The sequence below is a fragment of the Pinus tabuliformis genome, chromosome 3_1 (assembly GCF_031772625.1).
Source record: "Pinus tabuliformis cultivar Carrire ecotype Pingquan chromosome 3_1, CPIR1, whole genome shotgun sequence".
In the NCBI taxonomy this organism is placed as follows: domain Eukaryota; kingdom Viridiplantae; phylum Streptophyta; class Pinopsida; order Pinales; family Pinaceae; genus Pinus; species Pinus tabuliformis.
In genome coordinates, this window is record NC_142301.1 from 896,325,838 (window position 1) to 897,441,990 (window position 1,116,153).

At 39.2% G+C, this 1,116,153-nt stretch overlaps 4 protein-coding genes and 2 pseudogenes across 5 annotated transcripts; 4 read left to right on the top strand and 2 right to left on the bottom strand.

The window, feature by feature from the left end:
- Nucleotides 1–35,714: 35,714 nt before the first annotated feature.
- LOC149190529 (serine/threonine-protein kinase SRK2A pseudogene) lies at nucleotides 35,715–36,442 on the bottom strand (annotated as a pseudogene).
- A 164,439-nt stretch (nucleotides 36,443–200,881) lies between these two features.
- LOC149190530 (chlorophyll a-b binding protein 6, chloroplastic-like) lies at nucleotides 200,882–204,916 on the bottom strand. The gene is made up of 4 exons (XM_089413418.1): nucleotides 204,669–204,916; nucleotides 204,355–204,457; nucleotides 201,341–201,629; nucleotides 200,882–201,142 (listed from the first exon to the last, which is right to left on the bottom strand). Exons 1-4 carry the CDS (start codon nucleotides 204,863–204,865, stop codon nucleotides 200,988–200,990), a joined length of 744 nt encoding a protein of 247 aa, XP_089269544.1. The 5' UTR covers nucleotides 204,866–204,916; the 3' UTR covers nucleotides 200,882–200,987.
- A 28,152-nt stretch (nucleotides 204,917–233,068) lies between these two features.
- Nucleotides 233,069–233,845, top strand: LOC149190531 (cell division control protein 2 homolog D-like). Its single transcript, XM_089410538.1, has 2 exons — nucleotides 233,069–233,604; nucleotides 233,713–233,845. Exons 1-2 carry the CDS (start codon nucleotides 233,069–233,071, stop codon nucleotides 233,843–233,845), a joined length of 669 nt encoding a protein of 222 aa, XP_089266664.1.
- Nucleotides 233,846–424,184: 190,339 nt separating this feature from the next.
- On the top strand, nucleotides 424,185–972,186 carry LOC149190532 (vacuolar acid trehalase). 2 transcript variants are annotated; one of them, XM_089413420.1, is made up of 8 exons: nucleotides 424,186–424,468; nucleotides 506,527–506,600; nucleotides 618,110–618,151; nucleotides 668,630–668,671; nucleotides 831,091–831,174; nucleotides 939,699–939,786; nucleotides 940,021–940,118; nucleotides 971,852–972,186. In XM_089413420.1, exons 1-8 carry the CDS (start codon nucleotides 424,258–424,260, stop codon nucleotides 971,879–971,881), a joined length of 669 nt encoding a protein of 222 aa, XP_089269546.1. In that variant the 5' UTR covers nucleotides 424,186–424,257; the 3' UTR covers nucleotides 971,882–972,186. The 2 variants fall into 2 exon arrangements, with proteins under 2 accessions (XP_089269547.1, XP_089269546.1); XM_089413421.1 differs by lacking the exon at nucleotides 618,110–618,151 and having other exon boundaries at nucleotides 424,185–424,468.
- On the top strand, nucleotides 460,502–462,042 carry LOC149190533 (uncharacterized). The gene is made up of 3 exons (XM_089413419.1): nucleotides 460,502–460,976; nucleotides 461,091–461,232; nucleotides 461,357–462,042. The coding sequence occupies exons 1-3, from the start codon at nucleotides 460,613–460,615 to the stop codon at nucleotides 461,850–461,852; spliced, it is 1,002 nt and encodes a 333-aa protein (XP_089269545.1). The 5' UTR covers nucleotides 460,502–460,612; the 3' UTR covers nucleotides 461,853–462,042.
- A 112,189-nt stretch (nucleotides 972,187–1,084,375) lies between the features above and the next one.
- Nucleotides 1,084,376–1,098,666, top strand: LOC149190534 (leucoanthocyanidin dioxygenase-like; annotated as a pseudogene).
- The last annotated feature ends 17,487 nt before the right edge of the window (nucleotides 1,098,667–1,116,153 follow it).

Consider the following 1,116,153-nt stretch of genomic DNA (forward strand, 5'->3'; position numbering starts at 1 on the left):
ATTTATTTATAGTGCTGCCAAGGTTTCACCCAAAATACACATGTAAATTTATACATATGAAAAAAAATGACCAAAAAAACAAGTATTTCACCACATTATCATAACCAAACTTGAAGAACCGAGTTAACATAGTAACTTCCCTAGTTACTGGTACAATTAAGGTGGGTTTTTTATAAATGCAGCCTAATAAAAAAAATTCAATGTGATTTACAGTCCTCAAGAAGTTGTATAAGATTAGGAAAATGGCACAATAAAAATTCAAGCAAATCAAGGGAAAAATGACAAGGAAAATAATATACTTAAGCTTGTAAATTTTAACAAAGGACATATTCCAACACTTGCAATTATTTTCAAAGTCTTACTATTGCATATAGATTTAATTTTATAGTTTGAAATGAACTCCATCAATTCAATCAAAGTTACAAATTAACTCAATCCATAGTTAATAAGAATACTAAAACTCAACTCGAGAACTTGTCATCCCTTGTTCCTCTTGAAGAAGAGTTGTTAATATCATAATCAATGGTTGGGATAGTAATTTCTCAAGTCATTGCTCTTAATCATTGATCAATTCAATATTGTCACTGCTCTTCCAATATATAAAGTGTTAAATGCATCCACTAAATACTTGCATCAATTAATTTTTTCGCTTAAGGTTGATTTCGTAATCAAGATCAACCAAAATTCATTGTGGGCACACAAAATAATATCCTTCTCCTATTCCTTCTCCAATTGGCATGACAAATTTTGGTTTAGTGTTGTTTATGTAACCCTTTGCAACCTTCACTTTACCATTAAAATATGTAAGTAAACATTTTCTCCTTCTCAATCCTATATTTGAAGGTAGTAATTGCGGTTGACCTTGTCAATAAACAAATTCTTATGAGATTCCACAAAATAAGAAGATAATATTAAACAAGAAAATAAACAAGTATATAACTTACTTATGTTATTGAGTCACCAATTGAATCATGAATATGTTGTCTCGAAGTCAATGGAGTTTGTTTTGGAAAAGCCTGACTAGGACTTAGGGAACTCTGCTTAAAAATAAATATTTTGCATGAATACCATGAAATCAGAAGATGAAGCATGACGCTACAAAAACAATTTTTCATTTATTACACATCCTACAACAATACAATCATGTTCATATTGGTATTGTGCTTTTAAAATCTCAATCTTCAAATATGGCATACATAAAAAATCAAATAGTCTACACATTTAATTCTTACATTGTTGGTTGGTTTTTGATCAAATTGACCATTTTCTTTTCCCACCTCTGTGGCAGCATTCCATTTCATTAATTATTCAATAACTGCTTGCTATCTTCAATGTTTCTTATATTTTTCTCTCAGTTTCTCTTATGTATTATGTAATTTCTTCTTGTAAGCATGCTCTTTTGTGAACAATTTAGTTGGAGTGACTCCAAAGCCAACCCCATGTACATGACCCCTCCTCTTAGGCCCAAAAACTATTGTAATGACATCTTCCTTTGTTGCATATGCAAGATACACTGAATCGTTTTGTACCGATTCAATTTATTTATAGTAATGTCAACATTTCAACAAATTCATGTAATAAATATCATTAACATTAAAAAAAAATAGATACAAGAATAGGTCATGAATTGTGGATGGTTCCATATTTAGATGATAATATTTTTTCCCTCTAACCAAAATTATGATGTGACCAAAATCATGGAAGATGTGTGCACCAAAAAAATAAGATAACGAGGGCATTATCTAGTCACCCTAATCTTCATGGTAATGTTGAGGCCATATAGAGTAGTTTGGTAGGTTATTTATTTTAGAAAGATCATATATAAAGTATGATTATGAAAGGAGCAATGAGGCTTAGTATCTCCATATTCATGTATATAGCTTCCATTCTTAGTTATATATCTATCACCAATCAACTCCAATGAAACCACAATTGTGGAGGAGAACCTGAGGCACTCCTTCTCAAAGATAATTATAGAGTGGGGCAATAAAGTTATTACAAATCCTGGGATAGTAGTGAATATGCTCCAAATTCTAAATATTTTGGAAAAAATACATTGATCACAAGATACATTCTACATCGAACCTAAAGGACATGTTAAAGAATGGGTTAAAAGAACATACTTAACAATCCAATAGGTAGGAGAACATAAATAATTTGAAACATTAACCAAGGAAATGATTCTTGAACTTAACTATTGCATGGACCAAGTTGTTGGAGATGATATCCACCTCATTGAACATGGTTTTGTCTTCATATATCCATAGAGCACAAGGATCCAATTCTTGTAGAAATGGGTACATTGTATTCCTCTCCATATGATATGCTCATTAGGACCATGGAATCTTAAGCTACCAACTTGAAACTCTAAATGAGTACCACCCCTAGATAAATTCCTTGAATGATTTTTGTGTTATCCCATCACTTCATTAGTGTTTTAGTGCTCATTGGTTTCTCTATAATCTTAGGCTTTCATTGGTAGATTGCAGTGTCAATCCATTTGGAGATCTCAGATCTACTTACTAAGTGTGGCCTATTTTTGTTATCAACAATAAAATTCCTCCATGGATATCAATAAAGAGGGATCACATAATATTGGCATTGATTATTCCAGGTATTTGTTTAGAATACCTTGAAAGGCCTTGTTCGTGAGCAAGTTAGTCAAATATAAACATTGTAAACTTTTACAATATTGAAAAATTGATCCAAACCCTTCAAATAGAGGTTGCTTATCACATGATCTAATTTTTTGGGATCAATAATATACATTATAAATAAGTGAGAAGAGAGAAATTTATTTTCTTGCAACGATAACTGAAGTTGTATTTGTTATTTGACAAAGGAAGTTAGTAAACAGGTGAGCCTAGGTCAACTCTATAAAAATAATGATAGGGCCTTACTCTTGTGCGAATCCTTGACCACATGGGTCTAATTGAAAAACACATAGTTCCTTTAAATATTTGTAGGTTGAGGCAACCGCTTCAAGCACTTGAGCTTCAAGATAATCTAATATTCGTATTTTTTTACAATAATAAATCCATTATACACACTCCTCATCTTAGAGTTGGGTAGAAAGGGAGAATTCTTGATTGATTCTAACCTTGTAAATGAAAACCTTGCCTACTCATTGGTTAGACTCTCCACCACTAGTTGAAGAAGCATATGTGCCCTGAATTGAAGATGATATCTTAACACGAGTTATCGACACTTGAACATAGTTTCCATGGATCTCATGGACAAAATATGGAGAGAATCTTTGAATCTTAGAAAACATTTCCTCATAGTCTACTTAATCTATAGGTAGTAGGGCTTCAATTTTTTCCATTTACTGGGAAATCTCACCTAAAAATTCAACCATTGAAGAATAATCCTATGTTAAATCACACCTAACTTATCATTTTTAAGATATTTGTGAGATTTCGCCTGTGACCCTTAAATTTAGTGCCCTCTAGCACCTTGAATGGTGGAATAGAAGGCGTTGCAATAGGAGGTAAACTCCATTCCCCTTTACCTTTGTCAAGACCTTTAGAGACACCTGTAATCTATACCCCTCCTCTGACTCAACATGAAATTCTATTTTTTTCCACTTCTTTTACAAACCCTCCCTTTAAGGTCATCCTTTACAAGGTTTCAAGGGAGGGGTATTAGGAAATAATTGTCTTATCCTCTATAGCCCTTAAGAACCTCTCAACACATAAGTGAAACAACAAAGTGATAACTGGACCCAAAGATAGATCTCAACGTTCAAGGCCAAACTCAAATAGAAAGAATCACACCATGGATTAAGCATTGGAATTAGGTTTTGGTAGAATCAAGGACCTCCTTTCAAGATAATGACCTTGTTTTTAGCATTCTCAAATGGAAGGTTTAAAACCCACATTAAAAAGGGGATATTTGCACCTTAGCCTTTGCAAGCTTTTCCCAAGATGAATCTATCTAATGGAATACCTTGGATATGCTAGGTCTTGGATTTATAGAGTATCCAATCATTTCTTTTGAGGCCAAATCCCTAGCTCCAACTAAAATTTAGTCCTATTGAAGAGGCAACTTGAAAAATTCTGCTAATAGTAGACATTTTTCCTTCCTTTTGATTTATTTACAACAAACTTCAGTGCCTCTCCTTTCTTATCTTCCTCTTATGTTCCCCAACAAAAAAACATTAATCTTATATCATAAACACTCTATATAGGTAAGCATTGGAATAATTTTCCTCAAATCATGGGGTACCTTTACACCTCAACCCATGCAAGTGGACCTAAGTCCATGGTACAACCCATCACACTCTAAGATGGTTCTAATTGTCTCTTCAAAACTAGGGCATAACACACCTTACAATGCAAAATGGTTAAGCCATCTGAAACTCGTGGGCTTTTTTCCCTCATGGAACATATTCTATCTAGTGTTCATCAAACACAATGCACTAACACCACTAACACACACCAAAATTCCAAGATACTCGTAAGATGTGGCCCACACCCAAGCGCTTAGACTACACCTCCATAAAATGCACCTTCAACTTTGGATGTCCAAAAACAATACTATTCTAACCCAATATGGCCTATTTGTTAGATTTGTGTAATTTAGTCCTTATCAAATCCTTGCACCTCCTTAACACTCCATGAGAAATCTACTCCAATGGTCACCTTCCAAGTTCCAACACCTCCTTCTGCAACACGAAAAAACCACCTATATATGTTGCAACAACCTTGCCAACCTCTTTAGTGGGTTGCACATATATTTCACATTTCTTCTTTGTTTTGTAAAGTGGTAGTGGAAAGAGAGGGTATCAACTTCGATCAAGGAATGTTCACTTAGTATCACTGCCAAGTTTCCTTTCTACAACTTGTCAAATGTCTTATGTTAGCTTCACAACTTCTCATGGTGCATAACTTGCTTTTCTACACCTCTAAGTGAGACCACAACCCCCCAACGTTTCTAACTATTCCACCTCTTCAACCCTTGTTAGAGTCTTCTTGGACGTGAACCCATGTCTCAAGTAGAACATAACACTAGCATCCCAAATATGCATGCTCCTTCCATCTTTTAATGCCTCACTGAAACCACATCATCACACTATTTAAAATGAAATATTTACATCTTAAGCCAAAGCACCTACTTTGCTTATGACAACCTAAACTATATGAGTGACTTGGAGAGGACTCCATTTTATCAAAATAAAAACATAGGGTCTTACAAACCCTTTCACACAATAGTTTGAATATATTTAACCTAGGGTACATACTGTCATGCGGAAAGAGTCAATTTTGCGGACAAAACCGACCTCCCTAGAAGCTAAGGCTTTCTAGTGACAAACAAGACAATTAAGCACTATCTTTCCCTAAATATGCATTTAGAATACAAGCAATCAGGTGTTTAAAACATACCTTTAGTCCAACGCTGTTCGTAGCAGTCCAGCCTCTCCGATCCAGATGAGCTCCTCCTTCTCTTTGAAACCTGCATTCACTAACAAGCAAACGATTACATAGCACCTGAATAACTCATAAAATAAAACATATTCATCATAAAGACCAAGGAGTATATGAAACAAATTATATATAACAACTTGTTGAGAAAAATGAACTTAATTGCATTAAGTGGAAACAAAAGAAACCATTACAACCAGTGCCTTGGTGTTGTGCAGGTCCCTCCCAGGGTCCAGCAAGAGTTCTCCTTTACTTTGATCAGCTCACCCACTTCCAAATGAAGCTAAGAAAGGATGGGAATATCTCCTCTCAAGCTCTATAAGGGAGTCCTAATTTCAGCAGCATCTACCCTTAGGAATGTTCAGCTTTCAACCTCCCCTCCCTCTGGCCCAATGCCTGTATTTATAATGCTTTGGAGGAAGTTAATCAGGTCCACCATCAATGGGATAAGCCCCTCTTTCAATGGGATAGCTCCCCTCTTGATGGGATAAGTTCCTCTTTCATAGGGATACATGAACCATCTGGAGGCGCTCAATACACGTCAAACCATCTTCTAGAACGCTCTAGAATCGACCACAAGTAACTTTTTTGAAGTAAAACTTGCGCCTTTTGACCTTTACAGGAGTACGCACCCACCCCTTTACAGACAGAGCGTATAAGTACGCAGGTATTGTGAACTTGGGGTGCGTACATGCAGGTAAGGTTAAGAGAAACTGCGTAACCAGAGTTATCTGACTTTTTAAGGAATTTCTCTCTTTCTTGGAGTTTGACATGAGGAGCAGAGGTATAAGACTTGCCAAGGAGGACAGTATGACAGTTGATGGAGCCATACTGACTGCAAATAGTCATGGTGACAAATTTTAGTGTAACAGATTGCCCCCTAAAGTGCGAAGCCTGTAGTAGATTAGGGTTTCATATCATCTAGGAAGGGTGAAGTACTTTATCATTTCAAGGATTATCTTGTGGAGAGCCCAGTCGGAACCTGCAAATATTCAACACAAAATACATATATAAGATCATATCATCGCTGAGGTAGGCATTCCCATACTCAGATTGAAAACAAATTAACTACTGCTCTGATACAGGAATGATTTCGCAGTACATCATAATCATAGACTCATGTAGACACAGTATGGACGCAACCATCTGTTTATAATTAGTTTACTGTATAATGAATACAAAACTCCTCGCAGCCTGGATGGTGGAAACTAGATCCAGGGTCTTCATTTCCGTTTCCCGAAATAGTACGATTCTATCCATGCGAATAAATGAGTTGATGTTGAACATGGTAGAAACCACTTGATTACCAGTCAATGATGTAAACTGTTAACAAGTGTGAGAGAGACCACCAGTGATGTCAATGGTTCTCAAAGTACCCAGTACAATCCATGAGATGTGAATTAATGTGTTGATGTCGAACATGTCACGGAATCCTTCGATCGAAAGTCAATGATGTAAACTGTCGTCAAAGGCGAGAAACCTGCCATTGATGCATGCAGATTTCAAGGTACTGACGATTTCTAGGTCATCTTTCTAGATAATGTGCTGATGTCGATAGAAAGCGACATGTTGCAGGCAAGCCCACAACACGAAATCATAGATCAACTTGAAGAAATGTAGCTGTAAGGACTGACTCAGGGATGGTCAAAATGGATGACGGGTATTTTGCAGATGAATGGTTTGCTTGCAGTGACCTCTTGAACACATAACGACACGACAGATGGCTTGGTGACAATTGACCCAAAGTTAATACCCGGAACCGGTTGAAGATTTTCAATGTGGTTTGATCAACTGTTAGGCAAAGGATTTCCCAACCCAGGTGAATGAAAAGTGTCGTGTTCAAGAGTGGTGATAAGGTTTCTTCTGAGACAAAGGATAACAAATAGGCTCATTTTCCTCTCTTTTCCCCCACCATTTCTGGCAAGTACCTCTTTATTTTTTACAAGCTTGAGGAGGATAACATATGCTTGATTATAAGCTCATCCTTCGGATGAGTCCAACTTAGTTTAGATTCGAACCCTAAGAAGGAGTGGTCCGTTCTTGTTTGTAATCGAACAGGTCCTTTACTGTGAAATTTTAATGAGTCCAATATAGGAGAAACTCGGCATTTTTCAATTTTAGAGTCTGAAAAAACTTAAGAAGACTCCAGGGTTGAACTTTTTCGTAAATTTGTGTCTCCCAAGCCCGAAAAAGTATAAAATAATACTTGAGAGAACCGCTTGATCTTTTACGACCAAGGAGTACTTTCATAATTAGTGTCTGTGATCTGAAAAGTAGAAAGCGATCAAGGACACGTCGTTTTATTTCCAATATCGAATTCGAAAGGAGACTCCGTCTAGCCAATCTCCGGCCTTTCGAGAGGAGACTACCAGTTGCAGCGGCACAGGCCCCACGAGATGAGGCCACAGAGACCCTAGCTGAGTTGGAACAAGACCTAGAGTGTCTTACAGCAGACATACCAGAGACTACTATAGATGATATTCCTATCAGACTTCAGCGCTATGTAGTCGCAGTCCCAGGACCTTTTAGGAGGTTCTTGTGTAGGGTGGCTCGTGCAGTGGTGTCGTATAGAGAGCATCACCAGTGATTGGATGGTCATTTTTGTAGACACATGTGACATTTTGGTTTTTTTGTACTTATCATTTTTGTCGATCATAAGGTGTTTTTCAACCTATGATCGAAGACGATGTATTTTTTGACACACTCCTATCTATATATATCATTATTACAGGCTTATCTTGTTAAACATGTGTGATGAAATGTTTTTAAATTTACATGTATGATTATTGCAAATGTTTGTCTAACATTCGAGAAGCAATTGCATCTGCTAATGTATTTAAAGACCTTGGAATATGCTGATATTCAATGTAATCAAATTCACGTTCCAAGAGACGCACTCTCAAAAATAACCTAAATAACACTGGATTTCTAATGGCATACACTCTATTAAGCTGTAATACAACGAGTTCAGAATCTAACCTCACTATCAAACTCCGAATCCCAAATGAAATAGATTCAGACAATAACTCAATCACTGCACTGTATTCGGCAATGTTGTTTGTTGTTTGACCGAGGCTTACCCCATGCATAGAAACTAACTCGTCAGAGGGCGAATAGATAACCCAAGCTGCGGAAGAGATATTCCGTGTACTACGACAAGCACCATCAGCAAATCTAATGTATGTTTGGAGAGGCATCGACATCTGCAAACATCAGGCGTAAAACCAAGATAAGCAGAATAACGACGAAAAACACACTTTCTAAGCTAAGCACACTGTCTAAACTAACAAACACACTAACTAACAAACCTAACCTAACTAAAATCTCCATACCCATCATTTAAGCATAATACCTCTTTAGGTAAAGTCCATTTCTGGGTTTACCCAAAGAGTCCCCGTCAAAGTCTACCAGCTCATAGGCCCCTTTTGCTAGCTTTCGCTTGACAATATAGGGCCCATGCCACATAGGAACGAATTTTCCAGCACCTAATTTATCGTTAGCTTGATCATATAATAACACTAGGTCTCCTTCCGAAAAATTTCGAGGGGTCACATTTCGATCATACTGAGCTTTCATACGTTTTGCATGAGTCTCGATCGCCAATGCAGCGTCACGTCGAGTCTCATCTAATTGAGCTAAGTATAATAAACGCTTCTCCTCTTCGGAAGTAGCTGGAAGTAATTCAACGGCCATTTGAAGTGACGGGATTTCGCATTCAATGGGCAGCACAGCTTCCAAACCATAAACTAGTTGGAAAGGAGTGAACCCTGTTGATGTTTTCACTGAGGTTCGGTACGCCCAAAGCGCGGAAAATAACATGTTGTGCCAATTCGACCGATGAATACCAATGATTCGTCAGATCATGATAACTAAGACTTTGTTGATGGACTCAACCAGACCATTCGCTTGTGGATAATAAGGAGTTGGGCTATCGTGACGCAAACCAAGCTGGCCTGTAAGTTCTGTCATCATAACGTTTCGAAAATGGCGCCCATGGTCAGTGATTATCGCTTGTGGGACACCAAACCTAGCAATAATGTGATTGAACACGAAAATTGCAGCTGTCTTGCCGTCTGCCTCGAATGTAGGCATCACCTCGGCCCACTTCGTAAAATAATCTACCGCAAGGATGATATACGCATGCCCCCAGGCCGAGTGAGGGTTACATGTAATAAAATCGATACCCCATTTGGAAAAAGGACCAACGGCAATTATAGGGTGGAGAGGAGCAGGTGGAGCGCGCATCTTGCGATCAAACACTTGACAGTTGTGGCATTTCCGGACCGCAGTAATACAGTCTTTAAACAAAGACGGCCAGAAGTAGCCAGCGTGCAATATCTTTTGGGCTGTGGCATACCCAGACATGTGACCGCCACACGCTCCAGAGTGACAGTCATTCAGAACCCTTTCAGCTTCCTCGTGAGTTAAACAACGTTGAAAAACCAAGTCCACCCACGGCGATAAAGAGTATCTCCAATAATTTTGTACTGTTGGGATTGGATTCGAATTTTCCGACGTTCCGACTTTGAAACTTCGGGCCGAAAGGATTGGGTCTGGAGATAGATGATGATATCCCCATACCACGGATCTAAAGTGCTGATGAGAAATAAAGATTCGTCCGCAATGGGTTCCTCTGCCACAGTTTCTGTGTCAGCACGCGGGAAGTCACACATTAACTCTGCAAAAACTAAAGATTTCTTAGACTTAGATTTCTCAAACTCCAAGTCGAACTCCTGCAGGATAACGATCCATTTAGAGTACTTGCCCCCTAGCAATTGTTTAGTCAAAATGTAGATCATAGGGTTGCAATCTGAAATGACTGTAGTTTTACGGAGTAGAATGTAGTGACGAAAACGTTGGACAGCTTGAACGGCTGCCAAGGCCAATTTCTCCACATGTGAATATTTGAGCTCAGTTGGATTTAACGTCTGACTAAGGTAATAGATCACATGTTCCGTTCCGAATTCATCTTCCTGTACTAAGACCATGCCGATGGTGGAATGGGCGGCGGCGAGGTACAAAAAGTAATCCTGGTTGTAATTGGGAGGATGCAGCAACGGTGCATGGGTCAACGCGTGCTTGAGTGCATCAAAAGATTTCTGAGCTATCTCATCCCAAGAGAATTGAGCGTTCTGTTTCAACAACCGGGTAAAACCCTTTGTAATCTCGGCGTAGTTAGGAATGAATCGTCATAAAAACTTTGCTTTCCCCTGCAAACTTTGGAGTTGGCGAAGACTCGAAGGAGGAGGCAATTTGATGATAGCTTCTACCTTCGAGGGATCGACGCGAATGCCGGCTTTCGAAACTACAAATCCTAGCAATCATCCCACTTCTATGCAGAAGACACATTTGTGTGGGTTCAACCGAATACGATAATGCCTACACCTCATGAAGATTGCTCGTAAATGGACAAGGTGATCAGCTCGACGTAATGAATGAGCGGGCAAATCATCGAGATACGGTTGCACAATGTGTTTGATGTCATGAAACGCATAAGACATCGCCCTTTGAAAAGTGGCTCCGGCATTCTTAAGCCCAAAAGGTAATTTGCAATAAGAAAATGTCCCCCATGGACAAATGAAAGCTGTTTTTGGTTGATCGGCAGGTAGAATATTGATTTGGTTGTAACCGGAAAAACCGTCCATAAAGGAAAATATTTCACTGCCGGCACAATCATCAATTATTTGATCGATATAGGGTGTTGGGTAGTTGTCCTTGGGACAAGCTCGATTGATATCCCTATAATCGATGCATATTCTTATTGTTCCCTGTTTTTTGTTAACCGGAACAATATTCGATACCTAATTCGTTAACGGGATCGGATAAATGAAACCTGCTTTCAACAGCTTCTCAACTTCTGCTTTAATTGCAGCCACTTTTCGTGGGTGAATCTGATGCAGACGTTGCCGGACGGGTTTAGCGTCCGGGTAATTCTTGATCTCATGGACAACAATCGTGGGATCAATTCCTGGCATTTCCTCATAGGACCAGGCAAACACGTCGCGAAATTCTTGAAATAGGGCCTTGTATGTCTGAATTTCGTCATCTTAAAATGATCCTCTTCACAAATAAGACAAGGATATCAAGGTTTGCGCTTTTCGTCATTGGTTTCCGACTTTTCAGTTTTCTCCTTTGGAGTTTTATCTGCTTTATTCTTCTTCTTGCCTTTCTTTTTCCCACCATATTTTTATTTAGCCGTAGATGACTCTACAGCGTGAATATCAGCAGAAACTTCAGCAGAAGAGTCTCCTGTCGGGGAGTCCGGTAAGGTTATAATAGGCGAAGAATTCTTTGAGGATTTCTTCTTGCTTTTAGTATTCACTGTACCAATCATGCCATCAGCGGCATGAGACCCCGAAGGAGCAACAGTGATTTGATTTGACCTAGGAAGATCTGGGATATTTTCGTGTAACGTACCTGACTGAGTGTAAACTAAGTCAAGGTACTGCGCTTGAGCAATCACTTGCTCCTCAGTAACTACTCTGGCCTTAGCTACGTCTTCAGTAATCTTCGGTAACAATGATTTAACAAACCATTCAGCGAAGATTTGGTCCGGGATAAAAACTTTCACTAACCGCCTTCGACGTCTCCATTCATGAATATGATCGGAAATATAAGTGGACGTCGATTGTTTTAATGAAGTTAGTAACTCCGTGCCATTATCATATTTGACCGGCAACTGAAAATGAGTTAAGAAAGAGGTAGCTAACTGGCTAAAATTATAAAAAGAGGCTCGTGGTAACTCAATGTACCGCTTGGCTGCGAGCCAATGAGAGTACGCTGGAAAAGACGTAAGCGGATCGAATCATCCGAGATGGAATTAGAGGCACACTAGAGGTGGTAAGTCATCACATGATTCGACGGGTCCTCTCCAGACTTACCTTCGAACTTGGGTATGTCACTGGGCAACTTATTTGGCATTGGCGGCCAAAACGAAAGATAATTTATTGGATCGTTCATTAGGCGCGACAAGTCTGGTAAATCCAAAGTTGCGATAAATGGTAATTGCCGATTAGGATCCCTAAAACTCTGGGTCATGAGACCAGTCCCAGGAGGAGGATATCCAGGATAACTTGGAATAGGAATCGCGTTCGGGATATTGTATCCTCCCGGAAAACTAGGATTAACCGGACCGTACTGGGGTTGTTGTGATTGTTGATAAGTGTACCCAGGATACGGTTGATACTGGTAAACTGGCTGCTGGACAGCAGGCTCGTATTGGTACTGTCCCTGGTACGGTTGATAAGTGAATTGTGGTTGACTAGTGACAACCGTACTTAAACCAGGTTGTCCTACAGGCATCTGAACCGTAGTTTGAATCGTGGATCCAGACAATGGTAAAGATGTCTAAGGAGTAGTTACAGAGACAGTAGAAACCAGAGCTGTCGATACTCCAGAAGCAAGTGGGGTAGATTGAACAGATGTTGCGGTAGTTGCAGCAGTCGTTTGAGATGGAGTACTAGGTGCAATAGGCCCAGACTGAGAAACTACCAAAGGTACAGAAGTTTGAACATTAGACTGGACTGGTTGCTGGGGTGAACCAGAAACTAAGGGTTGTCTAGCTTGAGATGACAACTGTACACTTGGCTGCAATACCTGTTGAACTTGCGATGGATCCCACACTATGTTCATTCCGGGGTATTGACCCATGACAGGTTGAGGATATTGAGATCCATAACCAGATTGAGGGTAGGATTGATAATTGAAAGGTACATTTCCCGTACCTTGAACATAAGATTGACCTTGGGGTGGTTGATAACCTTGACTCGAGTACTGACCTTGGGGTAGATACCCTTGAGGTAAGTACTGATACTGGGGTTGACCTTGAGGTATAAATTGATACTGAGGTTGACCTTGGGGTACATATTGAGGCTGGGGTTGACCTTGAGGAATGTATTGCACCACGGGTACATACTGTCCTTGGGGTTGCCCTCCAGACAGAATTTGTGTACCTTGAGGTTGCCCCCCAGGCGTTAATTGAGGCTGCCCCCCAGGCGGTAATTGGCCACCTTGAGGTTGAGAACTGGGAATTGAACCTGACATCATGTAAATGTCTCCTACGCCCAACGGTTTATTACCATTGTTTCCAGTTAATAACCCATGTTCAATGGGTTGAGGAGATGCTCCCACAAAAGTACCAGAAAATGACTGATACCCAGAGGGAACAGAAGGACCGCCGTACAAGAAAGATTTAGGAGATTGAGTAAACATGGACGACTGACCAGACATATTTACAGGAGTATAAATACCTCCAGGTGGATAAGGAGCACGAGGTGGAGAAAAACTTAACCCTGAGTTGTCCAAATAATTAGTTAACGAAAGATACCAAGTAGTACTTCTAGGTGGACTGTAAAAAATGGATTCACGCTCCCTTAGATCAATAGTAGGTTGATTTTCAGGGATAGGGACGCCTGTTTCTTCTTCTGGAGCAAGTTCTTCAATAGCTATCAAACCAGAAGGAAGATTTTCGGTGATGACTCTTTCTACCCTAGGTGAATCAGGAGCACTAGAAGTTGGAGTAACAGGTTCAGATATCTCAGGTTCTTCGCCTATATCACTAGTAGATGAAAAACTACCAGCAAGCTCAGACACTGCAATAGCTTCAGGATTATAACTTGTTTCTAGACTTTGGTAATCAGGATGAACTACCAACAAAGACTCTCCTTCTTCAGGTGAACCTACTTTACTGCCACTAGGAGTTACAAGGACTTTCAAACCTTCGTAATGACCCGGGACGTCTTCAGGAGGTTGGCCCCGAAGTCTACGGGACTTCCTCAACAAATCGGCCACGGTTACAATCTCAGGAGACTGGCCCTGAAGTCTACGGGACTGTCTTGGTAATTCAGCCACAGTTAAAAACTTTTAACTACTGCACACGCAAACAAAGTAAAATCTCAAAGCAAACCGCCTAAAGTCTCTAAAGAACCAAACAAATTCGAATCACACGCCTAAAGAATCTAGGGCGTCAAACCATACACAAACAGTAGCCTTCCGGACCGAAAACACTAGTTGGTGATGAAGTCCAACATCGCCGAATTCAGTACAGAAGTGGCGGGTGGAACAGTTACCCTGGCAACCTGCTTAATGAATAGACTGGCACAAGTTCCTCCACTTTAACCGTCTCGAGTGAAGTGAACCCCCCAGAAAATCCAAGTGAGTCTAGCCGACGTCTGCTCCAGGTACAGTGGGATCTTCCCTCCACCGTCACCTTGGGTAGGACCCTAAAGATAATGGTCACTAAGGTCACCAACAGCAACAAATATACCTGGGGGAACAGTCTACGATCCGATAGCACGCAAGGGCAGAGTATCAAGCTCAATCCCCTTACCGGCTCCTTGACAATAATCCAAGATTTTTCGACAAGTGACCCCAGGCTCCTCGACAATAATCCGAGGTTTACCGTTTGTAGTACGTGCGTATCTGGCGTCGTTCCCAATGAAGGAGGATTGATCCCCTCCCTGGTTCGGACACGATCTCGTGCTTCTCCTTTAAGAGGAGCTTTCCCAGAGCATAAATGTAACAGCTGGATTTATTCTACCACAAGATGAGCTACTTGTTTGGTTTTGCTGTCTTGGAGAGTTAATTACTCTCCTACTCCAAGACACTAGCCTGATCTATATTGGTGTTTCAGAGCCCTAGTAAATAAAAAGCTACTAAGTAAATTTTACTTTAAGCGTTAATTTTATGGCTTTTCTTTAGGACAAAAGGTAGTGGAGATGAAACTGATGGTGTGTAGACTCGACTCAATCCACTAGAAAGATGCACCAAGGATGATTTAAACTATTTTTTCTTTTTTCAATGAATTCCCTAGCTAAGAGAGTTGGAGAATGCAAAATTGATATAAAGACAACTTTCTTGGCAACGAAAATCAAAGAAACAATCTCTTTATTTTTTCCAAAGCATACAACACATGACCACTAATTATTTCACGAAAACTCCTTTCTCTTTTCAAAGACTTCAAATGCTACTAAAACAAACTTTTCTTCAAAAGAGATTTTTGTATTTTTTCCTATATTAACAAAGCATGTAAAACTACTTAACAAAAATCAATTTTAAAAAAAATCTATGACAATCAAATCAATTTTACCTAAAAGCAAATCTAAGAGAAATTCACCTAAAAGCAAATCTAATGAGGCAAAAGCCTACAAAGTATAATTCCAGGATGTTTTACTCAGTTACAATTCAACCAAGGACTAGTTCATGCAGAATCATAAACCAGTCAAAAACAAAAATCAAAATCTTTTGTTCTTTTTCTTAAGAATGAAATTCACAGCTTAACCAACAAGATTTCTCGAAATTCCGCAAAGAGACAACACAAAGGTAGGTTTCTCACAAAGGTGGATTTTATGAAAGGTCCGACTCCTAAGAAGACTGAAAAGACCAGGGATATCCAAGGTTTTACAACTTCTAAAGCCAAAGTCACTACAGGACCAATGCCAAAATCAAACCCTAGGGCTAGAACTTCTATGAATTTCACTAAAACCCTTGATACTAATGAAACAAGCTTAGATGAAGACCTCTGACAGGTAACCAGTGGATCTGGGCAGCAAAAACAAATTATAAACAAAATCTAAGAGGCAAAAGGGAAAAAATTGAAATTTTCTCAACTTTTGACAGGGTACGCAGGTAGCCTGTTTGCACAGGTGCGTGTACGCTCTGTGTACAAAGCTGCAGTGCATACAAGTACGCACTGTGCTTAACGCAGAGGGTGTGTACTGCTAGCAAAACCAAGAAAAATAAAATCTAACTTAACCCTAAGCTATTCCACCCAAATTCACAGTCAATCAGTCAAAAACCAGAAAGAAAACGACTTTTCTCAAATCAAAGTATCAATCAAAAGAGAAATCAATCAAATCCATGGATTCCCCAGCGGAGTCGCCATTTTGTCATGCGGAAAGAGTCAATTTTGCGGACAAAACCGACCTCCCTAGAAGCTAAGGCTTTCTAGTGACAAACAAGACAATTAAGCACTATCTTTCCCTAAATATGCATTTAGAATACAAGCAATCAGGTGTTTAAAACATACCTTTAGTCCAACGCTGTTCATAGCAGTCCAGCCTCTCCGATCCAGATGAGCTCCTCCTTCTCTTTGAAACCTGCATTCACTAACAAGCAAACGATTACATAGCACCTGAATAACTCATAAAATAAAACATATTCATCATAAAGACCAAGGAGTATATGAAACAAATTATATATAACAACTTGTTGAGAAAAATGAACTTAATTGTATTAAGTGGAAACAAAAGAAACCATTACAACCAGTGCCTTGGTGTTGTGCAGGTCCCTCCCAGGGTCCAGCAAGAGTTCTCCTTTACTTTGATCATCTCACCCACTTCCAAATGAGGCTAAGAAAGGATGGAAATCTCTCCTCTCAAGCTCTATAAGGGAGTCCTAATTTCAACAGCATCTACCCTTAGGAATGTTCAGCTTTCAACCTCCCCTCCCTCTGGCCCAATGCCTGTATTTATAATGCTTTGGAGGAAGTTAATCAGGTCCACCATCAATGGGATAAGCCCCTCTTTCAATGGGATAGCTCCCCTCTTGATGGGATAAGTTCCTCTTTCATAGGGATACATGAACCATCTGGAGGCGCTCAATACACGTCAAACCATCTTCTAGAACGCTCTAGAATCGACCACAAGTAACTTTTTTGAAGTAAAACTCGCACCTTTTGACCTTTACAGGAGTACGCACCCACCCCTTTACAGACAGAGCGTATAAATACGCAGGTATTGTGAAATTGGGGTGCGTACACACAGGTAAGGTTAAGAGAAACTGCGTAACCAGAGTTATTTGACTTTTTAAGGACTTTCTCTCTTTCTTGGAGTTTGACATGAGGAGCAGAGGTATAAGACTTGCCAAGGAGGATAGTATGACAGTTGATGGAGCCATACTGACTGCAAATAGTCATGGTGACAAATTTTAGTGTAACACATACCCTACTCCTTCCAAATTTGTCATATGACTTTTAAGAAACAAGCACTTGTTTTTAATTATTAAATCGCCTTACTATATACTCTCTTTTGTTTGCACCCACGTAATATGCAAGAACAATTGAATATTTTCAATACAAGCAAGTTATGAGTACATGTTTCCTTCTTACACTTAAATGCTTTCAATACAACCAGTTAAGAGCACATGTTTCCTTGTGAGAGGTCTCACATTCAAATTCCAAAAGTACATTATGTCTACCTCCATAAACTTTAACAACAAAATCTTTGCATAAAAACAATAATCTTAAAATTAAATTATTATTATTATTATGATAAATACGCCAAATATGCAAGAAATTCTTTCAAACACAACAAAAAAAACATCCCAAGGGTGTTAGTTTCTCAAATATAACTAAAAACATACTATCCAAGAGAAAATAAAATAATGTATTTAAGTGAAAATAAAATAATGTATTTACAAAATAAAATAATGTATTTATTGTTTTTCAGGAGGGAAAATTTTAGCATATTTGAAAAAATTAAGTGTTAATTTTGCTTTACAAAATCCCTCCCAACCCCTATCTTCGTTTAAGTATCTATTCATTTTTCACAGGGCGAGAGTGAAAACTAGATTTAAGAGAGTTGCAAATTAGGGTTTTACCAGTAGCAAACCCAATATTGAACCCCACCATCAGATCTTCAGTCCAATTCCTGCATCAAGATATGTTCCATTTTTAATTTCACTGCATTTCCCCCATTTTCAATCTTCCACACAGAGAGGGGTATGCACACCTCAAGTCTCTCATTCAAAATCCACTGTTTTTTTACATCCACACTTGTATGTTTAGGCTTTAATCTCTGTGTTGGATTTTGTTATTGTTTGTAGGGAGGGCATTGGGATTTGATGAGTTTGAGAAATTGTTTATCATATTAAAGGAGCAAGAGCAAAAAACCCAAATGAGAGACTTAGATTCTCAGAAGGGCAACATTGCAGCCGCTAGGGCCATTGTGATAATCCTATGCAACTCACTCAACCCTAAGGGAATAGGAAATATGCTCCAAAGCCCAAACAATGATGTCACCATTAGTATGCTCCTGTTCCATTTATTCATTCTCTATTTTTGGATCGGTGAAAACCCTTAAATTATGAAAATAAGTAGAAATTACTTTAAAAATTGTATGCTTTATAAGTCGAAATTACTTTAAAAAAAATCTGTAGATATTCTGCAAGGAGTGAAATAACCAAATACTATGTGATCTTCTCACTCTTTCTAACACACTGCGAGGCCCACCAAGTTCCTACAGACAAAAAAATGAATTTTGATAGTTAAAGGCCATTGTAAGATATTGTCACAGTCCATGATACTATTTCCAAGTTTTGTGGGAAGTTGTCTAATGGGAGGTGCTAATTCTTGCGCTAAGAACCTCTGAGAAACCTTCCCAAGGAGCAATGCAATGAAATACAAGTCATCGGGGTTAAATATGGAGTCTAGACAAGAATACAAGTGAGGCAGAGATCAATATATATATATATATTACAAGAAGGCGGTTTTTCTTCCCATTAATATTTACGCATTTGTGAAGTGCTTTGCCCTTCTTTCATCAAAATCACAGGTTCCTCCTAGAGACACAAAGGTTGAAGAGAATATCTTCAAGACCAAATGTGCACAGTGCTATACATTCGATATGGGCATTGGACACAAACAAGGTATGCAAGCATTCCATTTCTCAAATACTTCAGCGCATCTATATATGTATATTTTAATATATCGGATATTATGTTTGTTTCTATGCATAATAACATTGTTATATGATGGCTAACCTCAGGAGTGTCGAGGATTTTGATATTTTCATTGTTTTATAAATTCACCCTATAGATCATTCATTAGTATTAGGGTTTGTACTTGATCCTATATATCCGATTAGGTCAAGGGTGCGGGTGAATTTTCTCTCCGTATTATGTTGTGGTTATGGCCACAGATGTGGAGTTTCAATCTTTTCTCCTTGTGATCTGTCCATTGGTTGATATATTTGCATTAACTGTCTGTCAATCGACCATTATCATTAGGGTTTGTTTTAGACGGTTCAAATCACTTTAGGGTTCATCTAAATTGTAAGGGGAAATTCACCCGTTGTATTAGTTTTCATTTCTTACAAGTTTGGATATGTGGGTATGTTCCTGTGTTGACTTCAATGGGGTTTTTCATAGGGCCAAATCTCAATGGGCTATTTGGGAGACAATTTGGCACCAATGCGGGTTATTCATACTTTGTTGCCAATAAGAACAAGGTTGTGACTTGGGGAGAGGACACTTTGTACGAATACCTTCTCAATCCTAAGAAGGTATGCTTGATATAATTTTGTTTTGTTGTCAAGAAGATAATAGATGTATCTTAACTATTTGTTCATATCGTGTTATATTAGAACATATAATGTCAGTTTTTACGATTCATGTCTATTATTGAATATTCAGATAGTGAGATAATCTCTCAAGAGTACTTAAAATGCTTTGTATGTGTGTTAACAACCATCTTGTAGTTATTGCGTGTGTTGTTTGTCTTGCATGTTTGTATATCATTCCATTGCACATGGATTGTGGTGTAGTAGAACAGTCATTCTTGCCACAATGATGATATGAATTCTTTGTTTCTTGCTTGATATTCATCCTCATCTAGTGAAGGAGTTGTTACATAATACACACAAAGGAAGAATATACAAACTTTGTTTTAGTGTTGTTGTTTAAACCATTTTTTTAATCAAGACCACCAAGACATTATAGTTTCAAAGTAAGCTACAAATTAGTCTCAATTTATTCTTAGAGCATTAAGATTAGGTATCAATGCGACAATGATATTGCACATAACTCACGGTTCCATAGAAGTAATCGATCAACTTTTGAATCTGCAAAATTCTATAGAAATCCTCTTCTATAACTTTCATTATCTTTGAAATGATCTTCAAGAAAATTGTATAGGTAACTCTTTTGTTTTCATGTTTAGTGTAGTTAGTCCATCCTTTTCTACCATTTTTTCTCCAATACATGGCTACTCTAGTGTAATGGTTGCATCAAGCTTGGGGGGGTTGGTTATGATTTCCAGTGGTAACTAGTTCACTATGCTCAAAAGCACAATGAGTTAGATCACATGGATACAAGTCATGATCAAGGTTTTACCTAGGCTTATATATTCTGGAATATCAACTTGTTTATCAATAGGCAACTTGTAAAAAATCAAATAGGCTAAATTGACTGAAAACTCAAAAATTCACTTTCATGTAAAACTTGCTCCGATGAAATCCCAAACTATCTCAACCAATCTAGTAGCTTTGTTTTTTTTTTTTTAACTCCTTAGTCACTTGTCCTTTCCTGAAATAAGACCAATGTCCTCAAACCATAAATAGATAGATCATGTCCTCCTCTCTAAGGCATCTTTGATGACCACCATCTCCATCTTCCATAAATGTTAATGCTAGCATTTCTCGCTTCCATTACTGGAGTGCTAAAATACGATCTTCCACAATATATTTAACTGTAAATCAGGAAACCATTACATGATGAATATATACAATTCAATGTGATCTATCATTAGTTTGGTCTTCAATTGTTGGATTTCACCAAATATCAAGTAGAATAACATAACATGCAACAATCATGTTGAGACCAAGACTTGTAACTTTCAGGGACATTGTTATAATAGTTACCTCAAAGAGTGTCTTGAAATCATTCACAACTTTATCCCGTGCTAGCAGATTCGTTACTGTTTTTTCAGAACAACTCCAAGTAGAAAGGATAAGCGACTTTTAACAAAATATGATCACATGCTTGAAGAAGGCGTAACAAATTCAATAATATATTCACATCTATGTTCTTTTTCATAGTTCCTACAACAACATAGACCTTGAATTGAGCTTCCACCAATAGAAAAACCTAAGCCTCTATGTATCGATGTTATCTATCGCCCCGAAACAACATCTCTCTTAGCGAGACATATGAGCCTCTATTTGTTGATGTTATCTACCGCCGTGAAACAACAAATACCCACAACTCTCTCTCAACGAGATATTTATTTATAGAAACATCCAAAATGAGCGAGCCAACAATAGTTATGCTACCTAACGTAAATGACAACACACCATTTCATGTAGTTACAAGGAAGAAGTGTGAGGAGGTATTGTCTCTTGATATAACCTACTAGAGTTTCATCTAATTACATGACCTGGTTTAGAGTTGTACATTTTAATTAGTATGAGGAGGGAGTTGTCAGTTCAACCAAGAAACACAAAGGTAAGATTTATTTCCACTTGGTGTCAAAACCAACAAAAGCACCTAATTATTCCCTAAAGCTAGAGAAGTTCATGCTTCAACCCTGACAAATTTTGCAACAAAATCCTTCTTAACATCCACACTAAACGATACCATCCATAAATATTAGATTTTAGTGAGAATAATTTTAATCTAGCAGTGATTTAAATAATTTTATAAAAGTTTCTTTAGCACTGAACAAAGCCAAGTGCAACAGGTAAACAAATAGTGAATGAAATTTAAATAAAGTAAGTTGTCAACAAGATTCTATCCAAATAGGGTGGCAAATACAAAATCCTTGAAGCTTACAGTGATATTTTTCGACCCTCACCAAAATATGAAATGGTGACGGTCAACGAACATTGCCATACATATGCATCAATAGTGACAAGCATGAAAGGTCCATCACAATAAATCAGGTTGACCCAACAATAGTTATGCTACCTGACAGAAATGGAAACACACCATTTCATGTAGTTACAAGGAAGAAGTGTGAGGAGGTATTGTCTCTTGATACAACCTACTAGAGTTTCATCTAATTACATGACCTGGTTTAGAGTTGTACATTTTAATTAGTATGAGGAGGGAGTTGTCAGTTCAACCAAGAAACACAAAGGTAAGATTTATTTCCACTTGGTGCCAAAACCAACAAAAGCACATAATTATTCCCTAAAGCCAGAGAAGTTCATGCTTCAACCCTAACAACTTTTGCAATAGAATCCTTCTTAACATCCACACTAAATGATACCATCCATAAATATTAGATTTTAGTGAGAATAATTTGAATTTAGCAATGATGTAAATAATTTTATAAAAGTTTCTTTAGCACTGAACAAAGCTAAGTTCCCCAGTAAACAAATAGTGAATGAAACTGAAATAAAGTAAGTTGTCAACAATATTCTATCCAAATAGGGTGCCAAATCAAAATCCTTGAAGCTACATTTATTTGTAATAAGATTAAAGAAAAAACAATGCTTTCAAAGCTCTTCATGTGTGTTTCTTTTAACTAATTTGCATCTCACGTGACATTAATTTGTCATTCATCTAATATCTACCTATGGTAGGCTTGTGCTTAGTGAAATTACCTAGTGATCATGTCATTTCTATTATACATTTCTGCATATCTTAAACTATCATGAAGATGGACATTCTTTTAAAGTGATCTTAATTTCTGAAAGTTAAAGCTCTCTCTTCTATTTTTCTAAAGAATGCATGTTTCGAATCTGAACATAAGTTCATTAAATTGCATGTTTATTTCATGGGTAAAATATTGATTGTGTAATCTTTGTTTTATATAACCCTAACTTTTAGTAATTTGTTTTATCCAAATATAAATTTATTACTCTATGGTAGCTTCCATTTTGCATTTAACTGTTTTTATTGAGCTGCGTTGCAGTGATGTAACTTTTTATTCTACCCTAAAAATTTTGGCCCTTATAAAGTGATAAGCACATGTAAAATGCAAAGCCACTAAACAAACAATTTAGTTTAATGAATTTTTTTATTATATCTAAACTATAGTTATTGCAAGAGGAAAAAATATTATAGTTTGTGGAGAGTAGACAATTGTTGAACATCAGATATCCTCTTATCTTTCATGATGAGATTGAGACATGTCTTTAACAAGCAATCAACACTGAATACAATATGGTGCAAATTGATTTCCCTAATTAACCGATGCAAGACTTGTTTTTGGCCAGTATGCAATTTTGGTTGAACTTGAATTTTGTTTTTGGCCAATAAAAAACTTAGGAAAAACTTTACCTTTAGCAGTATGGATAGACTCTTTACATGTTTTCAATGGAACTATTAGAGGATCCAAAACATTTTGAGAAACATGAATTTCTTGAACCAAAGCATATCAGAAGAATGTCAGTGGAAGGCTTTGCAAAGTTTTCTCAAGATAATTTAACCTCGGTTTAGCTACACGGACACAAAGCAACATAATTACATCAAAGGTGTCTCTCTACAGGCTTGGATTGGGAAGACACAAATATTCTATTCCTTCAATGTATCTTTGCAACTTTAGGGGCAATTGCTAGTCCTATTCTCTATGGATCTTTTGTTATTTGCCTAGATCTAGTCTATAAATGTAGAGGGAAATGTAGTGTATTTTTGTATTGTGTAGTTATTTTTGCTTTGAGGTTCTTGTCTTCACACCCCATTGCTAGTTGAAGTACTTGTAGGAGGACATAGTTATCATTGAGAGGTAGAGAGTGCTTTCCTTGTATCCATGCAATTGCATCTTTAGATACTCATGCTTGGTGTGGATTTGGAAGTGTTTGAATGCCCCTTGGATATTTTGTTGGTGTAATGGGTATTAGCCAAAATTTGTGCTTACCATTTTAACATTTGTTTAGGGGTTTCATTTTAGGATCATTGTTATTGATCATTGTATTTTGACATCTTGAATTCGTTAATACTGAAAAGCACTCCCAATTAGTTTTATAGACCCCATAGCTAGTAGGATTCAAGAAGTAGCTCATTATTCATAATTGCATCATATATATTCACTGTTTTTTACTTTTTGGCATGAAAATTAGTCTTTTAGTTTTTATGCTATCACAACAGATTTACATGATTCACAAGGTGAGAAATCAATATTTGGTGTAATTACATATTTTAGGTTTGATAATTATAAGTCATTTATAGGCTATAAATGTCTTCAAAGTTTCACTTCTAATTGAGTATTCAACTAAACATATTGAGTATCTTATATGTAACTATTCCCCCCCACCCACTTTTGATAACTTCCATAACCATTAGGTAGGGACCTGCAGGTTCAATGTTATTTTTCTTGTTTAGTAAAATATTTTCCAAGACTTTACAAAGTTTTATAATTTATTGAAAATTGTAGAATTTATAATTTATAAAGTTTCAAGGTTTAAATTTTTAAAGTCTAATTATTTAAAGGGTGCTAGCTCAATGGAAGAGCACCTACTTTACAAGCAGGAGGTTGGTGGTTCGATTCCATCATGCCCTGACATTTATATGGATTGACAACAATATTTTTTTGGTGACAGAGACTCTTTTGACCATCACCAATGACTTTAAGGTGACATTTTTTGACCCTCACAGAAACATTAAATGGTGATGGTCAATGAATGCCACCATATATATGCATCAATAGTGACAACCATGAAAGGTACATCACCATAAACAATTGTTGTTCATATGAAATGGTGATGATCATTATATGTCAATATAATGATTATTCGTGACGGACCTTGAATGTCACCACAACACCTATACTTTTCTATATGCGGCCTTTGGTGACGTTCAATTTTTTGTGATGGAGGCTCTTTTGACCATCACCAATGAGCTTACGATTATATTTTTCGACCCTCGCCAAATATGAAATGGTGATGGTCAACGAACATCGCCATATATATGCATCGATATTGACGAGCATTAAAGGTCTATTACAATAAATCGTTGTTGTTGACATGAAATGATGACAATCACTATCTGTTATTATAATCATTATTCATGACGGACCTTGAATGTCACCACAACACATACTTTTGGCGACACCACCTTTCGTGACGTTCAATTTTTTGGTGATGGAGGCTAAGGTCCGTCACCATTATTCATATGAAACGGTGATGGTCACTATTCGTCCTTATAAATCATTATTGGTAATAGACCTTGAATGTCACCACAACACCTATACTTTTGGCGAAGCCACCTTTGGTGACATTCAATTTTCAGTGACAGAGGCTCTTTTGTCTGTCACTAATGAGTTTATGGTGACATTTTTCGACCCTCACCAATGTCCTTTTTTCTTGTAGTGGGAATTGATGAAAATACAAAGGAGTGAAACCTTTAGACTATGTGTTGGTACAAAATGCAAGCCTATTTGTTCTACCCTCTCTCTATCCACTCTTAGCTACTCTGCTCTACTATGGAATAAAATCCTTTTCCTCCTAGTGGCTTGATTATAACACAACTTGGATAGCCAATTAGGGGTTAAATTTGACCCATTCAACCATCAATATGAGTTATATCTTTATCCTCCTCATATTTCCCACATAGATAACCCATTTTCCATGAGTAATGGGTGTTGATGTACCATCATCTCAAATTATGGTGGTTAATCACGATAGGTCAACTTCCAAGGGGTGTAACTTTTGTGTCCTAACTCCTATTGACACAATTCTTGCACCATTGGAAATGTACTTGAGGGTAGAATATCGCTAGGGGGTGTGGAACTTAAGTGGAAATTTTTTACCCCAATTTTTTTTGTTTAAGGCCTCAAAATGGTCTTAGAATATTTCTAGCCCTAATTCTCCAAACTATGTCCCACTGCTAGAACTACTCTCATAAGTTGATTTCTCTAATTTTTCTACCCTGAAAGCATTGGTATAGATTAAAAACAATATAATGATATAATTCAGATCATATACATACACATGAAGTGTTCATAGTATCCAAACTTTTCGTACTCACAAATTTCAATTTCAGCTTAAGTCATTTTCATGATTGAGTAGTTTTTAGCATTGGTTGTGCATGATAATTTAACATGTTGGTTACACCTTGTGAATTGAATTAAGGTTCACAAAATAAAGTTTTATGCATAGCTTTTAGAACAATACTTTTCATATGAATTGTACTTTTCATAGGGATAGATTTTGGGATCAAAGTAAAAGTGTGGAAAACATCATTTTATCCTAGGAAGAAACATAAGCTACAGTTCGGGAAAAACATTGGAGGATTAAATAAGCACTTGATCATGAGAAGGTTTTGTGGAATTTTCAAACCCTAGTATAATTAGAGTGGTTAATGGTGGAGAAGATAGAAGGAGATTGTCTTTTACAATTTGTGATGCTTGTGAATTCTCCAAGGGGGATCTTTTGGTGTGTTATAGTTTCTTGTTTGGATCTTTCATGGAGAAATGGGTTTTATTTGGGATAAACTCTTTGTTAGGAGGAGTTGGTGGCCAGGGTTTTTAATTCTGGTGGATGGCTTGTATATGGCTTGGAGAGTCCAACTTTGTTAGCTTGTATTAAGGATTTTAACATCAATTTTAAATACAAAAGTCACACATAGTAGAGATGTATTCATTATTGAGTGTATTCCTTTCTCATGGTATGGTTGATTAGGTGAAGAAGCGAGAGCACATTCCATTTATATTTATATGGATTTAAACTTATAGTAGAATAAGAACATGACCCTTTTAAAAATCTAGGCATCTGGGAGATGACTAGAGGGAGATAATGACATTTTTCACAACCTTGGAAGTTATAGGATGAGTAGAATGGACACATGTTCTTTATAACAATATAGGAATTGGGGATGATGACAAGAGGAAGCTAATTCCCTTTCTCACAACCTAGGCATCTATAGCATGAGTGAAATGTGCACATGAGATTTATCACAATTCTTGATGAATTAGATGAAAATGATCATATGCCCATTCTCACAGTTTAGGCATGATGGTTATGAGGAGAAAGAACACATTCTATTCACAAAATGTAGCATCAACCATTCCTCATAGTATCATAATTTGGGTGATAAGAAGAAATACCAAAGGCCCCTTCTCACATTATTAGTAGGCATTAAGGTGGTGATAATATCATTAACACCATATCCAAATGTGTGTCAAGTGACTAACAAGGGATTGAAAAAACTTCTCCAAGTACTATCATGTGTTAAATAAGGGGAAGTGTTTCCCACTTGGTTGATAAAAGATAACATGATGCACAAGGTTTTCCACATGCCTTTTTTCACAATTGAGATGTTGGAGTGGTGAGGAAGAAGATATGCCTATTTTTAGAATGCATGAATAAACGTGATGATGAGGAGGAGAAGGGCATAAAGTGACAAGGAAGAGGATATATTTTTGTTTCTCACAATGTAGGAATTCAAGCGATGCTAATAGACTCTTTATACCTAATGTGAGACTAGGGTTTGACAATGTGATAATAACACGAGTCAAATAATAATAAGATTTGATAAGGTGGTGCTAGGGTTTTTGGTATCCATGTAAAGTATAACATCAAAATTTTGCAATGTATTTCAATTTTAAATGATGTGAAGTACTTAGACCTAATTAAGTGATCCAAAAATACGTGAATGTAACTTAGTTCAAATTGTGTATAGAGAAGTAATCATGCCAAATCATCATCTTGGTACAAAGTATATCCATTTGTAATGCAAGAAGTGCATCATGTGATTCAATGAATTTTTCACATGAAGAGTTGACGTATAAAGTTTGAAAGATACTAATATCATATTGATACCATGGAGAAAGTTTAAAATATTCAAACACATTTAATCAATTTTGTTTAAATCAACCCTAGTTTTCACCATCTTGAAGCACAAACGGTGTGACCAAGGGATGTGAGAATAGAAATAAGTCGTTTGGATATGAATGTTTAATATTTATACATCCATTACATAGGGATTTCAAGACTCACATGATGAGATAGAGCATGTGCTTGTTCTTGCAAGTTGAGCATTTGGAATACAAGTAAAATGAGCACACTCCCCTTATTACATTATAATAATAGGATTAATGAGGTTGAGGAGATAATTCCATTTCTCACAATATCGTAATTTAGATGTTAAGGAGGAGTATATTCCTCTTCTCACAATCTGGTCATGCAACTGATGAAGATAGAGATAAATAACTACATACACTTCTTAGAACCATCCCAAGCCCATATTTCAAAGAATCTTTAGGATGGTGCTAAAAAAATATTGTTCTTATTGATGAGCCTTCATGTGCATATGATTCATTGGTTAACCTAGGAATAATAAAGGACAATAAAGTTAAAATCATTCATTAAGAACAATTAGAAGTCATTTATAAATTAATTGAAACTTGAACAAAAATATCAAACAGACATACCTCAAAATAGAATAGAAAATAACAAACATACCACATACCTAACTGCTTACCTATGGTCATTCAAGTAGACCATCAAGACCACTTATAATATTGATTATATTTATTAACTTCTTGTGCTTAAAGTAAGGTAGAAAGCATCATACCTTTGATGAGTTCTTCCTTGGATTTGGTTATAGTTAAAGGTTTGTACTAACAACTAAGTTGTCTAATGGTATACAAAATGACATGGTCTATAATATTCAAATACATATCCATTTTCTTCTATGTTCTTTTATCTAGTGTCATATATTCTCCTTTAATAACCAGAGACCTAATCAGAAAATCAATGGATTTAAATTTTATTAAAGAAACATTGAGGTTTTGTTTACCCCCTAATAAACATGCCAACCAATAGTTAGTGCCCCATTCATTTAGCTTTTGTGGAAACCATTTATTATATGCAACCTGCATAAAATGGAGTCCCAACATGTGAGCCCACTAAATAAACAAATAATACTACATTCATGCTAGTTAATAAAAAATAATAAAATATCACCAAACGTTGTTGTACAAAATTTGAGATGTAATCATAATCTGGTGAAATACTTAAACAACCCTCCTCCAACTTGAATAATTATATAGTTATACACTGGTTGATGGGGAGTGATACATGATCCCATATGTCAAACATGTCTTTGGATTGACAATTGTCCAATTCATTACTACTACATGGATCATGTTAGGTCCCTATAATACTAGTGATTCCCCCATTACTATTGTCATTGTAGCCTTTATTGTTATTATTGTGCCCCTATTGTTATTAGCATGCCCCATAGAAACCCACTATTGTTATTGTCATGCCCTTATGTTATTACTGTTATGTTGGCTTGATTATATTGTGACCCCTTAGACTCCTATATATAGAAGGGAGGTTTAGTCATTTGTATCACCCAAGAATTGTTCATTTGTGTAATGTAAAGGAGGTTTCCCTCTCGAAGAGGCTAAATTCTAAGGCATTGATCTATATTTTCTATCTTTTTGTGAGCTGGTTTCATAACATTTAGTATCAGAGCTTTGGATTCTGGGGTTTCGCTGCTCCAAACAGGTCATCGTGGAATTTTCGCTATAACTTTTTTTTGTGACATTTCAGAAGCTAAAAAAAACCCATTTGAGCCGAAATCGTTTTGAACTTCGGTTTTGAATTTCAAATCTTGTCCCACTTTATTTTCGGAGATATGATCTGAGGAAGTTAGGGTTTTTGCAGACTTCTGAATTACATTCCAAAGAGGTGACTTGGGGAAAATCGTCATAACTTTTTTTTGAGCATCAGATTGAAATTTCGTAAGAATTTTCACAAATATGATGGCCTGTGGTTTTCTGTATATCAGTGTCAGGTACTAAGGTTGAAACAGTGACACGTGGCACTTCGTACAAGTTTGCTCTACTGAACTAGTCTATAATCAGGTCACTATGGGAGATTTTGCATAATGCTTCCTTGGAGAATCCAATCTTGATAAGACTTGTGGGGTTAGAAAGAGGACTCAAAGGGCTAATACAAAACACAATTACATATATTCAAGATCTGCAGTTACAGAGATACAAAAAATCCAATATCGAGCTCTTTAAAAGTGAAAAAAACATTAATTGATGCCCCGAAGAAAGAAAATGGAAACACCTAGTAAGCAACCTGAAAGCTCTAGCATGACTCATGAAGAAGAGGAAGAAACGCAACATGATATATCAAAATTACAGGACCAAGTACAACAATTTTCACTCTCACAAAAGGTAACTGAAGCCAAGATGAATGGCGTGGAAGCTAATATGAATGGTGTGCAAGCTAAGATGGATGGCATGGAAGCTAAGATGAATGGCATGGACGCTAAGATGAATGACATGGATGCTAAGATGGAATAATTGAAGATAAATTTCCCATTCTTGTCATTGATGAATTATTGGATGAATTGCATGGATCAATTTACTTCACCAAGTTGGATCTTCATTCAGGATATCATCAAATCAGAATGAAGACTGAAGACATTCCGAAAACAACATTTTGAACTCATGAAGGATCATGTTCAACATGTTGACATGGTGCTCAAATTATTGGAGGAGAAACAATTATATGCAAAAAGATCAAAATGTTTCTTTGGAGTACAAGAGGTGGAATATCTGGGTCATATTGTATCTCATGAAGGTGTTAAGGTAGACCCTAGCAAAATTAAAGCCATTAAGGAATGGAAAATCCCCACATCCATAAAGCATCTGTGAGGATTTCTCGGGTTGACAGGGTATTATCACAAGTTTTTTAAGAATTATGGGAGAATAACAGCACCTCTAACAACATTATTGAAGAAAGATGCATTTTCATGGACTCTAGAAGCAACAAAGGCCTTCGAACATCTTAAAGAGGCAATGTGCCAAGCACCAGTCTTAGCTAAACCGAACTTCACAAAAACCTTTATTGTGGAATGTGATGCTTCAGGAAATGGAATTGGTGCTATTTTAATGCAAGATGAAAGACTCATTGCTTTCGAAAGTCGTCCAATCAAAGGAAAGTATTTACACAAAACTATTTATGAGAAGGAAATGTTAGCAATACTACATGCACTTAAGAAATGACGACCCTACCTAATGGGAAGACACTTCAAGGTAAAAACGGATCAGGATAGCCTTAAATACTTTTTAGAACAAAGATTATCCTTTGAAGAGCAACAAAAATGGGTCACAAAGATGTTGGGTTATGACTTTGAAATCATCTACAAAAAATGGAAGCAAAATGTTGTGGCAGTTGCAATCTCAAGAAAGGATGAGGATGTGGAAGCATTGTTGTGTGCCATTTATATTATCCAACCAGATTGGATAAATGAAGCAAGGGATGAATGGAAGAATGACGAAGAAGTGTGGGAACTCATTCAAACGTTACAACAATATCCCAGTACATCTGATACATTTAGCTAGAAAAATGATCCGTTATGGTACAAAGATCGCTTATACCCATGTAAGAATTCCCATCTCAAACAAAAGATTCTTATGGAATTTCACATTTCTCCCTTAGGAGTGCACTCAGGATTTTTAAAAACTTACCACAGAGTTAAGAAGGGATTTTTTTGGGATGGCCTTAAATCGGATATTCAAAATTTTGTGGCGGAATGTTTGGTTTGCCAACAAAATAAAGTTGAAAAAATTAAGACCCTGGATCTATTACAACCTTTATCCATTCCAAGCCAACGTTGGGAGGAGGTTTCAATGGATTTTATCACAGGTTTACCCAAGTCTGAAGGAAAGAGCGTCCACATGGTGGTAGTTGACAGACTTACCAAGTATGCACACTTTTGTGCATTATCGCATCCATTTAAATCCAGTACAGTTTCTACTGCATTTATGGAAACAATTCAAAAGCTACATGGAAACCCAAAGATTATTGTAAGCGACAAAGATCCCATTTTCACTGGAAATTCTTTGACATAATTATTTTCTTGTCTCGGTACTCAGTTAGCTCATAGCTCATCTTATCATCCTCAATCTGATGGGAAAACTGAGATATTAAACAAATGTTTGGAAGGATATCTTCATTGCTTTGCATCTAATAAACAAACACAATGGGTCAAATGGTTGCCTCTGGCTGAATGGTGGTATAACACTTCCTTCCATACTGTAGCAAAAATGACCCCATTTATGGCACTTTATGGATATCATCCACCATCCATCACATCATATTTAAGAGAAAATTCTAAGGTTCAAGCAATGGAACATCACATCAAACATCAACAACAAGTTCTCCAACTCTTAAAGGATAGCCTCATGCTGACGCATAATAGAATGAAACAACAGGCAAATCAACATCGCAATGAAAGACGTTTTGATGTAGGTGATTGGGTATTCCTACGACTACAACCATATAACAAAATGTCCCTCAAGCAAGCTAAGAAGGATAATAAATTATCACCAAAGTATTATGGTCCGTACAAGGTGTTGCAAAAGATTGGTAATATGGCATACAAATTGGAGCTTCCTGCAGCTTCCCGAGTGCACCTAGTTTTCCATGTTTCATGTTTAAAGAAGATTATAGGTGACAAGCTCCCAGTTCAATCAATATTTCCAGAACTTGACGAGGAAGGAAAAATCATATTGGAATCAGAAGCAGTCACAGAAACAAGAACTCGACAGCTACAAAATCGATCAATTTCGGAGTATCTCATCAAGTGGAAGAACTTATCCGCTGAAGATTCCACATGGGAGGATGAGAATTTTATACAAAAGCATCCAAAACTACTCAAGCGTTGAGGACAATGCTTTTCGAAACGAGAGGGGCATGTTAGGTCCCTAATATACTAGTGATTCCCCCATTACTATTGTCATTGTAGCCCTTATTGTTATTATTGTGCCCCGATTGTCCCTATATTGTTATTAGTGTGCCCCATAGAAACCCACTATTGTTATTGTTGTGCCCTTATGTTATTATTGTTATGTAAACTTGATTATATTGTGAACCCTTAGACTCCTATATATAGAAGGGAGGTTTAGTCATTTGTATCATCCAAGAATTGTTCATTTGTGTAATGTAAAGGAGGTTTCCCCCTCGAAGAGGCTGAATTCTAAGGCATTGATCTATCTTTTCTATCTTTTTGTGAGTTGATTTCATAACAGATCATAAAAGAAAGAGAGTTGTCTCATCCATATTTCAACTATAGCATTGCCTGATGTTTAAATTGAATGAAATCTATGACTGTCATCAATTATTTTGCATTCATATAACTATGATCAATCTACATCAACGACCTCACAAAAATATTACATGTGCTTTCCTGGTTGACTGGTAGTTTTTTCTTCTTGCTCCCTCCCCCATAATTGAAGAACACCAATCAACAATAGATTTTTCATCTCAAATGAGGGAAATAGTTATGAATTTTATTTATTTCCTGCATAATGCAACTTTGATGCATGCACCTACTCCGATATGCTCTTATTTTTTGTGTCTAGTCTCAACATAGCTCCAAATGAGTGGTTCCTTGTGTTTTTTGTGCAACATACACAAACATTGAAATACATAATAATTTTTGAACTGACTTGCACAACCATTGGAATAAATCCAATGTTGCTCCATCTATGTTTTATTTTCCTTCAAATGATTGTAGAAAAAATTAAAGTAATGTTGTATGTAAGCTAAGTCATGGAACCTATTTTTATTTATGTAGAAGTGATACTCCTTTAATATAACTATGTTGTCTTTGCTACCATATTTCCCATGCCTATATGTAATATGGGCAATTATACTCACCTGCTCTAACTGATCCAGATCTTGGGGGCCAAGATATGAAAAGCTTGAACACCCAAAGAGAAGATGAAAAAAAAAATTATTTAGTAAAATAAAGGAAAACAATTAAAGCTACATTGTGGTGGACCAATATTCTCTTTATAAAGTGATACTTACTATTTATAACCTTATGGAGTTCAAATACCATGGGTAAATATCATGGGGGGATACTATGGGTAAAGATCATTGGTAAATACCATGGGCATTTTCCATTCAGATTAATCCTCCTCCCTTAGGAAGCAATGGTCCGCATTGCATGAAGTTCCCTCCCAAGAAGTGTTTGTTGAATATGAGCCAATGAAGAGAAGGGTTTTATGTGGTTGACCCATAACTGTGGGTTTTTGAGTGACCCATAACCTTGATGAATAGAAATTTCAAGGATAGAGATACCCTATAATGCTTGTGAGCCAACTGTGATATTTACAGTGTACACCCTAACAAATGGGCTTTGATGGCAAGGGTTTTGTATTGTTTACCCATAACCATAGGTTTTGTGGATGACCCATAACCATGATGAATGAATATTCAAGGATAAAGATACCTTGTCATGCTTGTGGGCTGACTGTGATGCTGACAGTGTGCAGCCTAGAAAATGGACTTCGGTGGAAAGGGTTTTGTGTGGTTGACCCATGACCATGGGTTTGTTGATGAACCATAACCATGATGAACAAGGATTTGAGGATAGAGATACCTTGTCATGTTTGTGGGCCAACTGCGATATTGACAATGCATGGCCTAGCAAATGGACCTCGAAATAGTTCTGTTGCTCGTCTACCTAGTAGAAATTTAGTGGATTATTTTTCTAAATTCTCACTATCCAATTAGATGTTGGAAAGAATTTCTCAAGTTTGACATTTTTTATTCCCATTGTTGTGATTTCATAACCATTGCATTTCTTTGACCGATGCTACACCTTCCACTGCATACCCAAAATAGGAGTATCCATGTAGGAGATAATTTTTTTTTGATTTTCCTTCAAATGCTTCAAAGACATAATTTGTTTCCAATGTGGTTCCACCCGTCAACAACTTGGCATAACATGCAATATTTGGCATACAATCGAGGAGCTTTGCAGCAAAGTCAGCTCCAAGATGACAAAAGCAAGTAAAAACTTCATCAATTATTACAAGCTCCCCTTGAAAAATTCGACGAATCATGTGTATTCCTCCAACTGCATGAATTATTGGCTGTAATTAGAACTACAATATATAAAGACAGATTGGATGTTGAAATTTGTGATAGTTGTTGTGATATATAATAACGATACAATGTATCTAGGCATGTGTCATCCTGACTTGTTGAGAAGATAGCGTTATAAGACCACACTTCTGCACTAGAAATTATCAACCTGGCATATGCTAAAGTATCAACATAGAGGGAGCAAATTTCTTCAAGTGCAAACTTATTTAATGTGCAAAAAAATATTTGTTTAAACATTTTTTTTTTATATATAACTATAAATTAAGTTGATATTCACATAAGTGAATCTATTTAGATCATATTTTATTTTTATTTTAATAGGGACCAAACTGAGGACATACATAGCTACACATTTCCTTCATATTGGGTTGTAGAATGGGTCCCTCTCTTCAATAAAGTGTAAGTTGAAGATGGACATACTTACACATTGTCTTCACACTGGGCTATAGAATGAGCCTTGGCTCAATCACATACATGAAAATTCCATTCTCCTTGTTATAGAGGCAATGGTGCTTGTGCTTCCATGGCACCCAATGTGTGACCATGATAGGATCCCCTAAGAACTTGAGAACGCTCTGGAAAAAATCCATGATCAAATGGAAACTTGTGGAATGCCATTTTAAGCAAAATTTCTATGGTTGTAGACCCATCGACAAAAAATAATGCACTAGCTTCCTCATGGTACTCAAGATAATCAGGGTCCTCAATATTAGTCATCTAGGTCAACGTCATCAACTAGATCCATGTCATTGGAATCAAGATTGTCTCCAAAAAAATTTCTCGAACCCTGACCCCAATGTAGGAATTTTTGCTTCATCAATAATTCTCATAATCTCAGTAATGCTCTGTACAGGTTGGTCTGCACATTCGTATTTATTTCTAGCATGAGCATTCAACAAGTTTGTAGGAAAATTCTTCAAAAAACACTCGTGATTTTGAATTTTAGCCATTGTTATTTGCATTGTATGATTTGCAACAAAAATTATAGGAAGCAAGTGCCAACATTCAGATGTAATGTGAACAAAATCTAGGATGTAATACTGCACATTCATTATACAACTAAGGGTCTTGTGAAAATTCTTTGGTTCCTTGAGATCCTCAAATGATATGCTCCTACAAGCATAACATAAAGAGTCACACCACATGGCCATACATCTTCGATCTTGCCATTGTATTCTTTCTTTGAAAAGCCTTCTAGAGCTACATATGCAATTGTCCCAACAGTTGAGTTGCGCTGCGAATGAAACATAAAAGACTTAGAATAGCCAAAACCACAGATCTTGAGATGAGGTGCAGGACTTCCCCCAAAAGAATGTTTTCCAACTTTAAGTCACGGTGATAGACTTGCATAGAATGGAGATAACTTACAAGAAATAAGTTGTAGAGAGTCCTATCAGTGACTACTGCAAAGAATATGTGGCCCCCATTTTTATTCATCCACGATGCCAACATATATGAAATAGTAGGGTTTATTTCAAAATTCTTCTCTCTCTCTCTGTTAATGACATTTCTTAATGCCCTATGTCATTCTGTGGGTATTGTTGCGCTCCTCGTTAATGGCGGTGTTAATCCAACGCTCCCGTGTGTTTCGTGGCATGTGCTTAAATCTAGCAATGTGTCTGTTTACTAACACCTGCGGGTTTTGGTCAATCGTGACTCCAACAAGTGGTATCGGAGCCAAAGGTCTTGAGTTTGAAACACACCTAGCTCATGTTGAGGGGGGAGATTGTTGCGCTCCCCGTTAATGGTGGTGTTAATCCAACGCTCCTGTGTGTTTCGTGGCATGTGCTTAAATCTAGCGATGTGTCTGTATACTAACACCTGCGGGTTTTGGTGTAATGACAATTGTGACTCCAACAGGTTCAAGAGCCCATTTGAAATAGAGGTATCATTTTAGAGAAAAGATTCTCAGAAGTAGAGGTGACTTCAAGTTCGAATTTTCATATGCTAGTTGATATGTAACGAAAGAAGAGTTGACACTATCCCATGTTGGACGCAGATGCCAACCTATGCAACTTCGTATCCATATTGAATCTAATTTTTTTTAGACATTTCAAAGACTGACGAAAGAAAAGTCTCTTTACAACCTCTATGTAACCTTGATTCTTGGCTTGAAGTAACTGTTGTCCAGCAAATCTTGATGCTTCTTGTGGCAGACGGCAAGAAATAATTTCTCCATAAATGGATCCATGGATGTCACTCTACCATATATCTTGACAAGGGGTATTCTTGGCAAAGGATATCTAAAATGCTACAAATCAGAACAATTTATGGCAGAAAGTTAACGGATCCACGTTGGAAACTCTGATAAAATCCCAACAATTTATGGCAGAAAGTTAACTGATCTACGTTGGAAACTCTGATAAAATCCCCATGGGGATGGGGTAGGCTAACTTCTCTAATACCATTGATATGGATATGGGAGGCCAAGATTTAAGAAACTTGAAAATAGAGAGTATGAAAAAACAAAAACTTTTTATTAAAATAATGGAAAGCAATTACAGTTACATTGTGGTGGAATAATCTGCATTTTATAAAGTAAGACCTATTATTTATAGCTTTCTAGAATTACTATATTATAGGTGGATACTGATAAATACTATAGATAAATACCATTTTCTATTCAGATTACTTAGTGATAATATTGACTTTGAATCTGATTTTGTTGTGTGTAGTTCTTGGAAAATTCAGTCACTAATAAAATAATATTAATAAAAAACATATCTTTACATATTCTAAAATGCTTATCCTACCATCGAGTCACATAGACGCTTTGAAATTTTGTGGTATCTTTTGGAAGAATTGCTTGATGAATTCACATATTCGTACCTAGTAGAACAATAATATAAACATATATAAGTATAGGTTTATAATGCATCTCTCTCCCTATAAAATTTCAAATTGCAACATGAAAGAAAAAATATTATTTATTTACTCATTACTAAAGAAGTGACCAATTGTATCTTATTCTCTTCATTCCCTTCCTCAATATCATGCATGACATATTTAAAGCTTTGCAAGCTAACCCCATTTCTCCCCAATTCATACTCATGCTCACATAGATGCACTTGCTCAGTAATGCCATTCCATCACACCTATGGCATGTCCTATCTAAGCAAGCTTTTTGATAAAATGTACAACCCTCTAGCCTTGTTCATAAGATGTTATGGATAAAGTCTCTAGATGTTGGTGACAATATAGTCAAACATTTCTACACAATGGTGTTATGCAATACATAAAAAAATATAAAATAATAATCACATTCAATGTGGTATTGGAAACAACGTGTGTTACATGTTATGTTTTTTTTAACATAATAAGTCTGGCCATTCTTGAAATATTTTTAGCCCAAGTTAAGTGCATTATGTGCATTTTTAAATCTCTCATACAATTTCGTCTATGTCTAATTAAAAAAGTGTTTAATGTTGGGTTCACGGTCCCCACAACCTATTCTCAATGTTCTTATGTCTTTTTGATTTGAAGAAGGTCTAGTGTTTTCATTCCAAAAATTTTGCAATACTCCCTTAACTACTCCAATTAACTTCATATTAAAATGAGGAATCCTACTAGTTAATATCTATAAATCTATTTTGCCACCTGTGTCAAGGGTATCTCATCTAATAGAATATTTTTCAATGGTTTTGACATTCGATATGATGAGATGGGATGTTTGTTTTCGCAAACAATGTTTTCTTATTATCTTGCTAACAATTGATTGTGACGGACACGTTAGGTTGCATTACGGTCTTGAAATAGATTTTTCTTACCAATTTTTTGAAAACCATCCACAAGGTTTCTAAATATACGAGTACATGTTTCTAAACTTTTAACTATTTTAATGCCAAAAATTCTTCTAACATTAGTCAAACTCCTATATTTAACAAAGAAAAAAATTTGACATTTAGTTGCATCAAATTTCAGTTCAAAATGTTCTTTAATTTTTTATAGGATTGATAATGAAGAGTTCAGTTAGATAACTTACCGATAACTAAATCTAGATCACTTTCATCCACCTGAAGGCATTTAGGAGTTATTTATATAACTTACCTTCAAGTGATTATAGATCACTTTCATCCACTTGAAGGAATTTAGGAGTTATTTAGCACACATTGTCCAATCTAGGTAGGTGTGATGGACCTTTATTCTAGCACTCTTAACCTATATGTTGTGGAGTGACCTTTTTGGAAGGAGATTGGATGTTCTCAAGGGGGCTTCACTCCATGAACCTATGACCTATCACGTGCGTGCGTGGCATATTAAACAATACCCCTAATTTGACTACATAAATTTGGAAAATACCCCTAAAAATCACATTGTTTAACCCCCTACCAATACGAACCTAGTACACCTTCCCAATGAAAAAACCCCTACTTCCACTAGATATTGTAGGTATCAATTCTTTCATTAACATTTTTTATACCTGTTTATATTTTATCATTAACTTTGAGCTCCATTTTTTATACCTGCCACTATAAAAGCCCTTTACCCCTTATATATCCTCCAATATATTATGCCATTTTTTCCTAAATATACATCCCCCAATATGAACTCACGTGGTACAGTATTTCTCCCCCATTGAAGCCCTCGTGGATGTGCTTATGGGTAGTTTCTAAAATTTCATATTTTCAAACAAAATGTTGCACCATAAGAACTTCTTCATATGTAAGCTATGCACCAATTGCCTCTCTAATTTCTTACATATTATAATCAACTCCAAACAAGTCTATCATCATCTCATCATCCACAACAACTTGCCTTGATGGAATATTCATTGGAGGTTAATCTATTGTGATAAAATTTGGATTTTCCTTCGCTAAAAGCCTATTTTTTTGCTTACCTACCCTGCACCTTTTTTGTTGCTCCAGTGACATTTTCCATGATTTACATTTTCATTGAACACTTTCTTTTCTAAATATGCTGGTTACCCATGTTTAAAATTATTTCCTTTAAAAGGAGACAATAATTGTCTTCCAATTAAAAAAAAATAAAATAAAAAAATGGTCCTCCAATTACGAAAGAAGAAAAAGATTGTGTTACAATTACGAGAAAGGAAAAAATTGTCTTCCAATTACACAACAAGATGAAATTTCCTTCCAATTATGCAACAAGACAAAAATTTAGTTTTAAATTTTTTCTTCCAATTAAACAAATTTCCTTCCAAATACACAAATTATATATTTTTAGTACACAACAAGAAAAAAACTTGCTTCCCAACATTTGACATAAGACGATAAAAAATATTTTTCCAACTAGATGAAAATACAATCAATTGTTTGTTATCGTTGTTGCTACATGTGCATTTTCTATATTTTTGTTTGGATGTCAAATGAGTGGAGAGCATGAGACTTCTTTGGAAAATACCTGGCAACAATGTGCATTGGTTCTTGATAGGAGTGTACACATGTTCTTAAGAAAGAACATACACTTTTTTGAGTAACTTTCCTTATTCACATTAATGCCATACCTTTCTCCCTCTACCTTCCTCTCTTTCTCATTCCTATTAGGGGCATACACATGTTCTTAAAACCATGTGTGATATTAAGAGTGTGTTCACTCTTTTGTGTGTAACATCCATAATTTTCATTAATACCCTAACTACCTCCCCATCCTTTCCTCCCTTCCTCTATCCATCACTCCCTATATCTCCTCCCCCCCACCCTCTCTCTCATTCCATTCACAAGTAAAGTGTCATGATGTTTGGAATATAAAATGTCCTAGTGTTTCATATATAGGAGCATATATAAATATAGAAGTGGCGTGGTATCTAACCTACACCTTACATCGAGAGTGTGGAATAGTATGAAACTTAAAGTGACACATGCAATAAAAGTGTCATAATATTTGTAATGAAAATTTCCCTCCCTCCCCTCCCCTCCTCATTTTGTCTCTCTTCTCGCTCCTCTCCCCCCCTCACTCTAAATATTCCATGGTCTGTCCACTCAATCAACCCCTGTCATACCACTTGCATTCATAGGATATTAAACAATACCTCTAATATCACTATATATTAATAAAATATTCCCAAAATTATTTTGTTGACCCCCCTTCTCAATACATATTTTTAATAAAAACAATCCATTTTTATACCAAATACCCCTTTTTATAGCCAAAAATACTTATATACCCCCTAAAACACACCCCAACCCCAATACCTACAACATATTGACTCTTCTAGTTTTCAAAAATTTAAAACTCCATTTATGAATGAACATGGTAACATATTGGTCAACAAAATGAAGCTCCCTTGAAACATTCCTCCCAACTGTTTCTCTCTTTCTCTCTATCCCTCCCTCCCTAATTACCACTCCACTCATTTCTCTCTCTCCCTCATTACCTCTCTTTGTTCCTCCCCCCCTATCTCTACCTACTCACTCTCTCCCTCTCTCTCTCTGCCTCTTACTCACTCTCTCTCTCCTACTCCACCTCTCATTCTCGCGCACCCTTTTTTCTCTCCCTCCCTCTCTACCCCTCTCTCTTGGACCTATATCTCTCTCTCTCTCTCTCTCTCTCTCTCTCTCTCTCTCTCTCTCTCTCACTCACTCACACACACACATCCTCACTCACACTGTACCCCACTCTCCCTCTTCCTCTCTCCCCACCCACTCTCCCTCTCCCTTTCTTCCACAATGTCCTCCTTCTCTGTCTCACGATGTTTGGAATGAAAAGTGTCCTCTATCCCTAATTCTCTCTCTTTCATCTACAAAGAAAAGAATCAAATAAAACAAATTTCAATTATTCAAGGCTCTACTCCATTCTTTCACAATATATTCCTTCAATATACACTTTCACAGTGCATTCTCTCTCCCTCTTTAACCCTCTCTCCCCCCCCCCACACTCCCCCCCTAACCTACTCTCTCTCTCTCTTTATTTCTCTCCACCTTCCCCCTCTCCCTACCTATAATTAAAACTCTCTCTATACCTTCCTCAATCACCCCCCCTCTCTTCCCATCACTCTCTCTTTCTCTCCATCGAAACTTCTCTCTCTCCCCCCACTCCTATATCTCCCACAACTCTCTCTTTCCCTTCCCCCCTCTCTCGCTCTCACTCAATCTCTCTCCCCCCTATCTCCCCCACTCTGCCCCACCCCCCACCCCTCCCTTCCTCTCTCTCGCCCTCACCCCTCCTCTCTCCCTCCCACCCCCTTCCCAATAACATGTGTAAATTCCTTGAGAATGAATGTGTTACTTTAGCTATGGGAATTTATAAAGCACATGTATGTCCTCTTAAACTCTTTTTTTTTTTCACTTGGGAAGCAAACATCTTTATTGAGTTAGTTGCCTCAAATATAGGTTCAAGAGAGAAAACCTGGTGGTTTGGGATGAAAATACATAAAAGCTTCAATTTTTCAAAACACTTCTCTTTATATCTCCATTTTTTAAGTTATTTTACTATATGCTAGACAAATCTATTTTCCATGAAACTATAGGCACATATAGAGTTGACTCTGTGGATTCTAAATATATAATTAAAAAATATATGTATTGTTTACTATTTTTAATATATTTGTTCCTTGACATATATCAGAATCTTAAAATACATGCCTCTTTTATTTATGCTATAACGTTTTTTGCCTTAACCATTTAAAAAAAATTGTATTTCCAAAATTCAATTCATTTTTATACATTTCATACTTCTACATCATATTCAAATTCATTGTGGAAGGACCTCAAATCATACATCCAAGTTAACATATTGTTATTTTCCCATGTTTGCACTATCACTAACACATTATGGAGGCCATCATTAATATGCCTAATAACAAAATATAATATTATTGAGTTAACGTAGTGCAATTATGTGAATATTATAGACAATATGTTGATTTAATGAATTTATTTAGTTAATTAGAACATTATTATATTTATGCACTTTGAATATATACTTAATCATTTATGTAACTAATATATTGTGTATTCATATTCAATTAATGGAATTTTTTTTTATCTATAATCAGATTGTTGTACATTTATGATTGTACTCAAAATAATTGTTTGTTCATTTATGGTTGCAGTGAAAATAAATGATATTCTAGATAATAGTTTTAAAATAAATGAATCCAAAAAGAAACTTAGATTCCAATTAATATTAATAATAAAGTTAGGTTGAGGCCCCTTGAAAATATTGTTGTATACACGTCTACAACATCAGTGAACAATCCAATATGTCTTTCATCCCTGGCTAGTAGCTTGACCTTTTCTTCTTCCTCTCTCATTTCATTCTTCTACTATCGTCACCCAACATGCACCCATAATCTTGCCTAGTTGCTTGAGTGGGTTAACTCTCATCCTTATCATTGAGTTTCCCCCTTCCACCATTAGATTTTATGATGGAGAAGGTTTGGTCCCAAGTTCAACAATAGTGCAACCTAACTGGAAAATTATTTTGGCATCTCCCTTTCATGGTTGCCTCATGCAGCTTCCCTCCTATCTCAGTCTTGGTCCATGTGACATCTTGCTACCTTTTTCAACAATGATGCATCAAAGGGCTCATTTTCAACATGGAAATAGTGTTTGTGGAACTTCTTGGGAATCTGGGCACATATACGAGCAAAGTCTTTAGCCTGCAGCTTCCATACTAGCGCGACCCTAGACATTCAAGAGGAAATTTGTCTCATGGAGGAAGAAATTTGTCATGAAAATCAGGTCACTCTTGATTCATACGTCATGGATTCCATTGCGTCTTGGTTTCCTCATACATTCTAGACGAGCTTAGAGACCTTATGCTTGGCGTGGAAGACCAACTAGCGATGCTTGAGATGGGTTCTCTGCCTAGCTCTCTAATTCCTCCTCCATGCAAGGTTGAAGAATAACCTATCAACTTGTATACTCATTTATCATATTGATGCTCTAGTTCCTTATAGTTTCATTTTAGTTATTATTATTTCAATTAACCCTTAGGGATATTGACAATTTTCTCTTTGATTCTCGATTTAGTTTATTTTTCCTATTGTCTCAAACCTTGTAGTTCAATAAGGCCTCTCATTTTGTCTCTTACTATTAGTTTCCCCACTAGTGGGGTAGCAACTGTTTCGAGTCTTTGTTAACCATGGACATTTAGTTAATTTTGTTAATTTTTTACTCTTTTCTTTACTTTCTCTGGTCTAGTTTCCAAGGTGGCAAGCCAAAGACAATAATCTCACCGTATCTATTGTAAATATTTTTTATTGAAATTGAAAGATAGCTTACAAAAAAAAATCATTTTTTTTCTAATTGTTGTTTTATTGAAACATTTCAATTATCAACTATGTTAGGCCCCTATACTACTAGTGTAACCCCTTATTGTTACTAGTACAACCCACTTATTATATTGATGTACCCATGTAGTGCCCATATTGTTACTATTGTGCCACATAGAAGCCCATTATTGTTATTATTGTGCCCTTACATTATTATTGTTATGTCGGCTCTGATTATGTAATGACCCCTTAGACTCCTATATATAGAAAGGAGGTCTTTTCATTTGTATCATCCAGGAATTGTTCATTTATGTAATGTAAAGGAGGTTTCCCCCTTGACGAGGCTAAATTCTAAGGCGTTGATCTATCTTTTCTATCTTTTCTTGAGCTGGTTTCATAACATTTGGTATCAGAGCTTTATATTCTAGGGTTTCGCTGCTCCAAACAGGTCATCGTGGAATTTTCGCTATAACTTTTTTTTTTGCGACGTTTCAGAAGTTGCAAAAAAAACCCATTTGAGAAGAAATCGCGCTGAACCTCGGGTCCGAATTTCAGAGCTTTTCATGCTATATTTGCGGAGATATGATCTGCGGAAGTTGGTCTTTTTGCAGACTCCTAAATTACATTCCAAACAGGTGACCTGGGGAAATCATCATAACTTTCTCTCTGAGCATTGGATTGAAATTTTGTAAGAAGGTACAGAAAAAGGATGGACTATAGTTTCTTGTATATATTTTTTTAGAGCCAAAGGTCGAAACAGTGACACATGGCACTTCATACAAGTTCGCTCTTCTGGAAAGGTCTACAATCAGGTCATCTTGGGAGATTGTGCATAACTCATTCTTGGCGAATTCAATTTGGATCATACTGGTGGCATTGGAAAGAGGACGCAGAGGGCTACTATAGATCGCAATTTTAGAACTTAAAGATCCGAAAGTACAGAGTTACAGTCGTTTCAAGATCGAGCTCCTAAAATCAAGAAAAAGCAAGATGAGGAAGTTTGATGGCAAGGATCCGGTAAATTGGATACTTCAAATGGAGCAATATTTTGATCTACATGGTGTACCACTGTTACAAAAGGTATGTATTGCATCTTCATATTTAGAACCGGATCAATTTTTATGGTATGAAGGGCTTTGTTCTCGTAAACAACTTGTTACGTGGTCAATTTTCATGGAGGAAATGATAGCACATTATGAGGATACAAAGAGCAACACCTTCTTTAGAGCAACACCACAACAATTGGAAAGAGTAAAAGGGCTTTGTGACATAGTGGAAAGCAAAATTATGGAAACCAGGAAGCATACCCCTCACAACTATAAATATGGAAGTGTTGTTTCTCCCAGCCTTCCACAACCTACAAGGGTTACACCACAACAATTGGAAGAAAAAAGAGAAAAAGGGCTTTGTTACAATTGTGATAGCAAATGCACTAAAGGTCATAAGTGTGCCGAGAAGAAATTATTTTACATAGAATATGAAGAGGAGGAAGAAAAGGATCAAGAAACATCAAAAGAAGAGGATATACGCCAGGACCTCACCCCAAAGAATGAAGAAATGAATCAGACCATATATTGTAAAGCATTGGCAAGAATTACCACTCCTCAAACTCTCAAGATAGAAGGACATATCAAGAAGAAAAAGGTGCAAGAAGTGAAAGATCACATTGAGAAAGAAGAAATGAATCCAACCATATCTTGTAATTCATTGGTCGAAATTACCACTCCTCAAACTATCAAGATAGAAGGACATATCAAGAAGAAAAATGTTCAAGGAGTGAAAGATCACATCGAGCATCAAGAAATGAATTCGACCATATCTTGTAAAGGATTGAAAGAAATTACCACTCCTCAAACTCTAGAGATAGAAGGACATATCAAGAAGAAAAAGGTTCAAGCAGAGAAAGATCACATCGAGCATCAACAACAAGTTCTCCAACTTTTAAAGGATAACGCCACTTCGGTGCAAAATCAAACGAAACAACAGGTAGATCAACATCGTTGTGAAAAATGTTTTGATGTAGGTGATTGGGTATTTTTATTGCTACATCTCAAGCAAGCTATTTATGAGAAGGAAATGATGGCAATACTACATGCACTTAAAAAATGGCGACCTTACCGAATTGGAAGACTCTTCAAGGATGAGGATGTGGAAGCATTGTTTTGTGCCATTTCTATTATCCAACCAGATTGGACAAACGAAGCAAGGGATGAATGGAAGGATGAAGAAGTATGGCCACTTATTCAAAAGTTGCAAAAGATCCCAATTCAAACAATATTGCCAGAAATTGAAGAGGAAGGAAAAATCATATTGGAACCTGGAGCAGTCACAGAAAAAAGAACCCGACAGCTACGGAATCAATCAATTTTAGAGTATCTCATCAACTGGAAGAACTTACCCGCTGAAGATTCCACATGGAAGGACAAGAATTTTATACAGAAGCATCAAGAACTACTCAAGCGTTGAGGACAACGCTTTTTGAAGGAGAGGGGCATGTTAGGCCCCTATACTACTAGTGTAACCCCTTATTGTTATTAGTACAACCCACTTATTATATTGATGTACCCATGTAGTGCCCATATTGTTGCTATTGTGCCACATAGAAGCCCACTATTGTTATTATTGTGCCCTTACATTATTATTGTTATGTCAGCTCTAATTATGTTATGACCCCTTAGACTCCTATATATAGAAAGGAGGTCTTTTCATTTGTATCATCCAAGAATTGTTCATTTATGTAATGTAAAGGAGGTTGCCCCCTCGAAGAGGCTAAATTCTAAGGCGTTGATCTATCTTTTCTATTTTCTCTTGAGCTGGTTTCATAACAAACTATGATTAGCTGCAATATTGGAATCTTTCGATATGCGGAATCACAAGTTTGAACTAGCATAGCTCGTAGAGAAGCAAATTGCTAGTTAACAACTCTATTTGGTTAACATAATTAGTTAGGATCAGTGGTTTAACTACATGATCATTTATGATAAGGGAAATTATAGATCTCATATCCAAGAGTATGAAACCTTTGACATTATTGAGGTTTTTCTATGTTAACTTTACTATTTCAATTTTTATACTGATAAGGATTTAAATGATTTCATTTATATATTCTTCAATATAGTAGTATCAATAAATTTGTTAACTTATGACTCTAGAATATCATTTTCAATTTTAAGTTAAACCTCTAAATTAACAGGTAGCTCAGTATCGAATAATCCATCTAGTTAGTTCCATTAATTATTAGATTAATTGTTGATGAGATATTGCAATTCCACACTTCCATTATTTCCTTTCTTTGTATCAACTCTATTAGATGAATATTGTAAACAAATAAAGTATTAACTTTGATATTAAACAAATTCAATTTACAATTAGGCATTTCCCTTTACTAGCCTACAATTTATCACTAAATCTTAGCAAAGTCGTAAAAATTTACAATTTATCTCGTGATTAAGTGAATCCCTATTGATGTATCATCTAGATAACCTCTAGCTCAGTTCAATGACCAACTAAAGCAGTTGACTCTGTTATGGTATTTTCTGATAGGCACTCAAAATCATATATCAAAGAAGGTTCAACCACCTTCCCACAAAGTCGCCTAACTAAGGAAGGTAGTCGTGTTTACCTCTATCAACTTTCATCTCACCTCTTACCAACAAGCTTATAAACTCAACACCATTATCATCTAGTTGACACAAAAGGACATTGTCATCTCGCTCTCCAAGGGAGCCTTGTCATTTCTTCCTCCATTATCCCATGACTTAGAATGATGAAAGGTATTGTCCCCTATTCATTCCTAGCTTGTATGTTATTGAAACCAAGTCTTCATGATCCATCATAAACCATACCTCTCGCCAAATGGAAACCTAGAATGGAGCTCCCACTCATCTCCATTTTTCCCCTTTTCTTACACTAGGAAAACACCAAGGGAGCCATTTACTAAGATGACTGAAAATACATGTTTATAAGTGTATCATATATGAACCACGCAAGAGATATCACATCCCCACATCCCATCTGATTGACCCACTCTTAAAATTTATCCACCTACTAAGCAAGTTTTAAATTTAAAAAACCAATTAAAATTTAACTTACAATTTTCACATCTAATTTGAACATTTCAATAAAATCATTTATTTAAAAAATGAAGCCACGTTTTACAACCACCAAGCCTTTCATTTCAGCATTGTTTAGTGACTAAATATAAATTCCTGAATAATGCAATACACAAAACAAAACCATTTATTTAAATAATTTATTTAGAGGATCAAACTTTTACAAGCTTATATATAACAATTTGTAGAAATCAATAAAATGTTTATATGTGTTTTTTTCAATGAAATAATACAATAGCTATCCATGAATACAAAATTTGAATTTTCAAGAATCATATGTAATTTTGATATATCAAACATAACAATAATTAAACAAGTTAACGAAACAATAATTATTGTTACATGTTGAAATTTTTTATGGTGACTTGAAATGTGAGTCACTCTTGCATCAATTTTTATTATTATAAAATGTTCAATCTATAGACTTTCCTACCAAATCATTTGGGCACCCTCCTTCCTCAAGGACCCATAAAACTTCAGTGAACCAATATCTCTACAAATATTAACAAATAGTTAGTATAACGTTATCACATCTATTCAGCATTAGCGTGCAAAAAGTACTTTCTTCATACCATAAATTTTCTTTTTATACTTTATGTGGATCAGGCCACTGGTCGAATCAATGGAAAAATGTATTTAATTTAATTACTATATCATTAATTTCCACCTATTCATGTGCCACTTATATCATTAATTTCCACCTATTCATGTGCCACTTATATGCACTAGTGCACATATGATTACCTATTTAAATTATAAAATAATAAATTATCCTCACCCAACTCCCACATTTTCTGTTTTCAATCTTAGGTGTTCTCTTCTGATTTCCTCACCCAACCACCACATTTTCTGTTTTCAATCTTAGGTGTTCTCTTCTGATTTCAATCTTAGGTGTTCTCTTGATCCTTTCATGACTGCATATTTCAGTAGTTACACATAGATCTACATGTCTTAATTATTCACTAGTTTACTTCCTCCACCCACTTTTCTTTTTCCACATTTCAACTTGGGTTTTAAATATTAGTCATATTTTCTCTTCTTGTCTTAAGGGTGCACAAGTAATCACGTTTCACTAATTAATAATTTAAACTTACTTTCATTTCATCTACTTTATCATAATTATATTTATTCTTCTTAATACTTTTAATTTATTAGATTATCTCCCTCACTATGATATACTAGATGATCTCAAATATGTATTTAATGCTACTATTATTTTAATCTTTATATTCTAAAAATAATGTATACTATAGGATTGTTTTCTTATTAAGTAGAAATGCATGTTAAATTAATCCATTTGATACTTTCCAATTTAACTTTCTTTGTGTAATAGAAATTTACAATTGATTAACCATACCAAGGGTTTCATGTAACTCATGCCTTTCAAGAATTACTTTATTGTATTTCCGAGGGAACCATGATTCATATTCCATTCAAATATCCAACTTTTCTTAGTGGTGAAATGGTGCAAAAATTGAGGCTATCACATACCCAACCCCCTTTCTACCTTGTCGAGGGTATGTCATATCAAGTTTTCATTTTTTTATTCATTTCAAAACTTTTTTCTAATATTGTCATCACTTTTGCTCGTCGAGATCTTTATAACAATATATACTTTATTAAAATACAAGTTCACATCGTTGAGATATGGTCATTTGAAGCTTTTCAATGTTACTTAGAAACTACCACATGGAAAATGTTTGTGGCACCCTATTCCATGTGTCATCATGAGGTGATGCCATGTTAGCACTAAGGCCACCAATCCTATCATGTCATCCAATGGTTCAATTAATTTTCTTTACATGTACTTATATGAATGTGATTTAATATAAACCTTAATTTATAAATACACATAAATAATTATATTCTACCATTATTAAATATTGAAAAAATCCCATGTGTAAATGAAACTCATGCATGGGCATAATCCATATGCTATATTCTAAAAATTCCATGGGCTTCATGGGCCATTAGTAGAATTTACCATTTGTCCATAGTGCAACCCAAAATATTTCTCCAACATAGATGTGGTAGAATTCTCAATTTTTTGTGAACCACCAATGAGGTCAAATCCAAAATTTTTGTTGATCTCATGATGAGGTAAATGCCAAAGGTTTTTGGTGGCTATCCATAAATTAAATACCTCAAAATTTTTGTTGACCACCAATGGGCTCATGGCCCATTAATAAAATTTGATCTTTGACCTATGGCCAAGTTGCTAAACCTACAATTTATCGACCATTGGAAAATTTTAATATTTGACCCTGTAAAACTTATCAAATTCCAAATGGTATTATCGATCATTGGTGAAACTTCATATTTTTCCTCTTCCAAATTGTTGAACCCCAAATGGATATATCAATCGTAAGTGAAATTTAATGTGTTACCTTTTTGAAATTTTTTATCTAACCTATCAGTTTGTTGATGACTTTATCAATCATGAATGAAATTTAATGTATTTTTCTGGTAAATGTAATGACCTCCTCCCACATCTACCCAAGTAACCGGCCTATCGAGGTAAACATGTGACGAGAAGTTACTATGATATGTTTTGACTCCCTATGTGTCAGTTAAGGAAGTGGAATCGACAGAAACACACCACACTAGACCTTATGTACCTGCTACAAGACTCCCAAAATGCATCCCATTCATTCCCCTGACCAACCCCTAAGTTCCACTAAGCTTTTATACCACTAAACCCCTAGATTCTCTCTTGATATGAACAAGGGTGTCCCTAAAAACCTTTGGACGACACACAACATGGGTATGCATGCGTCTCGGGACTTTTCCCCTCATACGCCTATGACCCTAGGATTTGTGCCACTTTTCAAGCCTAGAATCCAGGTCACTACCCAGAAACCCCTGTAGCTTTTAGAATCCATAAATTACATGACCACAAGAATTACAAATAAAAAATTGACTCCGAGACTAGGCCTGACCATCCCCAACCGAGATTGACATTCTATCAAATGCTTGGCATCAATGCAATCTATAGGAAATGAATACAAGACAGAGCATAAATGATTGATAACTCATATGAGACTTGAGAAGAAGGATCACCACCCTATTCCCTTGAGAAGACGCATCCATTGTCCTTTCAGTTATAAGTAAATACATGAAATAACCATGACTATAACCAATCATATAACCCAGATTATAACCAACATTAAACAATGTAAATAAAAATGAAATAACAACCATTAAAGCCACATATTAACAAGTATAAAAGCAAGAGAACTTAGCTTTTATTAAATATAGGCAAGAGTCGACCAGGTTCAAGACTTCCATGTACCACCTGACCATAGATATGGCTGAACTAAATCTTTCTTTTAGCTAGTCACACTCATGCCATATTTCAAGCATGAATGTGGGATCTCATGGATAAACCAATCCAAAAACAACCAAGGGAATCCAGAGGTTAAACCACCTCCACCCTCACCAAACCGTGATCTCACCAAAACCAACACCGAGATCACAAAACCAAACTGAGCTTGGAATGCCTCCGAACTCCATCACTATCCTTAAGGAGTTTTTTGTCTCCTTATCTCTCAGGCTTTATCACAATCCAAACCAGATCACTAGGCCCTAAACTAAGCCTTAGTCTTTTGGCTTCCATGCAATCAACACCAGATCACTAGGCCCTAACCAAGACTCCACCCTTGGGCTTTACCATGTATCCCACCAAAACTAGTCAAGGGATTCCTATGCCTTTGGGAATTTTCTTGAGACCACCTCTACCCTAGATTCCAAAACCATCTGGTAATTTCAAAGCTCAAAATCGAGAAAGAAATTCCCTCACACCATGGCTATCCAGGAAAAAGGAAAGACTAGGCTGAAAACCATTGTCATAACCTGGTAAAACCATGCCATTGACATGAAGAGAACCATATACCAACATGCAAAGACATGCATGTCAAAACCATCTAGGAAATCACACATGCAATATGTTACCTGCAAGTATTCATGTTGAAGTTACTTGATCATGTTCTTCCTTGCATGATCTTTGCTTTGATTTCCTTTCCTTGTCCTTCCTTTGCTTGTTTTTCCCTTCCTTGATCCAAAGTTAGAATGCTTCAAGAAAACTGTAAGTGTCTAAGAGTGAGAGAGAGAGAGAGAGAGAGAGAGAGAGAGAGAATAATAAGAGAGCTCCAAAAATGAGTTGACCAATAGCCTTTTTATTAATGAGGCATCTATTTTATTCATTTTCTATTATTTTCCTTCAATTTTCTCCTTACATGCAACCTGTGACATTTCAACTTCCTTTTCTACTTTTCCCTTTATTCTCATAAATAAATGCAAAATACTATTTTTTTGTTTTTAATGTCTTAGCCATTGTCTTTGCCAATTTTCCTTAGCCATAAACACATCCATGATGCCCACTAGGATATGGTTTCCCAACATTCAGCTTAGAATAAGTGTCCCTTAATCGTGATCTTATTATGCCTTTATTAACTTTTATTACATGAACTTTTAACCAAGGGTTGTTACAGACCACTTCCCCTTGGGGAACACCATACTCAATGTTAAACCACACCAAGACCTCAGAAAAACCACTGAAAAGAAAACATACTTCCCATGGAGCTTTATAACTTAGCTCGTTGCAGTATTTACAATGAATGACCTGCTCAAAAGAAAAACATCATGACAACATGACAAGATAACAACCATACCGCTTATTGGAGCTTTATAACTCAGCTCATGGTGGTATTTACATCCATATACATATGTACATATACCAAAATATTAGCAAAACATATTCCAAACATATACCAAACATCATACCAAAACTACTTTGCCTCCACCGGCAAACAAAGAAGGATACATGGCCCACATCTAATCTGTCATCTCCCATGTAGCTTCTTCGGGCCCAAAGTGCTTCCATTGCACTTTAACTTTCTCTATGGATCTATTCTTGAGCATGAGATGCTTCCGTTGCAATATGCATTGAGGCTCCAGCTAGAATTCTCCTTCTTGATCCACCTGCAATACAGACCAATCAATAACATTATCAACATCCTTTATATACATTTTAAGCAATGAAACATGGAAAACATCATGGATTTTCACTGTTGGAGGCAGTGCAAATCGATAGGCCACTAGTCTAATCCTCTCAAGGATCTCAAAAGGACTACAATACCGTGGTTCCAACTTGGCACATGATCCAATCGTCAAAGAACTCTTCTTGGACTTGATGTGTAAATACACATGCTCCCCAACCTGAAACTCCTTGAATTCATTGTGTTGGTCTGCATAACTCTTTTGTCTATCCTGTGCTACCTTTAGATTCTTCTTTATAACCTGCATTTCATGTTCCATGTTTGCAAACATATCAAGTCTAATAAGTACCTTGTTCACTCGATCACCCCAGCTGATGGGAGTATTACAACTCCACCCATAGATTGCCTCGAAAGGACTCATCCTCAATGACTCCTAATAACCATTTTTGTATGCAAACTCAAACAATGGAAGATACTCCTAATATTCTTTGTTGATGAATCACGTACAACCTCATCATAGTTGACCTTCTCTGTCTTTCGATATGTCTGTGGATGATAGGTTGTACTGAAGGCCAACTTTATACCTAAACCTACAAATAACTCTTTCCAAAACTTGGAAGTAAACTTCGCAATCATGTCTGACACAATATTCTTAGGAACACCATGTAATATCATGATCTCCCTGATGAAAACATGCGCCATCTCACTAGTTGAATGTGTAGTCTTCATTGGAATGAAGTGAGCAACCTTGCTCAATTCGTTGACCATGACCATAATAGAATCATGTTATCTCGCTGTCCTCGGATGATCTGTAATGAAATTCATGGAAATAACCTCCCATTTCCATTCCAGAACCAAAATAGGTTATAGTAGACCACTTGGATGCTTACACTCTGCCTTTACCTGCTTACAATCCAAACATCTAGCCATGAACTCCACCACTTCGTTCTTCAGATTCAGCCAATAATATAACTTCTTCACCATCGTCAACATCTTCTGATATCTTGAGTGATTCGAGTATGGCTTGACATGGAACTCCCTCAAGATAAGCTTCTTGAGTTCACTGCAATCTAACACATAGATCCTGTCCTTGAATCTCACCAAACCATCTTCCGTGAGACGATAGTCTGCATCCTGATCACCTGTACATGTACATATACATGTACTTGTATCTATACCTATACCTATACATGTACATGTACCTATACTTGTACTTAATTGTAGCATGTGCATAATCTCGATATACCTATCATCTCGTTGTCTTTCCTGCAGGATCTTATCCCGTAACTGTGTCCCATAAGAGCTCATAGTTGTTATATGATTCACATGTACCTTCATGCTAAGAGAATTTGCAACCTGGTTCTCCTTTCCCTTAATGTATCTTATCTCAAAGTCAAACTCACTAAGGTAGCCAACCATATATTGTTCCTAGCATTTAGGTGCAACTGGTCAAACAATTATCTCAACCCAGTGTGATCACTCATCAATACAAATCTCCTGCCAAGAAGATAATTCCTCCACATCTCTAAGGTGTGAATAATAACTCCCAACTCAAGATCATGAGTCACGTAGTTCTTCTCATGCTCATTCAACTTCTTGGATTCATAGTACACTACATGTCCCTCCTGCATAATGACTCCACCAAGTCCTTTTTTACATGCATCTATACACACTACATACTCTTTATCTGGATTCACAATTTTAAGGACTGGAGCATTGGTCAACAACTGCTTCCACTGCTCAAAACTAGCTACACATTCTTTTTTCCATTTGAACTTCTTACCTTTCCTCTACAAGGATGTCATAGGATATGCAATGTGTTAGAAGTTACTGAAGGACCTCTTGTAGTAACCTGCCACTCCCATGAATGATCTCACCTCATCCACATTCTTAGGAGTTTCCCACTCCATGAGGGCCCTTATCTTGCATACATCTATTGTTATTCCTTCCTTGGAAACGACATGTCCCAAAGTAATGCACCTATGTCTAAAAGAAGCTACACTAGCTAAGTTGGGCATACAACTGACGCTGTCTTAACAATCTCAACACTGCTGCTAAATTCTCGACATGCTCTTCTTCATTCTTGGAGTATATCAAGATGTCATCAATGAATACAATAACAAACTTTTCCAGATAATGACGCAACACACTATTCATCAAACACATAAATGTAGCCAGGGCATTAGTTAAGCTGAATGGAACTACAACAAACTTATAATTCTCATACCTTGTCCTGAAGGCAATCTTGTAGAAATTCTCTTCCTTGATGTGTATCTAATGTTATCATGATCTCAAGTCGATCTTAGAGAACATTGTTTCTACCTCCAACTAATCAAAAAAATCATCAATCCTTGGCAATGGGTATCGTCACCTTGTTCAACTACCTGTAATCAATTCACAATCTGAGAGTACCATATTTCTTCTTTACAAACAACACTAGTGCACCCAAAGGTGATACACTTGGCCTAATGTATCCCTTAGTAAGCATCTCCTTTAACTGCAACTTCAAATCTACTAGCTTTGGGGTACTCATCCTGTAAGGTGCCTTCAATGTTGGTGCTTCCCCTAGCACCAACTCAATAGAGAAATCTACTTCCCTGTGAGGAGGTAACTCTGCAATCTCTGCTGGAAACACATCCTGAAACTACTGCAATATATGGTACCTCTTGAATATTTTTGCATCCTCCACATCTTTACACTTGTCACTAGATATATTCACTACAAACATCACACAACCTTTTTTCCAACTACGCTTAGCCTGCATAGCAGTAACCATCCTCATTGATGTAGGCTTCTTCATTCCCTGCAAAATTATTTTTTGATGTTCTCGGAATAATCATGCAATCTGAAGAACTTCCTCATACCAAGAAACCATGCCTCTACATCCTAGGATTTCTTCATCTCTCCATCAAATGTAGGTGGCTTTTCTTTCTTAAACTCATCCGGAAAATATCCATTGTCACTCCTCTTGTAAGGATGGTAACGATGACGATCGTAATGCCTGTCATAACCAGAACTAGAATAGTACCCGTGTCTATCACCCCTCCTATCTGGAGTATCCAAGGAATTTCCATCTCTGATCGTGTCCAATCCATCCAACCTATACTCACCATGAGACTTGCTACCATATGACCCATTAGCTCTGTCCTCCTACTCATGGCTGATCCAAAGTGGTCCCTGTCGCTACAATTCTGACAAACTCTGAAGTATCACTACATTTACCTCTGCTTTTTTCTCTTGTTCCTATATGATTATGTGATTGTCTACCTTAAAAATCCTTATTTATGCCTTTAAGCTTCTCAGCGTGTTGCCAAATCAAAAGGGTGCCCAACACCACACTACTCTTCTGATTCATAAGGAGAGTCTCAGGAACTGTAGTCTACCATCTTTCTAGTCATCTTTGATATTATTCCTGTAAGTATATCATGTCAGTTAAACCAAATAACAATGAACCAACATACCTTAGCATAATTCGGGGAGGATACCTCGTCTGCAGGATTAACAAATCAGCGCAATACATGTATAACAAAATCATGACACCATATAGAAATATAACACATTATCATATAATCATATAACCATCATTCTAGCTAGACTCCAGTCATCAATGCATGCCCATATCAAATACACATACCATGACCTCATGCGTGACAAAAACCACCACATCACTATACACTTGACCACATGTGAATACTAACGATGCATAAACAATGCATAATCAACCATACACTCATGACGACACACTCCACAACAACACCATCAATTTCTCATGGTGACCTCACTGCAACCATAACCCATACCATATAAATACAACAAGCACATGGTCTTACAACACAAGAAACACATATGAAACCGACATGAATGCATGACCAACACACAACCCATCCAGTCTGAGGGGTGAACCATGCTCTGATACCACTCTATAATGGCCTCCTCCCACATCTACCCAAGTAACCATCCCACTAGGGTAAGAATGTGACAAGAAGTTACTATGATATGATTTGACTCCCTATGTGTCAGTTAAGGAAGTGGAATCGATAGAAACATAGCATACTAGACCTTATGCCCCTGGTACATGACTCCCATAATGCATCTCAGTCATTCCCTTGACCATCCCTTGGGTTCCATTGAGATTTTACATCACTAAACCCTCGTACGCTCCCTTGATATGGAAAAGGGTGTGTCTAAAAACCTCTGGAAACATGCACATCATAGCTATGCATGCGTCTGGGGACTTTTCTCCTCAAACCTGTACCTATGACTTCGGGATTTGTGCCACTTTTCAAGCCTAGAGTCCAGGTCACTGCCTAGAAACCCTTTTAGCTTTTAGAATCCATAAATTACATGACCAAAAGACTTACAAATCAAAAACTAACTCCAAGACTAACCCTAACCATCCCCAACCGGGACTAACATTCTGTCAAACACTTGGCATCAATACAATCTACAGGAAATGAATACAAGACATAGCATAAATGACTTACAACTCATATGAGACTCAACAAGAAAGATCACCACCCTCTTCCCTTAACAGTTTTAACATCAATGAGGTCTTGCATCCATTATCCTTTTAGTTACAAGTAAATACACAAAATAAACATGACTATAACCAGTCATATAACCGAGCTTATAACTAGAATTAAACCATGTAAATAACAATGAAATAACATCCATTAAAGCCACATATTAACAAGTACAAAAGAAATAAAACTTAGCTTTTATTAAACATAGGAAAGAGCCGACCAAGTTCAGGACTTCCACATACCACCCGACCATAGACATGGCTAAACCAAATATTTCTTTCAGCTAGTCACCTTTGTGCCATTTTCCAAGCAGGAATGTGCGATCTCATGGATAAAATAATCCAAAAACAACCAAGGTAATCTAGAGGTTATACCACCTCCACCCTCACCAAAATGTGATCTTACCAAAACCGGCACCGAGATCACAAAACTATACCAAGCTTGGAATGCCTCCGGACTCCGTCACTATCCTTGAGGAATTTGTGTCTCCTTGTCTATCAGGCTTTACTGCAATCCAAACTGGATCACTAGGCCCTAAACCAAGACACTAGTCTCTGGGATTTATTGCAATCCACACCAGATCACTAGGCCCTAACTGAGACTCCACCCTCAGGCTTTACCGTGCATCCTGCCAAAACCAGTCAAGGAATTCCTAGGCCTTTGGGAATTTTCTTGAGACCACCTCCACCTCGGATTTCAAAACCATTCGGAAATTCTAGAGCTAAAAACTGAGAAAGATATCCGTAAAAAAGGAAAGCCTAGGATGCAAACCACGGTCATAACCCGGAAAAACCATGCCACTGATAGCAAGAGAACCATATACCAACATGCAAAGCCATGCATGTCAAAACCAACTAGGAAATCACACATGCAATATGTTACCTGCAAGTATTCCTATGGAAGCTGCTTGATCCTACTCTTCCTTACTTGATATTTGCTTTCCTTTCCTTTCCTTTTCCTTCCTTTTCTTTTGTTTCCCTTCCTTGCTCCAAAGCTAAAATGCTTTAAGAAAACTCTAAGTGTCCAAGAGTGAGAGAGGGAGAGATAATAATGAGAGAGCTCCAAAACGGAACTAACCAAAAGCTGTGAACTGATCCTCAGAAGCCTTTTTTTAATGAGGATTATATTTTATTCATTTTCCATTATTTTTCTTCAATTTCCTCCTAACATGCAACTTGTGACCTTTCACCTTCATTTTCTCCTATTTTCCCTTTATTTTCATAAATAAATGTGCCAAAATACCTTTTTTCCTTTTTAATGCCTTAGCCATTGCCTTTTCCAATTTCCCTTAGCCATAAACACATCTAATGGGCATCTTTTCCCAACATTAAGCTTGGAATAAGTGTCCCTTAACCGTGGTCTTATTTTTCCTTTATTGACTTTTATTACATGAACTTTTAACCAGGGTTGTTGCAGTAAATGCTTCAGGAATTCTCCTGATATCTTGACCATATATGGAGTAGATTCTAGCATGATTAAAAAAAAACATAGGAGAATTTGCATTAAACATTAAATATGATTATGTCTATTGAAGGAATTATTCAAACTTATGAACAAAATTCTTTTCATTGAGCTCAAATGGACATAAATTGGCTAAAATTCTTTCCCATAATTTTCCTCTTCTTCATATATGATAGTGTCATGAACGTAATTATTAAAATGCATAAATACACTCTCATGTATATAATGCATTAAAGAAAATTCTAGTCTTCTAATGGATTATTACCTAAATTCATTACATTCACTTAAGTAAACAAGATTTCTTTCTAGTATCTACCGACCCTCAAATTTATGTAGACATTCTTTCAAAATACATATGAACTTATTTAATTGAATTTCAAATTCCATTCCAGAGAATAATTCCATTCCAGAGAATAAGGCAATTTTATACATTAGTTATACTCATGTAAATAGTTGCTATAATTTATACAAGTATTTGCACCAAAATAGGTAGGATTCATATGTAATTAAGCATTCTTGCCATGAGTTATTGTCCACCATTATTTATGCATTTCTTAGCACAAAAATTGATAGAAGAAAAATGTAAACACGAAAACTTTGTAGATTGTGCTACCTACCAACATTTTTACAAGTCTTATCACATGATTATGCAAGAGAATTATGTTATTTAACTTCTCCACTTCACACATTAATTTATTCCCAAAAATCTGTTGTAAATTCAGAGTACTATACATTTATGTTGAAATATATTAAACTCAAACATAACATTATATCCTTCCATGAATATGTATTTATATTCCATATTCATATAAACAATTTTTCATCTCTAATTTTATCGATAAATTCAAAGAGAAAGAGAAAAATAATCATAGGAATTAAAGGAACACTGATCTAAAAAATTTCATGCTAGAAACTAATCTAGGAACAAGCCTTTTCCACCCAACCATAAGCTCAATGACACATCAAAAATCTACAACAAACCACTTGTTATCCAAACCATGATACCAAAAGGGGAACATTAATAACTCATTGGTAACTGGACTAGGTGAAAACAACTTTCGTTCACAAATATAATAGAGTCAGGGAATTGATGTCCCAACTAAGTTTTGGAATTTGTGATATCTAGATGTATCTTAGCTTGGTATTAAAGAAAATAATGGAATTCATTCATTTCTCTACAATCCTTGATTATTTCTCTACCTCTTGTTTTTCATGCTTAACGAACACACATCAAATCACATCCCACTCTATTTAGCTAGAGTCCATATCTATTTGGAAAGTGTTTGATAGGAATAATACATTTTTAATCCATGTGATGAGCCCTTGAATAACCTTCCTACTTCCTTTAGAAAAAAAAAACCAAAAGACTATGCATTTAATTGTCAACCCAAGACTCATATGTAACTTGCAAGTTACCATGCATTGTATATGCAGGATACACTCTCTACTTCTAGTTGTTTGTGTTATGGCTGTAGTATCAATGATTTATTTTGAGGGAGTATAGAAAGTTCACAATCTTGGTAAGGTTTTACAAATTTAGAATTAAAGTGAGTAAATATACTTGTAGGAAAGTAAAGACACTTGCAAGAAATAAAATTCACTCATGCTAAAAAAAATACAAATTCTGGAAAAGAAACACACATGTTGGAAATAAAAGAAACACAGTTGCAAAATGGAATGGGTGGCTTGTGATGGCTCCCATTTTCAACCACCTACAAATATCACCATTAAATCCTTGCCAAGATGTTTACTACTTTTACTCAGACTAACAAATGTAGTCATTGTGTTAAAGCTCATTGGTTCGAAAAACATAAAGGAATTCAAATCAATTTGAAATGTAAGCATTACAAATAAATAAATAAATAATTAATCAACTACATAAACAAATAAATAAAATATTGCATGAGTGATCTAATTGAATGAACAAATTGAATCATATAAGAGGGAACTAGTTATGGAAATAAATAAAATAAATCCTACGTGAATAAATCATTACATAATTAAATTATGCAACAATAAATTAAATAAGCTATCTAAATTATGCAACACTCTATTATATTAGCGGGGAAAGCCTCCATAGAATAATGTGTTGTTATTATTCTATATAAACATTGGCTAAATTGATAGCATAAATTAATTAAATTAATTAAGCTAACTAAATGAAATCATTCTATTATAAATATGCAAAGGAAATAAATTTAACTAATTAGTTTAATCACAGTAAGGAATTTATAAAACTACAATTAAAAATAGAAGATCAATAATTAAAAATTATTCCATTATCATTTGGACATTGCTCCAAGAGCACTCCTCAAGCAATGTAGATAGTTATCTCTCTTATACATAAATTTAATGGAAACAACATGTTATTGCTCAACAAACACCCTGCAAATTTTGTCTACATCCTGAATTTTGGAGCCTCCTTGTGATCTTATGTTCTGACATCTCAAGTTGTTCATGGTCACTTCATGATTGGTTTATGCTTTTATGAGTCCTTAAGTTTTCTTGTGATATTCTAACCGTCGAAGCCACTTGCTTACACATGCTTAGCTTTTAACGCATTCACAAGTGCACTTCATTCTAGAAAGCTTAGCAATCCATGTCTATCCTTTGAAGACAAGAATTGTGTAGTCTTGGAATAGAGTGCATGCACAGTCTTTGGTAAAAGTGATTGCGCAGGCTTTAGTGGAGGACATTGTGCAACTCTCATACATTACTCAGTCCCTGATGATAGTGCTTGTACAATTGACATGGATAGTGACCGTGCAATCCATGTGGGCAGTCAATGCATGATTCTAGTTGACAATCTCTCTCACTCTTAGTTGCAGGTGTACCATCATCCTAGTGAGTTTTATTAACTGTCACTTTTGTGTGCTTTTTCTTTCATAAGTGTCATTTTCACTTTCACGAATGCCATTTTTTCTTTCTTTCACTTTCACACGTGTCTCTTTTGCTTTCTTTGGCTTTCACATGTGTCGCTTTCACTTCCTTTAGATTTTGCAAGTATCATTTTCACTTATTCTTTGTGAAAGGGAGTTATGGTGCATCTTTAAGAGGCATATTTAGTGTTTTCTCTTGTACTTATGGGTTCTATATGTCATAGAGATGTGCATTAGACTTATTCCCAAAGTATTGTGCATTTTCTTGTTGCAGTCAACACTAGTGTCACAAAGTGTATCTGAAGGTTTGCACTTGGAGGTAAGTGTCATTTTGCTATCATTTCAATGGATGTATGTTGATTCTCGGTGTTAATTGTTTCATTGTCGTGTGGTTGATTGTTTATGAATGTGTGATCATGTTCAAGTCATGTTATGGTTTTATATTTCTGCTTCATTGATCCCACACTTAGTCAATTACTGAAGCTTTATTGTCTTTGCAACTTGCCTGACCAACCACTCCTCATCTTGCCTTCCTCAACTATGCACTATGCAGTCTCAAGCCCCAGTCAATCATCCTTGCCTCTTGGAACTATGCATTATGCAGTCACCGCCTCCAAGAACTATGCATTGCACAATCCTTGTGCCCAGCCCCTCCCTGTCTCCTTCTCTTGCTAACTACGCTACCTTTTCCCAGTCAAGCCTCACTTGCACACCGTGCATTTTCAATCAGAAATCATGCCCTATCTCGGTCCTTGAGTTTCTCAACTGTGTAATCAACTATCTCATTCTTTCCATAGCTGTGCCTTGAGCAATAATAGTGAGTAAGCCTACCTCACTGCATCCCTAACTCACTCAGTTATGTAATCTTTCCTTCCTGTCCCTCAGTCAATGCAAACTGCATAGTCCTAGTGACTAAAACCTCATCACTACCTTCTATTTCAAAGTCCTCTATGTCAAAATTATGTTTCTACATTATTTGTTTATCAACAATATCAACATCTCGGTAATCATTCAGGTGGGACTCTACTCCTCGACCAAAATGAACTCTTGGGAAACCATCGCCCTGAAGACAATGACTCCGTTGACATCCATGGTGATGAGTTACCAAGTACATTGGATGATCTCTTGTCTTAACACGAATACTTGGATTTGAAAAGTTTCAATCTGGAACCTGATTTGATCACATATGAGTTTCTCATAGGAATTTCTTCCTCAACTCACCAACCCTTATGTGAAGATGTGTGTAGCGAATCAATTGATATATCATGTTCTTATAATCCACACTCTGATGAATTAAATTTGAAATCCACACAAGGTGATAAGGTGGTACCTGATGAAGAATATGATGTGGTAATAATTGAACACCTTTATTACAATTTGGGTAATCTATTTGGTGATGTTGAGACATCTGATGCAATTATAGATTCTAAAACTTTCTATCTGATGAATAATAATCCTACCAAAACAATTGGTGACAATTTTATTCACACAAATCTTGATATGACCATACCCTCAAATTTTAATCATTCAACATTCAAAAGTTAAAGGACTTGTCAGGAAGTCGAGGCACTTCAACTTCAGTTGATGGTTATGTCATGATCTCATAATCCTAATGAGGTGTCTGAACTAGGTTAGATTAGAATTCTCTTGCATAATTCTTTTCTCAACATTGTTTCATTGGATCTAAGCTCATTCCTAAAGGATTTCCATTGTTTTCAAGTTAATCTTATTAATCCTCAAGATAAAGCTAAATATTCTTGTTTGAAAAATTCTTCTGCATGCAAGTCTCTTGTATCTAACCCAAGATTGGAATGCACATGTTTCTCGAATGTACATAGCTTTGAAGCCTATCATTTTGATTATCGAGAAAGAGGTCATCAATGGCTGAAATATTTCTCCCTTTCAAACTCTTTCGTGAACAATCAACTCCTAATATTTATTGTGAATGTCATGAAACTAATCATTTTTGTCCTAGCCCAATCAATCCTTTTGAGTAGCATTCAATGCTTGAATAATTTAGTGGATCAAAACCTTCATGTTGATATGGATACTAGATTTTATTTGACATATCCTTCTAACCTTGTGTAAGCACGTTATTATAATTGGTTTCCCAGATTTACAAGGTCAGTAATTATTTTTAATTCTCCAAGCTTAAATATTATTGATCTGGTATGGAATTGTACAAAAAGGGAACTGATCGAGAATCGAGAATCTTGTATGTCAAGCCACCGATCTGATCATAACACTAGGTCTAACAACTATCATTCAAATAACCATTTTCCCACTAGTATATATGATGATATTTGTTTTACATCAATTGATCTGGTTGAACCCATTGATATTTATGGTTTATCATTTCACTGTTCAAATAACTGTCAAGAAGTTGAGGCACTTCATCCTTTGTTGATGGTTATGTTAGGTACTTATTATCATGACAAGGTTTTCGAATGATATCCATTTATATTTTCTTTATAAGATTCTCCCCATGATGCAGATGTGCTAATTGAAATTTCATTCTCCCAAGAGTTTCATCATTTTCAAAAGGATTGTTTCGAATTCCACGATTGAATCTATGATTGTTTGGAAACATATTACTTAGAAATATTTATTGTTAATAGTAGCTCTTGATCTTTGTTAATGTTTTCTAAGAATGAGAACCCTGTTGAAGATACATTCAAAAAGAAGCATTTGAGGTTTGAATGATTGTTTTTCTAATAAAAAAGGTATGACTGCAGACTGGTTAAAGTTAGTTGTTATGACACATCTTTCTACCAGTGGGAAAAACCTTCAATTTCTTATGCAAATTATTCATGATGATATATGTATTTCCGCACACTATTTTATATTGTTCCTAATTTCTCATATCTTTCTACTTGTAGGTTGGGAGAAACTTCTATGGTTGCATTGGAAGTTCAATTCACTTAGCCCTGAACTTCTAGCTGGTTACATTAGGAGTAGGTCTAGTCACATTTTAGTTTTTATTTTGCATTGTTTTGACCCTGCATTTTGTTCCTCATTTAGTCTTTGCATTTTATTTTATTTTGTCCTGCATGTTGCTTTTCATTTCGTTCTTACACATGTTTTCTTTTCCTGCTTTTGATTTTCTTATTGTGTCATGTTTTTTCTTTTGCGCTTTGTTTAATAAGACCATGCATGAAAATTGCTCTTATTTGACTTGAAAAGACAATGTGGAAAAGATTGAAAGGGGAAATTGTGACAATGAATGATGCTTGGCTAAATCTGTGATCCCCTTCTTTGTTTGGGTTTACATATCTTTAAATCCATGACGTCTATATGGAAAATATGATTTTTTCAAGACAGAAAGACTTTGGCAAAACTATGAAGCTTGTATCTATTTTAGGATCTTCTTTCCTTAGCTCGGTATGATAATTAAATGGTGTTTTTCTTGCCGATATAATCGAGTAGAGAAGGGAAAGGATAAAACTAAGAGTGAGCATATTCATTTCATAGGTATATAATAGTCTCTAAAGGAACAACCTCTCTATCTCTCAAGAAGTCGGGATCCCTCTTCCACCTTAGCGATATCAATGCCCATAAAAATCCAATGAGCATATTGAACTAAAATAAATGGTGAAAGAAGAGAAAGGCTTCCTGTAGGGAGGTGAAGCAAGTAAATTTTCCAAGGTACTTAACATGCTCATTGGCAATAAAGAAATGCTTGTGTTCCTGTAGTCACTCCATTGGGGTACTAAACAAGCCTGCTAGCAATAGAGCAACGATGGAGATGAAACTAAAACTTTAATCATCTTAAAATCACAAAAATATACTATCCTTCTACCATGTCGAAATAATTGGGATAGGGTAAGCCTTGTAAATGTGTTTAGCCAAGAAATGGGATAGGATTGAATATACTTATAATTGGGATAAATGGTGAAGTTGAGGTAATCTACACAGTGAATCAGTACTTACTAAAAGAGTAGACTATATGCATAAAGATAGACCTAAACAAATAAGGTGGATTTCCTCCAGTGTTTCACCAAGTGTTGTTGCTGCGACAAACACCCTCCAAAATTTTGTTTACATCCTGAATTTTGGAGCCTCCTTGTGATCTTATGATCTGACATCTCAAGTTGTTCATGGTCACTTCATGATTGGTTGATGCTTTTATAAGTCCTTAAGTTTTCTTGTGATATTCTAACTGTCGAAGCCACTTTCTTACACATTCTTAGCTTTTGACACATTCACAAGTGCACCTCATTTTAGCAAGCTTGGCAGTCCATGTCTATCCTTTGAATATAGGGATTGCATAGTCTGAGAAGATAGTGCATGCATAGTCCTTGGTAATAGTGATTATGCAGTCTTCAGTGGAAGACATTGCACAACTCTCAAACATTACGCAGTCCCTGATGACAGTGCTTGCCTAATTGATAAGGGCAGTGACCGCGCAATCCATGTTGACAGTAAGTGCGAAATTCCAGTTGACAGTCTCTCTCACTCTTAGTTGCAAGTGTACCATCATCCCAGTGAGTTTTCTCAATTGTCACTTTTGCATGCTTTTGCTTTCATAAGTGTCACTTTCACTTTCGCAACTATCGTTTTTCCTTGCTTTCACTTTCGCAAGTGTCACTTTTTATTTATTTAGGTTTCATATGTGTCACTTTCACTTCATTTAGCTTTTGTAAGTGTAATTTTGACTTATTCTTACTGTCACAAGTGTCACTCTTTGTGAAAGGGAGCTATAACACATCTTTAAGTGGTAGATTTGGTGTTTTCTCTTGTACTTATGGGTTCTATCTGTCATAGAGATATGCATTAGACTTATTCCCAACATTAGAGGAAATTTCAACCTAAAAGTGCCCATGAAATTTTCATGTCATAGTATGTAAAGCCATCAAAATCCTTTAAATTTAAAAAGATGTACATATAAATATTTCGACGGGAAAAAAAGAAAAACTGTTTTTTTTTTTTTTTTTTAAATTGTATTTTTGGCTTATCTCCTTATAAGTTTACTCAAATTTCACGTGTAGACACTCATTGGATGCAGAATGAAATTCCACATCCAACGAGTACCCATTGTTCATACTTTTGAGAAGATCCACATTGATAAAAATTGAAGATATATTAAAAATGCACGTTCAAACACATTTTTTAATGTATCTTTAATTTGTATCATTGTGGGTCTTCTAAAAGTATGCATAATGGATAATCATTAGATGTGAAATTTAATTCCACGTCCAATGAATGTCAACACTTGAAATTTGAGTAAACCTATAGGGAGATAAACCAAAAATACAATTAAAAAAAAAGTAGTTTTCTTCTTTTCCCTCCAAAATGCATAGCTCTTATTTTATTATTTTAGCTATTTTTTTATTACTTTTTCCTTAGGAGGCAACTTTTAGGCTGAAATTTACTCTTATGAGTATTGCACATTTTCTTGTTGTAGTCGACACTAGTGTCACAAAGTGTATATGAAGCGTCGCACTTGGAGGTAAGTGTCATTTTTTTGTTGTTGCAATGGATGTATGTTGATTATGTGATTTAGATTTAAACAAGAATGCAACAAATTATAGATATAACCATAAATATAGAGCTGCAATAGAAATAACACTTCATTTCATTAAATACTGAAATATGCTTACAAACAGAATGAAAATAAGACTAGCTCAGGTGATGGTAGCTTGTCTCTTAGAAGAGATGTGGCAGCTACATGCCTCTGAACTGTGTTACAATGAGGCTTGAAGGCCTATTTATTATTGGGAAACAATGGAAAAACCTAAACATCCAAAAATCTAACCCTAAGAGATGAAACAACAAACTATGGGCCCTGTTGGGGTAAGTTGGTACATCAACTTCCCGAGGTCGTAACTTTGGCATATGATCTTTGTTTGATGCACATGGTACCTTGTTAGAAATATCTATTTGAGGATTACAACTGCTAACAGAAAATACCAAGTTGAAAACTAATATTTCCTGCTGGTGATTTTCCCAAAAAAAGTCGTTTAGGGCCTCAAAATAGCTCTAGAAGTTCAGGACCCGACAAAATGCCAAAAATAGTAAATTGTGCTACAATTAAGGAAACTGAAAAACTAAAAGAAATAATGGTGGGGGTCCAAGTGGAATAGGCAGGTGGTCACCAATATCCACCTGGATCGTTTCTCCCCCTAAGGAATCAATGATCCCCATTGCGTTGAGTTCCCCCATGAGATGAGGAAACTTATGCTGAACTTGGTCCTTAGTGAGCCACTTCCCTTGGTGAAGGAGTTGGTCTACTTTGAAAACTCGATATAGTTGGATCCTTTGCTTTCGGGTGTACTTGATATATTTGTTCATGATCTGATCAGTTGTGGCTTATTCCATGTAGTCTGGGTTTAACTTTGTTGGTGTGATTTGTTCTGCAATGTCGGATGTGTCTAATAATGGTGGAAAGTAGGGCCGAAGGCAGTCAACATTGAACACTAGATGTAGGCCAAGGAATGCTGGAATACTAAGCTCGAAGGAATTTTCCTCTATTGCCTTGGTGATGGTGTATGACCCATATTGGTGCGGGTGAAACTTGTGGTGGGGCCTAGCAAGGTGCTCCTTCTACAAATGTAGCCGAGCTTTGTCGTCCACCTGGAGCTTGTGTCGCACCCGATGTTGATCATGTTGTTGCTTGTACTTAGCATTGGCTCTATCCAATATGTCATGGACCTGTTGGCAGATGTGTTGAATGTTCTCAATGAAGTTGTTTTCCTTGTCGGCTTTGGACTGGACATAAGCCGAATATGCCTGAGTAGCTGCAAATGGTATGGACACATCAATGGGAAATAGTGGCTAGAATCCCAAGCCCACGTGAAAAGGATTGTGGCCAGTCATTGTGGAGATCTCAATTGTAGTCGTGTTTGACATAGGTGAGGCTCTCATCCCATGTCTGTGGATGCTTTGAGTTGTACATGAGCAGAATGTGTATGATCATCATGTTGATGACCTCTGTTTGGCCATCACTTTGGGGATGGAAAGTTGTGGACTTAGTGAGCTTGGTGTCCAGCATCGACCAGAGACTGGAACAAAATGTACTGAGGAAACTGCTATCCTAATCTGAGATGATAGACTATGGTATCCCAAAGTGTACCCACACTTGTTCAAAGAAGAGTTTAGTAGTGGTTTCTGTTGTGATATTCTTCTTGTAGGCCGCAATAATGGCCATCTTCGAGAATCTATTGACAACCACAAAAACACAGTCGTTTCCATTCTTAGTAGAAGGAAGACCTGACTAGGGGTAGGCAATGAAGTATAGAGATCTTGCTTCTTGATGTTCGGTTTGGAAATGGCGCAGGAAGTGCATGATTTGATGTACTTCCCGACATCATATTGAAGATTCGGCCAGTAGAAATACTTATGCAGTACTGCCACTATTTTCTCGACCCTGGAATGTCGAGCGACCTAACTGTAGTGTGCTTCCAAATCATCTTGGCATGCTCTCTTGAAGGAACACAAAGGTGTCCCAGGTGGCATAACAGTGCATCCTGGAGGTCAAAATCTGGCACTTGCTGACCATCCAAGAGCGTTTGGTATGTGTGGTTGAATTTTGGGTTGCTTTTGTAGAGAATTGGCCAATCAGAAGTCTCGTGCCCACAAGAGTTGAGCACGGTGGTTAACACCATGATCAGGGGTCGATTGAGGTAGTCTGCAACATTATTGGTGCTGCCCTTCTTGTATTTGATATTCAAATGGAAATGTTTTAAGTATGTGGACCACTTCTGATGGTGATCATTCTACAACTTCCCTTGTGTCTATATGAACTGGAGGGGTCGGTGGTCTATGTGGATGACCATTTCATTCCCTAAAATGTAATGCTTCCATTGTTGGCAGGCTTGCACAATAGAATACATCTCTTTGTCATAAGTGGGATACTTCCAAACTGTGTTTGAAAGTGTCTCACTGTGATATGCCACTAGATGCCCTTGTTGAGTAAGGACTGTCCCAATGTCATATTTAGAGGCATCTATCTCGATCTCAAATGGTTATTGCAAATCTGATAATGTGAGCACTAGTGCAGAGCTAAGGCAATGTTTCAACTCTGTGAACGCTTTCTGTTGAGGTTCAGACCAAAATAATTGTTCTTTCACTCCTCCCTTGGTGACTTGGTTCAAGGGCCAAGTGATATGAGAGAACCCCAACATGAACCCCTGGTAAAAATTGGCAAGACCTAGAAAGTTGGGAGCTCTGTTAGAGTGGTTGGGGCTGGCCAATCTTGAATGACTTGGATCTTGGCTGGATCTACATTCACCCCCTGTTCATCAACAGATACTAAACCTGGGTCATGCCAAAAGTGCAATTCTCCAGATTGGCACACAGCTTGTGTTGCCGTAGTGTTTGGAGAACTCGTCGGATGTGGTGGAGGTGCTCTTCCCAACTCTAGTTGAAGATCAGGATGTCATCTGGGTATACCACTACAAATGAGTTGGTGAATGGACACAAGACATCATCCATCAGCCTCATGAAGGTTGCAGGAGCATTCGTCAACCCGAAAGGCATAACCAACCACTCAAAAAGGTCCTCATTGGATTTGAAGGTAGTCTTCCACACATCGAAGGGTTCGATTGGTACCAAGTGATATCCAAACTTCAAGTCGATCTTGTTGAAATATTTTTCCTGCTTGAGTTGTTCTAGAAGGTCATCAACCGTGGGATCGGGTACCTATTCCGGACAGTGATCTTTCTCAATGCTAGATAGTCAATATAGAGTCTCGAAGTCCCATCCTTCTTCTGTACCAACATGATCGGGCTCCCATAGGGCGATGAACTCGGCCGGATGTGACCTTTCGGTAGTAGTTCTTGAATCTGCCTCTTGATTTCATCGTTCTCCAGAACAAAGTGCCAATAGATGGGTCCCTAATTGGAATTTGGATTAGGGGAAATTTTTTTCTAAAAAATAAAAGTGCTCATAATTGCTAAAAGCCTGGACGACCGTGTCCCTCTCAGTGATATGATCCCAATGCAATTCGTTTCACTCAAAACAAATCTCGTATGAGAAAGATATCACATTGTGGCCATTTTATCAAATAAGCAAATTTTGGGTACAGGCTGACTGAGATGCTGACTAGGCATCTGTATAGCCCAGTCAACAAAAAGAATATTCTAGGGAATATTCCCACAGAGGCTCAATCAAATTTTGAAATTTGTCAGCGCATGATTGTTCTATGGCATTTTGGGTGGACCAATGAGAGGTTGACACGTGGCAAGCCTAGAGGTCACCACATGCCCTTTCAAAGGTCATGTAAAATTATTTGGGTAGGTCGGGGAATCGAACTCGTGACCTCGCCCACAAGCGCCAAACCTTACCACTATGATACACCAATGGTTCTTAACATATGGTGGGCGCGAATTGTATTTAATTACATAGTACATGGTAGATTGGGAGGTAACCACTAGCATTTACCACCAGCATGTGACCATACACCGAAACCATAGGCCAATGGTTACACTAATTGCACGCTTAATACACTAAGAATGGTTTAGCATTAATGAATACACATTTAATTAAATGTGGATTAGGTTGGCAGTATTTTTGGCAAGTTCATCAAAATCGACACTACAAATTTGGCAGAGTTAACTCGAGTTTCTGCAGATTTAGTAGAGATTTTCTAGGAAACACTGAAGAGGCCATAACTTTGCCAGTTTTCAACCAATTTTGGCTCATAAAGAGTCATTCCTAGATGATTTAGATGCTATGAACACAATGGAATAGGATGTAGAGGTAGAAAGGAACTTTTGTACGTTATTTTTCTACGTTGAAGTTTAAGGAAGCCTAGGGCCACCAGGAAAGGAGGTCAAGTCTAGATCAAATGAAGTCCAATTGTAGAGCTTGGAGAGTCAATTTTGGGGTTTTTGGGTCTTCTGAATTCAATGGAGTAGGTTACAAATCCATTGGAGTACTTTAGGTGCATGTAATTAGAGAATTTACCATTAATACAAAGAGGTCCTAGCCATTGAAGTAGATCCAAGGAGATGTAGCCCAGGAGGGGTGAGCTCCTTTATCAGATTTATGTTATGAGTTTGTTGTGTTTTATTTCCCTGCAATTTAGTTATTGCATATGTGTTTTTGAACAGCTAATTAATCTCATAAATTTCTCATAAAAGACACTCAACATTTGACACATTACTTCTCATATTTTGGTTAATTTGAGACGATCCTAAACACATTTTTTTAATAATGATGAGGGAGCTTACATAGCATTAACAAGTTTTCCCAACATTCATATCAAGTTGGTATCAGAGCACTGTTAGCTCATTTTAACCTTGAGATGATTTGCCAAGGTTAGCTAGAAAATTAGCTATTGGTTTTGTATTTGTGCAAGGAGAATTTAACTGTGTGAAATTTTATGTGTGTAAGATGAATAAGGGTGATGGTATGAGACGCTTCTTTGTTGAGAAACGTTTTGAAGATTTGTGAATATTTTTGATGCATTACACGTGTGATGGCAGCTTCAACAAGTGATGTTTCTAATCCATCTTCCTTAGCAAGACTCTTTTATTTAGAGATGTTGCAAGAGATTATCATCATGATAGATATGGTGCAAGAGATTAATGTAGGAAGGAGAACACTTAATTCAAGAGGAGTTTATGGCCATGAAGGATGAGAAGTAAGAGCTTGTTGAAAAGATGCATGAGATGGAGATTCAACTCCATGATGCCAAGGAAACCCTAACCAAATATGTGCATGAAAATGAGGTATGAAATTCAAGTTTATCTTCAATTTCCTCTCAAAATGAATGTTTTGGTGCTTTTGAAAGACACACTAGAGGAATAGGGTCTCAATTATTGATGAAGATGGGCTATGAAGGCAAAGGGTTAGGCAAACATGCACAAGGCGTAGTTGAGCCAATTGCTGTTGATGAAAGGCCTAGGTATTTGGGTCTTGGTTATGGACAACATGATGGAGAATGCTCCAAAGCCAAGGAGGCACATGAAGGTGTTCCGAGAAGGACTTTCATTACATGTTCATTACCTAAAGCTTATGAAGTTTCTGTTCATGAGGAATGAAAAAGTTTTATACCCACTTTGCAAGAAGATGCTCATAAGCATGCAACTAGTGGAAATGGCAAACAAGATGATATTGAAAGCTCTAAGGTCATTGAAAAAACTTTTGGTATTCTGAAGAAAGCCACTACCTCATCAAATTCACCTCCTCAAGAAGGCAACAAAGGTGAATGTGCATGGTATAAGTTTGCTTTTAATCAAGTTTCTTTTGATTATGATAAACATGGAAAATCTTCACATAAGATTTGGAGAAAAATTACATGTTCCTTTTGTGGTTTGAATAACCATATTGTTTCGAGGTGTTGGAAGAGGATATCCATACACATAAAAATTTCAAAACAAAAGAGACAGAAAGCCAAAGGTCCATTGGATAATGGAAACCATGTTGAAAAGAAGATGCAATTATTTTGCACTCATTGCCATAAGTAGGGTCATATTGTAGACAAGTGTTGGACTTTGCATCCAACAAGTCATCCACGACATTTGAAGAATATGGAGAGATATTTTGGAAGAATGGAAAAGAGGATTCCATAATTGATGTGGGTCAGGATGATACACATGATGAAGTGCAGCTGAAAGAAGCACCATTGAAATGGTTTGGAAAGAGATGGTTAGATTTCTTAACCAATTAAGGCCTTGCATTTCTTTTGATAATTGATGCAAATCTTGCCTTATTGATGCATTTCCTTGTTACTTGGATGCGTTTATTTTCTCCTGAAAGTGTGTTGCATATTGCATGAAGCAAGATGTTGAAAAAGTAGAGTTATGTTGACTCACTTATATGCAGCAAAGATGGCAATTTGCAACTAAAAATTTGCATGCATGTTGCATTCTTGAACTTGCATGTTTATGTCAGGAAGGTGTTTGAAAATGGAGTATGTTGACTCACTTTAGTGCAACAAATTTGGCCATTTAAGCTCTTTAAGTAATCGTACATACCAATGGGATTCTTATACTTATGATTGTACTTGTAAGAGAGTTGAGAATTTTTATACATGCATGACAGTTTGTGTGTGTGAACATTGGAATTTTTGATAGTTTGATTGTACTTGAACATGCATGAGTGTTTGACTTGTGTTGGTTGATTGCTTTGTTAACATGTATGTTGTCAACTTGAGAATGTTGATCATTTGTGCGTGCATGAGTGTTGGTTTGTGTGGTCTCTTGATTGTTACATGTATGTTATATTGACTTGGAAGAGTTGATTTTGTCTCCAAGGATAAAAGGGAGATGTGATGAATTGTTTCATGAAAACGTGGAATTCTTGTTGTAAATCATCAAGTTGTTGTACATGCTTTTGCCTGACTTGAAAGTTAGTTGTTTGAAGAAGCATGTTTTTTCGACTTGTGTTTAGTCGATGGTTTATACACCAAGATGTAAGAGTACATGGCTATGTTCACATGATGTGACATTTGTTGCTTTGAAGAAACAAAAGGAAGAGGTTGTCAAGTTATATTCTTGCATGAGTGTTTTTCAAGGTTAATGGTGTTTCTTGTGACAAGATGTCGTAGGATTTTGGAAGGTCCACGCTTGAGCAAAAGGCTCATGATTAACATTCATTCCCATATCATGTCATGAGCAGCATGTTAATGCTAGAGGATGATGGAATCAAGAAGCAAAAGTGGACAAAAATTCCAAAAAAAATTGCAGCCATTGTAGACCATTTGATGTGTTGACGCCAAGAAGCAAAAGAGATGGCGAATGCATTCTTCCAGATGTGGAATTTGGAACCATGGAGGTAAAATAATGGTCATTTATTTTCTTGTTATTACTGATATTGGAACTCATTGTTGTAGTTCACTCAAATGGGCTTAACTTGGAAAAGTGGTTTCCAAGGAGAAGCTTGCATCAAATGCATGTGTTGCAAAGGAGGAACATGATTCTCAGTGGGAAGGCCATTAGTCAACTTTCCAAGCACCGAGGGATCACTTTGGTACAATAAGGTGTTTAATCAGCAAGCAACCAGTAAGTGTTGGATTGGGTCAGCAACAAAAGGAGAACATTGGTTGAAGTGCCAAGCCATTTGTAAGGCAAGGCATGTCAGTGAACCCAAGTGGTTGTCATGGAGATTTTTCCAAGTAGAATAAATTGATAGAACTTGGGAAGGAGAAGAGCTTTCATCTTTCATCAGATAACCAACTTTGTGGGTCCAAAATCCTGTCAATGGGAAGAAGTGATCAAAATTTGGATTAGGGTCTTAGAATCACTCAAAACTTGAATGATCGCATCCGTCTCGAAGATACGATCCCGATAAAACTAATTTCACTCAAAAAAGATCTCGTATGAGAAATATATCACATTCTAATCATTCTATCAAATAGGTAAATTTTGGGTACAGGCTGACTGGGATGCTGACTAGGCATCCATACAACCCAGTCAGAAAAAAGAATATTCTAAGGAATATTGCCACAAAGGGCTTAACCATATTTTTACATTTTTCGGCACATGATTGGTCTATGGAATTTTGGGTGGATCAATGAGAGTTTGACACGTGGCAAGCCCGGAGGCTGCCATGTGCCCTCTCAAAGGTCAGGTAAAATTATTTGGGCAGGCCAGGGAATCGAACTCGTGACCTCGCCCACACAAGCGCCAAACCTTACCGCTATGCCACACCAAAAATTTCTTAACATATGGTGGGCGCGAATTGTATTTAATTACATTGTACATGGCGGATTGGGAGGTAAACACTAGGATTTACCGTTAGCATGTGACCATACACCGAAACCATAGGCTAACGGTTACACTAACCGAGCGCTTAATATGATAAGCATAGTTTAGCATTAATTAATCCATGTTTAATCATTAATTAAATGCGGATTAGGTTGGCGGTATTTTCGGTGGGTCTGCGAAATCCAAAACTACTCCAAATTTGGCAGAGTTAACTAGAGTTTCTCTAGATTCAGTGGAGATTTCCTAGGAAAAACTGAAGAGGCCATAAATTTGGTAGTTTTCGACGAATTTTGGTTCAGAAAGAGTCATTCCTAAATGATTTGGATGCTCTGAACACAATGGAATAAGTTTCAAAGGTAGAAAGGTACTTCTGTATGTGACTTTTCTACATTGAAGTTTAAGGAAGCTTAGGGTCACCAGGAGAGGAGGTCAAGCCTAGATCAACTGAAGTCCAATTGTAGAGCTTGGAGAGTCATTTTTGAGGTTTTTGGGTCTTCTGAATCCAATGGAGTAATTTTCAAAGCCACTGGATCATTGCAGGTGCATGTAATTAGATAATTGGCCATTAATCCAAAGAGGGCCTAACCATTGAAGCAGGTCCAAGGAGATATAGCCCACGAGGGGTGAACTCCTTTATCAGCTTTGTGTTATGAGTTTGTTGTGTTTTATTTATCTGCAATTTACTTATTGTATATGTGTTTTTAAACAACTAATTAACCTCATAAATTGCTCATAAAAGACACTCAACACTTGACACATAACTCCTCACATTTTGGTTATATTGAGACAACCCTAAACATTTTTTTTTAATACTGATGAGGGATCTTACATAGCATTAACAAGTTTTCCCAACATTCAGATCAGTCCATTGGGAAACGGTGCACTTGGGGTCATATCGATGGAGTGCTTGACCTGACAGTGCAGAGGCACCCCTGCGTAGGAGGTGAAGATGTCCTCGTACTCCTCCACAACCTTGTCCATCTATTGTTGTCATACGGAGGGGCCCTATCTAGAGGTCGTGGCCATCGTCTACTTCTTTCCCTGAGGGCGTATCATCAGGAAAACAAATTTTCTGGTTTTGGAAATGAGCTTACTACATTGTTTTGCAGTAACGAAAGAGATGGTGGTAGGTGGTGCTACCTCTGGTATCCTGTACAACTTATTTCCCAAGGTAACAATAACAGCGTGAGGCCTTGGCTCATGCAAAACATGCCGCTTCCACAAGTATGGTTGGCCTAATAATACATCACAAACATCAAGAGGAGCAACGTCACATAATACGTCATCAGTGAAGGGCTTGATGTTGAATGGAAGGTGGCACTACTGGCTGACATGAAGATCTCGTCCTTTGTGAAGCCACCATATGGTCTATGGTTGTGGGCGTTCTGTGGTTGGTAAGCCCAACCGCTTCATGACCTCTGCTGAAATGAGGTTCTTTTGGCTCTCGCTATCGACAATGAACTGTAGTAGGGAACCCTTTACCCACATTTCGGAGTGGAAGAGGTGTTCCTTCTCCTCTGGATCTTCAGGTTCCTCCTTATAGATTTTCATGGTGGCAACAGTGGCATTGGGCTTTGCATCAATAATATTCTTCCCTTTATCATTCCCCTTGTCAGGTTTTGACTCATAGTCGTAACATGCATCTAATTTAGAAGCCTTCATCTTGGCCACTAGTGACTGCTTGGCCCGACACTCACTTGTGTTGTGAGTGGAGCTCTTATGGAACTCAAACCACTTTCCCATGTCCTTCTTTGGCTTTGCGGTGTTGTTCTTTGCTTGCAACTTTGGTGGGTTTTCTTGGGATACCCCGCCTTGGCTTTGTCCTTTGTTCTACAGTTTGGGGGCACCTTTCCCTTGCTTTAGATTAGTAGATCCAAAGTCTCGATTTTTCTGTTTAAGCTTATACTCAATCTTGACAGCATATTGGTAGGTGTGCCGAGCGAGGAGATGTCCAGGAACTCCATCTCATCCTGGATGTACTTGTGTAGGCAGCCACGGTACTTGAGTACCAAACGTTTCTCAGAATCCTTGATACCCAACTTCGTATGAAGGGTATGAAAAACATTGGTAAACTTCAGCATGTCTTGGTCCCTTCCCCACTGTAGTGTGGTCCATTTAATGTATTTATCCTCATAGCTCCCGAAAGCGTAATACTGCTCCTTGATGGCATCCCAGAACGAATTCTAATTGGGTGCGACTGAAAACAATGAGGGCTCACTTTCATCATTCTTCTCACAGTAGGTTTTCCACTAGTCCTTGATGTGGGGGGTGGCTTTGAGAAGATTAAAAGTAATCCTTTCCTAGCTGGAAAAATCATGAATAGAAAAATATCCTTCTAGCAAATTTAACCATTTATCTACGATGTTTGCATCTATTTGGCCCTCAAATATGGGAATGCCAGATTTTAATTGTACCTTAAAAGGAGTGGTGCCTCCAGAGTGCCTGTTGGATGTGGACGCACCACTGGTGGGCAACTGTTTAAGGATTTGAGCAAAGTTATCCATCATCACATTCCTTTGTTTCTTTAGGGCTTCCTTGAGCAATATTTTGATAGGATCTCCTGCTCCCTTGTCCTTCTTTTCTTCCCCCTTAGGCAACCATCAGGGTTTGTGAGGCTAATATTGCAAAGATTCAACCAGATCGAGCCCTAACTCCTTATACCCCGACCTTGTTGGGGACATGCAAAGAAAAATAGAGAAACAAAAGACCGCTTTGATACCACTGATACAGATTTAAACAAGAACGCAAAAAATTATAGATATAACCATAAATACGAAGATGCAACAGAAATAACACTTCATTTCATTAATATCAAATACTGAAATATGCTTACAAACAAAATGGAAATAAGACTAGCTTAGGCGATGGTAGCTTATCTCTGAGAAGAGATGTGGTGGCTACATGCCTTTGAATTGTGTTACAATGAGGCTTGAAGGCCTATTTATTATTGAGAAACAATGGAAAACCCTAAACATCCAAAAACCTAACCCTAGGAGATGAAACACCAAACTATGGGCCACGTTGGGGTAAGTTGGTACATCAACTTCCTGGGGTCATAATTTTGGCATACGATCTCCGTTTGACGCACACGATACCTTGTTAGAAAGATCTATCTGAGGATTACAAATTCTAATAGTGAATATCAAGTTGAAAATTGGTATTAGCCACCAGTGGTTTTCCCAAAAAACGTCATTTAGGGCCTCAAAACAACTTTGGAAGTTCAGGACCCAAAAAACTGCCAAAAATAGTAAACTATGCTACAATTAAGGAAACTAAAAAACTAAAAAAAAAAATGGTGGGGATCCAAGTGGAATAGGCGGGCGACCACCAATATCCACCTAGATCATTATGGGTGTTAAGTATTTCATTATCATGTGGTCGATAGTTTATGAGTGTATGATCATGTTCTGGTTTTATCTTTCTGCTTCACTGATCCCACACTTAGTCGATTTATGAAGCTTTATTGTCTTTGTAACTTGCCTAACCAACCACTCTTTATCATGCCTTCTTGAACTATGCACTGTGCAATCTCAAGCCCCAGTCAAACATCCTTGCCTCCTAGAACTGTGCACTGTGTAGTCACTACCTCCAAGAATTGTGCATTATGAAATCCCTATGCACAGTCCCTGCCACCTGCTCTTGCTTAATTTGCAATCTTTGCTCAGTTAGGCCTCAATTGTGCACTGTGAATTCTCAGTTAGTAATCAGGTCCTATCTCAGTCCTTGACTCTCTCAATTGCGCAATCAACAATCTCAATCCTTCCATAATTGTGCATTTCCCAAACATAGTGAGCAAGCCTACCTGACCGCATCCTTGACTCCCTCAACTGCTAAAAATTCGCCCTCAGCTCAATTTTGCCCTAAGAAGTGGAAGAGGTTTTTTGATGACACTTGCGTCATTTGGCGCCATGGTCGCGAGAAGTTGGATCTGTTTCTAAACCACCCTAACTCCCAATCTGAATCCATTAAGTTCACGATGGAAGTAGAGGTGGACAGTTTCCTTCTGTTCCTTGACATTCTCCTCTCTAGAATGGATGATGGTTCCATTTCCCACCAAGTTTTCATAAAAAAACTCAAATGGAACAATATCTTCCTACTATATCTCATCATTTTCCTGCTCTGAATTTGGTGTTCTCAGCACCCTTGCCACCCGCGCTCTGAGAATCTTTGATGAAAACCACCTAGAGCAGGAGAAATCTCATCTCCTTGAAGTTTTTAAAAATAATGGGTACAACAAAACTCAGAGTCTCAAGGCCTTTCAAAGAGCCTGTAAGGAGTCCAGAGTTAAAACTGCTCGGGTTGATCCTATCTCTAAGGTTCATCTCCCATTTATTCAAGGGACCACGGATAGGATTGCCCATATCCTTAGACAAAATAATGTTTCCTCTTCGTTCAAACCTCTAAGGACCATTAGGAATTCTCTTGGTTCAGTTAAAGACCCTATCGACCCGAAGGACATGAAAGGTGTTTACTTGGTTCCGTGTTCCTGCAGTACTCCATATATTGGAGAAACGGGTCGATCAATTAACCAAAGGATCCATGAGCACGTGGCAGACATTAGACACAATCGTTCCCACTCATCATCTCTAGCTGAGCATGCGGAGAAATCCAAGCACCATGTCTGTATTGAAGATTCTAGAGTCATTGCTAGGGTTGACCATTTCCACCATAGGAAGCTTAGGGAGGCTATTGAGATTGAAAGACATGCTAGGAATCTCAACAGAGATGATGGTTGGAAGTTGAGTAAAAGTTGGATTTCGGCCCTCTCCTTATGATCCTCCTGTCTCCCTTTCCCTCTTTGTTTGTCTCTTTTTCATTTTATTTGTTTATAGGTTTATCTGCTCAAGCTCCTCAGTACTTTTTATGATGTAATTTCCCTCCTCTCTATATCTTATGTCCTCATTTTGATTTATTTTTGACCCCCTTTTTTACTTAATTAAAATCAATTATTAAACTCCTATTTACTTCAATAATATATAGCCTCTATAATATATAGATCTATACCTTATTAGTTTTTGATATTTTTATAAAACTCCTTGCATCTGTTTTTAACCCTTATTATTGATGATTATTCTTAGCAATATATTATTCCTTAATGCTATTGTATAACTAAATTTATAATAATAATTAATCCATAACCCTTTTAGATTAACCTTATTCATTACATTTGAGATGTTGCTTGATTTAAATCTCTTAACCTTATTATTTTAATATTACATAGTAGCTAGTATTAACTTATTCTCAAACCAACCTTATAACTTTATTATTATTTAATAACACTATTTTATCAATTGCTTATTCTTAACCCCCCTTATTAATTCTCTTAACAAGATCCATACTTCTAACTTCTACTTTATAACTAAAATTATTATTTTTTAATAATTTATAACTAATTTTAGAATATTAAATTTAAAAATATTAAATCTAATTTTTAAATAAAAATTTTATTTACTTGTTTGACTATTCTCCAATGACTAGTTTTCAACTGATAACTTTAGGAAATGATGCATCCTTACTATTTATTCATGAAGATTGTATGATTTTTTCACCGTGTCCTAAGGATGAACCACATTGGTTGGTTCGAAATGTCAACCTAATCCTAATGATGTGATTAATATGAAAGACATTTATCTACAATATGGATCACAAAAGTCTCAGATCTAAAAAAATATTACCTTCCTGTCCCTCAATCACTATGCACTCTGCAGTCCTAGTGACTAAACCCTCATCACTACCTTCTATTTCTTCACACTTCACAATCCCTGAGCCTCCCCCTCAATCCTATACACTATCTTGACTTAATCAGAGAGTTGCATAAGAAATAAGATATATTAGGATATTGGACTGGTGTTGTCTTGTCATGATTGAATTCCATTTGCAAGTGTTGTTATCTTGACATGACAGGATGATTGATCCAGGATGATTCTGTTGATTTAGTTTCATAGGTGTTCAAGACCAGTGCTCAGTGTCGTTGTCACTTCAGTTCAGCTTCGACAGTGTTGGTTATAGATCAAGTTGTTTAGGTAATGTTTATTATTTTCAGGGCGTTTAGTTGAGATGTTTTAGTGCCTAGTTGTTGACTTGTGTTCATCGACAGTTCTGCCAGGATTGGTCGATGACATGTGTCTTGTCGTTTGTCTTCACAGGTTTTGATGTTGACATGGGTGTCATTGATGGCAAAGGATTGATATGGTTTGATTGTCGTCACGCCTGTGGTTTGTGTTAACAATATGCATTGGTATGTCATCGTGCAACAAATGTCGCTAATGTCGCTTAGTGACGAAAGATTGTAAATGGGTTTTGATGAAAATATAAGAATCAAACCCTAATCTACATCTAAACACCTATTCCTAAGTCCTAATCTAACCATCACATTCAAATGGTTATAAAACCCTAATACAAAACCTAAACCCTGAACCCTGGTCCTAAATCTATGCAACATGCATTGATAAGTATTACAAACCATGTATCTAAACCTACCTAATCCATATCTATCACATTCAAACTAAACCTAAAACCTAAGCTCTAATTATCGCATCACAAACTATATGTTAAAAAACATAAACCCTAGTCTAAAACCCTCTCAGTCTAATGTTATATAAACAAAACATTGCAAATAACATTACCACTGTCCAAACTGCCAACCTAACCGCGTCAAAACCGTCAGAGGATAGGTAGCATGTGAATGGATTGGAAAGACTGTCAGATTAACTGCAGGCCCTAACCGTCAACCTAACCGTGTTGGAGGTCTGGCATGAGAATGGGAAGTAGTCATGTTTGGATTTGACCGTCGGGGTCTTGAGAATCGCAGAGTTCTCATCGCATCGGAAGTTGCCATGTGAACGTGTTGTGTGTGTTAACCACCAGATTTTTAAACCATCAGGGTTAGAAAACCAACAGCAGAACCGTCGGCACTCAAACTAGAGGTTTGATCACTGCTCACATGAGCTGTCCAAACTCCACTCAGTTAGCTAAATGTAAACGGTTTTGGGCTTATCATAATGTTTATTTTGGGTTTGTTGTTAAGTTTTATTACAAACTAATCTGAGGACCTTGTAACCAACCTATCTATGTGTCCTTTCACAACAAGGCCGAGATAAACCACCCCTGAATGCAGCAAATTCATGCCATGATTTGCCATAGAAGGTTTTGATGCACCTGTAGGCCTATAAGAGGCGGTTTTCCTTCATTGATCAAGAAGGAGTGGTTTTGATATCTTGTTTGCATATTCTGGAGGTCATAGGCGGTTTTGTTTTTAGTGTTACGGGAGCATCCAAAGTCGGAATTGGGAACCGTAAGAGGCGTTGGAAATCTGGTTCAGAGGGCTATCTAATGATAGTGATCAAAAGTGTCTACATTCAAATTAGGACTGATCAAATCACTGTGTAATCAACACCTTCTTCTCATTCCAAATAAAAACGGTCGCCCATCTTGAAAGCGGACTCGGAGACGTAGTCCATCAGGGACGAACTCCGTCATCAATTTTGTTGTCTGGTATCGCTGTGTTTTTACTGTTTTCACTTTTTTTATGCATCATTTATATGTTTGATCAGCTGTTGTAAAGTGTTATTCTCAAGAAGTTTACCTCGATTTCTGTGTTTTCAGTGATCATTCAAATCATTAATGGTTAATCAATTCTACATCAGTTTTAGTTTATGATCATTTCAGATCATATAATTTATATCAGAGAAGGTTGCATTTGTAGATTTTTCCATTGAATGTTAACTACGTCAAAGTCGAAACGAGGAGAAGGAATCCTTGAGCAAATCAATCCAAAGATTGGAAAGCGACAAGTCGTTCATAAATCGACCATGTCAGGATCTGATGCAGGTGAAAACACTAAAACTAAGATGAGTGAAGAACAATTTCCGTAGGCATTCTTGACTATGCAGTAGATGTTGGGAGAATTGTACGAAGACAAGAAGGCGAGAGATGCAACTTCTTCTTCAAAGGCATCAAATAAGGACAAAGGTAAAGGGAAGACTGATAAACCACCTTCACCTCCATTATCTCCATCATCCTCTTCTTCTTCTTCTTCTTCTAGTACAAAATCTGAAATGGAAAAGAAACCTAAGAAAACATCTCTTTTGAAACTTGATGTTAAATTTGAGTTACTTGTTTATGATGGCAAAATGAATCCTGAAAAGCCAGATAACTAGATTAAGCAGTTAGAAGTGTATTATCGCATTTAGAACATTTCTAGAGATAAAACTAAGATTTAGTTAGCTACACTTAGAATGGGGGGAACAACTTTAATCTAGTGGGAAAGTAAAACTCAGATAGATGTAAAGCATAAAGAAAAAGTCATCTCGTCATGGTCTAAGTTTTTAAAAGCTCTTAGGAAATAGTTCTATCCTTTAGGATACATGCAACAAGTTGTTATTGATTGGCAGCATTTGAGGCAAGGTAAAGGGAAGAGTGTTCAGGAGTTTACTCAGGAGTTCAAAAAGAAAGCATTGGCGCTTGGTATTTCATTGGATACACATGAAACTTTGTTAAAATACATCGATAGTTTACATTCATATATGCAGCATACTTTATTGATTTTTAATCCTAATTATTTTGATGAGGTGTGTGTTCAGGCCATACATATTGAGTCAGGTGGCAGACCGTTCAAGTTTTCATCGCAGTCATCCAAAGAGTTGGAAAGGAAAGATTCCAGTGACAGTAAGGGGAAGAATGTTTCAAAGAGAAAAAAATTAGCGATCATTCAAAAGGAAAGACCTACTTGTTCTCATTGCCAGAGAATCGGTCATGATGAATCGAAGTGCTAGAAACTTCATCCAGAACTTAAGCCCAAAAAGTTCCTTAAGGAGAAGGATGAAAAGAAGGCCATTGCAGCAGTCCAACAGGATCTAGGTTCAGATTCAGGTGATGAAAGGAGGATAACCACCATGGTTACGATAGGTAAAACTTCTGATACTAGTTCAAGTTCGAAAACTATTGCATCTTCATCAAACATAAATCCTTCACATGAGGATAAAAGAGTTGAATTGTTTAACATAAGGATAACTTATAAGCATACAAAGATAGATACAATGTTTGATAGTGGATCATAGGTGAATTTAATCTCTGAATATTTAGTTAAAAGTTTGGGTTTGGAAACACGGAATCATCCAAGACCTTACCCATTAGGATGGATAAATAAATCAACTCAGATAAAAGTCACCAAATAGTGTCGATTAAGATTTGCCATAATAGCTAATTACATTGATGAAGTGGAATTAGATGTGGTTCCAGTAGACATATGTGGAGTTGTCTTAGGAAGTCCTTATCTTTATGATCGTGATGTAGTATGTTACAGGAGAGAACATAAATATCACCTTAAGAAAGAAGGGGTTAAATTTATTGTCAGGGCACATAAAAAAAAATCACTTGAATTCAGTTAATGTTAATCAGATGAAGCGATTAATAAGTTCAAACAAGAGGTTTGTAATCATGTGTGTAAAGGATCAACATAACAAACAACATGATTCTTGTTTAAGTTATGCAACTCAGCTTAAAGATGGTTTGATTAAAGAGATAGAAAATTGTTCAGTTCTATGTAAAACTAAACATCTTATTCATAAGCAGGGATTACAACATGAATTATAGTTTGTGCCCAAATCTCCTCTTTCTAATGTCAGAATGAATCAAATTAGATTAAGTTTGGAACTTAACAGTTTCAGGGATACAGGTCAGCATTAGGGAAAGTCAGTGTTCGATTTCTCTTGTATTGTGTCGCCATGTCATGTCTTGAACAATTTGGAAACCTCTTTTCAAGTGGAGAGGAAACCTATTTGTTTTCATATCCAAGCGTTTTCTAAAGCAGTGTCAAAGTGTCTAAGGGGAACTTATGCATCAGAGGAAAGTCCTAATGAATGGAAACATCATTTAATGAATGAAGAAAAAGTGATTCAAATAAATCAATAGCTAATTCAATACTTTCAGAATCAAACTAAGTTGCAGCAAATTTCACCTTACAATTGGACAGGTTTAGTGCAGCAAGTTCACTTAGTAAACAGGAATCAGGAAAGTATGATAAGTTAAGTAGCTGCTTTGATGTCAAGTATATCTTTGATTGTCTCTGTCATTCCACAAAATATATTTTTTATACATGTCGATGGTATTAAACAACATTTAGTAGAGACTGTTTTCAAAGATTATGAATCACTAACTCATGATTCTTCATGGAAATAATTCAATTGCCATGTTGATAGTAGGTTTTTTTCCCATTGTCTCAAGGTTTTCATACTGCAGATAGATGAAACAAGTCACTGACTCGAAGAGTGCCATAGTCAGCATCATCAGGGTCATCACTTGTAGGTGACTGATCAAATGTATTGGTACATCGTCAGGTCAAGATGGAAAGAGAGGGAGTTCTACCCTCATCGACTATTTTATTAGTCAAAATTTTGTGGTCCAAAAGCTTTCAAGTGGAGAGGAATGATCCAGGAGGATTCCGTTGATTCAATTGCATAGGTGTTCAAGTGTCGTCATCATTGTTCAGTGTCGTCGTCACTTCAGTTCAGCTTTGACAGTGTTGATTATGGATCAGGTTGTTTAGGTAATGTTTATGGTTTTCAGGATGTTCAGTTGAGATGTTTTAGCGCCTGGCTGTTGACTTGTGTTCATTTATAGTTCCACTATGATTAGTTGATGAAATGTGTTTTGTCATTCATCTTCGCAGGTTTTGATGTTGACATGGGTGTTTTTGATGGCAAAGGATCGACATGGTTCAGTTGTCTTCACAACTATGGCTTGTGTCGACAATATGCATTGGTATGTCATCATGCGACGAATGTCGCTAATGTCACTTAGTGATGCAAGATTGTAAATGGGTTTTAATGAAACTATAAGTATCAAACCCTAATCTACATCTAAACACCTATGCCTAAGTCCTAATCTAACCATCACATTCAAATGGTTATAAAACCCTAATACAAAACCTAAATCCTAAAACCCTGGTCCTAAATCTATGCAACATGCATTGATAAGTATTACAAACAATGTATCTAAACCTACCTAATCCATACCTATCACATTCAAACTAAACCTAAAACCTAAGCTCTAATTATCGCACCACAAAATATGTGTTAAACAACATAAACCCTAGTCTAAACCCCTCTCAGTCTAATGTTATATAAACAAAAATTGAAAATAACATTACCACTATCCAAACCACCAACTTGACTGCATCGGAACTGTCAGAGGACAGGTAGCATGTTAACAGATTGGAAAGACCGTCGGATTAACTGTAGGCCCTAACCGCTAGCCTAAACACGTCAGAGGTCTAGCATGTGAACGGGAAGCAGTCAAGTTTGGAGTTGACCGTCGGGGTCTTCAGAACCATGGAGTTCTCACTGCGTCGAAAGTTGCCATGTGAACATGTTATGTGTGTTAACCGCTAGAGTTTTAAACCATCAGGGTTAGCAAACCAATAGTGGAACTGCCAGGACTTAAACTGTGGGTTTGGTCACCGCTCACATGAGCTGTCAAAAATCCACCCAGTTAGCTGACCGTAAACGGTTTTAGGCTTATCATAATGTTTATTTTGGGTTTCTTGTAAAGTTTTGCTACAAACTAATTCGAGGACCTTGTAACCAACCTATGTGTCCTTTCACAACAAGACCGAGATAAACCACCCCTGAATGCAGAAAATTCATGCCACGATTAGCCACCTGAGGTTTTGATGCACCTGCAGGCCTATAAGAGGTGGTTTTCCTTCATTGATCAAGAAGGAGTGGTTTTGATATTTTGTTTGCAGATTCTGGAGGTCATAAGCGGTTTTGTTTTCAGTGTTACGGGAGAATCCAGAGTCGGAATTGGGAACCGTAAGAGGTGTTGGAAAGATGGTTCAGGGCTACCTAATGACAGTGATCAGAGGTGCCTACATGCTCATTTAGATTGATCAAACCTCTGTGTAATAAACACCTTCTTCTCATTCCTAATAAAAACGGTCGCCCATCTTGAAAGTGGACCCAAAGACATAGTCCATTAGGGACGAACTCTGTCATAAATTTTGCTGTCTAGTATCACTGTGTTTTTACTGTTTTCACTTCTGTTATGAATTGTTTATATGTTTGATCAGCTATCATAAAGTGTTCTTCTCAAGCAGTTTACCTCGATTTCCATGTTTTCAGTTATCATTCAAATCATTAATGGTTAATCAATTCTACATCAGTTTTAGTTTATGATCATTTTAGATCATATAATTTGGTATCAGAGTAGGTTGCATTTGTAGAATTTGCCATTGAATGTTAACCAGGTCAAAGTCGCAATGAGGAGAAGGAATCCTTAAGCAAATCGATCCAGAGATTGGAAAGCGATGAGTCGTTCATAAATCGACCATGTTAGGATCTGATGTAGGTGAAAACACTAAAACTAAGATGAGTGAAGAATAGTTTCAGCAGGCATTCTTGACTATGCAGCAGATGTTGGGAGAATTGTATGAAGACAAGAAGGCGAGAGATGCAACTTCTTCTTCAAAGGCATCGAAGAAGGACAAAGGTAAAGGGAAGAATGATAAACCACCTTCACCTCCATCGTCTCCATCATCCTCCTCTTCTTCTTCTTCTTCCAGTGCAATATCTGAAAGGGAAAAGAAACCCAAGAAAACATCTCTTTTGAAACTTGATGTTAAATTTGAGTTACCTGTTTATGATGGTGAAATGAATCCTGAAAAGATAGATAATTGGATTAAGCAGTTAGAAGTTTATTGTCACATTCAGAACATTTCTAACGATAAAACTAAAATTTCAGTTAGCTACACTTAGAATGGGGGGAATTATGAAACCAGCTTAAGAAAATATAGAAAAGATAGATCAACGCCTTAGAATTCAGCCTCTTCGAGGGGGAAACCTCCTTTACATTACATAAATGAACAATTCTTCGATGATTCAAATGACAAAACCTCCTTTCTATATATAGGAGTCTAAGGAGTCACAATATAATCCAGCCGACCTAACAATAATAATATAAAGCCACAAAAATAACAATAGAGGGATTCTATGGGGCACATAAATAACAATATGGGGGTAATAGGGGCACAACAATATAAATAAGGGGTATAACTACAATAGTAATGGGGTAATCACTAGTATTATAGGGACCCAACATGCCCCTCTCCTTCAAAAAAGTGTTGTCCTCAACGCTTGAGTAGTTCTGGATACTTCTGCATAAAATTCTCATCCTCCCATGTGGAATCTTCAGCGGATAAGTTCTTCCACTTGATAAGATACTCTGAAATTGATCGATTTCGTAGCTGTCGAGTTCTTGTTTCTGTGACTGCTTCCGGTTCCAATATAATTTTTCCTTCCTCGTCAAGTTCTGGCAATATTGTTTGAATTGGGAGCTTGTCGCCTATAACCTTCTTTAAACATGAAACATGGAAAACTGGGTGCAATCGAGAAGCTGCAGGAAGCTCCAATTTGTATGCCATAGTACCAATCTTTTGCAACACCTTGTACGGACCATAATACTTTGGTGATAATTTATTATCCTTCTTAGCTTGCTTGAGGGACATTTGCTTATATGGTTGTAGCCGTAGGAATACCCAATCACCTACATCAAAACTTCTTTCACTGCGATGTTGATCTGCCTGTTGTTTCATTCTATTTTGTGCCAACACGAGGTTATCCTTTAAGAGTTGGAGGACTTGTTGTTGATGTTCGATGTGATGTTCCACTGCCTGAACCTTAGAATTTTCTCTTAAATATGATGTGATGGATGGTGGTTGATACCCATAAAGTGCCATAAATGGGGTCATTTTTGTTGCTGTATGGAAGGAAGTGTTATACCACCATTCAGCCAGAGGCAACCATTTGACCCATTGTGTCTGTTTATCAGATACAAAGCAACGAAGATATCCTTCCAAACATTTGTTTACTATCTCAGTTTTCCCATCAGATTGAGGATGATAAGATGAGCTATGAGCTAACTGAGTACCAAGACAAGAAAATAATTCTGTCCAAAAATTTCCAGTGAAAATGGGATCTCTGTCACTTACAATAATCTTTGGGTTTCCATGTAGCTTTTGAACTGTTTCCATAAATGCAGTAGAAACTGTACTGGCTTTAAATGGATGTGATAATGCACAAAAGTGTGCATACTTGGTAAGTCTGTCAACTACCACCATGATGACACTCTTTCCCTCAGACTTGGGTAAACCTGTGATAAAATCCATTGAAACCTCCTCCCAACGTTGGCTTGGAATGGATAAAGGTTGTAATAGACCCGGTGTCTTAATTGTTTCAACTTTATTTTGTTGGCAAACCAAACATTCCGCCACAAACTTTTGAATATCTGATTTAAGGCCATCCCAAAAAAATTCCTTCTTAACCCTGTGGTAAGTTTTTAAAAATCCTGAGTGCCCTCCTAAGGGAGAAGTGTGCAATTCCATAAGAATCTTTTGTTTTAGCTGGGAATTCTTACAGAGGTATAAGCGATCTTTGTACCATAACGAATCATTTTTCCAGCTAAATGTATCAGAAGTACTGGAATCTTGTTGTAGCTTTCGAATAAGTGCCCACACTTCTTCGTCATTCTTCCATTCCTCCCTTGCTTCGTTTATCCAATCTGGTTGGATAATAGAAATGGCACACAACAATGCTTCCACATCCTCATCCTTTCTTGAGAGTGCATCTGCCACCACATTTTGCTTCCCTTTTTTGTAGATGATTTCAAAGTCATAACCCAACATCTTTGTGACCCACTTTTGTTGCTCTTCAGAGGATAATCTTTGTTCTAAAAAGTATTTAAGGCTATCATGATCCGTTTTTACCTTGAAGTGTCTTCCCATTAGGTAGGGTCGCCATTTCTTAAGTGCATGGAGTATTGCCAACATTTCCTTCTCATAAATAGCTTTGCTTAAAAACTTTCCCTTGATTGGACGACTTTCAAAAGCAATGGGTCTTTCATCTTGCATTAGAACAGCACCAATTCCATTTCCTGAAGCATCACATTCCACAATAAAGGTTTTTGTGAAGTCCGGTGTAGCTAAGACCGGTGCTTGGCACATTGCCTCTTTAAGATGTTCAAAGGCCTTTGTTGCTTCCGGAGTCCATGAAAATGAATCTTTCTTCAATAATGTTGTTAGAGGTGCTGCTATTCTCCCATAATTCTTAACAAACTTGCGATAATACCCTGTCAACCCAAGAAATCCTCGCAGATGCTTTATGGATGTGGGGATTTTCCATTCCTTAATGGCTTTAATTTTGCTAGGGTCTACCTTAACTCCTTCATGAGATACAATATGACCCAAATATTCCACCTCCTGGACTCCAAAGAAACATTTGGATCTTTTTGCATATAATTGTTTCTCCTCCAATAGTTGTAGCACCCTGTCAACATGTTCAACATGATCCTTCCAAGACTTGCTGTAGATTAGTATATCATCAAAAAATACTAACACAAATTTTCTAAGGAATGGTTTGAAAATTGAATTCATCAAACCTTGAAATGTTGAAGGTGCATTGGTAAGGCCAAAAGGCATGACCAAAAATTCATAATGACCCTCATGAGTTCTAAATGCCATTTTCGGAATGTCTTCAATCTTCATTCTGATTTGATGATATCCTGAACGAAGATCCAACTTGGTGAAGTAAATTGATCCATGCAATTCATCAATGACAGGAATGGGGAACTTATCTTTAATAGTGAGCTTGTTGAGCTCCCTATAATCCGGACACATGCGCCATGATCCATCCTTCTTGTGCACCAATACTACTGGAGCTGAGAAAGAACTTTGACTCGGTTGAATTATACCAGCCTCTAGCATTTCTGCAACCATACGTTCAATTTCACTTTTTTGGACATAGGGATATCTGTACGGCCTGATGTTTGGAGGAACACTTCCTGGAATCAGATGAATAGCATGATCATGATCACGCATAGGTGGGAGACCCTTGGGAGTCTCAAATACCTTGGAATGATTGTCCAGGACTTTTTGGAGATCTGGAGAAATAGATGATTCCAATGTGGAAACATCTAGCGAACATAATTGTGCAATTACACCTCTTTGCTCCTTTTTTAGAAGCTTTGTCATGCCATTAGAGCTGATTATCTTTCCTGGTTTCCCTGCAATACCCCTTAATTCAACTTCCTTTCCTTCCGTAGAAAATTTGATGAAAAGTTCTTGAAAATTAAAAGCTATTGTACCCAAGGATTGTAGCCATTGGACTCCTAGTACAACATCAGCACCTCCCATTGGAATGGAAAGCATTGGGCTAGTCAATACATATTCTCCCATGGATAGCTTGATATTATGGCACTTTCCAGAGCAATTTATTGTTCCTCCATTTGCAATCATCACTTGACACTCTGGTGCTGGATATAGGAAGCAATTCAATTCTTTTGCTACCCTACAATGAATAAAATTGTGGGTGCTTCCTGAATCAATCAACACTATTACCTTTTTCTTCTTGATTTGTCCTTCTATCTTGATGGTTTGAGGAGTGGTAATTCCCGCCAATGCATTACAAGATATGGTCGGATTTATTTGTTCTTCATCTAGGCTTTGTTCCTGGAGTATATCCTCTTCTTTTGACCTTTCTTGCTCCTTTTCTTCTTCCTCTTCACAATCTATGTAGAATAATTTCTTCTCAGCACACTTATGACCTTTTGTGTATTTGCTATCACAACTGTAACAAAGCCCTTTTGCTCTTTTTTCTTCCAATTGTTGTGGTGTCAACCTTGTAGGTTGTGGAAGACTAGGGGCAACAACACTTCCGTCTTTATAGTTGTGAGTGGTATGCTTCCTAGTTGCCATAATTTTGCTTTCCATTTTTCTTGCTAACCTGAATGCCTTCTCTAATGAATCAGGTTCCCAAAGGCGAACATCATGTTGGATATTATCCTTTAAAGACCCTATGAACACATCAATCCTATGCTCCTCTGGAATATCTTTTACCCTTATGTTCAATTTTTGGAACTCCTCAATGTGCTCCATTATTGAACCCTTTTGTTTGAGACTTATCAATTGGCTAAAAAAAGTGTTGCTTTTTGTATCCTCATAATGTGCTATCAATTCTTCCGTAAAAATTGCCCAAGTGATAAATTGTTTACGAGAACAAAGCCATTGATACCATACAAACTGATTTGGTTCCAAATATACAGTTGCCATACGTACCTTTTGTGCGTTTTGCACATTATTGAGATCGAAGAATTGCTCCATCTGTAATATCCATGTGGCGGGATCCTTGCCATCAAACTTCCTCATATCGATTTTTGGAATATGGTGATTCTTCGATCCAACATTAGCGTCTATGGAATCATGATTAACATTTCTTTTGTTCTCATCATGAGTTTCCTTTACTACCTTTTCACCATTAGTAAGAATTTCTTGTAGAAAATTTGTCAAATCTGTCTTCAAATCTGCCATGCCTGTCTTCAAATTTGTGTTCAAATCTATCTTCAAATTGTCCATCTTAGCTTCCATGCCATTCATCTTAGCTTCTGTTAACTTTTGTGAGTGTGACATTTGTTGCACTTGTTCTTGTAATTTTGATATATCATGTAGCATTTCTTCCTCTTCTTCATGAGTCATGCTAGAGCTTTCAGGTTCCTTACTAGGTGTTTGCATTTTCTTTCCTCGGGGCATCAGTTACCTATAATAATGCTCTACTATGCCCTTTGAATTCCTTCAAAATAAATTTTCAAACCAAGCTTAAGCAAAAATTTAAAAAAATCCACACACCTTTTTTCACTTTGTAGGAGCTCGATATTGCCTCTATGTATCTCTGTACTTTCCAATCATCTAGTTCTGAATTTGTGATCTGTAGTAGCTCTCTGTGTCCTCTTTCCAATGCCACCAGTCTGATCCAAATTGGATTCTCCAAGAAAGAGTTATGCACAATCTCCCAAGATGACCTGATTATATACCTTTCCAGAAGAGCGAACTTGTATGAAGTGCCACGTGTACAATTTTCGATCTTTGGTTCTGAAAAAGATATACAAGAAACTATAGTCCGTCCTCTTTCTATACCTTCTTACGAAATTTCAATCTGATTCCCAGAGAGAAAGTTATGACGATTTTCCCCAGTCACCTGTTTTGAATGTAATTCAGGAGTCTGCAAAAAGACCAACTTCCTTGGATCATATCTCGACAAATATCACGCGAAAAGATCTGAAATTCGGACCCAAGGTTCAACGCGATTTCTTATCAAATGGGTTTTTTTTGCGACTTCTGAAACATCACAGAAAAAAGTTATAGCGAAAATGCCACGATGACCTGTTTGGAGCAGCGAAACCCTAGAATCCAAAGCTCTGATACCAAATGTTATGAAACCAGCTCAAGAAAAGATAGAAAAGATAGATCAACGCCTTAGAATTCAGCCTCTTCGAGGGGGCAACCTCCTTTACATTACATAAATGAACAATTATTCGATGATTCAAATGACAAAACCTCCTTTCTATATATAGGAGTCTAAGGAGTCACAATATAATCCAGCCGACCTAACAATAATAATATAAAGCCACAAAAATAACAATAGAGGGATTCTATGGGGCATAGAAATAACAATATGGGGGTAATAGGGGCACAACAATATAAATAAGGGGTATAACTACACTAGTAATGGGGTAATCACTAGTATTATAGGGACCCAACAGGGAACAACTTTAATCTGGTGGGAAAATAAAATTCAGATAGATGTTAAGCGTAAAGGAAAAGTCATCTCGTCATGGTCTAAGTTTTTAAAATCTCTTAGGAAATAGTTCTATCCTTTAGGATACATGCAGCAAGCTATTATTAATTGGCAAGATCTGAGGCAAGGTAAAGGGCAAAGTGTTCAAGAGTTTACTTAGGAGTTCAGAAAGAAAGCAATGGCGCTTGGTATTTCATTGGATACACGTGAAACTTTGTTAAAATACATCGGTAGTTTACATTCATATTTGCAACATACTTTATTGATGTTTAATCTTGATGATTTTGATGAGGTGTGTGTTCAGGCAATACATATTGAATCAGGTGGTAGACCATTCAAGTTTTCATCGCAATCATCAAAAGAGTTGGAAACCAAAGATTCCAGTGAAAATAAGGGGAAGAAAATTTCGAAGAGAAAGAAATCAACGATCATTCAAAAGGAAAGACCTACTTGTTCTCATTGCTAGAGAATCAGTCATGATGAATCGAAGTGCTAGAAACTTCATCCAGAACTTAAGCCCAAAAATTTCCTTAAGGACAAGGATGAAAAGAAGGCCATTGCAGGAGTCCAATAGGATCTAGGTTTAGATTCAGGTGATGAAAGGAGGATAACTACCATGGTTATGACAGGTAAAACTTCTTATACTAGTTAAAGTTTGAAAACTATTACATCTTCATCAAACATAAATCCTTCACATGAGGATAAAAGAGTTGAATTGTTTAACATAAGGATAACTTATAAGCATACAAAGATAAATACAATGTTTGATAGTGGATCACAGGCAAATTCAATCTCTAAATGTTTAGTTAAAAGTTTGGGTTTGGAAACACGGAATCATCCAATACCTTACCCATTAGGATGGCTAAATAAATCAACTCAGATAAAAGTCACCATACAGTGTCGATTAAGATTTTCCATAACATCTAATTACATTGATGAAGTGGAATTAGATGTGGTTCTAGTAGACATATGTGGAGTTGTCTTAGGAAGTCCTTATCTTTATGATCGTGATGCAATATTTTACAGGAGAGAACATAAATATCACCTTAAGAAAGATAGGGTTGAATTTATTGTCAGGGAACATCAAAACAAAAATTACTTGAATTCAGTTAATGTTAATCAGATGAAGCGATTAATAAGTGAAAACAAGAGGTTTGTAATCATGTGTGTAAAGGATCAACATAACAAACAACATGATTCTTGTTTAAGTTATGCAACTCAGCTTAAAGATGGTTTGATTAAAGAGATAGAAACTTGTTTAGTTCTATGTAAAACCAAACATCTTATTCATAAGCAAGGATTACAACATGAATTATAGTTTGTGCCTAAATCTCCTCTTCCTAATGTCAGAATGAATCAAATCAGTTTAAGTTTGGAACTTAATAGTTGCAGGGATACGAGTTAGTATTGGGGAAAGTTAGTGTTTGATTTCTCTTGTATTATGCCGCCACGTCATGTCTCAAACAAATTGGAAACCTCTTTTCAAGTGGAGAGGAAACCTATTGTTTTCATATCCAAGCCTTTTCTAAAGCAGTGTCAAAGTGTCTAAGGGGAACTTATGCATAAGAGGAAAGTCCTAATCAATGGAAACATCATTTAATGAATGAAGAAAAAGTGAATCAAATAAATCAACAGCTGATTCAACATTTTCAGAATCAAACTAAGTTGCAACAAATTTCACCTTACAGTTGGATATGTTCAGTGCAGCAAGTTCACTTAGTAAACAGGAATCAGGAAAGTATGATAAGTCAAGTAGCTGGTTTGATGTCAAGTATATATTTGATTGTCTCTGTCATTTCGTAAAATATATTGTTTATACATGTTGATGGTATTAAACAACATTCAGTAGAGACTGTTTTCAAAGATTATGAATCACTAACTCATGATTACTCATGGAAAGAATTCAATTTCCATGTTGATAACGGGTTGTTTTCCCATCGTCGCAATTTGTTCATATTGCAGAAGGATGAAACAGGTCACCGACTCGAAAAGTGCCATAGTCAGCGTCATCAGTGTCATCATTTGCAGGTGATTGATTGAATGCATTGGTACATCGTCAGGTTAAGATGGAAAGAGAGGGAGTTCTACCCTCATTGACTATTTGATTAGTCAAACTTTTGTGGTCCAAAAGCTTTCAAGTGGAGAGGAATGATCCAGGAGGATTCCATTGATTCAGTTGCACAAGTGTTCAAGTGTCATCTTCAGTGTTCAGTGTCGTCGTCACTTCAGTTAAGCTTTGACAGTGTTGGTTATGGAACAGGTTGTTTAGGTAATGTTTATGGTTTTCAGGGTGTTTAATTGAGATGTTTTAGCACCTGGATGTCTACTTGTGTTCATCAATAGCTCCACCAAGATTGGTCGACGACATGTGTCTTGTCGTCCATCTTCGCAGGTTTTGATGTCGACATGGGTGTCGTTGATGGAAAAGGACGATATGGTTCAGTTGTCGTCACAACTATGGTTTGTGTCGACAAGTTCGTCATCATGCGATAAATGTCGCTAATGTCGCTTAGTGAGGATTGATTGGAAATGGGTTTTGATGAAATATAAGTATCAAACCCTTATCTACATCTAAACACCTATGCCTAAGTCCTAATCTAACCATCACATTCAAATGGTTATAAAACCCTAATACAAAACCTAAAGCCTAAAACCCTGGTCCTAAACGTATGCAACATGCATTGATAAGTGTTACAAACCATGTATCTAAACCTACCTAATCCATACCTATTACATTCAAACTAAACCTAAAACCTAAGCTCTAATTATCGCATCATAGTTTATATGTTAAACAACATAAACCCTAGTCTAAACCCCTCTCGGTCTAATGTTATATAAACAAAACATTGCAAATAACATTTCCATTGTCCAAACCGCCAATCTGACCGCGTCGGAACCGTCAGAGGACAGGTAGCATGTGAATAGATTGGAAAGACTGTCGGATTAACTGCAGGCCCTAACCGTCAGCCTAACCACATCGAAGGTCTGGCATGTAAACAGGAAGTAGTTAGTTATGGAGTTGACTGTTGGGGTCTTCAGAACCGCGGAGTTCTCACTGCATCGGAAGTTGCCATGTGAACGTGTTATTTGTGTTAACCGCCAGAGTTTTAAACCATCAGGGTTAACAAACCAACAGCGGAACCTCCAGCACTCAAACTGCGGGTTCGATCACCGCTCACATGAGCTATACAAGCTCCGCCCGGTTAGCTGATCGTAAACGGTTTCAGGCTTATCATAATGTTTATTTTGGGTTTTTTGTTAAGTTTTGTTACAAACTAATTCGAGGACCTTGTAACCAACCTATCTATGTGTCCTTTCACAACAAGACCGAGACAAACCACCCCTGAATGCAGCAAATTCATGCCATGATTAGCCACAGGAGGTTTTGATGCACTTGCAGGCCTATAAGAGGCAGTTTTCCTTCACTCATCAAGAAGGAGTGGTTTTGATATTTTGTTTGTAGATTCTGGAGGTCATAGGTAATTTTGTTTTCAGTGTTATGGCAGCATCCAGAGTCAGAATTGAGAACCGTAGGAGGTGTTGGAACGCTGGTTCAGAGGGCTATATGATGACAGTGATCAGAAGTGAGCACGTGCATGTTCATATTGATCAAATCTCTTTGTAATCAACACCTTTTTCTCATTCCTAATAAAAACGGTTGCCCATCTTGAAAGCGGACCCGGAGACGTATTCCATCAGGGATGAACTCCATCATCAATTTTGTTGTCTGGTATCACTATGTTTTTACTATTTTCACTTATGTTATGCATCATTTATATGTTTGATCAACTTTCATAAAGTGTTCTTCTCAAGAAGTTTACCTCGATTTCCATGTTTTCAGTTATCATTCAAATCATTAATGGTTAATCAATTCTACACCAATTTTAGTTTATGATCATTTCAGATCAATGATGCTCAAGGAGGATACTAAGGAGATCATGTAAGGAGACACTTGTCAAGCTGGAGACACAAAGAGATCATCAAGCCAAGAGATGAGGGGACACTAGATCCCAATAGAAGATTGAAGATCAAGATCACATGGAAGACTCCATATCAACCAGCCTCTTGGAGGATGAAGATGAAGTAATTGAAAAATATATCATGAAGATACAAAGATAGCAACAAAGAGGAAAGCTTGACATTGACACATCACAATGAAGTTTCATGTCATCATTGCCAAGTCATGATTTATCCATGTGTCGCTATAAGAGTCTTATCCGTCATTGTATTTTGCCACACCATTTTTGGATGTAATTATGTAATTTTCCAAAAAGAGAAAATGTAAATGTGTGAAAGCCAAAGGGTCCCACATGGAATGTGAAAAGTCACTAGAAAGTTCTAAAGTCATGTAGAATCTCAATGGTCATATAGGAATTTAAAAAGTCATAATAGGATCTCAAGGGTCATGAGGGAGGTCAAGAGTCACGTGGGAGGTGGAGAGTCACCTCATTTGTTATAAATACACCCTTATAGCTCAAGAGAGAGGACTTGGGACTTTTCACCTTGGCTTCTCTAGTTTGGAATAGGAGAGAAGATCTTTATTTGGAGGAGCAAGTGGTGAATTAATGTTCCACTATTGGGGCTTGTCTGTTAGCATTGTAATATTGTATCTTAGAATTTAACTTAATATATAAACCTCTAAGATATGACGCACTTTCATGCATATGTCATGAATGATTGTGAGATTATTCTTCCATTGTTTGCGGTGTATGTTTATGTTAACTCATTCAAATGAAAATGAACTATTTTGTTGGCTTTAGTATGCACCTTATTGAATGTGTGTTGTTACTTCTTTTATGATCATTGTTATCTTGTGAAGTACGTTGCAGGTTAACTAGTGGTTCCTTCCATGCTCTTGTGTGTCTCTTTTAGGATAATAGTATTACTTTTCTTCTGTAGGCTCACTCTCTCTTTTCCCTACTGTGAAAATACCTTATATGCATTGAAATTGTATGCCTCATAGTGTCAACTTACTTTATTTTTTCAAATACTATTTGCATAATCTCTTATGTTGATAATTTCAATCGAAGCAAATTCCTAAGAATAATGGTAACCAACTTTATTTCTGGGTTGGGGATCCTACCCCAAATGGTGTGAGGTTTAGTTGGGACTTCATACCGGGGAGACCCCTTTTGTTGACATATTTCCAGCACCGTCAACACTAAAATAGCAAACATATAAATAAACTCACATATGAATTTAATAAATCCATAGTGGTTACAACAATTTCCTAAATAATGAATGGTTTCCGTAATCCTTGCTAAATATTAGAAATTAATGAATAATTCCAACATCTTTGCTAACAATCAACAAATAATAAATATCTCCAATATATTTTTCTCAAGAATTCCAAAATTCTTGATTAGCCACTTAAACTAATATTTTGTCTTGGATGTGCAAAATTATTGTCATATATTTGATTTTATTGCATTAACATTTTTGTTGCATCAATCCCTAATTTTCACATAGAATAGTGAAAAATATATAACAACATGGCTCATGATTCTGATGAATCAAGGTTTTGATGGGTGTTAGCTCATAGTTCTAGTGGCTCAAGGTTCTAGTGTTGGCTCATGGTTCCCCTACTGTGTATTTTTCATGGGTGTTGCAAGAGTCTAGGATGTAGCAATTGTGTTGCAGCAAATATGAAATAATGATTATGTCACATCAATGCTATTGCAACAACTACACTAGAGTGTTGTATCAATTGCATAGGAGTGTTGCGACAACTACACAATAGTGTTGAAACAACTAAAAATGAGTGTTTTATTAATCGAAACCAAAATACACCCTGTGGATATGTGGAATGAGATAAGGAACAACCTCGTGATGGAGCGATGAAACTTGGAAACCTTATTCAAATAGAAAATCGAAAATGAATTTTTATTTTTATTCACAAATCTTATATACTAGCAAGATAATTTTCAAACAAGATTTATTTAATTGCACCTAGAGAGTTTTCACATTTAAAACTATTATTACAATTTTCACTTTCCAAGAAATGTCCCCCAACAAGTTGGTTTTCAAACATTCCAAGGTTTGATGGTGCCCGAAATAGGTTCTCACCATCAAAATTACTATAGAAAAGAATGGGATAACAAGGTGACTCAATATTGTAAAAGAGTTCAATATATTTATTGCACATATTAGAGATGGTCAGAGAAGGAAGTAGGAAGTGATTAACCTAAAGTTGTGGTCAAAATATTAAGCTTCAAGGTCAACCACATAAGAAAAGGAACTTCATAAACTTCAACATGCAATTATTTTGAATGAGGAAGAAGGAAATGTGTGGGCATACCATGGCACTGATGGATGAGCAAGATGAATAAAATATATCATGAAAGGATTTATCTGTAGAAAGGGTATTAGAAATGTGGGAATGGAACTCAATTTCTATTACATTGTGTTTTACTTCATCTTCACATCAATTCTTTTTTTTGTCTTGTTCTTCTATCCATCTGCAACTTTGAACAAAAAGTCTTGGTGTTATTGTCTTTGGTTGGGACACAATTGGAGCAAGGTTATAAGACTTTGAGCTTCAAAACATGGTGCATGAAAGGACTCAAAATTCCTCTACTGGAATGTCTAGAGTGTACACCCTTTTTTGTGAGATTATGTCTTCAAAAATCACTTTATACATGAATTGACCTATGTGTTCCTCTTAGGACCTACAAAAACTAATAGTTATATAAAATAAAACATGAGATATTGAGAGAAGAAATATGATCAATCTTTTTTAACCCAATACATATAAATAAAATAACAAATAGTGCTAATAAAATAGATGTAAATTAAAACAAACAAATTCAATTTTCTTTTTTTACATGTTGAGAAGTATTGGTCAATTAAATTATTTAGCTTTGTTTTGGTAATAACTTATTTGTCCTATGTCCGATTAAAGTGATTTGAAAGAAAAAATAAATTATATTCATATTTTTATCTTTAATATATACAAAATTTGAAAATTCCATGAGATGTTATGCCAAATATTCTTAGCAATAACTTGCATGATAGAGTTATTTTCAAATCCTCACATGGACCAACAATGACTATTTTAGGTGTAACATTTTCATTTATTAACAGATTGTTTCACATTGAGTTGTCATTTATGACAACAAGATGTCATTGATGTCAAAGTGGATGTTTGAGATAATAGCAGTGCCATTCATGTTCCCAAGGAAGCATCAATACTCTCTATGAAATAGTATTATAACTAGGTCTCTCAAGGGATCTCATCAATTGAAGTTAAAGGATGTTGAAGTTATTTTAGTTTTTGATGTAGTTATGGTGCCATAATGATCCTATAAATAGAATCGACATTGTGTAGGTCTCATCAATACCTTTCCAATGGTATATATTTCTCTAAAAGACCCGTCCCGAATGAGAAGTTATGGCCATTTGAAGATCAACAATAAGTGGAGGATCTAAATTATATTGCAAAAACCCCTGACACCAATTTTGTTAAAGAGTGAGCATCTTTCGGGTAGATCCATGGTTCAACAGTTTGGTCAATGAAGGATATCCGACAAACATGAATGACATTTAACATTATTAAAAATTGAGCATATTTTGCAGATCGAACGGATCCAACAACTAGATGAAGAGATTGAATGGTAGATGATGACAAGAGTTGCATGATATTTAACCAGCCATACCAACCCAACCAAATGATGACATGTGGCAGTGTTTCATAGGACATGAAGTGGCCCCTCAGGACTAACATGTGGTAAGCTCAGATTGGCTTGCTGTGGTGACTTGGCATTCCAGACACATGGAAAAATAACATAGGATGCTTGTACACGTGGCACAACATGGCATTTGCTGACATCAACAAGGTGACGTGGTGTTACAAAGGTGTGACACATGGTAGGGATAATTGGTGCATTTTCAGTTGGCAAAAAGTCAAAATTTGGGTGACATGTGACACCATTCATGGGGTACCACATGGCATGATGATGTCATGCTGACATTATCATGTGGGCGACTAGTGACCCCAGGACAGGATCACATGGGATGGTCGCATGGACACATGATCTAAGGCCAAGAAGTGTGAACGTAATACAAAGGATGGTAATATGAAGTTTTCACATGGTACAATTTTTAATGACCTAATATAAGCGCTTGGGGCATCGGCAAGGTCATATGAGTGATATTATATGACTATGAACATCAACCTTGTCTCCATAACATTTGCATGACTAATTACTCCATGGTCGGCTTAAATCAAACCATGGACCATTCCATCAATATAAATATAGAGGGTCAAGTATTGTTCAAACAAAACTTTGATCATGTTGAAATCATATAAATTCAACTACATTCTAAGGTGATCCTTAGGAGTCTAATTCAAAAAAAAAAAAATTGGTTCAAAGGCTAAGTTTACGTAAGGAAATATTGTCTTAGTTGATTCACTCTAAGCACAACATGGTTTGGTTGATCTATTTATACCTCCATAATTGGCAGAGGAAAACACCAAGTTTAGTGATGCCCTTATACTACATTTGGCAGAGATACCACTGAGACATTCCACTTGGCGAAGCGAGGGATCAATATGATATAATTGAGGAACCAGTGATAACTTTAGCATGAGCAATGTCTAATATTTTAGAGAGGTTATGACTACCATTGGCCTCAAAAACTTAAGCCAATTGTTCACTAGCGAGTGGAATAACAAACATTTGGTCAAAGGTATTATTGGGACTTGTTTTTGGCCTCTTTTTAATACCATATTCCACCATTTTCCATAGTCATTCTTCCTCTTTTTTGATCCTTTGATACTCAAAATTGTCCTTATGCCTGTAAATGGTCCAAATTATGAATGAAGGTAAAGAATCATGAATTAGATTCATTTTTGTACTTCTTTCATTGATTTAGACAGATGTTTAAGTGAGTTTACATCTTATTGCTAACATCAAAATATGGTTGCATATTTATTAGGGGTCCTTGACATGAAAGTGTGAACTCCTTAGTCTTTGACAGGTCTATTTCATAGTTCAATGCTTAGATGGGCAGTTTAGTACTAAGAAACTATTCAACACTATGTTTCGTACTTAATTCGATACCTAGTGAGGAAATAGTATATATATTCACTCCTCTCAACAAAGTTCAGCACCTGTTTGGTACTCTCCTTTAGTTATTTCAAATCCATGCCATATTTTCCATGATTATGCTAGACTTTGAATAAAATACATTTGGTTGTATTTGACAAAGGAGGTCAATTTTTGTGGGCATCGATTGTATGGATTGGAACATTTTTCCAAGGAGTATGGTTTTTGTCCTAATAGGACACTATCAAATCATTATGTACTATTTTTTCATATTTAGGTTTCAATATTTTTAGAGAGTGATCTCTTTAAAAAAGAATCATCAGTAGTGCCATAGGCTAGATAGAAAGGAGAGGAGAAACACTAGTGAATTTTTTTTTCTTTTTCCAGAACATCTATGAGTTTTATTTCAATTTAGACATGCTGAGAACTCTAATGTATAAGTTTTATTAAAGACATTTTACTACAATATTTCAACTACTATTTCCTAATTGTTGATGTGTTGTGAGTAATTTAATTTATTGCAGTTAGTTTAGCTTGACTCAGGTCATTGGCAAGGGCCCACCATTGATCTTGGCCAAGCCTTGTAAAAATAGATTGAATTAGACTTAGTATGAATGTTTAGATGATCTAGTACAGAGTAATCATACTTTTCATATAGATTTTTTCTTGTTTTTGAATTGAAGTGTTGTTTCCTAGTATTGCATATTTCTGATTGGAGGATTGAAACAGAAATAGGATTGATTTTATGTTGATTGTTGTAGTTTAAGGTTTAAGATGAGACTATGTTTGTTTTGTTTTGTTTTGTTTTTTTAAATATTAGGTTATAGTTTTGAATGAGTTTAGATTTATTTGAGTTATTGTTCAATTTAGATTGAGATAGATCTATCTAGTGAACATTGGATTTGAAGTAAGTTAGACCTTCAATATTATATTACTTTGTGTTGGTAGAGTAATCAAATTGATTTCTTTGATTTATAATATTCTGTTATTTCTGATGAAAAGGTTTAATAGCCTTCTTTACATCGTAAAATCCTGATTTCTAATTAGAGTAGTTAAGTGGTTTCTTTATATTCAGGTGTTAATATTGAAATCTGAGCGTGATATAATTTGGTACTTCAATTTTATACCGATTTTATAGGAAGATTAAATTTAGTGTACCTGTAGTTGACAGATTTGGATTGAGTAGTTGGTTAAACTTTAAGAACAAAATATTTTTATATTAAATAGGATTGTTGAAGCATACCTATATTAGTGTTATTTTGCAACTCAAAGTTTATGAACCTTGGTTGACACTTTAATGAAGGGATATTAAAAAAAACATATAAAACCCCTAACATTTTTGGCATCATTGTCGGGGAGTTGCAAACAATCAAGGTAACATTTTGCTTTGTTAGGAGTTTGGTAGATTCATGTTTGTGGTAGAAAAAATTTAGGGAAACAAGGGAGCGAAGAAAGTTTAGTAACACTTGAGTGAAGAGCCAAGCATTCACTATGGTGGGGTTGCTCCAAAGTCTGGTTGTCCCTGATCAATTTCTTTAATTTCTTTTACATATGCATAGAGCTAAAGGTAGAAATAGAGATAGTAAGGGAAGATTTATTCAGGGTGATAAGTTTCCTTCATATTTGTTTGGTCCTACAAAGACCCCCCCAATTAACCCTACTAATCATTATGCATGCAACGTGGATAAAGGAGAAAGTTTAGCTACAATAGTAGCTTCAAACAGGGAAGCATTGTATACAATATAAACTGTATAGTTTGGAGATATATCACAACAAGAAAAACATGTATTGGAAGAAGCTATGGAGACAAAACAAGTACCAGTACTTTAGGAGGTGGTGATTTCATAAGTAAAGTCAGTAGTGGGAGCACATCGGAGAGATTTATGACCTGTGCATATAAGGCCTAACTCAACTAAATCCTCCTCCAGCTAGGACACCACCAAATTATACTACTTTCAAATACTTTGGAGGAATGATTGATAGAGAAGAAAAATAAAAAATAAACAATGACAGAACTAATGGCAATGGTGGCAGAAGTTGGGGACCTAGAGGTGGACTTGATGAAAATGAACATGAGGAAGAAACAAAGACGACATTCGGGTTTTCCATCTTGGATATCTCAAGGAATGTTACTATGAAGAACATACCTTTGGCATCTCTTCCACTTTTTCATGGTATGTCTTCAGAGGACCCTGATTCTTTTTTGTTTGAGTTTTTTATTCTTTGTAGGAGTTACAATTATCATGATGATGCTCATAAACTCAAACTATTCCCTACCACTTTAAAATATTCAACCCTTAGGTGGTTCATGAGCCTGGGGGAAATATCATATTTTCGTGGGATGAAATGAAATTTGCTTTTCTTAAAAAGTATCAAGATTACTATAAAAGTAGAGATATCAATGACATTTTTAGGATGCAACAAATGGAAGATGAAAGTCTAGAAGAGTATCTTGAGATATTCCTTTATAACTTTCATAAGTCTCGAATAGGTAATCTGGATGAGCGAACTATTAGGAATGTCTTCTTAAAGGGATTAAGAGAGGATTGCATAGAAACATTAAACTTCTTAAGCTCAAGAGACATCTACAAGAAACCTTTTGCTGAGATAGTTGAACTTTGTAGAACATATTCTAGGAGTCAAGCTAAAGTAGGCAAAAGGATTCGAGACAATACAAGAGACTTTGTAAAAAGAATTACTAAACTCGTTCAAGGGGGAATTACTCGAACATAATTGGGGAATATTTTAGAAAACTTTAAAACGAATATCTTGAACACCATTAGTGATCAATTGGACACTCTTAAGATCAAGAAAAATCTGGAAGAAGAAAATGTTGCTTTGGCCATCTTCTGTCCTAAGTGCAGAAAGAAACATGTTGAAAGATGTAAATGTAGTGGAGGTTTGTGGAATTTGTACACATGACCACCCAACTGAACAATTCCCTTCCTTACCAGGATTACAAGTTATCTATAAAGGAGGGGATGAAACAAGTGAACCTTCCCATCCTCGTAGAAGACCACCATGGAGGGCACCAAATCGCAACTCTTATCAAGACCCTAGTATGCAACCTCATCCCAGTACCAAACTTGGAATCCTCAAACACCTTATTCCCCATGGTCAACTCAATCACCTCAAAATTCACCATGGAGTCAAGGATGGAGAGGAAATCCTTATGGGAATGTCTATCAACCCCAATTTCCAGCACCCTCATACTCCCAATATCAACCACAATACCCAACCTATGCACCATACGCACCTAATGTCACTCAATATCAACAAGGGTATAATTCACCCTATTCCACACCGTATCAACCCGCATTGACATTACCACCACAACCACAACAACCACTAACATTACTTCAAGGTAGCAATAAAGCTTTGCACTAGATACACCAACCATTTAATTTGAATCCACTAAGACCAATGCAGCTATTTGCAAAAGCTGTACCTAATCCTAATAATATACCTCTTCAACCTGTCCAAAACATAGAACTACAGACCTTCCCCACCTATGTCATTACTTCTTTTCCTGTAAATGAAATTCAACTAAGGTATAAAAAAGTGTTAAATAAAAATAAAACTGCAGTCGTTATTCAAGAGGAGGATCCCCAAATAGAATTTGAAAATAAACTTGATGAAAATAAACAAATGGAAACTAAAAAAAATGATGTGATAAGAGAACCACAGGAACAATTGGAACCTAAAGAACATCATTTTCCGGAAAGACTGCTTGTAAATAAAACTAAAGTACCTGTGGAATATGACTTGGAATCAAAACTAAGAAACATTTGTATAAAGACCCTCTTACTTTAGGCCATTAAATATATACCTATTTACACTAAGATTATTAGGGATCTTTGTATAAAGAAACCAGGAAGGAAGAAAAATAATAACCAAACCATTAAGGTAGTTGGCCAAATTTATGAAATGATATCAGGTTTTCCACCAAAATATGATGATATAGGGAATCTAGTAGTAACTATAGGAATTAATGAAACATTTTGCTTGACACTCTAGTTGATTTAGGACCAGAAATTAATGCAATGACCATCGATACTATGACATTACTGTAATTAAACAGGGTAAGACCCACACCTATTGTGTTAGAACTGGAAGACAAGTTTATTGTTAAGCATATTGGAGTCCCATGAGATGTGATAGTAACCGTGGCTTCTTGGGAATATCTAGTAGATTTTATAGTGATCTCTCCCAAAACCACTAAACTAGGACACCCAATAGTTTTGGGTAGACCATGGCTAGCTACTATTGTTGCCTTTATTGGTTGCAAAACTAGAGAAATGACAATTTCTAATGGATCCCAAATCCAAAAGCTGATCATTTTTCCACCTGCTCAATTGGAAAATGAAATTCCCTCTTGGTTAGAAAACCCTTATGGAGAAGAAGAATGCACATGGCCTCTGTTAACTTTAGAACAATCAAGGGGATTTCAAGAGCAAACAAAATAACATGTCCTTCAACAATTTTTATTAGACATGAGGTGTATTGAATATCATATTTTCTTTAGTAGTTATAATCATGCTTTTAGTTCTTAATTTTAAGAAACTTGTTATCCTACTATTTTTGCATCCTTTAGTATTGCAACCATGGGGGAAAATAGAGAATTATGTGTTTAGCCTGCTGAGATTAGCCCTGGCAAAATATTATACATTTGTACTAATTTAAGTACAAAACAACAGGAGCAGGTAATAAAAATGATCCAAAAAAAATTTGGAGCATTTTCTTGGGACTATTTAGACATGAAAGGAATTCATCCTGATACCTGTACCCACCACATTTACACCAATGAAGAGATCATACCTGTGAGACAGAACCAAAGAAGAATGAACCCATCTCTCAAGGAAATTGTTAAAGAAGAACTCCAAAAATTATTAAGTGTCAATTTTATATATCCCATCTCTAATAGTAAATGGATATCTCCTTTAGTGGTCATTCTGAAAAATAATGGAAAATGGATAATTTGCGTTGACTATAGGGAGTTGAATAAAGCTACCTTGAGAGATTACTTTCCTTTACCCTTCATTGACCAAGTATTGGATACCTTATCTGGGAAGAAGTATTTTTCCTTTTTAGATGGGTTCAATGGTTATAATCAGATCCAAATAGCCTTAGAAGACTAAGAGAAAACTACCTTCAACTATCCTTGGGGCACTTATGCCTACAAAGTTCTCCCTTTTGGTTTGTGCAATGCTCCAGCCACTTTTCAAAGAGTTGTACTAGCCATTTTTGTTGATCTCATACATGATTATGTGGAGGTTTATATGGACGATTTTACAGTCTATGGGAATGAATTTCAAGAGGCTTTAGATAATTTAGAGAAAGTCTTGATTCATTTTTAGGAAACTCATCTAGCTCTCAATAATGAAAAATGAAAAATGATGCAAACCGAAGGAATTGTACTTGGCCACCATGTTTCACAAATTAGGATAAAATTCAATCCTAGGAAAATCAAAGTAATCCTACAAATCCCAGTTCCCACTTCACAAAAGGAAGTAAGAAGTTTTGTACGGAACACAGGACACTATAGAAGATTCATTAAGAATTTCACTAAACTTGTGTTAGCCTCACTCTTACATAAAACTATCAATAAGTCCAAAATATTCAAAATAATAAAAATTATAAAACTTGGTTTTGTTCCTACATGTTTATTCTAGAATGAGACCATTCCTAAAACTTGGGAGTGAGTTTAGGCCTAGTTGGTTGCGAGATTCTCTCCAACTAATTAGGCTCCTAGATTAGTCTGTGCTTGAGATCTTTACTCAACCAAAGTGATTGTGTGTTCAAGATGGACACACTATCTTGAGACATATTCTTGATGTATTTATATATTGTATGATTATCATTATTTTGTGAGAGATACAATACATTAAGGTTTGAGAAGCCTTTTCCTCCATGTCTCAATTTCTCATAATTTCAGTTTTTATTCGTTTTTAATATCCTTTATTTGGTATGAGAGCTTGAGTGTGAAATATGTGTTTTCTATGGTTTGAGCATTGTAAGGCCCACGCTGGAAATTAAGGAGAGAGATTGCAACATGTGATGTGACTAAAGCAGAGATCTTTGTTGAGCCATCATGGAGATTGATTGAAAGAACGAAGCTTTGTTAATGAAAAATCTATGTCAGAAACACATTTTCTTGTTGATATCACTCCCGACAAAGTTCTAATTATGAAGTTGTTGTCTGCTGGACTGCCCCTTTGGAAAAAAAGGTTCATGAACATCCCTAATTAGAAGAGACAAATGTGTTGATAGTAGAAAATTAGTGTGAATATTTTTTTCATTGTAGTTCAGAAGTGGACGAGTTACGCTACAATTATAACTACGTTGTCATCTCTATTGTCATGAAAAATGCCTACCATTGTAGGAATTACTCAAGCTGTGAAGGAAACCAAGTACGAAAGTTCAGTAAAGGCTACAATACTCGAAAAAAAAAACACAATTTTTTTTATCTAACCGGAGAATATTTCCTGGTGGCGATTTGGTGAAGATGATGGCGATGTGAATTGATTTATCATGGAGAAGCCAATTCTCATTTTGAAGAGAATATTTCTCAAATACTCAAGTAATCGAGTTCTTGTTGACTCATGTGGAAACCTTCGTGGATCATGTGGCGCAACAAAAACATGGATTTTATAAATTGGTTATAAGTTGTTTGATATTGTTGGAAGTGAGACAAAGATTCCATCTTATGGTGGTTCAGGTGTGCGAGTGATATTGATGCGGTCGACAATAGATTGGTATCAACAACTCCCCACATGCAAAACAAAGTTAGAACCTACAACAAATGAGAAGGCAGTGAGAAAGAAGTTGCCATGCTGAAGATTGGGCTGCCAAATATTGTCTGCAATCAAGTTTGATAGAGCATTGGACTGAAGGTTTTAACCCTATATAGAAATTACCTACAAACAAGTTCTTAAAAACAAAAAATATATAATGGCAAGAGCATAAAACATAAAATAGATATACATAGATATTTTCCCCTAGATCCAAAAACCGAGACTACCAAATTGATTTTTCATTATATTCATTTCAATGTTACAATACATATATATACATTCCAAAGCATTCATAAACCCCAATCCATTAACAACATAACCTTAGTTCTGTTGACTGGATCTACAAAATACCATGGGCCAAAAACCATGTGAAAAACCCATGAAAAAAACCATAGGTAGGTTTTTCCCCCTCCAAACCCCCCGATAGGGGGGGCTTCCACCCACCTTGTGACCCCCCCTGTTGTACCCGACGCAATGAAAGGGGGGCTAGCTGCACCCCCTCTAACCCCATGGCTTCACACATGGGGCTAGTCGGGGAAAGAATATAACAAACACCCAACAATCTCCCACTTGTTGTTTTCTTTCCACATGGGGCCATAAGAGAGCTTAGTCATTGGTCCAACCCTGCAATGCCCATTGTTTCTCTACACCAAGAGAACGTCTTAGTTCTCATAGACATTTTCAATGCATCTATAGTATTCTTCAAAGTGTCCACCTTTACCAGCAACATTGTTGTGTCCTCAACCATATCCCTTACAAAGTGATACTGAACATTAATGTGTTTTGTCTTTGAATGATAAGAAGGGTTATTTGCCAATAAAATTGCACTTTGGCTATCACAGTCTATCCTTATAGCTCGTTGTACTAACCCCATACTTGAACATAATCTCTGTAACCAAACTGATTCCTTTCTTGCATCAGTGGCTACCATGTATTCTGCCTCTGTAGTTGAAATTGCCACTAGATATTATCTCTTACTAATCCAACTGACTGCACCTCCAAATAGGTTAAACACATACCCACTTGTAGATCTTCTTTGATCAATATCTACAGCCCAGTCTTCATCAACAAAGCCATGAATGTTCATAAATTTGTTCAATTATGGTCTTCCTTGGTAGCACAGACCACAATCACTAGTGCCATGCAAATACATGAAAACTCGCTTCACTGTTGTCCAATGCTCCTTCCTTGGTTTTCACATAAACCTGCTCAATACTCCCACTACATGTGTAATGCCTAGTCTAGTATAGACCATTGTATACATCAGGCTACCAACTGCACTTGCATATGGAACATGGGACATGTCCTCTTCCTCTTCTTGTGTCTTGGGACACTGTTGAGTGAATAAATTTACACCTATAGGAATAGGAACCTTCATCGGTTTACCATCTTACATATTAAACTCTGCAGTATTGTATTGACATACTTCCTCTGGTTTAACCAGAGCTTCCTCTTTTCCTGATCTTGTTTAATTTCCATGCCCAAAATATAGTTTGCAGCACTAAGATATTTCATGTCAAATTTGGAGGACAATTGGGTCTTCAAATCATGGATAATTTCTTTGTTATTTCCAATCAGCAACATATCATCCACATACAAGACCAAATAAATGACACAGTCACCAATTAATTTAAAATACACACAGTGATCTGCTTTTCTTCTCATGAAGGCAAGTATCCGTATAAATGTATCAAATTTCTGATACCACATCCTTGGTGACTAGTTTAACCCATATAGAGACTTTTTAACTTGCATGCCAATTATTTCTTACCCTTCACTGTAAAGCCTTCGGGTTGCTTCATGTATATCTCTTCATCCATATCCTCGTGAAGAAATGTTGTATTCACGTCGATTTATTCTACCTCAAAATCAAAAGCAACAACAACAGATAAAAGTAATCTAATAGAAGTTACCTTGGCAACAGGAGAAAAAATAGCACCAATATCAACTCCTGACGCCTGGGAATAACCTTTTGCTACCAATCGAGCTTTGTATTTCTCCACCTTTCCTTCTACATTCATCTTCTTCTTAAACATCCATTTGCTACCAATGGGTTTCCTTCCAACTGGAAACTCCACCAGATCCTAAGTCTCATTTTTGTCCAAAGATGTCACTTCATCAACCATGGCCACTTTCCAGAATTTTCCATCCTCTGAATCTACTACCTCCCTGACAGTTTTGGCATCATCATTAGTAATAGATATAGCAAAATTTGAACATAAATCATATGGACTATACCTTTATGGCTGCCTTTTTCTCGAATTGATCTTCTCACAGCTGGAGTTTGTGGCTCTTCATCTTCTGATTCCTCTTCTGTTGTGGAGTCTGATTCTTCCTCCTTTATCTCAAACTCTATCTTCTCAGGTTCCTTTGTTAGGATTTCATGTTTAATAACATATTTCACCTCCCTAAACAACACATCATAGCTGTACACAAACTTCCTTATTTTGGGTTCCAAATCTTATAACCTTTTAAACTGTCCTTATACCTAATAAAGATGCACCTTTCAGATTTACTATCCAACTTGGTTATTTTCTCCTTTCGAACATGTGCATATGCATCATAGCCAAATACCTTCAGATGTGAAAGAGAGGGTTTCTTACCAACCCATACCTCTTATGGAGTCTTATCCTCCAATGCTAATGAAGGTGATTTGTTGACCAGGTAACATGTAGTCTCCAATGCCTCTACCCAGAATTCCTGTCCTAACCCAACACCACTGAGAATGCTTCTCGCCTTTTCCATCAACACCCTTTTCATTCTTTCTACAACTTCATTTTTTTGAGGTGTGTATGGAGTAGTCTTCTTTCATGCTTCTTACATAACTATTCAAATTCCTTCTTGCAGAACTCTCCACCATTATCTATCATCAACACCTTTATCTTCTTTTATGTATGGTTTTCCACCAAAGCCTTAAATTATTTAACCCTATGAAAGACTTCAAATTTCTTCCTAAGGAAATATATCAATGAATGCCATGAGAAGTCATCTATAATTGATACATAGTACACAAAATTCCCCAATGATGGAAATGACACAAGTCCAAACACATCACTGTACACAAGCTCTAGTATCCCTTTCGCCCTCTTAGCACCACAGGGGAAACTCACCCAATTTTTCTTCCCACATACACAATGTCCACAAAAATAGAAATATAGAGAGAAATTAGACATACCTTCTACCATACCATTACCATGAAGTATTTGAAGGCCCTTCTATTCAATATGTCCAAGCCTTTGATGCCAAAGCATGGCCTTTTCTCTAGAGACCACTAGATTTTCTGCTCAACTTTCACGAACCACATAAATGTTGTGCCCATCAATAACAGTGCTACCCAGAAGTTTGTATAGAGTTCCAATCTGAACACCCCACATCAATAGCAGTTCTCACCAAACCATCTTGTAGATATCTTTCTCGAACACTATTTTTACACCTGCATCATCCATCTTTCTTACATAAATCATATTTTTGGCCAATGCAGGAATATGCAGAACACCCAAAAGTGTTCTAATCCTTCCACCTTACAATTTCAGCTTGACTTTTCCACGTTTTACGATTATAGCCTTCCTTTCATCCCCTAAGAAGACATCACCACCATCATATTTATCATACTCACAGAACCACTCCATGTGGGGAGTGAAGTGAAAGGATGCACCTGAGTCAATCAACCAAGTCTCGTCATCTACATGTGTACTTGAAGAAGAATCCAAGTACACATCCCCACCTTCATCTGAGGTGGTTTTTTCCTCTACATAAGGAGCATCATCATATCCATTTCCTTTCTCAAGAGCTTTAGATCTATAGTCCTTTTTGAAGTGCCCTTCCTTTTCACATTTCTAGAACACCTTTACAGGTTTTCTTGGAGATTTAGATCTCCCTCTAGATTTAGATCTCCCACTCGATGAATTATTTTTGTTTATGTTTTGGGACTGTCCTCATACAAACAAGGCATCACCATTCTAGCCCTCCATATTTTTCTATCTCATCTCCTCCGACGGCAAGGATGAGACTATTTCATCAAAATGCAAGGTAGTTGTATTGCTACTTATTGCAACAACCAGACTATCCCACACATCTAGTAGAGAACATAACAAACAGGTGCACTTATCTTCATCTGAAATTTTAATATCAACAAATAACAATTGGCTTACCACAATATTGAAGGCACTTAGATTCTCTGTCACCAAGTCTCCATCCTTGATCCTTAGGTTGTACAGATTTTTAAGTAGGAATAGTTTATTAACGAGAGACTTAGATTGGTACAAAGTCCCTAACTTGTCCCACAAAGCATTCACTGAAACATCCCCTGATACATTCAATAATACTGAATCTGAGATACATAACCGTATTGTTCTCTTTGCTTTCTGATCCAACTTCTTCTAGTCTTCATCGGACATTCTAGTTGGTTTAGTACCTGGATCTACCGCGATCCACTAATATTTATCCACCAGAACATCCTCCATCTTGATTTTCCACAACTCAAAACTCTGCCCATTAAATTTCTCGATCTCTATCTTTCCACTTCTCGTCATCTTCTTTCACCGAAATAATCGATCCTGCAGATATCCCACTGAACAGGGTCTACCACAAGCCCAATAAAAACCCCTCAGCACCAAAGGTGTCCCCTTGAAGTTGAAACAACTCTGATGCCAAATGAAGGTTTTAACCTTGTACAAAAATTACCTGCAAATGAATTCTTAAAAACAAAAAATATACAATGGTGAGAGCATAAAAAATAAAATAGATATACACAGAGATTTTCCCTTGGATCCCAAAACTGGGAATACCAGATTGATTTTTCATTATGTTCCTTTCAATGTTAAAATAAATATATATACATGTTGAAGCATTCATAAACCCCAATCCATTAACCCTCGATTAGAAAATAATCATAGTTCCCTTGACCAGATCTACCAAATACCATGGGATGAAAACCATCATGCCTAAAACCATTTGAAAAACCCATGCACAAAACCATAGGTAGTTCCGCCCACCTAATATAGGGTCCAAAAAAAATCGGGGTGTTGCCCTCAACCTCGTGCAAGGGGGCTGTCGCCCCCCTTGTGACCCGCCCCCCTCGCTGTGCCCGATGCATAGAGGGGGGCTGGCCTCCCCCCCTCTAACCCCTTGGCTTCATGTGTGGTGCTAGTCGTGGAAAGAATATAACACACACCCAATATGGATTGTTAGAAAATTGATACATCTTGAATCAAGAATTTGAGTGCATTGTGAATAGATCTACGTTATGAAAGAGTCAAGCAAAGTGCAATGCGAAAGGAGAATAATTTGAAGACTAAATTTCCAATGTGGATCTAGTGGACTTGTGATACAAATAAAATAAATGAATGAATGTATTAATAACAAGTCTTTGATTCAGAAGAAATGTTATGGTTGAAATAGTCGAGGAATTGTGAGGAATGTGGGCGATTTGCCAAGATCTCCATCCATGAGAATCTTTGAATGCTAAGTAATGTTTATTTGATTACTTTATCCAGCAAAAGAATAAATCGTGTCATTGTAGTGAATGTATTTCTGGAAATCTACATTGGGTGAAATATTAGAATATTTTCAATGGAAACGAATTAGAAATTTGATTGTAGGCAAGGCGTTGACATTAGTTGAGTAGAAACATTGGTTGCAAAATTGTGATTTGATTTGTGATATAAATTGTTGCCCAAATTTCAAATCTATATGGAGTTACAAAAGGGGAGCATGTTAAAATGTGAAAGCATCCTCTTGGAGTTGCGTTGGAGTGCCAAGACGGGCATGCTTATAGTAACCATTGGAGAATGCAAATAAAAATATGGAGATCCATTTTTGCAATAGTAGATAGCCGCAGAAGTTGAAGAGATATGAAAGCTTGACCCCTGTAAATATTTTTCCTAGGTGTAGATTTTAATTGCATGTAGGTTTTTGCCTACATCAAAGAGGATGGCATGCGTTGGACCACTAGTGCATAACCCGAGTGAAAGAGGCAACAATTTTAAGACCATCTTGAGACCACTATGCAATACCTGTAGCATAGAAGTGATTTGCATTGATTGTGTGAGTGCATAGTCCATACGGAGACCTGATGAATTTTGGCATAGCATTGATGGTTAGCTTTGAGTTGCATTGATCTAGAAACACTCATTACACCTAGTGGGAGAACCATCATCATTAAGGATCAGTGTTGAAGAGTTTCTTGTGGAAGGACCAATGTTGAGCCAACCTGGAGTAGCCAGCACTGTGGATTCCCTGGAACCCATCTGCCTTGTGCCTGGACTATGCCCAAATTTTTTCCAAAAGATTTCATAAGTATGGTGCATTCTTTATAATTTTAAGTCTCGCACGGTGCATGCTTTATAAGTTTGCACACAAAGTGATTTTTACACTTTTTTATAAAGTGATTTAAGGAAAAAAATAAAAATAAAAATTATTAAATTTTTAAACTTAAATTAATGGAGAGATAAGGTGTGGAGAAATAAAGTGTAGCTTCTATTTGGAAATTTCTAATTTTGGAGTGATATTTTAGCTTAGTAATTTTTTGGAGTGATAACGTGTAATTCTTTGGAGAGATAAGGTGTAATTTCTTTTTGTAATTTTGGAGTGATAAGGTGTAAATTTTTATAGTTTTGGAGTGATTTGTAATATGGAATGATAAGCGAATTTTCTTTTAAGGGAAGGTCATTGTTATAATTTACTTTGAGAGAGGGTAAATTGAATCATTAAATTCAAAATTGTAATCAAACTTTGGGGTGCATTATCGATGGTACCTGACACCCTAAGGTGACATAAAATCAAGAGAGCATGATAATTAAGCAAGTGAGTACAAGCGAGCATGTTAAAGACCAAAATGGGTAAAGGAGGAAAACGTCTTCAAAGTGCAAAACTAGAAATTAAAGAATTGAAATAATGTAATAATGAATTGCACAACAAAATTGAAGTACTTGAGTGGAAGTTAAAGTAATATCAAAACATAATCAATCAAATGAATAACACATTAGAAACAACAAAATATCTTCAAAATGAACTAGATATGAAAGAACAACTCATTAATGCACTCCAGATAAAATTGAGTGAAAAACAAGATCTACTTGATGCACAATGTACAGAAAAGATAGATGCAGTGTGTGACATAAAATAACTCATCCAAACAACAAGTACAATTTATGAAAGAGATAAACTCATTCAGCATGTTAATGAAAGTTGTGACACAAATGATCTAATCCACCAGGTTGATGAAATTTGTGACACATATGATCTCATCCAGCAAATTGTGCTACTAAATGATGCAACTAGTTGTACTGAAGATCTAATTGAAAATTTTGATGCAACATGCGATACAAATGAATTGTTAATAGAGATGATTGATGCTTAGTGTGATACAAATGACTTAATTAATCAAGCACAAAATATCAACAGCAGTAGCAGGTGTGAAGAATGAAAAAAAAATGGTTTTTCCAAGAAGGTGATCATACCTTGGGAAGAAATCTCTTTCAACAAAGATCGACATGGGATAAAACACTTTTTATGTTCCATATTTTTACAAACCAGTTTAGTTTGTAAGTGGAGGTTTTCTATAAAATACCCAGAATCTTGTTATGTGTTACTATTGTAAGAGAAATGGTGAAATGGAGAGTAAATGTTTCGATCTCCATCGTCGTATTCATCGTGGGAAGACAAATCATCTATCATAGAAATGTTGAATGCAGAAAAAATACTAAAATAATATTAATTATGGATGGATAAACCCTTGGAAATGTAATCTATAATTGAAGGAGCTACAGAAGTCCTACAATCTACTTAAGTTTGTTAGGTCCCTATACTACTAGTGTAACCCCTTATTATTATTAGTGCAACCCCCTTATTATATTGTTGTGCCCATGTAGTCCCCATATTGTTACTATTGTGCCCCATAGAAGCCCACTATTGTTATTTTTGTGCCCTTACATTATTATTGTTATGTCGGATCAGATTATATTATGATCCCTTAGACTCCTATAAATAGAAAGGAGGTATTTTCATTTGTATCATCCAATAATTGTTCATTTTTGTAATGTAAAGGAGGTTTCCCCCTCAAAGAGGCTGGTTTTCTAAAGCATTGATCTATCTTTTCTATCTTTTTGGAGCTGGTTTCGTAACATTTGGTATCAAACCTTTGGATTCTAGGGTTTCACTGCTCCAAACAGGTCATCATGTAATTTACGCTATAACTTTTTTCTGCAATGTTTCAGAATCTAAAAAACAAACCCATTTGATCTGAAATCTCATTGAACCTCGGGTCCAAATTTCAGATCTTGTTACGCTATATTTTCGGAGATATGATCTGAGGAAGTTAGGGTTTTTTCAAGCTCCAGAATTCCATCTCAAACAGGTCATCGTGGAATTTTCGCTATAATTTGTTGTCTACGAAGGTTTAGATTCTGGAATTAAAACCCATTTTAGCCGAAATCTTGATGAAGCTCGGGCCTGAATTTCAGATCTTGTTTCGCTATATTTTCGGATATACAGTCCAAGAAATTTAGGGTTTTTACAATATCCCGAATTACATCCGAAATAGGTGACCTTGGGAAAATCATCATAACTTTCCTTCTGAGCATCAGATTGAAGTTTCGTAAGAAGATACAGAAAGAGGACTGCCTATAGATTTTGGTATATCAGTTTTAGGTCCGAAGGTCGAAATAGTGACATGTGACACTTCATACAAGTTCGCTCTTCTGAAAAGATATATAATCAGGCCATCTTGGGAGATTGAACATAAATATTCCTTGGAGAATCCAATTTCGATAAGACTGGTGGCATTGGAAAGAGGATGCAGAGGGATACTGTAGGTCATAATTTCAGAACTAGGAGATTTGAAGTTACAGAGTTACAATCATTTCAAGATCGAGCTCCTAAAATCAAGAAAAGGTGATATGAGGAAGTTTGATGGCAAGGATCTGGTAAATTGGATACTATAGATAAAGCAATATTTTGATCTACATGAGGTGAAATTGTTACAAAAGGTACGTATTACATATTTATATTTAGAAGTGAATCGATCGTTATGGTGTGAATGGTTTTTTCTCGTAAACCACTTGTCACGTGGTCAATTTTCACGGAGGAAATGATAACACATTATGAGGATACAAAGAGAAACACCTTCTTTAGCCAATTGATAAATCTCAAACAAAAGGGTTCAATGGCAGAGCACATTGAGAACTTCCAAAAATTGAATATAAGGGTAAATGATTTTCCAGAGAAACAGAATATTAATGTCTTCATAGGGACTTTAAAGGATAACATTCAACATGAGGTTCGTCTTTGGGAACCTGATTCATTGGAGAAGGTATTCAGGCTGGAAAGAAAAATTGAAAGAAAAATTATGGCAACAAGAAATCCTACCACTCACAATTATAAAGATGGAAGTGTTGTTGCTCCTATCCTTCCACAACCTACAAGGTTGACACCACAACAATTGGAAGAAAAAGGAGAAAACGAGCTTTGTTATAGTTGTGATAGAAAATGCACTAAAGGTCATAAGTGTGTTGAGAAGAAATTATTTTACATTGATTTTGAAGAGAAGGAAGAAAATGATTAAGAAACGTCAAACTCTCAAGATAGAAGGACATATCAAGAAGAAGAAGGTTCAAGCAGTGAAATATCATGAATAAAAGGATCAAGAAACTTCAAAAAAAGAGGATATACACTAGGAACCAAACCCAGAGAAAGAAGAAATGAATCCGACCATATCTTGTAAAGCATTGGAAAGAATTACCACTCCTCAAACTCTCAAGATAGAAGGACATATCAAGAAGAAAAATGTTCAAGAAGTGAAAGATCACATCAAGCATCAAGAAATGAATCTGACCATATCTTGTAATGTATTGGAAGAAATTACCACTCCTCAAACTCTCAAGATAGAAGGACATATCAAGAAGAAAAAAGTTCAAGCAGTGAATGATCACATCGAGCATCAACAACAAGTTCTCCAACTTTTAAAGGATAACGCCACTTTGGTACAAAATCGAATGAAACAACATGCAGAACAACATCACAGTGAAAGATTTTGCTTTCGGCGATTGGGTATTTTTACGGCTACATCCATACAAACAAATGCCCCTCAAGCAAGCTATTTATGAGAAGGAAATGTTGGCAATACTACATGCACTTAAGAAATGACAACCTTACCTAATGGGAAGACACTTCAAGGTAAAAACAGATCATGATAGTCTTAAATACTTTTTAGAACAAAGGTTATCTTTAGAAGAACAGAAAAAATGGGTCAGAAATATGTTGGGTTATGACTTTGAAATCATCTACAAAAAAGGGAAGCAAAATGTTGTTACAAATGCACTCTGAAGAAAGGATGAGGATGTGGAAGCATTTCATTGTGCCATTTCTATTTGTTATGAAACCAGCTCACAAAAAGATAGAAAAGATAGATCAACGCCTTAGAATTTAGCCTCTTCGAGGGGGCAACCTCCTTTACATTACATAAATGAACAATTCTTGGATAATTTAAATGACAAAACCTCCTTTATGTATATAGGAGTCTAAGGGGTCACAATATAACCAAGCCGACTTAACAATAATAATATAAGGGCACAAAGATAACAATAGAGGGATTCTGTGGGGCACAGTAATAACAATATGGGGACAATAGGGGCACAACAATATTAATAAGGGATACAACAATATTAATGGGGGCATCACTAGTATTATAGGGACCTAACATGGCCCTCTCCTTCAAAAAATTGTTGTCCTTAACACTTGAGTAGTTCTGGATGCTTCTGTATAAAATTCTCATCCTCCCATGTGGAATCTTCAACGGATAAGTTCTTCCACTTGATGAGATACTCTGAAATGGATCGATTTCGTAGTTGTCGAGTTCTTGTTTCTATGACTGCTTCCGGTTCCAATATAATTTTTCCTTCCTCGTCAAGTTCTGGCAATATTGTTTGAACTGGGAGCTTGTCGCCTATAACCTTCTTTAAAAATGAAACATGGAAAACTGGGTGCACTCGAAAAGTTGCAGGAAGCTCCAATTTGTATGCCATAGTACCAATCTTTTGCAACACCTTGTATGGACCATAATACTTTGGTGACAATTTGTTATCCTTCTTAGCTTGCTTAAGGGACATTTGTTTATATGGTTGTATCCGTAGGAATACCCAATCACCTACATCAAAACTTCTTTCACTGCGATGTTGATCTGCCTGTTGTTTCATTCTATTCTGCGCCAACACGAGGTTATCCTTTAAGAGTTGGAGAACTTGTTGTTGATGCTCGATGTGATGTTCCACTGCTTGAACCTTAGAATTTTCTCTTAAATATGATGTGATGGATGGTGGTTGATATCCATAAAGTGCCATAAATGGGGTCATTTTGTTGTAGTATGGAAGGAAGTGTTATACCACCATTTAGCCAGAGGCAACCATTTGACCCATTGTGTCTGTTTATCAGATACAAAGCAATGAAGATATCCTTCCAAACATTTGTTTACTATCTCCATTTGCCCATCAAATTGAGGATGATAAGATGAGCTATGAGCTAACTGAGTACCAAGACAAGAAAATAATTCTGTCCAAAAATTTCCTGTAAAAATGGGATCTCTGTCACTTACAATAATTTTTGGGTTTCCATGTAGCTTTTGAATTGTTTCCATAAATGCCGTAGAAACTGTACTGGCTGTAAATGGATGTGATAATGCACAAAAGCGTGCATACTTGGTAAGTCTATCAACTACCACCATGATGACACTCTTTCCCTTAGACTTGGGTAAACCTGTGATAAAATCCATTGAAACCTCCTCGCAACATTGGCTTGGAATGGATAAAGGTTGTAATAGACCTAGTGTCTTAATTGTTTCAGCTTTATTTTGTTGGCATACTAAACATTCCGCCACAAACTTTTGAATATCCAATTTAAGGCCATCCCAAAAAAATTCCTTCTTAACCCTGTGGTAAGTTTTTAAAAATCCTGAGTGCCCTCCTAAGGGAGAAGCGTGCAATTCCAAAAGAATCTTTTGTTTGAGTTGGGAATTCTTACAAAGGTATAAGCAGTCTTTGTACCATAACGAATCATTTTTCCAGCTAAATGTATCATATGTACTGGAATTTTGTTGTAACTTTTGAATAAGTTCCCACACTTCTTCATCATTCTTCCATTCCTCCCTTGCTTCGTTTATCCAATCTGGTTGGATAATAGAAATGGCGCACAACAATGCTTCCACATCCTCATCCTTTCTTGAGAGTGCATCTGCCACAACATTTTGCTTCCCTTTTTTGTATATGATTTCAAAGTCATAACCCAACATCTTTGTGACCCATTTTTGTTGTTCTTCAGAGGATAGTCTTTGTTCTAAAAAGCATTTAAGGCTATCATGATCCGTTTTTACCTTGAAGTGTCTTCCCATTAGGTAGGGTCGCCATTTCTTAAGTGCATGTAGTATTGCCAACATTTCCTTCTCATAAATAGCTTTGTGTAAATACTTTCCTTGATTGGACGACTTTCGAAAGCAATGGGTCTTTCATCTTGTATTAAAATAGCACCAATTCCATTTCCAGAAGTATCACATTCCACAATAAAGGTTTTTGTGAAGTCTGGTGTAGCTAAGACCGGTGCTTGGCACATTGCCTCTTTAAGATCTTCGAAGGCCTTTGTTGCTTCTGGAGTCCATGAAAATGCATCTTTCTTCAACAACGTTGTTAGAGGTACTGTTATTTTCCCATAATTCTTAACAAACTTGCGATAATACCCTGTCAACCCAAGAAATCCTCACAAATGCTTTATGGATGTGGGGATTTCCCATTCCTTAATGGCTTTAATTTTACTAGGGTCCACCTTAACTCCTTCATGAGATACAATATGACCCAGATATTCCACCTCTTGTACTCCAAAGAAACATTTGATCTTTTTGCATATAATTGTTTCTCCTCCAATAGTTGTACCACCCTATCAACATGTTCAACATGATCCTTCCAAGACTTGCTGTAGATTAGTATATCATCAAAAAATACTAACACAAATTTTCTAAGGAAGGGTTTGAAAATGGAATTCATCAAACCTTGAAATGTAGAAGGTGCATTGGTAAGGCCAAAAGGCATGACCAGAAACTCATAGTGACCCTCATGAGTTCTAAATGTTGTTTTCAAAATGTCTTGAGTCTTCATTCTGATTTCATGATATCCTGAACGAAGATCTAACTTGGTGAAGTAAATTGATCCATGCAATTCATCCAATAATTCATCAATGACAGGAATGGGAAACTTATCTTTAATAGTGAGCTTGTTGAGCTCCCTATAATCCGAACACATGTGCCATGATCCATCCTTCTTGTGCACCAATACTATTGGAGCAGAGAAAGAACTTTGGCTAGGTTGAATTACACTAGCCTCAAGCATTTCTGCAACCATATGTTCAATTTCACTCTTTTGGGCATAGGGATATCTGTACGGCCTGATGTTTGGAGGAACACTTCCTAGAATCAAATGAATAGCATGATGATGATCATGAATAGGTGGGAGACCCTTGGGAGTCTCAAATACCTTGGAATGATTGTCCAAGACTTTTTGGAGATCTGGAGAAATAGATGAATCCAATGTGGAAACATCTAGCGAACATAATTGTGAAATTACACCTCTTTGCTCCTTTTTTAGAAGCTTTGTCATGCCATTAGAGCTGATTATCTTTCCTGGTTTCCCTGCAATACCCATTAATTCAACTTCCTTTCCTTCCGTACAAAATTTGATGAAAAGTTCTTGAAAATTAAAAGCTATTGTAGCCATTGGACTCCTAGTACAACATCAGCACCTCCCATTGGAATGGAAAGCATTGGGATAGTCAATACATATTCTCCCATGGATAGCTTGATATTATGGCACTTTCCAGAGAAATTTATTGTTCCTCCATTTGCAATCATCACTTGACACTCTGGTGCTAGATATAGGAAGCAATTCAATCCTTTTGCTATCTTACAATGAATAAAATTGTGGATACTTCCTGAATCAATCAACACTATGACCTTTTTCTTCTTGATTTGTCCTTCTATCTTGATGGTTTAAGGAGTGGTAATTCCAGCCAATGCATTACAAGATATGGTCGGATTCATTTCTATAGCAAAGCCCTTTTGCTCTTTTTTCTTCCAATTGTTGTGGTTTCAACCTTATAGGTTGTAGAAGGCTAGGGGTAACAACACTTCCATATTTATAGTTGTGAGTGGTATGCTTCCTTGTTGCCGTAATTTTGCTTTCCATTTTCCTTGCTAACCTGAATGCCTTCTCTAATGAATCAAGTTCCCAAAGGTGAACATCATGTTGGATATTATCCTTTAAAGTACCTATGAACACATCAATCCTATGCTCCTCTGGAATATTTTTTACCATTACATTCAATTTTTGGAACTCCTCAATGTGCTTCATTATTGAACCCTTTTGTTTGAGACTTATCAATTGGCTAAAAAAAGTGTTGCTTTTTGTATCCTCATAATGTGTTGTCAATTCTTCCGTAAAAATTGCTCAAGTGATAATTTGTTTACGAGAGCAAAGCCATTGATACCATAAAAACTGATTTGGTTCCAATATAAAGTTGCAAAACGTACCTTTTGTGTGTTTTGCACATTATTGAGATCGAAAAATTGCTCCATCTGTAATATCCATGTTGTGGGATCCTTGCCATCAAACTTCCTCATATCGATTTTTGGAATATGGTGGGTCTTCGATCCAACATTAGAGTCTATGGAATCATGATTAACATTTCTTTTGTTTTCATCATGAGTTTACTTTACTACCCTTTCACCATTAGTGACCATTTCTTGTAGCAACTTATTCATATTTATCTTCAATTCTTCCATCTTATCATCCATGCCATCTATTTTAGTGTCCATGTCATTCATCTTAGCTTCCATGCCATCCATCTTAGCTTCTACGCCTTTCTTTAAACAATCCATCTTAGCTTCTACACCTTTCTTTAAACCATCCATCTTAGCTTCTACATCTTTCTTTAAACCATCCATCTTAGATTCTGTTACTTTTTGTGCAAGTGACACTTGTTGCACTTGGTCTTGTAATTTTGATATATGATGTTGCATTTCTTCCTCTTCTTCATGAGTCATGCTAGAGATTTCATGTTGCTTGCTAGGTGTTTGCATTTTCTTTCCTCGGGGTATCAATTACCGATAATAATGCTTTACTATGCCCTTTGAATTCCTTCAAACTAATTTTTCAAACCAAGCTTATGCAAAAATTTAAAAAAAAACTACACACCTTTTTTCACTTTGTAGGAGCTTGATATTGAATCTGATGTATCTCTGTAATTTAGGATCATCAAGTTCTAAAATTGATAAATGTAGTAGCCCTCTGTGTCCTCTTTCCAATGCCACCAGTCTGATCCAAATTGGATTTTCCAAGGAAGAGTAATGCACAATCTCCCAAGATGACCTGATTATAGACCTTTCCAGAAGAGCGAACTTGTATGAAGTGCCACGTGTCACTGTTTCGACCTTTGGCTCTGAAAACTATATAAAAGAAACTATAGTCTTTCCTCTTTCTATACCTTCTTACAAAATTTCAATCTGATGCTCAGAGAGAAAATTATGACGATTTTCCTCAGGTCACCTATTTGGAATGTAATTTAGGAGTCTGCAAAAATACCAAATTCCTCAGATCATATCTCCACAAATATAGTGCTAAAAGCTCTGAAATTCGGACCCGAGGTTTAGTGCGATTTAATCTCAAATGGGTTTTTTTTTTTGCTTCTGAAACATCACAGAAAAAAAGTTATAGCGAAAATTCCACGATGACCTCTTTGGAGCAGCGAAACCCTAGAATCCAAAGCTCTGATACCAAATGTTATGAAACCAACTCACAAAAAGATAGATCAACGCCTTAGAATTTAGCCTCTTCGAGAGAGAAACCTCATTTACCTTACATAAATGAACAATTCTTGGATAATTCAAATGACGAAACCTCCTTTCTATATATAGGAGTCTAAGAGGTCATAATATAACCAAGCCGACCTAACAATAATAATATAAGGGCACAAAAATAACAATAGAGGGATTCTATGGGGCACAATAATAACAATATGGGGACAATAGGGGCAAAACAATATTAATAAGGGATACAACTACAATATTAATGGGGGCATCACTAGTTTTATAGGGACCTAACACTATTATCCAACTAGATTGGATAAACGAAGCAAAGGATGAATGGAACAATCACGAAGAAGTGTAGGAACTCATTCAAAATTTGCAGAAGATCCCAGTTCAAACAATATTTCTAGAAGTTGACGAAGAAAAAATGATATTGCAACCTGAAGCAGTCATAGAAATAAGAAATCGACAACTATGAAATTGATCAATTTCAGAGTACCTCATCAAGTGGAAGAACCTACCCACTGAAGATTCCGCATGGGAGGAAGAGAATTTTATATAGAAGCATCCAAAACTACTCAAGCATTGAGGACACCACTTTTTGAAGGAGAGGGGCATGTTAGGTCCCTATACTACTAGTGTAACCTCTTATTGTTATTAGTGCAACCCCCTTATTATATTGTTATGCCCATGTAGTCCCCATATTGTTACTATTGTGCCCCATAGAAAGCCACTAGTGTTATTGTTGTTCCCTTAGATTATTATTGTTATGTCGGCTCTGATTATATTGTGATCCCTTAGACTCCTATATATAGAAAGGAGGTATTTTCATTTGTATCATCCAAGAATTGTTCATTTGTGTAATGTAAAGTAGGTTTCCCCCTCGAAGAGGTTGGTTTCTAAGGCGTTGATCTATCTTTTCTATCTTTTTGTGAGTTGGTTTCATAACAAATTCAGAGGTAAAGATAATGTTTCCTGAATAATTAGAAAGAGAAACTCTCCTACACCTTAAGGGGGTAGTTCAAAAACCAAATGCAGATGATTGTCTCTCCTTTCAGTTGACAAAGGGGGGAAATGATAATGGAATTGAAGATGGTTGTCAGACTAAAATTTTCGACAAAATCAACAAATATTCCAGTGGGCATCATCAAATATCCCAGTGGGCATCATCAAATATCCCAGTGGGCATCAACAAATCTACGAGTGGGCATCATCAAATCTTCTAGTGGGCGTCATCAAATCTACCAGTGGGCATCAAAATTTTCTAGTGAGAAAGTGATTGGGATGTTGATTGAGAGCAATTGTGGACATTCTTTTGTTCACTTAGATGGTCATAGGACCAAGCAATGTATAGATGGATCCTTTTTCATTGCAGCTTGGCATTTGATTGAGTTTTCAAGCATTTTCAAGGATGTAGTAGACTTGCAATTGATTCGCTTCTCTTGGTATGCTCTCTTCATATTGGAATTTTTCAGCATCCAATTTTGGCAGTTTTTTAGGAAGTTCGTCATTGACGATCAACTTAACAATTTCAGCATGAGGACTTGGAGATGGTTGGTGGGCTCCAGTATTGTAGCAATAATGCTACAACTCCTGGAGCTTCCTGTCTCTTAATTTTATCAACCTGGTAGTTCGTACAAACTTGGAAGCGACGGTGCTGTATACACAAGTACTAGCTCTTGTCGCAGCTGTCACTTGGTCAGCTGGCACAAGTCCGCTAGGGCTCAAGCCAACTTCTATAGGCTCACAGAAGAAGCTTTATCAATGATGGACGAAAGCTAACTCAAAGGAGACTAGTCTAATTGCAGAAGGAAACTGAAAACTAATAAAGCATGGAAACCCTAGGAAACCCTAATTTGACTAGCTAGACCCTAACTATGCAAAACTGTGAATGAAACAACTACCAATAATGCCATTACTTGCAGTGAACTGAAATACATGCATCTAAGCTACTTGCATCTGAAAAATCATGTTTTTGTACTTTTTCATTAAGTGGTTGGACTTATTGTGATGATGCTTTTAATTAGGGTTTGGTTGTGCAGGGGCGGTTGGAATGGAAGGAAAGCATGGGCAAGGTCAGAATGGCTATGGGAGGTCCCAGAGGGTCTCTAGCATCAATCCCCAGAAGTCTACCACGTTCGGATGCTCAGCAACCGAGTTTGCAGATTTCTACAGGAAGTTTGCAGGGGATCCTACAGGAAACTCAGGGGTTTCTACAGGAAGGCTGTGCAATTCTACAGGATGATTGGCCGTGGAAGTTTTGGAAGATGGTGAAGGGTTGGAGTGGTGTGGAAGGATAGGTGAGATGGAGATGGAGCTGGTAATGGCTCAGGAGCAGAGGAATCACATGGAGGAAGAGTGTATGCAGTGGTTTGATGATTGGAAGGATGGGAACTATGAAAGTTGAAGGAGATGGAGCTATGTGGAAAATGAGAGAGTTGGAGGGTAAATGAGTAAGACAGAGGTTAAATAGGACTTGAGGATAGATCAAGAAGAAGAAGAAGGAAGTGGATTGAGAAGGAGCAACGTAAATGAAACAAATGACTTATGCATCAAAACGAGAAATTTATTAACCTATGATAACTGTGCCATGAAACCTATGAACAGAAATGGAAAACAAGAAATGAAACCTATGCGTGGAAGTGAAATGTGAAAGTATGGTTCGATGTCAAAAATGCATGGATGGATCTTCAATGAAAATGTTTATGTTGCAGCTTGCATGGAAATGAGAAGAACTGCTTTTCTTTTTGGTGGTTGGTCATGGACTGCACCCCAATCCCTAACAGAGAGATGGCAGTGAGCCTTTACAACCTTTTTGCTGGAGCTCCAAGAGATTATACCTATCCTCCTATCAAACTTAAGCAACTGAAAGCAAATCACCATAAACCAGTCCTATCTATGCTCATGAAAACGACTAAATTAACAAACTGTAAATTCGAATTGCATGTGAAAGTAAACAAACTCAAAGTGCTGGAACGAAATGAAAACACATTACAACACTGAGGAGATCTATTGCTCTCAGGTTGGGCCCTAACCTGAGAGCTATAGCTCCTTGAGAAAACTCAGAACTAGATCAAAATCTGCCATCTTTATTCATAATCTGATGTCATGCCAAATTGGCTTACAAAAAGGAACAAAAACCGAGCTCTAGCTCGTACTTCCAAATTACAAGAGTAATGCCAAGGTTCAAAAAGCTTCTATCCAAGGCTACGGCCTCAGTATTTATGCAAAAACGATCATCCAACAGGTGTCCTTGATTTTAGGAGCTCGGCTGTCCAACTAAAGTTTAACTGCTGATCCTGTAGGACAGTCATAACTACTGTTCCTGTAGAACAGTTATAACTGCTGTTCCTGTAGAACAGCTGGCTGCTTCTAAGCTCAGTGGGGAGATGGATTGGAGCTCGGAGTTCTTGGTGGGAATCACGAGGAAGGTCCCCAAGACCGTGGACATCCTCTCCTAAAAACCAGCAGTGCCACCTCATTGTCTCCTTGTCTCCTTTTTCGTTGTCTTTTTCTCCCTTTTAATGCCAAAAACCTTAAAGCATCATGCATTAGTCACGTAGATAAAATGTCTACCCTTCTTCCTACAAACAACACGAATAAACCAAGAAATGCATGCATAAGCAATAAAAAGTGAATGGTTTGAGCAGAGCAAGTAGGCCAAATGAGCCCAAATTATACCAAAAATTGGGGCTCATCAATGGTACCAGGTTCTTACTTTGGACTTATGATTGAGGGAGGAATATTAGCCTCACTCTCACATAAAACAATCAATAAGTCCAAAATATTCAAAATAATTAAAATTATAAAACTTGGATTTATTCCTACCTATCTATTCTAGAATGAGATTGTTCCTCAAACTTGGGAGTGAGTTTAGGTCTAGTTGGTTGAGAGATTATCTCCAACTAGTTAGGCTCCTAGAATAGTGTGTGGTTGAGATATTTACTCAACCAAAGTGATTGTGTGTTCAAGATAGATGAACTATCTTGAGACATATTCTTGATGTATTTATATGATTGTATTATTATCATAATTTTGTGAGAGATACAATACATTAAGGCTTGAGAAGCCTTTTCTACCATGTCTCAATTTCTCATAATTTTAGTTTTTAATATCCTTTATTTGGTATCAGAGCCTCAGTGTGAAATCTATGTTTGTTGTGATGGTTTGAGTGTTGTAAAGCATGCACTGGAAATTAAAGAGGGAGATTGCAGCACTTGATGTGACTAAAGAGGAGATCTTTGTTGAGCCATCATGGAGATCAATTGAAAGAGTTGAGCTCCTTTCATTATAGATCTATGTCGGAAACACATTCACCTTCTGATCTCACTCCTTGCAAATTCTTGATTCTAAAGTTGTTGTCTGCTAGAGCGCCTCTTTAGAACAGAAGTCTCACACACATCTGGGCCAATTGCGTTGATAGTAGAAAGGTTGTGTGAGGATTCTGTTCATTTTATTTCATAAGTGCAAGAGTTGCATTGCATTTGTAGTTGTGTTTCCATCTCTATTATCGTGAAAAAGGCTAGCCATTGTAGGAATTACACAAGTCATGAAGGAAACCAAGTACAGGAGTTCAGTAAACGTTGAAACTCTAGAAAAAAAACACAAAACGTTTTGATCTAACCGGAGAACATTTCCTGGTGGCGATTTGGTGAGGAGGATGGAAATGTGAATTGATTTATTGTGGAGAAGCCAAATCTCATTTTGAAGAGAATCTTTCTCAAATACGTGAGTAATCGAGTTCTTGTTGACTCATGTGGAAACCTTTGTGGATCATGGCACAACCATGGATTTTATAGATTGGTTACAAGTTGTTTGGTATTGCTCGAAGTGAGACAACGATTCCATCTTCTGGTGGTTTGGGTGTGCATATGGGATTGATGCAGTTGGTATCAGATTGGTATTAGAAAATTGATACATCGTGAATCAAGAATTTGAGTGCGTTGTGAATAGATCTATATTGTGAAAAAGGCAAGCAAAGTGCAATGCGAAAGGAGAAGAATCTGAAGATCGAATTTCCAAGTGTGGATCTGGTGGACTTGTGATACAAATAAAATGAATGAATAAATGTATTAATACCAAGTCTTTGATTCAAAAGAGAGGTTGTGGTTGAAATAGTTGAAGAATTATCATGACTGTGGGCGATTTTTCAAGATCTCCATCTATGAGAATAATTGAATGGTAAGTAATGTTTATTTGATTACTTTATCTAGCAAAAGAAGAAATCATGTCATTGTAGTGAATGTATTGCTGGAAACCTCCATTGGGTGAAATATTATAATGTTGTCCATGGAAATGAATTATAAATTTGATCGTAGTCAAGGTGTGGTGATTAGTTGAGCAGAAAAATTGGCTGCAAAATTGTGATTTGATTTGTAATATAAATTGTTGCCCAAATTTCAAATCTTTATGGAGTTACAAAAGGGGAGGCATGTTGAAATGTGAAAGCATCCTCTTGGAGTTGTGTTCGAGTGCCTAGAGGGGAATTCTTACAATAACAATTGGAGAATGAAAATACAAATATGGATATCCATCATTGCAAAGTAGACAACCACAAAAGTTGAAGAGATATGAAATCTTGACCCCTATAAAGAATTTTCCTGGGTGTAGATTTTAATTGCATGCAGGTTTTTTCCTGCACCAAAGAGGAAGGAATGCGTTGGACCACTAGTGCATAACCAGAGTGTAAAAGGCAACAACTTGAAGACCATATTGAGACCACCATTCAATACTTGTAGCGTAGAAGTGACCTGCATTGGTTGTGTGAGTGCATAGTCCATACAGAGGCCTGATGAATTTTGGCATAACATTGATGGTAAGTTTTGAGTTGCGTTGATCCAGTAGCGCTCATTACATTCAGTGGGAGAACCATCATCGTTAAGGAATAGTGTTTAAGAGTTTCTTGTGGAAGGAACAACGTTGAGCGTGGACTCCCTGGAACCCATCTGCGTTGAATTGTGCTTGGACTAGGCCCAAAAAATTTCCAAAAGATTTCATTCTTTATAAGTTTGAACACAAAGTGATTTTTACACTTTTTTATAAAGTGATTTAAGGAAAAAAAAAAAAAAATTAAACTAAAATTAATGGAGAGATAAGGTGTGGAAAAATAAAGTGTAACTTCTATTTGCAAATTTCTAACTTTGGAGTTATTTTTGAGCTTAGTAATTTTTTGGAGTGATAAAGTGTAATTATTTAATTTATTTTTGTAATTTTGGAGTCATAAGGTGTAAATATTTATAATTTTGGAGTGATTTGTAATATGGAGTGATAAGAAAATTTTGTTTTAAGGGAAGGTCATTGTTATAATTTACTTTGAGAGAGGGTAAGTTGAATCATTAAATTCAAGATTGTAATCAAACTTTGGGGTGCATTATCGGTGGTAACCGACACCCTAAGGTGACATAAAATCAAGCGAGCATGATAATCAAGGAAGCTAGTACAATCGAGCATGTTAAAGACCAAAATGGGTGAAAGTAGAAAACGACTTCAAAGTGGAGGGCTAGAAATTAAAGAATTGAAATAATGTAATCATGAATTGCACAACAAAATTGAAGTACTTGAGTGGAAGTTAAATCAAAATCAAAACATAATCAATCAGATGACTAGCACATCAAAAGCAATAAAATATCTTCAAAATAAACTAGATATGAAAGACCAACTCATTAATGCACTTCAGATAAAATTGAGTGAAAAACAAGATCTACTTTATGCACGATGTACAGAAAATATAGATGTGGCGTCTGACACAAAATATCTCATCCAAACAACAAATGCAATTTGTGAAACAGATGACCTCATTTAGCATGTTAATTAAATTTGTGACACAAATGATCTAATCCGCCAGGTTGATGAAAGTTGTGACACAAATGATCTCATCCAGCAAGTTGTGTTAGTAAATGATGCAACTAGTTGTATTTAAGATCTAATTGAAAAGTTTGATGCAACATGCAAGACACATGAATTGTTAATAAAGATGATTGATGCTCAGTGTGATATAGATGGCTTAATGAATAAAACACAGAATATCAGTAGCAGTAGTAGGTGTGAAGAACAAAAACAAAATGGTCTTTCCAATAAGGTAATCAGACCTTGGGAATAAATTTCTTTCAACAAAGATCAACATGGCTTGGGATACAACAAAGAAAACACTTTTTATGTTCTAGATTTCTCAAAACTAGTTCAGTTTGTAAGTGCAAGTTTTCTAGAAAATACCTAGAATCTTGTTATGTGTAACCATTGTAAGAGAAATGTTCATATGGAAAGTAAATGTTTCAACCTCCATCCTTGTCTTCATTGTGGGAAGACAAATCATCTATCAAAGAAATTTCAAATGTAGAAATAGACTAAAGAAGCAGTTAATTATGGATGGATAAACCCTTGGAAATGGAATCTACAATTAAATAATTTGCAGAAGTCCTACAATATACTTAAGACAGAGGTAAAGATAAAGTTTCCTGAAGAATTAAAAGAAAAACTCTCCTACACCTTAAGGGGGGGAGTTAAAAAATCAAATGCAAATGATTGTCTCTCCTTTTAGTTGACAAAGGGGGGAAATGATAATGGAATTGAAGATGGTTGTCAAACTAAAAGTTTCAACAAACTCAACAAATCTGCTAGTTGGCATCATCAAATCTGCCAATGGGCATCATAAAATATTCCAGTGGACATCAAAAATTTCCAGTGAGAAAGCGACTGGGATGTTGATTGAGAGCATTTGTGGACATTCTTTTGTTCACTTGGATGGTCATTGGACCAAGCGATGGATAGATCAATACTTTTGCATTGAAGCTTAGAATTTGATTGAGTTGTCAAGCGTTTTCAAGGATGTATCATACTTGCAGTTGATTCACTTCTCTTGGTATTCTCTCTTCATATTGGAGTTTTTCGGCATCTAGTATTGGTGGTTTTTCAGTCAATTCTTCATTGAGGATCAGCTCAACAGTTTCAGCATGAAGACATGGAGATGTTACCAGGTTCTTACTTTGGAATTATGGTTGAGGGGAGAAATGTTAGAAGACTATATTAGTAAAGGACAAAAGGGATCGTTGGCATGATAATTACATCAAAAAGAAGACCTTTCAATCGAGATTCTAGGCATTAATGTATGATAGTAAATTCAAACACTTCAAAGGGAATTTTTCAACTAGATGGCTACGACCCTATGAAGCATAAGAGGTTTTTTACAATGGCTCAGTCAAAATAAAGACTATTGATGATAATCAAACTTTGTTTATAATAAATGGAAACAGATTGGAGGTTTATCATTGACCACTTTCCAAGAAAGGATTTTTACAAACTATCCAGCAAAACCTAGAGATTGAGTTGATTAATAAGGAGAACCCAGCTCCTTTTGGTTCTTCAAACTGAATTATTATTATTATTGTTGTTGTTTTTGTTTTTGTTGTTATATATATAGTATAAATAAGAATGGGCTTAGTTCCTCCTTATGCCCACATAAAATAAACAGGAAAATTTTCAAGTGTAAGTTTATTCCTTTATCTGAAATTGATAGATTTTTTACGGAAAGGGACACCTTTGGAGTATTCTTCGAGTATCTTCAAACTCTCTAAAACTGAATACTTTGAGCATCAGCTAAACTAGGCTCATTAAAATCAATGGGATGGTTCTAGTTAGGGATATACCAAGTATAGAGTTGTTTTTTTTGGTCTTGGTAGAATAATTATAGAAATAAAACCCCTAGATTCTCCTTTGAGCATCTTGAGACTCACTAAAATTGAATTCTCCGAGCATAAACCAAGACAAGATCGTTAAAATTAATGGGGTAGTAGTAGTCAGTGATATACCAAGTATAGAATTGTTCTTTTCTGGACTTGGTATAATAATTATGAAAAGGAAACCTTTGGAGTCTTCTTTGGTGTGCCTTAAAATCTCTAAAATTGAAACACCAACCAGGAAGTAACTATTCCAGGCCTACCTAAAAATCCATAAAACAGTGGCACTTGAGTTCAGCTTGAAGCAGAAAAATTCCTTATCAAGTTTAGAATTTTCAATTGTTATTCCTATTGATATATTTTACTAGTTCCAAGCTAATTTTGAAGAAGTTTTGACAAGTTACTTACTATAGTCAAGCATGTTCCAGAGTTTCTGTTCTAGCGCAGATCATAAAGTCAAGCTCCAATTTTTTAGTATCGTATTATTACTGAAACTATTTCTAGTACCAAATTAATCCCAGACTTAATGCAGATCATCAACATCATTCTAGTTGCCTAGTGTTTAAATTGTTACCATTTTGAACTTGAGCACAAGATAAGCTTCAACATTTGATCTTCAACCTAAGTACCAAACCAACGTTACAAAACTCAAGTATAGAACCAATTCAATAACAAGATACTTTGCTGGTCAATTAATTTATCTAATACTACGTTTAACATGTGATGGCCATCAAAATTATACTTCAATGATTAGGAGTACTTCATATTTTTCATTCATGAATCCCTAAAAATCATTACACAACCAGGGACAACTATGAATAAACTTTTTTTTTTGTTTAGGTAAATTCAAGGAATGTGAATATTGAAATTTATGAAGTGGTTCTTAGTCTCCATTCATAGTAATCATGATGAAATTTATGTGCCTTAACTCTGAAATATTTTTACTCCTTAATGTCCTAAAAAGGAATTTCTTTTAGTAAAGTACATTTTTCCTTCCCCAATCAATCCTCATTATTCCTTCTCAAATTCATGACCCTGCCCGAATTACTAGCCATCATTGGGTTCAATATTCTTCCTCATTATGATTTGTAACAAGTAAAACTCTAAGTGCGCTCTTCTTAATCCATATTCCTCTTTGTGTGCACCCAATTCTATTAGCATCCTAGCATTTTTGTTCCCTTATAAACCATTATGTGAATTCCTTCCAAGCATTCAATCATTTTGGGATAAGTTCATCATAGGCATGAGGCTAGAAAGACATGAGCCTACATTTGAATAGTTTATGTCAGGCCAGGCAGTAACTCCTCAACCAAAAATTGATTTGTGTTTATTCCTTCAGGTAGGTCTTCATTATATACATGAGGGAGAGACTGTTCACTTCATCTCCCGATGACTGTTCATATTACTTATTTATCTATTTACATTATATTCACCCAATAATGAGGATTAGGTGTCAATGTTCCCCCCCTTAATCTAAAGGGATGTTGGTGAGTCCAAGCATCATTCTGAATCATTCAAGCTTTTCTCTTCCAAGCGCTTTGGTGAAGATGTCTGCAATTTAATCATTAGTGGAACAATGATGGAGATGGATTGTTTTGGCCTTAACATGATGTCGAATCAGATGATATTTAGTATTGATGTGCTTCATTCGATCATGGAACTTTGGGTTCTTGGCCAAGTTTATTGCAGAGGTATTGCCAATCATGAGTGGAGTTGATTGTACTTGTTTTACCTACAAATCTTCAAGAATTTTCTTGAGCCACAAAATTTCTTTTGTTGCTTCAGCTGCTGCCACGTATTCTACTTCTGTTGTGGAATCTGCTAGAACTGATTGTTTGCATGATCTCCAGGAGACAGCTCCTGATCCAAGACTCATAGCATATCCTGAAGCAGATACCCCAGTTTCTTTGTCTCCATCGAAGTTTGAATCAGAATATCCAATCAAGCTGAAGTCGTCCACCTGTGTATACTTGATTCCAAAATCTTGAGTTCCCTTCAAGTACCTTAGAACTCTTTTTGTAGCAGACCAATGTCCCTCACAAGGCTTTTTCATAAACCTGGAGAGGATTCCAATAACAAACAAAATGTCTGGTCTGGTAGTAGTTAGGTAGTTGAGACTTCCTACAAGCTATCTATACTTTGTTGCATCCTCAAATTCTTTTCCTTCAATAGATGTGAGCTTTAAGTTTTGTTCCATTGGAGTAGTAAGAGGATTGCATTCTGTCATGCCAAACCTGTTCAACAGATCTCCAATGTATTTCTTTTGAGAAATAAATATGGACTTCGGATGTTGGGTTACTTCAATGCCAAGATAGTAATGAACACAGCCCAAATCAATCATTTCAAAACTTTTCCCCAATTCCTTCTTTATGGATGCAATGTAGCTTTCATTGTTCCCTGTCATCAAAAGATCATCTACATATACCACAAGATATACAACTGTTTTACCAAATTTCTTGACAAATAAAGTTGCATCATCAAGATCATAATGTTTGAAATTGAGTTTCAGAAGATGCTCAGTTAGTTTTTCATACCAGGCTCGCGGTGCTTGTTTGAGGCCATACAAGGACTTCACAAGTTTGTATACTTTATGTTCATGTCCTTTCACAACAAATCCTTCAGGCTGAGACATAAAAACATTCTCTTTTAGATCTCCATTTAAGAAAGCAGTTTTTACATCCATTTGATGGACTTTCCAACCATTCTGAGCTGCTAGTGCAAAGAGTGTCCGGATGGTAGCCCATTTTGTTGTGGGGGAAAAAGTCTCCTCATAATCGACCCCTTCCTTCTATGCAAAACCTTTTGCCACAAGCCTAGCTTTGTGCTTGTCAAGTGAGCCATCATCTTTATACTTGTTCTTGTAGATCCACTTGCAGCCAATTGGTTTGGTTCTTAATGGAGGATCAACCAGCTTCCAAGTGCCGTTCTTTATGAGGGCATCATACTCTTTTTGCATCGCTTCTTTCCATTCATCATGAGAAGTAGCTTCTTTGAAGGAAGTTGGTTCAAAATCTGTAGACAAGTTCAATTCACAATCATAAGAAACATCCATATTAACAGGGGAATTAGAGTCATCTACATCACCTCCATTTTGCCGGTTTGAATTTCTAGTTCCTGTCTTTACAATCTCATCAGGATGAATGCTTTCAAGTGTCTTTGTTAGCCACTTTAAGGGACCTTTCTCAGATGGTCCAGGCTGCTCCATTGATTGAGTTGGGACTGAATCAAGATTGAGTCTCCCAATTCTAACAATCACATCACTTAAAGCATCATCTATTGTTGGAGTTTCATGCGGGGGAGAGTGTTCTTTAGAATAAGATTCCACATGTTGATCTAGTATAGGAATCCCCCCTTCAGGATGTGGAATCTGATTATCAAATTCTTGAAATGACTTTGCTTTTGCGAATCTATCCTAGTGATCAAGTTGCCGCTCAACAACATTGTCAGTTTTGGATGATTCAAGAAAAATTACATCTCTAGATACAACAAACTTTTTATTTACTGCATCATAGATACGGTATGCTTTGGAGCTGTTTGAATACCCCAGGAAGATACACTTACGACTTCTAGCACCAAGTTTGTTTCTATGTACCTTTGGTATCAAGGCATAACAAGTGGAACCAAAAACCTTGAGATGCTTTACCGAAGGAACATGTCCATACCACTTTTCATAAGGAGTCTTGTTTCTAATAACATTAGATGGACATCTATTCTTTATATATGCAGCACATAGAACAACATCAGCCCAAAACATTATCTTTACATTTTTGAAGAAGAGCATGGATCGTACCATATTTAAGATTGTCCTATTCATTCTTTCAGCTACACCATTCTGTTGGGGATTATAAGGCACAGTTGTTTGATGTTTGATCCCATGTTGGTGAAGATAGTTTTAAGATTCATTTGATGTGTATTCTTTTCCATTATCAGTGCGAATAGACCCAATATGAGATTGTGCATCATTTTCAATCCATTTATGAAAATTCTTGAATGTTTGAAAAGCATCATATTTGTTCTTCAATAAATAAACCCAACACATTCTGGTGTAGTCATCAATAAATGTCATCACATATTTATTTCCATTTGCAGAAGCAACAGGCATTGGACCACATAAATCTGAATGAATGAGTTCAAGTTTTCTATGTGCACTTGAATGTGAATCATGAAAAGATTGTTTGCTATGCTTTCCTAGGATGTAAGCATCACATTGCTTAAGTTTCCTAAGAATTGTAGGCAAACCAGCAACACCATTTTTCTTCAACAAGCAGAGACTATCATAGTTCAAATGTCCAAATCTAGCATGCCATAATAAACTTGATGGAAGTGTACCTTCTTCATGATGAGAATTGTATGAGAAATGTTGTGCATGAGCAGAGGTTCCTTGCAGCTTGAGAAGCCTTTCTTCTTCTATTCCCCTCATGATAAGTGAGTGGTCAGATGCTTTTCTTACCTCAAGTTTGCCATCAAACATATGAATGGAGTGACCTTGCTGGCGGATGTGGACCAAGGACAACAAGTTTCTCTTGAGCTATGGGAGATATAGAACATGATGTAGAAGAAAGTCTGGAAGACCAGGCAGTTTAAGCTTGATTGTGCCAAGCCCTGATGGCTTGATTTTTGATTGGTCTGCAAAGTATACTACTCCATCAACATTGTCAGTAAATTCTTCAAAAAAATATTTTCTATGAGTCATGTGGTAGGTTGCTCCTGAATCAAGCAACCAATCATTTTTCCAAGAAGCAAGTGAAGCATTAAATAAATCTTCATTTACTCCAATATTACATTGTGCCACAACATAGTGAGCGGATTCAGGTGCTTTACCTTTGTCTGTATCATTAGTTTTACCTTTCTGTTAATTTCTTTTCTGCTCAATTTTGTCCCATGGTAGCTTGCATGTAGAGGCATCATGTGATCCATTTCTTTTGCAGCGAATGCAGTGCAAATCTGCCTTTCTTCCTTGAGAATGTCTGCCCCCCTGCCTCTGAAACATCTTCCTCTTCCTCTTCGACCAACTCTTCCTCTTGAAGAATATTGCGTAGGATGCTTTTCTTTATGAGCAAGGAACATAGTCCCTTCAGAAGATTCAGGCGCTGTCTTCTTTCCAAAAGCTTTCTCTCTTTCAGCAAACTTTTTCACAAAAGAGTCAAAGGTGATATCTTTGATATTTCCATTTGCTTGCAATGACTCAAGATAATTGGAGTAAGTAGGATAAAGTGCCTTGAGAAAAGCTATAAGAGGAATATCCAATTCAACCTTAGTGGATTTGATATCATGCATTATAGACTTTACTTCAGATGCAAGAGCAAGAGGATCATTATTTTGCAATTCCAGAGTGAAGAGTTTAATCATGAGTTGAACAACTTCAAGTGCAGAATGTGAATCATAGAGTTCTTTCAGTTTTTGTAAGGCTTCAAAGGCAGTTGAATATGACGAAATATAGTGACTCACCTCTTCCTTCATAGATGTTGCGATTAATGCATAAGCTTTGTTGTTCTTGTTTTCCCAAATGGCGAGCCCTTTGTCTGAGGTAGGTTGTACTGGTTCATTGTCTTTGTCTTTGACACACACTCCTTTCCACAACTCATTGAAAATGAGTGTGTGTTTTATCATCCGAGACCATTCAGGATAGTTCTCCTTGCTAGTGAGAACTATTCCCACCATGGATATGATTGAATGCATTCTGTAAAAAAAATTAGTTCCGTTGATAGAAAAATACTTCTGCCAATATACAGTAAAATTATACTTCTGGTGGTAATTTTTTTTTTTTTTTTTTTTAAATTACATTTCAAAAGGGCATTCTCCATGTACTGTCTTTGTCTTTAATGAAAATATAAAACATAGATCAGCTAGGCATTCTCAAAATGTTGGGTCCCTATAATACTAGTGATTACCCCATTACTATTATAGTTATACCCCTTATTTATATTGTTGTGCCCCTATTACCCCCATATTGTTATTTCTGTGCCCCTTAGAATCCCTCTATTGTTATTTTTGTGGCTTTATATTACTATTGTTAGGTCGGCTGGATTATATTATGACTCCTTAGACTCCTATATATAGAAAGGAGGTTTTGTCATTTGAATCATCAAAGAATTGTTCATTTATGTAATGTAAAGGAGGTTGCCCCTTCGAAGAGGCTGAATTCTAAGGCGTTGATCTATCTTTTCTATCTTTTCTTGAGCTGGTTTCATAACATTTGGTATCAGAGCTTTGGATTCTAGGGTTTCGCTGCTCCAAACAGGTCATCGTGGAATTTTCGCTATAACTTTTTTTCTGTGGCGTTTCAGAAGTCACCAAAAAAACCCATTTGAGAAGAAATCGCGCTAAACCTTGGGTCCAAATTTCAGAGCTTTTCACATGATATTTTCGGAGATATGATCTGAGGAAGTTGGTCTTTTTGCAAGACTCTTGAATTACATTCAAAACAGGTGACCTGGGGAAAATTGTCATAACTTTCTCTCTGGGAATAAAATTGAAATTTTGTAAGAAGGTGCAGAAAGAGGACGAACTGTAGTTTCTTGTATATATTTTTCAGAACCAAATATCGAAAATTGTACACGTGGCACTTCATACAACTTCGCTCTTTTGGAAAAGTCTATAATCAGGTCATCTTGGGAGATTGTGCATAACTCTTTCTTGGAGAATCCAATTTGGATCAGACTAGTGGCATTGGAAAGAGGAAACAGAGAGCTACTACAGTTCTCAAATTCAGAACTAGATGATTGGAAAGTACAGAGATACATCAGAGGCAATATCGAGCTCCTACAAAGTGAAAAAAAGAGTGTAGATTTTTTTAAATTTTTGCTTAAGCTTGGTTTGAAAATTTATTTTGAAGGAATTCAAAGGGCATAGTATAGCATTATTATCGGTAACTGATGCCCCGAGGAAAGAAAATGCAAACACCTAGTAAGGAACCTGAAAGCTCTAGCATGACTCATGAAGAAGAGGAAGAAATGCTACATGATATATCAAAATTACAAGAACAAGTGCAACAAATGTCACGCTCACAAAAGTTAACAGATGCTAAGATAAATGGCGTGGAAGCTAAGATAAATGGCGTGGAGGCTAAGATGAATGGCATGGAAGCTAAGATGGACAATTTGAAGATAGATTTGAACACAAATTTGAAGACAGGCATGGCAGATTTGAAGACAGATTTGACAAATTTTCTACAAGAAATACTTACTAATGGTGAAAAGGTAGTAAAGGAAACTCATGATGAGAACAAAAGAAATGTTAATCATGATTCCATAGACTCTAATGTTGGATCGAAGAATCACCATATTCCAAAAATCGATATGAGGAAGTTTGATGGCAAGGATCCCGCCACATGGATATTACAGATGGAGCAATTCTTCGATCTCAATAATGTGCAAAACACACAAAAGGTACGTATGGCAACTGTATATTTGGAACCAAATCAGTTTGTATGGTATCAATGGCTTTGTTCTCGTAAACAATTTATCACTTGGGCAATTTTTACGGAAGAATTGATAGCACATTATGAGGATACAAAAAGCAACACTTTTTTTAGCCAATTGATAAGTCTCAAACAAAAGGGTTCAATAATGGAGCACATTGAGGAGTTCCAAAAATTGAACATAAGGGTAAAAGATATTCCAGAGGAGCATAGGATTGATGTGTTCATAGGGTCTTTAAAGGATAATATCCAACATGATGTTCGCCTTTGGGAACCTGATTCATTAGAGAAGGCATTCAGGTTAGCAAGAAAAATGGAAAGCAAAATTATGGCAACTAGGAAGCATACCACTCACAACTATAAAGACGGAAGTGTTGTTGCCCCTAGTCTTCCACAACCTACAAGGTTGACACCACAACAATTGGAAGAAAAAAGAGCAAAAGGGCTTTGTTACAATTGTGATAGCAAATACACAAAAGGTCATAAGTGTGCTGAGAAGAAATTATTCTACATAGATTGTGAAGAGGAAGAAGAAAAGGAGCAAGAAAGGTCAAAAGAAGAGGATATATTCCAGGAACAAAGCCTAGATGAAGAACAAATAAATCCGACCATATCTTGTAATGCATTGGCGGGAATTACCACTCCTCAAACCATCAAGATAGAAGGACAAATCAAGAAGAAAAAGGTAATAGTGTTGATTGATTCAGGAAGCACCCACAATTTTATTCATTGTAGGGTAGCAAAAGAATTGAATTGCTTCCTATATCCAGCACCAGAGTGTCAAGTGATGATTGCAAATGGAGGAACAATAAATTGCTCTGGAAAGTGCCATAATATCAAGCTATCCATGGGAGAATATGTATTGACTAGCCCAATGCTTTCCATTCCAATGGGAGGTGCTGATGTTGTACTAGGAGTCCAATGGCTACAATCCTTGGGTACAATAGCTTTTAATTTTCAAGAACTTTTCATCAAATTTTCTACGGAAGGAAAGGAAGTTGAATTAAGGGGTATTGCAGGGAAACCAGGAAAGATAATCAGCTCTAATGGCATGACAAAGCTTCTAAAAAAGGAGCAAAGAGGTGTAATTGCACAATTATGTTCGCTAGATGTTTCCACATTGGAATCATCTATTTCTCCAGATCTCCAAAAAGTCCTGGACAATCATTCCAAGGTATTTGAGACTCCCAAAGGTCTCCCACCTATGCGTGATCATGATCATGCTATTCATCTGATTCCAGGAAGTGTTCCTCCAAACATCAGGCCGTACAGATATCCCTATGTCCAAAAAAGTGAAATTGAACGTATGGTTGCAGAAATGCTAGAGGCTGGTATAATTCAACCGAGTCAAAGTTCTTTCTCAGCTCCAGTAGTATTGGTGCACAAGAAGGATGGATCATGGCGCATGTGTCCGGATTATAGGGAGCTCAACAAGCTCACTATTAAAGATAAGTTCCCCATTCCTGTCATTGATGAATTACTGGATGAATTGCATGGATCAATTTACTTCACCAAGTTGGATCTTCGTTCGGATATCATCAAATCAGAATGAAGATTGAAGACATTCCGAAAACGGCATTTAGAACTCATGAGGGTCATTATGAATTTTTGGTCATGCCTTTTGGCCTTACCAATGCACCTTCAACATTTCAAGGTTTGATGAATTCAATTTTCAAACCATTCCTTAGAAAATTTGTGTTAGTATTTTTTGATGATATACTAATCTACAGCAAGTCTTGGAAGGATCATGTTGAACATGTTGACAGGGTGCTACAACTATTGGAGGAGAAACAATTATATGCAAAAAGATCCAAATGTTTCTTTGGAGTCCAGGAGGTGGAATATTTGGGTCATATTGTATCTCATGAAGGAGTTAAGGTAGACCCTAGCAAAATTAAAGCCATTAAGGAATGGAAAATCCCCACATCCATAAAGCATCTGCGAGGATTTCTTGGGTTGACAGGGTATTATCGCAAGTTTGTTAAGAATTATGGGAGAATAGCAGCACCTCTAACAACATTATTGAAGAAAGATTCATTTTCATGGACTCCGGAAGCAACAAAGGCCTTTGAACATCTTAAAGAGGCAATGTGCCAAGCACCGGTCTTAGCTACACCGGACTTCACAAAAACCTTTATTGTGGAATGTGATGCTTCAGGAAATGGAATTGGTGTTGTTCTAATGCAAGATGAAAGACCCATTGCTTTTGAAAGTCGTCCAATCAAGGGAAAGTTTTTAAGCAAAGCTATTTATGAGAAGGAAATGTTGGCAATACTCCATGCACTTAAGAAATGGCGACCCTACCTAATGGGAAGACACTTCAAGGTAAAAACGGATCATGATAGCCTTAAATACTTTTTAGAACAAAGATTATCCTCTGAAGAGCAACAAAAGTGGGTCACAAAGATGTTGGGTTATGACTTTGAAATCATCTACAAAAAAGGGAAGCAAAATGTGGTGGCAGATGCACTCTCAAGAAAGGATGAGGATGTGGAAGCATTGTTGTGTGCCATTTCTATTATCCAACCAGATTGGATAAACGAAGCAAGGGAGGAATGGAAGAATGACGAAGAAGTGTGGGCACTTATTCGAAAGCTACAACAAGATTCCAGTACTTCTGATACATTTAGCTGGCAAAATGATTCGTTATGGTACAAAGATCGCTTATACCTCTGTAAGAATTCCCAGCTAAAACAAAAGATTCTTATGGAATTGCACACTTCTCCCTTAGGAGGGCACTCAGGATTTTTAAAAACTTACCACAGGGTTAAGAAGGAATTTTTTTGGGATGGCCTTAAATCAGATATTCAAAAGTTTGTGGCGGAATGTTTGGTTTGCCAACAAAATAAAGTTGAAACAATTAAGACACCGGGTCTATTACAACCTTTATCCATTCCAAGCCAACGTTGGGAGGAGGTTTCAATGGATTTTATCACAGGTTTACCCAAGTCTGAGGGAAAGAGTGTCATCATGGTGGTAGTTGACAGACTTACCAAGTATGCACACTTTTGTGCATTATCACATCCATTTAAAGCCAGTACAGTTTCTACTGCATTTATGGAAACAGTTCAAAAGCTACATGGAAACCCAAAGATTATTGTAAGTGACAGAGATCCCATTTTCACTGGAAATTTTTGGACAGAATTATTTTCTTGTCTTGGTACTCAGTTAGCTCATAGCTCATCTTATCATCCTCAATCTGATGGGCAAACTGAGATAGTAAACAAATGTTTGGAAGGATATCTTCGTTGCTTTGTATCTGATAAACAGACACAATGGGTCAAATGGTTGCCTCTGGCTGAATGGTGGTATAACACTTCCTTCCATACAGCAACAAAAATGACCCCATTTATGGCACTTTATGGGTATCAACCACCATCCATCACATCATATTTAAGAGAAAATTCTAAGGTTCAGGCAGTGGAACATCACATCGAACATCAACAACAAGTCCTCCAACTCTTAAAGGATAACCTCGTGTTGGCACAAAATAGAATGAAACAACAGGCAGATCAACATCGCAGTGAAAGAAGTTTTGATGTAGGTGATTGGGTATTCCTACGGCTACAACCATATAAGCAAATGTCCCTAAAGCAAGCTAAGAAGGATAATAAATTATCACCAAAGTATTATGGTCCGTACAAGGTGTTGCAAAAGATTGGTACTATGGCATACAAATTGGAGCTTCCTGCAGCTTCTCGATTGCACCCAGTTTTCCATGTTTCATGTTTAAAGAAGGTTATAGGCGACAAGCTCCCAATTCAAACAATATTGCCAGAACTTGACGAGGAAGGAAAAATTATATTGGAACCGGAAGCAGTCACAGAAACAAGAACTCGACAGCTACGAAATCGATCAATTTCAGAGTATCTTATCAAGTGGAAGAACTTATCCGCTGAAGATTCCACATGGGAGGATGAGAATTTTATGCAGAAGTATCCAGAACTACTCAAGCGTTGAGGACAACACTTTTTTGAAGGAGAGGGGCATGTTGGGTCCCTATAATACTAGTGATTACCCCATTACTATTGTAGTTATACCCTTATTTATATTGTTGTGCCCCTATTACCCCCATATTGTTATTTTTGTGCCCCATAGAATCCCTCTATTGTTATTTTTGTGGCTTTATATTATTATTGTTAGGTCGGCTGGATTATATTGTGACTCCTTAGACTCCTATATATAGAAAGGAGGTTTTGTCATTTGAATCATCAAAGAATTGTTCATTTATGTAATGTAAAGGAGGTTGCCCCCTCGAAGAGGCTGAATTCTAAGGCGTTGATCTATCTTTTCTATCTTTTCTTGAGCTGGTTTCATAACACAAAATATTTCAAATCTCTTCCTCATATACCAATATGGACGCCAATACCATGCAGTCAGCGTACCAAAAAATAGATAATTACACTTAAATTTATATAACCCAATTCCCAAATATTTGAGGGGTAGATGATGCTAGTGCGTGGAAGCCATTCTAGTCCTGATGCCGTCACATTAACTACGTCGTAGCTTATGAACCTAATATTACATCAAATCAAATGCACATGAGTTTCGCATATCTGACACCAATCTTGTAATCTTCAAATTTTACACAATATCAACATACACTAACAACTTTTCTAATATGTATTAAAACATATTGCAAAAAAATACAGGGAGAGTCGATAGTTTGAGAAAAAACGATGTCTATAAAGTAGCTGGATGCATCAATGTACAACCCTTTAAAAATTCTCAATACGCACCAGCGTACAACCCTTCAAAAATTCTCAATATGCACCAGCGGACAGCCGACAACAAAGGAACAAAATGCACCAGCGTACATCACTTCAAAAATTCTCAATACGCATCAGCATACATACCATGTCAGACCAGTGTTAAAAATACCAGGAGCAGCATATATGTGACAAATATGAAACATCGTTTATATGGAGCAACGTAATAACCAGGCAGCGTATTCATGAACAACATATTAACCAGGCAGCGTATTAATGAATAGCATATTAACTAGAGGCAGAGCCTCACAATATCCATCCCTTGCTGCTGCGCTTTTCCCTCAATGTAAAAATTGGAAGTGTTAGAGCCGCACAGGGTGAAAGGTGTGCGTTCATATCCCACAGCTGTCATTGCGATTGAAGCAGGTGACTGTTAAGGGGAATATAAAAATGCATATGAGACTGAATGGAGCGCTGAAAGTTCAAAAAACGTATATAACACTTGAGTTCTGCAAAAATAGGCAGAACATATGCAGGAAATGGAGTTACAAGGGCAGGAGTACTAAAATTAGGACTGGCTCTCATACTATGTCAGACTAGGAAGTAACTCGTCAACCAAAAATTGATTTGTGTTTATTCCTTCAGGTAGGTCTTCATTATATACATGAGGGAGATACTATTCACTTCATCTCCCGATGACTGTTCATATTACTTATTTATATATTTACATTATATTCACCCAATCATGAGGATTAGGTGTCAACATTTTAGTACCAAGCTGGAATATGAGCTATGCATAGCTAAATTCGAAGAGAAAGCATGGATACCATTTTTACAACAGTTTTAAGGGTATAATAATATAGTTGCTATGGAGTTTGCACAAAAAATTGATGGTACCACTGTAAAAGTTGGACATATCGAGTTCAAACTCATATAGGAATTGGTATCTAAAGCAATCGACTTACCTTCAAGTGGAAATAAATAATTCAAGGGAAATCTAGTGGACCATCAGAAATGTGAGAAATTTTTTAAGCTCAAGCATAAAAATGTCGACTTGACCTAAGGCATTCCTAGGAGTTATATAGCAGAAGAGTGGCATCCATTGTTGATGGTGTTACATACCTTCTTAACCTATGAAAGATGGTATGCATCTACCTTCCTCTATCATATGAGGCTTCTCTTGCATTTTGCAGATGATTGTGATATGAATTTTCCATTTTTTCTATGGAATAATTTGCAAAAAGTTGGGAGGAAAGTTCAATCTTCCTATAAGACCCCAAAACTAGTATTTCCACTATGGCCTAATCAAAATAATAATCAAATATGAGATAGGGTGCCAAAATGATAAATGGGTACAATTCTTAGAGAGAAATTTTTCGAGAGAGGTCGATCAAGTTCTAGTGAAACACAAAACCCTTACCCCAAATAAATTGATATAAAGACCCGAGACCTATTTTGAGTCACCAATCAAGTTAACCGAAGAAACAAGGTATGTTAGTAAGGGTTTAGGAGAAAATCCAAAGAAGTAAGTGGCAGAAAACCCTAGCTCTGTTGAAAAAGATAAAACTTAAGCGTTGGAGCCAAAAAAGAAAAAGAGGTTTATAAAGGAGGGGTTGGACAAGAGCACCTGAGTAGAGAAGGAGAAAACGTGAAAACAATTAGAAGAATTAGTTAAGAAGAAGCCTCGAAAACAAGAATTGGAACAGAACACTCCTGCACATAAGAAGAAGTCACTTCAGTGACTGAACGATCATACTAAAAAGGGGGAGAAGAAGAAATTAGCTCATAAGAAGAAGAATGATAAAAATGGAGGTGATGGGGAAAAGGATATTACACCACCACCAACGCGGTATGAGAATGTTTCAGGTCAACCTTTGGCTCAAACTTCATAGCAAGGGAGAAGATTCATGCGGAGCATGACATGACAATAAAACCCTCCATAGACAACTCAACCCCTCAAGCTAGTGTTTATTCCATAATGTCTAGAGGAGGAACCATACATTGGCACATAAATCCCCTCTCTGTTACCCCCGAGAACTATAATGCGTGTTAAGTCACCACTAGAGGAGGAAGGGCTTGTGGACAATTTTGATGAATTTCAGGGTAACTCTCCTCCTAATGCTTTATATGAACATGGGACTACTGTAGATAAAAAGGTAGTTTAAACAATGATAAGTTAAATTCAAGAAAAATTGCTTCATGAAGAGATTTGTTTAAGAAAATATATTTTTCGTCCTCAAAATGTGGCTAATTTTGCCAAGAGAGAGCTACGACATCAAGTAAATAAGTTACAAAGGAAAAATATTAAGCTAAAGGAGAAAGCCCATAAATACAAGGTCCTATACAAGCATGTTAGAAGTGAGAATGAATTGTATAAGGCTCAAAATTTGACTCTAAAATCATAAAAATATAGGTTGATTGAGAAAAATAAGAAGTTGCTCTACTGGAAGGTAAGGCAGTTGAAGCTTGTCTGAATATACACCACTTATGATAGAATTTGAAGACTTCGAAAACAGAGGATAATGAATGATCGTGGCCTAGAAATTGTAGTTAGTGCAGCAAGAATATAAGGGGTGGTCAATACCAAAATTTTGATAGCTAAACAAATTTTTCTAATTGCATGAAGACGGGAAAACTCATTGGTGTGGGGGAGATGTTGGGACTCATTTTTGGCTTCTTTTTGATACCATATTCCACCATTTTCCATATCCATTCTTCCTAATTTTTTATCCTTTGATACTCAAAACTATCCTTATCCCTATCAATGGTCCAAATTATGAATGGAGGTAAAGAGTCATGAATTAGATTCATTTTCATACTTCTTTGGTTCATTTAGACAAATGTTTAAGTGAGCTTATGTCCTATTGCTAACATTGAAATATGGTTGCATATTTACTAGGGGTCCTTGACATGAAAGTGTGAACTCCTTAGTCTTTGACATGTCTATTTCATAGTTCAACACTTAGATGGGTAGTTTGGTACTAAGCCATTATTGAACACTATGTTTCGTACTAAATTTGATACTAGGATTATTCACCAGCGAGCCAATAGTATGAATCTGCACTCCTCTAAGAAATGGTCAACACATATTTGGTACTTTACTTCAGCTAGTTCAGAGCCATGTTATATTTTGAAAGAATATGCTAGACTTTGAATAAAAGTCATTTAGTTGTATTTGACAAAGGAGATCAATTTTTGTGGGCATCAATTGTATGGATTGGAACAATGTTCCAAGAAATGTGGTTTTTGCCCTAATAGGACGCTATCAAATCATTTTGTACTATTTTTGCATATTCAGTTGTAAATATTTTTAGACAGTGATCTTTGATGAGTGCCAATATTACAGCAAGGATGTTGCAACTCCTGGGTTACCAGCTTTACTTTATCAACATGAGATTTGTACAAACTTGGAGGTGACAGTGTTGTATACACAAGTAAAAGTGATGGTTCTGCCTGTTGTCACTGTTCAGCTGGCGAGAGACCACTGGGGTTCCAATCCAGACTTCTATGGAGTCAGAAGAAGCTTGATTCTTTGATGGAAGAAAGGTAAATCTACTCTAAGAGAGAGTTACTCTATTGCAATAATGGAGAAGGTTGACATGTAATGCTAAATCACACCATTTCCTAATTAACCACTAAGAAACTATGCTTGGCAGAAATGCTAAATCAACATGAAACAAATGCTACTATCTAAGTTATAGAAGTAAGAAGCATCAAGCATCACTAATGTGCAAGTAAAGAGACTGAACTAAATCTATTTTTTCTTTTTTTGTCTTTTTATGCAAAATCAAGTATGCAAACTAATTGCTTTTGTGGATGTGGCAGGTGAATTAAGGATGTTTGAGGATGGCTGGAAGGGTTATGAGATGGTTGGATGGTGTGGAAGACCCTTGGGAGGCTTTTGGTGACTTCCTAGAGGTTTTCCATCAATTCGGCCTTAAAACAGGCCATTTCAGGAAAACCTACAAGATGTACTAGAAACCTATAGGATCCCCTGTAAACCTACAGGATACAGCCAAAAGCAAAATATTAGGTGTTGGAGGTGATGGAAGGCCTAGGAAAGGTGTGTGATGGGTTGAATGGAGTGGGAGAAGGTCTAGGATCACTCAAGAGTCAATATCAAAGATAGTAGATGGTTGGATTCACTCAATGTGCTTGGAAGGATTTCTATGAAAAATGATGAAAATCTAGTGAAGATGATGGTGAAAACAAGGGATGGTTAAGGTGGATGGAGTGGAAGGTGGATGCTAGCTATGAAGTCTTAGTCTACTCCTAAAGCACCTGCTCTACATAAAACATGTATGTCTTCCAAAAAGCTATGCAAACAAGAAACATTTTCATAAACTAGAAAAGCAAAATTATTGAATTAATTGCCTACACTATGCATGAGGAAAGTTGCTGAAAGGAATGAAAGCATGGATGAGATATACTGCATAAATGAAGATGAAAAATATGACAATGGAAATCTACCTTGCAAAACTAACCCAATACTAATTCAAAGATAGCAAACTCTAAAGCTCATAAAAGAACTAGAAATCTGTGTTTTTGGGGCTGCTTAAGGGTCCCTTCCTCAAGTCAAGATCCCAGAGGGAGGAAGTGATGCCGAGACACCTGCTGACAACCTTGTGGTGACCCTTTTTATCCCTGTTAACCTACTACTTGAATTAAGGCGCAAATGGAAGCAAATCAATAAACAACCAATCTAATCTACACTACTTGTAACAGAAATGCATCTAAAAGGAAAATTAACGATGAAGCTATGAAACTACACTAAAAATACATGTACAAGAAAGAGGAGCCTTGACTTCTAGGGTTGGGACCTAACCCAAGAGATTTAGCCCTCTGAGTTAACTCAGTGTTGGCTCAAAACAAAACTCATTCTCATTATCAAAACAACAAATTACATCAATAAAAATTTCACAAGTATTGCAGCTCGAAAATAGCTTAGAGTTTTACAATAAAAATCTGAATCCTACTGAGGTCCTAGGCCTCTCTACTTATACAATTGAAGTCCCCAACGACTTCCTTAAAATTATGGAGGCTCGGCTCCCAAACTCGAGATAAACTAGTGCTTTGTCTCTCACTTGCTCGACTGCCTTCTAATCCTCATGATTTGGTTGTTTGCACTCTGAGTTGATGTGATGAATGGAGGAATATTCGAATGGAGGAGTAGTAAATGAGGAGGATTTACCTCCTACAATCCCTCTCCCTTGTCCCATTTGAGTTTTGACCTTAGTCTTTTCCAAAATTCCTTGATTTTCTCCTTTAATCATGCATTCAATGCATATTAGTCCACTAAGCATAATATCCAACTCTAACTCACCTCATAAACAAAATATAATCAAAAACATATAACAAGTTGTGAGAAAAATATATATATATATATATATATATATATATATATATATATATATATATATATATATATATATGCCATAACACCCATGAGTTTTATTTCAGTTCAGACATGTTGGGAACTATGATGTATAAGTTTTATTAAATACTTTTTAATACATTATTTCAGTTTCCTAATCCTAAATTTTGATGTGTTGTGAGTAATTTTGATTTATTTCAGTTAGTTTAGATTGACTCAAGTTGTTGCCAAGGGCCCACCATCAATCTCAGCCAAGCCTTGTAAAAATATATTCAATTAGACTTAGTATGCATGGTTAGATCTAGCTTTATTTATGGAAATAATTGAAATTAGGAGAAAAGGAAGGTGAAAGGTCACAGGTTGCATGTGAAGAGGAAAATGAAGGAAAATAATGGAAAATGAAGAAAATAGAGGAAAAATTGATAAAAAGGCTTATGAGGATCATTTGGAACCTTTTGTCAGATCAGTTTTGGAGCTCTCTCACTATTCTCTCTCTCTTTCTCTCTCTCTCTCTCTCTCTCTCTCTCTCTCTCTCTTGGACACTTAGAGTTTTCTTGGAGCACTTTGGCATTGGATCAAGAAAGGAAAAGAAGGCAAGAGGAAGGAATGAGCAAGAAACGAAGAGCAGGATCAAGTAGCTAGAACGAGATTCTTTGTGGGTATCAATTTGCATGTGTATTTTCCTTGCTAGATTTGGCATGTAGGGTATTTCATGTGGCTATTTGTTGTTATGGCATGGATTTTTCTAGATGTGATAGTGTTTTTAGCCTAGCCTTTCCATTTTTGGATAACCATGGTGTGATGGGGTTCTCATGTTTTGGCTGAGCTAGATTTCCAGATGGATTCGAAGCTAAGTGAGGTGGATCTGCGAATAATAGAACACATGTCCTGGTAACCCCTGAACCAGACTTTGGGTTGCGGTAAATCCAAATCTTGTGTTGCCTTGGTGGGCTTAGGAATCCTCAACGGATGAATGGTGAGATATATGGTAAATCCTAAAGGTGGGTGCTCTCCATCAGGACTAGTAATCCTAGGATGGGATATGCGGTACAACTTGGAGAGTGAGTCTTAGTTTAGGGCCTAGTGATCTGGTGTGGATTGTGGTAAAACCTGAAAGACTAGGAGACAAGAAAATTCCTCATGATGTAGGTGGAGAAATCCAGTGGCATCCATGCTTGTTTTTGCCTAGTGATTTGGTGGAGATCATGGTAAATCCTATTCTTACATGTTTATTGTTTTGGCCTAGTGATCCGATGTGGATTAAGGTAAAGCCTAGTTTCTATGGATGAGGGTAACGTAGTTTAGTCTCGAGTTGCCCTGGTTAGTTATTTTGGTTTGAGTCCCACATTCATCCTTGGGATATGGCATGGGGGTGAATGGATGAAGAGAGAATTAGCTCATCCATTCTATGTTCGGGTGGAACGTGGTAGTCCCATCACAAGTTGGATTTTTCTTTCATTAATAAGAGGTCCTTTCCTTGGTATCTTATGTGTAAATTCACTGGTTTATATGTGGATTCTATGGCTGATGTATCCTTGATATTTCTGTTGTTATTATGCTGGTTATAAGCATGTATTATGACAATGATGATGTATGGCTCTCCTCATGTTTTGATTTCTAAATTAATGAACAATGTATTTATGACCTAATAGATGATAATGCAACTAATGATATAAGGGAACAATGCTTCTTAGATATTCTCATATAAGTATGAGACCCTCATGCTCAAATATTTTGTTTAAACCTGTAGATTACATATTTGTGATATGTTTGATGAAATGCCTGTCATGGCTAGTAGGGGTCTAGTTTAGACCTTGTCAATGTTTTTGCAAATGCATCATTATTATGTTGTGTAAATACATTTTTGAAAGTGTCATTGAGTTCTGGGCGGTGACTTGGGCTCTGGGCATGAAAAAGTGGCACAAATCTCAGAGTCACAAACAGAAGCTTGAGGAGAAAAGTCCCTAGACGCATGCATACCCATGCCGTGGGAGGATGCGGAGCCTCCTAGACGCATTCTTGTCCATATCAAGGGAGCCTCTGAGGGTTTAATGGTCTAAAACTTTAGTTGGTCTTAGGGGTTGGTTACTTGAGTGGTTGGGTTGGCTCTTGGGAGTTCTTTTGCTAATGTGGAAGGTTCGTGTGGTGTGTTTCCGTCAATTCTGCTTCCTTAAAGTCACCTACGTGGTTGAATCCCATTATAGTTTCTTCTCATCGCATATTTACCTCGGTTGGTTAGTTACTTGGGTAGATATGGGAGGAGGATGTTACACTTGACTTGCGACACTAGCAGCGATATACTTTGCCTCTGTTGTACTAAGTGCAATAGAAGTCTACTTCCTACTAAACTGGGATATCATAGTTGATCCTAAGATGAAGCAACACCCTATTTTTATCTTTCTATCCTCTACACTCCTGGTGCAACCTAAATTAGTATATCCTTGCATCCTTAGTTCACCACCTAAGACATATCTCAAACCATATCCAACTATATTACACATGTAACTCAACGCATGCTTCGCTAAAACCGAATGTGTGTACCTCGACTCAACATACTAGCTCAAGGTGTTCAAAGCAAAGTAAATATATAGCTTGGTGTTAACTGGGTACATCAAGGATCCAATCAACTTCCTATACATCATGGGATCCACCAAATTTGAATCTGAAGCAAATCACTCAGCTTCTTCAGATTGGTTCCATAGGTGTAGCCATGAACTTGCAATCCATCATACCAAATCTCCTCAAATTATGAACAATGTATTATCCGAGGAAGATCTTATTAGGATTTTTCTACACCTCTAATCCAAAGAAATAGTGCATCAAGCCAATATCATTCATTTCAAACTTTGAGACCAACTCCCTCTGATATTAAAGCAGATTATTTTTTGGTAATATAGGTTGCTCCCTTTGTCACATAAGTAATTCATTTTTCGTTGTTTCTTCCTATGTAATTGAAGCATAATATATTAACTAACATGGTCCCCTCGTAGAATACATACAACTCCTAGAGACCTCCCATCTTTGAGCATCTTTTTTGACAATCTTAAATGATGACATCCTCTTGGAAGGTTACTCCTTCTATTCTACCTAATTGTTTGTTTCCTCAGAATTGTAAACTTTTTTGGTCATCTGACATGGTCCTAGATGTCTTTAAACTATGTACAATCCTCCCTCTTGAACATCAATCACCTCCAGTTGAGTTTATGCTTGACCCTTTAGAACATACAAGAACCTGACCATAGTCCACTGCCTCTCATTTGGAGAACCCCCTTGCCACAAAACTCACTTGTATGATGTCATCTGATGCGTGAATCAACACCATGGAAGCCTCTACAATGGACCTTTTCTTCCTTTCCCCAATCAGGAGGCCATGGAAAAGAAAGAAAAAAAATCATAACCAAGCAAAAATGTAAACTTTGAAACGAGAACTATAAACTCAAAATGGGAACTCTAGCCAAAAAAACCTGAAAAAACATCAAAAACAGTGCTAAAAACGAAAAATGTGTATACTGGAACGATGGTTTTTTTTTAGGGTCAATTTTGAACATGTTTTAAAAATGGCAGTGAAAACAAAATTTTCGTGAAAAAAACACCCTGAAAACGAAAAGTGTTGATACCGGAACGATGCTTTTTTTAGGGTCAATTTTCAACACTTTTAAAAAATCCTAGTTAAACCAAATTTTTATGTGCAAAAAAAACAGTTGTTTATGAGGAAAAAAACATACTAATGTTTTTGGTAGAATAACATTTTTCTTTCCTAAATATAAATTCAACATGTTTTAGTAATGACCATAAAGATAAAATAATGGGATCTGAAATACATTAAAATTCTATTAGTTTTCATCCATGTTGTTAAACATATAATAACATCACACTAAAGATTGCTAAAATTCTAATTGTTTTCAACCATAACATTAAAGATACAAAAAAAATTGGAATTTTTTCAACCATAAAATTAAAAAACCATGACATTATGAACAAATTACATGACTAAATTAATCAAAATGTCATTATTTGTATATTGAATGAAACATACATTATATCTCTAATTTAATGTTGCATTGTAGATATTCTAAACAATAAAAATCATCATAATTAAGACATATAATCCAACAACATAAAAATGACTCATAACTTCTGATTTAACACCATATGGAAATCAAAAATTTTATTTCAAGATACAATGCAAACATCAGTTATATAAACTGTCTTAGACAATTATTCAAAATCACTCATATTTTCTTGCACACCATTAGAATTCACATCTTTAGATGAATGACTGGATGCAGATGAAGATGTTCCATATTCTTCTCTTTCATCAACTAGTGCCCCATCTGAGTCCACATGCATGCCCACCATTTCAGGTTTCAAAATTCTTCTGGATCTACGACTGGTTTCAGCAGACTCCCATCTTAACATTGTTCCTTCTGGTAACAACCTTTTCAGAATCTCTATCGTCTTGAAGCGAAGAGTTCCTCTCTTTGTTAAATTGAAGTCATAAACAAGTATGTCAACATGCTCCAATTTTAAGAGCTTTGTGTGGCAACGATTTATATTTGTACCCTTTCTTTTTCTCTCTGCCATTTTTTTTGTCAACTACCATCTCTGGATTATACACACCATTGAATGGGTGTGTATTGGTGGCATACCAATGTACTTCAACACCTATAACATCCTGATTTTTTGTAAATACCTTTATAACCTTAGCAACCCAGAATGGATAGCCATTGGGATCTCCATCTGTTAGCACTGCGATCATGCAACCCTCCTTAATATCCTGTACTGAACCCCTGTAAAGGTCTTCCATGGCTTCACGTTGTGCACGAGACCTTCTAAAACCAATATACATCTTTCTTTCCTCTGCCTATGAAGAATTAATAATACCTTGATATTGTTGTCATTCAATAATGTTTATTTCCTCATGTTCATTTGACACATTTTGTGGCCAAATAAATGGATTTTTTAAAGGTATATATTCATTTGTTGTTTTTGAAAAAAATATCACTTTGATTATTGGAAAATGACTCCCACCAAAATGAATCAGCAATGTCAAAGTACTCATATGTATATCTAATACATTTTTAAATTTCTTCTACGCAATCAGAATAATTTATATCTCTATTCTGTCTGCGTGCATTATGAACTTCACCAACTGATTGTAATAACAATATTTTTTATGCAAATATTGGATGATCTGGAATGAACTTCAAAAATTCCAAACCTGATGATGGTGCCCATTCTGCAGTAGTTGAATACTTCTTACCCCATATTAGTGTTTTCCCATCAATTTTTTTGATACGAAATTGATGTTGGAAGCTAATGTCATTAAGTTTTTCAATGTATTTCTCCTCACCATGCGATCCTAGAATAAACCTTCACATGTCAACAGTTTCTTCCAACGCATTAAAAGTAGGCTCTGGCATGTATGATTTCTTAGTACATTCAATTAATGATGGCAAGCTCCCAACTTCCTTCCTCCTCAATGTGATTGAAAGACGACGGAACATTTGATCAATATGGTCATGAGTGTGCCCAACAAGAAGGAAACCAACCTTTACCTTATGAAAAATTTCCAATTCAACAAGCATTTTAGATAGCCAAAAACAACCTGATTTTTGTTTTCATGGCAAGTGTTGTCCAATTGTAGATACAAAACTTCAGGAAGATTACCAAACCAATGAGAAAGCACATCATGAATTACGGTTATTGTTATATTTGCATCATTATGAATATCTGGAGCTGTGAAGTACACCCTTGGCAACATTTTCCCATTGAAGACCATACAACTGACCAAGTGATACTGAATAAAATTTTACTCCTGTAAATTTTTGGGTGTGCGAACAAAATGTGGTAAAAGTGTTTTCTTCTGGTTCATACCATCAATTATCAAACCCAAATATTTATTCGTATTATGATAACACTTCTTTCAAAGCTTGTACAACTTTTTCCTTTCACTTGTTTGTTGTTTGCGATGCTCCAGAAGTTCTTTGACAATTGAATCTACACAACATAAAAGAAAGCCATTAAGAAATACATTTTCATAATTGATGACTATACAATTTTAAAAGTTAAAGTTATGAATGCTTACCTCTTTCTGACCCTTCACATTTGTCCCTTTTTTATTTAAGAGAAGCACATGTACTACAAATCCCCATCCTTGTCTTGTTAGGAATACAGACATTGTTGAATTATTTCTTCCATACCTTCACAAAATATTGATATGTAATAAACCGACCATGTCCCTCAACACCTTCTGCATATTCTTTGTATAAGTTGTAGACTCGTCTTGAAAAATTATCTGGAATATGTATTGTCTCTCTATTTGGAATACACTATCCATGCTTTGAAAATAAATCTTTCATCCATGACATTGCAATATTTGATAATGGCCCAAACTGTCATTTATGACGTACTTCTGAATAAAATGTGGGATCCTTTTCCAAATTTTCTTGGATTCTCGAGAGACGAAAATTACCCATCGAATGAAACATTTTGAAAGCCTTTCTACAGATAAATAAAGACCCAATATGATAATCATAACCTGACAATGTAGATTGCATGCACCCAACTAAATATGAATTTTGCATGCTTTTATTCATTGACAAATATCTCTTCCTTTTCTCTAATGCAAATTTGAAATCCATATGTTTCAAGCAATCTTTTTGACAACATTCACTTGAAATGAGAGCGCTGATATAACTTCTTCTCATCAGATATTCTACTCTACCCCTTGTATAACTAGAACATCTTGCATTGATACGAAAAGGTCTGATCCTACTCCTCGATACAATATTTCTTGGCAACATCTCCATCATTGGATCATCATTTGTATAAACATTTTCATCATCATTATGAGGAATGTTATCCACACTATGATCAGTTGTGATTTTCAAATACTGACTTGGAGGATATTCTTCATCTTCCCCTTCTTCAATGCTACTATCATAGTCCTTAGAATTGGGACTAAATGGAAAATTTGACTCGATGTTTATTGGATATTCTTCCTCATGTGCATTGTCAGTGCTGCTCTCATAGTCCATAGAATTAGGACTACGTCGAAAATGTGACTATTTACTTACTGAAAATGCTACATCCTGTCCTTTGTCACTGCTACTCTCATAGTCCTTGGGATTAGGACTAAGTGCTTCATCCTGTCCTTCATCACTACTGCTCTCATAGTCCATAGGATTATGACTAAGAAGACACTGTGACACTCCATTCTTTTGAAATTTTTCATCATGTTATTCATCACTACTGCTCTCATAGTCCATAGGATTAGGACTAAGTGGACACCGTGACACTCCATTCTTTTGAAATTCGTCATCATGCTCTTCATCACTGCTGCTCTCATAGTCCATTGGATTAGGACTAAGAGGACACCGTGACACTCCATTCTTTTGAAATTTTTCATCATGCTCTTCATCACTGCTACTCTCATAGTCCATAGGATTAGGACTAAGTGGACACCATGACACTTCATTCTTTTGAAATTCTTCATCATGTTCTTCATCACTGCTGCTTTCATAGTCCATAGGATTAGGACTAAGTGGACACTGTGACACTCTATTCAGTTAAAATTCTTCATCATTGTTACTCTCATAGCCCATATGATTAGGACTAAGGACACCGTGACACTCCATTCTTTTGAAATTTTTCATCATGCTCTTCATCACTATTTCTCTCATATTCCATAAATTAGGACTAAGTGGACACCGTGACACTCCATTCTTTTGAAATTCGCCATCATGCTCTTCATCACTGCTACTCTCATAGTCCATAGGATTAGGACTAAGAGGACACCGTGACACTCCATTCTTTTGAAATTTTTCATCATGCTCTTCATCATTGATGCTCTCATAGCCCTTAGGATTAGTACTAAGTGGACACCGTGACACTCCATTCTTTTGAAAATCATCATCATGCTCTTCATCACTGTTGCTCTCATAGTCTATAGGATTAGGACTAAGTGGACACAGTGACACTCCATTCTTTTGAAATTCTTCATCATGTTCTTCATCACTGCTGCTCTCATAGTCCATAGGATTAGGACTAAGTGGACATCATGACACTCCACTCTTTTGAAATTCTTCATCATGCTCCTCATCACTGTTGCTTTCATAATCCTTAGGATTAGGACTAAGTGGAAACCGTGACTCTTTATTTATTTGAAATTCTTCATCCCCTCTTTCATCAATGTTGCTCTCATAGTCCTTATGATTAGGACTAAGTGGAAGGATCGACTTTATATTCATAGTGGAAGATTTTCCATTATATTCATCAATATGAGTAGAGTTGTTACGCGATGAAGATGTTGATGCTTCACAAAGCGAAACTTCACTATCATAAGAATCCATTCCTTTCAAATAGAAGTTGAATGATACAAATGCAAACTCTCCTAATGATATTATATAGCTTAAAGAATGAAATTTTCCCTCCAAAAATTTTCGCCAAAATTTTTCCTCCAAAAATTTCGTTTCATGTATTTCCCTCCATTATTTTATTCTACAATTTATTGAAAAATTTTAACTAATTTTTTTTATGAAATAAATCTTTAAATTTAAAATTGTAAACTAAAACTTTTATCTAAATTAATTTAATAGTTAAACTATATAATATTTACTAGACAATTGAATTTTTTTTATTTTTATTTTTTTAATACCTTCTAAAACAAATTAATCCCACATTCACCGTGCTATAAAACAATTCCATAATATTCGTTTTATCATAGTTTCCTATATCGCCATAACAAAATTAAGATGTTAATTTTTTTTTTAAACAAATTAATCCTATATTAACCGTAAGGTAAAACATTTCCATAATTTCACCTATATAATAAATTTCATTATCGCTATTACTCACATCACATCAAGCTTTTCCAAGGTTCGTTAAAAGACTTGGAGCGAATTTGTGGAGCAGCTACATTGCTATCAACAACATATTTAACGGAGGATTCTCGCATTTGAAAGGTTAGTTAATTTTTCTGCTTTGCAAATTTTAAAATTAAATAAGTTTAATGAATTTTAATTTTATTTTTTTTTTAATTAAAAATTTTTGTGGGCCAAATTTACCCACTACGTCCGCAGTGGGCATGGTGGGCCCGGTAATGTTCACAGTAGCCAAATGGAGCCCGTAGTTTAGGGGCAGTGGGGTTGGCTACCTGGCACCCTGCCCCACCCAAGCAGCCCAACAGCCCGCGGGGGTGGCAAGGCGATTCCGAGAATCACCTTGCCACCCCGTGGGTCGTTGGGTTACCAGAGTGGGGCGGGGGCTACAGACAACCCCCGCCCCACCCCAGCAACCCAACGGCCCGCGAGGTGGCACGACGATTTTGGGAATCGCCCCACCACCCACACGGGTCGTTGGGCCACCGAGGTGGGGCGGGGACTGTCTGCAACCCTCTGCCCCACCCCAGCGGCCCAACGGCTCGCGGGGCGATTCCCGGAATCACTCTTCCACCCCCATGGGTTGTTGGGTTGCCACGGTGGGGCGGGGCTGGCGTTTGGGACGGGGGGCAGTTGTTGGGCCACCAGGATGGGCTACGGGTGCCGAACCCAATGACCAACTCAGTTGGTTGATCAATTTTCAGGGTGCGGAGGTAGGGCGATGTATTTTTTAAATTTCTTATTTTTTTTTAAATTGTTATAGTTTACAAAATTAATTATCATTTATCGTTTTTGTTGTTAATTTAAGTTATTATTTTTGTGATTTACTAATTTATATGTGTCTTTTCTTTCAGGAAAATGGCATCAAAGAAGATTTATGTGAATCTTTATGGACCAAAGACTCTTAAAGGTGGATCTTCAAAAAACATTAGTGAACAAACCCCACTTGCGCTGATGGCTACAAATCTTTCAAGTGTATCAAATGATAAGAAGATGATTTCATACTAGAAAAAATCAAAATAAGTGAAACTTCCATCAAATGTCTAGTATGTGAAATAAAGAGAAAGCCAAAATGTACAGATATATCTATATGTTGATATACCTAATGATAATGGAATTTATGAGGTGATGGGAAAAGTCATAGACATGTGTTTGGTACCGAACAATGAAGTTGTTTACATACTTACAAAACCACCCAAGTCACATGAAAGGATTAAATACCAGTTATCATATTCATCGTATGACACGAGAGAGGTATCTACAAAATTGTGTAAACAAATCGTAAATGAGATGACACAAAATATCGTAAGTACTGTTATTTATATTTGTGTTTTGCGTTCTTGTACCTGTCTCACTATATTTTTATAAATTTGTTTTTATTAACATGATATTTTGTTTGGCAGAATTTTGTTGAAATTTGTTCAATTAGGTTGGGAGGCATTCATTTCATAGAGCATGATATTATGAAAGTTGTCAGCAGTTTCTACTCAATGTTAGAAGAAGATATGGCAAACAAGAAAAATGTAGTAATTCATGATGCTACAAAACTACATCCAAGAGATCCAAAAAAAAAACATCTAGTGGATAAATCTAGCAAAGGTAGACAAGTTACTTTTGAAGACGAGGAAGTTGAAACTGGTAGTAAAGAATATGTTTTCGTTCTTGAGAATGACATTGGAACTGAAAGAGCCATAAAAGACCAAAAGTAACAATGCCCAAGAATAAATCCGTTCCAGTTAACGATGAGAATGTTATGAGGAAGAAAAGTAAAGTTGAACATTTTGAAGTAGTCATTACCAACAGTTAAGAACCTAGTGAAACTTCAAAAAAAAGCAGAGAAATCATTACACCGGGACCTGATTTAGAGGATGGAATTATCAAAACAAAACAAAATGCCATTCAACAGAACTTGACAAAGAGAAATTTAATTGAGGGTGGTCTTACATTTCAGCTTAATGCCAGACAAATCTATAAGGAAAGTGAAGGAAAATGTAAATATCAAATCAGAAAGCCACACCATCTCAACTTAAAGACATTGATGAGGTACAATCCATATGCTCATGTGGTTAATTATGTGCTTCTTGTTGTTCTAGTTCAAGTTCCCAACAAAGAAGCATTTGATAAGTCAAAATTTTTTGAATACAATTATTATGTGCTTGGGGGAAACCATTCTATAAAAGCTCAAAGACAATTGATGGAGGAATATCCCAGTAACCCACGTTTTGAAACAATGAAATGTATCATTTATGGTGGTTTATCAAATACATAAGAAAAGTTAATGGCATGGGATCATAATTTAGATAATGAATATAGGATGTCTATGACTTTCATCCGAAGGGTTAGATTTATTCATAGTGAATTTGAAGAAAAATGTGGTGGGGATAGAATAAATGTTATTGTAGATTTCCGAAAGGAATGTTGTATGGAAATAGGCTATCAAATTGAAGAGAAAATCAATTCGAAAGGCGGCAAAGGCGACAAAGTTTGTGATTTATTCAGAGGTGTTGATAACATTTTCCAGTTGGCATTTAGAACCGGAGATATATGGGAGTTGATTAATGAGATTTTTAGCATGCGGGAGAACATTGGCATAAAAAACCAGAAGGTCAAAAGGTCTAAACCATTGATATGTAGCAACAGTAAATCAGGTCCTGAAATGAAGCAACTTCCAGAAGATATGACTATCACACCTTGGAGAGAATTGCAAGGAATGAAGGATGAAAAACTTGTCAAACCAATATTATCTCGTGTGAGTTCAGAGGAATTATCATTGGAGGAAATGTATGAGGAATTTAAAGTAAGTTTGTTGAATTATTTTTATTTATTTCTAGATTATATTTTTCTTTTAAATATAACATATTGTTCTTGGTAGTATTTGTTATACATATCATTATATTAATTTTTTTTACTTTATCTATGCAGTCACAAAGTTTACATGAAAATTCAAGAACAAATGGTTAAATTGTTGAATGAAGATAGTTGGGATGATGTTGTACGCAACTATCCAGATTCAAGTTCTACATCAACATTAAAATAAAATTATCTTGCATTTAAAAAGATATGTTGACTTATACATTCATTATTATTCATCTGTATACTATTTTTAATTTATAACTTACATATATATTTGTTTATTTTATAAAAGATGAAGAAGGATGCAAATGGAGCACCAAATAGTTTCAGAACCTTTATTGAAAAAATTAAAATCAAAAGACTGAAGAAGCAACGTCTTAAGAATGTTGAACTTGATCCAACTCTTACTCATTTCATTTGGAATGGGCCTGACACTATTCAATATCAAATAATACAAGGCAATTGTGAAGGCATTGCTAAACTCATACCTAAAAGGGATTATGCCCTAGTTATTGCAGATACTCCCCATGGTTTTAATATTCCAAACATTGCCTATGATAGTGGCCCTTATACTTATCAAGCTCTTAGTAAAGTGGTTGTGGGATTTCTAGAAGTCACATCATCACCATTATGGAGATTTGTGACATTTCATTCAGACACACAATTGGCAATGTTATTGTCAAGCTTCAAGGGGAAAACAAATTCAAGGATGCAACTTACATGGTAATACATTTAAAATGTATATTTGATTAATGTTAAAAAAATCATTTATGTACAAGTTAATTGAACTTTTACTATTTCATGTTACAAGCAAAAGTCAAATCTTCTTAACCATGAAGATCAACCATTTATAAATGATTGTGAGTTCATCCATATTGATAGTTGGGCAAAATATGATAGCTATATGTCTATGATTTTTAATCGAGTAGATGGAAAGAGTTATAGCCAAATATTGACTTATGATGATGTTGTGAGAAAACTAACATATGAAGACAAAGAAGCAACATGAGAAATAGTTAACATTTATCAAAAACCACAGTTATTGATTAACTGTCTTATAGACATATGTTCAAATGAAGGAGATTGGGTTCTAGATTTATTTTCTGACTCAGGTAAGTTTTATTATATGGATTGAATTTCAATATGATATTTCTTAATTTATGTCATTGTACTAATTTATTTCATTATTTCTTTTGTGCTTGATAATTAGGTACAACACTAGCATGTTGCCTTCAAAAAGAAAGAAATTGCATTGCCATTGAAAAAGATCCAATACAGTGCAATTTTATTCAGCAAAGTATTAATGCTCTTCAATTTCTTCCAGATGCAATGCAAGAAATTGGTTTGAAGAAAGGCGACTTTAGTGAATCACACGTGGAAAAAAAGGCAAAGGAACCCCAACCACCATTACACGGAATGATTGGAAAGGCATACATTGGGAGATTCGCAGATATCAAAGATCCATTAGAAGAGGAAAATGAGAAAAATGAAGCAAAAAATATTGTGGAAGAAGACAATGATGAAACTCTAGAGGACGAAGAGTTTGGATTACGTGATATTGTTGATTAAATTTAAGTTATGCTTGGAAATCAAGCTCATTTTTTGTAACTATTAATTAGTTATACTTGTAATATTTTGACTTTGACATTTTATGAGAAGAATACGCACTCAATTAAGGTTTTTATGCGTTCAATATTTGTATTATGTGATTTTCGCATTAATTTTTATGTTAATCATTATTTTTTGAAAAAAACAGTGATTATTATTATTTTTTTGACATGAAATTCATTAAAAAAAAAAAAAAAAACTATTATTTAACCATTTTTAGTTAAAATTTTCCTATAAAAATTGTGATTTTGACATATCATTTCTAGCAAAAAATTACAAACAATTATCAAAACGTGTAGTTTTTTAGTTATATTTATGTTAGAAATGGTTATTTTTATGTCAAATGTTAAAAATTATTGTTTTTGGAGACAATTATTTCATGTGGACTGAAAAATTAATTAACGATGTATAAATATGTAGAATATCGAAAATTCAAAATATCGACCTTCTTCTTTAAATATGCAAAACAATAAAAACCTCACTACAAAAAATAAAATTAAAATAAAAACAAGAAAATATGAAGAAGAAGACCACTTCAAAAATTATTAAATTTAGAAAATAATTATTTACATTTCATACATTAGAAAATTTAAAGTCAAAAAAATATGTTTTCTAAAAAAAGGGATTGATGCAGAATTACCACTTTTTTTAAATCAGCATGAAATCACTACCATTCTAAAACGTAATGTACATAAAAAAGTTTAAAGTGTCAAAAACTATGCGCTAAAAAAAACATGTGTGTTCTGCATCACCCCTTTTAAAAATCAGGTCACTTTTTTGCTATCTCTACGAAACGAGTAACAGTATCAGTTCCCATTTCAAAGTTAACATTGTTTAAAATACAAGGAGAAGAGGTTGACTAAAAAATAAAAGTAATACTAATAATTAAGGGATAGAAAATATAAAGTACTTATCTCTTAATTTGAGGAGTGTAGGGAATTTTCAACTTCTTCTCTGAAAAATCTATAAGAGAGTCTTGGAAACCTATCATATGCCTTGTCCACAAATCGAACATCACTACTATTGGTAATAGTTTCTAAAGAAAAAATTCCTTTGACTTGTTTTGAGGTGGATGTTCATCATCATAATCAACATCAACATTGGTTGTTGATGCATGTTGCTTTCCCTTCCTTTTCTTCTCAAGGCACTTGGGGGTATAATGTCCCAAATCATGACAAATGAAGCACTTGACCTTTGACAAATCCTTCCTCTTTTAATTTTGAACATGAGTGGGTCTTCTACCTGTATTATTCTTATCATTCTTTCCAAAGTTCCTTCTTCTTTTTCCTTTCCTTGTGTAAGCCGCAAGAGCTTCCGTTTCTTCATCTTGCAAATTATGCAAGCTATTCCTGGACAACAATCTCATCTCCTCTTGGACACAATTAGTCCATAACTTATTAAACTTGGGTAATTTTTCTTGTGCACAAATTCTGTGAATAAATGGACCCCATGAGGAGGAAGATCCATTAAGAGTCACTGTAACAAGCTATGTATCAACAATGGCTATAAGCTCAACTATTATTTGGGAGACTCTCATGATATATGAGACAATGAAATCCGATCTGGTCATCATGACATTATGAAGATGATTTCTCAAGGTTAGCTTCCTACTAGTGTTGTTGCTCTCATACAATCCTACCAGATCATCATAAAATCCCTTCGCAGTATTCAATGCAACAACATGAGCAATCAAGTGGACCTTTATGGAACCTACCAAGATTTTCTTGGCCTTGGCTTCATTCTTCTTATACTTGGCTTTCTTCTGAGCTCCCTCTGGCTCTGTAATAACTTCCTCCACATGATCCTTAAGTTCATTTTCTTCCAAGACAAGGAGTATCCTAGTCTTCAAAGATCTAAGTTAATAACACCATCCAACCTATGTTCAACTCTAAGACTTGGTGCCATTTTGACAAGAGGTCCAAAAAACAACTTGGTCTCTAAGGCTAACTTTAGTGGTTGATATTTCAACATCGCTCTAATACCATGTTGAATTTTCTACAAGTTGTACAATAGAATATGATTTTCTTCTAGATAATTACTCCTAATGATTTCCAACCATTATTTTATGCCACTATTATCATTGAATACTTATACTTAGAAAATATCAATAATAAATGCAATAAAAACAATAAATATCATAGAAATACAACCATGCACAATAGGGATTCCTCAACAAGGTTTACAAATCAATAATTTGTCTAGAAAATTGTGATAATAAACCAAGTCAAATACTAGTCAATTATGGTAAAAACTCCAGTAGGTCAACACTGATTAAACTAACCAAAAGTCAAATCTACAATCAAAAATTGACCTAGTCAAACTCGACCCTATCGTTAACACCTACGATCAACTTTGCACTATTTTGCTGTCAAATTTGGCCTGTTCTGTAATCACCACCCTGTCAAGTCACTTAGTCAAAAATATGATAAACTTGGTCTTCTTTCTCCACATGTATGACCAAGAGAGAGATAGATAAAATTAGAAAAGATAACCTCCTAAAATATATTTCATACTTTCTTTTCGTTGATGAGAAAATTAGGCATCACATCATATATTTATACTTGTTGAACGTGGGTGAAATGGCCCAAGAGACACAACCTTTCATAAGTTAGGCCGACTTGTCTTCTTAGGTTAACTTGATGCTCCAAAAATTAGATTTTATTTTAATTTTTCATAATTCTTCTAGGTTTACTTAGGCATGCAGGAATACCCCCAATGCTACACATAAAAGTCAACACTAATATGATCGGCAACATTACATAAGTAGTGTGACATGTTTGTGAGAAATAAATGTTTGGTAGCTTTTGACAATGTAGAGTATCAGGATGGAATTTATGTGATTTCTGTAACAACGTCGGGTTAAAAGTTCATGTAATAAAGTTAATAAAGGCAAAATAAAACCAAGGTCATGGGATACATATTCCAAATTGAATGTTGGGAAAAACATCCTAGTGGGTGTCATTTTGGTTTATTATGGCTAAGGAAATTGGAAAAGGAATTGACAAAGGAAAAGAGACATTAATTGGCATTTTATTTATGAAAATAAAGGAAAATAGGAGAAAATAGAGATGAAAGGTCACAGGTTTGCATGAGCATAAAATTGAAGGAAAAATAGAGGAAAATGAAGAAAATAAAGGCCTCAATGATAAAAAGGCTTATGAGGATCATTTCACAACTTTTTGTCAATTTGGCTTTGGAATTAGTTTCAGAGAGAGAAGAGCACCAAGAGGAGAAAACAAGCAAATGAAGGAAAACAAAGGACAATCAAGAAAGGTTGGATCAAGCAGTGTCAGTAGGAAGACTTGCAGGTAACATGTTGCATGTGTGATTACCTATCTTATTTGTGAATGCATGGTACATGCATTTGTGTATTTGGTTCTTTTGTTGTCATTGGCATGGGTTTTTCTGGGTGTGACAGTGGTTCCAACCTTGTCTTTCCATAGCCATGGTGTGATGGGATTATTTTGTTTGGTTGAGCTTCAATTGCTAGAAGGTTTTGGAACCATGTGAGGTGGTCTTTGGAAAATTCCCAACGGTTGGGGGTGGAGGTGGTTTAATCTTCGGGAAGCCCTCTATAGGTGGGTGGAGACATGAAAATACCTCAAGGTATTGGTGAAGAAACTCTGAGGCATTGAACCTTGTTTTTGGCATTGTGATCTCTTGACCAATTTTGAAAGGATTGCGGTAGCCTTAGGGTGGAGGTGGTTTAATCTATGGGAAGCCTTGGTTTTTTATGTCTTGGTTTTCTTATGTGATCTCTTAACCAATTTTGGCGAGATCATGGGATAATGATGGTGGAGGTAGTTTAATCTCTGGGAAAACCTAGTTGTTTATGTCTTGATTTCCCACATTCATGCCTAGAATATGGTGTGGGGGTGGTTGGCTGAAAGAAAGATTTGGTTCAACTCAATCTATGGTTGGGTGGTATGTGGAAGTCACTGACATGGTTGGATTTGTCATCAATTAATAAGAACTATTTTTCTATTGTATTCTATGAGTACTTGTACTTGTTATTATGTGGTTTTTATGCTTGTTCTATCATGGTTATTATTCTGGTTATATGCTGGTTAGAAGCATGGTTCCATAAAAGGTTCTAGTTATGGCTCTTGATTGTTTTGATTAGTTGATGAATGGTTAATGAATGCATGAGATAACAAATTTTATTACAGCTATTATGAGAGGGCATTAGACCTTCTTGGTGAATCTTAGATAAGTTTCAGACTCCTATGTTCAGATATGCATTCATGACCTATAGATGACATGTTCATCATATGTTTGATGAAATTATTGTCATGGTTACGCCTAGCTAGGTCAAGTTTCTGATTCAAGTTTGCACGTTTAACCTTGTCATTAAGTTACTTATCATTTTGGAAAGTCTCAAGAATTTCTAGGTAGTGGTTTGGAGGTTGGCCTGGAATTGTGGCTTAGAGATCTGGACTACAAGCATTGAATTGAGTAATTTGGGTCACAACCACATGGAGCAAGGCTTGTGAGTGCGATTGGAGGTCTCCAACAACATGCAAGTAGTGTCAAGGGTGCAGTTAGGAGTCTAGGTCACTAAAATGAAGTTCTGGCTTAGGGATTTACCACCTGGGGTGTTTCTTCAACTCTTGGGTGATATTTAGGCCTTGTAAGATGTCATTTTGTGGTCAGTAGGTCTCATTTGTAGGCCCCACTTCCTTAACTGAAGCTAGGAGGCCGAGTCTGGTCATAGTGGCACTTCCTTTCACGTTTACCCAGAGGGCTCGTAAAAGCAGGTAAATGTGGGGTGGGGGGTTATAATTTCTTTCTAATGGATGCCTTCAATATGTTGTTGGGTAATTCAAGACATTTTTGTATACATGTAATGCATGATGGAAAGAAAAATCGAATTGCAACTCCTAATGAAAGAAATTCCCAAATAAGATTTTTCTATTTGGGTTGTGTTCTTGTTATCATTAGTTGACATGATTTCTTATATTTATAAATCTTAGCTTGCATATTTGTGAAGAGTCTATGTTTTAATTTTATATAGTTTAGTTCTGTTCGAATGTTATATTTACATAAGATATGTTGAACCCTTGATATCTACCAAAAGAAATACCACCTACAACAATGTGTTTGGTTTTGACACATGAATTGTGTGATTAAGTTAATTTAAAAATAATAAGCTAGAAAATTTCTTGTGATACTCTTATGGGTATAATATTACATTGTAGATACAACAAATATGTTCACCAAACAATTTTGAATTCATACAAATTGCCAACAAGGTGCATTATACATAATTTAATTAAATAATATCACTTACAAAATATCACAATGATACATATTTAATATGTGTACTTGTATTGATTCTCTAGTTCATATAAATAATTATTATTTGTTTTTGTTAAATCTCAAATTCTATTATAGACAACATATATATAAGTTAATAAAAGGATCAATAAATTAAAATAGAAAATGGTCCAACATCATAGATTGGGCAAGAAAGAATATCATTTATATTAAATCTTTAAAAGCATGGACTATTTTTTCATAGAACTTCTTTAGTCGACGATGAAAATTTTCATAGGCTACTAAGTAACTTTGTGTCCATATTAATTTTATAAATCCTACTATGATCGCTTTAAATAAAAAATAAATTACAAAAAAAAAAAAAATAGTTAACATCATAGATTGCATAAGAAAGAATATCATGATAGTAATTGTTTAAAAGCATCACAATAATTGTGCTCTATCTCAAGATAAATTTTGTTTATTAAATTGAAATTCAATCTAGTAGGTTTTCGAAGATCTAATAAATTGTTATCTTCAAATGTCCAAACAATAACCCTAATTATCTTTCTCGCTTAGCATTATAACATTCTTGTTCTTGAAAAGATGTTTTGTTCTCAAATAATGTCCTAGTGCGAACCACCAATCCCCATCCATCACATCTAAGTAAAAGAACACATGGTTTTAGTGTTTTTGGAAAACTTGAGACTCCATAATTTCAACCCACATTTTTTTTAGAGTTAATATATATTATCCTACTATCACGATCACCTTTACATTACTTAAATTGTAGGTATCCCACCAATTCAAACTATGAATAACACATTCAAAATATGACAACTCCACTTGCATGAACTCTTGTATCTTTCCAATGTAATTTGACTTATCCTCTATTAGGTTTTACTCATGTTGGTCAACATGATTAGATTGATTGCAATCGACCTCCACTCCACAATCTTGTGGAATGTGTCCATCATCAACATGCTCTTGTGAAAATGATGTCCATATAACCACATAAATGGAAGCAAATGCATCTATAAAAATGTGAACACGAGATCATGTTATCATATGCCTAAGATCCTGAGCATTAATAAAATCATAGTACATGTTACAACTCAAATTAAATATGGAACTCAGAGAGATTATTATAGAACTTTTGAAAATCCAATCACTATGTTTAATGAATCCTCTTCTCCACATGGGTAGTGACTGGACATTTCATATTTCTATGTGATCTGGTCAGGTACCTAGCTATTTGGATAGATATTTGACATATTTTTCTTTTAAATGACTAGGATAAGGCATGATTCTACCATTCAATTGTTTGAATATTTTTCTATCGGTGTCTTATTTCCTTATTTTCTCTTCATACAATGTAACCCATAGTTGTGTTACCTTCATGTTGTAAAGAACGAATTTACTGATGACATCAATTTCTAAATTTTTTAATGTATATAAGAATTCAAAACTAATAGTATGAGTTCAAATATATATTATCAAATTTAGTGTAAACATTTTCTCTATACAAATTTGGAAAACCATAAGTGACTTACTCTTTATCATGTGCCTTTTCCCATTCATTTAGAGTATCTCTCACTTCCTTTTTTCCTCATCCCAAACCATTGTATCTAGTGTGTTGTCAATTTTCTTGATGTACTCAATAACATAAACCATGTACACCTTTGCCATAAAGCCCTATGTTTTTTCCCTTTGTCAAACCAACCATTTCAGTTTTTTCACACACCTCTTTAAGAATAACATCCAATGACATGAGGGCACCCCATCTAATTCAACCTCGTCAAGTAGGTGAATTAGAATATGGACATGCAAGTCCATAAAACTTGTGGGTATTTTTTTCTCAAGCATATAAATAATCTCAACTATCCGTCAATGCCATCATGGAATGCTAGCCATATGAATCTACTTTAATGTGATCTAACATAACAATGTATAGAATTTTGACATGACATGTTGCAAAACCTGGGGGAAGTCACAGTTCACACAACCACATATGAGAAAAAGAACATGACAATACAAAATAGGCAAACAGATACTTAATTTCCATGAATTTGTGATTGCACATTATATTTCAACCTACACTACAAAAAAAATCATGTATATGATATATATACCCTTAGAAGGTATAGATGGTCATGTGATTTGAAACATGACAAATGTCCTTCTCTATTGCAACAACGTCATAGAATTGACCCATATAAAGAAGGTTCCTTCACACATAATATAACATCCTTCACCATAGAAAGATCATATTTCTTCAATATCCATGGGATTTCACCTTCTTTAAAAGATCAAGAGGGACTAGCCCCTCTTCTACTTTCTTTTCTTGGCTAATATCTCTTTTTAGTATTTGAAGAAATAAGACCTCTCCTAGCAGGCAATGTGTCACTTTTGTTCAACGATATGTGCCTCCATAAAGAAGAAGAAACATTTTTTAATATGTGCAAGGGGTCTTCTAAGTGAGCAATATTAAGATGCTCCCAATACGGAATATCATAAAATATAGATTTTCTTTCCATCCCAATGGGAATTTTTTCAATATGGGTGTCAAAAAAATTAGGATCATTGAAGATAGGTTCCTCATTTGAGTAGAACATTATGAAATTTCCTTCTCCTTCTCTATGCCATATGCTCTCATATAATCTTTTGGTGTCATTATTTCAAGTCTTTATATTCTCCTTGATTCACCATTGAAAGCAAATGCAATTCTTCTATAAGGGTTTCCTTATTGCAGGAATACCCTCGAGCAGTTGTACACCAACTTTTATAAATGTTTGGAGCACCTATCCTTTATAGAAGGTCTACAATATTTACACCCATGAAAACTTTTTCTTACAAGACCTGTGATGTTATTATATACACAACATGTAAGCATAAAAAATATCGTTATACCAAATTAAGTATGCCAAATAACATTATAGATATAAACAAATCATTCAACATGCTTACAATAGAAAACTCCTACTCCTAAATACTCTTGTGTTGTTTATACATATATTCCATACAATATAAAAGACCTCTCCACTGAGATGGGTCTTTATAGGTCGTATAAATGTATCCCTCCCCCTAATTGCTTAAATTCATCGACCAATGGTTGGAGGTAGACATCCATTCTCTTCACTTATCTTCTCACTTGGGACTATAAGAGCCAACATAAGATGTTCATTCTTCATGAATAACCATAGGGGGATATTGTTATAAATCACTACAATGGAAAAATAGAATAGTTAGTCTTTTGGAGGGAATATGCGTTAACTCCATCCATGGTTATGCTCAATTGAAGGCTTTGTACTCCATCCTTGAATTTATTGGGTCATGTATCCTCTATATGCTTCACGGGTATTGAATATTCTAGGATTCACATAATGCCTGGCTCATTTCTATGTGAGCCATGCAATCCCTACAACAAGGCTAATTTTTCACAACAGAAAAGCCTTTAAATCCTTGGAGTTATAGGTATGTGCCTCATTATCTTATGAGGAAGACCATGTTCCTTACCCTTGTTTTTTTATTTCTAGCTCCTGTCATGCTCACATTTTGGAAATATCTCTTTGTCCGCATATTCATCTCTATATAGAATACAATCATTCGAACATGCATGGTATGTTACGTACTCAACACCCAACCTTTTCAATGTTTTGTTTACCTCTACATAGCTATCAAGCAAAATATTATCACTCAAAAGTACCTTATATTTCAGTAACCAACAATTAATGGACAATAGAAATGTACATTGTCATCAAGAATGTATAAAATCAACCATTTATCAATATTTATTATGCGGCAAGATTCTTAAAATTTAGTAGACATAATGGTTAGGTGCCTCAAAAGTGCTAAGAAAATATGTTTGGCATGCCATAAATTTCTTTTCAAGCTGTAAAGTAAAATTTGTGTCCTTATTTGGGTAGACCTTGACCTATATCAAAAGAGAGGAGAAGTGGAAGCATATATCAAGCATTCAAAGAAGGTATTGGCTATTTCAACATCATCCCCTAGTTCATTTTTCTATGATGCATGTAACAACATTCCCTCCATGGCATGGGTATCCTGTAAGAAATCATCCATACCAACCTCTATATCATTTTCTTCATCCTCAACATGTGAAGAACTAGTGTTCCTATAGAGGTTTTGAATTGATGACTCAAAATGTACTGCAAATTGTATAGATGGTTGATTCAACCATGCTTGGAATGCTTGTTCTCCAAGTTGTGCTCATTTAATAGAAATATCTTGATATGACATCGTAGTGTGGTGCGATGGTAGATCATAAACAAGTCACTCATCATCAGAATCTTTACTATAAAAATATTAAACATTGCATCGATAAATTTAGTAGCACAATGCATTTAGTATGTTCAAACATTATACCAAAAATTTATTAGCAGCATAGAATTTTTCCAATAATAAACATGCAACCAACTATTTTATAAAATAAATGTCAAATTAAGCATTACATTTACATTAAATCCATTGAAGATTCAAAAATACAATTATTCAATCATCTTTTTCTTATGCCCCAAGGGGACGTCTAAAGGTATATCTAATGCAAGTCATTTTTGGTGAGAGATTGGTGGTCTGTGAAAATTATAGTTTTTTAATAACTTGCCATGAGGAGATAAATTACATATTGCATGTCTACCAACAAATTTAGATTCCTTCCTTTTCATAATAAACTCTTTGTCATTGGAGGTGCTCCTCAAAGGAACTATTTGCACTAAATAATGAGCACCTAAAACTATTTATTAACCCTGTAATATGCCCATGAGTTTGTGGATGATTGTCAATACATAATAGATATTTCCTATTAAAGTTTATAGACACACAACCATTCATGCACGTACATGGAAATGCTATGATTGTATTTAACAATATTCAAGTAATTAGACTGGCTATAAAGGGAACATCAAAATGTAATAAGTGCTACTGATAATTTGGGAGGAACAAATACATGTGAAAGGATAAACAACCCAATATTTGCAATTTCTATTTTAGACTTTACAATCATATAATTATTATCACAAAAAAATAATTTGATTCCAACATTAAGCACATGCATGGAAGACAACCAAGCACCATACAAAGTGCAATTGTAATAGGTTTGGTATTTATCTTGTCTATGTATAGGAAAAGAGAAGTCATTTCTACCTTCCAACAATTGATTTTACATGGGTGCGTAGTTGAATATTATTGCTCTTAGCTCGTACAACTCTTTGGATCTCATAGTAGAGATATTTTGGGTAGTATTGATATCATACTTTGGCTCACTAGAACTCTCCATCAACTCCATAGGAGGAGATGACTTGGTCAATTTAGGATGAAAATTAGTTGATATAGCTCTCGAATTTTCAAAATATGAGCATATGGAAGCGTTCCTACATGTCTTTCTATATCACCCACTAGATTCTTGACTGTAGTGGGAGGTATTAGACTACAGTAACTTTAGGTAGTCAATCATTAATATAATGGACCAATGTGACCATCAAGGGTTCTCCTTTAACACTTTACATTTTGAATAACCACACACTACTGGAGTCTCATAAAAGAGATACAGTTCACAATGTAGACCCATTGACCCAAGTTGGTTGTTAGAAGATGACAAGTTACAATTAGCAGGGTAAGGCAATTGTCCAGTTTCATTAAACATCTATTAGTGGTATCTTTCTTGCGACACTTTTGGACTGGTGAAATATATTATGCATCTAAGCTTGATCCTAAATCATGATCCTGGAAAATTCAATAAATAATTACTCAAATTCATGTACATAAATAACATCAATTCAATAAAAAAATGAGTCATAAATAAAATCTAGACATAATACAAATGATGGGGAAGAACCTAAAAAACTTGCAACAATATGAAATGAGTTGGAATATGAAGAATTGAAAATTTTATTATAAATTTTTTACCTGTATTAGAGCCAAAACCAACATCAATACATGAATATATTCTTAAAACAAATTTTGGGAAGCATAGAACAATCACACTTCAAATAGAATTTCAAAGCGATCTTAAAAGTTACCAATGTGCTCTACTATTTTATGATACATCAAGGCTTATATATTTACAAAATGCACTAGTGTTTTTATGTAACCAATTCACAAAATAGAAGAAAAGATAGATCAATGACTTAAAAATAAGCCTCTTTGAGGGGGAAACCTCCTTTACATCAAATAAATGAAAAATTCTTGGATGATACAAATGACAAGACCTCCTTTTTATATATAAGAGTCTAAAGGGTCACAATATAATTAGGGTCTACATAACAATAATAATGTAAGGGCACAATAATAACAATAGTGGGCTTCTATGGAGCACAACAATAACAATATGGGGGCTACATGGGACACAACAATAATAATATGGGGGCTACACTAGTATTATAGGGACCTAACATGCCCCTCTCCTTCAAAAAAGTGTTGTCCTCAATGCTTGAGTAGTTATAGATGCTTCTATATAAAATATTCATCCTCCCATGTGGAATCTTCTGCGAGTAAGTTCTTCCACTTAATGAGATATTATGAAATTGATCGATTTCGTAGTTTCCAGATTCTTGTTTCCATGATTGCTTCAGGCTCTAATATTATTTTTCCTTCCTCATCAAGTTTTGGCAATATAGTTTGAACTGGAAACTTGTCACCTATAACTTTCTTCAAACATGAAACATGGAAAACCAGGTGTATTCGTGAAGATGCAGGTAGCTCCAATTTGTATGTCATAGTACCAATCTTTTGCAATACCTTATGAGGGCCATAGTACTTGGGTGATAATTTATTATCTTTCTTAGCTTGCTTGAGTGTCTTGTATGGTTGTAGCTGTAAAAATACACAATCACCCACGTCAAAACTTCTTTCTTTGTGATGTTAATCTGCTTGGTTCTTCATTCAATTTCGCGCCAGAGTCAGATTATCCTTTAAGAGTTGGAGAACTTATTATTGATGCTTAATGTGATCTTCCACTACTTGAACCTTAGGACTGTCTCTTAGAGATGATGTGATGGACGATGGATGATATCCTTAAAGTGCCATAAATGAGGTCATTTTAGTTGCGGTATGGAAGTAAGTGTTAGACCACCATTTTTCCGGAGGTAACCACTTGACCCATTGTGTTTGTTTATCGGATACAAAGCAATCAAGATATCCTTCCAAACATTTTTTCACTATCTCAATTTTCCCATCAGATTGAGGATGATAAGATGAGCTATGAGCCAATTAAGTACCAAGACACGAAAATTATTTTGTCCAAAACATTTCCAGTGAAAATGGGATCTCTGTCACTTACAATAATCTTTGGATTTCCATGTAACTTTTGAACTATTTCCACAAATGCAGCAATGATTATACTGGGTTTGAAAGAATGAGATAGAGCAAAAAAGTGTGTATACTTGGTAAGTCTATCAACTACCACCATGGTGGCACTCTTTCCTTTGGATTTGGGTAGACTTGTGATAAAATCCATTGAGACCTTGATCCAAGATATTTTGCTTATATGTGTATTAAAGAATTACATGCACAAATTGTAGCTTAAACATAGAAATTTAATGTGCACATGAGAGAAGAGGAGAGACACATAAAAGCATGAAAGAAGACAAGAGACTTGATAACGGAGTTCATCTGATTTGGACTATGTCTCTGGGCCCTGCTCAATCAATGGGGAGGCCTTCATTCGTTAAGTGGCATGAGAAAGAAGAGTACATGCATCAGTTACAAAAAGGAGTCTTATACCTCCATTCTAAAAAATGGCTGAAAAATGCAGAACTCTGTTGGAGAAATGAATAGCACCATTGAGTTCGTGGTGTCGAGAAATGTTGAAACCATATAAAATTTGTCGAAATCTGACAAAGTGAAAATCTGCCCCCCTAGAGAAATTGCTCAGATCATGGTTCCGCCCCCCTCTTTGCACTGCTCATGGTTTCGCCACCTGCAAAATTGGCCTCCTCGAACTGCGTGTGCACTCCTCCTCCATGGCGCACTGAGAAAATAGGTTTATTTATAAAATTGTGGGCGGATTAACCAACAAATTGGTTTGGCGCAGTGGTAATAATAGGATTTCGTTGAGGAGGGGTCGGGGGGTCAAATCTCGCCCCTCCCGAATTAACCCACATAATAATTTTTTTTTGGTTAAAATTTAGGGTGGCGGGTTCGTTGCCTTGGGTGGCCCACCCCCATTTCCGCCAATGGTTATGGTATATATGGGAGGTGGTGAGGGCAGCAGGGTTGACAGCCCATGCCCCCACCTTTAATGATAACGTTATTGAGCGGCTCTGGGGGTGGTGGGGTCATGGCTGCCCACCCCTTAATTAATCGTTTGTTTTGGTGGTTGAGGGAGGGCCGGCGGGGGTCATGGCCCATCAGCCCATAATTAATATATTTTTTATATATTGGACATTGGGGGGGTGGCGGGGTTAGTGGCCCACCAAGCCAAAAAATATATTTTTTTGTTTTATAACAAATCCATGGCCATTTTCAAAAAATCAGAAAAATGACGAAAGGAGAAAATTTAAACGGGCCACAAATTCACCCGAAATCTTGCCCCGGTTGGCTGGATTTTGTCCAAATTGCTGCCTCCTTAAGCTTGCCCAGTCACCCAAGTCAACCTTGAACTTTGACTGCTCCTAACTTTCGCATACGGGCTTAGTTTGATGAACCGTTTGCGCCACCGTGATCACAATGATGAGATCTTCAACATGAACTTGGTTCGAGCACAATCCAAACACTTCGATTTTTTACCCTTCCTGAGTCCTCTTGGACTTCTGCATGTGTCTGGAGCCACCTGGATCAATCCTCCCCACTGAGGAGCTTTTGGACCCCAAAAGCATTTACACTTAGTACATTGTTTGTGTCCTTTTCAATCCACACTTTCAATCACCTACATGCGAAACTGGTACATTCTTTGCAATCATGCACACCACACATGACTTAACAACCCTTCCCTGCCAAGAGTTTATAGTACACACTCCTTGGCCAAGGATTACATAAAAAGTAATCAATACCTCAACTACTAATAAAGGAAGGCCAAAATATCATCGTTGCGTTTTGAAGTGATAGGAAACACACCATCACTTTTACATTTACTTGTAGCGTATGATTTACAATGGTGGCCATAACAAGCTACTACCTCTAAAAAAACCAACTTAATAAAGCAGACCACCATGAATGGGGTGGATTCATTTGTTGAACATGTTCACCTTTCAGCTCCTCTGATGATGTTTCCGGAGCATGGAGCATCGGACACGTGGTTTGTTGGTGTCCCCCTTTGTTGCAAGGACTACAACAATTCTTTTTTCTCCAAAATTTTGGGGCTGCCTTGGGGCGCTTTCCCCTGGTGTTCTTTCGATAAGTGTTCATGGATCCCTCACTATAGTTGGAATGTGAGGAAGGAGTTTCATCATCTGTCATTGGCAGTTTACTAGTTGTATTGGACCTTTCTCCCATTTCCTTTCTGGTGTATCCGAGTCCTTCATGACGCGAACTTTCCTTGAATTCGACGGGGTTTACGATGACTTGGCCTTTGATGCCAAGGCCCTTTCCTTGATACCCCATTTTCTTCAATAGTTTGGATCCAATCCCGATAGTATGTCTTTCAAAAGCAGCGAATTAATCATCATGAAAATCATATGAAATTGGGGAATTGCTTTTTACCTCCGGATAATGATGTTGCAGCTTTTCCAAGGCCTCATCCTTGGCTTGCAACTGGTGTAGTAATCTTTTTTTTCTTCCCTTGCCTCCTATAGAATCCTCCTTAGCTTAGTATTCTCTACTTGGAGTGGTGGTTGATCTCCTCAAGTTCTTGGAGTCCTGCTGCAAGGAGTGCCCTTTTTGTTATGTTTGTTGAAATCCTTGATTCATGTTCGGAATCAGACCCCAAATCTATGGGTCCTCCTACCGTGATCCCAAGGGATGAAAACTTCATTTCATTGCCAAAATTGGACCCCAAGTCAATAGGCCTACCTCGTGCAAATCCCGCAGTTGCGACCTTCTCATCTTCCTCTGACTCAGAATCTTGGTTTTGTTGCACGGTGGTGACGACCTTTTGCTTCCCCTTTCTGACATTCCTTTTAGGTCTCAGCTCAGGGTGCAACTTCTAGCAATTTTCTTCACCATGCCCTCACAATGTGTACAAGAGGGCTTTGCTCCCCTTCTCTTGGTTGTTGTGGTTCTCTTTGGGTGGTCATCTCGTTCATGTGTTCCCCTGTTTTCCATATAAATGGCCTTTACACTGGCTGAGTCAATGGTAGTAGGTTCAAACAATAATAATGAATGTCTAATGTAACTATGTAATGATCCAATATACTTAGATACTACTCCAGGTGAGTCAAATGCAATGCCCAAATTAAGTGCTTGTTTTCTAAACTCCTCAGTAAAGCTTTGAACATCCTGACCTCTACCTTGCCTTGAGTATTGCCAATCCATTAAGGTTTTTTTCTTATAACCCAAGGGATAAAATTGTTCTTTTAATGCAGAAATGAAACTAGGCCATGAGGAAAGAAGATTACCCACACTCTTACTTCTTCGCAATTTTCTCTCCCACTAGATGAGAGCAGTTCCACTCAGTCGAAGAGAGGCCAATTGAATCTTTGCCTCATCCTCTTCAATCTAATGAACCCTATAGTAGATCTCAATCTACCTAATCCAGTTATTAAGCTTTTCTACATTACTTTCACCATTATACATGGGGAGATCAAATTTGACATCTAATTTAAAGAAAGGTTTCTTAGATGATGATGGTGAGAGGAAGAAGAACTTTCACTCATGGAAGGAGAAGGTCAGGGTTCTTCTTCACCATTTCCATGCACTGAACCTTATTCTTCTACATTTTTCCCTTCTATTTTCTCCAGCCTTAAAAGCAACTGACCGACATTTTCTGCTATTGTATAGAAGGTTTTTTGGAAATTGAGCTCCTCTTCATAATGAGCCTCTTCATCTGGCATGTTTCTCCTTTAATGTACACGCCCCACTTCGGGATCGAAAGAATTTAGTTTCCCTTCGCTCTTCGGAGCCTGTTTCTTGTTATCATACAAACATGCAATTCACATCTACAAATACATGCTCTGATACCAAACAAGAAATTTTTTAACATGGAGGAGTCCGGATTTGACCACTCGACCTCCTCCACCAAATTCGATTTCCTAACCAATCCACCAACAACCCGCCTTGGGAAATCCACCTGACAAATTTATATAAATCCATATTTTTGTTAGTGCGTGGAGCAAGATGGAGGAACCAGGAGCACGCACGGAAATCGAGATGTAATTTTTTATTAATTTATTGCAGGTGGAACCATGCTTGGGTGAAATTTTTGGTGTCCAAATTGGACAAATTTTATGTCGATCTTACACCTATCAGCGACTTGAACCTGATGGCACAGTCAGAATTTTGATCTGAGCAGCAGATTTGTAGAGGACCCGGAGGAGGGAATATTTGAGGAACCTAGGGGGAATCTAAAAGATTCCTAAAGCCTCAGATTTTCACTTTCTCAGAATTCAAAAATTTGACTGTTGATTTTGCACTATTCGATGCCACAAATCTGATGGTGCATTCAGATTTTCCATTTTCCCATTTCATTTTTCGGCCACTTTCCAAAGTGGAGTGCAAGTGTCAGCATTCAACGTGCGAGCAGTCATTCCATGAGATTCGACGCAACGAGATTGATGGTATGGCCAACTTCAGCAGTTTTATATCCTCTTCTTCAAATGGCCCCAGGATGTGAGGTATATGCATGTACTTCTTTTTTCTATGAGATGCATTGTGCTGCATAGATCCATGTTTGATGTTTGATGTGGGATATTGTTTTCTTACTTGTTTCATGATTCTTGCTTAATGTGATGCAGAATCATCTGTGGGATGTACTTGCTGTCATGATTCATAATGTTGTGTTTGAGATCCCTTTTTCATTATGTTTATGGGATACTCATGTGTCACCATGTATGTTTGCATTGAGATCCCTTTTATGCCATGTTGGCAGGATGCTCATTATCATCATGCATGAGTTTAGGTCATACTGATAGGAGTCCTTTTTGAATGAGATTTCTTGCAACGGAACATCTCTTGGATCCACTCTTGCGTGAGGGAATTTTCCTTGTATGATAGTGACGTCACCACCTATGTGCATCATCACTATTGGCAGCACTTAATGCAGCGGCCTACACCATCTTGACATCAGGGCCCAGAGACATAGTCCCTCCTCGATGAACTCCGTTATCAACATTTTGTGTATTATGTTGTTGATTCTTGTCATGTTCCTTCTTCTTTACAACATTCATTTATGTTCCTTTATGCTATTTTAATTGCCATTCTAATCACATCACTAAAGCAAAATATCTTGGTTAAATCTGGGAGTTGAGTCAACTTGGATCAGACCTCCTCCCAACATTGACTTGGAATGGCTAATGGTTGTAAAAGACACGGAGTTTTAATTGTCTCAAATTTATGTTGTTGGAAAACTAAACATTCAACCACGAACTTTTGAACATCAGATTTAAGGCCATCCCAAAAAAAAATCTTCTTGACCCTATGGTAAGTTTTTAAAAATCCTAAGTGCCCTCCTATAGGAGAGATGTGCAATTCCAAAAGAAGTTTTTCTTTGAGTTATTCTTACATAGATATAATCAATCCTTGTACCATAGTGAATCATTTTTCCAAATAAAAGTATCATATGCAATGGGATATTACTAAAACTTTTGAATGTGTTCCACACATGTTCATTATTCTTTCATTCATCCTTTCTATCATTTATCCAATCAGGTTGGATAATACAAATGGAACAAAGCAGTGCCTCCACATACTCATCCTTTCTTAAGAGTGCATCTGCAATATTTTGCTTCCCTTTCTTGTAGATGATTTCAAATTCATAACCCAACAACTTTGTGACCCATTTTTGCTAATCTTCTGAAGATAATCTTTGTTCCAAGAATTATTTAAGATTATCATGATCTATTTTTACCTTGAAGTGTCTTCCAATTAGGTAAAGGTGTCATTTCTTTAGAGCATGTATAATTTCCAACATTTCCTTCTCATAAATGGGTTTGTGTAAATTATTTCCTTTGATTGGACGAATTTAAAAGGAAATGGGTCTTCCTTCTTGTAATAAAACAAAACCAATTCCATTTCCTGAGGCATCACATTCCACAATAAAGTTTTTTGTGAAGTCTGGTGTGGCTAAGACTGAAGCTTGGCACATTGCCTCTTTAAGATGTTCAAAGGCCTTAATTTCTTCTGGATTCCAAGAAAATGCATCTTTTTTTCCGTAATGTTGTTATAGGTGTTGTTATTTTTCCATAACTATTAACAAACTTGCGATAATACCTTGTCAACCCAAGAAATCCTCAAAGACGCCTTAAAATTGTGGGGATTTTCCATTCCTTGACGGCTTTAATTTTTTTAGGGTCTCGCTTAACACCCTCATGAGATATAATATGATTCAAATATTCCACCTCTTATACCCCAAAGAAACATTTGGAGGTTTTTTCATACAATTGTTTCTCTTCCAATAGTTTGAGCACCCTGTCAGCATGTTGAACATGATCCTTCCAAGAGTTGTTGTAATTAGTATATTATCAAAAAATACTAACACAAATTTCCTAAGGAAGGGTTTGAAAATAGAATTCATCAAACCTTGAAATGTGGAAGGTGCATTAGTAAGGCCAAAATGCATGCCCAAAAATTCATAATGAGCTTCATGAGTTCTGAATGTTGTTTTCGGAATGTCTTTAGTCTTCATTCTAATTTTATGATATCCTAAACGAAGATCAAACTTGGTGAAGTAAATTGCTCCATGTAATTCATCAAATAATTCATCAATGACAGGAATGGGAAATTTATCTATAATAGTGAGCTTTTTGAGCTCCCTATAATATGGACACATATGCCACAATCCATGCTTCTTGTGTACAATACTATTGGAGCAAAGAAAGAACTTTGGATAGGTTTAATTATACCAACCTCTCGCATTTTTGCAACCATAAGTTCAATTTCACTCTTATGGGCATAGGGATATCTGTAAGGTATGATGTTTGGATGAACACTTCTTGGAATCAATTGAATAACATGATCATGATCACGAATAGGTGGGAGACCCTTGGGAGTCTTGAATACCTTGGAATGATTATCAAGGACTCTTTGGAGATCTAGAGAAATGGGATACTTAGATGTTTAAACATCTAGTGAGCATAATTGTGCAATTACAACTCATTGTTACTTCTTTAAAATATTTATCATGCCATTAGAGTTGATTATCTTACTAGGTTTCCCAATGATAGCCCTTAATTCAATTTCCATTCCTTCGCAATATTTTTTTAATTTCTTGAAAATTAAAAGATATCATCCCCAAAGATTGTAACCATTGGACTCCTAATACAACATCAAAACAACCCATTGGGATGAAAATCATTAGGCTATTCAATACATATTTTTCCATGGTTAGATTGATATTATGGCATTTCCCTAAGCAATTTATAGTTCCTCCATCTACAACCATCACTTGAAACTATGGTGTTGGGTATGTAAAGCAATTCAAATCCTTGGCTATGTTACAATGAAAAAAACTATGGGTACTACCCGAATCAATCAATAATATTACCTTTTTCTTCTTGATATATCCTTCTATTTTGAGAGTTTGAGAAGTTGTAATTCATGCCAATGCATTACAATATATGGCCAGATTCATTTCTTCTTTTCAACCCCTGATGTTGGTCCTAATGTATATCTTTTTTTATGTTTCCTGTTCCTTTTCTTCCTCCTCTTTACAATCCATTAAAATAATTTCTTCTCAGTACATTTATTGGAACTAAATAATGATAGATATTATTTACTGTGCCCTTTGAATCACTTCACAATGATTGTTCAAACAAAAGTCATGCAAATTTTAAAAAAATAACACCCTTTTCCTGCTTTTTGGAGCGTTATGTTGAAACTGTTATCTCTCTATAATTTTGGCCTTATAAGATCAAAAATTTTGTCCTATGGTAGCACTTTGTGTCCTCTTTCCAACACCATCAATTATACTGATATTGGATTCTTAACGATAAAGTTAGGCCAAATATCCCAAGATGGCCTCCTTATGGACTAGTTCAGTAGAGCGAACTTGTATGGAATGCCACGTGTCACTGTTTCAACCTTTGTCCCTGAAAATGGTACCTAAGGTACTAAATTCTATGTAATTTTGTCCACTTTTTACAAAATTCAATTTGGATACCCAAAATCAAAGTTATTATGATTTTCCATGAGACATCTGTTTGAGATTGAATTCTGGAACATATAAAAACTCTAACTTCCTTGAATCATATCTCTAAGAATATAGTGAACCAAGTTCCGAAATTTTTACACAATTTTAACCAAGATTTCTGCTCCATGTGGTAGAAATTTCATCTTATGAAGCCTTGAATAAAAAACATTATAGTGAAAATTCCAAGATGACTTGTTTGACACAGCAAAACCCTAGGAACCAAAGCTTTGATACCAAATGTTATGCAACCAATTCAAAACACATAAGAAAATATAGATCAATGACTTGAAAATAAGCCTCTTCGAGGGGGAAACCTCCTTTACTTAAATAAATGAATAATTATTCGATGATAAAAATGACAAGACCTATTCTGTATATATAGGAGTCTAAAGGGTCACAATATAATTAGGGCCTACATAACAATAATAATGTAAGGGCACAATAATAAAAATAATGGACTTCTATTAGGCATGACAATAACAATATTTGGGCTACATGAGACACAACAATATCAATATGGGGGCTACATGAGACATAACAATAACAATATGGGGGCAACACTAGTATTATAGGGACCTAACAAGTGCTCCAAATAATGATACATGCCAAAGAGTAACCTTTGCTTTCATCTCCATAAAGCAAAACATATGTAAAAATTTAGCTATGGAGGTTTACATTTGTATTTTGTCAATTAAATTATCCAGTGGTATGGTTTAATGTAATGAATGCATCTGTGTTTTTTACACTAAAGAGTGCACTAAAAAAAGAAAAAGAAAAACACTCACATTTATCATCAATGTATCAAACTTTACAATGAAAAATGAGAAAAAATATATTTTTTAAAACACATGTTTGTAATTTGAAACCATAATTCTTATTTCATTATCTTGTCAAAATTTGAAGGGGAGATATGTGCAAGAGAGATTTACTAGTAAAAAGTTTCAAATGGATATATTTCTTTTAAGAGGTAAATTTGTAAGGGATCACTATTGTTAAAAACCATGAAAATATTGATGGTGAGGGTGTGTGTGTGGGGGGGGGGGGGGGGGGGGGGGGGTGTGCTAGTGTGGGGGTGAATCAATATTATGACAATTTAAAAACTTTATTTCACAAAGTAAAGAATACTTAACACCACCAAAAACAATAACTAACACATCAAACTCATAAATCAAGACACAAGATATAATGTGGAAACCTTATTAGGAAAACCACCAATTCTTTTCCTATAGCGATGCAATTTAAGCTCCAAATTTAAGTTCCAAATTCAACCCTATTTCTTGCTCTAAGAACCAACTTGTTGGTTTCTCAGACTCCAACCTGAAGCAAGCTCCAACTCCCTGGTTTATGAGAACCTACTGAAAGGAAGCTCCAAATCCCTATTATGAAAGCACCAACTTTCATAGACGTCTTGATCCTACTTTCATACAATTTTCATACTTAGATCATAAAGGCTTCTCTTCTTCAAAATAATTATCTTTCTATCTCAAATACACACCTCAATCACTAATGAAATCTTTGTAACCTTTCTTGTGTCTTTGATACAAATTAAATTTTTTATTTTGCACATTCTCTGTTACTTATAAATAATTTAGAGCTATTAATTTTAGTTTTACCTGTAGTTTACTTTAACTCAACAAATTCTTTAATTTCTTTGTTATCTTGATGTTCACTTGGTTTTCAACCTATTTATATATGATTTTTACATGCGAACAATCCAATTTTATACCTTGCAAGTTGTTTTGGTATGAATCTCTATTTAAATTATCATTTTAATTCAATTATGATAAATAACAGGTTTTAGCATATCTTCTCAATTTTTAGCAAATTGCCATATATGGCACAAACTACCAAATTCTCTGTCGAATTATGGAGTGCCACTTATTTGTAGTTAACTCCACTGCTAATCTTAGTGAGCTTCCCAATATGGAGGACTCCACCAAAAACTCCATCAAATACTGCTTCAGTTCGTCGAATTCCTTGAGCGCCTGACTTGTAGTACTTTTGGCCATAACCAAATGTTGTTTCCCTAGCCAGTTTCTTTAGGGGATAAACACTTATTCGAGGGTTCAATACTATTTCTATGTTTCATTGCCAATTCCACCCAAATGCATGAAGTCCTTAATACATTTTCATAAAAAATTTGATGCCAAAAATTCACGCAAAATCATTCACTTGGGGCAATACCTGAGACTCTACCACATCATCAAGTTGACATCAGCCTTCCGTTATTATGATAAAAATCATGTCACATGGAATTCCTAGGTAGTGCCACATGTTACCTATATTAGCCCCACTTGGCCACCTAAAAAAAATGAATCTTCATGTCATGTGTCACTGTCCTATACTGCCATGTGTCCTGCGGATGTCATGCTAATGTCATCATGCCATGTCACTAGCACTTATGCACCACATCATCCTCATTAATGAATAAAATTGTGCCACTTGTACCTATGCCATGTCACCTGTATGGCTTGGAAGAGGTTCGAGGTTCCATCATTTTTCCCTATATAAAATTTCAATCATCTACACCCTCGAAAAACTTGATAGGCTTGAACAACTTATTGAATTTGCATTGGGTACCACACCATTTTCTAGTTCAACGTTTCAGCGCATTTTATACCTATGCACTATTAAATTTGTTGAAACATCAAAGTCCCAAAGTCCTGGATTGGGTCCCACGTCTATTTTGGAGTTTAGGGGTTTGGCCCATATACCTATGATTTCTTCCAAAAAGGCCCGAACTGTTGTAACCATGAAACTATAAGGCTCGAAACCTTGTCAAACTTTATACGTTGATACCTTTTGATCCCATGGGAGTATTCCAAGATGCCATATACTGTTGTAAAGGTATTTCTGAGATCTATCGATCTAAGTAATTTGTAGGAGCATCTGAGCTAATATTATATAGATGAAATTGCTCCAAATATTATGCTCCTTAAACCACCTTTAATCATCAATGACAATACATTTCTAACAATCTCCTTAAAACCACCTTTGAAATCAATAATCTTTGCCAACACCTTTGACATCAAGGACAACATGTTTCTAATAAATGTAGGTCACATACAAATTTTCAGAGGAGAATTTTCAGGTATGTGACTTCATTCTATTAATTATCTCATTCTTTTCCCTACTTGTTTCAAATAAAAATTAATGCATTCTCAAAATAATAGAAGGGAGTTTCATTTTTTTTAAATTTGCGCTTATAAAACAAAACCCTAATCCTTATTTCATTTTTTTTCCAAAATACAGATCGAAGATTTGTGCCAAAGAGATTTACTAGCGAAGAATTTGGAGTGAGTAATTTCTTTGAAGATTCAAATTTGTAAGGGATCATCGCAAGTCACTTACAAATATACAAAAGAGAAATTTCAAATATGTGACTTAATTTTATCCATTATCTCAATATTTTCCCTATTTGATTCAAACAATTTTCATTGAATTCTAAAAAAAAAAGGAAGGTTTTATAGTTTCCATTAGTATTGAAAGCACTAGTTTTTTTTGTTTCTCTTGGTTTCTCTCTCTATATTTCGCAAGAAGAATTTTCTCTTTTAAGCAATAAAATTTCATAAGACTTTTAACTTACATATGGGGAATTTGGTATCCCTTGCAATTGGGCAACTAATTTCATTTGATCCCAAACCATGTCACTATCAGTTAAAAAAAGAAAAAATTAAAAAAATTGTGGTTAGTATTGCATATTGTATAGTAATTATGCCTTAGTGCATAAGTTCATGTCAACAACATTGCTTAAAAATGTGATTAACATTGTTTTTAATCCCCAAAACGTTGTGTCTTAACTTTTCTCATGGGTTCTTTGATGCACAATAAATAGAAATGAGGCACCAATTCATGTGCTACTTTATAAATAACCATGTGAATATATCAATTTGTAACAACATCGTGTGAATATAAGAAAAATGCTTTCAGCCCATGGGGGTAGCTCAATTGTTGATTTTCGTGTTGTGAAGTACTATGTACACCATGAGATTCAAGGTTCAAATCCCTCATTGGTCAAACCAGCAAAAAAATAATAAAAATGCTTTCAATTTTGCCATAGCATGGTAATCATATACCAATGTGTATATTTATTTATAACGTATTGGTGCATAATTTTTTAATATGTGCATCAATATTTTTTCTGTGACTAGTGGAATCAGGAACTAGGGTGGTCTCATACTCATGTCAAAGAGGGTCAAGTATGTCCTCTACCACTATAACCACTTGGTTCACCACATTGCTCCTAAAATGGAAATGGTTAAAATAGGAGGATTGAACCAAGCATCTAGTAATATTTTACATAACACCTTAGCATGCTTTTCAATGTGAGCTAAACCTTTAGGGGTTATACACATCAATATATTATTTTGTAAAAAAGTTTCATAATGTCTAATATCTTATGATTCTTGGTTTTGTTTTATAGAATATAGCCTATAAAAGTTAAAGGAAAACAACTTATTGCAGTGAGGACAATGGTAGCTCGTCCCAACAAGAGAAAAAATTAAATTCTTTAATTTTTAAATTATTGAGTGTATTTGAATTTTCTATAGTTTTAAATTAACAATGTGTATAGGTTAACACATTTCATGTAGAGCAAAAACTTGTAGAGGCTTTATAAGAATCTTTGCAATCTTAGTGAAAAAAACTGTAAAAGCTATATGGAAATTTTGCAAAGAGAGAAAATAGGTGGATGGAAATGTAATCAACATGAAGTTTTCTTCGAATTTAACTAAAATTTAATTTCGTAACATTAATCTCTACCATATTTAAAACACTTGATTTTACATTTTTTTTTAATGTTGTGCAGGGATTGATAACGATTAGATGGAATGTCATCATAAGAAGAAATACATTATGAAGAATGTAAATGATGATGACTTAGTTCTTGGTTTAGCTATAGTTGTGCTAGAAATTAATGATAGGGGGATTATTTTTACAAAACTATGAGGTATATAGTGGGAAGAACATATAGATATACTTTTCACTTACAATACAAAAATCAATCTAATGACTCCAAAACTTAGATTATACATGTAACATAAACTATAAAAAGTGTTTCGAAAGCAATGACCAATGAGACCCGTGAAAATTGCAATAGAAAAACCTTACAATTACAAAAAATATATTTAAAAATTATTATTACTAAATATGTTTTTCTATAGTATGTACAAAAATTAACAAATTACTTTTTCGACTATATTTACTTTCATGTCAATTTAAACAAAATTATTGTGCTTTTTATTTTTCAAGAATTTTAGGCAAATTCCAAAGATAAAACTAAGATAAAACCAATAAATTCAAGTAGGGATGTCCAAAAAAGTGTACAAGGAGATGGTAAAAGAAATGAACACAATTGCATAACAAGAGGAGGCATCCCAACAATAAAACACATCAGAGGTATGTAATCATTAATTGTTCTTTTATGTATATCATCAAATTCATTTATCACATGAAACACTGATTTTTTAGTATTTTGTTACATAAAAGACAAAATGAAACCCATTCAATACATAAGACAAGAATAAAAGGGTTGATCACGAAGTTTGTGAACACTTATGTTTTTTTGTATTACTTAAGATTTCATATCTATTATGATTTTTATATATATTTGATTAATTTACACTCATCTATGGATGTCTTCTAATTTATACCAACATACAAAGAAGGGCTTATTGAATAATTGATCAACATTGGGTTAAGTATGGGTTGTAAATATATGTTGAAATATCAATGTTTAATTGAAGAATTTGTAAGTAGCTATGTTGTTTATCTTCCCTCATTTTATAATCAATCAAACAACAAGAAACATTTATACAAATTATATCTATGCTTTATCATGACATATTAAACCTCTATGAAACAAACTATGGAGTGGATCCAATGGAAAATATTTTTATAAACAACATGAGCCATGGCTAACAAAGAATCATTGTATTGTCTATGAAACACTTGATACTATGGTACACTCCTTGATTTACACAATCATATATATGTTACTATATATATGCAGATATACTTATTACACATTATTTTTATGTTTGTAGATGGAATGTGAATAGATAGAATGTAAAAAACAAGTTAATCAAGAAAACATTAGGTTAAATGACCCAAGTACAATATCACATGTGCATTATGAAGAAATGAAACATGCATGTAGCTTGAGTGATGACAACAATTTAAGTGATGAAAAACAATCAATATAATTGAATGTCATTGTTGTTAGTTGTATGTTTTAGAATATTTCCGTGAAAACCAAGGATTTTGTTTAATGCATTCAACATATTGTCCCAATTACATGAGGACATGTTACCACTCAGTTTAACAAATACATATAGTCATTTTATTTAATGTATTGGATATATTGTTCCAATTAGATATCAATAAGTTACGAATACATGTAACAATTACATATTGGATACATTTTGATTATTGTGGATCTTTATGTTGTCCCATTTTGTATGATGACGAGTCTCTTATTTATATATAATAAAATGGGTTCATTATTTTATTGCATTGCCTAATATTGTAAAATGTTGTGATGTTAATTAACTTATATATGGATGATTTAAATTGTTACAAATAACATAAATGTAATCTGCTAAATAATATATTAATATAATCATTGTTAAAAAAACAATAATCAAATTATAAAAATCAATATTATTATAAAAATATTTAATTTTAATATAATTAATTCAAATTTTGTAAAAAAAATAAAATTTAGAACATACATATATAGTCTAATTGTATTTTTTTAAACTCGATAAATGGTGAGTGTCATAAAAATATAAAACAGTGTATTTTTATAAGTCATATGCAATGGTGCCTATTTATTTAATTATCACACTCCTGTTGAAATTGTGAAAAATGTCATTATTTTAAATGACATAACGTGCATATTTGTATGTTCAAAATATTGTAGTTTATATGATTAAATATGCACCGATGCTTTAAATACTCCTTAGGTGCCAGTAATAACAAATGGTGTTGACGTCTCACCACAAATGTTCAAAATTTAATGTTCTTTTTATGCACATGGTAATGTATGCACCAATGCCATTATATGTACAATATAAATCTCAATATGTCCCAATGTTGTATTTATGTGTACAAGACAATTTTAAAAACAGGAAGGTGCATAAGAATTATATGAGCACCAATATGCCATCAAACAATAGGAACGACCTAGTTCATAATAGTTATACCAGCATTAAAAAAAATGCTACTAGTGAATAATATATATACAAGTACTAGTGCTTTATTAAACGAGCACGGGTGCATGTGACAAGAACAAGTATTGAAAAACAAAATGTTTGCATAAACCTCCACCTACCCAATGTGTTTAGTTATAGCGAATATCTCCTAAAACCTCCACTGAGAATGGTGGAGGTTATAGTGAATGTTTTTTTTTGAAAATTTTTCCCAATCTTGTAACACTAAAAACTTCTATTACAAAATGTTTTTCTTGTAGTGAATCCTCAAAATTAACGGGGATTGTTACCACAAAATATAGTAGGGTTAGTGCAAAGCCTCACTAAGGAGGTCTAAACCTCGTGTTAATAAGAGATCGACCACCACTATCACCTTAGTGGCCTTTCCACAACTATGTAATGGTGATAAGAGAGGCTTCCATGTATATAGATCACCTAAAGGATATTCAACAAGAAAGGTTTAAGGTGATGGAAAGATCTAATGATTGGGATAAGTTATCAATGGAACTAAGAAGGCTAAGATAATAATTACCAAAGTTTAAGTACTTTATCCTTAGACCATTAGAATGGATTAGTAATATGTTATAAATTAGGTTTTAATAGATTTTCAATGATATGGAATGTAATGTCATAAAACACCAAGAGGAAATAGCCTTATAATGATTGATCAACAAAGTAACAACTAGGCATGCAAGGTTTAGAGTATGCAATTGAGATTTTATAGCTGAAGCATGCATAAACATTAATATTAAATATGACATTAGCCCTCATATTAGGATTTTATTATGTAGTTAATGTTAGATTTTTTTTTTTTTTCAATCCTTACTAAAAGATAAATAACATATCAAATAAAATTATTATTTAGCACAATTTCAAGAAACCCTAGCCCTAACTCTAGATACCTATAGTTTTAGAGAGGATAGAGAGAATACTTATAGATAAAGGACTAATAAACACCTCCTAGATTAGTGCCTTGATCTAAAAGGACAATAGAGTATTTTGGGAAAAACATTAATGAATACGACCTTGATGAAGAGGGTGAGAGGGAAGGAGCCTCTTCTTAAAAAATCTAATGGGTTCCTTAGATGGATATTTTAAATTCAAGAGATGCATGCATCAGAGTTCTCTTGAAGGATTCAAGGAAAACAACTTCACCTAGCATAAGGAATCAATATTTCGAGATAAATATTGCAATTTAAACATGGCACACATATAAACCCTAATTCACATAAGATGACAATTAAAAGATAAACAATCTCTTCAATATGTCCCAATGAAACCTCCTTATGTAAAAAAACCTTCTCCATAGACAAATTTGTACCATAAATCCACAATATGACCATGTAGGAGAGAAGACAAGAGCTAGTGCACACTTCTAGAGAATAAAGTATGATGAATGATGATGATAAAATGAAAGTGACTCCCCTTTATTTATATGAGGGCAACCAAGTGACTTTTTTATGATTTTACAAGAAAATACCTAAAACAAGTTTACTTTAGCATTCAACTAGGTCAAAGTTCATAAGCGAACCTTGAATTAGCTTCAAAACATAATAAAATGCCCAAACTAACCCACACATGCGAGAGAAAAATGGTCTCCACCATAACATCATCATCCAAAATAGGAAATGATGCGTCAAGTGTAATTCCCCCGACCTCCAGCTGAGAAACACTATGTATCCATAACCCAACTTGCATCACATAGTTTACTGTTATTCCTGTGGAAGCATAGATAATCCATAATTTTCAACATTAAACCCCAACCCACAACTAAATCCATTAAATTCTGGGTGTAAACCCTAATTTGAGTCCATTAAATTTACAATTACAATTAACATGTACTATTAATCACAGACCCAATATGCAACATGTAGTGATGATGCACATTGGAATGAACAAAGAATCAATTAGCAAAGAATATTGCACAACACAGTACCGAATAATCACAGGAAGAACACCAAATCCAGAAATAGGGTTTTAAACACAAATCATGAATTCACATAAAACATAAGATGGAATTCTTATCTGTAAGAATAGCGACTGCCCATGGGCTCTCCACATTCTGCCCTGCCATAGACCTCATGGTTGGTCAATTTCAACCACGGGTCACCCCCGAGCTAAGGCAACAACTCCAGGGAACAATTAGAAAATAACATCAAAAACCCAAGCCACGTCACCAACCCTAGTAGCCTTTGTCTCCAACCACAAGCTCATGTCCCCTGACCAACACCCAAGTAACATAGCTCGAAACCCTCAACAATGCTTACATTCCATTGTGTCTTACGATTGACCGGGACAATAGTCACCTGCAAATCTAGGAGCCCTATTGCTGCCTGGTGTCCAAGTGCTGAATTTATGAATGGAGATAAAACCCCCTAGTCGATTCGACAGTCCAAACTAGGACTCTTAGACTATCTCTGAACGAAGTTTTCCAATTAGAACTTCATGTCCACCAAGCCATAACCAAAGCACCAAGCTCGAGGAGCCACCCACTCCCAAAACCACCATGGTTTGTAACCCAGAGCATCAAGATCTAAAACTAGGATACATCCTGTTTGGTGTGATTAACTAAATAACTGCACTGGAGGAAGTTCCAGAGTCCAACCCTCTGAACTCCTTGACTCCATAGTCCCATGGACTGAATAATTCAATAACTGAATAATAATCCCCTATATCCAAATTACACTTCTTATATGCATGGCTTAGCTTCTCCATGTGACACTTTCCAAAGCCATGTGGGTCCGGGAGTGCGCTTTTAACCAAAATACAATCCAACTATTTCCTTTTTCCTTGAGTTATGACCCCCATTCTCTTTTCGTGGAATGGGATCTGCAACCATCCTTATTTTATTATTAATGATATTTAGTTACAATATAATTACATATCCAGACTCTAAGGCCTCACAACCTTTACAGGCATATCCCTCTATTTTCGAAAAAGATGGTATCGACTTTGTTTTCCAGAATAAACCATGCCCATAGCTTTCATTCTCTCCTCCCATTCTTCAATTGGTCCAATCCTAAGTGTTTTCTATCTCTCTAGGTGATGGGTCATAGGTTTTACTGTCAGCCTTGCTTTTAATCACCCTCGCACTCCTCTGCTAGATGGATGGATTGGAAATTAGCCATTTAACTTCACGGTAATGATGCAGCTCTCTCAGAGCACCATCTACTTTATGACTATTCAAAGGCTGGAATGATGCAACATCATAACATTTCCAGAACTCACCATATTTGGCTGGGAGGTAGCTTCTTCTGGTTGTGCTCAATTTTGATCGAGGGGAAACTCTCTGGACTAGATTTAGGATGGTGGGATAATAACTCTAGTTCTAGGTGTATGAAACTTCAGGATTTCATCCGGCTCCAACTCAAGTGGTGGCATTTGAAATTTAGCGTTGCAATTCTATTTTTCTCCATGGTGGGTAGTCGATGGCCTCATGAGACTCCATGGGCAGAGAATATGGAATTGGTTGGCTTCACGAAGGGCAGAACCGATGGCTTGGAGCTAGAGGTCAACAAATGGACCAACATGTATATTGTTCTGTGGGTTTTGTTAGTGTGTTGAAAGGCTCAGGGCCCTAGTTCAAGGAAGCTTCTTCATCAAGCCTTATGGTTCAAAAGAGGTCAACCGCCAGTGGGTGGTGTTATGAGATAAAGGCTCATGAGAAGATGTTGATGGAAGGCCTGTGGTTCATGGGTTATAGCTCCTTATGGCACAACAACTTCATGGATTTAGAAAAGCACCAAGTCATAGTTTTACTCCTGATATAGTTTTATTGGAAAATGAACAATATCTGACAATTCTGGCAATGTAATACTGACTATGTGGTATAGAGCCAATTTTTTTGTACTTAGTGGCATAGCATTAGACATCTTAGTTACTCTTGTATTTTATGTGAAGAAATCATAAGGAGAAATACCAACAATCTGAAGAAACTCAATTTGTGGTTCTGGGTCGGTTTCCCTTAAGTGCGGCTAATAACACAGAGATAAATCTAATGTAAAATTCCACAACAGTAATACATAGTCAATCATTATACAAAAAAAATATACACACACACACACACTAAATGCCACATGTCAAAATATTTTTTTTTAAGTATTTTATATTGCTTTAATTGAAAGTCGACATTTTCTTATTGTGCCGAGAGGCGCTCTACGACCCAGTATGGAGGAGATGTTGAGGCATAACATAAGTATGTCAACATTTTTTAAATGTTGAGAAAAATATATATAGAAAACAAAAATTAAGTGTCAGTTTCATATGTTTTAACTAACATTCAAATTAAAACATATATAAATGTAAACTATAAAATGTAACACAATGTAAAATACAAAATGTAAAATGTAAGGCATAGAACTACCTATATGATCAAAACAAATTAGTCTTTTTATAATGTAAGTTAACATAATATTGTTTCTTTAAAAGTTTTTTATTTATATATTATTATTGGTATAATAATCAATAATATTGATTATTATTATTCCAATATATTATAATAATAATTATCTCCATTATAAGTACTAGTATATTAGACTCTTACATATATTATTGATTACACATAGTGACTATTATAGAACATAGGGATGGAGAGAGAGAGGGCATAGAGAGGGAGATAATGACAAAGCTGGAGGGAAGAGAGAGAGAGAGAGAGAGAAGAACAAAGACACAAAGAGATAGAGGTGGAGAGAGAGTGAGGGAGAGAGAAGAGGAGGGAAGACAAATAAGGAGAGGAGAAAGAGAGAAAGAGAAGGGTAAGAGAGAGAGAGAGGGAGAGGGAGGGATACATAGAGATGGAGGGGGGAGAGAGGGGTCAGAAAGAAGGAGAGAGGGAGGGAGACAGTGACAAAGTTAAAGAGAGAGAAAGGGAGAGATAGTAAGGAAGAGAGAGAGGACTTGAGAGAGAGAAGGAGAGAGGGAGGGAGAGAGATGGAGTTGGATGGAGAGAGAGAGGGAAGGAAGAAGAAAGACATAGAGAGAGAGAGGGAGTGACAAGGGGGATATGGAGAGACGGTGAGGAAGAGAAAAAAGCGAGAGGGAATAGAGAGGTAAGGGGAGAGATAAAGGGAGAGAAGGGTAAGAGAGAGGGGGGAGAGGAAGAGGGAGGGAGAGAGAGATAAAAATATATAGAGAGAGTGTGTGTATGTTTAGGGAGTGAGATAGAGAGACAAAGAAGGAGAGACAAAGGGTGATAGAGATATAGATGGAGGGGCGAGAGGGCGAGGGGTAGAGAGAGACATATAGAGGGAGGAAGGGAGAGATAGATAGATATGGAGAGAGAGTGTGTATGTTTAAGGCGTGAGATAGAGAGACAAAGGTTGATAGAGATATAGATGGAGGGGGGAGAGAGGGAGGGGATAAGAGATACAAAGAGAGGGAGGGAGGGAGAGATAGATAGATATGGAGTGAGAGAGCATGTGTTTTTGGGGGGTGAGATAGAGAGACAAAGAAGGAGATAAGGAGGGAGATATAGATATAGATGGTTGAGAGAGAGAGAGGGAAGAAGAAAGAGACACACAAATACATATATTATATAATATTGAACATTATTGACTGTAGAGGAAGAGGAAGTAAAGCTTTTACAAAAGTTAAAAGAAGTTGGATTTAGAAATTTATGAATATAATTTTGTCGTTTCACTAAAATAGATGTATTAATTTTAACGTAGATGTTGATTCCTAATCCTATTTGATTGATTGCACTTGATGCATTGATTTTAGTGTACAATATTTATTTGTGATTGATTTCTAATCATATTCGATTGCTTGCACTAGATGCATTGATTTCAATGTAGATGTTGATTTCTATTCCTATTTGGTTGCTTACACTAGATGCATTGATTACAATGTAGATATTAATTTCTAATCTTATTTGATTGCTTGCACTAGATGCATTTATTTCAGTGTATATGTTGGTTTCTAATCCTATTTGATTGTTTGCACTAGAGCATTGGTTTCAATGTAGATATTTATTTTAGATATTTATTTATAATCATGTTTGATTGCTTGCACCAGATGTATTGATTTTAGTATAGATGTTGATTTTTGATTTGATGTAACTAGATATATGATGTACATTAATTTCAAAGTAATTAGATTAATAGTGTGCATTGATTTCAGTGTAAGAACAAAAAAATGATTGATGACATGCATTGATTTCTATATTATAGTAATTCAACCATAAATAAAATATTTCAATTTTCATCTTAAATAAAATGTTCACTAACTTGAAATATTTGCTTCTTGAAACTGTAAACTATTTGTAATTGACCACATTCTTATTATTCCCATTTTCCACCATTCAACATTGTTAGTTACTTTGCATTCAAACAAGATAATAGTAAACTACTAATATTGAAACTTATTTGGAGTTTAACCCACCATAAGTCACGATGATTGATTTTGGAGAAAGCTACTATTAATATTGGAGAGCAAGAGAGACAAGGTATGATGCTTACTACAATAGCTTGAGTTAAATATATGAATGATCTATGTTTTCAACCACCCTTTTCATATGATCGATATGTAAAGATGGAAAAACTAATAGATGTGACAATAAGAAGAGTAGATGAAAATAGTTTGAAATTTACCACACTAAAGACTATTTGTAATTGACTACATTCTTATTATTCATATTTTCTATCATTCAACACTGTTACAGTGTCACTTTGCATTCCAAAATTTTTATCTCATAATTTTTCATCATTCAAGTTATTAACAATCTCTATTACCTCAACAAAATCAGGTAATTGAGCAAATTTTAAACTAAAATTACTATATTAATCTAATTATATTTAGCATATTTCAAATGATCGGAATAATTATATGTTCAACAAATTTTCCATGACCATACACGACTGAAACTAGCCTAGATCCATCACAAACTTGGATCTATCCAGTACTGAGAGGGATCAAATCTTTCGAGGTGCAAACTTTTCCTAAAGTTTTGCACTCAAAAATTAGGTTTGCAAATTGGATGTCTGTCAACGCTTGATAGATCCGAGATTAAGATGGATCTAGGCTAGTAATTAAAACATTTCAAGTATTACTCAGATACGTTACCCCTTACATTGTCAACATAAAAATGATACTTTACCACAAGTCAAAATCTACACTAAACATTCTCTAAACCACATATATATATATATATATATACCCAACTTTAACCTAAAATAAATTATATGTCTATTTTATAATAAATAAATAAAATATGATAAAGAAAATAATATTTAAATAACACAATAATAAAAATTACATTAAAATAATGTGTATCACATATTTGATGAAATAAAAACATAAAGGAGATGAAACAATATGGCAACTTTTATGTGAATCTGTGGAATAGTATAAGCAAGAATTTTGGATGAATACACTTTCACTATTTCACAAGAAAAGGTCCCTTCATGAAGATAGGATGCCTCATTAATATCTTTGTCACTATTTTCTATCTAGATTGGTTAGTGTACTATTATCTAATTCTTTATTTTGCTATGTGTAAAGATGTTGGATGCTGCAATAATACACATTTGGCCATACATGCATTCAATAAGTCAAGTGGCACACAAAAGTACATGTCCCGATAGGCATATAAAACATTTTACATTGTATCCATACATAGACAGACGAGACATAATTTAGCCACTACGACATTAAATCTGAATTTACTGTGGCAGTATAGATCTAGGAATTATGACCTCAGCAATATTTCTGTGCCATGGATCAGAGAGATGGGTAGCTAGGTTCTCCAAAGGTCCAGTTCCAGGGTTTGCTGAAGCTTGAACACAGAATCCAACAAATGCCAAGAGTGCAAGACGACCTAAAAGCATTTACAGTGCATATATTAGTCATGAGAATCATTCCACATATCAATGGCCACACAAGTCTATTATGTCAAAGCAAGTCTCATGTGGTCTCCACCATCAAAAATATTGCAGCATTCAAGCTCTGTCTTACTCAAAAATTAAATTGAATAAGAATTTATTTATGTCTAATTGAAATGAGGATGAATACCTACCATTTTTTATCTCTTTTACTTTGTATTCTTTGAACTTGACAGGGTCCTTTGAAAATCCAAGAGGATCAAATGCACCACCAGGATATTTTCTCTTCTCAGGGTCCGGTTCCCCGTTTCTTTGGGATTCAACAAATGCCATCTTCAGAAACTCTATAGCAAGAATGATGGGAAGATATCCCCATGGCACAGGGAAACCCAGATAGGTTGCTTGGTCACCAGGTATTGCAGCCCACTTCTGAGCATCAACCCAGTTGCCCAGTCCTAGTGCTTCGGGTATTAACACTCCAGGCTGCAATAATCAATGAAGCATAACACATTACAAGAAGAAAATCATACATGTAAAAAATTGAACCCACAAAGTTTTTTTTTTTTTTTTTTTTTTGATATCAACAACACTGAGTAGACAAGCATTACAAGAAGAAAATCATACATGTAAAAAATTGAACCCACAAAGTTTTTTTTTTTTTTTTGATATCAACAACACTGAGTAGACAAGCAAACGAATAATTACTGAATAGTGATGACATGCAATAAATGGATTGGATTAAAATACTAGCAACTCAATATGCAAATATAATATGTTTTTTATGTTTTTTCTTCCTAGGATAACCATTGATTAATGGCCTCCCCGGGAGGTCCACCCATGGGCATTGTTAATTGGACATGTTTTGAATCATCTTCACTATGAAAATAACCCTCAATTTTATAATATATGTACTTCAAACAAACCTGAAATGTCGTATATAATGTTTTAGAATCTTAAAAAAACGCAAATATTGAAAATAAAATAATTTATAAATTAATAAAAAAATATTGGGTTTAAGAAGTGTTTTTTTACAATGTATAATTTTTTTTAATCCACAATGGAGTTAATACATCACATTAATATTAACTAAAAAAACATTTTAATGTTTAAAATGTATTTTTTTAATATTCAATAGAATTAACACATCACATTAATATTAACATAAAAAATACTTTAATGTTTGAAATGTATAATTTTTTCTATATTCGAGTTAATATAACAATAAATATTAATAAAAAAATATTCTAAAGGTTTAAGATAAATATTTTAAAGTTTATCTTATATCAATTATTTTATATTAATTTAAAAAAAAAAAAAAAAAAATATTTTGTTGATAGATACACTTTTCCAATCAGAAAGAGGTGTGTAAATATTTCAATATAGAAATTTGGATTTAAATGAATCTTGATTAAAACAGTTAAATAATGTGTTGTTCAATATGAAGGAGATGTGTAATTCTTTCCATACTCAACATGAGTTGACATGTGGCATAGCTCTCTTACTCTACCAACAAAAACATATCATATATCAATTTGATGTCTAAATTCACTATGAACTTTTATATATATATACATATACATATACATATACATATACATATACACACATATATATTGAGTTTATCTTGGGTTGGGTGGTTGAGAGGAATGATTGTCATTCTCCTCACTCAAGTAAGATTCAGTGCTTTGAAATTTTCCTAAACTTTACAATTTATTTTACACTTCCAACTTTATCTAAAGACTACTCTATGACTAAATCATCTGGCCTTTCTTTACCAAAAACTAATTCAACTCATAATAGATTTCTACCTCCAAAAATTCAATACATATAAACAATTTTTCATAAACACATTTTAGAACATTAAAAAAAACACACCATAAACAAAATGGTGTTTTTTTTAAAACTAGCTAGATAACTCTACAAGTAGCTCTAATACCTTTTTCATAATAAATGCTATTTTTTATTTTGCTATCATTACTACTCTAGTAATACAGAAACATTTATAAGTAATTCACTTTTCCATCCTATTTAAAAAAATATGATTTAATTTTGATCATATTCTTGAATTCTAACCATAAATCCTAGTATTTAACAATCACCATAATTTCTAGTATTTAACAAAAAGATGGTAAAACGGCCTGATACAAAAATTCATAAATTTAAAAAGAGTGTTTGTTAAAATTTATATAAAAATCCTTGATTAATGTTAATGTGGATTTAGTTGATATAATCCATTATTAATAATAATGTGAATTTAGTTGAAATATTATGATTAATAAATTTCTAAAATTCAAAATCTATTTTTTTTTTAATTCGTTTAAAGACAACTTTAAATGACTACAAAATTCACAACTAGGAATAATGAAAGAGGAAAGTGATTTGGGATAGATTGAGAGGATCAAGAGAGGGGATTGCATATCCGAGAGAATTTGAGGAATGGCTGTATTTAGAAAGGAAGATTTTGGGATGTGGAAAATGAGATGGGGTGAATCTGAATAGGTTGAGCCCACATGCCAGCCAAAGACATTTCTGAGATTGTGGAGTGAATCTGAATAGGTTGAGGTACATGCCAGCCAAAGAAATTTTAGAGATTGTAATATAATCATGTGTGGTGGTTTCTGGTTTTATTTAAATTAATAATAAAACACAACATTATATTTATTGAATTCTTTACTACTTACCTTATTGTGAACTCTAAAATAAGCCATGCATAGCTGCACCATCCAATGCATATCCAGTGTTTATAAGAAACACTTACCCAACCTTTTCCCGCATAGTACACTCTGAGTAAACAGCTCCTACTCCTAAGTACACTCTGAGTAAACAGCTCCTACTCCTAAGTACACTCTGAGTAAATTTCTTCTTTTAACTGGACCAGTTGTGATGGATTACAATTTGTATTCATAATATCTCGCCATAACTTCCTAGTAACATAGGTTCAATCCTTACTTTAGCTCCCCTGGCTATGTCAGGGTACAGGAACATACCAAAACAAGGAAATCTGGTCTATTGCATGTTAAAAGCAGATGCTAAAATGATAACTATTTTTGATAATCCTTTTAGTAAAAGTTTTATGATTGATTATGAGAGGAAACATGCATGGATAAGATAAAAAACGTACATGTTCCATGATCTCCCCAGAAACAATAGAGAGGCCAACATTTTATTAAATGACCATGAAATATTGTGTAATTGAATGAATACTTACAATTGCAAGCATTGCCCATCTGCAATGAATAAGCTCGGACTCCTTGTAGCGTTCCAGGTTCTCAGGTATGGCGCCCAAACCCAGTGGATCAAATCCAAAATCCCTGCAAATATGTAACACGCCATTAAAGTTGGAAATCTACTTGATCATAATACTTCAAAACCAAACTTATCTATCTGGTTGTAATATGAAATAGAAGTAGCAGAGTTAGCCTGCTTTCTGGATAGTAGTTAGTGTCTAATTATGACAACAACAAAAAATTCTATCGTCAAAAAATACAAAAAAATGATAACAAAAACTCTTTAAGCACATACCCAGGGGCTGATCCGTCGAGATGAGCAGGGCGGGGCTGGCCAGGCATCCGTTCGGCAGACATGCTCACTCTGCTGCCATTGCAGACGCCCAACGAAATGCTGTTCGTTGGTGAGAAAAACAGCGATTTTGCTGAAGAAAACGCCCTTGCAAACGCAACTGGCGCTACAACGTGCGAACATCCGACGGCAGTCGCCATTTTTCGAATGCTAGAACAGCTAACCTCCAAGCTTATGATGCTTGCGTGTTCAGAAAATTGTATAAATAGACTGATGTATGCTTTGGGCGTTAAGAAAACTGTATAGATAGACCGATATCCAGCGCAAATTCCTCATTGGATAAATGGTGGTGCTTGCTCGAATACCATCGCTACACGTGGAGGGAGTGATAGAGGCTCCTGAGCCATCTGCAAAAAACTTTAAATCTTGTGAAGGGAACTGAGTGGTCAGAACTTTCCTATATTTTTGGCGATATCGGCCACTAAATTGAAGGCCGAGAATGACTATTTTCCTCCAGGTAGATTTATGCATAGGTTGAGTTGTGGAGTTTAAATTAATTTCTGATCAGTGATGTTGTAAGTTGCTATTTGGATTTAGAGATAAATGTAGGCATCTGTTTTCTGTTTCATGGAAGTAAAATGGTTTAATTAATTATGTTGTAAGTAAATATGGGTGATAAATTTAATTAGCCATTGTGAAAAAGTTGAGTTTTATTTTTGAAATTAGTTGAGTAAACGAGGAACATGGTGATTTGTGACTCAATGAATGAATGTTTAGGAATTTCTCTTTTGTCATGATCAAATAATGTTTGAGAAAGTGTGATTAGTGACATGGATATAAGACGTGACATTGTATGTCATGACAAAATTAATGTTGAGTGTGAAATATCATAATCAAAGTAATTTTCACTGTAATACATTATGTATTGTACTTGAAAAAAGATTTGGTGTTAGGTCTTTTTCTTTTGTTGATCACTTGAAATATTTTTTGTCTTTTGTCTTGGGTATGACATGTTGATTCAATAAGAATTTTGTTGTGTGTACCATGAAACTTTTTGTTATGTGCTTTTATGTATGGAAAGTTTTGGTGCAATATGTTACATGTGAAAATAAACTTTCTCATGACTATAAACATTGTCTGGTAGTGATATATTGTATCACGTGAAAGTTTCATTTCATGTGACATAGCACATCACTTTTAAGTTTTCGGTGTTAGGTCTTTTTCTTTTGTTGATCACTTGAAATATTTTTTGTCTTTTGTCTTGGGTATGACATGTTGATTCAATAAGAATTTTGTTGTGTGTACCATGAAACTTTTTGTTATGTGCTTTTATGTATGGAAAGTTTTGGTGCAATATGTTACATGTGAAAATAAACTTTCTCATGACTATAAACATTGTCTGGTAGTGATATATTGTATCACGTGAAAGTTTCATTTCATGTGACATAGCACATCACTTTTAAGTTTTCTTTTCTACAACATCATGACATATCAAATCAATCAAAACTTTCCTTTATCATGCCATGTTGCATCCTGTCAAGTTATTTTTTTATGGGACACATTGCACTTTCTCCAACTTGGTCCACTTTCAACTGTGTAGATGGATGACCCAGATTGGATCCATTCAGCATCATTAGATCAATGTTGAGAACAACCCCAAGGGTCATCTTAGCAAATTGATGACCCAACCACAAAAACTATCCCATCGAAGGATATAGCTTCCATAATAAAATAAAATCAAGGATGGACAATGGAGGATGCAACCATGGTCGTTTTACAAAGTCTAATCGCAAAAATTTATTCAAATGTCACATCAAGAGATATATTGCCCAAAGGAAATGCCTTGTGACATAATTAAATTTCATATATATATATATACAGCTTGAGTGGGCCTAATGGTTAAGAGCACAAGTTTTCTCCTAAGAGATCACAAGTTCAAAACCAGAGGGGGGTAGAGTATGTATGCCTTCATAGACTTAGCATTGAAATCGTTGCATGGAGGTGGGTCCCTTGTCCCATAAACAAGGGGGTCTCATACACCAATTTGGTGTCTGGCTTGGCCAAGACCTTAAAATTTGATTATATATATATATAGATGAAAAAATATTTTAATCGTATTAATAGAAAATTATAACTTACATATATATTCCCCACATTAGATAATCACTAAGAAAAGCAGCTATGGGATTAGCTCACTTGGAAAAGCATGTAAATATGTTATGTAAAGTATTATAAGGTCCTTGGTTCGATCCCCAAATTAACTTGTGTCCATATTGGGGGAAGGCATGGTGCATTTAATGGTTGTAGTGATAGTGGATAGAATCAACCTCGTGTCTTTCTATTATGAGATCACCCTAGTTGTGAGTTCACTACTCACAAAAAAGGAAGTAGCTCCATTAATCTCTTGCATGGAAATTACACTACCTCACCAACTATCGAGAATGCGACAAATAGAAGGTTTTAAATGCACGTGTTATGAGGAATATGAGAGTAGGAAAGTCTAGTCCTTTCAACCTCCCTCCACTGAGTACCATGATTCGCTTTATGATGGAAAATCATTATGACTAGTGCATGTACTATCTCGCATTTAGGATGGAAGCTTCAAGCTACTCTTGGCACAAGATAAATTTCAATGCTACAATTATTATTGGCCCTCCTCAATGGAAAGTTCATTAGGTATGGCTTTCAAATTTGAGTTGGATACATATTATTTAAGGCAAATTGACTTCATTTTCAGGAATTTCTATCTCTTAGTTCCCCCCTCCCCTCCTATTGCTTTTATTCCATTGCATCATTGTTTCTTCTTCTAGGTCTTTTCATCATCCTCCCCTATTCTACATTGAGTTTCTATTTCCTTCCTCTCATTTCCTTTCTATAGTCTCCTTTGAGTGTCTTGGGTTGTTGGTCTTTGGTCAATATTTCACTCTCTTTTAGTTTATTCACCTTGTCCACTTAATGTTGTTCATTAGTTTATTGCTATTATTTGGCGCTCTCTATTGAATATTTTCGTCCCCTTTCTATCCCTCAAGAATCTCAATTTTTTGATAGTTGGTCGATCTCCTACTCTCTCTATATCAATAAGTCATGCTCCTCCTCCCTTATCGCCTGTTATGTCCTCCATCTTGCCTCATTACAGACTTGATGACTCCAACCATGGTTCTAGTAGGAGAGGCTTTCTCCCTCGTACATGTGCCCAATCTAGTTGGAAGGCCTTTGTTAGTAGGTACTAGTAACAATCCTCTCACTTGGATTAGGAGGAAATGGATGTAGTAGAACAAGAAGCCTAGGTAGAACATAAGTTTATGTCTAATATAAAGGCAGAGGAGGACGTCGAGCAGAGGAGGACGTCGGGCAGTGGATCCCTACTACGAGCAACATTCATTCTAGATAAACACAATATATGCAAACCATGGATCCATACTAACAAATAAATACTATAATGGGTAAGGTCTTAGTTGAGACGTCCACAAGGAGGATTCTTCTTGACATTAAGGACTTGCAACAACAAGTTAACAAACTAGATAGTAAAGTTTCAGTGTTAGCCAAGAAACTAGCAAACCTAGAATTCCATAGTAGTGAAGAAGATGAACAAGCTCCTACCCTCATCTAGGTGGACTAACCCAATAGTTAATTATGCCATCTGATTTAATGTCTTTATTTCTAGGAAGTAAGTGTAGGTTACATTGTATTGTGAATAGTTGCTACTACGCTTTATTTCCAGATCTATAGAAAGTTTAAGACTTATTTATTTAGATAAGTATTATAAGACATTGGACTTATTTTATGACTTTGGACTTATTTTAATGCTTCTCTTTTGGTTTCCATGTAACATACCATAAGTTACAGACATGTAATGATTTTTTTATTCATAATACAAAGTTAATCTAAAAAAGTCACATACGTGCATGCACACGCACACATTCAAAAAATATTATTATACAATTTAAACTAAAAATATTACATAAATATAAAATCCTAACTTCACAATTTATTTATTTATGTTAATATTGTCGCTGTGATAAACACCATCCAAAATTTTTCCTATACCTGGATTTTGGAGCCTAGTGTGGATCTTGCAATCGATCGTTCCATGGTCACTTCTTGATCGATCAAAGTCACTTGCTCATGCATGCTCAATTTGCAATGAGTTCATGAATGTATTATTCCACGCAAGCTTGGACAAGCATAAGAAAAGTCTGTCAAGATAATGTCTATGCAATGTTCAACCCATGTCAACAGTTAGTGCGCATTGTCATTGACAGTCCCTCACCTTTGGTTACATTTGTACTTCTATTTTGGTGAGTTTTTTTAAATTGTTTCTTTTGCATACCTTCGTTCTTGCAATTATTTTTTTTCATGCTTTCGACTATCTCTATTAATTTCTTTCACTTTAATTAGTGTCATTTTCATGTTATCTTCACTATGGCGTGTGTCACTTTCAATATTGTTCGCATATCACAAGTATTGCTCTCCCTTTTTCCTTCATATAGTAAATGTCGTCTTTATGCATGTTAGTTTTCGCACAATGTGTATAAGATTATTTTGGTGGTTTCAAGGGTTTATCTTCATGAAAATGAGTTTATATTACCATGTAAACACTTATCGCACTCATTTCCAAAGTTTTAAGCACTGTCGCAAAGTGTCATCACGGTCGTCGCAAAGTGTATATTGAGTGTTGCACTAGTCGTAAAGTCATCACAAAGTTGTGGCATTGAGGGAAATATGTTGTTAATGTGTTCTAGATGATCTATGTTGCTATGTCGTCAAGTTTTCTAAGTACGTGATCACAATCAATTCATATCACTATTCACATCAGTCTCATTGATCCCAAACTTAGCCATTTTTGGAAACTTTTCTGCAACCTAGCCTCATTCGGTCTTCCCCAATAGCGCATTGCATAGTTCCAACCCCCAAGCCACAACCCTGTCCCTTGGCACTACTCAATGCGTAGCTCCTGCCTCCCAGGATTGTGCACTGCTTAGTTTTAGTGCCCAAGCCTAGAACTTGGCTCCCAGAATTGCGTAATAAAACCCTCCAGCCTAGCCCCAACTACACATTGTGCAGTCTCTGAGCTCAAGCCCAAACCCTCGGCTCTTGAATTTCCTAACTGCGCAATCACCAGGTCTACTCTGCAAGTCCCAAAATGTGCAGTTGATAGAAATAGTGAGAAACCCTGCAGTCTGACTCACTGAGTCTCAAGCACAATCTTCTTGCACAGTCTAATCTGAACTATGAATTGTGTGTTCAAGGCTCATTGCGGACTTGATAACTCCAACCATGGTTCTAGTAGGAGAGACTTTCTCCCTCGTACATGTGCCCAATCTAGTGGGAAGGCCTTTGTTAGTAGGTACTAGTAACAATCCTCTCACTTGGATTAGGAGGAAATGGATGTAGTAGAACAAGAAGCCTAGGTAGAACATAAGTTTATGTATAATATAAAGGTGGAGGAGGACATCGGGCAGTGGATCCCTACTACGAGAAACATTCATTCTAGATAAACACAATATATGTAAACCATGGATCCATACTGACAAATAAATACTATAATGGGTAAGGTCTTAGTTGAGACATCCACAAGGAGGATTCTTCTCGACATTAAGGACTTGCAACAACAAGTTAACAAACTAGATAGTAAAGTTTCAGTGTTAGCCAAGAAACTAGCAAACCTGGAATTCCATAGTAGTGAAGAAGATGAACAAGCTCCTGCCCTCATCTAGGTGGACTAACACAATAGTTAATTATGCTATCTGATTTAATGTCTTTATTTCTAGGAAGTAAGTGTAGGTTACATTGTCTTGTGAATAGTTGCTACTACGCTTTATTTCCAGATCTATGGAAAGTTTAAGACTTATTTATTTAGATAAGTATTATAAGACATTGGAGTTATTTTTATGACTTTGGACTTATTTTAATGCTTCTATTCTAGTTTCCATGTAACATATCATAAGTTACAGACATGTAATGATTTTTTTATTCATAATACAAAGTTAATCTAAAAAAGTCACATATGTGCATGCACACACACACATTCAAAAAATATTATTATACAATTTAAATTAAAAATATTACATAAATATAAAATCCTAACTTCACAATTTATTTATTTATGTTAATGTTGTCGTTGTGACAAACACCATCCAAAATTTTTCCTATACCTGGATTTTGGAGCCTATTGTGGATCTTGCAATCGGTCGTTCCGTTGTCACTTCTTGATTGATCAAAGTCACTTGCTCACGCATGCTCAATTTGCAATGAGTTCATGAATGTATTATTCCATGCAAGCTTAGACAAGCATAAGAAAAGTCTGTCAAGATAATGTCTATGCAATGTTCAACCCATATCAATAGTTAGTGTGCACTATCATTGACAGTCCCTCACCTTTAGTTGCATTTGTACTTCTATTTTGGTGAGTTTTTTTAAATTGTTGCTTTTGCATACCTTCGTTTTTGCAAGTATTTTTTTCATGCTTTCGACTATCTCTATTGATTTCTTTCACTTTAATTAGTGTCGTTTTCATGTTATCTTCACTATGGTGTGTGTCACTTTCAATATTGTTTGCATGTTGCAAGTATTGCTCTCCCTTTTTCCTTCATATAGTAAATGTCGTCTTTATGCATGTTAGTTTTTGCACAATGTGTATAAGATCATTTTGGTGGTTTCAAGGGTTTATCTTTGTGAAAATGAGCTTATCTTACCATGTAAACACTTATCACACTCATTTCCAAAGTTTTAAGCATTATCGCACAAGTGTAGTCACGGTCGTCGCAAAGTGTATATTGAGTGTTGCACTAGTTGTAAAATCGTCACAAAGTTGTGGCATTGAGGGAAATATGTTGTTAATGTAATCTGGATGATCTATGTTACTATGTTGTCAAGTGTTCTAATTATGTGATCACAATCAAGTCATATCACTATTCACATCAGTCTCATTGATCCCACACTTAGCCATTTTTTGGAAACTTTTCTGCAACCTAGCCTCATTCGGTCTTCCTCAATAGCACATTGCATAGTTCCAACCCCCAAGCCATAACCCTATCCCTTGGCACTACGCAATGCGTAGCTCCTGCCTCCCAGGATTGTGCACTGCTTAGTTTCAGTTCCCAAGCCTAGAACTTGGCTCCCAGAATTGCGTAATATAACCCTCCAGCTTGGCCCCAACTGCACATTGTGTAGTCTCTAAGCTCAAGCCCAAACCCTCAGCTCTTCAATTGCGTAACTGCACAATCACCAGGTCTGCTCTGTAAGTCCCAAAATTGTGCAGTTGATAGAAATAGTGAAAAACCCTGCAGTCTGACTCACTGAGCCTCAAGCACAATCTTCTTGCACAGTCCAATCTGAACTATGAATTGTGTGTTCAAGGCTCAAGCTTCAACTGTGGGCTCTTGAACTATGCAATTTCACAATCACCTAGGCTCCTCTGTCTTCTAGAGCTGCGCAATGGAAAAAATCGGTGTTTGAGCCCTCAGCCTGGCTCCCTGATTTCCCCAACTGCACAATATTTTTGCTTAGTCCAAGACTAAAATGTGCATTGTGCAGCCTCAAGGATAAATCCTGACCCTTGACTTCCTGAGCTGTGCAATTGCGTAGTCACTGAGCCTCTCCCTTAGCCTACCACCTGGTTCTGACTTAGTCAATGGATCATCATGCAACATCTTAGATAGGGGTTTATCAGACTGATGGCGTCTTGTCATGAGTGGATTATAGATGTAGGAACTCTATCATGCTATGGAAATATGATGAAGAAGGAGATGGAGAAGGAGGGCGTGCTAGAAGACACATATGGAGCTAAAAATATAAGATGATCATCAGACGAGAAGCTGAAGGAATACTGGATTGCAACAGAAGACCAAAGATCAGGACCACATGAAGAATCCATCTGATTCACAACCATTTGGAGGGAATATATGAAGAACAAATCATATCTCTCGTGAAGATGAAGCATTGGATACATCACTTATTGAAGACAAAAAGAAAGAAGCAACAAAATGACAGCTTGGCACTACCACATCATCATGTAGTCCATCTCATAGGTTTCATGGCATGTCTGGTCATGAGTCATCATATGCCACATCCATATTGTGTATTATGTAATTATCAATTCAAAATGTATTGTAAATTTGAAGTCCAAAGGACACATTCATAATATGAAGAGTCATGTAAAAGTCGAAAAGTCATAGGAAGTCAAACAATCATGAGGGTAGTAAAAGAGTCACAATGAAGGTGAAGCATCACCTCATTGGTTATATATACACCCTCATTGTATGAGAAAAAAGAATTTTCACCTTGGATCCTCTCGCAAGGCATTAGATAGAATAGATAGTTCTATTAAAGAGAAAGGAGTGGCTCCAAATCTCCACTATTAGAGCTAGTGGTTTTCATTGTATACATGTGTCTTGGAACTTTTAATTAATATCAGAAGCCTTATGGCCAACATGTTCTTCATGCATGGATTATGAATATTTGTAACACTGTTATGTGAATGTTTGTAATTCATATTTTCTTTCATTCGTGCCAAAGTAGTTGAACTATTTAAGTTATTTTGGCACTTATTATATTGAGAATGTGTTGTAATGGTTATTATCGTTGTCGCATTCTAGTGGACTATTCCGCTGGATATTAGACAAATATTTCTTCTTGTATTGGTTGCAATGACTGTCACATCTTTGTGAACTATTCCGTTGGATGTTGAACGGATTCTTCTTGTTTATTTGTGTTTCTACTAGGGTGGTACTATTACCTCTCTCTTAGAGGCTCATTTCTCTTCCCCCTCCACAGTAAAAGAACTTTGACACACAGACAACCAAACACTCACCATGAACACTCCCTTGAATTAAATAAAATCAATTTGTTTAGATCAATAGTATTGGGCAACAATCATTCTGACGATGATAATTATGTTGATGTATGTGATGATGAATTCCTGAGTGCACCAGTTGATCTTTTGGTTTCTCATGGAAATTTTAATTTGAAAGATTTAGATCTGAAATCTGTTTCGTTCAAAGAAAATTCTCTTATCGAAACATCCTCTTTGTCCCATTGTCCCCTATGCTCTCTTGTTTACAATGCATCTACATGGGATGAAGATACTCCGCACTCTTCAAGTTATTCATCATATGAGCTCACTTCTCAATTGACACAAGGTAATGAGGTTGTCCATGAAGAAAGAGAGAATAATCAGATCATTGAGTATCTTTTCTATCCCGTATCATCTCTTGCATTGCATGAAGACAAATATTAAAATTAGCTTGATCATGAAATTTCTCCATCTCTAGATTTGTGATCAAAAGAATCTTTCAGCTTGAGTAATCTGGTTGTCGAAGTTGTAAAATCTAATCAGATTAGTGATAGAGTTGGCTTCCATCCAATTAATAGTGATCTCATCCAAATACGTGAAAACAACTATCCTCACACCATGCATGATCTAGTTCAATCTTTGGAATGCAATTTTACAATCCTTGAAAGTTTCAGGACTTGGTAGAGTCGAGGTACTTCAAATTGTGTTGATGGTTATGTCAGGATCTCACAACTCTGGTAAGACCCCCGAATTGAGTCGGGTCTAGTTTTATTCGCAAAACTCTTATTTTTGCATGGTTTCAATCGATGTAAATTGTTTCTTGAAATATATTTTGCAATGCTAAAATGATCTTTTGAACCTTCAAGATTCGATTTCTGATCCAATTCAAGATTATTCATATTCATGCAAATATATTGTATAAAACATGGGTTTGGAATGTGTATCTCTCATAGAATTGTGGAACTGTGAAGTTTATTATTCTAAAGATTGTCTTTGGCCAATGGAGTCATACATATCACACTCTTTTGAAAAAAATCAGCTCTTGATCCTTCTTGTGAATATTCTAATGCTAATATTTTTCTTCATTGCACCTAAAATCCTCTTGAGTGCCAGTAAATGCATGGATTGTTTAACGAATCAAATTCTTCTTCACTTGTTTCACCCTGACTGGTTTCATGTGTTTGTTATACTAGCATTCCTTTTTACTTCTTTCGACGATTACGATGCTAGTGCAATGTGTAACCAATCACAAGAAAATGGTTTGTTACACTTGTCACATGAGGAAGATGATTCTATTATGCAGAGAATTTGCAGAACTATTCAAATTGATTTATCTTTGGAAATTCCAAACTGGGAATCTAATGCTTTAATCAACCCGTCTAATCGTGATTCTATTCCCGATGACTGTCGTTCAACTTACTATTTTCCCATCAACACATCCAATGACAGTCGTTTTAAATCCTTTGATTTTTATGGTTTAACATCTCCCTATATGGGTACTTGTCAAGCGGTTGAGGCACTTCCACACTCGCGTGGTTATGTCAAATCCTTCCTGTCTTGACACGCCTGCTGAATATGATCAAATCTATTTATCCTCATAATATTCTCATCATAATCCCATGATTTTAATTAAAAAATCATCATTTCAAAGGTTTCATGGTTTTGAAGAGGATTTTCATGAATTTTACATTCCAATCGTTGAATGGTTGGAGCAATCTTACTTGGCAGGCTCTGTCGCAAATAAAAAGTTTCGATCTTTCCACGAGCTTGCTAAGGAGTTCGTTGTAGTTGAAGACACATTCGTAAGAATATTCTGAGGTTTGTTGAATGCCGGTTTTCATAAAAAAAAAGTAAGAATGTGAATTGCTTAGAAGTAGTGGCTACAAATTATCTTTCTGCTAACAGACAAGACCTCAAAATTTTTGTGCAAGTTATTCAAGTTCTTATATGTTCTGTTGCACATTGTTTTATATCAGTTTTAATTGCTTATATCTTTTTGAATGCAGGTTGGAAGCAATTACAATGGTTTCATTGGAAATTTCATTATACGTGACCCCGACCTTCTAGATGATTAAGTTAGGAGTATTTTTAGTTGCATATTATTTTACATATGCATCCATATTGCATTCATTTTCTCCAATTTGTCTTGTGTTTTCTCATTTCGATTTCGCATTATATTTTCGGTTAGCCTCCTTCCATTTTGTCTTCTCATTTTTCTTCCTTCTTGTGTGTTGTATTTTATTTGTTTTGTAAGACCTTGCATGAAGATGATCTATTGGATCAAAAGGGAATGTGGAAAAATAGAAAAGGAATTTGTGACACTACAACATTTGGATAACTCTTTGCCCTTATTCCTTGTCTTGGTTACATCTTTTGGTCAATGATGTTTTGACAAAAAATACGATCCTTGCATTATGAAAGCCTTGTGTCGAACCATGATCTCCATGTCTATTATGGAAGCCTCATCCCTACACTCAAGTTTTTATGTTTTTTTGTTTTCAAGTTGATCCAATCAAGTAGAGAAGGACAAGGGGAAAATCTAAACGAGAAAACCAATATTAAAGGTCTTATATATGCTTCTCTAAAGGGACAACCTCTCTTGCTCTCAATAAGTCGGGATCCCTCTTCCACCCATGAAATAAATAAGTTTCGATGCACAGTCCTATATAAAATAAATAAATATAGGTGAAATAAGAGAAAGGATTCCTATGCAGAGAGGTGAAGAAAGCAACTCCATCAGGGTACTGTCCATGCTTGTTAGCAATAGAGTAATGTCTGTATTCTTGAAGTGACTCCATTGGGGTACTGTGTAGGCTTGTTAGTAGCAGAGCAACACCAGAGATGAAAAAATATACTCTGAAAATCTAAAGCTCGTAAACTTCATTACCCTATCCTGATTAAAAACATTGTGTGGTCATTGATATTATCTTTTTGTTTAACTGAGTAAAGGAATTAAGGGGGTTATATTTATGCATGGGGTAAGTGGGGAAGCCATGGTAATCTAAATGATGAATCTATACTTTTTGAATAAATAGACCTCGAACAAAATAATTTACCAAGGCAGAGAAGCTGTAGTTATACTAGTGTGTCGGCAAGTGTTGTCGCTATGAAAAACACCCTCCAAAATTTTGCCTATACTTGGATTTTGGAGCCTATTGTGGATCTTGCGATCGGTCATTCCATGGTCACTTCTTTATCGGTCGAAGTCACATGCTCATACATGATTAGTTTGAAATAAGTTCATGAACACATTCTTCCATGCAATCTTGAACAAGCATAAGTACACTTCGTCAAGACAATGTCTGTGCAATTTTCAACCCATGTCGACAGTCAGTGCACACTGTCATTGACAGTCCCTCACTTTTGGTTGTGTTTGTACTTCTATTTTGGTGATTTTTTTCAAACTGTCGCTTTTGTACACCTTCATTTTCGGAGTGTCATTTTCATGCTTTCGACTTTCTCTCTTGTTTGATTTCACTTTAATTATCGTTTTCATATCACAAGTGTTGCTCTCCCTTTTCTCTTCATATAGTAAATGTCATCTTTACTCATGTTAGCTATCTCACAAGGTGTATAAGCTCATTTTGGTGGTTTAAAGGGTTTATATTTGTGAAAATGAGTTTATATTACCATGCAAACACCTGTCCCACTCATTTTCAAAGTTTTAAGTACTGTCGCGTAAGTGTTGTCACAGTTGTCAAAAAGTGTATCTTTAATGTTGCACTTGTCGTAAAGTTGTTGCAAAGTTGTCACATTGAGGGAAATATGTTGTTAACATGTTATGGATGATCTATGTTGTTATGTTGTCAAATGTTCTAAGTATGCGATCACAATCAAGTCATATCATTGTTCACATCAGTCTCATTGATCCCACACTTAGCCATTTTTCGGAAACTTCCCTGCAACCTAACCTCATCCGACCTTCCTCAATTGCGCATTGCGTAGTTCCAATCCTCAAGCTACAACCCTGTCCCTTGGCACTGTGCAATGCACAGTTATTGCCTCCTAGGACTGTGCATTGCATAGTTCCAGTGCTCAAGCTTGGACCTTGACCCCTAGAATTGCGCAATCTAGCCCTCCAGCTTAGCCCCAACTATGCATTGCATAGTTCCTAAGCTCAAGCCCAAATCCTGAGCTCTTGAACTACACAATCACTAGGTATTATATGCTTCCCAAAAATGCACAGTTGAAGAAAACAATGCAAAACCTTGCAGTCTGACTCACTGAACCTCAAAAAATTTTAATCTCCCTACACAATCTAGTCTGAACTGCACATTACATAGTATCAAGGCTCAACCCTCAACCCTGAGCTCTTGAACTATGAATTGTGTAATCACATGGGCTCCTCTGTTTTCCAGAAATGTGCAATGGGAAAAATCAATGTTCAAGTCCTCAGTTTGGCTCTCTGAGCTCCCCAACTACACAATATTTTTGCTCAGCCCAAGCATGAACGTCTGCACATTGCGCAGTCTCAAAGCTCAAGCATGACCCTTGAAAACATGAGCTGTGCAATTGTGCAGTCACTGAGAATTTCCCTCATTTTGCTACCCCATTCTGTCTCAGTTAGTGGATCATCATGCGACATATTATATAGGGGTTTATCAGGATGATGTCATCTTTTCATGAGTGGATTGTAGATGCAGGAACTCTATCATGCTATGGAAAGATGATGAAGAAGGAGATGGAGAAGGAGGACATGCTAGAAGACACATATGGAGCTGAAAATATAAGATGCTCATCAGACGAGAAGAAAAAGGAACACTAGATTACAATAGAAGACCAAAGATCAGGACCACATGGAAACCCCATCCGATTCACAACCCTTTGGAGGGTAGATATGCAGAACAAAGCATATCTCTCATGAATATGAAGCAGCAAAAGGATAGCTTAGAACTTCCACATCATCATGCAATCCATGTCATAAGTGTCATTTCATGTTCGGTCACGAGTCATCATATGTGACATCATTATTGTGGATTATGTAAATATCTATTCAAAATATATTGTAAAGTGGAATTCCAAAGGAAACATTCAGAATATGAAGAGTCATGTAAAAGTCGAAAAGTCATAGGAAGTCAAACAATCAAGAGGGTAGTCAAAGAGTCACAAGGAAGGTGAAGTGTCACCTCATTGGTTATATATACACCCTCATTATATGAGCAAAATGACTTTTCACCTTAGCTCCTCCCACAAGGCATTAGAGAGACCAGCTAGTTCTTTTTTAGGAGAAAGGAGTGGCTCCAATACTCCATTATTGGAGCTAGTGGTGTTCAATGTATACATCTGTCTTGGAACTTTTACTTAATATCAAAATCCTTATGGCCAACACATTCTTCATGCATGGATTATGAATATTTGTAAGACTGTTATGTGAATTTTTGTAATTCATGTTTGCTTTCATCTGTGCTAAATTAGTTGAAATATTTTGGTTATTTTGGTACTTACCATATTGAGAATGTGTTGTAATGGTTATTAACGCTATCGCTTTCTCATGAAATATTCCACTGGATATTAAACAAATATCTCTTATTGTATTGGTTGCAATGATCGTCGCATCTTTGTGGACTATTTCACTGGATGTTGAACGAATTCTTCTTATTTATGTGCGTTTCTACTAGGGTGCTACTATTACCTCTTTCTTAGATGCTCAATTCTCTCCCCCCTCCATAGTAAATGAAATTTGACACACATACGACTGAACACTCACCAGGCACACCCCCTTGCTTTTCGAAGGCACATTTGCACTCCTCTCTCTTGCTGATAGTTAGTGCCAAGGAAAATTTGTAAAAATACGTGGCAACTGGGATGATACTTCGGATGGGGCTCCTATTCCAAATGGTGTGAGGTCTAATCGTGACTTCACATCATGGAGACGCCTTGGTTGATGGATTTCCAACACCGTCAATAGTTAGACAAGAGGAATTGGCAACTAGGTTGGACTTGTACTCATGTGAATCAGGGTCAATTATGATTGCTACCACTATAACCCTTAGATGTAACTACCTTACCCAAAGGATGACATAAACGTCTACACATGACAAATTTGAGAAAAGAACCTCATTGCTCTCATAACTTTACATAACACATATTTTCCAACTAAACTACCCGAGGGATTAATTTTTATTTTATTTTAAAATAATATTCATAAAATCTCATTATACAATATAAACTAACATTCTTATGCAAATAAGAAAATTTGAATACTAATTAAATAAATATTTTGCAATATATTCAAATATCATTGATTAAATGATGATAACAATTACACAAATATATACATATAACATATTTAATATTTTTATTAAATTTTTAACTCAAAATAAATAACATCCGCATTTTTAACACCCAAATTTTTCATATTATAATGAAAGATAAGTTTTGATATTAATTTGATATCTTTTAAGTTTTAGTTTAATTTTAATGTTTAAGAGGTAAAAAAATGAATAGTTATATGTTTTATGTGTCTGGATAGATATGGAAATCCAATACAAAACACTTTAATAATATGATGAGAAATATCTATAGTTTATTAATATTAAATCTTTAAGGTAGCGTTACTTTACATTGATCCTTTTACATAAATCATCCACTCTTATTCACTTGCTTCTTTGAGGGGGGAGCTTCTTAATGAACTAAGGAAATTATAATATTCTTCCACACATATATCATAAGGAGTTATCTATATTTATATATAATTATCATGAGAACTCTAATTATAACTAACTCCTAAATACTTAATGGACCCCCTTCAATGAGTTTTCATTACATCTATTCAATACTAATTACCAAAGTGAGCCTTATTTAATAATATAATAGACATAGTCCTCCTTACATTGAATGACATCCACTATAATTCTATTATGGGCTCTTTGACCCCCATTACACTCCTAGGGAGGATCCCAATATTCTACCCCCCCCCCCCCACTAGAAAAACATTGTCCCCAACACTTGTTGTGAAGTAGTACAACCACCATATACCATGGTTCCATGGATAAATGTGGACTATAAGTAGGTTAGAGAACCATGATTCATGTGCATGTGCTAGCCACCATGTTGAAGCAGCCCAAGCTCCACCTTAAACCAGCGTTCCATGACTAAGTGTTAATGTGTCCCCCTATTTTAGATACTTGAACTCAATAACCCACTGAAAATGGTACTCCAAATGTCTAGTTGAGTCATGTGGATCCAAATATATAAATCCACCCATATCTGAAAAATCATCCACATAAAAAGCTACTATTAGTGAATAAGGAACCTGAAAACACATAATCCTTACAAGCTCATGACTTCCTTCCATGATGATCTATACATGAGGTGGATTAGAGTCATCAAATAGAATATGAAAGTAGTTTTCATTTGAGAAATGTCAACTATCCATGCACCAATCATCCCAAACATCATCATCACATTATTAAATATTTATTAGATATTTTTTATTATATTTCTAGATCTATCAAGGAACATAAGAAGTGATATAAAATCACTATGGGCCCAAAAAATGAATATTTTTTTCTATTGTGCATGTTTTCAAAGGAATTAAAGAAAATGAGCATCGTGACACTTCGATTAGTTTCTATATCTTTTTGTGGAGAGTTGGATAAAACTAGCTGTAAATCTAAGTTTCTCTTGAACAAATAATTGGTTAAAAAATTGTCTCAATCAAAATTTAAGAGGTCAATATATCATTGATTTAAAAACAACAATTTTAGGGTTTTTTTTCATGATGGCTTGTGCGGATTGTAAAGCTCATAACGTGTTCACTTCTAATATCTTGTTGACTTTCCTCTTCAAGGAGGAAACCTCCTAATGAGATAAGCTCAATTACAATATTCTTCCATACATATCTCATAAGGAGTTCTCTATCCTTATTTATTATTATCATGAGAACTCTAATCATAACAAACTACTAACTACCTAGTGGACCTGGACTCTAATCATACCAAACTACTAACTACCTAGTGGACCTGAACTCTAATTATAACAAACTGCTAAATACCTAGTGGACCTTCTTTAACGAGTCCCCATTACATTTAGTTAATACTAACTACCATATTGGGCCTTCTTTAATAACATGGTGGACCTAGTCCACGTTACCTTGAACATCCTCCACTATTGTTTTACTATGGGCCCTTCATCCCCCTATTACGCCCCTAGGGAGGATCCCAACATTAATATGCTTCATTGAGATTTGTGAAAATTATAAGTGTAGTTTTTCTTAATCTTAAAGATATCAGCTATGCCTTTAATTTTGGTGATTGATTTTCAAAATAGTTAATACTAAGATAATATTTGTTGGTAACTACATTAGTGTCCATAATTTTACTGCTCCATTTTGATTTTATTACATATTAAACATTATTATTTGAAAGCATTAGTTTACAAATTTACAAATTACTTGGTATATTAGTTGGTATTTTTGGTAATGAAACTTAAACATCTAAATTATCTAAATGGGTTATAAATGATGATTAAGATTGAATACTTTAGTTTAAAATCTTAAAGGATAATTTATATGAATAATATGCATGGATATGGTTCAATTTTGGATAAATTGAAATGAAAATGTTGGATAAATTAACATGCATATACTACTAACAATTTTCCTATTGTGACTGGAAACCACAAGGGTGCATTGTTGCGAGATTGCATCAACATTATGATTTGAGTGAGGAAACCACAAAAATTATGTGATTTTGTTAAATTTTGATTTCGTATTATGAAATTATTAGTGCATCGATTATAGTGTGTGCTTAGGGGACATGTTTATCAATCAATTCACATGTGGTTAAAGGGGCTTTATGCAAGTATACTAAGTACTATAAATAGAGGAGGAGAAATTGTCATGTTTCCACATACTAGCACTCCTTCTCATGGCTTGAATTGAAAAGCTAGGGATGATTTTACTCTAAGGTTGCAAGTTGCATGAGGGTAGGTCGCATATTTAGTCACTCATGAGGATTAGCTAAAGAGTGCATAATAAGGTGATAACCTTATTATATATTGACAATTAGTCTCTTAATAAATGGAAACAAAGATAAGTTAATAGGGTATTTGTAATATCCATATCTTGACTCCCTCGAGTTAATTTGTAATTAATTATGATGATGGAATTATATTTCCTGTGTGAGTAAGGACGTGTCAATATTGAAACAAAATGAATTGGATGAATCTAGAAACAATGTATATGTAATCTAAATGCTTGGTTAATGAAATTGTTGATACACCTGACTAGGAACATATGAGCACTAAAACGTGCCATGATACCATGAGTGGGAAAAATATGGTGGAATGCAATGAATTGTCTTGCCAAAGCCTTTCCATGAAATTTTAATTTCAATCTTAGCCTTTTCCTACTTACTTAAGAACCAATTCATTGCGAATAACTAGGTAGTTAGAATAATCACCCTTATAAATATGGAAGTTGGGGTGGTAGTTGCAATAGCTATTCAAAATTTAATAGAAGGAATGGGATAAGTACATTCCTTGGATTTTGAATTCAACCCATTGATTTCTTAGGAGACTAAGGTAAATTTGGGACTATATAACAAAATACTACATTGATTATGGAAAATTATCTTAATGGGTAGAGATCCATGAAGGAAAAAGGGTGTGAAAAATTCATTCACAAAAGGAATTCAACCATTCACACATAGAAAGGGACACCCACAAAGAACAGAGAAACATGGGTTCCTGAGCAGTAGAATCACGAGTGGGATATTCCCAATCCTAAGTGGATTGATGGTAGGAGAAATTTAGGCGAATAAATGATGCTTTGGGTGCCTAAATATGCCTAGAAAAGTGTCGATTATGGATTTGAATGATGTTGGCATGTATTGGGATCCTTAAAAATGAATTCTTCCTGTCAAAAACTTTAACAAGAATTCTAGACTCTAGCAAGGTAAAGTGGGCTAGGATTTGATGTGTGGTAGTTGAATATGACAATCAAGAGGTGGGGAAATCATTGAGGGGTCATAGAGTAGTGAAGGGATTCTTTTGTTTTCTTTTCTAACCAAGATAAGAGGCATATGGAGATTGTAGAGGCCCAGACTCAGTTGGGAAAGGAAATTATTGGCTCTATTTTATGTGTGAATGAAATTTGTTTTCACTTAGCCTGGTTATTAGTGAGTTATTAGTTTTCCCCTTGTGGTATCATGGCTTGGATAAGGGGTGGAGACCCGTAGAAAGTTGATATGAAACTAAGCCTATAGTTTGGTGGAAAAGGCTCATTCCTAGCTCAGTTGTGAGCTTGATAAACCTCATATAAGTGTTTGCTCTGTTCATGTCATTATTAATATTTTCCTTTTTGAATTTATTGGTAAAATTAGAGATGAATATATATATATATATATATATATATATATATATATATATATATATATATATATATATATATATATATATATAAGGATCTAACATTATGTTTGAGTTTAATATATTTCAACATGAACATATATTACTCTAAGTTTACAATATCTTTTTGGGAATTAATTGATGTCTCAAGTGAAGAAATTAAATTATATAATCCTCTTTCTTAATCATGCAAAAATATTTGAATAAATTTTGGAGGGAAGGTAAGTCTGCATGTTTACATTTTTATTCTATCTATTTTTGTGCTATGAAACGCATAAATAATGATGCATAGTAAAGCATGGTAAGTATTCATAATTACATATGAATCCTACCTACTTTGGTGCAAAGACTTGCATAACTTGTGGTGTGTAGTAACTCTGGTTAATTATGGTTATTTACATGAGTATAAAGAAAGTTTGAAGTTGTGTTATTCTTTGGAATGTAATTTGAAATTCAATTATATTAGTTCAAATCTATTTCAAAGAAATGTTCAAATGTATTTTAAAGCAATGTTTGCATAAATTTTAAAGTTGGTAAATATAAGTAAGAAATCTTGTCTACTTGTGAATGTGATGAATTATGGTAATAATCCATTCAAAGAGTGAAATTTTATTTAAGGCATTATATATATGAATATATGTATGCATATAAAAACACATTCATGAAATTCTCATATTAATAATGGAATTCTGGGCAAGAATTTTACCCAATCTACGACCGTTGGAGCTCGATGCAGAGAATGTTATTCATAAATTTGAATAAATCCTTCAATAAAGATAATCCTCTTTAATTTCTTGCTGAAATATACTCCATCGGTGGTAGGGAGAGTCCATTAAGCCATGTAAACACATTAAATTTCACCGATGGTTGATAGAGTCATCAACGAATCAACATGTTGGATAATTGTTTTCAAAATTTAACACATCAAAATTTTCCAACAACCAATAAAGCCATAGGGGTTTTGACAATTTGGTTAAGGTCAAATATTAAATTTTCTCGACGTTGGTTTATAAGGTCAAATATTAAATTCACCCATGATCGATAAAGCCATCATGGGTTTGGAAATTTGGATAAAGTTCAAACATCAAATTTTACCAATGGTTGATAAGCTCATTGACGATCAACACAAAGTTTGAGGTATTTAATTTATCGACAACCAACCAAAATGTTTGGAATTTAGCTCATTGAGGGATCAAAAAAGAGCTTTGGGTTGATCTTATTGAGGGATCGACAAAATATTTGGGGATGACGACATTGATGTCCCCCAAAAAGTTTGGAATTTTACCGCATCAGTGATCAAGGAAATATTTTGGGGTGCAATATGGATAAATGGTCAATTCTCCTAATAGGTATTGGAATTTTACCGCATTAGTGATCAAGGAAATATTTTGGGGTGCAATATGGATAAATGGTCAATTCTCCTAATGGGTAATGAAGCCTTCAACAATTTGGAATTTAGCATTTTGGACTATGCCATATGTATGTAACATGTAAATTTTTTATTATTTAATTAAGTTAAATTTTTATTTGAATCTTACTCATGCAAATACATGTAAAACAAATTAATTGGGCCAATGGATGACATAGTAGGCCAGGTAGCCTTGGTTCATTCATGGCATCACCCATTTATGACACATTAACTCGAGTGTGGTGGCATATTATATTTGGTGATTTCTCAGTAGTAGCGACATGACACCAAGAGTGAAAATTTGTAAACAACCATATCTGAGCAATCCAGAGTCACTTTAAAAAATCTTATACCACTAGAAATATTTTGACAAGAAGAAGGTGATGGAAATAATAGAAAAGAGTTTTGAGTTGAATAAGAAAGAACAAAATCGATACCCCATACCCTTAGCAAGGTACAAAGGGGGTTAGGTATGTGAGAGAGTGGTATCAAGGTAGAGTTCTAATGCTAGCCCTAGATGGGCCAGATATAGAACAATACGACATATTATTAGAGTTGTGATTCAAACATTAGTCTTGGATGGGCCAAAGATAGACCATAGAGATAGAATTTCTAGAGTAATGGATCTGGAATTGAGCTAGCGTGGTCAAAGGTAAATCATAGAGAAGATCTTCTAGAGAAAGGAGTACAATAGTAAGGTTGTATGGCATGATAACTTGGATTATTAGGTACAACAGAAAGATCGTATAGACCTAATATTTTTGAAAAATAATGTCATGGGATTTGTGACATGTGTAACATATCTGTGTTAGTGGATTGAGACAAGAATATTGAAGATGCACTAAATGAATAATTTTAGTGGAATTTATATTGCCAAAGTGTGAAGGATAATCAAGATGCTTACTAGATTTCCCATAAACAATTCAATGGAATGATAATTCTGGAAGATCATGGCCAAGTGATGCAACCATAATTATTAGGGGGGATCTCTCATCTTATTGATTTCTATTTTGAATGTTTTCCCCAAGTTTTAAAGATGGTGTTATATTCTTATGAATAAGTGAATAGGCATGAAAGAATTGCAAGACAATGGATAGCCCAAAATGCACATGCACTAATAGACATTAGGACAATGATATGCGAGGTGCATGTAGACATGTTAGTTGTAGATAATAATGAAAGAAAATATGCATATCATGGACGAAGACTCATAGTATTTTTCTATTATAATATGGTTATGATGGTTAACTGGCTTTAATAATGAACATGTAAGTAGGAAAAAATTGATAATATGGTTGGAGAAGCTAATACGAATGTTGCATATAATATTGTGGAGATAAGGCTATGGATATTAAAGCGTTGATAGACATGTTGGTAAAGAGTAATGCAAAAAACCTCACTGAGGTCCAACTAAAATGGTAACATACATTAGACTACTAACAACAATGGAGGTATGATTTTAGTATGTTCAAAATAATTGAGAGGGGAATAGGTAAGAATTCCCTTAGTGAAAATCTAACATTAACAATGATATGAATGCATGAATTTAAAGTAAATCAATAGTTGATATTGGTTATTCTCTTGGTGATGGTAATGTTCATTATAACTCCATGTTTCCTGGAATGAATGATTTCTTGTTGTTGGCTTCCATATGGAAGAGGGAAGCATGTTATGCATATGCCTGCGAGACATCTCAATTGAATCAATGAAAGATATCATAAGGAAACATAAATGTACATGATTGATGAGAAAAAAACCATAAGAAATGCACAAGCATGTTAATGTGCATGATTGAGGCATTGTTTGAATGCATGGTTGAGTGCATAATGTGAATGCTTTTTTATGAATATTCACCTGAAATGAACAAGGAAGCAACTAAAATGATAGAATTGGTACTAACATGTGAAATTGAGATAATCTCAAGGGTTGTTGGTTATAGAAAACAAGGAGAGTTAAATGTTACTGTAGTCACATATGAAGGGAATACAAGAAAGGTTTGAATGAGAATGTGGAGTTACAAAATGACTAAGACAATAGCTAATCATTTTGACATTGTTAGATTAGATTTGATCTACTAGTTTCAAATTTAATTTTAGAATACTAATATGTTGGATACTAATTTTGTCTTGTAAAGTGTCTATGTTTTGTAGAATGATGGGTTAAATATAAGAGGAATGGGAAATCCTAGTTGATAGTAACTACTGAAGGGAAATAGAGCATGGTTGTTATGAATTTCATGTTATACAAAGGAATTAGAATGGGAAAACCATTGACTCTCTTACTTGTTGATGTTTTGTTAGGGATGAAAGAGTTGGACTATCAAAATCATATAAGCCTGAGAAAGTTAATGATATCCATAAGGGAAATTAATTAAATATGTTAATTTCTCCAATATTTCATCATTAAAATGGTTAATAGAGAGCATGAAAATGTTCTAAAGCATGTTAAAATTTGAATGAGGATTTAAAATCATTGAGAAACATGCTTTTTGGTTGGCTTGATAACCTAATGTAATTGTGAATTTGCTATGTGGTTAGGAAGGGTTGAAGATGGAAATGGTATAATTTCCTAAAAACCTCATATAGAGGACAAGAGAAAAGGATGCTCATCGTAAGGCTAATGAAAGGAACACATAAGCTTCCAAGGAGTACCAACTAGGTTAGGTAACAAAAGGAATAATGAATGCAACTACGTAGGCATGGTTTGGTCATACCATAACAAAAAATAATTTGAAGGAATGGGTAAGAATTACTTTATGGTTAACTTGTGTTTTTAATGATATGATTTATGTTTAAATGCGCATGTTATTGATACCTAGGTAGGGTATGGTTAAGACAAAGGACTTCCAAGACATAATGATTTAGTGAAAATATTATTGATATGTTCATGCATAGAGTTGTTGTGATGGATAATGGCCAAATAAATGAGTAATGCAATAATGCAATAGATTTTGGATGGAAGTATGATAATGCAATGATAGTTATTTTCATTATATGTTATATACAACTAAAATTATTAAGTTATGTTAATCTAGGTTGTCATTGATGTCAATATAGCAGTGTTTGTGATGGCAAATTCTTTGATACATGATTTCCCATTGATGCCCATTGATCATAATGCTCATAGTGATGAAAGTTTGATATATGATGATATGATGAGATGGAGGACCCAAGTCAATTGAACAGCAAATGACGCAGGAGGTCAATTGAACAACAATTGAACAATAGGAGGTCAATTGAACAGCAATTGAATAGAAACCAAACAACAACTGAACAACAATTGAACAACAAATGATGCAGTAGATCCAGTAAAGCAACAGGAGCAAGAAGCCAAAGAATAAGATGAAGAGTTTATCGAAAGCCATCAAAGAAGCAAGTCATTGGAGCAAGAGAAGCAGGTTATCGCATATGCCCAAGGGTTAGTGTTATCAGAAGAAAACAAAGAGCAACAGCGATAATAAAGGAGTAAAGAAGAAAAACATTGGAGGAGCCATATCGGAAGTATCGCATGTAATATATGCCCAAGAAGAACCGATAGGAAGAAAACAATGAAGGAGCATAAACAGAGTTATAGGAGGTCACAGGAAGATAAGCCATAGGAGCAACATCTATCGGAAGAGTATGGGTAGGAATGTACAGATGTTTTGATCGTGGCTGAAGGCCCGCATTAAATCCTAGACGTCAATCTCATTTTCAAACGCTTACATCACAGTCAACGGCGGGGGTTAGGCTGTTTTTAACCCGTGTGCTACTTGAAGACTCGCAGGCCGTAGATTTGATGACCTCGTATATCCAATGGATATTGGGTCATAAAGTGATCAGACGTTAATCTCAAAATGGACCTGAACTTTTAAAGATCAAGGATTTATAATCCTTATCGGCTTCATAAGGGCGGTTAAGCATTGCGCAAGTTCCTCGGCTGATATTTTTGTGAACCATTGGATCCAGCACGCCTTGATCAAACAGTGGAGGATCAGCGATTGGGTTTGTTGATCGAGTGGATGAAAAACCGTCGGATTAATGATGAGATCAACGATGGATGCATGCGAGAGGAGGAGTCTTAGGAATAACTCTGATTTTTATGAAATTGTGATTACAGGATTAAAGCAATGACGTGGCATGTGGGGACCGCCAAACATCTATTGTAATTCGGCCTCTCTTCCAAATGAACGTGTCTTTTGAGTATTGGTGAACTCGAAGAGACAGAGGAAGCCGAAGGTCGAGCGAGTGAAAAAGGAAGCCAAAGGTTGAGCGAATGAAAGATCGAGAAGTCAAAAGGTCGAGAAGCCAAAGGTCTAGCAGACGATAAAGGTACAAAAGAAGTTGAAGATCGAGTGAGAAAGAAGTTAGTTGTAGGTCCAGCAGGACAGAAGGAAGCCAAAGGTCCAGCAGGATAGAAGGAAGCCGAAGGTCCAGTAGGACAGAAAAAAGTCAAAGGTCCAGCAAGACAAAAGGAAGCTGAAGGTCACAGTAGGAAGAAGGAAGCCGAAAGGGCCAGCGGAAGATGAAGATCTGTTTGACCTCGAACCAGCCAAGTAAGATTTAATCAGTCATCAGTTGAAGGGAGAAGTAGACAACACCAGCGTTGAAGTATTTGTGAGTTTGTTCCTTGGAAGTAAGATACCGCAACAATCACTCCTAAAGCAGTTACTGCGACAATAAGAATAGAGGCTTGAAACAGAGAGTTGTTTTTGTGTAGAGCTTAGTGTAGTTCATTGTAGACACATTGAAGTTGTGTGAAGACTATTGTAGATCATGATGGCTATTTGAAATCATCATGAGGTAACTTTGCAGACTCTGTGTGGGCAATATGAAGAGTTATGAAGACTCCTTCATATGAAGACAGGTTGTCATTGATGATGTAGCATGAAGACTACAGTGAAGCTGTAGATTGACAAAATTCAGTGAAGAAGATTTTGGGAGCAGAGGATTAATATCAAACATATCTAGACAAAATATAGCAGTGAGTTAGAGCCAAGAGGGTTGGTGCCCTGAAGGTTGGAGCCTCAAACAAATAAGGTTGGTGCCTTGACAAGATAGGGTTGAAGCCCTTGGGGTTGGTGCCTCAGAATTGGAAGGATTGGTGTCCTTGGATTTGGTGCTCCTAAACACAAGGTTGGTGCCTTGACAAGATAGGGTTGGAGCCCTTAGGGTTGGTGCCTCAGAATTGGAAGGATTGGTGGAGTTGGTGCTCCTAAACACAAGGTTGGTACCTTGAGAAGATAGGGTTGGTTCCCTAAAGGTTGGAGCCTCACAAAAGACCAAGTTGGTGCTTGGCAACATATTGGAGCCTTATATATATTGTACCTGATTTATTGTAAAGATTATATTAATAAAATCATTTATTCCTATTGTTCATTTTGTGTTCTAAATATAAATGATTTAACTGGTAAAAGTAACAATTGAAAAGGACAATTGATTCACCCCCCTCTCAATATTTCCAATAATTGGTATCAAAGCCAGTACCTTCACTCAAAGCCTAACAGCTTGAAGGTTGATCATTATAACACAAATAGTGAAGCCAAGGAAGAAAGTCTCCAATCCTCCTAAAGATGTGTCTCCCTCTACCACTGAAATAGAAGTCAATCAATTTGTGAAGGCTCCATGGTTCAATGAAAACTTCGATATATGGGAAGAAAGGATGAGGAATTTCTTAAAGACTCAAGGCATTGATGTATGGGAATCAATAATTACTGATAACATGATGAATGGAGAATCCAAGGAGTACAATGCAAAAGCGATGAAGGCAATATTGAATGGGCTACCAGATTCTATAAAGAACAAGTTAGGAAAATGTTCATCAGCGAAGGGTATATGGGACAAAATTCATGATATTCACTCAAAAGGAGCATTGGAAATGATCTCTAGTCAAGAAAATGATGGAAAACAAGAAGAAAATCGAGAGCCCATCAAGGAAGCTGAAGATAAGATTGATGACATCAAGGCTAAAGAAGACCTAGAAAATGAAGAGAATGAAAAAGACTTTGTAGAAGATCTCCTCACTAAACTTATGGATGCCATGGAAGAGATTATCAATTTGAAAAAGGAAAACGAGGAACTTAATAAGAAAGCACTAGCTGGTGACCAAGACTAAACAAGGAAGAAACTTGACCTTGTCAAGCTTCAAGTACAAGAAAGGGATGAAGAGCTTTCCAAACTTAAGAAGGAATTTCATCAAAGCAAAAGAAAGCATCATGAAGAAGTCATATCCTTGAAAAATCAATTGGATAAAGCAAAGAAACGGGAAGATACCTTGTCAAGTCAACTTAAACAAAGGCACAAGAGCTTGAACAAACTTGAAGAAGAGATTGGTCAGTACAAGGTAGAGGTCTCCTCTCTCAAATCTCAACTACAAGAAGCAAGAAAGTTAGGACAAGGAGCTGAGAAGAAAATGGAAGCATTGGCAATCATAGAAGGACAGTTTGATGAAGCAGAAAAGGAGAGAAACACCATGATATGTCAACTAAAAGCAAAGGATGGAGAAATCTTCAAATTAAAATCTAACATCAACCTTCTCAAGGCCAAAACATGTAAAGCTACAAGAATCAAGGAAGAAATGGAGAGCAGTCTAGCAAAAGAAAATGAAGAAATATTCAAAATGAAGTCAGATATCATCTCTCTTAAAATAGAAGAAAATGAAGCTACTCGTATCAATGAAGAAACTGAGAAACAACTTGCTAAAAAGAATAATGATTGCGAAATATTGGAAGAAGAGATTGTCTCCCTCAGGAAAAAGGTTAAAGGGATGGACAAAACCTTGCAGATCCCTCAAGCCTTGAATGACATGCTCAGCCATCAAAGATGTCCATTTGATAAATCAGGTCTCAGGTATGCAGGTGAATCCTCAAGCAAGAATGATAATGCTTCAAACAACAAGGATATGAGGAAGTTAGAAAGAAATGTTGATGCTCCCAGTTTCAGCAAAGGTAAAGATAAGAGTCAAGGTGATAATGAAGGAAGTCCTGTTCCAGGAAGAAATGAAAATGTTGTCAAGGATGCGAGAAGCAATAATTATCATCAAAGGATCTCAAGGCAGAAAGGCTTCAGAAGTACATCAAGGAAATCTCCATCTCCTAGGTACCAAAGTTTATTTCTTGGTTATTGTTATTCTTGTACAAACTTTGGACACATGGAAAAAGATTGTAGGGCTTATAATGATCCCTGTCAATCTCCGAGAAGCAATTTCGCAAGAAGAAGTCATGAATTCTTATTCATGAACAACATAGAATGCTTCAAGTGTCATAACATTGGTCATATGGCACGTAATTGTAACTTGATTTGGGCATCTTCTCAAGATAGAACCATGCCAAAAAAGAAGGTTACACAAGTATGGAGAAGAAAGAAAATACAATCTGAAAATCTCCTGAACCCTCCACGCAGAAACACATGTTTTTGACTTGATGAAGATATTCTTGATATTTTGAGTGTTTGATGATGGGATTCTACCAAAAAGAGACCATGCATACAGTTAGGGGGAGCTTGAGATTCTTGATTTTTATTGCAGAAGCTATTCATGAAAGTGTCCTTATGAAATCCTTGTTGAGCTGTATTAACAATCATCCTTTGATAAAGATCATTTCTCAAGAGCACTACATTGAAGAACATGATCTTGTAACCATTCTTTGGACTATTGTTGAAGATGTTTTCCACTTGATCACTAAGCAGAAATTGGAGCAGCAGAGAAGGCCATCCAATGCTAGAGAAATAGGGCTAATAACTATGTTGTTGGTATTATAGAAGTTGAATGTCTCGACTCAGGGATATAATGTGAGAACAGGTAAATCAAGGATAGTAATAGAGGCTTTGTTTGAAGGGAAAATCAGCTCATAGTTTTCAATTTTGTAGCAGTAACATGAATCTTGATAACATTCCGAAGTATAGAAAGTGCCAGTTGATAGAAGATGATGTGGAAGGAGATATTTATAAGGGCATAATGCCAGAAACTCGGGAGGAGGTGACTCTCAAGGTTGCTTACACTGATTTTGATCAAGGAATTCCTCCCACTTATATCAGAGAGATATCAATTTTACGGATGCTGTCCGACAGCCCCTGCAACATAGTCAAGTTGCGAGATGTGGAATGTTGTAAGCGTCGAAATGGAAATCTTCGCCTTCATATGGTATTTGACGATATGAAGTCAGATCTTTATTTATTTATCAACAGATATAGGGTGCAGTCGCTCACAATACCGCCCCTGGTTATCAAGAAAATTATGTACGAGCTGGTGAAAGGAGTTGCTTCTATGCACGGCCATGGCATCATGCACAAAAGCCTGAATCCCAAGACTATATGGATAGAAACGGCGGACGAGGAATTTGTGTCACTGAAGATCGCAAGGTTTTGTCTTGGAAGAGCTATCGATTTATCTAGCAAGGATTATACGAACAGGTTAGGGGTGCATTGGTACAAATCTCCCGAACTGCTCTTGGGTCAGGATACCTACTCTCTTTTTGTTGACATGTGGAATTTCGGCTGCATTTTTTCTTAATTGTATAGAAGGAAGGCTCTCTTTGTGGGATGGAATGATTTCGAGATTCTTAAGGAGATCTTCAGCTTACTCGGAACTCCAAATGAAGAAGTTTGGCCGGGAGTTTCACAACTCAGTTATTGGCATCCTTTTCCTCAATGAGAGGCCTGTGATCTCATAACCGAAGTCTTGGATTTAGATGATGATGCTTTCGATTTGTTATCGAAACTACTGGTATGTGACCCTTCGAAGAGAATCTCTACCAAGCATGCTCTGTTGCATCCTTATTTCTCTGAGTTGAGTAAATCATAGCTACATAGTATTTTGAGAATGTGTCCCTCTCCAACATTTAAAATTTTCATAGGGAAGTTTGTGAACGGGTAGATGCAAAATATAGTTTGAGTGGGTTTCCACTGTTCGAAGGTAATGAATACTAAGTATACAATGTCGATGTAGCATTTTGACAGGGGGAGTCCTTGTGCACTCCTTTGCCATTGATGTCAAAGGGGGAGAGAAGAAGAATATTTCCATCAATGACAAAGGGGGAGATTGTTAATCTAGGTTGTCATTGATGTCAATATAGCAGTGTTTGTGATGGAAAATTATTTGATACATGATTTCCCATTGATGCATATTTATCATAAGGCTCATAGTGATGAAAGTTTGATATATGATGATATGATGAGATGGAGGACCCAAGTCAATTGAACAGCAAATGACGCAGGAGGTCAATTGAACAGCAACTGAATAGCAATTGAATAGCAGACGCAATAGATCCAATAAAGAAACAGGAGCAAGAAGCCAAAGAGTAAGATGAAGAGTTTATTGAAAGCCATCAAAGAAGAAAGTCATCGGAGCAAGAGAAGCAGGTTATCACATATGCCCAAGGGTTAGTGTTATCAGAAGAAAAAAAAGAGCAACAACGATAACAAAGGAGTAAAGAAGAAAACATCGGAGGAGCCATATCGAAAGTATCGCATGTAATATATGCCCAAGAAGAACCGATAGGAAGAAAATAGCAGAGGAGCATAAACAGAGTTATAGGAGGTCACAGGAAGATAAGCCACAAGAGCAACAGCTATTGGAAGAGCGGGGGTAGGAGTGTACAGATGTTTTGATCATGGTTGAAGGCCTACACTAAATCCTAGCCGTCGATCTCATTTTCAAATGCTTACATCATAGTCAACGGCAGGGGTTAGGCCTGTTTTTAACCTGTGTGCTAGTTGAAGACCCGCAGGCCATAGATTTGATGACCTCGTATATCCAATGGATATTGGGTCATAAAGTGATCGGACGTTAATCTCAAAACAAACCTTAACTTTTATAGATCAAGGATTTATAATTCTTATCGGCTCCGTAAGGGCGGTTAAGCGTCACACAAGTTCCCTAACTAATATAGTTGTGAACCATTTGATCCAGCACGCCTTGATCAAATGGTGGAGGATCAACAATTGGGTTTGTTGATCGAGTGGATCAACAACCGTCGGATTAATGATGAGATCAACGGTGGGTGCATGCGAGAGGAGGAGTCTTAGGAATAACTCCGATTTTTATGAACTTGCGATTGCGGGATTAAAGCAATGATGTGGCATGTGGGGACTGCCAAACATTTATTGTAAATCGGCCTCTCTTCCAAATGAACATGTCTTTTTAGTATTGGTGAACTCGAAGAGACAGAGGAAGATGAAGATTAGGAAGCTGAAGGTTGAGCGAGCGAAAAAGGAAGCCAAAGGTTGAGCGAACTAAAGATCGAGAAGTCGAAAGGTCAAGAAACCAAGGGTCTAGCAGACGATAAAAGTACAAAAGAAGTCGAAGATCAAGTGAGAAAGAAGTTAGTTGTAGATCTAGTAGGACAGAAGGAACTCGTAGGTCCAGCAGGGCAGAAGGAAGCCGAAGGTCCAGCAGGACAGAAGGAAGCCGAAGTTCCAGAAGGATAGAAGGAAGCTGAAGGTCACAGCAGGAAGTAGGAAGTCGAAAGGGCCAATGGAAGACGAAGATCTGTTTGACCTCGAACCAACCAAGTAAGATTTCATCAGTCATCAGTTGAAGGGAGCAGTAGACAACACCAGTGTTGAAGTATTTGTGAGTTTGTTCCTTGGAAGTAAGATACCGCAACAATCACTCCTAAAGCAGTTACTGCAACAATAAGAACATAGGCTTGAAACAGAGAGTTGTTTTTGTGCAAAGCTTAGTGCAGTTCATTGTAGACACATTGAAGTTGTGTGAAGACTATTGTAGATCATGATGGCTATTTGAAATCATCATGAGGTAACTTTGCAGACTCTATGTGGGCAATATGAAGAGTTGTGAAGACTCCTTCATATGAAGACAGGTTGTCATTGATGATGTAGCATGAAGACTACAGTGAAGCTGTAGATTGACAGAATTTAGTGAAGAAGATTTTGGGAGCAGAGAATTACTATCAAACATATCTAGACAAAATATAGCAGTGAGTTGGAGCCCAGAGGGTTGGTGCCCTAAAGGTTGGAGCATCAAACAAACAAGGTTGCTGCCTTGACAAGATAGGGTTGGAGCCCTTGGGGTTGGTGCCCCAGAATTGGAAGGATTGGTGTCCTTGGATCTGGTGCTCCTAAACACAAGGTTGGTGCCTTGACAAGATAGGTTTGGAGCCCTTGGGGTTGGTGCCTCAGAATTGGAAGGATTGGTGTCCTTGGATTTGGTGCTACTAAACACAAGGTTGGTGCCTTGAGAAGATAGGGTTGGTGCCCTAGAGGTTGGAGCCTCAAAAAAGACCAAATTGGTGCTTGGCAACAGATTGGAGCCTTAGATATATTGTACCTGTTTTATTGTAAATATTATATTAATAAAAGCATTTATTCCTATTGTTCATTTTGTGTTCTAAATATAAATGATTTAACTAGTAAAAATAACAATTGAAAAGGAATACTGATTCACCCCCCCCCCCTTAGTATTTCCAACAAGTTACTAAATTATGTAAAACTTTTGAGTCATTTCACAATTTTTTTAAAGGGTTATATGCATATATGCTAACCTTGTTTGGTTTATTTAAGTGCAAAATATAGGTGGAATGTCCTTGGATATGAAAATGATTGTGAGTCCATAATGAAGTTTGGGTACCAACACATGCATGATCCAAACATCATGAGAAATATCTCATGCTTATGAAATATTATTTAAGGTGAAATATTTCAAATTGAGATCATTATGATGATATCTCACATAAATTGTATCCATGAAATACAAGTGAGATGAAAGATCTATCTATGATGGATAGATCATCATTGTTGAAATGAAAATCCTAGGAACAAGGCCATTTTGGTGATGCTTTAACCCTATGTGATGTTTTTATTTTCATGAATCATGTATGTAAAATGTGTTGTGTTGTGTTAGGGAAATATTGAGGGATGCCTTAGCTATAAGACTTCATAAGTATCTTCAAATTTCCTATGCAAGAGAGCCTTGGTAAGAAGGATCAACTATAAGACTATTTAGAAAAGAAGGGGATGCCCGAGTTTGGAGGGTGATATATTGCAAGGAAGAAGAGGATTGAATAATTTTTTTGTTGAAGAATTCATATCACATGCTCATTGGGATCATGAAGGTAATAGGTATGTCTAAGAAAACAATGAGTTGAACTTACGGAATCCTTGTGAAGTAAAAGGAAACCATAAAAATAAGTACTTAATTGAAAATTTTATATTTTAAAATACATGAATATGAGGATGCATTAAACATTTGATGGCTATGTGAATTACATTAAGTAAATGCAGGATAGAATGAAGAAGGATGTCATCAGAATTAAGTCATGTGTGAAGTCAAGCTAATGATAGATATATCGAGGTTATAGAACTTCACAAGTGTTGATGGTCTCCCTATGTGATTGGAACTTGGAATGTAACCTTCTCACCAACACTAAAAATCACCTATAAGGATGGGATGCCTGAGGGACTATGTGGTAGAGAAGGGGTATGTGACTAATGTTGTGTTGTGTTAGGAGGAAGCTTGTCCATAGGGTTGATAAAATGTGAGAGAGGTGGCTAGATGATGTTTTGAGGCAGTGGATTGAACTTCCAAAATCATCATGGTATAATTCATGATATGATATGAGGCATCCTAAAATCCAATGCAAGGATGTGTTGAGTTGTTAAGGTCATGAGAAACTACATAGTTGTTTCGAATTTAAAACTTGCAGTTGTATTATGTAATGCTGAGTGTTGGTAATGTACATGTGGATAATGATGACTTTCATTCTTTCATTGTGAATGATAGTTAAAAGTGATGGATTCATGTGTGTGGAAAAGTTTGAGGTTTTGTGTAATTTGATAATTATGCTATAGTAAATAAATTTATGCTTGAATACTAATGATTGTTTGGTTGATTGCACAGTCATATTTTATTGTAGGTGAATTGGTCTTGGATATAGTAGACATGTAAGACCACAAAAAATATTAACACCTACCATAACTAGAGAAAAAGTATTAATAAAGGGGAACCTAATTATGAAAAATGTGGGTCCCTTGATAAATACATCAAAACATAGAATATGTGTGGTGAAAGTTGAAATTTTTTAGATTTAAAATTTTAAGACAACATCTCATAGTAATTGTTTGTACATGATACAGGTGAGATGATGAATCTATTTTGGAAGGATATGTGATGGATGTTGAGCTAGAAAGTGTGGAAAAGAGGCTACTTTTAGGACACAAGAACCCTATGATATGTCATGACCATCTCTAATGAGAACTATGCGGTATGGATCAAATAGGGGATTCCTTGGCTATAAGTCTCCAAAACTCTCCATACCATCCCTATGAAAGGAATCCTTAGAAAGTGATCGAATGATCAAGGGACTATCTAGAAGACAAGGGGATACCTAAGCATAGAGGGAAATCAACTGCAAGGAAGAGAAGACTTTGAGAATATATATATATATATATATATATATATCGGATCATGTGAACATTATGTATGTCTAGGAAAAATAGTGAAATGAGTCTTTATGTGGTAGTCATATGGATGTAAATCCATAATCATGCATACACCTATTATGATTGAATAAATATCTTATCTTGGTTTGTGAAATTCAAGGAAATTCTTATGCATGGAAAAATGGTTGTAATATGCCTATTTATTGATAAATGTTGTAGGAATTTAATGGAATGACAAAGGTGTGGGGATGGATAAAAAATGAAGGCACAATGACGAAGGAAAAATAGCTAAAGATAATGACTTTGTTGGTGCAACCAAAGAAGCATTGAGGATTTTTGCTATAGTAAAAGAGAGAACCTAGGATGGTGGTTATGCAATCAGAAGAACACCCAAGATGATGTTCCTTTAAGGGGGGGGTGGGGGTTGTAATATCCCCATCTTGACCCCTTAAGTTAATTTGTAATTAATTAAAATTAATTATGATTATGAGATTGTATTACCTATGTCAACATGGGCCTATCATTATTATGAAAAAAGTGAACTGGATGAATCCATAAACAATATATATTTAATATAAATGCTTGATTAATGAATATGCTAACATAAGTGATTGGGAACATATGAGCATTGCTACCAAATGTGCTACTATGAGTGGGAAAATGATGATGGCATTGCAAGAAACTGCCTTGCCAACACCTTACCATGAAATTTAAATTTAATTCTAAGACTTTTCTTTCTTTCCCAATATCTATTTGATTATGAATAACTAGCTAATTGGATCAATAACCCTAATATATAAGGAAGTTGGGGTGGTAGCTGCAATAGTTCTTTAGAATTTAATGTAATGAATGGGCTAAGTACATTCCTTGGATGCTGAAGTTGACTCACAAATTTCTTGGGAGACTTAGGTAAATGTGGGAATATACAACAAGGTAAATGTGGGAATATACAACAACATACTACATAGATTATGGAAAATTATGAAAAGAGGTAGAGACCCATCAAGGAAAAAGGGTATGAGACATTCATTCACAAAAAGAATTCAACCATTCATGCACAGAGAGATACACCCATAGAGAGTAGATACATATGAGTGCCTGAGAAATGAGAATTGTGAGGGGATTATTTCCAATCTCAAGTGGAATGATGGCTTGATAATTCTGGGTGAATATACTATGTTTTAGTTTGCTAAATAGGCCTTGAATAGGTCCAGAAAAGTGTCAATCATGGAGATGGGTTCTAGAAATGGTGTATTTTATACCATCTTTTCCCTACTTCTAACCCCCATTTGTTTACCTAGAGCTTGTATTAATCCATTATTGTGCAAGATTTAGACTTAATGTGTTTCCATTACGTTTTGTTAGTGTTTTACATGAATTTATGATTAAACATTGGAAATAAATAATATTTGCATTTTTCTTTGAGTTAATATACAAAGATGATGTGCCATATAGACTGATATGCATGTTGTGATGTCACCACAGGGTGTATTTTGGTTCCAATTACTACAACCCTCATTTCCAGTTACTATAACATTCTTCTGCAATTGTTACAACACATTTTTGCAAATGTTGCAACACTTTTGTGTAGTTTTTGAAATACCATTGTTATAACATAGTTATTGTTGCATAATTGATGTGACGCAATTTCTACCTCCCAAAAGCAACGACACCCTTGCAAAAGCTGCAACACTGGAACCATGGGCCATTAGAATTGTGAGAAAACATCAGAAGCATGTGCCATGAAAACTTCGTGTTATTAGAACTGTGAGCCATACTGTGACATACTTTTCACTACTCTATATGGAAATTATGGCTCCATGCAATAATAATGTTATTCCAAGAAAATCAAAGATATGGAAATAATTTGCAAATCCAAGACAAAGTAATAGTTTGAGTGGTTAGCCAAGAATCTTGAAATTCTTTGAAAAAATATCTTGGAGTTATTTATTAATTGCTAATTATTAGAAACAAATCTTGGACTTATTCATTAATTACTAATTGTTAGCAAGGATTATGGAATCCATTAGTTATTTAGGTCACTATGGATTTATTAAATCCATAAATGGGTTTATTTAGATATTTGTTATTTCTAGTTTCTATTAGATTTATGTATAAAAGAGAGAACTCTCTCCATTGTTTGAGGACTCCTAGAGCAATGTCCTAATGATAATGGAATAATGTATAATTATTTATCTTTTATTTATAATTGTGTTTTATAAAATTCTTAGCATGTGATTTAATTAATTAATTAAATTTATTTCCTTTTCATATTTATAATAGATTAATTACTTTTAATTAAGTTAATTAATTTATGTTGTAAATGTAGTGAGTGTTGATGTAGAATAATATCCATACTCTGTTCTATCGAGGCATGGACCATTCCAATAGAATAAAGTGTTGTGCAGCTTAAATAGCTTCTTTAATATCTTGTTCCATAATTTAGTTATGTAATGATCTATTCACTCAAGGTTATTTATTTATTTACATAACTAGTTTCTTGTTATATGATTGTATTTTTTATTATCTATTTTATTTATTTATAATGCTTATATTTCATATTAGTTTGCATTCCTTTATTTTTTCAAATCAATGAGCTTAAACACATTGCATTTGTTGGTCTGAGTATAAATAGTAAAGATCTTAGCAATTCCTTTTCCAAGTATGTTTATTTTATTTCCATCATGTGTGTTTATTTTTGAACATTTGTGTTTCCTTTTATCATGAGTGAATTTTATTTCCTGCAAATGTGTTTACTTTTTTGCAAACGCGTTTAATTTCCTACAAGTGTGTTTATTTTTCTGCAAGCATGTTTACTTTCCTACAAGAGTGTTTACTTTTTTTCAAGTGTGTTTACTTTCCTACAAGTAGTTTAGTCACTTAACTTTTGAATCTGTAGAACCTTGCTAAGCTTGCGAACTACATATACTCCCCCTGCAAAAGTAATTATTGGTACTACAACCATAACAAAAACTAGTGGAAATAGATAGTGTAGCTTGCATATACAATGGACGATGACACGCAAGTTCCATATGAGCCCCGAGTTTACAATTAAATGCATTGTATTTTGGTTTTCTTTTTGAAGTAATTAGGAAGGTGATTAAAACACTCACCATTTTCAATGTCATTACTGGGGAGTCACACAATTCATATTTTCGTTCTTGCGTTAGTTTGAATTTAATATATTTTCATGCATAAGAGTTTGTTTTCTTTTGTTGCTTTTAAAGCACATGATATATGTCATTTAGATACATTCACTGAATACTTTTGTGGTGCAATAAGAGCCACCCATATTACTAATATTTCTTTTAGGAAGCTTGGTAGGAGGAAAGAAAAACATCTATGAATGAAGAGGATCCAAGGGGATCTCAAATCCTTTAAGCTTGAGTATGGATTAATTATCAAGACATGCGATGCATTATTTATTTCATGGATTTGATAGCTTCACAAATCATAATTTTGTTGTTGGAAATTCCCTGTATTCTTCTCTCTTAACATTCTTCCCCCTCATCCCTCCTTCATTCCTTTTTCCATCCCATTTGTACCATCATATTTCAACCATCCCATTGCTACCATACCATATTTTTGAAAAAAAATCATGATCAATTTTTTTTGGCATGATGACTTGAAAAATTACTAAAACAGAGTTGGCATAATCTTGTTTTAAGAGACTGTATAGGCATTTTTTTTAATATATTTTTAAATTAAATATGAAATATACCTTAAAAGTATGTTTCTAATCCAATTTGGATATAAATAAAAAGTTGTGTCAAAACACTTAATGTCAAATATGGAATTCAAAATACAGTTGGGACAATCAATTTTTGGATCCCTAAATGGATAAATCTTTCAAAATTATTTGTATGATGTATTCATTTATGAATCTAGTCTACAATTTAATTTGAATCACTTGTTTTTGATGCCATACAAGAATGTTATGCCTAAAATACTAATGGTCTATCATAAATATACACCACTTAAACTTTGTTCCCTTGTATGTTCATTTGCATGTTCGACCCCTCAATTCTTTTTTTTTTTTAAATATTGTTTCTATTGGATATAAACTAATGAATCTAATTTAATCTCCAATTGGAATAATTTGATTCTTTGTTTTCCCAATGGTCACACTGAGGGGGGGGGGGGGGGGGGGGTGGGGGTCAATCAACATGAGTGTAATTTTACAATTTCATAACTTTTCATAATCAAACAATCATATAGAAATGAACCATAACCATAAGCATCATATCATAAAATAGAAAAAATCATCATAAAGCTTCCATCACATCAATAACACATTAAGAATCAATCACATCACAAAGAGACACAACCTTTTATGTGGAAACCCATATGAGATAAAACCACAAATTCTTCTTCTTCATATGTTTCAATTCATTACATAGATTTGTAGGCTTTGATTTGCTAAAGGAAACCACCCCCAAGAAATACAAGTTGCCACTTGTAGTAGGCTACAACTTGATTGAGACACCACCCTTGAAAAAATGCAAGAAATTGTTCATTGTAGGCTACAACCCAATTGAGGCACCAACCTCGATGATGAGCATGCTTCAATCTATTGTAGGATCCAACTTGATTGAGGCTCCAACCTCAGTGGAGGCATCCACCTCCTTCTTCAACTCCTTGTGGAACTCCATTTCAAACTGATACCATTGTCACTACAACCTACAAAAAGTGTTAGTACAACAATCACTGTCACACCTTGAAAATACCGTTACCACTGCAAATACATTCATATAAATATTAGTCGCTAAATGTCATGTTGTTTTCCATACTATGCTCCAACTTGTTTATCAATCTGGTCACTCAAAACCAGTTCTTTCCTTATTTCCAAAACAATTGCAATTTGCTCGTAAACACTTAAAACATATAAAAGAGATACTAGTCACCAAATAATTGTTAACAAGGCATTCTATGCCTTTAGATGCATCCAACTCTAAGCCATGAACATCATGCTTCTTCCATAATTCAATTTGGTCCAATAATGAGACCATAAACACAAAATAACATTTCAAAACTATATAATTAATTAACCATTCTATTGAATGCCCTTTTTCGAGTGCGTTAGACAAAATGGCTATATTTTGACATCAGTGCAACAATATGGTCACTGCAATTATGTTTAATTATGCGATAGAATGAAACCTATTAAAATAAAATAAAATAAATATTTTAAACTTGATCACTGCCAAAACTCGAACCTGTGACCTCGGCTTGCCAACAATACTCCCATACTAATCACTCTATCTGATGGGGCTTGTTATGCCATGCCCTTAATCTGATTTTTTTATAAGGCTCGTCATATATATGGCCTACACATGGCCTCATGGTAAATATACCTCTAACTAAATGTTTGTTATTCCACTCGTCAGAGCACAGTCAACTTTAGTTGTCGAGGCCAATGGTAGTCAAACCCTCATTCCAAGACTGGATATTGCTCATGCTAAAGTTATCACTGGTTCCTCCCTTATATCATATTGATCCATCATTTCTCAAAGTGGAATGCCTCAATGGTATATTTTCCAAATGTAGTGTAAGGGCATCTCCAAACTTAGTGTTTTCCTCTACCAAAAATATATTAGCCATGCCAATTATGGAGGTATAATGAGATCAACCAAACCATGTCACGCTAAGAGTGAATCAACTCAGACAACATCACCTTACACAAACTTAACCTTTGAATCAGAACAAAACTTGAATGAAACTCCTCTGGCTTGCCTCGTAATGCAATCAACTTCATATACTTTCAACACGATCGAAGTTGTGTTTGAACGATACTCAACCCTGTATATTTACATTTATGGAATAGTATGGTGTTCGAGTTAAGCTGACCATGGACTCATTGGTGAAGTGGATGTTATGGAGACATGGTCGACATTCATAGTCATATAACCTCACTCATATGACCTTGCTAATTCCCCATGCACTTAGATTAGGTCATTAAAATTTGTGCCATGTGACCGTTTCATATAGCCATCCTTTGTATTATGTTCACACTTCTTGACATCATATCATGTGACCAAACGACCATACTATTTTTTTTTGGGTAGCATTGGATGTGCTCTAGCTCCGAAATTTGGTGGAGGGGATAGAACACATGAGATATCCAGGACCCATAAATCGTTTGGTGAAATTCCACCTAGATTGTATTTTATTAAAATAATTAATATTTTTAATGGGGTTCCTAAGTCTAAACTTAAGAAAATTAAAATATTAATGGGTATTTATGAAAATATGGGTGAGAAGCTTCTAAGAGACGAGGATCAAGTCTAATTTAATCTTAGCCATTGATTAGAGATTAGATCACGACCGTTGATTTCTCAACTGGAAAAGTATAAAAGGAGGCTTGGGTTTAGTTGGAGAAGACGCACAGAGAGATTGAGGAAATCAATTTTATGAGGTGAGAAGTTCTCAGGAGGGAAATCGATTGGGGAGATCTTGCAGCTGAGGGGCAATGATAGTTCGGGAATACAAACAAAGAGGCGGAGAGAAACTTTCGGAGGTATTGCAGTAGCCAGGATAGCTGACTCTGGGCCAATCTGCGCCCACGCAGCCTTGATGCAAAGCTAGGAGGGCCAGCGCAAAGGAAGAGATGCCTTCCATGTAGAAATCTAGGGAGTTGTTGGAAACTACCAGAACAACTAGCAAAGTTGACGCAATGGGAAGTAGTGTTGACGCGGAGCCTTAGAGAGCTTCACGCAGGCCCACGCAGTTACTGTGAAGCGGCAACACAATTGTAGCCAGGGCCAACCAGATTTGTTTCCGGATTAGCCAGATTCTACCTGGTGAAGTGAGGTAAAACTCACTCAGGTTCTCCACCATTGTATTTCTCTGTCACTGGTTTTCCGAGAGAGAAACCAACATTTGTATTCAGAACTTCTGCTTAATAATAGAAAACCCTTAGAGTTGTTGCACTTATTTTCCCGCATTCGGTTTTTCTGGGGACGTTTAGTCCAAAAATAAGTGTGTCCTTTGTATGGTTGTCTCATTTATTTTTCAATACTTGATCTATATAGTAGTGTAGGCTACAGCGTATTTACATTAACATTTTCTAAATATTTATGAAAATAACTTGTTAAATGAAGAAACCAAGTAGGTAATGTAAATTCGTTTACCGCAGTAGGATTTCTGACTTGTTTGATTCAGAAATTTTCACATGGTATCAGAGCAATTACAGAACAAGGAGGAGTTAAGCCATCACTGAAAGAATAGATGAAAATATGTGTGCGAAGGAAGTTGTCCCCAGTGACAGCGTAGTTTCTGGCCGAGAGAGCAAGGGAGGGGTGACACAGTCACCAAGTGAGGCTCACGCAGAGCCTGCATTAGCCTATTTGTGTGACGTTGTTGTTGTAGAGGGCAGCACAGTGACTATTGGGCCAGCGTAGAGACTGTTAAGTCTCGATTCTCCATTTTCTGGGGCTAGAGGTGTAGAACATATTTCATCTAAAGTTGCTGGCAGGGTGCTAATTATGTTGGTGCATAACAATATCTAGTGGGGCAGAAGCAAAGTAGAGGGAATCAATTCCTCATAATATTTCTTGCCAATAAATCTAGATCCAGTGTTGAGCAGCAGCAAAGAGATATCAGAGAGGGGTGGTTTGACAGTTGATGGCAGAAGGATTTCCGTGAAGGAAATCGAAATTCAGAGGGAGCTTGTTCCTTAGAGGATTCCTAGTGCCAAAGAAATCCAGATCCAAGTTTTGTTGCGGAAGTAGTGAAAGAGGGAGAAGAGAACCAACTTGACATTCATTTAAGTAGAGATGGAAGTTAATGGACTGAGGGATTAGGACAGGTTAGATGGAGCATCCAATTTTGTCATCTGGAAGGCCAGGATCCTAAAAGTTTTGGACAAAAATCGCATCAAGGATTATGCCTTGAAGGCGGTTGATGTTCTGGTTTATGTTGATCCTCTCAAGAAGTATGAGGAGGCTCAGGCAAAAGCGAAGTGCATGATCTTGGATGGGGTCAAGGATCATGTGATCCCACATATTGGTGAGAAGGACACAACAAGGGAAATGTGGGAGGCGTGACCACTTTGTATGAGGTAACTTTAGTTCAACAGAATATGTTTCTTGAGAGTGAGCTAAGACAATATCAGATGCAGACAGGAGAAGAAATCAATCCCTTCCTTCCAGGGAAAATTTTAAGGATAAAAATGTATCTTAAAGTTTAGAAATCTTAGCGAATATTACTAGTCCCTAATATGAAAATTGCAAAGGGCTTGGTGATATTTTTGTAAAAATATTAATATTTCTAATGAATTTGTATAGTATCTATAAAATTTTGGTGATTTCTAAGGTAAAATGTTCTTATACTATAAAATTTGGGTGAACCATATTCTAAAAAATTGGAAATTCACGAATCTTTTTTTTGTAAAGGCATGGAAAATTAGCCCACCTACGGATACTAACCCCTAAAATTTTCTCTGCTTCCTTCTAAGGTTTTAAGGGATCCAAGACCAACTAACTTCCGTAGGGTCTACACCAGATCCTGAATTCATGGTCAGGATTACCCTGAATGCAATCACTTAAAGCTGGGAAACCTTTGTCCAAAGCATCTTGGGCAGGGCTTCTCTTTCCAATTGGGAGGAGACGTGGGAAACTCTTCAACAGGAAGAGATCAGACAGTTGACCAAGGCGGGAAGTAGCGGTAAAGTAATCAGAACCAAGAAGGAGGAAGACGAGGAAGAAACTCTCGCATCAGCAAGACATCAAGGACAGCATAAGAGGAAAAATAAATATATATCCAAAGTTAGATGCTTCAGATGTGGAGAATTGGGTCATTTTCCGCTCAGTGCCCTTGGAAGAAGGGAAAGGAAGAGAAGTTTCACTGAAAGGTTGCTCCAGCGAAACCTGACAAAGAGGACGATGATGAGGATTGAGCCATGAGTGCTCATGCACCTATGGAGAAGAGGTGGGGAAATATTGAGCTTTAGTCGAGAGGACTACACCAGGGCAGGATCCTTGAGGTGCCCAAACTCTTGGATCACATACGGCTACATGAGCCCTTAATGACTATAGCAGATTGACGGGAGTCAGTTGCTACGAGGGATGTGTTGTAGCGGCTACACCACCCTCTAAAATTTTGGCATGAACCAAAATTCAGAGCCTCCCTTGAGAGTTTCACTTGATGATAGCACACACTCGGGTTCACTTCGTGAGGTCGTGTGAGTCTTTGCACCCAGCTTGCTTGATCATTTCACCCAAGCTTTTTCATGTTGAGGTCAATGTCATGCTTGCAACCATGTTCTAGTCATGCTCAAGGCTTTCACTTTGTTGTACATGTTGTGTTCACTATGAAAACATCTGTCGCACTCACAAACAGAGTCACATACACTGTCGCGCAAGCATCGTCGTGGCCGACCAACGATCAATCACAGCTGTCGCTCACATCGTCGGTCTTTGATGTTGATCATGTGTGTCTGGATGGTTTGAGTCGTCTCGTTGTCAAGTCATGTAAGTGTGTGTTTGCAAGATCACATATTGATCTGATATTCACCCTATGAGTGCCATCAATTAAAGATTTATTAAACTAAGGTATTACAGACTCATGTGATGGTGTGTGTTTTGTGTTATTGAAACAACGGATCGATCAGATTGCCAATACACAGACAATAAAATGGAGAGACAGCAGAGAAATACAGTAAGCAACACAAAGACACAAACAATTTTAATAAGGAGTTCACCCTATTCTCCAGGGCTACATCTCCGGTCTAGCTTCAGTGGTGGCCTTGTTTTATTGTGTCTTTCAGCAGAGAAATTACAATACAGGGACTCAATATGAGTTCTCCTGAAGCAGATTTTGCTTGGCAGGGTGGTTCTTGGATTCCCCAAGCCACTTGGAGTACACAAACTCTTCTTCTTCCTACCAGCTCTATGACCCTTGGTCTACAGTGGAAAGAGCCAAATGTGATGCTCAGTCCGGATAGATTCCTCTATGGGAAGGCTTGAATCTTCAAGCTCTCTGGTGCTCGACACTGCCTGTGGTCAACTCGGCCCTCTGTCTCTTCTGCTTGGCTTTATTGTTCTCTGTGTTCAGTCCTCCTCTCAGGGTTCACTGTTCACTATCTCTCTTGGTTGCTTGGACTCCTCTCAATTCTGACTCCAAATCAACTCTGACTGATTCGACTGTCTCTATTCATGGCTTTAGCCATTCGATCCCTATGCATGTTTGGTTCCTCTTCCACCTGTGTCGATTCGCCTTCTGCAGCTACGCTTGGAGTTCCCTGCGTTCGGCGTCATCATGAACGCTCAGGGAGTGGCCACTTGTCCTCCTCTAAATGGTGCCAGCATGCTTCGTCGGTTTGTTTCTTCAGTTACGCCGTGGATGAATCTTTCCTCCACCATGGTGGTCAAACGGATTCCAAATCCCTTCTAGAATGCGGCTTAATTCCCTGTCGATTCCGCTTCCTCCGTCGGGCGTGATCTCAGTCGTCCGATCTGAGCCCTCTAGATCTAACGTCATACGCACGTTTCGCGTGGTTGACTTGCTTGACTGATAGAACGCGATCAACGGCGGTTTTCTCTCACCTCTGCTTGCCACGCGTCAATCAATGTATGGAATCGCTCCGCTCTCATCCAAAACCTCTTACCGTTCAAGGGTGCCCCAATAAATACCACCGGTTTCCAGAGCGCGGGTCCTGCCTTTGTACTTTAGCACTTTTACCTTTTCCACCCGCAGTCCTCTGGTTCCCAACGCGACCGAGTGCTCGGGCTTCCTCCATTTTGGCCCTATTCGCCCAGCGATGCGCGATTAGCGCTAGGCGATAATCGCTAATCACGCATTAAAATCCACCTCCGTTTCTTGATCCGGGGCTCCCAAGGGCTACTTTGGCCTCTTGCGCGGTCTCCATGGGCCTCGATCAGCGCGCTTTGACCAAGGTCCTGGTCGTTCCATGTCAGCTGCCATGGCCACTGGTTCAGGCTGTTTTTTATACTGTTTTGGATTTCTTTAGAGATTTGTTCAACCTGATTCATTCATGGTTCTCAATAGTCTTTCTATGGATCCAATTTGAATCACATATGCATCTTTTCACTCGTTCACACACTTAGTCATTTTGATAAAGTTCTGACAACCAGACTCCCCTCTGATAACCGGACCATCACCCCGTCATCGGCTCGATTGACTGTAACCCAGAACAACACAGAAGCACCAAGCAAGCCTTTTCAAGTTGCGCTGCCTACAAGAAAATCGATCAACCTTCATGATGGTCAACTGGAGAGTTTGACCTCGACCGCCACCCCGGGACTCACTCCCCTCAAAAATTGTGTAGAGGCTGCACACCTTGCTCGTTCCACCGACTGAGAAAACTGCACAGATAGGCCAGACAAACACCCAGTGCCCGTCCCTGTCTCCCTCATAAACTTGCGCAGTTTTTCCAACGATCCCTCCCAAAATTTAACCGACTGCTTACCAAGAAAATTGCGCAGTTTTCATGAGCAAGTATTCTGCTGCCCAGCGGTCCACTCAACTCAAAAACTGCGTAGAGGTGATCAGCAGGCCAGCCTCCCAACATCAGTGCATTTTTTCTCGCCACTGTCCTGACAGCCAGCTGCCAGTTCCCTCCAGGAATTGCGCAATTTTGGCTGCCAAGCTCCCGCTACCCGCTTGTTCCAAAAATTGCTCAGATTTTGCCTTCCCAACCTTCCCACAGCCTAGACTTCCCCTCCTAAAAACTACGCAGTTTTTTCCTCCAGCTGAGCTAGACCCTGTGAACAATCACTGTCGATTCGGATTGCCCATCTTCATCACCCAGTGACTCTTGTGCAATTTTCATCAGTAGTGCCCGGAGCCTCCATCCTACCTTGCAACCTTTTCACCTCTCTCGGTCACCTGCATCCGAAATGATCATGCATCATGGTAGACTAGGAGGTTTATGGATTTGATGTCATCTCGTCATGAGTGACTACAGACACAGGTACACAAACAAACATGGCGTGACAACGAATGGGATGAACAAAGGGAGCACATGCAGAAGGATAGGTTCACCAACAGACAAACAGACGATGCATGCAAAGAGATGTGCTCGCGAACGGATGATCATGAAAAGATGTGTTCGTGGACGGACGAACAAGAAAACATGCAAGATGTGTTCACGAATGGATGAACAGATGAACATGCACCTTTCGCGAACAGATGAACCTGTCAAGCTTACCAACATACAAGCAAGGAGAAATGTGTGAATGCAACATCAAGCGAACCAACGACCATCGAAGACTCCGCGTACTTTGTCGTGCAGAGGCGAAGCTGTCACACACCATAAGGACATCCATCACCCACCATCACTGCAGCTTGACATGTACACCAACAGCAACACAAATGCACCAGCACTGTCATGTCGAGTCATGTTGTCCACATATCTACCTTGGGCCATATTGTCAACCAATGTAATGTAACGTGGAAATCCAAGAGACGCATTTGTCATATGAACAGTCATGTAAAGTCGAAAAGTCATGGAAGTCAAAGAGTCATGAGGGTAGTCGAACAACCACAAGGGTCACTTTCACCCTTGGCTATAAATACCCCCTCATTTGTACATGCAAGGACTTTTCACCTCAGCTCCTCCCACATAGCCTTGAGAGTCTATAATCATTAGGGGACTTTTGAGGTCTAAAATGGGCCTCCTAAGGAAATTATAAAATAATAGTGGAAATAATAAAACAATTTTAGATTACATCACCAAATTTTCAAGAGAAAAAAGAAAATATATTTTTTCAACTCGTATTTTCAACTTATATCCCTATAGGTTTACTCAAATTTTGAGAAGCAACACTCATTGGATGCAGAATTTGATTCCTCATCCAAGGAGTAGTCATGTTTCATACATTCGATGGACCCTGCTTCACAAAAAATGAGAAATACATGAAAAATGTGATTGCAATCACGTTTTTTCATGTATTTCTCATTTTTCGTGTAGCAGGGTCCATCAAAAGTATGCAACATGGATACTCCTTGGATGAGGAATTAAAATTTGCATCCAACGAGTACTCTTGCTCAAAATGTGAGTAAAACCTTAAGGAGATAAGTTGAAAATACAATTTGAAAAAGTACTTTTATTATTTTATTATATTTTAATCTTTTTACATTTTTACTCCAAAAATGGTTAATCATCCCCCATGGTTGACATCATCATCTTGAATCTTATTGATTCTTATAAATTTTATTTTGGTTGTACATTTTTCTTAGGAGGCCCATTTTAGACCTCAAAATTCCCCTAATGCTTTTCTTTGAGTAAGTAGTGGCTCCAACACCCTGCTCACGGGGTTAGTGATGTATGGTGTAACGATGTGTCTTGGAACTTTCGGTTAATTCAGAAGCGTGCTATCAAGCTAGCACGTTTTCACACGTGTATTGTAACTGATGTAAGACTAATCTTGAACACTTGTAATGCATGTTGCTTTAACCTGTGTTTAACACTTGAACTAATTCACTTGTTGTAATACATATATGTTAATGAAAATGTGTTGTATGTGTTGTTAATGTTATCTCGACCGTGTTGACTACTCTCCCGGACATCAGACAGAAATTTCACATAAAACTCTCTATAACAACTATTGCACTCGCATGGACTAATCCACTGAGTGTTGTACGTGTTATCTTCCCTTATGTGTTGTGACTGCCACATCCATGTGGAATGCTCCATCAAAAGATGTGCATGTCCTGTTGTGTTGTGTGTTCCTAGCAGAGTTGGGGCTTCTCTCCACTGACTTGGGACTCACTAACCCTCTCCCTCTACGATGAAAGAACCATTGACACAAGTGACACTTACCATCACCAGGCACGCGAACCTCACTTCTCGAAAGAAAAATAAGACCACTCTCATGTTCTGACAAACAAGAGTTGAGGTAAATATTTAAGAAAATGGGAACCAAGCCATCATACCGGATGGGACTCCCACACCAAATGGTGTGAGGTCTAGTTGGGACTTCATATTGGGTTGATCCCCTGAATGTTGGCAGGTCTAGCACCGTCAACACTTATGGTGCTAGAAGGAGGGCCACTAGTTGTATATGGTTGAATGTCCTCTCAGACTCACTCATCAACCATCTAGTCAAGGCAGTAACTTGCACTCCCTCTCACCTACGCACAACTCTGCAGTTGGTTACTTCTCACCTCCCAAGACTGAACACAAAATTCCATATCACCACCTTCACTGTGTTCGTCCCATCACTCGCCAGTTCACGAAAGCAAACAGATTGATCCCAGGCATACAATATCTCTCATACACATCAAGGGAGCCAAAATCCACTCCCACGGGGTTGTTGTATCATCAGCAGAAGAAGGAGTTCTTGCTACCCTTGAAGGTCTGGCAAAAGTTATTGAAGACAGAGAGGAACCTTCAGTCTTCCGACAGGGGGAATAAGACACTATTGTGATCTAGGGATCAGACTCCATTACCGAAGGCAAAGGGGAAGGCAACAGAGGAGGTGGAGACCGAGACGAACCAACGGACTCAGAGTCGTAACCATCAGATTCTGAAATAGAGGAGGAGCATGAAGAAGAAGAATAGATGGCTGACCCAAATTTGGAATGGATGACTCAGGGACCATTGACTCTCTCGGTTGTTTTGCACAAGATGCTGAAACAAGCGGAGAGAATGACCATCAAGTTCAACCCTAACAGCACGGTGAAGGCAGAAGGCCATTTGGATAACTTCTACCTGCATTTGCGGACCCTTGAGGATATGATGATGTAGCTTGTATATTGTTTCCATGTACCTTGGACGGTCACACAGCTGCATGCTATCATAGCCTTCCACCAAACTACATACAGAACTAGGGTGCATTCAAATGCATGTTCCTTGAAAAATTTTCTGATGAAAAGACCCCAACTATGTTACTTAAAGAATTGGGAAGCCTAAATATGGAGGGGAAAGAAAAGGTAAAAGACTTCAATCAGAGGTTTACACGCATATTGAAAAAATGTGCAGCAGACACCAAACCTCATGACTCCATCACTGTTGATTACTACACGTCCGCACTGCCAACCAGCATTGTGCAGTTCATCAAGCGAGTTGTGAAACCAACACTTTTGGAAAACTATGAAGAGGCTATTATTGTAGAGAAAGACCTGCACGTGATTGGAGTCATCAAGGATGATGAATCAGCAAAGGACTCCAAAGTTGCGAGAAGGAGGTCCCAAGTGATGGCAAGAAAGGGTAGAGACAAAGAAGCAAATGATATTGAAACCCTGACTCGCCTCATCAAGAACTTCACAACAGAAGTGTCTGAGCTTAAACAATGGAAAATTGTACAGATCCGCAAGCAACCATCCGCCCAAGTAGAGATAGGGAAGCAGCTCGTCACTTAGCAACCAATTCACTCAAAAAATTGCACAGAGCTCTGTGTTCCACATAGATCAGTGCGCAGATCTTGTGTTCTGTTCATTCCACAAAGAACATCACCCCGAGAACTCATGTTCAGACTGGGAGCAAGTCGAAGCTCTGTATGCAGTCATACATTTGACACGGAAAACAACATGTAGGAGCAGTAGGAAGATAGAGATAATGACTAAGATGTTGCACCTGATGAAGCATCAAGTTCTAGGCATGTGGTGAACGCATATCAATGCTTGCAAGTAATGCCAAAGATGAACATCGAGAAGCAGCCCCCAAGACAAAATGATCATTACAATCTTAGTAGTAAAGGGGCTCCCCTTACACTTGGGGAAGTACAAGAGAAGATGAGACTCCTAATGAGGAAGGCTGATCCACCCGCCGCCCCAAAGAACAAAACACAAAACAAGTCCTGGAAGACAGCGGCGAACAAGAGTATGTCCATGAGCAGCTGAATGCAGAACACTCTGTCGAACAACACAAACATCAGTCCTGCCCTAGACACCTCGGTGATTCTTCCACCTATGGACTATGACATTGTAGATGACATGAAGAAAACTCAAGCGGACATTAGTTTTTTTGAGTTAGCAAAGATCTAGAGTCAACGAGACATCCTGTTGCGCACATTGGTACAGACACCAATGGACAGCATAGCCTCTACCAGAAAGGGAGCAAGCACACTGGGTCACTTTCCACTGTGCTCAACACACTTTGGATGGAAGAAGAAAACTCAGGTTGCCCTCCATTCCTACTATCATTTGAATTTTTTAACTGCAATATTCACAACTTCTTGGTTGATTCTAGCGTGGAAGCCAATGCCACGCCGCTCTCCATTACGAAAAAGATCAATGCACGATGGAGCAATACATCCGCATGAATCATCCAGCTTGATCGAACATCGATACCAACCATTGGTGAACTGCGAGACGTGATCATCTGACTATCTCATGACGATCAAGTCCACCAATGCATCAGCATACTTGTTGTGGAAATTGTTATCACCCTAAAATCTTTGTCTCTAAGCTTTGGAAAGTTACCTTGTTTCTAGTCATAGTCTTGTAAGTTTTGAGTCATCTCATCACAATTAGTGTCATTCTCATTTACAAACCCTTCTTCTAGTCATGGTGTTAAAGGGTCTCTAGGTCATTTCATGCTTTAAGGGTTAGGTCATAAGGTTAGAAGTCTTTTAAGGTCATATCTATTTTCCAAATAAAGTTTGACAACCTCATTCCATGTCCTAGAAGCCTCACCATGTGTTTACAAGTCATATCTCACATCATTTTGGAGAAATTTTCAAATTAGCTATGAATCCATTTTTTCGTAGCGCAGCTAGTGTAAAAATCATGTTTTGCGCTACGAAATCAGTGTTTTCGTAGCGTGCTACGAAACCCCTGAAGAAGCCTGTTTCTGCATAAAAAACTCTGTTTTCTGTGTTTACTAGTTAACTTCCAGAAGGTTTCCTGAGCAACTGAGAACTCAATTTTGAAAATTGAAAGAGTATTTTCTTCCAAACATGCCAAAATACAAAAACCTCTTTCAGTTTCTTCAAATTCGTTCTGAGGTGGGAGGAATTTATGGTTAAACTTGCGCTACGAAACTGCTGAAAGTCAAGCTTTGTCTTCTGGTTTTAGCAGTCTTTTTCAAGATCAGTTTCTGGTTACAGGAAAATGTATTTTGGAATTATGAGGGAGGTTTCTCTTCATCAACTATCCAGATACAATAACCTATGTCACTTTATTCATAAGTGTTTTAAGTTGGGAGATACTAAGCTTTCATTGAGACCCTAATTTCAAAAAACAGATTTTTCCTGTTTTACACATGTTTTTCAAGGACAGATTTTGGACAGCTGGAGAAGTGTTTTAAAAAACCAAGAGAGGTTTCTGTTCTAGACATCATGGGATAAAAAAAAATCCTTCAGTTTTGAAAAATGTGTCACGGATGAGAAGATAAAGGTTCTGTCCCACGTGCCATTTTCAAGGATCCTAAACCTAAAAACAAGGAAACATGTTCCCTAATTTCTAGGGTTTATCATTAGCAGTCAGGTGACAACGTGGGAGGCTTCATAAAATTCAACTTCATGAGGTTGCAGTTGTCAAATAATGCTTTAAATATTTAGATAAGGTTGTTGTAATCATATTAAGGAGTTACACTCCTAGTTGTATTAGGTCTCTAGGACTGCTAGTTAGCTGTCATTTGCATTTAATAGTTAGTTTTGAATATCAATAGGTGTCATAGTAGGATGAATTCGAATTCTCCTCATCCTAGAGGAAGGAATATCAGTTATGTAAAGATCTCTATATATAGGAAAAGATATAATGTACAAAGGGTTGGAAATTTTCAGAGAAAGACTCATATTGTGTCATTGTAGAAGATTATGTTTTTATGAATGCAGACTTTGGCTTTACTTCTCAAGATTCAGAAAGAGTTCAATGGTGCTTGTTTTATGTTTGTCCTTATTTCCTTATTTTCAGTAGTATGAATGTATGATACTTAGAACTCATGGACATGCTCTAACTTCCTTCATACATTTATAGACTGTGTTTCCTACATATCTCTATGTGTTAACTGATATATTGAATTTTGATGCCTTGACTTCCATGTTCAGCTGATACTGTTGTCATACTAAGATTTTCTGACTCCATAAGCCCAATGGATGTTTATTGATTATGTTTCAACCACTTACACTTCTTCATTTGTTTAATAGAGTTAGCCATCTAATCCATTATCAATATCATTAATTCTTTGAGAGAGCCCTCTCAAGTTGAGGAGGCTAAGCCTCAGCCAAAAGTAGGTTTGAAACAGTTACTCAAGGTCTACCTGATCAGAAGCCTATCAGGGGTAGATTTTCTGATAGCATTTTGGTGCATCTGCTGGGAGACTGAAGTCTATTCATTCCCAAAATCAAGAAGCTGAATTTCTGAAGGTAGCAGGAGCTCAGAAATTTTTTAAGGCTGCAAACTACCTTGGCGACTCCACACATCGAATAACAAATTGGAAGGTGACTCCACTGCTAGAAGATCAGTAGCTTGATGAAGTTTCAAAATGAGTTCCAATGCAAGAATGAATGCCAGGTATGCCCCTATGAATCGGTCTCATATCCCTGGTTTTCCAAATCCTATGCCAAAGGTTGATTGTGTTAGCGCTTGAAATTTCACCTCAGGCTGAGAAAGGCAAACTCCAAGGCAACATCAAACCACTTAGCCTCGTAGCTAGCCCTACGGGGCAGGAGAGGGCTCTCTCCGGTCTATCTTGGCAAAAATCTTCAACGGGCAGAGATAACCAATAAAGAACACTGATTTTAGGCTAGTAAACTGATAAAAAGGTTTGATTTGCGATTTTTAGGGTTTCGGTGGAAAGTTGGGGAAAGGCAATTTTGGGTGCGGGGATTGGACACAGTTTTTGCAAGGGGTTCTTTGGGGCAAGGTAGGAGACTGTATTGATGCCTTTGAAAGAGTCAGATGGGCAAGAATGACTGGTGAGGAGCTAAGGAGAGCAAGTAAACACCTTGAATTCTCCTTAAACAGATGAAAACATTGATATTAAGCAAACTTAAAGGCAGAGCATAGCAACCATGAATTCTACCTTAACACTTCATTTGCCTAATTTGCAGAAGGAAAAGTAAGAAGATGATTCACATAACAAACTTACAAGTACAAAGAGAAACACACCATCAATACATGTAACCACAGGAATCCCAAAAAGGACTGCAAAACAAAACCCTGGTCTTCCTTTGCCAAAAATTGCAGGGATACAATGAGTAATACAATAGAAGCTTTCTCCCTCAAGAGTCCAACCATGAAAATGACCAAGAAAGTACATAATATAGGAAATCTAACATCTTTCCTTGCCTCTAGGGGTCGAGCTCACTATCCTAGGAGCTGTTTCAACCAATTCCAAACTGAGCACTAAAATCTAGGCAGTTAAAACAACTTGCCTCTATAAGCTAGGAAACCAATTCATTCATTAAATTTTTGCCTATTTCATGAATGAATCTTCTAGAAGAGATAAATAAGTGTCAAAGTATCATAAAATTACATTATTTACATCAAGGAGGATCAAAATCCACTCCAAAAAGTCAAACCTAGTCAAAACTGCGTTTTACTGAGCTGTAGGTGCATTTCTGTGAAAATAGCCTGATGCGTAGCGCCCTGAATCTCAACGCGTAGCGCGCCTTTGGGCCTGCTTTTGAGGCACTTCCCAGAGTCCAAATGAGGCACAAGTGGGCTTTTTGGAAAGGTCTGGATGTCTACTTTCCAACCCAAGTGGAATTTCTCAATTTGGTGTCCATTTTCCCCTCCAAAATTGCAATCTCCCAAGACTGCTTCCTGTGTGTCCAAAAAGTGGCAAAAAGTCATTTTTTGCATGTTTTTTGACCTTCTGAGGGCTCAAAACCTGATGAAATGTCTTGGAAATTGCTGAGCAAGTGTAATTTGTCATGAAAAATCCAAAAATGCTGAGTTTTTGAGAAATGGACTTGCCCATCTTCAGGGTAGCGCGCGGTGCGCTACGCATTGAGGGCAAAAACCTGTTTTGCAAGCCAAAAATTTCAAAATAACAAAATTTTCTCCAAATTTTTTGAAATTTGGGGTGAAGGTGCCTCATCAAGTGACATGCTCAGCCAAAGAGGCTTCGGCCAAGATTCGGAGTCTATCCTCCCTTTTTCGACGTTTTAGTGCTTTGCTCAACCTCCTTGGATCTGGCGATTGTATTTTTGACATTTCTCTAAAAAAATGACACCTGTGTAAAAAGTGAAGGAGGTTTTTCTTCCTTGGCCTGTTTTGGACAAAAACCTCTCTCAGTTTTCCAAAATTCATCTTTGATTGCTCTGAAACAGCTTTTGAGTGAAACTTATCCTGATGTGTGGAACAAGGGATTTTGTCGAAATGAAGCGAAATGAAGGGGATAAGAGGCTTCTAAATTCTTGGGGAAATTTTTGGAAGTAGGGAGGGATGTTAGGAAGCAGGGGAAAGTGGAATCGCGGAGATCGAGTGAGGGGAAGGGGTCCAAAAGGGCAAAACACAGGCCCAACCTAGAAAATTGCCAGGTTGTAGCAAGAAACTAGGGTTTGCGCGAAAATGAGGAATTTTGGGGATCTCAGTGATGGGAAGCATTTGATAAGGTACTTTAAGGATAGGGAAAGGTGTATGAACATCAGGATACAAGTTTTGCTAATGATTTGACCATTCAAGAGAAATTAGCTGTCAAAACCCTAGGGGAGGGAAGTGATCTTGCCTAGGCGCAACTGAAGCATGAACAAGGTGTAAAATGACTCATTAGACACTGACATGATAATGAAAACCCTATGAAAGATGATAGACTCAGCTGAATAGTGACATAGATTGGCATTTGGGCAATTTTGAAAAGAGTGAAAGCAAACCCTAGACCTAATGCCTAGTGACCAAATTTTACTTGAAGACTCACTGAAATGACAAAATTTGACCTTGACACTCTGAGACCACTTTGTAAGAGCATATTTGATCACTGGAGGAAGGCTGGAAAGACTGACACTAACATTGGCTCCAATGGGGATGGTAGCTCCTTGGAGGTGCCAAGAACGGCAGATCTTTGGGAGAGCAGACCAGTGCTTTCATCCATTGGGCGATGGAGTCATTATTTCCACCTTTGACACAAAACTTTGACACATTTATTGAATGAAAACTTGACTGAAAACTGACTGAAACTTAACTGAAGCTTGATTCAAACTGACTCGATGGCAAACTGAAATAACTTGAAAAAACTCACTCAACAGACCAAACACAAATGACTCATGACTGACTTAAAACAAAACTTTACAAAGCTTTTTGAAAGGGCAGCAGTCCATCAAGATTTGAAATCATGATGACAACCACCTATTTTCTTACAAGACAATATACCATCAAACTATATCAAAATGCCAATGCAACCAATCAAGCAGATGCCTTCTTGATTGATTCTCCTGATCAGATCTTCTGGTCAACAGTACAAACCTATCACTGGGCATCGAAATACATAGTTGACCATGGCTGCAACAAAACACTGTAATAAACACTTTCACTGCTGGCTGTAACAAACTTGCTAGAGGATCATAAAAAACATGAAGATTTTCCATTGCCACCTCCTGCTGAAAGATCATGGTGTCCTTTGTTTCAAATTCTGATCTGCCTTCATCATGTACTCCAGAAAGAGTATGTTCCTGGTCCTCAAAAAATTTTGAACAAGTAGATGAGCAGATCTCTTCTTGGAAAAACATTTCAGCACATGAAACATATGAAGAATCTGAAAGGTAATCCTGTATGCTCTGATCTTCTGTAGTCTGACAATATGATAGGTCATCTTCAAATGATATGACAGCCGGATTATCATCTTTGTGAAGGAAAACATTATCTGTTTGCTGATCTACAAGACAGTCATCTTTTTCAACAGAGGAAGAAGTTTTCCCAACACTTTCCTGACTATGTGTGCACTGCAAATCTGCTGTAGCTTGGGCTGTAACAAGACCTTATAAGAGCTGATCTATCTCCTCTTCAGACAAAGGAGACAATGCCTTTTGTTTTCTTCTGCTTAAACAGTAATTATCTTCATATGACAGGGCACTCAGACTATCATTTATTACTGAGTTATTGAAAGGAGATTCATCACTTACTTGCACAAAGATCTCACCTTGTTGTTCATGAACTGACTGGATTGCTTCTTCATGAAGGCTGTGTTCTAATGATGGACTAACAGTATGAATTACTATGTCTTCTGCATTCCAAATGATTTCAACAGAACCTGGAGTAGCTGACTGGACATTATCACAATCTACAATCAGCACTGGACTTACTTGCATGCTGTTGTCTTCTGTGGGCAGATCTGAAATGTCATTCTCCCTTTCATCATTTTCAGCCATATTATCTTCAACCTGCTGATCTTGATTCTGCTGCAAAATGTCCTGATCATCTGGACAAGTATCCTCTAAGTTTTCTTTATGCTGCTGAAATGGATTCTCATACAGAGCCTCCATGATCTCATCATCCATAAAATTATCATCTTCATAATATTTCTCAAGGCTTTCAATAAAACTATAAGCATGCTTGCAACAGTCTTGAACTAAATTTAATGATGGATAAGAGTCCTTATATCGTTCAATGAACATAGCATGAAAATCCTTTAAACAGTAAATACAAGCAGGCGGCAAACTTTCATACCAAGATTGGGCTTCACCTTCCATAGTGGCCATGAATATCTTCATCAAGCAATCTTCAGGAAAATCAACCTTCAACTTGCGAATATGCATATGAAATCTAACTAGATGTAAAGCAACATCCTTCTTACCATCATCATTAAATGTAGGCAAATTCCTTGACCAATCTACCTTCGGAATTTTATTTGGAAAACCAGGGATGTGATCTCGGCTCATAGGAGCATATCTTCTTGCAACCCGATCCATTTTGAAAAGCTCAAAGCTACTAATCTTCCTGCAGTGAAGTCACCATGAAGCATTGATCTCTGGAGTTTTCAGTGAAGGAGTCGCTAGTGAATGATTTCAGCCTTGTCAGTGTCTGATCGTTGTCCACCATCAACAATCAGATCTGAACTTGATACATGTACTGGGGTAATTAACAAGTTAGATGTCACGTTTACAATCTAGACCGGAGATTGATTGAAGCAGCGTTTATCTACTTCCGCTAATGCAAAGTAAAAGCGTTTCGAAGGCTACCTGGCATAACTTCAGGCTCCGTCTGTAGCTTATAAAACAAACACATCAACCCACAAACAAGTTTGTTCTCCCCAGTGGAGTCGCCAATATGTTAGCGCTTGAAATTTCACCTCAGGCTGAGAAAGGCAAACTCCAAGGCAACATCAAACCACTTAGCCTCGTAGCTAGCCCTACGGGGCAGGAGAGGGCTCTCTCCGGTCTATCTCGGCAAAAATATTCAACGGGCAGAGATAACCAATAAAGAACACTGATTTTAGGCTAGTAAACTAATAAAAAGGTTTGATTTGCGATTTTTAGGGTTTCGGTGGAAAGTTGGGGAAAGGCAATTTTGGGTGCAGGGATTGGACACAGTTTTTGCAGGGGGTTCTTTGGGGCAAGGTAGGAGACTGTATTGATGCCTTTGAAAGAGTCAGATGGGCAAGAATGACTGGTGAGGAGCTAAGGAGAGCAAGTAAACACCTTGAATTCTCCTTAAACAAATGAAAACATTGATATTAAGCAAACTTAAAGGCAGAGCATAGCAACCATGAATTCTACCTTAACACTTCATTTGCCTAATTCGCAGAAGGAAAAGTAAGAAGATGATTCACATAACAAACTTACAAGTACAAAGAGAAACACACCATCAATACATGTAACCACAGGAATCCCAAAAAGGACTGCAAATCCCTTGTCTTCCTTTGCCAAAAATTGCAGGGATACAATGAGTAATACAATAGAAGCTTTCTCCCTCAAGAGTCCAACCATGAAAATGACCAAGAAAGTACATAATATAGGAAATCTAACATCTTTCCTTGCCTATAGGGGTCGAGCTCACTATCCTAGGAGCTGCTTCAACCAATTCCAAACTGAGCACTAAAATCTAGGCAGTCAAAACAACTTGCCTCTATAAGCTAGGAAACCAATTCATTCATTAAATTTTTGTCTATTTCATGAATGAATCTTCTAGAAGAGATAAATAAGTGTCAAAGTATCATAAAATTACATTATTTACATCAAGGAGGATCAAAATCCACTCCAAAAAGTCAAACCTAGTCAAAACTATGTTTTGCTGAGCTGTAGGTGCATTTCTGTGAAAATAGCCTGATGCGTAGCGCCCTGAATCTCAACGCGTAGCGCGCCTTTGGGCCTGCTTGTGAGGCACTTACCGGAGTCCAAATGAGGCACAAGTGGGATTGTTGGAAAGGTTTGGATGTCTACTTTCCAACCCAAGTGGAATTTCTCAATTTGGTGTCCATTTGCCCCTCCAAAATTGCAATCTCCCAAGACTGCTTCCTGTGTGTCCAAAAAGTGGCAGAAAGTCATTTTTTGCATGTTTTTTGACCTTCTGAGGGCTCAAAACCTGATGAAATGTCTTGGAAATTGCTGAGCAAGTGTAATTTGTCATGACAAATCCAAAAATGCTGAGTTTTTGAGAAATGGACTTGCCCATCTTCAGGGTAGCGCGCGGCGCGCTACGCGTTGAGGGCAAAAACCTGTTTTGCAAGCCAAAAATTTCAAAATAACAAAATTTTCTCCAAATTTTTTGAAATTTGGGGTGAAGGTGCCTCATCAAGTGACATGCTCAGCCAAAGAGGCTTCGGCCAAGATTCGGAGTCTATCCTCCCTTTTTCGACGTTTTAGTGCTTTGCTCAACCTCCTTGGATCTGGCGATTGTATTTTTGACATTTCTCTAAAACCATGACACCTGTGTAAAAAGTGAAGGAGGTTTTTCTTCCTTGGCCTGTTGTGGACAAAAACCTCTCTCAGTTTTCCAAAATTCATCTTTGATTGCTTTGAAACAGCTTTTGAGTGAAACTTATCCCGATGTGTGGAACAAGGGATTTTGTCGAAATGAAGCGAAATGAAGGGGATAAGAGGCTTCTAGATTCTTGGGGAAATTTTTGGAAGTAGGGAGGGATGTTAGGAAGCAAGGGAAAGTGGAATCGCGGAGATCGAGTGAGGGGAAGGGGTCCAAAAGGGCAAAACACAGGCCCAACCTAGAAAATTGCCAGGTTGTAGCAAGAAACTAGGGTTTGCGCGAAAATGAGGAATTTTGGGGATCTCAGTGATGGGAAGCATTTGATAAGGTACTTTAAGGATAGAGGAAGGTGTATGAACATCAGGATACAAGTTTTGCTAATGATTTGACCATTCAAGAGAAATTAGTTGTCAAAACCCTAGGGGAGGGAAATGACCTTGCCTAGGCGCAACTGAAGCATGAACAAGGTGTAAAATGACTCATTAGACACTGACATGATAATGAAAACACTATGAAAGATGATAGACTCAGCTGAATAGTGACATAGATTGGCATTTGGGCAATTTTGAAAAGAGTGAAAGCAAACCCTAGACCTAATGCCTAATGACCAAATTTTACTTGAAGACTCACTGAAATGAAAAAATTTGACCTTGACACTCTGAGACCACTTTGTAAGAGCATATTTGATCACTGGAGGAAGGCTGGAAAGACTTACACTAACATATTGGTTAGATGATCTTCCAATATTCAAAGATGAAAAGAAAGACAATGATGCTCTTCATTTGGTTAGGTTCCATATGCATGTACGCAGTCTTAAGGTTCAATTCCCTGAAGATTGTCTCATGAGGATGTTTATGACCACTTTAGAAGGAAAAGCATGGTCCTGGTATAAAGCTTGGAAAATAGTTCATTATATTATCTTGCTGATTTTCATGATGTATTCTATGACATGTATAAAGAGTGTCATCCCTCCTTATTGCTGGTCAAAGACTGTTGTAAACATTCTACAAGTTTTATTCAATATTTGGAGGATTATTATGATGATGATGAATTTATGGATGAAGAAATTTTAGAGGCTCTTCATAACAATACATTTCAACACCAAGAAGAAAGAATAACATCCCACGAAATGCAACATGAAGATCAGTAGGGGTTTACTTATGAAAATCATATTTCATCCTCTGAGATTGATGTAGAGATGCAGCAGACTTGTCAGTCTTCGGATCATTATAAAGAGTATGAAAATGATTACAAACATCAAGAAGAAATACTGGAAGAAATTTTCTATAACCCTCAGGCAGAGGAAAAGGTTGTTCATTTTTGTAATTCCTTGCAGCAGCTTACATCAAAGAATGATCTTTATAATGAAGAAAATTACATTGTTTGTGGGAATCATTCAGAAAAGCAGTTGGATAGCATATCAAATAAATTTTGTGTGGCTGAGGATCAGTTGTTTGAAGATATAGAATGTTATGAGAATCATCAAACTAACCATGTGTTTTTTGACCCTATAGCTGACTACATGGAAAAGATTTACTGTTCAGGCTTCCAGTTATATGTTCATCTTGAAGAACAGTTACACCTCATGCTGCCTTGGTTATTTCAGTATCTGGTTTATTTTTGCTTCAAGCACAGTTAAGAGATTCAAGTGTCAGATCAGACCAATGATTGGCTTCATTGGAAGTTTCATGATCCTTGAGCTACAAGTGGAGATTGCAGCTGATAGGGTAGGCAGGGATGTGCAAATAAGCTCAGGGTAGGTTTACTGAGCATCTGTTTCAATAGGTGCAGTTTGAATTCTTTGTTCAGAAATAATTAAAGGCTTGAGGAGCAAATTGGGCAGAGGTTCAGAGTTTTATTCTAGAGGATGGATAGTGGCACTGGAGCTACAAGTTATTAGTATACCACAAGGGCACACTATCCCTAGTGGAGCCATTGTTATCACCCTAAAATCTTTGTCTCTATGATTTGGAAAGTTGCCTTGTTTCTAGTCATAGTCTTATAAGTTTTGAGTCATCTCATCACAATTAGTGTCATTCTCATTTACAAACCCTTCTTCTAGTCATGGTGTTAAAGTTTCTCTAGGTCATTTCATGCTTTAAGGGTTAGGTCATAAGGTTAGAAGTCTTTTAAGGTCATATCTCTTTTCCAAATAAAGTTTGACAGCCTCATTCCATGTCCTAGAAGCCTCACCATGTGTTTAGAAGTCATATCTCACATCATTTTAGAGAAATTTTCAAATTAGCTACGAATCCACATTTTAATAGCACAGACAGTGTAAAAATCTTGTTTTGCACTACGAAATCAGTGTTTTCGTAGTGCGCTACGAAACCCCTGAAAAAGCCTGTTTCAGCATAAAAAACTCTGTTTTCTGCTTTTACTAGTTAACTTCCAGAAGGTTTCCTGAGTAGCTGAGAACTCAATTTTGAAAACTGAAAGAGTATTTTCTTCCTAACATGCTGAAATACAAAAAATTCTTTCAGTTTCTTCAAATTCGTTCTGAGGTGGGAGGAATTTATGGTTAAACTTGCGTTACGAAACTGCTGAAAGTCAAGCTTTGTCTTCTGGTTTTAGCAGTCTTTTTCAAGATCAGTTTCTGGTTACAGGAAAATGTATTTTGGAATTATGAGGGAGGTTTCTCTTCATAAACTCTCCATATACAATAACCTATCTCACTTTCTTCATAAGTGTTTTAAGTTGGGAGATACTAAGCTCTCATTGAGACCCTAATTTCAGAAAACGGATTTTTCCTGTTTTACATGTGTTTTTCAAGGACAGATTCTGGACAGCTGGAGTAGTGTTTTAAAAAACCAAGAGAGGTTTCTATTCTAGACATCATGGAATACAAAAACCTCCTTCAGTTTCAAAAAATGTGTCATGTGTGAGAAGATAAAGGCTCTGTCCCACGTGCCATTTTCAAGGATCCTAAACCTAAAAACAGGGAAACATGTTCCCTAATTTCTAGGGTTTGTCATCAGCAGTCAGGTGACAACGTGGGAAGCTTCATCAAATTCGACTTCATGAGGTTTCAGTTGTCAAATAATGCTTTAAATATTCAAATAAGGTTGTTGTAATCATATTAAGGAGTTACACTCCTAGTTGTATTAGGTCTCTAGGACTGCTAGTTAGCTGTCATTTGCATTTAATAGTTAGTTTTGAGTATCAATAGGTGTCATAGTAGGATGAATTCGAATTCTCCTCATCCTAGAGGAAGGGATATTAGTTATGTAAAGAGCTCTATATATAGGAAAAGATCTAATGTACAAAGGGTTGGAAATTTTCAGAGAAAGACTCATATTGTGTCATTGTAGAAGATTATGTTTTTATGAATGCAGATTTTGGCTTTACTTCTCAAGATTCAGAAAGAGTTCAATGGTGCTTGTTTTATGTTTGTCCTTATTTCCTTATTTGTAGTAGTATGAATGTATCATACTTAGAACTCATGGACATGCTCTAACTTCCTTCATACATTTATAGACTGTGTTTCCTACATATCTCTATGTGTTAACTGATATATTGAACTTTGATGCCTTGACTTCCATGTTCAGCTGATATTGTTGTCATACTAAGCTTTTTTGACTCCATAAGCCCAATGGAAGTTTATTGATTATGTTTCAACCACTTACACTTCTTCATTTGTTTAATAGATTTAGCCATCTAATCCATTATCAATATCATTAATTCTTTGAGAGAGCCCTCTCAGGTTGAGGAGGCTAAGCCTTAGCCAAAAGTAGGTTTGAAACAGTTACTCAAGGTCTACCTGATCAGCAGCCTATCAGGGGTAGATTTTGTGATAACAGAAATACCGGAAGCATACGGTCTACTACTCTGCAGAGACTGGTCCATCAAGCTAGACGGATATTTTTCTACCGACTGGTCACACATGTGGCTTCTGTACAAGGGAAAATGCAACCAAATCTAGGTATTTTCCAAGAGGTATATGAAGCACAATGTCACTCCTTTTAACGATGAGAATGAACCATTGGCCTTTGTAGAACTCATGTTTGGAAACTACCTCCTGGAAACAACATTGGGGTGTTATCCTGCACAGCCAACCCCAACCCCACCAGACACGCAGTTGGGACTCCTTCCTTGCCCAAATGATGGTAATGAAACATGTATAGTGCACTGTACCAATAGTAGTAGTAGCAGTAGCAACAGCAGTAGAAGTAGTACTAGCACATCAAGCGGTCTGTGTACTGACAAGTTGTGGGCCATGTACTTTGACGGATCAAAGACACGGGATGGCTAAGGAGGTGGGTGTGTCTTGATCGACCCATATAACAGGAAGCATATGGTTTCAAGTTGCTTGTAGTTTGAGTGCATGAACAACGTTGCTGAGTATAAAGCACTCATGTTGGGCTTACAGAAATGTATTAGCCTCAACGTGGTCGCACTCAAAGTGGTAGGTGATTCAGAGATAGTGGTACGACAGGTACGTAACACCATTCACTGTTTGTCACCGCATTTGAAAAGTTACCAGCAAGAGGTATGGTGGTTAATCTCTAACTTCCAAGTATTTAACATCGTTTTTGTACCACATACACGTAATGCAGCTGCCAATGCTCTGGCTAACGTAGCTTCACGAATGTCACCCATTAGGGATAAATTTACTATTGAAACTTTGTATAAGTCATCTATCCCAGATAACATAACTAATTTACGTGGGTTTAATGATGATCAATAGATACTGCATTTCATGTCCAACGCTAACGTCTTCAAAGATGCATCGATCAATGATGTCGAGCATGCGCGCTCTCTGTAAACAGAAGATGGTAACATGAAAGGCCACCATATCACAAAGGGTGTGCCAACATTAGAAAAGATTTATGACTTGCAAGAATGATTTCAAGGGCCAAGGAACAACAAGACCCACAATTCCACCATGATGCACAAACTAATCAACCTAGGAACAAAACAAGATCCGAAGTTTGTTAATCTTGGTACATGTTGCACAGAGCAAGAGCGACAAGCCTTTGTCCGCTTGTTCAAACAGTACCGAGATGTGTTTGTGTGGACGTATGGTGATTTGAAAACCTATGAGAGGGGAATCATCCAACACGTCATTCCGATCAAATAAGGGGTCAAGCCATATCAGCAGAAGCTGAGAAAAGTACATTCGTCACTTGAACCCTTCATAAAGAAAGAGCTCACTAAGTTGTTGGATCTACAGATCATATACAAAGTTCATCACTCCATGTGGGTTTCAAACCTTGTTCTTGTACGTAAGAAGTCTGGGGAAATCCGCTTGTGTGTTGATTTCCAGAACGTGAACCGTGCCTCGGACAAAGACAACTACCCCATGCCGTCGACCACATTCTACACACAATATCTGGGGCACATATGCTTTCTCTTCTTGATGGTTTTTCAGGATACAATCAGGGTTTGGTAGCAGAACCTAACAGACTTAAAACTACCTTCCGTACCAAGTGGTGTACGTTCTCTTATAGACAAATGTTGTTTGGGCTTGTAAATGAAGGTGCAACCTTTCAGAGCGCCATGAACATCGCTTTTTATGGACTCATTAGACATAGCGTAGTGGTATACCTCGATGACGTGATTGTGTTCTCAAAAAGACAAGAGGACCACATACTCCATCTGAAGAAAACCTTTGAGCGATGCCAGAGATATGGGATTTCCTTGAATCCCAAAAATAGCGTATTCATAGTGTCTGAGGGGAATCTTCTCGGACACATTGTTTCCAAAAGCGAGATCAAGGTGGATCCGAACTGGGTTCAGGCTATTACACATATTCCTTACCTAGTTAACAAGAAATCTATGCAGTCCTTCTTGGGCAAGATAAACTTCCTCCGGAAGTTCATCTCGGATTACGCGCAGATAGTTAAGCCCATGCAAGACATGATCAAGAAAGATGCAGTTTACAGCTGGGGCAAGAAGGAAAAGTTTGCATTCACCCGAATCAAGTAAGCTATTGTAGAAGCATCTGCACTCTACAACCGCTACTTCAAGAAGGATTTCCTGTTATACACCTTCGCCTCTGATAATTTGCTCGTTTCAGTACTCAATTAGAAGGATAAAACAAATGGTGAACGTCCCATCTCCTTCATGAGCGCAACCATACAGGGACAATAACTCAACTACCCGACCGTTGACAAGAAAGAATATGTAGTTTACAAGGCGATGAAATAATTCAGGCCCTACTTGCTAAAGAACCACTGCATAGTCTTCGTCCCTCACCCAACAGTCCGCACATTTCTTGTACAACAAGATCTGGGTGAACAACATGCGAACTAGATGACAAGCTTGCAAGAGTATGATCTTGAAAACAAGCTAGTTCACATGATCAAAGGAAATGGGCTATGCAGACTTGCAGTTGAAGCAGTACACGCACCAGAGAGTGAAGAAGAGCTCGTTGGCTAGGAGCAAGAAATTGAGATGTATGATATAAGGTGAGCAACACCCACTGAAGACGGAACCTCTTGGTACGTAGATGCGCACCAGTACCTCGATCATGACACCATACCCTCTCACTTTTATATCAGATAGAAGAGGGAATTGCGCCTCAAAGCCTTAGCATATCAGTCAGTGCATGGAGTGCTTTATAGGAAGCACAGTAACGAAGTTTTTCTCAGGTGCCTAGAGGCACATGAATCAGAGAAGGTACTATAAGATCTACATAATGGAACCATTGGGGGTCACTTTGCAGGAAACACCACTAAGCACAAATTTATGCAAGTCAGTTTCTACTTGCCCGCATTATTCAAAGATGCACATGCTTATGCCCGCAAGTGCCCAGTTTTTCAGTGATGTGCTGACAAGACACAAAGATCAATAGCGCCACTAAACCTTGTTATAGTGACCAAACCATTCCAACAGTGGGGCCTAGAAATCATTGGGGAAATCTTCCCACATTCATCAAAGCAACACCGCTACATTCTAACAGTAACTGATTACTTCACATGGTGGACAGAAGAAGTTCCACTCAAACAAGTGAACAACCAGGAGGTCATCAGCTTCTTCCAGTAGAACATCATCTCACGCTTTGGTTTTCCGGTATCACTTGTTTTTTATAATGCAACGTACTTTTTGTCTTTGAAACTTTATGATTTTGCATTACAAAATGGTATTGTGTTGAAACACTCGTAACTATTACCCACAAGGAAATGGTCCAGCAGAATCCATGAATAAAAACCTCATCCACATAATCAAAAATATTGTTTTCTCCAAGCAGTGCAACTGGCATACCACCCTGATGAATGCATTATGGGTTGACCATGTAATACCCAAGCCCTCTCTGAATACCTCACCGTACTTCATGGTCTATGGTAAAGAGGCCACCCTCCCACCCAATATCTACTTGCCTGCACTTCAGCTTTCCCAAGAATCCTAAGGCAACCCTTGCTAGCTAGTTCAGCGTAGGATGGATGCTTTCCATAAGCTTAAGGAAGAAAGGATGAAAGCAAAAGAAAATTCACACTCCACTAGAATCATATCAAGAGATGGTTCGATAAGAAGTCTGCAGGGAAAGCTAACTTCGATGTTGGTGACTTAGTTCTGAAATGGGATAAGCCCCATGAAGACAAAGGAAAATATATGAAGTTCCAGTCCCTATGGGTTGGTTCGTACACAGTCCAGGAGAAGCTTGGCCCACACATGTACCCCCTGAAATCACTTGACAGGGAGGTTGAAAACCTTCCTGTCAATGACCAAGATCTCAAGCATTATTTCCACTAGGTCGAGCCGCGCCCCGTGCCATGTACATAGTCTGCTTACTACTTGTTGTTGTCATCTTGTTTGCCTTTCTTACTATCTTTGTTTTTATTTTGTTTACTTGATACCTTACTATTTATGCTTCTAGAAATAAGTGTTGCCAACTACTACGTTCCATCTTTTGAATAGAGTATGTGGCTGAGATTTGAAGAGACTTGTGACATTGCAGCACTTGGCCAATCTTGTGTCCGTCTTCTCTGTGCTTGGTTATAACCTTCAGCCGATGAAGTCTTGATGGAAAATATGAGCTATCTGCAAGGGAAGTTTTGGTCCAACCATGAACCTATGTCCACATTGGGAAGCCCCATGCATGTACTTAGCCTTCTACTCCGTGTGTTCAATCTCATCCAACTAGTAGAAACGAAGAAGGGGAAAATCTAAACGAGCAAACCGATGTCAGAGGTCTTACATGCTTCTCTGAAAGAACAACCTTTTCTTCTCTCAATAAGTTGGGATCCCTCTTCCACCCCAAAAATAAATAAGTGCATATGCACAGTCCTCTTAAAAAAAAATACAAAGGCGAAAGAAGAGAAAGGCTTCCTACGCAGAGAGGTGAAGCATGAAACTCCACCAAGGTACTGACCAGGCTCGCTTGCAGTGGAGAAATGCATGAGTTTCTGCATGACTCCACCGAGGTACTATCCAGGCCTACTGGAAGTGGAGCAACACCAAAGATGAAAACTTATACTCTGAAAATCTTCAACTCGCGAGCTAAACTACCCTTCCCGAATTCGAAACATTGTGATCAAGCTGAAATTTTGACTGTGTTTGACTAAGTTGGCAAAAGGTGGACTATTTATATCCATGAGGTAAGTGGGGAAGCCGAAGTAACCCACACAATGATTCAATACTTCCCAAAATACCAAGGCCATGTGCTAGCAATGAACCCAAACAGAGAAGTTGGAGTTCTACCAATGTGTCACCAAGTGTTGTAGCGGCTACTACCACCCTCCAAAATTTTGACCTGCACCCAAATTTGGAGCCTCCTTTGATAGTTTCACTTGATGATAGCACACACTCGGGTTCACTCTGTGAGCTTGTGTGAGTCTTCGCACCCACCTTGCTTGATCATTTCACCCAAGATTTTTCATGTTGAGGTAAATGTCATGCTTGCGACCATGTTCTGGTTATGCTCAAGGTTTTTACTTCCAGTGTACATGTTGTGTTCGCTATGAAAACATCTGTTGCACTCACACATGGAGTCACATATACTGTCATGCAAGCATCATTACGGTCGACCAACGATCAATCACAACTGTGGCGCTTTTCGCTCACACCGTCAGTCAATCAGGTTGAGCATGTGTCTGGATGGTTTGAGTCATCTCGTCGACAAGTCATGTAAATGTGTGTTTGCAAGATCACATATACATGTTTTCACTCGTTCACACACTTAGTCATTTTGCTAAAGTTCTGATGATCGGACTCCCCTCTGACAGCCGGACCATCACCCCATCATCGGCTCGATCGACTGTCACACAGAACAATGAAGAAGCACCAAGCAAGCCTTTTCAAGCAGCGCTGCTCGCAAGCAAATAGATCAACCTTCATGCTGGTCAACTAAAGAGTTTGACCTCGGTAGCCACCCCAGGACTCACTCCCCTCAAAAATTGCATAGAGGCTGCAGACCTTGCTCATTCCACCGACTGAGAAAATTGCGTAAATTGGCTAGACAGACACCCAGTGTTTGTCCCTATCTCCCTCAAAAAATTACACATTTTTTCTAGCCATCCCTCCCAGCAGTCGACCGACTGCTCACCAACAAAATTGCGTAGTTTTCATGAGTAAGTCCTCTGCTACCCAACAGTCCGCTTAGCTCAGAAACTGTGTAGAGGTGATCAGCAGGCCACCCTCCTAGCATCAGCGCAATTTTTCCAGCCAGTGTCTTGGTAGCCAGCTCCTAGTTCCCTCCAGGAATTGTGTGGTTTTGGCTGCCAAGCTCCCACTGCCCACTCGTTCTGAAAATTGTGCATATTTTTCCCACCCACCCTTCCCGCAACCCGGACTGTTCCTCCCAAAAACTGTGCAATTTTTTCCTCTAGCTGAGCCAGACCCCGCGGACAGTCACTGTCGATCCATATTTCCCATCTTCATCACCTAGTGACTCCTGCACAGTTTTCATCAGCAGTGCCCGGAGCCTCCATCCTGCCTCACAACCTTGTCACCTCTCCCGGTCACCTACATCTGAAATGATCATGCATCATGGTAGACTAGGAGGTTTATGGATTTGATGGCATCTCATCATGAGTCACTGCAAACACAGGTACACAAACAAGCATGACGCGATGACAGATGGGATGAACAAAGGGAGAACATGCAGAAGGACAAGTTCACCAATGGATGAACAGATGATGCATGCAAAGAGATGTGCTCGCGAATGAATGATCATGCAAAGATGTGTTTGCGGATGGACAAACGAGAAAACATGCAAGATGTGTTCATGAACGGACGAATGGACGAACATGCACCTTTCGTGAATGGAAGAAACTGCCAAGCTTACCAACATAAAAGCAAGGAGCAATATGTGAATGCAACATCAAGTGAACCAACGACCATCGAAGACTCCCCGCACTTTGACATGCAGAGGTGAAGCTGTGACACACCATAAGGACATCCATCACCTAGCAGCACTGCAGCTCGACATGTACACCAGCAGCAGCATGAATGCACTAGCATTGTCATGTCGAATCATGTCATCCACATCTCTATTGTGGGCCATACTATCAATCAATGTAATGTAACGTGGAAGTCAAAGAGACCCACTTGTTGTATGAAGAGTCATGCAAATTCAAAAAGTCATGGAAGTCAAACAATCATGAAGGTAGTCGAACAACCATAAGGGTCAGTTTCACCCTTGGCTATAAATACCCCCTCATTTTTACATGCAAGGACTTTTCACCTCAGCTCCTCCCACATAGCCTTGAGAATCTGTAATCCTTTCTTTGCAACACCCCGCTCACAGGGTTAGTGATGTATGGTGTAACGATGTGTCTTGGAACTTTCGCTTAATTCAAAAGCCTGCTATCAGGTCAGCACGTTTTTGTTGGGATGTGTTATATTCTTTCCACAACTAGCCCACGTAGTTAACCAGGGGTTAGAGGGGGGGAGGTCACAGGGGGTTTGAGGTGTACCCGTAACCCCACTTTATGGGGTCCGGGGTAGCGCCCCGAAAAATTTTGGTTTTGGACCCTATGTTAGGTTGGGCGGACCCACCTATGGTTTTGTGCATGATTTTCGCACATGTTTTTTGGACGCGATGGTATTTCGGTCCATGGTATTGGACGCGATGGTTTTCGGTCCATGGTATTGGATGCTTCGGCATGTATAAATATGTATTGTAACATTGAAAGGAACATAATGAAAAATCAAGCTGGTAGTCTCGGTTTTGGGATCCAGGGGAAAATCTCTGTGTATATGTGTTTTATGTGTTATGCTCTCACATTATTTATTTTATGTGTTTTACAATTTGTATGCAGGTAATTTCTGTACGAGGTTAAAACCTACAGTTTTCACACATGTATTGTAACTATTGTAAGACTAATCTTGAACACTTTTAATGCATGTTACTTTAACCTGTGTTTAACAATTGAACTAATTCACTTGTTGTAATACATATATGTTAATGAAAATGTGTTGTATATGCTATTAACATTGTCTCACCCGTGTTGACTACTCTCCTGGACATCAGACAGACTTTTCACATAAAACTTGCTATAACAACCGTTTTACTCACACGGACTAATCCACTGATTGTTATACGTGTTATCTTCCCTTATGTGCTGTGACTACCGCATCCGTGTGGACTGCTCCGTTGGAAATTGTGCATGTCCTGTTGCATTGTGTGTTCCTAGTAGAGTTGGGACTTATCCCAACCGACTTGGGACTCACTACCACCCTCTCCCTCTACGATGAAAGAACCATTGATGCAAGTGACACTTACAATCACTAGACACACGAGCCTCACTTCTCGAAAGACAAAGCAAACAACTTTCCTGTGCTGACAAATAAGAGTTGAGGAAAATCTTTACTAAAATGGAAACCGGGCCATCATACCGGATGGGACTCCCACACCAAATGGTGTGAGGTCTAGTTGGGACTTCATACTGGAGTGATCCCCTGAATGTTCGCAGGTCCAGCACTGTCAATAGGATGATGAAGAAACAGTGGCAGAACTAGAGTGCCAAAGTCTGAATCAGCGCAGTAGAGTGTTGCAGCACTGCAGAAGGCATAGACAAGATACAACAACAACGCAGTAGCATCAGAGGGACACCAAAAATTAGCAGCAGAGGTAGCTTCAATGTCGTGGGGCATCCAGACTGACCAACATGTCATCTTTTGAGTGGATTTTCAGTTGCTTATTTCTGAGCAATTGAGTTGCTGTGTAGCAGTTAGCAGTGGAAATGCTATGGGCAACATGATGCAGCATATTGAGAGGGAATTGCAGTACAGATGCAGCAGTGACAGTGGTAGTGTCATGGCTAGCAGTACAGATTACAACAACGCAGTGGTTGAAGGGTAGCAAACCGAGAATCAGCAGCGCAGAGAACTAATGTCGTGGATCAGTGCAATACTTCTGTTGGGAAGTATTGTTAGAGCACATTCCTCACTAAGAGGGAGTGTTGATTTTTGGGTAGCATCGGATGTGCTCTAGCTCCAAAATTTTGTGGAGGGACCAAAGCACATGAGATATCCAAGACCCATAAATCGTTTGGTGAAATTCCACCCGGATTGTATTTTATTAAAATAATTAATATTTTTAATGGGGTTCCTAAGTCTAAAATTAGGAAAAATAAAATATTAATGGTATTAATGAAAATATGGGTTAGAAGCTTCTAAGAGATGAGGATCAAGTCTAATTTAATCTTAGTAGTTAGTTAGAGATTAGATCATGACTGTTGATTTCTCAACAGAAAAAGTATAAAAGGAGGCTTGGGGTCAGTGGGAGAAGACACACAGAGAGATTGAGGAAATCGATTTTCTGAGGTGAGAAGTTCTCGGGAGGGAAATCGATTGGGGAGATCTTGCAGCTGAGGGGCAGTGATAATTCGGGAATATAGATAAAGAGGTGGAGATAAACTTGTGGAGGCAACGCAGTAACCGGGAGAGGTGCCAGTCTGGGCCCACACAGCGTTAACACAGAGCCAGGAGGGCTAGCACAGAGGGAGAGCTGTCTTCCACACAGAAAGTGGGGAGCTACCAGAAACTATCAGGAAGATGACGCAGCAGGTAGTAGTGCTAACGTAGAGCCTCAGAGAGATCCACGGAGGCCCACACAGATACTGCAAAGGGGCAACGCAATTGTAGCCAGGGCCAGCCAAATTCGTTGCCGGATCATCCAGATTCTTCGGGTGAAGTGAGGTAAAACTCACTCAGGTTCTCCACCATTGTATTTATCTATCACTGGCTTGCCGGGAGGGCAACAAACATTTGTATTCAGAACTTCTTCTTAATAATAGAAAACCCTCAGAGTTGTTGCACTGGTTTTCCCACATTGGGTTTTTCCGGGGATGTTTAGTCCAAAACTAAGTGTGTCCTTTGCATGGCTGTCTCATTTATTTTTTAGTACTTGATCTGTATAGTAGTGTAGATTGTAGTGTATTTACATTAACATTTTCTGCATATTTATGAAAATAACTTGTTAAATGAATAAAACAAGTTGGTAATGTAAATCAGTTTACTGTAGTAGGATTTATGACTTGTTCGATTCAAAAAATTTCACACATACCATGTGAACCTATCATGGGGGTCACTAGTCGCTCGCATGACGATGTCAGTATGACATCATCATGCCACATGCTAGCCCATTAGGGGTGAAACGTGTCACTCAAATTTGGACTTTCTACGAACCAAAATGTCCCAATTGTCCCTTCCATGTGTCACACCCTAGTAATGACATGGCACCTTGCTGACATCAAAAAATGACATGTCATGCCACGTGTACAAGAAACCTATATTCTTGTTCCATGTGTTCGGGCTACCAAGTCACCACATCGATCCAATTTGATCTTGCCATGTGTCAGTTTGGAGGGGCCGCGTCATGTCCTATCAAATGTATGATGTGTCCGCATTTGGTTGGGCTGGTAGGACTAGTTAAATATCATGCAACACTTGACATCATCTACCATTCAATATGTTCATCCAATTATTGGATCCATCTTATCTATGAAAGATGCTTGACATTTAAAAATGTTAAATTTCATTCATGTTTATCAGATATCTATCATTGACCGAACTACTGAACCGTGGATTCACTTGAAATATGTGCACTCTTTGACAAATCGGGCGTAAAGGGTTTTATCACTATAATTTAGATCCTCTGTTTAATGTTGATCTTCAAATGAGCATAACTTCTCATTCCAGAGGAGTTTTTCAGATCAAGATATACCATTGGAAAGGTATAATCAATGATACCTACGCAACCATGCTATTATAGGATCATTAGGGCACCATAATTACATCAAAAACTCAAATAACTTCAATATCCTTTAACTTCACTTGATGAGATCTTGTGAGAGACTTAGCTATAACACTGCTTCATAGAGAGCATCACTTCTTCATTGGGTGTAATGAATGATATTGTTGTTGTCTCAGACATCCCATTTAATATTAATGACATCTTGTTGTCATCAATGACAACACACTGTGCAACAATCTCCCCCTTTTTAATTGATGGCAACACCACTAAACATTGATGGTCATTGTTGTTAATAAATCAAAAACTCCCCTTGTGAAAATTCCTTCCTCTATTAATGCCGATGTTTATATCAATGTTTTAAATATCTCTCCCTTTGACATCAATAATAAAGGTTCATGAATTTCTATCAAAATTGCCATGCTTATGGGTGAACTTAATCTTGCATTTTCTAAGTATCTGTCAAAACTCTGTAACATGTTCCTGTATGATCCCGTGGGCCTGAATGAACCATTTTTCCTTCTTGCTACCATGAAGCCATTCTAATAGAGTCTCCCCATAAGATTATGCTTCTAATGTTGTTCATAACTATTAAAGTATCCCCCTCATATAATGTGCTTTCCTGTGGACCTAAACTATGTCTCCTGCTACCAATGTTGCACGTAATTGTTCTTGCACCTTCAAAGTCTACCCCTAAGACAATGCTTCCTTTATATATGAGTTCCTATCATATCTGCGTTCTCTAATTACCCTAAATAATCCTGTGGTCCTATAGATGTGATGAAGTTTTCCATTCATCAGAACATGCTTACAATCAACCTTAATTATCACCAAATATTTCCCTATTACCTATTCATTTGTTGTTCTCAAAGAGCTTCTTCCACTTGCATACAATTTCTTCTTCAATTTTTGATTCAATAGCTAATAATATTGAAGAAGAATTCACCAATGGATTATATCTAAGGAGTTAGATCTAATCGAGGTCCTTATTGACCTATTCTCCATATTGTAGAATTAATCCTTGTATTGATAGGAAATCCATCGATGTTACACCATCTCAAGCTGAGTCTACAATCTCGAGCTACATGACCTTCATTGTGACATATGTAACATTCAACATTTGGCTTCAATATTTTTGAAAATGGTTGGGGAAATCTCCTGATTTGATCCACATGCCTCCATAGAGGTACTTGATCAAGTCCTTTATATCTCACAACATCATAGCACCTCTAATCATGTGCTTTTTGGCCAAACTTTTTACATAGAAAATATTAACCAATAGATGTGTTTTGATACCTGGATGTGGAAGGAGATCTTGACCCTCTGAAGTTATTCCTTGGAGGAGCCATGTTCCTTTGTTGATTCTCAATACATGCTTCATTTTTTATTGTGGATGCTTTTGGAGGAACCATATTTATTTGTTTTTTTAAACACCTGCTTTACTTATTCTTGTGGATCATTTCTCTTCATTCTAATTTTTTGTATTCTACTCCTTCCTAGAATTGTCTTGAGCATCATTGAAATGAACATGCTTGACCTGGTGCATCACTTTCTTTGGATATTCAAAAGAGATACTACTATATGCTACGAATGTCTGGCCGATATTCTTGGAATGATATTCATTTGATGAGCTTGGGGGATTGTTCGGTGACTCACAATTTCCTTGATAACTGAGACCTGTCATGATGAGAGGAGACCTCTGCATGCTGAGAATGTGATCTAAGGATTCAATCCCTTTGTGGAACTTTGATTTGAGTTGTTCCAATTCTTATTTCAAGAGGACAACCTCCTCCTCTAGTATTTAACAATTTTTCTCCTTATCATTTATCTATTCGAATTGAAACTCCTTTCCCCTTTTTGCTTCTTCTAGTTTTACTTTGAGAGCAATAATCATGCCTTCAATTTGGTTTTTTACTTGAAGCCATTGCATTAACTAACCTTCCTTCTTTCTGAGGATCTTTGTTAGGTCCCTATACTACTAGTGTAACCCCTTATTGTTATTAGTACAACCCCCTTATTAAATTGTTGTGCCCATGTATTCCCCATATTGTTATTATTGTGCCCCATAGAATCCCACTATTGTTATTATTGTGCCCTTACATTATTATTGTTATGTCGGCTTTGATTATATTATGACCCCTTAGACTCCTATATATAGAAAGGAGGTCTTGTCATTTGTATCATCCAAGAATTGTTCATTTGTGTATCGTAAAGGAGTTTTCCCCCTCGAAGAGGCTTATTTCTAAGGCGTTCATCTATATTTTCTATCTTTTTGTGAGCTGGTTTCATAACATTTGGTATCAGAACTTTGGATTCTAGGGTTTAACTGCTCTAAATAGGTCATCGTGGCATTTTTGCTATAACTATTTTTCTGCGATGTTTCAGAACCTTAAAAAAAAAACCATTTTAGGCAAAATCTCACTGAACCTCAGGTCTGAATTCCAAATCTTGTCTCGCTATCTTTTCGGAGATATGATTTTAGGAATTTAGGGTTTTTCCAAGCTCCAGAATTTCATCTAAAATAGGTCATCATGGAATTTTCGCTATAACCTTACTGATACGAAGTTTCAAAAGCTTAAAAAAATCCCATTTGAGACGAAATCAATCTAAACCTCGCGTCCGAATTTCAGATCTTGTCTCAATATATTTGCGGATTTATGATCTTAGGAAGTTAGGGTTTTGGAAGACGCCCGAATTACATCCTAAACAGGTGGCCTGGGGAAAATCGTCATAACTATTTCTCTGAGCATCAGATTGAAATTTCGTAAGAAGTTGCAGAAAGAGGACAAACTGCAATTTTCTATGTATATTTTTCAGATCCGAAGGTCAAAACAGTGACACGTGGCACTTCATACAAGTTCGCTCTTTTGAAACGGTATATAATCAAGTCATCTTGGGAGATTGTGCATAACTCTTTCTTGGAGAATCCAATTTCGATCAAACTAATGGCATTGGAAGGAGGACACAGAGGGCTACTGCAGGTCGCAATTTCAGAACTAGAAGATCTTATATTACAAAGTTATAGTCGTTTCAAGATAGCGCTCCCAAAATCAAGAAAAAGCAAGATGAGGAATTTTGATGGCAAGGATCCGATAAATTGGATACTACAGATGGAGAAATATTTTGATATACATGGTATACCACTGTTACAAAAGGTATGTATTGCATCTAATTATTTAGAACCAAATCAATTTTTATGGTGTAAAGGGATTTGTTCTCATAAACCACTAGTCACGTGGTCAATTTTCACAGAGGAAATGATAGCACATTATGAGGATACAAAGAGAAACACCTTCTTTAGCCAATTGATAAATTTCAAACAAAAGGGTTCAATAGCAAAGCACATTGAGGACTTTCAAAAATTGAATATAAGGGTAAATGATATTCCAGAGAAGCAAAGGATTGATGTCTTCATAGGGACTTTAAAGGATAACATTCAACATGAGGTTCGTCTTTGGGAACCTGATTCATTGGAGAAGGAATGCAATTTGGAAAGAAAAATTGCAAGTGATATTATGGAAACAAGGAATTTTACCCCTCACAACTATAAAGATCAAAGTGTTGTTTCTCCTAGCCTTCCACAACCTACAAGGGTGACACCACAACAATTGGAAGAAAAAAGAGAAAAAGGAATTTGTTACAATTGTGATAACAAATACATTAAAGGTCATAAGTGTGCTGAGAAGAAATTATTTTACATTGATGGTGAAGAGGAGGAAGAAAAGGATCAAGAAACATCAAAAGAAGATGGTATACACCAGGAACCAACCCCAGAGAAAGAAGAAATCAATCCGACCATATCTTGTAAAGCATTGGCAAGAATTACCACTCCTCAAACTCTCAAGATAGAAGGACATATCAAGAAGAAAAAGGTTCAAGAAGTGAAAGATCACATAGAGAAAGAAGAAATGAATCTGACCATATCTTGTAATGCATTGGTCAAAATTACCACTCCTCAAACTATCAAGATAGAAGGACATATCAAGAAGAAAAATGTTCAAGAAGTGAAAGATCACATCGATCATCAAGAAATGAATCCGACCATATCTTGTAATGCATTGGAAGAAATTATCACTCCTCAAACTCTCAAGATAGAAGGACATATCAAGAAGAAAAAGATTCAAGCAGTGAAAGATCACATCAAGCATCAACAACAAGTTCTCCAACTTTTAAAGGATAATTCCACTTTGGTGCATAATCGAATGAAACAACAGGCAAATCAAGATCGCAGTGAAAGAAGTTTTGATGTAGGCAATTGGGTATTTTTACAGCTACATCTTAAGCAAGCTATTTATGAGAAGGAAATGTTGGCAATACTACATGCACTTAAGAAATGGCGACCTTACCTAATGAGAAGACACTTCAAGGTAAAAATGGATCATGATAGTCTTAAATACTTTTTAGAACAAAGATTATCTTTAGAAGAACAGAAAAAATGGGTCACAAATATGTTGGGTTATGACTTTGAAATCATCTACAAAAAAGGGAAGAAAAATGTTGTTGCATATGCACTCTAAAGAAAGGATGAGAACATGGAAGCATTGCTTTGTGCTATTTCTATTATCCAACCAGATTGGATAAACAAAGCAAGGGATGAATGGAAGAAGGATGAAGAAGTGTTGCCACTCATTCAAAAGTTGCAGAAGATCCCAGTTCAAACAATATTGCCAAAACTTGATGAGAAAGGAAAAATCATATTGGAAACTAGAGCAGTCACAGAAACTAGAACCCGACAGCTACGAAATCGATCAATTTCAGAGTATCTCATTAAGTGGAAGAACTTACCCGCTGAAGATTCCACATGGGAGGACAAGAATTTTATACAGAAGCATCAAGAACTACTCAAGCGTTGAGGACAACACTTTTCGAAGGAGAGGGGCATGTTAGGTCCCTATAATCCTATTGTAACCCCTTATTGCTATTAGTACAACCCCCTTATTATATTTTTGTGCCCATGTAGTCCCCATATTGTTATTATTGTGCCCTTACATTATTATTGCTATGTCAGCTTTGATTATATTATGACCCCTTAGACTCCTATATATAGAAAGGAGGTCTAGTCATTTGTATCATCCAAGAATTGTTCATTTGTGTAATGTAAAGGAGGTTCCCCCTCGAAGAGGCTTATTTCTAAGGCGTTCATCTATCTTTTCTATATTTTTGTGAGCTGGTTTCATAACAATCTTAATTTATTTTATTGCACTTCTAATTTCTCCCTCATAGTCTATTTCTACTTCAAGTTCTTTAGCCTCAACAATGAATAATATTTCACCCCTTTCTCATCGTCATACTCTCACTGCTTTCATTGTCACTTTGTTATTTTGAGTAGAAATTATTTTACTTACTGACTTGCTTCTTCTTTTGATTCTTAGATTTAAATCTTGACTCATCATTAGTATCATTCATCTTAGCATAAGGACATTTAGATGCATAATGACCTATCCTTCCACATTTAAGGCCCTTGAAAGGATTCTTACCTTTGAACTTGTCAATTCCTCTTTTTAACTTTCACACAAACTTGGCTTCTTCTTCATCAGAATTAGAGTCTACTTGACCTTATTTCTTTTTCTATTCTTTGGCTACCTTGAAATCTTATGCCTTGACTCCTGATTTATCCTATTTTATTCTTAGATCATATGCTAAGAGAGTTCCATGAATCATATCCACAATAATCTTGTCTACTTCTGATAGTTCTTCAAGGGCTGACACTTTGGGACCGAATCTTGATGGAAGGGATCTTAAAAATTTTTGGACAGCATATATATCCTTGAATTTTTCACTGAGACCTACAATGGATTTGATAATATTTTCTAGTTTAAGAAAATACAAAGTAATATCCTCATATTCTTCCATCATAAAAATTTCGAATTAATCCGTGAGAGCTTGCAACTAGATTTTTTTAAATTTCACATTCCCTTCATAATAAGTTTTGAGCTTATTCCATATCTGACAAGCTGACTTGCACTGCATTGCTTTGACAGATTTTGATTCTTCCAAGCCACTTAAGATAACATGTTTATCTTGTGTATTAAATATGTAGACTTCCTTTTTATCTACATTGGTTGGAATGATATTAGGAACTTTATAATAAGTCTCCACAACTTCTCAAACTTCTTCTCCCAAGGAGATGAGACGTGTCTCCATCCTTATCTTCTAAAATGCATAGTTGGACCCATCAAACATATGGGGCTTACCCAATTCTCCGGTCATGGTCATTTTCCCTTGAATTCAACCTTCTAGTAGTTAACTATTTCTGAAGGTAACCTACTCTGATACCACTTGTTGGCCCAAAGGGCACACTGAGAGGGGGGTGAATCAATGTGAGAGAAATTTTATGATTTCATAATTTTCATAATCAAACAATCATATAACAAAGAACCATGACCATTTTACCAACCCCTGGTTGATTTTCCATGAATAAAATAAGACCAAGGTCATGGAACACGTATTCCAAGATGAATGTTGGGAAAAGCATTATAGTGGCATAACTTGTTATTAATAATGGATATGGAAATTGGCAAATGAAAAGAGGAAATAATTTGCATTTAATTATGAAAATAAAGGAAACTAGGAGAAAAGGAAGGTGAAGAGACACAAATTTGCATGCAAGGGAAATTAGAGGAAAAATGAAGAAAATAGAGACATAAATGATAAAAAGGCACCTGAGAATTAGTTGAGATTTTTTTTCTCATCTTTTGATTAGGATCAACAAAGGAGGAGGATCAAGCACTTAGACAAGCCAACAAGGGAAGCAAGGGTGCGCAAGAGGAAGCTTGGTCAGCTGCAAGTAAGGACATAAAGTAGTTTTCGATTGCAGATAACAGGTTGCATGTGTGAGTTAACATGCTGATTTTTGGATGCATGGTATATGCATGTGATTATCTGGTTATTTACTATCATTGCCATGGATATTTTCCTGGATTGACAATGGTTTTAGCCTTTCCTTTCCATTTCCTGTATCTCCATGGTTTTGTGGATTTCCCACTTGTTTTTCTAATTGGTGCTCATGTTCCCTATGGTTGTGGGTTAGAACAAATACTCTAGAAGCCCTGGAACAACTGGGTTGAGTTACTAGTTCCTAGAGTCATAGGTTAGGACAAACGCTCTGGAGCCCTTGTTGGGTTGAGTTACTACTTCCTAGAGTTGTGGTTGGAACAAACGCTTTGGAGCCTTGAGTTAGTTGTGGGTTGAGTTACTAGTTCCTGGAGCCCTAGACAATTTGGGTAGAGATCAATCTAGTTGATGTTTGTATTCCCCGAATTGTAGAGGTGGAATCACTGTGGTTGGGGGTTGAGGTGGTTTTGCCTCTAGAAGCCCTGGTTGGTTTTGTCTTGGTTTATTCCATGATATCCCACATTCATGATTGGAATATGGCACATGGGTGATTGGCTGAAAGAGAGATTTGGTTCAGTGCACTCTATGGTCGGGTGGTACATGAAATTCCCAGACTTGGTTGGAATTTCATATGTTAACATGAGATATTTTCCTATTGTAATTTATGAGCATTTGTAGTAATTATGTTGGTGATTTTATGGATGATTTTCCATGGTTTCCATTCTAGTTATATGTTGGTTATATGTTGGTTACATGATGTATTCTATCTATGGCTCTTGTCATGTTTTGATAAGTTATTGAATGGTTGATGAATGCATGGACTAACAAGTGCTATTGCAGCTAGCTAGAGAGGGCTTAGAGCCTTCTTGGTGATTCTCAGATGAATACTATCAGTTTATGATCAGATATGCATTCATGACCTGTAACTTACATGTTTTCCATATGTTTGACGAAATGTTTGTTATGGATTAGGCATATTTGGGTCAAGTTCTTGCTTCAAGTTTGAATGTTTTGCATTTTCATCATGTTAATTATGATTCTAGAAAGTTACAGGGAGTTTTGGGTAGTGGCCCAGATCTCATAATTGTTGGCACTAAACTGGGGATTTTAGCTCATAACCGCATGGAGGTGGGCCTATGAGTGCGATTGGAGGCTCATAACTACATGCATGCCCTATTATGCATGCGGTTGGGGGTTAGGCTTGTGAAAAAGTAGTTACATATCAAGATTTGGTCATCAGAGTTTGTGGACTGACTTCTGGGTGATCTAGTGTTCCTTAGGGATATATGTACAGTGTAAGTTGTTGGTGTGTCGACCCCATATCCATAAAAGGTCGACTCATGTCATAGTGACACTCATCTCATATTTACCCTGGTGAGATGGTAAAAGTGGGTAAATGTGGGAGGATGGCATTACAGAGTGGTATCAGTGCGAGGTTGCAACATTGGAGCTCGTGGTAAAACAAAATCGTCATACAAGTCTGTATGTTTGGCATGTACGTATGATGATTAATGGTTGTTATGTGCATGCATGTCATTTTATTGTTGTTGTGGTTACATGCATGATATATGCTAGTTGATTAGTGTGGTCATATGCATGTGCATCAGTTACTCAAGCATCTCAACCAACTTGTTATATGCATTGTGGTCATATACGTGATGATTATTGCCATTGTGGTTAATTTATTGATATTATTATGTATCATGCTAATTTGGATTTGACTGTGCAGATGGATATGGTTATGATATTCATGTATGATTCAATATACTTGTGATGTTGTGTCATACTAATCTGGACTGAACTGTGCAGATGTGATTATGCATTTTAGTTGTTTATGAGTTTATCATGTAAACATGTTAGCTAGTAATTGTTTGGATATTATGACCATAGTTATGTATGAGTTGATGTGCTTGTGAAGTTATATTGTACTAATCTGGATTGATTGTGCATATGAGATAGCCTCCCCTAAAATACACTAAGGTATGCTTTTGATTATGTATCTATTTGGTTTATCTAATGTGGTATGTTGCAGGAAAGGCTTGCTAAAGACTAGGAAAAGCAAACATAAGTTACTACAACCATCCTTCAGAGCCTATCATAATTGCAAAAGTAGGGACAATCGAGGATCAGTCATGGATAGGAAGAAAGGACTAATGGGGCATATGGTAGCATGTCTCATAGAAGACACAGGTTGGATAGGGATGATACACTCAGAGGTGACAGATCTTTGGATACACATAGCAGGAGGGGTAGTGCTCATGGATTTTATTCTAGTTCTGGTTTTGAGAGATATCATCATCATTATCGCCAACATCATTATAGGAGGAGTGAGAAGTAGCATTTTCCAGAGGATTCCTATGAGTTGAAGATGGGTTCCATGGAAGATAATGAGTACACTAGAAGATTCCTGGAGCTATTAAGGCATGTGCCTTATCTCAAGGATGAGAAAGAAAAGATTCAAAGGTTCATCAGTTGGTGTCCAATAACATTCAAGGACCGAATTAAGTTTGATGAACCTTGGTCACTGGAAGAAACCATCAGTAAGCTGCAACATTGTTATGAGCAGTCAAAGTGCAAGCGCAAGTTCAAGCATGATTGGAAAGGTAATGAGCAGACTAAATCAAAATGGTGTTAGAAGCGAGGTAGATATTAGGATGCAGGTAGAAAGGAAAATGTGGCACCTTACAAGAAGTTTAATGCAGTTGAGAGAGGACATGGGTCTCAGCATGTGGAGTAGCATTATAAAGGAAATGGCATAGAACCATTGCGGTGTTGAACATGTAGTGTAGATCATCGCAGGAAGGATTATTTTTTGCATCAGAGTGATGCAGTGGATGCATGGAAGACCTCAGATCTACAGTGATTAGAGGCATAGGTAGTTGGACATGTAGGTCAAAGAATTCCATGGATCTATGCAACAGTGGATAATAGGCAAGTAGGCCACTAGGTACCCATCATTGAGGTGGAAGTGGAACTAGGGGGAGAGTTCCAGGAAAAGTCTCAATACATCTTGTAGCAGAATAAGCTCATGCTCCGAAATAGAGTAATAGAGCAAGTTAAGTGTGTGGAGGCACTTTTGGGCTGAGGAAGCTACATGGAAGATGATGGATCAGATGTAGGCATAACAACTAGTTTTTAGTTATGGTTGGATTCGTCAAGGGAATTGGAAACCATTAGGAGATGATATGTGCAGGTGTTCAGTTGCAAAGTAGAGAGTTGGGTACAACAGGGTAAGGTAATTGGTATATTTTTATATTCATTTATGCACTGACAACTATGTGTTTATGGCAGTATGATGCAGGGAATTGCATGGAAAAAAAGTCTTCCATGAAATATTGAGGAAGGCTCGGGTTGAGCTTTCCCTTGGAAGAATTGGGAACCAAAGGGATTGAGTCATGGTATATGTTGAAATTTTTGTGCTTTCATTGGTTTGTGGTTTGTTTGCGCTTGATTTTCAGTTTTGATTGTGTCTGGCTCATGGCCATGCCACTTTCTTTGTGATGTCATATTGTTATTGGTTTTTCATGGTTTTCTTCTTATTTGCTTCTTGTCCTTGCCTTTTATGTTATGAGGGTCTTAGGAATTGGTTGGGGGGAGAGGAAAGTTAAAGGATATTAGGGAGAGATAAATGAAACCCAATAGGTAATCTAAGACCTAAATGAAGCTCAATGCATCAGTGAAGGAAAACTGAAGACAAGAATATGACAATCAGTTGGCTTGGTTGGGTCCACTGGGGTAAATGGACTATGGAAGTTCAATCATGAGAAAGGTAACAAGAAAGGTAAAGTAAATGGATCTGAGGTATCTAATGCTTTGGCTATGTTGGGAACTATTTTTCTCATGTTGTGCATGTTGTGCATGTGTTGCATGGATAAAGGGAGTTCTCTTAACCTTGATATTATGTACACTAGTAATTGTGTTGTAATCATGATTATGCTAATGTATATATGTGTGTGTGTGTGTGTGCCATTGTCTGACAAGGCCATCATGGATCATTCTTGTGGAAGAATGATTGTTTATGCAAGTAAATGACATGAAAAGGTTCCTCGTTTATGAGGAATAAAGTGGGAAGAGAAGCCCTGTAAGACCTATGAGGTTAGTATCATGTGGACATGATTTTGATATTGTGTTTATAATTATACCTATGTTTATGCTATGGTAGGAAATAGTGAAGGATATATCAACAAAATAAAAGCAGTGTGATCTGCGACATGATGGGATAAGCATGGATAGTGGAAAAATCCACAAACCCAGGACTTGGGTTATGGATGCAAATGGTAAGGCATGGGAAAGACACTAGAGGCAAGGTTTCTTGGTAGAGATAGTGAGGTCTTTGAATGTGTAGTGTGGTTTTTGTGTACATGTTGTACATGTACGCGTGGAGTTTTGTACCTATCATACATGTTGTGTTGTGTACATGTGGTACTGTGCAGTCATTGTATCATGACATGTGTATTAGTTGTATTGTACTATGTGTACGTATATGTGTTGTGTGGTACACCATGTAGGTGTATGTATTGTGCTATACACCATGTGTAGGTCTATATGTTGTGTTATACAACGTGTGTGGGTGTATGTGTTGTGATGTACACTGTGTGCATGTGTATGTGTTGGGGATTAGTTCTATGGATCCATGGAAGTTGTGGGTTGAAGCCTTGTAACAACTTGGGTACCCTTGAAGCTATGGGTTGAGTTATTAGTCCTTGAAGCCTGCGAGTTGGGACAAACACGTTGAATCCCTATAACAACTTGGGAGCCTTAGAGCCTGTTGGTGAGATACTAGTCCCTAGAGCTCGAGGGTTGAGACAAATTCTCTGGAGATTTGGACAGAATGGGATGAGACCAATCTTGAGTTGCTGATATTAATGGTTGAGATGATATATTCTTTGGACAAACTTGTTACTGATACTAAAGAGAAGAGAAGGCATTGGGTGCTTTCCAGGTTGGAAAATGATCCAGTGTGTCTATGTCGTAAAAGAGAAGAGAAGTCACTAAGTGTTTGTAAGGTTTTGTAGTCAATTCAGTGTTTGTATGAAAAGGACAAAAAGAAAAGGCAGAAGCAAAGAGCCATTTAAAAGATAAGTATCAGTATTTTATTTAAGTTTTTAATTATGCACATGATTTATGATGGTTGAGTTTTGAGCTAACTAGATGTGATATGTTTACATATGATGATTTTATAAAAGAGCTAATTTGACTTGCTGAGACAAGAAGTAAACATAATTGCAAGTGTACCTTATTGATGAGATACCACTGAGGTATGATTTGAAATTATTTCAATTCCTTTTGAGTCTAATAGAAATTATGTGCTTGATACAGGAAAGCATGATAATGCCCAAGTTTGGGTGGTTGGAATTGGCTGCCAAAGTGTTAGCAGCAACAGGAAAAGGAATTGGAACATGCAACAGTGTGTTGGTAAAGCACTTCAGGAGTAGGTCCATTATGGGACATTGGTACTCAGTAGTGTCCATTGATTTCCATGAGAATGCTATGATCAGTATGATGGTTTTGAGGCAGTGATCCAAATTTAAATAGGAATGCAACAAATTATAGATATAACCATAAATATAAATATGCAGTAGAAATAACATTGCATTTCATTAATATCAAATACTGAAATATGCTTACAAACATAATGGAAATAAGACTAGCTTGGGCAATGGTAGCTTATCTCTGAGAAGAGATGTGGCGGCTACATGCCTCTGAACTACATTACAATGAGGCTCAAGGGCCTTTTTATTATTGAACAATAATATCAAACCCTAAACAACCAAAACCTTAACCCAAGGAGATGTAACACCAAGAGTTTATGGGCCTCGTTGGGGTTAGTTGGACAGCCAACTTCCCGAGGTCGCGACTTGGTCATATTATCTCTGTTTGACGTGCATGATACCCCATTCGAAAGATCTCTCCAAGGACTACGACGAAAAAGATGAATTTAGACATAAATATCACTAGTACACGATATTGCCAAAAAAAACTTCGTTTAGGGCCTCAAAACATCTCCGGAAGTTTAGGACTTGAAAAATTGCTAAAAATATTAAATTGTGCTACAATTAAGGAAACTGAAAAACTGAAAGAAACAATGGTGGGGGTCCAATATCCACCTGGATCATTCCTCCCCCCTTAGGAAGCAATGGTCCCCATTGCATTGAGTTCCTCCATGAGATGGGGAAACTTCTGCTGAACTTGGTCCCTGGTGAGCCACTTGCCCTGGTGAAGGAGTTGGCGTCCTTTGACAACTATATACAGTTGGATCTTCTGCTGGAAAGTGTGCTTGATCTGTGTGTCCATGATCTAATCAGTTGTGGCTTGTTCCATGTAATCTAGATTTAACTCTGTAGGTGTGAGTTGTTCTACAATGTCTGATGTGTCTAGCAATGGTGGTAGTTATGGTCGAAGGCGATCCGCATTGAACACTAGGTGCAGGCCAAGGAATGGCGGAATATTGAGCTCAAATGCATTGTCTCCCACAGCCTTGGTAATGGTGTAAGGACCATATTGGAGTGGTCTTAGTTTCCGATAGGCTCCGGTAAGGTGTTCCTTTTGCGAATGCAGCCATACTTTGTCGCCCACCTGAAACTTGTGTGGCACTTGATGTTGATCATGTCGATGCTTGTACTTGGCATTTGATTTCTCCAAAATGTCTTAGACCTGCTATAGGATATGTTGGATGTGCTCAATGAAGTTGTTTTCCTTATCGGTTTCGGACTGGACATGAGCCAAATCTGCTTGAGTAGCTGCAAATGGCATGGCCAGATCAATGGGACATAGTGGCTAGAATCCCAAGCCCACCTGAAAAGGGTTGTGGGCAGTCAAGCTGTGGAGAGCCTGGTTATAGCTGTGTTGGACATAAGGGAGGCTCTCATCCCATGTGCGTGGATGCTTTGAGTTGTACATGCACAGAATGTGTACAATCATCCTGTTGACGGCCTTTGTCTCGCCATAAATTTGGGGATGGAAAGTTGTGGACTTAGTGAGCTTGGTGTCCAACATCGACCAGAGACTGGACCAACACGTATTGAGGAACATGCTATCATGATCTGAGATGATAGATTATGGGATCCCAAAGTGTACCCACACTCGTTCAAAAAAGAGTTTATCAGTGGCTTCCACTGTGATATTCTTCTTGCAGGTAGCCATAATGGCCATCTTCGAGAATCTATCGACGACCACAAAAACACAGTTGTTTCCATGCTTAGTAGAAGGAAGGCCCAACATGTAATCCATGGAGATGGATTCCCAAGGTTGACTAGGGGTAGGTAGCGGAGTATAGAGGCCTTGCTTCTTGATGGTCGGTTTGGCAATGGTGCAGGCAGTGCAGGATCTGATGTACTTCTCGACATCATGTCAAAGATTCGGCCAATAGAAATACTTCTGCAGTACTGCCACCATTTTCTCAACCCTGAAATTCCCAGTGGCCCGACTGTAGTGTGCTTCCCAAATCATCTTGGCATGCTCACTTGAAGGAACACAAATGTGTCCCAGGTGGCATAATAGGGCATCCTAGAGGTGAAAATCTGGAACTTGCTGACCCTCCAAGAGCGTCTCGTATGTGTGGCTGAATTCTGGGTCACTTTTGTAGAGAAGTGTCCAATCAGAAGCCTCGTGCCCACAAGAGTTGAGCATAGTGTTTAATGCCATGATCGGTGTTCAATTGGGGAAATCTGCAACATTATCAGCGCTGCCCTTCATATTCTTGGCGTTCAAATGGAACTGTTGCAGGTATGTCGACCACTTCTGATGGTGATCATCATACAACTTCCCTTGCGTCTGTATGAACTACAGGAGCTGTTAGTCAGGGTCGATGATCGTTTCCTTCCCCAAAATGTAATGTTTCCATTGTCGACAAGACTGCACAATGTAATACATCTATTTGTCATAAGTGGGATACTTCTAGACTGTGTTTGAAAGTGTCTCACTGTGATATGCCACCGGATGCCCCTATTGAGTAAGGACTACCCCAATAGCATAGTGAGAGGCATCTGTCTCGATCTCAAATGACTGTTGCAAGTCTGGTAATGTGAGCACTGGTGCAGAGCAGAGGCGATGTTTCAGTTTTGTGAATGCCTTTTGTTGAGATTCAGACCAAAATAATTTTTCTTTCTCTCCTCCCTTGGTGAATTGACTTAAGGGCCAAGTGATATGAGAGAATCCCAACACGAACCTGCGGTAGAAATTGGAAAGACCCAGAAAGTTGCAGAGCTCTATTAGAATGGTTGGAGCTAGCCAATCCCGAATGACTTGGATCTTGGCTGGACCCACATGCACCCCTCATTCATTAATAATGTATCCCAGATACTGAACCTGGGTCATGCCAAAAGTGCATTTCTCCAAATTGGCACATATCTTGTGTTGCCGCAATGTTTGGAGAACCTGTCGGATGTGGTGGAGGAGCTCTTCCCAACTCTGGCTAAAGATCGGGATGTCATCCAAGTAGACCAGTACAAATGAGTTGGTGAATGGCTGCAAGATGTCATCCATTAGCCTCATGAAGGTTGCAGGAGCATTCGTTAACCCGAAATGCATAACCAACCATTCGAAAAGGCCCTCCTTGGATTTGAAGGCAGTCTTCCACACATCGGAGGGTTCGATTAGTACCTGGTGATATCTTGATTTCAAGTCAATCTTGCTAAAATATTTTTCCCCTTTAGTTGGTCGAGAAGGTCATCAATTCGTGGGATCGGGTACCTATTCCAGACAGTGATCTTGTTTAGTGCCCGATAGTCAATATAGATTCTCCAAGTCCCATCCTTCTTCCGTACCAACATGATTGGGCTCCCCTAGGGCAATAAACTTGAATGGATGTGACCTTTCTATAGCAGCTCCTAAATCTACCTCTTGATTTAGTCGTTCTCCCGAATGGAGCATCAATAGATTAATCCATTGGGCAGCATCGCACCTGGGGTCAGATCGATGGAGTTCTTGACCTGACAATGCAGAGGCACCCCTCGGGGGAGGTGAAGATGTCCTCGTACTCCTCCATGACCTTGTCCATATGTTGTCTTCATGTGGAGGGGCCCTGTCTAGAAGTCATGGCCATCGTCTTCTTCTTTCCCTGAGGGTGTATCATCAAGAAAACAAATTTCCCAGTTTTGGAAATGAGCTTACTGCATTATTTTGCAGTAACCAAAGAGATGGCGGTAGGCAGTGCTACCTCCAGTATCCTGTACAACTTATTTCCCAAAGTAACAGTAATAACATGAGGCCTTGACTCATACACAGCATGTCACTTCCATAAATATGGTTGGCCTAATAATACATCACAAACGTCAAGTAGAGCAACGTCACATAATACCTCATCCATGAAGGGTTTGATGTTGTATGGAAGGCAATACTGCTGGCTCACGTGAAGATCCCGTCCTTGGTGAAGCCACCCGATGGTGCATGGTTGTGGATGTGATGTGTTGGTAAGCCCAGCCACTTCATGACCTCTGCCGAAATGAGGTTCTTTTGGCTCCCGCTATCGACAATGATCTGTAGCGGGGAACCCTTTACCCACATCTAGGAGTGGAAGAGGTAGCACTCCTCCTCTGGATCTTCGGGTTCCTCCTTCTATATCTTCATGGTGGCAATAGTGGCATTGGGCTCCACATCGATAATATACTTCCCTTTTTCATTCCCATTTTCGGGTTTTGACTCAAAGTTGGAACATGCATCTAATTCTGAATCCTTTAGCTCGACCACTAGTGACTGCTTGGCCCGACACTCACTTATGTTGTGAGTGGAGCTCTTATGGAACTCACACCACTTTCATGTGTCCTTCTTTGGATTCACGGCGTTTTTCTTTGATTGTGGCTTTTTCGGGTTGTCTTGGGCCACCCCGCCTTAGCTTTGTCCTTTGTTATGCGGTTTGGGGGAACCTTTCCCTTGCTTCGGATTCGCATATCCAAAGTCTCGCTTCTTCTGTTTAAAATTTTGCTCGATCTTGACGGCATATTGGTATGTTGTGTCGAGCAAGGAGATGTCCAAGAATTCCATCTCATCCTGGATGTACTTGTGCAGGCAGCCACGGTACTTGAGAACCAAATGCTTCTCAGAATCCTTGATACCCAACTTCGTGCGAAGGGTATGAAAAACATTGGTAAACTTCAGCACATCTTGGTCCCTTCCCTGTCGTAGCATTGTCCACTTTATGTATTTATCCTCATAGCTCCCGACAGGGTAGTACTGCTCCTTGATGGCATCTCGGAATGAGTTCCAAGTGGGTGCGGCTGAAAACAGTGAGTTCGTACTTTCATCCTTCTGCTCACAGTAGGTTTCCCACCAGTCCTTGACATGGGGGGCTGCTTTGAGAAGTGAAAAAGTGATCTTTTCCCGGCTGGAAAAATCATGAACGGAAAAATATCCTTCTAGCATATTTAACCATTTATCTATAGTGTCTGCATCTATCTGACCCTCAAATATGGGAATGTCAAAGTTAACTTGTACCTTAAAGGGTGTGGCGCTTCTAGAGTAGCTACCAAAAGTAGATGCGTCGCCCTTGGGCAGCCGCTGAAGGATCTGGTCAAAGTTGTCCATCATCGCATTCCTTTGTCACTCGAAGGTTTCTTCGTGTAAGGTTTTGATAGGATATCTTCCCCCTCATCTTTCTTTTCATCTGCCATGGGAGGCCATCGGGATTTGCGAGGCTGGTCTTGCAAAGGTTCGACCAATTCAAGCCCTAACTCCTTATATCCCAACCTCATTGGGGACATGCAAAGAAAAACAGAGAAAGAGCAGACCACTCTGATACCACTGATCCGAATTTAAATAGGAATGCAACAAATTACAAATATAACCATAAATATAAAGATGCAGTAAAAATAACACTTCATTTCATTAATATCAAATACTGAAATATGCTTACAAACAGAATGGAAATAAGACTAGCTCGGGTGATGGTAGCTTATCTCTGAGAAGAGATGTGGCCGCTACATGCCTCTAAACTGCGTTACAATGAGGCTAAAGGGCTTTTTTTATTATTGAACAATAAGAGAAAATCCTAAACAACCAAAACCCTAACCCAAGGAGATGTAACACCAAGATTTTATGGGCCCCGTTGGGGTTAGTTGGATAGCCAACTTCTCGGGGTCGCGACTTGGTCATATTATCTATGTTTGACGCGCATGATACCTCGTTGAAAATATCTCTCTAAGGACTATGACACAAAAGACAATTTTAAACATAAAATCACTAGTACAAGATATTGCCAAAAAACGTCGTTTAGGGCCTCAAAACGGCTCCAAAAGTTTAGGACCCGAAAAACTGCTAAAATAGTAAACTGTGCTACAATTAAGGAAACTGAAAAAATGAAAGAAACAATGGTGGGGGTCCAAGTGGAATTGGTGGGTGGCCACCAATATCCACCTGGATCAGGCAGGGATATTCCTTGGTATTTGGACCTTCCAGTGCGAGGAAACCTTGCCAAGGGATGGATCGCCCAAGGGACTGCGTAGCAAAGAAGGGGATACCAGTGGAACTTGGAAGGTGTGTGATTGCACGAAAGGGGGTGACCATATTTCCCAAGGGACTGTGTAGCAAAGAAGGGAAAGATGAGGAATGAATTTGTGTTGGTCAGTAACAATGCCATATGGAATCAAAAACACATTGGGAGTGTCACCTGGAACAATGAGCGGATAACTATTCATTGAGAGGACAAGTAGCTCAAGGATTGTAGTGTTCGACATTGGATGCATTTTTTTGTTTTGATAGTGGATTCCAGACTTCCTGGAAAGGAGGTGAATTCAAGTAATACTTTTGACGGTGGAGGTGTGAGCCTCTAGACTCCCTTGTTTCTAATGCAAACATCATATCATTTTATTTGTTGGTTAAAGAAAATATGCATATGTATATATGTGTATGTTATTGTAAATGTTATATCAAGTTGTGTTTATAAAGCTCCATAGATAGTATGATTATTTGTTGGTTGAAGAAAATTTGTATAAGTATATGTGGTTATTATTGTAAATATTGTAATGAGTTGTGTTATAAAGCTCCAGTAAGCAATATGTTAGTCATTTTTTCAACAGTTGGTTATTATAAATACTGCAATGAGTTGTGTTTATAAAGCTCCATAAGTAGTATGTTTTGTTGGTCAAAAGTGTCATTGAACACAAAGGACGATTTTCCCCCAAGGGTGAGGGGTTTGTAACAACTCATGGTTGATTTTCCATGTAAATAAAATAAGACCAAGTTCATGGGACACGTATTCCAAGCTGATTGTTGGGAAAAAAATTATAGTGGCATCACTTGTGATTAATAATGGCTATGGGAATTGGCAAAGGCAAAGAGAAAATAATTGGCATTTAATTATGAAAATAAAGGAAAATAGAATAAAGGGAAGGTGAAGGGACACATATTTGCATGTAAGAAAAATTAGAGGAAAAATGAAAGAAAATGAAGAAAATAGAGGTATCAATGATAAAAAGGCACCTAAGAATCGATTGTGATCATTTTTCTCATATTTTGATCAATATTAGCAAAGGATAAGGATCAAACACTTGGATAATGCAACAAGGGAAGTAAGGGTGCACAAGAGGAAGCTTGGTCAACTATAAGTAAGGAAAACAATTAGTTTTGGATTCCAGGTAACAAGTTGCATGTGTCATTTAGCATGTTGATTTTTGGATGCATGGTATATGCATGTGATTTTCTTGTTATGTGTTGTCATTAGCATGGAGATTTTCCTGGATTGATAATGGTTTTAGTATTTCCTTGCCATTTCCTGGATCACCATGTTAATGTGCCAAAAATTCCATTTTGCCTTTCCAAAGCCTTAGCCATTGCCTTTGCCAATTTCCTTAGCCATAATAAACCAATGAACACCCAGACTAGGATGTTGTGCCCAACATTCAGCTTGGAATAAGTGTCCCATCAACCGTGGTTATTATTTTTCCTTTATTAACTTTTATTACACGGAATTTTCACCAGGGTTGTTACAGAACCCTCCCCCTCGGGGGACACCGTCCTGAGTGTTCAACCACACGTATACCTCATCAAAACCATTGAAAGGAAAACATATTTCCCATGGAGCTTTATAACATAGCTCGATGCAGTATTTACAATGATCACCCTGCTGAAAATCAAACCAACATTACAAAATAACAACATGACAACTATAATGACATGACAACCATACCGCTTATTGGAGCTTTATAACATATCTCATGGCAATATTTACATTCACATACATATGTACATATATCAAAACATCACCCAAATATATTCCAAAACATATATCAAACATTGTATCAAAACTTCTTTGCCTCAACCAAGAAACAATGAAGGCTACATAGCCTGCATATGATCTGCCATCGCCCATGTAGCTTCATCGGGACCAAAGTGCTTCCACTGCACTTTAACCTGCTCAATTGCTTGGTTCCAGAGCATGAGCACCTTTCTCTGCAATATAGACAGAGGTTCCGGCTGGAATTCTCCATATGGTTCCACCTGTAATATAGACTAGTTAATCACATGATCAACATCTTTAACATACTTCTTAGGTAATGACACATGGAAAACATCATGGACTTTCCTTGTCGGAGGCAGTGCATTTCGATAGGCTACTGGCCCAATCCTATCAATGATCTTGAAAGGTCCACAAAATTGTGGTGCCAACTTGGCACATGATCCAATCCGTAAGGAGATCTTCTTTGGTTTGATGTGCAAGTAGACATGTTCCCCAACCTGGAACTCCTTAAACAACCTATTATGATCTGCATAGCTCTTCTGCCTATCTTGTGTTGCTTTCATATTCTTCTTGATTACCTGAATTTTCTATTCCATTTCTACCAACATTTCTGGTCCAATCAACACCCGGTTAACTGGATCACTCCGACTGATGGGAGTATTACAACTTCGCCAATACTATGCCTCAAACAGACTTATCTTCAAAGATTCTTGATACCCATTGTTGTAATCGAACTCTACCAGTGGAAGTTACTCTTCCCACTTTCATTGTTGATGCATCACGTACATCCTTAACATGTCCTCCAATATCATGTTGACCCTCTCAGTCTATCTATCTATTTGTGGATGATAAGTTGTACTGAAGGCCAACTCTATACTTAATCTTGCAAACAACTCCTTCCAAAACTTGGAAGTGAACTTTGCATCCCTGTCTGACACAATCTTCTTTGGAACACCATGCAATCTGTACACATCTCTTATGATCACCTGTGTTACATTACTAGCTAAGAATGTAGACTTAACTAGAATGAAGTGCGCAAACTTTGTCAACATTTCCACAACAACCATGATGGAATCATGTTGTCTCATTGTCCTCAGAAAATCTATGATAAAGTCCATGGAAATGACCTCCCATTTCCACTCTAGAATCTCAATCGACTATAGAAAACCACCTGGATGCTTACACTCCATATTTACCTGCTAACAATCCAAACATCTAGCCACAAACTCTGCTACATCCTTCTTCAGATTCAACCAATAATAAAACTTCTTCAGTGTGGTAAATGTCTTCTGATAGCCTGGGTGACCTGAAAATGGTTTCGTGTGAAACTCCCTCAAGATCACCTTCTTGAGCTCGCTATTGTTTGGAACATATATCTTGTCTCTAAGCTTGACCAATCCATCTACTATAAGAAAATAGTCCACATCCTGTGCACCTGCACATGTATCTGTACCACTACCTATACCCGTACCCGCACTCTACTGCAAGTTGTGCACAATCTCCATATACCTGACATCCTGCTGACCTGCCTGCAAGATCATATCCTATAGATATGTCCCATAGGAACTCATAACTACTATATGATTTACCTATATCCCCCTGTTAAGAGCATCTACGACCCTGTTCTCCTTTCCTTTAATTTTTTTTATCTCAAAATCAAACTCACTGATCTTGGCCAACAATATATATTGCCTGGCATTCAAATTTGGATGGTCAAATAGATACCTCAATCCACCATGATCACTCATCAATACAAGCCTCCTACCAAGAATATAGTGCCTCCACATCTTCAATGCATGTATGATTGTTTCCAACTCAAGATCATGTGTTGGATTGTTTCTTGCATAAAGACTTTTCCCAGTCCTCTCTTGCAAGCATTTGTACATATTACAAACTCTTTTTCTGAATCTGCAATATTAACATTGGTGCATTTGTCAACAACTGCTTGAGTTGCTCAAAACTAGACGCACACTCCTCTGTCCATTCAAACCTATTACCTTTCCTCTATAATGATGTGATAGGATAAGTAATCTATGAGAAGTTCCAAGTGAACCTCCTATAATAACCTGCTAAACCCATGAAAGATCTCACCTCATCCACATTCTTGGGAGCTACCCACTCCATGATGGCCCTTATCTTTTTTGGATCTACTATTATTCCTTCCTTGGAAACAACATTTCCCAAGTAATGCACCTTTGTCTGAAAGAAGTTTCACTTAATAAGCTTGGCATACAACTGATGCTCTCTTAGTAATCTCAATACTACTGCTAAATGCTTGGCTTTCTCTTCTTCATTCTTGGAGTATATCAAGATGTCATCAATTAATACAATAATAAACTTGTCCAAATAAGGGCACAACACACTATTCATTAAACACATAAATGTAGCTAGGTCATTAGTCAAACCGAATGGAACTACAACAAACTCATAATGCTCATACCTAGTCTGGAAAGTTGTCTTGTAAATGTCCTCATCTTTGATGTGTACCTGATGGTATCCTGATCCCAAACCAATCTTTGAGAACATTGTTGCTCCCTTCAGTTGATCAAACAAGTAATCAATCCTCTACAACTCGTAGCTATTCTTGATGGTCACTTTGTTAAAATTCTTGTAGTCAATGCATAATCTGAGAGTACCATCCTTCTTCTTCAAAAACAATATCGGTGTGCCCCAAGGTGATACACTTGACCTAATGTATCCCTTGTCAAATATATCTTTCAACCGCAACTTTAACTCTACCAACTCAGGTGTGATCAGCATGTAAGGTGTTTTTGATGCTAGTGCTACCACTATACCAACTCAAAAGAAAAGTCTACTTCCCTGTGAGGTGGAAACTCTGAAATATCTTCTATAAATACATCCGAAAACTTCTGAAAAACTAGCTACCTTTTCAAAACATCTGCATCCTCAACTTCCTTACCTTTGTCGCTAGAAATATGCACTGCAAATAACACACACCCTTTTTTGCGACTACGCTTTGTCTGCATAACTGTCACCATCCTAACTGATGTTTCTCTCTTCTTACCCTAAAAGTCTCTTTGTTCCCCATTGTCATCCAAGAACTCAATGGCTTTGTCATAACAATCCACCTTGGTTCTATGAAGATACATCCAATCCATGCCCAGTAACATATTGTATGATCCCAACAGTAATGCATTCAAATGTGTTACAGTAGGCATACCATTCAAATCAAATGTTCAAGCTCTTACCCAATTATGAACTCACTTCTTTATACCTGTAGCCAACTACACTAACTAAGATTTTCCATGCACTTATTTATTCAAACCACACTTATCCACCAAGTCAGGACTAACATAACTATAATTAGATCTAGGGTCAGTCAAAATAGAAACAACTTGATCACAAATCTTACCATCCATCTCAATGATAGATGCCTAATGGTTTGCCTGTCTGTTATCTAGTGTTACATAGATACGAGGAACGCTTTGACCAACATCCCCAACATTCTACGCCACTTGTGCACTATATATCTTAGGCCTACCACCCTCGTTCTATGGACAATATCTCTTAAGGTTTTCCTTACCGTGTGTCCAACACTCCAATCGTCCAGTACGATAAACTCTATGTTGTTGTTGTGACCCATGTCCCTGTCTAGCTACATTGAAATTCTTTTGTGGTGCCACATTTTCTTTCTCCTCTTCATTTTGAGGCCTTTTTCTTTTTAGCTTCCATTTACCTTTACCTTTATCTTTCCCTTTCCATCCTTGATGAGATTCATTCTTATGCTTCGACTATTCATAGCAATGCTCAATTTCCTAATAACTTCCTCAAGTGACTGCGGTTCATCATACTCAATCCGATCTATAAATGCTAATGGAAAACCATTGAAAATTTGTTGAAATTTAGCCTTATCATCTTTAAGATATGGTACACACCTCAATAGCTCCAGGAACCCAGTGGTATACTCCTCATTTGTCATCGATCCCATATTTAACTCATAAAATTCTTTGGCCTTACTGTCGTAGTACCTTTCTGACAAGTACTTCTTCCTGAAAAGCTACATGAACCAATGCCAACTCAAGTCCTCTGTCCTGATGTCTCTGAACCACTTCACATCTTCCCGCTAGATATCCAATTTACCTCTCAAGTTGAAGATATATACTCCCGCCTTCATATTATCTGTGTAATTATACAACTCAAAAAACTTCTTCATCCCAAGTATCCAAGCCTCTTGATCTTTCGGCTTCTTCACATCTGCATAAAAAGTAGGCACTTTTCTTTCTTAAATTCATCTGGAAAGTATCCCCTATCACTCCTCCTGTAAGGGTGCTAATGATGATGATCATAATACCTATCAAAACTAGAACAAGATTAGTACCTGTGTCCATTACCTCTCCTATCTGGAGTATCCAACAACCTTGCATCTCTAACTATTTCATCTCTATCTGACTTGGGACCACCATGAGACCTACTTCCATATGCCTCATTAGTTTTTTCCTCTTGTCCATGGTTGATCCAAAGTGGCCCCTGTCATTGTAATTATGACAAACTTTGAAGGAGTATTGCGTTAACCTCTACCTATTTCTCTTGTGACTACATGATTTTGTCATTGTCCACCTTACAACTCCTTATTTCTTCCTTCAATATTCTCAATGTGTCTGCTAAATTATAATAGTTCCCAACACCACGTTGCTCATCTGATTCATAGGGAGAATCTTTTTCATCTACCATTTTGCTATTCATTTCAGTCTCTTTCCTGCAAGGCATACTATGTCAGCTAAACCAAATCACAATGAACCAATGTACCTTAGCATAATTTGAGTTGGATATCTCATCTGCAAGATCATAAAATCAACGTAATACATGTATAACATAATCACTGCATAATATATACATATAATACATAAGCATATAGCCATGTAACCATCAGTATAGCTATAGTCCAGTCATCAATGCATGAACATATCAACTACACATACCATGACCTAATTCATGACAACAACAATCAAACCAATGTACATTGACAATATGCAAGAATAAACAATATGTAACCAATCACACACTCATGATATACTCTTCACAATAACAACATCCTCTTTCACATGGTGACATCACTACAACAATGAATGACACCATGCATATGCAACAAGCATATAGACCACAGGATGATTAACACATGTGCAACCGACATGAATGCATGACCAACAGAAACCACACATCTAGTCCAAGGGGTGAACCATGCTTTGATACCACTCTGTAGTATCGGATATGACCCAAAGAGAGCACAACCTGCTCTGATACCACTTTGTAACACCCTCCTCCCATATCTACCCAAGTAATTGGCTACTTGGGGTAAATATGTGACGAGAGTCCACTATAATGGGATTCAGCCTCCTAGGTGACCTTAAGGAAGCGGAATCGATGGAAACACACCACACAAACCTTCCACATCAACAACAAAACTCCCATGAGCCAACCTAACCACTCAGGAACTAGCCCCTGAGACCAACTAAATTTGCATACCATTAAACCCTTGGACACTCCCTTGATATGGACAAGCATGCATCCAAGAGGCTCCATGTCGAAAAGTGTAACTAGGTTCGGTTTTCATAATGACATGTAATTATGATTTTATGTAATGTGATGTAAAGAAGAAAATAAAATTTGTTGTATTGCTTGCTTCATGGGTTTCATGAATAAGAGAATTTATTTTTGAGTCAAGACTCCCATTGAGAGTCTTTAAGAATTATTTGTCATCTAGTCATCAAATGATAGAGTTATTGTCATGTAATGAAGCAATGTTACACTTTGTAAAAGGTCAAATTTGTCTATGTAAATTATCCTCCAATGCCTTGTCACTTATCCTCTTCAAGTCGTCCTACAACAATGGAAGAACATGCTAGAAGAACTCGGCCTAAACACAAGTGACCATGTCGGCCTAAAGGACATGATGAAAGGTGTATATATAAGCCACACTCGGCCTCACTTAGAATCATAACCTCGACATACATTTGGTGAAGAAGTGTGAAGAAGAAGGGCTACAAAGAGAAGAACAGAGAAAGGATAAGAAGGGTATCTTCTGGGTATGGTGAAGGAGACTATCTTTTGGGTATATCGAAGGAGACTATCTTTTGGGTACCGCAAAGAAGACTTTATTCTGGGGACAACGGAGTAGAGTTACTTATGGGCAGTGAAGAAGGAAGTTTCTTCTAGGGTAGTGAAGATAAGTTCTTCTGGGGCAACAAAGTAGGATTCTTCTGGGTGACGGGATAGAGATCTAGAGACCGAGTTTCTATACAGAAGACTAGTGAAAGCCTAGAGACAAATATTCTCTAGAGGAAGCGGAGAAGAATCAGTGTGAATTATAGAGGCCGAGTTTCTCTAGCAGGAGCTGAGGGGAGAAGTTTGAGATCAAGCAAAAAGTTGAGAAAGGGAAGAGGTGTTGCATCAAGGTTAGTGAGAAGGTTTTTGGGAGGATACTAGAGTCAAGGGTGTGTGTCATGGTATTGGTACTCGTCAATTGAAGATATAGAAGAAGAATTTTGGTCAGGTTTTCCTCTCAAGAGGTGAGAGGTTTTGGCCCTGGATGACAAGCCTACACATTGTGTCACTTGTATTTTATTGTGCATATTGGTAATTGTCTTGATGAAAATAACACAATAATAACGTAATTAAGAAAATACTATAAGCTAAGAAGAAAAAGTATATCACAAGCAATTATCAAGCACAAAAATCTTTTAACTATTCATGTCCTAGATTTCTCAACATGGTTTCAGAGCTAAGATGTTAAAGACAAGAAGGCGCATTCAAGAAAGTAGACACGTGATAATCAAGCCTCAAAGAAGGATCGTAGCAAATCCAAGGGCTACCAAGGATAAGATCTTCAAAACCCTAGATCAAAGAAATCTACACCAGCAAGAGTCTTGAAACCTTCTTCAAGAAAGAAGGAAGACTAAATTGTTCAAGGAGGATTGTGAACCAATATCTCACTTATCAAAATTTCAAGAAGAAAATCCTCTATCAACATCAAGATTAATAAGGAAGCAAGAAGAAAGACCAAAACCCTAGAAGAACTTCAGATATCATCACTCATACATCACCAAAGAAGTGGAAGCTCTTCAAATCTAAGGAAACCTTCTCTTTATTGAAGCAAGATCTCATTTGAAAGGGATCACCTGAAGCAATAAGTTCGTCATCAAGTTGAAGATTCTATGTTCACAAGTAAGTACCTTTTATTATAATCTAAGCTAGTAAAAATGACTTCATGTTTCAAGGAGAACCAAAATCTCATTGGGATATCAAACTTCCTTGTATGGAAAAGAAGGATAGACATAGTCCTCGAAGAAAATGAAGTCATTGATCATTTTCATGGAAAGTTCTATCTAAAGAACAAGCATTATCTGAATACATGGAAAGGGATCTCAAGGCTAAAAAAATTCTTAATTATTCTATCAAAGATCTTCTCATTTCCTATGTAGCCAAGTTGAAGACATCTAAAGAAATATGATAAGCTGGGAGAAATTTTCTCTAAAAGCATGACAGAAAAGATCATATCACTTAGATTTGATCTATATAAATTGAAGGTGTCAAAGGATGGAGGGATATCGTCATGTCTCTTAAAATCATCTCAAATAAAAGGGAAATTGCAGGATCTAGGAGAGACGGTATCTGATAACGAAATAATATTTGTTTTAGATAGATGAGGAATGACCTGTTATGGAGTTTTGTGAACCCAACGTTTCGGACTACCAAGTGAGTCCATCATCAAGGGATGTGTCCCCTAACGATGGACTCACTTGGTAGTCCGAAATGTTGGGTTCACAAAACTCTATAACAGGTCATTCCTCATCTATCTAAGACTATCCTCACCTGTATGGATTCATTATTTAACAATAATATTTTTTATTCTAAATGAATTGAATGATGAACAAGGTAACCTCATATCTATTAGGGAAGAGAAAGTTATCCCATTCATAAAATTATGGTCTCTCTGCAAGGTAGAAGAAGACAAGTTGAAGAAAGAAAGTAACAAAAGATAAGATAGAAGGGATCAATCAGTGACAAGAAGAAAAGGGAAATGTTGAAAGTTTGGTCCTCCAAAGAAAAAGAAGAACATGGCTAAGGAAATATGCTATGGTTGTCAAAAATTTGGGAATTATAGAAGAGATTGTCCTAAATGCAAGAGGGACAGGGAAGAATAACATATTACTGAGGAAGTGAAAGAACCTAAGACAAATAATCTTAAGAAGGTGTTGTAGCGGCTACAACCACCCTCCAAAATTTTTCCTTAGCTTCGTTTTAGAGCCTCCCTACCTACCATCCTTAGCAACATATCTTGCACTGTCTAAGTACAATTACTTCATCTAAGTTTCAGTGGCTTACCACCCTGTGTTTGTCAACTTGTTTGCCTCTCACCCGCAAGCTGACACTCTGGGACTTAGTCATTTTCTAGTTGTGATGCTCACCTAGGAAATTGTGTAATTCTGGAGGGGAACCAACCTTCCCTCTACAAATTGCACAATCCATCTGGGTTGCCTGTTGGGCTCTAGAAATGCACAATCTAGCTAGACAACCTTCCCTTTGAAAATTGTACAATGTAACCCAACACTAGGATTCATCTAAAAAATTGCACAATTCTCACTGACAACCAGGGCTTCAGTCTAGAAATTGTGCAATGCATGAGGGACAACCGACTTGCTCAGCTCAGAAACTACGCAAATGTCATTCCCAGGCTTGCAGGTTGTTGCATGTGCTCCCAGGTTTACCAGTTCCCTCTAGGACTGAGCAATCTTGATTTGCATGCATGGGCTGCTTTTCCCAGAAAAGAAAAAAGCAAAAAAGAATCCCTTGATCTTAGGGGTTCATTTTTAGCAGTTGGAGGTTACATGAAAAAGTCGTTTTAGAAATCTCCCGCCAAGTGTCTCTTTTTCCTAGATTTGTGGCATGCATGTTATAAACCTCGAACTTATCAAACTTATTTATTCAACACTTCAGATCTCATTCCTCACATCAATCTTAGAGCTCTAACGTCCAACATCGCATCTAGGAGCATTCAGCACATTTAGCTTAGTTTTTCCAGGTAAGTCTTCTTTTCATGTCTTTTGCTACTTTTCTGTTGATTTTTATATTCCGGTTTGTGTGAGTGTTGTTTGCTTGGTTTTGTTGAACGCTTGTTGTCATTTTAATGCATGTTAGCTTGTATTGTTTCAAGTTTTTTATTTCATCTTACTAATGTCATATGCATGACATTGTTTCTGCACTGACGATTGCCATTGCGGCGACTCGTTTCACACACATGCTTGTTTTCCCGTTTTTTGAATCTTGCACTCACTGTTTGCAAGCATGATCATTCACTCTTGTTTTCACTTAGCTTCGCCATGCATTCAGACTTTTCATGTTTTCAGTCGCCCATCGGCAGGTATACGCTGCCTTGGCCCAAACCTTGTCTTTACCGGCTGGCAATGCGCATTTCTTAGAGTGAAGACTCGTCCTTCCTCCCAAAAATTGTGCAAAGATGGCCCAACACTAGCCTCCATGCTTGCTTTGCACAATTCTGAGAGGCAGTGCCTTGTTGGCCCCAGAAATTGCACAAATGAAGTTTTCTGGTTTGTAGTCCTTACTGACTGAAACTATGCATTGCACAGTTTCAATCCTCAGCATGCCAGGCTGGACTGTACATTACGCAGTTTCAGCAGTCATCCGGCCTCCTAACAGCTCGGATTGTGCCTTGCGCGGTTTTGGTAGTCAGTCTCCCAGCCTCTTAGATTGTTAGGGACAGCTAGATGATGCTTGACATGAATTGAAAACTTCTTATTAGAGTGGATGGGGATCTTAAACATGCTTGCTGCAGTGGCAATGGAATCAACCATAAAATTCTGACTTCTAGGAATCAAAGATAATGTATATTCTAAAAAAGTTTTGAGAATATCAAGGACAACATTTTGATAAGCTCGCATCCTTGGATGCTTGGCCTGGTACTCCCCTTTTACTTGTTTAATCACCAACTCGGAGTCGCCATAAACTGAAATCTTCTTTGCTCCCATCTTTTTGAGAATTTTAAGGTCGACAATCAATGCTTTGTACTCTGCCTCGTTATTTGAGCAATCAAAATCCAACTTATATGAGCTTAATCTTACATTGCGAGGGACTTTACCTAACTGATGCAAGGGACCATGAATCCACATGCCAATCCCAACTCCTTCCTTTCCCAATGCTCCATCAAACTGTAGGGTCCAAAGACCATCTTCTTCATCGGGAAATTGAAATTTGGAGGGTTGATTTATTTTACTTGTTGGAGGATGACTCATTGTCTCGACAATTTTTGTTTCTTACACTGATTCAATAGTCTTTTCAGGTGAAATTCCTGGCTGCAAACAGTCTACATCCTATTTCTCTTTTTCTGCAATCAAATCCTTATGTACACTACTTATAACTTCTGAAACTTCTGAAATTTCAACAATCTGACTGTCATCATCTACTGAACTCATATCATTATACAAAATAAAGGACTCTAAGTTGGTATGTACAACATGGATTGGGTGATTATTAGGTCTCTCTTTGCTACTAATCATAAACTTCATATTTTTCTCTCAATACAGTTTTCTAAGCTGCCCAAACACTGGTATAGTAGCATAAGAGAAATCAAGTTGTAGGGTGCCTTTCAACTTTTCTCCCCAAGACCGAGAGAGCAACATGCCAAACCATGGAGGAATATCAGCAACAACCACATCCATCAACACATTCTTGGTCAGAATTTGGTCCAGAGACACTACCAAGTCTTTGATAAGACCGAGACACTTCACTCTTCCCGAATCAAAAGAATAGAGATCATGATATGGTCGGGTGATATCTAATCCCAGTTTTTCCATAATTTCTTTAGGCATAAGGTTGTGTGAGGCCCCAAAATCTAACATGGCATTATGAAGGATAAAATCATGGAGTTTCAGACTAAGGTAGAATGGTGGGACTTCACTATCTTCTAGACTCCCCTCTACGGCTAGACCAAACAAAATTACAGGCTCATCATCGGCGACATTAACCATATATGACATTTGATCTACCTTTAAATTCTTAGAAATATGAGACTTATATTTATCTTTCTTGAGTAGTTCAATTAGAGGGATAGAAACTTTCAACTTAGAAATTTCATTCTCTAAACTAAACAAGTTAGATTGCTTCTCTACCTCTTTTGAAGTGGTGTCCTTCTTTTCGGGTTGTCCTTTGGTATAAGACTCCTTTATTTGACCTTCACTTTGAGTCTCCTTATCCTTCCTTGCATTGTTGGTAGAGGCTTCATTGGTCTTGTCTCGACTTAGAATAACAATCTCCTTTTCTTTGTTTTGATCGGCAGGGGTTTTTTCTTTGTCTTGGGCATCTATTTGAGCACTTTGCCTCTTCTGATTCAACGTAACAGGCACATTTCTGCGCCTCAAATTGTGCTACTTTTGTGTATGGCTAAGAGCATTATGATAACCCTTTTGGTATTCTTCGGTCTGTACTGCCCATACATCATCATTTGAGAGGACAAGTTGTTGATCACTTGGTGCAAAAGAATCCTGAGAGAATTGATCTTCCTCGGTTAGAAAAATAGGTAGTTGATCTTCCTCAAAGAAATGGTTTGCTTCAACAATCTCTTCTTCTTCTTCTTCTTCCGGGCCTTGAGTGTAATTTTGTTGAAACAAAGTTCTAATTTGTTGTTGTCCCTGAGGATCTTGATTCTTCTGCTCTTTCTGCTTATTTCTGAATTGTGACTGTTGCTGACCCCTATAATTTGGATTCCTTATTGAAGGCTCCGCCTGTCGATTTGCAATGGTCATTCTCTCCATCATTTTTTCCATGGTTTTTATAAGAGTGTCGATTTTACCATCAGAAGAAGAGGAGGACTCCTCCTTTATGGTAACTTTCTTCTCCGACTTTAATTTGGATTTCTTAATCAACAAATTAGCTTCAAAACTCATTGTATTTCTCTGCATGTCTTCGAATCTGGAAAGGTTTCTATCCCTAAATTGATAAGTCATGTCCGGGTCAAATGCATTAGGATAGTGGAGGAGTGCTAAACCAGGGGGAGGTTTCATGTCATTAGGGATAGAATTGTACACCTTATTGAATCTAGTTGTGAACTCCTGCACTGTTTCATTTGGATTTCTCTTCATGGAGTTGTATTCAGCCAAAATCTGTAATGGATTCTTCTTTTCTTCCCATCGGGCTAAAAACAAGTCTGTCAGCTGTCGAGAGTTGTTGATGGAACCAGCTGCCAAACCACGAAACCACTTCTTAACCTCTCCAGAAAATATTTGTGCTATAATTCTCATTTTAGCATCCTCATCATCAACCTCTTCGAGATCGATGAAATCCACCAATTTGTCAACATGTTGTTGAGTTGTGATTTCTGAAGTTCCATAAAAAAGAGGAAGCCTTTGGCCATAGTTTTGAGGTAGGGCGGAAAGTTGACCAGGGGGTGATGGATTAACAATGACAGATGATGTGGCTGATGTATTTGGAGGTATGGTAGAGGAAGTAGCAACAAACAGATTCTCAAGTTGATATTGAATGTAGGCCTTTTCAGTGGTGATCTGAAGTTGGTCAACTAGACTTTGGAGCTTATTAAATTTTGACCAAAGCTCATGATCAGATTTAGAAAACAGGTGTTTATAAGAAGGCAGGTAAGGATCAAACTTGATAGGGTCGAATACTACCTCTGAAAGGAAAGATTCAAACTTTGATAAAAAAGAAGATAGGTCAAAATGGATATCAAAATAAATATCTTTAACTGTAAGAAATTGATTAGGAAAAGAAGTAGTTCTTACCAATTTACAATCTCCACTTTCTGGAAGAGGAGATTTGAGTTTCCTTAGCAGTTTCTCTAGATCATCAACAATAGGAGGTGGATTTGGGTTAGGGTTTGACCTCGTGTGTCTTTTAGGAGCCAGAATTTTACACCTTAACTTGATGTGATTTAGATCAGCCTTCTTCGAGTACTGGAACCTGTCACCCATAGGACCAGTCTTGAATGCACTTGCAGAACTAATCCCGGGGAAGATATATCTCTCATGTCCTCGGAAATGGTGCCAAAATTTTATCCCCCACAATATCCCAAGGCTGAGAAAGGAGATCGAGGAGGTAACATCAAACCAATATTTTAGTTTGGCAACTAGCCCTACCAAACCAGAGAGGGATCTTTCTATAAAGCTCACAGCCAAATATGACTAGAACGGGAAAAATATATTAGGCTAGGTATGTTCATCTCTAGGGTTTTGAAATTTAGGGTTTTGTTGGATCAGGAGGGAAAATCAAGGAACTAGGTCAAAAGATCAAAGGTTTCGGTTGCAACAGATATAGAGGAGCAAGGTAGGTATGCTTTCTGATAATTTAAGAGTTGGTCGATGTAGTGTAGGGTGGAAAATCAAAGATTCAAAATGAGTATGGAAAGCATGAATTCATTTATCATGAGACTAAGTACACAAAATGATATTCCTAACCAAAACAGAGCTTAATTAAAACAATTTTTCTTAAAACCTCTTAGGAAAATCACCGAAGAAGGAAGATATGGAAAAGATAAAACATTATCACAAACTCACAACACAAGTATTCTTGAATAATAACTACAACTGTCCTTTCATTCCTGTAAAAAGTGATGAAGTACAAGCTACAAGAGTTCCACTCTCTGATGTCCAACCTCTAATACTTCAAAATCTGAAGTATTTATACAATGGTTTACAGAAAAAATATCTCGAAACAGAATTCAATATTTATTACATAAATTCATAAAAATAGATCAAGGCTACTAAAATATCATTTGGTTGAGTTTTGGTGTTGTTCTGGGCATTCTGGTGTAATTGAGGCCTCAAATAGACATTTTTGTTAATCCTGCTGGTTGATGAACTGCGTTGTTGTTCCATTTTTTTTGCATTCGGTTTTGAAAACTGTTGTAATGAATGTGCAATGATGGCTCCCTTTTTCTATTTTTTTTTCTATTAAAAGTGAGCTAAGGGGACTGATTCTTCCTCTATCATTCATCCTTATTGTAATCGCATCCAGGACGCGCTTGTGTCGTATCGCAATCACAATACAGAGAAGGGGATTTTACACTGATTTTCCATGTTTTACAAAAAAGGCAGACCTAAAAATTTACACACTGTGATACATAAGATATCGCATCTAGAGGGCTAATCGCAATCCCAACCAGGAGAAAGACCTTGTGGGGTAGGAACTTAAAGTTAGAGCGATCACCGAGGGCCAGGATTTAATGGTTGCGGGGTTGTTATCACAATCGGGGTCCGGGGGCTAGGACTTATCGGAGTCGAGAGCCGGGGGACGGGACTTATCGAAGTCGGGAGTCAGGGACCAGGTCTTACCATAGTCAAAAGCTGAGACTTATCGTTGCGAGGTTTATCGGCGATCGATACTGATCACGGGATGGGGAGAGTTTGCGAGATGTGGGATATCCTACAGGATGTGGGATATCACGGGATGCAGGATATCATTGCGGGATGCCGAACTAATAGTCGGGATGGGAGTTAATGCAGGAGAACTTATTAGTGGGACTTATCGGTGGGCGAGGCCAAGACTTATCGTCGGGGAAAGGACTATGCGGGGGGAATGAGACTCATAGCTGGGGCCAGGACTTATCTTCGAGGCCAGGACTGTTTGTGGGATCGCGCAATCATAATCATGGAGGGGTATGGAGCATTGTTTTAAATTTCATGTAACATACATCGATTGCAAGCTGCGGGATGATGTGGGCCCAGTTTAATGATATGGGAAAATGACTAGAGTTAATGTATCAAATGGATTTTCGGCTAGAGTTTTGGAATTTAAAAGGGATTTCGGCTAAGTTTCAATGTATAACAATGGAAATGCAGATAGAGGAATATACAAAGGGACTTTGGGATAAGGCTAGAGTTTGGGAATTAATATGAAATATGAGTGTTTCCAAGGGAAAAATGGGTTTTTGGCTAGGATTTAAGGATTTTCCCAAGGAAAAAAGGATTTTAAGGGGAATGAGGGGATTTATGAGATTTGAGGGAGATAAATGAATTATGAATGGGGATATTGAAACAAGTTGATATCTCCTTGAACGTCATTTTTCCCTATTACTATTGACCATGATAATGTCCATTGACCATGAAGGTGAAAGGAGTAGTGATGCCCTAGGTAACCTAACCAGTGCCAAATTTTTTATTTGAAGACCTATTGAAACATAAATATTTGACCAAGGACCCTAAAAAAACTTTGAAAGAGCACATTTGATCAATAGTGACTAGCAGGACTAGCAAATACTAACACAATGGTGAAGGCAAAGTGGCCTGGCCTGAGTACTTACATGACTTCCTTGCATTCTTAGAGGATGCAGATGACTTCGATGAAGTCGAGGTCAGCTTATTGCTTTCACAAACACTTCGTGAATCCCTGGAACGATGGTGCCGCAACCTGCCTCACAATTTCATGCACTCACTTAAGCAGTTATGTGATCTAATTGAATCTACTTTCCATCATTTTGATCTTAAACCTCTTGACAAAAAATTATTAAAACAATGGAAGACTCTGCATGAATCACCTATGGATTTTTTGCAGTGCTTCCGTGTACTTCAACTTGAAGCTTCAAAAAACCAGATGAAATTCCAATACCTTTGGGACAGATTTGAATATTCCCTTCACAACTCATTCTATCCCAAGATGAAGTTGAATTTCAAACCCCACTCAACATACTTCGGTGATGGAGCTGTGAAATCACAAGCGGACACAGTCATTGTCACAAGTGACTCTCCACCCTCCCCTCATCAAATAGCTCCACCATCGCAGAGTGATGTGGGAGAACATTCTATTATGAAACTAGCTCACAATAATAATATAAGGGCACAACAATAACAATAGTGGGCTTTTATGGGGCACAATAATAAGAATATGGGGACAATAGGGGCACAACAATAATAATAAGGGCTACAATGACAATAGTAATGGGGGGAATCACTAGTATTATAGGGACCTAACATGTCCATCTCCTTCAAAAAATTGTTTTCCTCAACTCTTGAGTAGTTCTAGATGCTTCTGTATAAAATTCTCATCCTCCCATATGGATTCTTCAGTGGGTAAGTGCTTCCACTTGACAAGATAATCCGAAATTGATCGATTTCATAGTGATCGATTTCTTGTTTCTGTGGCTGCTTCAGGTTATTTTTCCTTCCTCATCAAGTTCTGGCAATATTTTTTGAATGGGGAGCTTGTCACCAATAACCTTCTTTAAGCATGAAACGTGGAAAACTGGGTGCACTTGGAAAGATGCAGGAAGCTCCAATTTGTATGCCATAGTACCAATCTTTTGCAACACCTTGTACGGACCATAATACTTTGGTGATAATTTATTATACTTCTAAGATTGCTTGAGGGATATTTTTTTACATGGTTGTAGCTGTAGAAATACCCAGTCACCTATATCAAAACTTCTTTCGTTGCGATTATGATCTGCCTGTTGTTTCATTCTATTCTATGCCAAAGTTAGGTTATCCTTTAAGAGTTGGAGAACTTGTTGTTGATGCTCTATGTGATCTTCCACTGCTTGAACCTTAGAATTTTCTCTTAAATATGATGTGATGGATGGTGGATGATATCTATAAAGTGCCATAAATGGGGTCATTTTTGCTACAGTGTGGAAGGAAGTGTTGTACCACTATTCAGCTAAAGGCAACCATTTGACCCATTTTGTTTGTTTATCAGATACAAAGCAACGAAGATATCCTTCCAAACATTTGTTTGCTATCTCAGTTTTCCCATCAGATTGAGGATGATAAGATGAGCTATGAGCTAACTAAGTACCAAGACAATAAAATAATTCTGTCCAAAAATTTCTAGTGAAAATGGGATCTCTCTCGCTTAAAATAATCTTTGGCTTTCCATGTAGCTTTTTAATTGTTTCCATAAATGCAGTAGAAACTCTACTGGCTTTAAATGGATGAGATAATGCAAAAAAGTGTGCATAGTTGGTAAGTCTGTCAACTACCACCATGATGACGCTCTTTCCTTCGGACTTGGGTAAACTTGTGATAAAATCCATAGAAACCTCCTCCCAACGTTGACTTGGAATGGATAAAGGTTGTAATAGACCCAGGGTCTTAATTGTTTCAACTTTACTTTGTTGGCACACCAAACATTCCGCCACAAACTTTTGAATATCAGATTTAAGGCCATCCCAAAAAAATTACTTCTTAACCCTGTGGTAAGTTTTTAAAAATCCCAAGTGCCCTCCTAAGGGAGAGGCATGCAATTCCATAAGAATCTTTTGTTTGAGTTGGGAATTCTGACATAGGTATAAGATATCTTTGTACCATAATGAATAATTTTTCCAGCTAAATGTATCATATGTACTGGGATATTGTTGAAACTTTTGAATGAGTGCCCACACTTATTCGTCATTCTTCCATTCATCCCTTGCTTCATTTATCCAATCTCGTTGGATAATAGAAATGGCACAAAACAATGCTTCAACATCCTCATCCTTTCTTGAGAGTGCATCTGCCACAACATTTTGCTTCCCTTTTTTGTATATGATTTCAAAGTCATAACCCAACATCTTTGTGACCAATTTTTGCTTCTCTTCTAAATATAATCTTCGTTCTAAAAATTATTTAAGACTATCATGATCCGTTTTTACCTTGAAGTGTCTTCCCATTAGGTAGGGTCGCCATTTATTAAGTGCATTAGTATTGCCAACATTTCCTTCTCATAAATAGCTTTGTGCAAATAATTTCCTTTGATTGGACAACTTTCAAAAGCAATGGGTCTTTCTTCTTGCATTAAAATAACACCAATTCCATTTCCTAAGGCATCAGATTCCACAATAATGGTTTTTGTGAAGTCCGACGTAGCTAAGACCGGTGCTTGGCACATTGCCTCTTTAAGATGTTCAAAGGACTTCGTTGCTTCTGGAGTCCATAAAAATGCATCTTTCTTCAATAATATTGTTAGAGGTGCTGATATTCTCCCATAATTCTTAACAAACTTGTGATAATACCTTGTCAACCCAAGAAATCCTCGCATATGCTTTATGGATGTATGGATTTTCCATTCCTTAATGGATTTAATTTTTCTAGGGTCTACCTTAACACCTTCATGAGATACAATATCACCCAAATATTCCACCTCTTGTACTCCAAAGAAACATTTGGATCTTTTTGCATATAATTGTTTCTCCTCCAATAGTTTGAGCACCCTGTCAACATGTTGAACATGATCCTTCCAAGACTTGCTATATATTAGTATATCATCAAAAAATACTAACACAAATTTTCTAAGGAAGGGTTTGAAAATGGAATTCATCAAACCTTGAAATGTAAAAGGTCCATTGGTAAGGCCAAAAGGCATGACTAAAAATTCATAATGACCCTCATGAGTTCTAAATGTTGTTTTCGGAATGTCTTCAGTCTTCATTCTGATTTGATGATATCCTGAACAAAGATGCAACTTGGTGAAGTAAATTGATCCATGCAATTCATCCAATAGTTCATCAATGACAGGAATGGGAAATATATCTTTAATAGTGAGCTTGTTGAGCTCCCTATAATCCAGACACATGCGCCATGATCTATTCTTATTATGCACCAATACTACTAGAGCAGAGAAAGAACTTTGACTAGGTTGAATTATACCAACCTCTAGCATTTCCGCAACCATACGTTCAATTTCACTCTTTTGGGCATAAGGATATCTGTAAGGCCTGATGTTTGGAGGAACACTTCCTGGAATCAAATGAATAGCATGATCATGATCACGAATAGGTGAGAGACCTTTGGGAGTCTCAAATGCCTTGGAATGACTGTCCAAGACTTTTTGGAGATCTAGAGAAATAGATGATTTCGATGTGGGAACCTCTAGCAAACATAATTTTGCAATTACTCCTCGTTGTTATTTCTTTAGAAGCTTTGTCATTCCATTCGAGTTGATTATCTTTTCCCATTTTCCCTGTGATACCTCTTAATTCAACTTCCTTTCCTTCCGAAGAAAATTTCATGAAAAGTTCTTGAAAATTAAAAGCTATTGTACCCAAGGATTGTAGCCATTGGACTCCTAGTACAACGTCAGCACCACCCATTAGAATGGAAAGCATTGGGATATTCAATACATATTCTCCCATGGATAGCTTTATATTATGGCACTTTCCAAAGCAATTTATGGTTCCTCCACTCGCAACCATCACTTGACACTCTGGTGCTAGATATAGGAAGCAATTCAATTCCTTGGCTATTTTTACAATGAATAAAATTATGGGTATTGCCTGAATCAATCAACACTATTACCTTTTTCTTCTTGATATGTCCTTCTATCTTGATAGTTTGAGGAGTGGTAATTCTGACCAATGCATTACAAGATATGGTCGGATTCATTTCTTCTTTCTCTAGGGTTTGTTCCTAGTGTATATCCTCTTCTTTTGATGTTTCTTGTTCCTTTTCTTCCTCCTCTTCACAATATATGTAAAATAATTTCTTCTCAGCACACTTATGACCTTTAGTGTATTTGCTATCACAACTGTAACAAAGCCCTTTTGCTCTTTTTTCTTCCAATTGTTGGGGTGTCAACCTTGTAGGTTGTGGAAGGCTAGGGGAAACAACACTTCCATCCTTATAGTTGTGAGTGGTAGGCTTCCTTGTTGCCATAATTTTGCTTTCCATTTTTCTTGCCAACCTGAATGCCTTCTCCAATGAGTCAGGTTCCCAAAGGCGAACCTCATGTTGGATGTTATCCTTTAAAGTCCCTATGAACACATCAATCCTATGCTCCTCTGGAATATCTTTTACCCTTATATTCAATTTTTGGAAGTCCTCAATGTGCTCCATCATTGAACCCTTTTGTTTGAGATTTATCAATTGGCTAAAAAAAGTGTTGCTTTTTGTATCCTCATAATCTGCTATCATTTCTTCCGTAAAAATTACCCAGTGACAATTTGTTTATGAGAGCAAAGCCATTGATACCATACAAACTGATTTGATTCCAAATATAAAGTTGCAATGCATACCGTTTGTGCGTTTTGCACATTATGGAGATCGAAATATTGTTCCATCTGTAGTATCCATGTTTTAGTTACCAGAGATTCCACAGTAAAAACCATTTTTTCGTCAACGTTTCAAATCCCAACCGGGATCCATCAACAGGACTTCTTGAATGCTTGGTAGCAGAAGAGCTAAATTGAGGGATTAAATAGTAATGAGGAGAGAAATATAGTGTAATATACAATACACTAATATTACCATTCATAAAATACCAATATATATTAACAATAAATATTTCTCATACTTCTTTATAATAAATATTTTACTAACATATATTATATATATATACTAAAAATTAATACAATATACTAAATATTATTATTCATTAAATACCAATATAAACTAATAATGATTATTTCACATACTATTTTATAATTAATAATAATATACTAACATATATTAAATATTAATTGACTATATGTAGTATTAGTATAACAACCGCTAAATATTTATAATAAAGATTAATATATTAAAATTAATTAATTAATAATAATATTAAAATTAATTAATTAATCATAATAATAATAATTAACATAATAAATTAAAATCAATTAATTATCTCATTAATAATTATAAAAAAAAAGGCCGACATTCATCTCATTCCAAAAACCCAAAATCTACTCTCCTCATTACTATTTAATCCCTCAATTTAGCTCTTCTGCTACCAAGCATTCAAGAAGTCCTGATGATGGATCCCGGTTGGGATTTGAAACGTTGACGAAAAAATGGTTTTTACTGTGGAAACTCCGGTAACTAAGTCAAAAGATATAAACCACAGATGTCTTAAATCCATAGTATCCATGTTACGGGATCATTGCCATCAAACTTCCTCATATCTATCTTTGGAACATGGTGGGTCTTCAATCCAACATTAGATTCTATGAAATCATGATTAACATTTCTTTTGTTCTCATCATGAGTTTCCTTTACTACCCTTTCGCCATTAGTAAGCATTTCTTGTAGCAACTTAGTCAAATCTATCTTCAAATCTTCCATGTCGCCTTTCAGATTTTCTTCTATACCATCCATCTTAGCATCCATGCCATTCATCTTAGCTTCCATGCCATCCATATTAGCTTCCACGTCATCCATATTAAATTGCACACCATTCATATTTGTTTCCACGCTATTCATATTAGCTTCCACGCCTTTCTTTAAACCATCAATCTTAGCTTCTGTTACCTTTTGTGAGAGTGAAATTTGTTGCACTTGGTCTCGTAATTTTGATATATCATGTTGCATTTCTTCCTCTTCTTCATGAGTCATGCTAGATATTTCAGGTTTCTTACTAGGTGTTTCCATTTTCTTTCTTCGAGGCATCAATTAATGATAATTATGCTTCACTATGCCCTTTGAACTTCAAACTAATTTTTCAACCCAAACTTATGCAAAAAATTTAAAAGACTACAAACTTTTTTTTCACTTTATAGAAGCTCGACATTGAATCTTTTCTATCTCTATAATTGTGGACCTCCAAGGTCTGAAATTGCTTCATACGGTAGCCCTCTGAGTTCTCTTTCCAATGCCACCAGTCTGATCAAAATTTGATTCTCCAAGAAAGAGTTATGCCCAATCTCCCAATATGACCTGATTATATAATTTTTTAGTAGAGAGAACTTGTACGACATGCCACATGTCACTGTTTCGACCTTCAGATCTGAAAAAGATACACGGAAAACTATAGCTCGTCCTATTTCTATAACTTCTTATGAAATTTAAATCTGATGCTCAGAGACAAATTTATGACAATTTTCCCAAGGTCACATGTTTGGAATGTAATTCGGGAGTCTTCAAAAACCCTAGCTTCCTCAGATCATATCTCCAAAAATATAGCGATACAAGATCTGAAATTTAGACCCAAGGTTCAAAACGATTTTGGTTCAAATGGGTTTTTCTTTTAACTTCTGAAACATGGCAAAAAAAAAGTTAGAGAAAAAATTCCATGATGACCTGTTTGGCGCAACAAAACCCTAGAATCCAAAGCTCTGATACCAAATGTTATGAAACCAACTCCCAAAGAGATAGAAAAGAAAGATCAACGCCTTAGAAATTAGCCTCTTCAAGGGGGCAACCTCCTTAATGAACAATTCTTGCATGATACAAATGACAAAACCTCCTTTCTATATACAGGAGTCTAAGGGGTCACAATATAATCAAAGCTGACATAACAATAATAATATAAGGGAACAACAATAACAATAAGGGCTACAATGACAATAGTAATGGGGGAATCACTAGTATTATAGAGACCTAACACATGCACACACGTCTGTTCAACTATCACATCCTCCCATCATCACTACTCTTTATTTCTACACAGAATTGGTTAGGAAGCCCATGGGTTGTCACATGCATTTGTTACCTTAGCATCTGTCTTCGCATTCTATTGATCCTCTGGATTGTACTATATTGTATTCTTCCGTTCCAAACTCTACACTTGTTGTGAATGAGGATCAATCCACAGATAGAGTTGGTGTTGCACAACCAACCTACGCTATCAATTATGATGAGTATGACCAGGAACCTGAACATCAACCTGCAGCGAAGGATGATATCCTTTTGTCTGCGCCTCCTCCGCTTTTTCCTGACATCTTTGGTGATTCTACTATCTCTGATTTTCCTTGTGTAAATCCATCCACGGATGCATCCACTACTGATCATTCGCAGAACACACCCGATGTCAGTCCATCATTTGACAACGGAGAGGACAAATTCTTCATTGAAAATCCACTTGATTTTTCATTTTCTTTTTCCGGAAACGCAGAGGGTGAAAATCCTTGATTCTAATCTACCCCTCTATTTGATTTATCTGATCATGAGGATGTCAATGAACTTATTGATTTTTTTTATCGTAGCTGTCGTGATCTATTTACCCCTATATTCGATCACAATGTTGAGTCTATCGTTATTGATTTTTCAAAGCCACATGTTTATGATGATCTATCTATCGATGAAGTCGCAGCCCCGCAGGCTGTCGAGGCACTTCAACCCGAGATGATAGTTATGTCAGGCCCTTGTTGTCTTAAGGATAGTTTCACTTCGAATCAGGAAATTTTTGAAACACCCAAGGCTCCTCATCACCCATTTATATGCATTGAAGATCAATCCAACACGCTGATTTCACTTCCTCAACTCGAATCACATGATAATATCGCTAATGCATTGGAGGAATCTTACACAAAAAGCACACTTGCACAATGCAAGTTGTCTATGTTTCTCACATTTGCTTGCATGTCACAGTCAAGAGAATGCATATGCTTAACATCTGCACGCAGTGTAGCACAACACCATGGTAAGTCCACAGAGTGCATGTCATGCACTTTCACTTTTTTCTTTTTTGTGGACGCATTTAAACTCGAAGTGTGTTTGTCTTCATTGTTATATCTTTCATGTTTGTTGGTTCGCCTGACTGTGTTGTTCGTGAACCATGCCTTCACCAACATGGGTCAACCAATGCATCAGTGGTTGCATTGGAAGTATCACTTTACGTGAGCATACCCATGCACCGTTAGCTTAGGAGTAGAACTAGTGTTTTCTTTTGCCTTGTTTTGTTTGCATGCATGTTTGCTTTCTTGCTTTGTCATTTGTTTGCTTAGCTGCTTGCTTTACTCACTTTCTTTGCTTCCACATTTTATTCTGCTCCTTTTTTTTTGTTTTGTTATGTTTACTTGTTTACGTTCGTAGAATAGTTTCTGATGAAACCTTGTGCGACTCTTGAAACAAGCAAGAGTAAATACAAGAGAACTTATGCAGTTGTCAATACTTGGTTATCTATTGTCCTATCTCTTTATATAGAACTTGTTGTCTTCATTCAATGATACACCAGGAAAATATGTTTTGTTCAAAGTGAACCGTGAAGAAAACACAATGCTTGCGTGCTAACTAGTATCATCTACTCTAGTCAGTTGTTTTTGGGTTAACCCTTGTCAACCCAGTCAAGTAGAATAAGGTGAGGGGGGAAACCTTAACAAGTATGTCAAAGGTATATACAAAATAATTATTTGAAGGAACAACCTCTTCTGCTCTCAATAAGTCGGGATCCCTCTTCCGCCTATGAATAAATAAGTGTTATGCATAGTCTTGAGAAAAAAAATGAATAAGGTGAAAGAAGAGAAAGGCTTCCTGCACAGAGAGGTGATGCATGTAACTCCGCTAGGGTACTAATTAGGCTCGCTGGTAGCAGAGCAATACTTTTGTTCCTACGTGACTCCGTTGGGGTACTGTCCAGGCATGCTGGCAATGGAGCAACACCAAAGATGAAACTTAAACTCTAACTGTCATATTTCTTGTGTAACAATATACCCCTCATCCCCAATCGAAACAACTGTGTTGAATTGGCTTGGAATGTATGCTGACTGATCAAGAGCAGGCAGGTGGTACATCTTTCAATCAATCTAGTGTGGAAACCAAGATGATCTAAGAACTGAACAATACTTCCATAGGAGTTAGACTTGCTTTTCACGAAACAAGGTCCATTCAAAGAGCTGGAGTTGTACCAATGTGTCGCCAAGTGTTGTAGCAGCTACAACCACCCTCCAAAATTTTGCCTTAGCTTTGTTTTGGAGCCTCCCTACCAACCATCTTTAGCAGCATGTCTTGCATTGTCCAAGTACAAATGCTTCAACTAAGTTTCAGTGTCTTACCAGCCTGTGCTTGTCAACTTGTTTGTCTCTCACCTGTAGGCTAACACTCCAGGACTTAGTCATTTTTAGGTTGTGATTCTCACCTAGGAAATTGCGCAATTCTAGAGGGGAACCAACCTTCCCTCTGGAAATTTCCCAATCCATCTAGGCTGTCTGTTGGGCTCTAGAAATGTGCAATCCAATCAAACAGCCTTCCCTTTGAAAACTGCGCAATGTAGCCCAACGCTAGGATTCATCTCAAAAATTGCGCAATTCTCACTGACAGCCAGGGCTTCAGTCTATAAATTGTGCAATGCATGAGGGACAACCAGACTTGCTCAGCTCAGAAACTGTGCAAATGTCATTCCCAGGCTTGCAAGTTGTTGCATGTGCTCCCAGGTTGACCAGTTCCCTCCAGGACTGAGCAATCTTTATTTGCATGCATGGTCTGCTTTTACCAAAAAATAAAAAAGCATCCCTTTATTTTAGGGATCCATTTTTAGCAGCTGGAGGTTACATGCAAAATCTGTTTTAGAAACATCCCGCTAAGTGTCGCTTTTTCCTAGATTTTTTGCACGCGTGTCATAATCCTCGATCTTATCTTCAGAACTCATTCCTCACATTGATCTTGGAGCTCTGACATCCCACATCGCATCTAGGTGCATTTGGCACATTCAACTTAGCTTTTTCTGGGTAATTCTTATTTTCATGTATTTTGTTGCTTTTCTGTCACTTTTTATACTTTGGTTTGTGTGAGTGTTTTTTTCTTGGTTTTGTTGAACGCTTGTTGTCGTTTTAATGCATGTTATCTTGTAGAAACATTGTTTCATGTTTTTCATTGCATCTCACTAATGTCGCATACATGACACTGTTTTTGCACTGACGATCATCATTGCAGCGAATCGCTTCACACACATGCTTGTTTTCCCGTTTTCTGAATCTTGCACTCATTGTTTGCATGCATGATCATTCACTTTTGTTTGCACTTAGCTTCACCATGCATTCATACTTTTCATGTTTTCAGTCGCTCGTCGGCGGGTCTGGGCTGCCTTGGCCCAAACCTTGCCTTGCTCGGCTCGCAATGCTAATTTCTAAGAGTGAAGGCTCAGCCTTCCTCCAAAAAATTATGCAAAGCTAGCCCAACACTGGCCTCCAGGCTTTCTCTACGCAATTCTGAGAGGCAGTGCCTTGCTGGCCCCAGAAATTGCGCAAATGCAGTTTGCTGATTTGCAATCCTTGCTAACTGAAACTGGTCAATGCACAATTTCAGTCCTTAACAGGCCAGGCTGGACTGTGCATTGCGCAGTTTCAGCAGTCAGTCAGCCTTATGATAGCCCATACTATGCCTTATACAGTTTTCGTAATCAGTCTCCCAGCATCCCGGTGAAAATTGCGCAATCTTCCCAGTCAGTCTCCCAACATCCTGGTGAAAATTGCGCAATCTTCCCAGTCAGTCACCCGGGTATGTTGCATGTTAGTCCTCAAGTTGCTTTTGGTTTTCAACTGATAGATTTCTTGCCATGAGTGTTGCTATGTCTCTAGGTATCACATGTGTTCATCCATCTCTCAGCAGTACAGGTACAATGGCCTCCAAGAGAGCAGGGTCAAAGGACACCGTTGAGAGCGCAACTGGAGATGCAATTGAGCAAGTGTCTATGAGCTTGCCTATCTATGAAGACACCAATTTTTGCATAGACAAAGATATCAGGATGAAATGGTAGGACATCAACTACACCTTTTCAGGAACATTTGAGGAAAATATGGAAAATTTTCGGGTCTATGTCAACATTCACAAGTCTGGCTTGTATCGGACTGCATGCAAGTATCCCACGTTTCCATGCATGGACATGATCCACTGGATTGTCTCGCATAGTGATCAAGAGACAATGGTGTTGAGCAGTGTCAGTGGGACACAACTTGCTACCTTCAGGGCGAATGATTTTCAGGAGATGTATCACTTTCCACAGCCGCTGATCACAATGGATAAACCCTTCATGAGACTCAACAACAGTACAAACTCAAGAGATATCTTGAAGAGCTAGGTGAAAGAGCTAGCCAAGTTCAGGAAAACACCCATTCAGGTTTACAAGACGAAGATACTACGGAAGGTATATCATCTCTTGGTCATCTTTTCATGCTTCCTATATGACCAAGAGAGCACATAAACCTTTCCACAGAGTTGGGTGATCATGTTGGATCAACTGGCTAGCGAAGGAATACCTTGCAACTGGTCTGACATGTTGCCTCTCGGATTGAAGGAATAGGTAACAGAAGCTCGACATCCAAAAAGAAAAGATATACATGTCTACTTACATATCGGATGCACTTTGTGCCCGTCAGCAGTTCCCATGCTTGGGTTGGGCATGGACACCTTTGGAAAACTCTGTGCACAATTATTGCAGGTTGTTCTCTGAATGCAGCTAACGGGGAGTTATCATACAGTCATCAGACCACTTCGTCACCCTAGTGTACAGGATGATCTTTGAGCAAGATCCACCTTACATGTCACAGGAAACAATGGAGGCATTGATCGACATAACAAATTGGTATGCCTCACCCCTTGGCACCTTCATACGGATGTACAACATGAAGAAAGCTCTGCATGTTTTACCAAAGTTTGCCATGGAAAATCTCGTTATAGAAGAAGTGTCATATCACATCTCGACAAAGCTTTCAACGAGACATCACAGGAAGAAGAAGGCACCTTGGCCCACTCTTCCTTTGCGAATCGGGTTGTATGAGATCCAGATACTCAAGCATGTTGAGGCTTAGAAAGAGGAATTCAAAATATTCACCTTTGACACAAGAAGTTTCAATCAGTATGACCTACATTGCTTAATGAAGGACCATTGTGCGAGAGTGCAACATCCTTGGATCCACTGGGCGTGTCATTGGCCTGAGGAGGACCCATGGAGATAATGCTATCACTTCTCCAGGATCAATGAACCAGTCGGCATAGTTGTAGAGTGGCTAGCAAAACATCATCAATAGCATTAGAGGGTAGAAGACATGTGTGTGACAAAGGCAAGAGAAAGGTTGTTAACAGTGCAGAGGTAGAGCAAAGCTGCAAATTCAAAGCAGATCCACTTGTGTTGAAAGCAGCTTTCAAGATTGAGGCTAAGAGGCAACAAGAGCATCACGCAAAGGCAAAGAAATAAACAAATGATGGAGGAAACAGAAAAGGAGTTGCAGGAGTTGAAGCAGCAACTCAAGGAAGAACAAGAGCTACGCAGAAGTTAGGAGGAAGCACAGCAGGAACAACTACATTAGGAGGTGCAGCATGCACAAATTGATGAAACCGCGCCCATACAGCTTATAGACTTATCCGAGCAGCTGGCACAGAGCAAACAGGGTGAGTAGTCACAGGAGCAGGACTTAGATCAAGAGATTAAACATATGCTAGAGCAGATGGACACAGATATGGTTCAGCCAGAGTCAGATCAGAATATTGACCTCATGCCTTAGAACCAAGAGGTCACCCCACTAGATTCACCAGATCCAGAAGAAGAGCAACTCCCAAGTAGTCAAGGAGACACACAGATCCTTGAATACAATCTAGAATTGAAGATGCACAACATATCTTTTGACGAGTCACAACATAGAGTTGTGCAGATGCTTAGAGTGCCTACTCTGGATGTCCATATGTCTCTTGTGTAGTTTGAAGAAGGAGTGATCGTATCCGATGTGCACAAGCATCCAGATGCATTGGCCAATGCTAGCAAAGCATATGCTGAAGCTACCAGCTCAAGTGTTATATTCTTGATAGTTGAGAACGAGCGCATGGCTAAGGAATTACAAGCGGCCAAGTAAGGAGGATAACAGGTTATAACATCTGCCAGCGAAGAGTTGAGGAGAGCGATACTAGATGAAGTATTGTCTCTCAAGATAGTCATGTGGACGTTGTATTCCAGATTCGTCACCGTGCATAAGCCAGTTGTTCATCTCAACAGTTGGCAGCAACGCTATACTAGGAGAGAACGCATCTTGTTAGATCTGCACAATGTTTTCGATCACATACAAACATGGACAATGAGTTACAAGGGAGCCCCATTGCACTTGCCAAAGATGACGAAACCAAAGATAGTAGACTTTAAGGAATGCATCTGGAGTCAGATCTGGAACTATGAAAAACCCCCATAGTTCATCACCAGTTTGCAGCCTTCACATTCACGGGTGTTCAGGAGCATGGATGTCATTGTGTGCATGCATGCGATCCCATCCATTGGCACACTCACTGAAGAAAAGTCAAAGAACCAAGTCTCACTGGAGTTGGACATGTACTTTGATGAGTTGATGTGTGTAGCCACCAACATAGACTTGGAGATCAGCACAGACACTATGCATGAGTATGTTGTTGGTCCAGCTGCACTCAAGTCTATGATGCGCATGTTATCAGACGAGTTGGACAGAGGTGCCAAATTAGTGTACCCGGATGTAATGAAGGCAAGAGTTCGCTTTCAAAAGGATGTCACCATATATCACGTAGAAACCCTAACAGACTACCAAGCTTGGCATCAGTTCGCCACCGTCGATCATCGTGAGGATGTTGAAGAGTTGGTCTTCCCATAGCTGTCTAAGTCTTAGTGATGTCTTGCATGGCTTTCTCAAGCCTATTTTTTGTCTCACATGGGTACATGTGCAAATTGTAATGTAACATGTTGTAAAACTGAAAGACCAAGTGTCAATAGTACAATGTAACTGTCATGTAGTAGTTGAAGAGTCATGATGGTAGGTGAAGAGTCACAAAGGGGAATATCAAGCGTCACCCCACCCTTTGATATTTGTTAGTGTCAGTACTTGTAGCCTTCCACCAGTGATCAAACATGCTCTTACAAAGTGGTCTTAGGGTGTCAAAGTCAACTTTTTTCATTTCAGTGAGTCTTCAAGTAAAAATTTGGTCACTAGGTATTAGGTCTAGGACTATTTTCGCTCCTTCCAAAGTTTTCCAAGTACTGGTCCATGTAACCCCTCAGCTGAGTGTACCATCATTAAAAGAATCATCATCATTATTATAGTTTCCAAACTATCATTTGTGCTTTTAAGGCTCATTTCCCTCTCCTAGGGTTTTGAGGGCATTTTTCATGGTTCCATGAATCCCATGATCAAAAAATCAACAAAAATTATATCCTAATGCTCATATACCTTCCCCTACCCTTCATAGACCTTCTTAAACACTTCCCATCACTTATATCCCTCAAATTCACCATTTTCCCACAAACACTAGCCTATTGTTACAATTTGACACTTTTTTTAGGCTACGCCTGTGTTTTTCCCTTTTGGACCCCTTAACCTCACTCAATTTTGAAATTCCACTTTCCCCTATTTCCTAACATCCCTCCATACCTCCCAAAATTTTCCTAAGAATTTAGAATCCCCCATCCCCTTCATTTCCCTTCATTTCGACAAATCCCCTGTTTTCCCTTCACTAAACCCTAATTTCCTCTCCCACTGAGCTACGGTTTGCTATGGAATCAAAAATATCTTAGTAGAGGAGGAATAAGGGATATCAGTAGGTATGAGTCCATTTCATATCATCAACATTAGGTCTCCATCATTTGTCAAGAAGTCATTCCAAGGGACAAGTCATTCACCACACATAAGGGTCGATTTTTCTTTAAACTGTGTTTATGACCAAGAAAATATGAATTTGGAAAAGGTGAGAGAGGTTTTTTCCATAATAGGCGAAGGACGAAAAACTTCATTCACTTTTTACACAGGTGTCATGGTTTTAGAGAAATGTCAAAACTACAGTGGCTACAAGAGAGTTGTTGCACTCCTATAGTGACTTTGGGAAAATCATTTTTTCTTCTAGCTAGATAGTCCAAATGAATTACTTGATGAGGCAATGGATAGATAGAGATAAATATCTTTCCAATGAGCTATCATGATCTCTCTTTGGAGTTGAGGAAGACCTCCAAAAGTTTCCTGCAAGAGAACACTTCATTTTTGCACCCTCATTCTGCACGTTTTGACCAGTCTTGGGAGAATTGACTTTTTCGGGGCTATGATTGATCATTTTCAGCACTGGATAGGTCCATTCTAGAGCCAAGAGAGAGATCTTTCCAACAAGCTATCATGGGCTCAATTTGGACACCAGAAAGGTAGTCAAAATCAACCTGCAAGTTGGAGGGAAAAATTGTGGAGGCATTGCGCATAGAGTAAGGAGTGTTGCTCATACAGACATAGCGTTGCGCATAGAGCCTGTGTGCCGGTGCATTTTTGCACGACGCTACACATACAACCAAATCGCTACACACTTGTACAAGGCACTGCGCATAGGACCAACAAACACCAAGACTACCCTAACAACCATTTAAATCGCTCTTTTGCTACCTAGAGCCTCTAAGCAAGTAAGTACACTCCTTGAACCATCCTCCCAGCACTCATTTCACGATTTTGAAGTTTGTTTGCTATTTAAATTTTCAAACCCTAGGTTGTCTAAAAACCCTCCCTACTTACCATATCCCTTATTCCCACATCTTGTTGTCACATCCCTCATTCCCACATTCTATTGTCATATCCCTAAATATCACCCCTATTCCCTATTTCCTACTGTCAAATACACCTATCCCCTATACCCTAATCCCCCAAACAAAATCCCTAAACCCCTACTTACTAAACAGTCCCTACTAAAAAATACCCTCCTTCTCACTCTCACATCATACATATCTCATCCTACATCACACAAACTCCTCTCCCCTTCCCCTATCCCTACTCACCATAACTGTCACTTCCTGATTACCTTCTCTAGGGTTTCTAAAGCTTCAAACTCAAAAACATGGATAAAGAGGATAAAGATTATGAGGAGGAGGAAAACAGTGGTAGTGAAAGCATGGGAGATGAACCTCAGCATCAGAGAAAACCACATAAGGGAGGTAGAATTATCAGAGAGGGGCTAGAAAGTTGTTTGCAATGGATAGGCAAGTGTTTACTCCACTTGATGTGGAAGGGGCTTTCCCTTCTTCATCAACACAACAGGTGCAGTAGGTGCAAAAATGGAAGGAAAAGATGCTGGAGGAAAGCCTCAATGATGAAGAGGAAAGGGAATTTGATTTGATGGAACATGATGAACCAAAACAGCCACACATTCATTGTGGCATTAAGATAGTCAACTTGTAGGCTCAAGATGAGGCAACAAATGAAAATATAAACATAAAGAAAGAAGATGCACAGATCCAAGCACTGATGGACAACTTGGCGAGAGCTAAGTATGTCATTTCATACCTTGAGCAAGAGAACAAGCAACTAAGTGACAAACAGGTCCTCATGGAGCTAGAACTTCTCAAGGCAAAGAGGCAAGATGACAAAGGCAAATCAGTAATGCAAGAAGAAAAGACCCCAGCCACCTTGACTACAAACAGAGGCTTGAAACGGAGATTGAAGAGGAACATGGCTTGATAGGATCAATTTTCATTTGGAGAAGCTACTAAAAAGGGACAACAGGGACAATCAAATCATCAGGCACATGGCTCACCATTACAGGACCCGGAACAAGATTTGTAACATAAGAGTCAAGCAAATGAAGACAAGGCTAAAACAAGCCCTCAAAGGAAAAAAGGAGGGTGATAGGCTTAGGTTTCTTGCTGAAGCTTCCTTGGCTGACCTAGACACTTGATGGTGGTGTTATCCACAAATTTTGAGTAAGTTTTGAGAATTTTTGCATTTTTCAAAATTTAGCAGTTTTTTACTCAGAAAAATTCGCTCCATGCGCAACACCACTGGCGCTGCACTTTTCCTAGGGGCATCTAATGAGGAAATGGTAAAAAATTTTGGATTCACAATGATGATTACATGCACCCTGTGCATTTTCTAAGCTTTTGGAGAAAAACTAGTCAACCAAAAGGTCAAAAATCACCCAAAAAATGACCTTTCTGCCTATGGCGCTGCGCACAGAAGCAGTCTTGGGAGAATCCGTTTTTGAGGGGTCAAATCAACTCCAAATGGGAAACTGAAGGAAAATTTGGAAAGTAATCAAGACATACTTTCTAATGAGCTATCATGATCCCAATTTGGACACCGGGAAGACCTCCAAAATGGTCCTGCAAAAAGTGTTGCACATAGAGCTTGGGCGCTGCGCATAGGACAATTTTCTGCTAAATTTTCACTTTACTGTGCCACGACTATAAATTTTGGATTTTCTCTCATGGATGATGTTTTTAATGATGTAAATGGTGACTAGGCATGTAAATAAGATTAATATTAGTTACTGGAGGGTAGATTCATTGAATCAAAAGTTCTCTTGAAGTCAAATGAATCAGTTCCCTCCCTTTTAGAGGCAAGTTGTTAGGGTTGCCTAGATTCCAGTTTCTTGTTCAGATTTTGATGGATTAGTTCCTCATCTTAGGGATTCGACCCCTGAGGATGGGAGGAGGTTGAATTTAGGTCTATATCTTCTTTTTCTTTCTCATTGTAAAGGGTTGGACTCAGTTGGATGCTTATGCTTTGAGTAGACATCATTTTGTATCAGTTTCAGCAGGAAATTAATGAAAAGTTGTAGCTATTTCTTTGGGATCCATGTCATATGATGTTCAGATCATATGTTAAAATGTTATTGTAATTCATCAATCATCTCATTGCTTTTAAGTGGATGTTTTCAAGTTGATAGGCAGAACCCATAATTTTATGGTCTATTTTGGGAATATATTCACAGTGTATGTTTTCTTCAGTTTAGGAAGAATCCATGTTGCTTACATGCTCTTTCTAGCTCCTCACCTATCTTGAATCACCTCACCCATCAAACCCTAGAGTGTTGAGCCTTGTGCCTACCTTGACCCATCGAACACCCTATATTTTTGACATAATTTCCTTTCCCTAACTATTTGGCTCCTTCTGATCTAGCAAAACCCTTCAAAATCAAATCAAACCTTGTGCTACTATACCTAGCCTAATATCATTTTCTTGATCCAATCATCTTGACTGAGATCCTTACGGAGAGAGCCCTCTCCTGGCCTAGTAGGGCTAGCTACTTGGCTAAGCGTGGTTTGTGGTTACCCTGGCATTGCCTTCCTTCAGCCTGAGGTTCAATCTAGGTGCTAACATAGTGGCGACCATACTGGGGAACGAGCGAAAGGTTTCGTATTCCCTGGGAAATATCATCAAAGTTTAGATCTAGATCTGATTGTTGATGGTGGACAACGATCAGACACAGGAAGGCTGAAATCATTCACCTGGTGACTCCAAATCAGTTTCGAGATCATATCCAAAGACTCCATTGGAGGATGAACCCGACCAACAGAAACATGAAAGGACAATATGGAAAGATCAGGTATTCAAGTTGGAATTTCATCCAAGACATTATGTTCTTTGTCATCAATTATTTTTTCTCTTTTCTCGAGAATGTCAAAAAGGTTTTACAAAGTATATTGTATTTGAGAAAATATCCTAGACCTGCATGTGATTCCTTCCCTTTAAATATTGTGAAAACAAATTCTTTGTACGCCTTTGATCTTGATAAAGACCCTTATTCTGAATCTTATGATGACCATATTCAACTTGATGAGCCTAAAGAGACCAAGACTAATTCTACAGCTTCTGTACATACTCCTACACCTTGTAAAATTCTAGATCGATACAAACCACTCATCTTACCTCCTATACTCCATGCTTTCCCTGAAAATCATTACCTATACTTGCCGAGGTTTGATGGTGAATATGACAATATCACTGTTGAGAGACATATGCAGAATTTTGAGACTTTCCTCGACCTTTTTGAAGTCGATGAAGAGGATGTCAGTATCAGGCTATTCGCTCTTTCTTTGCAAGGAAAATTCAAGAGTTGGTTCAAAAACCTGCCTAATGCGAGCATCTCAGATTTCCAACAGTTCGTCAAAGTTTTCCTCGACAAGTGGGTGGTCAAACAAAACCCTTTCTTGATTCTAGAAGAGTATAACCAGCTGAAAAGACTGCCAGGGGAGACAGTACAACAGTTTTCTGCCAAGTTTAACCAAGTCTATTTTTCGATGCCTGCTAATATAAGGCCTCCTCCTGGATCCGCTCTCTTGCACTACCCGGATGCCTTTGATCCGGAAATGGAGTTTCAGCTGAGGGAAAGGAACCTTGCAACACTTGAAGAGATGCAGAACAGTGCAGTAGATGTAGAGGCTAATCTGTTGATCAGAAGGGAAAAGCTGAAGGAAGAAGAGAGGGAGAACATTGTAGAGCACCTAACATCTTCAGAGGTAAAGCTCGACATTTTGGTAAGTAAAATGGAAGAAATGATGCAAAGAATCACCTCGAGAGATGAATTTTCTATTCAATATCACCATGACCCACCTGTCCCAGAAAAAGAAAAGATTGCTAGCCCTAAAAATTTTCTTGCTAATCCTAGCTACCATAGATTTGAAAATGGATTTGTAGATCAATCCGAGGAGAAACAATCTGATAATATAATGTGTATGATTGGTGACATTACTTATATTGATGATTTGCCAAAGTTTGATCAGTACGACAATTATTATGTTCTCCAAACATAAGCTAATCTTGCAGAGCAATCAGCAGCTGGTTTGTGGGAGGAGGAAGTTCAGTTTCAGCAGCTCGAATACAATAATCAGCCAAAGCATATCAGCTATGACAGTGATGAGGAAAGTGCAGAAAATTTGGAAGTAAGTGAAGGATCTTTGCCTCTTTGTTTTACTTCATTTCAGTTCATTAGAGGTAACTTTGATGTGATCAGAAATCAACACTCATTGAGTTTTGATCTTGACAATCAAGAGGATAATCAATTTTTTATCAGAGCTCCTTACCCTTGTGTTTCTCCTCATTTGCAAAAATAAGAGAAAACTATAAGCAAGCAGATAAGCGAGTGGTCAACACTATAAAGGATAAACCTTCTCATGAATTGGTCGAGGAAATCATTTGCGACATAGAAGCCTCCCTAGCTCTAGATTTGCAGCCACCGAGTTCCATTGAATTTCAAATTGCAGATGAAGGCTTGGAAGTTGAAACATATGATCAAATGACGCAAGATGACACAAGATGACTCTGGACCACTATGTTTTGAAACATTTCAATTTTTAAAGAAAAATTTTCATAATATCTCTAAAGCAAAGGATGAGCAGCCTGTAGAGTGTCATGCAGTCTCATTAAAACTAATGGAAAATAGGTTGCAACAATCTTTGCAAGTTTTTCATGACCCAATAGTTGATGTGTTGGATGATATCTGTAGTAAAAGTCCTTCTCCATTAGCTAACTATGAGCCTGAAAAGAATGTTGATATAAACTTGATCCAACAGCCGACTTCATTGTCTTGTTTAGCAGGAGTTTCATTACAAAGATCATACCAATATTTCCAGTCATATCATGAGAGTAATGAAGAAGATTTTTGTTTTGTTGTTGATCATCAAGAAAAATTAGTCATTCGTGAGTTTCAGGATCCTTTTTTCAATTTGTTGCAGTCATCAAAGAAATAAACCATAGATGTTAGGGAAATTTTAAAACAAAAGTACAAAGACTACCTAGAGCGGAGCAGTAACGTATTAGATGGGATGGAAATCAATATGTATTCCTATGAAGATACTTTCGCAGCATTCTTGAGGTCAGCAGGTGGGCTCATGCTTTGCAATTTCATCAAGATTCAATCTGCTGACAAATTTTCATGCAAGTTTCCTTTCAGTGGTTCTCTCTTCTTGCTCATAAACAATCACTTGCAGAGAATTCAAACAGCAGTCAGAATGCTTACTTGGTTGCATTGGTTGTTTCATTTCACTTGATCAGGTGATGAATGGAACAGTTATAGTAGGTTTTATTGAATAAGCTCCATTTTGAGCATCTTTTTCAGTTTTTCAGTTGTGTTTTAGTATTGAGTCAAGTTGTTATGTTGAGTTTTCACAATTAGTAAGTTTTCTTTAGTTTTTGACCTTATTGGCCCACATGGTTAGGCACTTGGTCTACAGTGTTCTTGACGCCTCCAAGGAGCTACCATCCCCAATAAGGCCAACATTAGTGTTAGTACTTGCAACCTTCCACCAGTGATCAAACATGCTCTTACAAAGTGGTCTTAGGGTGTCAAAATAATTTTTTTCATTTCAATGAGTCTTCAAGTAAAATTTTGGTCACTGGGTATTAGGTCTAAGATTGTTTTCACTCCTTCCAAAGTTCTCCAAGTAATGGTCCATGTCACCCCTCAACTGAGTGTGCCATCTTTTAGAGTCGGTCTAGTAGCCCTCCACCAGAGATAAAAGCTCTTTGCATTTCATAGTTAGGTGTCTCATCAGTGTGATCATGTTGCATTCCGTTAGGCATGCCATAATCTCGGTGGAAGGAGTTTATGTCGTTATTCCCCTCTTGTTTGGCACTGCTGGTTCAGGTTTGTTCAAATAAATAAAGTCCTCAAAGGGTCATTCATTTTGCTTTAAGTTTTAAGGTCTTAGGTCTAGGGTTGAGTCATTTTGTCTTGAGAGGTCATCAAGGACCAGCAGGCCAGAGGGATGTCCTTCATTAAACATTTCTTATCATTGTACAGCTAAATTTTTGCCTTGTTCTCAAAAACTCTGTTTTTGAAAACAAGGTCATTATCTCATTTTTGTAAAAATTCTCAAAATTTCAAATTCTTCAAATGTCGAAGTGCAGCCTTGGTCTCCTTTGCCAAAGCATCCCAGAAGCTATCCCTGCAAAAATTTTCAGAAGAAATCATCATTTCAACCAATTTTTCAAAGAAATGAAATTAAAGGTTAGAGCCAATTAAAGCAAAAAGTGTCAACATTCAAAACATTACAAAGTGGGTTTTGGGCAAGTAAAAAATTAAAAGGAAGCCTATAAAAGCATGCCATCCCTCATTGGTAATTCATTTGCCTCTCAACACTCCAAGAGAATACTTGTCAAGACGGATTCAAAGTTCATTGGGCGAATTGAGCAGTTGCAGCAGCGCGCTACGCATCAGAGGAGGCGCGCTACGCGTTGGAGGCGCGCTACGCATCAGCGCGCATTTTCCAGTTCAATTTAACTCAGGCGCTACGCGTTGAAGGCGCGCTACGCATCAGGCTGGGTGCGCTACGCGTTGGGTTTCTTGCTCAGGAAATCGCCAGCAAGCCATCAAAACTGCTTTTCTCTCCAAATCTTTTCAGGTAGGCCTCTAATCATGGTGATTTTTGGTTTGGCTAAGATGAATGAGCAATGAAAATGCAAAAAATGCCATGCTAATATGGAGTAAAACCCTACCTTGCTGTATCAAATATTAAAAATGCAAATGTGCTAGGGTTTCATTGAAATTTGCTGCCCAAGGTTACCCATTTTCCCATTCCTCTTTCCCCATATTTTCCTCACCATTTTCCTTGACATTTTCCATGCAAATCATATAATTTCCCTACTAAAAATCATTAAAATCCCTAAACCCTACTAATTCCTAAAATCCTATGTAAATTTCCTAAACCCCACTTCCCATTACAATCCTACAAATTATGATTGTATATGTTCCATGTTCCTTTCCTAAAATTTCCTTTCACATTTGTTTTCCCTAATCCCCTCAGTTTTCCCTTTTCCCTAACATTTCCCATGTGTGTTTGTCCCCTTGGTAACAGCATCTAAACAAGTCAAAACAGCAGTTCATTGGGTGCACAGCCAGCATTATTTTTCAGTCACTTGCCTCCAAAACCATGTCAGAAACCGAAACAGATTATGAGCAAAGTGATGACCGTGAATCAACACCAGAGGTAGAGGTGCCAAGGAGGCATCACAGGGGTGGTAAGGGTGGTCAGCATGTTAGGGAGGAACCCACCTCTTTGGCTTATCTACAAGCTTGTCCACTTGCAGTGTCATGTTTCCGATATCTATCATGCTATGAATATTGTGAGAGAATCTCCCAAATCCAACATCACAAGGAATTGGCCCGCTTGTTTGTCCTACATTTGCACAATGGGCATGTGCATCTTGCAGGAGTGGACTTCACATTGTCACCTGAGATTGTTGCTCAAGCAACCGGGATACCCAATATTGGAGAAGAATGGAACAAACGCCAGCAATTGGACAGATTTCATTATGGTCCATATATCAAACCTGCATATATGAGATTTTCACGTTTGTATTTGTACCATATCCGTTTGTTGATGCATTTCACACGAGTACGAATGATGAACATTCCATTTTTCATGTGCCGAAATATAGAGAGGATGGTGCCCTTGGTGCAAAGAAAGAGCCCAGCACAGCAACACAAGAGCATTTATCATTATGCACTGATCAAGATTGTGGTCATGCATCAGTTGGCACAACAGGGTATTCCATGGGAGGATTTCATTTCTCGTGACTTGTTCACAGTGCCACAGCCACCTCCTGAGGTTGTTCGTGATGAGGGAGGGCCTTCACATCAGTTTGATATTCCAGAGCCCGAGCATGTCAGCACTCCTCCTTATGTTACATATCAGAGAGGCCACAGGGTCTTATTTGCATCTGCACGGCGAGTATTATCTCCACATCAGGTGGAAGGGGTTTCGCCTTCTTCATCAGCACAGCGAGTGTTATCTCCACATCAGGTGGAAGGGGCCTCGCTTTCGACAGCAGCACAGGTACCAGAGAGAGGCAAGCAGCCCAAGATTGATGAGGGGCCATCAGGTGTTCCATGCATAGATGTTGTTGACCTTGATATCATTTCTCCTAGCCTAGAGTCAGAGGAGATCATCCAGCAACTAAGGGCTGAAAATGACTTGTTGCAGCAAAGGTTGGAGATGGAAAATTGGACAATTACTTATTTAGAGCAGCTCAACAAGCAGTTAGAGGATGAACACTCTCTTGATGAGTTGCGGAGGATCCGAGAAGACCAGAACTTGGCTCGCAAGAGACCCGGTGATTTGACACCCAAGGAGCAAAGTTCTATGCTCATTCAGGTGAACACACATCTAGAGAGGTTGATAGCAAAGGCAAACAGGGACAAAGACATGCTCCGACACATGAAGAATCACTATTGGGCTCGAATGCATGTGTGTAAAGCAAGAATGAAGGTGCTCAAAGGACGGTTGGCCAAGGCACTAAAACGGAGGAAAAGGCCCGATCCCCTTCATATTTTGGCTGAAGCTACCTTGAAGGAGCATGGTGCTCAATGATGCACTTCCAGCTCAAATTTCAAGAAATTTTGAGCAATTTTGGTCAATTTTGACTTTTTTGTGCCACACACAGGTTTTTGCTCTCAACGCGTAGCGCGCCGCGCGCTACCCTGAAGATGGGCAAGTCCATTCCTCAAAAACTCAGCATTTTTGGATTTTTCATGACAAATTACACTTGCTCATCAATTACCAAGACATTTCATCAGGTTTTGAGCCCTCAGAAGGTCAAAAAACATGCAAAAAATGACTTTCTGCCACTTTTTGGACACACAGGGAGCAGTCTTGGGAGATTGCAATTTTGGAGGGGCAAATGACCACCAAATTGAGAACTTCCACATGGGCTAGAAAGTAGACATCCAGACCTTTCCAAAAAGCCTACTTTTGCCTCATTTGGATGCCGGGAAGTGCCTCAAAAGTTGGCTCAAAGGCGCGCTACGCGTTGAGGATTGGGGCGCTACGCATCAGGGAAGTTTGCCAGATTTTCACCTACAGCTCAGCAAAACGCAGATTTTACTAGTTTTGACTTTTTGGAGTGATTTTTCATCCTCCTTGATGTAATTGATGTAATTTTATGATGTCATGGCACTTATTTATCTCTTCTAGAAGATTCATTCATAAAAAAGTCAAAAATTTAATGAATGAATTGGTTTCCTAGCTTATAGAGGCAAGTTGTTTTGATTGCCTAGATTGTAGTGCTCAGTTTAGAATTGGTTGAAACAGCTCCTAGGATGATGAGCTCGACCCCTAGAGGCAAGGAAAGGTGTTAGATTTCCTATATTATGTATTTTCTTAGTCATTTTCATGGTTGGACTCTTGAGGGATAAGCTTAGACTGTATTACACTGTGTATCTCTGCAATTTTGGCAAAGGAAAGACCAGGGTTTTGCAGCACTTTTTGGGATTCCTGTGGTTATTTGTGTTGATGGTGTGCTTCTCTCATGTACTTGTAAGTGTGTTATGTGTATCATTTTCCCACTTTTCTTTTCTGCACATTAAGTAAATGAAGTGTTAAGGTAGAATTCATAATTTGTATGCTCTGCCTTTAAGTTTGCTTAATATCTATGTTTTCCTCTGTCTAAAGAGAACTCTCGAAAGTTTCTTGCTCTCTTTAGCTCCTCACCGGTCATTCCTATTCATTCACTTAAATCAAAGGCATCAAGACAATCTCCTACCTTGCCCCAAAAAGACCTCTGCAAAAGTTGTGTCCCATCCCCGCACCAAAATTTCTCTCCCCCTGTTTTCCACCAAAACCCTAAAAATCTGAAATCAAACCTTCTCAATCAGTTTACTAGCCTAAAATCAGTGTTCTTTATTGGTCATCTCCGCCCTTTGAAGACCTTTTTCCGAGATAGACCCGGAGAGAGCCCTCTCCTGCCCCGTAGGGCTAGCTACGAGGCTAAGTGGTTTGATGTTGCCTTGGATTTTTTCTTTTTCAGCCTGAGGCCAAATTCAAGCGCTAACACCATCATTAAAAGAATTTTCATCATTATTACAGGTTCCAAACTATAATTTGTAAGTGAGTTGGTCATCTTATACCTCGTTGCCTCAGTTGTGCTTTTAAGGCTCATTTCCCTCTCCTAGGGTTTTGAGGGCATTTTTCCTGGTTCCATGAATCCCATGATCAAAAAATCAACAAAACTTATATCCTAATGCTCATATACCTTCCCCTACCCTTAATAGACCTTCTTAAACACTTCCCATCACTTATATCCCTAAATTCACCATTTTCCCACAAACCCTAGCCTATTGTTACAATTTGACACCTTTTTTAGGCTACGCCTATGTTTTTCCCTTTTGGACCCCTTACCCTCACTCAATATTTGAAATTACACTTTCCATTTTTTCCTAACATCCCTCCCTACCTCCCAAAATTTTCCTAAGAATTTATAATTCCCCCATCCCCTTCATTTCCCTTCATTTCTACAAATCCCTTGTTTTCCCTTCACTAAACCATAATTTCCTCTCCCACTGAGCTACGGTTGTCTATGGAATCAGATATATCTAAGTAAAGTAGGAATAAGGGATATCAGTAGGTATGAGTCCATTTCATATCATCAACATCAGGTCTCCATCATTTGTCAAGAAGTCATTCCAAGGGACAAGTCATTCACCACACATAAGCGTCGGGTTTTCTTTAAACTGTGTTTCCGACCATGAAAATATGAATTTGGCAAAAGTGAGAGAGGTTTTTCTCCACCATAGGACAAGGATTAAAAACCTCCTTCACGTTTTACCCAAGTGTCATGGTTTTAGAGAAATGTCAAAAATACAGTGGCTACAAGAGAGTTGTTGCACTTCTACAGTGACTTTGGGGAAATCAATGTTTCTTCTAGCTGGATTGTCCAAATGACTTGCTTAATGAGTCAACTCATAACTAGAGATAAATGTGTTTCCAATGAGCTATCATTATCTCGATTTGGAGTTGAGGAAGACCTCCAAAAGTTTCCTGCAAGAGAACACTTCATTTTTGCACCCTCATTCTGCACGTTTTGACTAGTCTTGGGAGAATTGACTTTTCAGGGCTATGATTGATCATTTTCAGCGCTTGATAGGCCTATTGTGTAGCCAAGAGAGAGATATTTCCAACGAGCTATCATGGGCTCAATTTGGACACCGAGAAGGTAGTCAAAATCAACCTGCAATTTGGAGGGAAAAATTGTGGAGGCGTTGCGCATAGAGCAGGGAGTGTGCGCATACAGACAGAGCGCTACGCATAGAGCCTGTGTGCTAGTGAATTTTTACACAGCGTTGGGCATACAACCAGAGCACTACGCACTTGTACAAGGCATTGTACATAGGGCTAGCAAACAGCAAGACTACCCTAACAACCATTTAAATCACTCTTTTTCTACCTAGAGCCTCTAAGCAAGGAAGTACACTCCTTGAACCATCCTCCCAGCACTCATTTCACGATTTTGAAGTTTGTTTGCTATTTAAATTTTCAAACCCTAGGTTGTCTAAAAACCCTCCATACTTACCATATCCCTTATTCCCACATCTTGTTGTCACATCCATCATTCCCACATTCTGTTGTCATATCCATAAATATCACCCCTATTCCCTATTCCCTACTATCAAATACACCTATCCCCTATACCCTAATCCCCCAAACAAAATCCCTAAACCAATACTTACTAAATAGTGCCTTCTAAAAAATACCCTCCTTCTCACTCTCACATCATACATATCTCATTCCTACATCACACAAACTCCTCTCCCCTTCCCCTATCCCTACTCACCATAACTCTCACTTCCTGATTACCTTCTCTAGGGTTTCTAAAGCTTCAAACTCAAAAACACGGATAAATAGGATAAAGATTATGAGGAGAAGGAAAGCAGTGGCAGTGAAAGCATGGAAGATGAACCTTAGCATCAGAGAAAACCACATAAGGGAGGCAAAATTATCAGAGAAGGGCTAGAAAGTTGTTTGCAACGGATAGGCAAGTGTTTACTCCACCTGATGTGGAAGGGGCTTTGCCTTCTTCATCAACACAACAGGTGCAATAGGTTCAAAAAGGGAAGGAAAATATGCTGGAGGAAAGCCTCAATGATGAAGAGGAAAAGGAATTTGATTTGATGGAACATGATGAACCAGAACAACCAAACATTCATTGTGGCATTGAGATAGTTGACTTGGAGGCTCAAGATGAGGTGACAAATGAAAATATAATCATAAAGGAAAAAGATGCACAGATCCAAGCACTGATGGAAAAATTTGTGAGAGCTAAGTATGTCATTTCATACCTTGAGCAAGAGAACAAGAAGCTAAGTGACAAACAGGTCCTCATGGAGCTAGAAGTTCTCAAAGCAAAGAGGCAAGATGACAAAGGCAAATCAGTAATGCAAGAGGAAAAGCCCCCAGCCACCTTGACTATAGAACAGAGGTTTGAAAGGGAGACTGGAGAGAATAGAGAAACATGGCTTGACAGGGTCAATTTGCAATTGGAGAAGCTGCTAAAAATGGCCAATAGGGACAATCAAACCATCAGGCACATGGCTCACCATTACAGGACCCAGAACAAGATTTGTAACATAAGAGTCAAGCAAATGAAGACAAGGCTAAAACAAGCCCTCAAAGGCAAAAAGGAGGGTGATAGGCTTAGGTTGCTTGCTGAAGCTTCCTTGGCTAGCCCAAACACTTGATGGTGGTGTTCTCCACAAATTTTGAGTAAGTTTTGAGATTTTTTTCATTTTTGAAGAATTTAGAAGTTTTTTACTCAGAAAAATTGGCTTGCTTTTCCTAGGGGAATCCAATGATGAAATGGTCAGTACATTTGGATTCACAATGATGAGTACATGCACCCTATGCATTTCTAAGCTTTTGGAGCAAAACTGGTCAACCAAAAGGTCAACAAACACCCAAAAAAATGTCCTTTATGCCCATGGTGCTGCGCACAAAAGCAGTCTTGGGAGAATCAGTTTTTGAGGGGTCAAATCAACTCCAAATGGGAAACAAAAGGCATATTTCGAAAGTAGACAGGACAGGCTTTCTAATCAGCTATCATGAGCTCAATTTGGACACTAGGAAGACCTTCAAAATGGTCTTGTAAAAAGTGTTGCGCATAGAGCTTGGGCGCTTTGCATAGGACAATTTTCTGCTAAATTTTCACTTTACTATGCCATGACTGTAACTTTTAGGTTTTCTCTCATGGATGATGTTTTTACTAATGTAAATGGTGACTAGGCATGTAAATAAGATGAATATTAGTTACTAGAGGGTAGATTCATTAAATCAAAAGTCCTCTTGAAGTCAAATGATTCAGTTCCCTCCCTTTTAGAGGTAGTTGTTAGGGTTGCCTAGATTCCAGTTTCTTGTTTAGCTTTTGATGGATCAGTTCCTCATCTTAGGGATTCGACCCCTGAGGATGGGAGGAGGTTGAATTGAGGTATATATCTTATTTTTCTTTCTCATTGTAAAGGGTTGGACTCAGTTGGATGCCTATGCTTTGAGTAGACACCATTTTGTATCAGTTTCAGCAGGAAATTAATGAAAAGTTGCAGCTATTTCTTTGGGATCCATGTGGTATGATGTTCAGTTCAGTTTTCACTGTCTATGTTTTCTTCAGTTTAGGAAGAATCCGTGTTGCTTACATGCTCTTTCTAGCTCCTCACCTGTCTTGAATCACCTCACCCATCAAACCCTAGAGTGTTGAGCCTTGTGCCTACCTTGCCCCATCGAACACCCTGTAGTTTTGACCTAATTTCCTTGCCCTAACTGTTTGGCTCCTTCTGATCCAGCAAAACCCTTCAAAATCAAATCAATCCTTATGCTACTAAACCTAGCCTAATATCATTTTCTTGATCTAGTCATCTTGACTGAGATCCTTATGGAGAGAGCCCTCTCCTAACCTAGTAGGGCTAGCTACTTGGCTAAGCGTGGTTTGTGGTTACCCTGGCATTACCTTCCTTCAGCCTGAGGTTCAATCCAGGTGCTAACACTATTTATATAACCTCATAGCTCATTGTACATGCTTTTGGGAGCCAAGCTTCCTATAGGTACATCTTAGAGAAATCTTGGAGTGTATTGTTATGAGCCTTGGCTTCTCCACAGTGTAGAGCTAGTATATCTCTTTAGAGGAGCAGGCGGCAGTGACTATAATGTTCTGCTATTGGGACTAGTGGTTGGTCATGGTTGTATGTATGATTGGATCTTTCACTCTTTTAATATAACAAAGCCAACACGTTTCAAGCATATCTTGTTATTATAGTTCGACTATCTTGGTTATGTAGCCGTTATTCATGCATGTATATATGGACTATTTTGTATATGTTTGTATGAATCTTGTTGAAATGTGTTGTTGGTATAACCATGACTTTGGATTGTTGGTAATCCTGCTTTCCAACTTGTGATGTCTTGCTACTCGTGTGTTCCCTTTCAAGCTGCGTGCTATCACAGGTTTCTAAGGGGCGCACTCATCCCCCTTTCTATGTGTTAGAGCCTTTCATGCACCTTCCTTGACTTGTTGCAAAGGTCACACCCTTGCTACCAACAAGGACATCTTACTTAACTCTACACTCGACCGCGGTCAAGGCGATACCGTACTACCCCACTTCTGGGACTCCTACACCAAACGGTCTGAGGTCTAGTTGGGACTTCTTACCGGGGAGATCCCCTAACATGTTGGTGGGTCTAACACTGTCAACAGAAGGAAGAAGCAAGAAGACCTCTACTATGACTGAGATTATATTATTCACTAAGAAGGTACTTTCTACTTGAAATTTATAGATAGGAAGCAATGTAAATAAGATAGGCTAAAAATAAATAAATAAATAAAGATAAAATACATACATATATATATATAATTAAAAATAATAATAATAATAAATAAAAATAAAAATAAATAAAATAATGATAATAAATAAATAAATATATAGCATCATTATAGAATCATTGGAAGTAAGATCCCTTGACATGGGAAGCATAAAGAATGTTTGGAACAAGTTATATTACTGACAAAGAATGGGAGCTCTTGGCAACCTCATTGAAATCTCAAGGGATACTTATAGAAAAATGTAGAGGTCATCATCGACTGAGATCATCATACGATGGCCAATAAGGAAACATTTGCCAGGTAAGGATACGAAAGATACTCAAATTTCTCTGATGGAATCCTTATCAAAGGATTCACCGATTTAGAAAGAAAGCAAGAGTTTCATCAGGAATTCCAACTCGTGGGATTCAAGGAATGATGGTATGATGACATAACAAGAAAGCAGGTCTAAAGGATAAAGTTATTTCATTCAAATGAAGTTGCTACAGGAAGTCTGGATGACCGAAAGGAAAGATGAGGTATGTATGCTTACATAGATTATTATGAAATTCATGTCATATGGTTGCAGATAATATGGATCACTATTTCCATCTTGGGAAATATGATCAAGAGAAGAAGGGATCTCCTCCTCCGAAAGATTGCAGAAAGGCATAAGTCACACTAGATGAAATCAACATAATATGTTCTCATATGAATCATGAGGAAGTTGACTACAATTAAGGAACTCTTATTGGAAGCTTCTGGGAATGAAGTGTGAAAATATAGGAAGAGATCATGATAATATGCAACAAAGGTAGAAGGCATTCAACATCCGAAGTCCAAGAATATTTGACTAGAATATCCCTCGGAAAGATATGAAGGCTCTAATGGAAGTTGGAAAAAGATAGATACCCTTGACAATGGATATTTGTGGGAGGTGTCAATTTGCATGCAGGATGTTGAAACCTACAAGAAGATGTCATGAAGAAAGACCATCACAAAGGTGATTTTGATTTAAGTGTTCATTTCTTATTTTTGAACAAATATATGGATGAGCTTATGTAGGACTGCCAAAGGGAAGATCTATGGATGACTTCGAAGAGGAACATATTGAGGGAATGACATAAAGCAAAGACAAGATGGAAAATCTAATGGATCACTTTCTGATGAGTTGAGGACATGACTAACTCATGGATGAAAGTGATGGATGGTAAGTGCCCTATGAATAAGTCCCAAAAATATGAACACTCCATGACAAAATAAATTTATGACATCGAAGAAGAGAGGATTTCTTCGAGCAACTGGTTGTTCGACATGAGGAGCTGTTGTAGATCCTTAATTAAGAGGGAGCCCAAAAAATAAGTTTCTTACTTCGAATAAACTTGAAAATTCCTAAGCCAAGGGGGAGCTTAGGTACATTACTTTTTGTAGGAATGAGTACATTCCTTATTGGAATATGGCCTCTCTATTTGAGAGGGAGAGATAAGCATGACATTCTAGTCCTAGGAAGACAAAATGGAGGATTGGGCAAGCATTTGGCATCCAATGTTGAGGATGAGATAGGACATCCAACAGAAAGAGTAGTCAGGGAGGACCGATATTCTTTGAGGGCTGGGGGGTCCAATATAAGAATAGTCCTCATGGAACACACCTTGAGTAACCGGGCACGGATGTTCCGAGAGAGACAATGATGAGGGTGTCTATAAATCATTGGTCTCACCAGCATTGAGCTAATATATTGTGGAGATAAGGAGTTGTTAGTCAAGGCCTTTCCATGTAACAATGCTTGTTGATATGATGTTATACAAATAAGTTACCAATCTGAATTCTTCTTATGTGAAAGTCTAATTACCATTATGAATACCCTCCTAGTTAAGAGGGAGTGTTGAAAAGTGTAACTAGGTTCGGTCTTCATAATGACATGTAATTATGATTTCATGTAATGTTATGTAAAGAAGAAAATAAAATTTATTGTATTGCTTGCTTCAAGGGTTTCATGAGAAAGAGATTTTATTTTTGAGTCAAGACTCCCATTGAGAGTCTTTAGGAATTATTTGTCATCTAGTCATCAAATGATAAAGTCATTTTCATGTAATTAAGTCATGTTACACTTTGCAAAAGGTCAAATTTGTCTATGTAAAGTATCCTCTAAGACCTTGTCACTTATCCTCTTCAAGTCGGCCTACAACAATGGAAAACATGCTAGAAGAAGTCGGCCTAACCACAAGTGATCATGTCAGCCTAAAGGACATGAGGAAAGGTGTATATATAAGCCACACTCGGCCTCACTTAGAATCAACAACTTGACATACATTCGGTGAAGAAGTGCGAAGAAGAAAGGCTACAAATAGAAGAACGAAGAAAGGATAAGAAGAGTATCTTCTGGGTATAGCAAAGGAGACTATCTTCCGAGTATAGCGTAGGAGACTATCTTCTAGGTACAGTGAAGAAGACTTTCTTCTGGGGACATTGAAGTAGAGTTACTTCTAGGTAGCGAAGAAGGAAGTTTCTTTTGAGGCAGCGAAGAGAAGTTTCTTTTGGGGCAATGATGGAGGATTCTTCTGGGTGAACGAGATAGAGATCTAGATACTGAGTTTCTCTAGAGGAGACCAGTTAAACCCTAGAGATCAAGATTCTCTAGAGGAAGCTGAGAAGAAGCAGTGTGAAGTATAGAGACTGAGTTTCTCTAGAAGGATCTGAGGAGAGTAGTTCGAGATCAAGCAGAAAATTAAGAAAGGGAAGAGGCAGAGCATCGAGCTTAGTGACAAGGTTCTTATGAGGATATTGGAGTCAAGGGTTTGTGTCACGGTCATGGTGCTCGTCAATTGAAGATCTAGAAGAAGAATTTTGGTCGGGTTTTCCTCTCAAGAGTTGAGAGGTTTTGGCCCTAGCTGAAAAGCCTACATACTGTGTCACTTGTATTTTATTGTGCACATTGGTAATTGTCTTGATGAAAAGAACACAACAATAACGTAACGAATAAAATACTGTAAGATAAGAAGTAAAAATATATCACAAGAAATTATCAAGCAGAGAAATATTTTAACTATTCATGCCCTATATTTCTCAACACTCCAAATGCTCCCACAGCATGGGTATGCATGCGTCTGGGGACTTTTCTCCCCAAATAGTTGCCTGCGACTTCGAGATTTGTGCCACTTTTTCAGGCCCAGATTCGAAGTCACCGCCTAGAACTCAATGAAAATTTTGGAAATGAATTTACACAACATAACAATGATGCATTTGCAAAAACATTGACAAGGTCTAGACTGGACCCCTACTAAGCATGACTGGTATTTCCTCAAACATATCACAAATATGTAATCTACATGATTAAACAACATATATGAGCATAGGGGTCTCATACTTATCTAGGAATTTCTAAGAAGAATTGTCCCCTGATATCATTAGTTGCATTATCATCTATTAGTTCATAGATACATTGTTCATTCATTTACAAATCAGAACATGAGGAGAGCCATACATCATCATTTTCATAATACATTCTTATAACAAGCATAATAACAATAGAAATATCAAGGATACATCAGCCATAGAATCCACATATAAACCAGTGCATTTACACATAAGATACCAAGGAAAGAACCTCTTATTAATGAGTGAAAAATCCAACCTCGGATGGGACTACCACGTTCCACACGACCATAGAGTGGATGATCCAATTCTATCTTCAGTCATTCACCCTCCTGCCATATTCCAAGCATGAATGTGGGACTCAAACAAAAAGAACCAACCAAGGCATCCCAAGGCTAAACCACCTCACCCTCATCCATAGAAACTAGGCTTTACCGTAATCCACACCGATCACTAGGCCAAAACAATAAACATGTAATAACAGTATTTACCATGATCTCCACCAGATCACTAGGCAAAAACAAGCATGGATACAATTGGATGTCTCCACCTACATCATGAGGAATTTTCATGTCTCCTAGCCTCTCAAGCTTTATCGCAATCCACATCGGATTACTAGGCCCTAAACGGAGACCTACTCTCTAGGCTTTACCGCATATCCCATCCCGGAATTACTAGGCCTGATGGAGAGCACCCACCTCTAGGATTTACCATGTATCTCACCATACACTGGTCGAGGATTCCTAGGCCCACCAAGGAAACATAAAATCCAGCTTTACCACAACCCATAGTCTAGTTCAAGGGTTACTAGGCCATGTGTTCTATTATTCATATATCCACCTCACTCACCTTTGAATCCATCTGGGAATCCAGCTCAATCAAAACATGAGAACCCCATCACACCATGGTTATTCGAAAATGGAAAGGATAGGCTGAAAACATTGTCACACCTGGCAAAACCCATGCCATAACAACAAAGAACCACATGCAATACCCTGCATGCCAAATATAGCAAGGAAAACACACATGCAAATCGATACCTGCAAAGAATTCCAATGTAGTTACTTGATCCTACTCTTCCTTTCTTGCTCCTTCCTTCCTCTTGCCTTCTTTGCCTTTAATGATCAAATGCCAAAGTGCCCCAAGAAAACTCTAAGTGTCCAAGAGTGAGAGAGAGAGAGAGAATAATGAGAGAGCTCCAAAACTAAACTCACAAAAGGTACCAACTGATACTCAAAAGCCTTTTTATCAATTAGGCCCCTATTTTCTTCATTTTCCATTATTTTCCTTCATTTTCCTCCTCACATGAACTTGTGACCTTTCACCTTCATTTTCTCCTAATTTCCATTATTTTCATAAATAAATGTGCCAAAAATGCCATTTTGCCTTTCCAATTCATTAGTCATTGCCTTTGCCAATTTCCTTAGCCATAATAAACCAATGAACATCCACACTAGGATGTCTTGCCCAACATTCAACTTAGAAGAAGTGTCCCATCAACCGTGGTTATTATTTTTCCTTTATTAACTTTTACTACGTGCAATTTTCACCATGGTTGTTACATCAAGAAGCAATATGGCTTCAGAATCTTCTTGCAAGAATATTTGATCAAATCACTTCATCTGAGACATGGTGCAGAAGGAGCAATGAAGATCCAGTACATATCCACAAACAAGCATATTGCAGACATTCTCACCAAGCCTCTATCTAAATAAAATTTTGTATACTTCATAAACAAGCTTATTGTGATGTAGAATGTATCCCTCATTGAGAGGGAGGGTTGATGTCTCTGTAAGATCGAGCAGAACATCCCCTGAGAAGCCATGTTGATCTGGATGGGACATGATGATTTGATCAAAGGAGATGGATACATTCACCAGAGAAGCCATGAAGGACTTTGGTTGGGTCAAGCTAATTTGACAAGGGGTGAATGGCTGAGGGTAATTGCAGGATTGGATAGATGTTCTCCTAAGAAGTCATTAAGGAATTTGGTTGGGTCATTCTAATTTGATCAGAGGATATTGATGTAATTCAACTGATACGCCATGAAGGACTTTGGCTAGGGCTGAATGGTTCAAAGGTAGATCCTCTCCTGAGAAGCCATGAAGGACTTTGGTTGGGTCATGCTAATTTGACCTGAGGAGATTGATACGTTTACTTGCGGATCCATGCTAATTTGGCCAAGGTAAGTGGCCCAGGATACTCACATTTCTTACTTTAAGATGGAGTGATCTATAGATGTGCATGTGAAAAGACACTACATCAACATAGAAAGCCCATGAACTTTTCTTGTGGACGAGAAATTTCAGCTAAGGATAAATATTTTTGCAGCTAAGGAGAATACCTCCCTTGCTAAGAGTGAGTGTTGATTTTTTTGTGTAGAATCGGGAGATATTCAAGCATGCCTAAGTCTGTTTAGAAGAATTTTGAAAATATAAAATAAAATTCGATTTTTGGAGCATCAATTCAACCTAGGAAGACAAGTCAACCTAGCTCATGAAGTTGTGTTCCTTGGCTTATTTCACCCTCATTCGACAAGTATAAATATATGATGTGATGTATCATTCTCTCATCAATGAAAGAAAGTCTAAGATCACTTTTAGGAGGTTCTCTTTTCTACTTTATCTCTTTCTCTCTCTTAACCACACATGTGGAGAAAGAAGACCAAGTTTATCATCTTTTTAAATGATTAATTTGACTCGGCATTGACTGCAAAACATGGTAGAGTTTACCATAGGTGTTGACAGTAGGGTTGAGTTTGACTACATATTTGACTTTTGGTTGGTTTGACCAATAATGAATTGCTAGAGTTTTGACCATATTTGACTGATATTTGACTTGGTTTATCGGCATAGATTTATAGACAAATTGTTGATTTGTAAACCTTGTTGAAGAATAATCTCTCTTAAAAAAAAGTTGTAGGGTTTTATCCAAGGGTAAAATATGTTGTATCTATTGTGCATGGTTGTCTTTCTATGATCTTCATTTTTTATGCTGCATTTACTGTTGAAATTTTTTAAGTATAATTGTTCAATGATAGTAATGGCATAAAATATTGGTTGGAAATAATTAGGAGTAATTATTTGACAGAAATCATATTCTACTGTACAACGAGTTGAAAATTCAACAATTATTAGTGTTGCAAAGGTCTATTTAACCTACTAATATGGGCACAGGGTGAGGGCCCACTATCACTTCAGCCCAAACCCCCACTATTTAAGCCCAACTTCCATGGAAAAGGCTAAGGGAGTATTCTCACTTAGTACTTCAACCCACCAAGTCAATATCAACACATTTTTTGGGGTCAAAGGATGAGGTGGGGGAGTTCATTTTTTGTTTTCCTACTAGTTTTCTGTGTATAATTCTATAGCATAACCTCAAAACCAACAATATAATACATTCAAAAGCATAATATATAACATGAAAATAGTAAAAATAAGTGTACAAAATCTTAATAAAGATCTAAAGTTATTTCTTCTATTGGGCTATTAGTTAAATGAGTTCTAGGGTTAATTTGCTAGGTGCCCTATGACTGCAAACTATAAAATATGTAGAAAATCATAGGGACAACAACCAAATTCCCTTTAAAATACCACCCAATTAGTTTAAAAGCACTTCACCAATTTCCCCTTAAAAGGCCACCTAATGTCAAAGCACTTTTATATCAAGGATCTAGGGGTGGGGAGGCCAGGAGGTGTTAGATTGACCTTAATAGTTCATTCTAAAGCCTTTGGGAAATAACATATTTCAATTTCCAGCAAGATGGAATTTGAATTTCTAAAATCCTCAGATAAAATCCCACTAGGTAATATGCCCGAAAAAATTCCAACAAATAATTTAACTAAAGAAATGCTATAAATATTTATTATTTGGCTATATAAAGGCAAACTAGATGTTTTAGAATAGAACCAATTTGAAAAATCCCAAATGAAAAAACTTACTTGTTGGGTGTTGGAAACCTTTAAAAGCTTGCAAATTTGTTGTATAAATAGCAAGGAAAAAATGCAAATCCGAAATAAAAATCTTGATACAAAGTGAAAAATATATGTTATGATGGTTCATAATCAATATATCAAGGCTTAGTTAAGATATAACTTTATTTTTAATAACGCTGAGGTAAATAAACTAACTTTCTTATGATAAAACTTGAAAATAAACTATCTAATTATCCTAACTAAAACAAAAAATAAAAAGGATTTTGTTTTTAAAAATATAAGTGGTTGTTATACTTTATTACCATATGCCACAACAAATTTACCTCATAAGCTAGGTTTTGAAACACACTTTCATCTAAGTCACCCTTATACTTGATCAAGGAGGTGAGATTTGTCTCTAAGGGAAGTCACTCCTATGTTTGACTTAAAACTATTTCCACCTCCTAGATCCAACTAGAAGTGACCTCTAGCATGACATTCTCTGCTCTTTGGATTGACTGCATGGTGAAATACAGTCTTCTCCCAATTGAAGCTTCATTTTGGATTTATCCATCCTTTGTCTGAGTGACCCACCTGTAGCAAGGAAATAAAATTTACTAGCACCCTAGTTTATCTCCTTTTTGAGTTTATATCTATAATTGACGAATTGTTCCTCCAACTTATGTATAATATTACTCAATAAAAATGGCTTTTTATTTAATCCAAGTTGCCACAAATAGGCAAGAAAACATAAGATAGTAGAAACCAACCCACGTTGTGTAATAAAAAGAGGTTTGTGAAATGACTTTTTTTTCTACATTTATGATCTCACAAAACAACAACATCATCTAGAGGAGAGAACAACCTTTTATAAGGCTTTTATAATGGTTGGATAACGACCAGTTGAACCCTTTCTCTAAGAAAACACTTTTATTTTAACCCACATGTCATAGATTAAGAAAATTTAATAAAATATTCCAATTACATTCATAATTTTCCCACCAAGAGGTCAAATTAACTCAAGTTCTCTATTGGAAGTCCATGCCCCCTTTAATTATGGTTTGAAAGTTTAGGAATCATCCAAAGATTCCCCAATATCCCACTGGAATTTTCAATAATTTCTCCAATGGCTAGATAGTAACTCGAGTTGGTCCTTGGTCCACTACACTTGCTTGACTAATGGCTCATTTTAGTTGAATATGAACCCAATTTGACTTTCAATAGCTAGAAAAGTGTCCACATGCTAACTCTTTGGTCCAAGATGCTCAAATTTTCCTCTTTAACCTTCCAACAGCTTGTCCAACCTCTCAATGACTAGTTGATTTGATCTTTAATGAATAGTAAACTCAACTTCACCATATTTTTTCATTATCTCCAATGCCTTGATGAATTTAGTAATTTTCCCACTTTGATTTCCTATAAATTCACATGATTTCATCCAAGTCTCCCTTCATTTATCCATATCCTACCATGCATTTATGAATCATCACTACATCTACCATGCCATCATGCCCTAATGCCAGATCTTGAATGCCATTGAGGTTTCTAAAAACTGAGACTTGGGTTTTGTTCCTCTTGTTTTGTAGACTATTTTTGACATAATGCATGTCCAAAAGTATCCAATGCCACCCTTGTTTTTCCATCTGGAAACCTATAGTACATGTTGGGCTCCAGTTTTGTCATATTTTATACTATATAAATACACTCATCATTACACCTTCTCCCCGCATTTCGTCAATAATATATCCCTAATTACACCATAAACCTCCATTATCTCTTGTTATTCATCCTATGTGGTTAATACATAATTTTCCATATTTTTAGTGATTAAAATGATGATTATACAATAGTTTTGTTGATGATGGTTTAATTATATGTTTCTATGTCCAAGCAACATGTTCCTACAGTTAGTCTGGTACTCCAACTCATCCGGTACCTATTTTTGTGCTTTGTGCTCATCCAGTACTTAATTAAAGTAACAATTTCGGAAGCTTCTAGAAGAAAATCGGGGACATGGATTTTGTTGGGAACAACATCAACATGCAGACACTTAAGTTAGAATTCACCTATCTCACACGTATGGACCTCTAGCTCAGGGGAATATTTAAGCAAAATAAATAGTAAAACTCTCAAACTGCCAACTTGTGCCTTGATTTGTGTGCAAATGAAAAAAGATCTTTCCAAACGGCCAAGTGGGTTTCGAGAAAACATAGCCAGATACAAATCCTAGAAATTGTTTCTAAAAATTCGTAAAGGATAGAGAGGTATCAAAGGCTCTTTGACCTGAATTTGTAATTTTTGAATAAGAACCCAAATTTTTTAGATTTCATTCTATAAATTGTAAAATTGGTTTTAACCAAATTTGAGTTGAGGGAATTCGGTTTTATCCATTCCTCCATAGATTTGATGTATAAATAAGCCTCATAGGGCTATGAGAAGAGAGAATTTGGTCATTATGATCATTCTTTTGTAATGGAGGAGGAAGAGAGTTATGATTTCATTATTGTAATTTGAGCTTAGTTTTCAATATATGGAAGGTGATTGATTCCAAATTTGTGGTGCATCCTTGGAGTTCATTTGAAGTGCCTCTAGTAGAAATTTCCATCTTGGGAGGGCCCCTCAAGATTGGTAATATGCTGCTCATTGTATTTTTAATTTAAATTTATTATTTTCTCTGTTTGCATGCATCTAGTATCATAGATTTCTTTGCAAACTCTATTTCTCGGGTTGTATGTTAGAATTATTGTTTTCTATTTTAAAGAACATGAAAGGTTAAGACAAGAGATCTCACCACTCACCTGCATGTGCCATTAAGTGAAGACTCTTGTGATATCTAACATTTCCTGCAGTTTGTTTTATTTAGTTTAATTTGGTTTTCTCATAGCTTAGCTAACCATTACAAGAATCCATTGAAGGACAGAAAAACTGAAGTAAGCTACTCACAATTGATCACACATGAAAGACTGTGATCTAAGCCTTTATAGCACAAGTTATTTATGTGTCCCAGTGATGAATCCTTAGTGGTAATTTCCTGCAGTTTGTTTTACTTTGCTCATATTGTCGTCGACTTTAGATTAGGCTAGACTAGGCTCCAATCCTGCATTTCTTGTGCTTGCACCTCTAAGTCTACGACTCCCTAGTTGACAATTTAACGTTGGGAATTAATAGTGTAAATATTTAGCCCGACATTTTTGGCGTCATTTCCGGGGAGGTGCTAAAGGGATTAGAGCATAGTTTCTTTCACAAGTTTTGTGTGTGATCTTAGTTACAAGGAAACTAGAGAGTGGAGAATGTACATAAGACGTGAGTGAAGAGCCATGCATCCACTATGGTGGGATTGCTCCAAAGTCTAGTTCTCTACTTGATTTTCTAGTTTATTTTTCCTATGCATAGAATTAAAGATAGGATCCAAAGCTTCATTTTTCCTTATTTTTCTTTCCAAGTGTGTTTTTATTTAGATTGATTCATGGAAATAAGAGAAGCCTAACTTGTGTGAACATATAACTTGGTGATAGTATGGTCTTAGTAGCATGGTGGCGCTTCAAGTACATGATTGGTTTTCTTGCATTTGTTTTATGTGTGTTTCCTTTTCAATTCTCTAAGATTTTTAAAAGTTCTTGGGTACTGTAAGAACCCCCCCCCCCCCCCCCCCTTTATACACTAATCCATGTGTGAAACAAGACCCATTAACCAACAATGAGAACTCAAATATGATCAAGAGTTTCGAAGAACTCTCTCCATCCTAGCATTAGTTGGGATCTCAATCTCTGCCTCTCAGAAAGAACAAATATGGGTAGAAGTAAAGAACCTATCTAGCTCTCCAGAAGTAATAGAAAAACAAGATTTCCATGAGCGACATCCACAAGAAGGTCTAGAAGCCTCCTTTGATCACCAACTTATAGAGGAGACTGAAGAATCATTCAATGTGGAGAAACTACTAGGACCTGAGATCAAAGAGTTCTTGACATGCATATCACTAGATCTAGTATGCGTCCAAGAGTCAAACCATTCAAAAGAATATGATCTGCGTGCCATGATAGAGAAAGATATGCAGAGTGGTTTAAATGAGGAAGTGAACTAAGAGCATCAAGATTACATTGAATATTGGTTCCAGAAGACAATCAAATTGAGCCACCACTCTCTTCTTCGACAACTCTTTACATCCTATCATTCAAGTCAGTTGGTTCCTCAGGTTCGGGTACTTATTAAAGTATATTGTTCAAACCTGAATGTGAGTATATCCATAATATTGTTACGCACATGGCTTCAATGGAAGTATTCATATACTTGAAAAGGGATCCTTTCTTAGGTTAGGTAGGATAGTAAATAAGCAAATAAATGTTGCATATAGTTGTTAGTTTGGTGCAACATCATTTTTATGTCTTCTGCAATAATTAGCACTGTCAAGTTGATACACTAATCTTAAGGGAGTATTGTTGCTCCCATAATTTTTAATATGTTTTCAGTTGATAGATATTTTTCCAAGTTTTCTAAATAAATGAGGCCATGACAATTTATTGGAATTTTGTAGGCATTATCTTTTCAACTGGATTGGGAGAACATCTTCATGACTGATTCAGGGAAGTAATTGTATTTCTTTTGGTTCTGTTGTTTCATTAAAATGTCTTTTATTCTGATATTTTGTTACCTAATATTTTTTTGGAACAACTGAATCCTTTTTCTTCTATTACTTTCCTAAAATTGGTTTCTCTAAAGACTACACTTTAACCTTTATTAGTTTTGCTCTACTATTTTTCTGAACTATTTTGCTTGAAGAAATTTACATTTTATGTAAACATTAATAATGCAAAACTAAAAAGAAAAGGATGCAATTATCAAACCACAGAACAACAAATCATTTTCAAGAGATTTCCTTTTCATTCTTTATACAGAATTTCATATCATTTATAGCAGTAACTCATAGTCTTGTCTTTAATTATGCCATGGGATTATATAAAGTTAAAAGTCTATATTACGGGGCCCATAGGTAGCTCGTACAACCTTATCTAATCTCAAATTTGGTCAGTAGAGTATCCTTATTAAGACTTGCAAGAGAGTTGATGAAGTTTCTGCTCATAATGGAACACAATTTTAAAGGCGAAAGCATACATGAAAACTATTATTAGTAGAACTTTAGGTGTCTTTTGGTTATTCTTTGGCAACCTCATTCGTCTCACATTAAAAATGACTCATTCATGTTATGTCCTTTGAGTACCTATAAGTACCTTATGCATCTAAGACATTATGTGGCTAATCTAAGTCACTCTAAAAGGTATCATCATATGCCTTTAAGGGGATTCCTTAAGCCACTCCCCCATCTACCAGTTGCAAAAGCAATATTCATAATCTAAATCTAAAATGGTAGGAAACATGGGACTAGAGCCTTCAATGTAAAATAGGTTTAATATGTTAACCCATCGAGGCTATGGACGCATGCCTACAGTGGGTACTGACCTATGATACCACTAGAAAAACCCATCGGGGCTATGGACGCTTATGGGAAATGGGGCATTTTTCCTAAAGAAGTGTCAACCAAACGAAGGCTTTTTGTCTACATGTATGATGGTTACTTTATAGTGTTACAATAAAAGAAGCATGTGTGGATGAAGTCAAGGGTAAAAATGAACTCCAAAAATTTGTTGCTAAAGAATGGTCTTAAGGTAACCTTGAGTCCTCTATTATTAGTTTTCGTACCATATCTAACATGTATTATCTTAAGAGTGGGACCATGATCTTGGAAGATTAATACACTAAACTATGAAATTTATCTTTATTACTTGAATGACTCTAAATCTTCTGAGAATGAAAAAGGGTTGACCTGTTTCTTATGGGTTTTTCATTTGTTGAGACTAGTGATACTCTTTTCTTTTCCTTTCTAAAGGAGAAGAACAGAATCCCTACTCTCATTTATACAAGACTCTCTGAGCATAAGTGTTGCCAATATTTTGAGGAAGTTTGTATAAGCAAGGAAATAGAAATTTCTGCGATATAATAGAAAATGTTATGCAACTAGCTCACAAAATAGAAGAAAAGATAGATGAACAACTTCACAATCAGCCTCTTCGAGGGGGAAACCTCCTTTACACTACAAAAATAAACAATTATTTGATGATACAAATGATAAGACCTCCTTTCTATATATAGGAGTCTAAGGGGTCATAATATAATCAAAGCCAACATAGCAATAATAATGTAAGGGAACAACAATAACAATAGTGGGCTTCTATGCGACAAAATAATAACAAGATGGGGACAACATGGGCACAACAATAACAATAGTGGACTTCTATGCGGCAAGATAATAACAATATGGGGAAAACATGGGCACAACAATAACAATAAGGGGTATAATGAAAATAATAATAAGGGAATACACTAGTATTATAGGGACCTAACACGCCCCTCTCCTTCAAAAAAGTGGTGTGTTAAACACTTGAGTAGTTCTAGATGCTTCTGTATAAAATTATCATCCTTCCATGTGGATTCTTCAGCAGGTAAGTACTTCCACTTGATGAGATACTTTAAAATTGATCGATTTCGTAGTTGTCGAGTTCTTGTTTCTGTGACTGCTTCAGGTTCCAATATGTTTTTTCTTTCCTCGTCTAGTTCTGGAAATATTGTTTGAAATGGGAGCTTGTCACCTATAACATTCTTTAAGCATGAAACATGGAAAACTGGGTGCACTCGAGAAGATGCAGGAAGTTCCAATTTGTATGCCATAGTACCAATCTTTTGCAACATCTTGTACGGACCATAATACTTTGGTGATAATTTGTTATCCTTCTTAGCTTGCTTGAGGGAAATTTTTTGGTATGGTTGTAGCCATAGAAATACCCAGTCGCCTACATCAAAACTTATTTCGCTGCGATGTTGATTTGCATGTTGTTTCATTCTATTCTGTGCCAAGGTGAGGTTATCCTTTATAACATTTTGTTGATGCTTGACGTGATATTCCATTGCTTGAACCTTAGAATTTTCTCTTAAATATGATGTGATGGACGATGGATGGTATCCATAAAGCACCATAAATGGGGTCATTTTTGCTGCAATATGGAAGGAAGAGTTATACCACCCTTCAGCGAGAGGAAACCATTTGACTCATTGTGTCTGTTTATCAAATACAAAGAAACAAAGATATTCTTCCAAACTTTTGTTCACTATCTCAATTTGCCCATCAGATTGAGGATGATAAGATTAGCTATGAGCTAACTGAGTACCTAGACAATAAAATAATTATGTCCAAAAATTTCCAGTGAAAATAAGATCTATGTCACTTACAATAATCTTTGGGTTTCCATGTAGATTTTGAATTGTTTCCATAAATGCAATAGCAATTGTATTGGCTTTAAATGGATGAGAAAATGCACAAAAGTGTGCATACTTGGTAAGTCTAACAACTACCATCATGATGACACTCTTTCCTTCCGACTTGGGTAAACCTATGAGAAAATCCATTGAAACCTCCTCCCAACATTGACTTGGAATGGATAAAGGTTGTAATAGACCTGGGGTCTTAATTGTCTCAACTTTATTTTGTTGGAAAACCAAACATTCTGCCACAAATTTTTGAATATCATATTTAAGGCCATCCCAAAAAAATTCCTTCTTAACCCTATGGTAAGTTTTTAAAATTCCTGAATTCCCTCGTAAGGGAGATGTGTGCAATTCCAGAAGAATCTTTTGTTTGAGTTTGGAATTCTTACAGAGGTATAAGCGATCTTTGTACCATAACGAATCATTTTTCCAACTAAATGTATCAGATGTACTGGGATATTGCTGCAACTTTTGAATGAGTACCCACACTTCTTCGTCATTCTTCCATTCATTCCTTGCTTCATTTATCCAATTTGGTTGGATAATAGAAATGGCACAAAGCAATTCTTCCACATCCTCATCCTTTCTTGAGAGTGCATCTGCAACAACAATTTGCTTCCCTTTTTTGTAGATGATTTCAAAGTCATAACCCAACATCTTTGTGACCTATTTTTGCTGCTCTTCTAAAGATAAGCGTTGTTCTAAAAAGTATTTAAGACTATCATTATATGTTTTTACCTCGAAGTGTCTTCCCATTAGGTAAGGTCGTCATTTCTTAAGTGCATGTAGTATTGCCAACATTTCCTTCTCATAAATAGCTTTGTGTAAATATTTTCCTTTGATTGGACGACTTTTGAAAGAAATGGGTCTTTCTTCTTGCATTAAAACAACACCAATTCCATTTCCTGGGGCATCACATTCCACAATAAAGGTTTTTGTGAAGTCTGGCATAGCTAAGACTGGTGCTTGGCACATTGCCACTTTATGATGTTCAAAGGCCTTTGTTGCTTCTGAAGTCCAAGAAAATGCATCTTTCTTTAATAATGTTATTAGAGGTGCCGCTATTCTCCCATAATTATTAACAAACTTGCGATAATACCTTGTCAACCTGAAAAATCCTCGCAGATGCTTTATGGATGTGGGGATTTTCCATTCCTTAATGGCTTTAATTTTGCTAGGGTCTACCTTAACACCTTCATGAGATAAAATATGACCCAAATATTCCACCTCTTGTACCCCAAAGGAACATTTGGAGGTTTTTGCATATAATTTTTTCTCCTCCAATAGTTTGAGCACTTTGTCAACATGTTGAACATGATCATTCCAAGACTTGTTGTAGATTATTATATCATCAAAAAATACTAACACAAATTTTCTAAGGAAGGGTTTGAAAATGGAATTCATCAAATCTTGAAATGTAGAAGGTGCATTGGTAAGGCCAAAAGGCATGACCAAAAATTCATAATGACCCTCATGAGTTCTAAATGTTTTTTTCGGAATGTCTTCAATCTTCATTCTAATTTGATGATATCCTGAACGAAGGTCTAACTTGGTGAAGTAAATTGCTCCATGCAATTCATCCAATAATTCATGAATGACAGGAATGAGAAATTTATCTTTAATAGTGAGCTTGTTGAGCCCCCTATAATTCGGACACATGCACCATGATCCATCCTTCTTGTGCACCAATACTATTGGAGCAGAGAAAGAACTTTGACTAGGTTGAATTATACCAGCCTCTAGCATTTCTGCAACCATACGTTCAATTTCACTCTTTTGTGCATAGGGATATCTGTAAGGCTTGATGTTTGGAGGAACACTTCCTGGAATCAAATGAATAGCATAATCATGATCATGAATAGGTGGGAGGCCTTTGGGAGTCTCGAATACCTTGGAATGATTGTCCAGGAATTTTTGGAGATCTAGAGAAATAGATGATTCCGATGTGGGAACCTCTAGCGAATATAATTGTGAAATTACTCCTCATTGTTCTTTGTTTAGAAGCTTTGTCATGCCGTTAGAGCTGATTATCTTTCTCAATTTCCCTATAATACTGCTTAATTCAACTTCCTTTCCTTCTGAAACAAATTTCAAGAAAAGTTCTTGAAAATTAAAATTTATCATACCCAAAGATTGTAGCCATTGGACTCCTAGTACAACATCAGCACCACCCATTGGAATGGAAAGCATTGGACTATTCAACACATATTCTCCAATTGATATCTTGATATTATGGCACTTTCCAGAGAAATTTATGGTTCCTCCTTTTGCAGCCATCACTTGACACTTTGGTGCTGGATATATGAAACAATTTAATTCCTTGGCTATCTTACAATGAATGAAATAATGGGTATTTCCCGAATCAATCAACACTATTACATTTTTCTTCTTGATATGTCCTTTTATCTTGATAGTTTGAGGAGTGGTAATTTCGGCTAATGCATTACAAGATATGGTTGGATTCAATTCTTCTTTCTCTAGGGTTTGTTCCTAGTGTGTATCCTCTTCTTTTGATGTTTCTTGTTCCTTTTCTTCCTCCTCTTCACAATCTATGTAAAATCATTTCTTGTCAACACACTTATGAACTTTAGTGTATTTTCTATCACAAATGTAGCAAATCCCTTTTGCTCTTTTTTCTTCAAATTATTGTGGTGTCAACCTTGTAGGTTATGGAAGGCTAGAGGCAACAACACTTCCATCTTTATAGTTGTGAGTGGTAGGCTTCCTTGTTGCCATAGTTTTGCTTTCAATTTTTCTTTCCAACCTGAATGCCTTCTCCAATGAATCAAGTTCCCAAAGGCAAACCTCATGTTGGATGTTATCCTTTAAAGTCCCTATGAACACATCGATCCTATGCTCCTCTGGAATATCTTTTACCCTTATATTCGTTTTTTGGAAGTCCTCAATATGCTCCACCATTGAACGCTTTTGTTTGAAATTTATCAATTGGCTAAAATAGGTGTTGCTTTTTGTATCCTCATAATGTGCTATCATTTCTTCCAAAAAAATTGGCCAAGTGACAATTTGTTTACGACAGCAAAGCCATCGATACCATACAAACTGATTGGGTTCCAAATATAAAGTTTCAATGCGTACCTTTTATGTGTTTGCACATTACGGAGATCGAAATATTATTCCATCTGTAGTATCCATGTTACGGGATCCTTGCCATCAAACTTCCTCATATCGATATTTGGAACATGGTGGGTCTTCAATCCAATGTTAAAGTCTATGAAATCATGACTAACATTTCTTTTGTTCTCATCATGAGTTTCCTTTACTACCCTTTCGCCATTAGTAAGCATTTCTTGTAGCAACTTTGTCAAATCTATCTTTAAATCTTCCATGTTGCCTTTAAGTTTTGCTTCTATACCATCCATCTTAGCTTCCATGCCATCCATCTTAGCTTCAATTACTTTTTGTGAGAGCGAAATTTGTTGCACTTGGTCTCGTAATTTTGATATATCATGTTGCATTTCTTCCTCTTCTTCATGTGTCATAGTAGAGATTTCAGGTTGCTTACTAGGTGTTTCCATTTTCTTTCTTCAGGTCATAAATGAATGATAATTATGCTTCACAATTCCCTTTGAATCACTTCAAACTACTTTCTCAAACAAGACTTATGCAAATTTAAAAAAACTACACACCTTTTTTTTCCGCTTTGTATGAGATCGATCTTGAAATGATTGTAACTCTGTAATTTCAGATCTCCAAGTTTTGAAATTTTGGCTTGTGATAGCCCTCTGCATCTTCTTTCCAACCCCGCAAGTCTAATCGTAATTGGATTCCCGAAGAAAGTGTTATGCCCAATCTCTCGCGATGACCTAATTATAGACTAGTTCAGTAGAGCGAACTTGTACGACATGCCACATGTCACTGTTTTGACCTTAGGTTCTGAAAATGATACCCAACAAACTACAGTCTATCTGCTTTCTGTCACTTTTTATGAAATTTGAATCAGATTCACATAGAGAAAGTTATGATGATTTTCCCAATGTCACCTATTGAGGATGTAATTCGGGATCCTGCAAAAACCCTAACTTCCTTGGATCATATCTCCGAAAATATAACGTTACAAGATTTGATATTCGGACCCTAGGTTCAGCGTCATTATGGCTCAAATGGGTTTTGTATAGCTTCAAAAACATCATATAAGAAGATTTATAGCGAAAATTCCACGATGACCTGTTTGGAGCAGCGAAACACTAGAATCCAAAGCTCTGATACAAAATGTTATGCAACCAAATCACAAAATAGAAGAAAAGATAGATCAATGACTTCAAAATCAGCCTCTTTAAAGGGGCAACCTCCTTTACATTACAAAAATGAAAAATTCTTTCATGATACAAATGATAAGACCTCCTTACTATATATAGGATTCTAATGGGTCACAATATAATCAGAGCCAACATAAAAATAATAATGTAAGGGCACAACAATAACAATAGTGGGCTTCTATGGGGCAGAATAATAACAATATGGGGAAAACATGGGCACAACAATAACAATAAGGGGTATAATGACAATAATAATAAGGGAATACACTAGTATTATAGGGACCTAACAGAAAATTTGGTTATACATAGAGGATGAATAATCACAAGTGATTTTTAAAAACTACCCAATTTTCGTGCATTCATGCTAATTGTCATCAAATATTTATTGGAAATTTTAAAAAAATGTGGCATTAGATGTAATTCATGATTATGATCAATTTGTATTTTCATGATCTTATGGTCTTCTTTCTCTATGTTCAAGATTAGCACTCATAAATTGTGGATTCACAATTTATTAGCAACTCTCATATTTTGTTCTTAGAGGCTCTCAAATTGGTATCAAAAAGTTTTAGTAGTTTGCATGAGGACATGCAAACTCTTGGGTTTGGGGGAGAAGCGATCCTCAGATCCCTTCCAGATCTTCAAATTACTAGCAGTATCTCTAGCATCTTCAACCAGTTCTTGTTCTCTTCATTGGATCAACTTTTGTTCTCTTCGGCTTTCATCAGCTTCCATCAGTTCTCAACCTTGCTCCATTTCATCTTCAAATTTCAGCAATCCACATCATGATTCTGCAGACATTTCATCATGTTCTGCATAGTTTCCACTTCAACGACCATTAGAATTCAAAGCAAAGGTAACTTGAGGTAAAACTAGTACAAATCTTTTTAATTTACTAAGAACTTGGAAAACATGATGTATAACCACTATTACCCACTCCACACTCCACTATTCATTATCACAACTACTCAGTAAACCCTCCATCTTCATTCCACTTGTCATAATGAATAATATACTTTGATGATAAGACCAAGAAATGAAAAGGAAATATGTGGTATATAAATACAAAGCAACATAATGTCTTAAGTCATCTTAAAGAGGATGAAATTGTTGTTGCTTATCCAAACAAAGAACCACAAAGTAAATATTGGCCTTAAAATTTATGTAAGATACAAAGTATAAAGACGTCCAAGTTCATACGACCAACAATCACCATCACTTTGATACCTTATCCATTGCTTGTCCTCCATCTCTGGCAGTTTCCAAAGTGTCGCTCCACAAGAACCAACACCTACACAAAAGAAACAATGTCACATAAATCTATAAGCAAAGTATCATAAGTTCTTCACCTTGTTTGCATGAGGACATGCAAATCCTTGGGTTTGGGGGAGTGTTGGGCTCTAGTTTTGTCATATTTTCTGCTATATAAATACACTCATCATTACACCTTCTCCCCGCATTTCGTCAATAATATATCCCTAATTACACCATAAACCTCCATTATCTCTTGTTATTCATCCTATGTGGTTAATACATAATTTTCCATATTTTTAGTGATTAAAATGATGATTATACAATAGTTTTGTTGATGATGGTTTAATTATATGTTTCTATGTCCAAGCAACATGTTCCTACAGTTAGTTTGGTACTCCAACTCATCTGGTACCTATTTTTGTGATTTGTGCTCATCTAGTACCAGAATGTGCTCATCCGGTACTGAATTAACCAGACTGTACTCATTTGGTACTAAATTAACCAGACTGTGCTCATCTAGTACTGAATTAAAGTCGAAATTTTGGAAGCTTCTAGAATAAAATCGGGGACATGGGTTTTTTTGGGAATGACGTTGACATGCGGAATCCTAAGTCATAATTCACCCCTATCGCACATGTGGACCTCCAGCTCAAGCAGAATATTTATGTGAAAGAAATAGTAAAATTCTCAAACTACCAACTTGTGCCTCGATGAGCATGCAAATGAAAAAATATCTTTCCAAACAGCCAAACGAGTTTCGAGAAAACATAGCCAGCTATAAAGCCTATAAATGGTTTCTAAAAATTTGCAAAGGATAGAGAGGTATTGAAGAGTCTTCGACCTGAATTTGTAGTTTCTGCATAAAAACCCAGATTTTTGAGATTTCATTCTAAAAATTGTAAAATTGGTTTTAACCAAAATCTGAGTTGAGGGAATTCAGTTTTATCCATTCCTCCATGGATTTCATGTATAAATAAGCCTCATAGGGCTGTGAGAAGAGATCATTTTTTTCATTATGATCATTGTTTTGTAATGGAGGAGGAAGAGAGTTATGATTTCATTGTTGTAATTTGAGCTTAGTTTTCAATATATGGAAGGTGATTGATTCCAAATTTGTGGTGCATCCTTGGAGTTCATTTGAAGTGCCTCTAGTAGAAATTTCCAACTTGGGAGGGCCCCTCAAGATTGTTAATATGCTGCTCATTGTATTTTTAATTTAAATTTATTATTTGCTCTGTTTGCATGCATCTAGTATCATAGATTTCTTTGCAAACTCTATTTCTCGGCTTGTATGTTAGAATTATTGTTTTCTATTTTAAATAACATGAAAAGTTAAGACACAGGATCTCACCACTCACCTGCATGTGCCATTAAGTGAAGACGCTTGTGATATCTAACATTTCATGCAATTTGTTTTATTTAGTTTAATTTGGTTTTCTCGTAGCTTAGCTAACCATTACATGAATCCATTGAAGGACATAAAAATTGAAGTAAGTTATTCACTGTTGATCACACATGAAAGACTGTGATTTGACCCTTTATAGCACAAGCAAGTTATTTATGTGTCCCAGTGATGAATCCTTAGTGGTAATTTACTACAGTTTGTTTTACTTTTCTCATATTGTTGTCAGCTTTATATTAGGCTAGACTAGGCTCCAATCTTGCATTTCCTGTGCTTGCACCTCTAAGTCTACGACTCCTTGGTTGATAATTTAATGTTGGGAATTAATAGTGTAAATATTTATCCCGACATTTTTGGCAACGTTGTCGGGGAGGTGCTAAAGGGATTAGAGCATAGTTGCTTTCACAAGTTTTGTGTGTGATCTTAGTTGCAGGGAAACTAGAGGATGGAGAGTATACGGTAAGACATGAGTGAAGAGCCATGCATCCACTATGGTGGGGTTGCTCCAAAGTCTAGTTGTCTCTAATTGATTTTCTAGTTTCTTTTTCCTATGCGTAGAATTAAAGGTAGGATCCAAAGCTTCATTTTTCCTTATTTTTCTTTCCAAGTTTTTTTTTCTTTAGATTGATTCATGGAAAGAAGAGAAGCATAACTTGTGTCAACATATAACTTGGTTATAGCGAGGTCTTAGTAGCATGGTGGCACTTTGAGTACATGATTGCGTTGCTTGCATTTGTTTTATGTGTGTTTCCTTTTCAATTCTCTAATATTTTTAAAAGTTCTTGGGTACTGTAAGAACCACCCCCCCCCCCCCACTACACTAATCCATGTGTGAAACAGGACCCATCAACTAGCAACAAGGACTCAAAGATGATCAAGAGTTTGGAAGAACTCTCTCCATCCTAGCAGCAGCTAGGATCTCAATCTTTGCCTCTCAGAAAGAACAAATATGGGCAGCAGTCAAGAACCTATCTACCTCTCCAGAAGTGATAGAAAAACAAGATTTCCATGAGCTACATCCACAAGAAGATCTAGAAGCCTCCTTTGATCACCAACCTATAGAGGAGACTGAAGAATCATTCAATGGGGAGAAACTACTAGGACCTGAGATCGAGGAGTTCTTGACATGCATATCGCCAGATCCAGTATGCATCCAAGAGACAAACCATTCGAAAGAATATGATATGCATGGCATGATAGAGGGAGATATTCAGAGTGGTCTAAATGAGGATGTGAACAAAGAACATCAAGATTACATTGAACATTGATTCCAGATAAAAATCAGATTGAGCCATCACTCTATTCTTCGACAACTCTTTACATCCTATCATTCAAGTATGTTGGTTCCTCAGGTTCGGGTACCTATTAAAGTATATTGTTCAAAATTGAATGTGAGTATATCCATAATATTGTTACACACATGGCTTCAATGGAAGTATTCATATGCTTGAAAAGGGATCCTTTCTTAGGTTAGGTAGGATAGTAAATAAGAAAATAAATGTTGCATATAGTTGTTAGCTTGGTGCAGCATCATTTTTATGTCTTTTGCAATAATTAGCTCTACCAAGCTTATACACTAATCTTAAGGGAGTATTGTTGCTCCCATAATTGTTAATATGTTTTCAGTTGATAGATCTTTTTCCAAGTTTTCTAAATAAATGAGGTCATGACAATTTATTAGAATTTTGCAGGCATTATCTTTTCAGTTGGATTAAGAGAACATCCTCATGACTAGTTCAGGGAAGTAATTGTATTTATTTTGGTTCTGTCGTTTCATTAAAATGCCTTTTATTCTTATATTTTTTTACCTAATATTGTTTTGGTACAGTTGAATCCTTTTTCTTCTATTACTTTCCTAAAATTGGTTTCTCTGAAGACTACACTTTAACCTTTATTAGTTTTTCTCTACTATTTTTTTGAACTATTTTCCTAGGTAGCTGATACAACCTGATCTAATCTCAAAGTTGGTCAGTAGAGCATCCTTATTAAGACTTGCAAGAGAGTTGATGAAGTCTCTACTCATAGTGGAACACTACTTTAAAGGCGAAATCATACATGAAAACTCTTATTAGTAGAACTTTAGGTGTGTTTTGGTTATTCTTTGGTAGCGTTATCCATCTCAAATTAAAAATGACTCATTCATGTTGTGTCCCTTGAGTACCTATAAGTACCTTATCCGTATAAGACATTATGCAGGTAATCTAAGTCACTATTAAAGGTATCATCATATGCCTTTAAGGGGCTTTCTTAAGTAGCTCCCCCGTCTACCAATTGCAAAAGTAATGTTCATAAGCTAAATCTAAAATCGTAGGAAACATGGGACTAGAGCCTTCAGTGTAAAATAGGTTTAAGAGGTTAACCCGTCAAGCTATCGACGCCTGCCAGCAACGGGTACTGGCCTATGATACCACTAGGAAAACCCATCGAGGCTATGGACACTCATGGGCAATGGAGCATTCTGCCTAAAGAAGTGTCAACCAAACCAAGGCTTTTTGTCTACATGTATGATGGTTACTCTATAGTGTTACAATAAAAGAAACATGCATAGATGAATTCAAGGGTAAAAATGAACTCCATAAATTTGTTGCTAAAGAATGGTCTTTTTTTAACCAGAATGAGTATAGATCTATATTAATAATCGCGCCCGTTCGCAACTAAAATCAAGAATTTACTTCAAAATAACCAAGCCTTCAAAGATTTGGTGGTGTTTCATTTGTTTTGCAGTTCTGCTACTGAGGATGTGTATTATGCCCACAAAAATTCCTCATTTCGATGCTCTTACAACTATATATACTACAAAATTGAGATAACAGATATATACATTTTCATTGCATCATATATATAATGGGTGAAAAAAGGAAACAAGTGAGATTAGGTGTCCATTGGTGCTGGATTGTTTAGGTCTAGGCCAAAAAATAATTCTTTAGAGCCTTTGTTATTGTCCTATTCGGTCACGTCCTCCATGATTTCCTCCATGCTATCCTCCATGGTTTTCACTTTGAGCTTCAGTTGGTCGAGTTGTTGCCTCAGTGCATCAACCTCATCTTCCAATGCTCGAATGCGCTTCCGTTTTTCCAGCTCCCTGTCCTGCATTTCCATGTTCTTGTGGAGCTGTTGATGCATACTACATTGTAGTTCAGCTAGAGCCTCTCTCAACACCCAATGATCCTGCACACAAGTGATGTAGGATGGTCTATTCCTTCCACCCGTCAGAGAAGACCAACTCGCGGCCCCCCAGACCTTGGCTTGTGGATGCCCCAGGATCCCGACTGTGAACAGGCTTCAGCATTCTACATACTAGCCTCCATTTTTCGACTTTTTAACCAACTCCAAAAAAAATTGTCTCTTTCCTCCTCGTTGTCCTCCAGCCAGGCACCCTTGTAGACCCAGTGGTTATAGTCTTGTTCCCCAACGGCTGTGCTCAACCCAACTTCACTCCACTGTTCGACAAATAATTCAACTCCTGTATTCCAGCTCCAAATCTCCGCCCATGTTAGGAGAGTAACTATAGCCCACCCAATGTCATACAAATTATCGATTCATACAACCCTCATTTGCACACAGACCCGTAACAACACACTGAACCTCAATTGCACACAGACCCGCGAAAGCACACAGACCTTCACCAGCAATCAGAGTCTCAATTACACCCAGAACCTCAATTGTATACACCTTCAAGCCCTCAAACAGGAAACAACAGCCTCGACTCAAGTTGTCAGGCTTTTGTAGAGGCCACCTTCTCACCAAATAACCTTAAATCATATAAATTCAACATACCGATATGCATTTTATAGATACTGTCGGATAGAACGTTGATGTAGAGCTAAGCGATGAAGATGATGTAGCCAATAACCCGATAATTCTCCATCATGTCTCTGCCATCCATCATTAATTCCCCACCCTACTCCTAATCGATTCTATCCAGCCATACTAACCCACCATAAGCGAGCAGGGCTTCTCTGTGTTCCCAAATTAAATTCTGCTCCATAATTCCCATTCTTCTGTAGACGCCCGAGGTGAAGCGTCATCCTTTACTCCAAGAACCAGGACGTGGGAATTGAGGACACACGCTGAGGCTCCAAAATAGAACATATGTGGCACCAAGGTGACACACGTCGACACGACGTGACTGAAGGAGGAGGACGGACATGCCACGAGGCTCCATGGCAGTCACGAACAAGCATGGGATGATGGGACAAGGCTCAAGGGCTGAGGGGATTGTGATGCCCGGGGAGGAGATCATGGCGAGGATGGGTGGAATGGAGGTGACCATCAGGAAAGGGGAAAGGGAAAGGAGAGGAGAAGGGGAGGGGGAGTTAAATAAGAAGGAAGGGGGGAAAGAGACTAGAGGGGAAAAAGGGGGCCTATAGAGAAACAATAATTCCCCAAGATTCAAACTTTTTAAATTTTGTACTTTCTTTGCCCTCCTTCGGGCCTTTATCGTCATCCTGCAAAATATCATTTTTAAACATTCTTAAGGGATATTGGTCGTGCTCTCAACTAAAAAGGGGGCCTATAGAGAAACAATAATTCCCTAAGATTCAAACTTTTTAAATTTTGTACTTTCTTTGCCCTCCTTCGAGCCTTTATCGTCATCTTGGAAAATATCATTTTTAAACATTCTTAAGGGATATTGGTCGTGCTCTCAACTTCATTCAATATGAATTTTTCTTCCCCCAGCTGACATGCCTGATTGGCCTGTCTATCATCTTCTTAGTTATTTCCTCTCAAAACATGGTAGAAGGACACCAAATCGAAGGAGGGTAGCAAATTATGGGCTCTCTTAATAATTTGGTTCAGGGTAATGTTCTTAGCTGTTGTAGAATTGATCATATGTCTAATAATGATCATGGAACCTCCTAGCACCTTAATTGTTTTAATGCCCATTCTTTGTGCCAGGGTAAGGCCCTAGAGCAAGCAGTACGCTTCTGATTGGTTGTTTGTCTTCCATCCAAGCCCCCAAGCATATCTAAATTAAATGATTCCTTCGGGATTAATGAGAATCCCTCCCCCTCCTGCCACCCCACTAAAGAATGGTCTTAAGGTAACCTTGAGTCCTCTATTATTAGTTTTTCATACTATATCTAAGATGTATTATCTTAAGAGTAAGGCCATGATCTTAGAAGCTTAATATACTCAACAATGAAATTTATCTTTATTACTTGAATGACTGTAAATCTTTTGAGAATGAAAAAGGGCTAACCCGTTTCTTATGGGGTTTTCATTTGTTGAGACTGTTGATACTCTTTTATTTACCTTTCTAAAGGAGAAGAACAAAATCCCTAATCTCATTTATACAGGACTCTCTGGGCATGAGTGTTGCTAATATTTTGATGAAGTTTGTATAAGAAAGCAAAAAGAAATATATGATATAGAATAGAAAACTTGGTTATACATAGAGGATTAATATTCACAAGTGATTTTTGAAAAATACACAATTTGCATGCATTCATGCTAATTGTCATCGAAGATTTATTAGAAATTTTAAAAGAATGTGGAATTAGATGTAATTCATGATTATGATCAATTTGTATTTTCATGATCTTATGATCTTCTTTCTCTGTGTTCAGGATTAGCACTCATAAATTGTGGGTTCACAATTTATTAGCAGCTCTTAGATTTTGTTCTTAGCAACTCTCAAATTGGTATCAGAAATTTTGTAGCAGTTTGCATGAGGACATGCAAACTCTTGGGTTTGGGGGAGAAGCGATCCTCAGATCCCTTCCAGATCTTCAAATTCCTAGCAGTATCTCTAGCATCTTCAACCAGTTCTTTTTCTCTTCAGTGGATCAACTTTTGTTCTCTTCGGCTTTCATCAACTTCCATCAGTTCTCAGCCTTGCTCCATTTCATCTTCAAATTTCAGTAATCCACATCATGATTCTGTAGACATTTCATCATGTTCTGCATAGTTTCCACTTCAGCATGCATTAGAATTCAAAGCAAAGGTAACTTGAGGTAAAACTAGTACAAATATTTTTAATTTACTAAGAACTTGGAAAACATGATGTATAACCACTATTACCCACTCCACACTCCACTATGCATTATCACAACTACTCATTAAACCTTCCATCTTCATTCCACTTGTCATAATGAACAATATATTTTGATGATAAGACCAAGAAATGAAAAGTACATATGTGGTATACAATTACAAAGCAACATAGTGTCTTAAGTGATCTTAAAGAGGATGAAATCATTGTTGCTTATCCAAACAAAGAACTACAAAGTAAATATTGGTCTTAAAATTGATGTAAGATACAAAGTATAAAGACGTCCAAGTTCATACGACCACCATTCACCATCACTTTGATACCCTATCCACTATTTTTCCTCCATATGTGGTAGTTTATAAAGTGTCGCTCCACAAGAACCAACACATACACTAAAGGAACAATGTCACATAAATCTATAAGCAGAGTATCATAAGTTCTTCACCTTGTTTGCATCAGGACATGCAAATCCTTGGGTTTGTGGGAGTGTTGGGCTCAATTTTTGTCATATTTTTTGTTATATAAATACACACATCATTACACCTTCTCCCCACACTTCGTTAATAATATATCCCTAATTACACCATAAACCTCCATTATCTCTTGTTATTCATCCTATGTGGTTAATACATAATTTTCCTTAGTGATTAAAATGATGATTATACAATAGTTTTGTTCGTGATTGTTTAATTATATGTTTCAATGTCCAACTAACATGTTCCTACAGTTAGTCCAGTACTCCAACTCATATGTTACCTATTTTTGTGCTCTGTGCTCATTCGGTATTGAATTAACCAAACTGTGCTCATCCAATACTGAATTAAAGTCGAAATTCTGGAAGCTTCTAGAAGAAAATAAGGGACATGGGTTTTGTTGGGAATGACATCGACATGTGGACTCTTGAGTCATAATTCACCCAGGTCGCACGTGTGGACCTCCAACTCAGGGGAAATATTTATGCGAAAGAAATAGTAAAAATCTCAAATGGCTAACTTGTGCCTCGATTTACGTGCAAATGAAAAAATATCTTTCCAAACGGCCAAATGGGTTTTGAGAAAGCATAGCCAGATACAAAGCTCAGAAATGGTTTCTAAACATTCACATAATATAGAGATGTATCGAAGAGTCTTTGACTCGAATTTGTAATTTCTGCATAAAAACCCAGAGTTTTGAGATTTCATTCTAAAAATTGTAAAATTGGTTTTAACCAAAATCTAAGTGGAGGGAATTTCATTTTATCCATTCCTCCATGGATTTAATGTATAAATAAGCTTCATATGGCTGTGAGAAGAGATAGTTTTGTCAATATGATCATTCTTTTGTAATGGAGGAGGAAGAGAGTTATGATTTCATTGTTGTAATTTGAGCTTAGTTTTCAATATATGGAAGGTGATTGGTTCCAAATTTGTGGTGCATACTTGGAGTTCATTTGAAGAGCCTCTAGTAGTAATTGACAACTTGGGAGGGCCCCTTAAGATTGGTAATATGCCGCTCATTGTATTTTTAATTTAGATTTATTATTTGCTCTATTTGCATGCATCTAGTATCATAGATTTCTTTGCAAACTCTATTTCTCGAGTTGTATGTTAGAATTATCATTTTCTATTGTAAAGAACAGGAAAGGTTAAGAGAATAGATCTCACCACTCACCTGCATGTGCCATTAAGTGAAGACTCTTGTGATATCTAATCTTTCATGTTGTTTGTTTTATTTAGTTAATTGGTTTTCTCATAGCTTAGTTAACCATTACAGGAATCTATTGAAGGACAAAAAAAATGAAGTAAGCTAATCACGATTGATCACACATGAAAGACTGTGATCTGAGCCTTTATAATAGGAGTTATTTTGTATCCCAGTGATGAATCCTTAGTGGTAATTTCCTGCATTTTTTTTACTTTTCTCATATATTCGTCTGCTTTAGATTAGGCTAGACTAGGCTCCAATCCTGAATTTCCTGTGCTTGCACCTCTGAGTCTACGACTCCCTTTTTGACAATTTAATGTTGGGAATTAATAATGTAAATATTTAACCTCGCAGTACTTGTTCACCAACTTTAACCACTTATTATTCTACAATGCCTCCACTGTTTGGAAAAATCTCAATGTGACATGTCATCATCTCATCAAGTTGATAATTTTAGGACCAAGTTGACTTTTTGACTTTTAGGACCACTTGCATTGGGAAGTGTGAACCACCTTAAGAAATGTGAAAAGTCGACTTTGTGAAACTACCATGTTGAGAACTGTCTGAGGGATATTACATCAAGGCCAAGGCCACATACAGACTCACTAGCCACATAACCATGTGATAAGATATAGGTGCACCTTGGCTCGGGTTGTACTAGTCAATAAACTAGAGATTACCCCTACATAAGCAAGCTCAAAAAAGCCATGAGTCCCAATAAGCACATCAAAGGCCTTCTAATCCTATTTAGGATGAAAGGAACCATAGATGTACCCAAAGGCACTAATCATGGTTGACCAAACATAAGGTATATGACATCTAATACAATAACTCACATGGTTGTTACAATGCTTTAACTTATGACATTGGATTTACAATGATGATAAATGCACTCAAAATTTGTAGCCCCTCTTGACATTGGGGGTAACAAGAACCAATACCATTGATGTTTGTATTGCCTACTTAAATTTTTTTTTGTATCAACCCTAGTTTCTCCACCATTTCTACAATTACCATGTTCTCTATGCTACTAATACTATGAAAACAAGATCATATCTTCCTTTGGATCTACACTTGGTTTGGAAAATAGTTTTACTAAACCATTATTTTTCCATAAAAAAGTGTTATTATGGTTATGATTTTGTTTTTGTCATTATCAATTTTTCTCCATGTTTTAGTGCTACTACTAGAATAATTTATCGTTTATTGGGTTCTTCTACTTGTGCAAATCATTTCCATTATTCTCCAGTACATGTTACTTCGAGTGTTTTCATGATTTATTATGCAAGATGTTATCCTTATATCAAATTGGAGGAATTTTTTTTTTTTTTTGTTATATTTAACTATTATACAATTTAATTTTATCAACATTAATAAAACATCCCATAAGAACACCTAATAATAAGTTTATGAGCATTTAATAAAAGAAATTGATTAAAAAATTAATCAAATCACCCAATCACAAATTGAATCATTTAATCGAGTTTGCAATCATGTTTAATCAACATATTGTATTTTGTTGTACAACAAACAATTCACCATAAAGAGGAGTTAAACATTATGGGATTAATGGTTATATGTTTTTACAATGACAACTCAAATTAAACAATTTCATAAAACTAAAATTAAACATTATATGACAACTCTAAATTTAAATGAGTGATACATCTCAATTTTAATAAAAAAAATGGAGAAATCATTAAAATGTTAATCATCAACCTACTCATAATAAATTTTATAAATCAAACAACAATATCAAACATGATATGAAAAAACATAATATACATTAGTGATATACATATCAATCTACATGTCAAATACTAATTCTAGTTAGGTCCACCGCTAGAGATTGAGGCATTAGTGCCTCCACTACCAAAGACATACGTAAGCGATTGTTTTAAAGATTGAGTGGTTAAGCTTTGAAGCAAACGAAACTTATAATAAATAAATGATAAATGATTACAATTAAAACCTTAAGTATGCAATGAGAAAATAACATAACGCAAATTAGAAACAAATATAACCAAACAAAAATGAAAAAAAGAAAAATAATAAAATGTTAGTTATACTTATATCTTTATTACTGATAACTCATCATAATGAAAAGTATGAAATAGTATAATATCATGTATTAATACATTACATTCACTCTATAAAACACACGTACCAATAACATGATCGCCCCTTAATAGTATGAATATTAGATGATAAACAAATCCTTTGTTGGCTACACCAAGACAATACTGAGCACGTTAATGATTAACTTGTTGATAGGCATCAAAACATAAGCATAAAAAATCAATAACAAAAAAATAAACAAAGTACATAACTAATTTAACCTATATTTGCATGAAATATGCAACGGAACTACCAATCGTCAAGCATTTTAGATTCCATTGAACCACAATCCATGTAAATATCTTGATTTTTATTCCTCTGATAGTATTTATATCGAAGAGGAAAGCAAATAAGGTAAGGAGAAGTGATCCAAACAATTGATGTCAATTGTGTAGACCACGATCTAAAATCAATATATGATTACGCAAAAATAAAATAAATAGAAAACTAAAGAAATTTTATATTCAAATTACATAACATAAGATTAAAAAAACATCATGATCAGTAAGTGTAGCAAATGCATTCATACCATTAGTGCATAAGTCTTTGCTCTCCTCGAAAGCTACCAACCTCCTCTCAAATGAGTCCGAAGGTCTTGTATACAAGAATGTCAAATAATTGCTTAATGGTATAGGTCTCTCCTCTCCTCCAAATTTAATCAAATCACCCAATCACAAATTGAATCGTTTAATCAAGTTTGTAATCATGTTTAATCAACATATTGTATTTTGTTGTACAACAAACAATTCACCATAAACAGGAGTTAAACATTATGGGATTAAAGGTTATATGTTTTTACAATGACAACTCAAATTAAACAATTCCATAAAACTAAAGTTAAACATTATATGACAACTCTAAATTTAAATGAGTGATACATCTCAATTTTAATTAAAAAATGGAGAAATCATTAAAATGTTAATCATCAACCTACTCATAATAAATTTTATAAATCAAACAACAATATCAAACATGATATGAAAAAACATAATATACATTAGCGATATACATATCAATCTACATGTCAAGTACCACTTCTAGTTACGTCCACCACTAGAGATTGAGGCATTAGTGCCTCCGCTACCAAAGACATTAGTACCTCTATTATTACAGGTAGTAGGTGTATTAGTATCCATGTAAAATATTGATGATGAAAGTAGAGCATGATATATGTCTCCATCGAGAGGTATAACACCCAATGTGACCATACCCTCTATAATATCATGAATATCTAGTGCTAAAAATGTAGCATACGTGGAAGAGGGGAGGGGAGTAAGAAGTGGGTGGATTGGTGGAATTTTGTGCAGCAAACGACACATGTAGAAGAGGAAGAGGTGGATGGTCCAGTTGGTGACACATGTGGAGGAGGAAGTGGATTGGGGGATGGTCTAATTGGTGACATGTAAGCTTGAGGAGGAGGGGGAGATACAGCAATGGATGGCGTAATTGGTGACACATGAGAAGGATGGGGAGGAGGGGGTGAATGGTTCAAATGGTGACACATGTGAAGGAGGATGAGGGGATGTTTATCAATCTAGTGGAGGTGGTGGAGAATTATGTGGTGGAGGAGGATGAGTGGATATCAGTTGATATTGTATAGGACCAAGTGGTGGAGAATGGTGTGATGGATAAGGGCAAGGGGAGGCTAATCAATCTAATGTAGGACTAGGTGGTGGAGAATCATGAGGTGGAGGACTAGGAGCATCATCCTCAAAGGATGATTGAGATGAATCAGAATGAGCACCATCCCTCAACCTATGGTCGAGGTGGAGGGCATTGACAGCATGATGCATCAATGACATCATGTCATGAGGAAGGGTCATCCATATTATTGGTTCCAAAATTTCCCCAGAGACTAAGAAGAATTCAAGAAGACATTCACTAAGGATCTAAGGATCCTCCTGCTTTAGGATAGACACTGGCCCTCTCTATCCATAAGAGGTATTGCCTATATTTAATATTTTAAATAGATTTTCTATAACAATGAATAGATGTGGCTGGATCATACGTAAGCGTTTGTTTTAAAGATTGAGTGGTTAAGCTTTGAAGTGAACAAAATTTATAATAAATAAATGATGAATGATTACAATTAAGACCTTAAGTATGCAATGAGAAAATAACGTAACACAAATTAGAAACAAATATAGCCAAACAAAAATGTTAGGTATACTTATATCTTTATTACTCATAACTCATCATAATGAAAAGTATGAAATAGTATAATATCATGTATTAATACATTACATTCACTCTATAAAACACACGTACCAAGAACATGATCGCCCCTTAATAGTATGAATATTAGATGACAAACAAATCCTTTGTTGGCTACACCAAGACAATACTGAGCAGTTTAATGATTAACTTGTTGATAGGCATCAAAACATAAGCATAAAAAATCAATAACAAAAAAATAAACAAAGTACATAACTAATTTAATCTATATTTGCATGAAATATGCAACGGAACTACCAATCGTCAAGCATTTTAGATTCCATTGGACCACAATCCATGTAAATATCTTGATTTTTATTCCTAGGGAAAGCAAATAAGGTAAGGAGAAGTGATCCAAACAGTTGATGTCAATTGTGTAGACCACGATCTAAAATCAATATATGATTACACAAAAATAAAATAAATAGTAAACTAAAGAAATTTTATATTCAAATTACATAACATAAGATTAAAAAAACATTATGATCAGTGAGTGTAGAAAATGCATTCATACCATTAATGCATAAGTCCCTCCTCTCCTCCAAAGCTACCAACCTCCTCTCAAATGAGTCCGAAGATCTTGTATACAAGAATGTCAAATAATTGCTTAATTATATAGGTCTCTCCTCTCCTCCAAAACTACCAACCTCCTCTCAAATGAATCCGAAAGTCTTGTTTACAAGAATGTCAAATAACTGCTACCCAATTATCTGTTCACTACATAAATTAAATTAAATTAAATTAAAATTATTTTTGAACAATGTTTCAATTTCTAAGGAAACTTGAGGACTTTACTCATTTCCTCCTCTTGGATTGTACATATTTTTTTGTCTAATTATTTGCCTAAATCTTTAACCAATTCAATAATTGCCTAATAATTCATGAACAAACTATAATAAACATATTTCTCTTACCTTGCTTCTTTAATGTCTTTCCAGAACACAGAGCTAAAATTATTTGAATAAAAATATAATTTCCGAACTTGGTTTCTTGCAAATTAGTTTTATAGTTTTCTTGGTTCAATTTCCTACCGTAAATCCCTGTAAATTCCTTCCAATTAAATTTTCCACGACTTGATGGAATCCAAAGGCTGAAAATATTTTAAATGTACGGTTGTTATTTCAGGTCAGGTGTGAAGCTAGTGATGAAATAATCCCCCCTCTTCTGACTCGATCACGTAAATCAAATATTTTAGGAGGCGAGATCTTTCTTGTAAATAATATTAATAATAATAAAAGGCCTTTACAAAACTGCTTTCACATAAAACTTGGTAAGTAATATTTTAAGAGGAGTTTACTGTTTAGTATTTGTGATTTTAACTTAACCATACATTTTTTATTTCGATCTTTTGTTTTAATTTATATATTTATTTATTTATGTATGTCTGATTCATGAGGATGTAAATTGAAAGGGAGATAGAATTTTATGGTAATTGATTTGTTTTTCTTTGGCCAAGTGAATGCAGGTTTACTACTTTGACTTTTTTTAGAGGGAGAACTCTTTATTTTATTTTATTTTATTATATATATATTATTCATGAGGATGTAAATTGAAAGGGAGATAGAATTTTATGGTAATTGATTTGTTTTTCTTTGGCCAAGTGAATGCAGGTTTACTACTTCGACTTTTTTTTAGAGGGAGAACTCTTTATTTTATTTTATTTTATTTTATATATATATAAATAAGATTATAATAAAGGATAGTTGAAAGTTTCTGACTTTATAATTTTTTTATTTTTTTTTTCACATATTCTTATCAGTATAAATAGCTTTGTTTGGTTAGAGGTATATATACATATAACTAGATTTGAATTGTTTTCAAATGAGACATGTGTCCTGTATGGTAAGGGGGCTTCACACATATTATCATATTAATATTTCATTAGATTAAATAAAATGGTTGCTAAACTTTAGACTTGTAGAGAGTGTCCATTCCATCTATGAAGGTGACTTTTATTAAATTCCAGAGTATATAATTTTCAATACCTCTGGGAAATGTGGGAAATGAGAGTTTTAATTTTTAATTTATTGGGTGGAATTTTAAATATTTACTCACACATATTACATCATAATTTACCTATAGAAATCTTTGTAAAATTATGTTATATATATATATATATATATTATAAAAAGTTAACCCTCCTAAACACATGGGCATCAAAAAGGAATAATATTTAATAAACTCTTTGAGAGGTGAATTTTATTATAATTTTCAATACATGTCGGGAAATGAGAGTTTTAATTTTTAATTTGTTCGGGTGGAATTTTAAATATTTATTCCTACGTGTTACGTCATAATTTACTCATAACAATCTTCGTAAAATTATGTCATATATATATAGAAGTTAACTCTCCTTAAAATATATATATATATATATATATAAAGAAGTTAACTCTCCTAAAAATATGGGAATAAAAAAGGTTAGTATAAGAAGCATTTTAATTTATTATATTCTCTTTTTTATCATTGTATATATATGTATATGTTTATTTAACATTGAAATAGTAAAATAACATTTTTATTAATATGGGATATTGTTCAAATAAAATTGTTCATGTCTGTTAGGTCCCTATACTACTAGTGTAGCCCCTTATTGTTAATAGTGCAACCCCCATATTGTTATTAGTGTGCCCCATAGAAGCCCACTATTGTTATTGTTGTTCCCTTACATTATTATTGTTATGTCAACATTGATTATATTGTGACCCCTTAGACTCCTATATATAGAAAGGAAGTCTTGTCATTTGTATCATCCAAGAATTGTTCATTTGTTTAATGTAAAGGAGTGTTCCTCCTCGAAGACGTTGATTTTGAATTCGTTGATCTATCTTTTCTTCTATTTTGTGAGCTTGTTGCATAACATTTGGTATCCGAGCTTTGGATTCTAGGGTTTCGTTGCTTTAAACAGGTCATCGTGGCATTTTCGCTATAATTGTTTTTCTACAAAATTTCAGAAGCTGAAATTAAAACCAATTTGAGCTGAAATCGTGCTGAACCTCATGTATAGATTTCAGATCTTGGTTCACTATATTTTCGGAGATATGATCCAAGGAAGTTAGGTTTTTGCAGACTCCCAAATTCCATCTCAAACAGGTGACCTTGGGAAAATCGTCATAAATTTCTCTCTAAGCATCGGATTCAAATTTCGTAAGAAGTGATAGAAAGAGAATAGATTGTAGTTTGTTGGGTATCATTTTTAGGGTTGAAGGTAAAAAAAGTGACACACGAAACTTCGTACAATTTCGCTCTACTGAACTATTCTATAATCAGGTCATCCTGGGAGATTGGGTATAACTCTTTCTTGGAAAACCCAATCTCGATCAGACTTGTGGGGTTGGAAAGAGGTCTCAGAGGGCTAACATAGGACAAAATTGTAGACCTTAGAGATCGAAATTACAGAGCTCCTAAAAGCAATAAAAAAATGACTCGAATCAAGAAAATAGAAACACCTAGTAAGCAAAATTGGATGGATAATTTGAAGAATGCGATCGAAGCTAAGATCAATGGTTTTATCTATGGCATGGAATCTAAGACTAATGGTATGGAAGAAAAAATAAAAGGCAGCATGGAAGATTTGAAGAAATACATGGAAGGTTTGAAGGAAGGTTGGATAATGTTGCAACAAGAAAGGATTCCTAATGAAGAAAAGGTAGTAAAAGAAACTCATGCTAAGAACAAAAGAAATGTTAATCATGATTTCATAGAATCTAACATTGGATTTAAGACCCACCATATTCCAAAGATGATATGAGGAAGTTTGATGGCAAGGATCTGGTAACTTTGATACTATAGATGGAGCAATAGTTTTATCTACATGATGTGCAACCGCCACAAAAGTACGTATTTCAACTTTATATTTAGAACTAAGTCCGTTTGTATGGTATAAAGGGCTTTGTTCTCGTAAACCACTTGTCACCAGGTCAATTTTCACGGAGGAAATGATAACACATTATGAGGATACAAAGAGCAACACCTTCTTTAGCCAATTGATAAATCTCAAACAAAACGGTTCAATGGCAGAGCACATTGAGGAATTCCAAAAATTGAATATAAGGATAAATGATATTCCAGAGAAGCATAGGATTGACGTCTTCATAGGAACTTTAAAGGATAACATCCAACATGAGGTTTGCCTTTGGGAACCTGATTGATTAGAGAAGGCATACAGATTGGCAAGAAAAGTGGAAAGCAAAATTATGGCAACAAGGAAGTCTACCACTCACAACTATAAAGAAGAATGTGTTTTTGCTCCTATCCTTCCACAACCTACAAGGTTGACACCACAATAGTTGGAGGAAAAAAAGCAAAAGGGCTTGGTTACAATTGTGATAGAAAATACACTAAAGGTCATAAGTGTGCTTAGAATAAATTATTTTACATAGATTATGAAGAGAAGGAAGAAAAGGATCAAGAAACATCAAAAGAAGAGGATATACACCAGGAACCAACCCCAGAGAAAGCATAAATGAATTTGACCATATCTTCTAATGCATTGGCAGGAATTACCACTCCTCAAACTCTCAAGATAGATGGACAAACAGAGATAGCGAACAAATGTTTCGAAGGATATCTTCATTGCTTTATATCTGATAAACAAACACAATGGGTCAAGTGGTTACCTCTGGTTGAATGGTGGAATAACGCTTCAGCAAAAATGACCCCATTTATGGCACTTTATGAATACCATCCATCATCCATCACATCGTCTTTAAGAGAAAATTCTAAGGTTCAAGCAGCAGAAGATCACATCAAGAATCAACAACAAGTTCTCCAACTTCTAAAGGATAACCTCACTTTGGTGCAAAATCAAATGAAACAACAGGCATATCAACATTGCAGTGAAAGAAATTTTGATGTAGGTCAATGGGTATTTTTACATCTACAACCATATAAACAAAGTTCCCTCAAGCAAGCTAAGGAGGATAATAAATTATCACCAAAGTACTATGGTCCTTACAAGGTGTTGCAAAAGATTGGTACTGTGGCATGCAAATTGGAGCTTCGTGCATCTTCCTGAGTGCACCCAGTTTTCTATGTTTCATGCTTAAAGAAGGTTATAGGTGACAACCTCCTAATTCAAACAATATTGCTGGAACTTGACGACGAAGGAAAAATCATATTGGAACTTGAAGCAGTCACGGAAACAAGAACCCGACATCTACAAAATCTATCAATTTCAGAGTATCTCATCAAGTGGAAGAACTTACCCGCTGAAGATTTCACATGGGAGGATGAGAAATTTATACAGAAGCATCCAAAACTACTCAAGTGTTGAGGACAACACTTTTTGAAGGAGAGGGGCATGTTAGGTCCCTATACTACTAGTGTAGCCCCTTATTGTTATTAGTGCAACCCCCTTATTGTATTGTTGTTCCCATGTAGTCCCCATATTGTTATTATTGTGCCCCATAGAAACCCACTATTGTTATTTTTGTTCCCTTACATTATTATTATTATTATTATTATTTTCTTTTTTTTTCTTTTCTGAATAAGACTAAATCTATTAAAGATACAAAAAATAATGTTACATGGAGGCACCAGCGTCTACAAAACCTGTCTCAGAGTTTTTACCAAGTATTAGCAAACAATAACTAAAAAAGGAGATTGCCCTCAAGGGGAAACCAATCCAAAAATCATGGTTAGAGTTGCCCACACAGGGGAACCAGCTTGTAATTCCCATGTTTGAGAGTTTTTTTAGCAAAACAAAAATAAAAAAAGACCCCATATAACAGCAATTACAACTGAAAACTACAAAAAAGACCCCTGAGATGGTGACCAGGTGTCTAAGAACCTAAAAAAAGAGTCATAGCCTGCTAGGTGTCAGCAGGTGGCAGAGGATCCTCCATGATGAGACACCCGTAAGCATACAAATATTCGACGTCATGCTGTTGTCCACTGGTCGTGGCTTCCGTCTGCATCTTGCCACCTGGAGTGCTCGTCGTGGCTACCATCTTCCCATTACCACCTGGGGTGTTGTTCGTCCTGTTCAGAGCTTCTGGATCAGAGCGAGCAGTTTCTGTCTTATTCAGAGCGTCACCCTGAGAGCTGTTGTCATGAGTGTTCCGCCTGCTAGTGCCAGTCCTGTCCGGAATGATGCTGTCCGGGACAACAGTGCGTTGAGGCTCCTCTCTGAAGGCGACAGAGATGGTGGCGATGATACAGGGGCGTTCCAAGGTGCATCTGAATTGAAACTGGGTGGAATGATAGGGATTCATCATTGGCACAGAGTCATCATGGGGGTACTGGGTTTCCTCATTACGCCGAAGGCCAGCCCTCTGGGCCTACCTTCTGCCACTGCGGGTGTTGGGATTCCGACCCGTGCCAAGAGCAGCAGTCAAAGGCGAGGAGGAATCTGCCTGAGCCGAGTCAGACGGGGACAACGAGGGAGGGCAAATTGCTCTCCCTCTGCTGCTTCCCCTGTGGCTTCTCATTCTGTGCCTCAACCAGGGCATAATTGCTTGGTGAATATCAGTATGTCGGGTGCTTAGAGGAGTAGGAGAGGGGATGGAATGGTTTGTGGAGGCAGGGGAGTGAGGAATTCGACTATCAGTGGCGGAATTGAGGGCCGAAGCGGCAATTCTGTAGCAACAAAGTGGGTTGTGCGAGAAGTGGGCACCTTCGTTCATCTCAATGCAGCAGAGGAGCTGGCATCTTCTCCCCATGGTTGTTCGAGAGCTCAGCTCTGCCGCAGCGGGGAGGCAGTGACAGGCCAGAGGAGGCATAACAGGAGGAAGGTGCTCAGCATTCTCCATCTTAAGGACCAGAAGTAGGTAGCCTCGGTTCTCTCCCGTCATTAAAGTTTTTCGGCTTTTACGTAGCATTGAAACGCCATAAATTATGGAGGTGGGCATCTTGGTAGCAGCGCGAGTGGCCATGTGGCCATGCCAGTTGCCCGCCCTGATGAACAGCGTTGTACCTGCATAATTAATCACCCACATCTAGGGTCCCTTACATTATTATTATTATGTCAACTCTAATTATATTGTGACCCATTAGACTCCTATATATAGAAAGGAGGCCTTGTCATTTGTATCATCCAAGAATTATACATTTGTGTAATGTAAAGGAGGTTTCCCCCTCGAAGAGGCTAATTTTGAAGTCATTGATCTATCTTTTCTTTATTTTGTGAGTTGGTTGCATAACACTGTCACTAATGTCACTCTTTATAGTTGAAGCTTTGTTTTAATTTGATTCACTAATTAATTGTTTCATGTGACAAGGGATCAACTATAAGAAGTCAGTTAAGACGTCAAATATGAGTTTTAGTGTTATGAAACCAGCTCACAAAAATATAGAAAAGATAGATCAACGACTTCAAAATCAGCCTCTTCGAGGGGGAAACCTCCTTTACATTACACAAATGAACAATTCTTGGATGATACAAATGACAATACCTCCTTTCTATATATAGGAGTCTAAGTGGTCCCAATATAATCAGAGCCTACATAACAATAATATTGTAGGGGCACAACAATAACAATAGTGGGCTTCTATGGGGCACAATAATAACAACATGGGGACTACATGGGCACAACAATACCATAAGGGGGTTGCACTAATAAAAATAAGGGGCTACACTAGTAGTATAGGGACCTAACATGCCCCTCTCCTTCAAAAAGTGTTGTCCTCAACACTTGAGTAGTTCTGGATGCTTCTGTATAAAATTATCGTCCTCCCATGTGGAATCTTCAGCAGGTAAGTTCTTCCACTTGATGAGATACTCTGAAATTGATCGATTTCGTAGTTGTCGAGTTCTTGTTTTTGTGATTGTTTCAGGTTCAAATATGATTTGTCCTTCCTCGTCAAGTTCTGACAATATTGTTTGAACTAGGACCTTGTCACCTATAACCTTCTTTAAGCATGAAACATGGAAAACTTGGGGCACTCGAGAAGATGCAGGAAGCTCCAATTTGTATGCCATAGTACCAATCTTTTGCAGCATTTTATAAGGACCATAGTACTTTGGTGATAATTTATTATCCTTTTTATCTTGCTTGAGGGACATTTATTTGTATGGTTGTAGTCGTACAAATACCCAGTCGCCTATGTCAAAACTACTTTCACTGCTATGTTAATCTGCCTGTTGTTTCATTTGATTCTGCGTGAAAGTGAGGTTATCCTTTTTCTTCTTGATATGTCCTTCAATATTGAGAGTTTGAGGAGTTATAATTCCTGCCAATGCATTACAATATATGGTCAGATTCATTTCTTCCTTCTCTGGGGTTGGTTCCCAGTGTATATCCTCTTCTTTTGACATTTCTTGATCCTTTTCTTCCTCCTCTTCACAATCAATGTAAAATAATTTCTTCTCATCACACTTATTACCTTTAGTGTATTTGCTATCACAAATGTAAAAAAGGTCATTTTCTCCTTTTTCTTCTAAATGTTGTGGTGTCAACCTTGTAGGTTGTGGAAGGCTAGGGGCAACAACACTTCCATCTTTATAATTGTGAGTGGTAGGATTTCTTGTTGCCATAATTATGCTTTCAATTTTTCTTGCCAACCTGAATTCCTTCTCCAATCAATCAAGTTCCCAAAGATGAACCTCATGTTGAATGTTATCCTTTAAATTCCCTATGAAGACATCAATCCTCTACTTCTCTGGAATATAATTTACCCTTATATTCAATTTTTGGAAGTCCTCAATATTCTCTATCATTGAACCCTTTTGTTTGAGATTTATCAATTGGCTAAAGAAGGTGTTGCTCTTTGTATCCACATAATGTGCTATCATTTCCTCCGTGAAAATAGAACAGGTGACAAGTGGTTTACGAGAACAAAGCCCTTTATACCATAAAAATTGATTCGGTTCTAAATATAAAGATGCAACACGTACATTTTGTAACAATTGCACATCATGTAGATCAAAATATTTCTCCATTTGTAGTATCCATGTTATATGATCCTTGCCATCAAACTTCCTCAAATCGGTCTTTGGGATATGGTGGGTCTTCAATCCAATTTTAGATTCTATGAAATCATGATTAACATTTATCTTTTTCTCATCATGAGTTTCCTCTACTACCTTTTTGTCATCATGAGGCCTTTCTTGTAGCAGCTTTGTCCCACCTTCCTTCAAACCTTCCATGTATTTCTTCAAATCTTCCATGCCTTTCTTCAAATCTGCTTCCCTACCATCGATATTAGCTTCCATGGCACATATAAAAGTATTTATCTTAGCTTCGATTGCATTCTTCAAATCATCCATCTAATTTTGCTTATTAGGTGTTTCTATTTTCTTGATTCAAGTCATTCTTTTCCTTGCTTTTAGCAGCTCGATCTTGAATCCATTGTCTCTCTGAAATTTTGAATCTCCAAGGTCTAAAATTGCGACCTGCAGTAGCCCTCTACATCCTCTTTCCAATGCCACTAGTCTGATTGAAATTGGATTCTCCAAGAAAAAGTTACGCTCAATCTCCCAAGATGACCTGATTATATACTTTTTCAGTAGAGCGAACTTGTACTAAGTGCTACGTGTCACTGTTTCAACCTTCGGATCTGAAAAAAATGAAAATAAAATTAAATTTCGTCCTCTTTCTGTAACTTCTGACGAAATTTCAATATGATACTCAAAGAGAAAGTTATGACGATTTTCCCAATGTCACCTGTTTGGGATGTAATTCGGGAACCCACAGAAACCTTAAATGTCTTGGACCGTATCTCTGAAAATATAGTGAAAAAAGATCTGAAATTTGAGCCCTAGCTTCACTAAGAGTTTAGATCAAATGGGTTTTAATTTCGGAGTCTGAAACTTCATATAAAAAAACTTATAGCGCCAATGCCACGATGACTTGTTTGAGATGGAATTTTGGAGCTTGCAAAAACCCTAACTTCCTCAGATCATATCTATGAAAATATAGCGAGACAAGATTTGAAATTTAGACCCAAGGTTTAGAAATATTTCTTCTCAAATGGTTTTTTTTTTTAGCTTCTAAAACTTCGTAGCGAAAAAGTTATAGCGAAATTTCCACGATGACCTGTTTGGAGCAGGGAAACCCTAGAATCCAAAGCTCTGATACCAAATGTTATGAAACCAGCTCAAAAAAAGATAGATCAAAGACTTCAAAATCCGCCTCTTCGAGGGGGAAACCTCCTTTACATTACACAAATGAACAATTCTTGGATTACACAAATGACAATACCTCCTTTCTATATATATGAGTCTAAGTGGTCCCAATATAATCAGAGCCTATGTAACAATAATATTGTAGGGAGACAAAAATAACAATAGTGGGCTTCTATGGGGCATAATAATAACAACACGGGGACTAAATGGGCACAAAAATACCATAAGGGGGTTGCGTTAATAACAATAAGGGGCTACACTAGTAGTATAGGGACCTAACATTTAGGAGGCTAAATAAGACTGGAAGTAAGAGAATAAAGGTTAGGGTGAGGAAGAATTCAAAGAGGCAGCCAAGCTTTCGAAGAGGGTCTAATTCGGCTACAACATATATGTCATAAAAAAAATGGATCTTGTAAGATGTGTCAAATGTGCATAGGCACCAATCCCTACCTAGTAAGAAGACCACATATGTAATTCACCACCTAAGTTTGTACTTTGTTATTTGACCTATGCAGCATATTAGGTCCATGTGCTAGAGAATAATACTCAACCTCATCCATCTGTGGATCCTATTGGGGAGGCTTATCCCCAACATATGCGCCAATAGGTGAAAAACAATAGACAATAATAACAACATAATTGAATCAAAATGTTACAATAAATTACATGTGCATTAAATAAGATAACAAAATATATATCTAGATTTATCAAAACATGATAATATATTACCTCAACCATTTCATGGCTCATTCAGAGTAAATAGGATGTTCGTAAATCCTCTCCAATTGATCTTAGTGTATGTGCTATGTATAAGGCTGAGGACACGATTGTCCTCTCCAACCAAAATATCACAAATCTCTCTTTTGATTGGAGTACATGGTCACTTCACATAACTCTTCTTAGGAAACAACTACCCCCACATGCACATATGCATATAAATGATAGGTTTAGGAGGGAATCAAGGTCCTATTAGTCAAGTGGCACGGAAACTTTCAAAAAATAAAGTAGCTTTGACACAAATGTGAAGAATAAACTCCCATAAAAAACAAATCAACAACAATCTAAAGCAAAATAAAATTGTCACAAAAATAATATCTGACTAGCTAATGAGTCAAAGGCTTTGAAATAAGCTATCTACATAGTACATCAAATGGAAAATAATGTGTCACCACTCAAAGTTAAAGTGTTCTAGTTTTGTGACAGTAATGGACAGGCATCTAACATCATATACACCAAATGAATCTATCCCCAACTAGCCACCAACAACTTGGAAACCCATATGCCAGTTGGCTCTCTCTTTCAATGATAGGTGGTAGATCAAGGAAGTGGAGACAAACCTCCTACCTCCTATAATCTTAGTGATAAAATAAATATCCTCCTACAAGGAATGATACGACAAAATGGGATTGACCTTGAATGCTTTCTTGGAATGATCCTAAGAATGGATCAATTGTCATAAAAATGGTGAATTCCCTCTGAGAGATGTAGTGTAATACCCCTCCCTATTTTGATCATGTAAATATATGTACTCTTTATATTAGGTTGGTGAACCAGAAATACTTTTGACTATTAAGCTGGTGAGCATAAACTATATGATGTGGCATGTGCGCCCACGTAGTGGGTTTTGGATAGATTTTGGGGCTAGTTACCCCGATAGTTTTTTGCCAATTTTGGCTAAGTGGAATGTCGAGATGTAAACATTGTATATTTGTTACATGTTTTTGTATATAATAATAAAGAAACGATAGTTGTGGATCCCACTCCACGGAAAGAGTATGGGGAATGCAACTCTAAGGAAAAAAGGCAATAGTTAGGTTTGGTGGAAAAGTTCACTCTAGGGCCCACGTGGCTTTAGTAAGTGCCACATGGCTAGTTGGTGCCATCTATTTAAAGAGGCTAATGGTTATGTTTTGATAATTCATTAAGTAATAGAATTAGGGAACTGATTTTGGTAACGGACGACCAATGAGTCATAGTGTTGGAATCTGGGACTGGTCGGGGTGCGTTATTAAGCCAATTGTACCAAATTGATACCTCTGGTTTTTATGTGAGATTTGATGGCCTTTAGAACTTGGTGGATCTAAGGGTTTTTTGGCCCTGATTATGGCTTGATTTCATGGAGTTATGGTGGGGAACTTAGTTCGAAGATAGTGGTGAGTCTTAGTTGGGGCTCTGGTACCAGTCGTGGAGATTTTGGTTCCATTATTGGCACTTGGATGCTAGATGACAGTGGAGCTCCTAATGTTGTAGGCTGACATCGTTCAATCCAATCATAAATCACCCTGAAATATGGGCACCATCAAGGGACTCGAGCTACGCCACTTGGGTGTCAATAAGTGGAACATGATCCTATGCTTGGAGATTGAGGTTGTTGATGTTGGTCTCATAGTCAGGGTTTTGTTGTTTATAGTAAATTTTTGCCTACGAAGTTGTCATCCCAACTCGAGGGTGACATGTTGTTGAGCTTATGAACCACATGGTCTATAGCTAGGAGGAACATAGAGAGCCTACAGCTAATTGGCTCTTTTCAACATATAAGTGTTTGATTTGTTGTTCATGGCTTTTATTTATGAAATGTCCACAATAGATATTTTATGCTTATGCTGAGATATTTAAAATGTAAATTTTTCATAATGCTTGCATAAAATATAGTGTTGCATTCCATAATTTATTAACTATTGTGTTAGGTTAAGATTTATGGAAAGACACAGTACTTACACTTCCACAACTAAAGAAAGGATATTTATGTAATATGAATTGAAGGATGTTATCTGGTTGGGGATCGGGGACACTATAGATTGGTATCAAAGCCCAATCATAACACTAGGTCTAAATTGGGCAAAAAATTATAGGTTTACAGGTTGTCCACCATGTGTTTTACAAAAGGTATGTGATGGAAATAACAAAAATCTCGCCATTTTCCAGAGCGGATGTCAATAAAGGGTATCTGGCAGAGTTTATATAAATTGCAGGTCAAACTTGATAGCTTTGGGGTTGGAATGGACCAAATTCGTAATAAAATTGAAGAGTTACAGGTTTCCTGACAATTGTTTAACAAAAACCCCAATAGCGTGAATAGTGTAAATTCACTCCAGAATCAATATAAAGGTACCAAGAAAGGCACAATAATGGTTAATTAATCAATTAGGTGAGGTTTCTTAGTTTAGCCTCGGAGGGCTAAGATTCAGAAGTAGGGTAACACCTCCATGAAAATGAGTGATTTTATTTTTAATAATTTTTATATGTTAAGTCTTATTAATATATGTATGTATATGTGTGGGTATTCCATGTGAGCGCCCCTTGATTCATTGGTAGGTCATCAGATCATCCCATCGTCCAACCAAGGTTTTGCTTGGTGTTATGTTGATGGTTGTTGAGACGTGGGTGCAGCCTCTGCCATGTTCACGGAGGATGTGGATCAAGCATGTATAGGCGCAATTTGTTTTAACAGAGATCATCTATCTGATTTTGCCTGCGTACATTTTTTTTAGTGGTTATCATGGTGATCTCTGGCATGAGTTGTTATCGTGCGCGGTAAGCCTGAGCTCTCCGAGCGAGGCATAACCTTCGTCTTGCAAATCATGGTTGTGTCGTGACTCTGGTGTAGTGGGCTTCAAGAGTCATCAGATAGGAGGGGTGGAACCTTGAGTCGGAACATTGATTGCACGAACCCCCCCCCCCCTCACACCTGTGACATCATCGGGGAGGGGAGGGTCTGCATTTAAATCTCATCCATCCATTTTGTTGATGCCCACCATCGTTGGATTTACTCGGTGTGTGGGCCCTTCGTTTTAATTAGATATTTGATTATATGCTTGTGGGTGGTATTCCCCCCCACCACACACACACATATGTATATGTATATGTATATACATATATATATGGTATTCGTTAAAGTTACCAGTGCGATGGATGTGGAGGGGCCCACGAAAGGGGCTACCTTGTTTTAATCACAATCATATTATATGGTGGAACTATGGTATAAGGCCATAATCGTGAGCCCTTGCGCGGCCATGTTCCATAGTTCTTTTTTTTAAATAATTTTATTAATTATTAACCTATGGTAAGGTTTATGCCGCGGGTTTATAATTTTTATTATAATGTTAAAATGATATATATATATATATACATACTTAATTAGTATAATTTAAATAAAAATAAAATTGGGCATAATAAAATTTTAAGATGTGGGGGATAGTTATGTAATTTAGAAGTAATATATATAGGGTTTCGATCTCAAGGATGTGAGCATGTTGGCCATGTGGAGGAAAAGACCAGAAAGTCAGTTTTCCTTCAATGAGGAACTAGAGAAAGCCTAAACAAAAGAGAAGGAGAATAATGTAACACCCCTATGTTTTTATTTTTAAACCTTTACTATTTTAGACATTGAACTATTATTGGATTGAATGGCTATGGAAGCCATAATGGGACTTATGTGATGATGTAATTATTTTATTACTATTTTATGTATAAATAGATTGTTTAGAAATATTTAGGAAAGAGCACTAGAGTTTTAGAATACTTATTATCATCTTATGAAGAGATATTGGTGGTTAAATTCCACATGTTGAACTTTCCCTAAAAATCTCCTAAAAATTCCTAGGAGAAAATAATTAAAAATATTAACATAATGGGAGAAAAATATTATGTTAATCACTTAGTTGGAAAGAAATATTAAGTGGGGTGGAATAAAGCACAACGAGAGAGAAAGGTGTGCTTTAAAGAAAAAGAAATTAATCTTTTTCGAAAAAGACTAAAACAAAAATGATGGCATACCTTAAAGAAGAACGTTGTTAAAAATCTGTTAGGAAGAAATCTATAAAATAAACCATATAGGAACCAAAGAGGTTGTTGATTCATGATAGCAAGAAGGTTTTAGCTCGGGGGAACTATCGAAGATAGTTTAAGGTTGGGTGGAACATGCTTTATTCCTTAATATTCCCCAAATGTTTTTATTACGGGTAGAAATTTAGTCTATTATGTTCCTTGTGTATTTATGAATTTGTTTAAGGTTACAAAGGACTAATTGATGGTTTACTATATAGCTTTAAATTGCACAAGGAATTATTGCATGATATAAATTACCGTCAGGAATTTTAATGAATTTGAGGCTTGGCTGAAGTGTGACTGTAGCTTATATGATTATATAGTTTGACATTGAAAGAAAAGTCGAAATCTTTTTGCATGTGTGGTTTATAATTATATGCATTGTTTTTAAATTAAATGGGAATAAATATGAAGGTATTGTAAGTAAATAAGAAGGAAATTAAATTTGAAAGAAAATAGTGCATGCATATATAAGAATTACACGTTTTGTGATAGGCATTGAAGGAATTGGCATCAGATTGTATATATATAATATAGAAGATACAGGGATGTCTGAATATAAATGATCCTTTCGAATGTCTCTGTTTAAGTGTATGTATGAGATACTTACTAAAATAATTTAATTGAACATTATTTAAATCCCTGCTCTGAATATTCCTATCGATATCAAAAAGTAAGAAAGAGAATGGAAAGGATGAATTGTGGAAGAATAGTATGTTAATCAATTAATTAATATAATAAATTCAGAGATCATGTAGAGACATAAGGATATTGAAGCTACTTTCAATAAGAAGAGATAAGAAAAGTAATTATTATTAGGCTCAAACTGATTATACAATTATGTTTGTGAGTCTAGCGAGAGAAACCAATTCGAAAAAACCTACACTAGTGTGTATTGTCTATTCCATTAATCTCGTTCTTATAAGTAGTTTCAAAGAAAAATTACAGGAAGGCTAATTTCCTATTATTACATTACTGTCAGAAGCGAGTTCTTAGGATGGAGTAATAACTCTTGTACTGGATTAAGCTAGGAAAACACAAACATGGGTATAATAAGAATATATCACAAATCTAAATACCTCAACAATTTTGTTCGACAATATATATATATATATATATATATATATATATATATATATATATATATATATATATAAAGAAACAGTGAAAGAGAACAAAGAAACATAATCATATAGAAGATGAATAAGACAAGTCTATGCTAGGATATAAAACCCATTATACAATAGTTAGATAAATCTAACTGAGCTTTCCCCTGTACATATAAACAAAACACTTTTTCAAAGCTAGAGAACTACACATGTTTCTGATAATACAAGAAGAGAAATAAAAGGTATAAGCCTTAATTAACTATACTAACTACTATAGAATGACAACAACATCGTGAAATAAATAACCAGTTTCCATGAGGAAATAAAAAGAGTTCATACATAGAACTTCATAGACAAAATGACAGTGAGACAATTATATCAAGAAATAATAAATATATTAAACATGGAAACAGTGGTAAACCATTGTCATACAATTAATGCACCCGGTCATAATTTAAATAATGAGTAACAACTTCCAACATTGTGGAATGGTGTTCAAACCCTTGTCTAGGATAGCAATATTTGGACCCTTCTAGGGTAGAAAACAATCCATTCAAAATAATTAAAGGAAACCATGTATAGGGTTTTCAAATAAACAAATTTATAGTTTCCATGCCATAGCTTGAGTATACAGAGGTAAGAAAATGGAAGGAAGTCTACCTGTGGAACATTGGAAGAATAATTACGTGTTGAAAAAGAAGTTAAGATCTTTAACCCCATGAGTAGGCTTCCTCCATTAGACTAGGAAACCATACCAACAATACATGCACGATTTGGAGTTAGAACCCTTGATAACCGAACAAGGAAAATAATTAAAATGTGAACAGAAGGAAAATCCCAGATAATTTACCTATTAGTAGTAAAACCATGCCCTCACACTAAAACCCTGTGCACCAGAGCATAAGGGAACTCATTAAAATGATATAGGGAACAATTTATAAAAAAAAATTAACTCCGAAATAAGAATCAAATCAGAATTATGAGTGAGATAGAGCGTGTTGGGGTTAGTTAAAACCCTAATTTAAAGCCCAAGTTACTATCACCAAAATGAAAATAAGAGATGCTTCCATAATGGTTGTAACAATAATCACCTCAAAAGTTATGGGAATTGAGAAACAACATTGAAACTAGAAAATTTCCCAAGTTCTCCCTCAAAGAACGATTAAGTATATAAGAGTTGTGACTAAAAAAAAAGGTATGACCCAAAACCCTTATCCATAACCAGTCAGTTGAGAAAAGTCACATATTAAGAAAGATTTTAAGGAAGATAATTACCAAAACTCTTGCCGAAAATCCACATTCTGAAAGAGCCCAACATTTCTCAACAAAACTTGAAATACAACAAAAGGTTTGGTGAAAATCATAATAAAAGATATCAATGAAGAAAAGCCTTAAGATTTAGAACATAAGGGTTAGGGAAACCACCTCTATGGCTACAGTTGGAATAATGGAACCCCAACTCAAATATGAGTGTCGTCGCCAAAATAATAAGCTTGGATTTCATTGGAATCAATACTGAGACCCTAAGGCCATAATACATGCCTTCCAACTACTCCAATTAATTGGGCTCGACTGGAGCAACTAACAAAAATGAACAAATGGAAATAAAATTTTAGAGAGTCGTGGTAATACCAAACTGACCTGATTAAGGTTTGGAGTAACCTCAAGAAATTATTGCATCGAGACCATATGCCCATGGCTATTCTTAAATTCATTGCCTCACTGCAAGTGCCACACATATATGCAAGGGTTATACACTGCAAATAAATACTAGATGACCAACAAAAGAAAACCTTATAAGTTTCACCTTGAAAATGTGTTGACAGTGTTGGACCCGCCAACATGTCAATGGATCTCCCCGGTAAGAAGTCCCAACTAGACCTCAAAGCGTTTGGAGTAGGAGTCCCAGCAATGGGTGGAAAAGCTATGCCTTGACTGCAATAGCGCACAGAGGTAAGTGTGATATCTTTGTCGGAAGCAAGTGTGTGACCTTGAAACGAGTCAAGTGAGATGCATGGGGTTTCTAACACATGGAGGGGAAAAAGGAAGTGTGCCCCTTAGAATCCTGTAATAGTACATAGTTTGAAAGGAACACATGAGTTGAATGACATCACAAGCTGGAAAGCATAATAGTCGACAATCCAAAGTGACAGGTTAAACCAACAACATGACTTCAAGAAGATTCATACAATCGTATACAAAATAGTTCATACACAAATGTGTAAGTTAAACAACATACATTGCTAAAGTAACTAGAATATTCGAACTGTAATAACAACATATGCATGAAGACGTGTTGGCTCTGCTATATTATATAAAGTGAAAGTTCCATGCATACATACACCATTGACAACCATTACCGCCAATAATGGAACATTACAGTCAACACCGCATGTTCCTCCAAAGAGATGTACTCGCTCTGCATTGTGGAGAAGCCAAGGCTCGTCATAATACTCTCCAAGCCTTCTCTAAGCAATGCCTAGCCAAAAGCTTGGCTCCCAAAAGCCTGTTCTATGGGTTATGAGGTTCTATATATAGAAAAGGGTGGGGTGACCCTTGACATTCTCCTTTGACTCTTGGACTACCCTCATGACTCTTCACATTACAAAATGATTGTTCACATTCCACTAATGACACTTGGAATTTCACTTACAATAAATTTACAATAATACAATTTCCACATATACCCATGTGGGACAAAATAGGCTTGAGTCAACTTGACAAGACAAACAACATCACTCGAGGATTGAAGGAAATACCAACTCGATAACCTCCTCGCGGTGATCTTTGGTGACGAACTGATACCAATCTTGGTACTGCTCTACTGTGTCCCCGTACTGTTCGATGGCATCTTTTTCTAAGCGGAATCTTGCCTCCATGGCTTCCGAGTATATGGTTCTAAAACCTATGTCCAACTCATCCTGAAGCATGCGCAACACTGTCCTAAGTGTGGTTGGACCACTGATGTACCTTTGCATTTTCTCTGCACTAATCTGCAAGTCATCGTTGGTGGCTATGTGCATCAACTGCTCTATGTACTTGTCGATATCCAGCATGACTTGGTTCTTCCTCAGGGCCTATGTGAGGGTTCTGATGGAAGGGATCTTGTGCATTCGCATTATGACATCCAAACTCCTTAACAACCGTGCATAGGAAGCCTCAATACTAGTGATGAGCAGAGGGAGTTGCTTATAATTATGGATCTACATATGAATCTGTGCTTTGTCAAGCTCAACTTGTGGCTTCATCTTCTTGTGCAAGTAAAGCGAGGATCCCTTGTACCTCATTGTCCATTCTTGCATGTACGAAATAACAGTGTGAAAGTCTTTAAGTGTTCGGGTTGTCTGCATGCACTGCTGCTGAAATCCATGTAAATGGACAACCGCTTTGTGCACAATGAAAAATATTATATACATTGTCCGCATGGTGGCCTCCAAAGTTGATATCTCCGCCACTATTTCTTTCTTCATCTCTGTCATGGCAGATCTTGCGAACTTCTCTACTCTTTGCATGGCCTCTTGCAAGTCCTTCGCCATTCGATCATTCTCTGCTATCAAGAACTTGACTGTCGAACTCGTGGCTTCTACATAAGCCTTAGAAGCCTCGACCATGGAAACTAGATGTCTTCTAACATTTGGTACAATCACCCTTTCTTTTGTGTGCACAGGTGATGTATGATCATTCGGGAGTTTCTTTCTTCGTGCCTGTACAATACTTTGTTGTGTCTTGTCAAATGCTAGATTGTACACCTCCATCTCCATATCATCATCAAGGAGAACAACTTCTCCTTTCTCGCTTAGGATTGGTTGTGGTTCTGGAGGTGGCGGAGATAGTGGTACGACCTTGGATGTCCTAAGCATGAGATCGATGTCTTGGTCCTCTAGCTTCGGTTCTGTCTCCATGTTTGTTACCTCAACCAACTGCTCAATCTACTGAGCAAGTTCCCGAACCTGCACTTGATCACCCTGTTCATCATCTGTTGGCTACATTGAAGCTTCAATTTGTATCTATGCAGTTTGCTTTGTTAGTGCGCCTTGTCCTTCTTCCTGATCTTGTTTTTTCCTTTCTTCACTCTCTCTCCTCTTAAGTTCTTATTCTGCTTTCAGCTTCTTCTTTATCTCCTGCAATCTCCTTTCCACCTATTCTAATATTTGTTTCTCCCTCTTTCTTTGCACTACTCTCCTGTCGTGTTGTCACCTCTTTGCTTCTATCTCCAAAGCTACTATATCAATAAGTGGATCCTATTTGAAATTGTAGCTTTTCTCAGCCTCTGCACTCTCGACAATCTTCCTCTTGCCTTTGTCTTGCATAAGTTTGCTGCTCACTGCTACTGTTGTTGTTGCTTCCTATGGTGCTACTGCCTGCAGTGCCACTTTCCATTCTACAACCATGCTGACCGGTTCATTGAGCCTAGAGGTGTTATAGCAATACCTCCAAGGATCTTCCTCTGGCCAATGACATGCACTGTGGACCCATGGGAAGTACACCTTCACACAGTGGTTCTTGCATATGCAGTGCGGTTCATATGGATTGAAACTCTTGGTGTCAAACCTAAACTTCTTCAAGTGCTCGGTCTCGACATCTGCATCTTTCAAGGTCTGGATCTCGTACAACCCAATCCGCAAAGGAAGAGTAGGCCATGGTGCCTTCTTCCTCCTTTGCAGTCCTACTGATAACCCTGTGGAGATGTTGTACGCAACCTCTTGCATGACCAACTTCTCCGTGGTAAACCTCGGTAGCTCATGTGAAGGCTTCTCTGCGCCAAACATCCCAATGAAGGTGCCACCGAGTGAGGCATACCAATATGCAATGTTAAGCAATGCCTACATCGCTTCCTGGGACATGTAAGGTGGGTCCTATTCAAATATCATCTTGTACAGCGGGGTGATGAAGTGATCAGACAACCTCATCATGACTCCTCAGTAGCTGCACTCAGAGAGAAACTTGCAATAAACATCCATAAATTCTTCTGATGGTGTCCATGTCCAACCCATGCCAGGGAACTATTGTTGGGCATAAATTGCATCAAGCAGGTATGCAGAAATATAGAATCTTGCTTGTCCATCCTTAGGTGGATTATGGGCATTTGACACATGCAATTTTAGCTGAAGAGCCAACATGTCCATCCAGTTTAAAGGCCTTCCTTCATTTTCCAACTGATCCAACCCAAAAACCCAACTTTGCAGGAAGTTCTTTGTGCTCTCTTGACCATACAAGTGACATGTGAATATGACCAAGAGTTGGTAAGCCTTCTTGAGTGACTTTGTCTTGTAGACCAGGTTGGGTGTTGTCCTGAACTTCAATGGATCTTTCACCCAACGCTTCAAGATATCTCTTGAGTTCACATTGTTGTTGGGAGTGAAGAATAATGCATCCATGTAGTTCATCGGTTGCAACAAGTGATACATCTGATGGTAGTTTTCCTTCCTAAAGGTGGCAAGTTGTGTTCCACTGGCACTGCTCGGTGTCATTGTCTTGGGATCAGTATGTGAGAAAACCCAGTGAATGGCATCCACGCACGGGAAGGCAGGGTACCTGCATGCAACCTTGTACAAACCTGACTTATGAATGTTCATAGACTTGATGGTCTTCCAGATCTTCCTTGAAAGTGCCTGCAAATATATCATTTATTTCTTGCCATGTGAACTTCATGTCCTTCTCTACCAACAACTGCGTGTCTGCATAGATGGGAAAGTTTATTGGCACCTATTCAACCACGTCTCCAGTGCTTCTCTCTACAGTTTCCTTTGATCCAGCTCTCTTGGAACCATGATGCATGTATTGCTGAGAGACTGCTCAACAACTGATGTACCTGGAGATAGAGCAGACACTCATGGCAAACAAATGCTAGTGTAAAAATCATAATGCACTTCACGAAAGAATCATGCAACAGATGGGTGACTGTTGGGAAAGGTTGTGTAGTAGTGACTCTTAGGGCTGGGAGACTGTCAACTGGAACTACGCATTGCGCAATCTCAGCTGCTAGTGAGTTTGCTTTAGAGTGGAACTGCGCAATGCGTAGTTCAGTCCAACTTGACTGTTGGATGGGACTGTGCATTGTACAATCCCAGTGGGCAAGACTGGGCAGTGAGTCCAAGAAAAATGCAGAGCACTGTTGGAGGCTAGTGACACGCAATCTCTGCACAATTCCTGGGGCCAAGGCAGATCCTCGAGTTCAGGAATGCACAGAGCATGCTGATGAAACCAAGATCTGAGCCAAGGCAACCCAGAACTTCCCAAGGGTGACTTGAAAACGAGTATATCCGAAAGCGAAAGCAAAGGATGGTGCATACAAGAGTGAATGATCATGCATGTAATCAAAACCAATGCAGGAATCAGTGAAACAGATGAACAACAAAGATGGTGGAGAGGGTCACCGCAATGGCGACCGTTAGTGCAAAAACAGTGTTATGCATGTGACACTTAGGAAAGACAATGCAAAAATTGAAACAACACTTCTACAAGTTAAAACAAACCAAAACGCCAGCGGTCATTCAATAAAACATGAAAAACAACACTCACACAAGCCAAGGAAATAAAAGTGACAGAAAAAACAGCAAAAGACTTGAAAAGCAAAACTTACCCAGAAAAGTTGTGTCGACTATGCTGAAGGTTCCTAGATGCCTCAGGAATTCCAGAGCTCCAAGATCGAGTGTGTAGAATGAGCTCTGGGGTGTCGTTTAAATAGATTTAGAAGATTTAGGGTTTATGATGTGCATGCCACAAATCTAGGAAAAAGCGACACTTGGCGGGAAGTTTCTAAAATCGACTTTGCATGTAACTCCCAGTGCTAAAAATAGATCCCTATTTTTTAGGGATGCTATTTACTTTTTCTTTTTTTCTTTTTCGGGAAAGATTGCCATGCATGCATGGGAAGATTGTGCAGTTCTGGAGGGAATTGGGCAACTTGTTAGCACATGCATCAGACAACAAACTGAGGAATTCTTTTGCGCAATTCCTGGGTTGAGTGGCTCTAGTTGTCTCTCATGCTCTGTACAATTTCCCAGCTGAAGAAAAGTTGTTAGCTGGGTCGGTGCATTTCATGAGCCGAAGCCCAATGCCTGGATTTTCTGCACATTTTTCCTGAGCAAGGCAGTCTGGCAGGTTTCTCTGCGCATTTATGGAGAGCAGTGTTGACTGCTAGGCTGCTTTGCACAATTCCTAAGAGCAAGGTTGGTTTCCCTCCAGGGTTGCGCAGTTTGCCAAGACAACACAAGAACCGAATGTGAACCAAGTCACATGATCAGCTTGTGGTTGGTCGACAAGAACAAGTTAGCGAACACAAGCTACAAAGTGAAAAATAAACTTGAATGAAACACAAGTACCTGAGCAGTGCAAGACATGTTGCTGAGATTTTAAGGAGGGAGGCTCCCAAACATGGTGAAGGCAAAATTTTGGAGGGTGGTTGTAGATGCTACAACAAAATGTTACTGAGGAAAAAGAAGAGAGCGACTATTTAGCAGTTACACATTATAACGATAGCTAAAACAACCTTTATCAATTCCCTTAAGGACAATAACGTCGAGATTCCCTAACAGTGGAGAGAGGGGCCATGATACCTGGCAGTGTTGCAAAGCGATCGCTTGGCCAAATGAACGACAAAATGAAACAAAAATTGTGAACTCAACCAAACCATAGGGTTTTGAATTACCCTAAAGAATAACCATCGTTGGATCTACCCAATTGATATCAATCATTAACAATCCCAGTATGCCTAAGCTAGGTGTAGGTCACATGACCAGTGAAACGTGGAAATATAATCAATATGCCAAGTATGAGTACTAGTGGTCTCCATTCAAACTTTATCCCACATGTTTTAAACATCTCATTATTTGAACATATAATATCTAAGGTTTACAAGGACATGAATTAAGTAATAATAAATACGCATTAAGGTTTTCAACTAATATGAATATGAATGATATAACATACATGTGGATACATTGTATAAAGTCTTTAGAAGGGGTTTTATACATGTATATGTATAAAATTCAAAGGGTTCCAATGTTAATGGCTAACACCCTTAACCCTTTAATCCGTATAGTTAAATTATGATGAGCGCATTGTAACTCAACATCAAGGTATAACATCAATAACAATAAAGTTTTGAATATTGTTAGTTTATTAATGGGGAATGGTGCCAACCCCAAACCATTTTGCATAAATTAGATATGAATCTACCATTAGTGAGGTATTATATGATAAAACAAAATACATATTAAATGGTTGTAATGGAAATGTTATACCTTTGTCTTGCTATAACATATTAGAAAAAATATATCTTGGTATGGAAATTGGGTATGTTACAAATAATTAGGGGAATACATAAATCAAAGGGGGGTATGAAAAAGTATAGTTACCTTCAGCGGGACAATTAGTTATAGACTTGTGGATAGTGGTTAAAATCTAGTGTTGAATATCAGAATAAGAATTTCCAGGCATAGATAAATTGAACAAAATTACCTGAACTTTTGAAGGCCATAATTTACAGCTTGTAAATTGGAATTTGGCATATGAAAAGCCATTAGAAAGATAATTTTGGGTAGATTGCAACTTTTCGCCCCAAATTTTGAATTGAAGCTTAAAATTCTAGAAATTCTTGAAGAAAAGCTACAAGAGTTTTCATAGGTAAAAAGATGGCTTAACAAGCTTAAACTTTCAAAGGCCGTATATTTTAGCTTGGGCATTAGAATAACAAACAAATAGTCAGCATAAATCTATTGATAAGGAGCACATTCTGGTAAACCTAGAATTTTAAATTCGGTGAGAAATTTGGACAAAAATTGCAAGAAAATCTACAAGTAAATTTTCAGGAAAAAAATATATATTAGAAGATAAGAGTCCAAAGGATGCCCAATGACCATTTAGTGAAGAGGATGTGGTATGGGCCAAACATATCACCATGGGTAATGTTGATATTGAATCAAATGGTCATGGAGAAAATAACCCAAGGGAAAGGGATCTTGAGGATACCATGAAGAGTCTCAAGATGGAAGTGCTCAACTATAATGCTAATGAAGGAACCTTAATAAATTAACTAGAAAATTCTACAAAGCCTGGAAAAGATTAAAAAGGAATTGGACCAACAAAATAATTCCATACAAGCACACGAGCACATTTCCAAAATTAAGGAAGGTGATGTCTGAAGCTTAAGGCATTCCTGGAGTGCTTCTCATCAACACCATCACTCAGCTAGGAGAGCAAGCAAAAGGGCCTACTCTAGTTCTAAATCTGATAATAGTCCTAGTGTGTCACTGATCCGGATTTATGAAGGAATGAAATGAAATAAAAATTTAAATAGAACACAAAGATACAACGAAAGAACAAAACTTCAATTAATTAATAATAAGTACTGAAAATTGTTTACATGCAGAATGGAACAAACTAGCTCAGACGATGGTAACTTATCTTTGAGAAGATATGTGATGGATACATTCCTTCTTAAATGTGTTACAATGAGGTTTAGAGGCCTTTTATCATAAAGAAGAGTGTGAAACCCTAACCATAGAAGAGAAGCACCAACGATTTTGGGCCCTGTTGGGGTAAGTTGGACCACCAACTTCCCGGGGTTGTAACTTTGGCATACGATCTTTGTTTGCCTATCATAATACCTTGTTTCAAAGATCTCATCGAGAAGACAAATAAAACAATTGTGACACAAATTTAGGCACTTTTCTGGTCTCTCCATTTTTCCCAAAAAAAAAAAAAATATATATATATATATATATATATATATATATATATATATATATATATATATATATATATATATATATATATATATATATATATATATATATCTTTTAGGACCTCAAAACGGCTCCGGAAGTTTAAGACTTGAAAAACTGCCAAAAATAGAAAGTTGTGCTAGAATTAAGGAAATTGAAAGGAAACAATGTTGGGGGTCCAAGTGGAATAGGCAGGTGGCCACCAATATCCACCTGGATCAATCTTCCCCGCTTAGGAAGCAATGGTCTCCATTGCGTTGAGTGCTTCCATAAGATGGGGAAACTTTTATTGAACTTGGTTCCTGGTGACCCACTTGCCTTGGTGTAGGAGTTGGCCAACTTTAATAACCTGATGCAGATGGATCATCTATTGGAAAGTGTGCTTAATCTATGTTTCCATGATCTAATCATTTGTGGTTTGTTCAATGCAATCTGGGTTTAGCTATGTTGGTGTCAACTGTTCAATAATGTCTTATGTATCTAGCAATGGTGGAAAGTATGGTCGAATATTGTCCACATTAAACATTGGGTGTTGGCCAAGGAATGGGGGAATGTTGAGATTGAAATCATTATCACCCATAACCTTGGTGATGGTGTAAGCCCGTATTGGAGTGGTCGAAGCTTTTGATGGGCTCCAGTAAGGCGTTCCTTCTAGAAATGTAACCAAACATTGTCGCTCGCTTGATTTTGATCATGACATTGTTTATACTTAGCATTGGCTTTATCTAAGATATCATGGACCTGCTAGTGGATGTGCTCAATGCATTCAATAAATCTAGTGGCTTTATCAACTTCGAACTAAACATGTGTATATTTTTCTTGTGTAGTCGCAAGAGGCATTGTGACATCAATGGGACACAATGGTTGAAATCCCATGCCCACTTGAAAGGGGTTGTGGCCAGTCAAGCTATGGAGAGCTCTATTATATATGTGTTGCACATAGGGAAGACTCTCATCCCATGTTCATGTATGCTTGGAGTTGTACATGCGTAGTATGTGCACTATCATCTAGTTGATAACCTCTGTCTAGCCATCAGTCTCAGAATGGAATGCAGTCAACTTGGCGAGCTTAGTGTCCAATAACAACCAGAGGCTTGACCAAAATGTGCTCAGGAACCTACTATCTTGATCTGATATAATGGTCTATGGAATCCCAAAATTAACCCACACATGTTCGAATAAGAGTTTGGCAGTGTCTTCTATTATGATGCTCTTATTATACATAACATGACACTTCAACAAACAACCACAAACATACATGAAAAAAATCTATCGATGACCACAAATACACATTCATTACCATGCTTGGTAGAAGGGAGGCCATACATATAGTCCATGAAGATGGATTCCCAAGGTCAGCTAGGAGTAGGCAAAGGAGTGTATAGGTCTTGCTTCTTAATGGTTGGATTGGCGATGGCACAAGCAATGCAAGATCTAATATATTTTCCAACATCCCATCAAAGTTTTGGCCAATAAATATATTTATGCAGTACTACCATTATCTTCTCGACACCAAAGTGTCCTGCGACCTTGTTGTAATGCACCTCCAAAATTATCTTGGCACGCTTGCTTGAAGGAACACAAAGATGTCCCAGATAGCACAACAGTCCATCTTGAAGGTGGAAGTTTGGAATTAGCTTTCCATCCATCAACATCTTGTAGGTGGTAGTGAACTTCGAGTCACTTTCATATAGTTGTGGCCATCTAGAGGTCTCGTGCCCGCAAGAGTTGAGAATTGTACTCAGTGCCACAATCAGGGGTCGACTGAGGCAATCTACGACATGATTGGTGCTTCCCTTCTTGTACTTTATGTTCAAATGGAATTGTTGCAAGTATGTGGACCATTTCTAATGGTGATCATTTTGCAACTTCCCCTGTGTTTGCATAAATTGAAAATGTCAGTGATCTGTGTGGATGGTTGTCTCCTTCCCCATAATATAATCCTTCCATTGCCGACAGGCTTACACGATAGAGTGCATCTCCTTATCATAAGTGGGGTACCTACGAACAGTATCAGAGAGTGTCCCACTATGATAGGCCATTGAGTTCCCTTGTTGAGTGAGGACTGCACCAATAACATAATCTGAGGCATCTGTCTCAATCTCAAATGCTTGTTGTAGGTATGGCAAGGTGATGATTAGTGTAGATAAAAGCGGTGTTTCAGTTCAACGAATGCCTTTTGTTGTGCCTTGAACCAAAAAAAATGTTCTTTTGCTCTACCCTTGGTAACTTGATTCAAGGGCCAAGTAATATGAGAGAACCCCAACATGAATCTCTAGTAGAAATTAGCAAGGCCCAAGAAGCCGCAAATATTTGTCATAATTGTTGGGGTTGGATAATCCTAAATGACTTGGATCTTAGCCGAATCCACATGCAACCCTTGCTGATCGATTATGTATCCAAATATTAGACTTGGTCCATACCAAAGGACCACTTCTCCAGGTTAGCACATAGCTTGTGATGTTGTAGGGTTTGAAGGACCTACTGAATATGTTCCAAGTGCTTTACCCAACTCTCACTGAAGATGAGGATGTCATGCAAATATACAACCATGAACGAGTTGGTGAAAGGTCGCAAGATGTCATCCATCAACCTCATTAAAGTTGCAAGGGCGTGACCAACCACTCAAAATGGCCCTCCTTGATTTGAAGGAAGTATTCCATACATTTGTGGGCTTTATTAGAACTTGGTGATATCTAGACTTCAAATCAATCTTGTTGAAGTACTTTCCCCCCTTGAGCTGGTCAAGAAGGTCATCAATCCGTTGCATTGGGTACCTAATCCTGAGAGTGATTTTATTCAGTGATCGATAATCAATGCAAAGTCTAAAGGTCCCATCCTTCTTTTGTACGAGTACAATTGGGCTCCTAAAAGGTGAGGAGCTTGGTTAGATGTTCCCTTTTTGTAGCAACTCCTGGATCTGTCGTTTGATTTCCTCATTTTCCATAAGAGAGCAGTGGTATATTGGTCCATTGGGTAGAGGAGCTTCAGGAGTAAGATTGATCGATTGTTTGACCCGATAGTGTAAGGGTACTCATGTGGGTGAGGAGAAGTTGTCCTTGTATTCTTCTATGACCTTATCAACTTGCTTTTGTTGCATAGAGGGACCCATTCTAGGGGCCATCGATGTGGCCACAATATTCCCCTTACTTTAAGAACGAATCAGAAAGAATAAAATCCTCTAGTTTGGGAGATGATCTTATGCCATTACTTAGAATAGATCAAAGAGATAGTGGTAGGCAGGGCTACCTTTGGTATCTTGCATAGTTTCCTGCCTAAAGTAATAATAAAAGTGTGAGGCCTAGACTCATACATAACATGACACTTCCACAAATATGGTTGGCCTAATAAACATCACAAATTTCAAGAGGAGCAACATGACATAGTACCTCGTTCATGAAGGGCTTGATGTTGTAGGGAAGGCGACACTGCTAGCTAACACAAAGATCTCGTCCTTGGTGGAGCCACCCAATGGTATATGGTTGTGGGTGTGGTGTGGTTAGCAGGCCCAACTGCTTAACAACCTTAGCTGAGATGAGGTTCTTTTGGATCCCATTGTCGATAATTAAATGCGGTGGAGAACCCTTCACCCACATATGTGAGTGGAAGAGACGCTTCCCCTCCTCTGGATCTTTGGGCTCAATCTTCTGGACCTTGGTGGTGGCAACAATAACACTAGGTTTTGCATCAACAATCTGCTTCCCCTTGTCATTCTCCTTATCAGGTTTTGGCTCAAAATCAGAACATGCATCGGACTATGAAGCTTTTAGCTCAACCACCAATGACTTCTTTGCGCGATGCTCATTTGTGTTGTCGGTGGGGCTCTTGTGGAACTCACACCACTTTCTTGTGTCCTTCTTCATCTTCATGGTGCCATTCTTTTCTTGTGGCTTCGATGGGTTGTCCTGGGTCATTCCACCTTGGCTTTGTCCTTTGTTCTACAGTTTGGGGGTGCTCTTGCCCTATTTTGGATTCGCAAATCCAAAGTCTTGCTTCTTTTGTTTAAATTTTTGTCCAATCTTTGCAACATATTGATACGCTGCACCAAGCGAGGAGATGTCCAACAACTCTTTTTCTTCCTGAATGTATTTGTGCATACAACCATGGTACTTTAGCATTATATGTCGCTAAGAGTCTTTGATACTTAACTTTGCATATAAAGTATGAAAAATATTTCTGATGTCATGCACATCTTGGCCCTTCGTTGTCATAGTGTGGTCCATTTTATGTACTTGTCTTCATAGCTCCCAATAGGGTAATATTGTTCCTTGAAAGAATCTCGGAAAGAGTTCCAAATGGAGGTGACTATAAACAAAGAGGGTTCCTCAACCCTTTTCTCACAGTAAGTTTCCCACCAGTCCTTGACATGGGGGCGACCTTAAGCAGTGCAAAAGTAATCTTTTCCCTATCGGAGAAACTATGGACCGAAAAATAATCTTCCAAATACTTAACCATTTATCTACAACATCTGCATCTATAAGACCTTTGAATATAGGGATATCAAAGTTAACTTGTACCTTGAAGGGGGCGGTGGCTCCGAAGTGACTGTTGGATGAAGATGTGTTGCCTATTGGCATCCGCTGAAGGATCTGGGAAAATTTTTCTATCATTTCATTCCTTTGCCGCTTGGGGGATTCTTCGAGCAATAATTTGATAGGATCTCCTATTCCCTCATCTTTATTTTCTTCTGCCATGGGAGGCCATCGGTGTCAACAGGGAAAATCTTGTAAAGGCTCAACCAGTTCAAGTCCCTACTCCTTATACCCCGACCTCGTTGGGGACATGCACAAAAAAAAACAGAGAAAGAGCAAACCATTTTGATACCACTAATCCGGATTTACGAAGGAACGAAATAAAATACAGATTTAAACAAAACATAGAGATATAACAAAAGAACATAACTTCAATTAATTAATAACGAGTACTGAAAATTGTCTACATGCATAATGGAACAAACTAGCTCGGGCAATGGTAGCTTATCTCTGAGAAGAGATGTGATGGCTACATGCCTTCTAAATTGTGTTACAATGAGGTTCAGAGGCCATTTTATCATAAAGAAGAAGTGTGAAACCCTAACCCTAGGAGATGAAGCACCAACGGTTTTGGGCCCCGTTGGGTAAGTTCAACCGCCAACTTCTCGAGGTTGTAACTTTGGCATGCAATCTTTGTTTGGCTATCATAATGCCTCATTTCGAAGATCTCCACAAGAAGAAGAAACAAGAAAATGTAAATTAAAATTTAGCACTTTTTCGGTCTTTCCATTTTCCTAGAAAACATCTTTTAGGACCTCAAAATGGATTTGGAAGTTTAGGACCCGAAAAACTGCCAAAAATAGAAAGTTGTGCTATTATTAAGGAAATTGAAAGGAAATAATGTTGGGGGTCCAAGTGGAATAGGCGGGTGGCCATCAATATCCACCTAGATCAGTCACCACTTAGGAAGACCAAAAGAATACCAGATAGGGAGAACTTGCAAGGGGAATTGAGGAAAGTCAAACGTCCCATCTTTAATGGAGAAAACAAGAAAGGATAGGAGGCAGAGATTTGGTTGCTAGATGTGAGAAAATATCTCCAGCTGTATAATTTCTCTTCAAACTTAGAGGCCAAAATTTCCATATATAATTTGAAGGGCAAGGTCAATCTCTAGTGGGAGCAACTTAAAGTAATAAAGTATTTGGATCAAAGGCAGATCACATGGAGGAAGTTTAAGGAATATTTCAAGCGTAAATATCTATATGAATGCTATTATGAGAAAAAATTGTAGGAATCCTTTGAGCTTTAGTTGGGAAATATGACCATGGAGGAGTATGGTCTGAAATTCACCGAGCTAATGAGGTATGTAAAGTTATTGAGGATGAAAAAGTTAAAATACCAAGGTATATCAGTGACACAGACAAATTGAAATATGATGAGCCTAAAACCCTTGAGGCAACTACGAAGAAAGTGGAACAATTGTATGAACAAAACAAAAATAGGCCAATCCTGTAGAGAAATCTAAGTAACAGTAAATCATTTTATGAAACAAAGAAAAATGGTTTTAAACCCTCACCATTCAAGAACAATTTCTAGGAAGGCCAACAAGCTACACTAGCTCCTAACTGACCACAAGGGGGGATTTTTTTAATAAGAAGCTTCAATTTCCATCCATCAAGTGTTGCAAATATAATGGGGATCACAGGTAAAAAGATTGTCTTGATAAGGTAGAGAAGATGAGGACTATGCACAACATACAAGTAATAGCTATTGCTCAAGATATGGGTAGGGACATGCCCAAAATTTATGCAGCTTTGGATAACCAACAAGTGGAACATCATGCACATATGATAGAGGTTAAAGGTAATCTTAATAATCAACCCATTATTATTTTAATTTATTATGGAGCTAGCCACAATTATATTGATGTGAATCTAGTTGAAATTTAATTTGAAGAGATTCAAACATTCTAAAGCTTGGTTAGTACAACTAACTACAAGTATGAGGAAAAAATCGCAAACTGGCCAGAGAATGCCCAATTGAGACTAATGGGTTGAGGACAATAGTTAATTTGAATGTAATTGTTAGGTCCCTATAATACTAGTGATTCCCCCATTACTATTGTCATTGTAGCCCTTATTGTTATTATTGTGCCCCTATTGTCCCCATATTTTTATTATTGTGCCCCATAGAAACCCACTATTGTTATTGTTGTGCCCTTATATTATTATTGTTATGTCGGCTTTGATTATATTGCGACCCCTTAGACTCCTATATATAGAAAGGAGGTTTTGTCATTTGTATCATCCAATAATTGTTCATTTGTGTAATGTAAAGGAGGTTTCCCCCTTGAAGAGGCTGATTTGAAGTCGTTGATCTATCTTTTCTTCTATTTTGTGAGCTGGTTACATAACATTTGGTATCAAAGCCTTTGGATTCTAGGGTTTCGCTACTCCAAACAGGTCATTGTGGAATTTTTGCTATAACTTTTTTTAAGACATTTCAAAAGCTGAAATTAAAACCCATTTGAGCCAAAATATCTATGAACCTCGGGTCCTAATTTCAAATCTTTTCTCGCTATATTTTATGAGATAGGATCCAAGGAAGTTAGGGTTTTTGCAAGCTCCTGAATTATATCTCAAACAGGTGACCCGGGGAAAATCGTTAGAACTTTTTCGCTGAGCATCAGATTGAAATTTCATAAAAAGTTGCAGAAAGAGGACAGCCTCTAGTTTTTTTATGTATCGATTTTAGGTCCTAAGGTAGAAACAATGACATGTGGCACTTCGTACAAGTTCGCTCTACTGAACCAATCTATAATCAGGTCATTATGGGAGATTTGACATATCTCTTCCTTGGAAAATCCAATCTTGATCAGACTTGCGGGGTTGGAAAGAGGACTCAGAGGACTATTGTAGGACGCAATTTCAAACCTTGCACATATGAAATTATAGAGATACAACAGATTAAATATCGATCTCCTACAAAGTGAGGTGTGTAGTTTTTTTTTAATTTTGCACAAGTTTGGTTTGAAAAATTAGTTTGAAGGAATTCAAAGGGCATAGTGAAACACAATTATCTTTAATTGATTCCCCAAAGAAAGAAAATGGAAACACCTAGTAAGCAACCTGAAATCTCTAGCATGACTCATGAAGAAGAGGAAGAAAGGAAACATGATCTATCAAAATTACGAGACCAAGTGCAACAAAATTCACGCTCACAAAAAGTAACAGAAGCTAAGATGGATGGTTTAAAGAAAGGCGTGGAAGCTAATATGGATGGTGTGGAAGCTAATATGGATGGTTTAAAGAAAGGCGTGGAAGCTAAGATGGATGGTTTAAAGAAAGGTGTGGAAGCTAAGATGAATGACGTGGAAGCTAAGATGGATGGTATAGAAGAAAAACTTAAAGGCAACATGGAAGATTTGAAGACAGATTTGACAAAGTTGCTACAAGAAATGCTTACTAATGGCGAAAGGGTAGTAAAGGAAACTCATGATGAGAACAAAAGAAATGTTAATCATGATTTCATAGACTCTAACGTTGGATTGAAGACCCACCATGTTCCAAAGATCTATATGAGGAAGTTTGATGGCAAGGATCTCGTAACATGGATACTACAGATGGAGCAATATTTCAATCTCCATAATGTGCAAAACACACAAAGGGTAGGCATTGAAACTTTATATTTGGAACCAAATCAGTTTGCATGGTATCGATGGCTTTGCTCTCATAAAAAAAATTGTCACTTGGGCAATTTTTACGGAAGAAATGTTTGCAGATTATGAGGATACAAAATGAAATACCTTTTTTAGCTAATTGATAAATCTCAAATAAAAGGGTTCAATGATGGAGCACATTGAGGACTTACAAAATTCGAATATAAGGGTAAAAGATATTCCAGAGGAGCATAGGATTGATGTGTTCACGGGGACTTTAAAGGATAACATCCAACATGAGGTTCGCCTTTAGGAACCTGATTCATTGGAGAAGGCATTAAGGTTGGCAAGAAAAATGGAAAGAAAAATTATGGCAACAAGGAAGCCTACCACTCACAACTATAAATATGGAAGTGTTGTTGCCTCTAGCCTTCCACAACCTACAAGGTTGACACCACAACAATAGGAAGAAAAAAGAGAAAAAGGGCTTTGTTATAGTTGTGATAGAAAATACACTAAAGGTCATATGTGTGATGAGAAGAAATTATTTTACATAGATTGTGAAGAGGAGGAAGAAAAGGAACAAGAAACATCAAAATAAGAGGATATACACCAGGAACAAACCCTAGAAAAAGAAGAAATGAATCCGACCATATCTTGTAATGCATTGGCTGGAATTACCACTCCTCAAACTATCAAGCCAAAAGTACATATCAAGAAGAAAAAGTTAATAGTGTTGATTGATTCGGGCAGTACCCATAATTTTGTTCATTGTAAGATAGCCAAGGAATTGAATTGCTTCCTATATCCAACACCAAAGTGTCAAGTGATGGTTGCAAGTGGAGGAACCATAATTTGCTCTGGAAAGTGCCATAATATCAAGCTATCCATGGGAGAATATGTATTGAATAGCCCAATGCTTTCCATTCCAATGGGTGGTGTTGATTTTGTACTAGGAGTCCAATGGCTACAATCCTTGGCTATAATAGCTTTTAATTTTCAAGAACTTTTCATGATTTTTTTTTCGGAAGGAAAGGAAGTTGAATTAAGGGGTATCACAGGGAAACTAGGAAATATAATCAACTCTAATGGAATGACAAAGCTTCTAAAGAAAGAACAACGAGGCGTAATTTCACAATTATGTTTTCTAGAAGTTCCCACATTGAAATCATCTATTTCTCTAGATCTCCAAAAAGTCTTGGACAATCATTTCGAGGTATTTGAGACTCCCAAAGGCCTCCCACCTATTTGTGATCATGATCATGCTATCCATTTGATTCCAAGAAGTGTTCCTCCAAACATCAGGCCTTACAGATATCCCTATGCCCAAAAGAGTGAAATTGAACATATAGTTGCAAAAATGCTAGACGTTGGTAAAATTCAACCTAGTCAAAGTTCTTTCTCTGCTCCAATAGTATTGGTGAATAAGAAGGATGGATCATTGTGCATGTGTCCGGATTATAGGGAGCTCAACAAGCTCACTATTAAAGATAAATTTCTCATTCCTGTCATTGATGAATTATTGGATGAATTGCATGGATCAATTTACTTCACCAAGTTGGACTTTTGTTTAGGATATCATCAAATCAGAATGAAGGCTGAAGACATTCCAAAAACAACATTTAGAACCCATGAGGATCATTATGAATTTTTGGTCGTGCCTTTTGGCCTTACCAATGCACCTTCTACATTTCAAGGTTTGATGAATTCCATTTTCAAACCCACCCTTAGAAAATTTGTGTTAGTATTTTTTGATGATATACTAATCTACAACAAGTCTTGGAAGGATCATGTTCAACGTGTTGACAAGGTGCTCAAACTATTGAAGGAGAAAAAATTATATGCAAAAAGCTCCAAATGTTTCTTTGGAGTACAAGAGGTGGAATATCTGGGTCATATTGTATCTCATGAAGGTGTTAAGGTAGATCCTAGAAAAATTAAAGCCATTAAGGAATGGAAAATCCCCACATCCATAAAGCATCTGCGAGGATTTCTCAGGTTGACAAGGTATTATCATAGTTTTTTAATAATTATGTGAGAATAGCAGCACCTCTAACAACATTATTGAAGAAAGATGCATTTTCGTGGACTCAAGAAGCAATGAAAGTCTTTGAACATCTTAAAGAGGTAATGTGCCAAGCACCGGTCTTAGCTACGCCGGACTTCACAAAAACCTTTATTGTGGAATGTGATGCCTCACGAAATGGTATTGGTGTTGTTCTAATGCAATAAGAAAGACCCATTCCTTTCAAAAGTCATCCAATCCAAGGAAAGTATTTACACAAAGCTATTTATGAGAAGGAAATGTTGGAAATACTACATGCACTTAAGAAATGGTGACCCTATCTAATGGGAAGACGCTTCAAGGTAAAAACAGATCATGATAGTCTTAAATACTTTTTAGAACAAAGATTATCTTCAGAAGAGCAACAAAAATAGGTCACAAAGATGTTGGGTTATGATTTTGAAATCATCTACAAAAAAGGGTAGTAAAATGTTGTGGCAGATGCACTCTCAAGAAAGGATGAGGATGTGGAAGCATTGCTTTGCGCCATTTCTATTATCCAACCAAATTAGATAAACGAAGCAATGGATGAATGGAAGAATGATGAAGAAGTGTGGGCACTCATTCAAAAGTTACAATAAGATCCCAGTACATCTGATACATTTAGCTGGAAAAATAATTCGTTATGGTACAAACATTGCTTATACCTATGTAAGAATTCCCAACTCAAATAAAAGATTCGTATGGAATTGCACACCTCTCCCTTAGGAGGGGACTCTGGATTTTTTAAAACTCACCACAGGTTTAAGAACGATTTTTTTTGGGATGGCTTTAAATTAGATATTCAAAAATTTGTGGTGGAATGTTTGGTTTGCCAACAAAATAAAGCATCTAGAACTACTCAAGCATTGAGGACAACACTTTTTTGAAGGAGAGGGGCATGTTAGGTCCCTATAATACTAGTGATTCCCCATTACTATTGTCATTGTAGCCCTTATTGTTTTTATTGTGCCACTGTTGTCCCCATATTTTTATTATTGTGCCCCATAAAAGCCCACTATTATTATTGTTATGTCGGCTTTGATTATATTGTGACCCCTTAGACTCCTATATATAGAAAGGAGGTTTTGTCATTTATATCATCCAAGGATTGTTCATTTGTTTAATGTAAATGAGGTTTCCCCCTCGAAGAGGCTAATTTAAAGTCGTTGATCTATCTTTTCTTCTATTTTGTGAGCTAGTTACATAACAATAATTTCAATGGGTTCATATGATTGTTTGATTGGCATGGATTGGTTGGAGAAACACCATCCACTACTTGACTATTACATTTTTTTTTTATTTGTATGGGTGATGAGGGACAACAGTGATGGGTCCAAGGGATTCCCAGGCCAATATCCATGAGGGAGGAATAAACTATGCAATTAAAGCAAAAATATGGGAAAGGATGTAGGATCCTTGCAGTTCATATGGAGGAAACAAATATGGACCTAGAATCTAATTTAGAAAATTACACAATACTACAAGAATTTGTTGATGTATTTGTAGAGATACTCGGATTGCCTCCAAGGAGGGATAATGACTTTTCTATTGATCTAGTGCTAGACGTAGTTCTAGTGTCTAAGACACCATGTAGAATGAGTACTCTTGAGCTTAAGGAGTTGTAGATGCAGTTAGAAGAATTATTGAAAAATGGATATATAGGCCCCAATGTATCACCGTGGGGTGCCCTAGTTCTTTGTTAAGAAGAAAGATGGAACTTTCCAATTATGTATTGATTTCCAACGATTAAACAAAGTTACTATAAAAAATAAATATCCATTTTTGAGAATTGATGATCTCTTCGATCAACTTTGTGGGGCAAAACTATTTTCTAAAATTGATCTAAGATCGGGATATCACTAGTTGTGGATCACGGAAGAGGATATCAGTAAAACATAGTTCTGAACTCGTTATGGGCACTATGAGTTCACTATGGTGCCTTTTGGTTTATCCAATGCACCAAGAGCCTTTATGTGTTTAATGAATGAAGTCTTCAAGGAATATCTAGACAAATTTGTCATTATTTTTTTGGATGATATTATAATATATATTCTTAGTCTAAATAGGAGCATCAACAACATTTGAGATTGGTCTTGTAGGTACTCAGAGAGCATTAGTTGTATGCTAAGTCGAGTAAATGCTCTTTTTACCAAGAACAAATTTATTACTTGGGTCATATTTTTTCAAAAGATGGAATATTTGAGGATCCAAAGAAAATTAAAGTTATTAGTGAATGGCCAGCACCGAAGAATATTACAGAAGTTCGATCTTTCATGGGCTTCGTTGGTTGCTACAAGAGATTTATCGAAGGATTTTCTAGGATAACACATCTGATTACTTCATTGCAGAAAAAGGGTGTGAAATTTGCATGGTAACCTGATTGTGAAGCAACATTTCAACATTTGAAAACTTTGTTGACCAAAGCTCCGGTGTTAAAAATTGTTGATCCTAATGTGGATTTTCTAGTATGCACTGATGCATGCAAATAGGGGTTGGGTGGAGTGCTCATGCAAAACAAACAAGTAATTTGTTACGAATCTACAAAATTAAAGAAGCAAGAGAAGAATTACAATTCCCATGACTTAGAGCTTGTAGCTATTATTCATTCACTTAAAATGCAGAGGCATTATTTTATGGGCCAAAGATTTGAATTGCAAACCAATTATTATGGGTTGCGACATTTATTTGCGTAGCCAAATTTAAATTCATAGCAAATCAGGTGGTTAGAATTACTAGCCGAGTATGATTTTGAAATTAAATACATTAAGGGAAAATAAAATCGATTGGATGATGCACTCAGTCAGAAAGTGCACATTATGCATGCCACGACAATTAGCAAATGTGAAGCAAATTTGAATAGAATGATTGTACAAGTTGGATAACTGGACCAACAATATATGTAGATTAAGAATAATATACAACAAGGTACAACATAGATGAAATAGCGAGATCATGACATGGGCCAGGAAGATATTCTTTTATATAAAGATATAATTTACGTGTTAGACGTGCCAATTGTGAAAGAAATAAATTTATAGGAAATGCATAGGGTACCATATGGTGGCCACCCTGGGTACCATAAAACTTTAATAACAATTAAAAATAAATTTTATTAGCCAGGTTTAAAAATGGAAGTGGCTAATTACATAGCTAGATGTTTGGAATGCCAGTAGGTGAAGGTCGATCATTAGCACCCAACTAGTTTGCTTCAGCCAATTCCCATTCCTGAGTGGAAGTGGGAGGTGGTATCAATTGATTTTATCACTAAGCTACCTAGAATTACGAAAGGGCATGAATCCATAATCGTGGTAGTGGAAAAACTTACAAAGTTTGCTCATTTTGTTTTAGTAAAATCAATACATAAGAAACAAATATTGTAGATATTTACATGTGAGAATTGTCAGGCTTCATGAAGTGCCTAAGGCAATAATTTCAGATAGAGACATGAAATTCACATCCAAGTTTTGGATGGGTTTATTTAAAAGACTAGGTACCAATTTAAATTTTAGCATAGTGTATCATCTAGAATTTGATGGACGGACAGAGAAGGTAAATCAGATAATTGAATATATGTTATGGATGTACGTGATGGATAAACCATCTAAATTGGAGGACTACCTTCATTTGGTGGAATTTGCATATAATAATTTAGGTATCATGCATCATTAAGAACGAGCATTTGAGTCCTTATATGACAGGAAATGTAATACTCCAGTGAGTTGGAGTGACCCTGTGGATATAATTATGGTTGGTCCAGAGTTGCTCAAGGACATGGAGGAGCATGTGGTTAAAATAAAATAAAATTTGAAAGCTACCCATGATAGGCAGAAACGTTATGCAGACAAGAACATAACAAACAGGGAATTCAAAGTCGGGGAGCACGTATTTCTGAAAGTAAAAATGTTAGGCCCCTATACTACTAGTGTAACCCCTTATTGTTATTATTACAACCCCCTTATTATATTGATGTACCCATGTAGTACCCATATTGTTACTATTGTGCCCCATAGAAGCCCACTATTGTTATTATTGTGCCCTTACATTATTATTGTTATGTCGGCTCTGATTATATTATGACCCCTTAGACTCCTATATATAGAAAGAAGCTCTTTTCATTTGTATCATCCAAGAATTGTTCATTTATGTAATGTAAAGGAGGTTTCCCCCTCGAAGAGGCTGAATTCTAAGGCGTTGATCTATCTTTTCTATCTTTTTCTTGAGCTGGTTTCATAACATTTAGTATCAGAGCGTTGGATTATAGGGTTTCGCTGCTCCAAATAGGTCATCGTGGCATTTTCGCTATAACTTTTTTTCTGCGACGTTTCAGAAGCTAAAAAAAAACCCATTTGAGAAGAAATCGCGTTGAACCTTGGGTCCAAATTTCAGTGTTTTTTGCGCTATATTTATTGAGATATGATATGAGGAAGTTGGTCTTTTTGTAGACTCCTGAATTACATTCCAAACAGGTGACCTGGGGAAAATCGTCATAACTTTCTCTATGAGCATCAGATTGAAATTTCGTAAGAAGTTATAGAAAGAGAATGGACTGTAGTTTCCTGTGTATATTTTTCAGATCCTAAGGTCGAAAAAGTGACACGTGGCACTTCATACAAGTTCGATCTTCTAAAAAGGTATATAATCAGGTCATCTTGGGATATTGTGCATAACTCTTACTTGGAGGATCTAAATTCGATCAGACTGGTGGCATTGGAAAGAGGACACAGAGGGCTACTGCAGGTCGCAATTTCAGAACTGGAAGAACCAAAATTATAGAGTTATAGTCATTTCAAGATCGAGCTCCTAAAATCAAGAAAAGGCGATATGAGGAAGTTTGATGGCAAGGATCCGATAAATTGGATACTTCAGATGGAGCAATATTTTGATCTACATGGTGTACCACTATTACAAAATGTATGTATTGCATCTTCATATTTAGAACCGGATCAATTTTTATGGTATAAAGGGCTTTGTTCTCATAAACAACTTGTTACGTGGTCAATTCTCACAGAGGAAATGATAGCACATTATGAGGATACAAAGAGAAACACCTTCTTTAGAGCAACACCTCAACAATTGGAAAGAGTAAAAGGGCTTTGTGACATAGTGGAAAGTAAAATTATGGCAACAAGGAAGTCTACCCCTCACAACTATAAAGATGGAAGTGTTGTTTCTCCTAGCCTTCCACAACCTACAAGGGTTACACCACAACAATTGGAAGAAAAAAGAGAAAAAGGGCTTTGTTACAATTGTGATAGCAAATGCACTAAAGGTCATAAGTGTGCTAAGAAGAAATTATTTTACATAAAGTATGAAGAGGAGGAAGAAAAGGATCAAGAAACATCAAAGAAGAGGATATACGCCAAGACCCAACCCCAGAGAAAGAAGAAATGAATCAGACCATATCTTGTAAAGCATTGGCAAGAATCACCACTCCTCAAACTCTCAAGATAGAAGGACATATCAAGAAGAAAAAGGTGCAAGAAGTGAAAGATCACATCGAGAAAGAAGAAATGAATCCAACCATATCTTTTAATTCATTGGTCGAAATTTCCACTCCTCAAACTATCAAGATAAAAGGACATATCAAGAAGAAAAATGTTCAAGAAGTGAAAGATCACATCGAGCATCAAGAAATGAATCCAACCATATCTTGTAAAGGATTGGAAGAAATTACCACTCCTCAAACTCTAAAGATAGAAGGACATATCAAGAAGAAAAAGGTTCAAGTAATGAAAGATCACATCGCGCATCAACAACAAGTTCTCCAACTTTTAAAGGATAACGCCACTTTGGTGCAAAATCGAATGAAACAACAGGTAGATCAACATCGTAGTGAAAAATGTTTTGATGTAGGTGATTGGGTATTTTTACTGCTACATCTCAAGTAAGCTATTTATGAGAAGGAAATGTTGGCAATACTACATGCACTTAAAAAATGGCGACCTTACCGAATGGGAAGACACTTCAAGGTAAAAATGAATCATGATAGTCTTAAATACTTTTTAGAACAACTATTATCTTTAGAAGAAAAAAATGTGTCACAAATATGTTGGGTTATGACTTTGACATCATCTATAGAAAATGGAAGCAAAATTTTGTTGCACATGCACTCTCAAGAAAGGATGAGGATGTGGAAGCATTGTTTTGTGCTATTTCTATTATCCAACCAGATTGGATAAACAAAGCAAAGGATGAATGGAAGAAGGACGAAGAAGTATGGCCACTTATTCAAAAGTTGCAAAAGATCCAAATTCAAACAATATTGCCAGAAATTGAAGAGGAACGACAAATCATAATGGAACCTGGAGCAGTCACAGAAACAAGAACCTAACAGCTACGAAATCGATCAATTTCAAAGTATCTCATCAAGTGGAAGAACTTACATGCTGAAGATTCCACATGGGAGGACATGAATTTTATACAGAAGCATCAAGAACTACTCAAGCGTTGAGGACAACACTTTTTGAAGGAGAGGGGCATGTTATGCCCCTATACTACTAGTGTAACCCCTTATTGTTATTAGTACAACCCCCTTATTATATTGATGTACCCATGTAGTGCCCATATTGTTACTATTGTGCCCCATAGAAGCCCACTATTGTTATTATTGTGCCCTTACATTATTATTGTTATGTCGACTCTGATTATATTATGACCCCTTAGACTCCTATATATAGAAAGGAGCTCTTTTCATTTGTATCATCAAAGAATTGTTCATTTATGTAATGTAAAGGAGGTTGCCCCCTCGAAGAGGCTGAATTCTAAGGTGTTGATCTATCTTTTCTATCTTTTTCTTGAGCTGGTTTCATAAAAAAAAACAATAAGAGCTCAATAAAATTGGGAAATTGTGGCAAGTTGGTAGCCAAGTATTATGGGCCATTTGAGATCTGGAGAGGATCAACCTCTTTGCATATAGGCTTGCATTGCCTGCATCTCTACATATTCATGATGTTTTTCATATTTCAATACTTAAGAAATATGTCCCTGGCACTAATCATGTTATTGATTGGAAAATGATTTAGGTGGAACCTGAGGGAGACTTCGAGGTTCAGCTGGTGTGGATCTTGTGCACCAAGGTCAAGGTGATCGAGACTCGAGACATAAGCATGGTAAAGGTGAAATGGACCATGCTTGGTCCTAAGGATGTGACTTGGGAGCAAGAAGAAGTCATGAGTGCAAAATACTCTCACCTTTTTTACTAACACACTATATATATTTGTATATACGATGCACTGAGGACAATGCATAAAACAAGGGGGGGGGGAGAATTTAATACCCCTACCTATTTTGATCATGTAAATATATGTACCCTTTATATTATGTTGGTGAGCTGGAAATACTTTTGATTATTAGGCTGGTGAGTTGGAATTATATGTTGTGGCCTGCGTACCCATGTAGTGAGTTTTGGATAGATTTTGGGGCTAGTTACCTAGATAGTTTTATTCCAATTTTGGCTAACTAGCTAAGAATTCCAAGATGTAAACATTGTATATTTGTACATATTTTTGGATATAATAATAAAGTAAGATTGGATACGGATCCCACTCCACAGAAAGGGTATGAGGGACACAACTCTATGGAAAAATGACAACAATTAGGTTTGATGGAAAAGTGTGCTCCAGGGCCCACATGGCCAGTTGGGGCCATGCATTTAAAAAGGATGATGGTTTTATTTTGATAATTCATTGAGTAACAGATTGATGGAACTGAGTTTGGTAACTGATGATGAGTGAGTCCTGGGGTTGGACTCTGGAACTAGCCAAGGTGCGGTTATTAACACTTTAGTCAATTGTTCCACATGGATGCATTTGGTTTTTATGTGAACTTTGATGGCTATGGGAGCTTGGTGGCTCTAAGTGTTTGCTCACCCTGATTATGTCTTAGTGCCATGGTGTTCTAGTGGGGAACTCGGTTAAGATATAGTCAATGAGTCCTAGTTGGGGCTTTGGTACTGAAGGTGGGGCTTTTTTTCCGGCTATTGGCACTTGGATATCAGATGACAACGAAGCTTCTGATGTTGCAAGCCGAGACTATTCTAGCCAATCGTAAGTCACCCTAAAAGGTGGGCACCACAGAGGGACTTGGGTTGCGCCACTTAAGTGTTGGTCAGGGGAACATGAGCCTATGGCTGGAGACTAAGGATATTAGGGTTGGTTCCATAGCTAGAGTTTTGTTGTTGATGGTAAACTGTTGCATATGGAGTTTTTGTCCCTGCTCGGAGGTGAACTGTGGTTGAGCTTATGAACCATACAATTTATGGCTAGGAGGAATGTTGAGAGCTTACAGTTAATCAACTCTTTTTAGCAAATAAGTGTTTGATTTATTGTTCATGGATTTTATTTGTGAAATGTGCAAAGTAGATATTTTGTGCTTCCGTTGAGATATTTAACATGTAAACTAAGCATGTTGCATAATGTTTGCATAACATATGGTATCACATTCCAAAATTAATTAATTGTTGGGCCAGATTAAGATTTATGGCAGAACATAGTATGCACGCTTCCACAATTAAACAAAGGATATTTATGTAATATGGATTGAAGGGTGTTTCAGAATTGGGGCCCGGAGACGCTACATGTAGCTTCCTCATGAAACTTGGTGAGGCCAATATTCCTAAAAAAGAAGCATGTATGAAGTCTAATAAGGTGAGGGATCCTCTCCCTCCATCTCTCTCTATCTCTCTCTCTAATTTACTTGTTCTCCCTGGTAGAACACTCCTCAAAAACTAAGCACCATGTCTGCTTGGAAAGCGCCTCAATTATCGCTAGGGAAGAACAACATCATAGGCGAAAGATCAGAGAAGCTCTTGAAATTATCAAACACCCGCATAATCTCAACAGAGACAATGGTATGGAGATTAGTGGAAGCTGGCTTCCCCTAATCAGAGAAATTAAGGTCACCAATACTTCTCAAGTTTAACATTCTGTGGTAGAATTTCCTCTTCCTCCTGCCCCTTCCCCCTTTCACCCCTCCTTTTTTTTTCTAATCTTAGTAAGTTAGTAACCTCGCTCTAATAATTTAAGTATAATAATAATAATAATAATTATTATTATTACATAATTAAACATTTACAATATTAATTATGATAATGACTATTATCATTAATTAGTTAAACTATTTATAAAATTGAAAATTTACTAATTTAATTATCAATATTAATTATTAATAATTATTAGATCTTGATATTTATCAATCATTAACCCTAATTATTAATTATTATCTATTTATATTGATTCTTAATATTATAATATCAATTTTAATATAATAATTATTATTACTAATATCAATACATTTTAAATAATTTTAAATGATTTTAATATTAATACATTACACTAATAATACTATTCATAAAATATCAAAATATATTAATAATAATTCTATTCATAAAATATCAAAATATATTAATAATAATTCTATTTTAAAAATAATATTGTACTAACATATATTATATATAATAAAAATTAAATTATAAATTCAATATTCTAGGATTAATATTGTTAATATTAAATATTAATACAATATTCTAGGATTAATATTATCAATATTGATCATAATATTGATTATGATCAATGTGAATATTATTAATACTAATTATTATTATTTATTATATTAATAAATAATAATTAATAATCATAATAATATTTACAATTAATATTAATAATAATTACTTTATTAAAATTAAAAAATAACTTATTCTTAAAATACGTTAATAATAAATATTGTACTAACATATATAATCAATATTAAATATTAATACAATATACTAAGATTAATATTATTAATATTAATTATGATCAATATGAATATCATTAATATTAATTATTATATTAATAATAATAATTAATAATAATAATAATAATAATTACTATTAATATTAATAATAACTATCATATTAAATTAAAAGTAACTAATTATTAAAATATTTTAACTAATTAATTAAAATTAATATTAATATTAATTTTTAATTATGATAATTTATATTAATTTAAATCAATTAAGTAACTTATTATTAAAAAGAGAGCCGATATCTCAAAAAAAAATAAAATTATTATTCAAAAAAGAGAGTCTACATTCATCTCAATTTACTCTCCTCATTACTATTTAATCTCTCACTTTTCCTCTATCAAACATTCAAGTTGTCCTGATGATGGATCCCGGTTGGGATTTGAAACGTTGACAGAAAATGGTTCTTACTGTGGATTCTCCGGTAACTAAGTCAAAAAAATAAAAATACATTTATTAAAAAACTGAAAAATAAAATATACACTAAATTTAATATAAAATTCATTTTTTTTAAGGGTGGTTTATGGACATTGGGTGACCACTACATCCACAAGAAAATCCAACAAATCAACCCACCGACCAAGCTACATCCACAGGAAAATCCAAGCAGATCAAACCCACAGGAAAATCCAAGCAGATCAAACCGAAGATTAACCCGTCGACCAAGCTACATCCTCAGGAAAACCCAGGGAGATTAACTCGTCGACCAACCTACATCCACAAGAAAATCCGGGCAGATCAAACCGAAGGGATCTACCTGTGGACAAAGCTACATCCACAGGAAAATCTAGGCAGATCAACCTGCTAGCGCAGCTACATCCATAGGAAAATCTAGGGTGGTCAACCCAAAGGGATCTACCTGCTAGCCAAGCTACATCCACGGGAAAATCTAGGGAAATCAACCCGAAGGGATCTACCTGCCAGCCAAACAAGCAAGGCCTAACCCCAAGGGTGTCAAAGAGATTTGACCCCGTAACATCCCAACTAAAAAATACTTAGAAATGGAAACTCAACCAACTGAGCTAATCCTCGAGACTATATAAAAATCAAAATAAAACTTATTAATAATTTATGGTAATTTAGAAATTTATTACTATTAACGCAAAATAAAGTTCGTTAGTAGAAACTTTGAGACACCAAATAAATTTTCTTTAACATCATATAAATTTGAATGAAAGTACGAAACTCCACCCGTTTTCTCAATGCACTTAATAATGGTGATTATATAATTTATTTCTTTATATTTAAATCCTTTAACAAGACACACATAATCTTAAACTAATCACTCACATTCAAATCAAAATGCTCTTCGTTAAAGATAAAACGTGTCACAAATTGGCCCGTTGCCGTCACTCATTTACATCGTGTGTAGAGTCTCCGAGTTCCTTCAGTACGAAACTCCACCCGTTTTCTCAATGCACTTAATAATGGTGATTATATAATTTATTTCTTTATAATTAAATCCATTAATAAGACGCACATAATCTTAAACTAATCACTCACATTCAAATCAAAATGCTCTTCGATAAAGATAAAATGTGTGCCAAATTGGCCCGTTGCAGTCACTCATTTACATTGGTGTGTAGAGTCTCCGAGTTCCTTCACTACACAGATATGTTGCATACAATTTCGTGTTACAAATTCTCACCTCCAAGTCTAACCTACTTGTTGCCCTTGCCCAGTTCTGTTCATTTGAATTCAGTTAGCAGAAAATTGGAGAAATTTCACCAACACGGGAAGTTCCTCGCTCACTGCAGCAGTACAAAGGAGAAAATCGGCTACAATGGACTTGCGTGGCTTGAACCTCTGCAAGCTGCATCTGAAGGTGTTTATGTTACCTTCAACCTTTAAGACAGAAAAATTGTCAGTTACAATTATTTGCTCATGCGTTTTGAATTTTTGCTGAGGCTATGAAAAGAAAATTTAAGACCTCTACACAGGTTTTGTGGATCAGTTGTTCATGCCCATCGAAACCTTTTACAGAAACTTTGCTAATATGGACTCTTCTTCATTTCATCAATATTTCTGTTTGAGGTTTTGCAGCAAGTGTTTATATATGTGTGTGTTGTGTGGGGAATCTACACGAATTCTATAACAAACGGGATGGGTGGCTACAGACTCTAGCTATTCAACTCAGCTAAGACTGAAGCACAACCAACAAAAAGCAAAGTTAAACAAAAATTAAGTGAATTTTGCTTGAAAACAAGATCAATAGTCACCACGGCTTGACTGGTTGGTAAAATGGAGCTGGTTGTATTCTCCCAACTGGGTTCACTCCCCTTAAAGCGAAATGAAATGTTTAGACCTTCCAAAAAGGTGGGGGTCATGGCCACATAAGCCCCCCGGCGTGTTTGATGGCCAAAATGGGAGGACATCATAGTTGCAAGAGTGGCCTGAGCATGTGTGACGGAAAAAGTTCCTAACCCCAATTTCTACTGGCTTTCTAACTTCTTGTTTCCGCTGGCTTTCTACCTTCTTGTTGATTGGATGACAATGGACATTAATAGTAAAAGGAAGCTTTTTCAAGTTTCCAAAAACGCTGAAGTATAGTTTTTTCTGAAACCACACAAGTATGATCTTTTCTTATTCTTGGTTTCGTAGCCAGTTGCAATATGGGGTTCGTCTTTATGGGTGGGTTACACCTAACTCCTTTGCCACCTTGTCGTGTGCCTTTTTATTCCGATATGAGAAGGACATTAAAAGAAACAACTTGTACTGTAGGAGAGTGCTTGTTTGATCTTCGGGGTTGAGAAGACATATCCATGTCTTCACCACCATAGTTCAATGAGAGTCTAGATCTTAATCTAATATGGCTGGGTCCCTTTATTCCTCTATAAGAAGCACAGTAAAATCAAGAACTTGAATTGTAGAAGAGTAAAATCAAGAACTTGAATTGTAGGAGAGTGCTTGTTTGATATTTGGGGTTAAGAAGACATATCCTTGTGGTATCCTTGTCTTCACCAATAGTTGAATCTAGATCTTAATCTAATAAGGGACAGTCCTCATTCATAGGCACCTTGCTAACCATAGCTATCCTACTCGCATGTATGGCCGTGGCATGAGTAGTTAGTTCAATATTCAACATATTAGAAACTATTGGCAAGTACTTATTGAAGTCTACCAGGTATCTCGAGTCAATACTTGTCATTTTAGAAAATCATAAAGGCAGTGAAGGTTTTCTTGTTCTTGATAATTACTTGTGATGTTTCTTATTATTATGATTCTTTATATACTCTTTCTTTAGTTCATCAAGCAATTACCAAAAGCAGCAACACATAAAACAATGGACACCAGATGTAGGAACATGCCAGGGCAAAAACCCCCTCGAGGGGAAAACCCAGTCAAGGTAATTCTTCCTTTCAATAGTATTCTTTGAGACTCTTCACCCTAGACCAAGACTAGACCTTCCCTCCACACCAAGTCAGCCTCCCAGAAATTTCGACCTCTTCCCAACAACTTCAACTATGCAACAACTTACGACAACTGACAACGTTCGACAACAGTGAAACTTGGAAGACTTCGATCTCCCAATCCAGTACATGAAACAGAAAGAGAGAGACACCAAAATTTTGATTTTCCTTGTCTCCTTAGACTTCCCCAAACTCGCATTCACTTTGGCTTCCCAACAATAGACTTCGCACCTTTTCCTAGCTACAAGAGAACTTCGTACTTCTGCCCAACAACAAGATATTTTCGCACTTCTTCTAGCTACAAGAGAACTTTGTACTTCTGCCCAGCAACAAGATATTTTTGCACTTCTTCCAACTACAAGAGAATTCGAATCTTGTGAGAGAATGATGCTCCAAATGAATTCGATGACCTTCCTTTTATAAGCTTCTTGTGGGGTCGAATAGGGTCCTTAGGCCAACTTGATCTTCTTCTAGGCCGACATGGTGTGGAGGTTACATAATTCATATTTGACTCAATACTTAAACTTTTTACATGATTCAAAAGCCCAAGAAGGGTCTCTTTAAATGTACAATAACTCTATAGACTCAGAATAAATCCTAGAAGTCCTCAATGGGGACTTTGACCTAAAACAAGGTGACCCAAGCATGAAACCCATGCTTTAATAAGTCACAATAATAATAATAAAAATTCTTTTCTTTATTTTTTTGACAAGTACATTACATAATGACTCAAGTACATTATTGAAGACCGAACATAGTTACATTTTCTAACACTCCCTCTTAACTAGGGAGGTATTCATAATGTACAAATACAATGGAAGATCTCAAACTATATGAACCATGAAGAATTTTAGGCACCGCAATGCCATGGACTAGATTCCTGACCAGGGCAATCTATCCAAACAATCACTTAATAGTTTAGGCACCGCAATTCCATGGACTAGATTCCTGACCATGGCAATTTATCAAGGTGGGACTAAAATGGACTCAAGCTTTCAGCCCCTTTAGGTACCCTCAGGCTTACTTGCTAACCATCAACCCAAAAATATAGTTATGTATCCAAAACAAAGCTCAATAACCAACACCATCTTTCGAACTTCGGGTATCAGACATCAACACAAAGTATCAGCTAGATGTCTTCCCAAGCAATGCTTCACTCACAAAGCCTCAACTCCCCTTGATCCAACAGATCAAGAATGACCAATCTCTCCCAATCAACCTGATTGGTTACCAGCATGCTATTAAATCCTTCGAGAGATTCACCTATACAAACACAACCCCAATTAATATTATATGTACATAATCAAATACAAACCTCTGGGGTCTTTTAGACAACTTGATGTTGCTTCTCAATTTTCATAGTAGGACTATCATCCGAATCTTTGACAGGAGATTCCTCAAGTATATCCTTTTCCTTTCCTACTTCTCATCCAACAACATATCCTCCAAAATACATTCTTTCAATCAAAACCAAGTTATGCCCTCCCTCTAAACTAGAAAGCATCTTACTATCTGGACTCCCTCTTAATCTTAGGAAGTTCTCTTCTATTCATGCTTCCTCAAGGAGATCAACTTCTTCTTTTCGACATTGAAGAATCCTTCGTGGCTTTCAACTATTTCATCAGAGTTATCATCATCCTCATCATGCTTATCACATCAATGAGCATCTTCACCAAGTTGAAGATAGTGTACTTGCACAACTTAAATAGAAAGTACAACCAAATCTATAGAAGCATGATGTTAGCCATATCAGAATCACAGAAGCATTTCATCTTTATACATATCAGATACCCAAACTCAATTACAAACAAGAGACATATACTCTTCAACATCTTGCTAGGGACTTTTGTCACACACCCTAGACTACTTCATAACACTTCTCATTCCATCTAGGGTTTCAATGTTTCTTCCAAAGGTATGACATACCTTCCTTCAACATATAGAAAACCCTAGAAACAATTCACACAAATATAGATCTACAAAGCATCTAACCTTTCAAAATACATATGTTAGACTTCTCACTAAGGATTCATACAAATCCTAGATTTCATACAAAAGAATCAATCAAAGTCAATCACAACTTAGTCATTAACTTGACCAGCTTCCACTAGGGTTAGTTCCAACCCCTAGATTTTCAATCAACCATCAATCAGTCACTAACATGACCAGCTACCACTAGGGTTAGTTGCAAACCCTAGATTTTCGATCAATCATCAATCTCAACCAAAAATTCAAATTTCAACAATCTTTCACAAATCTCAAATTATCATATAGTCATCATATATCAAATATTTCTACTTCGACTAAGGTTTAACTCCAAAACCCTAGAATTCCAATTTCACAATCTCAACAATCTTACACAAATCTCAAATCATCATATTTCAGAGATTTTACTTTGACTAAGGTTCAACTCCAAAACCCTAGAATTCTATTTTCACAATCTCAACAATCATTAAATACATAGATCTCAGATTGTTATATTACACACATTAGACAATGTCACTACTAGGATTTAACTACAAAACCCTAGATTTTCATTTTTCAACAATCATTTAAATAGATTTCAGATTGTTATATCACACATACTAGACAGTTTAACTTCACTAGGGTTTAGCTACAAAACCCTAGATTTCCAAATATCAACATCCTAGAATCTCAGATAAGGACTTTCATTAAATCCTAAAACTTATGACCATCAAATAACTAGGTCAGCACATGGATCTAGGAATTCATAATCATATCATATGTCCAACAACATTAATATATCTGACGTAGACTAAACTTGGGTTTCAACCAAAAGGACATATCAATATATGCCTAGATTTCATCATGCAAATACATTTCATATCATGTGTTAGTCAAACCCAACTTCACAAATATCAATAAGAGTTAGACACACAACCATCTTGATTACACTAGGGTTTGATCAGACAAACACACCCATACCAAGTAAAACAATTCTAAGACAATATAAGGGTCTTTCTCACACATTCCACCAAACCTTAATGAGCTAGGGTTCCAATGTAGAAACATAGCAAACCCAACATTACCAAAACTTCAAAAGTTTTGGATTTTAGACCTTATCATTCAACCCTAACAAGTTAGGTTTTCCTGATCATACCAAAAATCCCAAACATGACATCATCAATATAAACTTCAAACATCATTTCACAATATCCCTAATCAACTTAGGGTTTCATACATTCATATTAGCATACCCTTTGGTTAGGGTTTTCCAAAACCTGTCTAGGGTTCTACATAATTAGTCAAGAATATGAGTGGGGTGGGTAGATTTATCAAGTGATGAATCACCCAAAGCAAGAATCACTAAGATTCAATACAACTAGTCATAACAAAGTTAGTAATAGATTATCAAATGAATAATCCTTTCAATCAATGTATTTAAAGCATACCTTTGTTTCTTGACTAACCTTGTCTTGAGAGATCCTCCTTCTTGCAGATGTTTTCCCTAATCAAGACAATAAAGGGAGAAAGGTGATTAGTATTTAATATAATCAAAACTAAATGAGTACATGAACCCAAAACTGAAAATACATGAAATACTTATCTTTGGGAGTTGTTGGGGGCTCCCTCCAAAGCTTGAGGGATACCTACAAACTTATAAAAACAATACAAAAATGTCTTTTCCAAAATATGTTAAAAACCTATAAATTCTAAAACATATAAAACAAGATATATAAAGCTACAAGCAAAAGACTTAATAATGTAAGTCCCTAATGTCGGGTTCTTCGGGCTTGACTTTCTTTGAGTCTCCTATATCAAGGTTGGCTTGATCCCTTCCTTTCTTCTTATTTTTTGGATTCTCGGGACAGTCACTCTTGTAGTGACCCTTCTTATGACATTGATAACACTCTATTTTGGACATGTCAACTTTCTTCCTCGGTCCCTTCGATCCCTTTCCTTTATGATGAGCAAAATAAGCATTTGATACTCCTTCGAGATTGGCAACCATTGAGATCCTTAATTATTCTTGACTACAGGCGGTCCATGATTCTTCAAAAGTGGGAGCTACCTTCCAACTGTTGAGACCTGTAGCAAATGCACCCCAAGAGGGTGGCAATCCTAATAGAGTAGTGATCACAAGTTCTTTGTTCGGAACAATCTCATCAATGTCTAAGAGAGCATCTCTGAGTTTAGCTATCTTCACAAAGAAGGTTGCCACAATATCTTCTTTAGTCATCTTCGTAGTCCTTAGCTCATTCTTCAAACTTGCTACTTGTCCAATGTTCTTAATAGTAAATAACTTCGACAAGGCTTCATACATTTCGTGAGCATGATCAATGTTAGCTATGAATGGGACAAGATTGTCCTTTATCCCTTCTACCATTAGAGTCATGGCCACCAATTCTAATTCCCTGTATTTCGCTTTGTCGGCATCACTGGCTTCTTCTATAGGCTTCTTCACATTCCGTCTTGCCAAGTCCAACACCTTGTTCTTTTCAAGGATTAGGTCAATCCTCTTGTTACAGGACCTGAAGTTAGAGCCTCCTTCAAGTTTATTCTCACCCTTGATGGAGTTAGAGATCTTCCTTGAATATAATATACTCCTTTCTTGAGATAGTACCTATGAATAGATCAAGTGCTTGAGATTGCCTTTTTCCTTCTTCTTCACCAAAGCTCCGATACCATGTTAGAAAATCAGAAAGGCAGTAAAGATTTTCTTGTTCTTGATAATTACTTGTGATGTTTCTTATTATTATGATTCCTGATATCTTCTTTCTTTAGTTCATCAAGCAATTACAAAAAGTAGCAACACATAAAACATTGGACACCAGATGTAGGCACATGCCAGGGCAAAACCCCCCTCGAGGGGAAAACCCAGTCAAGATAATTCTTCCTTACAATAGTATTCTTTGAGACTCTTCACCCTAGATCAAGACCAGACCTTCCCTCCACACCAATTCAGCCTCCCAGAAATTTCGACTTCTTCCCAGCAACTTTGACTATGCAACAACTTACGACAACTGGCAGCGTCCGACAACAGTGAAACTTGGAAGACTTAGATCTTCCAATCCAGGATGTGATATTCCTAATGGAAATTTACAATGATAGACAAAGAAAACATAGAAAAAAACAGATACAAAAATTTATAACACATAAAACAACCAGAAATCTCAATAAACTATGCTGTGCTGAGCCATTTTATTAATCTAATTACTGGGTACAAAGGTAAAATCAGAAAGCATGCACCTGGGCTTGCTCAAGGCAAGTTAACAATATCCATGTGATGAAATCAACTGCTCTAACATGTAATATGGTTGTCCCCAACATCTCTGCGTTGTCCTAGTGAAAACTGCATTGCTGACTGCAATAATAGTTGCTAGGGCCTCCTCTGGTGCTCAGAAAATTCCGGGAAATTAGCTCTCCACCAATAACCCACAAAAACCCGTGAAGGAATTGGCCAAATGTTGACCTTGGAATTTCGGCCCAAATTTCCCCTAGCTCCTTTAGCTGCTGGCTAAATTGGGACCCTTGTTTTACAATGATAAACAAAGAAAACATAGAAAAAAACATATACAAAAATTTACAGCACATCAAACAACTAGAAATCTCCATAAACTGCGCTGTGCTGAGGCATTTTATTAATATAATTACTGGATACAAAGGTAAAATCAGAAAGCATGCACTTGGCCTTGCTCAAGGCAAGTTAACAATATCCAATATCTAGGGGATGAAATTAGCTGCTCTAACATGCAATATGGCTGTCCCCAACAATCTCTGTGCTGTCCTAGTGAAAAATGCACTGCTGGCTGCAAATAATAGTTGCTAGGGCCTCCTTTGGTGCTCAGAAAATTCCAGGAAATTAACCCCAGGCTCTCCACCAATAACCCACAAAAATCCTCGAAGGAATTGGCCAAATGTTGACCTCGGAATTTCGGCTCAAATTTCCCCCAGTGTTTTACAACTCGGACTCGGAATCCGACTCGGCCGAGGATCGACTCCGACTCCGACTCCGACTCGGTAATGACTCGGCCGGCTCAATTTCAATGACTCGGTCGTTGTAAAAAATACATTAAATATTTATTTTTTTTATAAAAAAACATAATTTTAAATATTTTAAACATAATTTTAAAGATTTTCATTCAAGTTTCCAAACACACAACATTATAATATACATGGAAGACAACATACTGGGTCCAACACTGCATCTTGCACTTCTTCCCATCCTCCAGATCTTCCCGCTTGTCGTTCTTTTGGTCATTTTAGAAGACTGCTCCTAGGGCTACCAAAACTGCCCTAACTCTGACAAATCAACTGTTCTTGTCACTTTGCTTTGGGCTTTCAGATTTTCCCATCTTGTCAGTAATCTGGTTGCTCCAGAATGTTGTTCCTAGAGCACATCAACAACCCACTGATCTGCACTTTTTCTGCTCCAAAAGTCAATTCATGAGGTACTGCACAAAGCCCATCTATTGCAGACTTCATTGAACTACGACATCAAACCATTCCTTACGCAGTCCACTGATCTATGGCTTAATGACCAACCTATTCAACTCTGATTTGTCAAGTATTGTACTTCAGGGCGCACATAAGATAGCCCTCACAACACATCAAATCATAGTCCTTAAGGCTTATATAACTAGCCCACTAACTGTCCCTCTGCCACTCCAAATTGACAGTCCTTAGGGCACAATGAATGCAATTGCCAATTTCTTCAATGGTCAGGTCTTCCTTAAGACTAGAAAGTCCTCTTGGATATGTAACACGCTTCCTTGTTATCATTTTGCTGCCAAACCCTAGGTAGGCCTTGCAATCCCACTAATATGAAAGAGACAAAGAGCATATAGACAAGAAACTAACCAAGACCATCAATCAAGGAGGAAAGACCACAAACCCTACTTAACTTTACCAAAAAACAGCAAAAAAGTGAATTTAATTCATAAAATACGCTGCCCAGCCGTGCTTTTAATGACTCGGCCGAGTCAATACTAACCCGGCCGGGTTGACCGAGTCAGCTATGACTCGGCCGAGTCATTGGATGACTCGGTCGAGTCATAGCTGACTCGGTCAGCCGAGCCGGGTTGCTGGCCGGGTCAGTGTTTTGGGGTTTGACTCGGTCCGAAACGGCCGTTTCGGTTTCAACTCGGCCGAGTTGTAAAACAGTGATTTCCCCTAGCTCCTCTAGTTGCTGGCTGAATTGGGACCCCTGTTTGACCCCTCAAATCTGCCCAGAAAATTTTGCCAAATTATTTCTGAGGTCTTTGTCAAAAACCCAGAAAAAACCCAAAAAAGGTTTGTCCTAGTTTTGACGCTCCAAAATTGACCCCAAATGCTTGGCCCTCCTCCACAAGCAGAAGATGTAATCTGCAACAGATTCGGTGTTTGCTACACCTCCCAAGTGCTGGAAAATCCCCCAAAATAGTTGCAAACCCCAGCAAAATACTTCCCCGGACTCCACCTCAAGTCTCAACCCCAAAATCACTTCACTCCTCAACCTCCCTGTGTGCCTCCTCCAAGAACTGCGCAATCCCTGCGCTACTGCTGCTGAGCCTCTCCACAAACTCACACTCCTTCCTGCTTGTACGAACCGGAACAGTTGGAATTCCCTCCTTGGGTTAGCACTCGAAGTCCACCGAAGCAAGGGTTGATATTTCCGCTCGGAAACACTCGTGTGCTAAACAACACTTGCAGACTTGGCTTCCGCTCAAGCGTGCTATGTCAAAGACAATTTTCTCAAAGATGAATGAATGACCAAAATGAGTGCCTCTTGCTCTATTTATCAAAGAGCCTCCAAGATGCCCATGTGGGCCCAACTCGACTTTCCCCACCAACTTCGCTCCAATGAGAGTGTGTTTCCCATGTGGGCCGCAATTTTCTATGAGTGGCCCCCACGTACCACTAGTGGCTCGATTTTCTCCTCCATCCTCTAATGTTTGGGCTCACATTTGATCAAAAATACATGTGGGGCCTCTAAACCCACACTTCCTAAGTGCTAATGTGAATTAATTCAAAACTGGCCAAAAATTGATATTTCCCTTAGCAATGTTGCTAAGTGGGAATATCATAGTCCTCCCCGCCAAAAATTGCTTGTCCTCAAGCAATGCCTGAACAAGCATCCTCTCTAGCTGCTGCTCCCCACTGTCACTGCAAAATGTGCCAGGGTCCCAAATGTGCCACTGAATCGTCCCTGACCTTTGCATTGTCCTGACATGAAAGAATCCTTCAATACCAGGATCCTAGGCCATCTTGTCCAACGTGAAGCTCCCCTCGCTCCACTCACTATCCTGCCTGGTGCAAGTACCAGAAGTCCCTTGCTCCATTAGTGACTTGCTAAAGCCCAATGGAAGATCTGCATGATCTCCCCCTGTAGTAGCCAGCTCATCCCTAAAGGTTATTGAGCTGTGAAGAGTTGTGATGCTCCGGTTCCTTGCTAGTCCCAGAGTGGTGCCACCATGCTGACGCTGCGCTACTCTAACTATGACATACTCCCCATTGTGCGCAGACTGTATCCTCCCCTCCTGAGGCCTAGTGGCGAAAAATCTGAGAGCCAAGCTCATCCTGCCCAGGCATCTCCATGATGCCAATATCTACCCCTCCACTACCAATCTCAACCCTGAGCCATAACAGGACAAGTCTGCCTCGCCATGCAATGGAGGTCTCAGTGATCCCCCATGTGTCAAACCCAAAGTGAATTGGATCATCCTCTGCCATGACCCTGCTCATCACAAAGTGGAGTGATCCACCCGCCAACCGGATCCTTGGATCCCCCAAACATACGAGGAGCTCATAACTCCCACTCCTCACAGGATGTCACTGCGTAACACTGTTACCTGCTAGAACCCATCTGGCCCTCATCTCTGACCCCTGTATGTATCCCCTGGGTGGGCCCCAAGTATCAGGAGTATGTCTCACGCATGCGAACCTGCCCTGCTCCTGCCAAACCACGCAGTGAAATCCGTTATCCCAACTCTTGATGATACACCTAGACACTGCTCGGAGTCTGGGTACCCTCTTGTAGACAAAGTCTACCATCCACCGTCCCTCAAGTGTGAGCCCAGGGGTGGAACATATGCTACCTCGACCATCAACCATGCCATCCCTAACCCTGTATCCGACAACTTGTGCACCTACCAAGTGTCTCAACTAGAGAGTCTCCTCCCGGCTCATGACATGCGGTGTCTCATCCAACTGTCTAGGGTGAGCCTCCCATGTCCTGCTACCTGAATGGAGAGTGTGAAGGGGCAATAACCAAACACTTTGAGATTGTAAGCAACATTAGAGGATGATGGGCGGGTATGATCAAAAGTCTGCCGGAATGCTCAAGAGTAATCCTATGAGCGACACTCTCTCCGCCTCGGATGTTTCCCCATGGATCATTACCTTTGCTACAGGGGCCCACATTATTCAGTAGCAGGAGGATCAATTTCAGTTGGTGCTCTCAGATTCCAGTGACAGTTGTAGACTAGTTGCAGTCAGATGTTAAGGAGCACAAAGCAGTGTTGATAGCAGAGCATGAGGCTCAGTGGCAGAGTCAACAACAATGCAAATTTCCTAGTAAATAGTGCAGAGGCTAGTAGCAGTCAGATGCTCAGGAGACAGTTGCAACATAGGGACAATTGATTCAGTATTTTGGATGTTTCTCAGTTGCAGTAGTCGCAGAAGCAACAACAACAGTTGAGAAGGAGTGTTAGTTGTGTTGAAGTGCAGATGCAGAGTTGGCAGCAATATAGGTTGTACAGTGCAGTGCCAACAACAATATAGATGCAACATGGTCCAGCTACAGCCTGTGGAAGATGAATCATCTAGCTTGAGAAGTCTAGAAACTCTTTGGTAATTAACACGGTGACCTTGCAGTCGTCAGAGCCACAGTCTCTGCAGCGCTAGAGGCATTGGGTGGTTAGAACCCCAGGGGAGGTATCATTAACCAAGCCTCAACTTGCTTCCCCCCGGGTTCTCTCTCACAACTTACTCTAGAGACTAGCTTCAAAACAGTTGAGAGGAATGACACACCTAAAATAGGCATTTAACTTAAACTAAACCAAGATTTTGCATCTCACCTAGATTGTAGGATTTGCATCTCACTTAGGATAGTGAAGCATCCTTAAGCAACAACTGTTCATTCATCTGGTGACTTGGTAATTAATTTTAAGCAATTAATTGACTCCATTCAAGGTACTGGTCTTTCACGATAATCTAATCAAATCATTTAATTTGCCAATTTAACCAAGTTGCTAGGCCATTCAGTTGTGTCTCCCAGACTTGTTGGTTTCGAACAAGTCTCCCATCTTCACATTTCATAGGGACCACCCCCCATAGCTTGCTGTAGGGAGACAACAATAACGAAGAGGGTGGGGATCAGAGTGACAACCCCTGCCCTAAGCGTTGTCGCATATTGCTTGTACAGTTTGGGTGAGAACAAGAGCTGCAACAAGATGAGATGAGGTGATCTCTAGTAAAGAGATCCATCAATGGCAACAACAAGGGATCGAAAGGTGTGAAGGAGGAAGAAAATGTGGCCCTTGCATCAAAGGGGAAAGCAAAAGGTCCCTGCCAGGGACAAGGCTCATAGGGAGAGAAGAAGAAGAAAAAGGATCTATCTAAGAATACGTGCTTTAGGTGTGGTGAGTTTGGCCACTATAGTACTCAATGTCCTGAAAGGAAGAAGGACAAGAAGGAGAAGTATGATTAGGTTGCAACATCCGTCGAGATAGACCATGTGTCCTCCCTGTTGGAGGAGCAATTCGCCATGTATGCAACTATACATCCAGGAGTGAGGTGGGGCGATATGGTGTTTTAGTCCCAGAGTTGCGCAGAGATTTGGGTAGGGTTCATTGAGGTGAGCATCGAATGATGTTTCCCCATGGATCATTACCTTTGCTACAGGGGCCCACATTATTCAGTAGCAGGAGGACCAGTGTTAGTTCGTGCTCTCAGATTCTAGTGACAGTTGTAGACTAGTTGCCGTCAGATGTTAAGGAGCGCAGAGCAGTGTTGATAGCAGAGCATGAAGCTTAGTGGCAGAGTCAACAACAATGCAAATTTCCTAGTAAACAGTGAAAAGGCTAGTCGTAGTTAGATGCTTAGGAGACAGTTGCAACATAGGGACAATTGATTCAGTATTTTCAATGCTTCTCAGTTGCAGTAGTTGCAGAAGCAACAACAACAGTTGAGAGGGAGTGTTAGTTGTGTTGAAGCGCAGATGCAGAGTTGGCAACAATACATGTTGTACAATGCAGTGTCAACAACAACATAGATGCAACATGGTCCAACTACAACCTGTGGTAGATGAATCAGAGTTAGTGCAGTGGTTGGTGGACAGTGGCAGGCAACTACAATTATCAGACATCAACAACATGTATGGAGGATGTTGCAAAGACAGGGTGTTGTGGCATGTTGTGCAACACTACAGAGAGAATACCTTCCTCGCTAAGAGGGAGTGTTAGTTTTTGTAGTGTCGGATGGTGTTCTAGTATCGAAACTTTGTGGAGAGGCTAAAACATAGGAGTTCTCCAAAACCCATAAATCGTTTATGGAAATTCCACCTAGAGATCGCTCAATTAAATTAATTGACCATCATTTAAATTTTTCCTAACTTAGGAAAACTGGTTAATTAATAGTAATTAATTGAGAAAGGTGGGAATTCTCTAGAAACTCACAGAGATCGACTTGCGGATGATTTTAGCCATCGATTAAGTTTTAATCTTGGGCATTGGAGTCCCAACTGGAGATTATAAGAAGAGGTCGATGGGTAGATGGAGAAATACACACATCGCAGTGAGCGAGAGCCAATAGTGTGAGTTCCTTGGGCAGTTCGAGCTAACCAGCAACAGAGTTCGAGCTAGAGAGGGGATGCAGAGCTAGAGAGGGGCAAACACAGTGATATGGGGGAAGATTTTCCAGCTTCAGAGAGGCAAGAGAGGAGGCCGAATTATTTCTCCTGGAAGCAGCGCAGGGCCTGTGTAGTTGCTTTAGTGAGCAGTTTGATTTTGCTGGAGAGGAGGTCGTTTCAGTTTTTAGAAGCCGGGAGAATTTTCCAGGAGGCAGGAGAGACACTTTCCCAGTCAGCAGCAGGTAGGGCGGCTTGATTAGCATCAGTTCCGGGCTAAGCGTGTGGCAGGCTACGTAGAGGTGACACAAAGCTTGTGCAGAGGGTTTGGACGACTTGTTTTTGATGAAATTCTGATGTTCTATGCTGTTACAATCATTTAAATCTAGAACTTCTTTATGCTGCAAAATAAGTTAAGTAATTGTAGATAGAACATAAACCATATAAACCATATGCACAATGGAAGACAACCAAGAATTCTATGAGCCACAAAGAAGTTAGTTCAATGACAAGGGCAAAACCCACGAGGGGAAAACCCAACCAGATTTTTCTTCTATTAGAAATGAATTGTTCTGCAGATGCCAAAGATACAAAGTAGAATGAGAGAATGAAGAAGTACACCCAAATTTGAAGAAGATCTCTGGTAGCAGTAGTTGATGCAAACACTAAATCACTTTGGCTCTCCAAGATCTGCTCTTGCTCTTCAAGACTCTCTCTCTCTCTTTCTCAAGTTTGAATTCGTCTTTCACAAGCACAAGTGTATCAAGTGAGGGTGAAAGGCATAAATATATAGGAAGACTAAGGAGGTTGAATTCATGAGGGAGTAACTCCTATGCCTTGAGGAGTTACATATGCCAAAATAGGAGTGTAACTTATGCTACAAAGGAGAGAAGTGTAACTTATGCATTTAGGAGAGAAGTGTAACTTATGCATTAAAGAGGTGTAAGAGGAGTTTTTTTTATCATGAGTCATTAAAGTGTGTAAGAGAGTGTAAGAGGTGTGTGACAGCATTAAAGAGAGATAGGAATGAATCCATTAAGAGAGAGAGAGAGTAACATATGCATTAATTGAAGGGAGTTACATATGACATGATTGAGAGACTTGAATTTCTTTTTAATAATAATATCATAAAGAGGATAATAGTAATAATAATAATAAGAATATTGATGATTAAGTTAAAAATTAAACAATTGAGATTGATAAAGGACAAGTTAAGTGATTTTCCATCATGTATATATGATTACGAATTGATGGAAGGTGATTTACTATTTTTGGAAAGTCATGGTTGCAAAGATAAACATGACTTTCTATTTTTAGGAAGTCACTTTAGAAAGGTCATAAATGAAATTTTAATATTTATTCAAGGAAATTCATCCCATAACTCCCAATTTTTAACAGCTTTTTAGTGGTCAGTTTGAGTTGGGATTGCTTAGAGATGAGGATAAATTCCCTGAGGTGATTTTGCCAGTGTTTCTCTTAGATTAGATAGCCAGTTGGGCATCCAAATTTATTGTACTTAGAATTCATTGTTGCATAATACTAAAACCCTTAGTTGCTGCATCGGTTTTCCCACATTTGGTTTTTTCTGGGGACATTTGTCCAAAAATCATTGTGTCAATTTTTATGTGTGTGTGCTAGTATTTCTCGGTTCCTATTTTTGCTTCCGCAATATTTTCTTTGGTGAAGAAATTGCAATGCGAATATTTCGTTATTTTGCCGTAAACAAAATAAACTGCATAATTAATTTATCAGTTAGAAGAAATATTTCTAGTTGCTGCATTTCAAGTAATTTTCACAAGGAAGAGATGAGATGCTATGCTCTCCAATCCAATCTCCAAAATGGAAAATGCATAATGATGAGAGGAAAATCAATTTCCCCTCTTTTAATTTTCTTTTTTCTCAATTTCCCCCCTTTCTTTCAATTTGAATTTCTTTCCCTCTCTTTTAGTTATAATTTTCTTTTCTAATGTTTCCTCCCCATCACTTTATTATTGTCACTTTATAACATCACTTTATAAAGTTCACGTTTATTTATTATGTAACCCTTTTTTATTAATTCCCCATTGCAACTCTAGCCCACAAGAGTCGAAAATGAGCTAGTGAGTTGGCCCTTTCAAGAGGGGACATTACATGTTAGGGGCACATAGATACTTCATACAAAACTTGTTGAAGAATCTAGGGCAATTAGTTGTAGAGTGATTCTTCTTGACTTGATAACAATTTGTGGAGTCTTTTTACTTTTCTTGTTAGCTTAATCTTCTTCTTCTTATCTAATGCATGTGTGTGTACTTCATCAAACTTCTACCAAAAACATAAGAACAAGAACACAAAATGTTGGCTCACTGCCAGGGCCAAAACCTCTCTTCTCTTGAGAGGAAAACCCTTTAGTAAGTTTCTCTTATTGATCAATGCCAAACCCTAGACCCTTGACTAGAATGTCGTCCAAGCAAAAGTCAAGTCCTTCCTCCTTTTTGCACTTTGTTCCCTGACACTTCCTTCTTCCGACACTTTGTTTCTCGGCACTTTGTCCTCCTTCCAACTATTGTTGTACTTGCTTTAGAAGAGATACCTTTTGATAGGATCCTCTCGTTATGATGATTCCTTCCTTCTCTTCACCAACCAATGAACTTGAATGACTGTAATAGGAGGGTTGTTATAACAACAGAGACAACCTCCTTTTTCTTCGCACGTGTGACTGTAATAGGCTTTAGAACAACCCTATTACCTTCACTCTTCTTCCTTACTTCTTCACTTGAGTGGGAGGCACTTTAGGTCTATGCTCTTAGCTCAAATGATGAGGTTTATGTGACTGTGGTAGAGGGCTGCTATAACAGCAGAGAGACCCTCTCCTTCTTCGCACGTGTGACTGTTTTCTACCGTAGAAAACAGTCCTCTCGACTTCGGTTATGTACCCTTCTCCTTTGCTGCCCTTGGAAACCCTTTTCTTCGTCCTTCTTTGTTCTTTTCTTGCCTCCTTTTCTTCGCTGATTTCAGAGCTATCTTGGTGCGTTATATTGGAGTGGAAAACCTCTATATATAGAGGATTGCCCCTTCTTTTAGGCCGACTAGAAGGCCGACTTGAGGACAATTTGCATGCCGACTTGTTATGCTTGCTTCAGATGATTTCTTTGGTCGTGTCACATGCTTGAATGAGCTTCTTTGATGGTGCCTTTGCATAGGAGGAGACTTGACTTTGCTTGGAGGTGACTTCCTTTACACTTGTACAATGTAACATACCCTTAAGGTCTTTAACATAATTCTTTTGACTTTTTGATTTACCTATAACACTTTAACATGTGCTAAACGTACTTCAATGAGCAAGAAACTCATTGACATATATTATATCAAAAGTATATTTATGAAGACCGAACCTAGTTACATTTCCTTCAACACTTCTCTTAACTAGGGAGGTATTCATACAACATTACAAGGTGTTTGGCTATGTTTCAATCTTGAAGAATTCACATAAGAGAAACCGGATTTGCAATCCATCTCTTATAGCATCATATCAATCAACATTGTCATAGTGCAAGGCCTTGTTCAACAACGCCATCTCTTCATGAGATCATGAGTTGCAATGCTAGCGAGACCAATGATTTATAGACACCTTCATCATTGTCTCTCAAGGTACATACCCACCCGGGTGTTCTCTGAGTATGACCTTCTAGGACTATTCTTATCTTGGGTTCCCATCCCTCAAAGAATATTGGTCCTCTTGCCTACTCTTGTCTTGGATGCCCTACACATCCTCAAAGAGTAACAGATGCCCGATGATTACCTAATCCTTCCATTCTTTCTTCCCAAGTGAAGACAAGAATGTTGTGTCTATCTTGTGTCTACATTTCCATTCATGGCCTTCATTTAGACTTACGGTTGTTAGTCCTAGTCTAGTGCATGACCCATGAAATGGAAAAACACAATTGTCACTCTTTTGTAATCAGGGGTGATCCAAAACTCCCTCTTGATCAGGGACTTGTCAGAGCTCCCTCTTAATTAGGGACTCTTTCATTCATCAACAACTTCTTCTTCATGGGTCCTTCAGCTGCTTGATCTCCTTCCTTTCTTTGATGTCATGAAGTCTTTGTTCGAACTTCTTCTAGGTAGGGCACCATCCATCGATCACTTTCCTTCTTGGTTTGTCATGTCATTGCTTCCTTCATGGAAAGTGTCTTTCTTGCCATACATAAGGTTTTCTTGTCATCTGGCTACTCCTTTGTCATCTGTCCATGCTTCAGAATACTCTTCTCATGGATGCTTTGTTGTACTTGCTTGTTTACATGCTTCGACCTACTAGCCCATCATGAATTCATCCTGATATTGCTTCAACATTTCTTTTTCTTTTGCTGGATGGCTTCTTCATCACGACATCTTTGTAGAGTAGAATCAATTCTCTGCATCTTTCATATCTCCAAGGCCTTCATAGGTGTCAAGGGTCCTTCCTTCCTTTGTCAAAGTTGTCCTGCCTTCTTTCGGGGGATATCTTTAGGGTATCTTGTCAGATAGTGATTCTCGGTGATCATGGTGTTCTTCACATGCTTGATCTCTTTCTTCATTCGCTTCTTCTTAGATGGTTAGGTTAACCATCTTATGCTTCTTGTGAGAGCATTTCTTCATTGCTTGCTTCTTGGGCTAGTCAACATTTCTTCTTGCTTCGTAGTCAACAATCTTATACTCCTTATGTGAGCATATTCTTTTGTTGACTTTCATTGCATTGTAGTACATGCCTTCGAGCATGTTCTTGGTGAAAGAGATTCTTTCATATTTGATCATGTTATAGAACTATTCCCATGACTCAATAATATACAAATGATAACATGACTAAACTTTGATGCATACATACCTCATCTTGATTCTCCTTTGATCATCTTAGCTTCATTTGGTTGTCCTTGGTGTGGCCCTTCTTGCTTCATCTTAGCTTGCCTGCATATCATCCTTTTCTTGAATCCCATGAATGGGATTCCCAATGAGACATCTGCTTTGGTTCATGAACCTTCTTTTGAAGATTCCATCATAGGATCTTAAAGACCCTTGCCTTGCAAATGTTTCTTTTCTTTTGATGATGGAGGTCTTCTAAGATTCTTTTTCATGATCAATTTTCTTTCATAGTGGATGAGGTCCTATTCTAGGTATGCTCCTTCTATATGAATATCTTGAGCTATATCTACCATGCTCCTATATTCTAGAAGATATTTCTACCCATGCATTTTTATTCTCATTATAAATGCTACATCTTCATGAGTATCTAGAACTCTATGTACTTCATGCTTCTAGATTCTAGAAGATGTTTCTAGCCATGCAATTTTATTTTATTCTTACATGCTCCTATCTTGCTCAGAACTTTGAAAGAAGACTTGAAGTAAAGAGTTTGACCTAGTCATAGTAGAGATCCAGAGGATCTTCCTTCTTTTGCTTCTTTTCTTCTTCTTTCATCTCTTGAGTCATGTGAGCTTCTTCCCTCTTTCTTTTGTTGTTGTTGTCCTTCTTAAGCTTAGGACAATTCCTTTTGTAGTGTCCATATTCTTGGCATCCAAAACATTGGATTTTGGGTATGTCTTTGTTGTTTGTTCTTCGTGGACCAAATTTGCTAAATTTTCCCTTTCTCTTGGCCATGGTAGCAAATGCTTGCTCCTTTGATCCCACATCTTCCTTTGCTTTAAGTCTGGTTTCCTCTGTCCTGCATAGAGACCACATTTCACTGAGTGTGGTTGCTTCCTTCTTGGCATATATGCTTGATGTGAAGTTGCCTCAATCCTCAGGCAGAGCATTGAGTACTACAGTTGTCATCTCTCTGTGAGACATGACTTCCCCAAGCTCTTGAAGTTGATCTCTCATTTCAGAGATTTTCATGAAGTAGGGAGCTATTCCTTCCTTTGTTATCTTCATCTTGTACAATTCATTCCTTAGAGATTTCACTTCTCCGATTGTGGATACCGAGAATAGCTTGTAATATTCCTAATTAGCCATGGCTAATTGGAATATCCGATTTTGCTCAATTTTGCCTTCTATAGTTATTTATAAATAAAAAGGTGAGGAAAAGGGGACATAACTCACTTTTTGAATAAAGTCACTCCTAAGTAGCACAACATTGTAACTTAAAAGGGGAGCCAAGGGGGGCCAAAGGACCACGTAGAGAAGGGGGCCCACGTAGACTCTTGGAGGGACTGCGCAGATGGAGAGGAGCATGTGGCTACGTTGGAGGAGGTGGGCCTTAGGGTTTTGGGAGAGACCAACGCTATAAAGGAGAGAGGAGCCTCCTCATTTTGGCATTCGATTATGTTGCATTTGAGCTAGTCACTTCGACTTAGAGCATGCTGGTTGTTTAGCTTGTCTGCAGCACTGTTTAGTGCATCTAGTGTCTCTGTTCGGAGATCTCACCCTTAGCCCCGGGGGACTTCGAGTGCCCACTCGGGCAAGGTAGTTCCATCAGTCTTTTGCAGGAGGATCAATCTTTGGAGTTGAGGAGGAGCTGAGCATTTTGGATGACTGCACAGTCTTGAGAGAGGAGGACGCAATCTCTTTTGGTAAGAGTTTCGGATTGGGTTTGTGTGGAGGATTTGAGCTTGGAGATTGAGCAAGGGATCAACCCTTGCATATTGGAGGATTTTGGCAAAGTCTTGGGCAGAGTTTTGGAGGATTCTCTTCAGTGGCAGCGCAGAGCCTTGAGGGATAGCGTAGATCCTCAAGGGGGTGATTTTCGGGGGTCAGCTATTTTAGGAAAGCTTTCTGGGCTTTTCTGGGTTTATTGAGCAGAGGCTGATTCCAGAGTTTCAACATTTTCTGAGGAGGGGAACAGCCCCAAATCCTCACTTGATTCCAGCAGTAGCAGCAGCACAACAGTTCTCCGGTAGCTTGGACGCAGTTCAGAGAGAGGCCATTTCCTTACCATTCTGAGTGTATTTCTTCACTTGCCTTGTGCAAGTCGAGGTGCTATCTTTCTGATCACCTCTTGTACTCTTTCCATTACTTAGTATAATAAAATGGCTTAGCATTTCTCTCTGCATTTCTTGAGTATCTACTTATATTCCATGTATACATTATTGTATGTTGCACTACTGTTATTTTTATCTCTTGGAGCTTCCCGACTACTATACCACTTGTGTGTTTTTCTCCTATACTCTTAGACAGAGTTTGGAAAGGGCCAGGTAGCCTCCAGATCTCGTCCTCTTTTCAAAGGCGACATATCTGGTAAACGCCCTCCTAGTCCATCTCTGGTTGGAGTTTGCTTGTGTTTGAGGGATATCCCTGAAAAGGGATATGACGGTGGTATCAAAGCATAGATCTGGCTCAGCTTGTGGAGCTAGCAGTCTATGACATTGAGGGAGAAGCCCTACATCTGTTACAGAGGTAGGAAATATAGAGATATTGAGCGTAGGTTGGAGAACACCTATGGAGAGGGAGACTGTGTTCGGGTGGTGGACACAGAACAGGAGGAGCCTGTGGTGAACACAGAACAGGAGGAGCCTGTGGTGGACACAGAGTAGGAGGATCCGATGGCAGATGAGGACGGGAAGAGATTTGCGGACATGCTCCTCAAATCAGTGCAGGATCTGTCGAGGCAGATCGAGGTGATGGGGCAGAGATTCACGGTGGTGGAGGCTAGACAGCGTGAGAACCCACGGGTTTTCCAGGTTGGTGAGGGATCGGGTACATCCCACCATTTGCCAGAGCAGGGTGCCACTCAGCGTGATACTACTCAGCAGATGGCCTCACATGCCCCTACATGCTCTACCATGCCCACTTTCCTAGGAGCAAACACGGGGGCCGGAGCCCAGCAGGAGGCAGAGCCCGGTCATATGGGCGATTATTTTGCAGAGTACCAGGCCTATGGGCAGGAGTTCAGGGATGCTCTCTCATTCAGAGACTTTGTTCAGCTCCAGCGGGATAGTAGACCCCGCAACCATCATAGAGGATACCGGCATTATCATGATGGAGACACCCACCGCACAGCTAGTAGATTCCACTTGCCTACGTTTGATGGTTCATCAAACAGTTCGGCAAAGTCTTGGGTGGAGAAGCTGGACATCTATTTCCAGCTTAACCAGATGTCGGAGACAGAGGCCATCAAGGTGGCGACATTACATTTGGATGGTGAGGCCCAGGACTGGTGGTTCCATGGGTTGGTTACACTCGGACACTCCACAGTGACGACATATGCCGAGTTCACGAGGAGATTAATAGAGAGGTTTGACTGAAGGGATCTGGAACAACACTTTGTTGAGCTGACGAGGCTCAAATAGATCGGGAGCCCAGAGACCTACATCGCAGACTTCTTGAGGGTTTCAGTGATGGTGCCAGATCTATCCGCGGCATGGAGGATCTACATGTTTGTTGAGGGGTTAACAGAGCCACTTCGGGGCCTAGTCAGATCCACCAGACCAGCCACACTCTAGGATGCTATTAGCAGGACCCGGGACTTACAGGATGCCTTACCCAGGACCCGGACACCTTACCCCCAGAGATAGGCTTTCCAGCCTAAGGGGAAGGATGTGAGGATTCCGCCTCCAAAGGGGAATCCAGGACGAGCACAGATTGATGGTGATGCCCGGAGGGAGCTGAAGAAGAAGCGGTTGTGCTTTACCTGTCAGTAGTCGTGGGCACCGGGACATAGATGTGCAGCTGGCAAAGCACATTTTATTGAGGTCTTCTCCGAGAGCAGCGAGGAAGAGGACGAGGAGGATGATGTGGAGGCATGAGATAGTCATGCCGCAGAGGATCCTTTGCCACCTCCACCACCAGCAGCAGGTGGTGCAGCTTTTGCACCTACCGGAGGGGCCCTTGCAACATTGCGAGGAGTTCCCAAGTATTTGACGCTGCGCGTACGGGGGACAGTACGTGGCCAGCGAGTATCAGTTTTGGTTGACAGTGGGGCAACCCACAACTTCATCGATGCACAGATGGTTGAGCGGAGAGGTATACAGATAGAGAGCTTCGATGGATTTTCAGTTTTAGTCCTAGGAGATCAGACCATGGTGTGTGCTTGTTATGTCCCAGAGTTATCAGTGATGATGGGCACCTACACACTGACTGACCACTTTTTCGTGGTCAATATTCCGGACACCAACATGATACTGGGTGTTCAATGGCTTATCACTCTAGGGAAGGTCACGACAGATTGGAAGGCCCTAGAGATGGAGTGGGATGATGAGAAGACAGGGAGGCATGAGAAGATATGGGGACAGCACACATATCCGCCTCAGACTGTTTCGGCTCATCGGATGGAGGCAGTCTTCCGAAAGGGAGACGTAGAGTGGGCAGTGGAGCTGCGTGCATCAGAGGCAGGGACTACAGGGCAGACGGTGCACCCAGAGATACAGTCCATCCTTGACCAGTATGCCACAGTGTTTGGGGAGATTCCGCCGGGACAGCCACCGGACCAGGGGTTTGAGCACACCATTGAGCTTGAGCAGGGCATACAGGCAGTGATTACTACCCCCTATAGGCATCCCAAGGCCTATCGGGATGAGATTGAGCGGGCCATTCAAGAGTTGCTGGCTCTTGGGCACATTCGGTCGAGCACGAGTCCTTTTGCTTCTTTCGTGGTGTTGGTGAAGAAGAAGGACGACACATTGAGGATGTGCATTGACTATAGGGCCTTGAACAAGAAGACCCTAAAGAACAGGTACCCCATACCCAAGATCGATGAGTTGAGAGGAGCACGGTTCTTCTCAAAGATTGATTTGAGATCTAGGTACCATCAGATTCGTGTGAGGGAGCAGGACATTCCCAAGACCGCCTTCAGGTGTCACTATGGGCACTTTGAGTTTTTGGTGATGCCCTTCGGGCTGACCAATGTCCCAGCTACATTCCAGTCCTGCATGAATCACATCTTCCGCAGTGACTTAAGGAAGTTTGTGTTGGTGTTCTTTGATGATATCCTCATTTATAGCAGGACTTGGGAGGAGCATCTCCAGCACATTGAGACAGTGTTGCGCATCTTGGAGGAGCAGCAATTCTATGCCAAGCTCTCCAAGTGTGAGTTTGGGCTGACGGAGATGCTGTACTTGGGACACATCATAGGGGTGGACGGAGTGAGAGTCCACGAGGAGAAGATCAGGGCCATCAGAGATTGGCCGGAGCCGAGGAACATGACAAAACTTCGGGGATTCATTGGCATTTGTACTTACTACCGGAAGTTCTTCAAGAGTTTCTGACAGCTTGCTACACCCCCGACAGATCTGATGAGGAAGGGGGCATTCAGTTGGTCGGATACAGCGCAGCGAGCCTTTGACAGGCTCAAGGAGGTTATGAGCAGTTGCCCAGTGCTTGCATTGCCGGATTTTTTGCAGCCATTTGTTTTGGAGTGTGATGCGTCGAGAGAGGGGATCAACGCAGTGTTGATGCAAGGAGGTCACCCTATAGCCTTTGAGAGTCGGAAGCTCCTTTTGCACGAGAGGTTGTATTCTATATACGACAAGGAGATGCTGGCCATTATGCATGCATTGGCCAAGTTCCGGCAGTATTTAGTGGGTAACAGGTTCAGGGTGAGGACTGATCACAACAGCCTCAGGTTCTTTTTGGAGCAGAAACAACTACAGGAGAGGCAGCAGAAGTGGATCAGTAAGATCCAAGCGTATGACTTTGACATTGAGTATGTCAAGGGTAAGAACAACATGGTAGCAGATGCCCTTTCACGTAGACCAGCCACGTTGTCTCTTATGAGCTTGGACATAGACTGGAGGGCTCGACTCTTAGTAGAGTACTCCAAGGACAGATTTGCATGTGAGGTTCTGGATGGGCAGGTGGCGGATGACAGGTACAAGGTGGTCGATGAGATCATCTACTACAGGGACCAGATCTTCTTGACTAAGGGATCTCAGCTCAAGAAGAGGATACTTCAGGGCGTCACATGATTCACCATTGGCCGGCCATCAAGGGTATACCAAAACCTACCGGGCCATTAGAGAGAGGTTCTCATGGAAGGGCCTCAAGGAGGACGTACTCCAGCATATCCGGGAGTGCAATATTTGCCAGAGGTACAAGGGGGAGATGAGCCATCTTGTAGGATTATTGCAGCCTCTTCCCATTCCGGAGGGGAAATGGGAGTGTATTTCGATGGACTTCATCACAGGGTTGCCCATGGTACAGGGCAAGGATTGTATCTTTGTTGTCGTTGATCGACTGACAAAGTACGCACATTTTTTCGCCATATCCGCACACTACACAGCAGCGCAGGTGGCCGAGCTGTTCTTCAGAGAGGTCTGCAGGGTAGATGGTCTTCCTAAGACCATCATCAGTGACAGGGACAACCGTTTTATGAGCGGGTTTTGGCAGGAGCTTTTCTGGTTGGTGGGGACGGAGTTGACACCGAGTACCAGTTATCACCCACAGACGGATAGGCAGACAGAGATAGTTAACAAGTGGCTGGAGGGCTACTTGCGTAACTATGTCAGTGGGTAGCAGCGAACATGGCTGAAGTGGCTGCATCTGGGGGAGTACTGCTACAACACTACACATCACATGTCCATTGGTATGTCACCATTCTATGCTTTGTATGGGTATCATCCTTTATCTTTTTCTGACGTGATGTTTGGTGCTAGCAAGGCTCCGAGAGCCAAGATTTTGATCCAAGAGAGTTAGGATATTCTCCGAGCTCTCAAGGATAATATGGCTACAGCGTAGAACCAGCAGAAGCTGTATGCTGACAGGGGTCGGGTAGAGAGACAGTTTGAGGTAGGGGACTTGGTCTATCTACGATTACAGCCATACCGACAATCACTGAAGCAGAAGGGAGCTGAGAAGCTCAAGCCCCGCTTTTACAGGCCATACAGGGTGATACGCAAGATTGGACAAGTTGCATATGAGTTGGAGCTACCCCAAGGCAGTAAGATTCATAACGTTTTTCATGTATCATGCCTGAAGAAGGCATTGGGGCAGCAGGTGACAGTGACAGATGAGCTACCACCCACGGATGATGAGGGGCATTTGGTGTTGCAGCCAGAGGCTATTATTGATACCAGGGAGAGGCAGCTGCGGAGCAGGACGGTCCGGGAATTCTTGGTGAGGTGGAAGAATTTACCGAATGAGGATGCCACTTGGGAGAGTGAGAAAATTTTGCAGCATCCATCACTTCAGTTGCTTGAGGACAAGCAACATTTTGCTGGGGGAGACTGTAATATTCCTAATTAGCCATGGCTAATTGGAATATTCGATTTTGCTCAATTTTGCCTTCTATAGTTATTTATAAATAAAAAGGTGAGGAAAAGGGGACATAACTCACTTTTTGAATAAAGTCACTCCTAAGTAGCACAACGTTGTAACTTAAAAGGGGAGCCAAGGGGGCCAAAGGACCACGTAGACACTTGGAGGGACTGCGTAGATGGAGAGGAGCATGTGGCTACGTTGGAGGAGGTGGGCCTTAGGGTTTTGAGAGAGGCCGATGCTATAAAGGAGAGAGGAGCCTCTTCATTTTGACATTCGATTATGTTGCATTTGAGCTAGTCACTTCGACTTAGAGCATGCTGGCTGTTTAGCTTGTCTGCAGCACTGTTTAGTGCATCGAGTGTCTCCGTTCGGAGATCTCACCCTTAGCCTCGGGGGACTTCGAGTGCCCGCTCGCGCAAGGTAGTTCCATCAGTCTTTTGCAGGAGGATTAGTCACTGGAGTTGAGGAGGAGCTGAGCATTTTGGATGACTGCGCAGTCTTGAGAGAGGAGGACGCAGTCTCTTTTGGTAGGAGCTCCGGATTGGGTTTGTGTGGAGGATTTGAGCTTGGAGATTGAGCAAGGGATCAACCCTTGCATATTGGAGGATTTTGGCAGAGTCTCGGGCAGAGTTTTGGAGGATTCTCTTCAGTGGCAGCATAGAGCCTTGAGGGATAGCGTAGATCCTCAAGGGGGTGATTTTCGGGGGTCAGCTATTTTAGGAAAGCTTTCTAGGCTTTTTTGGGTTTATTGAGCAGAGGCTGATTCCAGAGTTCCAGCATTTTCCAAGGAGGGGAACAGCCTCAAATTCTCACTTGATTCCAGCAGTAGCAGCAGCATAGTAGTTCTCCGGTAGCTTGGATGCAGTTCAGAGAGAGGCCATTTCCTTACCATTCTGAGTGTATTTCTTCACTTGCCTTGTGCAAGTCAAGGTGCTATCTTTCTGATCACCTCTTGTACTCTTTCCATTACTTAGTATAATAAAATGGCTTAGCATTTCTCTCTGCATTTCTTGAGTATCTGCTTATATTCCATGTATACATTATTGTATGTTGCACTACTGTTATTTTTATCTCTTGGAGCTTCCCGACTACTATACCACTTGTGTGTTTTTCTCCTATACTCTGAGACAGAGTCTGGAAAGGGCCAGGTAGCCTCTAGATCTCGTCCTCTTTTTAGAGGCGACATATCTGGTAAACGCCCTCCCAGTCCATCTTTGGTTGGAGTTTTCTTGTGTTTGAGGGATATCCCTGAAAAAGGATATTACATAGCTCTACTAGCTTATCATAAATTTCTTTTGATGTTTCAAATTTGGAGAGATAAGGAATGAGAGAGTCTTTGATTGATTCTATTAGAATCCTTTGTGCTCTTATCTCATCCTTATTGTACTTAGCTAAGGATTGAGTTTGTTCCTTAGCAGGGATAGCGATATTCCCTTTGATATGTTCTAGAAGTTCATTCTCCTTGAGAAGTAGATCAGTCCTCTTCTTCCATGCAAGAAAGTTATTGGTACCTACCAATTTGTTGCTTTCCTTGCAAAAAGACATTGATGTATATTCAAAAGGGGACATATACTTACTTGATAGATTTTTGAGATGTAATGGATTTGCTTCCTCCTTGAAGACTTGATGGCTTGCCTTCCTTGGATCTTGATGTTCTTCAAGTTGCCTTCTCCAAGTGGACTTGCTTGATGACTTGTAGCTTGATGTAGGTCTTGCTTCGATCTGATCTTCTTTGTAGGTGCCTTTATGTAAGGCTCTTCTTCTTGCTATGTAGACTTCCTTGATGAATGATGGATTGGAGACCTTCTTGTCCTTGAAGTGATTGAGACTTCTAGGCTTGATGCTTCAACCTTGTAGATGTCCTTCCTTGGTAAGTGCTCTTGAGTTGCCTTTTCCTTGATGTGTCACCTTAGCTCTGATATCATGTTGAAGAATCTAGGGCAATTAGGTGTAGAGTGATTTTTCTTGACTTGATAACAATTTGTGGAGTCTTTTTACTTTTCTTGTTAGCTTAATCTTCTTCTTCTTATTTAATGCATGTGTGTGTACTTCATCAAACTGCTACCAAAAATATAAGAACAAGAACACAAGATGTTGGCTCTCTGCCAGGGCCAAAACCTCTATTCTCTTGAGAGGAAAACCCTTTAGTAAATTTCTCTTATTGAAGCTTCTTATTGATCAATGCCAAACCCTAGACCCTTGACTAGAATGTCCTCCAAGCAAAAGTCAAGTCCTTCTTTCTGCACTTTGTTCCTCGGCACTTCGTCCTCCTTCCTACTATTGTTGTACTTGCTTTAGAAGAGATACCTTTTGATAGGATCCTCTCCTTATGATGATTCCTTCCTTTTCTTCACCAACAAATGAACTTGAATGACTGTAATAGGAGGGCTGTTATAACAATAGAGACAACCTCCTTTTTTCTTTGCATGTGTGACTGTAATATGCTTTAGAACAACCCTATTACCTTCGCTCTTCTTCCTTACTTCTTCGCTTGAGTGGGAGGCACTTTAGGTCTATGGTCTTAGCCCAAATGATGAGGTTTATGTGACTGTGGTAGAGGGCTGCTATAACAACAGAGAGACCCTCTCCTTCGCACATGTGACTGTTTTCTACCCTAGAAAACAGTCCTCTCGGCTTCGGTTATGTACCCTTGTCCTTCGCTGCCCTTGGAAACCCTTTTCTTCGTCCTTCTTTGTTCTTTTCTTGCCTCCTTTTCTTCGCTGATTTCAGAGCTATCTTGGTGCGTTATATTGGAGTGGACAACCTCTATATATAGAGGACTGTCCCTCCTTTTAGGCCGACTAGAAGGCTGACTTAAGGACAGTTTGCAGGATGACTTGTTATGCTTGCTTCAGATGATTTCTTTGGTGGTGTCACATGCTTGAATGAGCTTCTTTGATGGTGACTTTTCATAGGAGGAGACTTGACTTTGCTTGGAGGTGACTTCCTTGACACTTATACAATGTAACATACCCTTAAGGTCTTTAACATAATTATTTTGACTTTTTGATTTACCTATAGCACTTTAACATGTGCTAGACCTACTTCAATGACCAAGAAACTCATTGACATATTAAAAATAATATTTATTTTCTTGAATAAATACAAATATCAAAAGTACATTTTTGAAGATCGAACCTAGTTACATTTCCTTAAACAAAACTCACCTTCAAATGTCTAGCCATATTAGTATTTCTAAACAAATTACCTCCCTTATGTTAGGGATGATTAGGCCAACAACTTTGTTAGATGTTTTCAATTCCCCAAGGGGAGTGACATGTTATCCCATCAATCCATAGGTGTGTGTGAAATGGTGGTCATGGAGTGGAAGAAAATTCAACTAAAGTTCCACAATCATGAGACTAGCTAATGGGGCTCCAATGTCCTAAGTGTAATGATTTAAGGAGGGAGCAATCATGGTGGCATGAGTTACCACTTTCCTTGGCTTGCATTTTCCACCCTTTTGGTGTGCCTTTATTTGGTGCATAGCTTAAGAGTGCAAGCTTGCTTTATACTTTACATGTAGTAGTTTCCTGCTTATCGGGGTTGGGACATTCAAGAGTTCCTTTCTTTAGATGAAGTATTAAATGCGCGAGGAACTAAGTGATGGCTAATGAGGGGTAGAGTTCATGATAGGATTTTGCCCATGCGCTAAATATTGTCCCAACCTTCTTTTGCATTTTACATTTTCTTTCATTTTGGAGTTATATGATTTAAACTTTCTTTCAGCTACATCAATATCCAGGGCCAAGTTTCCAAGCCCTAAGTCAATGATGTGGATATAGGGTGTTAATCCCGATGACCAAGGAGTACAAACCTAATGAAAGTGTTGACAAATATAGATGGCAATATTTAGAATGATTTCTCTTATACTTGATAACGGCTTGTGATGTCTTTTTACTTTTTCTTACTTATTAGGTTCTTCTTTTAATATTATGTTGTTCTTATCATCAAACAACTACTAAAACAAGAAGATCAACAATACAAAAGAATATAGGATATAGGCTGTGTTACCCACCATTTTGTGGGTGATATCCCTAGGAGAATTTTTTTCTCCAAGATGGTTCTCAGCCGACAGCGAACAACCCCTTGCAGCCACCAACTAGCTCATTGTGCCATTTCTCCGCCACCTGAGCCAACCATGTGGTCCCTCACCCACCTGCCATGATCGTATGTTTGAAGGTGGGCCTCCCGAACCTAAAGGTATGCCTTGTCATTTGGTAATGAAGTATTGTAGTTTGCTTATCATGGACAGTTCTGGGTATGGATTAGTGGGGGGATTCGGCGGAAAGAATGGGCTAGGTCTGTGCTCTTGTCCCCTATACCTCTTTTTGATATTAACCTTGGACCCTAGTCCCATGGGATCTCTTTTACTGACCCTTGAAACCCTGATTTTGGTTGCGTGGCCCTGCGCCCTCATCCATATATATTACTCCCCTTCCATTCATTATAACCCCATTCATCATTTCTCCCACCTGGGTCCACATGGGGTTAGCTTTCCCCTTCCCCTTGCCCACACCTTGGGTCGGGCCTGGAATGATGCCCCGACGGTTGATGCAATTGAAAGAAAAGCAAAAGCATAATTGGCCACACTGAACAGAAAAATGTACCACAAAATGCAAAAGATGGTCGGGACAAACACATTTAGCACGTGGTCAAAAGCCAATACATGAGCTCTACCCCATCATCATGGCCATCACCCTGGCCATAGATGAGGCTCCTTTATCATTTAGGAACCCATGATTGTCCCAAACCCTGGTGGGCAATGAACCACCCTACCTTAAAGGGGGTATCCATTGCTACATCTCACACAACATGCTCCCACCCCTTGAGCCTAGAGGAGTTAATTAAAAAAAATCATAAAAGGCAAAAAGCATATAAAGAAGGGTAGAAAAATCAACGCCAGGGCACCTCATGTACCACGATTTCTCCCTCCTATACATTATATTCCCAAGTGTGGGCTCCCCTTTACTAGCTACCCTTGTACCCCAGCATGTGGCTCGGAGCTGCCTCATTTCATTCCCTACTCCATTCATCTCTTTATCACACGCCACCACCTTTTGAAGGTTATCCCTTGGATATACTAGCCCCTTTAGAAGTAGAAACCACCTAATAGGATACTTGGTTAACCCCATTTGGAGCTTGGAGACATTAGCACATGCTAAAGCCCATTATGGAAGGGCATGCCATTATGAAGTCCCCACCTGTTGTCCATGGTTTGTAAACTCTTTTATTCGATTTTCTTGATGACTTGTTGTACTGGAAGGCTAGGGGACACATTGGATCTTATGCAGGATTGCAGGTGGTCTCCATCTTGGGTTTGGTCTCCCTATACGGGGTCCTAACCCTCTAGAGGGCTACATTGGCACATGTAGGGTGTGTGTTGAGAGCCATGGGCCTCCACAACAGTAGACAACATTCCATGGATCCCCAAAGATGTTCAGAGATTGTTCGAGATTCACCTATTCGATGAGGAAGATGCCCCTGGTTCACCTTTGCCTTGCCAGCCCCACAGTTGTACCATGCACTTGGCAGATGACCCAAGACCTGTATGCTAATGTGGCATCCCCTACACCATCATCTGAGCCCATACAGATGATCTACATGCAACTTTGACTTACTTGGAGACCCATGAGGTTACTTGTGTGCCCTCACACCCATTGGGAGTACCACATGTTTATTATGTGGAGAACAAGGGGCCAACCCCTTGTCCATTACTTTTGGAAGTCTTATTCTTCATTGTGGGACTTATGGACTTCACCAGGCTTCTTAGAGAGCCCAACGATATGTATTATTGATCATTCGACCTCTTGAGAGGCTTGTTATTTTGTTTATGAACTAGTTTGGTGGGCTTGTCACCAAAAGTTAGTTATTTGCACATTATTTTTATTTTAGGGGCTAATGTAGGCTCAAATAATTAAATTGAACTCTTTATAGGTGTATAAATACAATTGATGAGAGTTCATTTCTCATAATCACTTCGTTTGGACTTTTATTTCTCTTGAGATTTTCGCTATTCCTTCTTGGTGGATGAAATTTTGGAGCATGGATAAATTTTGATGTATGGATTGACTTTTCTTACCTTGGAGCTTTATGATTGGCAAGTTTATTGGTGGTTGGATATATTCTCTTACATGTAAGTACAAATTTAACGCTATTTATTCCTTTACTTTGTCACATGCATTGACAATGATATTTTAGCTATACTAGGCCTAGTTGCTGCATGCATTTACTGCAAAATTGTGGAGTTATGTTTCTATATAGCATATCTCTATGTATGGGCCATGTATGTTGAATGAATTCTCCTAGGGATAATTCTATGGTTGAATTTATCTTGAAAAGCCACCTTACCTTGCAAAACGAAGTGTAAAAGTTTTTAAGGTCACTTTCCTTTGCCCTAATGATAAGCAAAGTTGATCTTAGAGCCTCCTTGACCTAGAAACGAAGTCCATTTTGATATTCGTCTTGATTCCAATCTCCCCAAAGGATTAGGCACTGGTCTACCATAAGGTGATGACTTAAAGAATTATTTTTCTTTACCTCTCTTATCTTATTCTAGGTCTAGTCACATTAGGACTCCTAGGGCATCATTTTCTCGACAAGCTACCCATAGAAAAACTTCAATCTATTGGCCTCTACTGCGTTGGTGTCTCTCCTAGGCCTCTTCGAAATTTGAGGGAATTCCGACGGTGGGGTTGTGAGATATCCCAAGCCCTAGCCTCGAGATTGGGTTTTGCCCTAAGTTTCCCTAGGTTAGTGTTGATTTGTGGTAGCATCGGATGTGCTCTAGCCATGAAAATTGGTGGAAGGCTAAGGCACATAAGATCTCCAAGACCCGGAAATCATTTGGGGAAATTCCACCCGGTTGGAGAGATATTAAAATAATTAATATTTTTAATGGGGTTCCTAAGTCTAAACTTAGGGAAATTAAAATATTAATGGGTATTAATATAGAACTGAGTGAGAATGTTCTAAATGACATGGATCAAGCGAGATCTAATCTTAGCCATTGATTAGGGACTTAATCTTGGTCGTTGAAGACTCAACAAGAAAAGTATAAGAGAAGGCTTGAGGGTCAGTTGGAGATATACCAAATTGATCAGTCAGTTAGATTTTCTGGAGCGGGGTTTGCTGAGAGAATCGAACTAGTGATCTATTGCAGCGAGGGGCAGTTCGGCATGAGGCCGAGAATACATAACAGAGAGGCAGAGATAGTGCCAAAGAGACAACGCAGAGCCTAGGAAGGCTGACGCAGAGGCAACTGGGAGCGACGCAGAGGCTAAGGAGGCCAATGTGGGTGACACAGAGGGCCAGAGCGCTGATGCAGAGAGCCAAGAGGGTGACACAGAGGGCCAGAGGGCTGACGCAGAGAGCCAAGAGGGTGACACAGAGGCATCAATAATTGTGTAGAGGCTAGTAGAGTTGACGCAGGGCTAAGAGGCAGCGTTGGGGATTTTCGTGGGGCAGACTGGAGCTGAGAGGGTGACACAGTCCCTAGTAGAGTGACACAGAGCAGTAGAGAAGCTTGGAGCAACTTTCATTGTCCAGCTAAGGAGCTACTGTAGTTGCTGTGGGATTGATCATCCGATGACTGATCAGCCGGAATATTTGTCTTTGAGGAGAGGTACTTTTGCCAAGGGCATTCTCTGTTGGGTGAGCCATTTCTGGCACCCTAGTTGTATTTAGAAACTGCATAATAATAAAACCCTCATATCTGCTGCATCGGTTCCCCACATTGGGTTTTTCCGGGGACGATTGTCCAAAAATAACGGTGTCCCTTGTGTGATTGTCTTAGTTATTTCAGTTGTTGATCTGTATATGTGTTAAGGCTGCATTTGTGTTTATTTTTGGTATTATATTTATAAATAACTTGTTAATGAAAAGAACAAGTAGGAGAAAATAAACCAGATAATGCAGTAGGGATTTTTGACGTGTCAGACTTAGAAATTTCAACATGGTATCAGAGCATTGTAGATCACAGGAGAACTGAAGGCACCAACAGTAATCTGAATAATTTGCAGCAGTAGCAGCGGTCCCGAGAGATAGCGCTGTTCCAGAGCAGAAGCAGCTAGAAAGGAAGTGACGTAGAGCCTGTGTCATCATTTCGAGCCAGGAGGGGGGTCAACGCAGAGGCAGAGGGGCAGATTTGACCTACGTAGTGCCCGGTCATCTTTCTCAGCCAGGAAGGATCGACACTATGGCTAGGAGGTGCAGTTTTAGCCATTGCTAGGATTGCGCAGAGCCTGAAAGGCTCAGTTTCTTCAATTGCTGGGGCTTGGGGAGCTGTGTGCAGATTGTGATTTGAGGAGCTGGTGGGGTGATGTTTATGTCAGTGAAGAACAATACCTAAGGAGACAGAATCAAGGTAGAGGGAGTCTCTACCTTGACGAATTTCTAGCCAAGAAATCCAGATCCGAGTTGCAGTTGCAAGGAGGATTGGAGATGAGCGGTTCGACAACTGGCCAGAGGATTTCCAAGAGGGAAATCAGGACTTAGAGGGAGATTTCCAAGAGGGAAGTCGAATCTCAGAGGGAGTCCAGAAGAGGAGCTAAAATGGTAGTGAACGAACTAAGGGATCAGGACAGGTTGGACGGGGCTTCCAATGTTGTCATCTGGAACAGTGTTGCACACATCGCGATTTAATCGCGATAAAATCGGAAAATCGCGATTTTTTCAAAATGCCGATTCAAATCGCGATTTTTATCCAAAAAATCGGCGGAATTTTTTTTTAACGATTTTTATCGAAAAAATCGCGATTTTTAAGGAAAAAATCGCAGGAGGCGCGGGCAGCGGGGGTTTTATATGTAAAATCGATTTTTTGTTTATTCATTCAGCAGTCCGCCGCGGAGGAGAAGGAGGAGAAGGAGAAGAAGGGAGGGAGAGGGTTGCCGTCGCTTGTGGGAGCCGATTTTAGGAGGAATCCAAGCCAAGATCGCGAATTTGTCCATAAACCAGGTATGTAGATTAATTTTTTTTTGTTTTGGTTCTCTAAAAACTTTGTTTTTCATTGTTTTTAAAGAATTTTTAGAAATTTTTCATTGATTTGGGATGGGTTATTTGTTATGACTATGAGAACCAATTTTTGATTTTTATTTTCTCATTTTCTTTAAACATTGTTTATTTTTTTTGATTTTTCATTGTTTTTTGGGTTTAGAAATTCAAATTGGGATTTTGGAAATAATTAGCTTGTAATTTTGCAAATGCTAAATTGTAATTTGTATTTACTATTTACTATTATCATTTATGTAATCCTAAATTCCTATTTCCTAATCCTTATTTTTCCATAGGTTTGCAAATTCAAAATTCAAAAACAAACATGCCAAGGAAATTGGATCCTTTCTGGGAATATGGTGACCCTAAAACTCCGAATGATAGACAAAACTTGATTTGCAAGTTGTGTGGAAAGGAAATATTCGGGGGGGTGTACAGGTTGAAGTTCCACCTTGCACAAATCCCTGGACGTGATGTGGGGCCCTGTCTAAAGACAAATGCTGAAATTATCCAAAAAGCCATGAGAGCATTGGGAGAATTAGAGCACACTAGAGACGCCAAAGAAGAACTCAAAAGGCAACTAAGAAGGTCAGTTGAAGGAAGTGGGCCAAGTGGCACAGGTTCTACTGCAGCGTCAGTCAATCCGTTTGCTGCATCATCATATTTTGTTCCTCGAACCACACCTGGTTCACAACCAACTATCGGTTCAATGATGAAAAGAACTGAAAAAGAAAAAGCTGACAAGTTGATGACAAAATTTCTCCTCTGGAGTGATATTCCTTTCAGCATTATAAGGAATAATCCATTTTTCCAACCTACTCTTGATGCTGTTGCCAGTGTTGGCCCGGGGTACAAACTCCCTTCTCTTCATGATTTCAGAGGCCGGCTTCTTCAAGATGAAAAGCGTGACTGCACCCAAAGATTGGAGGATTTTAGGGCATCATGGGCACAAACAGGATGCACTGTTATGTCAGATGGTTGGACTGACCAAAAGGGGAGAACCCTTATAAACTTCTTGGTTAGTTGTCCCTTGGGGACTATGTTTATCAAATCTGTTGATGCAACTCATCAAATCAAAGATGCAAAAAATTTATGTGATTTGCTGGATGTGTTTATTTTGGAGGTGGGTGCAGAAAATGTTGTCCAAGTCATAACGGACAACGCTGCAAATTATGTTGCTGCTGGTAGATTGCTTATGGACAGGCATCCTACTTTATTTTGGACACCTTGTGCTGCCCATTGTATTGATTTGATGTTAGAGGACATAGGGAAAATTCCCTTTGTCAAAGAGGCTGTTGACTCATCAAAAACCATCACAAAATTTATTTACAATCACACATCTGTGCTTAGCTTGATGAGAAAATGCACCAACAACAAAGAGTTGGTGCGCCTCGCCATTACACGGTTTGCGACGAGTTTCATATCTCTTCAATCCCTCTTGAATTCTATGTGGGATTTGAAGAGAATGTTTGTTTCAGAGGAGTGGCGTTCTTCGCCAATGAGCCGCAAACCAGAAGGATAGGCCGTCTGCAGACTTGTTTCATACCAAGAAGACTTCTGGGCGGGAGTGCAGGAGGTGTGCGCTGTCACAGAACCTTTGGTAAAGGTTCTTCGGTTGGTAGATGGTGAGAAGCCCGCAATGGGCTATTTGTATGAAGCCATGGATAGGGCCAAAGAAGCCATTCGGTCCTACTATGATGACAAGGGAGATGATGGGTTCCAGAGACAACTCCTTCTATGGAAGGTCATTGATGAGCGATGGAACAACACACTCCATCGTCCCATTCATGCTGCTGGCCTTTTCCTGAACCCTGCATTTTCTTATGCATGTGGGTTTAATTTTGATGTTGAGGTCGTGGAAGGATTATTAACCTGTGTCCAGAAGATGGTGAAAACTCCAGAAGAACGTATGGAGGTCTCTAGACAAATTGAGCAATATAAGTTGTCAGGTGGCACATTTGGCTTTGAGATGGCTATCAATGATAGGACGGTTAAAATCCCAGGTATTTTTTAGTTTGTAGTATGTACTTTGTAACTTTGTTTCAAATTTCATTGTTTCTTCAAATTCCATTTTTTTCTTATGTTTATTTAAAATTTTCTTTGTAATTTTGTTGTAGACGCATGGTGGAAGATGTATGGTGGCAGAGTACCCCTTTTGCAAAATCTTGCCGTGCGCATCCTCAGCCAAACATGCAGCTCCTCGGGATGTGAGCGCAATTGGAGTGTATTTGAAAAAATACACAACAAGAAGCGCAATAGGTTAACACTTAAACATTTAAAATATTGCAAATTTCCAAATAAATTTTTGAATTCATTAAAGTTTTAAACAATATTTTTTTTATAATATTAATTATTAATTTATTATTTCATGAACTTTGTACAGGTTGGAGTCCCATAGACTTAATGACATGGTCTATGTCTACTACAATCTTCGATTGTGGGTGAAACAACTAGAGAAGACACCTGATACGGAAGCCATCTCATTGGATGGGATTGACACCACTGCTGAATGGAGGGTTGAGACCGAGAGGCCTCTCATGGATCCCACTGAGGATTGGTTAGTGCAGGATGAGGGGGAGGAGGAGGGGGAGGAGGAGGAGGAGCAGGAGCAGGAGCAGGAGCAGGAGGAGGAGGAGTTGGAGGAGCAGGAGGAGGAGGTGACACCGCCTACCCGGGCTACCCGGGCTACCACTACCACCAGTAGAGGACGTGGTCTCCGTCCACCTCAGCCTCTTGTAGCTGCTACTACTAGTTCTTCAGCTTCTAGAGCACGTCAGACTCCACTGCCATTTCCACCACCACAGGCACCAGCTTCTACATCTAGAGGGAAAGAGAAAGCTGTGCCATATTCTCGCAAGAGGGGCAGAGGAAATCAATAGGATTAGACTTTCATTTTATTGTATATGACATTATGACATGATGAGATACATTATCATATTTTTTGTTGATATTTTGAGGCTGAGTTGGACTTGGGACTCAGGACTTACTATTCAGGACATGATTCAATGTTATGTGTGATTTTAGCGCTAGAAATGATATTGAACATCTTATATATTAGTTTTTTTATCATATTTATGTGTCAATGTATTTATTTTATGTTGTAGATGGTTTAGATATTAAAAAAATTGAAAAAAAATGAAAAAAAATGAATATTTTTGTGCCAAACGATTTTTTCCGATTTTTTCCCGATTTTTTCCCGATTTTAACGATTTTTCCGATTTTTTCCCGGCGCCGATTAAATCCCGATCGCGATGTGTGCAACATTGATCTGGAAGGCTAGGACCCTGGCAGTGCTAGATCGATATTGCATCAAGGACTTTGCCTTGAGAGCCGTGGCTATCCCAGTCGACCCAGCTGAGAATGAGAAGTATGAGGATGCAATGGCGAGGGCGAAGTGCATGATCCTAGACGGGGTCAAAGATCATGTCATACCACATATTGCTGAAAAGAACACAGCAAAGGAGATGTGGGATACTCTGATGACCTTGTATCAGGGCACTTCCATACAACGAAATATGCTATTGGAAAATCAACTACGGTTGTATTAGATGCAGAAGGGAGAGCAGATAGATCCATTCCTTCTCATGTTGTAGGAGATTCGCGACCAACTTACTTCTGTGAGGTCTACATCGAATCCAGAATTTATGGTTAGGACTACCCTAAATGTAGTCTTCGAGGAGTGGGAGACATTTGTCCAAAGTATTTTTGGCAGGGCTACCCTTCCAGGTTGGGAGGCGATGTGGGCAACTCTTCGCCAAGAAGAGATTAGGAGGTTGACCAAGGCGCGGAGTAGTGGCAAGGGAAGTCGAATCAAGAAAGAGGAGGATGTGGCTCTAGCATCTGCGGGACAGTAAGAGAAGAGGAAGAAGAAGGATATCTCCAAGGTGAAGTGCTTCCATTGTGGGGGACTGGGACATTATGCATCCCAATGTCCTAGGAAGAAAAACAAGGGAGAGGCTTCCGATTCTAACGCAGCTCCAGCTAAGGCCAAGAAAGAGGTCGAGAGTTGAGACTGATGACGACTGTGCCATGAGTGCTCATGCACCTCTAGAGAAGAGGTGGGGAGACACCAAGTTGTAGTAAGGAGGACTACATACTAGGGGCAGGATCCTTGAGGTGCCCAAACTCTTGGATCATATCTGGCTATGGGAGCCCTTAATGACAGTAGCAGGATGACAGGGGTCGGGTGGAGTAAAGTGTAGTGGAGTAGCAAGGCAGTGCTTGGGTGCAGAAATCTAAAGCAGCGCAGTAAAGGTTGCAACAGTGCGAGAGGCACAGAGGTGTCTGCAACAACGCAGTGGCAGCAGAGGGAGCACATGATAACAACAGAGGCAACTTCAGTTTCACAAGGCTTCCAGACTGACTGGGATGTTAGTATTTGGGACAAGTCAGTTACCTACTTCTCGATAACTGAGTTGCAGTGCAACAGTTAGCAGTGGCAGTGCTAGGAGCAGTATGGGCAACATATTGAGAGGGAGCTGCAGTACAAATGTAGCAGTGTCATGAGCAGTAGTACAGGAAGCAGTAGTGCAGATGATGTGAGGCAGCAGGCCAAGCATCAGCACAGGTACCAGTGTGAAGGATCAGTGTGATGTTTCCATGGTGAAACATTACTAGAGCACATTCCTCACTAAGAGGGAGTGTTGATTTGTGGTAGTGTCGGATGTGCTCTAGCCATTCAAATTGGTGGAGAGGCTAAGGCACATAAGGTCTCCAAGACCCAGAATCGTTTGGGAAATTCCACCCGGTTGGAGAGATATTAAAATAATTAATATTTTAAACTTAGGAAAATTAAAATATTAATGGGTATTAATATAAAACTGGGTGAGAATGTTCTAAATGACATGGATCAAGCAAAATCTAATCTTAGTCGTTGATTAGGGACTTAATCTTGGCCGTTGAAGACTCAACAGGAAAAGTATAAGAGAAGGCTTGAGGGTCAATTGGAGATACACCGAATTGATCAGTTAGTTCGATTTTCTGGAGCAAGGTTTGCTGAGAGAATCAAACCAGTGATCTGTTGCAATGAGGGGCAGTTCGGCACGAGGCCGAGAATACATGGCAGAGATAGTGCTAGAGAGACAATGTAGAGCCTGGGAAGGCTGACGCAGAGGCAGTTGGGACTGATGCAGAGGCTTAGGAGGCCAGCGTGAGTGACGCAAAGTGCTAGAGGGCTGACGCAGAGAGCCAAGACGGTGACGCAGAGGCATCAATAGTTGTGTATAGGCTAGCAGAGCTGACGCGGGGCCAAGAGGCAGCGCTAAAGATTTTCGTGGGGCAGACTGGAGCTGAGAGGGTGACACAGTCAGTGTTGTAGGAAACGTCCCCCCCCCCCCCCCACGGATCAAAAGCCCGATCCGCGATCCGTATGGATCCGTGGGGGATCCGCCCTCCGAAACGCATTTCGGAAAAACTGAAACGCGGATCGGGCTGAAAAATGTGGTTCCTGCCATTTCGGAACCTTACGGCCCAATCCGCATTTCGGTTTTTTCCGAAACGCGTTTCGGTTTTTTCCGATCCGCGTTTCAGTTTTTTGGATCTGTGTTTCGGTTTTTTCGAAACGCATTTTGTATAGAGATAATTGAGCAACTATATGCTTAGCACTGGTCCATTTGGGAGCATGCATGCAATTAGCGATTCCAGGATGATGATGATCGAGTTGAGATGCCACCCCCATCTGGTCCCTTGGTTCCTAGGTTCCATGGTTCAACACCAACAGCAGGGGGTTCGTCTTCATCAGTTTCAGTGCCACAACTTCCACAGGCACCATCTTCTTCATTGCCACCACATGGAGGCCCGCCGCCACGTTCTCTTCGTGGTGGAAGGAGGAGAGATTAGTAGATATATTCACAATTTACTACTTTTGTCATAGATTAATCATTAGACTTGTAGGCTTGTGAATTTGAACCTTTTTGTCTTGGCGGTGACCAAGTGACCTATTTTGTAAACATTATTATTTGAATTTTGGACATGACAAATGTTGACAGTTGCTCACTTGCTAGATAAATCATAATATGTTCTATGTTTTATGTTTTATAATATGCATAAATGTTTTATGTTTTATAATATGCTTAAAAATTTTGATGTATGCTTGTAATTGCTAGAATATAGATGGTTGATGCTCGGATAATTAATCATTGATGTACATACTAGTAACTACAATGGAATCATGGATGCCATATCTATCTTGATTTATGCAAAAATATGCATGTTTTCATATCTTCTACAACTAATTTGGTATTTGGGATGTTCATTTTGAATATAAATGCAAAAAAAATATAATATGTATATATATATATATATACAGTAGACGTTTCCGCAGACGCTTCGCTTCCTAGATTTTTGGAAAATGACGCTTTCGCGTCCCTGCTTCCAAAAAACGTCCCCGTTTCGTGCAACATTGGACACAGTCCCTAGTAGAGTGACACAGAGCTGTAGAGAAGCTTGGAGCAGCTTTCGCTGTCCAACTAAGGCGCTGCCGTAGTTGCTATGGGATCGATCATCTGGTGACTGATCAGTCGGAATATCTGTCTTCGAGGAGAGGTACTTTTGCCGAGGGCATTCTGGCACCCTAGTTGTATTCAGAAACTGCATAATAATAAAACCCTCATATCTGCTGCACCGATTTTCTCGCATTGGGTTTTTCCGGGGACGATTGTCCAAAAATAATGGTGTCCCTTGTGTGATTGTCTCAGTTATTTCAGTTGTTGCTCTGTATGTATTAAGGCTGCATTTGTGTTTATTTTCAGTATTTATATTTATAAATAACTTGTTAATGAAAAGAACAAGTAGGAGAAAACAAACCGGATAATGCAGTAGGGATTTCTGACGTGTCAGACTTACAAATTTCAACAGTTAGTTCCTCATAGGGATCATTTTGCACCTTTGAGTGAAAATCACTTCTTTGATCCCCTTCTCCTCCTTGTTTAGGTAAAATCTATCATTGGTTGCTAAACTTCTTCCTCCTGACCTAACCTGGGTCTTCTTGGTCCCGTGTGGTCCCATATCTTGTCAAAGTCAACTCTTCAAAAACCACTTGGGAAACCAAATTCAACAAGGATTTTAGAGTTTGGGAAGCTACTTTACAATTCACATTCTTTAAACCTAGCCCTTAAGTCCTCATCCCCCTCCTAGAAAGCTTTGTACCTTGCTTAAGAAGCAAGTCCCATTCTTGAGCCTCCCCTAGGAAAGGGTTCCCAAGATCACTTCACATCCATCTTAGTTGATTTATCCTTCATAAGTGATTCTCTATATATCGGGTCTCCTCCTATAGGTGAAAGTTCGTAAAAAGTAGGAAGCTATAACGATGGTGACAATGGGCTTTAGCTTCATTGTTGCCCTTGACCTAGCAAGTGCTCCTCTAGGAACCCTTGCTAGTTTGAGCGGTAACATTTTGGCGCCGTTGCTAGGGAGAAAGAAGGTCTACCTCCCTAGTGAATAATTGAGGAATTGATTCATTAACGACATTTATAAGCATTCCTTTGTCGACTCCATTCATTGTTCAAACCCCTAGTTTACTTGAAGGCGACAACATTCCTCCTTTAACTAGGGACGCTGCAAGAAAGGGAGAACAAACTCCATCACCTGTTAGAACCACCCTTCTCCCTAAATTTGAGAAAGTCAGTGATCTTTCCCCAAAGATGGCATCTATTTCTAACGCTGACCCAAAACAAGGCCAACCCAAGATGACCAAATGTGAAAAACACTTGGTTAGTGTCTTTGCCCCTTTGAAATTGAGTGATGATCCTAAACCATTACCTGAAAAGTATAACCGATGGTAACCCAAGTTCAAAGGGGATGCTTCTTGGACTGCCTGTGACTTTGTTGAGGAATTCTATTGGAAGATGTCCCCTAGGATGATCTTCGATGAAGATAGGCTCATGATGCTTTTTGCTCTATCACTTGAAGGACAAGCAAGAGAATGGTACCTTAGCCTTCCCCTAACATGCATAAAATACCTATTCATGAAGAGATGGTCATACAATACCCAAGTAACCTTTAACATTGAAAATTTCTATCAAATAACTAAGGGAAGGGAAGACATGCAGGAATTCATTCAAAAATTTGATAGGGTAGTCAAGGATATCCCTGGTCATTTAAAACCCTACAAAGCTAATATCCTTCATAAATTCATAAACGCTGTGAGTGGTCACCTAACCTTATGCATTAAGGGACAAGAAACCTTCCACATTGGCTGAAGCCAAAGAGATAGCAATGGAAGTTGAGGAAAACTTACGAATCTCGAAGGTAGATGTCACTGACCACCCTAGAGCTAAAGCTGAGGTCAAGAAGGAGAAATCCAAAGATCAACATGAAGAAACCCTCTTGGCCATCCTCAAGAAAATGGAGAAGTTTACTAAAGAAGCCAACTCACATGACAGGGTTATCATGAATAAAATCACTGCCTTGGAAAGGGCCCAAAAATCTAGTTATATTCCAAAAGGAAAACCCTTTCCCAAAAGAAAAATGAAGAAGATAGGCCAATCTCGTCTCAATTCCCAAACACTTTGGCTCCAACTAATGCTGTTGAGCCAGACTCATCTTCTGAGGATGAGGGAAGTGAAGAGGGAGAAAGTGAGGATGAAGAAATTGATGAGCAAGCTAACCTTGTGGAATCCGACATCTTCAACATGTGAAAATTTCTAAATAGAAATCCAACTGCAGTGACTGATATTATTTCTTCTACTTATTATTTCAGAAATAAGTTATTCACAGTGTTTCTACAACAAATATCAAAATAAATTCTACTGCAACCTTCACAATTAAAATATTGTGGAAAGTAAATGCAAGGAAAAATACTAGCACAAGTGTAAACACAACGACACAATTATTTTTGGACAATTGTCCCCGGAAAAACCCAATGTGGGAAAACCGGTGCAGCAGATGAGGGTTTCTTTATTGATCTTCAACAAAAATCTCATGTACAAGATACAACCAGCAGAATAGAAGAGGAATTTCTGTGAGAAATATTACAGACGATATTCTCACGCTTCTCAGCTAAATTCCGACTATGGAGAGGACTTGCTGGCACTTCTGTTTCTCACTGTGCCAACTTCTGCATAGGGACAGTGCAGTCCCAACGTCAATCACAACGTCACAGCCTCAACGATGTCCCTCCTCTGCTTTGCGTCTTCATTCTGCTCCTGCACCCCTGATTGATGCTGATGCCCTCTTTCCTTCTTACCTGCAACTCTCCCTCTGATTTGATTTCCTCTTGCTGAACTTCGACCAGTGAGAAAATCGATCTTACTTCGGTAACTGACTATCTACCCGTGTGTTTTCCAAATGCCTATGGAAGTCCTTATAATCCTCCAGTTGAGTAATCATTGACCCAGATTATATTCTAATCAATGGCTCAGATCATATTGACTTGATCCTCGTCTTCTTCTAGAAGTTTCACCCATAGTTTGATTAATACCCTTTAATTATTTTAATTTCCTAAGTTTAGACTAAGACACCTATTAAAAATAATTAATTATTTTAATAAAACTGTCTCCCAGTGGAATTTCCCAAAACGATTTCTGGGTATTGTGGAATACATGTGTCCAAGCCTCCCGACAAATTTTGAGGCTTAGAGCACATCTGATACTACCATAAATCAACACAACATTTTTCTGGGAGGCTCTTACACACACCCTCCCATTAGTGAGGTCACCCTTGAGGAAGAAAAGGAAGAATGCATTCTTAACTCTGATAGCAAGGGAAGATCCAAAGGGGTCCAATATTCACGAAAAGAAAATAACAAAGACCTTGCAACCCCTAAGGAACCATCTAAAGAAGACTCATTGCCTAAGCAAGCTCCTCCTAAGGAGTCTCCCCTTGCAATTCCTCCCAAGAAGGTTCCCCCAACCAAATCCAATTCAAAAAGGGATCCTCCAAGAAAGGAAAACATCAAGAAGAAAGAGAAGGGAAAATAGGCTAAGCTTGACATTGACATAGTGGCCGCCGTAGGGAAAATAACCATATCCGTTCCTTTGAAAGAAATTGAAAAACTTCTCGAGAAACAACAACAAATCAAGAATCCCCTAGGTATCCAGGAAGAAGAATTACCTGAAGACTTACAAAACATTCATATTCCTGACTGAAACCCTGGTTATGAACCATTTATGCTTACTTTGGCTATCAATGACCTCTTCTTACACAATTGTATGTTAGACTCAGGGGCTTCCGCAAACATCATGCCTCTAAAAGTTATGAAGAAATTGGGTCTTAACATCACTTGACCATACAAAAAGGTATTTGGTTTTAACTCCAAGCCCATAGAGGTGGAAGATCTCATAAAATACCTAATGGTCTCTTTGGATAGGAACCTTGATATATCGATTCTCATGGATGTTGTGGTCATAGATGTCCCTGATGTGTGGGGGATGCTCTTATCTAGGAAGTGGGGAGCCATGGTTGGAGGACATCTCCAAATGGACCTGTCATATGCAACTATCCCGCAAATTGATGGTACCCCTTTTGTCCTCTATAGAGAGCCTACCTACCTTTCTCATGTGATCAAGCTCGGACCAATCCCATACTATGAGACGCATGGAATCAAGAAGCCTTCTCCTATTCTCCCGTCACAAGAAGTCCGCATTCTCAAATGACCAAATACCAAAAGAAGCAGAAAGTGGAAGCCTAAAAAGGAATATAAGGTCGGGGACTTGGTCCTGGTTGATAGAGACCCAATCCCTGTCAAGATTCATGGAAAAGTTGGGGAGGACTATTGTTATGTTGCTAAACTCAACGACAAACTTTGGCCCTAGCCTGTCAAATTAAGTAGTATCACCCCTTTCCTTGAGACTTGATATTGTATCACATGCATGATAGAGTAGGATGCATTGCATGATTGATTTTGCATTAGAACTAATGATGATATTTCTCATGATAGATTAGATGCATTTAGATTTAAAAAACTGCAATTTACATCTATGAGTTGATTTTATGGGCCTAATCCAAGCATGTGCGATCATGAGATGCCGCGAAAGCATGTTGTGTGAAAATTTCGCAGCCCCAAATTTCTACTGCAACAACTGATTATGTTTCTTCTATTTGTTAATTACTGGACAAAATTATTTTGTTTCCTATAGCTAACATCGAAACTAATACACTGCAACCTTCACCATTTAAATAAAATGCAAAAACAAGAAACTGAACAAAAAAGCAATACACAACACATCTACACAGTTATTTTTGGACAAATGTCCCCGGAAAGACCCAATGTGGGAAAACTGGTGCAACATCTTTGAGGGTTTTATTATTATGCAGTAGTAATTCTGAATACAATCTCTGAATGCCTTGCTGGCTATTAAGTACAGAGAATTACTGACAGAGAGATGAGTGAGATTTCCTCACACTATCATTGGAAATCCTGGCTGATCCAACCACTGAATGGCCAGCCCCTAGCTGCCTCTGCGCAGTCTCTACACAATCCTTGCGTAGGCCTTGCATCACAGCTACTGGGGTCTGCGTCACTCCTCTCGGCTGATCGATTTGCCTCTGAGACCTCGAATTCTGCCCTTCCGGTCTCACACCCTGGCTTCTGGCTCTGGAAATCGATTCTCCAACAAATTTATGGATCCCCTCTGGGCTTTTGCGCTGCCTGTGTGTGGCCTTGCATGAAGATCTTTGGCTTTGCGCTGCCTCTGCTGGATCTCTCTCTACCTTCTCTGCTGAGTATTCCCGGATCAAGAGAAATCTCCAACCGAAACTATCCCTACCCCTCATTGCAAAAGATCACTTCGAAATTCTTTCCGGCCGCTGCTCTGCTTCAGAAAATCGATCTTCTGATCTTCACTTGATATGTTCTCCAAGTGCCCATCGATGTCCTTCTTATAATCCTCCAGTTGAGAACCAACGGCCCAGATTAGATCCTAATCAATGGCTCAGATCATTTGGACTCAATCTCCGTCTTCTTTTAGAAGTTTCACCCACAGTTTAGATTAATACCCATTAGTTATTTTAATTTCCTAATTTTAGACTTAGGGACCCATTAAAAATAATTAATTATTTTAATAAAACTGCTTTCGGGTGGAATTTCCCAAAACAATTTCTGGGTATTAGAGAATGCATGTGTCTAAGTCTCCTTGCAAATTTTGAGACTTAGAGCACATTTGATGCTACCATAAATCAACACTCCCTCTTAGCGAGGAATGTGCTCTAGCAATGCACCCTGCTGAAGCATTACTCTATTCTGTAACATCTCCTTCCGTGCTACTGATGTCTGACATCCTATCCACCAACTACTACGCAAATGCTACATCTGTACTGCTGCTGACCTTGCCACTGTCAACACTGCATCCGTACTGCAACTCCCTCTCAAATTTTGCATTCGTGCTGCTGCTGGCTTTGCCACTGCCAAGACTGCATTTGCACTGCAACCTTCTCCAATTGCTGCTGCTACTGCATCAACAAAGGAAAAGCATCCCAATTTACTGAACTGGTGTTCAGTATGATGCATCTCGTTGCTAGAGTTCTGACTGTTGCTAGTCTCTACACTGACCCTGTGAAGCCTCTGCGCTACTGCTGACCTCTTCTCTGTTCCAACTGCACAGCTGCCAACTCTGCTCTGCGCTGCTGCTGACCTTTGCTCTATGCCAACTGCACTGTTGCCAACTTTGCTCTGCGCTGCTCAGTGTCTAGCGCTCCTAGCCATTGCAAGTGTCTCTCCTATCACTCCTCTGCATCAATTGACATTGGTCCATCCTCTTACTTCTGATCTGGGCTCCCATAGCAAGGAATTGATCCGAGAGGTGGACTCCTCAAGGATCCTACCCATCTACAGTCCTTTCGAACTACTACTCTAGATCACTGCACCTCCCTTCTGGAGATGCCTGCGCTGTCATGGCGAACTCCTCCTCCTCAATCTTCGCGGCTGTAACCTTCAGATCATGCTTCTCATCTTTGTCCTTCTTCCTGAGAGGACACTGTGTTGCGTAGTGACCGAATTCATCACACCTGAAGCATTTGATCTTCGAAACATCTTTCTTCTTCTTCTGCTTCTCCTGCTGCCACTTGGATGCAAGGGTTGCATTCTCTTCCTCCTCTTGGGCTTCGACCCATTGCTGCTGCTCCCGTCAAGTTTACACTTGACCAAGTCTCTCCTCAGCTCCTCTTGCTTAAGAGCTGCCCACATTCCGTCCTAGTTCGGCAAAGTCGCCTTGCGCATGATGCTCTGGAAAAAAACTCGCCACTCCTCAAAGCCTGAAGTTAGGGCCAGTCTTACCATCTCAGAACCTTGAGGTGTTGACCCCACAGCTGCGAGCTCATCTCGGATCTCTTGAAGCTTAGTAAGGAACGAATCAATGCGTTCCCCTTTCTGCACCTGCATAGATCTTATCTTCTGCTCCAAGTACATCTTCTGTTGCTCAGAAGATCCTTGATATAACATCGACAAAGCATCCCACATCTCCTTGGTAGTGTCTCTGCTAGCAATGTGACAGACTATATGATCCTTCACTCCGTCGAGGATCATTCTCTTGGTCTTCGCCATTTCTCCCTTGTACTTCTTGAGCGGATTTGGATCTGCGGGCTCAGCTACCATGTTGTTGACGTAGATCTTGAGAAAATGCTCATCTAGAAGGCATGACATCCTTGCCTTCCAGATCACATAGTTGGATGCACCATCCAACCGATCCTGATCTCTCAATCCACTGGTTGCCATCTCTGCCACTTGAGAAAGTCAAATGACCTCCTTGCTCCTGCTACTGCTTAGCAAATGAGAATTCGAATTTCCTAGCTAGGAATTCTCTGAGGAAGAAATTCCCTCAAGTGTCTCTTCTTCCTTCTGACGTCTTTCTGCCTAGCAACTGCCTACTGAAAATTGTGCCACACTAGGAACCCCTCTTCACTGAAGCTACTGCTGCGTTGCTCCTTCTGCCGCTAATAGATTTCGATCTGGAAATCCTACCTCTCTGTCGACTCACTCAGAGAGAGATTTACCACGAAAATCTTGCCCTCCTGGCCTGAACTGCGCAATCCCTCTGGGAATACAATTTGTTGCCTGTGTAGCACTTCGACTTCACTTCTTCTGTAGCGCTGGGCTCTTCCGACACTGCTCTCTTGTTTCACCTGCTGCTCTGATACCATGTGAAAATTTGGTAGCCCCAAATTTCTACTGCAACAACTAATTACGTTTATTCTATTTGTTAATTACTGAACAAATTTTTTTGCCGTTTCCTACAGTAAACACCGAAACTAATACACTGCAACCTTCACCATTTAAATAAAATGCGGAAACAAGAAACTGAACAAGAAAGAAATACACAACACATCTACACAATTATTTTTGGACAAATGTCACTGAAAAACCCAATGCGGGAAAACCGGTACAACAACTTTGAGAGTTTTATTATTATGCAGTAGTAATTTTGAATACAATCTCTGGATGCCCTGCTGGCTATCCAGTACAAAGATTATTATTGGCAGAGAGATGAGTGAGATTTCCTCACACTATCACTGGAAATCTTGGCTGATCCAACCAATGAATAACCAGCCCCTGGCTGCCTCTGCGCAGTCTCTATGCAATCCCTCGGTAGGCCCTACGTTACAGCTACTGGGGTTTGCGTCACTCCTCCCAGTGGATCGATTTTCCTCTGAGACCTTGACTTCTTCCCTCTCGGTCTCATACCCCGACTTTTGCCTCTGGAAATCAATTCTCTAACAAATTCACTGATCTAAAATGGATCCAGTTTTGCCTCTAGATCGAAGTCTTCAAATGCAGATGAAAGTAGAATCAAGTCGAAGTGCTCATCGATACGATTCCAACTGTGCGAACGACGCGTAAATCCGAGTCCGGATGAAGAAGTTAGAGCCAGTAAAAGTTTTTGGAAAAATTAGGGCAAAAGTAAAAGAAAGTCAAAGGTCAACAGTGAATGGTCAACGTGCAACCAGGTCAACGCCTACATCATCAAGGACACGTGTCAACCCAGGAATGAGCCACGGGTCTTGGATGATGTCAGCAGAGGAGGTGACGTGGCAGATTGTGATTGGTTGATATGGGCCAATCCGGTGCTGACACGTGGCAGCCCGGATTTTGCCCAATATCACCTACTTTCCAAAATTTTGGGGATCAGGGAGGATCGAACCCCTGACCTCTCGGAAGGCTAAGTTTTTGCCGGAGGGGCCGCATCGGACCGGCTATGGTGGATCTTGTTAAGCTTATGGATGATTTTGTATTTATGGAAGCTGATTGGAGATGCCGGAAAAAAGGGCCGACGACCGGGGTCAACCCCACGGCTGCCGGACCTCTTAATTAGTTTCGGAATTATCCCACATGCAACGGGATATGGTAAGTGACATGCCATATATATCAAACCAAACCACGTATATCACAACAACGGAGCACAGAGATATGCCACCAAAGTTTAATGCGGATAATGTTACTCAATCCATATCAAAACGCCGGAGTGTCGGGTGGGGGTTTCGACCCGCCGACCTCCAACTTTATATACCAATGCCTTCACACATTCGGGCTAACCACAATGCCAAGGGTGGAGCTTGGTAAACCAAGCACCCAAAAATTCTTTTAAACTATTGCAGGTGCCGAACCAGTCAAACCACCAGCGTGCAGACCGAGGCGGTATTGTGCAGACAGAAGTGGTTTTGCAGAGGGCAGAGGCAGTTTTGGATTTCTCCAGGGGGTCTGGAGGGCACAGAGGCCAAATATGGGCAAGTTTATACTTGTTTGACTCGAAATTTCGAGCTGAACGCAATGGTGAGATCCTTTTTCTCATTTGAGTCTTTGTTTTTGAGCTCATGTTTGTAAAAGCATTTTGAAGACTAATAAAGTGGTCACACTGGAAGCTAAGGACCTGGAGAGGTAGCCAGGAAGTCTGGTGAACTCCGTTATCAAATTGTCATTGTGTTGATGCATATGTTTATGTTTCAATTTGCTTATGTGTTTATGTTATTTGCAATCTTTTCGATCCATTGCACTAAGTAACATAAGCAAACTTCACATAAAAGTCTATAATACCTTTTTCATTAATGGATCAAGTGGTATCAGAGCAGCAAGGTTTTTAAGGTCTGACAAGATTGTGTGAAGATTTGAATGCTTACTAGGTTAAGGATCGAACGAGGTGAAGGTGAACTTGTTGAGGCGAATCTAGAGATTGGAAGGGTCTTTTCACAAAGAAGGATGGCGGATGAAACCCCACTTGGGTCAGAATCTCAATTTCTGGATAGTTTCATGACGATACGCGCAATGGTGGAAGAGATGTATCGCGAGTTTAAGAAGAACAAAGATGAAGGCACTTCATCACCTAAAGATCAAGAAGATAAGGGAAAGGGAGAAATGCTTCCTCCACCATCTCCTCCATCATCACCATCATCGTCATCATCATCATCTTCCTCTCATAAATCTAGTCCTTCTAAGAAGAAGAAGAAGAAATCCTCTTTGATCAAATTAGATGTAAAATTTGATTTGCTGATTTATGATGGAGAACTTAATGCTGAAAAGCTTGATAATTGGATAAGACAAATTGAAGTGTATTGCAGGGTGCAGAAAGTTGTTTCAGAAAGGAAGAAGATCCAGCTTGCTAGCCTTCGACTTGGAGGAACCGCACTTGTATGGTGGGAAGGCAAGACACAAGCAGATCTCAAAAAGCATGGTAAAATCATTTCAACTTGGAATGAATTTGTTTCTGCTATTAAAAAGCAATTTTATCCTTTGGCTTATATGCAACAAGCAATGATGAGTTGGCAAACACTACGTCAATTAAAAGGTCAAAGTGTTCAAAGTTATACTCAGGAATTTTGTAAAAGAGCTTTAACATTAGGCATATCATTGGACTCACTAGAGACATTGTTGAAATACATAGGTGGTCTTCATAGTTATTTGAGGCATACTATACTTATGTTTAATCCAACTAGCTTAGATGATGTATCGGTTCAAGCAACTCATCTAGAAGCTAGAGGCAAAAATGTAACCCATGATGTTGGGAAATCATCCAAACCTATTGAAAGCAAGAATAAAGACAAGAAGAAACTTAAATGGAAGGAGAAGAAAACAAACACTGTGAAGAAAGATAAACCTTCATGCACTCATTGTAAGAAGGAAGGCCACGATGAGGCACATTGCTGGTCATTGCATCTAGAATTGAAGCCTAAGAAGTTTGGGAGTAAGGAGCGGAAGAATGTTGCTGCTATTCAAAAGGACTTGGGATCAGATTCAGGTGATAAGACAACAGTTACAACTATAGGTATAAAAGGTAAAGATTCTAAAGCATCTACAAGTACTTCTTCGCATTCTGTTGATAATGATAATGATGAGAGGAAAAGAAATGAGTTATTTCACATTAGAGTCATTTCCAAGCATACTAAAATTGATACTTTATTTGATAGTGGTTCACAAGTTAATTTGATTTCTGAAGCAATTGTAAAGAAGTTGGGTCTAGAAACAAAACCTCATAAAAAGCCATATCCATTAGGTTGGGTGTGTGATAAAACTAAGCTACAAGTTACGAAACAATGTAAACTTTGTTTTGCTATTGGGTCAAAGTTTGTAGATGAGGTTGAGTTAGACATAGTCCCATTGGACATATGTGGAATTGTATTAGGAAGTCCATACTTGTACGATAGAAATGCTATCTTCTATCGAACTGAAAATAAGTATCAACTCACTAAGGATGGAATTGAATATATTTGGAAGGGCTCATAAACTCAGAGATAACTTCTCTCTCATAAATTCAAGACAGATGAAAAGAATTGTAAATTCAAGTAAACAATTTTTACTTATGATTGTAAAAGCAAAGGATATTGATAAATCCGATGCTTTCCAAGGCTGTAATCCTAAACAGAAAGCAGATCTAGTTAAAGTTGTTTCCGATTATGATATTCTGTTTCAAGAGCCTAAAGGGCTTCCACCCAAGCGAGAGATAGAACATGAGATTTATTTGCAGCAAGATGCTCCACTACCTAACATTGGAATGTACAGGTTATCAGCTCTAGAGAATGCAAAGATAAAGAAGCAGGTACAGGAGTTGCTCGATCAAGGGTTTATTTGACCAAGCACATCACCGTGCGGATCGAAGCGTCTACCATCAGATCAAAGTTGCAGAACAGGATGTATGGAAGACTGCTTTCAAAATAAAGCAAGGACTCTATGAATGGATGGTTATGCATTTTGGCTTAACTAACGCGCTAGCTACATTCATGCGAGTCATGAATGATGTATTTAGGCCATTCATTGATTATTTTGTAATAGTCTATTTAGATGATATTCTTGTTTTTAGTAGAACATGGGATGAACATGTAAAGCATGTAAAACAGGTTTTAGATGTTTTGAAAAGAGAAAATCTTTATGTAAAACTGTCAAAATGTGAATTTTGCAGAACATCTTTGAATTATTTGCGTTATATTGTAGGGGGTGGTGAATTGAAGATAGATCCCTCTAAGGTCGAAGTCATTGTAAATTGGCCTAAGCCTAATACTGCTACAGAAGTTAGAAGTTTCTTAGGGGCGACACAATATTGGAGAAATTTTATTACTAACTTTTCTTTCATTGCAACTCCTTTACATGCTTTGACAAGTGTGAAATAGGTGTTTCAGTGGGGAGGCAAACAACAGAAAGCCTTCGACACATTGAAAGAAAGGATCAGTACAGCGCCAGTACTAGCACTACCAGATCTTCAACATCCATTTGAGATCAAGACAGATGCAAGTGAATATGCCATGGGGGCAGTGTTGATGCAGCACAGAAAACCTATATGCTTTCATTCTGAGACATTCACATCAGTAGTAGTTAACTATCCTACATATGATAAGGAATTATATGCATTAGTTCAGAGTGTTAAAAAGTGGAAACATTACATAATGGGTAAAGAAAAAATCATACACACAGATCATCAACCACTTCAATATTTACACTCACAAAGTAAATTGCAACAATCAAGACACTATCGATGGATGGGTTTTCTACAACAATTTCATCTTGTTATCAGATATAAGAAGGCCATACATAATAAGGTTGCAAACATGTTATCAAGACCAATTATAAATGCATCCACAATACTTGAGCATAATTCGGTAATTCATGAAAGTTACATTGAACAATATGCTCAAGACACAGATTTTAAGGATGTATATGCAACTTTAAGTCATGGTAAGCAGGGAGAAGAATTGGATTATTTCATAAAGGACAAACTTTTATATCATTTGGGAAAGTTATGAATTCCACAAATTGAAAGAGTTAATATAATTCGAGAAGCACATACTTCTCTCATATCAAGTCATTTTGGTGTAAGTAAAACAGTTGCACAATTACAAAGATTCTGCTACTGGCCACGAATGAATGAGACAGTTTCTAGATATATTAGAGGATGTGCTATGTGTGCTACAAGCAAGCCAAGTAATAGAAAATTAGGCTTGTATACTCCACTTCCAATTCCTTCTCGTCCTTGGGAAAGTGTATCCATGGATTTTGTTGGGGGATTGCCAAAGTCTAGAAAGGGTCATGATTATTTGTATGTAGTTATGGATAGTTTCAGTAAGATGTGTATTTTGACACCATTTAATAAACAAGTCACAACTGAACAAACTGCAAAGTTGTTCTTTCAAAATGTATGTGTTCATTTTGGGTTACCCACTTCTATTGTATCCAATCGAGATTCTCGATTTGTCGGGGAATTTTGGTCAAGTCTGTGGGAGTTAATGGACACAAAGTTAAAGAAGAGCACGACATTTCATTCGCAAATAGATGGTCAGACATAAGTGGTCAACAGAACAGTGATACAATTGCTTCGAGGATATTGCAGCAAGCATCCCAAACTTTGGGATGAGCATTTGTGTTATTTGCAACATGCTTACAACCATGCAAAATATTCTTCTACTCAGAGATCTCCTTTTGAGACTTGTTTTGGTTTTATACCAAAGTCTCCCTTGGATTTTGTCTTTGGTAAAGACATAGCAGTTGATGGACACAGTGATGTGGACAAAGCACCCAAGTTCATTGAACAAATCCAGGAAATTCATCAGGTAGTACAGGAACAACTGGAAAGAAGCCAAGCAAAGTATAAGGTGTGGTATGACAAGCATCGAGTTGAGCATAGTTTTCAAGTTGGTGATCAAGTCTAGTTGTACATCAGCAAAGAAAGACTGTAAGGGGAAGGTAAGAAGTTGAAACCAATTAGATATGGTCCTTTCAAAATACTTGACAAAATTGGTGAAAATGTTTTCCGCCTAGATCTACCAGTTTATATGCAGATCTATTCTGTCGTAAATGTTGAAAACTTGCGATTGTATGAGCCTTCATTGATTGAAGATCCCGAAGAGCAAGGTTAGTTACCTTCCATTGAAGATCTTTTGCCCGAGTATCTCAATGAGCTACAGGAGGATACAGTTCTTGACAGGAGGATAAGGACTTCGCGACGAGGAAATGTTGAGTATCTTTGAGTGGGACTCAAAGGTACAAATCCAAGTAAAGCACGATGGATAGAGATTGGAAAAGTGAGGGAAGCATATCCTCACTTGGTCAACAACTAAAACCAACTTTTGGTGGTCCAAAAGCTTCTAGTGGGGAGGAGTGATCCAAAATGGATCTAGTTTTGCCTCTAGATCAAAGTCTTCAAATGCAGATGAAAGTAGAATCAAGTTGAAGTGCTCGTCGATACGATTCCAACGGTGCGAATGGCGCGTAAATCCAAGTCCAGATGAAGAAGTTAGAGCCAGTCAAAGTTTTTGGGAAAATTAGGGCAAAAGTCAAAAAAGTCAAAGGTCAACAGTGAACAGTCAACGGTCAACTAGGTCAACGCCTACGTCAGCAAGGACATGTGTCAACCCGAGAATGAGCCACGGGCTCTAGATGATGTCAGTAGAGGAGGTGACGTGGCAGATTGTGATTGGTTGATATGGGCCAATCCGGTGCTGACATATGGCAGCTTGGATTTTGCCCAATATCACCTATTTTCCAAAATTTTGGGGATCAGGGAGGATCGAACCCCTGACCTCCTGGAAGGCTGAGTTTTCGCCGAAGGGGACGCACCGGACGGGCTAAGGTGGATCTTGCTAAGCTTATGGATGATGTTGTATTTATGGTAGTGGACTGGAGGCGCCGAAAAAAGGGCCGACGGCCGGGGTCAACCTCACAGCCGCCGGACCCCTTAATTAGTTTCGGAATTATCCCACATGCAATGGGATATGGTAAATGATATGCCATATATATCAAACCAAACCACGTATATCACAACAACGGAGCGCAGAGATATGCCACCAAAGTTTAATGCGGATAATGTTACTCAACACATATCAAAACGCCAGAGTGTCGGGCGGGGGTTTCGACTCGCCGACCTCCAACTTTATATACCAACGCCTTCACACATTCAGGCTAACCACAATGCCAAGGGTGGAGCTTGGTAAACCAAGCACCCAAAAATTCTTTTAAACTATCACAGGTGCTGAACCAGTCAAACCACCAGTGCGCAGACCGAGGCAGTATTGTGCAAACAAAAATGGTTTTGCAGAGGGCAAAGGTGGTTTTGGATTTCTCCAAGGAGTCTGGAGGGCACAAAGGCCAAATATGGGCAAGTTTATACTCGTTTGACTCGAAATTTTGAGTTGAACGCAATGGTGAGATCCTTTTTCTCATTTGAGTCTCTGTTTTTGAGCTCATGTCTGTAAAAGCATTTTGAAGACTAATAAAGCGGTCACATTGGAAGCTAAGGACCTGGAGAGGCAGCCAGAAATTTTGGTGAACTTCGTTATCAAATTGTCGCTGTGTTGATGCATATGTTTATGTTTCAATTTGCTTATGTGTTTATGTTATTTGCAATCTTTTCGATCCATTGCACTAAGTAACATAAGCAAACTTCACATAAAAGTCTATAATACCTTTTTCATTAACGGATCATTTACAGATCCCCTCTAGGCTTCTGCGCTGCCTTTGCGTGGCCTTGTGTCAGCTTCTCTAACTCTGCGTTGCCTCTGCTGGATCTCTCTCTACCTTCTCTGTTGAGTATTCACGCATCAGGATAAATCTCCAACTAGAACTATCCCTCCCCCTCACTGCAAAAGATCACTTCGAAATTCTTTCTGGCAGCTACTCTGCTTCAGAAAATTGATCTTCGAATCTTCACTCAATATGTTCTCCAAGTGCCCATCGATGTCCTTCTGTTAAAATTGGAAACTAGGGCCAAACTCCATGTGGGTCATATTATTTATGGCAGATGATATTTTTATTGGATCCCTCTCATTGAGAGGTGTAGGATTGATCTAAAGATCATCAGATTCCGATATGTATTTATGAAGTTATGAATTTAGTTATGTTATGGACAAATTGTTAAGTCGGCCAACAACTTATGTAGGCTCAGAAGCCCAACAATCATGTCTATTCAACCTCTACGTTTTAGTATAAATAGAAGAGGACTTCAAGTCATTTTTACACACTTGGATCTCTTCCTCTCTCTACTTGTCTTTGGGTTTTAGTAGGAGGAGAGATCCTAAGGAAAAGCCGGAAAAGCGGGAAAAGTCGGAACTGCTGGAAAAGTCGAAACTGCCGGAAAAGCCGGAAACACCGGAAAAGCCGAAAATACCGGAAAAGCCAGAAAAGCTGGAAAAGTCGGAAAAGCTGGAAATGCTGGAAAAACCGGAACTACCGGGAATTGCCGAAACAGCCAGAGCATCTGTCTCCGAAGGAAGGCAACATGATGTATGAGATCATGGGCAGCATAATAAGTAGCATGATGATATGAGCATGGGCAGCATAATGATGCATGATGATATGAGCATGGGCAACATAATGATGAATGAGATCATGAGCATGGGCAGCTTGATGATGAATAAGACCATGGAAGATGCAGCATGATGAGCAGCATGAAGATGAGAGCAGCTCAGTCATCAAGGTTCAACACATGTGACAGTACAACAAGGTGTCACATGGTAATGTGCAGCAAATAGACGAGATGCAGCACTATGATAGGTGAACGAGTCACCTTAGAGAATCAGTTGAAGCAATATGTCTTCAACTGATCTCATGCCGATATCAAAAGTCAAAGTGATTGACTTCTATTGTAAATGTACTCTCTCTCACTTTCTTTGCTGAACTTTGAAGAACATAAAAGAAGAATTGATCAAGGGTTTCCCCGCATTGGGGTTTGTCCCTGGCTAGCGCCACATCTTGTGTCCTCTTGTCTTGGCTTGTCTTCTGTGATTTATATTTATGTTCTATCTGTAGTTTAATTTACGCTGATGTGATTGCTAATGTGGAAAAGAAATTGAAATTAATTGCTCTAGCATAGAACATACCTAAAATTAACATGGTATCAGAGCTGAGGTGAAGACAATGCCCAAGCAAGAGTGAAAGAGCAATCACCAAAGACAATAGGGACAAGACAAAAGGATCAATGGGTTCCACATCTCTCTTCTAAGTTCACAAAGGGTGAAGTCGAAGCAGAACATATTATCAGAATGGCGTAGCGGAAGTTTCTGATGGCCCATATAAAGATCACTTCATTGGGAAGTTCAGATCTAAGGGTGGAAGGAAAGGCGGATGCCTTGGTTGCAATAAGTTCGGCCATTATGCGAAGGAGTGTTCGAAGGTAATGTAGGTCATCAAGGAAATGGTCGACTTTTCAAAGAAAGCAAGGAACCCCAAATCGCTTTTATGTACCTGATCGCAAGAAGAACCTGGTGTCCATCTCGGAAATGGAAGTCAAAGGTTTCAGGGTGGCACTCATCGATGGAAAGGTACGTGTTTGGAAATAGAATTTTCAAAGATGTTTTTGAGTTCAGGGTTGTATCAAATTGTAGGAAGTCCACTAGGGACCATGTCCATTGTCATGTAGCACCGAAGGTCTGTGAATCAGATGGTGACAGGGATGCCTGAATTCAAAAGGAGCATGAAAGTACATGTTTGAGATGTACCGAAGGAAAATCTTACAAGGGGACCATTCCCCTCATGTAGCAGGTCCATAGGTTTGGAACAACCCAAGGGGTCTGAGATTGATAATCAGGAATATCGCATATGCAGGTGGAAGAAAGCCCCTTGTGGCTTGAAGCAAAACACCTCAGGCATAGTATGAGAGGATCAATAGCTGTCTGATAAAGCTGGGATTCACTAGGAGTGAAACGGATCCAAACCATCTGAAGGTTGTGGATGATAGACCTCTCATACCAGCGCCTTATGAGGACGACCTACTTCTAGTAGGTGCAGACCCTCTCATTTGCAGAAGTAAGAGGGAGTTGGATTCCAAATGTGGCATGGTGAACTGCAAGCCTGTGACTACCTCGAGGATGTTAACTTTCAGAAGTTATATGGTAGTGATGTCGGACCAGATTTGGGAAATGCCTATGAATCTCATAAACTCATTCGCGTTGATGTTCTTGGTGAATTTCTGTCCGGACATATGTTTTGCAGTTAGCATGGTGAGCTCATATTTGGTTGAACTTCACTGGATTGGTGCCAAGAATCTTTTGAGATGTCTTCAGGGCACAATCTCTCATGGATTGAGATACACTGCCAGAAATATGAAACTGCATGATTATTCGAATGCTAATTGGGCAGGCAGTGTGGAGGATCACTAGAGCACTTCTTAGTGTTGTTTCTCTTTGGATTTTGCTTCGATATCATGGATGAGCAGGAAGCAAAAGTCGGTTGTTATAAGCACCGCTGAGACTGGATACATATCTACGAGTATGATCTTGTATGAAGCTGCCTGGTTGGGGAAGCTCTTCAAGTGAGCTGTTTGTACCACTGTGATTCTCTGTGACAACTAGAGGTGGGATTCGATTATTGAGGAACCCTGTATTCGACAATTGCTCCAGCAGATAGACATCAGATACTACCTTATTTGGGATATGGTAAGTCTATGAGCAAGGAAGCTTCATCGCTATGAGATGATGTACAGGTCGCTACACTTTGTCTAAGCCTTGGGGGAAAGATCAAATCTGTGATTTTCCCGAACGACTTGGAGTCGTCAAGAGACCCTTGTACAAGGGTCTTGCATGTTGTATACATTGAGCTCTATGAGCTCTGGGGGTTTGTGGTTCTTACTGGAGCAACATACGACCACAGGGTGACTCACCCTCCCCTGGTGGTGCGCACTGGGACAGGATGATTCGCTCTCCTATGGACAGGATGATTCACTCTCCTGTGGACAAGATGATTCGCTCTCTTGTGGGACAAGATGATTCACTCTCTTGTGGGACAGGATGATTCGCTCTCCTGTGGACAAGATGATTCGCTCTCTGTGAACAAGATGATTCGCTCTCCTGTGAACAAGATGATTTTCTCTCTTGTGGGACAGGATGATTCGCTCTCCTGTGTAGCAGGATGATTAATTCTCCTATGAGGTCTGGATGATGTGTTCTCCATGACGACTGTGTAGCAGGATGATTAGTTCTCCTGTGAGGTCTGGATGATGTGTTCTCCATGACGATTGTGTAGCAGGATGATTAGTTCTCTTGTGAGGCCTAGATGATGTGTTCTCCATGGCGATTGTGTAGCAGGATGATTAGTTCTCCTGTGAGGACAGGATTGATTAAGTTCTCCTGTCGAGGCTGGGAAGTACCTCTCATCTGATCAATGAGTAGGGAAATGAGGATAGGGACCATAGTAGTACCGATGGATGCATTGTTGTATCTATCGTACTCCCTATGCTAGGATGACCTTCATTGATCTTGGATCAATGATACTGGTCTGGGACCAGTGGTAGGAGTTGTACCCACTATGACACTGACTTCGGGTCGGCTGAGGACTGGTCTGGGACCAGTGGTACATACTCTGAGACCGACTTCGAGTCAGTAGAGTATTGGTCTGGGACCAGTGGTAGGAGTTGTACCTACTATGACACTGACTTCGGGTCGGTTAAGGACTGGTCTGGGACCAGTGGTACACACTATGAGACTCGGGTCAGTGGAGAATGGTATGACACATTCTCGATCAATTCTTCTTCTTCATGGTTCAACAGAGCTAAGTTGAGCAGAGCAGAGCCAACAGAGTTGAGCAGAGCAGAGCAGAGCCCGCAGAGCAGAGAAGAGCAGAGCCAACAGAGTTGAGCAGAGCAGAGCAGAGCCCGCAGAGCAGAGAAGAGCAGAGCCAGCAGAGTTGAGCAGAGCAGAGCAGAGCCAGCAGAGCAGTGCAGGGCACTGATAACAGAGATAATACAGTTGGACATATGGATCAGCGGATGGAGTTCTCCCTAGTTGAGAGGGAGTGTTAGGGCAAACTCCATGTGGGTCATATTATTTATGGTAGCTGATATTTTTATTGGATCCCTCTCATTGAGAGGTGTAGGATTGATCTAAATATCATCAGATTCCGTTATGTATTTATAAAGTTATGAATTTATTTATGTTATGGACAAATTGTTAAGTCGGCTAGCAACTTATGTAGGCTCAGAAGCCCAACAGTCATGTCTATTCAACCTCTACGTTTTAGTATAAATAAAAGAGGACTTCAAGTCATTTCTACACACTTGGATCTCTTCCTCTCTCTACTGTCTTTGGGTTTTAGTAGGAGGAGAGATCCTAAGGAAAAGCTAGAAAAGCCGGAAACACCGAAAAAGCCGGAATTGTCGGAAAAGCCGGAAAAGCCGGAAATACCGGAAAAGCCGGAAATGCCGGAACTGTCGGAACTGTTGGAAAATCTGGAACTATCGGAAAAGCCGGAACTATCGGAAAAGCCGGAACTACCGGGAACTGCCGAAACAGTCAGAGCATCTGTCTCCGAAGGAAGGCAGCATGATGTATGAGATCATGGGCAGCATAATAAGCAGCGTGATGATATGAGCATGGGCAGCATAATGATGCATGATGATATGAGCATGGGTAGCATAATGATGAATGAGATCATGAGCATGGGCAGCTTGATGATGAATAAGACCATGGAAGATGTAGCATGATGAGCAGCATGAAGATGAGAGCAGCTCAGTCATCAAGGTTCAACACATGTGACAGTATAGCAAGGTGTCACACGGTAATGTGCAGCAAATAGACGAGATGTAGCACTATGATAGGTGAACGAGTCACCTTAGAGAATCAGTTGAAGCAATGTCTTCCACTGATCTCATGCCGATATCAAAAGTCAAAGTGATTGACTTCTATTGTAAATGTACTATCTCTCTCACTTTCTCTGCTGAACTTTGAAGAACATAAAAGAAGAATTGATCAAGGGTTTCCCCGCATTGGGGTTTGTCCCTGGCTAGCGCTACATCTTGTGTCCTCTTGTCTTGGCTTGTCTTCTGCGATTTATATTTATGTTCTATCTGCAGTTTACTTTATGCTGATGTGATTGCTAATGTGGAAAAGAAATTGAAATAAATTGCTCTAGCATAGAACATACCTAAAATTAACACCTTCTTATAATCCTCGATTGAGAACCAACGACCCAAATTAGATCCTAATCAATGGCTCAGATCATTTGGATTCGATCTCCGTCTTCTTTTAGAAGTTTCACCCACAATTTAGATTAATACCCATTAATTATTTAAATTTCCTAAGTTTAGACTTAGGGACCCATTAAAAATAATTAATTATTTTAATAAAACTGTCTCCGGGTGGAATTTCCCAAAATGTCTTCTGGGTATTGGAGAATGCATGTGTCTAACCCCCTTGCAAAATTTGCATCTTAGAGCACATCCGATTCTATCAGAAATCAACATGCTGCCTCGTGTTTTTCATCTATTATATGTGCAGGTAACAGGTTTGCGGTAACCAAGAGATTGCTGGAGTTCTTGTGACCTCTCGTTCGAGTAGCTTCGTCCACTTCTTCGAGAGGTCACGTCCCTGTTGGAGCCAGATGTTACCCACTATTTTGTGGGTGATATCCCTAGGAGAATTTTTTTCTCCAAGATGGTCCTCAGCCATTAGCCAACAACCTCTTGCAGCCACCAACTAGCTTGTTGTGCCATTTCTCCGCCACCTGAGCCAACCATGTGGTCCCTCACCCACCTGCCACGATCGTATGTTTGAAGGTGGGCCTCCTGAACCTAAAGGTATGCCTTGTCATTTGGTAATTGAGTATTGTAGTTTGCTTATCATGGACAATTCTGGGCATGGATTAATGGGGGGATTCTACAGAAAGAATGGGCTAGGTTTGTGCTCTTGTCCACTAGACCTCTTTTGATATTTACCTTGGACCCTAGTCCCGTGGATCTCTTTTACTGACCTTTGGGCTTTAGGGATTGTATGACATGGGAAACCCTGATTTTGGTTGCGTGTTCCTGCTCCCTCATCCATATATATTACTCCCCTTCCACTCATTATATCCCCATTCATCATTTCCTCCACTTGGGTCCACATTCCTCCACTGGGTCCATATAGGGTTAGCTTTCCCCTTCCCTTTGCCCACACCTTGGGTCGGGCCTGGAATGATGCCATGGAGGTTGATGCAGCTGAAAAGAAAAGTAAAAGCATAATCGACCACACTCAACACGAAAATATACCACAAAATGCAAAAGATGGTCGGGACAAACACATTTAGCACGTGGGCAAAAACCAATACATGAGCTCTACCCCATCATCATGGCCATCACCTTGGCCCTAGATGAGCCTACTTTATCGTTTAGGAACCCATGTTTGTCCCAACCCCTGGTGGGCAATGAATCGCCCTACCTTGAAGGGCGGGGTATCCACTGCTATATCTCACACATCATGCTCTTACCCCTTGAGCCCCGAGCAGTTAATTAAAGAAAAATCATAAAAGGCATATACAGAAGGGTGGAAAAATCAAGGCCGGGGCACCTCATGTACCACGATTTCTCCCTCCTATACATTATATTCCCAAGTGCGGGCTTCCCTTTTACTAGCTACCCTTGTACCCCAGCATGTGGCCCGGGGCTGTCCCTTTTCATTCCCTACTCCATTCATCTCTTTATCACATGCCACCACCTTTTGAAGGATGTACCTTGGACATTCTATCCCTTTTAGAAGTAGAAACCACCTAATAGGATACTTGGCTAACCCCACTTGGAGCTTGGAGACATTAGCACATGCCAAAGCCCATTATGGAAGGGCATGCCATTATGAAGTCCCCACCTATTGTCCATGGTTTGTAAGCTCTTTTACTTGATTTCCTTGATGACTTGTTGTATTGGAAGACTAGGGGATGCATTGGATCTTATGCAAGATTGCAGGTGGTCTCCATATTGGGTTTGGTCTCCCTATATGGGGTCCTAACCCTCCAGAGGGCTACATTGGCACATGTAGGGTGTGTGTTGAGAGCCATGGGCCTCTACAGTGGTAGAAAACATTCTATGGATCCACAGAGATGTTAAAAGATTGCTTGAGATTCACCTATTGGACAAAGAAGATGCCCCTGGTTCACCTTTGCCCAGCCAGCTTCACAGTTGTTCCATGCACTTGGTAGATGACCCAGGACCTATATGTTGATGTGGCATCCCCTACACCATCATCTGAGCCCATACAGATGGTCTACAGGCATCTTTGACTCACTTGGAGATCTATGAGGTTACTTATGTGCCCTCACACCCATTGGGAGCACCACAATTTTATTATGTGGAGAACAAGGGGCCAACCCCTTGTCCATTACTTTTGGAAGTCGTATTCATCATTGTGGCACTTATGGACTTCATCAGGATTTTTAGAGAGCTTATTATTGATCATTTGACCTCTTGAGAGGCTTGTTATTTTGTTTATGAGCTAGTTTGGTGGGCTTGTCACCAAAAGTTAGTTATTTGCACATTATTTTTATTTTAGTGGCTAATGTCGGCTCAAATAGCTAAATCAAACTCCTTAGAGGTGTATAAATAGAAATGATGAGAGTTCATTTCTCATCATCACTTGGTTTGGACTTGTATCTCTCTTGAGATTTTCGCTATTCCTTCTTGGTGGACAAAATTTTGGAGCATGGATGAATTTTGATGTATGGATTGTCTTTTCTTATCTTGGATCTTCATGATTGACAAGTTTATTGGTGGTTGGATATATTCTCTTACATGTAAGTACAAATTTAATGCTATTTATTCTTTTATTTTGTCACATGCATTGATAATAAGATTTTGCTATACTAGGCCTACTTGATACATCTATTTACTGCGAAATTGTGGAATTATGTTCCTATATAGCATATCTCTATGTATGGGCCATATATGTTGAACGAATTCCACTCTCCTTTGCCCTAATGACAAGCGAAGTTGATCTTAGCGCCTCCTTGACCTAGAAACGAAGTCCATTTTCATATTCGACTTGACTCTAATCTCCTAAGGATTAGGCACTTGTCTACCATAAGGTCATCACTTAAAGAATTATTTTTCTTCACCTCTCTTTCTTTATTCTAGGTCTAGCCACATTAGGGCTCCTAGGGCATCATTTTCCCGACAAACCACCCATAGAAAAACTTCAATCTCTTGGCCTCTACTGCGCTGGTGTCTCTCTTAGGCCTCCTTGAAATTTGAGGGAATTCCGACGGTGGGCTTGTGAGATATCCCAAGCCCTATCCTCGAGATTGGCTTTTTCCCTAAGTTTCCCTAGGCTAGTTCCTCATAGGATCATTTTTCACCTTTGAGTGAAAATCACTTTTTTGATCCCCTTGTCCTCTTTGTTTAGTTCAAATCTATCATTGGTTCCTAAACACCTTCCTCTTGACCTAACATGGGTCCACTTGGCCCCGTGTGGTCCCAAACCTTGTCAAAGTCAACTCTTCAAAAACCACTTGGGAAACTGAGTTAAATAAGGAATTTAGGGTTTGGGAAGCTACTTTACAATTCACATTCCTTAAACCTAGCCCTTAAGTTTTCATCCCCTTCTCCTAGAAAGCCTTGTACCTTGCTTAAGAAGCAAGTCCCATTCTTGAGCCTCCCTTAGGAAAGGGTTTCCGAGATCACTTCACATCCATCTTAGTTGATTTATCCTTCGTAAGCGATTCTCTATATATCGGGTCTCCCCCCATCGGTGAAAGTCCGTAAAAAGTAGGAAGCTATAGCTGTGGTGACAGTGGGCTTTAGCTTCATTGTTGCTCTTGACCTAGCAAGTGCCCCTCTAGGACCCCCTGCTAGTTTGAGCGGTAACAAGTTGCAAGCCATGGCCAAAACCTCTCCACTTGAGAGGAAAACCCACAAATCTCTTCTTCTTATAGATCCTTTAATTGACGAATTCGAAGACCCTCTAGACCAAGACCAATACCCTTCCAAGACCAGGGCCGACGTTCTTGATGATGTGCTTCCTTTGTCCAAGTCAAACTTAGTCAAATATCTTCCAGCAACGCAACTTCGACCCTCAACAATAGAATTTCGGCCTCTAATGCGGGTCTAAAATTTTCGGCCCTCCCAGCAACAGCTGCTTCCACACATGTGAGCTTATTTCGGGCTTCCAAGACTTCTTGAGACCTTTGCTTGACTTTCTCCTTCTTCTAGGGCTTGAGGATGACTTAATGAGCCTTCCATCGACCTTTTTTCTGCACTTTCTCCAAGTTTGATCTTGCAGCAGTAAAACCCTAACCCAACAGCAAAAACCCTAGTTTGCTTCCATTGCACGTGTGAAGAGAGAGAGAGAAATTACCCAATCACTTGATCTTCGTCCTTCTTCTTCCTTCCCTAGCCTCTTTCCTCTTCTCCTTCTCTTTCTTGATGAGAGAATGAATTGTGTCCATAGGATGTCGAGTTCCCTCCTATATATAGGCTTTCAAGGTGGACGAAGTACCTCAAATTACGCTGACTTCTTAGATAGCAGGCTGACTTGGTCTTGGAGGGTATTCAACTCTTTTGACTTCTTGACCTAGGAAAAACCCTAGAAGCACTCAATGGGTGCTTTACCTCTAAAATAAAAGACCTTGAGCATGAAACCCATGCTTAAAAAATAATAATAATAATTTTTCTTTCATTTTATAATATTCAAGACTCAAAAGTACATTTCATATTTATGAAGACCGAACCTAGTTACACATTTTTCAACACTCCCTCTTAACAAGGTAGGTATTCATAAATGGTACATGGACATTCTCAATCTGAAGAGATCTCATAAGAAGAGTTAGATTGGTAAGCCATCTGTTCAACATCATACTAACTAGCATTGTCACATAGCAAGGCCTTGACTAACAACTCTATCTCTCCACAAGAGTAGAGCACAATGCTGGCGAGACTAATGACTAATAGACACCATCATCATTGTCTCTCAAGGCACATACCCCACCGGGGTGTTCATAAGGTATGTCCTTCCAAGACGATTCTTATATTGGATTCACTCCTCAAAGAATATCTGTCCTCTACGACTACTCTTATCTTGGATGCCCTACCTCATCCTCAAAGAGTATCGGATGCTAGATGCTTACCCAATCCTCCATTCTTTCTTCCCAAAGTGAAGACAAGAATGATGTGTCTATCTCTCCCTCTCAACTAGGGAGGATATATCAACCAGTCCAAGCTTGTTTCTCAGGTACACAAGCTTCTTGTTAGGAAGAGATTTTGTCAAGATGTCAACTACCTATTCATCAATGGAGATATACCATAGCTGCAACACTCCATCCTGCACCAACTTTCGAATGTAGTGATACTTGTTATTTATGTGCTTTGTCTTTCCATGAAACACTGGGTCTTCAGACAACCTTATATAGCTGGTGTTGTCATAATGTATCACTGTAGGGTCCATTGGTCCTTCAAACAAGTCAGACAACAACTTCCTCAACCAGACAACTTCTCTGCTTACTTCACAGGTTGTAATATATTCAGCCTCAGCACTACTCAAAGCAACCGATTCTTGTTTTCTACTCATCTAGGAGACCATGAAGGATCCCAAACTAAGGCATCCTTCGATAGTGCTTCTTCCATCTTGCTCACTGACTCGCTAGTCAGAATCTGTATATCCAATCAAGTGGACATCATTCCTCTTGTCATACTTCAGGTGGTAGTGGATTGTTCCTTGCAGATATCTCTGTATATGCTTGGTTGTTATCCGATGATCATGCTTGCTCTCTACCTGGAACTAATAAGAACATTCACTGCAAAACATATGTTTAGTCGAGTATTTACCAGGTACATTAACGAGCCTATCAATTTTCTATACTTGGTCGGATCCACAGGGCTTGACTCAAAACTTTTTAGCCTCTTCAAGTTTGTGATCATGGGAGTTGTCATAGGTTTTCAATCCATCATGTGAAATATCTTTAACATCTTGATCACATACTTTCCTTAACCTAGATAAATATCATCAGGTCCCTGACAAACTTCAAGTCCCAAATAATAGTGCATTAGCCCTAGATCCTTCATGCCAAATTATGCTGCTAGTTGCGTCTTGCATTCTTGGATACGATCTTCCACACCTATCATGAGAAGATCATCCACATATAGAAGAATGATTATAGGCTCATCTTTCACAACCTTGATATAGAGATTCAAATCAGTAGAACTCTTCAAGAAGCCTAATCATTGTAGGTATGCATCCATCCTTGCATACCATGCCCTTGGTGTTTACTTAAGGCCATAGAATGCCTTCTTCAACCTGCAAACATAAGTCTCTCTCTCTTTGACTTCAAATCCCAAGGGTTGCTCTATATAGACTTCTTCATCAATAGTGCCATTCAAGAATGCAGTCTTGACATCCATTTGATGGATGTTCCATCCCATTGATGTTGCCAAAGAGACCAACAAACTTATAGTTGTATACCTTGATGTAGGTGTAAATGTCTCTTCATAATTGATGTCTTCCTGTTGAGAGAAGTCCCTAGCTACAAATCTTGCCTTATATTTCTATATACTTCCATCTTTTGCATGTTTAATCTTGTAGAGCCATTTGGAAGTTACCATAGATTTGTCTTCAGGCCTAGGTATGATCTCCCAAACTCCATTTTTCATTATTGATTGATACTCTTCATTCATGGTATCTTTCCATTCTTGATGTTTGATAGCCTCTTCAAAGGTGGATGTTTCTGCTTCTATTAGTTTCGTCATATAGGCTGCATACCCAAAATATCTTTTGGGCTTCTTAATTTCCCTAAATGTGCCTTTGGGTGCTCCATGTCCCTCTGCATCTAAAATAGTAGATTTCAACCAATTAGGTCTCTTTCTACTTTCAGGGATGACCACAGGTTGCACGGGTTCGTTGGGACCTTCGTCTACATGATTTGAATCTTCTTCCTCCCTGGTACCTTCTTCTTCAAAAATAGGAAGTTCTTTGTCATCAGTGTCCATCGGGAGTTATTTTGATTTCTTAAATGCAATCATCACATCCCGACTAACTTCTATTCAATGTCCTTCTTTTATATAGATCCTATATGCCTTTGAAGTATTACTATAGCCAACAAATGCTCCCTTTATGCTTGTAGGATCCAACTTCCTTCTCTTGTCCTTCGGTATGTGAATATAGACAGGACAACCAAATATTCGGAGATGGTCCATGCTTGGTTTCTTCCTAGTGAATGCTTCTTCAGGAGTCATGTTGTCTAGTGATCTGTGAGGACTTCGATTTTGAATATATATATAGCAGCCTTTGTTGCTTCACCCCACAGAAATTTTGGCAAATCTTGATCATGTATCATGGCTTTTACACTTTCTTAAATAGATCGAATCTTTCGATCTGCAACTCCATTTTGTTCGGAATTGTATGGGATTATCAGCTCCCTCTTAATCCCAAACTCCTTACAGAAAGCTATGATTTCCTTTGAAGTATATTCTTCTCCATTATCGGACCTTAGAATCTTTATTCTTCTTTCTGTAAGGTTCTCCACTTCAGCGTTGAATTCTTGAAATTTGATGAATACTTCATCCTTGGATTTCAACAAATAAACCCAAGTTTTTCTTGAAGGGTCATCAATGCAAGTCACATAATATCGATGACCTCCAAGAGACTTTGTAAACATAGGACTACAAACATCAGAATGAATGAGATCCAAAATTTCTTTTGACCTTGAAGCACTGCTTCCAAATGGCCTCTTGACATTTTTGCCTAATGTTGATTTTTTGGGTAGCATCGGATGTGCTCTAGCTCCGAAATTTTGTGGAGGGGCTAAAACACATGAGATTTCCAAGACCCAGAAATCATTTGGTGAAATTCCACCCGGATTGTATTTTATTAAAATAATTAATATTTTTATTGGGGTTCCTAAGTCTAAACTTAGGAAAATTAAAATATTAATGAGACTCAGTGAAGGTGCAACATGAGGGACAGTAAGCATGTAATGGGACAGCAAGCTTATACATAGGACAACTGCAATGACACTAGGACAGCTGCAAGTAGGACAACAAGCTTATACATAGGACAGCTGCAATGACACTAGGACAGCTGCAAGTAGGACATCAAGCTTATACATAGGACAACTGCAATGACACTAGGACAGCCGCAAGTTTGATGACACATGGGACAACTACAACATGGGATAGCGGCAAGCATGAAGAATCATGGACAACAGCAGCATGGTAAAGCATGGACAACAACAAGTACAGTGCAACAAGTACTTTGGGACAACAGTAAGCATGGTGCAGCAGTGGCACTTTGTACAACAGTGCTAAACACTGGGATAGCAGCAGCATGAGGTCCAGCATTATGATGATGGGTGCAACATGGTGCAGCGCGGTGAGGTGCAGCATGATGACGAGATGCAACAAATTGATAGGTGAAGGAGTCACCTTGGAGAATCAGTTGAAGCAGCATGTCTTCAACTGTTCTCATGTATCATCTTCTTAGGGATGATCTTCTAGATAAGTCAAAGTGTTGACTTTTGATGTAAATGTACTATCTCTCTCTCTCTGCTGAACTATTGAAGAACATATAAGAAGAATTGATCAAGGGTTTCCCCACATTGGGGTTTGCCCCTCGCTAGCGCCACATCTTGTGTCCTCTTGTCTTGGCTTGTCTTCTGCGATTTATATTTACGTTCTATCTGCAGTTTACTTTAATGCTAATCTGATTGCTAATCTGGAAAAGATATTGAGCTAATTGTGAAAATTGAAATAAATTGCTCTAGCATAGAACATACATAAAATTAACATGGTATTAGAGCTGAGGTGAAGACAATGCCCAAGCAAGAGTGAAAGAGCAATCACCAAAGACAGTTGGGAAAGGACAAAAGGATCAATGGATTCCTCATCCCTCTTGAAATTCACCAAGGGTGAAGTCGAAGCAGAGAACATTATTAGAATAGCGCAGCAGAAGCTTCTGATGACCTAAAGCTCACTTCAATGGGAAGTCCAGATCTAAGGGTGGATGGAAGTTAAACCATTATGGAAAGGAGTGTCCGAATGGCAGGGACACATCACTTGATGATGATAACAATCATTCCAGGGACATCTTCAATGATTAGAGGAATGACAGGTAATGCAGGTCATCAAGAAAACGGCCGAGTCTTCAGAGAAAGCAAGGAACCCCAGGTATGAAGAATCAAATGTTGTTTCTGATAAGATAAAGAAGCGTTATCTTGTATTGGCCCTTCAGATTCTTTAGGAATCTAGCTTATTGATTGTAGTGCTTCAAGGCACTCCATCAGATAGAAGCCTGCTCTCTCGAATTTGGTAAGAGATGGAAACAGTCATGGGATTATACTTGAAGCCGATGTCACATATCCAGAAAAGGGTGTAGGAAATGTTACCCCTCAATTGAATGAGGGGTACTCAATTCATTTATAGAATCTCTTTTATGTACCTGATCGCAAGAAGAACCTGGTGTCCATTTCGGCAATGGAAGTCAAAGGTTTCAGGGTGGCATTCATTGATGGAAAGGTATGTGTTTGAAAATAGAATTTCAAAGATGCTTTTTCTCATGAGTTCAGGGTTGGCAATTTGTATCAAGTTGCAGGATGGTCCATTAGGGATCATGTCAATTGACATATCTTCTATAACACCGGAGGTCTACTTATTATGGGGCCCTACCCGATGTGAGTCAGATCGTGACAGGGATGCTTGAATTCAGGAAAAGCATGAAGGTACATGTCCAAGACGTACCGAAGGAAAATCTTAGAAGGAGACCATTCCCTCATGTAACAGGTCCACAGGTTTGGAACAACCCGAGGAGTTTGAGATTCACGATCAGGAATCTCATGTATACAGGGGGGAGAAAGCCCTCTATGGCTTGAAGCAAAACACCTCAGGCGTAGTATGAGAGGATTGGTAGTTGTTTGATGAAGCTGAGATTCACTAGGAGTGAAGCCGATCCAAACCATTGCTTGAAGGTTGTGGATGATAGACCTCTCATACCGGCACCTTCTAAGGACGACCTCTGACAGGTGCAGACCCTCTCATTTGCAGAAGTAAGAGGGAGTTGGATTCCGGATGTGGAATGGTAAACTGCAAGCCTGTGACTACCTGAAGTATCTTAACTTTCAGAAGTTATATGGTGATGATGTTGGACGAGATTTGGGAAATGCCTCTGAGTTTCATAAACTCATTTGCATTGATGTCCTTGGTGAACTTACATACGGATATATGTTTTGCAGTTAGCATGGTGAGCTCATATTTGGTTGAGCCTCACTAGATTGGTGCCAAGAATCTTCTGAGATATCTTCGGGGCACAATCTCTCATGGATTGGGATACACTGTAGGAAATATGAAGCTGCATGATTATTCAAATGCTGATTGGGCAGGCAGTGTGGAGGATCAGTAGAGCATTTCTCAGTGTTGGTTCTCTTTGGATTCTGCTTCAATATCATGGATGAGCAGGAAGCGGAAATCGGTTGCTATAAGCACCGTCGAGACCAAATACATAGCTACGAGTATGATCTTGTGTGAAGTTGCCTGGTTGTGAAATCTCTTCAGTGATTTGTTTGTACACATGATGAAAACCACAATGATCCTCTGTGACAACCAGGGGGGATTCGATTATTGAGGAATCTCGTATTTGATGATTGCTCCAGTAGATAGACATCAGATACTACCTTATCTGAGATATGGTAAGTCGATGAGCAAGGAGGCTCCATCGCATTGAGACTGATGTACAGGTTGCAGACATTTTTGACGAAGCCCCTGGGAAAGGTCAAATTCTTGACTTTCCGAGAACGACTTGGTGTCGTTCAGAGACCCTCTTATGAGGGTCATGTATGATGCACACATTGAGCTCTGGGAGCTCCAGGGGGCGCAGGGTACTTCTTGGAGCGACATACGACCACAGGGCGACTCACCCTCCCCTGGTGGTGCGCTATGTACAAGATGATTAGTTCTCCTGTGGGCCGGGATGATTAGTTCTCTCGTGGCGACTGTGAAACATGATGATTAGTTCTCCTGTGGGCCGGGATGATTAGTTCTCCTGTGACGACTATGGAACAGGATGATTCGTTCTCCTGTGGGACAGGATGATTAGTTCTCCTGTCGAGGCATCCTCCCCATGCAGTCTGGGACTCATGGGAAGTACCTCTCATCTGATCAATGAGTAGGGAAATGGGGTTAGGGACCATTAGTAGTACTATCAATGGACACATCGTTGTTTCTACCTTACTCCCTATGCTAGGATGACCTCCATTGCTATGGGATCAATGAAACTTATCTGGGATCAGTATGAGTGGTTTGAGACACTCTCTTGTGATATTGATCTCGGATCAATGAAACTGACTTCGTGTCAGTAAGAGTGGTATGCCACACTCTCCTCATATGAAACTGACTTCGGGTCAGTAGAGAATGGTATGAGACATTCTCGATCAATTCTTCTTCTTCATGGTTGAGCAGAGCAGAGAAGTGCAGGGCACTGATGGCAGAGCTAGTACAGTTAGACAGATAGATCAGCGGATGGAGTTCTCCCTAGTTGAGATGGAGTGTTAAAATTGGCAACTAGGGCCAAACTCCATGTGGGTCATCTTATTTATGGCAACGTATATTTTTCTTGGATCATCCGATTCCAATAAGTATTCATGGAGATATGAATTTATTTGTGTTATGGAACAATTCGTCAAGGTCGGCCAGCAACCAAATTGCCACCTCATCCTCAACGTAGCACTATAAATAAAGGTGACTTTCAAGTCATTTCACACACCTCTTGTGATCTCTTCCTCTCCACTTGTCTTTGGGTTTTGGTGGGAGGAGAGATCTCAAGATGATACGCTGCCCTAGAAGAAGCCCTAGACCCTAACACAGTCATGGAAGAGACACAGCTTCTTATACGTTGTCAAGGAGATGCCCTAGATGTGGAGCTGAAAAGGTTTTCTAAGGAGACCTACGCTGACCTAAATTACAGTCCATAAAGTCAGCCTTAACTCTGGTATGGAGAAGCCACTTGATGCCCTAATACGCCATCTAATATGCAGCAAGAAGAGACACCTAAAACATAGTCATGAACACAGCTAAATGGAGATCCACAAAAGCCCTAACCGCAGTCCTAGAACACAGCTCTAACGCTGCCCTAAATGCGGTCATGGAATCACAACAAGGATTGGGCAAAAATGCAGGTCTATGACTAACATCTAGACGCTGATTTAGGAGGGTCATATTATGCCCTAGCCCCAGCAAAAAGAGACAGCGTGAGGACACCATGGTGGGCCTAGATTAGAGGCCAAGTTGCTGTGGGGATGCGGGTTGGTTTAAAGGCTGTTTGAGGGTGAAAATAGGCCCAAGAACACGGTTGTCTCAAAGGAACAAGGAGCTGGAGATTAGGCCAAGTTAAGGAGGCTGCGTAGGAGCTGTGTGTAGGGCTGTTAGGCCAAGTGTCTATAGGAGCCTAGTCAAGGTTCTTTGGACAACAATCAAGTTACATTGGCATTGCTAAGTGCTAGGCCGCAGGCCATAGCACCACAACTAAGCAACCTTAGTATCTTAGGATGAACATTGTAATGCATAGTACAACAATATGATAGATACAGCTCTGTGAGACTTAGTGAAGGTGCAGCATGAGGGACAATAAGCATGTAATGGGACAACAAGCTTATACATAGGACAACTTCAATGACACTAGGACAGCTGCATGTAGGACAACAAGTATACATAGGACAACTGCAAGTAGGACATCAAGCTTATACATAGGACAACTGCAATGACACTAGGACAGCTGCAAGTGGAACAACTGCAAGTTTGATGACACATGGGACAACTGCAACATGGGACATCTGCAAGCATGAAGAATCATGGATAGCAGCAACATGGTAAAGCATGGACAACAACAAGTACAGTGCAGCAAGTACTTTGGGACAACAGTAAGCATGGTGCAACAGTCTCACTATGTACAACAGTGCTAAACACTGGGACCGCAGCAGCATGAGGTCCAGCATTATGATGATGGGTGCAGCATGGTGCAGCACGTTGAGGTGCAACATGATGACGAGATGCAGCAAATTGATAGGTGAAGGAGTCACCTTGGAGAATCAATTGAAGCAACATGTCTTCAACTAATCTCATGTATCATCTTCTTAGAGATGGTCTTCTAGATAAGTCAAAATGTTGACTTTTGATGTAAATGTACTATCTCTCTCTGTGCTGAACTATTGAAGAACATATAAGACGAATTGATCAGGGGTTTCTCCACATTGGGGTTTGTCCCTGGCTAGCGCTACATCTTGTGTCCTCTTGTCTTGGCTTGTCTTCTGTGATTTATATTTATGCTTTATCTGCAATTTACTTTAATGCTGATCTGATTGCTAATCTGGAAAAGGTGTTGAGCTAACTGTGAAAATTGAAATAAATTTCTCTAGCATAGAACATACCTAAAATTAAGATGGTATCAGAGCTGAGGTGAAGACAATGCCTAAGCAAGAGTGAAAGAGCAATCACCGAAGATAGTTGGGAAAGGACAAAAGGATCACTGGATTCCTCATCTTTCTTCAAATTCACCAAGGGTGAAGTCGAAGGTGAGAACTTTTCAGAATAGCGCTGCGGAAGCTTCTGATGACCTAAATATCACTTCAATGGGAAGTCTAGCTCTAATGGTGGATGGAAAGGCAGATGGCCATTATGCAAAGGAGTGTCCGAATGACAAGGACACATCACTTGATGATGATAACAATCATTTTAGAAACATCTTCTATGATTAGAGGAATGACAGGTAATGCAGCTCATCAAGAAAACGACCGACTCTTCAGAGAAAGCAAGGAACCCTAGGTATGAAGAAAGAAATGTTGTTTCTGATAAGATAAAGAAGCGTTATCTTGTATTGGCCCTTCAGATTCATTGGGAATCTGGGTTATTGATTGTAGTGCTTCAAGGCACTCCATCGGATAGAAGGGTGCTCTCTTGAATTTGGTAAGAGATGAAAACAGTCATGGGATTATACTTGGAGCCGATGCTACCTATCCCGAAAAGGGTGTAGGAAATGTTACCCCTCAATTGAATGAGGGTAACTCGATTCATTTATAGAATCTCTTTTATGTACCTGATCGCAAGAAGAACCTGGTGTCCATTTCAGCAATGGAAGTCAAAGGTTTCAGGGTGGCATTCATCGATGGAAAGGTACGTGTTTGAAAATAGAATTTTCAAAGATGCTTTTTCTCATGAGTTCAGGTTTGGCAATTTGTATCAAGTTGCAGGATGGTCCATTAGGGATCATGTCAATTGACATATCTTATCTATAACACCGGAGGTCTACTTATTATGGGGCCCTACCCGATGTGAGTCAGATGGTGACAGGGATGCCTGAATTCAAGAAAAGCATGAAGGTACATGTCCAAGACGTACCGAAGGAAAATCTTAGAAGGAGACCATTCCCCTCATGTAACAGGTCCACAGGTTTGGAACAACCCGAGGAGTTTGAGATTCATGATCGGGAATCTCATGTATACAGGTGGAAGAAAGCTTTCTATGGCTTGAAGCAAAACACCTTGGGCGTAGTATGAGAGGATTGATAGCTGTCTGATGAAGCTGAGATTCACTAGGAGTGAAGCCGATCCAAACCATTGCTTGAAGGTTGTGGATGATAGACCTCTCATACCGACACCTTCTAAGGATGACCTCTGACAGGTGCAGACCCTCCCATTTGTAGAAGTAAGAGGGAGTTGGATTCTGGATGTGGAATGGTAAACTGCAAGCCCGTGACTACCTCAAGGATCTTAACTTTTAGAAGTTATATGGTGATGATGTCGGACCAGATTTGGGAAATGCCTCTGAGTTTCATAAACTCATTTGCATTGATGTTCTTGGTGAACTTCCATCCAGATATATGTTTTGCAGTTAGCATGGTGAGCTCATATTTGGTTGAGCCTCACTAGATTGGTGCCAAGAATCCTCTAAGATATCTTCGGGGCACAATCTCTCATGGATTGAGATATAATGTCGGAAATATGAAGCTACATGTTTATTCAAACGTTGACTGGGCACGCAGTGTGGAGGACCAGTTGAGCATTTCTCAGTGCTGGTTCTCTTTGGATTCTGCTTTGATATCATGGATGAGCAGGAAGTGGAAATCAGTTGCTATAAGCACCGCCGAGACCGAATACATAGCTACGAGTATGACCTCGTGTGAAGTTGCCTGGTTGTGAAAACTCTTCAGTGAGTTGTTTGTACACATGATGAAAACCACCGTGATCCTCTATGACAACCCGGGGGGATTCGATTATTGAGGAATCCCGTATTTGATGATTGCTCCAGTAGATAGGCATCAGATACTATCTTATCTGAAATATGGTAAGTCGATGAGCGAGGAGGCTCCATCGCATTGAGATTGATGTACAGGTTGTAGACATTTTTGACGAAGCCCCTGGGAAAGGTCAAATTCTTGACTTTCTGAGATGACTTGGTGTTGTTCAAAGACCCTCTTATGAGGATCATGTATGATGCATACATTGAGCTCTGGGAGCTCCACGGGGTGCAAGGTACTTCTTGGAGCGACATACTACCACAGGGCGACTCACCCTCCCCTGGTGGTGTGCTATGTACAGGATGATTAGTTCTCTTGTGGGCCGGGATGATTAGTTCTCCTATGGCGACTGTGAAACATGATGATTAGTTCTCCTGTGGGCTGGGATGATTAGTTCTCCCGTGACGACTATGGGACAGGATGATTCGTTCTCCTGTGAGACAGGATGATTAGTTCTCTTGTCGAGGCATCCTACCCATGCAGTCTGGGACTCATGGAAAGTACCTCTCCTCTGATCAATGAGTAGGGAAATGGGGTTAGGGACCATTAGTAGTACTATCGATGGACGCATTGTTGTTTCTACCGTACTCCCTATGCTAGGATGACCTCCATTGATCTGGGATCAGTATGAGTGGTTGAGACACTCTCTTGTGATATTGATCTGGGATCAATGAAATTGACTTCGGGTCAGCAAGAGTGGTATGACACACTCTCCTCATATGAAACTGACTTCGGGTCAGTAGAGAATGGTATGAGACATTCTCGATCAATTATTCTTCTTCATGGTTCAGCAGAGCAGAGTAGTGCAGGGCACTCATGGCAGAGATAGTACAGTCGGACAGATGGATCAGCGGATGGAGTTCTCCCTAGTTGAGAGGGAGTGTTAAAATTGGCAACTAGGGCCAAACTCCATGTGGGTTATCTTATTTATGGTAGCGGATATTTTTATTGGAGCTCGCCGAGAGGTGTAGGATTGATCTAAAGATCATCCGATTCCGATAAGTATTCATGGAGATATGAATTTATTTGTGTTATGGGACAATTCGTCAAGGTCGGCCAACAACCAAATTGCCCCCTCTCATCCTCAACGTAGCACTATAAATAAAGGTGACTTTCAAGTCATTTCACACACCTCTTGTGATCTCTTCCTCTCCACTTGTCTTTGGGTTTTGGTGGGAGGAGAGATCTCAAGATGATACGCTGCCCTAGAAGAAGCCCTAGACCCTAACATAGTCATGGAGGAGACACAACTTCTTATACGCTGTCAAGGAGAAGCCCTAGACGTGGAGCTGAAAAGGTTTTCTAAGGAGACCTACGCTGCCCTAAATTATAGTCCATAAAGCCAGCCTTAACGCTGGTATGGAGAAGCCACTTGATGCCCTAATACGCCATCTAATATGCAGCAAGAAGAGACACCTAAAACATAGTCATGAGCACAACTAAATGGAGATCCACAAAAGCCCTAACCGCAATCCTAGAACACAACTCTAACGCTGCCCTAAATGTGGTCATGGAATCACATCAAGGATTGGGCAAAAACGCAGGTCTATGACTAACATCTAGACGCTGATTTAGGAGGGTCATATTATGCCCTAGCCGTAGCAAGAAGAGACAGCGTGAGGACAATGTGGTGGGCCTAGATTAGAGGCCAAGTTGCTGTGGGGATGTGGGTTGGTTTGAGGGCTGTTTGAGGGTGCAAACAGGCCCAAGAACAGGGTTGTCTCAAAGGAACAAGGAGCTGGAGATTAGGCCGAGTTAAGGAGGTTGCGTAGGAGCTGTGTGTAGGGCTGTTAGGCCAAGTATCTACAGGAGCCTAATCAAGGTTGTTTGGACAACAATCAAGTTACATTGGCATTGCTAAGTGCTAGGCCGCAGGCCATAGCACCACAACAAGCAACCTTGGTATCTTAGGATGAACGTTGTAATGCATAGTACAACAGTATGAAAGATACAACTCTGTGAGACTCAGTGAAGGTGCAACATGAGGGATAGTAAGCATGTAATGGGACAACAAGCTTATACATAGGACAACTGCAATGACACTATGAAAACTGCAAGTAGGACAACAAGCTGATACATAGGATAACTGCAATGACACTAGGACGGCTGCAAGTAGGACATCAAGCTTATACATAGGACAGCTGCAATGACACTAGGACAGCTGCAAGTTTGATGACACATGGGATAGCTGCAAGCATGAAGAATCATGGATAGCAGCAACATGGTAAAGCATGGAGAACAAGAAGTACAGTGTAGCAAGTACTTCGGGACAACAGTCAGCATGGTGCAACAGTGGCACTATGTACAACAGTGCTAAACTCTGGGACAGCAACAACATGAGGTCCAACATTGTGATGATGGGTGCAACATGGTGCAGCATGATGGCGAGATGCAACAAATTGATAGGTGAAGGAGTCACCTTGGAGAATCAATTGAAGCAACATGTCTTCAACTGATCTCATGTTTCATCTTCTTAGAGATGATCTTCTAGATAAGTCAAAGTGTTGACTTCTGATGTAAATGTACTACCTCTCTCTCTCACTTTTGAACTATTGAAGAACATATAAGAAGAATTGATCAAGGGTTTCCCCACATTGGGGTTTGTCCCTGGCTAGCGCCACATCTTGTGTCCTCTTGTCTTGGCTTGTCTTCTGCGATTTATATTTATGTTCTATTTGCAGTTTACTTTAACGCTGCTCTGATTGCTAATCTGGAAAAGATATTGAGCTAACTGTGAAAATTGAAATAAATTGTTCTAGCATAGAACAAACCTAAAATTAACAAACTTTGACCCCCAACAACAAAATTTCGGCTTCTACTACAGGTCTGAAATTTTTGGCCCTCCTAGCAATAGCTGTGTCCACATGTGTGAGCTTATTTTTGGCTTCCAAGACTTCTTGAGACCTTCGCTTGACTTTCTCCTTCTTCTAGTGCTTGAGGATGACTTAATGAGCCTTCCTTTGACCTTCTTTCTACACTTTCTCCAAGTTTGATCCTATAGTAGCAAAACCCTAACCCAACAACAAAAACCCTAGTCTCCTTCCTTCACACGTGTGAAGAGAGAGAAAACTTACCCAATCACTTGATTTTTGTCCTTTTTCTTTATTCACTAGCCTCTTTCCTCTTCTCCTTCGCTTGCCTGATGAGAGAATTAATTGTGTCCATGGGAGGTTGAGTTCCCTCATATATATAAGCTTTCAAGGTGGATGAAGTACCTCAAAATTCAAATTAGGCTGACTTCTTAGTTGGCAAGCCGACTTGGTAGTGGAGGGTATTTTAACACTTTCAAATACAATAATTATTTTTACAAGTTTCAATGCGCTCGATGGGGTCTTCATCATATGACAATGACTCTTTTAACTTCTTGACATAGGACAAACCCTAGAAGCACTCAATGGGTGCTTGACCTCTAAAATAAAAGACCTTGAGCATGAAACCCATGCTTCAAAAATAACAATAATAATTTTTCTTTCATTTTACAATATTCAAGACTGAAAAGTACATTTCATATTTATGAAGACCGAACCTAGTTACACATTTTTCAAAGAAAGGTGGATAATCGGGAGAGATGGAAGGTGTTAAGTATTGATTAGCTTGTAACTTTATATCAAATAGTGCCTCCCCAATAGTGCCCTTCCTAAACCCTAAGGCCTTAGAGGAGGTTTCATTGGACTAGATTTAAGATTAATCTCCTAGGTGAAGTGTGGGAACAAGGATACAATCAGGATTAGTCAATCATCTAGTTTTCCCTGTGATATAGATCAATATGCCCATTACGTTAAATGAACGCACCTGATTGCAAGAATGGTTAGAGTACTTTCCAATAGATGACCCACCTTCCTTCAAGAAGAATGTCAGATGGGAGAGAGATCTGACTAGAGCAATGGTGAAGAACTTTGGCATAATGCTATGTGCTGACCATCATAGGGCTGCTGGCTGGCTAGCTGTCAAATGAGGAGAAAATTTTTCTCCTCTGGGTTACCCACTTTTGGTGGGTAACATTACTCAAAAGTATGGTTAGTACAAATAGCAAAATAAGGAGTGCCTAGTGCATCTCCTAGGTTACTGAATATAAAAGAGTACTGAATCTAGGTAACCTTTGACCAGAGACAATCTACTTTTGAAGTGTACTCCTCAAAGCCAAATTGTGTTGGGCCTGGTACTTGTGATGTAGTTACTCCACATATCTATCATAAAATGAGATAAAATTAGTTCAAGAATCATGGTTTATGACGTTGATGTCACCTGAAAATTTGTTAAAAATGTTCATAACAAAAAAGTTATTTATGGCTAGGAAGAAGTTAGGGATGTTCTCTCTGTCTTGGATTATAAATAATAGTTGCATTCCATGTTCCAAGATGGTGGTATATATCATCTTCTGTCTGAAAGGATCCACTCAAATACATCTGCTTCTCCCTCTTAATATCTTTCATTGTATTTTGTACTTTCAATACTTAAGTCTTAGATCCCTGTATAGCCTTTCTTCATGTCATGTTTTCTCTCTAGGTCACCATAAGTGTTGGCTGAGGTTGATGGTGAAAGGACTTTGTGGGCTGCCTAGAAACCATTTGTGCAGCATTAGGGTCTACTTGAGTCAATTGAAATTTGTTTGAAAAATGATGTGATCGCTCTGTGTGCTTGGGGTTGATTGTGAACATATCTGCACAATTGCCCTCCCATTGGAGATAACTCATCTATAAATAGTGCTATAGATCGCTTATCAGTATAGCCGAGGGAGAACAGAGAACCAACGAGTTTGGCAATTTACTTTTTGGAGATTACATAAATGCATTAATATATCAAAAATGTTCTACCCTAGAACAATGCATGCTTTCAATACTAGAAGCTAATGTATTTTTAATTAGTTTAGCTCGATTCACATGACGTTGAAGTCAAATATTTAAGAGGACGATGAATGGTTGTGTTTTTTTTTTATCTTCCTAGATGTCACTATCCACCCCTGTTGGAGTTTCCGTAGACATGTATTCACCTTTTTCCTGAGAGTTGATACAAGATTTTCATATAAAGCAATGCATGGAAATTTTCATGTATCATGCACCTGTGTTCAAAGTTCAAACTTCAGAGCCTTTTTTTGTAGTTTATAAAGTCAGAATGCAGTGTGAATGTAATTAAGTCTATTTAGTTCCACTGCTCTATCCCAATTTGTATATTGCATTTTTTCTAACAATGGAAAACATTATATTGTAGGACTTCCAACCGAGCTTGTTGAGGATCCAAAGTTTGTTCCTTTGAATGAGGATGATCCCAGATTTGGTCCTCCAGTAAGTAGGTGCACATGTTTAAAAAGTGGATGTTTATGACGTTATTAAAATTGTGTTATGATATCAGTTCCTCAAGGACTGTTTTCTGATGTAGTTATGTTCTTCTTATTTTACCTTTCTCTACTTCACCTTGTCTAGCCATAAATTCTGTTTTTTGAACTAGTAAATTTTGCAGTTCAAGAATAAGGTATTTTTTTTCCTGCAACAAGCATTAGAACTTAATGTGATAGTGTGAGATTTTATTTGTGGGCATGACATGGACTCCATGGTGATGCTAACTGTGAGTGCTGTGCAAGAAAGTCATTGGATTTCACTATTTTTGTATTTTCGGTTAATTTCACAGGGAAATGGTTGTTCTGAACACAATCATTATGTAAGTATGTTTAGCATCACCTATTTAAATATATGATACCACTTGGGCTGCAAGTAATGAATAAAGTGATTGATTGTGGAAAATAAAAACGTACTGCTAATGAAGTTAGTAATGACATCGACTATGCTGATGTTTAATAATAGTAAATACAGAGGTAAGTTGCTATTATTTAGTGTACAATAGCACAACTGGTTTCTATGGTTTCAGAATCCTAAACACTCAAATCTTGTAAAGTGTTAACCGGTTTTTCACACTATTATTAACTTATCACCTATATTTATTTATAGGTGTTATTTTTATTTTGGACATGAAAATGTATCCCGACACATTAACCCTGCAGCTCTGATCATATCTATGCTAAGCATCTGATCATATCTATTTTTGTTTATATTACATGAACTTTATAATTCATGTAGGTGGGTGACATTATGGCACAAGCATACTTCAAATACATAGTATTTTTTGATGGAATTTGGTGACATGATTCTGTAATGTCCCAAATGAAGAAAATTTGTAAAAGCACTTCACATAAAAAATTTCATTCACAAACAAAAGATTGCCATGTAAAAATAAACAAATAGAGCACTGCAATTTCACAACTCAATGAATAAGAAAACTCTCAACTTTATTATACTAGATAACTGGGGTTTTACATGCACATACAACCCATACAGCTGAGATAATCTGGCCTCAAACAGATCTACAACAATGTCGCAAATCGCCCTCCAAAACAAACTGAAACACAATACACTGCAATCTGTGAACCCTGAATGGATTCACCAAGGGAAGAGATGGATGCTGGCCCACTCTCATTGAATCACCCGAGGGTTTCCGTCCTGGGGCTACTGTTGGAGTAGAGAACCGGGTTCTCAACCTCATACAAACGCAATACACAAATCCAAGATGTCCCAAATAATCTTCTCCTCCTTTTTTTATAAATTTGATGGATCCCTCTAGAACCACCTATATTATTATTATTTTAATAAGGAGCACTTTTCCCTCTTTTATTTTAATTAAAATATTCTTTTTAATGTGGGAAAATGGTAAATTGGCCATCATGTCTCCCTAGGTCACTGAAACTCTTATCTAACAATTCCATCATGTATATCTTCTCATTTTGGTTCTAGTGAGCTATTACACTAAGGTGTTTTGCCACGTATTCCTCCCGGAATGCCACCTTAAGAATAATTAATTGAGTGAAGCCCACTAATAACTTAGTTTTTTGAAAGTTGTCGGAATGCGCCAAATGAAAGGCAAACTGTGCAAATGATGGAATATACCAAGCGAATGCCATCGGATCTCATAGAAACTCCTCAAAGCTCCATCGGGACCCATGATGACATAACTTGCTCCACTGACCTGGTCATCCCCTGCCTTGGAAATCCACCCTGGCTGTACCAGACCTCTCACATGCACCTGGTTTTAACAATGACAATACATAAAGGAGACCTTGGAGGCATATAACTCAACAGCTATACTCTATCCTTGACCATGCATGATACAATCAACAGTGTGCATACACAAATTACTGACCCCACTTGCTCCACATATACAAATAATCATTCCATCCAACATAGGCCACATGCAACACTTTCTGTTTCCATTCAACATTAATACCTACAAGACTAATAGATTTACAAGAGTTATATGTGATACAAGACTGAAACGTCCCAAATAATGACTAGTTCACTGAGAGATTTCCACAAATAATTTGTGGACAATATGTTGCAGGACTCCCTTTATATGTACAACTGCTATATTGGAAATTCGTTCTTTTGAAGCAGACTCGTCCACACGTCTCAAACGCACAGTGATATAGAATAGCCCTTAACTCTGGAACTGGTGTGTCACCTTGGCTGGGTGCAAGTTAACTTTCCCACGTACTGTGAAGTGCCCAGATTTGCGCTCAACCACATTGACATCAAGGAACTCGTCCCCTTTCATAGAATAATGCTTGGAATTTCAATTATTCAGCCATTCCCAATGCTAGTGTACAGGGAAATTTGGACGGCTCAACCTCGGCAAGATCACAACTGCAGCCGCAACTTCTAGAAAGACGACTCGTCGCACAACCCATCATAAATACGCAACATACAACGATCCAAAGTTTATGACCCTATGAAGTTTCCATATGAAGTTTCCCAACCAAAAACAATGAAAAACAATGTTTTTAAACAAGGAAAACAAAAAAAAATTAATCCACATACCATTTCTATGGAGAAATTGGTGGTCTCCTCTTGAATTTGTCCTATAAGCACTTAGATTTGGTCACAAACCCTCCAGCTGCTCTCTCCAAGACTTCCTCCTCCTTCTGCGCGCGCCCACTGTCCAAATGACCAAAAAAAAATCCAAAATCTCATTATAAAACCCGCTGCCCCGACACCCTGAGCTTTTTTCGAAAAAAATCGGCAAAAAAAAAATATAGCCGCTTTTTTGGTATAAAAAGCGCGATTAAATCGGCATTAGGAAAAAAGCGCGATTTAATCGCGCTTTTCACAACACTGCCCTAATCTACCCATCCCATCATGTAGATCTTCTTGTTCTGGTTCCAACGAGCTATTACACTAAGGTGTTTTGCCACGTATTCCTCCCAGAATGCCACCTTAAGTGTAATTAATTGAGTCAACCCTACTAATAACTCAGTTTTATGAAAGTTGTCGAAATGCGCCGGAATGAAAGGCAAATTGTGCGGATGATGGAATATACCAAGCGAATGCCATCGAACCTGATAGAAACTCCTCAAAACTCCATTGGGACCCCTGATGACATACCCTGCTCCACTGACCTGGCCATCCCTGCCTTGAAAATCCACCCTGGCTGTACTATGAAGAATAAAAATGGGGACATGACAGATTCTTGGTGGGATCCTAATATTCCATAGTTTAACATCCAGTTTTGAATGTAGAAATGGGTTCAACGCCCTCGAACACCCCTTCGTCATTCAGATTATGTAGACTCAACAACTTAAAACATACGATTTTCCCAATTTCAAAGCAGATTTTGAACAAAATCGACCAAAAAATTTATCTAGAAAATTGCCAAAACATTGGCTCATTAGGCTATTGCCACGTTAAAGTTAATCAACCAAAAAAATTAACTAGAAAAGGGCCAAAATGTCTCCTCGTTAGGCTATTGCCACTTTAAAGTTAATCAACCAAAACATTTACCTAGAAAAGGGCCAAAACATCACCTCGTTAGGCTACTGCCACTTAAAGTTTAAACTATCATGATTTTCCCAAATTCAAAGCAAATTTCGGACAAAATCAACTGAGGAATTTACTCAGACAAGTACCAAAGCATTTCCTCATTAAACTATTTCCATTTTAAACTATGATCACTTTAAAGGGGTTGCCCCCATTTCATGTGGTTATATGTTCTATGCATCTGTATGATAATCACATCATGGAGCTACCACATTAAATTATCAACCATCCATTGATTAACCAATTCTAGATTTGTGCAAGCCATATTGATCTAGATTTGAAGAGGTCGATACTTAGGGCTTGGCATTGTTATCACCATCATCTTTACCTTATTACGCTAGAATCATCATCATTAGTATCATAAATATGATCAATATCAAAAGAAAAACAACTTATATCCCATTTATTCTTCCCAATACATAGAAGGTCATCAATATTTTCAATCTAATGGCCATCATGTTTTTCATCAAATGAGAAATTGACCAAATCCAAGGGTTTATCTAAAACCTCTTTACTTTCCAAGTCATCAAAGAATGCATCATAGAACTCAATGACTTTGAAAGAAGTACAACTCACCATACCCTTGTTTTTATGTGGAGAGATGGAAACTTGCATGCTCTCAACATCTAGGTCTTCATCAAAGTCTTTTTCAATGGGCTCATGAGGTTGCTCTTATTTTTCTTCATGTGATTGATGACTTTCTTCTTCATATTATTTCCCTTTAATGGAGTCTTGAGGTGGCTCTTGATAATTCTCTTCATCAACTAACTCTTCATGTACTTGATCTTTGATTAGGTCAAAAGGAGCTTCTTCTTCTTGCCTTGGGTCTGTTACCCAACAAAAGTGGGTGACCCCATAGGAGAAATTTTCTCCTAGTTATCTCTTTAGCCAACAACCAACAACCCTTGACAACCACCAATGTAGTCGGTGCATTGTGTCATTTGATCTCTTCTCCCTGCATTAGTCATATGTCTCCTTGCCCATCCGTTGAGAGTGTTGAGAAATATAGGGCATCAAGATTAGGTGATTTCTCTTCTTATGATAACTGCTTGTGTGTTGAAATTTCTAAGTCTAACACGTTAGAAATTCTTCCTGCATTATCTGGTTTATTTCACCTACTTGTTTATTACTCAACAAGTTATTTAACCATATAAATACTGAAAATAAACACAAATGCAGTCTCAACTCATATACAGATCATCAACTGAAATAATAGACAAACACACAAGGGACACCGTTATTTTTTGGACAATCGTCCCCGAAAAAACCCAACTTGGGAAAACTAGTGCAGCAGTTCTGAAGGTTTTATTATTAAGCAACTTTCTTGAGTACAACTAGGGTGTCAAACTTGCTCACCCAACATAGATATCTATTTGGCAATAATACCTCTCTTTAGAAGCGGATATTCAACAAGTCTTCTCCACAAAAAACCTTCCAACACTTCTCTGAGGCTCTGCATTAGCCCTCTTGGCCTCTGTGTAGCTCTAGAACCCCCTATGTCAGCCCTCTGCTGCTCTGCGCTGGCTCTCTGGCCTTCTGCTTCACCCACGCAGACCCTGCTAGCCTCTGTGCAGTCTCTCTGGCCCTTTGCGTGGCTTCTGCTGGCTTTGCGTAGCCACCTCAATCATTGCGCTGGCCCTCCGACACTATCTCCTCCTCTCTGCTATGCACTCACTACCCCTTGCTGCAACTTATATCACTTGTTTGATTTTTCTCAGCAAACCTTGCTCCAGAAAATTGAACTGACTGATCAATTTTGGTGTATCTCCAACTAACCCTCAAGCCTCTTCTTATACTTTTCCCGTTGAGTCTTCAACGGCCGAGATTAAGTCCCTAATCAACGACTAAGATTAGATTTGGCTTGATCCATGTCATTTAGAACATTCTCACCCAGTTTTATATTAATACCCATTAATATTTTAATTTTGCTAAGTTTAGACTTAGGAACCCCATTAAAAATATTAATTATTTTAATATCTCTCTAACCGGGTGGAATTTCCCCAAACCATTTCTGGGTCTTGGAGATCTCATGCGCTTTACCCTCTCCACCAATTTTCATGGCTAGGGCACATCCGATGCTACCCCAAATCAACACTCCCTCTTAGCGAGGAATGTGCTCTAGTAATGTTCCACCACTGAACATCACACTGATCCTTTCGCACTAGTATCTATGCTGATCCTGGGCCTGCTGCCCTAAATCCACTGCACTACTGCTTCCTGTATTGTTGCCCATGGCTCTGCCACTGTCACTGCTACATCTGTACTGCAGCTCCCTCTGCATCCATGTTGCTGCTGGTCCTTCCTCCCAACACTGCATCTGCACTGCAACTCTCTCTCAAATGCTGCATCGTGTTACCATAGCACTACCACTGCTAATTGCTACACTGCAACTTAGTTATCGAGAAGTAAGTAACTGATCTGCCCAAGTACTGACATCCTTGTCAACCTAGAAGCCTCCTGATGCTGAAGCTACCTCTGTTGCTATCTAGTGCTTTCTCTGTTGCCTTTGCGTTGCTACAAACACCTTTGTGCCTCTCGCACTGCTGCAACCTCCTCTGTGCCTTTCTGCACTGCTGCAACCACCTTTGTGCCTCTCACACTGCTGCAACCTCCACTGCGTTGCTACAGACCTCTGCACTCTAGCATTGCCTTGTCGCTCCATCCGCATCTTGCTTCTATCGACATCCATCATCCTGCTACTATCATTCGGGGCTCTCGTAGCCAGATATGATCCAAGAGTTTGGGTACCTCAAGGATCCTGCCCCTCATCTTCTGTAGTCCTCCTGACTACAGCTCGATGTCTCCCCACCTCTTCTCTAGAGGTGCATGAGCACTCATGGCACAATCGTCATCCGTCTCGACTTCTTTCTCCGCCTTAGTCGAAGTTGCCTTGGAGTCAGAAGCCTCTCCTTTATTCTTCCTCCTGGGACACTGGGTTGCATAATGACCCAGCTCCCCACAATGGAAGCACTTTACCTTGGAGATGTCCTTTTTTCTCTTCCTCTGTTGTCCCGCAGATTCCAGAGCCACATCCTCCTCCTCCTCTTTCTTGATTCAACCTCCTTTGCTGCTACTTCCCGCCTTGGTCAACCGTCTGATCTCTTCTTGGCGAAGAGTTGTCCACATCTCTTCCCATCCTGGAAGATTAGCTATGCCCAAAATGCTTTGGACAAATGTTTCCCAATCCTTGGAGACTGCATTCAGGGCGGTACTCACCATGAACTCCTGATTCGTCGTGGCCCCTATGGAAGTAAGTTGGTCCGGAATCTCTTGCAATTTGCTGAGGTATAGATCTATCTACTCCCCCTTTTGCATCTGATACGACCACAACTGATTCTCCAACAACATCTTCCTCTGCATGGAAGTGCCCTGACACAATGTCGTCAAGGTATCCCACATCTCCTTTGCCGTTTTCTTCTCGGCAATATGCGGTATCACATGATCCTTGACCCCATCAAGGATTATGCACTTTGCCTTCACCATTGCATCCTCATACCTTTCATTATCAGTTGGGTCGACTGGGATAGCCATGGTTCTTAAGGTGAAGCCCTTGATGCGATGCCTATCCAGAACAGACAGGATCCTGGCCTTCTCGATGACAAAGTTGGAGGCCTTGTCCAACCTGTCTTGATCCTTCAGTCCGTTCATTGCCATCTCCGCTCTTCTACTAGACTCCCTTTGAGTCTCGACTTCCCTCCTGGAAGTGCTCTCCTAGGCTCCCTCTGAGTCTCGATTTCCCTGCTGGAAATCTTCCCGCCAACTGTCGATCCGCTCCTCTCCGATCCTCTTTGCAACTGCAACTTGAACTTGAATATGGATTTCTTGGCTAGAAATCCCTCAAGGCAGCGGCTCCCTCTACCTTGGTTCTGCTTCAACAGCAACAACACCCCACTAGCTTCTCAATCCACAATCTGCCCACAACTCCCTAGGCCCCAACAGCTAAAGAAACTGAGTCTCTTAGCTCTACGCAATCCCGGCAAGACTGAATCGCTCTTTAGGTCAATTGCGTCAAGCCTAACCGACTGAGTAGGATGACGTGGCTCTTCGCGAGCCTCTTCTGCCTCTCTCGGCCTCTGTATTGGCCCTTTCTTTGGCTCGAAATGATGACGTAGGCCCTCTGCGTCACTCCTTCTTTGCTGCTTTCTGCTTAGGAACAACTCTATCTCTCAAGACAGCTGCTACTGCTGCAAATACTTCTGATTGCGCTTGTGCCTTCAATCCTCCTGTGATCTGCAACCCTTTGATACCATGTTGAAATTTCTAAGTCTAACACGTTAGAAATTCTTCCTGCATTATCTTGTTTATTTCACCTACTCGTTTATTACTCAACAATTTATTTAACCATATAAATACTGAAAATAAACATAAATGCAGTCTCAACTCATATACAGATCATCAACTGAATTAATAGAAAAACACACAAGGGAAGCTGTTAATTTTTGGACAATCGTCCCCGGAAAAACCCAACTTGGGAAAATCGGTGCAGCAGTTCTGAGGGTTTTATTATTAAGCAACTTTTTTGAGTACAACTAAGGTGCCAAACTGGCTCACCCACCAAAGATATCTTTCTGGCAGTAATACCTCTCTTAGGAAGCAGATATTCAACAAGTCTGCTCCACGAAAAACCTTCCAATGCTTCTCTGAGCCTCTGCGTCAGCCCTCTTGGCCTATGCGTAGCTTTGGAACCCCCTGCGTTAGCGCTCTGCTGCTCTGCGCTGGCTCTCTGGCCTTCTGCGTCACCCACGCAGGCCTTGCTAGCCTCTGTGCAATCTCTCTGGCCCTCTACGTGGCTCTTGTTGGCTTTGCGTAGCCTCCTCAATCACTGCGTTGGCCCTCCGGCACTATCTTTGCCTCTTTGCTATGTACTCACTACCTCTCACTACAACTTAGATCACTTGTTCGAATTTTCTCAGCAAACCCCGCTCCAGAAAATCGAATTGACTGATCAATCTTGGTGTATCTCCAACTGACCCTCAAGCCTCCTCTTATACTTTTCTTGTTGAGTCTTCAACGACCAAGATTAAGTCCCTAATCAACGACTAAGATTAGATTTGGCTTGATCCATGTCATTTAGAACATTCTCACCCCGTTTTATATTAATACCTATTAATATTTTAATTTTGCTAAGTTTAGACTTAGGAACCCCATCAAAAATATTAATTATTTTAATATCTCTCTAACCGAGTAGAATTTCCCGAAACCATTTTTGGGTCTTGGAGATCTCATGTGCTTTAGCCTCTCCACCAATTTTCATGGTTAGAGCACATCCGATGCTACCCCAAATCAACATTGTGAATTCTTTTTACTTCTTTAGATTAGGATATTCTCTCTACTTAGATTATTATTGTATTCTTCATAAAACAACTACCAACACATAAACAATAAAGAGACAAGAGACACAAAATGTAGGTGATCAGCTAGGGCCAAAACCTCTCCAACTTGAGAGGAAAACCCAAACATATTCTTCTTCTTATAGAGACTTCAATTGACGAATACCAGTATGAAGACCCTTGACCTATTCACCTCTCCAAGACCAAGTCACAAGGCTTCTTAGCTTGAAATTTCCTTCCTTGAGTCAAAGATGGTCAACTGCCTGCAACCCTTCAAATATCGACTTCCTTTTCTCAGCTTCTTGAATCAAACTTGCAACTTTTCGACCCTACTTTAGAAGCCCTAAATTTGGTCTTTGAGAAACCTTCACCTTCAATCTTCTTCGCTTGAGAGCGAGACTAACCTTCCTCAACTCGGCTTGAGGATTTACTTCTCTTTCTCCTTGATTAAGCTTCTAGGATAGTAGTGATACCTTTGACCCCTTTTCTGTAGCAGATGATCCTCCTTTCCTTCGCATGTGTGGAGATATCAACCCTAAAAACAGATCCAAACAACTTTGCTCTTCCCTTCCTTCTCTTCGTTGGTTATGAGGCTCCTTTCCTAGTGATTTTCACACTTCTTATTGCAGACTGATCTTGATTGGAATTCTATCTTCCAAATGGAGACCGAGTTGTCTATTTATAGTGATTTGTGCATCCATAATAAGCTCACTTGAACTGAAGCCTAGGTCAACTTGTCATTCTGGAAACATCTTTAGGCTGACTTGAAGGAGGTGCTTGAGCTTGGTCTTGGAGGGTTTCTTAATGACTCATTTACATATGTAACATGCCCAACAAGGGTCTTCAAACTTTGACATTGACTCAATGAACTTTATGACTTGATGACTAACCCTAAAGGCTCACAATGGGAGCCTTAACTAAAAATAAAATTCCTTGCTCATGAAACCCATGAGACAAGCATTACAAAAATAATTTTATTTTCTTCTTTACATCAATTACATAAAAAAATAATAATTGTACATGTCATTATGAAGACTGAACCTAGTTACACTTTTCAACAAAGAGCATATGTTAGAAGGCAGGCAATCCAACCCAAAAGTTATGTTTTTCATTATGCAGTCGGGTGCTTATGCTTGTTTGGGCATGGATTATTGGGTGATTTGGAAGAAGGAAGGGTTTTGACTGTGGTTTTGTTCTCTCACCTTAAATGGGGGGTTAATCCTTAGTCCTAGTCCCGTGGGATCTCCTCTATTGACATATGGTTTCAGGAAGGGTACTACTTGAAAAACCTTGATTTTTACTCCTCTCCGCACATTACAAGCCCTATTTCATCATTTTCCTTCTCTAGGTCCACATGACCATTAGGTACACAAAGCATTGACATTTCCTCTCCCCTTGTCTTCATATTTGGGTTGGGCCTGACAATGTTGCCCCGAAGGTTGATGCAACTAAAAGAACATTAAAGGCATATCATGGCCCCAAGCAAGAAACAAAAGAAAAGAATATTATAAAATGCAAAAGATGGTTAGGACATCTAATATAACACATGGGCAAAATCCAAACATGAGCTCTACCCCTTATCATGGCCATCACCTTGGTTCCCAGGGTTCCCATGAGTGCCCCCACATCATTAAGGAACCCATGCATGTCCCAACCCTTGGTGGGCGATGAATTGACCCACCTTAAGGGGGTAATAACTCCTTTACATCTTACACAACATGCTCTAATTTCCCAGAGCTCCGAGCAATAATACAAAGAAAAATCAAGAAAAGACAAAAGACAAATAAAGAGGGGTGGAAAAACAAAGGTCGTGGTAACTCATTTATCTATGATTTCTTCCTCCTACATCCATACCCCTAAAATGTGGACATTCCTCATTATTGCTATCCTTGAACCCATGGCATTTGGCCTTGAGACCCCTGTGACCCCATCCATTTCATCATCTTTCATATGCTACCTATCAATTTAAGGATGTACTAAGGACTTGTCTTTCCCCTTAGGGGCTTGGAACACCTAATAGGATTGTTTATTAACTACTCCTACCTAGGTGTCAGTTTTTCTTAGGGCTATATTGTTCTTTGCTTTGATAATTTCATTTCTTCATTAACACATTAGGTTCATCCCATGGGCCATAACATCATAACATTATTCATATTTACATCATTATTTAGCAGCATATGCAACTATATAGAAAGAACAATATCATCATTATCAATGCAAAGGAACAATAGAAGAAAAACATTTACACAGAGACACTAGGATTGGTCGGAGACCATGGCAAAACCCTTTCAAATTCTTATTCTTATTAGATTGTCATAAAATGATTCAGGAAAAGAGAGTATAATGAACCATATCTTCATCCATGCAACTATCCAGCAAAAACTACATAATATCAATGAAATGAACCCAACAATGCTTATACTCAAAATTATGATTTTGAAGCCTGTAATGAACTATCCCTATCTGCGGTCAACTGTTGAACATTGCGGTCATTGAGTGAAATATTTGGACGATCAAAATTTCATCATTTAGGTCCTGGTCACATGGAGGAGGAGTCATGTGTGCGACTGGGAAGCTTCCAATTGCTCCCTAGAGCCTATAAGCCAGCGACTGTAGTTTGGAATTGAGATTCTGAAACCCTAGATGCTGGTCGCACGGAAGACGAGCTGTGCGTGTGACTGGGATGCTTCGGTTACATGAATGAGCCTGGTAGCAAGCGACTGTAGTCGAGATTTCTCTGTCCTGTGCCTGCGACTTAGGCCCAAAACCCTAAAACAGAAATGCGAGCTTCAGACCGTGCAATTTCATCTTCAAGTGAACCTATTCCTCCGCGGACGAGACTCAGACCTGTGCGAGCCAAAAACTAAGAAAGAGAATAGAAGAATGTCTCATGATGATGTCCAAATGAGGTTGAGGTCACTTGTATTTATAGCCTTCCAAGGGTGTCCAATTTGCTTTAGGGCCGACCTTATCAAATATGCACGTGGGCCTTTCTTCATAAGTACACTTTCCCTTATCCAATTTGAGTGATGTTTAGGTCGATTTTGGTCCTCTCAAAAAGAAAAATTCAATGCAATCATCATCTCCATCAGAGGAGTTGTCCAAAATGGAATTTGACCGTAGTTGCATATTTTAACACTCCCTCTCAACTAGGGAGAATTCCACCTACATCGTGTCACGTGTATCCTGTCATCAAATCATATCCAATCTCAATTATCTCATCATCATGTATTGTCACTATTCATCTCGATTCATCTCTTGCTTATTCCTTCTTATCTCTTGGTTGTGCCTGCTCATATGTTGAACATTCTCGAATCTAAAAGGAGAATAATTTGACACCAGAGGGGAGCTTAATCTACCACCCTCTATCCATCAGGGAGCCACTGCTACCACCTAGAATCTCTGCCAGCAGGGAGCCCAATGCTACCACCCGGGAAACATTAGTGGGGAGAAAAATCTACAACCCGCATCATCATCAGAGAGCATATCATTAGGGAGCATATCTCAACCTGGAACCACATTGGGGAGCACATCTCAACTCTGAATCTCATGGTGGAGCTAAACATCTCCGACTCCATATCGAGCAATAGGTGATATAGGGGAGGTACTACTCAACCCATCCTATTGCCTACCAATCTTCCCAATAATGACCCTCAAGGGTCATGGTAGAACGCTTGCATCATAATCAGCTTGGGTTATACACCCCAAGTACACTCTCAACTCATTGGCCAGACATGGAGCGGTAATCCCAACAAGCCTAGCTTGTGGGTATGATGCCAACTGGGGTATAGTTTGCAAAGACCAAGATAGGGGAGCAACATATCCAACCGTATGGGTAACAGATAGTGGAGTAACTGTTGAAGAAAGTGTAACTAGGTTCGGTTTTCATAATGACATGATCTTTGTATTTGATGTAATAAAAGGAAATAAATTATTTTTGTAGGGTTTCATGAGCAAGAAGTGTCACTAGGTGAAAGACTTCTTCTTGATGTCTTTAGGATTTATTGTTATGTCAAAGAGTCATGTCATGAATGGAGAAGCTCTTTAAGAGCCTATGTAAAATGTATTGGTGTCAAATCAGCCCTCCAAGACCAAGAAGAATCCTCCAAGAGCAAGCTCACCAAAATCTGCAAGCAAAACAACAAAGGAATATAATGTTGGCTCCAAAATGAATCAAATAAATAAATATAAGTCATGTCGGCTTGGAAAAATAGACATGTCGGTTCATAAACATACATCGGCTCATATAGGTGGCTCACTACTATAAATACCCACGAAGGGTCAGCGAAAAAGAGATAAGAGAAATTTTGGATGCCTCTGAAATTTCGCTCAAAGGAGCCACAGTCAAGGAGAAAGAAGCTGCAGTCAGAGAAGAAGATCCGCATTAAGGTAAGGTAGGTCTAAGGGTTCAGTTGCCTCCTCAGATGGGTATAAGGAGCAACAGAACCTAGTCCTATATCTTCTCGGCATACCTGTGACTGGAAGGAGAAGCCCTCGGATGTGTAAGATTGTGGATAGAGACACAACACCATCATGAAATCTGGGCTAGATATACTTATGTGATTACAACCTCGGCATCTTTATACGGATCTGTGTAGATATATCTCAACAGCAGAACTAATGCTCTCGGCATACCTGTGATGTCCTCGGATGGATAAGAGCAGATCAGGCAGCGTGTGATCTGGGCATTCAAGTGAAGTAATGATTCTCGGCATGAGGACGCAGTCACTATGAATACCCTCGGCCTTCTCACATATTGTGATATACCTGTAGCAGCCTTGACACAATGTATTGCAGTAGTTAGGGTTATATGAAGATGACCTATACTATCTCGACAATACCATAAAATAAGCTCACATGATGGGAGAGATCCTCGACATATCTATGAAAAGAGACACACAGTCTTATTGGTTACCACAAGCTCTCGGACTCAGTGTGATGCAGTGCTGACGTGCTACTAGGAGCAGTAACCTAATCCTGGCATAACCATAATCATAGTAGCTATAGACTATGATCTTATGATCTCATTATATCGAAGTGCAACAATGATATCAATACAGTGAGAGATGCATTAGCAAATGATTTCAGTGATCCTGTTATGAAGGCATTCAATGGTGCAACAATGAGGATGATCTCAGCAGCGACAGAAAGGAGGACTGGTATCTTGGTCTTGGAGAGGTAGAGTGTGTCAAGGGTCATGGTCTTGGTATTCGTCAATGGAATCTCTATAAGAAGAATTTACGCATGGGTTTTCCTCTCCAAGTGGGAGAGGTTTTGGCCCTCGCAGAAAGAAAACATTTGTGTTCTTGTCTCTTTTGTTCTTTTGGTAGCAGTTTGATGAAGTAAACACATACACTAATAATGAATGAAATATCAAGCTAATATAAATTGTTTAAATACTTCACAAATTGTTATCATGTAATAAAGAATCAACCTAATTATGCATGCCCTAGATTCTTCAACATGGTATCAGAGGGATAGGTCCAATAGTCAAAGGAAGGGCAAAAAAGAGACATGCAAGAATCAAGATTCAAGCATCAAAGCAAGTTCAAGGATGACAGGGCCTATAAACCTTAGATCAAGGAAACAATATACAACAACAAGTCTGCAACAGTAAGGGTTGATGAATGACAACAGTTTTCATATCTCAGGGTACATGACAACAAATGCCTCCCACGGCTACACCTACAACATCTCAGTGATAGTCACTATCTCAGATTAAATACTTTTCAAATTGATTCAAGAGCACATGGACAGGACTCAAATCAGATGCTGCACTATCCTATTACATCATGGCAAGCAACCTCTAGTCGATGCTGCAAGGACCAGATGTTTAAGTCAATTATTCTTGAAGGACTTGAAGAGAAGCTTCAACAAGGATCCTATCCAGAGGAAGCATCAATGCATCTACCTCAACAACAACCAACATGATCAAGGTGAAGATCTTGTCTTCACATATCAAGTAAGTATCTTTTATTCTATAATCAAGTTTTGGTTTATTGACTTCATTAGTGCAAGAAGATCTATGGGTTAGATAAAGTTCTTGCAGTAGGATTGACAGAATCCTCATGAAGGAATGAAGTCAGTACCTCAAGGTCTCCTTTGAAGTCATGAGAACTCTTAAGGTTCTATGAAGTAAGAAAGGAAACATAAAAGGATATACTCTCTGAAATGAAGTGCAGAAGGTGCCAAGGAATGAAGAAACATCTTCATGAGATCTCAATTGAGAGATCTAGGAAAATGATGAATAGATGATCATCATTAATAAGCAAGGTGACAGATGTCTATGAACAAGAAGGTCACCTCAATCAATAGTTTGTGGTCTCTATGTTAAATAGAGAAAGACAAAAGACTCAATATGTGCAAAGGAAAGGTTGACAAGATAAGTACTATGGAAAGATTACCTGAAGGATGGAGGAAGCTGAGGAAAGGATCAAGGGAAAGAGGGAGTAATAGATCTCCACTATGAATGAGATGGTATCTCTCTCAAAAGGACCCTATCAGAAGTCCCTGCAGATATGAACATAGTAAGAAGATGCATCGTGGCATCATGGAAGCAAGAGCTCGTATGGAATCATGAAGAACATAGCTCTTGGGAATCTCGTTGTACATTGAAGGAAAGGAAGAAGTCATCCAGGTCAAAGGAAACATTTGCCAGATGGGGATATACTAGATCTTGAAGGATCTCTGATAGAGATCTCAACGGAGGATCTCCTAGTCCGGGAAGGCAGCAAATGTCTCGTCAGAAATTCCAACTCTTGGAACTCATGAGATGGTGGTTCAATGACATGAAGAATGAAGCAGACCAAGGGATTGAAGATCTTTTCAATCAAGGAAGCTGCTGAAAAATACTTGAAGGAAAATAAGGTATGTATGATTGTATTTGTATTTGCATTTGATATTGTAATGTCATGATATGTGGTTGCAGATAAAATGGATCAAGCATGATCAAAAGGGAATAGATCTCCTCCTCTGAAAGGATGCAGAAAGACATAAGTCAGACTAGATGAAATCAACATAATATGTCCTCATAATGTAGTATGAGGTAGTTGATGACCATTGAAGAACTATGAGAGCTCCTAGGAATGAAAGATATGAGGATGGAAGAGATCGTGAAGTATGCAACCTTGATGAAGGCAATCAACATCCAAAAGATCAGGAAGACTTGACCATGAAATCTCCCGGAAAGATGTGAAGACTCTGATGGAAGTTTGAAAGGATGAGGACCCTTGACAACATATATCATTGGGAGATGTGTCAACATGTATGCAGGATGATTGATACCTACAAGAAGATGTCACTGGAAGAAGGCCATCACCAAAATGTAATATGTAATTTGTTTTTGGTGTCTGACCTCTTGGAAAAGTCTGGGTATGTGTGCAAGATCAAGGAAAGGAAAGATGTGAAGGATGTCACAACTATGTACCTTGTGGTCCAGAGCAATCACTTTTGAAGGAAAGTGAAGACAGATGAGCTTATGATGGAAGCCCTAGATGCAAAGCCAAGGAGGATACTTTTCGGGAAAGAAGGAATGACATGACGGAGGAAAGTGATGGATGGCTGATCCTACATGTGAAGAAATTGATGACACCGAAGTCTTGAATCATCAATCAACTAGAAGACCCTATAAAGCACTGATGATAGAGTCCCTGGGTAAGAGGGAGCTCTGGGAAGTTCCTATGAGCAAAGGAACTCGAGCAAGTTTCTGAGTAAAGAGAAACTTAGAACTCGTCCCTGGTTAAGAGGGAGAGTTAGACACGACATTCTTGTCTTCAGTTTGGAAGAAAGAAAGGAGGATTGTGTAATCATCTGGTATCTGACACTCTTTGAGGATGTGGTAGGGTATCCAAGACAAGAGTGGGCAAGAGGACCAATATTCTTGAGGGTTGGGAACCCAAGATGAGAATAGTCCTAGTAGGGCATACTCGGAGAACACCCAAGTGGGTATGACCCTAAGAGAGACAATGATGATGTGTGTCTATCAATCATTGGTGTCGCTAGCATTGTGTTCTCTAATCTATTTGAGAGATAGAGCTGTTAGTCAAGGCCTTGCTATATGGAAACAATGTTGGTTGAAATGATGCTATAACAGATGGATTGCAAATCCGATTCCTCTTATGAGAAACTCTTCAAATTGAGAATGACCAAGTACCATTATGAATACCTCCCTAGTTAAGAGGGAGTGTTGAAGAAAGTGTATCTAGGTTCGGTCTTCATAATGACATGATCTTTGTATTTGATGTAATAAAAGGAAATAAATTATTTTTGTAATCTTGCTACATGGGTTTCATGAGCAAGAAGTGTCACTAGGTGAAAGACTTCTTCTTGATGTCTTTAGGATTTATTGTTATGTCAAAGAGTCATGTCATGAATGGAGAAGCTCTTTAAGAGCCTATGTAAAATGTATTGGTGTCAAATCAGCCCTCCAAGACCAAGAAGAATCCTCCAAGAGCAAGCTCACCAAAATCTGCAAGCAAAACAACAAAGGAATATAATGTCGGCTCCAAAATGAATCAAATAAATAAATATAAGTCGTGTTGGCTTGGCAAAATAGACATGTTGGTTCATAAACATACATCGGCTCATATAGGTGGCTCACTACTATAAATACCCACGAAGGGTCAGCGAAAAAGAGATAAGAGAAATTTCGGATGCCTCTGAAATTTCACTCAAAGGAGCCGCAGTCAAGGAGAAAGAAGCCGCAGTCAGAGAAGAAGATCCGCATTAAGGTAAGGTAGGTCTAAGGGTTCAGTTGCCTCCTCAGATGGGTATAAGGAGCAACAAAACCTAGTCCTATATCTTCTCGGCATACCTGTGACTGGAAGGAGAAGCCCTTGGATGTGTAAGATTGTGGATAGAGACACAACACCATCATGAGATCTGGGCTAGATATACTTCTGTGATTACAACCTCAGCATCTTTATATGGATCTATTTAGATATATCTCAATAGCAGAACTAATGCTCTCGACATACTTGTGATGTTCTCAGATGGATAAGAGCAGATCAGGCAGCATGTGATCTGGGCATTCAAATGGAGTAATGATTCTCGGCATGAGGACGCAGTCACTATGAATACCCTCGGCCTTATCACATACTGTGATATGCCTGTAGCAGCCTTCACACAATGTATTGTATTAGTTAGTGTTATATGAAGATGACCTATACTATCTCGGCAATACCATAAAATAAGCTCACACGATGGGAGAGATCCTCCGCATATCTATGAAAAGAAATGCACAGTCTTATTGGTTACCACAAGCTCTTGGACTCAGTGTGATGCAGTGTTGACGTGCTACTAGGAGCAGTAACCTAATCCTGACATAACCTCTTGTAGCGGCTACAACCACCCTCCAAAATTTTGCCTTAGCTTCGTTTTGGAGCCTCCCTACCAACCTTTCACAACACCTTGTCTTGCTTCGTCAAGTACACAAGGTTCAGTGTTTTTTTTTGCACAAAGACAGCTTGTTGATCAAAGCTTGATGCATTCCCCTCACAGGCTGATCACCCGGACTTGGTCCAGCTGCAGGCTGAGCAACTCCCCCAAGAAATTGCGCAATTCTGGAGGGAAACCAGCCTTCCCTCCAGAAATTGCGCAATTCTGTTTGGCAGCCTGCTGGGCTCTAGAATTGCGCAATCTTATCAGTCAGGCTTCACCCAGAAAACTGCGCAATCCTTCCCAGCAGGCCTGCTCAGCCCAGGAATTGCGCAATCTTGGGAAGCAGTCAGCTTCTCTGCCTAGGAATTGCGCAAATCTCCTGGGCAGCTAGCCCAACTCCCATCTAGAAATGCGCATTTTCTCCCAGCAGTTGAGCAGCTTCATGCATGAGCAGTTGGGTTGACCAGTTCCACTCGGGACAAAGGAAACTTGACTTGCATGCATGACTTGCTTTTTCCCGGAATAGCAAAAGGAAACATGCAAAAAGCATCCCATGATTCAGGGAGCTATTTTTAGCAGCCAGAGGTTACATGCAAAATCATTTTAGAACCTTTCCTCCAAGTGTCGCTTTTTCCTAGATTTGTGGCATGTGCGTCATGAGCTCAAACTTATTTATTCGACGCATCAGAGCTCATTCTTTCACATCGATCTTGGAGCTCTGACATCCCACAACACATCCAGGACTCTTCGACACATCCGACTCAGCTATTCACGGGTAAGTGGTCTCAACTTGTCTTTTTCAACATTTCTATCGCTTTTTGTGTTTTCGCTTGTGTGAGTTCTGTTTGCTTGATTTCTTTGAACACTTGTTGTCGTTTACATGCATACTAGCTTGTACAAGCACTGTTTCAGTGTTCGTTGCTGTCGCATGCATGAAACTGTTTTGCACGAACGATCGTCGATTCGGTGACTCGCGTCACCCACATGCATGTTGATTTGTTCATTGAATCTTTCATTCGATGTTTGCATGCACAATCAATCACTTCTGCTTTCACTTAGTGTCACCATGCATTTACTTTCAGATTTGCTTTCAGTTGCCCGTCGGTGGGTCTAGGCAACCTTGGCCTGGATTCTACCTCACCAGACAACATTGCACAATCCGGGAAGGAAGGCTCTGTCTTCCTCTCCAGAAATGCGCATTTCTTCCCAAGCACTATCCTCCAGGATTGCTTTGCGCATTTCTGAGGGATAGTGACTGTTGGCCCAAAAAATTGCGCAATGCAGTCCCTGAGCCTGCAGTCATTGCCAGCTGGAATTGCGCATTGCACAATCCCAGCAGTGAGCCTGGATTGCGCATTGCGAATACCCAATAACCAATCTTGCCTCCCAGACAACCCAGATTGCCTTTTGCGCAGTTCTGGCAGCCAGTCACCCAGCCTCCTAGAAGAAATTGCGCAATCTTTGACTATCATTCCCCAGGTATGTGTTATGTCATTCCCCGAATTTGCTTTGGTTTTCGTTGACAAATTTCTTGCCATGCATGTCGCTTTGTCTCCAGATCTTTCAGGTGTTCATCTGCCTCTTAGCAGTACAGGACCAATGGCCTCCAAGAGAGTAGGATCAAAGGACACTGACGAAAGTGCAACTGGAGCAGCAGTTGAGTAGGTGTCCGCATGTCTATCGATCTATGAAGATACCAAGCTGTTTCTAGACAAGGACATCAAGCTGAAATGGCAAGAGGTCAATGAAGCATTTGCAGGCACTTTTGGGGAAGACCTCGAAGACCGTCAGGTGTATGTGAACATTCACAAATCCGGCTTGTACTGGATTGGATGCAGATACTCCGCGTTCCCATGCGTGGACATGATACTCTGGATTGTCTCGCACACTGATCCCGAGACGATGACTCTGAGCAGTGTCAGCGGAACGAAGCTTGCCACCTTCTGGGCACATGATTATGATGAGATGTATCAGATGTCAAAACCCGTGACTATCATGGAGACTCCTTTCAACTTACCCAGCAACAGTGCCAACTCTAGAGACATTCTGAAGAACTAGGTAAAGGAGTCGGTTAGATTCAGGATGACACCCAACCAGATCTATAAGACGAAGATACTGCGGAAGGCGTATCAATACTTGGTCATATTTGCATGTTGACTATGTGGCCAAGAAAGCACGGAAACCTTCCCACAGAGTTGGGTGATCGTGCTGGACCAATTGGCCAAAGAGGGTAAACCATGTAACTGGTCCGGCATGTTGGCTCATTAGCTGAAGGAACAGGTAATGAAGGCTCGACAGTCACCCGGAGGTATGCAAGCAGAGATCTACATGTCTGCCTACATCTTAGATGCAATCTGTGCTCGACAGGAGTTCTCGGGCTTGGAGTGGGCATGGTCACTGACGGAGATTGCTGTGAACACATATTGTAAGTTGTTGTCCGAATGCAACTTCAGAGGAGTAATCACACGGTTGTCCGATCATTTTGTCACCCCAGTTTACAAGATGATATTTAAACAGGATCCACCCTGCATGTCGAAGGAAGCAATGGAGGCATTGATAGACATTGCTGATTGGTATGCCTCACCATTCGACACCTTCATACGAATGTTCAGCGCGGAGAAGCCTTCGCATGTTCTACCGAAGTTTGCCTTGGACATACTCGTCATGCAGGAAGTAGCATATCACATCTCGACAGGATTGATAGCTAGAATGCATCGGAAGAAGAAGGCACCTTGGCCAGCTCTTCCATTGCAGATTGGGTTATACGAGATTCAGAGTTTCAAGCAAGCGATGTTGAAGCAGAACAGATGAAGAAGTATCCATTCGACCTCCAAAGTTACAATTCGTATGGCCCACATTGTCTTGTGAAAGATCACTGCGCGAGAGTACAGTTCAACTGGATCCACGGGGCATTTCATTGGGTAGAGGAGGACCCATGGAGATATTGCTACAATTTCTCCAGACCCAATGAACAAGTCGGCTTCGCTATGGAGTGGTTAGCGAAGCAACGTGAAGCAACATCCCGGAGAGCACCAACACCAGAAGCAGCAACAACAGCAGAAGTAAGCATACCAGTGTGCGACAAGGGCAAGAGGAAGATTGTCGATCGCATGGAGGAAGAGCAAAGCTGCAAGTTCCGAGCAGATCCACTGGTAGAGAAAGCAACTATGGCTATAGAGGCAAAGAGGCAACAACGCGACAAGCGAATCGCGCAAAGGCAGAGGGATAAGAGAAGAATGGAGGAAGCAGAGAAGGAGTTGCATGAGTTGAAGGAGCAACTCCGGAAGGAACAAGAGCTGTGCAAACAAGAGAGGGAAGCGCAATAACAACATGTATAGCAGGGGGCACAACATGTGCAAATAGATGAAACAGTGCCTGTACAAGTAGTGAATTCATCAGAACAGTTGGCATCAGGCAGACAGGGTGAACCATCGCAGAAACAAGACTTCGCTCGTGAGATAGAGCAAGCACTTCAACAGTTGGATACGGATATGGAGCAACGAGAATTGGAACAGGACATCGACCTTATGCCTCACCACCAAGAGGTCAACTTACCTGCTTCATCGCATCCAGATGATGAGCAAGTCTCAAGCGACCGAGGAGGCACTGAGATCCTCGGAGATCAGCCGGAAGGAGAGATGCACAACATCTCATTCGACGAGTCTCAACATAGAGTTGTGCAGTCTCGTAGAGTGTCGACTTCGGATGATCATACATCTCCTGCGAAAGTTGAGGAATGAGTGATTGTGTCTGATGTGCGCAAACATCCAACAGCCTTGGCCGATGCAACTAGAGTGTATGCCAAAGCCACTAGCTCAAGTGTTCGCTTTCTGATAGCTGAAAATGAGCGAATGGCTAAAGAACTTCAGATGGCCAAGCAAGGAGGAGAGTTGGTGACAGCGTCCGCCCAAGCTGAACTGAAGAAGGCAATACTAGATGAAGTATTGTCCCTTGACACAGTTATGCGAGCATTGTACTCCAAGTTTGGCACCGTGCATAAGGCAGTCGTCCATCTCAATAGATGGCAGCAGCGATGTGCTAGAAGAGCACGTATCTTGACAAACTTACATGCTGCTGTTGATTACATGCAAACATGGATGATGAGATACAAGGGAGCCCCGCTTCACTTGCCTAAGATGATGAAGGCCAGTGCGGTCGAGTTGAAGGCACATATCCGGAGTCAGATTTGAAACTATGAAGAGCTCCCATAGCTCATCACTAGTATACAGGCTTCCCATGCACGTGTGTTCAAGAGTATGGATGTTGTGGTGCGCGCACATGCGATCCCATCTATTGGGACTCTCACCCAGGTGAAGACAAAGGCACAGGTCCGACTAGAGCTTGACTCGTACTTCAACGAGTTGATGTGCATTGCCACTAGCCTAGACTTGCCCATCAATGCAGACATCATGCACAAGTATGTTGTTGGTCCGGCCACATTGAGGACAATGATGCGCATGCTTACAGACGAGTTGGACAGAGGAGCCCGAGCAGTGTACCCAGATGCTATGGAGGCAAGAGTCAGGTTCCAGAAAGATGTCACCTTGGAGCACATGGACACCATCGCGGACTACCGATCTTGGCATCAGTATGTTACTGTTGATTAGTGCGAGGATGTTGAGGAGTTGGACTTCCATGGTTGTCTAAGTCATAGTGATGTCTAGCATGGCTTGCTCAAGCCATTTCTCTCACATGGGTACATGTGCATTGTAATGTAACGTCATGTCAAGTGTAAGTCAAGTGTCGATAGTTGGATGTAACAGTCATAGAGTAGATGAAGAGTCATGAGGGTAGATGAACTGTCACAAAGGGGAATGTCAAGGGTCACCCCACCCTTTGCTAAAAATAGTCCTTCATAACTCATTGTAGAGGCTTTTGGTCAGCCAAGCTTCCGATAAGACTATCTTGGAGAGAGCTTGGACAGTATTGTAACGAGCCTTGGCTTCTCCATTGCGCAGAGCTAGTACATCTCTTTGGAGGAGCAGGCAGTTGTGGCTGTAACGTTCTGCTATCGGAACTAGTGGTTGGACATGGATGTATTGTATGACTGGAACTTACACTTCTTAATATAATAAGAGCCAACACGTTTCATGCATATGTTGTATTGTATTCTATGCTATCTGGTTTACTCTAAATGATATATGTATCTGTTTACTTACGCATGCATGTATAGCTATCTGTGTATGTATGTATGAATCTTTCTGAAATGTGTTGTTGGTTTAACCATCACTTTGGATTGCTTGCTAACTTGCCTTCCATGTTGTGATGTATCTTTGCTCGTGTGTTCCCTTCTTAACTGCGTGCTATCACAGGTTTCCAAGGGGCACACTCATCTTAACCCCCATGTGTTAGAACCTTTCATGCACCTTCCTTGGCTCACTGCAGCTATCACACCCTTGCTACCAACAAATTTATCTTACTTGTCTCTGTGCGAAATCATGGTCAAGGCATTACCATACGACCCACTGTTGGGACTCCTACACCAAACGGTCTGAGGTCTAATTGGGACTTCTTACTGGGGAGATCCCCTAACATGTTGGCGGGTCCAACACCGTCGACATAACCATAATCATAGTAGCTATAGACTATGATCTTATGATCTCATTATATTGAAGTGCAGCAATGATATCAATACAGTGAGAGATGCATTAGCAAACGATTTCAGTGATCCTGTTATGAAGGCATTCAATGGTGCAGCAATGAGGATGATCTCAGTAGCGACAGGAAGGAGGACTAATATCTTGGTCTTGGAGAGGCAGAGTATGTCAAGGGTCATGGCCTTGGTATTCGTCAATGGAATCTCTATAAGAAGAATTTACGCATGGGTTTTCCTCTCCAAGTGGGAGAGGTTTTGGCCCTGGCAGAAAGCCAAACATTTGTGTTCTTGTCTCTTTTGTTCTTTTGGTAGTAGTTTGATGAAGTAAGCGCATACACTAATAATGAATGAAATATCAAGCTAATATAAATTGTTTAAATACTTCACAAATTGTTATCATGTAACGAAGAATCAACCTGATTATGCATTCCCTAGATTCTTCAACAGTAACATCTACGAACCTATTGTCCAAAGATCTCTCAACCCCAGGAGCCCTCTATCTCAATTCCTCACCTTGGGAGCTTAGATGGAGGGAAGAGCTGGCTCATTATTCTCAATCAACGATGCTCTTTGTAGATCAGCAACATATCATCTTGCTCATATCTGATAGTCATCATGTTTCAATAGCAACTGTCTCCTGTTCATACAGGGCATGAAATCAAATATCATATTAGAACAAAATATACATAAAATGGTTACCATAGTCATCCTCCCTCTCGAGGAGGTGCCAACCACAAGCCTAAGCTTGTCGCGTACAACAACACTGTCTCAATGAAGGTACCTTGTTCCCAGCTATATATATGGGATTCTTTGCCGATCAGTGCCCAATCTTTGTCATCACAATGTATACATGTCATATCCAGAACCTGCTTAAACATCTTTTCAAAGAGCTTCTTCATCTCGCCTGATAGCTAGCCATGCTAGCAACATCGTACTCAACCTCGGTCTTGCTACAAACCTCTCATCCAAAAACATCATGGTAGATCTCATACTAAGGCAACACCTAGATGCGTTCATCAGTAATAATCCCAAACATCATCAGTGAATCCATGCAGTCGCATATCACAGGAAGAATGTTTTAGTCCAAAAATTGTTCATTCCATGCAAATATCTCAAAGGGTGTGTTGTCACACAAAGTGTTTGGGCACCACGATAACACTCAGAGTAAGGGCTATCACTCTTAATCCTTACTCTGTTTAGACTCTCTCCTAGGCAAGTCAAGGGGGGTAGTCCCTAGGTAAATGGACGAGGATAGCCTGTGAAAAACAGACTCTAGGAGATTTTAATGACAGAAAACTTGATGAATCTAAACGATTAAATCATATAAATACGCCAACGTAAACAAGCCACGACCATGAGATAGAGACAATTATAGACCAGTGCCTTCGATATTTGAATTAACCATCAATAAAACAAGTTATCCAGAACGATTTTCCAATATATGACGAACAGTGACAATCAGGTATGATTAATATAAATGCCCAACACTGTAACATGCAAAAGATTCCAGATCTAAAACGATTTTCATCAACTACCCAGATCTAGGATTAATTAACCTTTTCCAAAAGCCAACATGATTTAAAATATTTATAGCATCTTGACCATAGAGAAATATAAAAAATGCATTTAATCACCAAATAGTACTAAGGAACTTTAGGTTTAAATTTTAATTATTCCTTAGGCAATAACTTCAATGTGATAAATAAATCGCACTGAATCAAAGGGTTAAGAAAAATCGAATTTTTAATGTTTTAAAATTTTTCTAATTCTATATTTTATTTTATTTTTTTGGATTTTTTTTTAAATAAAAATAAAAATGAAATGAAATGAAATCAAAAGAAAACAAAATCGATTTTTTTTTTTTAATGAATAAAAGTCAAATAAAGGAAGAATTCAAAATCAAAAAATAAATAAAAGTGAAAATAGAAAATCGAAATAAATCTAGTTAACGCAAATGATGAAAATTGAAAAAGGGAAGTCAAAATCGAAATTCAAAATTAACTCTAACCATTATATACAAATGTAAATAGATAAAATTAAAACAAAAAGGGACTAACAAAACTACATAAGAATAAGACTTAAACTAACCCACAAATATAATACACATATATAAAATAAAAGTCAAAAGCCCTTTTTTGTTTTGTTTTGTTTATGCTTTAGATTTCGAAATGAAAATCATAAAATCAAAATACGATAAACCTAATCTACCCTAACTAAGCCTACTCACTCACAAACAAATAAAAAAAAATGGAATACAAAGTCGTAATGTGTTTTGCGTTGATGTGTCTGCAGGTTTGAGAGCACTGTAAATGTGGATGAAGGATGGAGCTAGGGACGCAGAATAGGTATGGCAATGTGTGGAGATGGCAGCAAATGAGGGTTCTATGGGAGAGCCACAGGGATGGTAGCGGGGAAATGCAATGAGAAGGACGCAGAGTATGGAGGAGACTTCGACCCTCTGGCAGCGTGGAGAGGTGAGCTTGGATACATAGAGGGAATGGACACGCAACTAGGGAGATAACATGTGGATGGAGGTTGCGGAAAGAGGATGAAGGCTGTGAGTAGGGAAGAACTGCGTGGAGGGTGAAGCAATGCTAGCAGCGTGGAGGTTGGGCAGTGGAAGGCTGCGTGCAGGGGATTGAAGACTGCGGGAAAAGGACGGAGAAGCTACAGGTAGGAGGTGCGTAGATATGGCAGTAGCAAGGGAAAATTCGACGGGTAGAAAGAAATGTAGCATGAGGAAATAGGGATTGCGAGCAGGGAGCTGGACGGTGATGGCTGCGGGCTATTGTAGAGAAACAACAACGAGGCTAAGGGAGATGAGAGAGAAAACGCAGGAAGACACCAGAGTTTTCTTTTTAGATCTTAAAAATTTAAAACCAAAACTCAGACAGTAAAAATAATTTCGAAATTCTCCAGAAAACAACAGTAAAAAAACAAATTCGAAATTTTTCTGCTCAGGAAACCCTAGGCAGCCAATCAACCTGCAAAATGATGGCCCAGAACTTCCAACAGAACCTTTAAATTTTTTTCCAGAAATCTTAATTAAATTTTTAAATCGCTCTGCTTCAGATTTCTTTAAAACCCTTATGAAATTTTCAGATCTGAAAATAAATAAATTCCCTGCAAAAAATGATGCTGATGGACTTCCAGAGTTCCAGATCTTACCCTCCAGGGCTTAGATCTGAACTCTGCGCAACTTTCAGCTTCAGATCTGTAGCTGCAATGCAAAAAAAAAAAAAAACACCCAAATGATGTATACAATGACCCAAAAAACCCAAGTCAGAAAACTGAAAATAGCTACAGATCTATGTACATAAATGGCAGATCTATCAGATCTAGGGAGTGTGAGTCCGACTCCGCTCCCAGATTTGATGATCTGAGGCTCTCAACAGCTAGATCTAACGATTTAGCACAGAAAAATTAATTTTTTTTGAATTTTAGAGGAGGTACTAAGCTCAAAACCCTTCATGCTTCACCCATAAAAATAATATCTTATAATAAGCCCGGGATCAAATTCAAACTGGACTCTTCAGAAAACACGGATCGGGAGTTGGCTGGTTCAGCCGAGAACTTCCCCAAACGCCCGATGATCTAATAATCAAAGGATTTTCCAGCAAAACTCAATTTAGCCGTCAATCATAGAGCGAGAGAACAATAATAAAATTCAGATTTAATAGAGATACTTGCTATTATATTCAAAACTTAAATTATCATTCAAACCCCAGCAATTGAGCAAAATACCTGTACTCAAATCGCTCTTCAGAAGCTATTATTAATGGCAAAAAAGAAATTACGCACGAAAATAATACATCTTATAGTGTTTCCATGAAGAGTAACACCAGCAGAAATTTAACCCCAAAGTCTTTCTTTATTGCTCATAAAAATATTACAATAGAGAGCTTTTCACTTAGTACACGATCAAAAGATCGAATGACACTGACTGACAAATGACCTCCTATTTAAAGATAAATCCTCCAACGACTAGTTCGAGTGATCCTTGTCAAAGTGATCTCCACTGTTGATGAGGATCAAAATTTCTTTTAATCTCATCCGTCGAAATTTTAAATATTGAGGAAATTTCGGATCTTTCAATTCAATGTATTTTAATAAATTCAAAAATTAAAATTTTGCATTTATTTCCTCAAAATTTTGACTTTAACTTAACCCCAGGGTCCCAAGGCATAATTTTAGCAAAATAATCAATTAGCCTTAGTCCCTGGACCTGTTAAGATTTAATTTTTTAAAGGATCCATGAATTTTACCTCTGGAAAACTTAAATTTACCTAGGACCTAGGACCTATGAGGGGATAAATTATTTTTCTAACCCTCAAGACACTTTACATCATGATTTTTTCTAAGTTGCACGAAACGGGGAAACGGAAACGAGTTTCCGAAACGGGAAGCGATACGAAACGCGACCTCCCCAAATTTAGGAAACGGGGAAACGCGAATATATATATATATATATATATATTAAAAATATTTAAAAATTATTATATATATGTGCAATCATAAAGCATTAATGATACATTATAATTTATTACATTTAAACGTTAAGATTAAATTTACATCACATTTACTCATGAGTCATGAATGATCACATAATGAAAATAAAAATATAGGAAAATCCAAAAGCAACCTTTATTATATATCCAACGGCAAAATCTCAAAATCAGCCTTTATTTATATTAGTATATGAGGCTGCAAGTACAATAAAGACTATAAGGCTGCAAGAACTATAGAGACAAAAGACTAATCCTCATCATAACAATACTCATCAAAAATAGAAGTAGCACAATGCTCAACATTGGATGGTGGTGCTGAAGAAGATGATGCACCAATTCCACTTCCAGACTCGGCCTCAATATTCAGGGCAGCAAGAGAGAGCTCCAAATCAGGATTTTCTGCATCCACATCCCATTCTTTAGAAGGACCACTGTTGTATTCTGGACCCCTACGAGATGCAAGGCGAAGGTTGGAGTGCACATAAACAAGATCCTCTGCTTTCTGTGAGCCCAACCTATTGTGCTTCATAGAATGAATAAAACCATAAGTGCTCCAATTCCTTTCTGCTGATGAAGAGCTTGCCACTTGTGAAAGAATACGAATGGCAAGGTTTTGCAAATGTACACCATTTGCTCCATGATAAATCCACCACCTAACTGGATTCATGGTGCTTCTCTCCTCCAAAGCTGATATATCTGCATAATCATCTATTCCTGCAGCAAAATTGGCAAATTCCTCCTTTACCTCCCTATGTAGATGAGAAGGAAACATTCTCATAAGGGCTTTTTTCAACCCATTAGCCACCTCTCTATCCTTATGGGGTGCCTTCCTCTTCCCATTGCTTTGAGCAATAAGCTCCTCACCATAAAATTTGGGGTTCAAAGCATGTGCTAAAGTGTGCAATGGAGTATTGAAATTGTTCCACCTATCAACAATGATTTTCTTGATCAAACCAGCAAAATGATCATCAACAAACAAAAGTTGTGGAGACTCTTGCGAAATGATTTCCATAGTTTTCTCAACCATGGAATCCATGCCATCATATACCTCTCCCAAGAAAGGTTGGTCAGTGTCAACACTCCGGAGAAGCTCAAATGCAGGGGTTGTGAACTTTAGCAAGAAATCTACCTTGCTCCACCAATCCTCATTCCTCATCAAGGCACAATCTATGCACCATAGATCCCCGCTCTGAATCTGCTTGTCTCCACTCAATCCAAGTTGACTCACCACCATAGAAACTAATGCATGCTTAACCTCAACAAGGCGGCGCAACATCATGAAGTTTGAGGCATATCTTGTCTCAGCAACTTTTAACAACTCCAATTTGGAGTACTCTCAAAATATGGCCTGAGACTAGTGGTGTTTGGTGATGAATTTGATAATCTCCCTTGCTTCCCCTGTGAGTTCCTTTATCCAAGAAACTTTGTTGTCGATCTCCTCTAAGATCAGATTCAGATTATGGACAATGCATGGTGTCCAAAAGATGTGGTCATACCTCCCCTCAATAATTAAACCTGCAGCTTTGCAAACTGGTGCATTATCCGTGATAACTTGCACCACCTTGTTAGGCCCTATTTGTTCAATAGCTCTTATAATAACATTAGCAATGAACTGTGTATCTTTCACCTCTCCTGAGCAGTCTTCTGCCTTGATAAACATTGCTCCTTTGGGGGAAGTGGCAATGATATTTATCAATGGTCTGCACCTTATATCTGTCCAACCATCTGAGACTATGGTAACCCCAGAGCTACTCCAGGAAGAATGAATTGGAGCTAAAATTTCCTCCACAAGGTCCTTCTCATTTTTGAGAAGCTGGGTTCTGACTTTCTCATAGTTGGGCCCCTTGTACCCTTGAGGAGCTTTGTTAACTGCCCTTATCATATCTTGCCAGTAAGGAGAGCGAACAACATTGAATGGGATACCACATGCATAAGTGCACCTAGCCACTCTGGAATCAGTTTCTTCTCTTGCTTGCACATTCACCAATCTAGCAATTCTGCTATCCTGAACTGAAGGGGATGCCCCTGGGCCTCTGGTATTTTTGGGTGCTGGTTGTTCATGTTGTTGAGTGTGACCAGCTCTCCTCTTTCTTTCTTCAGCTACAATCCTTGGCTCAATGTTAGATGGAGCTTGAGTAAGGTCATCATGCCTTCTCTTAGTACCATCCGCCTCATCTTGCTCTCTTTGATATGCCCTCCTTGCCAATGGATCTGCTGTTTTTGTGCAACCTGAAACCCCCTGTCCTCCTCCTTGTAATAGATGTGCCTTCACTCTTGGGTAGGAGCCCTTGTATGTATTATTGCAAAGATTGCATCGCCATTCCCATGAGCCACCACCTCCACATCTTTGAAGCTTCGTCACATGCCTCCAAAGAGGATAATATTCAGCCCTTGGGTTGGCCCTAGGGCTTGAACTTGCAGCTGCACTTTGGTTGGAAGCCATTGCTGCAAAAATAAATTTAAAAAACAAATCTATAAATAAAAAACGTTTTTCATATTTCTGGCTGCATAAACCCTAGAAAAATTGAAGAAATAGTAAGAAAAAACTAACAAAATGAATGTGGCTTACCCAAATTAATTTTCTGTGGCTGAAACTACCCTAAAATGCCAGAAAAGAGGAGAAATATGGCTATAGCTGAGCCAAATCTGCTGCAAAAATAAATTTAAAAAACAAATCTATAAATAAAAAACGTTTTTCATATTTCTCGCTGCATCAACCCTAGAAAAATTGAAGAAATAGTAAGAAAAAACTAACAAAATGAATGTGGCTTACCCAAATTAATTTTCTGTGGCTGAAACTACCCCAAAATGCCAGAAAAGAGAAGAGAAATATGGCTGTAGCTGAGCCAAATCTGCTGCTGCTGAAATCTGCGGTTGAAATCTCTCTCTTGCTGCTGAAATCTCTTTCTCCTGCTGCTGAAATCTACTTTGCTCACTGCTCAAAACACCCTAGCTTAAACAACTGCCAGTCTCCAAGAGAAACGACTTGCTGAATAGTGTGATGAGAGAATGAGACAAACTTCTCTTTTATAAGTTTAGATAGGCTTCTAGAACTCACTAGATAACCTAAAAAAAATTAAAAAACAAATTAAAATTAAAAAAAAAAAAAAAAAAAAACACAAGTTAGCTGGGAAACGTGCGCTGTACGGCCGTGAAATGCGTTTCCGGCCGTACTGGCCACGTTTTTGTTTCGGGAAACGTGGCAGTACGGCCGGAAACGCGTTTCACGGCCATACCAAACGCGTTTCCGCGTTTTGTCCCAGTTTCTGGTCGGAAACGGACCTCCCCCCCACGTTTCCTGCAACATAGGATTTTTTACATTTTTACATCTCAAGGGGGAAAACCCATTTGCAAAAGATCCTCACAGGCTACCCAGTTCTGCGACACAAATATAATCTACAGATCAAGTAATTTGTAATAAAATATCCTAACCAAATAGTTAGGATTATTCTCAAATCACTTTTCCATAGACTCAATCTAGAACACTAGGACTCCCCTAAGATCCCAGTGACAGAATCCATTCCAGCGTTGGGGTAAGGCTGAAGGAAAACTCTGCCGACTATCCAAGAATAGATCAGTGAGACAAAAAACCTTCCGGAATGTAGATTGTCACCAGAAAAGTAGGCTTACCTAGGTGATTACATACACAACATGGATCTGCTGAGATTATTTATATTATACACATGCGCACTGGGTTTACATTATAAGATGATGATCAAGCTGATGATGATAGCTGGACGACACGAACACATCGATTAGGCGCTATCCCTTTCACGAAAAAGGGGGTGTACTACTATGGGTTGTTGACATGTAGTGGTCAACAGGGTGCTCGGTAGCAACTCTTTGTGTATGAAGCGGCTCAATCATGAATCAACTCAGGTTCTATGTAAAACATAAATGTATATGGATGAGTGTTCAATTAGAACTGTCAATTGCCAGGTTGAGTTCAACAATATCTCTTCACAACTTCTTGAAATTCAATCAAAGTGTCCAAGGATTTGCATTTCCACTTTCCAACACTTCTTCAATAGCTTCACAATATAGATTTTCTTTTCCCAACTTTAGAAATTGATTCATCATGCCATGATTCAGTATTTCGAGCTTCAAAAGCCATCTCCCTCTTACTTAGATCATTAGAGGCTCATTACTTGTCAATAGTAGACCGTCAACATATAAAACCAAAACCAAAATCAAAATCATACCTTGGAACACTTCTGAAGTAGAGGTTTGGATCAACACATCATCCTGGCTTCACCAGATAACTATCAATGCAGACACATCAAGATCGAGGAGCTTGCTTCATACAATGCTCTCTGCAAACATAACACTTTACCAAACCAATATGTTCAGTCTTACATAAATCAATATTGTACAATCAAATCAACTAAGTCAGCTTATCAAAGTTTAGATGCTAGATCAGAACTAATATAACAGTATCAGATTCTTTAGACTAGGTGACAGGTAGAGCTCTCATCAAGTCATGACTTCATCTATTATCATGCCAACAAGTTGTCATTTAATTATCAAACCAAGCTTCATCAAGTCATCCTCATGATCATAATATAAGTCACTATATGCAAATGCATATACTAAAAATAGGTTACATCCATTTATTGTGAGATTACTTCACACTGAATCACAACTGTCAATACTTCAACCATTGTGCTAAGAACAATGAGGCCAATACAAAACCATTATCGAATACCAATATTAGTCATTGAAAGTCACTATGCCCATATAACATTGTTATCAAGGAAAATTATCAGTGGTCAAATCAAATCATTAGTCATCAGGTCAAATCCCAAATTTGCTATCATAGTGAGGTCTATAGTCCAAAACATATCTCAATCATCAATTCAAAGTTCTAAGTGTTTAGAAATCTAGGGCATCAAGTATTAGGTGATTTCTCTTCTTAGATAATTGCTTGTGAATGCTTTTTACTTCTTAGATTGGGATCTTCTTTTACTTATGTTATTATAGTGTTCTTCTTCATCAAAAAACTACCAATGCATAAACATAAAGAGACAAGAGACACAAAATGTAGGCTGTCAGCCAAGGCCAAAACCTCTCCTGCTTGAGAGGAAAACCCGAACAAATTCTTCTTCTTATAGAGACTTCAATTAACGAATACCAAGACCAAGACCCTTGACCTATTTGCCACTCCAAGACCAAGTCACAAACCTTTCTTGATGAAATCCTTCTTGAAACAAACTTGCAGCTCTTTCCTTCTTCTATGGTCAACGCAAGTCAAACTGTCTGCACTTCTGCAATTTCGTCTTATCCACATATCTGCAATTATTGGTCTATATATACCCTTGCAATTCTCACGTGTGAGCTGTTTTGAGATATCTTCCTTCTTCGATTGACTAGGAGACTTCTCTTGTGACCTCGGCTAGGATGTATGCTGATATAGAGACTCCTTTCTTGGCTCCTTCGCTGACTGAGAAACCCTACTATAGAACCCTTAACACATGACACACATGCTAAGAAAAGTACCCAAAAACAGTGCCAAAAATAGCTCGAATTCTCCTTTGTTCTTTGCTTGATGAGAGGCTTTTGTCTCCCTTTCTCGCACTTCTGTCAACTGCAGACCATGACTGAAAGCTTCACCGAAATCTTCCATCTGAAATGAGGCCGAGCTGCCTATAAATAGTTGTTTCCCATCATAATGAGCCGACATGAGTATATGTGAGCCGACATGTCCTTTGGAGAGTTTACATTATTCCTTTTTGAAGCCGACTTGAAGGAGAGGTCTTGTGCTTGTCTTGGAGGGCTTTCATACTTATTTAGTGACTCATACAAAATGTAACATGCCCAAGAAGGGTCCTTTATACATGACATAGACTCAAATTGACTTTTATGACTAGATGACAAATCCTAAAGGCTCATAATGGGAGCCATCACTAAAAATAAAATTCCTTGCTCATGAAACCCATGAGACAAGTATTACAATAATAATTTTATTTTTCTTCTTTTCATCAATTACATAAAATCACAATTACACATGTCATGAAGACCGAACTTAGTTACACTTTTCAACACTAAGTCATTATCATGTCAAAACTCCAAACGCTGCATATCTATATCAATCAACCAAATCTAGTCTAACTCTTGCAACACAAACTTCAATGGTTAAATCATAATGACATATCTATATGCATATCCCTGTCACCAGTCAACATATTCACATTATAATAAAACATTCAAATTTCATTTCTCATAGAATTTTCTGTTGTTTTCTCTATGTCTGGAGGATTAACATCCTTCAGGTGTACTTCTGATTTTATGCGCAAAGCTTCACTCTTGTGTCCTACAAGCATAGTCGTACCCATAGACCTTCCTCCTAGTGGGTTGGAGGCTATAGTCACACCCTTGAGATTCCATCCATGCAGCTGGGAGGCTACAGTCGCACCTGTAAGCATGCTTTCGTGCAACTAAGGCTTAGAGTAAGGGAAAACTCTCTCTTCTCAGATCAGAACTTTGCTGCAGATCAACAATGTCAGATATTTGTCTATTCATGTCCATAAATCTTATTTCAACAATAAATAATATAATGCAAATGATAATAGGGGTAAGGATCTTATGGAGAGATTCTCCCTTTGAATGGGAAGCCACTTTAGTCATCTTCATTCAAGTCATCAATCTGTCTATAATACTGTCATGCATCAACAGATCTATTAGATCATAAAGTTAGACTATATCACATATTCATCATGGTCATATATGTTAGCATCAACTACTTCACCATTACATCATGACATCAATCTTTCATCAAGGGTTAGTGTCAAATAGCTAATAGGAGTATACTTCAAGAGTCATGATCACAACGTTACATAACTCAATCCATCAAGCCAGGGCATTCAACTTTTCCATATGCCATGATTACTAAGCACATCAAAACATAACCACGGTCAACAAAATATCCTGAATATCAATCTCATTGTTACACTTCTATCATCATGGCTACCATGCTTTCACAAACATTATTAATAGTATCAAGTTACCAACTACTAGAATCAAGGTGATAACCTTCTTTATTGGATCAAAATGATAGATGTTAGCCAAACATAAAGTATACCAATATATCAAAGATCAATATTTAGAATCAAGAAATTCATTATGTCTAAGAGGTACGATACTTGTTCAATACCAAGTGAACCATTTTATTGTAAGAACCATGAATCCAAATCACTTTCATATGCGTGAACCATTTGTGAAGGAGACATTCTCATCATACCTTAGGGCTTACTTTGTCATCCAATATCATAACATTGAAACATATATCATGCATACCTTGTAGTATTCAAATACTTGTGCACCTTCTTATTTTATATAGGTAGCTTGTAGCACTTTGTTACCTTTACTAGCTCCTCTCTTCCAGCATTAGCCATGATCCTCAAGAAGGATCCACTTATCACAACTCATCAAGAGGTTAGAAGCATCCAAATACTCAAATATACATGTAGGAAGTATAAGTAATAATCAAAACTATATCAGATCCATATGTCTAAACAAAAGTAAAGACATAAAAAAGCATCATAAATCGAAAAGTACTTATCTTCAATGAGAGGTGATCATCTCCATCTTGAGCCAACGTTAAAGAGCCATCACTCTCTGTTGTCCATATAACAATGTTGCCTTCAATATTTCAACCAACTCTATCAACAACTAGGCCTAATAGAGACTCTCCCATCTAGGGCTTCATCAAATTTGACACAAGTGCTTGAACATCTTCACTTTGACCATGCTAGGGTTTCTAGATTTCGTATCTCACATCTTTGCCATAAACTTGGATTTCTCTCAAACCCTAACCTCATAATATCCATCAAACCCTAATACAAAAATTGCCTAGGGTTTCCTTCAAACCCTAGAATTCTTTTAGGTCTCCTCCATCTTCTTTTGCTTCCATCAATGGTGTCATCATAGGGGTGATCTCCATGACTTTTCTTCAACCCAACTCTGATACCATGTTAATTTTTCTTAGGGCTATATTGTTCTTTGCTTTGATAATTGCATTTCTTCATTAACACATTAAGTTCACCCCATAACATCATAACATTATTCATATTTACATCATTATTTAGCAGCATATGCAACTATATAGAAAGAACAATATCATCATCATCAATGCAGCAGAACATAAAGGAACAATAGAAGAAAATCATTCACACATAGAGACACCAGGATTGGTCGAGACCAGGGAAAAACCCACTATGGGGAAAATCCTTTCAAATTCTTCTTCTTATTAGATTGTCATCGAATGATTCAACAAAAGAGAGTACAATGATCCATATCTTCATCCATACAACTATCCAGCAAAAACAACTACACAATATCCATGAAATGAACCCAACAATGCTTATATTCAAAATTTTGATTCTAAAGCTCGGAGGAGTCATGCGTGTGACTGGGAAGCTTCCAGTCACTCCTTGGAGCCTATAAGCCAGCGATTACAGTCTGCAACTGAGATTTTGAAACCCTAGATGCCGATTGCATGGAGGACGAGTTGTGCGTGCAACTGGGATGTTTCGGTCGCACGGATGAGCCTGGTAGCGAGCGAATGCAGTCAAGATCTCTTTTTCTTGTGCCTGTGACTAAGGCCCAAAACCCTAAAACAGAAACGTGAGCTTCAGATCCTGTAATTTCATCTTCGAGCGAATCTGTTCCTCTGCGGACGAACCTCAGACCTGTGTGAGCCAAAAACCAAGAAAGAGAATAGAAGAATGTCTCATGATGATGTCCAAATGAGATTGAGGTCACTTGTATTTATAGCCTTCCAAGGGTGTCCAATTTGCTTTAGGGCCGACCTTATCAAATATGAACATGTGGGCTTTTCTTCATAAGTACACTTTCCCTTATCCGATTTGAGTGATCTTTAGGTCGATTTTGGTCCTGTTGAAAAGAGGAATTCAATGCAATCATCATCTCCATCAAATGAGTTGTCCAAAGTGGAATTGACCGCAATTGCATATTTTAACACTAGAGAGGTAACACTATTATGAGATTAAAGCCCTAAATTTGGAAGGGAAGCCCAATGTGAAGTCTTAATGTGCCCTTGATTAACAAGCTTGGTTTAGTTAGATGCACTAATTGATTATTGTACCTGATGGAGAGGATGCGACACTAAACATTATATGTGATTGGGAAGTGGTTTCATCATGGGTTGTGTAACTTAATTGGCTCCCCAGTCCAACAGAGGGTCATATTGACACCCTCGGGTGAAGCGTTGAGAGCCATGGGACTCCCATCATGTGCAGAGCATCATTTCACGCCATGAACACCTTCAACACCCTCAACAGTCTGCTTATTACAATGTGCTCATTGCCCCACATTATTCACGAGATGATGCACTTGGATCAGTGTGCCCCAACTGACTTAGCATTTATATCATGGTGTGGTAGATGATCAAAGGCGCAGAGGAGGTTTGTCTCACACCTTGATAGATGGGAGGGTAGGCACCATCGTCAGAATCATCGACATTTGAGCATTACTGGCTATTCTATCATCCGGAAACCCATGAGACCAGTTTTGGTTCCCCAAACACAAAATTGGGGCCACATGATGACTTATACGGAGATTGAGGGGCCATCCCCTAGTTCGAGATTTATGGAGCCCTCTCGCACGATTTGGCATAAAGAGGACTCAATGTGGCCTTCCAATGACCCTACATCAACATGACGTCATCATTTCAGCTAGCATTTGGATGGCTAATTCATATTTTGTAAAAGCTACTTGGTTGGCTTGTGACCAAGGGATGTATCTTGCCCATTTTTATAATGTTAGGGGGCTTAGGCTAATAATTCGACCTAGTAGGACTCATATAAATAGAACATAACTTCATTTGTATTGGATCATCATCACACTTGGGAATTTTGACCTTCTTGGCAAATTTACACTTGTTCTTGGATTGGGTATTGGATGATCTTGGATGCATTTCGATATTTGGAGCTGAAATTTTGATCTTCTTTGGAGCTATCTCTTGAATTGTGGATGGATATATCATATTGTCATCTTGTAAGTGCTTTTTGTTGAATTTTTTCTTGAAATAATGTCTAATGTATGGAATTGTTGCAACTAGATTAATGTTATATTATGCCCTAATTGTTGAAGGTTTATTTTTGAAAGCTATTTGGTTGGAAATTGCATATGTTACTCATGATATGACATGTGATGAATGTTCCTAGTGGTGAAATATTGTTTTTCTCCATAAAACTCCATAATTCTTGAGTGGGTAATTATTGAGGGTTGGTACCTAGGGCATCAATTCTTGACCTCCTTAAGGACAATTTTGGCTAATCTAAAGCATTCAAGACTCCATATGCCCAAAGGCTAAGGCACTGGTCCAAGCTTTTGGTGATCAACTTCAAACCTTCTCCATAATTTTCTTCTTCTAAATTTTGGTCCCCTTGAATAGGATGACTAGACTAGGGCATAGAGCAAATTGCATTAGAGGAAGAATTGGTGGATTCTGGGAGCATGTAAACCAAGCCTAGGGTCTTATCTGCAAGACCTCAAAGTTTAGTAAGTATCCCTTAGGTTTTCATCCATAAAATCTCTTGCCCTAGGTGTGCCCTAAGAGGGAAATCATAGCTTGTATTTCCTTGAATTGGGGACGTTTTTGAGGGTTGTACGAGCTTATTACTCAATAGAGTAAATCATAAGAAGCCCTTTCTCTTGCTTGCCTTGATCTCAGGAGTGCCTTTGGCCATGATAATTTACAAAACCCTATACCCTGCACAATTTCTTTATAAGCCTCTTAGAGGGAGCAAAGCATCTTTTGAAGTGTCCTATTATGACGTAGAGCTTCCCTTGAGAGGTCCTATTTCATCACCTAGCACCATAAACGTTAGAATATCTATTGAAAGATGATTATATTCCTACCGAGACTCTTCCCATTGGTGAAAGTCCGTAAGAGTAGGGGACATTGGATGAGGTGACAGTGGGCCATTGTCCCATTGTTATCACCTAGTTTAGCTTTTGTCCTATAGGCTTTCCCTCCTCAGGGCCTGTTAAATTGTGTGGTAACATTTTTGGCACCGTTGTCGGGGAGGAAACTAGTCTACCTTCTTGGTCAAATATTTGAAGAGATGTTTCCTTTAATGATAATATAGACCCTCTTCTGGCGACTCCTAAATTGCTTAGTTACAAATATCACGAAGAAATCGTAGCTCCCATAACTAGAGCTGTTGATAGGAAGGCTACTGAGCTTGACAAGTCTCCTCTAAGGAATCCAACACTTGCTGCAAGGCAGCTTTTCCCTAATATCATGAATACCAACACTAACCCAAACCAAAACCAAAATCAAAATCCAAATCAACCCCCCCAACTTAGGAGATGGAATGTGGCATCCTTCAAACCCTTGAATTTTGCTTCCTTCCTTGCTGCTCCCCACATATTACCTAAAAAGAATCATGAATTGCTGCTCAAGTTTGAAGGAAGGGTGATGTGACTGTTGAGAGACGTGTGAGCAATTTCCTTTGGGCTATTGGTCCTCAAATGATTGAGCAGGAAGACGTAATGATGAGGTTATTCGCCTTAACATTTGAGGGAGATGTTAGAGATTGGTGTACTAGCTTGCCTCAAGGTAGTGTCACCAACTTTGACTAGTATGAAGACCTCTTTAGGAAGAGATGGGCTACTCATGTTGATGGAGGCATAGCCATTCAAAAGTTTTACAATATAATCAAGGGAGAGAATGAAGATGTTAGGACTTTCATCCGAATATCGACAAGGTTATAAGGGAAATTCTTTATCATCTTAAACCTACTGATGCCCAAATCCTTGATAAATTTATTAGGGGAATCCGAGGACATCTAACATACCAACTTAGGGATAAGAAACCTAAAACTCTTGCTGAAGCAAAAGAAATGGCCATTGAAATTGAACAAAATCTTAACGCTTCCCATATTGAAATGTTCAATTTTCCTGGGGCTAAGGTTGAAACTAAGAAGGTCAAATCTAAAAATCAAGTTGAAGAAGTAGTTGTCACCCTATTGAAGAAGGTGGACAAACTATCCAATGATTTCACCGCTAGGGATAGAATGTATATGAACAAGTTCATGTTAAAATTGGCAACTAGGGCCAAAATCCATGTGGGTCATATTATTTATGGCCGTTGATATTTTTATTGGATCCCTCTCATTGAGAGGTGTAGGATTGATCTAAAGATCATTCGATTCCGATAAGTATTTATGAAGTTATGAATTTATTTATGTTATGGACAAATTGTTAAGTCGGCCAGCAACTTATGTAGGCTCAGAAGCCCAACAGTCATGTCTATTCAACCTCTACGTTTTAGTATAAATAGAAGAGGACTTCAAGTCATTTCTACACACACTTGGATCTCTTCCTCTCTCTACTTGTCTTTGGGTTTTAGTAGGAGGAGAGATCCTAAGGAAAAGCCGGAAAAGTCGGAAAAGCCGGAACTGCCAGAAAAGCCGAAACTACCGCAAAAGCTGGAATCGCCGGAAATGCTAGAAAAGCCAGAAATATCGGAAAAACCGGAAAAGCCGGAACTGCCGGAAATACCGGAAAAGCTAGAAAAGCTAGAAAAGCTAGAAAAGCCGGAAATGCCGGAAATGCTGGAACTGCCGGAAAAGCCGGAACTATCGGGAATTGCTGAAACAGTCGGAGCATCTGTCTCCGAAGGAAGGCAGCATGATGTATAAGATCATGGGCAGCATAATAAGCAGCGTGATGATATGAGCATGGGCAGCATAATGATGAATGAGATCATGAGCATGGGCAGCTTGATGATGAATAAGACCATGGAAGATGCAGCGTGATGAGCAGCATGAAAATGAGAGCAGCTCAATCATCAAGGTTCAACACATGTGATAGTACAGCAAGGTGTCACACGGTAATGTGCAGTTAATAGACGAAATGCAGCACTATGATAGGTGAACGAGTCACCTTAGAGAATCAGTTGAAGCAATATGTCTTCAACTGATCTCATGCCGATATCAAAGGTCAAAGTGATTGAATTCTATTGTAAATGTACTATCTCTCTCACTTTCTCTACTGAACTTTGGAGAACATAAAAGAAGAATTGATCAAGGGTTTCCCCACATTGGGGTTTGTCCCTGGCTAGCACCACATCTTGTGTCCTCTTGTCTTGGCTTGTCTTCTGCGATTTATATATATGTTCTATCTGCAGTTTACTTTAGGCTGATGTGATTGCTAATGTGGAAAAGAAATTGAAATAAATTGCTCTCGCATAGAACATACCTAAAACTAATATGGTATCAGAGCTGGGTGAAGACAATGCCCAAGCAAGAGTGAAAGAGCAATCACCAAAGACAATAGGGACAAGACAAAAGGATCAATGGGTTCCACCTCTCTTCTAAGTTCACAAAGCGTGGAGTCGAAGCAGAACATATTATCAGAATGGCGTAGTGGAAGTTTCTGATGGCCCATCTAAGGATCACTTCATTGGGAAGTTCAGATCTAAGGGTGGAAGGAAAGGCGGATGCCTTGGTTGCAATAAGTTCGGCCATTATGCGAAGGAGTGTTCGAAGGTAATGCAGGTCATCAAGGAAATGGTTGACTCTTCAAAGAAAGCAAGGAACGCCGAATCACTTTTATGTACCTGATCGCAAGAAGAACCTGGTGTTCATCTCAGAAATGGAAGTCAAAGGTTTCAGGGTGGCACTCATCGATGGAAAGGTACGTGTTTGGAAATAGAATTTTCAAAGATGGTTTTGAGTTCAAGGTTGTATCAAATTGTAGGAAGTCCACTGGGGACCATGTCCATTGTCACGTAGCACCGAAGGTTTGTGAGTCAGATGGTGACAGGGATGCCTGAATTCAAAAGGAGAATGAAAGTACATGTCTGAGATGTACCGAAGGAAACTCTTACAAGGGGACCATTCCCCTCATATAGCAGGTCCACAGGTCAGGAACAACCCAAGGGGTCTGAGATTGATAATCAAGAATCTCGCATATGCAGGTGGAAGAAAGCCCTCTATGGCTTGAAGCAAAACACCTCGGGCGTAGTATGAGAGGATTGATAGCGGTCTGATAAAGCTGAGATTCACTAAGAGTGAAACCGATCCAAACCATCCGAAGGTTGTGGATGATAGACCTCTCATGCCAGCACCTTATGAGGACGACCTACTTCTAACAGGTGCAAACCCTCTCATTTGCAGAAGTAAGAGGGAGTTGGATTCTAGATGTGGAATCGTGAACTGCAAGCCTGTGACTACCTCGAGGATGTTAACTTTCAGAAGTTATATGGTAGTGATGTCGGACCAAATTTGGGAAATGCCTCTGAATCTCATAAACTCATTCGCGTTGATGTTCTTGGTGAACTTCCATCTGGACATATGTTTTGCAGTTAGCATGGTGAGCTCATATTTGGTTGAACCTCACTGGATTGGTGCCAAGAATCTTCTGAGATGTCTTTGGGGCACAATCTCTCATGGATTGAGATACATTGCCGGAAATATGAAACTGCATCATTATTCGAATGCTGATTGGGCAGGCAGTGTGGAGGATCACCAGAACACTTCTTAGTGCTGTTTCTCTTTGGATTCTGCTTCGATATCATGGATGAGCAGGAAGTAGAAGTCGGTTGTTATAAGCACCGCTGAGACTAGATACATATCTACGAGTATGATCTCGTATGAAGCTGCCTGGTTGGGGAAGCTCTTCAAGTGAGCTGTTTGTACCACTGTGATTCTCTGTGACAACCAGAGGTGGGATTCGATTATTGAGGAATCCCGTATTCGACGATTGCTCCAGCAGATAGACATCAGATACTACCTTATCTGGGATATGGTAAGTCTATGAGTAAGGAAGTTCCATCGCTATGAGATGATGTACAGGTCGCTACACTTTGTCTAAGCCCCGGGGGAAAGATCAAATCTGTGATTTTCTTGAACGACTTGGAGTCGTCAAGAGACCCTTGTACAAGGGTCCTGCATGTTGTATACATTGAGCTCTGGGAGCTCTGGGGGCTTGTGGTTCTTACTGGAGCAACATACGACCACAGGGTGACTCACCCTCCCCTGGTGGTGCGCACTGGGATAGGATGATTCACTCTCCTGTGGACAGGATGATTCGCTTTCCTGTGAACAAGATGATTCACTCTCTTGTGGGACAAGATGATTCGCTCTCTTGTGGGATAGGATGATTCGCTCTCCTGTGTAGCAGGATGATTAATTCTCCTGTGAGGTTTGGATGATGTGTTCTCCATGATGATTGTGTAGTAGGATGATTAATTCTCCTGTGAGGTCTGGATGATGTGTTCTCCATGATGATTGTGTAGCAGGATGATTAATTCTCCTGTGAGGTCTGGATGATGTGTTCTCCATGACGATTGTGTAGCAGGATGATTAATTCTCTTGTGAGGTCTGGATGATGTGTTCTCCATGACGATTGTGTAGCAGGATGATTAGTTCTCCTGTGAGGTCTGGATGATGTGTTCTCCATGACGATTGTGTAGCAGGATGATTAGTTCTCTTGTGAGGCCTGGATGATGTGTTCTCCATGGCGATTGTGTAGCAGGATGATTAGTTCTCCTGTGAGGACAGGATTGATTAAGTTCTCCTGTCGAGGCATCCTACCCATGCAGTCTGGGACTCATGGGAAGTACCTCTCATCTGATCAATTAGCAGGGAAATGAGGAGAGGGACCACAGTAGTACCGATGGATGCATCGCTGTATCTACCGTACTCCCTATGCTAGGATGACCTTCATTGATCTGGGATCGATGATACTGGTCTGGGACTAGTGGTAGGAGTTGTACCTACTATGACACTGATTTCGGGTCGGTTGAGGACTGGTCTGGGACCAGTGGTAGGAGTTGTACCTACTATGACATTGACTTCGAGTCGGTTGAGGACTCCTCTGGGACTAGTGGTACATACTTTGACGCTGACTTCGAGTTAGTAGAGTACTGGTATGGGACCAGTGGTAGGAGTTGTACCTACTATGACACTAAATTCGCGTCAGTTGAGGACTGGTCTAGGACTAGTGGTACACACTCTGAGACTGACTTTGGGTCAGTGGAGAATGGTATGACACATTCTCGATCAATTCTTCTTCTTCATGGTTCAACAGAGCTAAGTTGAGCAGAGCAGAGCCAACAGAGCTGAGCAGAGCAGAGCAGAGCCAGCAGAGCTGAGCTGAGCAGAGCAGAGCCAGCAAAGCCAGTAGAGCTGAGCAGAGCAAAGTAGAGCCAGCAGAGCTGAGCAGAGCAGAGTAGAGCCAGCAGAGTTGAGCAGAGTAGAGCAGAGCAGAGCAGAGCCAACAGAGCTGAGCAGAGCTAGAGAGCTAGCAGAGCTGAGCAGAGCAGTGCAGGGCACTGATAGCAGAGATAGTACAGTTGGACATATGGATCAGCGGATGGAGTTCTCCCTAGTTGAGAGGGAGTGTTAAAATTGGCAACTAGGGCCAAACTCCATGTGGGTCATATTATTTATGGCAGCTGATATTTTTATTGGATCCCTCTCATTGAGAGGTGTAGGATTGATCTAAAGATCATCCGATTCCGATAAGTATTTATGAAGTTATGAATTTATTTATGTTATGGACAAATTGTTAAGTCGGCTAGCAATTTATGTAGGCTCAGAAGCCCAATAGTCATGTCTATTCAACCTCTACGTTTTAGTATAAATAGAAGAGGACTTCAAGTCATTTCTACACACACTTGGATCTCTTCCTCTCTCTACTTGTCTTTGGGTTTTAATAGGAGGAGAGATCCTAAGGAAAAGCCGGAACTGTCGGAAAAGCTGGAAAAGCTGGAAAAGCCGGAACTTCCGGAAAAGCCGGAAAAGCCGGAACTGCCAGAAACGCTGGAAAAGCCGAAAATACCGGAAAAGCCGGAATTGCCGGAAAAGTCGGAAATACCGCAAAAGCCGGAAAAGTCGGAACTGTTAGAACTATCGGAAAAGCCAAAACTGCTGGAAAAGTCGGAACTATCGGGAACTGCCGAAATAGCCGGAGCATCTATTTCTGAAGGAAGGTAGCATGATGTATGAGATCATGGGCAGCATAATAAGCAACATGATGATATGAGCATGGGCAACATAATGATGAATGAGATCATGAGCATGGGCAGCTTTATGATGAATAAGACCATGGAAGATGCAGCATGATGAGCAGCATGAAGATGAGAGCAGCTCAGTCATCAAGGTTCAACACGTGACAGTACAACGAGGTGTCACATGGTAATGTGCAGTTAATAGATGAGATGCAACACTATGATAGGTGAACGAGTCACCTTAGAGAATCAGTTGAAGCGATATGTCTTGAACTGATGTCATGCCGATATCAAAAGTCAAAGTGATTGACTTCTATTGTAAATGTACTATCTCTCTCACTTTCTTTGCTGAACTTTGAAGAACATAAAATAAGAATTGATCAAGGGTTTCCCCACATTGGGGTTTGTCCCTGGCTAGCGCCACATCTTGTGTCCTCTTGTTTTGGCTTGTCTTCTGCGATTTATATTTATGTTCTATCTGCAGTTTACTTTATGCTGATGTGATTGCTAATGTGGAAAAGAAATTGAAATAAATTTCTCTAGCATAGAACATACCTAAAATTAACAATTCACTACTCTTGAAGAGGGACAAAGGGCCACTTTTCCCTCTAAGAACGAAAAGAAGGTCTTTGTTAAAAAGGATAATGAGGAAGATAAGCAGGCTCGACAAAGTGTCTGTAATACCTTGGCTCCAACCAATGTAGTGGAACAAGAAGATTTGTCTTCTGAAGAATATCAAAGTGATAGTTCTAGCAAAGAAAGTGAAGATGTGGAAGGTAGTGAACAAATGAATATGGTTGGTGAATCTCATTCTTTCAACACCATATTAGGTGGTACATACACCCATTCACAAATCAACGAAGAAAAACTTAAAGAGGAACCAAATGAACCTGTGTTGAATGCAGAGAGTAGTGGGAGATTCAAAAGATTGCAATACTCTAGGGAGAATGACAAAGAAGCATCATCAAGTTTTAAGCCATCAAAGGAAAGGGGACCCCCAAAGAAGGATCCTCCCAAAAAGGATCCTCCTAAAGGGGAGCCCAAGCACAAGACCAAGAACAAAGAAGTTGAGCTAGACATTGATGTGGGTGTTGCCATAAGTAAAATAAGTATGCAGGTTCTCGTTAAGGAGATTGTGAATATCCCATCCCAAAGAAGACAAGTGAAGAAAGCCTTGATGAGAGTGTGTCCTGAGATGTTGATGATTAGATGATGATGCTGGTGATAATGATGATTTGATATAACCTTTTCTTTAGAGGAATTTGTCAACAATGAGTACACCTATGACAGTGATTATGAATACCTCCCTAGTTAAGAGGAAGTGTTGAATTTTGTAACTATGTTCGGTCTTCATAATTGATATTTGGCCTTTGATGTATTTATATTGATCATTGTAAAGCATATTTTAAATGCTTGAGTCAAAAGATATATTGTTTCTGAGTCAAGTCCCATTTGGACTTTTAAAAGAAGAAAATTTGAAATTTTTGGCTCCAAGTTTGTCAAGTCAGCCATCCTCCTGGTCAAGTTGGCCAAGGTAGAGTCACACCCATTCGACGTAGGCAGATCACTATGTAAAGGTAGCTCGACCTCCTCCTTAAGGCACCAATTCACACACTCTCAAGCAAGATAGTTTCCAGGCATCCTAGTGAAGGACAAGAAGGACAAGGAGGACAAAAAGAAGGATGTAATTCTCACTCTCTTTCTCTTCTCTAGCTTGCACATGTGGAAGGACTCTCTCTCTCTATAGCTCCCATTTTTCTGGGTAGTTTTTGTTGTAGGGGCTGAAATTTCTAGGCAATTGCAAGGGGTCGAAATTTTGGGATTTTGGAAGTTGCAAGAGGGCCAAAATTTTGAGGTAGATTAGTAGAGTGAAGTGCTGGATAAGATTGGGAGGCTTGACTTTGAGGGTTTGACTAGGTTTGACCATAGGTCTAGATGTGTCTGTTATCGCCCCAAGAAACTCTCTTAGGTTGTAGCTCGGAGATGCTCGGGAACATTACAAACTCAACTTAATGTTGGAAATGGATGAATGGAAGGAATGATGCTTGTTCAAGCCAGATAACCACTTCTAATTTGCTTGACTCCAGACATACGTGAACACCCCCAGACTACAAGGCTTTAGACCACCAATTACCCACAGTTTAAGGATTGGGTGAATATGGAGAATACTGACTACACCAGCAAATACACGGGACCCTGTGATGGCCAGCTGCAACTAGTAAAGAAGTCTGCAAATCCAATCCCCTAATGCACAGACAGGATGACAGCTCTCTGGCACTAGTGGAAAAGAAACCTGAATAACTCATTCACTGATACATACAAGATTTTAACACAGAGGTAGGATGACAGCTACTCTAATGCTAAACATCAAGAGTTCAAGAATGCAGCATATCAAGCACAGCTTGGAACAGAAGAAGAATGGAAAGTGAGCAATTAACAACAAAAGAAGCTTGTATTAGCTAAAAATGAAGACGAGACGCTGCAAGTATCAAAGCAGTTACAGTCTCTAGAAGTTGAACCTCACATCAAAACAACAACCATCAACCTTGATTACATCTTGTTTCTAGGTATTTATAGAGTTTCATTACAAAGACACTCGGCCATTCTAAGTATGGAGGGGTCATAATTGACCACCAACCACTTTAACTGCCTGATGGAGTCTCTAATGCAATTTGCCTGCTTCAGTGAACAAATCCGATCTTCCTAGGTGCTCTGTTGTCCTTCTCGGGCAGGTGGAGTCTCATATGGGATGAAGTCCCATAATTGTTAAATACATTTGCTTGATCGAGCTCTGTCCTTTTTCTTCTCGGCCTTACTGTCTCTTGAATGCGGTTGTTGAGGAACTACTGCAATCAGTACCAAAGACTGGTTATCTTCGTCCTTCAGGAGCACAGAACAATCAAAGGTCGCGTACTGCATGGCAGGTGGACAAACTGATCGGAGGAACAAGGTTGGCCGTTGGATTGAGCAGATGGACGGCGGGTATGGCTTGGCGGAAGGTATCGGGAGGACACAGGGCAAGACGATCGTGAGCCGTTGGATCTTGGGTGGGCAGATCCAATGGTCATCGGGCAGAGGAGACGCGTCGGGGTTAACGGCCGGGGAAAGCGGTTTTGGCAGCGGGTGGTATTGATCGCACTGCCGTGGACCGTCGGGCAGTAAAGGTATAGGGGTGCACGATTCCATTCAACCTGTGACGCGTGGCGGCAGGGTACGGGCGAAACTGCTTTTCATCGCGAGTTATCACGCCGTTGGTTTGCGGATGTGGGAGGAGCGAATGTCGTTGGATCGTGTGGTAGGTGATCGGACGGCAGGGTCTAAACCGCGCGGGTTTCATTTGATGTGACAGGGAAATGTTGGATCGGGGGTGGTAGAGAGCGACGGTTAAGGTCACAGTAGAGGGTTTGTGAAGGCGTGCGGTTATATGGGGTTTTGGGTTTTAACACTCGTGGCTTAAGAGTGAGGGTGCTTATTATGATTTTTTAACCGAGAAGCATGTGTAAAGGAGATGAGAGGAGAATGGGCGAGGAAATGGAGAAGGGTGAGGATATCCGGTGTAGGCCTTTTCTGAGCAAAACCAAGGACCGAGCTTACTTCTGCTCCTTGAACATCAGCAACATGTAGCAGAGCTAACACTGGCTCCTTCTGGGGATGAGATCCTCCCTGTGAGGTCTCAAGAACTTGCAGATCAATGCCTTTCCTGTGAAAACCAATTAGCAAAATTTCCTAGTGTTCCATTGGGCATGGAGTCTAACTGAGCTTACACTAAAACTGATAAAACAACATATTTACAATTTTAAGGCCAAAAGACCTTAAATAACATAAATTTTCAGAAAACGCCCATTAACTGGGCCATCAAAAACTGTCTCCCCTTCCATACTTTGTAGTATGAAAGTATTGTTCCCCTGGATCTGAGAAATGATAAAAGGCCCTGTCTAAAAAGCATCGAACTTCCCATGGTTGCCTTTCTTCTCTTTCAGTGCATCCCACTTAAGGACCAAGTCTCCAACCTGAAAATTATCTGTTTTTGTCCTCCTGTCAAAAGCTTCCTTGATCTTCTTTTGATATGCTGTAGACTTCTCAACCAGTAGTTCTCTGATCTGATGTACCTCTGCTAAATCAGTGATCCTTTTTGCCATGTCTTCTTCCCCATCCTGCTCTTCTTGTAGGAATTTTGCCACAGGGAGGGTTAACTGAATTGGGAATACAGCCTCAGTGCCATATACCAACTTGAATGGAGAGTTCCCTGTGGATCACTCTGTCAGCTCACAATGCATATTTGAGCTTAGAATCCCAATTCTTTTTGTTGTCTTCCAATAGCTTTTTAATTATCCTTATCAGGCTTTTGTTGGAAGATTCTGCTAGACCATTGCCTTGAGGGTAATATGAGGTGGAATGAACCAGCTTAATGCCCATTGAGTCACACATGTCCACCAATTCTTTTGCCCTGAAGGCTGCTGCATTATCGGTAATTATTTTATGTGGACAACCAAATCTGGCGAAGATATTCTCTGTTAAAAACCTCATAACCACATGATGATCAACCTTTCTGGTAGGGATGGCTTCAATCCATTTAGTGAAGTAATCTGTGGCTACTAAGATCCATCTGTGCTGGCCACTGGAATGTGGATTAATTTCTCCAATGAAATCCAAGCCCCACTGCTGAAAAGGGCCACTAGAATGTATGGGTTTTAAGGGCAGGGACTTCAATTGTTGTTTCCCTTCAAATATTTGGCAGTTGTCACAAGATTTAACAAATGAAAAGACATCAGAAAACAAGGTGGGCCAATAGTACCTAGTTCTGAGAATCTTATGGGCTGTAGTTTTCCAATAATGATGCCCTCCACATATGCTGGAATGAAATTGCTGCATGACTTCAATGGATTGTTCTTTGTCCAGACACCTTAGCAGAATTCCAGAGGGATCCCTCCAGTAGAGCAGATTTTTATGAATGCAATATCTAGCTGCCCTGAGCTTAATAGTTTTGGCTTGGTTCGAACTAAGGCCTGGAGGGATTTCTAGCTTCAACAAAAATTGAGTTATTGCAGAGTACCAATCACAAGAAACTAGATTTTCTGCCAATCACTGATTTTTCCGTGGTTCAGCTGTTACTTCTTTTGTCTGGTCATTCTCTGGAATTGTGCTCATGAGATTTATGTCCAGCGTTATGCAATTTTCTTCTGCCATTAGTCTAGCAAGGCCCTGACCTCTAACAAGCTTAGTGGGCTTCAATTCTATGTTAAATTCAATCAGTTTTGCAATCCATTTAGCCCTTCTTCCATCAGCATCAGGTTGCGTTAGGATATCTTTTTTTGAAGCAGAGGGTATATATGCAATTATCTTGTAATGCAGAATGTAGATTCTGAAAGCTTTCAAAGATTTGATAAGAGCATAACCCTGTTTTTCAATGATTTCATGCCTCAGCTCAGCATTCCTTAATGTTTTGCTGAAAAACGCCACTGGATGCTTTGAGCCTTCTTCATCTGCTTGCAATAAAACTGCTGCAAGGGTGTCTTCAGAGGCAAATGAAAATATATGGAACTCCTTGCTGTAATCTGGACTTCTTAAAGTGGGAGCTTCCATAATAGCTTTCTTAATGGACTCAAAGGATCTTCGTGCTGTATCAGTCCATTTGATCTCCGACCCCTTTCTCAACATGGAGGTAATATGGTTTACAAGTTCTGCAAAATTTGGGATAAACCTCCTTACAAAATTTATCTTGCCTAGAAAGGATTGGATATCCTTCTTTGATCTCGGGACAGACAAGCTCTGTATTGCTCTTACTCTTTCTGGGTCAATTCTGACACTTGTAGCAGAAACATGTCCCAACAGCTTGCCCTCTTCCAAAGCAAACTGTGACTTTTTAGGATTGACTGAAATCCCAAACCTTCTGCACTTCAGGAACACTTTCTTCAAATGCTGTAAATGGTCATGGTGGCTGCTGGAGTATATTGTTATGTCATCAAGGTAGACAAGGACAAACTTATCCTTCTCTCCCACAAATGTTATATCCATAGCTCTCTGAAAGGTGGCTCCAGCATTCATCAGTCCAAAAGGCATCTTAGAATACATAAAAGTGCCCCAAGGAGTGGTGAATGCAGTCTTTTCTTAGTCATCTGGATGTACAGCAACCTGATTATACCCTGAAAATCCATCCAGGAAAGACATCACTTTGGCCCCTGAGACTTTTTGCAGCAAATGCTCCATCTTGGGTAGAGGATAATTGTCTTTCTTAGAGCATTTGTTTAAGTTTCTGAAATCAACGCAAAGCCTGATTTCTCCACTTTTCTTCCTCACCACTACCAGGTTGGCTACCCACTTTGAATATCTGAGAGGGACTATGATTTTGGCAGCCAGTAACTTCTTGATTTCCTTTTCAATTAGAGGAAGGAGCAAAGGATTTATTGGTCTCAGCTTCTGCTTAAAAGGGATGGTGTCTTTCTCTAAAGGGATTTTGTGCTGAATGATCTTCTTGTCATATGTTTTCAGGTCACTATATTCCCGGGCAAAGACATCAGCAAATTGTTTCATCAGATTGCAGTACTCAGAACTTTGGGCAGCAAATAGACGAGTGGACAGATTTATGTATCTGGGCTGATCTGGACTCCCTATATTATGCTTACAGACTGCAGATTGGTCTTCTTTTTGGGAAGCTTTATAAGGCACATCATTTTGGTCAAACAACATTTCTAATGGAATCAGACCCTTAGGTATATGATTGCTGGGCAGTTGGACAATCCTATCTTTACCAATTTTGTTTCTAAGCCGGGACTGGGGATTTTCTTCCAAGGCTTCATTCTCTGGGTCAATTTGCATTTCAGAAAATTCATCAATGACTTGCAGAAACCTATTCACTTCATCATCATCTTCAAAGACTTTCCAATGCTGGAAATTGTCAGGCAAGGATGGTCTATATTTCATCTGAACTTCATAAACTAGTCTAGGAGGCATGGGAGGGATAAACATGCTAGCAGACACAGCAAGGGAATCGGCGAGCTGATTTTTTACTCTAGGGATATAAGAGATACAAAAATTATCAAAAGAATCTTTGAGTCTCCAGACCTCATCTCTGTATGCTTTCAGCCTTGGGTGCTTTGCTTGAAATGTTTTGTTCACTTGCTGAATGATAAGATCAGCGTCTCCAAACACCCTTATGCTCCTGATTCCTCTGTCTTTAGCTGCATTGAAACCCAATATCAGAGCCTCATACTTTGCTATATTGTTGGTAACTTGGAAAGCCAACTTGAAAGACAGATGTGTGCTTTCCTGTTTTGGAGATATCAACACCACCCCTGCTCCTGCAGTTTCCCTGGAGCATGCTCCATCAAAGAACATCTCCCAAACCTGACTTCCTTGCTCTCCCTTGGCCTGATTCACTGGTTTCTTGATCTGCATTGAGGCCTTCTGGGATTCTTCAATTTGGAGAATACAAGCTCCAAAATCAATGTCCACAGCATATATGGGATGATTAGAAGGATTCCTCTCATCACTGATGATATAAGCCAGTTGTGCTTCTCTGTACAATCTCTTGCTTTCCCCTCCAAAGACTGGGACAGTGGCATAAGATAAATCATTTTGTAGTGTCCCACCTAATCTCTTAATCCACCCTCTGGACAACAGCATGCCAAACTTGGGAGGGACATCTGCTACCACAATATCCATCATCATACTCTTCATGGGCAGCTGAGTTAGGGTAATAGCTAAATCTTTGATCAATCCTAGGCATTTTACTTTCCTTGAATCAAAAGAGAATAAATCATGATATGGTCTAGTGATATCAAGGCCTAACTCTTCCATGACAGCTTTAGGAATCAAATTGTGGCTGGCCCCTGTGTCTAGCAGGCAATTGTGGAGGATTTTGTCATGAATGGTCAAGGAGACATAAAATGATGGAGAACTATTATTAACAGGTTCGATCATGGGGCTAAGCACAACTGCAGGCTTATCATCTTGCAAATTGACGTAGTCAGTGGAGGTTTGTGAGGATTTCAGCTCAAGAGCATCAAGGATAGGCTTTCTAAAAACTTCACTTTTCGCTAGTTCTATCAAAGGTACAGATATTTTCAACTTCTGGATTTCTGACTCAAGAGTCAAAACTGAAAGGGGAAGGGGACTTATCAGGACCTCTTACCTCTTGTGCTAGTGCTTTGAGGATGACTGGATCAGCTGCTGGTCTCTTCTATCTGATATTTTGTTGCTCTGTTGGGACAGCAGCTCTCTGGGCAGGATTCTCCTTGACATTGTTTGCTTTTGACCTCAGATTATATCCTTGCTGTTCACCAGTCTGCATAATAGCCTCTCTATCCCACTCTTGACTGGTTTGGTCTTATAGTAATGATTCTTCATATGAAGTCAACGTCAAAAAGGCAGCACTGCCTTTGTTTTCCATGCAATGAATTTCATCCTCTTCTTCAAACTGCTCCTCCTCCATGACTACATTTTGGAAGGGAGCCTTCACTCTTTGTTCTTCATTTGCTTCTTTACTTGTTTGAATGATTTTCAACTGTTCGTTTGCTCTTCTGAATGGATTTGGGTTTCTTGGAACAAATGTGTTTTGAAACCTTGCTTTCCCAGAACTCTGCTCAATCTTCAGCTTATCTAATTTGGGTTCTGAAGATGAAGCAGAGGAAGAAGAAGCCTCACCTCTCTGCCTCCTTCTATCAACATGACTTTTGAGCTTTTCTGCAGCCATGATATTAGATTCCACCTCTAGCGCTGCATCTTGCATATCAGCTAGGGTGGCACATCTTCTTTCTCTCAAAAGTAGGCAGAAATCTGAGTCAAAAGCATTAGCATAAGTGAGTTTGGCAGAGGTGGGGGTAGGCTTTACTTCAGCTGGTATCTTACTATACATACGGTTAAATCTTTTATTAAAATCAGGCAATGATTCCCCATTCTCCCTCTTTAGGTTTCCAAACTCTGTATGGTAATAGAGCAGATCTTTCCTATCTCCCCATTGCTTCAGGAATGCATCATCCAATGCTTCAATGTCTGCTATGGACCTATGGGGCAGTTCTCTGAACCATTTTCTAGCCTCTCCATCAAGGCTCTGGACAAACACTCTCATCCACACATCATCTTCACTGATATCTAGGTTATCGGCATAGCTATAAAATGATTCAAGGTGTTCTTCGGCTGTTACTCCCTCTGTACCAGGGAACTTGGGCATATATTTCTGATATTCTCCTGCAGGCATGGCATTTAAAGGAACAGGCAAGACCAGGGGTCCATACCTAGCAGCTTTGATTCTTTCCATCTTCGTGGGAGCTTGTTGGCCTGCCATGACTGGAGTAGGTGGAAGGATACTGGCAAATTGAATGGTAGGAAGTAATGAAATAGATGACAGACACGTAGGAATATGATGCACTGTATGGGAGGCTTTCTTTGGATCGAGATCCAAAGGGGAACTGACTGAACAAGGAGCTTTATGAATCTCTGAAGGTATTTCTTTACTGACAATGCTAGGCTCTATATCTTCAAACTGTATATCCTCAGCTATAACCTTCTCTTTCAGAGATGCATAAGTTTTCTTAGGCTTACCTGATCCTGATGCTCCTTTCTGTGATGTTTTCCTCTGCTTGACAATCTTCTCAGGGTCAGGCACTGGATCAGCTGGTGATTTCTGAGGATTTCTCCGAGTATGCCTCACAAACTGAGCCAGAACTGTAATGTGGAGTCGCCACTAGGTTGGTTCTCCAGTAGAGTCGCCAGATAGATGATTACAACTAGAAATGTATCCAGACTTTGTCTATCATCAAAGCTAGAACTGTGTCGTTCTCCCAGGGAAGCTGAGCTTCAATCTCCTCTCCTCGGCAACGGCGCCAATTAATGTTATCGCCCCAAGAAACTCTCCTAGGTTGTAGCTCGGAGATGCTCGGGAACATTACAAATTCAACTTAATGTTGGAAATGGATGAATGGAAGGAATGATGCTTGTTCAAGCCAGATAACCACTTCTACTTTGCTTGACTCCAGACATGCGTGAACACCCCCAGACTACAAGGCTTTAGACCACCAATTACCCACAGTTTAAGGATTGGGTGAATATGGAGAATACTGACTACACCAGCAGATACACGGGACCCTGTGATGGCCGACTGCAACCAGTAAAGAAGTCTGCAAATCCAATCCCCTAATGCACAGACAAGATGACAGCTCTCTGGCACTAGTGGAAAAGAAACTTGAATAACTCATTCACTGATACATACAAGATTTTAACACAGAGGTAGGATGATAGCTACTCTAATGCTAAACATCAAGAGTTCAAGAATGCAGCATATCAAGCACAACTTGGAACAGAAGAAGAATGGAAAGTGAGCAATTAACAGCAAAAGAAGCTTGTATTAGCTGAAAATGAAGACGAGACGCTGCAAGTATCAAAGCATTTACAGTCTCTAGAAGTTGAACCTCACAGCAAAACAACAACCATCAACCTTGATTACATCTTCTTTATGAGTATTTATAGAGTTTCATTACAAAGGCACTCGGCCATTCTAAGTATGGAGGGGTCATAATTGACCACCAACCACTTTAACTGCCTGATGGAGTCTCTAATGCAATTTGCCTGCTTCAGTGAACAAATCCGATCTTCTCAGGTGCTCTGTTGTCCTTCTTGGGCAGGTGGAGTCTCATATGGGATGAAGCCCCATAATTGTTAAATACATTTGCTTGATCGAGCTCTGTCCTTTTTCTTTTCGGCCTTACTATCTCTTGAATGCAGTTGTTGAGGAACTATTGCAATTAGTACCGAAGACTGGTTATCTTCGTCCTTCGGGAGCACAGAGTAATCAAAGGTCGCGTACTGCATGGCAGGTGGACGAACTGATCGGAGGAACAAGGTTGGCTGTTGGATTGAGCGGATGGACGGCGGGTATGGCTTGGCGGAAGGTATTGGGAGGACGCAGGGCAAGACGATCGTGAGCCGTTGGATCTTGGGTGGGTAGATCCAATGGTCATCGGGCGGAGGAGATGCGCCGGGGTTAACGGCTGGGGAAAGCGGTTTCGGCAGCGGGTGGTATTGATCGCACCGCCGTGGACCGTCGGGCGGTAAAGGTACAGGGGTGCGCGATTCCATTCAACCTGTGACGCGTGGCGGTGGGGTACGGGCGAAACCGCTTTTCATCGCGAGTTATCACGCCGTTAGTTTGCGGACGCAGGAGGAGCGAATGTCGTTGGATTGCGTGGTAGTTGATCGGATGGCAGGGTCTAAACCACAAGGGTTTCGTTTGATGTGACAGGGAAACGTTGGATCGGGGGTGGCGGAGAGCGGCGGTTAAGGTCACGGTAGAGGGTTTGTGAAGGCGTGCGGTTATATGGGGTTTTGGGTTTTAACGCTCGTGGCTTAAGAGTGAGGGTGCTTATTATGATTTTTTAACCGAGAAGTATGTGTAAAGGAGATGAGAGGGGAATGGGCGAGGAAATAGAGAAGGGTGAGGATATCCGGTGTAGGTCTTTTCTGAGCAAAACCAAGGACCAAGCTTACTTCTACTCCTCGAACATCAACAACATGTAGCAGAGCTAACGGTGTCTTTTGTTGAACAAAAGAATTTCTCTATTGAAAAAGGTTGTTGGGTTTTGCCCCTTTGTGGTTTTCCCTAGGGTAAATCTTGTGTTCTTGTTAATTTTTATGGTATGTTCTATGCTTGAAACAATTATTTCAATGTTTTATCACCATTGATAGTAATTGTAGATAGAACATCAACAATGCGTACAAGAAGATATGAGATGATTTGATTACAACTGAGGGTCCCAATTATATACCTAGGTAGGTACGCATTCACGAATGCTCATGTCCTTGAGGACATGACTCTTCAACACTAATTAATTGTTAATTATTCATTATTTATGATTGTTATTATTTATAGTTATTTATATTATTTCTATATATATTTTATTCATAACAAGCTTCTAGGAAGGGGAATTAGCCCCTAGTTGCACTCTTTAACACTCCCTCTCAACTAGGGAGGAATTCCACCTGTCAACATCCATCCACTACTATGCCATCATGTGCCATCTCTACAACTTGTCTTGTCTCTGCTGAAGATTGAAATCATAGTCCAATAAGAAAGGATTGAAAGAGGGTGGGTCAAAAGACCCTACCATCCTCGCCAAAATGACAGAGGAAAGTCCTCATGTCCAGGGATAGAACCCCTACCAGGCTTGATCCTTTAGTGATCAAGCTATTGAACATCATGCATCCTAGTCATAGGGAATATATGAGTACCAAATGCGTCTATCGGTAATACTAATTTACCCTAACCACTTTCCTCAACTCATTGGTCAAATGAGAGGTACTTCCCAAGAGTCCCAGACTACAAGGGTAGGATGTATGCTGGGGTATCCACAGGGGAAGGTGAACCACTCACCCTGTTCTCATATAGCGTACTCCATAGGGGAAGGTGAACCACTCACCCTATGTTCACATACTCACTCCTCCCAACAACATATAGATGATGGCACACAGCTCACTAAAGACCTTCAAAACACATTATCTTACAACTAGCCATTCTAGTAGTAATGATTTTAGCAATCCTTTGTTTCCTGTACATCCAGGATACCAAATCAAAAATCATGTTAAAGAAAATATTTAACTAACCTTACTCCCTCTCACTTAGGGAGACCACAAGCCTAAGCTTGTCTAATTCATGAAGGTGCCCCAATGCCTATTCTGCACAATTTTCTTTCATATGACTAGACTCTCTCTGGTTTAAGGTGCATGCTGTAATACAAAGGATCCACCTGGCAGCTTGCTCATCATGGGATCCAATAACTTGAAGAATTACCAATCAGCATGCCATGCTTCTGACAGTTCACTTCCATAGGGAAGTCCTTTGCTATAATTACCGAGAGGGTTCAATAGACAACTCCCTCTGAGATTGATGAGATAAAACATTCTTCAATTTGTAATCATGAGTCCTACTCATCTTCTTCAAGACCCGAAGATAGCTTCACAGTATATGCTTCTTAATTATAAACATCAACAATTCATGCAAGGATCTTATCTTCCCTCTGAAGCCTCTTCATCAATCAGGAAGACTTCAAATACATCCTTCTCAATGAAAATTTGAACTAGTTCATCTCTATGGTGTACTCGCTGTTTCAGTGAATGCATTATCTTAGTTCATTATCACACCATATACATTATCTCAGTTCATCAACCAACGGTAACATAGTGATCTAGTCAACTATCCAAGCCATACTGTAACTTCTGAGCACATTAATGACTATAAGTTTTTAGTGTAAGGAGGTCTACAAAGTATGCATACTGCAGTAATCCAGACATCCTCGGTCCTTGCAATAGTCACATTCTTCTTTTCCATATTAGACAATCCATTCATATAGAGGTTCAGATAACAACACCATTTACACAGTATGCGTAGACTATGATGGTTAATATGCTACACATCAACAACTGTCCTTGAAGGGTTCTTAAAGGATTTCTTTATAACTGCATACAATTTGTAGATCATTGACACAATCCTCTAATGTATTTTCATTTTTCAAGTATTTGACACGAACTTTTGGTATATTAGAATATTATGATGCAAGTCTTCAGACTTCTGACATAACTTCTCTTATGATGATAAGAGATTATCTAAGAATACTTCAAACAAGATTGTAGTGATGATGCATAGCTCTCATTCCAATGATTCGAGAAGTCATCGATCTTTACTTCTCACATTATAGTATGTTATGCATGGAAACCTTTATCAAGCTAGGAACCAAGCAATATGTCAAGTTGAAAGCTCTTCAATCTTGCGACCTCTTTATTGCCAATGCCACTTAAGGTTTATGAAATGTTAAAATTGGCAACTAGGGCCAAACTTCATGTGGGTCATCTTATTCATGGCTGACAATATTTTTATTAGATTCCTCTCGTTGAGAGGGGTAGGATTGATTTAAAGATCATCCGATTCCAATAAGTATTCATGGAGATATGAATTTATTTTGATTATGGAATTATTATCAAGCCGATCTACAACTCATGTAGGCTCAGAAGCCCAACAGTCGCATCTATTCAAACATCAATACTTGTGTATAAATACAAGATGATTTTTCCTCATTTGCACTCACTCATCTCATCACATCTCTCTCTCTCTACTGCGCAGAAAAGAATGTTTCGCTACTGCGCAGAAAAGGGTCTCTCTCTCACACATGTGAAGCCGGAAGCTACTGAAACTGAAGCTGCAACCGCAGATCCAAACATTGACCAACGTGGACCATCAAACCTACTATTCTGATTTGCGCTGTAGGTTCATCTAAACCTCCTCTAAAGGCTGCAACTTTTGGTGGTGGAATCAAGCCAATCCGATGGACGGTTTGCGAGATATCGACTGCCCTAGTTTGAAGGAAGTTGCTCAAACTGAAGCTGCAACTGCAGATCCAAACTTTGACCAGCATGGACCATCAAACCTCCTCATCTGATCTGCGTTGTAGGTTCATCTAAACCTCCTCTAAAGGCTGCAACTTTTGGTGGTGGAATCAAGTCAATCCGACGGACAGTTTGCGAGATATCGACTGCCCTAGTTTGAAGGAAGCTGCTGAAACTGAAGCTGCAATTGCAGAAGTGAAGTTTGACCTGCGTGGACCAGAAGATCTCCTCATCTGAACTGCGTTGTAGGTTCATCTGAACCTCCTCTGAAGGCTGCAACTTTTGGTGGTGGAATCAAGCCGATCCGACGGTCAGTTTGTGAGATATCGACTGCCCTAGTTTTGATGATGAAGCCGCTAATGCTGATGTTGCTGATCTAGGGTTTGCTACTGTTGATATAAATCAGATTTATTGTACTATTTCTCTTTGCTGAATTATTGAAGATAAAAGAAGATTTGATTAAAGGGTTTCCCCACACATTGTGGGGTTTGTCCCTGGCTAGCCGCCACATCTTGTGTCTCTTGTCTTGGCTTGTTTTCTGTCGATCATTTAATGTTCTATCTGCGCTTTACTTTATGTACATGTGATTGCTAATCTGTGGAACATAATAAGAAAATGAAGTAAACTATTATAAGCATAGAACATACCATAACTTAACATGGTATCAGGGCTGAGGTGAAGTCAAAGCCCGAGCAAGAGCAAGAGCAATCACCGAAGAGAAGATTGGCAAGGCTATCCTAAAAGAAGTATGGGGTCATCAACACTCTTTCCTACCGAAGACAAGCTCCGTGAGAACGCTGACTATCACGGATGGAAGATGTCTATCGATCTAACCCTAGAAGATCAAGGAGTGCTGGACCATGCAAGAGGCAATATTGTTGAGCCTCCATCAAATGCATCTGCTGCTGCCTGGAACAAATGGAAAAATGGAGAAGTCAAAACAAAGTAGATCATCTGGGACTCTATCGACAAGCACTTGGTGGCCTACATCTTTGAACTGGACACCTCCAAGGAAATCTACGATAGACTGGTGAGTTTATTTAAAGTCAATGATGCAAATCAAGTTTTGCTTCTTAGAAATAAACTGAGGGAAATCAAGAAGGGTAAAGATGAGAGTATGCAAGAATACTTCTTAAGAATCACCGAGATCAAGAACGATCTCCTATCTATTGGGGAGACTATTATTGACAGAGAAATGGCACTCACGACTCTTGGAGGATTACCATCCGAATGGTACTTGTTTAGGACTACTCTTCTGAACAATAATATAATTCCTGGTTTCGAGGAATTAATGGCTAGATGCATTTAAGAAGAAATAAGGGTAGAAGAGCAAGAAATGCCCATGCCTAAAGGTCCTCTTGCTGCCTTTTCTTCTCATGCTAAGAAAAGAAATAATTCTAGGACTAAATCAAAAGGAAAGGTTGGACCTAAGGGTGGAAGAAAAGGACGATGTTACATCTGCGATAAAGCAGGTCACTATGCAAGGGAGTGCCCTGATAGAAAGGACTCACACCGGGACGATGATCAAAATCCCTTTGATGACAATCAAAGGAATGACAAATTCAATAGCAAAGGTAAGAGGAGAGTTGGGAATCAAGGAAGAGGACAACCATTCAAGAAGGCTAGAAATTCCAGGATGTATTAAATGCACCTGACCTCAAAAAGAACCTGGTGTCCATCTCGGCAATGGAAGACAAAGGCTACAAGGTAACCTTCAGCGATGGCAAGGTACGTATATGGAAAAATAATGTTAAAGATGCCTTTACTCTTGGGTTTCATGTTGATTCATTATATCAGGTCGATGGAAGTCCGCTAGGTGTCATGTCTTATGACACATCTCTTCAATCCGAACTTTGGCATCGGAGGTTTGCCCACCTTCATTATAAAGCTCTACCTGATGTAAGACAAATGGTGACAGGGATGCCCGAATTCTGAGTAGAGAAAGAAGGTGTATGTGCCGAAGGAAAGCTCAAAAGGGGACCATTCCCCTCAAGCCAAAGCAAGACCTCCGATATATTACAGTTGGTTCACTTAGGCATACCTGAGGCTGGCATTAAGAGGGAGACTACTACTCCACATACTCTTGAGCAGAATGGTGTGGCGGAAAGGAAGAACCATACGATTGTGAAAGCTGTCCAGAGACTTCCGAAGTTTCTATGGGTAGATGATGTAACAATGCCTGATGTGGAGGAACCCATATCCACCTGAGCCTTCCTCTTCTAGGAAGAGGCCTTCATGGCTTAGGGGGATACTTGATGATGCTGAAGGACATGCTGCACCCCGAGGAACCTTCCGTGAAAGTAAAAAACCTAACAGGTATCAGGGATACCTAACCATCAGGAGCGCGATCATACAAAATGAGCCTTCATCACTCTTAGATGCCGTCAAGCATCAAATATGGAAGGATGCTATGACCTAAGAACATGACTTTATTATGAAGAATGATGTCTGGGAAGTAGTTCCCAGACCCTCGGACGAGAAAGTTGTCACTTCGAAATGGCTTTACAAGATAAAGCATGTAGCAGATGGAAGTACGGAAAAGTATAAGGCTCGTTTTGTTGCTCGTGGCTTCTCCCAGAAGGAAGGTATAGACTATGATGAGATATTTGCACCTGTTGCCAGATATACGACCATCTGCTCGATCATAGCCCTTGCGGCTTCACAAGGATGGAACCTACATCAGATGGATGTCAAGATCGCGTTCTTGCACGGTTCGATCAAAAAAGAGGTCTATGTGGAGCAACCCGAAGGATTTGAGATTTATGATTGAAAATCTCATGTATGGAGGTTGAGGAAGGCTCTCTATGGGCTGAAGCAAGCACCCCGACCATGGTATGAGAGGATCGATAGCTACTTGATGAAGCTGGGATTCACTAGGAGTGAAGTTGATCCTAACCTTTACCTTAAGGTTGAAGATGACGAGCCTCTCATACTGTTGTTGTATGTGGATGACCTCTTTCTAATAGGTGCATACCCTCTCATTCACAAATGTAAGAGGGAGTTGGCTTCTGAATTTGAAATGAAGAACCAAGGACTTGAAGTGTGGCAGAAGCCAGGGGAAATTTTCCTATCTCAAGGAAAATATGTGGTAAAGATATTGGAAAGATTCGGTATGACGGACTGCAAGCCTGTGACTACCTCGAGGATCTTAACTTTTAGAAGTTATATGGTAGTGATGTCAATCCAGATTTGGGAAATGCCTCTGAGTTTCGTAAACTTATTCGCATTGATGTTCTTGGTGAACCTCCGCCCGAACATATGTTTTGCAGTTAGCATTGTGAGCTCATATTCGGTTGAGCCTCACTGGATTGATGCCAAGAATTTTTTGAGATATCTTCGTGGCACAATTATTGATGGGTTAAGATACACTGCCGGAGATGTGAGACTACTTGGATATACTGATGCTGATTGGGCAGGTAGTGTGGTGGACCGTAAGAGCACTTCCGAGTGCTGTTTCACCTTGGGATTTGCTTCGATATCCTGGATGAGCAGGAAGCAGAAGTCGGTGGCTTTGAGCACCGCCGAAGCAGAGTATATTGCTGCTAGCATGGCCTCCTGTGAGGCAGTCTGGTTGCGAAAGCTCTTTAGTGAGCTATTTGGATTTACATTGGATACCACCGTGATCCTATGTGACAACCAGAGGTGGGATTCGATTATTGAGGAATCCCGTATTCATCGATTGCTCCAGCAGATAGACATCATCTGGGATATGGTAAGTCGATGAGCAAGGAGGCTTCATCGCATTAAGATGATGTACAGGTCGATACACCTTGTCAAAGCCCCGAGGAAAGATCTAATCTGTGATTTTCCCAAACGACTTGGAGTCGTCATGAAACCCTTGTACAAGGGTCCTGCATGTTGCATACATTGAGCTCTGGGAGCTCTGAGGGCTTGCAGTTCTTACTGGAGCAACATACGACCACAGGGTGACTCACCCTCTCCTGGTGGTGCGCACTGGAACAAGATGATTCGCTCTCTTGTGGAACAAGATGATTCGCTCTCCTGTGTAGCAGGATGATTAGTTCTCTTGTGAGGCTTGGATTGATGTGTCCTCCATGGCGATTGTAGCAGGATTGATGTGTTCTCCTGTGAGGCCTGGATTGATGTGTTCTCCATGGTGATTGTAGCAGGATTGATGTATTCTCCTATGAGGCCTAGATTGATGTGTTCTTCATGGCGATTGTAGCAGGATTGATGTGTTCTCCTGTGAGGCCTAGATTGATGTGTTCTGCATGGCTATTGTAGCAGGATTGATGTGTTCTCCTGTGAGGACAGGATTGATTAGTTCTCCTGTGGAGGCATCCTACCCATGCAGTCTGGGACTCATGGGAAGTACCTCTCATATGATCAATGAGCAGGGAAATAAAGTTAGGGACCATAGTAGTACTGATGGACGCATCGTTGTATCTACCGTACTCCCTACGCTAGGATGACCTCCATTGATCTGGGATCAATGATACTGGTCTGGGACTAGTGGTAGGAGTGGTACATTCTATGACACTGACTTCGGGTCAGTTGAGACTGGTCTGGGACCAGTGGTACGCACTCTGAGATTGACTTTGAGTTAGTGGAGGATGTTACTGGTCTGGGACCAGTGGTAGGAGTTGTACATACTATGACACTGACTTCGGGTCGGTTGAGACTGGTTTGGGACTAGTGGTACATACTCTGAGGCTGACTTTAAGTCAGTATGATACATCCTTGATCATTTCTTCTTCTTCATAATTCGGACAAAAGCAGAGCAGAACAAAACAAAAGCAGAGCAGAACAAAACAAAAGCAGAGCAGAACAAAACAGAGCAGAACAAAGAAGAACAGTACAGATCAGTACAGGGCAGAACAAGACAAAGCAGAATAGGCAGAATAGAGCAGAGCAGGGCAAGGGTTAGGCTGTATAGGGCAGTGCATTTGATGGATGAATAGTAGCGACCGACAGACAGATTGCAGATGAAGTTATCCTTAGTTGAGAGGGAGTGTTAAAATTGGCAACTAGGGCCAAACTTCATGTGGGTCATCTTATTCATGGCTGATAATATTTTTATTAGATTCCTCTCATCGAGAGGTGTAGGATTGATATAAAGATCATTCGATTCCGATAAGTATTCATGGAGATATGAATTTATTTTGATTATGAAATTATTATCAAGCCGACCTACAACTCATGTAGGCTCAGAAGCCCAATAATCGCATCTATTCAAACATCAATAGTTGTGTATAAATAAAAGAGGACTTTTCCTCATTTTCACTCACTCATCTCATCACATCTCTCTCTCTCTCTACTGCGTAGAAAATAATCTCTTCTCTACTGCGCAGAAAAGGGTCTCTCTCACACATGTGAAGCCGGAAGCTGCTGAAACTGAAGCTACAACTGCAGATCCAAACTTTGAGTAGCGTGGACCATCAAACCTCCTATTCTAATCTGCGTTGTAGGTTCATCTGAACCTCCTCTGAAGGTTGCAACTTTTGGTGGTGGAATCAAGCCAATCCGATGGACGGTTTGCGAGATATCGACTGCCCTAGTTTGAAGGAAGCTGCTGAAACTGAAGCTGCAACTGCAGATCCAAATTTTGACCAGCGTGGACCATCAAACCTCCTCACCTGATTTAAGCTGTAGGTTCATCTGAACCTCCTCTGAAGGCTGCAACTTTTGGTGGTGGAATCAAGTCAATCCGATGGACGGTTTGCGAGATATCGATTGCCCTAGTTTGAAGGAAGCTGCTGAAATTGAAGCTGCAACTGCAGAAGTGAAGTTTGACTTGCGTGGACTAGAAGATCTCCTCATCTGAACTGCGTTGTAGGTTCATCCGAACCTCCTCTGAAGGCTGCGACTTTTGGTGGTGGAATCAAGCCGATCTGATGGTCGGCTTGTGAGATATCGACTACCCTAGTTTTGATGATGAAGCTGCTAACGCTGATGCTGCTGATCTAGGGTTTGCTACTGCCGATATAAATCAGATTTATTGTACTATATATCTTTGCTGAATTATTGAAGATAAAATAAGATTTGATCAAAGGGTTTCCCCACACATTGTGGGGTTTGTCCCTGGCTAGCCGCCACATTTTTTGTCTCTTGTCTTGGCTTGTTTTCTGTCGATCGTTTAATGTTCTATTTGCACTTTACTTTATGTACATGTGATTGCTAATCTGTGGAATATAATAAGAAAAAGAAGTAAACTGTTATAAGCATAGAACATACCATAACTTAACATGAAAGAAGATCTTAACCAATCTTATTTGAGCAAACTGACTTCAAAAGACATATGCTTGAATCATAGACTTTTAATTATGCCTTATTCCATATAAACGGATATAGTCTTCAAGAGCGTTCAAACAAAAATTACTATTAGCAAATACAGATATAGTCTTCAAGAGCGTTCAAACAAAAATTACTATTAGCAAATACATACTTTATATTTCGGTAATTTGACATATTTACCAGTGGTTACTACCCACCATAATTCATGGATCGGTAATTATACATATTTACCAGGAATTACTTCCTACCATAATTTATGGAATTCTTTGCATTCTTTAGGTAGGAGTAAAAATTAAATATGTTGTACGTAAAAATTGTAACAACCCAAAAAATTTAACACTCCATTGAGGCCTTTCTCCACCAAAGCTCTTATACCGTGTTAATTTTTATTTTATGTTCTATGCTTGCAACAATTACTTGTTTTATCATCATTGATAGTGATTGTAGATATAACATCAACAATATGTACAAGACGATATGAGATGATTTGATTACAACTCAGGTTCCCAATTATATACTTGGGTTGGTACCCATTCATGAATGGTCATGTCCTTGGAGACATGACTCTTTAACACTAATTATTAGTTAATTATTCATTATTTATGATTGTTATTATTTATAGTTATTTATATTATTTTTATATATATTTTATTCATAATAGGCTTAATGATATATTGGAAAAACTAAAAATAGATCAACATCATTAGAAGTAATTATCGGTTTTCAGAAATTTTGTGCTAGTATCTATTGCACATGAAAATCAACAGGAAGAAGACTAGGCCTACTAATGTTTTTGGCATATGGGATCAACTAATAACTCGCTTGAAAGGATGTAAGTAGATCTACGGTGATATGCAGTGTTGCCCACTCTAAATACAAAATCCACCTAGTGCCTTACAAACTTCAAGATAGTTCAAAGGGATGATACTTCACTAAAAATCTTCCAAAGGTTTTGAAGAAGGGAGTTGTACAAGAAAACTGTGAAGAGAGAACACCACCACCACTTGAGAAGTACAACTACACTTTTAATTATTCATAAACAACATCCAATTTGTTAAAAAGTGTAACTAGGTTCGGTCTTCATAATGACATGTGTAATTGATGCACAAAAGAAAAATAAAATTATCATTGTAATGCTTGTCTCATGGGTTTCATGAGCAAGGAATTTTATTTTTAGCTAAGGCTCCCATTGAGAGCCCTTAGGATTGGTCATAAAGTCAAATTGAGTCAATGTCATGTATGAAGGACCTTTCTTGGGGCATGTTACATATTTGTATGAGTCATTAAAAGAACAAAAAGGCCCTCCAAGACCAAGCTAAAGCATCTCCTTCAAGTCAGTTTCAAGATGGAGTAAAGGATCTACATCAAAGGACATGTTGGCTCACATACAACTCATGTCGCTTATTTTCATGGGAAACCGCTATAAATAGGCAACTTGGCTTCATTTTAAGGTCTGAGGTAAGGAAGAAGTGTGAGAAATATCAAGAGAGAAGTCTAACCATCAAGCGAAGGAGAAGGGAAGATAACCGAGTCAAATTCAGATCTGTTTTAGGGCTAATCTCTTCCACACGTGCGAGATTTCAGAATTGTATATTGCAGAAAGGGCCGAAGTATTTCAGTCATAGTGAGAGGATAGTTTTGGGAGAAAAACAAAGTGATTCTCAAGTCAAGTTAAGGAGAGAAGGTCTCCATTTAGAGTGAAGGAAATCAAGGTGTTTCTCTCTCTCTCATACCTCAGCTAGGGTTTCTGAATTAAGGCTGAAAGTTGTAGCTCAGTCTCAAGGGACCAAAATTCTGAAGGATAATCGAGAAGGAGAAAGAAGCAAGGATAATTGAAGTCTCTATAAGAAGGAGAATTCGTTTGGGTTTTCCTCTCAAGTAAGAGAGGTTTTAGCCCTGGTTTATTGCCTATATTTTGTGTAACATTCCTAATTAGCCATGGCTAATTGGAATATTCGATTTTGCTCAATTTTGCCTTCTATAGTTATTTATAAATAAAAAGGTGAGGAAAGGGGGACATAACTCACTTTTTGAATAAAGTCACTCCCTAGTAGCACAACGTTGTAACTTAAAAGGGGAGCCAAGGGAGGCCCAAAGGACCACGTAGAAAAGGGGGCCCACGTAGACACTTGGAGGGACTGCGCAGATGGAGAGGAGCACGTGGCATGAGAGAGGCCACGTCAGGAGGTGGGCCTTAGGGTTTTGAGAGAGGCCAACACTATAAAGGAGAGAGGAGCCTCCTCATTTTGGCATTCGATTATGTTGCATTTGAGCTAGTCACTTCGACTTAGAGCACGCTGGCTGTTTAGCCTATCTGCAGCACTGTTTAGTGCATCGAGTGTCTCCGTTCGGAGATCTCACCCTTAGCCCCGGGAGACTTCGAGTGCCTGCTCGGGCAAGGTAGTTTCATTAGTCTTTTGCAAGAGGATCGATCTTTGGAGTTGAGGAGGAACTGAGCATTTTGATGACTGCGCAGTCTTGAGAGAGGAGGAAGCAGTCTCTTTTGGTAGGAGCTCCGGATTGGGTTTATGTGAAGGATTTGAGCTTGGAGATCAACCCTTGCATATTGGAGGATTTTGGCAGAGTCTCGGGCAGAGTTTTGGGAGGATTCTCTCCAGTGGCAGTGCAGAGCCTTGAGGGATAGCATAGATCCTCAAGGGGGTGATTTTCGGGGGTCAACTATTTTAGAAAAGCTTTCTGGGCTTTTCTGGGTTTATTGAGTAGAGGCCGATTCCATAGTTTCAGCATCTTCTGAGGAGGGGAACAACCCCAAATCCTCACTTGATTCCAGTAGTAGCAGCAGCACAACAATGCTCCGACAGCTTGGATGCAGTTCAGAGAGAGGCCATTTCCTTACCATTCTGAGTGTATTTCTTCACTTGCCTTGTGCAAGTCGAGGTGCTATCTTTCTGATCACCTCTTGTACTCTTTCCATTACTCAGTATAATAAAATGGCTTAGCATTTCTCTCTGCATTTCTTGAGTATCTGCTTATATTCCATGTATACATTATTGTATGTTGCACTACTGTCATTTTTATCTCTTGGAGCTTCCCGGCTACTATACCACTTGTGTGTTTTTCTCCTATACTCTTAGACAGAGTCTGGAAAGGGCCAGGTAGCCTCCAAATCTCGTCCTCTTTTCAGAGGCGACATATCTGGTAAATGCCCTCCCAGTCCATCTATGGTTGGAGTTTGCTTGTGTTTGAGGGATATCCCTGAAAAGGGATATTACAGTGGTATCAGAGCATAGATATGGCTCAGCCTGTGGAGCTAGAAGTCTATGACACCAAGGGAGAAACCTTACATCTGTTACATAGGTAGGAAATACAGAGATATTGAGCGTAGGTTGGAGAACACCTACGGAGAGGGAGACTGTGTTCGAGTGGTGGACACAGAATAGGAGGAGCCTGTGGTGAACACAGAACAGGAGGAGCCTGTGGTGGACGTAGAGCAGGAGGATCCGATGGCAGATGAGGACGGGAAGAGATTTGCAGACATGCTCCTCAAATCAGTGCAGGATCTATCGAGGCAGATCGAGGTGATGGGGCAGAGATTCACGGCAGTGGAGGCTAGACAGCGTGAGAACCCACGGGTTTTCCAGGTTGGTGAGGGATCGGGTACATCCCACCATTTGCTAGAGCAGGGTGCCACTCAGCGTGATACTACTCAGCAGATGGCCTTACATGCCCCTACACGCTCTACCATGCCCACTTTCTTAGGAGCAGAGATGGGCGCTGGAGCCCAGCAGGAGACAGAGCCCGGTCATATGGGCGATTATTTTGCAGAGTACCAGGCCTATGGGCAGGAGGTCAGGGATGCTCTCTCATTGAGAGACTTTTTTTCAACTCCAGCGGGATAGTAGACCCCGCGACCATCACAAGGGATATTGGCATTATCATGATGGAGACACCCACCGCACAGCTAGTAGATTCCACTTGCCTACGTTTGATGGTTCATCAAACAGTTTGGCAAAGTCTTGGGTGGAGAAGCTGGACATTTATTTCCAGCTTAACCAGATGTCGGAGATAGAGGCCATCATGGTGGCGACATTATATTTGAATGGTGAGGCCCAGAACTGGTGGTTCCATGGGATGGTTACACTCGGACACTCCACAGTGACGACATATGCCGAGTTCACTAGGAAATTGATAGAGAGGTTTGACCGGAGGGATGCGGAACAACACTTTGTTGAGCTAACGAGGCTCAAACAGACCGGGAGCCCAGAGACCTACATTGTAGACTTCTTGAGGGTTTCAGTGATGGTGCCAGATCTATCCGCGACATGGAGGATCTACATGTTTGTTGAGGGGTTAACAGAGCCACTTCGAGGCCTAGTCAGATCCACCAGACCAGCCACACTCCAGGATGCTATTAGAAGGACCCGGGACTTACAGGATGCCTTACCCAGGACCTGGACACCTTACCCCCACAGACAGGCTTTCCAGCCTAAGGGGAAGGATGTTAGGATTCCGCCTCCAAAGGGGAATCTAGGACGAGAACAGATTGATGATGATGCCAGGAGGAAGCTGAAGAAGAAGCGGTTGTGCTTTACTTGTCAGGAGCCGTGGGCACCGGGACATAGATGTGCTGCTGACAAAGCACATTTTATTGAGGTCTTCTTCGAGAGCAGCGGGGAAGAGGATGAGGAGGATGATGTGGGGGCAGGAGATAGTCATGCCGCGCATGATCCTTTGCAGCTTTTGCACCTATCGGAGGGGCCCTTGCAGCATTGCGAGGAGTTCCCAAGTATTTGACGCTGCGCATATGGGGGACAGTACGTGGCCAGCGAGTATCAGTTTTGGTTGACAGTGGGGCAACCCACAACTTCATTGATGCACAGATGGTTGAGCGGAGAGGTAAACAGACAGAGAGCTTCGATGGATTTTCAGTTTTGGTCCCAGGAGATCAGACCGTGGTGTGTGCTCGTTATGTCCTAGAGTTATTAGTGACGATGGGCACCTACACACTGACTGACCACTTTTTCGTGGTCAATATTCCGGACACCAACATGATACTGCATGTCCAGTGGCTCATCACTCTAGGAAAGGTCACGATAGATTGGAAGGCCCTAGAGATGAAGTGGGATGATGAGAAGACGGGGGGGCATGAGAAGATACGGGGACAACACACATATCTGCCTTAGACTGTTTCGGCTCATCGGATGGAGGCAGTCTTCTGGAAGGGAGACATAGAGTGGGCAGTGGAGTTACGTGCATCAAAGGCAGGGACTACAGGGCAGACGGTGCACCCAGAGATACAGTCCATCCTTGACCAATATGCCACAGTGTTTGGGGAGATTCCGTCGGGATAGCCACCAGACCGGGGGTTTGAGCACACCATTGAGCTTGAGCAGGGCATACAGGTAGTGATCACTACCCCTTATAGGCATCCCAAAGCCTATCGGGATGCGATTGAGCGGGCCATTCAGGAGTTGCTTGCTCTTGGGCACATTCGACCGAGCACGAGTCCTTTTGCTTGTTCCGTGGTGTTGGTGAAGAAGAAAGACGACACATTGAGGATGTGCATTGAATACAGGGCCCTGAACAAGAAGACCCTGAAGAACAGGTACCCCATACCCAGGATCGATGAGTTGATGGATGAGTTGAGAGAAGCACAGTTCTTCTCAAAGATTGATTTGAGATCCAGGTACCATCAGATTCGCGTGAGGGAGTAGGACATTCCCAAGACCGCCTTCAGGTGTCACTATGGGCACTTTGAGTTTTTGGTGATGCCCTTCGGGCTAACCAACACCCCAGCTACATTCCAGTCCTGCATGAATCACATCTTCCGTAGTCACTTAAGGAAGTTTGTGTTGGTGTTCTTTGATGATATCCTCAATTACAGTAGGACTTGGGAGGAGCATCTCCAACACATTGAGACAGTGTTGCGCATCTTGGAGGAGCAGCAGTTCTATGCCAAGCTCTCCAAGTGTCAGTTTGGGTTGACGGAGATGTTGTCCTTGGGACACACCATAGGGGTGGACGGAGTGAGAGTCCACGAGGAGAAGGTCAGGGCCATTAGAGATTGGCCAGAGTCAAGGAACGTGACAGAACTTCGGGGATTCATTGGCATTTGTACTTACTACCGGAAGTCCGTCAAGAGTTTCTCACAGCTTGCTGCACCCTTGACAGATCTAACGAGGAAGGGGGCATTTAGTTGGTTGGATACAGCGCAGTGAGCCTTTGACAGGCTCAAGGAGGTTATGAGCCTGCCCAGTGCTTGCATTGCCGGATTTTTCGCAGCCATTTGTTTTGGAGTGTGATGCGTCAGGAGAGGGGATCGGCGTAGTGTTGATGCAGGGAGGTCACCCTATAGCCTTTGAGAGTCGGAAGCTCCTTTTGCACGAGAGGTTGTGTGACGCCCTGCGGTTGACAGGCAACCAGGCGCGCGCTCCACCCGCTACGCGATGCGACTAAGTCATGAAAACCAAGCGTGGAGCGACCAAGGACGAAATATATGTTATATAGGTGATGTTGGCGTTCCATGTTTTATATGGCGAGTTGGGGAACTCGTCACACCATGAGCCGACCGAGAGCGATGGCAAACGACGGATGGATTGAGGGGCGGTCCCGCGCCATGGGCGGGCCGACCTCCAAAGACATTGAACGATGGCTTGGATGCGGCGGTTGGACAGATAGGTGGAAGGGTCGGCCGAGGGCGCGACCTCCATGCACACGAGCATATAAACATGCGATGGAGCGTGGCATTTTGGACATCGCACTTTGCACTTGATCTCAACACAAGGTGCGAGAGTTAGAGGTGCAGCGCGGTATAGGTACGAGCTATGTGCCCGCTCGCCGGGCACAGCTGCACGATGACTTCGGCATAAACGTTGGGTAGACGAAGGCGCGGGTGGAGGGCGTTCTAAGGCGCCCGCCCGCCGAAGTGTTAAGGCGAGTTTGGGTTGCGTTTGGGCAGTGGGTCGTGCACGGGCACGCCCGTCCAACTCGGCAAAGAAGACTTGTGTTGTATTTTGGTTAAGTCGTGGTGAGACCACCGTGCACTCTTGCACGGGTGGGCGCTCGACTTGGGTATAACGCCGATGGAGCCAAGCTCCTGGTCACTTGTAAAAATTCTTCATATATAATAAAAGAATTCTCTGGCATATGGATGTATTATGCTGCCGTTCTATGATGTTCTTATATTAATGGTTTCCGCATATTAATATGTTATTCATGGTTTAATGATGAATGTTAAGGCGTAGTTCGTAAAGTAAGCTAACAATGAAAGATGTTAATTACTTAGGCGGTGCCGCACCCGGCCAATTTAACGAAAAAAGAATTGGGGGTGTGACAGGTGGTATTAGAGCAGGTTCACAGGGAGTGAAGCCGTTGCTTGATGAACGCAGAGAACAGACATGTATGCAAGGAAAAGTTATGGAGAAATCGTGGATTAACAGTCTGGGTTTCGTGGACTTGATGGTTCATGGCAAGACCATTCAAGCTTTGGTGGACACAGGGGCCACTCATAACTTCATGACGACACGGTTGGCAAAAGAGGTTGGACTGATGATCTTCCCCTCGAATGTGGAAGTCAAGGCAGTGAACTCTAGAGCTAAAGTGGCGGGTTTGGCACATGAAGTGCCTGTGCAGATAAAAGACTGGAAGGGTTAGTTGGACTTCACAGTGATGGAGATGAACGACTTCGATATGATACTCGGACAAGATTTCATGAAGGGCAACAAGGCAATTGTTGTCCCCTTCTGTGATGAAGTGGTGCTGGTTGGACAGTCACAAACTTGGACTTTGCCCCCTCATAGGCAAAGGAGGGAAGTCAAGGTGCAGCGTGTTTCTGCACTGAGTTTGGAGAAGGCTATGAAGGAGTCAAATATGGAGACATATGCAGTGATGTTCAAGAATGTTGAAGGTGATGGAGTGGGGATGCCTGTTCCAGCCGAGATTTCTGAGGTGCTGACCAAATATGCGGATTTGATGCTTGATGAGCTACCAAAGAAACTTCCACCAAGGCGTGCACTGGACCATAGCATTGAGCTTGAGCCAGGAAAGCAACCCCCAGCTAAAGCACCTTATCGGTTGTCAGGACCTGAGTTGGAAGAATTGAAACGACAGCTAAAGGAGTTAGCTGATGCAGGTTTCATCAGACCTTCAAGGTCCCCTTATGGAGCTCCGGTATTGTTCCAGCGGAAGAAGGATTCTAATGAGCTACGAATGTGCTGTGATTACCGTGCATTGAACAAGCAGACGGTATGGAACAGGTATCCTTTGCCATTGGCTGCTGATTGCTTTGACAAGATTGCGAAAGCCCGAGTGTTTTCCAAGTTGGAATTGAGGCATGGGTATTATCAGGTGCGGATAGCTAAAGGAGACGAGAAGAAGACCGCGATAGTAACAAGGTATGGTAGCTTTGAGTTCCTTGTTAAACCATTCGGGTTGTGTAATGCTCCTGCTACGTTTTGCACTTTGATGAATGATGTCCTACGACCATACTTGGATTCGTTCGTAGTAGTATACTTGGACGATATAGTGGTGTTCAGTGACAACATGGAGGATCATAAGAAGCACTAGGCGATGGTGTTCGAGGCACTGAAGACAAATTAGTTGTACTTGACGAAGTCTAAGTGTATGTTCGCTCAGACCGAGATTCCGTTCCTTGGGCATATTGTTGGTCAAGGGTACATACGGATGGAGCCGAGCAGAGGGAAGGCGATCGAGGACTGGGTTGAACCGAAGAATGTCCATGAAATGAGGGTGTTCCTAGGCATGACCAACTACCAACGGAAGTTCATAGGGGGGTACTCCAAGGTAACATCATCACTGACAGACCTATTGAAGAAAGACAAAAGGTGGAATTGGACGGACAAATGTCAGGTGGCATTTGATGATTTGAAGAAGAGGATGGTTACAGCACCGATATTGAAGTTGCCGGACTTCGAGCGACCATTTGAGGTACACACAGATGCTTCAGATTTTGCCATAGGAGGGGTTCTTATGCAGGATGGGCATCCGGTGGCGTACGAGAGTCGGAAGTTGCAGGATAGAGAACAAAGGTATTCGGTCCATGAGAAGGAGATGACTGCAATCATTCACTGTCTTCATGTGTGGAGGCATTACCTGATTGGGAAGCCGTTTGTTGTCAAGACTGACAACGTTGCAGCAAGTTATTTTGCATCACAATCGAAGCTTTCTACGAAGCAAGCTCGTTGGCAGGACTTCTTGGCAGAGTTCGACATGACTATCGAGTATAGACTGGGAAGACACAATGCGGTAGCAGATGCCCTTAGCAGGAAGGGACAATTTGCAGCATTGGAAGGTGAAGACCGAGCAGCTAGGAGTAGGAGTCTAGTTCAGATGTCAGAAGAGACGCAGAATAAGATCAAGGAAAGTGTTGAAATCGATACTTTGGCGCAGAATATAGTGAAGCAGATAAAGGAGGGGAAGACACGAAAGTTCTTTCTACGAGATGGATTCTTTTTCTTTGGAAACCGGCTCTATGTTCCAAAGTCATTTGGGCTCAGAAGGCACCTTTTGAAGGAGTGCCACGACTCGCCATGGGCTGGCCACCTAGGGATGCGTCGTTCTTTGGCATTGTTGGAGAGAGGATTCTTTTGGGAGAAGATGCGAGAGGATGTAGAGGAGTATGTACATACGTGCATCATTTGTCAACAGGACAAATCGGATACTTAGAGGCAAGGAGGTTTGTTGCAGCCTTTACCGATTCCTGAGAGACCATGGATGAGTGTCTCGATGGACTTCATCACTCAGTTGCCACAGGTTTAGGGGTATAATGGGATAATGGTCGTGGTTGATCGTTTTTCCAAGTATGCTGTCTTTGTTCCAACAAAGATGCCGTGTGGAGCCGAGCAGACTGCGGAGTTGTTCTTTAAGAACATAGTGAAGTATTGGGGGATGCCATTAAGCATCGTGTCGGATAGAGATCCGCGTTTTACAGGCAGATTTTGGACCACATTGTTCAAGTTAGTCGGGACAGAGTTGTTGATGAGTTCGAGTTACCATCCGCAGACAGATGGATAGACCGAGAGGATCAACGCATTGTTGGAGGATTACTTGAGACATTATGTGATGGCTGATCAGAAGAATTGGCCTGAACTCTTGGATATTGCTCAGTTCAGCTACAATATTCAAAAGAGTTCTGCGACAGGGTATAGTCCATTTGAGTTGGTGAATGGGCAGATGCCGGTTGCACTGCATACCGTAGTGACAGGAGGTTTCTTGAGGAGTCCTCATGCGAAGAAGTTCATGAAGGCTTGGGATGAGACCTTGGAGTTGGCACGGTTGCGCTTGCACGAAGCTGCAAGGAGAATGAAGAAATGGGTTGATCGAGGAAGACGGGATGCGCACTTTAGTGTGGGAGATATGGTGTTTCTCAGGATTACCGGGGAGCAGTTTCAGCCAGCCAAGGGGACTGCGAGCAAACTGACACAGAAGTATGAGGGACCATTCCGAGTGAAGAAGAGAGTGGGGGAAGTTGCTTATGAGCTGGAGCTTCCGCACCATATGCACATGAAGCATCTAGTTTTTCACATGAGTCAGTTGAAGAGATGCAGACTTGATGCTGATCATCCAGAGAGAGCTGAACCGCCGAAAGGACCAACTAGGATTGTGGACAAGCCAGGACTAGAGTTGGATAAGATTTTGAGCTACAAAACTACAGGGATTGGTTGCCACATGAAACGGGAGTATCTTGTCAGATGGAAGAATGCATCGGAGGAGGAAAGCTAGGAATCAGAGGACTCACTTTGGAGATGGAAGAAGAAGATTGCGAAGTATGAATGGAAGATACTGAGGTAGTCAGGATTGTCGAGGGTGACAATGATTTCGAGTGGGGGAGGATGTAACGCCCTGCGGTTGACAGGCAACCGGGCGCGCGCTCCACCCGCTACGCGATGCGACTAAGTCATGAAAACCAAGCGTGGAGCGACCAAGGACGAAATATATGTTATATAGGCGATGTTGGCGTTCCATGTTTTATAGGGCGAGTTGGGGAACTCGTCACACCATGAGCCGACCGAGAGCGATGGCAAACGACGGATGGATTGAGGGGCGGTCCCGCGCCATGGGTGGGCCGACCTCCAAAGACATTGAATAATGGCTTGGACGCGGAAGTTGGATAGATAGGTGGAAGGGTCGGTCGAGGGCGCGACCTCCACGCACACGAGCATATAAACATGCGATGGAGCGTGGCATTTTGGACATCGCACTTTGCACTTGATCTCAACACAAGGTGCGAGAGTTAGAGGTGCAGCGTGGTATAGGTATGAGCTATGTGCCCGCCCGCCGGGCACGGCTGCACGATGACTTCGGCATAATCGTTGGGTAGACGAAGGCGCGGGTGGAGGGCGTTCTAAGGCGCCTGCCCGCTGAAGTGTTAAGGCGAGCTTGGGTTGCGTTTGGGTGGTGGGTCGTGTTCGGGCCCGACCATCCAACTCGGCAAAGAAGACTTGTGTTGTATTTTGGTTAAGTCGTGGTGAGACCACCGTGCGCTCTTGCACGGGTGGGTGCCCGACTTGGGTAACGCCGATGGAGCCAAGCTCCCGATCACTTGTAAAAATTCTTCATATATAATAAAAGAATTCTCTTGCATGTGGATGTATTATGCTACTGTTCTATGATGTTCTTATATTAATGGTTTCCGCACATTAATATGTTATTCATGGTTTAATGATGAATGTTAAGGCGTAGTTTGTAAAGTAAGCTAACAATGAAAGATGTTAATTACTTAGGCGGTGCCGTACCCGGCCAATTTAATGAAAAAAGAATTGGGGGCGTGACAGGTTGTATTCTATATACGACAAGGAGATGCTAGCCATTATGCATGCATTGGCCAAGTTCCGACAGTATTTAGTGGGTAACAAGTTCAGGGTGAAGACTGATCACAACAGCCTCAGGTTCTTTTTGGAGCCGAAACAGCTACAGGAGAGGCAACAAAAGTGGATCAGTAAGATCCAAGCATATGACTTTGACATTGAGTATGTCAAGGGTAAGAACAACGTGGTAGCAGATGCCCTTTCACGCAGACCAGCCACGTTGTCTCCTATAAGCTTGGACACAGACTGAAGGGCTCGACACTTAGTAGAGTACTCCAAGGATAGATTTGCATGTGAGGTTCTGGATGGGTAGGTGGCGGATGACAGGTACAGGGTGGTCAATGAGATCATCTACTATAGGGACTAGATCTTCTTGACTGAGGGATCTCAGCTCAAGAAGAAGATACTTCAGGCATCACATGATTCACCATTGGCTGGCCATCAGGGGTTTACCAAAACCTACACGGCCATTAGGGAGAGGTTCTCATGGAAGGGCCTCAAGGAGGACGTACTCCAGCGTATCCGGGAGTGCGATATTTGCTAGAGGAACAAGGGGGAGATGAGGCATCCTGTAGGATTATTGCAGCCTCTTCCCATTTCGGAGGGGAAATGGGAGTGTATTTCGATGGACTTCATAACGGGGTTGCCCATGGTACAGGGCAAGGATTGTATCTTTGTCGTCGTTGATCGACAGAAAAGGTTCGCACATTTTTTCGCCATATCCGCACACTACATAGCAGCGCAGGTGGCCAAGCTGTTCTTCAAAGAGGTCTTCAGGCTACATGGTCTTCTTAAGACCATCATCAGTGACAGGGATAGCCGTTTCATGGGCGGGTTTTGGCAAGAGCTTTTCCGGTTGGTGGGGATGGAGTTGACACTGAGTACCAGTTATCACCCACAGACAGACGGGCAGACAGAGATAGTTAATAAGTGGCTGGAGGGCTACTTGCGTAACTATGTCAGTGGGCAGCAGCAAGCATGGCTGAAGTGGCTGCATCTGGGGGAATACTGCTACAACACTACACATCACATTTCAATTGGTATGTCACCATTCTATGCCTTGTATGGATATCATCCTTTATCTTTTGCTGACGTGATGTTTGGTGCTAGCAAGGCTTCGAGAGCTAAGATTTGGATCCAAGAGAGTCAGGATATTCGCCGAGCTCTCAAGGATAATATGGCTACAGCGCAGGACCAGCAGAAGCTGTATGTTGACAGGGGTCGGGTGGAGAGGCAGTTTGAGGTAGGGGACTTGGTCTACCTATGATTACAGCCATACCGACAGTCATCACTGAAGCAGAAGGGAGCTGAGAAGCTCAAGCCTCGCTTTTATGGGCCATACAGGGTGATACGTAGGATTGGACAGGTTGTGTATGAGTTGGAGCTGCCCCAAGGCAGCAAGATTCGTAATGTTTTTCATGTATCATGCCTGAAGAAGGCATTGGGGCAGCAGGTGACAGTGACAGATGAGCTACCACCCATGGATGATGAGGGGCATTTGGTGTTGCAACCAGAGGCTATTATTGATACCAGGGAGAGGCAGCTGTGGAGCAGGACGGTTTGGGAATTCTTGGTGAGGTGGAAGAATTTACCGGATGAGGATGCCACTTGGGAGAGTGAGAAAATTTTGCAGCATCCATCACTTCAGTTGCTTGAGGACAAGCAACATTTTGCCGGGGGAGATTGTAATATTCTTAATTAGCCATGGCTAATTGGAATATCCGATTTTGCTCAATTTTGTCTTCTATAGTTATTTATAAATAAAAAAGTGTGGAAAGGGGGACATAACTCACTTTTTGAATAAAGTCACTCCCTAGTAGCACAACGTTGTAACTTAAAAGGGGAGCCAAGGGGGGGCCAAAGGACCATGTAGAAAAGGGGGCCCACGTAGACACTTGGAGGGACTGCGTAGATGGAGAGGAGCACGTGGCATGAGAGAGGCCACGTTGGAGGAGGTGGGCCTTAGGGTTTTGAGAGAGGCCAACGCTATAAAGGAGAGAGGAGCCTCTTCATTTTGGCATTCGATTATGTTGCATTTGAGCTAGTCACTTCGACTTAGAGCATGCTGGCTGTTTAGCCTGTCTACAACACTGTTTAGTGCATCGATTGTCTCCGTTCGGAGATCTCACCCTTAGCCCCGGGGGACTTCGAGTGCCTGCTCGGGAAAGGTAGTTTCATCAATCTTTTGCAGGAGGATCGATCTTTGGAGTTGAGGAGGAACTGAGCATTTTGATGAATGCGCAATCTTGAGAGAGGAGGACGCAGTCTCTTTTGGTAGGAGCTTCGGTTTGGGTTTATGTGGAGGATTTGATCTTGGAGATTGAGCAAGGGATCAGCCCTTGCATATTGGAGGATTTTGGCAGAGTCTCGAGTAGAGTTTTGGGAGGATTCTCTTCAGTGGCAGCGCAGAGCCTTGATGGATAGCGTAGATCTTCAATGGGGTGATTTTCGGGGGTCAGCTATTTTAGAAAAGCTTTCTAGGCTTTTTTGGGTTTATTGAGCTGAGGCTAATTCTAGAGTTTCAGCATCTTCTGAGGAGGGGAACAACCCCAAATCCTCACTTGATTCGAGTAGTAGTAGTAGCACAACAGTTCTCCGACAGCTTGGACGCAGTTCAGAGAGAGGCCATTTCCTTACCGTTCTGAGTGTATTTCTTCACTTGCCTTGTGCAAGTCGAGGTGCTATCTTTCTGATCACCTCTTGTACTCTTTCCATTACTCAGTATAATAAAATGGCTTAGCATTTCTCTCTGCATTTCTTGAGTATCTGCTTATATTCCATGTATACATTATTGTATGTTGCACTACTGTTATTTTTATCTCTTTGAGCTTCCCGGCTACTATACCACTTGTGTGTTTTTCTCTTATACTCTTAGACAGAGTCTGGAAAGGGCCAGGTAGCCTCCAGATCTCGTCGTCTTTTCAGAGGCGACATATCTGGTAAACGCCCTCCCAGTCCATCTCTAGTTGGAGTTTGCTTGTGTTTGAGGGATATCCCTGAAAAGGGATATTACATTTTGTGTCTCTTGCCTCTTTATTGTTTATGCTTTGGTAGCTGTTTGATGAAGAAGAACACTATAATAATCTATCTAAAGAGATGATCCTAATCTATTGAAGTAAAAAACATTCACAAGCAGTTATCATTAATAGAGAAATCACCTACTATATTTCTGAAAATGGTATCAGAGCTAAGGTGACAAAGTCAAGGAAGGGCATCTTATCAAGTGTAATATCCCTTTTCAGGGATATCCCTCAAACACAAGCAAACTCCAACCAGAGATGGACTGGGAGGGCGTTTACCAGATATGTCGCCTCTGAAAAGATGACGAGATTTGGAGGCTACCTGGCCCTTTCCAGACTCTGTCTAAGAGTATAGGAGAAAAACACACAAGTGGTATAGTAGCTGGGAAGCTCCAAGAGATAAAAATAACAATAGTGCAACATACAATAATGTATACATTGAATATAAGCAGATACTCAAGAAATGCAGAGAGAAATTCTAAGCCATTTTATTATACTGAGTAATGGAAAGAGTACAAGAGGTGATAAAAAAGATAGCACCTTGACTTGCACAAGGCAAGTGAAGAAATACACTCAGAATGGTAAGGAAATGGCCTCTCTCTGAACTGCGTCCAAGCTGCTAGAGAACTGTTGTGTTGCTGCTACTGCTAGAATCAAGTGAGGATTTGGGGCTGTTCCCCTCCTCAGAAAACTCTGGAATCAGCCTCTGCTCAATAAACCCAGAAAAGCCCAGAAAGCTTTCCTAAAATCGCTGACCCCCGAAAATCACCCCCTTGAGGATCTACACTATCCCTCAAGGCTCTGCGCTGCCACTGAAGAGAATCTTCCAAAACTCTGCCCAAGACTCTGCCAAAATCCTCCAATATGCAAGCGCTGATCCCTTGCTCAATCTCCAAGCTCAAATCCTCCACACAAACCCAATCCGGAGCTCCTACCAAAAGAGATTGCGTCCTCCTCTCTCAAGACTGTGCAGTCATGCAAAATGCTTAGCTCCTCCTCAACTCCAAAGATTGATCCTCCTACAAAAGACTGATGGAACTACCTTGCCCGAGCGGGCACTCGAAGTCCCCAGGGGCTAAAGGTGAGATCTCCGAACGGAGACACTCGATGCACTAAACAGTGCTGCAGACAAGCTAAACAGCCAGCGTGCTCTAAGTCGAAGCGACTAGCTCAAATGCAACATAATTGTAACGACCCATCTATAAATACAAAGAACGCAAGTATAATAGCAGGTATACGGTACATGCATATGATAGCTACATATGCATGTGTCATACACCGCACTAATATTTTATACTAAATTGATTATAAGTGCTAAATACCATGACACTTCTTGGAATAGAAGTTCTAGTCATTCATCAATATTGCGTAATGCATGGTTAGACCTTAAAAGAGGACTATACATATTATATGTTCCAGATTATTGATAAAATTATATTAATAAATTAATAAAATAAAGGTTAACTATTAATATAAATAATTAATTAAAAAAGGGTCCAAGTATAAAGTTTATAAATGTTATATTAAAACAAATATAAATAAAACGTTATATTAAAACAAATATAAATAAAACAATGTCTTATGTTAAAAATATATATAACGTTATAATGTTCTAATGGTACGTGTATATACAATTGTGATGGTCATATTAAAAGAATAATTAATAAATATTATGTGGTTTAAACATAAAGGTGATTCATTCACGAACTGAGAGAGAACTAGGAGGGGATACGTGGGCGCGGGTCTGTCATCAGCAGGGTGAGCGGTGGCTGCAGATGGAAGGGCGGCCACCGCCAAACCAGGGGATAAAGACCACAGGACAGGGATTGAGCAAGGGGCTGAATTGGGAGAAAAACCAGAAGGAAGAATTTGGAAGGGAAGGGAATCAACCATTGGAAGAGCTTGAGATTTCTGAGGTTCTGGGCACGAGGGAACGGTCAGCTTCTATTGAGAAGCTTACTGGATTGAGCAGCCAGGCTCTGTTCAGTTTGGCTGGGAGGATTCGGTCTCTCGGTAACTGTAGCAGCATAGCCGGAGGCATCTTCAATTGCAGCAGTTCAGGTAGGTACCTCAACAGTCCCGTTAATTGATTTTGTCAGGTCCAATGAAAATGTTACAGGTTCATGCTTTAAATTCCTTACTGTTTTCTGTACATCTGTTTATCGGTTCTTACATATGGTATCAGAGGGTTGTTCAAACCCTTTCGACCTCATAGGCCCTGCGTTGTGGTCTGTGTAAGCTTCACTATGGTAACCCCTACTTCTGGTTCCTCACATGTCATCGTAACAATAGAGAAAACCCCATCGTCCCAATTCCCGAATCTCCACTTCTGGACGAGAAGCTGGTCTTGCTGCAGATTCTGAATGACACTCGTGATGGCACCATCAAATAGAGAGAAAGAACTGCCTACCTCTCGGCTAATTTTGGCATTACTCTGAGGTGAAACCCTCAGCGCGATAGAGTTCCGTCCATGACTTAGGGTCGGGCACCTGTGCGTGAAATCCAGGGGTTCCGCGCATATTTGTGCAGTTTGTTCTGGAAATTATTGTCAGGCGGCAGCTCATTGGAGCGGCCAAGAGCAAATCGGGTGTGAATTCCGTTCTCACCGGGCTACATTTTTCAAACGACACATTGTCATTGAGATGTGGCTCACAGGGCAAGGACACCACATCGACGGACGTGATTTTCATTTTCATCGGGCTGCATTTTTCAAACAACAACATTATTGTCGAGCCTGTGGCTCACAGCGCACCAATCCATCTCTCAACCCAAAGTTTGAATTTGTTTAGCCACTGAGCCAAGTTTGTGGTCGCTGAAGAGCCGCATTTACTAATCAATTTTAAAAGGGCAAATTATAGAGCGGGCGTGTTTATTGAAGTAGAGATTGGGTTACTGAAGCCAAAAATTGGAAAGGGTTGGGTTGAAACCTTTGTTCAAATTGTTAGACGGATACCAAATGGGATAATCAATGTTTCTTGTTCAAACGCCGTTATATTGTCTTTAATCTGTCACCAGATTTATTGTGCCAAAATCACTTAACTGGCTGCGTGTAAAGATCATAGTGTGGATTGGTCACTGAGACGCTCGATCGTGGCTTTTACGTCTGTCTGTAGCATAGTGCAGGACCAGACTAATAGACACCTATATCATAGACAACTATGATTCGATTTGTGAATGATTCGCTTGGATATATTTCAAGTTACATTGGTATTCGTCACCTGTAGTAGAGCGTGATGAGTACGCATGGACAGCGGTAGTGGGCATAGTTGTGTGTAGACCGAGTGGTATTTATGTTGGAGAGAATGGGTGTCTGACTATGGAGAAATCACTGTCACCATCCAATGAGATCAAAATCTTTCTGGCCTGGGCATATCTTTATTGCTGAACATATCGAAAATCCTCTCACAACAGAGGATCGATTTCTGAAGTTTAGCTGAACCGAATTTACCAATTTCTAAGCAGGCCGCAGATTTCTTGAGCAAGGTGTTTAACCTTTCACCAGATTCAAAGTTATTCTAGTTCAATTCCAGGGCAAGATTGCAGCGTAAAGAGGACTCCCAACACACAGAAAATTGCCCCGTAAGCCAAACCAGAATTAATTTGAGGACACAAATTTCTTATCGTAACAAAGGTGTTCCAGGCTTAAAGCAGAATATTCTGGGCATCAAAACAGTTTGAAGGCCAGACAGATAAAATTGAACCATGGTATGGAACTGCATTCTCAGTTGAGAGAATCAAGGATGATTTAGTGAAGCAATGGGAAACTTCACAGCCAGATGCAAGATTAGGATTACCTTTGCCAAATGTGTTTATACCTACAGACTTAGCGCTCAAACAAGTGTATGAAAAGGTCAATAATCCTGTGTTGCTACGGAAATCTAAATATTCAAGGTTATGGTATATGCCAGATAAGATTTTCTTTACTCCAAAAGCTGTCATCAAACTGGATTTTCACTGTCCTGAATCAAACTGTTCACCAGAAGCAGTACTTCTAACTCGTATTTTTACTGCATTATTGGTGGATTATTTAAATGAATATGCTCATTATGCGGAGGTTGCTGGACTTTATTACAATATTTATAACACTAGTAACGGGTTCAAGACAGTTGGAGGGTTTTTGGCTGAGCAAAACGATGCAATATTCCCTGAGATATCTGAGACCTTATGCGAGTAGCATATGCATCTTCATTGTGACCTTTTGAGGTATCCATTTGAGCTCATCTGAGGTGTGTTCTCATTAGCTCTTTTGATTAGAGTTTCAGCCTAATTCCTGTGAATGATAATGACATGCTTTATGCATAAAATCTTCTTTCAATGGCAGAACCTGATACAAGCTTGACTCAACATTATTGGTAAGACTTGTTACATCCTGTTTGTATGACTTATGTGGTGGATTTTGACTGTTGTGAGGGCATACATCATTGTGTTTCATTCTGGCACTTTGAGGGTTCTTACAGTAGTATAAAATGTAAAGCAATTGATCTATAACAAATTTGTGGTGAAATCTTTGGGGTTTTGACACTGTAAAGCAACTGTTATAAGCCCAGATTTGTATCCTTCAGAGGAAGTATTATAGGCAGATATAAGTGAGGCCTAATAATTGTCTTTGAAGTCTCTAGATTGTTATTCATTGCACTTTTGTGGCAGCCTCAGTTTCTTTGGGTTACTCTTAGCAAACCTTATTGTTAATGTGGACTAATTCAGATTGTCTCCAAAAGTTTTGCTATGATCAAGATTAATATGCTATAAAGTCGTTGATCAGATTTAAATTCCCTTGTGAAGAGGCTCCATCTACAATAGAGAAAATCAAGGGTAGAAGCATCAGTTTATTGAGGACAAGTTGAGAGTAGAGAAGGTAAAGGTCAGTTCAAGGTCAGTTCTATAGTAGAGGAAGACTTATTTAGACACTCAATGTTTGGACGCATTTGGTGGGATTCTTCATTTTTCTCTGCCTTACAATATACACAGTGACAAAACTACCGAAGGTTGTCGATCTCACAAGAGTGCATCATTTGCCTCATATGCCGAGTAGGGATGATTTTCACAAATTACAGATGGAACTTATGACAACACTTCCTTCTCTGCCCAATAAAGTGAAATTTCAAAAGTTGCAGGCGGAGTTTGAGACAGCTTTGCCTTCTATGTCATCACTTTCATCCTTTTCCTGTATCCAATACAACATTTAACAATGGCATCAACATGCACAACGGAACATTTAGGACCCACATTCAACTGTTGCTGCCTTATAGATACTGAAATTTATGCCTCAGAGATGATAGGAAAACCATACCAAACATCATTTACAATCAAATTACTCGGTACACCATTAAGATTGATTAAACATAAAGCAAAGAATATAGCCACTCTATGGGCAACAATTAATGAAAAACTTTGTGTTGGGCACTAACCTGCAACTTGGTCTCTTGTAAACATAAGACATCAAAGTTCTCCTTCTTAGCAAGCTGCAAAAATGAGTTCTCATCCTTCCTTTTCAACAAGGCTCTCAAACCATTCACGTTCCAAGAAATCATCTTTATTATGTTTGCAGTCTCCAATGGAGAGCTAGGCCTCATGATAGCAGGGTTATAAGCTACCCATCCAGGTTGCACTTTCTTGTGAACAAGCATTGTCCACGGTTGTTCAAAATTGCTAACTGGCTCATTTTCTCCAACAGCATTAACTTCCATCATATTTGAATTTTTAATAACCTTTGATGTTTTTTTTTCTTTTTTCGAGCCAACACCTTGTCTGGTGCAGTTGACTCAATCATGGATTCTTCACAATCCTTATTTTCGTTTTTGTCAAAGGTGCTTTAGCACTCTCTGTTTCTTTCTCACTGCCACTTGATTGTGCAATAACATCAACAGATCGCTTGCTTTCATTAGATTGTTTCTTAGACTTAGTAGAATTCTTCCCAGAAACCTGTAGCTTGTCCGCAGTATCTGCCACACACTGAACCAGAGATTGGGAATCCTTTACAGACAATTTGATAGAACTTTTATGCCTAGTTTTCCTTATAACCAATCGGCAGCGTTTTCCTTATGCCTAGTTTTCCTTATAACTCTGGTGCGGGAGCGATCTCCATGCTTATTCAATGATCGAAATGTGGCACTACAGACTGATTTATTGGAGATCAGATATATTAGTAGCCATCCGCATTTTTAGTTTGGTCTGAAAACTGTCTTTACTGTTAAAATATCTTGTTATGTACTAGCCATTTTCCATATTCATCATAAATAAATTGATCTTCTGTTTTACATTTAGAAAATTCCAAAACTTAACGTGATTGGTTACATAATAGTTGCTCCATGTCTCTCTTCTGCTGTATTGGTTGAGGTCTGACCACTCTTATAAAATTTTAGGATCATTCTGTGAAGCATATACAATGTGCAAGTCCTAGAGCTGTCTGAAGTAAAGCCTGATTGCAAATTTTCATTATGTGAAACCCTCTCAACACTGCATCCTCCTCTGCATATTGACAAGAATGTTTAGGATCTATATACTTGGTAATAGTGCCTTTGGTCCTCGGTCACTCGAATTTCAAAGTAGGATACTGTAGAAACATTAAAAGAACCATTTTTCTACCTTGCCTGATCAATTGCAATATGTAGGCCACTGACCTACATTTTATGTACAATTTGACTATTGATCTGAATTTACCCTTCAGTTTGACCCCCAACCTACATTTATGGTATGGTAGACTGCTGAACTGTATCTCTTCTAGATTTTAATCATGACATGTCTATGGTAAATTTCCCGGCTAAAGGTCAAACTGATATGGAACCAGAACAATCCTTCATTTATATATATATTATAGGTTTAATCCATATCTAAGTAATATATTCAAAAATATAAATATGTATGTCCTTCTTTAAAGATAATAGCTAGTTTGAGATGTGATGGGTATGTTGCCGATGTTCATTATAACGAGGCATTTAACATTTTCATTTTGTGAATGTTATTTAGTAATAAATTTTAGATGATCTACCTTAGGAACTGTTGTCGCACAGATCGTCACGACAACGCTCAGATCGGGGGCTGTCACCCTGATCCCCGATCTCTCCGTTTAAGCCTGTCTCCTGCGGCTAAGGGGGGTAGACCCTGTAGGGAAATGAATGACCAATTGTGAACTAGTTGGGTTGGGAGACACGAAAGGAAACCAACACTAAATAGATTTTATTAATTTAATGGACCAGTGCCTTATGGGTTTGATGTTTAAACGATTACTTACTAGATGTTGCAGAAATGTAAACCGTGTACAGCAATCATTTATCATCAAATAACTTGAACGATGCAAGATATCCAGTAAATTCACAATGTTTTTAACGATGATCTAGCAATTTCAAAACTTCGAAAGATAAAGCTCGATACACAACCACGTAATTTTGAACATTAACCAGATATCATATTCATGATCATTCAAGCATGTTAAATCACATAAAAATGATAACCATTAGTTTCACATCAAAATTTTAGCCTCAGCAGAAAAGATAAAACGTGATAAATCCCCGAGCCAAGACTGAATCTGGCAAAATATTTCCAAAATATTTTTATGCTTTTCAGGTAAAATAAATCTAAAGACAAAAAAAAAAAAAAAACTTTAAATCAAAAATCTAAACTAAAGGAAAGGAAACTCTTTATGCCTTTTAAAGTTTTATAATCTATTATTTTTTTTTTTTAAATTTTAAAATGAAACAAAACTTACCATCTAACAAGAAATCGATTTTGATATTTTTTATAAAGATTCAAAAATAAAAGTAAAACTAAAATCTAAATCTAAATTTAAAACTAAAATCTATTAAAATAAAATGGAGCTTTTTATGGAATTTTTTTTTTTTTTTTGATTTAAATCTAACTTTAAACAAAAGTCTAAAAAAATGCACTTTAAAATTTTTTTAACTTTTTTATTTTATATTGATTAATAAAAATAAAACTTAAACTATAGAATTAAAATCCGGAACCCTTTTTTAAGATTTTAAATTTTAAAATGAAACAAAACTGGAGTCTAATCTAAATTTATATAAAAATCGAATTAAACTGGAGTCTAATCTAAAATTATATAAAAATCGAATTAAAACTAAGTCTAAAGTAAAATTCTATTAAAAAATAAAAATGAGCCTTTTTTTTTATATATATATTTTTCATTCAAAAGAAAATAAACTAAACTAAACGATATCTAACCTAGACTAAGTGAGATCAACATTCAAAGAAATATGTACAAAACCGATTTATATGAAATACCTAACACGTGAATATGTATGAAATCAAATGCGAATGAAAACCTACGCATATATCCCTTCGCATATTATGTTTACCTCACACGAAAAAAATTTGAAATCGGAGTTTCGTTTGCTGCTGCACCTGGAATATTCGATGGCAAACGGCGGAAGACTCACGTGGGCAGCTAGCAGGAACAAGCTTGACGGCGCGTGAAGTTTTCAGGCTGACGGGATTGCTTGCAGGTTGACGGCTCGACGGACAGATGCACGCTGGTGGAATGAATGAAGTATTGCGTATGGTGTATTGCTGCAGGTTTAATGTGTAATGTGTGCAGGTGCGTGGAGCTGAAGGGCGTATGGCTTGGAGGCTGCGTTTCAAGAGCTGCAAATGCTGCTTGTAGATGCGGGAATGGCGTGAGAGGTAGCAAGAGAAAACAGCAACAGCAATGGAAGAGCGAGAATGTGACTGCACGGATGGAGAAAAGGACCCAAAAAAAAAAAGCGAGGAATGGCTGCAGAATGAGGACCAAGGAAATGACAGCGTTTTATTTGCAGCAGCGAACAGGCAGTTGGCCAATCGGCAAGGGGTTTGCCCAGGTCACAAACGTTCTCGAGAAAATTCCTCCTCAAATACAATCGAAACCCTTCAGATCTGAAAACAACCGATATTTGAAACCCTTGTACAGCAAAATAGAGACCCTGCAAAAACTAATTTTCCACCAGATTTTATCTCAGACCTGCAACCTGCAAATGGAAAACAAAAACCCGGAAGATATATGCAAAGATTAAAAGTGAAACCCTACAAACCGGTCCAAAATTGCAAAATTATAGCTCTAGAACAGCCAAATCTGTCAGTTATCATCAATAATATTTTTAGAACTTCAGATTATGAAATGCCTTAGAAACTTCTCATGCAAATCAGAAAACAAACTTAAATAATAAACCCAGGATCAAAACTAGCTGGGCTCTGCAAGAAAATGCTTGCGGGAGTTGGCTGGTTCAGCCGAGAACTTCCCCAAATGCCCACTGATCTTCTTCAATAAGGGTTTCCTGCACAGCTCACTTTAACCATCAATAAAGAGAGAAAAAACAATACTAGATCTCAAAAGCAGTGGAGATACCTGCCATTACTTCAGAAAATCTAATACCATTCAAACCCTAGCAAGTGAACAAGATACCTGTGCTCAACAATACTCTTCAATAAGCTGTTACTAATGGCTAAAAATTAAAATATGCAGAAAATAAAATAGCTCACAACACTTCCAGAGAGTAACACTAGCAAGATTTTAACCCCAAAGTCTTTCTTTATTAGTACCAGAAAAAGTTTACAAGAGAGCTTCTTCAGCATAAGACTCCAAGATCAAATGATCTCAAATGACCCCTAGCACCCTATTTAAAGGAAAAATTCCCAATAGCTAGTTCGAGTGATCCACGTCAAAATGATCTCGACCGTCGATGAGGATCAAGATATCTCTTAATCTCATCCGTCGAATTTTTAATGCTTTAAAAAATTGAAATTCTGCATTTATTTACTCAAAATATTATTATTTTATTATTTTTAGGTTTTTACTTTATTTTATTATTTTTATTTATTTATTTATTTATTTTTCTTATTAATTTTTTTAATTTATTTTTAAATGGATCCTCGAACTTAGCCTTTGGAAAAATCACCTAGGACCTAGGACTTAGGACTTATGAGGGGATTAAAACATTTTCTAACCCTCAAGACACTTTACATCATGACTTTTACAACTTTACATCTCAAGGGGGAGAACCCATTTGACATAGACCCTCATAAACCACCCAGTTCTGCAACACAACTATAATCTAGCAGATTAACACACTAGGATTCTCCTAAGATTCTAATGACAAAATCCATTCCGGCTTTGGGGTTAGGTTGAAGGAAAACTCTGTCGATCATGGATCGGTGAGACGAAAAACCTTCTGGAACGTAGATTATCACTAGAAAGTTAGGTCCACCTAGGCAATTTACATACATGACTCATATCTGCTAAGATTTTTTACAATTTATACATGCAGATTGGGTTTACAACATAATATGATCAAGCTGTCGATGATTGTCAAATGGCACAGACATGTCGATCAAGCGCTACCCTTTTTGCAAAGAAAAGGGGGTGTACTGCTATGGGTATTTGACACGTAGTGGTCAACAGGAACTAATGACCATACATTTATGCATTATTTCATATTAGGATAGAATACCCTACATTAGGACAAGGAGGTCGTGAGACCACCCTCCTTGACCTCGGTGCCAGTGAGATCTGCCTAGCAGATAAAAATAGCAAAAACTATACCTGTTTATGAATGTGAAGTTGCAAAAGAAAATTATATATTAAATTCGATTGTCTACCTCAAAATTTTTATAGAATTTTATTATGTATACAGGAAACATTACAATGGTAAAGACATATGAGCGACGACGACGTGATCGGGCAGCATCACTGTCGCCATCATCATCCCCATCGCCACCACCATCACCATCGTCACCACCAAGACCATTATCAACATCAATCGCCCCAGCACCAGAATTGACCGTGATAATGAACTCATTGGAGGCCTTATTGGAGACATTAAAAGAATCAACTAAGGCTAAGACCAAAGAGGAATTTCAACCTTTAGCTACCAGTTCAGCGGAACCAAATAATTTTGAGCCCAAAAGATCAAAAGAAGACATTTCTAGGGAGCTTCAGAAAATTAAACTCCTAGAATTCTCAGGAGGACGAGCAGGTGAACGCGCTGAAGCATGGTTAGAAGGAATGAATAGATGCTTTAGATTAAGAGAATATTATTCTTCGGCAAAAACAAAAATTGTTGTATTTCAATTAAAAGAAAGTGCCTTGATTTGGTGGGGAAATTTGGAACAGCATCTGCACCTTACATTGGATAATGTCCCATGGGAAGTATTTGAGGAAAGGTTATGTGCAAAGTATTTACCTCCATACTTTCAACAACAGCAAAATAGAGCCTTTCATACATTAATTCAAGAAGTAAAACAGTGGAAGAGTACGAGATAAGGTTTATGGAGCTTGTAAAATACATTCACTACTTAGATTCTGATGAACATCAAGCTGAACGCTTTATATTTGGGTTAAATCCTCACATCAGAGCCTTGGTAAGCATGTGGAAACCATCATCAGTAGCTGAGGCAGTTGAATGTGGTCGTTATGCAGAAGAGCACCTTGGAATCAAAAATGATATAGGGCCAGCAGAGCCTTTACAATCAGGATTTCCAGGAAGTAATTCGAGAGGAATCAACATGAGAGGACGAAGCTCGTTCTCTAGAAATTCACGTCCTGATTCAAGAGGATCAACGCAACTTAATTGTTGGGGATGTGGGGGACCGCATTTTCAACGTGATTGTCCAGAAGCTTCGTCGAATATATTGCATAGGACTGGAAAGGGACCAATATCAAACAATCAAGGTAATCATAGAATTCATGCAGTAGTCAGCAACGACCAAGCAGCGCATCAACCCACTATAGTGGAATCTTCAGGTATCGGACGAGGGAATCGTATCGGTCGAACCATTACGTATACTGGAACGTAGGGTTCGACAGCTCAGGAATCGCCTGGTGGACCAAGTTAAGGTCCAATGGGACAAATATAGTCCTGGATCAGCTACTTGGGAAAATACAGAGGACATATGTCAAAGATACCCTAATCTATGTCAATTTTGAAGAACTTTAAACTATGTTTAGTATATATTTACTTCACTGCAATCAGAGACTCAGAACCATTTTGAATGATTATATATAAATGTGAAATTTTGTGACATAATATATGTTTAACTTCTGCTGGTACATGGATACCAAAACGATATATGTTGTTGATCTTACTAAATTATAGTTGTCAAAGTAAAGTTTAAAACAGTTAAATGATTTTACTTCTGATAGGAATTAAGATATTATAAATCTGTTTTATTTATACATGTCAATATGATCAATGGAATAGAAATCAGGGAATAATTACATTTTAAATGAAAGTCAAACGACATGCATAGAATATGGCAAAATATGTTATACTGTAGTGACATATGTGAATAATACATGAGTTATTTTGATTATGCTGATGCACATTTTACGAATGCATGGATAAGTGTATGATTGCAGATAATAAACAGTTACCGGGATGACCACGTGATGACAGAACCTCAGAACAATTAAAGCTCAAAGTGATTCTATGATAGGGTATTAGCCCTAATTCTACTGGGAGGGGTGGAGGTGTTGCCCACCATTTATCCTCCGAACCCTGGAGTCATGGGAGGACTGTGCGAATCACGCTCCCCTAGACGTGCGATGATGACTGTCGGATGCCTACTGGGAATCAGGTCGGTATAACCGACGCTGTCACCTTAGAGTTTATGAATGGTTAGGTCAGTAAAACTGACGCCATGGCATACTCCAGTAGAGGATAGATAGGATGGGAGCAGAAGAGATTAGGAAGGATAGGATGATTTTAGAATAGCTTGGGAACCTGGATAGGGCAAGGCATGACCATTAAAATCATAAACCTAAAACACTAATTTTATAGTCTCTTTATATTAAAATAAAAATTTCTTTACAAACCTAAGAAAGGTGTACTAATTACTATCATAAGTAATCAGATAAAATAAAAACTCTAACTTCGGGACAAAGTTTTCTGAAGGGGGAGTGTATGTAATGACCCATCTATAAATACAAAGAACGCAAACATAATAGCAGGTATACGGTACATGCATATGATAGCTACATATGCATGTGTCGCATACACCGCACTAGTATTTTATACTAAATTGATTATAAGTGCTAAATACCATGACACTTCTTGGAATAGAAGTTCTACTCATTCATCAATATTGCGTAATGCATGGTTAGATCTTAAAAGAGGACTATACATATTATATGTTCCAGATTATTGATAAAATTATATTAATAAATTAATAAAATAAAGGTTAATTATTAATATAAATAATTAATTAAAAAAGGGTCCAAGTATAAAGTTTATAAATGTTATATTAAAACAAATATAAATAAAACAATGTGTTATGTTAAAAATATATATAACATATAAATGTTCTAATGGTACGTGTATATCCAAATGTGATGGTCATATTAAAAGAATAATTAATAAATATTATGTGGTTTAAACATAAAGGGGATTCATTCACGAACTGAGAGAGAACCAGGAGGGGATACGTGGGCGCGGGTTTGTCATCAACAGGGTGAGCGGTGGCTGTAGATGGAAGGGCGGCCACCGCTAAACCAGGGGATAAAGACTGCAGGATAGGGATTGAGCAAGGGGCTGAACCGGGAGAAAAACCAGAAGGAAGAATTCGGAAGGGAAGGGAATCAGCCATTGGAAGAGCTTGAGAGTTCTGAGGTTCTGGGCACGGGGGAACGGTCAGCTTCTGTTGAGAAGCTTACTGGATTGAGGAGCCAGGCTCTGCTCAGTTTGGCTGGGAGGATTCGGTCTCTCGATAACTGTAGCAGCATAGCCAGAGGAATCTTCAACTGCAGCAGTTTAGGTAGGTACCTCAACAGTCCCGTTAATTGATTTTGTTAGGTCCAATGAAAATGTTATAGGTTCATGCTTTAAATTCCTTACTGTTTTCTGTACATCTGTTTATCGGTTCTTACAATAATTGAATGCCAAAATGAGGAGGCTCCTTTCTCTTTTATAGCGTTGGCCTCTCTCAAAACCCTAAGGCCCACCTCCTCCAACGTAGCCTCTCTCTTGCCACGTGCTCCTCTCCATCTGCGCAGTTCCTCCAAGTGTCTACGTGGGCCCCCTTCTCTACGTGGTCCTTTGGCCCCCTTGGCTCCCCTTCTAAGTTACAACGTTGTGCTACTTAGGAGTGACTTTACTCAAAAAGTGAGTTATGTCCCATTTTCCTCACCTTTTTATTTATAAATAACTATAGAAGGCAAAATTGAGCAAAATCGAATATTCCAATTAGCCATGGCTAATTAGGAATATTATAGTCTCCCCCGCAAAATGTTGCTTGTCCTCAAGCAACTGAAGTGATGGATGCTGCAAAATTTTCTCACTATCCCAAGTGGCATCCTCATCCGGTAAATTCTTTCACCTCACCAAGAATTCCTGGACCGTCCTGCTCCGCAGCTGCCTCTCCCTGGTATCAATAATAGCCTCTGTCTGCAACACCAAATGCCCCTCATCATCCGTGGGTGGTAGCTCATCTGTCACTGTCACCTGTTGCCCCAATGCCTTATTCACGCATGATACATGAAAAACATTATGAATCTTACTGCCTTGGGGCAGCTCCAACTCATATGCAACCTGTCTAATCCTGTGTATCACCCTGTATGGCCCGTAAAAGCGGGGCTTGAGCTTCTCAACTCCCTTCTGCTTCAGTGATGACTGTCGGTATGGCTGTAATCGTAGGTAGACCAAGTCCCCTACCTCAAACTGTCTCTCGACCCAACCCCTGTCAGCATACAGCTTCTGCTGGTTCTGCGCTGTAGCCATATTATCCTTGAGAGCTCGGAGAATATCTTGACTCTCTTGGATTCAAATCTTGGCTCTCAGAGCCTTGCTAGCACCAAACATCACGTGAGCAAAAGATAAAGGATGATACCCATACAAAGCATAGAATGGTGACATACCAATGGACATGTGATGTGTAGTGTTGTAGCAGTACTCCCCCAGATGCAGCGACTTCAGCCATGCTCATTGTTGCCCACTGACATAGTTACGCAAGTAGCCCTCCAGCCACTTGTTAACTATCTCTGTCTGCCTGTCCGTCTGTGGGTGATAACTGGTACTCGGTGTCAACTCCGTCCCCACCAACCGGAAAAGCTCCTGCCAAAACCCGCCCATGAAACGGCTGTCCCTGTCACTGATGATGGTCTTAGGAAGACCATATAGCCTGAAGACCTCTCTAAAGAACAACTCAGCCATCTGCGTTGCTGTGTAGTGTGCGGATATGGCGAAAAAATGTGCATACTTTGTCAGTCGATCAACGACAACAAAGATACAATCCTTGCCCTGTACCATGGGCAACCCTGTGATGAAGTCCATCGAAATACACTCCCATTTCCCCTCCGGAATGGGAAGAGGCTGCAATAATCCTGTGGGATGGCTCATCTCCCCCTTGTTCCTCTGGCAAATATCGCACTCCCGGATATGCTGGAGTACGTCCTCCTTGAGGCCCTTCCATGAGAACCTCTCTCTAATGGCTCGGTAGGTTTTGGTAAACCCCTGATGGCCGGCCAATGGTGAATCATGTGATGCTTGAAGTATCTTTTTCTTGAGCTAAGATCCCTTAGTCAAGAAGATCCAGTCCCTGTAGTAGATGATCTCATTGACCATCCTGTACCTGTCATCCGTCACCTGCCCATCTAGAACCTCACATGCAAATCTGTCCTTGGAGTACTCTACTAAGAGTCGAGCCCTCCAGTCAGTGTCCAAGCTCATAAGAGACAATGTGGCTGGTCTACGTGAAAGGGCATCTGCTACCACGTTGTTCTTACCCTTGACATACTCAATGTCAAAGTCATACGCTTGGATCTTACTGATCCGCTTCTGCTGCCTCTCCTGTAGCTGTTTCTGCTCCAAAAAGAACCTGAGGCTGTTGTGATCAGTCCTCATCCTGAACCTGTTATCCACTAAATACTGCCGGAACTTGGCCAATGCATGCATAATGGCCAACATCTCCTTGTCGTATATAAAATGCAACCTCTCGTGCGGAAGGAGCTTCCGGCTCTCAAAGGCTATAGCGTGACCTCCCTGCATCAACACTGCGCCGATCCCCTCTCCCGACGCATCACACTCCAAAACAAATGACTGCGAAAAATCCGGCAATGCAAGCACTGGGCAGCTGCTCATAACCTCCTTGAGCCCGTTAAAGGCTCGCTGCATTGTATCTGACCAACTGAATGCTCCCTTCCTCATCAGATCTGTCAGGGGTGCAGCAAGCTACGAAAAGCTCTTGACGAACTTCCAGTAGTAAGTACAAATGCCAATGACTCCTCGAAGTTCTATCACGTTCCTCGGCTCCGGCCAATCGCTGATGGCCCTGATCTTCTCTTGGTGGACTCTCACTCCGTCCACCCCTATGATGTGTCCCAAGTACAACATCTCCATCAACCCAAACTCACACTTGGAGAGCTTGGCATAGAACTGCTGCTCCTCCAAGATGCGCAACACTGTCTCAATGTGTTGGAGATGCTCTTCCCAAGTGCTGCTGTAAAGGAGGATATCTTCAAAGAACACCAACACAAACTTCCTTAAGTGACTGCGGAAGATGTGATTCATGCAGGATTGGAATGTAGTTGGGGCGTTGGTTAACCCGAAGGGCATCACCAAAAACTCAAAGTGCCCATAGTGACACCTGAAGGCGGTCTTGGGAATGTCCTACTCTCACGCAAATCTGATGGTACGCAGATCTCAAATCAATCTTTGAGAAGAACCGTGCTCCTCTCAACTCATCCATCAACCCATCGATCTTGGGTATGGGGTACCTGTTCTTTTGGGTCTTCTTGTTCAGGGCCCTGTAGTCAATGCACATCCTCAATGTGTCGTCCTTCTTCTTCACCAACACCATGGAAGAAGCAAAAGGACTCGTGCTCGACCGAATGTGCCCAAGAGCCAGCAACTCCTAAATGGCCCGCTCAATCTCATCCCAATAGGCCTTGGGATGCCTATAGGGGGTAGTAATCACTGCCTGTATGCCCTGCTCAAGCTCCATGGTGTGTTCAAACCCCCGGTCCAGTGGCTGTGCCGGCGGAATCTCCCCAAACACTGTGGCATACTCGTCAAGGATGGACTGTATCTCTGGGTGCACCGTCTGCCCTGTAGTCCCTGCCTCTGATGCACGCAACTCCACTGCCCACTCTACGTCTCCCTTCCGGAAGACTGCCTCCATCCGATGAGCCGAAACAGTCTGAGGCGGATATGTGTGCTGTCCCCATATCTTCTCATGCCTCCCTGTCTTCTCATCATCCCACTCCATTTCTAGGGCCTTCCAATCTGTCGTGACCTTCCCTAGAGTGATAAGCCACTGAACACCCAGTATCATGTTGGTGTTCGAAATATTGACCACGAAAAAGTGGTCAGTCAGTGTGTAGGTGCCCATCGTCACTGATAACTCTGGGACATAACGAGCACACACCATGCTCTGATCTCCTGGGACCAAAACTTAAAATCCATCGGAGCTCTCTGTCTGTATACCTCTCCGCTCAACCATCTGTGCATCGATGAATTTGTGGGTTGCCCCACTGTCAACCAAAACTGATACTTGCTGGCCACATACTGTCCTTCGTACGCGCAACGTCAAATACTTGGGAACTCCTCGCAATGCTGCAAGGGCCCCTCCGGTAGGTGCAAAAATTGCACCACCTGCTGCTGGTGGTAGAGGTGGCAAAGGATCCTGCGCGGCATGACTATCACCTGCCTCCACATCATCCTCCTCATCCTCTTCCCCGCTGTTCTCGGAGAAGACCTCAATAAAATGTGCTTTGCCAGCTGCACATCTATGTCTCGGTGCCCACGGCTGCTGACAGGTAAAGCACAACCGCTTCTTCTTCAGCTCCCTCCTGGCATCATCATCAATCTGTGCTCGTCCTGGATTCCCCTTTGGAGGTGGAATCCTCACATCCTTCCCCGTAGGCTGGAAAGCTTGCCTCTGGGGGTAAGGTGTCCGGGCCTTGGGTAAGGCATCCTATAAGTCCCAGGGCCTGCTATTAACATCTTGGAGTGTGGCTGGTCTGGTGGATCTGACTAGGCCCTGAAGTGGCTCCGTTAACCCCTCAACAAACATTTAGATCCTCTGTGCCGCGGATAGATTTGGCACCATCACTGAAATCCTCAAGAAGTCTGCGATGTAGGTCTCTGGGCTCCGGTCTGTTTGAGCCTCGTCAGCTCAACAAAGTGTTGTTCTGGATCCCTCTGGTCAAACCTCTCTATGAATCTCCTGGTGAACTTGGCATATGTCGTCACTGTGGAGTGTCCGAGTGTAACCAACCCATGGAACCACCAGTCCTGGGCCTCACCATCCAAATGTAATGTCGCCACCTTGATGGCCTCTGTCTCCGACATCTGGTTAAGCTGGAAATAGATGTCCAGCTTCTCCACCCAAGACTTTGCCGAACTGTTTGATGAACCATCAAACGTAGGCAAGTGGAATCTACTAGCTGTGTGGTGGGTGTCTCCATCATGATAATGCTGGTATCCTCTGTGATGCTCGCGGGGTCTACTATCCCGCTGGAGCTGAACAAAGTCTTTGAATGAGAGAGCATCCCTGAACTCCTGCCCTTAGGCCTGGTACTCTGCAAAATAATCGCCCATATGATCGGGCTCTGCCTCCTGCTGGGCTCCGGCCCCCGACTTTGCTCCTAGGAAAGTGGGCATGGTAGAGCATGTAGGGGCATGTGAGGCCATCTGCTGAGTAGTATCACGCTGAGTGGCACCTTGCTCTGGCAAATGGTGGGATGTACCTGATCCCTCACCAACCTGGAAAACTCGTGGGTTCTCACGCTGTCTAGCCTCCACCGCCGTGAATCTCTGCCCCCTCACCTCGATGTGCCTCGACAGATCCTGCACTGATTTGAGGAGCATGTCCGCAAATCTCTTCCCGTCCTCATCTGCCATTGGATCCTCCTGCTCTACATCCACCACAGGCTCCTCCTGTTCTGTGTTCACCATAAGCTCCTCCTGTTCTGTGTCCACCGCTCGAACATAGTCTCCCTTTCCGTAGGTGTTCTCCAACCTATGCTCAATATCTCTGTATTTCCTACCTCTGTAACAGATGTAGGGCTTCTCCCTCGGTGTCATAGACTGCTAGCTCCATAGGCTGAGCCAGATCTATGCTCTGATACCACTGTAATATCCCTTTTCAGGGATATCCCTCAAACACAAGCAAACTCCAACTAGAGATGGACTGGGAGGGCGTTTACCAGATATGTCGCCTCTGAAAAGAGGACGAGATCTGGAGGCTACCTGGCCCTTTCCAGACTCTGTCTAAGAGTATAGGAGAAAAACACACAAGTGGTATAGTAGCCGGGAAGCTCAAAGAGATAAAAATAACAGTAGTGCAACATACAATAATGTATACATGGAATATAAGCAGATACTCAAGAAATGTAGAGAGAAATGCTAAGCCATTTTATTATACTGAGTAATGGAAAGAGTACAAGAGGTGATAAAAAAGATAGCACCTCGACTTGCACAAGGCAAGTGAAGAAATACACTCAGAATGGTAAGGAAATGGCCTCTCTCTGAACTGCGTCCAAGTTGCCGGAGAACTGCTGTGCTGCTGCTACTACTGGAATCAAGTGACGATTTGGGGCTGTTCCCCTCCTCATAAAATGCTGAAACTCTGGAATCAACCTCTGCTCAATAAACCCAGAAAAGCCCAGAAAGGTTTCCTAAAATAGCTAACCCCCGAAATTCACCCCCTTGAGGATCTACGCTATCCCTCAAGGCTCTGCGCTGCCACTGAAGAGAATCCTCCAAAACTCTGCCCGAGACTCTGTCAAAATCCTCCAATATGCAAGGGCTGATCCCTTGCTCAATCTCCAAGCTCAAATCCTCCACACAAATCCAATCCGGAGCTCCTACCAAAAGAGACTGCGTCCTCCTCTCTCAAGACTGCGCAATCATCCAAATTGCTCAGCTACTCCTCAACTCTAAAGATTGATCCTCCTGCAAAAGACTGATGGAACTACCTTGCCCGAGCGAGCACTCGAAGTCCCCTGGGGCTATCGGTGAGATCTCCGAACAGAGACACTCAATGCACTAAACAGTGCTGCAGACAAGCTAAATAGCCAACGTGCTCTAAGTCGAAGTGGCTAGCTCAAATGCAACATAATCGAATGCCAAAATGAGGAGGCTCCTCTCTCCTTTATAGTGTTGGCTTCTCTCAAAACCCTAAGGCCCACCTTCTCCAACGTATCCTCTCTCTAGCCACGTGCTCCTCTCCATTTGCGCAGTCCCTCCAACTGTCTACGTGGGCCCCCTTCTCTACGTGGTCCTTTGGCCCCCTTGGCTCCCCTTTTAAGTTACAACATTGTGCTACTTAGGAGTGACTTTATTCAAAAAGTGAGTTATGTCCCCTTTTCCTCACCTTTTTATTTATAAATAACTATAGAAGGCAAAATTGAGCAAAATCGATTATTCCAATTAGCCATGGCTAATTAGGAATATTACATCAAGGGACACTCAAGGATCAAATCTTGAGAAAGGCATCAAAGCAAATCTAGAAGATCATCTTGAAGTCAAGATCTATGAAAGAAGTATCAAAACTCTAGATCAAAGAAAAAGTCTACACTAGAAAGAAGTCTTGGAATCCTCAAGTCATCTCAAGATACCTTAAAAACCCTACTCAAGTTGAAGGACTTATACATCAAGCTGTTCTTTGCAAGACATATATCTAGATGGATGTTCACAAGGAACATCAATGCTTCAATCAATAGTTAGTTGCCAAGTCAGGTCCAACAGTATCTTTGCATAACTTTGTGAAGTTCAATTCCATTGGGGTGTCCAAGGATTCACATTTCCATTTTCCAAAATCTCTACGATATATTTTCCTTTTCCAAACTTCAGAAGGTAATTCATCATGCCAAGATTCTTCATCTCGAACTTCAGAGGCCAACTCCCTCTTACTTTCATCATCAAAGGCTCATTACCTATCAAGAATATATCATCAACATATAAAACCAAAATTGAATGCATACCTTGGACCACTTTTGAAGTAGAGGTTTGAATCAACACATCTTCTAGGATTTACCAAGTAATCCTCAATGTGAACATGCCAGGCTCGAAGCTTGCTTCAAACCATACAATGTTTTCTACAAACATAATACTTAACCAAACCAATATGCTCAACCTTAAACAAATTAGTACCGTGTAATTAAGTTTGTTTATTAAACCAAAACTAATATCAATATCACGAAGTCTTTGGACCAGGTGCCAGGAAGAGCTCACACCTAATTACTAGGTTACAAGCTTATCTATTTGTTTTGTTAGCAACTATCATTAAGGAATATCAAAATTCACTAGGCCATCCACATAATTTCTTTGGTCTAAAATTGCAGGGTCTGAAGCTCGCACCTGTGATCTAGGGTTTTGATTTGCTGCCGCAGGGTTGTCATAGGGAATTTTCGGTTGTAACTGCAGGCACGCAGGCTTATCTGCGCAGTTGGAGGGTTTCAACCGCATGCACGTACACCCTCTCTGTGCGGCTGGAAACTAGGGTTTATTTCATCAGTGGAGCGCAAAATTCGTCAGTTGACTACAGATATAAACAATTGACCACAGGCTTCTGAATCAGGGTTTTTGGTTATTAGCATTGTTAGGTTCATCTCTTGGATGTTATTTAGTTGATTTTTCTAGATAGTTTTGTGGTTGAAGATATGGATCATCGTACTCTCGCTTTGCCGAAACATTCAATGACAATCTAATAAGAAGATGAATTTGAAAGGGTTTTCCTCCTTGTGGGGTTCCTCCCTTGTCTCCGACCAATCCCGGTGTCTCTACGTGTGAATGTTTTTCTTTTATTGTTCCTTTATGTTCTACTGCATTGATGATGGTATTGTTCTTTCTATATAATTGCATAATGTTGCTAAATAATGCTATGATGATATGGGGTGAATTAAATGTGTAAATAATGAAATGCAATTATCTAAAGCAAAGAACAATATAGCCCTAAGAAAAATTAGCATTTATAGATATGAGGGATCCCTCTAGAAGCCTTTATTTTATTATTATTTTAATCACTTAGTACCTTTTTCCTCCTTTTATTTTAATTAAAATGCCTTTTTAATATGGGAAAATGGTAAATTGTCCACCATTCCTCGTTAGACCACTGAAAGTTGCTTCCCACCATCTCATCTTGTAGATCTTCTCGTTCTGGTTCCAACGAGCTATTACACTAAGGTGTTCCGTCAAGTATTGCTCCTGAAATGTCACCTTAAGTGTAATTAATTGAGTGATGCCCAATAATAACCCTATTTTATGAAAGTTGTCGGAATGCAACGTAATGAAAGGAGAGTTGTGCAGATGATGGAATATGCCAAGCAAATGCTATCATATCCCATAAAACTCCTCAAAACTCCCCCGATACCCTTGATGTCATAAACTGTAATATCCCTAAGGAAATTTTACAATGATAAACAAAGCATGCATAGCAAAAATACCCACAAAAATTACACACAAATCAGACACCATGAAATGAGCCAAAAACTACGCTTCTCTGAGCCATTTTATTATAAAAGTATGGGGTTAAAATTAGGTGTTTGGAAAGTGTGCACTAAGGGGTTATTGCGTAGATGTCCCCTCTATGGCTCTGCGCTAATCCCCCGAAACGGCGAAAACTGAATTGCTGGATGTGAAGAATGGCTGATTTGGTCCCCTTCCAGTGCTCAGAAAATTCCGCTAAAATAACCCCAGTCTCTCCTCCAATAACCCACCAAAACCCAGCAAGGGTTTGGCCAAATGCTGACCTCGGAATTTCGGCCCAATTTCCCCTCACTCCACTGTTTGCTGGGTATTTCGACCCACTTGTAAATGTCACTGTTGAAGGTCCCCAAAATGGCTGCAATACTCAGCAAATGTCCCTCCGGAATGATCCCACAAGCTACAACCCTCAATCCTTCTCTTCCCCAGCTCCCACGTGTGGCACGAAGTACCACTGCGTAGGCCCACACAGTCCCTGGTATGAATGGCTTGGTCTCTACAAGCTCCCACGAATTGGGGCCCTGAAAGAACTCCAAATCCCCAGCAAATGAAGGCCTTAGGTTGTCCCTGAAAGCCCAACAAAATCTCTGCTCTACAACCGACTCCTCCAAGAGCAGCGTATTCCTCTTTTGCGTCCCACCTACTCCCCAGCTCCACGAATTCACTGGATAAACTCCTCGAACAGATCTGAAAGGATGCAAAACACATCCTAGGGTTGGCACTCTAAGTCCACTGAAGGTAGGGTGAGATTCTTGCCTGAAAATCTCGTGTGCTCAACAACACATGCAGACTTGGCTCTCAGCTCAAGCATGCTAGTCAAGAGTGAATGTTCAAATGATCAAAGATGCCCAAGAATGAGTGCCTCCTCCTATTTTGTCATTGTGATTCCAATTTCCCCCATGCAGGACCCATCCATCGATTTCCCCACTTTTCCCTCCAAGGGTGCGTATTGCCAAGAGGAGAGCGTATTCCCTTTTGGGGGTGGCCCCACCGTCTAGTAGTCATTCGATTTTCTCCTTTTCTCCTTTTTTGGGCCCTTACCTTAGCTCAAAACTCCAAGTGGGGTCTCGCTGTTGGTATTTCTAAGTTTAACCCATTAGAAATTCTTCCTGTGCTATCTGGTTTATTTCTTCCTACTTGTTTAATTACTTAACAAGTTATTTACCATGTAAATACTGAAAATAAACACAAGTACAATATCAACATCTACAGATCATCAACTGAAAGAAAACAAGCACACGAGTGACACCGTTATTTTTGGACCAATGTCCCTGGAAAAACCCAATGCGGGAAAATCAGTGCAGCTATTCAGAGGGGTATATTATTATGCAGTTTATCAGAGTACAAGTAGGTGCCTAAACCGGCTCGCCCGACAGAGAAAAATATACGGAAACAATACCTCTATATCTGAAAACAGGTATTCAAAAACCCTGTCCCACGAAACCCTCTCTGACACAACTGAAGCTCAACGCTGGCCCTTCTGGCCTCTACATCAACCTCCTGCTGACCTGCATCAGCCCCAGGACCCTCTGCGTCAACCTTCTGAGGCACTACGTAGCCTCTGGGAGCCTCTGCGTCACTCCCTTTGCCCTCTCCGTGGATGATGCAGTCGCTCTGGGCTTTGCGTAGCCTACACTGGCTGCTGCTCTCGCACTCTCCGCTTTTGTGTTGGTCTCCCAGTATTGTCCCTACCTCTATGCCTTGTACTCACTACTCCTCGCTGTTGATCACTAATTCAACTTTGCTTAGCAACCTCGCTCTAGCAAAATGAATGACTGATCACTCTGGTGTCTTCTCCAACTGACTCTCAAGCCTCCTCTTATACTTTTCTCATTGGTCCATCAACAACCGAGATTAAATCTCTAATCAATGGCTAAGATTAGATTTGGCTTGATCCATGACTTTTGGAACCTTCTAACTGAGTTTTATATTAATACACATTAATATTTTATTTTTCCCAAGTTTAGACTTAGGAACTCCATTAAAAATATTAATTATTTTAAGATCTCCCAAATCGGTTAGAATCTGCCCAAACCATTTCTGGGTCTTGGAGATCTCATGTGCTTTAGCCTCTCCGCCAATTTTCATGGCTAGAGCACATCTGATGCTACCCCAAATCAACACTCCCTCTTAGCGAGGACTATGCTCTAGTAATACTCCACACTGAGCATCACCCTGATTATCCGACATCAGTCCTTGTGCTGATGCTAGGCCTCCCCACCCAGCATCCTCTGCACTGTTGCATCCTGTACTGCTGCCCATGGCCCTGCCACTGCCACTGATGCATCCGTACAATAGCTCCCTCTGCATCCGTGTTACTGCTAGTCCATGCTCCCAGCACTGCATCTGCATTGCATCCCCTCTCATCATTCTGCATTGTGCCACTGCACTGCAACTCAGTTATTGAGAAGTAAGTAACTAATCCACCCAACTTCTGACATCCCTGTCAGGCTAGAAACACTCCCGATGTTGAAGCTCTCTCTACTGCTAACAAGTGCTCCCTCTACTGACCTCTGCGCCACTGCAACAACTCCCTGCATCTCGCACTGTTGCACACCTCTCTGTGCCATCCTGCACCAGTGCAACACTCCACATGACTACATCTCGATGTCCCCCCACCTCTTCTCCAGAGGTACATGAGCACTCATGGCACAGTCGTCATTAGTCTCTACTTCCTTCTCCACCTTAGCCGGCACTGCCTTGGAGTTAGAAGCTTCTCCCTTATTCTTCTACCTGGGACATTGGGTTGCATAATGACCCAACTCCCCACAATGGAAGCACTTTATCTTGGAGATGTCCTTTTTCTTCTTCCCTGCTGTACCGCAGATGCCAGAGCGCATCCTCTTCCTCCTCTTTCTTGATTTGACTGCCTTTGCTGCTACTTCCCGTCTAGGTCAGCAGTTTGATCTCTTCTTGGCAAAGCGCTGCCTACATCTCTTCCCAACTTGGAAGATTCGCTCTACCCAAAATGCTTTGGACGAATGTCTCCCATTCCTCGGAGATTGCATTTAGGGTGGTCCTCACCATTTACTCCTGATCCAGCGTGGCCCCTATGGAAGTAAGTTGGTCCCGAATCCCCTGCAACCTGATGAGGAATAGAGCTATTTGCTCACCCTTCTGCATCTGATACTACCGCAGCTGATTCTCCAGTAGCATGTTCCTCTGTACGGAAGTGCCTTGATACAATGTCGTTAAGGTATCCCACATCTCTTTTGCCATATTCTTCTTGGAAATATGATGAACTACATGATCCTTGACCCCATCAAGGATTATGTACTTTGCCTTGGCCATTGCATCCTCATACCTTCCGTTATCAGTTGGGTCTACTGGGATAGCCATGATTCTCAAGGCGAAGGCCATGATGCGATGTCTATCTAGAACAAACAGGATCCTGGCCTTCCAGATGACAAAGTTGAATGCTCCATCCAACTTGTCCCGATCCCTCAGTTCGTTCATTGCCATCTCCGCTCTTCTCCTTGACTCCCTCTGAGTCTCTACTTCCCTCTTGAAAGTTCTCTTCTGGACTCCCTCTGAGTCTTGATTTCCCTCCTGGAAATCCTCTCCTAGACTCCTTTTGAGTCTCGATTTCCCTCTTGGAAATCCTTCTGCCAATAGTCGAACCGCTCCTCTGATCTCTTTGCTCCTGCAATACTGATCTGGATTTCTTGGCTAGAAATCTGCCTAGGTAGCGACTCCCTCTACCTTGGTTCTGTCCCATTAGGTACTGTTCTACTTCGACAACAACAACACCCCACTAGCTTCACAATCCATAATCTGCCCACAGCTCCCTAGGCCCGAGCGGCTGAAGAAATTGAGCCTCTTAGCTCTGCGCAATCTCGGCAATGGCTGAATTGCTCCTTTGGCCCACTGCATCACTCCTACCTGGCTGAGCAGGATGACGTGGCTCTTCGTGAGCCTCTTCTGCCTCTCACTGCTTCTGCACTAACCCTTTCTCTGGCTCGGAATGATGATGGAGGCCCTCTGCGTCACTCCCTCTCTACTGCCTTCTGCTTAGGAACAACTCTGTTTGTCGGGACAACTATTTCTACTGCAAATCTTCTGATTAAGTTGGTGCCTTCAGTTCTCCTGTGATCTGTAATGCTTTGATACCATGTTGAATTTTTTAGGTCTAACCCATTAGAAATTCTTCTTGTACTATCTGGTTTATTTCACCTACTTGTTTAATTACTTAACAAGTTATTTAACCATATAAATACTGAAAATAAACACAAGTACAGTCTCAACCTTCTACAAATCATCACTGAAAGAATAGACAAACACACAAGGGACACCATTATTTTTGGACAATCATCTCCGGAAAAGCCCAACTAGGGAAAACCAGTGCAGCAGTTCTGAGGGTTTTATTATTAAGCAACTTTCTTGAGTACAATTGGGTGCCAAACTGGCTCACCCTACAGAGAAATCAATCTGGCAGTAATACCTCTCTTCGGAAGCAGATATTCGGCAAGTCTGCTCCACGAAAATATCTCCAATGCCTCTCTGAGGCTTTGCATCAACCCTCCTAGCCTCTGTGCCAACTTGGAACCCTCTGCGTTAGCCTTCTGATGCTCTGCGCAGGTTCTCTGGCCCTCTGTGTCACTCACGCAGGCCCTGGTAGCCTCTGTGCAATCCCTTTGGTCCTCTGCGTGGCTCTTGCTGGCTCTGCGTAGCCTTCTCTGCCTCTGCGCTGGTCCTTTGGCACTATCTCTGCCTCTCTGCTATGCACTCACTGCAACTCTGATCACTTGTTCGATTTATCTCAACAAACCCCGCTCCAGAAAATTGAACTGACTGATCAATCTTGGTGTATCTCCCACTGACCCTCAAGCCTCCTCTTATACTTTTTCTGTTGAGTCTTCAACGACCGAGATTAAATCTCTAACCAAACGACTAAGATTATATTTGACTTGATCCATGTCATTTGGAGCCTTCTCACCCAGTTTTATATTAATACCCATTAATATTTATATTTTCCTAAGTTTAGACTTAGGAACCCATTAAAAATATTAATTATTTTAATATCTCTCTAACCGGGTGGAATTTCCCCAAACCATTTCTGGGTCTTGGAGATCTCATGTGCTTTAGCCTCTCCACTAATTTTCATGGCTAGAGAACATCCGATGCTGCCCCAAATCAACAGAAAGCTTGTTGTTCTGTGCTTAGAAATGGAGGTATTCGACCTTGATTTAGGATTCCTGAAACAGCCACAGGACTGCCCTAAACTCGGCCTCCAAATTGCCCTCTAAAATTTGCACAATACCTCTCCTAAAGACCCTTATCCTATTTGCTTATTCTTGAAGCAAAGCAGCCCTCATTCACAGGTTACAAGACCATTGTCCAACTCACCTTCAAGGGCTCGACCCTCCTTCAAATACACAGATCACAGTTCAGCCTTATCTTAGAGTATTGTGCTCATTCATATGCCCAAAACCACAGAAAATGACACGGCCAACAACTCTCCTATACTTGCCCAAACCAGAGCACAAGAAGAAGAGACAAACTTGTCCTCTTCTATAGCTCCAACTAGGCTCCCTAGGTCTGCGGCTCCTCAGATTGGTTTTCACTTAGAAGAATGCACTTGCGATGTGTGGAATGATCTCATCCTTGTCTTTTATTTATAGTGTTCTATGGTGGTCTCACATTCCACCAAGGGTCACACTGTTGATTTCTGGTAGCATCGGATGTGCTCTAAATCTCAAATTTTGCAGGGAGGCCTGGGCACATGTATTCCAAAGAACCTAGAAAGCGTTTTGGTAAATTCCACCCAGAGACAGTTTTATTAAAATAATTGATTATTTTTAATGGGTCCCTAAGTCTAAACTTAGGAAATTAAAATAATTAATGGGTATTAATCTAACTGTGGGTGTAACTTCTAGAAGAAGATGAGGATCAAGCAGAAATGATCTTAGCCATTAATTAGCTTTTAATCCGGGCTGTTGAATGTCAACGAGAAGATTATTTAAGGAGACTTGAGGGTCATTTGGGAAACAAAATAGAGAGTTGATCAGTCAGATCGAATTGATGAAGCTAGAGGCAGTGCATTGATTTCGTAGTGATCACGCAGAGAGGGGCAAAGAGAGTTTTACTTAGAGGATCTTCTTCGGAGCCAAGAATACTTAGCAGAGAGGCAAAGAGACAAACAGAGGAGGCAATGTAGTGCCCAGAGAGGGTGACGCAGAGCCAGGAATGGATCATGCAAAGCAGCGTAGAAGCCTTCCACGTAGAGGTCCGTAAGTTGATGAGGAGGTTGACGTTCTGATCTGGGAGGGCTGGAGTCAACGCTTGAGAGCAAATCGATACAACAAAGAGGTGATGTAGGCCCATGCAGTGAACGCGTAGGGGTAGCGTAAAAGTAGCCATAGATTCGTTGGTTCAGCTGCTAGATCAACCGGGACTTGCAGTGTTGAGTGAGGTAATCTCACAAATTTCTTCTACCGAGTGATATTCTCTGTACTGGATTGCCAGAAAGGCATCTAGAGGTTGTATTCAAAAATAATTTCTACTTAATAATAAAAACCCTTAGATCTGCTGCACCGGTTTTCTCGCATTGGGTTTTTCCAGGGACATTTGTCAAGAAACAACTGTGTCATTTGTGATGTATCTCTCTATTGTTTAGTTTCTTGTTTCGGCATATTATTTTAAATGGTGTAGGCTGCAGTGTATGTATTTCAATGTTTGTTGTAGGAAATTGCAAATAACTTGTTCATGTAAATCTAACAAGTAGGAGAAATATCATCAATTGTTGCAGTAGGGATTCCGGTTTAAGGAATTTTCACACACACCATATCATTAAAGTCGACGTAAGAAATTTTCTTAAACACTATAAAATCACAAGACAAATCTCTTTCATTCATCCAACACCACATCATTGAGGCCTTAGGTGCCCGTTTTCCCTTCAAGGGTGCCCCACATGCTCTCAATGAATAAGATATCATTTCTCCACTTGGTTTCGTGCCTACAAATTTGGGTGCAAAACCCACTACTTGGGTACCCTGCCCACAAACAATTTTTGTGGGTCAACTCCTCACAAACCTAGTACCTCGAGGGTTGTGGGAGTACCTCGCAGGGTCCACAAATCAACATAGGAGACCTCAGTGCTAAATATGCTCCATACAAAGTGCATCCCACCATGCTTAATTGAGCAGCCAGAGTTGTATTAGGAGGTTTTTCTCCTCAACTCCCAATGTTAGGGGAGCAGTTCACTTTTATCAAATGTTCTTTCCATGATTATACAACCAATCCCCCTCAGCCTCGAGTGCTCCCTAGATAATGTCATTAGGCTTTGTGTTGGTCCCCTGCCAGTGATAGACAAAGATAGGGATATGTCTTCTCCCTCTTGTACCTCTACTCTTATATCCATTTATGATGTAGATGTTGAGCTATGATGCCATGCCTCTTAGGGCTTCCCTCAATTGGTTTACCTCGATCCTGTTACTCCCTCTTTTATCGTCACTTGTATCTCTTCCTTTCCTTTCATTAACATTTTAGCATGTAGGAGTGTTTTAGACACTCCCATAGTCTATTAATCACTGATTGTACTCTCTTGTCCTGTCAACCATGGTCTGTTTCCTAGTGTTTTGTGGACATTAACAAAATTATCTATCTTATCTTATCTGTCCTAAATCTTTGAATTGCAAGTATTGCGGATGGTCTTTAACGACCAGATTTTTTTTCTAATTTCTTTGCATTCTGTGAAACTCTTTCCAACCTTGACAATCTGCATCCTTTTGACAGTTAATCACATTACTTCCCTTTGAGTGAGTATGAATTCATGTCAGTTCAGGCCTATTGTTTAATGCCTTTTACCATACTTATCTGCAAAGCATCCCAAATTATAAAGGAAGAATTCACTTCCATACAGCTCCATTATCATCAGTAGGAGAGGAGAGAGTAGGAAGGCTATGTTCTTACGACAAAGAACAAAACCTTCTTGTAGCCCTTTTCTCTCTCGAAATAGCATTTGTAAGCTAATTCATGTCTTTAATGATGTTAAAACTAATGTCTTTATTTCTCTCTTACAACAGAAATTAACTTGCTAAAATATCCCTGATTAGCTGTTAATGATACCTTGGACAGTCAGTGGCATGTATTTTCCAATATGCACATACGACTAAGATATTGCACGTGTTATGCTTGCTCCATATTCTGTAAAATGGATATTCGATTATGAATTATGAATGCTCTTGCATGAAAGCCATAATCCAGTCATCAAGCATCTTGGTGTTGGATGGGCAATTTGTTGGGTTTGGTTTGGATGAGCAATCATGTGCTAAAAATAAAAGTATTTTATGCAGGCTCTGTTGTTGTTGGGATTCAAGCATGATGAGGTTTCAAAGGTATGGAGGTTGTAAACGACATATTAAGTAAATGATCTTTTATCTACAATGAACAATCAATATTGGCCTCTTTATGAAATGCTCCTTTAAAATGGAAATAGCAGGCTGTCACGTGTCTTTTTATGTACCCCATTTTAGTTACTAAATTGTTATCTCAATACTTTCCTATTTGAATGGATTCTGAGATTCAAGTGTAATTTTTCCATGATGGAAATTCATATGTTGTAAATGCCATTCCAAATTTATACTGCTATTATGTTTAAGCCATATGAGTGCCTTTTCTTTCCTACTTCCTTTCCCTGTCTGACCTGTGGCCAAAAAATCTTATGCCCCTCTGTCTAAGGCACACTGCAGAATCCACATATTTTCTTAATTGAGGCAGCATCATTATTCACACTAACATGGGAATCAAATAGGTTTGCTATGTTAACTGGTATCAATTTCTTACAGCTCTTGCTATTTTACGTAGTTTGGTATCGTCACTATTAACACTGACAAAAATTTATAGGGAATGGAATAGATTTATCATTAACAGCAGCATCAGTGTTTTTTCTGAGATCCTGTTCTCAATTGAGAATGATCAGAATATGACAGAAATTTATTTTGCACCTCAGAACATGCATCTATATTCCACATATGATCTTTCCTGAAGTTAACAGAGGTCAGTGAGGTGGCAGACTACACCTAGGATTACCCATGTCTGTTATCTCTTATGCTAAAACAACTTGCACCTATTTCCAATATTATATGTTCATATGTTTAGAAGTGCTTCTGGAACACAAAAACACGGCGTAGTTATTTTTCTTTATAAAATAACTTGTGGGATATCCATGATGTACAACATGTAACCTATGGTTGAAGTTGTTAGTTTTTGTAGCATCAGATGGTGTTCTAGCCTCGACAATTGTTAGAGGCTAAGAAACATTAGGACTCCATAACCCAAAAAAGGTTTCAGGAAGATCCACCTAGAGATGCCTTAATTAAGTTAATTAATCAGAAATTAATTTTTTCTTAAGTCTAACTTAGAGAAAATAATTAATTAACAATAATTAATTGAGGAAGGTGAGATTTCTTTAGAAACTCACACGGATCAACTAGGAAATAATCTCAGCCATTGTTTAAGATTTAATCTTTGCCGTTGGAGTCCCAAATCGAAATTATAAGAAGAAGTCGATGGGTAGATGGAGGAACACACTTGAGATTGATTTCCTTGGGCAGATTGATTTTCCAGAGAGAAGCAACAGTTGGCAGAAGAGTTCGAGCCAGATAAGGGAAACATAGATAGAGAGGGGCAGGGAGTCACAATGAGTTCGGAGGAATATTTTCCAATTCCGGAGAGTAGCTTGCAGAGAGGCAGAGATAGCCACAAAGAGGTTGCACAAAAGCCTCTAAGAGGCAGTTTGATTTGCAGATTCGGGAAGTTGTCTCAGAGCTCCATAGAGAGGAAAATTTCGTAGAAGCCAAGAGAAACATTTCCAGAGTCTGTGGCAGGCTGAAGAGGCAGCTCAGAGTGAGATCCAAGCAACACGAATTTGTGCCTGTTCAAAGGGTGACGCAGGGTAGCTCGTCGAGGGGTTTCAAAGGCCAGTGTTTAGTGCTAGATTTCTTGTGGGGTGAGGAAAATTCCTCACTAGATTTTTGCCAGTATTTTCTCTGTAGGATTGCCAGTTTTCGGCATCCAGTTGTACTCAAAATATCTCACTAATGTTTAATAATAAAAACCCTCAGCTGCTGGACCGGTTTTACCAAGTTGGGTTTTTTTGGGAACTATTGTCCAAAAATAATGGTGTCATATTTGTGTGTGTGCGCCAGTGTTTTCTCAGTTTCCAGTTTATTTTCCACAATATTTTTATTTGTGAAGATTGTAGTGTGATTAATTTGTTGTTGCCGTAGCAATAAACTGCTAAATTAATTTATAGTTAGAAGAATTAATTCCAGCTGTTGCAATAAAAATTTCAGTAGTGAAAATTTCACATGGTATAAGAGGAAGTTTGATTAGACAGGGGAAGCTTAGAATCAGAAGCAGAAAAATTTGTTGTTTAGAGGGAGCAGCGGGACGTTTTTTCTTGGGGTTGTGCAATGCGAATTGCTTGAGCAGCTCGATTTTTCAGTGCAGGGTTGCAGAAGAATTCGTCTTGCTAGTTTAGGTGATTCTATTAGGCAGATGGAGCAACAATCCAGTATTTTCGATTGGCAGATTCCTTGTTTGGGCGCAGGAGGGTTTTTCAACAGTTGCTAGAGAAAGATCAGTGCCAGGTGGAAGAGAAAGTGCACATATAGGGGGAAATTTCTCTATGAGGGTTTCTAGCCTAGAAATCCAAATTTCCAGTTGCAGTCGGCAGTAACTGTAAGCAGATTGTTTCACTCCAAAGGGGAGTGTGAATAGCAGATTCAACAACCCAACAGATGAAAGAGGGAGTTTTTCATTTCAGTTTAAGAGATGGCCACAATTGGTCTTAGAGATCAGGATAGGTTGGAGGGAGCCTCCAACTATGTCATCTAGAAGGCTAGGATGGCCTTGTAATATTCCTAGTGGGAAATATTAAGTGATAACAACAAATAAAGCATAAACATGTAACCATAAAACTAACACACCAGCGTAATGACAAATTGCACCAGAAATTGTACCAAGAGCTAAGCCATTTTATTAATTGAGAAAAGAAGGTACATATAAATGAAGAAGAAGAACCTGAGCTTGCTACACTGAGCTAGTCAAGTCCCAGGTGAAAATGGAGCTGCCCAAGTGCTGGAAGTTGCTCTCCCCGAGTCTCTGTGCTGGCCCAGTAAATTCTGCTACTGCTGGATAGAATGGAATTGGTGTTTCGACCCTCTAAACTACTCAGAAAATTCCGAGAAATTAATTGGAGCTTCCTCACAAGGAACCCAGAATAACCCAGAAAAATCTCACAGACCCAATGTTGAGAAATCTAGGGCTTTCAATAAATAACAATTTCTCTTCTTGCTAATTGCTTGTGATGCTCTTTTTCTTCTTAATCTTATATTCAATTCTTTGTTAGCTTATTAGTGTGTTCTTTCATCAAGACAATTACCAATATGCAATAATAAAAGAGACAAGTGACACTGTATATAGGCTTCTCTAGCCAGGGCCAAAACCTCTCGGCTCTTGAGAGGAAAACCCGATCAAAATTCTCCTTCTTAGATCTTCAATTGATAAGTACTAAGACCATGACATAGACCCTTGACTCTTGTATCCGTTCAAGAACCTTGTCACCAACCTAGATACTCTGCCTCTTCCTTTTAAGTTTTCTCTGCCTTTCTCACACTGCTTTCCTTGGTTCCTTCTAGAGAACTCAGTCTTTATCCTTCTTACTGCTTCTTTTCGGCTTTCCCTAGAGAATCTCGGTCTCTAGGTCTTTCCTGGCTTCCTCTAGAGAGACTCGGTCTCTAGGTCTTTACTTCGACCTCCCAGAAGGTTCCTTCTTTTGCTGCCCAGAGTTCGCACTGCCTCAGAAGATTCTGCTGCCCAGAAGAATTTTCGCTGTCCTAGAAGATTCTGTTGCATAGAAGAAACCCTAATTTCATATTACCCAGAAGAATCCTCTTTCTTTCTTCGCACTTATCCTTTTCTTCCTTCTTCGTACTACTGCTTCTCTTCCTTCTTTCGCACTTCTTCTTGTCTCAAGTAAGTTGAGTTTCTTGTCTTCAAATGGAGGACGAGTTAGGCTATATATACAACTCCTTCGTTGCCCTTTAGGCCGATTTGACAACTGGGATTAGGTGGACTTGATCTAGCAGCTTCCTCATCATTTGTAGGCTGACTTGACAACTGGAGTTAGGCTGACTTGATCTAGCAATTTCCTTATCGTTTGTAGGCCGACTTGAAGAGGTTTGGTGACAAGTTCTTGGAGGATACTTTACATAGATAATATTGACCTTTTACAAAATGTAACATGGCTTCATTTACATGATGATGACTCTTACATTTTATGACTAGATGATAGATAAATCCTAAAGCCTCTCATTTAGAGTCTTGACTCAAAAAAAATCCTTGCTCATGAAACCCATGAAGGAAGTCAATAAAATAATTTCATTTTTCTCTATTTACATCTTATTACATAAATCCATATTTACATGTCATTATGAAGACCAAACCTAGTTACACTTTTCAACAACCAAGGGGTGGAAATGGTCTCAGAGTGAACTGCGTCCTTCTCGGATAATTTTTGTTGCTAGCTGCTTACTAGAACACTGATTTTTGCTAGAAATATTGCCCAAAAAATTCTACGAAATTAACCCCAGACTCCTCTCACCAAACCCACAAAAACCTAGAAAGGGTTTGGGTTGAATCCATCAACCGCTAGTGACCCCCAACAAGTGCAATTCGCCCAATCTGGCCAGAAAAATGCCCCACAGTTTGATATTACGGAATTATGCCCAAATCTACCACTATCTAAATTCTCCCTTGAGGTATACCTCTAATCTTCGACCCTTATCTCTCCACAATTCTTCTCCCTTCTTGCCTTGTGTAGGCTAATAAGTAAGAAACCCCTATGCACTTTCAAATGAAGAGAATTTCGTCCCACAGATTTGCTGCTCTCTATCCCTACAAAATCACCACAAAATTCTCGACTCCAAGTAAGAAAGACTTCTTGCAAATAACCTAGACTCCAAATCGTTGTATGTTGGATTACAATGAATTGCTCGAATTGCTTCTACGCTGAGGAAATACGCAGAGCTGGGAATATTGCTGTCAGTGGAGCTCTATGAAAGCCCAACAATGGACTCTTTGAATTCCCAACTAGGGAGGCACTCGAAGTCCTTTGAAGATGGGGTGGAATTCCTGTGCTAAACAACACTCTATCCTTGCGCTAAACAACTCCAAGAGAAGAAGTGTTAAGTGTAATAGTGTTAAAATTGGAAACTAGGGCCAACTCCATGTGGGTCATCTTATTTATGGCAGTTGATATTTTTCTTGGATCCCTCTCATCGAGAGGTGTAGGATTGATCTAAAGATCATCCGATTCCGATAAGTATTCATGGAGTTATGAATTTATTTGTGTTATAAGACAATTCGTCAAGGTCGGCCAACAACCAAATAAACCCCTCATGTGCTCAACATTTTAGTATAAAAGGAGATGACTTGATAGTCATTTAGACACACACTTCACTCTTGATTTCTCTCCACTTGTTTTGGGTTTTAGTGGCAAGAGAAATTTAAGAGGATGAAGCCCTAATTGCAGGTCAAGAAGGATGCCCTAGCCGCTGTTATAATGATGCCCTAGCCATACGCTGTCCATAGAAAGGTCTAAAATGCAGACATGAAGATGATAATGATGCCCTAGCTATACTCTCTCCAGAGGAAGTCTAAAACGCAAACATGAAGATGATAATGATGCCCTAGCTATACGCTCACTAGAGGAAGCCTAAAACACAGTCATGAAGGAGATCTGGCCGCAATAAAGAGGCTTCTATACATAGCCTAAAGGGGCTCCTATATGCTGCCCAAACCTGCCCTTATACGCTGCCTAAAGGATGCCCTAACCGCAACAAAGAAGGGAGATCTACCACTATTTAGAAGAGCTTCTATACGCAGCAAGATCTGTTGTCATGTGGAGCCCTTAAAGAGCCCTAACCGCAGGTTTAGTAGACTTAGCCGCAACAAAGAGAAATGCCCTAACCACAGCAAGGAGAGACAACTTAAGGACAACGTGGGCATTTCTAAAGGGGAGGTCGAGTTGCTAAGGTACAACTGACTGTTCTAGGGCATGTTTAAGGGTTGTTTCTAATGCGTTGAAGGGTTGGTTGATGAGCAGAGAAGGCCGCAGGGCTGGAGGTTAAACCGCAGTCGTTTAAGGACTATTTTGTGTAGAATAAACCCTTGTGAAGGCTGTCGTAAACCTACAGGATTGCTATGTGGTAGGCCGTAGGCCATACCACCACAGCCAAGGGTAGCATAGGCAGATTTGAGGGCTATCTTGTGCCCTACACCTTCAACGAAGTGGAGAACACCTACACAAGGAGGACCGTAGATTTTAGGGTTGTTTTGTTGACTATTGAAGGACTGTTATATCAGTGTTTGGTTCCCTAACCAGTCATCATGGTCACATCAACTAAAAGGTGAAGAACAACAGTATGAAGGACAGCAGCAAGACACATAGTGCTGCAATCTCAATTGGGACAACAGCAAGACACATGGTGCTGCAATATCAATTGGGATAGCAGCAACACATAGTGCTGCAATCTCAATTGGGACGACAGCAAGACACATAGTGCTGCAATATCAATTAGGACAGCAGCAACACATAGCGCTGCAATATCAATTAGGACAACAGCAAGACATAGTGCGCAATAGCAATTGGGACAGCAGCAAGACACATAGTGCTGCAATATCAATTGGGACAGCAGTAAGACATAGTGTTGTAATAGCAATTGGGACAACAGTATGGTAAGCAAGATACAACAAGCACATGGTGGCAAAACAAGGTGCAACAATGGCACATGATGGTACATGATGCAGTATAGTGATGGGTACTATCATGATTGATGAAGCATGATGAGATGGAGCATTGTGATGATGAGTGCAATATGGTTTAGTATGGTGAGGTGCAGCATGATGACGAGATGCAGCATGATGATAGGTGAAGGAGTCACCTTGGAGAATCAGTTGAAGCAACATGTCTTCAACTGATCTCATGTATCATCTTGTTAGAGATGATCTATGCTCTTATCTAGATAAGTCAAAGTGTTGACTTCTGTTGTAAATGTACTATCTCTCTCTCTGTGCTGAACTATTGAAGATCATATAAGAAGAATTAACGAAGGGTTTCCCCACATTGGGGTTTGTCCTTGGCTAGCGCCACATCGTGTGTCCTCTGTCTTGGCTTGTCTTCTATGATTTATGTTTATGTTCTATCTGCAATTTACTTTAATGTTGATGTGATTGCTAATCTGCTAAGTCACCTGACACGAGGATTCGGGACACGTAGGATTGGAGATTCGTGGTGTCGGATTCAGACACGCTGACCCCCGGAACAGGACACGTTAGGATTTTTTATATATTATTTTATTAGAAAAATATATATATATATATATATATATTTAATATATATATATATATATATATTAAAATTTAAAAATTAGATATTTCTTACACAAATTTTAATTAATGATACAAATTTATTGATTTCAAACATAGATCTTCATCTATAGCTATTAGCATGCATAGTACATACAAAATTCAAATAAATGTCAGTGGTACTGGTCACATAAATGATAAATCTATTAAAAATTTAAATCATGATTCATAATTCATAGAATCATAACTGAAAGACAACTTACAACTACAAGATAGTAATATAAACACATTGACAACTGTAGTTTTCTCATTAAGTCATCAAATCAAAATGTGTTACATAGGTAGTGTTGGTGCAATGCCAATGGCAAATAGAAATAGAAAATATAAAACAACTACAGGTATACAAGCCTCAAGGCATCAATTAGCATTAGAATCAGCACCATTGTCCTCATCATCATGGTCCCCACTGCTCTCCTCTGCATCCTCCTCCTCCCCTGTATCCATAGTCGCCTTTGCATCCGCTGGTGTGGAGGTTGACCCCTCTAAGTCATGAAATCTAACAGGCTCTAGCACTAGATCATTGAGATCCATGTTGGCCAATGCCAACTCAACAGTGGTGTCCAGACCCATATCATCAGGAAAGACATCCCACATCTTTGTCTTTCCCCTCAACCACTCTTCCCTCTGCTTGTAAATAAGACGAAGGTTGGTGTGCACATACACCATTGTCTTTGCCCTGGACTGCTCAAGCCTGCTCTTCTTCACATTATGCGAATTCCCATATGTGCTCCAATTCCTCTCGCAACAAGAGGATGAAGTCACCTGAGAGAGGAGCCTCATGGCTAACTGCTGAAGAGGAGGGCTTGTTGCCCCATGATTTGCCCACCAAGAATAGGGCTTCTTAGCCCCCCTGTCTCTAATCACATCATAACCTCCAAATCGACCACTGCCAGTGGAAAACTCTGCAAAGGCATCCTCCACCTCAGCAAGCAATGCACTATCCTGATAAATCCGCATGAATGCCTCTTTCCTCCCCTGTGAGATTTCACCATCCATGTGAGGAGGGAATCTGCGGGAAGGTCCACCATTCAGCCACTCATGGCTGTAGTATTTGGGGTTCAATGAGTGAGCCAAACAATGTAAAGGTGTACAATTCTTGTCCCATCTGCTGACAAGAATATCATGTATGGTATCGCAGAAGGCCTCTGGTGATGTCTCATACTCGGGGCACTCACTCTGTAGAATAATGCTCCTCACAGACTCAATCATGGAATCCCATCCCTCATAAACCTCTCCTAGGATGGGTTTGTCTGTATCTGCAACTCGAAGCAAAGAAATGATAGGGTCCATGATCCGAATAATTAGATCTACCCTCTCCCACCAAGCATCATCTAGCACTGTGTCCTTCACTCTTTTAGAGGCTGCCTAATCTGTCTTTCTCCAAAAAGACCAAAACTCAGAAATAACCATGGACCCAAGAGCGGTCTTGACCTCCCTCAACCTCTTCAACATCATGAATGAAGATGCAAACCGTGTATCAGCAATCTTCAACAATGATAGATTGTTGTACTCCTTGTAGATAGTGAGGGCATTTGTATGATTTTGCACAAAGTTACGGATATGTCTTGCATCCCCAATAATGCTTCCAATCCAAAGCACATCAGAAGCAATGGATTTCAGTGCTAAGTTCAATGAATGGACAATGCAAGGTGTCCAAAACACTTGTGGATATTTAGCTTCCACAATAATGCCAGCAGCCTTGCAAACAGGTGCATTATCTGTAATGATTTGCACACAAGAATCAACACCTTCAACAACTTTAATAAATAACTCACCCATAAATTGTGCATCCTTGTATTTGCCAAGTGTATCCACTGCTTTCATGAAAACTGGACCATTCAAGGAAGACACCATGAAGTTGATGATTGGTTGTCGTGCTGGATCTGTCCATCCATCAGAAACAATGCTAACCCCAGATGTTGGCCATGATGCTACAATAGGCTCAAGCATTTTTTGCACCTCTTTTTTTGCCTTCGTCAACAATGTGGTTCTTAGCTTCTCTGACCCAGGAGGCACATACCCTGCTGGAGCCCCTTGAGTTAGAGCTCGGCACATCTCAACAAATAAAGGTGAATGTGCAACATTAAATGATATGAAGTTTTGATAGAAGAAGAAGGCAATGGTGAGATCAAGCTCTTCCCGTCTCTCTTTTTGGAAAATCTTGTCCATTGGACCAAGCGCTCTTCTTTTTGATGCTTGTCCCCTAGTAGAAGTATAACTCTCAAATGGAAATTTGGTGGTGGCTTTCCTCAAAAATGTAAGGGGGTCTTCATTCTTGGATTTTTTTGATTTCGAAGTCAGTGCCACATGTTCCATACCAACATTGGTTTCCTTTTCCAATTCTTTTCTCTTTTGTGAAGTAATAGCTCTACAAGATCCAATCCCACAACCAGGTAAAGCCAACAAATGTGATTTCACACGGTAATATGTGCTTTTGAAAGAAATGTTACAAAAGTTGCATTTCCATTACACATTGCCTCCTCCCTTTCCCTTGTTGTCCGGCGCATCCTCTCTTGTGACATATTTCCACAATGGATATTTATCATTGTCTTTAAGTCCTCTTCCCTCAACATTACTTGCAGCAGACTCTGATGATATTGGGGGAGGAGGGGCATCTCTACCCATGACATTCTTGCCCTTCCTTTGCCCCCTAACTGCTGCCTTTGATTGAGCCATGAACACTGTTACCTGTAAAAAAAATGAACAAAGCATGCACAAATTTGTAAATAAAAAATCATATACAAACTGCTGTAAAAAATGCAAAAAAATGGAGGTGAAATGCCAGTCTTAGAATAGAGACAGTTTTAGCATGTCTTTTGGAAATTCAAGGTTGCCAGAGTATTCTGAGAAATTCAAGGTTACAATACACATAATTAAATAGATTCCACTGTCCAGATATAAAGTTATTTGAATTTCATTACAAATCGACCCCATTCATAACAACCGCAGGGTCCATACTATTATAAATTGGTAGCTATTCAGGTTCAGAACAGTCTGGCATGTTTCATGCAGGTTAACTTTCAAAAGCATGGCACCGGATTAACCTTTCACTTTCAAAATTCAGGCATAGCCGCATAGGTTAGTTATCTGAAGTCTGGTATCAAACATAATGAGCGCACTTCTTGGCAATGTGTAGTTTGAATGGATATGAACACCGAGTTTTAAACTTTTACCAAGTCAAGTCATTGTTCAGTCATTGATACAGGCAAGTGCATTTAATTAGCATTGAGCGGTCAATGATGGCATCGAAGGCCTGTCTTGATTTATTTAAGGAAATGTTACAAGGCATAGCGAGGCATGGAGACCATTTTGCTATACAGTCCACTGTTCTGGGATATACTGATGACGAGATACAATTTAAAGATTGAGTTTGGAATTCATTTTGAGTTGGTGAACTGATGGACAGCACGAGGGGCCATAATGTAAACCGTTAAATTTTAATGGTTCACCACCCCATTCATTAGTTTATGGAAGAAATTGCATTCTACAAACACTGAACAGTGAGATCAGAAATGCTGCAAATGCACTTACCTGGTGGACCGGTGGTCGATTCTCCTTGCTGAATGCTAAACTCCCTGCTGCAACAGCACAAATCACTTGCCAACAGCACAAATCACTTGCCAAATGAAAATATTAATGAGCAAACACGCCCTTTTCATACCTGCGCTGAGCTTAGCGAGTCCTGGAAATAGGACACGATTCCCAAAATCGCGACACGCTTTTGAAAATCGTGACACGACTTCGGATTTGACGAGTTAGAAAAGGACACGACGTGTCATATGATTTGGACACGAATCCAGATCGAATCGTGTCAGATTCGCTAGATTCAGGATTCGAGGGGCCTCTAGGGCGAATTCGATTATCTAGCTAATCTGGAAAAGATATTGAGCTAACTGTGAAAATTAAAATAAATTGCTCTAAGCATAGAACATACCTAAACTTAACATGGTATCAGAGGTGAGGTGAAGACAATGCCCAAGCAAGAGTGAAAGAGCAATCACCGAAGACAGTTGGGAAAGGACAAAAGGATCAATGGATTCCTCATCCCTCTTCAAATTCACCTAGGGTGAAATCGAAGCAAAGAACATTATCAGAATGGCGCAGTGGAAGCTTATGATGGCCTACCTAAAGATCACTTCATTAGGAAGTCCGGATCTAAGGGTGGAAAGAAAGGCAGATGACTTGTTCGGCCATTATGCGAAGGAGTGTCCGAATGGCAGGGACACATCACCTGATGATGATAACAATCATTCTAGGGACATCTTCAATGATCAGAGGAATGACAGGTAATGCAGGTCATCAAGGAAATGGCCGACTCTTCAGAGAAAGTTGTTTCTGACAAGATAAAGTTATCTCGTATTGGCCCTCTCCTCCAGATTCTGTGGGAATCTGGCTTATTGATTATAGTGCTTCAAGGCACTTCATCGGATAGAAGGATGCTCTCTCGAATTTGGTAAGAGATGGAAACGGTCGTGGGATTATACTTGGAGCCAATGCCACCTATCCCGGAAAGGGTGTAGGAAATGTTACCCCTCAATTGAATGAGGGTAACTCGATTCATTTATAGGATCTCTTTTATGTACCTGATCGCAAGAAGAACCTGGTGTCCATTTCGGCAATGGAAGCCAAAGGTTTCAGGGTGGCATTCATCGATGGAAAGGTACATATTTGAAAATAGAATTTTCAAAGATGTGTTTTTGAGTTTAGGGTTGGCGTTTGTATCAAGTTGCAGGATGGTCCATTGGGGACCATGTCAGTTGTCACATCTCAACTATAGCACCAAAGGTCTACTTATTATGGGGTGCTACCCGATGTGAGTCAGATGGTGACAGGGATGCCTAAATTCAGAAGGAGCATGAAGGTACATGTCTAAGATGTACCAAAGGAAAATCTTACAAGGGTACCATTCCCCTCATATAGTAGGTCCACAGGTTTGGAACAACCCGAGGAGCTTGAGATTCATGATCAGGAATCTCATGTATGCAGGAGGAAGAAAGCCCTCTATGGCTTGAAGCAAAACACCCTGGGCATAGTATGAGAGGATTGATAGCTGTCTGATGAAGCTGAGATTCACTAGGAGTGAAGTTGATCCAAACCTTTGCTTGAAGGTTGTGGATGATAGACCTCTCATACTGACACTTTCTGAGGACGACCTCTTTCTGACAGGTGTAGACCCTCTCATTTGCAGAAGTAAGAGGGAGTTGGAATCCAGATTTGGAATGGTAAACTGCAAGCCTGTGACTACCTCGAGGATCTTAACTTTCAGAAGTTATATGGTGATGATGCTGGACCAGATTTGGGAAATGCCTCTGAGTTTCATAAACTCATTTGCATTGATGTTCTTGGTGAAATTCCATCCAGATATATGTTTTGCAGTTAGCATGGTGAGCTCATATTTGGTTGAGCCTCACTGGATTGGTGCCAAGAATCTTTTGAGATATCTTCGAGGCACAATCTCTCATGGATTGAGATACACTGCCGGAAATATGAAGCTGCATGATTATTCGAATGTTGACTAGGCAGGTAGTGTGGAGGATCACTAGAGCACTTCACATTGCTGGTTCTCTTTGGATTTTGCTTCGATATCATGGATGAGTAGGAAGCAGAAGATGGTTGCTTTGAGCACCGCTAAGACTGAATACATAGCTACGAGTATGACCTCGTGTGAAGCTGCTTGGTTGTGGAAGCTCTTCAGTGAGCTGTTTGTACACATGATGAATACCACCGTGATTCTCTATGACAACCAGGGGGGATTCAATTGTTGAGGAATCCTGTATTCGATGATTGCTCCAATAGATAGACATTAGCGGCTACCTTATCTGGGATATGGTAAGTCAATGAGCGAGAAGGCTCCAACATATCGGTACAGATGAGCAGGTTGCCGACATTTTTGACGAAGCCCCTGAGGAAGGTCAAATTCTTGACTTTCCGAGAACAACTTGGTGTCGTTCAGTGACCCTCTTATGAGGGTCATGTATGATGCACACATTGAGCTCTAGGAGCTCCAAGGGGTGCAGGGTACTTCTTGGAGTGACATACGACCACAGGGCGACTCACCCTCCCCTGGTGGTGCGCTATGTACAGGGTGACAGATTCAACCTTCCCCTGTGATACCTCGTGGGGACTGTGGAACATGATGATTAGTTCTCCTGTGGGCCGGGATGATTAGTTCTCCTGTGGCAGCTGTGAAACAGGATGATTAGTTCTCCTGTGGGCCGGGATGATTAGTTCTCCCGTGGCAATTGTGGGACAGGATGATTCGTTCTCCTGTGGACAAGATGATTAGTTCTCTTGTCGAGGCATCCTATGCATGCAGTATGGGACTCATGGAAGTACCTCTCATCTGATCAATGAGTAGGGAAATGGGGTTAGGGACCATTAGTAGTACTATCGATGGATGCATCATTGTATCTACCGCACTCCCTATGCTAGGATGACCTCCATTGATCTGGGATCAATGAAACTGATATGGGGTCAATATGAGTGGTTTGAGACACTCTCTTGTGATATTTATCTAGGATCAATAAAACTGACTTCAGGTCAGTAGAGAATGGTATGAGGCATTCTCGATCAATTCTTCTTCTTCATGGTTCAGCAGAGCAGAGCAGGGCACTGATGGCAGAGATAGTACAGTCAGACATATGAATCAACGAATGGAGTTCTACCTAGTTGAGAGGGAGTGTTAAAATTGGAAACTAGGGCCAAACTCCACGTGGGTCATCTTATTTATGGCAGCTGATATTTTTCTTGGATCCCTCTCATCAAGAGGTGTAGGATTGATCTAAAGATCATCCGATTCCGATAAGTATTCACAGAGTTATGAATTGATTTGTGTTATAAGACAATTCGTCGAGGTCGGCCAACAACCAAATAAACCCCTCATGTGCTCGACGTTTTAGTTTAAAAGGAGATGTCTTGATAGTCATTTAGACACACTTCAGTCTTGATTTCTCTCCACTTGTTTTCGGTTTTAGTGGCAAGAGAAATCTAGGAGGATGAACCCCTAATCGTAGGTCAAGAAGGATGCCCTAGCTGCTGTTATAATGATGCCCTAGCCATAAGCTGTCCAGAGAAAGGTCTAAAACGCAGACATGAAGATTATAATGATGCCCTAGCTATACGCTCTCCAGAGGAAGTCTAAAACGCAGACATGAAGATGATAATGATGCCCTAGCTATATGCTGTCTAGAGGAAGCCTAAAACGCAGTCATGAAGGAGATCTGGCCGCAATAAAGAGGCTCCTATACACAGCCTAAAGGGGCTCCTATACGCTGCCCAAACCTGCCCTTATATGTTGCCTAAAGGATGCCCTAACTGCAACAAAGAAGGGAGATCTACCACTGTTTAGAAGAGCTTCTATATGCAGCAAGATCCGTTGTCATATGGAGCCCTTAAAGAGCCCTAACCGCAGGTTTAGTAGACTTAGCCACAACAAAGAGAAATGCCCTAACCGTAGCAAGGAGAGACAGCTTAAGGACAGTGTGGGCATTCCTAAAGGGGAGGCCGAGTTGCTGAGGTACAACAAACTGTTCTAGGGCATGTTTAAGGGTTGTTTCTAATGCGTTGAAGGGCTGGTTGATGAGCAGAGAAGGCCGCAGGGTTGGAGGTTAAACCGCAGTTGTTTAAGGACTATTTTGTGTAGAATAAACCCTTGTGAAGGCTGTGGTAAACCTACAGGATTTCTATGTGGTAGGCCGCAGGCCATACCACCACAGCCAAGGGTAGCATAGGTAGATTTGAGGGCTATCTTGTGTCGTACACCTTCAACGAAGTGGAGAACACCTACACAAGGAGGACCGCAGATTTTAGGGTTGTTTTGTTGACTATTGAAGGACTGTTATAGCAGTGTTTGGTGTAGTGTTTTTAAAACCGGAACCGGTGACCGGACCGGTCCACCTAATGAACCGGTTTATCGACCGGAACCGGTTTACCGACCGGAACCGGTCTAACCGGGACTGGTTTGGTCTAAACGAACCGGTTTTTAAAAAATACATTAAATAATTAATTTTTAATGAAACAAAACTATTTTTAAGATGTAAAACCATGATTCCAAGCCAATAGAGACAAAATATGCAAAGTTTGCTCATTTATATACCATGCAAAGGTGAATATATCAAAATGGCACCGAGTGCAATACATATCATCGACAAAATAGCAAAATACATAAGAAATGAGGCTCTAAATGGCCTATAAAGTCCAAAAACAATGCTGCAAGCTATGAGGCCATTGGCCTACTACAAGTCTACAGTGTACACATGATCAATCATCAAGTCCATCACCACTACTAGACACAGGATCATCATCAGGAGCTACATAGACATCATCTGGTTCAGAGTCTGAGGATGCCTCTACCTCATCTGCAACATCAGTATCAATGCCACCAATGACAATAGAAGTGGACCTAATGGAAGCACGAGTTTTTCGACCTGCACGACTAGTGCCTTCCATTGGTTCCTTGCCTTTCCTTGATGCCGCTACTGATCCTGGTTCTGATGCCGCCACATAATCTGCCTCATCCTCCGCTAAAGCCATGTCGATATCAAAATCAGCCTCAAACACAGGATCTTCAGTCTCCTCCACCCATTCTGATGTTGGATCAATATCGTCCAACACAATGGGATCTAGATCAGGTGATTTGCTCATCATTTGGTTCCTCCTCAGTCGAAGGTTGTATTGCACAAAAACAAGATCATTTAACCGTTTTTGTTCCAAACGGTTTCTCTTCTTCGTGTGTATGCGCTCAAAAACAGACCAATTGCGCTCACAACCTGAAGCACTGCAAGTTTGACTGAGGACTCTAATTGCAAACCTTTGCAATTGAGGACACTGGCCACCAAATGACTCCCACCAATGTGCTGCAAAGAAAAAGACAATAATTAGTAACTTAGTTTATAATTTGAATTGTAAAGAACGTAAACAATTTTAACTTGAAATGAAAAACAAAATGGAAATTGGAATTGCTTACCTAGTTGGTCCACATCTCTTGCCATCTTTGCCAAGTTTTTGCCAAAAGTACCACTTGCTTGATTGAAAATAGTAAGCTGTCTATGTATTTCCAACTGGTCTACATGGTTAGGGACCATGCGCTCCAAGCAATCAATCAATCCATCTCTGACCTCCCCATCATGCTGATCTCCTAGCCGATTTTTATAGTGATACCTTGGGTTCAAAAAATACCCGGCTGCATGTATAGGACGATGGAGTTGATTGTTCCATCTGTTATCAATGATCTCCCATATACGGCCATATTTAGCTAACCTGTCATTGTAAGCTGCCCGTATCTGCTCCTTTGCCTGATCCATAGCTTCATAAATGTAGCCCATGGCCAATCTTTCCCCATCCACCAACCTTAGCACCTTAACAAGGGGCTCGGTAATTTTCACAAGCTCTACAGACCTTTTCCAAAAATAAGTGTCTAACACTTTCTTTTTGGTGTCTTTTCCATCTGGTCTACGAGCCCACCGAGATTCAGACCATTCTTCAGAGGAAAACATTTTCTGCAAGTTTCTATGTTGACCATTGAGACATTGCAACGTGAGGAAGTGAGTTGCAAATCTCGTAATTGCAGGCCTAACAAGCTCTTTGCCTCCAGTGTGTTTCCTCATTAGGCTCAATACCCATGAGTGGTTGTAAATGTATTTTGTAATGCACTTGGCATGCTCTACAGTGTTTTTTACCCACTCCACCTTGCCTATATCCTCAAGCATGAGGTCTATGCAATGTGCAGCACATGGAGTCCAAAATATGGTCTTATATTTGGCCTCAAGCATCTTTCCAGCAAGAACATAGTTTGAGGCATTATCAGTGATGACCTGCACAACATGCTGCTCCCCAACTTCCTGAATAATGTTATCCAAAAGCTCAAATAGAAGGCTTGCATCCTTTACCCTATCAGATGCATCAACTGATTTCAAAAACATGGTTCCTTGAGGGCAAGAAACAAGGAAATTAATGATAGTGCGGTTCTTTCCATCGGTCCATCCATCTGACATAATGGAACAACCTGTTTTGAGCCATGACTCTTTAAACTCAACCAAATACTCATCAATGGAAGATATCTCTTTTTGCAAAAGAGCTCCCCTCAAGTCATGCATACTAGGGCCTTTGAAGCCCTTTCCTGCAGCTATAACAGAGTCCCACATAGCTTGGTAATAAGGTGAGCGAGCAGCATTAAATGGAATATCTGAATCATACCACCATCTAGCAATGTATTGGTGAGAAGTTTCTTTGCATTGTTTTTTCCAATGCTGATCCAAAGTGGGTTGAGAACTTGGCTGGGAGGAAGTGGGATTAGATTTAGAAGAGGCAATGGTGGCAGAAGATGAGAAATAACTTTGGATGTTTGGTCTCTTTGTTCCTTTTGATGGTTGGCCAACTCCAACAGAAGGATGAACATAGTGAAAGGGGTCATTGGTGGAAGGGATAGAAGTGGAGTCTTGAATCTCATAATCATCATACCCACTCTGTTTCAAAACATTCATGGTTTCCATTAATTCCCTCTTCCTTGCAATTTCATCTTGGATGGCCTTCTCCCTAGCCTTATCCTCATAAAATTTTTCAAGCTTGGCAATGTATTCTGCCCTAATAGGACCTAACAGTTCTTTTGGTGCATCACATGGCTTTACTTGGCCTCTTACCCCAGCCAAGTGTTGTTTCAACCTAAGAATACCCCCACCTCCAATAGATTTATGGCATAATTTGCATATCATTTTTCCCTCAATTACATCACAATGAACCCATGCACTGTCCTTTCCTTTTGGAGCCATGTTTGCTTGAAATAATAACAATTTGCAAATAAATCTGCCATTTAAAAAAAAATTGCAGCTAAGGAACATGGAAAACCAATGATAAATGTAGGAAAAAAAATGCACATGCAAGCTACAAAATTTGATAGCATAGAGCTAGAGAGTTCATAGGCTTAGCATAGATGATAGATCATTGAAGTGAGAAGTTTATAGCACAAAAAAAATAATTCATGGACAGCAGACTCAAATGAGGAATTATCAAGTGCAAATCCTTACCTGGAAATGCAAAGTAGCTCCCTTAGCCTCCTCTTGATGATGGCAACTCCACTGACAGCTACACACTATCTCCAAAATAGCTCCAACTCCAACTCCAAGATGACTACTTCAGCAAAAACTCCACACTCTCCAAGCTCACAAACAAACTCACAAACACTCCAAATCAGTTGTGTGAGACAAATGAGAGTGAGAGGGGTGTCTTATAGCAAGTGTGAGGGTGTTTTTGGAGGGAAAATACCTTTCCCTCACCCCCAAAACCCCTAAACCACCCTCATTTCCAAAAACCGCTGCGCTTTTTGCTTTGACCGGCGGCCTGTCCATAAACCGGCCGGTTTAGGACGGAACCGGCCGGTTTGCTATAAACCGGCCGGTTCCGCCCTAAACCGGCCGGTTTTTACCGGTTAGGGCCTTTTTTTGGGCACGAAGGGGTCTAAACCGGGTTAGAAGGGCCGGTTCGGACCGGCCAGGCCTCCAACCGGCCGGTTAGACCGGTTACCGGTTTTCTGGGCCGGTTTTTAAAACTATGGTTTGGTGCCCTAACTAGTCATCATGGTCACAACAACTAAAAGGTGAAGAACAATAGTATGAAGGACAACAGCAGGACACATAGTGCTGCAATATCAAGACACATAGTGCTGCAATATCAATTGGGACAGCAGCAACACATAGTGCTGCAATCTCAATTGGGACAGCAGCAAGACACAGTGCTGCAATATCAATTGGGACAGCAGCAAGACACATAGTGCTGCAATATCAATTGGGACAGTAGCAACACATAGTGCTGCTATATCAATTGGTACAGCAACAAGACAGAGTGCTGCAATAACAATTGGGATAGCAGCAAGACACATAGTGGTGCAATATCAATCGGGACAGCATCAAGACATAGTGCTGCAATAGCAATTGGGACAGTAGTATGGTCAACGAGATGCAGCAAGCACATGGTGGCAAAACAAGGTGCAACAATGGCACATGATGGTACATGATGGAGTACAGTGATGGGTATTGTCATGATTGATGAAGCATGATGAGATGGAGCATTGTGATGATGGGTGCAGTACGGTGCAACACGGTGAGGTGCATCATGATGACAAGATGTAGCACGATGATAGGTGAAGGAGTCACCTTGGAGAATCAGTTGAAGCAGCATGTCTTCAATTGATCTCATGTATCATCTTCTTAGAGATTATCTATGCTCTTATCTAGATAAGTCAAGTGTTGACTTCTGTTGTAAATGTACTCTCTCTCTCTCTCTCTGTTGAACTATTGAAGATCATATAAGAAGAATTGACAAAGGGTTTCCCCACATTGGGGTTTGTCCTTGGCTAGTGCCACATCGTGTGTCCTCTTGTCTTGGCTTGTCTTTTGCGATTTATGTTTATGTTCTATTTGCAGTTTACTTTAATGTTGATGTGATTGCTGATCTAGAAAAGTTATTGAGCTAACTGTGAAAATTAAAATAAATTGCTCTAAGCATAGAACATACCTAAACTTAACAAATAGTCAAAGGATGATGCACAAAATGAGTCCCTCCTTTTATATTTTGTCTCCATCCTTCTAGACTCTTTTTAATATTATTTTATTGGTGAGGGCCATTTTCCACTTAGTTACTTTTTCCACCTTTTTAATAAAATAATAATTTGTCACCAATCTGCAATAAAATAATACTTGCCACCTTTCTCCAAAATACTAGTTGCCCCTTTTAATTAATATTACCAAAATTGGGAAAAATTCCCATGCTCACAAAATTGGGGATATTACAGTCCTCCTTGCTTAAATTTGCTTGTCCTTAAGCAATGCCTGAATAAGCACTCTCTCTTGCAGCTAACCGAAATGGCTACTACAAACGATAATTGGGTCCCAAATATGCCTCTGAGTCATCCCTATCCCCAACACTATTTTGTCATGGAGGCCCTCGATACCAGGTTCCCAAGCCATCTTGGTCAACGTGAAGCACCCGAAGCCCTTTGCATACTCTTAGTAAGTAGAGCATCATGATAATATAAAGTCCTGATCAAATTGTCGTGCAATTGCTCTACTGAGTCATCCATCTCATGCAATCCAAGGGTGGATTCCTGATGATACAATCCAACCTGAGTGGAGATGAATCCTCGCTCGCATGAGCTCTGCCTAATGTCCTCCTGCTGATCATCCCTCCATGCTGGTGAAATCCCCCACGCCAACAACGAATCACTAAAATCCAATGGAAGATCGGAATGATCTCCCCCAATCGAAACCAATTCATCCCTAAGGGTAGCTGAACTATTAAGTACTGTGATGCCAAGGTCCCTTGCCCATTGCAGGGAGAAGCTTTCCTGTTGACCCTGCGATAGTTTGGTCATGACTGACTGCCCAACATGCTCGTACCAGAGTCCCCTGTCCTGTAACTCTCGGCCATATAATATGTGATGATCGAGGTTATACCCAACCTGCCCAAGCAGCTCAACAATGCCAGAGCCTATCACTCCATGGTTGGCCCAAATCCCGAGCAACAACTTGGCTCGCCATATGATGAAGACCTTGGTGATCCCCCATGTCCCAGTCTGAGAATGAACCAGATCACCGGCTATCTTGTCCGTACTCACTAAGAAATGGAGAGTCCCACCAATCAACTGGATCCCTATATCCCATAGCCATACTAGAGGTCCACAACTCCCAATCCTCACTGTCTGCTATAGTGACATGCAGTTAGCTACTTGGACTCCTCTGTGCCTTGTATTTGACCCTTGTATGTATCCAATAGATGGGCACCAAGGATTAAGAATTTGTCTCGAATTTGTCTCGCGTATGACAAACTGCTCTACTCCTGCTAGACCACACAGCGAAACCTGCTATCCCAGCTCTTGATGATGTACTTGGATATTGCCTGGAGCCTAGGCGTCCTCCTGCTAATGAGGACTACCATCCCCTGTACCTCATGCTCACATAACACCTCAGGTTGTCCTGCTAATAGTGCACCCTGTAGCTCCCTCATGGTCAACTCCCTAACCCTGAACCCATCAACACGTGCCCTAACTGAATGGCACCACCAAGAAGTCTCTCCCTTGATACTCTGTGTCCCAACTAATTGTCTCGAGTGAGCCTCTCGTGTCCTACTACTCGTGATGGTGGTGTCATGGGACAACATCCAACTCCTTTGTGCCTGCAAATAATGTAAAAGTGAGAGAGGCATGCGAGTCCCCATGGATATCATCAAATGATGCTCATCCGCGTCCTATACCCAATGGCATGCCTGTCGTCTCTATCAGGTGGTCTCCCTGGTGGTAATGCTCCAAAATCCCAATAGTAAGCATCACACATCACTACATACGACGAAGCATCCCTACGCTCCCCTGCATAAGAGCATGTATCTTTGTGCCCCTTGGCACTCGAATGCACCCAGTTGCACACCTTTGTGCACTTTTGGACACCACTACCAGCTGCCATAACATCTCGAATCATCTGGTATCCCTCCTGTGACGAAGTAGCTATCACTCCATTCGAAACCTCAAGGAGATGTGAATTGCTCTTCCTACTCCACAGTGCAAGCCCGCACAACATGACACTCTTCCGTACGCCTCTGTGCTTCTTGATAGAACACTGAACTCTGTGGCACGACTCTGCGCACCACCAAACACCTATGCCAACTGCTGCATCACCTTGCATCCTTGGCCATCCCACATGCAGCGATGCATCTGCTACTCTATTAGTGAATCCACTACATGCTAACGGAAATGATACTACTGTGCCTAGCCTCAGTAGCTCCTGCGCCTAATATGCCAATAAGAGAGCACTGTCTCCATACAATGCCCTGACTAATGCTTTACTGATGGCACCTCCTCTGATCAAACCCTACCAAAGTATGCTGGTCATCCTACAATCCCATGTACATCCAACTGTTGATTTTTGGTAGCATCATATGTGCTCTAAGCCTCAAATTTTGTAGGCAGGCTTGGACACATGTATTCCACAATACCCAGAAATCGCTTTAGGAAATTCTACCCGGAGACAGTTTTATTAAAATAATTAATTTTTTTAATGGGTGCTTAAGTCTAAACTTAGGAAATTAAAATAATTAATGGGTATTAATCTAATTGTGGCTGAAACTTCTAGAAAGTGACGAGGATCAAAGTGCTATGAGCCATTGATTAGGATCTAATCTGGGCCGTTGGTTCTCAACAGAAAGATTATAGGAGGAGGCTTGAGGGGCATTTGGAAGACACATCGAGTTGAGATCAGAAGATCAAATTTCTGAAGCACAACAGTTGCCAGGAGAGAAATTCAAAGTGATATTTTTGCAGTGAGGGGCAGAGTTAGTATCCAGTGGGGAGTTTTTCTTGGCTAGAAACTACAAGGTAGAGAGGGCAGAATGATGTCCAGAGAGGGTGATGCTGGGCCACGCAGAGATGACGCTGTGCAGTGCAGAGCTTAAAGGGAGATCAAATTCCTGTTGAGGAAATCGAGTTTTAGAAGCCGAGAGCCGAGGTGTGAGACCGGGAGGCTGAGAGCTAAAGTTTCCAGCCAGCAGCGGGTCGGAAGGAGGAGCAACATAGTCCCTAGCAGAGGTGACACAGAGACTGTGTGGGGTTGACGCAGTTTTGCGCAGAGGCTGATGCAGAAAGGACGCACAGGCTCATTTCCAGCTAGATCAGAGCCGGATCTTTCAGTGACAAGGTGAGATCATCTCACTATTTCGTTTTGTCCAGTTTCTCTCTGTATCGGATAGCCAGTTGGGCATCCAACGAATTGTACTCAGAATTACTACTGCATAATAATAAAACCCTCAGCTGCTGCACCGGTTTTACGGCATTGGGTTTTTCCGGGGACGTTTGTCCAAAAATAACTGTGTAGATGTGTGTGATGTTTATTTCTCTCTTGTGCTATATTTAGTTTGCGCAATTTTGTTTTGGTGTAGGCTACGATGTATGTATTTCAAAGTTTGCATAGAAAACTGCATGTAACTTGTTCAATTAATTTAACAAGTAGGTGAAATATAATCAGTTTGCTGCGCTAGGAATCGGGTAACCGATTTTCCGCATGGTATCAGAGCACAAATTGTGAGCAGAAGAGCTCAAAAGCAAAATGGAAGAGGAGTTCGAAATTACTGCAAAGGCAACAATTTGAAATCCTAGAGGCAACACAATTCTTGGGCTAGAAGGTTGAAGTTTTGAGGAGAAATTGATTTCTCTGAGTGAGTCAACAGAGAAATTCGATCTCCAGATCGAAGCTTTCCAACGACAGAAGGGAGTAGTGTATTTTTCCTTGCTAAACAGATCTTCAACTGGGACGTAGATATTTTACAACAATTGCTGGCAGAATAGCGTCAGTGGGAGAGAGAGAGACACTTGAGGGAATTTCTTCCTTAGAGAATTCCTAGCCAGGGAATTCGAATTCTCAATTGTTGAGCAGTAGCAAGGGGCAGCAGATCTACTGACTCCAGCAGGGAGTGCTTAGGCTAGCCCAACAACAGCGTAGAGGAGAGAGGAGGTCATTCGACTTTTTCGATTGGCAGAGATGGCAGCTAGTGGGTTACAAGATCAGGATCAGTGGGATGGTGCATCCAACTATGTGATCTAGAAGGCGAGGATGTCATGCTTTCTCTCATCTCAATTTATTATGTAAATTAAGACATGTATTTTACTATCAATCCAGGTTGGTAATCTTAGAAGCAAACCACAATTTATGGATTTTTGGATAAAAACTAATATAGGAAGTAGTTATGAGAACATAAGTGCATATTACAAATATAAATCATTCTACATAACTAAGAATGGAAATACATATTATAAATTACTTCTCACAACTTAAGCAAAACTATCTAAGTCTATTCCATAAAAGCATGCATTATTGGTCAATGAAATTAGGCTATTTTAGAAAAACAAGGAAGAGGCTCTCTCAAAGAGACCTAGTTGTCCTCCCTCAACAATTCTATAATGACATTGCCAATATCTAAGTAAACATGAAAGAATGTAATGAAAGCATAAGAACTTAATCTAAGAAAGCTTGAAAGAAGTGAATCTTGTTTAGTCTTAGTCCTAGCTCACGGAGAAGAGGCTCTCTCAAAGAGACCTGGTTGTCCTTCCACATTCAAGCTAATCACTAAAAGAAGCAATATTCACTTAACACATTTCATAAAATAAATTCACATTAAAGATATCTACAAATATTCACAGCAAATGAATATAATAAACATGGGAAATCAAACTAGCATATGCACAAATATAAACATGATACAACAAAGTGTACTTAGCTTGGATGGGGGCCCTCCAACCTTGCTGGTACACTGCTAAAATACTCAGCTACAACAACTCATTCACTCCAGCAAACACAAAGAAATCATGAAGCAAAAGTTCTGTCTTCAATTATCTCAAAAATAATAAGTTTGTCTACATAATTCTAACTATGAATGCCTCTCTTTAAATAGGCAAAATGATAACCAAATAAGCTAAAAAGTTTGAAACAACCATCATTAATGTTATCCCACTTCATCAGGTCGAAGCCATCCATTAGTTACAAGAAATCTAGAAAAATTCCAAAAAATCCTAAAACTGCCCCTTTTTAATAGGGATTTCTGGGTGACAGGTCAGGTTTGACCTTCTTTGACCTGGCCTGTATTTGCTCATTTTGACCAAACCAATAGCTGTTTATCCATCCTTGGTTCCTAAGCTTTCCAAATATGTATTCAGCTTAAGCCCAGGTGTCCTGCATATATCACTTTAACGGAGCTATTACGGGAATTTTCAGTTCTGTCCAAAAATGCCCTTAAAACCAAAATTTTGCAAAAACATTTAAAAATTGAAAACCATAATTTATTTACCTGAATATGCATAATAAGGTCAAAATAAGGCATATAAGGAATATGATGGAAGTTAAGTGGATTTTTAATAAGCAAAATTGATCAAAATCGAGGTCCAACACCTTTTGGATGAACATTTTCTCAAGATCTACGTTGATAGTGTGGTAGTTGAGCCCACGGATCTAGATTCGCTCAAAAAGTACAAGGGAGATATGGCAAAGGCCAAGCGAATGATCCTCGACAGAGTGAAGGATCATGTAGTTTGTCACATCTCAAGCAAAGGGACAACCAAGGAGATGTGGGATGCCTTGTCCACGCTATATCAGGGATCTTCTGAGCAGCGGAAGATGTACTTAAAGTAGAAGATGAGATCCACGCAGATGCAGAAGGGGGAACACATTGATCCGTTCCTTCAGGAGACCCGTGATGAGTTAGCAGCTATGGGGTTAACACCTCAGCCTACCGAGATGGTGAGGCTGGCCCTGAACTCAGTTTCAGAAGAGTGGCAAGTATTTGTCCAGAGTATCCTGGGCAGGTAGCAATTGCTAGACTAGGAAGGAATGTGGGCGCTCTTCAGTAGGAAGAGATGAGGAGAGACTTAGTCAAGTGCAAGCTTGATAGTAGCAGCAGCAGTAGTGGGTCGAAGCCCAAGGAGGAGGATGAGAATGTAACCCTCGCATCTAAGGGGCAACAGGAGTAGCGAAAGAAGAAGAAAGATGTTTCGAAGATCAAGTGCTTCTAGTGTGGTGAACTTGGTCACTACGCTATGCAGTGTCCTCTCAAGAAAAAGGACAAAGACGAGAAGCATGATCCGAAGGCTGCGTCTGCACAGATCGAGGAGGAGGAGTTTTCCATGATTGCCCAGCCGTGGGGTGATATAGAACTGTAGTTCGAAAGAACTGCAGATGGGCAGGATCCTTGAGGAGTCCACCTCTCAAATCAATACCTTGCTACGGGAGCTTAAATCAGTAGTAGCATGATGTATCTGTGTCAGTTGGTGTAGAGGAGTGTCAGAGTGACAGTTGCAGTGGCTAGGAGCGCTAGAGACTGAGCAACGTAGAGCTATAGTTGGCAGTAGTGCATTTGGCACAGAGTAGAGTCAGCAACAATGCAGAGGCTTAAGAGGGTCAGCGCAGAGACTAGTAGCAGTCAGAACTCCAACAACAAGATGCATCATGTTGAACACTAGTTCAGTAATTTTGGATGCTTTTTTGTTGTTGATGCAGTAGCAGCAGTAGTTGGAGAAGGTTGCAGTGCAGATGCAGTGTTGGCAGTGGTAGTGCCAGTAGTCGTACAGAGGCATAATTTGAGAGGAAGTTGCAGTACAGATGCGTCGTTGGTAGTGGCAGTGTCAGCAACAGTACATATGCAACATTTGTGCAGTAGTTGGTTGGCAACGATGTTAGACATCAATAGCGCAAAGGGAGATGTTACAGAGAAGGGTGATGCTTCAGCAAGTTGCATTACTAAGAGCATGTTCCTTGTTAAGAGGGAGTCCTGATTTCTAGTAGCATTGAATGTGCTCTAAGCCTCAAATTTTGCAGGGAGGCTTGGACACATGTATTCCACAATACCCACAAATCGTTTTGGGAAATTCCACCCATAGATAGTTTTATTAAAATAATTAATTATTTGTAATGGGTGCCTAAGTCTAAACTTAGGAAATTAAAATAATTAAAGGGTATTTATCTAACTGTGGGTGAAACTTCTAGAAGAGGACGAGGATCAAGCCAAAATGATCTGAGCCATTGATTAGGATTTAATCTGGGCCGTTGCTTCTCAACATAAAGATTTTAAGAGGAGGCTTGAGGGGCATTTGGAAGACACATCAAGTTGAGATCAGAAGATTGAATTTCTGAAGCATAGCAGTTGCCGACAGAGAAATTCGAAGTGATCTTTTTGCAGTGAGGGGTAGAGTTAGTATCTTGTGGGGAGTTTTCCTAGGCCGAAGAGTACAAGGCAGAGAGGGCAGAACAATGTCCAGAGACGCTGACACTGGGCTACGCAGAGTTGACGCAGTGGCAGGGCAGAGCCTGAATGGAGATCGAATTCCTGTTGAGGAAATCGAGTTTCAAAAGCCGGGAGTCGGGGTGTGAGACCGGGAGGCTAGGAGCTGAAGTTTCCAGCTAGTAGAGGGTCAGAAGGTGGAGCAACGCAGTCCCCAGCAGATGTGACGCAAAGATTGCGTGGGATTGACGCAATTCTGCGCAGAGGCTGACGCAAAAGGGACGCAAAGGCTCATTTCCAGCCAGATCAGAGTTGGATCTTCTTGTGACCAGGTGAGATCATCTGATTATTTAGTTTTGTCTAGTTTATCTCTGTATCAAATAGCCAGTGGAGCATCCAACGAATTGTACTCAAATTACTACTGCATAATAATAAAACCCTTAGTCGCTGCATCGATTTTCTTGCATTGGGTTTTACTTGGGACGTTTGTCCAAAAATAACTGTGTAGATGTGTGTGATGTTTATTTCTCTCCTATGTTGTATTTAGTTTCCATAGTTTTATTTTGGTGTAGGTTGTAGTGTGTGTATTTCAGTATTTGCTGTAGAAAACTGCAAGTAACTTGTTCAATTAATTTAACAAGTAGGTGAAATATAATCAGTGTGCTGCAGTAGGAACCGGGTAATCGATTTTTCACACCAACATCCCTGGACAACTCGTGAAGTCTGTCTGCCCCCTCGTCGCCCCAACTCGATGCTAGTGCTGATGTAGAGTTGAAAGTGTGTGGGCACTCGATCACCAGATGCATCACACTGCTCATACCATCACTAACCAAGCCCATGTTGTGACAGGGAATCCCACCTGGATCCCACGACCTCTACTGAAATGTGGCCATGGATGTACCTAACTTGCTCCATCGGGTACCAACTTAGTACCTCCCGCCATCCAATCCCAAAGGAGGGATCTAATGTACAATCTCCCATCTACGAGACAAGCCCTCCATGTTGACGTTGTGCCATACTCAACTCTAGTCGTTGGCTCCTGTTGAGCCGGTCATCCCCTATGAACTATTTTGACAACTCTGCCTCTCTCAACCCAATTCATAAGGGTGAGATAATAACACTGTGGACCCTGTCAGTGTGCCTCTAAAGCGAACTCTGTTGAAATCCCAACATGTGCTCTCTGTGCTGCCCCTTGTCAATGTCCAACCCCAAGGACGACTGCACATTCTCCTCCATCGTGGGCTCAACTTGAGCCTCCAGCTGCTCCTCCACCGACAACCCATCATATAAAACACCCTCACCGGTCAGCTGTAGGTGACTGTCGTTTGGAAATTCTATCATAGATCTGGATTCCTTTGTACCTATCAGCTCCTCATCAATGGTGGAGATGTCTCCCCGCACCTCATCAACCTGTGGTGCGTCGCTATCACTTGAAAAATCGGTCACAACACTGGGTACCTCATCAACTGGCGACATCTCATCGATGGGTGTATGCTCAACTGTCTCCTTGCCAACCATGGCCCCTTCAACTACTTTTCCATATTTTGCCTTGATCCTCCTCATCATCCCTACATAATTCCATTGAATTCCCGTTGATTTTTGCATGTCTCTTAGTTTACTGAACTCCCAAAAGGAGAGGGACAACTGAATGTCATGTCCCAATGATTGGTATGCCCTCCAATTTGCTGCCAATAACTCCACATCAGTTGCAATCATGTCTTGCCATCTTGATGCATTATCCATAATTTTGGGAATAGTGGATTTGTTTTATAATTTAGAGTGGTCCTGATTCCCAATTGTGGTATGAAACAACTGCTCTCCCACATCAATCATCATTTATTGCATTCTAATCACCTCATTCAAGGTTACTGCCATGTTGTTTGATTTTAACCTTTCTTTGGAACCCATGATTTCTTAACTTTTTATTCTGGTGTTGTCATCGCTTGTAAGGTCCACACCTGGCCAAGATCATGGCTCTGATACCACTGTAGTATTCCTAGTGGGAAATATTAAGTGATAACAAAAAATAAAACATAAACATGTAACCATAAAACTAACACACCAACATAATGACAAATTGCACTAGAAATTGTACCAAGAGCTGAGCCATTTTATTAACTGAAAAACAAGGAACATAGAAGAAGAGGAACCTGAGCTTCCTACAACAAGCTAGTCAAGTCCTGGGTGAAAATGGAGCTACCCAAGTGCTGGATACTGCTCTCCCCAAGTCTTTGTGTTGGCCCAGTAATTCTTCTATTGTTTGTTGGAATGGAATTGGTGTTTCAACACCCTAAACTGCTTGGAAAATTCTAGGAAATTAATTGGAGCCTCCTCACAAGGAACCTAGAATAACCCAGAAAAATCTCACGGACCCAAGTGGTGGAAATGGTCCCAGAGTGAACTATGCCCTTCTCCGATAATTTCTGTTGTTGGCCGCTGACTAGAACACTAATTTTTGCTAGAAATACTGCCCATAAAATTCCATGAAATTAGCCCCGGACTCCTCTCACCAAACCCACAAAAATCCAGAAAGGGTTTGGGCTAAATCCACCTACCCCCGGTGACTCCAAACAAGTGCAAATTGCCTAATCTGGCCAGAAAATGCTCCACAGTTTGATATTACAGAATTATGCCCAAATCTACCACTGTCTAAATTCTATCTTAAGGTATAACTCCAATATTTGACCCAAACCCCTACGCACTTTCAAATGAAGAGAATTTCGTCCTACACATTTGTTGCTCTCTGTCCCTGCAAAATCACCACAAAATTCCCGGATCCAACTAAGAAAATCTTCCTGCAAATAACCCAGGCTCCAACTTGCTCTATGTTTGACCACAATGAATAGCTTGAATTGCCTCTATGCTTAGGACATACGCAGAGCTGGGAATACTGCTGTCAATGAAGCTCTATGAAAGCCCAACAATGGACTCTCTGAATTCTCAACTAGGGAGGCACTCGAAGTCCTCTGAAGATGGGTTGGAATCCCGCCTAGAATTCCTGTGCTAAACAACACTCTACCTTTGCACTAAACATCTCCAAGAGAAGATGAAGTGTTAAGTGTAATAGTCAAAGGATGATGCACAAAATGAGTCCCTCCTTTTATATTTTCTTTCCATCCTTCTATACTCTTTTTAATGTTGTTTTATTGGTAGCGGTCATTTTCCAATTAGTTACTTTTTCCACCATTTTAATAAAATAATAATTTTCCGCCAATCTGCAATAAAATAATACTTGCCACCTTTCTCCAAAATACTAGTTGCCGCTTTTAATTAATATTACCAAAACTGGGAAAAATTACCATGCTCACAAAATTGGGGATATTACTGGACTAAAGACCTATAAAGATAATGTTATGGTAGTTCCCACCGATGTGGATCAGCTGAAGGAGTACATGAAAGAGATGGCAAAGGCGAAGCGAATGATCTTGGATGGAGTCTAGGACCATATAGTCTCACATATATCGGCCAAGAATATGACTAAGGAAATGTGGGATGCTCTCGCTCAGCTATATCAGAATACTTCCGAGCAGCGTAAGATGTTCCTGTAAGAGAAGATGAGAAACATCAGGATGCAGAAGGGTGAAGGCATAGATTCCTTCCTCACCAGAATTCAAGAAGTTTGGGATGAACTTGCAGCCGTTGAGGAAGCGCCTCAACCTACAGAGCTCGTGTGTTTGGCCCAAAACAACGTCTCAGAGGAATATCAAGTCTTTGTCCAAAGCATATTGGGACGAGACACATTACTAGGGTGGGATAGGATGTGGTCAGACTTGCAGCAGGAGGAGATGAGGTGAGCTCTAGTAAGGAGCTCCATCAACGGAAGCAACAATAAGGATTCGAAAGGTGAGAAGGAAGAGGAAAATGTGGCCCAGTCAGGGACAAGGAGAGAAAGGACCTATCTAATGTTGGAAACATTGAGAAGGGGGGGTGAATCAGTATTCCTTAGCAATTAGCACTTTTAAATCTTTTCAGAGCATTAGTTAATCTTCAATTATTATTAATGTTTATGCAGTAATAACAGTAAATAAAAGAACACAGTAGGCATAAGAATTTTAGGTGGAAAACCCCCTCCGGGTCAAAAACCACCGAACGCTTTTCTCTTTAGCCCCAACTGAAATGAAAACAACTACTTCCTAGAATTCTAGAAAAACATTCTCCAGCTTCCACTGGAAGGATGCCCCAACGCCTTGGTTTTTTCAATAGTCAATTGAATGGATTCCCCAACATCCTAGACCAACCTACCACCCTGAAGTGTTCATAGGCTCCAACTTGTAGGCGACTTCATGCACCAGCCTAGCGCCTCCCTGCCACCCCATAATGACTAAAATGAGACAAGAGTGTGGATTCCCGTACTAGGTACAACGATCCACGATACAATATGATTTACAATGATTTTGATCGAACACCCAATCACACTATGACATGCAACCCAACCATGACATCATCCCAACAAAGATTCCTATACCTCCCAATAACGCCTTTTCGACTCTAGGCAGATTGACTCTTTTACAATAATAACTCTTCCAATGATGACACTTTTCCAAATGACTCTTTTACAACTTTACAATGATGACTCTTGGCCTTGACACTTCTTCACAATATACGAATGGATGTCATGTCTTAAAAGGATGTCCCGCTACAATGCTTCCTTTGATTTGATCCTTTTGCTCCTGAATTCTTGCTTGAAGTTGTACTTAAATCTTCTTCTACTCGCATGCAAAATTTGCTCGGCGTAACCAATCCCAAAACAAAACAAAATACCCTTCAACTTACCTCTGCCTGCAAAACACATGTATGTGCATAGTAATGAATAAATACAAATTAAATTACAATGCGTACCTGAAGCATGCTTGTCACTTTTGTTGTTGACTTTTTGCAACAGTAGACAAAGACTCCCACTCTTGATATAGGCCTGGACTCTATGCAAGACTATATCCAAAATTGACCTAAAGATATATACAATAAAAACTAATGACAGACCCTAGACTTTTGCTTGACCAAGTTTTAAGTACAACAATATAAACCATTCTATCAACTATGACAAGACAAGTAACATGAACATACAACATCATATAGATTTAGCAGACTTGGTGTAGCATCAAGAATATGTAGCATCAGATGTGTAGTATCAAGAATAGGACATTCGAAATGTGGTATCGAAACTAACTGTGACAGATAGAGACATAGCGATATAATCGAGATCCTGTATGTACTTACGTTGTCCTACAAAAACATATGTCAGAGATGATACTCATATTTCAAATGTAAATACTAATCATACATACCTTGCTATAGGAGACTTACCCTTGACTGTTGATGTGTGGTCCTTACTACAGTGATCCTTGAATGCACACTTTTTCTTGCCTTCTAGGAGCTCGATATTGAATCTGTTGTATCTATGTAATTTCGGATCTCCAGGGTCTGAAATTTCGTCCTGTGGTAGCCGTGTGAGTCCTATTTCCAACCCCACAGGTCTGATCAAGATTGGATTCTTCAAGAAAGAGTTATGCCCAATCTCCCACAATGACCTGATTATAAACTGGTTCAATAGAGCGAACTTGTACGAAGTGCCACGTGTCACTGTTGCGACCTTCGGCCCTGAAAACACTACTCAACAAACTACAGTCCGTACTCTTCCTGTGACTATTTACGAAATTTGAATCCAATGCTCAGAGAGAAAGTTATGACGATTTTCCCAATGTCATGAGGTTCATCAAGATTTCGGCTCAAATGGGTTTTAATTTCAGCTTCTAAAACTTCGCAGAAAAAAAGTTATAGCGAAAATGCTACGACGACCTGTTTTAAGCCACAAAATCCCTACTAGAGGAGGATATGAGGGTATTTATTTATATGAATGTCTTGAGTTGAGAGGGTCCTCAACAAGTGAACGTTGGAGGGATTTTAGGAGCAAAAAATAAACATTATTAATTATTGACTATTCAATGGCCACAACCAATTATGAGTGCCATGCCACAACCCCATAGGGTTTTAGCCCACTAATGGGGTTACTAACTTCAAATGCAAATAACTCTCAAACCGTGAAGAACTGGGAGGTGTACCATATATCAGCGGAAACATCTCAATGAGTAGAATCCATCTAGAAGATCCTTGACTCAGAATAGAGTAATTTGTCAAGTCAAAATTCCAATGCAAGATCGGTGTAGCCCTTGGTGCTGCTTGGGTTGACATCAATGACAACCACTGATCAACATCTAAGGTCAAGTGCTTTAGGTGTGACGTGTTTGGCCACTACAGTACTCAATGTCCCCTCAGGAAAAAGGACAAGTAGGAGAAGCAGGACCAAGCAAAAACATCTGCAGGGATTAACAAATTATCCTCCAGGTTGGAGAAAGACTTCGCCATGTTTGTAGTTATACCTCCAGGGGTGAGGTGGGGCGATATGGAGTTATAGTCCAAGAGTTGCGCAAAGGTTGGGCAGGGTCCATTGAGGTTTCTTCCTCATGGATCAATACCTTGCTACAGGGGTCCACAGTATTTAGTAGCAAGATGGATCAGTGTCAGTTGATGAAGTTAGATTCCAGAGTGACAGTTGCAGACTAGTTGTAGTCAGGTGCTGAGGAGTACAGAGCAGTGCTCATAGCGGAGCAGGAGGTTCAGTAGCAACACAAATTGCTTAGTGGACAGTGCAAAGGCTAGTAGTAGTCAGATTCTCAGGAGGCAGATGCAACACGAAGACATAGTTGATTCAGTATTTCAGAGGCTTCTCAGTTGCAGTAGTTGCAACAACAACAACAACAATGAGAGGGAGTTACAGTGCAGATTGTTAAAATTGGAAACTAGGGCCAAATTTCACATTAGGTCAGCTCATATGATGGAGATGATTATTGCATTGGATTCCTTTTTCAGAGAGGTACAATTTTGATAGAAAGATCATCTCATTCTAACAAGCAGAAATGGAATTATGAATTTATTTCTCCTATGCACACATTGTCAAGGTCGGCTCCAGTCAAATGTAGGGTCATGAAGCCCAACAAATGTGTCTTTTCACCCTCAACATTGTGTATAAATAAGAGAGACCTTTTCCTCATTTGGACATCATCATCTCATCACATCTTCTTCTCTCTCTTGATTGGGTCAAACAACATTAGAGGCTTCTCTCTTCTACTTCGCATGTGTGGCTAGGCAACTCTTTCTCTTCTTTGCACGTGTGGTAGGAGGTCGAGTTCCTTCTGGGCAAAAAAAGGTTGAAATTGTAGAGCGTTGACTAGTGTTGACCAAGGGGATTTTGACTAGTGTTGACCTCGGTTTTTGGGCTAGAATTTCTCTTTTCTTAGGCTGCATTTATTGGCATAGAAATCTAGGCATTTGGAGGTTTTTGACCAATGTTGAATTCAAGTTTGACAGTAAAAATTACAGTAGAATTTCTCTCTCCTTTGATTGGGTTTGACAAAGATTTTGGGCTGACTTTGACTCTCTTGGAAGGCTGAATTGGTTGTTGTTTGGAGGATGTTTTGGGGCATCTTTGACCACCGTTGACTTTCTGGTTAGGGCTGATTTGACTGTTGATTTAGCAGATCTGTTTTGGGCTTATATTTGTACTCTCTCTCTCTCTGCTGAACTATTGAAGAATAATAAGAAGATTTGATCAAAGGGTTTCCCCACATTGGGGTTTGTCCCTGGCATCCGCCACATCTTGTGTCCTCTTGTCTTGGCTTGTCTTATGCATATGATTTTATGTTCTATTTGCATTTACTGTCAATGTTTATAAGTTAATGTGATTGCTACTGGATATAATTGGAATTTGTCATTCGGTTTCTAAAGGAACATTGAAGTAAATTTTCTTAAGCATTAGAACATACCATTTTTATTGCTGATTTTGGGTAGTATTGAATGTGCTCTAGCCTTGAAAATTGGTGGAGAGGCTAAGGCACATGAGATCTCCAAGTCCCAGAAATCGTTTGGAGAAATTCCACCCGGATGAGGAGTTATTAAAAACATTAATATTTTTAATGGATTCCTGAGTCTAAACTTAGGAAAATAAAAATATTAATGTGTATTAATAAAATATGGGTGAGAAAGTTCTAAGTGACAAGGATCAAGCCAGATCTAATCTTAGCCGTTGATTAGGGACTTAATCTCGGTCGTTGATTCATCAACATGAAACATATAAGAGGAGGCTTGAGGGTTAGTTGGAGATACACCAAGTGATCAGTCAGTTCGATTTTTTGGGGCGAGCTTTGCTGAGGAAATCGAGCAAGTGATCAATGGCAGTGAAGGGCAGTTCAACAATGGATTTTCATTCGAGGCTGAAGAATACATAGTAGAGAAGAAGCGTAGTGCTGGGAGAGACAACGCAGGCCCTAGAAGGGTTGACACAAAGGTCGAAGAGCTGACGAAGAGGACGCAGAAGGCTGACGCAGAGGCCGTAGAGGCTGACACTAGGCCTCAAAGGCAGCGCTGGGGAGATTTTGTGTGGCAGACTGGGAGCAGATCAACAAATTCTAAGCTGGGAGAGGGTGATGCAGCTCCTAGAGGAGTGACGCAGTTCCAGAGCTGTGCTTGGAGCAGCTTTCGCTATCCAGCATAGGGAACAACCAGAGTCACTGTGGGGTTTGATCATCCAATTGCTGATTTGTTGGAATATCTGTCTCCGGATAGAGGTACTACTACCGAGGATATTCTCTATTGGGTGAGCCATTTCTGGCACCCTAGTTGTGTTCACGAAATCTGCTTAATAATACAAACCCTCTATATGTTGCACCGGTTTTCCCGAATTGGGTTTTTCTGGGGACGATTGTCCAAAAATAATGGTGTCCCTTGTGTTATTGTCTTTGTTTATTTCAGTGCATGATCTGTATATTTGTGAAGGCTGCAATAGTGTTTACTTCGATGTTTATGTAATTAAATAACTTGTTAATGTAATGAACAAGTAGGAGATTGTAAACTAGTAATTGCAGTAGGGGTTTCTGATGTGTTAGATTCAAGAATTTTCACATGATATCAGAGCGATTGCAGATCAGAGGTGACTGAAGACACTAGCCGAGAAATCTGAGATTTTGTAGCAAAGAAGCAGCTGTCCCGAGAGACAGCGCTATTCCAGAGCTGAAGAGGCAGAAGTAGGAGTGACACAGTGCAGAGAGTGTGACGCAGAGGCTCACGCAGTGCCTGCGTCAGCATTCTGAGCAGGGAGAGGAAGATGTAGTCGCTGGGAGGAGCCCACCCAGTTACGTAAGCCATCGGGGCCAACGCAGAGGCAGAGGAGGGCAGATCAGGCTCACGCAGAGCCACGTCATCTTTCTGAGCCAGGAAGGATTGACGCAATTGGTTGGGAGGAGCAGATTCAGCCCACGCAGAGATTGCGTAGAGCCTGAAGGGCTCAGATTCTTTGAGTTGCTGGGGCTAAGGGAGTTGTGCAGATTTTGATTTATGGAGCTGGTGGAGCGCTAGTTCTGTGAGTGTAGAACGATGTCTAAGGAGATTGAACCAAGGTAGAGGGAAGCACTACCTTGACAGATTTCTAGCCAAGAAATCTAGATCTGGGTTGCAGCGGCAAAGGAGGATTGGAGAGGAGTGATTCGACGGCTGGGCGGAGGATTTCCAAGAGGGAAATCAGGACTCAGAGGGAGTATAAAGAAGAGGAGCAAAGATGTCAATGAATGGGTTGAGGGATCAGGGCAGATTAGACGGAGCATCCAATTTTGTCATTTTGAAGGCCAGGATCTTGGCAATCCTACACAACCATCGCATCAAGGACTATGCCTTGAAGGTTGTTGCTGAAACGGTCGACGCTGATCCATTGAAGAAATACGAGGACGCCCAGGCTAAGGCCAAGTGCATGATCCTAGACGGGGTCAAAGATCGTGTAGTACCACACATTGCTGTGAAGAACGCAACAAGGGAGATGTGAGAGACCCTGACCACCTTGTATCAGGGCTCTTCTGTGCAATGGAAGATGTTATTAGAAAATTAGCTGAGACAGTATCAGATGCAGAAAGGAGAAGAGATAAATCGCTTCCTTCTCAAGTTGCAAGAGTTTCGCGACCAGCTTACTTTCATGGGGTCTACACCCTATGAAATTGTTTATGGGAAGCAAGTCCTATTTCCAATTGACTTCCAAATTCAGACCTACAAGACAACAATCAAGTTGGTACTTGACTTATCAGAAGCACAAAAGAAAAGAATGAGACAACTCAATGAGCTTGATGAAATAAGACAAGATGCTATCCAGAAGACTAGTTTAATCCAGCAACAAAGATCCAGATGGCATGATAAATACATCAAAGAAAGAAAATTTCAGCCAGGAGACTAGGCATTACTCTTTGATTCAAAGTTCAAAAATTTCCAAGGAAAATTTCAAACTCACTGGCTTGGGCTTTATGAGATTGAAAATGTGTTTGATAATGGAGCAGTTAGAATTATGACTATTGATGAAGAAAAAGTTCCTCTCTTAGTAAATGGACATCGACTCAGGATCTATTGTAAGCCAATGACAAAGGAGGAATTTGTAAAGATTTTCTAGGACAACTCTGATTTGAAGTTGGTTAAGAATTCTTCTTCTTCTTCTCCACCTTAAAATTTTATTTTTCTATATAACAAATAATAATAATAATAATAATAATAAATATGTATAAACATGAAAACCAACAATTGTTGGCATGTTTATGCAGAAAATTCAAGGTGAAAACCAAGAATTCTTGGCATCTTAAATTTTCTTTGTATCCCATTTTCTAAAATTCCATCTTCTTTTATCCCTTTCTTTTAAAAAATAATAAATAGTTATTGAATTATTGATTTTCTGCAGCTCTGATGATTTTCTGCAACCAATTTGACAGACACCTCTGATCATACAATTGAAGGAATGATTGACTCCCTCCACTGCAAAGTACCTGAAGACAACATAAAAGGCAACCAAAGGTTAGCAAGAAAATAAATCAAAGGTATGCACTTCTTTAATTTAATAATAGGGATCAAAACATTACATATATGAATTATAAGACATAGTACTACCGAAAAATCAAAATCATTATTGCAAAGAGTTGGTCGTGTCATGTCAAATCTTGCATAATTCGCCATTCACTCCCAGTCATCATAACTCATATTCTGATCCATTGAATCAACCGCCCAAAACATACACATGAATGATCTTAACAGATAGATTCTACCTCATTCCCTTATACCCTCACTACCTACGCTCTCATTATTCCATCACTCACACTCTCGGGCTTTCCGCTCTAAAAACCCTATTAAGCTATCCTACCCTGTCAAACAAAACAATTTTGAAACAAAGCTTCTTGGCCATGGGAGTGATAGTCAGAACAAAGCCAACAGGGAAGAAATTTTTGGAGGGGTATCCACAGACAAAAGAATTATTGCAGAAAGTGTAGTGACTAGAATTTGTAGAGAAATTCGATGGCTTCCATAGAGAAGTGACAAATTCTTCGCTAGGGCCTTTGATGGAGTTGAAGTGGAGATAGGGCACATCAAATTCACAGTGACAAAGTCATTTATAGCCGAAGCCACTGGACTGCCGCGGATTGGAGAGAAATGGTTCAAAAACAGAGGTATTGAAACAAAAGTCTAGAAGGTTTTCAAGAAGGGCATACCAAGCATGGTATTGAAAAGTGAGTGGAGGAACCTACTTCTAATAATCCAAAAATTTGTTAGCTACGAAGAAAGGTTTGGATGTATGTTTTTCTATCATATTCGACTGCTAATGAATTTTCTTGAAGAAAATGAGATAAACCTTCTGTATTTCTTGCTGAATAGTCTTAGAAAGATGTCAGGAAATGTTCAGAGGAGAATTCAGTTTATAGATAATACAATGTATCACCATGGTCTAGTCAAAATACTTATTGAATTTCATCTCCAAAACATAGGTGATAATTGGGAAAGCTTTTTAGTAAGAAATCACTTTCAGGAAGAAACTCATGGGCAGCCAAATAGCAACAGACCTAAGAGGGGAAGGAAAAGAAAAATTGATAAGACATAAGAACAAGAACCACAATAGCCACAAAAACTGTCAGAAGATGACATCCCTCTTGCAGAAGTTTTAGAGAAAATAAACAAAAGAAATGTTAGAAGAAAGAAAGCCAGTAAAGAAACAGAGATTTCACCACAAGCAAAGAAGCCTAAAATAAAAAGGAAGAAAACTCAAAAGACCCCTGTCATAGGTTTAAGGAGTACCAGACTCAACTCAACAAAAGAATTACCCTCAAAGAGCACAAAGCATGTCAATATAGAAATAGAAGAAAACTCAGAGGTAGAAGAAGAAGATTCAGGAACTCCACCAAGGGTTTCATCACCAACTATCACCTCGCCTCCTCAAAGTCCAAGACGGAGAACACCAGAGATTGATCCAGTGTAGCAAGAGATCTATGATTATATTGAGTCCCTGAAAAAAGGGATGCAACAAGAACATCAATTCCAATTCAAGAGGAGGAAGAAGTCCAATTTAATGAGCCACAAGAACCTCCAGTAGTCAATATATTGAAACAGGAAATCTTCGAACTGGAGACATGAAATTGGTACATTAAAAATGAAAATCAAGCCTTGAAAGCACAAAATGAAATCCAAATAGCTAAGAGTGATAACGTCCTCTTACGTCTAAGTCTGTGGTTTTAATAAGAACAAGAAACTGAAGAAGAAAAACAAGGCTTTACAGATAGGTTATAAATTTGAAATACGAGATGCTCATGAGGAAACCAAGGATGGCAATGATTGGAAAGAAAGTGAAAAGGATGAAGTTAGATGTACTGGCAAAAGTGTCCAAGCAAATGCAGTAGTTCAAGATAGAAATTTTGCAGTTTGTATGAGGACATACAAAATCTTCAGTGTCTCGAGAAGTTCATTTTTTCCTTGCAGATCGACAGTCGTTGTCAGCAGATCTTCTCACTTCATACAAGAGTGCGAATAACAAAGCAGCAACCGAGTGGAAGGAAAGAGGAAGTTTTCACTCCATACAAGAGTGTGAATAACAAAGCAGCAACCGAGTGGAAGGAAAGAGGAAGTTTTCGACAGTTTGTTGACATGGCCACTACTGGGTTTCGTCATCAGGACAAGTTGGATGGAGCTTCGAACTACATTATCTGGAAGGAAGGATGTCCTTCCTTCTAGATGAATTTGGGCTGAAAGCCTATATTGATGCAATGGTGGCAATTCCCACGAATGTAGATCAAATGAAAGAGTACAAGAAGGAAATGGCGCGGGCGAAGTGGTTGATCCTAGACAGAGTCCGGGATCATATTGTCTCACATCTAGCTGGCAAAGATACTGCCAAGCAGATGTGGGATGCTCTTGCCACGCTACATCAGGGTACTTCCGAGCAACGAAAGATGTACCTCGAGGAGAAGCTAAGGCTCATCTGAATGAAGAAGGGGGAAGGCATAGACCCCTTCCTCACCAAGATTCAAGAGGTACGGGACCAATGGTCAGCTGTTGGGGCAGCGCTTCAACCCACAAAGCTTGTGAGATTGGCACTCAACAGTGTCTCCAAGGACTGACAGGTCTTTGTCCAAAGCATATTGGGCAAAGACAAGTTACCATAATGGGACAGAATGTGCGCTGACTTGCAGCTGGAGGAATTCCATCAGTGGCAGCAGCAGTGGACAAAAGCAGGTGAAGGAGGAGGAGAATGTGGCCCTCGCATCAAAGGGTCCCAGTCAGGGATAGGGGGAGCAGAGAAAGAAGAATAAGGATCTGTCAAAGGTCAAGTGCTTCAGGTGTGGTGAGCTCGGTCACTACAGTACCCAGTGTCCTCCCAGGAAGAAGGACAAGGAGGATAAGCAGGACTAGCAGGCAACTTCAGTAGAGATCAATAGGCTTCCCTCTAGGCTGGAGGAAGACTTCACTATGTTCGTCAATATACCTCCAAGAGTGAGGTGGGGTGACTTGGTGTTATAGCCCCAGAGCGCTACAGATGGGCATGATCCTTGAGGAAGTCCACCTCATGGATCAATACCTTGCTAGAGGGGCCCACAGTATTTAGTAGTAGGATGGATCAGTGGCAATTGATACAGTCAAAGACCGAGCGACAGTTGCAGAGACTAGTAGCAGTCAGATGTTGGGGAGTGCAGTGCAGAGTCAACAGTAGTGCAGATTCTTCAGTGACAGTGCCGATGCAAGTAGCAGTCAGTGACTTGGGAGACAGATGCATCATAGTAATCACAGTTGATTCAGTATTTTGGATGCTTTTCAGTTGCAGATGTCGCAGTTGCAACAACAACAGATGAGAGGGAGTTGGAGTGCAGATGCAGTGTTGGAAGCAATATGAGAGTGTCAACAACAAGACAGATGCAACGTATATCAGAGTTATGCAGTGGTTGGTAGAAAGTATGGCGAGACATCAACAACGTGACAGGATGCAGAGACAGGGTGTTGTGGCAGGGAGTGCAGCACTAGAACACATTCCTCGCTAAGAAGGAGTGTTAGATTTTCTAGCATCGAATGTGTTCTAGCCACGAAATTTGGCGAGGAGGCTAGAATACACGAGATCTCCAAAACCCAGAAATCGTTTATGGAAATTCCGCCTAGAAATGACTTAATTAGATTATTAACCAATTTTGAAATATTTCCTAAGTCTAAACTTAGGGAATATGGTTACTTAATCAATATTAATTAAGTCACGGCGAGAATGATCTAGAAACTCACATGAATCAGTCCAGAGGTGATCCTAGCCATTGATTAAGTTTTAATCTTGGCTGTTGGTGTTGAAGTTTCTAAGTTTACTTAGTTTAGAAACCCTTCATGCACTTTTTCTGATTTATTCCTACCTACTTGTTATTTTTCTTTAACAAGTTATTTACAAAGTAAATACTGAAAATAAACACCAGTGCATGCTCAACATATCATAGATCAGCAACTAAAAGAAACAAGAACAAATACACCACATGACACCATTATTTTTGGAAGAATGTCCCCGAAAAAACCCAATGTGGGAAAACGGTGCAGCTATCTGAGGGTTTTCTTATTAAGCAATATCAGAGTACAATATGGGTGTCGAAACTGGCCTACCCAACAGAGAATTTCCTTAGCAGCTATACCTCATAGTTTGAGAGAAATCTCCTTGCTGAAACCTCGGAAAAACCTTTCGGCAACTCCTCAGCACAAAATTGCTCTTGCAACCCTAGCGTCTGCCCAATCTGGACTGCGTCAGCCCCTCTCTATCTCACGTTGGCCCTCTGCATCTGCCTTTCTAGGCTTGCGTCAGCCCCAGGAGGCCCTGCGTCAACTCTGGGAGCCTTTGCGTCAGTTGCACTAGCCCCGCTGGTGCTCTGCGCAACACTTGGCAGCCTCTACGTGGCCCTGTGTGAGCCATTGCTGGCTTTGCGTCACCCTCCTTGGCTATTGCTCTGCTCTCCCGGCACAATCTCTGCCTTCTCTGTTTCTCTGTACTCAATGCCCCTCAGCTGCTCTCCCGATCACTGACTCTATCTCTCTTAGCAAACCCTGCTCTAGAGAATAGAATGACTGATCATCTGGTGTGCTCTCTAAGTTACCCTCAAGCCTCCTCTTATACTTTTCTTGTTGACATCTCAACGACCAAGATTAAGTACCTAATCAACGGCTAAGATTAGATCTGGCTTGATCCATGTTTTTTGGACCACTCTAATACAGATTCATATTAATACACATTAATATTTTATTTTCCCTAAGTTTAGACTTAGGGACTCCATTAAAAATATTAATTATTTTAATATCTCCTAATCTGTTTAGAATATGCCCAAACCCTTTCTGGGTATTGGAGATCTCATGTGCCCCAACCTCTCCACCCAATTTCGTGGCTAGAGCACATTCGATGCTACCCCAAATCAACACTCCCTCTTAGCGAGGACTGTGCTCTAGCAATACTCCTCACTGAGTATTACTCTGATCATCCAGCATCGGTACCTGCGCTGATGCTAGGCCTTCCTACCCAACATCCTCTGCACTGCTCCCTCCTGTACTGTTGCCCATGGTTCTGCCACGGCCACTGCTGCATTTGTACGACAGCTCCCTCTGCATTCGTGCTGCTGCTGGTCCTTTCTCCCAGCACTGCATCCATACTGCACCTCCTCTCATCATGCTGCCCACTGCTACACTGCAACTTAGTTACTGAGAAGTAAGTAACTGATCTTCCAACTGACCTCCTTGTTGGGCTAAAAACACCCTCTGATGTTGAAGCTCCCTCTGCTGCTAACAAGTGCTCCCTCTCTGACCTCTGCACTGCTGCAACAACTCTCCTGCATCTGGCACTGTTGCACACCTCTCTGTGTCGTCTTGCACTGGTGCAACACTCCTGTGCCTCTCGCACTGCTGCAACCTACTAGCTCTACGCTGTCTCGGGACTTCTGCATTGTAGCTCTCTTTGTCGCTCCATCCGCATCCATCTCTACGCACTCAGCCAGCCCTGCTACTCCTCGTCGGGGCTCCCGTAGCAAGGTCTAATCCAAGAGGCTAGGTACCTCCTCATCGCCTGTACTTCGCCTGACTACAGCTCGATGTCTCCCCACTTTCGCTCAAGTGGTGTGTGTGCACTCATGGCACGATCATCGTCTGTCAAAACTTCCTTCTCTGCTCGTGCTGGCGCTGACTTAGTCTCAAAAGACTCTCCTTTACTCTTCTTCCTTGGGCACTGGGTCGCATAATGACCCATCTCCCCACAGTGGAAGCACTTGATCTTGGAGAGATCTTTCTTCTTTCGCTTCTCCTGCTTTCCCTCAGATGCTAGGGCCACATCCTCCTCCTCCTGCTGAACTTTGATCCCTTTGCTGCTGCTACCTGTCTTTGACTGCCGTCTGATCTCTTCCTAGTGAAGAGCTGCCCACATCTCGTCCCAAGGTAGGAGAGTCCCTCTGCCCAAGATACTCTGGACAAACACTTCCCAATCTTCTGAGACAGCATTTAGGGTTGTCCTCACCATAAGCTCCTGATCCGGTGTCGTTCCTATAGTGGTCAACTGGTCTCGGATCTCATTCAGACCTCCAAGGAAGGTGTCAATCGATTGACCCTTCTTCATTTGATACGACCTCATCTGGTTCTCAAGCAACATTCTTCTCTGCATAGAAGTATGTTGGTACAGGTTCTTGAGAGCCTCCCACATCTCAACTGTCGTTTCCTTCTCCGCTATATGTGGTACCACATGATCCTTGACCCCGTCAAGGATAATGCACTTAGCCCTCGCCATTGCCTCTTCGTACTACGACTACGAAGTTCGATGCTCCATCTAGTCTATCCTAGTCTCTTATCCTGTGTAGTGCCATGACGCTCCTCTACCTCCCTCCTGGAAGTTCTCTATTCGACTCCTTTGAGTCTCTACTTCCTGTCTGGAAGTTCTCTTTTAGACTCCCTCTGAGTCTTGATTTCCCTCCTGGAAATCCTTCTGCCGCTTGTCGAGATGCCCCCTACTGTGATCGTCTTGTGCCACTGCACTGTTGATCCAGGTTACTTAGATAAAAACCCTCGGTAACAACTCCTCTAGCCCTACTCTGTCAGGTACTGTTCTGACTACTGTACCTCACCAACTCCACTCTGCAATATTTCTGCAGCCTTCTAGACTCCAACAACTGCCTCTCTGTGAATTGCATCAGCCCTTCTTTGCCTCATGCTGGCTCTGTGTCACCCTAGATGGGTCTGCGTTAGCCCTGGGATGCCCTACGTCAGCCCTTTAGCCCTCTGCGTTAGCAACGCTAGCCTCTCTGAGGCTCTGTGCAGCTCTCGGCTTCTTCTACGTGGCTCTGGCTGGCTCTGCGTTACAGTTCTTGGCTTCTGCACTGCTAGAAACAGCTTCTGTCACCTCGGGACAGCTGTTTTCTGCTGCTATTGCTCCGCTCAGCTGATGTCTTTTAGTCCCCCTGTGATCTCCAATCACGCTCTGATACCATGTTGAAGTTTCCAAGTTTACTTAGTTTAGAAACCCTTCATGCACTTTTTCTGATTTATTCCTACCTACTAGTTATTTTTCTTTAACAAGTTATTTACAAAGTAAATACTGAAAATAAACACCAGTGCATGCTCAATATATTACATTTCAACAACTAAAAGAAACAAGAACAAATACACCACATGACACCATTATTTTGGACCAATGTCCCTGGAAAAACCCAATGTGGGAAAACCGGTGCAGCTATCTAAGAGTTTTCTTATTAAGTAATATCAGAGTACAATCTGGGTGCCGAAACTAGCCTACCCAACAGAGAATTTCCTTAGCAGCTATACCTCACAGTTTGAGAGAAATCTCCTGGCTGAAACCCCGGAAAACCCTTCTAGTAGCTCCTCAGCACAAAATTGCTCCTGCAACCCCAGTGTCTGCCCAATCTGGACTGCATCAGCCCCTCTTTGTCTCACGCTGGCCCTGCGTCAGCCTTTCTAGGCTTGCGTCAACCCCAGGAGGCCCTGTGTAAGCCTTTCTAGGCTTGCGTCAGCTCTGGGAGCCTCTGCGTCAGCTGCGCTGGCCCCTCTGGTGCTCTGCGCAACACTTGGCTGCCTCTGCGTGGCCCTGCGTGAGCCCTTGCTGGCTCTGCGTCACCCTCCTTGGCTGCTGCGCTGCTCTCCCGACATAATCTCTGCCTTCTCTGTTTCTCTGTACTCAATGCCCCTCAGCTTCTCTCCCGATCACTAATTCTATCTCTCTTAGCAAACCCCGCTCTAGAGAATAGAATGACTGATCATCTGGTGTGCTCTCCAAGTGACCCTCAAGCCTCCTCTTATACTTTTCCTGTTGACATTTCAACGGCCGAGATTAAGTCCCTAATCAATGGCTAAGATTAGATCTGGCTTGATCCATGTCTTTTGGACCACTCTAACATAGATTCATATTAATACACATTAATATTTTATTTTCCCTAAGTTTAGACTTAGGGACTCCATTAAAAATATTAATTATTTTAATATCTCCTGATCTGTTTATAATCTGCCCAAACCCTTTCTGGGTATTGGAGATCTCATGTGCCCCAACCGCTCCACCAAATTTCGTGGCTAGAACACATTCGATGCTACCCCAAATCAATAGTTGGTGCTCCAACAGAGGATTATAAGAGGAGCTTGATGTGGTGATGGAGAGACACTTCATCAGTTTGATTTCTAAGCAGATCGATTTCCAGAGTAGCAATAGTCAGTTACTGGAGAGAGAGTTACAGATCGAAGCAGTGAGAGAGGGGCAAAGACAGTGAGGCTGGAGGAGACATTCCAGATCTAGCGAGTGCATTTGTAAATAGATAGAAGAGCCATAGAGAGGTTGACGTTGGGGCAACGCAATAGTGTTGATTTCTGGTAGCATTGGATATTCTCTAAGTCTCAAAATTTGCAGGGAGGCTTGGACACATGTATTCCAGAATACCCAAAAATCATTTTGGAAAATTCCACTCGGAGACGGTTTTATTAAAATAATTAATTATTTTTAATGGGTGCCTAAGTCTAAACTTAGGAAATTAAAATATTTAAAGGGTAAAATAAAACTATGGGTGAAACTTCTAGGAGAAGATAGAGATCGAGTCCAAATGATCTGAGCCATTGATTAGAATCTAATCTGGGTCGTTGATTACTCAACTGGAGGATTATAAGAGGAGGCTTGATGGGCATTTGGAAAACACATTAGAGAGAGATCAAGAGATCGAATTTCTCAAAGAGGTCAACGCAACAGTTGCTAGAGAATCGATTGAGGAGATTTCTTGCAATGAGGGGCAGGGATAGTTTCGGTTGGAGAGTTTCCTGATCCGGGAATACTTCGCAGAGGAGGCAGAGACAAATCCAGAAGAGGCAGCGCAGAGGCCATGCAGGAGCAACGTAGACTGACGCAGAGGCAGCGTAGAGTCTAAGAGGGAATCCACAAATTTACTGGAGAATCGATTTCCAGAGCCAGAAGCCGGGGTGTGAGACCGGGAGGGCAAAAGTCGAAGTTTTAGAGGCAAATCGATCAACGGAAGGAGTGACGCAGTCCCCAGAAGTTGTGACGTAGGGCCTACGTGGTGATTGCGTGGAGGCTGCACAGAGGCAACAAGGTACTAGCCATTATGTGGCTGGATCAGTCTGGATCACCAATGATAGTGTGAGGTATATCTCACTTATCTCTCTGCCAGTCATATTCTCTATATTGGATAACCAGCAAGGCATCCAAAGATTGTATTCAGAAAACTACTGCCTAATAATACAAACCCTCAGCTGCTGCACCGGTTTTCCCACATTGGGTTTTTTCGGGGACGTTTGTCCAAAAATAACGGTGTAATGTGTTGTGTATTTCTTTCTTGCTCAGTTTCCTGTTTCCACATATAATTTTAATTGGTGAAGGCTGTAGTGTATCAGTTTTGGTTTTTGTTGTAGGATGCGGCCAAAGGACCATATTTCTGAAGGCAAGTCGTGGCGGGAGTTTTCCTGTGGGGTGAGGAAAATTCCTCACTAGATTTTTGCCAATATTTTTCTCTGTAGGATTTCCATATTTCGACATCCAGTTGTACTCAATTTTTCTCACTGCTTCATAATAATAAAACCCTCAACTGTTGCACCAGTTTTCCCAAGTTGGGTTTTTCCGGGGACTTTTGTCCAAAAATAATTGTGTTGTTTTTATGTGTGTGTGCTAGCATTTCTCAGCTTCCAACGTTTTATTTTCTTCTGCAGTGTTTTATTTGTGAAGGTTGCAGTGTGATTTATTCAGTATTTACCATAGGTAACAACAAATAAAATGTTAAATAAAATTAACAATTAGGAGAATAATTTCCAGTTGCTGCAATATGGTTCCAGTTTGGAATTTTCACAAAGAGTATGAGGACACCTCCACTCTTAGGCAAGAAAGAAAGGGACAACCCTTTAAATAAGCTCTAAATAGCCAAATCAAACCAGTAAAAGCACATAAAATAGGCAAGTAGAATTAAAATCAATGATATTTGCGAGCTATGGTAGAGAAACTCCCTCTTCAAAAAAAATTATTTGATAAGCCCTTGAGGAAAACTGATATGTGTTCTTCAACCTTTATTTCCTTGAGAGTGGGTTCATTCAGCGAAAAACTTACCCCACGCTCAAGATTTGCTTTAGAAAAATAAAGATCTCTACCCACTTTTAAAGATGTTGTTAGATCTACAAGGGATTGGACTACACAATGAAGGATGAGACTAGAGGTTCAATCAAAAACCTACTAGCGCTCCTAGATCTAGAGTGATCCTCCAATCTAAAAATAAATACAAGATAACTTGCATAAATTAATCCACAAAGGCATATGAAACTAATAAATTATAGATTAGATATCGTGAAGCATTAAGCACACATAAAGCTGAAAATGTTTACCATAAAAGCAGAAGAATAACACCATAAAGAATATGCCCCTAAAGTATTCTTTATTAGATAAAAAATATTCCAATGCAAAAATTCTACAGTGTTTCGCTAGCCAATAGCTCAATCTAGAACTCATGTTACAATGAGGAGCTCAAGGCTCTCTTAAATAGAAAAAATGGGAGGAGATCTCAATGATGGCACACATCTCCAAGTGAAACGGCTTGATTCCATGAGGAAACAGCGAGATCACCTTGAGAAAATTGAACCCTTCTTTAGCCGCTGCACAAATCTTGAGGAGTGAGATGTTTTTCCTTGTGAGTAGCTGGGTTGAGTGACAATTCAATGTTGGAGTGGCTTGGACCACTTAAAATTATTCTCCTTATTTTTCCTCGAATAAATCTCATTCAAATCAAGCAACTTGGACCATCTCCTCAAAAACTTCGATTTCGCTGGGACATTAGGTTTTCTCTTGGACCATAAAAAATTTTCAGGGTTATTCTTCCTTGGTAAGTGGAATTTTTGTCATTTTTGACTTGAACTGTACCCCTTGTGAATCTCCACTTCATTTTTTAACATTTTTTACTTGGAGAGAATTTTATTATCTCCCAATTTTTATTTTTTGACCAATTTATTTGCTAGTTTTTGCGAAAATAAGAAAAAATGGATTTTGAGGGGTGAATAATCACTTTTTGACCTTCATAGTGTGTCTAAATAGAAAGTTGAGGTGTATAGGTATAATTTTGAGTACTCATATACCCTACAACTTCTCTAGACAATAGTTATTACATCTTATATCAAAATTTACATAGAAAATCCTGTCCAGCAGGGAATTTTTAACAATTAAAAATTGGTTCTTAGATAACCAAATTCCACGAAACTTTAGAGATGATCAAGCATGTTAATATACATGGAGTCATGGACTCTAGACACTAGGACTCACCTAAGACTCTACCATCAAGCTGCACTCTAGCTTTGGGGTATATTTGGGAGAAAAACTTAACTAATTATAAGTGTTGAAAAACACAAATAATGAGCTAAGGAAAAAAAACTCCTTAGAGTGAACTCACTTGCTAGTAAAGTCCTAAGCTACCTAGGCCTTTTACATGACTCTTTTTCAAATTTCATCATGCTAGAATCATTTTTACAATGTCCCCATAGGGTTGCGAAATCTGAACAATGGACTGATGAAGGAAAAAGATGAATTCTGGAATTCTGACATGATCTAATAGTACTGGAATGCTTCAAGTGTACTTCGATCATGGAGTGTTTGACATATCTTCAAATGCAATTTCAGTGGTCAACAGGGACTAAAAGGTCCTGCCATAACCATCCACCATAGGGGATCTAGGCCAGCACTAGCCAACAGTAATACATCAAGTCATCCACCAAGGCCACACACATAGAAGTTATCACACTTTGGAATCATTTGCATGGTCGCATCTTGTGAAAAAGTATAGGGCACACAATAGAGGATTTGAGGTTTAACAAGGTCATCTTTAAGAAAAAAAATGACGATGATAAATTTTGATTAGTATAATAAAAAGTGGCAATGTTAATTGCCACTTTGTATATATATATATATATATATAATTTGAAATTTTCCACATTGACAATTCTAAGATTCCTCCTTTTTGGGAATCTATTGCACTTTCACCCAAGTTGCACCCACACCTTTGCTTCTAGCAATGTTGCCAGTATTTGTGATATATCACGATTCTCTTAACTCGGCAATATTATCACCTAAAAAAATAATGATTTTTTCAAATTTTGAATATATCACAATTTTTTGAAAAGATCATGAAATATCAGAAACATATCATGAGAAATTGGAAAATATCTAAGTTAGCAGAATTTTGGACCTTTTGGATTGTTTTGTCAATTTGAAGAGGGAAAGCAGGGATTGAGAGCCAGGGGGTTATTCACGGTTACATTTTCCCATAAAAGGACTAGAGGGAGAAGGTTGCTTTAGATGTTTAACAAATTGAAAAAAACAAAATCTTTCTTTTTTTAAGTTCTTCGATATTTTCTATGATGTTTCCAATAAATTTCTTTCTAGAACCTCAATGATATATTCACTGACACAATGTTTGCAACATTGGCTTCTATTAACTGTTTGTTTTATTATGTATTCTTTTGTATTGACTTATTTAATTTCACATTTTTGGAAAAGGTCAGAGTTTAAGGCAACAGTTATGGATGGATATTTTGGATAATTTTGGTGTTTTATTAGGTGAAGTTTGTCTTTGGTGGTCTTTGGTGGTAGTATATCCATACACGAACACATATATTTCAGTTTTATGTTGAACAAATAGGTGCTAGCTAACATGTAGATTAGAAAATAAATTTGAGCCCTCTATTCAATCTTGTTTCCATCCTTTTTTAGTGAGAATGTCCAGTCTGAAATATAAAATTTGTCTAATTGACCTCAATATTTTGTGCAGGTGCAGGCATTCCTAAAAGAGATGGATGGTGAATTCTTAAAGGTCATATACAAACCGTTTCAGTTTAAACCTATATTGAACTTCAACAACGTACTTATTTTCTGGTATTTCTTGAAGGATAAGAATGTATGGTTTCAAGCTTATCTTAGATGTGTGGCCAATGATAAGAAACTTTGAAGCATGAACAACGCCTCTTATAATGAGAACTATTGAAGTAGGCTTATGTCTTATAAATGGAAGTTTCTTGCCGTTGTATCCATTTCCAATCTGTTGCTCGGTATATTGTATTAACTGTCTACTTCATGACCGATGTTATGATTCCTATGTTACAAATCATGTTGTGCTTACTGACAATTATGTATCTTTCATATAATAGACTAATTCAATAAGAACATTTTTAGATTGAATTCCGTTATTAAGAATTTGCTGTAATTTAGCTGATAAGATTTGCAAATAAACTTGTTTCTCCCTCTTGTCTAATTTATTTATGTTATGAATATAGGAACACTTGAAATAATCTAAGAGCTTAATGTTTATCAGATCGCTATTATAAAATGAAAGAATAGCCTATATTAATGAAAAATACAACATAACTTGATGCCTTTTGCTCATTGGTTTGGTTGTCAAACATCTATCTAATTATATTCTAATATGCTTTGGAAAAGAAGTCATTAAGACTATTACTAGATAAGGCTAGATATGGAAGCAATTGCCTATAGGTGAAGATGTTGGCCAACAAGCAATTGTTAGTTCATAGTTATAAATGGGCATTTGCTTAGTTTCCAGGTAAACTAACTATGGTTTTTAATTCCAAATCACTATTAACAATATTTGGGTGTTGTTATCTCCTGTTACCGCTCAAACTAGCAGGGGTCCGAGGAGGGGATCTTACAGAGCAACTACTAGGTTGAGGGCAACAATGGAGCGATATCCCATTGTCACCTCAGCTAACGCTCCCTTCTCTATACGGACTTTCACCGATGGGAGGAGACCCAGTATAAAGGGGAATCATTAGATGAATGGAACAATGAGAGGGCAAAGAATGATTCCTAAGGCCTATTCATAAGATAGACTCAATTATATAGCTTTCTTGCTCGGGAAGCAAGGAGATATGCTCTCTAGAAAGGGCTAAGAGGATTCTAGAGGCTAGGGTTTGGGAATATATCTTGCAAAGATGATTCCTAGGCCTGGAAATCCCTATGGAGAATTGGTCTTTGTGTGATCTTTGTGGAATTGGCGTCAATAGGTTGTGGGACCACACAAGACCAAGCAGACCCAAAATTAGGTCAAGGGTATGGAGTTGATCACCCAATCAGGGGCTTGACCTAGTTAGGGAGGAGAAGAGGATCAAAGGACAAATTTTCTTTGAGGTTTGACTTCAATTATCCTAATGAGGGCACTCCCCAAGGGAAACCTAGGGCAAGAAATGGTCCTTGATCTAGGGCTTGCTATATCTCGAGATCCCATCGTCGGATTTGCTTCAAATTTGGAGGGCCTCTAGAGCAAACCTCAACGCAGTAGTAGACCAAAAAATAGAAGTGTTTGGATGGCTAGAACATGAGATAAGTGATGCCCTAGATGACTTATGAAGGCTAGGCCTAGAGAGAGGGGAAGGTGAAAGAAATAAGCTTTGAAAGTGATCACCTATGGGGGATTAGTGCCTTGTCCCTTGGGAGAGATGGAGTCAAGGAGAATTGTATGGTTTGGAAAGAATTCACCTAATCAAGGAGGCCTTCAACAACTCCGCATGGCATTAGAGAATGAGAGCAGCTGCTGCAAGGACTTTATACTTCGACTTGCAATAATTGATGACTTATCAAGATGCATTTAACATAAAATCATCTCAAGGAACTTTCACCCATTCATACATGGCCCATGACATGATGCAATGCTATAAAAGAACAAAATCCCCACAATTTCGTATAAACCAGCAGTGAATTTCAGACTTGTATAGCGAAAATCCTAGCAACTTTCATGTGACAAAAGTAATTGACAAAAATAAGCATTAAAAGAGGACTTACATGTATAAAAGAGTATATCCAATCATCAAATTATGCCAAAAATTAAGCTCCAAGACAAGAGAGAGATATCCAAACATCAAAATTCATCCATATCATCGAAACTCGTCCTCCAAAAGGGATAGCGAAAAGTTCACAAGAGATAATAACTCAATCCAAGTGATGATCATGAAAATGAATCATCTCACTTCTATTTATACACTCTCTAATGAATTCGATTTAGCTAAATTGGCCTAATTGAGCCCCTAAAATAAATAATGTGCATAATAACAATTCTTTTGGTGATAAGCCCACCAAATAGCTCAATAATGTAAATATAAGCCTCTCAAGTGGGCAGAATGATCAACATAATGAGTCGTTGGGCCACTGAGAAGGCCAAATGAAGTCCAAAGTGTGCCATGATGATGAGAGAATGGCCCATTGTTTTCCAAGAAAGAAGTTGTGGTGCTTCCAAGTGGGTGTGGGGGCACAAGGATGTCCTCATGGGTCTCCAAGTGGATCGAAAATTCCTGTAGGATATCGGTAAGGGCTAGGATGATGATGTAAGCCCTCCCTTTGCAGCAGGAGACATCCTCGAGAACTTGGAACATCTACCAAGTGTATGGTGCAAATGTGGAGTTGGCTAGGCATGGTGAACTAGGTGCATAATCCTCATCCAAAAAGGTGGAACACGAGCAATCAACGAGTAGTGTTGGGGATCCATGAAGTAGTCCTTGCTATGGTGAAGGCCCATGGCTTTCAATGCTCACTTTACACGTGCCCATGTGGCCCTCTAGAGGGCTAGGACCCCATATAGGGAGAGAAAGCGCCAAGTGGAGACCCACCTGCAATCCTGCATAAGATCTAATGCGTCCCCTAGCCCTCCAATACAACAAATCATTAGAATAATGAAGTAAAAGAGTTTACAAATCATGGAATCAGTGGGGCACTTCATGATGGCATGCTCTTCCATAGTGGGCTTTGGCATGTACAATTGTCTCCAAGCTCAATAAGGGGTTTAACCAAGGACTCTATTAGGTGGTTTCAGGCTTCAGCCTTTAAAGGGGGTGAAAAGTCCATGAAGTGGAAGGTGGCAAGTGATATAATAATGGAACAGAGTGGGGTTTAAGGGAAGGGCCCAGGCCACATGTTATGGGACAAAGAGTAGTTGCAATGTGGGGATCCCACGCTTGGGTATATGAGTGTAGGAGGGAGCAATCGTGGTACATTAGTTACCCCAGCCTTTGTTTTTCCACCCTTATTCATACGTCTTTTTCCTTTTATTGATTTTTCTTCATAACTTTTATGGGCTTCAGGGGATGAGAGCATGATGTGTGTTATACAACAATGGATACCCCCTTTTAAGGTGGGGCATTTCATTGTCCAACAGAGGTTGGGACAATCATGGGTTCCTTAATGTAGGGGGGGCTCATCTAGGTCCCATAGGAACAAGGGTGATGGCCATATGTAAGGGGTATAACTTATGCTTGGCTCTTGCCCACATGCTAAATTTGTATGTCTCGACCATCTTTTGCATTTTGTGGTACATTTTACTGTTGGGATTGGCCAAACTATGCTTTTTCTTTTCTTTTTAGCTGCATCAACCTCTGGGGCATCATTCCAAGGCCGACCCCAAGTGTGGGCAAGGGGAAGGGGATGCTAACACGATGTGGACCCAGTAGACACTCGTGGACCCAGATGGGACAAATGATGAATGGGGTCAAAATGAGTGGAAGAGGGTGATGTATATGATGTCGAGAAGCAGGACCATGCAACCAAAATCGAGATTTCCCATGTAGTGCCAACCCTAAAGCAAGTGGCCAGTAAAGGAGATCTCACGGGACAAGGCTACAAGGCTATACACCAATACATGTTATTTATTTTTGTAGCATCAGTTGTGTTCTAGCCACAAAATTTGGTGGAGAGGCTAGAATACATGTATTCTCTAAAATCCAGAAATTGTTTTTGGAAATTCCACCTCGAGACGACTTAATTAAAATAATTAATCTTTTTTTGATGGTGCTTAAGTCTAAACTTAGGAAAACTGATTAATTAAAGGGTATTAATTAAGTCATGGTGAAATCTTCTAGAAGAAGACATGGATCGAGTTCTAGTTAATCTTAGCCATCGATTATGTTTTAATCTTGGCCATTGAAGCCTCAACGAGAGATTATAAGAAGAAATTCGATGGGGGTTGGAGAACACACTTGAGGAGCAAGGAATTCGATATTGCTGGGAAATCGAACTCCAGAGTAGCAACTGTGTGTTGCCGGAGGTGATTTAGTAGTTTCGAAGCAGTGAGAGAGGGGTAGTAGTTTCGAAGTAGTGAGAGAGGGGGAAGGAAGTTTTTCCAGTCGGTGAGTGCATAGCAGAGAGACAACGTACTCCATCGAGAGGTTGACGCAGTGCAGAGAGGCAATGCAAAGCTTCAGAGGGAGATCTGTATTTGCTAAGGAGAAGTCGAGATTCAGAGGTAGGAGTCGGGGTGGGAGCCGAGAGGCCAGAAGATAGAGTTTCCAGAGAAGCAACTTAGCAAAGTGAGAGAGATGTTGGTCCCAGTAGGCTGACGTAGAGGCAACAAGGGGCAGCTCATCTTGAGCTAAGGTCAGTGTCAGATCACTGGTGGAAGTGAGATTTTTCTCACTAGACTTCTGTCATTCATTTTCTCTGTATGGAAAGCTTGATTTAAGCTTCCATAGATTTGTAATCATATATACTACTACATAATAATAAAAGTCTCAGCTGCTGTACCAATTTTCCCAAGTTGGGTTTTTTCGGGGACATTGGTAAAAAAATAACAGTGTTTTATTGTGTGTGTGCATCTATTCTTCCAGTGTTTTTTTTCTTTCACAGTGTTTATTTTGTGAAGGCTGCAGTGTATATGTTTTGATATTTTCCATAGAAAACTGCAAATAATTTATTCAATTAATTTAAAAAATAGAATAAATATTATCTATTGTTGTATTAGGATTGAGGGTCACCGAATTTTCACATTGTATCAGAGCACATATCATAAGCCGAAGAGCTCAGTAGCAGAAGAGGAGAAGGAGGTTCGAATTTCTGTATAGGCAGCAATTCGTAACCCCAGAGGCAGCGCAGTCCTTGGGCCAAGAGGGTCGAGTTTTGAGGAAAGGTCTATTTCTCTGAGTGAGTTGACAGAGAAATTAAATTTTCCAAATCGAAGCTTACCAGAGGCGAAAGAGAGCAGCAATGTTTTCCTTGCAAAGTAGATCTTCAGCTGGGAAATAGGTTTTGCAGCAGTTTGCTAGTGCAAATAGCGTCAAGAGGAAAGAAGAACACACACTGAGGTAATTCTTTCCTCAGGGGACTTCTAGCAGAAAAGTTCGATTTTTCCTAACAGAGCAGCAATAGTTGTGTGCAGAGTTTCTCACTCCAGAAGGGAGTGCGAATCGCTGGGCAGCAACTGTGTAGAGGAGAAGAGGAGGAGTTTGACATTTTTAGAGAGATGGCATCAGCAGGGTTGAGAGATCAAGATCGGTTGGAGGGAGCCTCCAACTATGTGATCTGGAAGGCTAGAATTTCTTGCCTTCTAGATGAACATGATCTCAAGACTTACATCGATAGTGTGGTAGCTATACCTTCAAATGAAAATCCACTTAAGATGTACAAGAAGGAGATGGCGAAAGCAAAGAGGTTGATCCTCGATGGGGTTCGCGATCGCGTGGTATCTCACATAGCTGGCAAAGATACTGCTTGACAGATGTGGGAGGCACTTGCTATGCTTTATGAAGGATCTTTGGAGCAATGGAAGATTTATCTTGAGGAGAAGCTAAGATGCACAAGGATGTAGAAAGGGGAGCATATAGACCCCTTCCTTACTAGGCTTCAGGATGTTCGGGACCAGTGGTTTTCAGTAGGGTCAGTGCCCCAGCCTATAGAATTGGTGCGGTTATCTCTTAACAACGTTTTTGAAGAATGGCAAGTTTTCATCTAGAGTATCCTGGGCAAAAAAAAATACCAGATTAGGATCGTATGTGGGCTGATCTGTAGCAGGAGGAGATGAGGCGAGATGTGGTGAAGAGCACCATCAGTGGTAACAACAGTAGTAGTGGCACGAAGCAAGTAAAGGAGGAGGAAGATGTGGCCCTCGCAGCAAAGGGGCAGCAAGAGCAGTGCAGGAGGAAGAAGGGCATTTGCAAGGTCAAGTGCTTAAGGTGTGGTGAGCTTGGCCAGTACAACACTCAATGTCCTCTCAGAAAGAAGGACAAGGAAGAGAAGCAGGATCAACAGGCTACATCCACAAAGATCGACAGGTTGTCCTCTAGATTGGAGGAAGAGTTTGCCATGATCATTGAGATACCTCTAGGGGTGAGGTGGGGTGTGTTGTCGCGCGGATTGACACGACAACGCTCAGACCGGGGGCTGTCACTCTGATCCCCGATCCCTCCGTTTAAGCCTGTCTCCCGCGGCTAAGGGGGGTAGACCTTGTGAGATGATGAAACCAACTGTCGACCAGTTGGTTGGGAGACACGAGATACGATATGAAAAAGCACTTGATGGATTTAGAGATTTAATAGACCAGTGCTTTGTGGAGTCAATGCTTAAATGATTACTTTTTAAATGATAAAGACACATGGACCATGAACAGCAATCATCTATCATCAGCTAAGACGCAATGCTCTCAAAATGACAAAAAACGATATCCAGCAGCTAAAAATTTGAAACGATGAATACTTTAAATCACCACGAGAATCATAAACCATCAACCAGATATCAATTTCGCATCTCGGCTTGAAAACTTTAGATCTCAGCAAGAAAGATATATCGCGAAAGCAACTGAAACTGGCAAAACGATTTTCCACAAAATTTTAATATTTTTTCAAAAAAAATTTTAAAATCTTTTTTCAATTTTTATTTTTTTATGTTATGGAAATTAAAAATAAATCCTAAAAAAAAAATTAAAATTTTAAAACTAATCTAATTTTAAAACTAAACTAAACAAAACAAAAAACATTTTTATTTTTTATATTATAAAAATAAAAAAAGAACAAATTCTAAAACTAAATTCTAACCATTAAAAATAAAACTAAAAATATACTTTTTCATTTTTTATTATTTCTATTCTAAAAATAAAACAAAAATTTAAATCTAATTAAAGTTAAATCCCTAAAATCTAAAATCTATAAAATCAAAAAACAATTAACTAATATCTAAATATAACTTAACTAAAATCTAAAACGATAAAATTTAAAATCTAAAATTATATACAAAATCTAAGAGTGAAATCGCATTTTTTGTGTTTTGTGTATATCTCAAAACCTAAATATAAAAAAAATGAAATCGAATTAAAACTATATTAAACCCTATCTAACGCTAACCTTAATCGAAACTGCAAACCTAACGTAAACCCAGAGAACAAATACGCAGGTATATACACAAAAACGACGGCGGACTAATTCATGAATCGATTTTACCTGCTGAAATGAACCAAACCTTCGACGGATAGCTGAGAATATCTGCGGTGACTGGTAAGGCGGAATCGTAACCCTCAACGCCTGACGTGAGCAGCTTTCAGTCCATGCAGAGTGCCATCGATGCATTCAAGGGCTTCTTCCGCGTGCTCTCTTTTTTGTTTTTGATTTTCAAAATGCAGGTTTGCGGATGGGCAAGGAGGGCGACCAGGCAGTTCGCGTGAGAGGGCTCGTAGATGCAGGGATTCGATGACGGAAATCAATCAAACATATAACCTCTGTCAGCGGCCACAAAAATTCAAAATTTGCTTATGCAGGGTTAACTCGCGTGACTGCACGCGTTTCCTTTTTGATGGCGGCTCTGGATAGCCTGGCCCGATGTGAATATGATGGCGAAATTTTCGACGGACTTGTGTATACTGACCACATGCTGACTATACTCGGGCTCAAAAAATGTGATGGTCATGAAACTTGTTTCAGTTGATAGAGATAGTCACATAATGAGAACCTGAGCACTGCTAAAATGTTGAATGCTGCTCACGTTCTCAAGAAATCGATTCACGCCTTCATATCAGTTGCAATGTGCCAAGGAAATCGATAAGCTGGGTTAAGAAATTTGATCGCATTTACCATACTGCCAATAAATTTGTCTCTGCAAGTGCATGGAAACAAGACCCTGATGAAATATGCCTCAGACCCAAAACTGGAAAACCCTAATGAAGAATGCCAGAAAATAAACTACAAACCCTAAACCCTAAATGAAAACAGCATAAAACAAAATATGAAACCCTAGATCAGTTAAATAATTTACAGATTTGGCCCCTGAAATGCCAGATTTAACAATAAGAGGAGCAATATTTTCAATATATCAGGAATTTTGAACTTCACTGTGAACAGAAAGAAAATCTCTCAATGTAAAACAGAAAAGAAACTCCTAATGATTAACCCAGGGCACAATCAGCTGGGCTCTGCACAGAAGAGCCTGCGGGAGTTGGCTGGTTCAGCCGAGAACTTCCCCGAACGCCCACAAAATTTCCTTCAAAAAATGTTTTCCTGCACATCTCAAGCAACCATCAGCAAAGAGAGAGAGAAAGCTGCTAGATCTCAGGAAATAATGGAGATACCTGCCATTATTTCAGAAACCCTAGCAGCCCTCAAACCCTAGCAGGTGAACAAGATACCTGTGCTCACACTACTCTAAAAAAAACAAGCTATGATTAATGGCTGAAAACTGAAATATGCAGAAAATTAAAGATCTCACAGCAATCCCAGAGAGTAACACCAGCCAGTTTGAACCCCAAAGTCTTCTTTATTAATCAGAAATCAGATTACAAGAGAGCTTTCAGTACAGACTCACAGATCAGATGATTTGAAATGACCCCCTAAGACCCTATATAAAGGAAATGATCCTAACGGCTAGTTCGAGTGATCCATGTAGAAATGATCTCGACCGTTGATGAGGATCAAGACATCTCTTGATCTCATCCGTCGATTTATTAACTTAAAATATTATTATTTTATTAGTTAGGGTTTTTGCTTCATTTTTTAATTTTTTATTATTTTATTATTTTTATTCATTTTTTAATTTTTTTAATTCATTTTAAAATGGATCACTGAACTAAGCCTTTCGGAAACATCACCTAGGACCTAGGACTTAGGACTCATGAGGGGATTAAAAACATTTCTCGACCCTCAGGACACATTACATCATGACTTTTACAAAATTACATCTTAAGGGACAAACCCATTTAATACAGACCCTCACAAAACACCCAGTTCTGCGATACAACTATAATTTAGCAGATTTAACACACTAGGATTTTCCTAAAAGTTCTAATGACAAAATCCATCCCGGCTTTGGGGTCAGGTTTGAAGGAAAACTCTGCCGATCCGTGGATCGGTGAGACAAAAAACCTTCCGGGACGTAGATTACCACTAGAAAGTCAGGTCCACCTAGGCAATTTACATACATGACTCATGTCTGCTAAGATTATTTACAATTCATATATGCAGACTGGGTTTACAATCAAAAAGATTAAGTTGCTGATGATGGCAGGATGGCACGGACATGCTGATCAGGTGCTGCTTCTTTCTGTCAAGAAAAGGGGGGTGTACTGCATGGGTAGTTGACCAGTAGTGGTCAACATCTGGCTCTACTTGGGGACACGTTGCTGCTTGCAGGAATGTGAGAATCCAGAATCTGCATCAATACAACACAAAAATAAGTAGCGTCCATCCAAAAATCAGCATATACATTAAGCACAGGAAAGAAAAAAGCTCTTCATTTATTAACTATCTAAAGCAGAAATGAAAATGCGGAAAAACAAGGAGTAGGGTTAGAAATACGATACAAAAGGATGCCCTACGGCATCAGATGTTTTCAATATAGTGCATACTGAGCATTTGCCTGCTTTCAGGCAAATCTGTGGGCTGCTTGTCGGATGTGCCATGTCCAATTTTGCATATGGTAGGACTTTTTCTTATCCGAAAATCAAGCTGCTCACGGCCGTCTGATGTATCAAATCTTCGTCTCATTTTCTTTCTCTTACGCTTTTTCTTTCTGGCAGGTGGAATTATTGATGACCTGGAACTTTCTGTTTCAAAACTATCAGATGCAGTATGCATGATATGTCTTTCTTTAGCCCGCATCTGATCTTTATCATTCTTAAGTCTGTCCGGATCACCTTCAATTAACCATCTTTCAATCGAATCAACAACCTCCTCATAATAAGATGGATCTTGTTGCAGCTCATGAGAAGGCTCCTGATCTATTGATGTCACCTGGTTTCTTTCATCTTCCAATTGCTGAAACCTTTGAACCTGTATTCTAAATGCATCTATCTGACTAGAGTGTTCAACCTTTACAGCACTGATTTGTCTGGCATGGTGCTCTTGCATGTCTTTTATTACTTTATCATTCACTTCCTTTATGTCCATCAAGCAATGCTGCATAAAATTTATTTCTTCTTTATGATTTGCTTGTATGTCAGCCACTTGATTATTATGATTGAAAGTCATGATGGTCATTTCCTCATCCATGGTTAATAGCTTATTTTGCATAGAGTCAATTTCCCTATCATGATCAGTTTTCATGGTCACCATATTTTCCTCTAAGACTGACAACCTGCTTTGCATGATTCTAATTTCTGTTTCATAATTAGTTTTTATGGCCTCAATTTCCTTAGCATGCTGATTTTGTGTGACCTCCAACTCCCTATTACGTTTTTCCAGGTGGGTGCATAAAGTTTTGACATCATTGATAAGACTAGTTTGATTGCTTTCCATATTTTTTACCAGCATCATTAGATCTTGTATAATTTGCTTTTGTTCTTCCCTTTCACTATTATTTGTCCCTGATTTTCCACTATGATGATCTGCAATATTTCCGGTTGACACATTCTGATCTTGAAATCTAGCTGAATTACTTTCTTTCTGTTCGACAATTTTAGAAGGCAAGATGTTTGGATAACCATATCTATCTTTAAAAGCATCAATAATGTCTTCTAAAGAAGTGAAAGAATCCTTAGGAAAACTGTTAAACCAATTTAAAGCATCATCTTCTAAAGTAAGGACAAATAAACGCATTTTGATATCTTCATGATTAAACTGAGGGGATCTGCAATATATGATCATGATGCGATCAAACAAGACTAGATGCCTTCTAATAGCGATTGGATCACCACCTGAAAAAATAGGTAATTTAGGAGTGGCCTCCTCCGGAAGATCATGGAGACGGTGAGTAAAACGACATGGTTTAAATGAATAATCCATGATGAACAATAAGGGATCAGATGGATGATAGAACTAGCTCTTTGCTCAAGAAAATCAAAAGATGAAAGAAGTGGAGTCGCCACTTGAACAATAAAACTGATTCTAAGATCCAAGAAGTAATCAACAAACAGATATGCGGGAGGCTTCTTGTCTGGGAAAAAATAAGAAAATGGAGTCGCCACCCAAACAAGAAACACACCGAAGATATGCTGATGATACGTGATGAAAAGATGCCAAAATATTGACTCTGCCAGCTCAAGTGAGAGATGAGAAGATGAGAAGATGAATGATGAAAGTCGTTGAAACGCCGAGAAAACAAATTCCCCGGCAACGGCGCCAAAAAATGTTGTCGCGCGGATTGACACGACAACGCTCAGACCGGGGGCTGTCACTCTGATCCCCGATCCCTCCGTTTAAGCCTGTCTCCCGCGGCTAAGGGGGGTAGACCTTGTGAGATGATGAAACCAACTGTCGACCAGTTGGTTGGGAGACACGAGATACGATATGAAAAAGCACTTGATGGATTTAGAGATTTAATAGACCAGTGCTTTGTGGAGTCAATGCTTAAATGATTACTTTTTAAATGATAAAGACACATGGACCATGAACAGCAATCATCTATCATCAGCTAAGATGCAATGCTCTCAAAATGACAAAAAACGATATCCAGCAGCTAAAAATTTGAAAAGATGAATACTTTAAATCACCACGAGAATCATAAACCATCAACCAGATATCAATTTCGCATCTCGGCTTGAAAACTTTAGATCTCAGCAAGAAAGATATATCGCGAAAGCAACTGAAACTGGCAAAACGATTTTCCACAAAATTTTAATATTTTTTCAAATTTTTTTTTTAAATCTTTTTTCAATTTTTATTTTTTTATGTTATGGAAATTAAAAATAAATCCTAAAAAAAAAATTAAAATTTTAAAACTAATCTAATTTTAAAACTAAACTAAACAAAACAAAAAACATTTTTATTTTTTATATTATAAAAATAAAAAAAGAACAAATTCTAAAACTAAATTCTAACCATTAAAAATAAAACTAAAAATATACTTTTTCATTTTTTATTATTTCTATTCTAAAAATAAAACAAAAATTTAAATCTAATTAAAGTTAAATCCCTAAAATCTAAAATCTATAAAATCAAAAAACAATTAACTAATATCTAAATATAACTTAACTAAAATCTAAAACGATAAAATTTAAAATCTAAAATTATATACAAAATCTAAGAGTGAAATCGCATTTTTTGTGTTTTGTGTATATGTCAAAACCTAAATATAAAAAAAATGAAATCGAATTAAAACTATATTAAACCCTGTTTAACGCTAATCTTAATCGAAACTGCAAACCTAACGTAAACCCAGAGAACAAATACGCAGGTATATACACAAAAACGACGGCGGACTAATTCATGAATCGATTTTACCTGCTGAAATGAACCAAACCTTCGACGGATAGCTGAGAATATCTGCGGTGACTGGTAAGGCGGAATCGTAACCCTCAACGCCTGACGTGAGCAGCTTTCAGTCCATGCAGAGTGCCATCGATGCATTCAAGGGCTTCTTCCGCGTGCTCTCTTTTTTGTTTTTGATTTTCAAAATGCAGGTTTGCGGATGGGCAAGGAGGGCGACCAGGCAGTTCGCGTGAGAGGGCTCGTAGATGCAGGGATTCGATGACGGAAATCAATCAAACATATAACCTCTGTCAGCGGCCACAAAAATTCAAAATTTGCTTATGCAGGGTTAACTCGCGTGACTGCACGCGTTTCCTTTTTGATGGCGGCTCTGGATAGCCTGGCCCGATGTGAATATGATGGCGAAATTTTCGATGGACTTGTGTATACTGACCACGTGCTGACTATACTCGGGCTCAAAAAATGTGATGGTCATGAAACTTGTTTCAGTTGATAGAGATAGTCACATAATGAGAACCTGAGCACTGCTAAAATGTTGAATGCTGCTCACGTTCTCAAGAAATCGATTCACGCCTTCATATCAGTTGCAATGTGCCAAGGAAATCGATAAGCTGGGTTAAGAAATCTGATCGCATTTACCATACTGCCAATAAATTTGTCTCTGCAAGTGCATGGAAACAAGACCCTGATGAAATATGCCTCAGACCCAAAACTGGAAAACCCTAATGAAGAATGCCAGAAAATAAACTACAAACCCTAAACCCTAAATGAAAACTGCATAAAACAAAATATGAAACCCTAGATCAGTTAAATAATTTACAGATTTGGCCCCTGAAATGCCAAATTTAACAATAAGAGGAGCAATATTTTCAATATATCAGGAATTTTGAACTTCACTGTGAACAGAAAGAAAATCTCTCAATGTAAAACAGAAAAGAAACTCCTAATGATTAACCCAGGGCACAATCAGCTGGGCTCTGCACAGAAGAGCCTGCGGGAGTTGGCTGGTTCAGCCGAGAACTTCCCCGAACGCCCACAAAATTTCCTTCAAAAAATGTTTTCCTGCACATCTCAAGCAACCATCAACAAAGAGAGAGAGAAAGCTGCTAGATCTCAGGAAATAATGGAGATACCTGCCATTATTTCAGAAACCCTAGCAGCCCTCAAACCCTAGCAGGTGAGCAAGATACCTGTGCTCACACTACTCTAAGAAAAACAAGCTATGATTAATGGCTGGAAACTGAAATATGCAGAAAATTAAAGATCTCACAGCAATCCCAGAGAGTAACACCAGCCAGTTTGAACCCCAAAGTCTTCTTTATTAATCAGAAATCAGATTACAAGAGAGCTTTCAGTACAGACTCACAGATCAGATGATTTGAAATGACCCCCTAAGACCCTATATAAAGGAAATGATCCTAACGGCTAGTTCGAGTGATCCATGTAGAAATGATCTCGACCGTTGATGAGGATCAAGACATCTCTTGATCTCATCCGTCGATTTATTAACTTAAAATATTATTATTTTATTAGTTAGGGTTTTTGCTTCATTTTTTAATTGTTTATTATTTTTTATTATTTTATTATTTTTATTCATTTTTTAATTTTTTTAATTCATTTTAAAATGGATCACTGAACTAAGCCTTTCGGAAACATCACCTAGGACCTAGGACTTAGGACTCATGAGGGGATTAAAAACATTTCTCGACCCTCAGGACACATTACATCATGACTTTTACAAAATTACATCTTAAGGGACAAACCCATTTAATACAGACCCTCACAAAACACCCAGTTCTGCAATACAACTATAATTTAGCAGATTTAACACACTAGGATTTTCCTAAAAGTTCTAATGACAAAATCCATCCCGGCTTTGGGGTCAGGTTTGAAGGAAAACTCTGCCGATCCGTGGATCGGTGAGACAAAAAACCTTCCGGGACGTAGATTACCACTAGAAAGTCAGGTCCACCTAGGCAATTTACATACATGACTCATGTCTGCTAAGATTATTTACAATTCATATATGCAGACTGGGTTTACAATCAAAAAGATTAAGTTGCTGATGATGGCAGGATGGCACGGACATGCTGATCAGGTGCTGCTTCTTTCTGTCAAGAAAAGGGGGGTGTACTGCATGGGTAGTTGACCAGTAGTGGTCAACAGGGTGATTTGGTTTTGTATTCCCAGAGAGCTACAGGATGGGTAGGATTCTTGAGGAGATCCACTTCATGAATCAATACCTTGCTATGGGAGCACAATTCATGAAGTAGCAGGATGGATCAATGGCAGTCGGTGCAGTCAGGTTCCAGAGTGATAAATGCAGTAGCTAGTAGCAGGTTAGATGCTAAGCAACGCAGTGCAGAGTTGGTAGTAGTGCAGATGGCACAGAGCAGAGTTTGCAACAACGCAAAGGCTTCAGTGACAGCGCAGAGGCTTCAGTGACAGTGCAGTGCCTAGCAGCAGTGAAGACTCGGGTGACAAATGCATCGTACTGACCACGGTTGGTTCAGTATTTTGGATGCTTTTCCGTTGCAATTATTGTAGTTGCAGCAACAATAGATGGAAAGGGAGTTGTAGTGCAGATGCAATGTTGGCAGCAGTAGAGCAGGGCCAACAGCAACACGAATGCAACGTTTATCAGAGTTGCGCAGTAGTTGGTGGGCAATAGCAGCCAAACATCAACAGTGTAACAAGAGATGGTGCAAAGATAGGGTGTTGCTTCAATGGGTTGCAACGCTAGAACACATTCCTCGCTAAGAGGGAGTGTTGATTTTTGTAGCATCGGTTGTGTTTTAGCCACAAAATTTGGTGGAGAGGCCAGAATACATGTATTCACCAAAACCCAAAAATCGTTTCTGGAAATTCCACCTAGAGACGACTTAATTAAAATAATTAATCTTTTTTTAATGGTGCCTAAGTCTAAACTTAGGAAAATTGTTTAATTAAAGGGTATTAATTAAGTCACTGTGAAATCTTCTATAAGAAGAAATGGATCGAGTTCTAGTTAATCTTAGCCATCGATTATGTTTTAATATTGGCCGTTGAAGCCTCAATGAGATATTATAAGAAGAAATTCGATGGGGGTTAGAGAACACACTTGAGGAGCAAGGAATTCGATATTGTTGGGAAATCGAACTCTAGAGTAGCAGTTGTGTGTTGCCGGAGGTGATTCAGTAGTTTCGAAGCAGTGAGAGAGGGGTAGGGATAGTAAGGCCGAAAGGAAGTTTTTCCAGTCCAGTGAGTGCATAGCAGAGAGACAGCGTACTCCACAGAGAGGTTGACGCAGTGCAGAGAGGTAGCGCAAAGCTTCAGAGGGAGATTCGTATTTGCTGAGGAGAAGTCGAGATTCAGAGGCAGGAGCCGGAGTGGGAGCCCGGAAGCTAGAAGATCGAGTTTCCAGAGAAACAACTGATCAACGGAGTGAGAGAGACGCTGGTCCAAGCAAGCTGATGCAGAGGCAGCAAGGGGAAACTCATCTTGAGCTAAGGTTAGTTTCGAATCACTAGTGGAAGTGAAATTTTTCTCACTAGACTTTTGTCAGTCATTTTCTCTGTATGGAAAGCTAGATTTAAGCTTCCATAGATCTATACTCAGATTTAGTACTGCATAATAATAAAACCCTCAGTTGCTACACTGATTTTCCCAAGTTGGGTTTTTCCGAGGACATTGGTCCAAAAATAACGATGTTTTATTGTGTGTGCATATATTCTTCAAGTGTTTTTTTCCGCAGTATTTATTTTGTGAAGGCTGCAGTGTATATGTTTCGATATTTTCCATAGAAAACTGAAAATAATTTATTCAGTTAATTTAACAAATAGGAGAAATATTATCAGTTGTTGCAGTAGGATTCGGGGTTACCGAATTTTCACACAGGTGGAGACAAGAGCATAGACCTAGCTGACTCTTTTTGCCGAATCCCCCTACCAATCCATGCCACAAACCATCTATGAAAAGCAAACAAAATTACTCAACCAAACCAATGAAAAGCCATACCTTTGGGGTTGGGAGGCCCACCTTCAAACATACATTCGTAATAGATGGGCGAGGGACCACATGGTTGGCTCAGGTGGCGGAGACCATGGCACATCAAACTATCTGGTGGCTATTGGCTGCTGGCTGAGGAACATCTAGGAGAAAAAAATTTCTCCTATATACACTACCCACAAGTGGTGGGTAACATTTGGCTCCAACTGGGATATGATCTCTCGAAGAAGTGTGTGAAGCTACTCAAAAGGGAGGTCATGAGAACACCAACAATCTCTTGGTACCATAGACCTTTTACCTGCACATATCAAAGACCAAGAGCACGGGGCAACATGTGTTTGTGGTGTCTTATGATCACCCATGCTTAATGCCAGGCCGTGAAAATCAACAAGATAGTAAAATTGTTTTCAATGCAATCTACTTTATCATGGTAATATCATATGATGTTAGTTCTAATGAGACAATCGGCATGCAATGCATCCTACCCTAAGATGCATATAGTACAATGCTAATACTAAGTGTAATCATAAAGCCAGTGCAACCAACATATTATCATTATCAATATACATATGTCTACCAATGTGATTGCTCATGTAGAAAATCCCAAAGTGAATGTTGGCCCAATCACATGGAGGATGAAGTGGGTGGGAAGTGGGAAAATATGATCTCCATTTGAGGTAGAAGGAAGTTCTAGGAGACGAAAAATAAGTCAATCTAGGAGTGCGGGGCTTTCCTTCTAAGTACACAATGGTGGAATGAATGATCACTCTCAAGAACTCGCTATCACAATCATTGCTCATAATATTATGCTTCGTGGATGCCTCAAGGTCATAATAGGAAAAGAGGATGAGGAAAAGGAGTGTGATAAACGGGTTGCTCAATGTGATGGTCACATTATAATAGGAGGGGAAAAGAGGATGAGGAAAAGGAGTGTGATAAACGGGTTGCTCAATGTGATGGTCACATTGGAGAGGGGTGGTTATGGAGTGATCATAATCTTGCGGGTGTGTCCAAAGAGATAAAACATATCCAATGAGGGGCTCTTCCTTGACACTATTCTTAGAAGGGGTAAAGGGCTCATGGTCACTTGAGATCATATGAAAAGGGGTTAGGGAATCACTTATGGATGACTCTAAATGATGAATAAGAAGGGAAGGCGATGGAAAAGGTGAAGTATTGTATTCAACGGGATCCTTTTCCTGAAAATCAAATTCTGGAGGCTCAAGTGATTTGAATATATTCTTGGAATCATAAGGAAGGCAGGTAGAAGCAAGGGCCCTATCAATTTCATCAATCACTTCCAACTATCCTTTTTCATGTAAGGGAAAATAATGATTCTTCTTCTCAAGGGTATCGAAGGATATGTCACCATAAATATTGCTTGAGAGAAAGGGATGAGCACTCTCAATCTCATCTTCCTTGTCTGTGTCATAAATGGGATCATAATCAAATTGAGGACTAACAATTTCCCATTTCTCTTTTTCAACATGGAAGTAATCATCAATGTCAAAATCCAAGGGGCTAATGGGACAAAGTTCCCCAAGGTTCTCTAAGGAGAGTTGTCAGGAGTAATATCCTTGAGAAGGTAAGGTTAGCCTCAACTTCAATTTTCATAGACTCATCCTCCCCAACACGTATTCTCAAAATCATGTTTTTCATCATGTAGACCTAAATAGGACTCATTTTTTTGCTCATCATTAAGATTCCTAAGGTGCTCTCCAACCTCTTTATCTTCATGGTCACCCTGATCACATTCTACAGGGCTATGTGATTGAATATAATATTTTTCATTGATGAGGTCAGTCAAAATATGAAAAGCACAGGTTTGGTTGGGCAAATTCGAAGAGATGACTAGGAGCCTTCGCATAGGCACACATCATTATGTAGATTTGTTTTTGTGTTGCTCTGTGAAATTTGAGCATGAATTTTTTATTCATACTTTCCAACAGATCTTCATAAAACACAAATATCAGTCCACATTTTCTTGTAATTTTTGAATGTCTTGGTCACTGAGTTTTGCAAATGTAGGACCACGATTAATCACTCTTTTACAATAGTTCTTTTTTCATGATTTTTCATATTAGGATTAAAATGGAGTCGCTAGGGTGAATTAAAGTACCTTGATAGATGCTTGCTTCACCCTACAAGCATTAACTTTAAAATTTAATGAAGAACTAGGGTTTCTTCCTTCCAATGGAGACACCAATAATTGTTAATTTTAGGTATGTTCTATGCTAGAGCAATTTATTTAATTTGTTTTCCATATAGCAATCACATCAGCATAAAGTAAACTGCAAATAGAACATAAATATAAATCGCAGAAGACATGCCAAGACAAGAGGACACAAGATGTGGCGCTAGCCAGGGACAAACCCCACAATGTGTGGGGAAACCCTTTATCAATTCTTCTTTCATCTTCTTCAAAGTTCAACAGAGAAAGAGAGAGAGAGATAGTACATTTACAACAGAAGTCAACACTTTGACTTATCTAGATCTAGCATAGATCATTTTGTATAACGATGAGATTAGCTGAAGACATTCTACTTCAACTGATTCTCCAAGGTGACTCCTTCACCTATCATCGTGTTGCATCTTGTCCATTTGCTGCACCACTGCATATGGCACCATGCTGTGCTAATCATGATTGTCATCATGTTGTCCATGCTACCCATGATCTCTTACATCACTCTGCTATCCAATGCTCATATCATCATGCTGCCCTTACTATCCTTCTGTATATCAGCCTTAGCTACTTGCTATGGCTTGCATCCTAGCAAAGTAGCTAGGCTATCCTCCACGCAGTCCCATTATTTGCTTATCACTCTCTCAACATTCTTCATAACCATGCTGGACAGCAGTTATGACTGAAGCAGATTATATCTACCTAACACAATGAAGCGTATATATGACTATATCTAGATCACTGTGTTCCATACCACGTATGATCTCATGACTGTGTATGACTGCGTGGTATATTATATGAATGCCCAGCGTATATACGTAATGCCCAACATATATCATAATGCATTATATGGACTGCGTGGTAGTGTTGTGCGTTGTATGGACTGCGTATAGCATGGTTCCATATTCATATGTTTGTGTATAAATGAACGTGAACAGCTTATAGATATATAGCATGAACAACTTTTGATATATGAACAACGTTTGCATACATATGATTCCATGCATAGCGTATATGTCTCACCATGAACAGGCCTACGCTATCTGCGGCATTTTCATCACGTTGACTGCTGCTTCAATCTAGACATTGCCAAGACTGCGTTTCACCATAATGCCACAGCGTTCACCATGACTGCGTTTCACCATAATGCCATTGCGTTCACCATAACTGCGTTTCACCATAATGCCACTGCGTTCACCATAACTGCGTTTCACCATAATGCCACGACTGCCCAGATTACACGCTGCCTGTTGTTCTACGCTGCCAGATCTATAAGGTAGCGTAGGTTTCTTCTTGGACTGCGTTATGAGATCTTGAGCCTTCCTGTTGTTGCATATTTAGTGACAGCTTCTAGGGTTTCTTCCATAGCAGTGTTTAGATCTATATCATTATGCTACTATGGCTAGGGCATCATAGCAAATACTCTTAGCATTTTCTCCTTCTCCAAAAACCCAGACGTGGAGAAGAGATCACATGAAGAGTGTCCAAATGACTTCAAATCCTCTTCTATTTATACCAAAACGTATAGGTTGAATAGACATGACGTTTGGGCTTCTTGAGCCTACATAAGTTGCTGGTCAGCTAGATAATAAATCCATAATCAAAATAAATTCATATCTCCATAAATACTTATCGAAATCAAATGATCTTTAGATCAATCCTGCATCTCTCGACGAGAGGGATCCAATAAAAATATCAGCTGCCATAAATAAGCTGACCCACATGGAGTTTGGCCCTAGTTTCCAATTTAATAATAATAATATGTCAATATGTCATATGGTGAACAAAACACACGTCTCGTGTCCCTCACAATGATGCCAAAATGTTATTGCTCAAACTAGCAAGGATCCTAGGGGGGGATCCTATAGAGAAACTACTAGGTCGAGGGCAACAATAGAGCGATAGCCCGCTTTCACCTCAACTAAGGCTCCTTGCTCTTTACGAACATTCACTATGGGAGGAGACCCAGTATAAAGGGGAATCACTAGATGAATGGAACAATGAGAGGACAAGGAGTGATTCCTAAGGCCTATTAATAAACAAGACTCAATTATATGGCTTTCTTGCTTGGGAAGCAAGGTGATATGCTCTTTAGGAAGGGCTAAGAGGATTCTCGAGGTTAGGGTTTGGGTCTTGCAAAGATGATTCCTAGGCCAGGAAATCCCCATGGAGAATTGGTCTTTTTGTGGTCTTTGTGGAATTGGCGTTAATAGGTTGTGGGACCACACAGGACCAAGCAAACCCAAAATTAGGTCAAGGGTATGGAGTTGATCACCCAATGAGGGGCTTGACCTAATTAGGGAGGAGAAAATGATCAAAGGACAATTTTTATTTGAGGTTTGACTTCAATGATCCTAATGAGGACACTAGCCAAGGGAAACCTAGGGCAAGAAATGGTCCTTGAGATGGGGCTTGCTACATCTCGAGATACCACCATCGGATTTGCTTCAAATTTGGAGGGCCTCTAGAGCAAACCTCAGTGCAGTTGTGGACTAAAAATCGAAGTGTTTGCATGGCTAGGATGTGATATAAGTGATGCCCTAGATGACCTATGAAGGCTAGGCCTAGAAAGAGAAGGGAAAGTGAAAGAAATAAGCTTTGAAAGTGATCACCTATGGAGGATTAGTGCCTTGTCCCTTGGGAGAGATGGAGTCAAGGAGAATTGTATGTTTTGGAAAGAATTCACCCAATAAAGGAGGCCTTCAACAACTTCGCATGGCATTAGAGCATGAGAGCAGCTACTGCAAGGACTTTATACTTAAACTTGTAATAATTGATGACTCATCAAGATGAATTTAACATAAAATCATCTCTAGGAACATTCACCCATTCATACATAGCCCATGACATCATGCAACGCTATAAAGAGCAAAATTCCCACAATTTCGTATAAAGCGATAATAAATTTCAGACTTGTATAGCGAAAATCCCAGCAACATTCATGTGACAAAAGTAAATGACAAGAATAAGCATTAAAAGAGCTCTTACATGTATAAAAGAGTATATCCAATCATCAAATTATGCCTAAAATGAAGCTCCAAGACAAGAGAGAGATATCCAAACATCAAAATTCATCCATATCATCCAAACTCATCCTCGAAAAGGGATAGTGAAAATCTCACAAGAGCTAATAACACAATCCAAGTGATGATCATGAAAATGAATCATCTCACGTATTTTCATACTCTCTAATGAATTCGATTTAGCTAAATTGGCCTAATTGAGCCCCTAAAATAAAATAATGTGCATAATAACAATACTTTTGGTGACAAGCCCACCAAATAGCCCAATAATGTAAATTTAAGTCTCTCAATAGGGAAAAATGATCAACCTAATGAGTTGTTGGGCCATTGAGAAGGCCAAATGAAGTCCAAAGTGTGCCATGATGAGAGAATGGACTCCAAACATAGTGGACAAGTGGTAGGCCCCTTGTTTTCCAAGCAAGAACCTGTGGTGCTCTCGAGTGGGTGTGGGGGCACAAGGATGTTCTCATGGATCTCCAAGTGGATTGAAAATGCTTGTAGGGCATCTGTAAGGGCTAGGATGATGATGTAAGCCCTCCCTCTGCAGTGGGAGACATCCTCGGGAACTTGAAACATCTGCCAAGTGTATGATGCAAATGTGGAGCCGACGAGTCATGGTGAATCAGGTGCATCATTCTCATCCAGGAAGGTGGAACACGAGCAATCAACAAGCAACACTGAGGATCCATGAAGTAATCTTTTCTATGGTGGAGGCCCATGTCTCTCAACGCTCACCCTACAACTGCCCATGTGGCCTTCTGGGGGGCTAGGACCCCGTATAGGGAGACCAATCCCAAAGTGAGACCCACTTGCAATCTTGCATAAGATCCAATGTGTCCCCTAGCCCTCTAATACAACAAATCATTAGAATAATCAAGTAAAAGAATTTACAAATCATGGAATCAGTGGGACACTTCATGGTGGCATGCCCTCCCATAGTGGGATTTGGCATATACAAGTGTCTCCAAGCTCAGTAAGAGGTTTAACCAAGGACCCTATTTGGTGGTTTCAACCTTTAAATCGGGTGACATGTCCATGTTACGTCCATCAAGTAGAAGGTAGTGTTGTCGCCTGTCACACACACCTAAGTTAGTGAGAAAAGCCCTTAACCCCACAAGGTGTGGTTGGTGGAAAATTAAAGAGATGGGGCTATCACCTATTCCCAACTCTCTCTGTTTAAGCTCTCTCCTAGGTCAGCTAAGGGGGGTGGTCCCTAAAGGAAAACTAAGTTAGAAGGTTTCTAGGAGATGTTAGAGTGAAATAGATTACTTTTAAGATTATGAGCAAATATAATGTTAGCAATATGAAATAAAGTGAACTTTAATAACCATCAACACATGAGATAATGATAAGCATATATAAAATCAGTGTCTTCAAATATTGCTTTAAGAATAAATAATACTTGTTCAAAATAAAATGAAGTGTTTCAAATTGAAACACAAGCAATCTTGTTAATCAAACAAACAGATGTTGGCAAAATATAATATTAATGCAAGATATAAAATATGCTTTTCAAGAAATGCTTTCAAAATATATGATCACTTACAAATTCAAAGCATGTAAGGAAACAATATGCAAATGACTTGTAAAGGAAACAAGTTAGAACTCTACTTGCGAAAATAAATGAAATGATACTTGCCCAAATAAAGTATTCAATTCAAAACATATTCATCAATAGCAAGTACATGGATAATTTGTAAGTAAAATGTATTAGCATGAAATGCACGTAAACTAAATGTGATGCAATTATCTTGTTTACTTTTAATCTAAATGTCTATTCTAGATGTGACATTTCTTTTGACTATTTTGAAACAAGTCTCTTATGTGAGTTGTGGAAGGGGTCCAAGAGAAAGACAACAATGACTATATTAATGATACCTTCCTTGGATTACCCAACACACCCGATGCCTCCGGCGCTGTAGAGACTGTGGCTCTGACGACTGCAAGGTCACTGTGTTAACCACATAAGAGGGTCTATGTCCCTCAAGTTGATGGAAGAAAGGGGTCCTAAAAATGTCTTTCAACCAAGCTTATGCTTGGAGGTAAATTAAGTTAAGATGCAACTACACTAAAATGCCTAATATGGTATGCAAGTAAGTTTTCCAAATAGAGATTTGCAATGCTTTCAATATAATGGAAATAGTGCTCAAAGTAAATTGCCAAATGTGAACTCAATTGGAAAAGAAAATTAGCTTGCACATGAATTAAGTAAGATTACTAAATGCTTTGCTTCAAGTAAATGGAAATATGCCCAAAGAAAGATAACTTGGATAATTGCTCAAGATAATGCAAGATACATAAGCTTCATGAACATATAAGATTGTAAGTTGCTCAAAATAATTGCTTTAACAAATGATAAACCAATAACCAACTAAAGCAATGAAGCTTGAAATTTATAAGCTTGCAAAATGAACAAATGAGCATGTAAACAATGAGGCTATCGTGAGGCCAACATGAAACAAATTGTTAGAGTAACTAAATCGACTTTTCTACTTGAAATGAGATGCCTTGCATAAAATAAATTGCTTCCAGAAGAAAGTACTTGAAATCTAAACTTGAAATGGCAATGCATGAAAATAAGTAACGAAAGAAAATTTAGAAAATTAGCTTGTGAGAGTGATGATTTGTTAATTTTAAGGCATGTGTTGCCCTTTGAGATAACTCTAGGTTAATTAATTATGCCAGAGCATCTAAAATGTTTTCTTGTTTTAAAAGATTTTTGGATGACCAATGTTATGAGCAGATAAGGTAGGTGCTTAAAACTTATTAATACTGAATACTAAGAAAGGGTTGATTCTTTACCTCTGAACAGTGATTTGATTTAAAAATGTGTGTGTTGACCACTACCGGTCAACTACCCATGTAGTACACCCCCTTTTTCTTTGCAAAAAGGGATAGCGCTTGATCGACATGATCGTGCCATCCTGCAGTCATCAGCAGCTTGATCATTTTAATTGTAAACCCAGTCTGCATGTATGAATTGTAAATAATCTTAGCAGATATGAGTCGTGTATGTAAATTGCCTAGGTGGACCTAACTTTCTAGTGATAATCTACGTCCCGGAAGGTTTTTCGTCTCACCGATCCATGATCGGCAGAGTTTTTCTTCAGCCTGACCCCAAAGCCGGGATGGATTTTGTCACTAGAGTCTTAGGAGAATCCTAGTGTGTTAATCTGCTAGATTATAGTTGTGTCACAGAACTGGGTGATTTATGAGGGCCTATGTCAAATGGGTTTTCCCCTTTGAGATGTAAAATTGTTAAAGTCATGATGTAAAGTGTCTTGAGGGTTAGGAAATGTTTTAATCCCTCATAAGTCCTAAGTCCTAGGTCCTAGGGAATTTTTTCCAAAGGCTAAGTTCGAGGATCCATTTAAAAATGAATTAAAAATTAAAAAATTAAAAATAAATAAATAAATAATTGAAAAATTAAAAAAAAAAATAAAAAAATAATAATAATTTTTTTTAAAATAAAGCAAAAACCCTAAAAAATAATAAAATAATAATATTTTGAGTAAATACATGCAAAATATCATTTTTTAATAAATCGACGGATGAGATTAAGAGATGTCTTGATTCTCATCGACGGTCGAGATCATTTCGACATGGATCACTCGAACTAGCCGTTGGGATCATTTCCTTTAAGTAGGGTGCTAGGGGTCATTTCAGATCATTCGATCTGTGAGTCTTGTACTGAAGAAGCTCTCTTGCAATTTGTTTCTGGTTAATAAAAGAAGACTTTGGGGTCCAAATCTTGCTGGTGTTACTCTCTGGAAGTGCTGTGAGCTGTTTTATTTTCTGCATATTTTATTTTTCAGCCATTAATAATAGCTTATTGTAGAGTATTGTGAGCACAGGTATCTTGTTCACTTGCTAGGGTTTGAATGGTATTAGGGTTTCTGGAGTAATGGCAGGTATCTCCATTGCTTTTTGAGATCTAATATTATTTTCTCTCTCTTTACTGATGGTTGAAGTGAGCTGTGCAGGAAACCCTTATTGAAGAAGATTAGCGGGTGTTTGGGGAAGTTCTCGGCTGAACCAGCCAACTCCCGCAAGCATTTTTCTTGCTGAGCCCAATTGGATTTGATCCAGGGTCTATCATTCAGTTTATTTTTCCTAATTTGCATGAGAGATTTTCTGAAGTTCTTCATAGTGAAAATCTGAAATTTTTCTGAAAATATTTCTGTTCTTATTGCTGAATCTGGCTGTCAAAAGGGGCCAAAATCTGTAAATTAATTAGCTGTTTTGGGGTTTCAATTTTTGCTCTATACATAGATTTAAAATTAGGGTTTTTGTGTTTGCAGCTACAGGGTTTTCATCAAGAGCATTTTTTTAGAAGGAGTTCAAGGCTGCCCAACGTTCTGCCACCGAGACGGCTGCAAGCATTTTTCGGTGTAGTTTTGATCAAAGGAACGTATACATTCGTGTTCCATGCGTGTGATGGTTTAACAAAATCGTGCATACTTCATTCATTTTCACACCTTGCCGCCCAGGATCGGCCCGCAGGCATTCCCTTCAAAATTTTGATGCAGGCTTCATTTGTTAAATCTAAATGCAATAAGTGTTTGTGCGTATAGAGCGTGACAAGTACAGGACCTGTAGTCGATTTGGGCAGCGACCTTGGTGATTGCTTTCTCAGGATTGACGTACAGACATACTGTGCATAAGCAGCAGGAAATAGACGCGCCATTCGACGTGAGGCGTTCCTTGCAAGTCAGCAATACACCATACGCCTCTCACGCTGTCACCGCCAGAACAATTCGTGAGCCTACAGAAAACCCTCGCTGCTGCATACAGGGGCCAGAATCATTTACAGGCTAATGAGGAAAGAAAAATACCGACGCGTTTTATAAAAATGAGCACGCAGAGAGCAGGGTCTGGAACGATACGTTGGGTGAAAATACGCATTTTTGGTGTGACGGGCAGGATACCTGCATTTCATTTGACGAGTTAAGATTTTTTTTTTCATTCCCTGTTGGTGAATCTCCACGCGAATCAGTCCTTTCATTCAGCGGACGCAGGTAAGAAGAGCTGCCCTCAATTGAAGTCGTTCCATTCGGTAGATTCCAGTATTTCGCAACGTATTTTCGATGTTCTCTTTATTAACTGGTCGACAGTTGGTCTTCATCATTTCATAGGGTCTACCCCCCTTAGCCGCGGGAGACAGGCTTAAACGGAGAGATCGGGGATCAGAGTGACAGCCCCCGGTCTGAGCGTTGTCATGTCAATCTGCGCGACAACAGTGTGGAAAGGCAGAAATATAAGAGTATGATTTCCTAAGTATTCAGACTGAATTTTTAGTTAATCATAAGAAAGCATGCAAGTAAACAATGTTTATAGCCCAACAAAATATATTTAACCTTATGAAGATGGTTGACAATTTATAAATGTAGAGGAGCTTATAAAGACAAACAGTCCAATAAACTAATCTCTAAAATAGATTATAACTTCAGAGGGGGTTTAAGATAGACTGATATTTAGTTTTCTCTTACCCAGTTATCTTCATAAAACTTAAATACATGCAAAATAACAAATTGAAGTGAAAACATAAGACAAACTCACAAAGTGACAAGTTGTTTGAAGCAAATCCATAATCCTTTCATTAATGTGAAGCAATTTCAGTCTATTACAATTCTGCTTTAGAAAACTCATCCAAGGGTTCAACCCTTAATACATCGAATCACTACTTATTTATACAAAAATATAAGATTCTAGAAACATCTAACTAATTACAAAAATGTAGGAGTGCTTAAATTGTTGAGTTTGTTGGCACTACCTTTGAGGACATGATTGATGACTTGGCCCCCAAAATGTTGTCTTGCTGTTTGTCTATTGGAGATGAAAAAAAATTACTCGATGGTATCACATAACTCATCCCACCTTTCATCGTTCGATATAGAAAGATTTATTAGCTTTCTATAAACTTCATCTACTTCAGTGTATTTCTCGAAAGTTGGCTTGTTGATGAAAATATGCTTGATTTCATGTTTGATAGTTAAATCAAACTCTAATGCTTCAACGAATGCTTTACCTATGACATGTCCCTTAATACCTGCAAACTTTGATGTATCTGTTGCAATAGTGTAAAGCTTCTCACAGTAATCTTCCAAGCTAATTAATCTGTTATTGGGTGCTACTAACCCTGGCAATCCTCTTTGATTCAACAAATTGAACTTAGTATGAAACCTCTGAACATCATTTTCTAGAGCTTGACACTTAGTCTCCAACTGAGTCATTAAGTTCCTTTTCTGCAATACCTTCTTGATCTCTAGGATTGTCTTTGTCCTATCAGAAATCTAAATCTGCTCCAACTCTGCTCTAGTCTTTGCGTTCAACACTTTGATCATAGATGTAGCCTTAGCTGGTTTTTGTCCAAGTGTTGTTCTGACTTGTTCAATTGTTGTCTGGCACCTGTCAATTAACTTTTCTTGTTCAAAAATAATCTGAATGGATGGCCAAACCTCAGTTATGGCATGATTGATATCCACCCAAATTCTTTCCTTAACTTGGGCCAAGGTTTGAATCATTAGTGACTGATTTTCTAATTGATGTATCTTCTTGGCAAGTTGATGAGATTTATGCATCTCTTCGACCAAGAGGGTATCATTTTTTATTTTCTGTGTGTTGACCACTACTGGTCAACTACCCATGCAGTACACCTCCTTCCTGTTGGCAGAGAAGGGTAGCTCCTGAGCGACATGTCCGTGCCAGCCTACAGTCATCGACAGCTTGATCATTTTTGTTGTAAACCCAGTCTGCATGTTTGAATTGTAAATAATCTAAGCAGATCAGAGTCATGTATGTAAAATTGCCTAGGTGGACCTAACTTTCTAATGATGATCTGCGTCCCGGGAGGTTTTTAGTCTCACCGATCCATGGATCGGCAGAGTTTTCCTTCAAACCCGACCCCAAAGCCGGGATGCATTTTGTTATTAGGACTTTAGGAGAACCCTAGCATGTTAATCTGCTAGATTATAGCTGTGTCGCAGAACTGGGTGGTCTATGAGGGTCTGTATTAAGTGGATTCATCCCTTTGAGATGTAAATTGTAAAAATTGTAAAAAAATCATGATGAAATGTGTCTTGAGGGTTGAAAATGTTGAAAATCCCCTCATGAGTCCTAGGTCCTAGGTGCTAGGTGATGATTCCAACGGCTGGGTTTGATGATCCATCTTAAAATAAATTTAAAATTTAAAAAAAAAAAAAAAAAAATTTGAAAAAATTAAAAAAAAAAAAAAAGCATAAAGCAAAAACCCTAAGCAATAAAATAATAATATTTTTGTGGATCACCCAAAACTAGCCGTTGGGATCATTTCCTTTATATAGGGTCTTAGGGGGTCATTTTTGGTTTTTATCTGATCTGTGAGTCTGTACTGAAAGCTCTCTTGTAAACTGATTTCTGATTAATAAAAAGACTTTGGGGTTCAAACTGGCTGGTGTTACTCTCTGGAATTGCTGTGAGGTGTTTGCTTTTCTGCATATTTCAGTTTTCAACAGTTAAAATAGCTAATTTTTTTTCAGAGCATTGTGAGTACAGGTATCTTGCTCACGTGCTAGGGTCTGAATGTTGTAGGGTTTCTGGAAAATGGCAGGTATCTCCATTTTCTCTTGAAATCTAGCAGCATTTCTTGCCCTTTTTGCTGATGCTTGCTTGAAGTGTGCAGGAAACTTTTAGGTGAAGGTTATTTGTGGGCGTTTGGGGAAGTTCTGGGCTGAACCAGCCGACTCCCACAGGCTTTCTGTGCAGAGCCCAGCTGATTGTGCCCCGGGTTAAGCTGTTAAAGTTTATTGCATGCTTTACATTGAGAAATTCTCTTTCTGCTCACAGTAAAGTTCAAGTTTATGATATATTGAAAATATTAACTGCAATTATTGTCAAATCAGGCTGTCCAGAGCTATAATTTTTTGTGATTTTGGGCAAATATTCAAGGGTTTTACTGCAAAATTTTGTGTATGTCCGCCAGATTTCGTTTTCATCTTTGCAGATTACAGGTGGCAGAAGCAAACACCAGATATCGATCTGAGGGCCAAGCCACGCAGACCTCCATCAACTTGCAGCAAACTCTTGCATCCACACGCAGGAAGGAAAAGGAGACGTGAGAGGAAGAAAGTTTTCTTTACGCAGGCATCTTAAAACGTCAGGCAAACAGTGTTTTCAGAATTGGCAAAAAATTTATCGACTGCAACAAGTATTATATCCTGAGATATCGCAGGTCTGTACACACCGGAGCATTTCAAAATAAATTTCTATTTACGTAAGGCCAGGTACGCGGTTATCCCTTCGCTGTTTGTTTAAAAATTTGGTCACGGTTCTGTTCATCGTCCTACTATACTATAGTGCGCATATCAGCTTTCCTTCGTTTTATGCTGTTTGCTTAATTCTTTTCCGCAAGTCAGATCAGTTCATCGCTCTTTTCCTTCTGACTGGAACTCTGTAAACAGAAATGATATGAATGTATGGCAAGCTTAAACTAAACGTTGTACCATGTAGCGTATAGTTTCGTTGGCGCAGTCTTTTTCCTTTGTTTTCTTTTGATGGCTAGGATCATTGTCGAAGTCTTCAACAGGTGAAACCCTGAGTTTTTTTTTGCTGAGTTCCGCTGAATGCAATCACGTTTTACAGTCAGCCTTCTTGCCTTCGGAGAGCTCTGTCACTGAAATCATTTTTTTTTTGGGTGCCTGTCGTTTTCACGCTGGTCAGTTTTGTCTGCGTATCATTTCATGGTTGGGCGTTTCTCATCGCATTTTCCAGGCCTTAAATCATGCTTGCGTGATTTCCATTGTTGCTACGGCTAGGGTTTTCATGCATAATTCATGCCCTCGTCTCACTCCCGTTTTCGATTTCTGGTCTGGCTCCCTCTGATTTTCCTTTACCCATCACGCATTGCTGCCTCTTTTCCTTACGCTTTGGGTTTAGACCTTAGTTTTCTTTCTTCGATTTTTTTTTTTTTTTTTAGATGCTAAGTGTTGTTTACGTTAGTTTTAGTTAGGGTATGAAGCTTTTGTTTTTTTTGATTTAATTGTTTAGCGTAGACGTGTTTCTCAATTAGATTTAGGTTTCACGTATTTCTTTTTTAGATGTTAATAGATTTGTTTAATTAAGTTTCATTTTATTTCAAATAAAAATATAAAAAGGGAAAAAAAAAAAAAAAAATAGTTTAGCTTAGGTGTAGAGTTTGGTATTATTTTTTTTTTTTTTTTTTTTATTTATGACAAAAATCTAAAAATAAAAAATGAAAAGGGATTTGTTTAGATTTTAGTTTCTTAGGATTTATTTTAGTTTGATTTTAATATAGTTCTGTTTTAATATAAAAAAATAAAAAATATTTTTTAATGAGTTTAGTTTTTTCTTTTTTTTTTTTTAAGATTTTAGATTTAGTTTTAAAGTTTTCATAGTTTAGATTTTATTTTTATTTTTTTTATATTTTTTTTTTAAAAAAAAAAAAAAAATTGGAAAATTGTTTTTGCCAGTTCAGTCCTTTATTTATGCTGTATCTTTCACGCTGAGATCTGAGCACGAAATTGATATCTGGTTTCTCTGTTGTTTGAAGCAATTTATTTCTTTTAAGTTGCTGGATATCGTTATTTGATGAACATTGTGTTTTACTGGATATTTAAAGCATTGTTCTCTTTATTTGATGTAAGTGATTGCTGCCTGTGGTTCATATTCTTATATCGTCCAGTTAGTAATCATTTAAGCACCAAATCTCTTAAGGCACTGATCTATCAAATTAATAAAATCATCGTAGTGCATTTCGTCTCCCAGCCCAACTGTTTGGCAGTTGGCCTTCGTCTTTCCTCAGGGTCTACCCCCCTTAGCCGTGGGAGACAGGCTTAAACGGAGAGACCGGGGATCAGAGTGACAGCCCCCGGTCTGAGCGTTGTCGTGCCAGTTTGCGCGACAACATTTTTTGGCGCCGTTGCCGGGGATAGAGTTTTTCTGTCCTTGGTCCTTGTTTTTCAAGCTCTGCTGTGCTTAACTTCTTGTCCAAGTGGCGACTCCACTTCCATTATTATCTGCGAGAGTGTACACTAGAAGACATCCAGGCAGTCTGTGCAACCCCACTCCGGATCCTGAAAAGGTTTACAGGGTGCGATCACACAAACTCGCTTCTCGTGCACTCCTTACAAATCTTGGACAAGAAGCCCTTTCTGACGTTCATCTGCTCTTTAGGGGTCAAGTTAGGCGCAACACCATGAGTCTGTTTGCCCCTTGTGATTTTTCTAACATTCCTGGAGCCCCCAATGATATTCCATCTGTTGGGATAGACAAATTGCCTAGCTTTCATGGAGATAATGCCATTACTGTTAATTCCCATCTGCGAGATTTCAACATATGGATGGCTAAGTATGCTAGATCTCCTGATTTTGATCATGAAGATGTCATTTTGTCTTGACTTTAGGAGGTGATGCTCATGACTGGTATACAGAAAAACCTCCTAATACTTTTGACTCTCTACAATCACTCATTAATGCATTTAGAGAAAAATTTGGAGATAAGAGAGAGGGAAGACATCTTGTAAGGGCTCTTACTCTGATGAAAAAGAGAGAAGACGAAACTGTTGAAGAATTTAATAGAAGGTTTAATAGTATTATTAGAGAATTACCTCAAGACTATAAACCTTCAGATAAAACTCTCCAAGATTTTTATATTGACGCCTTCGGTCCTGAACCATCTTATGAGTTAAGGCGTGCTAAACTTACTGATTATCGAGATTGCCAAGCCTTAGCTGTAGAACTTGAGAAGGACAAGGCAGCTTCGGGGAAGTCTGAAATCCCAGGTTATGACAGGGCTGCTACAAAACTGAAGGAGCCTAAGGGAAAAGCAGTCCAAGAGCCTGAAAATGAACTTGTTCTCAAATTGCTTCAGAAAATTGAAACCATGGAAATTAACCATAACAAGGAGATAAACACTTTGCAGAATAGGTTGATTCAAATGGAAAGAGCGCAACCGCAAAATTTTCAGCCTCGAAATAATAATAACAGAAATAGTAACTGGCAAAGAAAGGGTCAATCTAGTGAGCAAAGGCCCCCTAATCCGCTTACCAACCTGGTGGATGATGCTCCTCCTTACTGTCGTGCTTGTGCTGATTTTCACGAAGAGTCCTCTTGTCCCATTATCAGAAGACTTCTCGATAATGGAATGCTTGGGACAGGTGAGCAAATAAACGTAGTAGGGAGCAAGTTTCCTTTGCCCATGAGTGATTGGATAGAGGTTAAGGAAAGGAGCTATGATGTTGTGAATCCTCAATCTGCTTTTGGTATAAATAACCTTGAAAGCGAAGATGACATTTTGGCCAGGTTATATGGTGAGAAACCCTCTCCTGAGAAAATTCTGGAAATTGCTAGAGATAAGGGTTTAACATACCAGAGAAGGGATAAAGATCAGAGCGGAAATCAAATTCCTCCTCGAACTTTGAGCCCTGGTATAAACGCTGGAATAGATGTCGATTTGGGGAATTGGTTTAATAATGCTAAAATCTGGGTTCCCGTGTCTGAGATCGCTAAGATCCCTTCCCAAAGGGACAAGTTACTAAAAGCAATTCAGGGTCCTCAAGTCAACGCTTCTCAGCAGAAGATTCGTGAGGTTGACTATCATGATGCTCCTATTTATCTGCAAAGCGTAGATGCTGATAACAAGGATCATCAACCCTTCTTTATCACCTTATTAGTCAATGGGTATAAATTGAATAACTGCATGTTGGATTCAGGCGCATCTGCTTGTGTTATGACTAAAAGGGTTATGGAACAGCTTAACTTAAGAGTTTCCAGACCCTACTATAATATATGCGCCATGGATTCTAAGAAGATCGAGGTACATGGTTTAATTAAGGATTTGCAAGTTCATCTTTCGGTCTACCCAGACATCATGGTGGTTATGGATATTGTTGTCGTTGATGTACCTGATGCTTGGGGTATGCTGTTATCTAGGAAGTGGGCTTCTGATCTAGGAGGGAGCATTCAGATGAATTGGTCATATGCTATGATTCCTTCTCCTAGCGGTGACGGTTTCGTTAGACTAAATAGAGAGCCTGAGAGGAAATTTCATGTTGAAAATCCTAAAAAGCCTCATAACGAAATAATTAGAGAGCAATCTGACATCGGGAACTATGCTATCCTGTCTAACTTCATAGCTCCTCCCGACGAAAAGGTCAGAAGTCTTAAAGATGAAGTCTGGTATATGTATTTCGATGGTGCTTTCTCTAGTCATGGTAAGGGTGCTGGAATTGTGCTTAAGTCTCCCCTTGGTCACGTATTCAAGTTTGCCTATCGTCTAGAATTTGAAGCAACCAACAATGTCGCTGAGTATGAAGCCATATTGTTGGGCCTTGAATTGGCCAAAGCTTTGAAGATTAAGTTGCTTAGCATAAAGGGGGATTCCGATTTGGTTATCATGCAGCTTAAGAACAAATTCACGTGTAGAAATCAGAGATTAAGAAACTATCGAAATGCTGTGTGGGATACTATGGAGCACTTCGATGCCCTTAACCTTGAAGCAATTCCTAGAGAGCTAAATAGTTCGGCAGATGAGCTTGCCGTAGCTGCTACCACTTTCCAGTTGTCTGACGAGTTAATCAACGATAAAATTAAAATGGAAGTAATATTCAGACCGTCTGTTCCAGACAACTCAGAGTATTGGCAAGTTTTTAATGATGAAAAACAAGTCGTTCGTTTTCTCAATCGTTTGGATGAGTTTGAGGATTTCCGGATAGTTTCTGGCGAGGATGGTTCTTTAGATCATGGACATATCATAAACCCTACTCCCAAAAATGTAGTTGCCTTAGAGCAACATTTTGATCGGCATGATGCCACGAAGCTGAGAGAAGAAGACAAGTTGGACCCAGGCGAGTACCTTGAAGTTAACATTGGTACTTTTGAAAATCCGAAAATGGTTAAAATCGGTAAAGGTGCTAGTCTGGAGGAAAGGAAAAAGTTAATTGATTTACTTCGTGAATATCGAGATGTTTTGGCTTTTTCCTATGATGAGTTGAAGGGCTATAGGGAAGATATTATGGAGCACACTATTCCCTTAAAAGACGAAAATGCTAAACCTTTTCGGCAGAAACTTAGGCAGATTAATCCTAAGTTAGCCCCCCTGGTCCAAAAAGAGCTTGCGAAGATGCTTGCAGCAGGAATCATCGCTCAAACTAGGCATTCGACATGGTGTTCGAATTTGGTGATTGTCAGGAAGAAAAATGGTACAATAAGACTTTGTGTCGATTTTAGAAACCTTAATCTAGCGTGCAAAAAGGATAATTACCCTTTGCCAAAAATGGAAACTTTGTTGCAAAGAGTAACTGGGTCTGGGATGTTGTCATTGCTAGACGGTTTTTCTGGGTATAATCAAGTTTGGGTTAAAAAGGAAGATCGACACAAGACCACATTCACAACACCATGGGGCACTTTTGAATACATCAGAATGCCATTTGGGTTAACAAATGCTGGGGCTACTTTCCAGAGGGCCATGGATTATGCCTTCAGAGGATTAATCGGGAAAATTATCGAAATTTACCAAGACGATCTTACTGTTTTCTCTAAAGATGGTATCAGCCATATAGATCATCTTAGGAAAGTTTTCGATAGATGCAGAGAATATGGCATCTCTTTGAATCCGGCTAAATCTGTCTTTGGGGTAACTGAAGGGAAACTTCTGGGTCATATCATTTCTAAGGAAGGAGTCAAGGTCGATCCTGAACGAGTTGAAGCAATTCAAAAGATTCCTCTCCCGCATAACCTCAAGTCCCTTCAGTCTTTCCTGGGAAAGATAAATTTTATTAGAAGATTTATCCCGAATTATGCGGAAATAGCGAAGCCCATTCAAAGTCTTCTGAAGAAGGATGTGAAATTTGTCTGGCAAGAAGAGGGCAAAAGGGCTTTCCAAGAAATCAAGTCTGCTATCGCGAAAGCTCCTGTCCAGTGTTGCGGGGGAGCGCCCCCCCCCCTCTCGCTCCCGCTCCCGATCCGCGCTCCGGGCGGGAGCGGGTCGGGAGCGCGCTCCCTAAAAAAAATTTCGCTCCCTGCCTTTTCGGGAGCGTTTTGTCTTTTTTGCATTTTTTTTTTGGTAGTAATGTTCGAAATGCAATTTTTTTTGAAAGAAACAAATAGTTTTTGAGTGGGGCAACTTAATGATCAAGTCTAGGCCCTAGTATTGATATGCTATTCATGGTAATGTTAAATTCTTAAAGTAAAAGTGACATTTTCTTTAATTTTCATTTTCATCCTTTTACTTAAATTTTTAACATTACCATGAAATGACTCAGGATGTTTGAGAGTGGTTTCGTCCTCATTGGATTTCATATGGAGAAAGTAGAATTTTAGATTTCATTCAAAATCCAGCAGACTTATCAGTTTTTCAGGATTTCAGGATTGGGGGATTGCAATGTTTCCATTGAATTTTGTCATGTATTAGGGTATGGAACTCATATTTAATCAAGAGTACCAATCCCTCTATGTACCTTGATGTTAGTGACATTGGTTGTCGAACTCCTCTATCATGACCCTTCTAAAAATGTACGCATCACTCAAACAAAATCTTGACTTGACATGCTATGCTTTTTCTATCTTATGTTAATGCTTAGAGGGTGATATTAATGACAAAGATCCCTATACAGATACAAAGGTAATGACAAAGATACCTCTGGATATTAATGCTTGGAGGGTGATATTAATGACAAAGATCCTGATTTTGCAACAAGACTAAAAAATTAGACATTTCTCGTGGTGGCAAGAGGCCCAAGCATAAGAAATAGATAATAGATTTACTTCTCTTCTCTAGTTTCTAGTAGCTTTTATAACTATTGACTCTTTCATATTTATTATGATATTTTTTTAAACAATATATGACAATTTAAGTTTGAAGTTGGCAATTATAACTCATTAGTAATGAATTATGAATATGATGCTTCATGAAAGTTGAAAGTTGTTTCATTTCGTTTCATTTTATAACATTTCATTTCATGTTAGATATTATTTGTTGTAATGGTTACACTTAGCTTACAAGTACAACTTTGGTGATCAATGATGATAAATGTTATATATTGAATTTTGAAAGCTTGAAACTTTAAGATTGATGAATCATGAGACTCAATATGTTGTATGTTACTATGTTACTAACTTGCGGACGTGGTTGATGAAGATTATAACTTCTAGATGATTGTTGTTATATGGTTCAATCTATGCTTTTTTATGTTTTTTATATCTAATTCATCATTTTACATGTTTTTGTTGACATATATGTATCAAAAATTAAAAAATATAAAAAATATATATATTTTTAAAAAATCGCTCCGGGATTCGCTCCCAAACCGGGAGCTTCTGAAAATGGTCGCTCCCGCTCCCGCTTCCGCTCCCGCTCCCCGCTTCCGCTCCCACTCCCAAGTAACATTGCTCCTGTCCTTGTTAGTCCTGATTATTCCAAAGATTTCATGATTTTTTCTTTCGCTTCTGAGGATACCATTGCCGGTGTCTTGCTTCAAAAGAATAAAGATGGTCACGAGCAGCCTATCGCTTTCATGAGTAGAGCACTTCAAAACTCCGAATTGAAGTACAATACCATGGAAAAGCAGGCTTATGCCCTAGTCAAGTCTCTTAAGCATTTTAAAACTTATGTGGGTTATTCTAAGATCATCGCTTTCGTCCCACATTCTGCTGTTAAGGACATATTAACTCAAACTGATTGCTTAGGGACTCATGCTAGGTGGGTTACTAAGATACAGGAGTATGATTTAGACATTAGACCCACTAAGCTGATCAAAGGCCAAGGTTTAGCTCAAATGTTAGCTGAAAGTAATGAAAAGACTCTTGGTTTGTTCTGCCTTGACGATCTAGCTTCACCAGAATTAAGAAGGTTAGCTGAGCATGAATGGTATAAGGACATAGTTTACTACTTAACAAACTTTACATGTCCTAACCACTTAGTCGCTCATAAGAGGAGGGCTCTTAGACTAAAAGCCACTAAATACTGCCTTATGAAGGATGGCCTTGGATGGAGAGATCCAGAGGGCATAGTGCTTAGGTGTGTTGACGATATTGAGTCCAAAAGATTAATCTCCGAATTTCATTCAGGATTTTGTGGTGGTCATTATGCCGCTAGAACTACTGCCCACAAAATCCTGAGAGCCGGCTATTATTGGCCCTCGATTTTTTCTGATGTGCACAAGTATGTTAGAACGTGTCAAGCCTGTCAACTGTTCATTGGGAAACAGAAGCTTGCTGCGCTTCCTCTACAACCTGTTATTGTAGAGGCACCTTTTCAGCATTGGGGTCTGGACTTCATAGGGAAGTTCCATGAAAATTCTAGCAATGGCTACTCTTGGATTTTGACTGCTACTGATTATTTCACTAAATGGGTCGAAGCCATTCCTGCTAAGAATGCCACTGAAAAGGTGATTATGGATTTCATTGAGAATAATATCATTACTAGATTTGGTGTCCCCGCTAAGATCACTACTGACAATGCCAAGGCTTTCAGTTCTTCAGAGTTTACATCTTTTTGTTTCAAATATGGCATTGTCTTATCTCATTCGTCGAATTACTATCCTCAGGGTAATGGTTTGGCTGAATCAAGTAATAAAAATCTCATAACCATTATCAAGAAAATAGTAGGAGATAACAAGAAGTCTTGGGACAGCAAAATCAAGTATGCTTTGTGGGCAGATAGAATTACTAAGAAGAAATCTACTGGTAAATCTCCCTTTGAATTGGTTTATGGCTTGGATGTTACCTTGCCTGTGCACCTAAAATTGCCAGCCTATCAGCTTCTCCAAAATTTTTCCACTGATAAAGATGTTGTTCAGAGTAGGATAGATCAGATTGTGGAATTAGATGAGACTCGTCGGACAGCTTTTGAGACTATATGCAAAAATCAATCTAATATTAAGAAAAGCTTTGATAAATGCTCTAGATCTAGATCTTTGCAGGTTGGAGATATGGTTTTACTTTGGGATCGCAAAAATGAAAAACCAGGAAAGCATAAAAGGTTTGACAGCTTGTGGTTGGGACCGTACATCATTAGAGACATAGCTGGACAAAACTCATTCCACTTGAGCAGATTGGATGGTGAGCCACTTCATCTACCAGCGAACGGCCAAATGCTCAAGCTGTTCTTCAGAGATGATATCTGATGCCATGGGGCATCTTTTGTATTGTATTTCTATCCCTACTCCTTGTCTTTTCAGCATTTCATTTCTGTTTTTAGGATTAGATTTACTTTTCATGTTATTAGTTAGTCAATAAATGAAGAGCTTTTATTTTTCCTGTACTTAATGCATATGATGATTTGGGAATGGACGCTACTTATTTTTATTTTTATTTGTGTGTTGTATGGATGCAGATTCTGGATTCTCACATTCCTACCAGTGCAGCAACGTGTCCCCAAGTAGAGCCAGATGTTGACCACTACTGGTCAACTACCCATGCAGTACACCTCCTTCCTGTTGGCAGAGAAGGGTAGCTCCTGAGCGACATGTCCGTGCCAGCCTACAGTCATCGACAGCTTGATCATTTTTGTTGTAAACCCAGTCTGCATGTTTGAATTGTAAATAATCTAAGCAGATCAGAGTCATGTATGTAAAATTGCCTAGGTGGACCTAACTTTCTAATGATGATCTGCGTCCCGGGAGGTTTTTAGTCTCACCGATCCATGGATCGGCAGAGTTTTCCTTCAAACCCGACCCCAAAGCCGGGATGCATTTTGTTATTAGGACTTTAGGAGAACCCTAGCATGTTAATCTGCTAGATTATAGCTGTGTCGCAGAACTGGGTGGTCTATGAGGGTCTGTATTAAGTGGATTCATCCCTTTGAGATGTAAATTGTAAAAATTGTAAAAAAATCATGATGAAATGTGTCTTGAGGGTTGAAAATGTTGAAAATCCCCTCATGAGTCCTAGGTCCTAGGTGCTAGGTGATGATTCCAACGGCTGGGTTTGATGATCCATCTTAAAATAAATTTAAAATTAAAAAAAAAAAAAAAAAAAAATTGAAAAAAAAAAAAAAAAAAAAAAAAAAAAAAAAGAAAAGAAAAAAAAGCATAAAGCAAAAACCCTAAGCAATAAAATAATAATATTTTTGTGGATCACCCAAAACTAGCCGTTGGGATCATTTCCTTTATATAGGGTCTTAGGGGGTCATTTTTGGTTTTTATCTGATCTGTGAGTCTGTACTGAAAGCTCTCTTGTAAACTGATTTCTGATTAATAAAAAGACTTTGGGGTTCAAACTGGCTGGTGTTACTCTCTGGAATTGCTGTGAGGTGTTTGCTTTTCTGCATATTTCAGTTTTCAACAGTTAAAATAGCTGATTTTTTTCAGAGCATTGTGAGTACAGGTATCTTGCTCACGTGCTAGGGTCTGAATGTTGTAGGGTTTCTGGAAAATGGCAGGTATCTCCATTTTCTCTTGAAATCTAGCAGCATTTCTTGCCCTTTTTGCTGATGCTTGCTTGAGGTGTGCAGGAAACTTTTAGGTGAAGGTTATTTGTGGGCGTTTGGGGAAGTTCTGGGCTGAACCAGCCGACTCCCACAGGCTGTTCTGTGTAGAGCCCAGCTGTTTGTGCCCTGGGTTATCTTTTAAATTCATCTTCTGTTTTTACATGAGAAATTTTCCTTCTGATTCACAGTAAAGTTCAAATTTTTCTGATATTTCAAGAGTATTACTGCAAATACCGTTAAATCTGGCTGTCAAGAGCTGTGAATTTCTGTAACTTTTGGTAAATTTTGAAGGTTTTCACTTTTAATTTTTGCATATATCTGCCCAGATTTTGTTGTCTGTCTTTCAGGGTTATTGTACCACTGTCCTGAGAACAAAGTTTCCTGGGGAATTGGCATAAGGGTGAACTGTTTCGTCACTGAGTAAAGGGAAAAATCATTAGAGTCAAATCAAAAGTATGGCAACAATACCCTATTTGCTCAGGTAAGTTTCCTAAACGTTTTACAAATTTTTTGTAGTTTTCTGCTGTAATTGCAAATCATCGTGTCATTATAAGTCCAAAGCTATTCCTCAGGATTGTCAAACGCATGACTGGTGTAGGGTTTTTTTTGTGTCTGCGATTTCCCTTGAATTTGAGCCCTCCACGCTAATTTTGTTTGTATGGTTTCATTGCTGGGCATTTTCCTCTGCATTTTTCAAAACTCCGATTCAGTTCTTCTTCTCTTATGATCATTAGCGTGCATCAGTTTAGTTTTCTCATTTCTCTGTCCATAATTACGCCAAGTTGTGCAACATCTGAGCAGTCTTTCGATCAAGTTTCAAAGCTGGTCCATATTTCAGTTGCAGGAGTTTTTTTACGATTATCATTGCCTTATCGAATTTTGGTGTGGTCACATATTTTTTTTCGTTCTCTTTCGGCATTCACGCCTTTCGAAAACCCTGCCACGAAAGCCAGTTTCAAACGCTGTTATAGTCTTTTTGTATATGCCTGAAATCGAATGCATCAGACCAGAAAGTGTCAGCTCAGGTAAATTTAATTCGAGTGTCTCTCAAATCGCTGCATCGACTATCTCCAGGCTTCGGTCTTCTTGTTGGTTGTTGCCATTCCCTGCGCGTCACTCAGTCACCGTCGAAGTCCTCTCACCCCGCCGCCGAAAGACTGAAAACCTAAACACAGTGGCACCGCTTTCATCGTTTTCGCATTTGATTTCTCTGCTCTCGTTAGCTAAACCCCAGCCCTCCGTCATCCCGTCCAGCAGCCGCATCTTCATTTCAAATCACGTTTTACAGGTCACGTATGCATTTTTTTCGATTTAGTTTGTAAATGCCTGATCCTGTGTCTGCCTGGCGTGTTATCCTTTGCGGTTTTGAGCCTTTCTCTGCCCGGATCGAGCCGCTGTTTGGCTGTTCGTCTTTCCTTTGGACGTCGTCCCCTTTGAGTCTGAGCCTTACGCTGCAAATGCACAGTCGATTTCATAATTTTGGTTTGTATGCGTAAGTGTGATAGGGTGTAGTTAGGGTTTTGGTTTAGATTTTATTTAAAATTTGTATTTCTTTTTAGTTTCCATAAAAAGGGAAAATCAAGCAAGCAAATGCGTTTGTAGTTTGGCTTTAGGATTAGATTTAATATTAAAATAGACTTTAGTTTCAGATTTTAATAGTTTGTTTTAATTTAGGAATTAAATTTTAGTTTGATAGCTTTAATTTTATTATTTTCTTTTAAAAAAAAAAAAAAAAAAAAAAAGAAAGAGAGAGCTTTAGTTTTAGTTTAAAAAATTTTTAGTTTTCTTAGATTTTTTTAATTAAACATAAAAAAAAAAAGGGGAGGATTTTAGATTTAGTTTATTAGTTTAGTTTTTAGAATAGTTTTTTTTAGATTTCATTTTCTTTTAAAAAAAAAAAAAAAAAAAAATTTTGAAAAGGCATAAATAAATAAATCGAAAAGCATAAAAAAAAAAAATTTCTTCGTGGAGAATTGCTTTTGTCACCTTCAGTTGCTTGTCATTATATATCTTTCGTGCTGAAGTCTGAATATGAAAGAAGTATCTGGTTTCACTGTCATTTAAGGCAATTTATTTCTCTTAGTGGCTGGACATCATTATTGAGTTCCATGATCTTGGTGGTTTTTACTGGATATTTAAAGCATCGTTCTATTTGTCTGATAATAAATGATTGTTGTCCGTGGCTCATATTCTTAGATCATTCAGCTAATAATCATTTAGATCTTGTAAGGCACTGGTCTGCTTCGTTTCATCAAATCATTTTTGTGCTTGCCTCAATCGTGTATCTCGTCTCCCAACCCAACTGCTTGGCAGTTGGCCTCCATCTTTCCTCAGGGACTACCCCCCTTAGCCGTGGGAGACAGGCTTAAACGGAGAGACCGGGGATCAGAGTGACAGCCCCCGGTCTGAGCGTTGTCGTGTCATTTTGCGCGACAACACTGTGCTTCAAGGTTCTTTAGCTTATGTTGGAGCTTATCATTTTCTTGTCTCTGAAGAGACAGGTCCTGCATACCTTTGTTCAAATCCTCTGGTGCTGATGTAGACTCCCCTGTTGTCCCTGCAACGGTAATTGGTATGGTTGTTACTGGAGCTATAGTCAATTGTGCAATCTCTTCTTTTTGCTTGAGTAGCTTCTCTATATGTTCCTCCATCTCCTTTATCTGTATATTTTGCTCAATGATCAATTTGAGCATGTCTTCTTTATGTTGCTAACTTTCTTCTATCTCTTTTGTTAGTGGATCCTCTATAGAAGGTAACTTCAGCTATTTCCTGAGTGCTGCTATGTTTGCATTCTTTTTATTGTTGATCTCCTCCACTACTTTGACATCACTTGGATCATAACCTAGCTTGATCACCAAATCTTCCAATGTTTTGATTTTGGTGTCCTTTGCTAATGAAGAAATTTTCTCCAATTTTAATTGTGTCTGGATATTTGTGAGAGGTGTTCTTAACTTTGACAATTCTATAGCAGTATTTGTCATGGTGGAGAAAATCATTTCTCCAGACTGTTTATGCATTTCATTTGATCAATGGGATGTATTAGCTTTGCATCAAATGAGAAGATAGTCTTCTTATAATCTGCAGGAGTTTGGAGATGGTACTTGAGCCTGTAAGAATGCCATTTGCATCCTTCCTTTCTCACTATCAAATGTCGTTAACAACCTATGCAGGGAAGTAGAAGTCTGCTTCCAAAATTGAGCATAGGTGTTGGCTTTGAGTGTTTCATTTTTCTGCTTAATCTACAAAAACTTACTGAAGATATTGGGATCATCATGTTCACCCAATTCTGTTAACTGTGACTTTTCTAAAGGATTCTGTGAGGCCAAGGAGGATGGGGTGTTAGGGAGGTGTTCCTCTGACCCTGTGGAAAACTATAAACCACTCATAACAATAGTTTGTTGTTCTTCCTCATTCTGAATGGTGATATCTTTAAGATGTGCCTTCTACTTTTTTTGTTGAATAATGAATTCTTGTGCACTTATTTATGTACAGGCTGGAGATGAAGTTTCTTCTCTTTGGCTTTTTCCTTGTTTATCTTGAGGTACTTGAGTGTGGAGGGTAGTTGTAGACAAAATCTTCTCTTCTGCTAATTGAAGTGTATTCTCCTCCCACTGGTCTTGATTCATAAACTTCTCAATCTCTAGTCTGGGGGTATGATTGTAAGGTGTGGTTTCGAGTTCCACCCTTAAATTAAAAATAATGTTGAATGGATCATATGACCAGGTGAAACTAGGCTGAAAGTTGAATTGCTTGAGGATTGAATCTGCCTCATCTCCTGTTGTTCTAGTATTGCATATGAATGGTCCTACTTGAGTCTTGATCTTGAATTGTGATTTTCTTTCACCCGAGACAAAATGGATTTCATCCATATTGATCATTTGTCTTATATGTTTCAGAGAGAAAATCCTCATTGGAACATATTTAGGCAACTTGTAAGGTGCCGGCTCACATCCATATACCCTTATCTCTGTATAATTCTGATATAAATACCAGTCTCTAGTCTTTGTCTGCTCACTCAAGTGAAAAACCCTTTTAATCTCTGAATTGATTCTTGGCTCACTCTGACTACTAAGGAGCCCTGGAACTGTATGAAAAAAACTGTCTATGAAGTCTGCAAACTTAAACTCTGTTGAATTTTTCCTGACTAATGAAGTCCATCGTATCACTGATTAGTTGATGCCTTGATCATCTTGCTTGTGTAAAGTTCTTGGAAACTTATCTCCCTGTTGAAAAAGAAACATATAGACTAATACAAATGCATAATTAAACATGCCTTCTATAGTAATATTCATCATCTATTCATGCATATTATCAGCATGAAAATCTCGAAACCCTGAGCTCTCTGAGGAAAATCTCAAAAATCTGAGCTCTCTGAGGAAAGGTAAGCTTATGATACAGTTTTGTAAGAACAACTGCAAAAAAATGGCTAAGGTAGTCATTTTGAGGAATCAACAACATCTGGTTTATGGTTTAAGGTGTAATTGAGATCAAAATGTCTCCATTCTAGGCCACAATGGTTCTTTGTAGTGGATTGTATCTGGCCTGACACCACATGACCAGATCATGGAAATAATGTGTCTGTGGGAAGATAAACATAGATAACAAGGATTCCCAAAGATTAATGTCATCTTGTTGGCCTAGGTAATTTATCTTTAACCAGTGATATAATTCAAACAGGTTGAATTCACACTCGGTGTCAGCAATCTTGAAATATTGCTCTGCTAATGGCATGTGATCTAGGTCTAGGGTAGTAGAGGTTTTAAGGTTATCTTCACTCCTTGATTTACTACTAGAAGATTGGGCTTTTCCCTTTGGTGCCATGACTAAGGAGTTTGAGAAGGAAAATGATATTAGAGGACAGAGCTTTGGCTTGAACAGGTACCTAGATAAGCAATGAATCTCTGTCAAGGGTACCTGGGCTCTGAATTGTTGAAATTGACAGGTGCTGAACAGTAGGGGTCGCAAAAACTTAAAACAGTACCTGCAATTTAAAAACAGTAACAAAGTAGCTAGGAGAGTCGTGCGAAATGAGTCAAGGTGATTTTATAGGCTTGATGATCACTTACCGTTGCGGTTAAAGCCGTTACAGAACGAGATTAAGGTGTATTAATGGGCAACAGGAAAATTTGCAACGGATATGGTGTATAACGGGTAAATGGTAACGGGAATAGGACGTGAACGAATGATAGATGGACAAGTGGCAGGATGTGATTAGCATAAGGTGTAGTTGGAGAAGTGACGTGGTGACCGTTGGCGGGAGCGGAGGAGCGATGGACAGATTTTGGAGGGAGGGTACGATGGTAAGCGGTTTTGGACGAGGGGGTCATGAGGGAGCGCCACATTGCGTGGGGCCCGGGAAAAGAAATACCGCTTTTCGGACCCCCCCCCTCTTGGCATTAACAAGAAATGGGACGAGGGGTTGCGAAGTGGTTTCCCCGCCATTGCTCCGGGTAGGGAAAATCATGGTCGTTGAAAAGTGCCGTTTGAATATTACAAGCCGACAAAACATCAAATTGTCTCTTGACGATATAATAAAACTCATGTTTAATGCTTATTACATCTCGCTAATCATGTTTAAATGACATGATTAGTTTATTATTTAACTAAGATAAATCTATCATAGCTTAATTTAAATCCCTAAGGGCGCATTTGATCTAGCATGCCCTTTTTTATTTCCTAAAGGTAATTCTCATGTTATTATAATGCATAAAATGCAATTGACCAAGATTGAATGCTTTGGTCACTTCTTTCTCTAATCTATCCTATATTCTAATTTCAACCAAGATTAAACAGTTTGGTTGAATTATTTCCTTACCTTGCAACATAAATTTAAACATGTTTGATCATGATTATACTATATGATTCAAACAAGAATTATTTCAAGTGGCATTTGAGCTTTCTCACTTGTACATTTGTTTTTCTTTTCATGGGGTTCTTTTCATATTTTTTTAACAATTTTCATATTTTCATTCTTTTATTCTATTTTTTTGTTTTTCTATTTTTATACCCTCTTTTATTTATATCTAACTTATCAAAACTATTTATGTTACAACATTGGCTCCAACTAGGGACTGCTTCCTCTTGCAGGATGCAGAGAACTTGCAGATCCATGTGCCTTCTCCTCGGGCTAATGGGGTCTCCGTTGAAAACAATCACACATGCAATAAAAATAAAAACAATTCGGTGATGTACAAATGATGAATGAATGAAGGAATCTCAATATTGGATATAATGCTTCAAATATTTCCCATTGACAGGCAATGAGGAATATTGTCCTTCCAAGTTCTGCAAGATAAAAGTATTGTTGCCTTTAACCTCTACAATGCTAAAAGGTCCAAACTAGAGATTATCAAACTTTCCATGTTTTCCTTTATCTTCCCTTCTTGCATCCCATCTTAATACTAAATCTCCTTCTTTAAAATCTCTTTCTCTAGCCTTTCTGTCAAACAAACTTTTCATTTTGTTCTGATATTTTTGAAGCTTATAATGAACTTCATCTCTGTTTTCATTAAGTTCTATAATATGATTGATTCTCCTAGAAAAATCATCAGGTTCTTCATTTGCTTCTTGTAAAAATCTCATGACAGGAAAAGCTAGATGTGTAGGAAATATGGCTTCCTTACCATAAACAAGCTAAAATGGAGATTTACCTGTTGACCTCTTTGGAGATATTTTGTTTGCCCAAACTACATATATGAGATGGTTGTCCCAACTCCTTTTGTGGTCTTCCAATGTTTTCTTAATGACTTTAACCAGGCTCTTGTTTGAAGACTCTGCCAGTCCATTTCCCTATGGATAGTAGGGGGTAGAATGATGCAACAAAATTTTGTATTTCTAACAAAATTCAATCATTTTGACATTGCTGAATGCTGCTTCATTGTCTATAACTATTTGTTGGGGGCATCCAAACCTAGATAGTATATTCTCTTCAATAAATTTAATAACTATAGTGTCAGTTTCATTTCTAATTGGAATTGCCTCTACCCATTTAGTAAAGTAATCTGTGGTAGTTAATATCCATCTATGCTGGTTGCTTGATGCTGGATGAATTTCCCCAATGAAATCCAATCCCCATTGTAGGAAAGGTGCTTGAACTAGTACTAGAACTAGAGGAAGTGTTGCTAATCTTTGCTTTCCAGCAAACATTTGACATTGGGTACAGCTTCTAACCTTTGCTCCTACTTGTGCAAACAATGTGGGCCAATAAAATCCTGCTCTCAAAATTTTATATGTTGTAGCTCTCCAAGCATAGTGTCCTCCACAAATACCTACATGAAATTGATCAATAATTCCTTCTGTCTCACTTTCTGTCAAGCAAAGCAAAAGGATGTTGAGTGGGTCTTTCCAATACAGATTTGCATTGATGATACAGTATTTTATGGCCTTCAACTTTAGTGTCTTGCATTGATTCTTTGTAAATTTAGATGGACACTCAAAATCTCTAAGAAAATGTACAATATCAGTGTACCATTCAGATAACAAAAATTTCTCATCAATATGAATAGGAGTTGATTGAATTGAAGATGAAGGTTCTTGTGGATTCTTCTCTGCTGAAATTTGAGAAGGTTCTTGTGGATTCTTCTCTGTTGAAGTTTGAGAAGGTTCTTGTGGATTCTTCTTTGCTGAAGATTGAGAAGGTTCTTGTGGATTCTTCTCTACTGAAATTTCAAAAACAAAATTTATTCCCAAAACTTTACAATTTGACTCAGCTAAGAGTTTAGCCAAGCCTTGACCTTTTACCAACTTTGTAGTTTTGATAATGAGATCAAATTCTAATATCTTAGTAATCCATCTTCCTCTTCTTCCATCAGTATCAGGTTGAGTTAACACAGTTTTAACAACACTATTGGGAACATAGGCAATAATGGAAGAATGAAGGACATAGACTCTAAAAGCTTTTAGGGCTTGAACTAAGGAATAGGCCTGTTTTTCAATAATATCATATTTGAGTTCAACATCTCTCATAACTTTACTGAAAAAGGCAATAGGCTGGTCATCTCCATTCTCATTCTTTTGCAAAAGAACAACAACTAAGGTGGTTTCAGAGGCAAAGGAAAAGATGCTAAATGGTTCATAATAGTTTGGACTGGCCAGTATTGGGGCTTCTGAAATAGATTTTTTAATCTGGTCAAAAGCAAATCTTGTTGGAATTGTCCATTTAACTTCATGATCTTTCCTCAACATATCAATGATATCCTTAACTATTTCAGCATAATTAGGTATAAATCTCCTTAAAAAGTTGATTTTTCCAAGAAAATCTTGAATTTCCTTTTTATTCCTTGGTAATGAAAGTGCTTGGATAGCTGAAACTCTTTTGGGATCAATGACCACTCCTTCCTTAGAAATAATATGGCCAAGCAATTTTCCTTCTTTGATTGCAAACAAGGACTTTTTGGGATTAAGTGATATCCCAAACTTCCTACACCTGTCAAAAACCTTCCTCAAGTGCTTTAAATGTTTTTGATTAGAATTAGAAAATATAGTCAAATCATCAAGATAAATGACAACAAATTTATTTGTCTTACCCACAAATGCTAAATCCATAGCTCTTTGAAAGGTAGCTCCAACGTTGGTTAATCCAAAAGGCATCCTTGCATACATAAATGTACCCCAAGGAGTTGTGAATGTTGTCTTTTCTCTATCTTTTGGGCTCACCATGATCTGATTGTATCCAGAAAAACCATCTAACATAGAAATTCTATTAGCACCTGAAACTTTTTGAAGCAATTGGTCCATCTTGGGTAATGGATAATTATCTTTCAAAGATGATTTATTTAAGTTCCTGAAATCTACACACAGTCTGATTTCACCATTTTTCTTTCTTACTGGAACTAAATTAGCTACCCAATCAGAATACCTCAATGGAACTATGATCTTGGCATCAAGTAGCTTTTTAAGTTCTTTCTCAATGGTAGGAAGAAGGACATGATTAATTCTCCTTAACTTTTTCTTAAAAGGTTTAGCTTCTGGTTTTAAAGGGATTTTATGTTCAATGAGTGTTGTATCATATGTCTTCAACTCACTATAAGACCAAGCAAAGACATCTTTATAAGCTTTAAGGAGAGCTAAATATTTATCTTTCACTTCCATTGGTAAAGATGCAAAGATTTTAATATTTTTGATTTCTTCTGAAGTTCCAATATTACATTCTTCTATATCTTCTTCAGGTGAATTTGATAATGGATTTTTAGGAACATCATTGTGGTCAAACAACTTTTCAAGAGGGACCAAACCCTTAGGAATGAAATTGTTAGATAACTGAATGATACTATGATCACCAATTCTTGAGTCAAGTTGTGAAGTTTGATTTTCCTTATTCAACTCATTATTATCTATCTGTTCTTCTTCAATTTGTAAGGCTGAAAATTCATCAATTACTTGCAAAAAGGATTTCAACTGTTCATCATCATCAAATATTTGCCAATGTTTAAGGCTATCAGGAATTGAAGGCCTATATTTAACTTGAATTTGATATTGGACAAGCATTTGATCATGAATTTTAAAAGAACTAGCTGAAACAGCTAAAGAGTCTGCATGAATATTTTCATCCCTTGGAATAGCAGTGATGTTAAATGCTTGGAAGAAATTATCCACTGAGTCCCATACCTCATTTCTATAAGATCTAAGTCTAGGATGTTTTGTTTGACAAAGATTCCTTACTTGTTTAACAATGAGCTCTGAGTCATTGAATACACTTAGATTTTTCACTTTAAGACTTTTGGCTAATTCCAATCCTAGAAGGAAGGCTTCATATTCTACTACATTATTTGTAACATCAAATTCAAGCTTATAGGATTGAGTTATATTCTCTTTGTCTGGTGAAACTAGTACAACACTAGCTCCAACTCCTTCCTTTGAACAAGAACCATCGAAGTATAACCTCCAAATATCAGTCTTAATGGTCTTTGGTTTTTCTACAATGTTTTCAATGCTAAGCTGAGTGTTTTGTAAGTTATTTGATGATAATTCAAAACATCCAAAATCTTGATCTACTACATAAATGGGATGATTTCTTGCTTGATCTGATTTGCAAACAGTATTCATGAATCTTACCTCTCTATATAACCTAAGATGTTCACCCCCATATACAGGAATGGTGGCATAAGACATGTCCATTTGAAGACTTCCTCCTAATTTGGCACAACATGATCTTGATAATAACATGCCAAATTTAGGAGGAATATCAGTAACTACAATGTCTAATACCACACTCTTAACAAGGATTTGAGCTAAAGACATGGTACTTTCTTGGAACCAAAAGTATATAGACCATGATAAGATCGGGTGACCTCTAATTGAAGTTGATCCATGACTACTTTTGGCATTAGATTATGGGAGGCTCCAAAATCTAACATGCAGTTGTACAATAAGAAATCATGAATTTTTAAAGTAACATAAAATCATATCTGGGCTGGGACCAAAGACTACTGAAGGTTTTTCATCTTGTAAGCTTATTACATCTCCTTTAGCATCAACACTTGATGACTGGATCCAGGGTTACTTGGGAGCGGGAGCGACATTTCCAGAAGCTCCCACGTCCACAAGTTAGTAACATAGTAACATACAACATATTGAGTCTCATGATTCATCAATCTTAAAGTTTCAAGCTTTCAAAATTCAATATATAACATTTATCATCATTGATCACCAAAGTTGTACTTGAAAGCTAAGTGTAACCATTACAACAAACAATATCTAACATGAAATGAAATGAAACAACTTTCAACTTTCATGAAGCATCATATTCATAATTCATTACTAATGAGTTATAATTGCGAACTTCAAACTTCAAAGTTAAATTGTCATATATTGTTTAAAAAAATATCATAATAAATATGAAAGAGTCAATAGTTATAAAAACTACTAGAAACTAGAAAAGAGAAGTAAATCTATGATCTATTGCTTATGCTTGGGCCTCTTGCCACCACGAGAAATGTCTAACTTTTTAGTCTTGTTGGAAAATTAGAATCTTTGTCATTAATAGCACCCTCTAAGCATTAATATCCATAGGTATCTTTGTCATTACCTCTTGATCTATATAGGGATCTTTTTCATTAATATCACCCTTTAAGCATTAACATAAGATTGAAAAAGCATAGCATTTCAAGTCAAGATTTTGTTTGAGTGATGCGTACATTTTTAGGAGGGTCATGATAAAGGAGTTCGACAACCTATGTCACTAACATCAAGGTACATAGAGGGATTGGTGCTCTTGATTAAATATGAGTTCCATACCTAATACATGACAAAATTCAATGGAAACATTGCAATCCCCCAATCCTAAAATCCTGAAAAACTGATAAGTCTGTTGGATTTTTTAATGAAATCTAAAATTCTACTTTCTCCATATGAAATTCAATGAGGTCGGAACCACTCTCAAACATCCTGAGTCTTTTCATGGTAATGTTAAAAATTTAAGTAAAAGGACGAATTCTCCTTAATCTTCATTTTCATCCTTTTACTTTAGGAATTTAACATTACCATGAAACACATATCAATACTAGGGCCATAGGCTTGATCATTAAGTTGCCCCACTCAAAACTTATTTGATTGTTTGAAAAACATTGCATTTGGAACATTACTGCAAAAAAAATTTGCAAAAAAAGCTAACCACACCTGAAAAGGCAGGGAACATTTTTTTTTTTAGGGAGCGCACTTTGAAGCCGCTCCTGCTTGGAACACGAATTGGGAGCGGGAGCGAGAGGGGGGGGGCGCTCCCCCACAACCCTAATTGGATCCATTTGGAAACTTGGTTCTTATAACCTGGATTCCTTGAAAGTTCAGACAAAGGGATGGGTATTTTGAATCGTTCTAATTCCCTTTCAACATTGAAAGTGGTTAGAACAATTTTATCAATTGAAGTTGTTTCATTTGTTTCATTCAATGGTTGGATCGTTGTTGTTTGAGATTCAATAGATTTGATTTATAGTTCATTTACAATGGGATTTTTGGGAGGTCTACCAGGCCCTGACCTTGGTCTTAAATCATATCTCCTATTCAGTTCTGCAATTCAAAACTCAAAAAATCCCTGATATTTTGAAACTTATGAGTCTTCTTGATCTTGCTGGGAAGACTGATTTAGAGGAAGAGAGACAAACAGAAGAATGATCAAGATTATTTATATCCTCAGTGATCAAAGGGATAGTGTCTTCAGGTTGCTGATCATCAATCATTAATGGAGGTTGAATTTGTTGATCAACATTTGGTCTTTGCAAAATTTGGGGTTGGGGAGCTCTCCTAAATTGAGTTTGAGGTCTAGCAATAGTTTGTTGAATTGTTCTAGGCTGAGCTTCTATTTTTGAAATTCTATTTGAAAGGTTTCTAAGCAATGAAGTGATTTCATCTATCTTTTGATCTTCATTTTTAGTTTTTGAGGAAGAACCTTCTTCCTTGGCTTTCATTTTCCTTTCAGCGTTTTCTACCTGTAATATTCCTAACCTAGAATATTCCTCAAACCCCAGCAAAAACTCCAACCAAATATGTGTGCAAATGATATAATAACCCAGAAGTAATAAAATAACAGTGGAACAACGTATAATAATGTAAACCGGAAATAAAAGCAGATACACAAGAAATGCAGCGAGAAATGCTAAGCCATTTTATTATACTGAGCAATAAAATGAGTACAAGAGATGATTAGATAGATGGCACCTCGACTTGCACAAGGCAAGTGAAGAAATACTCTCAGAATGACAAGAATGGGCTCTATGTGTGGATGTTGCTGCTACTGCTAGAAAACAAATGATGATTTGGGGCTGCTCCCTCCTCGGAAAAAGCTGAAATTTTGGATTCGGGCTCTACCCAAGAAACCCAGAAAAACCCAGAAAGCTCTCCTAGAATGGCCGACCTTCGAAAAACACCCTCTTGGGGTTCTGCGCAGTTCCTCAATGCCCTGCGCTGCCACTGAAGAAAATCCCTCTAAACTCTGCTTGAAACACTGCCTAAACCCTACCAAAAATCCTCCAATGAGACAAGAGCTGGACCCCTGCTCAACCTCCCAGCATAACTCCACCTACAAAACCCCAATCCAGCACTGCAACCAAAAAGAACTGCGTCCCTCTCCAAGTGCTGCGCAGTCCTCCAAAATGCTGATGAAACTGCTACTGAAATGCTGATAAAACTATTGCTGAAATGTCGATAGAAATACCTTGCCCGAGCAAGCGCTCGATGTCCCCCGGGGCTAAGGGTGAGATCTCCGAACGGAGACACTCAATGCATTAAACAATGCTGCAGACCAGCTAAACAGCTAGCGTGCTCAGAAGTCGAAACGACTAGCTCAAAATGCACATAACTGAATGATCCAAAATGAGGGGGCTCCTATCTATTTTATAGCCTCTGCCTCTCACAATCCCTAGGCTCGCCTTCCCCTGCATGATTCCCTTCTTGCCACGTGTTCTTTTCCTCCTGTGCAGTTCCTCCATGTGTCTGCGTGGGCTCCATTTCTGCGTCCCCCTTTGACCCCCTTGGCTCCCCTTTAAGTCACAACGTTGTGCTACCTAGGAAGTGACTTTTTATTCTAAAGTGAGTTATGTTCCCCCTTCCTCACTTTTATTTACAAATAACTATAGAAGACAAAATTGAACAAAATCGAATATTCCAATTAGCCATAGCTAATTAGGAATATTACAGTCTCCCCCGGCAAAATGTTGCTTGTCCTCAAGCAACTGAAGTGATGGATGCTATAAGATCTTCTCACTCTCCCAAGTGGCATCATCATCTGGCAAATTCTTCCACCTCACCAAGAATTCCCGGACCATCCTGCTCCACAGCTGCCTCTCCCTAGTGTCAATGATAGCCTTCGACTGCAATACCAAATTCCCTTCATCATCCATGGGTGGTAGCTCATCTGTCACGGTCACCTGCTGCCCCAATGCCTTTTTCAGGCATGATACATGAAAAATGTTATGAATCTTGCTGCCTTGGGGCAGCTCCAACTCATATGCAACCTGTCCAATCCTGTGTATCACCCTATATGGCCCATAAAAGCGGGGCTTGAGCTTCTCAGCCCCCTTCTGCTTCAGTGATGACTGTCGGTATGGCTGTAATTGTATATAGACCATGTCCCCTACCTCGAATTGCCTCTCCACCCGACCCCTGTCGGCATACAGCTTCTGCTGGTTCTGCGCTGTAGCCATGTTATCCTTGAGAGCTCGGAGGATATCCTGACTCTCTTGGATCCAAATCTTGGCTCTAGGAGCCCTGTTATCACCAAACATCACGTCGACAAAAGATAAAGGATGATACCCATATAAGGCATAGAATGGTGACATACCAATGGACATGTGATGTGAAGTATTGTAGCAGTACTCCCCCAGATGCAGCGACTTCAGCCATGCTCGCTGCTGCCCACTGACATGGTTATGCAAGTAGCCCTTCAGCCACTTGTTAACTATCTCCGTCTGCCCATCCGTCTGCGGGTGATAGCTGGTACTCGGTGTCAACTCCGTCCCCACCAATCGGAAAAGCTCCTGCCAAAACCCGTCCATGAAACGATTGTCCCTGTCACTCACGATGGTCTTAGGAAGACCATGTAGCCTAAAGATCTCCCTGAAGAACAGCTTGGCCACCTGTGCTGCCGTATAGTGTGCGGATATGGCAAAGAAATGTGCGTACTTCGTCAGTCGATCAATGACAACAAAGATACAATCCTTGCCCTGTACCGTGGGCAACTCTGTGATGAAGTCCATCGAAATGCTCTCCCATTTCCCCTCTGGAATGGGAAGACGCTGTAATAAACCCGCGGGATGGCTCATCTCTCCTTGTTCCTATGGAAAACATCGCACTCCCGGATGTGCTGGAGCACGTCCTCCTTGAGGCCCTTCCATGAGAACCTCTCTCTAATGGCCTTGTAGGTTTTGGTAAACCCCTGATGTCTTGCCAAAGGTGAATCGTGTGATGCCTGGAGTACCTTCTTCTTGAGCTGGGACCCCTCAGTTAAGAAGATCCGGTCCCTGTAATAGATGATCTCATCGATCACCCTGTACCTGTCATCTGCCACCTGCCTATCTAGAACCTCACATGCAAACCTGTCCTTGGAGTACTCTACTAAGAGTCGAGCCCTCCAATCTATATCCAAGCTCATAAGAGACAACGTGGTTGGTCTACGTGAAAGGGCATCTGCTACCACATTGTTCTTACCCTTGACATACTCAATGTCAAAGTCATATGCTTGGATCTTACTAATCCACTTCTGCTGCCTCTCCTGTAGCTGCTTCTGCTCTAGAAAGAACTTGAGGCTGTTGTGATCAGTCCTCACCCTGAACCTATTGCCTACCAAATACTGCCGGTACTTAGCCAATGCATGCATGATGGCCAACATCTCCTTGTCGTATATGGAATACAACCTCTTGTGCGGAAGGAGCTTCCGGCTCTCAAATGCTATAGGGTGACCTCCTTGCATCAATATTGCGCCGATCCCCTCCCTCGACGCATCACACTCCAAGACAAATGGCTGCGTAAAATTTGGCAACGCAAGCACTGGGCAGCTGCTCATAACCTCCTTGAGCCTGTCAAAGGCTCGTTGCGCTGTATCGGACCAACTGAATGCCCCCTTCTTCGTCAAATCTGTCAGGGGTGCAGCAAGCTGTGAGAAACCTTTGACGAACTTCCGATAGTAAATGTAAATGCCAATGAATCCTCGAAGTTTCGTCACGTTTCTCGGCTCTGGCCATTCCCTGATGGCCCTGATCTTCTCCTTGTGGACCCTCACTTCGTCCACCCCTATGATGTGTCCCAGATACAACATCTGCGTCAACCCAAACTCACACTTGGAGAGTTTGGCATAGAACTGCTGCTCCTGTAAGATACGAAATATTGTCTCAATGTGCTGGAGATGCTCCTCCCAAGTCCTACTGTAAATGAGAATATCATCGAAGAATACCAACACGAACTTCCTCAAATGACTACAGAAGATGTGACTCATGCAGGACTGAAATGTAGCTGGGGCGTTGGTTAGCCCAAAAGGCATCACCAAGAACTCAAAGTGCCCATAGTGACACCTGAAGGTGGTCTTGGGAATATCCATTGTTTTAAGAAATGGCCGTTTCGAAACCGAAACGGCCGGGTTGATCCGAGCCAATACCATTTTCTATGACCTAGCGTTTGGAACCGTTCCACTGGCCGAGTCAGCCATGACTCGGCCAACTCGGCCGTTTCCGTTATGACTCAGCCGAGTCACAAAAAAACGCCCAGCGTCACGTCAAACTGCGATTTAATAAAATTTTAATGGATTTTTAAAGTGTTTTTTGGTTGGTTTGGACTCCAAGCAGTTATATGAATTTGCTAAATGATTTTTGGGGTCCATTTCCCCCTCCCAAACCCTATTTAACACACCCAAGTGCTCTCGTTCACTCACAGCAATATTATGCATTTGAGTGAGAGTCTTCTTTGAGAGTTAGTGAGCAGTTCTTGAGCTTATTTTGGAGCAGCAGTGAGGAGTCTTGGAGGAGCATTGTAGTTGGAGTGAGGAGCTTCTTGGGCAGCCGTTTGGAGCAGCATTGAGGAGCTGATTCTTGGAGCAAGCTTGAGGAGGCAGTTTGTGCCTGGAGGTATTTTTTTTCACCTCTAAATCTGTTTTTGCTTAGTAAATTTTAGGTGCATATCTAGAAAGCTTAGAGAGTGTTTTTTGTCAAATAAATGAACATTGAATCAAGATTTTTTTTTTTTTTTTTCATTTTCAGATTGTTTGCTTTCATTTCCTAGTCAAAAAATGGCACCTAGAGCAAGAGATCCTGCTTGGGCATATGTTGAAATGGTTGATAGTCAAATGCAATGCAAATTTTGCCATAGGAAAATTAAGGAAGGTCCTGGGGGCATTAATAGGATGAAACAACACTTGGTAGGGATTAGAGGCCAAATTACCCCATGTACCTCACCAGAAATTGGGGAGATTAGGAAGAATTTGTTGGCCAGCTTTGAGAAATTTAAAGAAGATAAGGCTAGGCAAAGAGACATACAGGCTGAAATTGGGAGGAAGAGGGAGATACAAAAAATGATGGCTGCCAACCCCCATTATGATTTTGAGGGTTCTTCCTCTATCCCTCAAACAGATACATCCAACCCTTTCCGATATGTTCCTCCCTCTTTTGGTTCTGTTCAAGATAAGGGAAAGGGTAGAATGAAAAAGGGTGATGTGACTATCAAAAGTTATTTCACTCCCTCCTCTCCATCAGATGCACATGGTCCTGAAGTTAGTAAAACTCAAATGCAACCCACTTTAGATGACCATTGGAAGAAAGAATTGAGGGACACTGCTTGTGAGTACATAGCTAGATGGTGGTATGATGTTGATAACCCCTTTAATGCTGCTCGTTCACTATATTATGAGCCTATGTTTGATGCCATACATGCTGCTGGAAAAGGCTTCAAAGGCCCTACTATGCATGAGCTAAGGGGGTTTCGTTTGCAGAAAGAAATTCAATCCATTAATGAGTATTTGCAAGAGTTCAGGGACTCATGGGCAAGAACACGGTGTACCATCATGTTAGATGGATGCACTGATCAAAGAAACCGTACCATCATAAACTTTCTTGTCTTCTGCCCACAGGGAACCATGTTTTTAAAATCAGCTAATGCATCTGATAAGGTAAAAGATGGCCACTTGTTGTTTCAGCTATTGGATCAGGTTGTTGAGGAGGTGGGGGTGGCTAACGCTGTTCAAATCATCACAGATAATGCCTCTAACTATGTTCTTGCTAGTAAACTGTTACAGGAAAAACACAAGACCATCTTTTGGACCCCATGCGCTGCACATTGCATAGACCTCATGCTTGAGGATATTGGAAAATTAGATTGGGTCAAAAACACTATAGATCATGCCAAAAGCATAACAAAATTTATCTACAATCATACATTGGTTTTGAGCCTCATGAGGAAACACACTGGGGGCAAGGATATTATTAGGCCTGCCATCACTAGATTTGCTACACATTTTTTGAGATTGCAATCTATGCTTTCCCAACATAGAAACTTGCAAAAGATGTTTTCCAGTGATGAATGGAATCAAAGCAATTGGTCTAACAAACCGGAAGGCAAAGAATTGAAAATGAAAGTCCATGAAGAAACTTTTTGGAGAAAGGCAGCAGAGATTGTGAAGCTTGCTGAGCTACTAGTTAAGGTGTTGCGGTTGGTGGATGGGGAAAGGTTGGCTATGGGCTTCATTTATGAGGCTATGGATCAAGCAAAAGAGCAAATAAAGACGGTATACAAGGATAGAGTGGCAAAGTATGGGCCCATTTGGGCAATCATTGATGAAAGATGGAACAATCAACTCCATCGCCCTATACATGCAGCTGGGTATTTTTTGAACCCACGGTATCATTATAAAGCTAAGGAGTCAGGAGCTTTGAGGGGGGAGGTCAGAGATGGACTGATTGATTGCATTGATCGCATGATCCCATTGGAGTCTGATCAGCTGGAGATACACCGACAGGCCAATATCTTCAACAATGCATCAGGTACCTTTGGGAAGAACCTAGCAAAGATTGCAAGAGAAGCAGATGAGCCAGGTAAACAAAAATTTCAATTTTCAAATTCTTAATAGTTTTACTTTTTTTTAAAGTTTGTTAAATCGTTTATAATTTGAAAGTTAGATATAATTTGTAATTTTGTTGAGCTAACTCATTACACTCCTATGTTTTTTGCAGCACAATGGTGGGAGGCCTTTGGTGGCCATTGTCCTGAATTGCAAAGGTTTGCAATTCGTATTTTGAGTCAAACTTGCAGTGCATCTGGGTGTGAGCGCAATTGGTCTATCTTTGAGAGGATTCACACAAAGAAGAGAAACCGTTTGGATCAAAAACGGTTAAATGATCTAGTTTATGTCCAATACAACCTTCGGCTCAGACGAAACCATTTGCTGAACAAAAGACCTGATTCAGATCTCATTGTGTTGGAAGACATTGATCCAACATCAGATTGGGTAGTAGAGAGTCGTCCAGTAGAGTTTGATCCTAATGAGGATCTTGATTTAGATTTAGATATGGAGACATCAGTTGAACTTGAACATGTTGTTCAACTTTAGTCTGTTCAGTTGAATGCAGATCCCAATCCACCAGCATCAGTCTCACAGCCAGCAAGGACTCCAGTTGTAGGGGCTTCCTCTGCTCAGCCACGACAGAAGCGCAGCCGCATATCTACTCTCTCTCAACGTGCATCGGCTACAGTTGCACAGCCTGCTAGTGGTACCACTTCTACAGTTGCAGTTGGAGATGATGATGATGAGGAGGAGCCATGGGGCCCCCTGTCTGACTATGATGATGATGATCCAGAGATTGATCGACATGATCTTGGCTCCTCTGGCAGTAGCTACTAGCCAGTAGTACTGTAGTACTAGTACTGGAGTCTGGTCACAGTCACAGTTTACTTTTGTTGTAGAGGCCATTTCTAGCCTCCTTGGTTATGTGTTTTTTGTTTTGAGTCTTTGATCATGTATGACAGTTGACTATGTATTGCCATTGGGTACCATTTTGATATAATGGATTGGTTCATGAGCCTACTTTGATCATATGTTGTCTTCCATCTATATTATAATGCTGTGTGTTTGGAAACATGAATGAAAATCTTTAAAATTATGTTTAAAATCTTTAAAATTATGTTTTTTTATAAAAAAAATAAATATTTAATGTATTTTTTACAACGACCGAGTCATTGAAATCAAGCCGGCCGAGTCATTACCGTTTCGGAGTCGGAGTCGGAATCGGAGTTTTAAAACTATGGGAATATCCTGCTCCCTCACGCGAATCTGATGGTACCCCGATCTCAAATCAATCTTTGAGAAGAATCGTGCTCCCCTCAACTCATCCATCAACTCATCGATCCTAGGTATGGGGTACCTGTTCTTCAGGGTCTTCTTGTTCAGGGCCCTGTAGTCAATGCACATCCTCAATGTACTGTCCGTCTTCTTCACCAACACCACAGAAGAAGCAAAAGGACTCGTGCTCGGACGAATGTGCCCAAGTGCCAGCAACTCCTGGATAACCCGCTCAATCTCGTCCCGATAGGCCTTGGGGTGCCTATAGGGTGTGGTGATCACTGCCTGGATGCCCTTCTCAAGCTCGATAGTGTGCTCAAACCCCCGATCTGTTAAAATTGGCAACCAGGGCAAAACTTCATGTGGGTCATCTTATTCATGGCTGATAATATTTTATTAGATTCCTCTCGTCGAGAGGTGTAGGATTGATATAAAGATCATCCGATTCCGATAAGTATTCATGGAGATATGAATTTATTTTGATTACGGAATTATTATCAAGCCGACCTACAACTCATGTAGGCTCAGAAGTCCAACAGTCGCATCTATTCACCCACCAACGTTGTGTATAAATATAAGAGGACTTTTCCTCATTTGGACTCACTCATCTCATCACATCTCTCTCTCTCTACTGCGCAGATATGAGTCTCTTCTCTACTGCGCTGAAATGGGTCTCTCTCTCTCACACATGTGAAGCCGGAAGCTGTTGAATTTGAAGTTGCAACTGCAGAAGTAAAGATTGACTTGCGTGGTCTAGAAGATCTCCTCTTTGGAACTCGTTGTAGGTTCATCTGAACCTCCTTTGAAAGCCGCAACTTTTGGTGGTGGAATGAAGTCAATCCGACGAACGGTTTGCAAGATATCGACTGCCCTAGTTTGAAGCCGGAAACTGCTGAAACTGAAGCTGCAACTGCAGAAGTAAAGATTGACTTGCGTGGCCTAGAAGATCTCCTCTTTGGAACTGCGCTGTAGGTTCATCTGAACCTCCTTTGAAAGCCGCAACTTTTGGTGGTGGAATGAAGTCAATCCGACGAACGGTTTGCAAGATATCCACTGCCCTAGTTTGAAGCCGGAAACCGCTGAAACTGAAGCTGCAACTGCAGAAGTAAAGATTGACTTGCGTGGCCTAGATCATCTCCCCATCTGAACTGCGCTGTAGGTTCATCTGAACCTCCTCTGGAAGCCGAAACTTTTGGTGGTGGAATGAAGTCAATCCGACGGTCGGTTTGTGAGATATGGTCTGCCCTAGTTTGATAATGAAGCCGCTAATGCTGATGCTGCTGATCTAGGGTTTGCTACTGCTGATATGAATCAGATTTATTGTACTATTTCTCTCTGCTGAATTATTGAAGATAAAAGAAGATTTGATCAAAGGGTTTCCCCACACATTGTGGGGTTTGCCCCTGGCTAGCCGCCACATCTTGTGTCTCTTGTCTTGGCTTGTTTTCTGTCGATCGTTTAATGTTCTATCTGCACTTTACTTTATGTACATGTGATTGCTAATCGGTGGAATATAATAAGAAAAAGAAGTAAACTGTTATAAGCATAGAACATACCATAACTTAACATGGTATCAGAGCTGAGGTGAAGACAAAGCCCGAGCAAGAGCAAGAGCAATCATTGAAAGAGAAGATTGGCAAGGCTATCTTAAAAGAACTATGGGGTCCTCAACACTCTTTCCTGCCGAAGACAAGCTCCGTGAGAAAGCTGACTATCACGGATGGAAGATGTCTATTGATCTAACCCTTGAGGATCAAGGAGTGCTAGACCATGTAAGAGGCAATATTGTTGAGCCTTCATCAAATGCATCTGCTACTGCCTGGAACAAATGGAAAAATGGAGAAGTCAAAACAAAGAAGATCATCCGGGACTCTATCAACAAGCGCTTGGTGGCCTACATCTCTGATCTAGACACCTCCAAGGAAATCTACGACAGACTGGTGAGTTTATTTAAAGTTAATGATGCAATTCAAGTTTTGTTTCTTAGAAATAAGTTGAGGGAAATCAAGAAGGGTAAAGATGAAAGTATGCAAGCATACTTCTTAAGAATCACTGAGATCAAGAACGATCTCCTATCTATTGGGGAAACCATTACTGACAGAGAAATGGCACTCACAACTCTCGGAGGATTACCATCTGAATGGTATGTGTTCAGGACTACTCTTCTGAACAATAATGTAATTCCTAGTTTCGAGGAATTAATGGCTAGATGCATTCAAGAACAAACAAGGGTAGAAGAGCAGGAAATGCCCTTGCCTAAAGGTCCTCCTGCTGCTTTTTCTTCTCATGCTAAGAAAAGAAATAATTCTGGGTCTAAATCGAAAAGAAAGGCTGGATTTAAGGGTGGAAGAAAACGACGATGTTTCATTTGCAATAAAGCAGGTCACTATGAAAGGGAATGCCCTGATAGAAAGGACTCTCACCGTGACGATGATCAAAATACCTCTGATGGCAAATCAAATGAATGACAAATTCAACAGCAAAGGTATGAGGAGAGCTGGAGATCGAGGAAGAGGACAACCATTCAAGAAGGCTAGAAAGTCCAGGATGTATTAAATGCACCTGACCTCAAAAGGAACCTGGTGTCCATCTTGGCAATGGAAGACAGAGGCTACAAGGTAACCTTCAGCAATGGCAAGGTATGTATATACTGTTAAAGATGCCTTTACTCTTGGGTTTAGTGTTGATTCATTATATCAGGTCGATGGAAGTCCGCTAGGTGTCATGTCCTGTGACAAAACTCTATAGTCCGAACTTTGGCATCGGAGGTTTTCCCACCTTCATTACAAAGCTCTACCCGATGTAAGACAGATGGTAACAGGGATGCCCGAATTCCAAGTAGAGAAAGAAGGTGTATGTCTGGGATGTGCCAAAGGAAAGCTCAAAAGGGGACCATTCCCCTCAAGCCAAATCAAGACCTCCGATATATTGCAGTTGGTTCACTCAGGCATACCTGAGGTTGGCATTAAGAGGGAGACTACTACACCACATACTCCTGAGCAGAATGGTGTGGTGGGAAGGAAGAACCGCACGATTGTGGAAGCTATCCGGGCCATGCTACATGATTAAAGACTTCCAAAGTTTCTATGGGCTAAAACTACAAACACTACCGTATATGTACAAAATTCGATGCCCTCATCAAGCATTGGGTTCCAAGACTCTTGAAGAAAAGTTCACTGGTAAGAAACCTGATGTTTCTCATTTCAGAATTTTTGGAAGCCCTGTATATTTTCATGTGCCGAAAGAGAAAAGAAATAAATTGGGTGCATCTGGAAAGAAGGGAATTTTTGTGGGCTATGGTGAAAATACTAAAGGCTATAGAATCTATGTAGCCGGTCAAAGGGAAGTCGTAATTACTCATGAGGTCACCTTTGACGAAGATATGGCTCTCAGCAAGGTGAACAATCTTCTGACTTTGAGGAGCTCTCAAGAAGCCGACAGTAGGGAACCGAAAGAAAAGGCTGATGAATCAATGCCTGATGTAGAAGAACCCATGGATCCGATTGATCCTCCTCCACATGAGACTTCCTCTTCTAGGAAGAGGCCTTCATGGCTTAGGGGCCTAGTTGATGATGCTGAAGGACATGCTGCACCCCGAGGAACCTTTTGTGAAAGTAAGAAACCTAATAGGTATCAAGGATACCTGACCATCATGAGCACGATCATACAAAATGAGCCTTCGTCATTCTCAGATGCCGTCAAGCATCAAGTATGGAAGGATGCTATGACCAAAGAATATGAGTCTATCATAAAGAATGATGTTTGGGAAGTAGTTCCCAGACCCCAGGACAAGACTGTTGTTACTTCCAAATGGCTTTACAAGATAAAGCATGCAGCAGATGGAAGCACGGAAAAGTATAAGGCTTGTTTTGTTGCTCGAGGTTTCTCCCAAAAGGAAGGTATAGACTATGATGAGATATTTGCACCTGTTGCCAGATATTCGACCATCTGCTCGATCATAGCCCTTGCCGCTTCAGAACCTACATCAGATGGATGTCAAGACTGCGTTCTTGCATGGCTCGATCAAAGAAGAGGTCTACGTGGAGCAACCCGAAGGATTTGAGATTTATGATTGAAAATCTCATGTATGCAGGTTGAAGAAGGCTCTCTATGCGCTGAAGCAAGCACCCGAGCATGGTACGAGAGGATCAATAGCTACTTGATGAAGCTGGGATTCACTAGGAGTGAAGCCGATCCTAACCTTTACTTTAAGGTTGAAGATGACAAGCCTCTCATACTGGTGCTGTATGTGGATAACCTCTTTCTAACAGGTGCAGACCCTCTCATTCACAAATGTAAGAGGGAGCTGGCTTCTGAATTTGAAATGAAGGACCAAGGACTTGAAGTATGGCAGAAGCCAAGGGAAATTTTCCTATCTCAAGGGAAATATGTGGTAAAGATATTGGAAAGATTTGGTATGATGGACTGCAAGCCTGTGACTTCTTCGAGGATCTTAACTTTTAGAAGTTATATGGTAGTGATGTCGGACCAGATTTGGGAAATGCCTCTGAGTTTCATAAACTCATTCGCATTGATGTTCCTGGTGAACCTTCGTCCGAACATATGTTTTGCAGTTAGCACTATGAGCTCATATTTGGTTGAGCCTCACTGCATTGATGCCAGAAATCTTCTGAGATGTCTTCAGGACACAATCTCTCATGGATTAAGATACACTGCCAGGAGATGTGAGACTACTTGGATATACTAATGTTGATTGGGCAGGCAGTGTGGTGGACCGTAAGAGCACTTCCGAGTGCTGTTTCACCTTGGGATCTGCTTCGATATCCTGGATGAGCAGGAAGCAGAAGTCGGTGACTTTGAGCACCGCCGAAGCAAGATATATTGTTGCTAGCATGACCTCATGTGAGGCAGTCTGGTTGCGAAAGCTCTTCAGTGAGCTGTTTGGATTTACATTGGATACCACTGTGATTATCTATAACAACCAGAGGTGGGATTCGATTATTGAGGAATCCCGTATTCGTCGATTGCTCCAGCAGATAGACATCATCTGGGATATGGTAAGTTGATGAGCAAGGAGGCTCCATCGCATTAAGATGATGTACAGGTTGATACACCTTGTCAAAGCCCTGAGGAAAGATCTAATCTGTGATTTTCCCAAACGACTTGGAGTCGGTAAGAAACCCTTGTACAAGGGTCCTGCATGTTGCATACATTGAGCTCTGGGAGCTCTGAGGGCTTGCGGTTATTACTGGAGCAACATACGACCACAGGGTGACTCACCCTCCCCTGGTGGTGCACACTAGAACAAGATGATTCGCTCTCTTGTGGGACAAGATGATTCGCTCTCTTGTGGAACAGGATGATTCGCTCTCTTGTGGAACAGGATGATTCGCTCTCCTGTGTAGCAGGATGATTAGTTCTCCTGTGAGGCCTAGATTGATGTGTTCTCCATGGCGATTGTAGCAAGATTGATATGTTCTCCTGCGAGCCCTGGATTGATGTGTTCTCCATGGCAGCCTGGATTGATGTGTTCTCCATGGAAATTGTAGCAGGATTGATGTGTTCTCCTGTGAGGCTTGGATTGATGTGTTCTCCATGGCGATTGTAGCAGGATTGATGTGTTCTCCTGTGAGGACAGGATTGATTAGTTCTCCTGTCGAGGCATCCTACCCATGCAGTCTGGGACTCATGGGAAGTACCTCTCATCTGATCAATGAGCATGGAAATGAAGTTAGGGACCATAGTAGTACTGATGGACGCATCGTTGTAACTACCGTACTCCCTACGCTAGGATGACCTCCATTGATCTGGGATCAATGATACTGGTCTGGGACCAGTGGTAGGAGTTGTACCATACTATGACGCTGACTTCGGGTCGGTTGAGACTGGTCTGGGATCAGTGGTACATACTCTGAGACTGACTTTGAGTCAGTGGAGGATGATATTGGTCTGGGACCATTGGAGTTGTACTTACTATGACGCTGACTTCGGGTCGGTTGAGACTGGTCTGGGATCAGTGGTACATACTCTGAGACTGACTTTGAGTCAGTATGATACATCCTCGATCATTTCTTCTTCTTCATAATTCAGACAAAAGCAGAGTAGAACAGAACAATGCAAGAGCAGAGCAGAACAGAACAAAACAGTACAGATCAGTGCAGGGCAGAACAAGACAAAGCAGAATAGGCAAAATAGAGCAGAGCGGGGCAAGGGTCAGGCTGTACAAGGCAGTGCATTTGATGGATGAATAGTAACGACCGATAGACAGATTGCAGATGAAGTTCTCCATGGTTGAGAGGGAGTGTTAAAATTGGCAACCAGGGCAAAACTTCATGTGGGTCATCTTATTCATGGCTGATAATATTTTTATTAGATTCCTCTCGTCGAAAGGTGTAGGATTGATATAAAGATCATCTGATTCCGATAAGTATTCATGGAGATATGAATTTATTTTGATTATGGAATTATTATCATGCCGACCTACAACTCATGTAGGCTCAGAAGCCCAACAGTCGCATCTATTCACCCACCAACGTTGTGTATAAATATAAGAGGACTTTTCCTCATTTGGACTCACTCATCTCATCACATCTCTCTCTCTCTACTGTGCAGATATGAGTCTCTTCTCTACTGCGCTGAAATGGGTCTCTCTCTCTCTCACACATGTGAAGCCGGAAGCTGTTGAATTTGAAGCTGCAACTGCAGAAGTAAAGATTGACTTGCGTGGTCTAGAAGATCTCCTCTTTGGAACTGCGCTGTAGGTTCATCTGAACCTCCTTTGAAAGCCGCAACTTTTGGTGGTGGAATGAAGTCAATCCGACGAACGGTTTGCAAGATATCGATTGCCCTAGTTTGAAGCCGGAAACTGCTGAAACTGAAGCTGCAACTGCAGAAGTAAAGATTGACTTGCGTGGCCTAGAAGATCTCTTTGGAACTGCGCTGTAGGTTCATCTGAACCTCCTTTGAAAGCCGCAACTTTTGGTGGTGGAATGAAGTCAATCCGACGAATGGTTTGCAAGATATCGACTACCCTAGTTTGAAGCCAGAAACTGCTGAAACTGAAGCTGCAACTGCAGAAGTAAAGATTGACTTGCGTGGCCTAGATCATCTCCCCATCTAAACTGCACTGTAGGTTCATCTGAACCTCCTCTGGAAGCTGAAACTTTTGGTGGTGGAATGAAGTCAATTCGACGGTCGGTTTGTGAGATATGGTCTGCCCTAGTTTGATAATGAAGCCGCTAATGCTGATGCTGCTGATCTAGGGTTTGCTACTGCTGATATGAATCAGATTTGTTGTACTATTTCTCTCTGCTGAATTATTGAAGATAAAAGAAGATTTGATCAAAGGGTTTCCCCGCACATTGTGGGGTTTGTCCCTGGCTAGCCGCCACATCTTGTGTCTCTTGTCTTGGCTTGTTTTCTGTCGATCGTTTAATGTTCTATCTGCACTTTACTTTATGTACATGTGATTGCTAATCGGTGGAATATAATAAGAAAAAGAAGTAAACTGTTATAAGCATAGAACATACCATAACTTAACACGATCTGGTGGCTGCCCTGGTGGAATCTCTCCAAACACTATGGCACACCGATCAAGGATGGACTGGATCTCTGAATGTAGCGTCTGCCTTGTAGGCCCTGCCTCTAATGCACGCAGCTCCACTGCCCACTCTATGTCTCCCTTCCGGAAGACTGCCTCCATCGGATGAGCCGACACAGTCTGAGGCAGATATGTGTGCTGTCCTCGTATCTTCTCATGCCTCCCTGTCTTCTCATCATCCCACTCCATCTCTAGGGTCTTCCAATCCGTCATGACCTTCCCTAGAGTAATAAGCCACTGAACACCCAGTATCATGTTGGTGTTCGGAATATCGACCATGAAAAAGTGGTCAGTCAATGTGTAGGTGCCCATCGTCACTGAAAGCTTTGGAACATAATGAACACACGTCATGGTCTGATCTCCTGGGACCAATACTGAAAACCCATTGAAGCTCTCTATCTGAATACCTCTCCGCTCAACCATCTGTGCATCGATGAAGTTGTGGGTTGCCCCACTGTCAACCAAAACTGATACGCGCTGGCCATGTACTGTCCCTCATACACGCAACGTCAGATACTTGGGAACTCACCGCAACGCTGCAAGGGCCCCTCCGGTGGGTGCGAAAGATGCACCGCTTGCTGCTAGTGGTGGAGGTGGCAAAGGTCCATGTATGGCATGGCTATCTCCTACCTCCACATCCTCCTCGTCATCCTCTTCTCCACTGCTCTCGGAGAAGACCTCAATAAAATGTGCTTTGCCAGCAGCACATCTATGTCCTGGTGCCCATGGCTCCTGACAGGTGAAGCACAACCGCTTCTTCTTCAGCTCCCTCCTGGCATCGTCGTCAAGCTGTACTTGTCCTAGATTCCCCTTTGGAGGAGGAATCCTCACATCCTTCCCCTTAGACTGAAAAGTCGGTCTCTGGGGGTAAGGTGTCCGGGTCCTGGGCAAGACATCCTGTAAGTCCCGGATCCTGTTGATAGCGTCCTGGAGTGTGGCTGGTTTAGTGGATCGGACTAAACCCCGAAGTGGCTTTGCTAACCCCTCAACATACATATAGACCCTCCGTGCCGTGGATAGGTTTGGCACCATCACAGAGACCCTCAAGAAATCTGCAATGTAGGTCTCTGGGCTCCCTGTTTGTTTGAGCCTCGTCAGCTCAACGAAATGCTGCTCTGGATCCCTCCGATCAAATCGCTCCATCAGTCTCCTGGTAAACTCGGCATATGTCGTCACTGTGGAGTGCCCCAGTGTAACCATCCCATGAAACCACCAATCCTGGGCCTCGCCATCCAAATGCAATGTTGCCACCTTGATGGCCTCTGCCTCCGACATCTGGTTAAGCTGGAAATAAATGTCCAGCTTCTCCACCCAAGACTTTGTCGAACTGTTTGATGAGCCATCAAACGTAGGCAAGTGGAACCTACTCGCTGCATAGTGGGTATCGCCATCATGGTAATGCTGGCACCCTCTATGATGGTCGTGGGGTCTGCTATCTCGCTGGAGCTTAACAAAATCTCTGAATGAGAGGGCTTCCCTGAACTCCTGCCCATAGCCCTGGTACTCTGCAAAATAATCGCCCATATGTCCGGGCTCTACCTCCTACTGGGCTACAGCCCCCGTGTCTGCTCCTAAGAAAGTGGGCATGGTAGAGCGTGTAGGGGCATGTGAGGCCACCTGCTGCGCAGTATCACGCTGCTCTGGCAAGTGATGGGATGCACCTGATCCCTCACCAATCTGAAAAACTCGTGGGCTCTCTCGCTGTCTGGCCTCTACTGCCGTGAATCTCTGCCCCATCACCTCAATCTGCCTCGACAAATCCTGCACTGATTTGAGGAGCATATCCGTAAATCTCTTCCCGTCCTCGTCCACCATCTGTTCTACGTCCACTATTGGCTCTCTCTGTTCTGCATCTGCCATAGGCTCCTCTTGTTCAGTGTCCACTACAGGAACACAATCTCCCTCCCCGTAGGTATTCTCCAACCTACGTCCAGTGCCTTTGTACCTCCTACCTTTGTAACAAATGTAGGGTTTTTCTCCTGGTGTCATAGATTGCTAGCTCCACAGGTTGAGCCAGATCTATGCTTTGATACCACTGTAATATTCCTAACCTAGAATATTCCTCAAACCCCAGCGAAAACTCCAACCAAATATGTGTGCAAATGATATAATAACCCAGAAGTAATAAAATAACAGTGGAACAGCATATAATAATGTAAACCAGAAATAAAAGAAAATACACAAGAAATGCAGCGAGAAATGCTAAGCCATTTTATTATACTGAGCAATAAAATGAGTACAAGAGGTGATTAGACAGATGGCACCTCGACTTGCACAAGGCAAGTGAAGAAATACTCTCAGAATGACAAGAATGGCCTCTCTGCGTGGATGCTGCTGCTATGCTGCTGCTACTACTAGAAAACAAATGATGATTTGGGGCTGCTCCCCTCCTCGGAAAAAGCTGAAATTCTGGATTCGGGCTCTACTCAAGAAACCCAGAAAAACCTAGAAAGCTCTCTTGGAATGGCCAACCTCTGAAAAACACCCTCTTGGGGTTTTGCGTAGTTCCTCAATGCCGTGTGCTGCCACTGAAGAAAACCCCTCTAAACTCTACTTGAAACACTACCTGAACCCTGCCAAAAATCCTCCAATGAGACAAGAGCTGGACCCCTGCTCAATCTCCCAGCATAACTCCACCTACAAAACCCTAATCCAACACTGCAACCAAAAAGAATTGCGTCCCTCTCCAAGTGCTGCGCAGTCCTCCAAAATGCTGATGAAACTGCTACTGAAATGCTGATAAAACTACTATTGAAATTCCGATAGAAATACCTTGCCTGAGCAGGCACTCGAAGTCCCCCGGGGCTAAGGGTGAGATCTCCGAACGGAGACACTCAATGCACTAAATAGTGCTGCAGGCTAGCTAAACAGCCAGCGTGCTCAAAAGTCGAAACGACTAGCTCAAAATGCACATAACTGAATGATCCAAAATGATGGGGCTCCTCTCTATTTTATAGCCTCTGCCTCTCACAATCCCTAGGCTCACCTTCTCCTGCATGATTCCCTTCTTGCCACGTGTTCTTTTCCTCCTGCGTAGTTCCTCCTTGTGTCTGCGTGGGCTCCATTTCTGCATCCCCCTTTGTTCCCCTTGGCTCCCCTTTAAGTCACAACATTGTGCTACCTAGGAAGTAACTTTTTATTCTAAAGTGAGTTATGTTCCCCCTTCCTCACTTTTATTTACAAATAACTATAGAAGGCAAAAATTGAACAAAATCGAATATTCCAATTAGCCATATCTAATTAGGAATATTACACTACCTTAGCTTTAAGTTTAGCTGATGCTGACCTATTGGCTTCAACTTCTATGGCATTTGTTTGCATGTCTTCTAAGGTATGAGATGTTCTTTCCCCTAGCGTAACTACAAAATCATCTTCAAATGCTTTAGAAAATATAAATTTGGCTGCTGCTACTGGTGGTTTGCAGTCAGATGGCATTTTATGATCAAGTTTATTAAATCTCTTTATGAAATTAGCCACTGACTCACCAGGGTTTCTTTTCAGTTCTTCAAATTTTGTGAGAAAATAAACATGATCCTTCTTAACCCCCCATTAATTCTTAAATATGGTAGTTAATTCATTCCAAGATTGGATAGAATTTGGTCTAAGTTGTCTAAACCAAATTCTGGCATTCCCTTCTAGTGATTGAACAAACAATCTCATGTACACATTTTCATGTTCAATGTTCATGTTTTAAGCAAAGTCTAAGAAGGCAGCTAAATGGTCTTCAACAAACAAACCAGTTTCTTCATTAAACCTAGGTAGGTGTTTTAAATACCCATCAGGAAAATTATTGAGTATATTGGGAAATTGTAACGCAGCATACCTAGCTTGAACAATAGGTTGAAAAGCAACCATACTTGAAGATGAAGATGAATCAGTAGAAGATGTGGTAGAAGATGAGGTAGAGGATGATGAAGTTGTAGGTGAAGACGGAGGTGTAAAAGTAGGTGGAGGAAAAGAGGGTGGAGGATTTCTTAATGTTTTTAAAGGTGTTTTGATGACTAACTTCTGGACCACTGTTTCAACTTCTTCTTTGTTTTCAAACAAAGGATTTGAATATACAAAAAAAGTTTCCTTAAGTTGGGTAGAAATAGATGGAAAAGTATAATGAATGGGAGAGATAAAATCAGTAGGTTTTAACTCAGGTAAATGTACATTCAATTCTTCTTTTGACTTAGGTGAATCTGAAGGTATTTCAAGAATTTGATATGATTCCAGTGAATGGACTAAAAGAGTTGATTGCAGATCAACTCCTTTGAATAGTAGTTCTAAAACCCTAGGTGTTAAGTCAACCAAATCTAAAGGAGATGAAACAGGCCTAAAGGGATCAGAGGTTGAAATATCCTCAGGTTGTAATGGTACAGAAAAAGAGGAAGAAGTTTCCAATCTTCTTCTTAAAAAGGCTTCCCTTACCAGTCTCTCTGGATCAGATAATGGAGAAACAATTTCAGAATCAGAATGAGACCTGGTGTGTCTTGAAGGAGCCAGTTTGGGTTTGTGAAGTCGCCAGGTGAAAGATTTTAACCTACTAGTCCTTTATTCACCTTAAAGGAAAAGTTCTATCGTTGCCCTAGGGGAAAATAATTCAATTTTCGTTCCTCGACAACGACGCCAATTTGATGTTGTCCTCTGAGATAATTCTAAGTTAATTAATTATGCCAGAGCATCTAAAATGTTTTCTTGTTTTAAAAGTTTTTTGGATGACCAATGTTATGAGAAGATAAGGCAGGTGCTTAAACCTTATTAATACTGAATATTAAGAAAGGGTTGATTCTTTACCTCTGAACAGTAATTTGATTTAAAAATGTGTGGAAAGGTAGAAATATATAAGAGTATGATTTCCTAAATATTCAGATTGAAATTTTAGTTAATCATAAGAAAGCATGCAAGTAAACAATGTTTACAGCCCAACAAAATATATTTAACCTTATGAAGATGGTTGACAATTTATAAATGTAGAGGAGCTTATAAAGACAAACAGTCCAATAAACTAATCTCTAAAATAGATTATAACTTCAAAGGGGGTTTAAGATAGACTGATATTTAGTTTTCTCTTACCCAGTTATCTTCATAAAACTTAAATACATGCAGAATAACAAATTGAAGTGAAAACATAAGACAAACTCACAAAGTGACACGCTATTTGAAGCAAATCTAGAATCCTTTCATTAATGTGAAGCAATTTCAGTCTATTACAACTCTTAATACATCGAATCACTACTTATTTATACAAAATATAAGATTCTAGAAACATCTAACTAATTACAAAAATAGTACAAAAATGTAGGAGTTCTTAAACTGTTGAGTTTGTTGGCACTATCTTCGAGGAAATGATTGATGACTTGGCCCCCAAAATGTTGTCTTGTTTTCTGTCTGTTGGAGATAAAAAAATTTACTCGATGGTATCACATAAGTCATCCCACCTTTCATCGTTTGGTATAGAAAGATTTATTAGCTTTCTATAAACTTCATCTACTTCAGTGTATTTCTCGAAAGTTGGCTTGTTGATGAAAATATGCTTGATTTCATGTTTGATAGTTAAATCAAACTCCAATGCTTCAATGAATGCTTTACCTGTGACATGTCCCTTAATACCTGCAAACTTTGATGTATCTGTTGCAATAGTGTAAAGCTTTTCACAGTAATCTTCCAAGCTAATTAATCTGTTATTGGGTGCTACTAACCTTGGCAATCCTCTTTGATTCAACAAATTGAACTTAGTATGAAATCTCTGGACAACATTTTCTAGAGCTTGACACTTAGTCTCCAACTAAGTCATTAAGTTCCTTTTCTGCAATACCTTCTTGATCTCTAGGATTGTCTCTGTCCTATCAACAATCTGAATCTGCTCCAACTCTGCTCTAGTCTTTGAGTTCAGCACTTTGATCATAGATGTAGCCTCAGCTGGTTTTTGTCCCAGTGTTGTTCTGACTTGTTCAATTGTTGTCTGGCACCTGTCAATTAACTCTTCTTGTTCAAAAATAATATGAATGGATGGCCAAACCTCAGTTATGGCATGATTGATATCCACCCAAATTCTTTCCTTGGCTTGGGCCAAGGTTTGAGCCATCAGTGACTGATTTTCTAATTGATCTATCTTCTTGGCAAGTTGATGAGATTTCTGCATCTCTTCGACCAAGAGGGTATCATTTTTTATTTTCTGTGCTTCTAAGTTCTTTAGCTTATGCTAGAGCTTATCATTTTCTTGTCTCTGAAGAGACAGGTCTTGCATACCTTTGTTCAAATCCTCTAGTGTTGATGTAGACTCCCCTGTTGTCCCTGCAACTGTAATTGGTATGGCTGTTACTGGAGCTACAGTCAATTGTGCAGTCTCTTCTTTTTCCTTGAGTAGCTTCTCTATTTGTTCCTCCATCTCCTTTATCTGTATATTTTGCTCAATGATCAATTTGAGCATGTCTTCTTTATGCTGCTCACTTTCTTTGACCAAGAGGGTATGATTTTTTATTTTCTGTGCTTCTAAGTTCTTTAGCTTATGCTAGAGTTTATCATTTTCTTGTCTCTGAAGAGACAGGTCCTGCATACCTTTGTTCAAATCCTCTAGTGCTGATGTAGACTTCCTTGTTGTCCCTGCAACTGTAATTGGTATGGCTGTTATTGGAGCTACAGTCAATTGTGCAGTCTCTTCTTTTTCCTTGAGTAGCTTCTCTATCTGTTCCTCCATCTCCTTTATCTGTATATTTTGCTCAATGATCAATTTGAGCATGTCTTCTTTATGCTGCTCACTTTCTTCTATCTCTTCTGTTAGTGGATCCTCTATAGAAGGTAACTTCAGCTGTTTCTTGAGTGTTGCTGTGCTTGCATTCTTTTTCTTGATGATCTCCTCCACTGCTTTGACATCACTGGGATCATAACCCAGCTTGATCACCAAATCTTCCAATGTTTTGATTTTGGTGTCCTTTGCTAATGAAGAAATTTTCTCTAATTTTAATTGTGTCTGGACATTTGTGAGAGATGTATTTGTCATGGTGGAGAAAATCACTTCTCTAGACTGTCTATGCATATCCATTTGATCAATGGGATGTATTAGCTTTGCATCAAATGAGAAGATAGTCTTCTTATAATCTGCAGGAGTTTTTGGAGATGGTACTTGAGCCTGTAAGAATGCCATTTTCATCCTTCCTTTCTCACTATCAAATGTTGTTAACAACCTATGCTGGGAAGTAGAAGTTTGCTTCCAAAATTGAGCATAGGTGTTGCCTTTGAGTGTTTCATTTTTCTGCTTAATCTGCAAAACTTACTGAAGATATTGGGATCATCATGTTCACCCAATTATGTTGACTGTGATTTTTCTGAAGGATTCTGTGAGGCTGAGGAGGATGGGGTGTCAGGGAGGTGTTCCTCTGACCCTGTGGAAAACTATAAACCACTCATAACAATAGTTTGTTGTTCTTCCTCATTCTGAATGGTGACATCTTTAAGATGTGTCTTCTGCTTTTTCTGTTGAATAATGAATTCTTGTGCACTTATTTATGTACAGGCTGGAGATGAAGTTTCTTCTCTTTGCCTTTTTCCCTGTTTATCTTGAGGTACTGGAGTGTGGAGGGTAGTTGTAGACAAAATCTTCTCTTCTACTTCTTGAAGTGTATTCTCCTCCCACTAGTCTTGATTCATAAACTTCTCAATCTCTGGTCTGGGGGTATGATTATAAGGTGTGGTTTTGAGTTCCACCCTTAAATTAGAAATAATGCTGAATGGATCATATGACCAGGTGAAACTAGGTTGAAAGTTGAATTGCTTGAGGATTGAATCTGCCTCATCTCCTGTTGTTCTAGTATTGCATATGAATGGTCCTACTTGAGTCTTGATCTTGAATTGTGATTTTCTTTCACCCGAGACAAAATGGATTTCATCCATATTGATCATTTGTCTTATATGTTTCAGAGAGAAAATCCTCATTGGAACATATTTAGGCAACTTGTAAGGAGCCAACTCACATCCATATACCCTTATCTTTGTATAATTCTAGTATAAATACCAGTCTCCAGTCTTTGTCTGCTCACTCAAGTGCAAAACCCTTTTAATCTCTGAACTGATTCTTGGCTCACTCTGACTGCTAAGGAGCCCTGCAACTGTATGAACAAAATTGTCTATGAAGTCTGCAAACTTAAACTCTGTTGAATTTTTCCTGACTAATGAAGTCCATTGTATTACTGATTGGTTGATACCCTGATCATCTTGCTTGTGTAAAGTTCTTGGAAACTTATCTCCCTGTTGAAAAAGAAACATATAGACTAATACAGATGCATAATTAAACATGCCTTCTATAGTAATCTTCATCATTTGTTCATGCATATTATCAGCCAGAAATTGGCTAAAATTGAACATGAATGTTGGCTTGTGCTCATTGGAGAAAATAGATAGAAAGCCTAGAATAGCCTCATCTACTCGTTGGTCTGATAGATACCCTAAAGGCAAGAAACTAAGGCAATTATTTGTTTGGCTTTTTCCTAGGAATATAGAAGCTGGATAAGGGGGATTTTTCTTGGGAAGCTAAGAGTCTTCTGGAAGGAAAATCTCAAAAATCTGAGCTCTCTAAGGAAAGGTAAGCTTATGATACAGGTCCATAAGGACAACTGCAGAAAAATGGCTAAGGGAGTCATTTTGAGGAATCAACAACATTTGGTTTATGGTTTCAGGTGTAATTGAGATCAGAATGTCTCCATTTTGGGCCACAAAATGGTTCTTTGCAGTGGATTGTATCTGGCCTGGCACCACATGACCAGATCAGGGAAATAATGTGTCTGTGGGAAGATAAACATAGGTAACAGGAATTCCCAAAGATTAATGTCATCTTGCTAGTCTAGGTAATTTTGCTTTAACCAATGATGTAATTCAAACAGGTCAAATTCACACTCGGTGTCAGCAATCCTAAAATATTGGTCTGCTAATGGCATGTGATCTAGGTCTAGGGTAGTAGAGGTTTTAGGGTTATCTTCACTCCTTGGTTTATTGCTAGAAGATTGGGCTTTTCCCTTTGGCCCCATGACTAAGGAGTTTGAGAAGGAAAATGATATCAAAGGACAGAGCTTTGGCTTGAACAAGTACCTGGATAAGCAATGAATCTCTGCCAAGGTTATCTAGGCTCTGAATTACTGAAATTGACAGGTGTTGAACAGTAGGGGTCGCGAAAACTTAAAACAGTACATGCAATTTAAAAACAATAACAAAGTACCTAGGAGAGTCGCGCAAAATGAGTTAAAGTGATTTTATAGGCTTGATGATTATTTACCGTTGCGGTTAAAGTCGTTACAGAACAGGATTAATGGGCAACAAGAAAATTTGCAACGGATATGGTGTATATCAGGTAAATGGTAACGGGAATAGGATATGAGCGAATGATAGATAGACAAGTGGCGGGATGTGATTAGTGGAAGGTGTAGTTGGAGAAGTGATGTGGTGACCGTTGGCGGTAGCGGAGGCACGATAGGCAGATTTCAAAGGGGGGTGCGATGGTAAGCGGTTTTGGACGAGGGGGGTGCGAAATCATGAGGGAGCGCCACGTTGCGTGGGGCCCGGGAAAAGAAATACCGCTTTTCGGACCCCCCCTCCCCCCACCTCCCCCCCTTGGCATTAACGGGAAATGAGATGAGGGGTTGCGAAGTGGTTTCCTCACCGTTGATCCAGGCGGGGAAAATCGTGGCCGTTGAAAAGTGCCCTTTGGGTATTACAAGCCGACAAAACATCAAATCATCTTTCAACGTTATAATAAAACTCATGTTTAATACTTATTACATCTCACTAATCATGTTTAAATGATATGATTAGTTTATTATTTAACTAAGATAATTCTATCAAAGCTTAATTTAAATCCCTAAGGGCGCATTTGATGTAGAATACCCTTTTTTATTTCCTAAACATAATTCTAAGGCTATTCTAATGCATAAAATGCAATTGACCAAGATTGAATGCTTTGGTCACTTTTTCCTCTAATCTATCCTATGTTCTAATTTCAACCAAGATTAAATAGTTTGGTTGATTTATTTCCTAATCTAAGAACATAAATTTAAACATGTTTGATCATGATTATACTATATGATTCAAACATGAATTATTTCAAGTGGCATTTGAGCTTGCTCACTTGAACATTTGTTTTTCTTTTCATGGTGTTATTTCTATATATTTTTTTAACAATTTTCATATTTTCATTATTTTATTCTATTTTTATACCCTCTTTTATTTATATCTAACTTATCAAAACTATTTATGTTACAACAACATGCAAGATGAAAAACTAAGAAAAATAGCTCAAGATCAAACCACCCACATGTTCCTCCCGTTTGCAAAAGGAAAAAAGGATGCCTTGGGTGAAAACCCAAGCTCCCACAGGAAAAACTAAGCTTTTATTAGATGTTACAAGATGAGGAACCTTCAAGAGGTTTCAAGTAAATCTTCAAGAGGAGTCTTTACAATATACTAAGGAGGCTTCTCAAGCTCTAGATATCCCTCTTGAAAGTCAAATTCAAAAAATGAATTAAGTACAATGAGAAATCTCTCAAGATTGGAGAAGTTAAGTCTCTTGATATATCAAAGCCTTGCCTCCAATTGTGAATGAAATGTTGCACAAATAAGGAGCCAATCCTCCTAAAAAGGTCCACGACCTCCTCAAAAATCAACTTTGAAAGGGTTGAGAGGTCCTATTGTCGCCCGGATTGTACAGGCACCGCGACAATGCTCAGGAAAGGGGCTGTCACTTTGATCCCCGCCCACTCCGTTCTAGCTGTCTCCCAACAACAGGCTATGGGGGGTAGTCCCTATGGAATGAGATGAAGGAAAACAAGTTGGAAACCAACTTGTTTGGGAGACACGGATGAGTGGCCTAGCCAATTGGTTAAATTCGAGCAAGATTATTGATTAGATTAGATTTTAAAGTATGAGACCAGTGCCTTAATGGAGTCACAAATTCTTGCTTATAATAAATTGGAACCAAATGACTGGATGGACACCCGCTGCTTAAGATGATTGACTAACTTGAATGATATGCAAACCTATGACCTATGTGTGATGCAGAGATCTTGGTTATTTTTAGTTAAACACATAATCTAGATGTAACCTTCCCTTAACTATTTTGTTGTTGGGCTCCAAGGCAAGTTGTGGGAAGGAGGCTAACTTGAAGCAGGTTAGGGCCTGATTAACGATACCGTATGTTGTGCTCCTATCACCCAATGTCTCCAGCATTGCAGAGACTATGGATTGACGACTGCAAGGTCACCGTGTTAACAACCGAAGAGTTGTTGAGGCCCCTCAAGCTAAGTGAGAAGTGTTTCCCTATATCTCTATCAACCTAGCTTATGCTAGGAGATAAATTATTAATGCAATCTAAATCTAGTATGCTTATGCAAGAGATTATGGGTGAGATTATCTTGAGTTAAGATTGCTTAAGTTACTTAAGTACTTATGTGAAATTTGTCTTAATGCAAGTGTACTTAACATTGTTGTAATACAATCTTAAACAAAATGAGTGCTAAGAGATACAAGTGTAAATTTTAAGTAACCAACTTATCCACCAATGATTACTAACACAAGATATTATGCCAATCAACAAGATCAATGTCAAATTCTGAGTACAAAAATGAGATAAGCCAATTTCAAATATATGACGTTTTATATCAGCAGTAAAAATTTAGAAAATTCAGACTTTATCAACGTTATAACACCAATGAAGAAACCACTTCAAATCATGAAATTTGCTTTAGACATAAGACATAAAATTTCTCAATAACCAACATATGTAAATTAGCTTATTTAACCCACTTTGTGATGATGTATTCTTGTGATCTTTCATCCTTCATTCATTTGTCCCACCAACACCACAACATTTTTTGGCGCTGTTGCTGGGGACGCGTTTGTCTTTTTGTCGGGGTTAACAACATTATCATTATTGTTCTCTATTTTTTTCATTTAACCCATCAAGCTACACAACATTTTCTGGCGTCGTTGCTTGGGACCAATTTATTGGACTTTGGTGTTGATGACACTCTCATTAGTCTTCCTAATCTTCTAATCTTCCATCATTCTTCATCTTCTCATCACCTTATCATTTTTCCTTTCACTAATCCTATCATCTTGTTCATTCACACTCTTAGCACCTGGACGTTTAGGTTGGTTTCCTGTTTGGGTGGCGACTCCACTTATTCATTCATTTTTCTCAGGCAAGAAGCTCTACTTGATATCCATCTGCTTGATCCTTGACTAATTTTTTGGTTTTTACCTTTTGGATCTTGGAGCTAGATTCATGTTCAAGTGGCAACTCCACTTCTTTCATTTTTTACAGGAATTTCTGCTAGAAGCTCGCTTCTTGTGGATCTCTTATTTTCTTGAACAAGGATCTCTCTCTCTCTAACATCCATCAACTTCCCTTTCCCCTTAAGCAAGTCATCATGAGTGACTTGTTCGCCCCTTATCGCTTTACTGACATTCTTCATGATCTTCTGGGAGATGCCATTAATAATTTTCCCTCCTTCAAGATTAATAATGCAATCACTGCTAGTGAGCACCTTACAAAGTTCATTTTTCATATGGAAAAGTTCGATGGCTATGCATATGATGAATATGTGGATGTCAAGATGCGACTCTTTGTTCTCTCATTAGAGGATGATGCATTGAAATGGTTTTGGAAATTCCCTGATGAAATTTTTGACTCCTTACAATCAATTTTTGAGGCCTTTGAAGATAAATATGGAAATTAAAGGGGCCCACCTTGTGACTCTGGTTCTAGGCAGAAAGATGAAAGTGGTCATCAAGAGACTGTGTCGTATTGCAAACCTTGCTAGAAATTTCATAATGAATCCACTTGTGTCATTGCAAGACGAATCCTCGATAGTGAAAAGCCAAGGACAAGTTGTCGAGTTGGTAGCAACAATGAAAAGGGAAAAGATAAGCAACTTATTAATGAGTTAACTCAAATAATAAAAACCATGGAACTTAATCAAGAGAAATTAATGGCAGATCATTCCAAGGATATAAAAACTTTGTTCACCAAATTAGAAAAACGTGATGAGGAGCTAGAAAGCATGAAGGTCAATCACTTCGATCAAGTGGCCACCATGCAAAACCATTTGATCACTATGGAAGCAAATCATAAAGAAGAAATGAGTTCCATTCAAGTAAATTATGATAAAGTAATAAAAGACATGAAAATCGGTTTTCAGAATAGGTTGTCATCTATGGAGAAGAGGCATGATGAGGAGGTAAAGATCATGAAAACTAATCACTCTAATCAAATGGCTACCATAGAGGAAAAGTGTGCTTGAGAGATGGAGGCTATGAAGTCTACTATGTAGAATCATTTGATTGCCATAAAAATAGATCATGACAAAGTAATAAAAAATATGGAAGTTGGTTAGATGTATCTCCAGAATAAGTTGTTGACCATGGAGGAAAGCCATGCCAAAGAAATCAATGCTATGAAGCTTGAACACTCAAATCAGATGGGTGCCATGAGAATTGAAAAGATCACTCTTCAGAATAAACTACAAATAATGGAAAAGATATAGGTATAGGAACTTCAGCATGGATTAAATAATAAAAGAAACAAAGAGCCTGCGACAGATCACAAGCCTCCCAGTCTGCTAGAGCAGTTCTCATCTCATTGCGAGGAGGTTACTTGCCCCACTCAATACAACTCAGTTGGAAGTACCAAAATTGAAAAAGAATCTAAGAATGGTCAAGTGTATGTGTCACCTTTGACCGAGTACATACATAATAAGATTTGGCATACTTTAGATTCTTCAGATCCTTTGATCCAAAAATGGATCCTGAATAAACCTCTAAGTCTAAAAGACTTCATATAAGAGGTAAAAGGTGCCAAATGGCACAAATCCTTTGTAAATCAGAGGAAAATGAAAGTCACAGGCTACTCTCGGAAATAGTTTCATTTCAGAGATCTCTTCATTCTAAATCCAACGCAACTTGAATGGGCGAAAACGGACTTCAGATGAAGAAGTTATCACAAAACGAAGGTGCCTTTGTTCCTTAGAAAAGAGGCAAAATCCTTTAAAAAATGGCCTAAAAGGCTTTATGAAGAAAATCGCATCGGAGGAGGTCAAAGGTGGATTTAAGCGGAAAAGGGGAAACTTCCGATCGTTGATCCCCGACATATCGGGTCGAAGGCAGACAGGCGATGTTGCATAAAGACCGGGCCGAGCGATAAGCCGATCGCCGATATCGGCAGATCGCAATCGGCGATGCCACGAGGCAAAGGTAGGACCCCGAGCTGAGCGATATTGCGATCGCCGATATCGACGTCGGCGGATCGTGTCAGCATAGGCCATGCCATATGGACAAACGCCGGGGCTCATGCAATATGCGGTTGCGACTAGTCGCGTCGCAAAATCGCATCGGAGCTACACAATGGAGCGGAGCAACATATCTATATATATATATATATGTGTGTGTGTGTGTGTGTGTGTGTGCGCGCGCGATGCGATAGCTGGACCCGACGAGGCTATAAGCGATATTTGATATATTTTGAGATCCGTCAAATGGCAGTTTTCTATGTATTTTTGCATATTTCGTTTAATAAACGAAAAGCGAAGGGAAGCGCTGATGCGATGAAACTAGACTCAAAAGGGTTTGTAAGTGCCAATGTATAATATTTCAAGTCCATCTCAAGCCCTTTCACGGGATTTTGTAGTGTTTCAATGTATTTTTAAATATAAAAGGAAACCACGAAACAAGCGGGATTTCGGGAGGACTGAAGGCGGTAAGAGGTTTTGGCCGGGCTCCGCCTGAGCCCATACATTGGCTACCACGTGTCCAGGCCCTGGAGAGAGAAAACCACTCTTTTCGAGCGGTTAACTCCCGTACGCATGGGCCGCTCGAAATGAACCATAGCCGTTGGATCTAGATCTTCCAGATCAATGGTGCAGATGCGATAAGCGACATAAAGGCGGACCCGATGGAAAATAAGGTGGAATCCATAATATTTGAAGTCCGATAAACATTGATTTTGCGGATTTTTCCCGTGTTTGAATGTATTTCTCTGTGTAAACAGAGAATGGCCATTTCGGGAATTTCAAAGGCCCAATGATCCATTCCATTACGGAACAGGTGGCCACCATCCCTAAAAGAGTTTAGCAATGATTACTAACGCTCAGAGGGGGATTTGAATGGACAGACACCAAGAACCGAAGAGCCTGAAGGGGAAATGAACAGACAGTCACCAATTGGCTTAAAAGCCATGAATTTCAGAGACAGAGGGGGTTGTTGTTGGAGTTGTTGCTGAAAGCGAAGCCAAAGCAGGAAGCTAAGGCGTAAGAGAGCAGCAGAAAAAAGGCAGCAGCAAAACAAACAGCGCAGAAAGCAAAAGTTGAAGCGCACGTAGCCAAGGGAGTCACTTGGAGTTCAAGTGGAAAGCTAGAGGGTTGTAAACTGACAGAGAGCCGAAGAGCTAGAGCCAAGAGCCAGAGCCAAGAGCTAGAGCAAGAGCCGAGAGCCAGAAAGCCGAGAGCTTCAAGAGCTAGGGATAAAGCGGTGTCTAAACCCATTGTTTCTGTGTAAAACAGTGGAGTTGACCCAAGAGCTTGTAAAAAGGACTTTGCCATAATCCTAGAGAGCCTAGTCGAGTTAACTAGAGCTCACGAGACGTAGCCCAAGAGTTTTGGGTGAACTCCAAATTAATATTTCTGTTCTGTGTGTGTTTTATCATTGCATTGCCTCTGCTGCTTTATTTACTATTATATGTATTTATATATCAATGTGAGCACATTAAATTACAACACATAAACAGTTTTAATAAACAACACCTGCATACACCTTCTGTTCAAGCACATACTTAATTCCGCATTGGTTAATCATAAAGACTTGGGAATAATTAAGCTTTGGAAGTGGGAGAGGTTCTTATAAGTTAGACAAGAAGCCTAAGTGCCCCATTTTCAGATCATCCTTCATTCAGGGATTCTCAGAATCAGGACAAGAAATCTACAGTGGTCTCATTATTGACATCACAGCTCACCGGGAAGAAAAGTAAAAGGCAAAAGAAAAGAAAAAGGAAGAAGTTTGATGCATCTGATGGCTGAGAGAAGCTCAATACTCAGATAAGTCACAGTCCTAGTATTTTAAGAATTCAACATGGCACATCCGAGAAGCAGCCCATAGACTTGCCAGAGAGTCAGGATATGCTCAATATGCACCATGTTGATGACATATTATGCCATAGGGCATTGTTTTGTATAGTATCTCTAACCCTATTCCCTTTTATTTCATGTCAGTTAGATAGTTTTACTTTCAGCATTTATATTATGTCATTTACATTTCAGTTTATTAGAGTAGTTTTTCTCTCCTAGCAATATATTTCTATATATGCATATTATTTTGATGTTGATTGGATATCTATTTGATGGACTTATTTTTTCTTGGATACATGATTTTGGGGTTCTCACGTTACTTCATGGAAGCAACGTGTCCCCATATGGAGCTAGATGTTGCACTCAAATTGTCAAAGTTCCAGGGAAGCAAAAGTGCCAACTTTTTCAACAAGGATCAGATCACATATCAACAGTCCATGTGTCATGGTCATCCCATTCTGCAAGTTATATATTGTAAATGATCTTAGTAAAACCTTGAGTCTATGTAACAACCTAGGTAAGCCTATAATTTGATGACGAATTCCATCCTAGGAGGTTTTTTAACCTTGTTGATTACCTGTGTTTTTCAACATGTCTAATTAGAAGAGTTTTTTCCCTCTAGCTTAAACCAGTGTTGCGAGCATCTCGAGAACATCCCGATTTTTTGGCCTAGCCGATGTTTGTCGATTTTTACAGATATTTTTATGGTATCTTAATTTTGCCAATTTTAATCGATATTTTATTGATTTTTTTGTTTTCAAGACCCTTGTCGATTTTATCCCGATGTCGATGTTCTCAACATTGGCTTAAACCCCAAAGCTAGGGTGAAATTTATTGTCGAATTATTAGGTGATTCCTAGTGTTTTAGTCGAGTCTGATGTAAAAATGGTTTGGGAATAATTTAAGCTAATTGGCTTAATTATTTTATTACAAATCACTTGGTTTACTAGATCATATTGTGTCGCAAATGGGTTATGTGTCTTGAGAGTCTAAGCCAAATGTGTATTCCCTCTTTTAGTCTTGTAAATAAAAAATCTTATGTCTTAGAGGGTTGAAAAAATAATTAAATCCTCCTTCATGTGTAAATTAATTAATTTTTCTGGAAAAATAAATTTAAATCCTAAGCCATAAAATTAACAAATTAGAGTCAAATTAAATTGTCTTAGGAAATTAAATTTTCCAAATGGAAAAATTTGTGGGTTTTAAAAGAATTAATTTTTAAAGGTCTTACACCAAGAAAATATTGTATATTTCAAGAAAATTTGGACCTTTGGACGTTGTGGGTTAAGTCAAAGTCAAATTTTTGAGGAAATTAATTCAAAATAACTAATTTTGAGCTAATTAAAATGGAATTAAATGATAAATTCGAAAATTCCTCAAAAATAAAAAAAAATCAAGGGCCAAAATTAAAAGATGTTGAAGTATTTATCAATGGCCAAGATTATTTTGACAATGATCAAAGCAACTAGCCGTTATTTTTCCATTTGGAGGAGTTATGTGTAAATTAGAGAGTAAGTTGAAACTTGAGTCTCTAGTCATCTTGATCTCTGGCTAGAATTGCTGCTAAAACATTTTTTAAACTGCTGAGAACTATTTTTTCTATTATAATAAAAGACTTGGGGGGTGCAACTCGAGGTGTTTTTGTCGCTAATCTGTGGTATGTATTGACTACGGGCTTCCTATGTGGTGCTTTACATTATCATTTTCAGATAATGCATAGTGTGTGCAGGTACTCAATCCTTGGTCTCTCCAAGTTCACAGATTGTGGGCAAGGGTTACTTTGATTGGATCTTTAATTTTTTATGGTGGATTGAATCTTCGCCTGGGCTATAGTGAGCATTAATTTTTCTGAAGAGTTTTAGCCATTTTTTCAACGAAAAAATATCATAAAAATTATCTTCGCAAAATCTATTTTAAAAACCCATGTATATTTTGTAAATAAATTTTGTAATTTAAATTGTAAATTATTTTTCTAACTTGGGTTGGGGTTTTTAGATTCATTTTGTATATATTTGGGGTTTGTGTGTTGTAAATTTTATTTTTGCAGGTTAGATCAAGGAGTCAAGTGGAAGGAGAGCTAGATTTAGGATCTCGAGGGTAAGATATAGTCTCTTGGAATTTTTTGCAGGGTTTTTACAGAAGAATTTTCAAAAAATCAAAGAGCTGAAACATAAAAAAATTTGGAGCAAGGGTTTCAAGTTGTTCAGGGCTTCTAGACCCGATTTTGCATTCCTAGGCCTCAGTGTCAGCCTTTCTCTCTCTAGCGTCTTGGTTTCTAGCCCTCCCAGGGCTAACCGTGACCCTTAAGGGCTGCGGTTTCCCTTCTTTACCCTAGCCTTCTTCCCTCCTTCGTCCTTCCTTGACCTTTCTCCTCGACCCTCTTCTCCCTCTCTCCCTAGGCCGCAACCCTCTAAGGGCTTGTGACTCCCTTTCCTTGGCCTTTAGGCCATAGGCCTTAGGGCTCTTCCTAGGCCTCTAAGCCCTCCATGCCCCCAACACTAGCCTTATTAGGCATAACGTTGCCTCTTTGAGGCCTTATCCTTCATCTTTGGGCCCCGATCTACCATCCTAGCCCTTTTATCCCCACAACTTTATCTCCCTTAAGTCTAGGATTTGACCTCTAAAACCTTGTTTTGGTTCAGTTTTGTTACAGCAGTCAAATCATTAATATATAAGCCCTAAAATCACATTTTAATTGGTCAAAATCTATTAGAATTTCAAAATCTGAATTTTCACAAATTTTGGCCACTTCGGCATCTCTAATTTGACCTAGATCTAACATTTTAGCTTGTTGGAATTTACTGCATAACTATGAATTCAACTTTGAAATATTTCTGAAGCATATACTTGATAAGGATAAAAAAATCTGAATTTTCAGTTTCCGCCAAAAACTTACTATTTTTAAACATTTTGGGCATCATCTTCAACATTTTTAGCTTGTTGATCTATCACTAATTTACTGTTGTAATAAATTTATCACTTTTGAAATTTTTGAATCACACTTCCTAAAAGACCTAAAATTTGAAATTTTTGAGTTTTAGTGCATTTTTACTATTTTTGGCATATTTAGCTTGGTTATATGTGGTTGTCTACTATTGTAAAGTAACAATCAGATCTGAAATATCACTGAATACATCATCACAAAGTGGGCTAAATAAGTTAATTTACATTTGTTGGTCATTGAGAAATTTTATGTTTTATGTCTAAGGCAAATTTCATGATTTGAAGTGGTTTCCTCATTGCTGTTATAACGTTGATAAACTCTGAATTTTCTGAATTTTTACTGCTGATATAAATTGTCATAGATTTGAAATTGGCTTATCTCATCTTTGCACTCAGAATCTGACATTGATCTTGTTGATAGGCATAATATCATGTGTTAGTAATCATTGGTGGATAAGTTGGTTACTTGAAATTTACACTTGTATCTTTTAGCACTTATCTTGTTTAAGATTGTATCACAACATTGTTAAGTACTCTTGCATTAAGACAAATTTCACATAAGTACTTAAGTAACTTAAGTAATCTTAACTCAAGTTAATCTCACCCACAATCTCTTGCATAAACATACTAGATTTCGATTGCATTAATAATTTACCTCCTATCATAAGCTAGGTTGATAGAGATATAGGGAAACCCTTCTCACTTATCTTGAGGGGCCTCAACAACTCTTTGGTGGTTAACAAGATGACCTTGCAGTGGTCAGAGCCATAGTCTTTGCAACGCCGGAGGCATCGGGTGATAGGAGCACAACAGATGGTATCGTTAATCAGGTCCTAACCTGTTTCTTGTTAGCCTCCTTCCCACAACTTGCCTTGGAGCCCAACAACAAAATAGTTAAGGGAAGGTTACATCTAGATTATGTGTTTAACTAAAAATAACCAATATCTCTGCATCACACATAGGTCATAGGTTTGCATATCATTCAAGTTCGTCAATCATCTTAAGCAGCGCGTGTCCATCCAGTCATTTGGTTCCAATTTATTATAAGCAAGAATTTGTGACTCCATTAAGGCACTGGTCTCATACTTTAAAATCTAATCTAATCAATAATCTTGCTCGAATTTAACCAATTGGCTAGGCCACTCATCCGTGTCTCCCAAACAAGTTGGTTTCCAACTTGTTTTCCTTCATCTCATTCCATAGGGACTACCTCCCACAGCCTGTTGTGGGGAGACAACTAGAATGGAGTGGGCGGGGATCAGAGTGACAACCCTCATCCTGAGCATTGTCGCAGTGCCTGTACAATCCAAGTGACAACAGGGCCTATAAGGAAAAATGTTAGAAATTGTGTGATCCTTCCTTGATGCTCTTATCACCAACGCTCTAACTATGGGCTGCAAGATCAAGAAACAAATTAGTGTAGAGTGAATATGAAAACAACTAAATAAAATACAAATAGTATACAAGAAACCAAATCAAGTGATGGGAGTGAACCCCATCACTTGGTCTAGCCTAGAAAAATTCTCAAATAACTAATATTAATCAATGAAGCACTATTTTAAAGATTTAAATTTTTTAAGATAATTGTTTGTATACAAGCTATGCCCAAACGAATTCCTACAAGACACTTTTTCATAAGATAAACTTACTGAATCCAAATAATAAATGAGAGTTCCTTTGAAGGTTTTTCATGAGTGGATTGGTCTCCCATAGACTTCCTCTCATGCTTGATCCAACAAAAAAAATTCTACAACACTCAAATCAAATATTAGTCCATATAGATTTAGATAAGCAAACAATGAGTTGAAACTTCTAGAAATTTAACTAAAAATAAACTAGAACTTTCAAACTCTAGAGCCTACTTTCAAATCAAATGCTAATACAAGATAGCTTTGCACTAGCAAGTTTACAAGAATATATGGAAAATGAAATAATTCAAAGCATAGAAATATTATACCAACAGCGCATAATGCACCATGCTCCAAAGGAAGAACACTAGGTGAAATGAACCCCCAAAGTCTTTTTATTAAAGCTCTTGAAAAGTATACAAAGTAGCAACGCTTTCGCAAGCACAATAACTAGTAACAAAATATACAATATGCGAGCTCAAGGCTCTATTATATAGAGAGATGGTATCAAATCCCAATGTAGCAACCAAGTGACAAATGGTCATGGAGAAAATCCCAAGAGAGTTAATCGAATTCCACATCTGGCACCATGAGATCCTCAAGAAAAATCGAATTTCACATGTGTAAAGATGAGCAAATCCAAGTGTGAAGTAATCAAGGAGCTAATTCAAGTCCAACTGCAAGAACAAACCATGTGATGCTGCCTCACATGGAGCAATTTATTTCTCTCCATTTAATTGATTTTTGGTTTAATTTATTACCAGATTTCCCATTAAACTTAAGAAAAGTGGGTTTTGAGGGTCTAGAACACATTTTTAACCCCTCAAAGTGTGTCATAGTAGAAATTTGAGGGTGAGAGGTGTAATTTTTATTACTCATACCCCATACAACTTCTCTAGACATCACTTATTACATTTCATATACAAATTTTATTCCAATTTCCACCTTGCAGGAAATTTTAAAAATTAAAAAATGACCCCCTAGACCTAATCAAATTCCACGAAATTGTATGAGTAATATAGAATGGTAATATATAATAACTCTAAATACTAGGACTCACCATCAAGTCGTACTCTGACTTTGGGGGTATGCTCGGAGGAAAAAACTCAATTAATTATTAAGTCCTCGTAAGGAGATGATAATTAACCAAGTAAAAAAAACCTCCCAGAGTAATACTCACTTGATGACGAGGTCCTAGGCTACCCAAGCCTGTTACATGACTCGACTCCTCATACTAGCATCACTTTTACATTGTCCCTGTTACCACTCAAACCAGCAGGGGACCTAAAAGGGGTTCCTAAGAGGGAAACTACTAGGTTAAGGACGACGGTGGAGGCTTAGCCCACTGTCACCACAGCTAAGTCTCCCTGCTCGTTACGAACTTTCACCGATGGGAGGAATCTCGGTAGTGTAGGGATCACTTGTGAAGTATATGTCAATGGATAGGTGGAAAGTGACCCTGGAAACCCTTTCCCAAGGATGGAGTGAAAAATGGAACTTTCTTGCTCTTTAAGCAAGGGACTTGGTCCTCCAGGGGTAAGGGGTGAGGATTGGAGGGTTGAGGGAGAAGGAATAGGCTTATATACGAGGTTCTCAATCCCTATCATCCTTGGGAAACTTGGATTCCAAAATGGTCCTTGACAAATAATCTTTATTGAGAAGTGGGACCACACGGGGCCAAGCAGACCTAGTCTAGGTTTGGGGATGGAATGTAGCAACCAATGATGTTCCTATCCTGGACAAGGTGAAAGGAAAGGACCAAACAAAATTATTTACTTCAAAAGGTTGAATTGATCTTTTTGAGGTCTAGCTTTGGGGATGCCTAGGCAAAATTAGATCCTAGAGTTAGGGCTTGGGATTCCCAAAGATTTCACTGTTAGAATTGCCTCAAATTTGGAGTAGACGGAGGAGACCCACCAACGTAGTAGCCTATAGGAGATTAAAATTTTTCCTTGGGTCAATTCTCAGGCAATTGATGCCCTAGGTGACCTCATGGGGCTAGACCTAGGGAAAAAGGGGAAAAGGGTAAAAAGAGGGTTAAAATGGTCACCCTTTTTGAGGGATCAATGCCTAATTCACTTGGGGATATGGAGACAAAGATGATGATGAGTAAGAACTTGGTTTTTTTATCAAGGAGGCTCGGAAAGTCGGCTTCATCCAATGTTAAGAGAAAGAAAAGAAAAGAAACCTTCAAGCATTTATAATTCAAAGCAAATAATGCAAGCTTATCGAGACAAATAATCTCTAGGACATTTCATACACATAACATTGGCCCATACATTAAATTAGCTAAAACATGCTTAATTCCACATTTCAATTATGCAACAACTAGCTCTAATTTTAGCAGTATGCAGCAACAAGAATAACAACATCAAAATTTACTTACAACGTTATAGAATATATCCAACATGCATTTTGTTTGCAAGACAAAGCTCCAAGACAAGAAAAATAACCCAAATCCATACATCAAAATTCATCCATCTCCAAAAAATATCCTCCAAGGAAAAAATGTGAAGTTCTGTATGATTAGAGAGATCCCAAGTCAAGTGATGATCCAAATGAATGTATATAACATCAATATATATAGCCTCCTAAGGAGTTCGAATTAGCCTATGGGCCTACATTAGCCTCTAATGATAAAATTACATGCAAATAAAACCCCTATTGGTGACAAGCCCACCAAACTCGCGCACAAGTGTAAAAATAAGCCTCACAATGGGCCAAATAATAATATATACATGTCGTGGGGCCCTCCAAAGGCCTAATAATGTCCTGAAGTGCCATACTAAGGAATAAATTCCTCGGAATATGATGGACAAGGGGGTGGCCCCTTGTTCTCCAAGTTGTAGACTTGTGGTGCTCCCAGTGGGTCTGAGGGAAATAAATGACCCCATGGGTCTCCTATGAATCAGAGATGCCTATAGATCCTTTGCAAGGGTCTAAGTGGTGGAATGAATGCTGCCATAACATCGTACAAGTCTTGGGACATTTGCCAAGAGTGTGGGGCTCCTGTGGGGACATGCTGGGCATAATGTACCAAGCATATCACCATCATCCCAAAAGTGGATCGCCAGTAGTCTCTAAGCATCAATGAAGATCTGTGGAGTGTTGTTTGTTGTTGTGGAGACCAATGGCTCTCTATGCACACCCTATATGTGCCAATGTAGACCTTTGAGGGTTAGGATCCCGTATAGGGAGACCAAACCCAAATGGAAACCACTTGTAATCCTGCATAAGATCCAATGTATCCCCTAGGCTTCTAGTACAACCAGTCATTAAAATAATTGGGTAAAATAGTTTACAAGTCATGGATAACGAAGTGGGCAATTCATAATGGCAGGCCCTTCCATAGTGGGCTTTGGCATGTGCTAGTGTCTCTAGAGTCCAAACTCCAAAGGGGGTTAACCAAGTACCTTATTAGGTGGTTTCAGCCCTTAAAGGGGATAGTATGTCCAAGGTACATCCCTCTAATGGGGGTGGCAAGTGATAAATAAGTGGAATGGAATAGGGAATGAGAGGGGCAACATTAGGCCACATATTGGGGCATAGGCGTAGTTGGATATGGGGAAGCCCACACCTAGGTATGTTATGTGTATGAGGGAGCAATCGTGATACATGAGGTGTCCCGACCTTGATTTTTCCACCTTTCTTTATATTCTTTTTGCCTTTTATGAATTTTCTTCCATTAACTGTTCGAGGCTCAAAGGTCAAGAGCATGATTTGTAAAATATAATAATGATTACCCCCTTTTAGGTAGGGCAGTTCATTTCCCTCAAGGGGTTGGGACAATCATGGGTTCCTGAATGATAAAGGAGGCTCATCTAGGGCCTATGGAACCAAGGTGATGACCATGGATTGGGCTAGATCTCATGTATTGGCTTTTGCCCATGTGCTAATTATTTTTTCCCCAACCATCGTTTGCATTTTGTGGTACAATTTTTGTTAAATGTGGCTAATTATGCTTTTTTCTTTTTCTTTTAGTTGCTTCAACCTCCGAGGCATCATTCTAGGCCTGGCCCAAGGTGGGGGCAAGGGGATGGGGAGGCTGGCCCTATGTCGACCCAGAATAAAAATGTGGACCCAGGTGGTAGAAATGATGAATGGGGGTATAGTGAGTGGAAAGGGAGTAATATATGTGGATAAAGGAGCTGGACCACGCACCCAAAGTTGGGTTTTCCCAAATAGTACCACCCTAGAACCAAATGGTCGATAAAGGAGATCCCATGGGACTAAGATCCAAGGGTAACATCCAAAAGAGGTCAAGGGAACAAGAGCACAAACTAAGCCCACCCTTTCTGTCAAATCTCCCAATTAATCCATACCCATAAGTATCCATGAGAATTAAATCCAATATTCAATTACCCACCTTCAAACATACGATCAATACAGGTGGGTGGGGGACCACATGGTTGGCTCAGGTGGCAAATAAATGGCTCAACGAGCTAGTAGGTGTGAAAGTTCCTATGAAAATTCCTAAACTGGAATCCCTACTTCAACAACTGATGACATTTCTCTTATTTGTTAAATTCCTTTAAACAAATTACTTGTAATTTCCTGTGGCAAATATCAAAATACATACACTGCAACCTTCACTTAATTAAATTATATGCGGAAACAAGAAACTGAACAAGAAAGAAAATACAACACAGTAACACCGTTATTTTTGGACAAATGTCCCCGAAAAAACCCAATGCAGGAAAACCAGTGCAACAAATCTAAGGGTTTTATTATTAAGCAGTAGTAATTTCTAAGTACAATTCGTTGGATGCCCAACTGGCTATCCAATACAGAGAGAAACTAGACAAAACAAGTTGTGAGATACTCTCACGCTGTCACTGGAAGAATCTGACCCCAATCTCGCTAGAAAGAGGCTCTGCGTCAGCTTCTGCGCAAGACTGTGTCAACCCTATGCAGTCTCTGCGTCACCTGTGCTGGGGACTGCGTTGCTCCTTCTTCGGATCTTCTTTAGCCTAGAAGCTTCGATTTCCAGGCTACTTGTCTCACACCCTGACTCCCGACTTCTGTAACTCAATTTCCTCAGTAGGAAATTCGATCTCCCTCTAGGCTCTGCGCTACCACTGCATCATCACTACGTGGGCCAACGTCAGCCTCTCTCTGGACGTCGTTCTGTCCTCTTTGCCTTGTACTCTCTGGCCCAATAAAAGACTCCTCATCAGATACTATCTTTGCCCCTGTCTGCAAAAGATCACTTTCGAAAATCTCTCTGACTGTTGGTTTGCTTCAAAAAATCGAACTTCTGATCCTCTGTGTGTTCTCCAAGTGCCCATCAAGCCTTCTCTTATAATCCTCTCGTTGATCAATCAACGACCCAGACTAGATTCTAATCAATGGCTAGGATCATTTTGACTTGATCTCCGCCTTCTTCTAGAAGTCGCACCCATAATTTAGATTAATACCCATTAATTATTTTAATTTACTAAGTTTAGACTTAAGGTCCCATTAGAAATAATTAATTGTTTTAAAAAAATTGTCTCTGGGTGGAATTTCCTAAAACGATTTCTGGGTATTGGAAAATGCATTTGTCTAAGCCTCCTTGCAAAATTTGAGACTTAGAGCACATTCGATGCTACCAGAAATCAACACTCCCTCTTAGCGAGGAATTTGCTCTAGCAATGCAACCTATTGACGCATCACTCTGTTCTGTAACTTCTCCTTTTGCGCTGCTGATGTCTGACATCCTTTCCACCAACTACTGCGCAAATGCTGCATCTGTACTACTGTTGACCCTGCCACTGTCAACACAGCATCCGTACTGCAACTCCCTCTTAATTCTGCATCCATGCTACTACTGGCACTGCCACTACCAACTGCATCTGCACTGCAACCTTATCCAACTGTTCTTTCTATTTTATCAGCAACGGAAAAGCATCCCAAATTGTTGAACTGGTGTTCAGTATGATGGATCTCGTTGTTGGAGTCTCACTGTTGCTAGCCTTTGCGCTGATCCTCTGAAGCCTCTGCGCTGCTGCTAACCTCTGCTCTGTGCCAACTACACTGCTGCCAAGTTTGCTCTGTGCTACTCAGTCTCTGGCACTACTAGCCTCTGCAACTGTCACTCTGGCACTGTTCTGCACCAACTGGCGCTAGTCCATCCTGCTACTTCTGATTTGGGCTCTCATAGCAAGGAATTGATCCAACAAGTGGGCTCCTCAAGGATCCCGCCCATTTGTAGCTCTTTTGAACTACACATCTAAATCCGCCCACCTCCCTCCTGGAGGTATCTCGGTTGTCATGGAAAACTCATCCTCCTCCATCTTCGCGGCTGCAACCTTTGGATCATGTTTCTCATCTTTGTCCTTCTTCCTAAGAGGACACTATGTTGCATAGTGACCAAATTCACCACACCTCAAGCATTTGATATTTGAAACATCTTTCTTCTTCTTCCATTGCTCCTGCCGCCCCTTGGATGCGAGGGCTGCATTCTCTTCCTCCTCCTGGAGCTTCAACCCACTACTGCTACTTTGGTCAAGTTACACTTGACCAAGTCCCTCCTCAGCTCCTCTTGCTTAAGAGCTGCCCACATCTCATCCCAGTTTGGCGAAGTCGCCCTGCGCAGGATGCTTTGGACAAAGACTTGCCACTCCTCAGATATTGAATTTAGGGCCAATCTTACCATCTCGGAACCTTGAGGTGTTGACCCCACAGCTGCCAATTCATCTCAGGTCTCCTGAAGCTTTGTGAGGAACGGATCAATGTGTTCCCCCTTCTACATCTGCGTAGATCTCATCTTCTGCTCCAAGTACATCTTTCGCTACTCGGAAGATCCTTGATACAACGTTGACAATGCATCCCACATCTCTTTGGCAGTATTTCTGCCAGCTATGTGACAGACTATATGATCCTTCACTCCATCGAGGATCATTCTTTTTGTCTTCACCATTTCTCCCTTGTACTTCTTGAGTTGATCTGGATCTATGGGCTTAGCTACCACGCTGTCGACGTAGACTTTGAGAAAATGCTCATCCAGAAGGCATGACATCCTTGCCTTCCATATCACATAGTTGGATGCCCCATCCAACCTATCCTGATCTCTTAGTCCATTGGCTGCCATCTCTGCCAATCGAAAAGTCGAATAGCCTCCTCTCTCCTTTGCGTAGCACTAGACTGGCCTACGCACTCCCTTCTGGAGCTTGTAGATCTGCCCCTTTCCGCTGCTGCTCAGCTAGTGAGAATTCAGACTCCTTGGCTGGAAGTCCTCTGAGGAAGAATTCCCTCAATCATGTCTCTCTCTTCCCTCTGACATCTTTCTACCTAGCAACTGCCTGCAAAAAACTGCGTCCCACTAGAAAACCCCTCTTTGATGAAGCTTCTGTTGCGTTGATCCGTCTAACACTGACAAACTTCGATCTGGAAGTTTTACCTCTTTGTCAACTCACTTAGAGAGAGACCTTCCTTGACAATCTTTTCCCTCCTGCCTCGAATGCACAAACCCTCAGGGGATTTGAATTGCTGCCTCTTCAGAAATTTCAAACTCCCTTCCTCCTTCGGTGCTAAGCTCTTTTGGCACTGCTCTCTTGCTTCACCTGCAGCTTTGATACCATCTAAAAATTCCTAAACCAGAATCCCTACTGCAGCAACTAATGACATTTCTCCAATTTGTTAAATTCCTTTAAACAAATTACTTATAGTTTCCTATGGAAAATATCGAAAATACATACACTGTAGCCTTCACTTAATTAAATTATATGCGGAAACAAGAAACTGAGCAAGAAAGAAATACAACACAATAACACCGTTATTTTTGGACAAATGTCTGCGGAAAAACCAATGCAGGAAAACTGGTGTAGCAGCTCTGAGAGTTTTATTATTAAGCGACAGTAATTTATGAGTACAGTTCGTTGGATGCCCAACTGGCTATCCGATATAGAAAGAAATTGGACAAAACAAGTAGTGAGATACTCTCACCCTGTCACTGGGAGAATTTAACCCTGATCTCGCTGGAAAGAGGCTCTACGTCCCTTCTGCGTTAGCTTCTGCGCAGATCTGCGTCAACCCTACGCAGTCTCTGTGTCACCTCTGCTGGGGATTGCATTGCTCCTTCTTTTGATCCTCTACTGCCCAAAAACTTCAATTTCTAGCCTCCCGGTCTCACACCCCGGCGCCCGGCTTCTGAAACTCGATTTCCTCAACAGGAAATTCGATCTCCCTCTAGGCTCTGGACTTCCACTGCATGGGCCGATGTCAACCTCTCTCTAGACATCGTTCTATCCTCTCTGCCTTGTACTCTCTGGCCCAGGAAAAGACTCATCACTAGATACTATCTCTGCCCCTCTCTACAAAAGATCACTATCGAAAATCTTTTCGACAACTACTTTGCTTCAGAAAATCAAACTTATGATGTTCTCTGTGTGTTCAACAAGTGACCATCAAGCCTTCTCTTATAATCCTCTCGTTGATCAATCAACGACCCAGATTAGATTCTAATCAATGGCAAGGATCATATTGACTTGATCTCCACCTTCTTCTAGAAGATACACCCACAGTTTAGATTAATACCCATTAATTATTTTAATTTCCTAAGTTTAGACTTAGGCTCCCATTAAAAATAATTAATTATTTTAATAAAACTGTCTCCGGGTGGAATTTCCCAAAATGATTTCTGGGTATTGGATAATGCATGTGTCTAAGCCTCCCTGTAAAATTTGAGACTTAGATCACATTCAATGCTACCAGAAATCAATAGTAGGAGGTTGCAAGGGGCTGTCGGTTGAGGTCCATCATGGAGAAAATTTTTTCCTGGGGATATCACCCATGAAGTGGTGGGTAATAGTCCCCGTAGGGATTGTGGAATATGAGTACAACAAAGAATGATAAGAAGAAGAAGTAGAGTTGAAAAAAATCTGGTAATATGATGATCTCTGATGGTACAAGCAGCCTTCGGTACATCCTTGGGCATGGAGTCTTCAAAAGATCTTCAGGTGCCACTCTAGTAGTCAATAGGTGACAATGATAATTGAACAGAGTGGAGTTTAAGGGAGGGGTTCAGGCCACATGTTATGGGACAAAGGGTAGCTGCAATGAGGGGAGCCCACACTTGGGTATATGAGTGTAGGAGGGAGCAATCGCAGTACATAAGTTACCTCAGCCTTTGTTTTTCTGCCCTTCTTCATATGCCTTTTGTCTTTTATTGATTTTTCTTCATAATTGCTCGGGGCCCCAGGGGATGAGAGCATGATGTGTGGTATACAGTAGTGGATACCCCTTTTTAAGGTGGGGCATTTCATTGCCCACTAGGGGTTGGGACAATCATGGGTTCCTTAATGTGGATGGAGCTCATCTAGGGCCCATAGGAACCAGGGTGGTGGCCATATGTAAGGGGTATAACTTATGTTTGGTTGTTGCCCACGTGCTAAATTTGTATGTCCAAACCATCTTTTGCATTTTGTGGTACATTTTCCTGTTGCAAGTGTAATATCCCCAAGGAAAATTAACAATAAATATGCAAAGGAAAATAGACAAAAACACCATGAAACAATAACAAGCAATCAGTCCACAATTGACAACCAAAAACTGTGTTGTGTACTCTTTTTATTAATGGAAAGAGGTGTACAAATAGGTGTTGGAATGAGTGCACCTGGGCTTGCTCTAGGCAAGCTAGCAAAGCCCAAAAGACAAGTGGGACACCCTCCTCCAAAACCATTGCTATGATGACCAAGTACTGCGTTGTAGATGCCCATAAATGTTCTGCTGCCTGAAAGGGTCTGCTGCTAGGGCCCTCTCCACTGCTCAGAAAATTTTGCCAAATTAATCTTGGCCTGTCCTCAATAAACCCAGAATAACCCACGAAGGGTTTGGCCAAAGCCTGACCCCAGAAATTCGAGCCTCTTTGGCTTGAGTGGCGTTGTTGCTGGGCAAATCGACTCACCTATAGAATATGCTACTAAATGCTCCAAAAATGTCGGCAATCTCTGTTAGAAGGCTCCCCATGCCTTCCCTCCAAATTTCCACCTCAAACTCCACTCACTCCTCAACCTCTCGGAGTGTCTCTACCCAAGACTGCGCAGTCCCTGTGCTATTGTAGATTCCTCTCTGTTGTGGTACGACCTCACTGCTGTTGGTATGATTTGGGACTAAGTAGAAATCCCTCCTTGGGCTGGCACTCGAAGTCCACCGAAGCAACGGTTGGGATCTCCGCTCGAAAACTACCGGGTGTTGAACAACACATGCAAACTTGGCTCACTGCTCAAGTGTGCTATGTCAAGAGACAAATTCTGAAATGATAGATGAATGAGCAAAATGAGAGTCCCTCCTTCCTTTTGTCGAATTGTCCATGTGGGCCCACATCGAATTCCTCTCACCAATTTCACTCCAATTAGAGCTTACTCTCCATGTGGGCCAAAATTCCCTTGTGGTGGCCCCCATGCTCCACCAAGGCTGCAATCTTTCATCGAACTCTAATGTTGGAGTGCCTCCTATGCCAAAAATTGAATGTGGGTCCCCTAAGCCCACTTCTCCTAAGTGTAACCATGTAATAAACCAAAACTGAGCAAAATTGATATTTACTGTTGGAAATACTGAGAGGGGGGTGAATCAGTGTTTCTTACCTTTTTTTTATTCTAGTGATTGCCAAAGCATATATAGATATGTATATGTATACACAGAACACAGAAACCAGCAGCTGGAATAAATGCTTTTATTAAAACTCAAGACAGTATAATGAAATAAACACAATATAAGTATATATCTGACTGTGAATAATTTCCAAGCTCCAACTTGGACTTTAGTGAGGCTCCAACCTCCAGAGCACCAACTCTGTTTAGCAGTGGTTCTGCACTTAGGAGCACCTACCCCTAATGACTTTAGTCCTGTTCAGTTCTGAGGCTCCAACCTCTTGGGCTCCAACCCAATCTTAGTATCAACTGTTTTGCTGCAGTTTTCTGCACCCAACCCTGCTGAGCTTCTGCCTTTCTCCAGTTCTCCTACTTCTCTGGTCTCTCCTGCCTCTTGCCTGTTCTTCGGCTTCCTCTCTTACAGATTATGCATCCCTTTTTTTCTTATTTTACTTCACCTTGTTTTTCTGTTTTTATGTGTTTCAGGCACCTCTGACTGATCGTTTCCACTTTCCACCGCCTTTTTGGCTTCCTCCTTGGTCGCTGTAGATTCCTCTGCCTCGCTTGATCCTTCGGTTTCCCTCCACAGTCGTTGTGGCTTCCTCTGAGCTGTTCGAGTTCATTGATACTCCATGGATACGTAAATTCATAAGAGAAGTCCAAAGGGAAAAAACTCAGAGAAATCATTGTTACACGTTACACCGTAACAGCGTTCATTTTTCCAATCATTATTCACAGACTTATTACTTCACGGAAACCATATAAACGAGGCTATAGCCATATAGAGGTCCCACATGCCACGTCATATCAGTAAAAAGAAAAAACATGAAGATAAACCTGTCGTTCGATCATTCATCAGGCGATCCGATGACATTAAACTACTCCGCCATTCTCCTATCACATCAACCGGAAACTCGTGCAATTGAACCCGCACCGTTTGATCATCGCATCGAGATCCGACGGCATTTGCAGCTCCCGCCCCGTGAACTTGCGCACGCGATAGCCTGCGGGGAAGGTTGTTTCCCCGCCGTCCCATCTGCCACGCGACACTTTATTACAGGATCGTGCCATCTCGTACGTAAACCACCTTTTCCCGTGAGCGGTGCGGGGAAACCGCTTACCGCCTTTTAGTACGGCCCTCCCGCTCGTTAACCTGCGTGCATCTTCATCGTCTGGTAGCCGTCGGATCTTTTCACTGGAAATCTGACGGCTCATGTTTGTTTGCTGTTAAACGCGTCCACTGCTCCTCCGATAGCTCCTGATAACTCTGTCTACTTCCTCTATGGCTCCGATGGCTCTGTGTGCTCCTCTTCTTTGGCTCTGTGTGGTGCTAATTCTTTCCCTTTTTATTATCTACCCAACCAGCATTCTGCGCCCCGTGGAGTCATTGTTGGGAAACCTATGGATCCCACTATTTATATGCAACAGCCATGGTCTCCTATGGCCTATATGCACAATATGTTGCAGCGTGGATACATGCACACAGGCGAATCAAAATCACCCAACTCTGGATAGCTAAGGCATGATGACCTGATCATGATTTGGTTGAGGGCTACATCTTCATTTTTATCTTCCTTTTGGGCTTTCTCTTCTCTGTCTGCTCCTCTCGTCTCCATCTGGTGGCTCTGTCTACTCCTTGAATATTGCCATATTGACATCAATGTCAATGCGTGTCCAACAATTACTTAGTAAATACTAAGTAGGAATATCACAGTCCTCCCCGCCAAAACGTTGCTTGTCCTCAAGCAACTGCAATGAAGGATGTTGTAGTATCTGCTCCCCCTCCTAGGTGGCATCCTCATTCAGTAGATTCCTCCATCGGATCAAAAACTCCCTGATGACCTTGTTATGTAGATGCCTCTCCCTGGTATCCAAAATGGCCTCTGGTTCCAGCACCAAATGCCCCTCATCGTCCATAGGGGGTAACTCTGTAGCTGTTGTAACCTGTTGTCCCAGTGCCTTTTTTCAGGCAAGACACATGAAAAATGTTGTGCACCCGGCTCCCTGGGGGTAGCTCTAGCTCATATGCTACCTCCCCCACCCTCCGAGTGACACGATAAGGCCCATAGAAGCGGGGTTTGAGCTTCTCGGCCCCCTTCTGTTTGAGTGTAGACTGTCGGTACAGTTGGAGCCTCAAAAACACCAAGTCCCCTACTTCGAACTGCCTCTCAACTTTGCCCCTGTCTGCATAAAGCTTTTGTTGGTTTTGGGCCATCCGCATGTTGTCTTTCAGAGCCCTCAAGATATCTTGGCTCTCCTGTATCCAGTCCTTTTCCCTTGGGGCCCTATTGTCTCCAAACATAATGTCAGCGAAAGACAATGTGTCATAACCATAAAAAGCTTGGAATGGTGACATACCTATGGACATGTGGTGCGTCGTGTTGTAGCAGTATTTACCGAAGTGTAGCCACTATATCCATGCTCTCTGCTGACCTGTCACATAGTTACGCAAGTAGCCCTCCAGCCACTTGTTAACTATCTCTGTTTGCTTGTCTGTCTGAGGGTGGTAACTGGTACTCGGGGTGAGCTCAATACCCACCAACCGGAATAGCTTTTGCCAAAATCCACCTAGGAACTAGTTGTCTCAGTCACTGACAATGGTATTTGGAGACCATGGCCGAAACTCCTCCCTGAAGAACAATTCGACCACCTGTGAGGTCAAGTACCAAGTTGGGATGGTGAAGAATTGAGCATACTTCGTCAAGAGGTCCACCACTACATAGATGTAATCTTTGCCCTATACTGTGGGCAGCTCGGTAATGAAATCCATCGATATGCTCTCCCATTTCCCCTCTGGAATGGGAAGTAGCTGCAATAGGCCCGCGGGGTGTGTCTGCTCTCCCTTGTTCCGTTGGCATGTGTCACACTCCTGGATATGCCTCAGAACATCATCCTTGAGGCCCTTCCATGCAAAGCACTCTCTAATGGCCCGGTATGTCTTCGTGAACCCTTGGTGCCTCGCTAATGGTGAATCATGGGCAGCCTGTAGAATCTTCTCCCTCAATGGGGAGTTGGGTACCAAGTAGATCCGGTCTCGATAGTAGATCACCTCGTTCATCACCCGATACTGATCATCTGTCACCAACCCATCAAGGACCTCACACACGAACTGGTCCTTGGAGTACTCCACTAGTAATTGCGCCCTCCAATCCGGGGCAATGCTCATCAAAGAAAGAGTGGTTGGCCTCCTGGACAATGCATCAACCACTACGTTGTGCTTCCCTTTGACATACTCAATGTCAAAGTCATATGCTTGGAGCTTGCTCACCCACTTTTGTTGCCTCTCCTGCAACTGTTTTTGCTCCAAGAAGAACCTGAGGCTGTTGTGATCTGTCTTGACTTTAAACCTGTTCCCCACCAAATACTGCCTGAACTTGGCCAACACATGCATGATGGCCAACATCTCCTTATCATAGATGGAGTACAGTAGCTCATGGGGCAGTAGCTTCCGACTCTCAAAAGCTATGGGGTGCCCTCCCTGCATCAACACGACCCCCACACCCACTCCTGATGCATCACACTCCAACACGAAAGGTTGGGTGAAGTCAGGAAGTGCCAACACCAGATAGCTACTCATGACCTCCTTGAGGTGGTCAAATGCCTCTTGCGCTGTAGTGGTCCACTCGAAAGCCCCTTTCTTCATCAAGTCTGTGAGGGGTGTTGCTAATTGGGAGAAGCCCTTCACAAACTTCCTGTAATAGGTGCAAATGCCTACGAAACCCCTTAGCTCGGTCACATTCCGGGGCTCTAGCCAATCCTGGATAGCCCTGATCTTCTCCTCATGTACTCTAACACCGTCCACCCCAATGATGTGCCCTAGGTAGAGCATCTTAGTCAGCCCAAACTCGCACTTGGACAGTTTAGCATAGAACTATTGCTCCTCCAAAATGCACAGTACTACAAATGCTCCTCCCAAGTATGGCTATAAATCAGTATGTCATCAAAGAACACTAGCACAAACTTCCTCAACTGCCCACGAAACACGTGGTTCATGCATGACTGGAATGTAGCTGGTGCATTGGTTAGCCCAAAGGGCATAACCAAAAACTCGAAGTGCCCATAATGGCACCGAAATGTTGTCTTCGGGACATCTTGGTCCCTCACCCGGATCTGGTGGTACCCCGACCGCAGATCAATCTTCAAAAAGAACTTAGCTCCCCTCAACTCATCTATGCGTGGGATGGGGTAGCGGTTCTTCAGTGTCTTCTTGTTGAGGGCCCGATAATCAATGCACATCCATAAGGACCCATCCTTCTTCTTCACCAACACAATTGATGAAGCAAAAGGGCTAGAGTTGGGCCTGATATGCCCAAGTGCCAATAACTCATGGATGGCCCTCTCTATCTCATCTCGATATGCCTTGGGATGTCGATAAGGAGTGGTGATGACGACCTGCACTCCTAGCTCCAGCTCGATAGTGTGCTCAAACCCTCGGTCAGGTGGTTGACCCAGTGGTATGTCCCCAAACACAACTAGATACCTGTCAAGAATAGCTTGTATCTCCAGATGTGGTGGCTTAGGCTTGCCCCCAGCCTCTAAGATCCTCAACTCCACAGCCCACTCAATGTCTCCATGTCTCAAGTCAGCCTCCATCCTATGGGCTGAAATAGTCTGTGGTGGGTATGAGTGCATTCCTCGAAGCAACATAGTCTTGCCATTTGGCCCTACAAACTCCATCTCCAACTTCCTCTAGTCTTTTGTGACTCTGCCAAGCGCATAGAGCCACTGGAATCCCAACACCACGTTGGTGTCTGGTACATCTACTACAAAGAAATGATTTGTCATGGAGTAGTTCCCCATGGTCATTGTCAAAGATGGCACATAGTGAGTGCACTGCATGGTTCTGTCCCCAAGCACAAGAACTGAAAATCCCTGAAACTCCTTAATGGTGATGCCTCCCCTCTGAACCAACTGAGCATCAATGAAATTGTGGGTAGCCCCACTGTCCACCAGAATTGATACACATTTCCCCTGAACAGTGCCTCTGATCCTCAAAGTCAAAAATTTGTGTACCCCACGCAGTGACGCAAGGACCCATTTAAAAGGTGCAAAGGAAACTCCCCCTGCTGGTGGTGGTGGTCCTCTCTCCTGAGGTGTTGTGCTGTCATCTCCACCCATCTCAAAATAGGTCTCATCCTCTACATCGATGTTAGAGAAGACCTCAATGTAGTAGGCCTTGCCCACTGCACATCTGTGGCCTCGTACCCACGGCTCCTGACAAGTGAAGCACAGTTTCCTCCTCTTGAGGTCTCTCCATGTCTCCTCATCCAGCTACCCACTCCCTTGATTGGCCCTCGAGGGTGGAGCCCTGGTGTCTTTCCCCCTCTGTTGGAAACCATGTCTAGGGGGTAGTGGTGCTCGAGCCCTAGGTAGGGCATCTTGTAAGTCTCGGGCTCTCCCTACCGCATCCTATAATGTAGTGGGCCTGTTGGACCTCACTAACCTGTGCAATGGCTTTGCTAGCCCATCCACAAACATGTAGATCCTCCTAGACTCTGACAAGTCAGGCACCATCACAGACAATCACAAAAACTCTGAAATGTAGGCTTTTGCACTCCCAGTCTGCTTGAGCCTTGTCAGCTCCCCAAAATACTCCTCCAGATCTTTCCTCTCAAACCGCTTCAACACCCTCCTGGTGAAATCATCATAAGCAGTTACTCCTGCATGTCCCAACGTGGTCAACCCATGAAACCACCAGTCATTGGCTTCCCCCTCCAAATGCAGCATGGCAATCTTGATTGCCTCTCCTTCCATCATTTGATTCAGCTAGAAATAGACATCCAACTTTTCAACCCATGCTTTGTTCGTGCTCTTGGAGAACCCATTGAACATTGGGAGAAATAACCTCCCCACAGTGCGTTGCAAGTTTGTCCTCTGCATGTAGCCTCCTCCACTCTATTCGTTGCGCCTATTGTTGCCCTTCAACTACCAGAAATCCTTGAAAGTAATAGCCCTCCCAAAATCAGGTCCATAGGACTAATACTCTAGGAAATAGTCCCCATAAGGTGCCTCCTCCTGCTCTGGTTGCCCACCAACTCCAAATTGTAGGAATGTAGGAATGGTGGACTTAGGGGGTGTGTTCAGAATCAATGGCATGTTGGCATTGAGAGATGCGTGGTGCTGCGAGGTGCCAGAGCCTTCTCCATAGTGGAAATCCCCTTGGACTCCCTTAACCTTGTTGCCATTGCCATTTTCTGGCCCATTCCTTCAATGTTTCTGGACAAGTCCTGCACGGCCTTCAGTAGGAGTTGGACAAACTCCTTTTCCTCATCCCTTTTGTCTCCTCCATTGCCCCCCATCTTGGCTTCTTCTACCTTAGGCTCCGTAGTCACAGGATCAGGGGTGATCTCTAACTGTCTTTCTTTGCTTCTGTACCTTTGCCTTTGGTATGTCATGTTCTGCTTATACTTTGGTGTCATAGACTGCGTTGTTTCCACAGGTTGTGCCAAGTCTATGAGCTCTGATACCACTGTAATATCCCTAAGGAAAACTAACAATAAATATGCAAAGCAAAATGACAAAAACACCTTGAAACAATAACAAGCAATCAGTCCACAATTGACACGCAAAAACTGCGCTGTGTACTCTATTTATAAATGGAAAGAGGTGTACAAATAGGTGCTTGAATGAGTGCACCTAGGCTTGCTCTAGGCAAGCTAGCAAAGCCTAAAAGACAAGTAGGACACCCTCCTCCAAAATTGTTGTTATGTTGCCCAAGTACTGCGTTGTAGATGCCTAGAAATGTGTTGTTGCCTGAAAGGATCTGCTACTAGGGCCCTCTCCACTACTCAGAAAATTCTGCCAAATTAATCTTGGCCCTCTCCTCAATAAACCCAGAATAATCCACGAAGGGTTTGGCCAAAGCTTGACCCCGAAAATTCGACCCTCTTTGGCTTGAGTGGTGTTGTTGTTGGGCAAATCGACCCACCTGTAGAATATGTTCCTAAATGCTCCAAAAATAGCGACAATCCCTCTTAGAAGGCTCCCCAAACCTTCCCTCCAAATTTCCACCTCAAACTCCACTCACTCCTCAACCTCCCGGAGTGTCTCTACCCAAGACTGTGCAATCCCTGTGTTGTTGTAGCTTCCTCTCTGTTGTGGTATGACCTCACTGCTGCTGGTATGATTTGGGACTAAGTAGAACTCCCTCCTTGGGCTAGCACTTGAAGTCCACCAAAGCAAGGGTTGGGATCTCCGCTCGGAAACACCTAGTGTGCTGAACAACACATGCAGACTTGGCTCACTGCTCAAGTGTGCTATGTCAAGAGACAAATTCTAAAATGATAGATGAACGAGCAAAATGAGAGTCCCTCCTTCCTTTTGTCAAATTGCCTCCAAGATTGCCCATGTGGGCCCACATCTAATTCCTCTCACCAATTCCTCTCTAATAAGAGCATACTCTCCATGTGGGTTGAAATTCCCTTGTGGTGGCTCCCACGCTCCTCCAAGGTCACAATCTTTCATTGAACTCTAATGTGGGAGTGCCTCCTATGCTAAAAATCGAATGTGGGTGCCTTCTCCTAAGTGTAACCATGTAATAAACCAAAATTGATATTTACTTAATAAAATACTAAGTAGGAATATCACAGCGAGTGGCTAAATTATGCTTTTTCTTTTCTTTTTAGCTGCATTAACCTCTGGGGCATTGTTCCTGGCCTAGCCCAAAGTGTGGGCAAGGGGAAGGGGATGCTAACCGTATGTGGACCCGAATCGGAAAAATGATGAATGTGGTCAAAATGACTAGAAGGGGGTGATGTATATGGTGTCAGGAAGCGGGACCACACAACCAAAATTGGGATTTCCCATGTAGTGCCAACCCTAAAGCTAGTGGCCATTAAAGGAGATCCCATGGGACTAGGCTACAAGGCTAAACACCAAATTGGGTGGAGGAGACAAGAGCACAAACCTAGCCCACTCTTTCCGCCGAATCCCTCCCACCAATTCATGCCACAAATCATCTATGAAAAGTAAACAAAATTACTCAACCAAACCAATGAAAAGCCATACCTTTGGGGTCGAAAGGCCCACCTTCAAACATACATTCATAACAGATGTGCAAGGGACCACATGGCTGGCTCAGGTGGCGGAGACAATGGCACATCGAACTATCTGGTGGCTGTAAGGGGATGTTGGCTGCCGATTGAGGACCATCTAGGAGGAAAAAAAATTCCTATATACATTAACCACAGGTGGTGGGTGACACCTCCAAGGCTCTCACTTAATTTAAAAATCCCAAGCCACAAATGTGAAACCCTAAGGGTGTATTAGATAAGGGAGTCATTGTCACCTTGGTAGCATTATCCAGGGTTGCGGGGGAGCACCTGCCCCTCATCCCCCCCGAATCCACTCCCTAGCTTTTTTCACAAAATGCTTTTTGCAAAAGCATTCCAATTGCAATGTTTCTTCAAAAAATTCATGAATTTTTGAGTGGGGCAGCGTAATGATCAAGTCTACGGCCCTAGTATTGGTATGCAAGTCATGGTAATGTTAAATTCTTGAAGTAAAAGTCCTTTTACTTAAATTTTTAGCATTACCATGAAATGATTTAGGATGTTTGAGAGTGGTTTCGACCTCATTGGATTTCACATGGAGAAATTAGAATTTTAGACCTCACTCAAAAACCAGCAGACTTATCAGTTTTTCAGGATTTCAGGATTGGGGAGTGTTGTCGCGCGGATTGACACGACAACGCTCAGACAGAGGGCTGTCACTCTGATTCCTGATCCCTCCGTTTAAGCCTGTCTCCCGCGGCTAAGGGGGGTAGTCCCTGTGAGATGATGAAGACCAACTGTCGACCAGTTGGTTGGGAGACACGAGACACGATAAGAAAAGCACTAGAAGGATTTGATTAATTGAGCAGACCAGTGCCTTAAGAGATTGTGGTTAAGACGATTACTTGTTAAATGATATAAAAAATATGGACCATGAACAGCAATCATCTATCATCAGCCAAATCACAATGCTCATAGAACGATCAAAACGATATCCAGCAACCGAGAATTTTAAAGAGATGAATGCTTTAAACCACCACGAATCATAAACCATTAACCAGATATCAATTTCGCATCTCGACTTGAAAATTTAGATCTCAGCATGAAAGATGATAAATCCCGAAAATGACTGGATCTGACGAAGAGAATTTTCCACAATTTTTTTTATACTTTTTCAAATTTTTTTATTTTTTTTAAATATTTTTTCAATTTTTTTTTTTTTTTTTTTTTTTTTTTTTTTAAAACAAAAGTTAAAAATGAAATCTAAAAAATTTAATCTAAAACTAAACTATTAAAAAAAAAATAAAACTAAATCTAAAAAAATTATGAATCTTTTTTTTTATTTTTTTTTTTATTTTTCATAAAATTTAAGTCTAAACAAAATAAAGTCCTAAACTAAAATAAAAAATATAAAAATTTAACCTAGAATCTAAAACTTTAAAATCTAAAACATAGAATAAAAATCTATTTAAATGAAAACTAAAACGTTAATTATACAAAGCATAAAGCTAAGTCTAAATATTTTATTTTATTTATTTATTTATTATTATTATTTTTTTTTTTTATATCTAACAAAATGAAATCTAAAAATAAAAGGAAAAAAAAAAAAAAATACGTAACTAAGGACTAAACTAAAAAACTATTTAAATCTAAACAAGACTACGAATTGAAATCCTAAAGCTAAAATCAAACATAAAAAATACAAACTAAAAAAAAGGGGCGTAATTACCTACGTATGATGAAACCTGAAAGGGAAAAAAAATAACACGATGACTTTAAATCTAACTAACCTACGCTAACAATATCAAAGCGCATTAAAACGACAATGAAAACCCAAGCTACAGATAAACCCTAGCCGTCGAGACAAATAAACACACAGTATCGTAAAGCTACCTCGCATATGAATATAGCAGTCAACAAAAAAAACGACGGGCTTATCAAAGAGACCTGAGACTGCAATCGATGAGCCAAGCGAAAATCATAGACGCTGCTTCTGAAGGGTACGGTGTTAAAAAAAATTGAAACGCTTACTTACCAGATCTGCAGGCCTTGCCGCTTCAAACACCAGATGACGGCGTTTTGAAGGAAGAGGCGTGGATCGATTTTGAAGACGTGCAGGTGAAATCACAGTAACGCGTCACCAGCAATAACCGTTTAACAACTTACCTTAGGACGTGTATTTCAGCTGGAGCGGAATGGTTTCGACTGAGATCGGATCTGAGCAATTCTTTTCATACAGTATACCGTCTGCGTGAATAAAATTTGTGTAGCAACGAATTCTTGTTGATGCCCACGCTGTCTGACGATTTCACAGTATGTCCACCACGTCAAAGCTTTACACATTGTTTGAAACCAGACGGCAGAGATTTAAGGCGCGTGGGTATTTTGAAGCATCGCATATAATCCGGGACCACGAGCCCAACAGAACTGGTTAGCCGTAGTTTCACTTGAAGCTTTTCATGCTGGATACAGTGAATGCGTTTTCCTTTATGCAGTCAATGCACAAATTCAAGATTTTTTGCAGATAGGAAGTTTTCACGTGGGTGACAGGACGGCCAAAACCCTTGAAACGGAATATGCTTCTTTCTATGCGTGATTTCTGGGCCTTAATCCTTCGACGGCCAGCCAAACAGATGGGCAAACGATCAACGCTGTATCTAGAGAAAACTTTCTATCGATTTTGTCTAGGGTCTGTAACCTGCAAGAAGAAAAAAGAACTCAAGATGGAGTATGCCAGAAGCTAACCTAAAAACCCTAAGCCCTAATAAAAACTGTACAAAGCAAACTCTTGAAATTTGAAACCCTAGATCAGCTAATTTAATGTACAGATTTGGCCCCTTAACAGCCGGATTTCAGCAATAGGCACAGAAATATTTTAAAGAAATAAAGATTCTCAGATTTTCACTGTGAAGAACTTCAGAAAATCTCTCATGCAAATTTAAAAAAAAAATAAACCGAATGATAGACCCAGGATCAAATCCAGCTAGGCTCAACACAAAATGCTTGCGGGAGTTGGCTGGTTCAGCCGAGAACTTCCCCGAACGCCCACAAAATTTCCTTCAATGATGTTTTCTGCACAGCTCAAAACAACTGTCAATAAAGAGGGCAAAAATGCTGCTAGATCTCAGGAAGTAATGGAGATACCTGCCATTACTTCAGAAACCCTAACAGCACCCAGACCCCAGCAAGTGAACAAGATACCTGTGCTCACAATACTCTACAAAAAGCTATTATTAATGGCTGAAAATAACATATGCAGAAAATGAAACGATCTCACAGCATTCCAAGAGAGTAACACCAGCAAGATATGGACCCCAAAGTCTTCCTTTATTAACTAGAAACAGATTTACAAGAGAGCTTCTTCAGTCTTAGACTCACAGATCGAATGATCTGAAATGACCCCTAGCACCCTATTTAAAGGAAATGATCCCAACGGCTAGTTCGAGTGATCCATGTAGAAATGATCTCGACCGTTGATGAGGATCAAGACATCTCTTGATCTCATCCGTCGATTTATTCACTTAAAATATTATTATTTTATTAGTTAGGGTTTTTGCTTTATTTTTTAATTTTTTATTATTTTTTATTTATTTCATTAATTATTTTTTATTTATTTTATTATTTTATTATTTTTATTCATTTTTTTTAATTTTTTAAATTCATTTTAAAATGGATCATCGAACTAAGCCTTCGGAAACATCGCCTAGGACCTAGGACTTAGGACTCACGAGGGGATTTAAACATTTTTCGACCCTCATGACACATTACATCATGACTTTTACAATTTACATCTTAAAGGGAGAAAACCCTTTTAACATAGACCCTCACAAATCACCCAGTTCTGCGACACAACTATAATCTAGCAGATCAACATACTAGGATTCTCCTAAAATTCCAATGACAAAATCCATCCCGGCTTTGGGGTCAGGTTTGAAGGAAAACTCTGTCGATCCATGGATTGGTGAGACGAAAAACCTTCCGGGACGTAGATTACCACTAGAAAGTTAGGTCCACCTAGGCAATTTACATACATGACTCATGTCTGCTAAGATTATTTACAATTAATATATGCAGACTGGGTTTACAATTAGATTGATCAAGCTGCTGATGACTGCTGGATGGCACGGACACGCTGATCAGGTGCTGCCCCTTTCTTGCAAAGAAAAAGGTGGTGTACTGCATGGGTAGTTGACCAGTAGAGGTCAACATCTGGCTCTACTTGGGGACACTTTGTTGCTTGCAGGAATGTGAGAATCCAGAATCTGCATCCATACAACACAAAAAATAAGTAGCGTCCATCCAAAAATCAGCATATACGTTAAGCACAATAAAGATAAAAGCTCTTCATTTATTAACTATCTAAAGCAGAAACGAAAATGCGGAAAAAACAAGGAGTAGGGGTAGAAATACGATACAAAGGATGCCCCATGGCATCAGATGTGTTCAATAAACTGCATACTGAGCATTTGCCTGCTTTCAGGCAAATCTGTCGGCTGCTTGTCGGATGTACCATGTCCAATTCTGCATAAGGTAGGACTTTTTCCTATCCGAAAATCAAGCTGTTCGCGGCCATCTGATGCGTCAAATCTTCTTCTCTTTTTCTTTCTCTTACGCTTTTTCTTTCTGGCAGTTTCAATTACTGATGACCTGGAACTTTCTGTTTCAAAACTATCAGATGAAGTATGCGTGATATGTCTTTCTTTATCCTGCATCTGATCTTTATCATTCTTAAGTCTATCCGGATCACCTTCAATTAACCATCTTTCAATCGAATCAATAACCTCCTCATAATAAGATGGAGCTTGTTGCAGCACATGAGAAGGCTCCTGATCTATTGATGTCACCTGGTTTCTTTCATCTTCCAATTGCTGAAACCTTTGAACCTGTGTTTTAATGGAATCCATCTAACTAGAGTGTTCAACCTTTATATCACTGATTTGTCTGGCATGATGTTCTTCCATGTCTTTTATTACTTTATCGTTCTTTTCCTTCATGTTCATCAAGCAATGCTGCATGAAATTTATTTCTTCTTTATGATTCGCTTGCATGTCAGCCAACTGATTATTATGATTGAACGTCATGATAGTCATTTCCTCATCCATAGTTAATAACTTGTTTTGCATAGAGTCAATTTCCCTATCATGATCAACTTTCATGGTCACCATATTTTCCTCTAAGACTGACATCTTGCTTTGCATGCTTCTAATTTCTGTTACATATTTAGTTTTCATGGCCTCAATTTCTTTAGCATGTTGATTTTGCGTGACCTCAATCTCCCTATTACGTTTTTCCAAGTGGGTGCATAAAGTTCTTACATCATTGATACAACTAGTTTGATTGCTTTCCATATTTTTCACCAGCATCATTAAATCTTGTATTATTTGCTTTTGCTCTTCCTTTTCATTGTCATTTGTCCCTGAATTTTCACTTCCATGAACTTGATCTGCAATATCTCCGGTGGATGACACATTCTAATATGAAGGGTCGTCTTGGGATCTTTCAGCTGGAACTCTTATCAAATTACTTTCATTCTGTTGCACAATTTTAGAGGCAGAAGGCAAGCTGTTTGGATAACCATATCTATTTTTAAAAGCATCAACAATGTCTTCTAAAGAAGTGAAAGATTCCTTTGGAAAATTGTTAAACCAATTCAAAGCATCATCTTCTAAAGAAAGAACAAATAGACGCATTTTGATATCTTCATGATTAAACTGAGGGGATCTACAGTATATGATCATGATGCGAGTAAACAAGACTAGATGCCTTCTAACAGCGATTGGATCACCACCCGAGAAAATAGGTAACTTAGGAATGGCATCTTCCGGAAAATCATGGAGACGTTCAGTAAAACGACATGGCTTAAATGAATAATCCATGATGAATGATAAGGGATTAAAAGGATGATAGAACTAGATATCTGCTCAAGAAAGTCAAGAGATGAAAACAGTGGAGTCGCCACTTGAACAATGAATCTGATTCTAAGATCTAGAAAAGTAACCACAAGCAGATATGAGGAAAGCTTCTTGTCTGGGAAAAATGAGAAAGTGGAGTCGCCACCCAAACAAGAAACAAACCCAAGAGATGCTACTGATATGGCGAAAAATAAGGCAATAAAAGATCCAAATGATAACCCAAAAGGTTGAATCTGCCAGCTCAAATGAGAGATGAGAAAGATGAGAAGATGAAATGTCGATGAAACTCCAGGAACAGAAAAACTCTGTCCCCGGCAACGGCGCCAAAAAATGTTGGCGTTGCCGGCTCAAACGAATGATAGAAAGATGAGCGATGAATGATTAAAAGATGATGAAATGCCGAGAAAACAAAGTTCCCCGGCAACGGCGCCAAAAAATGTTGTCGCGCGGATTGACACGACAACGCTCAGACCGGGGGCTGTCACTCTGATCCCCGATCCCTCCGTTTAAGCCTGTCTCCCGCGGCTAAGGGGGGTAGTCCCTGTGAGATGATGAAGACCAACTGTCAACCAGTTGGTTGGGAGACACGAGACACGATAAGAAAAGCACTAGAAGGATTTGATTAATTGAGCAGACCAGTGCCTTAAGAGATTGTGGTTAAGACGATTACTTGTTAAATGATATAAAAAATATGGACCATGAACAACAATCATCTATCATCAGCCAAATCACAATGCTCATAGAACGATCAAAACGATATCCAGCAACCGAGAATTTTAAAGAGATGAATGCTTTAAACCACCACGAATCATAAACCATTAACCAGATATCAATTTCGCATCTCGACTTGAAAATTTAGATCTCAGCATGAAAGATGATAAATCCCGAAAATGACTGGATCTGACGAAGAGAATTTTCCACAATTTTTTTTTTTTTTTTTTTTTTTATACTTTTTCAAATTTTTTTTTTTTTTTTAAATATTTTTTCAATTTTTATTTTTTTTTATTTTTTATTTTTTATTTTAAAACAAAAGTTAAAAATGAAATCTAAAAAATTTAATCTAAAACTAAACTATTAAAAAAAAATAAAACTAAATCTAAAAAAATTATGAATCTTTTTTTTTATTTTTTTTTTATTTTTCATAAAATTTAAGTCTAAACAAAATAAAGTCCTAAACTAAAATAAAAAATATAAAAATTTAACCTAGAATCTAAAACTTTAAAATCTAAAACATAGAATAAAAATCTATTTAAATGAAAACTAAAACGTTAATTATACAAAGCATAAAGCTAAGTCTAAATTATTATTATTATTATTATTATTTTTTTTTTATATCTAACAAAATGAAATCTAAAAATAAAAGGAAAAAAAAAAAAAATACGTAACTAAGGACTAAACTAAAAAACTATTTAAATCTAAACAAGACTATACGAATTGAAATCCTAAAGCTAAAATCAGACATAAAAAATACAAACTAAAAAAAAGGGGCGTAATTACCTACGTATGATGAAACCTGAAAGGGAAAAAAAATAACACGATGACTTTAAATCTAACTAACCTACGCTAACAATATCAAAGCGCATTAAAACGACAATGAAAACCCAAGCTACAGATAAACCCTAGCCGTCGAGACAAATAAACACACAGTATCGTAAAGCTACCTCGCATATGAATATAGCAGTCAACAAAAAAAACGACGGGCTTATCAAAGAGACCTGAGACTACAATCACGATGAGCCAAGCGAAAATCATAGACGCTGCTTCTGAAGGGTACGGTGTTAAAAAAAATTGAAACGCTTACTTACCAGATCTGCAGGCCTTGCCGCTTCAAACACCAGATGACGGCGTTTTGAAGGAAGAGGCGTGGATCGATTTTGAAGACGTGCAGGTGAAATCACAGTAATGCGTCACCAGCAATAACCGTTTAACAACTTACCTTAGGACGTGTATTTCAGCTGGAGCGGAATGGTTTCGACTGAGATCGGATCTGAGCAATTCTTTTCATACAGTATACCGTCTGCGTGAATAAAATTTGTGTAGCAACGAATTTTTGTTGATGCCCACGCTGTCTGACGATTTCACAGTATGTCCACCACGTCAAAGCTTTACACATTGTTTGAAACCAGACGGCAGAGATTTAAGGCGCGTGGGTATTTTGAAGCATCGCATATAATCCGGGACCACGAGCCCAACAGAACTGGTTAACCGTAGTTTCACTTGAAGCTTTTCATGCTGGATACAGTGAATGCGTTTTCCTTTATGCAGTCAATGCACAAATTCAAGATTTTTTGCAGATAGGAAGTTTTCACGTGGGTGACAGGACGGCCAAAACCCTTGAAACGAAATATGCTTCTTTCTATGCGTGATTTCTGGGCCTTGATCCTTCGACGGCCAGCCAAACAGATGGGCAAACGATCAACGCTGCATCTAGAGAAAACTTTCTATCGATTTTGTCTAGGGTCTGTAACCTGCAAGAAGAAAAAGAACTCAAGATGGAGTATGCCAGAAGCTAACCTAAAAACCCTAAGCCCTAATAAAAACTGTACAAAGCAAACTCTTGAAATTTGAAACCCTAGATCAGCTAATTTAATGTACAGATTTGGCCCCTTAACAGCCAGATTTCAGCAATAGGCACAGAAATATTTTAAAGAAATAAAGATTCTCAGATTTTCACTGTGAAGAACTTCAGAAAATCTCTCATGCAAATTTAAAAAAAAAAAAAACCGAATGATAGACCCAGGATCAAATCCAGTTGGGCTCAACACAAAATGCTTGCGGGAGTTGGCTGGTTCAGCCGAGAACTTCCCCGAACGCCCACAAAATTTCCTTCAATGATGTTTTCTGCACAGCTCAAAACAACTGTCAATAAAGAGGGCAAAAATGCTGCTAGATCTCAGGAAGTAATGAAGATACCTACCATTACTTCAGAAACCCTAACAGCACCCAAACCCCAGCAAGTGAACAAGATACCTGTGCTCACAATACTCTACAAAAAGCTATTATTAATGGCTGAAAATAACATATGCAGAAAATGAAATGATCTCACAGCATTCCAAGAGAGTAACACCAGCAAGATATGGACCCCAAAGTCTTCCTTTATTAACCAGAAACAGATTTACAAGAGAGCTTCTTCAGTCTTAGACTCACAGATCGAATGATCTGAAATGACCCCTAGCACCCTATTTAAAGGAAATGATCCCAACGGCTAGTTCGAGTGATCCATGTAGAAATGATCTCGACCGTTGATGAGGATCAAGACATCTCTTGATCTCATCCGTCGATTTATTCACTTAAAATATTATTATTTTATTAGTTAGGGTTTTTGCTTTATTTTTTAATTTTTTATTATTTTTTATTTATTTCATTAATTATTTTTTATTTATTTTATTATTTTATTATTTTTATTCATTTTTTTTAATTTTTTAAATTCATTTTAAAATGGATCATCGAACTAAGCCTTCGGAAACATCGCCTAGGACCTAGGACTTAGGACTCACGAGGGGATTTAAACATTTTTCGACCCTCAGGACACATTACATCATGACTTTTACAATTTACATCTTAAGGGAGAAAACCCTTTTAACATAGACCCTCACAAATCACCCAGTTCTGCGACACAACTATAATCTAGCAGATCAACATACTAGGATTCTCCTAAAATTCCAATGACAAAATCCATCCCGGCTTTGGGGTCAGGTTTGAAGGAAAACTCTGCCGATCCATGGATCGGTGAGACGAAAAACCTTCCGGGACGTAGATTACCACTAGAAAGTTAGGTCCACCTAGGCAATTTACATACATGACTCATGTCTGCTAAGATTATTTACAATTAATATATGTAGACTGGGTTTACAATTAGATTGATCAAGCTGCTGATGACTGTTGGATGGCACGGACACGCTGATCAGGTGCTGCCCCTTTCTTGCAAAGAAAAAGGTGGTGTACTGCATGGGTAGTTGACCAGTAGAGGTCAACAGGGAGATTGCAATGTTTCCATTGGATTTTTTCATGTACTAGGGCATGGAACTCGTATTTAATCAAGAGCACCAATCCCTCTATGTACCTTGATGTTAGTGACATTGGTTGTTGAACTCCTCTATCATGACCCTACTAAAAATGTACCCATCACTCAAACAAAATCTTGACTTGACATGCTACGTTTTTTCTTGTGAAAATTTGAAAACTGAAATCTTATTGCAGCAACTGGTATTAATTCTTCTAACTGATAAATTAATTATTCAGTTTATTACTATGGCAACATCGAATTAAACACACTGCAACCTTCACAAATAAAATTTTGCGGAAAATAAATAGCGCTAGAATCTAAGAAAATACTAGCACACACACACACAATAAAATTGACACCATTATTTTTGGACAAATGTCCCCGGAAAAACCCAACTTGGGAAAACTGGTGCAAAAGTTGAGGGTTTTATTATTATGCAGCAGTGAGAAAATCTAAGTACAATAATCTGGATGCTAAATCTGGCAATCCTACAGAGAAAAATACTGGCAAAAATTCTAGTGAGGAATTTTCCTCTCCCCACAGGCAAATTCGGGCTCTGATTGCAACTCCAAGTGAGTTGTCCAAACTACCTCTGCGCCGGCCTGCATCACCCTAGTGCAGTATCTGCCACGCTTACCCTGAATCCACTGCTTCTGTAGTCGTCCTGTCTACCACTAGCTGAGAAACTGTCTCTGGCCTTCTGGAACCATTTCCCAACCTCTGGAATTGAAACTCGGCTTCTCTCCAACTAAATCAAACTGCCCTCTAGAGGCTTCTGCATAGCCTTTGCGTTAGCCTCACTGTGGTATTTCTACCTATCTGCAAATGCACTTGCTAGATCTGGAAATCTTCCTCCAGCTTCACTATCCCTGCCCCTCACTCACTACTTCGATCTCTAGCTCTCTAGCAACTGCTGCTACTCTTTGGAAATCAATTTTCGGGTGTGTCTTCTCCGAATGCCCATCAACTTCCTTTTATAATCCACTGTTGAGGCACCAACGACCAAGATTAAAACTTAATCAATGGCTAGGATCATCTTGAAGTCAATCCATGTGAGTTTCTAGATGATTCACACCTTGACTTAATTAATTCCGATTAAGTAACCATACTCCTTAAGTTTAGACTTAAGAAATTTTTAAAAACTGGTTAATAATCTAATTAAGCCATCTCTAGGTGGAATTTCCAGAAACGATTTCTGGGTTTTGGAGATCTCATGTATTCTAGCTTTTCCACCAACTTTTATGGCTAGAACACATCCGATGCTACAAAAATTAACACTCCCTCTTAGTGAGGACTGTGTTCTCTCTAGTGCTGCACATACAACACCCTGTCTCTGCATCACCTTCTGTCACATTGTTGATGTTTAGCTGTTGCTGCCCACCAACTACTACGCAACTTTGTTGCTGCATCTGTGCTATTGCTGACACTGCTACACTGTTGCCAACACTGCAACTCCCTCTCATCTATTGTTGCTACAACTTAGAAGCATCCAAAATAGTGAATCCTCTGTGATTAGTATGATGCATCTGTCTCCCGAGTCTCTGACTGCTACTAGCATCTGCACTGTCACTGAAGACTCTGCGTTGCTGCCAACTCTGCACTAAGCCACCTGCTCTACTGTTAACACTGCACTGTGCTCCTCAGCATCTGATTGCCATTAGTCTGCAACTGTCACTCTGGTACTGACTGCATCAACTGCCATTGATCCATCCTGCTACTGAACACTGTGGGCCCTCGTAGCTAGATAATGATCCATGAGGTGGACTTCTCAAGGACCATGCCCAAATCTGTAGCTCTCTGGGGATACAACTCCAAGTCGCCCCACCTCACTCCTGGAGGTATGGTTGCCAACATCACGAAGTCTTCCTCCAACCTCGAGGACAACTTTTCGATCTCAGCTGACGCTACTTGTTGGTCCTGATTCTCCGACTTATCCTTCTTCTTGAGAGCACACTGCGTGTTGTAGTGACCGAGATAACCATATCTAAAGCACTTGACCTTTGACAAGTCCTTATTCCTTCTCTATTCCCCCTGTCCCTGACTGGGACCCTTTGATGTGAGGACCACATTCTCCTCCTCCTTCACCACCTTCAATTTGCTGCCACTGTTGCCATTGATGGAGCTCTTTAATAGTGCTCACCCCAACTCCTCCTGCTCCAAGTCTGGCCACATCCTGTCCCATTCTAGTAGCTTGTCTCTGCCCAATATACTTTGGACAAAAACTTGCCACTCCTCAGAGACACTGTTCAATACCAATCTCACTAGTGCTATTGGTTGAGGCGCTGCTCCAGCAATTGCAAGTTGGTCTCGAACCTTTGAATTTTGGTGAGGAAGGGATCTATGCCTTCCCCCTTCTGCATCCCGATGCATCTAAGATTTTCTTCCAAGAGCATCTTCCGCTACTCAGAAGTGCCCTGATATAGCGTAGAGAGAGCATCCCACATCTCTTTGACAGTATCCTTGCCAGCTATGTTTGAGACTATATGGTCTCGTACTCCATCCAGGATCAACCACTTTGCCTTCGCCATTTCCTTCATGTATTATGTTAGTTGATCCACATCCTAGGGAACTGCCACAACACTGTCTATGTAGAGCTTTAGGCCATATTCATCCAACATGAAGGACATTTTGGCCTTCCAGATGACATAGTTGGAGGAACCATCCAACCTATCTTGATCTCTAAGCCCTGCTATGGCCATCTCAAATACTGTCGAAAACTCGTTCTTTCCTTCTGCTTGGCTATTTCTCTGCTACTTGTACTCTCTTCTGGAATGCGCAGATTTGCTAGCTGGTACTTCCAATTTGCTTCAAAAAAACGAACTTCTGAAACTCAAAGTTCCCTGAGAGAATTTTTCCCTCTGTTGTGTGTGATTTTCTCTTCCACCCGATGTTGATTCTGCAACACCAAATTGTTGCAAAACCCTCTACGTCCAACCAGAAATCTGCTCAGCGAAAAATATGAGATGTTGTTGCTCCCTCTGCATGCTAAAATTAGTCAACCTGGAAAGTCGAATTTTTCTGCCACTCTATACTGAAAAATCGAACTTTCCCAAGCAGCTCGGCCTGCCTGGCAATGGACTACGCCGCCTCTAGAAATTTCGGCCTATTGCTCCCACTGAACAATGAAATTCCCTTCTTCGCTTCTAAGCTTCCCGGCTGATCAATCACGCTCTGATACCTTGTGAAAATTCCAAAACTGAAATCCTATTGCAGCAACTAGTATTAATTCTTCTAACTAATAAATTAATTATTCAGTTTATTGCTATGGCAACATTGAATTAAACACACTACTACCTTCACAAATAAAATTTTGCAGAAAATAAATAGCACTGCAATCTGAGAAAATATTAGCGCACAATAAAATTCACACCGTTATTTTTTGACAAATGTCCCCAGGAAAACCCAAGTTGGGAAAACCGGTGTTGCAGCTGAGGGTTTTATTATTATGCAACTATGAACTAACTACAAATTGTAATCTCAAAAACATGCAAGTACATGAATTAAACACCAGAAATATGAACCAAGCTCTGAGCCATTTTATTACTATGAGCAGAATGGATACAATAGATGGTAATAGTAGAACCTAAGCTTGCTACAAGTAAGCAAGGCAAAAATCTGGTGATAATAATGAAGCCCAAGTGTTGTAGAAGCTCCTCCCCAATTTCTGCGTTGACCCAATAAATTTATGTTGTCGCTGCTAGATAAGAAATGGAAAAATCTATCCTCAAAAGTGCTTAGAAAATTATGAGAAATTCACTGGTGTACTTTCTCAACAAGGCCAACAAAACCCAGAAAGGGATTGGCCCCAAAGTAGCTCTCCAGGGAACCCACAAAGTGGTGCAAATTGTCAACTAACTAGTAAAACGCACTGCTGAAAGAAAGTAGATTTTTGCCTTGAATATTCCTTGAATCACGCTGAAAATGCAGCGACAAACTCTTCTCCAAACACCCACAAAAACCCAAAAAGCGTTTAGGTTGATTCCGAGTGACAAGAAAGCCCACCAAATAGTGCCAGTGACCCTCTAGCTAGCTACAGGGACTGTTGAGAAATAATGCTCCAAAAACTCTCAATTCCTCCACTGTAATGCCACTAAAATTCCACACAAATTCACCTATGCAATTTACCTTCTCCTCTGGCCAATCTCCTCTGGAAATTAGTTTCTTTCTTCCCCTGCGCAAGCGTTTTCTAGTGAGATCCGCACACTGCCAGAATGGAGAAATTTGGCCCACTAAATGGCCAAGACTTCTACCCTGCGAAACACTACCAAAATTCTGGTCTCAAGGTAGCAAATCTCTCTGCAAATCATTGGATCTCCCGATGCACTCTAACTAAATAAATTTGTGCTCCACAAACTACCACTGCGCCAAGGAAGTGCGCAGAACTGGGTGAACACCTGCAATTAAGCTCTGTGGAAATCTTGAATTGGACTCCGCAAATTTCCTCACTAGGGAGACACTCGAAGTTCTCCAAAATGAGGGTGGAATTCCACTTGGAAACCCTGTACTAAACAATACTTCTCTTCTTGTGCTACACAACTCGAAAAGATGTAATGTGAAGTGTAATAGTCAAAAGATAATCCACAAAATGAGTCCATCCTCTTATAATTTCTCTTCATGCCTCTAGACTCCGTTTTTTTAATATTATTTTATTGGTGGGGGCCATTTTTCACTAAGTTACTTTTGCCACCATTTAATAAAATAATAATTTGCCACTATTCTCTAATAAAATAATACTAGCCAGCTTTCTCTAATAATATTGCCCATTTTAATTAATATTACTAAAATCAAGCAAAATTCCTTAGTGACTTCCATGCTCACAAAATTGGGGATATTACAGTCCTCCCCGCCAAAAATTGCTTGTCCTCAAGCAATGCTTAAACAAACGCTCCCTCTCTCTGCTGACCCAAACTGTCATTGCAAACAATATTGGGGTCCCAAATGTGCCACTGAGTTGTGAAAATTTTTGAATCTACACATCAGAAACCCTACTGCAATCACTGGTTTATCATCTCCTACTTGTTTTTACATTCAACAAGTTATTTAATTATTTAAATACCGATGAAAACACTATTGCAGACTACACATACATACAGATCATGAACTGAAATAGAATGAGACAAATACACAAGGGACACCGTTATTTTTGGACAATTGTCCTCGGAAAAACCCAATTCGGGAAAACCGGTACAGCATATAGAGGGTTTTATTATTAAGCAAGCAGAATCTGAGTACAACAGGTTGCCTCTCACACTAGCTAACCTTTCAAAGATATTACGACAGCAAGAAATACATACAAGGGTTTACCTCGTTCTCCAAGTATCAACTGATCCACTGAATGGCTGACTCCGGCAAGCACTGTGAAAATCCCAACACAATCTACTCTGTGTGGGACAACGTCTTGCCTCTGGGAAACTGCGTCACTTCTCTGTTGGATTGATTTGCCCTCAAAAGCTTTGACTTCAGCCCTCCCGGCTCAGAACATCGAACTCCCAGCGAAATCTCGAACTTCCCTCGATTATCTCGCACTGCCATTACAAGAACCCTCTTGGCTTGCGTCAGCTCTCCGTCAGCCCCTTTCTGAGCTGCGTAGGCCTCTGCGCTAGTTCTCTGATGCTACTGCTGCCTCTCTTCCTGGTATTTGTTGGCTCAAAACTCCCTTCCAATCCAACTCTCTTCTACTGCCCCTCTTACTGCGACAGATCACTTGTTCGATTTTCTCAGCAAACCTTGCCCCAAAAAAATCGAACTGACTGATCTCTCAAGTGTGTTTCTAACTAACCCTCAAGCTTCCTCTTATATTTTTCCTATTGATGAATCAACAGTTGAGATTAAGTCCCTAATCAATGGCTAAGATTAAAGCAGACTTGATCCTCGTCACTTAGAAGTTTCTCGCCGATATTCTTATTAATACCCCTTAATATTTTTATTTTTCTAAGTTTAGACTTAGGAACCCATTAAAAATATTAATTATTTTAATACTTCCTCATCCTGGTGGAATTTCTCCAAACGATTTCTAGGTTTTGGAGATCTCGTGTGTTCTAGCCCCTCCACAAAATTTCAGAGCTAGAGCACATCCGATGCTACCCAAAATCAACATGAGTCACCCTGAATTCGTGCACCATCCTATCATAAATTAATCCCTCATACCGAGGTCCCATGCTAAATCTCAAAAATATGCCACCATGCCGACGCTGCGCCACTCTAATTACAATTGATTGCCCATTGTGCGCATACCATATCCTCCTCTCCTCGAACCCGATGGTGAAATACAAATAAAGGCCAAATACATCCTGCCCAAGCATCTCCATGATGACAAAGCCTACCCATCAAAAGCTAAACCCAAACCTGTGCAACACCAGGGAAAGATTGCCTCACCATACGATGATGGCCTCTGTAAACCCCCATGCGTCAACCTAAGAGTGAACTAGATCACTCTCTACTATGACTCTGCTCATCACGTGACAGATTGATCTATTAACCAACTGAATCCCTGGATCCCATAGCCAGACCTGTTGCGGCATAGATCTAACAACTGTTGGAATCCATCCATGCCTCGTCTCTAGTCCCTGCATGTAATTAATATATAGGCTCCATATATCATGAACTAATCTAATGCATGCTAAATTGCCTTGTGTCTGCCACTGCGTAGTACTAATGACCGCTGGAAACCACATGTGCCAAATAGCTACCCCCTGAATGCAGCCAATAGATGGGTATCTAATACTCGCAATCAACTCAGTGTATGTGGATCCATCCTGCCCCTGCCAACCATCACCACTAAGTCTATCATCCGCCCTCTCGATAATGTGCCAATACAATGTCTGGAGCCCAGACACATACTAGAAAACTGCCTCAACCGTACACGGTATCCTCTGCTCATGCATGGTCCTGAAATGCCCTGTGGAAAGAGTGACACATGTCTCCCTCGTGACCAATTCCCCAGGTGTAGGCTCAGTGATGAACGATATGCCAACCCTGCAGATGATGACCTCATCCCCCAAACTATGGCTGTCAACTTGCGTGTCAATCTCCAACTCCACGTCATCCTCCTGGTCACTATTAGAGAAGACCTCAATGTAATGGGCCTTGCCCATTGTGCATCTATAACCTGGTGCCCAAGGGCTCCCGAGAAGTGAAGCATAGCGTCCTCCTCTAAAGGTCTCTCTTGGTCTCCTCATCTAACTGTCCATGCTCCTAGACTGCTCGTTGTGGTGGGTGCCTCGTGTCATGTCCCTTCTGTGGGTAGGGAGCCTGTGATGGTATGGGTGCTCGAGTCTTGGGGATTGCCCCTTGCAAATCCCTGGCACAAGTCACAGCCTCCTGCAAAGTAGTGGGTCTATGGGATCTCACCAACCCACTCAATGGCTCAAGCAAGCCCTCTACAAATGTGTACACCCTCCTAGCATTGGACAAATTTGGCACCATAACTGAGACCCTCAAAAACTTTGATATATATTGTTCTGGATGGCTAGTCTGCCTTAGCTGGGTCAGCTCTCTGAAATGAGCCTTCAGGTCCCTCCTATCAAAACGCTCCACCACTCTCCGTGTAAAGTCCTCATAAGAGGTCACGCTGGCATGCCCTAGCGTGGTCAAGCCATGAAACCACCAGTCGTGTGCCTCTCCCTCCAAGTGCAAGATAATCATTTTGATGGCTTCCGCCTCTGTCATCCGGTTAAGTAGGAAATAGGTATCCAACTTCTCCACCCAAGCTCAAGTTGTGCACTTGGTAGATCAATCATATGTTGGAAAATACATCCTCCCAATGGTACTTTGAACTCTGCGTGCTAGACCCCCCACTGCTCTTGCCTTTCTCGTTCTGCTTGAGCTGGCAGTAATCTCTGAAGGACAAAGCTGCTTTGAAATCTTCCCCCGAGGACTGCCATTCTCGGAAATAATCTCCCATGGGCATCTGATCATCCGGCCCACCCTGCTCACTCGGTATTGAAGGTAGAAATGTAGGCAACGTGGTCCTGATTGGCCCACTGAAAGCTAGTGGGTGAGTGGCTAGTCAAGGGTGGTCATACTGTTGTGAGGCCCCCGAAGTCTCCCTAGATAGGAACTCATGATGGATTCTCTTGTCCCTATTATGCTGCTTGAGTTCCTCCAACATCTCCTTCTGCCCTTTGGCTAAATCATTTAGGGCCTTTAAGAGGCTATCAAATGTAGCTTCCTCCTTGCTCCTTGACTCCCCCATATTTTCCACCACTACTGCCTTCCCGGATGTCTCAGTATCAAGTGTAATCTCCAACTCTCTTTCCCTACTCCAGTATCTTTGCCCTCGATAAGTAATGTTCTACTTATCCTCCTCGTTCATAAGAAAGATCCCCACGACTGAGCTAAGAACGAAGCTCTGATACCATTGTAATATACCTAATAGGAAAATACAAGAAATAACATAAGCTATGAACTAACTACAAATTGCAATCTCAACAACATGCAAGTACATGAATTAAACACCAGAAATATGAACCAAGCTCTAAGCCACTTTTTTAATATGAGCAGAATGGGTACAATAGATGGTAATAGTAAAACCTGGGCTTGCTACGAGCAACCAAGGCAAAACTCGAGTATGAAGCCCAAGTGTTGTAGAAGCTCCTCCCCAATTTCTGCGCTGACCCAATAAATTTCTGTTGCTGCTAACAAATAGCAAATGGAAAATCTTCCCTCAGAAGTGCTCAAAAAATTCTAAGAAATTAGTTGGTGCACTTTCTCAACAAGGCCAACAAAACCCAGAAAGGGATTGGCCCCAAACCATCTCTCCAGGAAACCCACAAAGTGGTGCAAATTGTTAGCTAACTAGTAAAACGCACTGCTGAAAGAAAGTGAATTTTTTCCCTGAATATTGCCCGAATCACACTGAAAATGCAGTCACAAGCTTCTCTCAAAATACCCACAAAAACCCAAAAAGAGTTCAGGTTGATTCTGAATGACGAGAGAGCCCACCACATAGTGCGAGTGGCCCTTTGGTTGGCTACACACACTATTGAGAAATAATGCTCCAAAAACTCCCAATTCCTCTGCTGCAATGCCACTAAAATTCCACACAAAATCCCCTTCGGAATCTACCTTCTCCTCTGGCCAATGTCCTCCAGAAATTAGTCTCTCTTCCCCTGCGCAAGCATTCTCTAGTGAGCTCTGCACACTGCCATAATGGAGAAATTTGGCCCACCAAATGGCCAAGAGTTCTGCCCTGCGTAACACTACCAAAATTCTGGTCTCAAGGTAGGAAATCTCTCTGCAAATCACTGGATTTGTCAACGCACTCTAGCTAAATAAATTTGTGCTCCACAAGTTGCATCTGCGCCAAGGAAGTGCGTAGAACTGGGTGAACATCCACAATTAAGCTGTGTGGAAATCCTGAATTTGACTCCCCAAATTTCCTCATTAGGGAGACACTCAAAGTTCTCCGAAATGAGGGTGGAATTCCACTTGGAACTCTTGTGCGAAACAACACTTCTCTTCTTGTGCTAAACAACTCCAAGAGAAGATGTAATGTGAAGTGTAGTAGTCAAAAGATAATCCACAAAATGAGTCCATCCTCCTTTTATAACTTCTCTTCATGCCTCTAGACTCCTTTTTTATAATATTATTTTATTGGTGGGGACTATTTTCCACTAAGTTACTTTTTCCACCATTTAATAAGATAATAATTTGCCACTATTCTCCAATAAAATTAACTAGCCACCTTTCTCTAATAATATTTGCCCCTTTTAATTAATATTACTAAAATTGGGCAAAATTCCTTAGTGACTCCCATGCTCACAAAATTGGGGATATTATAGTATTCTATTTATTTTTTACAAATAATAGGTGTTGGGATCTTTTGGAGAGTTTCTTCCTCTGAATGGGAAGCCAGTTCAGTGGTCATTATTCAAAACATCAACCTGCCTATCATAATATTGTTATGCACCAGCAATACTGTCAGGTCACGAAGTCAAACCATATCAGGTTCAAAACCTAAGTTGCACGAAACGGGGAAACGGAAACGAGTTTCCAAAACGGGAAGCGATACGAAACGCGACCTCCCCAAATTTTGGAAACGAGGAAACACGAATATATATAATAATATATATATATATATATATTTAAAATATTTAAAAATTATTATTATATATATGTGCAATCATAAAGCATTAATGATACATTTACATTATATGATTATAATTTATTACATTTAAACATTAAATTAAATTTACATCACATTTACTCATGAGTCATGAATGATCACATAATGAAAATAAAAATATAGGAAAATCCAAAATCAGCCTTTATTTATATTATTATATGAGGCTGCAAGTATAATAAAGACTATAAGGCTGCAAGAACTATAGAGACAAGTCACAAAAGACTAATCCTCATCAAAAATAGAAGCAGCACAATGCTCAACAGTGGATGGTAGCGCTGAAGAAGATGATGCACCAATTCCACTTCCAGATTCGGCCTCAATATTCAAGGCAGCAAGAGAGAGATCCAAATTAGGATTTTCTGCATCCACATCCCATTCTTTAGAAGGACCACTGTTGTATTCTGGACCCCTACGAGATGTAAGGCGAAGGTTGGAGTGCACATAAACAAGATCCTCTGCTTTCTGTGAGCCCAACCTATTGCGCTTCACAGAATTAATAAAACCATAAGTGCTCCAATTCCTTTCTGCTGATGAAGAGCTTGCCCCGAAATGCCAGAAAGAGAAGAGAAATATGGCTGTAGCTGAGCCAAATCTGTTGCTACTGAAATCTCCTGCTGAAATCTCTTTCTCTTGCTGCTGAAATCTCTTTCTCCTGCGGCTGAAATCTACTTTGCTCACTGCTCAAAACACCCTAGCTGAAACAACTGCCAGTCTCCAAGAGAAACAACTTGCTGAATAGTGTGATGAGAGAATGAGACAAACTGCGCTTTTATAACTTTAGAATAGGCTTCTAGAATTTACCGGAAACCTAAAAAAAATTAAAAAACAAATTAAAAAACAACACATTACAACTGGGAAACGTGGCTTGTACGGCCTGGAAACGCGTTTCCGGCCGTGCTGCCACGTTTCCGTTTTGGGAAACGTGGCAGTACGGCCGGAAACGTGTTTCCAGGCCGTACCGTATGCGTTTCCCAGTTTCGTTTCCATTTCCTGCCTGAAACGACCCCTCCCCCCACGTTTCCTGCAACTTAGTTCAAAACATATATTCATCATAGTCATAACTTATCAGCATCAACTACTTCATCATCACATATGAACATGACATCAAACATTCATCAAGGGTTAGTTCATATAATTTGGGGCAAATGTATCTTCATACTATAAAAATCATAATGACAACATCACTTCTTTACCAAATCAGGGCATCCATTCGTATTTTCTAAGCTTATAAAAAACTAAACAAGATCGGCAAGAAGATCCTAAGTATCAATCTTATTGTAACACTCTTATCATCAAAGTTACCATGTTTATCACAAGTATTAACAATAATATCAAGTCACAATATATCAAAATCAATGCATCTAGGAAATTATTCATGTCTAAAATGTGAAATACTTGCCAAATGCGAAGTACACCAATGTATGCACGCATTAGGGGAATTTTGAGGTCTAAAATGGGTCTCCTAAGAAATATGTACAACCAAAATAAACTTTATAAGAACCTATAGGATTCAAGATGATGATGTCAACCACGAGGGTGATTCACCATTTTTGGGGTAAAAAAGTAAAAAGATTAAAAAATAATAAAATAATAAAACTACTTTTTTAACTTGTATTTTCAACTTATCTCCCTGAGGTTTTACTCAAATTTTGAGCGAGAATACTCATTGGATGAAAAATTTAATTCCTCATCCAAGGAGTATCCATGTTGCATACTTTCGATGGACCCTGCTACACGAAAAATGAGAAATACATGTATTACTCATTTTTCATGTAGAAATCACGTTTTTTCATGTGTTTCTCATTTTTCGTGTAGAAGGGTCCATCGAAAGTATGTAACATGGGTACTCCTTGGATGATGAATCAAATTATACATCCAACAAGTGTTCCCACTCGAAATTTGAATAAACCCATAGGGAGATAAGTTGAAAATACGAGTTGAAAAAGTAGTTTTTTCCTTTTTTCCTCCAAAATTTGATGATGTAATCTAATCTTATTTTATTAATTCCACTATTATTTTATAATTTCCTTAAGAGGCCCATTTTTTACCTCAAAATTCCCCTAATGAGTCATTTATGAAGGCGATATTCTTATCATATCTTAGGGATTAACTTGCCTTCCAATCTTGCATTTAAATTGTAACATTGAAACAATAGACCATACATACCTTGTAGTATTCAGATACATGTGCACCTTGTAGCTCTTATTTCTCATTTGTAGCTGGAGCACTTTGTCAACTTTTCATCAAGTGCCTCTTTTCTTTTCTAGTACTAGCTCTTCTCTTCCCGCTCTTGGTTTCTTTTCCTGTATTTTAGATGATCCTCAAGAAGGATCTTCTTATCACATCTCATCTAGAGATTAGAAGCATTAGATACTCAAATATTCATGCAGGAAGCAATAATCAAATCAATAAATCTAAACAAGAATAGAATCACAAAGAAGTAGCATAAATCTAAAAGGTACTTATCTTTAAACAAGAAGTGATCATCTCCCTCTTGAACCAATCTTCAAGAGTCATTATTGTCCATTGCCCATATAACAATGTTGCCTTCAACTTTTCCATTGACTTCGTCATCAACTAGGCCTAATTGAGACTAGCCCAACTAGGATTATACTAAGTCGGTCACAAGTGCTAGAACAGCTTTCTCATTGATTATGCTAGGTTTTCAGGATTGCAAAACTCAAGCTTTTATCATATTCCAAGGTTTCTTACAAATCATAACCTCATGATATCCATCAAACCCTAATAATCAGATTTCCTAGGGTTTCCTTCAAACCCTAGCATTCTTTTAGGTCTTCTCCATCTTCTCTTGCTTCCATCAATGGTGTTTATATAGGGGTGATCTTCAATGAATTTTCTTTAGCCTAGCTCTAATACCATGTTAATTTTTCTTAGAGCTATATTGTTCTTTGCTTTAGATAATTACATTTCACCATTTACACATTGAATTCACCCCACAACATTATAACATTATTCAACAACATATGCAGTTATGTAGAAAGAACAATATCATCAACAATGCAACAGAACATAAAGGAACAATAGAAGAAAAGGATTCACACGAAGAGACACCAAGTTGGTCGGAGACCAGGGCAAAACCCTTTCAAATTATTCTTCTTATTAGATTGTCATTGAATGTTTCAGAAAAGAGAGAGTACAATCATCTGTATTTTCAACCACAAACTATCTAGTAAAATCAACTAAACAACATCCAAGAGATGAACCCCACAATGCTAATACTCAAAACCCTGATTTAGAAGCATGCGGTCAACTATCATCAACTATCAGAATCTGCGATCCACTGTCAAAATCAGTGTTGATAATATCGGTATCGGGAAAATATCGGCGAGGGTCCAGAAAATATCTTATCGGAAATATCGGCGAAAATATCGGCAAAATATCGGCAAATATCGGCAAGCATAAAAAATGCATAATATATTCATTTTTTTTCAGATTTTAAACATATAAAGCAATAACAACATGAAATAAACACATTGGCACATAAATATGAAGAAAACACTAATATATATGATGTCAAATAGAAATGATACATCAAAGGCGATACCAAATCCTACTGATCCCTAATAATTGTCCATTCAAGGACTCAAATGTGGAGAACCAATATAAAATAACATCACATATTTAAAAGTATCTCATCATCATGAGTTATATGTTGCATAACAAATAAAAATAGCAACTATCTATCTGAAATCACTGCCCTCTCCCCCTTTTACGGGAAAACATGATGGGTTGTTTCCCAGGCTTGCCCCTAGTAATAGGAGGCCCTGACCCTGCCTCTGCACCTAATGTCAAATAATGAGTGCTAGGTATGGGGCTATGCTCTCCTATATCTATAGCAGATGGTGTTGATGCCGATGCTCCCGTAGTGTCCTCCTCCTCCTCCTACTCCTCTGAGTGTTGTTGCTCCTCTGACTCCGAGTCCTCCTCTTGCTGCCCCTGCTCAACTGCCACTGGCTCTAACCATGAAGGTGACTCCTCCAAGAGGGGCTCCTCAGACTCCACCCTCCATGGAGACAATACATCAATATTTTCTAAGCTAAGTCACATGACACGAGGACACGAGACACGGAGGACACGTAAATACGAGTATTCAATACGAAACACAACGACCTGGAAACAAGACACGGGGGACACATTTTATATATATATATATATATATATATATACCGAAATATAGTTTTTTATCCATATTAAATTGCAGGTTGCAGCCTATCTAATCAAATTAAAATATAATTACTTCTCAAAGTTCATAGTTCACTTTAAAAAATAAATAGAATCAAAATTTACTATTTAGAAATTAGAATGTGATATGCTTGGTCTTGATTCTTGAATATTCAATGTTCATTGTTCATGTACAACTTACAAGCACATAAGAAAATAACTAAAGTCTAATCCTATTGATTTCCTCTACCCCTCTTGCGAGAAAATGCCACAGCTTTCCCTTTCCCTCTAGATGTAGATGTTGGTGTTGGTGGAGTTGGCAGTGGAGTTTGCTATGCTCTAAAAGCTGAAGAACTAGAAGTAGGAGCTACAGGAGGTAGACCACGTCCTCTACTGGTGGCAGGGGTAGCCTGGGCAAGTGGTGTCACTTAGAAACATTACAAACTCCCAATCCTGAAATCCTAAAAAATTGACAAGTCTGCTGCATTTTGAATGAAATCTAAAATTCTACTTTCTCCATATGAAATCCAATGAGGCCGGAACCACTCTCAAACATCCTGAGTCATTTCATGGTAATGTTAAAAATTTAAGTAAAAGGATGAAAATGAAGATTAAGGAGAATGTCACTTTTACTTTAAGAATTTAACATTACCATGAATACCATATCAATACTAGGGCCTAGAACGCTCAAACCCTCCTTGGTAGAAACCACATAGCTCTCCCCTTCCTTCTCCAGCAACAAAAAGTGAAAATGATATGGAAAAAACCAAAATAGGATTTTTATAGGCCATGCGGAAAAATTTTACAGTCACTGGGCGATATTTTCGATTATCGCGCGATATTTTTGGAAATATCGGCGATATTTCGGAAATATCCCGATATGAAATATCGCCGAAAATATCGCGATATTTTGTCGGCGATATTTCGGCTCGCCGAAAATATCGCGATATTTCCGAATATCGCCGATATTTCGGCGATATTATCAACACTGGTCAAAATCAAACCCTAAGTTCCAACCGCACAGAGAGAGAGAGATGTGTGTGTGGCTAAAACCCTACTTATAGGCTTGCATGCCTGTGGTTGCAACCAAAAATATCCTGTAGCATCCTCGTGGCTGAGAACCAAAATCCCTAATCACACATGTGAGCTTCAGACCTTGCAATTTCGGACCTATGAAAACCAACTTCTGCGAACCAACCTCAAACCTATGTGAGCCAAAACAAAGAAAGAAGAATAAATGATGATCATCAAATGAGGGTCACTTGATTTGTATTTATAGCCATCTAAGGGTGTCCAATTTCACTTTTGGGTTGACCTGTCCTTTTTGTGCACATGGAGATTTCCATATTAAAATATATTTTTCCTTAACCAAATTAGCTTCTTCCAATGTCCAAAGGAGGGGATTTGTAACCAAATTAAATTCTTCCAATGTCCAAAGGATGGGATGTGTCCCTGAGTTGCCAAAATTAACATATACCCAATATGTGGACTTTCTCGTTATTGCTACCCCTTAGCCCATGGCATTTGGCTCTAAGACCCCCTTTATCCCCATCCATTCCATCATTATTCATATACCACCTATTGATTGAAGGATGTACCAAAGACATGTCCTTCCCCTTAGGGGTTGGGAACACCTAATAGGGTCGTCTATTAGCCACTCCTACCTAGGGAGGTAACAATATTACATGATCAAAGCCCCAAATTTGGAAGAGAAGCCCTATATGAAGTCTCAATTTTCCCTTGATTCACAAGCTTGGTTGACTTAGATGCACTAATGAACAATTATACCTAATGGTGAAGATCCAGCACTAAGCATTGTGTGTGATTGGTAGGTGGTTTCCATCATGTGTTGGGCAACTTAACTGGGGCCCAAGTCCACCAGAGGAGCATTATGACAGCCTATAGGTGAATTGTTGAGAGCCATAGGACTCCTATCACTTACAGAGCATCACTCCATTTCATGGGCACCTTCAGCACCACAACAATCTACGCCTTGCCACACATTATTCATGAGATGATGCACTTGGACTAGTGTGCCAAAATCGAATTAGCAATGAGCACATGGTTTGGCAGCTAATCTGAGGCCCAAATGAGGTTTGTCTCACCCATTAAGACATGGAAGGGCTAGCACCATCCTCTGAGCCCCCAATGTTGGAGCAGAATCAGGTTATTATATCACTAGGAGACCCATGAGACCAATTTTGTGCTCCAAACACAAAAATGGCATCCACATGATGATTTGCATGGAGATCTAGGGGAAAACCCCTAGAGTATGATTTTGGAGCCCTCTTCACTCAACTTGGCACTAGAGGGGGCGCAACGCATGCCCTCAAGAGGCCTTCTCATGCATGTCGTCAACATTTCCACTCTCTTATGGGTGATTTCTTATGATTTTACATTGGCTATGAGGTTGGCTTGTAACCTCACTTAGTTTTTCCTATAATTTTATAACTAAGAGGGGCTTTTAGGCTAAATTAGAGTTCATTAGACATGAATAAATTAGAGGGAGATCGTTTGATCCTCTCATCATCATCACTTGGATCATTCGACCTCTTCAGATAATTTTGCAATTGTTCCTTCTTGGCTATTGGAGATCTTTGGATGCATTTCAATGTATGGAAGCTTTCATGAATTGTCTTTGGAGCTATTTATTTGGATTATGGATGGATATACTACATGTTTTCTTGTAAGTGATCATTGTTGATGAATTTTATCTTGAAATTGTTTTATGTATGGAATTGTTGCTTCTAGATTATACTATTTTGTGCTCTAATTATTGAAAATTAATTTTGAAAAGGATATCTAGTTAAGAATTGCATATGTTATTCATTGTATAACATGTAATGAATGTTCCTAGTGGAGGATATCTTTAAACTCTCCATCAAACTCCATTTCCCTTTGAAGTGGGTAGATGCTAGAAGTTGATACCTAGGGCATCAATTTTTAGCCTCCTTAGAAACAATTTAGCTTATCTGAGCCTTCTAGACTCCATATGCCCAAAGGACAAGGCACTAATCCAAGTCCTTGGTGGTCAACATTACTTTTTATCCATAAATCTTCTCTTTGAAATTTCGGTCCTCTTAAGGTAGGACGTCTAACTAGGGCTTAGAGAGAATTTCCTTGGAAGAGGTTTTGTGGGAATATAAGACCCTAAACATCAAGCTAAGGGTCTTGGCTACTTGACCTCCAAGTTTGGTGGGAATCCACTTAGATTTTCTCCATAAACTTTCTTGCCCTAGGTGTTTCCCTAAGAGGTAAACCCTAGTTATTCTTCCTCAACTTGGGGACTTCTTTGAAGGTTGTATGACCTTAGTACTTGTTGAAGTATATCATGAGAATCCTTTTCTCCTTATTTCCTTGATCTTAGGAATACCTAGTGTTGAATTTTGTAACTATGGACGGTCTTCATAATGTATATTTGGCCCTTGACGTATTTATATTGATCATTGTAAAGCATATTTTAAATGCTTAGGTCAAAAGAAAAAATGTTTTTGAATCAAGTCCCATTTTGTTAATTTTAGGCAACAATGGTGTGTTCTATGCTTTAGAGCAATTTTACTTCAATTTTACTTCAATTTCTTTATGTTCTATGCTTTAGAGCAATCACATCAACATGATAATAAAATGCAGATAGAACATAAACATAAACAGTAGAAGACAAGCCAAGACAAGAGGACACAAGATGTGGCACCAGCCAGGTACAAACCCCAATGTGGGAAACCCTTGATCAAATCTTCTTTTAGTCTTCAATATTTCAGCAGAAAGAGAGTACAATTTACAAATATGATAATTTATAACAGCAGCAAAAGAGCCCTAACCAAAAAAGTCAACGTTGGTCAACAGTGAATATTTGACCCTCAGCAAATCGGTCAACTTCAATCAACTTCGGCCTTCAAATAGCAAGATAAAACAGCACTCAAAACAGTCAAATTCAAACCAGTCAAAGTCTGGTCAAACAGCCCACTTGCGATCAACCCTAGCTCCAATCAACGCTGGTCAACAGTCAACGTTTAGCCTCAATTTCTGTGCCCAGAAATGTGACCTACCCAAACAGAGATAGCCCTCACAAAAACGCAGTCAAAGGAGGTCAACGCATGCTGGTCAACGCTTGGTCAAACTGTCTAGAAATTCTGTCTCCTGAAATTTCAACCTCCTGAAATTTCGGACCGGTGGAGAGAGAGAGGCCCAAACATCCGTACCCAATCAATGAGGGGAGAGAGAGAAGTGTGAAGATGAGTGTGTCCAAATGAGGCTAAGTCACATTCTATTTATATGCAACGTTGAGGATGAATAGACGTGATTGTTGGGCTTCTGAGCCTACATAAATTCGTTGGCTGACCTTCACAATTTGACCATAATCAAAATAAATTCATAAGTTCATTTGTACATGTCAAAATCGAATTATCTTTAGATCAATCCTACACCTCTCGGAGAGAGGAATCAAAGAAAAATATCAACTGTCATAAATAAGATGACCCATGCGGAGTTTGGCCCTAGTTGCCAATTTTAACACTCCCTCTCAACTAGGGAGAACTCCATCTGCTAATCCATCTGCCAATCTGTACTATCTTTGCCATCAATGCACTACTCTACCCTGCTGAACTATGAAGAAGAAGTGATCGAGAATGTATCATACCATTCTCTATTGACCCGAAGTCAGTCCCAATCAAAAGAGAGTGTGTCATACCACTCTTACTGGCCCGAAGTCAGTTCCAATTGATCGTAGATCAATATCGATCATCCTCGCATAGGGAGTACGGTAGTACATGATGCGTCCATTGGTAGTACTATGGTCCCTATCCTCATTTCCCTACTCATTGGCCAGATGAGAGGTACTTCCCATGAGTCCCAGACTACATGGGTAGAATGTCTTAGTAGGAGAAGGATGAACCACTCATCCTACCTACATGTCGCCAAGGGATATTGTAGGGGAAGGTTGAACCACTCATCCTATACACAGCAAACCACTAGGGAAAGGTTGAGCCGCTCACCCTGTACACAGCAAACCACTAGGGGAAGGCTGAGCCACTCACCCTGTACACATCAAATCACTAGGGGAAGGCTGAACCACTCACCCTATGGTTGCTCATCACTCCAAGAAGTACCCCAAGCCCCTCGGAGCTCCCAAAGCTCAATGTCCATCTCATACAGGACCCTCATAAGAGGGTCTCTCCACGACTCCAAGTCGTTCTCAGAAGGCCAAGAACTTGACCTTCCCCAAGGGCTTTGTCAGAATATCAACGACCTGCTCATCAGTCCCAATGCGATGGAGCCTTATTGCTCCTCTTTGTACCATACCCCAGATAAAGTGGTACCTGATATCTATATGCTTGGAGCGATCATGAAGCAAGGGATTCTCTGATAATTGGATCCCACTCTAGTTGTCGCAGAGGATCACGGTGGTATCCAACACATGTCCAAACAGCTCACTGAAGAGCTTCCTCAACCAGACAACTTCACAGGAGGTCATACTAGCAGCTATGTGTCTGGCCTCGGCGGTGCTCAAGGCAACCGATTTTTTCTTCTTGTTCATCCAGGATATCGAAGCAGAACCCAAAGAAAAACAACATCCATAAGTGCTCTTGCGATCCACCACACTGCGAGCCCAATCAGCATCAGAATAACCATGCAACCTCACATCTCCAGCGATGTATCCCAGTCCATGAGTGATTGTGCCCCGAAGATATCTCAGAAGATTCTTGGCACCAATCCAATGTATATGATGAGGCTCAACCATATATTGGCTCAATGTGTTAACTGCAAAGCATATGTCCGAAAGGGAGTTCACCAAGAACATCGGTGCTCCTATGAGTTGACGATACTCAAAAGCATTTCCCAATTCAAGTCCAGCAGCACTACCACATAACTTCTTAAAGTTAAGTTCCATCGGAGTAGTCACAAGCTTGTAGTCCACCATCCCAAATATTTCCAATATCCTCACAACATGTTTTCCTTGAGAGAGGAAAATTTCACTTGCCTTTTGCCAGACCTCCAACCCTAGGAAATAGTGCATTGGTCCTAGGTCCTTCATCTCAAATTCAAAGCCAACTCCCTCTTACATTTGTGAATGACATGGTCTGCACTTCCATCAGCTCCATGCTTGATTTTGTAGAGCCACTCAAAAGTGACAACCAATTTGTCCTGGGGTCTATGGACCACAACCCAAACATCATTCTTCATAATTGATTCAAATTCTTCATTCATAGCATCTTTCCATACTTGATGCTTCATGGCTTCTTCGAATAATGAAGGCTCATTTTGAATGATAGTGCTCATGGTGGTCAAATATCCTTGATCCCTGTTCGGCTTCTTGCTTTCACGGAAAGTCCCCCTTGGTGTAATGTGTCTCTCATCATCTTCGAGAGTCTCCCTAAGCCATGAGGGTCTCCTTTTGGAGGAGGAAGGTTCATGAGGAGGAGCATATATAGGATCCATAGGTTCATCAACATCAGGCATCATTTTGTCCTCTTTTTCACCCAAATTTCCAGTGTTAGCTTCTTTGCCCTTCCCTAGGATAGGAAAGTTGTTGATCTTCCTGAGGGCCATATCTTCGTCGAAGATGACATCATGACTTATCTCAACTTCCTTTTGACCAGCCACATAAATTTTATATCCCTTGGAATTTTCACTATAGCCCACAAAGATTCCTTTCTTCTTAGATGCACCCAATTTGCTTCTTTTCTCTTTCGGCACATGAAAATATATGGGACTTCCAAGAATTCTAAAATGGGAGACATCGGGTTTCTTACCAATGAACATTTCTTCGGGAGTCTTGAAGTCCAATGCTTGATGAGAGCATCGATTTTGAACATACACGGCGGTATTTGCAACTTCACCCCATAGAAACTTCGGAAGCCCTTGATCATGAAGCATGGCACGGATTGCTTCTACAATAGAGGATTCTTCCTTTCAGCCACACCATTCTACTCAGGAGTGTATGGCATTGTAGCCTCCCTCTTAATGCCAGCTTCTCTGCAATAATCTTGGAATTCATTGGATTCGTACTCGGTCCCATTATCAGTCCTCAATATCTTGATTTTCTTCTTGGATTGGTTCTTGATAAAGGCTTTGAAGTGTCGGAACCAGGTGAACACTTCATCCTTCTTCTTCAAGAAGTAGATCCAGGTCTTGCGAGGATAATCATTCGTAAAGGTGAGATAATATAAGTATCCTCCCAAAGAGTTTACGAGCATCATACTAGATATGTCGAAGTGGATTAATTGCAATATATCTAAAGTCTTGCTATTACTTGAGGGGAATGGTCCCCTTGTAAGTTTTCCTTCGGCACATCCCGGACATACACCTTCATGCTCTACTTTGAACTCGCGCATACCTTGTGAAAATTCCTGAATTGAACAAGTCATAAATCCTACTGCAATAAACTGATTTGCATTACCTACTTGTGTTCTTCATTTAATAAGTTATTTTCAAAAATATTCGGAAAATATTAATGTAAATACACTGTAGCCTACACCAATATACAGATCAAGTACTGAAAAATAAATGAGACAAACACACAAAGGACACTTATTTTTGGACTAAAAATCCCCGGAAAAACCCAATGCAGGAAAACCGATGTAGGAGCTCTAAGGGTTTTCTATTATTAAGCAAAAGTCTTTAATACAAATGTTGGTTGCCCTCCCAACAAACCAATGACAAAGGAATACAACGACGGAAAACCTGAGTGAGTTTTACCTCACTTCACCCAGTAGAATTCGGTTGATCCGGCAACAACACTGGTTGGCCCCAACTACAACTGCGCTGCCCCTTCGCAGTAACTGTGTGGGCTTGCGTGGAGCTCTCTAAGGCTCTGTGTCAACTCTTCTGCCCACTGTGTCAACTTTCCCAGCTTTCCCGAAAATTTCGGCTCTCTACATGGAAGGCAACTTTCTCCCTCTACACTGGCCCTTCTGGCTCTGCGTCAAGGCTGCGTGGGCCTAGACTGGCCCAGCGTCAGCTCTCCTGGCTACTGCGCTGCCTCCACAAGCTTCTCTCCGCCTCTTTGTTTGTATTCCCGAACTATCACTGCCCCTCAGCTGCAAGATCTCCCCAATCGATTTTCCTCTTGAGAACTTCTCACCTCAGAAAATCAATTTCCTTAATCTCTCTGTGTGTGTTCTCCAACTAACCCCAAGCCTCCATTTATACTTTTCTTCTTGAGAAATCAACGACCGTGACCTAATCTCTAATCAATGACTAAAATTATTAGACTTGATCCTCATCTCTTAGAAGCTTCTCACCCATATTTTCATTAATACCCATTAATATTTTAATTTTCCTAAGTTTAGACTTAGGAACCCCATTAAAAATATTAATTATTTTAATAGAATACAATCCGGGTGGAATTTCACCAAATGATTTCTGGGTCTTGGAGATCTCATGTGTTCTAGCCCCTCCCCAAAATTTCTGAGCTAGAGCACATCCGATGCTACCCAAAAATCAACACTCCCTCTTAGCGAGGAATGTGCTCTAGCAATACTTCCCAGCAAAAGTATCACACTAATCCATGACATCGGTCCTCTGCGCTGTTGATGCTCGGCCTGTTGCCCTTCATCCACTGCACTGCTGCAACCTGTATTGCTGCCCATGACATTTCCATTGTCACTGCTACATCTGTACTGCAACTCCTTCTCAATATGCTGCATCATGTTGCCCATAACACTGCCACTGCTAACTGTTGCACTGCAACTCAATTGCTGAGAAGTAAGCAACTGAAAAAGTCACCCAAACGCTGACATGTTGGTCAGTCTGGATACCCTGTGATGCTGAAGCTACCTCTGCTGCTAATCTGTGTTGACCCTCTAATGCTTCTACGTTATTGTATCTGCTTTGTGTCCCCCGCACTGCTGCAACACTCCACTATGCTGCTTCAGACTTTGGCACTCTAGCTCTGCCACTGTCGCTCCATCATCCCTCGCACCAAATGAGTCCCGTCAATCTGCTACTGTCATTAAGGGCTCTCGTAGCCGTATGTGATCCAAGAGTTTGGGCACCTCATGGATCCTGCATCTCATTCTGTAGTCCTCTCGACTATAGCTCAATATCGCCCCACCTCTTTTGTAGAGGTGCATGAGCACTCATGGTGCAATTGTCATCATCGTCCTCTTTGTCAGCTTTTGTTGGAGCAGCCTTTGAGTCAGACTTCTCTTCTTTGCCCTTCTTCCGAGGACACTATGTGGCGAATTGACCCATTTCTCCACATATGAAGCATCTAATTTTGGATATGTCATTTTTCTTCCTCTTCTGCTGCCCTTGCTGTCCCGCTAATGCGAGAGTTGCATCCTCCTCTTCCTCCTTGACTCTGATCCCTTTGTTACTGCTTCCCGCCTTGATCAACTGTAATTTCTTCCTGTCGAAGAGCTGCCCACATCTCCTCCCAACTGGGATGAGAAGCTTTGCCCAAGATGCTTTGGACAAAGGTTTCCCAGTCTTCAGTGACTGCATTCAGGACAGTCCTGACCATAAATTCAAGATCTGGTGTAGCGCCCACGGAAGTTAGTTGGTCACAGATCCCTTGCAACCAAAGAAGGAAGGGATTGATTTCTTCTCCCTTCTGCATCTGAAACTGTTTCAGCTGACTCTCAAGCAACATCTTCTGCTAAACGGAAGTTCCCTCATACAATGTGGTCAAGGCCTCCCACATTAACCTTGTTGTGTCTTTCTCAACAATATGTGGTATCACATGATCTTTGACCTCGTCCAAGATCATGCACTTTGCTTTAGCCTGAGCCTCCTCATACTTGAGAGGATCAGCATCAATTAGAATAACAACCGTCTTCAAGGCATAATCTTTGATGCAATTTTTATCCAAAACTACCAAGATCTTAGCCTTCCAGATGACGAAGTTGCATGCTCCATCCAACCTGTCCTGATCCCTCAGTCCATTAACGACCATCTCTGCTCAAATGAATGTCGAAGTGGTTCTCTTCTCACTCTTTTGTTGTTGCCCTAGCAAAACTCGGATCTGGCTTTCTTTGGCACTAGAAATCCTCTAAGGAACAAGCTCCCTCTAAATTTCGATTTCCTTCGCGAAAATCCTTCTGCCAACCACTGTCGAACCACCCCTCTCTGATCTCTCTTTGTTGCTACTCAACACTTTGCTTATTCCCCACTAGGTATTGTTCTGCACCAACAGAATCAGCACCCCACTAGCAACTCCAGATGAAATCTACGATGCACCTCTAGCCACGACAACCGGAAAAATGAGACTCAACAGTCTCTACGCTAGCCCTGTAACCACTGCGTTGCCCTCTGCAACAACAGCGTCACCCAAACAAGCTGACGCAGGCTCTGCGTGAGCCTCAATTGGTGACTACGTCACCCCTCCTCCGCTCTCTCGGCCAGAAACTGCGTTGTCTCTTGGGACAAATTTCTTCCCACACAGGGTTTCTTCTGTCCTTTCTTCGATGGCTTCTGTCATCCTTGATCTGCAATCACTCTGATACCATTTGAAAATTTATGAATCGAACAAGTAAAAAATCCTACTGCAATAAACTAATTTGCATTACCTACTTGTGTTCTTCATTTAATAAGTTATTTTCATAAATATCCAGAAAATATTAATGTAAATACACTGTAGTTTACACCAATATACAGATCAAGTAATGAAAAATAAATGAGACAAACCCACAAAGGACACACTTATTTTTGGACTAAACATCCCCGGAAAAACCCAATGCAGGAAAATCGGTGCAGCAGCTCAGAGGGTCTATTATTAAGTAGAAGTTCTAAATACAAATGTCGGTTGCCCTCCCGGCAAACCATTGACAAAGAAATACAACGGCAGAAAACCTGAGTGAGTTTTACCTCACTTCACCTAGTAGAATCTGGCTGATCCGACAACAAAACTAGTTGGCCCTGACTACAACTGTGCTGCCCATTTGTAGTAACTGCGTGGAGCTCCCTGAGGCTCTACTTCAGCTCTTCTGCCCATTGTGTTAGCTTTCCTAGCTTTTCCGGCAGTTCCGGCGCTCTACATGGAAGGCAACTTTCTCGCTCTGCGCTGGCCCTTCTGGCTTTGCGTCAAGGCTGCGCGGGCCCAGACTGGCCTAGCGTCAGCTCTCCTGGCTACTACATTGCCTCCACAAGCTTCTCTTCGCCTCTCTATCTGTATTCCCGAACTATCACTACCCTCAGCTGCAGATCTCCACAATCGATTTTCCTCTTGAGAACTTCTCACCTCAGAAAATCGATTTCCTCAATCTCTCTGTGTGTGTTCTCCAACTGACCCCAAGCCTCCATTTATACTTTTCCTGTTGAGAAATCAACGACCGTGACCTAATCTCTAATCAACGGCTAAGATTAAATTAGACTTGATCCTCGTCTCTTAGAAGCTTCTCACCCATATTTTCATTAATGCCCATTAATGAACCCGATTAAAAATATTAATTATTTTAATAAAATACAATCCGGGTGGAATTTCACCAAACGATTTATGGGTCTTGGAGATCTCATGTGTTCTATCCCCTCCACAAAATTTTCAGAGCTAGAGCACATCCGATGCTACCCAAAAATCAACATACCTGTCACCATTTGTCTAACATTGAGTAGGGCCTTATAATGAAGATGGGAAAACCTCTGGTGTCATAGTTCAGATTGTAAAGATGTGTCGCAAGACATGGCTCCTAATGGACTTCCTCCAACTTGATACAAAGTGTCAACCCTGAACCTAAGAGTAAAAGCATCTTTAAAATTTCTTTTCCAAACATGTACCTTTCCATCGATTAATGCCACCTTGAATCCTTTTTCCTCCATGGCTGAAATGGACACCATGTTCTTCTTGAGATCGGGAACATATAGTACTTCTTGCAAATGAATAGTGTTACCTTGATTCAATTGAAGGGTAACATTCTTTACTCCCTTCACGAGATAGGTGGCATTGTCTCCAAGGATGATTTCCAAGTTTGTCTCCTTTTCTATCAGATTAGAGAGGGTTTCCTTGTATCTGGTGAAGTGCCTTGAGGCACCACTATCAATTAGCCAATTTTCCAAAGTGTTTGGAGGAGAGGTAGTGGAGAGGGCCGATATAAGATAGTACTCTTTTTGCTTATTTTTAACAACATTGGATTCTTCATACCTGGAGTTCCTTGATTTCTTGGAGGGTCGACCATTTCCTTGATGTCCTGCATTCCTTTTTCCTTTGCCATTTGTCCTACCATTCCTTTGATCGTTGTTGTTGAAGTTGCCCCTGGAATGATTGTGATCATCATCATGCGATGTGTCCCTTCTATTTGGACACTCTCTTGCATTGTGGCCAAATTTATTGCAAACAAAGCATCTTCCCTTCCTTCCATTTCTGAATCCCAGTCTTCCTTGACTTTGCTTCTTTGAACCTACATTGTTCTTCCTCTTGGCATGAGTGGAGAATGCAGTGGGGTTCCGTCTATTATAAGGAATTTCTTTCTCCACCATTCTTGTTTCTTCTTAAATGCATCTTGACATTAATTCTTCAAACCCTGGAATTCGATCATTGCTGAGTATAGTGGTTCTAAATACATAACACTCAGGTGGGAGTCCGTCAAGGGTGGTGAGAGTAAGTTCCCTGTCAGGAATGACTTCTCCAATCGAGAGTAGATCATTCTCTATCTCAGTAATCCTCAAGAAATAGGATTGAATATCCTCGTCCTTCCCCTTCTTAATATCCTTCAACTTATTCTTGAGAAATAGAATTTGATTAACATTACTAACCTTGAACATGTTAACCAACCTGTCATAGATCTCCTTGGACATCTTCAATTCGGAGATGTAGGCCACCAGATGCTTGTCAATGGAATCCCTGATAATCTTCTTTGCTTTGACTTCAGCCCTATTGTACTTGGTCTTGCAGCAGCCGATGCATTTGAAGGAGGCTCAAGGATTTTACCCTGCACATAATCCATCACTTTTTTTTCTTCCAAGGTCAAATCAAGAGACATTGTCCATCCATGATAGTCAGATTTATCATGGAGCTTGTCTTCAACCGGGAAGTAGGATGAGAAACCCATTGAACCTTTTGTCCTTGTCCAATTTTCTTTGGTGATTGCTCTTTCACTCTTGCTTGGGCTTTGTCTTCACCTCAACTCTCATACCATGTTAATTTTAGGCAACAATGGTATGTTCTATGCTTTAGAGCAATTTTACTTCAATTTCTTTATTAGCCCAATATCAATATCTAGTTTAGTAATCACATCAACATGATAGTAAAATGAAAATAGAACATAAACATAAACAGTAGAAGACAAGCCAAGATAAGAGGACACAAGATGTGGCACTAGCAAGGGACAAACCCCAATGTGGGGAAACCCTTGATCAAATCTTATTTTAGTCTTCAATAGTTTAGCAGAGAGAGATAGTACAATTTACAAATCTGATAATTTATAACAGCAACAAAAGAGCCCTAACCAGAAAAGTCAACGTTGGTCAACAAGGCAGATTTGACCCTCAGCAAATCGGTCAACTTCAGTCAACTTCGGCCTCCAAACAACAAGATAAAACAACCCTCAAAACAGTCAAATTCAGCCCAGTCAAAGTCTGGTCAAACAGCCCACCTGTGGTCAACCCTAGCTATAGTGAACGTTTAGCCTCGATTTCTGTGCCCAGAAATGTGGCCTGCCCAAACAGAGATAGCCCTCACAAAAACGCAGTCAAAGGAGGTCAACACATGCTGGTCAACGCTTGGTCAAACTTTCCAGAAATTCGGTCTCTTGAAATTTCGACCACCTCAAATTTCAGATGTGTGGAGAGAGAGAGGCCCAGAAATCCATACCCAATCAATGAGGAGAGAGAGAGAGAAGTGTGAAGATGAGTGTGTCCAAGTGAGGCTAAGTCACCTTCTATTTATATGCAACGATGAGGATGAATAGATGTGACTGTTGAGCTTCTGAGCCTACATAAGTTTGTTGGCCGACCTTGACAATTTGACCATAATCAAAATAAATTCATAACTTCATTTGTACATGTCAGAATCGGATGATCTTTAGATCAATCATACACCTCTCTGAGAGAGGAATCCAAGAAAAATATCAGCTGTCATAAATAAGATGACCCGTGTGGAGTTTGGACCTAGTTGCCAATTTTAACACATTTGGGGGAGATAAATGCAAGATTTTATGTGGAAAAGCGTCATGGGAGATAAAGATGAGCTTTTCCGGATAAGACCTAGGCAAATGGAAAAATCCATAAAGCAGGACGTTGCTAATGGTAACTAAATCATGAAAGAGGGTAAACTTTTAAAATAGAAAATTTGAAAATTTTGGCTCCAAGTTTGTCATGTCAACCTCCCTCCAAGTCAAGTCGGCCCAAGAAGAGTCACACCCATTCGACCTAGGCAAATCACTATATAAAGGCAGCTCGACCTCCTCCTCAAGGCACTAATTCACACTCTCTCAAGTAAGATAGTTTCTAGGCATCCTAGTGAAGGAAAAGAAGGATAAGGATGACGAAAATAAGGACGAAATTATCCCTTTCTCTCTCTCTTCTCTAGGCCGCACATATGGAAAAACTCTCTCTCTCTATGCAGTTTGCATTATTTGTTGCAGGCACCGAAATTTCTAGGCAATTGTAGGGGGTCGAAATTCTAGGATTCTGGCGGTTGCAGGTGCGTCGAAACTCTAAGGCAGATCAGTAGAGTGAAGTGCTAAATCAGATTGGGAGGCTCGACTTGGAGGGGTTGACTAGGTTTGACCATAGGTCTAGGTGTGTCTCTTGTTGAACAGAAGAATTTCTCTATTAAAAAAGGTTGTTGGGTTTTTCCCTTTTGTGGGTTTTCCCATGGTAGATCTTGTGTTCTCTTTGTACATTGTGATCTCTAGTATTCTACTATTATTGTATGGTTGAATTTCTAAAGTATAATTGCTTAATGTTATATTGGAAAAACTAAAAGAAGATCAACATCATTAGAAGTAATTATCAATTTTCAGAAATATTGTGTTAGTATCTATTGCACTTGAAAAAGCAACACCTAAAACCACACAAATTAACGAAACCCTAGATCTTGTGCATTTTCTTCCTAGGTATCTCCTTGAAAGCGAATTGCTTCTCCAAGCCTTGTACCATAAAATTGAGACTTTTCGGGAGATTCTAGCCTATCACCCTATACCTTAACCTTTGAATACCTTTCATAGGTGATTATATCCTCCCAGGACTTCTCCCATTGGTGAAAGTCCATAAAGAGCAGGGGGCCTTCGTTGTGGTGACAGTGGGCCATTGCCCCCATTGTTAGCACTTGATCTAGCTACTTGTCTTGTAAGGTTTCCCTCTCCAAGGTCCGCTAGATTTTGTGGTAACAGTACCCACATCCCATCTTCAAGTTGATTGACATCTGTCACTAATATTATTTCCTTGTTTTTTTCATCCTTGAGTAGGAGCCTAGAAACTTTTCCCTAAGAGGTCGATGCAGCAGAAAGGAATGAAAAAACATGATCCATAATGTTAAAATGCAAAAGATGGCAATGAAAAATGAAAGTGCATGGACCAGAGCTCTACCCTCCTCATTAGCCCTCACCTAATTCTTGGCTAATGCATGGGCTTTTTAAATGAAGAGAACTTTGAATATACCAACCCCAATGAGAAATGAAATGCTTTATCTTTAAGAGGTCAATGATGGATCAATGAAAGCTTGTAACCCAAGCTATATATGTAGAAAGAAAAAATTAATAATGAAAAAGATGCACAAGAAGAGTGGTAAAAATAGGTCGAGGAAAAGGGTAACTTTGGTTCTATGATTCTTCCCTCTTCACATCATAACTGTAACACCCTCCTCACACATCTACCCAAGTAACCAGCCAATCGCGGTAAACATGCAACGAGAGACTACTATGATTGGATTCAACCTCCTATGTGACCTTAAGGAAGTGAACTTGACGGAACACATCAACCAACCTATCCACATCAGCAACAAAAACCTCAATAGACATGTCAGCCACTCACACATCCTGTCCCTAGGTCCCACTGATGTTCTGGACATCTTAAGCCTCAATCGCTCTCATGCCTATAGCATGAGAGCGTCTATAAACCCAGAGTCGCTCTCACAAGCTTTCCTGCTAGCCACCAGAGACCCAATTTGCCAGTTCTGTGCTAGCGTCCCCGGGATTTGAGCCACTTTTTCAAGCCCAGATCCCAGGTCACTGCCCAAAATGGAATGATAGCTTAAGATCAGTGAAAGAACAGGGAAACAATCATGCAAAAGAAATAAGTTAAACAAGACCCTAATCAGACCCCTACTAGCCGTGACAAACATTTCGTCAAACATGTAACCTACAGGAGTAAACAACAGAATTAAGTGGAGGGATCTCATACTTCTCTAAGAATTGCTATGAACCATTGTTCTCTCATGTCATTTGTTGCATTATCATCTATTAGGCCATAGATACATTATCCATTCATTTACAAGTAAAAACATGTTGAGAGCCATACATAGTTGCTGTCATAAAACACATATAACCAGTATAATACTATAGTAACACCAGAAATACTCATGAAAGTACAGCGATATAGACCACATATAATCCATCAAAATACTCTTAGAAATACAAGGAGAAATAACATTTCATTAATGATGCAATAAGCCAACCGGAGATGGGACTACCACGTTCCACCCGACCATAGATTCGCTAAACTAAGTCTCTCTTCAGCCAATCACCCCCGTGCCATATTCCAAGCATGAATGTGGGACTCATAAAACACACCAAAACACCAAATAAGCATAGATGCCACCGGAGTTCTCCACCTACACCGTAAGGAATTTGTGTGCCTCCTAGTCTCTTGGGCTTTAACCATAATCCACAGTCCGATCTAGGGATCACTTTGAAAAATCCTTAAACCCAGGAATTCCTACTGCAACACTGATGATATTTCTTCTACTTGTTAACACGATGACCTTGCAGTCGTCAAAGTCATAGTCTCCCCAGCGTCGGAGGCATCGGGTGGTTGGAACACAGGAGAGGTATCGGTAATCAAGCCTCTGCTTGCTTCCCATTGGCTTCCATCCCAAAACCTACTCTAGAGACTAGTTCCAAAATAGTTAAGAAGAAGGTTACATCTAGAATAGGCATCTAACTTAAAATCAACCAAGATTTTGCATTTCACCTAGCTTGTAGGATTTGCACTTCATCTAGGATAGTCAAGCATTCAAGCAACGACTATTCATATGGTTACTTGGCATCTAATTGGTAATAAGCAAGAAATTGACTCCATAAGGCATCGGTCTCACATTCAAATCTGATCTAATCTTTAAGTCTTGCTAAAATTAACCAAGTAGCTAGGCCATTCAATTGTCTTCCAGACTTGTTGGTTGCTAATAAATCTTGCATTTCTATCTTCCATAGGGACTACCCCCCATAGCCTATTGTTGGGAGATAGCTAGAATGGAGAGGTGGGGATCTAATGTGACAGCCCCCGCCCCGAGTCGTTGTCATCCCGTTCTTGTACAATTTGAGCGACAACAGGACAAAATTTTACTGCCATGTGTCCAAAGAGAGTAGGAAGACGCTGGAGCCCACAACTGAAAAGAGAATTTTCGTGGGTTACAATGAAACATCTTAGGCATACAAGGTGTATATAACATCACTCAAGAATACAGTTATCAGGTGGGACATGAGGTTTGAGGAGGACAGAGCTCTGAGGGACTCCTTGGAGTGAGAGCAGGTTGGAGTACCTGAGGAGGAGCTACTCACTCCCAAGCAAGAGCCTCAACCAGTGTCATAGATTGAGTCTCAGTTAGGTGGCAAGCACGCCACATAGCAGGATGACCAGGGGTTATCGCTGTGAAAATTCCTACACTCTGAAGGAACCCCTACTGCAGCAAATTTGAATCTACTTCACCTACTTGATTTTTAAATTACATTTATCAAGTTATTCTTTTGAATATTGAAGCAAATTACTTCTGCAACCTACACTAATTAAATATTTGATCTCATGAAACAGAAAACAAAGCAAAGAACAAGATACATAGGACACTTATTTTTGGACACAATAGTCCCTGGAAAAACCCAATACGGGAAAACTGGTGCAGTAGTTTTGAGGGTTTATTATGTTGCAGGAGAAATGTCTGAATACAAATCTAGGATGCTCATCTAGCAATCCTTTACAGAGAAAATACTGGTGGAAAATCTGAGTGAGTTTTACCTCACTTCACCTGGTAGAATTCTGGTTGATTCGGCACAACACTGGCTAACCCCGACTATTTTTGTGATGGCTCTGTGTCACCTTCTCTGCCCTCTGCGTCAACTCTCTTAGCTGTTCCGGCAATTCCCGGCATTTCCAACAGTTCTCGGTTGTTCCGGCATTTCCGAAAGTTCTCAGTTGTTCCGGCAGTTCCCGACAATTTCGGTTGTTCCAGCAGTTTTGGATTCTGCTTGACAGGCAGCTTTTCTGCATCAACTCTCCCTGTTGTTCTGGCAGTTCCCGGCAGTTCCGACAGTTTCGGTTGTTCTGACAGTTCTGGATTCTGCGTGACAAGCAGATTTTCTGTGTCAACTCTCTCGGCTATTATGCTGCTTCTCTACAAGCTCTCTCCACCTCTCTATCAGTATTCTCCAGAAAGTCCTTCTCCCGAATTCTCTCTACCCCTCTACTGCAAAATGATCACTTAGTTCGAATTTCTCAACTTCCTGGCCCCATAAATCGAACTCTAGGTCAATTCTCTCCCTTTGTGTGTGTGTTCCCAAATGAACCCCAAACCTCCATTTTATACTTTTCATGTTGAGTCTTCAATTCGATATTAAGTCTCTAATCAACAACTAAGATTAAAACATGATTTGATCCGCCTACTAGATCATTCTCACCCATATTATGATTAATACCCATTAATATTTTAATTTCCCTAAGTTTAGACTTAGGAACTCCATTAAAAATATGAATTATTTTAATAAAATACAATCCATGTGGAATTTCACCAAATGGTTTCTGGGTTCTTTAGAACTCATGTGCCTTAGCCTCTCCACCAATTTTCAAGGCTAGGGCACTTCTAATGCTACCAAAAACTAACATATCAGTCTTTCACATGCGGAGATAATAGTCATTAATAGGACATAAAACAAGCCCAATGATGGATGCCCAACTTATGCAATTAATCCCTTAGTGTGTTTAGACAATTTGTATGTGTGTTTAGGGCATTCAAACTTAAATTTTTACCACTGTTATGAATTATTTTACTTGCTGAAGCAAACAGTGAGGCAAAATGAGGGTTAGAGGATCAAACCAATGGCTTTAGGCCTAGAAGAAACTTGCCCACTTGTCAATTTTACTCCAACACCTAAAAACACCAATTTTCACCAACTTTTCTGCAAAACTCACCAATGATTACCTTCAGAAAATCAAATGACGACCCACAAAGGCAAAGAGGGAAAATGAGGCAGGGAAGAGGCGGGCAAATGCCTAGATAGGCCTACGGCTAAGGCCTCACGACAAGCCTTGAAAGGTTGTTGCCAATGTTCCACCAAGACTCAGGTGCGGGGAGACGCGAGTGCAGGGAGACACACATGGTGGACGTGTGGGAGTACCCTCAAATTTTAGGGAAATGTCGAGGTTGCGAGGGGACGTCAGGGTATATAATTTTTAATATATATATAATTCAAGTTCATATTCATTGTTCAATAATGAAAGCATAAATATTAAATAGAGTAATAGTAATATGGATACCAATACATTGAAAATTGAAATTTGATCTAGACATAAAATTCAAATTCATAATTGAATTAAATAATGACATGCCTTGATCCATCCTCATCACTCATTTTGATACATACATCATTCATATGACATACTCATTATTCATCCATATCATGAGATTCAATAATGAAATATTCAAATGCATTGATCCATATCATTCATCATTCTACAATCTACATTGATTTAAAAATTAAATTCATCATTCTAGAATTTAAATTGAAAGCAAAACATACTAGTATATTACCATATACTATATATTAGATACTGAAGTTTTGAGGGGGGACGCCCAAATGCACCCCTTTTGGGGAGCCTCGTCCCCCACACTGGAGAAACGCACCCCCTTGCATCTCCCCAAGACTCCCCAAAAAGGGTGCGTGGGGAAATGCACCCCTAGTAGACTCCCCGTCCCAGGTGCGAGCACCCGACGCTGGGGGATGTGTCCCTGTGGAACACTAGTTGTCGCTATGCTAAGGAGGGACCGAGAGGCCCTAAAATGGTTGTGGCCCAGGGCTCAAATTCCATAAAAGGGTTGCGACAGGTGTCACAAGGGCAGGCCGAGATGGACGGAGGGCAAGGAAGGCCGAACATAAGGGAGACGGAGGGTTGGAAGGAGGGATGAGGGCAGGAGGAGGCCTTCTAAGGCCTGTGGCAACGTTTCAAGGGGAGGTTGAGAGCCTTAAGCCTCACGACTAGGCCTAAAACACCCACAACAAGGGCTTGAAGGCAGGACGAGGCCTCTAAGGACTTGCGGCTAGGCCTAGAAGGCCAAGAAAGGCTTACATTGAAGCTTCAAGGGCTAGACGGATAGGGCAGAGGAGGACGTTGGGCCTATAGTACTCAAAAATTTGAAAAACCCCGGCCAAAAAATTAAATTGGCTTCAAATCTTCAATTTCACTACAAATTTCTTCAATTTTTGGCCCTGCAAAAATTTTAAAGACTAGATCTTACCCTCACGGGCCTAGATCTAGCTCCAACCCAGCAAATTTTCTTGAATCTCGCCTGCACAAATAAAAATACAAGTGCCCAAAACCCCAATATATACTAAAAATTCAAAAACCCCAAAACCTCAAACCCCAGTTGCAAAACAAGGGTTAGAAAATAAAATTTACAAAAAATTATTATACAAAATATATCAAATATACAAGTATACAATGCTTGAAAGATTTTTGAGGAATAAAATATATTTTTTATAAAATATGGCAATGGCTAGATGGATTTCGAAAGACAAATATTCAACCATAGCCTTAGCAAAGTAAGAAAATCACATAAAATATTCGAAGTCCAAACAAGGTCAGCCTGTGCCCACAGTCTGTGAACTTGGATCCCAAGGGCTGGGGAACCTACAAACTCTATATATATATATATATATTTTAAATCGTTAGAACATACAATGAATTGGATCACCTAAGATAAGCCCAAAACTTACCAGTAAAATGTTCCTATCATCTACAAATGAAATAACGATTCAGATAATATTGAAGCACAATATAGGAAAGCACATACCACAAATCAATGGGACAAAGACACTATGAACTGTACCCCAAAGTCTTTTATTATGAAAATCAAACTTTTCCAGTAGGGCAGTGACTTCACACCAACATTTACAAAATTACATCAAACTCAAGATCATCATGATCCAAATAGAAGCAAAATGCCTTCTATTTATAGAGAAATTCCTCCAAGTGGAAAATAACGGCTAGTTGGCTTGATTCCCGTCAAAAAGTTGGACCATCGATAAATACTTGATCAACTTTTAATCTCTGTTGGAATTTTGCCATACTAGAGCTAATTCGCTACATCTATTTATGCGAAGTTGTGGAAATTTTGTTTCTAGATAGTGATGTTTCATGTATGGGCCATGTATAATGAATGGATGTTCCTAGGGAGGTTTCATTACTGAAGTTCATCTTGATAAGTCATCTATTTTGCAAAACGAAGTATAAAGTCTTTGAAGTTGTTTTTGTTGTTGCCCTAATGCTTAAGCGAAGTTATCTTTTAGGCCTCCTAGACCTAGAAAATCCAAAAGTCCATGGTCATAATTCTACCTAACTCCAATCTACCCAAAGGATTAGGCACTAGTCCACCATAAGTTGATCAACTTAAACCTTATTTATTCTCTTCCCTATTCTTTTCTAGGCCTAGCCCATTAGGTCTCCTAGGGAATCATTTATCTCGCAAACCATCCGCTCAAAAAATTCGATCTCTTGGCATCCTCTGTGCTAGTGTGTCTCCTAGGTTCCCTCCAATTTTGAATAAATTCCGACGGTGGGAATTTGAGATATCTCAAGCCCTAGCCTCGAGAATGAATCTTGCCCGAGGTTTCCTTAGGCTAGAAACCTCATTGGGATCCTCACATTGTCTTGCATTAAAAATTCTTTCTCTAGTCCCTTTCTCCCTCCGAAATAGGTCAAGCATAACATCGATTGCTAAACCCTACCCCCTTGACCTAGCCTCGGGTCCACTTGGTCCCATGTGGTCCCATACACTATTAAGGTTAATTATTCAAAGATTACTTGGAATCCAAGCTTTCACAAGAATTTTAAGGCCTAGGAACCTCCATTGTAAGATACATACCCTAAGCCTAGACCTTGAAATTCTCCTTGAGCCCCCCCTTGAGAGCTTTCAACCTTGCCTTCCAAAGCAAGCAAGCCACATATTTGAGTCTCTCTTTTGAATAGGCTTCTAGGATCACCCCTCACCCTATCATTGGCCCATCCCTTTCGTGATCCTTATCATAACGGGTCTCCTCCCATTAATGAAAGTCCGTGAAGAGTAGGGAGCCTTAGCTAAGGTGACAGTGGGCTATTGCTCCATTGTTGCCCTTAGCCTAGTAGTAGCCCTTCAAGGATCCCTACTAGTTTGAGCGGTACCAATGTCAACCACCAATCTACCCCGAAGAACAAGAGGAGTTCAACAATTAATACCATTAACATCGATGTACATAGAGAACTTGATGCTCTTGATTAAATGTCAATTCCATAACCTCATACATGACAGAATCCAGTGGAAATGTTGTCATCTTGCCAATCCTGAAATCCTGAAAATTGTTAAGTTTGCTTAATTTTGAATAAGATCTAAAATTCTACTTTCTCCATGTATGTAATGACCCATCTCTTATTATAGAGGACACAAGACTATTCGCATGCATACATATGATAGCTACATATGCATGCACTGCGCTAGTATACATATTAACGTATTATAAAAATTTCCCAGTAAAAGATAAATGAATTAATTATTGAAAATTCTAAGTGAATACCTAATTCACAAAAAAAATAAATTATCATTATTGTAGAAAAAATATATATTGGGTGAAGTACTTAAGGTATGTACCACCACCATAAAATATAACTATACAAAATAAAAAGAAAGACAAAGTATTATACAAAATAGGAGGGAATGTCATATATATGGTACTAAAGTAAATATGAAACATACTTTATAAATTAACAAGTGAAATACAACATAAAATATACAAAAGTTATATTATATATTAATTATGAACTAAAAGAAAATAAAACATAAAAAATACCAACTCTGTAGACTTAACCAAATCCATATATATATATATATATATATATATATATATATATATATATATATATATTATGAACATAAAATAAAGGCAGGGAGCATATATGTGGTCTATGAATACAATAAGACATAAAAGAATCCATATATATATATATATATATATATATATATATATTATGAACATAAAATAAAGTCACGTAGCATATATGTGGTCTATGAATACAATAAGACATAAAAGGAGCATGTTGTCAACCATAGAGGCAGGTGGCAGATCAAAACTTATCCCCTTAACCCTTCGTTGGAGGAATTTTAACCCTTCGTTGGAGGAATTTTAACCCTTCGCTGGAGGAATTTTAAGAATCTTGAAAGGGAAATCACCACTCTAAAACAGGCGAGGGCCCTATATAAGAAAGGGAAAAGAGGGATATGGGGAGCTATTTTGATTTTTACAGAGACAAAGTAGAAATTCTAATAGAGTCACAGACAAAGAGGGAGATTGAGCTTGATTGTTCGTGGAGTTTTGGGTACGGATGCCAGAATATCACCATTTGAAGCCTTCTGGATCTAGGACCGTATAGGTAGACTCCAGATAGATAGACAGGGAGGAAAAAGGGTGGTTTGGTAACGAGAGCGAGAACCACAGTAGGTCAGAAACATCTTCAAAAAGGAGTTTCAGGTAAGTACTCACTAGCAATTGATAAATTCTGCTTTAAAATTTTACTGTCTAGATTGACAAATTTAAGGTACAATTCTAAATTTTAGTTAAATTGTTAAAAATGGATTTCACATTTTGGTATCAGAGCCGGTTCAACTCTCGGACCTTGCCAATGAAATTGGAGAAGATTCATACCCAGTAATTCATTAAGTGTGTGTTATGTAAGTTGGTGAAGTGTGAGGTTAGATCAGTATTTCACTCTATCCGTCCTCCGGTGGAGTAGGTTTCACGTATTGAATTTGGAGGTTGTATTGAATTTGGAGGTTGATGGTCATGGATAGAAATAAATATCTATCCTTCTCATGCTCCAAGGGCGAACCATTGAATGTCGTTCAACCCTTCGCTGGTTTAGACATTTTTTCATTGCCAGATGCAAAGAGAAGATCACCATTGTAGGTCGCCTCGGACCACCCCACCGGATATAGTTTGGTGTGATTGGTGAGTTGTTTTATCTTCCTTTCTAGCTCAAGACCAAATCAACACCAAGGGTTACACAGTGGAAGAATTATTACCCTTTCTGTGGAACAAAAAAATAGGTTAACGAAATTAATATAATTAATTTATCAAAGCTCTTTGTAAGATGGTCTTTATAACACTTGGAGCACATATTCTCCATTGCGGAGCTTCAGAAAAGCCACACCCTGTAAATTATTTAAATCTTTTGAAATTTACAATAAAATTTATTAATTGGCTCTTGAATTTAATATCAACCATCGTGCTCTCTTAATTGTTGCTTAGCGTTAGCTAAATATAAAGCATAGGTTCCAATTCAAATCCAAATTTTAGTTAACACTAATATTTTACAAACCCCAAATTTATTAAGCAACAGATTACGTAGACATCTAAGATTCCCACGAAGTTGTCATCAATGTTAGTAGCAATAATTTGAGCGGCGGTAATTATTTATAAACATTTTTCCTTGGAGCCTCCTGAAAACAAAATAGCAGGTTTTTTTGGTGCCACCGAGTGGATGAGCTTCCTGTTCTTTTTTGACACAGAGTGTTGGGAATAATCTTTATGAGAATTCTTTTTGGAAATAATGGAATGAGATGCCAATGTCCTTGGACATTGATCGCTAGTTTAAAAGTTATTTTAATGAAAGAAAGAAAGAAAGAAATTATTTTAATGTCCACGAGGCTAAAGATAGCCTATGGGACAGATTGCTTCTTCATTTGCTTGATGTATTCGGCCCTTTTCTATGAAGTTTCAAAACAAATGCTCCCAGCTTCTCAACAAACCCCTCGCTAAATAGATTATCCCAAGAGCTAGCTGCCAGCATATCTGCATAACTTTCTCTGTTGTCTTTGAAGGCCTCACATTCTAAAATAAAATGTTGTTCTGTTTCCACTTTTCCGGAAGAACAAAAAATGCATACCCTTTCCTCCCACACTTCCTTTGGCCTTTTCTAGCGCCCTATTTCACAACGAATTTGATGAGAATTAGTCTTTAACTGAGCAATAAGAATTTTGGCTCTCCAAGAGATATTGGCCTCTGTGTATGCTTTTGGTTGATGATTATGAGTGGGATTAAACACTTCAATATAGTAATTTTTCTTTCTTCCTAGCTCCTTATCCCAAGTACGTTTGTGGAACTTTTCCATAACAAAAGCTTTTATCTCTTTGCTGTTTATGGGACATGCGTTCAAGCAAATACCCCATTTACTAAACCATTTGTTATTTTGCTGCATCCAAGTTTTTTTGCTCTTGCACAATCTATCATTAAAGACAACCTTAGGCCATCTACCCTCTTCCATTTGCTCAAGTTTTTTTAAATACCTTATGACTCGCACCATAGTAATTGCTTCAATAGGAGCAGTCCCTATTTCACTTAACATGATATCATAATGAACTGCACTTTTAATCTTAAATTTGTTCGTAATAAAACGCTTCTGGATTTTCTCAATTTGTCTCCACTGCATGTCGGAGGTACTGCTAGCCCACAATTCACAACCACAGACAATCACCAGAATCACTAAAAGCCCAAAAAGAGTTTGAGCGGTTTTCTAGTCCCATAACTCTGCCTCTCTACACCTATTTTGAAAAGCATATAATGCTTTCCAACCCTCCAAAGTTCTTTTCTTTCTACAACCATTCCAACGTAGATTTTTGTTGAAGTCAATTCTGAGGTATTTGTAATCCGCAACTTCTTCCAGAATGTTGTCTTCAAAGTATAACTTATGATGGTTATGTTTTCTTTTCTTAGAGAAGACCACTACTTTCGTTTTGTTGATATTGACTTGCATCCCCACACTTCTACAAAAATGCTCAAGGGATAGTAAGTGCTCTTGCAAGCCAAGAGCTAATTTAGCAATCAGAATAAGGTCATCTGCATACAAAAGAAGCCTTATAACAAACTTGCACAAATAGATACCATCACCCCCTTGCGAATTTAACCACTCCTCAAGCTTGTCGATATATAAACCAAAAAGGGTAGGAGACAGTGGGCAACCTTGTTTGACCCCGATATCGCTTCTAAAACTTTCAGAAATGCCTGTTGAAGTTCTAATTTTGACTTTCACCTCTTCATACAGCCTATGCACAGCTGCTCTCAAATGTTTAGGAACCCCAAGTTCCTCCATCTTGTGCCAAAGTTTATCCCTAGAAACCGAGTCAAATGCTTTTTTGAAATCAATAAAGCAGCAAAAGACTTCTTCCTTTTTCTCCCAAATTTTTTCAATGATGTGCCTTAAAGTTATGCAACGATCAACTATGGAATGTTTAGGTCTAAAACCTACTTGCCCTTTACCACACTTATCTCTTTCTTCTGCCCACTTGCTAATTTTGTTTTCTAGCATGCTTCCAAATAGCTTTGCAAACAAAGGGTTTATCATGATGGTCCTATAATTGGAGGGATTATTGACATCACCGCTCTTGAAAAGAGGTATTGCCAGACTAGTTGTCCAATCTGTGGGGAGCCCTTGTTGTATGATGTTGTTGAAGATTTTTGTAATGTGAGGTGCAAGAATCTTTGAGCCCCACTTTAGATATTCTGCTTGGAGTTCAGCGAAGTCTTTTGCTTTTCCAACAAACAACTTTTTGATACCCATCTCTACCTCTTGTATCGTGAAGAGTTCAGTATCAATGTTGACCAAGGGGGGAGGGTCAACCTTGGGAACCTGCTCATAGAGTTGTCTTGCATAGTCAAACCATTTAGAAGCTGTAATATTATTTCCAATTTGTATCTTTTTCGATTGGAGCTCCTTCCAAAATAATTTGGGATTATTTTTCCCAAGGAAGATTAGTTCTTTCCTCCTTGAAACCATGAAATCGACCTTTTTCTTGCTTAATAACTGCTTGTAAGATTTGAGCTTTATGTTATCCTTGTTTGACTCTTTCCACATTCTCCTTGCCTTTTTGCATTCCTCGTCAAACCAAGCATTAACCGGAAAGCAATTTGTTTCAGACTTCTTAATTTTTGTTCTTTTGCACTTTGCAAGTGCGCATTGAATTAAATGTGTTAATTCATGACTATGAAGGCTATGAATTGTAATTTTCTCCTTCTCAAAGAGCCTCTCTAGTGTCATTTTGAAGGTATTACAATTTTCTAGGGTCAAAAGAATTCTGCGCTGTGGGAGATTTTGTTGGACATGTTGAATTTTTGACTCTAATTGTTTCTTTTAAATCCAAGAGAAACATAAATAAATTGGCTTGTGATCTGATTTCAAATCCCACAGTTGATCTCCAACCAAAACTTCTTCCATTTTCTCACACAAACCATGCGAGCAAATTACATAATCTACCACACTTGCTCCATTGTAAGTATTGCAAGTGAAATTACCAGACTTTGCCCATCTAGTCAAGCCATTACAAATGACTAAATCAAAGGCCTCACATAGAGTAAGCAATTGTTCACCAAAGAGATTGTAGCCCTTGTCCTCTGAAATTCTTTCCCACTAATGATTACTTTCTTCTGTAAGCCAAATAGGGTCACAATCATATTTACAACAAAGAATGCTAGCTTGCTCACTTGCAGTCCTAACATTGAAATCACCCACTATAAGGACTTCACCTAGCTGCGAATATGTTGCAATATCCACTTTTAAAGTTGCAAATGGATCTTTGTGGTTAAGCCCTCTACCTTTGTAGATTTTTGAAACCTGCGGCGCAAAATAGCATGCTGCAATTCTGATGTGGTTTCCATTTTCTGATATTTTAAACCAAATGAATTGCTTATTCAAGTCTTCTTTTTGTAACTGAATGAGACGACCTTTTTTCTCCCTTACTAAAACCATGATACCCCCGTGCCCTTTGCCATTCCCTGCTGCCTTGTTCGACACTGCCATCTTCCAGTATCCTTCAAACAAAGGTGCCTTGCACCCTTCATGCTCATGTGTTTCTATGAGGCAAATTATGTCTCTATTTTCCGCAATAGGCCCTAACCCAGGTCCTCGTCTCCCTGTGTAACCTCTGCAATTCCAACAAACTAATCTCAAGGAAACTTGGGTATGACTTGATTGCTATTTATTTTGACATGCAAGACTCACATTTGAGTCTTTGTCCCTATTTTCCATACTGACGTTGCTTTCTGATTTCCTATTGAAGAGTTTGTTGCCTCTTCTTTATTACCTCTTGCTGCTCTATTCTGGAAGGAGGTCCAAATCACACTATCACAGCTTTTCCTTTATAAATCCATGCTCTCTTTCCTTCATCTCTTGCTGCCTTAACCTTTAAAATTTCCTGCCATCTTTCCTCCTGTTGTTTTACAGTTAAATCTTCTTCTAGGAAAAAACGAGAACCCCTCAAGAGATGTTTCTTGCTTAGAATGATATATTTATCAGGCAAGCTAGGCATAATGACTTTTATGGGCCTGGCTTTCTCCCCGTTAAACTTACCCACCCTCCATGCTTGGAATATTTGTCATTGCCATAGCAACTTGTCTTTCAAGAAGTCTCTTGCAAGGTCAAGAGTACATTCATTTTTCCTATAGTCTTTCACCCCTTTAATAACTTTGTTAGCTGCCCTATTTTGTCTTTCCTTGCCTTCACTATCTTGCATGTTGTCAACCTGAATATTTGTTTCTCCTTCCTTATTAGCAGAATTGCTAATAACTTGAGCCCAATACATTTTTTTTTTTTAATTAAATCAAAACATTATATTCATTTTTCAATAATATAGATATATTTGATATCAGATATATTATAAATATATTGGTCTTTGGAATTTGCAATTTCTTTACGGTCAAATATAAGTATTTATTTTATTTTGTCAATAACAAATATTAAATATTTCATAATAAAATTATTTATATCATTACAAAAAAAAAATAATTAATACAAAGTCTCAACATCCACAGATTTTGATTGCACGACTGGTTCTTTTCTTTGCGGAAGATATTACGCAGCCACAGTATTCTGTTATTGAAAAATTTCTCAATGATTTATTTCACTGGGCAGGTCCTTAGACAGCCTTTTAGTCATTTATGAATGGCCGTGTTGCCCACAGCCAAGGGAATCATGAGAAATGACTTCAATTTTAATAATAATCCCATCATGTGGAAAAATAATGACCTTAACGTGATCAAGAGAATTTAGACAAGTCAGAATGAATGAATTAAGGGACTTTACTTTTATATTTTATTAGATTGAAGATTAGAGTAGAAAAGTGTGTGTGAAAAGGGTTTTCTTGAAAATTTCTTGTTTGAGGTTATTTTTGGGATAGAAGATAAGAGAAGAAAGTCAAAAGCAAGTATTTTCATTTTGTAATTAATACATTATTATGTGAATAATGAGAACTATTTTCTTATAGTTAATTTTACAGGGATACTTTAATATGAATAAGAAGTCTTTTTATTTTTATTTTATAGATATAAGGATCATATTGTATATTATGATTTATATGTTATTGAGAATTAATGCGGTATAAGGTTAACAAAAAAAATGGGAGTGTTAATAACTGCTTCAATGGCCATAATAGGGCTAGAAAATGGTAGGTAGTTTTATGAAATGATATTATGAATTATGAAGACCTATGAATTACAATAAGTATTATTATTACACATAGTTATAATAGATTAACCGACAATTTAGGACAAGGAGGTAGCGATACCACCCGCCTTTACCTCATTATCAGTAACACCTGCCTGCAGGTAATAATAGCAGAAATCCTATACCCGCATGTGAACTTGAAATTATGAAGTTGTATTTCCTAAATCTAAATTGCATCTCAGATACTTATAAACCTATTTTGTGAATTAGGTATTCATTTAGAATTTTCAATAATTGTTTCGTTTATCTTTTACTAGGAAATTTTTATAATAGGTTAATATGTATACTAGCGCAGTGCATGCGATGCATGCATATGTAGCTATCATATGGATGCATTGTATGCATGTTAATAGTCTTGTGTCCTTTATAATAAGAGATGGGTCATTACAATGTGAAATTCAATGAGGTTGGAACCACTTTCAAACATTTTGAAACAATAAATGGTAATGTTAAAAATTTAAATAAAATTGACATTCCCCTTTGTATTTCAGATGAAAATAAAAGATAAAGGAGAATGTCACTTTTACTTTAAGAATGTAATATTACCATTAACTACTAGAGTATGTATTTCATGAAATGTAACATGAAAAATAAAAATAATAGATTTTTCCTTGTTTGTTCGATGGAAAACAGTCACAGTATCCTTAGAATTCAATCCCCTAACTCACTTAAAAAGAATGAGGTTAAATGACCAATAATTTGGTTGTAAGTTAATATTGTCATAAGCAGAGCAATATTTTCAAAATTATTGTGATAATTACCTAAATTATCACGATAATTTAAAAAGGGGAAATTGTCATGATAAATATTGCCGATATTATTATCGAGACTGGTTTTGACGATATTTTCATGATAATTTCAATAATATCACGATAAGTTCAACACTCTCTTGATTATGAGATGGAGAAGAAGGTGTGGGCTAGTTCATATCTGTTTATCATGTGTACAAATGTAAATAGACTGCAAATTGAATAAAGAGCTTCTGCATTTTTTGAATGATGTGATTATTTCTTTCCTTTCTCTTCCCTATTTAGGGCATCTTCACACATTATTCTTTGATTACCTGTCTCGTTGTAGTTCTAAACTCATAATTTTGGATGGTTTGCACTCTCCACATTTTTTCTTTCCTTTCTCTTCCCTATTTAGGTCGTCTGCACACATTATTCTTTGATTACCTCTGTCTTGTTGTAGTTCTAAACTCATAACTTTGGATGGTTTGCACTCTCCACCTTTGGCACCATTGTTGGGTTTGGATTTTGACAAGTAGAAACCCTCACTTTAGTTGGTGAGAGCGCTTTCAAGTTCAACAGTCTGCATGATGAAACTGAACACTGCAAAATATGTAATTTCTCCTTCTAAGAATATGCTAATATAGGGGCTACCTTTATCTGGAAAGAAGTTAATCGAATATTTGCATTTCTTTCTTTATGGATTATGTGCTTTTAAGTTTTATTGGAGGAACTACATGCTTGGATACTAGATAGTAAAGCTTCAACCTATCAGCACTTCCAATATATTGTGTACTGTGTACAAATAATTTCAATTCTCACCTGACATTTGGTTGAAACTTTAATAATTTCCTCCAGGTTCTACTTTATACACCGGACATGATGAAACTTACATTATGGGATGCTATGCATGTCGAACAAGAAGATCAGAAGAAAGTTAAGGTGAATCTTTTTGGGCTTAAAATAAAATAAAATAAATGAGAAAACTGATCTGGAAATTAGTTATTATGTGCATCATGTTCCTAGCTGTTGTCTTCCTCCGTTACATCAAAAAATAAAATATTAGGGAAAGATCATAAATTCATACTGGTCATACAAAATTATCTATTTATTACTTTGTTCTTTGGTTGGAAATAACATGTACTACACTATTTACATCTAAATTTCCTCTGCTGTCTTCCACATATAGAAGAGCATATTTAAACAAAATTACTGAGCTCAAAAATTAATGCTTTGGATCAGTAAATCTTATTTGGCTTCCTAGATATATCTGTATTGAGTCTGAGTTGTTATTTTCCTGCAATACACAATCGAAAAACCATCAATGAATAGTCTACTTAACCACCTTCAAATATTCTAACAAAATAAAGGAAAGGGTGGTTAAAAGTACAATATGTATTAATTATATACAGGCTAATTTACAAAAGCTGAAGCTTGCAAAAAGAGTATTCACCATATCCTTATACTACTAAAACCAAAGCAATGCAACATTTCAGTGATAAAGTTTGTCATGACCCCATTTTTATTTTCCTTTATAGTACAGCCAGGATGCATTTCCAGGATATGTATTGGCCAGGCCATAGGAGTAGGATTATATCATCAGGGGTCCCGGACGAGTTTTGAGGAGTTTTTATGGGATCTGAAGGCATTCGCTTGGCATATTTCATCTTCCGCACAGCTTGTCTTTCGTTCTGTTGCATTCCGACAACTTAAAAAAAACAGGATTATTATTGGGCCTAATTTAATTTATTACACTTGAGGTCGCATTCCGGGAGGAACATTTGGTGAAATACCTTAGTATAATAGTTCGTTGGAACTAGAACGACAAGATCTACAGGATGGGATGGTGAGATGAGACTTCCAATGGCTAGATGAAGCATGGTGAGCGATTTACCATTTTCCCATATTAAAAGTGACTTTAATTAGTCACTTAATTAAATTAAAGGAGGGGAAAATAATTAATTAAAGGAAAAATGGCCAAAAATGACTTAGTGAAATAAAATTAAATTGAAAGTCACTTAGATGGAGTCAAAAAGATAATATTAAAATAATCAAAATAAGATGTTTCTAGAGACTTGGAGATCTATCTATGGATTCTTTAAAAGGAGGAGGAGATCATTTGGGATATCTTTGAGTTGAGTATTTTTCTTGTGGAGAGGTTTGGAGAACCAGGGGTTCCCAGCTTCAGCAGTAGCCCCAGGATGGAAACCCTTCAGTGATTCAGGGAGAGTGGACGAGTACCCATCTCTCCCCTTGGCTAAGTTGCACGAAACGGGGAAACGCGGAAGCGAAACGAAACGGGGAAGCGAAACGAAACGCGACCTCCCCAAATTTTGGAAACGGGGAAACGCGAATATATATATATATATATATATATACTAAAAACATTTAAAAATTATTAATATATATATGTGCAATCATAAAGCATTAATGATACATTTACTTAAACATTTTAACATTAAGATTAAATTTACATCACATTTACTCATGAGTCATCACATAATGAAAATAAAAATATAGGAACTGGAAAATCCAAAATCAGCCTTTATTTATATTAGTATATGAGGCTGCAAGTACAATAAAGACTATAAGGCTGCTGAAATCTCTTTCTCCCGCTGCTGAAATCTACTTTGCTCACTGCTCAAAACACCAGCTACTGAAACAACTGCCAATCTCCAAGAGAAACTCCTTGCTGAATAGTGTGATGAGAGAATGAGAGGCACTGCTCTTTTATAACTTTAGAAATGGTTTCTAGAACAGCTTAGAAACCCTAAAAAAAATTAAAAACTAATTAGAAAAAAAAAAAAAAATTAAAAACAAGTCATTTTTTTGGGGAAACGGGGCCCGTACGGCCTGGAAACGCGTTTCCGGCCGTACGGGCACGTTTCCATTTCGGGAAACGTGCCCGTACGGCCGGAAACGCGTTTCCAGGCCGTACGGTACGCCGAAACGCGTTTCCGTTTCGTTTCCGGCCGGAAACGGACCCCTAGGCAACGTTTCCTGCAACTTAGCCCCTTGGTAAATTCATCCAGAAGTCACAGGAGAGTTTAGCAGTCGCATCTCAGTTCAGTGTTGGAGGGCCATGGTAGCATTGAAGCAAATTCTTGAGGCCGGCTTTTTCATCTCAATTCTCAGCTATATGGGTTGTATCAACATGTAAACCCCAGTTTACTTAATAATAAAGCTAAGAATTTTCCTATTCATCGTGTTATTGGATTCTAGTGCTTGTTTTGTTATATTTTACATGGCAATCTTCTGCTAAATGAATTAAATTTTATATGTAGCATTTTGTTGAGTTAAATTGTGAGAAATTGCCAAAACTTTCAGTTTGGGACATTACAAAGCTCCTAAGTCACAGGACACGTCCCCTAGGGTCCCGTGTCCCGTATTTTACGTATTGGACACGAAAACGGCCCTAATACGTGTCCAATACGATTTTTAACGTGTCATAAAAATCGAATACGTATTCGACGTTTTCCATTCGTGTCATAAATTTAGAATACGCGTATTTTGTACATAGAATACGTTGCCCTAACGTATTTCGATGTTTGAATACGTATTGAAAAAAAAACGTGGTTTATAACGTAAGCGTCGGTCTATTCCGGCCCCCGGGTTATTTTCGGTTGTCTGGAGCTGTCGTGTGGAGCTGCGGGAGTGTTCGTTCAAGACCAGCGTTAAACCAGTAAGCCGAATGATATTTAATATTTATTATTTATGCTTGTAATGATTATCAATTTATCCCCCATATCCACTGTGTCTCTACATCGATACCCATCGAGAAAAACAACAGACAATACTTTGAAGTTCCGGCTTACAAACTCCGGTTGGTTAGTGAGATTCGGTGAACGACTTGCTAGTTGCTAGTCAATTGAGATAATGTCTTAGCTATCCAGGTCCTCGACCGTAGACAGTAAACTCAAGCAATCTCGAACATAGCTTCATATTACAAAGATCTTAGTTTGCAACACAGTGGACTCAAATCTTCACTGCAGAAAGGATTCAGATCAAGCCACAGATATGGATTATACCTTAGTCTTGGTTCTCAGGTTTAGTTTGGATCACAGAATTCATACTTACATTTTCCAAAGAGATCTTACAGAGAGGAGGCTCAGTCCTCTCAGTCTCTGCACAAACTTCAGACATTTGTCATAAAAATAGTTGACTTAAGATTTGTTCAATTTTCCACGGGGATATAAATGCTTGGATAGTCACCTTCTCACTCTTCCACAAACTTGGACTGTAACATAATGTAGCTCGGACTTGTTTACTTTCTAAACCATAGAGATGATGAACTTTTCATTATTTGCAACAGTAATATAGCTCGGACTTCCTTTCCTTCCTTAAATGCTTGGACCTTGAACCACAGAGAGAAGAGACTTGGACTATCTCAGATGAATGGCCTATACCATATTCTTATTACCCCCCGGATCATAATTATGCACTAAGCAATACCACAGCAACATAGCAGTACCACATGGATATAATTAAGATTTGTTTCATAAATACAATAGGTTAGAACTTGCTACATATGTTTCACAGGTTTTTAAATTTTTTTAATGGTTTTTTCATCACAGAAATGTTTCAGAGTGCCACGTTTGTTTGCTGAGACTTCTTTTGGTTGCCGAAATGTGAACGATAAATGTAAAACCCAGTAAAGAAACAATCCTATAATTTCAATTTGGATCTCTGAGTTTGAAGCTCAATGTTCAGATTTCAGAATATTAAAAGTTATAGCCATCAGCGCTTTGTTTGTTTGGTTCTGTGGTTCCAGTTCTCTTGCTTTTGTTGTGGATTCACTTAGGTTTTTCGTTGAATGCAGGAGTAAATTCCCTTTTGGTGTTGTCTTGGTTTGGTTCAGGGATAAATTTCTTTTATGTTTTGGACTTTCAGATCAGATCTTTGCTAGATTTTTCTTTTATTGTTTGGATCCACCTTTGTATCTTCTTGTAGCAGGTAATTGCTTGGTTCAGGGTTTATTTTATCTTTTGGTTGGGGTTTTTGTGACTCGCTTGATTGTATTGCAGGTCTTAAATACCATTTCCAGTTTGCACTGAGAGGCCAACTTCATATGGTATCCTACAGCACATTTGCATGTACAGAATTAAAGCCCACATATCAACTGTTACAAATTTAATACTCTGTACTTTGTATCCTACAGCACATTTGCATGTACAGAATTAAAGACACATATCAACTGTTACAAATTTAAAAATTAATACTCTGTTCTAGTCACTTCTGATCAGTTGCCAACTTGCCACCTTCTAAGGACATCTTCAAGGCATGGAACCCTGCTTGTTTGTCTGTATTCATCAGTGTTGAAAATATCGGTATCGGCAAAATATCGGCGAGGGTCCAGAAAATATCTTATCGGCAATATCGGCGAAAATATCGGCAAAATATCGGCAAATATCGGCAAGCATAAAAAATAATTTTTTCAAATTTTTAAATATAGCCGATATTTTCAAAATATCGCGATATTTTGCCGATATTTTCCGATATTTGCCGATATTTTCTCGGTTTTGAAAATATCGCGATATTTTCTCGGCGATATATCGTTTTGCCGAAAATATCGCGATATTTCCGAATATCGCCGATATTATCAACAGTGGTATTCATAACTTCACCGTTACAGTCCCATATGAGATATCTGTAGCAATCTAAACACAGTGACACACTGATATAAACTGTCAATACTAAATAGTCATCCTCTTACCTGTGTAAAGGAGTGTCAAATTCATAATTATTGCGGTTTGTGACAAATTGACAATTTACAAACAGTAAGAAACAACAAGACTTTAATTGTGACTTTAATTGTTTTTTTTGTAGGTGAAGGTGTGTGGACTTTATAACAGTGAGAAGATTAATGGCTCAATCATCCAAGGCAGCCGGCAGAGGTCAAAGGAAGGGCAGTGCTTTTCGTGGTCCCCGCCCTCCAACTCCAAGTGTTTCAGTTTCTGTTTCACCTTCTCCTGGTCATAGTGCCCCAAGTGCTTCAAGTGAAGCTGTAGGTGTTTCTCAGCCAACATTAACATATGATGCTGCTGCAGCAAGACAACAAGCACAGCTAAAAAAATACCCTCTCTGGAAGTATGTAACCAAGAAGCAAGTGCCAAAGACTGGTCCGGGAGGGAATGTGCATTGGTCTTGTAATTTCTGCAAGGGTGAATTTAAGAGCACTTACTTTCGAGTTAAGGGCCATTTGTTGGGCCTTCCTTGTGGAATTGGAGCATGCAAAACTATCAGTCAGGACGAAAGAATGGATTTGGAAAGGGAGGATGCAGCTGGCTCTGTGAATGTGGTGGCAGCAAGCAGGAAAACTAGTAAAAATGAAGATCCTCTTCCATTCTTGAGGAATTCTAATATTAGTAGATTTGGGAGAAAAGAAATTCAGCCAACAAAAAAGAGGGCAGCCCAAACTTATAGTGGTCCAATGGACAAGATTTTTCGGCGTGAGCAGCGAGATGAGGTTGATCTTACATTGGCATTCTTTTTCTATCTCAACTTCATTTCTTTTAATGTTGCACGGTCTCCTATGTTTATTGAGATGTGTCGAGCTCTAGTTGATAGGGCTCCAATTGGGTATGTGCCTCCAAGTTCAGAAAAACTTAGAACCACATTGTTGGTGAAGGCAAGGAAGGAGGTGGATAAAATTCTACAACCTATTAAATCATCATGGATCTCATCGGGTGTCAGTATTGTCTCTGATGGATGGACAGATACAACACGCCATCCTCTCATCAATTTCATGGTATATTCTCAAAATGGACCGGTTTTCTTGAAAGCAGTTGATGCTCTTGGACAATACAAGGATGCACAATATATGGGTGAGCTGTTTATTAAAGTTATTGAAGAAGTAGGCATTGAAAGTTGTGTGCAAATTATCACAGATAATGCACCTGTTTGCAAAGCAGCTGGCTTGATTGTGGAAACTAAATATCCACAAATATTTTGGACACCATGCATTGTTCACTCTTTGAATTTGGCACTCAAATCTATTGCTTCAGATGTGACATGGATTGGCAATCTTATTGAGGATGCACGTCATATCCGAAATTTTGTGCAAAACCATACCAATGCCCTCACAATATATAAAGAGTACACACATCTATCCTTGTTGAAGATTGCAGATACTCGGTTTGCTTCCTCATTCATCATGCTTAAGAGGTTGAAGGAGGTGAAGGCCGCTCTTGGGGCCATGGTTATTTCAGATCTTTGGTCTTTTTGGAGAAAGACGGATCAAACAGCTTCAAAAAAGGTAAAGGACATAGTGTTAGATGATGGTTGGTGGGAAAGGGTGGATCTTACCATAAAGATCATGAACCCTATCATTTCTTTCTTGCGGTTTGCAGACACGGACCAGCCCATCTTAGGAGAGGTTTATGAGGGTTGGGATTCCATGATTGAGTCTGTGAAGACTATTGTTATGGAGAATGAGTGCCCTGCATATGAGACATCAGCAGAGAGCTTATGGTCCACCATACAGGATATTCTTATCTCTAGGTGGGATAAGAATTGCACACCTTTGCATTGCTTAGCTCACTCTTTGAATCCCAAGTACTACAGTCAAGAGTGGCTCCATGGTGGGACCTCACACAGATACCCTCCTCACATGGATGGAGAGATTTCACAGGGGAGGAAGATAGCATTCAGAAGGATGTTTCAGGATAACACATCTTTTCTTGAGGTGGAGGAAGGCTTTGTAGAGTTCTCCACTGGCACCAGGAGATTTGGGGCGTATGATGTACTTGGAGATAGGGGGGTCAAAAGTGCCTATGCATGGTGGGCAACTCATGGGGCAGCATGCCCTATTCTACAACAGTTAGCCTTGAGGGTCCTCTCTCAAATTACTTCATCTTCTTGTTGTGAGAGGAATTGGAGCACTTACGGGAATCTATATAGTTTGAAAAAGAGCAGGCTTGAGCAATCCAGGGCGGAGACAATGGTGTATGTGCACACCAACCTTCGTCTTATTTACAGGCAGAGACAGGAGTGGTTGAAGGGAAAAACAAAGATGTGGGATGTGTTTCCTGATGATATGGGCTTGGACGACAGTATTGAGTTGGCATTAGCCAACATGGATCTTAATGACCCAGTGCTAGAGCCAGTGACTTTTGATGATGAGACACAGCATCTTGAGGGGTCATCCTCCACAGCAGCAGATCCTGGATTGGGCATAGAGGAGGAGGATGGAGTACAGTCAGATGGCAGTGGCAGTGATGGTGACTATGACATAGAGGACATGGACTATTGATAGAGTGATGAGTCATGACTCATGGACCAGTACCGAGCTATGATATTCCTACTTATTTTGTATCTAGTATCTACTCTTTTGTATTTTCCATTGGCATTCTCTCAGGAGTCAGTATCTACTATAGTCTATGATCTATCTATGTACATTGTAAACACTGAACAGTGATACATTTTGATTTTGATGACTTAATGGAAAATCTGCATTTTATGGTTTTAATATCTAAGTTCTAAATTTATAATTAGTAGTAAGTACTTACTACTTAGTTTCTTATGTGCTTGTAAGTTGTAAATTTTGATTCTATTTATTTTTTTAAAGTGAACTATGAACTTTGAGAAGTAATTATATTTTAATTTGATTAGATAAGCTGCAACCTGCAATTTAATATGGATAAAAAACTATATTTCGGTATATATATATATATATATATTTTTTATTAAATATATATAAAACGTGTCCCCCGTGTCCTGTTTCCAGGTCGCTGCGTTTCGTATTGAATACCTCGTATTTACGTGTCCTCCGTGTCTCGTGTCCTCGTGTCATGTGACTTAGCAAAGCTCTAATCAATCAAGCCACTAAATCCCCCGTTGTGTGTGTTAGTTTTTGGTAGCATCGGAAGTGCTCTAGCCTTGAAAATTGGTGTAGAGGCTAAGGTACATGAGTTCTAAAGAACCTAGAAACCGTTTGGTGAAATTCCACCCGGATTGTATTTTATTAAAATAATTAATATTTTTAATGGAGTCCCTAAGTCTAAACTTAGGGAAATTAAAATATTAATGGGTATTAATCAAAATATGGGTGAGAATGATCTAGAAGGTGGATCAAATCATGTTTTAATCTTAGCTGTTGATTAGAGGCTTAATCTCGGTCGTTGAAGACTCAAAAAAAAAAATATAAAATGGAGGCTTGGGGTTCATTTGAAAACACACAGAGAGATTGAGTAAATCGATTTTCTGAGGTGAGAAGTTCTCAAGAGGAAAATCGATTGGGGAGATCTTGCAGCTGAGGGGCAGAAAGAATCCGGGAGAAGGACTTTCCGGAAAATACAGAACAGAGAGGCGGAGAGAGCTTGTAGAGAAGCAGCGCAGTAGTCGGGAGAGCTAACGCTAGGCCAATCTGGGCCCACGCAGTCCTGATGTAGAGCCAGAAGGGCCAGCACAGAGTAGAAAATATGCCTGTCAAGCAGAATCCAGAACTATCAGAACATCCGAAACTGCCTGGGACTGCTGGAACTGTCGAGACTCGAAACTACCTGGAGAGATGACACAGAGGGCAGAGAAGGTGACGCAAAGCCAGTGCAGAAATAGTCGGGGTTAGCCAACCTTGTGCTAGATCAGCCAGAATTCTGCCAGATGAAGTGAGATAAAACTCACTCAAATTTTCCGCTAGTATTTTCTCTGTAAAGGATTGCTAGATGAGCATCCTAGATTGTATTCAGATATTTACTGCCAATAATAAGAATCCTCAAATCTGCTGCACTGGTTTTCCCACATTGGGTTTTTCCAGGGACAATTGTCCAAAAACAAGTGTGTCAATGTGATTGTTCATATGTTGATGTTTCTCTTGCCGTTTAATTTTCAGTTCTAGTTTGTGAAGTCTGCAACTGAATTTATTTTGGTATTTACTGAAGTATTGGTAAATAACTTATCATAAATAAGTAGGAGAAATAAATCAATTATTGCAGCAAATTTTCACATGGTATCAGAGCAAGGTTCAGGCAAGATGGAAGCAAAGAAAAAGGGCATGGAGAACAGTAGGGATCAGAATATTTCCGAATTAGCTTCCAGGCTGGAAGAGGAGTTTGCTTGCCTATCAAGTTCTGCATCAGCCGAGGACTGGTACATTGATAACAAGGCTTCAACTCATATGATTGGAGAACGAGAATATTTCTCGAGCTATCAAGAGGAACAGATGAACTTTCAAATCACAATAGGTAACAGGACAAAGTGAACTCTAGTAGGAAAAGGAACCATTATATTCCAGACAGCAGCATGAGATAGTCTTCGGGCCACGAATGTACTGCATGTGCCAGGTATGGGAATGAATTTGATTTTTGTCTCTCAATTACAAGATAAGGGATATGATGTATACTTCATTGGTAATAGAGTATATGTCAAGCATCCAAGGTGGAAAAAAAGGATATAGATTGGAACTCGAAGCAACAAATTATACAAGTTGCAACTCGAGTCTCCTATGGCACTAATAAGCAGTAATGTCGATGGGGAAAAATAATTAAATGAGTTCCGGCATAGGAGGATGGTACACTTACATCATGGGGCATTACGGATGCTCAAGGAAACTGATACAGGGGCTCCAGTGCTTACTACCAAGCATGATGATACATGCAGAGGTTGCGTGCTAGGTAAGTACGCCAAGGCAACATATTCCAGAAGCAACAATAGAGCTAAGAGCATATTGGGGTTAATACACTTAGACATTTGCAGTTCGATGTCTACAAGGGACATCAGTGGCGCTGAGTATTTTGTTACCTTCATAGATGACCATTCCAGGAAAACTTGGATCTATTTTTCTAGAACCAAGGATGAGATCTTTGATTGGTTTAAAGAGTTTAAGGCTCTAGTGGAAAACCTGACAAGAAGGAAAATCAAGATATTGCGCTCAGACAATGGTAGAGAATACATGATAAGGACTTACTGATTTCTGTGCAAGAGAAGGGATCTGAAGAGAATGGACAGCACCCTATACCCTATAATCCATAACAGAATGGAGTCACAGAAAGGAAGAACGGAACTATTGTTGGAGCAGCAAAGGCGATGTTATATGATTAGAATCTACCCAAGTTTTTATGGGCAAAAGCATGCAGCACGGCTATACAGATTTAGAACATGACTCCTCATAGGGCTTTAGGAAAGAAGACACCAGAATGAGTTTTCACAGGAAAGAAGCCAGAAGTAAGTCACCTCAGGATATTCGGAAGTGTAGCTTATTGCCATATTCCAAAAGAGAAGCGGAGCAAGTTAGAGCAGACTGTCGAAGTTGGGTATCTAGTAGGTTACAACAAGACTTCAAAGGCATATCGGATCTACATTTTGAGCAGTAGAAATATTGTAGTAAGGCGGGATGCAAAGTTCATGGAAGATAGAGCGTTCAGGAAATCTCATGAGATGCCATTTAAAGAACGGGATGAGGATGCTCCTCTAGTCTAGCAACAGGGATCAGATCTGGCAGGTTGACAAGCATTTGGTTCAAGCACAGTGACCAGTACTAGCATCTCCTCAAGAGAAGAGGAGCCAGGAGTGTCACAGTAGGTACAAGAAGAGGAACAAATGGAACCTCCCACCACCAGTGGAAGAACTAGCCGAGAAGTACGACAGACTCTGAGGGACGCAGAGGAATTCGTTGGAGCTCCTAGAGCCGAAAAAAGGCAGCGTAGACAACCTGACAAGTACCAAGCATTGGTAGCTCAGGTCGAAGAACCCTCTAGTTTTCAAGAAGTCATACAACACCAAGTATGGGTGGATGCCATGGTAGAAGAGTACAGTTCTATCATGACAAATGATGTCTGGGAAATTGTACCAAGACCAGAGAACAGATCAGTTGTAGGTTCAAGATGGATCTACAAGATCAAGTATGCTACAGATGGCAGCGTAGATAAGTACAAGGCTAGTTTTGTTGCAAAAGGATATGCACATAAGGAAGGAATAGGCTATGAGGAAACCTTTGCCCCCTGTAGCTGGATATACCTCTATCAGATCTATTATATCCCTTGCAGCATAGATGGGATGGGAGATTCACCAAATGGATGTCAAGACAACATTCTTGAATGGGGTGATAGAAGAAGAGGTATATATCGAACAACCAGAAGGTTTCGAAACACATGAAAAGAGAACTCATGTGTGCAGGTTGAAGAAATCCTTGTACGAGCTAAAACAAGCACCCAGAGCTTGGTATGGTCGAATTGACAGCTACTTACAACAGTTTGGATTCATCAAGAGCGATGTCAATCCCAATCTTTATTATCTGTTGGCAGAAGGTAAGTCGTTGATTCTGGTATTGTATGTGGATGATCTATTTTTGACAGGATCATCCAAACTCATAGAGGATTGTAAGAAGAACCTGGAAACTGAGTTTGATATGAAGGATTTGGGGCTAATGCACTATTTTCTGGGATTGGAAGTTTGGCAGCAGGATGGTCGACCTATGGCTACACCTATAATTACCAATTGGAAGAAAATAGATGCTTCGGGAGGCAAGGAAGTGGACCCCACCTTATACAAACAACTCATTAGATCACTTGTGTATCTGGTCAACACTAGGCTAGACTTGTGTTATGTTGTCAACACCCTTAGTCAATTCATGGTGGAACCAAAAAGGCCGCATTGGGCAGCAACAAAGCACATTCTCAGGTATGTGCGTGGAACAGTGACTTTTGGATTCAGGTACACCAAGGGCAATGATATCGAATTGAGTGGATTCACTAATGCAGATTGGGCAGGAAGTTCAATAGACAGGAAAAGTACCACTGGGTATTGCTTCAGTATTGGATCTAGGATGACCTCCTGATGCAGTAAGAAGCAGAAGTATGTAGCTCTGAGCTTTGTTGAAGCTGAGTATATGGCAACTAGCAAAGCAATATGTGAAGCTATATGGCTCAGGAAACTGCTTGTAAATATATTCAGGAGAAGGATGGAAGCAACAAGGATCTTCTGTGATAATCAGAGTTGTATCAAGCTCTCTAAAAATCCAGTATTTCATGATCGCTCCAAACACATTGATATTCGGTGTCACTTTATCAGACACTGTGTGTAGCATGGAGCGGTACAGTTGGAGTACACTCCCACAAGAAATCAGGTGGCAGATATACTCACCAAGGCTCTAGAAAGAGCCAATTTTGTTCAATTTCGAGAACAGATGGGTATGTTGGAAAATCCCTTTCAATAGAATGATGCAGCGTTTGAGAGGGGGTTGTAGTACAACTGCAGCAGTGGCAGTGGCAGTGGAAGTGTCATAAGCACCAGTACAGTAGCACAGTGTTGGTGGCAGCAGTAGTGCAGAAAGAAGATGCTTCAGAGACAGAGCAGCATGAAGGTGGACATTGTTGCTAGAGCACTTTCCTCGCTAAGAGGGAGTGTTAGTTTTTGGTAGCATCGGAAGTGCTCTAGCCTTGAAAATTGGTGGAGAGGCTAAGGCACATGAGTTCTAAAGAACCCAAAACAGTTTGGTGAAATTCCACCCAAATTGTATTTTATTAAAATAATTAATATTCTTAATGGAGTTCCTAAGTCTAAACTTAGGGAAATTAAAATATTAATGGGTATTAATCAAAATATGGGTGAGAATGATCTAGAAGGCAGATCAAGTCATGTTTTAATCTTAGTCGTTGATTAGAGACTTAATCTCAGTCGTTGAAGACTCAACAGGAAAAATATAAAATGGAGGCTTGGGGTTCATTTGAAAACACACAGAGAGATTGAGGAAATTGATTTTCTGAGGTGATAAGTTCTCAGGAGGAAAATCGATTGGGGAGATCTTTCAACTGAGAAGCAGAAAGAATCCAGGAGAAGGACTTTCCAGAAAATACAGAACAGAGAGGCAGAGAGAGCTTGTAGAGAAGCAGCGCAGTAGCCGGGAGAGCTGACGTTGGGCCAATCTAGGCCCACGCAGTCCTGACACAGAGCCAGAAGGCCCAGCGCAGAGCAAAAACGCTGCCTGTCACACAGAATCCAGAACAGCCGGAACTGTCCAGAACTGCCAGGAACTGCTGAAACTGTCAAGAACTGCAAGAACTGTTGGAACAATCGGGAGAGCTGACACAGAGGGCAAAGAAGGTGAGACAGGGTTGACGTAGAGCCAACGCAGAAATAGTCGGGGTTAATCAGTCTTGTGCTGGATCAACTAGAATTCTGCAGGGTGAAGTGAGGTAAAATTCACTCAGATTTTCCGCCAGTGTTTTCTCTGTAAAGGATCGCTAGATGAGCATCCTAGATTGTATTCAAATATTTACTGCCAATAATAAGAATCCTCAGATCTGCTACACAGGTTTTCCCACATTGTGTTTTTCCAGGGAAGGTTGTCCAAAAACAAGTGTGTCAATGTGATTGTTCATATGATGATGTTTCTCTTGACGATTAATTTTCAGTTCTAGTTTGTGAAGTCTGCAACTGAATTTATTTTGGTATTTACTAAAGTATTGATAAATAACTTATCATAAATAAGTAGGAGAAATAAATCAATTATTGCAGCAAATTTTTACAGTGTGCACCCGATGGGTTAGTCAACATGCCGATCAAGGTAACAACCTCCTAGGTAAGGGCACCATCCAACATTCTAACCAAGTAAAGCGTCCACCCAAACTGAGGGATGCAGATGTCAAGGAAGCATCACCAAGGGGCTAGGAGACATAGTGCTCTCTTAGCAAGGTGAAAACACTTTTGGAGTAGCCCCAAAAGCTAACATGTAGAAGTTGCCACACCCTTCTAGAAAGCAGTATGTCAAGATTTTTCATTGAATAAATTCATCTGGGTACATAACAGATATACTCTACCTCAATAGTGTTATCCATATGCCTCCACAACAGTTGGGAAAAAAGACTAGATCTCATACTATAGGACCTACAAAGAAGAGTACATCTACTATTTACTAGATTTGAGAGATGGTTGTGAGATTTCAAACTGCAACATAACACTAGATCCTAGGACACCTTTTGGTTGAAATATTTGGGGGCATTTGTAATATCCATGTCTCCTAGGATGTACTCCTTAATATGGGAAAAGTCCCCAATCACACCAGGTATGGCCTTAAGGCAAAACGCTTAGAGAAGGGGCTGTCACCTATTCCCAACTCTCTCCATTTAGGTTCTCTCCTAGCTAAACTAAGGGGCGTAGTCCCTAAAATGATTCTAAAAGGGAAACTTGCTAAGGGTAACAAGCTCTAAGAGATTATGATGTTAATTAGATTAGTTAAGGCTTCACCAATTTAACAACTTGAATTATATCTTGAAATGAGAATGATTAGCAAGTATGAATAATTAAGAGCATATAACAATCAATAATGGAGATAAATCAATTATATTCAACAAGATATCCTGCAAGACAAATATAATTAGACCAGTGCCAAATATACTTGCAAGAAATATATGCTCACAAATAAATTCACAATACTTGCAAATATGATATATCAAGAAGATCAACAAGTTGCACAATTAGAGAAGCTACAAAGCAAGAGGTTAGTGAACCACACAAGAGATTATATATAACTTTAAGATATGAGCAATAAATGGATTTAGAACTTGCAAGGAAATAGCTCTTGTACTTTAAAGAGATATATGCTCAATTATTATGGAATGACATTTCAGGGGAAATTGGCAAGTTCATGTGAATGAACAAGTAGAAGGATATAAATGAAATACACGCAAAGATGAAATGCTCACAATTTAACTCATACAATAACCAATTGTGTGAAAGATACAAACAAGTGTATGTGAAGTGTGTGAGGCAAAGTGGTCTTGGTAGATTTTAATAAATGCCTAATCTAGGGTTTGACTTCCCCTCAATTCCTCCAACTTGGTAAAGAGTGAGGTTGTTGCAAGAAGGCTAAGAGAGAAGGCTAAGGCCACATTAATGATACCCCCTTAGGACTTCAGTACAACCCATGTGCCTTTGTTACTACAAGGGCTCGGCCATGAGAACTGCAAGGTCACACGTTTAAACCTTTGTTCCAAACTCAAATATCTGTGAATTAAATGATAGTTAGGGAAGGTTGTCCTAAATGTCTATCAACTAGGCTTATGCTTAGAGGTTAATTTTAGAAATGTAAACTAGATCTAAAATGCAAATGAGATCAAAAAGTTAATTGCTTCAAGTGAGATACAATTAGAATGAGATGCTTCAAAAGTGAAATATCTTAAGATTTATCAATAGAAAAATATTATTCCAGTTATATGATCAAATTAGCAATTAGTACTTTGAACACAAGTTATGACATCAATATGAGATTAATCTTTTTCCAATGATTAATGAAGCAAGCAAAAATCTCCCAATGAAACAAAGCGAATTAGATCAAAAAGATAATGAGTTAAAGAAGTTAAAGCCACTTCAATAGAGATGCTAATTAGATCAAGTTATTCCAATGCAAATTAAATCAAGTAGCTCAAGAGAATTAGATCAAGGCAAGTGATTGAAGCTACTTACGAAATAAGATTAGATCAAGAAAACTAATCTATCAAATGCAAAATGAAACAAGTTAGTGATTAGATCTAATGACTAAGCTAGCAAAAAAATGAAAACAAACTAGAGACTAGCTATCCAAGAGGCTCTCCTACCAAATGAGGAGATAGGGATACCAAGGGGAAGAAACCCCAAGCTCCCTCAAAAAAAATTCTTTTATTATATTACAAAATTGAAACCCTCTTTGAGAAAAGAAAGGGCTTAGATCTTAGAGGAGGGCTTACAGCAGAATTGGCTTCAATGAGCTTGATACCCCTTCCTCAAAGAACTAAAAAATTTGAAAAAAAAAATTACAAAAAAAATTATGATGAAATTACATTGAGAATTCCACTAAAACAATTTGTTTTCCCTTCAAAAAAAATTCACTTCAGCTGTAAGACATCCAAACAAGGAGGAATTTTCAGATGAGAGGAAAGGAGAGGCCTCTCTAGGCTTGCACCCAAGAGAAAAAGGCCCTAAAGATGGTGTTCTAGTCTCGACAGTTGTCAGAGAGGCTATTAAACACTAGGACTCCAGAGCCCAGAAAAGATTTCAGGAAAATCCACCTAGAAGTGCCTTAATTAAGTTAACTAATTAGTAATTAAATTTTTCCTAACTTATGGAAAATGATTAATTAACAAAATGTAATTGAGGAAGGTGATATTTCTCTAGAAACTCACACGAATCGACTAGGAAATGATCTGAAGCATTGATTAAGTTTTAATCCTCGTTGTTGGAATCCCAACTGGAGATTTTAAGAATAGGTTGATGGGTAGATCGAGGAACATACTTGAGGTCGAATTTCCTTGGGCAGTTCGATTTTCCAAAGAGCAGCAGCATTCTGCCAGAAGAGTTCGAGCTAGAGAAGGGACACAGAGACAGTGAGTCTCGAGGAAGTCGTCTAGTTCTTAAGAGTAGCTTGTAGAGAGGCAGAGATAGCCACAGAGAGGCTGATGCAAGGGGTGCACAATAGCATCTAGACAGAATTCGATTTAGCTGGTGGAAGGGTCATTTCAGGAACTAGTGGTCGGAGAAATTCAAGAGGACCAAGCCAGAGGCATCCAGACCAGCAGCAGTCAACCAATAGCTGATTCGAGGCAGTTACGAGCCGGCGAGTTTTAAGCCTGCGTGGAAGTGATGCAAGGCCAGCGCAGAGGCAGTTGGAGAGCCAGTTCGAGTGGCTTCATTGTGTTGAATTTTGTAGCTTGGGAGGTATTCCAAGCCTTGAGGATCGAGGGTTTGGGGGAAGGAGCTCCACAAGTGGCCTTGTGGGCTTGAAACTCAAACTTGGGGTTTTGCACCCATCGATGTTTTGGCCAAAACTGTGACAAGATTGTGACATGTGATGGATGAGGATGATAGTAGATGACGAGAAGAATCCAACGCATCAAGAATCGTCCCATTCCAAGTTGTCGTTGAAGAGATTTGAATTTTTGAAGATATTGTGTGGGCTTGTGGCACAAAGTTTAGGTCGGCTTGATGTTTCAGTGACCTTATGACAATTAGCAAGCCCTCTTGGAGAAATTCGTTGAAGCCCCACACAAAGGTATAAAAGGAGGACTTGTGTGAGGCATTATAATATATGCTTGAGCATAAGATAGAGCTCGATTTAGGTGAGGGAGATCTCAGAATCAGCCGCAGACCTAGGAAGACTCCAAATGAAGGGAAAGGAGGCTAGATTTGGCATTCTTCATCACTGTTTGGAGGTTGAGTTCATCTCAGGGCTGGCCGATCTGAAGAGTGGTAATTCTCGACTGCTTTGTGGCTTGTCTTGCCCACGACTGCAGGCTAGATTTGGAATTATTCATGACTGTTTGGAGGCCAAGTTCACTCAGGGAAGGTCGAGCTGAAGAGTGGTATTTCTGGATTCTTTTGTGGCTTGTCTTGCCCAGGATTTAGGGCCGCTAGGAATTTGATTCAATTACAAAGGGTCCGAGCTTGATTCATGGTGATTTCAAGAGGGTCGTACGCCCTGTTTTGGGCGCTGAAGGATCAGACCCCTTGTGGACAGAAAGTCGCAGTCCAGAGGTGAGTTTAATGGTGTATTTATGTGTTATTTTGTGTAGGTAACCTCTGTCTACAGGGCCACAGAGAAGGGTTGCTACAGCAACACGTTGAAGGGACTGTTTTGAGGGCAGCAAAGCCTAAGTTAGGTTTGTCCCTTAGGCCACAGCTCCTGGAGATGTTTGCGCAGTAGTTCAAAGGGTGTCTCCATTTGTAAGGGTTGTTTCATGACTACTAGTGTGCGCAAATTTGTGGTGTTTGATCTAAGTGTTGTTGAGTGTCTTATGGAGATGCTTAAGGCCTACAACAATACTTTGAATGCCTAGGAAATAACAACAAAAGGAAGCAACCCAGTTGGAGAAGGAACCACAAAGTTTGGAGCAGGGGTTAAGGGCTGTATGCCCTAACCAAACTTGCAGGAAGCACAGAATTCAAGGGCAGGAGTGCAGCAACAGGGAGAGTTGTAGATGGCCCTTGGATGATGGTTGGATGAGGTCCTAGGAGTTGGATAGTTGGTATATATTCTAGGGCAATTACATCAGCATATTGGTATGTTTCAAGTCAAGAGGAGCAACAGTAAATTGTAGAGCAGAAGTATGTTTGTCCTCTTGAGCTGATGTAATGTGTTGATGTGGATGAAGACAATTTGATGAAGTTGTTTGTAGCCAAGCAGAAGGGCTTCATAGGTGTTGGATGCCCTAACTAGAGGCAGATGCTACAACGATGCTTGGTCAGTTGGAGGGCAGCGTGAGAGGAGACCAAGTGTGAACGTGGATTGGGCATTTATGGTCTAGTGGAGGACAGCGTGATAGTGCCCAAGTTGGAGCTCAGTGTGCACCATCTTCATGGGCCTAGGTGGTTGCTAGAGTGGCAGAAGTTGAGCTCAAGTTTTGATCAGCTAGAGGAGTAGTTGAGCAGTCCTAGACTTGTGTGTGGAGAAGGATTTCTACAGCAAATGATGGGCAGTCTTCCTAGCCCATGTTCATTGTGGGAGATGGACATATTGCAATGATAGGTGGCAACCCTCCATGCCATATTTTGGTCTTCTTTGGAGCAGCGCAGGAAGACCATAGCGGGCTGAAGTCCCTGAGTAGCTGAGGAGCAGCAGTGGGTAGTTGTGATTTGTTCACAAACGGAGTTGTGAACAACTCGTCAAGAATCTTGATGTGTTGTACCGTTGATGGACTAAGGCACAACTAGTGAGCAGATTGAAGAGTTGAGGTTCAATGGCCAGATGGACTTGGATCAAAAGATAGAGGCAGTGCTGCAGATTGGGGGCCAAAGCACCGGGCAGGTACAGGGTACGACCGAGAGGAGCTGAGAGAGCGTGCAACATCCAGATGGTTAGCATAACTTGTGTTAGTTTTTGATAGCATCAGAAGTGCTCTAGCCTTGAAAATTGGTGGAGAGGCTAAGGCACATGAGTTCTAAAGAACCCAAAAACTGTTTGGTGAAATTCCACCCGGATTGTATTTTATTAAAATAATTAATATTTTTAATTGGGTTCCTAAGTATAAACTTAGGAAAATTAAAATATTAATGGTTATTAATCAAAATATGGGTGAGAATGATCTAGAAGGCGGATCAAGTCATGTTTAATCTTAGTCGTTTATTAGAGACTTAATCTCGATCATTAAAGACTCAACAGGAAAAATATAAAATGGAGGCTTGGGGTTCATTTGGAAACACACAAAGAGATTGAGGAAATTGATTTTCTGAGGTGAGAAGTTCTCAAGAGGAAAATTGATTAGGGAGATCTTGCAGCTGAGGGGCAAAGCGAATCTGAGAGGACGACTTTCCAGAAAATACAGAACAAAGAGGCGGAGAGAACTTGCAGAGAGGCAGCGTAGTAGCCGGGAGAGCTGATGCAAAAAAACTGCCTGTCACGCAGAATCCAGAATTGCCGGAACAACCGAAACTGCCGGGAGAGCTGACGAAGAAAAATTGCATGTCACACGGAATCCAGAACTGTCGGAATAGCTGAAACTACTCGAACAACCGGGAGAGTTGACGCAGAGGGCAGAGAAGGTGACATAGGGCTGACACGAAGCCTGAAAGGCTGACGCAAGGCCTACACAGGGCCAACGCAGAAATAGCCAGGGTTAGCTAGTCTTGTGTCGGATCAGCTGGAATTCTGCCAGGTGAAGTGAGGTAAAACTCCCTCAGATTTTTCGTCAATATTTTTCTCTATGAAGGATTGCTAGATGAGCATCCTAGATTTGTATTCAAACATTTCTCCTACATAATAATAAACCCTTAGAACTGCTGCACCGGTTTTCTCACATTGGGTTTTCCTGGGGACTATTGTGTCCAAAAATAAGTGTCCTATGTATCTTGTTCTTTGCTCTGTTTTCTGTTTCATGAGATCAAATATTTAATTAGTGTAGGCTAAAGAATTAATTTTCTTTAGTATTCAGAAGAATAACTTGAAGAATGTAATTTAAAAATCAAGTAGGTGAAGTAGATTCAGATTTGCTGTAGCAGGGGTTCCTTAAAGTCTAGGAATTTTCACATGGTATCAGAGGGTTGATTTTGAAACAGCAAGAGCAGATAAAGTGTTGGACAGTGAGGCCAAAAGCCGCACTTGGCAGCAATTCGAATCCCCTTGAATGGATTGCGCAGTCCTTGCTGGGAAGCAAATCCGAGGAAATCTCTCTCTAAGTGAGACAACAGAGAGGTACCATTTCCTATTCGTGAGTTTGCAGAGGCAAAGGGAGTGATGCAGAGCCTCAGTGCAGTGCTTGAAGGGCGCAGTTTCTGTTGGGGTAGAAATCCGTTGGAAAAGAACAAAGACACGTAGAAGGGGAATTTTTCTCCTCAGAGAACTTTCTGCGAGAAAGTTCAAATTTCTCACTTGCTGAGCAGCTGAGCAGTGCTAGGCAGTGACTAGAGGAGTCAATTGGATAGTTGTGGTGAGATGGGCCACTATGAATCCCAATGTCCTTTGAAGAAAAAGCACAAGCATGATAAACAGGATCCTAAGGCTGCTTTAGCAAAGATTGACGAGGATGAGTATGCCATGATTGCCCAAGCATCTCCAGGAGGGAGATGGGGCGATATTGAGTTGTAGTCGAGAGGACTACATGTGGGCGAGATCCTTGAGGATTCCACCTCTTGGATCAATTCCTTGCTATGGGAGCCCAAGATTCAGCAGTAGTGAGATGGACTTGGTGTCAGATGATACAGTGGAGTGCTTGGAGGACAGATGCAGTGGCTAGGGACCAGAGACTAATCAGCGCAGAGCAAGGTTAGCAGCAGTGCAGTTGGCACAGTGCAGGAGTCAGCATCAGTGCAAAAGATTCAGAGCTTCATAATCAACAACAGTCAGATTCCAACATTCATTGTGTTATGCTGAACAGAGTTAAGTTCAGTTAATTTTGGATGTTTTTCATTTGCTTCTCTCATCAACTGAGTTGCAGTATGGATGCAGTGTTAGCAGTTGCAGTGCTAGCAGCAGAGTAGATGGAACGTTTGAGAGGGAGTTGTAGTACAGATGCAGCAGTGGCAGTGTCATGGGTAGCAGTACAGTAGCAGCAGCAGCATAGTGTTGGTGGCAGCAGCAGTGTAGAAAGGAGGTGCCTCAGAAATAGAGCAGCATGCAAGTGGACATTGTTGCTAGAGCACTTTCCTCGCTAAGAGGGGGTGTTAGTTTTTGGTAGCATTGGAAGTGATCTAGCCTTGAAAATTGGTGGAGGCTAAGGCACATGAGTTCTAAAGAACCCGGAATCCATTTGGTGAAATTCCACCCGGATTGTATTTTATTAAAATAATTAATATTTTTAATGGGGTTCCTAAGTGTAAACTTAGGAAAATTAAAATATTAATGGGTATTAATCAAAATATGGGTGAGAATGATCTAGAAGGCGGATCAAGTCATGTTTTAATCTTAATCGTTGATTAGAGACTTAATCTCGGTCATTGAAGACTCAACAGGAAAAGTATAAAATGGAGGTTTGGGGTTCATTTGGAAACACACAGAGAGATTGAGGAAATCGATTTTTTGAGGTGAGTTCTCAGGAGGAAAATCGATTGGGGAGATCTCGCCGCTGAGGGGCAGAAAGAATCTGGGAGGACTCTCCAGAAAATACAGAACAGAGAGGCGGAGAGAGCTTGCAGAGAGGCAATGCTGAAGCAGAAAAGCTACCTGTCACGCAAAATCCAGAACTACCGGAACAGCTGAAACTGCCGGGAACTGTCGGGAGAACTAACGCAGAGGCAGCGCAGTAGCCGAGAGAATTGAAGCAAAAAAGTTGCCTGTCATGTAGAATCTAGAACTGTCGAAATTGCCGGGAGAGCTAACGCAAAGGGTAGAGAAGGTGACACGGGGCTGATGCAGAACCTAAAAGGCTGACACAGGGCCAACGCAGAAATAGATGGGGTTAGCTAGTCTTGTGTTGGATCAGTCGGAATTCTGCCGGGTGAAGTGAGGTAAAAGTCACTCAGATTTTCCGCCAGTATTTTTCTCTGTAAAGGATTGCTAGATGGGCATCCTGCATAATAATAAACCCTCATAACTATTGCACCATTTTTCCCGCATTGGGTTTTTCCAAGGACTATTGTGTCCAAAAATAAGTGTATCCTATGTATCTTGTTCTTTGCTCTGTTTTCTGTTTCATGAGATCAAATATTTAATTAGTGTAGGCTGCAGAAGAAATTTGCTTCAGTGTTCAGAAGAATAACATGAAGAATGTAATTTAAAAATCAAGTAGGTGAAGTAGATTTAGATTTGCTATAGCAGGGGTTCCTTCGAGTCTAGTAATTTTCACATCTTGTTGAGGGTAGATTGGTTGTCGATGGATTGACACCAAGCCCCAGTTTTGTATTCTTGTAATAGTGGATGTATGAGGGCCATTATCCCTGGTACAGGAGCCCCAAACTGTTGTATTATTCAGTTTATTAATATAACAAAGTTGGGTTATTGTACAAAATTGTAAAAGTTTGTCTATATTTTGTGCACCAATAGATTTAGTGTTGTTCATATTCCATTGTGCAAAGTAGTTTCTTTGGGATCCTTGGTTTGGTAGCGTTAATGATTTAAGATTCTATCCCAGATACCAAGATCGTGGAAAAATAACATGGTATCAAAGCATGTCTGAGCTACTTTGAGGGACAGTGAATCAGAGTATGCACAGTGAAGCAACTCAAAGGGAGTTATGGGTGTCTAGATCATGGAGCAAAGGGTTCAGCTAAAGACATGGAGATGTGGTCTTGACTGGCTTGGCGGCAAGATTGGCTGGGAGTTCTAGTCGATTGGTGGAGAGCTTGGAGAACAAAAGTTTCTTGTAGGACAGATAGTTGATCATGGACTAAAATTGATTTGCCATGGATGGTTAGGATAGCTTGCGGATTTCTTTGGCATGGACGAGATCAACATGATCGAGATGGCTTCATGTGATGGACTACAGGTTGGAATTCTAGAGTCTTCATCGGATCGTGATATTGCATATCCGAGATTGGAGGGATTCGCACGTGTGGTATTTGATCCAGGAGGATGAGTGCTTGCAGGACTGAGCTAGTGGAGATCGTGCAGGCTCAATGGGAGCAGCCCTATGGAGGTTTGGGATCTTCAGGTGCAGATGTGATGAGGTAGAGGCGCTACCGAGATTGCAGGGTTCATTCTATAGAGTATGTTGCTGTGATGGATGCCAGATGGGCTAGTGTTGTCGGATGATGATGGTTACTTCCTAGTCTTGGAAGTAGCTCCCTCACTAAGAGGGAGTGTTGATTTTTGTAGCTTGGGAGGTATTCCAACCCTTGAGGATCGAGGGTTTGGAGGAAGGAGCTCCACAAGTGGCCTTGTGGGCTTGAAACCTAATCTTGGGGTTTTGCACCCATTGATGTTTGGGCCAAAACCATGACGATATTGCGACATGTGATGGATGAGGATGATAGTAGATGACGAGACGAATCCAAAGCATCAAGAATCGTCCAATTTCGAGTTTTCGTTGAAGAGATATGAATTTTTGAAGATATTGTTTTGGCTTGTGGCATTAAGTTTAGGTCAGCTTGATGTTTTAGTGACCTTATGACAGTTGGCAAGCCCTCCTAGAGAAATTCGTTGAAGCCCCACACAAAGGTATAAAAGGAGGACTTGTGTGAGGCATTATGAGATACCCTTGAGCAGAAGATAGAGCTCACTTTAGGTGAGGGAGATCTCTGAATTAGCCGCAGGCCTGGACAAACTCCAAACAAAGAGAAAGGAGGCTAGATTTGGAATTATTCATGACTGTTTGGAGGCCAAGTTCACTCAGGGAAGGTCGAGCTGAAGAGTGGTATTTCTGGATTCTTTTGTGGCTTGTCTTGCCCAGGATTGAGGGCCGCTAGGAATTTGATTCAATTACAAAGGGTCCGAGCTTGATTCATGGTGTATCAAGAGGGCCGTACGCCTTGTTTTGGGAGTTGAAGGATCAAACCCCTTGTGGACAGAAAGTTGTAGTCTAGAGGTGAGTTTAATGGTGTATTTATGTGCTATTTTGTGTAGGTCACCTCTATCTACAGGGCCACAGAGAAGGGTCGCTAAAGCAACACATTGAAGGGACTTTTTTGAGGGCAGTGAAGCCTAAGTTAGGTTTGTCCCTTAGGCTGCAGCTCCTGGAGATGTTTGCACACTAGTTCAAAGGGTGTCTCCATTTGTAAGGGTTGTTTCATGACTACTAGTGTGGGAAAATTTGTGCTGTTTGATCTATGTGTTGTTGGGTGTCTTGTGGAGATGCCTAAGGCCTACAACATTACCTTGAATGCCTAGGAAACAACAACAAAAGGAAGCAACCCAGTTGGAGAAGGAACCACAAAGTTTGGAGCAGGGGTTAAGGGCTAGTTGTATGCCCTAACCAGACTTGCAGGAAGCACAGAATTCAAGGGAATGAGGGCAGCAACAGGGAGAGTTGCAGATGGCCCTTGGATGATGGTTGGATGAGGTCCTAGGAGTTGGATAGTTGGTATATATCCTAGGGCAATTACATTAGCATATTGGTATGTGTCATGTCAAGAGGATCAACAATAAATTGCAGAGCAGAAGGATGTTTTTCCTCTTGAACTGATGTAATGTGTTGATGTGGATGAAGACAATTTGATGAAGTCTGTTTGCAGCCAAGCAGAAGGGTTGCATAGGTGTTGGATGCCCTAACTAGAGGCAGATGCTACAGCAAGGCTTGGTGTTGAAATTTCTAAGTCTGACACGTTAGAAATCCCTATTGCATTATCTGGTTTAATTTCTCCAACTTGTTCATTCCATTAACAAGTTATTTATAAATATAAATACTGAAATAAATACAAATGCATCCTTAACTCATATTCAGATCAGCAACTGAAATAACTGATACAAACACACAAGGGACATCGTTATTTTTGGACAATCGTCCCCTGAAAAACCCAATGTGGGAAAATCGGTGCAGCAGATATGAGGGTTTTATTATTATGCAGTTTCTAAATACAAATAGGGTGCCAAAAATGTCTCACCTAACAGAGAATGCCCTTGGCAGTAGTGCCTCTCCTTGGAGATAGATATTCTGGCTGATCAAACATCGGATGAACGATCCCACAACAACAATGGCAGCTCCTTAGTTGGACAGCGAAAGCTGCTCCAAGCTTCTCTGTTGCTCTGCGTCACTCTATAGGGACTGCGTCACCCTTCCTGACTCACCAACACTCAGTCTGCCCCACAAAAATTCTTCTGGCACTGCCTCTTGGCCCTGCGTCAACTCTGCTAGCCTCTGCGTCAGCTCTCAGGCCCTCTGCGTCACCCACGCTGGCCTCGTCAGCCTCTGCATAGCTCCCAGCTACCTCTGAGTCAGCCTCTCCAGGCTCCGCACTATCTCTGCCTCTTTGCTATGTATTCTCAGCCTCGTGCCAAACTACCCCTCGCTGCAACAGATCACTAGTTCTATTCTTTGAGCAAACCCCACTCCAGAAAATCGAACTGACTGATCAATTTTGGTGTATCTCCAACTGACCCTCAAGCCTCCTCTTATACTTTTCCTGTTGAGTCTTCAACGGCCGAGATTAAGTCCCTAATCAACGGCTAAGATTAGATTTGGCTTGATCCATGTCATTTAGAACATTCTCACCCAATTTTATATTAATACCCATTAATATTTTAATTTTCCTAAGTTTAGACTTAGGAACCCCATTAAAAATATTAATTATTTTAATATATCTCCAACCGGGTGGAATTTCCCCAAACCATTTCTGGGTCTTGGAGATCTTATGTGCCTTAGCCTCTCCACCAATTTTCATGGCTAGAGCACATCCGATGCTACCACAAATCAACACTCCCTCTTAGCGAGGAATGTGCTCTAGTAATGTTTCACCATGGAAACATCACATTGATCCTCCACACTGGTACCTGTGTTGATGCTTGGCCTGCTGCCTCACATCATCTGCATTGTTGCTTCCTGTACTGTTGCCCATGACACTTCCACTGCCACTGCTACATTTGTACTGCAGCTCCCTCTCAATATGTTGCCCATGTTGCCCCTAGCACTGCCACTGCTAACTGCTACACTGCAACTGAGTTACCGAGAAGTAGGTAACTGACTTCTCCCAAACACTGACACCCCAATTAGTCTGGAAGCCCCGTGAAACTGAAGCTGCCTATGCTGCTATCCTGTGCTCCCTTTGCTTCCACTGTGTTGCTGCATACAGCTATGTGTCTCTCGCATTGTTGCAACCTCCACTGCGCTGCCTCAGAGTTCTGAACCCAAGCACTACCTTGCTACTCCACTACACTTTGCTCCACCTGACACATGTCATTTTGTTACTGTCGTTAAGGGCCCCCCTAGCCAGATATGATCCAAAAGTTTGGGCACCTCAAGGATCCTGCTCCTAGTATGTAGTCCTCCTGACTACAACTCGATGTCTCCCCACCTCTTCTCTAGAGGTGCATGAGCACTCATGGCACAGTCATCATCAGTCTCAACCTCTTTCTCCACCTTAGCTAGAGCTGCCTTGGAGTCGGAAGCCTCTCCCTTGTTTTTCTTCCCGGGACACTGGGATGCATAATGTCTTATCTCCCCACAATGGAAGCACTTCACCTTGGAGATGTCCTTCTTCTTCCTCTTCCCTTGCTGTCTCGCAAATGCTAGAGCCGCATCCTCCTCCTCCTCTTTCTTGATTCGACTTCCCTTGCCACTACTCCCGCCTTGGTCAACCTCCTGATCTCTTCTTGGCAAAGAGCTGCCCACACCTCCTCCCAACCTGGAAGAGTAGCCCTGCCCAAAATACCTTGGACAAATGTCTCCCACTCCTCGAAGACTACATTCAGGGCAGTCCTCACCATGAACTCTGGATCCGGTGTAGACCCCACGGAAGTAAGTTGGTCACGAATCTCCTGCAATCTAAGGAGGAACAGATCTATCTGCTCTCCCTTCTGCATCTGATACGACCGCAGTTGATTCTATAATAGCCTCTTCCGCTCCACGGAAGTGCCCTGATACAAGGTCATCAAAGTATCTCACATCTCCTTTCCTGTGTTCTTTTCAGCAATATGTGGTATGACATGATCTTTGACCCCATCTAGGATCATGAACTTCGCCCTCGCCATTACATCCTCATACTTCTCATTCTCAGCGGGGTCGACTGGGATAGCCACGGTTCTCAAGGCAAAGTCCTTGACGCGATGTCGATCCAGGACTACAAGAATCCTGGCCTTCTAGATGACAAAGTTGGAAGCCCCGTCCAACCTGTCCTGATCCCTCAGTCCATTCACTGCCATTTCAGCTCCTCTTCTAGACTCCCTCTAAGTTTCGACTCCCCTCCTAGAAATCTCCCTCTAAGTCCTGATTTCCCTGCGGGAAATCCTCCCGCCAAATGTCGAACCGCTCCTCTCCGATCCTCCTTGCAACTGCAACTCGGATCTGGATTTCTTGGCTAGAAATCCATCAAGATAGCGACTCCCTCTACCTTGGTTTTGTCCCCTTAGGTATTGTTCTCCACCGACAGAAATAGCGCCCCACCAACTTCTCAATCACAATCTGCCCACAGCTCCCCAAGCCCCGACAACTGAAGAAACTGAGCCTTCCAGGCTCTGCGTAATCCTGGCAATGGCAGAATCTTCTCCTCTTGGTCACAGCGTCTATCCTTCTTGGCTGAGAAAGATGACTGGGCAATGCGTAGAGTCGATCTGCCCCTCTCTGCCTCTGCGTTGACCCTCCTGCTGGCTCGAAATGATGGCGCAGGCCCTCTGCGTCACTTCTTCTCTATTGCTTCTGCTCTGGAATAGCGTTGTCTCTCAGGACCGTTGTTGCTGCTGCAAATACTTCATATTACTGCTGGTGCCTTCAGTTCTCCTGTGATATGCAATGCTCTAATACCATGTTGAAATTTCTAAGTCTGACATGTTAGAAATCCCTACTACATTATCTGGTTTAATTTCTTCTACTTGCTCATTCCATTAACAAGTTATTTATAAATATAAATACTGAAATAAACACAAATGTAGCCTTAACTCATATACAGATCAACATCTGAAATAACTAAGACAAACACACAAGGGACACCATTACTTTTGGACAATCATCCTCAGAAAACCCAATGCGGGAAAACCGGTGCAACAGATATGAGGGTTTTATTATTATGTGTGAAAATTCTATCACTGCAGCAACTGATTTATTTTTCCTACTTATTCCACAATAAGTTATTTATGAAATTACTTCAATAAACATTAAAATAAATATTGTTGCAGATAACACACCATAATATAGAAGCAAACATATGCACAAGCATTAACACATTGACACAGATATTTTGGACAACAGTCCCCGCAAAAACCCAATGTGGGAAAACCGGTGCAGCAAGGGAGGATTTTATTATTCAGCAATTCTTTTGTACAACAAGGTGCCAAACTGGCTTACCCACAGAGAGAAATAATTCTCCAATACTTCTCCCAATCCCAGCGTCAGCCCGGCTGACCTCTGCGTGGCTCTCAAACCCTCTGCGTCAGCCCCTGCTTGATTACGTTAGCCCCGGGCCTCTCTGCATCACTCATCCAAGGTATCGAGCAGAACCTAAAGAGAATCAGCACTCAAAAGTTCTCTTGAGATCCTCCACACTGCCTACCTAGTCAGCATTCGAATAATCATGTAGCTTCACATTTCTGGCAGTGTATCTCAATTCATGAGAGATTGTGCCCTGAAGATATCTCAAAAGATTCTTGGCACCAGTCCAGTGAGGCTCAACCATATATGAGCTCATCATGCTAACTGCAAAACATATGTCTGGACAGAACATCAACGCGAATGAGTTTATGAAACTCAAAGGCATTTCCCAAATATGGTCCAACATCACTACCAAATAACTTCTAAAAGTTAAGATCCTCGAGGTAGTCATGGGCTTACAGTTTACCATTCCACATCCGGAATCCAACTCCCTCTTACTTTTGCAAATGAGAGGGTCTACACCTGTCAAAAATAGGTCGTCCTCAGAAGGTGCCAGTATGAGAGGTCTATCATCCACAACCTTTGAGCAATGGTTTGGATCGGTTTCTCTCCTAGTGAATCTCAGCTTCATCAGACAGCGATCAATCCTCTCATACTACACCCGGGGTGTTTTGCTTCAAGCCATAGAGGGCTTTCTTCCACCTGTATACATGAAATTTCCGATCATGAATCTCAAACTCCTCGGGTTGTTCCAAACCTGTGGACCTGCTACATGAGGGGAATGGTCCCCTTGTAATATTTTCCTTCGGCACATCTCAGACATGTACCTTCATGCTCTTCTTGAATTCAGGCATCCCTATCACCATCTGACTCACATCGAGTAGGGCCCATAAGTAGACCTCCGGTGTTATAGATGAGATATGTCAATTGACATGATCCCTAATGGACCATCCTGCAACTTGATACAAATTGCCAACCCTAAACCCATGAGTAAAAGCATCTTTGAAAATTTTATTTTCAAACACGTACCTTTCCATCGATGAATGCCACCCTAAAACCTTTGACTTCCATTGCTGAAATGGACACCAGGTTCTTCTTGCGATCAGGTACACAAAAGAGATCTTTGTAAATGAATCGAGTTACTCTCATTCAATTGAGGGGTAACATTCCCTACACCCTTTCCGGGATAGGTTGTATCGGCTCCAAGTATAATCCCACGATTGTTTCCATCTCTACCAAATTAGAGAGATCACCCTTCTATTCGATGAAGTGCCTTGAAGCACTACAATCAATAAGCCAAATTCCCACAAAATCTGAAGGAGAGGGCCAATACAAGATAACACATTTTTATCTTATCAAAAACAACATTTGATTCTTCATACCTGGGCTTCCTTGCTTTCTTTGAAGAGTCAATTGTTTCCTTGATGACCTGCATTACCTGTCATTCCTCCAATCATTGAAGATGTCCCTGGAATGATTGTTATCTTCATCAAGAGATGTGTCCCAGCCATTCAGACACTCCTTCGCATAATGGCCGAACTTATTACAAACAAGGCATCTGTCTTTCTTTCCACCCTTAGATACAGACTTCCCATTGAAGTGATCTTTAGGTGGGCCATCAGAAGCTTCCACTACGCCATTCTGATAATATTCTCTACTTTGACTTCACCCTTGGCGAATTTGAAGAGGGATGAGGAATCATTAATCTTTTTGTCCTTTCCCAACTGTCTTCGGTGATTGCTCTTTCACTTTTGCTTGGGCTTTGTCTTCACCTCAGCTCTGATACCATGTTAATTTTAGGTAAGTTCTATACTTAGAGCAATTTTTTTCAATTTTCACAGTTAGCTCAATATCTTTTCCAAATTAGCAATCACATCAGCATTAAAGTAAACTGCAGATAGAACATAAACATAAATCGCAGAAGACAAGCCAAGACAAGAGGACACAAGATGTGGCGCTAGCCAGGGACAAACCCCAATGTGGGGAAACCCTTGATCAATTCTTCTTATATGTTCTTCAATAGTTCAGCAGAGAGAGAGAGATAGTACATTTACAACAAAAGTCAACACTTTGACTTATCTAGATAAGAGCATAGATCATCTCTAAGAAGATGATACATGAGATCAGTTGAAGACATGCTGCTTCAACTGATTCTCCAAGGTGACTCCTTCACCTATCATTGTGCTGCATCTCTTCATCATGTCACACCTCACCATGCTACACCATGCTGCACCCATCATCACAATGTTGGACCTTATGACCATGCTGTACACATCATACTATTGCACCTTATGTTGCATTGTTGTCCCAGTGTTTAGCACTGTTGTACCTTATGCCACTGTTGCACCATGCTGTCACCCATGTGCTTGTTGCACCATTGCTACTTTGTGTACTTGCTACACCAAGTACCATACTGTTGTCCCAATGTGCTTGTAGCACTATGCTTGCTACACCTAGTTGTTGTTGTTGTCCCATGTACCATACCACAATGTATAGCCACCATGCTCTGTTGTTGTTGCTATCCTATTGTGCCACTGCTGCACAATGTCATAGCTATCCTAATCATTGTGTTGTCCCAACATGCTGTTGTCCTAACATGCTGTTGTCCCAACATGTTGTTGCTCCATCATTGTATTGTCCAATGAGACTGCAGCGACATGTATCTTTTTGTCACATTGTTGTACCATTGTACCATTGTTGTCCCATTGTGCACTATATGCCATTGACCATTGCTGTCCCATTGTTGTACCATATGCTACACCATGTTCCATTGTTGTCACATTGTTGTACCATTGTACCATTGCTGTCCCATTGTGCATTATGCTGCACTATACATCCAACTATCATATTCAAGGTGGCTAGCTATAGTGCTATGGCCTGCGGCCTAGCACATAGCAATGCCAATGTCTTCTCCTCTTAGTGTTTAGGTGACAGCAATAGGCTTCCATTAAGACATCAATCTATGACAATCAAAACAACAGTTAGAGAACAGCATTAAGGATAGCTGGAGGTGGCTTCTTTACCTCAGCGTTTAAGTGTGAGAGTTCCATGACAGCGAGGGTGTTAAAATTGGCAACTAGGGCCAAACTCCATGTGGGTCATCTTATTATTGGAAGCTGATATTTTTCTTGGATCCCTCTCATCGAGAGGTGTAGGATTGATCTAAAGATCATCTGATTCCGATAAGTATTCATGGAGATATGAATTTATTTGTGTTATGGGACAATTCGTCAAGGTCGGCCAGCAACCAAATAAACCCCACTTGTGCTCAACGTTTTAATATAAATAGAGGTGGCCTTCAAGTCATTTCAACACACTTGGGATCTCTTCCTCTCTACTTGTCTTTGGGTTTTAGTAGGAGGAGAGATGCTAAGGGATAATACTACCCTAATCCAGAGGGGCAGAAGCTGGAACTGTCGGGAAAAGCCGAAAAAACTGGAACTGCTAGGAACTGTCGAAACTACCGGGAAAAGCTGAAACTGCCAGGAATAGCCGGAATTGTCAGAATTGCTTGAACTGCCGGAACTACTGGAACTGCCGAAAAAAGCCGAAAAAGTCGAAATTGCCAGGAATAGTCGGAATTGCCGGAACTGCCGGGAATAGCCGGAATTGCCGGAACTGCCGAGAACAACTGGAACTGCCGGGAACTGTCGGAACTGTTGGGAACGCTGACGCAAAGGGCAGATGCTGGAATTGCCGGGAATAGCGGAACTGTCAGGAACTGCCGGAACAGCTGGGAAAGCTGAAGCAAAGGGCAGAAGCCAGAACTGCCGGAACTGCCAGAACATCCGGAGCATCTGTCTCTGAAGTAGAGTAGCATGCAAGGGACAACTAACATTGGGACAATTGTATGGTACTTAGCAGCAAATACACCAAGCATGCAATGTTACAGCGAGCATGCAACAACAAGCATGCTAAGGACAATAAGCAAGCAAGATGCAGCCAACACATAGGTCAATATGGCAACATGGTGCAGCAATGGCACATAATGGAGTACAGTGATGGGTACAGTCATGATTAATGAAGCATGATGAGATGCAGCATGGTGCAGCACGGTGAGGTGCAACATGATGATGAAATGCAGCACAACGATAGGTGAAGAAGTCACCTTGGAGAATCAGTTGAAGCAGCATGTCTTCAACTGATCTCATATATCATCTTCTTAGAGATGATCTATGCTCTTATCTAGATAAGTCAAAGTGTTGACTTTTGTTGTAAATGTACTATCTCTCTCTCCCTCTCTCTGCTGAACTATTGAAGAACATATAAGAAGAATTGATCAAGGGTTTCCCCACATTGGGGTTTGTCCCTGACTAGCACCACATATTGTGTCCTCTTGTCTTGGCTTGTCTTCTGCGATTTATGTTTATGTTCTATCTGCAGTTTACTTTAATGCTGATGTGATTGCCAATCTGGAAAAGATATTGAGCTAACTGTGAAAATTGAAATAAATTGCTCTAAGCATAGAACATACCTAAAATTTAACATGGTATCAGAGCTAAGGTGAAGGCAATGCCCAAGCAAGAGTGAAAGAGCAACCACCGAAGACAGTTGGGAAAAAAAGGATCAATGGATTCCTCATCCCTCTTCAAATTCACCAAGGGTGAATTCGAAGCAGAGAATATTATCAGAATGGTGCAACAAAAGTTTCTGGTGGCCTACCTAAAGATCACTTCAATGGGAAGTCCGGATCTAACAATGGAAGGAAAGGAAGATGCCTTGGTTGTAATAAGTTCGGCCATTATGCGAAGGAGTGTCTAAGGTAGGGACACATCACTTGATGATGGTAACAATCATTCCAGGGACATCTTCAATGATCAGAGGAATGACAGGTAATGCAAGTCATCAAGGAAATGGCCGACTCTTCAGAGAAAGCAAGGAACCCCAGGTATGAAGAATCAAATGTTGTTTTTGATAAGATAAAGAAGCGTTATCTTGTATTGGCCCTCTCCTTCAAATTCTTTGGGAATCTGGCTTATTGATTGTAGTGCTTCAAGGCACTTCATCGGATAGAAGGGTGCACTCTCTAATTTGGTAGAGATGGAAACAATCGTGGGATTATACTTGGAGCCGATGCCACCTATCCCGAAAAGGGTGTAGGGAATGTTACCCCTCAATTGAATGAGGGTAACTCGATTCATTTACATAATCTCTTTTATGTACCTGATCACAAGAAGAACCTGGTGTCCATTTTAGCAATGGAAGTCAAAGGTTACGAGGTGGCACTCATCGATGGAAAGGTACGTGTTTGAAAATAGAATTTTCAAAGATGTTTTTGAGTTCAAGGTTGTATCAAGTTGCAGAAAGTACACTGGGGACCATGTCCATTAACACATAGCACCGGAGGTCTGTGAGTCAGATGGTGACAGGGATGCTTGAATTCAAAAAGAGCATGAAAGTACATGTCTGAGATGTACCGAAGGAAAATCTTACAAGGGGACCATTCCCCTCATGTAGCAGGTCCACAGGTTTGGAACAACCCGAGGGGTTCGAGATTGATGATCAGGAACCTCATGTATACAGGTGGAAGAAAGCCCTCTATGGCTTGAAGCAAAACACCCTGGGCATAGTATGAGAGGATTGATAGCTATCTGATGAAGCTGAGATTCACTAGGAGTGAAACCGATCCAAACCATTATCCGAAGGTTGTGGATGATAGACCTCTCATACCGACACCTTATGAGGACAACCTATTTCTAACAAGCGCAGACCCTCTCCTTTGCAAAAGTCATAGGGAGTTGGATCCCGGATGTGGAATGATAAACTGCAAGCCTTTGACTACCTCGAGGATCTTAACTTTCAGAAGTTATATGGTAGTGATGTCGGACCAGATTTGGGAAATGCCTCTAAGTTCATAAACACATTCACATTAATGTTCTTGGTGAACTTCCGTCGGGACATATGTTTTGCAATTAGCATGGTGAGCTCATATTTGGTTGAGCCTCACTGGATTGGTGCCAAGAATCTTCTGAGATATCTGCGGGGCACAATCTCTCATGGATTGAGATACACTGTCGGAAATATGAAACTGCATGATTATTCGAATGTTCACTGGGCAAGCAGTGTGGAGGACCACTAGAGCACTTCTCAATGCTAGTTCTCTTTGGATTCTGCTTCGATATCATGGATGAGCAGGAAGCAGAAGTCGGTTGCTATAAGCACGGCCAAGACCGAATACATAGCTACGAGTATGATCTCGTGTGAAGCTGCATGGTTGCATAAGCTCTTAAGTGAGCTGTTTGTACACATGATGAATACCACTGTGATTCTCTGTGACAACCAGTGGGGGGATTCGATTATTGAGGAATCCTGTATTCGATGATTGCTCCAACAGATAGACATCAGATACAACCTTATCTGGGATATGGTAAGTCGATGAGCGAGGAGGCTCCATCGCATTGAGACTGATGTATAGGTCGTAGACATTTTGTCAAAGCCCCGGGGAAAGGTCAAATCTGTGACTTTTCGAACGACTTGGAGTCTTTGAGAGACCTTCTTATAAGGGTCCTGCATGTTGCATGCATTGAGCTCTGGGAGCTCTGGGGGGCTTGGGGTACTTACTGGAGCAATATACGACCACAGGGCGACTCACCCTCCCCTGGTGGTGCGCTATGTACAGGATGATAGGTTCAACCTTCCCTATGATACCCCGTGGCGATTGTGGAACAGGATGATTAGTTCTCCTATGGGTCGGGATGATTAGTTCTCCTGTGGCAACTATGGAACAGGGTGATTAGTTCTCCTGTGGGCCAGGATGATTAGTTCTCCCATGGCAACTGTGGAACAAGATGATTAGTTCTCTTGGGCCGGGATGATTAATTCTCCCGTGGCAACTGTGAAACAGGATGATTAGTTCTCCTGTGGGTCGGGATGATTAGTTCTCCCGTGGCAACTGTGGAACAGGATGATTAGTTCTCCCGTGGAAACTATGGAATAGGATGATTAGTTCTCCTGTGGGCCAGGATGATTAGTTCTCCTGTGGAAACTGTGAAACAAGATGATTAGTTCTCCTGTGGGCCGGGATGATTAGTTCTCCCATGGCAACTGTGGAACAGGATGATTAGTTCTCCTATGGGTCGGGATGATTAGTTCTCCCGTGGCAACTGTGAAACAGGATGATTAGTTCTCCTGTGGGCCGGGATGATTAGTTCTCCCATGGCAACTGTGGGGTAGGATGATTCGTTCTCTTATGGATAGGATGATTAGCTCTCCTGTCGAGGCATCCTACCCATGCAGTCTAGGACTCATGGGAAGTGCCTCTCATCTAATCAATGAGTAGAGAAATGGGGTTAGGGACCATAGTAGTATTATCGATGGACGCATCAATGTATCTATCGTACTCCCTATGCTAGGATGACCTCCATTGATCTGGGATCAATGAAACTAATTTGGGATCAGTATGAGGGGTTTGAGACACTCTCTTATAATATTGCTCTGGGATCAATAAAACTGACATCGGGCCAGTAAGAGTGATGTGACACACTCTCTTCAGATGAAACTGACTTCGGGTCAGTGGAGAATGGTATGGGACATTCTCGATCAATTCTTCTTCTTCATGGTTCAGTAAAGCAGAGCAAAGCAAAGCTCAGCAGAGCAGAGTAGTGCAGGGCACTAATGGTAGAGATAGTACAGTCGGACATATGGATCAGTGGATGGAGTTCTCCCTAGTTGAGAGGGAGTGTTAAAATTGGCAACTAGGGCCAAACTCCATGTGGGTCATCTTATTAATGGAAGCTAATATTTTTCTTGGATCCCTCTCATCGAGAGGTGTAGGATTGATCTAAAGATCATCCGATTTTGATAAGTATTCATGGAGATATGAATTTATTTGTGTTATGGGACAATTCGTCAAGGTCGGCCAGCAACCAAATAAACCCCACTTGTGCTCAATGTTTTAGTATAAATAGAGGTGGCCTTCAAGTCATTTCAACACACTTGGGATCTCTTCCTCTCTACTTGTCTTTGGGTTTTAGTAGGAGGAGAGATCCTAAGAGATAACACTTCCCTAATCGAGAGGGCAGAAGCCGAAACTGCCGAGAAAAGCCGGAAAAACCAGAACTGCCAGGACCAGCCAAAAAAACTGGAACTACCAAGAATAGCCAGAATTGCCGGGAAAAGCCGGAAAAACCAGAACTGCCAGGACCAGCCAGAAAAACTGGAACTACCAGGGACAGCCGAAACTGCCGGGAAAAGCCAGAATTGCCGGAACTGCTAGAACTACCAGAAAAAGCCAGAATTGCCGGGAATAGCCAGAATTGCCAGAACTGTCGGGAACTACCAGGAATAGCCGGAATTGCCGGAACTGCCAGAATTGTCGGGAACTGTCGAAACTGCCGGGAACGCTGACGCAGAGGGCAAAAGCTGGAACTGCCGAGAATAGCCGCAACTATCGGGAACTACCGAAACAGTCGGGAAAGCTGAAGCAAAGGGCAAAAGTTGGAACTGCCAGGAACTGCCGAAACATCCGGAGCATCTATCTCAGAAGGAGAGCAACATGCAAGGGACAGCTAACTAACATTGGGACAGTTGTATGGTACTTGGCAGCAAATACACCAAGCATGCAACGTTACAGCTAGCATGCAACAACAAGCATGCTAGGGACAACAAGCAAGCAAGATGCAGCCAACACATAGGTCAGTATGGCAACATGGTGCAGCAATGGCACATAATGCAGTACAGTGATGGGTACAGTCATGATTAATGAAGCATGATGAGATGCAGCACGGTGAGGTGCAGCATGATGATGAAATGCAACACAACGATAGGTGAAGGAGTCACCTTGGAGAATCAGTTGAAGCAGCATGTCTTCAACTGATCTCGTGTATCATCTTCTTAGAGATGACTATGCTCTTATCTAGATAAGTCAAAGTGTTGACTTCTGTTGTAAACGTACTATCTCTCTCTCTCTCTCTCTGCCGAACTATTGAAGAACATATAAGAAGAATTGATCAAGGATTTCCCCACATTGGTGTTTGTCCTTGGCTAGCGCCACATCTTGTGTCCTCTTGTCTTGGCTTGTCTTCTGTGATTTATGTATATGTTCTATCTGCAGTTTACTTTAATGCTGATGTGATTGCCAATCTGGAAAAGATATTGAGCTAACTGCGAAAATTGAAATAAATTGCTCTAAGCATAGAACATACCTAAAATTTAACAGAGGGCATTACTTGTGTAGAACTTTTCTTCTAAGACAGTGTTTAGGTACCATCTCCATTAGGCAGTGTAGCAACTAAGATTAGGGCATCTCTCCTCTGTAGACCTGCAGCTAGGGTTTCTGCCTTCATTTCCATGGCTGCGTATTTAGGGCATCTCCATAACTGCTCTTAGGGTCACCCTTGGGACAGCGTAGTAGATGAGGGCTTTCTTCCTTGACAGCGTAGAGGATTAGGGCTGTTTGCGTCCTAGATCTAGGTCATGCGTAAAACCCAAAACGAATGGAGAAGAAGAAATCTCAAGAGAGTTGTGTGTACAAATGACTTGCAAGGCACTTGTATTTATACCAAAATGTGGAGCATAAGAGGGGGCAGTTTAATTGTTGGCCGACCTTGACGAATTGTCCCATAACACAAATAAATTCGTATCTCCATGAATACTTATCAGAATCGGATGATCTTTAGATCAATCCTACACCTCTCGATGAGAGGTGTTGTCGCGCGGATTGACACGACAACGCTCAGACCGGGGGCTGTCACTCTGATCCCCGATCCCTCTGTTTAAGCCTGTCTCCCACGGCTAAGGGGGGTAGTCCCTGTGAGGTGATGAAGACCAACTGTCGACCAGTTGGTTGGGAGACACGAGACACGATGATATAAGCACTAAAATGATTTGATTAAATTAGCAGACCAGTGCCTTAAAAGATGATTACTTGTTAGATGATATAAGAATATGGACCATGAACAGCAATCGTTTATCATTAAAAGCAAGATATTTGTTAAAACCACATAACCAAAAACGATATCCGGCAACTGAAAATTTTGAAGAGATAAATGCTTAAAATTACCAAGAGTCATAAACCATTAACTATATATCAATTTCATATCTCAACTCAGCATAAAACATATAACGTGAAAACCTGAGACCACAAAATTTTAATATTTTTTTTTCAAAATTTTTTAAATCTTTTTTTTTTTTTTTTTTTTTTTAATTTTTTATTTTTCAATATTAACCCAGGGAACAATCAGCTGGGCTCTGCACAGAAAAGCCAGTGGGAGTCGGCTGGTTCAGCCCAGAACTTCCCCAAACGCCCACAAATATCCCTCACTGAAAAATTTTCCTGCACATCTCAAGCAACCATCAGCACAAAGAGAAAGAGTGCTGCTAGATCTCAGAAAATAATGGAGATACCTGCCATTATTTCAGAAACCCTAGCAGCCCTCAAACCCTAGCAGGTGAACAAGATACCTGTGCTCAAACTACTCTAAAAAAACAAGCTATGATAAATGGCTGAAAACTGAAATATGCAGAAAATTAAAGGCCTCACAGCAATTCCAGAGAGTAACACCAACACGATTTGGACCCCAAAGTCTTTTTATTAACCAGAAAATCAGATTTACAAGAGAGCTTTTCAGTACAGACTCACAGATTAGATGCTTTGAAATGACCCCCTAAGACCCTATATAAAGGAAATGATCCTAACGGCTAGTTCGAGTGATCCATGTAGAAATGATCTCGACTGTTGATGAGGATCAAGACATCTCTTGATCTCATCCGTCGATTTATTAACTTAAAATATTATTATTTTATTAGTTAGGGTTTTTGCTTCATTTTTTAATTTTTTATTATTTTATTATTTTTATTCATTTTTAATTTTTTAATTCATTTTAAAATGGATCACTGAACTAAGCCTTTCGGAAACATCACCTAGGACCTAGGACTTAGGACTCATGAGGGGATTTAAAACATTTCTCGACCCTCAGGACACATTACATCATGACTTTTACAAAATTACATTTTAAGGGACAAACCCATTTAATACAGACCCTCACAAAACACCCAGTTCTGCGACACAACTATAATCTAGCAGATTTAACACACTAGGATTTTCCTAAAGTTCTAATGACAAAATCCATCGCGGCTTTGGGGTCAGGTTTGAAGGAAAACTCTGCCAATCCATGGATCGGTGAGACGAAAAACCTTCCGGGACATAGATTATCATAGAAAATTAGGTCCACCTAGGCAGTTTACATACATGACTCATGTCTGCTAAGATTATTTACAATCAATACATGCAGACTGGGTTTACAATCAAAAAGATCAAGTTGCTGATGATGGCAGGATGGCATGGACATGCTGATCAGGTGCTACCCCTTTTTGCCAAGAAAAGGGGGATGTACTGCATGGGTAGTTGACCAGTAGAGGTCAACATCTGGCTCTACTTGGGGACACGTTGCTGCTTGCAGGAATGTGAGAATCCAGAATCTGCATCCATACAACACACAAAAATAAGTAGCGTCCATCCAAAAAATCAGCATATACATTAAGCACATAAAAGCTCTTCATTTATTAACTATCTAATAACATGAAAAGTAAATCTAATCCTAAAACAGAAATGAAATGTTGAAAAGACGAGGAGTAGAGTTAGAAATACAATACAAAAAATGCCCCACGGCATCAGATGTGTTCAATATAGTGCATACTGAGCATTTGCCTGCTTTCAGGCAAATCTGTCGGCTGCTTGTCGGATGTGCCATGTCCAATTTTGCATATGGTAGGACTTTTTCCTATCCGAAAATCAAGCAGCTCGCGGCCGTCTGATGCGTCAAATCTTCTTCTCATTTTCTTCCTCTTGCGCTTTTTCTTTCTGGCAGGATGAATTACTGATGAGCTGGAACTTTCTGTCTCGAAACTATCAGATGAAGCATGTAAGATATGCATGCTAAGTCTTTTTGTGTCTTGCATCTGATTTTTATCGTTTTTAAGCTTATCTGGATCACCTTCAATTATCCACCTAATGACCTCCTCATAGTAAGATGGAACTTGTTGCGGCAAATGAGAAGGCTCCTGGTTTCTCTTATCATCTGACCATTGTTGAATCTTTTGAACTTGTATTCTAATGGCATCCATATGACTAGAGCATTCATCCCTCATAGCACTGATTTGCATGGCATGGTGTTCTTGCATGTTTTTTATTACTCTATCATTCTTTTCCTCTATGTCCATCAAGCAATGTTGCATGAAATTTATTTCTTCTTTATGATTCGCTTGCATGTCAGCCAACTGTTTGTTATGATTGAATGTCATAGAGTCAATTTCCCTATCATGATCAGCTTTCATGGTCACCATATTCTCCTCTAAGACTGACATCTTGCTTTGCATGCTTCTAATTTCTGTTTCATATTTAATTTTCATGGCCTCAATTTCCTTAGCATGCTGATTTTGCGTGACCTCCATCTCTCTATTACGTTTCTCCAGGTGAGTGCATAAAGTTTTCACATCATTGACATAATTAGTTTGATTGATTTCCATATTTCTTACCAGCATCATTAGATCTCGTATAATTTGCTTTTGCTCTTCTTTTTCATTGTCATTTGTCCCTGGTTTTTCACTATCATGAACTTGATCTGCAATATTTTCGGTGGATGACACATTTTGACATGAAGAATCGTCCTGGGATCTTTCAGCTGGACCTCCTATCAAATTACTTACATTCTGTTGCACAATTTTGGAGGAAGAAGGCAAGCTGTTTGGATAACCATATCTATCTTCAAAAGCATTGATAATATCAACCAAAGAAGAGAAAGAATCCTTAGGAAAATTGTTAAACCAATTCAAAGCATCATCTTCTAAAGAAAGGACAAATAGACGCATTTTGATATCACCATGATGAAACTGAGGGGGTCTGCAATATATGATCATGAAGCGAATAAACAAGTCAATATGCCTTTTAGCAGCGATTGGATCACCATCTGAAAAAATAGGCAATTCAGGAAGGGCCTCCTCCGGAAAATCATGGAGACGGTGAGTAAAACGACATGGTTTAAATGAATAATCCATGATGAACAATAAGGGATGATAGAACTAGATCTTTGCTCAAGAAAATCAAAAGATGAAAGAAGTGGAGTCGCCACTTGAACAACAAATCTGATTCTAAGATCCGAGAAGCAATCAACAAACAGATATGCGGTAGGCTTCTTGTCTGGGAAAAATAAGAAAAATGGAGTCGCCACCCAAACAGGAAACAAACCCAAGAGGTACTGCTGATACGTGATGAAAAGATGCAAAATATTGAATCTGCCAGCTCAAATGAGAGGTGAGAAGGTGAGAAGATGCATGAAAAGTCGTTGAAACACCGAGAAAAAGTATCCCCGGCAACGGCGCCAAAAAATGTTGTCGCACGGATTGACACGACAATGCTCAGACCGGGGGCTGTCACTCTGATCCCCGATCCCTCCGTTTAAGCCTGTCTCCCACGGCTAAGGGGGGTAGTCCCTGTGAGGTGATGAAGACCAACTGTCGACCAGTTGGTTGGGAGACACGAGACACGATGATATAAGCACTAAAATGATTTGATTAAATTAGCAGACCAGTGCCTTAAAAGATGATTACTTGTTAGATGATATAAGAATATGGACCATGAACAGCAATCGTTTATCATTAAAAGCAAGATATCTGTTAAAACCACATAACCAAAAACGATATCCGGCAACTGAAAATTTTGAAGAGATAAATGCTTAAAATTACCAAGAGTCATAAACCATTAACTAGATATCAATTTCATATCTCAACTCAGCATAAAACATATAACATGAAAACCTGAGACCACAAAATTTTAATATTTTTTTTTCAAAATTTTTTAAATCTTTTTTTTTTTTTTTTTTTTTTTCAATATTATAAAAATGAAAATTAAAAAAAAATCTAAAAGTTTAAAATTTAAAATCTATTCTAAAACTAAATTAAACTAAAACTAAACTAACCAAAAATCAAAAATCTAATTAAAACATAAATATTTTTTGCTTTTTTATACATATATACTTTTAAAGAAAATAAATTAAAATCAAATTATAAAACAAAATTCAATGAAATCTAATTAACTAAATTAAAATCGATTTTTAATTTATGCAAAACTAAAAAGAGGGAAACAACCTATGTTTAAAACTACATTTAACAAACCTAAAACAAAATACGTGAATGCATCTAATAACGCAGAACAAAGAAATCGTGACCCGTAGAGAAAAACGACAGCGGAGGGCAAACACATGGATTGGTTCGAATATTACCTGAACGACGCAACCCTAGACCACGCATACACAGGAATATCATTCAAATACGCAGTAGATTGAAACGATACCAAGACTGAACCCTCAGCAACGACTGATATGCCAACGTGAATGCCAGCGGAAAGGGACGAGAAAACCTGTGCGTAAAACGTGAAAGAGATCACCTGGCTGCCGACGTTTTGATACCTTGCGTGCGTTTGGAAAGGCTGATACGTAACCCCTAACGACTGACGTGAGCAGCCTTCAGTAAATGCAGAATGCCATCGATGCATTCAAGGGTTTCTTCTGCTGGTGGAGAATTAAGGGGCCAGATTGATCACCCTCAGAGATACACGTACGTTGAGCTGACGATTTCTTGTGCCACTGTCTTGAAAGCACGCAACCTCCAGCAACCAGGAGATTGATGATTGAACAATGCGCGTGGGTAGTTTCAAAGTCAAAATATCTGCATATTAATCCCTGCAGTACTACGAAGATATCCCCAGCAATGGCTACACGCTACGGTGTCGATATTTCACGCGTACAATACCACTGATCCGCAGATAATGGTGAGGAAACGCGTTTTTTTTTGTTTTCGATGGAGAAATCTGAGCGCTGAGCAGATCTATTGAATCGATCTGGTGCGGTGGCTTGAGATCGATCTCTTGCGGATAGTGAATAAATTGCCCAGCGTTAAACCTCTGCTGCTTTCGGATTTACGTTGATTCGTTTGTTGAAGCCAGTTTGGAAATACGCATGACCCTTGGATCTGATGTGCAACGACTGTGAGATTGCATCATGAAACCCTGAGATATTTTTCAGAACCTGCACCTGTAACCTGCCCAAAGAAAAGAGACTAAACTGAAGTATGCCAGAAAATAAACTAAAAAAAACCCTAAACCCTAAATGAAGACCGCATAAAGCAAAATATGAAACCCTAGATCAGCTAATTAATTTACAGATTTTTGGCCCCTGAAATGCCAGATTTGACAATAATTGCAGTAATGTTTTCAATATATCAGAAATTTTGAACTTCACTGTGAGCAGAAAAAAAAAAATCTCTCAATGTAAAACAGAAAAGAAACTTTGAATGATTAACCCAGGGAACAATCAGCTGGGCTCTGCACAGAAAAGCCAGTGGGAGTCGGCTGGTTCAGCCCAGAACTTCCCCAAACGCCCACAAATATCCCTCACTGAAAAGTTTCCCTGCACATCTCAAGCAACCATCAGCACAGAGAGAAAGAGTGCTGCTAGATCTCAGAAAATAATGGAGATACCTGCCATTATTTCAGAAACCCTAGCAGCCCTCAAACCCTAGCAGGTGAACAAGATACCTGTGCTCAAACTACTCTAAAAAAACAAGCTATGATAAATGGCTGAAAACTAAAATATGCAGAAAATTAAAGGCCTCACAGCAATTCCAGAGAGTAACACCAACACGATTTGGACCCCAAAGTCTTTTTATTAACCAGAAAATCAAATTTACAAGAGAGCTTTTCAGTACAGACTCACAGATTAGATGCTTTGAAATGACCCCCTAAGACCCTATATAAAGGAAATGATCCTAACGGCTAGTTCGAGTGATCCATGTAGAAATGATCTCGACCGTTGATGAGGATCAAGACATCTCTTGATCTCATCCGTCGATTTATTAACTTAAAATATTATTATTTTATTAGTTAGGGTTTTTGCTTCATTTTTTAATTTTTTATTATTTTATTATTTTTATTCATTTTTTAATTTTTTAATTCATTTTAAAATGGATCACTGAACTAAGCCTTTCGGAAACATCACCTAGGACCTAGGACTTAGGACTCATGAGGGGATTTAAAACATTTCTCGACCCTCAGGACACATTACATCATGACTTTTACAAAATTACATTTTAAGGGACAAACCCATTTAATACAGACCCTCACAAAACACCCAGTTCTGCGACACAACTATAATCTAGCAGATTTAACACACTAGGATTTTCCTAAAGTTCTAATGACAAAATCCATCCCGGCTTTGGGGTCAGGTTTGAAGGAAAACTCTGCCGATCCATGGATCGGTGAGACGAAAAACCTTCCGGGACATAGATTATCATAGAAAATTAGGTCCACCTAGGCAGTTTACATACATGACTCATGTCTGCTAAGATTATTTACAATCAATACATGCAGACTGGGTTTACAATCAAAAAGATCAAGTTGCTGATGATGGCAGGATGGCATGGACATGCTGATCAGGTGCTGCCCCTTTTTGCCAAGAAAAGGGGGATGTACTGCATGGGTAGTTGACTAGTAGAGGTCAACAAGAGGGATCCAAGAAAAATATCAGCTGCCATAAATAAGATGACCCACATAGAGTTTGGCCCTAGTTGCCAATTTTAACAAAAATCGAAGTATTTGGATGGATAGAGTGTGAGATAAGTGATGCCCTAGGTGACCTATGTAGACTAGACCTAGAAAGAAAGAGAGAAGGTGAAAAAAAATATTCTTTAAAGTAATCACCAGTGGAAGACCAATACCTTTCTCTTTGGGAGAGATGGAGTCATGGATAAATTAGGGTTTGGCTTGATTTCAACTTATCAAGGAGGCCTAGAAGACACTTTGCTAGGCTTAGGGCTAGTTTGAAGTAGCTTCAAGGTCTTTATACTTCGTTTAGCATAATTCAATGACTTATCAGGAGAAATAGTTATCCCTAGGAACATTCATTCATTCATTGCATGGCCCAATCATGATACAACACCATTTAGAAACTTAATTTCCACAACTTCGCATAAATTGATGCAGTAAATAAGCCCTAGAATAGCGAAATTCCCAGCATCATGATGCAGCAAAATTACATAACAAAAATAGCATTTAAAAGGTACTTACATGCAAGAAGAATATATCCAATCATCAAATTTTCCAACAAGAGAAGCTCCAAGACAAAGAAGATTTAACCAAACATCAAAATTCATCACTTCATCCAAAAAAATCCCCTCCAAAGAATGCGAAATTCTTAGAAGAGCTAATGATCAATCCAAGTGATGATACAAATGAATTCATGTCTTTCCTATTTGTACACTCATTACGAGTTCGAATTACCTAATTTGAGCCTACACTAGCCCATCAATTAAAATAATGTGCAAATAACTATCTATTGGTGACAAGCGGACCAAACTAGCTCAAAAATAAAATAATAAGCATCCCAAGAGGTCGAATGATCAATAATTCATGTCATTGGGCTCTCTATGAGACCTTATGAAGTCCATAAATGCCAAAATAATGAGTTGGACTTCCAAAAGTAATGGACAAGGGGATGGCCCCTTGTTCTCCACATAATAAACCTGTGGTGCTCCCAATGGTTGTGAGGGCACAATAATAACCTCATGGGTCTCCAAATGAGTTGAGGATGCCTGTAGATCGTCTGCAAGGGCTCTGATGATTGTGTAGGGGATGCCACATCATCCTAAAAGTCTTGGGTCAGCTGCCAAGGGCAAGATATCTCAAAATGTCATTGTCGTAATTGGGCAAGATATCTTGAGGCTAGGGCTTGAGATATCTCAAAATGCCACCATCGAAATTTCTTCAAAATTGGAGGGCACCTAGGAGACACACCAGCGCAATAGGGGCCAAGAGATCGAATTTTTTTTATGGGCGTTTGCAAGATAAATGATGCCCTAGGGGACCTAATGGGCTAGGCTTAGAAAAGAAGTGGGAGTAGAATAAAAAAGGTTTTAAGGTGATCACCTTTGAGTGGGACCAGTGCCTAATCCTTTGGGCAGATTGGAGTCAGGTAGAATTATGACTATGGACCTTTGAATTTTCTAGGTCAATGAGGCCTCAAAGACAACTTTTCTTAGCACTAGGGCAGCAGCAAAAGTAGCTTCAAAGACTTTATAATTCAATTTGCAAGATAGCAAAATCCCTACAACATTGTATGTGGAAAAAATAAAAAGAAAGAATAGCATTAAATTGTACTTACATGTATAAGAATATATCCAACCATCCAAAATTTGCCATTCAAGAAGCTCCAAGACATGAGAAAATAATCCAAACATCAAAATTCATTCCATGCTCCAAAAATTCATCCTCCAAGAAGGATAGCGAAAATATCTAAAGAGATACAAGTTCCAAATCCAAGTGATGATGCTAAAATGAATCCACATCACTTCTATTTATACACTTCTAATGAGTTCAATTTAGCTAATTATGCCTACATTAGCTCCTATAATATAATAATGTGCAAAATAATTAACTTTTGGTGACAAGCCCACAAAACTAGCTCATAAACAAAAGAATAAGCCTTTTAAGAGGTCGAATGATCAATAATACATGTGGTTGGGCCTTTTATGAAGCCTGATGAATACCATAAGTGTCGTAATGATGAATAGGACTCCCAAAAGTAGTGGACAAGGGGTTGGCCCCTTGTTCTCCAAATAATAAACCTGCGGTGCTCCCAATGGGTGTGGGGGTACACAAGTAACCTCATGGATCTCCAAGTAGGTCAAAGATGTTTTTAGACCATCTGTAAGGGCTCAGATGATAATATAAGTGATGTTGCATCAACATACACGTCCTGGGTCATCTACCAAGTGCATGATACAACTGTGGGGTCGCTTGGGCATGGTGAACCAAGTGCATCTTCCTTGTCCAATAGATGAAACTCCACCAATATTTTAACATCTTTGGGGATCCATGGAATTTTGTCTACTGTTGTGGAGGCCCATGGCTCTCTACACACACCCTACATGTGCCAGTGTAGCCCTCTAGAGGGTTAGGACCCCGTATAGGGAGACCAAACCCAAAATGGAGACCATCTGCAATCCTGCATAAGATCCAATGCATCCCCTAGCCTTCCAACAAAACAAGTAATTTAAAGTAATCGAGTTAAAGAGCTTGTGAAAATTCCTAAACTTGGATCCCTACTGTAGCAAATTGATGTTACTTCTCCTACTTGTTAATCCATAAAAGTTATTTACAGTGTTTTATTGTAAATATCGAAGTAAATACAACTGCAGCCTTCACTTAATTAAATTATATGTGGAAACAAGAAACTGAATAGGAAAGAGATACAACACACATCTACACAGTTATTTTTGGACAAATGTCCTCGGAAAAACCCAATGCGGGAAAACCAATGTAGCAGCTCTGAGGGTTTTATTATTATGCAGTAGTAATTTCTGAATACAACTTCTAGATGCCTTCTCGGCAATCCAGTTATAGAGAATATTACTGACAGAGAGATCTGTGAGATTACCTCACACTATCACTGGAAATCTTGGCTGATCCAGCCCTTGAATGACTACCCTTAGCTGCCTCTGGCTACCGCCGCACTGCCTCTGCGTCAGCCCAGTGTCAAACCCTCTGGGGACAACGTCACTCCTCCAGCTGATCGATTTGCTGCCCAAGAACTTCGATTTCTGCCTCCCAGTCTCACACCCCGGCTCCCAGCTTCTGCAATCGATTCCTTCAGCAAATTTTTGGACTTCCTCTCGGCTTTTGCGCTACCTCTGCGTGGCTCTACGTCAGCCCCTCTGGCTCTGCACTGCCACTGCTGGATCTCCCTCTGCCTTCTCTGCTGAGTATTCTCCGACCGGGAAAGATTTCCCTTCGGATACTATCCTTGCCCCTCACTGCAAAATCTCACTTCAAATTTCTCACCGGCAATTGCTCTGCTTCAGAAATTCGATCTTCTGAACTCTCTCTATGTGTTCTCCAAGTGCCCATCAAGCCTTCTCTTATAATCCTCTCGTTGATCAATCAATGGCCCAGATTAGATTCTAATCAATGGCTAGGATCATATTGACTTGATCTCTACCTTCTTCTAGAAGTTTCACCCACAGTTTAGATTAATACCCTTTAATTATTTTAATTTCCTAAGTTTAGACTTAGGGTCCCATTAAAAATAATTAATTATTTTAATAAAACTGTCTCTGAGTGGAATTTCCCAAAACAATTTTTGGGTATTGGAGAATACATGTGTCTAAGCCTCCCTGCAAAATTTGAGACTTAGAACACATCTGATGCTACCAAAAATCAACACTCCCTCTTAGCGAGGAATGTGCTCTAGCAATGCAACCTGCTGAAGCATCACTCTATTCTATAACATCTCCTTCTGCACTGCTAATGTCTGACATCTTGTCCACCAACCCCTGCTCAAATGTTGTATCTACTGTTGCTAACCCTACCATTGTCAACGCTGCATCCGTAGTACGTACAGCAACTCCCTTTCAATTCTGCATTCGTGCTGCTGTTGGCACTGCCACTGCCAATTGTATCTGCACTGCAACCTTCTCCAACTACCGCTACTATTGCATCAGCGATGGAAAAGCATCCCAAATTACTGAATTGGTGTTCAGTATGATGCATCCTGTTGCTAGAGTTCTAACCTCTGAAGCCTTTGCACTAACCCTTTGAAGCCTCTGCACTTCTGCTGACCTCTGCTCTGTGCCATCTGCATTGTTGTTGACTCTTCTCTGCGGTGCTCAGTCTTTGGCTCTCCTAGCCACAACTGTCACTCCGGCACTCCTCTGCACTAACTGACAATGGTCCATCCTATTACTACTAATCTAAGCTCTCGTAACAAGGAATTGATCCAAGAGGTGGGCTTCTCAAGGATACTGCCCATCTGTAGCTCTTTCGAACCACAACTCTAAATCACCCCACCTCCCTCCTAGAGATGCCTAGGCTGTCATGGCGAACTCCTCCTCGATCTTCGTGGCTGCAACCTTCAAATCATGCTTCTCATCTTTGTCCTTCTTCCTAAGAGGACATTGTTTTGCGTAGTGACCGAATTCACCACACCTGAAGAATTTGATCTTCGAAACATCTTTCTTCTTCTTCCATTGCTCCTGCTGCCCCTTGGATGCGAGGGTTTCATTCTCTTCCTCTTCCTTGGGCTTCGACACATTGCTGTTGCTTCCATCAAGTTTACACTTGACCAAGTCCCTCCTCAACTCCTACTTAAGAGTTGCCCACATCGCATCCTAGTTTGGCAAAGTCGCCCTACCCAGGATGCTCTGGACAAAGACTTGCCACTCCTCAGATACTAAATTTAGGGCTAGTCTTACCATCTCGGAACCTTGAGGTGTTGACCCCACAGCTGCCAATTCATCTCGGGTCTCCAAGCTTCGTGAGGAACAAATCAATGTGTTCCCCCTTTTGCATCTACATAGATCTCATCTTCTGCTCTAAGTACATATTTGTTGCTCGAAAGATCCTTGATATACAAATCGACAATGCATCCCACATCTCTTTGGCAGTATTTCTGCCAACTATGTGATAGACTATATGATCCTTCACTACATCGAGGATCATTCTTTTTGTCTTCGCCATTTCTCCCTTGTACTTCTTGAGCTAATCTGGATCTGTGGGCTCAACTACCACGCTGTCGACGTAGACTTTGAAAAAATGCTCATACAGAAGGCACGACATCCTTGCCTTCCAGATCACATAGTTGGATGGCCCATCCAACCTATCCTGATCTCTCTGTCTACTGGCTGCCATATCTGCCAATTGAAAAGTCGAATAGTCTTCTCCCTCCTCTGCGTAGCACTGGACTAGCCTATGCACTCCCTTCTGGAGCTTGTAGATTTGCCCCTCTCCGTTGCTACTCAACTAGTGAGAATTTAGACTCCTTGGTTGGAAGTCCTCTGAGGAAGAATTCCCTCAATCGTGTCTCTCTCTTCCCTCTGACGTCTTTCTGCCCAGCAACTGCCTACAGAAAATTGCGTCCCACCAAAAAACTCCTCTTCGCTGAAGCTTCTGTTGCATTGCTCCCTTTGTCACTCACTGATTTCGATTTGGAAATCTTATCTCTCTGTCGACTCACTCAGAGAGAGATTTACCACGAAAATCTAGCCTTCATGCCATGAACTGTGCAAACCCTTTAGGATTTGAATTGCTACCTCTGTGGGAATTTCGAATTCCCTTCTTCTTTCAGCGCTAGATCTTCTGGCTTTGCTCTTCTTGCTTCACCTGCAGCTCCAATACCAAGTGAAAATTCCTAACTCGGAATCCCTACTGCAGCAAACTGATGTTATTTTTCTTACTTGTTAATCCATGCAAGTTATTTATGGTGTTCTACTATAAATATTGAAGTAAATACAACGGCAACCTTCACTTAATTAAATTATATGCGGAAACAAGAAACTGAACAAGAAAGAGATAAAACAGACGTCTACACAGTTATTTTTGGACAAATGTCCCCAGAAAAACCCAATGTGGGAAAACCGGTGCAACAGCTCTTAGGGTTTTATTATTATGCAGTAGTAATTTCTGAATACAACTTTTGGATGCCTTCCCGGCAATCCAGTTACAGAGAATATCACTGACAGAGAGATTTGTGAGATTACCTCACACTATCACTAGAAATCCTGGCTGATCCAACCTTGAATGACCCACTGCCCTTGGTTGCCTCTGTGTCAACCCAACGTCAAACCCTCTGGGGACAGCGTCACTCCTCCAGCTTATCGATTTGCTGCCCAGGAACTTTGATTTCTACCTCCCGATCTCATACCCCAGCTCCCAGCTTCTGCAATCGATTCCTTCAACAAATTTTCGGACTTCCTCTCGGCTTCTGTGCTGCCTCTACGTGGCTATGCGTCAGCCCCTCTAGTTCTGCGCTACCACTATTGGATCTCCCTCTACCTTCTCTACTGAGTATTCTCCGACCGAGAAAGATTTCCCTTCTGATACTATCCTTGCCCCTCACTGCAAAATCTCACTTCGAATTTCTCACCGGCAACTGTTGTGCTTCAGAAATTCAATCTTCTGAACTCTCTCTATGTGTTCTCCAAGTGCCCATCAAGCCTTCTCTTATAATCCTCTTGTTGATCAATCAACAGCCCAGATTAGATTCTAATCAATGGCTAGGATCATATTGACTTGATCTCCGCCTTCTTCTAGAAGTTTCACCCACAGTTTAGACTAATACCCTTTAATTATTTTAATTTCCTAAGTTTAGACTTAGGGTCCCATTAAAAATAGTTAATTATTTTAATAAAACTGTCTCCCGGTGGAATTTCCCAAAACGATTTATGGGTATTGGAGAATACATGTGGCTAAGCCTTCTTGCAAAATTTGAGACTTAGAGCACATCCGATGCTACCAGAAATCAGCAGAGCTTACAAACCATGGACAACAGGTGGGTACTTCATAATGGCATGCCCTTCCATAATGGGCTTTGGCATGTGCTAATTTATCCAAGCTCCAAAGGGGGTTAACCAAGTGCCCTATCAGGTGGTTTCTACGTTTAAAGGGGATTATAAATTTATATGTCCAACGTACACCCTTCAAATGGTGGTGGCATGTGATAAAGTGATGGTACGGAGTAGGGGATGGAGGTGGCAACCCTGGGTCACATGACAAGGTACAAGGGTAGCTAATAAAGGGTAATTCCACACTTGGATATATGATCTATAGGATGGAGCAATCGTGGTACATGAGTCAGTTTGACCTTTATTTTTCCACCCGTCATTTGCCTTTTTCCTTTTATGATTTTTCTTTGGTTAACTGCTCGGGGTTTAAGGAGTAAGAGCATGATATGTAAGGTATAACAATGGATACCCCCTTTGAGGTGGGGCGGTTCATTGCCCACCAGGGGTTGGGACAATCATGGGTTCTTGAATGATAAAAGAGGCTCATCTAGGGCCTATAGGAACCAGGGTGATGGCCATGAGAATGGGGTAGAGCTCATGCATTGGCTTTTGCCCACGTGCTAAATGTGTTTGTCTCGGCCATCTTTTGCATTTTGTGGTACATTTTCCTGTTGAATGTGGCCAATTATGCTTTTACTTTTCTTTTCAGCTGCATCAACCTCTGGGGCATCATTCCAAGCCCGACCCAAGGTGTGGGCAAGGGGAAGGGGAAGGCTAACCCTATGTGGACCCAGTGGAGGAATGTGGACCTAGGTGGGAGGGTTCTAATGAGTGGAAGGGGAGTGATATATGTGGATGAGGGAGCAGAACCACGCAACCAAAATCAGGGTTTCCCATGAAGTACCATACCTAAAGCCCAAAGGTCAGTAAAAGAGATCCCACAAGACTAGGGTCCAAGGTTAACATCAAAAAGAGGTGTAGGGGACAAGAGCATAGACCTAGCCCACTCTTTCCATCGAGTCCTCCCATTAATCCATGCCCAAAAGTGTCCATGATAAGTAAACTACATTGCTTAATTACTAAATGACAAGGCATACCTTTAGGTTTGGGAGGCCCACCTTCAAACATACGATCATGACAGATGGGTGAGGGACCACATGGATGTCTCAAGTGGCAGAGAAGTGGCACAACGAGCTAGTTGGTGGTTGCAAGGAGCTGCTACCTACTGGCTGATGACCATCTTGGAGAAAAATTTTCTCTTAGGGATATTACCCACAAATGGTGGGTAACACAACCTATCCTAATCTCTAAGCCTTGTTGTGGCCATCTCTGATCTGTTGAAAACTCCCTCTTTCCCTCTGCTTGGTTATTGCTCTGCTACTCGCACTTCTGTTGGAATTTCTAATTTGACACGTTAGAAACCCTTCATGCACTTTACTGATTTATTCCTACCTACTTGTTTTGTTAATTAACAAGTTATTTACCATGTAAATACTGGAAATAAATACAAGTACATGCTCAACACATTATAGATCATCAACTAAAGGAAATAGAAACAATCACACAAGTGACACCATTGTTTTTGGACTAATGTCCCCGAAAAAACCCAATGCAGGAAAACCGGTGCAGCTATATGAGGGTTTGATTTATTAAGCAGTTTCAGAATATAATCTGGGTGCCAAATCTGGCTCACCCAACAGAGAAAAATCTCGGTAGTAGCACCTCTCTACTCGGAAGTAGATATTCCGGCTGAAACCCCGAATAAACACTCTGGCAACTCCACAGCTGCAATCTGCCCCACAAAACCCCAGCGTCAGCTGTCTCAGCAATTCCGGTCGTTCTCGGCAGTTCCGGCTCTTGCCCTCTGCGTCAGCTTTCCCGGAAGTTCTCGCAGTTCTCGGCAGTTCTGGCTTCTACCCTCTGCGTTAGCTTTCCCGGCTGTTACGGCAGTTTCGGCTTCTGCCCTCTGTTCCGGCGGTTCCAACTGTTGCGGCCTAAGACTAGCTAACCCCGGCTATTTCTGCGTCCCTCTCTCCAGCTACTGTGTTGATCCTCCCGGTGCTATCTCTGCCTCTCTACTTCTGTATTCACTGCCCCTCAACTACAACTCTGATCACTCTCTCAACTTTCACAGCAAACCCAGCCCCAGAAAGTCGAAATCTTGATCTCTTAGTGTGTTCTTCAAGTGACCCTCAAGCCTCCTCTTATACTTTTCTCGTTGACAGATCAACGGCCGAGATTAAGTCCCTAATCAATGGCTAAGATTAGATTTGGCTTGATCCATGACTTTTGGACCATTCTAACACAGTTTTATATTAATTCACATTAATATTTTAATTTCCCTAAGTTTAGACTTAGGGATTCCATTAAAATATTAATTATTTTAATATCTCTAAAACTGTTTAGAATCTGCCCAAACCCTTTCTGGGTATTAGAGATCTCATGTGCCTTAGAGTCTCCACCAAATTTTGTGGCTAGAGCACATTTGATGCTACCCCAAATCAACACTCCCTCTTAGCGAGGACTGTGCTCTAGTAATACTCCTCACTGAGCATCACCCTGATCATCTGGCATCGGTCCCTGTGCTGATGCTAGGCCTGCTACCCATCATCTGCACTGTTGCACCCTGTACTGCTACCCATGGCCCTGCCACTGTCACTGTTGCACCCTGTACTGCTACCCATGGCCCTGCCACTGTCACTGTTGCATCCGTACTGCAACACCCTCTGCATTTGTGTTGCTGCCCATGGCCCTGCCACTGCCACTCTACATCTGCACTGCAACCCCTCTCATCATGCTGCATCGTGTTGCCCATAGCACTACCACTGCTAATTGTTGCACTGCAACTCAGTTACTAATAAGTAAGTAACTGATCTCCGAACTCTGACATCTCTGTCAGGCTACAGACACCCTCGACGCTGAAGCTCCCTCTGTTACTGACAAGTGCTCCCTCTCTAACCTCTGCGCTGCTGCAACAACTATGTGCATCTCGTACCGTTGCACACCTCTCTACGCCATCCTGCACTGGTGCAACACTCCTGTGCCTCTCGCACTGTTGCAGCCTGCTAGCCTGGTGTTGTCCTAGGAATCCTGCACTGTAGCTCCCTCTGTTGCTCCATCTGCATTTGTCTCTACTGACTTCCGCCAGTACTGCTACTCCTCCTGGGTACCTCGAGGATCCTACCCCTCATCGTCTGTAGTCCGCCTAACTACAGCTCAATGTCTCCCCACTTCCACTCAAGTGGTATGTGTGTACTCATGGCACACAGAACAGAAAGGATCCTGGCCTTCCAAATGACAAAGTTGGATGCCTCATCCAACCTGTCCTGATCCCTCAACCCATTCATGGCCATCTCTTTGCTCTTCTTGTTGACTCCTCTGAGTCTCTCTACTTCCTGCCTGGAAGTTCTCTGTTCGACTCCTGCTGAGTCTACTTCCCGTCTGGAAGTTCTCTGTTCAACTCATGCTAAGTCTACTTCCTATCTGGAAGATCTCAGTTTGACTCCTGCTGAGTCTATCTACTTCCTGCCTGGAAGTTCTCGGTTCGACTCTTGTTGAGTCTCTCCACTTCCCGCCTGGAAGTTCTTGGTTCGATTCTTGTTGAGTCTCTCTACTTCCCATTTGGAAGTTCTCTTCTGGACTCCCTCTGAGTCCCGATTTCCCACCTAGAAATCCTTCTGCCAACGTCAAGTTGCCCCACTCTGATCGTTTGTGCAACAACAACACTGATCCAGATTCCTTGGCTAGAAATATACCTCGGCAGCAACTCCCTCTACCTTGGCCTTGCCCTGTTAGGTATTGTTCTGACTACAGTACCCCACCAACTCCACTCTTCAACTTACCCACAGCCTCCTAAACCCCAGCAAACTGAAGATTAGAGCTCCTAGGCTCTGCGCAATCCCGACACCAACAAATCAACTTCCTTAGCCAACTGCGTTAGCCATCCTGGCTTCTGGGTGGCTCTGCGTGAGCCTGTCATTGCCTCCCTCAGCCTCTACGTTGCCACTTCCTGGCTCAATCTTGATGACGCAGGCACTATGTCACCCCTTGGTACTACTCAGCTTCTGTCACTTGGGACAGTTGTTTTCTACTGCTGCTGCTCTGCTCGGCTGATGTCCTCAGTTCTCTTGTGATCTGCAACCACGCTCTAATACCATGTTGGAATTTCTAATTCTGACACATTAGAAACCCTTCATGCACTTTACTAATTTATTCCTACCTACTTGTTCTGTTAATTAACAAGTTATTTACCATGTAAATACTGGAAATAAATACAAGTACATGCTCAACACATTACAGATCATCAACTGAAGGAAATAGAAACAAGCACACAAGTGACACCGTTGTTTTTGGACCAATGTCCCTAGAAAAACCCAATGCAGGAAAACCAGTGCAACTATCTAAGGGTTTGATTTATTAAGCAGTTTCAGAATACAATCTGGGTGCCAAATCTGGCTCACCCAACAGAGAAAAATCTCAGTAGTAGCACCTCTCTACTCGGAAGCAGATATTCTGGCTGACACCCCAAATAAACACTCCAGCAACTCCACAGCTCCAATATGCCCCACGAAACCCTAGTGTTAGCTCTCCCGGCAGTTCCGGCTTCTGCCCTCTGCGTCAACTGTTCCGACAATTCCCGACAGTTTCGGTTGTTCCCGTCAGTTCCGGCTTCTGCCCTCTACGTTAGCTTTCCCAACTGTTCCGACAATTCGGCTGTTCCCGGCAGCGCCGGCTTCTGCCCTCTGCGTCAGCTTTCTCAGCAGTTCCGGCTTCTGCCCTCTACGTCAGCTTTCCCGGTTGTTCCGGCTTCTGCCCTCTACGTCAGCTTTCCCGGTTGTTCCGGCACAACACTGGCTAACCCCGACTATTTCTGCATCCCTCTCCAGCTACTGCGTTGATCCTCCCAGTGCTATCTCTGCCTCTCTGCTCTTGTATTCACTACCCCTCAGCTGCAACTCTGATCACTCTCTCAACTTTCTCAGCAAACCCAGCCCCAAAAAGTCGAAATCTTGATCTCTTGGTGTGTTCTCCAAGTGACCCTCAATCCTCCTCTTATACTTTTCTCGTTGACAGATCAACAGCTGAGATTAAGTCCCTAATCAACGGCTAAGATTAGATCTGGCTTGATCCATGACTTTTGGACCATTCTAACACAATTTTATATTAATTCACATTAATATTTTAATTTCCCTAAGTTTAGACTTAGGGACTCCATTAAAAATATTAATTATTTTAATATCTCTAAAACTATTTAGAATCTGCCCAAACCCTTTCTGGGTATTGGAGATCTCATGTGTCTTAGCCTCTCCACCAAATTTCATGGCTAGAGCACATCTGATGCTACCCCAAATCAACAACTCCCTACTGGAATGCACAGATCTGCTAGCTGCTACAGCCAATCTGCCTAGAAAAATCGAACTTCTGAGACTTGAAGTTCTCTCAAAGAAATTTTCCCTCTGCTATGTGTGCTTTTCTCTTCCACCTGATGTTGATTCTACAACTACAAACTGATGCAAAACCCTTTGTGTCCAACCAAGGAATCTGCTCAGCAAAAATCTGAGTTGTTGTTGCTCCCTCTAACTACTGGAATCACTAATCTGGGCAACTCGACTTTTTTGCAACCCTGCAACTAAAAATCGAATTCTTGCCCCAACAATTCGGTTTCCCTGTCTGAGCATTGCACTGTCTCTAAGAATTTCATCATATTTCTCCCTCTGAGCAGCGAAATTATTTTCTTCACTTCTGAGCTTTCCGGTTGATCACTCGCACTCTAATACCATGTGAAAATTTCAAAACTGAAATCCTATTGCAGCAACCAAAAATTATTCTTCTAATTGTTAATTAATTTTTACAATTTATTTGCTACGGAAAATACTGAATAAATCACACTGCAACCTTCACAAATAAAATACTACAAAAATAATAGCGTTGGAAACTGAGTAAATACACACGCAATAAAAATGACACCGTTATTTTTGGACAAATGTCCCCATAAAAACCCAACTTGGGAAAATCGGCGCAGCAGTTGAGGGTTTTATATTATTAAGCAGCAGTGAAATTTGAGTACAATCTATGGAATCCCAACTGGCAATCCAAACAGTAAGAAAATCTGGCCATAATTATTTAAGGGAATTTCCCTTCTTCCACAAGCAACCCTAACACAACTTCCCTTCAGAAAATAGGTCCTTTTGGACCCTCTGCGTCAGCCTATGCACAATGTTTGTGCAGGCCCTATGACGTCTAGCCTCTAATGAAGTCATTCTATCTGTCTCTGTTGAGGAAATCACTTCTCCGGTACTCTGGAACTTCTGCCTGGGCTCTGCAACTGAAAATGATTTTTACTCCAACTAAATCGAGTTGCTCTTTTGAAGCAACTGTGCAGTCATCTGCACTACCTCACTAGGAATAACTCGGCTCCTTGTTTCTACCTCTCCAAATCTAGAAAAATTCCTCTGGATCACTATCTCTACCCCTCATTGTCTCTGCTTCTTCACTGAAGCTCAAACTCTCTGGCAACTAACCACTATTACTCTGGAAAATCGATTTTTCCAAGTGTTCTCCATCACCACATCGATCCCTTCTTATATGTTCTTGTTGGGACTCCAATAGCCAAGATTAAATCTTAATCGATGGCTCAGATCATTTCTAGATTGATCCGTGTGAGTTTCTAGAGAGTTCTCACCTTGACTTAATTAATTCTGATTAGTTAACCAATTTTCTTAAGTTTAGACTTAGGAAACATTACAAAATTGGTTAATAATCTAATTAAGCCATTTATAGGTGGAATTTATAAAAACGGTTTCTGGGTTTTTGAGATCTCATGTATTCTAGCCTCTCCAAATTTCGTGGCCAGAACACATCAGATGCTATAGAAACTAACACATCCCCCTTCAAATGCAAAGCAGCCAACTTAATCGCCTCTACCTTAGACATCTAATGATGGTGGAAATAGGTATCTAGCTTCTCCACCCATGCCCTCACAATGTATTTAGAGGACCAATCAAATGTAGGGAGGTGTAATATCCCTAACGAAAATTAACAATAAATATGCAAAGCAAAGATAGACAAAAACACCATAAAATAGTGACAAACAATCAGATCACAAATTGGCACCAAAAACTGCGTCGTTGAGCTCTTTTTATTAATGAAAATGGTTGTACAATAAGGTGTTGGAATGAGTGCACTTGGGCTTGCTCAAGGCAAGCTAGCAAAGCCACAAATGACAAATGAGACACCCTCTTTTGATATGTTGCTATGATGCTCAAGCTCTACGTTGTAGTTTCCCAGAAATATGTTGCCGGATGAATGGATCTGCCGCTAGGGCCCTCTTCAATGCTCAGAAAATTCTAGGAAATTAATCCCAGCCTCTCCACCAAATACCCGGAAATACCCATAAAGGAATTGGCCTTTGCTTGACTTTAGAAAATTTCTCCACTATGGCCCAACTGCTGGGTAATTCGACCCACCTGTAAGTTCTGCTGCAAACGGTCTCCAAAATGGCTGCAATGCTCCCCAAAATGTCCCCCAAGCCTTTACTCAAAGTTTCAGCCCAATCCCCAACTCACTCCACCTCCCAGAGTGCTCCCACATAAGACTGCGTTGTTGTAGCTGCCTCTCTACCAGAAATTTGACCCTCCTGCTGGTAGTGCGAAAATGGCAAGGTGAAACTCCCTCCTTGGGTTGGCACTCGAATTCCACTGAAGCAAGGGCTGAGATCTCCACTCAGAGACACTTGTGTGCTAAGCAACACTTGCAGACTTGCCTTCAGCTTAAGCGTTCTCTTGTCTTAGACAATTTTGTAAATGATAGATGAATGAGCAAAATGAGAGTCTCTTCCTCCTTTTGTCAAGGTGCCTCCAAAATTGTCCATGTGGGCCCACATCGAACTCCTCACACCAATTCCGCTCCAATGAGAGCACACTGCCCATGTCGGCCGAAATTCTCTTATGGTGGCCCCCACGCTCCACCAAAGCTGCAATTTTTCCTCTAGCTCTAATGTTTGAGTGTCTCATACGCCAAAAGTCAAATGTGGTTCCTCTAAGCCCACTTCTCCTAAGTGCATCCATGCAATAAACCAAAAATGAGCAAAATTGATATTTACTTAGTAAAATACTAAGTAGGAATATCAAAGTCCTCCCCCCCAAAACGTTGCTTGTCCTCAAGCAACTGCAATGAAGAATGTTGGAGTATCTGCTCCCCCTCCCAGGTGGCATCCTTATCCAATAGATTCCTCCATCGGATCAAAAACTCTCTGATGACCCTGTTATGCAGATGCCTCTCCCTGGTATCCAAAATGGCCTCTGGTTCCAACACCAAATGCCCCTCATCGTCCATAGGGAGTAGCTCTATAGCTACTATAACCTATTGTCCCAGTGCCTTTTCCAGGCAAGACACATGAAAGATGTTGTGCACCAGGTTGCCTGGGGTAGCTCTAGCTCATATGCTACCTCAACCACCCTCCGAGTGACATGATATGGTCCATAGAAGCGGGGTTTGAGCTTCTCGGCCCCCTTATGTTTGAGTGTAGACTTCCGGTACAATTGAAGCCTCAAGAATACCAAGTCCCCTACTTCAAATTGCCTCTCAACTCTGCCCCTATATGCGTAAATGTTCTGCTGGTTTTGGGCCATCCACATGTTTTCTTTAAGAGTCCTCAAGATTTCTTGGCTCCCCTGTATCCAGTCCTTGGCCCTTGGGGCCCTACTGTCTCCAAACATAATGTCAGCGAAAGACAATGCATTGTAACCATACAAAGCTTCGAATGGTGACATACCTATGGACATCTGATACGCAGTGTTGTAGCAGCATTCTCCCAAGTGTAGCCATTGTATCCATGCTCTCTGCTGACCTATTACATAGTTACACAAGTAGCCCTCCAGCCACTTGTTAACTATCTTCGTCTGCCCGTCTGTCTAAGGGTGATAACTAGTACTCGGGATGAGCTCAGTACCCACCAACCGAAATAGCTCTTACCAAAACCCACCCATGAACCGGCTGTCCCGGTCACTGACAATGGTCTTTGGGAGACCATGTAGCCGAAACACCTCCCTGAAGAACAATTTGGCCACCTGTGAGGCCGAGTACCGAGCTGAGATGGCGAACAAGTGAGCAAACTTCGTCATGCAGTCCACCACTACGTAGATGCAGTCTTTGCTATCTACTATGGGCAACCCGGTAATGAAATCCATCGATATGCTCTCCCATTCCCCTCTGGAATGGGAAGCAACTGCAATAGGCCTACGAAGTGTGACTGCTCACCCTTGTTCCGTTAGCATGTGTCACACTCCTAGATATGCCTCAGAACATCATTCTTGAGGTCCCTCCATGCAAAGCGCTCTCTAATGGCCCTATATGTCTTCATGAACCCATGATGCCCTGCTAATGGTGAATCGTGGGCAGCCTGTAGAATCTTCTCCCCTAGTGGGGAGTTGGGTACCAAGTAGATCTTGTCTCGATAGTAGATGACCTCGTTCATCACCCTATACCGATCATCTATCATGAACCCATCAAGGCCCTCACACGCAAACCGGTCCTTGGAGTACTCCACTAGTAGTTGCGCCCTCCAATCTGGGGTAATGCTTATCAAAGAAAGAGTGACTGGCCTCCTGGACAATGCATCAGCCACTACATTGTGCTTCCCTTTGACATATTCAATGTCAAAGTCATATGCTTGGAGCTTGCTCACCCACTTCTGTTGCCTCACTTGTAACTGTTTCTGCTCCAAGAATAACGTGAGGCTATTGTGATATGTCTTGACTTTAAACTTGTTCCCCACCAAATACTGCTTGAACTTGGCCAACGCATGCATGATGGCTAGCATCTCCTTATCATATATGGAGGACAGTAGCTCATGGGGCAATAGCTTCCGACTCTCAAAAGTTATGGGGTGCCCTCCCTGCATCAACACGGCCCCCACACCCACTCCTGATGCATCACACTCCAACACGAAAGGCTGAGTTAAGTCAGGAAGTGCCAACATCGAACAAGTACTCATGACCTCCTTGAGGTGGTCAAATGCCTCTTGCTTTGTAGTGGTGCACTCGAATTCCCCTTTCTTCGTCAAGTCAGTGAGGGGTGTTGCTAGTTGGGAGAAGCCCTTCACAAACTTCTTGTAATAAGTGCAGATGCCTACGAAACACCTTAGCTCAGTCGCATTCTGGAGCTCTAAACAATCCCGGATAACTCTAATCTTCTCGTCAAGGACTCTCACACCGTCCACCCTAGTGATGTGCCCTACATAGAGCATCTCAGTCAACCCAAACTCGCACTTGGACAATTTGGCATAGAATTGTTGCTCCTCTAAAATGTGCAGTATTGTCTCAAGGTGTTGCAAGTGATCCTTCCAAGTCCGACTATAAATCAATATGTCATCAAAGAACACTAGCACTTCCTCAACTACCCACGAAACACGTGGTTCATGCATGACTGGAAGGTAGCTAGTGCATTGGTCAGCCCGAAGGGCATAACCAAGAATTCGAAGTGCCCATAATGGCACTGGAATGTTGTCTTCGTAACATCTTGGTCCCTCAACCGGATCTGATGGTACCTCGACCACAAATCAATCTTCGAAAAGAACTTAGCCCCCCTCAACTCATCCATCAGCTCATCTATACGTGGGATGGGGTAGCAGTTCTTCAGTGTCTTCTTGTTGAGGGCCCGATAATCTATGCACATACGTAAGGACCCATCCTTCTTCTTCACCAGCACAACTGATGAAGCAAAAGGGCTAGAACTGGGCCTGATATACCCAAGTGCCAATAGCTCGTGGATGGCCCTCTCTATCTCATCCCAATATGCCTTGGGATGTCGATAAGGAGTGGTGATGATGGCCTGCACTCCTGGCTCCAACTCAATAGTGTGCTCAAACCCCTGGTCAAGTGGTTGACCCAGTGGTATGTCCCCAAATACAACTGGATACCTGTCAAGAATAACTTGTATCTTCGGATATGGTGGCTTGGGCTTGCCCCCGGCCTCTTGGATCCTCAACTCCACAGCCCACTCAATGCCCCCATGTCTCAAATCAGCCTCCATCATGTGAGTCGAAATAGTCTATGGTGGGTATGAGTGCATTCCCCGTAGCAACACTGACTTGCCATCTGGCCCTACAAACTCCATCTCCAACTTCCTCCAGTCGGTTGTGACTCTGCCAAGTGAATAGAGCCACTGGACTCCCAACACCACATTGGTGTCTGGTACATCTACTAAAAAAAATGATCTGTCATGGAGTAGTTCCCCATGGTCACTGTCAAAGTTGGCACATAGCAAGTGCACTGCATGGTTCTATCCCCAGGCACAAGAACTGAGAATCCCTCAAACTCCTCAGTTGTGATGCCTCTCCTCTAAACCAACTGAGCATCAATGAAATTGTGGGTAGCCCCACTGTCCACCAGAACTGATACACGCTGCCCCTGAACAGTGCCTCTAATCCTCAGGGTCAAAAACTTGGGTACCCCACGCAGTGATGCAAGGACCCCTCCAGAAGGTGCAAAGGAAACTCCCCCTACTGCTGCTGCTGGTGGTGGTGGTGGTGGTGGTCCTCCCTCCTGAGGTGTTGCGCTGTCATCTCCACCCATCTCAAAATAGGTCTCATCCTCTGCATCGCTATCAGAGAAGACCTCGATGTAGTGGGCCTTGCCCGCTGCACATCTGTGGCCTGGTGCCCATGGCTCCTGACAAGTGAAACACAATTTCCTCCTCCTGAGGTCTCTTTGAGTCTCCTCATCTAGCTGCCCATGCCCCTGATTGGCCCTCGATGGTGGAGCCCTGGTGTCTTTTCCCCTTTGCTGGAAACCTTGTCTAGGAGGTAGTGGTGCTCGAGCCCTAGGTAGGGCATCCTGTAAATCTCGGGCTCTCCCTACTGCATCTTGTAATGTAGTGGGCCTATTGGACCTCACTAACCCACGCAATGGCTCTGCTAGCCCATCCACAAACATGTAGATCCTCCTAGACTCCGACAAATCTGGGACCATCACAGCAATTGCAAAAACTCTAAAATCTGTGCTTCTGCACTCTCGATCTGCTTGAGCCTTGTCAGCTCCCCAAAATACTCCTCGGATCTTTCCTCTCAAACCGCTCCAACACCCTCCTGGTGAAATCATCATAAGAATCTACTCTTGCATGTCCCAACGTGATCAGTGCATGGAACCACCAGTCATGGGCTGCCCCCTCCAAATGCAACATGGTAATCTTGATTGCCTCTCCTTCTGTCATTTGATTCAGCTGAAAATAGGCATCCAGCTTTTCGACCCATGCCTTGGCCAAGCTCTTGGAGGACCCATCAAAAGTTTGGAGAAAAAACCTCCCCTCAATGTGTTGCAAGGTTGTCCCCTACATGTAGCCTCCTTCACTCTGTCCCTTGGGCCTATTATTGCCCTTCAGCTGGCAAAAATCCTTGAAAGTAATGGCCCTCCCAAAATCAGGTCCATAGGACTGATACTCTGTTGAAATTTGGTACCGGAGGACAGGTGGTTCCCTTAGGCTTTGATCTTTGGCCTAGGGAAAAGTGTCCAAAAGAATTTAATTTTTCTCCTAAAGTGACTTTATAATTTTATAAAGTTAAATTTAATTTAAAAGTGACTTTAAGTGATAAAGTTACTAAGTCTAATTTTAAAGTAACTTTTATAAAGTAAATGAAAAATTAGAAAGGAAAAGTGACTTTGGAAATAAATGACTAAGTGGGTCTTTATTAAAGTGGGGTGAATTAAAAAATAGAAAGTGAGATTTAAATGAGCATTTAATCTCAGCCATTGATCTAAATCTATTTCAGCGATTAGATTTAGAGATCACCCAAAAGTCACTTGGAGTTATATTAAAGGAGGAAAAGGAGGAAAAGGTCATTCATTCTTTCATGAGCAGATTGGGAGAAGGAGAGCAAGAGAGATTTCTGAGCAGGGAGGAGAATGAGACAGCAGCTTGGCACACATTCCAAGGCAGCAGTTGAGCAGATTTGTACAGCTGATTCAGCACATAGTGAAAAGCAGATTTTTGCACAAAAATCGAGGAGCAGTTTGTTGATTTTTCTGCACACAAAACGGAGGCCGTACAGCATTTATTGTTGTCCTGTTTGCTGTAATTTCCAGATTGCTGTGAGGCACGGGAAAGGAGATAAGTTGTAAATTTGCTTGCTGATTTTTTGCTGAATAATTCTCACTGTAAAAAGGCAATTTTCAGAAATAAAGAAGAGCTCTCAAACTGGTTTTCCCCAAGAGTTGTAGGGGGTTTTTCCAGGGTCAAGTTGACCAAAAATATCAGTGTTTTAATGTGTTTTAATGGCTGTTTTTGATTGCTGATTTTTAATTCTGCAATTTTCAGCATTCTGAAAAAATTTCCAGAATTTGTGTTTTCAGCAATATTTATTTTTTTCAGTCTGTTAAACGTATGGTTATGGGAATGGGCATTTAACTACATGGGAGAAATAAGGAGAAACTGAAAACCGGGGTGGGAAAACATAAATTTCTACATGGTATCAGAGCTTGAGTGCTGAAGGGCAGTTTGGGACAGCAAAAGGAAAAATTACAGTTGCTGATTTTTCACTCAGAAAATTCCAGCAAGCTGATTTTTTCATAAACAGCAGTTTTATCTTTACTACAGCAGTGCTATTTTTTAGTTTTAGGACAGCAGGATGTCATTGGGATTGAGGGTGGAGGATAGGTTGGATGGGCATACAAATTACAGTGTTTGGAAGGAGAGAATGCAGAGTATCTTTGAGGAGGCAGAAGTCTGGGATATCATGGTGCATACCGCACAGAACCCTGTTGTTGTGCCCACTGATGTTACTCAGTTGGCTGAGTATAAAAAGAAGAACAATAAGGGTAAGAGGTTGATTCTAGACGGAATCAAAGACCATTGCATTCCTCATGTGAGAGGAAAGAGCAATGCCCATGAGATGTGGACAGCATTGTCCAATCTCTACCAGAGTACCAATGAGAACCGGAAGATGGTCCTGAAGGAGAAGCTGAAGAACATTAAGATGGGTAATGATAGTGCAGCTGGATATCTCACAAAGATTACTAATGTGAGAGATGAGTTGGCAGCGATTGGAGAGGCCATTCCACCCACTGAGTTGGTGCGGATTGCAGTGAATGGCCTCCCCCGTTCATGGTTGAACTTTGCTGATGGGGTTTGTGCACGTGAGACCCTTCCCACATGGGAGAGGTTTTGGGATGATTGTATTCAGACAGAGATCAGGAAAGGTCAGCTTGGGGCAGCCAAGCCAGTTGAGCAGGATGAGGATGTAGCACTGGTGGCAGGAGGCAAGAAAGGCAAAGGGAAGAAGCAGGCTTCCACAAGCAGTGGTGGGGGCAAAGGCAAAGGTAAAGGTAAATAGGGGAACACACAGAAGGACTATTCCAAGGTGAAGTGTTGGAATTGTCAAAAGATGGGACACTATGCAGTTGTGTGTCCGGAGAAGAAGAAGAAGAAGGGGAAGAACCAGGACGTGGCAGCGTCAGCAGAGATTGAAGACTTTGCTGGTCGTTTTGACCGAGAGTTTGCGTTCACTACATGTGAGTCCTCTAGTGCAAGATCACCTGCCACACAGGTTCAGAGGGAGCATGCTTTTCCCTCGATTAGCGGAGCATCTACAGGTATCTGGTATGTGGACAGTGGGGCTTCACGTCACATGACAGGAGTCCGTGAGTACTTCTCAGAGCTTTCAGAGAGTGGTACTGATATTGAGGTAGTACTCGGTGATGACAGAGTTGTTAGAGCAGTCGGAGTGGGGACAGTGACATTTCAAAGGGAGTCCAAACCTCCCTTGAAGGTGTCAGAGGTTCTTTATGTGCCAGGGATGAGGAAGAACCTCATATCCGTCTCAGCTTTGGAGGACAAAGGATATGAGGTACTGTTCAGGGGAGGACAGGTGTTGATGTATCCCAGGGGCGCTCCAGCTGATTCAGCTAGAGTGATAGGTGTACGCCATTGAAAGGTGTACAAGTTTGCATTTCAGCCCCTTTTGGCATTGAGCAGTAGTACCGACAGCAGAGCTAGCAGTTCTGAGCTGTGTGAGATTTGGCACCGCAGGATGGGACATATGTATCATGGAGCCTTGAGGACATTGCGGGAGATCACTACAGGTGTGCCAGATTTCAGTACTGATCACTTTGATACTTGCAGAGGTTGTGCGATGGGCAAATTTGCCAAATCCCCTTTTCCCAGCAGTGACAGCAGAGCGACGGGGATACTTGATTTGATTCATTCCGATGTGAGCGGTCGGATGTCTCATGTTTCCTTGAGTGGATATGAGTACTATGTGTTATTCATTGATGATCACTCCAGGAGGACCTGGATTTATTTTTTGAAGACCAAGAGTGAGGTCTTCAAGCGGTTTCAGGAGTTCAGAGCTCTTGTGGAGACTCAGACAGGTCGAAAGATCAAGTCCTTGAGGTCGGACAATGGAGGAGAGTACACCCTTGGAGAGTTTGTTGACTATTGTGCGGAGGCAGGCATTAGGAGGGAGTTCACTGTTCCTTACAACCCCCAGCAGAACGGGGTTGCAGAGAGGAAGAACAGATCCATCATAGGGGCTGCCAAAGCCATGTTACATGATCAGGGGTTGCCATTGTTCTTGTGGGCAGAAGCCTGCAACACAGCTGTTTACTTGCAGAACAGGAGTCCGCATCGTGCCTTGGGGCACATGACTCCGGAGGAGGCTTTCTCTGGGAAGAAGCCTGATATTGGTCATCTTCATATCTTTGGATGCATTACATACTCCTATATACCCAAGGAGAAGAGGACCAAACTAGAGCCCACCGCAGAGAAGTGTATCTTTGTGGGCTACAGTGAGACCTCAAAGGCCTTTCGGATTTACATTCCTGCACAGAGGAGAGTTGTTGTCAGACGGGATGTGAAGTTCGAGGAGGACAGGGCCTTTAGGAGGTCACGGGAGTTAGAGTATCTGGATCAGCCAGACCCTCAGCAGCAATTGAGTCAGTCGCAGGGATCCAGTGGGCAGGGATCAGAAGGATCAGGAGGTACATCTATGAGGATGTCAGGTCCGTCAGTGAGCAGTGGCTCATCGAGCCAGAGGGGTGGTGCTCTGGGCAGCATGCAGAGCAGTTCACTAGGGAGTCCACTGATGGACAGTTCACACGGTACCTCAGCTTCTACAGGTTCAGGTGCAGGCAGGAGGACAGCAGACAGACAGTCAGGAGTTCAGGCTACTGATGATGATGAGGAGGAGGAGTTTCATTCTCCGGTGGGAGAAGTGCGCTCAGGGAAGAGGAAGCCCAAGTGGCTTCAGGACACCTTGAGAGATGCCACATCTGTTGCTGAGCCGAAGAGGCCGGTCAGAGAGAGTAGACCACCTGAGAGGTTTTGTAGCTATATGGCGATGGTTACCAGCATCCTTGACTCTGAGCCTTCTAGCTATGAGGAGGCAGCTAGCCAGCAGGTCTGGAGAGAGGCCATGCAGGAGGAGTATTCTTCTATCATGAAGAATGATGTTTGGGAGGTGGTGCCGAGGCCTGAGGGCAAATCCATGGTTACTTCCAGATGGCTTTACAAGGTAAAGCATGCTGCAGATGGCAGCATTGAGAAATTCAAAGCGAGGTTTGTGGCTAGAGGGTTCTCCCAGGTAGAGGGAGTTGATTATGAGGAGACCTTCGCTCCCGTGGCTTGATATACTTCGATCCGCTCCATTATATCGATAGCAGCAGAGATGGGTTGGAAGATCCACCAGATGGATGTGAAGACCGCATTTCTCAATGGCTTCATACAGGAGGAAGTGTACATTGAGCAGCCACAGGGCTTTGAGGTGCATGGGAAGGAGTCCCATGTGTGCAGACTGAAGAAGGCCCTTTATGACCTGAAGCAAGCTCCCAGAGCTTGGTACTCCAGGATAGATGCATACTTGCAGGGGATGGGTTTCACAAAGAGTGAGGCAGATCCGAACCTTTACTTTATTGTGATTGGTGAGGAGCCTCTCATTCTGGTGCTGTATGTGGATGACTTGATCATTACAGGTACAGAGAGACTCATAGAGCACTGCAAGAGAGATCTTGCGGCGGAGTTTGAGATGAAGGACATCGGCTTGATGCATTACTTTTTGGGTTTGGAGGTGTGGCAGGAGGAGGGGCATTTCTTTCTGGGGCAGGGGAAGTATATTGTGGACATCCTTAGCAGATTCCACATGGAGGATTGTAGACCCATGTCGACACCGATGATCACCAACTGGAAGAAGCTTCATGCTTCGGATTCCGAGTTGGTGGATCCCACATTGTACAGGCAGCTGATTGGTTCCTTGATGTATTTGGTCAACACTAGACCAGATATCTGTTTTGCAGTCAACACGATGAGTCAGTTTATGTGTGAGCCTAGGAAGGTTCACTGGGTGGCTGCAAAACACATTTTGCGGTAGTTGCAGGGGACAGTGGATTATGGTCTGGACTACAGGCAGGGAGATGGAGTGAGATTGGCAGGATACACTGATTCTGATTGGGCAGGTTGTGCTTCTGATAGGAAGAGCACTTCAGGGTGCTGTTTTGGGTTGGGTTCAGCAGTAGTGTCATGGTTCAGCCGGAAGCAGCAGTCAGTAGCACTGAGTTCAGCGGAAGCAGAGTATATGGCAGCCAGTCTAGCTAGTTGTGAGGCTATCTGGCTTCGCAAGATGTTGTTTGGCTTATTTGGTCAGCCGTTGAGACCTTCAGTGATTTACTGTGATAATCAGAGTTGCATTAAACTCACGGAGAATCCAGTATTTCATGACAGATCAAAGCATATCGGGATCAGATATCATTTCATTAGAGACTATGTTCAGAAGGGAGCTGTGAAGCTTGAGTATATTTCCACTGATGAGCAGGTTGCAGATATTCTTACCAAAGCCTTACCACGAGGCAAGCATGTCTACTTCAGGGACAAGATGGGTGTGGTGAGGAACACCTTCCTCGGTAAGAGGGAGTGTTGAAATTTGGTACCGGAGGACAGGTGGTTCCCTTAGGCTTTGATCTTTGGCCTAGGGAAAAGTGTCTAAAAGAATTTAATTTTTCTCCTAAAGTGACTTTATAATTTTATAAAGTTAAATTTAATTTAAAAGTGACTTTAAGTGATAAAGTTACTAAGTCTAATTTTAAAGTAACTTTTATAAAGTAAATGAAAAATTAGAAAGGAAAAGTGACTTTGGAAATAAATGACTAAGTGGGTCTTTATTAAAGTGGGGTGAATTAAAAAATAGAAAGTGAGATTTAAATGAGCATTTAATCTCAGCCATTGATCTAAATCTATTTCAGCCATTGGATTTAGAGATCACCCAAAAGTCACTTGGAGTTATATTAAAGGAGGAAAATGAGGAAAAGGTCATTCATTCTTTCATGAGCAGATTGGGAGAAGGAGAGCAAGAGAGATTTCTGAGCAGGGAGGAGAAGGAGACAGCAGCTTGGCACACATTCCAAGGCAGCAGTTGAGCAGATTTGTACAGTTGATTCAGCACATAGTGAAAAGCAGACTTTTGCACAAAAATCGAGGAGCAGTTTGCTGATTTTTCTGCACACAAAACGGAGGCCGTACAGCGTTTATTGCTGTCCTGTTTGCTGTAATTTCCAGATTGCTGTGAGGCACGGGAAAGGAGATAAGTTGTAAATTTGCTTGCTGATTTTTTGTTGAATAATTCTCACTGTAAAAAGGCAATTTTCAGAAATAAAGAAGAGCTCTCAAACTGGTTTTCTCCAAGAGTTGTAGGGGGTTTTTCCAGGGTCAAGTTGACCAAAAATATCAGTGTTTTAATGTGTTTTAATGGCTGTTTTTTATTGCTGATTTTTAATTCTGCAATTTCCAGCATTCTGAAAAAATTTCCAGAATTTGTGTTTTCAGCAATATTTATTTTTTTCAGTCTGTTAAATGTATGGTTATGGGAATGGGCATTTAACTACATGGGAGAAATAAGGAGAAACTGAAAACCGGGGTGGGAAAACAGAAATTTCTACATACTCTAGGAAATATTCCCCATAAGGTGCATCCTCGTGCTTCGGTTGCCCACCAGCGCCAGATTGTAGGAACATAGGAATGGTGGACCTAGGGGGTGTGTTTGGAATCAGTGGCATATTGGCATTGAGAGATGCGTGGTGTTGCGAAGTGCCAGGCCCTTCTCCAAATTGGAAATCCCCTTGGACTCCCTTACCCTTGTTGCCATTGCCATTTCGCTGGCCCATTCCTTCAATGTTCCAGGACAAGTCCTGCACTGCCTTCAGTAGGAGTTGGGCAAACTCGTTTTCCTCATTCCTTTTGTCTCCTTTATTGTCCCCCATGTTGCCTTCTTCTACCTCAGGCTCTACAGTCACAGGATCAGGGGTAATTTCCAATTGCCTTTCTCTGTTTTTGTACCTTTGCCTTCGGTATGTCACGTTCTGCTTATCCTTCGGTGTCATAGATGTGAAAATTTCTGAATCTAACACATCACAAACCCCTACTGCAATATCTGGTTTACTGTCTCCATCTTGTTCTTTACATTAACAATTTATTTATTAACATAAATATCGAAGTAAACACAATTGCAGCCTTCACAAATATACAGATCAACAACTAAAATAAACTGAGACAACATAAGGGACACCATTATTTTTGGACAATCGTCCCCGGAAAAACCTAATGCGGGAAAACCGGTGCAGCATATATGAGGGTTTTATTATTAAGCAGATTATGAATACAACTAGGGTGCCAGGAATGGCTCATCGTTCAGAGAATATCCTTGGCAGCAATACCTCTATCCAGAGACAGATATTCCGGTTGATCCCGCAGTGACTCTAGTTGTTCCTTGTGTTGGACAACGAAAGCTGCTCCACGCACTCCTCTAGAACTGTGTCACCCTCTCTAGCTCTACGTCATCCAATTAGCTCTTAGTCTATGCCACTGAATCACCTCAACGCAGCCTCTGAAGCTCACTGTGTCCTCTGCGTCCTTTGCGCTGGCCTCCTTAGCCTCTGCGTCAGCCCTCCTAGGCTTTGCGCTGCCTCTTCCGGCACTCGGTTGCCTCTTTAATATGTATTCTTCAGCCTTGGATCAAAATCCTCTTGTTGAACTGCCCCTATCTGCAACTGATCACTCACTCGATTTCCTTAGCAAACCTCGCCCCAGAAAATCGAATTCTTGATCTCCCTTGGTGTATTTTCAACTGAACCACAAGCCTCCTCTTATACTTTTCCTATTGACGATTCAACCGCTGAGATTAAGTCCCTAATCAACTAAAACTTTCTCACCCATATTATATTAATACACATTAATATTTTAATTTTCCTAAGTTTAGACTTAGGGTCTCATTAAAAATATTAATTATTTTAATATCTCTTCCTCCGTGTGGAATTTCCCCAAACGATTTCTAGGTCTTGGACATCTTATGTGTCTTAGCCTCTCCACCAATTTTCATAGCTAGAGCACATCCAGTGCTACTAAAAATCAACAATAGACTGCGTTGCTCCCAGGAGCTGTGCCAAGTCTATGAGCTCTAATACCACTGTAATATCTTTAAGAAAAATTAACAGTAAATATGCAAAGCAAACATAGACAAAAACACCATAAAACAATGACAAACAATCAAATCACAAATTGGCACCAAAAACTGTGTTGTTGAGCTTTTTTTATTAATGAAAATGGGTGTACAATAAGGTGTTGGAATGAGTGCAACTGGGCTTGCTCAAGGCAAGCTAGCAAAGCCCCAAATGACAAATGAGACACCCTCTTCTAATCTGCTGCTCAAGCTCTATGTTGTAGCTGCCCAGAAATACGTTGTTGGCTGAATGGATCTACTTCTAGGGCACTCTTCGGTGCTCAGAAAATTCTGGGAAATTAATCCCAGCCTCTCCACCAAATACCCAGAAATACCCACGAAGGAATTAGCCTTTGCTTGACTTCGGAAATTCGGCCCTATTTCTCCACTATGGCCCAACTGCTGGGTAATTCGACCCACCTGTAAGTTCTGCTACAAATGGTCTCCAAAATGGCTGCAATGCTCTCCAAAATTTCCCCCAGGCCTTCACTCAAAGTTTCAGCCCAATCCCCAACTCACTCCTCCACCTCCTGGAGTGCTCCCACATATGACTACGTTGTTGTAGCTGCCTCTCTCCTAGAAATTTGACCCTCCTGCTGGTAGTGCGAAAATGGCAAGGTGAAACTCCCTCCTTGGGCTGGCACTCTATTGACCCTACCGCCTACACCTACCTACAAGTCAATGAGAAAAGCCTTCAACCCCACAAGGTGTGGTTGGTGGCAGGGAACTCAGAGAAGGGGCTGTCACACTGAATCCCTTCTCTCTCCGTTTAAGCTATCTCCTAGGTTAGCTAAGGGGGGTGGTCCCTAATGAAAAGTTAAGTTAAAAAGAGATGTGAGTTTCTAGGAGAATTGTTAGAGTTAAATAGATTATTTCTTTAAGATTTATAAGCAAAAACTGATATGAGCAGTAACCATCATAAAATAAGCATGAAATACATAAACAACTAGTGCCTTCCAAGTATTTTCTCTTTAAGAAATGAAATTGTATTTTGCTTAAAACAAAAGTAGAATGCTTCAAAAATTGAAAGCAAAACAATCCTGAAATGGAGACAAAGATGACATGAAATAGTCAAAATGATAATCTACAATTAGTGTACAAGAACTAGATCAAGACATGCAAGTAGAACTCCATACTTGTCTAGTTAAAACAATGCTCTAGGTAGCAAATAAAATCCTTGAAAGCACAAGATATTGATCAAGAAAAATATTTAATTTAAATTTATGTGATCTTAATAAGCTAGAGGAAAGGAAACTCCCTCTTTCAAAATCGTTTGATAAGATCCTTGAGGCAAACCGATTGGGTCCTTCTATTCTTGATCTTGGGAGTTAGTTCATCTATTGAAGAGCTACCCCACGCCCAAGTAAATCCTTCAACCAAACCTAAAGATCTCTACACACTTGGAAAAAGATGTCAACAATCATAAAGGATTAGATTATACAAGGGAGGAGAAGGCTAGAGATTTCACCAAAAATCTTTTAGTGCTCGTCTTCCTAGAGTATTTCTCTAATCCAAAAACCATACAAGATAGCTTGCATATGTTAATCCAAACAAGTGGCAAAATGATAACTAGCATAATCCAACATACATGTAGAATGTAAAGCCAACATACATCACCTCAAGAAATGGAAGGAGAACACCAACACAATAGTACCCCAAAGTCTCTTTTATTATATGAAAGATGAATACAAGATCCAGCAGAGTCTCTACAAGCCCAATAGCTCGCTCTCAAGATACAAATGAGAGCTCAAGACTCATATAAATAAGAAAATGGGAGATGATCCCAAGGAAAATTCCAATGACAAGTGGAGATGGATTGACAATCCCAATGTAGAAAATCAAATCACAAGTGGCAAGATGACTGGCTGTAGGTGGCAAACTTGACTCCTTGACTGTCCATCGAATATCCTCAAATCCGTTGTGTGTTTGGCTGCCTCTAAACTGCTGTTGACACCTCAAACAGTCAAGCCAACCAACTGCTGTGTAAGCTGTTGTAGAAGATCTCCGTGTAGCTGTTATGGTGACTGTGTGGAAGCTTTCAAACATGTGTTGCTTACATGCGTGTAAAAAAGTAGAGATGAGAGGAGACAACTTCCTCCAAACCTGTGTTTAATTTTCTGCCACATATACTTGTCTTTTCTTGAGCTGCGTGTGCACTAAAGTCTTCTTTACGTGCTCTCTAGCAGGCTGAATTGAAGGCTGCATTCACTGTTTAAACTGGCAGCATAGTCCCCCTTGTTGGCTGTCAACTACATGTGTTACAATGTGTGCCAATGAATGGGGACAAACTCTTAACACATGGCGGTGTTGTCCCCCACTAATCCATGAGTCTCTAGCTCTACGTATGCTTCTTTAACTGCCTGTGCATTCGTTGAAATTGGCTGATGCGTACTCCACTAACAAATTGCCAATGTGTGATTTTAAGTGGGGACAAGATCTGCCATGTCACTTTTATTGTCCCCCCTTAATTTTGGAACTAGTTTAATGTGTCCACCTTTAATATTTTGAGTTTCTCGTCCTTTTGAAATAAATCACCACTTTTAACAATTCGATGTGGCTCATAAACTCAACGTGGGCCCTCTTTGACTTTATTTGACTTGGAACTTTGACTTTCTTTGTGGCTTCATGTGGTGGGCCCCACATAATTGCCACATCATCTTTGAATTTCATTTGGAACTGCCATGTCATTTTGTTGACTTTCTTTGACTTTGGAAAAATTTAGAAATTTTTCCAATTATTGAATTTTTTCATTTTTTCTCATTTTTTGCCACTGTCACTAGGAAAATCAACTTTTGAGGGACTATAAGTCATTTTTTGACCCTCAAAGTGGGTCCTAGGATAATGCTGGGTCTCTGAGGATGAATTTCGAGTAGTCACACGCCCTAGACATTTCCTAAGGCCACTTATTTACATCATTACATAGAAAATAATTAAAAAATCTCGTTTTGCGAGAAATTTTTAATTATTAAAAAATCCTACTTAGACCTAGCCAAATTCCACGAAATTTTTTGTGTGATCTAGTATGGTAATATACATTGACTCTAGACACTGAGATGTGTTAGGGGCTCAAACCGTCACCCTAGCTTTGGGGTAAAAACTAAGTGAAAAAAACCCAGAAAATTATCTGCCTCTGAAAAAGAAGGAATAATTAACTAGATAAAAAAAAACACTCCGAGGTATACTCGTTTGCTGATCGAGTCCCAACTTCCTAGGCCTATTACAGACTCAAAAACTCATCATTACTAGTATCACTTATTACAATTCCCCGCAGGGTGTGGAATCTAGGTACAAGAAAGATGATGAGAAGATAGAAGTAGAGTTTAAAAACTCTATTGGCTGATGATATCTTATGGTACAAGTGTCCTCTAGATCATCCTTGGGCATGGAGTCTTCATATAATCATCAGGTGTCACTCCAGTGGTCAACACACTCGAAGTTCACCGAAGCAAGGGTTGAGATCTCCACTCCAAGACACTCATGTGCTAAACAGCACTTGCAGACTTGGCTTTAGCTCAAGCGGCTCTTGTCTTAGACAATTTTCTAAATGATAGATGAATGAGCAAAATGAGAGTCTCTTCCTCCTTTTGTCAAGCTGCCTCCAAAATTGCCCATGTGGGCCCACATCGAACTCACACCAATTCCACTCCAATGAGAGTGTACTTCCCATGTGGGTCGAAATTCTCGTGTTGGCCCCCACGCTCCACCAAAGCCACAATTTTTCCTCTATTGAGTGCCTCATACGCCAAAAGTCAAATGTGGGTCGTCTAGGCCCACTTCTGCTAAGTGCATCTGTGCAATAAACCAAAAATTAGCAAATTTGATATTTACTTAGTAAAATACTAAGTAGGAATATCACAAGAGGTACAACCTCCCGACCGTGCGCTGCAAGTCTGAGCTCTGCCATGATGAGCCTCTTGCTCCCTTGCCTCGGTTGTTATGTGTGAGCTGGCGGAGATCTCTGAAATTATTCGCTTCACGGAACTCCGCCCCCATGGACTGCCACTCTAGAAAGTAATCCCCCATTGGCATCTCCCCCGCATCATGTTGTTCCCCACTCCCAAGAGCCAGAAATGTAGGCATGGTGGATTTGGTTGCTCTATGGTGGATAAGGGTGTTGTTCTGAGGGATGTCATTCTCTGTGTGGTGAGATGCTCCTGAATTCTCACCTCCCATAAACTCCTTGTGGCTGTCCCTAATACGTTGTTGCCTCAATTCGGCCATCACCTCCCTTTGCCCTCTCACAACATCATTCTACCCTTTCACTAAATCATTTAAGGCACTCAAGATGCTCTTAAATGTTGTGGCCATCTCATCCTTGCTACAATCTCCCATTTCTATTATGTTTAGTCCTTGCTTTGGAGCCTGTTATCACTCCAAAATTTCTCTAGAGTTGTTAGGAAATAAATGATAGAGGTAACCACAAACCTACTTTGGAGATTAGGATCTAGCCTTCCTAATGCTCAGAGAGGGCTCTCTCTTTATGATTTAACTTTGTTTAGTTAATTGATTTTAGGCTAGTTATGTTTGTACTTGGGTTTTGATTTTGATTTGGTAGTGGGATCACTTACTTAGATGGATAGAGGGGTGTCTTTTATCATTGGGCTATGGGGTCAAATGTCAAGGAAACAGGACTAATTCAAGTTCTAAAAATAGTGTCTACAGGGCAAGGTAGTTGAGTTATTTCAGATCTTAAGGTTGGGATGGTGAAATGGTTTTCAATCGGATCAAGGGAGCAATTAAGGGTTCCTTAGACTGGATTATGAAAGAAGTGAAGGAGGTCAACCAGGATGGGAGAGCAATTAGGGATTCTCAAATCCAGATATCAGAAAAAAACATAGAAATGATTAACTGTTCAAGACGGAAGGTACTTAAACAAATTCTGATATAAATTTCCAGTTAATTCATTCACTTTAGATAACATATAAGTTTGTGAGATACATAAGAAAATAACAAATTTGACAAAGAAAATACTTCACTGTAATAGCTCAACACATGAATCTTGTAATGCAATCTCTTTATTACTTAGTCCAGTCTGCTGACTTGAAAAATTGGTACAATAACCCTCAAGTTTCTGATCAATACAACTCTACAAATGTCTAGTAATCCACCCCCAATACTTCGAATTATGAAGTATTTATACAAAAATAATTTACAAAATATCCCAAACTGTCTTGGGAATTAATCTAGGAGAAAGAAATATCTTCATGCAAGAAGATAGAGATAGATGTTCAACTGGTGTATGCTGTCCCTGTTTATTTGGTTGTGCTGTCTTTATGCTCTGATATTTTGTTGTTTATTCTCTGCCTTGTTGTTGGTCTTCACGCTGACTGTTCCTTTTACTTTGCCCTTTCTTAACTGATACACTTTCATCTGGTTGGCCTGTTACTTTTTCTTTACTGTGCCTTTTTCACTTTGACTGTCAATTTTCACATTTTGACTGTGTATTTTTATAGTAAGTCATTCAACTTCTCCATGTGTCTGCATTTGGTAATTGAATATTTACCATCTTCCTGTAGATTTCATCTGCTTCTATGTATTTGGCAAAAGTGGGTTTGTTCACAAAAAGGTGTTTTACCTCATGCTGGAGGTAAAACAAGTTCTCAAATGTCTGATATAGCACCTTTCCAGTAGGCATCCCCTTCATAGAGGAAGTATTTACCTGATCCCTTGCCACCTCTCTTATCCTTCTGTTGTAGTCTTCTTGTGGCATCAATTTGTCATTTATCACCAAGGGATTTGGCAGACCTTTCTGCCTCAAAACATCAAACCTTACCATGAACCTGTCTATAGCCAGCTGCATGGTTTGGCATTTGTCCTCAAGGTTTAACATCAAATTCCTCTTGGTGAGCACCTTTTTAACCTCCAGTATGGTGCCTGTCCTATTAGCTATGTCTAGCTCCTGCAATTCATATTTATTTTTGGAGTTAAGGAAATGGATTATTCTAGTGGCTTCTTCTAGCATGTCTCCCAGTTCAGCCTTAACTCTCTGAATGGCTTTTGTAGCCTCTTTGACTAAGTCACTTTGTTCAAAGATGACTTGAATGGATGGCCAAATATCATTGACAGAGTCAATGATATTGGCCCATAACTGTTCTTTGGCTTGGCCAAGTGGCTCCTTTAATGTTAGCTCTTTCTCTAAGCTCTTTATCCTTTCATTCATTCTGGTTGACTTCTGTACTTCTTCTTTGTGCATAATCTGTGCAAGCTTATTGTCATTCTCTAGACTTGTTATCTTTTCCTTAAGCTTGTTTATCTCTGTGGTCTGAATGGACATGTCCTCCATTGCTTTGACCAACTTGCTTGCCTCATCACCTGGCTGGGCTACTGCTAATGTTGAACCTGTTGCTGATGTAGATGTTGTGGCAGCTGGTAGTGTTGTAGCCAGTGGAGCTGTAGGAGCCAATGAAGCTGCCAAGGTGGATGGTACTGCAGTAGTGACTGTTGGAATGGCAGTGGCAGTGGCAGTCTCAAGGCTAGCCTGTTTTAACTGTAGCTTTGACATCACTGGGATTATACCCAAACTCAATTACCAAGTCTAACAGTGACTTGATTCTGTTGTCCTTGGTCTGTGAGGAGGCCTTTTCCAACTTGTACTGTGCAGTGATATTGTCCAATGAACTTTGAAGCTTATGTGCAGTCATAGCTTTATTGGTCATGGTGGAATAGATCATCTCACCTGCCTATTTATGAAACTCAATTTGGTCAATGGGATGAACATCCCTGGCCAAAACCTCAAAATCTATTTTCCTATAGTCTGTTGATGATCTTGGCTGCTGGACTATAGGTTGCATGAATGTCATCTGCATTTTACCTATTTTAATGTCAAAGGCTGACATTAATCTGTTTTGATTTGCAAGTGTCTGCTTGAAATATTGGGCATAAGTCTCAACCTTCAATTTCTCATTTCTCAACTTAATTTCTTTGTACCTATCTTTGACATCCTTCTCTTTATCCACAGGCCTGGTGAATGAAGAGACCTCAACGCTGAGTTGTCTCTCAATAAGTTGGGTATTTGAGGTAGAGGGCTGGTGTGTTTCTCCTAAAGCTGATGGGCCTTTTCTTCTTTCCACCATTGTATCAGTGTCAGTGATTTCCACTGAGTCAATGGTGTCTTCCTGTTCAGTTACAGGATTAAGCTTGGGCTTCTTCCTGTAACTGATCTCAAACTGTTCATCTGTGGTTTCCATGGTTGAACTAGAACCTTCTTCCCTAGTTCTCTTTGCATTTTTGTCTTCATTTGCTGGAGTCTGTAAAATAGGAGGAATATTCATTGGTTCTCCTAGTTCTGGAACCTGCAGAAAGGAACTTGTATCAATCTGTTTTTCTACATCAATTAATGTATTCTCTACATCAACTACAGTACTGTCCATGTCTATCAAGGTGTTTTCCAACCATTCAGACTGGTTGGCAAATCTCTCAATGTCTGGCTTGGGATGATGTATGAAAGGGCCCAATTTGACCTTGAGCCTTAGCTTATTTATGACTCCATGAGGGTCATATTGCCACATAAAACTGTTCTTGAATTTCATCTGTTGCAAAATTTTATCTGCCTCTGGTTCGGCCTCCCTATTTTTACAAATAAAGGGGCCCAATTGGTTTTTCACTTTAAATTGAGTCTTCTTCTTAGCTGCCAGGAAATTTACTTCATCAGAGGTTATAATTTGTCTAAAGTACTCTAATGCAAATATCCTCATAGGGAGGTATTTGGGCAATTATAAATAGCTAGTTGACATCCATATATCCTGATCTTTGTGTGGTCCTGGTATAAATCCCAGTCTCCCACTTTACTGTTCTTTGCCAACTGTAAAACCCTTTTTATTTCCTAATTGATCCTGGGCTGATAGCTACTTGTTAGCATATTCATAACTGGATGGACAAATGAATCAATGAAGTGTTTGTAAGTAAATATAGTGGAGTACTTTTGGATCAGTTGTGTCCAATAGATGACTGATCTTGGATTTCCTTTGATATCTAACTTCTGGACGCTGACGGGGAATTTATCTGACTGGTAGTACAAGAACATATGAAATAAAACTGAAGAATACTTGAAAACTCTCTCATTTGGTAGTCTGATGAATTGTTCATGCATTCTATCTGCTATGAACTGAGGATAGTTATACATTATAGCAGGAGGCTTGCCTGGGCAAAAGATAGAAAGGAAAGCCAGGACAACCTCATCCACATGTTCATCAATGGTGTAGCGTAAAATGCAAGAAAGCATGGTTATGATTTATCTGCCTCTCTCAGAAAAATGGTGGCAGCATATGGAGGACTATCTGTTGGAGTATGACACTCCTCTATGATGAAAGTTTGAAAAAATTGGGCTATCCTGGGAAGGTCTAACTTGGTATAGAGGTCAAGCAAGCCTTCAATAGAAAGTGGGGTCTCATCTGGGCTTGGTTGGACTTGCAGCATTTGATTAATGGATTCTGCAGTGATGGTGAATAAAACTTGTTGGTCAAGGGTGACAATGGCTTTTTGACTGGGAATGTAGCAAGCATGGAAAATGTGGATGATTTCCGGAAATGGGTGTACTTCTGGAAACAAATATTTGGGAAAATTGGACTCCCAAAGGTGAATGTCATCATTTTGGTTTAAAAACTTGTCTTTACTCTAGCAGTGGAGCTTTAGTAGGTAGGCAGGGGAAGCAGTGTCCTTAATTTGAAAGTCTCGGTCTGCTAAGGCAAGGTGGTCAATGTCCAGGTGAGGGGTTTGCAGAGGTCTTACGTCCAGAGAGGTTTGGGAAGCCATAATTGGGTTTACTGAATTGAATTAGGCTTTCAGTGGTTTCAGGAGTGAGGTTTTAGAAGCTCTGGAACAATGGGAGGGTAATTACAGTCTGTAAAAGGGTTTGGGATGTACAAATAAGTTTCTCTTCAATTTCAGGAAGGTTTCTTAATTAATTCAATTAATTAACCACTTAATTACAACTGTGCGTTTTCAAATTCAAGGGTCATTCTGGTTTTTTCCAAGAATACCTGGAAATTGGCGATTTGGCGTGCAGAGGGGTTTTGTGGTAACTACAGAAGGTACTGAGGCTTCAACTGTCAATTGGCTACTTCAATTGGGTATCTGTAGCATCTTCAGGTGGCAAAAGGTGGTCAATTTGGTTGCACAAAGGTTCAGGGTATCACAAACGGCTTAGCAAAGGTTTACAGTGAAAATGCAAGAAAAGAGCGAATTGGGGCTTTTCGGCCTTTTAACCAATAACGGTCACATTTTGGCATGGAAATTATTAAATGAACAGTGGGCAGTTTTTGGTTTAGGCGGGGAGGTGGTTTTGTGTGCCATCGCACCGCTTTTGGAGGGCGGGTGGTATTTTTCGTGAGCACACGATGTAACATGGTGCTGCCATGTAGCCAAAGAGCGCTTAGCCAAAACTGCTAATCTCGCGTGCTCTTGGGCTGTTATCAGTCAAACAATGAATCCGCGCGATATAGCTGTACACCGTCAGATCTGAGGGCAGGAGATCGGAGGGATATCGCAGTTGAGTTGCATGGATGGAATCAGGAAAGTGATTTGGCAAGGCCCGGGATTTAATTATAGATAATTGTAATTAATTAACCAATAATGTCAGGATTTTCAATATAAACAGATGGTCAATTAAGGTGGGACCATGGGTTATATGGCGAGGTTTTCTTTAACTACACCAAGGGTTAGTGGGTTAAAAAGGTTTGTCGGGAAATACAAAGTGGGGGATGTTAATTACATAATGCGGGGACATAGTATAGTAAATAAAAACTTAGGATAAGGGGTTTTTGTGGGTTTTTTAAGGGAAAAAGGGAAATTAATAAGGGGGGAAGGTAATATTTGTAATGGGGAATGGGTTTCACACTAGGGAAAAGGGTTTTAGGAAGGGGGAATTGATTTTTGAAGGGTAATTTCTAGGGGGAGTATGTGAAACCAAGAAGTACAAGGTCAAAATGATGGGGAAGGGTATTTATAAGTAATGAAGGGATTATGGGGGAAATTAGCAAATAAGTATGTGGGGGTGTAGTGAAATGAGAGGAAATTAGTAAAGAAGCTTGATGAATATCCTTTCTTTTTCACAATTCCTCTTGTGCATGAAACATAGGATTAAGTATGATGAATGTGCTTTTGAATCAGTAATCTTGTGCATTTGCAACTTTTCTTCTACCTACCCTCAATTTACCTTAACATTTTCTTTTCATTTTAATGGGTGCATTTGAGCTTGCAGACCCTTTATTTCCTCTTCTTTTGATAAACAAACTATCTAATTCTAACCTTATAACTTCCAATGGCTCAGATTAAATTAATGAACTCATTATTATTCTCTACCTAACTACTGATCTGCCAAGGTTAAACAGTTTGGCTAGATCTTTATTCTCTATTTATCAACATGAAATTTTAAGCATGAATAAGTCAAGATTAAGCTATTTTGACCATCATGGATTGTGGCATTTCTGACAAGCTACACACAATCTTATTTTACAAAGTAAAGCAAAAGGAGTGGCATTTGAATTTGCACACTTTCATGATCTATTTTTATTCTCTTTTTTGGGGTTCATATTTTTTTACTTTTTTGATCTTTTTCTCTTTCTTTTTGTTCTTTGATTATTCTTTTAGGACATACCCTCTTTACATTTTTTTTATTTTTAATATGGCAAACATTTTGCAGAAAGCGAAAATATGTACAATATTACAAGACTAACCATAGCCAATTCAAAATTATGAGTCTTATTATTATAGGACCCTGACAGAGCCTCTGAATCTAGGGTAATTTTCAGCTCTCCCTCTCTACTCTTATACCTATATCTTCTGTAAGTGATGTTCTCCTTACCCTCCGAGGTCATAGAAAGAAATCCTCCCACAGCTGGCCAAATCACGGCTCTAATACCATTGTAATATCCCAAACTAGGAAATACAATGAATATCAAAAACATGAACTAGGCTACAGCAAGAAAATCCAACCATGCAAGCACAATTTTACACAAGTAGAAATAGATCACTAAATCATAGAATAGCAACAACAAATCTAAGCCATTTTATTAAATATTTCTTGGATGTTGAATACAATGGAGTAGAATGATAGAACTTGGGATTGCTACTGCAAGCATGCAATATCGAGGTGAATATCTAAGCAAGCTCCAATCGGAATAGACCCAATCTGTCCAAACAGACTACCCGGAAAGTTACTAATGCTACTGCTGCTGCTGTTGGAGGCAAACTCTAAAATGAGCCCTCAATAATGCTCCAAAAATTTTGAATCATTAGGAGAAGGCTCCTCACACCCAATCCAACAAAACCCAGAAAAATATCAAGTTGAATCCATCGGTCAATGAGGCCCCAAAAACTGTGTGTAGCCCTTCCCAGTATACCAGTGAGCTACAGAAATCGATCTCCAGTAAAATGCATGATTTTCCCAAAGGGAAACTCCTCCAAAACCCCACGAAATTCCCTCATCAATCTCCCAGCCAAAATCAGCTCCAATATCCAGCACAAAACACTTCTCAACCCCTGCACAAAAAATAGCCAGTAAACCCTAGTATAGGCCCAAAGAAGAAGAAATTCAGCCCACAAATCTCCAACACTTCCAGCCCAGAAATCTCTCAAAATCAACTCGTCCTCCTCAAAGGAAAATCTCCACAAAATATCCATCCTAGAAGACAACAAATGCTAGCTCCTCAAACCCCAGCGAAATCCTCCACTACGTAAATCGCACACACAAAACACTACGATCTCCCCACAATCTCTCTCCTTGAGTGGCACTCGAAGTCCCCTAAAGAAGAGCTGGAATTTCCGCCTGGAAATCCCTTGTGCTAAACAACACTAGTTGACTTGGCTAAGCAGCTCAAGCAAACTCTCCAATTCTGAAAATGAAATGCCAAGATGATGCAAAAATGAAGCTCTTCCCTTCCTTTTATAATTGTTGCTCAACCATCCTTGTGGGCTCCACCAATTCGACCCCCTTGCTTGACCCCTCTTTCATGTGGTTTAATTTCTCCTAGGGAGTTCGATTTCCTTCTTAAGTGACCCCCACAACTTAACTTCACTTTAATTTTTCCCTTTTCTCCTAAGTGCAACCTTTATTTCTTATCAAAATTAAATTTGAGCCTCCACAACTTATTTCTCCTAAGTTTTATTTATCAAATATTATATTAATTGCCAAAATTACAAAATTGAGAATTTCCTTAGCAAAATTATTAATTGGGGACATGATAGACTCCCTAGATATTTTTCCATCAGGTTCCAGGAGAGGAGGATACAGCTTATGCATGATGGGAAGACAATCATGATAAGAGTGGCGCAACGACAACATGGTGGCACCCTTTTGAGACTAGCATGGGATCCGGGCATCATAGGATTCGGCAATTTAGCTACCCTTAGGGATGAGATGGTTTCTATAGGGAAAGATCATTAAGATATTCCATTGGGTTTCAGTGATTCACTGATGACATGGGGGACTTCGCCAATATGGAAGGATGTTCCGCAAGAGGAGGTCAGGTTGGTTTGGGACCCTAGTGACATAGGATTTATTCATGTGATGGTGGCGCGATAACGAGGAGTGGTTCAGTGGCACATTTGAGACCTTGGCATTAGCTCAGTCAGCCTGTGGATCAGCAACATGTAGTGATATTGCTTGAGGACAAGCAATTTTTGGTGGGGAGGACTATCATGTCCCCAATTTTGTGCATGCTAAAATCACTAAGGAGTTTTGCTATTTTTTATAATATTAAAAAAGCGGAAAATGTTATTTTGTGCAAAGGCAAAATTATTATTTTAATGGAATGGCGGAAAAATAATATTTTATAGAAGGGGGTAAAATATTATTTTAATGGAGATTGGTGGAAAATTATTATTTTATTAAAATGGAGGAAAAAGTCACCTAGTGGAAAATGGCCCCTGCCAATAAAATAATAATTAAAAAGGGAGTCTAGAAGCATGGGGAGAAATTATAAGATAATGGACTCATTTGTTGATCATCTTTTATCTATTACATTTCATCTTTCATCTTCTCTTGGGGTTGTTTAGCACAAGAAAAAAAATGTTGTTAAGTACATGAATTCCAAGTGGCCCCCCTCATTTTGGAGAACTTTGAGTGTCTCCCTAGTGAGGCCTTGGGGAGTCTACTTCAGGATTTCCATTGGAGATAATTGCATCAATTTCCCTCAGACATTCACACTACCTGGGCGCAGAAGGAGAACTACAATGATCATTTTGGAGCAACTCTCTTTGTTTGCAAGTTCCAGGCATTTGCAAGATTTTTTCCCTTGGAAGGAGGAGGAGATTGGCACCAATTTACAGGGTTGAGATAGTGGTATATTGTTGGGTTGAATTCTTCTTTTTTGAGCCTGCGCTAAGGTTATTACGCAGAATTTGTGCAAGGGTTTCGGGTTGGAAATTTAGTTGGGAATTGGATCTATTTATGGAGGAGATTTTTGCAAATAATTTTCAGCTATTTACAAAGGTGGATTTGGATCATCTGCTGAGGTAATTTCCTGTTAGACACAGAGTTTGGCAGTCTGGGATTTTCGCACTATTTGGGGCTTTCCAAGTCAGCTGGAATTAGCGCAAGGTTTTTCTGGGCTTTTCTAGGTTTTGTGAGAGGAGTCCATGGATAAAATTTCATAATTTTCTAGGCAATACACGGGTTTTAAATAAACATTCCTTCATCAGTGTGTTTTATTGGTAAACTAGGTAATTCACATCACTTGATGGGATTGATTTTGGCTTGGAGTTAAGTCAACCCATTTATGGGTTTTTATGGGTTTGGTCTGAGGAGCTCCAGGTTAAATTTTCATAATTTTTTGAGCAGTTTCGAGTGCAGAAATTCTAGTTCTTCTCTAGCAGCAACAGTGGTATTTTCTGAGTAATTTGCACTTTTTGGGGCTTTTTGGGTCAGCTGGAATTAGCCCAAAATTTTTCTGGGTTTGGTATATTTGGGTGAGAGAAGCCACCTGCTAATTTTGTAGAATTTTTGGACCAAATTTGAGGGCATAAATCACAATTCATCTCTAGCAACAACAGTGGTAGAATTTCTAGGCAGTGTGAGTTACCAATTTGAGCCATTTCCAGGTTTGCATGTTTGTAGAAGCAATCCCAGATTCCATCATTCCACTCTATTTATACTCAGTTCCAGCATTGATATTAATAAAACGGCTCAGATTTACTACTCATATTTTGTGGTTTATTGATTGTACACGCATGTGTGAATTTCTTATTGTTGTAGCTTAGTGCATGTCTCTGTTATTTACTATTTTTTATCATTAGGAACATTAAACTGATCCTCAGAGAAAAGCTAAGAAACACAAAGATGAACAAAGGGGAAGGCATTGTAAGTTATCTCACCAAAGTCAGAGTAGTGAGAGACAAGTTAGCAGATGTCGGTGATAAACCAAATGATGATGAGCTTGTGAGAATCGCATTAGATGGATTCTCAAAGCAATGGGATCGCCTATGGAATGACTTCACTCAAGAGGAGCTTAGATTGGACCTCGTCAGTGGCAGTAGTAGTGGTAAAACTCAGAAACGTGAAGTTGATGAGAACGTGGCCCTAAAAAGAAAGGGCAAAGCCAAAAAGGGACCAAATAAAGGTTCCAAGAGAGAGAAGAAGAAAAAGGACTTGAGTAAAATCAAGTGCTTTGGTTGCAGTAAGCAAGGTCACTATACCAGCCAATGTCCAAAATGGGAGAAGGGAGAGAAGAAGAAGGGAAAGCAGCTTCAGTGGACATTGAGGATTTGTCTTCAAGACTGGAAGACGAGTTCGCTCTCATAGATTTCCTCTCTAGCTCTACATCTATAGGTGTCTAGTATATTGATAGTGGAGCGTCATGTCATATGACGGGAGTTAGAGAATTTTTTTCTAGTTATCAAGAAGAGGAGATGGGCTTCCAGATTCAAATGGGGAACAAGTCCAAGTGTACTCCAGTTGGGAGAGGGACTGTCAACATTCAAAGGGAGTCAGGCAAGAGTAATAGTGTTATAGATGTGTTGCACGTGCCAGGTTTAGGAATGAACTTGATTTCAATTTTTGCACTTTAGGACAAGGGATATGATGTCTATTTTGTAGGGCAGAAGGTGTACATTAAACACCAGAGTTGGAAGAAGGTGAAACAAATTGGGGTAAGAAGCAACAAGCTATACAAGTTGTAGTTTGACTCTCCAAAGGCACTGATTAGCAGTGGAAGTAGTAAGGACATGGGAGAATTATGGCTTAGGAGGATGGGACATATACACCATGGAGCACTTAGTTTGTTCAGGGAGACCGTAATGGGAATTCCATAAATCAGCACGGAACATGATGTGTGTAAAGGGTGCGTGCGTGGGAAATTTGCGAAAGCAACATTCCCAAGGAGTGACAGTAGAGCCAAGGGTGTGCTCAATTTGATACATTCTAATATATGTGGTCCATTATCTAAAAAAAGTCTAAGGGGTTATGAATATTTCGTAACCTTCATTGATGACTTCTCCAGGAAAACCTGGATCTATTTCTTGAAGACAAAGGACAAAGTCTTTAGTCACTTCCAAGAGTTTAAGGCTCTTGTGGAGAATATGACAGGTAGAAAGATCAAGTTTCTTCGTATAGATAATGGAGGAGAGTACACAGATAAGGTCTTCACAGGTTTCTATGCGAAGGAGGGCATCAAGAGAAAATGGATAGCCCAATATAACCCACGACATAATGGGGTTGCAGAGCGGACGAACAGGCTGATAGTTGGGGTAGCAAGGGCAACTCTATATGACCAAAACATGCCTAGATTTCTCTGGAAAGAGGGATGTAATACAGCATTGTATATTCAAAACAGAGTTCCTCATAAGGTGTTGGGGAAGATGACACCCGAGAAGGCTTTTACAGGAAAGAAGCCAGAGGTTAGACACTTTAGAATCTTTGGTAGTATAGCTTATTGTCACGTGCCAAATGACAAAAGCACCAAGTTGGATCAGACTGTAGAAAAGGGATATTTAGTTGGATACGATGAAATGTCCAAGGCATACAGGATCTGCATTCCTAGCAGTAGGAAGATCATCATGAGACAGGATGTGAAATTTCAGGAGGAGAAAGCCTTCAGAAGATCTTGCAAGTTGCCAGCAAATGATCAAAGTGGGCCAACAGAAGCTCCAAGAGTTGAACAGGGATCTCAGTCTCAGGGCACTAGCACGAGTACAGTGACTAGTACAAGTGCAGGTACAGGTGTAGAGGATATTTCACAGCAGACGAAGCAGAAGGGGCAGGATGAGGAGCTTGAAGCTCCAGCCACCACTAGCGATAGAAGAAACAGGGAGGTGCTCAACACATTGAGAGATGTGCAGGAATTCGTGGGAGCTCCTAAAGTGAGCACTAGTGAGCACAGACAACCAAATAGGTATAAGGCATTGGTGACAGAGGTCATTGATAAAGAGCCTTCCAACTATCATGAGGTTGCACAGCATCAGGTGTGGCAAGATGCAATGGTGTAGTACAACTCCATCATGTTGAATGATGTATGGGAGGTCATGCCTAGACCAGTGGACAGGGCAGTAGTTGGTTCTCGATGGATCTATAAGATCAAATATGTTGCAAATGGCAGTGTGGACAAATATAAGGCTAGGTTCATGGCCAAGGGTTTTGCTCAGAAGAAGGGCATAGACTATGAGGAGACATTCACTCTAGAAACCATATACACTTCTATCAGGGTCGTTATGTCTCTAGCAGCACAAATGGGATGGCAAATTCACCAGATGGATGTCAAGATAGATTTTCTAAATGGAGTAATCAAAGAGGAAGTGTATATCGAACGACTAGAAGGATTTGAGATGCATGGGATGGATATTCATGTTTGCAGGTTGAATAGGCGTTATACGAACTCAAGCAAGCTCCCAGAGTAAGGTATGGTCGAATCAACAATTACTTGCAATAGATGGGCTTCGTGAAGAGCGAGGCAAATTATAAACTCTACTATTTAATGGTAGGAGGTGAGCTGCTCATTCTCATACTATATGTGGATGATCTATTTCCAATAGGATCATCAAGGCTCATAGAGGACTGCAAGAGAGACTTAGCAACAAAGTTCGAGATGAAGGACTTGCTACTGATGCATTATTTCCTAGGACTAGAGGTATTGCAGATAGATGGGGAGATCTTCCTTGGGTAAGGGAGATACACTATGGAGATCTTGAAGAGATTTAGGATGCAAGATTGTAGACCCATGTTTATGTCTATGATTACCAACTGGAGGAATATAAACGCATCATAGGATGCAGCGATGGAACCAACCTTATATAGGCAACTTATTGGCTCTCTTATGTATCTGGTCAACACAAGGTTAGACATTTGTTTCACAGTCAACACTCTCAGTCAATTCATGGTGGAACCTAAGAGAGTACATTAGACAGCAACGAGACATGTATTGTGGTATCTACAAGGTACAATCGAGTATGGTCTGAGATTTACTTGAGGTGATGGTGTCAAATTGATGGCATATACAAATGCAGACTAGGTAGGTAGTGCAATGGATTAGAAAAGCACCTCAGGGTGTTGCTTTAATATTGTATCGGGGGTTGTCTCTTGGTGCACCAAGAAGAAGAAGTCTATGGCACTGAGTTCTGGAGAGGCAGAATACATGGCAGCAAGCATGGCCACATGTGAAGCTATTTGGCTTCAGAAGCTGCTAGTGGCACTATTTGGTCAAAGGATGGATTCAACCAATATCTATTGTGATAATCAAAGTTGCATCAAGCTCTCTGAGAATCCAGTGTTTCATGATAGGTTGAAACACATCGACATCAGATACTACTTCATCGAATATTGTGTACAGCGTAGATCAGTTCGGTTATAGTATGTTTCCACAGATCAGCAGGTTGCAAATTTTTTGTCGAAGGCCTTGGGAAAGGCAAAGTTTGCCTTCTTCAACGATAAGTTGGGAGTAGTGGAGAACACCTTCCTTGCTAAGATGTTTTTCTTCTTCGGGGATAAGTTGGGAGCAGTGGAGAACACCTTCTTCGCTAAGGAGTGTTAGCTTTTGTAGCTTGGACAGGTGTTCTATGTTATTTTTTGGTAGCATTGGAAGTGCTCTAGCCTTGAAAATTGGTGGAGAGGCTAAGGCACATGAATTCTAAAGAACCCAGAAACCGTTTGGTGAAACTCCACCCGGATTGTATTTTATTAAAATAATTAATATTTTTAATGGGGTTCCTAAGTCTAAACTTAGGAAAATTAAAATATTAATGGGTATTAATCAAAATATGGGTGAGAATGATCTAGAAGGCGGATCAAGTCATGTTTTAATCTTAGCCGTTGATTAAAGACTTAATCTCGGTCGTTGAAGACTCAACAAGAAAAGTATAAAATGAAGGCTTGGGGTTCATTTGGAAACACACGCGTAGAGAACGAATTGATTTGGAGCTCAATTTTTGGGGCTAGGAAGCTGAGAAATTCGAACTAGGTGATCATTCAACAGCAAAGGGGCAGAGAGAATCCAGGAGAAGGACTTTCCGGAGAATACTGACAGAGAGGCGGAGAGAGCTTGTGGAGGCAGCGCAGTAGCTGGGAGAGTTGACCCTAGGCCAATCTAGGCCCACGCAGCCTTGACGCAGAGCCAGAAGGGCCAACGCAGAGGGAAAAGTTGCCTGTCATGCAGAAGCTGGAACTATCGGGAACTGTCGGAACAACCAGGATAGATAACGCAGAGGGCAGAAGAGTTGATGCAGGGCCAGCGCAGAAGTAGTCGGGTTTAGCCAGTCTTGTTGCCAGATTAACTAGAATTATGCCCGGTGAAGTGAGGTAAAACTCACTTAGATTTTTTGCCAATATTTGTGAAAATTCTATCACTGCAGCAACTGATTTATTTTACCTACTTATTTCCCAATAAGTTATTTACGAAACCCTTCAGTAAACATTAAAATAAATTCTGCTGCAGATATCACACCATAATACAAAAAAAAAATACATGCACAAGAATCAGACGACACAGATATTTTTGGACAAATGTCCCGGAAAAACCCAATGCAGGAAAATCGGTGCAACAAAGGAGAATTTTTATTAATCAGCAATTCAATAGTACAACTGGGTGCCAAACTCGCTTACCCAACAGAGAAAAATTCCCCAGCACTTCTCCCAATCTCAGCGTTAGGCTAGCTGGCCTCTGCGTTAGCTCCTGCCTCTCTGCGTTAGCACTGGGCTCCTCTGCGTCACCCACGCAGGCCCTCTAGTGACTACGCAGTTTCGTTGCCTCTGCGTCTACCTGAGAGGCTCTTGTGTCTGCCTCTCTAACCTCTGCACTGGTCCTCTGGTGTTGTTCCTATCTCTTTGTTTTGTACCCGCTGCCTCTTGCTGCTTTCCAGACCACTAGTTCGAATTTCTCAGCTAACCCCGCTCCAGAAATCAAACTGACTGGTCTCCCTCAATGTGTTCTCCAACTGACCCTCAAGCCTCTTCTTATACTTTTCCTGTTGGTCCTTCAACGGTCGAGATTAAATCTCTAATCAACGGCTAAGATTAGATTTGGCTTGATCCATGACTTTTGGAACCTTCTAACCCAATTTTATATTAATACCCATTAATATTTTATTTTTCCTAAGTTTAGACTTAAGAACTCCATTAAAAATATTAATTATTTTAATATCTCCCAAACTGGTTAGAATCTGCCCAAACCATTTCTGGGTCTTGGAGATCTCATGTGCTTTAGTCTCTCCACCAATTTTCATGGCTAGAGCACATCCGATGCTATCCCAAATCAACAGTATTTTCTCTGTAAAGGATTTCTAGATGAGCATTATAGATTTGTATTCAGATATTTCTCCTACATAATATTAAATCCTCAGAACTGTTGCACCGGTTTTCCCACATTGGGTTTTTCCGGGGACTATTGTGTCCAAAAATAAGTGTGTCCTATGTATCTTGTTCTTTGCTCTATTTTTTGTTTCATGAGATCAAATATTTAAGGCTGCAGAAGTAATTTGCTTCAGTATTCAAAAGAATAACTTGGTGAATGTAATTTAAAATCAAGTAGGTGAAGTAGATTCAGGTTTGCTATAGTAGGGGTTACTTCAGTGTAGGAATTTTCATATGGTATCAGAGCGTTGATTTTGAAACAGGAAGAGCAGATCCAATGCTGAGCAGTGAGGCTGAACGCTACACTTGGCAACAATTTGAATCCCCTTGAAGGGATTGCACAGTCCTTGCCGGGAAGCAGATCCGAGGAAATCTCTCTCTGAGTGAGACGATAGAGGTACAATTTCTAGTTCGTGAGTTTGCAGAGGCAGAGGGAGTGACGCAGAGCCTTAGCACAGTGCTTGAAGGGCACAGTTTCCACCTAGGCAAAGATCTGCTGGAAAAGAAGGAAGACACGTAGAAGGGGAATTTTCTCCTCAAAGAACTTTCCGTCAGAAAGTTCGAATTTCTCACTTGCTGAGCAGTTGAGCAATGCTAAGAAGTGACTAGAGGAGTCAGTTCGACAGTTGGGTGAGATAGCATTGCTTGGGCTCAGAGATCAGGACAAGTTGGACAGAGCCTCCAACTATGCCATATGGAAGACCAATATCTTAGTTGTTCTGGAGGAATATGATCTTGAGGCCTACGTCAAAAGTGTTGGAGTTGTTCCTGCTGACAACAATCAAAAGAAGAAGTACAAGGATGAGCAGGGGAAGGCGAAGAGGCTCATTCTCGATGGAGTTTGAGATCATGTGGTCTCACACTTGCAAGGCAAGGATACAGCATGAGAGATGTGGGAACCCTTGTCGTCACTGTATGAAGGCTCTTCCAAACAGCGGAAGATGTATTTAGAGCAGAAGTTGCAGCGGACTTTGATGCAGAAAGGAGAAGGGGTTAACCTCTATCTTCAACATCTTCAGGACACCAGAGACCAGCTTGTTGTAGTGGGGTCCACTCCTCATCCAACCGCGATGGTGAGGATAGCCTTGAATGGAGTCTTGGATGAATGGCAAGTTTTCGTCCAAAGCATATTGGGAGGGGAAAAACTACCTTCATGGGAAGAGATGTGGGTGGCTCTTCAACAGGGGGAGTTAAGCAGGGACCTAGTGAAGGTCAACCTCAATGGCAGCAGTGGGAGTGACACAAAGACGAAGGACATTTCGAAGGTGAAATGTTTCAGATGTGGCGAGATGGGTCACTTTGCATCCCAATGTCCTTTGAAGCAAAAGGATAAGGATGAGAAACATGATCCTAAGGCTGCGCCAGCAAAAATTGACGAAGATGGGTTTTCCATGAGTGCCCACGCATCTCCAGGAGGGAAATGGGGCGATATTGAGTTGTAGTTGGAAAGACTACATGTGGGTAGGATCCTTGAGGAGTCCACCTCTTGGATCAATTCCTTGCTACAGGAGCCCAAGATTCAGCAGTAGAGAGATGGACTTAGTGTCAGATGATGTAGTGGATTGTTTGGAGGACAGATGTAGTAGCTTGGGACTAGAGACTGATCAGCGCAGAGCAAGGTTGGCAGCAGTGCAGAAGAGTCAGAGGGTTAGAGGCTAGTAGCAGTCAGATTCCAACATTCATTGTATTATGTTGAATACAGTTAAGTTCAGTTAATTTTGGATGTTTTTCAGTTGCTTCTCTCAGCAACTGAGTTGCAATACGGATGCACTGTTAGCAGTGGTAGTGCTAGCAGCATAGCAGATGCAGCGTTTGAGAGGGAGTTGTAGTACAGGCGCAACAGTGGCAGTGGCAGTGTCATGGGCAATAGTAGCACAGTGTTGGTGGCAACAGTAGTGCAGAAAGGAGGTGCTTCAGAAATAGAGCAGCATGCAGGTGGACATAGTTGCTAGAGCACTTTTCTCGCTAAGAGGGAGTGTTAGTTTTTGGTAGCATCAGAAGTGTTCTAGCCTTGAAAACTGGAGGAGAGGCTAAGGCACATGAATTCTAAAGAACCCAGAAACCGTTTGGTGAAACTCCACCCGGATTGTATTTTATTAAAATAATTATTATTTTTAATGGGGTTCCTAAGTAAATATGGGTGAGAATGATCTAGAAGGCGGATCAAGTCATGTTTTAATCTTAGTCGTTGATTAAAGACTTAATCTTGGTCGTTGAAGACTCAACAGGAAAAGTATAAAATGGAGGCTTGGGGTTCATTTGGAAACACACACAGAGAGAACGAATTGATCTGGAGTTCGATTTCTGGGGCTAGGAAGCTGAGAAATTCGAATTAGGTGATCATTCAGTAGCAGAGGGGCAGAGAGAATCCGGGAGGACTTTCCGGAGAACACTGACAGAGAAGCGAAAAGAGCTTGTGGAGGTAGCGCAGTAGCCAGGAGAGCTGACGATGGGCCAGTCTAGGCCCATGCGGCCTTGAAGTAGAGCCAGAAGGGCCATCGAAGAGGGAAAAGTTGCCTGTCACGCAAAAGCGGAACTGTCGGGAACTATCGAAACAATCGGGATAGCTAACGCAGGGCCAACGCAGAAGTAACCGGGGTTAGCCAGTCTTGTTGCTAGATCAGCCGAAATTCTGCCAGGTGAAGTGAGGTAAAACTCACTCAGATTTTCCGCCAGTATTTTCTCTGTAAAGGATTGCTAGATGAGCATCCTAGATTTGTATTCAGATATTTCTCCTGCATAATAATAAACCCTCAGAACTGTTGCACCAGTTTTCCCGCATTGGGTTTTTCCGAGGACTATTGTGTCCAAAAATAAGTGTGTCCTATGTATCTTGTTCTTTGCTCTATTTTTTGTTTCATGAGATCAAATATTTAATTAGTGTAGGCTACAGAAGTAATTTTCTTCAATATTCAAAAGAATAGCTTGGTGAATGTAATTTAAAATCAAGTAGGTGAAGTAGATTCAGATTCGTTGCAGTAGGGGTTCCTTTAGTGTAGGAATTTTCACATTCTAGTCTCTATTTGTGTCTATGGGGATAAGGAACATAGGAGGATAATTATCTCCAAGACCCAAAAAAAGTTTCTAAGGAAATGTCTTAATTAGATTAATTAGTCAGTTTATAATTATTTTCGTAAGTCTAACTTAGGAAAAGTGGTTAATTAAATGGAGTTAATATGATCTTAGCCATTGAATGGAGTTAGATCATGGTCGTTGATTCCTCAACGAGGGATTATAAGAGCAAATCAATGGGGCTTTCAAGATCACATTCGAGACACAGAATTGCAGTGATAGCGAGGGCACAGTGATAGCGTGGAGGACACCAGTAGGCATAGAAATTGAGGAGAGGATTTCTGGAGAAATTCTTCACAAAGATTCCAACATTCTGAGAGAAGGAGGCCAAATTATTTTGCAAGAGGTACGCTGATTCAGCTAATGTGAATTTCTAGTTTACCCAGTGCGAGTTGCTGAAGCTACAGTGAGATTTCCAATTGTCAAAGGAGGTGCGAGTGGCTTTAGAATGTTGTTGGAGGCAATAGATTTGCCAAAACAATTTTCTGGAGGCTGAGAAAATTCTTAAGAAGGTTGCGCGTATTTCCAGTCTACCAGTGCGAGATGTTTGAGAAGGTGTGAATTAAACAGAGTGGGCTGAGTTGATTTGCAGAAGGAAATTTTGTATTTCCAAATTTGAATTCGCTAGTAGGATTGGACAAAAATATTTGTTGGAGCTTTGCCAATGAGAGATAAGTAGTTGTTGTAATTCTCAATTTATTGAAGATTTATTAATAATAAAACCCTCATTTGGAAAACTAGATTTCCCCACATTGGGGTTTTTCCAGGGACTAGTCCAAAAATATCGATGTCAATTTTTTTGTGTATGCATTATTGTCTCATTTCCTGTTAGTAGTGGTGAAAATTGCATTAGTGATTTTATTCGTTATTTGTTGTAATTAATTTCAGAAGACAAATAATCTGCATAAGATAGAAGAATAATCTCCAGTAGTTGCAATTAAGGAAATTTCACACAATGAGTTTGAGGAACCTGGCACAACTCCAACAATATAGCACTTTGATTCGGCCTTAAGAAATGATAACTCCTATCTCAAGAAGTAACTCGGCCCTCAAGGAGAACTCAGCCTCTTCAAGAACGATCCTACAGCAACTCGGCTCCTTTGTTTTGATGGCAAACTCAACTTCGGGAAATAATAAGAAAATGAATTTGGCCTACCAACAAGTTGAGAAACTCGTCCTCTAAGGTTTGGAGCTCAGCCTCCCAAATATTAATATAATACCCAGAAAATTGACCACCAAATAGCAATCTAATCTCGGTTCTAATAAAAAGAGAAGACACGGCCTTATAAAATAGAATAAATGCGGCCCCTGAAGATGTTGATACTCAGCCTCCAATATGAGCAATTTCGACCTCCTGGCAATGGATGTAATCTTCCCCCATTGTTGAGTGAACTCAGCCCTGTGAGAGAAACAAGTTTGGCCTACAGGAATTCACAGTCCTTAATAAATTTGTTCACTGCCAATGGTGATTTCGATCTCCCAAGATCAATTCAACATAGTCAAAGAGAACTCGGCCTTCTGAGGATATTATTAATGCAATTCGGTCTTGTTGATACCCCCACCTCCAGCAATTAATCTGGTGATCCCAGACTAGGATTTAAATTTAGAAATGGAGAAACCAATTTAGCCCACTCAACTTGGCAAATAAGTATCTTAACCCCTTCAGCAAATCAATATCGGTTTACTACCAAATGATTGAACTCAGTTTGTGGATAGTTATTTCGGCCTCCAAAAAATATAAATATTATTTGTCCCAAGAAACTCATTCCTCCATAAGCAAAGTGAAGAATTCAGCCTCTTGTGCATTAGGCATGTTTAGAAAGAATTTTGGCCTCCAAGCAATTGGTAGCTCGGCCTCAAGGAATATGCCATTATCAATCGACCCTTGAGATAATGTAGTCTTAGCCTCCCCTTGAGAAATAGTGCAATTGACCTCTAGAGGTAATTAATACTCGGTCCTCAAGAATTCGGCCTCAATGAGTGAAGGAATTTGGCACTCTAAAAGGATGCTCTAGCAAATCACGAGAATTATGATTTTGGTCTTTTAGGCAATTAGATATCAATCTTGGCTTTAGAAATTCTCCTTGAAATTGAGAGTTTCTTCTTTAGTATTTTCGATCCAACACCTGCAATTAATAAATCTGGTCCAACAATTCCAAGAAGCAAACCCTCAGGCTGGCAAGAAAACTAGCTCTGATACCATTATAATATCCCGATTGGATATTTTTGCTAAAATCATAGGGATTTTATTTCGGCAATATTATTCCAGCGAATACATACAAAACACCATGAAATTTGTAGAATTTAATATGACAATTATTGCCAACAATTCATTTAGATTTGCAATAAAGCCCAAAAATACACAATGCTGCGACTTTGGCAATTTAATAAAAATATTGCAACACAAGGAATAACCAGAAATGTTGCAACAATAGCTAAACTCATCTTTATTATATTAGCTAAAATAAGAATACATGCCAATATATGGAAATAGTTGATATAATGATGGCCATCAAATAATCCGCTGCAATGTTGAACTTGGCCTCCAAAACTGCAGCAAGAAATGATGCCTAAATTGGAGATTTACGTGATCCCCACTCCAATCCACAAATCTTCTCCAAATCTGCCTCTCAAAAGTGTAACTGAAACCAATATGTACTCCTATGAATTTTGAATGAATTCACCAGGGAATGAGATGGGTTTCTGTCCAATCTCACCAAGATACCCAAGGGTTTTTGTCTTGGGGCTGACTGAAGCTAAGAACCAAGTTCTCCAAACCTCAACAACAGAAAATACAACCAATCTAATGTTATGTAAAAATTAGTTAATTTTAGGTTAATTATACGAAAGGGCACAATCATAAGATCATGCCCTTTCCCAAAAGGGTGCCCATGGCAATATATAAGCCAAGGACCCTCATTGTAAACAATCATCATTCAAGTAATTAATAAAATATATATGTTTTTTTATCATTTCTGAGTTTTTATGCTCCATCTGGTACCAGAGCTACGTTCGGCATTCCTGGAATTTGGTTCAACTGCTGCTCGCCCTGTGCTTCACTTGTTATTTCTTTGCCGTGTTATGTTGTATAGATCACCCATCCATTCCTCAACCGTCCTCCAAACCACCTATCATTGTTTCACTAAAATACGTTGTACCCTCTGTTGTTCCCTGACCATTGTTTAATTGTCTCCACATCTTCATTGACGTCGTCCTGTCTGCTCTCTACTATCATTCCATTATCATCGTCGTTGTTGTCTAAACCCCAACAACATGTGCGTTGTCCCCTGTCTTCAGTCGCATCCATTATTATTCCATCACCGTTGACCATCTCATCCCATCGACATACTCTCGTTCCCTGCCGACTAATTAAAATTTCAGAGACAATCGCTTTTGCCCCACGTCCAGCCGCCATCCGACGTGGTCATTGACTGCCCACTTCGATTTATTCAAAACCTTATGCGGTATAATTTTATTATATAGTCGTTATATAAATTTTAATTAATGTTTATATAACTATATTATATAATTTTATTATATATCTAATCATATATATGTTAGATTATTAATTAAAAATATATATTATATATTAAAAAAAAGGATTTTTTTTAAAAATGGGAGTTTTATGATTGAAAAAAAAAAATTAGGGTTAAGTTAAGGGAAAGGTTAAAGATGGATAAATATACACCACCACATACTCGCTCAATGTCTTCATCAATGACGATGACTGATTTTAGTGAAAAATTGATTGATCTTGAGAATAAGGTTACCGAACATTCCAATGAAATCAAGGAGCTCCAGGATACAACGAAGAGAATAGAGAGTCAGCTCAAGCAAAATCATAATGAATTTAAAAAGGATCATGCGATCCTTTCAAATAAGGTGGATTGAAATCATAATCAAGCAATGGCGATGTTGAATTGTATTTGTGAAAAGTTGAAAATTACCCCTGATCCAATACTCCAGAATAACGAAGCTACTCAGCATCCAGATTCTTCAGATACATCAAACTCATCAGACTCACATCTGAACCCTGAGTCTCCAAATGCATCTTCCATACCCAATCAACAAAATAGTAACACGAATTTTCAAAATATGCAGCTCTGGAATCAATACTCAAATATGTTGTGCTCTAATCAATACCCTTTCTTTACTCCACCAGTTTCTACATATCAACGAAGAGAAAAGCTTGAGCTCTCCAAATTTGATGGTAACGAGAAATGTAGTGTTGCATGGTTCAATAAAGCGAAAGAATATTTCGAGATTTACGGTATTGACAATGATGATGAAAAGATCAGACATGCATCCATGCAAATGGAAGGCGAAGCATATAATATGTATATGTGGTGGAAAAAGACGACACTTTCTATCAGTTGGAAGAAATTCAAAAACACATTCTTTAAGAGGTTCCAAGGTGTCAAGGAAGAAGAGTTCTTCTTAGCACTCACTAGACTGCAACAAAAAGGATATGTGGAAAAATGCACTAGATAATGGGAAACTTTAGCTACACGAGTACCTGGATTATCAGGAACTCGTCTCATTCAATCATACATCACGGGACTTAAACCCCATCTACAGGCTGAGCTTGAGCTACATGACATCACTTCTATAGAAGAAGCAAGACAAAAGGCAAAAGTTGTTGAAAAGAAGCACAAAAAGACGCAGTGGCCAAAAGTTGAAAGAGTGTATTCGAGACGAAGATTTCCCCAAACTGCAAATACAGATAATACAAAATATGTTCCACCACATCTTTGTGAAGGAGAAAAAAATTTGGAAATGAAAAGAATGAAAGAAGGTAAGTGCAAACATTGTGGCGAAAAATGGGACCCTAAACATAGACGTTCTAAGGGAAAAAAAACCAAGAATCTCTATACATGTGAAGCAACCAATGATTCAGACAATGAAGAATCAGACGTAGAAGAAATTGAAGATTCTCCACAATTTTCTCCAAAACCAGATAATGAGAATATTCCACAAGTATCATTATCGGCCATGACAAGTATATATCAGCCCCAGACATTAAACTTAAAAGGACATATCAAAAAGAGCAGCGTAATGATTCTAATTGATACCGGTAGCACCCACAATTTTTTGGACTCAACTATGGCGAAAAGGCTCAACATCTTCGCATTTCCCATGCCCAACATAAAGGTTATGGTAGCTGACGGTAAGAAAATTGAAAATGTAGGGAAATGTCACAGAGTCAAATTACAGATTCAAGACTATAATCTAGAATCTTCGTTCTACAATGTACCATTAGGAGGAGTGGACTTGGTCCTAGGTATCCAATGGCTACAAACCCTAGGCACTTACTCTATTAACCATCAAAAGCAATTTATAAAATTTAAATGGGAACAGCAGAAATACAAGTTATATGGATTCCAGCCCCCTGAGAATCAAATTGTATCATCATCCCAGATGATGAAAATGATCGGAAGGGAGCACCAGCTTATTTAGTGCAGTGTCATTAATTAGAAATGCTAACTTCAAATATGGTTAATGAAGAGTCACCTGAAGTTCAAGAACTAATTCAAAAGCATGAGAAAGTGTTCCAAGACTTTCCATTGAAGTTACCTCCTAAAAGAGAAATCGAGCATACAATCGAAGTCAAATTAGGATCAAATCCTGTCAACATCAAACCGTATCGATATCCACATCGTCAAAAAACCGAAATAGAGACATTAGTCCAAGATCTTTTAAAATGTGGTATTATGACAAAAAGTAAGATTAGTCCAAGATCTTTTAAAATGTGGTATTATGACAAAAAGCAACTAAAGAATACTGTTAAAATTGGCAACTAGGGCCAAACTTCATGTGGTTCATCTTATTCATGGTTGATAATATGTTCATTAGATTCCTCTCGTCGAGAGGTGTAGGATTGATATAAATATCATCCGATTCTGATAAGTATTCATGGAGATATGAATTTATTTTGATTATGGAATTATTATCAAGCCGACCTACAACTCATGTAGGCTCAGAAGCCCAACAATCGCATCTATTCAAACACCATCATTGTGTATAAATATAGGACTTTTCCTCATTTGGACTCACTCATCTCATCACATCTCTCTCTCTCTACTGCGCAGAAAAGAGTCTCTTCTCTACTGCGCAGTAAAGGGTCTCTCCCTCACACATGTGAAGCCGGAAACTACTAAAACTGAAGCTGCAACTGCAGAAGTAAAGTTTGACCTGCATGGACTAAAAGATCTCCTCATCTGAACTGCGTTGTAGGTTCATCTGAACCTCCTCTGAAAGCCACAACTTTTGGTGGTGGAATCAAGCCGATCCGACGGTCGGTTTGTGAGATATTGTCTGCCCTAGTTTGATGATGAAGTCGCTAATGCTGATGTCGTTGATCTAGGGTTTGCTACTACTATTATAAATCAGATTTATTGTACTATTTCTCTCTGCTGAATTATTGAAGATAAAAGAAGATTTGATCAAAGGGTTTCCCCACACATTGTGGGGTTTGTCCCTGGCTAGCTGCCACATCTTGTGTCTCTTGTCTTGCCTTGTTTTCTGTCGATCGTTTAATGTTCTATCTGCACTTTACTTTATGTACATGTGATTGCTAATCTGTGGAATATAATAAGAAAAAGAAGTAAATTTCTCTAAGCATAGAACATACCATAACTTAACATGGAATCAAAGCTGAGGTGAAGACAAAGCCCAAGTAAGAGCAAGAGCAATCACCGAAGAGAAGATTGGCAAGGCTATCCTGAAGGAACTATGGGGTTCTCATCACTCTTTCCTGCTGAGGACAAGCTTCGTGAGAAAGCTGACTATCACGGATGGAAGATGTCTATCGATCTAACCCTTGAGGATCAAGGAGTGTTGGATCATGTGAGAGGCAATATTGTTGAGCCTCCATCAAATGCACCTCCTGCTGCCAGGAACAAATGGAAGAACGGAGAAGTTAAAGCGAAGAAGATCATCCGGGACTCTATCGATAAGCACTTGGTGGCCTACATCTCTGAACTGGACACCTCCAAGGAAATCTATGATAGACTGGTGAGTTTATTTAAAGTTAATGATGCAAATCAAGTTTTGTTTCTTAGAAATAAGCTGAGGGAAATCAAGAAGGGTAAAGATGAGAGTATGCAAGCATACTTCTTAAGAATCACCGAGATCAAGAACGATCTCCTATCTATTGGGGAGACTATTACTGACAGAGAAATGGCACTCACGACTCTTGGAGGATTACCATCCAAATGGTACGTGTTCAGGACTACTCTTCTGAACAATAATGTAATTCTTAGTTTTGAGGAATTAATGGCTAGATGCATTCAAGAAGAAACAAGGGTAGAAGAGCAAGAAATGCCCTTGCCTAAAGGTCCTCTTGCTGCTTTTTCTTCTCATGCTAAGAAAAGAAATAATTCTAGGTCTAAATCAAAAAGAAAGGTTGGACCTAAGGGTGGAAGAAAACGACGATGTTACATTTGCAATAAAGCAGGGCACTATGCAAGGGAATGCCCTGATAGAAAGGACTCTCACTGTGACGATGATCAAAATCCCTCTCATGGTAATCGAAGGAATGGAAAATTCAATAGCAAAGGTAAAAGGAATGCCGGAAATCAAGGAAGAGGACAACCATTCAAGTAGGCTAGAAATTCCAGGATGTATTAAATGCACCTAACCTCCGAAAGAACCTGGTATCCATCTTGGCAATGGAAGACAAAGGCTACAAGGTAACCTTCAGCGATGGCAAGGTACGTATATGAAAAAATAATGTTAAAGATGCCTTTACTCTTGGGTTTCGTGTTGATTCATTATATCAGGTCGATGGAAGTCGGCTAGGTGTCATATCTTATGACACATCTCTTTAGTCCGAACTTTGGCATCGAAGGTTTGCCCACCTTCATTATAAAGCTCTACCCGGTGTAATACAAATGGTGACAGGGATGCCTGAATTCCGAGTAGAGAAAGAAGGTGTATGTCCAGGATGTGCCAAAGGAAATCTCAAAAGGGGACCATTCCCCTCAAGCCTAAGCAAGACCTCCGATATATTATAGTTGGTTCACTCAAGCATATCTGAGGCTGGCATTAAGAGGGAGACTACTACACCACATACTCCTGAGCAGAATGGTGTGGCGGAAAGGAAGAACCGTACAATTGTGGAAGTTGTCTCTATGGGTAGATGATGTAACAATGCTTGATGTGGAAGAACCAACGGATCGTATTTATCCACCTGAGCCTTCCTCTTCCAAGAAGAGGCCTTCATGGCTTAAGGGGATACTTGATGATGTTGAAGGACATGCTGCACCCCAAGGAACCTTTCGTGAAAGTAAGAAACCTAACAGGTATCAAGGATACCTGACCATCATGAGCACGATTATACAAAATGAGCCTTCATCATTCTCAGATGCTGTCAAGCATCAAGTATGGAAGGATGCTATGACCGAAGAATATGAGTCTATTATGAAGAATGATGTCTGGGAAGTAGTTCCCAGACCCCAGGACAAGACAGTTGTCACGTCAAAATGGCTTTACAAGATAAAGCATGCAGCAGATGGAAGTACGGAAAAGTATAAGGCTCGTTTTGTTGCTCGTGGTTTCTCCCAGAAGGAAGGTATAGACTATGATGAGATATTTGCACCTGTTGCCAGATATACGACCATCCGCTCGATCATAGCCCTTGTGGCTTCACAAGGATGGAACCTACATCAGATGGATGTCAAGACCGCGTTCTTGTATGGTTCAATCAAAGAAGAGGTCTATGTGGAGCAACCTGAAGGATTTGAGATTTAGGATTGAAAATCTCATGTATGCAAGCTGAAGAAGGCTCTCTATGGGCTGAGGCAAGCACCCCGAGCATGGTATGAGAGGATCGATAGCTACTTGATGAAGCTGGGATTCACTAGGAGTGAAGCCGATCCTAACTTTTACTTTAAGGTTGAAGATGACAAGCCTCTCATACTGGTGTTGTATGTGGATGACCTCTTTCTAACAGGTGCATACCCTCTCATTCACAAATGTAAGAGGGAGTTGGCTTCTGAATTTGAAATGAAGAACCAAGGACTTGAAGTGTGGTAGAAGCCAAGGGAAATTTTCCTATCTCAAGGAAAATATGTGGTGAAGATTCTGAAAAGATTTGGTATGATGGACTGCAAGCCTGTGACTACCTCGAGAATCTTAACTTTCGGAAGTTATATGGTAGTAATGTCGAACCAGATTTGGGAAATGCCTCTGAGTCTCAAAAACTCATTCGCGTTGATGTTCTTGGTGAACCTCCCTCCGAACATATGTTTTGCAGTTAGCATTGTGACCTCATATTTGGTTGAGCCTCACTAGATTGGTGTCAAGAATCTTCTGAGATGTCTTCAGGACACAAGCTCTCATGGATTGAGATACACTACCGAAAATATGAAACTGCATGATTATTCGAATGTTGATAAGGCAGGTAGTGTGGAGGATCACTGGAGCACTTTTTAGTGTTGTTTCTCTTTGGATTCTGCTTCGATATAATGGATGAGCAGGAAGCAGAAGTCGGTTGCCATAAGCACCGCTGAGACCGGATACATATCTACAAGTATGATCTCATATGAAGCTGCCTGGTTAGGGAAGCTCTTCAGTGAGCTGTTTGAACACATACCACTGTGATTCTCTGTAACAACCAGAGGTGGGATTGAATTATTGAGGAATCCTGTATTCGTCGATTTCTCTAGCAAATAGACATCATCTGGGATATGGTAAGTCGATGAGCAAGGAGGCTCCATCGCATTAAGATGATGTACAGGTCAATACACCTTGTCAAAGCCCCGAGGAAAGATCTAATCTGTGATTTTCCCAAATGACTTGGAGTCATCAAGAAACCCTTGTACAAGGGTCCTGCATGTTGCATACATTGAGCTTTGGGAGCTCTGAGGGCTTGCGGTTCTTACTGGAGCAACATACGACCACAGGGTGACTCACCCTCCCCTAGTGGTGCGCACTGGAACAAGATGATTCGCTCTCTTGTGGGACAAGATGATTCGCTCTCTTGTGGAACAGGATGATTCGCTCTCCTGTGTAGCAGGATTGATGTGTTCTCTTGTGAGGCCTGGATTGATGTGTTCTCCATGGGCGATTGTAGCAGGATTGATGTGTTCTCTTGTGAGGCCTGGATTGATGTGTTCTCCATGGCTATTGTAGCAGGATTTATGTGTTCTCCTGTGAGGCCTGGATTGATGTGTTCTCCATGGCAATTGTAGCAGGATTGATGTGTTCTCCTGTGAGGCCTGGATTGATGTGTTCTCCATGGCGATTGTAGCAGGATTGATGTGTTCTCCTGTGAGGACAGGATTGATTAGTTCTCCTGTCGAGGCATCCTACCCATGCAGTTTGGGACTCATGGGAAGTACCTCTCATCTAATCAATGAGCAAGGAAATGAAGTTAGGGACCATAGTAGTACCGATGGACGCATCGCTATATCTACCGTACTCCCTACGCTAGGATGACCTCCATTGATCTGGGATCAATGATACTGGTCTGGAACCAGTGGTACATACTCTGAGACTAACTTTGTGTCAGTGCAGTACTGGTCTGGGACCAGTGAGAGTGGTACATACTATGACGCTGACTTCGGGTCGGTTGAGACTGGTCTGGGACCAGTGGTACACTCTCTGAGACTGTGATACTAGTCTGGGACCAGTGGCAGGAGTGGTACCTACTATGAAGCTGACTTCGGGTCGATTGACACTGGTCTGGAACCAGTGGTACGCACTTTGAGACTGACTTTGAGTCAATGGAGGATGATACTGGTCTGGGACCAGTGGAGTTGTACTCACTATGATGCTGACTTCGGGTTGGTTGAGACTGGTCTGGGACCAGTGGTACATACTCTGAGACTGACTTTGAGTCAGTATGATACATCCTCAATCATTTCTTCTTCTTCATAATTCGGACAAAAGCAGAGCAAAACAGAACAATGCAAGAGCAGAGCAGAACAATACAGATCAGTATAGGGCAGAACAAGACAAAACAGAACAGGCAGAATAGAGCAGAGCAGGGCAAGGGTCAGGTTGTACAGGGCAGTGCATTTGATGGATGAATAGTAGCGACCGACAGACAAATTGCAGATGAAGTTCTCCCTAGTTGAGAGGGAGTGTTAAAATTGGCAACTAGGGCCAAACTTCATGTGGGTCATCTTATTCATGGCTGATAATATGTTCATTAGATTCCTCTCGTCGAGAGGTGTAGGATTGATATAAATATCATCCGATTCCGATAAGTATTCATGGAGATATGAATTTATTTTGATTATGGAATTATTATCAAGCCGACCTACAACTCATGTAGGCTCAGAAGCCCAACAATCGCATCTATTCAAACACCATCGTTGTGTATAAATATAGGAGGACTTTTCCTCATTTGGACTCACTCATCTCATCACAACTCTGTCTCTCTACTGCGCAGAAAAGAGTCTCTTCTCTACTGCGCAGTAAAGGGTCTCTCCCTCACACATGTGAAGCCGGACGCTACTGAAACTAAAGCTGCAACTGCAGAAGTAAAGTTTGACCTACGTGGACTAGAAGATCTCCTCATCTGAACTTCACTGTAGGTTCATCTGAACCTCCTCTGAAAGCCGCAACTTTTGGTGGTCGAATCAAGCCGATCCGACGGTCGGTTTGTGAGATATCGTCTGCCGTAGTTTGATGATGACGCCGCTAATGCTGATGTTGTTGATCTAGGGTTTGCTACTGCTGATATAAATCAGATTTATTGTACTATTTCTCTCTACTGAATTATTGAAGATAAAAGAAGATTTGATCAAAGGGTTTCCCCACACATTGTGAGGTTTGTCCTTGGCTAGCCGCCACATCTTGTGTCTCTTGTCTTGGCTTGTTTTCTGTTGATCATTTAATGTTCTATCTGCACTTTGCTTTATGTACATGTGATTTCTAATCTATGGAATATAATAAGAAAAGGAAGTAAATTGCTCTAAGCATAGAACATACCATAACTTAACAAATACCTTATCAAGTGGAAGAATCTACCATAAGAAGAAGCCTCTTGGGAGACAAAAGAATTTCGCTAGAAACACCTATCGTTACATATGCTTTGAGGACAAAGCATATTGCAAGAGGGAGGCAATGTTATGTAAAAAATATTTAATTTTATGTTAATTAGACAAAAGGGCACGATCATAAGATCATGCCCTTTCCCAAAAGGGTGCCCATGGCAGTATATAAGCCAGGGACCCTCACTGTAAACAATCATCATTCAAGTAATTAATAGAATATATATGTTTTTTATCATTTCTGAGTTTTTATGCTCCATCCAATATGTCCTCAAATGACTTGCACCCCCTCTTTTAAAGACTCAATGGACTCTTTGTCCAACCTTCTAGAAGCACTATATTTTATTATTTTATTTGCATTCTAGAAGCTCCTCCCTTAACTTATCTAAGTGACTCTTTTATTTTATTTTAAGTCACTTTGCCCTTTTTATTTAACAAAGTGATCAATTAATAGTCACTTTTAATCCTAGGAAATAATTTACTGGCCACCATGCTTTCTCTGGCCACTGGAAGTTACTTTTCACCATCCCATCATGTAGATATTTCCATCCCAGTTCCAATGAGCTATTACACTAAGGTGTTTCTCTAAATAATCCTCTCCAAATGACACTTTTAGCGTATTTAATTAAAATATCAAAATGCAATGGAACCAAGAATGAACGGTGCAGAACTGACCCTAATGATGAAATGTAGCAAGCGAATCCCATCAAACCCCATAAAACTCCTCCAAAGACTCTCTAGGCCCACTAATGATGTAATCTAGCTCCTGTGACCCGGCTGTCACAAACTCTGAAAATCCATCCTAATCGCATCATAAGGAAAACTGAAAATGGGAACATTACAACATTGCATTGCCAAATTCCAAGATTTCAAGCAAGGAGGTTCAATAAAAGGAACAATTCAATGGCAAGATCTTTGGGATGTGGAACAAGGGTCTTTGATGGATTGAAGTATTGAAAAGGTATTTTGCCATCTTACAGGGCAGTGTTTATTCTCTCTCTCTCACACACACACACACATATATATATGTTTCATATTCCAATTTTTGTAAGAAAATGTCATTTTTATTAGTATACATTTCTTCATCCTTGGGGTTAATTGTGGTCAAGGGTAAAGGGATGTAAGTGTGCATGAGGGACTGATTCCTTTTTTTAGAGAGACGTTTTTGACATTTATGGACTGGTGGTATTATGTTAGTACCTCGTTGTGTTAGCTGAATTCACATGGAGTGTATACTTTCTTGTTGTCAGCGAAAGCGCTAAAAAGGAAAAGGAACACACGTCAAAAAAAGTATACGTCACTGGTTGAATAAGATAGCGATTCCTGTTTTATATCTTTTACAGTTTTACCCAACATTGTAATATTGTAATAGCTCTGCCTCACCATTGTCCTTCAGGTCATATGTTGAATTCTTATAGAAAAGTTTGGGAAAACATATTCTACATTCCTAAAGTACTTTCAGCTTAAGAGGAAGACCATAATGAAAGCCAATTAAACAAATTAATAGCAACACGAAGTATTTTACTAGTCAGCACAATGTGAGCCTTTAGTTACTTCTAGAATTGATATCTTTTATTCCTCCCCTTTCTCAGATAGCAGATGGTCTACCACGCATTTGTTTTTTATCCGGTTTAAGTGGGGAGGAAACAATGATGTTCATAGATGCATTTCCTGAGACTGGTATGTCATATTCACTCTGTATAACTAAGTTCAAGCATCTTAGTAACTAATTAGTAATCAAGCTGATGTTAGGACTTTATCCAGTTATATGAAACTTTTTTATAGAAAAGAAGCTAAGCTGATTTGAAGACAATCACATGAACTTAAATATTTTTCTTCTGTCTATGCAATGCAGGGTCCTTTCCCTGATTAGATGTTGGCTATGACTAGATATATTTTTAATGAGTTTTGCAGGATTGGAGTCGACAGTCTTTGCAGCACTAGTGCCCAACAGTGCAGGGAAAACACTTGAAGAGCTAATAGATGAAATCATGGGAGACCATGAAAGATTGGTAATATTCTACTTCACAAAATAATTCTAGGTTATGCCAAATGGGTGTTTTCTACTTTTCTTTTGTTCAAAAAATGTCCATGGCCATTGCATTTTATATCCAATACAGAGAATCACTCCCATGCCTGTTAGAGCCCATGTGTTGCCAATTATTCAGTCAGGTTTATTTAAGGATGGAAATATTTACTTTTCTAGGAGATGAACATGCTTTCTCTCCCTAATGATGGGCAGTGGTAATGCTCAAAACATTGGAATTACATAATTCTTAACATCTTATCCCAAAGCTGAATGGACATACTTAAATGTCCTGAGATACATACCAGATTTGCTGTAACTAGCAGCTTTAGGTCAGGGACATACTTAAACCTCCTGAGTTACAAAAAGTAATAACAGATTAATCATGCTAGGGAACTATTATCCACCCAAGTGGGTAACCCTTAGGAGACTTTTTTTTCTCCTATTTGATCAGCCTTCCAGCCAGCAGCCCTATGATGATTTACATATTGATATAGTTATGCCTTGGAGCTCTCCACATATGCTCTAGTCAGTGCTTTCTGCCATCTAGCATACTACTTGAAGGAAGATGGGTCATCTATTATAAGTTACACTAACCATTTCTATAATCATGTGCTTTCATTTAATGTTAAGGGCATTCCAGTATGAATCACAGGTTGAGTTGGATGATTGACCACTTTTAATTGTATCATTGTTCCCACACTTCACCTTAGAAGTTATCCCTTACCTCTAGTCCAGTGTGACCTTCCTTAAGGCCTTTATTTCCTTTGTCGAGGGGCACAAGTAGGAGGCACTGATTGTTGTAGCATGCCCACGATAATCCATACTTATCTCCTTCCATCTATCCCTTGTATACACCTTCATTATTTGGGTTGATTGTCATTTGTCACTGGTACCAGCACTCTTTATCCACATCTTTTGAGTAAAGGCCAGCAACTTTTCTCTTAATAAGTTGATGCAATTGAAAGAGAGTTAAAATCATGTATATCCACAAATGATAGAAAACGTAAAATGAAAAAGATGGCTAGGACAATTAATAGTGCATGGACAAAAGCCAAGCCTAAGCTCTACCCCCCATTTTCCCTTACCTAGTTCCTAGCATAAGGCTCTAACTAACTAAAAGGAACTTGTGAATGTCCCAACCCTGATGAACAATAAACCACTACATCTTTAGGGGGCTATTAGAATGCATGAAGCAAGCTAGTAACCCAAGCTATGCAAGTAATAAAAAGAAAATCATTAAAGTAAAAGGGACATAGCAGAGAGGCAGTAAAATTAGGTCGAGGAAAGGGGCAACTCAGGCCCCACAATTGCTTCCTCTTTACATCATTATACTCAAGATGTTGGACCTCCTTCAGCTGGTACCAAGACAATAACATCTCCCTTGAAGTCGGTCCCCTTCCATGTCCACCTTTCTCACATGCACCTATGGATTGATGTGTCGACCTAAGCAATGTTGCATGTATCGGGGACAACGCAGTTGCATTTCTAAGAAGCGAAGCATTGGAAGCATCATTTTCAAAAATCCTTGGAAGCGAACCATCCTCTATATATATATATATATATATTCTATCAATCACAAACACACAAATTTTTAAGTCATATAATAGAAAAGACACCATTACTTTATGGAATGAAATAGGTTATCTAGCAACTATCAACAATAACGTTACCAAATAATTATGTTTACAAAATATGCCATGTACACACCAAAATATGAAGACCAAAAGGTCCAAAACAATAAACTGAGCAAGTTGCTAAACACATCTATATAGAAGAAGTGTTCACCAATTGTGAAAGCACCCATGTTGCCAAATGTCATAGTTGTGGGGTAGCACCACCATGAATGCTCCACCACATCTTGATAAACAATGTTCGACCATCACTTATATTGGGATCCTCATCACTAGTATCATCCTTCATTCTCCTCCTCTTGTATGTCCTTTGTCTCTACCTCGATTCTTTAGTCACATCGTCAACACCACTCATTTTTAACCAAACTGCCTAATTGAAACCTGAAAATGCGGTAGAAAAAGCTTAACATGCCTAATCCATGATTTTGATTTTGATTTAATGGTACATTTTTGCTAAGGCCATGACAAAGGAGTTCAACAATCAGCGCCACCAACACTGGGGTACATATAAGGCTTGGTGTTCGTAAATGATAATCACATATCCTCGTAAATGATAGATTTATGTTACACTCCCATTGATCTTATGCAATATCCCCAATTTATTAAGTACTAAGGACTCAGGAGACCACCCAATTTTGGTACAATTTTGGCATTGGCATCGTTTTTGGTAATTTAACTTAGGAGAAGGGAAATAATTAAAATTTTGATGGGTTGTAGGACCACCCACAAGGCATACGCACCCCTAAGGGCTGTACAGCAAGTACCGAGATTGGCATACTTCAGATCTTGCTTTGTACCAAGATTGATCTATTCATGCAGTAGAGTTGCACTTTGAGTTTTCACATTGACTGGCCCCTTGAAGCGATTCTGCAAGTTATACAGCTTTTCAAGTGACACCACACCCTTAGGCATGGGGTTTTCTTTGCTTGTTTGCACTGCATCCTGCAATGCTCTATCGTGCTCGTCTTCATCAATCGCTGCATCTTTAAATACATCAACGTTCACCATAAAGTCTAGTATCTGTTGGTCATCATTAAAAATGCGAAAATTAGTCATATTATTAGGAATGGATGGCTTATAAATAATTTCAATAGAAAAGCCATCCCTTAGTGGTGACAACCTAGCAGCAAAATTTGCCAATGTATCAGCAGTGGCATTACGAATCCTAGGAACAAAAATAATATTAAAAGCTTGGAATTGTGAAATTAACTTCCATACCTCTTGTTGATAACTTTTAAGATTGGGTAACACAGTGTATTGTGTTCCGTACATGTCGTACGACGATCTCATAGTCACCTAATGCTTTAAGTACCTCAACTTTGAGTTCATTGGCTTTCTTTAGGCCCAAAATGAGTGCTTTGTATTCTGCGACGTTGTTGGTGCACTCCAATTCCAAGCAGCAAGAGATCAGATGCTTTCTCTGTTGCAGGGCTACTAAAACACAACCAGCTCTAGAGCCCTCCTGCGTTTTCGAACCGTCAAAATATAAAGTCTAAAAATTAGAAAAATTAGAGTTATGCCCTACACTAGTACTACCTACATCTATTGTACAAAGATCATTATCACCAGTTGGATTTCTAGGAAGGAGTTCCAACTGTTCATCTAGTGGGACTAGTGAAGACTGAGCTAGATAACATTCGTGATCAACTTCCAAAAAACAATTTCCAAAAATAACTTTTGCGAAGCCCATCAGTTCGTTTTTCTCTTCAAGTTGGGTCGCGGTGTGCTTCATGTATGGCTCACTATCAACCCAAATTTGATTATTCTTGCCCTTGTACGAAAGCCATAAGTGAGACCATTCTATCGCAAAGTATCCTTGAAGTTTGTTGGACCAATCTCTGCTTAACAGCAAACCATATGCTTCCGGAATGTCCACAACTACAATATTGATACACTGATGAACTCAGTGATCAGATGAAAGGCAGATGAGAACATTCCTGAGTTCACCTATAGCCTAGACAAATGACATGTCCAATTGTATAATCCATGCATTGGTTTTATCCCATTGTGTGTTGATTTTCTTAGCAACTAATAATGGCATCACATTCGCGGATGCACCAGAATCAACTAAATAATTGTGAACATTATAATTGAAAATTTCAAAAGTTAATAGAAAAGGTAGGCAGAGTGTGTTATAATTCAAATTTATAGCATTTACAACAAATTTGAGGATATCACGAGAGTTACCAGAAATTACCTGCGATGCAGAGTCCTCTTTACCTATTGGAGTGTGCGATGAGAGCGCTTGGAGGATCAGGTCACGCTAGCCCATTATCCTTATGAGCTCGAAAAGTGAAATGTTCGCACGAGCTCTTTTCATGTCTTCCACAATGTTATAATATGTGCTAACCATCACAATGGGTTGTGATGATGAGTCGGGAGGTGTAGCTTTGTCCGCAGCAGCAGGAGTGTTGTACTTGTTGTTATTGTTTCTGGAAGTGTTCTTTGAAGCAAGAGCACCTATAGATTTGTCATGTGAATTCTGAGCGAGATTTGAAGGCGGCTGAATTCTGTGTAACAATTGTTTCTTAATATCCTGCTCAGACATAGGTTCCTTACTCCTTAGATTATATCGTTTAATTGACTGCTTGGGTGGAGCTTCACTCACTATCGGTTGATCAGCACTTTGTTTGTCAGCGTTGTATATAACATTGAATGTCCAGCACTTGTCTTGTCTTTAGTCACAATAGGCTCGCTTGTCTCTTCATTCTGCTCAGACTTAAAAGATTATCAACAAGGTTTGCCATCATAGTGTCCATATTGCGATTCCACTGTGGGCATGTCTTCTCGAAATTTTTCTCTTGATGGAAAGTGCAGAAGTTATCCATGCCTAAACTTTCAATGTTGAACACTCTGTTGGAACTTTGAGCAGATTTGGCCTGTTGAGAGTAGTTTCTTTTAAAGAATGGTGACCTGGAAGATTTGTTGTTGGTTGTTGATGCCTCGCTTGATTGCCTCTTCAATTCTAAAACTTCGTTTGTGAGCAACTTCAAAGACTTGGTCGAGCTCTCCATATCAAAAGAATCTTTGTCCTTTGTTTTGTTGGAAGACGCCTCGAAGTCTTTGGAATCGTCATCATCTGTGATGACTCCAATGATTGCAAATCTTTTTCTACAACGAGAGATTCTGCAAAGTTCAAGGCCAATGTTTCTTTCGTAGCTCTCTTCACAAAAACAAAAATGTTAGTCGGCAAGGTGGATGTGTAATAATCTCTAGTGATATCATTGTGGGGTTGCACATCCATGGGGAACTTGTTCAGTAATCACATAAATCTTTGATTAAAATCTTTGATTCATTCCTTTTCCCCAACTTTCATATTCCCAAGTACTTTTAACAGCATGGCGAGAGTCTTGTCGTTAGCAAATTTCTCAAGAAACAGTTTTTTAAACTCCCTCCAGTTTTGAATTGAATTGGTAGGAAGACTATTATACCATACAGACACTCTACCTTCTAAGGTATATTGAAAAAGTCTGCAAGCGACATCATTGAAACATACCTCAAGCATCCATAGATGCATGTAGAACTCGTCTATATGATATTCAACGTTAGTCTTCTTGTTTGGATCGAACTTTGACAACAACTTTTCCGGATGTTTGGGCATCTTGTGTAGATTCGTCGGAAGAGCGAGTGGCCCTTGGGCCATCTAATCCAAATCTGCATCAGCCATGTCTGCGTCTTTGTCCTCCTCCTCTTCTTTTGAATCTGAAGAGTCTTCTCCCTCGCCGTTAGGATTTGCGTTGTGATCAGGGCGCTCCTCTTCAAAAAATTGGAAAACTTCTCCTTCACTATCTAGATTCTCCTCAACAGGTGGAAGTTCCCCTCATTTCTTTGTAGGCTCAACCAACTCTTCGAGGGTTGCAATAACCAAATCTTCCACCGACGAAACAAGAACACCATTAGGAGTTACTTCTTTTCTTACAGGCTTATGAGGTAGAATTGCAGCGACAGGGAGTAGACCAAGAGCTTTCACAAACTGATGAGTGATGGGTCATATAGTCTGGAGTTTATTGTAACTTCAAAAGCTTGCCCCGGGCTAGACTGGACAGTTTCTTCGTTTTTCAGGAACACGAATAGGAGTGGAAAAGGGAATATCATTGCCTTGCATAGAGTTTTGTTTATTAGGATGTGGAGAATTTTCAGCCATAAAAAGGTGGTTGCCCTCCTTCTAGTGCCAGAATGTTGACGGTGCTAGATACCGTCAACATGCAAGGGGGTCTCCCCGATGAAAAGTCTCAATTAGGCTTCGCACCATTTGGTGTGGGAGCCCTTCCGAAATAAAGGCTCGGCTGCCATATTCTTAAAGATTTGCCTTGGCTTCAAAGTTCTGCACGAGAGAGTAATGCACAAGTAATTTCATAATAGCAAGTGATTATGCCTTGTGGTTGTTCAGCTATGGAATGTATCAAGGTTCCTCTACCAAAGGGGGGAGATAAAAGTGAGCCTTTCAAAGACAAGTAATAGTACTAATCTAGGAAAGACACACGAGCATAACATATGAATGAATTGTTGGACAACCAGTGAAATAGTTCACTTAGCAGCAATGATTGTTAACACATACAACACACCTTCAACAAGATAAGTACCAAAGCTATCGAAATAGTTCAATCTCCTTAGTACCGATGAAAACAACATACATCGCAAACATTCAAAGAATAGTCTTACAATATTTACGACATACACATGAAAAGTGTGTTGGCTCAGTGAGCTTCTGAATTAAGTATAAGTTTCAAGATACATCAAGACAATGAACACCACTAGCCCCAGTAGTGGAGCGTTAAAGCAACCACTTGCTCCTCCAAAAGAACTATCTTCCTCTTAATGTCTGGTAGGAGGAACCAAGGTGAAAAATCCTTTACATGAACAATGAGGGTGTATATATAACAAATGGGTGATCCATCACCTCCCTTGTGACTCTTGGACTACCCTAATGAATTTTTTTACTTCTCAGTGACCTTTAGACTTCGTACATGAATTTTCACATCACATAGATGACTCTTCGACTTCCACTTTACATTACATTTTCCAATATAGAATTTACATATTCCACAAAATGATGTGGCACATGATGACTCATGATATGACATGACATGACACTAATGACATGGGATGTGTGATGACATGGCAGTGTCAAGCCACTCTTTATTGTTGCTTTCTTTATGTCTTCTTGAAAGATGAACATGGTCTTGTTCTTCCTCATGGCTTGAAGATAGGAGTCTTAAATGTAAACTTGATATCCCACTGTTGTTGCAACTAATGTTCCTTTGTCTTCTCTCGATTGATCAGCTTGTTCTTGCAGCTTCAAAGGTGTCTTCTAGCAAGGTCTCTTTCTTCATCCCTTCATCATCATCCTGTCATAATATGAATACGTACAACTGAAATCCACTCATGACAAGACGACATCAGTCTGATAAAACCCCTAGTCTAACATGATGCATAACAATCCATTGACTAAGCTGGAATCAAGTGACAAGCTGAGAATCAGGCTCAGGGATTGCACAATTGTGCAACTCAGGATGTTAGGGTCAAGGACTGTGCCTTGAGACTGTGCAGTGTGCAATTCAGGTTGGGTTGGTCATGTTGTTGGAATTTCTAAGTCTAACCTGTTAGAAACCCTTCATGTACTTTCTGATTTATTCCTACCTACTTGTTATGTTAATTAACAAGTTATTTACCATGTAAATACTGGAAATAAATACAAGTACATGCTCAACACATTACAAATCATCAACTGAAGGAAACAAAACAAGCACACAAGTGACACTGTTGTTTTTGGACTAATGTCCCCGGGAAAACCCAATGCAGGAAAACCGATGCAGCTATCTGAGGGTTTTATTATTATGCAGTTTCTGAATACAATCTGGGTGCCAAAATTGGCTCACCCTACAAAGAATAATCTCGGCAGTAGTACCTCTCCTTCGAAGACAGATGCTCCAGCTGAAACCTCGAATAAACACTTTGGCAGCTCCTCAACTCCAATCTGCCCCACGAAAAACCCCAGTGTCAGCGTCTAGGGACTGCGTCAGCCGCTTCTGCCCTCTGCATCAACTTTCCCCGCTGTTCCGACAGTTCCGGTTGTTCCCGGCAGTTCCAGCTTCTACCCTCTATGTTAGCTTTCCTGACAGTTTTGGCAATTCCTGGCAGTTCCGTCTTCTGCCCTCTGCATCAGCTTTCCCGACTGTTCCGGCAATTCCGGCTTTTGCCCTCTACATCAGCTTTCCCGGTTTTTCTGGCAATTCTGGTTGTTCCCGGGCAGTTTCGGATTCTGCCCTCTACGTCAACTTTCCTAACAGTTCCAGCTTCTACCCTATGCGTCAGCTTTCCCAGCTGTTCCGATAGTTCCGGTTGTTCTGGGCAGTTCCTGCTTCTGCCCTCTGCGTCACCTTTCCCGGTTGCTGCGCTGATCCTCCCAGCACTATCTTTGCCTCTCTGCTTTTGTATTCCATGCCCCTCAGCTGCAATTTTGATCACTCTCTCGACTTCCTCAGCGAACCCTGCCCTAGAAAGTCAAAATCTTGATCTCTTGGTGTATTCTTCAAGTGACCCTCAAGCCTCCTCTTATACTTTTCTTGTTGACAATCAATGGCCGAGATTAAGTCCCTAATCAACGGCTAAGATTAGATCTGGCTTGATCCATGACTTTTGGACCATTCTAACACATTTTTATATTAATTCACATTAATATTTTATTCCCTAAGTTTAGACTTAGGGACTCCATTAAAATATTAATTATTTTAATATCTCCCAAACTGTTTAGAATCTGCCCAAACCCTTTCTGGGTATTGGAGATCTCATGTGCCTTAGCCTCTCCACCAATTTTCATGGCTAGAGCACATCTGATGCTACCCCAAATCAACACATGTCAATTGCACAGTTGAGGGACTCAAGGAGGCAGCCTGAGGGCTTGAGCACTGAGTTTTCCCACTGCGCAATTTTGGAAGGAGAACAGGCCAAGTGACTGCGCAGTTCGAGAACTCAAGGTTGAGGCTTGAGGACTGAGACTGCACAGTGCGCAGTTCACGCTGGGCTAGAGATAAAGATTACACAGTTCTGAGTTAGTCTTTGTAGCATCGAATGTGTTCTAGCCACAAAATTTTGTGGAGAGACTAGAATACATGAGATCTCCAAAACCCAGAAATCGTTTTCAGAAATTCCACCTAGAAGTGTCTCAATTAGATTATTAACCGTTTTTTAAATATTTCCCAAGTCTAAACTTAGGGAATATGGTTAATTAATCAATATTAATTGAGATAAGGCATGAATCATCTAGAAACTCACACAGATCGACCCAGAAATGATCCTAGCCATTGATTAAGTTTTAATCTTGGTCGTTGGTGCTCCAACAGTGGATTATAAAAGAAAGTTGATGTGGTGATGGAGATCATCTAGTGCAGATACTCAGTTGCCCAAGCAGTTTGATTTTCTCAGTAGCAGCAACTCAGCAGAGAAGATAGAGCCAGAGGGTGAGTAGCAGGTGGAAGAGGAGAGCAGTAGCATTCCGAGAGGAAGTTTTTCAGTTCTCGAAAGAGTCGAAGGAAGGAAGGCCGAAATCTTCAGAGGGCCAACGTAGGCATTGTGCAGAGGGTGACGCAGGCATCTCAGCGCAAAGGCTGAGGAAGCTATTTCGGAGGCAGAAAATAACTGTGGGGTGAGAGAAAATTCTCACAATATTTTTGCCTCTATTCTCTTCAAATTAGATTACCAGCTAAGAAACTAAATTATCGTACTCAGAATTGTTGTTGAACATTAATAATAAAACCCTCATCTGCTGCACCATTTTTCCCAAGTTGGGTTTTTCTGGAGACAATTGTCCAAAAATAATTGTTTCAAATTTATTGTGTGTGCTAGAATTTCTCAGTTTCCATTATTTTATTTTCCGCAGTATTTTTATGGTGAAAATTGCAGCAGTGATTTTATTTGTTATTTGTCATAGCAAATAAATTGCATAATTAATTTTTGAGTTAGAAGAATAATTTCCAGTAGCTGCAATAGATAAAATTTCACATGGTATCATAGCTTAATTGATCAGTCGAGAAGCTCAGAAGCAGAGAAAGGAATTTCGTTGTTTAGAGGGAGCAGTAGATCGAAATTCCCAGAGAAACTGCGCAAAGCCTAGAATGGGTAGTTCGAGTTGCTAGGGCAGCAGTTCGATTTTTCAGTTGAAAGGAGGCAGGAAAATTGAATTGCCCAGATTAGTGATTCTAGCAGTCAGAGGGAGCAGTTGCAGCTCAGATTTTCACTGAGCAGAATCTTGGTTGGACGCAGAGAGTTTTCGCTGCAAGTTGTAGAGCCGCGTTGGGAGAAAAAGAGGAATAGCACACTAAATTTGTTCAAGTATAGCCATGGACAAAAGTAACATTCAGGGGACTTCAGATTTGTCTTCCAGATTGGAAGACGAATTTGCTTGCTTAGCAGGATCAGCTTCACAGGGAGTCTGGTATATAGACAATGGAGCTTCAGCTCACATGACTGGGGTTAGAGAATATTTCTCTAGCTACAAAGAGGAGCAGATGGATTTCCAGATTACTATGGGAAATAGAACGAAATGTACTCTAGTAGGGAGAGGCACCATACATTTTCAGGGGTGGTCAAGAGCAAGCACCAGCACTTCAGATGTATTGCATGTGCCAGGATTGGATATGAACTTGATTTCAGTATCCCAGTTACAGGATAAGGGGTATGATATTCACTTTGTGGGGAAGAAAGTGTATGTCAAACACCCGAGCTGGAAAAAGGTAAGATAGATTGGATTTCGAAGTAACAGATTGTACCGGTTAGAAATCAGTTCTCCAATGGCACTAATAGGCAGTAACAGTAGCAGTGGGAAGGAGCTGAATGAATTATGGCACGGGAGACTGGAACATCTACACCATGGAGCACTCAAGATGCTCAAAGAAACCATAACGAGGGTTCTTGAACTTGGAACCGAACACAATGATGTGTGCAGAGGGTGTGTACTTGGGAAGTATGCTAAGGTGGCATTTCCAAGAAGTGATAGTAGAGTTGATGGTGTGTTAGGTCTTATACACTCAGATATTTGTGGCCTGATGTCCACTAGAGCTCTCAACAATGGCGAATATTTCATCACCTTTATTGATGAACTTTCCAGGAAAACCTGGATCTACTTCTTGAAGACCAAGGAAGAGGTCTTCGATTGTTTCAGAGAGTTTAAATCTCTCTTGGAGAATGTGATAGGGAAGAAGATCAAAATGCTTCGCTCAAATAATGGTGGAGAATATATTGATAAAGACTTCACAGATTTTTGTGTGAAGGAAGACATCAAGAGAGAATGGACAACTCCATATAATCCACAGCAGAATGGTGTAGCAGAGCGGAAAAATAGAACCATTGTTGGAGTTGCAAAGGCTATGTTATATGACCAGGATCTACCCAAATTTTTGTGGACAAAAACATGTAACACGGCAGTGTATATTCAAAACAGGACTCCTCATAGAGCATTGGGGAATAAAACGCCAAAAGGAGTCTTCGCAGGGAGGAAGCCAGAAGTCATCCACCTTAGAATTTTTGGCAGCATTGCTTATTGTCACGTGTTAGATGATAAAAGGACCAAACTGGATTAGACTACAGAGAAGGGGTTTTTCATTGGGTACAACGAAACCTCAAAGGCATTCAGAATCTACATTCCTAGCAGTAAGAAGATAGTAGTAAGGCGAGACGTGAAGTTCATGGAGGACCAAGCTTTCAGGAGGTCTCGTGAGATTCCTACACATTATCAGAATCAGTCAGCAGAAGCTCCTATAGTCTAGCAACAAGGGCATCCAGTGGGACAAGCAGGGGGATAGTCACAATGGTCAAGTACTGTGACCAGTACCATTATTTCCTCAAGTGCAGGAAATCTGGGGAGTTCTCAGCAGATGGAGCAATAGAGACAGGATGAGGAGGAGCTGGCAGAACCTCTCGCGACTTGTGATCGAGCCAGCCGAGAGGTTCATCAGACATTAAGAGATGCAGAGGAGTTTATTGGAACTCTTAGGACGAGCAAGAGACAGCACAGACAACCTAACAAGTACCAAGCATTGGTAGCTCAGGCTACAGAACCTTCTAGCTTTCAGGAGGTCACACAACATCAGGTGTGGATAGATGCCATGGTAGAAGAGTATAGCTCTATCATGGCGAATGATGTCTAGGAGGTAGTGCCCAGGCCAGAAGATAGATTAGTTGTAGGTACAAGGTGGATCTATAAGATCAAATATGCGGCAGACGGCAGTGTACAAAAGTACAAGGCTAGGTTCGTGGCAAAGGGGTATGCACAAAGGAAGGGATAGATTATGAGGAAACCTTCGCCCTAGTTGCCAGATACAATTCATCTAGTTAGTTATATCTCTATCAGCTCAGATGGGATGGAAGATTCGCCAAATGGACATCAAGACAGCCTTCTTGAACGGAGTGATAGAGGAGGAAGTGTACATAGAACAGCCAGAGGGCTTTGAGACTCAGGAGAGGTGCACACTTGTGTGCAAATCGAAGAAGGATCTATAAAGGCTTCAGCAGGCTCCCAAGGCATGGTATGGTAGAATTTACACCTACTTGCAGCGGATGGGGTTCGTCAAGAGTGACACAGATCCCAAGCTTTACTATTTGTTGGTAGGGGATGAGCCCCTCATTCTAGTTTTGTATGTGGATGATCTATTCTTGACAGGATCATTAGGGCTCATGGAGGATTGCAAGAGGAACCTGGCAACAGAATTTGACATGAAGGATTTGGGGTTGATGCACTATTTTCTAGGATTGGAGGTGTGGCAAAAGGATGGGGAGATCTTCCTCGGGCAAGGAAGATACACTACAAATATTCTGAAGAGGTTCAGAATGCAGGATTGCAAACCCATGTCTACACCCATGATTACCAACTAGAATAACATAGATGCATCAGATGACAAGGATGTCGACCCCACCTTGTATAGATAGCTCATTGGGTCTCTCATGTATCTGGTCAACACTAGGCCAGATATTTGCTTCACAGTCAATACCCTTAGTTAGTTCATGGTGGAACCGAAAAGGGTACATTGGGCAGTAGCGAGGCATATTCTAAGGTACATTCACGGCACAGTCGAGTATGGATTAAAATATACTCGAGAGGATGACATCAGACTTTGTGGCTACACAGATGCAGATTGGGAAAGCAGTTCAGTGGACAGGAAAAGTACCTCCGGGTACTGTTTTAGTGTTGGATCAGGGATGGTTTCTTGGTGTAGCAGGAAGCAGAAGTCAATTGCACTGAGTTCTGTAGAAGCATAGTATATGGCAACCATCATAGCTACGGGTGATGCTATTGGCTTCAGAAGCTACTAGTAAGCTTGTTCAGGCAGAGGATGGAGGCGACCACTGTCTATTGTGATAATCAGAGGTGCATAAAGCTCTCTAAGAATCTAGTGTTTCATGACAGGTGGAAGCACATCGATATTCAGTGTCACTTCATCAGTGTTTGTGTACAGCGAGGAGCATTCCAACTATAGTATGTTCCCACAAAAGAGCAAGTTGCACATATACTCACAAAAGCTCTAGGGAGAGCTAAGTTTGTCTATTTTAGAGAACATATGGGTATGGTGGAGAACCCATTTTAATAGCAAGGATAGGTTATTTTGGATGTTGCAGATGTTGCAGTTGTAGCAACAGATGAGAGGGAGTTGCAGTGCAGATTCAGTGTTGACAGCAGTATGGAAAGGTCAATAGCAACACAGATGCAACATATATCAGAGTTGCACAGTGGTTGGTGGGCAGTATGGCCAAACATCAGCGGCATAACAAGAGATGATGCAGAGATGGAGTGTTGCTACAGGAAGCAGCAACATTAGAACACATTCCTCACTAAGAGGGAGTGTTAGTTTTTGTAGCATCGGACGTGTTCTAGCCACGAAATTTTGTGGAGAGGCTACAATACATGAGATCTCCAAAACCCAGAAATCATTTCTAGAAATTCCGCCCAGAAGTGTCTCAATTAGATTATTAACTGCTTTTTAAATATTTCTTAATTCTAAACTTAGGGAATATGGTTAATTAATCAATATTAATTGAGATAAGGTGTGAATCATCTAGAAACTCACACGGATCGATCCAAAAATGATCCTAGCCATTGATTAAGTTTTAATCTTGGCCATTGGTGCTCCAACAGTGGATTATAAAAGAAAGTTGATGTGGTGATAGAGATCATCTAGTGCATATGCTCAGTTGCCCAGGCAGTTTGATTTTCTCAGTAGCAACAACTCAGCAGAGAAGATAGAGCCAAAAGGTGAGTAGCAGATGGAAGAGGAGAGCAGTAGCATTCCAGGAGGAAGTTTTTCAGTTCTCGGAAGAGTCGAAGGAAGGAAGGTCAAAATCTTCAGAGGGTCAGCTTAGGCACTGTGCAAAGGCTAGGGAAGCTATTTCGAAGGCAGAAAATAACTGTGGGGTGAGAGAAAATTCTCACAATATTTTTGCATGTATTTTCTTCAAATTATATTGCCAGATGGGCATCTAAATTATTGTACTCATAACTGTTGTTGAACATTAATAATAAAACCCTCATCTGTTGCACTGGTTTTCCCAAGTTGGGTTTTTCCAAGGACAATTGTCCAAAAATAATTGTTTCTAATTTATTGTGTGTGCTAGAATTTCTCAGTTTCCAGTATTTTATTTTCCACGGTATTTTTATGGTGAAAATTGCAGCAGTGATTTTATTCGTTATTTGTCATAGCAAATAAACTTCATAATTAATTTTTGAGTTAGAAAAATAATTTCCAGTAGCTGCAATAGACAAAATTTCACATTCTGAAATTCGGGGGCTCGGCTTGAGCACTGATATTGCGCAGTGCGTAGTTCTAAGAGGCAGATACTGCACAGTGTCAAGAGGTAAGTTGTTGCTTGAGGACTGAGACTGTGCAGTTCAAGATCGCTAAAAGAGGCTGAGTGGCCCAGTGAGGGAGTTTTCCCAGCTTTGATTAAGTGTTGGATCAGTGAGATGGAGTTGAACAAAAGCAAGACTTGAACATGATCATACACTTAGATTACTTGACGACACAATCATGGAACACTCAGAACACATGAACAACATACTTTTCCTCAATGCAACAACTTTGTGATGGCCTACACTAAGTGCGACACCACATATACACTTTGCGACAACAGTGACGACACTTGTGTGACAGTCCTTAAAACTTTGAGAATGAGTGAGATACATATTTACTTGGTAAGAAAAACCCATTAACATGAATACCACCTCTTGAAACAACCCAAAACAACATTTACACATTGTGCGACACTTGCCAATGCTAGGAGACGACACTTTTATTTTCTCCTAAAGGAACAAGAATAGTTAGAGAAAACATCTATGATGACAATCAATGTTTGCGACGACAACATACAAAGAAAAAGTAGGCTCTAAAATTGGATGCAGGCCAAAATTTTGGAGGGTGTTGTAGTAGCGACAACAGGGGGGTAGTCCCTAAAGGTAAATGAAAGAGGAAAACTTGTTGCAGCAACAAGTTCTAGGAGACTAAGGGCAAGGCAATTACTTCTCTAGACAACTTGATTTAAAGTAAATTGGTAAGTATGATTATTAATGAGAAATGTAAGTTTTAAAATTAGATCAATGAGACACGTAAAATGATAAAGAGTGATGGACCAGTGCCTTAATAACAATGTTCAAAATATGAACTAAAGTACTTGCACAATGATAAGCTATATCCCAAGTTATAAGATAAGCAATGTTGCAAGACAAGGTTAGTATAAGAGATTAAACAATTGGATATATGAGCAATAAGAAATAGGCTTGCAATATAAATAAGACTTGTACTTCAAGTAAAGATGATATTCAAGAGACAATAGACTTGAGAATGACAAGTACAACAATGTAAGATTTGCAAGTATGAAATGAGCCCACAATCCAATTTACGATAATCAATTGATATGCAAGATGAACGAATGAATGCAAGATCTTGGTTAATTTTAATTATATGCCTATTCTGAGGTGAAGGCCTTCTCCTCAATTATTGAAGCAATTCTTAGAACAAGGTTGTTGGGAGAAGTGCTAGGGAAGGAGGCTAAGGCCTCATTAACAATACCTAACCAGGACTTCTAGCAACCCAAGTGTCTATGTTCCTACAAGGGCTTGGTTGCAAAAGAACTGCAAGGTCACTCGTTTTAATCATTGCTTAAGGGTCAGGCTTCTCAAATTGGATATGAAGAAGGTAGTCATAACTCTCTATCAACCAAACTTGTTGGAGGTAAATTTTAAGAATGCAAATCTTGCAAATAAAAATGTTCCAATGGAATTTAATTCCAACATTGATGCTTCAATAGAGAAAACTTATAATCAAGATTTATTGATAGTCACTCAAAACGCAAGATTACAGCATAATGATTAATGAAGCAAATTTTAAGGTTACTCAATGAAAAAAGAGAGACGCAATTAGATTAGATATTAGAGTAGTATCCCAAATGCCTTTAACAAGAAATGCTTCTTACAATGTCTTTATTTATATTAGACAGTGGAAACAAGTAAAGTTATATAATGAAAACACAAGTGAATGATGACAAATGAGATTACATACTAGAGAGACTACTTCAAATCTTCAATTGCAAGTGAAACAAAAACAAGAACCATTCCAAATGCAATTAGATCAAATAACCAATTAATGAATGCAACTAAAGAGATCAGATCTAAACTATGATAACAATGAAACTAAAGGGACCTCAAGGGAAAATGCTAGACCAAGGGCAACAAATGGAGACTTAGCCCGTTGTCACCTCAGTTAAGGCTCCCTACTATTTACGGACTTTCACCGATGGGAGGAGACCCAGTGAATTATGGAGTCACCAATGAAGGATAAATCAATAAGTGGATATGGAGTGACCTAAATAATCCCTTTCCAAAATAGGTTGAAGAATAGAGTTTTCTTGCTTTTTAAGAAAGGTACAATGTCTTCTAGGAGAAGGATGTGAGGAGTTGAGGGTTAGGTTTAGGGAATATTACTTGTGAAAGAGTTTCCTAATCCCTAAAACCCTTGTTGAAATTGGTATCCTAAATGGTTCTTGAAGAAATGTCTTTTCAAAGGAATGGGACCACACGGGACCAAGTGGACCCAGCCTAGGTTAGGAGGTAAGAGTTTAGCAACCAATGATGTTCTTAACCCATACAAGGAGGGGAAAGGATCAAATAACGAATATTCACTTAAAGGTGTTGAATTGATCCTATAAGGCACTACCCTTGGGGATACTAGGGAAAAGTTTGATCTCGGAGCTAGGGCTTAGCTTTTCTCACAACTCCACCGTCGAAATGGCTTCAAAATTGGACGAGGCCTTGAGGAGACACCAGCGCATGAGAGTCTAGGAGATCAAACTTTTTGGAGGGCTATCTTGTTGGGAAATGATGCCTTAAGTGACCCAATTTGGCTAGACCTCGAAAAGGTGAAAAATAATTGATTTTAGGTGACCACTTCTTGGTAGACCGGTGCCTTAGTCTTGGGAGAATGGATTTTATGATAAATATGAATGAGGACCTTGATTCTTAGTCAAGGAGGGCCTCAAGACTACTTCGCTAGCCTTCTAGGTCAAAGAGAAGCAATCTTGCAGCTTTTATACTTCGATGTGCAAAAGGTGATGGATTATCAAGATGAATTCGTTGATAGAATTATCCCTAGGAGATTTCATTCAAATTACATAGCCCATACATTGAGAGATGTTATATAGAGACAAAAGTCCACAATTTAAAAAATAAATGCCTGCAACAATTAGCCCTAAAAATAGTGAAAATCCCAATCCAATGTATATGAGAAAGTAAAACAAGAATAACATTAAAATCATGTACTTACATGTAATAGAACATATCCAACCATCCACAATTTGACAATAGATAAGCTCCAAGATAAGATAAACCAAATCCACACATCAAAATTCATCCATAAAGCTCCAATTCATCCTCCAAGAAAAAGTGTGAAATTCTCAAGAGAGAGAAGAGATCCAATCAAATTGATGATGAGCAAATGAACTCATCTCACTTTTATTTATACACTAATGAGGAGTTCGAATTAGTCTCCTAGGCCTACATAAGCCCCAAAAATAAAATAATGTGCTAATAATCTAACTTTTGGTGACAAGCCCAACAAACAGCTCACAAATGAAAGAATAAGTCTCTTAAAAGGTCAAATAATAATCTATGCATGTCGTAGGGCCCTTTAAGAGACCTAATGAGGTCCATGGATGCCATAATGAAGAGGAGGACCCTCAAAATTGATGGACAAGGGGTTGGCCCCTTATTCTCCAAACAGTAACCCTTTGGTGCTGCCAATGGGTGTGTGTAAAGCCTGTAAATAATTAAACAGCTAATGTAAAGCCTGTAAATAATTAAAATTTAACAAAATTTCATATATCAAATTGTCTGATTTGATGAGGAGTACCTACCTGGTTTCCTGCAGATGAAGAGGCTTCAGATTTGCTCCAGCTTTCGCTCCTGTTACCAAAAGACCATAACCTCCCAGCCAAACTAAGTACAACCTAGGTACTCAGTCCAGATTGCTTCTCAATTGCTGCAATCTGTTCCCCCGTGCCCAAAAACTTCAAAACAAACAAGGCTCAGTCTTTTCTGTTGAAAAACTCTGTGTTACAAATTTTCCTCCTCCTTTCGACCCCCCTTTTCAACCAACCGTCCCTTCCTTCTTATAAGTCTTCGTTCACCGACTTCCTCCATCTCCGTGTCCAAATTATGATATGTGTTGATTTTATAAACATAATCTGATTTTATTTTATTCGAATATCTTAATTTGATTTAATAAAGTTTATCTATTTATTTTAATGATTTAATTTAATTTATTTAATTTTTAATTTTTAATTTAATTAATTTTATTTAATTTCATAAATTTTAATTTACTATAGGTGGGTCATTACATACATCCCTCCTTCCAAAAACTTCTTCCCGAAGTTAGGGTTTCTAAAAGATATTAATGATTATTATGAGTATATAGGTCTTTATAAATACAAAATTGAATTTGTTTTCTTTAATATTTTTAAAATTTTACAACTATAATATCCATGTTCTGTCTCAGTTGGTTTTTCAGCTATTCTATAATCATCTTATCCTTCTCAATCTCTTCCGCTTCCATCCCATCCATCCTCTACTAGAGTATGCCATGGCATCAACTATACTGACTAACTATTCATAGGCTTTTAAGGGTATCAGCGTCGATTATATCAACCTGATTGCCTAGTAGGCATCTGGCAGTCATCATCACACGTCTAGGGGAGCATGATTCGCACAGTCCTCCCATGACTCCAGATTTCGGAGGATAAATGGTGGATAATACCTCCACCCCTCCTAGTGGGACCAGGGTTAAAACCCTATCATAGAATCTCTTTGAGCCTTAATTGTTCTGAAGTTTTTGTCATCATGTGGTCATCTTGGTAACGATATTATCTGCAAAATAAACACTTGCCCATACATTTATAAAATATGCATCAACATATTCAAAACAAATAATTTATGTATAATTCATACATGTTAACTACAGTATAACATACTTGGCCATATTCTACTCATGTTATTAGCTTTCATATTTAAAATGTAATCATTCTTTTATTTCTATTTTATCAATCATATCGATATGCATAAATGAAACAAAATTATAATATCTTAATTCTCATCAGAAGCAGAATTACTCAAATATTTAAACTTTACTTTGATAACTATAATTTAGTAAGATCAATAACATATTTCGTCTTGGTATCCACGTACCAGTGGAATTAAACAGATAGCATATCATAAGAATTCACGTTTATATGTGATCATTCCAAAATGGTTCTGAGTTTCTAATTTAAAGTAAAGTAAATATATACAAAACATGGTTGAAAGTTTTTTTCAAAATTGACACATGTTTGGTTATTTTTGACATATGATTTCCGTATCTTCCCAAGTAGCCGATCCAGGACTGTACTTGTCCCACTAGACCTTAACTTGGTCTATTAGATGATTCCTGAGCTGTCGAACCCTACATTCCAGTATACGTAATGATTCGACCGATATGATTCCTTCGTCCGATACCTGCAGTTCCTTCCATTGAAGGTTATGAGATTGGTCAGCTATGTAATGCCTTAATACATTACATGAAATACATTATGAACTTTATGCAAGTAAGGTGGCAGTGCAAGACGATATAGGATAGGTCCAACTCTTTCCATGACTTTAAATGGTCCAATAAATCGGGGCAACAACTTTGTCCCTTTTCTGAATCGAATAGTACTTTTTTTCGATGTGATGTGGATGAATTCCTAATCCCCTACCTCATACTTCCTATCAGTTCTGTGAGCATCAGCATAACTCTTTTGTCTATCATGTGCTTCTTTTAACCGTTGTCTAATTTCTTCTAATGCTCTGTTCTAAAACTTGTAAATCAATAAACCCTAAACCACACTGGCCATCTCTTTGCTTCTATGCTCTGATACCAAATGTAAACCCTGTAAATAATTAAAATTTAACAAAATTTCATATATCAAATTGACTGATTTGATGAGGAGTACCTACCTGGTTTCCTGCGGATGAAGAGGCTTCAGATTTGCTCCAGCTTTCGCTCCTGTTACCAAAATACCATAACCTCCCAGCCAAATTAAGTACAACCTAGGTACTCAGTCCAGATTGCTTCTCAATCGCTGCAATCTATTCCCCGTGCCCAAAAACAAGGCTCACTCTTTTCTGTTGAAAAACTCTGTGTTACAAATTTTCCTCCTCCTTTCGACCCCCCTTTTCGACCAACCGTCCCTTCCTTCTTATAAGTCTCCGTTCACCGACTTCCTCCATCTCCGTGTCCAAATTATGATACGTGTTGAAATTATAAACAAAATCTGATTTTATTTTATTCGAATATCTTAATTTGATTTAATGATTTAATTTAATTTATTTATTTTTTTATTTCATAAATTTTAATTTACTATAGGTGGGTCATTATAGTGTGGGGGCACAATAATAACCTCATGGATCTCCAAATGAGTCAAAGATGCATGTATATTGTCTGCGAGGGCTTTGAGGATGGTGTAGGGGATGCCACATTGTCCTACAAGTCTTGGGTTAGCTATCAAGTGCATGGTACATCTCTGAGGTCGGTTGGGCATAGGTGAACCAGGGGCATCTTCCTCATCCAATAGGAGCATCTCTGACCATCCTTGGGGATCCATGGAGTGTTTTTAATTGTTGTGGAGGCCCATGGCTCTCAACACACACCATACATGGGCCAATGTAGCCCTCTGGAGGATTAGGACCCCGTATAGGGAGACCAAACCCAAGATAGAGACCATCTGCAATCCTGCATAAGATCCAATGCGTCCCCTAGCCTTCTAATACAACAATTCATTAGGGAAATTGAGTAAATGAGCTTACCAACCATGGACCCTAGTTGGGGACTTCATAATGGCATGCCCTTCCATAATGGGCTTCGGGATGTGCCAATGTCTCCTAAACTCCAAATGGGGTTAACCAAGTATCCTATTAGGTGGTTTCCACTTCTAAAGGGGATAATATGTTCAAGGTACATCCTTCAAAAGGTGGTAGCATGTGACAAATAAGTGAATGAAGTAGGGGATGAGAAGGGACATCTCTGGGCTACATGTTGGGGTACAAGGGTAGCTAATAAAGGGAAGCCCACACTTGGGTTTATAATGTATAGGAGGGAGCAATCGTGGTACATAAGGTGCCTTGGCCTTGATTTTTCCACACTTCTTTATATGCCTTTTGTCTTTTTATGATTTTCTTTGATTAATTGCTAGGGACTTAAGGGGTAAGAGCATGATGCATAAGATATAGCCATGAATGACCCTTTTTAAGGTAGGGTGGTTCATTGCCCATTGGGGATTGGGACAATCATGGGTTCCTATATGATGAAAGAGGCTCATAGAACCTGTAGGAACCAAGGTGATGGCCATGATGATTGGGTAGAGCTCATGTATTGGTTTTTTCCTACATGTTAAATGTGTTTGTTCTGGCCATCTTTTGCATTTTGTGGTAGATTTCCCTATTGAATATTACCAAATATGCGTTTGCCTTTCTTTTTAGCTGCTTCAACCTCCGGAGAATCATTCCAGGCTTGACCCAAGGTGTGGGCAAGGGGAAGGGGCGAGCTAACCCCATGTGGACCCAGTGGAGGAATGTGGACCCAGGTGGGAGAAATGATGAATGGAGTAGTAATGAATGGAAAGAGGGTAATATAAGCTAATAAGGGAGTGGGACTACGTAACCAAAATCGGGATTTCCCATGAAATACCATCCCTAAAGCCAAATGGTTAGTAGAAGAGATCCCCCGGAACTAGAATGCAAGGTTAATATCCAAAAAGGGTCTAGGGGACAAGGGCATGGACCTAACCCATTCTTTCCGTCGAATCCCCCCATTAATCCATGCCCAGGAGTGTCCATGATAAGAAAACTACAATACTCAATTATCAAATGGCAAGGCATACCTTTAGGTTTGGGAGGCCCACCTTCAAACATACAATCATGGCAGATGGGCAAGGAACCACATGGTTGGCTCAGGTGGCAGAAAAATGGCACAAATGAGCTAGTTGGTGGCTGCAAGGGGCTGTTGGCTGTCGGTTGAGGACCATCTTGGAGAAGGAAAAAAATCTCCTAGGGATATCACCCACAAAATTATGGGTAACGTCTAGCTCCAACTAGGACGTGATCTCTCAAAGAAGTGGGTGAAGCTATTCCAACGGGAGGTCACGAGAACTCCAGCAATCTCTTGGTTATCGTAGACCTGTCACCTGCACATATAATAGATGGAAAAACGCGGGGTAGCATGCTTTCGCGGCGTCGCATGATCGCACATGCTATATGTTAGGCCATTAAATCAACAGAAAATAAAATATGCAAATATGCATCTATGTATCACGAGAAATATCGTATGATGTTAGTTCTAATGTAGAAATCATCATGCAATGCATCCTACCCCAACATGCATATGACGAAGCTATTATCAAGTGTAATCATAAAGCCAGTGCAACCAACATATTATCAAGTTGATATAAATATGACTGCCTATATGATTACTTATGCAGCAAATCCCAAAGCAAATGCAAACCCAAACACATGGAGGATGATGTGGGCAGGAGGTGGGAAAATATGATGCCCACACATGGATGATTATGTGAGAAGAGGTAAGAAAATGATGTAATCTAGTCCACGAGATCTTCTCTTGCAACCAAAATATAGAGATGTCAACAACCAAGCTCATTAACTTTTGATGGATGGACACCTATGGCATATCACTTCCACGATTGTCCTTATTATTTACGCCATGGCTTATGGCCTTCATCGGGTTATGATTAGTAGGAAAGGGAGGTCGACGAGATGGAAAAACACAAGTAGGTTGCACATGATGATTAGACTGGAGAGGGGGGGCTATGGAGTAATCAAAATCCTAAGGTTGTGTCCAAGAAGGAAGAGTATAATCAATGAAGGGATTTTCCTTAACACTATACTCGGGAGGGGGGAAGGACTCACAGTTACTTGAGATCATATGACCAAGGGTGAGGGAATCACTTGATGAAGACTCAAGATGATGACCAATAGGAAAAAGGGAGAAAGAAGTATTGTATTCAATGGGTTGTGCTTTCCCAAAATCATAATTTAAAGGCTCAAGTGATTTTAACATAGAATCATACTCAAAAGACTTGGGAGCCTTATCAATTTCCTTGGTATCAAATATTGTGTCTCTCCTGAAAGGAAAATTGATCACTTCCAATTGCCCCTCTTTATGCAAATGAAGATTCTCCTTCCCAAGGTTATCAATGGTTGTGTCATCATAAATAGTTCATGAAGGGAAAGGAATCCTAATCTCATCCTCATCCTCCTTGTCGGTGTCATAAATGGGATCACAATCAAATTGAGGACTAGCAATTTCCCATTTCTCCTTTTCAATGTGGAAATAATCTTCAATGTCATCTTCCAAGGGGCTAATGGGATCCTCTTTCTCAATATTTTCAAAAGAGGATTCATCGGGAGTAATATCCTTGAGAAAGGTAAGGTTGGTCTCAATTTCACTTTCCATAAACTCATCCTTCCCAGCACATGTGTCCTCAAAATCATCATTTTCATCATGTGGACCCAAGGAGGACTCGTCTTCTTGCTCATTACCTAGATTCTTAATGTCTTGATGATGCTTGATGAAGGCTTCCTCTTGGATGCTTAATGCAGGGTGTACTTGAAAATGTCTAAGAAAGCCATCAACGAACTCTTCAATAGATGAGATGCTCCTAGGTTCATGATCATGCAACCATGAGTTATGACCACCAAGAGATCCCATGAACAATAACATAAGGACATCTTGGTGGACAACCTTCTCTCTTGAAGCATGTGCATTAAATCTTTCTACGTGGTCAATTGCGGAGAGTGGATCACCATCAAACACGGGCACCCCACGTACCATCCTTCCCACGACACGATTAAGTTGCCCATGGATGATAGCAATGTCCAAAGCAGGAAATTTATCAAAGAAAGATAACCTATTTGAGGTATACGTGAAAAATATGTAGGAGTCACCAAGTTGAAATTAAAGATGCCTAGAAAAATGTTTGCTTCACCCTATAACCATCGACCCTAAAGTTCAATGAAGAATTAGGGCTTTGTTCTTCCAATGGAGTCGCCAATAATGATATGTCAATATGTTGTACGGGGAACAAAACACATGTCTCGTGTCCCTGGCAACGGCGCCAAAATTTTACCACTCAAACTTGCAGGGGACCGAAAGGGAAAGTGCTAGACCAAGGGCAACAAATGGAGACTTAACCAACTGTCACCTCAGTTAAGGCTCCCTACTAGTTACGGACTTTCACCAATATATTATGGAGTCATTAATGAAGGATAAATCAATAAGTGGATATGGAGTGACCCAAATAATCCCTTTCCAGAAGCGGTTGAAGAATAGAGCTTGCTTGCTTTCTAAGCATGGTACAATGTCTTCTAGGAGAAGGATGGGAGGATTTGAGGGTTACGTTTAGGGAATATGACTTGTGAAAGACATTCTCAATCCCTAAAATCCTTGTTGAAATTGGTATCCCAGATGGTTCTTGAAGAATTGTCTTTTCAAAGGAATGGGACCACACGGACCAAGTGGACCCAGCCTAGGTTAGGAGGTAAGAGTTTAGCAACCAATGATGTTTTTAACCCAGACAAGGAGGGGAAAGGATCAAAGAACGAATATTCACTTAAAGGTGTTGAATTGATCCTATAAGGCACTAGCCTTGGGGATACTAGGGCAAAGCTTGATCTCAGAGCTAGGGCTTGGCTTTTCTCACAACTCCATCGTCGGAATGGCTTCAAAATTAGAGGATGCCTTGAGGAGACACCAGCGCAGGAGAGGCTAGGAGATCAAACTTTTTGGAGGGCTATCTTGTTGGGAAAATGATGCCCTAGGTGACCCAACTTGGCTAGACCTAGAAAAGGTGAAAAAGAATTGATTTTAGGTGACCACCTATTGGTATATCAGTGTCTTAGTCTTGGGAGAATGGATTCTATGATAAATATGAATGAGGACCTTGGTTCTTAGTCAAGGACGCCTCAAGACTACTTCGCTAGCCTTCTAGGTCAAAGAGAAGCAATCTTGTAGCTTTTATACTTCGATGTGCAAAAGGTGATGGCTTATCAAGATGAATTCATTGATAGAATTATCCCTAGGATATTTCATTCAAATTACATGGCCCATACATTGAGAGGTGTTATATAGATACAAATTTCCACAATCTAAGCAGTAAATGCATGCAGCAATTAGCCCTAAAAATAGTGAAAATCTCAATCCAATGTATATGACAAAGTAAAACAAGAATAGCATTAAAATCATGTACTTACATGTAATAGAACATATCCAACCATCCACAATTTGACAATAGAGAAGCTCCAAGATAAGATAAACCAAATCCACACATCAAAATTCATCCATCAAGTTCAAATTCATCCTCCAAGAAAAAGTGTGAAATTCTCAAGAGAGAGAAGAGATCCAATCCAAAGTGATAATAAGAAAATGAATTTATCTCACTTGTATTTATACACTAATGAGGAGTTCGAATTAGTCTCTTAGGCCTACATAAGCCCCAAAAATAAAATAATGTGCTAATAATCTAACTTTTGGTGACAAACCCACCAAACTAGCTCACAAATGAAAGAATAAGCCTCTCAAGAGGTCAAATAATAATCTATGCATGTCGTAGGGCCCTCTAAGAGGCCTGACAAGTTATCCATGTGTGCCATGATGAAGAGTAGGACCCTCAAAATGGATGGACAAGGGGTTGGCCCCTTATTCTCCAAAAATTAAACCTGTGGTGCTCTTAATGGGTGTGGGGCACAATAATAACCTCATGGGTCTCCAAATGAATCAAAGATGCATATAGATCATTTGCAATGGCTCTGATGATGTTGTAAGGGATGCCACATTGTCCTCCAAGTCCTGGGTCAACTGTCAAGTGCATGGTACATCTATGGGCTCAGTTGGGCATAGGTGAACCAAGTTGATCTTCCTCGTCCAATGGGAGCATCTCTAACCATCCTTGGGGATCCATGGAGTGTTTTTTACTGGTGTGGAGGCCCATGGCTCTCAACACACCCTACGTGGGCAAATGTAGCCCTTTGGAGGATAAGGACCCCATATAGAGAGACCAAACCAAAGATGGAGACCATCTGCAATCCTGCATAAGATCCAATGCGTCCCCTAGCCTTCCAGTACAACAAGTCATTAGGGAAATTGAGTAAATGAGCTTACCAACCATGGACCATAGTTGGGGACTTCATAATGGCTTGCCTTTCCATAATGGGCTTCGAGATGTGCCAATGTCTCCTAAATTCCAAATGGGGTTAGCCAAGTATCCTATTAGGTGGTTTCCACTTCTAAAGGGGATAATATGTTCATGGTACATCCTTCAAAATGTGGTAGCATGTGACAGATAAGTGAATGAAGTAGGGGATGAGAAAGGACAGCCCTGGGCCACATGTTGGGGTACAAGGGTAGCTAATAAAGGGAAGCCCACACTTGGGTTTATAATGTATAGGAGGGAGCAATCGTGGTACATGAGGTCACTCGGCCTTGATTTTTCCACCCTTCTTTATATGCCTTTTGCCTTTTTATGATTTTATTTGATTAACTGCTAAGGGCTCAAGGGGTAAGAGCATGATGTATAAGATATAGCAGTGAATGACCATTTTTAAGGTAGGGTGGTACATTGCCCACCGGGGGTTGGGACAATCATGGGTTCCTATATGATGAAGGAGCCTCATAGAACTTGTAGGAACCAGGGTGATGGCCATGATGATGGGGTAGAGCTCATGTATTGGCTTTTGCCCACATGCTAAATGTGTTTGTCTCGGCCATCTTTTGCATTTTGTGGTACATTTTCCTATTGAATGTGGCCAAATATGATTTTGTCTTTTTTTTTAGCTGCATCAACCTCTGGTGGAATCATTCTGAGCCTAACCCAAGGTGTGGGCGAAGGGAAGGGACGAGCTAACCCCATGTGGACCCAGTGGAAGAATGTGGGCCCAAGTGGGAAAAATGATGAATGAGGTAATAATGAATGGAAAGAGGGTAATATAAGTGGATAAGGGAGTGGGACCACATAACCAAAATCGAGATTTCTCGTGAAATACCATCCCTAAAGTCAAATGGTCAGTAAAAGAGATCCCCCTGGACTAGAATGCAAGGTTAATATCCAAAAAGGATCTAGGGGACAAGGGCACAGACCTAACCCATTATTTATGCCAAATCCCCCCATTAATCCATGCTCGGGAGTGTCCATGATAGGCAAACTACAATACTCAATTATCAAATGACAAGGCATACCTTTAGGTTCGGGAGGCTCACCTTCAAACATACGATCATGGCAAATGGGCGAGGGACCACATCGCTGGCTCAGGTGGCAGAGAAATGGCACAAACGAGCTAGTTGGTGGCTGCAAGGGGTTGCCGGCTAAGGACCATCTTAGAGAAAAAAAAATATCCTAGGGGTATCACCCACAAAATGGTGGGTAATAGGGCCACCGAGCTAAATGCCAAAATGCAACCTGTCCCTAAAAATTCAAAGTGCTCAAAATGGATTGAAAATGGACATCGATGTTGCTTGCCATACTATGTCCCTAAAAATCCACTCACCTACTAAAAATAGTTGATCTTGAGAATCTAATAGAATTCACATTGTAGTCAAATCCTCCCACTAGGTCCTCAAATATGAAATAAGATCAACAATCAGACCACTCCAAAAACTATTAAAAATAAAAATTGCTAAAAATAAAACCATGTGCATTTCTCCCAAAAGGGTGTCCAAAACCACGATCGAGTCATGCAAAATATGGCACCACAAACTTACCCTAATCATACCCTTGATGGGTTTTGAACCTCCCATACTTACTTTGAATAACACATTGAATCTATAAGTATGGGGCACCTGCTCTACTAAATCACTTATCCATTTGTACCTTTAATATATCCTCATCATGTACCTACGTGTCCAAACTATGTCCAACAATCTATCCCTAAATAATGAACACAAGCAATCATGTGTTAAGTTTGAAGGGTACTTGAAGAATCGTTGATGTTGCATCAATGGGCCGACTAACCAATTCACCCTGTAATGTACTCATGAACCATAATCATCAAATAGTGATCTTTGGTCTCATCCCAAATGGTATATGTGAACATATTTTGTAGATTAACACTTTGATTTATAAATTCAAATTTGGTGTTAACATACCCCATTGAAAGATTCCACAAAATAACAAAAATGTAGAAACTACATTCTTACTATCACTTTTTAATACTTTCCATACCTATTCTTTCCTTTGACTAGTAAATTTTCTATGTTCCTACTCCACTCTTTGACCAATTAATAGGGTATGTTACATGGTAGATAAATCACATATATATTGCATGCACAAAATGCCTTCCTATTGGATAAAGATCCTAGGTCCTAAGCATCCCTCCATACGTTGTGCATTACTTAGTTTTTTTGCACAGGGTTGCGCACTTGAATACTACACTTCAAAGATATCCCACTAAAGAAATTGGGTAGTTAGCACCATGCAACAAATAGAGAACAAAGATAGATCAAGGAAACTAGGAGGATTGAGGCACAAAGGAAGATAGAAATGTGGTATGATAGTTAACATATTTTTATGTCATGCAAAAATGACAACCATATCTGATTTGGCTCAAATGGTATAAAACCATTAATAATACCACATCATAACTTCCAACTACTCAAACATGCATTGTGTTAATAAAGATATACCACAATGCCCAAACTTGTTTTCATCTCTACTAAATAATATCAAACAAAGTCAAATGAACGACAACAAATCTAACGAATGATGCTATGCTAAGATAATATCAAACAAAGTCAAGTGAACGACAACAAATCTAACAAATGATGTTATGCTAGGTTGTAGTCAACCAACCAAACACAATTTTACCCCATACTTTGAAATGACTAAAACTTATTAAATACATATCCTATAATATAAATTTGTTATTCAAATTATCATATTTCATTATAAAAATTTTAAAATATATTAATTTCTCTCTAATTATAAGCAAAATAATTTTATCTCCATAGGACTGAAGCTTACTATTTACCCATATATTATAATATAGATATTATTTAGATATATCATATGTTTAGTATAGATTTCTCGAATTTATTATTTTCTCTCCCATTCGTATAAACAGTCCCTTTATTGACTTTTATTTTTTACATGTTTCACTTTTATTTTTCAACGAGTGCTTTGAGCTTTTCCTCGTTTATTAATTTAAAAATATGAATTTCATATTTTCCTTCTTATTAATTTTTTATTATTATTAATTTTTATTTTTTATATTATTATTGAATATGGATAATGATGAGAATATTGATGAAAAGGAAAAAAACTTTTTTTTATTGAAATTGTTTTGCAATCTAATAGAAATTTTGTCTTAACTATAGTATTAATTAATTAATGAGGACTTTAATTATGGGACTTTATTTTTATAGGCTTTGGTTGATTTTAATATAATTAGGTTGTAAGAATTTTGAATAAATAAGTAAATCAAAACACAATTTTTCTTTGTCGATTAAAATAAAATTAATTTAAAAAACACTAAAACTAAATTTCACAATTTTTCTTTGTCGATTAAAATAAAATTAATTTAAAAAACACTAAAACTAAATTTTGATATTAACAAGTGCCATGTAAACCTAGGATAAATAATTTCAAACTACATATACAAGACAATAAAAGAATATATATCATTCTCATACATTCTCTCCAATAGTTATGACATTTCACAGTAGTTATTCATAAAATTTAATTATTGTTAATGGCATTATCATTAGATGACGTTTTCTTATATTTACACCTTGTTTAAGCATGTTAGATGAATGTATTGTTAATTTGGTAGTTTAGGGACAAATTCCCTCCTTTAGACAATGTTTCTCATCAAGAAAGAGCCCTCCTAGCCCTTGGAAGAATTTAATTTGGTTAAGAAAAAATATAATTCTATTATGACAACCCACATGTGTACAAAAGGTCATGTCGACCCTAAAAAGAAATTGGACACCCTTGGATGGCCATAAGTACTTGTCAAGTGACCCTCATTTGGACATCATAATCAATCATTCTTCCTCTTTCTTCTTTGGTTTTGGCTCACACGGGTCTGAAATTGGTTCGAAAGAAATTTGTTCGAACAGGTCCGAAATTGCAATGTTTGAGATCGCAAGTGCGGATGAGGGTTTTGGTTCACAACCGCAAGGTTTCCACGAGGAATTTTCGGCTGCAACCGCATGCACGCAAGCCTCTGTGTGCAGCCAAAACGTTTCAAATACATGCATATCTCTCTTTGTGCGGCTAGGACCTAGGGTTTCATTTTACAGTTGACCGCAGGCTTCTAAACCATTATTTTTATTAGTATTATTGTTGGGTTCATCTTTGGGATATTGTTTGGTTGGTTTCACTGAATAGTCTTGTGAATGAAGAATTGAATTATTGTACTCTCTCATTGTTGAACATTTTATGACAATCTAATAAGAAAAAGAATTTGAAAGGGTTTTCCCCCTTGTGGGGTTTTTCCCTGATCTTCGATTAATCCTGGTGTCTTTATGTGTGAGTGTTTTTCTTCTATTGTTCCTTTATGTTCCACTGCATTGATGATGATATCGTTATTTCTTTATAATTGCATATGTTGTTAGTGATGGTATAATGATGTGGGGTGAATTCAATATGTAAATAATGAAATGTAATTATCAAAGCAAAGAACAATATACCCCTAAGGTGATATAAAGTTTTGAGGTAGTCCAAATTCTTGCTTTAGAGTTTAATTTTTGTATTATACATTAAAGTTGTTGCTATGGTTTTCCTTGGGTATAATTATGTTGTTCGCATATATAATCCTCATAAGGTTCTTGTGTTTCCTGTTGATCAATCATTTTTTTGTCTTGGTGATTAATTTTGATTTGTGAATATGGTTATCATGGGGATTGTAGCATCTTGTTTGTATTTCAGATTTGAAGTTCTCTTTTCTATATGCCCCTTTTTGTGGGTGCAATGTTTCAAAAGTGGCCTTATGTATACCCATGGATTAACCAAGTTCTTCATATAATATGCATCTCTCATCCACCCTATGTTCAATGTAAACCCTCCCTTAATTAAAAAATGTGGTGTCCAATGATATTCTCAAGGAGACTACACCTTATTAGTAACTCAAATTGCAAAAGGAGAAGAATATTTGAGCATTGAGGTTGATTAGTAAAAGTCCCAATAATATAGAGCATGATACATTACCAAGTAGTTGGTGGTAAATATTATTCACTAATGACAAATTCCAAATTTATATGTTTGGTAATTGGTAAATTGATTGAGACCTAATGAAATTGATCCTCAATTCTTATTTGCTAAATTGATTAAATCTTCATAAAATGGATAGGATAGGATTATCAATTTTATATCGTTATTATAAAAATAAATACCTCAATGTCTCATGTGAAGGATGCATGGTGATAACAATGAAGTTACAATGAAATTAATACCATACTTGGAAAGAAAACATTAAAAATACAATGTGTTTTATAGTGGTACTAATTGATTTGTTCTTTATTTTATATTGCAGACTGGACAACAACAATCAATTAAAGCATGAGGCTTGGTGTTCATCTCAAGTTATTTCTCCTATGTGCATCCCACATCATGAAAGGGTTGAGCATTATATTTCATTGACTTCAATTCAAGTCTAAGATCAATATGAAAACAAATTCAAAATTCATATATTCCTACAATTCTAATGTAATGTAATTTTTGGTTGTACTTAACATGAACTAAATTTAGATGGTGATGTACATCTAGTAAGGCCTTGTAACCACTCCCATGAGAATTTTGGAATTTTGATGTTATTTATGGATTATGTTTTATCTTTTCTAACTTATGAAAATAATTTCAATTTTCCTATGAATGGCCATGATATTGCTTGTATGTTTTCCTATGCCTTTGGGAGGAAACTTTAAAACAATTGGCTAGGCTTCCAAATATATTCTACTTAATTGTAGATGATTTTCCATTTTTTTTTAAAGATGATATGAAAGTGATGCACATGAATTATAACTTTTGCAAGCTTATCTAATTCACATAAGAGGGATAACAATCTTTTTGCTATTGTAAGTGGCATTTCTCTAAAAGATTTAATCGCACACACAATATTGCAAAGTTTTGCACAGAGACGCACATAGAGAGAAGATTGATTGTCTTATTCAATAATCGAATAAGATGCATCATAAATTTCATGAGAGAGACAATCCATGTACACAACTAAGTCGGTATCTTTAGCAATATCAATTTTTCCTTCTCTAATTACTAACACGAAAATACTAATATATATTAAATTAAAGTACATTATTAATATGATGGTTAGATTACCATCACCATTCTTCTTCATATGGACCAAGATATTGTGTAATATACACATTTGCATATTTTTTCACTTCACATATTTACAAGTTATGATTGATATCAAAAATAAACCTTCGCATGCTTTGTTTGTTCACGAAACACTATTACTTACTAACTTCATCACATTTTGATTATCAAAATAAAGCATAGTTTTGTTAGATTGTTCTTTTTACAACTCAATAAATATTAGTCCCAACCATATAACTTTACAAATTGTGTTTATTGTTTCTCCATGTTCTACTTTAATGGAAGAAAGTGCCACCATTTGTTTCTTTGTACTTGGCTAAGAAACATGTTTACTAAACATGAAAATGCTACCATTTGTTTCTTTGTATTTGGCTAAGAAACATGTTTACTAAGAATGAAAACATAAAATGTTGTAGATTTTACGTTTTAAACAAAAATTGCCCAATCAAGTTTTATAAACTTGTTAAAGTGGAAATCATTCACTCCAATTAATAAAAGGGAAAACTTTAAGGATGGAAATTTATCTTGAAGTTTGGAAACCTTAGTGAATCTTACCAGTCTCCAACACGAAAACTATAAAATGTTTGGCAATATTTTTGTAAATATACTCAAATTTCAAATGATTCTATATAGTCTCTATTAAATTTTGGTGATTTTTAAAGTAAATTAATTTTATACTATAAAATTTGGGCAAAACATTTTTAGAAAAATGAAAATTGGCAAATATCTTTTTAGAAAAGCATGGAAAATAAAACCACCTATGAATGTTAGCCATTGAAAGTTTCCTTGATTCACAAGATATTATACTTTAAATTCTCCCCTATATACCTCAAAAACCCTCTTGGTTTATTCTAATGTACTACCATAAATCTAGAAATATAGTTGACTGCAAAACTCAAATTTGGTTTGGTTGCTATAAGAAAGTCAAGTTGCCCACTAATTGTTTATGCATTTTCTCTAAAAATGAGGTATATTTACATCTGTTGAGGACCTTTAGACAAACACTCAAACAAATACAAAATCTGGCAAGATTTATGTGGTTAAAACCCTCAAAGAGTGAAATAATTCACAACAGTTAGGAAAATAATTAATGAAGGAAATATTTTACATGAACAACTCTTGGCTCAGTGATTATCAAATGACCCCTCTCTTTAAATATATATCATGGACCGTTAAATGTTTTAAGCAATGGATCATGTATTGTTAATAACAAGGAGATTTTAGAATCATAAGATCACTCATGTGTATGACATGCTTGTGCCTGTTATATTAATGAAGCACAAAAGCACAGTGGCAAAACACACTAAAAGCACACTTAACTTGAAACACATTAAACCAATTTGAACTTAACTTCACTTCATTTTTGAAATATCCTATCATCCCTCTAAAGATCAACTTGGGAAGGACTTGCAAAATTGAAAAAAGGAGAAAGAAAGGAGGAACTAGAGCATATCACCCATTAATGATAACTTGATAACCTCCTAAAAAGAACAAAGTTTTAAAAACTTTAATTTTTTTAGGAGCTTCATGAAAAATACCAACTTCTTGCCTATTGTTATGGTAATAGATTACTTCAATGATGCGATCCTAAAGAAGATTTCAAATGAGGTGCATGTGTAACTCAATGTGTTTTTTGTGCTCGTGTTGAACTGGGTTATTGACAAGTTTAATGGAACTTTGATTGTTGCACCAAAGTGTGGTTGGATATTGCTACTGGAATCCAAACTCTAAAAGGATCCATCTAAGCCAAAGAGCCTCTTGAATTCCAAGAATTGTTTCTTAATATTCTACTTCTATTGAAGAGAGAGAAAGGGCATTTTGTTTCTTGCAAGCTCTAGTAGCAAGTCCAAAACCAAGGTTAGAAACATAACCTAGTGGAATCTTGATTATCAAGGTCGTTTACCTAGTTATAATTTGGAAGCCAAACAACATAGGAGATCCTCCTTAATTTTATTTTATACCAAACAACATCATCCTCTATATACATCTAAGTATCTCTTTACTATTTTCCTTTCATGTATTTAGTGACAAAACCAACATCAAAGAAAATTGCAAGGTGAATATAAGTTAAACACAATAGGTTTCCAACTAGTTATTGATACGAAGTGGCATCCACTTTCGATGAGGTGTAGGTGCCAGGAAAAAAGGTTAAGTCTATACTAGAAGAGAGTTAAGGTTGGTTTACAAATGTTTAAGTGAAAATAACAAAGAAGACCACATGCATACCTGCATTAGGAAAGAGAAATGTCTTCCTTAGTTTGCAAACCTAGGAGATCAAGAAAATAAATGCAAGTGTCATAAGTCTATTATTTCAAATTTCTTCTTAAGGTTGGATTTGACATGGCTTAAAAGTGAGTGTAAAGTCATCAACATCGTGGACAATTATGAGAAGATGAGTCTGTTTTAAACATTAGGTTACAGTGGCATATAGGAAAGCTAGGATTAAGGAGGAATTGGATCACTTTACATATCAAGCCCAAGGAGCTTACTTGAGCCCATAGAATGATTTTTTGAGGTAGAAGAAGCCAATTGAATAACTATGAACAACTCCAAGTGGATTTTCCATGTAAATTGCTTCTTGCAAATCCTCATAAGCAAGAAGGAAAATTTGACATTTATTTGATGGACCTCCAATCAATATAAGAAGAAAAGGGTAAGGACAAAGAAGATGGAATTCATTTTGTTAATGAGGAAAAAGGTTTCAATGTAGTCGATGCCTTCAACCTATAAAATCTTTGGCAACTAACCAAGTCTCATGTTTTTCAACACTAACATTTGTTGCATACTTAGTCCTATAAACCCATTTGAATCTAATAATTTTCCTTCCTTTTGGAAGAGGGACTAGATGTACCAAGTATCATTCACCATTAACGAACAAAATTGTTTATTCATTTTGCATCCCATTTGAATGAATGAAAGCTTTGTTAAATGTTTATGGATCAAGAGTCTCTAAAACTTGAGCGAAAAGAGAAGAGGCACATTGCCATTACGAAGAGGTATCATTTCCTAGATCACTTGTTGCTTCCCATGATGTTCATGCACATCAAGAAAATTGTGGCATTAGTGCAAGTTAAAGTCCAATAGGGTCACCTAAAGGAGGATATGGAGCAAGCAATGTTGGGGTTTCATCCCCACTATCATTATTTGAAATAGAAGAATGATCCATAATAGAAACAACGAGATTAGACGAAGAAGACAAGATTGGTATAGATGAAGTAAAAGGAGATGGCACATGCTCTGAGATGGATCGCAAGCTAAAGATGGCACAAATGTTGAGTCAATCATGCAAATTAAGCCACCTTCATCAAACTTAACCTCTTTCCTTACAATGAATAATATAGTAGGTCCAAGAAGTCGATAACATTTTGCATTGTCTAATAACCAATAAAAATGCACTTCTCAGTTTTAGGTTGTAAGGATTTGTTTTTCTCATAAGGAATGTGTGCCCATAGATCACTAGTAAACAAAGAGGACTTAATTCCTTAGATTGGAGCATGCAATTAGCCATTTTCTTTAAGGTGTGATTCTTTCTCTCAAGAATGTCATTTTAGTGCATTAAGTGTTAGATTGTGTTTAAATATTCACAGAGTTTTACTAACACTCAAAAAGAGATATGATAAATAAATAAAAATATAAATAAACGTGAGGTATGGTAAATAAATAAAACCTCGTTTTATACTTACTCCATAGGTATACTAAATAAATAAAAATATAAATAAACTTGAGGTATGGTAAATAAATAAAACCACTTTTTATATTTACTCCATAAACCTCTTTATATTTAAAGAAAACTCAAAAAAGAGGTTTTATTTAGGTGAAGCTTATGGGCCAAATACCATGGGTCAAATACCATTTTAATACCATGGACTAAATACCATGTGCCAAATACCATCTTTATAAAAGAGGTATAAAGATGTATGGTAAATAAATCAAAATATATCAAATAGGATTTGAGATCAACATCTAATTATATACCAAGTCTATGGGTCAAATACCATGGTAAATAAAAGAGTTATGGTAATTAAATAAAAATATAATTAAACCAAAGGTATGTTAAACTTAATAAAACCTCTTTTTATATTTACTCCATAATCCTCTATATGTATGAACGCTCAAAAAAGAGCTTTTATTTAGGTGAAGCGCATGGGCCAAATACCATGGCCAAATTATTATTAATATCATGCAACAAAACATAAATAACCCTAATATTAATATTAAAATATTATTATTATTATTATTATTATAATATTCATATTACTATATTATAATGTTAACATTATTAAATTTAATAAATTTGGAATAATACAATATTAAATTTGTTATATTATAATATATATTAATATATCATGATATATATTAACTCTAGATATATATGGGAGGGAAGAATAAAGGCATAGAGTGATAGAGGTGGAGAGATAGGGAGATTTGGAGATAAACTCAAGGAGAGGGGAGAGGAGAAATGAAGAGAGAGAGGTAGAGAAGGGTAAGAGAGGGAGACGGAGACATAAAGTTGGACGGGGGAGAGAGAGAAAGAGAGAGGGAGGGAGATAATGAGAGGATTGGAAGGCAGAGAGAGAGAAGGGGGGGAGAGAGAAGGGAGGTAGGAGAGAAAGGGAGAGAGGAAGGATGAGAGAGATGACTTAAGAGAGAGGAGGAGAGAGGGAGGGATAGAGAGATGGAGTTGGAGGGGGAGAGAGGGAGGGAAGAAGAAAGACATAGAGAGTGATAAGTGGAGAGAGAGAGGGAGTGACAAGGGAGAGATGGAGAGAGAGTGTGTATGTTTAGGGATGAGATAAAGAGACAAAGAAGGAGAGATGGAGATAGGGGGATATAAGGAGAGAGAATGAGATAGGGAGGGATATAGTAATATAGTTGGAGAGAAAGAGAGAGAAAGTGATGGGGGAAGAGAGAGGAAGGATGAGAGAGAGGAGGAGATTGATGGGGGAAGAGAGAGGGAGGTAGGAGAGAAAGGGAGAGAGAGGAAGGAAGATAGGAGGAGAGAGAGGGATAGAGAGATGGAGTTGGAGGGGGGAGAGGGAGGCAAGAAGAAAGACGTAGAAAGTGAGAAGTGGAGAGAGAAAGGGAGTGACAAGGGAGATATGGAGAGAGAGTGTGTATGTTTGGGGGTGGGATAAAGAGACAAGGAAGGAGAGATGGAGAGAAGGAGACAAAAGGAGAGAGGGAGGGATATAATAACAGAGTTGGAGGGTGAAGAGAGAGAGGGAGAGGTGGGATAGACAGGGAGAGAGGGGAAGGAAGAGATGGGATGTGAGAGAGTGGAGAGAAGAAGGGAAAAAGAGATGAAGTTGGAGGGGGAGAGAGAGGAAGGTAAGAAGAAATTCATAGAGAGAGAAAGGTGGAGAGAGAGAGAGGGAGTGATAAGGAAGATGGAGAGAGAGTGAGAGAGGAGAGCAGGAGGAAAGAGAGAGAGAAGCGAGGGAGAGGGGGAGAATGGGAAGAGAGAGAGGAGGATGGAGGGATAGATAGATAGATTGGAGAAAGAGAGTGTATGTTTTGGGGGTGATATAGAGAGACAAAGGGAGATAGAGATATTGATGGAAGGTGAAGAGAGGGAAGAAGAGAGAGATGGAGAGAGGGAGGGAGGGACAGAGATATGGAGTGAGAGAGTATGTGTGTTTAGGGAGGTGATATAGAGAGACAACGGAGAGATGGAGGGAGATAGATATAAATGGAGGGGGGAGAGAGGGAATAATAATTCTGGCACTATATGCATTAATTTCAGTGTAGATGGTGATTTCTAATCCTATTTGATTGCTTGCACTAGATGTATTGATTTTAGTGTAGATGTTGATTTCTAATGATATTTGATTTCTTGCACTAGATGCATTGATTTCAATATAGATGATTTCTAATCCTATTTGATTGCTTGCACTAAATGCATTGATTTCAGTGTAGATGGTTATTTCTAATCCTATTTGATTGCTTGCACTAAATGCATTGATTTCAGTGTAGATGGTTATTTCTAATCCTATTTGATTGCTTGCAGTAGATGCATTAATTTCAATATAGATGTTGATTTCTAATTATATTTGATTGCTTGCACTATATGCATTTATTTCAATGTAAATGATATAATCCTATTTGATTGCTTTCACTAAATGCATTGATTTTAGTGTAGATGGTCACTTCTAATCCTATTTGATTGCTTGCACTAAATGCATTGATTTCAGTGTAGATGTTGGTTTCCAATCCTATCTTCTTACTTGCACTAGATGCATTGGTTTGAGTGTAGATGTTGATTTGTAATCCTATTTGATTGTTTGCATTAGATGCATTGATTTCAGTGTAGAAGTTGTTTTCTAATCTTATTTGATTTCTTGCATTAGATGCATTGATTTTAGTGTAGATGTTGATTTCTGATTTGATGTAATTGGATGCATGATGGTACATTAATTTTAAAGTGATTGGATTAACAATGTGCATTGATTTCAGTGTAAGCACAAAAAATTATTGGCAATGTACATTGATTTTTGTGTTATAGTAATTCAATTTATTAATATTGGAGAGCAAGAGAGACAAGGTATGATGTTTACTACAATAGCTCAAGCTAAAGATTTTATTTATGGTTGAAAGTATGTATACGGATCCATGGATAACCCCACTTGTAAATGGTAGGCTTGCCCCCTTCTTCTCTGCATCAAGAGGTTTGCGAAAAGGTTGCCCTCTTTCTCCCCCCTTGTATATAATAATGCCAGAAAGTTTAAGCAGAAATTTGGAAGCAGCAAGGTTTGAAGGGAAACTCCCATGTTTTAATATTGTGAGGAATGTTAAATAGTTTAACCATTCTCATTTTTTCGATGATACCCTCTTGCTCGGTGGAGCCTCAAGAATAATTTCTTCTAGATTTAAAAGGGTTCTTGATTCCACTTTAATCAACTTTAATGCTTCCACGGAGCCCATACACACCCAAAAGGTTTGCGCCACCCTGTCAGGCCTTCCAATCTCTTTCTAGAACACAAATATATTTTAGGAAATTGGAAATAAATTGGGGTGTTTTATCTATATGGAGTTGGGTTATTTGTTGAAACAAGACTGCATATGTGCATGGTTGATGGTTGAAGTGGAGCTTAGGAAAGGTTTGGTTGTAGAAGTTGATGTGTCTCTAGGAGGAAAAAAGTGGACACAACCAGTCGATTAATAGAGGATCCCTTATAGGTGATTCATTTGCAAAGATGTTGGACACCTCGTCGACCTATACAAACATAGGTCTAAGGAGTACAAGCCATAAAAAAAGTGTGGATTTGTATGACTGCTTCTACAAAGCCTAAGTTGGTTGAAGCTCATGCCCAAGAACTGGGTGTAGTGTTTTTCCAAAAGATCGAAGGTCATGAGTGCAATGCCCCGTATTAATAAATCAATAAACAATAATAATAAAGTAAAGGAAAAAAATATTAATATATAAATAATAAATAAAAGATAATAATAGTAAATAAATAATCATAAACTAAAATTCCAAATAAATATATAAAAATAAACTATAAGAATAAGTGAAGTTAACAAAAAGTAAAAAGGCATAAAATAAGCTAGAGTTAAATTAAGAAAAATGTTGAGTTAAGGAAAACTTAAGAAAAAGAAAAACAAAAGTTATGATCACACATAGATCGTGTGCATGAGGATCCCCTTTCCATTTTTGGAATAGTTTGTCCTATTTAATGGCTGAAAAGGGAGATGAGAAGCATTCATTAATTCAAGATGAGAATGCTAACACACAAAGGAGTCACTAACAGTATTAGTTGATTGAGGACTTAGGGGTGGCCAATTGTACAAATATTTTGTGTAGTTGAGCATATCGTTGGGTGAAGAGTCATCCCCAAAATATTGTTGCGGTTAGCGGGATCCAGTAGCGCAACGAATCTGGAAATATCTAGTAAGATATATCTTCACTTACAGGTAATTATTCTTTTCTCATGATTTTGTAAATTATATGCTAATCAGTTGAATATTATTGTGTTGATTTTAAAAGCATAGATTGATGTAATTAGTTGTATATTTGAATTTTGGGTCATTACATATGGTATGAGAGTTGAAGCTCAAACCCTTAGGGCTTATGGAATGTTAATGTAAAAAATTGTTAACGGTGCTAGAAATCCGTCAACCAAGGGGTCTCCCTGATGTGAAGTCCCAATTAGACCTCACATTGTTTGGAGTAGGATCCCCATTCGGAATATCGGCTCAGATTCCATGTATCTTAGAGATATGTCTTGCCTCTAACTGTCAGCAAGAGAGAGGAGTGCACATGCACCTTCAAAAAGAAAGGGGGGTGTGCATGGTGAGTGTTAAATCATATGTGTGTCAAAGTTATTTCACTACGGGGGGGAGGAGAATCGAGCCTCTAAGAGAGAGGTAGTAGTATCACCCTAGTAGAGACACACATGAACAAGAAGGGTTTGTGCAACATCAAGCGAAACAGTCCACAAAGATACAACGGTCATTGAAACGAATCTAATGAGGAAGATTTTTCTAATATCTAGCGAAATAGTCCACGAGGATGCGACAACGATAATAGCAATTACAACACATTCTCATTATGATAAGTACCAAAATAACCGAAATAGTTCAACTACTTTAGCACAAATGAAAGCAAACATGAATTACAAACATTCACATAATAGTCTTTACAAATCTCCATAATCCATGCATGAAGAACGTCTTGGCCTTGAAGGCTTATGTTATTAAATGAAAGTTCCAAGACATATGTATACAATGAACATCACTAGCTCCAATAGTGGAGCATTGGAGCCACTCCTTGCTCCTCAAAAGAACTGATATGTCTCTCTAATGCCTTGCAGGAGGAGCCAAGGTGAAAATTCCTTTGCTCATATAATGAGGGAGTATATATAACCAAGGGGTGATGCTTCCCCTTCCTTGTGACTCTTTGACTACCCTCATGATTGTTTGACTTCCTATGAATTTTCAACTTTACATGACTCTTCGTATTCCACATGTCCTTTGGACTTTCACTTTACAATACATTTTTGAAACATATGTTACATCATTGGCCACAAGGTGTGGCATGTGACTACTCATGACATGGCATGACATGACACTGTTAACATGGACTGCATGATAATGTGGCAATGCTAATCCACTGTTATTGCTAAGTGTTGAGTGTCTACTTCTTATTTTCAACTTCGTATGACTTGGTTATAAGGAATCTTCAATGATCTTAAGTCTTGAGTTGTGATCGCAAACGGATGTCCCTTTTTCTTTTCTTGATTGGTTAGCTTGTGTGTTCAGCTACAAGTGTGTCTTTCAACAAGCTTCCCTCCTTCATCTCCTTCTTCATCATCCTTCCATGGTGTGATAGAGTACCTGCATATGCAATTCACTCATGACGAGACAACATCAGTCTAAAAACCCCCTAATATGAGATAGTGCATTTTGATCAATTAACTGAGTTGGAAACCGAGTGACAGTTCAGGAGAGAGGGCTCAGTGACTGCGAAGCTACACAGTTCAAGTAGCTAGGGGTGAGGGTTGAGCTCTAAGATTGCGCAATGCTTAGTTCAAACATGACTGAGGGAAAAAACTACGCAGTTCTGAGAGCTTGTGGGACAAGCTAAGGGGATGAGCACTGAGAGGACACACTGCGCAGTTTTGGGAGATAGGGGAGGCAAGGCTAATGCGCAGTTAAGGGGCTCAGGGGATGATCGTCTTGTGATTGCACAGTGTGTAGTGAAGGTTGGGTTGGGAGGAATGATTGCGTAATTCTGGAGGTCAAGGTCAGAGCTTGAGCACAGAAACTATGCAGTGCAGCAGCCAAGGAAGCAGGAACTACACATTGCGCAGTACCAAAGGGCAAGGTCACAGCTAGAGGTTTGGAACTGCGTAGTGCACAGTTTAGGGAGGTTGGGTGAAGCCAAGTTGCTTAGTCGAGAAGCCTTCTCAGAAATGGCTAAGTGTAAGACTAGTTAGACTAATGTGAATAGTGATAAGACTTCGATTGTGATCTCACACTTAGAATATTTGATAACACAACAACATAGATCACCTAGGGTGCATGAAAAATGTATTTCTCTCTGTGTGACCACTTTACGGCCATTTACGACAAGTGTGACACTTAAGATAGACTTTGGGACGACCGTGACAACACTTGTGCGACAGTGCTCAAAACTTTGTGAATGAGTGCGACAAATGTTTACATAGTTAAAACAACTCATATACATAAAGATAGACCCTTGAAACCATCAGAACAAGCTTCTACACATTGTGTGTTATCCAATCACGCTGAAAGACGACAGTTAACCCAACTTGCAAAGTAGAGAAAAATACTTCAAGAAAGCTCATAAAATGATTTTCAGTGTTTGTGACGACAATATGCAGAACCAAAGAATGATCTGAAATTGAGTGTAAGCCAAAATTTTGGAGGATGTTGTAGCAACTACAACAAAAACTTTAATTATTTCTCGAATTTCCAATTACTTCTCCCATAGGAAAATACTCCCCGAGAATTTAACAAAAAGCGTTCATACTATCATCCATGACCAACTTCAAAGTTATTTCAACCGCTTAAAAATTTCTCTATTCCTTTTTTTAATAATATATATCTCTTCTGGAATTTGTACGGCCAATCTAATTTATTGCATCATTAATTGAATTAAAATTCGTCATTTAATTAAAGGGTCTTAAGTGTAACTATACTTACGTCTCAAAGATGAAAAGACCCTCTCACCAAATTTATTGGTGTGCAGTAAAACCGCAAAAGAGGTAATCGTATTTTAGTTTTCAGTGAAAATAATTTCCAATTATTTAATAAAATATCTTGAACCTAACTATCACTACTCAATAGCCTACATAAAAAGTGAAGTGGGTAAGAGATCTTTCACGGTGTTACATCCACATCCATTGAAGGATTAAGTCAAGTGACCAACTACTATCATGTCTGAGTATGATTCTACCAAACTCCATATCGCCCAACTGTCAATGTTCGCCAGCCAAATAGATATTTGTAGACTAAAGGAACAGGCAAATTTTGATTTCGAGGATTTGGTTTCAAATCTGTGCCAAACTTGGCGAATTCAATTGAATTTCGCAGGAATGGAACCACTCTTAGCCTGGCATTCGTTACGACCAACAACAAACGAAACCGGGAACATACATTTTAAACATGAAAAAATTGGGGTTTTTCCGAGTATTCGGACATTCTCGGTGCTTGGCCAGAGAAATAGATAAAAGATTTTAGTTATTTTGATATATTAATCCTTGATCTGATGCATCCATGGGATTCTTTACAAATTAAATTTTTGCATCCACTTGGGCTATATGAAAGCTAAGGGTTTTGTTGTTTTTAATGAACATGTTTTCCTGCTACTTTTCCCGACAGAAATGCTTGGAAATGGGAATGAGGTCTAGATGGGATCGATGCCTTTGAGTAATTAAAATATTCACCTTTGTTATGGAATTTTGAGACTGCTACAATTATGGTTTTATGCAAAAATTCTTAAAATTCTGGAATTAACATTGTTGTGACTTCGAATTATGTGTTTTTGTTCGTCGAAGGGTGATTGCAGTTCTAAGATTTGGAAAATGTTTAACCATGCCTTGTATCCCAATTGGATCTGATTCTGAGGCTGTGTTTTTCACCTTTCTATCCTTCACAACTAATTCCTCGAGATAAAGGGGAGTTGTTTGCTTGAACCCAGAAATTGGCAATAACAATTATTCCTGTAGCACCATTTAGCAGGATATTTGGGAGCCTGACAGGTCATGAAGATTGTTCCTTTTGGTGGCCCATCAAAATTTGGAACAAAATCAATCGTATCTAAATCGAGGTCTACTAGAGGCATAGCCTCAGAGAGTTCTTTCAGTATGCATTTTGTATATCTGCACCAACTGAGCCAAAATTTCCATGCCCTCGGATAAGAGGGGATTGCAATGAGAAATCCTATGCCATTCGCACCAATGCAGTGTAAAATGCACTATCTCTATGGGGATGAAACTTACCTGGAACCTCACAAACAACTCTTACACATTTCTGATAGGGTTTCTTTGATGAAAGGCCAAATTTATCCATTGAAATTAAAATTTGAGGATGAACAAGGTTTAGGTCGTCTTGAACGTCTAATAGAGCACGACTAACTAATATGTACAACGCGTGACACAAATACGTGTACGTTGCCTCTTTGTGGAGCTCAAAGGGAAAAACTCTTGTATTCGATGACCATTCTGCAACAACAAATGTTGCATTCCTGTCACCTCCTCCATTAAAATCTTTGCCCTGTGTTTCGTTGTTGTCTTCTGCAACTGGCCCCTCATCACTTGTGTGTTTAGCATTTGCTACTCCGGCCTTTTCATTTGATGGCACCCACGTCCTAATAATAGGTTGTACAAAGTGCTTGTTACTTTCTGATGGTATGAGGTACATGGCATATGCTCATTACCAAATACCCAACCCTTGTACCAGTTTACACTGAGGGTTGCACTCACAATTGAACAACTAATTTATGCTTAAAAATGGTTATCACAACATTCTTCATCCGACTCTGTAATTTGCAGAATTGACTGTAAATTTAAGTGGATGATATTGGAATTGGGATACAGAGGAGACCAATCACGCATAAAGGGGGTAAAATATTAATGTAATTAACAGAAACTATAAAACGATACAAAGTGAATCATCCACCAAAACTCTAGATGCCCTGAGTCTCCTTGTGGATGTTAGTAAAATAAATTGAAAATGACAATTCTGACCGGTTTCGAGATTGACAATCATTTTTGGAGTGTCTCGTGTTGAATCTATTCATATATTAAAAATGTATTTTAAACACTAACAAAATTCACAATTTTATTTGAAATTATATGGCTAAAATTCAACCAAGAAAACTATTTTTTATTCTACTACTTGATTAATAATATGATTAAGAAAAATTATTGATATTTATATAATTTATATTGACGTGTATTTTTTAAAATGGTAAATGGAAAAACCATTATGGTAAATGGAAAAACCATTATTGAGTTTATAATTACTTTGTTATTATTTCAATGATATATAATTGTTTGTATGATTAAATATTTGTTGACATAATTGTTTTTCTTTACTGTTTGAGTGGGATAAATTAATTTAAAAAAAACAAACAAACAAACATACATTATAGTATCATATGAATTCAATGTCGTAAGTTAAATATATATTTTTCTGGTTTATCATTAATTTATCAACAAGGTTCTATAAATATTTAGAAATTAAAACTATTGCACAAGTTTATTTTGGTTCTATAAATATTTAGAAATTAAAACTATTGCACAAGTTTATTTTTAAGTTTTCTTTTAGATACACCTAAATGAGATATTGGGAATATCCATTTTTGGTAGTTGGTTTTCATTTGCAGAAGATTTTATATTTGCAATGATGAATTGATAATGTAATATGTATTGATTTTTAAGGCATATAAGAATTGATAATGTAATATGCATTATTAGTAGAAGCAACTTTTTTTTATAGAACAGAGGCATGACCCCAATTAAGGATATAAATAAACTCATAATAATAATAAAAGCTTAAATGATATTGATAAGAAAGAAGCATAAACAATTTATGATTATTTTAAGTGGAATGATAATACCTTTGATGCATTCTCTATAATATGTTCGGAGTAATAGAATTATGTTGACATGCATTGATGAGTAGAGGGTAAGAGTTAAAAGGTATCTTAAAGTGTTTCCATATGCCTCATAACATAGGATTTGGGACTTGACTATGGACATTGAAGAGACCATTGGATATGAAATAATATACAATCACATAATATGCTAAATAGGTTGATGTAACTTGAGGAAGTAAAGGAGACACTAGTTATTCATGTAACATATGGTGAAGTTATAATTTGGTCAAATCGAGAGAATAACATTATAGCTCCCTAAAAGTAAATGTCAAAGGAAGTCAAAATTGGAAGCAATACACTTTAAGATAGTATGTGACTAACATGGAAGGACAATAAACCTATTATTAGAATGAGAAGATGGAAAAACAAGCATAGAAGAGAAAGGGTTTAAGAAAGGAAGGAGAATTTTCTAAGTTGATTCCCAATGTTAGCGGTGATATTTGATAAAGTTATGTAAGGAGGAACTTATAGATTTATAATGATGATAATGAATGGTAGTCTTGTAACCATAACCAACTACAAGGAGGAGATAAATAGAGAGAGCTATAAGATACTTGAAGAAAACATTAGAGAAATTTTAAGGTAAAAAATGGGCCTCAAAACAAAATGTACAACCAAAATCAACTTTATAAGAACCAATAAGATTCAAGATGATGACTTCAACCATGGGGGATGATTCACCATTTTTGGAGTTAAAAAGTAAAAATATTAATAAATAAATAACTACTTTTTCAACTTGTATTTTCAAATTATCTCCCAACGGTTTTCCTCAAATTTCGAGGGAGAACACTCGTTCAATGAGAAATTTAATTATTCATCCAATGAGCACCCATGTTGCATACTTTCGATGGACCCTGCTACATGAAAAATGAGAAATACATGAAAAACATGATTGAAATTTAAGTCCTCATCCAAGGAGTACCCATGTTGCATACTTTCGATGGACCCTGCTACACAAAAAATGAGAAATACATGAAAAATGTGATTGCAATCACATTTTTCATGTATTTCTCATTTTTCGTGCAGCAAGGTCCATCAAAAATATGCAACATGGGTACTTCTTGGATGAAGAATTAAATTATGCATTCAACGAGTGCTCTCACTCGAAATTTGACTAAAATATAGGGAGATAAGTTGAAAATACAAATTGAAAAAATATTTTTTTCTTTTTTCACTCTAAAATTTAATGATGCAATCTAATCTTATTTTATTATTTCCACTATTTTTTTATAATATTCCCTAGGAGACCCATTCTAGACCTCAAAATTTCTCTAATGTAAGGACAATGCTTATTAGGAAGTAAATGTTATCAATCAACCAATTAAGATGGGATAAGGATGAAGGTCATTTTAAAGAATTGAACGAAAAAATTGAGAGGATTTTGCAAGTAAAAAAAGGAACAAGAGGATCGAACATGGAGAGCACGCAGGTTTTCGAATTTTTTTTCCCGTGCAGGTTTTCTTGGCGGCCATGAGCGAACACCAGGAGTTTGGCGCAGTGGGTCCGAAGGCGTTTGCATCTAGGCTTTTTGTTTTTTATGCTGGGAAAAGATGGGTTTGGATGCAGGTGGAAGGCGGATGGTTTTCTCTCAAAGGGAATCTCTGGATATCGATCCGTCTCCCGAGGACCTCCTTGCATGTTGGGGTCTGGAAGATTCAGAGGAGAACCTACAACATTTTTTCCCGTTGCAGGCATTTTTGTCAGGAAACAAGGAAAGGTCAGTGGATGTGGGATTTAAGGCAGTGGATGTCAACGCCAGGAGTCCTGGGGGGGAAATACTAAGGGAAGGGCATCTTCTTAGCTCTGCTCGGCCCGAAAAGATGGGAGTAGATGCTAAAAGTGCAGAAAAAGAAAGTCATTTTCTAAGTTTCCCGGAAGGATCGGCGGGTGGGGTTTCCAGGCGAGCTAAGGAAACTAACGAAGGCAGCTTCCCACAGTCTGAAAAGCGCTCTGTGTCTTTTGAGGCTGTAGAAGGAGGAGATAAGCGGGAGGATCAGGGTGGAAAGAGGAAGAAGCCCAAAATCTGCAGGAAAAAAGAGGCAAGGCCCAGTTGTGTCTTTGGAGTGGATATCCACATAGACATGGCGTTGGAAGCATCGGAAACCCTTCTTGTCGGGAGAGTTGGAGGAAGGAAGTTAACAGTGGCCTTCATTAAGAAATGGGCTCTAGCCGAATGGAAAGAAGCTCCTGGACAACCAGAAGAGGTCAAGATTCTTGATAGAGGGTGGTTCTGTCTCCGGTTTGGGAAAAAGGAACATGCCGAATGGGTGTTGTCTAAGCATTGGAGCCTTGGGAAGAGGCCTGTGTTATTCAGGAAATGGACGCCTCTCTTTGACGCCCAGAAAGAAAAATCTGAAGAATTCCCAGTCTGGGTCAAACTAATGGGACTTCCTATTCACCTCTGGACCGATTCGGTTTTCTCTGCCATAGGAAATACTCTGGGTAAGTTCCTTGAGGCTGACAAATCCTATCTACATTCACATGACTGGAGTGCAGCCCGCCTTATGGTAATTTTAAATCCAAAAGAAGGTTTGGCGGGAGATATCCTACTAAATTATCGAGGCCAAGAGTTCATCCAGACCCTGGACTACGAAAACATCCCGTTCAGATGTCACCGGTGCAAAGTATATGGACATCTGGCTCGGGATTGCCCTCTGGGTCATCGTAGACGTCGAAGGCAGAGGAAAAATGGTTTTAAGTCAGAGGAAAAGGATCTAATGAAGAACATTACCCAGAAGGAAGTGATCCAGTCCAAGGAGGTTGAAGCTCTGGCTAATATCCAGGGGATAGGATTGGATCGTATGGAGGGCACTGGATTATCACAGTCTGAGGAGGCAATGGGTGCTATTGTTTCAAATCAGCCCTCTGCAGCAGGTATTCTAGCTGCTTCTACTTTGGAAGATCTAATTCAGGCCTGTCCTCCCACCCCTAAATTCTCATCACCTATCTTATCAAGTGATGTGCATGTGGTGTGTAGTGGTGAGTTAGATCGCTCATGTAAATTCTCATCAGTTATATCAGATTTGAGGAAGGGAGAAAACACAACTGATAGTGTTTTATTGGCGGTGACCCCTTCTTTTCACCTGACTCCGTTGCATTTCGGAGATGGAGGACGTTACAATCTAAGGCCTTTAGCTACCAGAAAAGGAAAAGAGCTTGTTGCAGGTGGTTTGTCAACAGACGAGGTGCCCATAGCTCCAAAGAAGTTAAGAGGGAGGAAGTCGAACTTATCAAAAGCTAAGTTGAAGGCTATCATAGATATTGCTGGAGGTAAGCAGTTGTCCCTGCCAGGGGTGCTTAGAGCAAAGCAATCACCCCCCGATGTTTTTAAATGATTATTTTATCTTTCAATTGCAGGGGTCTAGCTAGTACCCCCAAAAAACTAGCTCTGAAGGATCTGGTTAAGGAGAATAAACCAGACATCCTCCTCCTTCAGGAAACGCTTGGGAAAGGAGAAGCCATTATAGGCTATCTACATAAGCTTTTGCCGGGATGGAGTTTTCATGCTGTGGATGCTTCTGGACATTCAGGAGGTGCGGCTCTGGGATTTAATATGAAGGTAGCGCGTGAAATTTCATCCTGGGGAGCAGAAAACGTTTTGGCGGTGGAACTCTATTCCAACGAGCTCTGTATTCCTTTTCTTTTTTTGAATATCTATGGCCCTAATTTGGAGCGGGAGAAGTTCTGGAACTCTTTCTTTGCGAAGTCCTTTTTGGCGCACCCAAATCTCATTATTGGCGGAGATTTCAATTTCTCGTTGGGCCTGGCGGAATCCTGGGGTGTCAATGCTAGAGCGGACCCCCTCTCTGCTTTCTTTCAGCAGAAATTGTCCTTATCGCCTCTTATTGACGTTAACCCATTAAAGATGCGCCCCTCCTGGAGCAACCGAAGGATTGGCGCTGATTGGATTGGAAAGAAATTAGATCGCTTTTTAATAAGTGATTTGCTGTCGGAGAAACTTCAGGCGTTCAGGCATTGGGTTGGAGATGGTGGCCTCTCTGATCATTTCCCGGTCCTTCTGGAGGTGAAAGGTAATTTAGCGAAGCCTGGTATCCCATTCAAGTTTAATTCCTCTTGGCTTTCGGATGCATCTTACATAAGCCTTTTTCATAAAACCTGGAGGAAAGCTGTGGTAAGTGAGAATGAGAACTGCAATCAACTGTTTATGGAAAACTTATTAAGGATGAAGGCTGCCTCAAAAAGCTGGGCACATCAAAAGAAGCTAAAGGAGGAAGAAACAATGCAAGTTGTGAACGCAGAACTTGCCCTTCTTGAGGATCCAAACAGTCAGGGTTATGACACTGGTGCATCGCGCTTGAGAATTCATGAGTTGGAAATGGAAAGAAGGAGCATTCTGGAGCAGAGGGAGCAAAGCTGGCGTCTTAAAAGCAGAGCGGTCTGGTTACAGTCAGGGGATGAAAATTCTAAGTTTTTTCAGAATTATGCAAAAGGGAGAAAAAATACAAACACTATATGGGAAATGAAGAAAGCAAACGGTGACACAGCGCTCTCTTTTGAAGATTTGGCCACTGAAGGGGTTAACTATTTCAAACACCTCTTTAAAGCCCCAGATGAAGTCACAATCGCAGAAGTCATAAGGGTTGCCCAGGTTTATCCTCGGTTCATTGAGGAGGAAGATAATGAACTTCTTTTAGCTCCTATTACAAAAGAGGAAGTTGAAAGTGTCCTCAAATCGATGCAAAAAGACAAAAGTCCTGGGCCGGATGGCTGGACTGTAGAATTCTTCCTGCATTTCTTTGAATTCATTGGCGATGAGTTAGTGGAGGTGGTGGAAGAATCTAGACTCTCAGGTTCTATCTATCAACCCTTTAATTCTACCTTTCTAACGCTCATTCCAAAATCTGATATCCCAGGTTCTTTTGCCGACTTCAGGCCCATCTCTTTGTGTACTTGTGTGTATAAAATAATTGCTAAAATCATTGCTGTCAGGATAAAACCCTTCCTTTCTAAACATGTTTCCCTGGAGCAGTTTGGTTTTCTAGATGGCAGGCAAATTCATGAAGCTGTGGGAGTTGCTCAAGAAACGCTCCACAGTCTCAAAGTTGGAAAGAAAAAAGGAGTTGTTGTTAAAATAGACTTATCTAAGGCTTATGACCGTATTAGCTGGATGTTCCTGAGACTTTTGCTAACTCATCTGGGCTTTAGCTTTGAATTTGTAAGATGGATTATGAGTTGTGTCTCGTCCTCCTCCATAGATGTTCTGATCAATGGAGCAGCCTCCAGTTTCTTTCGTCCTGAACGTGGTCTACGTCAAGGATGCCCTCTATCTCCCCTCCTGTTTTTGTTGGCTGCAGACGGAATCAGTCGTTTGATCCATGAAGCAAAAAGTCAAGGCTTATTGAAAGGAATAGAAGTAGCTCCTAATCTCTGGGTCACTCACCTTTTATTTGTGGATGATATTATACTTTTCAGCAATGGCAGCCTTGAAGATTGCAGGACTTTTAAGAGGATTTTGGACCTCTTTTTGAAAGCGACCGGCCTCTACATCAACGATCGAAAATCTACTATTACCTGTGCAGGTCTGGCTAGAGAGGAGGTGCGTCGGGTGTCTTTGGTTCTAAATTTTGAAGTTAAATCGCTTGAGGATTCCTTCAAATATCTGGGTTTCTATCTGAAGCCAGATAATTACAGGATAAAAGACTGGCAGTGGATCCTTGTAAAATTGGAATCGAATCTGAAGCATTGGAGCCACAAGTGGCTCTCTCGGGCAGGTAGGCTTGTTCTAATAAAGTCTGTTCTAATGGCTATCCCAGTCTATTGGGCGAGTTTGACTTGGGTGCCCAAAGGTATTATAAACTCAATCGAGAAACTTTGCAGCAATTTTCTATGGGCTGGGTCTAAGTCTGAGAGAGTTACCCCGTGGATCGCATGGGACAAAATTTCCCGTCCTAAAGAATGGGGGGGCTGGGGTATAAAAAACCTTGCTAGCTTCTCCCAATCCCTTGCAGCAAAGTTGGCCTGGAGGATCATTTCAGCGGAGAATTTATGGACTACAGTGACCAAGAAGAAATATATAGATCCATTATCTACTCTTGATTGGATTCGACTGCCGCAAAAGTCGTCCAAAAATTCCTCGGTGGTCTGGAAAGCAGTGATTGCTTCGGTTAACATCATTGAAAAGGGGCTGGCTTGGTATGTAGGAGATGGAACCCAGATCCGTCTGGGGCGCGATCCTTGGATCGGTTGTCCTGAGGATTTTCACCTCTCTCAAGATTTGGTGGCCTTCTTAAGAGACAGAGGATTAATTACTTTAAACCATATTGCTGATCCCAGGGCCTCTTCCATTTGGAATCAAGGATGGCTTAATGGACGAGACTTAGATTTGATTGAAGACAGGTTGGAGGAATGGGACAGGTATATAAGGAACCTTGTCAACTCTTCGGTGCGGCTTTCAGACTCTCCGGATGAGTTAAAATGGGTTTTTGCTCAGAATGGCCTTTATTCCCCAAAGGAAGGTTATAAATGGATGATGTCTCAAAAGGGGTGGGAAATTCCGGGCTGGTGGGCTAAACCCTTATGGAAGTTAAAAGGACCTGCTAAAACAAAACTCTTTTTCTGGTGTGTCCTTTCCCAGAAAGTTCCTTCTTGGGATTTCCTTCAAAGAAGAGGCAGAATTGGTCCTGGTAGATGTCCTCTTTGTAAAGACAGTGCTGAAACTGCCCAACATCTATTTCTCTTTTGCCCCTTTAACTCTAGTCTTTGGGCAGCTACGCTTAGCTTTTTAAAAGTGCCTCATAGATGGGAAGGGCAGGGTCTCTCAGAGGCCTGGCAGAGCTGGTGGTTTTCTTCTTTAAATGAAAGGGAAAGATCCATTCCTTTAATCATCACGTGGGGGACATGGCTGGCCAGGAACCATGCCATCTTCAAGGACTCTGTTTTCCCTATAGGAAGGCTTGCAGCTGAGGGAGCGGCCATCTATGAAAGCATCCCTATTCCTCAAGCTCCTAACTCCTCCAGGGCTGTTTGTCAAGAAGTCATAAGACATTCTATGTCGTGGGCTTATTTTGATGGGGCATCGGATAACAATGGTCGATGTGGGGCTGGCTTGATCATTTATTTTTCAGAAGTAAAGTTTCTTACAGCCTCAGTAGGTCTGGGTCAGGGTTCAAACAATTTTGCCGAATTAAAAGCCCTTCATCTCCTCCTCAGCTGGCTTATACTCCGAGATGTGCGAGAAGTTCAGATTTTTGGGGACTCCATGAATGTGGTTCATTGGTTCAATGGGACTCATCGCTGTCATAATCTTTTTCTGCTTCCTCTGTTCAAAGCTGTTTCCCGGCTCAGAAATCGTTTTATGGAGATTTCTCTAAGGCATATTTACCGGGAAAGGAATTCAGAAGCGGATCGTCTTTCTAAAGAAGGAGTAGTGCGTGAGATGGGTTCGTGGACTGTTTCGGAGGTTGATAATGGGTCTGTTCGGCCTGTTGATCAACCCGTTTTTGCTTAATCCTTCTTCCTGTTTCCTCGGTTCATGTATATATCTATGTACATATCTCCTCTCTCTCATTTTTTTCTCTGCTGTCTTTCTTGGGCTGTTTTCCCATTATGTGGATGCCCGGGCAGAGTTTTTAGTTTTTATTAGCGGTCTCCTTGTAGATCTATGTTATGGATCTGCGCTGTCCAAAGCCTTTTCGCTGCTGCGTTTGCGTGGGCGTTTTGGACGTTTGCTCATCTAGAGTGTCTTGGGAGTTTCTCCACTCCTGCATTGGGTCTCTGTCAGAGATGTTTGGTTTTGCTGAGCTGTGCCTATGATGACGGTTCTGGCTCGGTGTCTCCTTTACATACCCCTTTATGTAACCCTTTTTTATTAATTAAAAGGTTGGAATTTTTTCTGTGGAAAAAAAAAAAAAAAAAGGAACAAGAACAAGAAAATTAGTAAAGAAAATGCCTTAGCATAGAGGTAGTATTTTCACTGTAAGTCAAAGATTAGTGATAGTCGAGCATGGTGCTAATTTGAATAACAACAATATGAAGTTTTATGACTAGAGTAGCTAATTTAAGTTCATATAATTTTTTAAGGTGCATAACATTAAAGTGTGGAAGAACTATAACAATGTAATAATGTCGAGGCTAATTTATGGGGCCTATCGCAAGTGGCAAGTTCTCTCAAGGATATTGATAAGTGGATTGAATAACATGATTGGTAAGGGTCATAGTGATGACCTACATAATTTAAAAGTGTCAAGATAGGAAACTGTGAACACTCCTAATTGAGGAATGACAAGTGATAAACTAGGAAAATGTTTAAAGGGATGATCAGTGATAACAATTGACTACCTTTTGGAAAAGGTAATAGACTATGGAGATTAATTAGAAAAATAACTTCTAGCATCAAATGTAAGAAGGAAGATCAGTGGAAATTATATAGCAAGGTTGTGAGAAGAATTATGCACAATTTGACAAAAAGAAGTGTATCAACTAATAAGTGGTGAATTTGACTAAATTGCACTCATTATTTCACAAGTGGATTAATGACATATTGTAAAACAACTTACTAAGTTGTGCCATTAGTATTGAAAGAAGATATTTTCAATCGCACCAAACACATAAAACTTTTGGCGGATGATAATCATAGTAGTAGTTTCGTGCTTCAAATTCTAAATTATAGATAAATCTCATGAGCCCTTTGTGCAAGTGAATTAAGCATGATAAAAAATTAAACCATGATGACTTAGTGATGCAGGTGCATCTAATCTAGAGTAACATGTTTACCAAAGGAGTTAGTTCCCTAAGTTAGGATTTAATTATTTATTGTATTCTCCTATCGTTTTAGGAGAGAATGAGAATTATTGTAAATAGGAGAAAGTTCGAGAGTATTTTGGAAAATTTGAGAGAATTGTTATTTAGTTAGATTTTATCTAGAGATAAGGGATTAGGTGAGAGATTTTATGGATCATGAGAAATATTTTGGAAGTTTGTTAAGGATATAGAACCTACTTTGGGTTCAGATCCACTTGTATAAATCTAGGAGAGCCCATGAGACATGTAAGTAAATGAGTAAGAGAGAAATGAGAGGCCAATGAGTAGACCAAGAGTTATCTTGTAAATGTTTTATTTATTTATTAATTATTTTTTAGTTTTATATGCATATGTATGGTGTGGATTTCAGTTCAAAATTATGTTGTGTGTTATTTTTTTATTTGCAAAGCCCCTATGGTTTGTTGGGTCATTCTTGGTATTAGAGAGGGTGTAATTTCTTTCAAAGAGTTGAGAGTTTTTTCACAAAGAAAGTCGTGATCACCATCGCTGAAAATTGAAGTTGTTGTGATGGAGTCAAATTACAAAGATTAGTGTGAAATTTGTGTGTGAGATCTATGTTTCAAAATTCTTTCTCTAGAGATCTGCTGTCTACGGGGTAAATGCATCGACATTGAAGAAATTTCTAGATTTTTTTTTTATTCAGGCTTTTGTGATCCATAATGAATTAAGCAAAGTCTTTCGGTAGAAATCACATAAGAGAATTTTTTGGCCAACGCGTTTTGAACCAACAAGTGTGGTTCATCATCAGGAACCACACTTGATGAACAAGTGTGGTTCAAAACGCATCAACCAAAAATTTCTCTTATGTGATTTATACCGAAAGACTTTGCTTAAATTGCTAGATTCTCGTTGTTTGGTTGAAATCATCGTTGATTCTTCATGGAGGAATTGCGTTGAATGGCACATTACAAGAGCAATTGAGCTAAGGACGTGGATTTATAATTCTGGTAAGCATTCATGTTGATTTGATATGGTTTTTATCGATTTAATTAATTGGTAACTAGTGTTGAATCTATTTCAAAAAAACAAATAAACAAACAAACAAACCAGAGAAGTTGCAGCGTACATAGAGAGGGAAACTGTCACCAGAATGATGACATCGGTTGAGCATATCAGAACTCTGCTCTTCCTCCCCTATTCTCCTTTAGCATTTTGAATGTTGTGCAGCTGTGCCACTCTCTCCAGACGATCGAACCAAAGGATCGCTTGCAACATATCAGAATCCAATAGATTCACCATATTCCTTCCAAAAGATCTACTAATTATATGAAGGAAGGAGCCAATGGAATTAATTGCAATCGAATATGTGTTTCCAAGGTAAGTGGCATCAAGGCCTGTGCCAAGACCTAGTATCTTAAGTACGGTTCGATGGGTGGAGAGGTTAACTGGCTTAATCGAGAATGAAAATAGTGCACAGATTTTGATTTGGGCTCGCAGCATATCGCGGACCAACATGATAGTTATATCTTTGTGGAAATATAGAAATTACGACAGGAACAGTGTCATTCTGGTGTCAAGACCCAAATTGTATGAATTGCAAGTCGTTGGAATTGTTGAATTCAAATCACTGATTTTGTAAAGCAACAAGATTTCCTACAGTAAACTAGTGTATCTCCTGTGTATACAATAACGAGATTTCATTGTCTTCGCCATCGCTGTCGTAATTCCTGTGATTTGGATTTGTTGTGGGAGAGTTCGGCATTGTGTTTGATGAACATTCCATCCATGCAATTCAATGCCATATACAAGGATGGGTTCGTTAAACCACGTATTAGGCATCGAATAAACCATAGGTACAAAGTTCAAATGTCAATGGTATCGAATTAATCATAGTAGCAGGGTTCAAATGTGAAAATAAATAGAATTCGATACAGCCAGAGAGGAGATTTTTGATAGAAAACATTTTGGGTTTTTCGTTTTAAGCGTAACACCGTACTGTATGGAAAATTCATTAAATTTATACTACTGTCTAATTTCCCCACAGCAAAACCCAATACCGTCGAATCTTGCTTTTCGAAATTAATTATGAAAGGAGCATGGAAGGGCTAATGTGCCATTGGAAGTTTGCATTTAGACATTCCACGAGATCATAATTTGCAATGTAATGAATGAAAACATGCCAAAAAAAACCGTAAACGTGAGTGGAAGAATCAAGGAGAGAGAATTAGCGCTCTATAATATTATAATAAGAGAATGGAGCAATAAGAGAGAATTAGTGGAGTGGAGACTCATTATTTTAGAAGCTTGAAAAGTCCATGTTATATATGGGATGTGTAAGATTATGGTGTTAGGGTCCAAAGTGCAGGTTAGGTAAAGAATGTGTTAAGTCTGGAGTAAAAGAGTCAATTAAGTTAAAAAATATATATGGGGAAAGTTTTGAGATTCTTATGTAATAGGTAAAAGTCAAGTCATGAGCTGAATTTGAGAGTCTAAGTTGGAATTAAGATAAATTTTGAGTCATTTATATATTGTAAAAAAGAGTGCATTTTTTGTTGTACCTAACACTCAACGTCCATTAAAGAGTTAATGCCAAATTAGAAGTCTAGAGTTAAAAGAGTTAAAAGTATATGTAATGGGTGTATGATCGGTGAAGCCTGACACCCGAAAGTTTGTTTTGTAAATACAAGAGATATTGCATCAGTTTGCAACAAAGAAAGTAGATTACATAGGAGCTTATGCAAGGGAAAAAAGAAATGAAAATGACTATGAATAGTTATTTGCAGAATTCAGAGAAAAGCCACAGCAATGCCATAGCAGTTGGTGTACATGATGAAGAGTTCGAGAAAGAGATTGTTGAGTTGAAGGCATGGCTTGATGTGTTGATGGAGTTGTTACAAAGTCAAAAACATAGATGGATAATTAAGAGGACAGTTAGATGGCTAATCAAGTAGTTGATTGCAAGGAGACAGAAACACAAGTTGAAACTTTTGTTAAGGAAAGCAAAAAAACTCCAAATAACCGAGATAAATGTATGCATTTGTGATCCAGAACAAGGACCGGTGCTTGGTGAGGACGATGATGATGCTGAAATAAACTATGTTGATATGAAAATGGGTTCGATTCTTACAGATGGCGCCACAAACTATTTAGAAGACCAGCATAATGACTTGAGGACAAAATCATTTGTCGAGACTATAAAGCCTTTTGTTTTTAAGTCTGACAATTGGTGTGTGGATGCAGAATGTGTTGCAAATGATGGATGATACATGTGTTGCAGGTGATGGATGATGATGTGACTGTAAAATGCTTATTAAATGTGAAGAAGAATTACAATTGCTAGAAAAGATGCTAATGGAACCTAAATCTAAGCAAGTTGTAGATAAGGAAGAGAAATGTTCAATCAGTGAAAATGTGGAACCTAAATGTAATTTGCAATTTAATGTTAAAGATGATGAATTGATATTCCAAGCTAGTAACAGTAAATTTTAGTTGGAAACTAGATTGGATATTGAAATTGAAGAATTAAGGAAACTGATGGAAAAAACACTTAAACCAAGATATTGCAAGATGAGGCAAAAATACAACAATAGGATACATTTGACTGCACAAGTATACATCAACAAAGCAGGAGGAGAATTGCAGCATAAAGTTTGGAAGCCTAGAAGACAAAAAAAGACAACAGCAAAATGGCAACAATATGATAGATCAATTGACCAGCGACAAACTAAAGTTTAGGATCTATGAAGAATTTTGATCAATTTATAAAGATATATAGTCGGGAGACCATGATTTTCTTTTACCTGGGGAGTCTGATGTAGATGCATCTAACCTAGGGTAACATGTTTACCAAAGGAGTTAGTTCCCTAAGTTATAATTTAATTATTTAATGTATTTTCCTATAGTTTTAGGAGAGAATGAGAATTATTGTAAATAGGAGAAGGTTCGAGAGTATTTTGGAAAAAATGAGAAAATTGTGGGTTAGTTAGATGATCCGAATTGGATCCTTGAAAATTATCAGAGTTCTATGACAGTTTCAAATCATGATAGACTTCAAGAAATCGTACAGCTATCAGAAATAACCTCTACATAATGGTAATTTGCAGCCAGCACGGAGCAAAAAGGACCTTTGGTCAAAGCGCGCTGACCGTTGGCCCATGGGGACTGTGCATGGCGCAAAAATGGCAATTAGGAAGCTCAGATCAGAAAGCGGAGGTTGTTTCTGATGCGCGATTAGTGCCTGGGCAAAACCCCTCGAGAAGGAAAAGCCCTAAGCGCTCGGTCACAAGGGAAGCCAGAAAACCGTGGGAAAAGCGCTAAAACCGAAGGCGGGTCCCGCGCTCCAAAACTGGCGGAATATCGGAGGCGTTTCGGGCGGTAAGCAGGTTTGGTAGAGGACCAAGCAATGCCATACATTGAATGACACGTGTCCGGCGGATGAGAGAGAAAATCGCTCTCATCGTGGGCTTACGGTCGAGCAGGTCACCCGTGCGATAAAAGCGATGACCGTAGGATTTGGGAGCTCCAGATTGGACGGCGGAGATTGCACCCGATGGATGACCGGACCCGAGGGAGAAATAAGCCACGGCGCATAAATATTTGAAGTCCGATTTGACCACTGAGCTGGCGGATGAATCATTTCGTGGAATAACCGAAATAACGACTGTTCAAGGAAGAGCTGGCACTCAGTTCGTGAGGGGACAAGTGGCCACCTCTCTATGAAACGTTACACAGTGGCGATGACACAGAGGCAGGGAATTCCAAGCGGACAGAGGCAGGCGATCCGAAGGGCCAGAAGAGGAAGCGAACAGTCAAGGGACGGATTGGCTTTAAGCCATGAACAGACAGAGGAGACAGAGGAGACAGAACAGAGAGTGAAGCAAGAAGCAGAGAACAGAGAAGTCGAGCTGACCTGTAGAGCTAAGGCAGCATCGAGCAGACAGAACCGAGAGGGCTTGAGAGGTTCAAGCAATCCCTGTGAGGATATCTATCGGGAACTGAGTACCAAATTGGACTCATCCCATTAAGACCAGTTGAGGTCGAGACTTGGTAAGGGGGAGTCTGTGTACTCCAGTGGCTTGGGGAATCCAAGTACCACCCTACTAAGCATCATCTGTTACAGGAGACTCAAATTGAGCTCCTCATTGTAAAAACTCTGCTTAAAGACACAATAAAGAAGGCCACCACTGAAAGTTGGACCAGGAGACGTAGCCCAGGAGGATTGGGTGAACTCCTTATTAAATTGTTGTGTTTTTGCATTTGCTTGTTGTGTTTCTCTTACTGTTTCAAGTGCCTGTGTATTTTGCAATCTTATCGATCCATTGCCTAAGATAACATAGACACACCAGCACATGAGTCTGTAATACCTACATTAATAAACTGAGATCATTCATAAGTGATTTTCAAATCATTAGACCTTATCTATAAATAAGGGATTAGGTGAGAGATTTTATGGATCATGAGAGATAATTTTGGAGTTTGTTAAGGATCTAGAACCTACTTTGGGTTCAGATCCACTTGTATAAATATAAGAGAGCCCATGAGGCATGTAGTAAGTGAGTGAGAGAGGAATGAGAGGCCAATGAGTAGGCCAAGAGTTCTCTTGTAAATATTTTATTTATTTATTAATTATTTCTGAGTTTTATATGCATATGTATGGTGTGGATTTCAATTCAGAATTATGTTGTGTGTTAAATTTTAATTGCAAACCCCCTATGGTCTGTTGCATCACCTAGTGCTTATATTCGATTACAAAGAGCGGCCTTGGAATGGGTACGCCAAAGGTGTAAATTGATGAAAACCAGAGGATTTTAAATTTGATATGATTTAAGGAATGTGTGTCTGATCAGTAATATCTTAATGATGGATTTCATTAAATTTCATTGTGGAAGGAAGAATACATGACTGGAGATTAGGGCTTGAGATGATGAGGCTCATTTGAAATTTAACAATGTACTTAAATTACTATACCTATTGTGTAAATGCTCTACTTGCTACTTAAAAGAATGGCAAATGATTATTAAAAAAATAATTGGTATCTTGATGAAAACATAATACTAATAGTATTAATAAGATGGACTAGATCCTAGATGGATGTTGAATAATCGTATTTCGTCATTAGTATTCATTGTTTATACAAGCAAATGAAATTGATTTTTCTTATGAATCATGATAAGAATGTTATGGTGTATTATCGCTCTACATTTGATAAGTATTGGGATGATTCTCATATTTATGACATTATGATATGAGGGTATATTGACATGTGGTTTCATTTATTATGTGACAAAATGGTATATATTTGATATAAATATGTTGATGTTATAACTTATAATGGTATTTCGCGATGTGAAGCATGTGGTTATTGCATATAGATTTTATGACATCCATGAGCATGCAATTTTTACTATTCAAAATACTGTGATAACAATGATGTTATGTTCTCATGATGGCATGTAAGATTTGGCATGTGGAGCATTTTCTATGATATTATGATGTTATAATTGATGCATTGGTTGCATGTTGAGATGTGGTGATTGACTGGAAATCCACAAATGCATCGAGAGGTCTAGTTCTTTTTAGGATCTCATGGGAGTTGGTACCTACGAGGGATAATATGTAACACCATATGGGTTAGGGATAGGCTCAATCAACTCTACATATGAAAATGTTTATTTTGCCTTGTATATCTCTTGATGGATAACTCTTGAGGGGCTATGGGACCATCTTAAGGAGGCTTTGTGCTTGATATTGGCTTGAGAGGTCGAAGTCCTTAAGTGTGTCTAAGACTTTAATGCCTGGGGCTATGCACCTTATTGAGTTACGGAGGGAGTTAGGTCAGCCTTTCAAGATGCTTGGAGTATGTGAGTATTGGGCTAGATGCTTGCCTCAGGGTAGATGAGGTATGAGCCTTGGGGCTCTAATATATGCCTGGTTCCGAAAGTTGGGAAAGAGGCTTGAGATTCCTCCATATTTCCTTGGCGTAGTGGTGTAATTTTCGATGTCTGGTGGTATGCTACTTCAACAGAGGGTGTAGGGTACACTTGGCATGATAAATAAATCAATAAATAAGTTAAAAGTTTAAATTTAACTTGGGAATGAAGTTTCTTAAATATGGGGAGTATGTAATGCCCCGTGTTAATAAATCAATAAATAATAATAATAACAACATCAATAATAATAATAATAATAAAGGAAATACTATCAATGTATGAATAATAAAACAAAAAATAGTAAATAAATAAAATAATAAATTGAAGTTCTATATATATATATATTCAGAACTTCAATTTATTATTTATTATTTTATATATATATATATATATATATATATATTCAGAACTTCAATTTATTATTTATTATTTTATATATATATGTGTGTGTGTGTGTGTGTGTGTGTGTTAACAAAAAGTAAAAAGGAATAAAATAAGCAAGAGTTAAATTAAGAAAAATGTTGAGTTAAGGAAAACTTAAGAAAAAGAACAAAAATTATGATGACACATGAATCGTGTGCATGAGGATCTCCTTTCCATTTTTGGAACAGTTTGTTCTATTTAATGGTTGAAAAGGGAGATGAGAAGCATTCATTCCTTCGGGAGGAGAATGTTGATAAACAAAGGTGTCACTAGTTGTAGTAGTTGATTGAGGGCCCAGGGGTGATTTGTAGAGATATTTTGTTCAGTTAAGCCTACGGTTGGGTGGAGAGTTGTCCCTAAAATATTATTGCAGTCAATAGGATCTAGTAGTGCAACAATTTCGAAAATATCTAGTACTAGTGAGATATATCATCACTTTACAGGTAATTCTTCTCTTCTCATGATTTCACAAACTATTTTGCTAACCAGTTGAATATTTTTGTGTTGATTATTAATAGCATAGATTGATGTAATTAACTGTATGTTTGAATTTCAGGTCATTACAAGGAGCGCATATCGATTGGTATGATCATCGATGACCTCCCAATTATGTCTTCCATTGTGCTTAATCCTTATTCTTATGAGTTGGAAAACCCAAAGTCTCCAACTAGTGTTCTTTCTCCTACACCTATCTTCGATGATGCTCCTCATTCCCCTGTATCAATCCACCCTAACCCTATTCTTGTTTAAGCTATTTCTGGAACTGTTCCATACTCAATGACATCCAAATACTTTTGTATCCTCCTACTTCCTGGAAGATAGTAAGGATACCTATCATGTAGCTAGAAAAGGTGGTGAAGAGATTAGTCATAGGCACTATGTGCTGAGGTCAATAATTAGGGTATTTCCTTATGCGACATCGTCAAGCGGGTTGGATGAGAACCCCCCTATTAAGGCTCAGATGGGGCGTAGATCACATTTATCTAAGGCACAGTCCTATGCTAAGGAAGATATCACAAAAGGAAAACAATCAACAATCATTAGGGTCCTTGGAGCCATGAAAGCCTCATTTGGGCTTCAAAATGAAAATCCTATCCTTGAATGTTAGGGGTTTTGGAGGAACCCAAAAATAAAAATTCCCTCAAATGTTTCCAAAAATTACAAAATCTGGATATCATTTTATTTCAGGAGACAATGGTTTCAGGTGAAAGGCTAGGCAAGTCATTGAACCATGGTTCAAGGATTGGTCCTTTAGTACTTTGTATGTTGAAGGACTTTCAGGTGATTTATTCACAACTTCAAACCCATCCTTCTCCGCGTTGTCCATTTCCTCTTCAAGAAATGTCATCTCGATTGATCTTGAATGTAAAGATATTGACTTGGTTTGATAAGGGATTAATATTTATGGACCCTCTTCAAATAGAAAGCCCTTTTGGGAGGCGATTGGAAATTTGAGTTGGCTTAATTTCCCCAAAATAATTGCAAGTGGAGATATGAATTTTATTTTGTCTACTTGGGAAGTTTTGGTTTCATGTCCTCGAGCGGACCGTCTTGAAGGTTTATTTTCCCATTTCTAGGATTCTCACAAGATGATTGACATTTTTCTAAATAAACTATCCCCTACCTGGTGCAATATTATAGATTTTGATGAAGCATCTAGATCATATCATGGCATCTAAATCCATCATGAATCAGAATATGAATTTGATTTTAGAATAGAGCCTGGAGGCATCTCTAATTAGTGCCTCATCCTGAGGATTGAGGCTAATGAAGAAAAGTTAATTGCTCCCTTTCACTTTGATACCTCATGGTTAAAAGAAGAAGATTTTGTCAAATTGGTGGAAACAAACTGGAAGCACATCGAGAACATCCTGAATTACCCTCACATGCACCAATTCTCAAATAATCTAAAACATCTGAAATAAAAAAATAAAGAATGGAGCAAAGTTTTTATTGAACAACAAGAAGCTTCTCTTAAGGATGTTGAATCTCAAATCGCTAACATTTTTAGTTCGAATGACTCAGGAATTTTCTCACAGGAGGTGCTTTCCCCATTAACAACTTTTGAAGACAATAAAAGGGGTTTTCTAGCTCAATATGAGGAACTTTGTAGGATAAATAGCGGGGCCATTTGGATAAAGGAAGGCAATAGGAATACAAAAAAAATTCATCAATTTGAAAATATGAGGAAGAATCAAAATATTATATGGGAGATTGAATATGTGGAGGGGAACATGGTCTCATATTTTCAAGATAAAACTTGAGTAGGGACCAATTTCTTTAAGGATTTATTTAGTGAACCCCCAGCTATCTGATTATGGAATCCTTGGAAGTCTTAACCCTTTTTCAAAATACAACTTTGGATGAGTTATGATCATAGATGGAAGTTGAATTCCCAGAGAAAGAAGTCCTAGGCACTCTATCCACTATGTAGAAAGGTAATTTCCTTGGGCCGAATGGTTTCACGATTGAGTTCTTTATAGCGTTTTACGATCTTCTGAAAGAAGACATTATTAAGGCCATCAAAGAATTGAAGAGATGCAATTGCGTCCATGGCACCTTAAACTCCACTTTCATATGTTTGATCCCTAAGAAACAAGACCCACGTTCCTTTAGTGATTTCCATCTGATTTCATGTTGTAACATCATCTATAAATTGATCTCAAAGGTTATCGCTATGAGAATAAAGCTCGTTCTCAGCTCATATATATCGGAGGAACAATTTGGATTTTTGTAGGATAAGAAGATACACGACGTTGTTGTGCTAGCCCAAGAGACTATACATTCAATCAAGACAAAAAATATTCCAGTCATAGCCATAAAATAGACCTTTCTAAGGCCTATGATTGGGTTAGGTGGACCTTCATTCACCTATGTCTTATCAAAATGGGATTCCCTCTTAGTTTCATAAGTTGGATTATGGCATGTATATCAAAATGCAAATTTTCATGTCTTGATCAATGGTTGAGCATCGCTATTGTTTAGATCATCTAGAGGCATTCGACAAGGATTCGCATGGTCACCTTTAATCTTTTTTCTCATCACATAAGTCCTAATAAAATTGGTGAAATATGCAATATCAAAGGGTAATTTATCTGGTATTAATATTTTTGAACATATTCTTATATCCCATCTCTTGTTTGTTGATGACGTTCTCCTTTTCCTTTCAAGAACAATAGGGAACATTTCCTCTCTTAGTCACATACTAGAAAGATTCAAGCTTGTGACTGGTATGAAAATTAACGAGGAGAAATCCACGGTATCGTATTGGAACATTGGTATAACATTGAAAAATAAATTGGCAATACATATTCATTTTCAACAGAAGATTTGCAAGGCGGTTTGAAATATCTAAGTTTCTATCTAAAACTGAATGCATATAAGTCTATTGATAGACATGGACAGTTAATAAAATGGAGGCTAGAATTGACTTTTGGGTCAATTACTTCATTTCAAGAGGAGGGTGATTGATTTTCATCAAATATGTTCTAGTGAGCATACCGGTCTTACAGACGACCATTGATCTGGGATCTTTTCTTCGATGATGTTAAATAAAATTGCTTAAAGATCTTGAAAATACCATAAATGAAACATCCATGAAGAAGAAACACAAAAAGAAGGAAATATAGACAATGCACCAAGATTTTTTAACAGAGTTCACTCACAATGTGTGAGCTACATCTCCGAGCCTAGCTCCAAGGTGGAGAGGCCTCTAATGTATCTTAGAAAAATAATGGCAAGTACATGGAAAAATACATGGCAATATCTCACATCTTGGGATGACCCAAAAATCCACTACTTGGATCCAATGATGACTACACTAGTGGATTCCTTGCGAAATTTCGAGAAACATAAGTATAAACTTGACAAGGTTTTGGTACTACCACTTCCCACTCAAATTTTTAGCCACAACAAAGCAGAATATATTCAAAATAATATGTTGTAGAATATGCCATAGAATATACCTCCTTGATTTTTGGGCCCACCTGGGCGTGAATCCCCTCTCAGCTTGTGCGTTGAGTCTCCATAGCCCCTCCTGTATGCCCGATCTGGTGGTCAAATACATTGGGTTTAAATATTTTAAAAATTGGGTGGGCTTTAACCAAATTCATTGGCATATTAATAACCATATATTGTATGGTCATAACTACCATATATAAAAGGGCATTAACAACAACATTATGGTATGTCATATAGCTTAAATCATAGCTATAATTGTTATAAACATATAATATACCACGCGTTTTTTGTTGGCAAATTGTCGTTTCCACCCAAATTAACATTCGACCCAACCATATGTTATATATGGTGGCACGTTATAACCATCTCTTTGGAGGGAACACATATTTTATAACATGCTTTGTAAACGTTGATCCCACGTGATATGGTTTATGTGTGTTGGTTGGTTGAGTTTGGACAGGGGTCCCGGGGTCAAATCCGCAGGCCCATTGTTTTATTTTTTAAATATATAATAGTTGTGATTAAAATAGAGAATGGTCCCTCCATGCTTAATGTGTAATATCACTGGTTCAACGGTAAAACAAAAGACTCACATTCATATGACCCGAGATTGAATCATGTCGAGTGTGCCTAAACAAATTTTGACCCAAGTTACTCCACAAGGGTGCCATGTGGCACGCAATGATTAGGCCACCTCACACCACGTGGATGAGTATCTGTATTATTGACTGTGCCTCAGTCTTTTTTCCATGTCACCTATTTTGGGTCCCATTTGGACCTGTTGACTGGGTTGCCATGTGGCAGCTTGTGGGAGTGCCACATGGCACTCTATGGACCCCGCATGTGATTCAATTTTATTATTTCATAAAAAATTTAAATCGCCATATCTTCCTCATATGGACTTGGATTGAGGTGTTGTTCACACCGTTGGAATCGTCGTGATGAGATCTACGGCTTGGTGCTAGTTTTGCAAAGATTTTAGGACTTAGAATTTTGAGCCTTTTTGGATCCTCCCTAGTGACGGACTTTTGGTCCCTAAAATTTACATACAAATATCATACATGTTTTCTCTTATTTACAATAGAACCCATACCTTTTTTTATCCAACAAAAAGGCCAAAATACCACTATGTTGCATAGTCAAGTGATGTTATACACTTCATCAATTTTACAAGTTCTCGCCCATATATGGGGTCTTTCAAAAGCAACAGGTGATTTACAATGGTGGCCACACTCAGCTACTTAAAAAGGCTACCCATCTCTTACCTAACCTATCTAATGGGCTCTTTTACTGTAGTTGTTTTTCTTCCTGTGTGGCTTCATGGAGGGTTACAATGTGCTCCACTTTCTCATCTATTGATTCCTGCACAAGGGTTGATTTCTTCATAGGTGCTTTCATAATCTTTTTTTATTTCCTTGGATGTAGCTATGGATGGAGCTTCCAACATGTGGCTCTATGATCTCCACACTTATTGCAATGGTTAAAATGATTTTTCTTCATCCAAACTGTCTTGCCATTATTTTTCTCATCATGTGAAGAGAGATCTTTATTTCATGGCTTCTTCCTTGAGTGGTTGTATTTGGTATAGCTCTAGCGAGGTGAATTTGACTTTACTTGTCCTCTGAAATGCTCACCTCCATTTGGAGATGATTGAAAATCATGATCATTGGAATGGTGTGATGTTCTCTCAACCTGCATTGATTCAAACTCTCTTGCTTCTGCAGCTTTGGAGTTTCTTTCATCAGTGGTCTTAGAATTTCTTTCTTTGGTGAACTTGGATATTGTTCCATCTTCCTCTTTGACATTGCCTAGTCCTGTATATTGAGGTAGTTCCACCATTTGGACGGGATTCATAATGCCTTGACCATTAACTACTAGGCCTTTTCCTTCGTATACCGTTATCTTTAACAACTTTGAACTGAGGCCCTTGGTGAGTTTTTCAAATGCAAAAAAATCACCATCATAATGGGAACATTGTAGCTTTTAACCCTTTATAGAAATTACCTGCATACGATTCTAGAACACAGAAAATAAACAATGCAAGAGCATAACACATAAAACACATATACACAGAGATTTTCCCCTGGATCCCAAAATCGGGACTACCAGCTTGATTTTTCATTATGTTCCTTTCAATGTTACAATACATATTTATACATGTCGAAACATCTAATACCATGGACCAAAAAACATCGCGTCCAAAACCATGGACCGAAAACCATCGCGTCCAAAACCATGGACCGAAAACCATCGCGTCCAAAACCATGGACCGAAAACCATCGCGTCCAAAACCATGGACCGAAAACCATCGCGTCCAAAACCATGTGCGAAAATCATGCACAAAACCATAGGTAGGTCCGCCCAACCTAATATAGGGTCCAAAAAAAATTACCCGGGGCGCTACCCCGGACCCCATAGAGGGGGGCTACCCGCCCCCCTCAAACCCCACAGATAAGGGGCCTCCGTCCCCACTCTAACCCCCCAGTTCACTACGTCGGCTAGTCGTGGAAAGAATAACACAACCCAACATTCTCCCACTTGTTGTTTTCTTTCCACAGGGGGCCACAAGACAGCTTAGTCATTTATCCAGCCCTGCAACACCCATTGTTTCTCTACACCAAGAGAACTTCTCAGAGCTCACAAATTTTGTAAATGCATCCACAGTATTCTTTAAAGTGTCCACCTTTACCAGCAACACCTTTTTGTCCTCTATCATATCCCTCACAAAGTGATACTGAAAATCAATGTGCTTTGTCTTTGAATGGTAAGCAGGGTTCTTTGCTAAGAAAATTACACTTTGGCTGTCACAGTCTATCCTTATAGCTCCCTGTACTAACCCCATACTTGAACACAATCTCTGCAACCAAACTAATTCCTTGCTTGCATGAGTGGCTGCCATGTATTCTGCCTCTGTAGCTGATAGTGCCACTACAGATTGTTTCTTACTCATCCAACTGACTGCACCTCCAAATAGGTTAAACGCATACCCACTTGTAGATCTTCTATGATCCAGATCTCCAGCCCAATCTGCATCAACAAAGCCATGGATATCCAAAACTCTATCCAATCTTGGTCTTCCTTGGTAGCACAAACCATAATCACTAGTGCCACACAAATACTTGAAAACCCACTTCATTGTTGTCCACTACTCCTTCCTTGGTTTTGACATAAACCTGCTCAATACTCCCACTGCATGTGAAATGTCTGGTCTAGTACAGACCATTGCATACATCAGGCTACCGACTGCACTTGCATATGGAACATGGGACATATCATCTTCCTCTTCTTGTGTCTTGGGACACTGTTCAACAGATAACTTTACACCTACAGGAATAGAAACCTTCACTGGTTTATTATCCTGCATATTAAACCTCTGCAATATTGTCTTGACATACTTCCTCTGGTTTAACCAGAGATTCCTCTTTGCCCGATCTCTTTTAATTTTCATGCCCAAAATATAGTTTTCAGCACCAAGATCTTTCATGTCGAATTTGGAGGACAATTGGGTCTTCAAACCCTGGATAATTTCTTTGTCATTTCCAACCAGCAACATATCATCCACATACAAGACTAGATAAATAACACAGTCACCAATTAATTTAAAATACACACAGTGATCTGCTTTGCTTCTGGTGAAGCCAAGTCCCTGTATAAATGTATCAAATTTCTGATACCACATCCTTGGTGATTGTTTTAACCCATACAGAGACTTCTTTAACTTGCATACCAGTTCTTTCTTACCCTTCACCGCAAATCCTTCAGGTTTCTTCATGTAGATCTCCTCTTCCAGATCCCCGTGAAAAAATGTTGCCTTCACATCCATCTGTTCTACATCAAAATCAAAAGCAGCAACAACAGATAAAAGTAATATAATATAAGTTACCTTGGCAACAAGAGAAAAAATATCACCAAAATCAATTCCCGCCACCTGGGAATAACCTTTTGCTACCAACCGAGCTTTGTATTTCTCCACCTTTCCTTCTGCATTTATCTTCTTCTTGAACACCCATTTGCTGCCAATAGGTTTCCTTCCAATCGTCAACTCCACCAAATTCCAAGCCTCATTTTTGTGCAAAGATGCCATTTCATCAACCATGGCCTCTTTCCAGAGTTTTCCATCCTCTGAATCTACTGCTTCCTTCACATTTCTGGGATCATAATCAGTAATAGATAAAGCAAAATTTGAACAAAAAGTAGATGGACTATACCTTTCTGGTTGCCTTCTTTCTCGAACTGATCTTCTCACACCCGGAGTTTGTGGCTCTTCATCTTCTAATTTCTCTTCTGCTATAGAGTCTGATTCTTCCTCCTTTAGCTCAAACTCTATCTTCTCAGGTTCCTTTGGTTGGACTTCATGATTAATAACATCTTTCACCTCTCTGAACACCACATCTCAGTTGTACACAACCTTCCTTGTTACTGGGTTCCAAAGCTTATAACCCTTTAAACCATCCTTATACCCAATAAAGATGCACTTTTCAAATTTACTATCCAACTTGGTTCGTTTCTCCTTTGGAACATGTACATATGCATCACATCCAAATACCCTCAAATGTGAAAGAGAGGGTTTCTTACAAGTCCATACCTCTTGTGGAGTCTTATCCTCCAAAGCTGATGAAGGTGATCTATTCACCAGGTAACATGTTGTCTCCATCGCCTCTGCCCAGAATTCTTGTCCTAACCCAGCACCATTGAGCATGCTTCTTGCCCTTTCCATCAACGTCTTGTTCATTCTTTCCGCAGCTCCATTTTGTTGAGGTGTATATGGAGTAGTCTTCTGTCGTGCTATACCACACTTCTTAAAGAATTATTCAAATTCCTTACTACAAAACTATCCACCATTATCTGTCCTCAGCACCTTTATCTTCTTCTCTGTCTAGTTTTCCACCAGAGCCTTAAATTCTTTAAACCTGTCAAAGACTTCAGATTTCTTCTTAAGGAAATATATCCATGTATTCCTTGAGAAGTCATCTATAAATGATACATAGTACACAGACTTACCCAGCGATGGAACCTTCACAGGTCCAAACACATCACTTTGCACAAGCTCTAATATCTGTTTCGCCCTCTTACCACCAGAGGGGAAACTCACCCGATTCTGCTTCCCATATACACAATTTTCACAGAAATCAAAATCCAGAGAGCTATTACTCATACCTTCTACCATACCTTTACCATGAAGTATTCGAAGGCCCTTCTCTCCAATATGTCCAAGCCTTTGATGCCACAGCATGGTCTTCTCTCCAGAGACCACTAGATTTTCTGCTCCACTTTCAGGAACCACAGAACTGTTGCACCCATCAACAACAGTGCTACCTTGCAGCTTGTACAGAGTTCCAATCTAAACTCCCTGCATCAATACCAGTGCTCCCTGAACCATCTTGTAGGTATCCTTCTCAAACACTGTTTTTACACCTGCATCATCCAGCTTGCTTACAGAAATCAGATTTCTGGACAATGTAGGAATATGTAGAACACCCGGAAGTGTTCTAACCCTTCCACCTTGCAACTTCAACTTTACTTTTCTGCGACCAACGATTCTAGCCTTCTTGTCACCCCCTAAGAAGACATCACCACCATCGTATTTCTCATACTTGCAGAACCACTCTCTATGGGGAGTGAAGTGAAAGGATGCACCTGAGTCAATCAACCATGCCTCATGATCTACATGTGTACTTGAAGAAGCCAAGTACACATCCCCACCTTCATCTGAGGTGGTTTTTGCCTCTGCAGAAGGAGCATCATCAGATCCCTTTCCTTTGTCATGAGCTTTAGATTTACAGTCCCTTTTGCAGTGCCCTTCCTTTCCGCATTTCCAGCACACCACCTTTACAGGTTTTCCTGGAGATTTAGATCTCCCTATAGATTTAGACCTCCCACTCGATGTCTTATTTTTGTTTCTGTTTTGGGACCGTCCTCATACAGACAAGGTATCACCATTCTGGCTCTCCATATTTTTCCCTCTTATCTCCTCCGCCAGCAAGGATGAGACTATTTCATCAAACTGCAAGGCAGTTGCATTGCTACCTATTGCAATAACCAAACTATTCCACGAATCTAGTAGAGAACACAACAAACTAATTCACTTATCTTCATCTGAAATTTTGATATCAACAGATGATAACTGACTTACCACAGTATTAAATGCATTCAGATGCTCTGTCACTGAGTCTCCATCTTTCATCCTCAGGTTATACAAATTTTTCCGTAGGAACAGTTTATTCACCAGAGACTTAGAATGGTACAAAGTCCCTAACTTGTCCCACAAAGCCTTCGCCATAGCTTCCCCTGATACATTCAGCAATACTGAATCTAAGACACACAATCGTATTGTGCTCTTTGCCTTCCGATCCAACTTCTTCCATTCTTCATCAGACACTCCCATTGGTTTAGTACCCGGATCTACCACGATCCACTGATCTTTATCCACCAACAGATCCTCCATCTTGAGTTTCCACAACTCAAAACTCTGACCATTAAATTTCTCGATCTCTATCTTTCCACTGCTCGCCATCTTCTTTCACCACCAGAATCGATTCCACAGATCTCCCACTGAACAGGGTCTACCACAGGCCCGAGCGAAACCCCTCAGCAACAAAGGCATCCCCTTGAAGCCAAAACATCTCTGATACCAAATGTAGGTTTTAACCCCATATAGAAATTACCTGCATACGATTCTAGAACACAAAATAAAATCATGCACAAAACCATAAGTAGGTCCGCCCAACCTAATATAGGGTCCAAAAAAATTTCTTGGGGCGCTGCCCTTGACCCCGTAGAGGGGGGCTACCCACCCCCCTCAAACCCCCCAATGATCCCCCGCTGCGCAATCGGCGCAACGAAGGGGGGGCTCTGCCCCCCCTCTAACCCCCCGGTTCACTACGGGGGCTAGTCGTGGAAAGAATAACACAACCCAACAAACATGAAACTAAATAATCACAAACACTATTTACCTCAATTACTAATTCGGGATTGGGTGAGGATGGCTTTGCTAAGCCTTCATTACACTGCAACTTTTCCAAGGCCTCTTCTATGGCTTGTAATTGAAGTTGCAATCCTTACTTCTCCTCTTCTGCTTCTTGTAGCAATCTCCTCAACTCAACATTCTCTGCTTGAATGCTTTGGTTGATTTTCTCAAATTCTTAGAGCCATGCATTCTTTGATTCTTTTCCCATCTTTTGGTCCAATTCCTGCAATCCCAATAGTTGTGATCATCATATCACCACCTGAATCAGAACCCAAGTCTTGTTGCATTATAACAACAGTGTTTTACTTCTCTTTTCCACTTGATCTCTTAGGCTTTAACTCGGGATGTAGTTTCCAACAATGCTCCTCATCATGCCCATTTATCTTGCAATGAGCGCAAGAGGGATTTTCTTCCTTTTTATTTGTTGTTGTTTTCTTATTTGTATGGTTGTTTTGTTCATGCTTTTGTAACAACCCTGGTGAAAATGCCATGTAATAAAAGTTAATAAAGGAAAATTAATAACCACAGTTGATGGGACACTTATTCCAAGTTGAATGTTGGGAAAAACATCCTAGTGGGTGTTCATTTTGTTTATTATGGCTAAGGAAATTGGCAAATGCAATGGCTAAGGCTTTGGAAAGGCAAAATGGCATTTTTGGCACATTTATTTATGAAAATAATGGAAATTGGGAGAAAAGGAAGGTGAAAGGTCACAGGTTGTATGTGAGGAGGAAAATGAAGGAAAATAATGAAAAATGAAGAAAATAGAGGCCTAATTGATAAAAAGGCTTATGAGGATCAGTTTGTAACCTTTTTTCAATTTAGTTTTGGACCTCTCTCATTATTTTCTCTCTCTCACACACACTCTTGGACACTTAGAGTTTTCTTGGATTATTTTGGCATTGGATCAAGAAAGGCAAAGAAGGCGAGAGGAAGGAAGGAGAAAGCAAGGAAAGGTAGGATCAAGCAGCTACAGCAGTATTCTCTACAGGTATCGATTTCCATGTGTATTTTCCTTGCTAGATTTGGCATGCATGGTATTGCATGTGGTTCTTTTGTTGTTATGGCATGGGTTTTTCCAAGTGTGACAATGTTTATTCAAACTAGATTTTCCATTTCCGGATAGCCATGGTGTGATGGGGTTCTCATGTTTTGTTTGAGCTGGATTACAGGATGGATTCGAAGCTGATTAAGGTGGATCTCTGAATGATAGAGCACATGGCCTAGTGGTCCTTGAACCGGACTATGGATCACAGTATATCCACTGGCCTAGTAACCCCCGAGCTAGACTGTGGGTTGCGGGTAAATCCAGGATTGTGTTGCCTCGGTGGGCCTAGGAATCCTTGACAGTAAATGGCAGGATATATGGTAAATCCAAGAGGTGGATTTCTCTCCATTGGTCCTAGTAATCCCAGGTTGGGATATGCATTAAAGCCTCGAGAGTAGGTCTCGGTTTAGGGCTTAGTGATCTGGTGTGGATTGCGGTAAAACCTGAGAGAATAGGAAATAGGAAAATTCCTCACGGTGTAGGTGGAGAAATCCAGTGGCATCCATGCTTGTTTGGCCTAGTGATCTAGTGGAGATCATGGTAAATATTGTTATTACATGTTTATTGTGTTGGCCTAGTGATCCGGGATGGATTACAGTAAAACCTGGTTTCTGTTGATGAGGGTGAGGTGGTTTAGCCTCGGGATGCCCTGGTTGGTTCTTTTGGTTTGAGTCCCACATTCATGCTTGGAATATGGCATGGGGGTGAATGGCTAAACAGAGATTTGGCTCAGCTATTCTATGGTCGGGTGGAACGTGGTAGTCCCATCCCGAGTTTGGATTTTGCATCTTCAATATGAGGTTATTTCTCCTTATAATTCTATGAGTATTATATTGGTTTATATGTGGATCATATGGCTATGATTTCTCTGTTATTTATATTATTATTATGTTGGTTATGTATATGTTTTATGACAGTGGCTATGTATGGCTCTCAGCATGCTTTTACTTGTAAATGAATGCACCATGTATCTATGACCTAATAAATGATAATTCAACAAATGATATAAGGGAACAATGCTTCATAGTGATTCTCATATAAGTATGAGACCCCTATGCTTAAATCTATTTTTTACACCTATAGATTACATATTTGTGATATGTTGACGAAATGCCTCTCATGGCTAGTAGGGGTCCAGTTAAAGGCTTGTTCAAGTATTTGCATTTGCATCATTGTTTCCTTGTTATCTTTATGTTTTGAAGGTGTCATTCAATTCTAGGTAGTGACCTGGGATCTGGGCCTGAAAAAGTGTCTCAAATCCCGGGGACGCTGGCACAACATTAAGAAAAATAAGCCCTGGACGTTGGCATACCTTGTCATGAGAGTGTCTAGAGCCTCCTAGACACTATCAGGCCCATAACATGGGAGTGTCCAAAGTTCAAGTGGTCTAAAACCTCGGTGGGACCCAGGGGCTAGCTATCTGAGTGGTTGGGATGGTTCCTGGGAGTCCTGTAGCTGATGTGGAAAGTTTTTTTGTTGTGTTTCCATCGATTCTACTTCCTTAAGGTCACATAGGAGGTTGAATCCAATAATAGTAGCCTCTCATCACATGTTTACCCCAGTTGGCCGGTTACTTGGGTAGATGTGGGAGGAGGGTGTTACAAAGTGGTATTAGAGCATGGTTCACCCCTCAGACTGGATGGGTAGTGTGTTGGTCATGAATTCATGTTGTTTGCACATGTGTTAATCATCTTTGTGGTCTATGTGCTTGTTTCATATGCATGGTGTTAGTCATGGTTGTAGTGATGTCGCCATGTGAAAGAGAATGTTGTTGTTATGAAGTATGTCGTCATGAGTGTATGATTTGCTACATGTTGTTTATGCTTGCATACTGTCAGTGTACATTGGTATGGTTGTTGTTGTCATGCATGAGGTCATGGTATGTGTAGTTGATATGGTCATGCATTGATGACTGGACTCTAGCTAGACTGATGGTTACATGGTTATGTGTTTATGTATTATATGTATATATGTTGTTATGATTATGTTATACATGTATCACGCTGATTTGATGATCTTGCAGATGAGATATCCTCCCCGAATTTTGCTAAGGTACGTGGGTTTTTTGTAATTTAGTTTAGTTGACATAGTATGCCTTGTAGGAAAGAGATCAAAATGACCAGAAATGTAGTAGATTACAAAGACTCTCCCTATGAATTAGATGAGCGGCATGGTGTTGGGCACTCTTCTGATTTGGCACACATTGAGAAGCTTGAAGGAAGAAATAATGAGTTGTAAGGAAGACAATGACAAAATCATGCACGCACAAGAGAAACAAGTAGAGGTTAATGCAATACTTCTTCAAAGTTTTTTAGAATTGCAGCATCAAGGGCCACTTCGGATCAGCCATGGACAGGAGGACAGAACTAATGGGGCATATGGCAGTAGGTCTCATGGTGGTCACATTTCTAATAGAGATGACATTGTTAGAGATGGCAGATTGTTGGATATTCCGGATAGTAGAGGTGATGGATATAGGTATTATTCTAGCTCTGATTTTGATAGGCATCATGATCGTCATCGTTATCATCCTTAGAGGAGGAGTGATAGGGGATACTTTCCATATGAGTTTAAGAAAGCAAATCCACCTACTTTTGATGGGGATGTGAAGAATTCGGAAGATGCAGTGGCTTGGATACTTGGGATGAAGAAGTTCTTTGAGTTTCATGAGTACATAGATAATATGAAGGCCATAATAGTTATCTTCGGCCTAAGAGGTAAAGCAAATATATGGTGGGAAGATGTGAAGCAAGTTAGAGACATTAGGAGAGATGACTTGACTTGGCACGAGTTTTAGAGGATTTTCAGGGATAAATACTTGTCAGAAAGGTACTACAACAGTAAGGCCAAATAATTCTATGAGCTAAATATGGGATCAATGACAAATGAAGAGTACATGACTAAGTTCCTAGATCTATTGAGGTATGTACCATATCTTAAAGATGAGAAGGCTAAATTTCAGTGATTTTTCAGTGGATTGCCATTAGCATTTAGAGATTGGATTGAGTATGATGAGTCTCAGTCACTTGAGAAAGTTATTAGTAAATTGAAGCATTGTTAAATAATGAATCCATACAGGTGAGGATAGTTTTAAATAGAGGAGGAATGACCTGTTATAGAGTTTTATGAACCCAATGTTTCGGACTACCAAGTGAGTCCATCATCAGGGGATGCGACAATAGATATTCTAGAGATATTCATGATGTATCCATGAGCTATATTTTAAGTTATATATATAGGTTATGAAGGAGTTAGTCTAAGAAATTAGGTTGGCCAATCTCCACTTAGTTTGTTAATATTCAGATTTATTTATTTATTTATTTATTTATTTTACTTAATTAATTAATTTGTTTAATTAATCAATTAGTTTGTTTAATTAATTAATTAATTGTTTAATTAATTAATTAATTAATTTTAATCAATTCCCTAATTAATTAACTAATTTATTTGAGTAATTAATTAATTAAATAAAATAACCAATTTATTTTGTTTAACTAATTAATTAATTTGCTTAATTAATTAACTAACTTGTTTAATTAATTCCCTATAATATTATATATGATTCCTATTGTTTATTTTCTAGTTGTTTACTATGAGTTATAAGGACTAATTGTTTATTTTATTTTTATTTTTTACAAGAACAGTTATGGAATTTCATTAACTGGTTGGCTAAAAGCCCCAAATTCGGTTACAAAAGGAGAAGCAAATTTCTGCAAAACTTTCCAACAAGAGGAGTATAACGCCTACTCTAATCAAGTTCCTCTTTTTACATTTAATAAAGTGCACTTCTGCTGCTAATTTCCCGAGCTGAAAGATACAAACAAACTGTTGCAAAAGAATGCAATAAAACATGGCTCTTTAGGGGATTGGTTCCCAAAGGATTTCCTTATCTCTGAGAATAGTACCAGTAGCTAAATGGACTGCCTTGTTTGCCTCAATGTCTTCTTCTCTGTTATTGGTTCTCAAAACATGAAAATATTTCAGCTTTAGGGACTTTGCCAATTCTTTGATCCTTGTAATTATCCTTGCTAACTGCAGATCCGTTGGATTAGAATTGGTCGCCACTGCTTGGATGATAACCTGGGAGTCCCCAAAGACATTTGCCTCCTCCAGGCCCAGCGCTGTGAGGAGTTTGATTCCTTGAAAAAGGGCCATCGCTTCAGCTTGTTTGCTTGAGGAGTGGCCTAATCTCCAAGCAAATCTGTGTGAAGATGTGTCCTCTGGGTTTATGATGAGCCCTCCCGCTCCAGCAATTCCTGGATTCCCTTTGGCTGCCCCATCAAAGAAGAGAGAGGGAATTGATTGATTGGACAGCCAGGAATGAAAATCTTCTTCGTTTTTCCTGATTTGCCATTCTTTGAGGGTTGGCGGAGAGCTGTTCGATTTTTGAAACTTGAAATTGAGGGTAGTACCCAAATCTATGTCCTGCTGGCTTAGATTTGAATCATCTCCTTTGTCTTCCAGCCACTCAACTAGCTGAGTTTTCACTGAGTTGGCAACTATTCTGTAGTCCTGTTCCTTATTCCTGAATATCCTTCTGTTCCTTTCCAGCCAGACTTGCCAGCTAATGAATTTTGGCAGTGCACTCCACGCTGTCCTGATTGTTTTATTTTTTGGAACTGAGCCTGGATATCTGGCCATCCAGCCCGCGAACAGATCTGAAACTGTGGAGGGGAAGATGAACTTGTAATTCCAGGAAACAAGAAGCTCCTGCCATATAGAAGCTGCGAACTTTCACTCAATCATGAGATGGAGGGCGCATTCTGGGTTTTCCTTACACAGCGTGCATCTAGAAGGTCCATAGAAGCCCTGTTTCTAAAGCCTGTCTTCAGTGAGAATCTTTTGATGGCAGAGAAGCCAACAGAAGTAGTCGACTTTAGGAATAGAAGGGATTTTCCATATGCCTATCCAGGGGGCAGGGTTGGGAGGCACGTAGGGTCGCTCTAGACACTTAACATATCCCTGAGCTACCGTGTAGCCTACCCGATTCATGCCCCAGCCTCTCACGGCCTCCCTGCGCGCATGTATAGGAGCCAGCCCGTGCATCTTCGAGGTGAGCGTTGCCAGCTCTGATTGCAAGTCGGGAGGAACTGAAAGCTGTTTCCAGCTCGTCCAAGCATCATCCTTCCAGCTCGAGAAGTCCCACAGAGTATTCATGCTAGCATCTGACATCCAACGTTTCAGCTCAGTCATGTCTCTCGAATCATCCAATGGAGGTCTATTCAGGATGTTGTCGTTCCACAGGTGGATGCGTTTTCCATTTCCTAGTATCAAGAAGGAGTGATTGCTTATTAGCGAACCAATTCTATTGATGAACATGCTGAAGGGAGTTTTGAGTTGATTTTTGGGCTGATCCAGGCATCTTAATCTCGTTCCTCAGAAGTATTTCCTCCACAGTGCGACTTGTACCCAACCTGGATTAGGGGCTATTATTTTCCAAATCAGTTTGGCTCCCATGGTGAGGTTTTGAGCACTGAGATCTTTGAAGTTCAGACCTCCCTCCTGTTTTGGTTTGGTGACTGTTTCCCAATTGACTAGTGAAAATCTCTTCTGGTTTTGTTTGCCTCCTTTCCAGAAGAACTGCCTAATTTGCTCCTCCATCTTTTTGATGATTCCCACAGGCGCCAGGAGAACAGAGAATTTGAATAACGGAAGGCTGTTGAGCACTGCTTTAATGAGGACTGATTTTCCGGCAATGTTGAGCCAAGAGGAACCCCAGGCTTGCATTTTTGCTTTGAATTTGTCTAGCTGAGGATACCAGTCTTTGCTCAAGGCCCTCTTGTGAAAGATAGGCAGACCAAGATATTTAAATGAGGACCAAGAGGTTGAGGCTGCAAATCCGAGGCATCTGGCAATGGAGCTAGCAGTTGAGGCATGAATATTCCAACAATAGATGTGGCATTTGCCATTGTTTAATACGCTGCCTGAGACCTTACAGTAGTCTTCCAGTACTTCTTTGAATTTAATAGCTGAATGAAGAGAAGCAGCCCCCAGCAGTAATGTATCATCAGCGAAGAGGGCATGGTTGATGCTTTTTACCCCTCTTGCAATGCTCAGGCCAGCGATGTCTTGATCTTGCTACTTTTTATCTAGGTAAAAGCTGAGGACAGAGGCCTGAAGGATGAAAAGGAGGGGTGAAAGGGGACACCCCTGCCTCAACCCTCTAGAGGCTTTGAAAAAATCGGCAGCCCTACCGTTCACCAGGGGGGCAATCCAAGGCTCCGAAATACAAGCTCTGATCCACTTGATGAAATTTTGACCGAACCCCAGTTTTTGCAACACATCAAACAAAAACCTATGTCTAACACGATCAAAAGCATTTGCTAGATCTAATTTAATAACCATACCTTTTTCCTTTCGGTGTAGGCTGGAATGAATCGCCTCTTGAACCAGCACGAAGTTGTCCACCAGCTGCCTGCCATGAATAAATCCACCTTGATTCTCCGGGATGATTTTGGGGAGAATTCTTTTCAACCTATTAGCTATCACTTTGGTTATCACTTTGTACCCAATATTGCATAAGGAGATTGGGCGAAATCTGTTGAAAGAGTTTGCTCCTTTCTCTTTGGGAATGAGGGCGAGAAAGGCTGAATTTGTGCAACCTCCAATCTTCTGACAGTCTTGGGACTTCTGAATCATTTTGAAGAACTCCTTCTCAACAATCTGCCAACAGGTCTGGAGAAATCTAGGCGTAAAACCGTCCGGTCCCGGAGCTTTGTCGGGATCCATTGCGAAAAGGGCCTCCTTGACTTCCTTTTGCGTGATTTTGCTTTCAAGTGCCTGGTTCATCTTGGAGGTGATAAGGCTAGGGACAACGTCCAGCAGAATATCATTTTACCCAGCTCCTAGATCTTCCCTATACAGCTTCTCAAAGTGCTCTGAGGCTACCTTTTTTATGCTTGCAAAGTCCTTCAGTATGCAGTTGTCTTCTTTTATTTCAGTGATGGAATTGCGGCCTTTCCTGGCTTGGGCTTGTTTATGGAAAAAGGAGGAGTTTCTATCACCAGATTTGAGCCAAAGACTTCTGGACTTGAGCCTCCAATACTCTTCTTCTGCCAGACAGGCCTTATGGAAACTTTGCTGAAGCTTGGCCTCCTTTTCCAACTCGTCTTTAGTGATTTCAGCTGCTTCAAGATGTAGATGCTGACTTTCTAGAGTGATTTGTATTTTTTCCTTTCCGCAGCAGGATTGGGCAGTGTCTTAGCCCAATTTTTTAGCATGGCTTTAACCCTTCTGAGTTTTTCCTCCCAGACATAAAAAGTTGATCCCTTGACTGGTTCTTTCCAGCAGTCTCTGACCTTTTCCATGAAATCTGTCTCTTTGGTCCAGAGAGAGCTGAATCTGAAAGGAATAGGCCCCAGATCCTTGGAGGTCAGCAGCTCTAGGCTAATAGGTTTATGATCCGATACACTGCTGTGAAGAATGCGCATTCTAGCTTCTAGTCCAAGAAGTAGAAAGGAGCTTTGCACCAAAAATATATCAAGTCTTGCCGCTATGTAACCCGGGCCGACTCTCTTATTTGACCACGTGAATTTGCCAGTAGTCGGCTTAATGTCTTTCAGATCCCATTCTTGCATGAGATCTTCCGCTAATTCTCTTGCCAGATCCCTGACGATGTTGCCTCCTCTTTTTTCTGACGAGAGGAGGGTGAGGTTGAGGTCTCCGGCTATGATTATATTCTCCAGATTCTCTAGATCTGCCAAGTTTTTGATGGAGTCCCAGCATAGTTTTTTCTCACCTGCATTGTTAGGAGCATATACATTGAACAGGAAAATAATTTCCTTAGATTCTAAGTGTTGCATTTTTAACAAAATCCAATGAGTGTTCAGGGACTCAGAGATTAGTGAGAACTTATTTGGATTCCAGAGCGACCCAAGTCCTCCCGATGCTCCACGGGCAGAGATTGCTTGTGCTCCGTCTTTTTTCCAAAATTTTTTGCTTGCCTGGAGGAAGGCTGAATCCTCTAATTTAGTCTCCTGGATGAGAAGAATGTTCGGGGCTTCCAATCTTATTAAACTATTCATTGCTTCTTCCTTAGCTTTGGTGCCCATTCCCCTACAATTCCAGGAGACTATCTTCATCATTTACTTTTGCTGTGGTGAGCTCCTTTGGAGCTCTGGGTTTGGATCCTCTTCATCTTCGAGGTTTTTGCTAGGAGTTTCTCTAGCATTGGCTGGCTGCCCTGGAGCTTGTCCTTGTAAGTTTCTTGGTCTCTTTTTTCCTTTGCTGACATGCACCCTCTTGTAGATATTCTAGGGGTAGACTGTGATTCGCCTATGTCCCCTTCCTCCTCCAATTCCTTGAATTCTTGGGTTTCCTCTTCTTCTTCTGACATCCTCCCTTTGGATCTTTCTGGTACACTTTTGGATTTAGGTGGAGAGATCTCCTTTGGGACTTTTGTCTCCTGCGTGTTCATGATTTCTGATCCAAGGATCTCAAATTTATTTCCTTGGCTTTCCATGGATGGTTTCTGGGCAGGACCCGCTTGGGGAGCTTTTGCAGTTGCATTAGCATTCTTCCTGTGTGAAGTTTTGGGTCGCTTTGCCTGATTCCATCCTTCTTCCTTCCCTTTTTCTTCTACCCCTTTGGACGGGCAGTCTCTGGCGAAGTGTCCGTAGACGTGACACTTCCGGCATTTGAACGGCAGTTGTTCATAGTCCAGTTTCTGTACATGCGTCTAGGGGCCTACAATTATTTTGATGGCTTCTGGTAGTCCGACCTCCAAATCTACCTCCACACAAATTCTGGCACAATCGTACTGATCTTTGTTGTTGGCCTTGTCTATAAATTTCCCAAGAGTGTTTCCTATATGTTTCAAAGAGTCCCAGTTCCAGCAGTGGACGGGAAGATTGGGGAGTCTTACCCACACCGGGACCGCTGAAGGCACATCCACCGTCGGATCGAAGTCTGGCATCCATTTATTTAGATACAGGCCTTGAGGGCCCATGAAGTAGGGGCCATTCCTGAAAATGAGATCCTTGTCCTCTTTTTCAGAAAATTCAAATAAGAAATATCCTCTTCCGAGGAAGTAAGAGGTTACCTTGTTTTTTATCAGAGGAGCCCAGTTCCTAGCGACCCAGTTTTCCGTTGATTTTGGGGAAGGCCAGAGACCTATAAACTGACCGACCAGAGCACGATCTGCCAGGGATAAGGCTACCTGAATCAAACCTTCAGGCGGAAGAGTGATCTCGGGGATATCTTCTAGCTTTTTCACGAACTTAGCAGCTTCCACGCATTTCTTCTTGGGCAGAGAGGCCAGTAAGGATCTGAAGGCCTCAGCGGCGGAAGGCGGAGGAGGGGAGGAAGACCCCTGGGGGGGAGTCAGCTCCTCCATGGAGGGCCAGCAGGTCCAACCAGATCGACCGCAGCTTGAAGCGAAGCCCTTGGCGGACACGCCCGCAGGGATCGGAGTTCGCAGAGGGCGGGCGCGCTCGCAGTCTTCAGATCGCGCGAAAAGCAGATCTCGCAGGTTGCAGAGCTGAGTCCAACCTTCTCTCGCAATTATTCGGACTAATTGTTTATTTTAATACACATGTTACTATGCTATTATAGTTCATAAGTTATGATTTTAATTTATTTTAATATTATCAAATGGTTAGTTATGAAATAACCCATTATTTGAATTATATGTTTAATTAATCAATTCATTTGTTTAATTAATTAATTAATTGTTTAAATTAATTAATTAATTATTTAATCAATTAATTAATTTGTTTTAATCAATGCCCTAATTAATTCCCTAATTAATTAACTAATTTGTTTGTGTAATTAATTAATTGAACAAATTAACTAATTAATTAATTAATTTGTTTACTTAATTAACTAACTTGTTTAATTAATTCCTTATAATTTTCTATATGGTTCCTATTGTTTATTTTCTAACTGTTTTTATTAATTAATTCCTTCTAATTTTCCATATGATTCCTATTGTTTATTTTTTAATTTGTTTAATTAATCAATTAATTGTTAAATTAATTAATTAATTAAATTGTAAAAGTAATTAATTAATTTGTTTTAATCAATGCCCTAATTAATTAACTAATTTGTTTGTGTAATTAATTAATTGAACAAATTAACTAATTAATTTGTTTAACTAATTAATTTATTTATTTATTTACTTAATTAACTAACTTGTTTAATTAATTCCTTATAATTTTCTATATGATTCCTATTGTTTATATTCTAATTGTTTTAATATGAGTTATTACGACTATATGTTTAATTTAAATACATGTGTTACCATGCTATTATAATTAATAAGTTATGATTTTAATTTATTTTAATATTATCAAATGATTAGTTATGAAATAACCAATTATTCGATTTATATGTTTATTTATGTTTTTGTTTTATTGTTTGAGGAGGATGTTATATAATGTTTTCTTGTTGAGTTGATTTATATTTTATTAATCTTTTAATGATAGATGAGGGATTAAATTATTAAAAAGGATATGAGTTAATTATTGGTTCTTTAAGATTTCAAGTAAAGGTTTCCAAGTGTTGCTTAGTTTTAATCCATCATCTCGGTTCAAGTTGTTCTTCCTTTTTTCTATTTCAATGGCTTCTTTGATTTTCCTTTTAAGATAGTGGTCTTCTTTTCTAACTAGTTTGGCTTCTTCCATGCAGATGTAATGAGAGGAGGAGTGAACATGTTCTGCTAAGGCTGATTTTGAGGTCCTTTCCCTTCTTAAGTCAGCAGTGTGTTCTTTAATTCTAATGTTAAGGGACCTACCTGTTTCACCTATGTATTCTTTTCCACATGAGCAAGGAATAACATAAACACCTTTTTGAAGGTTAGGGTTTATGGGATCCTTTACTGAGTTGAATAATTGTTTGATGGTGTTGGAAGGGGTGAAGGCTACATTAATGTTGTGTTTATTAAGAATTTTTGCAACAAGTCATTCCTCCTCTATTTAAAATTGAAGCATTGTTATGAACAATCAAAGCGTAAGAATGAATCTCGGCAAGGATGGAAAGGAAAAGACAAAGGTAAAGGTAAATGGCAGCTGAAAAGAGCAAGGCCTCAAAACATAGAAGAGAAAGAAAATGTGGCACCGCAAAAGAGGTTCAATGCATCTAGATAGGGACATGGGTCACAACAACAGCATAAAGGTGAGGGTATTGGTCAGTTGGAGTGTTGGACATGCGGTAAGGAGCACCTTAAGAGAGATTGTCCACAGAATCAGGGTGGTAGGCCTTAGATATATAGTTCGTAGGAAGCACAGACTGTTGGGGATGTTGGTCAGAGCGTTCCTCGTATTTATGCAGCATTGGATAACAAATAGGCAGACCATTATGCATATATCATTGAGATGGATGGTAAGCTTTGTGATCAAGTTATTTCTATTTTTATTTACCCTAGATCTAATTATAGCTATGTTAGTCCCGACTTGGTGGATAAGTGTGGTTTGAATAAGGAATTGCATGCAGAATCTTGGTTAGTGCAGTTGGCTATAGTTACAAAGAAGTGAGTTCATCATTGGGTAAGAGCTTGTGCATTTTATTTGAATGGTATGCCTACAGCAGCACATTTGAATGTATTACCATTGGGTTCATATAATATGTTGTTGGGCATGGATTGGTTGTAATGTCATAGAACTAAGGTGGATTATTATGACAAAACCATTGAGTGTGTGGATGACAATGGGGAACCAAGAGTCTTACAGGGAAAGAAGAAAGCCACATCAGTTAGGATGGTGATAGCTATGCAGGAAAAGCACAGTCGCAGGAAAGGGTGTGTGTTATTTGCCATACATATTTCTAGTGACAAAGGTAAGGAAGTTGAGGATGAAATTTTTTGAGCAGGTACCCAGTTCTACAATAGTTTCAGGATGTATTTCCTAAGGACATTTTAGATTTTCCACCTCATAGGGAAGTAGAATTTTCTATTGAGTTAGTGCTAAGGGAAGCTCCAGCATCAAACGCACCTTACAGGATGAGCACACCTAAGCTGGTAGACTTGAAGTTGCAATTGAAGGAAATGTTGAACAAGGGATACATTAAGCCAAGTGTATCACCTTGGGGTGCATTGGTATTGTTTGTAACGAACAAGGATGGTACTCTCAGATTATGCATTGAATTTAGGTAGTTCAACAAAGTGACTATCAAGAATAAGTATTCGTTGCTGAAGATTGATTACTTGTTTGATCAGCTGAAGGGAGCAGCATTGTTCTCGAAAATTGATTTGAGATCTGATACCACCAGGTACGCATCAAAGAGGAGAACATTTACAAGACAACTTTCTGGACCAGGTATGGGCATTATGAGTTTCTTGTAGTTCCATTCAGTTTGACTAATGCTCCACCTACATTAATGTGCTTGATGAATATTGTGTTGCGTCTGTATTTGGATAAGTTTGTTATTGTGTTCATTGATGACATATTGGTATATTCTAAAAATAAGGAAGAGCATGTCGATCATTTAGCAACAGTGTTGAAGTTGTTGAGAGATCATCATTTGTATGTTAAGCTTAGCAAGTGCATTTTCTTTCAAACTGGGGTACATTACTTGGGACATGTTGTTTCCAAGGAGGGCATAGCAGTGGATCCAGAAAAAATAAGGACCATCATGGAGTGTGTAGCTCCCAGGAATGTGGATGAGGTGATATCTTTCATGGGATTGGTAGGTTATTACCAGAGGGTAGGTTATTACCGAAGGTTCATCAGGAACTTCTCACATATTTCTTATCCTATTACATCATTGCAGAGGAAAGATAAGAAGTTTGAATGGATAGAGGAGTGTAAGGTCAGTTTTGAGCAGCTTAAGCAGTTGTTGACACATGCACCAGTGTTACAGATTGCAAATCCGGACAAGAGTTTGTAGTATGTACAGATGCTTGCAAGAGAGGACTTGGTAGAGTCCCTATGCAGGATGGACAAGTGGTATGTTATGAGTCACGAAAACTAAACGAGCACGAGTAGAACTACCTGACACATGATCTTAAGTTAGCAGCGATCATAAATGCATCGAAGATGTGGAGGCACTATCTTCTTGGCAGGAGGTTTGTGTTGATGAGTGATCACATTGGGTTGAGCTATTTGTTTGACCAATGGAATCTGAACACGTAGTAGGCTCGATGGTTGGCCATGATCAGTGAGTTTGACTTCGAGATTAGGTACATCAAATGAAAGGAGAACAGGGTGGCATATGCTCTTAGCAGGAGGGTACAAGTAAATCACTTAGTAGCTATGAGATCCTATGGGACAAACTTACAGGATAGGATCTTGCAAGCAAGTGAGTAGGATGTCAGGTATATGGAGATTGTGCACAGGTTGCAATAGAGTACAGGTACAGGTAGTGGTACAGGGGCAGGTGCACGGGATGTGGCCTATTGTCTTACAGCAGGATTGGTTAGATTTAGGGATAAGATATATGTGCCAGTCAGTATTGAGCTCAAGAAGGTGATCTTGAGGGAGTTTCATGCGAAAACATATTCAAGTCACCTAGGCTATCAGAAGACATTGACCGCAGTGAATAAATTTTATTATTGGCCGAAACTAAAGAAGGATGTAGCAGAGTTTATGGCTAGGTGTTTCGATTGTCAGCATGTGAAGGTAGAGTGTAAGTATCCAGGTGGACTGCTACAGCCGATTGCGATTCCAGAGTGGAAATGGGAGGTCATTTCCATGGACTTTATCACAGGTTTTCCTAGGACAGTGAGAGTATGATTCCATCATGGTTGTTGTGGACAGGTTGACAAAGGTTGCACTTCATTCCAATGAAGTCTACATTCTCAGCTAGTGGTGTAGCGCGGGTATTCATCAAGGACATGTTCAGATTGCATGGAGTTCCGAAGAAGATTGTGTCAGACATGGATGCAAGGTTCACTTCCAAGTTTTGGAAGGAGTTATTTGCAGGTTTGTGCACAGAGTTGGCCTTCAGTACAACTTACCATCCGCAAATAGATGAATAGACTGAGAGGGTCAACAGGATATTGGAGGACATTTTGAGGATATACGTGATGCATCAACAACGAAACTAGGAAGAGTATCTTCCGTTGGTAGAGTTCGCTTATAAAAATGGGTATCAATAATCTTTGAAGATCAGTATGTTTGAGGCATTGTATGGGCGGAGTTGTAACACACCCATCAGTTGGAGCAATCGAGTGAGCAAGGTGTTGATTAGACCGGACATGTTGGCAGAAATGGAACAGGAAATGCATGTTATACAGAATAATCTAAAGGCAGCATAGGATAGGCAAAAAAGTTATGCATATTGGAACAGGTTGTTAAAGGAGTTCCAGGTTGGGGAACAAGTGTACATGCGCATCAAACCAAAGAAGAGATCCTTACGGATTGGACCATGTGCCAAGCTGGCACCACGGTTTTATGGACCCTTCAGTATTCTTGAGAGGATTGGGCCAGTAGCCTATCGACTTGTAATGCCTACGACAGTGAAATTCCATGATGTTTTCCATGTGTCATTGCTTGAGAAATATGTTAAAGACTTTGATCATGTGATTGACTAATCTGTATTGCAGGTGGAACCAGATGGAGAATTCCAGTCGGAGCCTCAGTGTATATTTTTGTCACATACCCCCTGGGCACAATACTAAAAATTACCCCCTATGCTCTACTAAATCCACGATGTGGACTTTTAAGTTCAATTACTAGACTTACATTCCACAACAACCCTTATGCATACTTTACAACTCAAAAAACAAAATCAGTCATGGGCATTCAACATAATACACTTCCCGCATTCGGATTTCATTCCTTTGACAACCCAATACAAGCATTAATGGAACGTTATCATGAATACATTGTATCTAGCATGATCATAATCCTACAGTCATAGTTGAAAGTATTTGACATATATCTTATACATTATGAATAAATAGCTAAAACAAGCCTCAATGGATGCACTTCACCCCCATGATGCATAATTCATAGCATAAACAACCTAAACCACAGGCTATACAATTTCACCCTTAAAACATGATTATTCAACCTACATAGTTGTCTCATGCATAATTACTCACTATCTTAAAAAAAGGACAAGATAGCACATATGTTTAAAGATGTGACCCTCATAACAATTATTGCATAAAACCACATATTTGGTTCCTTTACTAATTTTAACTAGGATTAAATTTATATGCATTAGTTGTCACATGCGCCCATATATGATAATCTCATAAACAAGGTTAACACAGGAAATTCTACTAATGCATAGTGGTCACATGCAAATTATTCAATCATATCATAATCAAAGACAACCCCAACAATTTCTCTCATATGCTTAAATAATTGACAACATAGAGAGTAAGGAGCCAACATACAAAACATCCCATGCAAACCAGATTATCTGAAGAATGTCATTTGGAAAACCGAGCACTGCCACCCAGCCTATAATTGACTTCCTCCAATTCAACCCCGAGCTGAGAGTTCTTGCCATGGATCAACTGCCTCATTTTGATCTCTTTAATCCCTCTTTCATGATATGGTTTCCATTAGCGGTGTCCCGCTTTTATGGATCCTATTTATCCATCTACCTAGTCTTTTCCTAGAAAAGCTCGCCTTTATCTCCCGCAAGGCTTTTCCTCATAAAATCTTGCCTTTATCTCCCGCAAGGCTTTTATGTTTTTCTTAAACTTAGCATCTTTCTCCAACTAAGTAACTTAATGGATATTTATCTCCAAATCCATTAATCTTATTTATAATTGGATCTATAAGTCTTATCATGGAAGATTTATCCATTCCCATTCACCAATGGGATTTTATTTCGCAAGAACCTCATCTCTTGGTGTTTCGTTTTCCAAGCGTTTTACATTATCTTTATGTATTTAACAATAAAGTATTTACTTTCATTGTTACACCTTGGACCTAGCTTTTCTTAGCTTAGGCTAGTAGAGTGTTACATACAATGGAGGGGTGTTACATACTTCCCCCCTTAAATTTACACCGCCCTCGGTGTATTACTACATCGTACAATTTATTTTCTCGTTCATAGGTAGTTGTTTTTCTAAATTTTCAGGTTCCCATGGCCTTGCCACCTAAATTAGAACTTTCGATACATCGGTTACAAAGGAGTTTCACCATCAATATCCTTCCATTTCTACCTATACATTTGTTTTAATCAATTTTTGTGAGAGATTTTCAGATGCAGAAACTCAATTTTGTTTACCATAGTTAATGTAACAGTACTACTACATGAGTAACTACAGTTTAATGTTGCCCACCATTTAACTATGATTCCTCTTTTTCATTGTATTTAAATAATATAAATGCATGCTCTTCCAATGCATTCTTCCAATGCCTTTATGCTCTTGTTGAACACTTGCTTCCTACAGTTTCCCTACATTAGTCACAACTAGCACATTTGACTAATCAACATGTATAAAATATCATGTCAGGTTAGCTCAAACATAATCATCAAAATCATAACTCATATGTAACCATCATAAACATAATCATATTTCATATTTATACTAAGACTGAAATAAAATATGGATACTTATCCTTAGTTTCCAATACCAATTCTTAGCTTCCACTTTTGTCCTACCTCTGTACGCACTCTAGATCAGTTGCCATACCAGGAAATCACCCAGTGCCTTCTCTTCTACCATGTGCACCTACACATAGTGTGCATTAGACACACACAACTATACATGCAATACATGCATCCATACCAATACCATATGTACTGTTTGTACACAATACCACCTGTACATGTGTACCCAATATCAATGTCCATAGCATCACCTACATGACATATGCTTCATCCACATGTTTTCAAGCATGTTAGTATTATGCCAAAAAATCCTTCAATTATTCATATTACCTTTAGGCAAGTCCAATAAAACCATGTTTGGTTTTGTTGATTGGAGAATAAGGAATTCATGGACCTATTCAGCTTCTGCAACTAGAGAGTAACTGAATCTTTTTATGTCAACGTATTCAAGTGATTTTACTTTTCATGTATCTTGTGGTTGCAAGAAATTTTCAGCAAATGATAACATAGATGCATAATACAACTTTACAAAACCAATAACTTTGAGTTTTGGGATTGAATATGTCCCATAGACAAGGTTTTAATAACAGTGGAATATGACCTCCACTTAATCATATGATTTATTGTTGCTCTTTTTACACTTCTTCCAACACCTTGTTGGCCATGAATAATTCAATGTATGTCTAAAACCAATTGAACAATCAGTATGCAAACACATACATTTCCCATACATGAGTTATAAATGAAGGTTACAATATTTTCAATTCCACACCCTCTAAGTTTTTAGGCACTATGTGTACCGGGTGTGATCCTAGGGTATTTACATGTTAACACCTCATTTTAACATTAAATCACCCCTGGAAACAAATAGAAATTTATTAACATGAATTCCTGCATTGTTTATGCAATACTTGTTATGTTGTCCTATTCAGAACCAGACAACACTATTAATGCAATCAGACATGCAGACTTCTTCAAGATTGTTGGATAGGAAATAGTGTTACAATATGAATTTCATATTATACAGTTGTCCATTTATTAGATACCCAATATCTTTGGTGCACAACAATCCTGATTACCAGTGCCACTTTAGCCATCATCTTCTTAATTTAGCAACAAGTTGTTGCATGATTTGTTATCCTCTTTCTTCCTCATCTAAAACATTTTATATGTTCCATTTTACTTGATGCGTGTATTATTTTACTACCAGCCTAAGATCCTTTGATTATCATAGGCTGTATTAATGTGAAAACTTTTGGTTTACCAAAGATTGGTTTATTAATTCGGACCAGTCATGTTCTGAATCTAGTGTACAATTCCTATTAGTCATTAGGCTGCTCTGAATTGATCTAATGCATCAAGCACCACCATATCTAATCTGTAAGTATACTTTATTCATATAAAGTAGAAACACACTGATCATTTTTACCTTATCACTTTCCACAAGAAGTACATTTGTAAGATCTTCAATCATTCTACTGGAAGCATCTTTTTGAAAGGTTCTTATTTGTGAGATATTAACAGAACCCCATCTATATCTGGATGGATATGTACATTAAGGTTGTGGAGTTTGGGGTTGCACACTTTAAGTTGCAAATTTTTACACATTAGAATTTGAGTGAGCCTTGGAGAATGTGCTCTTAAGCTTAATATTGTCTTTCTGCTATTAACCGAGAAGCACCAAGAGTTTCTTTTACACTCCCATTATGTATTTACACTAGATGTACTTTTGGTGTCAGTCCCATTGACCTTCTTATTAGAGTCATAATTTATTAATGTATGATGTCTCCTCCAACATGCATACAGTGAGTTGTATTGCATTTGTGCATTTCCTTCACAACTCTGACCCTAGTTCCATCTAGATTGGAATATAATTTGTGCTTCTTATCTACTTTGGTTATAATTTTTGAGATATTGCTTTACTCAAAAGAACCTGTGGGTTCCAAACTATGCATATGTAATTAGGTGTGCATGTTGCTACTGAATGTCTGGATGATGACCTGCTAAGGTTTAGTTTCCTTCAACAATATATATTTGGAGTATTTTCCACTAAGGGTGAATTAAACAATTCAACTAGTGGCAACACCACATCCAAAAATGAACTGCATCATTACATGCATATGCACAAAATATTAAATTTAAAGATAATTTTAAATACATAGTCTCATACCACACACAGAGACCTGCTTAACAATGTTTCATGGGAAGCTTCATGAATAGATACAATTAAAAAAAAAAAAAAAACCTTTTGAATTTGTTCTAGGATGGAAATCAATTTATTCACCATCACTTCCTACTATATAGTCTCCGTTTATATACTTTTATTTTTTATTTTTCCTCATGTTGTCCATGATCTATGGAAAGAAAACACTTGACATTTTATCTATCTTCGTTTGTGAGTTACCTTATAAGAGTTCAACGTTTCCTCTTCATATTCATCATTTCTTAGGTTTGATGTAAGTATAGACTCCAACATTAGTTTTTTTTTATTCCTCGCATTCATACAACTCATAATTTACTTTTAACATAAGCAAAGTAATTTGAGGACAATATGGAAGGAGAGATCTATTAACGATAGAATTCAAACTTTCCTTATCTACCATTACTCCTTCCAACACCACATACTTTGCAATTGTTACAATTTTGTTCATTCTTCTCGTTCTACTATGAACATTTAAACTATGCAAGTATCAATTTTAAATCATAGTATAGAGTCTTTGTGCCCTCACAAGAGCATTTAACAATAACTTAAATTTTGAAAAACTTCCACAACATATAATAAGTATAATTTTCATATTCAGTAAGTAGGCACAATAACAAGTAACCAATTGAGGGTTTACCATTTCTACTTATTAAAAATAATGAGCATGTTAGTTGTTTGTTATTTCTTTGCCTTACTCTTTACTCCACCGCAATTAAATATTGCAAAAATATTTTTTCTAGTGTAGCCTCTTAGGGTTCCTCCTCCCCACATTGCTACTATAGCTATACAAAGACTTGAGAAATTCATTATAAGTACAAGGATTAAATCCAACCTTGTTCATTTATATAGACACTTACTTAAAAATTTAATTAATGAATTATAAGATAGATATAATTTAATATTTGACCTTTATTGTATCTATCAAGAATCAAATACACCACATATTTTGAATTTCTAATTATATTGTAAATCTCCAAATTTGTTTATTCCTCAAGCTTGGTTATGAATATCTAGCATCTTAACTCAGTTTTTAACTCATGTTAATTTGTGAGAATTTTGATCCATCCATGCAGCTCATTGTAACCACGCAATGAGCCCTACATGCAAGCCATATATGTAAACATAGGCATGTAATCACAACATGATTTTGGAACAGTATCCACTCATCGTATGCAATGAGAAGGCTAAACATACATCCTTCAAGCATAATGTAAATTAACTTTGAAGAACAAGTATTTATATTCTTATGAGATGCATAATAAAAAAAATAGCTCATAGAAAATTGTACACACACTTCTGTGTAGTTCGTTTATACACCAAGTGCACACACATCATTTACTCTTGTTTTTACGTGATGATTGCTTTATGCAGAATAAGATAAAATAATATTCTTTCCATCAAGGAATTTCCATCAAGGAAATTATAATTAAGTATTGCAGAAAATTGGCATTTTAATAAAATTGAAACTGGTAATATTCTTACCTTAGCAAGCAAACAGAGTTTGAAGTTCCACTATCTTGGAATTAAGGAACCACACCATGCATTTAGTCTATTTAACCAATTAGCAAAGACATACTCTCAACCTCAACCGTAATCACATCAGCTCACACAACAAATCTACCTATATAAATAACACATCAAAGCAAAGTCATAGGACACAACCCCAGGAAATGAGAATTACTAGCTTACAAGTTACAAAATCTGAGCCCTAGTCACAAAATTGAGTATGAATTACACAATGTGTTCCATCATAATAAGGGCCATACATTGTATGTAAGTACATGCATGTAATCATGTCATGAAAAATAAGAAAGGCTGAACACATAATGCAACTCCGAGGAGGTAATTAACAAAAGGTATGTGTTATGCATTAAAACAACAACTCATAATTTAATTATTGCACCTTTGATTTCGTGTGACTCTAGGTTGCCTCTTTTCCAAACATTCCTCGAAACCCGAATGGAATCTAGGCTTCACGTTCTGGGATATTTTCTTTGGCACTCCACGAGCTTCTTCTTTCAACCCTTATTTCCCCTCCTGCATCAAACGTACTTCCCTCCTTTCAATTCTAGGACAGCGCATTCGCTATGAGAGAGTTTAATGAACATTTTTGTCTCAATCATCTTGGAGGAGCCAAGACCATTGATCACATGTGTGTGATCTCTGGGGACACTAGAGATAATTAGGTGGACTCACATCCCACGACTAGTACAGTGACCCTATAGATTCTCAGTCGACTTACTATACCATAGTTCATTAATTCAATGGTTACGTTAGGTTGCCCTCCCTTGCGTGCACTAATATGGTGGATCGGTATACCCCCTCAGAAAACTACACTCAACACCGTCTTATTCCAAGATGAATTAATCCCAACTATGCAGCCACTAGTCTCCTAATTTACCACGCAGCATAAGAGTTGTGAAACAATCCATGGAGGTTGATGGGTCATGGTGAGTATTAATTTCCAGAGAAGTATCAATCGATAAGGATACATGGAAAGTAAGGATAAGGATATGCGTTGTGCATGTAAGGATAAGTGTTATCCCACTGCATGCATCCCTAGAAGATTCCCCAGAATTTTTGCTTGCTCCTTACTTTTACTATATTACCTCGTTGATTAATATATAGAAACATACCTATCATCTTATCGCATATGTAATAGACGAATACATAGGGATGGTCCATCAATTGAAACTCATCTTTTCATATGATATGCTGGCACAGGAGATAAATCGGTTGTAGATCGATTCAATCGGTGCTACTTGCTCGTAAACTTGAACACATGATAAACACTCGGATTGGTATTTTAGCTACCCAAAAACTTTATTTTTATTCAATTTTGATACCTGAACCCAACTTAAATGACAAAGGGATTTTTGTTTTGTTTTTTGAAGAATCGCCTTTGAAGATGTTCACACAGAACTGGTTCTGCCCAATGCATAACATGATAAGCTTCCTGATTAACGGATAAGATAAGCGGAAAGGGCGACACTACTAATCAAAAAATGGAAAACATCAATCGTCACTTAAGTGGGAAAGTGTGGTTTGAGTTTTAAAACTACCAATCATACGCAACTTCCTAAAGTCACCATCCTACTTATTTGTTATGCTAATAGTGAGTGATCCTTCTAATGTCACTCAGGACAGCATCATATCCATCAGAGTCAACACCCTCTTGTTGTAAGTCAAAAGGATAGCAGAAGAAATCATATTTTACTACAGGTTATTATGCATTCACTCTCTTTGATTTTCCGACACCGCCCATATACGCTTTTTTATTAATGCCACGAGTGCCTATAGTCATAAACTTCAACTAAGTTAACACTTATTCATAGTTACAACGCAAAGGTCAAACACATCATAGCTCAACATTACAACATCAATCCACATAGGGTGATCCCACAACAGGCATGTTTATTCACACAATGCGTTATTGTAAATCCTATGTTTGATCATTTTACTTTGATTCTTGACTTATGCATGTTGGTATATAGCCAAATGAACAATCTAAAGTCGTCAGATTTAAGTGATGCATCATGCACAAGTATGTTCTAGAGTTTGCTTGATTATGGTCGTGGCCATACATATAATCCTCACCTGCAGTAACTTATGTATGACTTTACAGTATTGATTCATTGTCGGGATACTGCAACTTTAACTTTAACTAACATTTTCTCTCATCACAAGCGATGGTGTGATTTAATTTTTTGTGAGTGATTAGCCACTTAAGGAATCAACATATTAGCGCAAGTCATAAACCTAGAAGGTAACAAATGAATTGTTATGCATTATGATCATGACCTGCACCACTTGGAGATAATAAGGAGTTGGGACTTTAGTCCACCGCTCATGTGAAAGCTTTTAGTCGAAATAAATCCAAGTTTGCTTATGATACACATGTTAATCCTCGTCATTCTGAATCGACATGTTCCACTGAAGATTTTATCACCTTCTCCTTGTCTCGATGCTAGAATCCATAGGACCCGTACTTTGATTCCATGCATTTATATCAAAAGATGGCACTGGCGCAATGCCTAGAGTGAGAATTAAAAAATGTGGAGGAAACTTGTTGGCTTTTGCATATATTACATGTACTATTTGTCATAAACGGGAACTATCCTACATACATCGTAGTATCTCAAGTCATCTAGAGGTTGATTAAATAATTAACTAAATCCACTCCTCTTCCTAGATTTGTTGAGGTGGAAGGCCGCTAGTGGCTATCCTTGGATAGAGTATGATGATAACAAACCATGGAAAATAATTTTTTTATCGGAATATATATATATTGCTTGAAAAAATCAGTATAGGCATGTAACTTAGAAACCGATTACACCCTTCTCTCTTCAATATCTAGTGATCCCATTCAATATTTCGGACTACTTATGTTTTTAGGTGAATGAGTAGTTACATGCTTGACAAGAGATTTCACTCCTCTTTAAAGTAACAACCTTTAGTTCTAATTTCCTTTGATTTTAAGTAATCAATATAATATTACCATATAAGCAACATATACTATATCATATATGTTATCGCTACATCCAATAAATCATTTTAAGATTCAATTTCTCATTGGAACCTCTTATTTGTGTAGGACCTAGTCTAGTACCCACAATTTCTTCATATCTTATAGAGGTGGATTGGCCCATAGGCCGAAATGTTTGAACTTAGAGCTCCGATACCATTTGTCACATACCCCCTAGGCACAATACTACCAATTACCCCCTATTCTCTACTAAATCAACGATGTGGACTTTTAATTTCAATTACTAGACTTACATTCCACAACAACCCTTATGCATACTTTACAACTCTGAAAACAGAATCAGTCATGGGCATTCAACATAATACACTTCTTGCATTCAGATTTCATTCTTTTGAAAACCCAGTACAAGCATTAATGGAACGTTAACATGAATGCATTGTAGCTAGCATGGTCATAATCCTACGGTCATAGTCAGAAGTACTGTTGACATGTATCTTATACGTTATGAATAAATAGCTAAAACAAGCCTCAGTGGATGCACTTCACCCCCATGATGCATAATGTGTAGCATAAACAACTTGAACCACAGGCTATACAATTTCACCCTTAAAACATGATTATTCAACCTACATAACTCTCGCATGCATAATTACTCACTATCTTAAAAAAAGACAAGATGACACATACGTTTAAAGATGTGACCCTCATAATAGTTATTGCATAAAACCACATATTTGGTTCCTTTACTAATTTTAACTGGGATTAAATTTATATGCATTAGTTGTCACATGCGCCCATATATGATAATCTCATAAACAAGGTTAACACAGGAAATTCTACTAATGCATAGTGGTCACATGCAAATTATTCAATCATCTCATAATCAAAGACAACCCCATCAATTTCTCTCATATGCTTAAAGAATTGACAACATAGAGAGTAAGGAGCCAACATACAGAACATCCCATGCAAACCAGATTATCTGAAAGAATGTCACTTGGAAAACCGAGCACCACCACCCAACCTAGAACTGACTTCCTCCAGTTCACCCCTGAGTTGAGAGTTCTTGCCATGGATCAACTGCCTCTTGTTGATCTCGTCAATCCCTCTTTCATGATATGGTTTCCATTAGCGGCGTCCCACTTTTATGGATCTTTTTTATCCATTTACCTAAGCTTTTCCCAGAAAAGCTCGCCTTTATCTCCCATGAGGCTTTTCCTCATAAAAGCTTGCCTTTATCTCCCGCAAGGCTTTTATGTTTTTCTTAAACTTTGCATATTTCTCCAGCTAAGTAACTTAATGGATATTTATCTCCAAATCCATTAAGCTTATCTAGAATTGGATCTAGAAGTCTTATCATGAAAGATTTATCCATTCCCATTCACCAATGGGATTTTATTTGGCAAGAACCTCATCTTTTGGTGTCTCATTTTCCAAGCGTTTTACATTATCTTTATTTATTTAACAATAAAGTATTTACTTTCATTGTTACACCTTGGACCTATCTTTTCTTAGCTTAGGCTAGTAGAGTGTTACATACAATGGAGGGGTGTTACAATTGCAGAAAAAGGTGCTCATGCTCCGCAACCGAGCAATCGTGCAGGTTAAACTATAGTGGAATCACTTTTGGCCCGATGAAGCTACATGAGAGATTGTGGATCAAATGCGGGCTATGTATCCTTCATTGTTTGTCGTTTGAGGAAAGCATTTTTGGTATGTTGTTTTGGTATATGTTTTGGTACATGTTTGGTGATGTTTTGGTATATGTACATATGTATATGGATGTAAATACTGCCATGAGTTGTGTTATAAAGCTCCAATAAACGGTATGGGTGCCATGTCATTATAGTTGGCATGTTGTCATGTTGGTTTTCTTTTCAGCAAGGTGATCATTGTAAATACTACATCGATATATGTTATACAGATCCATGGGTAGTATGTTTGTTTTCCAACAGTTTTGTTGAGGTATAAGTGTGGTTGAACACTGAGGACGATGTCCCCCAAGGGGGAGGGTTCTAGAACAACCCTGGTGAAAATTCCATGTAATAAAAGTTAATAAAGGTAAAATAATAGCCACGGTTGATGGGACACTTATTCCAAGTTGAATGTTGGGCAAAACATACTAGTGTGTGTTCATTTGGTTTATTATGGCTGAGGAAATTCGCAAAGGCAATGGCTAAGGATTTGGAAAGGAAAAATGGCATTTTTGGCACATTTATTTATGAAAATAATGGAAATTAAGAGAAAAGGAAGGTGAAATGTCACAGATTACATGTGGGGAGGAAAATGAAGGAAAATAATGGGAAAATGAAGAAAAAGAGAGGCCTAATTGATAAACAGGCTTATGAGGATCAGTTTGTAACCTTTTGTCAATTCTGTTTTGAAGCTCTCTCATTATTCTCTCTCTCTCTCTCTCACTCATGGACTCTCAGAGTTTTCTTGGAGTATTTTGGCATTGGATCAAGAAAGTCAAAGAAGGCAAGAGGAAGGAAGGAGCAAGAAAGGAAGAGAAGGATCAAGCAGCTACAACAGTATTCTCTGCAAGTATCGATTTGTGTGTGTATTTTCCTTGCTAGATTTTGCATGCACGATATTACATGTGGTTCTTTTGTTGTTATGGCATGGATTTTTCTAGGAGTGACAGTGTTTTTCAACCTAGCCATGCCATTTCCAAATAGCCATGGTGTGATGGGGTTCTCATGTTTTGGTTGAGTTGGATTGTCGGATGAATTCGAAGCTAAGTGAGGTGGGTCTCTAAATGATATAGCAAATGGCCTAGTGGTCCTTGAATCGAAATGTGGATCACAGTAAAGCCACTGGCCTAGTAACCCCTGAGCCAGACTGTGGGTTTTGGTAAAGCTAGGATTGTGTTGCCTCGGTGGGCCTAGGAATCCTTGACAGTGAATGGAAGGATATACAATAAATCCAAGAGGTGGATTTCTCTTCGTTGGGCCTAGTAATCTCAGGTTGGGATATGCAGTAAAGCCTGGAGAGTGGGTCTTGGTTTAGGACCTAGTGATCCGGTGTGGATTGCAGTAAAACTTGAGAGACTAGGAGATAGGAAAATCCCTCACGGTGTAGGTGGAGAAATCTGGTGGCATCCATGCTTGTTTTGCCTAGTAATATAGTGGAGATCATGGTAAAGCCTATTATTACATGTTTATTATGTTGGCCTAGTGATCTAGTGGAGATCATGGTAAAGCTTGTTATTACATGTTTTTTGTGTTGGCCTAGTGATCCAGGATGGATTACAGTAAAGCCTAATTTCTATTGATGAGAGTGAGGTGGTTTAGCCTCGAGATCCCCTGGTTGGTTCTTTGGGTTTGAGTCCCACATTCATGTTTTGAATATGGCATGGGGGTGAATGGCTGAAGAGAGATTTGGATCAGCCATTCTATGGTTGGGTGGAACATGGTAGTCCCATCCCGAGTTTGGATTTTGCATCATCAATATGAGGTTATTTCTCCTTGTAATTCTATGAGTATTATATTGGTTTATATGTGGATCATATGGTTGTGATTTCCTTGGTATTTTTGTTGTTATTATGTTGGTTATGTATATGTTTTATGATAGTGGCTATGTATGGCTCTCATCATGTTTTTACTTGTAAATGAATGAACAATGTATCTATGACCTAATAGATGATAATGCAGCAAATGATATAAGGGAACAATGCTTCATAGTGATTCTCAGATAAGTATGAGACCCCTATGCTTAAATTTGTTGTTTACACTTGTAGATTACATATTTGTGATATGTTTGACGAAATGCCTGTCATGAATAATAGGGGTCCGGTTAAGGGATTGTTCAAGTATTTTCATTTGCATCATTGTTTCCTTGTTATATTTCTATTTTGCATGTGTCATTCAATCATGGGCAGTGACTTGGGCTCTGGGCCTAAAAAAAGTGGCTCAAATCCGGGGACGTTGGCACATCACTGAGAAAAATAGCCCCTGAATGTTGGCATGCCTTTTCATGAGAGCGTTCAAAGCTTCCTGGACATTGTCACACCCATAGCATATGAGTATCCAGAGGTCAAGTGGTCTAAAACCTCAGTGGGACCCAGGGGCTAGTGACCTGAGTGGTTGGGATGGTTCCTGGGAGTCCTGTAGCTGATGTGGAAGGTCTTTATGTTGTGTTTTCATCGATTCCACTTCCTTAAGGTCACATAGGAGGTTGAATCCAATCACAGTAGCCTCTCATCACATGTGTACCCCAGTTGGTCGGTTACTTGGGTAGATGTGGGAGGAGGGTGTTATAGCTTTCCCTTATTTTCAAGATGAATTGCTTTCACACTGGGTTCATCTAGATCAATGGGATTAAACAACAATAATGTGTGATGAAGATAATTGTGTAAAGTGCCAATGTATTTCATCAAAGTCTATAGTGAGATTAAAGGAATATTCAATGGCAATGCTTGCTTCCTAAACTCCTATGTAAAACTTTGAACTTTCTAACCTTTACCCTGTCTCAAATGTTGTCACTCCATCATGGATTTTTTCATATATCCCAATTGGTAAAATTTCCCTATTAATGTAGATGTAAAATTATACCATGAGGAATGGATTTTATCGTTATGCTTGCTACCTATCTAAAGTTTTCTCTCCCACCATACAAGAGTTGTGCCTCCCAGTTGAAGAGATGCCAACTAAATTTTTGCTTCATCCTCTTCAATATTTTGTATACAGCAATAACCTTGGATATTTCTAATCCAATTGTTTAGCTTCTATGAATTAGATTCTCCATTAAACATCAAAAAACCAAATTTCACATCTAACTTTAAAAATGGCTTTTTAGAAGCATTTTTTTATGACTATTTGAATGATGAGAATGAGGGGAAGAGGAAGAGCTTGAACTTGAAGATGGAGATTTAGGAGGTTCTCCTCCACCTCCTCAGTGTACTAACACATTATCATCTACTGGAGCTCCCTCTTTCTTGCCCTCTTTTTCCATTCTCCTTTCATAATATGCAAACAACTTTTCCACCTGATCTGCCATCTGGTAGAAGGCCTTGTGGAAAGCTTTCTCATTCTCTGTGTGCATGTCATTGTCCTCCATTTTCTTTCTTTGAGTTGCACATCCAATCTCAGGGTTAAAATACTTGATTTTTCCTTCACCCTCTTTGAGTTTGGCCCTGGTAATCATCCACACTCACAATTCACATCAAAGAAGACTGCTCTGAAACCAACATGATCCATGAGATTTTCTTCGATTATGTTAAACATAATTGCTTAAAGAGCATAGAAATACCATAATTGCAACATCCATAAAGAAGCAACACAAAATGAAGGCAATATACATAATGCACCAATATTTGTTAACGAAGTTCACTCACAATGCGTGAGCTACGTCTCTAGGCCCAACTTCAAAGTGGAGAGGTCTTTATATTGTCTCAGCAAAATAATGACAAGTACATGGAAAAATACATGGCAATACATCACATCTGGGGATGACCCAAAAATATGTTGCTTGAATCCCAATTCTGACTACACCAGTGGATTTCTTGTGAAATTTTAAGAAAAATGAGTATAACTTGACCATGTTTTGGTATTCTCACCTCCCTCTCAAATGTTGTGCCACAACAAATCATAATATACTTGGACTATTCTCTAGAATATGTTGCAGAATATGCCACAAAATATACCTCCTTGATTTTTATGTCCACCTGGGCGGGGGCCCCCTCTCGGCCTTCACGTTGAGTCTTCACAGCCCCTTATGTACACCCAGTCTGGTGGTCGAATACATTGGGTTTAAATATTTTAAAGTTTGGGCAAACTTTAACCAAATTCGTTGCCATATTAATAACCATATATTATATGGTTATAACCACCATATATAATAATAATAATAATAATAATAATAATTAAAAAAAAAAAAAAACAAAGAAAGAAAGAAAAAGAAGAAGAAGAAGAAGAAGAAGAAGAAGAAGAAGAAGAAGCATTAACAAAAATGTTATTGTATATCGTATAACAAAAATCATAACCATGAAGGTCATAAACATATAATATGCCACGTGCTTTTCATTGGTGGATTGTCGTTTCCACCCATATTAACATTCGACCAACCATATGTTATATATGGTGGCATTATAACCACCACTTTGGAGCGCACACATTTTTTGTAACATGCTTTGTAACCACCAGTCCCATGTGATATGGTTTATGTGCATTGGTTGGTTGGGCTCGCACGGGGGTCTTGGGGTTAAACCCGTAGGCCTGTCATTCTATTTTTTAAATATATAACAACCACAAATTAAAATAGAGCATTGTTCTTCCATTCTTAATGTGTAATACCATTGTGGCAACGATAAAATGATGGACTTGCATTCATATGACTTAAGATTGAATACAATTGAGTGCACCTAAATAAATTTTGACCCAAGTTACTCCATGTAGGGTGTCATGTGGCAAGGCCCTATTAGGCCACATGGCACCTAATGATCGAGTCACCTCACGCCACGTGGATGCTTACGTATATTGTTGACTGTGACTCGATAGTTTTTCCTTGTCACCCGTTGTGGGTACCGCCTGGACCCATTGACTGGGCTACCATGTGGAAATTTGTGGGAGTGCCACATGGCACTCTATCGACCCCACTTGTGCTTCATTTTTATTGTTCCATCAAAAATTCAGATGGCCATATCTTCCTCATATGAACTTGGATTGAGGTGTTTTTTACATCATTGGAATCATCTCAACGAGATCTATGACTTGATGCCAGTTTTGGTAAGATTTTAGGACTTTAAATTTTGAGCCTTTTGGATCCTCCTAGATCAACTATAGTAAAGATCCCAAAAGGTATCCTAAAAAAGATCAACAAGCTCAGCTACATATACTTATGGGTTGGAAATCAGTCCTTGAAGGGGGTGGTACTCGTAAATTGGACTCAAATTGAAAGGGCCAAGCTATTGGGAAAATTGGGTTTAAAGAACCCTATTCTTTTTGGCAGGGCACTAGCTGCAAAGAGCCTTTGGAGATTAATGAATGACAAAACTTTATGGATCAGAGCCCTTAGATGCAAATATTTTGTGGGCAGAACATTAGTTGATTGGATATGTCATCCAAATAAAATGGTTTTGAACTCTTCCATTGTTTGGAAAATGTTCATTGATCTTTTCCCTTTTTTGGGAAATGGATTACTCGGATAGTGGGCGATGGGAAACGCATTAGATTGGGGTTGGACCGATGGTGAGGATCAAGTGAGAATTATAGGCTCTCACATGGAACGATTTTCACACTCCATGAAGTGGGTGTTTTTACTTTAGCAAACACCTATGCACAAAATGGACAAGATTGGGGCTCACATGCTTGGAATCTTTTTCAAGGTCTTGGATTGGTTGGGGCTTCAATAGAGGAAAGGACAAATTATGTAGTAGTACTACTTTCTTCCTCAATGGTTATATTATCGAAAGATGATGAAGATAGATTAGTATGGACAAAAAATCAATCCACAAGAATATTCTCTACCAAAATTGGTTACCAAATTCAGTTTGAAAACATTGATGGAGGAGAATTGAAGTGGTGGTGGTATTTTGTCTAGAAACAACATAGTCTTTTAAAGTACAAACTAGTGTTATGCCTTGCCCTCGAAAATCAATTATTAACATGGGACACTAGTTTAAAGTAGTGATGGGTTGGTCTAGGTGATTCGTAAAATTCCATGGATATTCTACTAGACAATTCGTCACAATACATCTTGTAATAATATATTAAAATTCTAATTTTTTACACTATTATAGTTTTATTAAACTTCTAGATCTGTAAATTTAAGTGTAATTAGTGCATGCATGTGAATGGAAATTATGCAGAAAATTAGAGAACAAAAAAATAAGCTCACACACACACACAAGACACAATATATTCTTTGGGAAACCCTTTTGGGAGAAAACCCGACTGGAAGATGAGGTCGCTTCACTCTCTTTCTCTGTCTGGAAAATAAGGTTGCATGTACAAAGAAGTAATACCTGTGGCCCATGGGCTACTAAAGTGCACAAATCCTCTTTGTGTTCTCTACCTCCTATATATCCTGGCTATATTTGCTCAATTATGGAACAAAATTCTCTCGAAATAATGGAATGCCTCTTCCTCCTAGTGGATCGGTTATAACATGTCTTCATAGCTTACCAATGGTTAAGTTTGACTACATCGACTCTTAACTAGAAATACAATATAGACTCTTATAGATTCTTTTACATCATAATCACGTGGCAGCTAGCCCCTTTTCCATGAATAATAGGGTCTAATGCGACATCCTCCCGAAATATAGGTGTGAAAACAACAAGGTCAACTTCTGAGTGGCATAACTTTTGCATACAGACTTTGATTGATGCGCTTCTTGCACTGTTGGAAAGATCTATGTGTAGAAAAAAATTGAAAGGTTTTTCGCCGAAGAAATAAATTTTTACCCCCAATGTCGTTCGATGCCTAAAAACACTCCTGGAAGGTTTCAAACCCTGTTTCGCAAAACCGGGTCCCACTTGTAAAAACGGTCCCATGAGTTGATTCCTCCACTTTTTCCACTCTGAATGAATAAATATGGATGGAAAATAATATAATGATCCAATATGGATCACACTAAGTCTATTCCCTCTCTATTATGCTCGATTCCCTCTCTATTGTGCTAGCGAAGAAGCCATGAACCATCTTTTCGCATGATGTTTGTTTTCAAGGCAGGTTTGGTCTCTAATAAAGCCTATTTTCAATACATTATTTTCTTGTTGGAATGAACCAACACTATAATATTGCATGAAGGATTGGGTGAGTAATAGAACAGTGAAGGATTTGATGGCTTTCCCAATGCTTCATGTTCACAATTTTGGTGGGCAAGGAATTGCATTACATTTCAGAACAAATCTATCCATGTTGAGACTATCGCTAGCACTATTGAAAGCACTATTAAGAATTTAAAATAAGAAGTAAAAGAAAAGAAATAGAGGGCGCCTATCATGTCACCATTGGAAGATGGTATTCCCCAAGGTTTCTTTGACAGAGCATGCCAAGGAGATCCACCCACGTGTGGGGTTGGTGCTACCTTATTTATAAACCACACATATTATTGTCATATCTAGTATTCACATGGCAGAGGAACAAATGCTCGAGCAGAACTATCGATGCTATGGGAATTGGTGCATACCACAAATTTCTATGGAGTCAAAAATATCCAAATCCATGGAGATTCAAAAGTAGTAATTAACTGGATCAATACCTAGAACAATATCCCCCCCCCATCTATTACACATCTTGTTTACTATTAAAAGTGAATTTGAACAACTAGAATGGTACGCTTGCAAACATATTTATCGAGAGATAAACACTTTGGTAGATCGATTATCCAAAGATGCCACCATAGGAAGACAAGGCCAACTGGTGATACATGAGTTTTTTGAAGGGCAACCATTGGAGGTTGTCGTCATGGAGAATTAATGTATATCTCAATTATATAATTGTTAGGAAAGGGTAGACTGTAAAATGGTTTTTTTGGATTTTTGTTTTATTGTGTCTCATTCTTTTTGAAAGATAAACTCCAAGAGGAAAATGTATGCTAGAGCTCTTGGTATTAACACTTTACTACAACATCTCCTCTACAATGATGTTTGCAAATCTTGTGCTCCAACTCACCATCGTGTGGACTCTCCTTCTCCTTTTGTAGCTATGTGTGTCAGGCCCTCCTCTGTTATATCAACTCCCTCCCTCATTGTTCCAACATTGTAGCAGTAGTCTTGCACTACTATTTCCCCTCTCCATGATATCCTCGCTCCCCTTCCCCCTAACCCTAACCCTAAACCCCCCTCTACCTTAATTACCTGCGCGTCACCCTATTCTATCCCTTCAACATTTTCATATAACATCTTCCATATATCCCTACCCCCAGGAAACCATCAATCTCATTTACTTTATTCAATTCTTGACCCTAATTCCATTGTTACTTCTAATCCAAATAACATTAGTAAATTTAATAAATCTCTCCATATCATTACTAAATCTCATCTTATTTCTTTTATTAATTCTTCCCCCTTCCCTCTTCCCCTTAAATCCTCTCCTCCTCCCCCTTCCATTCCTAATTCTTCTTTAATATATCATTCTAATTTAAATTTAATTTTAATCTTGTATCCCTCTCCTAACCCCTTAGCTTCCATCCCTCCTCCTCCTCCTCCTCCCCCTCTTAATGCCAAAGTGATTAACCTATCCTCCATTGAACTTGATAGTCCTTCACCAAGCCTTTTAGAAAAAGGTGTCAACTTTCCTCTTTGTAACAACCCTAGTGAAAATTCCATGTAATAAAAGTTAATAAAGGCAAAATAATAACCACGGTTGATGGGACACTTATTCCAAGCTGAATTTTGGGCAAAACATTCTAGTGTGAGTGTTCATTCAGTTTATTATGGCTAAGGAAATTGGCAAAAGCAATGGCTAAGGCTTTGGAAAGGCAAAATGTCATTTTTGGCACATTTATTTATGAAAATAATGGAAATTAGGAGAAAAGGAAGGTGAAAGGTCGCAGGTTGCACGTGAGGAGGAAAATGAAGGAAAATAATGGAAAATGAAGAAATAGAGGCCTAATTAATAAAAAGGCTTCTGAGGATCAGTTTGTAACCTTTTTGTTAGTTCAATTTTGGAGCTCTCTCATTATTCTCTCTCTCTCTCTCACTCTTGGACACTTAGAGTTTTCTTGGATCATTTTGGAATTGGACCAAGAAAGGCAAAGAAGGCAAGAGGAAGAAGAGATCAAACAAGGAAGAGCATGATCAAGCAGCTACAACAGTATTCTTTGCAGTTATCGATTTGCATGTGTATTTTCCTTGCTAGATTTGGCATGCATGGTATTGGATGTGGTTCTTTTGTTGTTATGGCATGGGTTTTTCCAAGTTTGATAGTGTTTTCAGCCTAGCCTTGCCATTTCCAGATAGTCGTGGTGTGTTGGGGTTCTCATGTTTTAGTTGAGTTGAATTATTGGATGGATTTGAAGTTGAGTGAGGTGGATCTCCAATGATAGAGCACATGGTTTAGTGGTCCCTGAACCGGACTATGGATCACAGTAAAGCCACTAGCCTAGTGACCCCTAAGCCAGACCATGGGTTGCGATAAAGACAGGATTGTGTTGCCTCTGTGGGCCTAGGAATCCTTACTGGTGAATGGAGGGATATACGGTAAATCCTAGAGGTGGTTGCCCTTGATTATGCATAGGAATCCTTGTCGGTGAATGGCAGGATATACGGTAAATCTTAGAGGGTGGTGTCTTGGTTTAGGGCCTAGTGATCCCTGGATCGAACTATGGATTGCGGTAAACCTTGAGAGACTAGGAGATAGGAAAATTCCTCACAGTGTAGGTGGAGAAATCTGGTGGCATCCATGCTTGTTTGGCCTAGTGATCTGGTGGAGATCATGGTAAAGCCTATTATTACATGTTCATTGTGTTGGCCTAGTGATCTAGGATGGATTGCGGCAAAGATTGGTTTCTATTGATGAGGATGAGGTGGTTTAGCCTCGGGATGCCCTGGTTGGTTCTTTTGGTTTGAGTCCCACATCCATGCTTGGAATATGGCATATGGGTGAATGGATGAAGAGAGAATTAGTTGAGCCATTCTATGGTCAGGTGGAATGTGGTAGTCCCATCCCGAGTTTGGATTTTGCATCACTAATATGAGGTTATTTCTCCTTTTATTTCTATGAGTATTATATTGGTTTATATGTGGATCATATGGTTGTGATTTCATTGGTATTTTTGTTGCTATTATGTTTGTTATGTATGTGTTTTATGACAGTGGCTATGTATGGCTCTCATCACGTTTTTACTTGTAAATGAATGGACAATGTATTTATGACCTAGTAGATGATATTGCAGCAAATGATATGAGGCAATAATGGTTCTTAGCTATTCTTAGATAAGTATGAGATCCCTATGCTTAAATCTGTTGTTTACACCTATATTTGTGATATGTTTGACATAATAGGGGTCCAGTTAAGGGTTTGTTCAAGTATTTACTTTTGCATAATTGTTTCATTGTTATCTTACTGATCTGAAGTTGTCATTCAATTATGGGGAGTGACCTGGTCTTTGGGCTTGAAAAATTGGCTCAAATCCCGGGGACATTGTCACAACACTGAGAAAAATAGTCCCTAGATGTTGGCATGTCTTGTCATGAGAGCCTCTACAGCCTCCTGGACGCTGGCAAACCTATAGCATGAGAGCGTCTAGAGGTCGAGTGGTCAAAAACTTTAGTGGGACCCAAGGGATAACTACCTGAGTGGTTGGAATGGCCTCTAGGAGTATTGTAGTCGATGTGGAAGGTCTATATGTTGTGTTTCCGTCGATTCCACTTCCTTAAGGTCACATGGGAGGTTGAATCCAATCATAGTATCCTCTTGTCACATGTTTATGACGTTGGTCGGTTACTTGGGTAGATGTGAGAGGAGGGTGTTACAGAGTGGTATCAGAGCATGGTTCACCCCTTGGACTGGATGGGCGGTATGCTGGTCATGCATTCATGTCGTTTGCATGTGTGATTAATCATTCTTGTAGTCTATGTGCTTGTTGCATATGCATTGTGTTAATCATGGTTGTAGCGATGTCACCATGTGGAAGAGGATGTTGTTATTATGAAGCATTTCATCATGAGTGTATGATTGGTTATATGTTGTTTATGCTTGTGTATTGTCAATGTACGTTGGTATGGTTGTTGTCATGCATGAGGTCATGGTATGTGTAGTTGATATGCTCATGCATTGATGATTGGACTCTAACTAGATTGACTGTTACATGGTTATGTGTTTATGTATTATATTTCTATATGTTGTTATGATTATGTTTATACATGTATCACGCTGATTTGATGAGATATCCTCCCCGAATTTTGCTAAGGTACATTGGTTTATTGTGATTTGTTTTAGCTAACATAGTATGCCTTTCAGGATAAAGATCAAAATGACTAGCAACATGGTAGAATACAAAGACGCTACCTATGATTTAGATGAGAAACATGGTGTTTGGAGCTCTTCTGATTTGGCAGACACGTTGAGAAGATTGAAGGAAGAAATACAGAGTTGTAAGGAAAACAATTACAGAATCATACAGGCACAATGCTACACTGTTAGAGATAGCAGGTTGTTAGATACTTCGGATATGAGAGGTGATGGATACAAGTATTATTCTAGTTTTGGTTCATATAAGCATCATGATTGTCATCGTTATCATCCTTACAGGAGGAGTGATAAGGGATACTTACCATATGAGTTTAAGAAATAAAAGCCACCTACTTTTCATGGAGACATGAAGAAGTCGAAAGATGCAAAGGCTTGGATACTTGGGATGAGGAACATCTTTGAGTTTCATGAATACACAGATAATATGAAGGCCAGAATAGTTATCTTCAGCCTAGGAGGTAAAGCAGACATCTGGTGGGAAGATGTGAAGTGGGTTAGAGACATCAGATCATAGGACTTGAGTTGACATGAGTTAAAGAGGCTTTTCAGGAAGAAGTGTTTGTCATAAAGGTACTACGATAGTAAGGCCAAACAAATATGGGATCAATGACAGAAGAAGAGTACATGACCAAGTTCCTGGAGCTATTGAGGTATGTATCGTATCTTAAAGATGAGAAGGCTAAAGTTCGACAATTTTTCAGTGGATAGCCATTAACATTTAGAGATCGGATTGAGTATGATGAGCCTCGATCATTTGAGGAAGTTATTGGGAAATTGAAGCATTACTATGAACAGTCAAAGCGTAAGAATGAATCTCAGCAAGGTTGGAAAGGGAAAGACAAAGGTAAAGGTAAATGGCAGCCGAAAAGAACAAGGCCTTAGATTGCATACGAGAAAGAAAATGTGGTACCATAAAAGAGGCTCAATGCAGCTAGACAGGGACATGGGTCACAATAGCAGCATGGAGGTGAGGGTATTGGCCAGTTGGAGTGTTGGATATGTGGTAAGGAGCACCTTAAGAGATATTGTCCACAGAAGTAGGGTGCTAAGCCTCAGATATATAGTGCATAGGAGTCACAGACTGTTGGGGATGTCGGTCAGAGCGTTCCTCGTATTTATGCAACATTGGATAACAAACAGGCAGACCATCAGGGATCTGCCATTAAGATGGACAATAAGCTTTGTGATCAAATTATTTCTATTTTGATTGACCCTGGATCTAATTATAGTTATGTTAGCCCTGACTTGGTGGATACGTGTGGTTTGAGTAAGGAATTGCATGCAGAATCTTGTTTAGTGCAGTTGGCTAAAGGTACAAAGAAGCGAGTTCATCATTGGGTAAGAGCTTGTGCATTTGATTTGAAGGGTATGAATACTTTAACACATTTGAATGTATTAGCGTTGGGATCATACAATACGTTGTTGGGCATGGATTGGTTGTACCTTCATAGGACCAAGATGGATTGTTATGACAAAGCCATTGAGTGTGTGGATGACAATGCAAAACGAAGAGTCTTATAGGGAAAGAAGAAAGCCACGTCAGTTAGGATGGTGATAGTTATGCAGGCAAAGCGTAGTCACAGAAAATTGTGTGTGTTATTCGCAATGCACATTTCTAGTGACAAAGGTAAGGAAGTTGAGCATGCAGATGTTTTCAGAAGATACCTAGTTCTACAATAGTTTTAGGATGTATTTCTCGAAGAGTTTTTATAGTTGCCACCTGTTGAAGCCTCAGATTTCTGTTGCTCCAACAGGGGGGATAACCACTCGGTCCGGACCTTAAGACAACTCCTTTTCTGTTTAAAGTGGTGGCTTCGACTGGGGATAATGGGACCAGTTTCCCAATATGGGTTTTAAAATGAGAGCGAATGGTTTACAAGTGATTGCAATAGAATAATGATAACTTGAATGACCTATTCTATCATGCAAATCTCTAGCTAACTTAATCTAATATAAACCTGGGTATTTCTGTATAACATGCAATCTACAAAGATATCTGCTTAACATGTGATAATAAAGATCAATCACGCATAAAATAGAGATGATAACGTATAAAGATAATTTATTTGACTAAATAGTTAGTCAAAGAAATGTATAAACTATATCACATATATGATGATATTTATATATGAAAATAAATAATCTCACGTAGGCATCATACAATAGTGCAATTAATGCTTTAACAGAAAAAACATCTCATATAAAATTCATGAAAATAAAGTGTTGTCACTAATTAAACAGAAACAGGGCTAATCATATAAGATAGAAGTACCATATATGTGAATTTCTGCTCATTTGACTAATGACATAGATCAACTCCTTTCTTCAAGACAAATTATCTTCCAAGTACACAAAAGTGCATCAACAAAGGAAAGTAGTCTGATATTTAAAAGAAATGATCATGTTCCATAATTTCACCAACGCATCCACAAACTTACAATAGTGCATTCTTTGCAAATGTTTTTGATAAAATTTTGGACCCTTCTCTAAATGCATGAGAAGGGTATAAATACTATTCTAACTAATTTTCCAAAATAGATTATACAAAAATTTGAGGAGGTTTCAAACAACCTTCCTCCTAACTAGTTAACTAACTCCAAAAATAAATAGTGGCTTGATGAGCAGAGGCTATGATGATGATTTGTTGTCTTCCATCTTGTCCTTCAAATCGCATATATCGGCCATCGGTTTGACTTGAGGAGGTGCCCCAAAATGTGTTCTGACCTATCCTGCGAAAATCACATCTGTGAGAGGTGGCAGCATCCGCTGAGTCGAATGGAGAGAGCAGTTAAGGGTCATGATTTGACTGTGTGGCTTGACGAGGTATTGCCAATACGAGTCCCAATTGGTCTTTTCCAACTTTGCAATTGCTTCCCTTTGAGTTTCTACTCTTTCCTTCCATCTATTATGCAAGTCATTCAAATCGGGCAGTTCTTTCGGGTTGCCTTATTTTTCCAAGTTGGTGGAAAACAAAGTATGGTTTACCACCTTTACTATATTCTTTGACACCCCAGCCGCTCTTGTCACTGCTAGTTCGGCTTGTTTGATCCTTGCATCCCAATCTGTGAAAAGAATGTCCTTGTGTGTCTCCTCAATCTCAAGCAAACTGGCATTCTTCCCTTCTTTTGTTTCCTGCCATTCGATGAACTCTAAGATTTTGGTGTTCAGATCAGTAAACTCAGTTCTCTGGTCAATCGCTTTATCCATTAGCTGGTCATTAGTGATCAGATAAGGAGCGATATGTGACATATTTTGGCAAAATTGTTCTTGTTGCTTCAATAAGAGAGAATTAAGCTCTAACGCCTCTTTGATAAATTCCTCGACAGTAGGAACATCCTTATATTTTCCATAGCTTGCTGCAAGTCTTGGAGTTGCATATTTTTGGTCGATATGTCTGCTTCGTGGCTTATTTTCAACACCTCCATGCTCTGTTGCAATTGGGCCAGCTACTCAGCGGCCTGCCTGTTCACACTTGCCCTTTCTGTTTCAAGCTGCTGCTCAAGCTGTGCAATTTTTTCTTCTTTTTCTTTCAACAAAAGAGATATTTCGGTAGCCTTGTCCATGGTAGCAGTTGCGTATGCTCCTATAAACTGTGACAATCTCGTCAAGTTTTCAGCTGGGTTGGAAGGGACGTCCTTCCAAACTATGTCCATTTTCTCATTCCCAGGCGGGAGTTCAGGTGTTTCAATCCTTCTCCTTTTCCTCTGTCTCCTTACTACAGCCTTGTGTAGTGGGTTGTAGAATACGTCAAGAGGAGGGATTTCAGTTACCTTCAAGACAATTTCCGATGTGGGCAGAGTGGGGATGATTTCAGTCTGTTGAGACGTCGTCGCTTGCTCGTCCATCGGTTCAGAGTTTGTATTCTTCTGAACATGTAGAGGAGTTTGATACTCCGTAGTTTCCTGGGCATCTATCGTCTTGGGAGTGTCTTGTAGTTTCTTATTGAATTGATCCCACTCCTGCTCCAGACCACTGCTTTTGATCTCCGAAACAATATCTTTGGGTGGGGTACTCATACCCTTCTTTTCAGCTGATTTCCTGTTGGATTCTGCAGTAGTCTCGATGTCTTGGGCCTTCTCTGTGTTCATTGCTTTCCCTATATCTGCATGAGACTCTAAGCGAGAATCAGGTGCCTTGCTGTTGACAGTCACATTGGGAGTAGGCTTGTCCTCAATTTTCAACAAATGTAGTGGGATTACCTCAAGCCTTTTGTTCCTGAACTCCTGAAAGCTCTCAAAATATCCAGGACTCAGATTTGTCCTTGCCCATTCAAATAATTGTTCGAAGGATTGAGCCGACTATAAAAGGTCTTCAAAATTATTAGCCTCATGGTTATAAGGCTTGATATTTACCGAAGTGGTGATGTTATATGCTATCTTGTCTAGATCAAATTTCCTTTTGGGAAAAGTATGGAGCCTGAGACCTTCCAGGCTTATTGACTCCTTTATCACATGATTAAAATTTGCTAAGCAAAAAGAACCACACCTAATAGGAAAAGATGGCCATAATAAATTCTTGCTTTCTTTGAGAACTTTGGTCAAGCCTTTTCCCATGGTATGGTGGCCTATTTCTCTTGCTAACAATTTATCAGAAACATAAAGAGGGAGGACATGTGGGTCAGTTGTGCTACCAAAAACCCTAATATAGGTGAACCATTCTTCAACAAAATATTTGCCGACAGGCAGAAGGTCTGTAGCGGCTTCTTGGGAAAACCTTGGGGCTTTCTTATTGAAAGTTAATTGATGCAGTGGCAAAATAACAACATGACATATTTGATAGAAATGGGGTACATAATGGGATTCCCAATTTTGCTTATGACTGAGATGGATAGGATAGGGGTCCTACAAGGTCCATTTCCAACCCATGATTGGAAATTTAGTGCAGAAACAGATGGCGTCCATAATGTAGGCACTAAAATAGAATGGAGGAAGGTTCTCTGGAGAGGAGGATCTCTTCTGTCGATATTCGGTGATGATGGTGGCTAGGTTATCAGATAAGATGGTGGCCCAATTCATGATGTGGGAATTAACACAGGCATCAATCAGAGGAATCCATTCTATGGAAAACTTAGCATTATTAGGTAACCCGTATAGTCTACATAACATAGCAGCTGCATAGTTGTAGGGGTTTGCCAAAGAGGCTATAGGATACATACTCGATTTATCAAATTTGAACTTGTTCTCCAATACTCTCCAGCCCTGAATCATCTTGAGGGGTTCTTCGTTCTTCTTTGCGAAGTTGGCCACGTATGTCTTATCATATATATCCTAAGGGTCAGGTATATGGTACATTTGCTTCAGGTCCTCTGCTCTGAATGACCCCATGAGTTCCATTCTCGAATTCTTGAATTGCCTATCTTCAATGGTGAGGTTTTCCACCACCCACCTGATCATATCAGTGTATGGGAGGATTTTAGCTCTCGCTCCTATCCTATGAAGGAAAGAACAGGCAACATCCTTGAATTGGAGTCCCGAAGGTCTTATTGAGTCAGTTGTTTCTCTTGTGACAGTAATCTTGGGACGCTCATCCTCAAGCCTATTGTATATGACCTCCCAAGTTGTTGCACCCCCGTTAGTGCTGCAGACCGTATCAGAGAATATAGGAGACATTTCTGTTTCAGCTTTTTCTGTTTGTGCATCACCTTTCGCAATGACATATCTTTTGCAGCTTGCCTGAAATGGACGAGATATATCATTACAGACGATATTAGGCGATTAAGGCTGAAAGATTTGTGAAAATACTTTGAATCGTGGGAGGATTTCAAATGAGATATTCAGCATTAACTAGCCATAACTTGCAAAATCATTACCTCTCCTCGAGCCGCTAAATCTTAATTACCCTGTCAAACCGTTCATTATTATATTTAAAACACAGTTACTTCCCACGTGTGCTGCCTGATTCAAGTATCGCAGCTTTTAAAACAATGTTATATAGCATTACATGTTCGTAATGCGAAATGCGATTGTGGATATCTCTCCTCGAGCCGCTAAATATTAATTACCCTGTCAAACCGTTCATTATTATATTTAAAACATAGTTACTTCCCACATGTGCTGCCTGATTCATGCATCGCAGCTTTTAAAACAATGTTATATAGAGTTACCTGTTCATAATGCGAAATGCGATTGTGGATATCGCATTTCGCAAATCGTTGGCGGATGACATTGTGGTATGTATTATTTACTTGCGACTCTTGCGAAATGCGATTGTGACTTCTTAAGGGGTTTTTCTCGGTATGTCGCAGCGGGAGGTTTGATCGTGTCTCGCAATTTCTTTAAGATGTTTATGATTATCACATGGAAAAATTTGATTTGTGATTTGCGATGGGGATACTAAACTTGGGTCGTTCTAAGAGTTTTTTCAAGGCAATTTCTTAGAGTTAGGACTTATTTTTTAAAGACTAAAAAAATTAAAAAGGGTCCCCATTTATATGGCTAACATTAGCTATTATTATACATAAATGGGGGGTTGTTTCATAGTACAACAATTGGCAATTCACTTGGGACAACCAGTTATCTCTTATTGGTTTTCTGAAATTTCTAGAACTTTCAAAGTAAGAAGCTTTATAGGAATAATAATTACATGAGCTATAAAGTAAACAACATTTCCCTAGAATCATAATCACTTACCCATACTATTTATTCAACTACTTTACCCTTTATAGTGATAAAAATACAAATGCCTTCACGAGTCAATATTAAGATTTTAAAGAGATATAGCGGGTGTCTTTCTACAGATTAGTTTTTTGGCTTTTTCTACTCATTTATCACAGATGGAGCCTCTACTGCCAGCAGGCGTTCATAGCCTCGACAGGGTTATCTTTTAACCAATAATGATTCATTGTCCCATCTAAAGGAATCTTCAAAATTCAAAATGATATTCACTTGCTTCCAATCTCATTTGGATCTTATCTTTTTATTTTCTTTGTTTCTTAAAAGACATTGTCTAGGCTTGGTAACCCAATAATGAAAATTCCACTCACTGGTTGTAACTAAACTGAACAATTTGGCTCTTGATGAGACCCCCTGTCCTTTGATTGATTAGATCATTGGCTATTACCCTGTTTTGGTATGCAATTTTGGTAATATCAGTTTAATTATTTCCCTATGATCATGGTAAACAAGCTCATAATGAGACTTATTATCTTCTAAGTATTTTATATTTTGAAATTACACTCTGAAAAAGGAAGGTTTTATCCGATGGGGTGAATCATTGGCTCATTTAAGAGTTTTTGATGATAATGACAAGGTTTTAAGATACTGATCTGCAGAAAGTCCTTACTAGGTTAAAGATTCTTTTCTTGACTGATAACAACACATCTATACTTTGTAAAGGTAAGGGTTTGTTCATAGAATAAATGTTTCAACAAGATCAAGCTTTTCCAAAGAAATCAGGCTCACTCTAATACTCAAATGTCCTAATTATTTCTTTAACTTCTCCTACTTATAGAAGCGAAAAAATCAAAAATATTATCAAATATTTTATTTTGAAAAACCAAAAGTAAATACTACTTAACCTTTATTTTCCTAAGAATTTTAAAGGGAATATGATACAAAATCAGAAGAGGTTATCTTCTAGGAAAAGTATTTCTTGAGAATTTTCCCATTAACAGGCAAGGAATCTGTCCTTCCTGATAAGTCTTGTAAAAGAAATGTTGATTGACCAATTTTATCAATGACTTGGAAAGGGCCAAGCCATAGTCTTTGGAATTTGGTATGTTTACCTTTTTCCTCGTGTGCTTTGTCCCATTTCAAAACCAGATCACCTACTTCAAAAGTTTTATGACTGGCAGAGGTTGTATCAAAAGAGGCTTTGATTAATTGTTAATGATGGAAGTGGGTTGCTTTAGCCTTTTCCCATTCTTCCTCGTGCCTAAGAATCTGGAATTGTCTTGCTTGCAGAGAGGAGGAAGGGTTTTCATTGATGAATTGCACTAGAGTGAGAGATGGAATTTATATGTTTGTGGGGAGAATAGCTTCTTTTACATAAACTAAAGCAAAAGGAGAAGAACCAATGGAGGCCTTCTGTGTAATTATGTTTGCCGAAAGAGCGAATGTCAATGCTTTGTGACAATTCCTATGATTTTTGTCAATAGTCCTTTTGATTATTCTGATGAGCTTTTTGTTTGTTGATTCTGCTAGTCCATTACCTTGGGTATAATAGTTGGCTGAATACTTTAATTTAAGACCTCTCTTCAAAGAAAATTATACCATTGTATTCCCAAAGAAATAAGATGCATTGTCAAACATTAAAGTTGTGGGTAAGCCAAACCTGGTAATTATGTACTGATCAATGAAGTCAGTAATGATTTCTGTATTAGCTATATTTAGGGGGATAGATTTCACCCATTTTGCAAAATAATCAGTAGCTGTAAGGATGTATTTGTGCTGCTTAGAAGAGTCAGGAACAATCTAACCAATTATATCTAATCCCCATTGTTCGAATGGTTGTTGGATGTTCACTAGTTGCAAAGGGAATGTTGGATTCTTTTCTCTTCCAGCTGTAGTTTGACAGGTTTTACACTTTCTTGCATATTCATGTGCATCCTTGAATAGTGTTGGCCAATAATAACCTACATGGAGGATTTTGTGAGCTGTGGTATTTCCTCCAAAATGTCCTCCAGCTGATCAATCATGTAATTCTTGCATGACCTTTTCAGCTTCAGGTTTTTCTAGGCATCTTAACAATACCATCATAATTTTTTCTGAACAATACATCATTAATTAATTCATATTGATTTGATGTCAAGCTTAAAGCACGTTTTGTTTTATAATTGAGATGCATAGGGGCATATCCATTCTTCAAATAAAACTTCAAATCATCATATTGCGATTGTGCATCATTGAGGCTTACCTCTGATATCTGCACTTCATTACCTTGGCCTTCTTCTGCTGATAGGTGAGAAGCTCTAGTCAACATCCTACAAAAACCTTGGCCCCTAACAAATTTAGCTGGTCAGATTTCTACATCGTACTCTTCAAGCGCAATAACCCAATTGGCTCTTTTCTCCCCTACTTCTCTTTGAATCAATAATTGCCTTACTGCAGGGTAAGGTACTACTATTTTTGTATGGGTTTTAAGAAGAAAAGGTCTGAAATGTTTCAAGGTTTTAAAAACAGAAAAAGCTTGTTTCTCAATAGCTAAATAATTTAACTCAGCACCTTGCAAGTTAGAGCTGAAAAAAGAGATGGGTGCCTTGATATTTTGTTCATTCAGTTGTGTTAAAACCACTGCATATGATGTATCAGATGAAAAAGTGTACAACACAAAAGGTTTGAGAAAGTCAGGGGTTGTTAAAGAAGGAGCATTGATAATGGCTTTTTTAATCAACTCAAATGATTCTCTTTCATATTTACCCCACTTGAAGATTGTGTTTTTTCTTATCATTACTTGAAGGGGTAGGACAATCTATGAAAAATCTGGGACAAATCTTTTTACAAAATTAATTTGGCCTAGGAACAATTGCACGGTCTTTTTGTTATGTGGGAGAGGAATTTTTTCAATCTCTTGGACTCTGTCAAGATCGATGTAAATCCCTTTCTTGGACATTATAAATCCAAGGAGTTTGCCTTTTGGTAAAGCAAAATAAGATTTTTTTTGGATTTAAGGAAATGCCATATTTCTTGCATCTTTCAAAAATATGCTTAACGTCATTTAAATGGTTGTTTCTATCCTTAGAATAGACTGTGATGGCATCTAGGTAAATAGCAACTGACTTATTAATCAAACCTTTGAAAGCACTATCCATAGCACGTTGAAATGTAGCACCTGCGTTTATGAGTCCGAAAGGCATCTTCTGATAAGCATAGGTTCCCCACTTGGTCTTGAATGTTGTCTTTAATCTGTCATCTAGATTGCTTCCTGAAAATCCATCTAGAATAGACATTAATTTGGAACCTGCAACTGATTGCAATATTTGCTCCATAGTAGGCAGAGGAAAGTTATCCTTTTGACAAGCTCTATTTAGATTTCTAAAATCAATACAAATCCTAATATCACCGTTCTTTTTCCTTACAGGGACCATATTTGATACCCATTTTGAGTGTCTAACAGGAAAGATTATTTTGGCTTTGAGGAGCTTGTTTAATTCATATTTGATTTGACTTTCAAGGTTTGGGTGAATTTTCCTAAGCTTCTGTTGTACTGGCTTTTCATTTGAAGTCATTGGTATGGTATGTTGAATTACAGAGGTATCATAGGTCTTGAGATCTACATAATCCCATGAAAAGACACCTTTATACATTTTTAACAACTTAATGAATGATATCCTTTCTTCAGATGATAAACCAAGACCTAGGTTGACATTTTGAGGTTTTTCAGTTGACCCTAGGTTTACCACTTCAAATCTCAAAGTGGAACTCTGAGTTTTGGAGTTGGTAGTTTTCTTGAATCTATCCTTTAAATCATAGAGATCTTCCATCTTAACTACAGACTTCGGAATTGGGTTTTGATCTTGTTCATAGTTGATTTGTAGATCATGCTCATGTTCATCTATGGTCTGTTCCTCATAAGACCCTTCTGATGTAAGGAAATTGATTATATCCGCATCATTATTAAACACTCTCCAATTTGTCACATTATCGAGAATGGATGGCCTAAAAACTAACTCTATTGAAAATATGTCTGGACTAAATTCTTCAGAAGGTATAAGCTTGGATGCCACATTAGCAAGTAAATCAGCACTTGCATTTTGCAATCTGGGAACTAAAGAAATGTTAAAAGTAGTGAAATGAGAAGTAAGATTCTGGGCAAGAGATTGATAATGTTTAAGGTGCCCAGACACATAATGAATTGTATTTCTTACATGTTTAACAATTATTTCAAAATCCCCATATACTTGCAAATATTTGACATTAACACCAATGGCTTTATATAGCCCTTGAATTAATGCTTCATATTCTGCAGTATTGTTGGTGCATTGAAATTCAAGTCTACAGGCTAACATGGTTTTCTCTCCTTGTGGGTTGATTAAAATACATCCTGCACCTGCACCATCTTCAGATTTGGAACCATCAAAATAAAGAGTCCAAAATAATGAATTATCTACAATTTTATATACTATATTAACACACTTTGAAGCATTTGTTTGTGAAAAAATATCTATTTGAGACACTACAACATCATTTGAAAAAGGGGACCTTTGAGCATTAAAAGATCCTAAAAATGACTCATCTAAGTAATTACCAATGATATTATTGGTGAAGGCAACAGGTTCATTGCTTCCCTCAAGATTAGTGATTGTGTATTTCATGAACTTTTCTCAGTCCGCTCTAATTTGATTTGGTTTATCATTGTGTGGCAGTCACATGTGAGACCAATCAGTTGCGAAGTATCCATGCAACTTTTCAAACCAATCCCTACTTAGAATTAAACCATAAAATTTAGGGATATCAACCACTAGAATATCAATTATTTGTGAAACTTTTGGATTAGAGGAAAGCCTAATTGAAACTGATGTTATTTCTCCAAGTACCTCTACTTTTGTCTTGTCCAATTGAACTATGTGTACTGCAGATTTTTGAGGTGTAATATTCAATTTGGTGCACACGGTTCTTGGCATAATATTTGAAGAGGCGCCTGAATCAACAAGGCAATTATGGACATTTCTGTTGAAAATCTCATAAGTAAGAAGAAATGGAGGAGTATGAGAGATAGACCTATCACCTATCAGGACTAAATCTGTCGGATTTACTTTGTTTGAAGATGAGGGAGGTTTTCCCATATCGTAAGCAGCTTGAGTTACTACAGCAGATGGAAGAGGAGATACAGGAACTGCCTTTAATTCTCTTAGTAGAATTGTTTGTTGTTTCTTGAGTTTAGTGAGTTCGCGCAAAGAAATATTTTCTCTCACCTTTTTCATATCTTCGACTATGTTGTATTCCACTATGTCTGAGATTACCAATGTTTTGGAGGCATTTGGAGGATCTAGTGGAATAGGTTCCGTTTGACTAGTCTTAGACTTCTTACTTACTGTTTTCTCCTTTACAGGAGTAGCAGTTTTTTGTTTCTGATTTGTGATAGACATATCAGGAGAGTTTTTACTTCTTGTAGTTACTGGTATATCATGTGCTTCTTCTTCAGTTGAGAAAATGAAATCCCACATTCCATTTAATTCAACCTCTTCTTTTGTTTCGGCTTCCTCTTCAACTGGTGAGTCTTCTTCTGTCTCTGGATCAGATTCAACATTTGAAATAATATTCGGTGGTTGCGATGCAGAAGAAGGGTTTCGTTTAAATGAGCGAAAAGGTTTATTGGGAGCAGAGGATTCTGCAACTTGTTTCTTGATTTCGACCATTTCATTGGACATGGTTTTTAATACTTTCTAAAGGCCTTCAAGATCGAAAGGGTCCTTTGAAGTTTTCTTTTTGGAATCATCCTTAAATGTTACTTTCTTTGATTTCCTTTCATTTGTCTGTCATCTCTTTTCTAAAGCAATAATCCTTCATTCTACAGACAAGGCTTCTTTCATTTTTTCTACAAGGGTAGCCTTATTGGCTCTATCTACAAAAAATGAAATATTAGAAGGAAGAGAGGATATGTACCATTCTATTTGTACATCTACTGCAGGTTTTGAGGCAGCTCAGATTTTGTTTAGTAACTTGTTAAATCTGGAGTTGAAGTCTTTGATCCTTTCATCTGAATTTGCTTTTAAGTTAGAAAGATCATTTATTAAGGATGCAATGGTCCTGTCATCACCAAATTTTGCAAGAAATACTTCTTGAAAAGTATCCCAGTCTCTTATTGAACCTGCTGGGAGGGGAAAATACCAAGACCCTGTAGATCCTTGGAAAGTATAAGGAAATAGTTTGATCACAACATCTTCATGTGCAACTCCATTAAGATTCATGGCTAACATAAATTTATTTAGATTTTCTTCAGCTGGAAGAGCATCATCAAGATTATACTTAGGTAGCCATTTTTCTGTGTTTGTTGGGAGAGCATTCGGATTAGAAACCAGAACAACACTAGGATTTGTCTAAGGTTGAGCAGATTGATTGGCCATAGCTTGAGTGGAAGACTGAAAATATGGGAAGGCTGGTCTAAAAGTAGTTATAGATGGCGAAGAACTTACTACTGAGCTAGTACTACTAGTAGAAGTATTAGTTAGAGAAGTGGATAGTTGGGAAGCATTGGATTGAGTAGAAATGGATGGAGAAGTGAATGGATGGAAGGGTGATGTGATCTCGCTAGTATCTGATTCAGATCTTGATGTAATAACTTTCCTACGTTGTGGAGAGATGGGAAACTCAAAAGGAGTTACTCCAAGCTTTTCACTTTGCAATCTACTTAATACACCAGTTTCTCGTAATAAGGAAGTAACACTTTCTTCAGAAGCTTCAGGCCTCTCTGGTTTCTCTGCAGAAATGGATATCTGTTCCAATTTATGTATCAAAGAATGGACTTCGGGAGACGAGGGAGATGTTTCTACAACTTCATATTTCTAATACGGAGATTTTGAACGAGATCTTGAAGGTGTAGAAGTGGTGGAGGGGTTTTGACTCTTACGAATGTTTTTCGATTGATCTTTAGATTTATATGTCATTCATAGTTGGATGCCCTCCTTCTAGCGCCAAAATGTTGAAGCCTCGGATTTTTGCTGCTCCAACATGGGGGATAACCACCCAGTCCAGACCTTAAGACAACTCCTTTTCCGTTTAAAGTGGTGGCACCAACTGGGGATAATGGGACTAGTTTCCCAATATCGGTTTTCAAATGAGAGCGGGTGGTTTATGAGTGATTGCAACAGAATAATGATAAATTGAATGACCTATTCTATCATGCAAATCTCTAGCTAACTTAATCTAATATAAACCCAGGTATTTATGTATAATATGCGATCTACAAAGATATCTACTTGATATGTGATAATAAAGATCAATCACGCATAAAACAAAGATGATAACATATAAAGATAATTTCTTTGACTAAATAGTTAGTCAAAGAAATGTATAAACTATATCGCATATATGATGATATTTATATAAGAAAATAAATAATCTCAACTAGGCATCATACAATAGTGTAATTAATGCTTTAAAAGAAAAAACATATCTCATATACAATTCATGAAAATAAAGTGTTGTCACTAATTGATGATGATGATGATGGTTAACGTCCGTTGAGACCAAACATTGGTCTATCGGACCTAAAGAAACAAATTATTTATTTTGATTTAATATTTTATTCCTATGCTCAAAAATCTTGGAGAGAAGCCTCCCGAGCTCACTATAATTTTGACATTGTAAAAGGCTAGGAAGGTCAGTATTGTAACAAAGATTGTGAAACTGAGATCTAATGTGGTTGTACACGGGGCACTCTAAGAGGAAGTGGTTTTCATCCTCGATGTTCCTATTCTCACATATATGGCAGATCCTTTCCATCCATGGCGTTTTAGGAACTGCCCAACGACCTGTTTCACTATGGAGCTCATGAGAATTTGTTCTAATCTTTGCTATATTAATTTTTTTCTTTGAGCTAGTTAAAATAGAGAGATACTTTTGATTTTCTAGGGTGGGGTTGATGACCTTCTTATAATAACTTAATTTTCTTTTAGCCGCTAAATCTTTCTCACACCACATTTTTTCTTTGAACTTAGAAGTAACAATATCTTTAATGTTATTTATGTTTTGCAATGCATCATTCTCGTTGATCTCCCAATAGTTTAACCAGGCCCTTGTGTCTTTATGCCACCCCCGATTGAGCCTTAGGTGGTTTTGGCTGGAATTTAAAGCTAGCTTAGGAAGTCTATGATCGTCTATGTTATTGAGTTTGTGCTTGTACAGAAGAAACTAATCATAGCTAGGCTCTCAATAGGGGAAATACCTGCTTCTATAAGGAGAATAGGATAGGGTGTATTACTTTTAATTTTCAGGTTATAAGTTATAAAACGCTTCTGGATTTGCTCAATCTTTCTCCATGATTCTCTGGAGATGCTACAACCCTAAACCTCACAGCCATATATGATAATAGGAGTGACTAAAGTTTCAAAGAGGGACTTCTTTTTATCCCACATTGTAGTGTCCTATCTAGGGTGCTAGATTAGGCTATATTTATTATCGACTAGGATAAGTAAACTTCGAGGCATGCGTCTACAATCTATAGACATAAAGGATTCCTAACTAAGTGTTCATGATGGTAGGTTACAGAACTTCTTTACGGAAGGTTGAGGTATGCTCCCTATCACCTGGACACTCAGGTCACTCAATTCATCTACCTATTTTAAAACACTGTGTATTACTTAAACCAAGATTTCAATCCCCTTACGAGGATGTTGTGCATAAAACCCCTGTTCAGTGAACACTCAGCATTCAATGTTTATCATTCATGAAAGATTGAAACATACTAAAATCATAAGCACACTTAAAATTCAAGTACATGAGAAACAGGGTTCATGAAGATGCTTTTTAAAAATAACGAAAGATCAGATCCCTTACAGGATACAATTCAACGAACTCATCGATGAAGCCTTCAAGCCACCATCATAAACCTTACTCATACGAATTGCTAATTAACTCAACGAAAGCATAAACCAAACTCTAATCACTGTGCAGACTATTGAATATTCAGAAGTTGCAAATGAAATGAAATGACAGTATACCCGTTCCACGCAGGGCCCGTCCGCGTTTCAAAGGTATACTGGACTGCACTCAAGCAACTATAGAATCAACACAACAACAAAATCGTGACTGCAACTGAGTTCTGGTATTAAGTTCAAAAGCTCTGTTTTTCAAAACGATACACTGATAACAACTAACTAACAACACATAACTGTGTTTACATATGTCTAACAACGTTTACATTTCGGAACGAATGTACATTCGTTATGCGGTTGTTGCCGCTTTTGCTATGGCATAGTTTTTAAGTTGTTTCCATTCTGAACCGATTTCAAAAAGGAACAAAACTAAATCGGTTTAGAACCCTATGCTGTTGTTGCTTTTGTCGCCAACATGTTGTGCTTTGACCATCATTGACCACGCATTCAGGAGTGTTGGTTCTGCTATAGGATAGGTGTTTGTCCATGCTTGTACATTCTATTTTTCGTCCCTACCCTTTGCTTTAGCTTAGCTGTCGTGCCATATGTCAAACAATAAACCAATTACAGGATGTTGTAACTTCCTGTAGTCTTTTTATCAAAAATCCCTAATTCTTTAACATAAAACTCATAAATCAATTCTAATGCATTTTAACAACTATAATACTGTTAACTAATCAATTTCAAGGGGTCTAAGAGATGTATGAAGGAAAAAGGTAGGCAAACGATGTGTTTCAAGAGGAAAAAGGAGGTCAAGGAATGGTACCAACATCTCTCCCCGACTTAATGAATTAGCATGACCTCATGCTAACCCCGATGTGCTTCCTTTGAACTCTGTCCCTGCCTGTACCTCTGTTGCCTTCAACAATGTATCCACATTCTTCTTCACCTGGGCATCTTTCTGACCATGGAGCTCATGCTTTAAACTTTTGTACTTTTCCTTGAGGACCTTCTTTTGGTTGTACCATTTAGTGGCCCACTTACAAATATCTGTTTGTTCAGCTTCAAGTTCCTTGATTTGTTCCCTTAACTTTTCATTTTTCTGTTGAGTCTCTTTACTCTGTGCTCTGAGCATTTCATTTTCTTTCTTGATAACTTTTTCTAGCATATTGGCCTCCATTAGTTCTTCCTTTAACTTCTCAATTTGCTTCTCCAGTTTCTTCTGTTTCTTAATGGCAGGTTGTGAATCTTTTTCTTGCCTGTTATTGCTTTCAACCTCCATCTCAGCTCCTGGTCCAGGTTGTGAGTGGGCACTACTTTCAATATCCATCGGTATAGGTGCATTTGATTCAGGCTGGTCTTCTTGTAGCTGGGCCTTTGATGCTCTCCTGGTTCTTCTTGTATAGGTGGTAAAATTTTTATCTTGCTCTGCTTCCTGAGCATCTTGTTTTCTCATTTTCCTTGTCCTCACATTGCTAACAGGTGGAGGTACCTTGCTTGCTTTGTGTATAGGAATCTCTTCATCGATATCATTCATAAATCCTGAGTTCTCCTGTGGTTCTTCCTTATCCTCTTCGTCTTTAATTTGGTTAGCAGCCAAGAATTCCTTCCACGTTTTCCCTCTTCTCTGTAACTCATACTCAATAAGAATTTTAACTAGCCCAAAGTGATATAAGCTCTTGTCTTCGTTACCTTTCTGCTTTTGGATGGTCTTCGACATTTTGGTTAGGCTTTGCAAGAGGAAGTATGGCAGACTGATAACACACTGCCCTTTCAAATGTAACAGTAACTTGATATGGTACAAGTAAACAATACTGTAGTGGCCTTCACAAGTCACAAACTTTTGGATGATATAGACCATCTCGTCCCAGGGATGCACTAGCCAACTCCTTGGGACGCCTTTCTTCCAATTAACGGATGAAACCCTGGACCTGGACATAAATTGAGTCCATGACTTCTCTTTAAATTGCTTTGTCTTGAAGTACTTCTCCCCTTCTGGGCTGATCCCTAGGGACTGAGCTATGGTGTCTTCCGAAACTCTGAATGAAAAATTACCTATCAGAGCTTTCTCTCCGTTGAATGTAAAAGCGAATTGTTTGGTGACCTCTTCATTACTTCCACAAAATTTCTCTAAAAAGGGCAGCCACTGTATTTCTTTAAGAATTGAAATGCAATCTTCCTGATACTGGGAACTGTCGAATATGCTTGGTTCGACCCTATTGGTCATTTTGGCAGAGAGTTGTGCTCTAACTCTTCTTTGTTTATGTTTTGAAAATTCAACAAAGAAGTTTTGATTTGTTACCTTTTGTCTTCCGCCTCAATACTGCTGACCTAGTGGCGTCCTCGGCTCTTTTAACACTAGCTCCTTTAGTAACCCAAGCGATGCTTGATTGACTGTTTTGTAATTATGGTGGAGGTCGAACCCAAATGACTACATTTTCCTTTCATGGCGCTTGCTACTTTCAGCCCCTACTGTTGAAGTCACAGGAGTCGAATGCTAACATAGAATAACTGAGAATGATAATGAAATAACCAGCTTACTCAATTCATAACATATTCATCTTTTGGAACAGAGGAATGGCTGTACTGGTCGTATGGATGCCATCATAGAAGCGCTAGAAGCATATATGAAGTGCTGGGATATGATTTCAGGTAGTCGTTTGCATCATTTGGCTTCATCGGGTGGTTAAATCATAATTCGGCCGTTTCAAACATAATGAACAAGCCTGCATAACATTTGGTTTTCAAACAATTCACCACGTGTCCTGCTTTTGTTGGTACCTGGCCAAATAGAAATTTTGGGATGGCTGTAGGGTCTGATTCGTTGGTAACAGAGATTGAAAAGGTGATATGAGAGAGGATTAACAAAATCATATAAGTATGAGATGGGTTGGAGTATTGGAAGATGATAGGGATTAACAATAGGATAAGGAGTGATAGGTATGGAGGTGTCTCTGAAATTGATCGTAGCAGTCACAGTTATTAAATTTAACATTAAAAATTAATCTAAGAATTTAAATGTTAAGAATAAGGAATACATTACACTTTTGTTGGTTGTTCAAGCGTTGCATTGGCATGCTAGGTAGGACTAGTCTCTTTTGACTATTCTTTGCTGTTCATAACAGGTCCCCCGAGATAGATTGGAATGCAACAGGTCCCTCTGAGATCTGGAAAATGTTCATGCAGCTTCTTTGAAATCCGGAAAAAGAACTATATGTATACAGGTTCCTTGATCTTTGGTATTTGATGAAGTCTTGGTGACCAGCAACCTGTGGATCCTTGTTGAAACTTGATGAAGCTTTGTTGAAGTAATCTTGAAGTAACAGTCTCTTAACAGGTCCCGTTACTGCTGGTGTTGGTAACATGGTCTTCTAGACAGAACAGGTCCCCCTGCATAATGTTTTTAACCAGGTCCCTCTGAGATAAAACAATGACAAAACAACTTCTTTATTGAAATCTGGAGTGCTGAAACAAACTCTTCGGAAATTTACAGTGAGGAGATGAGATAAGAAATCTTTGAGAATTTACAATGAGGAGATAAGAAAACAAAATGCTGATGCTTTTCTCCCCCACTAAATTTTTGACTTGTCCTCAAGTCATTATTCAGTTGATGAATCAAACAGGAAACAAAAGAAAAGGAATTCTTACCCGCCAACGAATTGGTTTTCAAGTAAGAATTCGGGGTTAGAGTGTGCCAGAGTCTGGTTTTCACATCTAACCCATTTTTATTATTTTTTCGTTGTGTTTTTTTTTTTTTTTAATTTCTTTTGAATTTCTAAATTGAAATGAAATGAACTAAGGCAGAGATACTGCAGCTGGAGGCTGTAGTATCTCAACCTCTCTTTGTTGAGATACTGTTTGGAGAAAATTTTGCTTGCTGATGGGCTTAGTGTAGAGTTTCAGGCGATGACCATTGACAGTAAAGGAATGACCTTCTCCATCAATAGTTTTGAGCTTGACTGAACCATTGTCGTAAGCCTGAATAATTTGGTATGGGCCCATCCAATGTGTGGTAAACTTGGCTTTATTATCTCTGAATTTAGAGTCAAAAAGTAAAGCCCAGTCTCCTTCCTTGAACTGCTTCTTCTTAATATGTGCATCATGCCACTGCTTCCTTTGTTTTTGCATGAGGATTGTGGTTTCCTTTGCTTGCTGCCTCATTTCATCCAGCTGGTTCAACTGCTGAATTCTTTCTTGTTGTGCTTGGTCCAGGTCAATTTGCAAATTTGGAGCCAGTTTAAAAGTATGTATTTGAAACTCAATAGGAAGCATTACCTCTTTGCCATACACCAACTGATATGGTGTAAATCCTGTAGTATTCTTCCACGTAATTCTGTAAGCCTAGAGTGCATCTTTGAGCTTCTCTTCCCAATTCTTTCTGTTCATTGCCACAGTTTTAGTGATGATCCCTTCCAAAGTTTTGTTTATGGATTCCACCTGCCCATTGGCCTATGGATGGTAAGGTGTACTTCTTCTATGCTTGATTTGGTATTTGTCTGTGATGTCCTTCACTAACTTTGAAGTAAATTGAGTACCTTGATCAGTCACTATTTCCCTTGGTACTCCATACCTTACAAAAATCTCTTCAAAAAGGAAGTTTACCACTGTTTGTTCGGTGGCTCTAACTAGTGCTTTTGCTTCAGCCCACTTTGTTACGTAATCAGTACATACTAAGATGTACTTCTTACCATTGGAGGTTGGGTTAATGGGTCCTATAAAGTCTAGAGCCCATTTTTCAAATGGCTCTAGGTGAACTTGGGGCTGAAGTGGCATCTCATCTGTAGCTGTTGGCCTGCCCATCCTTTGGCAGTTGTCACAACTCTTCACATACTTCTTGGAATCCTTAAAAATGGATGGCCAGTAGTATCCAAGACCAAGAATTTTGAATGCTGTTCGCTTAGCTGCAAAATGCCCACCACACGGTTCATCATGGCAAGATTTTAAAATATCAATTATCTCATCATTTCTTACACATCGTCTAATAATCATATCATAACCAGTGTAAAATAAATCGCCATTAATCCATGAGTATCGAGCACTTTGTTTGACTAGTCTCTTCTTTTCCTTTGGAGTAAAGTATGGAGGTGTCCTTCCTGTAGACAAATAATTGGCCAAGTCAGCATACCAAGGATTCACTATGGAAATTTCAAATAAATTTTCATCTGGGAAAGAATCTTCAACCGGAACAACCTCACCTGGATTTTGCAGTCTAGAAAGAAAATCTGCCACCTGATTCTCTTTGCCTGGTCTATCTAACACTGTGATGTTAAATTCCTGTAACAATAATAACCATCTGGTAACTCTGCCACTAGTTATTGGTTTATTCATTAAATGTCTAATGGCAGAATGGTCAGTATGTACAAAGACTTAATAACCAGTTATATAATGTCGGAATTTATTCACAGCATATATGATGGCAAGTGTTTCCTTTTCTGTGACTGTGTAGTTTGATTCTGCAGGTGTTAGATTTTTGCTAATGAAATAAATGGCATAATTACAAGATTCCTCTTTTTGGCCTAATGAGGCACCTACTGTAGTGTCAGATGCATCTGTAAAGATATGAAATGGTAGGCTCCAGTTAGGCCCCCTTAAGACTGGTGCGGTTGATAACTTCTTTTTGAGTGCTTCAAATGCTTGCTGGCAGTTCTCATTCCAGTTGAAAAGTACATCTTTTGTGAGAAGCTTAAACAAAGGTAAAGCTATTTTACTAAAATGTTCAATAAACCTTCTGTAATAGCTTGCATACCCAAGGAAACTTCTTACCTCTCTTTGTTTCTTTGGAATTGGCAAATCAACAAAGATCTGGATTTTTGTTGGATCAACTTTAATGCCTTGAAAAGAAATATAGTGGCCTAATACTATTCCCTCGTTTAACATCATAAAGCACTTTTCATTGCTCAGGGACAGATTAGCTTCAATACATCTTTTCAAAACTCTTTCAAGGTTCTCTAATGCATGTTCAAATGAATTGCCGTACACTGAAAAATCATCCATGTAAACTTCAACACAATCATGAACTAAATCAGCGAAAATAGCTAATACAGCTCTCTGAAATGTAGTTGGAGCATTGCAAAGTCCAAATGGCAAAACATTATAAGCATAAGTGCCCCAAGGACAGGTGAATGTGGTTTTGTCCTGGTCTTCTGAGGCTATCCTGATCTGGTTGTAGCCACTGAAACCATCAAGAAAAGAGAATGATGATTTCCCAGCTAATGTGTCTAACACTTGGTCAATAAATGGTAGTGGGAAATAATCTTTGAGCATTGCTTTGTTCAATTGTCTGTAATCAACACAAATGCGCCACTTACCATTTTTCTTGGGCACTATTACCAATGGGGATACCCACTGACTATCAGAAATAGGATATATAAAATTTACTCTCAACAGTTTTTGCAATTCTTCGCTGACAATATCCTGGAGCATGGGGTTCATTCTTCTCTGCGGTTGCCTCACTGGTTTGATAGTACTATCTGTATAAATATGGTGAGTGCATGTGTCGGGGTGAATCCCATGCATATCGGTGTAGTCCCAAGCAAATGCTTTCTGGTATTTTCTCAAAAGTCGAATCAATTTCTCTTGCTAAGATGAGTCTAGGTGATTGCCTATGTTCAGAGTTTTCCCTGGACTAATCTCTATGATCTGACTCTGTGTGTTTGTGATGGATTGAACTGGAAAAATATCGTGAAATGTTGTTTGCAAAGATTGAATGGTGCATGTTTCCTAAAAATTTTGGGCTAAAAGCACATCTGCAGCATGATATTGGTCGTTTCTCAAATTTTCGGAAATATCAGGTTGAGAAAGGAACAATTCTACCAAATCATTATTATTTTGTTCTTGGAAATCATAGATTTGGTCGATGCTAAAAACAGATTGTACTTCTTCTTTATCATTGTATTTATCATCAAGCCATAAATTGTGTGTTACCGCTGGTGATTGTGCCGATGGATAAAGAGTGAGTTGTTTTCTTTCGGTTCCTCTTGAAATGATCATGTTGCCCGCTCGACATCCTATGAATGCATTAGCAGTCGCTAACCATGGTCTACCAAGGATGATAGGGTGCCCTCCTAAATTGGATTTGGGTTGAAGAACTAAAAAGTCCGCTGGATACTCCTAAGAGTCTAGTGAAACAATTATGTCCTCCAAAATCCCTTCAGGAATCACTTTAGACCTATCAGCTAGTTCTAGAACAATCGTTGTGTGTTGCAAATTTATAAGCTGGAGTGTTCTCATGGTTTCAAGAGTCATGACATTTATTGCGGCCCCAAGATCTATTAAAGTGTTTGGAATCTGTATGTTGTTAATGATTGTAGTAACTCTGGGGATACCAGGATCAACATACTTTTCCATTGAGATGGTATTTGTCATAAGGCCAGCTAAATGTCCTATAACATGAATGGTTTGTGGATCAATCCTTTTCCTAGTGGGCTTCTTAAGACACATTTCTTTGATTGCTTTAGTATATATGGGAATGTCTTTTATGGCTTGCAGTAGCGGAATTTTTATATAGACATTCTTGAGCTCATCTAAAACATCAAACTGTGGTATAGACATTGGAAGTTTCATTTGGACCAATCGGTCTGGAAAAGGTGGATGCAATGGTTGCATTTGCTTATCTTTGGTATCATTGTTTAGTTTTCTGTGATTTGTCATTTCGTTTTCATTTTCTGTGTTTTCTTCTTGTTTATCAGTTGTTGGAGAATCTTTGTTGAGTACCTTGCCAGACCTCAAGTTGATATTTTGCAAGGGTAGTGTGGGATATGAGGTTCCCTCTTCTACATTGTAGGCTGGCCTCTCTGCTCTGTTATTTGGATTTGGGACAGTTTGAGCAGGAATTTGAGTAGGTCTGGGAGGTTGTGAGTTAGATGGAAATTGCAGTTGTAGTGGATTTATTGATGGAGGAGCAGGCAGTGCTTGTTGAGTAGGTTGAGGTTGGTAAACAACTTGCTACTGAGGATACTGCTGATATGGTTGAGGATGTGATGAGTATGGCTGATGATATTGTTGATATGGCTGTGAATATGGTTGGTATGATTGAGGATATGTATGATATGATTGAGATTATTGTTGGGATGGTCTCCATTGTTGCTGTGGGTGATTTTGGTGCTGCCATGGCATAGGTACATTCCATGAATTCTGAGCATACATTTGATCATTTACAGGAAATTGCAAATTTTGATTTGGAAACATACCTTGAGGTGCTGGTCTTGGCTGCCATGGTCTCTTTGTGCCCATGTAATACTCATTTTCCATCTATGCATTAGCTACCATATTACAGTTCTGCAAAACCTTAACTTTAGGACAATTAAATATATCATGATTTTCAGTACAGAAGGCACAAACTTGGATGTTTTCTAATGGGCAGTCTTTTAAGGCATGTTTCTTCCGGCATTTTGGGCAGAAGATAGCCATTATCTGATCTTCATCTTCTTGTTTCTTCTTATCTTTTAGAGTGTCAATTTGGTTCCCTAAGGTGCTTAACAGATCTATTTTAAATTCTTCTAATAGATTCCCTATTTCAGCCCTTGTGACACTTGCTGAAGCAGATTTTGTGACTTTGGATGACAAGGTTCTTTTTCCAATTTTAGCTTTGCTCCTTGAATACTTTTCGCATAATTCAGCGATTTCTTCAAAAGGTAAGGTAGAAATGTCACATTTGCCCATCAAATTAAGATCATCCATGCATTCCTCTCGGATGCCTTTCAAGAATATTGTGCGAATCAAATCAAGAGGCATAGTTCGGTGTTTGGATTTTTGTAAGTTGTAGACAAACTCTTCTAAGTATTCCTCTAAGGTTTCATCCTCTTGTTGGCTCATTCTAAAGATATCATCTTTGGAATATTTGGATCTACAATAAGGTTGATATTTCTTTAGAAATATTCTTCTCATGCCATCCCAATCAATTATCGCATGCTCACCAAGCCTCATGAACCATCTTAAGGCCGATGCCTTTAATGTCGCTGGGAAGAGTCTAAGCCTATGGGCATCATCTGTGTAACCATATGTTCGACATACAATGTCAAACTCGAACAAGAATGAGTCTGGGTCTTCTGAAGCCATACCATAAAAGTTTGGTAGCACGGATGGAGGTATGTTTTTCATTTTGATCTCATCATCTTCTTGTGGTTCTTGAATAGGAAACTTAAAGGTTGACTCTTCTTCATCTCTTCGTCCTTGATTTGGTACTGATCCATCTCCTTCCTCAGCCATTTTAATAGGTTCCTCTGTGTCAGTGTCACTTGTTTTAAAGAGAAGATTAAAGAAAGATTGTTCGGTCACTGTGCTACTTTCTCCTTGTGTAGAGGATCTAGGAAAGTGTTTCTTCTGCGATTTATGTGCTAATAAAGTTTGCCTTTCGATGAGAGTAAGTCTTTGCCCTGACTTTTGTTTATCCTCTAATGCTTGTATGGTGACTTCCTCGGCTGGTGTTGTATTTCCTAAAGAGTCTGCTCCTGATGATAGGTTAGTTTTTGGATGGGGGGTTTTTATGAATCTACCTTGATTATCTCTAGATCTAGGCATAAGTGAACATGATTTCTAAATCTATGTTTTTGCTTGTTTTTGTTTATAAATTTTTTTCAAATCCTTTAACTACGCCTCCCCGGCAACGGCGCCAAAATGTAGTGTCCTATCTAGGGTGCTAGATTAGGCTATATTTATTATCGACCAGGATAAGTAAACTTCGAGGCATGCGTCTACAATCTATAGACATAAAGGATTCCTAACTAAGTGTTCATGATGGTAAGTTACAGAACTTCTTTACAGCAGGTTGAGGTATGCTCCCTATCACCTGGACACTCAGGTCACTCAATTCATCTACCTATTTTAAAACACTGTGTATTACTTAAACCAAGATTCAATCCCCTTACGAGGATGCTGTGCATAAAACCCCTGTTCAGTGAACACTCAGCATTCAATGTTTATCATTCATGAAAGATTGAAACATACTAAAATCATAAGCACACTTAAAATTCAAGTACATGAGAAACAGGGTTCATGAAGATGCTTTTTAAAAATAACGAAAGATCAGATCCCTTACAAGATACAATTCAACGATCTCAGCGATGAAGCCTTCAAGCCACCATCATAAACCTTACTCATACGAATTGCTAATTAACTCAACGAAAGCATAAACCAAACTCTAATCACTGTGCATACTATTGAATATTCAGAAGTTGCAAATGAAATGAAATGACAGTATACCCGTTCCACGCAGGGCCCGTCCGCGTTTCAAAGGTATACTGGACTGCGCTCAAGCAACTATAGAATCAACACAACAACAAAATCGTGACTGCAACTGAGTTCTGGTATTAAGTTCAAAAGCTCTGTTTTTCAAAACGATACACTGATAACAACTAACTAACAACACATAACTGTGTTTACATATGTCTAACAACGTTTACATTTCGGAACGAATGTACATTCGTTATGCGGCTGTTGTCGCTTTTGCTATGGCATAGTTTTTAAGTTGTTTCCATTCTGAACCGATTTCAAAAAGGAACAAAACTAAATCGGTTTAGAACCCTGTGTTGTTGCTGCTTTTGTCACCAACATGCTTTGACCATCATTGACCGCGCATTCAGGAGTGTTGGTTCTGCTGTAGGATAAGTGTTCGTCCATGCTTGTACATTCTATTTTTCATCCCTACCCTTTGCTTTAGCTTAGCTGTCGTGCCATATGTCAAACAATAAACCAATTACAGGATGTTGTAACTTCCTGTAGTCTTTTTATCAAAAATCCCTAATTCTTTAACATAAAACTCATAAATCAATTCTAATGCATTTTAACAACTATAATACTGTTAACTAATCAATTTCAAGGGGTCTAAGAGATGTATGAAGGAAAAAGGTAGGCAAACGATGTGTTTCAAGAGGAAAAAGGAGGTCAAGGAATGGTACCAACACACATTACGAGGTTTGTTGTTTTACAATTATTTTCAAGACCAAAATAAGCTTTCCACCCCCCATTAATCCTTTTCTCAATGTTATGGTTCCAGTTGAGCTTGTGATGAAAATCAATTCCTAGGTACTCGTAAGAATACACTTCCTCCAAGTTATTATTGTCATACATAAAATTAGCGTAAGTGTCCTTCTTGGATTTGATAATCATAACTTTTGTTTTATCAGTGTTAACAGTCATACCCATGGTAGAGCAGAAATCCTTAAGAAGCCTGAGTTGCTCATCAAGATTAGATGGGCACCTTGCCAAAAGAACAATATCATCAGCATAGAGAAGAAGGATGATGACTATCCCAGCTAAGATCGTGCCATCACATCCTGCTTCCTCTAAATAGCCTTCGAGCTTATCGATGTAAATGCCAAATAGGGTAGGGGAGAGGGGGAAACCTTGTTTAACTCCAATGTTACACTTAATATCTTTCGACCACCCCTCATTGCTCTTTAGCTTGGCAATTACATTCTCGTATAACCTTATAGCGGCAGCTCTCAACTCAAGAGGAACCTTTAGCTCTTCTAATCTATTCCAAAGGTTGTATCTAGGAACCGTATTGAAAGCCTTTCTAAAGTCCACAAAGCAACAAAATAAATTGGATTTATCATTACAACATTCCTCCGCAATGATCCTAAGCGTAACGAGGTGGTCTGTTGTTGAGTGATGCCTTCTGAAACCTACTTGGCCTTTAGCCCGCTTACCTTCACTTTCAAGCCATATGCTTAACTTCTTTTCCAAAATACTACCATATAACTTGGCTAAGAGAGGGCTGATCATAATTGTCCGATAATTAGAGGGGTTATTTGTATCCCCACTTTTAAAAATAGGGATAATGAGGCTCTCAGTCCAAGGTTTAGGGAACCCTTGCTTGACTGCTTGATTGAAAAGCTTGTGGATGTGGGGGATGAGGACATGACCTCCAATTTTTAAGATTTCCGCCTGGTAACCTTCAATGTCCTTAGCTTTCCCATTAGTGAGGCGATTAACCCCAAACTTAATGTCTTCTAAAGAGAAAACTTCTTTCGTTGTGAGCAAGGTTTCCAAATTATCCATGACATTTGGAGATTCATAAAGCTTTTTAAGATAGGAATTCCAATCGTGAAGAGCAATTTTATTATTATCTTTAGTCTTCCTAGTCAGAATCTGCCTCCAAAATTTCTTAGGAGCTATCTTAGAGAGGTGTAAGAGATTCTCTTGTCTTTGACGAATGTACTACCTCTTTTTCCTTTTAGTTAGGGCTTTGTATATTTTTATCTTGTCCATTTTAAGAGATTCATCAACAGCTTCCTTAATTGCTCTCCTCGCACTTTTACAATCTTTGTCATACCATGGATTGGTTTTTCTATTTCTTTTATTATTTGAAACTTCAATTGAGAACTTGTTAATAGAATATGAGAGGGTTGTAGTAAAATTATGATAGAGGTCTTCTATGTTGTCTATACTAGATAAAGGAAGCAAATTAGTTTTTAATTCATTTAGAAAGAGATCATTTTTATTTCTATCAAATATTAAGTTCTTTTGGCTGTAAGTATTTTCTGTGGGAACTCTATGCATGACAAAATTTGGAGTTATAAGTAAAGGCCTATGATCAGAGTCAGGTTTGTGGTCGTTTAAGATGTCAAAATTTATTATTTCGTTGTATAATGGGAGATCGGAAATAACGTAGTCTACCACGCTGCTACCAAGTCCATGGATGCAGGTCATCTTGCTGGAATTGGGCCACTTCTTTAGACCATTGCAAATTATGAGATCCTGAGCACTACAGAGCTTGACTAGCTCTGACCCAAACAAATTTTCCCCGAGGTCTTCAGAGCTCCTTTTGTACCTTCTAGCCAGAGTAGGGTCTTCGTCTAACCAAAGAGGATTAGGGTTGGAAATAGAAACAAGGCTAATCATATAAGATAGAAGTACCATATATGTGAATTTCTGCTCATTTGACTAATGACATAGATCAACTCCTTTTTTCAAATCAAATTATCTTCCAAGAATAGAAAAGTTCATCAACAAAGGAAAGTAGTCTGATATTTAAAAGAAATGATCATGTTCCATAATTTCACCAAATCATTCACAAACTTACAATAGTGCATTATTTGCAAATGCTTTTGATAAAATTCTGGACCCTTCTCTAAATGCATGAGAAGGGTATAAATACTATTCTAACTAATGTTCAAAAATAAATTATACAAAAATTTTAAGAGGTTTCAAACAACCTTGCTCCTAACTAGTTAACTAACTCTAAAATAAACAATGGCTTGATGAGCAGAGGTTGTGATGATGATTTGTTGTCTACCATCTTGTCCTTCAAATCGCATATATCGGCCATCGGTTTGACTTGAGGAAGTGCCCCAAAATGTGTTCTAACATGTCCTGCGAAAATTGCATCTGTGAGAGGTGGCAGCATCCGCTGAGTCGAATAGAGAGAGCAATTAAGGGTCATGATTTGACTGTGTGGCTTGACGAGGTATTACCAATATGAATCCCAATCAGTCTTTGCCAACTTTGTGATTGCTTCCCTTTGAGTTTCTACTATTTCCTTCCATCTGTTATGCAAGTCATTCAAATTAGACAGTTCTTTCAGGTTGCCTTCTTTCACCAAGTTGGTGGCAAACAAAGTATGGTTTACCACCTTTACTATATTCTTTGACACCTTGGCTACTCTTGCCACTACTAGTTCGGCTTGTTTGATCCTTGCATCCCAATCTGTGAAAAGAATGTCCTTGTGTGTCTCCTCAATCTCAGGCAGATTGGCTTTCCTCCCCTCTTCTGTTTCTTGCCATTCGATGAACTCTAAGATTCTGGTGTTCAGATCAGTAAACTCAGTTCTCTGGTCAATTGCTTTATCCGTTAGCTGGTCACTAGTGATCAGATAAGGAGCGATATGTGACATCTTTTGGTAAAAATTTTCTTTCTGCTTCAATGAGAGAGAATTAAGCTCTAATGCCTCTTTGATAAATTCCTCGACAGTAGGAACATCCTTATATTTTTCCATAGCTTTCTACAAGTCTTGGAGTTGCATATTTTTGGCTGATATGTCTGCTTCGTGGCTTATTTTCAACACCTCCATGCTCTGTTGCAATTGGGACAGCTGCTCAGCGGCCTGCCTATTCACACTTTCCCTTTCTATTTCGAGTTGTTGCTCGAGCTATGCAATTTTTTCTTCTTCTTCTTTCAACAAAAGAGATATTTCGGTAGCCTTGTCCATGGTAGTAGTTGCGTATTGTTATGAAACCAGCTCACAAAAAGATAGAAACGATAGATCAACGGCTTATTTCTAAGGCGTTGATCTATCTTTTCTATCTTTTTGTGAGCTGGTTTCATAACACGTGTGCACATGTAAACTCTGACAATCCTGTCAAGTTTTCAGCTGGGTTGGAAGGGACATCCTTCCAAACTATGTCCATTTGCTCATTCCCAGGTGGGAGTTCAGGTGTTTCAATCCTTCTCCTTTTCCTTTGTCTCCTTACTACAACCTTGTGTAGTGGGCTATAGAATACGTCAAGAGGAGGGATTTCAGTTACCTTCAAGACAATTTCTGATGTGGGCAGAGCGGGGATGATTTCAGTCTACTAAGACATCGTCGCTTGCTCGTCCATCGGTTCAGAGTTTGTATTCTTTTGAACATGTAGAGGAGTTTGATACTCCGTAGTTTCCTGGGCATCTATCATCTTGGGAGTGTCTTGTAGTTTCTTATTGAATTGATCCCACTCCTACTCCAAACTACTACTTTTGATCTCTGAAACAATATCTTTGGGTGGGGTACTCATACCCTGCTTTTCAGCTGATTTCCTACTGGATTTTGCAGTAGTCTCGATGTCTTGGGCCTTCTCTGTGTTCAGTGCTTTCCCTGTATCTGCATGAGACTCTAAGTGAGAATCAGGTGCCTCGTTGTTGACAGTCACACTGGGGGTAGGCTTGTCCTCGATTTTCAACAAATGTAGTGGGATTACCTTGAGCCTTTTGTTTCTGAACTCCTAAAAGCTCTCAAAATCTCCAGGACTCAGATTTTTCCTCGCCCATTCGAATGATTGTTTGAATGATTGTTCGAAGGATTGAGCCGACTGTAAAAGGTCTTCAAAATTATTAGCCTCATGGTTATAAGGCTTGATCTTTACCGAAGTGGTGATGTTATATGCTATCTTGTCTGGATCAAATTTCCTTTTGGGCAAAGTATGGAGCCTGAGACCTTCCAGGCTTACTGACTCCTTTATCGCATGATTAAAATTTTCTAAGGAAAAAGAACCGCACCTGATAGGAAAAGATGGCCATAATAACTTCTTTCTTTCTTTGAGAACTTTGGTCAGGCCTTTTCCCACGGTCTGGTGGGCTATTTCTCTTGCTAACAATTTATCAGAAACATACAGAGGGAGGACATGTGGGTCTGTTGTGCTACCAAAAACCCTAATGTAGGTGAACCATTCTTCAACAAAATATTTGCCGACAGCCAGAAGGTCTGTAGCGGCTTCTTGGGAAAACCTGGGGGCTTTCTTATTGAAAATTAATTGATGCAGTGGAAAAATAATAGCATGACATATTTTATAGAAATGGGGTACATAATGGGATTCCCAAATTTGCTTATGACTGAGATGGATAGGATAGGGGTCCTGCAAGGTCCATTTCCAACCCATGATTGGAAATTTAGTGCAGAAACAAATGGCGTCCATAATGTAGGCACTAAAATAGAATGGAAGAAGGTTTTCTAGAGAGGAGGATCTCTTCTCTCGATATTCGGTGATGATGGTTGCTAGATTATCAGATAAGATGGTGGCCCAATTCATGATGTGGGAATTAACACAGAAATCAACTAGAGGAATCCATTTTATGGAAAACTTAGCATTATTAGGTAACCCGTATAGTCTACATAACATAGCAGTTGCATGGTTGTAGGGGTTTGCCAAAGAGGCTATAGGATACATACCCGATTTATCAAATTTGAACTTGTTATCTAATACTCTCCAGCTCTGAATCATCTTGAGGGGTTATTCGTTCTTCTTTGCGAAGTTGGCCATGTATGTCTTATCATATATATCCTGAGGGTCAGGTATATGGTACATTTTCTTCAGGTCCTCTGCTCTGAATGACCCCATGAGTTCCATTCTTGAATTCCTGAATTGCCTATCTTCAATGGTGAGGTTTTCCACCACCCACCTGATCATATTAGTGTATGGGAGGATTTTAGCTCTCGCTCCTATCCTATGAAGGAAAGAATGGGCGCATCCTTGAATTGGAGTCCCGAAGGTCTTATTGAGTCAGTTGTTGCTCTTGTGACAGTAATCTTGGGATGCTCGTCCTCAAGCCTATTGTATATCACCTCCCAAGTTGTTGCACCCCCGTCAGTGCTGCAGACCGTATCAGAGAATATAGGAGACATTTCTGTAAGCTCGGACTCTACAATGCTTAGCTTTTTCTATTTCTGCATCACCTTCCGCAATGACATATCTTTTGTAGATTACCTAAAATGGATGAGATATATCAGCACAGACGATATTGAGCGATTAAGGCTAAAATCTTTGTGAAAAGACTTTGAATCGTGGGAGGATTTCAAATGAGATATTCAGCATTAACTAGCCATAACTTGAAAAATCATTACCTCTCCTTGGGCCGCTAAATATTAATTACCCTGTCAAACCGTTCATTATTATATTTAAAACACAGTTACTTCCCACGCGTGCTGCCTGATTCACACATCGCAGTTTTTAAAACAATGTTATATAGTGTTACCTGTTCATAATGTGAAATGCGATTGTGGATATCACAATATCGCATTTCACAAATTGTTGGCGGATGACATTGTGGCAGGTCTTATTTACTTGCAACTCTTGCGAGATGCGATTGCGACTTCTTAAGGGGTTTTGCTCAGTATGTCGCAGCGGGAGGTTTGATTGCATCTCGCAATTTCTTTAATATGTTAATGGTTATCACATGGAAAACTGCGATTTGGGATTTGCGATGGAGATACTAAACTTGGGTTGTTTTATGAGTTTTTTCAAGGCAATTTCTTAGAGTTAGGACTTATTTTTTAAAGACTAAAAAAATTAAAAAGGGTCCCCATTTATATGCCTAACATTAGCTATTATTATACATAAATGTGGGGTTTGTTTCATAGTACAACACCACCTCACAGGGAAGTAGACTTTTCTATTGAGTTAGTGCCAGGGGCAACTCCAGCATCAAAATCACCTTAAAGGATGAGTACACCTCAGTTGGTAGAGTTGAAGTTGCAGTTGAAGGAAATGTTGGACAAGGGATACATTAGGCCAAGTGTATCACCTTGGGGTGCACCGGTATTATTTGTGAAGAAGAAGGATGGCACTCTCAGATTATGCATTGACTACAAGCAGTTGAACAAAGTGACCAACAAGAAGAGGTACCCATTACCGAGGATAGATGATTTGTTTGATTAGCTGAAGGGAGCAGTATTATTCTCTAAGATCGACTTCTAATCCAGGTACCATTAGGTACACATCAAAGAGGAGGACATTTACAAGAAAACATTCTGAACCAGGTATGGGTATTATGAGTTTGTTGTAGTTCCATTCGGTTTAACTAATGCCCCAACTACATATATGTGTTGGATGAATAGTGTGTTGCGTATGTATTTGGATAAGTTTGTTATTGTGTTCATTGATGATATATTAGTATATTCTAAAAACTAAGAAGAGCATGTCGAGCATTTAGCAGCAGTATTGAGGTTGTTGAGAGAGAATCAGTTGTATGCCAAGCTTAGCAAGTGTAGTTTCTTTCAGACTTAGGTACATTACTTGGAACATGTTGTCTCCAAGGAGGGAATTCCAGTAGATCCATAAAAGATAAGGGCCATCATGGAGTGGGTAGCTCCAAAAAATGTGGATGAGGTGAGATCCTTCTTGGGGTTGGCAAGCTATTACAGGAGGTTCATCAGGAACTTCTTGCAAATTCCTTATCCTATTACATCATTGCAGAGGAAAGATAAGAAGTTTTACGTGACCGAGGAGTGTGAGGAGAGTTTTGAGCAGATTAAGCAGTTGTTGACACATGCTCCAGTGTTAAAGATTGCAGATCCGAACAAGGAGTTTGTAGTATGTACAAATTCTTTCAAGAGAGGAATTGGTGGAGTCCTTATGCAGGATGGACTAGTGGTATCCTATGAGTCACGAAAACTAAACGAGCATGAGAAGAACTACCCGACACGTGATCTTGAGTTAGCAGCGATCATACATGCATTGAAGATGTGGAGGCACTATCTTCTTGGCAAGAGGTTTGTATTGATGAGTGATCACATTGGGTTAAGGTATTTGTTTAAACAACCAAATCTGAACGCCCGATAAGCTAGATGGTTGGCCACGATTAGTGAATTTGACTTTGAGATCAGGTACATCAAAAGAAAGGAGAACAGGGTGGCGGATGCTTTTAGCAGGCAAGTACATGTAAATAACTTAGCAGTTATGAGCTTCTATGGGACAGAATTACATGATAGGATCTTGCAGGCAGGTCAGCAAGATGTCAGGTATATGGAGATTGCACACAAGTTGCAATAGGGTATAGGTACAGGTACAGGTGCAAGTGCACATGATGTGGATTATTGTCTTACAATAGATGGATTTGTTAAATTTAGAGATAGGATATATGCCAGACAATAGTGAGCTCGAGAAGGTGATCTAGAGAGAGTTTCATGTGAAACCATATTCAGGTCACCCAGGCTATCACATGGCTACCAGAGGACGTTGACCGCAGTGAAGAAATTTTATTATTAGCCGAATATGAAGAAGGATGTAGCAAAGTTTGTGGCTAGGTGTTTCATTTGTTAGTGTGTGAAGGCAGAGTGTAAGTATCCAGGTGGACTGCTACAGCCGATTGTGATTCCAGAGTGGAAATGGGGGTCATTTCCATGGATTTCATCACAGGTTTTCCGAGGACAGTGAGACAAAATGATTCCATCATGGTTGTTGTGGGCAGGTTGACAAAGGTTGTGCACTTCATTCCAATGAAGTCTACATTCTCAGCTAGTGATGTAACACAGGTATTCATCAGAGATGTGGTCAGATTGCATGGTGTTCCAAAGAATATTGTGTCAGACAGGGATGCAAAGTTCACTTCCAAGTTTTGGAAGGAGTTGTTTGCATGTTTGGAACCAGAGTTGGCTTTCAGTACAACTTATCATCCGCAGACCGATGGACAGATAGAAAGGGTCAATAGGATATTCGAGGACATGTTGAGGATGTATGTGATGCATCAGCAGTGAAAGTGGGAAGAGTATCTCCTGCTGGTAGAGTTCACTTACAACAATGGGTATCAATAATCTTTTAAGATGAGTATGTTTGAGGCATTATATGGGTGGAATTACAATACTCCCATCAGTTGAAGTGATCCAGTTAACAGGGTGTTGATTGGACAAGACATGTTACCGGACATGGAACAGGAGGTGCAAGTTATAAAAAATAATTTGAAGGCAGCACAGGATAGGCAGAAGATCTATGCAAATCGGAACAGGTTGTTCTCAGAGTTCTAGGTTGGGGAACAAGTGTACTTGTGCATCAAACTAAAGAAGAGCTCCTTATGGAAACCCCTCAGCACCAAAGGCATCCCCTTGAAGCCAAAACAGCTCTGATATCAAATGTAGGTTTTAACCCCGTACAGAAATTACCTGCATACAAATTCTAAAACACAGAAAATAAACAATGCGAGAGCATAACACATAAAACACATATCCACAAAGATTTTCCCTTGGATCCCAAAACCGGGACTACCAGCTTAATTTTTCATTATGTTCCTTTCAATGTTACAATACATATTTATACATGCCGAAGCATCCAATACCATGGACTGAAAACCATCGTGTCCAAAACCATGGACCGAAAACCATCGCGTCCAAAACCATGTGCGAAAATCATGCACAAAACCATAGGTAGGTCCGCCCAACCTAATATAGGGTCCCAAAAAAAATTCCCTGGGGAAATGCCCCGGACCCCGTAGAGGGGGGCTACCCGCCCCCCTCTAACCCCCCGGTTCACTACGTCGGCTAGTCGTGGAAAGAATAACACAACCCAACATTCTCCCACTTGTTGTTTTCTTTCCACGGGGAGAGAGCTTAGTCATTTATCCAACCCTGCAATGCCCATTGTTTCTCTACACCAAGAGAACTTCTCAGAGCTCACAAATTTTGTCTTCAAAGTGTCCACCTTTACCAGCAACACCTTTTTGTCTTCTATCATATCCCTCACAAAGTGATACTGAACATCAATGTGCTTTGTCTTTGAATGCTATGCAGGGTTCTTTGCCAAGAAAATTGCACTTTGGCTATCACAGTCTATCCTTATAGCTCCTTGTACTAACCCCATACTTGAACACAATCTCTGCAACCAAACTGCTTCCTTGCTTGCATGAGCAGCTGCCATGTATTTTGCCTTTGTAGTTGATAGTGCCACTACAGATTGTTTCTTACCCATCCAATTGACTACACCTCCAAATAGGTTAAACATATGCCCACTTGTAGATCTTCTTTGATCCAGATCTCCAGCCCAGTCTGCATCAACAAAGCCACGAATATCCAACAATCTGTCCAATCATGGTCTTCCTTGGTAGCACAAACCATAATCACTAGTGCCACGCAAATATCTGAAAACCCGCTTCATTGCTGTCCAGTGCTCCTTCCCTGGTTTTGACATAAACCTGCTCAATACTCCCACTGCATGTGCAATGTCTGGTCTAGTACAGACCATCGCATACATCAGGCTACCGACTGCACTTGCATATGGAACACGAGACATGTCCTCTTCCTCTTCTTGTGTCTTGGGACACTGTTCAGCAGATAAATTTACACCTACAGGAATAGGAACCTTCATTGGTTTACTATCCTGCATATTAAACCTCTACAATATTGTCTCGACATACTTCCTCTGGTTTAACTAGAGCTTCCTCTTTATCTGATCTCTTTTAATTTCCATGCCCAAAATATAGTTTGCAGCACCAAGATCTTTCATGTCGAATTTCAAGGACAAATGGGTCTTCAAATCGTGGATACTTTCTTTGTCATTTCCAACCAGCAACATATCATCCACATACAAGACCAGATAAATAACACGGTCACCAATTAATTTAAAATACACACAGTGATCTGCTTTGCTTCTGGTGAAGACAAGTCCCCGTATAAATGTATTAAATTTCTGATACCACATCCTTGGTGATTGTTTTAACCCATACAGAGACTTCTTTAACTTGCATACCAGTTCTTTCTTACCCTTCACCGCAAAGCCTTCAGGTTGCTTCATGTAGATCTCCTCTTCCAGATCCCCGTGAAGAAATGTTGTCTTCACATCCATCTGTTCAACCTCAAAATAAAAAGTAGCAGCAACAGATAAAAGTAATCTAATAGAAGTTACCTTGACAACAGGAGAAAAAATATCACCAAAATCAATTCCCGGCACCTAGGAATAACCTTTTGCTACCAACCGAGCTTTGCATTTCTCCACCTTTCCTTCTGCATTTGTCTTCTTCTTGAACACCCATTTGTTGCCAATGGGTTTCCTTCTAGCTGGCAAATCCACCAGATCCCAAGCCTCATTTTTGTGCAAAGATGCAATTTCATCAACCATGGCCTCTTTCCAGAGTTTTCCATCCTCTAAATCTACTGCTTCCTTCACATTTTTGGGATCATCAGTAGTAATAGATAAAGCAAAATTTTAACAGAAAGTAGATGGACTATACCTTCCTAGCTGCCTTCTTTCTCGAACTAATCTTCTCATACCTGGAGTTTGTAGCTCTTCATCTTCTGATTCCTCCTCTGCCGTAGAGTCTGATTCTTCCTCCTTTAGCTCAAACTCTATCTTCTCACGTTCCTTTGGTTGGACTTCATGTTTAATAACATCTTTTACCTCTCTGAACACCACATCTCGGCTGTACACAACCTTCCTTGTTACTGGGATACAAAGCTTATAACCCTTTAAACCATCCTTATACCCAATAAAGATGCACTTTTCAGATTTACTATCCAACTTGGTTCGTTTCTCCTTTGGAACATGTACAAATGCATCACATCCAAATACCCTCAGATGTGAAAGAGAGGGTTTCTTACCAATCCATACCTCTTGTGGAGTCTTATCCTCAACGCTAATGAAGGTAATATGTTGACCAGGTAACATGCTGTCTCCACTGCCTCTGCCCAGAATTCCTATCCTAACCCAGCACCACTGAGCATGCTTCTTGCCCTTTCCATCAACATCTTGTTCATTCTTTCTTCTACTCCATTTTTCTCAAGTTTGTATGGACTAGTCTTCTGTCATGCTATACCACACTTCTTAAAGAATTATTCAAAATCCTTACTGTAAAACTCTCCACCGTTATCTGTCCTCAGCACCTCTATCTTCTTCTCTATTTGGTTTTCCACCAGACCCTTCAATTCTGTAAACCTGTCAAAGACTTTAGATTTCTTCTTAAGGAAATATATCCATGTATTCCTTGAGAAGTCATCTATAAAGGATACATAGTACACAGACTTAGCCAGTGATGGAACCTTCACAGGTCCAAACACATCATTGTCCACAAGCTCTAATATTTGTTTCGCCCTCTTACCACCAGAGGGGAAACTCACCCAATTCTGCTTCGCATATACACAATTTTCACAGAAATCAAGATCCAGAGAGCTATTACTCATACCTTCTACCATACCTTTACCATGAAGTATTCGAAGGACCTTCTCTCCAATATGTCCAAGCCTTTGATGCCACAGCATGGTCTTCTCTCCAGAGACCACTAGATTTTCTGCTCCACTTTCAGGAACCACAGAACTGTTGCACTCATCAACAATAGTTCTACCTTGCAGCTTGTACAGAGTTCTAATTCGAACTCCCCGCATCAATACCAGTGCCCCCTGAACCATCTTGCAGGTATCTTCTTGAACATTGTTTTTACACCTGCATCATCCAGCTTGCTTACAGAAATCAAATTTCTAGCTAATGCAGGAATATACAGAACACCCGGAAGTGTTCTAACCCTTCCACCTTGCAACTTCAACTTTACTTTTTTGCGACCAATGATTCTAGCCTTCCTATCATCCCCTAAGAAGACATCACCACCATCGTATTTCTCATACTCACAGAACCACTCTCTATGGGGAGTGAAGTGAAAGGATGCACCTGAGTCAATCAACCATGCCTCATGATCTACATGTGTACTTGAAGAAGTCAAGTACACATCCCCACCTTCATCTGAGGTGGTTTTTGCCTCTGCAGAAGTAGAATCATCAGATCCCTTTCCTTTGTCAGGAGCTTTAGATTTACAGTCCCTTTTGTGTTTCCCTTCCTTTCCGCATTTCCAGCACACCACCTTTACAGGTTTTCCTAGAGATTTAGATCTCCCACTCGATGAATTATTTTTGTTTCTGTTCTGGGACCGTCCTTGTACAGACAAGGCATCACCATTTTGGCTCTCCATATTTTTCCGTCTCATCTCCTCCGTCAACAAGGATGAGACTATTTCATCAAACTGCAAGGCAGTAGCATTGCTACCTATTGCAATAACCAGACTGTCCCACAAATCTAGTAGAGAACACAACAAACTAATGCACTTATCTTCATCTGAAATTTTGATATCAATAGACGATAACTGACTTACCACAGTATTAAACGTATTTAGATGCTCTGTCACCGAGTCTCCATCTTTCATCCTCAGGTTATACATCTTTTTCCGTAGGAACAGTTTATTCACCAGAGACTTAGATTGGTACAAAGTCCCTAACTTGTCCCACAAAGCCTTCATCGTAGCTTCCCCTGATACATTCAGCAATACTGAATCTGAGACACACAATCGTATTGTTCTCTTTGCCTTCCGATCCAACTTCTTCCATTCTTCATCGGACACTCCCGTTGGTTTAGTACCTAGATTTACCGCGATCCACTGATCTTTATCCACCAACAGATCCTCCATCTTGAGTTTCCATAACTCAAAACTCTGACAATTAAATTTCTCGATCTCTATATTTCCACTGCTCGCCATCTTCTTTCACCACCAGAATCGATCCCACAGATCTCCCATTGAATGGGGTCTACCACAAGCCCAAGCGAAACCCCTCATCACCAAAGGCATCCCCTTGAAGCCAAAATAGCTCTGATACCAAATGTAGGTTTTGACCCTGTACAGAAATTACCTACATACGAATTCTAAAACACAAAAAATAAACAATGCGAGAGCATAACACATAAAGCACATATACATGGAGATTTTCCCCTGGATCCCAAAACCGAGACTACCATCTTGATTTTTCATTATGGTCCTTTCAATGTTACAATACATATTTATACATGCCGAAGCATCCAATACCATGGACCGAAAACCATCGCGTCCAAAACCATGGACCGAAAACCATCGCGCCCAAAACCATGTGCAAAAATCATGCACAAAACCATAGGTAGGTCCGCCCAACCTAATATAGGGTCCAAAAAAAAAAATCCCGGGGTGCTGCCCCGAACAGGGGGGGCGCGCCCCCCCCCCCGTTGCACAATCGGCGCAACGAAGGTGGGGCTCCGCCCCTCCTCTAACCCCACGGTTCACTACGTCATCTAGTCATGGAAAGAATAACACAACCCAACAGGATCATGTGCCAAGATGGCACCACGGTTTTGTGGACCCTTCAGTATTATTGAGAGGATTGGGCCAGTAGCCTGTCAACTTGTGACAGTGAAAGTCCATGATGTTTTCCGTGTGTCATTGCTTAAGAAGTATGTTAAAGATGTTGAGCATGTGATTGACTAGTCTGTATTTTAGGTGGAACCAGAGGGAGAATTCCAGTCGGATCCTCAATGTATATTGTAGAAAAAGGTGCTCATGCTTCGAAACCGAGTAATTGAGTAGGTTAAAGTGCAGTGGAAGCACTTTGGGCCCAATGAAGCTACATGGGAGATGGTGGATCAGATGCAGGCTATGTATCCTTCATTGTTTGCCGGTTGAGGCAAAGCAGTTTTGGTATGGTGTTTTGGTATATTTATTTGGTATATATTTTAGTACATGTTTGGTGATGTTTTGGTATGTGTACATATGTATATGGATGTAAATATCGCCATTAGCTATGTTATAAAGCTCCAATAAGCGATATGGGTGTCATGTCATTATGTTGTCATGTTGGTTTGCTTTTCAGCAGGGTGATCATTGTAAATACTGCATCGAGCTATGTTATAAAGCTCCATGGGCAGTATGTTTTCTTTTCAATGATTTTGTTGAGGTATATGTGTGGTTGAACATCGAGGATGGTGTCCCCCAAGGGAGAGGGTTCTATAACAACCCTGGTGAAAATTCCATGTAATAAAAGTTAATAAAGGCAAAATAATAACCATGGTTGATGGGACACTTATTCCAAGCTGAATGTTAGGCAAAACATTCTAGTGTGGGTGTTCATTCGGTTTATTATGGCTAAGGAAATTGGTGGCAATGGCTAAGGCTTTGGAAAGGCAAAATGGCATTTTTGGAACATTTATTTATGGAAATAATGGAAATTAGGAGAAAGGAAGGTGAAAGGTCACAAGTTGCATGTGAAGAGGAAAATGAAGAAAGTAGAGGCCTAATTGATAAAAAGGCTTATGAGGATTAGTTTGTAACCTTTTTGTCAATTCAGTTTTGGAGCTCTATCATTATTCTCTCTCTCACTCTTGGACACTTAGAGTTTTCTTGGAGCATTTTTGCATCGGATCAAGAAAGGCAAAGAAGGCAAGAGGAAACAGAGATTAAGCCAGGAAGAGCAAGATCAAGCAGCTACAACCGTATTCGTTGTAGGTATCGATTTGCATGTGTATTTTCCTTGCTAGATTCGGCATGCATGGTGTTGCATGTGGTTCTTTTGCTATTATGGCATGGGGTTTTCCAGGTGTGACAGTGTTTTTAGCCTAGCCTTTCCTTTTTTGGATAGCCATGGTGTGATGGGGTTCTCATGTTTTGGTTGAGCTGGATTGTCGGATGGATTCGAAGCTGAGTGAGGTCGATCTCCGAATGATAGAGTACATGGCCTAGTGGTCTCTGAACCAGATTGTGGATCACATTAAAGCCATTGGCCTAGTGACCCCTGAGCCAAATTGTGGGTTGCGGTAAAGCCAGGATTGTGTTGCTTCAATATCCCTAGGAATCCTTGTCGATGAATGGCAGGATATACAGTAAAGCCTAGAGGTGGTTGCCCTTAATTAGGCCTAGGAATCCTTGTCGGTGAATGGCGGGATATACAGTAAAGCCTGGAGGGTGGTGTCTCGGTTTAGGGCCTAGTGATCCCTGGATCAAACTGTGGATTGTGGTAAAGCCTGAGAGACTAAGAGACAGGAAAATTCCTCACGTGTAGGTGGAAAAATCGGTGGCATTCATGCTTGTTTGGCCTACTTATTTGGTGGAGATCATGGTAAAGCCTTTTATTACATGTTCATTGTGTTGGCCTAGTGATCTGGGATGGATTGCGGTAAACCCTGGTTTCTATTGGTGAGGGTGAGGTGATTTAGCCTCAGGATACCCTGCTTGGTTATTTTGGTTTGATCCCTACATTCATGCTTGGAATATGGCATGGGGGTGAATGGCTGAAGAGAGATTTTCTCATCCATTCTATGGTCAGGTGGAACGTGGTAGTCCCATCCCGGGTTTGGATTTTGCATCACTAATATGAGGTTATTTATCCTTGTATTTCTATGGGTATTATACTGGTTTATATATGGATCATATTGTTGTGATTTCATTGGCATTTATGTTTCTATTATGTTGGTTATGTATGTTTTTTATGATAGTGGTTATGTATGGATCTCATCATGTTTTTACTTGTAAATGAATGGACAATGTATCTATGACCTAATATATGATATGGCAACAAATGATATGAGGGAACAATGGTTCTTAGCGATTCTCGGATAAGTATGATAAACCTATTCTTAAATCTATTGTTTGCACTTGTAGATTACATATTTGTGATATGTTTGATGAAATGTCTGTCATGGCTAGTAGGGGTCCAGTTAAGGGCTTGTTCAAGTATTTACTTTTGCATCATTGTTTCCTTGTTATCTTACTGATCTGAAGGTGTCATTCAATTCTGGGTAGTGACCTGGGCTCTGGGTCTGAAAAATGTGGTTAAATCCTGGGGACGTTGGCACAACATTGAGAAAAATAGTCCTTGGACACTGGCATACCTTGCCATGAGAACGTCCAGAGCCTCCTGGATGCTGGCAGGCCTATAGCACGAGAGCGTCTAAATGTCAAGTGGTCAAAAACTTTAGTGGGACCCAGGGGCTAGCTACTTGAGTGGTTGGAATGGTTCCTAGGAGTCATATAGCTGATGTGGAAGGTTTGTATGTTGTGTTTCCGTCGATTCCACTTCCTTAAGGTCATATGGGAGGTTGAATCCAATCATAGTAGTCTCTCATCACATGTTTACCCCGATTGGTCGGTTACTTGGGTAGATGTGGGAGGAGGGTGTTGCACTCTTGTTTCCCAAAACATCCCCTTTGATGACATTGTTTGCTCCATTGAATCCATATCCCATCTCCTACACCCTGATGAAGCAGAAGAGCTCCGACAAGGGTGTGATCGCATTCTCTGAAACTCTAAGCTCCCCAAACCTAACCTTTCTAATGATTAATTTATGACCGTTCATCATCTTAATTCTACCCCTAATTATTTTATTTTAAAAATTTGGTAAAGGCAATGCATCTACTGTTATGAACTCCTTTGATTAACATAGTAAGATGTTTGATCTCCTTTACTCTTCTTCATGCAAGCCCTTAAATAAGAATGTCATCGAGTATGTGACCAACAAGGTTAATAAAGCCATAAAATCCTCATCCCTGGACCGTTTGATCCATCAGCTTCTCATTCCCTTTAACCCTATTACCCCCTTAATCTATGGTCAACCTAAAAACCACAAAAATGATATTCCCCTTAAACCTATTCTTAGCGCTATTGGTGGTCCCACCCTTGCCCTTTATTAATTCCTTGGCAAGAAGCTTTGTCCCTTCTCTAGCTAATCTTCCTCCTTCATTAAAGACTCCTATGATTTCATTGAGCAAACCAAACACCTCATTCTTAATGAAAATGACATCTTAGTTAGTTTTGATGTTGTTTCCCTTTGTACTAAAATTCTTGTCCTGGAATCCATTGACCTTATTTCCAAGATTGTTGACTTTGAAACCTTCAACCTTATCAAGATTTTCCTTATCACCACCCTTTTTACTTTCAAGGGAGTTTGCTATGAGAAAACCAAGGGAAACCAAGGGAACAACTATGGATTCCTCGCTCTCCCTCGTTGTTGCCAACATTGTCATGGAGCACGTTAAAACCTTAGCCTTAGAGAGCTACCACTTAAAATCTAAACTCTAGAAACGTTTTTTCGATGACATCTTTGTTATTTGGTCCCATTGTATAACTAAACTCCAAGCCAACTCTTCTGATTACCCAAAGACAAGAATGACCTTATGTTGGGCCTCGGAGTCTATGAGATCCCTTGTTCTTGTGGGATGTCTTACATAGGACAAACTGGGAGATCCTTCAAAGCTCAACTTAAAGAACACATCATTAACACCTTCCATAATCGAATCTCTAAATCTGCCATCGCTAAACACTGCCATAAGACCCAACATGTAATTAGTTTTGACAATACCAAAATCTTGGCCTCTGTCCCTTTCCTCCCTTTCCACTCGAAGCACATCATTAGGGAGGCTCTAGAAATAAAAAAGCACCCTAACAACTTTAATCGAGAAGATGGATATCAATTGAGCCAATCATGGAAGCCAACTATCCATTTTTTGTCTTCAAAATCTAATTCCCCTAACCCTGATGTCATTAAACGCTACCCTCTTTTGATTCCATTCACCTAACTCTCATCTTCTTCCCTTATTTTCTTCCAATTTTTCCTAATCTAATCTATTTTCTTATATATTAATTTCCTAGATTAATCCTATAATTCTCACCCGTAGACAATCCTATTAAAATTGTTGATCAAATCCCCCTGCTAAATCCTATTAAAATTGTTGATCAAATCTAACCTAATAATTCCCTAAGTTTTCTTTAATTTTATTACCCTATGTTACATATTTAATCTTTTTCAATCTAATTTCCTTTTCTATTATAATTTAATTTATTAATTATGATATCTCCTTTATATTTTAATTAACCCTGATCTCTATCATAGGTATTTCATTTTGACCAAAATTTATTTTAATTCTTTACCATCTACCTTTAATCAACATCTTTTATTCAACATCAACATTTTACGGTTTTTTTTGGTATTAATCTCAATTATTTATTTTATTATTTAGTTAATTTGATCTATATTAAATAAATAAAATATTATTAACTTATTGGCACTTTGACCAAATCTTTTAAATTCATTTTTTTTAAATAATTTTAGTCTTATAACTATTCTTAATTATTGTAACTTGAACCATTAAGGTCATTTTTGGTCATTTTAACCCATCTTTTTAATTTTAATTTAATTTATTCTTAAGCTAATTATTTGATAATTTTATTATATATTATTCTTATCACTTGTATTTTTTTTACTTCTTCCTTTATAATTGCTAATTAACTATTTTTAATTTTCAATAAAGTTCACAAATTTTCAGTACTCCCTTAACGGTGAGATTTTTATCTATTTATTCTTGGTCTATAACTCTTCGTATCAATAATATAGCTTTATGTCCTTGAATATGGGTGAAGTTTTTGCTCCAAATGTTGAACACCTTAGCGATGCTACACAATGTTCCAGAAGATCTCAACATCAACCAAAAAAAGTCTTAATTATATATACTTAATTACAATTTTTTTAGGAAATGGTTTTGGATGTGCATTAGAATTTCCTGGATTGAAGGCTAGAGCCTTGTACATCATCATCCATAGCTTCTACTACAACGTTCAAAAAGATCCAAAAAGGATTAATTCGATTTCCACCTTGTCCACATTCAACTATTTGGAACAGACTATCCTTATAAAACATTCAAAAAACACTTAAAATTGCTATATATTGCAAAACATGAAAATTAAAGTATGTGAGACTAGCCTTCAATGCTCTCCCAATGGCAGTCATTACATCAACTTCGAGATATTCAGGATCGTTTTGGAAAGCGGATGCATACGAAATTGTGTCCCCACCATCAATAGTCATTTCCTGTGAGCCTGGTGTCACCTCCTTGTGCTCATCAAATTATTCATATTCGTCACAACTAATTGAAATTCCCATTTTGCCACCACAATAACTAAATCATCCACTCTAAAGCTCAGCGTTTCAACTGTCAATTGCAACCACTCTAGCTTCATTTCCAGCATGCTAAGCTTCTAAGTCAGGAGCTCAAACTAGGCACGGGACTCTGTCAATTGCATTTCCCCTTGCTTGGAGATCAAAGTGATGAGAAACTCCATAGACATCAGGATTTGTGCTAAATGAAGGTTATTTTCCTTTGCATCGAAACTATATTATCTATCCATTGAAAAATCTGCACTAAAAACCTTCTTATCTCCCTAGTAGTCTGAGAATCTGACTGCCAATTTGACAATGGCAACACTGTATCGTTGCTTCTTATATCCATACAAAGTTGGCGTCGCTAATTCATCTCTTCCTTCCACACCTTTCATGCGACTCTGAATCGCATGTGATGGTCGGTCAAAGAGATCCATAACCAATTTATGCATTTTCCAATTAGAAACAACCTCCATTGTAATCAGATAAAGCAATGTGATCTATAATTTGAATAAGGGAATGAGATTTTTGTGCATTCAACAGAATTTAATAGCAACACAAAACATCCTGCATATGTCCCCTGACATGCCATACATTATGTGAGCATTTCAAGTGGAAGTTTGATCCCATCCTTCTGTAATAGATAATTCGTGCCAAAGCAAGGGAATGGAAATTAAAATTAACAAATACTCAGAGTGGGATTTGACAATAGGACCAACTGCATCCCATATGTTAATTTGAACATTTAATCGTGTGATTATCTCCATTCATTGAACTATACATTTAATTTTCATGGCAAAGGTTTTATGCTAAAGTCCTTATCACCCAAGGCCATTACTCCTTGACCCAACGTGACACCTTTGTTGGCCAAAGAATTTGCCTCGGAACTGAGGTGCCTTTTAACATGACTTTTAAACCTTGTAATTTGAAGACTTATTCTGTGCAGGATGGGAGCTTGAAACTATTCAGTATTCCCTTTGAATTTATTCACTCGCTAGATTAAAAGCATTGAATCAACAAAAACCATTAAATGAAAAATTTCCCTGGATAGTGCCAAGTCTAATCCTTACCACAAAGCTAAGTATTCAGCCTAGTTATTAGTTAATGCCCCTAATCCTCAAGCAAACTGGATCTCCCTTGCTTCGTCACGACGAAAGATAACCCCTATTGCTCTTGCAGCCCAATTTAATTACAAACTTCTTAATAACATATTACAATTTTAAAAAAAATAGTATATATAGATAAACTCAAACTTTAACAAGAAATTAATAAGATAGTTAAAATTTATCAGATTAAACAAAGAAATGAGGGATTTTAAGTGGAGTTTTCTCTCATGTGAATGTCATTTCCCATGTATTTTGGGAAAAACTGATTTGGATTTTAATTCAGTGAAGCTTTGGATTCACACATTTGTTCATTAAATTTAACTTTTTCATCTAATATAAAATGTTTATAATATTTATTACACTAAGAGTGTTTTTAAGGGGGAGTTTCTCTCGAGGACTTTCGTCATCTGTCTAGAGCCTATCGGGAAAGGGCACATGTCTACACTTTATTTATCATTGATATTTACATGCACTCCCACTAAAATTGCAATTTAATTGGCAATATCGTTGTTGTGTTCATTACGACTTCCGTCGGTACTGTCAATGCCATTACTCAGACTGATCCCTAAAAGTCCACTTCTTATCTACAACTCCTTGTTTGTTTCTTCATAATATCCAAACCATACCACTTTCGATTCATCCTATTCCTTTACAATATATCTGAGACTTTGATAGAGTGGTTTCGAGAAATGGGGAAGGCCTTCTTCGATCTCCTCGTCGAGGAAAAGGAGAAATACGCAAACAACCATGTAGTGGGGAAGGTAGTGGGGTATGGCGCCAACCTAACCAACAACGCTAGTGGTCAAATTGAATGGGAGGATTACTATTTCCACCTCCTCTAGCTTGAACACTACATTGCCATTACCACCTTGCCTTAACATCCCCAATAATACATGTAATTATATCTCTTCTTACTCATTTTTACCGATTCTTATACACTGATTCACCAGTAATTGATTTATGAATACATTACAGCAAGGTGACAAATGCTTATGGTCAATAGGTACAGAAGTTTGTGAGCAAAATCCTGGGGACACTTTTGTTGGATATGGGCGTGGAGGAAGCCAAAATGGAACATGTGCTCGGGGGTGAAAACTTGGAAATGCAATTGAAAATAAATTACTATCCACGACTAGGGTTCACTCTTGGAGTGGAGACACATATCGACATTAGCACACTCACATTTTTTGGCATAACATGGTCTTGACCTTCAACTCTTCAAAGATGGAAATTGGGTCACCGTCAAATGCATTCTAGGCACCCTCATTGTCTCACATTGGCCAACCAATCAAGTTACACCAGTCAACCAATATTTTTCACTAATAAGATCATTGTTTATCACATCTAACGATTAATGTTCAATTCATCCAATATTGAGCAATAGAAAATTTTGGAGCAGGTTGCATAGAGGGCTAGTGAACAAAGAGAAGCTGAATATTTAATGGGTAGTGTTTTACGATCCCCCAAAGGATGCACCGATCAAACCCATCAAGGAGATGGTGGATTAGAAGAATCCTCCATTGTTTTTGGTGAAGACCTTCCAAGAGCACACTGATCATAAGTTGTTCACAAAGGCCCAAGCCCAGGAGGAGGCCTAGGTAACCAAGAAACTGAACCGGTCTACCTGATGTCCTACAATGTAACTACCCCCTCCCATATTTACTCAATTTCACTGACCTGCCAGGGTGAACATGAGACGAAGAGTTACTATGACATGACCCGACCTCCAAGCTTTAGTTATGGAAGTGGGGCCGACACTAACAACTCATATACATCCCTCAAGACTTTCAGGACACTTAGGGCCAAAGAACTACCCTAGGTGACAAAACCCTGAGTTGAAGTTACTTTTCTCACAACTTAACCCCCAATCGCATGCACAAGCCTGCAAGGGTGCGGTTATAGGGCTCCAACTACACGCATGACACTGCTTCCATGTGGTTAGAGCCTAAGACTTCCAATTCAAAGGGTGCGGTCTCGAAATATGAGCCACAATTCCAGGCCAACCCCCAGACCACTACCTAGAATTGTCTAAGACTTTCCAAAATCATTATTGACATAAGGACAAAGCTAAACATTCAAACTCAAAACAAGAACTTGACCTAGATTTCCTAGAACACACTATACATTTTTTCAAACGCATGACAAACATGTAAACTGAATGCATATCTGATCGTAATAGTCTAAGATTCATCTGAGAACGACCAAGAAGGCTCTCTTCCCTCTCCACATAGTTGCAACAACACTTACTAGTTATTACGTTCACCAAACAATCAATAACTAAACGATTTGTGACAAGAGCCATGGATGGTACCCATCATATATAACCAACATATAACCATAAAATAACCAACATAAACACCATGGCAACTCAGCCCTAATATCACCAATATAATATAACAAATGTTCATCGATCACAATAAGGAAATGTCTCATATTAACATAGGAAAATACTAACCAAGTCAGGGACTTCCACTACCACCCGACCATAGATTGGCCTGAACCAAATATCTCTTTCAACGAATCACCCCTCTGCCATATTCCAAGCATGAATGTGGGATCTCGTGGAACAAACCAAGACAAAACCAAACCAGGGCTTCTAGAGGCCAAACCACCTCAACCCTCAACCATAGTGATTCCACCTCCACGGCCAGACATCACTAACACCAACTAGATCGATCTTTACCCAAGTTCTCTAAGGCTCTAGGAACTAGTAACTCAACCCACAACCTTCCATGGCTCCAGACTGTTTGTCCAACCTGACTCCGGGGACTAATAACTCAACCCAACAAGGGCTCTAGAGTGTTTGTCCCAACCTAGGCTACATGGCTAGTAACTCAACCCAAATTGTTCCAGGGCTTTTAGAGCATTTGTTCCAATCCACGACCATAAGGAATTATGAGCACCAATTAGAAAAGAATCAAGTGGAAAAACCCACAACACCATGGTTATCCAAGAAATGGCAAGGAGAGGCTAAAACCATTGTCAATCCAGGCAATCCTCCAAGCCAATGAAAACACATGACCAAATAATCACATGTATATGCCATGCATCCATAAATCAACAAGGAAATCATACATGCAACCTATTACCTGCAAAGAAATCGAGTTGTAGCCGTTGATCCAACTGCTCCCTTGTGTTTTCGTGCTTTCTTTTGCCTTCTTTTTCCAAACCCAATGTATGCCAAAGTGCTACAAGATTTCTCTAAGTGTGCAAGAGTGAGAGAATAAAAGAGAGCTCCAAAACTAAACTGAAAAAAAAAAATAATAATAAATAAATAAATAAATAAAATAAATTAAAAATAAATAAATTAAAAAAAATAAATAAAATAAAATAAAAATAAATAAATTAAAAAAAATAAATAAATAATAATAATAATAATAATAAATAAATAAATAATTAAAATTAAAATAAAAATAAAAATAAAATATAATAAAATAAAAATAAAAAAATAAATAATAATAATAATAAATAATAAATAAATAAACGATATTCTAGAAATTGATCTTCAAAAGCCTTTTTATTATTGAGGCCTCTATTTTCTTCATTTTCTTTCAGTTTTCCTTCAAATTCCCTCTCATGCAAATTTGTGACCCTTCATCTTTCTTTTCTCCTATTTTTCTTTATTTTCATAAATAAAATGTTAATTATGCCTCTTTGCCTTTGTTAATGCCTTTGTCAATTTCCATAGGCATTAATTAATCACCAGTGATACTCATTACTATGTCTTGCCCAACAGCCAACTTGGAATACATGTCCCATGACCTTGGTCCTATTTATTATATATATTTTTATTGACATAGAAAATCAACCAGGTGTTGTTACATACAGGTCTACAATGTAATGGTTCTTGGAAAGAGAGTATATGGTAATGTCATGGGTGTGTTATTGGAGTGTGACTTGGGTGTGTTATTGGAGTGTGACTTGGGTGTGTTATTAGAGTGTGACTGATTTTATTAGGTGTTATAATTAGAGACTTAAACAATGTAAACTTTGAAACGGGAACTCTAGCAAAAAAAACCCAAAAAAACATGAAAACAGTGCTAAAAACGAAAAGTGTTGATGCTGGAATAACACTTTTTTTTTAAGGTAAATTTTGAACATGTTTTAAAAATAGCAGTGAAAACCAATTCTATGTGCAAAAAACACCCTCAAAACGAAAAGTGTTGATGCTGGAATAACACTTTCTTCTTTCTAGGGTAAAATTTGAACATGTTTTAAAAATGGTAGTGACAACCAATTTTTTGAGCAAAATTTGTGCAAAAAACACCCTCAAAACGAAAAGTGTTATGCTGGAATAACACTTTTTTTTGTCGAGGGTAAATTTTCAACATTTTGAAATAACTGCGCAAAAGCTTTTATCATGACTCCGGAAAATATTAAAATTTCAAAAAAAAAACAATGAAAAAACAAAACAAAACAAAAAGGAAAAGAAAAATAACAAAACGTAAATATATATATATATAAAAGACAAAAAAAAAAATATTAAAAAAAAATCATAATAATTTCAAAAAAATTAACCTAGATAAGAATTAAAAAACTAAAAAATATATATATAAAGAAATAAATAATAAGAAAACCATGTTTTCAAAAAAATTGTAAAAGAATTTTTTATCTCGTAAACCATAACTAAAAAAATAAAAAATTAAGTAAAAATAGAAAAATTTAAAAAAATATATATATATATTAAAAAAAAAAAAAAAAAAATTACAATTTTTTTTTTGAAACTACTACAATTAAGATTAAAAACATTTAAAAAAAAAACAAAAGTATACTTTTAAAAATCAAAAAACAATTAAAATTTTATTATATATATATATATATTTTATTTAAAAAAAAAAAAAAAAGGAGTTGTGCTTTTACAGTGGGTTTTTTCGGTCAAATTTCTCTAAAATCCGGCAGGAATTTATTGAAATCACAAGCTTGATGGGTAATCTTGTGCAATCGAAGTGCCCTACGGGTTTTCCAGGGTGCTGAATCCATATATACAGTAAAAAAAACTAATTTAAATAACACAAATCAAGATTTCACCTCAAATTTTTCCACCGGATTTCAGCACCGGAAAGTCCAAAAAGTCGCACTAAAGACAGATTGCACATTTTTTGTTTTTTGTTTTTTTAAATTAAACATATAATTTTTTTTTTAATATTTATTTTTATTTTAAAAAATTTATGCAAATTTTTATTCCGGAATCGGCTTGTCACCGCCTAGCCACCCATGGGGGCGCGGCCCTGCTCCGCCGCCCAGCGACCCGTGGGGGCACGGCCCTGCTCCGCCACCCAAGGCCGCGCCCCCACCGGCGGCCGGGGGGCGACAAGGCAAGCCCATAAATAATTTTCTTTTTTTTTAATTAAAAGTACGTGCTTTAAAAAAAATGTCTAGTTTTTTTTTTAAATAAAAATTCGCATAATATTTTTTTAAATAAAAATAAATATTTAAAAAAATTATATGTTTAATTATTTTTTAAATTAAAAATGCGCAAGTTTTTATATATTTTTAAAAAACTTTTAAATGTTTATATATATATATATATATAAATCAAATTTTTTAATTTGAATATATATATATATTTTTTTAGGTTTTTTTAAATGTTTTTAATCTTAATTTTAGTAGTTTTTTTAAATTTTTTTTGTTAATTTTTTATTTTTTTTAAATCTAGTTAGTTCTTAATTTTTATTTTTTTTAGTTTTTTGTTAATGCTTTTTTAAATTTTTGTTTTTACTAACTTAATTTTATAATTTAGTTTTTTTTTCGAATTCTTTTATGGTTTACAGGATATTTATTTTTTTTTACATTTTCAAATTTTTTTGTTTTATTTATATTTATATATATATATATATTTGTTTTTTTAAGTAATCAACATTTAAAAAAATAAAATAAAACAACTAGAAAATTTGTTAAGTAATTATGATTTCAAAAAAAATTGGACATAAAAATTTTGGAAGTGTCAAAAATTGTAACATTTATAAAAAAAATCCACACTTAATACATTAAAAAATTTAAAGTGTCAAAAATAAGCCCTCTAAAAAAAAAGGTATCCACACTTAATACATTAAAAAAATTTAAGTGTCAAAAATAAGCCCTCTAAAAAGAGGTTGATGCTGCATCAACACGTTTCAAAATCAACATGAAAATCACTAACATTTAAAAACAAATATTTATTTTTGATACATAAGAAAATTTAAAGTGTCAAAAATATGCTTCAAAAAAAAAAGAGTGTATTCCGCATTGCCACTTTCCAAAATCGGATCACTTTTTTGCTACCTCTACGAAACGGGTAATCGTATCAATTCTCGTTTCAAAGTTTATATTATTCTTACTAGCTTCTTTGATACGCTGTCTGTTATGAGGTTCACAAATGTCATTGTTAAAAAGTGTTTCAATGATAGATTAATTAATAAACAAATCTAATTTTGATATGGGCTCTCCATACACAATTTTTTTCAAAATAAGTGGCATACCCATAAAGTGGGGAAAGAACAAGATGGAAAGTTTATATATATGTGTGAGAGACTTAAATATAATAACAAGTTCCATTGAATAGATTTTAAAAGGTTTATATATACATATATATATATATATATGAGTTAATTGTATATATTTAAAAATAATAGTTAAATCATATTATAGATGGTGAAAGAATGAAAAATTTTCAAAAATGGATTTTATTAACATGATTTAATGATAAAGTTTTACTCTCTTTTGTGATTAAACATCTAAAAAGTCCTATTTCAATATACTTACAAAATGTGAAAAGTTAAGAATCAATTATTTCGCTTATTAAGGATTAATAAACAAGAATATTACATCCATTCATATGAGAAGGTAATATAATTAATGTGTTAAGGGTGGTTCGTCACAATTATAAGCAGTTAGTACATGTGTGTGACAAGTGGGTGGAAAACATGGTAGCCAAATAATTAGTAAAAAAAAAAATACTGAAATGAATCAAATTTGAATTTAGGGCTAAAAAATAATGACATACTGTGATTATAAATTTAATGGATGATAAAAGTATATAGACATCAAAACCTTTACTTCATGATACATCTCATGTTGCTAAAATTTTAAAAATCATAAAAATTAATTAAATTATAATTTTATTATTATTACCCTGATGGGGGTGGATGATCTTGGTTTGTGTAGTGCAGTCCAACTTGAAGAGAACTCATGCAAATGATAACAGTCGAGCATGAGATAGGAGGCTAGGACAACTAGTGCAGGAGGTTTTTAATTAACCTCGAGAAAGATAGAGCAGGTTATAAAGTTTGGAGAACTGCCTGGTTACTTTGCTTTTGATTTCATGTTATGGGAGATAGGGAGGGTGGCAAAATTAATGTGGAGTATGCAAAAGTCGCCAACCTGTGCATGCTCGCTCGTTTGGTGACTTCATTCTATGCAATTGTTGTTTGTTGGCGGGGATTACAGTGTGACCCTCCTAGAAATATTTTTCGCACAGTCTGGGACCCTAGGGTGAGGGTTTGCAGGGGCCTATTTTGCCTCTGGTTCATGGTGACGAGGGACGTATTAGTGTTGGTCGTACCCGTGGTGCATTATAATTGGGTGGACTCGAGCTCGCTTGGAGGGATTTTGGTAAGTTTCCTCATAAGGCTCCCTACCTGTAATTAGTTTTCCACAACTCAATTCTTGGTAGTGTGTTTTTGTTGTTTTTTCTTTAATTTCCTTCAAAGGGACATTGTGTTTTACGAGCGAGCCAAGCCAAAGCCGTTTTGGCATTGGCGCTCTGTCTATTGGGTAGAGGGTGTTAAGTGTGTGTCTAGGTGTAGAGGTTTGCTTTGGGCAAGGCCCACTTAGGTTGGTTGCGGCTTTGTTCCACTAGAAGGGTCGGGGAAATATTGGCGAGTTGAGGGGGTGGCTGAGGAATTTGTGGGGGGCAGAATTGCCACTCCTCTATCGGGGCATCTAGTTAAAGGGACTAGATTACGAACATTAGAGGGACGCCCATTTCGGTGTTTTATTTCATCAATTGAAATGTTGAGCCAATGGGCATGAGCTCATGGGGGGATGGGGCCTCGTGGCCTGCTAAGGGGAAGAGTTAGCCAAACTGGAGTGGATGATGTTGAGGGGGTTGCGACAGATGAGTTGGGGGGGAGAATTGGAGCATGATCAATTCAGTCACCAAGCCACGTAGTCCAGCCAACATCTTTGGATTCCTTGGACCTACATATGTGAACTATACTAGTGATGCTAGAGAATATGAGACAACAACATCACGATGACCATAATGAAGTCATTTCATTTCTGAATGATTTGCAACAAAATAAATGGGATATACTTGCTCATTTGGCCTCTCTGCGAAGGAATCAGAGGCGCACTAATGCCCACCTAGACGAGTTGAAGGCACACCTTCCTCATGTGGAATTTCATGCCCATTGAGATATTGATCCTCCTGTTGCTCTTGGTGCTGGTGATGCATCGAATTTACCTCAATTATGTGATGATGGTGTGTTGTCTACTCATTCTATATGTTTTTTGGGCTATCTAGTCTGTTTGTTTTTGGCTTCTATGTAAAGCTTGGCAGGTTATCCTTAACTTTTGCATTGCTCTCTTGGCCAACAAATTTGGTCAGAGTGAGGTTAGGAGACAAGGGCTATCATGTGCAACAAATGTATCATTTTGAAGAATTAATGAAAAAAATTGACCGAGAAAAAAACAAAACAAAAAAAACTTCATTATTATTATTATTATTTAATATATATATAAGTTAATCTTATATGCATTTAAAAAACACTTGACAACATATATAATTTCTAACTTGAGTGGCACGTACTAACCTATCTTAAAATACTTGTTTTAAAAGAATAGTTAATTTTGCATTCAATACATTTACATATAATCAAAATTTAATCATAGTCAAAATTTCACCTCTTCCTTTTGGATATTCCCTTCCCTTGCTTTAGATATGCTAAGGTGGGTCCAATGGTTAAGAGCATGTGTTTCCTTCTAAGAGGTGACAGGTTCAAAACCAGTGGGGGGTAGAGTATGTATACCTTCGTAGACTTAACAGTCAAAGCCCTGCGCGGAAGTGGATCCCTTGTTCCACAAACAAAAAAGTATCATACACTAATTTGATGTCTAGCTTGGTTGTGGCCTTAAAATTAGATAATAATAATAATTTTTTTATTTATAATTATTTTATACTTATTTATAATTCATTATTTATATATATATATATTTAATATTTAATATTTATCCATTCTGAATTATTTGTTTTATTATTTTAAATTTTACTTTTGAATAAATTTAATTATAAAAAATTTAATCACAATAATTTATTAAAGTTAAACAAATAACATAATTTTTTTGTAATTTCAATAATAGTATTTTAAATTAAAATCATAATTTAATTAGATGTTAAATTATAATGTGTAACATCATTTTGTTTAAAAATAAGAAAATTCTTTGTATAATAATTCTTTTATTTGACTTTTTAAATAATAAATTATAACTAAAATCAATTTTATTATATATATTAAAAAATTAAAGAAATATATCGTTTGAAAATCTCTTTAGCTCCTTTAGGATATTAAAAAATTAAAGAAATATTTCGTTTGAAAATCTCTTTAGCTCCTTTAGGATAGGGAAATATCATTTGACGAGACTTGTCATGAAAATGGAATCGAAAGATAATAATATTTTTATGTCACCATCCACATAGCATAGCATTTATTTAAGTCTTACCTCTATTTGGGTGAGATCCAATTTTAGAAGATCTATCACCTTTAAGGAAAAACCAGTTTAACAACGATCTTTAAATGTTCGATAAGTATTTTAAAACGATGGGTAAAACATAAATCTACATCTCTATGCATATAGATGGACTGACACGCATCTTACATGTTTCACCGCTATTTTTGTAAACATAACTATACATATTTCACCGTTATTTTTATAAACATAACTATTTTACTTATTAGATATATTTTTTTAATAAAAATTAAGATTTACAAAAAATATAAAATAATTTTGATAATTATGAGGGTCAGTTTGATTGGTTGAGTCCGTGTCCGTTTAAGCATCTTTGTTATTGAGAGGTTACAGGTTCAATTCTCTCGACACTCTTGGGGTTAGGTTCTGTGGTTGAGTCAACAGGAAGTGATCTCTTCAGATAGATCTACGTGGTATAAATATTTCATGGATATTGTGGTCACTGATTTCTGGGTCCGCGAACTATATAGAAAAAATAAGTCGCAAGGATTAGCTCAATTGGTCTAGTACCCAACTTTAAAACACCTTGCTATCTTTGTGGTTGCGCTGGGGTCCGCGAACTACATAGAAAAAATAAGTCGCAAGGATTAGCTCAATTGGTCTAGTACCCAACTTTAAAACACCTTGCTATCTTTGTGGTTGCGCTGGTAGGAAGTGATCTCTTCGAGTGGATCTGCTTGTTACAAATATTTCATGGACATAATGGTCACCAATCTTCGAGGTTTGTGATATACATAGGAAAAAAAGGTTTTAGATATATGAAAATCTAATTAAGGTTATGTTAATTTTATGTTAATTTTATATATTTATACCGAAGTTGTTACTTTATGAAGTTGGTTGGGCAAATATTGTTCATCCCTACCAATCCCAGCGTCCATTTTTGTCTTCCCCTGCCCATTGACAAATTGACACGTGGAAAAGTTCATGAGCCAGGGTTCAACTTTTGTTTAGTTTTCCAGAGGAGTCGTGTTTGACTTTTGTTTACTTTTTCGGAGGAAGCGTTCCTCTAGCGGCAGGGTTGCCTGCGACCTCACAACGGGATCACATGTTCGATTATTGCCGGACTTGTTCAAGCTCATAGGTTCGATTGCTGCCAGACTTGTTCGACTCTCATTTTTGGAGGAAGGGTTGTCTGTAGGCTCCCATGTTGGATGAAAGAATATCATTCTACAATTTGTTACATTGTAGATCAAGGTACTCCATGTTAAGCTCCATTAATTTTTTTACCAACTGCTGCCTACAATTATGGAAGTAAACTGCAGTCTTTCCTTAATTTCTGGAAACCAACTGCAGTAATTTCCTTAAATTAAGGAAATCAACTGCAGTTAATAAATTTATTGTTGGGAGCTTCTGAAGTGGTCCATTACTCCATCTGGAGTTCTCTACCTTGATCTGTGGAACACCTGACACATAGCCATCAGAAGCTTGATGGAAGCTTGGCTATAAATTTATCTGTTTGGTCCCCAAGCTTGCATCTCAATCCCCTTCAGTTTTTACACCATCAAGCTGAGAGAGCAGAGCTTGGAAGTGCCTTCAGACTTTCTGTATTCTTTTCTTTCTGCTTGGATTACGATATTTTTAGGCGTGGATAAAACAAGGCAGCAGCTGCTGCTCCTCATTTGAATGACTTTGGATTGAAGCTGGAGCGTTGTTTTCAGTCAAGAAAGCAAGTGGACTGTGGAAGCGTAATAGGAAAGTTTTGGTTTGCAGCAAGAGCGTTATCAATGGCTGGAGGTAATTTATTTTCCCTGGGCATTAAACCTTCATTTTGATTCTTTAAAGAAATTAATTCCGAATGTAAAGAATCGTATTTCTGCTTGCATTTTTACTGGCCAGTTTTTATGATTCTTTAAGTTTTTATGATTTCTTTAAAGTTCTAATTTTGCATATAGAATCGCTGTCATAAACTAACATTGGTATCGGAGCGTACACACTTATCTCTGCCTTGGTGTGTTCTTCTTACCAAAACGAGTTGTTATGAGAACGGAAATTACAGATCTTCCACTTTTATAAACAACCACTATTCTCTTGGTGCCATGTTTCACATATTCAGTCTACCCACTCTTCTGGAATACATCCGTTGCACGATAGCTTTCCCCAGGTGGGTCATCTCAGAAATTATATATTTTTTTGCTTGATTACTACAGATCTAGAAAAGATACATTCACGCATTTGGCTTTAGAATATGATTCGTTTAATTTCTGGATTTTTTTTTTTTTTTTTTTTTTTACGAAAACGGGTATGGGATATTTATATTTCTGCTGGACTGAAAGCCAGTAAACTTATTACATTGAGGTCATCTGTATTCTGATGCGGGTCACTTTTGTGAGTGAGCCTGCATCTTATTCTTACAACATTCTTCTTTGCTCTAGGTTGAATGCTTTTTATTGATTCCCCCCACTTGGAGATACAGACGAATTTTTTTAAAATGAGGCAATAAAACATTGGAGCCTACAGGTTAGGGGATGGGATCCCATGAAACTTCTTTATCTTCCTGCTTGATTCCTGCTGAGAGGAGAGTGGCCTTATTGGCCTCTATGTCCGCCTCTTTATTGAGTGCTCTCAGCACATGAAAATAGTCTAAACTCTGGAAGCATTTTCCTATTCCCTTGATTCTGGTTATCAGCCTAGAAAGTTTAAGATCCTTCACTTCATTGCTGGTTTTCAATGCATCTATAATAACTTGGGAGTCTCCGATTATGTTGGCTGTCTCAATACCTGTTTCTTGGAGGATCTTGAGGCCTTGGTATAGAGCTAGGGCCTCAGCTTGCACACTGGTTGTGTGTCCCAGCCCCCATGCGTAGGAGTGAGATGTTTCCCCATTTGGATTTATTATGACTCCTCCTGCACCAGCTTTGCCTGGATTTCCCTTTGCTGCCCCGTCAAAAAAGAGGGTATGTCTTGACATCACTTTGAGCCATTCTTTAAATTCATCTTCTGATTTCCTTATGTGCCAGTTTTTATGAGGAGGGACTGCTCTGTTCGCTGGATGAAATTGTAAGCCAATGTTTGAGCCCCAAGAGATATCTTGTGGACTGAGATTTGCATCGTCTTTTATGTCAGCCAGGCATTCCATAATTTGACTTATGACTTTGCTCTCAATAACCTTGTTGTTCTGTATTGTGTCCCTGAATAATCTTCTATTTCTTTCTAGCCAAATTTGCCAGCAAATTATTTTTGGAAGAATGCCCCAGGCTGTTTTAATTACCTGGTTTCTTGGCGGCTGACCTGGGTATCTGTCTGTCCATTTTGAGAACATCTCCACAATGTTGTTTGGCATTATGAATGTGCCGCTCAGGTTCTGCATGAAGTAGCTCCATATTTGCTTGGCGAAGATACAATCCAGCATTATATGCACTGCTGTTTCAGAATTGGCTTTGCATAAGTGGCAAATAGTGGGGCCGTAGATCCCTTTTCTTTGAAGCATGTCTTGCGTGAGGATGCGTTCATGGCAGAGCTGCCATGCGAATGAATCGATCTTCGGCCACGATGGGATGCGCCATACCCCATGCCACGGTGCTGGATCGGGCGGCACATGGGGTTTTTCAAACAGTTTTTTATATCCGCTGGCCACTGTATATCCTTTAACGTTCGTCCCCCATCCCTTTTTGTCCTGTCTGCTCTTCTTCGTGGGAGCCAATCCGTGGAGGTGGTCTATCAGCGCCTTCCAATCTGCTTGTAAGTGGTCTGGCACCGTCTCTCTTATCCAGCCCGCCCATTTTTCATCTTGCCACCGTGAGATGTCCCTGAGTGTACGCAGCCCTTTGAGATCCATCCACCTGCGCAGTTCATTGGAGACCAGCCTAGATTCCAGAGGCTCTTGATTCATAATCCGATCTGTCCATATGTTTATCCTTCTGCCGTTTCCAGGTACCCAATAAGAGTGCTCTCTGATTAGGGGGCCTGCTTTAGCTAGAATTTTGTGGAATGCTGAGTTCTGTTTGATGAGAGTAGAGTTCTGGGCTTGAGGTTCACTTTCTAGACATCTTAGCCGATATCCCCTGAAGTACTTCTTCCATAAGGCGATCTGAGCCCAGCCTGGATTGGGCGCAATGATCCTCCAAATGATCTTTGCAGCCATGGCCACGTTCTGGTGCTTGATGTTTTTGAAATTCAGTCCACCTTCCCACAGAGGCTTGGCTATTGTTTCCCAGCTGATGAGGGGGATTTTCCTCTCATTTTGCTTTCCGCCTTTCCAGAAGAATCTGCGCATGAGCTCCTCCATCTTGTTTAAAATGGTTAGAGGGGCAATGAGACCTGCAAAATGGAATATAGGAAGACTGGAGAGCACAGATTTCACCAGAACAGTCTTGCCAGCTGCGTTGAGCCAGCGGAAGCCCCAGGATTGAATTTTAGATTTGAACTTTTCAAGCTGAGGATGCCAGTCTTTGACAGAGAGCCTTTTGTGACTTACCGGGAGACCCAGGTATTTAAAAGAAGTCCAGGTGGATGAGGCAGCAAAGTCTAGACACCTAGATATTGCAGAGAGAACACTTGGCGGGGTATTCCAGCTATAAATGTGACATTTTTTCTTATTGAGGGCACTACCAGAGGCCTTAATGGAGACATCCAGGGCAGCTTTGAATTTGGAGGCAGTGGAGTAGGTGGCGCTGCCTAGGAGCAGGGTATCATCGGCGAATAAGGCATGATTTAGACTTTTGACTCCTCTAGCTATACTCAGGCCATTGATTTCTTGGTCATGCATTTTTTTTTCTAGCAGGAAACTGAGGACCGAGGCTTGGATGACAAAGAGCAGGGGGGAGAGGGGGCATCCCTGCCTGAGGCCCCTCGAGGCTTTGAAGAAATCTGTGGCTCTTCCGTTTACTAGGGGGGCAATCCAAGGCTCTGAAATGGCAGCCTGGATCCACTTTATGAATTTTTCCCCAAACCCAAATTTATACATGACATTCCATAGAAATCTATGATTGACTCTATCAAAGGCATTTGCTAAGTCGAGTTTGATCACCATACCTTGTTCCTTTCGGTGGAGACTTGAATGGATTGCCTCTTGAACGAGTGTGTAGTTGTCCACGATTTGCCTTCCCTGAATGAAGCCTCCTTGATTTTCCGGGATAATTTTTGGCAGGATGGGCTTCAGCCTGTTTGCAATGACCTTGGTGATTATTTTGTACCCAATGTTGCATAGCGAAATCGGTCGAAATCTGCTAAAATTATTGGCTCCTTTCTCCTTTGGTATAAGTGCTAGAAAAGCGGAATTTGTGCTACCTCCTATTTTATGAGAGTTTTGGGACTTTTGAACCATTTTAAGAAGGTCCTTTTCCACAATTGGCCAGCAGACTTGGAGAAATCTGGCTGAGAAGCCATCTGGCCCCGGGGCCTTGTCCGGCTCCATGTCAAAGAGGGCTTTTTTAACTTCCTCTTTTTTGATTTTAGCCTCTAGTGCCGCGTTCATACTAGGAGAGATTGCTTGCGGGATAATGCCGAGCAGCTCTTGGTGCTGAAGCGGCTCCTGTTCTTCAGTAAAAAGCTTTTGGAAGTGTAAATAGGCTGCCTTTTTGATATCTGGAAATTCCTTGTGCGTATCATTATCTTCCTTGATCTCAGAAATAGTGTTGAAGCATTTCCTAGCTTGAGCTTGCTTATGGAAAAAACTCGTATTCCTATCTCCTGCTTTTAACCAGAGGTTCCTCGATTTTAGTCTCCAATATTCTTCTTCGGCCAGGCAGGCTTTGTGGTAACGCTGCTGGAGATTTATTTCCTGGTCCATCATCTCCTTTGTAATTATGGCGCTCTCCATGCAGGATTGATGAGAGGCAAGGGAGGATTTGATGGCTTTCCTTTCTGATGCTGGATTTGAAAGGGTTTTTGCCCAGCGCTTCAAGACTCCTTTTACCCTTCTGAGTTTTTCCTCCCAAATGAAGGAAGGCGAGCCTTTAACTGGTTGACTCCAGCATTCTTGAATAGTTTGCATGAAGAGAGGCTCCCTTATCCAGAGGGGGTTGAATCGGAAGGGGATGGGCCCCAGATCTGGTTGGGCCAACAGCTCTAGCTTTATCGGCCTGTGATCCGAGATGCTGCAAGGAAGAATGTGCATTCTAGGTTCTAGACCAAGCAGCAAAAAGGAGCTCTGGATGAAAAATCTATCAAGTCTGGCAGCTATATGACCAGGACCTATTCTTTTGTTAGACCAAGAGTACTTACCTGATGAGGGTTTGATGTCTAGCAAGTCCCAATCTTGCAGAAGATCCTCCGCCCATTCTCTTGCCGGGTCTCGAACAATGCTTCCTCCCCTTTTCTCAGATGAGTGGAGAGTGAGATTTAGGTCTCCAGCAATGATTACGTTTTCCATATTTATCAGATCTGCTTGATGTTTTATAGTTTCCCAGCATTCCTTTTTCTCCCTTATGTTGACTGGAGAATATACATTGAAAAGAGTAATGGTTTCCTTTGTGTCGAGGTTTTGCATTTTTTGCATCAACCAGTGGGTGTTGCTTGCTTCATAGCTGAGTGCATATATGTTGGGGTTCCATAGGATTCTGATCCCTCCTGAAGCACCCCTTGCTGAGATTGCTCTTGCTTCGCTTCTGGGCCATAAATTTTTGGTAATTTGCAGGAAGAGCTTGTCTTCCAGTTTGGTCTCCTGGATGAGAAGTATGTCTGGGGCTTCTGTTCTTACTAAATTCCTTATGGCTTCTTCCTTGACTTTGCTCCCCAGGCCTCTACAGTTCCAGGAGATGACCTTCATTATTTATGTTTCTGGTGGGCTCCCTTGGAGCCTTGAGGCTGATTTTTCATCATTTTAGGCTTTGAAGCGAGGAGCTTTTCCAGCGTTGGTTGGCTGCCCTGTAGCTTGTCTTTGTAGGTCTGCTGCTCTCTTTTCTCTTTATCTGTTTTGCGCCCTCTTGCTGATCTTCTTATCGAGGTATGGGAGTCTCCTATTTCGCCTTCTTCTTCTGACTCCTCTATTTCTTGATCTTCTTCTTCATCTTCTGGGTCCGTGTCTTTGGGGTTCTCAACTTCTTTTGGGGAAGTTGGAGGTGAGCTTTTCCTTGAGGATTCTGGCTTTTGAGTCTCTGTCTCTGGAGTGTCTTCTGTCGGCTGACTTAGGAGGATAAATTTATTTTCTTGCGCCTTTTTTTCAGGGGGTTTCTGGGCATTAGGTTTGCCTGTTTGCCCGCCCTGCTTCTGTCCCTTTTGATTGCCTCTAGTTCTTCTTACTTGATTCCATCCTTCTTCGCTTCCTTTCTCTGGCTCTGGGTTGGTCGGGCAGTTTCTAGCAAAATGCCCGTACACATGGCATTTCCTGCATTTGAAAGGCAGCTGTTCATAATCCAAGATCTGCACATGGGACCAGCTGCCTACTTTAATTTTGACTGCTTCTGGTAAACCTTCCTCTAGATCTACCTCCACGCAGATCCTGGCACAGTCGTACTGATCCTTGTTGCTTGCCCGGTCAATGAATTTCCCGAGAGAGTTGCCGATGTGTTTCAAGGATTCCCAATTCCAACAGTGAACCGACAGATTTGGGAGACGAACCCATACTGGAACAGCCTTGGGGACATCTACTGCTGGGTCGAAATCCGGTGTCCATTTGTTTAGGTAGAGACCCTGAGGACCCATGAAGTACGGTCCATTTCTAAAGATCAGGTCCTTGTCTTCTCTGGAGGTGAATTCGAATAGGAAAAAACCTCTCCCTAGAAAGTAAGAGGTGACGCTTTGGCTGATCAGAGGTGCCCAATTCCTGTTTACCCATTGTTCTGTAGTTTTCGGAGATGGCCACAGTCCTGTGAATTGGCCAATGAGACCCCGCTCCGCCAGAGAAAGAGCGACCTGCATGGGAGTCTCCGGGGGCAAAGAGATCTCTGGAATCTCATCTATTTTCTTAACGAATCTGGAGGCTTCAGATCTTTTCTTCGGGGGCAAACCAGCCAGGAGATGGTTAAATGCCTCAGCGGCAGGTCCTGGGGGAAGATCATGACCCAGGGACTCCATCAAACCAAAAGCCGGCCGCCTCAGGGGCAGCGCAGCATGGAACGCCCTCTAGCCAGAGGGTCGGCTGACAGACAAGATCCGATCTGATCGATCAGGCAGGAGCCGATCCGACCTGGGCCGAGAAGCCAACAGAGATCGCAGGGGAAGGCCCGCAGGGGGCTGATCCAGAAGCCGGGCTCGAAGCGGGAGGCAAGGCACGAACTCCTCGGCGCAGGGCCGCTCAGAAGAGGACCGATCCGATCCAAGGAGCCGAGAGGAGGAGAGGATCGCAGGGGGCAGGGCCCGCAGGGGCAGGTCCAGGAGCCGAGGCTCGATGCAGGAGCCTGGGCGCGCTCACAGGATCGAAAAAAAAAAAGCCTTATTTCCGGATTTTATTACTCTTGAGAAATGGTCTTAATCGACCTAGGTCCCACATGATCTCTCATTTCCATATTTGAGTACTTTTGTGAAATGGCTTTGGAATATATTTTATTTCTGAGAAGACACATATAAATCGATATTGGTCTCTGCGTATTATCACAAATTTATGATACATTTGGGGTTTAACAGTGGTGTCTTGGTCCTTTGTCTATGGTATATGGTATGTGATTATGGCATCCGGCATGATTTGTGTGGAACTATAATATGGAATGAACCTCTGAAAACAATAGTGAAGAATAATTGAAATTTAGCTATATAGTCATTGTTACAGTCTTGGTCTAGTAAATGTTGCAGCTCGACTTACTAGATATTGTGGGTTTGTCTGGTACTGTTGTAAAGATGGCTGTCTGAATTTTCTTTTAATGTCTGATTTATCTCTTAGGTTTTTCATTTCCTTTTCATTCAAATATATATATATATATATATATATATATACCGAGATGAAATGGTTTTCATTAAAAGGTATTTAAAGTTTATTTATTTTGAGGAGAAGTCTTGCCATCATTTGGAGTAATACTGATATTTATCACAGTTTTTACTCATATAGTTTCTTGTATGAAGTTTATTTACAAATGACATTTTGACTTACTCATTTTACTAAACTTTTTTTTTACTCTCGTTAAAGAAATGTTTATAATTTTATAAGAAATTTTTTTAAGAGTTTGATTAGTGCGGTAATTGTTTTCGCCTTCCATATATATATATTTAAATTGCTTTATATTAAACTGTGTATATTTTTGTTTATGCAATTTATAATCGATAATGTCTAGTGATCCATATAATTTTAATTAATTAGAGAATAGCCACAACATATTTAATTAAATAAAATTATATATTATGATTGGTTAGATCACATAAATATTATTTAGACATTAAATTGTAATTAATTAGACTAAATATAATAAATTTTATCCCACATGAATTTTTATTATATTTATGTAATTAATTAGGATAAAATTTCATAACCTACCCACAGGAGTTATGAA

Bases quoted from the DNA above. Each gene is read 5' to 3' on its own strand.
- LOC149190533 (XM_089413419.1), top strand. From the start codon at position 460,613: ATGGGCTATTTGTATGAAGCCATGGATAGGGCCAAAGAAGCCATTCGG. The intron at 460,977-461,090 runs GTATTTTTTAGT...ATTTTGTTGTAG, and splicing joins TAGGACGGTTAAAATCCCAG to ACGCATGGTGGAAGATGTAT. The intron at 461,233-461,356 runs GTTAACACTTAA...AACTTTGTACAG, and splicing joins CACAACAAGAAGCGCAATAG to GTTGGAGTCCCATAGACTTA.
- LOC149190531 (XM_089410538.1), top strand. From the start codon at position 233,069: ATGAATCTTGATAACATTCCGAAGTATAGAAAGTGCCAGTTGATAGAA. The intron at 233,605-233,712 runs GTTAGGGGTGCA...TTAATTGTATAG, and splicing joins AGCAAGGATTATACGAACAG to AAGGAAGGCTCTCTTTGTGG.
- LOC149190532 (XM_089413420.1), top strand. From the start codon at position 424,258: ATGTTGCATACAATTTCGTGTTACAAATTCTCACCTCCAAGTCTAACC. The intron at 506,601-618,109 runs GTAAGTAGGTGC...TATTTTATGCAG, and splicing joins ATCCCAGATTTGGTCCTCCA to GCTCTGTTGTTGTTGGGATT. The intron at 668,672-831,090 runs GTCATATACAAA...AATTTCCTCCAG, and splicing joins TGGATGGTGAATTCTTAAAG to GTTCTACTTTATACACCGGA.
- LOC149190530 (XM_089413418.1), bottom strand. From the start codon at position 204,865: ATGGCGACTGCCGTCGGATGTTCGCACGTTGTAGCGCCAGTTGCGTTT. The intron at 204,458-204,668 runs GTATGTGCTTAA...ACATATTTGCAG, and splicing joins CTCGACGGATCAGCCCCTGG to GGATTTTGGATTTGATCCAC. The intron at 201,143-201,340 runs GTAGGTATTCAT...AAATGCTTTTAG, and splicing joins AGTAAAAGAGATAAAAAATG to GTCGTCTTGCACTCTTGGCA.